The following is a 1,153,433-nucleotide window of genomic DNA, read 5'->3' on the forward strand; positions in this document are numbered from 1 at the left end:
ACATACCCCATTCCACCGCCCCAACCCCACCCCCATAGAATCTCCAAAAGAGTCTCCAAATCTGAATTAGAGTCAAAGGCCAGGATTTTCCAGTCCCGCTGCGGTGAGCCAGCTAAAAGTCCATTGATGTCGACAGCACAGGTAAATCCCACCAGCGGGCAGGACTGGAAAATCCCACCATGAGTTTGGACGGTTCCGACTTACTTCCCTGGATAGTTACCCAGGAAATGTTGGACATTAAAATACTAGTCTAACTCCTGGGAACTAGCCAAGACACATATCCCACCCCACCTCCCAACTCAACCCCTTGACTACACATGCGACAGCCACCACTTATCCCGTGACCCGTCGACTTCTCCTGACCTGACCTGACTAGTTTCTACCGTCCAATTCCTTCCCTGATGCCCCAACTCCCGACCAGACGTCACCACCCAACTCTCCCCCGTTGACCTCCCTGACTACCCCACCCTGACCCCGGCACCCCGACCCCTGACTGCCCTCAAACCGACCTGACCCAACCCAACCCCCGACCTCCCCCCGTGATGCCCCAATCTCCCCAACTGAACCTGACCCGACTTCATTACCTGGCCCCATCCTCCCAACTGTTCCCATTCAACCTAACATCACCACTCACCAACCGGCTGACCCGTAATCCTCCCCCCGACTACCCCGCCCTGACCCCAACAACTCATAGCGGCTCCTCCTAATCCGACCTGACCCGACATCACCACCTGCCCCCGCCCCCTACCCCACCCTTACCCCCGACTCCTCCTGACTTCCGACTCCCCCAACTCGGCCTGACCTGACCTCACCACCCAACACCCCCTCCTCACGCACCCATTTCCCCGATCTCACCACCTGAATCTCTCCATGACACCACCCCCCCGATTCCCCACCGAGCTAAGCTGATCCGATCTCACCACCCGGCTCCTATCCCTGACCCCCGACAACCCAAACCTGACTCCCCGACTTCCCTGACCCCTGACTCCGCTGAGCCAACCTGACCCGACATCAACACCCAACAACCCCCACCACTGTCCCCCTGAACTGATCAAACCCAACCTAACCACCCAATCCACCTGCCACCCAACCCCTGACCTACTTAACTTACATACCTTACTTGCTTACCACCCTACCACTTCCCTCCTTACCTCACCTACCCTTACACATTTACCTACTCTCCCTAGCTTTTCACAGAGGTTTTGGGACATTTAAATGTTTTCCTTACCAAAGATTTAACTTGTGGTGTAAAATGGAAACATGGTTTCTGCATGGATTCTTTCTGCTGCTCCCGCTGAGGTTTCCTTCTCTGAGTCAGTTTGGAAGGATCCTCCAATAGAAAATTGCCCAGCAAAACCATAAAAAGGTAGATGTGTATATTTTTGTCTGAACAGAGTCAGAAATAGGGATTCTGACTCTGAACGCAATATTTGGGCCATTTCAAGTCAATGACCTTTCATCAGAACAGCAGGAGGACTTAGTTATTTAGTTTGTTTCAACGTATGACAACTTAAACCATATCAAGCCGGGAATCATAACCAATCCGGAAAAATGTAACAAATTTAAGTAGAAGTCAAAAGCATGGTATAAAATTATATTGAATTAGAACTGTAATGATCTATTTCAAAAATGAACTATTGTCTGTGTAAATGCTTGGGCTCTAACCCTTGTAATATGCATTTAGGGGCTTGTAGCATGACACCACTGGAAAGAAATTTGTCATGCGATCCAGTTTCAGATTTACTTTGGCTTGTGAACAGGGCACAGCACACACAGTCCTGCTGCTGATGTCTTCAAGCTTTCTGACCATGGGAAAATTCTTCCTCCAGTTGGAGAGGAAGTGCGGGAGCAGGTGTGGGTGGGTGCGCCTCCATTCAGCACCACCAACTGGGGACGTACCGCTATTTTACGTGGGCGGGCCAATTAATGCCCGCCCAGCGTGACATCTGCCAGGAAGCGCCATGTGCTCCCTGTGCAGGGGCATGGGGGAGATTCCCTCAGCTGGGAGTGCACTCATTCACGCATGTGTGCCCCTACGTGAATGAGTGCACAGATCTCCCTGAGGCTAAGTGCTGCCTCAGGGAGATCGGCTCGGAAGTAAAATTTTTAGTGGAAATGATCCTTAAAAATTTCTGACATGTCCCCTCATGTGACACTGTCATATGAGTTGGGGCATGTCCATAACTTTTATTGAAAGATTTGATAAAAATTTAAACACCTTCACGAAACATCACCCCACCTCTGGATGAGGTTTCAAGCATTTTCCGAAGCCCGCTAGTGCTCCCGGCCTGCCCACCAACCTTAGGATTGAACGGGCAGGTCCATTAATTACCTTAATTAATTTATCAATGGCCTCAATAGGCCGTTCACAGGTCGGCGGGTGCACAGCTGACTCAGCTGCACCCCCGCCAAACAGTAAATTGAAATGACGCAGAGTGACGTTGGGAGTTCCACCCGACATCATCCCGCATCATTTTATGTGTCGGTGAGTGGGCCCTGCCCCCACCTGCCGACCGGAAGATCCTACCCCATGTATATATATTCTCATGTGCCTAGTTTAAATAAATGATCCCACAATGTGTTTACACAATCCCTTATGAGTGATTGGTACCTTTATGTCATCATATTGCATGACAACCCTGGCTGTAGCAATTGCATTTTTCAACAATATTTAGCAAAGCTTATGCCCCCATCGATTAGCCGCTTGATGGGCCTGAAGGCAGCTATCAGATCCTGAAGGACAAGAAATGGCAGGCTGTATCTTGGCTGCATCTGAAAAGTGGTATGAAGTGTAGTGTCCAATCTGTCCTCTAGTACCACAAAAATGCAGCCTGGTGGAGGCCTGTCATAGATTCAAATGAAGCTGCCAATTTTTATTGATTTTGCAATACAGAAAATACTTCTGTAGTGTTCCACAAATAAGGAACATATGTTCCAGAATACTAGCTGTCAGCTGTTGCATATCCTCTGTCAGTGACATCTGGACCTGCAGATTTTTAAATTCATTTGCAGGGTACGAGACCGCATTTGTTGCCCATCCCTAATTATCCTTGAGAAGGTGGTGATAAGCCTCCTTCTTGAACCACTGCAGCTCATGTGGTGAAGGTGTTCCCATTGTACACTGGTGTGTTATTTCTCCAGCTTCTTCCCTTTCAAGCCACTTCGAACTCTAGGACCCACGATTCCTAAGCCATGGGCAGTCTTCTCCTAAGCCTCTACTGGAAGATGACACATCCTCACCCTCTCCCATTCCTTTAGATCCCTCATACTCAGGTGACTCACCTGGCGTTGCCATGTCTCTGATATAGCTGGCAAATTGTAAATGATAAACATTCCTGAGAAGCACCTTGAGACATTTTACATTTTTAAGGTGCTAAATAAATATGAGGAGTTGTTCTCATAGTCATAATAATCATTCTTGAAAGTATCTGAACTGTGCATTGGAGTGAAAAAGTAAATGACACAGGGGATGAGATCCAGAGACTTGTGCAGATATGAGACATCACTTTCCACCACAGACTCCTATGTGGCCTTGTTCTAAACACTTCCTCCCTCTAAATGTTCATTGTCATTGACATCATCATAGAATTTTCTTCAATCCTGCTCCTCTCCAATATCATCATCACTTTCCTCCTCTTCATCATGCTGTACCAACTGTTGCTGGATATGCATAAGAGGGTATCTCCTTGTGAGAATAAATCACTTGTGATTAAAGAGACAGAGAAAAAGAGAATGGACCACTGGCTGAACATTGCTTCACAGGGGTCACACCCAATCATTTGTTGTATTCACTGCCTGTGGGTTGTCAAATTTAGTTCAACATATTCCTGGGTCTGTCATCACATGGCTCCTGTCTCTAACTGCTCCCCACCAGTCTCATACTCCTGCTATTGGTCACCCAATGTGTTCATAATCATGGTGCACCGCCTTTTATACCAATTGGAAGTTAGACTCTTAATTATCCAGTTGGATGATTCCTGGCTGTTATTCAAGCTGTTCCCTCATGCTTCTCCCCCTCTTTCTGTTCCTCCTCTTCCTGCTTCTCCTCTTCTGCATCTCCCACCCCTCCCCTTTGTCATCCTCCTCCTCTCCCTCCACTTCCTTCTTCTGTTCCTCTTGCTGCCAATCCTCTTCTTCCTCTACTCTCTCTCCTCCTCATCCTTCTGTTCCTGAACTGCTTGCATAATCGGCCATTAGCAAGGGCAGTGTCTTCATGATGGCCAGATCGTGAAGGATACAGCAGACCAACTCATTTGGGGTTACATACTTCTGCATGGCTTCTCCAAAGCATTCCAGGCAGTGAAACATTTGCTTCAGCACCCCAATGGCTTACACTATGTTTCTAATGACAGCATAGCTCTCATTGTATTCATGCTGAACACATGTAGTTAAGTTACAGAGCAGAGTCATGAGCCCTATGTAAGGTAGATTGGATTTGTCACCCAGCAACATCCCTTTGATTTAACAGTTTGGATCAAAGACTGATGAACAGCTGACTGGCAGAGAATGAAAGCATCATGACAGCTGGAGAATTTGGTATTCACCAGCTTGATATACTGAGTGTGGTTGCAGGTATGGTGCATCTCAGCAATGAGACATGGTCCCTCAAAACCATGTTTGTGTAATTCATTGCTCCACATGCCACAGAGAAGCCTGCTAGCCATGAAAGTCATGTACATGCCCCACCTACTTCTCTCTGGCCAAGGGGAACACAATGAACCCCCTCCCCTGATTTGTCACCCTCTGTTGCAGTACTGGATGGCAGACTGGGAGGTGTGAGGGATGTTGCCTGCTCCAGCCAGGCAGGAGCCAGACATGAAAAGATTCACGGCCACAATCACCTTCACAATCACTGGCAGAACCCTCCTTGTATGCTCTGACTTTGCAGGTCTGACCTCAAGAAGTGACAGAGTTCAGTGAGCAGCTCCTTTGTGAAAGGTAAGTGGTGCACACACTAATTCTGGTTTAAGTGGTAGTAAAAGAAATGCTCCCCAAAAACCCTAGGTGGATAAGACATCCCCCCACCCTCAAATGCTCTGTCTCCTCCTCCCTCTACAAGCAGCTTGTCCACTTCTGTGTTTACCTCTGCTCCATATCCCTCTCATGTTGCAACCCAAGAGGTTTAGTAACTGTAGTATAAGGGTCTGACACATATAGGGTTAATGTGGGACTGAGTTTAGTACCACCCACATAGTGATGTAAGCGAACACATGACCCACACCTATGGGTCAATGTGTTGTTGGACAGAGCCATGTGCATAGCCAAGCATGGAGATAGCTCTTAGCTTGTACCCTTTACTATATCTTTGTAAATAGTTCCAGCAGTTAATAAAGATTTACAGTTAACCTACTTCAGACCAGGAAGACTTCATTAAAACCTACCGAGATGTAACCAACACCCAACAACATGGTAGCAGCTTATGAAACGACTCAACATCTTGCTAAAATGCAGAGGCAAGCTGAAAGGCTGGAAGACAAAAGTCATTCTGACCTGGAAAAAAAAGCTCCAGAAGCAGAGGTGCAGGGGAAAAAAATGCCAAGGAAAAGCTCCAAAGAAAGGCTTGGAAGCTCAAGGCAGAGATTTCACATTCCTTACTGCAACAGAAGAATCTATTGCAGCTCCTATAGAAGTCCAGCTTCACATCCTCGGGCACGGAGTCAGCAGGGTGAGCTAAATCTTTTAAAACTCCAGGTTACAGAAATACCTGAGAAATCTTTAAATAATTCAGAGCCAAAACTGCAGTTTAAAAACACTCAGCACTAAAACCTGATCCAGAATCAGAGCCTGAACATGTGGTGTTTGAGCTTGTCAGGAAAATAGAGAGAAAACGTTAATTAAATATTTCAGGAGCATCATGACTGTTCAACTTGGTAAAAGACAAGCAGAAGCTGAATTTGATGGACTCACGAGTCAAAAGAAGTAAAATGCTGAACAAGAGAATTCAGTAGGCAACCATTTCAGGCAGCCATTGCTGAGTAAACTTTTTATTCAAGCTGAATGCGATCACTATTATAGTGGAGCCTGCCAAAACTGAACAAGCACGGCAAATCCCTTTTTCTCTAAGAGAACGGCAACGCCATCTTGAAATTTAGAAAGTTCTTGGAGCAGAGCCAGCACTTTTTAAAAAATTGACCATGGATCAGAATTCCACACTTCTAAATCAATTTGGATTTATCCAAGGCCCAGATCAATCACAAAATTGGGTGTCTTGGAGAAGAGTATTTTGAATTTTCAGGGTGCATCAGATCTAAGTAGAAAATCAGAAAAAGTACAGATTAATACCTCTTTATACTTGTTTGGTGAACTCCTGGAAAAAAGTAATCCTAATGCAAGGCATTGATTAATCCTCAACCAATTTCAATGAAATATTAGAAACCATTGACAAATATCGTAATCTCCAAGTTAAGGACTGTGCAGAGCTAAAAAGAGGCAGAGAGCATTTCCCAGCAGATCAATGAAAGTGCAAAAGACAATACTAAAACACCGAAGAGGCAGGGAAATTTCAGAATTCCCAAAGGTATATCTTTTTGGAGAGCCCAACACAATTCCAGAACTACAACAGCAGCTGGCAGTTAATGCAAGGACAAAGTCCCATGGCAGCCAGAGCAAGGACAAGCAGAAGTAAAATCAGAAAATGTTCACATCAAAGCTGAACTAGAAGAATTGAAATGCAAGATTCAAGCTGAGTGTATACCTTTGAAAATGTGCAATAAACTAAAATCTTCACAGAATCAAACTGTTTGAGATCTGAAAAAACAAATTTCTGAGGCATCACAAAGGTACCAGGAGGAAATAACAAACCTGAATTCCACAGTTGGCAAATCATGTGGGATTTGGGAAAACACAATCAAATTTAGAGCCAGGCAAAACAGCAAGCAGGAAAGGTACTCAAAAAAGTTGTGGCTTTGAAAGGTTTCCTTGAAGTATAATACATACCTTGGGAAAAGCACAAGCAGGTAAAAAAGAAATTGAATGCTACGCCCAAAAAAACTGCATTGGAACTATCTGTTGTGACAAAGTAATACACTAAAGCTCAGAGTGAGAAAGCAAGAGCTGAACAAGAAAATAAACAGTTGAAAGAACAGCTAATTGTCCTTCAAGTTCAAATTCAAAAAAATCGTACATAACCCTTAAACAGCATGAAAAAATAAAGGCTACTTCAACAGCAAAATGGCCGAACATTAGAATAACCTCAATGAGACTCTGTTAATTTACAAGAAAACTCAAGGTGAAGTAATTAAGCTTTGCAACAAAATTAAAAACCTGTTGAAGGACTTTCATACGTTACAAGGATCCTTCACATTCATTCCTCTGGGAAATTATGAAGTGAAACAAAATTAGTTTAATTCCATTTTGAAAGAGCTGAAAAACCAGTTGGCAGAGAAGACTTAAGAATGTTTTATATTCCAGGAGAAAGCTAAGAGGTATAAGAAAGAGACTACAGAGCTGAAAAAAATAGATGGGAATTTGGAAGAAAACTTGGGAAAACGTTATATTTCAAAAGATAGGTATGAATAGATGAAATTTAAAAACCTAGAATGACAAGAGCAAGTAGAACTTCTCACAAAAGAGTGTGACGAGTCTCAGAAACAATTGGCAGAAATGCAATTACAGAATTTGAGCTTGAAAGATATTACAGAGGCATTATGCTGTGCTAATGAAAACCTAATCAATTAGAGAACCAACTTTCACATACAATAGATGAGTTTGCAAAGGAAAAATGAGAACTGATGAGAACACTGGAACATGGCTCACAGGAACTAGAACACTTGAAAGACGACTTGAAATGCTGAAATGACGAACTTGTAGAAGAAAATCCAACAAAAAAAGATCTTCAATTAAACCTCAATGAGCTTCAAGCATCAGAAGTGTTTGGTAAGCATCGTGCAATGTGCCTAGAACAGAAGAAAGAATTGCTGATGGATTGGAACAATGGCATGAAAGCAGAATTAATAACCAAAACTGATGAATTTCTTAAACTTTGGTCCAATCTGAAAACCTGAATGTTGAGATATGCAATATGGAGGAGCAAATGCAGACTTTGCAAGTAGATAAGAGGAATTCTATGAAACAGGTTGACGAAATAACGCGTGAATTGAAAGAGTCCAAGGAGCAGTCAGTGACCATGGAAGAAAGATTCCAGAAAGAACTGAATGCCCAGATGAAGTTGTCAAATTGACATAAGAGTTCCACAGATCAAAGACTAAATCAAAGGCAATTCAACTTACCAGAATAGTTGCTGAGCTGAATGAAGAGATTTATAAACTCGAAAAACAACTGGGAAAGAAGAAAGTACTTAAACATTTGGGTAAAATTGTGAAACAAGTGGGAATGAAGGTTCCATTGTTGAAACATGTACATCCATATAAATTGCCACGATCCGCAGAATGACAGAAGAAGCAAAAGAAATGACAAGGAAATTAATATAATGTTTGTCCACCCTGCAAGAAATGAGTTAGGGTAGCAAACACTGACCAGCACAACAGCCAAACCAACCAAATGCAGTTCAACACTAAAGAACGGGAGCAAAGGATGAAAACAACTTTCAAACCTATGGGAAGAGCCGGAAGCGATCGAGCCAACCATTCCTCCGACAGTAGTGTGATTGAGATATGGAAGGGTTTAAAAGGCCTCCAGACTGCCTGAACCTTTAAACTCAAGGACTTGAAGTGGGGAGATTGGGCAGTGATAATGTAGCAATGACGATGTAAATGTATGATAGTAATAACAATGTAAGACATAAGGTAAACTAATCACAAATGCATTAGATAAAGACTTGGGGAGGTGTAGTATAAGGGTCTAGGACATATCGGGCTAATGTGGGACTGAGGGTCATACTGCCCACACAGTGATGTCAAGGAACACATGACCCATACCGAGGGCTCAGCGTGGTGTTGACCAGAGCTATGTGCATGGAGACAGCTCCTAGCTTTAGTACTCTTTGCTTTATCTTTGTAAATATTATAATAATTAATAAAGACTTACAGTTAACCTACTTCAGACTATGAAAACTTCATTAAAATCTACCAAGGTGTAACCAACACCCCACAACAGTAACTACAGCAGTCATGACTGGGAGCAAGTGTCTCTGCAGAACTCTTGCAGTCACAATCAAGGCCTTCACTACCTATAGCACCACTGCCTGTCTACTTCACAATTCTGTAAACCACTGAATACTGGTAGTTGGGAGGGGGGAGAAGGGATATCCTGGATAGGTGCTGGGGCAGCCTGTGGGGGATTGGTAGTTGGGGGTATGGGGAATCCCCTGAGGGTTTAGGGGAGTTGATGGAGTCCCATGGGGGGTTGGGGGGGTCAATAGTTACTGAGAAGATCAAAGAGGTTTTAATTCCTCTAACTTCTTCTGGGTAACTATTTATGTAACCCAGTCAGAGCCATCTGAAGTTTGCCCGGGGGAAGTTTGTAGTTCCGCATAATTGCCGTGCAAATCTTACCTGTGAACATCTGGCGTGGGGAGGGCAGGGGTGGTTGGTGGTTACTTGCACATCTTTAGGGTATCTCCCTGTGGTAAAGTGAGATACCCTGTCCCTTTAAGAAAATGTGAGTGTACTGATCATGTGAGAGAACTGATGAATCACGGTACAGCACAGGCAATTGGGAACTGTAAGTCTAGTTCTGGAAGCTTCTGAGTGAACACGTGTGATCTGGTGCTCTGCCCTATGTCTCAATAAACCATCACTGTTTATTCTTACATCAGTCTCTCCCTGTTATTAATTGTAAGCAGCAATTGATGAGAACATAGGAAGGTGTGGATTGGAGTTCGGTTGGCCAACGAATTCATTTACCCAAGACATAAAAGTGGCGATGAGGATAAAGAACAAAAAAAAATTTCAAGACGGGTGAGCAAAGTATCAGAAAGAGCATCTGTAATTACTTTATAAAATGGGCGACAGCTAAAAATTGAAGTAGAAAGCAGTGGTGCAGTATAAAATTTTTTAAAAAGCCCTGCAGAATTGAGATCGTGGGGATCCCACCAAAACTCAAAAAGAGTGCGAAACCCAGCAGAGAAAAGCCAACAGCTGCAGAGACAGAGTTTTTAAAAAGTGACTGCTCTTAAAATGGCAATACATTTAAAAGGGTAAATACATGAAAAATGGCTATGGACAGAAAATTATAAGAGACCCAGAGAGAGGATGACTCCCGCGGTAAGCCAAACACCTAAATTTGTCATTATCTGGAAAACTTATTGGAAGTGCAGTCCCCTTGCAGTTGTTCACAATGCCACAGTTCAGGTGTATCGACCCATTCGACCCCATTTCAGATAACTGGCCTCAGTATGTTGAACGCCTAGTGTTCTTTTTTACTGTTAACAACATTGCAGGGGAGGAGAAGAAGAGGGTGGTTCTTTTGTCCTCATGCAAAATGTACAGGCTGATCTGCAGTCTTATGTTACCTAGCACCCCATACTCAAAGACATTCGACAAGTTAATAAAAATTGTACAGTGCCACCTGAGACCAAAGCCCTTAGTTACTATGCAGTGCTTCAAGTTCAATTCAAGGAACAGGCTTCTGGAGCAGACAATAGCTGACTATGTAGCCATTTTAAAGGCATTAACTGAGCATTGTGAATTCGGAATGTCCATTAGTAATATGGTGAGAGATCGGCTGATATGCGGGATTGGAGATGACACTATCCAAACATGTTTGCTAACTGAACCTAGTCTTGACTTCAATAAGGCATTAGAATTAGCTATTATGATGGAGAGTGCTGTTAGAAATTGTGAAGTTATATAAGATACACGAAATGGCGCTGTTCATCTGGTCAAGCTGGACAATCTGGCAACAAAAGGCACAAAAACATTAGACTCTATGGAAAGATAGGAAATGATCTCTAGCTCCAGACCATTGACAAACAACGATATTGCAGTGAAAACCCACAAAATAAATGAGAGAAACACATCCAGGCCTCCAGTGAGCGAATGACAACTCAAACAAATCAGTGCTTTTTCTGCCACCACCGTGGCCACATAAGGCAGCACTGCAGAGCAAGGTTGAAACAACATTATAAAGGCAGAAGGATAAATTGTGAAATATGCCTCATGAAAGAGCCAGAAGAAATAAATCAGACATCCATTCATTATATAACCTCATAGTGGGTAGAACCAAGCCAATCCAAGTAGCCATAATGATCCATGGACAACCCATTAAAATGGAACAAAAACAGAAAATGCTGGAAAAACTCAGCAGGTCTAACAGCATCTGTGGCGAGAAAGACAGATGCTGTTAGGCCTGTTGAGTTTTTCCAGCATTTTGTGTTTTGTTTCAGATTTCCAGCATCCACAGTATTTTGCTTTTATCTTTCCATTAAGATGGAAGTTGATACAGGAGTGTCAATGTCTGTCATTGGAGATCATACATTTAGATATCTGAGTAAAGGAACCCATCCTTTGAAGTTAGAAGTTTCGGACACAAAGCTGAGGACATACACGGGCAAGGAAATAAGACTGAAAGGGTTATGTCAAGTCTCGGCGACTTATGGAAATCAATCTGAAAGGCTGCCCTTGTTAGCTGTGGCTGGAGAGGGCCCCAGCTTAATAGGCCACAACTGGCTCGAAAAGATTAAATTGAAATGGGCCAACATTTTTCAAATTACAATGAAAGGCTAAAGGGTATTGTTGCAAAAGTATGCTTCCATTTTCAATGACAAATTAGGAAGGAATCGAGGCTATAGGCCAGTATCCATATCGACCCAAATGCAACTCCCAGATTTATAAGAGCCAGACCAGCCCCTTATGCTCTACAGGACAAAGTTGAAACCTAAGTGGACAGACTGGAAAAATTGGGCATCCTATAACCAGTGCAATTTTCTGAGTGGGTGGCACCCATTGTACCTGTACTGAAGTAGGACCAAAGCATGCATGTATGTGGTAACTATAAGCTAACTGTCAATAAAGTGGCCAAACTTGTTAGACACCCGATACCCAAGATTGAGGAATTATATTCGAAGTTGGCAGGGGGCACCACATATTTGAAATTGGATATGAGACTTACCTACCAGAAGGTAGAGGTGGAAAAGCACTCTAGGGAATTCATCACCATTAATACGCACTGAGGATTGTATCAATGCACACATCTACCTTTTGGGGTCTCCTTGGCATGTCCTATTTTCCAAAGAATGATGGAAAACTTGCCCCAAGGATTGCCCCATGTTATCATTTACTTGGATGACATGTTTGTCACAGGACTGACCGATGATGAACACTTAACAAATCTAGATGAGGTGCTCAAATGCTTCACACAAGCTGGGGTAATTTTAAAATGAGAGAAATGTCTTCTAAGCAAAGGAGGTAGTTCAATTGGGCCACAAGGTTGATGGGTAGGGCCTGCATCCTGTGGAAGAAAAAGTCCAGGCCGTTCGTGAGGTACTTGCCCTGAGAAATACCCAGAGCTTAAGGCCTTCTTAGATGTAGTAAAATACTACGTCCGATTCCTCCCAAACCTCTCGATTGTGCTGGTCACAATGTACAGCCTGCTTAAGAAGAACCAGAATTGGAGTTGGCAAGCGGTGCACCAGGATGCCTTGCTGAAAGTGAAGCAATTGTTAAGATCGTCGGCCTTGTTGATCCACTTTGATCCCAAGAAGGAGTTAATTTTAACATGTGATGCGTCCCCTGATGGAATACTAACTGTCCTTTCACGTTGGATGGTGGATGGCTCCAAATGACCCATTGGTTATGTATCCCGCACCCTCAGTGTCGCAGAGTGACGATATTCCCAGATTGAAAAGGAGGGCTTATCTATTGTGTTCAGCATCCGGAAGCTTCATCAATATCTCCACGGTCGCAATTTCCATATCAGAACCGACCACAAGCCCCTACAGGGATTATTTGGAGAACATAGAGCGATACCACCTATCGCATCAGCTCACACACAGAGATGGGCACTAATATTAGCCACCTACAAATACACTTTTGTTCACCGTTAAATCCCATATTCCGATGCACTAAGCTGCCTTCCCCTACCAGCTAGTAATGGGGAGGCTCTGATCCCCCAGGAACTGGTCTTAGTGCTAAATTTTCTGGACTCCTCCCCTGTTCAGACCAGACAAATCCGTGAGTGGACAAGCCAGGATCCATTATTGTCTAACGTCTGAGAGCAGGTCTTGAATGGTTGGTCTGGTGGATCTAAATCCAAGGAGATGAAGCCCTTTTCTGATCCCAAATATGAACTCTCCAGCCAGGATGGCATATTACACTGGGGAGCAAGGGCTATTGTGCCCCTGAGACCGTTATTAGCCGCGCTACATAGCGGTCACCCGGGCATTAACAAAATGAAGATGCTCGCATGCAGCTATTTATGGTGGCCTGGCATGGCCTTGGATATTGAAACCCTGGTCTAAAGCTGTCCTCAATGCCAGCTGGTGCAAAAGCTCCCCCCTTAGCTCCATTGCACCCATGGGAATGGCCGGGGCAGCCATGGGTGTGCCTCCATGTTGACAACGTGGGACCCTTCTTGGGCACAATGTTCCTTTTACTGATTGACTCCCACTCCAAATGGACAGACAGCTATGAAGTCCAGTCACCCATGCCTGCTACCACCATAGACCGTTTGCAGCAGAGTTTTGTAGTGCATGGGTTGCCGGAGGTCCTCATGTCCGACAACAGGACCACTTTTACCAGCAGGGAGTTCCACAGGTTCACGACCCTTAACGGCGTTACCCATATCAAAACCTCACCCTACCGCCCAGCGTCGAACAGCATGGCTGAGCGGGCAGTCCAAACCTTTAAATCCGAGATGAAAATGATGGAAGGGGATTCCATTGGCACGAGATTATCCCGGTTTTTGTTTGCCACACACGATGACCGGTATTGTCCCTGCAGAGTTGCTAATTAAGAGGCGTCTCTGCACCTGCCTCACCCTTATCTGGCCAAATTTAGAGGGGAGGGTGGAGAAAAGCCAAGAGGCACAGAAGATCATGGTCGCGAAAGAACTTTCACGGTGGGAGATGTGGTCCTCACGAAGAACTTTGGAGATGGGCCCAATTGTCAGTTAGGCAAGCTATGTGCAGTAACTGGATCCCTCTCTTATAATGTATCAGTAAATGGCTGAATGATTAGAAGACACGTGGATAATATCTGCAAAAGAACACCAGTCCCACAAGAAGAAGTGCAGTTTTCATCTACACTCGAGTTTAAGCCACATGTAGAGGACAGGTCACGCTATTTAGAAGCACTGGTGGGGTATGTGGGACCCAAGTGGGTTGGGGAGACAAACCTGCCAATTTCCACTGAGGAACCTAGTGGACAACTGTCCCCTGAAAAGGAGGTCTCAGCCAAGGTTGTTGAACTGAAATGCTCAACACGTCCAAGAAAGCTTCTTGAGAGACTTGACCTGTAAATAGTTATTGTGTAAATATTTAATGTATTTTAAGAGTGTTAGATGCACTTTTAAGTAAAGCGGGAGGGATGTGGTAAAGTGAGGTACCCTGTCCCTTTAAGAGAATGCAAGTGTACTGATCATGTGACAGCACTGACGAATCACTGTACAGCACGGGAAACTGGGAACTGTAAATCTAGTTCTGGAGATTTCTGAGTGAGCACGCATGATCTGGCGCTCTGCCCTATGTCTCAATAAACCATCACTGTTTATTATTATATCAGTCTCTCCCCGTTATTGATTGAAGCAGTAATTGAGGAGAGCATTGGAAGGCGTACAGTTAGAGTTCGGTTGGCCCATGAACTCATCTACTCAAGACATAAAACTCCTCAATATGATGCTCTGGAGCTCGGAAGTTGTAGCCTATTATTTCTAAGAGTGCAGTGAGCTAAAATGCATAATGTTTTTGCTAATTCAGAAAGGTCAGTCTGCATTATTGAGGGAGCCATGTTTTCGAGCTGATGAATGAGATCTTTCACTTTCAGGAGGAAACTTACTTTTTGAAGCAATTACTCTTTAGCAAGCAACGTGAATCTTAATTAGAAAATAATTGTTTTTATGCTGTACTTCCTTGTGTGCTTAATAAACACATTGAGAAAAAGACAAAACATGTATCTGAGCATAACTGCAGCAACCTGATGCTTGTGACAATAGATGATTCAAATACAAGCATCTGTTTTACTTGGTCTGTGCCTACAGAATTGAAGAAAATTAATGTTGAATTAATCATTACTGTATCATAGTCATGTTTGCTTATTCATCTGCAGATTTCCCTATTCTAATGTGTGTTTGCATACTGGAGGTTGACGTAAAAATCTAACAAGACAGTCTTTGGGTGGAATTTTCCATGCCCGCCAGTGGCGGGCATGATCGGTGGCATGAGCGGACAATGCGGCGCGATCAGTTCTGTGACGGCATGAAACCAGTTCGCGATCATCTGCTCAGCCTGCCAATGACAAGCCATGTTTCCTGTCATTGGACATCAGGAAACTCATTGTAATCCATCAGCATAACATTATTAGTCCTGCCCGCCGGAATAGTCTGGATTGTCCAGATTATGTCGGTAGGAATACACACTGATGTGTTTCACAACAGCACATAAACGATGTGCACTTGGTGGGATGCACTTTGAGGGGAACTCGGAAGTGTGTACACAATAACGTTGTGCAGCACTTGCCAGGGTCGCCTGTTGGACTTCAAGCTTGAGGGTCACTGGGGGGCGGGGGCAGGGTTAAGGGCAGCCCTGCAGTTGAGGCAACTTGTGGGGGGTGGTGGGTAAGGGACTGCCATTGATTATAGCGCATTTGGGGTGGGGGGGGGGTAAGCTGGATGAGGGAAGTGGCCACGCATTAGGGAAACCTGTATAAAGTGATCATTCCTCTGCAACTCAGAAAGTTCAGGTACAGCCACATTGATATATTAGAGTCAGGCTTCTAGCTTATCTGCCCACGCAAGTAATGCAGAGGCATGAAAGTGCCATCAAGTACTCCAAAGCTTTTCGCCCCCCAACCCATAGCGCCCCCCCATGGCACAGACTGCAGAGTCATGAGCATTTTGATGGATGGCAGAATTGTTGGATAACTACACACATTGTACAATCTCCTTGCTAAAGCTGGCCATGGAGCAGTCACAGCCCCTTGCAATGTCAGCAATCTGGTTTGGACCAGTTTCCCTCATGGTTCAAGCTAACAGTGCAGCCTTGCAGTGCGGGTTAGGAGAGTGCCTGAGCCGAGAGCACAGCATGCAGTCCAATGGTCTAAGCTGACGCCAATCAGTAAGGTGGAGTGGGGCAGACATGGGTGGGGTTTCGGGCAGCTAAACAGCGCACTGATCTCTGGCCATCCAAGTGGCAGCCAGCACTTTCTGGGAATCGTTAACCGGAACAGGTTCTTAGTACCCCGTGCCAACCACGTGACTCTCTCTTCCATTCTGCAGGAGGACTGTATCAGGATCATGGAGCCTGGTGAACTAGCTGTATGCCTGATGGCCTACAGAGGTGGAGGACAATGGAGGAGAGCGTGACTGAGGCTCCTGGCTGCACAGAGGCAGGAGCAGCAACCTTAGGAAGAAGTGGCGGCAGGGGCTCCTGCACATGCTGTCAAAGAGCCACAGCAAGCTATCGCTGGTCAGTGCCTAGAGAAACCCAAGGTCTATAGACACCGCCTGTCATTCCTGCAGATGACCAAGAACCGGTGTCGCCAAGTCTGCGCATGTCTAGGGAACTGGTTGCTCAAATCTGCCAGCTACTGCATGATTTGGAGCCATGGAGGGCATCCACTGCCTGTGGCTGTGAAAGTGACCATGGTGCTCAATTTCTATGCCAGTGGCTCCTTTCAGGACTCCACAGGTGACCTCTGTGGGATCTCACAAGCCTCCACCACAAATTCAGCCATGAGGTCACAGATGCCATCATTGCGAGGGCACACAACTTTGTACATTTTGCCCAGGACCAGGACGGCCAGGATGCAAGAGCGATTGGATTCGCCCAGATCTCTGGTTTCCCACAGGTTCAGGGTGCGATGGACTGTACTCACATGGTGCTCAGGTCTCCGTCGCAACACACTGTGAACTATATCAACCGCAAGGGATTCTGTTTGCTGAATGTGCAGCTGGTGTGTGACCACCAGAAAGGTATCCTGCAGCTGTGCGCACGGTTTCCAGGGAGTTTGCACGACACCTACATCCTCAGTTGGTCACAGGTTTCTGAAGCCTTCTAGGGTCCACAGAAGCTGCGGGGATGGCTCCTCAGGGACAAGGGCTACCCACAGAGACCATGGCTGATGATACCCATGCAGTGGCCTCAGGCTACAGCAGAACGACACTATAATGAGGCTCATGTAGCAGCTTGCAACTTGGTGGAGCAGACCATCAGGATGCTGAAGATATGGTTCCGATGCCTGGGCCGGTCTGGTGGAGCCCTACAATATAGTCCGCAGAGGGCATCACGCATCATCATCGTTTGCTGTGCTCTTTACCTCCTGACACTGCAATGGGGAGATGAGCTGCCTGAGGAGGAGATGGAGGAGCTGCACATCATAGCTGTGGAGGATTAGTAGAGGATGATGGCGACATGCAGTGAGATGACCCTATAGATCCTCATATCGCAGTTGTGAATGTTTGGCTCCAATCTGACTTATGGCAGCGCGAATACCCTCTGTTCGAATGCTCCTGTCATGCAGATGTAGTGTAGGCCCTAATAGTTGATCAATTACAGGAGGAGGAGGATGGCATGCAGTGAGGACACTCCATAGATCTTCACATAGCCTCTGAGAACATCTGACTCCTGTATGGCCGAGGGCATCTCGGTTGTGCTCCCTAATTAGGGTCATATCATAGAAACGCAGCCATGAAACTTTAGAAGCATTTGATTCTTTGTCCACCTTCAGCACCTGAGCCCTTCAGGAGCAAAGCATCACTGGTCACAGATGCTGAAGAGATGGGGCCAGCCCCATCTTAAAGGTGCTGAGAGCACACAGAGAGAATGACGGAACTCTGTGATGCCTGCCCATTACATTCTGGCAGCAATGACCAGCAGCACTGAGGTGCAGGCATCAGTAATGTTTCCAGGGAGTGCGAGGCTGGACCATCGCTTTGGCCCGGAGACTGCTCAGAGCACAGGGAAGAGGCCCTGGACTGAGACACCTGCCCTTTATCTTATGCAGAATAGTTTCACATCTGAGTGACAAGAACACTGCTCAATAGAACAAGGAGCCATAGGCAGGGAGACATTCATGGGGGTTTATTGATAATAGTGAACAGTGTATACAACTGATTAACACCAGTGCCCAGGCTGTGCAACTAATTCTTCTTAACTGTCCTAACTCTGCCACTACATCTTGGTGCTCCCTGGACACCCACAGTGGAGGTTGAGGCAGCCTGGTGACTGCAACACCCTCTCTGTGATGTTCTTGGCTGGACTTGGAAGGCCCTGGCCTGCTTTCAGGGTCCTGCTGTGTGGCAATGGCACCCTCCTCGGCCTGTGGAGCTGGAGCTGCTGAGGTCACAGGGAGAGGGGGTTTAGAGGGGACGGACACTCTCGGACTCAGCTGGGTGGATGGTCCCGGAGCATGCACCGTGGATCCTCTTCCCTAAGGGTGCCTGAGGGCCCCAGGCTGACTCCTTGAGGAGCAGGGATAGCTGGAGTGAGATCAGGCTGCCCTGCGCTCCTCTCACGTACACAACTGTGGCCTCAGCGATGGAGTTGAGCCCGCGCAGCAGTACAGGAGCACAGTCCTGGACCAAGGTGTCCATGGTGGCTGCCATCCTACCAGTGTTGAGCTCAGTGCACTGGCATGCCAGCACTATCACCTCAGTCTGAAGTCGAACGGACTCCTCCAATCTGAGGAGTGCAGCTGACATCCCTTCTTCATGTTCCCAAGCTTGCCTTTGCAGCTCCAGCAACTGTGACATGACCAAGTCCAGAGGCTTGTCTTCTGACTCGGACTCAGCAAATTTCTGGCCTCCAGCAATCATCCAAGTGCTGGAGACGTGGGAAGTCCCTGCCACCACCTTCTGTGGATCAGACAGTATGATGTGCTCGCCCGATTGTGACCCCAAGGTTATACTAAAGTTAGGTTCCACTGAGGTGCATGTCTCTGCACTGGTGAAGGGTGTAGGTGAGCAGTGTGATGGGACTTCAAGAAGTGAGCCTTCAGATTCCTCTTCCGAGGTGTCTTCGGGGCATGATTAGAGGCCCTGGATCATGTACTCTCTTGGCTGTTTCCCACATGTGCCTGAGAAAGCAAGAGGAGGTAATTAGTGCATGGCAGTGGTCTGTGAAAAAGGACAAATCACTCACGTTATGGTTGTCTGATGGACGTTGCACTGCTGGACCATATTTGGCAGAGCAGTGTTGACCTCAGTGTAGGCACAGGACCGGTCCAGATCCTCGCTGGCCAGCTGGATGGCTCTGTTTTCAAAGTCTGTGAGGACCTTGATCTCAGGCATTCCTGCTCTAGTCTGCGACTTCCCTCTGCTGTTGTGAGCCAGCTTGTCCTGCATGAATAGAGATGGAGAGAGTGTAAGCAGGATGCCTGCCAGGCTAGATGATATGTATGCCTAGCGTGTGTGGTTGCTGAGTGGTCCCATGGACAGGATGAGGATAATGACGGTGTGTGTGAGGTGAATGTTGCTGTCCCTTGAACTGGAAGTGAGTTAGGGCCTAGTGGATGTGTGATGGGTTTGAGAGTGTGTGAGTTGAGTGTGATGAGAAGAGTGACTTAGTCTGGCGGAATGGAGGAGATCCTTCATCCTCTTGCGGCATGAGTGGCCTCTTTTGAAGCGCGTTGGCACTGACCACTGCTGCCATCACCTCCTAAGCCTGGCTGCTGCCACTGCTGCCCACCCTACGGCCAGAGCAGTGGTATAGGACATCCCAGTGGGACCCCGCTGCGTCCAAAAGGTGTTCCAGAGATGTGCCGCTAAAGCAGGAGGCTGTGGTCCTTTTGCCTTTTGGCACCATCCTGTCTTACGTGCAGCCGTTGTGGTCTGGAAGCACTGGGATGTGTGCTTGCAGCTGGGCTTTAAATATGGTGCCCAGCATGATGGAGCGGCAAGATGATGGCGGGCGGGCAAATGAGAGGCAAGTTTCCTGAGAATGCATAAATAATGAGGCGGGTTTGGGATGATATTGCGTAAAAATGTGCCATCGCAGCCAGGAGGTAATGTGTCATTTTACCCACTACCACATGTAGTACAAATCTGGGACAATTCCGTCCTTTATTTCTGACATTAAACATCAGGGGGAAAGCTTTCTGCTGGTTGGAATCATACCTAGCACAAAGGGAGATGGTTGTGGTTGTTGGATGTCAGTTACCTGAGTTCTAGGACATCATTGCAGGAGTTCCTCTGGATAGTGTCCTACGCCCAACAATCTTCAGCTGCTTCATCAATGACCTTCCTTCCATCACAAGGTCAGGAATGGGGATGTTCGTTGATGATTGCACATTTTTTACCAGCATTCCTGACTCTCAGATACTAAAGCAGTTCATGTCCAAATGCAGCAATACCTGGACAATATCTAGGCTTTGGATATCAAGTGGCAAGTAACATTCACATTACACAAGTGCCAGACCATCTGCAATAAGAGGGAATCTAATCATTGCCCCTTGACATTCAATGGTATTACCATCCCTGAATCCCCCATTATCAATATCCTGGGGTTACCATTAACAGAGACTGAATTGGACTAGCACCTAAGTACTGTGGCTACAAGAGCGGATCAGAGACTAGCAATGTGCCATAAGTAGCTCACCTCCTGACTCCCTAAAGCACCAATTCACATTGGTGACATGTTTACCATCTACAAGAGGCACTGCAGCAACTCATCAAGGCTCCATTGACAGCACCTTCCAAACCTGCAAACACTACAACCTAGAAGGGCAAGGGCAGCAGAAGCATGGGAACACCACCACCTGCAAGTTCCCCTTCAAGCCACACACCATCCTGACTTAGAAATAGATTGCAGTTCATTCACTTTTGCTGGGTCAAAACCCTAGAACTCCCTCCCTAACAGCACTGTGTGTGCACCAACACCACATGGACTGCAGCAGTTCAAAAGGCAGCTCACCACCACCTTCTCAATGGCAGTTAGGGATGGGCATTAAATGCTGGCCTAGCCAGCGATGTCCGCATCCCGTAAATGAATAAAATAAGAATCTGTTGGCATGACTTCTCTATGCCCATGTAGTGAGGGAGCCAGGTATTGTGTGGGAAATCTGAAAGCTTCAGCACATTGTTTTCAGTGGCATTTTAACACTAACACTACTTAACATCTGACTTCCAGGTTTCTTGATGAATTAGACTGAGCCGGCATGATGACGTGATATATGCATGTATTTCAGCTGCAGTGGTTAAAGGAATTCTGCTAAGATTAAAGCTGATGGATCATCCAGCTGTTTGAATAGAAGAAGAAACTGCCTCAGAGAACAGGAAAGCAAGGCTGGATATTGTGGAGGATGTTAGCAGCAGGAATGTGCTATAGTGTTGGAAGAGGCTTAAAGACCTAGTTATACCAGGAAAGGAAATGCAATGGTACATTCCATTATGTCCTGATATATGTCCATTCACTCCCCACCGGCTTTTCCCTGCAGTCCTGCATTTTTTTTCCCCTCAGGTGATTATCCAAATCCCTTTTGAAAGCCATGGAATCTGTCGCCTTCGCACTCTCAGGCAGGGCATTCCAGATCCTAATCATTCATTGCATAAAAAAGCTTTTCCTCATGTCGGCTTTTGCTCTTTTGCCAATCAGATTAAGTCAGTGTCCTCTCTGATTCTCAACTCTTCCAGCAGTAGGAACAGTTTCTCCCTATCTACTATTTCCAGACCCTTCATGAATTTGAATAACCCATCAAATCCCTTCTCAATCATCCCTTCTTTAAAGTGAACAGCCACATCTGTTTTAATATATTCTTCCACGGGATCTGGGCATTGCTGGCTAGTCCAGCATTTATTGTCCATCCTTAGTTGCCCTTCAGAAAGCGGTGATGAGCCGTCATCTTGAACCAGTGCAATCCATGTGGTGTAGATACACCTACGGTGCTGTTAGGAAGAGAGTTCCAGGATTTTGACCCAGCAACAGTGAAGGAACGGCAATATAGTTCCAATTTTGGATGCTATGTAGCTTGGAGGGGAACTTGCAGGTGGTGGTGTACCCATGCATCTGCTGCTCTTACCCTTCTAGGTAGTAGAGTTTGCAGGTTTGGAAGGTGCTGTCAAAGGAGCCTTGATGAGTTGCTGCAATGCATCTTGTAGATGGTAAACACACCACCAATGTGCATCAGTGGTGGAGGGAATGAATGTTTAAGGTGGCAGATCGGGAGCCAATAAAACGGCTGTTTTGTCCTGGATGGTGTTGAGCTTCTTGAATGTTGTTGGGACTGTTTTCATTAAGTGGAGAGTATCCCATCACATTCATGACTTGTGCCTGTAGTTGGTGGACAGGCTTTGGCGGGGAAGGAGATTAGTTACTTGCTGCAGAATTTCCACACTCTGACCTGCTCTCATAGCCGCAATAGCTTCTCCAATAAGTCCCTCATCCCTGCAACCATTCTCGTAAGTCTTTTCTGCATTCTCTATTATGTCCTCACATCCTTCCTAAAATGTAGTCTCCAAAATTAAACAGAGTGCCTCTGTTGTGGCCGAACCAGTACTTCACAAATGCTCACCATAACTTCCCAAGTCTAGGTCATTAATACAGATCAAGGAAAGCAGTGATACTAATACCAATCCCTGGGGAACCCCACCATATACCCTCCTTCAGTCCAAAAAACAATTGTTCACTGCTAGTGCCTTTTTCCTGTAACTTAGTCAACGTTGTATCCATGCTGCCCCTTTTCCTTTTAGTCCATGGGCTTCAACTTTGCTGATAAGCCTGTTATGTGTCACTTTATAATGTACACCACATCAACCTAATTACTGTCATCAACCTTTTCTATTACCTCATTAAAAAAGGGTCAATCAAATTGTTAAACACAATTTAGCCTTAACAAATTCATACCGGCATTTCTCAATTAGTCCACATTTATCCAAGCGACAGTAAATTTGTTTTGGGTTATCATTTCTAAAAGCTTTCCCACCACCAAAGTTAAGCTGACTGGCGTATAGATGCTGGGCTTATCTTTACACCTTTTTTTAAACAAGGGAATGCTTCTGATCTGGTCCTGGTGACATCAATTTTTAAGTACAACTAGCCTTTCTAATACCTCCTGTTTGTCAATTTTTGGCCCATTCAATGTCCCAATTACAGCCTTTCACACTATGGGCTGGATTTTATGCAGCCCTTCATGCTGGAAACCTGGCAACTGGGCCCATCTAGTTGTGGGAGAGGCCCTACATCAGTCTTGCAGCAGCGAGAAAATGCCCCATAAGTGGTAGGGTGGAAGGGATTGATGTGGGATTCCCAGCCGCCGGTGGTGGGATGTCAATTCGTCTCATTAATGAGCCAATTGACACCCATTATTCCAGAGGCCACCACAATTTAATGATTTAGGGAAAGGGGCTACACAGCTGTTCCTTTCAGGTTTACTATTGGCCTCACTGGAGGGGGGGGCAGGGTTCCTTGCTATCAAGGGACCCAGCATTGGGCAGGGGTTGGATGCTAATTGCCCTTTGACCTTAAATCTGATCCCCCTACACCTTCCCATGGTTGCTGCACCCCGCAACCCCCATCGCATCTTCACTCACCTTGGCCTGGGGTCTTTCTGGGATCCTGCCCCTTGAGTGGGTGCATTGCCATCAGCAGCTACCACCCACATTAGGACCTGCCCACTTCTAGTTGGCTGGCAGCTCTCGGCGGGCAGGACTTATGTCACTGGGGACCTCAATCATTGGGATTGATCGATTGTGGAAAATTAGGTTACTGAAGAGCCCTTGATTTCATCAGGCCTCCCCATGGAACTGCCGCTTCCCAAAACAGTGTTGAGATCCACATCAATCTGACAAAATGCCAGACCATTTCTTGGCAGCATCTTCCTCCTTGGTAAAGACTGACGCAAAGTAATAACTTAGAACATCAGCCATGTCCTCTGCCTCCATGCGTAAGTCTAATTTTGGTCCCTAATTGGCCCTAGTCCTCTCCTTACCACCTCTTCCCTTTTAATATGTATATGCTTACAGAGAAGATGCATTTAATTTGAGCTGCCAGTCTCTTCTCAGGCTGCCACTTTGCTTCTTTTATTTCTTTTTCACTTCCCGTCTGAACTTTTTCTATTCAGCCTAGTTCTCACTTGCATTATTGACTGGATATCTCTCGTATGCTCCCTTTTCCTGCTTAATCCTACTCTCTATCTCTTTCGTCATCCAGGGAGCTCTTGTTTTGTTTTATTATGGTCCTCCTCGAGGGAATGTACCTTGGCTTACCCAACCGATCTTCTCTTTAAAGGCAGCCCATTGTTCCATTATGGTTTTGTCTGTCAATCTTTGATTCCAGTTTACCTGGGTCAGACCCATCTCACCCCACTGGCAGAAATGTGCACTTTGTGCCCACATAACATTTCTCTTGCTCCTCGTGTTGTTCCTCCTGCTTCTCCAAAGCAACATTGCACTCAGCACCATTTCCCTCTTGCAGTTCAAGACCTTGCTACTGCTCTATGTCATGTAAGGTGAGGCTCACCATTGTCATTCTCAATACCCAGGCTGATGTACCCTGAATGGTGCCCAGTCACCTAAAGCATATTTTCAGCATTCCAATTGCTTGCTCGATGGTGGCTTCTATTCTATCTCTCCTGAAGATAATTATCTGGGCTCCTAATGGAGTTCATCAGTCAGGTCTTCAATGCATAGACCTTATCTCCAAGGAGCCAGCCTATAACTATTTATGGTCCAAATAGTTTGGGGAGGGTTGACTGCTACAGGATGAAAACATCACACAGCTCTTTGGGGATCTTGCACAAGCAAAATGATTTCTTGGTGGTCTTTGGGCCATAGAGCACCCAGTGTGTTCTGGAGGTAACTTGATTGCCATATATGTGCAGTGATGACTCCTGGGGCCTGTGGGAAGCCAACCAGGGCCACAAAGCCATGCATGCGCTTACTCTAACTGGCTGCCTTGGTTGCAAAGCGCATACAATTCCCGGCCATGACAATTACAGCTTTGCTAACCTATGAGTTCAATTTGTGGGCACCGGATTGCCAGATTTTGCAGATATCCCCTGTTGATCCCCGACAGGAACCGGATGTGAACTAGTTAAATGGCGAAGCAGGTTTGAAGAGGCGGATGGCCTACTCCTGCTCTTTTGCTCCTATGTTCCTGTCAAGGGCAATGGTGGCTTTGACAGCCACTGGAAATTGGTGCCCAATATGTCCACTTGGTGGGAGGACTTCTTCCAGGAGGCTGCAAATGTCAGTGACCACTTCACACAGTACTGTTAGCCTTCTGAAGCACTGTTGTTCAAACCTCCCCACAAAGCTGATTCTCTGCCTATAAGGAAGGTACCTGATAGGGTGGAAGGCATGAGTGATTTAAGTGACAAAATGGATGATAGGGCAATGCAAAAAGGGGCTTAATAGAAAAAGTAAAGAAAAAATTAATGAGTTAAGAGGAGCTGTAAATTGCAACAGCAGAACGATCAGCCAACAAAACAAAGGCAGCAGTGTTTATGATCTGAAATTGTTGAACTCATTGTTGAATCCAGAAGGTTGTAAAATGCCTAACTGAAAGATGAGGTGCTGTTCCTTGAGCACCTGCTAATCTTCATTTGAACGGTGTATGAGGCTGAGGACAGAGAGGTCGCAGTGGGAGTGAGATGGAGAATTAAAATAGCAGGCAATTGGAAGCTCAGAGTCATGCCTGGTACAGTGTTCAGCAAAGTGATCACTCAATTTGCGTTTGGTCTCCCCAGTTGAGCAGCGGATACAGTATATCAATTTGACAGAAGTACAGTAAACCTCTGTTTCATCTGGAAGGAATCTTTGGGCCCTGAATGGTGGGAAGAAAGGAAGCAGGTGTTGCACCTCCTGTGCTAGCATGGGAAGATGCTGTGAGAAGGGAAGTGGGTTTTGGAGCTGATCTTTACCTTCCATTTTCCTCTTCTTCCATCTTTTTATGAAATTTATTCTTCCTATTTTTAAGCATTTGTCTGACTGATTTTCAGTTTTTAAAATTATCTGCTCACTGTATGTTGTGAACTAATATGCAGTATTATAATCTATACAACTGCAGAACCATTTTGAAAACGATTGCCAGCATGGACTGGTTGGGTTGAATGGCCTGTTTTTGTGCCATATATCCTATGTAAAGCTGAGTCCACAGCTTAATAATGGGAAATAGAAGGAACCAGCTCACTTGAATATGAGTAATCCAAAGGAACGAGTGCAGCAATATAATGCAAGTCTGATCCATTCACTCCTAAGTTATATGGTTTACCGACATTGCCAGTCAGTACACAAGAGTGGATTTCCATGAGTTAGGGGCAGTAGGTTGGAGCAATAGACAGTTACCAAACCTAACTTGAATTTAAAAAGCAGCCTATCTTATAAAATTAGGTGAGGATTTTTAGCCCCCATTGGGAGCCAGGTGATCATGAAAATTCCATCACCATGCCAGTTCCATCCCACCCCCGAGACTCTGTGCAATGCAGATTGGGGGAGCAGCAGAGTTACCTGCCTGCAAGCGGTGGGTAGCTGATTCAAAGGATTAAAGGCCTATTAAGGCCTATTGTTGGATTCAGGGAGCCAGAGCTCCAGGCAAGCTTAGAGGCTTTCCCTGCCTGTCTAGCTTCAGCTATATCCGCATTCCTCCCTTACCCCACATGATTGTGACCTGGTTGCTGATGCCACCTTTATTTCAATTTTTCAGAAGTTGGACAGAGGGCATCTCCACCTTAGGGTGCCTGTGGCTGCCTTCAAACCTCAATTTGGCTCTTGAGCTTCGAGACCCTGCAGCCCTTAACTGGATGCTGAGCCAGCCCTCTGGCCACTAACTGGCCAATTCAGGGAAAATTGCAGATGAATGTCAGCGTGAGCTTCTGACCCCCATTTCAGCTTGATGGCAGGGACCTGAAACCCACAGCAAAAATCCTTTGCTTAGTTTGTTGAATTATGTTTAAATAAATATAGCAACAGATTTGTGCACAGCAAGGTCCCACACACCATAGGTGAATGAATGGGTAGTTAATTTATGTTTTTCCTTGGTGTTAGTTGAGGGAGGAAGCATTTGAAAAGGAAATAAGGCTACTCTAATCATTTTTCTAATCGCTTTTCTATCCTGTAAAAGAAACTAATTCTGAATTGGAAGAAAGACATGGAACAGAACACAACTGTGAAAGTAGCATCAATTTGAGGGGTAGCTGAAAGATGCTGAACAGAAACCAATTTAATTCATGGGCAGAATTTTTTGTCCCTTGGGCGGGCGCGCGTCCTACCCGATCAGAAGTAAAATAGTACGCAAAATCGCCGGGCGAGTGTCCCATCATCATCGCGCACTCGTGCGATATTTTGACCGGCGGGCACACGCAAGAGTCGGCAGCACGCCTGTCGACAATTAAAAGGCCTATTAAGGCCGTTAAGCAAGTAATTGAAAGCTATTTTTCACTGCCCGTCCAACCTAACACTTGGTAGGCAGACGAATAGGCCAGACAGCCCTTGCTTTTTTTACAAAACTTCATCTACGAGCAGGATGAGGTTTCCAACAGTAAATTAAAAAAACAATAAAATAATTTCAACATCATTTTTAACATGTCCCTCTTCACGTGACTGAGTCACATATGGACACATGTTTATCTCATTTGTAAAATCTTTATTTTTCATTTTCAAATTCTTCAGCTCCCTGAGGCAGCTCAGTGCCTTCAGGGAGCTTTCAATGTGTGCTCCCCTATGAATGCGCACACTTCAGTACTCACAATCCTCCCGCTCCCACCCCGGCAGCACTGAAGCTCTCAACGCGAGTTTCACGCTGGCTGACCATTAATTGGTCAGCCAGCCAGCGTGAAATCGCGGTTGGAGCCTGATCGCTGGCGGCAGTCCATTTCATGGCTGTTCCCCGGCCCGCACGCCGCTCCCGCCCGACAAAGGGAAAACCCTGCCTGATGTTTCAATACCTGAGGCTGACCTAAAACCACAAAAATGAATCATTCTTTGTTTAACTCTACAGATCATCCTCATGATGTGTTAAAACATACATCAAACTGGTTTCCATGCTGTTTTATATATTTCTATTTATATAAAATTACATTGTATTATTTATTTTTTCTGGTTGGGATTTTAGGCAAGTTGGAATTATTGCAAAAGCAACTGCATTAAAGGAACAACCTGAGAGAAATGCAAAAGATGCAACCTGACAGTGGCAAAATGGTAAAGAGGCCTGGTGGACATACAGAACTAAAGAACGACGGACAAGTATAATGTCTGATTAATTATATATGTGTGTATAAAATATTATATAATGTATATTATATAATATATATTACATATATACTATATAATATATATAAAACTCCTTCATGTCAGCTTATGTTTGTCTTTTATTTATTTGTTGGAAAAGTGGAGGCCACTATGTTCGAAGCAGTGCCACGTAGGTTTGCATGGTTCATAAAATAAATTAAGCATAGCAAAATAAAATATGGTTCACTGTTGCTCATTCGTGAAAGTACTATTGGATGAATGCTTTCTAATTTCATTCTAGTCGTGCTGATATTGTGCTGTGTGATAAGTTAACTTAACAAAGGATGATGGCATTTTTCTTAATGGGATTTATTAGCACTTCTATTATATAAAGAAAAACATAGCATTTAGGAGGATCAGTGATGTACAGAACATGCATTACTCAAGGCAGTAATACATTTTCAAAAAGCACTAGCAGAGTGCATATAGCTTCAGCTTGGTCTGTCCTTCAGATTGAAGTATGGAAACTTGCAAGCTGCATGACTACATTTTAGATCCATTCCTACTCTGGCAGCACCATGGTCAAAAGGTGATTTTAACAACAAGATGCCTCAGCAATTCTATTGCGATAAATGTGACAGATCAAGTACTCTATCTGTGTCAGACATCTTCTGCACCTTGAAGATATGTGATGGGAGCTATTCTTGTATATATTCATTCATTGAGGACAAGAAAGGGCCATCATGTTGATCCGTGGTCACCCTTACCATCCTTTCATCCCCATGTGCCAACTTTTCAATTGTGAAAGATATTGGTATGAGTCAGTGTTATAATTGTAACCAACAATAATGATCCTTAACATTTTGCCTGGGCTAGTCAAGCACTTGCTACACCAGTGTCACATAATACTTTTCCTTGATGGACACTTGACCAAACTACCATTATTGCCCCCAGTACAATTATTATTTTAAAATAAAAACTGAAAGGGTGATGAAAATTTGTGTTACCTTTTGTTTCTATTCAGTTGTGCTTCTTTATAAACTTGATTCATAATTGTAGGCTGAGATGTACATTTTGTCAAAGGGTTATTCACCCGGCAATTGATAAAACAGAGTTCATTGTGTACTATTGCCAATGTATACCCCATCAGCAATGGTTTGGTTGTTCATCCTGTGGTCTATTTTCTCAGACTATTTCACAATAAGACCCTTTTTCAGATAACAGGGAACATGGGTTTGCACATAGAGATGAAGTTGTTTTCCTTGGTTAGGAGAACAGAAGATATTGAAAGGGTGAATTGGTGAGTTGTACTGCTGCTATGCCAGTGAAAAATAATTTGTGCCTGTGAGTTTTCTGGAGAGGTATTTACAAAAATATTTCCTTGGTTACCTTTTTTGCATTCCCTTTGGAGTAGCCATTGATGTAAACTCCATGTAAAATGTGTGTTGTTTGCTGGAGTGCATTGAAACATTAAAAAGATTATTCTGTTTGTATACTTCAGCAGCAGACTCTGAGACAACAAGATGGGGAAGCAACAGTGATTGTCTCACTTACTTGACTCTCAGATTACTTGACTGGATGCCTCATCAATCATTTTGTCATGCTTTTCAGTAGAACCATCAGCACCGGGCAGCCAGACAAAACAACAGGGCATGGCACCAATCAAGGGAAGAACTTTTCTTATTTTGACCTTCAAACCCTTCTGGGGATAACAGAAGAGAGAGGGTACAGACTCCTAAGTGTCCATGCCAGGAGGTCAACCAGGAATTTCACTAAATTCTTCTCTTGAGAAATAACAATACAACTAAACTGCCAAACTGATGGATTGTATGATTTCACAAACAAGACATTTACATTCAGTTAACAAGCACCTAGTGCTATTTGAACAAATTAGCTACAAAATATGGTTCAGCTAAGAATATAATGAAATCTAACTCTGTAGAAAACCCAAAAGCTTGATAGAATGACTAATGCCAGCAAGCTATTCCTGTTCTTTGCCTTTAAACGATGACTTAAGAGAGTGGGAGGGAGGAAGGAGGAAGAGCAGAAACACTCTAACCAAGTTTTTTTTATAATGTATGTGTGCGTGTGTGTGTGTTTATAATATCACAAGTCTTGTTCTGAAAACTGACAAGGGCCATGTACAATTTTATTAGATTTTGGAGATTACCTATTTTGTAAGGATAGTTTTCAGAAATAAGATTCTTTTTATCTGCATCTATTTTCTGAAGTTGGAAAAAATATCCTGGGGGTTGGCGCCATTGGTTGAGCAATCACTTTCTAAGAGCCTTTTTTGAAACCACTTTATCATAAATATGGCAAGTGATTTGATAGATGAAACATGCACAGTTAGATGATAAATTTTTCCTCCTTCTGCTTCAAGTGTGAAATCATTAGAACGAGTCGCTCTGGACTTTTGCCCAATCATTTTCAATTCTGAATTATAGCTGACACAGAAGATATTGATCTGAAATCTGAATGTGTCTGTTGTACTTCAATGCTACCACTCAAAAAAGGAATTGGATTGATTTCAATCTTTGAATATTTGAGTATTGCTGCAAAAAGAGACTTTTTTGTCAAAGCATTTTGTCCTGCATTCATCAGGACAAGTCGCAAGAAAGTATCTATATCACAGGAAACAACATGCTTGTACTATTTGAGAAGAGGGTGCTGATTGGTTGGCAAGTGCCCATTTAGTTCTAATAAAGACGTTGTACTAGAAGCACTGTACTTTTTGAGCTTGTAATAAGCACAAGCAATTTCTAGGCCTATTCCTTCTGATTGGGGAGCCAGTGTTGCAAAGTCCTGAATTTTAACATCATGAAGAGAATGAAAAAACACTTACATTTATATGCCATCTTTCAATATGCTTCACAGGCAATGAAATACTTTTGAAATGCAGTTGCTCTTGTAATGTAGGTAAAGCAACTGCCAATCCATGTACAACAAACTCACATAAGTATCAATGAGATAATGACTGGCTACTCTCTTTTATTGTATTGGTTGAGGGGTAAATATTGGCCAGAACATCAGGAAGAATTTCCCTGCTATTCTTTGAAATAGTGATGTGGGATCTTTTATATAAGCCTGAGAGGGCAACAAAGGCCTTATTGTAATATCTCATCTGAAGGATAGCACCTCTCTCAATGTAGCATTCCCTCAGGACTGCACTAATGTGTCATCCTAGATTATGTTCTCAGGTCTGAAGTGCAGTGTCAATCTGAAGTCTCTGGACAAGACCGTCCAGGGAGATGTGATCAAAGACTGCTTAAGGGATGTAGTCACAGTTCCTTCAATATGACATCTAGTGTGAATCCAGTACTGGGTCAAACCTAGTTTACAAAGTTCTCAATGGTCCATTGGATCCTTGGGCATTTTTAACATATAATGATGTTAGTTTAAATATTTAGAGTGGGAAATCTCCCCTTTGCATCTGTCTAAGTATTTAACTTTTAATTGTTGGAAGAAGTTCATATGACTGTGCATGTGTGGAACTCTCTTGAAGAGGACAATTGTAATTTCAACCTGACAGGGGCAAAACAGTACTGTCAGAAACCTATCATGCAGCTATTGATCTGAGACCAGTGGCTACAGTAGCCTGAGGTTGAATACAAAAAGTACTTAAGTTACATAACTTGCCCTTGTAAATGAAGTTAGACACATTTTCAAGACTATGATTTTATAATTTGTGTTTCAAATGGAGTGCAAGTAGTAAAAGCACTATCTCAGTACTGCACTGAAGTGTCAACCTGGTTTAGGTGTGCAAGCCTGAAGGCATTGTCAGTCCGGAGTCAGAGACAAGATCCATCCAGGGAGAAGTGAAGTAAAGAGGTCCTGGTCATGAGGACAATCTATGAAAATCACATCAATCCTCTCTTCAGGAATTTCTGAATAATAAATCTGTTTGACCATGAGGATTCATTTATTTATTCTCATGAAAAATGGATAGTTAGACTGTATTGGGAGAAGTGGAGGAACTGTCAGTTAAAAGAATTACTTTATGCAACATTAACAGAAGAATCTTTAACATGTTTTTATAACTTTCGTCTGCCCATTATGTTAATAGAGATAGTGAGTCATTTATTTAATTTTGGAATTCTTAGTAGCCTCAAGCAAAAAAAGAAATCCCAATACATCTGTGCAGGCAGGATTATAGCCTAGTGCAAGAGGTGGAAGAACAATGTTATCATGCACATTCCCAAATGACCTTTATTTATTAATTTCTTGGTCTATTGGGAGCAGAAGTTAATGAGTATAAATATATGTTAGTATATGACAGCATTATTTAATCAATGAACATTTGTCAAAGTATGACTGAAAAATTACAGGCATAATTTAAATGGAAAGTTAAGAAGCACATTTAAGAGCCAGTATAAATATTACTCAACATTTTTGAGGTCTTGGGCACATCCTATCGAGACATTTTAATCAAATACACTAACTTGCTACACATAAAACTGGCAATATTATCAGTGATTGTGAAATCTGAGTTAACTTTTTTTATGAGTTGGAAGCTTAAAAAGTGCATATCCTTATAAGATGGAACTTTTCAAGTCATGTCTGTATTGATATCTGTGGTGGAGAATTGTTATTATTTTAAACTATGTTGGTGTTATTACTATTGATACCTTCTTTTAAAAAAGCTGAAAAGGTTGCAGAGAAGTCAATATCTGTGGTCAATTCCATAATGGCTTTCTTTAACATTCTTAGCAAGCAACTAATTATAGATTATGGAGTCAATCAGTAAATTGGGTGTAAAATATATCAATTAACCTCATTTAGGTTTATGTCTACTCATTTTGGATGAGTTGTCCCACTTTGAATTCCATTAGGTTTGAATTAATTGCTGCTGATAAATCTTTTGAGTATCTACATTTGAGTGGTCTGTGCCAAGGCAGGTTTACATTGCCATTGACTCATACAGATGAATCTCTTGCAACTGATGGGGCTGTGAAATATAAATGTAGCTGTTCCATGTTCAATCAGATGTTGGTGTGTTATGATCCCCAGCTGAGGTTACCACTGGACAAGCCTGATCCCAGGGCGGAACCCAGCTTGATAGATCCTAACTTGTATTTGTTTGTTTAGATATGTGGAGAGGGGCTACTGAACAGAGTCACCGCAGTCAGCTAATGAACTTTTAACAAAATCATAAAACAATTCTTAAACAAGAAAAGATGAACTATATTACAATCCTCCTTCACCCACAACTATACCTTTACAGGTATATACAGGTTTGTGAGGGTAAAGCAAGTTGCAAAAGCTATCTTATACTCTTTACAGACAGTACACAGTCCATGTAAACCAATAGGCACCCTGTGGTCAGACGCACCATACTCTGAAACAAAGTGACAGATGCCACCTGAACCAAATGCTATGGATCTCTCCTCATCTTCCCCAGATGCTTGCCACACAGAGCTAATCAGTCTCACTGAACTCAGTCTTTCACACAAGGGTTTACAATCTCTACTTTCCGAGGACTTGCCATGGAATCTTCTCCCAAACCAATGCTTTCTCTCAGACGCCCTCCACAAGGGTTCCCCTCCAGGGTTTTGAGCTCTCCTTCTGATGTTCCTCTCCCCTGAGTTACCACATGCATTCAAGCTGTCGTCCACATGCTCTGTCTCTCACTGATTCAACTGTCAATACCACTGCTTTACATGCCTATAGCAAAGAGTTACAGACCTTCAGCTGTCTAATTGGGCCTTCTTGCCTCTTGCAAGCTGTTCTCGCCTTAAATCTGCTTTTTGCAGCTTTTGTCTTTTTGAATCTGAAGCTTGGAGACTTTCTATCTGCCCCTCACTCTTAACTTCACTTTACAAGGCCTTTTCCAGGTTCCTGTCTGTCCTTTGGCCAGAAAGTCTGCTTGAGACTTTCTCCTGTTCCAGTCCCCTGGATTTTGGGATCTTTTCTTTAGCTTGGGGCTGGCTATCTGTCCCCTTAACTCCAGTCACTCCTGGCAGCTGCTTTCAAAATCAACTGAACTCAAACAGCTTCCAAATCAAAACTGCTGTTTCTAGTTTCTTCTACGTGTATGTCTGTAGGAAGGGCCTGCCTCTCTGGACCCCTGTTGCTAGGCAACAGCCAGTTTCTGTACTCTTGTTTGTTTAACTTAGCTGCATCAGTCATAACACTCTCATTAGAAATGAAGGCACATTTTAAAGTGAAACTAAAACTCAATTTGTCCTTTTCTTAACACACACATGCAGAAATTCAAATCAAACTTAAACATTAAAGTGAAAACTCATTCCTAATACCCAGAAATACAAATATAACTTACTTAAACTATTTCCATTTCCTAACAAGAGGAATCTTTGACCTAGGAATTTGGCCGTATCCGTCTTTAGGCCATGAAGTTATTGAAGAATATCAGGTCACAAAGATTCCATTATAATGACTTGCCTACCTTTATAAATTACATCACAGGAAATGCTTAGCCCGTCCCGATAAGACCAAAATGGTGCTTGTGGGTGTGCTGAATTAAATCAGGCCATCCTTCAGTGATGGTTTTCCATGGTTTCTGTAGTATAGAATCTTTTGCCGTTTCTTCTTGTGGCTGCTGGTATTTGCAGGGCGCAAAATGTACCAGGTCAATTTGGAGAACATCTTCAAGTTCAATGGTGATCAAGTCAATTTATAGATCTTCTGTTTTTGCTGAATTAGGCAATCTGCTAAGGGTATATGATGTGACCATCAAGCTACCTGGTTTGAATCTAATCTCACAGCTGTAACCTTTAATCTTTATCAAGAGATGTGGCAATCTTGGTGATGCACTGGTCAATAGTTCCACCAAATCATCTCCAGTGGCTTGTGGTCAGTCTCCACCACAAATCTTTTGTCAAGTGAATAGGTATGAAAAAGGAAAATTCCAAACACTAAATCTGTTTCCCGCTCAGTGTTGGAGTAGTAGGGTTGTATTGCAGACAGAGATTTTGAAACAATTTCATTCCTTTTTTCACTCATGGGATGTGGACATTGCTGGCTAGGCCAGCAATGATTGCCCATCTCTAATTGCCTTTGAGAAGGTGGTGGTGAGCTGCCTTCTTGAAGCATTGCAGTCCATGTGGTGTAGGTACACCAACAGTGCTGTTAGGGCGAGAGTTGCAGGATTTTGACCCGGGGATAGTGAAGGAATGGCAATATGTTTCCAAGTCAAGATGGTGAGTGGCTTTGAGGGGAATTCCCAGGTAGTGATGTTCCCATGCAACTGCTGCCCTTGTCCTTCTCGGTGGTAGCGGTCGTGGGTTTGGAAAGTGCTGTCTTGGTTTGCCTTTTTGTAGCTTACATTCACCCAGACCTTTCTGTGATTCATCTACCTCCAGGGTCGTTGTCTTCCCACAATCATAAACTGCAATGCCAATGTTTCTGATAATGACTGTTTCAGTGCTTTGATGAGGTATTGGTGGTCTTCATGTCACAGAAAAGGCACATCCTCTCTCAACAATTTCCTTAGCAATGAAGATTTCTGAGCAAAATTGGGAATGTATGGAGACAAGAAATTAAAGAGACCTAGACCTCTTGGAAGGTCATCCTTATCTTATGGTGTTGGCTTGAATATCTTCTTATTTACTGGGATTGGGACATATACACGCATTTGAATAATAGAACCAAAGAAATTGATCTGTTGCACATGGATAGCACATTTCAAATTTTTGAACACCAATCTTACTTTACTTGATATTATAGTCATGTTCTTGCTTTATTCTTCCCACAACAGCTGCATCATCTGTGATACATATGCATCTTGGTACAATGCATTTAATGCTGCCCATGTGAGCTTGCAAGAGATCCTGGCAACTCAAAGGACAAAATGAAGTCGTTGAAAGCAATATCATCTGAATTGGGCGTGAAGTGTAGTAAGCTTTAGGGACTTCTCCCTGAGATGTACTGACCCACAACTGTGCTTTGAGAAGAATTTTGCACCTGAAAATCATAGATTTGGCTCTTCTAATATTTTATAAGGACAATGTTTCAAAGCTGCGCTAAATTATCGTGAATCAATGACCCATCTTACTATATGACACATATGACTGAGCTGCACCAATCAGTGTGCTTTTCTAATGATTCCATCTTTTTCCATTTTGTCGAGCTTGACCTTCAATTTGTCTTGTATGTGAATGCTTCACTTATGTGATGGACTTTAAATCTCCTGCAAGCGTAATGTTGCAGCTCCCTGGAAACTGCCAATCTTGTCAAAACACATTTGCATATTTTGATGTTAGATCATGAAATGAAGTGATAAAAGAATCTTCTGAGATGGACCTGCCTTGTGACATCTGACTGATTCCATAGATAGTTACCGCTGTGAGACCTTGACATGCTGACAGACCTGCAGTCGTTGGGCCATTATTTTCCACAATATAGGTTTTTTGTAACATCCAGGTGAATTGATTGTAAATTGCACTCCAGCATTATGGAATTAGTGAACCATTGTATGCTGAAAGTTTCACAGTAGGTTTCCCATGTCTGTTGGTACATGTGTTTTAGAATTTGCAAAGATAGTACATTAGAATTTGCTCCTGTGCCTATCTTGGCCAATAACGAGTAGTTACTAACTTTCTTAGGACATATGATTTGAATCTTGGCAAGCACTTCTGATAGTGTGATAGCACCTACGTGTTGCATCTACAGTGTGAAACGTGCTCATAGCTCTTTGTCTCATCGTGCACATCATTGTCATTTTTCTTGTTTGCCAATCACCTGATGCATATGTTTCTGACGGGATACCAGATGGTCACTTTTGTTGCTTGAAGGTACCACTTGTGTACGGTCTGCTTGGATCAGTGCATGTCTCTTTGTACCTCCATCAGCTTTTGCTCATTGCACTGCTGCTGCCAGTGGCCCTTTCTGCTACATGCCTTGCAGAACTTATGAAATGCTGGGCATTTCCTTGGTGTATGTAGGTGCTCACTTCTGCCAGATGTGTTGCCAGTTTTTGGTGTTTGAGTTAGTGTTTAAACAATCAGGTTTGTACATAGGACTTGTATGCTTTGTCAATCTGCGACAATTGCTTCATAATTACGTCCATCCTTGAGTAGCTCTTTTGAGCTACTCTAGCAGATATTTCTGGAAAGCTTCCATGGGAATGAATGTGATCACCAACTCAACAATTCTGTCTATGTTGGATCCAGTGCCCTTTTATTTGTTTGGGCTAAAGGACCTGGTTGCACGCATATTTTGGTGTGACCAAGTTGGTACAGAGTCAAAGAACATCAGGAGATCATTGTTAGAATCAACACATGCTGTTTATTTGCAAACTAAACTCAGCAGCTACACTTGTGTGCTCACAACTCAAAACTCTGTCTTCACTCTTCAGTGTCTAACTCAAGACTCTCCCACACAGGTAGCCTGTGCTACTCTGCTATTGGATATTAAGATTATGTGATCTAACATTACAACACCTGTCTTAAAGGTGTATTACATATCAAATTACTACATCCCTCCCCTTTTACTGAAAAATACATTCTACAATTTTTCAATATATAAAGTTATTTATACAGATCAATTATTTACAAAGTCAGTCTCTCTGGGGGTTTCCTTATGCATGTAGAATGTCTCAGCTCTACAGCTTCTGAAGTTTGATTTGGAACCTCCTCTACTGTAGTCATCTGAGCGTCTGGTTCTTCAGTAGGTACCGTAAATTGGTTTCTTCGACTCAGGTACAGTTGGCCCTTCAAGCACATTTGTACTTGGTTGAGTTCTTTCAACAAGAGATGTCAATTCAGTCTCAAACACTGGTGGAATCATTTCTGGTATTTGGTTTCTCCTATTCTTATGTGATTCACATGTCTCCTTATTACTCGATCTTCAACTATCATGCTGTAGGAAAGAGGTCCAGTTACTGCATTTATTTCACCGAACTACCATGCTGGTCCTTCTCTAAAATATTTCACAAATACTTTCTCTCCTACTTAAATGTTCTGTCCCAACTTTGATAATCATGTCCAATTTTCTGACTCTGCTGTCTTCTTTCTACCTACCCCACGCCAGAGTTTAGCACAATTAGGCTCAGTCACATTCAGAGGTGGCGCATCATCAACAATTCCGCTGGTGTGACACCTGTTGTCGAATGAGGGGTGGCTCTATAATGGAAAATGAATTATGCTAATTTAGACACTATAGAATCTGCGGACAATTTCTTCATACCAGATTTGAATGCCTGAACTGCTCTCTTGGTGAATCCATTTGAAGAAAGTAGGTATGGAGATGAACAATATCGTTGAGTCTTGTAAATCGGTTAAATTCAGCACTTGTGAATACTGTTCCACTATCTGATACTAGCACTTCAGGTAGTCCATTAATTGAAAAACTTTGTCATAGTGTGTCTATTGTCGCTGAAGATGTGGGTCACCTCACTTCGTATATGTCCATCCTTTTTGAATGAGCATCTACGATAAGTAGAAGCATTGTTCCTATAAAAGGTCCCACATAAACAAAATGTGTACTCATACCCATGGCCTTCCTGGCCACTCCCAGGGGTGTAACAGGGCTTCTTTAATGGCTTTCGCTTTTGCTTCAACTGGATGTAGGCCTTGTGAATCTACCTTGTGACCTAGGTAAGTTAGCCCCGTCGCCTGGAATGTGAACTTATCCTTTTTTAATCTCACTCCCACCTGCAAAAAACATTTCAAGAATTCTTTCAAGTTCATCAAATGTTCCTTTTCAGCGAATCCAGTCATGAGCACATCATCCAAAGAAACTACAACATGGGGCAATCCCTGTAGTAAACCTTCCATGGTTCTTTGGAATATGGCGCAAGCAGAAAGTACGCCAAGAGGTAAACAGGTGAATTGGTACAATCCCTTATGTGTATTTATGGTGGCAAACTTCCAGGATGCCTTCTCTAATTCCAATTGTTGGTAGGCATGACTCAAATCTAACCTTGTGTAAGCCTTTCCACCTGCCAATTTAGCATATAAATCTTCAATTTTAGTCATGAGGTGTCTATCCAATTTTACCACTTTATTGAGTGCTAATTTATAAAATTAACATATTTGAATACTTCCATCAGGTTTGAGGTACAATTGCCGCAGCCCATTCTGAAAATTGCAATGGTTGTATCGCTCACAATTTTTCTAATCTGTCCACATTGGCATCCACCTTATCCTGCATTGCGTAAGGTACTGATCTGGCCCTCATGAATCTTGGTGTTGCCTCTGGATCTACATGAATTTTTGCTTGTAGCCCCTCAATTTTTCCAAGTTCTTCCTTGAAAACTGGGGCATATTTCTGTAGTAGATCTGAAAGCCTATTAGTTCTCAGTTAGAAGATTTCCATCCATCCCAATTTAATTTCTTTTGGCCAATTTCATCTGAGGAGACTAGGTCCTTTGCCTACTACTACCATCAAGGGTAATCTCTCTGGTTGAGCTCCGTAATTTACTGTGGTTTTACATATGCTCTTGACTTGTATGTCTTCTCCCATGTAAGTTTTTAGTTTGTCATCAGTTTTTTTCTAAATCCAGCTTACATGCTCCATGATTCAGGTATTTCCCCTTGTCCTCACTTTTCACCCCACCAGCAGTCGCATTCTAAGGATCATCCTCCACAATTTCCGCCAACTCCAGCATGATGCCACCACCAAACACATCTTCCCCTCACCCCCACTGTCGGCATTCCATAGGGACTGTTCCCTCCGGGACACCCTGGTCCACTCCTCCATGATCCTCAACACCTCATCTCCCTCCCATGGCACCTTCTCATACAATCCAGAAGGTGCAACACCCACCCCTTTACCTCCTTTCTCCTCACCGTCCAAGGGCCCAAATACCCCTTTCAGCTGAAGCAGCGCTTCACTTGCACCTCCTTCAATTTGGTCTACTGCATTCACTGCTCCCAATGCAGTCTCCCCTACATTGGAGAGACCAAATGCAGACTTGGTAACCGCTTTGCGGGACGTCTTCGGTCTGTCCGCAAGCATGACCCAGACCTCCCTGTCGCTTGCCAATTCAACACACCGTCCTGCATGCCCACATGTCCGTCCTTGGCCTTCTGAAATGGTCCAGTAAAGCCCAACACAAACTGGAGGAACAGCACCTCATCTTCTGATTAGGCACTTTACAGCCTTCTGGACTTAATATTGAGTTCAACAACTTCAGACCATGAACTCTCTTTTTTATATCCTTTTTTCAATATTCATTTTCATTTTTAAATTTTTTTTCCACTTATTTTTATTTTTATTTATTTTCATTTTCATTCATTGTTCTATCCCTACCTTTAATCCTATTTTCAATATCCATTCTGGCAATCCCTCCTTTGCCTCCACCTCTCATTGGCCTTCTATCCAGCTTCACCTGTTCCATCCCCTTTAAACAGTATAAATGTCATCACACTTTTACTTCTCTTTAGCTCTTAAGAAGTCATATGGACTCAAAATGTTAACTCTGTTTCTCTCTCCACAGATGCTGTTAGACCTGCTGAGTTTTTCCAGCATTTTCTGCTTTTGTTTCAGTATTCCAGCATCCTCAGTATTTTGCTTTCATATTAACACAACCTTCCCTGATCCAATTCCTATGACAGCTGTGTTTTATTGTTTTTGTTTTGACTCTTCTTTGCTCGCTATCGATCCAGCCCACACCCCAGACACTCGCCTTAGCTGCATGAGCTAATCTGGTGTTCTCGACACACTGTCCCACTCATGGAACTGACAGGTGTAATGAAAGCCAACCTACTTTCTCATCGAGGTCAGGGGTCAGGAACTCCAAGTCCTGACAGACCTCGGGGTTTTCATGCATGTGAAAACTGGGAGCATGCAGCATATGCGCAGTTCAGCATTTTGAGCTCTTTGGGCTGAGGATGGGCCCAGCACATCTCCGCAGAAAGGGGAAACGGCTCCAAAACCCAGGTCATGTGACCAGGAACAGCGAACCATTGAAGTCATGTGCCCCAGGCATGGAACACAGAGAGAGGTCCCTAAAGAAGAGCCCCAGACACAGGACAGGGATAGGAAGAGATTCCAGTTCTTCTAAGTTAAAAGGAGAGGAGCAGAGAAAAAGGCTCCAGGCTGGGAAAAGGGCTGTAGTTATCAGACTTTAATTGAAGAGGAGAAGTCCTGAAGATCCAAAAAGGCAACAGAATGTTGGTGACTCTGTGCTGCAGACCATTGGGGTGAAGGTGCCCCTTTGAAGCAGTGGTGTTCTGCTTGGAGCAGCCAAAGAGCAGAAGTTGTGCTGGTAATTTGGTGCTTGAGTGCAGATTCAGGAATCCAGGTGAACAGAATCTCGTGAGGCAAGACTGAAACCCTGTGAGGTGGGTCATTATTGATGCCGTCCAAATTGGAGCGGCTTTAGAAGTGAATTCCCAAGCTGGATCATCAAAGGTGATGACTGGAATCCTTCGTGAGAGAGACAGAGTTTCAGTGAGATTGATTGACTCACATTGTTTACTGACATCTGGGTGGGTTGTTGAGAAATCTGCGGACACTGTCTTGGTCTCATTTCATTTAGTATGCTGTGTGGTGTGTTCAACCATTTGCCAGTTGATTCACATGTACCTCATGTTAATCCTGAATGTTAAGAGTATAATTGTTTCATCTTTCTGACCTTGTAGAGTAAAATATATTTTTGTGAAATCTTGTGTCTTTATTCACTGTGTAACTGCCTTGAATCTCAAATTTTGCCTACTTTAAGCAAAACATTTTTGGTTCCAATAATACAAGCTACACACTGCAATCTCACCATGAGGGATCCATCTGCTTACCAGCTTTTCATCTGAGGAGTTGCTCGATGCTGTCTCCACACTTTACTTCGCAGTCACCATGCTGTGTTTTCAACATTCTCTGATGTTGCAACTTCATTGAGGTCTGACCAGAATGTCAAGGGTCTTCTCATACCACCTAGCACAAACTAATGCTATTCACCATGTCATATCTGTACCTAATCTTTTTCCATCTTTGCCATCATGTCATGGCTTTTCTTAAAGATGACTATAGCTCCTACCATTGTCTTTTATTAGGAACCACTGCTGCATACCATATTGTGCTCATATAATGATATAAATCCTTTAGCTTATTTGCTGTACAAGACACAAGGCATCAATCATTCATAAGGGATTGGGTAAACACATTGTGAGTTCATTTATCAAGACTAGGTAAATGAGAGCAGCCTTACAGTTTTGTAAAATTTGGAGATATTATGAGCTGTCTTCTGCTCTGCTGCTTAAAGCAAAAGTGAAAACTAAAACTGGAATACACAGTACACATATCATTTCCCTTCTGGTGATGTATACAGAGACATGCTCACATCCTTAATTACCATTGATACATGCAGATACCTTGTGACTCATGGGCAGTCGCGGAACCACTTGTGTAAACAAATAAGGCCTTGAAGCAACAACAGACAGAAGGCCAGACCTCCTATGACTAAAAGGCTACATGTCATAGATGAGAAAACAAGCCATGGTCTAAGTCTAGTGGGACATGGACCAGCCTTGGTCCAACCATGGATAAAAAAGCTGAACTGAAAAGGGGAGGTGAGAGTGACTGCCCTTGACATCAAGGCAGTGTGTGACTAAGTGTGATACCAAGGAGCCCTAGCAAAATGGAAATCAATGGGAATCGGGGAAATCCACTAGTTGGAGTCATGCCTCACACAATAGAAGATGGTTGTGGTTGTTGGAGGCAAATCTTCTAAACCCCAGAACATTGCTTCAGGAATTCCATTGGGTAGTGTCCTAGGCCCAACCACCTTCAGCTGCTTCATCACTGGCCTTCCCTCCATCATAAGGTCAGAACTGGGGGTCTTTGGTGATGATTGCACAGTTCCCAGTGCCATTTGCAACCCTTCAGACACTGAAGCAGTCCATGTCTGTATGTAGTAAAACCTGAACAACATTCAGGCTTGGATTGATAAATGGCAAGTAACACTCATGCCACACAAATGTCAGGCTTTGTCCATCTCCTCTTGATATTCAATGGCATTATCATCACTGAAATCTAACCATCAACATCCTGGGAGATACAAAGACATCATTGGACCAACCAAATAAAAACTGTGGACACAACAGCAGTTCAGAGGTTGGGAATTCTGCAGTGAATAACTCACCTCCTGGCTCACCAAAGCCTGCCCACCACCTACAAGACACAAGTTAGGAGTGTGATGGAATATTCTCTACTTTGCCCGGATGAGTAAGTGTAGCTCCAACAACATGCAAGAACCTTGACACCAACCAGGTCAAAGCAGCCTGCTTGCTTGGCACACTATCCACCACCTTAAACATTCACTCCTTCCACCAAAACTGCACATTGGCAGCTGTGTTAATCATCTACTCTGTACAATATGTACTAAAGCTACTCATAAAGACTCCTTTGGCAGCACCTTCCAAATCCGCAACCTCTATCACCTAAGGGAACAAGGGATGCAGACACATGGAACCACCACAACCTATAACTTCCAATTCAAACACCATCCTGACTTGAAAATATATCACCGTTCCTTCACTTTTGCTGGATCAAAATCCTGGAACTCCCTTCTGAAAAGCAGTGTGTGTGTACCAACATCACATGGGCTCCAGCAGTTCAAAAAATGGCTCATTATCACCTGTTCAAGGTCAATTAGGGATGGGCAACAAAAACTGGTCTTGCCACTGATGTTCACATCCAAAGGGTAAAGAAAAACAAGAAAAAATAAACCCCAACATTATCAGCTGGCATCTAAATAGCCTTCTATCCGTCAGTGGAAATTCTAGGTTAGAATTATCATGAATGAATCTAAATCAAGGGAACAAATAATGTATGACCCATTTAAGTGAAGGGTTTAAATCTTCATAGAAGCTGACTGATCTCGTTAAGAGTGGAATTTGCCTATTTCAAAGCCAGCTAATACCAAAATGGTCATATTTGTATATTGATGACTATATGGACCGGATATGGAGTTTATGGAACTTGAGACATTTTATGGGGTGTTACTGAGAATATTGGTATTTCAGTCATTACTTTACAATTATGGAATAGTGGATTTAACCTTCAAAGGTGACAATGTGAAGATTGAGCTTTGTGAGGAGAACAGAAGCTAGAATTAAAACCAATCATTCAATATCTCTTGACATCCTGCAACATCCACAAATTCCTGTATTAATTTGCTCCCCTTATACATTCATTTTGCATCAAAATTCATGAAAACAGTAAAAATGCTGATCTGATCTGAGCAAAGAACAGTTACTTGTCAGAAAGAAACAATGCTTTGGTTCCATTTTACTTGAAGCACTGAAAGTTGTACAGAATGAGGGACTGGCAGAACTGAAGGCAATGAAGATGTGATATATTGACTTGAGCAACCAAATGTGTAATGAAATTGAAATCATTTAGCCTTGCCTTTAAACTTCCAATCTAGTTCAAGTTCACAATTCATTCAATCTCCAAAAACCTTTTTAATAAAAACAGAATTCCATTCCACCAAAAATACAATATAACTGACTTAATGCATAATAAACATATCACACATATATCATATGGGAATTCAGTGCCATTTACATTAGGAGAACACATAATTTATATGCAATGTTAACTATTTACATTGCTGCCCTGGCTACCTAAAGTTGGCTTTTGCATTACCAATGGAGCTTTTCCAGATTTCCATCATTGGCTTTCTTGTGAAGATGAGTATATAGATTACTCAATCCCATTTTATCGCACAGAAACACACTGAAACTTACTGAGCAGTCTGATACCAGACATGAGTGAATTGTGTCATTTATTCAAACAATCAGTTTAGTTTTCAGTTTCAACCACTAAGTATATCCTGAAGTTTTAAGTTACACCTAAGATTAAAACAAGTGAAGCAGAATCCTGCAACAAAAATAAATCCCTGTCTCATCCTGCTCCATCCCAGTACTTACAAGGCAGCACCTTCATCTCTGTGTACACTGCCATTGGTAGTGGTATTGCTGTCATCATAGCACAATCATGTTCCTTCACTCATTCCACCATTGGAAAAGTTTAAAGCACCTTTAAATCATCCTCTGTATGAAAAAAATGATTATTTTTGTAAATTTACAAATGTTCTTTTATTTAAAAACAAATCATTTTTCATAACATATTCCAGAATGATCTCTTCTGGTCACTGTAATAAGGGTGTCAGTGAAAGGCCACTTGCAAATATATTTAAATAGTGCCTTAATTCATCTTCTTACAAAACATATCAGAACTGTGATGACAATTGATATTAAACTAGGGAATTTCAATATTGTGCTGACTTCTGTAGTTTTGATAGTCATATAAATAATGTGCAGTTGGAAGCAGCAACTGTTGCTGGCAAAGTATAGGTGCTAATGTCTGCTGTCCATGCTTTATCCCTTGACTTACCATGTATTTCAAACACTTTGAATCTAGTGATAACCCTTTCCATGAGTATGCCCATCACAATTAGTCTTCAGTATAGACATTTTGTCATACATATCATGTTGTTGCCAAAACATTGCATTGGCTAGTAAATGATAGCTTAACATGCAACCTTTTTGTACCCTGGTAGGTGAAACAGTGTTCCAATAATTGGTAGATTATGAACCCATCATGTGCATGTGCTGTGACTTCTCGAATAATTCTGACCTTTTGTGTACTCCCTAGTTTCCTTTGTCCCTTCTTTGGTGGCCATGCCTTCAGCTGCCTGGGCCCTAAGCTCTGAAATCCATTCCTTACATCCCTCCACCCCTCTCTCTCTCTTCCTTTAAAGAGGCAGTCCTTCAGACCTACCTCTTTGACTAAGCTTATGGTCACCTGTCCTAGTATCTCCTTATATTTTTTTTTATTCATTCACAGGATGTAGGCTTCACTGGCTGGGCCAGCATTTATTGCTCACCCCTAGTTGCCCTTGAGAAGGTGCTGGTGAGCTGTATTCTTGAACTGCTGCAGTCCATGTGGTGTAGGTACACCCACAGTGCTGTTAGGGAGGGAGTTCCAGGATTTTGGCCCAGCAGCAGTGAAGGAACGGCGATATATTTCCAAATCAGTTTGGTATCAAATGTTGTGTTATAATGTTCCTGTGAAGCACATTGGAATGTTTTACAATATTAAATGCACCATAAAAATGCAAGCTGTAATTGTGGGTGTACACATTCTGCTATTCTTAGTAGTTGTCCCAACTAATAATTGAGATGGATGAAATGGGTGGGTTGAACATACAGCAGTCAACAAGCAACAACAATAACAAAACATTCTGGTAATGTAACAAAATAAAACATTCCAAGGGCCTCCACAAGAGCATTATAAAGCAAAATTTGACACCTAGCTACATAAGGTAATATTAAGGAAAATGGCCAAAGTCTTGGTTAAAGAAGTAGGTCTTAAGGAGCATCTTAAAGGACAAAAGAGTGATAGAGAGACAGGGAGGTTTAGGGAGGGAAATCCAGAGCCTCGGACCTAAGCAGCAAAGGTTATGGGGTAGGGGTGAGGGGGAGGGCCGCAGACAAGAAAGTGGATTTGAGGCCACAATCAGATCATATCAAACGGTGGAGCAGGCTCGAGGGGCCTACTCCTGCTTCTAATTATTGTGATCTTGTGGCACAGTCACCAATGGTGGAGTGATTAAAATAGGTGATGGTAAAGAGGGGCAGAATTAGATGAATGCAGATACCTTGGAGATTTGGAGGGCTGGAAGAGATTACAGAGATAGTGAGGGGTGAGATTTGAAAACTAGGATGAGAAATTTAAATTTGAGGCCTTAACTGGGAGCCAATGTAGATCAGTGAGCACAAGCATGGCAGGCAGATGGTACTTGGTGCAAATAAGGTCATGGGAAGCATTTTGGGCAGTTTTACGGAGAGTAAACTGTGTAAAGCCAGCTAGGACTGCACTGGAACATTCAAGTCTAGAGGTAACACTTGGCAAGAATGAAAGTTTCAGCAGCAGATAAGCTGAGGAAAGAGTGGAGTTGGACAATATTACAGAGGTGAAAATAAGTGGTCTTAGTGTTGCCGTGGGTGTTTGGTTTGGAGTTTATCCTTCATTCAGGTATGACACCAAGGTTGCACATGTTCCAGCCTTAGACAGTTGGTAGGGAGAGAGGTGGAGTTGGTAGCTAGGAAATGGAGTTTATGGCAGTCACCGAAGGCAATGGCTTTGCCCTACCCAATATTCAATAGAAGGAAATTTCTGTTCATCCAGTACTAGATGTCGGATAAGCAGGCTGATAATTTTGCAGCAGTGGAGGAGTCAAGAGAAGTGGTGGTGAGGTAGAGCTCAGTGTCATAACTGTACATGTGAAACCTAAAGTTGTGCTTTTAAATCATGTTACTGAGGGGCAACATGTAAATGAGAAATAGGAGGAGACCAATGATAGATCCTTGTCCAGTCAAAGTATGCTGAATTGCATCATTACAACAATGCATAAACATATTTTCACCTTTACTATATTGGCAGTAATCTGGCAATGAAAGATGCCCTGCCCATTTGAGAACCCACCAAATGAAATCAATTGAATAAAGATCAGGTGGACTCCAACAGGAGGGGAGATCTGCTCTGTCAGATTGCCACCCGATGGAAAGCTACATTCAGGTAATAATACTGCTTTTCAACTAAAGTAAAGCTAATATATCATACACTGAGTTACCAGAAATCAAGAAACAACACTTTAACTTTGTTATGCTACCTTTGGGAATAAAAGGTCAATGTTGATTTAACAGATAGCCAGTAAATGAAGGGAGTTTGCTGACTGTCTGCTGTCATGCAGCCAAACTTCAGATGAACTGAATGTTAACTTAAGGAATTTAATAAAAGATTTTGTGCTCTATACATGATATCCTTGTGAAATGACTTTTGGTAAAACTCTGAAGCTAGCCTGCCCTCAATTTTCATTGCAGTACAATGTCATGCCTCTCTATTTCTTGTGTGCCTTTGTTTTATTTCTAATTTCATACTGCAGCTGTCTGGCCAATTCTGTAGCCTGAAGAATGGGAAGTTTTAGTGTAAGGTGATGCTGGGTAGCATTCCAACATTAAAACTCACCTTGACTGGCAGTGAATGACATTCAATGAAACGAGTTTCAGACAAGGTCATTTCATCTTCTAACTGACAAACCAAAAAGCAAATTTGCTGATCTTTCTTTATACTGTGTCTACACATTGACACAAGATGGAGTTAATGACATATATTCAGAAGGAAATTGAACAAATCCCATTAATCATAATTTTGGAGGTTTAGCTCCTCTGTTCAACCATCGTTAATTGGAATATAATGACTGTGATTGACTGGCAGGGGTCCTCAGCATGTAACTTTTGAGACAAACTGAAGATGTCTTCACAAGACATTTCCATTGCAAGCAGTCTCATCTGGATGACATTTATACCAAAGAATAAGCAAATTAATTTCTTGCTATAGAAATAACTTCAAAAACAAAATTATGATTTAGATAGTAATAACAAATATATGGTTGTATGGTAATGTGGAACAGAGGGGTACCTGATTTATTGAAGGGCAAGGCTTTGCAGTCTCATTTTTAATAAAATAGATCAACTTCTGTTTTATATTACCTTACTCACAATTCTCCATTATTATGTAGATAATATTTGAGTGGCTAGTTGAATGTTGATTGGTTGAAAAGAATCCTCAATTTTTGCTGAGAGCAGCTGAGCTCTTTTGAGGATAATATACTAATTATATTGCAAAGTCACAACGGAATAATATGTTGTGATACAAGCTGTTTTGAAGGAGAGGGAAAGAAACTATGGAAACAGTCCAGTGTTTGGCAAATGAGTAATTCAGAAAGAAAATGAACTTGCATTTGTATCAAAATTTCACAATGTTATCCCAAAGTTCTTCAGCCAATGATGTACTTTTAGATTATAATCACTCTTGTAATCTCACGATACATGGCAACCAATTTACACAGCAAGATCCCACCAAAGCAATACAATAAATGACTAGATAATCTGGTTTTGGTTGAAGGGACAATGTTGGCCAGAAAACCACTTTTCTTCAAAAATTGCCATGGTTGCTTTCTATGTCCACCTGATTTAGTATTTCTTCTGAAAGTTGACACCTGGATTATGAGTTCAATTTTCTGAAATGGAGCTTGACCATCAGATGCAGTGGCACGGGAGCAGGCACCAAACCAAGGCTCGTACCATCCCATTGTGCAACTGGGGGGAATTATAGCTTATGAAAGATTGGTAGGTTGGGCAACCAGCCTGACAAAACAGTGGATTTGGAGTAGTCAAGAAAGGAGCTGGGTTTTATCAGCATTCATGTGAAATTTGAACCCATGTCCACAGATAATGTCATCATGGTGCAGATGAGAGAGAGGAGAGGTACAGACACCTGGGGGACTCTGGAGATAATTATGTGCAGCTGGACGAGCAGTCATTCCAGTCAGTGATTAATTCCCATTATCAATTTTATCTCACAAATGATCAGATTGTGTAAACCCTTTGCAGTGCTGCACCTTTAGTTTCCAAAATCTGCCAGTCAAAATCTTCCTTTCTATTTTAACAACAGCAGCAGTGTCTTTATTCCTTGGAACTGCCCTGTCTTGTTTTTAAGCTCAAAACATTGTCTCCTTTTGTCTTGTTTGTTTTTGGACCTCAAAATGGTACAATTCTTCACATTTGCTCATCTTCCCTACCTTCTAAAATGTGCACATTATTAACTCAAGCTGCAGGGCAGAATGTACCCCAGAGGAAGCAATGGCCTCAGCTTATGGACAAAACTTTCAAAAAATGGGTTTGAGTTGGCCTTAGATAGAATCCTTTCTAGACTGATTTGCTGATATATTGGGCCCTAGACTTGTCCAGTGGCCCAAGACTTGGCTAGGTCCGGGCCTTCAAGTTAGTCAAAGCGTCCTTCAGAAGTGTTTATAGTTATTTCAACTTATTTAATTAAACCTGGATTGATTGGCAGTTTAGCTTGAACAAGCCTTGAGTGAAGGCCCTTGTGTAGGCAGTCAAAATCTCTACCATCATCTGGTGATATTTTGACTTTTTAACATTTTTTTTCAGTGATATGGACATTGCTGGCCAGGCAAGCATTTATTGCCCATCCCTAATTGCCTTTGAGAAGGTGGTGGTGAATTTCTTGAACCACTGCAGTCCATGTGGTGTAGGTACATCCACAGTGCTGTTAGGAAGGGAGTTCCAGGATTTTGACCAAGTGACAGTGAAGGTATGGCAACATAGTTCCACGTCAGGATAGTGAGTAGCTTGAAGGTGAACTTGCAATTGATGGTGTTCCCATGCATCTTTTGCTCTTGTCCATAGAGGTGGTAGAGGTTGTGGGTTTGGAAGCAGCCTTGGTGAATTGCTGCAGTGCGTCTTGTATATGGTACATTTTGCTGCCACTGTGAGTCAGTAGTGGAGAAAATGGAAGTTCAAGGTGGTTGATGGGGTGCCAATCAAGCGGGCTGCTTTGTCCTGGATGGTGTTAAGTTTCTTGAGTGTTGTTGGAGCTTCACTCATCCAGGCAAGTGGAGAGTATTCCATCACACTCCTGACTTGTGCCTTGTAGATGGTGGACAGGCTTTCAAGAGTCAGAATGTGAATTACTTGCCACAGGGTTCCCTTAAACTCTGACCTGCTCTTGTAGCTACAGTATTTATATGGCTAGTCCAGTTCAATTTCTGGTCAATGGTAAATGCCAGGATGTTGATAGTGGAGGATTCAGTGATGTTAATGGCGTTGAATGTCTAGGGGAGGTGGTCAGATTCTCTCTTGTTGGAGATGGTCATACCTGGCACTTGTGTGAGAGAACGTTATTTGCCACTTGTCAGCCCAAGCGTGGATATTGACCAGGTCTTGTTGCATTTGGACATGGACTGCTTCAGTATCTGAGGAGTCATGAATGGTGCTGGAATTGTGCAACCAACAGTGAACATCCCCACTTCTGACCTTATGATGGAGGGAAGGTCATTGATGAAGCAGCTGAAGATGGTTGGGCCTTTAGGAACTCCTTCAGTGATGTCCTGGGACTGAGATGATTGACCTCCAACAACACCAAACATCCTCCGTTGTGCTAGGTATGACTTCAACCAGTCAAGGGTTTTCTCCCTAATTCTCATTGACTCCAATTTTGCTCTGGCTCCTTGGTGCCACACTTGGTCAAATGCTGCCTTAATGACAAGGGCAGTCACTTCTTGAGTTCTGCTCTTTAGTCCATGTTAGGACCAAGCGTGTAATGAGCTCAGGAGTTGAGCGGCCCTGGCAGAACACAAACTGAGCGCCAGTGATCAAGTTATTGCTGAGTAAGTTCCACTTGCTAGCACTAACTGTTGATGACACCTTCCATCACGGTGCTGATGATCGAAAGTAGACTGATGGGGCGGTAATTGAATGGAAAATAAAAACAGAATTACCTGGAAAAACTCAGCAGGTCTGGCAGCATCGGTGGAGAAGAAAAGAGTTGACATTTCGAACTCTTTTCTTCTCCGCCGATGCTGCCAGACCTCCTGAGTTTTTCCAGGTAATTCTGTTTTAGTTTTGGATTTCCAGCATCCGCAGCTTTTTGTTTTTATCTCGGTAATTGAATGGCTTGGATTTATCCTGTTTTTTGTCAAGAGGGTATACTGGGTAATTTTCCACATAGCCAGGTAAATGCCAGTGTTGTAGCTGTACTGGAACAGCTTAGCAAGTTCTGGGGCACAAGTGTTCAATACTATTGCCAGAATGTTCTCAATGTCCATAGCCTTTGCAGTATTCAGTGCCTTCAACCATTCTTTTATGTCATGTGGAGTGAATCAAATTGGCTGATTTGTGATGCTGGGGGCTCAGGAGGAGGCTGAGATGGATCATCCACTTGGCACTTGTGGCTGAAGATGGTTACGAATGTTTCAGCCTTGTCATTTGCACTGATTTGCTGGGCTCACCCATCATCAAGGATGGGGATATTTATGGAGTTTCCTTCTCCAGGTAATTGTTTAATTGTCCACCACCAGTCATGACTGGACTACAGAGTTTAGATCTCATCCACTGGTTGTGGGATCTCTTAGCTCTGTCTATTGCATGCTGCTTGCACTGTTTGGCATGCAAGTAGTCCTGTATTGTGGCATCACAAGGTTGACACCTCATTTTTAGGTATGCCTGATGCTGCTATTGGCATGCCCTCCTGCACTCTTCATTGAACTAGGTTGATCCCCTTGCTTGATGGTAATGGTAGAGTGGGAGATATGCCAAATCATGAGGTAAGAGATTGTGATTGTATACAATTCTGCTGCTACTGCTGGCCCACAGTGCCTCGTGGATGCCCAGGTTTGCGTTGCTCGATTTGTTCAAAATCTATACAATTTAGCATGGTGGCAGTGCCACACAATACTTATGTGAGATTTTGGGACCAATTCCTCTTTAGCATGGATCTGATGGGCTAGGGTGGATACATCAAAGCTTATAGGAAATAGCTGAAACTTATTGTGACCTTATTGTCCGTTTAGAGTGCTTTTTGGTTTACCTTCCAGAAAGAGAGGTGAAAGCAAATGGAACCTGAGATATTGCAATAACCAGTGTATGTTATAACCCCAATACACTATAGATTTTACATTGTATTACATAATATTTACTGCAGAGAAATAAGTCATTTGGTCCAACAGGTTCATGCAGGTGTTTATGTTCCACACAAGAATCCTCACATCCCTATTTATCTACCCCCATCAACATCTTCTTCTATTCCTTTCTCTTTCATGTGTTTATTTAGTTCCTCTTAAATATATTTATTAATTCATTTTCAACTACTGTTTGTAGTTGTGAGTTCAACATTATAACTACTCTCTAGATAAAGAAGTTTCTACTGAATTCCCTATGGAACTCACCAGTAGCTATCTTATATTTAAGGACCCTACTGTTCTACTCTCACCCTCAATATTGCCTTTACAATATTAAGCACTTTCATTATCTTAAAGGCTTCAATCTGATCACCTCTCAGTTTTCTCATTTCTAACGAAAAAATCCCCAGACTGCTCAATCTTTCCTGATGTGTATAACCCCTTATTTTCCTACCAACATATCAACATGGTAAAGATAAGAGTGGAATTAACAGGATGGAATTTGACATTCAGTTTGAGGGTGAGAAATTTGCATCTGAAATTAATATTTTAAACTTAAACAAAGGCAATTGCAAGGACACAAAGACAAATTGGCTAAAGTGGAATGGGAAAATAGCTTAAAAAGTTGAAATGGTAGAGAAGCAGCAGAGATTCTAGGAGATATTTCATAACTCTCAACAAATAAATATTCCTTAGGGTGTTCCATCCGTGGCTAACTAAGGATGTTAAGGATGGTATCAAATTGAAAGAGAAGATGCAGAATTCTGCAAAAATTGGTGGCAGCCTAGAAGATTGGGAATTTTTTAGAAACCAGCAAAGATGACTGAAAAAATAATAAATAGAGAGAAATTGGAGTATGAGACAAAACTAGGAAGAAATATAAATATAGATAGTAAAAACTACTGCAAGTATATAAATAGGAAGAGAAAAGCTAAAGTAAGCATTGGTCCCTTAGAGGGTGAGACTGGGGATTTAATATGGAAAACAAAAAAATGCCTCAGACTTTGAACAAGCATTTTCTACCTTTCTTCACAGTGGAAGACACAAAAAGCGTCCCAAGAATAGTAGAAAATCAAGAGACAACAGGGAGGAAGGAACTTAAAACAATCGCAATCACAAGAGAAAAGGTACTAATAAAACTAGTGGGACTAAAGGCTGACATGTGCCTTGAACCTGATGGCCTGCAAACTGGGTCTTAAAATAAGTGGCTGCAGAGATAGGGAATGCATTGATTGTGATCTTCCAAAATTCCCTAAATTCTGGAAAATTCGCAGCAGATTTGAAAACCCCAAATGTAACACCACTCTTCAAGAAAGGAGGGAAGCAGAAAGCAGGAAAATATAGGCCAGTTAGTCTAACATTTGACATTGGGAAAATGCTAGAATCCATTATCAAGTAGATAGTAGCAGAACATTTAGAAAATCACAATACAATCAGGCAGAGTCATCATAGCTTTGTGGAAGAGAAATTGTATTTGACAGATTTATTAGAGTTTTTTGAGGATGTTAAGTAGGCTGGATAAAGGGGAACCAGTACATGTATTTATTTAGATTTCCAAAAGGCATTCAATAAGACATACAAGGTAAGATCTCATGGTACTGGGGAGATGAATTCAGATCCCACCATAGGAACCGGGTAATTTAATTTCAATAGATCAAGTAAGTGTCAAATAAAAATACATCTAGTATAGTAATGATGACTATGTAACAACAGGAAAAGTCTACAAATTCACACAAACTGAAATTACAGAAACTTTTAAGCTTTCTTGGTAATGCTCTTGTTTGGCACAGAAGCTGGCAGAAATTTCCATCATTTGAGCAATGGTTTCAATTTTCTTTTCTTTCTCCTTTCTGATCAGATATCTCAGCAGCATATTAAGGCCCTCTAACCTCTTATTGTTTTCCTTCATTGTGTTCCCAGAGCTTGTTCCACTGGTAAGGTAGCTCCCACCTGGGCCAGAATTTTTCACTCAGCATGCGAACGAGCGCCCGACCCACTGGAATATAAAATAGCACGCGATGATGTTGGGCGACCGTCCTGACGTCATCGTTCTGATGTGATATTTCGCTCGGCAGGTGTGAGCAAGAGTTGAAGCTGCGCCGCCATGAATCACAAGGCCAGTTAAGGCCATTAAGCTGTGTTTTACATTGCCCACGTGATTTCGTGCTCATCACATGGGCAAGACGGGTAGGCAGGCAACCTACAATTTCAAAAACCTCATCCAAGGGCAGGATAAAAAGGGTCAGCAATATTGCCAGTGTGAGTAGTGAAGAGTTTTGGAGGTACTTTGCTATCGGTTGCTTTTGGCACTTGGCAGCTTCATCTCTGTTCGGGGCTTCATTCTTAGCATTTCAGGCTTCATTTCAGGACTTATTGGTGTTTGCAAGGCCCCCAGAGGATTCAGACCATGTGGGCCTTTCCAGGTATCATACAACCTTCCGTTACCCTGGTAATGGGGATTGTGGTCTCCGCTGGAGGCACCTCCTTTGAGGAGGAAGAGAGGGACAAAACAGAGAAGAAGCCAGGTGTCCCAATGCAGCTTCCAGCTGAGGAACCTATAGGAAGAGAGATGCAGGCACAAGGGGCGCAGGGCCATCAGGAAATCCAAGGCGGAAGGGGCTGCAGAAGACACCACTATCCTGCTGCCAGGGTTTATAGGCGACAATGCAGCTACCTCAATATGTCTGAGATGCAATGCCGAAGAAGGCTCCACCTCTCAAGGGAGACAGTGACCTTCATCAGTCAGAGGATTGGCCCTGAGATCAGCTCCAACTGTGTCGGTGGACACCCCATGCCAGTGGCTCTGAAGGTCGCAGTAGCCCTCAACTTCTATGCCTCTGGCTTTTTCCAGGGCTCAGTGGAGGTTCTGTGTGGAGTGTCCCAATCAGCTGTCCACAGTTGCATCAAACTGGTGACAGAAGATCTGTTCAGGTGGGTACTGACCTTTATGCTTTATCATACGGAGGAAGCCAACCAGGCTGAGCGAGTCAAAGGCTTTGTAGCAATTGCTGTCTTCCCCCGCATCCAGGGTGCCATCACTTGCACATATGTGGCCATCAAGGTGCCAGCAGGTCAGTCGGGTGCCTTTGTCAACAGGAAGGGCTTCCACTCCATGAACATCCAGATATTGTGTAACCAGAGGATGCTGATTCTGCACCTCTGTGCAAGGCACCCAGGCAGCTCACATGAAGCGTACATCCTGAGACACTCCCAGGTACTGAGGCTCTTCAGCGCTCAGCCCAATTGGATGGATGGCTGCTGAGTGACAACGGCTATCCATTGAAGAGGTGGCTCATGACACTTCTCCACCACCCAAGAATGGGCAGAGAAGCATTACAATAGGAATCATGCCTCCACAAGCATGGTGGTAGAGAGGACCATAGGTCTTTTTGAGATGCGTTTCCGATGCCTGGGCCGATCAGGGGGAGCACAGCAATATCCCCCAGATCGGGTGTCACTGATAGTGGCTGCAAGCTGCGCTCTCCACAATCTGGCACTGGCAAGGGGCGATCCACTGGAGGAAGAGGATCTTGACACAGCTGCACAGGCCGCAGATGATAAATCCAGTAATGAGTCAGAAGAGGAACACAGCGAGGAGAATGCTGAGGGCAGGGAGGCAGACCTCGGTAACCTCCAAGGAAACAGGGGCACCATGGATACCTTGAATCAATGGTCCTCCATCTAGGCTACCAAAGATCTGCTTCTACCTTTCATTTGCACCCAAATTCCTCTCAATGCCTGTGCAATAAAGTATCCAGCCACTCACATTACATTTCATACTGGTGTGCCCTGCACCGGAAAGAAAAAAGGTGAAGCAAACTCAGGTCAATGGAACCAAAGCAAAATTAATGTTATTGTCACATTGAAAGCATAATGACATAACAATTACTGATATTGATGCCCACACCAGCAGACACATAAACCAAATATAAATGAACAGAAGATCACCTGTGATCTGTCCCTCTTGTACTCATGGTGCCTTTAACTTACGTTTCCAAGTGCCATGTTCTAGTGTCCACCCCACTCCCTCGCTAGCACCAGCATGAGAGACAGCCTGCTGACTCTGCTGTCTTGTTGGCCTTGATGACCTTGGCAGTTGTCCACTGGCCAGTGGAGCCTGTGCTGGACCCACCTGGGATGGATCGGCCAGTGCCACAGCTGGCATCTCCCCAGTCATCGCAGCCTCATCGGTGGCCACGGTTACTGGCGGAGAGGCAGAGGAGATGCTGCCATCATCCAGACAGCCCTGAGAGGAGTCTGCAGAGATGACAAGCAGCTCGTACACCAATGTGAAGTTGCTCTGGACCTCCCTGCCCACCATTGATGGATGGCATCTAGCTGGGATACTGGGTGCCTCATCCATTTCCCACACTGTCACTGGCTACCTGAAGTCAGTGCCTGTGTGAAGGCCCTCAAGCCACAAGGCACCCTGTCCCAGTAGCCAGGTCGCACCCCCTTGGCCAGCTGTGGCATCATTGACAATTGGCACTCAGACTCTAGCAGCCCTGATGTCCATAGTGGGCGATGACCACACCTTAATTCTTCTGCACATTAACCCATGCCAACATGGTACTCACCCTTTCTGAGCACAGCAGGTCATTGAACCTCTTTCGGCACTGCACCCATGTGCACCACACTACATCATGGCTGCTAACTAGTGCTGCAAACTCCTCCCATGTCCTCTTTGTGAGATGCGGTAGCCTCTTCCTCCCATCTCAGGGAACAAGGGTGACCCTCCCAGCAGCCACCTCCTCCAGGAGGACCACAAAGCACTCATCGGAAAATCAAGGGCCAAGTGCCCACCCAACCTGCCCCTCCCACCTGACGTGTTCAGCCACACTTGACTTCATAGCTTGAAAGTTGAAGACTCAGAAGAGATGTTCTTCCATGGCAGCCTTCCAGGGTCTGCCTGGGCCATTTTAAACTCACCACTGGGTCGCTATTGGGCACGGCGGCCGACAGGCGCCCACCACCGCTCGGCTCTTCCCAGCCAGTGCAAAGCCGCGTTTCATGCTGGGTGGGCCTTAATTGGTCCGCCAGCGTGAAATCACGGTCGGGGGCCAATTGTGGATGGCAGGCCATTTCCTGGCCGCCTCAGGGCCCGATGACTGCGCCTGCCCGTCGACCTCAAAATTCTGCTCCTGGAGTTGGGGTAACAAACAGCTTAGATAATCATTCTTGGCCACTCTAGCTGCTGGTGCTATTTTTTCCGCTATTTAATTGCTTTGATAGTTGTTGACTCTTATGTCCACACTCACCAGAATATAACTTCCTTCTTGTCACCACTCAATTACTTTGGGGTGAACATTATAGCCCCTCGATGGTGGGCTCAGATGACTGCCGCATGCCTACCTGCCCTGGAGGCATTAGGTCCTGCCTGCCTGATAATTAATGGCCACTTAAGGGCCTCATCCCACTGCCGCTGTGATTTATCCAGTGGTGGGAGAGGCCCATGCCAAGTTTCAGCTTGGCAGTTCTCAATGCATGAGCTGGTTGAGCATAATTGTGGGGGTTGCCTCTGTATCGGGCTGCCAGAGCCCAATGGAGGGCCCCTTCAGGTCATTCCCCACCTGATAAGGTTCTCTTCCCTCCCAGTGTGTCTGCCCCAGCCCCCCAACAAACCCCTCACTGCAGTATTCTAACCTGGCCCTGTAATAATCCAACCCCCACTTACTTCAGCTCCAGCTTCTTGAAGTTGGGGACTCGATGCTGTTCCAGCAGAGGTCACTGCTCCAGTTGATGCTGTTAGGACAAGATACCTCACTGGCAGGTCTCTGAGATGGGGCTTCCTGCTGAGGTCACAACTGTGTGTGGGCTTACAGGTATAAATGCAACCCCAGAAACCCTCAACTGAGCTGCTGGAGCGGACTGTCCATGAGAATCACCAATCTCTAGATGGGGGATGCCATGCATACAGAGGAGAAGATGACTACAGCACTTGTGCCCCATATGGACTCCTACATTGTACAGACCAGGACACGTATAATATCTGGAAGCTCCGCCAGCTCTCCACATTCTTCCCACTGGACATCCAGCATTTTGACGCTTAATGGACAACTCCAGGGGCTTGTTATCTGCCTGGGGCTCAGCATTTTCCTGGTCTCCAACATTCCTCCAACTGTCAGACTCCTGAGAACTCTCAGTCTACAGCAGCTGCTCAGGTGATTGTGCTGTGCTCCACCTAGCCTGTGCTACCATCTGTTTGGATGGTGCCAGTACCTAATGTAGTGCCAGGTGCAGGGGGAAGGATGTGATGCAGCAGCACCTAAAGAACCCTCCTCTTTCGATGTTAACAGAGAACTGTCTGGATCCTCGTTTGATCTGAGCGATGATCCAACTTTTTATTTATTCATTAAGGGGAGGTGCTGGTGTAGTGGGATTGTCACTGGGCTAGCATTCCAGAGATCCAGGGATCTGGGTTCAAATTCCACCACAGCTGATAGTGAAATTTGAATTCAAGAAAAATCTTGAATTAAAAGTCTGAGGGTGACCACGAAACCATTGTTGATTGTTGTAAAAACCCATCTGGTTCACTAATGTCCTTTAGGGAAGGAAATCTTCCGTCCTTACCTGGCTCGCCTACATGTGACTCCAGACCCACAGCAATGTGGTTAACTCTTAAATATCCTCTGAACAAGGGCAATTAGGGATGGATAATAACCCAGCCAGTGATGCCTACATCGTATGAACAAATTTTTAAAAATAACCCAGTTCTGCATCAAACTGGCCTCTGCTGGCAAAAATTGGCTCCAATCTGGTTTGAAGCTCTCTCAACGATGCCCCCCTGCCGAACCTCTCTCGATGACACCCCCACCACTATCTCCCATGTTGAATTCTTCATGCCACAGTCCTTGTTGCTCCAATCCCAACTTCAAGTCTGCACCAGGGCTGACTAGAAAATGCCTCTTCTGGTTTCCAGCTGGCCCTGTGAACAGGGATCTACGATTGGTACTGGAGGTAACCGAAAAGCAAATGGATCTCCTGGTCTAGTCTGGAATCCAGTTCCAGGCCCAATAGTTTGCAGATGACTTTTCAGCATATTTTAAGACTCACTTGTTATCCTCATGATTGTGCATGTACTCGTATGGAAATCTATTGGATGGCTATATGTTTATTTGCATATTTTCCCATTTCTTTTAGACACTTCCACCAGACATGGGTTACAGCGCCCTTCCCCCTCCTCTCTTTCCCCCTGCCTCTCCCCTCTTTTCCCCTCCCTCCTCCCCTCTTCTGCCTCCCCCCTTTCCCCTTCCCCTCTTTACCCTCCTCTTCCCCCTTTTCCTCCATCCCCTTTTTCCCTCCCCTCTTTTCCCCTTATTTCCCACCTCTTTTCCCCCCTCCTGTCTTCCCTCCTCCTGTCCTGCCCCTCAACCTTTCTCCCCTCTCCCTTTCTACCTCCCCCTTGACCCCCTCCCCTCTTTCCCCCTCCCCTCTCTCCCCACCTTCCCTTTCAGTCCTCCCCTCTTTTCCCCTTCCCTCTTTCCCTTCTTCCCTCTTGCCCCTTCTCTTCTTCCCCCCTCCTGACACCCACAATCAACCGAGATCTCTGTTCACAGGGCCAGCTGGAAACCAGAAGTGACATTTCACAGCCAGCCCTGGTGCAGATTTGAAATCAGTTCAGGAGCAGCAAGAACTGTGGTGATAAGAGAAGTAATGAGGAGTCCAATGTGGGGGGTTGCGGGGGGTGGTGAGGGTGTCATCTAGAGATACTGGGAAGTGGACAGAGAGGTCGGTGGGTTCATCGAAAGAGGTCGGGTGGGGTGGTTGGGGGGGGGGGGTGGGGGGGGGGTGGGGGGGTGGGTCGTCGAGACGGGCCGGGAGTGTTGTCAGGAGGGGCCGGAGTGGATGGTGTCAAGAGTGGCCAGCAAGTCCCAAGGCTCAGAAGGTCAGCGTGCCTGAAGTCGGAAGCGCGGTGAGCCCACGGCTTGGAAGGTTGGTGAAGCCCGAGGCCGAGAAAGTTGGTGAGGATCAGGGCCCAGAAGGTCAGCGAGGCCTGAGGACTGAGGCCCGGAAGGTTGGCTGGCCTGAGGCCCGGAAGGTCAGCCAGGCCCAGAAGGTCTGTGAGGCCCAAGGCCTGAGGCCCAAAAGGTTGGCGAGGCCCGGAAGGTTGGCTAGGCCCAGAAGTTCGGCGAAACCTGAGGCCTGGAAGGTCGGCAAGGCCCAGAGCTTGGAAGGTTGTATAGGCCCAGAAGGTCAGCGAGACCCTAGGCCTGGAAGGTTGCTAGGCCTAGAAGGTAGGTGAGGCCCAAGGCCCATCACTCTTATCCTCCTCAAAAACAGCTGTCTCCTCAACCAGCAGATCTCACCTACTGCTCGCATACCAACTCTGGAATATCGTCCTCCGTAGGCGTCAGTGCTGCCAGTTTTGAAACTCTGCAACCTGTATGACTGTGTTCCTGAGCATTGTGCTTTCACTTCACCTGTGAAAATAAGAGTACATTCATGAGTCCCTTTTCTATTTGGCTGAGGTGTACGGTCTCCTCCCTAACATTGCTGGTCCATGTGCCGAACACATATCAGGACTTTTCCCTTCTAGGTGTGCCTGCCAAAGTACATCTTCATAAATAGCCTTGCTGGGTACAGGTCCTCTTTGCCACTAGAGCTGCTCAGATATCACCTTCCAGCCCCACCAAATTTATGCCTACCCATATACATTCATTCAAAATGCCCAGGGGCTTCCTTACTTACCCTTGTAGTGTGGAGAAGGCAATTGACCCTCTTCCGACACTGCAACCAGGTCCTATGCATGACACCACAGCTGTTCAATATGGCTGCCTTCTCTGTCCAGGCTTTCTTAGTTAGATGTGGAGGTTTCCTCTTGCCATCATCTGGCAACAGTATCTCACATTGAGCAATGACTGGCTGCAGGACGAACTGCAAACAGTCATCAGAGAAACGAGGGGCTATGCACGTTCACACATTTCCATTGCCACTAGCTTGGTTTTGTCCTCTGGCCGCCATGCCTCAAATCCCACAACAAATTGGTCCTGCCTGTGCTGCAGGACAGCAGAGACTGGCTGTCACTGAAGAGAGTCAGTCTTACAACTGCACTGTTGCCTCAGTCTCCCTGCTGTCCTTACACACTATTGGCTGTCCTATTCAACCGCACCCCCCCTCCACCCACCGCCCACAGCAAGCTTAATAGAAGAGCCCACCCTGCTCCCACCCCACTGACAGCGCTGACTCTCTCAGCAAAGGCTGTTAATTGTCAAGCCAGTGAGTAATTCCTGTCGGCAACTAGTGTTGGGTGGGAGGAGACATTTTATTTGCATCCACTCCCGCACACACACACCAAGTGTCATATTCAGGCCCTCCCGTTTACCTCAATCTAAACTAATACTTTTTACCCATGTCTTCAATTATCCAAATTAATTGAAAAAACAATCAACAACATAAAAAAGGCTTTATTTGTTCAAACAATCCCATCTCGTATGAATTACAGAAATAAATTTGAAAATTTACAGCACCGGCATTTTACACATTAGTTTAGCATTTGACTAAAGTATCTTTAGAAATAAATAATTATGTGATGAAGAGGCCATTTCTGGAATCAGTACACGACAACAGTTTATCAATAAATAACATGATTCTGAACAACTAATTAGAGCTGTGTGAAATCAATACTGATGCTGTGATTGGTTATCACAGTGTTGTAAAGCCCTTGCTGGTCTCAGCCTAGCCATTTATTTCAGACTTTAATTGTTTCTCCCATCTATCCATGCCTAAACTGGGGACTAATTGCCAATTTAAAATTCATTTGGCTCTGAAAATAGCACTGAGCAATCTGTTGGCGCTACGCCCATTTTAAAGGTGTAAAATGGGCACCTGATATAGCAAGAATTTTTTAAAAATTTATTCATGGGACAAGGACATCGCTGGCTAAGCCAGAATTTATTGTCCATCCCTAATGACTTTGAGAAGGTGGTGGTGAGCTGCCTTCTTGAGTCACCACAGTCCATGTGGTGTAGGTACACTCACAGTGCTGCTTGGAAGGGAGTTCCAGGATTTTGACCTAGCGACAGCAAAGGAACAGTGATATGGTTCCAAGTCAGGATGGTGAGTAGCTTGGAGGTGAACTTCCAGGTGGTGGTGTTCCCATGTGTCTGCTGCTTTTGTCCTTCTAGATGGTAATGGTCGTGGGTTTGGAAGGTGCTGTCTAAAGAGTCTTGGTGAGTTCCTGCAATGCATTTTGTAGATCATACACACTGCTGCCATTGTGTGTTGGTGATGGGGGGGGTGAATATTTCTGAATGGGGTGCCAATCAAACAGGCTGCTTTGTCCTGGATGGTGTTGAGCTTCTTGAGTGATGTTGGAGCTGCACTCAACCAGGCAAGTGGAGAGTATTCCTGACCTGTAGATCTGGACAGGCTTTGGGAAGTCAGGAGGCGAGTTACTCATCGCAGGATTCCTAGCCTCTAACCTGTTCTTGTTGCCACATTATTTATATGGCTAGTCCAGTTCAGTTTCTGGTCAATGGTAACTTCCAGGATGTTGATAGTGTGGGGGGAGGTTCAGCGATGGTAATGCCATTGAATGTCAAGGGATAATTGTTAGATTCTATCTTGCTGAAGATGGTCATTGCCTGGCACTTCTGTGGCATGAATGTTACTTGCCACTTGTCAGCCCAAGCCTGGGTATTGTCCAGGTCTTACTGCATTTGGAAATGGACTGCTTCAGTTTCTGAGGAATTGTGCTGAATATTGTGCAATCATCAGCGAACATCCCGACTTCTGACCTTATGATGGAAGGAAGGTCATTGCTGAAGCAGCTGAAGATGGCTGGGCTGAGGACACCAGCCTGAGGAATACCTGCAGTGATGTCTGGAACTGAGAAGACTGACCTCCAACAATCACAACCATCTTCCTTTGCAATAGGTATGACTCCAACCAGCGGTGAATTTGCCCTTGATCCCCATTGAATCCAGTTTTGCTAGGGCTCACTGATGCCACACTCAGTCAAATGTCACCTTGGTGTCAAGGGCAGTCACCCCCACCTCATATACACACAGGCATCCCATGCCAGAAATGTGCCATCCGCCATGTTAGATTTAGCTTACCTGCAGGTGCCCTGGGCACATGTCGGAACAAATCAGGAAGCTCCTTATAATATTTAAACAAGGTTCTTGCCCTTATTGGACTTTTTGTGAAATTCTGCTGCCTCAGTGCCTGACCCATCAAAGGATAAACTCATTCAGCAGCTTGTGAAGTGAACAGCCAGTAAGGATCCTTCAGCATATAGTATTTAAAGGGCTCATTCATTACATGGAGGTTAGCTGTTGTTCATCCTTTTAGGCCACTTGTTAATTGTACTTTGGACCTATTCCTTTTACAACTGATTTTTGGCTTCTGATAGCACATTTTGATAATGGACTTCTTTTGTCTGCCTTCAAAATGTTCTTTTCCATGGCCATGGGTAACCTGATAGAGCTGCTTTTGAGTTGGTCTGGTGAGGTGGGGCAGCCAAGAAGAGAGGAGACTACAAGTCCTGGCACCTTGGAGAGGAGGAAGGAGGAAGGCACTGCAGGAGGTAATATTTATAGTGAATCTTCAGAGAATACATCTGCTATCTTAACTTGGCTGAAGAGCAATGTGTGAGGCATCTTCTCTTCAGAAACTGAATTAAGTTACCTGCTAAAGGCACAACTCCAACCTCAATCCAGGGCATGGATAACATTGACCTTGGCTGTCAAGGTCCTTGTGATCCTTAACTTTAATGCAGCTGGCTTCTCTCAAGCTGCAGTAGATTACCTCACTTTGCAGTGCACTGCTGTGTAACGCCCAAGAGATTGCGAGTTACAACTGATGTAATTTTACTGCAGATCCAACAGTTTTTATTAACAAGAAAAATTGGTCTACAGTTATCCGTGCAGTGCGCAGCCAAGGCACGTCAGAATGAAGAGGCCCAAGGGCCATTCTAAATTTGTCCTGTAACCTCATATCCATAACTGTCGTGAACTGCAGGCAGCCAGTCAGATCAGCAGCTCACTAGAGTGGGCACAGCGGGTTTCGTCCAGCTCAGTCACCAGCTGGAATGGTGACAGGAGGCATGACATGGTTTTGCAATGAGTGGTTAGAATTTGGAATGCAGTATCTGATAGGGTAGTGATTACAGATTCAACAGTATCCTTCAAAAGGAAATTGGATAAATACTTGAAGGATAAAATGTTACAGGGAAGGAGAGGAGGAGAAGGGCTAACTGGATTATTCTTCACAAAGACCAGGGCAGACTTAATGGGCCTGAAAATGACTTCCTCTTGCGATGAATTATTGTATGATACTATGTGCTGGGGAATAACAATCGACAGGAGGCAAACACATGCCAGCTATGACCGAAATACAATGTGGAATCAGAAGGAGCATCTGTGCTTCTCCTGACTCAATATTAAAGTTAAGATAAAGATTCTTAAAGGCAAGCTGCTTCCCCAGCCTCCAACAATCCACTTAAGGACCATTGTTTTGGGCATGGAGCCAAAAAAAGCCAATAGAGCTTATGGATGGGATTTTCTGACCCCATCAGCAACAGGTATCATGGCAGATGGGACCGTAAAATGTGGAGTAGGCTCCCAAATCTGTTTTACATCAGCATAGAAAGACATTGCAATTGTCTGCTGCTGACTTCAATAGCGGCACGCATCTCCCGTCACACCAAGTCAAGGCGGCATTTAAAAACATTTAAATATCATGATTGCTCATTATGAGGACAAGTCGGCAGAAGGAGGGGTGATGTGCCTACACCGAGACGCACAGGGGTGGCGTACCTACACTGAGACACACAGGGGTAGTGTACATACACTGAGACGTACAGGAGTGGTGTACCTACACTGAGAAACACAGGCGCTGTGTGCCTACACTGAGACACACAGGGGTGGTGTGCCTACACTGAGACACACAGGGATGGTGTACCTACACTGAGACATGCAGGCGCGTTGTGACTACACTGAGTCACCCAGGCACGGTGTAACTACACTGAGTCACCCAGGCATGGTGTGACTACACTGAGACAGGCAGGGGCGGTGTCATTACACTGAGACACACAGGTGCGCTGTGCCTACACTGAGGCCATGCTGGTGTCCAATTAGACCGGCGTCATTCATGATCGGATGTAAGTGAGGTGCACCTAGCAAACTGCACTTCACTCATGACTCTGAGGTATACTCACATACCTTCTCTTGTGCAGCGCTCGTGGCTGCTCCAACTCCATGCCAGGCTGCGCAGACAAAACCAGAGTTCAAGGGGAGGTTCATAGCCAAGGCTCTACGCAACGGACCAGCAGTAAGTTGCAGAGGCGTGGTGTGATGTTGGTGGAAAGGGGTTGGAGGGCAAAGGTTTGTCTGGGGATTGGGGTGGCACAGGGCAGAAGCAAGGGAAGGGGCTGGAGAACAGAGGTTTGTGTGAGGGGTGTGGTGATACAGGACAGGGACCAGGATAGAAAGACAGTCCAGTGCAGCAATACAAAAGCTAGTTGGGGCCAGAATGCTCTCAATGTACAGCTGGTCTGCAACCACCAAAAATACCTAATGCAGGTATGCGCCAGATACCCAGAAAGCTGCTACGACTCATACATCTTGAGTCAATCGCAGATCCCTCGAATCTTCGAGAGACCTCGGTACATCCAGGGTTGGCTACCGGTGGACAAAGGCTACCCACAAAAGATGTGGTTGATGATCCCTGTCCGGTGTCCAGAAACTGCCATTGAGGAAAGGTCTAATGCTGTTCATGCCGCACCAAGATCGTTGATAGAACAGACCATTGGCATCTTGAAGTTGCGATTCCAATGTCTTGACAGGTCAGGTGGCGCTCTGCAGTACACTCCCCAGAGGGTCTCACACATCATCGTGGCTTACCGTGCCCTACACAACCTCGCGCGCCAAAGGGAGGATGTTTTGCCAAATGACAAGATGGAGGAACTGCACATCACCTCTGATAAGGAGGATGTCGAAAGGGCTGAGGACAATGATAGCGAGGGCAGGTCAAGAGAACATTGCATTGGCCAGAAGAGGCAGGCATGCACTGGAAACACTATTCACCACCAGATTCCAGGAAGATGATGGCACTTTTTTTTTATTTGTTCATGGGATGAGGACATCGCTGGCTAGGCCAGCATTTATTCCCCATCCCTAATTGCCCTTGTTAGGGGACATTTTTAAGAGTCAACCACATTTCTGTGGGTCTGGAGTCACATGTAGACCAAGTGAGGACAGCAGATTTCCTTCCCTAAAGGACATTAGTGAACCAAATAAGTTTTTATGACAACCAACAATAGTCATGGTCATCATTACACTTTAATTCCAGATATTTATTGAATTCAAATTCCACCATCAGTTGTGGTAGGATTCAAACCCATGTCCCCAGAGCATAACCCTGAGTCTTTGGATTACCAGACCAGTGACAATACCACTACGCCACCACCTCCCACTATTATAGCTATTATAATCCTCTCTGACCAGTGCCCTCCATGCTGGGCCCACCTTGCTGCTTGCGTTGCTATCCTTCTCATTTCAACCCCCACTTAAATCTGTGAATGAGTAGTTTCACTCTAGCGACACCATGTCCTCATCTTATGAAGGTCAGGCAGCCTCAGGAACATACGCCCTTTCTGAAAGGTGCTCATAACTGCAGAAGAGCCTCCTGTTAGCACCCCTCAAGTGGTGCAGCCTCTTCAAGCATTTCTCCAACATCCCACTCATTACGGCAACCAACAAGAGGCAGGGGCACACTTCAATCCTCAGTTCAGTCATGGCAGAATGCACGCATTCAGGCAAGGCACCTCAAGGAGACCAACGTCCACTTAGGGGATGTCGCCTTCTGTGTGAGTTTGACGGCAATAGTGCAAGGTGACATTTGGGCTAAGTCAGGCGATCATTGTACTTAGTCCTCGACATCATAAAAATCCTCAGGACACACTTATCTGAGACTCTCAGGGAAGGATGCGGCGCTGCAGTTACCCTAACTTTCAATGGGCATTGACAAATTCATGAGTGCAATACATTGATAGCCTCTATTTGGAATCTTTCATTCTTCCCTAAAGCCCTGGCCTTCCTGATACTGAAAATGCAGACATACCATGTAGCCCTCAAGGTTACTAATAATAAAGAGCACACATCAGCTACATTGCATCCTCATTATTAACCTATTTCAGGGTGACACATTTCATTCTCTCTGCCTGACATATGAATACGGAAAACAGGCACAAAGACGCCATCGCCTGTTCCATGTAACCATTTGGAAGTAGCACTTCGGAGCTCACAGAGGGTTTAGATCAGGGGACGCTAACTGTAACTTATGGTCTGCGCTGCATTTTCCTATAATCACGGTAGCCTTAAGGGTGCAATGCAGTCAACTCCAAGGTCACTAACATTCCAACTTCGAGCAGGACACCCAGGACGAACATGTGCCAGCCAGGTCCAGAGCTCAAAAACATGGTGATGGGAAGATTAACACAATTACTGGGGTGCTGTGCAGATTTTCACTTGGGGACCAGAGATAGCCAATGGTAGCCACGAGAGCAAATGAACTCTGTGTTAGGGTTGATAGATCATCCTCATAGCTTACGGAGAGCACATGGGGGTCAATGAAAGATGCCCTGACTCCAAGCACATCTATATTTCATTACCTAGACTACACATTGACATTCCACAATACATAAACATCAGGAGACCACATGAGCCTCCACATTATACAGTCAAGACTTTTTATATCTTGGATAAATTAGGTCATTGGCTATCCAAACTCTAATGCATGCCTTCTTATGTTCTCTTCAGTTGCTGCTTGCTATCAATAATGGGGAGAGACTGATGTAGAATAAACAGTGATGGTTTAATGAGACATAGGGCAGAGCGCCAAGTCCTACGTGCTCACCCAGAAACCTCCAGAACTAGACTTACAGTTCCCAGTTGCCCGCACTGTACAGTGATTCGTCAGTGCTGTCACATGGTCAGTACACTTGCATTCTCTAAAAGTGATTGGGTACCTCATTTTACCACAACCCTCCCCCTTTACTTAAAAGTACAGCTAACAAGTTTAAAACACATTAACTGTTTACGCAATAACTATTTACAGGTCAAGTCACTCAGGAGGCTTTATCGGACGTGTTGATCATCCTAGCCCAAAAACCTCGGCTGGTTTTTCCGAGACCTCCTTTTCAGGGGACAGTTGTCCACTAGGTTCCTCAATGGAAATTGGTTTGTCTCCCCAACCCCTGCAGGTCCTACAGGCCCCATTGGTGCTTGCCAATCATGTGACCTGTGCTCTACATGCGGCACAAACTCAAGTGTAGATGAAGACTTTATTTCTTCCTGTGGAACTGGTGTTCTTTTGCGGAGATGATCCACATGCCGTCTAATTATTCAGCCGTTTACTGATACATTACAGGAATGAGGGATCCAGTTACTGCTCTCACCTTGCCTAACAGCCAATTGGGCCCACCTCCAAAGTTCTTCGCGAGGACCGCATCGCCCACCATGAAAATTCTTTCGCGGCCATGACCCTCGTGCCTGGTCTTCTGCGCCTCTTGGCTTTTCTTCACCTCCTCTCTAAATTCAGCTGGATAAGGGTCAGGTGGGTGCTGAGAAGTCTCTTCATTAGTAGTTCTGCAGAGGCAATACCGGTCGTCGTGTGTGGTGAACAAGAACCGGGACAATCTTGTGCCAATGGAATCTCCTTCCATCTTTTTCATCCTGGATTTAAAGATTTGGACAGCCTGTTCAGCCATGCTGATCAATGCTGGGTGGTAGGGTGAGGTTTTGATATGGGTAATGCCATTCAGGGTCATAAACCTGTGGAACTTCCCACTGGTAAAAGTGGTCCCATTGTTGGATACGAGGATCTCCGGCAGCCCATGCACTGCAAAGCTCTGCTGCAAATGGTCTGTGATGGCAGCCAACATGGGCGACTAGACTTCATAGATGTCCGTCCATTTGGTGTGGGAGTCAATCAGTAAAAGGGACATTGTGCCAAGAAGGGTCCCACATAATTGACATGGAGGCACATCCACTGCGGCCCTGGCCATTCCTATGGGTGCAATGGAGCTAAAGGGGGGAGCTTTTGCACCTGCTGGCATTGAGGACAGCTTTAGACCAGGGTTTCTATATCCAAGGCCATGCCAGGCCAACACAAATTTCTGCATGCGAGCACCTTCATTCTGTTAATGCCCAGGTGAGTGCTATGTAGCTCAGCTAATAACGGCCTTCGCCTCCTCGGGGGACATGATAAATCCTTGCTCTCCAGAGTAATATGCTGTCCTGACAGAAGAGTTCAAACTTATGGTCAGAATAGGACTTCAACTCCTCGGATTTTGATCCACCGGACCAATCAATCAAGACCTGCTCTCAGATGTTAGACCAGTGGGCCCCGGCATGTCCATTCGCGGATTTGTCTTGTCTGGACAGGAGAGGAATCCAGAAAATTTAGCACTAAGACCAGTTCCTGGATAATCAGAGACTCCCTGTTCTTAGCTGGCAGGGAAGGGCAGCTTAGTGCACTGGCATATGTGATTTAAGTTCGCAAAGGGTGAACAAAAGTGTATTCATAGGCGGCTAATATTAGTGCCCATCTCTGGATGCGATAGGGCATATCACTTTATCTTCTCCAAATAATCCCTGTAGGGGCTTGTGGTCGGTTCTGATATGGAAATTGCGACCGTGGAGATATTGATGAACCTCCCGGATGCCAAACAAAATAGATAAGCCCTCCTTTTCAATCTGGGAATATCGTCACTCTGCAACACTGAGTGTGCGGGATACATAACCAATGGGTCATTCGGAGCCATCCATCATCAACCATCTGACATGAAAGGATTGCACCTATTCCATAAGGGCATCACATGTTAAAATTAATTCCTTCTTATGGTCAAAATGGACCAACAAGCCCGACGATCTTAACAATCACTTCACTTTCAGGAAGGCATCCTGGTGCAGGGCTCCATTTCTGGTTCCTCTTAAGTAGGCCATACAATGGGACCAGCACAATCGAGAGGTTTGGGAGGAATCAGCCATATTAGTTTACTGTGCCTAAGAAGGCATTAAGCTCTGTGTATTTCTTGGGGCATGTGCCTCACAAATGGCCTGGACTTTTTCTTCACAGGATGCAGGCTCTGTGCATCAACCTTGTGGCCCAAATAAATAACCTCCTTTGCTTGGAACAGACATTTCTCTCATTTTAAACTTACCCCCACTTGCGTGAAGCTTTTGAGCACCTTTTCATCATCGGTTAATACCGTGACCAACACGTCATCCGAGTAAACAATAACATGGGGCAATCCTTGGAGCAAGTTTTCTCTCGATCTTTGGAAAATAGCACATGTCAAGGAGATCCCAAAGGGTAGACATGTGTATTGATACAACCCTCGATGCGTATTGAAAGTGACAAATTCCCTAGAGTCCTTTTCCAACTCTACCTGCTGGCAGGCATAGCTCATGTCTAATTTCAAATATGTGGTGCCCCCTGCCAACTTCGAATACTATTCCTCAATCTTGGATATCGGGTGCCTTACATCAGTTAGCTTATAGTCACCACATAAATGCACACTTTGGTCCGGCTTCAGTACAGGTACAATGGGTGCCACCCACTCAGAAAATTGCACTGATTGTAGGATGCCCAATTTTTCCAGTCTGTCCAGTTCAGTTTCATCTTTGTCCTGTGGAGCATAAGGGACTGGTCTGGCTCTTATAAATCTGGAGGTTGCATTTGGGTCTTTATGGATTCTGGCCTGTAGCCCTCGAATCCTTCCGAACTCATCTTTGAAAACAGAAGCATACTTTTACAACAATTCCAGTGAGCCTTTCATAGTAATTTGAAAAATTTCAATTTAATTTTTTCAAGCCAGTTGCAGCCTATTAGGCTGGGGCCCTCTCCTGCTACCACTAACAAGGGCAGCCTTTCAGATTGATCTCCGTACATCGCTGAGACTCTTATTTCCTCGACCGTGTATGCCCTCAGCTTTGTGTCCGAAACTTCTAACTTCAAAGGGTGGGTTCCATTACTCAGATATCTAAATATATGCTCTCCAATGACAGACATCGACACTCCTGTATCAACTTCCATTTTAATGGGTTGTCTGTTGATCATTATGGCTCCTTGGATTGGCTTGGTTCTGCCCACTCTGAGGTTATATAATGAATGGATGTCTGATTCTATCCCTTCTGGCTCTTCCATGAGGCATATTTCATGATTTTTCCTTCTGCCTTTATAGTGTTGTTTTAGCCTTTCTCTGCAGTGCTGCCTTACGTGGCCATAGCAATGGCAGAAAAAGCACTCGGCTTGCTTGAGTTGTTGTTCGCTCATTGGAGGCCTGGATGTATTTCTCTCATTCATTTTGTGGGTTTTCACTGCAGTATTGTTATTTTTCAATGGTCTGGAGCTAGAGATTGTTTCCTGTCTTTCCGCAAAGTCTGATGTATTCGCACCTTTTGTTGCCGAATTGTCCCGCTCGACCAGATGGACAGCTCCATTTTGTGTCTCTTATATAACTGCACAATTTCTAACAGCACTTTCCATCGTGGTAGCTCATTCTAATGCCTTATGGAAGTCTAAGCTAGGTTTGGCTGGCAAACACCTTTGAAAAGTATCATTTCCAATCCCACATATCAGCTGGTCTCTCAACATATCGCTAATGGATGTTCCAAATTCACAATGCTCAATTAATGTCTTTAAAATGGCTACATAGTCAGCTATTGTCTGCTCCAGAAGCCTGTTCCTTGAATTGAACTTGAAGCGTTGCATAGTAACTGAGGGCTTTGGTCTCAGGTGGCTCTGTACAATTTTTATTAACTCACCAAAAGTCCTCGAGTCTGGGACAGTAGGCAACTTAAGGCTGTGGATAAGCCCAGATGTTTTGTTCCCACATAAGAATAAAAGAATTGTCCTCTTCTTCTCCCTCCCCAGCCCCCACAATGTCATTCGTGGTAAAAAAGAACACTAGGCGTTCGACATACTGAGACCGGTCCTCTGAATCGGGGTTGAATGGATCGACACGCCCGAACTGTGGCATCGTGAACAACTGCAAGGGGACTGCACTTGTGATAGGTTTTCTAGGTAATGATAAATTTAGGTGTTTGACTTACCTTGAGTCACCCCATGTCTGGGGTCTCTTTTAATTTTCTGCCCATAGCCATTTTTCATGTATTTACCCTTTTAAATGTATTGCCACTTTAAGAGCAGTCACCTTTTTTTTAACTCTGTCTCTGCAGCTGTCAGCTTTTCTCTGCTAGGTTTCATGTTCTTTTTGAGTTTTGGTGGGATCCCCATGATCGCAATTCTACAGGGATTTTTTAAATTTGAAACTGCAGCACTACTTTCTGCTCCAATTGTCAGCCTATTTTACAAATTAACCACAGATGCTCTTTCCAATGTCTTGCTCACATGTTTTGAAATTTATTTTCTTTTGTTCTTTATCATCATCACCACTTTTATGTCTTGGACAAATGAGTTTGTTGCCCATCCGAACTCAAACTGCTGCCTTCTTCTCTTCTCCTCAATTACTGCTTGCAATCAATAATGGGGAGAGACCTGATTTAAGAATAAACAGTGATTTTTTTTGAGACATAGGGCAGAGCACCAGATCATACGTGTTCACTCAGAAACCTTCAGAACTAGACTTACAGCTCACAGTTGCCCCCACTGTACAGTGATTCATCAGAGTTGTCACGTGATCAGTATACTTGCATTCTTTTAATGAGACGGGGTACCTCACTTTACTACAAACCTGAATATCACTAGAACCTGTAAAGCATGTCTCAGAGATGACTGGCACAACCACACTTTTCCTTGAGGGTGCCATGTCACTGATGTTGGCACTAAACAGAGAACTGACACACATTGTTATAAGATGATTGCATGTAAAATTGAGTGGAGGTACATGATGCGACTTCTGCGAAAAGTTGGGCAGGGGGTGTAAACATTGTGTGACACTTGTTTGACCACAAAACAGCTCATCAGGCAGAAGAGGCATGCACAACAGGAGAAGTGGAATGGGTGCACATCTATTTACATTGGTGGAAATGATGTACCTCTAGTGAACACCCATGCAAACATTGCACTCCTCGTATTTCTTGATCTTCCTAGCCCTACCACTATGTCTTTGTGTCTCCTCGATATCCATAGCTGAGGTGGAGGCAGCCTGTTGACTGATACACTCTATTGTCTTTGATGACTTTGGAAGGCGTCCTCTGGAGGGCTGAGACCTGGAGGGCATCAGCCTGCTTTGGGTCTCCTTCTGTAGGGCAGGTTCACCCTCCTCGGTCTGTGGAGCTGCAGCTGATGTAGCCACAGGTAGATGGGATTGGGGTTGACTGGACAATTCCGGAGTCACCTGGATGGATGGCCCCAGGGTGTCCTTCTTCTGGTCCTCAACCCTAAGGGTGCCCAAGGCCCCTGGCTGACTCCTTGAGAAGAAGATGTACTTGGAATGAGATCATGAGATCAATGTGTCTTGACCCCTCTCATTTAGCCACAGATAGATGCCACCAATGCCTACAGCGATGGTGTGCAACTCCTGAAGCACAGCAGGCCCCATGTCCTGGACCAAGGTCTCCATGGCGGCCGTGATCCTACCAGTGTTGACCTCAATGCACTTTAACCTCAGACTGCCTGATATTCCCATGTTTGCAGCTACAATATCTGTGTTGGGCCAAGTCCAGAGACTCGTCATCCAACTAAGACTCAGCAGAATCCTTGCCTCCAGCAGTCCTTCAAGTGCCAGCCTTCAGCTGCTGTAGACCAGAATCTGTGCTGTGCTCACCAGATTGTGACCCCGAGCCTGCTCTTGAACTAGGTCCACCGAAATGTGTGTCTCTTTGCTGGTGGAGGGTATGGGTAAGCGTTGTGATGGGTCTTTAACTGGTGTGTCCTCAGGACCTGAGGTCATCTGGGGCTGGAGCTGAGGGGGTGACTCCCTGTGCCCTTGCCGCGCTTTATGCTGGTGACCGTCAAAGAAGTGAAATAATTAGTGAATGGCTGCATAGTCAACAGCATTACAATGCACTCACAGTATCATTGGCTGAATGATGAGCTGGTGCAGGGTCCTCACTTGGTTGGGAGATGCTGGTATCACCGTCAGCGCACACAGGGCCCCAGTCCTCTCTGATTAGCTCAACAGCACACTCCTCATGGGGAGTGAGGGCCTTGAACTCCTGAATCCCCCCCACCGGTCTGCGATCTCTCCCTTTTGTTGTGGGTGAGCTTGTCCTGCAGAAAGACAGCTGGAGAGACTGTAAGTAAAATGTTGTCTCTCACTCTGGCATTAATGAAGATTGTAGCATCATCCTATTTCTGCACATAGGTTTCAGATAGCTCTATCAGGCAGCTGAAAATGCTGCTCACATCAGACAAATAAGTACTGATGGTTAGGCTTCCAACAGAAGCTGCTTGATCCTTGTCAAATTTGACAAATGATTAATTGTTTACCACTCAGGGCCTTTTTACAGCTGGATAATCGTAGACCACTTATTCAATAATTATTTTTGCATTTCTTCATCAAGAGTCAGCATGTGAGAAAAATTTTAAAAAGCTTCAGAGTTTTCATTATAACAGCGTCACATGCACACACTATAATGGTGTGCAAGGGAACCGAGAATTATCTTTTTGAACTAAGGATTGCTGAACTAGACTCTAACTGGCTGCACAGAATCAGAATCACAGAATTTTAACAGCACAGAAGGAGGCCATTCGGCCTATCATGACTGCACTGGCTCTCCAGATGAGCATTATGACCCAGTGTCATTGCCCTGCCTTTTCACCATACCCCTGCACATTGTTTCTATTCAAATAATCATCTGATGCCCTGTGGGACGATGTAAATTTAGATCTTCAGGGAACGAGTGCCCATCCAGGTACTTTATCCAAACATTGCCACTGTTCTTGCACTCTCCATGAGATGGTTAAAAATAGCTATCCTGCAAGGGCACACAGCTGTTGTCAGATGAAGTATTGTGCCTTGTCTATCTGTTAAATTATAGCTATTTTACACCAATGTTTGACTGCAGTTATCTGCATCTTGCCTGGATGTCCCATTTTATGAAAAAAATATTTTTGCTCATCAGGATAAGGGAGGTCAATGTCTGTCTTTTAGTAGGGATTACGCAATTTAAAATGGACATCAACACTCCCTTAATAGTTATGAGATGTCATTCCCCTCTTTTCAGCAGTGTTTGCCGACCATAATTGAAATCCTCTAAGTGGGAGTAGATGATATAGAATAAGCTATTATAAGCTCCAATAATAATGTATTTTGATGGTTGGTCATGGAGCTAGTTATGATGTTTAAATTCATGGCTCAGTAGGAATTGAAAAGCTTTAGAAGTATTCATTAAAATGAGTTCCATGTTTCACAACAGAATACAAATACTAGAAGCTGAATTTTAACTCCCAAAAGTCAGTGGGTTGGGGTTGTGTCATAAGTTAATGTATTGGTCATTTAAATAGCATAATGAAGCTGCGTGCTTTCATTTTAACAGTATTTTAAACCTGGTAGCTTAAAAGAGTTAAGAAGGGCTGAATTCATAGTGCCTTTACAGCATAGCTTACAGGCCAGGAGGAGGAACAGTGCTTCCTCCAGGCCCAACAAGATAACCAATAAATCCCTCTCACCACCATAATCTGTCTACTTCCCACCCCAATCAAAAACTACTTCCTCCGACCACCAAATGCTCCCATCCCTGTTGTGATATGATGTACATGTACCTTTAAGGGAGCGCATCTTAAACTTCTGCCAATCATTACCCACCTCTGCACAGGATGTGATCTATAACCCCATGTCTTTATTCTCAGAATGCAGCAGCACTGCAAGGCATATGTGTTTACTCAGCCTCCCAGTTAACACTGTATCTGCATGGTCTTAGCTTCTAATAAAGAGCCCACATTATCATTTTACAAATCCTTGTCATATGATTGCTACGTTTGCGACAAATAGATGGGTGCCACCAAATCCTCCCCTCCCGGACACCAATTGCTCTTGTCCCATGCTCCAACTGTTCCTCCAAGACTACTAAGTGCTCCCCATCAACCTTAAACTGCACCCCTTGACCACCAAATTTCCCCCCCCAACCACTAACTCCTCACCCCTAACTATTATCAGACCCACCTGTCCCACAATCCCCTATCCCTCCACCATCAAATGATCCAGATCCACCTCCCACTAATTATGTTCTTCTCTTCGAAGTAATCGTACCAATCCCACAAGAAGGATCAGTAAGACAGCAACATGGGTTCTTTATTTGAAGATATGACTATACACATCCAGGTTTGACTAGAAGGCTATGTATACATGTCTGGCTTCTACATCTGTTGCTGTGTTCTGCATACAGAAAGGCCTCCAGCCTATCAATGAGACTACCTGTGGGCAGAAATACCACTTAAAGGCACCCTGCAGTTAAATTCTGAAAGACAATTAGGAACCCCATTCTTCTGGGTTTCCCAACTTCACAGCAGTCCCACCCTCTGTAACATAGAACTCACCTCTGGGTTATAATCCATGATTACGTGTTGCCATTGAAATAAATGCAGCATTTGCAGTATCTCTACTTTGCTGTAAAACCTGAAGTGATTTAAAACTAGCTGACACCGGAACAAATTAATCCTTGGCAAGACGAAGTATATTGTCAATTTCTGTTCTTTGCAATAACAGGCTTTATCCTTCTTTTTGTTTTTTTCCATTGAAATACAATAGATTCGTATGAACAATGTAAAATGCTATTTATCAAAAATAGATGTTGGCAAAGATGCAGTTTTGATGATAAAGTGAGATTTTGAAAATTCAAAGAAGAAAAATAGATATAGATTACAAGAATGCCCAATCCAATTTTTACTACGTAACAATTATCACCGCAGATAGAGAGAAAATTAGTTTTCTGATTGCCTTGTTTGGAAGAAGTTCTTCAATTGTCCATTTAGAGTTGACTGCTACCGATACAAATCAATTATTTGTTACAGGAACTTTCCTTTTACACACATGCTTTGTCAGTTGACAGCTTGACAAAAACAATTGACATTTCCAGATAAGGCCTGCCAGACAAAACTTCGATCTGTGTTTTTCACGGTGTGCTCGCTTCCTCATCGTTTCTGTCTGTAAATTTTATCTTTGATTAAGCAGTGTTGTGATTTAAGTATTTTTCTCCTCTCTCGTCATATTTCTAATCTCCAAAACAATTTGCATTCAAAATGATTGGCTTACAGCAATAACTCAACAACTTTTCTGTGCCAGATCCCACCAAGGAATCCTGATAGTTTTTTGTGGTTAACTAGCTTTGAGCATTGGTGCCACTCAATCTGCAAAGAATAAATGCCTGCAAAGCTTGTTCTTTTGCTCTTCTCACTCTGTTTGTTTTCCCCTCTTTTCTGTCTCTATCTATGTAAATCTTTCCCTTGGTACTTTCTTCTCTCTTGGTATTTATCTCTCCCTCCTTTCATAATACCTAATTTATTCTTCCTTAATATATCTCTCTATGGTTAGTATTTTCTCCCCTTACTATTTCTAGTTGCTTTGCCGTAGTTTGCTCACACTGCTGAGGACCAGTTCCTTCTTCCCCTGAGTTGCTTGCTTCTGATGTCGCTACTGCTTCTGACACACCAACTGACTGAGAATGATGGAAGGACTATTTAGAAAGGTTATAAATTTGTCCAGGACAATAATGTTAAACAGACCACGACAAATCGTCAACTCATTTTGTACCTTGTCTGGTTTCTTTACGATCAACTTCATTGATGGATATGACCAATGTATAATAATAGACTGTTGCAAAGCTGTTGATAAAATTAAAAGCAAAACACTGTGGATGCTGCAAATCTGAAATAAAAACAGAAAATGCTGGAAATACTCAGCAGGTCTGTCAGCATCTGTGGAGGGAGAAACAGAGTTAACGTTTCGAGTCCGTATGACTCTTTTTCAGAGCTAGAGAGAAGTAGAAGCATGATGGATTTTATACTTTTTATTAGGGGGTGGAGCAGTTGGGATAAGATAGAAGGTCAGTGGTAGGTGATAGCTAAAGAGAGATTGACAATGTCATGGACAGAAAACAAAGGAAATGTTAATGGTGGTGGTAAAGAGTAACTCTTTCTTGGACTCGAACTCAAGTTCTGTTGAAGGGTCATGAGGACTCAAAACGTCAACTCTTTTCTTCTCCGCCGATGCTGCCAGACCTGCTGAGTTTTTCCAGGTAATTCTGTTTTTGTTTTGGATTTCCAGCATCCGCAGTTTTTTTGTTTTTATCAAGAGTAAAGAAGGTGCTGGTAGTGGCATAAAGGTAAGATAGCAGAAGGTTAATAGCAAACAAGGATCAGTGATCTGTGAAAACAAAACATAAAAACAAGTGACAGATAGCCCTGTGGGGGGAGGGGGGTTTGGGGATTTTTTTTTAAATGAACAAATAAATGAGAGAATTAAATAAATAAATAAATAAATAGATTAGATAAATAAATGAGATAGATAGATAGACAGATAGATAGATGGATAGATAGAAAGAAAATAACTAGAAATCAGAGTTGAAAAGGGGATCAAGAGGCAAGAAAGAGTCTATGGTCTAAAGTTGTTGAACTCAATGTTAAGTCCAGAAGGCTGTAAAGTGCCTAATCAGAAGATGAGGTGCTGTTCCTTCAGTTTGCATTGGGCTTCACTGGAACATTGCAGCAGGCCAAGGACAGACATGTGGGCATGAGAGCAGGATGGGGTGTTGAAATGGCAAGCGGCAGGAAGGCCTAGGTCATGCTTGCCGACAGAGCGAGGGCATTCCGCAAAGTGGACACCCAATTTGTGTTTTGTCTCCCCAGTGTAGAGCTCCCATTGGGAGCAGCGAATACAGTAGAGCACCTTTCAAAACAGGGCTTCTAACATGTCTTCCTTTTCCTTAACCAAGGTTCTCACCTAGTAAGGTTGAAAGGATCCTCAACCATGTGTGATGCATCTCCCACACCTCTGCCCTCACACCTTCCTCTCCCTCCCAGAACCAAGATAGGGTTCGCCTTGTCCTCACATTTCACCCCATCAGCCTGCTCATTCAAAGGATCATCCACCGCCATTTTCTCCAATTCCAGCATGATGCAGCATTCCATAGGGACCGTTCCCTCCATGACACCCTGATCCGCTCCTCCAACATCCCAAATCCTCATCCGCTTCCCAAGGCACTTTTCCATGTAATTGCATAACGTGCAACACCTGCCCCTTTACCTCCTCCCTCCTCACCATCCAAGGTCCCAAACAATCCTTTCAGGTGAAGCAGTGCTTCACTTGCACCTCCTTCATTTTGGTCTACTGCATTCACTGCTCCCAATTTAGTCTCTTCTACACTGGGGAGACTAATTGCAGACTGGGTGACCGCTTGCAGAACATCTTCACTCAGTCCACAAGCATGACCCAGATCTTCCTGTTGCTCGCTATTTCAACACACCATCCTGCTCTTATGCCCACATGTCCATCCTTGGCCTGCTGCAATGTTCCATTAAAGCCCAGCGCAAACTGGGGGAACAGCCCTTCATCTTCCGATTAGGCACTTTACAGCATTCCGGACTTAACAATTAGTTCAACAGATTTGGACCATGAACTTTCTCCTCTCCCTTGACTTCATTATTTAATCTAATTAAATAATTTATGTATTTATTTATATATTTTTAAAAATACATTTTTAATCTTTTATTTTACTTTTATTGATTTGTTAATTTTTTATCCTTCTTCCCCTACACCCCCCCTCCACTTGTTTTTATGTTTGGTTTTCACAGAGTGCTGATCCTTGTTCTGCTATTAACCTTCTGCTATTTGATCTTTATGTCACCATCAGCACCTTCTTTACTCTCTACCACCACCATTAACACTCCCTTTGTTTTGTGTCCATGTCATCTTTGTCATTCTCTCCTTAGCTATCACCTATCCATGTTTTTCTATCTTGTTCCACCTGCTCTATCCCCTCTTAAACAGTCTTATTTATTTATTTATTCTTTCATTTATTTGTTCATATTTTTTATCCTTTTTCCCCAAACCTCCCTCCCTCCACAGGGCCATCCGTCACTTGTTTTTTTATGTTTTGCTTTCACTTGGCGCTGACCCTTGTTATGCTATTAACACCTTCTGTTAGCTTACCACCATATTTCTACAACTTTTTAGCTCTGAAGAAGAGTCATACAGACACAAAATGTTAACTCTGTTTCTCTCTCCACAGATGCTACCAGACCTGCTGAGTTTCTCCAGCATTTTCTGTGTTTATGATGACAAAATTTGTTGCAAATAAAAGTGCTGAGCTAGTGAACTGCCACTTCTTCAGAGTTCCCCTAGCTTCTTTGCTTTTTCTTTACCAAATCTACAAATCCTCCACTGAAAGGCATTCTTCTAGTGTGCCATTTGCATTGTGCAGTAATATACAACCTTAACCAGCTGCATCACATATACTCATATGAGGTGTGTCGATTTGTACACTACAAAGGTTACCTCAACCTATGATTCATAGGGTGACTTATGCTGGATGTCAATCTATCTTCTCACCTGTAATGGCAAATGTTGATGCACCTATTCATATACAAATATGGTGTGTATAGATACTAGACTTAAACCAATCCAAACTATCAGGACTGCATTTGTTTGAGAAAATAGGATAGAGCAATAATGGAGAGCATCAACTGTTCACCCCAGACTATAAGAGATGAAAGTCTATATTGTTAGTAAATAGAGATAGTTTAAATAAGTTATATGTGTATTTGGGTGTGGTAAGAATAATGTATATCTTTAAGTTTACTTTGTGCTTCTTTACTGGTGTGTTAAGAAAGGGAGAATCTGAGTTTTAGTTTCACTTTAAAAGTAGCCTGCATTTTAATTAGATTTTATGACTCTTGAGGGGAAGGCAAAACAAACACAAGGTACAAAAAACTGTCATGTTGCCTAGCAACAGAAGGCCCCATAGAGACAGAAAAATACTTTCATTTCAGTATGAGAGCAGTTGGTCAGTGGGTCCAAGGCTGACAGTAGTTGCCAGCAGAAGTTGCATAAGAGAGGGACAGATAGCAAGTCCCAAAGTAAAGTTGGAAGCAGTGGCCAGCAGAAGCAGGACAGGAGAGGGAACTGCAAGGAGCAGGTTCCAAAAAAAAGAGAAGAAAGTCCCAAAAACCAGGTGGTGGAACAAGAAAGGCCCAAGAGGACAGTCACATCAAAGGACAAGGAACCTGGAAAAGGCCTTGTTAAGTGAAGTTAAGAGTGAGGAGCAGAAAAAGGCTCTAAGCTTAAAGGAAGAAAGCTGCAGGACACAGATTTAAAGTAATATAACCTTGAGAGAAACCAGAAGATCCAAGGGGGCAACCAAAGGTCTGTAACTCTTTACTATGGGCATGTCAAGCAGTGCTGTCCTGTTGGCATGGCTGAGCCAATGAGAGAGAGTGCATGGAAGAAAGCTTGAATGCACATGGTAATCCAGAGGAGAGGAACATCGGAAGGAGAGTTCAAAACCCCGGAGATGTACTCTTGCAGAAGGCATCTGAGAGAGAGCACCAGTTTGGGAGAAGATTCCAAAGTGAGTTCTTCGAGAGTGGAGATTGGAAACCCTCGTGTGAAAGATCGACTTCAGTGAGACCGGTTGGCTCGCTGTGTGACAAGCATCTGGAGGGAGTTGAGGAGAGATCCATAGCATCTGTTTAGGGTGGTATCTGTCACTTGGTTTCAGAGTGTGGTGTTTCTGACCACTATTGGTTTACATGGACTGCATACTTACTGTGAACATTAGAGTATAAAAAAGCTTTTGTAACTTGTGTTACCCTCACGAATCTGTATATATCTGCAAAGGTATAGTTGTGGGTGAAGGAGTATTGTAATATAGTTCATCTTTTCTTGTTTAATAAATGTGTTATTCTGTGATTAAAAGTTCATTAGCTGACTCCTGTGAATCTGTTCAGTAGCCACTCTCCATATATCTAAACAAAAAATAAAAATTAAGATCTATTAAGCCGGGTTCCGCCCTGAGACCTGGTTTGTCTAGTAGTAACCTCAGCGGGCATCACAACAGAATTTATGTATTAACTGAAAACTAATTGCATTGCTTTGGTTTGCCACATTCTGGGACTGGATACTTACAACTAGAATTTCTGCCACAGTAAACAAACAAGGTTTGGACTGGGCAGCACTGATAGAACAAAAAATATGGAAATTTTTTTGAAATTTGTGGATGACCCAAAACTTGGAAGCTTATGAGCTGTGAGGAAAATGATGACAAACTTCAACAGGTCATAGACAGGCTGCTGGAAAGGGTGGATAAGAGGAAGTTAAAATTTGATGTAGGGAAGTGTGAATTGATTCATTTTGGTAGGAATAATGAGGAGACACAAAATAAATGGTGCAATTCTAAAAGGGGTGCAGAAGCAGAGGGGCAGGTGAGTATATGTGTATAAATCAGTGAAAGTGGCAGGACAAATTGAGAAAGTGGTTAATAAGGCATTAGGAATCACAGGGTGGAATTTTCCAGCCCCAGTGATGTTGGGTGACATGGTGGGGGAGAGGGGGCGGGAAATGGGGAGGTGGGGGAATAATACGGCGAGAAGGCCAAAAATCGGTTTCACACCATCATGAAGCCAGCTTGCAATCATCTGCTCCACTTGTCAATGGCAGGCTGCGTTTCCCACTGCCACTTGTCAGGAACCTAATTTCAATACTTCAGCATCTCATTATAAGCCCAGCTCACCAGAATCATTCCCCCACTCTGGATCATCCACACTGATTTATTTTGTAACTGCACATAAGTGACATGCAGCTGACAAGCTGCATTTCACTCGGGACTTCGAGGTTGTTTGCCATCCTTGCTTTGGGCAGCACTTGTGGTTATCAGCGCCAAGCTTCGCACACAGAACCACATCATTTTTAGGGGGACTCACGGGCAGCTCTCTACCTACCAGACCAGCCATAAGTGGGAGTGGCTTTTCAATGGCTGCAGTGCTAGGGCTTGCTTGAGGAAGGGGGAGAAGTGGCCTCAAACAAATGAAGAGGCTGCAGGGCAAGAGCTGTACTGGGGAAGGGGCACATCCCAAGGTATGTGTGGGGGCACATGTTGATCTTGCAAGTGGCTTCAAGATAGCGAAAGCTGAGAAAGCAGTCTCCAAAGGAGATGAGGCCAGATAGAGATGTGAGGATGTGTGTGAGAGAGTGAGGGGTGATGTCCCTTGAACTGAGCATGATTGAGATTCCAGTGAATGTGTGATGGTCTTGTGAGTGTGTGAGTTCAGAGTGCCTGGCGGCATGGATGAGATCATTCATCCATTTTTTGCACTGTATGGTGGATCTCTTGTGTGCACCTGACCACCTCTGCCACTGACTCCCAAGTAGTGAGACTGATGGGTCTCCTGCAGCCAGAGTGGGGGTACAGGATAACATGGTGTGCCTTCAGGACGTCCAGAAGGCATTCCAGGGATGCATTACTGAATCAGGGGGTCTGCACTTTTCTTGGCTTTTGGGTCATGACTTCACCAGAGCAGTCCTGGGCTTCAGTTTAAATATGGTGCCCAGCGTGAGGAAGTGGCAAGGTAATGGCTTGGTGGGCAAATTGGAGGCCGCCCACCAGTGAGATGGTATGTTTCCTGTGGCTGCACAATTAATGAAGTGGGAATGGGATGATAAGGCATGAAAACCCGCCATTGCAGCCAGTGCATAAAATGACTTTTTCCCACCTGCTACCACACTTAGCGCTAATCTGGGATGCTTCCACCCACCGCCTTTATAGTTTATAGTAACTTTATGAAGTTACAAATATGAGGTTTCATAAGATGGTTATCTTTTAAACTGTCTCATTTAATTCTAGGTAAAATGGAATATGAGACCTCAGGCTAGCTCTGCCTAGTGATAAGCTGATGTGACCTAGTTACCACTGGAACTGATGGCCCAGGTCAAGTCCAGTTGAAAACCAAGTGCCAGATTTACAGAAAAGGGAAGCAGCTGGCTTGGCTTTGTGCAGACCCATAGACTCTCAGAGCAACTGACTCAAAAAAATCTGATACTGAAATAGAGAGACTCCAGGAGAGACAGACAGGGAAAAGGCTGCTTTCTGTTAGCTGCCATGGTTTGTGGTGAACAAGAGGTAACCCATGGAAAATTAAGGGCATTGAAAGATTTCCTTTGGAGTGCCTGAGAGAAGGACTTACCAGAGTGGACCTTGTTGCAGGACATCGGTTCAGGGATTCTCAGAAGACTGAGGGAGACAAATCTCGGCGGACACTGGATGTTACAACCTGGAAAAATGGGGAGAGGTGAGGCCGTTGAAAGCTGGGTGTATCTTTCGACTGTTTTCTGTAAAGACTACAATTCAGTGTAGAGTGTAGTGTAATGTATGAAAGTGACATTGGATTATCAGTCATGTAAAGAAACAAATAAGGAATGCTTGTTCCATAGTTTAGAGTATTAGTTGCCTACTAAGTAATGTTTAGTCAATGCTGGTTTTAGTTTGTTACAGTAAAAGTCTTAAAACTTAAAATCTTGTTGTGCAATTATTTTAAGCCAGCCACTGGCAATTGAAATCTCTTTTTTAAAGTATCAGCCTCTATGGGGATCATAACAGAGTACAAAACCAATGAATTTATGATCCAGCTCTATACAACACTGGTTCGGTCTCAACTGGAGTATTATGTCCAATTCTGTGACATCGCACTTTAGGAAGGATGTGAAGGCATTAATGAGAGTACAGAAAAGATTCACAGGAATACTTCCAGGGATGAGGAACTTCAATTACATGGATAGATTGGAGAATCTGGGCTGTTTTCCTTGGAGAAGAGAAAATTAAAAGGAAAATTGATAGAGGTTTTCAAAATCATGAGGGCCTGGGCTGTGTAGGTAGGGAGAAAATGTTCCTGTTGACAGAAGGGTCGAGAACCAGATGACACAGATTTAAGGTGAATGAAACAACGGTGATGTGAGAAAAAAATCTTTTCTATGCAGCAATTGGCTAAAATCTGGAATGCAGTGCCTAAAAGCGTGGTGGAGGTGGATTCGATCATAGCTTTTAGAAGAGAATTAGATCATTAACTGAGGAGAAAAAGGTTGAAGGGCTATGAAAGGAAAGTCGATTGTGTTTCAAACATGAGAGGGAGTGCAGGAGAGATAGGAAGGGTACTAGAGAAACAACCCATTTTGGCAACATTGATTAAGGATATGGCCAAAAGACGATTGTCCCTGAGGTACAAAACGGCAGGCAGCATTCTGGAAATATAAAATAAAGGGTAATGGAGGTTAGGAAACTGGTCTGGAGAGTTGAAAGGAAAAATAGGTTAGGACAGCAAAGGATGCTAAAAGAAATGTCTACTATTTTGATAATCATAGTTGCTGCATGCAGGGTGGGGCTATTTAAAGATCCCAAGGTAATACGTTATGAAATGATGAAGAGATAGCAAACATGCCAAATTAATTCTTCTTTCCTATGAAATAACAGGTTTTGTAACTCGATAGGTAACACTTATTCCTCTGAGTCAAAAACTCTGGGTTCTAGTCTCACTCTGGAACTTGTCAGCTATGGAAGGAGTGCTCATGACACAGTTCTGCTGGCTGATAGTCATCCAGCTCATCCTTCCAGCACTCTCCCGGTATTCTGAAAAAGGGAAGAATAGTGTGTGAAGACACAAAATAAACAATCCTATGAAATAAGTGACAGTGGTGTATCTGATTTTAGAATCAACCAGTTGGTTCGCAGTCTTTTCTATACTGCACTTTCCTATGTTGTGGTAATTGGAGGTGTAATACACCTTTAAGAAAATGTGAGCAGATTGGCCATGTGACTGTAAGACCCAATAGCTGTATAGTACGGGCTACCATATTAATGTTAGTCTAGGGTCTCATTGGAGATGCACACATAATGTTAGTGCTCTGTTGTGTGTGTAAATAAATATCATGTGCTTCATTTCATACTGGTCTCTGTGTCTGCAGTATATTGTAATCTACTCACCTGCAACTGGTTCGCGAGCAAAATGACCCCATAGTAGAATATAATGTATGTAATGATAATTTTTGTCAATAAAACGAAAAAAAGGCCTGGGTTTTCACTTTTGAATTGTCTGATGATCCATGATGAATGTGGACATATGCAAATGTTAGGCAAAAGACTTGGATGTTTTGTGTGATGCAGTCTTTACGTTTGAATAAGCTACTGATACTGAGGCCCAGAAATTTGGACATGTCAGTTTTTGGATATGCAGGGGTGTAGGTTACATTCTCTGTCCCTGAATTATGAGACTCTCTAAAAAATTGGGCTGCTGCAGGCATCCTCCAGTAAGTGGGTTTGGGGATCCAATCAAGGATCACACAGGCTGAGGATTGGGTTCCAATAATTCAGGAATTAAAAATAGGAATGCATATGGTGCCTTTAGAAGGAAGATCTATGACAGAAAAAACAACTGAAAACGTTTGATGATGGGAATTAAAATGGCCAAGATTTCATGTAAGGATATTTTTAGGGGTAATTTTCACCTTCATGCCTGGGCAGTAATCTAGCATAAATGAAAATTGGATAAATTCTATAATGGGTGGGTAATCCACTCTACCAGATCACCCACCACCCAGATGGTGAAGGTGAAAATGACCCCTACTATCTTAAAAGCCTGTACTCAATAAGAGATTGTCACCAATAAATGTCTGATTGCAACAGTTGTGTCAGAGTAGCATGTTCATTTGACATTTCTCTGTGCTCATACATTAATGTCACAGACAGCAATTTAATGGCTTGTGAGCTAATGGTTTCTTTCCAGTGCTGTGATTTCTTTATTAGGGTTATCTCATTGACAGTTTATCATAGGCAGATTGCATCAAATATAAATGGATACTTTGCTTTGAATTCATTCACAGGTGTAAGAGCTCTTGCTATTTGAATGGCTTTCTAGGTAAAGAGTTTTCTAAGATCTGACAGTAGGATAATGTTCTTCAGAATTATTTTTAGCATTATAATACTATACAACACATGCACAATTAATGTAGCCATGTGTGATTTGAACTCTAGTAACCTTGTAAGTACATTAGAATCGAGCTTCAACTCAACAGTAGAATTATTCAGCACTGCTGCGGTTCATTCAGCAATGATATATTCAAATGATTGTTCATTGAGACCTGAAAAGACTTGCTACTAAGCTGTTCTAGTTGATCTGTCACCGTTCTGCAGTAATGTTCAGCAGTAGTCTTCAGAAACTTACATTTCAGATATTTAAATGACTTAAACTTACCTTTCTGTAATTACAGTAATAACAATTTTTGGTGTTGCTTGATGATTTCACAAAAAAAGTGGCACAATAATGTTTCAGTAATGGCAGTGACCGTTAAAGTGATGAAACTTTGTTGGCAAACTGATTCTTCAAAGGCAGATTTACTTAACACATAGTAAAATGGATACAATAAAGGAAACGTGCTCTAGGACATTTGGAAACAACAAAGGGGTTTTAAAAAAAGGATGGCTCACCTTCTCACTGAAAGAGAAATGAGGAGAGAGATTGCCATGAAAATGCAGTGAGATTATTATGTAGGTTCAAAATGTTTCATTTTACTTTTAAATTTATATTTCTTAGTTAGACTTCCTGAGAATTAAGCCTTGATATTTCCAATGTTTATTTTGTTTCGTTACTGTATGCAGAAACAGCTGTTAAAATGGAAAATGATTAAGGGTGCGCTCATGCTGTTACAACCTGTCTGACTTTGATCATAAATAAACCAGTTTCCTGTTAATAATCTATACTCCCCCAATGAGCCAATATGCTCTTTTGCTGGGCTGAATATGGATAAAACTCACAATAAATGTAATTGCCAGACTGACAGGTTGACCTCTAGTAAACTATTCATAATCAATTTGCCAGAGCTGATAGAATAAAGAGGGCATCAAATCCTGTACTCCAGATTGGTGCTATTGAATTGTATTATCCCACCCTTAAAATCCATGTTTTGTATGTCTTAAGGGCAGAAATTTGCGCTGGGGGGGTGGGCATGCACCTAACCCATTTGAACATAAAAAGATGGTGGCCAGCCAGCATGAAATCGATCTTGGGTCCCTAGCGCAGGTGGTGGTCAGTTTCACAGCCGTTCCTGGGCCCACCTGCTGCGCTCGCCAGAGAAGGGGAAAATCTTGCCCAATGTGTCTTGTGTGTGTGTGTGAGTGTGAGTGGGCGTGATATAGATTGGGGAGGGCCGAGAGGGGCTGGGGGCCTGTCGGCCACCAGGTCCAATGGTGACCCAGTGGCCAGTTTCAAAGTGGCCCAGGCAGCCCCTGGAATGCTACCACGGAAGGACGTCTCTTCTGCGTTCGCAAACTGAACTTCTGGAGTCAAGTGCAGCTGGACACGGCAGGTGGGGTGGGCACTCAATCTCCCGCTTTTTCAATGAGTGCCTCACCTTCCTCCTGGAGGAGGTGACTGCCAGGAGGGACACCCTTGTCCCCTGAGATGGGAGGAGGAGGCCAGCGCACCTCACCAAGAGGGCTTGGAAGGAGGTGGCAGCAATGGTGAGTGGCCAAGATGTGGTGCAATGCTGGATGCGACATGGGTACAGTGCCGGAAGTGCTTCAATGACCTGCTGCACTCAGGAAGGGTGAGTACTGTGTTGGCATTGGTAAGTGTGCAGAAGTGTTAAGGTGTGGCCATTCCTGGACTTCAGAGGCACTAGAGTCTGTGTGCCAACTGTCAATAATGCCAGAGGTGGCCAAGGGGTTGGGCCCTGGCTGCTTGGACTGAGTGCCTTGTTGCTCGAGGGCCATTGCTCAGATGTGCCCTTAGATGTGTTCCTCAGCTGGGGTTGGCCAGGCTGCAATGGCAATGCAGGTAGAGAGTGTACTTATCGATGCTTCTCTGTCCTTTCAGGAGAAGACAAGCCGTAACCAGGCAGAGAGGGCATGTACAAGCGAAGGCCTGCCCAACCTCCTGCTGCTCAGCAGGTTCAAACAAGATGCCCTGGAGCTTGAGAGCCGGCATGTTCCCCATGCCAGCTGGCGAGAAAGACGCGGGTGCCAGATGAAGGTAAGGGTTTCAGATTGTGTAACCATTCTAGTGCAGTATCTTCATTGATGTGAGCCTCGAACCTGGAGTCCCCATTGACCATTGGAAGACAATGGCACCGCGATGCAGGTCTCTCACCGGCACCTACCTTGCATGCAGTGTGATGACTTTAACTAATGACATGTCCTTGTTCTTCCTTTTAGGTTCGCCAGCAGGTGTTCACTCTGGGATCCTGTAGGGCCACCCTTGACACCGGACGACCACCAAGCTTCTGTTGCACCTGCATAACACCCGCTTTCTGAAGCAAGCACCAGCGCAGATGCCAGCACCTCGGTGAGCATTAGTTCAGTGGCTAGTATCTTGGTGCACATCACACTCGCTTGAGGTGCAAGCAGAGGCAGACAGTGCCCAGGGTGCTGGCTGTTGGAGGACTGTTGAGAACCAGGACAATGCTCAGTCGAAGGCTGATGATGAGCCTCTGGAGTCGTCCATTAGGTGCGGGAGGATCAGGTGGAGATCCATGAGGATATATGTACCATGGTCTCCATTATGGAAGAGGCCATGCAGAGCATCACCACTGCATTGACCCTCGTGGCCAAGTGCACTACCTCCATTGAGACAATGGCGAGACTCATGGACTGGCAGCTCCAGGGACAAAATCAAGGGTTCCTGGGGTTGCACTCGGACCTGCAAGTCCTCACACAGGCACTGACCTCAGGGGGTCAGTGCCAGTGTGGGAGATGGATGATGCACCTAGTATCCCAGCTAGATACCCGTCCATCAATGGTGAGTGGGGAGGTCCAAAGCAACCTCGCGTTGGTGCACAAGCTGCTTGTCGTCTCTGCGGGCTCCTCTCAGGGTGCTCCTCCCCCCCTCTGCCAGTGACCGTGGCATCTGATGAGGCTGCGATGACTAGGGAGATGCCAGCCGTGGCACTGGTCGCTCCCTCCCAGGCAGGGACGGCACAGACTCCACTGGCCAGAGGGTGACCAACAAGATCATCAAGGCCAACAAGAGAGCAGAGTCAGCAGACTGCCACCAATGGTGCTGCTAGCGAGGGGCGGGTACAGGCTGGGCACTAAGACGTAGCACTCGCAAACGTAAGTTAAAGGCACCGTGAGTATAAGAGGGACAGGTCACAGGTGATTTTATGTTTTATGCTGGTCTGGAAATGAGGGCCAGGGAAGTTTATTTAAATAGTTTGGAATTCTTAAAATGAGATAAAATTTTGTTTTTGCCATCATGGGCTGAGTATGCTTTTAATTTTATTGGTGCAGGGTATGCCTGAAGTGTAGTGCTGGACATAAGTGGCTCTGAACTTTATTGCACAGGCACTCAGTATTCTTTGTGTTCAAATCAAAGGTTCCTTTCAGACATCTGGGATGGAGGTGGCAGCCCTGGCATGTGGTTGAAGCTGATCTTTGGTAGCCAAGCTGAAGGAGCATTGGATCAAGGCATCCCTGGTGTCCCTGCCTCCCTGGAGTTTACTGTCATCACACCCTCAGAGTTCTCCTCACCATGCTCCTCTTCTGTCTCACTACTGGGCTCATCCTCTGTGGCCTCTGCAGCTGTGTCAAGATCCTCTTCCTCCAGTGGGCCCACCCTTGTCAATGCCAGATTGTGGAGAGCACAGCATGCAGCCACTATCAGTGACACCCACTCTGGGGGGTATTGCAGTGCACCCGTTGAATGCTCCATGCATCAGAAGCACATCTTGAGAAGACCTATGGTCCTTTCTACCACTGTCCTTGTGGAGTCATGACTCGTATTGTAACACTTCTCTGCCTCTGTTCTGTTGAGTGGTGGAGAGGCATCATGAGCCACCTCTTCAATGGATAGCCCTTGTCACCCAATAGTCATTTATCCAGTCAGGCTGAGCCCTGAAGAACCCTGTCACCTGGGAGTGCCTCAGGATGTAAGCGTCATAGGAGCTGCCTGGGTAGCTTGCACAGATTTGCAGAATTGCATTCTGCGGTCACACACTATGCACGTTCATGGAGTGGAATCCCTTCCTGTTGATGAAGGCTCCCGGCTGATCCATTGGTGCCTTGATGGCCACATTTGTGCAGTCAATGGCACCCTGGATGTGGGAGAACCCAGCAAAAACCTCTGGCTCACTTAGCCTGCTATCCTCCTCCATATGGTAATGAATAAAAGTCAGTACCCACCTGAACAGATCTTTTGTCACCAGCTTCACACAAATGTGGACAGCTGATTGGGAGACTCCACACAGAGATCCCCCACTGACCCCTGAAAAGAGCTGGAGGCATAGAAGTTGAGGGCCGCTATCACCTTCAGAGCCACTGGCATGGGGTGTCCACCTACAAAGTTGGAGGTGATCTCAGGCCCATTCATCTGACAAATGGAGGTCACCATCTCTCTTGAGAGGCAGAGCCTCCTTCGGCATTGCACCTCAGACATATTGAGGTAGCTGCATTGCAGCCTGTAAACCCTGGCAGCAGGATAGTGGTGTCTTCTGCAGCCCCTTCTGCCTTGGACTTCCTGCTGACCCTACACCCCTTGTGCCTGCGCCTCTCCTCCCACAGGTCCCTCCCCTGGAAGCTGCATTGGGACACCTGGCCTCCTCTTCCTTCTGCCCCTCTCTTCCTCATCAGAGGAGGTGCCACCAGCGGAGACCACAATCCCCATTAACAGAGTAACAGAAGGCTGTCTGATACTCCACATGGCCTGAACCCTCTGGGGCCTTGCAGATACCAAGGAGTCCTATAAAGAAGCCTGGAAATGCTAACAATGAAAACCCAAATAGGGATGAAGATGCCAAGTATCAGTAAGTCATCAGCTGCAAACTATGTACCAAACTCCTCAGTATTCACACTGGCAATGCTGCTGACTCTTTTTAAACTGCCCATGGATGAGGTTTTTGAAAATGTTGGCAGGCCATCTGCCCATTTTGCCCGTTTTGCGACAAGTGTGAAATCGCACGGGCGATGAAAAATTGGCATCAATTTGACTATTAATGGCCTTAATTGGCCTGTTAATTAATGGCGGGCGCTGCTCCAGCACTGGCGTGCACCTGCCAAGCGAAATATTGCACAAGTGCGCAATGATGTCGGGATGCTCGCCCAATATCATCAAGCACAATTTTACATCCAATCGGGTCAGGCACGTGCCTGCCATGGGACATAAAGTCCTGCCCTATGGTTAAGTCTGTGAACTACAGAATTTTTCAATACGCTAATTCTTTGTTGCTACAGTTTTATCATGGGTTGAGAGAGGAGTTGCCATGTAAATGTATCTCAGGTATTAGTTTCTTGCAATCAATTTGTAAAACCAAATTTTCCATTGAGGAAAGGAGGATTGAGATTAACTACAATGTAGGACTTTAAGTTGATGAGAGCCACAGATAATGTGGATATAAGTAGATTATATAACTTAGTCTGTAAATAGCACAAATACGGTACAGGGCATTTATAAATATCAAATGAGTTTGGAAATTTGAAATAAATTCACAGAAGTAACTCAAAGTAAAATCAGCTGCTAGGAGCATGGAAATGTTCATTGTGGATCAGAGTTAAATGCTGCAGGCTACAATGATTAGGTCGATTATCCTGGTGTTTCAGGGGAATGAGGAAGGGTGGCAATGCCATAGTGGTATTATCATCGGACCAGTAATCCAGAGACTCAGGGTAATGCTTTGGGCATGCAGGTTCAAATCCCACCATGGTAGATGGTGGATTTTGAATTTAATAAAAATCTGGAATTAAAAATCTAATGATGACCATGAAACCATTGTCGATTGTTGTAAAACCCATCCAGTGCACTAATGTTCTTTAGGTAGGAAATCTGCCGTCTTTACCTGGTCTGGCCCACATGTGACTCCAGACCCACAGCAATGCAGCTGACTCTTAAATGTCCTCTGAAATGGCCTAGCAAAGCACTCAGTTGTATCAAGACCACTAAAAAGCCTAAAAGGAATGAAACTGGTTGGACAACCTGGCTTCAATCTGGGTACCAGAAATGGCAAACTCAGCCCGGTTGACCTTGCAAGTCCTCCTTATTAACAACTAGGGGCTAGTGCCAAAATTGGGAGAGCTGACTCACAGACTATTCAAGCAACAGCCTGACATAGTCATACTCATACCTTGCAGATGATGTCCCAGACCACCATCACCAGCCCAGTAGAACAGACCCAGCAGAGATGGTGGCACTATCTCCAATCCTTCAGCTGAGAGATTTGGGCTGTCAAATGTTCCACAAAGTAAAAGCTTCACAATTTCCTTTTGTAGCCACCTGACTCCCGGCAATTGTTTGCGGTTTTATAAATGATGGGAGAAGGGCAGGTTACAATTCGTCAAAGAAAATAATTTTTGGTTGGGTTTTTTCAGACAGTAAACCTTTTAAGTTTAATTTTTAAAATGGGTGAATATTGATTGTTAGTTAGTTCAGAGCTAATTTTAATCACGGTATACAGTTGGGAGGGAGTTGCCCTGGAGTCCTCAACATGGACTCTGGACCCCGTGCTCTCCCTTTATTGTCAATGGATCAAGATCCTAGAACTCCATCCCTAACAGGATTACCTGTTCGGACAGAATTCCACGTTGGTCCCAAATCTCAAACACTCTCTCGGGAGCTGGAGCCACACAACCTGATTCGCCTCATGGAAATGCCTTCCATGCCCTTTAACTTTGTGCAGAGGGTTTCCTGTACGGGCTGCTGCTGCATACCCTTCAATTCCTTGCCTTTGCCCGCCACCCAGACACGTCCTGCCATGCTTTGTTACCGTCTGATGACGGAGGTCCCCAGCGAAGGGCCCTTTACGGGGGTGTCCCCCCCTTTTCCACTGGGGACCTGAAATGGAGGATATTGCACGCAGCAATATGTCGGTTCATGGAATCCCTGTGCATTTTTAGTGCCCCTGAATAAATAAAAAATATATAAGTGCAGGACTTCTTGATTAAGTTTGAAATAAAAGCTTTCTGAAATGAAAGAAAAATGATTCAAACAGTAAAAGAAACATTCTCAATAATAATAGGCCTTGTGGACTCCGTGGACCACACATAAGTAAGTTGTCGTAGGCTGCACCCTCTTTTTAGTTACTTGAAAAACCTTCTACTGTTGTTTTGTTTGCACTTCAATTCCTTGCTCCTGATCTACAGGCACCCAGTGTGGAGAGGGGCGGGGAGGGAGGACGACCTTCTCATGAACCCGTTCCTGGGCCAAGTTGGCCATTAACAGGTCCAGGCAGCGGACAATCAAGGGGGTTGTCCAACCCAACTATATGCCCCTCTTCCGCGGCTAAGTTTGCGGCTGGGTGTCTCTGGAGAGGGAGCACGCGGCATCTGCCGTCACCATCAAGGCCTTCTGTGTTCAGTGGGCATCGCAGGGACTGGGGTGTTTTATCGACCCCTTTAATCATATTTTGATTTAATGTTTATAAGTTTCTTTTAAATTTTGCCCCTTTTTTCCCAGTTTCTCTTTAATGAGCTGCCTTTTACTTTGTCTCTGATTTTGTTAATTTAGCTTATTTGGTTTGTGCTCAAAAGAGTTACACCACATGAACTGCGGCAGTTCAAGAAAGCAGCTCACAATCACCTAACTAAGGGAAATTCAGGGTGGGCAATAAATTTTGGCCTTGCCGGCAAAGCCCAAAGCCCATGAATAAATAAAAAATATATAAGTGCAGGACTTCTTGATTAAGTTTGAAATAAAAGCTTTCTGAAATGAAAGAAAAATGATTCAAACAGTAAAAGAAACATTCTCAATAATAATAGGATGACTGTTAATACAAAAAGGGCAGCCTCAAGTGCTATATGACCTCTTAAGCCTTAAGGTATTGAAGGCTAAGTAGATTGAATTCATGGATGCTAGAACATTGCCAATGTCATTGCAGCCCATGGGGACCCATAGCCATAGTATAGAAGTATGGATTTAAATTACATTTTAAAACTATTTTCTCAGGCTGAGAAATCATTGAGGCCTCGAGGGGATCCCTTTTAATTACAATCAAGAATAATTGCAGAGGCAACCTTGATCATCAAATTTATTGTTTTATTAAGATTACATGAATGACCCTTAATGCCTTTTATTCATAAGTTCACTTTTTTTCTTTAAACTAATATTTATGTTTTCATCATTGGTTTGAACAATAGACAGCAATATTCTGGTCACAGACTATTAAAAAATGAGAACTTGTGAGTTCTAATCAACTATGAATGAATTAAAATGGGAATGAGCATGGGAACAGGAAATAGAAACTAGAGCAATACATATCAGCCAACTCAATAACTTTAAAGCTTTGATATGGTATCACCCAACAGACTAATAAATAAGGTCAAAACATGGTGAAGTCAAGGGACAATTAACCAAATTGTAGCCAGGCAGCTGAAAGACAACTCAGAGTTTCAGAGTAAATGGCAGCAATTCCAAACAGCAGAAGCTGACAAATGGATAGCCAGAAGAATCGAAGCAGGAACCACTATCATTCATGGCTTATATTAACAATTTAGACTTTGGAATCAAAAACACAATTTCTAGATTTGCAGATGATACCAAATTGGAAAGAATTTTCAACACTGAGGAGGACTGGAACAAATTACAAGAAAACATTAATAAGCTTGAAGAGCGAGCATATAATTAGCAAATGTTTCTCAATATAGATAAGTATGGAGAATTGCATTTTGGTAAGAAAAATATAGGGCTCACATATCACTTGGAAAATAAGGGCAGAACATAGCCGCCGGCGAGCAGGGGCGGGTCCGATATGCCGATGCCTAAAATGACGCGAGATGACGTCGGGCGTGCATCCCCAGGTCATCGCGCGTCATTTCAATATTGCGTTCGGCGGGCACGTGCTGGAGGCTGCTGTGCGCCTGCCAAACTGTCAAAGGCCTATTAAGGCCATTAAGAAAGTAATTTACTCTATTAACAATGTTGCACGTCCAACCATAAGGTTGGCGGGCAGGCAAAAACCCAAGCGGCCTTTGTGTTTTCCCTTCTCCCCCCGCCTGCACAGGTAGTGCTGACTGCTACCGGCTGCGCATTACGCTGGGCGGGCCTTCATTGGCCTGCCCGTGTAAAATGGCACAGTGCAGCCGATCATGGGTGGTGATCAGCTCCGCGCCCGCCCCCGCCTAGCCCGCCCACCATAGGTAAGATTCTACCCTAAGCACCTAAATGTGTTTTCCAGGAAACCTCATCCACGAGTGGGATGAGGTTTCCTAAAGGTTTTATAAAATTAATAAATAAATGTTGTCAACTTCACAAACATGTCCCAGCTCATGTGACACTGTCACAAGGGGACATGTTTGAATAATTTTTTACTTTATTTTTCAAAAACTTTTATTATCCACTTAATCCCCCGAGGCAACTCCGTGCCTTAGCGAGATTGCTGCGCTCTTTCATGCGCATGCGCAAGCGCAAAAGAGCGCAGACCCCGACTCTCTCTCCTCCCCCCGCCCGCACAGGTAGTGTTGACTGCTACCTGTCGCGTATTACGCTGGGCGGGCGTTCATTGGCCTGCCCGTGTAAAATGACGCAGTGCAGCCGATCATGGGTGGTGATCAGCACCGCGCCCGCCCCCGCCCAGCTCGCCCACCATAGGTAAGATTCTACCCTAAGCACCTAAATGTGTAGAGGAGTAAAGGAATCTGGGGATACAAATGTATAAATCACTAACCATTACAATGCAGGACAATAAGGCCAAAACCAAGCACCAAGGTTTATTTCTAGGGGGAATAGAATTGAAAAATGGAGATGTTATTCTAAGCCTGTATCAAATCTGATTAGGCTACACTTGGAGTACAATGTGCGGTTCTTCATCATATAAAAAGAATATAGAGGCACCAGAAAAGGCGCAAAAAAATTACAAGGATGACTCCAGAACTGTGAGGCTACATCGATCAGAAAAGGATGAACAAGCTGTTTCTCTTTTCTCTTGAAACGAGAAGGCTGAGGGGTGACCCAATAAAGGCATTTAAAATTATGGAAGCTTTTGATAGTGTGGAGATAGATTGTGTGTTTCATTAGTGGGAAACAGCAAAACTAGAGGCCATCAATATAATATAGACACCAAGGTTGAATAGTTGAGGTGAAAAGGATAGATGTATTTAAAGAAGTCAGATACGTATATGAAGGAAAAGGGAATAGAGGGTTATAGTGATAGAGTTAGACGTGGAAAGCTGGGAGGAGGCTTGAGTGAAGTATAAACACTGGCATGGGGTGGTTGGGCTAAATGGCCTGTTTCTGAGCTGTATATTCTATCTAAAATTTAAAATTTTGAATACATTTAAATAATTGTTTCAGCTATTAGTGAACATTTAACTTATAAGACACAGTTAGTGCAAAATCAACTTCAATCAGTGTTTTAAGTTAAATCCATGTTTTACACTTCACCTTTAAGTCCATATGCAACAACAAATTTCCTTCATATACTTCACATTCCATCATTGAGTGACTATAATTTTAGAAAAATGGTTTAGAAGATGTAAACCAGAGAAGGCATTACCTTACACAAGATGTGAGATTTAGGTTATTAGCATTCTGGGTAATTGATATTAAATACAATTTCAACTGCCTAAAATTAATCCATCACTGCAGATAATAAATCATTTATACAACATACTTAATTTTAATTAAATGTTAGAGTCCTATAGAGCATTCAAGAATATCAAATACTTTGAAACCTCAAGTTCAAAGGTATCAAATCTAAATTCAGCAACCTGAAGAGGATGGACCAGGTATCACAGAATTACAGAATCTTTACCGTGCAGAAGGAGGGCATTAGGCCCATCAAGTCTGCACTGGCTCTCTGAAAGCACATTCTATCTAGTCGCACTCCCCTGCACATTCTTTCTTTTCAGATAGCAATCCAATTCCCTTTTGAGCACCATTTCTTTCTATTCATTTGAAGGATGTGGACATCACTGGCTGAGCCAACATTTAATACCCATCCCTAATTGCCCTTGATAAGGTGGTGGTGAGCTGCCTTCTTGAACCACTGCAGTCCATGTGGTGTAGGTGCTGTTAGGAAGGGGCTTCCAGGATTTTGAACCAGCAAAAGTGAAGGAACAGCAATATATTTCCAAGTCAGGATGGTGAGTGGCTTGGAGGGGAACTTGCAAATGGTGGTGTTATCATGAATCTGCTAATCTTGTCCTCCTAGATGGTAGCGGTTGTGGGTTTGTCAAAGGAGCCTTGATGAGTTTCTGAAGTGCATCTTGTAGATGGTACACACTGCTGCTACTGTTCGTCAATTGTGGAGGGAGTGAATGTTTGTGGGTGTGGTGCCAGTCAAGCAGGCTGCTTTGTCCTGGATGGTATCAAGCTTCTTGAGTGTTGTTGGAGCTTTGCTTATCTAGGCAAGTGGAGAGTATTCCATCGCACCCCTGATTCGTGCCTTGTAGATTGTGGCCAGGGTTTGGGGAGCCAGTTGGGAGTCACTCACCGCAGGATTCCAAACCTCTGACCTGCTCTTGTAGCCACAGTATTTATATAGCTAATCCAATTCAGTTTCTGGTCAATGTTAACCTGCAGCACGTAGATAGTGGGTGATTCAGTTATGGGAATACCATTGAATATCATGGGATGATGAGTTAGATTCTCTCCTGTTGGAGATGGTCATTACCTGGCACTTGTGTGGTTCAAATGTTACTTGTCACTTATCAGCCCAAGCTTGGATGTTGTCCAGGTCTTGTTGCATTTTAACATGGACTGCTTCAGTATCTGAGGAGTCATGAATGGTGCTGAACATTGTGCAATCATCAGCGAACATCCTGACTTCTGACCTTATGATGGAAGGAAGGTCATTGATGAAGCAGCTCATGATGGTTGGGCCTAGGACACTACCATGAGGAACTCCTGCAGTGATGTCCTGGAGCTGACATGACTGACCTCCAACAACCACAACCATCTTCCTTTGCCCTAGGTATGATTCTAACAAATGGAGAATTTTACCCCTTATTCCTATTAACTCCTGCTTTGCTAGGGCTCCTTGATGCCACACTCAGTCAAATGTGGCCGTGATGTCAAGGGAAATCACTTTCACATCACGTCTGGAGTTCAGCTGTTTTGTCCATGTTTGAACCAAGGCTGTAATGAGGTCAGAAGTTGAGTGGCCCTGGCAGAACCCAACGTGAGCGTCAGTGAGCAGGTTATTGCTAAGTAAGTACCGCTTGGTAGCACTGTTGATGATCCCTTCCATCACTTTACTGATGATCGAGAATAGACTAATGGGCGGTAATTGGTCGGTTTGGATTTGTCCTGCTTTATCTCTACAGGGCATACCTGGGCGATTTTACACATTGCTGGGTAGATGCCAGTGTTGTAGCTGTACTGGAACAGCTTGGCTAGGGGTGCGGCAAGTTCCAGAGCACAAGTCTTACAGTACTATTGCCGGATTATTGTCAGGTCCCATAGCCTTTACAGTATTCAGTACCTTCAGCCGTTTCTTGATATCACATGGAGTGAATCGAATTGGCTGAAGATTAGCCAGAAGTGCTGCAGCCTTTTCTTTTGCACTAATGTGTTGGGCACCCCCATCATTAGGGGTGGAGATATTTGTGGAGCTTCCTCCTCTGATAAGTTGTTTAATTGTCCACCATCATTCACGGCCGATTGTGGCAGGACTGCAGAGCTTAGACCTGATCTGTTGGTTGTGGAATCGCTTAGCTTTTTCTATCACTTGCTGCTTATGCTCTTTGGCATGCAAGTAGTCCTCTATTATAGCTTCACCAGGTTGACGCCGCGTTGTTGGGTATGCCTGGTTCTGATCCTGGCATGCCCTGCTACACTCTTTATTGATGCAGTGTTGATCCCCTGGCTTAGTGGTAATGGTAGAACAGGGGATTCGTCAGGCCAAGAGGTTACAGATTATGTTTGAGTACAGTTGTGCTACTGCTGATGGCCCACAGAGCTCATGGATGTCCACTCTTAAGTTGCTAGATCTGTTTGAAATCTAACCCACACAACATAACGGAGAGTATCCTCAATATGAAGGTGGGACTTCGCCTCCACAAGGATTGTGCGGTGGTCACTCCTACTGGTACTGTCATGGACAGATGTATCTGTAGCAGGCAGGTTGGTGAGGATAAGGTCAAATATATTTTTCCTTCTTGTTGTTTCCCTCACCAGCTGCCGCTGACCCAGTCTAGCAGCTATGTCCTTTAGGACTCGGCCAGCTCGGTCAGTAGTGGTGCTACCAAGCCACTCTTGGTGATGGACATTGAAGTCCCCCACCCAGAGTACACTCTGTGCCCTTTCCACCCACAGTTCTTCCTCCGAGTGGTGTTCAATGTGGAGGAGTATTGATTCATCAGCTGAGGGGGACGAAGGGGGGGGTGCAGTATGTGGTAATCAGCAGGAGGTTTCCTTGCCCATGTTTGACCTGATGCCATGAGACTTCATGGGGTCTGGAGTCAATGTTGAGGACTCCCAGGGAAACTCCCTCCCCATTTCTGCTGCGTCTGTCCTGCAGGTGGGACAGGACATGTGCAGGGATGGTGATGGTGGTGTCTGGGAATTTTCTATGAGGTATGACTCCGTGAGGATGACTATGTCAGGCTGTTGCTTGACTAGTCTGTGAGATAGCTCTCCCAGTTTTGGCACGCCCCCTGATGTTAGTAAGAGAGACTTTGCAGGGTTTATTAGGGCTGGGTTTGCCATTGTGATTTTTGGTGCCTAGTTCAACGCCAGGTGGTCCATCCAGTTTCAGTCCTTTGAGCCTTCAAGCCTTTGATGCTTTTTAACAGTTTGATACTACTGAGTGGCGTTTTAGTGTCAGATCACAAAGCATTGTTAGGGTTGTCAGTGAAGATAAAGCAATCCCACTGATAGCCTCAGCTAGAATTCAAAGATGGGCTTTAATTTTGTCAGCATATGAGTACACTTTCATGCACCATCCAGATGTGCATACAGCAAATGCAGACACCCTCAGTCGTCTCCCTTTGCCCGATAGTATTACACACGTACCAGTACCTCAAGAGGTAATTGAATTGCATTGAATTTCCTGGACTCCTCACCAGTCTGCGCGAGACAGATAAAGATCTGGATAAATCGGAATCCAATTTTAGCAAGAGTCCATGAACTGGTATAACAAGGATGATCAAATGCACAAGCCCCTGAAGAACTAAAACCATTCTTTGTACATAGATCTGAACTGAGTTGTCAAGGTGGTATCTTGTTATGGGGAGCAAAAGTTGTTATCCCTGTGCACAGAAGAGAACCACTATTGGAAGAGCTTCATAGTGCGCATCCTGGTATTTCAAAAATGAAGATGCTTGCACGAAGTTATACCTGGTGGCCAAGTATAGACAATGATATAGAAAAAATTGGTGAAACACTGTTTCCAGTGTCAGCAACAGCAGAAGTTACCAATTTCAGCTGCACTGCATCCGTGGGAGTGGCCTAGTCAACCCTGGGTTAGACTACATATAGACTTTGTAGGTCCATTTCTAGGTACCTGTTTCTTGTGATTATCGATGCACATTCCAAATGGATGGATGTATTTGAAATGAGATCACCTACTTCATCTGGAACCATTGAAAAACTGCGCCAGTGTTTCACTGTTCATGGTTTACCTTAAGCTATTGTGTCAGACAATGGCACAGCTTTCACTAGCACTGAATTCCAAAGATTCATGAATATAAATAGGGTTAAACACATCAGAACAGCACCATATCATTGCTCATCCAATGGATTAGCAGAAAGAGCAGCAAAAACCTTTAAAACAGGCATAAAGAAACTAACAGAAGGAACGTTAGAAACACAAATTTCAAGATTTCTGTTCAGCTATCGCACAACTCCTCATGTGATCAATGGTTTAACAACTTCAGAATTGTTAATGAAGCACTGGATTCATAGAAAATTGAATCTAGTATTCCCTAATTTACGGGGGAAGGTGGAGAGAAACCAGGGTAGTCAGAAAGTGAATCATGATGCTTACAGTAAGGATCAAAGTTTACTGTGGGAGAGAGACAGCTTTTGTACGAAATTTTACAACTGGTTCAAGATGTGTCCCTGGTGCAATCGTCTCTGAAACAGGACCTTTATCTTATCAGATAGAAGTGGAAAACAGGATTGTTAGGAAACAGGTGGATCATCTCAGAAGTCAAGAAATCCTCCAACAATCGATTAATCCACCTGAAATCAAAGTCAAAACTTCGACCCCCGAGGTGCCAGATCGACAAAGAATAGACGTACCTGGTACCTCTCCTGAAGTATATAATTCTGAACTGCCATTGTCTAGGCATGTCCCTGAAGCTGCAGTTCCTGCTCAAGTTGATCCAGTGGAAGAACCTCCAGTTGTAGAGTTGTGTCGCTCTACCTGAATCTGAAGAATTCCTTAAAAACTAAATTTATAATGGCATTATAAAATGTATATCATTGTATATAATATGGATTAAGATGTTTTTGTAAATAAGAGGGTAAAACAAAACTAAAGGGGGAGGAATGTAGTAATTGTAAGGTAAACCATTTCTGACTGCTATGGGGATCATGTGACTATATAGATTAATCAGTCCTAAGCACAGGGAATCTTAGGGCTGGAGCTTTTTAGCCTTGGTCTTGGAACAAGCATGTAATCTCATCTGGAGTCTGTAAATAAAGTTTACTATTTCTTACAAGAAACCTGTCCTGCACTCGAAATTTATTACTGGCTAAGAGTGGGCTGGTGGAGACTGGTGCAGAGGGAGGTGGCAGAGAGGATATGGGGTTGGAAATTCAGCTTGAGGTTAGATAGGAAGCTGAGGTAAATAACCTTGTTCAGCCTAAGAGATTGTCTAGGGTGGAGTTGAAATCAGTGAATACGGAGCTTGTCAGACGATGGTTTTGGTCTTCCCAATGTTTAATTGGGGCAAGTTGTGGCTCACTTGGAAATGGGTGGTCAGAAAAGCAGTGAGTGTTGAGGTTGAGATAGCTGATGGAGAGCAGGAGCTGGCTGTTTGCATCATGCATGCAGTATCTGACTCTGTGCAATATTTCTCCTATAACCCTGATGTTTTTGACTAGCCTCATGATTGTTGATTATTCTTTGTGTAAAGTTTTGTTGTTATCGCTCTGATCTTAAAAGAATGTCTTTTCAATAATGTACTCATTATTTAGTCATGTTCAAGGCAGGATGGGAGAGATGGGGTAAAATTGCTCCTGTTCACAGGTATACTGAAGAACTGATGAGAGGAAAGCTGTAAAAAAAATCTACTTTCTTTCTACCCTTCATACCTTCTTGTTTTCCCAGTTTACAGGTATGCCTTCTGTAGTAATTATAGTTTTGAAAAACATAGGACTGTAGCTTTAAGAATCACATGATCAGTGTAAACCAATCAATTTGTAGTGCGGGGAACCTCCAGGGCAGTTATGGAGTTAGATACACACATGTAGCTGCTGCTATTGTCATGTAAATAAAGTTTAATGTTTCCACCAAGAAAAGTTGCCCAGAAAAGCAACTCTATAATACGTTCACTTATTCCTTTTTGTTCTTCTCACTGGCTACTTTTACAGATAATGCATACTATATTTGAAAAAAAAAAAATCACAGGCTACAAGTCCTCACTGCTTGTCATTTTCTGTCCAAGTGTCTTCTGCGTCTGAAATAAAAATAGAAAACGCTGAAACTAATCAGCAGGGTGGGCAACATCTGTGGAGAGGGAAACATAGCATTCCAGGTCATGACCTATCATCAGAACCGGTGCTAGTCAGAAATGCATGGGGCAGAAATTTCCCCCCATCAGGGGGGTTGTGCGGGGGCGGCAGGGGTGGGCGCGAACCTGATCGGTGCCCCCGATCAGGGATGCGCTGCCATTTGACGTGGGTGGCCCGGAAGTGCCGAGTGCGAGTGCTCCCTTTGCGGGCAGGGGAGGATTCCCTGAGTGGTTCCCTGCGCTCTATCGTGCATGCACATGAAAGAGCACAGAGATCTCCCTGAGGCACAGAAGGGCCTCAGGGAGATCAGTTTAAGATTTAAAATTTAAATAAAGGAAAAAAATACTTTTAAAACATGTCCCCTCATATGACAGTGTCACATGAGCTGGGATATGCCAATGAATTTTTTCAAAAATTTTTATTTCATTAATAAATCCTTCTTGAAACCTCATCCAGCCCGTGGATAAGGTTTCATGAAAAATGCAAAGGCCGCCTGGGCTCTTTGCCTGCCCGCCAAACTTAAGGTTGGACAGGCAGCCCAGTTAAGTACCTCAATTAGTTTTTAACAGGCCTTAATAGGCCTTTGATAGTTCGGCGGACACGCAGCTGACTCTGCTCCACGCCTGCCGAACTGAGGATCAGAATGACATGCGGTGATGTCGGGACACCCGCCTGATGTCACCGCGCGTTATTTTACGCGTCGGCGAATAGGACCCACCCCCTACCTTCCGCTTGCTGACGGGAAAATGCTGCCCATGGTACCAGGTGTTGGATTCTTTTCTGTTTTGTTACTTTTTGCACAGACGTAAGTTATAAGAACCGCAGAATCAAGTCTTTGAGCAAGATTTTTCCAAATCAGTGGAGATCCCTTCATTGTGTAGTTTCCAGGTCAGAAGATCACATGGGCATGATGCGAGATTTTACCTGAAATATTCCCAGAAGAAGGCAATTAAAATTGAGTAGGTGGGGTAGGGCAGCTAATTAAGAATTTGGGGCAGTCCTTCATTATGCCAGTCCCATCAGAGTGCCAGAAGTTCTGAAGATTTTGCATGCTATGTGTAATAAACATGATGTACCGGACAGGTTTCTGACTTGAAACAGACAACTTTATTTACAGAGCTCTTGTAGAAGCTACATGTTTGAAACAGGTCCACGATTAGAAAACTTCGCCCTTAGGATTACCTGTGCTTAGGGCTGATTGGTCAGTACGATCACGTGACCCCAAAGGCAGTAGGAAAGGTTTTACCTACAATCACTACACTACACAGAAAGGTAGCCGCTGCTAAGGGAGCCAGGAGAAGGTGAGGGTACCTCAAAATGGAGGCACCCTCAGACTGGTGGGTATCATTTTATTTTATGTGATGGGTCAAACAGGCAGGCCCCAGTGAATAGATATGAAACCCTCCATGCCTCCCCAACCCTCCAGAGGCTCTCTCCCACAGCAATGCAGACTTCAGTTCCAATGGCCCTCCCAGGAACCCACAAGGAGGTCACCTTCATGCAGTTGGCAGTCTCCCCTTGTGGCAGCGGGCCATTTTGCCAGTAACCCAGGAAAACAGCCCTTGTCTGGGCCTTTAATTATTCAAATTGGCTGCTGCCTCCATTCGGTGGGCAGCTAAGCTGAGCCACAGCCAGTCCCACCACTGGGAAACCTCTCCTGCAGTGGAACTGAGTCAGGGGGCCATTCTGACCAGGCTCCCTGCTATTTTTTCTGGATCCACCTTCCTTGGCCGCCCAGTCCATCACCCGGGACCAGGAACATTTCAAACTTTGTCTTTAATGAGCTCATGTTACACAACCCAGTATGGGTACTTGGTCAAATACAATTCCACTTGAATATATGATTCTTTATTATTGAGTTTGCAACTCACTATAAAACCCAGGTACCATGCTTTACCATTTCAGCCTGACCATAGCAAATAGTATTTTGCTCAAAATACTTACACTAATTCGACCTTTGATCTCTCCATTCCGAGCATACTAAAAATACACTGCAATATATTAAGAGAGACACAGAAGAGTTATCTGAAACAAAAAGCAGCATAAGAACTGGTTGTGCCATCATGTTCACCACACCAGTACCAGTCGAGCTCCATCCAAATAAGACTCCCACCAGCTCACAAGTGATGTTCTCAATTTTAGCCACGTGGTTGTTGATGTCCACAACAACTGCTTGATTCAAACACTGAAACTTTGTTGAAACTGTGTATGCCATTTCAATGTCTTCTTCCTCCAAATAGCAACACAATTAGGATCAAAGTTAGGTTCCTGCAAGCACAGATTCTCAGGATGCCATTTTAAAGTATGTTGGTCTTTGATCACTTTCTGCTGATAGCATTGTAAACTACTGCACTTCATAATTGGAAGATGATTATTATTGATTAGAACAATAAGATGCTGCTTCCGGATGTATGTGTATCTATATCTGATTATTATTAGCAATAAACCTATAACAAGAATGCAAATTTGTACAAACTGCCAACAATGCCTCAAATCAATTACCATTGTATTTAGTAAACCCTTTGCTGATACCAACAAATCCAAAAATAATATTACATTAAACCTCAGGTAGCTTTCCAAAAATAAAGTGTTGCTTTGCTATGATCTCCATGTTTATTTTAGAATCTAAAACCCAGGTACTTGCTAAAAGAATGCAGCCACCAGGCTCATCGTTTAAATCAAAAGAATTTTATGACACCAAAATCAGAGAACATAAATAATAATAAATGCAACATACCTTAAATAATCAGCTACCTTAAAGATGATGAAAGTATAATGAACTCAGTTACCTATTAACTAAGCTGAACTCTTTAATTCACATTTCCTTCTACACCATTGTTACAGACAGGGAGAGGTGATAGGACAACTATTCCCCTTTTTCCACAACTCTTGGTTGCTTGCATCAAGTTATAATTTTAGAAGAAGTGTATTACACCTTTTAAGTGACTTCAAAGGATAGACACAAACAGGCTTTCCAGTAAGTTTAAATCAAAAAGATAAAAGTTTATTTATACACCACATAAAATGTGAACGCAGAGTAAAATTTTCCATGTCCACTGGCGTTGGGTGTGTTCAGCGGCCTGAGTGGACAATATGGAGAGGAGGCCAAAAATCGATTTCATTACGTTGTGAAACCAGTTTGCAATTGTCTGCTCTGCTCATAAGTGGCAGGTCACGTTTCCCATCATCTGACGTCGGGAACCTCATTGTAATACATCTGCATATCAGTATAAGGCCAGCCCACCTGAATCATACCCCCACGTTGGGTCATCTGCCCACGTCAGAGGGAAAACACGTTGGTGCAGAACACATCTTGACAAGTGTAATGTGCAGAAGTTGGGGCTTATCATCAGGGCCTTGCTCACATCACAGACATCCTAGGAGCAGAAGATGCTGGTGCTTGACAGCAACAGGACCCTGGAGAAACATCCATGGCATGCTGGGTGGATACTCATGGACATGGCTCTGCTGAAAAGCAGCCCATGGAAGTTGGAAATTCAGAATTCTGGGTCAGCTCACAATGGATGATGGTCGAGGGGGTGGAGAGGAAGGTCCAGCTGTATATGGGAGAGAAAAATATACAGGTGGGTGGGAGAGGGAGGAGTAGGATTGAATGGGAGAGGAAGAGGTGTTGGGGCGGGTGAGGTAGGGAGGGGGGAACAAAGATGTCGGGGGGAAGCTGGGAAGGGGGGTAATGAAGGTTTCAGGGGGGTGAGGTTGTAGGGGGAGCAAAGATGTTGGGGGGAATTTGAGAGTGGGGAGGGATATGGAGAGGACAGGGTAATGGGGGATAAGATGGCAAATGGGGAAATAGGTGTAAGGGAGGGTGTAAGGTGTAAGGAAAGGAGTTCAGAGTGTGGAAGGAGTCCAGAGAGGGGAAGGAGTAAAGGTGGCAGAAGAAGTAGGGGTATCTGAAGGAGCCAGGAAGGGGGAAGGATTAAGGGGTTGGAAGTTTAGTGGGGGAGTCCGGGGTGGGGTGGGAGGACAAATAAGTGCGCGGCGGGAGGGGGGGGGTAGTCTGTTGGGGGGATGAGGGTGGGGAGGAGTTCCAAAGGAGGAAGGAGTCCAAAGGGATGATGTCCAGGTGAATGTGCAAAGGATGAATCTGCTGAATCCATGACTGCCTCCTGCGGAGCGAACTGAGGATGGGTATGAGGGAATGGTGAGAATGACCGAGGGCAGGATGAGATGGTAGGGTGGGGATGAGGGTGCAACGATATTGGTAGAAGGGACTGCGAGGGTTGTTGGTAGGGACTCAGAGACAGACACGGACCCTGGGGGTGGGAAGGAGAATGTTGGGGAGGTTAACGTGGATGGGGTGGGATATTTGGGATGGAAGGGAATGTGCATGTTCACCAGTTCATCCCCAAAAGCAAAGGGTTGTGGCTAGTAGGCCACAGAGAGGGAGTGGAAGGTGATGCCAGGGGATCGACAGTAATGGGGTAAAAAGAATTGGGTGACTGGGGGAGGGGAAAGGATGAGGTATGCAAGAAAAACTGTAGCACTACCATATGATCATTGGGTGGGAGGAGATGCAGGTCAGCTCAGATGATCAACTGAAAGTGGCATTGAAAATGCTCAGTACATTAAGATAAGCATGATGCATGCAAGGGCGAGCGCTTGCATAAGGCTCCAAAAATCTCTACCAAGCACACACTTCTCCATCCAGAATCATTCGTGGGCCAGCAGCGTGCAGCTAACCTGCTAGTGGTGGGGGAGACTTGCAAAGCCTGACAATGAAGCTGAAAGACACCATTACACATTATTCAGTGAAAGTGAATATTTTTCCAGATTGTAAAGTGACAACATGTGTTCACCCATGCAACCACTTCTGATCATAATTTCTTAACTCTTGAATGCCTTAGGCTTCTAGTTGCCGTCCTGACATCCATAGCCAGGGTGGAGACAGCCAGTGCAATGATTGGCCCTGTTGGCTCTGATGCCTTCGGCATTGGTCCTCTGTAGAGCTGAGGACTTCGGGGGCCCCGGTTTGCTTTGGCTGTCTTCCTGTGAACCAGCTGTTGCCTCTGCAGTGACAGAGGGTGAGATGAGCTTGAGAGGATCACAGGCAAAGAGGACTCAGGCGGGGTGTGCAGCTTCTGAGATTCCTGAGTGGATGACCCAGGGGTGTCCAGCTGCCACTATTCGTCCCTTCAGGTGCCTGAGGGCCCCAGCCTGACTCTTTGATAGGAAGGAGCACCTGGGGGGATGCTGAGGCACCCTGTTTCCCTCTGGCATTACCACTGCAGTAACTCACCTATGTCTACTGCAATGGAGTGCAGGTCTGCATACATCTCTGCCTTCTGCTGGACCAGGGTCTCCATGACATCTGCCATCCTCCCAATGGAGACCTCCACACGCACATGTGGGCACCACTTTATCCGAGAGCAGGCAGGCGCACTCCTCCAACTTGAGTGCCACTCTGCTGAGGCTTTCCAACAGCTCTGCATGATGCCCCCCTACTTTCTGCTGATTTTGCAGGATGAGTTGGAACCCAAATCCAGAGGCTCATCATCTGACTCGAACCTCAGATGGCACTTCTCCAGCAGGCCTCTGAGTTACTCTGTACAGATGTTATTATGCTGGAGATCTGCCTGACCTTCAGATCAAATTCAGTAGTTTAATTGCCCCATTGCAGGCTCTAGCTCAGGTCTGTAAATAAAATCCAACAATTTTAGCTACGTCTAAATAAGGGGAGCCCGGCTGAACGTACTTCATCCTGCTGCGGACACATGTCCATGCAGAGCCCACCAGATTGTGAACCTGAGCCTGCTCTAGGTCCCACTGGGGTGTGTGACTCTGCACTTGTGGAAGGTGTGGGTAAATGCTGTGATGGATCTTCTAGGCTGCTTATTTCTAGCTCTACAATGGAGGAGGAGTCCTCTTGGCTGGAGGTCAGGACGTGAATGGAGCTGAGGGACTGGCTGGCTGAGGGTGTTGATCACTTGGTAGAGCTCGCTGTGAACCAAAGTAGAGATAATTAGTGCATGTAAAAACAGAGAATGCTGGAAAAACTCAGCAAGTCTGGAAGCATCTGTGGAGTGAGAAAAGTTAATGTGTCGAGTCTGTATGACTCTTCTTCAGAGCCAGGGTCAGTCACTCTTCTCAGCAATCTCAAATAATTAGTGTATGTCAGCAGAGTAAAAAGCAGGAGAGAGAGCACTCACATTTGCGTTGAGAGAGGGATGATGTTCTGCAGGATCCTCACGAGGGTGTTCACCGCCAACTTCACCATCGCCACAGGCACGGCCCACGTCCTTACCAGTCAGCACAATGGCACACTCCTCAAAGTGAGTGAGGGGCCCAATGTGGGCCATTCCACCCCAGGTCTGGGACCTCTCCCTGCTGTCGTGATCAGGCTTCTCCTGTATGGAAACAGATGGAGAGAATGTGAGCAGGACACATGGCTCTGCATAGAATGTTTGTGTGGTAAGCGGAGCCTAATGGAGATGTGAAGGTGCGTGTTAATGTTGTCCCTTGAGGTGTGAGATCCCTGTGGATGCGTGATGGGTTTGTCCTTTGTGTGAATTGTGTTATGACACAGCAGTTAGTAAAGGCTGAATTGTTTAAATCCCAAAGGGAAACTTGAACAACTGTCATAACCTATATTTTCAATTGGTATGTTTGAGATGCAGCTCTGAATTCAGGAATAAAATCACCAAGCCTCAAGTGGTTGTTATATTAAACGATTAAATTTAACAACTAATTAAACACGTACACATCTACAAATTACTACCATAATAACTTTTAAACAAATCCCCTAATTAATCACTCCCAGGTAAATCTTCACCAAGACAACAATAACCCATCGACTTTAAACAGACACCAGTCAAAGCAAGTTGACATTATGAATTCAAAATGAGGTTCCTTTCAATTTGGTTCCTTTTCAGATGTAGTTGTAGAGCTTACAGGCTAGTTAGATCTTACATGTCTCTGACCTACACACACAAAACTCCTTTCTGTTTATACCTAGCTTCCCCTTTGAATGTAGATTTTCCATTGTATTGTTAGGTTTTTTTTAAATTTTACCTCTCCTAACAATAAATCTTTCATTCCACCAACTTTATTAGCAATATAAACACATTGTTTGATGTCTCCTAGCTAGGTGCAAGATTTTACCCATTATTTTAAATGGTTTATGCAATAAATGCAAATGTACTCTTTACCTTCTATCCTTCTGTTCATCTAATTAACATCTCAAACTATTATACATAAAAGTGCCCAGACAAGCTGGCTTTAATCCAATCAAGCCACGCACATAGACACACCCAAAGACACAGACCCTATTACAAGTCCAATTTAAAAAGAATTTCTAATAACATTATACATGTTAACATCTCTTCCCTCATACCTTCCATGCCAACTCATTCCAGCGCACCCATCCCCGTGGTCTCTTATAGCCCCCATGCCAACTTAATGCCAACACATGCCAACCCATCCACCACCCTTGGCCCTTACAGCCTTCATGCCAGATCACCCAGAACCCACAATGGCCAGACTTCACGAGTCAAGTTGAGATGAAATAAAAATAAAGGTCTATATTGTAATATACCTTTCACTATATTAAAAAATAACCTCATACATTAAAATATAAAAACAAAAAACTGCGGATGCTGGAAATCCATAACAAAAACAGAATTACCTGGAAAAGCTCAGCAGGTCTGGCCGCATCGGCGGAGAAGAAAAGAGTTGACGTTTCGAGTCCTCATGAACCTTCAGCAGAACTGGGTGAATCCAGGGAGAGTGGTGAAATATAAGCTGGTGTAAGTTGGGTGGGGGGAGAGAAGTGGAGCGGGGTGGGTCATTCTTGCAGACAGACCGCAGGTGTTTTGCAAAGCGTTCGCCCAGTTTACGTTTGGTCTCTCCAATGTAGAGGAGACCGCAAGAATGACCCAAACCTCCCTGTCGCTTGCCATTTTAACACTCCACCCTCCTCTCTTGCCCACATGTCTGTCCTTGGCTTGCTGCATTGTTCCAGTGAAGCCCAACGCAAACTGGAAGAACAGCACCTCATCTTCCGACTAGGCATTTTACAGCCTTCCAGACTGAATATTGAATTCAACAACTTTAGATCTTGACCTCTCTCCTCCATCCCTACCCCCTTTCTGTTTCTTCCCCCTTCCTTTTGTTTTTTCCAATAATTTATATAGATTTTTCTTTTCCCACCTATTTCCATTATTTTTAAATCTTTTATGCCCCCCCACCCCCACTAGAGCTATATCTTGAGTGCCCTACCATCCATTCTTAATTAGCACATTCGTTTAGATAATATCACCAACTTCAACACCTCTGTGTTCTTTTGTCTGTGACATCTTTTGATTATCTGCTCCTATCACTGCTTGCTTGTCCCTACAACCACACCACCCCCCTCCACTTCTCTCCCCTGACCCAACCACCACACCCCCCCCACCTTAAACCAGCTTATATTTCACCCCTCTCCTTGGATTCACCCAGTTCTGCTGAAGGGTCATGAGGACTCGAAACATCAACTCTTTTCTTCTCTGCTGATGCTGCCAGACCTGCTGAGTTTTTCCAGGTAATTCTGTTTTTGTCTCATACATTAAAGTCTTTTTAAATCTTGACAAGTAGTTAACCTTTTACGGTTAGGTCATACACCTGAATAGCTTATTGGAAGATGGACACTACTTTTAAAAATTATCAGTGGAATGCAGACACTGTACCTTCGCAAAATGAACTCGTCAGGTGACGTTTGTGGTTTCCAGAAAGACAGAGGCAGATGTGTCTGAACATGACTTTGGGAAGTTGCTTAAAATGAAAGTGGGTTTCCCAGGTGCTGATTGACGGCCCCTCACCATTTCAATGGAAGAGATTTAAAATAACAATGGCTGTTAGATTTTCCAAACCCATGAAGATGGAATGTCAAATAAAGTCATTTTGAAGGCTAATCATAGCTGAAATTTTGATGAGATAGCAAACATCATTCATTGTGTGGTGACTTGCTTAGCCAACAAACACAGATTGGGGACAATGGAAAACATCAATACAGTTGCCACATCACAGAAACTAGCCTATGATAAGAGATACTTGGAAATACCATATTAATCCACAAGGACAGGCCAGGGAAGGTCAGTCTGGTATACAAAGTCCAGAGGGAAGCCATCTATCACCTCAAACAAGGGAGGATCCTGCCTCAAAAGTAACCATACGCAGAGAATTGGGATTTGTTCATTTTACCTGCAAAAATGTAGTTCTTCACCATAGGGGCTCGAACAACATCAACTGGAAAAAGCAGACCTTCCTGTTGTTTGGGGTGAGCCAGTGTGAACTCATAACCAGATACTCCGACCTTCATTTTCTCCAATGCATTAAGAGAGAATCCTTTAGCCCCATAAACATTTCAAGTACCACCTGAGGACTAATTAGAAGTGATCTTTTTCAATCTTTAAGAAAACTAAATGCATGCTACATCTTTAGAAATCATCTTTCTCCATGTGTGTATGCGCGCGAACGCATGTGTGTGTATCTGGTGTGAAGGAACAGTGGGTTTTTATTGCGATTACAATTCAGGTATAAAAAATAAACATTTATCCTTACTTTTAATTTAAATTATAAGAAATCCTGTAAAATCACAACATTAAGGGGGATAAACACTCCTTCTCTGAAATATATCTTGTTGTGGTCAGCTGTGTGGAAAGAAAAGGTGGAAATCATTTCATATCTCTCCCCGTCCATAACAAATCCCTTATGAAAACAAAATTCTATTCATAATCCACATCAAAGCCAGCTAATCATTTAATAACCTCGTTGACCTGTCAATAAAACTATGAACGTAGAATCCTCTGGAAATTAGCCAAACGTTCATGAAATGCCCTTAGAGAAACATTAACAATCAGCTCACAGAATTACCTGGAAAAACTCAGCAGGTCTGGCAGCATCGGCGGAGAAGAAAAGAGTTGACGTTTCGAGTCCTCATGACCCTTCGACAGAACTTGAGTTCAAGTCCAAGAAAGAGTTGAAATATAAGCTGGTTTAAGGTGTGTTGGGGGGTGGGGGGGTGGGGGGGCGGAGAGAGAGAGAGAGAAGTGGAGGGGGGGTGTGGTTGTAGGGACAAACAAGCAGTGATAGAAGCAGATCATCAAAAGATGTCAACAACAATAGAACAAAAGAACACATAGGTGTTAAAGTTGGTGATATTATCTAAACGAATGTGCTAATTAAGAATGGATGGTAGGGCACTCAAAGTATAGCTTTAGTGGGGGTGGGGAGAGCATAAAAGATTTTAAAATATTTAAAAATAATAATGGAAATAGGTGGGAAAAGAAAAATCTATATAATTTATTGGAAAAAAAAGGAAGGGGGAAACAGAAAGGGGGTGGGGATGGGGGAGGGAGCTCAAGACCTAAAGTTGTTGAATTCAACATTCAGTCCGGAAGGCTGTAAAGTGCCTAGTCGGAAGATGAGGTGTTGTTCCTCCAGTTTGCGTTGGGCTTCACTGGAACAATGCAGCAAGCCAAGGACAGACATGTGGGCAAGAGAGCAGGGTGGAGTGTTAAAATGGCAAGCGACAGGGAGGTTTGGGTCATTCTTGCGGACAGACCGCAGGTGTTCTGCAAAGCGGTCACCCAGTTTACGTTTGGTCTCTCCAATGTAGAGGAGACCACATTGGGAGCAACGAATGCAGTAGACTAAGTTGGGGGAAATGCAAGTGAAATGCTGCTTCACTTGAAAGGAGTGTTTGGGCCCTTGGACGGTGAAGAGAGAGGAAGTAAAGGGGCAGGTGTTGCATCTTTTGCGTGGGCATGGGGTGGTGCCATAGGAGGGTGTTGAGGAGTAGGGGGTGATGGAGGAGTGGACCAGGGTGTCCCGGAGGGAGCGATCCCTACGGAATGCCGATGGGGGGGTGAAGGGAAGATGTGTTTGGTGGTGGCATCATGCTGGAGTTGGCGGAAATGGCGGAGGATGATCCTTTGAATGCGGAGGCTGGTGGGGTGATAAGTGAGGACAAGGGGGACCCTATCATGTTTCTGGGAAGGAGGAGAAGGCGTGAGGGCGGATGCGTGGGAGATGGGCTGGACACGGTTGAGGGCCCTGTCAACGACCGTGGGTGGAAACCCTCGGTTAAGGAAGAAGGAGGACATGTCAGAGGAACTGTTTTTGAAGGTAGCATCATCGGAACAGATGCGACGGAGGCGAAGGAACTGAGAGAATGGGATGGAGTCCTTACAGGAAGTGGGGTGTGAGGAGCTGTAGTTGAGGTAGCTGTGGGAGTCGGTGGGTTTGTAATGGATATTGGTGGACAGTCTATCACCAGAGATTGAGACAGAGAGGTCAAGGAAGGGAAGGGAAGTGTCAGAGATGGACCACGTGAAAATGGAGGGGTGGAGATTGGAAGCAAAATTAATAAATTTTTCCAAGTCCCGACGAGAGCATGAAGCGGCACCGAAGTAATCATCGATGTACCGAAGAAAGGACATCTCTGTCTCAATCTCTGGTACTTCCCTTCCCTTCCTTGACCTCTCTGTCTCAATCTCTGGTACTTCCCAGTTCTGGTTTTCCACCCACGGTCATTGACAGGGCCCTCAACCGTGTCCAGCCCATCTCCCGCGCATCCGCCCTCACCCCTTCTCCTCCCTCCCAGAAACATTGTAGGGTCCCCCTTGTCCTCACTTATCACCCCACCAGCCTCCGCATTCAAAGGATCATCCTCCGCCATTTCCGCCAACTCCAGCATGATGCCACCACCAAACACATCTTCCCTTCACCCCCCGTATCGGCATTCCGTAGGGATTGCTCCCTCCGGGACACCCTGGTCCACTCCTCCATCACCCCCTACTCCTCAACCCCCTCCTATGGCACCACCCCGTGCCCACGCAAAAGATGCAACACCTGCCCCTTTTCTTCCTCTCTCCTCACCGTCCAAAGGCCCAAACACTCCTTTCAAGTGAAGCAGCATTTCACTTGCACTTCCTCCAACTTAGTCTACTGCATTCGTTGCTCCCAATGTGGTCTCCTCTACATTGGAGAGACCAAACGTAAACTGGGCGACCGCTTTGCAGAACACCTGCGGTCTGTCCGCAAGAATGACCCAAACCTCCCTGTCGCTTGCCATTTTAACACTCCACCCTGCTCTCTTGCCCACACATCTGTCCTGGGCTTGCTGCATTGTTCCAGTGAAGCCCAACGCAAACTGGAGGAACAACACCTCATCTTCCGACTTGGCACTTTACAGCCTTCCGGACTGAATATTGAATTCAACAACTTTAGGTCTTGAGCTCCCTCCCCCATCCCCACCCCCTTTCTGTTTCCCCCTTCCTTTTTTTTCCCAATAAATTATATAGATTTTTCTTTTCCCACCTATTTCCATTATTATTTTTAAATATTTTAAAATTTTTTATGCTCTCCCCACCCCCACTAGAGCTATACTTTGAGTGCCCTACCATCCATTCTTAATTAGCACATTCGTTTAGATAATATCACCAACTTTAACACCTACGTGTTCTTTTGTTCTATTGTTGTTGACATCTTTTGATGATCTGCTTCTATCACTGCTTGTTTGTCCCTACAACCACACCCCCCCTCCACTTATATCTCTCTCTCTCCACCTCCCCCCCCCCCCCCCCAACACACCTTAAACCAGCTTATATTTCAACTCTTCCTTGGACTTGAACTCAAGTTCTGTCGAAGGGTCATGAGGACTCGAAACGTCAACTCTTTTCTTCTCCGCCGATGCTGCCAGACCTGCTGAGTTTTTCCAGGTAATTCTGTTTTTGTTTTGGATTTCCAGCATCCGCAGTTTTTTTGTTTTTATTAACAATCAGCTATTGTGACTGTTAGAACAGTCTTTTTTAACTCTCATTGACATGGGCAGCCTATTTTTGTTTTTATTTTTAAAGGGCTAAATATTTGAATAACTTCACATCATGACAATTATAGACTTTACCCACTCTTCAGGAGCCATTATATCTACTGCACATAAACTTGTGACTCCCACACTATGGGTTAAGCTAAAGCCAAAATGCGCCTGCTGAGTTTGGGTTTTCTTCATGTGTGAATCAAAAATGGGATGTGTTGAAAATGGGGCAGCACTTCATCATTTGGGTCAGCTTGCCATTTTGGAAGCTCCATGGAGTTTCCATGATTCTGCAAAATTCTGGTTCCTCTCCCCGCAGATGCTGTCTGACCGACTGAATATTTCCAGCATTACCCATTTTTTATGCAACTCTTTTACAACATTTGCATGCTGTAACTCCATGTCTTCCTGCACAGGCTTATTTCTTCCTCTTGTGCCCCTTCCTCACTTATACCAAGAATTCCTGAAACCACTAACAATAGTTTCACCTTTATGACATCCACTTTGAAATTTTACTCTGAGTTCCAATATCTAAGTTATTTATATACAGTAAATTATGACAGATTTTGATGATGTTTTTCTTGAACAACGATTCCAGCTATTCAGCCAATGGATAACTAAAGGGGATGAATTTAAACTATCACCAAAGGAATTAAGGGAAAGATTAAGAGATTTCTTTTACATGACAGATTACTAGCTTCATGAATCCATTACTAGAAACAATAAATCAATAATAGTTTTTAAAAGGGATGAGAATAATTTTTGTAAAATAGCAATGGAAATAGCACCTTCTAAGAGTTGGTGCCGGTAAAATGGATCAACTGGCCTTTTTCTCAGCTCTAAAATTCTGTAATGCCCCTCAGTGGCATTGCCAATAGTCTTAGGGTCAATTTTCATTTGTCCACTGACTTCTCATACCTACACCTTTACGTCACTCAACCAACCAACATTGTAATATTTGACTGCTCATCCTACGTTGAGTTGTCGATGAGACAAAATTTTTCCAACTGAATATTAACAAATCCAAATCTATTCTATTCAATCCCAACAAAAGTTCTACACATCTGCTCCCAATTTCATTCCTCCTCTTCTCTGCTCACTCAGATTGATCTAAGTGGTCTGGAGCACAAGCCCAAAATGATCTTCTAATCTCATAGCCTGCTCACTACAAAAAACATCACTACCCAACCCTGCAGCATTGACTGCAGCCACCCTTACTCCACTGATACTGCTACCTGAAACTGTGGCAGTAGCAATGAGGTAAAGGTGGAGGTACCAAATGCTATAGTTCATTTGCCTGTCACCTCTGAATTTGCCAACTTTCATTTGGCTCTCCGTCCCAAAGAACTGCATTCCTTGCCCTAGTTAGCAAATTTTATTAGTGACCTAAACTTGAGTATGCAAAGCATAATTTCAAAGTTTGCAGATGTCACAAAACCCAGAAATGGAGGAGGCTTTAGGCAACCATAGGCAGACTGATGAAATGGGCAGACATATGACAGATGAAATTTAGTGCAGTCGTGTGATGATTAATTTTGGTTGGAAGAACGAAAGGAAACAATATAAACTAAATGGTACAAGTGTGAAAATGCAGGAACACAAGTCAGAAGTGTCAGGACAATTTGAAAAGTCTGAAGAGAGACAGATCCTGGTCATTTATCTTATTACTTTCTTACTGTGGAATCTTGTTGTGCACAAATTAGCCATTAAGCTTCCCTGTATTTAACTGTGACTACTCTTAAAAGTAGTTTGTTGGGATGTTCTGAGGCCACAAAAATTGCCATATAAATGCATGCATTTCATCTCTCTTAAGACATGCATTTTTGAATAACTATGATTTTTTAAATGATCTTATTATATCTTATCCTCAATTTTTTTATCAATTATCACCTTTGGCTCTATCTACTCCATCGTCTGACTACATCTCAATGATTTGCAGCACTTGGCCGAGTCATCAACACAGAACACAGGCATGATGCATCTTCTAGGCAGGTCTTTAATCTGCAAGTTATTTGAAACTATTATAAATGCAATACTGCAAAGAGACAGATGGGGAAGTGCAGCTTAGTTATGCCAAATGAAGAAGCTTAAATGGAAGGATATCATGCAAGCCTTCTGGTAACAAACAATTCTCATTAACTGGTGCAAAGGATGTTTTACAACCAGGAGGCATGAAAAAATGAATGTATTTATTTCATTCAGAGTTTCAAAATTCAACAATACATTCTTGCCATTCATTAAGAAATGTAATTGATATGTGACAAGGAAATGAAATATTTAGCTGTGTTGAAATTCGCCATCATTGACTTTATTAGCAAGTACTAATAAAATACCAAAGTAGTACTCCACACACATTAGAAATAATTATGTACTTTTAAGAAGATAAGAAGGCTGACTTGAAGTCAAATGCAACAATGACAACTGCAGCCTTTTAGAAAATACAGTGAATGTCATTGTTTGTAATGCTGGCTATTTCTTCTCTCAAGCCATTTAATAAGCAAAATTTAGATAAGTCATTAAGCCACAAGATGGAAGCTATAAAATGAACTCATTAAAAGTAAGGAGATAAAAAGAAAAACAAGGTATGGTGAGTGCTGATAAAACACATTCTAATTTACATGCAAATTTGAAGAGAGGACTAAAGTGTAAGTGAAATTAGGAAAATAAGTGGTTTCTTCAGAGGAAATGGGTTCTCATGAAAGACAGACAGCATTAATGAACATGGCTTATTAATCATATAAAAGATCATGCTGGAACCAGGTTATTCATGTACCTGCCGGAACATAGCAGGTCAAATAAAATAAATTATCAGTTCTGAAAAGCAATACTGCAAAGTTATTCAAATGTAACATTTTTAAACCTTTAGGTTTAACGCTCACTTATTAGATATATTTCATCATGTACAATGTCAGGACATTCAAGATTTATTGACAAATCTTATCCATTCAAAATGCAATAATAGAACATTGATGTCAAGTAAATAGACTAGTTCAGTGATTTCTTTATTTGATAAATTCAGAGTTGTTGATAATTAAGTTAGCATTGGTGCCTCCACATGAACAGCTCCAGCTGGCCATTGAAACTAGCCTTTGGAATGAAGCTGTGATATGTTTTTGCATGTTACTACGATCAGGTGAGGAGAGGTAGAATGGCTCCCTCTTTTCCCACTCCTCATTTGGCCACAACAGATTTTTTAAAAAGGATATGCTTGCCAATTCGGTGAGTGTTTAACTGTTTAAATGTTGTGGCTGTAAAAGATACACACAGACAGGTCTCCTTGAGATTTTATTTATTGTACTTAGCCCGATCTACGTAAAATAATAAAAATGCCCCAACTTTCATGCCCACGTGCACTCAGATTCACACACACAAAAAATAGGCCAGAATTTTTGGCTTGGTGAGCGGGGGTGGGGATATATCCCAACTACCATTGAATAAATTGAAGAAAATGCTTCAAATGGCAAGGAATCAGCACATACAAGTGACACTGGGGGAGAGGGCCAACTCATCTTTGAAGACATCAGAAAGTGAGTATGGATACCAAATATCTGTTGTGAGGAACAGAAAGATGACAAATATTGATTTTAATGCATCGAAACATGGAAAATATAATACATCTGCAAAGATCCTGAGGGAAATATATTTGTCTGAGTGAAATATTACTGGAGCATCATCTTAGAAATAGCAGCGAAGAGCAGAGATGTCAAGATTTCTGGACAGTGAAATTCTCCAAATTGTGGTTTTAGACCTTAATGAAACCTCCAAGCTGAACACCAAACCATTCTGCTAAGTAAATCTGCTTTGGCATGGGTGGACAGTGAGTGGAATCATCCCAGATTTGCACTAAGTGCGGTAGCAGGCGCGAAAAAAGTATTCTACCTGCTAGCCACGATGGTGGGTTTTCACACTCTATCATCGCCTTCTCACCTCATAAATTATGCAGTCACAGGAAACATGCCATCGCACTGGTGGGCAGCCTCTGGTTGGTAGGCACCATGTTTAAAAAGCAGCCACATGCACACTTCTCAATGTTTGCAGCCCAGGACTGCTCTGGTGAAGACGTGGCCCTGAAAACCAAAAAGAGTGCAGCCCCCTGATTCAGAGACGCATCCCTGGGATGCCTTCTGGACACCACGGAGGCCCACCAAGATGTCCTCTACCCTCACTCTTGCCGCAGGAGGCCCATCAGTCTCACCACTCTGGCTTGGGAGGTGGTGGCAGAGGTGGTCAGTGCCAATGCTGCATGCAAGAGTCGGCCATTCAGTGCAGGAAATGGATGAATGATCTCATCTGCGTCACCAACGTAAGTCAACTATCTCATCAATCTCAACTCACCAACTCACAAGCCCATCACCCATTCACTGGCATCTCACTCACTGCCAGCTGAAGGGACATCCCCACTCCTTCCCTCACACACACCTTCACATCTCCATTTGGCCTCATCTCCACCAGGGATAGCCTCCTCATCCCGTCCATGGCTCCACTCAGTGCACATGCATGCCTGGCATCTTTCTCATTTGGCCTGGCATTCGCCTTGCTCACACCCTCTCCATTTGTCTTTATGCAGGACAAGATCACGCACAATCAACAGGAAAGGTCCCAGACTGGGGGTGGAGTGCTGGACAGCAAGGTTCTCACTCCATTCAAGAGTCATGCATTGGAGCTGACCAGAAAGGACATTGATTATTCCTGGGGTGACAGTGAAGTCGGCAGCGAACACCCACATGACAATCCTGCACCACATCATCCCTCTCTCAAAGCTACTCTGAGGCCACTGTTTCATCTTCAACACAGCTGCCAAGCACTAATAATCTCCACTTTCTGTCCTAGGCACTGCTGACACGTCACCCTCAGGCAACCTTGACCTCAACCCCAGTGCTGAAAGCACCTTGGATGAGGACCCTGAGGGCAGCATCGTTGAAGACCCGTCACGGTGCCCACCCACACCCTCCACCGGCACAGCGACACACACCTCGGTGGGACCAAGATGCAAAGTTGCCTTGGCATCGCAATCTGTTGAGAACAGCACACAATCTGCTCTACAGTAGGCGGGGGCAGGGACATTTTTGGTCCTAGGTGCTTGGAGTACTGTTGGAGGCAAGGAATCTGCTGAGTCCAAGTCAGATGATGAGACTCTGGGCTTGGTCCTCAATCAGTTGGTGCAGCTGTAAATACAATCACAGAAACAGCAGGAAGGTATGTCTGATGCACTCCTTAGATTGCAAGGGACAATGGAGGAGCCCATTTGCCTTCAATCCGTGGTGATAGCACTGGCATGTGGATGCACCAAGCACAACACTGGCAGGATGGTGGCCGCCATGGAGTCCATACTCCAGGACTTCGGTCCTGCACTGCTGCATGGGCTGAACTCCATCGCTGATGCCATTGTTGACCTCCAACAGTGTGTACACAAGAGGGGTGCAGGGCAGCTTGATCTCACTCCAGCTCCCTCTCTCCTCAAGGCGTCAGCTAGGGGCTGTGGGCACCTATAGAGAGGGGGATCAGCAGTTCAGCACCCTGTGACCATCCACACATGCGACTTTGGGAATGTCTGGCTGATCCAAATCCCCTCTTCCTGTGGCCCCAGCAGCTCCAGACTACAGGCTGAGGAAGGTGCACAGCACGACACCCAAAACAGGTTGGGACCGTCCAGGACTCGGCCTTCCAGAGGTTGCATGCCGGAGTCATCACAGATAGGGCGTCGCAGTCAGCAGGCTGCCTCCACCTCTGTGGTGAATGTCAGGGAAGCACCAAGATATAGCAGCAGGTTTAGGAAGGTTTAGAAGATGTAACTCTTTCGAGTACAAACACGTTTCCATCTGTTTCAGATGAAGTTACATTGTTTCATAGTTTGCCATTGTGAGATTTGAACTTTTGATCTTGGGGTTACAAACCCAGTACCATAACCACTTGGCTGTTGCACAGCATTGGCATGGGTGTTAATCAATTGTACATAATGTTCATTATTGTCAATAAACTCCCAAGAATGTCTCCTTGCCTATGGCTCCTTGTTGTGATGAGCAGTGTTCGTGTCACTCAGATGTGAAACCTTGGTGCTTGCATAAGATAAAGGGAGGTGTCTCAGTTCAGGGTCTCTTCCCTGTGCAGTGTGTAACCTTCAGGCCAAAGTAATGGCTTCACACTCACTGGACACCTTAGTGATGCCTGAACCTCAGTGCTGCTTGTCATTAATGCCAGAATGTAGGGGGCAGGCATCGGAGAGTTCTGTCATTCTGTCTCTGTGCTCTCAGCACCTTTGAGGTGGGGCTGGCCCCCATCTCTTCAGCATCTGTGGCCAGTGACAGTGTGCTCCTGAGGGGGTCAGGTGCTGAAGGCTGACAAAGGGTCAGGTGCATTTAAAGTTTCACAGCTTTGTCTCCATGATATGACCCTGATCACAGAGCACAAAGTCTCAGCCAGACAGGAATCAGACATTCACAGGGGCACTGTGAAGATCTGTGGAGTGTCCTCGCTGCATGTCCTGGAATCTAATGAATATTAGGGCCTCCATTGCGTCTCTGTGACATGTGTCTGAACACTGAGGGTATGTGCACTGCCATCAGCCACACAGGAGTCAGACGTTCACTGATGCAAGGTGTGGATGTCACACTATCCTCACTGCATCTCGTCATCATTCTCCGCGAATCTTGCAGCTATGAGAGCTTCCCGAGTGCACGTACCTTGTCTGGCTAGTGGGATGGCCTCATCGCTGGCATCATCCCCTTCTACATCCTCCTCATCAGAGGAGACGTGCAGCTTTTCCTCAGCCAGGTCCTCCCCCCATTGCAGCACCAGGTTGTGTAGCACACAGCAAACTATGATAATGTACAGCACCCTCTGGGGACTGCATTGCAGCACTCCACCAGACCTGCAGAGGCACCAAAACCTCATTTTCAAGATGCCTATCGTTCACCCCACCAATGGCCAGGCTGCAGCGTGAGCCTAGTTGTACCATTGCTCAGCTGCAATCTGAGGCCATGCAAGGGCATCATCAGCCACATCTTCTGTGGATCGCCCTTGACCCTGAGCCACCAACCCTGCAGCCTAAATGGAACCTGGAAGATGTCAAGGATCTGAGACCTGCTAAGGATGTGGGCATTGTGGACACTCCCTGGGAATCATGCACAGACCTGTAGGATACATTTGTGGTGGTTGGAGACCAGCAGAATATTCAGCGAGTGGAATTCTTGTGGTTGACATAGTTGACTGTTTGTGGCCATGGAGATCTAAGCAACACGAGTGCAGTCAAATGCCGCCTGCACCTGTAGAAAACCTGAAATCTGCACAAACCCCACTGCTCTTGCTTCCTGGCTTTCCTGATCCCAGGCAAAACTCACAAAGTTCTGTGCCTTCACGAAGATGGTGCCTGTAACCTCCTGATACACTTGTGGGTGGAGGCTTGTGAGATCCCACAGAGGTCACCTGCGGAGCCCTGGTAGGAGCCACTGGCGTAAAAATTGAGCCCCGCAGTCACTTTGATGGCCACTGGCCATGGATGCCCTCCTTGTGCCCATGGCATGAAATCCTGCAGCAGGTGGCATATGTGAGTAATGAGTTCCCTTGACATGCGCAGTCTTCGGCGACACTGGTTCTCAGTCATCTGCAGGAATGACAGACGCCAACTATAGACCCTGAGTCTAGTGAAGCGCCTATGAGTGATGGCTCACAGTGGATCTTCAGCTTCGAGTGCAGCAAGCCTGCTGCCTTTTCATCTTGAGGGAACTGCTCATCCCTTTGCGGAGTCTGGCACTTCTGCCATGCTTTCCTCTTCTCTGCTCCCTGTAAGCCATGAGGTATACCACTAAATCACCAGGCTCTATGTTCCTGGCGTCCTCCTCATGCAGGATCAAAGAAAGAGACATCTTGGATAGCATATGTGCCCTAAGGACCTCTCTGGGTTAAGTCTGAAGGCGCCTTCCTGCCTGCAGGAGAGTGCTGGCCACAACTTGGCTGGCCAATGTGTAGTACGCCTCATCGCGGTCTGAAACCCCAACGACCTCCGCCTCACTCCACTTGACCGATTTGTGGCAGCTTCGGCCATTGGACTGAATGCTGTGTTCTCAGCTCAGGTGCAGGCATTCTCCTAACCCACACTGCAAGGCCGCACTGCTAGCATGAGCCAAACTTCAATAAAGACATTGCAAGGGGCTGTGAGCGCCTCCACCAGTGACTGCGACACCGTCACCTTTCGGCCCATTGTCAGCCAATTGTTTTGCTGCTCCGTAAAATGCACATTAAGTTGCAGTCTGTGCCTGAGGGGTGAAAAGTTCTGGAGCTTTTGGTGGCATTTTCATGCTTTTGCATTGCTTGAGTGGGCAGGAAAGCTTCAGAGGCCCAACTCCAAGCATGTCAATGGAGCTGCTGCTGAATGGTCTCAGCTGCAGAAGAAAGCTCACTTTGGACAAGTTTTTCCAAGTGTGTGGCCATTCAGTTTCCTCATTCTCCATCCCCCACTCCCCTCCCCCCAACCCCCCGGCTCCCCTCCACCACCATGGCATGTGCTAATGTAGTGTGTGCTGCCTTGACCCCCTGCCACCCCCAGCCCCCGCCCCCAGTCGGACCTGCACCACACTGAAATCCAGCCGTGATAAAGCGATTTGCCTGTGCCGCACCCCACACCCGATCGAATGTGTGACGCCTTGATGTCCAACGGACAATGCACACAAGCACTGCTTAAGGTTGTGTGCATTCACTTCCGCGTTCCCCTCGAAGTTCAGCTGGCAGATGCGTACCTTTTAAAGGCAGCTGTGAAGCACGTTGTTCTGAAGCCACACCGATGTTGGCGGTAAATTTGATGCATGGGGTGGGGGTTGGGGGGTATGATTCCAGCGGGCAATGCTTATCATGAGATGCTGAAGTATTGAAATTTGGTTCCTGATGTGCGGTGACAGGAAACGTGACCTGCTATTGACAGGTGGTGTGGATGATCACAATTTCACAATTTTTGGCCTTTTCGCCATATTGTTCGCTCACGCCCGCTGCCAATGGGACCAGACAATTCCGCCCAATATTTCAAAATGTTGTAGATCATTCTGTAAGAGAACAGAAAATTGGTTAGCCTGTGTCAAGAGAAACCTGGAAGTTCCTGCCTAGCATGTAACCCAGCAAATACTTCTGCAAAGGCCTTGTCACAATCTATGCACATTTTTCTACAGGGTGATATTGTGGTATTACAGTGTGTTTGATATCATTCTTACTCTGAAGTATTTCAAACTCTTCTGATGTAAATTGTGGACCATGACCTGACACCAACACCTCTGGCAGCCTATAAATTGCAATAGGTTTGGCACTTATGGTATTGGACATAGGCTCAACATTTATCCACTTGCTAACAAAGCATTTTTCCCTTCCGCTACAAAAAAAAATTGACATGTTCTTGTTCTCATGGTTTTATTGCATTTGGCCATGTTCGTTCCAACCTAGCCAGTTCTTTACTTACTGCTTCAAACTGTGCATAAAATACTGAATTAGCCATGTTAAATATTGGCTACACATTGTCCTTCATCTTGATTTTGGCCTTGTGAAGCCTAATTTTATCATTTGGTCCTCTTTCTGCTCTCTTAGCACTTTCTCAGTATCAGATGTACACTTATTCAACCCTACTGTAAGTAGCTCGGCCCAGTTTAATCGTATCTTCTTAAGCCAGTTCCTTCCCATCAGGAGACTTTGTTCCCTCCAAATACCACCAATGACAAGGAATGCGGATGTATCATTATATTCTCCTCAAACACTAACTTCATCTGACACTGCAACATAGTTATTTGAATAACTAGTCAGTTTCAGAGCAGTGTTGAAAAAGGGACTTTGAGATTTCTTGTACTCTCCTTCTAAGATAACAGTCACTGCTGCAGCTGTATCAATGAGGAAACTTTCTACTGTGGCCAGTGGAATTTTATCTTCAGCCCTAAAGCCTCTTATCTCCCATGTACTGTTTCCCCTGCACTCTGACTTAGTACAACTCTTTGGGAGGAATCATCCCAAATTTGCACTAAATGGGGTAGTGGGTGGGAAAAATTATGTTTTACCTGTCAGCTGCAATGGCGGCTTCTCATGCCAAATTGTCACAAACCCACTGCATTAATTATACAATCGTGGGAAACACGCCATTTCAATGGCAGGCACAGTCTCATTTGCCCACCACACCATCACCTCATCGCTTCCTCATGCCAGGTGCCATATTTAAAGTGCAGCCTCACACTCGCCTCTCAGTGTTTCTAGCCCAGGACTGCTGCACGGAAGGTATGGCCACTGGAGTGCTGTTTTGGGCTTCAGTAGAGTGATTAAGTTGGAGTTTGGTGACTGAAGGAGTTCGACAAGGAGGGAACTAGGTGATCCTTTGAGTACCGTGTGTACGGTTGGGTAATAATTTACTACTTTTATCGCTTATAGTTTTTAAGGTCTATTTTGTGGCTAATCATTTGTAAGGGCTACATTCTGAAACAACGAGGAGCATGGAAGAAGGGCCCTAGAGTAATTGATATTATTTGATATTAAATATCTTCCAAAAGGTTTAATTTAATTTAAAGGGGTAAGTCATGGCAGGAAAGCTCAACGTCTGGTGTACTCATTCTACTCTGTGGGAAGCCAGGAACATTTCCAGTGCCTGGGGCAAGCATGTGTGCTGGAAGTGTCTCCAGCTGCAGCTCCTGGAAGCCCAGGTTTTGGAGCTGGAGCGATGGCTGGGGACATAGTGGAGCATCCGTGAGGCGGAAAGTATCGTGGATAGCACGTATAGAAAGGCGGTCACACCGCAGGCTAAGAGTCCACAGGCAGGAAGGGAATGGGTAACCACCAGGCAGAGCAAGAGGGCTAGGCAGGCAGTGCAGGAATCTCCTGTGGCTATTGCCCTGCAAAACAGATATACCGATTTGGATACTGTTGAGGGGAATGGCCTCTCAGGGGAAAGTGGCAACAGCTAAATTCATTGCACCACGGTTGGCTCTGCTGCACAGGGGAGGAGTAAAAAGTGTGGGAATGCAATAGTTATAGGGGATTTAATTGCAAGGGGAATAGATAGGCATTTCCGTGACCACAAATGAGACTCCAGGAAGATAATGTTGCTTCCCTGGTGCTAAGGTCAAGGATTTCTCAGAACGGTTACAGGACATTCTGAAGGGGGAGGTGAGCAGCCAGTAGTCGTGGTACACATTCGTACAAAAGACACAGGTAAAAAAAAAGGATGAGGTCCTAAAAGCAGAATATAGGCAGTTAGGAAGCAAGTTGAAAAGTAGGACCTCAAAGGTAGTAATCTCAGGATTGCTACCAGTGCCACGTGCCAGTCAGAGTAGAAATAGCAGGATATATTGGATGAATACGTGGCTGAAGAGATGGTGTGAAGGGGAGGGTTTCAGATTCCTGGGGCATTGGGACCAGTTCTGGGGGAGGTGGGACCAGTACAAACTGGACGGGTTACACCTGGGCAGGACCGGGACTGATGTCCTAGGGAGACTATTTGCTAGAGTGGTTGGGGAGGGTTTATACTAAAATGGCAGGGGGATGGGAACCTATGCAAGGAGTCTAGGAGGGAGAATCAAGGACAAGAACTGAAGATAGAAAGGGGAATAAGAAAAGTGATAGGCAGAGAAATCAAGTGCAAGAATCAACAGGGCCTCAGTGAAAAATAGTGAGAACGGGACAAGTAATGTTAAAAAGTCAAGCCTGAAGGCTTTGTGCCTTAATGCGAGGAACATTCGCAATAAAGTGGACGAATTAACCGTGCAAATAGATGTAAATAGGTATGACATAATCGGGATTACGGAGACATGGCTGCAGGGTGACCAGGGATGGGAACTGAACATCCAGGGGTATTCAGTATTTAGGAAGGACAGACAAAAAGGAAAAGGTGGTGGAGTTGCATTGCTGGTTAAAGAGGAAATTAACGCAATAGTGAGGAAAGATATTAGCTCCAATGATGTGGAATCTGTATGGATAGTGCTGAAACACACTAAAGGGCAAAAAACATTAGTGAGGGTTGTATATACACCCCCAAGCTGTAGTAGTGATGTTGGGAATGGCTTAAAACAGGAAATTAGAGACGCATGCAATAAAGGAACATCTGAAATTATGGGTGACTTTAATCTGCATATAGATTGGGCAAATCAAATTAGTAACAATACCATAGAGGAGGAATTCCTGGAGTGTATGCGGGATGGTTTGCTGGACCAATACGTTGAGGAACCATCGAGAGAACAGGCCATCCTAGACTGGGTATTACATAATGAGAAAGGAACAATTGGCAATCTAGTTGTGCAAGGCCCTTTGGGGATGAGCGACCATAATATGATAGAATTCTTCATCAAATTGGAGAGTGACGTAGTTGATTCTGAGACTAGGGTCCTGAATCTTAATAAAAGAAACTATGATGGTACGAAGCGTGAGTTGGCTACGATGGATTGGGAACGTTACTTAAAGGGATGGAGTTGGATAGGCAAAGGCAAACATTCAAAGAGCGCATGGGTAAACTGCAACAATTGTTTATTCCTGTCTGGTGCGAAATATAGGAAAGGTGGCCAAACCATGGCTTACAAGGGAAATTAGAGATAGTATTAGATCCAAGGAAGAGGCATACAAATTGGCCAGAAAAAAACAACAGACCTGAGGATTGGGAGCAGTTTAAAATTCAGCAAAGGAGGACCAAAGGATTGATTAAGAAGGGGAAAATAGAGTATGAGAGTAAGCTTGTGGGGAACATAAAAACTGATTGTAAAATTTTCCAAAGGTATGTGAAGAGAATAAGATTGGTGAACACAAATGTAGGTCCCTTAAAGTCAGAAACAGTGGAATTTATAATGGGGAACAAAGAAATGGCTGACCAGTTAAATGCATACTTTGGTTCTGTCTTCACAAAGGAGGACACAAGTAACATACCAGAAATGTTGGGAAACACAGGATTTAGTGAGAGGGAGGTGGTAGAGAAATGGTGTTGGGGAAATTGATGGGATTGAAGGCCGATAAATCCCCAGGGCCTGATAATCTACATCCCAGAGTAATTAAGGAATCATTGAAACTCAGCTTCATAAACACAGAACCATTATCCGAAATGAATACCTCTGGCAATCCATGGATGGCGTAGGTCTGACATACGTTTTCTATAGTACCTGAGATTGGTGACTTTACCTCATAAATGTCTAACAACAAGGAATGAGCATCTACAATTAGGTTCCAAGGAAAGGACTGATGTAATCTATGTGCAATCACACCCAGGGTCTACCAGGCCACCCCGATGGGTGTAATGGGGCTGCAACTGGCAACTTTTGTAGCTGTTGATATTGCACACAGTGTTTTACCACTTATTCAATATCGCTGTCCATCCCCAGCCACCAAAGATAACTTTGCGCTATCGTCTTCAGGCGTGAGGTTCCTGGGTGGGCACTGTGTAGCTCTACTCACTAAGAGTGGTTCCCTTCCTTGTGAAGGAATGACTACTCATGCACACCATAATAGAATACCATTTTGACTGCTCATCTCATGTATTTGGTTGAAAAATGGCTTCAATTCATCAGGGATTGGCTCCTGGGGCAAACCATGTAACATTTGGTCTCTCACTCGAGACAGGACTGGATCACAATTCGGCCAGTGTCTTATTTTCCTGGCACAGACTGGTGAGAAACCTAGGAATTTCATCACTAACATGAGTTCTTGGGGAATTGGCATGATGTCATTGGTTCTCTTGTCAAGGAAGGCGACTTAGGACATCAAAATTTACTATATGAATCCCTGGTCTATGTACGAAGCTGTATTCATATGCTGCCAAAATTAGGGCTCGTCTTTGTATTCATGCAGAAGCTATGGGTGGTATAGCCATTTCCTTGCTAAACAGACCCAAAAGTGGTTTGTAATATGATACCATTGTGAAATGTCTTGTGAAGGCATATTGGTGGAATTTTTTTTACACCAAAAATAATTGAAAGGCCTTCCTTTTTGGTCTGAGAATATCCTTTTTCAGATGTGAAAGTGATGAAGTTGTTGACTTCAATGAATTATGGATCTGGGACCTCCTTGATACTTCTGTAGACAGCAAACTGGCAGACATTATAATTGTGCCACTGATAATGTAGAAGAAACCTGAAACATGAAAGTTGGGGCTACACTGCTCTTGATGTTACAAGCATTGGCAAGAGCTTCCTGACTGAGATGGCCTTGTTCTATCTGTTCCTCCCTCCTTATCACCCGGAGTCACATCTGTACTGTTATTACCAGGTAGCTACAATTCCATTGTGTAGCTGAGTGTATCATGGACATCATAGAGCACCATTTTCCAGCCCTTGCTCATCCTCCTGATACATGGAGCACTGAAAGCATAGTGGACAAACACCTAGAATGTAGAAATAAATTTTGCCAGGGTGGACTGTGATAAAAATGTTTGTTTGTCCTCTCTGAGGTATGTTTCTTAGCTTAAAATAGGTTCTTTTGCAAAGTTACCATTTTCAAAGTAGCTTCTGCAGCTGTTTGCTATGAAATACGAACATATGAATTAGGAGCAGGAGTAGGCCACTTGGCCCCTCGAGCCTGCTCCATCATTCAATAAGATCATGGCTGACCTGAACATAACCTCAAATCCACATTCCTGCCTACCCTGATAACCTTTCATCCCGTTGTGAATCAAGAATCTATCTAGCTCTGTCTTAAAAAAATTCAAAGGTTCTCTTCCATCACCTTTTGAGGAAGAGAGTTCCAAAGACACTCAACCCTCTGAGAGAAAACAATTCTCCTCATCTCGGTCTTAAATGAATGACCCCTTATTTTTAAACAGTTCTAGATCCTCCCACAAGAGGAAACATCCTTTCCTCACGTCAAAAAGAAGTCAGTCAGGTCAATCCTAATGATTTCTTGTGTATCACTAGGCTCTGAAGCAACACAATCAGATTGGAATATTTCTTGTATGCATAGCGCTTGCCAAAATTCATGGGCAGATATTGGCTAGCTTTCGTGCATGTGTTAAGAAATTTGCTGTATGTTGTTAGAGTGAAGTGCTTATCTCGTGAACTCTCTTCTCAAGGGCAATTCTACTGCGTCAATATTCTTCCCTAGAAATGTGCTCCACTATTCCATGCTACCATGGGCTCAAATTTGATGGACCAGGCCACGAATAACAGCCAGCTGCTCTGCAAGCACAGACTTGCCAACTGGTAGAGCCTAGCACCAGGAATCAGGATGGAATCAAGAGCACAAGTGCAGGGGCTGAATTTTCCCCCCTTTCGGGGGGGGAAATTGATGGGCGGGCGCACACAGACGCGCTTCTGATCAGTGCAGCCTCAGGGAGATCAGCTCAAAATATTAAAAAGCTAAAAATAGAAATGTAAAATTTCCCTAACACGTCCCCTCATGTGACATGACAATGTCACATGAGTTGGGACATGTCCATAATTTTCCAAAAAACTTTATTAAACTTTTTAAAAGCTACATGAAACCTCATCCTGCCTGTGAATGAGATTTCATGCTTTTTCTAGTTCGCTGAGGGTCTCCTGGCCTGCCCGCCAACCTTAAGGATGGACGGGCAGTTCCTTTAGTTACATAATTGACTCTGTCAATGGCCTCAATTTTGCTGCACCCCCGCCTTCCTGAAAATTTAAATGGGGCGCAGTGACATCGGGAGTTCCCCCCAACATCACCGTGCGTCATTTTACACGTCGGCAAGCAGGCCCCGCTCCCACTTGCTGACAAGTAAACTCCTGCCCCAAGTCTTCCACCTCAATTTCCAATTTTTGTCCTATTTTCCCAGTTGCTGGTGGGGGGGGACCTTGTCCTGGAACCCACTTCCAACTAAATCTCAATTTAAGGAGGCCCAACAAGATGAAATGAACCAAATAGTTAACCTAGCACAGCAGAAAACAATGATTTTTTGTTCCTTGAAGTCTTCTGGCTACAAGATTTCCTCAAGCAAGAATTTTCATTTCACTCATTTTAATACATTTAAAAAGAGAGCGCAACATGTTTGTTTTCAAAACAGCTGGTGGTCTCTGCAAATTCTATTCCTAGTTAGAGTTGCAGGAGGGAATAAACAGAACCATTGCCCATTCAATGTTCCTATTATTTTGAAGGGATTTGGAAACTTTTTAAAATGAAATATAGTGTACAAATGTAACATCGAAATGCTAAATATAAGGGTTGAGGAGACAAAATCATTAATTGAGTTATTAAACAATATTATGAATGTGAGATTATCAAGGATTATTAGCCAATTGGTAAGTGTTTCTCTTTAAATGTGATTTGATTGAAGGTCTGTTATTGAAGACAGCCAACACAGATTTATTTTGCTTGGAGGCAATCATTAACAGATTTTTTTGCAGGACTAATGAATACATTTTGTACATCATTTGCAACCAGTAAGTTGATCTTTCGCCCCATATGTTGCCATAACAACTGGCCTAAGCATTCCTTTGAAGGTTATGTAGGCCATAACAGCAGTATCTACATAATATTGTCAATTTTCTCACACTATTAATTTGTTTCCATTATGATACCCTGAGCCTACAATAATTTCACAATATTATTTTACATTTTGAAGTAGATTTAATGTAAATTTAAAGACTTTTGATAGATTTTCTGGTCATTTGCATCAGATGTACAAGCACAGGAGAATTGGCTGATCAGTCATACATTGTACGAAATTCATTCTACCTGGCCAACTGTGCTTTGTACAATTTCACCAACAGCCTTTTAAACATCAGAAATTAATGCAATTCTATACTAGATTCTTGCTAGCAGCCAGATCATTGAGCAGAGTTATAACAGGAGCTCATAAAAGTCCAAGATTGGGAAGCTCTCCTCCTGGCCCTCTTATAAGCCATGGGCCAACATTCTGTCCATCATAAGCACTGTTGGAAATTGCTGATCCTTCCTCCTCTGGGAGGAGATCCACCAGTTGCAGACCTTGCCCAGATTTCCACCCTCCCCAACCTTACATTTATTCACTCAGTCTTCTAGTCAGCCCAAGGACCAGGCAGCAGTGCCCAAAGTCACCTAATGACTCCACATGGGCTGGTCAACATAAGTGAATGCATCTTCTCATGCACCTCCTATCCACCAGACCACCAACCTCTCACACTGCTCAATGCACAATACCCCCATCATTCACCCAACAGCACACTCTAGCTCTCTGCATTTGAGTTGCACCCAACATCCAGATACTCCACACTCACCCTCACCCACCTGCCAATGCTGGCAGCCTCACACTCACCTCTCACTGCCTCCAAATACTTCCAGCTTTAGAGCTATGGGGCACATCATCCAAACAATGCTGCACAATCACTGACATTCTGCCTTCTCTCTTACAGGACAAGGTGGCATACAATGGAAGAGGGGAGAGCAGAGCCTTCAGGGGTCAATGATGCCTACACCTCATCAGCCCTGTGGAGAAGATGACTCTCAGCATCATTGTGAGAAATTGAGGATGATAGTATTTTCCTGCTTTATGGACTGTCTCAACAACCATCTCGCCTGTATCCTGTTATCTATATGATGGTCAAGCTGCTGATGATGTGAACACAGGTCTCTTGTTTTTTCTGCTTTGAGATGGCCAAGAACTGTTGCCTGCCCAGCTTGACCAGCCCCAGGAGAAAGAGAGAGCAACAGCACAGCACTGATGATCTGACACTTGCAGATGCCAGCTCAGAGACGGCACTGCACGTAACTTTGAGGTGAGTTTAGAGTTGGGATCAGCACATGGTGAATCATGCAGCCATAGAGAGCTGCAGCCAGGCCAGGGGTAAAGGACAGTTCACCTGCCAGCTCAAAGGAAGGCAAAGTTGGGCTTTGCTGCAGAGAACTCAGATAAGGACCTCAATGGGGTGGCATACAGGAGAATGCTGATGAGCATGTACACTGAAATGCTGGGTGCACCGGCTGGCCTGCCAGGTAGCCTCCTGTCACTGTCAAGAAGCATAGAGAAGTTCGATTGGCAGAGGATAACATGCAGAGCTTACCCTCTCTATCGTCTCTGCTCCATCTCCTTGTCATCCTGCAGGCCCAGGGACACTACCACTGCTACCTCGAGACCTACTTCAATCTTTGTGTGGGATTGGTCATCTAATTCACTGTTCTCCTTGTCAGAATGCAGCAACTCTCTCTGTCAAATCCAGGAACTCATGACAACACCTCCAAAAACACTCAAGTACTCTTCCTGACACTTTGCCATGGCAGGTCTTTGTAAAAAAATTACCTTACCGCTGATCAGGTGCTTGGGTCTTTAAATAATGCTCGAGCTGTTTCCATCTTGCAGCTCAACACCAGGTCATTGTTGAATTATAAGCAAGTTCATTGTCTGAACCTGCGTGATCCAAGTAAGGCATTCGGATGTCACATCAGTTGATAGGACTGTGTGATATCATGACAATGCACCTTCTGAGACTTCTGGTGCAGGCTGGGGACACCCGCATGGTCGCCCTTCTCAAGAGAGAGTGCCTTGCAGCTCTCCAGTGCACCATGGAGATGAAATTTGTGCCTTTTATACCCTTAGTTTTTGTTGTGCCAAATTCTGGAAGATATAACCTGGGTGGGAACAGCCTCAATGAAATGTGTTTCAAGATTTGCACAAACACTGGGAAAGACAGCCGCTGACTTCTGTGAAACATGAGCATTGAATTATTTTTAAATTATTCAGTCTTGACAATGAAAGTGTTCAGCATCATCCATCGGTTTCTAATTTAATGGGGAAGATATTATGTTTTCAAGTTTAATCATTTCTTCAAAGCACATGGGCTGATAAAGACTTCTCAAAAGAACAAACAAAAACAAGTCAATGCAGTTTGTATTGATGATGACAATTTTCACCACCTTCTGCAGAAGACAAACTTTGATTTCAGCAATTTCATATCAGAAACAAAATGGATGCTTTGGAGTTTCATTTAAAATTGAACTATTAACAGCCCAGAGAAATCAATGTGTCACAGTGAAGACATTATATAGTATATCAGGAAAAACAGGCAGGCACATTAACTATAACTGTACAGATACCAGATTAATGGTTTGCTGTGGTTTTTGGACTGGAAGCGATGATGTTAGAAGTATGAATCACCTTGTGACAGCTAACCTAATGGAGCCATTTGTTGCAGTATAGTAAATGGAGATTTCAGAGGGACACCTATTAGACAGTAAATCATCTTTTCTTTCCAAGCTCACGCTCTGGATTTCCAAAAAAGATTTAATCAAAATATGATTATCCAGCTTTTACCCCATAATATGGTTACTCTAAATCAAAGGGTCTGTCAGTCTGGTTTGATTTGCAAAATGGAAGTGAAGGTATTTGATGCTTCTAAAAGTCGCAGGAGTAAATGTATCTACAAAACCAGGTATTTTAAAGCAGATATGTGATCATTGAAAACAAATTGAACAGTGTAGATTGTTTTCAATCTTCATTCCCTGCATTTTTTCTTCTAAATGGAATACTTTTTAGCATTTGAGTTCTTCTATACGATGGTTATCATTAATACACATTGCAGTACAAACTACCAATAGAAGTTTGTTTCTAAAAATATAATCTGTTCATTCTTTATGTGCAATCCATTCTTGTCCACGCCACGCAAAATAGCAACTTTTAACAAACATTTGGTGTGAGTTAATGATCTAAGAACTTGAACCTATCAGTTCCATGAAAACGTGTAAAAAGCATCCATTGTTGTCAAGTCTTAACACAGAAACAATCCACTGTCATGAAATAGAGAAAGGAATTTTTTTGTTCTTTTACAAGTTATTTCAATCAGTTTTGCTCCCTGTTTCTTTCACCTCAAAAGACAATAACCACAAGATTTACTTGAGGGCATGAGGTGGACAGGGGTGAAGGGAATTTCCAGATGGGAAAACCAAAGTGAAGGTTTCTCAGATGTCCTTCTAAAATCAACAGCAGGGTGACTTTTAATTTTTTTTTCAGCAAGATTTCCTGCCCATCTGCCAGCCTGATTGTCAAGCTGGATGCTTGTTGGTTGGGAAACCCTGTAGCACCATGCCATAGTCAGGGAGCAGAGGGGAGGGGGAGAATGAGATGAGCGGGGTAGGTATCTAAGGGGGAGATCGCAGAATACAGGAAGGTGGGGAGGGGATGGGGGTGACCAACCATGGGGTCTGCAAAGAGATGCACTTGTTGGGCTGGAAGGAACCACTTCTGTTCTTCCTGCCCATAAGCAGTGCTGTAAATGCATTTACCTCATGAATGTGGCTCTTCTCACTTTCTTATGCCTGTCAGAAGTTCTGAGTAATTCAGCCGATATTATTAAAAAGTAAAAACCATGTTGAAATGGAGGCATGCAGCCTCCTTAAAAAGATTCCAGTGACTGATTCTCCTGATACCAGATTAGTCACCCAAACACATCCCACCTCTTAAAACTGGAAGTGGGCAGTTTGGAGGCAGGCTGAGATGGTGTTTAAAATTTAACATTTTTGCTTCTCATCCGACTCAAACTCACTTGGGAGTTCTTGGGAGTTAAATTATTCCCATTGATTCCTTGGCTCCATGCCAGATTTTATGCTGCCTTGTCCAAGTAACTACTACGTCAGTTTTGAAGTTGTATGCGGGCAGGCTGTTTAACTCGTTAGGGCATAATCATTGAGCTCTCACCCTGCACTCACCTGATAACCACATATATACACTTCAAGTTGGAATTGTTGAATACCAATTTAGATTGGGAACTCTTTTTTTTCTCCCCCTTGATCCTACCAGATGGACTAATGGCAGTTCTGGTTTCCCTTCTGCAAATCCATCAGGTATCTCACAGACCCAGGAGAGAACCTTTGTCCTTTCTAACCACCTTGGCTCATCATTTCAGTGCAGAAACAAACAAAAGCCATCAGGGGTCAAAAAAAGATCATTTGAATTCTTCCCAACCATCTTTGTTTTCTTGCCTTGTTCATAACTCTAAGAGCTTGCAAATCTTTTGTTCGGGAATTGTATTTTCACCCTCATTTCCTGAAGTTGTTTACTATGTCTGAGCTATGGTTTCACAGGTGCAGCTCATTCTCTGTACTTTAATGAATTGGGGACAACTCATGAGCCAAGAAGAAGTGTTGGCAGCAAATCAACTATGTAAGGCATGATAGCTGATCCAGTCCTGTCCATACTCAACATCTACACATCTATATTTTATAAAAGGTCTTTTCATTTCAGATATTGAGGGAACTTTTAACTGTTGGGTGCCAACTGGAAGAAAATACTATCTGCCCACCTGTGTCTGCCCATCTGTGTCTGGAACAAAGAGGCTGTAGGCATTTAAATAGAACTAGTAAGCTGTGGGCACCAAAAGATGTCCTGTTGCATGCTAGACTCAACTATATCAGGCAGCTCAGATGCTGACTCCTCCGCAGCAAGGTAAATCCTGGGGAATAGGGGTTTGCAATGACATTAGGGAGGGAAGAATCCACTGGGGTGAATGAAATTTAAAATATACCTCTTAAACTCAAACACAGCTGACAAACAAACATATCTACAAATCAAAACTACAGGATATCTATGTGTGAACTGAATGGCTGGCACCTTCCTTGAGTGTGTCGCCTTATGTAATATTAATACATCAAAACAAACTGGACTATTGTCTTAGTCAACCCCATTTTTAATCACGCATGTACCAGGCCTGAAAGAAGGAAACCAATATTTTTTCAAGTTTCACTCTAACAAAAGCAACATCTACTAAATATTATTTAATAGACAACTGGAACTCTAAATGACAGGAAGGACAATCCTCATTACGGTCTTAACATGAATAATAACCTCATGTCACAAAAGTACACTTTCCAGCACACTGTACACATGATTACTGTCTTTAGAGGACACATCCACAGTCACTCCCAGCTTCCAAAGCGTTCACATCTCCCCGTTTCGATGAGTCATAACGTCAAGTGACCATCAAAAGGTGCTCCCCTCAGTTTTTGGAGAATCGGCAACCTGCAATAAAAACTGGTGATCTCTCCTCATGGCTTCTCCAGGAGAAAACGTCCACAGCCTTGAGAGTGCCACAGAATGCATCTCTTTGACCAGAGGCCATTCTCCATCCCACATTCTGCTTGGTAGTGCACAGAAAAGCAGCACACTCCTCTCTGCTGATCACACTATCTCTAGCCTTTTGTTTTTCTGAGAAAGCTATCTTTCTTTCTCTCTCTCCCTCTCTCTTTCTGTCCAAAAACTCAGAGACCGAAAGTCTGTCCATTGTTAGCCCAGCTACTCTTGCTTTTGTTTTCAGGTGTGAACATTTTGCACCTTGCTCCTAATAAGTCCCCATGGTAACCAAGGCACTCAGATTTGTTATAAGGCAGAATTTGAAGCAGATCATATGACCCTCTTGATTTTCATTTTACCTTGAATTAAAGAGACACTCTCAAAACGTGATCATCTTAAGACCTCTCTTTAATAACAGATAACAAATGGGAAAATAAACAACTGTTTAACAAAAGGCAACAAGGCAAATTGATTTTCACTTGTAACCTTGCACTAATGTTTTATTGTACTCGTTCCAAGTCACAACATTATAACTATCCGCACTGCTCACCATATGGAAAATATCAATCACATTATTATACAATAACATCCTAAAGTGCTTCCCACCCAATGATTTACTTTTCAAGTGGAGTCACTTATGATATGGTGGGAAACAAGGCAGATAATTACACACAGTCTCACAAATAGTAAATGAAACAAACATCAGCCAGGATATGCGCATAACTGTCTGTTCTCCTTTCAATAATGCCAGGGGATTTTTTTATATCACTGTAACAAACAGGAGAAACCTTGGTTTAATACCTCATCTGATTTCTCTACCTCACCACCAGCTCTCTCAATCCCTCCACTGTATCTAAGTTCAAACACCACTTGTCCGACATCCAATGCTGGATGGGCAGGAATTTTCTCCAGTTAAATATTGGGAAGTCTGGCAGCATCGTCTTCAGCCACAAACTCTGCTTCCCAGACATTGACTCCATCCCGCTCCCTGAAAGCCACTGAGGTTCAGCCAAACTGTTCATAATCTTGGTGTTATATTTGACCCCAGGATGAGCTTCCGACCCCATATCCACCTATTAACAGCCTTGTAAGATCACTTTTATCCCTGTCTCAGCACATCAACTGTTGAAACCCTCATTCAAGCCTTTGTTACCTCTAGACTTGACAATTCCAATGCACATCTGGCTGGTCTCACAATTTCCAGACTCCCTAAATTTGAGGTCATCCAAGCTCTGCTGCTTGTATCCTAACTTGAACCAAGTTCCACTCACCCACCAGCATGTGCTTTCTGACGTACATTGGCTCCAGGTTAAGTAACTTCTCAATTGTAAACTCCTTGCATTCAAATCCCTCTATGGCTTCAGCCCTCCCCATCTCTGTATTCTCCTCCTGCCCTACAATCCTATGAAATATCAGCACTCCTCCAATCCTGGCCTCTTGAACATTCTTGATTTAATCATTGCACCACATTGGTGGCTGAACCTTCAGCTGACTAGGCCCGAAACTCTGGAATTCCCTTTGTAAATCTCAATACCTCTTCACCCTCCTTTAAGAAGCTCCATTTAAAAAAAAAATTGAAATATATGGATTTGCTATCAAGGCCTGCATTTATTGTCCATAACTAATTACCCTGAGGAGGTCGTGGAAGTCACTTTCTTGAATGCAACTGAGTGACTTGCTAAGCCATTTGAGAGGTCTGTTAAGAGACAATCACATTGCTGTGGGTCTGGAATCACATATAAGTCAGACTGAATAAGGATGGTAGAATTCCTTCTCTAAAGGAAATTAGTGAACGAGATGTATTTTTATGACAATCTAGTAGTTTCATGGTCACCATCCTTGACTAGTTTTTTACTCCAAATTTATTTAACTAACTGAAATTAATTCCCATGATGGTATTTGATCTCAAGTCTCCAGATCATTAGTCCTGGATTACTCAACTTGTCAACATAACTACTAAACAGCCCCTTAAAACCTATCTCTTTGACCAAACTTTTGGCCATTTGGCCTAATATCGCTTTGTGGTTCAGTGTCAAATTTTGTTCAATAATTGCATCTTTGAAATGTCTTGGGATATTTTCCTGCTTTAAAGATGTGATACAAGTTGTTGTCATTGTTGTTGATAGACATCACCTTCAACTTCCCTCAATGCTGTACTGAAGTGCATACCTAGTGCTCAAGTGGTGTGATGATTTATCAGAATAATGTGTTATGTTTTTAAAATGTAATTGTTTTCCTTTGTTTTTTGATCTCAGTAGCTTACACTTGATTCTTTCTTAATTTTAATTATGATTAAGGACTTGCTTTTTCTGCAGCTGATTTGAAAATTTCTTTTAATAAACTTGAGCTGATGAAAAGTTGTGTTTCATTTTAAAGGCTTTCACTGTTCGTTATGATTTGTAGGTGGTTACCTCTTAATTTATAACTAGTATTCAGATAAGTAAAGCATAGTATCATTTAGCTAAGTAACAACTCAAAAAGACTTCTCATCCAGATTATCACTGAAAACCATCATTTTCAATCACTTTTACATTGGTAGTATCATACTAGCAGAATCAAAAATGGTGGACTCTTTTGCCTTTGTACATGGTTATGGAGGTAAATATTTGCCCTGACATTTCTGCTACTCCTGGCTCCACAGCCAGGCATAATAGCTATTTTTTTGTTAGATTTCCCTGAGTGCAATCAATATTGGTTACTTCAGGGCAAACAAATTTTGGAAAGGGAATTTCAATCAGGTATTAAACCCTGCATTTGCACATGCAAAGTGGCTAATGCCTGCATCATGGATGGATAAAAGATCTCTTTTGCTTGTCCTTAGCCAAAATTGTAGTTAGCACACTTTCACCCCCAAACACTAATCCCCTCTCACACCCCCACCACCATTTTGGGGCCTTGGTTGTCCATGAAATATTGGTGCTGCATAATGCAATTTCCAGATAAAACTGCTCACAACCTGTTTTTCACAAGCATTGCCAAATGACAGAAGTAGTATCTGCTTTAATATTCATAGTTGTCTGACTTAATTTTTGTTAGTAAACAAGCCTTAAGACCAAAACAGTTTATGCCTGGGAGGATATATTAAGGATTCAGTGCACGAGTTGGACTTGTTTCTATTCATTACAGCTTTGGAAGTAAACAGCATTGTACAAGCAAAGCAAGTGACTATTAAACTAAACATGCACCCTATTTTTAAGTGCTATCATAATGTGCTTGCGCACTTCATGAAAATGATAATTCATTACATGAACAGTAAACTGAGCCGATGCCAACAACTTTCTTGATTTATTTAAAACATACTGCTACTTATCTCTTTCCAAATATTAAAAGAAATTCTAAAGAACCAAAGGCTCCAATTCTTTAACTGGGTATGAGGGACTGAACAAAACAAAATTGTTGACTCTGTCTCCACCCTACACCTCTTCGTAGTCCAACTTCCATTTCTCATTAGCATTTGAATTTTGTTTTTCGAGAGTAAACATAAATTTGTATTGCTGGAGAGTCCCAAGTTCAATCTCCACCTAGGAAATTAATTAATGCATTTCAGCCAAGCAGCGGTTAGGTTGATTTGGCTGGAGAAGAGAAGGTGGGGGATGGGTGGTGGTGGAAAGGTTTGACATATTTATGAAAAAAGCAGGCCCAAATATTGTATACAAAGAAGAAAAAATAGAAGGCATCCAAAATTAATTGAAACAAAGTGCCAGTGTATGATTGACAGTAAGAAAAACAATTAAGCAATTGCGTTAAATAATATCAGTAGTTGAGAAAATGCTAAAATCTATTTTTAAGGACATGGTAAAAGAACAGTCAGAAAATCAACATATAATTAAGCATAGTCAACATGCTTTTACAAAAATGAAATCATGTTTGTTAAACCTATTAGAGATTTTTGAGGGAGCAACTAGCAGGCTAATTGAGGGAGTCAATATAGTGTGTTTGGATTTTCAAAAGGCATTCAAAAGCCGCCACACAATAGGTTCTTACACAAAATTAGAGCTCATGGGAATGGTAGTAATATATTAGTGTGGATTGAGGTTTAGCTGACGGACAGAAAATAGAATGTAAAAATAAGCAGGTCATTTTCAGGATGGTAGGGTATAACTGTTGGAGTACCACAAGAATCAGTGCTTGGGACTCAGCTATTTACAATCTATACTAATGACTTAGTTAAGTGGACCGAATGTAATGTGTTTTCTGATGACACAAAGTTGAGTAGGAAAATAAGCTGTTAGGAGGAAGCAAAATGGCTGCAAAGGCATATACACAGTTAAGTGATCATGCAAGAAGGTGTCAGATAGACTATAATATGGGGAAGTGTGAAATTATCTGGGGTTATCCAATTTAATCCCCACTGGGTCATCACATTTGTGTATATCATACAAAAACTCGTTAATTGATCTTTTTATAATCCATTATCAGATGAATGTCCATTACTTTGAGAGATACTACATCATGACTCTCCCGATTGCCTCGGTCCCGACACTCTCCAGAATCTCCCGAGGACCTTGATCAGCCTCCTGGACCAAATGGTTTGGGTGTCTCTGTCCCGCAACTGGACAGATACCTCTGGGGTCGCAAATGGTATCCATAGCTTGCCAAATCTACCAATTTGCCAAGCTTTTTGCTGCTGGCCTTATTATGTGCACTGGGCTTGTGTGCTGATTTAAGTACAGTCCACATTCTATGATAATAAATTTCCAAAGTTCCATGTTTCATTTAGTCTTCTGATTACTTAAACAGTGAGAAACTAAGACAGCTCAGAGGTAGCAATGGATTTGGAAATGTATTAAGATTTGCTATAGCAGCACCCAGAAAATGGGCTGCTCTACTTGGAAATTGGTGCCTGTTCAGGGACAAAACTATCATCTCAGTTGTAGATGTAACAACAGTATAAATACATTGAAAATCTGACTCTTAAATGTATTTTTAGCTAGATATGAGAGTTCAGGACATGCGATGGTCAAAGTAAAATTGTTTCATGTTAGCTCAAAATGAAATATATTTCACTGAAACCATTCCAATTCCAAAGGCAACTCCAAAAAGCACCAAATGTTTGTAAGAATCCTTCCCTGAATTTGATCATTAGCCAGTTAAGTCAGTCTTTACTCCTGCCTTGATGGTCCAGGAGCTGGTATGATGGCAGCAGAGTCTCTCTCGCCATTTGCATAGAATAGACCAAATGAGAAACACAAATCCAACCCGTCAGCATCTCACTAAAACTTCTCTTTCCATAATTAATGAATCGCTAATAAAATTGTATTCTTAGAAATAGCAAGTTTCAAAATTGCATTCCTGTAATTTAATTACAGTAAGTTCTCACATTAAAGTTGCGGTTGTGTTCTTGAAAATCATGACTTTAAGTGAAACATTGGTTTCCATAGTGATCAATGTTAAAACTGTAGTTAGCTTCTGTAAGACCTTTCTTATCAGGAAAAACAAATATTAAAATATTGGGCTGTAACTTGAAACTAGCGTTGGAAAGTGCTGGCCCACAGGAATTAGAAGAAATAAATGCACACATACCTGGTCTTGAAATTTACACTGACCCTTACATTCGCCGGAGCTGCTTGAGGCATAAAAAAGGCTCCTCGCAGGCCCCAATGAAGTCCAGCTCCAGCAGATTCAAGGAAGCCATGCCTTTTTTTTATGGCACTTGCTAACGTAAAGCAGGTAACTTCAAAGGGCCAGTGAAATTGACAGGCCAGGGAGAAGGTAAGTGACTAAGGTAAGTGGATAGGATTTGGAGGGATGGCAGGGGTCTGGGGAATGGGGGGATCCAGAGGGGCCTGTGGGGGTCTGGAGGTGCCTGGGGGGGTGGTGGAGCGGGAGGGGGAGGAAGAGGGGGAGGGGTGTCCAGGCGGATATTGGGAGGGGTGGGGGAGGTAGGATGCTTTAGGGGTGGAGGTGGGAATCAGAGGTACTAGGGTATGGGGGATGGTGGTGGGGGGGAGTGGGGGGGTGGGTGGAGGTCTGTGGAGAGTTGGGGGGAGGGCGGGGGGAGGTCAGAGGCCCGGGGGAGGGGGGGTGCGGTTTGTGGGGTCGGATGGGTGGGGGAGTGGTGTTCTGAGGTTGGGAGTGCATTAGGGAGATCAGAGGTGGAGGGGATCAGAGCTCGGGGGAGGGTTGGTGGGGTCTACGATTGGGGGTGGGGCCAGTCTACATCTTAGCAACAGTTACCCAGAAGTTAGAAGAGGTTTTAATTCATCTAACTTCTTCTGAGTAACTATTGGTATGACCCTGGCTCAACCATCTGAAATTTGTGATTTAAATCACATTTTTAAAAGATTCCCAGTGCAGGGCAATTGTCTAGAGGATGTGTGCACTTCTGGACAATTGACTCGCAAACCTTTACCTGGGAACTTCCCAGAGGGATTCCCCACCACATCCTAAGGGTACCCCCCACCTCCCCAAATCCAACGCTAGGGAGCTCGGAGGTTACGGCCCATTATATCCTCTAAGTTGAAATATTTTACATTGCTAAATTTCTACATTTGTAAACGAATTAACATTCACAATAAAATAACTTTAAAAACATAAATGAAATATGTAACTTGCCATCAACAATATCTCCTGCTTGCCGGCGACCCTGCTTCCTAAACCTCCCACTTCCCGATCCTCCTGGTCACTGCAGATCCTTCCTCTCCCCGACTTCCAAGTTGTGGCCTCCCCAACCCACTATCTGCCGAACCACCCACTCCCTGACTCATCCTCTCACCACTTCCCTCTGCTGAAACCCACTGAAGATCCCGAACCGATCAGATCAGATCAGAAACCCGATCTCTGATGTTATGGAAGGGCAAGTCCCAATGGTGCAGGAGTGCCGAAATGGGGTGGGGGCTCTCAGGAGAAGAGTGGCGAGTGAGAGTATTTAAATACACATAGATTGTAGCAGCCTTAGCTCAGCACTTCTGCACCATTGGGCCTCACACTTCCAAAACATAGGAGCTCCAGCTTCAGATCAGATCTGGATCTTCAATGGGAACACGGGTTACCCCAATCGGGACACGTGGGAAACGATGTTAAAACAAGCCTCGTAAGGCTCAATGAGATTACAGGCCCCATTAACTCGTCAACATTAATGCGAAGCCACACTAAATGAGGGCTTGCTGTATAGGAATGTGATTATAAGTATTTTTCTGTTAGAAGAAAATATAATTTTGCCAGTTTCTTCAAGTCTGGCTATTGTCTTTGATTATACTTCTAAGTGTGAAAATGCAATCTGTAGTTAAGATTACGGCTCTGGACTTATATTACACAGATATGGTCTTTAGTCTTGTTCCAGTATGATTTCCTGATTATTTATTAAATGTCCCTCCAATCCAACGCAGCATACTATTTCTCTGGGAACATTTCTTTGATTATGCATCTCAAAGTACCTCAGCTACAGAATGAATGGAATGTTGCATAAAAGGTAACAGCAGCGAGCATTGAAGCTTATAGCCTGGCTGCAAAAAAATAAGACATTTATAATAGAATTACTTTCTTTCTTTTTCAAGAATGCAACTGAAGATCTGCTTTTCTCATGCATTTTTCTTATAGACCTTTGAATATTTTTCAACTATAATACACACAATCTAATCCATTGCGGCTGCACAGGGAGAATTTATAGGTCTTATTTTTCTTTACTGCTAAGTATCAAGAAGTTATAAGGCACAATTTTAACTGCCAAAGGGGTCAGTTGGTGGGGCTGCATCCAAGTGCAAGCTGGGGGGTGGGGGGCAGTGGGGTCAGGGGTTTAAATGCCTGAAAAATTCCAGCCTGTTGGAAATCTGAAATGCCCACTTCCAAGTTTCATTGGGGCTGTTTGGTGACAAGCTGGAAATTCTCATGGAGCTGTCATGTCAGTCATTTAAATACTTAAATAATCAATTACTTGAGCCTTTAACCCTGAATTCTGGCTTTAACACAGTTTTCCGAGCTATGTGGAACTTGTCAGGGCCAACAAGGCAAGAGCACAACAGGGACTCACTGATTAATGAAACTGACAGGCTGGAAAGTCATTTGGCAGTGAAACTGCATAGCTGCTGCCCTGCCTATAGGAAAGGCCTGTACTCACAGTGTCTGCCCCGAGAATCTGATTTCAATGCTCTGAAGATTCCTAACTTCTTGTAAGTTATTTCACCCACTTTGGAATTTGCTCACCTTCTTTTGATCATTGCTGCTGTCAGCCTTCTCTGCAGCTTTGGAGCAGCTTATATAACTCTTGGACCTTTAATGAGAAACAAGAGGAGTAGCAATTCCCAACACCAACTGCACTAGGAGCAGCAGCAATAGCAAGAGCCTCTGTTTAATGTCCAACCACATGCTGTTCTCCAGGACAGGGGTGATGAACACAGAGCTCCAGCTCGAAGGAGGTGATACACCCCAGAGCATAAAGACGGGGGATCAACTTCCTCAATGTGATGGAGCAACAATGTTTCAGGCTTTTACTGCAGATCATCGCAGAGATATGCAACCTCCTAGAACATCCTGCCTTCCAAGAGAGTGAGCTGGACACACATTGCCAGTGGCTGTTAAGGCCACAACAACCCTAAATTTATCTGCCTCCAACTGCTTTTATGAATCAACTGCCCATAAATTATCTCCCAGGTAACCAATGGTACGTTTGCCAGGGTTGCCACTAATGTCCAGTTTGACATTGATGAGGTAAGTTAGACAGAGGGCTCTCACATGTGTTGCAGTGGCTGGATTCCCACAGGTATAGAAAGCAATTGGCTGCATGAATGTGGCAATGAAGACACCCTCAGGTTAGCCTGAATTATTTATCAATCCAAAGGTATTTCACTTGCTCAACATTCAGCTGGTATGTGACCACTGGAAGGTTGTCATGCATGTCTGTGCGAGATATCTTGGAAGGTGCCATGATTCTTTCATTTTGCACAGTCATACATCCCACAGGTCTTGCAAATGCACAGAGTGTGAGTGGATGACTTCTTGGAGACCAGGACCAGGATTTTCCATGGCCCATGGCATCAGGCACATTTGGTTATGTGAGTGGACAATGTGGTGTGATCAGTTTCAAGAAGGCATGAAACCAGTTTGCGATCATCCTCTCAGCCCACCAATGGCAGGCCACCATTGGACGTCGAGAACATTATTGTAATAAACCTGCATATCATTATGAAGCCAGCCCACTGGAATCATTCCCACTCCACTGGATCGTCTGTCCCACCGACGTGTTTCACAACAGCACATAAAAGTTGTGCACTTTGAGAGGAACTCAAAGGTGAGTACACAGCAATGATGTGCACTGCTCACCAGGGTCACCTGTTGGACTTCAAGCTTGAGGAGAGTTGACGAGAGGGTGGGGAGCTATGGGCTAGCCCTGCTGCTGAGGTGAATTGTGGTTGGGGGTTTGGGGGGGGGGGGGGGGGGGGGGGGCGGGGGGGGAGGGGTGCGGTGGGGGGGGGGCGGTGCAAGGGTTGCCTTGCAGTTGAGGCAACTTTGTGGGGGGTTTGGAGGGCAGTCTTGCAGTTGAGGCGATTTGTGGGGGGGTGGCAAGGGCAACCTGGCCATTGAATAGAGTGCACACGCATTCGGGGTGCGGGTTAGAGTGGGCGAGGGAAGCGGCCACGTGGTAAGGAAACCTGTATAAAGTGACCATTCCTCTGCAGCTGAGACAGTTCAGGTGCAGCCACATTGATTGGAGTTGGACTTCTAGCTTATCTGCATCAAAGTGCCACCAAGTGCTCCGAAGCTTTTCACACCATCAGCACAGACTGCAAACTAATGACCATTTTAATGGACTACAGAACAGTTAGAAAACTGCACACATTGTACAATCTCCACGCTAAAGCTGGCCATGTAGCAGTCACTGGTGGAGGCACACACAGCCCCTTGCAATGTCAGCATCCTGATTTGGACCTGTCTCTCCCATGGTTCAAGCATTGAATTGCAGGTTAGGAGAATGCCTGTGCCTGAGCTTAGACCACAGCATGCAGTCCAATGGGAAAAGCTACTGCCAATCAGTCGGGTGCAGTGAGGCGGAGGTGGGTGGGGTTTCGGGCAGCTAAGCAGCGCACTAAACTCTAGCCATTCAAATGGTGGCCAGCTCTCTCCGGGAAGCCTTCACACTTAACCAGGACAGGTTCTTAGTACACCCATGCTAACCACATGTCCCTCTCTTTCATCCTGCAGAAGGAGAACATCAGGATCATGGAGCCTGGTGAACTAGCTGTATGCCTGATGGCCTACAGAGAGCGAAGACAACAGAGGAGAGAGTGACTGAGGCCCCTGGCTGCGTAGAGGTAGAAGCAGCAACCCCAGGAAGGGGACAACTGGGGCTCTTCACATGGCACAGAAGAAGAGCCACAGCGAGCTGTCGCAGGTTGGCACCCAGTGACACCCAGGGTCTATAGATGCTGCCTTTCATTCCTGTAGATGACCGTTAACCAGTATCGTCAAAGACTGCACATATCTAGGGAATTGGTCAGTCACATCTGCCAGCTACTGCAGGGTTTGGTGCCATGGAGACTGCCAGTGATCATGAAATTTCTATGCTAGTGGCTCCTTTCAGGGTTCCATGGGTGACCTCCATGGGAGCTTACAAGCCTCCACCCACAAATGCATCCATGAGGTCACGGATGCCATCTTTGCGAGGGCACACAACTTGTGCATTTCACCCGGGACCATGACAGCCAGGATGCAAGAGCAATTGGATTAGCCCAGATCTCAGGTTTCCCACAGGTGCAGGGTGTGATTGACTGCATTCATGCGGTGCTCAGATCTCCGTCGCAACACGTAGTGAACTATATCAACTGCAAGGGATCCAACTCACAATGTGCAACCAGCAGAAACACATCCTGCAGGTGTGCACACAGTTTCCAGGGAGTGGCATAGCTCCCATATCCTCAGTCGGTCACTGATCCCTGAAGTCTTCCATGGTCCACAGAAGCTGCAGGGATGGCTCCTTGGGCACAAGGACAGTCTCAGACTGCTGCAGAGCGACGGTATAATGAGGCTCACGCTGCAGATCACAACTTGGTGGAGCAGACCATTGGGATGCTGAAGATGCAGTTCCGGTGCCTGGACCAGCCTGGTGGAGCTCTGCAATATAGTCCACAGAGGGTGTCATACATCCTCGTTGTCTGCTCGACCTTTATAACCTGGCGCTGCAACAGGGATACAAGCTGGCTGAGGAGGAGCTGCAGGTTTCCGCTGAGGACGCCGACAGGCATAAGTGTGAGGAGCTTTTCGAAGGTTATGATGACGGAGATGAGGCAGGCATGCTCGGGAGGCCCTCATAGCTGCTAGATTTGTGGGAGATGATGACGATATGCAGTGAGGTATCCCCATAGATCGTCACATCGCATCTGTGAACATTTGGCTCGAGTCCGGCATTTGACAGCGAGAATACCCTCTGTGGGAATGCTCCTGTCACGGAGATGCAGTGGAGGCCCTAATAGTCGCTTGCTTGCAGGAGCATGATGACGACCTGCAGTGAGGACTCTCCCTAGATCTTCACATAGCCTATGAGAATGCCTGACTCCTGTTTGGCCGAGGACCGCTTGCTTGCGCTCCATGATCAGGGTCATATCATAGAGACGCAGCCATGAAGCTTTAGAAGCATCTGATCCTTTGTCCATCTTCAGCACCTGAGCCCTTCAGAAGCACAGCATCACTGGTCACAGATGCTGAAGAAATGGGGGCCAGCCCCACTTGAAGGTGCTAAGTGCACACAGAGAGAATGACGGAACTCTGTAGCACCTGTCCACTACAATGGCAAGCACCGTCGAGGTGCAGGCATCAGCAATGTGTCCAGGGAGTATGAGGCCGGACCATCACTTTGGTCTGAAGGCTGCGCAGAGCAGAAGGAAGAGGTCCTGAACTGAGACATCTGCCTTTATTATGTGCAGGAAGGCTTCACAGCTGAGTGACAAGACCACTGCTCATCAGAACAAGGAGCCACATGCAGGAAGATATTCTTGGGAATTTATTGACAATAGTCAGCAGTATGTACAAGGGATAAAGACCCGTGCCCAGGCTGTGCAATTAATTCTTCTTAACTTTCCTAAACCAGCCGCTGGCCTTGGAGGCAGCCTGCTGACTGCAATGCCCTGTCTGTGATGACTTTGACAGACGTCCTGTTGAGCGCTGAGACCTGGAGAGCCCCAGCTTGCTTTCGGGGTCCTGCTGTGTGGCAGTGGCGCCCTTCTCGGCCTGTGGAGCTGGAGCTGCTGAGGTCACAGGAAGAGGGGATTCGGATGGGCCGGGAAATATAGGAGTCACCTGGGTGGATGACCCCGGGGTGTGCATCTGCTGATCCCCCTCCCTATGGGTGCCTGAGGGCCCCAGGTTTACTCCTTGAGGAGAAGGGATAGCTGGAATGAGATCAAGCTGCCTGGTACCTCTCTCACGTACACAATGTTGGAAGCCAACTATGGCATCAGCGATGGTCCTGTACTGCTCCACAGGTTGAATTCCAATGTCCTGGACCAAGGTCTCCATGGCGGCCGCCATCCTATCAGTGTTGACCTTGGTGCATTGCAATGCTGGCACTATCACCTCAGAGTGAAGACTGTCGGACTCCTACAGCATGCCTTGCAACCTGAGGACTGCAGCGGACATCCTTCCCTTATGTTCCCGAGCTTGCCTTTGCAGCTCCAGCAACTGTGACATCACCAAGTTCAGAGGTTCATCTTCTGACACAGATGCAGCAAATATCTGGCCTCCAGCAGTCCTCAGAGTGCCGGACACCAGAGAAGTTCCTGCCACCGCCTGCTGTGGACCAGACAGCACATTGTGCTCAGCAGATTGTGATCGCGAGGCTATGCTAAAGCTAGGTCCCACCCAGGTGTGTGTCTTTGCACTGGTGGAGGGTGTGGGTGAGCATTGTGACAGGACTTCAAGGAGGGTGCCTTCAGATTTCTCTTCAGAGGTTTCTTCAGGGCTTGATTGGAGGTCCTGGTGCTGACCATTGCTGCCACCTGCCTGGTTGGGCATGCCACTGCCCATCCCAGGGCCAGAGCAGGAGTAGAAAACATCCCAGTGAGAATCCACGGCATCCAGAGGTATTCCATGATGCATCACTGAACCTGGGGGCTGCAGTCTTTTTGCCTTTCTTGGACATCTTCCCTGCAGCAGTTGTGGGCCAGGAGTGCTGAGATGTGTGCGCATGGCTGGACTTTAAATGTGGCGCCCGGCGTGGCGCAGCAGCGAGGTGATGGCGAGCAGACGAATGACAGCTTGTGGCCAAGGAAACAGCTTGTTTCCTGGGAATGCATAAATAATATGGCGGGATTGGGACAATACCACCTCAAAACCCACCATTGCGGCCGGCGGGTAAAACTTCATTTTACCCGCCTGCTACCACACTTAGTGCAAATGTGGGAAGATTCCGTCTCAAGTGGAACCTGTGAGGACCTGATTGATGAATTTGTGAGAAGCCATACTACTGACACAGAGGAGAGGTACAACAAAAGCCATATGATGGGAAAGGCAATTTTTTTTTTTTTGATTCATTTATGGGATGTGGGCATCGCTGGCTAGGCCAGCATTTATTGCCCATCCCTAACTGCTCTTGAGAAGGTGGTGGTGAGCTGCCTTCTTGAACAGCTGCAGTTCCTGTGATGTGGGTGCACCCACAGTGCTATTAGAGAGGGAGTTCCAGGATTTTGACCCCACAACAGTGAAGGAACGGCGATATATTTCCAAGTCAGGATGGTGAGTGGCTTAGAGGGGAACTTCCAGGTGGTGGTGTTCCCACCTATCTGCTGCCCTTGTCCTTCTAGGTTGTAGTGAGGAGCCTTGGTGAATTTCTGCAGTGCATCTTGTAGATGGTACACACTGCTGCCACTGTGCATAGATGGTGGAGGGAGTGAATGTTTGTGGATGGGCTGCCAATCAAGCGGGCTGCTTTGTCCTGGATGGTGTCAAGCTCGTTGAGTGTTGTTTGAGCTGCCCTCAGCCAGGCAAGTGGAGAGTATTCCATCACTGACTTGTGCACTGTAGATGATGGACAGGTCTGCAGAGTCAGAAGGTGAGTTACTCACTGCAGAATTCCCAGCTTGTGACCTGTTCTTGCAGCTGCAGTATTTATATGGCTGGTCCATTAAAGTTTCTGGTCAATGGTAACGCCCAGGATATTGATAGTGGGAGATTCCATGATGGTAGTGCCATTGAATGTCAAGGTGCGATGGTTAGATTCTCTCTTGTTGGAGATGGTCATTACCTGATGCTTGTGTGGTGCAGATGTTACTTGCCACTTGTCAGACAAAGCCTGGATATTGTCCAGGTCTTGCTGCATTTGGACATGGACTGCTTCAGTATCTGAGGAGTTGTGAATGGTGCTGAACATTGTGGAATCATTAGTGAACATCCCCACTTCTGTCCTTATGATCGAAGGAAGGTCATTGATGAAGCAGCTGAAGATGGTTGGGCCTTGGTTGCTACCCTAAGGAACTCCCGCAGTGATGTCCTGAAACTGCGATGATTGACTTCCAACAACCGCAACCATCTTTCTTTCTGCTAGGTATGATTCCAACCAGGAAGAGTTTTCCCCCGATTCCTATTAACTCCAGTTTTGCTAGGATGCCTTGATGCCACACTCGGTCAAATGCTGCCTTGATGTCAAGGGCAGTCACTTTCACCTCATCTCTGGAGTTCAGCTCTTTTGTCCATGTTTGAACCAAAGCTGTAATGAGGTCAGAAGCTCATTGACCCTGGAGGAACCCAAACTGAGCGTCAGTCAGCAGATTATTGCTAAGCAAGTGCCGCTTGACAGGACTGTTGATGACCCCTTCTAGTATTTTACTGATGATCGAGAGTAGATTGATAGGGCGGTAATCAGTCAGATTGGATTTGCCCGGCTTTTTGTGTACAGCACATATCTGAACAATTTTCCACTTTGACGAGTAGATGCCAGTGTTGTAGCTGTACTGGAATAGCTTGGCTAGGGGTACAATTGGAACACAAGTCTTCAGTACTATTGCCGGAATATCATCAGGGCCCGTAGCCTTTGCAGTATCCAGTGTCTTCAGCAAGTTTCTTGCTGTCACATGGAGTGAATTGGTCTCCCACCAAGGATGCACATTGCCTCTGGAAATGCTGATAGAACTTCTCACATTGCCCATCCCATGGAGTGTGCTTCACTTTGTGGCCACCCAGCTACCTCTACTCCAGTACCCATGGTGATGGATGCTTCTGCACTATTGGAGGATGCACATGAGTCCTGTGACAGTGCTCTTTCTGATTGCACGCCCTTCTCTGAGGACTCATTGGTGGTCTGCTCCTGCTCCATCTACTACATCACCTTTGAAGGAACCCTGGGAGATGAAAGACATGCATTAAAGCCAACAGGAAAATGTTCAAAGTCTACATTGTATAGATCTTGACATTTCTGTCAGTATCGACAACAACTGAACATGAGGGTCTGTTAGATGCCAAAGGTAAGTTTGAAATTTAATTCTCTCATTGGGTCTTTTGGATACCAGTGTCTTTCTATTCCTACATTCATTGCCTGTGCTACCATCCAATACCACATTCTCCATAGCAGTCAGGGCCACTCTGCCTCTCTGAGGAAACATGCATTCTCTTCCCCTAAAATAAATGAAAGCAAGGAGTTGAGAGTGAGAAGTGAAATGTGTGTTGAGGACAGAATGAGAACATTTGAAGAGGGTGACAGTGAGGGACAGGTGTGAGGTGACACTAAGATGAGAGAGTGTGAGTGAGTGTTTGGTATCCAGACTGGAATATAAGATTGTGCCTGGAGATAGAGGTGTGTTGGTCTGAATCGTGCTGCGCTGGAGAATGCTGGGCAAGGCAGAGTGTGAGGCTTAGCACCTGAAAGTTTTATGCTACTTAGCTTCCCTGTCCTTATAAGGTGATTAAACCTCTTGCAGTGCAGTATTCATGTCCTTAGGATCACTCTTTTGCTGCTGACTGCCTCAGAGACTTCCAGCAACACCTGTTTCGGTTAGGTGGCTGTCCTTATCCTCCCATCCAAAGGGATAAGACATATTTCTTCGGGTCCTCACTGTGTTCAACATCATCTCCAGGGAAGAGTCACAAAATTGGGATTAACATTCCCATATATCACAACCATCCTTCCTCCTGCAGCCTTTAAAAAATTCTTGGATGCAGCCATTCTGATCCCTCCAGAGTTCCTGTCACACATCCTTCCATCGACAGGTGTGGGCATTGATCATACCTGCACTCTGTGAATGGTTGGAAAACCAGGAAGCAGGATGCTACTGCTGCTGAGTTAAATAGCCATGCCAAAGCCCACTGCTGAAGCAAACGGGTATGAACAGATCAGTTCAAAGAGAATTTTCCCATTGTCTTAGCCTTCGCTACAAGCTTCATCTCCTTGCTTTCAAAACCCATAAAATAGGAAACATGGCAGCCAATTTGCACACAGCAAAGTCGTGCAAACAGCAGTGAAATAAATTATTAGACCATCTGTATTAGGTGTTGGTTGAGGGTGAAATATAGTCACTGGGGATAATTACCCTGATCTTCTTTAAATAGTGCCTGTCCCAACTTCCTGTGGTGAGGTTAATTTGTGACTACTGCACACATGCAGCAATTTCAGCCAGGATTTGGTCTAAATTATTCATCATTACTTTAAAAGCCATGCATTTTGTTACCTATCAATGAAGTTCTTTTGCAAGCTTAGCACGAGATTTGTTTTCTTTCATAGCCATATGCCTTATGTTCAGACGAAAATGAATGCAGCAGCAGTGGAATAAACTGATGAAATTCCAAACCTGAAAAATAAAAGACCAGGTTTTATATGTACATATTGATTAATGAATGCTAAGGGCTTGCAATTTCTAGATTCTAGTTTAATTCAGCTTCTGCTGCAAAGTTTAGTCTCCTACAGTACAGCAGTGATGACACTTCAAAAGTACTCGGCTGTGAAGTGTTTTGAGATATCCAGAGTCATGAAAGATGCTATAAAAATGCAAGCCTGTATTTCTTTCTTCTTGGCAAATAGCTAAACTAAGCTAATTGGTCCAAGAAGTGCTGTAAAAGATGTCACCACATGCAACACTACATTGTGTCATAGAATGGTGACATTTCGGTTCGTGCTAGCAGCCTTTTATGTGGTCAATCCGGATGCCCTCTATGTCAATGCAGGTCTCAAATGCAGTTGAACTATTGGCCACATTGATGGATGAATCATCAGAGGACGAGCATGGATGTATGCATTCCTGTTTATAAACTGGGAGCAGCCCATTTGTTTAATTTCTTGGTTGGGGATCAGTGAGTAATTTAGGTAATTCCTAAGAAGGAGAATAGATATTTATTTTAAAGTAGGATAAAAATTAGCTACCCAATGATGGAACTGATTAACACTTGAGTAACTGAGTCATGAAGAATTGGAAGATCTGAAGTTTAACCCCTGTCTTTGCTGATCCAGTTAGTGATAAGGCACTCAGGACTTCAAAGTCCACTCCTTCCTCCTCACCACAGAAGTATTTGAGTGTTTGAAGATCACGACATTTAAGCTGAAACCAACCTCATGGTTTACCATGTGGCCATGATCTCTTCCTCCCTGTTTGGAGCTGAAACATGGACAGCATACAGGAGGCACCTCAAAGCACTGGAGTCATGCCACCAACGCCACCTGCAGGAGATCTTACATATTGAGTAGAAGGACAGATGGACTAATGTCAGGCCCCAAAGCAAGTGGTCTTCTCCCAGCTCAGTCAAGGCAGATGACCAGAGGGGGACAGAAGAGGTCCTTCAAGGATGTGCTGAAAGCCAACATGAAGAAATGCAACACTGACATTAACTCCTGAGAGACCACCATCCTGGATGGAACCAGATGGCAGCAGAGTCTGTGGGAAGGATCCCAGCATTTTGAGACACAGCAATGACAAAATGAAGAGGAAAAGCAAGAGTGGCGAAAAGAATACACATGACCCAAACTAATAATACACGACCAGGCATCCAACCTGGCGACAAATGCCCGACATGCCATAAAGTCTGCAGATGCTGGATCAACCTCATCAGCCATCTTCAGACCATGGAAGACAATCATCCTCACTAGCAAGGGATAGCCAATAATATAGGCCGCTCAGATTATCTGAGTTTCTGTGCCTTCCTGGTGGGGAAAATCAGCTGGGATTTCAATTTGAGGGCTGTTCAGCTACTGAGTGCATAGCCTGGATTTTACAGGCTGATGGCAGTGCCATAAGGCAGAAAGTGGCTCTTAATTGACCACTTAAGGGTTTCAATTTTCCTCAAGGCCAGAGGGCTTTTCACCACCTTCCGTGCCACTACTAAAATGCCAGCAGTGGAGGGAAGGTAATGGTCATGCCACCCCGTGCATCCCGCCTCCCAGTACACTCCCTCAGACCCCATAAAAACCTAACCCACATGCACATGTTCAACAATGGTATCCTTTGGCCAAATAGCGAAAGGCATTCACGCCCTAAAATTCCAATTGAAGAAAGGCAGAGATAGGGCAAACCAATTGCCTGGGGGCAGGATGAAGTGGATCCCAAGTCTGCAGGGATTCTGTCCACCATGCATTCATAGGAACATGGGAATTGATAGATGTAAGAAAGATTGAAGGCCATCTAATTTACCTTCTACTATTCTGGTAGCTGCATGATGCAGTGATAATTGAGTTATTGACTAATCGTAGCAATAAATCTCTATCAATTAATCAATGACAGATAACCAATAACTGGTTTAGAATGGGATAACATCACGTCTGATCAATTTTTTATGTTCAATTTTGGCCGCATAATGAATGTCTGTATTTAACCAACATTTCTGCCAGGATCTAATGAACTGGGCACAAGTCGTTTCTTAAAGCTGAAACAACTTAATTGGCATTCCTTTGAAAATGTCCAATCTGATGGAGAAAACGATACAGGTGAGCAGGGGCTGTCATGGAAAACAGAAAAATGAGGCAACATCAGAGAAAACCAGACTCTCTTTGGGCTCTGGGTGGAATTTTAATTATGGGGTGCTGTTCCCGACAGCAATTCTAATTAAAATCTAAAGTGGTGATGACATGCATGGGAGACACATGCGATCACACAGCGGGAGAAGCTTTTCAGTGGTGAAAACCAGCTACAGCATTGTCAGCTGAAAGCAACAGATGAGATACAAAAGAGTGTTCTAGTCAAATAGGGAGGCTCTGCATCATGGCCAAAACTTTCTTGCCCAACTCCATTGCTATTAACATAAGACTTATTGAGAGCACAAAGATGGCACGAGTGTTTTTCAGTATTACATTTCACGCGTAAATATTTCATATTACATTGGTTTCATTTTATTCATGTATGCAACATTGTTATTTGTTGAGACTGGCTTAGTCAGAGATCTAAAAGTATTGGTACGTCTCGTGGTTGATGCACACTGACAGTTAGAGGAGTAGGGACATTTTTTTTTATTGCTGAAGAAACAATGGTTTTTTTTGCATTCAGTCTTTGTTGAATTATCTTGTTAGTGTCCAGTTCTGTACCTGCAGAACCTGCAGGCTTAGTTAGTCTTCTATACATTATAAAGGACATTATCTGAGATCACTCACAGCAGGGGTAATCAAAATGCTGTAGATGCACTCAAAGCTCTATAAGAACTTATCTTAACCTATCCTGAGCATCCCTTTTGTTCTACCTGACTCTGTTCCCTTTTCCAACAGCCTAAAGCCCATCACATTTCTACCTCTCTTCAGTTCTGAAGTAGTAATATTGGACTCAAAATGTGAACTTCGTTTCTCTCTCCACAGATGCTGCCAGACCTGAGTTTTTTTTCAGCATTTTCTGTTTTTATTTATGATGCAATGGAGTTGGTTCCAATTGCAACACATTCATCTGCACTGAAAGAGCCCAGTTAGCTGACCTCACACTTCTCTGCCCTACTGCTTTAGTCATGGCCAGTACCATGAACACAATGATCTGCTGGTCCTCCAGGGATTACCTGATGTTACTGTGCATTGGGAGCTATTTTCTCCTGTAACAAAAATAAATCGTGTTTAACATTTTGATGGTCTGCCGTTCAATTTTAATAATTGTTATGCTATTGAAACGGAATTTTGACAGATGTGTGAGAATATAACATGAAATGAGATGTATAAGAAGATAGATATATGAGAAAACAGGTAATTTGGAGGAACCTAGACGATAGGGTGACTGCAGTTATTAATTCCTTGCTCACTGTGGTACCTCACAGGGGAATGCTAGAATGCTTGTGGAACCCTTGGCTCTGTGGTTATGTTATACTAATCAGTTGTGAAACTGCTGTAGCACCAAACTTAGCTGCTGTTGTCAAATTATTGGGCTTTTGCAACACAAGAGGGTGTCCTGCTGGTTAAATGCCAATGTTACTCTTTTTGAATAACTTCCATAGAGCAGTTTGCAGGCTTCTTGGCTCAAACCCTAGAAGATGAATCCATTCCCTGCCTCATTATGCATAGGAGATGCTGCAACTCACTTTCAAGAAAATTAACTGATTTTCTTTTACTCCTACATTTCAGCTGGTGTAGGGGTCGGGGGTGGGGGGGGGGGGGTGCGGTGCTGATTCTCTAAATGCCTTCAAGAGGAAGTTAGGCCAGTTCCTGGCAGGACAGAGATCCCATCCTTTAGAAGGTAAATGTCTTTACAGATAACACTTGACCCAATCATCTCCTAAACAGATTTGATTACCTGAGGGGATTGGAGAGTAAGTTTTCAGAGCATTTTGTCCCCGGATTTTGCCTCTCCCAAGTTACATGGCTATGGGTCGTGAAGGGAGCGAAGGGTAATGATAGGTGGAATTTAGTGAGTGCATTGGGGCCTCGTCCACTGGTTGGAGAACCGGTGAGAGCCCTGCATTGTTTCTTTCCAGGTGGTGCAATGCAACAACCAGGTAACGATGCATAGCTGGACAGTGTCAGACCTCCCACTCGATTAAACCCCCAGTGGTGGGAAAATCCTATCCCTGGGACCTGCCAGCCAATCAGAGGCCAACAGCTCTCCAGTAGGTGACCATTACCAGTACTACACTCAGGCCTAAATCAGCCATGGATCCCTGGATGGAGGCGAGTGCAGTTGGGATGGGAGTCATAGGGACAACATGCCTGTGAATGAGGGCTCCCCTTGGTAGGCTGCTGGAAAACCCAACAGGTTTTGCTGAGCAGCCTCCCTGGATACTGAGTCCCCTGCCCACCGTTGTGGGCTGAGGCCATTAAGTGGCTACTTATGGACCTTCACTGGCATCCAGACAGGGGTTACAACAAAAAGATGTATTGCGAATCATGCAGATCAGCTGACTCCAGGATTTCCATCAGGGTCAGTGCCTATGCATAAGAGTAAATTTGTGACCCACAACACAGTACATCCAGCAGCAGTTAGCCAACATTAGGATTCCAGACCTTGCTGCCCTGGTTCACACATGGAGAATAACCACTTGGGTGAGTGCAACTAATGACCCCAGAAATGTAACTGGGAAAGAGTTATTACATTCAGGAGATAAGGAAGAAAATAAAAAAGTAGAGGAAGGCAAAAAATATGCTGAGAAAAGCTATATTACAATTTTAGTAGGGTTGTTTCTTCTAAAACTCATTAAAATCACTGTTATTATACTGAATATACTCTGGATAAATACTGAATGCTTTCAAATACACAGACCTCATCTCAGCTCTAAAATGTATAATGAAAAAATAGATTACTACTGCAATTTTCTCATTGTCATTTTAATTCACTCTTCACCAAGCCATTGGCTTTATTCCACATCTCTCATTAGACTAAGTTAATACTTGAGATGCTTTATGTGCAAGGGGTGGTTAATTATGCTAGCAATGCATGGACTCAGAACATTTCAAACACCCAGAGAAGTTCAGTGCTTAATACGTGTCAACTCAAAAGTCAGAAGGCCAGTTTATCTGATTTTTTTTTTTTGTTTTTCACAAGACAGGTGAATCTGCCCAATCATGTATTCCATTATAAGAGCGGCTGATCCTGCTTGCAGTCTGTGCTTTACAGGCAGATCTTTAATAAACATTGTATGTTATCTCAACGTGATAATTAAATCCAGATGCAAGATCAAAATAATCAACAGGAGGGGAAACTAAAAACATGACATGTAATTTACAATATCTTATATGATTTATACAAACTGCTGGAAATGCCTAATTAAATGTGTTTTTGTTTTTTATGCTTTTTAGCATCCATATCTCTTTTTGAAATTTTGCCTCAGAGGATGGAAAGTAACTGTGCTAAAATAATGAAAAGAGGCCCAAATTTATTCTTTGCAGCTGAGAATTGTTGCCATTTTTATTATAACTAGTCTTGTTTTGTCAGCCTAAACATTACGGAGGGCCTTTCTAAGTGTAAAATTGACAGACATTATTGCAGCTGATTTTTAGAGAAATTAATTTGCTATACACAAGAGTACATTGATATATATGTGTTTCCTTATCACTAAGGTTTCTGCAATTCTGTGACCTACCGAGCTGTTGGAATTGTCTCCCAACATGGAAACTTAAGAACCCATGAAAAATTGAAATCTCTGCCTCTCCATACCTTAGCAGCAGAGGATATGCTGTTCAAAGTCAAACATAGATGATAACAATCAGTGGTACCATGTGGTCCTGTCTAGTGTGTAGCAATGCACTTTCTTTAATATCTTTCACTTCTAAGCATTAGGATTTCTTTGTTGACATTTAGATGAATAAAAGCATGTCATAAAAAAATCAATAGCATGAGATTACATATTGTCTTTATAAGCTGGTGATCATGGCAAAAATTATGTCAATTGTGAGCATGCTGCCATTTTAAGTATGGCATATGGAAATTATCAGTTGATCTGATGAGAAAAAAAAACTATCCTGACTTACCATCCAAATTCTGATTTTAGAAAAAAAACAAAATTGCTACATAATTAAAATCATTTTGCATAGAATTCAAACACTGATCTTTGGACACAGAATGCCAGGGTCTGTATTACAAAACTATTGTTTCAAATACTATTCACTAAAATAACATGAAGATGGGGCTGGATTTTACGGGCCACTCATGGGTGGGAAAGCAGGCTGGTGAACCCATGAAATAGGATAGTGTGCCATCAGCAGCGTGCCTGCTGCCAAACCACCCACCCCAGCCATGGTGGGGGATGTATGGGTGGATCACCCACCCACCACTTAAGGGCCTCATCCTGCTGCTGCTCAGATTTACTGGGTAGTGGGAGAGGCCTGAGTCCAATGTGCAGCTGGGTAGGTTTGTCCCTGTGAACTGCTGGCCAGTGAAAGGGGGGTTTCCAGGTTCCCAGTAATCAATCAGAGGCCCCCTCCTGCCACAGCTTCCCTCTGTGTTCACCCTCCCCTGGGGTATGGGGAGCCTACACTTAGCTCTTAATCCAGCCCATGTTATCCAACCCACTGTTTTGAAAATTGGGCATGAGATTCAACGCAATGTCAAAATTTGGAAACAGAAAAACCAAACAGCATTAAGTAAAAGAAAAATATGCAGGGTTATGGGGAAAGAGTAGGGCATCGGGACTATTTGGATGGCCATTGCAGATGAGAGAGGCTGAATGGCCTCTTTCATGGCAGTACAACTTGGTACTGCAATGTGCTCTCAGGCAATTGAGATGTTGATTTCTGTTTCTTTGCTGCACATGGCAGAGATGGAAGTCAAGCATCTCCAGGCACTGGGCAGAAGAAGAATCAGGTAGGGAGTTATGTCTAGCTGATGGTTCTACACCACCTTGTGATCAGCTGAGAACACTTTAAAGAAATCTGGGGATGATCACTTCTTGTTTGTCTTACAGTTTTATCATGTAAGTTCTACCTATAGGCTCTGTTATACAGTGCTCATGCTTTATTTTGTTTTCCATTTTAAAAACATGACAATGTTTTAATGAACTCCAATCATTGACAAAATATGGATAAAATTCACAGCCCGCCTGTGTTATTATGGCTTATTCCCCACACAAGGCACTCTAAATCATGTTACATAAAGCTCTCTCTAATTTACAGCAAGAACACGATTTAACCTCCAATTTTAAACAAGTCTCAAACGAATACAAAAAATTTTGGATATGCCTGTTAAAGCAGATTAGATATCTGACAAAGATAGGTTCTCATTTCAAGGGAGACCTTTTATTTGGTTAGAATTTTTTTCACTGGTAAATTGGTCAATCTGCTATGATTTTTATCATTTTATGCTTCTGAAATGCTGAAATTTCCAGCACTCAGTATTTTTTTTTATGGTTCATCAGCCTCAGGTTGGCAGCTTGTCACCTGGTTGCAAAATTGGTGTTGCTGGTTGATTGTCCATTACAAAGATCGCCCAGTTTTCGGTTCCATAATGGGAGCCCAATTTGCAAGTTGGTACCAAAATTAAAAACCTGCATCCTCCTCTGCTCCATCAGTATAATTAACCTCTTTCTATATCCTAGCCTGTCTGAATAATTCTGCCAAATTATGGACTTTATGGCAGTCCAAATTTATCTCACCAATGACCTTACAAGGGTAGATTGAAAAGATCATTGTGGAAGTTATATTTGAACTTCGATCTGAGATGCACCATGCTGTGAACTGTTGCATCAGCTGGTCCCTCAATCTTTCCACTTCAGTCCCCCTTAAGAAAGGATCTAGATCTAAGGATCTGACCTATAACCGATTTAGTTTATTAGCAAATTAACAAAATTCATACTTGCCAAAAAATTAGGATCTCAATACTTTCTTCATTCAATTTTCACCACCCACATCTTCATTATCAGGTGAAGTATGTACCTCCAAGTTCCCCCTCAGAGTTGAAAAGAAACGGACGGTGTCTATGAAGTACCTGACCTGTCAGTGACACAAGGATTCCAGAACCTATGTTGACTTACACATGTAGAAGAGCTTCTTTGTGAATTTGAGAAATAAGGGGCTGAGGACTAGAATAATTCTCTAATTAGATATGGTAAAGTTGGAAACATAACAAACTTCCCTTTGTTCTGTCCCAACCATATATCTTGGAGATGTGGATCCAGTGCAGATTGGATGGGTAATGGGCAGAATTTTGATGGATAGTTGAATTTTTTTTTTTGTGTGGTTGAAGCCTTATCTAAATAGGACAGACAAGGTAGCAGTGCTAATCGTTAGGAAATAGAGATAGTTTAAAGTATGTTATATTTGTATTTGTGGGTGTTAGGAATGAGCTTTATCTTTAAAGTTTACGTTTGATTTGTTTTTCTATATCTGTGTATTAAAAAAGATCAAATGAAGTTTTAGTTTCACTTTAAAAAGGTTGTTTGCATTTCTAACAAGGAATTTACAACTGCTATAAAGGTAAACACACTAGGAGTAGTAAAACAGTGCTGTTGCTAGCAACTTGGGCGAGGGGGGGGGTGGGGGGGGGTGCAGATAGGCAGGTTCCTCCCACAGACATACAAACAGAACTAAAGAAACAATAGTTTTAATTTCAGTTGAAGCCAGGACCCTGGAGAGACTGGACACTGGGAGAGGGAACTGTAGATTTCCCAAAAGAACAAAAAAAGGGCCCAAGTGTAGAAAAGCCCCAAAAATCCAGGAGAGTGGAAGAGGGGAAAGTCCGAAGGAGACCTTGTAGTCAAAAGAAGGACAGGAACCTGAGAAAAGGTCCTGTTAAATGAAGTTAAGAGTGAGGGGCAGAGGGAAAGGCTCCAAGCAAGAAGGTTCAAAAGAGACAACTGAAGACCTGTAATTCTTTGCTATGGGCATACGAAGCAGTGGTGTACTGTTAAGGCTGAGTTGGTGAGACAGAGTGCATGGAAGGCAGCTTGAATGCATGAGGTGACCCAGGGAAGATGAACATCAGAAGGAGAATTTGAAATCCTGGAGGTAAACCCCTGTGAAAGGTTTCCAGGAGAAAGCATCAGTTTGGGTGAAGATTCCAAGGCAAGGCTTGGAGATTGGAGATTGGAAATCCTCATGCGAAGAGCTGTGTGATGGTGTGACAAGCGTCTGGGGGAAGTTGAGATCCATAGCATCTGGTTGAGATAACACCTGTCACTTGAGGCCAGAGTGTGGTGTGTCTGACCACAGGGGACCATAGGTTTATATGGACTGGGTACTTACTGTATATAGTAAAGTGTAAGAAAGCTTTTGTGACTTGTGCTATCCTTACAAATAATGTATATATCTGTATAGGTATACTTTTGGGTGAAGGAGTATTGTAATATAGTTAATCTTTTCTTGTTGAATAAATGCATTATTCTTTTATAAAAAATTATCAGCTGACTCCTGTGACTCTGTTCAGTAGCTACTCTCCACATAATTAAACAAAAATAAAAGTTAGGATCTATCAGGCTAGGTTCCACCCTGGGATCAGGCTTGTCCAGGGGTAATCTCAGTGGGGGATCATAACATAACCATGTTGCTTATAGGCAGCTTGCTACCTGGCAGGGCAATAAATCAGCAATGGTTAGAATGAAGTAGCTCTGCATGAAATGTATCAGCAGCAACACTTTAAAGAGGAAGGCTAAAAATATCAAGAGATCAATGCAGCAGATTCAAGTTCACAAGGAAATTACAGAACACACCAAGCAGCAAGGGATTAAATTTACAGAAGCATTTTAAACCTAAAAAACCCCAAAAAGAAAAAGTTATTGCCAAATCCTCTTGTAGGTTTACCTTTAGCTTATGATCCTGCATCACTATTCCATCCAAAACTACAGAGCATTGAGTAGAGCTCTTTAATGGCATCAGAATATAACTTCATATATAATTTAAAAGCTAACCTGATGTTCAATATTGTGAATTCATATAGTTTAAAAGTAGCCAGTAAGTGATGGAAGCTGAAATATCAACTAAGTTCTCCAAGGGACCACCAAAAGCAACAAAGACTATAAATATATGTGAAAAATGAACAGTTTTAAAGAGCAGGTAAAATGAACAGTTTTGAAGAGCAGGTATTATCAGGTCCCCTGTGGACATTCATTCAGAAAGCTTCACACTGCCTTGTTTCTGCTTTAAGGTTTATTCACAATTCAGCACTTACCCTTTCTCCTAGAATCAGCCAGCCAATTGAGCAAATGGTTACCAAAAGTGATGCAGGTGAGAAGATCTAAATCACTGTAATGGGCTGACATCAAGGTGCATTTTATTTATCACTGAACATAACTGATGGGCCCTCATTCCTTCAAAGTGAAAAAACAGTGGCAGGAAATTGGGTTATATAAATCAGAGAGCATTGGAAAGTAAAGCTTGGATACCAGCACTTTCCTTGAATGAGCCGTTTTCCTTTGGTTCATGATGCATTGCTTTTGTTTCACATATTTACATCTGCTAATTCAGCATTGCAACACTAGTTAACTATAATCCCTCTGTCTAAGCTACTCACATATATCAGCTGTTTTCTATTAGTGTATATCAGGAGTTAGTCTATGCTTGGACAAATATTCTCTTTAAAAGGAATATTCACATTAATAGGGTGCCTATTAGCTGATGCATATTCTAAAAAAAAACACCTGGTGTTTATTATAGTGAGCTGGCGATACCCCTTTGAGATTTCTAACTGTAACTTAGCCTAACAGATAATAACCAGTCTTCATAGTCAACACTAAGTACATAAAATGAAAATCTAGAAGCCACATGCCAGCATCATGCATTATTTTTAATTGTCAAAATAAGCTCTCAGATGTTGCTACAGGAATGAGAGAGGGGAGAAAAATCAGATCAACATATTTATGTCACTTTGAATTTGTTGAGCGAAACAAATTCAATACAGTCCTGACATCTTTTGGCATAAATACCATCAATATCAAAATACAGCTGAAATTTGAGTGGTCAAAAAACTCCTCTCATGAGCAGCAAATCAAATACTGGTCACAATCAATCAATATCCATACAATGACTTGAATGCAAAATTTGCTAAAGCTCAATGTTCTGTCAGCTTGAAAGTGAAAGGCTGAAGTTCACATTTTTATCCTTCAACTGTCTTGTTGATTTTGCAGTATATTGGCTTTGGTTCAACAACATAGAATCATAGAAAGTTTAGAAAGAAGCTTCTTGGCACATTGTGTTTGTGCAGCTGAAAAATGAGCCACCCAGCCTAATCCCACTTTCCAGCATTTTGTCTGTAGTGATGCAGGTTACCGCACTTGAGGTGCATACCTAGACACCTTTTCAATGAGTTGAGGGTTTCTGCCTCCCCTACCCTTTCAAGTAGTGAGTTCCAGATCGCCATAACTGGGTGAAAAAAAAACTTTCCCTCATCTCCCCTCTAATCTTTCTACTAATCATGTTGAACCTATGCCCCCTAGTTACTGACCTCTCTGCTAACTTAAATCGGCCCTTTCTATCCACTCTATCCAGGCCTCTCACAATTTTGTACATTTCAATCAAATCCCCCCTCAGCCTCCTCTGTTCCAAGGAGAACCCCAACCTATCCAATCTTTCCTCATAGCTGCAACTTTCCAGTCCTGACAACATCCTTGTAAATCTCCTCTGTACCCTCTCTAATGCAATTTCATTTTTTCTGTAATGAGGTGACCAGAACTGCACACAGTACCCAAGTTGTGGCCTAAATAATGTTTTATATTGTTCCAGCGTAACCTGACTGTTCTTATATTCTATTCTTCAGCTAATAAAGGAAAGGATTCCACATGCCTTCTTAACCACCTTATCAAACTGTCTTGCTACTTCAGGGATCTGTGGACATTCACTCCAAGGACCCGCACTTCATCTACACCTCTCAGTACCCTCCCATTTATTGTGTAATCATTTGCCTTGCTTGACCTCCCAAAATGCATCACCTCACACTTCTCCAGGTTGAATCCCATTTGCCACTTTTCCTCCCAGCTGACCTGTCCATTAAAATCTTCCTGCAGTCTATAGGAATTCTCCTCGCTATCAACCGCACAGCCAATTTATGTGTCATCTGCAAAATTCTTGATCATTCCCCCTTCATTTACATCCAAATCATTAGTATGTACCACAAAAAGCAGGGGACCTACTACTGAGCCCTGCAGAACCCCATTGGAAACAACCCTACAGTCACAAAAACATTCATCAACCATTACCCTGCCACTGAGCCAATTTTGTATCCAGCTTGCTACATTTCCCTGGATTCCATGGGACTTTTTTTTAAAAAAAACAGAATGTCATGTGGGACCTTGTCAAAAGCCTTGATAAAATCCATGTAGACTACATCAGCTACACTACCCTCATCAATCCTCTTTGTTACCTCCTCAAAAAATTAAATCAAATTAGACAGACACAACCTTTCCTTAACAAGTCCATGCTGACTGCCCTTAAGTAACCCATGCCTTTCTAAGTGACAGTTTATCCTATCCCTCAGAATTTATTCCAATAATTTGCCCATGACTGAGGTCAGACTGATTGGCTTGTAATTATCCTGTCTATCCCTTGCTACCTTTTTTAACAAAGGTACAACATTAGCAGATCTCTAATTCTCCAGCACCTCACCTATATCCAGTGAGGATTTGGAAATGATGGTCAGAATTTTATATTCCACCTGCTGCAGTGGGATTTGAACCCATGTCTCCAGAGGATCAGTCTGGGCCCCTGAATTACTAGCCCATTGACGTTAGCACTATGCTGCTTCCCACGACATAAAGTTGGGTTCTGATGATGTACATACAGGTGAAATATTAACTTATCTTGTTATAAATGGCTACTGACTGCTCTGAATTGCCAGCATTTGTTGTTTGTACTCTTCAGTATAGACAACCCAAAAGCAACTTTACTACCATACCAACATATCCAAAAGTCTACTACCTGCTTTAGGTGGCTGCCAGATGCCTGAAAAACAACCTGACAAAATATCCAGATGGCTGTTTTTCAGGCATGCTTGAAGTACATAAAATTGCTCCCCAAAATCGACTCTCTTTGTGCCCATTTGACATCGTAAATTTGGTGAAATAAGATTCAATTTAAGTCAATGCTCCCTCTTCATTGATTCAACAGGGTCAGTTTGACTTTGCATGTTAGTGGATAATGAGTGACAGTAAATCATTATTTAAATCAGGCACGATGTAAAACAGACTGCCAATTCGCTATCACCTACAAAACATTATCACACAAAGTTAAAATTACCCCCACATTCTTTCACCACAATCTTTAAGTTGCTATGAAGACAGATTTGAACGTTTTAAAGACTATTAGATTCCATCCCTCATCCCAACCTTCTCTGTTTCAAAGGAACCCTTTGTTCAAAGCTAGCACCTCTTATTTTTGGCTTACTGTTTGAAAGTCTTTGCTGGACCCTATGATTCCTACAACAGGATGACTGGAACTGCACACAGCTCACCTACCTATCCTCAGATTACCAGTGAAATTTCTAATGGCTCTCTGCTGACAATTTTATCCATTCCCCGACTCTCTCCTCTCCTCTTCTGAAGGCATAGGCATTGCCAAGTAATCATTCTCCATGACAGAGCCTGGAGGATGAATGTTAAAGACTATTCAGAATGAGTGGAAACACACCCAAGTCACATCACTGCCTTAGCAACAGCCAAATTGATGCAGTTTTTCAACAAAACCTATGTTTCTGTGAGGCAAAAAATGTTTTGGAAAAATACAGAATCCACTGTATAACTGCACTAAAAGTTACTAACATTGCACAGCAAAACTTAGCAGGAATTTTATAAGAGTTGATCACTGAACTGTTGCTTCACGAATGATTAGCTCAACTCTTATCCTTGCTGATAGGTCTTTCTAGTATAGTTATGGACAGTTCAATTTCTCTATTTGATTATATCTTCATTATATCTTTTAGACTCATGCATTCTGCTTTTTGACAAAGGGGAACTAATACCAATTAAATAAATGATTTCTTGCTGCATCACTTATTGAGCCTGTTTGGTAAGTCAGATCTTATTTAATAAAATTCAGATAATTCACTAAATCTGTGCATTTCTCTGGTGGCTAATCATGGGACCTTAAAAGCATGAACTATCAGAGTGTTGAAGGGAACCCTATGGAGTTGAGAAAACCCAATGATTTACCTCTATTCTTGGATTCATGTTGGGGAAACAAGTTTGACACCTTAGGAAAAGCTGTTGCCCTCCTGGAATTTTCAACATTCACATTTCAACATCAGGCCATCTTGTCAGGTAATCAGCTCACTCAGAGGTAAAGTAGGTGAATTTCATTCACACTTGGTGTAGATACATGATCTTTGTACTCATATGACAGGTTGCTGTGACAAAAGAGGTTACATCTGATGTAGGAGCTTGGGCCTAGAAATTTAGGCACTCCCATTTTTGGGCTCAGGAAGCCCAACATACATTTCCTCACCCACCGACAGAATATACCCACCAGAAATGGTCGCACAGCGGTATACAGTCAGGCCAGAGTGGCCTGAAAAACCATGAATTCTCATGGCATCAGGTCAAACATGAGCAAGGATTAGCATCAAACATGAGCTAGGATGACCACCTACTGCCCTCAAGCAGCTGATGAGTCAACACTCCACCATGTTGAACACCACTTGGAAGAAGCACAGAGGGTAACAAGAGCACAGAATGTACACTAGGTGAGGTCTTCAATGTCCATCAACAAGACTTGGTCAGTAGCACCTCTACTGACCAAGCTGGCCAAGTCCTGAATGACATAACCATCAAAGTTGGCCTGCAGCAGTTGTTCAGAGGACCAATATGAGGGAAAAAATACTTGATCTCATCCTCGCCAATCTACTTGTCACAGGTGAATCTGTTCGTGCCAGTATTGGTAAGAATGGCAACCAGGAGACAAAGTTCCATCTCCACACTGAGGATACCCTCCATTATGTTGTGTGACACCACCACTGTAGTAAATGGGATGAATTCTGAACAGATCTAGCAGCTCAAAACTGAGCCTCCATGTGAGTCATGTGGGCTATCAGCACAAGCAGAATTATATTCCACCAGGACCTGGAATATCCCCTCACTAACAATAAGATCAAACAAGGGCTTTAGCCATGGTTCAATGAAGAGCATGCCAGGAGCAGCACCAATTGTACCTAAAAATGAGGTACCAATCTGGTAAAGCTACACAGAGCTACACGCACACTAAATCGTGGAAGCAGAATGCTAGACAGAGCTAAGTGATCCCACTACCAATGGATCTGATTAAAGCTCTGCATTCCTTCGACATTCACTCATGAGTGATGGTGGACAAGTAAACAACTAACAGAAGGTGGCACTTTGTGAACATCCCATTCTCAATGATAGTGGAGACCAACATTTCAATGCAAAAAAAAAGGCTGAATCATTTGCAACTATCTACAGGCAGAAATGTCAAATTAATGATCAATCTCAATCTCCTTCTGAAGCCAGCCTTCAGTCAATTTGATTCACCCCGTGTGATTTCAAGAAACAGCCAAGTGCAATGTAAGCAACTTAAGCTATGGGCCACACCAACATCCTGGCTGTGATGCAGAACACTTGTGCTCCAGAACTAACTGCGCCTTTAGTCAAGCTTTCTAGTATAGCTACAATGCTGACATCAACCTGACAAAGTGGAAAATTGCCCAGATATGTCCAGCCCATAAAAAGTAGAACAAATCCATTCTGGCCAATTATCCCACCATCAGTCTGTTCACGATCATCAGGAAGGGGTCATTGACAGGGCTATAAACCAGCTCAGTTTAGTTTCCCCAGGACAACTCCACTCCATACCAAGTGTGACTTCAATGAATTCGAGTGAAATTGAAGTCAATGGGAATCAGAGAGAAAACTCTCCGATGGCTGGTGTCAAAGCTAGCACAAGAGAAGGTTGTGATTGTTAGAGGCCAACTACCTCAGGCCCAGGACATTTTCTCAGGATAGTAAATTAGGCCCAAACAACTTCAGTTGCCTCATAAATGACATTCTCTCTATAATAAGACTGGAGTTGGGGATGTTTGCTGATGATTACACCTGTGTTCACTACCATTTGCATGTTCTTAGATTATGAAACAATCCGTGCCAGCATGTGGCAAAACCTGGACAACATTCAGCTTTGAGCTGATACATTGCAAGTAACGTTCATGTCACACAAGCGTCAGGCAGAGATCTTTTCCAACAAAAGAAAACCTAACCACCTCCCCTTAATATTCAAGGTATTACCATTGCCTCAACCCCCACCATCAACATCCTGAGGATCGCTATTGACTAGAAACATATCTGGACTAGCCACATAAATTCTGTGGCTACAAGAGCAAGTCAGAGGCTGGGAATTCTGAAGTGAGTATCTTACCTCCTGAATCCCAAAAGCCTGCCCACCATCTACAAAACACAAGGCTGGAGTGTAATGGAATACTCTCCACTTATGGATGATTGCAGTTCCAATAGCACTAAAGATGCTCAACATCATCTAGGTCAGAACAGCCCACTTGATTGGCCACCACCTTAAACATTCACTCCCTCCACCAGCACACAGATGCAGCACTACCACCTTCTTAAAGAGTGGGCAATAAATACTAAACTTGCCAGTGACAGCCACACCCCATGATCAAGTAAAAATAGTAGAATTGTCCAAGGGGATGGAGGCTGTTTGTTTGGCCTTCACAAACAGCACATCAGTTATTCACATATAAAGCTGTCAGAGGCAGGCTGGCAGGCATGTATAATTTCCCATGTAGTTGCCTTGAAGAGATCCTGATACCTAGAAACTGAGACTTGTGCTCACTTTCACTGCCACCCTCTGCTGGAGCATGACTATACATCAGTTTCAAGCTTCCCGTACAATCCTCTCACGCCCTCCATCCAGAAGCAATATTCCAAGGCAGTGCATTTTAAAATTAATTTTACATCTATAACTTGATCCAGTTCTGATGCAAGGTCACTAACCTGAAATGTTAACTCTGTTTCTCGCTCCACTGATGCTGCCTGACCTGCTGAGTATTTCCAGCATTTTCTGTCATTGTGGTTCAGTTCGCATAGCACTTTTGCCTCTGTGGGCTGAAGCTTCCCCCCGGATGGGGGGGTGGGAATTGATGGGTGGGCGCATATGGGCATGCTTCCAATCGGCACCCTCGATGGGAGGCGCACCGCCATTTTACGTGGGCAGGCCAATTAAGGCCTGCCCAGCGTGACGTCCACACAGAAGCGCTATGCGCTCCCTGTGCGGGCCGGGGGGTGGGGGGGGAGGGAATCCCAAAATCGAGAGTGTGCTCTTTCGTGCATGCGCCCGAAAGAGCACGCTCATCTCCCTGAGGCTAGGTGCTGCCTCAGGGAGATCGGCTGTACATGTAAAAAAGACAAAAATAGAAAAAAAAAATCCCTTACATGTCCCCTTTTGTGAGGTGAGGTTTCATGTTTTTCCTAGTTCCTGCCAGGGCTCCTGGCCTGCCCACCAACTTAAGGTTGGACAGGCAGGTCCTTTAATTACTTAATTGACCCTGTCAATGGCCTCAATTGGCCATTGACAGGTCGGCGGGTGCGCTGATTTGGCTGCACTCCTGCCTTCCTGAAAGTTTAAATCAGGCAGGGTGACGTCGGGAGTTCCCCCCGATGTCACTGCACATTACTTTACACGTGAGTGAGTGGGCCCCAACCCCGCCCCCGCTTGCCGACTTGTAAAATTCTGCCCTGTGAGTTAAATCCCATTCCAGGGCTTGAGCACAACCATCTAGGCGCACGATTCAGTGCATACTGAGAGAATGCTGCACTCTGGCCGGGATTTTCCGGCCCCATCGCAGGCGGGATCCACTGCGGCTGAGGCGGTGCCCCAGACAGGAGCCCACTGACTTGCGGCGGGACCAGAAGATCCCAGAGGTGGGACCGGAAGATCCCAGCGGCAGGCGGGGGTGGAAAATCCCACCCTCTGTCTTTCAGATGTGATCTTAAAACTGAGGCCTAATCTGCCTTCTCAGTTGAGTGTAAATGATCCTTTCACACTATTTTGAAGAGCAAGGGGTTTTTCCCCTGACCTCCTGGCCAATATTTAACCCTGAACCAACATCTCAAAAACAGGTTATCTGGTCATGGTGTGGAAGCTGCTATGCACAAATCAACTGCCATGTTTCCTACTTCACAACAGTGACTACAGTTCAAAAGATCTTCCTTGACTGCATATGAAGCACCTCGAGACATCCAAAGGTTCTGAAAGGTGCTATTTAAATGCAAATGTTTCTTTTTTTTTCTTCTTGAGTACTTATTTTTACAGCTGAGTGGCTATCTTGGCCATTTTAGGGGGCAGTCAGAATCAACCATGGACCTACTGGACAGGGATGACCTGCTTGATTCCCTAAAGAACATTAGTTGGTTTTTGAACAATTCATTCACTTTCATGGTCATTTATTTGTTTGGTGCTAGCACAAATATTATTGATTTCAATTTCTCAACTTGCCATAATGGAATTTAAACTCATGCCAACCCTGACTAAATTTATGACATGGGTTCACTCTCCCTGTCCAAAGAAAAACATTTGTGAGTGACACTTTTACCTTAACTTCCTGCTGTTATATATAATATGGAACATATCCTTTAAATGGAGAAGAAAAAATGAACTTCACACAGTTCAATTGTGACTCCCTGCTGTTATATATAATATGGAACAACATATCCTTTAAATGGAGGAGAAAAAATGAACTTCACACAGTTCAATGGTGACTCAGGTTTTCAGCTGCTTTAAATTCAAAAATAACGGGAGACGTTTTTAAAGCCCAGGAATGGGCGGATTGTGGATGGGAGTGGAGTTAAAATAATAGAATTTTCAATCACTATCACAACCTGGCTCCAACATGTCCACTTCCAGGTTTAATGGTGGTGCATTTGGGTCTCCTGAGTGGCAATACCTTATCTTAAATTATTACTCGTGGACAGGCACTTATTGCTACAATTAAGGAGTGAGAAAACAAATGAAGCCTGTTGAGAGTGAGTGAAGGTGAAGTAATCACTCAATCAATGCTGTGTATTCAGTGAGAGTGACTATGAGACAATTATATCACATTGCAAAGAGTAGCAACAGTGGATGGATAAGTGCAGAGGTGACAAATACATAGAAAGTGAAGGTAGGGTGCTTCTGAAAATTGTGTTGGCCTGGAGGAGCAACGTGATATAGCACACTTGACAAGACAAGACAAACTGCAGAATGTAGGTGAATCAGCAAATCTATTAATTTTTCCAGATGTGGTTAGATAATTAAATTGTTTCATACATCACATCCATGACCAGGGCACATTGCTCCTGCTTTTTATCTCTTCAGCTACCTCCAACCAAACCTCTTGGTGAGGGCCATAGGTTTCTTATTCTCATTACTGGGGAAAGTTATGTTCTTCTTGCTCCTGACTGGGAACAGCAGTAAATCCAGCAATGCATCATTAAGTCTAAGGTACTGCCCCTTTTCTATGTGTAGCACCCTTTCCTAAAAACCTGGATCCATTTGTATATTGTCCTATAAACGTAGCTGAGGTTGCATCATGCTTCCTGCACAGCTTGGAGATGCGAAACACAGAAGTCAAAATCTATTGCTTCAACTGAGTTGATGGGTGGAATCTTGTGCTGCTTCCAGCAGCAGAAAGCAAGGTGGGTGGGGGAACTTAATGGAGCGGGAGGCCAAAAATCAGCTTCCCAATGGGGGCTGGGGTGGGGTGTGGTGTGGTGTGATACTAAGCTATTAAGTTCTGGGAAATTTGAAGGCAAGCATCAGGAAGCCCTTTTGCATGCATTTGCATGTCATGCATGCCCAATAAAAGACAATCTTGCCAGAATTAAGTTATCCGTGAGGACCAATATGTGCCTTCAGGTTTACAACTGCACGAAAGTGACATGCATCAGGCAAGATAGCCAACTTGCTGGAGTTCACATGAGTAGCCGCTGTATTTTTCCTCTTTGGGGAGCGTTGTTCAGTCATGTGATGATTGAGATTGGGTGGAAAGCAGTCTAAGGCGCATGGGATAGGCAGGCTGGCTGACCGAGCGAGGGAGTCCAGGGTAGGGTGGGAGGCAGGGAGGGAAGGCAAGAGTGCAGAAAAGTGGGTGAGGAGGAAAGGGGGGCTGGGGTGGGAAACATGAGGCTACTGGACCATGTAGGGAAACTCAATGTTGGAAGAAATGACTGTAGGAAGAACAAGGGGCAAACTGGGAACAAGTTCCCTGACAGCTGGTCAAAGTTGATAAGGGGTTGGGTGGAACTTATCTGAGTTCAAGGTAAGGGTGTTGGACTGTGGCTCAAGGATGGTGAAGGGAAGCTCTGCAGTGATAGGAGGGCGCACAAGTCATGGCTTCCAGTTCTGGAGTCAATGCTCCAGTCACCATGCACATGGCTGCATTAACAAGAGATCTCGGCATTGATCCTCCAGGATGGGATTGATCACAGTGGGGTGGGTGGAGGCCAAGGTTTGCCCGATGCTAGGTATGGGGCTTCCCATTGGGCAGAAATGCTCAGGACAGGAGGGAGGGCCTCAAAGAATATGCTGACCAAATCGCTCCCTGCAATTTCTTCACAGATAACCTCAGTCAGGCATGATGTTGGAGCAAGTCAACCTAGCACTCCTGATAGTAATGTTACAGCTGCGGAGGAACCACTGGAGTGTGGGCCAGGGCCATGCAGAGCAACTGCCAAAATATCAACAGGGAGAGGCAGCACACGGACAAGCAGTGCAGGATGCTAGCAACCAGGGATCTGTGTGATGTCCAGCATTGGCGCACAATCATACCGCAGGCAATGCAGCTATCTGCTGATGTTTGAAAGGCAGCGCCTGAGGTGGCTTAGGATGTGGTAACTTGGCTATTCTAGCTGCTCCATGAAGAGCAGTACGCATGAGGAGTGGGAGACAATTCAATGCTGGTCGCAGATTTTGTTGCAGAGGGGTGATGGAGGAGCCAGATGTCTCCTCTGATGGAGGAGGAAGGGGAAGACGATGCTGCTGATGAGGGAGTGGATGTTGCAGATGCAGCGGCAGAAGCCAAGACAAAGGTGCATCATGGCAGACAGGCCTATGACAATCTTATCGCCATCAGATTCCAGGCTGAGTGAGGCACTGACACATGTCTACTACGCTGTGGGTTCTAATCCTCTGAGAGGCTGGGTTCCCTAGTGGGCACAGACGTTTTGGTTTCATTTCATTGCTCTTATATCTTGGTGGCTGCATTAAATTTTATGTATTCACATTAAATCTGCTGGCATTGTGATCCTGTGTATGGGCCACTCAGAAATGGAACACATCACACTGGTGAAAAATGTGCTCCTCTGACAACATTGTGGCATCAGTGCCAGAAGCAGTGCAACGCTGCTTGTATAACACTGCATATTCCTATGACCAGGTAAATGCTGCAGCCCCTTGGGTCAAGCAAACCCACATGCATGCAACATTGGAAGCCACATGCACTGTTAATTTGGTGGAGATTCATTCATGTCTCATTTGACACATTCTCCAAATGGGGCAAGGCCTTGCAAAGAACTCTGTCATGCGGACACCAGCAAGGCACAGAATGACTCAGCTGCAGACGCTCCTCAGACAGTAGCATTAGAGGTATGATGATCAGGTGAACTCTAACTGATGAATAGTCAGTTGCATTGCAAGGCTACAACTCTACAAATGACGCCTGAGGTTCAATCCCACACATGTCAGATAAACAGAGATGCCACCACTGACAATATGACACAATAAATGATGTATCCATAGGCCCACACCATCCACAACTGATCAGGAATCAAGTACAATTCCCTTAAATATATGTGACCATTGCAGCAACTAGCAGCATAATGAAAGTACGACATATGTGAATAAATGCAATTAAACATATATTTACAAGTGTGTTTCATATGTGCAGTGATTAAACACCCGTGCCACCTTTGTGCCCTTATAATTTCTTAATCTTTCTTTTTCTATCACTATGCCTAGGTGCAGCCCCGACATGCACAGCTCAGGTGGAGGCAACCTGTTGATTGCTACGTCCCTAGAAGGCTCCAGCCTGCTGAGGGTCTCCTGCACAGGTGAGGGTGCACCATCCTCGGCCTGACCCACTGGGGGTGATGGAGAGGCAAGGCACCCTTGGAGTGTCCTAGGATGAAGACCCTGCGGTGCTTGGCTGACACTCCTCCCTGTTGGTACGCTGTGGTAGCTCCTGACTACTAGAGGAGAATGCGTACCTGACGGAGGTGGAGGAGCCTTGACCCCTCTCACCTAGTCATTGCTGCACTGCATCCATCTCTGGCATAATGGGGTACAGTTCCAAGCACATAGCCGTAGTCACTGCGTATTCTTTTGGATCAGTCCCTCCATGGTGGTTGCCACCCTCTCCATGGGGGAAGTAAAGTGCTCGCATGCCGGAGCCATGACAGCACTGATAACATGGGCGGATTCCTCCATGCTTCGCTCAAGACTATACATTGTCTCTGGCAAATCCAAATGATGTTCTCTCACCTGTCTCCATCAAGTCTGTTATGGATGAACTCAGACTCGTCATCTCTATGGGGCTCAGCATGGGCCTGCTCTCTAGATGTCCTCCAAATATCAGGGGCCTCAGCTGTCACATCCTCTGTCAGTTACAGGCATGTGTCTGTGATGTGCCTACTAGATTGTGACCCTGAGCCTATTCTAGAATGTGCACCCAATTAGGTGAATGTCTCTGTGCTGGTGGAGGGTGCAGGGGAATGTTCTGATGGTACAGCCTCTGTGGATTCTGGGGTAAACTCAGATTGTCCTCAAGGTGGAACTGGAGTTGTAGATGGAGGTGGAATTGGAACCGGGGGAAGGGTGTTTCATCATCTTGCTCTTTGAATGTGTGAATACCTGCAAGGGAGAACAAAAAGAATTAGCTGATGGTTATGCACAACCTTTTTCAGAACAATGTTTCAGGCATTACTGCTCTAAGGCCATTTGTGAACACCAGGCTGGAGGCATCCTCACTTGATGGTCTCTCCATCTGTGTATGCTCAGTCCTGGTCATCCCCGGCAAATTTTGCAGCCTCTTCCACAAACAGGGTAAAGATTTTTATGTCTGGGACTCTTTCTCCAGTCATGTTGTACTCCTGGTGATTATGAACATTTTTCTCCTGCAGAGAGGTGATTGAATGTCATCCCAATGGATGCAGAACCACTATGAGCATACAAGCTCATGACAGCTCCCGAGCCCTCTCCAGTCAGTGTTTGACATCCACACTGTCTTACAACTAGTACAGCATTCACAGCATGAAGTGGTTCCACACATTAGGTCCACATGTTCCATCTGCTGCTGAGGCCAACAACCCAAACTCCTCTGACATCAATCTGCGCTTGCATTACTTAATGCCCCTTGGGCTGTTATTTTGCAGTGACTACATGATGCCACTTACCCAGGTGGAGCACGTTGGATCGTTCATCCTCTTCCTGCACTACACCTAGGTTTTGTAGTGAGCCCCACTGGCACTAACCTGTGCTGTAACCTCCACCCAGGCCTTGGTCAGACAGGGGGAACTCCTGCTGCCATCCCTGGGAAAGGCAAGAGCCTTTCCCACCTTTTCTGGATGGCCTGGAAGAGAACCTGCAGTGAGGAATTGCTGAACCGTGAGGCCAGTCTTCGCTTTTTCTGAGACATAACCAGGTGGGAAAAGATCCAAATGTTTGACTGCAATCTCGGCGTCCACTCAGACAGATGGGCTGATGCTGCTGGCTTGTAGGGAATGAATGCCTGATCTTGTGACCTTTAAATATGGTAACCCCATGAGGTAACAGCAGGAGCACCAGCTTATAGCCCACCCTGCCGCATAATTCACCATGCTCCTTGACCATGCATAGCTAATTGGCTGGCCGCCATATGGTCTTGGATGGCTGGCCATCCCACCCCCAAGCGGAAGTGTTCCTCACTTCCTGTCCCGCTGCTGACAACCTCATTGTTGCCAGAAGATTCCACCCGATGTCACTGATTTGACATCAGGGTTTCACGTGTGCAATTCATAGGAACATAGGAGCAGGAGTGGGTCATTCAGCCTGTTGAACCTGCTCTGCCATTCAATACGATCATGGCTGCTTATCCACTTCATGGCCTTTTTCCAACACTATCCCCATATCCTTTTATGTCATTGGTATTCAGAAAATTTGTCAATGATTGAGCTTTCACAGTCCTCTGGTGTAGAGAATTCCAAAGATCCACAACCTTGAGTAAAAAAACAACTCCTCATCTCAGTCCTAAGTGGCTCCCCCCGTATTTTGAAATCATACCCCCTGGTTCTAGGTTCCCCAAAGAGGGGAAACATCTTATCTGCATCTACCCTATCCTCATGATGGTGATGATAATGGCAGATTGTTCACTGGTGAAGATCATGGGAAGGCTTATCTCTGGTAGTTGGCATGATCATTGGTGACCGATGAGAATTCCTCCTTCCCTGGACTCCCACCACCTTCCAGATTAATATCAGGGCCAGTGTTTCTGGTTAAAGTTTTGACGAGATTTTCCATTTTGAAAACATTTAAGAAAAATTGTCCTCTGTTTTGCATCATAAAGTTTCAGTTTGGATTTGTAACATTTCCTTCCTTATGCTTAAGTGAAAAAGACTTGATGAACTGGGCCTGTTTCCAGTTGGATGGTAAGATCAATTATGCAACAACATGAAGTAAAAACTCAGGTAACCATAGAGATGAAGCCACTCTGAACCCACAAAAAATGGAATGTTACATATAATACCACTTAACAGAAGCTCAAATCACCAAACATCCAGGGGTAGCCAAATATTGCATCACATTTAATCTTACAACTAAAAAGTGAACATGAGTGTGAGCTAATCCACTTAAAATTCTATAAACAATAAGGTTGTATCTCTGTTGCATCCTTTCTTGCCTGGCGATCATTTAGAAGCACCTAACATTTTAAATAGCCAAAAATCTTTAATTTGCTTACCTAGGCTTATCAATGAAAATATAATTATCAAATGTATAAAATCTTCCCAAAGGACACTGTAATTATTGTCTATCTGGAGGTGATTGTCAGTCTGGCTAGGGGGTCCTGGATGAGCCATCTGGATCGCGAGCTCCGAGGCAGCAATGCAGCTGTTGCGGGGGAGTGGGGGGGGGGGGATTCAGATTTTACAACCCCGCAATAAATCACGAGGGCCCTTTAAATGTGCACAATATGTTTGGACTGTGGCCAATGAGCTGATTGCTGACATCAACAGAGCCTGCAAAATGGTAGATTTCTTAGTTTTTTATGCTTGCATCTCTGCGGTTTGAGCCTCCCACCCTGCTCAACAACTATCCCCTTGCCCCTCTCACCCTGTCACAGCAGAAAAGAAGTTTGGAAGCACCATATAGTAAGTTTACTTCTTCAACTTCTGTCATCCTTGTGGTGAGGTCGCTCCTACATTGATGGTAGGAAGAAGCTGCAGACAGAATAGTTTCTACTTTCACAGCATTATGGATTTCCAAGTCTGATAAGGCAAGTGCAATATTGCAATATAAACCTTCCGATAGTGAATCTCAATCTCACCTCAGCAGAGCCTCCAGCATTGCCTTAATTAAGAGTGTTTACATGGAATGTTTGAGTGACGAAATTTAGAGTAATTTTGTGCACTGCTATTATTCGTCTACTGAATCTGAGAGGTTTCAGCAATGCAAAATAAAAGTAATTAAAATTAATTAAATTAACTTAATGTGCACTTGTTTGCCAGAGTATCACATTCAATAAAATTAACTATGGGGTAATTAAAGTGTGAACCAAATAAATGAAACTTTTCTACTTCTGACGGAAGTAATATATCATACATATATAAGATGTTCTATAGATCTGAAAGGGTTACATCAGTTTAAGACAACCACAGTTTTTAACACTTGGATAAACTTGCAAGTGGATGTTCTGAAAAAATTAACTTGCAGATTATGCTGCCGATGTGGATGACTTCTTCTCACTGACATCTGCTACTGTACAATGGATGGTGAAAGGAGCCTATTTACACCATGTAGATTGCAAACATCCCACTTTAACATGCTGCATCCTGACATTAATATCCAACAAGGGCAAAAGAGATTAAAATCAGAATAATAAAACAGCCTCGATAAAAGTGGTGTTGAGTGTTTTTTTTTATCTCAGCCCATTCCATATACTTATACAAAATTGGTCAATTAGCAAACAACTGAAGTATGTGTCAGTTGAGCAAGTGAAGTGAAAGATTGTGGAAAATGGTACATTTCCGGCTAGTCCAGCCTGTCTGTCAAGCATTAACTACCTGTAATGGGCAAATCGATAAGCAGGCCACTATCAGGCCACTCTGATCTGTATAATCATCTAGAAGCCCACCAGCATATAATGCCCCTACTGCTAAATGTTTGCATTACCTTTAAAATCTGTCCAAAATTTGTGCATTCTCCACCCTCTCTGAAATACAGCTCTTTGATCAGATGACTATTTTTTGACAATTTGAGTTCCAAGAGTTAGACATGACAGCAATATCTAAAACACTGCAAATGAATGCAGTTAGTGTCTTTTTCCTCCAATCTGAGTTGAATGAAATATTTATAACACTCCTGTGCCTAACAGTTGTGAGAGCTACAATCACAATTTTGCAGTTGCTATATTATCAGCTGCCTTTAGCAGAACTAGTTTCCTCATAATCCCTGTGTTTAGTTTTCAAGGGCAGTTGTCCTGAGTGTTACTCATCTTATAATGTTATCCTTTCATTCCCAAAACCACCAGTACCAGCATCAAAACAGTAATTATAAAATGATTGTGCATCATTAAAAATTTAAACATACCTAGAGTTAATACAATATAAATCTACTCTATATTTAAAGAAATACTCAACTTAATGAATAAACAAAGGGTGGAATTTTACCACCCTGTAGGAGTGGGGGCAGGGCTGTAAAATGTGGCGAGCCATTCAAAAGTCCATCGAATTCGGCGGGATCGTAAAATCCCCTGGGTATGACATTCCACCTATAAAACATGTTGAAAACAAAAACAGAATTACCTGGAAAAACTCAGCAGGTCTGGCAGAATCGGCGGAAAAGAAAAGAGTTGACGTTTCAAGTCCTCATGACCCTTCAGCAGAACTGGGTGAATCGAAGGAGAGGGGTGAAATATAAGCTGGTTTAAGGTGGGGAGTTGGGTGGGGGGAGAGAGGTGGAGTGGGGTGGTGTGGTTGTAGGGACAAGCAAGCAGTGATAGGAGCAGATAATCAAAAGATGTCACAGACATAAGAACACACAGAGGTGTTGAAGTTGGTGATATTATCTAAACGAAATGTGCTAATTAAGAATGGATGGTAGGGCACTCAAGGTACAGCTCTAGTGGGGGGTGGGGGGGGCATAAAAGATTTAAAAATAATGGAAATAGGTGGGAAAAGAAAAATCTATACAAATTATTGGAAAAAACAAAAGGAAGGGGGAAGAAACAGAAAAGGGGTGGGGATGGAGGAGGGAGTTCATGATCTAAAGTTGTTGAATTCAATATTCAGTCTCGAAGGCTGTAAAGTGCCTAGTCGGAAGTTTGCGTTGGGCTTCACTGGAACAATGCAGCAAGCCAAGGACCACATGTGGGCAAGAGAGCAGGGTGGAGTGTTAAAATGGCAAGCGACAGGGAGGTTTGGGTCATTCTTGCGGACAGAGTGCAGGTAACCTGCAAAGCGGTCGCCCAGTTTATGTTTGGTCTCTCCAATGTAGAGGAGACCGCATTGGGAGCAATGAATGCAGTAGACTAAGTTGGGGGAAATGCAAGTGAAATGCTGCTTCACTTGAAAGGAGTGTTTGGGCCCTTGGACGGTGAGGAGAGAGGAAATGAAGGGACAGGTGTTGCATCTTTTGCGTGGGCATGGGGAGGTGCCATAGGTGGGGGTTGAGGAGTAGGGGGTGATGGAGGAGTGGACCAGGGTGTCCCGGAGGGAGCGATCCCTACGGAATGCCGCCGGGGGGGTGAAGGGAAGATGTGTTTTGTGGTGGCATCATGCTGGAGTTGCCGGAAATGGCGGAGGATGATCCTTTGAATGCGGAGGCTGGTGGGGTGATAAGTGAGGACATGGGGGACCCTATCATGTTTCTGGGAGGGAGGAGAAGGCGTGAGGGTGGATGCGCGGGAGATGGGCCAGACACGGTTGAGGACCCTGTCAACCACCGTGGGTGGAAAACCTCGGTTAAGGAAGAAGGAGAATATGTCAGAGGAACTGTTTTTGAAGGTAGCATTTTCAGAACAGATGCGACGGAACTGAGAGAATGGAATGGAGTCCTTACAGGAAGCGGGGTGTGAGAATTTGTAGTCGAGGTAGCTGTGGGAGTTGGTAGGCTTGTAATGGATATTGGTGGAGTGTCCATCACCAGAGATTGAGACAGAGAGGTCAAGGAAGGGAAGTGTCAGAGATGGACCACGTGAAAATGCTGGAGGGTTGGAGATTGGAAGCAAAATTAATAAATTTTTCCAAGTCCCGACGAGAGCATGAAGCAGCACTGAAGTAATCATCGATGTACCGGAGAAAGAGTTATGGAAGGGGGCAGAGTAGGACTGGAACAAGGAATGTTCCACATACCCCATAAAGAGACAGGCATAGCTGGGGCCCATGCGGGTACCCATAGCCACACCTTTTATTTGGAGGAAGTGAGAGGAGTTGAAGGAGAAATTGTTCAGTGTGAGAACAAGTACAGCCAGACGGGGGAGAGTAGTGGTGGATGGGGATTGTTCGGGCCTGTTCGAGGAAGAAGCTAAGGGCCCTGAGACCATCCTGGTGGGGGATGGAGGTGTAGAGGGATTGGACGTCCATGGTGAAGAGGAAGCAGTTGGGGCCAGGGAACTGGAAATTGTTGATGTGACGAAAGGTGTCAGAGGAATCACGGATGTAGGTGGGAAGGGACTGGACAAGGGGAGAGAGAAGGGAGTCAATATAACGAGAAATGAGTTCAGTGGGGCAGGAGCAAGCTGACACGATTGGTCTACCGGGACAGTTCTGTTTGTGGATTTTGGGTAGGAGGTAAAAGCGGGCCGTCCGAGGTTGGGTGACTATCAGGTTGGAAGCTGTGGGAGGAAGATCCCCAGAGGAGATGACGTCAGTAACAGTCCTGGAAACAATGGCTTGATGTTCATTGGTGGGGTCATGGTCCAGGGAGAGATAGGAGGAAGTGTCTGCAAGTTGACGCTCAGCCTCCGCGAGGTAGAGGTCAGTGCGCCAGACAACAACAGCACCACCCTTGTCAGTGGGTTTGTTGACAATGTTGGGGTTGGACCTGAGAGAACGGAGTGCAGTAAGTTCAGAGAGAGACAGATTAGAATGGGTGAGAGGAGCAGAGAAATTGAGACGACTAAAGTCGCGCCGACAGTTCTCAATGAAAAGATCAAGAGAAGGTAAGAATCCAGAGGGAGGGGTCCAGGTGGAGGGAGAATATTGTAGGTGGGTAAAAGGATCCGTTGAACGGGGAGAGGACTCCTGCCCAAAGAAGTGAGCCTGGGGACGAAGACAGCGGAAGAAGAGTTCAGCATCGTGCCGAGCCCAAAATTCATTGAGGTGAGGGCGTAAGGGTACGAAACTAAGTCCTTTGCTGAGCACTGAACGTTCAGCATCAGAGAGGGGAAGGTCAGGGGGTATAGTGAATACATGGCTGGGGCTGGGATTGGAAGATGGGGTGGGGACGGAGGGACAGGCAGGGGTGGAGGGTCCTAGATGGGTGTTGGTGTCGATGAGTTGTTGGAGCTTGCATTCCTTAGCACTTGAGAGAAAGAGAAAAAGTTTCTTGTTGAGGCGTCGGATGAGACGAAGAATAAAATGAAACTGGGAGCATGCGCAGCTTTGAAAAAAGGTACGACGGTGCTGCTGGAGGGAGAGGTCGAGTGTGTTCACATGGCGGTGCATGGCACTGAATGTGGATCTCAGAATGTGACGGGAACAGCAGTCCGAGAAACGTTTTATGTCCCGGAGATACCTGTAATCCTGGGTGGGTTCGAAACAAGAGGGATGGAATTTCAGTTGAAATCAACGTGGGGTAAGTCGGAGATGGAGACAGTCACTGAGAAAGGAGATATGGCTGTGAAAGCAGGTTTTAGTAAACACCTTGTCAAACACCAGGAGAGAAATGGAAAGCAATGAAGGTGAACAAGGCAAAAGAGAGATACAGAAATCTTGTCGCAGAGATGAACAAAACTTCAAGGTAGGCATTTCTTGAAGAGCAGTGGCAGACAAATTAAACAAAAAGGGATAAAAACAAAAAACCGTGGATGCTGGAAATCCAAAACAAAAACAGAATTACCTGGAAAAACTCAGCAGGTCTGGCAGCATCGGCGGAGAAGAAAAGATAAAACATGTTGCCTCTGATAGTTGCTTTCTTCTTGCTCTAATACAAATCTTAAACCAACTTCACTGATGTGTACCATAGGATGTGCGCTCTCCAACTTTGGATACTTCAATTGATACAGTTATGATCAAATCACCAAGGTATTCATTATCGCAATGCTTTACTTGGAAAGTCAATCTTCAGCCAGGAAAGAAGTGAAAATGTAAATGTTGATTTGAGTTAAAAGAGCTCAAGATTTTCTTTGTGGTAGTTACCATGTATTACATGGTTTACACAGTACAGAAACACGCAATGTGGCCCGATTAATCTGTGCCAGGGTTTATACTTCACTAGGTCTTCCCCCATTCCATCAACCTGATTTTAGCCTTTTAGCATATATTTATGTTCCCTTTTCTCTCATGTTCTTGTCCAGTCTCTTTGGAAAGAATCAAAGTTATTCACCTTAACTGCTTTCTGTGAAAGCAAATTCACATACTAACCACAAAGTAAAGAAATTTCTCTATTCCCCCAATTGAATTTATTAGTAACTATCTTGTTTTATGGGCCCTAGTTTTGGATTCTCCCATAAGTGGAAACATTCTCTTTACATCTACCTTGCTCAACCTAATTATAACCTAAATCCATTCATTGGGTCTCCTCTCTGTCTTCCCTTTACTAATGAAAAACAACTTGTTCAGCCTTTCATGATAACTTTAGGCTGGGATTTTCATGCCTCCATTCGTCGCATGAAATGGAGGCAGAAGCATTATAGAATGGCAAGCAAGCAAGCCCCGTTTCCAGGATTCCTGTTCCCATTCCCAAGTCTGGCAATTTTTGTCAGCATGGGTGTAGGTAATGACCACATGCACAGTACTTCTGCCCTTGCCAACTCCATTACAGGAGTGGGCATTTCAGACCCCCCACTATTTTAATGGAGATGGGCCCATTTTGGTAGCAGACATGATACATGGCATCTCAGTAGCTCTGAATGGATTGCAAATGGACATACTCAGACATTTGAAATTCAATACACATTTTCGCAAGGGTAAACAGAAATTAGTTGACAATGGCTTTCCCGGAGGTTTGAATTACTTTTTCCCTATCTCAACAAACCTGGAAAAATGGGAGCTATAAAAGTTAAAAGCTGAGACATTTAAAAAGTTGATTACCTCAGCTCAAAGGCAATAGATGCAACTCTGCCCCAGACTTGGGCCAACCAGATACCTAATATAGAAGTATTATTTGACAGTTTTTAGAAAGCAGCCATTTTGAGTTTTGAACTGAAAAGGACAGGCTGCAAAAGCCATTTTTTGTACAGACTCCCAGGAAGAACTCAGCGACATCATCAGAGAGGGTTCTTGGCCACGGGAAGGCAAAAAGGAAGGTATTCAGAAATCAACTGCTGTTTTACTGAGAGAGTCCAGGCAATCTGCAAATGCAGTAACCGCAGAAATAATGAGGAACAAGAAACCTTTCTCTCCCAAAACCGGCTGAGTCCACCTGAAAAAGGCAAACCCTGGTTATTCCACTACAGAAGCCATCACAACTGTTGAGACCAACTCTTCAACTTCAATCCTTCGTTCCAGGCTACCAACACTTCAATTGCAAGCTTCAGGTCTGCAACGACATGTCAAACGGCTGAACTGAATTTCATCTTTATAAGTATATTTTATCCTTATCTGCATTTAATCTTTTGTATGTATTTAGTTAGTAACTTTATTACTTTTCCTTAAGGAACTTGCAGCAGTAGTTCTGTCATGAAATAACCTTTATCTTGTTTAAGACTAAAGCTTTGCTGCTGGTTATTTTTAAATTGAATCACTCGCAGATTAAAAGGGGCCTACAAAGATCCTTAACTCACAGGCCACTTTGAGGAAACTTCCTTACATGAACGTGACAATTGGGGTCTCATGTCTGGAATTGTATCCCATTGCAAAATGAGCTAAAGCCAGGATTTAATTCATTGCGAAAAGAGCCAAAATTTGAACTGCAAAGAAATGGGAAGTAGAAGGAAAGTAAGAGACCAAATTGTTTGAAACCTAATCAGAAATTACAACAGCAAGCTTTGTTTTGTAAAAATACAAACAACAAATTAAATGGCAACCTTTGAAGCATGGGTTATTGATCAGGAGGGTTTAAATTGGCAAAAGGTGGCATCCTTAGGCATGGAGTAACTGAAAACCATTGCTTTCAGATTTAAGATTCCCAGTAAGAAAAAGAGATGGGAATTCCTGAAAATGCTGGCTGAGGATTTTGAATTCCGTCCAGGGTCAGAACAGGCAACAGAAGCTGAATTGTAGTCAGACTGGGTTACTTTAGCCAAAACAGAGCTGAAAAAGTTGAAAATTGAGCTGGACTTTAAGGCTCAGAAAAAAAGGGAAGAAAGACTAGCCCGAGAAAAGGATCTACAGTTTCAATCCCAGGAAAGAAGGGTACAGGGAGAAGAAAAAGGAGAGAGAGAGAGAGAGAGAGTGTAATTACCAACTATAGAAGTTGGAATTGGAGCTGCAAGCACAGAGAGATAGAGACCAAAGGCAGCTTGAAGCTGCCAGGGAAAATCTCGCACTGCCTAATGACAACCCGAAACAGGTCTCAAAAGCCCTAAAATTTTCCAAGCATGTTCCCTGCTTTTGAAAAAGTAGCAGAACAGCTATATTTACCCCAGGAAGTGGGATCAGTTAACAGGAAAACCAAGAGATCTTCTCCACACTGTCCCTGAAGTGACTGCTGATTATAAACAGATTGAGAATGCACTCCTGAATGCCTATGAGCTTGTGCTGGAAGCATATCGTCAACAATTCAGAAATTCACGTGACAAAGTCACGCAAATATATCGGGAATTTGAAAGTGTCAAAAAGCTTGCTTTTGACCGATGGGTGTGCGCTTTAAATATAGAGCACATTTATGATGGAGAAAGATAATTGATGTTGTTAGAGGAGCTCAAAAATTGTCTCCCTTATAATAAAATACACCTTGAGGAACAAAAGGTCACTTCAGTAAGAGCAGCCACTGTGAAGGGAGAGGATTTTGAATTGACTCACAGACTTCTGAATCACAGCAGACATGGGTCAAACAGTTTGTATCAACAAGGAAAAATACAGGGAGAAGACAAGAAAAGGAATAGATCCTGTGGGGGGAAAAAGGTAAAACCAATCCCCAACTTTGAAAATAAATAATGTAGAAGGCAGGGCTGCACAACCATGCCCCATCTGTTTTAATTGTGGAAAACTGGGCCTTATGAAAGAAAGCCAAAGGCAGCATTCCAACGCAGCCCATATCCTTGGTCACTAAAATAATAACCCTTTGTTCAAAAGTGAAGGAAGGCATAGAAACCTACCAAGATTGTGTGTGTAATGGATGAAATGGTCCCTAGAGGTTCCAAAGAACTGGGAAAGGAGGTTAACATACACCTGAATAAAAGCAAAATAGTCAGGATGCTGGAAATCTGAAATAAAAACAGGAAAGGCAGGAAAACTCAGCAGGTCTGGCAGCATCTGTGGAGAGAGAAACAGAGTTAACGCTCCTAGTCTGAATGACTCTTCTTCAGAGCTCCAGGAGACAGTGCTGGCAGGGAGAATTGAGATTTCTCACGCAGAAGCAGGTCATATACCGGAGTGATAGTCAAAAGACTAACTGAAGAAAGGGTTGACGTTCCAAAGGTGAAAATTCACTTAAGAAAGTAAACTTGTTATCGGATTGGTGATGGTGGGTGTAATCTCAGGATTGCCTACACAGGGGGTTGACTTTTCACTAGGGAATGACCTTGCAGGCTGGAAGGTGTTACTCCCCAAAATTTAAGAACTGTCCAATGAGGCTGAACAAACTACACAGTTTCAGCAGGTTTCTGCCAGAGTGCAGACAGCTGAAAAAAGGTACAGAAATGCTACAACCCACAAAGGTTGACATGGCTTAGCAAAATTCCACAGAATTAAAACAGGCCTGAGAGAAATCCCTTGAATGATAAAGGGCTGAAGCAAGGCCAAGTAAGTTGAAAGGGATTGAAAAGGGATTTTCAGAGAGTCCAAATCAAAATTTGCCCTGGAAAGAATTGAGACCTCAGAGTGGCCCTAAAGGGTTAATGTCAGCTAATACTGGATCAAGTGAACCTGTCTGTGCTGAGAGCGCACAGAAGTTAACAACACCCATCAGTGTGGAGTCTCAGGTTGCAGAACGAGAAGTCACTGAACTCAGTTCCAAACATGACTTTGATAAACTGACCAGTGAGTGAAAAGGCAGACTCAAATTATCAGAGGAAAAAGCAAAAACTCAAAACCTAGAACATGTCGACCTAGCTCGAAAATAATTAAATAAAATCCGATCTGAGTGGAATGAAGAAAAACTGAGATACGTAAAAATGTTCAAAGAACAAACTAGACGAGAATATCATAACCTTTTTGTTTGAACAGGAAAAGCATCTAAATGACATTCCTTTAACAACAAAAATTGGGTTTAATCAAAAAAGGATTGAGTTACTGGCACAGAAAGAGACCATTGGCGACCTACTATTTCAAAGGAGTAATTTAAAAGGTTTAAGTCAGGGACGGGAACAGGAAACACTTCCAGGTGAAAAACAGCAATTGGTTTAGCTTCAGATTTGTCTACATTCTTTGTAGGCCTCAATGATGAGAAAGCTACATATACCAAGTCCAGCAAAGCGCCAAAGTTAAAATCAGTGCAAACTTGAAACAGGGAAAAAAAATGAAGAGAATTCCCGGATAAAATCTAACTGAAAAATATAGGAGGGAAGCTGTATTGAATCAGCTATTTGTATGTGGAAATATAGTGTCTATTTATTTACTTCTTGTTTCTACAATGTAATCTGCAAAAAAAACACACATTCATTTTGAGCTGTACAGCCCAAGGGGCTCTCAACAGTTCCCAGCCCCTCGGTGCACTGTGGCAGAAAGGTCTTAGACAGCGACCTTTCCCCATTGCGCCTTTGCAGAGGCTGCCTCAAGCTTTAGTGCATCCCTCAGCACTTAGTCCTGGACCTTGGAATGTGCCAGTCTGCAACACTCGGTCGGGGACAGCTCTTTGCGCTGGAAGACCAACAAGTCTCGGGCAGACCAAAAAAGCGTCTTTCACCGAGTTGATGATCCTCCAGTTGCAGCCAATGTTTGTCTTGGTGTGTGTCCCTGGGAACAGCCCATGGAGCACAGAGTCCTGTGTCACAGAGCTGCTCGGGATGAACCTCAAGCTTCTAGAAGGCTCCAAGTGGATTGCAAATAGACATATCCACTCATGTGAAGACATTTAAAATTCAATGCGCATTTCCACAAGAGTAAGCAGAAACACATTGGCAATGGTTTCCCTAGAGGTGTGGATAGCTCTTTCCCATCTCAACAAACCCGGAAGATGGGATCCAATCAAATTAATGGCTGAGGCATTTAAAAGATTAATTACCTCGGCTAAAAGACAATGCCTCAGACCTAGGCCAACCCAGTACTTAATATGGAAGCAAGATCTGACAATTTGAGCTAGTGACCATCTTGAGTTTTGAACAGATAAAAACAATCTGTGAAAGCCATTTTTGTATGGAGCCCCAGGGAGAACTCAAAGACATCATCCAAGAGGTTTCTTGTCCAAGGGAGGGTGAAAAGGAAGGTATTCAGGAATCAACAGTTGTTCTGCTGAGAGAGTCCAGGCAATCTGCAAGTACCACAACCACAAAACTAGTGAGGAACAAGAAACCTTCTCTCTCTCCCAAAACCTGCTGATCCCACCAGAAAAGGCAAACACTGATTATTCAATTACAGAAGTCATTGCATCTGCTTAGCGTAACTCTTCAACTTCAACTCATTGCTCTAGACAACCAACACTTCAACTGCAAGCTAAGGGCCTGCAATGATATGTTAAAGGACTGAACTGAATTTCATCTTTATAAGTATATTTTATCCTTATCTGCATTTAAACTTTGTATGTATTTAGTTAGTAATTTTATTGCTTTTCCTTAACTAACTTACAGCAATAGTTTTGTAATAAACAAACTTTTATCTTGTTTAAGGCTAAAACTTTTCTGCTGATTATTTTTCAATTGAATTACTCAAATTAAAGGTGGGGGGTGGTGTGGGGGGGTGGGGGGTGGGGAAGAGATCTACAAACATGCACGCAAATCCTTAGCTCACAGACCACTTTGGGGAAACACCTTATACATGGTTATGAAAAAAGTGCTGTCTTGGTGGGATCTTTGAGGCGTTCAGTATTAATTTTTTCACAGCATTGCTTCTGTTGCTTCTGCTGTTGGGGGGCTAGACTGATGGAGACAGTAAATTGGATAAGGAGCTATTGATCCAGCAGTTATCAGTACCTGTCAGGGCGGGATGCTGTGAGCATTTCTGCAGTCCCTTGCTTGAACGTTGATAAAGATGAACAAATGCCAAAGTTTGGACCGTTGTTGTTGCCATGAAGTCTTATGTTTGCCTCGCTGTCGGAATAGGGTATTAATTATGACAAGGTCATTTTCTATACATTGTCAGAAAGAGAACTCCATTGGAGTTTGCTTTTCCTACTCCTTCCTTAACTATCACACCCTACCAGAGATTCTCATCCTTCCTGACTCTGCATTAAAATCTCCAAAGAGGATCAGTTTGCTACCTGCTGGTACTTGGGTTAAAAATTGCTCAAGGCTGGTGTAGAATCCCTCCTTGTCTTCATCTGTCACCTCAAGTGTAGACATATATGCGCTGATGAGAGTGTCATGCTGATTTCCATTAGGGTGAGCTGTGTAGTCATGAGAAACTAGCTTATCCCACAGGGGGAGTCAGCAAGGTACCAGACAAGATCATTTCTGATGGCGGAGCCCACTCTGTGCGGGCATCTTTCCTCTCTGGGAGGCCCTTCCAGAAAAAGGTGTACTACCTCACATTGATATTTCAGCTGGCCTTCTCCTTAATGTCTTGTGTCACTTAATGCGGCAATGTTGATGTTAAGACACCAGAGTTCCCAAGCTATGATGGCTGAGTGGCACTCAGGTCTGTCACTGTTGGGTTGGCCATTGATGGGTCCTGATGTTCCAGGTCCCAAACTTCATTGTTACAAGTAGAAGATGCCTGTGCGTGACTCTATTAACTATGAACTAGGGCAGTCATTGCACGTTGACCACCACACAGACTGGGCAGAGCAGGGCCTCAGTCCGATGGCAAAGGTGTTGCAAGGTGAATGGAGGCCAAGCTCTGCTGTGAGACATGGGCATGTTCTATGCATGACCATACATAGATGCATATGTAACTTGAATGAACCAAGAATGAGTAATGGACTCAACTCAGCAAGTACCTGGTTACGCTGTTTGAAGGGGAAATTCCCGACTCCTAATACCCATTTCCTTGACAAAAATAAGGCCCATAGTCTCTTAGAACTGACATCATCCTTGTGAATTCTTTTTGCATTTTCTCCAGTCTTTTTTGTAATGCCCCCTTATGTCCCCTTCACAACATACATTCCTACCTATCTTTGTGTCATCTGCAAATTTATCTACCATGCCTTTGTTCCCCTTAACGAAGTCATTGATGTAAATGTAAAAATTTGAGGTCCCAGCACAGACACCTGTGGGACTCTACTCCTCACATCCTGCCAACCAGAAAAAGACCCATTTATGCACACTGATTTTTGCCAGCCAGCCAATCTTCTTTCCATGTTAATATGTTACCCCTTACACCATGAGCTTTTATTTTCTACAATAACCTTTGATGTGGCACCTTACCAAATGCCTCCTGGAAATCCAAGTATCGTACGTCTTCAGGCTTCCCTTTATCCACAGCGCATGTTACTCCTTCAAAGAACTCCAATACATTGTTTGAGCATGATTTTCCTTTCACAAAACCATGCTGACTCTTCTCGATTACCTTGCGTATTTCTAAGTGCCCACCTATAACCTCTTTAATGATTGATTCTAACACCTTCCCCATGACAGACATCAAGCTAACTGGTCTATAGTTTCCTGTTTTCTGCCTGCCTCCTTTCTTGAATAGAGAGGTTATATTTGTTACTTTCCAGTCTGATGGAACCTTCCCAGAATCTAGGGATTTTTAGAAAATTAATATGAATGCATCTACCACTCATCAGCTGTTTCTTTTAAGACCCGAGGATCTAGTCCATCTGGACCCGGAGACTTGTCAGCCTGCAGCTCCATTTCACCAAGTTCCTCTCTGCCTTCCACCTCCTGATTTACAGTTATTACTGGAATGTATTTTGTCTCCTCTAGCGTGAAGACAGAAGATATTTGTTCATTTCATCCGACATTTCCTTATTATCTACTATTAACTCCCCATTGTCACTCTCTAGAAGACCAACACTCACCTTACTTACTCTTTTCCTTTTTAAAATACCTATAGAAACTCTTGCTATCATGTTTTTACATTTCCAGCTAGCTCCTTCTCATACTCTATTTTATTTTCCCTGATTAACCTTTTAGTCATTCTCTGCCATTCTTTATATTCAGGCCAATCGCCTGACTTTCCACTCATATTTGCACAGTTATATGCTTTTTCCTTAAGTTTGATGCTTTCCCTAACTGCTTTAGTTAACCACGGATGGTGGGTCCTCACTTTAGAATTTTCTTTATCATAAGCATATACTTATTCTGAGTTTTCTGAAATATCCCCTTAAATGTCTCCCACTGCTTCTCTCTTGATCTATCCTCTTGCCTAGTACCCTAATTCACTTCAGCTAGATCAGCGTTCATGCCAACATAGTTGCCCTTATCCATGTTTAATAAACTAGTCTTAGACCCATCTTCTCCTTTTCAAACTGGATGTAAAATTCAATCATATTGTGGTCGCTGCTACCGAGGGGTGCTTTACTCGGAGGTCATTAATTAATTCTGTCACATTACACAGTACCCAAGTTTAATATAGCCTGTTGGTTCCAGAACAATTACACAATGCCCAAGTTTAATATAACCTGTTGGTTCCAAAACAATTACACAATACCCAAGTTTAATATAGCCTGTTGGTTCCAGGACAATTACACAATACCCAAGTTTAATGTAGTCTGTTGGTTCCGGAACATGTTGCTCTAAGAAACTATCTCAAAAGCATTCTATAAACTCCTCATCCAGACTACTACTGACAATCTGATTTATATGCAGGCTAAAGTCACCCATGATTATTGCCATCCCTTTATTACAAGCACCCAGTATTTCTTCTTGTATACTTTGTCCTACATTATGGTTGCTGTTAGGGGTCTTGTAGAACACTCCCACTAGTGACTTCTTTCCTCTAGTGTTTCTCATTTCCCAAACTGATTCTACACCCTGATCTCCTGAACCAAAGTCATCTCTATTGCACAAATGCCATCCCTGATTAACAGTGTTACCCCTCCACCTCAACCTAGTTTCCTATTCTTCTTGAATGTCATTTCCCACTCAATATTCAGGAACTAATCCTTGTCATCCTGCAGCCATGTCTCCGTAATGGCAATCAGATTATATTTATTTACTTCAACATACACTATCAATATACTTACTTTGTTATGAATGCAATGTGCATTCAGATACAGAGCCCTTAGTTTAGTTTTTATCTTAACATCTAGCCTTGATTGTTGTAGCATTCTTAGGTTTTTTTTCTCTGCCCTTACCTGCTATTCTCACCCTTATTCCCCATATCACTATTTTTCTCTCTTACCTTGTCTCTACTCTGATGTATTACATCTTTCCCTTTTAATCCTTTGCCCCCATTATTTAGTTTGAAACCCTCTCTACTTCCCTAGTTAAATGGTTTGCAAGAATACTGGTCCCAGCATGGTTCAGGTATAGACCGTCCCAACAGTACAGCCCCCACTTTCTCGAGTACTGGTGCCAGTGCTCCACAAACCGGAACCCACATGAGCTACGTAAACATCTCTCTAATTTTATGTACCCTATGCCGGCTCAGGTAATAATCCAGAGATTTTAACCTTTGAGATTCTGCTTTTTAAATTTAGTGCCTGGCTCCTCATATTCTTGATATAGAACCTCTTTTCTAGTTCTACCTATGTTATTCATACCTACTTGGACCAAGACAACTGGATCCTCCCACTCACACTGCAAGTTCCCTCCAGTCCTGAGAAGATATCCCAAACCCTGGCACCAGCAGGCAACATAGCCATCTGGATTCTCGCTCTTTGCTGCAGAGAACGGTGTCAATCCCACTCACTATACCATCCCCTGCTACCACTACATTCACTCTTGCTCCCCCCACTTGCATGGCTTCCTGTACCACATTGTCATATTTTGTTCATTATCCTGCAGCCCCTACTCTCCTCCAAACAAGCTGAGAGAACCTCAAACCTATTGGACAATTGCAGAGGCTGACACTCATGCCCTCTGGGTCCCCTTACATGCCTCAGCTGCATTCACACCATCTTGACCATTGACCAAATCAGAAGACCCTATCCTAAGTGGTGTGACTGCCTCCTGGTACAAAGGTACCAGGTACACTCTTCCTGATGTGTTGCAGAGTCCACAGCTCAGCCTCCAGCTCAGTGAACCCTGAGTCGAAGTTTGTCAAGCTGCAAACGTTTACTGCAGATGTGTTTTCCCTAGATCACAGTGGTATTCTGGAGCTCCCACATTCTGCAGCCTTGACACATCACCTGTCCTGCCACCCTTAATGTGTCTTAATTTATTACATTGTTCCCTTATTTATTTTGCTTTTTTATATATTTTATTAACTTTACCACAAAATTGTGTAGTATTTTAAACCTTAGGAATAGAATAGAATTCATCAACTTATCAGATACTCAGCAAACAGCTAGCTCCTTTCCCTGCTTAAGAGTAAGAACCAATTTCTACTTCACCCTAACTCCCCAAACACTCAGGTTTGCACTCAATTTCCTTAGCTGCCCTCACTTGCCTTGGCTGCACTAAGAACCCTGAATTTGTAACTCTTTCAAGTACAAACCTGTTTCAATCTTTTTCAGATGAAGTTACATTGTTTCATAGTTTGCCACTGTGAGATTTGAACTCTTGATCTGGGGGTTACAAATCCAGTACCATAACTACTTGGCTATTTAGGCCAAGCTCTCCTGAAACATCATTTCTAAAGGCTGTCCCCCACCACTGAGGTTGAATTAATTGATCTGTAACTCTTTCGAGTACAAACCTGTTTCCATCTGTTTCAGATGAAGTTACATTGTTTCATAGTTTGCCATTGTGAGATTTGAACTCTTGATCTGGGGGTTACAAACCCAGTACCATAACCACTTGGCTATTTAGGCCAAGCTAAAGACAAGTTGCTGTAACTCTTTCTGGTACAAACCCGTTTCCATCTGTTTCAGATGAAGTTATATTGTTTCATAGTTTGCCATTGTGAGAATTGAACTCTTGATCTTGGGGTTACAAACCCAGTACCATAACCACTTGGCTATTTAGGCCAAACCAAACCCTGAATTTGTAGCCAACTGAATTGGGGCTAGAGAAACCAGATTCAACCAGTTAGCTAATTAACTACTCAGTTCTCACAGCGGAGTGTATTTACCCTGTCTAAGCTGCAAAAAAGAAAGAAAATTAGTCTGCTTACACAGTATTTCCCAGTTATTGCTAATTACAGGCTAGATCAGATTTTAAGAACAAAATTAACACTTTAAACTCTCCCAATCACCAAACTCTCATGTTGCACTCAGTTTCCTCAGCTGTGCTCATTTGCCTTGGCTGCAATGATTTTGTATGTTGTTTATGGATGTGCTCAGTCTCACTCATATATTTGTGCTTTATAGAATTTTATTAGTGATCTACCTCTTACCTAATGAATGTATTAACCAAGAGAATTACCAAAAACTGCATGCTTCTTCAATGCCTCACCTTGATTTTGTATACAATTTGTTAATGTTAATACGATATGCTGATGTTGTAGAGGTAGAAAAAGAAATAAAAGTATATGTGTGTTTAAGCAAAAATATGTAATTTTTGCCTGATAAACACAAATCTCCAAAGATTCAGGTTCTCAACTGAAACCAGCCTTGCGCTCTGTAAAGAGTTGTTAACTATTCTCTAAACAGATGCTGAAATGAGCAAAGTCTCATCTGTGGTAGTGATCAGACAGCTGTTCTCACCTGCTGCTGGGTCCTTCACACCACTGCAGGTGGTATGACAAGCCTCAACCAAACCACCATTTCTAATTGCATGAGTCAAGTCACAGCTGCTTTGCTTAGGACAGCAAATTACAAAGACTCATTTTCCAGTATAACACAGCAACAGAAAATGTCAGGATTTCATTCTATTGCTCCTTTTAGTTCTGCCTTATTTGCCAGTTGAGTCTCACCATTGTGTTTGCCTCTTAACTGTCCTCTGAAGTGGTTTAGGAAAGCACTTAGTTGTATCACATCATCAGCAGTTCAAGGAGAAGGTCTACCATCACCTTCTCCATATGTTGATAGTGTTTACATTGAGTATTTTTTGTAAGGGATCTTATTGACCAAATGTAGTGGTTAGGAAGATGGTGGTGTCATTGGACTAGTAGGTTAGCGGTGTAGGCTAATGCTCTGGGGACACAAGTTCAAATCCCACCATGGCAGTTGGTGGAATTTAAATTCAGTTAATAAATCTGAAATATAAAACTAGTTCAGTATGAATTATTGACTGCTGTAAAAACCCATCTGGTTTGCTCATGTCCTTTAGGAAAGGAAATAAGCCAACTTTACGCAGTTTGGCCTACATGTGACTCCAGACATGCAACAATATAGTTGCCAGACCTGCTGAGTTTTTCCAGGTAATTCTGTTTTTGTTTTAGTTAACTCGTAACTGCCCTTCTGAACTGGCTGAGCAAACTCATTTCAAGGACAATTAGGAATAGGCAACAAATGCTGGTGCTGTAAGTAACACCCACATCCCATGAAAAAAAGAGTGTTTGCTATTCTGTTTTGATATGTGCCTAATAGTGCCTCCTGCTGATAGGGCCTAAAACTATTGCCTTAATTCTTATGGCACATTTGTTCATGCTGCAGAACCCATTTCAAGAAGTAGTTTTGCAATAAAAACGGAAAATTCTGGAAATACACAGCAGGTCAGGCAGAATCTGTGAGAAACAGAGTTAACTTTCAGGTTGATGACCTTTCAACAGAACTGCAATGCTGCCTCAGATGCTAGTGTTGTGCAATCTGCCCCAAGTATAGTGTGTTATCGTAGCAGCTTAAACAAAGTTGTTATAATGCTCAGGATGGTCCATACAGGTCAGTGAGCATTCTAAATGCAAGGAACAGCAATTCCGCCTGCTTTGCAGCCTGAAAAGTGGCTGGCTAAGTGCTTTCACCCCCAATGGGCAGAGCAGGCTTTAAGGGCTGAATGGTCTACTCCTGTTCCTTTTTCTTATGTTCTTATGTTCTAATGGTACATCTTCTGGTAATAGACTGTGTGCACCCCTGAAAAAAAAATCATCGGGACATTAAAAAATATTTTGTTTTGCCATTTTCTTTGAACATTTCTCTTTACCAGATATAAAAATATTGAAGTGAGAAAAAAAGTCTGTTTGGCTGACAGTCAAGCATCATCCAGTTGGATAATGAGTCTTTTTGCTATCCAATTGTCATAGGAAGGCAGTACATCACAGGGTTGGATGTGCTGGCTCGACTAATGGCTGGAGCAGGAGGCAAGCCATGTGATGAGATCTCCAGGAATACAGTTCATCACAGTTGCAACACTTCCAATGGTTTAAAGGAAAAAATTTCTCAGTAAAATCCAGCAAACCATTGCCAATTCTCCTCATTGGTCTAGTAAAACAGCTATCGGCAGATTTTCCTCCTATCAGCCAGAATTGAATGGTCCAGTCTAAACCAGGATCCTCCCCATATTTTAGGGCATGCCTACCGACAATCCTCTTCCTTCCCCAGGCAAAAATTGGACTTTCTCCCTCTTCAGTCCCAGGAATTGATTATTTAAATGGAGACCATCCTGGATCCCAGCCTTCTTCATTACTGAGCTGATCCATGCCATTAATGATGGGGAGCCACTCAGATTTCCTCTACTGAATGTAATCAGCCTGAGAGGTTATATCCAGTTGTTATCTGGTCCTGGGACACATACAAGAAACAACACCTTTACTGTGGACATCAAGGATGGAACATAATTTTTTTGAACACAGAATGGTGCAGTTGCTTAAAAGAAAGTACTGCTGCCCCCTAAGTATACCAAAAAAAAATCTGTTCTGGCAGAAAAGAGATCGTTGTTCACCTCCTTGTAGAATGTGCCTTTGCAAAGGAGGTCTGGAGAGAGATGCAATGGTTTTTGTCAAGGTTCAGCCCGAGCAGCTCCGTGACACAGGACTCTGTGCTCTATGGGCTGTTCCCAGGGACACACACCGAGACAAGAATCAACAACATCTGGAAGATCATCAACTTGGTGAAAGATGCTCCTTGGTCTGCCTGTTGGTCTTTCGGTGCAATGAGTTGTCCCTGACTGAGTGTTGCAGACTGGCACATTCCAAGGTCCAGGACTATGTGCTGAGGGATGCACTAAAGCTTGGGTCAGCCGCCACAAAGGTGCAATGGGGAAAGGTCGCTGTCCAAGATCTTTCAGCCACGGTGCACTGAGGGGCTGGGAATTGTATATATTCCTTGAGCTGTATGACTCACATTGTCTGTATGCAGTGAATATTACATGCATCACAATTACATGCTCCAGCCATTAGTCGAGCACCTCAGAGTGCAACATGATCTATGTAAATAACTTGAATAGCAGTGCACTGTCTGACTGCCTGTAATGACCATGTTGAAATGTCTGTAAAGTTCATTGATTGTATTGAAGCACCTCATGATCTACGTGGAAAACTTGAATATCATTGCTTTTTGTGATGTTTGAAATGTTTTGTAATGTTCTTTCAGATATTTTATGAATAAAGTATACTTTTTAAAAAATACTCACTTCTTTAAATAATGTGCTAAATAAGGTGCAGTTTTAAAATTGTTAAGGTGTTCAAATTTAAATTGATTGTAAAGCACAGCTGTTGAGGGAAGCATGACTCTCTGCACTACGAGTGGGAGCCAGTTTTTGTAGGAATGTTAGCTTCCACTGTTACTATGGAGATCCAGAGAACAAATAGACAGGATCAACTTCCAGAATTTACATTATAGGAAGCACTGTTCATCCCAATGGCAGAACTGAATATTTTTGGATTTACAATACTGTCATTTTCTGACACCTGAAATTATTTGCTCTATGGATGGTAGCCAGCAGAAAGAGAGACATGGACATCTACAGCTGATTTCGTGTCTCAGTGTAACAACAACCTTGTACTCAGTTTAGCCCTAATTATCTCTTCTCAGATCAGACACTTCCCTATTTTCTTTTAATTTGAGTGAATTATTGCCTTCCATATATGTGGATGCAGACATTCCATGCTATTCTTATAGCCCAGATCACTTTATTGAAAACAAGCTTAATTGATTAATTTAAAATGATCACCTTTAAGAGTTGTAGGATTGTATACTCTCAACCAATAGTTTGCAAAATCCAGTTCTGATTTGTGTCAAATACATGTGAAGGATATTCTGCATTAAGTGAATAGTCAGATTCAAATGTTGTACATACAGATCACTAATAATCAGGGGCACATTGCAAGTAAAACATTTTATTCTCCTGAGCAGCATCAGTTGGCAATTCTGATCACAAACTCAGTCAGTTCTATAGACTAGGCAACTGTATTTGTCTTAATCCTCAATACACAGGAATGACAATGATGGTCAAAGACATTGGAGGTAATACGGATAATAGCGAATTAGCAAATTTACGCCTCCCCCAATTTTTATTTCATGTCAAATGTCAAAATCATGTACTTGCTATCTTTTACATAACGTTACTGGTAACTAGGAGACAATTCAAAGCTGTGCCACTATTTCTGGGTTCAGATAATGTTCAGAGAATGCTTATACATCTCTGTTTATGATGTCATCTCAGCCCTGGTAACCATCTTATACAGTACTATCAGTTGACAAATGGAAAGGCTTCATAATTCTCCAGTATATCTGAATTGCTATTGTAAATAATGGAAATGATGTTCAATGTACAATATCACTGTTCAAAATGTCATCCACAAAACTCATTAAAAGCACTATATTAAAGGCAAGAGAAACCACCGAACTGCTGTCATTTCGGCTGCTAGAACAATCCCACAGATGTGTACTTGATTAACCCTTTGATTGCAGAATTTGCATATGTTAGCACAGGCACCTATTTCCAGTTATGTAACATTAGAATATCTTAAATACAATTCAAAAAGAACCACAGAATATCTCCTTGTTGACAGTTTTCTGCAGATAGGCTAATATATTCTGATCATAATTGCACCCATTTTTAAAAGTTGGCCAATGGTTTAACTGGCAGTCATTATATTCTGCTATAGAAATATCATCATGTTCAATTGTGTAACAGACTCAGCACTTTGGCTTGTTGTTCTGAGAAAAAGGAAGCCTTCAGAACAAAACATTATTGCAATTATGTTAACGAGATTCATACAGCACAAGATTAGTTGTTGGCATTGGAGAAAGAAAAGATAGCACGACCATGTTAGATCTCATTGCTAAAGACTATTAAATTAAATTTGACTTGGGGTCCAGGAATATGTAAAAAAAGGGTGGTCATCCGCTGACATGAATATATTATCTGTTCAACAAAAAGAAACACATGTAGGTCTTGCTAATTTCCTTACTAATTCATTTATTATTGGCAAAGGAGACTAAATGGGGTCATTTTGACTTTGCCGCCATAATCATTGTCCTTGTCGTTGGCTGTCCCTCAAAATCGAGGATGATGTCAACTCAGGGCCATGAGTTTCTGCCATGGATCTTCATGTGACTGAACAGGCCGATTATCGACCTGCATGTTTTTGGGCAATTAGGGCAGGATGTCCCACAATGTAGTGGGACCCAGAGAGCAGGATTTGTTATCTTTTCTTTCCTTTTCTGCTGCCACTCTGTTTCATCATTAAGACATTAAACAAAACACAATGCAGCTTGGACAAGTTATCACCATTCTGAATGGTTGGCAGCAAGTTCCTCCCAGTCATTAATGTCAATGTGTCAGGCTTCAAGGAAAATTTCAGTGTGTTTTTGAAGCATTTTCTTTGTTGTCCCCTGGAACGTTGGCTATTTGAGTAAAAAGGGCCTGCCAGGGGGAGACAGTGTTAACCATCCAGACACAGTGTCCAGTCCCTTGAAGTTGATTTTGACTTCATACAATTTTGTAAAAAATAACACTTTGCCATTGACATGAATGAAAATAAAAACTGGGAGAGGCGTAAATTTGCTGATTCGCTATTATCCGTATTACCTCCAATGTCTTTGACCATCATTGTCATTCCTGTGTATTGAGGATTAAGACACAGTACAAAATTACTAATATATCAGACAGAGAGCAGGAAAGCATTTGTAAGAATTGTTTGATCATGTCCTTTGGACACCCAACAAAACATCTGTTTAAGAGAAAGCTTACCTGGGAGCCTGAAGGGGAAAAAAACGCTGAAAACAATACTGAGGCTGACTTAGGTGACAAGAACCAAGATTTGAGGAGCATCAACATGACACTAGGGGAGGCAAGAGTACTGACCATGAAGCAAAAAGGGATGAATTACATTGATGGAAACCCTATGTGTAGAAGCACATTAAAGAAATGATGATGTGGTGATTTATGACAGGCCTCCAAGCATACAGAGAACGTAAAATATATGACCTAATTTTTCAAAACATGCATGCCATTTTCTGGTAATTTAGCTCAAGAAGATATATTACTTGTGGAAAACAATATTTCTTAAGGAGCAGGGAGAATTGCTTCCACTATCAAAGGATCAGTGTCAATAATACATTGGTGTAAATATAAGCAGGGCATGTCCTCTCATAGATCCGTGCCAGTAACATAGGCTAATGAAATTGGGGCATGATAGATCCAGTGAATGGTTATTTATAATTTGCTGTCTGTTGCATGATCTCACCCCTCCTCTGATTTAGATCCCCCCACATCATTACCTGCTGAGAGCTTGTTAGGAACAGCATGGTTGACTCACCATCCAGTTAGCTCTTTGGTGAAAGATCTCAGCTTTCAGAAATTTGTCAAGCCATAAGATACGTCTCCCGGAACATTTCCACCCACCAATTCTACTTCCTCCAAAACTAACCAATCCAACAAATTAAGGAGCTAAAACAAAAATAAAAATTGCTGGAAAAACTCAGCAGGTCTGAAAACATCTGTGGAGAGGAAAACAGAGTTAACGTTTCGAGTCCGTATGACTCTTCATCAGAACTAAAGAGGAATAGAAATGATGTGAAATATAAGCTGTTTAAGGTGAGGGGGTGGGGGGTGTGACAGGTGGAGCTGGATAGGGGGCCAGTGATAGGTGGAGGCAAAAGAGTGATTGCCAAAGATGTTATAGACAAAAGGTCAAAGGGGTGTTTATGGTAGTGATATTAGCTAAAGAATGTGCTAATGGTGACATTAAGGGTAGAAAGCAGGATGAGCAAGTGACAGATAGCCCTAGTGGGGGGTGGGGTGGGGATCAAAATAGGCTAAAAGTTGGAGATAAAACAATGGATGGAAATAAATTTTTAAAATAATAATAGAATTAGGTGGGAAAAGAAAAATATATATTTAAAAAATTATCCCCTTTTTTCTAATAATTTATTATATATTTTTATATATATATATATTTCTACTCCAGATTTGTGTAACATGGGTCCAGAAATTCCATGGAGTTGCAATCACCATTGGATTGCCACTCTGCTCATTTTTACTTACACTGGAATGGAGCTGCATATTTCTTGCCCGGACTTTCAACCACCTGGTGCAACGCAGGAACTCCGGAGTCCTTCCAGCGCAGAGCAGCAACAAAGTGGGGAAGTTTAAAGATTGCAGCATTTTGGTAGGAGAGATGACAAGTGTGTCAGGTAAGTGGGTGCGGGAATAGGGTGGTCAGAGGGTTAGGGGTGGGTCAGATGATCAGGTTGGGGTGTAGTTGGGGAGTGGGAGGGAAGTCGGGGTTTGTGGGAGGTTGTTGGGTGTTTAGGGGGTTGGAGTAGTGTGGTCGTGGGAATAGTTGCGGTGTGGGGGGTGTAGTGTGGGAGGCATTAGGGGATAGTTGGAGAACAAGGGGTAAGGTACTCAACGGGGGATTGGGGTAGTCAGGGGTTGGGAGTTAGTTGGGGAGATTTGGGGGGTAGTCGGTGGGGTGGCAGGATAGTCAGATGCTGGTAGTCGGTGGGGTAGGGAGGTCTGTGTGGTAGTCGGGGAGAGGTGGGATATGAAGGTCGGGGATGTTGAGTGCGTCGAGGGGTGGTTAGTTGATGGGTGGAAGTAGGGTAGTTGGGGGGGGGGGTGAAGTCAGGGGTGGGGGTTAGTGAGGCCAATTGGGTGGGTAGTTGGAAATGGGGTAGCCGGGAGAGTAGGGTGTTTGGGGGGTGTAGTCGGGATTGGGCAGTAGTCAGGGGAGTAGAGTGGCCAGGTGTCAGGGGCTGGAAGTCATGGGGTGGAGCAGGATAGTGGTGGGGGAGTGGAGAGGTAGCTGGTGGGTGGAGGCAGTGTGGTGTGGGGAGAAGGGGGTGGGAGGGTAGGGTGGTTGGGGGTTGGAGCTAGTCAGAGGGGGTGCAGGGTGGTCGGGGTTGGGGGGGGGATAATGCTAGTACCGTAGTTACCCAGGAGTTAGAAGTAGTTTTAATCCTTCTAAATTTTCCTGAGTAACTATTCTGCTTAGTGAGTCGGAACCATCCAAAGTCTCCAATTTACATTGGAGTTTCAGATGGTTCCTGGTGCAGGGTTATTGCCCATCATAAATTTAAACTTACTGGGAAATTTTCAAACAGTGCTTGCCTGGGAACTTCCTGGGGGTCCCCCAGCGCATCTTCTGGCATAACTCCAGTGTATGACCCCCTGGAGAACGGATGTTCCGAGCCATAAATCTTTTTTTGCCTCAGTTATGTAAGCATCATTAGTTTATTAGCCACTAGGTGGAGTGCTGCATAAGAATAGAGATTTCAACTTGGGTGGGAAAACTGTCACAACTCACTTCCTGTCAGGTGATGATTAAGAGTCAATGCTCATTTGACAGAATCTGGCTTCAATTATCCAGTATTAGTGATGGAATGGTATCAGAGGAGAATTCAGCAAAAAAAATACCAGAATAAGTAGGTTTGTTTTTTATTTTTGCAGTGACCTTTACTGGAAAAGATTTTGAAAAAAATTGTTTTTGACAAGGTAGTTATAGAAATGATTATCCTGTTTCCCATTTTCTAAAACAAAAGGTAGTCTAAAACTGGGTGTTTGGCATAAAATTTACTTAAATTTATTACTATAAATGCTGATAAAGTCAAATGTATGAGCTGGCCTTTAATTAGAATTTGACATTTATAAAACTGTGAAACTATGCACTAAATATGTTTACATGATATTTAAGCCCTATGAGGAATGTAGCAGTATGAAGGCTGAAGTTATTTTAAGGGACAGTGTTGGAATCATGCCACTCAATGCATTAATGAAGTACAGTGTGAAAATAAAGCACAGAATGTGGAATGATTCCTACAGTTTATATATAGCCAGGAAATCCTGGCAAATGTTCTTTCAGAGCATTTAGTAAATTTGTTGGAAGAATATGCCAGATTTAAATGTATGTTTATCCATGTTCTTTTGAGTAAGTATACAAATACAGTGTGTTAGAGAGCTGTAATTCGATTCAGGGGTTCTGTTGATACTCTTTCGAGTACAAACCTGTTTCCATCTGTTTCAGATGAAGTCACATTGTTCCATAGTTTGCCATTGTGAGATTTGAACACTTGATCTTGGGGTTACAAACCCAGTACCATAACCACTTGGCTATTTAGGCCAAGCTACCAGGGGTTCTGTTGATGTCCATAATAATGAGTTTGAAGCTTAAGTGTTTGGTGATTAACCGTTGAATCACACCTTTTTACTCTCAGCCAGGTATTTACTTTCTGCAAATATACAAAACAGTTTTCATTAATTTCAGGAAGGAACTTTGATGTAAAAGCAAAACACTATGGATGCTAGAAATCTGAAACAAAACCAGAAAATTCAGGAAACACTCATCAGTTCAGGCAGCAACTGTGGAGAGATTGATGACCTTTCAGCAGACCTGAAACAGTTGGAAATGCAACAAGGCTGAGGATACAGGGAAAGAACAAAAGGGAAGGTCTGTGATTGGGTGGACAATGGAAGAGATTAAATGACAAAAGAGATGATGGTGCAAGACAAAGGACATGGTAATGGAACAAAAATAGCTGGAAAAACTCAGCAGGTCTGACAGCATCTGTGGAGAGGAAGACAGAGTTAACGTTTCGAGTCCATATGACTCTTCATCAGTTCTGCCAGACCTGCTGAGTTTTTCCAGCTGTGTTTGTTTCAGATTTCCAGCATCCACAGTATTTTGCTTTTTAGATGGTAATGGATCAAGTTTTAAATAAAAGGATAATTCTAGAAGACGTGTAAATGGGAAAAGCAGAATCATCAGTAGCTATGGTCCAAAAAAAAAACCAAGCAAAAAAGAGGATTTAGGAACAAGGAGCAGGAGCCAGCCATTCACCCCCTCGAGCCTACTCTGTCTCTTAGTAAAATCATAGCTGATCTGATAGTAACCTGAAATCTGCACCCCACTACCCCGATAACCTATCACCCCTTGCTTACCAAGAATCTATCCACCTCTGCCTTAAAAATATTCAAAGACCCTGCTTCCATTGCCTTTTTGGGGAAGAGAAGTCCAAAGACTCACAACCCTCTGAATGAAAAAGTGTTGCCTCATCTCTGCTTTAAATGGGTGACCCCTTATTTTTAAACAGTGACCCCTAGTTATATGTTTCAACCAAGTTTCCTCTTACTCTTCTAAACTCCTCATAGACAACCCACCCATTCCAGGTATTAGTTTGGTAAACCTTCTCTGAATTGCTTCCAATGCATTTACATCCTTCCTTAAATAAGGTGACCAATGTGGTATACAGAACTCCAAATGTGGTCTCACTAGTGCCCTGTACAACTGAAGTATAACCTCCTTACTTTTGTATTTAATTCCCCATGCAATAAATGATAACATTCTATTAGCTTTCCTAATTATTTTTTGTACCTGCGTACTATCCTTCTGTGATTTATGCAGAGGGATAGAGGTTATAATCTGAAGTCGTTGAACCCCATTGTTGAATCCAGAAAGCTGTGAAGTGCCGAAAAGAAAGGAGAGGTGCTGTTTTTCAAGCTTGTGTTGAGCTTTTATGAGATAGTGTAGGAGGACAAGGTCAGAGTGGGATGGAGAATTTGATAAGGTGACTTGCAGAACAGCCTCTTAAGGTTTGCTTTTGCTACATCTCAAAAGGAATAGAAAAAAAGGGAAGAAGTATTAGGAATATAAAGTAAGCAACAATATCCACAACTGAATTCCTCTGATGTTGTCACAGATTCTGATGGCTATATTTGACTACAGTTGTGATGTATCTGGCAACTTCAAAATACCGCCACAATTATATTGCTCTGGATTTTGTGGTAAAAATAACAATGAGGCACTCAATGTTGTTAAACAGAACAAAAACAAAAACAGAATTACCTGGAAAAACTCAGCAGGTCTGGCAGCATCGGCGAAGAAAAGAGTTGACGTTTCGAGTCCTCATGACCCTTCGACAGAACTATGCACATGCTCAATTCACCACAGAAATCAGGTATTTGCTGTTTAAGTTGCCCTGCTGCATCACAAGTTGTACAATGCCAAAATCTTATTGAGAAACTTGGTAGTGAAACACTTGGAAGGCATGGATTTGTGATACTTGTGTGACAGATACCCACAAACCTTGTAAGAAAAAGAGTGCTTGTCCATTCAAGTAAATGTAAATTTTTAATGGTGTGATAATTGTTAATTACTACTAAACAACATCTGACACTGGAAGTTAACTTTTATAAGTGTGGGGTTTCATTCCTTCAACTTTTAATTAATGCTGGTGAAGTTTATAAAAATAAAGACAGAAAAAATACTTACATTTATATAACACTTTTCATGACCTCCGGATGTCTCAAAGCGCTTTACAGCCAATGAAGCACTTTTAAATTGTAGTCATTGTTGTAATATAGCAAATGCAGCAGCTAATTTATGCACAACAAACTCCCACAAACATTGATGTGATAATGACTATATAATCTGTTTCTTTATGACGCTGATTGAGGGGTAAATATCAGCTAGGACACCAGACACAGCTTACTTTGCTATTTTTTAAAATTGTACTATGGGATCCTTTACATCACCCAAGCAGACAGATGAAGCCTCAGTTTAATGTTTCATCCGAAAAATGTGTCAACCGTGATTTTTGTGCTCAAGCACTTCAGTGGGGTTTAACCCAGAACTTGTGATTCAGAGGTTAGCGTGATACTAACTGAATCACAGTTGACATAGTAAATTCTTGGTTTAAAACTTGTCTTTCTGTCCCTTTTTATCTCTCTCTTAATCCCATTTCCCCCTCTATTTCACTTTCGGTACTGATTTGACATTGGCTTAAATACTCTAATTTATCCTGCCTGCACCTGACTTTGCATTGCTTATTGACAATTCTTCAGTCTGACTGGAGATGCACAACGGCTTTCCCTGTTCACCAATGCCCCAGATCCCATGTAGAGGCTACTGTGCTGTTTTGGCTCTCTAATTACAATACTAATCAGTGCAAAACCAACAGAAAGACTGTGGGAAAATGTAATTGTAATGAACACCATTTGTTTACAGCTGACCACAGAAATTTCAGTTCCTTCAGTCCAACCGGTCTATGTCAGACTTAACATTCCACATGAGCCTCCTTCCATGCCACTTCATCTAACCTTATTCATATATCCTTTTATTTCTTTCTCCCTCGTGTACTTGTCAAGCTTCCTCTAAATGCATCTATGGTATTTGCCTTAACTATGCTACATGGTAAGAGTTCCATATCGAACCATTCTCCGGGTGGTGATAGGAGATTACAAAGGTTGTGTCAACTCTGATTTGAACAAATTATTTTCTCTCAGCAATGGTGTCAAATGTGTTCCTGTGAACGACATGTCTTCTTTTATAAACACAGCTAGCAGTTCACCTTTGCCCTATTACTCAAGGGACCTTAGGTGTCTAGAGTACTGACTTAAGCAATACTACACCTTATAGTTATCTTAAATAAATAAAATGAAAGTAAGAACTTTATAAAATAAACTCATTACCACAGAGGAAATGTTCCTGATTAAATTGGCAATGTTTACATCCAATGCTGAAGAATTAATTTAAGTGAGTTCATGGAAAAAGTAGCAAAGCAAATGATTCCAGGCAAGATAATTATTAGATCTCTACAATGAGTTCAGAGATGAAACATTTAAGCAGCCTCGCCTGCTACATTAATAGTTTGATCTACTTCATGGCATTTGTTGTTGCTGAGAAGCCACAATAGATATCCTGAGACAGGACTGAATCTGTGTAGTTATCAAGAACATCAGTGAAGCACTCATTACCTCAGTATCCTCAATCAAAGCTTGATTGACTTAAAAAATGGACTGAGTTCCTTGTTGTCACTAGGTTGTTGTGCAATTCAAAATTCAGGCCTAGCTTGATTCTACAACTTGTTGTTGCAACATTTCATTATCAGTGATTGCAGCTTAGGAAGTATTGGCAGGATACATTTCAAGTACCAAGTTTTGAATCAGAATCATTCAATTATAGAGCTACAGTGGTATCACGGAGAAGCTTTTAGCCAGTAGCGAATCATCTTGGCCTGAGAGCACAGGTGGCCGTAAATGACCTGTATAGAAGAAATACTTGCATTTGTATAGTACCTTTCACAACCTCAGGATGTTCCAAAACACTTTACAGCTAATTTACTACTTTTGAAGTGTAGTTGCTGTTGTAGTCTGTATAGGGCATAAAGGAGAAAGTCATTTTTACCTGTAATAGTAGAAGCAACCAATAACTGCCTACTGATTTTCCAATTTGCCTTAAATTCTAAGCAACCATCTGCACGTCAGTTGATTTGTTTTTTTTTTGTTGAACAGAATAAGTTTGGTTACCAAAGCTTCTGTGGGACTATAAAAACCTCAGAATCTGAAACAAATTTGGCTACACTTAATACCTTCAGCGCTTACGTAAGCATTCATAAACTTGTTCAGGTTTGTTGGTTTGACATAGGTAACATATAGCTTGGCATGGGTGCAAGCCAAAAACTGCATTTACCTTTAGATCATTATTTCTGTTCTTCATCCCTTTAGTGAAAGGACCAAGAAATAATAACTAGGCCCCAGGAGAGAATGCAGGCCACAAAAACTGAGGTCAGGGAGATGATGTAGGCAGCCTGCAGGCTGATTTTGCTCTACTCATAGCATATCTACACACTGTTGAGGTCTGCCTGAAGGTGGGCCTATTCATGCAAAGCTTTCAATTGCATTGTTTTTCATTAAAGTGGGGAACAAATAAACTGCAATCCTAACTGGGTTAGAAATTCAATATATGAGAGTTTAATTTATCGGGAAGAGATATAAAAGTAACACTTAGCATGATTATCCTTAAATGGGGCTTTTTACAGGAATTTATTCCTCCCTTTCCCCTGTGAACAACATTTGATATGGCCATGTAAGGTATTTGTATGTACCCTGAAACTATTGTTCAACATACAACATTAGAAATTGTCCCTTCCAGCATCTGTGCTGGGAAAAAAAGGAAAATGTGTTATTGATGCAAAACACTATAGATTATATCCAGCTTTATATGTCGTTGAAGCTTTTGGAGGTATTAAAAATTAAGTGGAAAAAAAACCTGTCACTCACATTTTTATGTGAAAGCATTTTGACCCTTTTGAGTCCTGAAAATTCATCTTTTAAATTACAAATTTTTCTTGGATATATTAGGTGCAATATTTCTATGCATAATATTAAATACTGAGAATATTGCTTACTTATGGTAATCTTGAGATAAACACAAATAAACTGAAATTTGCTCTGTGTTTGCATTTGTTATACTAAGTTCATTGCAACAAACTTACTGCACTAATTAAAGGATTTAGCTACTTATGCGACTGATGAAGTAATTACATATATTTGACAGATGCAATGATTAATAGTTTGGGAACAAATCACAGTTCTACTTTATTTGGTATCTAGATTCTCTGTGCTAGCATTTTACAAAGATGAAGGGTTCAGGTTTGGATTGTTTTATCTGAGTCAGGCAGAAAATAAGATGAGCCTACTCTGGAATGTAAATTTTAAGTAGGAACGTGAATCTCAATGTACACAGTAATTTTGCAAATAGCTAATTGAAAAAAGTAGCTTTCCTATATTTTTCTGAAGGGTTATTTTAATTCCATATCTGGCTTATGCTCAGAGCTTTGCATAAAAAGCATATAATACTGTGAATTTTTTTTAAGTTTAAGGAGTGAACAATAGATTAATAACATTTGCTTAGGTCTTTGACAGAAGCCCAAATCTTTGGCATCAGAACATTGTGCTTGAGCCAGTAACTTCATTCTAGTAGATATGAACCCTTTGACACCAGCCCTTCAGTGAGTGAGAATGGTGGTACATTCCGTGAAGCAGCAATGATCGAGTATCAGCTGATGCATTCTCACTCTGACATACTGCCTCACTGTCTCTCCCTCACTTTGTAGGTGGAATAAGCCTTGCTGCTAGCCCTAAGGCCGGGAGGTTTAAGCAGATGCTGAACTGTGGATAAACTGAGAGCGGGAGAAACTGCATTTGGAGCTGGAGTACAGTGCTGACATATTATTCAGTTACTGAGCTGAGCAGAAAAGTAATGGCTTCAAATTTTAATGACATTGTCAAGCAGGGATATGTGAAGATTCGTAGCAGACGCTTAGGGGTGAGTATTTTTCTCTAATGCTGTGTTCCTTACGTCAAAGCATTTTCCTTATGTCAATATTTACAGTGAATGGAGTATATGTCATTTGTAATAAGTATAGCTCAGGTACTAGCTGTTACTGTAGATTAGCAACAAGGGATTATATCCAGAGTTTATAAGGAGATCATAAGCACTGTACTTGGCTGGCTTTTTGTTTCATTGAACAGCAGCATTATCAGCAGGATTGTACATCACAGCAAGCAACACATTCTTGAAGATTTGTTTTTATTAAGATTGTAGAAAAGTTACTGTTGACTATTTTTGTAAAAAAAATCTAACATACAAGGCTAATGATTTAAGCACAGAAGGGTGTCCCAAATGAAAAAATGAACTTGGAAAGAAGTAACTAAGACCAATTAGTTCAGTAAGAAAAATAAGTGTAAAAATATATTTATTTCTATAAATGTTTTGAATCATTTGGTTGCAATAGATCAAATTTATTTCAAATCCTGATTCACATGATTTTACTTTCAAAGTGTATGAAGTAAAGAATAATGAATGAAAGTTTCTTGTTCAAAATAAATATACTTCACCAGAACATAATCATGAAATTGACTGGTGAAGTAATGGTGCAAATTGTTTCCTTGGTTTCTTGAAATGTATTTAAAATTCACCACCGTGTGCATTGTTTAAAGTAACATCTGATTGTAGTATGTATAAAGTGGCAACACTACACATAGCAATGTGGGATTTGCCATTTTAAAAACCAACACATGTTAAACGATTGTTGAAATATTTCTTGTTCATATGTTTGGAAGCACTTGCAACTGTGTTGTCCTATTGTACGTATCATCGTTTAACTGTTATAGTAATCAATCTCTGCCATAAAAGGATAAAAGACAAGGAGAAAAAAAATTAAATCTTTGCAAGCATGTTAAGCAATTACAGGTTGAATGTCATTGGTAACCAAACAAGAAGATGTTTGAAAAGGTCAAAGTTGATTAAGGGTATCGAGTGGAGTTGAAGTATATAGTAAGTTCAACAGGAGTTGTCTTCTTGTAAAGAGCTGTCAGGCACTTTTAATTTTGCTTGACATAAGGGATAGATCACAATTGTTCTGGATCATTTTCTACACGACAGTGTTACAATAGACAATATTTGCTGTAATTTACGTCTTTATGGTGGATGATTGAAAGCAGGCGTGGCAAACAGTTTGCCAAGAATATGGACATGCTCTTTTAATGTGTGTTGCATGAAATTTGGAGAACCAGTCCATGGGGAAAAAAAAGAGTGCAAGTGGGTGTGAAGTGTACAAAACACTAAATGCTTTGGAAAGATAGTGCTGTATCTGTCCTTGAGATCAAGATAAAGAAAATTTGAGATTCACAAACACAGACAGCCCCATGGGTTTAGTGTGGTCTAGTGCTAGTCTGTCTGCTTATTCAGTTACAACCGTGTGCTATTAAATTAAATTAGACTCGCATCTTTATTAACTGTTAAGTGTCCAGAAAGCACAGAAATGAATGTGGTAAGGTATTAACAACTCATTAAGGTTCTGTTGACTTTTTTTTCATTTTGTATTTTTAAAATGACAACTGAAGTAATAGCTTACATAATTAAGGGTAAAGTAGCATCAGGTCTGGATGACATCAATATAGGATCATAGAATGGTTACAGCACAGAAGGAGACCATACCACCCTTCATGTCTGTGCCAGCTCTCTACAAGAGCAACTCAGCTGGTCTCACCAGTCCGTCCTTTTCCCGTAGCCCTGCAATTTTGTTTTTCTTTCCAGATAATTATCCAATTCTCTTTTGAGAGTCATGATTGAATCAGCCTCCAGCAGACTGAGAGGCTGTGCTTTCCAGATCCTAAACACTGGCATAAAAAGATTTTCCTCATGTCGCCTTTGGCCCTTTTGTCATTCACCTTAAATTGGCATTCTCCTGTTCTTGAACCTTCCATCAATGGGAACAGTTTCTCACTCCCTATACTCTGTCCAGACCCCTCATGGTTTTGACCACCTCTATCAGACCTCCTCTTAACTGTTTCTTTAAGGAGAACTGCCCCAGCTTCTCCAATTTATCAATGTAATCGAAATGCCTCATCCATGGAACTGTTCTCGTAAATCTTTTCTCCACGTTCTCTAATACCTTCAGATTTTCCTTAAGCCGTGCTGTCCAAAATTGGACACAACACTCCAGTTGAGGCCAAACCAGTGTTTTATAAAAGTTCACCATAACTTCCTTGCTTTTGTACTCCATGCACTGCTTTATAAAGCCTAGTTTTTTTTTAACATAAAAGAGATCTGTTTTTATATAACACTTCACAATCACAAGATGTCCAAAGCACTTTATAGCTAAGGAAGTACTTTTGAAGTGTAATCACTATTTTAATGCAGGAAACACGGCAACCAACACTTGCACACAGCAGGTTTGCATAAAAAACATGATAATAACCAGATAATCTGTTTTTATGATGTTGATTAAGGGACTGATATTGGCCAGGACGTTTGGGATAACTTCAATGAAGTAATGCTGTGGGATTTTTTACATCCACTGACGGGACAGAAAGAGCCTTAATTTAACATCTCATCTGAAAGATGGTATCTCCAATAGTTTAATGCATTAGAGTGTCAGTGTTTTTTAATTTTTGTACTCAAGTCGCGTAGTAGGACCTGAACCTATTGTCTTCTGACTTGGAGGGAAGAGTGCTATGAACTGAGCCACAGCCAGCAAGTTAATGTAACCGAAATGTTAAAAGGCCTTTCATTTTCTGGCATTTGTGGCTAATAAAAAGCTTTAGCAATTTGCCATTGCTGGCTCTTTGTGTGCATATGTAACACTATATCCATCTGATGTCTACCTTTGCTTTATGTTCATATTAATAGCTTGATAAGACCATAAGACATAGGAACAGAAGTAGGCCATTCAGCCCATCGTGCCTGCTCTGCCATTCAGTGGGATCATGGCTGATCTGATAATCCTCAACTCCACTTTCCATCTTTTCCCCATAACCCTTGATTCCCTTACTGATTAAAAATCAGCCTATCTCCGCCTTGAATATACTTATTAACCCAGCCTCTACAGCCCTCTGCAGTAAAGAATTCCACAGATTCACTACCCTCTGAGAAAAGAAATTCCTTCTCAACTCTGTCTTAAATGGGAGACCCCTTACACTGAGATTATGCTCTCTGGTCCTAGATTCTCCTACAAGGGGAAGCAATCTCTCAGGATTTACCCTGTCAAGCCCTGTAAGATCTTATATGTTTCAAAAAGGTCACCTCTCATTCTCCTAAGTTCCAACGAGTACAGGCCGACATAGTCAACCTCTCCTCCTAAGAAAACTCCTCCATATCCGGGATCAACTTAATGAACCTTCTCTGGACTGCCTCCAATGCCAGTATATCTTTCCTTAGATAAGGGGACAAAAACTCTTCACAGTATTCTAGGTGTGCTCTAACTAGTGAACTAGTTTTAGCAAGACTTCCCTATTTTTATCCTCCATTTTCTTTGGAATAAAGGCCAACCATTCCATTTGCCTTCCCTATTATCTGCTGAATTTGTATGTTAGCTTTTTGGGATTCATGTATGAGGACCCCCAAATCCATCTGTGCTGCAGCTTTCTGCTGCCGTTCTCTATTGAAATAAGATTCAGCTCCTCTATTCTTCCTGCCAAAGTACATAACCTCACATTTTCCCACATTGTATTCCATCTGCCAAGTTTTTGCTCACACACTTAACCTGTCTATATCCCTCTGTAGACTCTTTGTGTCATCCTTGCCTGTTGTGGTCCCACTTACTTTTCTGTCATCCACAAACTTGATGGTGGTACATTCACTTCCTTCATCCAAATTATTAATATATACTGTAAATAATTGTAGCCCCAGCACTGATCCCTGTGGTAATCCACTAGTTACAGGTTGCCATCCTGAAAATGCCCTCCTTATCCAAACTCTCTATCTTCTATTAGTTAGCCAATCCTCTATCCATGCTAATATACTACCCCCACATCACCAAGGGCTCTCATCTTATTAAATTGCCTTTTGTACCGTACCTTAACGGACCTTATTGATGTTTTTAAGTAAAGAAACCTGGCTAAGGGATGATGAGACCTTCATTTTCAATGAAGTCTCCTTGCTTGGCTATACCTTCCACCATTTGAGCTGCCCAGCCCATCACATTGCTGGTGTGGCTCTTATCATCAAATCAGACCAAAAATAATTGGTTGGACCCTTACTCCTCTGGTACTTTCTCCTCCTTTTGAATGTTTCACTTTGTTCCATACCTCTCCTTTCTTTTAAAATCCTCCTCTACCACCCATCCTATTACCACATCAAGTTGCTCGCTAAGTATCTTCATTGCTTTCAGTCTCTGGACTAAGTGGCTTCTCATCCTTAGTTATTTTTACCTCTGTCTCCGTTCATCAAGCTCTCTCCTCTGACTACCCTCCAATCTCCCTTAATCTCTATCTCCAGGTAAACTCGCTAGCCCCATTGGTTTTATAAGACCATTCTGATTACTTCCTGGTATCACTGTAGGGAGTGGTGGTGTGTGTCAATTTCACCTCTGACTTCTGAGTGGTCTGAATCATTCCCACTCCCTGGGTTCTAGACCTTCGACTTATTTGGGGGTTTTGACAAAGTACAGCAGACAACTGGCTTTGGTGCAAGAAAAGAAAAACTGGGTTTATTGAAGTCAAAAATGAATTTATAACATTAGGATTACACAGAGATTATACAGACCTACAAAGTACACTTAATTAAGAATGGGGAACACATGGCATAACGAGGGAAAATCATGCTACTAATCCCCTTACCCTTGTCCCACCCCCAAAACCTAACTAAATTGAACTAGGAGAGGTCAAGGATCATGTTCACCAACCAGGGTTCTTTGACAGTTCGAAATCCAGCCAGGTAAGCCAGTTGCAGTTTTGGGGTACGCTCTTTGGGTCCTCTGGGGACCTGCCATCCCCATGTGGTCCTGGTCTGTGGAATCTGTGAAGGTTCTTCAGTTGGGTGGAGGGCGCGGTTGTGGGTGGTCGGTATTCATGGAGGGCTGCGGTTGCGGCCTTGTTGTCTTCAGTTGAGCCTGTCACCCCGTGCCCCTCGCCGTGATGTTGCCTGCGGGCCTGCAAAACTCCAGATCTCCTTCCTCCGCTTGGCTCAGCTACCTCTCCCTGCTTAAACTCTGCTTCAGCCGCTCCAAAACTGCTCACCCTCCTGTGTCAGCTTCACCTTTGTAACTGGTGGCCCAGTTATACTGTTTTTCGAATTTCTTATCTCAATCCAAATCAAGGTTAGTTCTTTGTCTGATTTTGGGGGCTTCTTCAGGTCATTGTTGTCTCATTTTTAATGGGCTCGCGTGATGTTTATCGTTGTCTCCCTGTCCCCGTAACTAGTCTTGAACTAAAAGCCATTGTATACGTGGAGTATTGATGGGTTTGCATAATTGCATTGATTGCTGCCTTCCTGCCTTAGTGGTTATTAGCGATTATTTATGCAAGATTTTGATGGGTTATATTTTGTGAAAGATGAATTCTTTCTCTGGGTTGATTGTTTTAAAGGGACGAATGCGTATTCTGTCTGCTCTCATTGTCTGGTTTCAGGCAACAATCCACACTGCACTTAATAAGCCCGGGCATGTCCAGTCCCAGGCCTTCATGGGCCTAGCCTCCTGTCTGCAGGGTTCTACACTTAACTTAGCAGTTGGGTCATCTGCCATAAAAGTCCAAAAGTCACATCCTTGTGATGATATGAAAAATGTGGGAATTTTGAGAACCCTTCATCACTCTCCATCAAAATCACCCCTCCCCCTCCCAGTCCTGCTTCATTCTGTATCTAATCCTGATCATAGGGGGAAAAACTCTCTCCCAACACATTTTCAGTTGCACTTTCAAACCCAACTGTCTAGCCTGTGGCCCTCTATTCAGCATGACATTTCTGCAGCTCCAATTCTAATCACACATTCTCACCTCCAACATTTATGCCGTAGTCCCCATTAAAACCATTAGCTAAACCTAACTTTGTTACTGCAAACGTCAGGTATCCACATGGAGTTATCATTGATGCCTCCAATTTCGCATCCAAGTGCTACCTTTCAGCGACACCACTTGAAAACACATTAGTTTTCACGTGTGCTGACGACATCCACCTTTACCTCAACACCACCTCTCACGATCTTCTCCTGTCTCGAGATTGTCAGACTGCTTCCCTGATATTCAGTACTGGATGAGCAGGAATTTCTGCAACTAAACATTGGGAAGTCAAAGCCATTGTCTTCTGCCCCCACCACAAACTCTGTTCCCTAACTACCGACTCCAACCCATCCCCCGTCAACTCTCGAACTTTGAACCAGACTGTTGGCAACCTTGGTGTCATATTTGACCCTAAGGTGAGCTTCCAGACACAGATTTGCACCATCACTGAGACCTCCTCTTCGTAACATTGCCCCAGTTCTGCTCATGCCTTTGTTACCTTAAAACTTGACTATACTAATGGAGTCCTGGCTGACCTCCCACTTTGTACCCTTTGTAAACTGAAGGTCATCGAAAACTCTGCTGCCCATGTCCTAACTTTCGCTAAGTTCTGTTCACCCATCATCCATGTGCTTGCTGAATTATATTGGTTCCCAGTTAAGCAATACCTTAAATTTAAAATGGTCATCCTTATTTGCAAATCCCTCCTCCCACCCATTGCCTCACTGCTCTCTTTCTTTGTAATCTTTCAGCCCCTGCAAAAACTACTATATCACATGTTAACATGCATCACCTCCTTTAATGATGTTTACTAAACTATTTACATATTCAGCTGTATGTTAAGCTGCAAGTGCTACAAAGCAATATCACACCATTCACCCTTTCCTTAAGTAGGAAGAATTACTCAAGATATAAGCTGTGTGCATAATAGAATAGGATAATTGTGGACAGTATTGGTCAGATGATAACTTGGAAGAGTTGTCTTGACTTGCCTTCTAAACATAATCTCTGCTTCCGATGGTAATCCTGTATCTAGTGGCCTTACTCATAGGTTCACTGTTGCTACTTAAATGTCTTGACTGGCCTCCTTACATTTCAAAATCATGACTTTACCATCAGCATCATCCTTTCTGCTAGCCCACTTGATCTTGGTTAGTGTAGGAATGACAAAACATGATTTACAGCCCACTTTGCACACATGTCTTAGAAAAGCTTAGTGCAATACGTGAACTGTTGTCCAATACTATCTCGCCTTGTTAACCAAAAAGCCTGAAAATTATGCTCATCGCAATTGCCGTGGATGAACTTGATATATCCTTCTGTTGGCAAATGATATAAAATTTGGAGAAGTAGTCAGTAACAAGTAAGAAGTCGTCACTTCTGACAGTAAACAAGTCAGTAACTATTATTGACCATGGATATGACACAACATCATGAGGATGGACTGGCCATTTGTGTTGACTTGGCTGATGCTCCTGACATGCAGCACTCTACTTCACAGCTTGTTTTATGTCATTATTGATTAATGGCCAATAAACTGTCCCACATGTAAGTCATCTGGCGGAATCATCCCAGATTTGCACTAAGTGCGGTAGTAGGCGGATAAAATAATGTTTTACATGCCGGCTGTGATGGCGGCTTTTCTCACCGCATCATCCAAAATGTGCCACATTATTTATGCATTCCCAGGAAACAATCATTCCCATGGTAGGCGGGCTCTCATGCGCTGGCCCGCCATCACCTTGCCGCTTCATCATGCCGGGCATCATATTTAAAGTCCAGCTGCGTGCACACATCTCAGTGCTTCCAGCCCATGACTACTGCAGGGAAGATGTCCATGATACGTAAAAAGACTGCAGCCCCCAGCTTTAGTGATGCATCACTGGAATGCCTTTTGGATGCCATGGAGTCCCGCCAGGATGTCCTCTACCCCCACTCTGGCTGTAGGATGGGCAGCGGCGTGACCAGCTGGGCTTGAGAGACAGTGGTCAGCGCCAGCGCCCTTCAAAAGAGGACAGCCACCCAGCCACAAGAGGATGAATGATCTCCTCTGTTCTGCCAGGGTAAGTCACTCTTCTTATCACTCTCAACACTCACACTCACAAACCCATCACACATCTATAGAGCCCTCACTCACTACCAGTTCAAGGAACATCACCATTCACCTCTCACGCACATCTTCATTGTCCTCATCCCATCCATGGACCACTCATCACCCACATATGCCAGGCATACTTATCATCTGGCCTGGCAGGCATACTACTTACACTCTCTCCACCTCTATTCATTCAGGACAAGCTGGCACACAACAACAGGGAGAGGTCACAGACTGCTGGAGGAATTTCTGAAATCAAGGCCCTCATGAACTTTGAAAACAGAACAATCCAGCTGGCCGTGATGACCGGGGCCTGTCCTGTGCTGACGGTGAGGTCAGCACTGCTCTATCAGGTGAGGATCCAGCAGTGCAACATCCATCAGACAACCCTGCTGTGAGTGATGTGTCCTCTTTCATGGGCCACTGCCATGCACTAATTATCTCCCCTTGTTTCCACAGGCATATCTGGGAAACAACCGATGAAGTCTATGACCCAGGGCCTCCAATCAAACCCTGAGGAAACCTCTGCAGAGGAATCTGAAGGCACCCTCCCTGAAGTCCCATCACAGCGCTCACTCACACTCTACACCAGTGCAAAGACACACACCTCGATGGGACCTAGCTTTAGAATGGTGTCAGGACCACAGTCTGGTGAGCACATTGCACTTTCTGATCCACAGCAGGTGGCGGTAGATTCTTCCCTGGTGTCTGGCACTCCGAGAACTGCTGGAGGCCAGAAATTTGCTGAGTCTGAGTCAAATGACGAGCCCCTGGACTGTCACGATTGCTGGAGCTGCAAAGGCAAGCTCGGGAACATCAGGAAGGGCTATCTGCTGCACTCCTCAGGTTGCAAGGCACAATGGGGGTATCCATCCACCTTCAGTCTGAGGTGATAGCACCGGCATGCCGAAGCATCGAGATCAACACTGGCAGGATAGCAGCCTTCATGGAGACCTTGGTCCAGGATGTCACTGGTGCGTGGGCTCAACTCCATCACTGATGCCATCATTGGCCTCCACCAGTGTGTACGTGGGAGGGGTGCCAGGCAGCTTGATCTCACTCTAGCTACCTTTTCTGCTCAAGGAGTCAACTTGGGCCTCTGGGCACCCATGGGGAGGAGGATCAGCAAGTGCACACCCCGGAACAATCCATACAGGTGACCCTGGGAGTGTCTATTCCATCCAAATCCCCTCTTCCTGTGACCTCAGCAGCTCCAGCTCCACAGGCTGAAGAGAGTGCCACTGCCACACAGCAGGACCCCTAAAGCAGGCCAGGGCCTCCAAATCTCGGCCCTCCAGAGGACGCCCACCAAGGTCATCTCAGATAGGGCATTGCAGTCAGCAGGCTGCCTCCACCTCCAGGGAGCACCAACACATAGCGGCAGGGTTAGGAAAGTTAAGAATTAGTTGTACAGCCTGGGCACGGGTGTTAAGCACCTGTACGTATTGTTCACTATTAGCAATAAACTCCCAAGAATGTCTCACTGCCTATGGCTCCTTGTTCTGATAAGCAGTGTTCTTGTCATTCAGATGTGAAACCTTTCTGCTCAAGATAAAGGCAGGTGCCTCAGTCCAGGGCCTCTTCTCTATGTTCTGTGAGATGGCAAGAACGGCGGGCCGAGCAGACGATTGTGAACTGGTTTCACGCCATCGTGAAACTCATTGCTGCATATTGTCTGCTCATGTCAACGAATACGCCCGAGGGCACAGAAAATCCTGGCCATCTTGTTTTTTCATTATCCATGTGATCTTGATATACCTAGGTGAGAACAGAGCATTTGCAGTATTAGCATTTGTCTGCCTTTGAAGATTACTCCTCTTAAAATGTCAATTTCATCACAAAACGACCAAATGGTTCTGAGGTCTATGGGAACCTCTTGTGCTGTATCTGGTCATTCATTGATGATGATCTGCCATAGTGCCCTGGGGACAAGATCACTGGAGGTCTCTGTCGGAGCTTCTCAACTTTCTCTTGACCATCTAACATTAGTGTTTGCTGATCTTTTGAATTGTCGCAATCCAGAGATGACTGCATTCTGGCAGTCCTGCTACCACTGGTTAATTGGTATCAATAATGTAGAAGATTAGTTAGCTATGCAGAACTTCCATATCTGCACTTCACTGTCAATACTTCCACACAGTAGACTGACAAACCGTTATATATGGGAGTCCAACACTCAGCTGTGACATAGACTTCCACTCGCCAGTGCATGTCTTTGAGTATCCGTAGTAGTAAAATGTTGTCACCTGCCCCAATATCTGTCTTCCGTCATAGTTTGTGCTTCCCAATTTTACTAGGACCTATGATCTCAACTGTTGTGAAAGCTTCCAGTTGGGTGATTACATCCACATACTGCACAACTTGTGTGGAAAGGCTGTTCACTTACAAACTCAAGTTTGTCCCCTTCACCATCCAGGTCTCTTCCTATATCGTGGACATGTCTATGCTTGAACTGGTATTTGGTGAATTCTTTCTTATTCTACCACTATGCAGCATCTGCTTTTTGCTGAGCTGTGGCTCCCTCGCTGTCAGACTTTCTACATAATCTTGTCCAGTGACCCTTTTGACCATATGCCCTTGCAGGTATTTCTAAATGCAGGATAGTTATGTGGCTAATGCATTAGACTGTACTTGCTGCATGCCTTGCCCTGCTTGGGTGCCTTGACTCTCACCCCTGATTGGTGCTGTTCCAAGCGCTTGCAGATATTGTCTGTCCGCAACTATAGTCTTGTATTTTCTGCCACGTTTAAGTAGCCTGTCGATGTTGTGTCCCTATTTTCATATCAAGCAAATCCTTTTGTAATGCCTCTATTATGGTCAATATGATTACTGGCTCCATTATTCTCTGAGAGAGTTCTGCATCTGAAAGATCACAATCTCTGCCTATGTCACGACATCTACCAACAAACTGGTCCATACTTTCTTTGGGCTGTTGTATTTTGGCCATCAGTTCAACTCGATGGATTCTGAAGTTTACCGTAATTTTGAACTGATGCTCCAGAATTATCCAGCATTTAGATGTGTCTTTTTTGTTTGCTCCTGACAATCCAGAAGTGTTAATATGATGAAGACCTTCATTGCCAATCATCATCTTTATTTTTACTGCTGGCTTGTCGGACTCTGCAACAAGATTTAAGGAGCACAACTCCATATGCTGTCTAAACAATTGAATTTGTTGAGGACATCCGGACCTTTCCAATTCATAACTGAATATTTAGTTGTCACTGTGTGCAAAAATCCCTTGCTCCTTAAGAATTATCTTTCCAAAGACTTTCCCTTTAAATGACCTTATCTTGAAGGAAAATGCTGAAGGAAAAAAAGAGTACAGGTCTATTGTACTTGCAGCACTGGACCTCTGTCATGCCCTGAACTCTGTAGTTTCAGACTCCACGAACAGAGATGCTTTCAGTAGGAAAACTTCATGATGCTCAATGGCTTTGCTGTCTCACATCCCCAACTCAGATCAACCTTTCCAGCCCAATTCCGCCAGAACCACTATCTTCCTGGTCAACTCCCATTCCAATACACCACTACCACCCCCCTCCCGCCCCAATCCACTTTAATTGTTCACATTTGCAGGGTACCGATTCTCAAGGATGATTTCTGGACTCGGCCCTAAACGTTGCTGTGTTATGATCTTGGCTTACAGGCCATTTTGTATTTGAAAGTGAGAAGAAGACTCACCGACCTCAGCAGCAAGAGGACCGGTAACACTTTGAAATTTAAAAAAATTAAAGTAAAAGTTTCATTAAAAAGAATAAAAGAAAACTTAAGCACACAAGATTACAGTTGCACAATTAAGGTTAATCATAGAATTGTTACAGCGCAGAAGGAGACCATTCAGCCCATCATGTCTGCACCGACCTTCCAAATGAGCATCATGACTTAGTGTCATTCTCCTGTGTTTTCCCCATACACTTGCACATTGTTTCTATTTAAATAATCATCTATTGCCCCCTTGAATGCCTCAATTGAACTTGCCTCCACCACACTTCCAGGCAGTGCATTCCAGACTTGAACCATTCACCGTCACTTTAGATCAGTGCCCTCTCATTCTCATTCCTTTTTTTATTCATTCACAGGAAGTGGGCTTCGCTGGCTGGGCCAGCATTTATTGCCCATCCCTCGTTGCCCTTGAGAAGGTGGTGGTGAGCTGCCTTCTTGAACCACTGCAGTCCATGTGGTGTAGGTACACCCACAGTGCTGTTAGGAAGGGAGCAGGAACAATCCCTTGACGAGTGGGAATAGTTCCTCCCTATCTACACAATCCAGCCTCCTCATGATTTTGAACACCTCTATGAAATCTTACAAACATTCCCCAAAGGACCTTTCCACTTGTTTAGACTCATATGTAAACACCTTCCAGGCAACACTCCCTTATAGATATATAACTATACAAAATCTAATAATATTACCCAAGGCAAACTGCTGTAGCTTCAATAAAGGCCCTGTAACTCACTTCCATTCTGCTATGAAACCCCAAACTTCAGAATAAAACTGCTTTTTGCAGCCCAAGACTTTTCCAGCTTAACCGGATGGTTGGTCCAAACGGCATTTTCTCCCAGCTCCAGCTGCTCAAACAGCTATATCTACCCAGCTTCTCTACAGTAACTCCAAAATACCTTTGGCCCCCCTTTCATCTCCGGTTCCATTGTTTTCACATCTCTTTGAAACTCAAACCTTTGCAAATATAAATTTTTTTGTGCCTCTATCTTGTCTTTGCTATTTGGTCAATAAAATATAAGATCTCCACTTAAAATATAAGACTTATGAACTCCTGCAAGATGCAGACATGTTTCATTACACCTCTGACTCCCCTTTGATATTCAAGCAACTTATCTAAACTTGCAAATGTTAGATCAAAACTACTTACTTGCGCTTCAAACATAGCACCTCTATCATTTTCATGTTTTAAACCCCACAATCTGTCCCCTGTTAATCTCTGCCCAGCTAAATTAAATCATATGGGGGAACACAGCCTTTTCCACAGAATAACACAATATTCCCCCAAAAATATTATTAAAAAAAAACATCCATTCCTCACAGCTGCACTGCTTTGTCCAAGCATTTTCCAATGATACCCCTGGATTTATGGCTTTTCTTGTTACCTAACAATGTCTCAGCTTTATCACTGCCACTAAATGCAAATCGCTGCGACCACATTGTACACCACTGTCACATTGTTGTGTACTGCTATCACCATGTTGTGTTACTGACTCTTTATACAAGCATACCAAACACTATGATAATGATTGGTAACCTAAATTAAGGGTTCTTTATTGAAGAATAACAGGTTTCCAGAAGAACTCTTCATACACACGTTACATGCTGATTAATACTGCTCTAGCTACTATATCACATAATAACTTGCATCACTTCCTGTGATGCTGCACACCAAACCATTTACATATTTAGCAGTATATTAATCTACATGCACTACAAGGCAATATTACAACAGTGATGATTCTATCGAAGTCCCTAGTGATGTTGGTATGATATGTCCAAGTTCTTAGTAGTTTTAATAAGCAGTAGGAGCACTGGTTGGATTCCTAGTTGTCAAATTTGTAGGATCTATGTATGTAATTACAACACATCTAATGAGGTTGATCTGAATCATACAGTAATCTACTGTGGAGTGAGTTCTACATCTGTGTACGTTGGTGGCTTGGTAAGAAATGGGGATTTCGGCTTGTTTTTTCTAATACCTAATGAAGAATGCATTTGAATTCCTAGGAATCTGGCAGTGATAGGACAATGACGATGAAGCAATCTACCAGTGTTAGACTGAAGTGTCAGATTGGATTACTAGCTCAAGTCTGGGAGCAGGTTTGAGCCCAGAATCTCTGAAGTGACACTTGCAGCAACTGAGCCAAGTTAGAAGGCACAGTAGATTGCGTAGGTTAGAGCATGAAATTATGAAGTTTAATGGGCATATTAAGTGAATGGGCAAAACTAGAGCAGATGGAGTTCAGTGTAAGAAAATTTGGGGACTATTCACTTTTATTCTACAACAAAATAATATTTTCTTTTTGGTGAGAGACTGGGAGTAATCAAGGGGAAAACTGATTTGAGTATCCAGATATGCAGATCACTAAAAGATAGTGCACTGCTAGTTGAATATTAGCTGTCTTTAATTGCATGCAGTTTGTGGAAATTAGCTAGGGATTCACGTGAGCTCTTTTAAAGAGGAACTGACTGAAACTGTAGTGACTGGGTTAGGAGGTGCATGTGTGCAATGCACTTCTCGAAATAAAAACTTGTAGAAGTGTGTAAAGATTGGCTCTAGCTCTAACCTTCGCCAGCTGGTTTTATGGAGTATGATGGCCCGTGTACAAAATGTAATCAAGAGGCTAACTAATGATTGGTCTTTACCTTAAGGAAGTTGTAAAGCAAAGTTTGGGACGTTATGGTTCTGTTATGCAGAGCCTTGGTCAGATCTCATCTGGAATATTGTATTTAGCTTTGAGCACCTCGCATCAGGAAAGAAATATTGGCCTTGAAGGGGGTACAGCACAGTTTCACCAGGGATTAAAAAATTAAATTATGACGGTAGGTTGTACAAATTTAGTTGTATTTAGTTGACTTTATTAGGTTCTGAGTAATATAAGTGAAATATTTACACAGATTCAATAGGTTAGATTCAGGGCACCTCTTTCCTCTGATGGGGAAATAGAAGACAAAGGGACACACGAAGTTAGAACTAGGCAATTTGGGGCTGTTATCAGGAAACATTTTTTCATGCACACAAACCTTAGTGCTCTCACCTTTAAAAGGCTATGCTTTGTCAATTGAAATTTTCAATACTGATTTTTGTTAGGTAAAGTACCAGGTGATATGGTTCAATGAAGGGATATGGAGTTGAGGTACAGATCAGCCACAATCTAATTGAATAGCTGATCATGCTGGTGGAGTTGAATAGGCCTATTCCTGCTCCTATATGTTCCAAGCTATATTTTGATCAGTAAATGGAAAAATAGGCTCAATCTATCCAAACCTCCACTCAACCATAATTTTGTAAGTTTAGTTTCTTTACAAGCAATCAGAACTAGCATCATTTTGACTATTTTGATTTAGTGATTCCTATTTGGCTCTCATCCCTATTTTTCATTGGCATACATAAATAAATAATTCACATCTCCAAACAGGGGCACACAGAACTTTTGCCCTTGCTTTGTTTTATCAAATATTGTCAACTACTGATAGCTATAAGCATCTGTCTCTGGAGAATGCCATGCCCTCCACAAAACTACATAGCTTGTAAATGTTTTCAAGTATGTGTCAATCAAGTTTTTTAAAAAAAGTAATCAAAGTAAACAAAGGCAACCTTTGGCAACATGCTAAGTATCTCAGTGTGACCCAAAACAAATGCTTTGCAATTAGATTAGGAATTTAAAAGAAAAAGAAAATATTTTATTGAGTGAAGCAAAGCAAGCATTCTAAAATCACATTTACTGTCAACAATGTCTGGGTTCTAAGAACATAGAACTTTATTATAACGCAGACACTATATTTCAAGTGAGAATTTAACCTCCCCAGTGGGAAAATGTGGTTGGGAGGTTAACACTATGTCTCAACAAATCACCCCCTCTTTCCACTTTTCCACCTTAACTAACCCGATCTCTATCATTCTTTCACAAATCAACCATGGCAGGAGTATGACAGGAGCACTGCTGGGAGACAAGGAATACCTTCTGCAGGCCTTGGCCAATGATGTCCCTGTATTGGCACAGATACAATTAGAGACAGGCAACAAGCTAGATCCTTACAGAGCATGCAGTAGAACCGTTCAAGCAGAGATTAGATATTTGGATCAATGAGAGAGATAGAATGTCACACATTGTCATGGTCTGATGCATACGGCAGAAAGTTGTGTTGCAGTCAGGCCTGCAGTTGAAGAAGGAAGAACAGCATCAGTGTTCATCAAATAAGGAAGACCTGGGGGAAGGAAAGAGCGAGCAGGGGAAGAAGGGTTACATCAGTACATTGATGCCGGAGGTGTCACGGATGTGCTCATAGATCAGCAATTCCACTGAGTTTCTCACATCTTGCTCTGAGAAGTTTCAAAGAGCCCCTCTGTGTAACAATTTTTGTCACCTTCTTCCCAATTCCCTTCATCCTGCTTGAAGAACATGCAAATCAATCAGACAACTTCTATATGAATGACATCCTGACCATACAAATTGAGATGCTGCGATTAAATCACACTAGTCTAAAAGGAGTGGAATTGGACGGACAAGCCAAATCGACCTAGGCATCGGAAATAACAATGGCAAACTCGCCCATATCGATCCTGCAAAGTCCTTCTTACCAACATCTGGGGGCTAGTGCCAACATTGGGAGAGCTGTCTCACAGACTAGTCAAGCAACAGCCTGACATAATCATACTCACAGAATCAAATCTTACAAACAATGACCCAGGCACCACCATCACTATTCCTGGTTATGTCCTGCCCCACTGGCAAGACAGACCCAGCAGAGTGGCGGCACAGTGAGAACAAAGAACAAAGATAAGTACAGCATAGGAACAGGCCCTTTGGCCCTCCAAGCCTGCACCGATCATATTGCCCGTCAACTAAAATATTTTGCACTTCCGGGGTCTGTATCCCTCTATTCCCATCCTATTCATGTATTTGTCAAGCTGCCTCTTAAACACCGCTATCGTACCTGCTTCCACCACCTCCTCTGGCAGCGAATTCCAGACACTCACTACCCTCCATAAAAAAACTTGCCCCGCACGTCTCCTCTATAGTTTTCTCCTCTCACCTTAAATCTATGTCCCCTAGTAATTGACTCTTCCACCCTGGGAAAAAGCTTCTGACTATCTACTCTGTCCATGCCACTCATAATTTTGTAAACTTCTATCAAGTCGCCCCTCAATCTCCGTTGCTCTAGTGAGAAAAATCCATGTTTCTCCAACCTCTCCTCATAGCTAATAACCTCCAGACCAGGCAGCATCCTGGGAAACCTCCTCTGCACCCTCTCCATCGCCTCCATATCCTTCTGGTAATGTGGTGACCAGAATTGCACGCAATATTCCAAGTGTGGCCTAACCAAGGTTCTATACAGCTACAGCATAACTTCCCAGCTTTTATACTCAATACCCCTGCTAATGAAGGCAAGCATGCCATATGCCTTCCTGACTACCTTATCTACCTGCGTTGCCACTTTCAGTGACCTGTGGACCTGTACACCCAGATCCCTCTGCCCATCAATGCACTTAAGATTTCTGCCATTTACTGTATAATTCCTGCCTGTATTAGATCTTCCAAAATGCATTACTTCGCATTTGTCCGGATTAAACTCCATCTGCCATTTCTCCGCCCAAGTCTCCAACCAATCTATGTCCCGTTGCATTCTTTGACAATCCTCTTCACTATCTGCAACTCCTCCAACCTTAGTGTCGTCTGCAAACTTACTAATTAGCCCAGTTATATTTTCCTCCAAATCATTTATGTATACTACAAACAGCAAAGGTCCCAGCACTGATCCCTGTGGAACATCACTAGTCACAGCTCTCCATTCAGAAAAAACACCCCTCCACTGTTACCCTCTGTTTTCTATAACCAAGCCAATTCTGTATCCATCTTGCCAGCTCACCTCTGATCCCATGCGACTTTACCTTCTGTACCAGTCTGCCATGAGGGACCTTGTCAAAGGTACACAGTCAGGAGAGAGTTGCCCTGGGAGCCCTCCACATTGAGTGTGGACCCGTGAAGTCTCATGGCATCAGGTTGAACCTGGGCAAGGAAGCCTCCTGCTGATCATGATGTATGCCGTCCGCTCCCCTCAGCTGATGAATCAGTACTCCTCTATGTTGAAAACCACTTGGAGGAAGCACTGAGAGTGGCAAGGGTGCAGAATGTACTCTGGGTGGGGGAGTTCAATGCCCATCACCAAGAGTGGCCCAGTGGCACCACTCCTGGCCGAGTCCTAAAGGACATAGCTGCTAGACTGGGTCTGCGTCAGGTGGCGAGGGAACCAACAAGAGGGAAAAACATACTTGATCTCGTCCTCACCAACCTGCCTGCCACTGATGCACCATGACAGTTTTGCTAGGCATGACCACCGCACAATACTTGTGGAGACGAAATCCTGTCTTCACATTGAGGGTACCTTCCATCATGTTGTGTGGCATTACCATCCTGCTAAATGGGATAGATTTCGAACACATCTAGCAACACCAAGACTGGGCAACCATGAAGCACTGTGGGCCATCAGTAGCAGCGGAATTGTACTCAGCCACAATCTGCAACCTCATGGCCCGGCATATTCCCCAGTCTACCATCACCACCAAACCAGGGAATCAACCCTGGTTCAATGAAGAGTGCAGAAGGGTGCAGCACCAGACATACCTAAAATTGAAGTGTGAACCTGGTGAAGCTATAACACAAGATTATTTGCATGCCAAATAGCATAAACAGCAAATGATGGACAGAGCTAAGCGATTCCACAACCAATGCATCAGATCTAAGTTCTGCAGTCCTGCTACATCCATTCATGAATGGTGGTGGATGATTAAACAGCTCACTGGAGGAGGAGGCTCCACAAATATCTCCATCCTCAATGATGGGGGAACCCAGCACATCAGTGAAAAAGATAAGGCTGAAGCATTTGTTACAATCTTCAGCCAGAAGTACCAAGTGGATTATCCATCTTGGCCTCCTCCAGAGGTCTCCAGCATTTCAGATGCCAGTCTTCAGCCAATTCGATTCACTCCATCTGGTATCAAGAAAAGGCTGAAGGCACTGGATATTGAAAAGGCTATGGGCCCTGACAACATTCCGGCAATAGTATTGAAATGCTCCAGAACTTGCCACATCCCTAGCCGAGCTGTTCCAGTACAGCTACAACACTCGGCTCTACCGGCAATGTGGAAAATTGCCTAGGTATGTCCTATACACAAAAAGCAGGACAAATCCAACCCAGTCAATTACCGTCCCACAGGCCTACTCACCATCATCAGTAAAGTGATGGAAGAGATCACCAACAATGCTATCAAATGGCACTTGCTTAGCAATAACCTGCTTACTAACGCTCAGTTTGGGTTCCACCAGGGTCACTCAGCTCCTGACCTCACTACAGCCTTGGTTCAAACATGGACAAAAGAGCTGAACTGCAGATGAGTGAGTGACTGCCCTTGATGTCAAGGCAACATTTGACTAGGTGTAGCATCCATGCGCCGTAGCAAAACTGGAGTCAATGGGAATCGGGGAAAACTCTCCGCTGGTTTCAGTCATATCTACACAAAGGAAGATGGTTGTGATTGTTGGAGTTTGTTAGGAAGTTTCCAGTTCTTGAGTATTTGAAGTGAAGAGCGGAACAGAGGTCATTTACTTTGAATCCACAATGCCTTCTGAGAATGTGGCTGGTAGGCCTCCAACTGCACCCTCCTAAACCCTCCCCCCCCCCCCCACCCACCCCGCCACTGCCCTCTCCAAGGGTTGGGGATGTCTTTCCTTCTTTCTACCCTTTCCACCAAGACCTCGGTCTAGCATCCAACGGCATCAACTTATATTGCACCTTTCATGTAATAAAACATCTCAAGGTGCTTCAGAGCTGAATTATAAAGCACTGAACCACATTAGAAGATAGTTGGTCAGATGACTAAAAGCTTGTTTAAAGAGGTAGGTTTTAAGGAGAGTCTTAAGGAGGAAAGTGAGGTAGAGATCAGAGAGGAGAAGGGAGAATTTTCCAGAGCTTAGACCCTAAACAATTGAAGGCATAGTTACCAATGGTGGATCGATTAAAATTGGTGATACACAAGGGGCCAGAATTAGAGGAGCACAGATACCTCAGATGCCTGTGGGATTGGAAGAAATTACAGATTCTTTCATAGCACAACATTCAGAATGATATCAGTGCCACCAGTAGTCACAGTGCACCCCTGTTATGCCATAGCCGATGGTAAATGCTGAGTTGTTCAAATCCCAGAGGGAAACTTGAGACAACTGGCACAACTGTTTTTGCAATTTGTATAAAGTTTGAGATGCATGCCATGAATTCAGTATTAATAAGATAACCAAGCCTTGTAGGTTTTTACAAAACTAGATTAAACATTTACTAATAAGATAAATGATCTTAAGCACGTACCAATATCCACAAGTTACTACTATAATAACTTCTAAATCCCCTAATTATCCTGACTCCTGGTTACACCTCTGTTAAGGCAACAGTAAGACATATAGATTTTAAAAGACCCAGGCAAAGAAACATAATACTCTGAACAATCTAATTCGAAGCGAGTTTCCTTAACTTCAGTTCTTTGTAGACAACAGCTTTAGATATTGATGCTAAATGCTTTTCACACTTCTTAGATCTTAAAGTGCCTGCCTTTACACATTGCCTTCTCTCCTTTATACATATTTTCCCCTTTGGTTGCAAATCCCCATTGTTTCACTATGTCTTTGGACTTTACCTCCCTGATCATAAAAATTATCATAGTACCAATTTTACCAATAATCTTTGGGAAAAATAAACACACTGTTTCTGAACTTCACTTGGCCAGGTGACAAATTTCACGCCTCCTTTGAAAACAATCTAATCTAGTTTATTTAAAAATGTAAATGTACTTTTACACCTTATATTTCAAACTTCCCCCATGTTTACCTGCTTAATATTTCAAACCCAGCTTATTTTCTAACAGATCAAAGCCTTCAGACCAGCTGCCTTTAATCCAATTAAGTCTCACACACACAGACATATAGACACGGATATCACTATTTTACAATAAATTCCAATAACACTATTATATCTTCCTGACACCACCCTTTAAGAGGTGCATGAAGTAGTGCTGGGTGTAAACAATATCTCGTTGCCTGTTGATGTGTGCAGCTAGTATACGGTGTTGGGAACACTGGCTGCACAAATCATGATAATGCACAGACAGGATTAAGTTGGTGTCCTCCTACATTTCAGTCAACAAGGGTGGGTTAGTCATGTATTTGCAATCCTTGCACCTGTTTTCAGGGTTATCCAGTTTACCCCCTGTGGCTGTTACCCCACTACAGTTCTTGACCACAGGATCAAAGGTACCCCTCAGTGCAATTTTGAGGATGCTACATTATTGCATGTGCCATCTTTCAGGTGAGGTATTAAATTAAACCTGTTCAGCTGAATGTATAAGACCATTTGGGTATTTTCAGAGAAAGGAGATTTCCCTTGTATTTATCATTTGTTTGACCAGAAACTGAATTGGAGTAGCCATGATGACCATGAAACCATTGTCGATTGTTGTAAAAACCCATCTGGTTCAATAATGTCCTTTAGGGAAGGAAATCTGCTGCCCTTACCTGGTCTGGCCTACATGTGACTCCAGACATACAGCAATGTGGTTGATTCTTAAATGCCCTCAAAACAAGGGCAATTAGGGATGGGCAATAAATGCTGGCCTAGCCAGCGATGCCCACATCCCATGAATGAATTAAAAAAAATACCTTGGCAACAAGAACAGGTCAGAGTTTAGGAATCCTGCGGCAGTAACTCACCTCCTGACTCCCCAAAACCTGTCCACCATCTACAAGGCACAAGTCAGGAGTCTGATGGAATACTCTCCACTTGTCTGGATGAATGCAGCTCCAAAAATATTCAAGAAGCTTGATGCTATCCAGGACAAAGCAGCCTGGTTGATTGGCACCCCATCTAGATACAGTTCACTCACTCCACCACCAATGCATAGTGGCAGAAGTGTGTACCATCTACAAGATGCACTGCAGGAACTCACCAAGGCTCCTTAGGCGGCACCTTCTAAACCTATGACCACCATCATCTAATGTCATGAAGATATATTAATGTCTATAATGTTATTGGAAATTATTTTTAAAATGGAATTGTAGTGGGGCCTGTGTCTGTGTTTTACTCTGTCTGTCTTAATTGGATTAAAGCCAGCTAGCCGGGGTGCTTTGATGTATCGCAGTTTGAGATGTTAATTGGATAAACAGTATGGAGGATAGAAGGTATAGTGTAAATTTGCATTTGTTGAATAAAGCATTCAAGAGTGGGGGTAAAATCTTGCACCTATCTGGGAGATGCCAAGCAATGTCTTTATATTACTAATAAAATTAGTGGGATGAAATGTTATTGTTGGGAGACGTAACATTAAAAGTCTAGTGATACAATGGAAAATTTACATTCAAAGGAAAAGCTAGGTATAAACAGAAAAGATTTTGTGTGTGTAAGTCAGAGTCATTTAAGATCTAACCAGCCAGTAAGCCTACAACTGTGTCTGCAAAGGACTCAAATTGCAAGGAACCTCATTTTGAATTTGTAAGGTCAAATGTGCTTTGCCTGGAGTCTGTTTAAAGTCTATGGGTTACTGTTGCCTTGGGAGTGATTAATTTGGTGATTTGTTTAAAAGTTATTATGGTAGTATTTTGTAGAAATGCGTATGTATTTAATTTGTTTTAACTTTAGAAATGTTTAATTTAGTTTTATATAACTAACCTCTTGAGGCTCAGTGGTCTTATTCCTGAATTCAGAGCTGCATCTCAAACATAACAATTGAATGTATAGGTTATGACAGTTGCTTCAAGTTTCCTTCTGGATTTAAACAACTCAGCCTTTACCAACTGCCGTGTCATAACATCTAGAAGGACAAGGGCAGCAAACACATGGGGAACACCACTAACTGGAAGTTCCCCTCCAAGCTACCCACCATCCTGACTTGGAAATATATCACTGTTTCTTTACTGTCACTGGGTCAAAATTAAGCAACTCCCTCCTTAAAAGCAATGTGGGTGTACCTACACTGCATGGACTGCAGCAGTTCAAGAAGGAAGCTCACCACCACCTTCTCGTTGGCAAATAAGGACGGGCAATAAATGCTGGCCTAACCGGTGACGCCCACATCCCATGAATGAATTTTAAAAAATTTATTGTCCCACATTCATCCCTCAAATAACCACTAAAAGCAGATTAATTTTTTTTAACACATTGCTGTTTGTGGGATCCTGCTACAAACAAATTGGATTGCTATTTTTACCTACCAAAGAGCGACTGAACCTCTAAAGTAATCTAGCTATGGAGTACTTTCAGATGTGAGAGGTGCAGTAATATTTCTTCTTTCTTTTCTTCATAGTATTGGTTCCAAATCAATAGTGTTGTCTTGGAGAATTATTGGATCATTTATGCATGCCCCCTGGTAACCAGTATAAAACTGCCTGGGAGTAAATCTCCAGCCAGATCTCTCTGGGGAAATTTCCTTTGCTGCTGGGAATCCAAGAGTTTCAGGGGCAAAAAAGGGACAGTATTATTTAAGTAAATAAAGTCTTGTATTTATATATTGCGTTTCCCAACCACTGCCTGTCTCAAAGCACTTTACAGCGAAGGAAGTACCTTTTTCGCGAATTGTAGGAAACATAGTAGCCAATTTGCGCACAGCAAATTTCCACAAAAAATAAAGCCTTTTTTGTGATTTTGATTGATGCATAATTATTGGCCAGGAGACCAAGGATAACTCACCTGTTCTTCTTCGAACAAGTGCCACATGATCGTTACAGACAGATAGGGCTTCGATTTAACATTTCACCTGAAAGATGGCACCTCTGACATTGTAGCACAATCTCAGTACTGCAATGGAGTGCCGACCTTAATTTTTATGCTAAAACCCTAGAGTGGGACATGAATTCTGAACCTTATAAATACTATAAAATACAGATGAAAGTAAATGTTCAGTGGGTCCATAAATTACAAGTGTTTTCCCAGATAACCTCTGTGATGTTTCAGTCTTCCATTGATTGTCATTGTGTACAAGCAGAATAATAAATGCAGTGGTTGAAGGTGCACTGGCTGTTAGATGATAGTGGTCACATGAGACTGTGACCTATATCTTAATGAGATTGATATTGTACGTTCTGAATTGCAAATTCTTTATCACAGTTAGCTTCTGGTGCACTGATTGTTAAGGTCGGAACTCTTCATGTAAAAAAAAAAAAATCTCTTGGTAATTATCATACTAGATGGTCATAAAAAGATATACTTTAAGGTCAAATGTGCCAGGTAAAGACAAAAAAGGGTCACTATTTTTCCCATCCGATTCAAGCTGCATGGTACAGTTTTTGGATGAGCAAGGATATACACAAGCTCTGTTGTGTCGAATATTGAATTACATTTTACTTCAAGAGAACAATGGTGTTATCCAATTTAAATTTGTATGGTAGGGTCAAGAAAGTCTGAGACTAAGGGCTGGATTTTCACCGAGTTGAGATGACTCGGGAACCCTTTAAAAATGTTGGCTGGGATGTGATTCCATGATTCCTGCGCCCATTCCCAGGGTTTCCAATTTTCAGGAGTGCCTTTACAGAGTGCTAGCTGGTTCAAGTCATGAGCCCTGTATTCCTGACTTGCTGGCTCCATTGTGGGGATTGACATATGCTAGTCTCTGCAATTTTCATGGAGTCGGGCCAGGTTTCCAATGGCACCTCAGAGGTACTGTGAATGATAGTCCATGTGGGGACCTTTTAAAAAGTAAGCTGTCAAGATCATCTTCATGGCCCCAATCCAAGCTATGACCTGCACCCATGCCCATGGCCCCTCATGCCAAGCCATGGCGCTTCCATGTCCATTCACCCACTATACACTGTGTAGAACCCAATAGTGACAGTCATGTGTGTAAAAAAAAAAAAAGTAAACTAATCATTCCTTGAAAACTTTCTACCTTCTTAAAAACAACTCCTTTTTACTACAACCTAATAAAAGTATAATCTTCCAGGCACTTTAAAGTTTCAATACCTGAACTACAAACACTTGAAATCTCTTTATCTTGTGTAAATAGACATTGTGCAATTGACGGCAGCGATCAGAGAGCTGTCAATCAAGCAGTGTTTTCTCTGAGTCTCAGATGTTTCAACTGGCTAATGTACTTTTGGGCTCCCAGGCAAACCTCATTATGTATCCTTGGCTGAGAGCACAGTGGGTAGGTGAAGGGGCATATCTTGACATGGGGGGCATGAAGGGTCATAGGAGGTGACCCTATTATGTTATCTCACCTTTTCATATTCCCTCAGTACTTCTAAGCTTCTCACCTTCCTAAAACATTATTTATTATCTTTACTATTGTTATCCATAACTTTTATCATATTACTCCCTTTTAAGTTTCAATCTGAGTTTTGCTGAGAAAAGAGACATACTAGCGAAGCTTTTCATCTAACATTCATCAGGGCAGTTCACAAGATAAACCAACAGCAAAGGGAACAACAATTTATACAGTGTGAGAAGAGAGTGTTGATTGGTTGGCAAGTGGACCCTGATTGTTGCCATGGCAAATGTAGCAGAGTAGTTAATTGCCACACTTTTGTTCAAATTCAAATCAGGCAGGTCAACTCTGATTGGCCAAGGCATTGCCACGGGGAATGAACAAGGGAATGGCTGTCCCCCAAACTTTTGTTTAATTGGAAAAGGCACAGTGCATGGAAATGTTCCTTCTATCTGCAAAGGTGTATTTGTGAATATATGTGGCTTCAAGCATGTGTAAGTGAGTCACACTGTGAGCCTGGCTGTTAATTGGTTTTGAGTCTAATTCTTAGCACAATCACAATTATTTAGCAAGTGTGGTCCAATCACAAAATCACATCTAACATTGGATACTGTTTTGAGTTTTGCAAGCACAGGCTGTTTGCAGGCAACATACAGACCGTACCCAACAAGCCCGTGCTTGCAAAACTCAAAATATAGCGTCCAGCGTTAGATGTGATTCTGCACTTGGACAACACTTGCTAAACAATCCTGATTGTACTCGGAATTATACTGAAAACCAATTTCAGATTCAGTTGGCTCACAGCATGACTCATTTAGGCATTCTAGAAGCCACACAAATTCACAGAAAGAGCCTTGTTCTTTGCAGACAGAAAGAGCATGTCCATACATTATACATTTTGCAACTAAACAAAAGTTTCGGGAACAGCCATACCCTGGTTCATTCACCATGGCAATGCCTTGACCAATCAGAGTCCATCTGGCTGGTTTGAATTTGAACAAAAGCGTGGCTGTTAAGTGTTTTCTGCTGCATTCTCTGTGGCAATGCCACTACCAATCAGAGTCCGCTTGCCAACCAATCAGCACTTTCTTCTCACACAGTATAGTGTTGTTCACTTCACTGTTGGTTTATCTTGTGAGCTGCCCTGACGAATGCAACATGAAAGCTTATGAAGACATGAAACATGTCTCTTTTCTCAGCAATACTCAAATTGAAACTTAAAAGAGAGTAATATGATAAAAGTTAGGGCTAACAATAGTAAAGGTAATAAAGAATGTAGTAGGAAGGTGAGAAGATTAGAAGGACAGAGGGAATACGAAAAGATAAGAGACAATATAATAAGGAGTATTAAGGATTTTTGAAAGTATGTAAAAATAAAAGAATAATTTAAGTGAAGCTTGAACCACTCTGGCATGTACTCTAATGGAAGAGGGAGTTACATTGTTGAGGATAAAGATATGATGGAGATATCACATGTTTTACTTATGTTTTACAAATAATCCAGAATGAGGAACATAAATATGCTGGGGAGGATATGACTAACTTTTAGAACTAACTGAAAAAAGGGAATGCACCTGTAATAGTGATCAGAAGTCAAGGTGGATCAGTCATTGGGTCCTAATGGTGGCATGCACCCCAGTCTGTTGAAAGAACTCAGAGGAGTTAGTGGAGACTTAGGCTGGAATGTTTCAATCCTCCTTGAATATGCAACTTGCGCCATTGGTGTGAAGAATATTTGATGCAAAATCCTTATGCAAGAAGGATAAACTAGATAATTACAAATTTGTTAGTTTAATAGCTGCTACAGACAAATTCTTAGAATTGAAAGGTTGAGGCAAATTTAGTGAGCTTTTAGAGAAAAAATAGGCTAATCAGGGTCAACCAGCCTGTATTTGTTAATGCCATGTCGTGTTTCAGAAAGTTAATATAGTTATTTGAGGAAGTGACTGTTGTAAATGTGGTGTATATGGATTTATCGACGTCACTTGATAAGATGTCTTACAGTGTGCTTGTTAGAAAAAATAATGTTTATGGTATAAGAAAAAATGTATTAGCGTGGATGGAAGATTGTTTAGACAAGAAGCAAAGAATTAGGGTTAATTAGTGCTGCTTGGACCGGCAAGGGATCAGAAGTGATGTACATCAGAGGTGAGAGATGGGTGTACTTTTGTCCTCGGGCTGTCTCCAGGTGATTTGTACTTGGGAACACCATCTCAAAATCTGAAGCAAAATTGGGATGCTTAGTAAATATTAAAGACAGTAAAATAATTCAAGAAGACTTAGGCAGTTCAGCACAATAGGTAGACAGGTAGTAGATGTAATTTAACAAGGAGACGTGTTAGGCAATATATTCTGGGGGGGAAAAAAAACAAATGGAAGTTTTCATTTAATGCCAAATAATCATAACCGCCGTGTGCTTGAGGATGGATGAATGGATGCTGCTTGTAGTTGTATAAATAGGATTTTGTGACTGTGTGTAGTGGCTTTAAATTACATCCATTTAGGTGACCCAGAGTGACTTACTCCTGACTTGGTAGCACAGTTTATTTAATAAACTGTGTTGATGTAATGCATCTTCATCAAGGTGAGAGATGTCAGTCCAGGAAAGTAGGATATTTTAGATGTGCGCTCCTCGTAGCATCAAATAGTGCAGGTAAGTATTTGATATAACGTGGGCTAGGCTGTTTGCATCCCAGTATACACATAATCAATGAAAATTTCTTCCATGCCTTCATTACATCAAGGCTTAATTTATCCAATAATTTCCTTGTTAGTTTCCCAAGTTCCTTTCAACATAAGTTCCTATTTATCAGAAACTTATACCTGACCTCCCAAGTACCGTACAGTTATCACTGCTGCATCTACTGAGTTCCATAACCTCCCTGTCACCCAGCTCATTGGCTATAAAATCCACATCCTCATTTTGAAATTCCTCTAACTTTACTTTACCTCTTTTTTTCAAACTTTTTCAGCAGTACATACCAGTGAACACCCTCTACTTTTGTAACTCTAGCTGCGGAGTTAAAGTTGTGTCAATTTGGCTTATTTCAGCTTGGCTCCTTGGAGATAAATCTTGCCACTGAATTGGAGGTTTGTGGGTTCAAGCTCCATTACTGGGCTTCAGCAAAGAATCTAGGCTGACACTTAAGTGCAGTACTGAGAGAGTGCTGCATTGTTGCAGTTAATATATTTTGGATGAGATACTAAAACAAGCCCTCACATAGCTGTTCACTTGCATAACCCTGTAGGACTACGTGAAGAAGAGTTGGGAGCTCTCCCTTTGTCCTGACCAACATTGCCAATAAAAATATCAAATACCACATTTGCTTGCATAAAAGCAGTGACTGCACGTAAAAAAAAAATGTTGTGAAACATTTTTAGATACCTTAAGGATGTGCTATTTTATATTATCTACATTAATATAAGATAGTCATCAAGAACTCAAATAGGGAATTCAGAAGAAACTTCTTTACCCAGAGAATGGTGAGAACGTGGAACTCCTCAACCCGTGGAAGTGAGTAATACAGAGGTTTTTAAGGAGAAGGCAGATAAACATTTGAAGGTGGGTTAGCTGATAGAATTAGATGAGGATGGGTGGGATGACGCTTAAGTGGAGCATCAATGTCAGCTGAACTGGTTGGGCTGAATAGTCTATTTCTGTACATATTCTATCTAATTAATCCAAGGTTATTTCTTCTTCACTTGCACATCTCCCTCCCTCCAATCCCCTTTTATTGGCAGGGCTGTCAGCTACCACACTTTTGTAAAGCTCTTCCTAAACATCTCCGCCTTTGCCATTTTCAAAAGACTTCCTTAAATCTGCCTTACAGTTTATCTCATTTGTTTCTTCATGTCTGCAAGTGCTCTTGCAAAGCACCTTAAGTTAGTCTGTCCTGTGAAAGGTATGACATAAATGCATGTTGTTAATACACCAGGTTGTATATTACTGTGCTAATGCAATGACAAACCCTCTTTGTTAGTGTGTCCATGACATTCATCATGGCCTGTTTGTGGGCAACTGGAGGAGTAATCTTGCTAGGTTGAAACAAACTAGGATCAATTCAACAGTATGCAACATGACTGCATTCATTGAATTTGATGCAATTATATTTTTAAAGTTTCAAAGATATGATGCTGATATGATCTGAAATTATTCCAGGGAATCATTATTAGAAAATTACATTGACCTCCATGAATATTGTCATGTCTGATGCTCCTGAAATAGTCCAGTAGATTTTCTATATTGGAGAATTATTTTTCAAGGCGGTACATGACCTTTGTTTTTCCCATATGATTTGTCCTCTGGCATCTGAGTAAGCGTGTTAAATTGTCTGTTCTTGTCAAATATTGTAATAATAAATTCAGAGCAGCGTGCAGTGTGGACAGATAAAACATGCTCATTTCATTTGAAACTCAGAAAGCCATCAGCAAAAATGGACCTTCATTTTCTGGATGTTTGTGGTCAAAGGTCAGTACCACATCATGTTGTAACCTTCTGTATCACTAATAGCATAGACATTACCTCTTTAGATCCATCATTCCTGTCATCCATGCTTATTTTATTCTTTGATTATTTGGATCTTCCTCTTTGGAATATTGTGAATGCATGAGATGTAATCCTGTGACATTATGTCAATTACATTTAGATCCATTAAAAACTCTGTTCAGATCATAGCACAATATGTAAGGCTTAAATCAATATGGTAATTACTGTGTTGTGTGATAGATGGAACTGACAGAATTGGGGCCTTTCTTAGTCCCATAAGATAAAAGTATGTGCACCATTCAAATTATTGAATCTTTAAAAATGTCACTCTGGATTTTAATTGACAGCTATTCTATTTCATGTCCTTTGCAATTAACTCTAATAGACTCTTTACAGATTTTTGAAACAGATTTATCTTTGTATGCACTATTTGATCAAGGGCCTGTCATGTAGTTCAACAGCTGCAGTTATTGTGGCATCAATCCAATAATTTGGCAATGTGATTTGAAAGCAACAAATTGTGTGGGTGCTTGTCCTGTCATCACTCCTATGCATACACCTTGATTAAAACTCTATTATTACTGTGTCAGTGTATTGACCAATATGTATATGTTTGTGAGAAATATTAGGCTGTGACTGTCATATGAGACAAAACAAAAACAGAAACACCTGGAAAAACTCAGCAGGTCTGGCAGCATCTGCGGATAGGAGCACAGTTAATGTTTCGAGTCCGAATGACCCTTCAACAGAGCTAGTAAAAATAGAAGAGAGGTGAAATATAAGCTGGTTTAAAGGCGGGGGGCGGGGGCTTAATAAGCTGGTTTAAGGGGGAGGGAAGGCCTTAAACCAGCATTTATTTCACCTCTCTTCTATTTTTACTTAGTTCTGTTGAAGGGTCATTTGGACTCGAAACGTTAAATGTGCTCCATCCGCAGATGCTGCCAGACCTGCTGAGTTTTTCCAGGTATTTTTGTTTTTGTTTTGGATTTCCAGCATCCGCAGTTTTTTGCTTTTATCTTACTGTCATATGAGAATTCACTGAAAACTAGAATCTTGCACTGATAACCAGAGACAAATATGTTACAAAACACTTGTGGGTTGCAAACATACTAAAAATCTTAGGTTGTAGATTCTACTGTAGCCTGCAAAATAAACATTTCCGGTTGTAACTTTGGGGTTAAAATACCAAATTTTATTTGTAATACTTAACCCTAAGTATTGCCTGTCATACTACTAGGTAACATTCAAATGGGAATTCTCATGCAAATGACAACAATGGCCTGTAATGATTACCTGTCATGTTAGTAGATGGTGTTGTATTATTTTCCCCCGTAAACCACTTACACTGCTTTCATATGGGAAAAAAAATCATTTCTTTCCTTAACTCAAATTTATAATTTCCAATTAGTTTTGAATGAAAACAATCAATAATTTATATTTAAAAGTCTATGAAAAAATGCCCATTAAATTGTATTTTGTCTTAAATACACATTTCACTACCTTCAGTAAGGTGTTTACTGAGTATACCTCAAATTCTTTCTCAATTGATATTTTTAAATTACAACACTTACCAGCATTTTAATCACATCTGTGCATTCTGAGTATGTACAGATTGCTGAATTTTCCAGCTTGTCAACATGCGTTGAAGAAGGTAAGGATGGTGTTCCTTCATCCTGAACATATAGAGAACAACTGGAAAATGGTGGGGAAAGTGATGAGAAGGGTTACTTGAGGAAAGTAAAATGTGTGTGGAAGGCTCAGGGAGGCCGATGGATGAGAATATTGTGTGTGGTTGGAGCTGGATAGGTAATGGTATTATAGGCTTCACTCTCCTGTATTTCCTCTCCAACTGGCTGTTAGCCTGTTCTCCCTTCAAAGTTAGCATATCCCAGATGCGTGCAAGATGCCTAACTTTGGCTCCTCAAAACTCCAAAGGATCCCTTCTCAAGCCACCAGACTGTTACCCCACCCCTGGAGAATCCTCCTATCCCCTCAACTCCACACCAATCCCCCACGCCTCATCTCACCACCCCCCCCCCCCCAACTAACCTTGGGCAGGCAACCCTTTTCTGCATACCCAGCACTCTCTGATCCAAGAACTGCTCCAATGCTTCTTACCCCTGACACTACATCTCTCAGATTCAATGTTTCTAGAATCTCCTTGTTCAGTGTACCTTGAACTATCAGACTTCTTTGCAGAGCTCGTTAAATCTGGGAATCCCTCAAACTACTGCTAGAGAATTCCTGAGAATCCAACTAAGTACTGCCATTTTCTGGGTGCCCTCTCAGTTCACCTATGCGATATTGTCCCGCCAAACGCTGATGAGGTCTCTGTCCCCAAATGGCACAACTGTTGTTGTTCTAAAATTCCTGCTGTTCTGAAACCTCAAATCTAACATCAATATTGCAGGTGTGAAGATGCGTCTATAGTTTTGAGTCTTCCCATTTGTGTACTACTTTTCACCACCGCTATCTGTTAAAGAACGTCTGACCTGTCTGATACCATGGTTGAGTGTCATGCCTAGTGCAGGTTTTCAGTTGGAAGATTTTATGTTTGCCATTATATTTTTCACCTGAAAACTAAGCACACTCATTGCTCAAAGATTATCATTTTTCACTACAGTTTATAACCTAGGACAGTGAAGCAAATGTCTTAAGTATTGACATCTGAACAAAGGAATAGTAATAATGTGGATATGGGTGGTTTATGGATATACACATTTCTTCATTGTGTCATTCCTATGTTGCTGTTCATTTCTTACTTCAGTGTAAAATTTGCATTTCCTATATTGATTTTAGTGAATGTAGCTTCTAAACCACTACTAAAATATGACTATTCTTTATGCTGCAGATTGCTATGCACCAGAAATCAGACAAAAATAGACAGAACTTATTTCATTGAGGGTCATCAGAATTTTATTTCATCAGTCTGGTCTCAATTTGAAGCCAGGGCTTAGAGGGACAATGTCTTTTATGAAGAATAAAATTGTTAATGTACATTTTATATCTTATCCATGCAAGAAAATGTAGAAGTCTTCAAAGACATGGTACTGCTGTAAAATGCAGTTGTGCTGTTACTACTCTTACAACAACTTTCATTTGCATAGAATTTTTAACATAAAACGCCTCAAGGCACTTTGCAGGAATAAAAGCAAAATTATTGCTGACTAAAAGGAAGAAATATTACATGGGGGTGACCAAAAGTGGTGGGTTTTAAGGAGGGTTAGAAGAAAGGAGAGGGGAGTGGATGGTTTAGGGAGGAAATTTGAGTGAAGGGCTCAGGCAGCTGGTGGCACAGCTGCTAATAGCTGGTAAAGGGAGGTGGGATTGTGTAAGAAACCACAGCTGGTGAATTCAACTGAAATGCATCTGCCGTAATCCAAAAGTGTATATGCATGCACATTTTGAAGTCCCGTGACTTCAATGAGCAACAAATGTACCCAAAGGTATCTCCACTGGACGTGTTTGAATTGCCTCTAGAAGCGATAGAAATAATTCAGAAGAAACCCCAGTCAACACTGCCTTAAGTTGTTGTCATCATTTCTCCCAAGCATTACACTGATCAGGAAGAATGTTTTACCTTTTGACAGTTGTAGCTTTTTTTCTTAAGAATAGTAAATCATAAATTTAGTCAATTCATTTGAGAACACACAGCTACTTTGAGAGCAATGTTGAAGCGGGAATTAAAGAAAACTCCAGCGGATGTTTTTCAAAACATAAATGTACATTTGTAGTATTTAAAAAATACAACACAATAAATATTGGAGCAAGATTGAAGAAATAAACAGGAGGGTCAATACTGTAAAATCTAAATATTCCACTGTTATATACAAAAAAAGGTTTTGAATGTCAAAGTTAGTGGCTAAATTTGATTTAATTTTCCATAGGGGTATTGGAGTGTAAGGTTAAAGAGGGTGGTGGGTGGGGAGGAGGAATCAGTAGCAGGGTAGATGAATTGGGCTAGATTTGGAGTGACTGTGTAGGGCTGCCCACCCTCCAGGATTGGCCTGGGGGCTCCAGGAATTGAAGGTCAATCTCCAGGACACTGCCGTGTGCAACCAGCACAGATGGAGAAAAACCATCAGGATAGTTTTTAAAAATTGGTTTTTGTCATTTTCTTTGAATACTTCTCTTTACCAGATATAAGAATATTGAAAATGGGAATTAAGGCTGCTTGGCTGACAGTTAAGCATCATCCAATTGGATAAGTCTTTTTGCTTTCCAATTGGTGTAGGAAGGCAGTGTGTCACAAGGATGAATGTGTTGGCCGACTAATAGCTGGAGAGTGGGGCAAGTCATGTGATGAAACCTCCAGGAATGCATTTAATCACAGTTGGCAACCCTAGGGCTGGCCTAGATTTGGGAACCAATGAAAATATATGTTCTACAACAGCTCAGCGCTGTCGGGCATCATTTATGCTAAAGGCGCAACACAATGTGCAAATCAATTCTGATCTAAAAGTGAACTTTTTTTTACATACTCATGCATTTGTCATGTATTTCCAGCATTATTTGTTTTTACATCAATTTTCCCACTATTATTTTCTCTGTACTCCTTTCATGGGAAAATCTTTGGGTCTGGCATTAAAGTGCAACTTCTTTATGTACCCATGGAAACTTCAGGAATGAAATGGAGGAGCCATAATTTCCCTAAGTGTAAAGCTCAAAAATTACGTTGTTAAAAAATTGGGGAGTTTCTGATGGTACCTTAGGGTGAACCTTTACTTTTCTCATTAGGCTAATGGTACGACCATTGGCCTTTATAAAGTGGTTATGTTTTAAATTGTCTCCTTTAATTCAAGGTAAAATGAAGTATTTTGGAAAGGGGGTGGGACCTAATCTGGATCAGCCTGGAGACAAGCCATGTAACCTCATCCTGGAGACAAAACCATGTGACTCTCTTATTATGGAGGCAGAAACTTAAATTATAACACCTTGACACAAAGGAGGAGGCAGCTGGTTATGCTGCTGGCCAGACTCTCAAACTCTGAGTCAGTCAGACTGAGGGATTTGGGGAGAGAAAACTGAAAGCAGATGCTGCTATGCCAGGTAGAAGAAAATGATTGCTTCTGGGTTAATCACCAAGCAAGAGTGCTGGTGAGGATGGAACCTTTGCTCAAGGAAACAAGGATTGTAGAGAAATAAAAAACAAGGAATCACCAGAAGGGTACCTTGCTATGTGAAGCCCATTTGATTATGCTCAAAGAGTTAAGTGAAAGGGACTTGGTTTAAAAGAACTCTGGAAAATTCAACCTGTTGGGGTAGGGAAAAGAGCTCTTGCTAAAGCTGGGAAGAACTTGGGATTTTTAAACTCAATGACGTTTCTGCTGAGAGTGTAGTATAATGTACAGACATGACGTGGGGTTTTCAGTTGGGTTTAGAAGTTAATAAGAAATACCTTTTCTATAGTTTACATTGTAGGCAACTAATTCGTTAATGTTTAGTCATCATTGATTTTATTTTGTGTGTTACAGTAAAAGTCTTAAGATGTGAAATCGTGTGTGAGTCTTTTGTTGGGATTTTTTGGCCCTGCCAACGATGCTCCCCAAATTTTCCCAGCCCACTTGCGATGATACCTGCCACTTGTGAGGATGGAAAATCCTACAATTGGTCTTTGGGCAATTCATCTCTTTTTGAAAGTTATCAGTCTCTACAGGGATCATAACACTAACAACTGGTGATATCAGAATGGTTACCCATTTCACACCTCACCTCCTTTATGTTTTTATTAATTTTGTAACAGATGGGTATGGTCCTCTTGTTGTGTAAATCCAAATAAAAAATATTTCTCTAACACATTTATTTTACAAGGAATTGAATAAAATTGTCTTTCTTTAGGTCTCTCACCAAATTCATTGATACACAACTTCACTCAGTAATGAGGATAACCTCTGGAACTCTGAGACCAACTCTAGCTCAGTGGTTACCAACCCTCTCAAATATTGCCCCTCCCTCCATTCGATGGGACACAACACCATGCAGAGGAATAACTTGTATTAGCGCAACTTGGACCTTCCCATCCACAGAGACCTTCAAGAGCCCCCAACTCACCACATGGCACTATGAAACCCCATCTGGACACAAATCGAATATTTCCAACTCCAAAACACTGATGAAACCCGAAGGAACACTTCGGCAGAAAACACCATCCCAAATAAACACGTTGGCTGGGATTTTCCGTGCCCGATCAGGACATGTAGGTATGTTCAGTGGTGAGATCAGAAAATCTCACAAGAAGGCCCTAGGCACGTTCCCCGGCTACATAAATCTGGGAAGCGATTTTCCCCTCCCCATCAATGATGGGCTGTACTTCCTGCCATTGGACATCGGGAACTTAATTTGAATATATTTGCATCTCATTATTGTGGCCTCATGCTGGAATCAACTCCCACGTCAAGTTTAAATCCCACATCGGCGTGATATTAGAACAGCGTGATTTACAACTGCATTTGGTAACCTGAACTTTGAGGGGAACTCAGAGGTGAGTGCACGCAACTTAGCACAGTGTTCGTGAGGATCCGAATGCAAGCAAGCAGCTCAATGGATTCAGGGATGGTGGTCACAGGCAAGTCTCCACAGCAGCTTGTTCATGGCTGACTTGTGGTACAGGGACTAGGGCAAAAATGCCGGAGAGAAGGAAACCTTGGAGCTAGGGCAACAGTGCTGGAGAGAAGGGAACCTCTGGGCTAGGGCAACAATGCAAGGGTGGGTGTCATGGCAGCACAGACTGAAGATTGTACACTAACAGCTATGGGGGTTGGGAGAAGAAAACAGCCAGGCAAACAGAAGAACATGTCAAAGATGAACACACTTCCACAGCTGAGACCTTAGCTTGAGCTCAATTGACCTGCTTGAAGTCAGGCTATGGTGGCCACTCAAGCAGCGCCAATTCCTGAGAGTGCCAATGATTGCACCTCTGCTTTTAACCCCTTGCGCGCAGACTTCAAAATCGAATGGGTGCTTTGATGTTGCAGAACCATTGGGCACCTGGGCAAGCCTGAGGTTCCTGCTGGGAAAGGTGGCCATGGATCACTGATGGAGGGTGCGCTCCTCATCCCTTGCATTATGTTTAAGTTGACATTGAAAAGTTATCGTCCAAGCAAACTGCAACGCCTTGGAGTCCAGGTTAGGGCAATGTCTGTGCCTGAGATGAAAGCCCAGGACGCAGTCGAGTGGCCGAAGCTGTCACTACATGGACATGTGGTGTGGAGTGTTGGTGTGTGGGGTTTATTGATCAATGATTATGTGCACTAAACACTGGGCATCCATGTAGGTGGCCAGGACTTTCCAGCATGCGTAAAAGGGCCTTGAGAGGTGACCCAGGCTGCCTTAGGAGACAATTGCTGTACTTCATGTATCTCTCTTTGCAGTGAGGAGACCACCAGGAAGATGCAGCCTGGTGATGTCGCTGTCTGCCTCATTGCTTATAGGCTGGGGGGAATTTGGAGAAGAATATGATGGAGGCACCTGGCTCGCCAAAGGGAGGAGCAGAACCCTCGAGACTAAGGGGCAGCAGGGCCTACTCCACATGCAGAGGGTGAACCCTAGAGAGCTATCAATCGTAGGCACCACACTAGACCCATGTGTGCTACCTGCAGATGAGTGAGAACCAGTGTCGCCAATGACTGTGCATGTCTAGGATACTGGTAACTCATATATGCCACCTTTGGCAGAATTTGGCGCCCCGGGGACTCTGAGAGCACCCACTGCCAGAGGCAGTGAAGTTGACCGGCACATTCAATTTCTATGGCATTGGCTCCTTCCAGGTCTCCACTGGGAACCTTTGTGGGATCTCAGAAGCCTCCATGCAAGAGGTCACAGATGCCCTTTTTGCCATGGCACACAAATTTGTCAATTTCGATAGAGATCAGGCAAGCCAGGAAGCACAAGCACTGGGATTTGCTGAGATTTTCGGATCGCCACAAGTGAAGGGCACCATCAACTGCACCCACGTAGCTCTTAAATCCCCCTGGCAACAAGCAGTCTAGTATGTGAACTGCAAAAGCTTCCATTCAATACTCAGTTGGTATGCGAACTTAACAAACGGATCATGCAGGTTTGTGCAAGACACCTTGGAAAAATCATGATACGTACATCCTCAACAGGTCTCAGATCCCTGACACCTTCTAGGGACAACACAGGCTGCAGAATTGGCTCCTCGGGGACAATGGATACCCGCAAAGGATGTGGCTGATGATGTCCATGCAGCAGCCTCAGACTGCTGCTGAGAGAAAGTACAATGAGGCTCATGCCACAACCCGGAGATTGTTGGGGCATACCATAAGGATCCTGAAAGTGAGGTTCTGGCGCCTCGACAGATCTGCCGGAGCACTCCAGTATACTCCCCAGAGGGTGTCACACATCATTGTAGCTTGCTGTGTGCTACACAACCTTGCGATGCAAAGGGGGAGGACCTGGATGATGAGGAATTGCAAGGGCTGCACATCTTGTTCGATGAGGAGGAAGTCAAAGGGAAGGAAGAGGTCCTGGAAGACCAGGAAGCAGGTGATGAGGCCATTGCACTGGCCAGCTGAGGCAAGCATGCTCATGAGGCCCTCATTGCAACAAGATTCCAGAGGGGGATGATGATGAAATGCACTGAGGACACTCCTGAGATTTTGACATTGCATCTGGGAACATCTGCCACCTGTCCTGCTAAGGGCAGCACACATACACTCTGTGAAGAGGTTCATATCATGGATATGCTGCTGAGATACAGCAGGCACATGGACTTTAAAGCACATGATCCTTTGGCAGCTTCATCACCTGTTCCCTTCAGCACCACACCTTCACCTGTCAGGAATGGTGACAATATGGAGTTGGGGGGACAGTCCATCCTCTAAGGTGCTGAGAGCACACACACAATATCATGGAACCCAGCAATGTATGGGTATGAGATTCTCTCAGCAAACACAAGCCACATCAAGGTGCAGGTATCACTGATCTGGAGAATAATTTTGAAGCCAGACAATCATTGTGCTCAAAAGGTTACACACTGCAGAGGGGAGAGGTCCTGAACTGTGACACTTGCCTTCATTTTGTACAGGAACCAAGGTTCCACATCTGATTGACATAAACACTGCGCACCATAACAAGGAGCCACAGACAAGTAGACATTCTTGGGAGTGTATTAACAATGGTCAACATTATGTACAAGTGATTAACACCCCAGCCCATGTTGTGCACCTATGTTTTGACTTTTCTAGCCCTGCTGCTACGTCTTGATGTGTCCCTCGACAACCACAGCGGAGATGGAGGCGGCCTGCTGACTGCTACACCCTGTTGTCTGTGATGACCTTGGCTGGCGCCCTCTGGAGGGCAGAGACCTGAAGGGCTCCAGCCTGCTTTTGGGGTCCTGTTGTGTGGCATTGCCACCCACCTTAGCTTTCAGAGCTGGAGCTACCGGGATCACAGGAAGAGGGGATTCAAATGGATCAGTCACTCCTGGAATCACCTGGGTGGATGGGCCTGGGATGTGCACTTTATGATCCTCCTCCCTATGGATGGGTGCCCGAGGGCCTTTGGCTGACTCCTTGAGAGGAAGGGGCAGCTGGAGTGAGTTTGAGATGCCCCAAACCCTTTTACATTGACACTGATGGATGCAACAAGTGCCTTAGCGATGAAGTGCAGCTCCTGCAGCAGTGCAGGACCGATGTACCTGGACGAAGGTCTTAATGGCGGCCGCCATCCTACCAGTGTTGAACTTGTTGTATAGACATGCTGGTACTATCACCTCAGCCTGAAGGTGGACAGACTCTTCCATCGTGTCTTGTAATCTGAGGAGTGCAGTGGACATCCCTTCCTGCTGTTCCTGAGCTTGCTTTTGCAGCTCCAGCAACTGAGGTACGACCGGGTCCAGAGGCTCATCTTCTGACTCAGGCTCAGCAGATCCCTGGCCTCTAGCAATCTTCTGAATGCCTGGCATGTCCCTGTCTCCGCCTTCTCTGGATCAGACAGCGTGATGTGCTCATCAGATTGTAATCCCAAGGCTAGTTTAGAAGTAAGTCCCACTGAGGTGTGTGTCTCTGCGCTGGTGGAGGTGTGGGTGAGCGCTGCGATGGATCTTCAGTGTCGGTATCTGCGGATTCCTTTTCCATGGTGTTCTCAGGCTTGAAGTTGGGGACCGGGCTCGTGGACCACCTTGACTGTTTCCTGCATGTGCCTGCGAAAGCAAGGAGAGATAATTAGTGCATGGCAGTGGCCTATGAAACAAGGCACATCACTCACAGTATGGTTGTTTGCTGGATGTTGCACTGCTGGATCCTCACTTGGTTGAGTGCCGCCGACCTCACTGTCAGCACAGGAAAGGTCCACATCCGTGACCGTCAGCTGGATTGCTTTATTTTCAAAGTCTGTTTGGACTCTGAGGTCGGGCATTCTTCCACCAGTCTGGAACCTCTCCCTTTTGTTGTGTGCCAACTTGTCCTGAATAGAGATGGAGAGACTGTAAGCAGGATACCTGCCGGGCCAGATAAGGAGGATGTCTGGCATGTGAGGGTGGTGAGTGATGCCGTGGATAGGATGAGGACATGAACTGCAGGGCAGATGAAGGCGTGTTTAAGTGAGTGAGTGGTGATGTCCCTTCAACTGGCAGTGAGATGCCTGTGGATGTGTGATGAGTTTGAGAATGTGCAAGTTGAGAGTGATGAGAAGAGTGATTTATCCTGGTGGAACGGAGGAAATCATTCATCCTCTTTTGGCACTTGGTGGCTGCCCTCTTATGGAGTACGTCGGCACTGAACACTGCTACCACCGCCTCCCATGCTGGATTGGAGACCTACCTTGCTGGTCTTTGCCCAGAGCAGGGTTAGAGGACAACGTGGCAGGCGTCCACTGTGTTCAGTAGGTGCTCGATGGAGGTGTCGCTAAATTTGGGGGCAGCATGTTTCCTAGCTTTGGCAGCCATCAGTTCCCAGCAGCTTCCTATCACTTGGAGAGTTCTAGCTCTGTGCAGAGGCGGCCTTTAAATTTGGTGCCCAGATTACTGAAGCCCTGAGGTCACAGCGAGGGCGAGCGAATTCAAGGCTGCCCTGCTAGTGATCCAATGTAAAACCCATGGCTCTGATTCTTTTTAACAATGTTCTACGCGATAAGGGTTGAAATTCCGCCATTGCCTTTGATGGGTCAAATGCTGATTTCCCTGGCTGATGTCGGACTTTGCAGATTTCAGGGAAAATCCTGACCATTGTCCCTGCCCCAACATCTCAACAGCCAGGCTTCAATCTCACCAGAGGAAGTAGAATACGGAGTGGACAGGGCCAACCTGGCCACCCGATGTACAAGTGGCACCTCAAAACTTGACCTGGCTGCAACTGCAAAACCCTGACCAAGCCATAGAGCACCAATAACGTCTTGCCCCAACTCAAGTTTCAGGGCAACATCTTCGACTTAGCTGCTCTCCAGCATGGCATTGGACTTGTTAGGGAACTTGACATTAAAACTGTGATGACAGCTCGTGCTCCTAAAGCCATTTTTGAAAAAAGAATTACCCTTGCACTAATTGGCTTGTGAGGCCATTTCAGAGATCAATTAAGTATCAATAACATTTTGGACATTACATTAATGACACACGCTACAATGCTGGTATTAAACTAGTACAAATATTTGAAGGTTCAGTAACATAGGCCATTTTAAAGAGTAACTTAGATGTCTCAGTCCACACTGTGGTATGGATACATGAGCACATTTTATTTTCCTGGCTATGTTGGAAGGGAAAAACATGCAAGAGGAGAAGCGAGAGAAGCCAAAAATCATAAAGCATTTACTGCTACAACTAGGCAGAATATCTACCATGAGCAACAGAGGGACCATAACTTCAATGAGTAGCTTTGAGTGAAAGAGCTGTGCTCCACTGAGGAAGCCATGAATGGCAAGTTGCAATCAAATAACAATATTACACATGTACACAACCAATAAGTGATAAAGGGACTCGGTTTTCTTTAACGTGGATTCCTCCAGGCAACATCACAAGACTTCCCAAATACATGGCAATAAGTGTCCAAATGAGGTGGAGATGCAAAGAGATCTTGAGGTACGGTTACACAAGATTAGGAAAGTGTTTGAATTTTTGTCTACAAGTGGGGTGCACAAGTTTCTATCAATAGCTGTCCAAACTTTGGATTTTTTTTGTTCAGTGATGGGTTGGATTAGGCATCAGGGCAGGTGATCCAAGAAGTCGTGAGGGGTCAGAAGCAGGTCTGGCACAGGCTGGGCAAATCGGGTGCAAATAAAAAGTTTCTCCACTGGACCTTACCAGCAATCATTGTATCATAGGGTTTAGGGTGACGGTAGAAAAGGATAATGTGCAATCCAGAGTAAGAATAATTAACTAGGGGAGAGCTGACTTCAATTGGGCAAGAATGGAGATGGGCCATAGAGATTGGAACCAAAGGTTGGCAGGAAAAATTGGAACTGAACAATGGGCTACCTTCAAAGAAGAAGTGGTTTGGGTACAGTTGAGGTATATTCCCTCAAAAGGGAAAGGTAGGGCAAACAATTCCAGAGCTCGCTGGATGAAAAAGGAGATAGAAATTAAGATAAAGAAGTAAAAGTGTGCTTATGACAGGTGTCAGGTAGAAAATACAATTGAAAAGCAAGCAGAATACAGAAGATTCAGTGGGGAGTTGAAAAAGGAAAAAAGAGAAGCAAAGAGGGAATATGAGAAAAGACTGGCAGCTCACATAAAGGAGAATCCCAAAGTCTTCTATCAGCGCACAAATAGTAAGAGGGTGGTAAAAGGACGAGTAGGGCTGATTAGGGACCAAAAAGGGAACTTACATAGAGTCATAGAGATCTGCAGCACAGAAAAAGGCCCTTCGGCCCATTAAATCAGCGCCAGTCAAACAAGCACCTAACTATTCTAATCCCATTTTCCAGCACTCGGCCCATTGCCTTGTATGCCATGGCATCACAAGCGTACAACCAAATACTTCTTAAATGTTATGAGGGTTTCTGCCTCTACCACCCTTTCAGGCAGTGAGTTCCAGATTCCCACCACCCTCTGGGTAAAAAAATTCTTCCTCACATCTCCTCTAAACCTCCTGCACCTTACCTTAAATCTATGCCCCCTGGTTATTGATCCCTCCACCAAGGGGAAAAGTTCCTTCCTGTCTACCCTGTCTATGCCGCTCATAATTTTATACACCTCAATCATGTCCCCCCCTCAATCTCCTCTACTCCAGGGAAAATAACCCCAGTCTATCCAACCTTTCCTCATAACTAGAACTCTCCATCCCAGGCAACATCCTGGTAAATCTCCTCTGCACTCTCTCTAGTGCAATCACATCCTTCCTATAATGCGGATTCCAGAACAGCACGCAATACTCTAGCTGTGGCCTTACTGGCATTTTATGCAGTTCCAGCATAACCTCCCTGCTCTTATATTCTATGCCTCGGCTAATAAAGGCAAGTATCCCATATGTCGTCTTAACCATCTTATCAACCTGTCCCGCTACCTTAAGGGTGTGGTGGACATGCACACCAAGGTCCCTCTGATCCTCGGTACTTCCCAGGGTCCTACCATTCATCATATATTCCCATGCCTTGTTTGTCCTACCAAAGTGCATCACCTCACACTTATCCAGTTTAAATTCTTCACCCCACCAATTTTTGTGTCATCCATGAACTTACTGAATACCCCTCCTACATTCAAGTCTAAATCTAAGTCTAAACAGCAAGGGACCTAGCATCGATCCCTGTGGGACCCCACTGGACAAAGGCATCCAGCTACAGAAACACCCCTCGACCATCACCCTCTGCTTCTTGCCACTCGGCCAATTCTGGATCCAATTTGACAAATTGCCTTGGATCCCATGGGCTCTTACCTTTGTTATCAGACTCCCATGCGGGACCTTATCAAAAGCCTTGCTGAAGTCCAAGTAGACTATGTCAAATGCATTGCCCTCATCTACACACCTGGTCACCTCTTCGAAAAATTCAATCAAGTTGGTCAGACATGACCTCCCCTTAACAAAACCATGCTGACTGTCCTTGATTAATCCCTATCCCTCCAAGTGTAGATTAATTCTGCCCCTCAGAATAGCTTCCAATAGTTTCCCCACCACTGAGGTTAGACTGGTCTGTCATTCCCTGGTTTATCTCTTCCTCCCTTCTTGAATAACGGTACCACATTGACTGTCCTCTGACATCTCTCCAGTGGCCAGAGAGGTATTGAAAATTATTGCCAGCGCCCCTGCTATCTCCTCCCTTGCCTCATTCAACAGCCTGGGATACAATTCATCCAGGCCTGGAGATTTATCTACTTTTAAGCCTGCCAAACCACTTAGAACCTCCTCCCTTTCTATGCTAATTTTAAAAATTATATCACAGTCCTTTTCCCTGATTTCCATACCAACATTGTCCCTGTCACTTGTGAACACCAACACAAAGTATTCATTTAGAACGTTACCTACATCTTCCGGCTCCACACACAAATTACCATTATGCTCCTTAATGGGCCCTACTTTTTCCCTAGTTATCCTCTTACTCTTAATGTACTTGTAAAATTACTTTGGGTTTTCCTTTGTTTTACCTGCCAATGCTTTTTCATGCCCCCCTTTTGCTCTCCTAATTTCCTTTTTAGGTTCCCCCTTACACATTCTATACTCCTCTAGGGCTTCCACTGTTTTGAGCCCTTGTTATCTGCCATAAGCCTCCCTTTTTCTCTTTATCCAATCCTGTATATCCCTCAACATCCAGGGTTCCCTGGATTTGTAGGTCCCACCCTTTATCTTTACTGGAATATGTTGGCCCTGTACTCTCCCTATTTCCATCTTGAAGGAGTCCCACTGTTCTGATGCAGGTTTTGTTCTGACGCAGGTTTACCTAAAAGTAACTGCTTCAAGTTCACTCTGGCCAAATCATATCTGACCTTATTAAAATCGGCCTTCCCCCAATTTAGAACTCTGATTTCTGGCCCATTCTTATCCTTTTCCAAAACAACCTTGAATCTACCGGAGTTATGATCACTATCTGCAAAACGCTCCCCCACTGATAGCTCTCCCGCTTGTCTGGCTTCGCTCCCTAAAATTAAGTCCAGGACCGCTCCCTCTCTTGTAGGAACTTCTATGTACTGGCTTAAAAAGCTCTCCTGGATGTGTTTTAAGAATTTCACTCTCTCTAAACACTATGACTAACCCAGTTAAGGTTGGGGAAGTTGAAATCCCCCACTGTTATTACCCTATTATTTTTACACTTCCCTGAAATGTGCCTACATATCTGTTCTTCTATTTCCCTCTGACTGTTTGCGGGCCTATAATACACTCCCAGCAATGTGAATGCTCCTTTTTTGTTTTTTGATTCTACCCATATGGCTTCATTTGAGGAGCCTGCTAAGATGTCATCCCTCCTTACTGCTGTAATTGATTCCTTGATCAATATTACGATATCCCCTCCTCTTTTACCTCCTTCCCTGTCTCGCCTGAAGACCCTATATTTTAGAATATTGAGCCAATCCTGCCCCTCAACCATGTCTCTGTGACAGCAATGACATCATACTTCCATGTGTTAATTTGTGCCCTCAACTCATCTGCCTTATTCGTCAGACTCCTTGCATTAAAATAAATACCATCTAACCTTGCCAAGCTCCCTTGGCCTATAATTTCTATGCCTTCCAGACTCACTTGCTCTCTCTTCTAATATTGGCTGTGCATCTCCCCCTACCGAATCTCCTCTCAGGATCTCATCCCCCAGCCAAGTTAGTTTAAACCCTCCCCAACAGCATTAGCAAACCTCCCTGCAAGGATGTTGGTCCCATTCCGATTCAGGTCCAACCGTTCATCTTGTACAGGTCCCCCCACCCCTAGAGGTGGTCCCAAAGACCCAGAAATCTAAAGCCCTCCCTCCTGCACCATCTCTTCAGCTACACATTCATCTGGACTAACCTCCTATTTCTATACTCTCTAGCGCGTGGCACCACAAGTAATCCAGAGATTACTACCTTTGAGACCCTGTTTTTTAATCTGCGTCCAAGCTCTCTAAATTCTGCTTGCAGGACCTCATCCCTCTTTCTATCTATATGTGGTACCAATATGTACCACAATCTCTGTCAGTTTGCCCTCCCCCTTTAGAATGCCCTGCAGCCATTCAGTGACATCCTTGACCCTGGCACCAGGGAGGCGACATACCATTCTGGAGTCACGTCTAAGGGTGCAGAAACGTCTGTCTGTTCCCCTTACTATTGAGCCTCCTACCACTATTGCTCTTCCCCTCTTTTTCCTCCCCCGCCCTGTGCAGCTGAGCCACTCACAGTGCCATGACCGTGGCCGCACTCCCCAGAGGAACCATCACTCTCACCGTTTTCCAACACAGAAAAACGGTTGTCAAGCGAGATGCACCCTTGGGATTTCCTGACTACCTGCCTGACACCTGTCTTCTGACTGATGGTCACCCATTCTCTCTCTGTCTGCACTTTCCTAAGCTGTGGGGTGACCATGTTTTAAGACGTGCTATCTATGAAACACTCAGCCTCGTGAATGCACCTCGGTGCCTCCAGCTGCTGCTCAAGCTCCGAAACTCGGAGCTCAAATAGCTGCAGCTGGTGGGACTTCCTGCACACGTGGTCAGTCAGAGCGCAAGGAGCATCTAGGACATCCCACGTATTGCAGGCAGTACATAACATGGGACTGAGCTGCCATGCCTTGCCTCTAGTTGAAAAATAACCCCTTACTTTAAGTTAAATACAGTTAAAAAAAGTTAAATTATTTATGTACTTTAAGCTGAGCTAAGGGTTCTAGTTTCTATTTCATCTATTTTAAACTAGTGAAAAAAAACTGGAGAAAAACGCTTACTACTCATCAGTCAGCTCTCACCTTTGTGCTGATGTCACGTTTTGAAGCTTCCCCGCACTTGCGCTGATTCTGATCTCTCCCCATTCTCTTGCGCTGTTTTGTGATGTCACTCATGTTATTTTCAACAAGAACTGACTGCAGGACACTCTTCCCAGACTGCTTCACCGTGATGCTGATTGCAATACACTCTTCCCAGACTGCTTCACTGCAATGCTAACTGCAGGACACTCTTTCCAGACTGCTTCACCATGATGCTGACTACAAGACAGTCTTTCCAGCATGATGACAGAGGAGGAAATTCTGTCACTAGAAGAGTTCAAAATTGATAAGGAGTTAGTGCTGGACAAGCTGTCGGTACTTAAAGTTGACAAGTGACCGGGATTGGATGAGATGCATCCAAGGATATTGAAGGACATAAGAGTGAAATTGCAGGGCACTGGCCATAACCTTTCAGTCTTTCCTAGACTTGGGAGGTGCCAGAGGGCTTGAAAACATTATACCCTTGTTCAAAAAAGGTTGTAAGCATAAACCCACCAATTTCAGAGCAGTCAGTTTAACTTCAGTGGTGAGGAAGCTTCTAGAAACAATTATTCGGGAGTAGTCACATGGAAAAATGTGGGTTGATTAGGAAGAATCGGCATGGATTTTTAAAGGGGAAATCATGTTTACCCAACTTGGAGTTTTTCAAAGAGGTTACAGAGAGAATTAATGAGGGTAATACTGTTGATGTGGCTGAAAAGGCATTCGATACTGTGCCACACAACAGACCTTTTAGAAAAGTTACAGCTCATGGAGTAAAAGGGACACTAGCAATGTGGATACAAAATTGGTTGAGTAATAGGAAACAGAGGGTAATGGCCAATGGATATTTTTTGGACTAGAGGAAGGTCTGTAGCGGAGTTCCCCCGGGGTCAGTATTGGAACCCTTGCTTTTCTTGATATATAATAATGATCTAGATCTTGGTGTGCAGGGAACAATTTCAAAGTTTGAGGACGATATGAAACTTGTAAGCATTGTAAACTGTGAGGAAGACAGTTTGGAACTTCAAGACAAGTTGCTGGAGTGGGCAGATAGGTGGCAGGTGAAATTCACTGCAGAGAATTGTGAGGTGATGCATTTTGGTAGGAAGAACATGGAGAGACAATATAAAATAAGGGGTACAATTCTTAAGGGTGTGCAGAGCAGAGGGACTTGGGTGTACTTGTGCATGGATCATTGAATGTGGCAGGACAGGTGGAGAGAGCAGTTAATAAAGCATACAGTAGCCTGGGCTTTATTAATAGGGGTATGGAGTACAAGAACAGGGAGGTTATGCTAAGTTTACATAAGACACTAGTTAGACCTCAGCTGAAATATCGTATACAGTCCTGGGTGCCACACCATGAGATGGATGTGAATGCATTGGAGAGAGTGCAGAAGAGGTTTACAAGAATGGTTCCAGGGATGAGAAACTTCAGTATCAAGATAGACTGGAGAGGCTAGGACTGTTATCCTTGGAGAGGAGAAGGCAAAGAGATTTGATAGAGATGTTCAAAATCAGGAAGGGTCTGGACAGAGTAGATAGGGAGAAACTGTTCCCGCTCGTAAAAGAATCAAGAACAAGAGGGCACAGATTTAAAGTGATCTGCAAAAGTAGCAAATGTGATGTGAGAAAAAAACTTTTCCACACAGTGAGTTGTTCGGGTCTGGAACACACTGGCTGGAAATATGGTGGAGGCAGGTTCAATCGAGGGATTCTAGAGGACATTAGATAATTATTTGAATAGAAACAATATGCAGGGTGATGGGGAAAAGGCAGGACAGAGGCACTAAGTCATAATGCTCGTTCAGAGAGCCAGTGCAGACACAATGGGCCAAATGGCCTCCTTCTGCACCGTAACAATCCTGTAATCATTGATGATATGGTGAAAATGGTTAGTGCATATAGTCACATAAAAGTGAATGAGAGCTTTGTAACCTGAATAGCTCATGGTCCTTGTTGGTCTATATTTCCATTGATGGAATGTCACATACAGGAGAAGCAGGGCAAGGTCCAGGCACCCCATGTTTTTCTGATCAGGGCCTTCAAGTTTTGGTGGAAGAGGTTCAGAAGAGGAGACCAGTCCTCTACCTGGCTGGCTGCTGAAATGCATCGGCAGCAACCAAGAAGTCCCGGTGAGTGCAGTAGAAGAGCACTGGCATTCCAGGACGCAGTGCTGGAAAAAGGTTCAGTGACCCGCTGCATTTCGGCAAGGTGAGTAGCTTGGCTCATCCACACACAGCTCTAAGGTGCAGCAGCAAAGATGTAAGACCTGGTACAGCATTGAGGCTTGTATGTGTATGCAGTTCACATAGGTGTGCACAGAGCACGTGAATGAGCACTGTGATGCACAGACACAGTGAAGAGCAATATCCCTCCATGCATTATATATCAGGCTAACATAAAATCATGTTGTCGTTGCAGACCAAAAGGGTGAAAAGCACCATGGAGATGGCCTGGACTGGGGGTGGGTAAGCCTGGCTGAGAGACACACAGGTGCCGCCCCTGTTCCCCTGCTGGTGAAAATAGGATGGTCAGAAATGGGGACTGGACTTCTGGATCCAGGGTCCCAGCGTGAGTTTGGATAAGGTGCGAAAGTCAGCTGGATTATTTGTTCAAGTTTTTGCAGTGGGACTTCAACCCACAATCCTTTGACTCAGAGGGAAAGGGTATACCACTGAGCGATGGCTAATGCATAGCTTTCTGGTTTGTTGAACAATATTTCTGTAGTGCTCTTGGATTGATGATTAAATTTACAACTACCTTTAGTGCACCCAAGCTTCGTGGAAGCTAACAGAGTGATGTAGTTTCTGTGAAAGTGTTTAAAATGAAATCAAAGATTTAAACTTCCATTTAATGCCCTCAACTGTGTGCTAAATGTGATTTCTTAGTCCCTCGGTATTTAAAAAACAACAATAAAACATTGCAGCTATCAGACTAATAATCCTTTGCCAGACATATGGAGCTGAGCCTTGCAAAATTATCCACATGTTATGCCTCCCTAGATGTGAGAATAGGTCAGAGATAAGACTATAGTGTAGTAAAGTGGATTCTGTAACACTGTTACCTGCCTGTAGAGACTTGATGCCAATAGTGAAGCTTTGCAAAATTTTGATCCGCAAATTGACAATGTCTCAGACCAAATTTAAAACACCCAACAGAAAAGGAAGCTGCGTTCTGCTGCACTATGTTAGCTGAATACACTTATGTTGTGAAATTCCATCCAAGAACTAAAGTTTGCACTATTGTATGTAAGATTAGAATGTAGATTGATTTATGGATCTGTGCTCCATTTGTTGATGCTAAATAATATAACCTGCTTAAAAAGTTGTGACTTAATTACATATTTGGTTCTGTGGAATCAACTGATATGTGTTAATGTATACAATGTGAATATTCATTAAATTTTGTTCATTAAAACTCATGTATATTTTCTGTTTTGCTAAAATGTTAAATCACGGGAACAAAAATCTTAATACACACTTATTTACAAATTATATTTCACAGACACACAGAACAATACAAATAGCAATGTAATGTCATAAGAGTATCAGAGACAGCATCTACTGTAGTGGAAACTGAGGTCACAATATTCCCTTGCATAGCGCCACCCCAGGCCATGTTACACAAGCCTAGCACTAATTTTGTTGGGTGCCTTGCACCGCTACCTTCTTCCTGTGTCCTGTAAGAAGGGGCATGCATCATTGTCCAGAAGGCCTGAAACAATGTTATCCTGACATAATCGTCAAACCGATCGATTTGAAACCAAGATTCCCAATTTGGGCAATTTTAGCCCTGGCAAGAAATCCATATCTCACTCTGCAAACAAGTGTTCTGAAAAATGGACCCTGCACTCGTGTTATTTAAAGAGCCAGGCACCCAAATTGCAAGCAAGATGATTTTCAGGAACATTTCCTATTGTAAGGTGTTTGGAAATACTCTGGAGTATTTTTGGATATATTTTGGTGAGTTTCTAGATTTGCCAGGGGTGTTGCTGCATCTTTTTGGATGGGCAGACAAGTAGGTGACTTGTTCACATAAAAGCTGCAATAGGTATAGAGGTAACAGTGATAGTGCCTCTGGGTCTTCAACACGACAGGGAGATGGCGATGAGGTTGCAGAGAGGGCAAACTCTGTGCCATGCCCGCTGCCAACTTGGAGCCGTACTCCTCCATGCTCTATGGCAATGACAGGAGGCTATCTGGCAGGCCAGCCAATGTATCCAGCAACTCTCTGTGCACGTTCATCAGTGCTGTTCTGTATGCCATCTTCTCTCTCATCTTTCTCATCTGCTTCCTCTGCAACTCAACCTGTGTGTGTCCTTGCCCTCTGGTGAGCTGGCAACTGAGCTATCCTTTATCCCCAGCATGACTGCAGCCCACTCATGCCCGGATGACTCACTTGTGCCTGGGTGATCCTAATACTAAACTAGCCTCCAAGGCACATGTGTTGCCAGTCTCTGAGCTGGTGGTTGAGAGTCTCAGATCTTGTGATGGGGCCTCTTTGTCAGTGTCATTATGTTGCTCTCAGTCTTCCTCCTGGGGCTTAGCAGACAGAATTTCTTGGGTGCCAAGTCCTCAGGTCCAGGCTCCAAGAGTTGACTCTCACACTCTCTTCTGAGGGTGGTTTCTGAGGGCCTCCAGGACCCCTCGCAGAAACATGGCACTCTCTCCTGCTCACCTCCACCACTAATGCCCCCAGTGCAGCATCCTTCGCACTGGAACCTTCTTTCTGCAATAGTGCTCGCTTAGCCATTTTTTGAATTGCAGCAATATTTTTCAGTCCCTTTGAGAAGAGCAGACTGGCTGCAGCACATGGTTTGTGAACAGTGCACTCAGCTACTAGGCATTAACAAAAAGAAGATTGCTTTGCTAGATTTTTAAAATATTCATTCATAGGACATGGCCCATCCCTAATTGCCCTTGTTCAGAGGGCATTTTTAAGAGGCACATGTAGGCCAGATCAGGTAAGGACAGCAGATTTCCTTTCGTAAAGGACATTTACAACAACCAATGATGGTTTCATGGTCATCATTAGACTTGTAATTCCAGATTTTTATTGAATTCAAATTCCACCATCTGCCATGGCTGGATTTGAACCCATGTCTCCAGAGGATTACCCTGGGTCGTTGGAATACTAGTCCAGCAACAATACCACTACGCCATCACCTCCCCTTATAATGTTACAATCATTCAGATAAGGTGGATGCATAAAATTTAGGTGTTGCCCACTTCAATCTAAAAGAATGCAGGCATGTTGCAAATTACAATAAAAATTGAGGCCGACCCATTTCCTAGCCCTGAGACTTTCCTGAGGATTGCTGAGGAAACAGTAATAATGCCACAGCCTAATCACTGCATCAAACCTCACTCTTGCTCTTTTAAAACATTCTGTCAAGAACATTTTTACCCTTTGTGACATTCCGTGAGGGAAACAAATATAAACTATTTGATCTTTTAGACAAAATGTACATTTAAAAAAAAAAGTTTCAAAGTTCACCTGTGACTTGCTGTCTGGTGCAGGTTGGCCAAGCCAGAATCATTTCTATAGGTCTATTATGGATTACAAGTTCCAGTCTTGCTGCCAGTTTAATAAGCATTGCAGGACATTTCACCACAGGGAACAATGATATAAATGAAGCCATACAGACAGCATTTCATTCTTCAGTTCCATGCATATATTTTGTTTCTTTCAACCAACTCTTTGCTTTTGGGATTGAATCTGATTGTTAGCAAACTATTCAACAACAACTTTTATTTCTATAGTGCCTATAAGATAATAAAATACCCCAAGGAGCTTCACAGGAGCATTAGTGCAATTTAAATTCTGGGCCACATAAGGAGATATGAGGAATGATGACCCTAAGCTTGGTCGAAGAGATCGGTTTTACGGATTTTCTGAAAGGAAGAAAGCAAGATGGAGAGTTGAAGGAAAGGATTTCCAGAGCAAAGGGCCCAGGCAGCTGAAGGCAAAGCCACCGATGGTGGAGCGATTAAAATGAGGGATGTTCAAGAATCCAGAGAAGTGAAGATATGTGAGGGCTTTGGGATTGGAGGAGCCAATGTAGGCCAGCAACCACAGATGTGATGAGTGAATGGGCCTTGGTATGAGTAAGGACATGGGCAACAGAGCTTTTGATGACCTCAAATATACAAAGGGTAGAACATGGAAGGCTGGCCAGGAGTTGCAATAATAGTGTAACACAGGAGTGGATGGCAGTTACAGCATCGGATGAGCTGAAAGAGGTTTGAGTTGGGCGATGATATGGAGGTGGAAGTAGGTGGTCTTAATGAAATGGCCCAGATCTGTGGTCACAAGCTCATCTCGAGATCAAATATGACATCAAGTTTGTGAACAGCCTGGTTCAGCCTCAATCAATTGTCAGGGAGACATGGAGTTGATTACACTGCTGAATTAAATGCGCATTTGTCAATTTTGTACTGCAGCATGGAGCTGCTGTAGCCAAAGTAGTGATGTTGCAAACTAATGTAACAAGTGATTCTAAGAAGTTTCTTAATATTCTGAGACGATTGACAGTGATTGCAACCGTGAGGAAGACTGGCAGTAGATAACTACTCTCAATAGAAAGGTAACCACAGCCTTGAGGAAAGAAATGCTGAAACTTCGGTGGGCGCTGCTGCTGCTTGAGAGAAGAAGAAAGTGATGGTGACTTGCAAGGATTCGACCTAGGCTCAGTGGAGCTTTGGAGAGATAAGTTGAACAGTGATCTGGATAAGGTGGGATAGATAAGAATCTGATAGATTGGTTCCATTTCGGGCCAGTTTTTTAAAATGGGCTGGATTTTTTGGGGTGCCACAGCCCCCATCCACGCAGCTTAAAATGCTAGGGTAGGAGGTATGATGGGGTGAAGTTGCCCACCCATGATCCAGTTGGCTGTCCCATAGCAGTTTAAGACTGGGAGCTGCATGAATTGCTTTAAGGTGAGTTTAACTTCTGCCTATCTTAGCAGAGTTGCCTGCCAATCAGAAGGCCGTCAACTCCATGATCCCAGCACCAGCCTGGAGTGGTGGCCACTGCTGGGACTACAGGCAGTCTCACCACACCAAGGACCTGGGTTGGTAGGGTTAGGGTTAGAGTCAGGTATCCCTGGAGGGTGATGAGGGAGGTGAGGGCTGGATTCTAGAGGCTGCTGAGAGGGTTAGAGGGAGGGTTAACTTTGTGGAGGAGGCATGCCTCCAATGGGCTCAGGAACCTGCAAAGGAGGTCCTTCCCTCTTCTTGCTTGACACCTGCCTGTGCAGCTAAAGCTGCTGGGTTTCCTGCATGATGTGGGCTTCACCTGCCATGGATAAAATTGGTCTCAATAGGCCCAAGACACTGATCCCTTCCTGCCTCCATCCTGTAAAATTTCAGACAGGTTGGGGGAAGGGCAGCTAGGCAGTGGAAAGTTCACCTGTTGCATTTTACTTGTCTTCCCCGACTTCAAATCAACTGTCAGGGTATGTAAGATCCTGTCCAATGTTACTGAAACCAGAACATAACATAAGAAATAGGAGCAGAAGTAGGCCATTTGTCCCCTAAAGCCTGCTCCGCCATTCAAGAAGATCATGGATGATCTGCCCCAGGCCTCAACTCCTCTTTCGTGCCAGCTCCTCATAGCCCTCAACTCCCTGATATTTCAAAAGCCTATCTACCTCCACTTTAAATACTTCCAGTGATCTAGCCTCCACAATTCTATGCGGTAGATTCCAGACATTCACTACCCTCTGAAAGACAAAATTCCTTTGCATCTTAGTTTTAAATGAATGCCCCCTTATTCTGCGAATATGTCCCTTAGTTTGAGATTCCACCACTAGTGGAAACATCTTCTCAACATCTACCTTATCAAGCCCCCTCAGAATCTTGTATGTTTCAATAAAATCACTCCTCATTCTTCTAAACTGTTAGAAGAATGCAGCCCTCACCTCCCTCATCACCCTCCAGGGATACCCGACTCTAACCCTAACCCTAACCAACCCAGGTCCTTGGTGTGGTGAGACTGCCTGTAGTCCCAGCAGTGGCCACCACTCCAGGCTGGTGCTGGGATCATGGAGTTGACGGCCTTCTGATTGGCAGGCAACTCTGCTAAGATAGGCAGAAGTTAAATCTCACCTTTAAAGCAATTAATGCAGCTCCCAGTCTTAAATTGCTGTGGGACAGCCAGCTGGATCGTGGGTGGGCAAATCCACCCCACCATACCTCCTACCCTGGCATCTTAAGCTGCATAGGTGGGGGCTGTGGCACCCCAAAAAATCCAGCCCATTTAAAAAAAGAACTGGTCCTAAATGGAACCAATCTATCAGATTCTTAACTATCCCACCTTATCCAGATCACTTTTCAACATATCTCTCCAAAGCTCTACTGCATACAACTCCATGCAAGTCATCATCACTTTCTTCTTCCCTCAAGCAGCATCAGTGCCCGCCGAAGTTTCAGTTGCCTAATCTGTTTTGCCGTTCTTGATATGTCAATACCTTCATCCCAGGAATCAGCCTAGTGAATATCTTTTGAACTGCTTCCAATGCCAGTGTATCCTTTCTTAAATACAGGGACCTAAACTATACAAAATACTCTAGGTGCAGCCCCACAACACCCTGTACAGTTGTAACAAGACTTCCCTATTTTTAAACTCCAACCCCCGACAGGCCAAAATTCCATTTGTCGTCTTAATTACTTGTTGCATCTGCAGGCTAACATTTTGTGTTTCATGCACAATAACACCCAGATCCCTCTGCCCTGCACTTTTTTTGGAGTCTCTCTCCATTTAAATAATCATCTGCCTTTTGATTCTTCTTACCAAAGTGCATGACCTCACGCTTTCCGACAATAAACTCCATCTGCCAAGTTTTTGCCCACTCACTCAACCTATCTGTATCCACTTGCAGTTTCCATATGTCCTCATCGCAACATGCCCTCCCACCTATTATTGTATCATCAGCAAATTTGGATACATTACACTATGCCCCCTCCTCCAAGTCATTAATATAGATAGTAAATAATTGAGGCCCTAGGACTGATCCTTGTGGCATTCCACTAATTATGTTTATCCAACCTGACAAAGACCCATTAATCCCGACTCTCTGTCTTCTGTGTGTTAACCAATCTTCAATCCATGCTAATACATTACCCCCAATACCATGAGCTCCTATCTTGTGCAATAACCTTTTATGCGGCACGTTATCGAAATCCAAATACACTAAATCTACTGGTTCCCCTTTACCAACTCTGCTTGTTACATCCTCAAAGAACTGTAGCAAATTTGTCAAACATGATTTCCCTTTCACAAAACCATGTCAACTCTGATTGCGTTAAGCTTTTCTAAATATCCTATTTCTTTCTCAATAATGGACTCTATAATTTTCCCACCAACAGATGTTAGGCTGACCAGAGTATGCTTGTATCTCAGCAGAGTCACACTGAGAATTAGTGTTGCTAATTAAGCTAGGAACTTAATCCTTGATAGAAAACATGTGTAAAAATAATGAACCCAGCATTTTATTGGGGACATTACAGAAACTAAACAGTAATCTTAAGATTCTATTATTTTATTAAGTGATGCTTTTTTTTTTACTTGATTATGCTTGCTCACTCAAACAATTTTCAGATTACTTATTTGATCTTTAAATAACTGGTTTATAATACTGTAATTTTGATTCACATAGGCTAAATACTTCCTGGAGGCTGATTGCACACTCTGTACAAGCTAGCATCTTGTGAGAATGCTAATACATACCATTAAGGAGTAACAGCTCAAGTCAGACACAAAATGGCATTCAAAACCATACAAATTGCAGATAAGTAGATTGTGGTACTTCTATCATGTAGCTCAATTGTTGTCTTTTTTTTACTTGTAGGTTATATTAACATGAACATATTCAGGCACTAGTGGACCACAAGATCCTCATTAATCGCTGTCATGGTCTGCATTCCAGATACACTGACAGATGTGACTGCTGGTGATACTTCTAGCAAGATTTCAATTACCTTGTATTTCTAACAATATTTTCACTTCTTTCTGACACCATGAATTTCCCTTTGCAAATTTCTCAGAGATTATCAGGTTCAGCCATATCCATTATTAGTAGTTAAAAAAGTAACTTCTGTTTAGAAATACCTAATATAAGTTCTTTGTAGAGAAGGTGAATCCTAAATGAATGCCAACTTCAGTTCATAATGAATCGTTTCATTATCAACTGCCAAAGCTTTCTTTTTGAAATATGGCATAATTATGATGACTTTTAAAAATAATTATTGTACAGGGCAAGATTTATTTCCTAGTTTACCAGAGGACATTAAGAATCAAACATGTAGTGTGTGAGATGAGACTCATGTAAGACAGACCAGGTAGAGATGGCTGGTTCCCTTCCCTGAAGGACATTAGTGAACCAGATTTCGTGGGCACTTTTTTTTCACCTAATGTCATTCTGCAAATTACCAGATTTATTGATTTCAATTTCACAGCTGCCATGGTGAGATTTAAAATCACAACCTCTAGGCTGCCTCACTCTGATTCATTTTAATGACCCTTCATCTGTGGGCTGAAGCCATGTTAAGAATTACAAAGGATTCCTTGATTAAGCCTAACATTTTCCTGTTGACAGTTTAGGATGTTTTGACCTAAAGGTGTCTGAACTCATCAGGCAGAAGTTAACTTGAATGATGATTCACTTTTAACAGGCACTGAAACAGGAATCCATTTTTTTTTTAAAAAGGATGCATCGTTAAAATTGTAAGAAAATTACACAACATATATTGCAAGAATTACTTTTTAGCCAGTGTGACAATGAGTTTAAATAAAAACACTACAAACAAATTGGCTCCAGCAGAATCATGGAGGATATTATAAATTTTATATCAGTACTTTTAATAAAATATTAATTGTACTTTTTCTGTTCATAAATGATTTGGCAAGGACTGATAGCAGCCTCGTGTCATCTTGCTTAATATTCCCACATTTCACATGTTTAAGATACTCTGATCCACCAGCTCATAGGTAGAGTGCTCAAAAAATTGTTGTACGAAGCCAAGTTTCCCACTACAGGAATAAAAGGGTCCTTTTACCTATCTTGCTGTTCAGCAGTCATGCCCTCCTGATTCTTGATGATTATAAGGAGTGTTATTGAAGCTCTTGGGTTGTGGAGGGGGTGGAGGTGGTGAGGGGGTGGGGAAGAATTTGGAAGCACATTTTCCTTGTCCTCCCAGCCACATATATTTACAGAGCTATGACAGACATAGAAAATTACACCTTTCAATGAATTTCTAACCATTTAGTGTTTCTTGTGATGATGAATAGGATTATTTGAATATAGTTTTGTTTAGCAGTACACAAGTGAAACATATATTTATGTAACCATTCACAGTGAAGTGCAAAGGAAACCTGCAAAGAAAAATAATGGTAACTAAATCCTGGAGCTTTACTTTATGTTCATTTTATGGAGAAATGTTGACCAAGGAAAGATATTGGTATCAAATCTTTCTCTTTCATTTCTTCTGACAGTATATTTATTGAACACAGCTATAATGCACCAGTATAACCTGACAAAGATTGCCTATATAACAGTGCTTCATTAGTTGTTAAGTGCTTTGGGATATCTTTCTTTGTACCAGGCCATACAGAGCTGGCAGATGCCAAATGCTATCCCTTGTCTGTGACAGGTGTTTGACAATTGATCACATTACCTCAGAAAGGGAAACAATTAGGTGAGGGTGACTGTCGCTGATTCTTATCCAGTGATCCCTGTCACAAAGTGCAAGAGTGCTTGACAGGTGAAGATAGGTTAGAATTTCAGATGTGATGCCCTCCTAAGTTGAATAACCGCTTTACGTTCACTGTCTAAGGTGACAAATGATTAAATGGCCTCATAAGCAAGGTAACAGAAGGCTCTTTACATCCATGAGACTGACATCCTCTGAATCATCAGTTTAAGAGAAGAAAATGGAATAGGATTGATGGGAGGGCATCCAGTGCAAATGCTGAATTATACCACCAGACAATCAACTTAATCCGTAAAAAGTATCGAACCTAATTGGTGGCCTTAAGTCTTTGTTGTTATGTTAAAATCTTGATAAGTGCACAATATGTTACAAATAAAATATTATGTTCATATCAGGATTTCTCTAAACTCTGGAAAGCAGCCAGTGCCTAAGTCTTTGTACTGCAGCATGTTTCAATGTTTATTCAGCTGAAGTGTAAAAAGGTGGTGCAAGGGAAAAACACTTGTCCATAAAGAAGAATGATTTTGAAGGGGCAGGGTTGATCTTTACAGTTTTCAAAGGTTGTAGCGACTGGGTGAATGGGCATCTTAATTATATCAAATGAAGTTAAGCACAGGCAGGTGGAGGGTATTGATTGAATGATTAATTAAGCACATAAAACAAGATACTGCCGGTACGCTTGAGGCTTTTTGTGGCTGGTGGGTGCAGCAGGGGCATCATCAGCCCTGAAAACAATATTTTAATTTAATTTGATAAGTTTCCTTTGAAAGTTTTTTTTGTCACAGTGCCCCTTTAAGGGGCCTTTAATTAGTTAATTTGTTTATGTTTGTTCATTTAGCTTACAAAAAAAGTATAAAGAGACACTGACACAGGAGTATGGTGCACTTCAGAGATATACACCTGTAAATTTTCACTCTGTGAATAAATCTATTCCAAGTAAAGACCATCTTTGGATCCTTCCTTCACTGACTGCTTATCAGGAATAAAACAGGTAGACAATGTGCACACAGACCTGGGCTCTCTTATTGTGGGAATGACATAGCCTTCGGAAAGACCTTTAAAAGGTGATAATAACTAAAAATATAAGTTGAGAGTATAAATAATTAAAGACGCATGGGAGACCGATAACGAAAGTAAGAACCCATAGGATCCAAGGCAATTTGGCAAATTCGATCCACAATTGGCTGAGTGGCAGGAAGCAGAGGGTGATGGTCGAGGGGTATTTTTGTGACTGGATGCCTATATCCAGTGGGGTTCCCACAGAGATCGGTGTTGGGTCCCTTGCTGTTTGTGGTATATATGAACAATTTAGACTTGAATGAGGAGGGTTGATCAGTAAGTTCGTGGATGACACGAAAATTGGCGGGGTGGTAAATAGTGATGAGGTTAGCCTTAGATGACAGGAAGATATAGATGGGCTGGTCAGAAGGGCTGATCAGTAGCAAATGGAATTTAATCCGGATAAGTGTGAGGTGATGCACTTGGGCAGTACAAGCAAGCCAGGGGAATACACGATGAATGGTAGGACCCTGGGAAGCACTGAGGATCAGAGGGACCTTGGTGTGCATGTCCACCGGTCCCTTAAGGTAGTGGGACAGGTAGATAAGGTGGTTAAGGCGGCATATGGGACACTTGCCTTTATTAGCCAAGGCATAGAATATAAGAGCGGGGAGGTTAAGCTGGAACTGTATAAAATACTAGTTACGCTACAGCTAGAGTATTGTGTGTCGTTCTGGAATCCACATTATAGGAAAGATGTGATTCCGTTAGAGTGCACAGGAGATTTACCAGGAAGTTGCCTGGGCTGGAGAGTTTTAGCTATGAGGAGAGATTGGATAGACTGGGGTTATTTTCCCGGAGCAGAGGAGATTAAGGGGGGACATGATTGAGGTGTATAAAATTATGAGGAGCATAGGTAGGGTAGACAGGAATTAACTTTTCCCCTTGGTAGAGGGATCAATAACCAGGGGGCAAAGATTTGAGGTAAGGGACAGGAGGTTAGAGGGGATGTGAGGAAGAATTTTTTCATCCAGAGAGTGGTGGGAATCTGGAACTCACTGCCTGAAAGGATGGTCGAGGCAGAAACCCTCATAACATTTAAGAAGTATTTGGATATACGCTTGCGATGCCATGGCATACAAGGCTATGGGCCTAGTGCTGGAAAAAAGGATTAGAATAGTTAGGTACTTGTTTGACTGGCACAGACTCGATGGGCCGAAGGGCCTTTTTCTGCACTGTAGACCTCTATGATTCTATAACAATTGAATTGAATAAAAATGTCTTTTAAAACAAGTATATCTGTGGATCGTTCTGTTGAACTGCTACATTTATCTGGAGTGACCTATACAAGAAATATAAACTGAACACTGGCACAGAAGGATTTTTTATGTATTGATATTGCTGGTTGACTTATTGCACATCATAGAATATTTATATTGCATGGCTTGGACATTTCAAGTTGTAATGGAGGTTGCATCAGTTTAAAAAAAAAAGTCATTATATGATAGGTTGATTTTCCACATTTAAATGCCAGTGTTTATTTAGTTATTTTGCTAATGTTAATTGATTAAAATGTCAATTGACTCTGAAAGTCAACTGATTAAAACACTAATACAGGACAGAAAATCCCAGGCCCTCACCTACTAAGTTACTGGTGGCAATCAGGGCATTTCGTGGGTTGGCTCCAGTTGTCCATGAGACAGTTATCCAGTGGGCACTTCTAGGATCGGGTGTGGCTATGATGTATGAAAACAACCACTGACTGAGTTATCTGGAAATCTGTCTGGCCTCATCAATAGTCAATGCCATTAGCAGTAAGAAGTTTAAATAAAAAGTGAAGTGATTGTAATATTACAGAGCTGAGTATTTCTTGAAAAAAGAGACATTTCTTGTCAAAGCTCTTTGTCCTGTACTCTGAAGCAAAGCTTTGTTAAAAATGTCTTTTTCTTTCAGCAATACTCAAGTTCTGTGCTACCAATTAACAATTACAGAGTTGGTTTGCAGTTGCAACTGCTTACAATTGTGAGATGGAATGGCACTTATAAAGGCAATTATTCAGGAACTAAGTTTTGATTTAATAATGGCAGATATGGTGAACTATTCCACATACCCACCTGAGCCTTTGCAACTGGAAAACTTATCAACCTACGTCTTTCACAGAATTTCTTTGTGTGATTTTGTTTCTGGCCATTGAAACTTTCTCAATGCTGAGGGAATGCACGCACACATAGCCCAGTAAGGCAAGAACTGCCTGTCTGTATAGGTACAGGTGAAGGGTGGGAGTCAAAGGACAGGAATAACTTGCAGAGGCAGCGTTGATTGAGTCTGTGGAGGAATGTTAAAAATGTAGGCCATTGTTTTGAAAGCCACCATAAAACTATAAGACATAGGAGCAGAAATTAGGCCATTCAGCCCATCGAGTCTGCTCCGCCATTCAATCATGGCTGATAAGTTTCTCAACCCCATTCTCCCGCCTTCTTCCCGTAACCGTTGATCTCCTTACCAATCAAGAACCTATCTATCTTGGTCTTAAAAACACTCAATGAACTGGCTCTCTACAGCCTTCTGTGGCAATGAATTCCATAGATTCACCACTGTCTGGCTAAAGAAGTTTCTCCTCATCTCTGTTCTAAAAGGTCTTCCCTTTACTCTGAGGCTGTGCCCTTGGGTCCTAGTCTCTTCTACTAATGGAAACATTTTCCCCACTTCCACTCTATCCAGGCCTTTCAATATTCTGTAAGTTTCAATCAGATCCCCCCTCATCCTTCTAAACTCATCGAGTATAGACCCAGAGTCCTCAAACATTCCTCATATGTTAAGCCTTTCATTCCTGGGATCATTCTCGTGAACCTCCTCTGGACCCTCTCCAGGGCCAGCACATCCTTCCTGAGATACGAGGCCCAAAATTGCTCACCATATTCTAAATGTGGGCTGACCAGAACCTTATAAAGCCTCAGCAGCACATCCCTGCTTTTATATTCTAGTCCTCTCGAAATAAATGCCAACATTGCATTTGCTTTCCTAACTACCAAAGTTACCAAAGGTGATAAGTATGAGAATTATCCCAATATAGGATATGCATTGGTTTTTCTGTAGCATGGGACTCTTGAGGCAAGCTAGGAGAACTTTAGAGAAAGCAAATCACAAGTGACAAGTAAAGGAGAAGATTTTTGGCAGTAGTGAATAGATGCGATAGGGATACAGATGTCAGCTGTTTTTACCTGAATGAGCAGGCAGGAAGGAGAATGGGATTGGCAACAAAGGAGTGAAACTTCTGTTAATAGTTAAACAGAATAACTTCTGGCATCTTAATCTTCAGCTGGAGGATGCTCTTGTGCACCTGCGGCATGATGTTGGCCTGGCAGTGAGACACCACAGCGACAGCCATCAAGTTATGGGTGATGTTTGAGAAGTAAAGTTGGGCATAGTTAATACAATGGCTGCTTACTTGATGCTTACAGCTGGTGTTGTTGAGGAAAGCACAGATGACAAATATGAGAGTGGCAAGTATGGAGCTTTGGCATAGGCAAAGCAATTAGGAAAAAGATGCAACTGATAGGGCTGTGTCACAAAGATGGTGCAAAGAGGGTGGGGTCATAGAGGAAGCACAATATAAATTGTGTTAAATGTTGTGGACAAGTTGAGGATTAATAGTTTATAACTGTTGTAATTACTTGGGTTGTTATTTGTTATTTGAAACAAGGAGGCTTCAGTACTGCAAAGTAGAAAGCAGAACAGAGGGATTTGAAAGGAAAATGGTAGGAGAGGTATGTGTGAAAGTAGGATGACAATGATGCATGTTAGGACTTTCGAAAGAAAGAGGAAATTAGAAATAGGACAATAGTTAAGGGAGGACAGAGGGATCGAGGAGGGGTTTGTCACATGATGAATATGGCTAGGGAAGCACAAAGTGGATAATATCTTCGGGCAACTAAGCAACATAATTTTGTTGGACAATTCCAAGATTTTCACTTGAATTTTTAAATGGTCAGAACATCAGGGAATTTGTGCATTGGCATTTTCCACCAAGAGGGCAAAGCTGGAATATTTAAGAAACTCTGAAGGCTAAGAATTACCAAGATTGCATACTTCTATCTCTAACATTCCTCAACCCACTGCTTCTGAGGTTCCAAGACCTCAATTCACGTTTTCATTACCTCATGACCTGAGCTCCCCAGTGCTTTCCTCCCCAGCATCCAGAACTCTCCCTATACAAGCTCCAACTTATCTAAAACTCTATTGATTTCATCCAGTCTCGTTTGCTCATTAGCATTGTATTTGAGGATCTAAACTGGCTGCTTGTTGCAATTCAGTGACTGCGACATCCTAGTCCTTGCTTACAAATTCCTGCAAAGGCCTCCCCTCAGCCTGTCTCAACAATCTCCCCCAGCACTGTTCCAGCTGTACCATGTTAGTCATCAGAACCTGGTACTGTGTGTATCCCCCTCCCTCTGCCTGTGGCACTTCTATCAATATATAACCTTTTGGCCATTTCAGCCCAACTTTCTAGAAATAGGGGAGAACCAAACAGGGGCAATGCTTTTCAAATCAGAACCAAATGTTTCAATGAGGATTTCTCCACACAAAACATAAAAGAAACCGAGACATCTCTTTGAGGCTAGATCAATTAGAAATTTCAAAACTTCACATTTTTGTTAGGCAAGGTTATTAATATTCTTATTAAAAGGTATTATGGAACTTAAGCAGATAGATGGAGTTAAAATACAGATTAAGCATGTTCTAATTGAATGGTGAAACAGGCTTAAAGCTAAATGGCAAGTGAGCATCGCTGGTAAGACCTGCGTTTGTTGCCCATTCCTAATTGCCTTTGAGAAGATTGTGGTGAGGCACCTTCTTGGACTGTCACAGTCCCTGTGGTGTCAGGACCAACTGTCCAAGATTTTATGGGATCATCCCTTCATCGAGGCAAATGTCCTGAGTTATATGTTGCTGGGATGTTGTTTTTCCCAGATTTCATTCTTTAAAATTTTGCATAGATTGCATTGGTACTACTCCTGGCTGCTCAACCTGACAGGCTTAGCAGCCACCCACACTTCCCCGCCCCACTCTCAAGGATTTGGAAGCAATCCCCACCTGTTTGTATATTCCCCCACGCCAAAGTGGCCTCAATTCTTTTTCCCTCCAAGAGTTCGTCACCCTGTGCAGTGTAGGTGTACACTCAGTGCTTTTAGGGAGGCAATTCCAGGTTTTTGACCTAGCAACAGTGAAGCAACGGTGATATAGTTCGAAATCAGGATAGTGTATGGCTTGGAGGAGAATCTGCAGGTAATGGTGTTCCTATATGCTTGCTGTGCTTGTCCTTCCAGATGGTAGAGTTCATGGGTATGGAAAGTGTTGCCAAAGGAGGCTTGGAGTACACATTGCTGCCACTGTGTATTGGTGGTAAAGGGAATGAATGTTTAAGGTGGTGAATGGGATGCCGACCAAGCGAGCTGCTAGGCCCTGGCTGCTGTCGAACGTTTTGAATGTTGTTGGAGCTACCGAACCCAGGCAAGTGGAGAGTGCTCCAGCATACTCCCGACTTGTGCATGTAGCTTTGTGGAGAGGAGTCAGGAACTGAATTACTCACCACAAGATTCCCAGCCTCTTACCTGCTCTTGTAGCTACGGTATTTATATGGCTAGAACAGTTCAGTTTTGGTCAATGGTAATTCCCAGGATGTAGATGATGGGGAATTCAGTGATGGTAAAGCCATTGAATGTTGAGGGGAGAAGGTTAGATTCTCTCTTGTTGAAGATGGTTGTTGTTTGGCAGGTGTGTGGTGCTAACATTGTTCAACAGCTGAAATCTGCAAACAAAGAAGAAAATTGGATGTATACTTGAAAAAGACAATTTGCAGGGCAATCAGGAAAGAGCAAGGAAGTGAGACTAATTAGATGGCGTTTTCAAAAAGCTGGTACAGACATGATGGACTGAATGGCCTCCTTTGCTGTATGTTTCTATGATTTCTGCAGTTAGTCAAAAGATCTTTAATGGGAGATAGACACATTTTTGATTGTGCTATAAAACACGTGATAATATCATTAATGTGTTTCTGATAATGACTTTTTTCACTTCAGTCTTTATTTGTTGCTGATGGCAATCAGCTCCCACATACTGTGTGGGTAGCCAAAGGTTAACTGATGTGCTGGAAATTACTTTAAACCTTGGAATAAAATCTTGAATCAATATTCTCACTTCCATCTGTTTAAAATGAATGATTACATTGGCTTTTACAGCAATTTTCGTCCAACAGGGATTGTAAACTGTCTGATGAAATGATCAATAAAAAGAAAAGCAATCCACGCTTATTAAGTAATAGAAAGAAATAGAGGCTGGGCTGCCCGGATGCATTAGTGAACAATAGCTTATTGTCTAACACCAATACTTGCAAGCTGACATGTCAGATGGGCTTTATATTTGCATATTTGCACTTAACAGTCCCTTGGTGTTATTCATTTAGGATACTCAGACTACAGAATAGTTATGTACAATGGAGTCTAGATTTGATTGTTAGAAGGGAACTTATGTTATTGACTGAAGGGGAACAAATTGCCTGTGACTCTCTGTAGCATATTGCAAGATCTAAGCATTTTGTTATTTGGCTCTCTGTTGGTGTAAATGAAGTTGCTTCAAAAATGGCTGCCTGCAGCTGAGCATGTGTTAGTCTTACTCAGCACAATACACAATAGAAAGATGATGAGATTGAGATGGAATTTTCTTTTACATTTGATTTGACAAATTAAAGGCTGAAGAATGTTGTATCACATTTCTGGAACTGCTATAGTTGATTTTGATGAAATTTGAGTGATTTGAAAGATTGCTGCGTATTCACATCGTGCTCAGTAAGTCAGCATGGTGCGCAACTGAAAAAGATGCCACCAAAGGCATATTTGGGATCAATGGGGAATTCAAACCTGAGAAAAAGGACTGGTATAATTACAAATGAAGGTTACACATTTGCTGAAAGTGAATAAAAGAGATGATAAAGTAAATGTTTTTTTCTCACCAAGGTGGGGCCAGATGCTTTTGAGGTGATGTCCAACCAATGTTATCCGTGAGATCCCAGTACTATGGACTATTCTGAAATTCTGGACTCATGTTATGGCACGACTAAGAATGGCACGACTAAGGAAACAGTTGCCAAGTGAGACTGCCGTGTTGCGGATTACAATTTTGAATTAAAGAAACTCATCACCGTGGTGAATTTGGAAATTTGGAAATCAACCTTAGAGACATGTTTGTAGGAGACCTAAAGGACAAAGAAATTCCAGGATAAGTTTTTTTGAGCAAAGGCAATAAGCTGACATGGAAAGAGGCCTGTGATGAGGCCACAACCATTAGTAGTAGAAAGCGGTAGTTACAAATTGCAAGCGAGTTCTTTTCCTGAGTAGACAGGTGAGTTTCACTGATTTTTAGCAAGATCCAGCCACAGCAGCAAAATTCAGAGTCAGAAACTTAGATGTTATCATTGCCATGGTAGTCACCAGCCATTTAAATGCCCCCATTTCTGGTCAAAGTACTATGCCTGTAGGAAAGCCTGTCATATTGTTAGGAAATATAGATAGTTTAAGTAAGTTATCCTTTTATTTGTGGCGTTAGGAATGAGTTTTAGCTTTAATGTTAAAGTTTGATTTGCATTTCTGTATCTGTGTGTTAAGAAAATGTCAAATTGAGTTTTAGTTACATTTTAAAAGGTGCCTGCATTTCTAATGAGAGCTTTAAGATTGTGGCAGATAAGCTTAAAAAAAACGAGTAGAGAAACTGGGCTGTTGCCTAGCAACAGTGGTCCAGAGAGGCTGGTCCCTCCCACAGGCACACACAGAAGGAACTAGAAATAGCAGTTTGATTTGGAAGCTGTTTGAGTTCAGTTGGTTTTGAAAGTAGCTGCCAGGAGAGATTGTAGCAAAGGGACGGATAGTGAGTCCCAAGCTAAAGAAAAGACCCCAAATTCCAGGGGAGTGAAACAGAAGAAAGTCCCAAGAAGACCTTCTAGTCAAAGGGAAAGACAGGGACCTTTAGTGAAGTTAAGAATGAGGGGCAGATAGAAAGGCATCAAGCTTCAGAGTTAAAGGAACAAAAGCTGCAGAAAGCAGGTTTAAAGCGAGAACAGCTTGCAAGAGGCCATAAGGTCCAAAGAGACAATTGAGGGTCTGTAACTCTTTGCTATGGGTATATGAAGTAGTGGTGCACTGTTGACAACTGAGTCAGTGAGAGAGAATGTGTGCAAGAAAGCTTGAACACGTAGTGATCAAGGGAAGAGGAACAATGGAAGGAGAGTGAACCCTTGCAGAAGGCATCTGACAGAAAGCCTCAGGCAGGGAGAAGATTCCGAGGTGATTTCTTGGAAAGTGAAGATTGGAAACCCTTGTGTGAAAGGCAGAGTTCAGTGAGACTGGTTGGCTCATGGGGTAACAAGTGTCTGGGGAGGGTTGGGGGGGGGGGGGGGGGGGGGGCGGGGGGTAGGGGTTGGGTGGGGAGTAGTGGAGAGTTCCATAGCATCTGATTGAGATGGCATCTGTCATTTGGTTTCAGAGTGTTGTGTGTCTGACCAAAGGTTGCCATAGGTTTACACGGACTGTGTACTTACTGTGAACCTTAGAGAATAAGATTTTTGTAACTTGTGTTATCCTTACAAATCTATATATATCTGTAAAGATATAGTTGTGGGTGAAGGCGTATTGTAATATAGTTCCTCTTTTCCTGTTTAATAAATGTTTTATTCTTTTGTTAAAAGCTCATTAGCTGACTCCAGTGAGTCTCTCCATAGCCCCTCTCCACCTACCTAAACAAACAAAATTTAGGATCTATCAAGTTGGGCTCCACCTGGGAACAGGCTTGTCCAAAGGTAATCTTGGCTCTGGACATGACAATATTCAGATGTTATGCAGATGTAGAGGAAACCGTAATGGTCCAGGTAATGGTAAAGCTTCAGGTTGCAGCCATGCACCAGGTTGAGGTTGTGGTATATATAAAGCTAGCTCAGGTGCCTGGTAATCCTTGAATGTGCATATGACATATATAGAAACAGATGTGCTCAGAGAGTAAGAAAAATAGCATATGGGGGATGAGAGTAAAAAGGCTCGAGATATAATTGCATTGGCCACAGCAGAAATGAATGTCAGAGACTCACACTTTATTTTCATTGTTGAAACAGCTGCAATTGTGTCTGTTATTTTGGGTTGAGAGTATAAAAAGCCACTATGTCACATTTCTTTATATGAAACTGGTGTGCAGCTGAGTAGTTATTACAATAACAGTATTCCAGTACTATATCAAGTCAGTGTTAGGGTGGAAGACGAATTCATTTCTAGCCACTGATCTACCTGTGAATTACTTTACATACACAAATAACATGAACCTCACAAGGATGTGGTGCTCAGTAAAGTGGTCAATTATGTCATGAATAGCTCGCCTAAAGAGGTTGATGATGAGAAATTGCAGGAGTATTTTGCTCGTAGAAATGAACCAATAGATAAAGCTGTCTCCGATGGAGTTTAAGAGTCATTATTTAGACAAGATGTAAAGGGACATTGTTACAGAAAGTTCATCAAGAGCACACAGGAATATTCTGTATGAAAGGAGTAGCAAGAAGCTATTTTTGGTAGCTAAGAGGAGATAGAGCTATTGAAGAGTTGGTGAAAAGTTGTAAAGTGTGTCACAGAATGAAAAATGATCCAACCAAGGTTCCTTTCATTCCATGGTCAAACATAAGAAAGCCATAGAAATGAGTGCATGTCAATTTCTTTACCGTGGAAGAGAAAGAGTACCTTGTTTTGGACAAAAACAAAAGCAAGTAGATAAATGTTGACTGTGTCCAATGCCACAAGTGGCAAAACTATTGAGGCTTTCAGAAGTTGGTTTGCAATTCATGGGTTGCCATAGGTGTTGGTGTCAGAAGAGTTTGAAATATTTGAGTAAAAATGCAGTCAAACACACTTTGATATGACCAAATCACCCAACATCGAATGGTGTTGCAGAAAGTGTACAGATTGTGAACAGGTCTTTGCAGAAGTATTTATCATGTGACAAGCTAGGCAGTCAAAACAGATTAGGTAATGTCCCACGCTCTTACAACTATTATGGACAGGGAAGAGACGTGGGATACGTGTACTTCTGAGGAGGAGTGATTTAAACTCTTACACCCCCACCCCACCTCTTCTAGTGCTGTGATTATTAAGAACAGACAAAACAAATATTTTCCTGTAAGTTTAAATTGAAAAGAAAGGATAAACATTTATTTATCACAAAACCTGAATGCAACACTCACAAGTGCACACACAGACAACACACACGCAATATGATTTCTGGAGATATAGCATGCACTTAGATTACTAGAAGGGTAAAATAGAAGCAGGCCACTTCTTTGCAGTCTTAAGATAGTGGTTGAAAACATTGCAGGCCTGAAGGATCCTCTCATGGTTCCTTGGAGACAAATGGAGGTTAGAATTTTCTGGCTTTTCAGTCTAAAATTGTGGTCAAGCCTCTGTAGAGAAGAATTGTAATCTTACAAAACAAAATAGCCTCTTTTCACTGACTGAGATGTCTTCTAGGCGGTATCCTTCCTTTTGCTGGACCAGGATTTCTTCCTTCAGAGGTTGTCTTCGAACAACCAACTTCTGGCCTTTCAAAACAACATCAGTTATAGTGCATCAGTTATAGAGCACTTTTCATCATAAACTGTCTCCCTATCTATATCTTCGCATATCTGATTCACCTATCAAGTTTGTAGAGAGTTTCTGTCAATGTCATGTTCATTATTTGCCTGAAAGAGTAAATCTGACAAAGGGAGAGCAGGAAAAACCTTCTATAACCCAAATTCCTTCCATAGACCAAAATAAAGGTCAGAAAGAAAGTGAAAGTATGAAAATAAACTAAAATAAATTTTGCCAGTGTTACAAAATCCATTGGTAGAGCAAATTGAGTCAGTGTCTTTGATTAAATCAGTTAATGTCACAGCCTCAACTATTAAGTGGAGTTGGTAGACAAAGTCAAAATTCAGATTTGACAGTCAGAGGTGTTGAAAGAGCAGGGTCAAGTTAATGGAAATGAAAGGAGATACTCAGACAGAGAAACAGCCAGATAGGTTAATTGAAAGCATGTAGGAAGGAAGAAGAAATAAGTTCATTTCTTTACTTTTGTAAATTTTTATTTTTTATTAAGCACATACTGGTGTTAAGGAAAATCATTTTCTTACATGTAAATTACTCTGGAAGTGTTGGTAATATATTTTTTGGTTGTGATAATAAAAATAAGCATGCAATCCAATCTGTTAAATTTTCTGATATAGCTTATCTTGGTTTCATCATATTGTATTCTGGGAATTTAAGTACATGTACTGTTTTATATTTTAATGTACAACTTCTTTAATTGGGGAGGGAGTGTAGTTAATTGCAAGATAAACGTTCATTATATTGCCCTCTGCTGCCCCCTCTGCTGAGGAGGAGTTAATAAAGTTAGTTCAATGTATTGACCTGCAGCTGAGCATATGTTCATCTTAGTACATTACACAAAATTTCTGGTGTATCATGGGTAACCTAACCATTCTTTATGTAGCCTATCTCAGCTCATTCACGTCCAACCCTCTACTTCCTAATGCATTGAAAATTATGATTATATTGTACACTCTTTACAGTGCCATGTTATTTTATAAATCTTTATATGAATTAGTAATATCATATCATGTATAACATTTCAGAGAGCCTGGTGAGTTTCCAAAATGCATCAGCAAAATGGAAATCATTACGACTTTATATTTACAATGAGTGGTTCATCTTTATCAAAGATTGAATGTTTTTAATGTTTAACTCTTGCTTCCCTAAACTCTGTTTCTCCTTCATGTATCCATCAGCTGGTTATAATATTTAAAGTAACCTTTCTTTTATTGTGAGCCCTTTCAGTATCTACAGAACTTCCATATACCTAATAATCACACTATCTGGTGGCAGAACATCAGGGGAATAGCAAAATAACAATAAAATGTGGAGTAAAATGTCAAATGTTATTAGTTTATCATTCCTTTTCTGAAGGACTCTAATAATCCAAGTAATACTCAGTGGTTATGTTGCCGTTGAAGCTGGAATACCACAGAGAATAGCTTTTATGTTCAAAAAGTTTTTGGTGTAAAGTTACTGCACAGTTATGACTGAATTGTAAAATATTTTCACAACAAAATACTTTTGAGTTATATGTCAGCTTGGCTAAACTGGCAGCACTTTTAGCTCTCAATCAGAGGTCTGTGGGGGGTCAAGCTCCATTCCTGGAGTTGGTCTAGCTATCCTATCAGAAGAGTACTGAGATACTGCTGCATTTTAAAATGTTTTTTTTTGATAGGATATTAAACTAAGGGCCAACCTGCCTGTTCAGCTGTTTATAAAAGATCCCATGGGGCCACTTAAAAAAGAAACAAAGATGTCTTTACCAATGTTCAACCTCAATCATTATAACTATAAAGAGTTTAACTAATCAGGCATTTAATTTTCTCTTTTTGAAATATAGTTTCTAAAACGTTTGCATTTCTTACATAAGTAAATACTTTTTCAAAGTAGTTTATTAGCTATAAAGTGCTTTGGGACGTGTTTAGGGTGTGATAGGGTGCAACATAGCTGCAAGTTTGTTCTTTCTGCGAGATGGCATTGAATCTTGCAGGAAATTCATGGCATAAAAATAAACAGTTACACAAAAGTAACTCCATCACTTGGAAAGCAGAAAATTAGACTAAACTGTTGTGAACTAACATGAGATCCATGGTGGGCTGTTGGGGTCAGGAGAGGAGTCGAGAAAAAGAACAACTGCAGGATCTTGTCCACCTCTCACAGCAGCACTAAAGATGAGTTGGAAGTAGGCCATCTTTTCTGTGCTGGAAATAGTCAAAAAGAACCAGGTGTTAATGGTTGGTAGTTTATGATAAAGGTACACAGGAAATGAGCATTGTTTGATTAAGGACTGAGAGCACTTATAAAGAGAGTCAGCACCCCCGATGGGAGGCTCTCTACATGGGAGTCCTTCTCTTTTCCATTGGTGATTTTGTGTGGAGGGTGCACACAGCTATCCCATGCCGCAGAAGATGAAGATAGTTTAGAGACTTCGAGGCCACCTCAACACTGTAGCCTTCAGGAGTCAGTATTCCACACATGTGTGCATGCATGTGTGTATTTTATCTATATATCTACTCTCCTGATCTTTGGCCACCTGGTGTGGGGTGGGGCAGAGGAGGGGCAGGCTGGGTGGAGGACCTCCTCGTAAGCCTGCTCCTGAATTTGTCCAAGTTGGCCATTAACAGGTCCAGGCAGTGGATGGTTGGGGAGCGGGGGGTGGGGGGTGGGTGGGGGAGGGGGGTTGGTTCATTAGACCCATCTGTCTGCCCTCTTCTGCATCTATGTTTGTGCCCAGGTGTTCCAGGTGAGGGAGTATGTGGTGCCCACTGTGAGGCCTTCTGTGGCTGGTGGGCACCACCGGGGCTGGAGTATATCATCATGCCCAGAAATTACATTTTAATTTAATTTGTTAAGTCTCATGGAGGATTTTGTTTTTAGTTACAGTGCATCTTCAAGGGACTGTCATTTTGTTAATTTGTTAATTCATTTTGCTTAATTGATATTAGTTGATAGCAAACAATTTAAAGAGACACTTTGTTTTAGCTGCTGTGTCCCTTTAAGGGGTTGTTAATTTGTTTATTTGGTTTTAGTACTTCAAAAGAGAATATGGAAAGTCAGCCCACCATTCGGAGGTTGCATTGCCCCCCAGTGGAAGGCTCTCTACCGAGAAGTACTCCTCTTTTCCATCAGGGATTTGGTGTGGAGCGTTTTGCATGCAGCTGTGCCATGCAATAGAAGATTATGATGGTTCATAGACTCCCAGGTATCCTGTATTTCCTGCGGCCTTGAATAGACCATGTTCCACGTGTATAATGTATATATAGGTTGTGTGAGATTGCAGTCCGTGTTTGATTATTTGAGGGAGCTGCTTCTCAATGTTTGGTTGCACTTCACCCCAGCACTCCTGATCTTTGGCCAACTGGTGGGGAGGGCATGGGGAGATTGGAAGACCTCCTTGTTAGCCTGCTCCTGCATCTGGCCAAGTTAGCCATAAACAAGTCCAGGCAGCCAGCCATGGACAGGGTCATACAACCTGATAGTCTGTCTCTCTTCCGTGGTTACATCCACGCCTGGATGTTGTTGGAGATGGAGCACGCAGTGCCTGACAGTACGCTTCAGGCCTTCTGCAACTGCTGGGTGCCGCAGACAATGGAGTGCATCATCAGCTCCAGTAATGTTATTTTGATTTAATTCAATAAGTGTCGGTTAAAGATATTTTGTTTTTTGTAACAGTGCCCCTTTAAGGGGTGTTAATTAGTTAATTGGTTCATTTGTTTCTCATTTATTCAAGAGTACAAAAGTTAATTATCTGGAGCGGCTGCTCCTCAACTTTTGGCTACACTTCAGTCCCATGCTTCTGATTTTAGTTGCCTGGCGCGGAGGAGGGTAAGCAGTTCAGAGGACCTCCTTGTGCGTCTGCTCCTGGGCCTGGCCCTCTTCTGTGGTTTGGTCTTCGCTTGAGTGTCCTTGGAGAGGAAGCATGTGGTGCCCACTGGTATGCTTAACGCCCTCCACAACTAGTGGGCTCCACAGGGGCTGGGGTGCATTAGCAACTCCCAAAATGTTCCTTCGATTTAATAAGTTTCCATGATAGTTTTGTTTTTGTTACAATGGCCCTTTAAGGGGCTGGTTAACTCATCCATTTGGTTTTAGTTTACTCAAAAGAGTATAAAGAGACACTTCTTGTTTTTTGTTACAGTACCCTATTAAGGGGCAGTTTGTTAGTTAATTAGATTAATTGTTTTAAGTCTGCTCAAAAGAGTATAAAGAAAGTCAGCTGGAACTTGGGTCAGTAGTTAGGAGGCAGAGATCTGTAATGCTGCATCTTGTGAATAAACCTACTAACAAAGAAAATATGTGACCAGTTTCATACTTCACCATCTGGTTTGGATCCATTTAACATAAGGTGCTGGGGACTAAACTAAGAAGAAACCGTGAAACAACCAAGAGAAAAATATATGCAAATCCAAATCCAAACCCAAACCTGTTTTTCCAGACATCCCAAAAAGTCTGATATACATGACCCCTTTGACAGGAATAATTTCATATGTTTTCTTTGTTTGCATGTTCTGTTGATTTTTCACCCTCAACTTTAGAAAATCTCATAAGAGGCTCATAAATCTATCTCTGTGACTAGGCGTAATATTTCATTATCTCTAAGGAGCTCAATCATGAATGATGGATCTACTTTATGATGCAGAACAAATGTAGACCTCATGGACTTTTCACTGAGATAATCCTTTAGTCTACTGTGCCCATTAGAATTTAATAGTGGGCTCCTACTCTGCTACCTCTATTAGACTTTCTGTATATCATTGTGTAACATTTTAAAATTGCTTCATAAGTAATTACCCATACTTATTATATTCCATTACTTACTTTTCAACTTCAAGTACTTAAAGAAAAAAAGACAGAACACCCCATTAGAAATAAACTCCTTTGACTACTATCATTGAATCTCATTGAGCAGGGCTAACATCCAATGCTGTCTCTCAAACTACTCCCACTGAGCTATAATGAACATCCATCAGATATAACTGGCAGGATATAAGCACTTAAATATCTACTCTCAAATAACTTATTTCAGTGTTTGTTCATGTGTGCTTTATGAGCTCAAGAAAAGAGAGAGAGCGATGGGATGCAGCTAGTTGGATTCAACCCACTATAAGTAGGTGACGGGCAATAAAATGAAATACATTTTTGCACATTTTTAATGCATGTGTTAACATGCTTTTTGCCAGTGAAACTTGACAGCACTTTCCTTTGTGACTCTTGATTTGTATATTAATGTATCGAAGAGTCATAACATCTCACCTATGTGGGTGAAATTCAATAAACTCTTTGACACAAGTAAACATAAAGTTGAATTCATATTTCGAAAACTTGACTATGGTAGCAGATAAATCAAAACAGATTGGGCGAAGTAATAGTTTCCTCTCGCAGTACTGACGCTGTTGCTTTTTATGGCAGTGGAATGTGTGATTGAAGGAATTTGTGTCCGCAAATATAACTATCTAATCTTAATCAACTTTTTAACAGCCAGGTTAGGAAATTAACTGAATGGTATTTAAAATAAAATAAATGAAGCATACACCAGTCAGGTGAGAACAAATCATATCTCAACAGTAATTTGCTTCCTTGACTTGTTGCCATTGATCTGTCTATGTTAACAATGCAGCTTAGGTTAGTGTTTTGTGTGGTGTAATTTAGGGATTCCACTGCAAATATTTGAAATATTTCCCCTGTTCCCTGCAACCCAATTTTTATTTTTAGTACAACAGGTCACAAAATGGTGGCAGGATAGGCATTTTATGTTTTCATGGCTCCTGTGGGTATAACAGCATGGCACTGAATCCAGTATGACCACTGAAAGATGCACCACCATGCTGCAAAATGTTCACTTGGTTGTTGCACTTACGCCAATCATGAAAATTAGACTATTCAAGTTTTTTTTTCTTGGATCACGGGCTTAATTCCAAGCTCAAGTCATTTTATGATATCAGCTTGACAATAATTAGATAGGGAATTATTAGAATAAAACCTCATGAGAGGGTTTGACGGGAGCTGTACAGATACTTATCATCCTTCCTCTAGTGATATTCTTCAGTTGCATCACACTGGATTTACCATAAGGCAATGCAGGCAGTGCCAAGTTTTGCTGCTAAAGTGAGATCCTTTCTGCATAGCATTCCAATTACGAGCCCAGCCAGGAATTGATATATTGTATCAGATGTGTGTCTGGCAGATTCAAATGCCAGGCACCCATGGGATTTAGAGCATGCTGTAGGAAAATGTCAAGATCTTTCAGAATGGTCTAATAATACTGTTGTACCAGCTTTCCAGTTTGGACACTAAAGGTAACTTATGTACATGTGTATGTGTGTATACAAATACATATGGATAGTATTGACCTTTTTTGTGTTCTTGTAAAACAAGTTACAAACAATCTTTCCATCTAGCATGATCTTTAGTGTGCAACAGACATCTATAGGTTGATATCTAGTAATTGCTTACCAATATGCCAGTACTTTAACCATATACGGATGGTCCATTTGAATCATTGCTTTTTAGTGGTAGTAGTATCATGATGGATAGTTCTAATAAATCTTAACCGTAATCACTAAATTGGGTCTAGTCCTTTCCTATTGGAGGAAACAAGCAATTTTATCATTGCACCCCTGGCTGAGGATTTAACATGAATACTTCGACTGAATTCTTCAACTGTGATGAAAGGTCATCGATCCAAAACGTTAATTCCATTTCTCTTGTTTGAATATCTAGTTCATAATTCACATTATTAAAATATAACTTTTAGGAATTAAAGTTGCTACAAAGATATGCTTTATATCAACAACAGTTGACTATGTATTTACTGGCGAAAAGTCACTGAATTTTAAAGAGACTGAGGCAACATTCCAGTGGCTTGAAATTGGAGATTTAAGATGGCTGAATGTTTGCATTACTGTACATGACAAATTTCAAAACCGTTAAGTGGAGCCAATCTGTCTAGAAAATCCCAGCAGTGGCAATTATCTTGAAGAAGTGTGAAAGGAATCATCTCCTAACCCATTCATAGAACATCCAGATAATCACCTAGATGGGATCTATACATTACATGTAATCACCTCAGATGAAGAAGTCTAGCTGAGAAAGGAATCCACCCAGGCATAACCTAATCAAGTCGAACACATCAGGCTGGAAAACACTAGCGCATGACCACATTTGAGCAACTGGGCAGTTGATGAAAGCGAGAATCATGTAACAAGCCAGCTTTTGTGTTTTAAGGAAGCATTTTCTCTAGGCCAGGGACAGAAGTGGAAAGGCAAAACCCCTGTGTGGGCCGCGCTCTCTCTCTCTCTCTCTCTCCATCCATCGTGCAAGCTCAAACCCGTCTGCTGTTTGATTACTACGTGTTGCAGGCAGAGATTTTTTTTTTAACAAACTCAACCCCTTAAGCTGCTGTCTCCAGAAGAACAGATAAATCATCCATTCACATCTTTAAACCACCTCAACATCGCTGAGCCAGCCTAGAACTATCTAAGTCACAAATCTACAAGACCCATATATCGTTAACTTTAATCAGACTCTAAAAAGCCTGTTTAATCTATCGTCCCTGTAACTAATCATTGTGTGTGTGAGGGAGAGAAGGTTGGAGTGTTTTTTTTATTATTTTTCTTAGACTGGGCTAAGTACAATAAATACAATCCTCTTTTCTTTTTAAAAATTAAGGATACCTGCCTTTTACAGTCCCAGCACATAAACCATTAAATGCTCACTGAATTGGCAAGCACATCATTTAAAAATAAAACCTGTTGCATTCAAAAAAGTAGTGGGAAAAGAGGGGAACCATCCTACCTTCCTCACCTGACTGTATCAGCTTTGGAAAACTGGTAAATGGGGGGTATTTGGTTGAGAAACTGGTAAACACAAATCTGATGTAAATTCCTCTCAAAGCAGCCTGGGTTTATTACACTTAAAATTAACCTGTGTTTCTCTTACAAGGCCAGAGGTGAATGTTTAAGCTTTTTTCACTGTGTTGTGACCAAGTGAGAAAGGGTGAACTGGCTCTCCTCTATTCAACCTCCTTGGTTGGTCACAACAAAGGTGTAAGTTTCTTTTTTTGCGAGGATATGCCTTTTCCAAATCAGAATGTATTAAACTATTTAAGCTGTGAGCAATAAGGAGTCAATCAAACAAGGTTTTCTTGAGTCAAAGAAAGAACAAATTTATTACCCACTAAACCTTAGAAAAATAATAAAAATGTGATGTCAAGTATTCTGCCCTCGTGCAGTCATGAGGGCCCATGCATACGTGCGTCACACATGCACATGTATACACACACACACACACATATGCAATGTGGGTGTGGCTCAAGCTCAGTTTGGATTTTGAGGGGAAAAGCAGCTGGAAGATTTGCCTAGCTTGTAACTAGAACAAATTTACAGTGGCCCTCACAGAATCTTGTGGCAGAAAGCAGTCGGCAGAGTTAGTTTGGAAATCTGTGAAAAGGCGGTTGGGTATCTGCTGGCAACCAGAGCAAGAAGCTGGGGCATCCACAGCCGTGAGGTATTAAATAAAAGTTTGGTGGGTCATGTAGCCAAATAGCTAATGGAAGGATTCCCATAACACCTTACCTAAGAGAATAGTTGGAACACTGAGGAGAATTAAGGTGAATTCTGGAGGGCTGTGTGGCTTACCCTGTAAGGGGAGGGGGGGGCGGCGGTGTTGGTCCCTATAGAAGTGAATGAACCGTCAAGATTCTTGTATCAGGCAATTCTTGGAGGGGGTGGGGGGAAGTAAAGAGTGGAAGTGCATTCATGGCATACAAGATGTACTGCAGAAATTCACCAAGGCTCCTTCAACAGCACCTTCCAAACCCACAACTGCTACCATCTAGAAGGATAAGGGAAGCAGATACACGGGAACACCACAGTCTGGAAGTTCCCCTCCAAGCCACTCACCATCCTAGCTTGGAAATATATTGCCCTTCCTTCACTGTCATTGGGTCAAATTCCTGGAACTCACTCCCTAACAGCACTGTGGGTGTTATGTTAATAATTCTTGCTTTGCTAATTCATTATGTACAATAAAGTTTGTATTAAAAATAGAAATCTTGTGGCATAGTACTAATTGTTAATTCCAGGTATTCAAATTTCACTTTAAATGTTAACAATCCCCAAAAAATCATAGCGCTCTCTTTCCACAAATTCTGCCTGATCTGCTTAAAATGTCCAGCTGTTTTCTGTTTTCTTTGCAGACTTAAAGCATCTGCAGTACTTTGCCTTTGTTTTACTATGACCTTAGCTTAGTGGTGCTCTGCTCCTAATATCTTGATTGCGAAGCCATCTCCATTCTATTTTCTATTTTGTAGTACAGGGAACTCAGAGTCCTGAGAAGAACTGTTTCCCCTATTTGAATATTATTTGTACCATTTCTGAAATCAAGTTTCATTTCCTTGGTACGAACAGTAGTCCCAGATTGTGGAATCACTCCTTTATGTATCAATATGCTCTATAAATATACTTCTTCACATTCCAATGTTGAGTTATATAACAATCTGACTATGCATAAATCAACTTTGAGCCACTAAGAGAATCAAGTTTTAACACAGTTTCTCTCCACTGGGGGCAGTAACTGCTAATAGAATTCTACCCAATGTCCTTATGGAGCATTACAAGTAAACATGTATTCCAACGTATTTGTATGTACTGGAATGTGCATGTGTATCTTAGTGACCTATTGTTACTCTACAATTCTTAATACAATCAAATATGCTCAATATTTTCCAATATTATGTCCTATCTGTAGATTACATCCAGGAAAAACATTTCGCTATTGGAATCTTAACACCAAATTACCACTGGGTGGAAAATTTCACTTTGGTGGTCGCATTTGCTTAACTGTGTTTATTATATTAGAAGTAATCTTGATTTTAGAACTGGAGTTTAACACAAAGGTAAATATTTACACCTAGTGTAAACCAATCAATTTGTTGATGTCTTTTTCCACTGGAAGGTATTTGCAGACATAGTATCACCATTCAAAAGGCGAAAGAAGGCGCTGGTCTTTCAGTGGCAGTGACAGTTTCTAAAAGTGCTAGTAGGAAGTTGCAATGTGGGAACAAATTATTAAAAATTTCATGTTTTTCCAGAAAAGTGAATGATGGGTATGTTGGATCTCAATTTTCCAGGGACACCACAGGAGCCAGACAGTATGCAAGTAATAAAGAAAAGGTTCTAAAAATAGCTTACGTATCTGACCTGGAGAACTTGTCCTCATGAGTATTAAAGGAAATGGAGTTTGAAATTAGTTCAGTTTCAATTGACATTTTTGTAGGTTTGCACAATTATGGATTGATAAAGGCTGCAAATAGGGTAGCCTAGGAATTGTTCTATTAGTATTTCTAATATAAATGTATGACTTATGTTACGACCAGGTTAGGAGGGGTGAACTGACTCCTCTCTTTGCCCTACGCCTAGTTTGGTTATAACAGAGTTTGAATTTAAAATTAGGTGATATTGCCAATTCAATATGTAAATATTTAACTGTGTGTAGCTCAGGATAATAAATAAGCCAGTCAGATTTCATAAGTTAACAAGTAAAAAGCTAGTTTTGTTATTAAGATTCACTCAAAAAGATGCAGAAATTATTAACAAAAGGTTTAAAATGTACAAATATTTCCAACTACCCATTAATGCGAAAAACAAAATGTACACACAACCTCCCTCTTCCTCCCTGCTCCCCCCCCCCCCCCCCCACCAAAACATGGCAAAAAAATATTTTCAAATTTTAAAACTTGGCCAAGTGAAAGGTAAAGCCAGAAAAAAACAATCACGAATTATCCAGATGCTTGTTTACAGCTGAAGAATCACTCCGCAGTAGCTGCTGGTACTTGGGTTTCCTCGCTGGAACAGTCGTGGCTGGTTGATTCTCTTTTCTCTTGTAGACAGTGGTCTTGATTCAAAATCCTCCTTTAAGAACTCTCAGATTGTAGCAATGAGGTCTTTTGGTGGGTTTTCAAATCACAAATAGATCAGCTTTGATGAAAGAGTTTGAGAAACAGAGAAGGGGAAGCTGTTGCCCCTTTCGTCCCTGTGACAATCTATCTCTGACTATTCAAATCTGATATATTTTACCCCCAAGAACTGGGTCACATGACCTCTTTCTGGTTTCAGTCCTTATCTTAAGGATTTATCTTAGCCACTGCCTCTGAGAGCTCTATAAACTCTGTCTCCATAAAGCAGCTTGTGCCCTTTGCAAGTGCAATATAGTAGTTGTTGGACGGTAGTGTCCTTTGCTTCGCAAAAGTGTTCTTTTCAAAAAGTTCTATATATTTATTACAGATGTCCAACTGATTACATTATAAATCAATATTCCATATTACACATCTTCATAAAACTTGGATGAGAAGTAAAACTCCAATTTTGCAAACAACACCAAAATTAGAGACAGAGAAATTGATGAGGAACAATATATTTAACTGCCCAGGCAATCGTGCTGAGCACAACTATGGAATTTGACTCTATGTAGTCAAATGGATATGTAGTCAAATATCCATGCAAACTTGTAAGAAAAATATGTATCCTAATCACTAGGATTACTATTGCATGAGACTCTTGTTATATTCTTCTCTTTCATTTTGTCATAAGTAGACATAGAGGGTGTCTATTAACATACCAGAACTGATGGATGTCAAGCAAGAAAAGCTGAACAGCTTTCCAAGAAAAGATGTGCCAAGTCCTCATCAGAGAGTTGCTTTATACTAACAATGTTGCACTAACATTCGGCACTGAGAAACACCTGCAACAGCCATGAACAGACTCTCTCACACCTGTAAAGAATTTGGTTTGACTATCAGCATCAGGAAGACAAATGCTATGGGCCAGAATGTTACCATACAACCATCTATCAGCATTGACAATGTGACGCTGGAGGTTGTTGATGGCTTCACATACCTAGGCTCCACAATCACCGACAATCTCAGGTAGGTGACAAGAGGACCCAGAGAAAATAAGGCCAGAGAATCATGCACCTTCTCAGCCCACTGTGCTCCAATGCAGCAAATGCAACACAGGCTGCCATGCCATAGTGGAGCTCCTGAGCGTTGCTTAACACAGAGTTGACCACCACAGCACAAACCATCTTCTTACAAGATGGAAGGTTGTTACACATGTATATAGGCATGTGCGCACATGCACAGATACATAGACACACTGTGGGGTTCTAAACTTCTGTAACAGATATACACTCACCACATCTATGTAGTGTGTATAAGAATTTTGATATATTTTAAATTCTTCAATTTAATTCAAATATGTGTGTACGGAGGAAACTGAGAGAAAATTATGATTAAAATTAAGACGGGATGCAGGATGCTCTGCATACATGTTTTACAATTCTCTTATCTAAGATTAACTTAGATACTGTGAGAAGCTCTCCAGAAAGAAGCTAGATACTAAATATTAATGAAAATTAGGGAAGAAACTGATTAGCAAGGAAGTAGAAGCATTTAAATAAGAGGCCGTATCCATTTATATACCATATCACATCAAATCTTTGTTATTTTAGTACTTTGTTCATCTAGCATAATGTGTAGTCATGGTGTAATTCTGGGAAATGGAGTGGATAGTTCCCTAATTCATTAACATATTTCAACCTGATTCCTGCTTATAATGCAGTATGAGCTTTAATTGGAGCAAAGTGTAATTTGGAGTACATGATGATGTCTGTTAAAATATTCAAGATGAACCAGGAACTTGGATCTACTCTGTTCAAATAGCTTGCTTACATGTGAGCCTTGATCACTGCCATTAACCTTCGTAATTATGATGCTGTAGGCTATTTTAATAATTTTGACAATGAAACATTTGATTTCGGGGTACATCAGGCTAGAAGTAGTGTTCTTAAAGTTTAACAAACTCATAGAATTCCATGCTATCATAAGTAGGCCTATTATGACTAAAGACCGCTTCAGGTTTCTTGACGTCGATGTTTACCGGCAAGTTTCGGGTAACAGCAGGGACAGGGAGGCTGTGCTGAACTTAATGATAGAACATCTTTTAGAAGTGTTTTTTTTCAGCTAGTAGCAGCCAAATGGACAGTCTGGTGGTAGAGAGTGTCCCTGGCAACCTGGTATTGTAGGGGAAGAAACCAGTGATTGGGGCTGGAGAGATAACTACTTATGATAGTATGGAATTCTATGAGTTTGTTAAACTTTAAGAACACTACTGTTGCCGTAAAAACAAATGATGCATGCACTGAGTGCTGGAGATGCATTTCTTATATTTTTGACTGTCATGAGCTGGTGGGGAGAGGGTTAATATTGAGGCCATTGTTTCAGGAGAATGTGAATTTAATTGGTTGAATGAACAATTTACTATTGGCATTTGTTAAAGTACAGACTTCTGGATAACTAAAATAGCGTCCCATAACTAGAAGATAGTTTGCATTCAGTGATTTAAAGTGACTACCTGCCATAATCTTGTGGTAGCAGGATGTAACAGGAATGACTCAGCTTAATGCTTATGCTGATAAGTGATACATTTAATGCACTCAGTGACAAATCTATAGTTTAATAATAGCACTCAGAGTGGTAGTGGGAAGCTGATTGATGTTGGCACCATTGAAACAGCAGATGGGGATGGATTTTGACAAGAACCTTGTCATACAAGCTGCATTTAATCCTAGAGAAGTTTTTGTTAATTTCTCTGCTACAATCCCATGCAAACCAATAACTTTTTAAAAGATATGGATTTCCCAGTGACTGACTCAAAGGATCACGCATAAGACTTTTATTGTAACAAACACTCTAAAATCAACATAGAGTGAACATTTTAATAAGAAATGAATACACTAAACGACAGAAAAAATATTCCTTAGTAATTTCTTAACATAACCAAAAACCCCATGCCACAATTAGGCATTCACGCTCCATAGACACCTAGTCCTGAGTTTAAAGTCCAAAGCTCCTCCCGGCTCTAACAAGGTGAATCTTGCATTGTTCTTTCAAACAAAGTCTCCTTCACTCAACCCTTTGAGCATAATCAAATGGATTTCCCAGTAAATGTATCCTTCGATGATTCTGCAGTCTTTAACTCTTCACAATTCTTATTTCCTCAAACAGGGATCAGTCCTCACCAACTCTCTGCTTGGTGGTTACCCCAAAAGCAGTCCTTTTCTTCTGCATAGCATAGCAGTGCCTGTTCTGGATCTTCTCCTCCAAATCTTTTGGCCTGACTGCCACTAAGAGCCTGGGCATCAGCAAAGCCCACCTTTTCTTCCCTTGTTTCCAGGTGTCAAAATTTGCACCCGACTTTCAATCAGTTTCAGTTTGCATCTATGTCTCCACAATAAGCAGGTCACATGGGGTTGTCTCCAGGAAGAATTAGTAGGAGGTGCCATTCGCACTACTCCATTTTGCTTTGAATTAAAGGAGATAGTTCAAATCATAACCATCTTATGTGGTCATAACACTCTTGGTTTTGAGTGTTTGCTTTGAAAACACATTATTATCCATCCTTTAATTGCTCAGAAAAGTTGATAGTGGGCCTTTTCTTTGAAATGTTGCTGTATTTCTTGTGGTGGTTTTCCATGATAGTGTTGGATATTGAATTATTGTTTTTGTTCCAACAATGGTACAATATCCAGCTCAGATGATGTGTAACCTCATGGAAACTTGGAGTAGATGGTGTTCCATAATCTTGTTCCTTGTTCTTCCTGGTGGCAAAAAATACTTACTATGAAGAAATGTTGAATTAAACTTGGTGAGATGCTGCAATGCATCCAGTAGACAGTAGATATGGTAGTATGTTCATAATGAATATCGAGTTCAGTGTCTGGATGATGAATACCTTGATTTTTGCAACTGCCTACATTGATGCAAATAGTGAATATTTAATCATGCCTTGTATTGTATTATATACCTTGTACCTTCAGCGTTGTAAATGATGGAAAAGCTTTGAAGGGTCTCAAGGTGAAGTACTCATCGCAGAATATCCAGCCTCTATCAAGCAGAGAAGAAGGCCATTCAGCCCATTGTGTCTGTACCAGCTCTTTGCAAGAGCAATTCGCCCAGTCCCACTCCCCTGCCTTTTCCCTGTAGCCCTGAATTTTTTTCCTCTTCAGATAATCTCTTTTGAACGTCACAATTGAATCTGCCTCCACCACACTCCCGGTGCATCCCAGGTCCTAACCACTCTCTGCATAAAAAAAGGTTTTTGTCCTGTTGCCATTGCTTCTAAGCAATCCTTACTCTTTGAGCTGATGGAGTTACCATTAACATCACATATAGGGATAGATTGAACCTATGCTTTATTTCCTATAAAGTAATTTCTGGGGACAGAGAAGTCATGATAAAACATTGTTTTTCAGCCTAATTGATTTGCAAACAACTTACTATCTTTTCAAAGCTCTCCATACTCTATGCAAAGTATGTGCTGTTGAGCTATCCACAAGAGACCTTCCAAGACACGGGAATATCCATCCATTTTCTACTAAGATGTATGCTGGGAGGAATAACAATTTAATTAAATAACTTTAAACTAGTTACAAGTATATTAAAATGGAGTGTGCTTGACAATGCACCTTAAATCTCTCATGTAAATCCTTAATAAGGACATTTGTCTCAACTTGAAAGAAAATAATGTTTTATTGTATATCCATTATAAAGTTATATTAACATGAGTAAGGATAAAGCAAGCAGCCTGTGAAACAACAGGAAAACAGTTGAAAAAGGACAAGTTTGGGGAGAAATTTTAAGAGAAGGGGGATGACAGAGGAGGCAAGCTATAGGGATTGATTCAGCATATAGAGTAGAGCTGCAAGTTCAAAGCAAAGTGGACTGGGAAAAATTGCACAAGTGAAAGCTCCTGTGAAATAATGAAGAAATTAATAAGAATATTGAAGAGACAAAGTGAATTAACATGCCAGGGAAATATCTGGAGAAGGCTAATAATAGGAAAGGAAAGCAAACAGGGATAAAAAGAAAAAAGTACTTATCAATGAGTACTTATCAACAACACATTGAAAGCTCAATATTGAGAAAAAACAGCAAAGAAAGTAAAAAAGGCAGAAAGATGTTTATTAATTTAGTTGACTAAATAAAAACTCCATGGAACTTTACTCTGTATGATATATGTAATAAAATTGTAAACCTGTTTATAGTGTGTGCATTGGAGCACAAGATTTTTTTCTGTGATTTTCATAAGGGATGTATGCCATTGGCATTGTCTCCTACAGATTGAAAAAAAATTGTTGGTGGGTTGTTCCAATTCCACTTGAAGAGTACTCATTTGATGTTCTGCTGGCACCCTTCAAAAGATTGTCAGCCATGTGGTCAGTTTTGCTTTCGTGTTAGTCTCAAATCACTGCTCAGTCGCACAAATGGTCTGCTCGTGATAAGTGAACATGTCTTCACATTTGTCCAACAAAGAAATTAAAGCTACCTAACCCTGTCACATTACTGTACACTAAACACAAACTTATCTTTTCCTAGATTTGCAGTTGGAATTTTAATATTTCTTTTTTAATATTTACTCACATTTTCATTGTGTCTCACCTTTAAGAAGATATTCTGATTTTCCTTTCACTGATTAAAAGTGGATGATCTGAAATGGATTCCATCTGTCATAGACTAAGTGAGTGGGGATAACTATGTCCCACTGTAATTTTTCAGTCATCTACACAAGTTACTGTACCTCCTCACATAGTACCATCCGTAAACTGGGATATAAAAATCAATTCCTACATAGATTCTCTTCATATCTATGTGGTGGATATAGTGAAAATCTGAGGGGTCAGTATAGATCCCTGTGGAATGCCATTTGTCATATGCCACCAAATTAGAGAACAGTCCCTTTATCCTTATTCTCTGTTTCCTACCCCCAAACAATTACTACCCTGTGTCAGAATAAGGTTATCTCTAACTGCTATCTGCATAACCTTATCAGTTGTCTTTTGGAAATTCATAAAGACAATATCTATGAAAACTTCCCCATCTGCCAAGTTAGTGGCCGCCACCACAAAAAAATAACTAGATTAGTCAGACATCACCAAAGATACTGATTCATTTTTTGGCTTGCTTTCATGGGTGCTGGTAGATCTTGTAGGTGCCCAAGTGCTATCCTTCATGCATGAGTCTTGGGGCCCTGAATTTTGGCAGGCTAACTAATTGTTAAGCTCAGTCCTACCCTTGCCTAAAACTACCTATGCACACTTTGATAGAGTCTACTGATATTAATCACGGTGATTTCACTGGCTACTTTTTAATTTCCCTACGAAGAACTTGTCATTTACATATTGCCTTAAAAACATACAAAGCAATTCATGCGCAACGACTTTCTGCAATCTTTCTTATGTAGGCAAACATAGCAGACATTTTGCACAAATAACATTTAAATGAATGGCCATTGTTGTATTGGTTTAAGGAGGAATGGGGACTTCCAAACTTATGAGTGGTTTGATATTAAGGGAAAATAAACATGCTGCAATCATTCTTAACATTAAATCATAATGGCAGGCTTGTGGAGCTCTGCAAGTGTGTTTGCACTTTATTCTATGTTGTGGCATTGAATGGATTTATTTGTTGTAAAGTTGATTATTAATAGAAACTGCAGGCTGCATTTTTGTTCTTTAGTTCTCTGCTCATTTCTTTAATGCAAGGAAGTGGCAAGACCTGGGCCTTGATCTGTAAAAGGAAATCTAGTACAGCATTTGTCTGAAGGAAATGGTCTGAATTAATTTGATTGCTTTCATTTTGGGAGCTTTTGCAACTTGGGAGATGCAAAGAGAATGTCTGTTCTCTGACATTTTTACCTGGTTTCAGAAACATTAGCATCATTGTATTTGAAGACATTTCAATGTTAAAGTTCAAATCATTGGATGGGTACCACGGGTGTGACCGCAGGGACAGATTAAGTGTCTGTGCTCTGGGGGCCAAGCCAAATATTAGATCTCTAGTAAAGTACCCCATATTGCAGAAATGCTGCATACAACCACGGGATTCCTTTTATTTAATTGTAGTAACTTGCAATATGATTTGCTGCAGTATTAACGCAGAGAATAAACATTCTATGGACATATTTATCTTTTATTTTACTATGTTTGTGTTTCAATAGATGGGGTTATGTTATGGGAGTGAACAGGAGGCCCAAATATTCTTGGTGTCTGAGGCCACTGGAATTCTTAATTCAGTTCTGGATGTGAGAGCATTGAATCATGAGTACTTTGATGTGTCATTGTTCTACAGCACAGTGCCACCTTTGGAGGGACTGTTTTTGCATGGCTTGGTACAGAATTCTACCTGAGTCATCATGTGCATATAGATTACTTTAATGCCGTTATCACTCACTGTATATTTTTTCTCCAGTGTGTGTGCTGCATTTTCCGTGGTCTTTTTTAAAATTAATTCACGGGGATTTGTGCTTCCCTGGCTGGGCCAGCATTTATTGCCCATCCCTTGTTGTCCTTGAGAAGGTGGTGATGAGCTGCCTTCTTGAACCGCTGCAGTCCATGTGGGGTAGGTACACCCTAACAGTGCTGTTAGGAAGGCAGTCCCACGATCTTGACCCAACGACAGAGAAGGAACTGCGATATATTTCCAAGTCAGGATGGTGAGTGACTTGGAGGGAAATTCCAGATGATGGTGTTCCCATCTATCTGCTGCCCTTGTCCTTCTAGATGGTACTGGACGTGGGCTTGGAAAGTGCTGTCTAAGCAGCCTTGGTGAATTCCTGCACTGCACCTTGTAGATGGTATACACTGCTGCTACTGTGCGGCAGTCTGTAACAATCAGTAAATGTAAAGACTCCTCTGCATAATGCTGAGTGCCTGAAGTTGAGAGTACAATTATAGAGAAAGAACCTTGTGCAACTTAAGTGCTTAAGGAAGATAAATTCTTAGTGACAGTGCAATTGACTGCAGTAATATGCTTACTGTACTTATTTTTGCACTCTCATTAAATATATGTATGCTAAGACCGTAGGAATTTAGTCATTGAGGATAGGGCCATTTTACCAGTACTACTCAGGATTACCTTCTTCAAAGGTTGAGTACTTCGAACCTGGAATTTTTCAACTTTTTAAAAGTTTTTTTTAAAAAATGCATTTATTGCTTCCTGCTGTTCTGTTAATTTCACAATTTCAAATCTGTGAGGCTAAGTATGTTTTGCCATTGAGTCACAATGGGTATTCAGTGTGGCGTGTAGGATACTAGAATTTTTGTTCAAATTTATATTTGTCATCTCAAAAAAATTGAAAATTGTAAATAATCATTCCTGAAACAATTCTCCAGCATTTTCTCATCTTCCCCCAACAACTGTCGAGTGCCCTCATTGGAGAAGGCTTTCTGTCTTATGAACTTGTTCATGACCACTATTGGGGCTGTTCTAATACTGCCCAGTCAGGGTACTCACTTTTAATAGTGCAAGATGATTTCACATCAGTTTTCTCTTAAATTGAGCCATTTTATGTTGGGAGTTTCTTCACCTAGTGGTCTGGCTGAAGGTCACAAAATTCACCACAATTTGAGTTGGCAAATATCAATGGTTGTTACTCAAGGAACAGTCTGTGGATAATGAAGGAATTATTTGTACTTCCAACCCTCATTAATGATGTTTATTGGGGAGTGCATTGTGGAACAACTTCCATGGTTTAAGATAACATTGACCAAGGAGGTGACAGTTAAATAACTCATGCTGTAATATCCCTATGGCTCCAGTTACTGAATTCTCTCCTCTAGAAACAAGTCTCCTTACGTGCATGTACAGACACACATGCGCACAAGCCAAGTCTCAGTCCCTTCTTCTCTGCAAAGGGCTCAGCTACTGATCCTACATTTAACAAACTTAAAAATCACTAAAATATTTAATTGCCTGAACCTAGACTACAATATCTCAAAACAGAATAGAAATGATGCCATAAAAGTGATATCTTAAAGGTTTGCAGCCACCTGCAGATCTGTAGAGTAAATTCTCTGCAGTGGTGAGATTTTTATTTGACCTCAGGAGGTGGGCAATTCTCCCATGGAAGGTGCCTTGAGGGATAGAGAATTAAGTCTGTAGTGTGGATTGGAATCAGTGCAGACAAAACCAAGTATAGCCCTACCAGAAAACCTTTACATCATTTGTGTTCAAATTTGCACTCAAAAGCAAACAGTTTGACATTATTTGACATCAAAATTTGTAATTCTAAATGAGTTTTTCATCAGTCATCAGTGCTCAATTGCCATCTTTTGACATCAGTTACCATCTAAAGCGCTCAAAAGACATCAGAAGCGATCATCAGGCATCAACAAATATCATTAGACCGCCCACCACACACTCACCCATGCCATCCCCCACCCCCATCCCTGCTCAGCCCTCAATCATCCACACCCACCCATTCCAACTCAGGCCCACTCAATCACTCATGCTCTCAATTCCATCCACACTCAACTCCCACTCACTCACTCATGCTCTTCAATCTCCATTCAACCCCCACTCACTCATCCCTTCCCCCTCCTCCATTTTCACCCCTGCCTCGATTTCATCAGTTTGCCTGGATGTGTTCCCAACCTTTCTCCCCTTTCTCAACCCTGCCACTGATTTGGGCCTAATGCCAGCCACCTGTTGCCGGACCCAGGAACCTGGCTGGATATTCCCCACCTATTTCTGTTGCTGACTTGCGCCTGCAACGTGGACCATACCCTCATCCCCACCACAACCCTGCCTTCTTTGTTCTCCAGTCATGACTGCTCCTTGTGTTGGAACCTGTACCACAGCCAAAGAAATTCTTAGCTAAGGGAATTCTTCTAAATAGGAACTCCAATCTGCCATGCACAAAAGCACATTAAAACTGAGCGTGTTTCTGGAATCCCTGCTTAGCGGTCGGGAAAGAAAATTTTCTGCCTTCTGACACTGGCTTGGGCCTACAGTGTGCAACACCCCTTCACCCCCATACCAACCCCAGTGCCAACCCCACACGCCTACCCACTTTAGGAACATAGGAAAATAGAACTTAGGAGCAGGAGCAAGCCATTTAGCCCTTTGAGCCTGCTCCGCCATTCAATAAGATCATGGCTGATCTGGTTGTAGTTTCAACTCCACTTTCCTGCCTACCCCACATAAACCCTTGACTCCCTTGTCTATCAAATATCTATCTAACTCAGCCTTGAATACATCCAGTGAACCAGCCCGACAGTTTTCTGGGAAAGAGAGTTCCGCAAAGTAATGACCCCTGAAATAAATCAGTTTTGCTAATCTCCACATTAAAAGGGAGAACTCTTATTATTAAAGTGTGTCCCCTAGTCCTGGCCTCCCCAATAAGAGGAAACATCCTTCCAGTATCCACTCTTTCAAGTCTCCTCAGGATCTTGCATGTTGCAATAAGATCACCTCTCTTTATTCTAAACTTCAATGGACATAGGCCCAAAATTGTTCTACCTTTCTTTATATGATTGGCCCTTCATCCCAGGAATGAGTTGAATGAACCTTCTCTGAACTGCTTCTAATGCAATTATATACTTTTTCAAATGAGGGGACCAAAACTGTATTCCAGAGGTGGTGTGGTCTCACTTAGGCCTTGCATCTGCAGTAAAACTTCTCATTTTAATATTTTATTTCCCTTGCAATAAACAACATCATCCCATTTGCCTTCTTCATCATTTACTGTCCCTGCATACCAATTTTTTGTATTTATTGTACCATTGAGTTCTGAAATCCTGCCCCATTTAAATAATATGCTGCATTTCTATTCTTCTTGCCAAAGTGGACAAACTCACATTTTCCCACATCATACTCCATCTACCAAAATTTGCCCACTCACTTTACCTATACATATCCCTTCGCAGGCACTTTACCTCCACTAGACAATTTACTTTCAACCTATCCTAGTTTTATTTGTGAATTTAACTGCTATATGTTAGGTCCATAAATCCAAGTCATTGTAAACTGTTGAGGCCGCAGCACTGATCCCTGTGGCAAGCATTAGTTGCAGAATGCTAACCTGAGAATGACCCATTTATCCCTACTCTCTGCTACCTGTTAGCTAACCATGCATGGGATGTGGGACAGCAAGGCAAATTCTGGGAAATCCAGGATGATTGGTCATCTTTGGGTCTTATGTGCTGCCACTGTTCTGGTTTTTGGGCCCTGCTCGCTGTCGCCACTCATCTTTGGTGACCCAATTAGCAGCAAGCACAGGAGAGAAGCAGTCTTTGATTGGAGGAGCAGTTTCTTACAGAATCTGTCACTTCCATATGGATGGGCAGTGGGGAGGGCAGTTGGCGGGGTAGGGGGGGTGGTGCGGGAGAGGCATGGGGTGGGGGGTGCGGGGATGTGGGGTGAGGTGGGGGAAGGGGGAGGGGGGCGGGGATATGGTGGGCTGGTGACTTTTTTCTGATTGTCTGTTACGATTCCAGCTGATAATATAAGACAAGTCAGATCCCAGAGTGAAACTTGGCATAACAGGTCGCTCATGTGATCAAAATTTCCAGGACTTTTAGGAGGCTTTTTTGAACACTGAATCAAACTGTTTGTAACAAAAAACATGGAGCATGCACTTGTGAATTAACTCCACGTGCATAATGGTTTTCTTCCCAGTGCATTTTTCTCTGTGTGGAATTGAAGGAGGTATTCTAAGTTGCATACACACATATGGTCACTCATATACAGGAATTGGAAAAATGACTTTACACCATATACCATATTTTTACTTCTTAACAGTATAGGTATTAACCAGCTTGATAACCATCCACCATACTAATTTTGAAAAAGCAAACCATGTTGAATGTGTGTTCCCTCCAAGCACATTAATTAATTTTGCCTATAAAGCTTATGCCTACATGAATGTTAGACTCAACGGAACATGAGGGATGTGAAATGGCTTTACCAGGAATCCAGTGGGCTACTTCCTTGGAGACATGATTGGTCAAGGCATCTTAATGGGTGTGGAGGGGTCTGATTGGCATGGATGCAATGAGACGAAACTTTCATCATTGGGAAGGAAAGGAATTTCTCAAAATCACAGATTTTGGGGAAAAGGGAGACATGCTTGCACCTTTACAAAGGATTTATCCACTGACCCTATTTTAAACAACCTACACAATGCATGCATGACATACTGCATCAGCTGGAACTTAGAAAATATCATAGCATGATATTGTTGATGTCAACTGATCCCTGTGGCAATCATTACTTGCAGAATGCCAACCTGAAAATGACCCATTTATCCCTCCTCTCAGCTGCCTGTTAGATAACCACGCATGGGATGCAGGACAGCAAGGCAAATTCTGGGACATCTGGAATGATTGGTCATCCTTGGGTCTTAATACGCTGCCACTTTGTACTTACTGTGACTAGCTTTTGCAGTGATTGTTAGTTCTTAGAATCCTTCCTCACAAACATGCCCTAAGATCGCTTTTGTTGTCATTTTAATACTTCTGAGCACTTTGAAGGTAATTAAATGATAATATATAATTACAAAGATGTTGTTTGAGCCCTGTGTGATTATATTTGATATTTTTGCTGACTGATGAATAATGTCAGTTGATCACTATTGGGATGTCAAATGACAGCTAAATTATCACTTTTAAGCACAAGCGATGTCAATGATGGCTAAATGTTCGCAAATGATTGCATATGATGCCTGTTGAATGCAAATGATGTCACAATTTTCTGGTAGGGAGGTGGCAAGTTCCCTTTTCTGAGGAATGTTAGTGAAGCTGGTGGGTTTTAAGATAATATGGCACCCTTAAATCATTTTTCCCCTTTTGTTTGGCTGGCCACTATTGACTAGTTTTATTGAATTATTTTACTGTTTCAGTTCAGAGCAATATCTTCCCTCTTTTGTATTGATGAGTGCATCCATCATCTTCTATCATCATTTTTGTTGCAGTGGATTCATCCTTGTCTATTCTCTGTATGAGCTGACAGCTTCAGTTTATTTTCGATAGCAGCAAAGTGTTCAGGTAAATGACTTTCCAAACTATTTGAATCATGAGAAGTCACCTTGCCTTCCAACAATTTATTTTGGACAAAAATAACAATTAAAAAAATCAAATGATACATATTTCTCACTGGATAGCATGTTTATCTATAGGTCATTTGGGGTAGATCATAAAGTAGTGACATTCGTGGCTTTGATCTGTTATGATCAGTGTGTTTTGGAGAAGAAGATATGTGTGTGTTTCTCAACACCTGGGTGTATAGCCAATTTTGAATAATCACAAGCTTCTGTGGGTTTAAATAAAGACCTTTTGTGCTATGTTTTATTCTTGTTAAAGTGGTCACTTATTTTCAAGCTTACAATCCTGACGCAGGTACACACAGAAAATTGTTACTTCTTTTTAAAGAGAAGATTTGCTGTGTATTTCCAGCATTTTCTACGTTTGCATCCGTCTTGCCCAGTTGAGGCAACTCCTATCCATAACTTTAAAACACTGACTGTAATTGGTTCAGAATCATCCAGGACAAAATTTCTTTTTTAAAAAAAATGGACAAGAGCAGGCAGCTGAGATGCCTGCTGAAAACCAGGTGAGCTTTGCAATTTCTTTATTCATACATTTACCCTAAAAACCTAAATGTTATGTCGCGCATGCACGTGCATGAAAGCTCATTTTAGCTTTCCCAATGATTGCTCCTTCCTATAGAAGAAGGCATTTTTACTCTGAAAGGGTGGTCTAGGTGGTTTCAATAGCAGGAGTCATGCACCGCGTTATTGCAGGATCCCTCAAAGTGATAGCTTGTTTAGAGATCACAAAGTAGTCACCTGTGGTTTTCTTACCAGGAGATCAAGTCTCTGTAAGGCTGGACCTCGAAAAGGTGAGTTTTATTTTGGTATATCCACTCAAGGGGGAGGACCCTACCCATGGTTATTCAATCAGGAACTTTCCCAAGACTTGAGGCAGAAATTGCAATACTCACCTGACCTTCAGGCATCTCAGCTGCCTGCTTTTGTCCATATTTTAAAAATAAATTTTGTCCCGGATGATTCTGAACCAATTACTGTCCATGTTTTAAAGTTATGGATAGGGCATGCCTCAACTGAGCATGACAGATGCAAAAATAGTAAATGCTGGAAATACACAACCAATCTTCTTTTTAAAAAGATGTTACAATTTTCTGTGTGTACCTTCATCAGAATTTTAAGCTTGAAAATAAGTGAGCACTTTAACAACAATGAAACATAGCAAATGGGGTCAAAGAGAACAAGATAGATACTCATGGGCCCAGATTTTGCTGTCAAAATAACGGCGAGGCTAATGGCGTTCACAACTATCTATATGCAAATAGTACAACATCTTCATATGAGTGGCAGGTGCATGGTTAAACTCAAATATCTAAATGTCTGATTTGTGCTGCTCCACTGTTAGAATGGGTTAGCTCTGGTTGGTAGACAAGGTTAGGCATTGGGTGGTGGATGGGGGTGGGGCATCAGCTGGTGGTTGGGATGGGCACTGACTTTTCACTTGAATTCAAATTTAGCTCAGTCTCGTGAGATGTCTTCAGATTGTAAGGGTTCCCCATAGCACAATGATGTTGATAATTTAGCACTAATTAACAATCTCAGGCCAGAGACCATACAGCATGGTTGGAGCTTGGCCTAAATAGCCAAGTGGTTGTAACCCCAAGATCAAGAGTTCAAATCTCACAATGGCAAACTATGAAACAATGTAACTTCATCTGAAAAACAGATGGAAACGTGTTTGTACTCAAAAGAGTTACAGCATGGTTGGTGTGAGAGGTGGGAAAAATGTTGCACTGTTGTAGTAGGGTTTGTTATTCAGAAGCTGGCCGAGGCATCTTGTTGGGGAATGGAAGGGACTTTGATTTCTAATTAGCATTGTTATACATCCCTTGGATGTATTTAATGCTGATATTTGTGCCAAAGAGTTTTTTTTATGCATCAGTAAACCGGACCATGAGAAACAACTTTTTTTTAAATTAGTGTTTGAAGTTTGCTTAATTTGTTTTCTCTTATTCTCTAACTCATCCATATTCTCCGATGAAACGTATATATTTCAATTTTTGTTGAGCTGCTTTCCTGCACCCACATTCATTGAAGATCAATAAGTAATGGGCAGAATGCTGAATGCAGCAAATAGCATCTCCCAAGAGGTGAACTCTTGACTAACCTGCCAATGTTAGTATACTGATTAGAATTCAATTTATGCAAATTGCTCACTTCATTAGTGTTAGTACGTTAGGTGGTAAGTGGCACACTGGGTGAAATAGAGATTTCCTAATTAATCCTTTCAGTTACTGCTACTTGCAGTTGCAAACAGGGTAGGAACCCAGGGTGTTTATTGTAGCTACTGTCTTCAGAGAAGAAATGCTGGAAATAATCAGAGTCTTTCCATGGCATTTGTGTTTGCTTAAATTAAAACATATGCTAATCCAACAGCTAAGTGAAAAATTATTTCTCGATGGCTTTATTCCTAATGTTTTAATATTATAAGCTACAGAAAGAAACTTGATATTTCTAGCAAATGTTGTTTTGTGAAATAAATTAGCTACATTTTTAAAAGAAATATATAGCCTTAGAAACATATGTGGTGTGTGAAAATGAAGTTTGTTTACTCACATTATTGTTCTGTTTTCACTGTTCTCTGCAGAAAGCAAGGCAAGTTTCTCAGCTAGTCCCACAGAAGATTGAAATAAAAACAAAATGCTGGAAAAACTCAGCAGGTCTGACAGCATCTGTGTAGAGAGCAACAGAGTTAACATTTCAAGTCTTTATGACCCTAGAGGGGCCTAGATTTGAAACATTAACTCTGTTTCCACTCTCCACAGATGCTGTCAGACCTGCTGAGTTTTTCCAGCATTTTGTTTTTATTTCAGATTTCCAACATCTGCAGTGTTTTGCTTTTACCACAGAAGATTGAGTTGTTTGCTTGTTATCTGTGGCAGTGCCCAATTTAGTATATTTGACCTTGAGCCAACACTGTAATTTGGGAATGTACCACAGTAATATCCATTGGTTGATGAGTGTGAATCCATCAAAGATAATTTATGACAACAGCTAACATCACTAAACCAGATTATCTGGTTATTATTTTACTATGTTTTGTGGGACTTGCTGTGTGCAACTTGCCCCCCCCCCATTTCTTACATTTCAACAGTGATTACACTTCAGTAGTGTTTTGTTGGCAGTAAAGTGCTTTGGGATGTCCTGAGGCCATAAATGGTGCTTTATAAGTGCATGAGTTTTCTTTCACCAGCTTCAAGTATGACTGACTTTCACCCTGAAAAAAAGTACATTAATAATTTTTTAAATTTTACTAAACGTAACAGAAGAGTTCCCGAGTTCCTTTCTTTGTTGTGTTCCTTGGGACTGGAAATGAAATCTCTTCCATCAAACAGGCATCAATGGTAAATATTTACATTCACTCCTTTCTATAATATTCCATTCATCAAAGAAAAATAAGCATTGCAGTGTGCAAAGTAGTACTGTCACTGTTGCCTGTGTGTATCACACAGAGATGTGGCATTAGCTAGCCAGTCTCCAATGACAATAAAAGCACTTGCTAGAGGAGCTGGATATGTTTCTAAATTCAGCTGGCCTGCATTATACCTTCCCGAGCTAATATGTGGCTTTCAGGCAAAACATTGCAAATAATGATTGTGATGCGAATGTTCTCACCCAGACAGAATCCCATAGAACTAACTTGCAAAATTAAGCGGTTTCCGAACTAGCTCCGCAACCTAAATGTATCAACTGTGTTTATTGTTTCACCATGTTCAATTTGATGTAAATACTTGGGTGAGATCCAGTGCTGCATTTAAGTTCGAATACCATTTTGCCTAATTTTTAAGGCCGTATTTGCAGGACACTTAGAAAATCATAGTACAATCAAACAGAGTCAACTTGGTTTTAGGAAAGGGAAATGGTGTTTGACAAGAGAGAATGTTTCTTACTGTGGAGGAAGAGCATAATTAGAGGCCATCAATATAAGGTAGTCATCAAGAAATCCAATAGGGAATTCAGACGAAATTTCTTTATCTAAGTTGTGTTGAGAATGTGAAACTCATTACCATGGAGAGTGGTTGAAGTGAATAGTATAGATACATTTAAGGGGAAACTAGACAACATATGAGGGAGAAGGGAATAGGGGGTTATGATGATAGATTTAGGTGAAAAAAAATGGGAGAAGGCTCAAGTGCAGCACAAAAGCTTTCATGGACTGCCTTGGCCAAATGGCCTGTTTGTGTTGTATATTCTATGCAATCCTATGTATAAGTTTATTGGAGTTCTTTGAGAATTTAATAAGCGGAGTGGATAAAGGCGAACTGCTAGATGCAATACGTTTGAATTTCCAAAAAGTATTTGACAAGGTGCCATATAATATGTTACTACAGAAGAGCTCATGAGGGGCCATAACTTCCAAGCTCCCCAGTGTTGGATTTGATGGTATGCCAAAGATGTGCCGGGGAACCCCTCACAGAACTCCAAAGGTAGGGGTTTGCATGGCAATTGCCCCGAAGTGCAAAGTTCCTCTGAACAATTGCCCTGCATTGAAAGTCATCTGGAAATGCTATTTAAATCGCAACTTTCAGATGGTTCCAGCTGTGTTGCACAAATAGTTACTCAGAAAAAGTTAGAAGAATTAAAACCTCTTCTAACTTCTAGCTAACTATTGTAAAGATACCGCCCTCCCCCGCCATGGGACTTGCCCTACACCCTTAATCTCTAGGAGCTTCCCCCCACACCACCAACCCCGCAGGGCCTTCCTGACCCTCTACTACCCTCCCACAAAGTGTTCCTCCCCCTCCCTGAATCCCCATGGGATTTCCCTGACCCAACCCAACTTGACTACACCCACCTCCCCGACCCCCCTCGCCACGGAAGGCCAGACAACCCCTAGCCCCCACAGGTCCAACCCTCCTCTCTGACCCAAACCGCCCCCTCCCACAGTACTGACTATCGACCCCCAACCCCCACCATCTAAACCACCCCTACCCAACCCAACTCGACACCCACCTCTCCCCCACAACTCCCCCTGCAAACTGACCAGACCTCCGCACACCCCCCAACCCTCCCCTGACCTCCCCCCCATCAGAAGTCCAATCCACCCTCCCCGATGTCCGACACTCCCACCGATATCTCCCACTTCCACCAATGTCCAACATCCTTCCACTCCCCCCAAGATGCCTGATTTCCCCCCTCCACTCCACCTGACCAACGATCTCCAACACTCCCAAATCTTATCTATATACCTTAGTCACTTACCTCCTCCCTGGCCTGTCAATTTCAATGGGGCCTTTAACTTACCTGGTTTACAGCAGCTAGTGCAGGAAAAAAGGAGACTTCCTTCTTCAATCCAACTCTGCTGGACTGTGACGCAGGGCCTCAAGGACAGCTTCGCTGCCTGAACCCCACCCACCCTGAGTCGGAAGGTTGGGCAAGATGGGCACGGAAGAAATTTCCTATAAGTAATTGGGCATGGTGTGGCAATCCGACACTGATTGCCATAACGAGGAAGTTATGGCCCAATATATTAACATGGATAGAGGTTTGGCTAACTAACAAAAAACAGAATTGGGGTAAATGGGTCAATTTCAAGTTGTAACTGTAACTAATGGGGTGCCAGAGGGATCAGTGCTTGGGCCTCAACTATTTGCAATCTATATTAATGGCTTAGATAGAGGGGCCAAGTTTATTGTAGTTAAATTTGCTGATGACACAAAGATGGGTGGGAAAGCAAGTTGTCTGGAGGACACAGAGTCTGCCGAGGGAAATATATAGATTGTGGGCAGAGATTTGGCAGTTGGGGTATAATGTGGGAAAATGTGAGCTCATGATTTACTTACATTGGGGACAGTTCAGAGAAGATTCCTGATGAAATGTTTGTTATTTTATATATTGAAATCGGTAAATTAATAGGATTATGCTGCAAATTTAGTTTTACTGAAAACTACTTAAGGTTTAATTTCTCTAGAAGCAAACTGGTAGAATAATTATTCTTAGGTGATGTCAGTTATAGCTAGACTGTAAAGAGTCCATGGTCAGATGAGGCTTCTGCAATAATGGGAGAGCAACTGGATAGATGTTAAAAGAAATAACCATACGACAAAGCAGTGTTAGACTTTTCACTTAACCTTGCTTAATTAAGATGCCTGTTGGAATGTAAATGTTACTTCCTATGTAAGAGTAGAGTACAAGTTACTTTAGTGAACAACCCCATAGTTTAACAGGCTGATAAGGAATTCAAATAGTTGGACTGATTAGCCATTGTGAAGAGTTCATTAACAGGTCTTACAAACAGCTTTGGACATAACCAACTGATATATCAAACAATGGAGCCCTTGAAGTTGAAGGCCAGGGATGAGATGGAAGGGGGTTAAAAAAATCAGTCATGGGGAACAGCTGACTGTGAGATAAGGAAAATTAATGTAAAGACTTGATTGATCAAGGACAGAAGATGAACGCAAGGACTCAAGAAGCTATTGTCAGTTTGGTAGCATTAAGGATGGGCTTTTTCCCCATGGTTTAAATAAAGAACTCAACATTTTATTGGGAATTTTGTAATAAAGAAAATCTTTATAAGGCAATCAGGTCTGTCAATAATTCATCCAGGCCCACTCCTGAGAAAGAGTATAAAGTAAGAAAATTTGGGAGACCTCTGCAATAGGCCTCAAAGAGCAACTCCTAAAGATTAATCCATTCCAACATCCTTGGGTAGTTTGAGAATTAATGAAAACATGAGGCACCAAAAAGAAAAGAGAAAGCAGGAGAGAACTGTTTTTGCATGTCAGCTGTCTTGCCTGATCTAGACCGGTACTCGTTACTTGTCACAGCTGTGTGCTTTAGCTGCATCACTAGTGTGTTATGACCCGTCTTAAACTCCAGTTAAACTCAACATCTCTGCCACATTGGTTGCAGTCAATCCTGATTGATTAGATAATTGATAACATCAACAAATTGAAAAGATTAAAATTATGACAATATTCTTAGGATCTTTCCATTTTCTGGTCAGAACGATGAGCTGATTTTGCTTTGCAAAGCAGTGATGTGGCATTTAAAGAAGCTATTTCCAGAGGAACAATTCATAATGTACTGTTAAAACTGCTGAATATTTAAAGCCTTTTAGCAAAGAATTGTGATTACATTTCAGACACTATTTTATCTTTTGTTTTGAGAGAACTAAACTATGAGATATTCAGTTATACTTTTGAATTAGGAATCAGACAGGCAACTCCATGATATAGTGAAGTATGAGGAGTGCCTGGAGTTGAGTAATTATTTTGCAGTTGGTAGCAATACTCTGAAATCAATCTGAGTGTAGTGTAATGTCAGGTGATTACCAGATGCTGCAGCACAATGACAAAATATGCTGAAAATGATCTCTTTTGTATTTGTAATTCAGAGGTAGACAACATTTAAATAAAAAAATTGTATCTGCTAAAGAGAAGTAAATATTTGGAGCCCTTTATTAGAGTATGGTTCCTTAGGGGAAACAAAAGTGAATCTCCACTAATAGTGGATGAGGTCAAATCAGCAATGTTCAGGACTGCTACTGTCCATACATGAAGCACCTAGCTGCAGTTTATGACACTTCAGCATGGCGAAAATGCTTCAACCTTTAATTACTATAAGTTATACGTGACACATTGATTGTTTCAGTGTCACACGTGACACATTTTGTGGTTGAATATAGTTGTGACAGCATTCAAGCCATCAATTCTTTTAGCTGAAAGTTATTAACTCCCAAAAATTACAATAATCCCTGCAACAATAAGAATTAGTAAATCAAAATTAAATCCCTTTTTTAAAAATAATGAAACACTATTACCGTGGGTGATACAATTAGCTCAGTTGCATTATTGAAACTACATTAAAAATCTGCTTGTAGCTACAATTAAGTGCAGGAGTCAAATGTGAATACTGAAATACTAATTATAATTATTTTTAAATCCTAATCATGTCAGAACATGGCAATTCTGAAATATGTCAGTCAGAACAGATTTGTTCCTGATTATACATGCTGGAGAGTAGAAGAGATTCATGTACATGTCTGATTTCCATGTTCAGTTCCAACTAAAGCAAATGTCTTTTTGGTATTTGGATGCTTCTCATGCTGCAAGACCCTTCACAATTTAAGGCTTTAATTTGCCACCTTCAATTCCCTCATTTTCAGTTGAGAAATTGCTTTATTGGTAGACCAGCTCCAGCAATTTGTCCCGGTGTTGAGTTGGTCAGTCAGAAGCCTAACCTGAAGCTTCTTTAACTCCCAATCCTTTGATGGTTGAACAAAGTTACCTTGAAGTTCCATGGGAAGAATTATAGTGCTGTGGATTTTCTGCCATTTTATTCTTCTCACAAAGTACATCAGCTTACTCCTTGGCAGCTGAATCGAGAACAATTTACGCTTTCTTCTAGAGGCAGATGCACTTTGTCGAAGTTTCAGTAACAACTTCACCAGTCCTTGCGGTTCCTGTTGTAATTTGTCCATGTGCAGTAATATTTTCATTACAAATGTGAACTTCAAACTCTGCCCGTCACTTCGGCATATACTTTGGCTTTTTCTTCCATGAGTTATTAAGCAGGTCAAAAAAGCAAGTGATCACTTAAAGCCAAGTACTGAACTAAAAGAACAGTCAATGAATTCTTCCATCTAAATTTTGAATTGCCTGTAATTATGTGAATGGATTTGAGTGCAGATCAGAATTTCCAGAACAGTCTTCATGCTGTCATTCACATTCATGTGCTTTGATTAGCTGCTTCCCATCAGTCAAATAGACAGAGAATATTGGAAACTCATGGATAACATAAGGTAGATGTTATGGTACTGTGGTACCAACTCAGGTTATGAATTCAAATTCTGTCAAGATGAATTGTGAAATTAAATTCAACATATGAAGCAATTTGTGGTCTGGTACCAAGAAAGGTCCTTGAAATCAACTGGATTGCCAATAAAACCCAACCAGTTCCTGAATATCATTTAGGGAAGGGAGCCTGCTATCCCCTACTCAGTCTGACCTACCTGTGACTCCATTTCTACTCCACGAGATTGACACTCAAATATTCCACTGACCTGTGGATACAGTTGAACTCAGCCTTCCCTAAATTAAGAATAATGAGAGTGAGTGACAGAACCGTACCACCCTCCTGACACTGCATTGCTTGTCAGGAATGGGCTTGTGCAAAAGATACCAAGGCTTCCGAAAAACAAATCACAAGAGGATCACTTTTAAGAAGCATACATTTCAAAACATTTTCCTTAAAAGATGGCACAGGCAACTTGAGGACAAATCCCACCAAACAGTAAAATTGATTTATGCAGCAATTTAAATTAGATTTTTTTATGCTCATGTCCTATAGCCAAACCCATAAATCTTCCATTAATTACCAAGAGTCAAGCCACAAAAACCCAAATGAATGCTAATAGTCTATTCTTAAAAACAGTAAATTAAATAATGCACTATATTTGCTTTTAATCTAATGACTCACCTACATGATCCTTCATTCCCTTATCTCCCCTTTCCTGTCTGCACTGAATCCTTCCTGAGGTACAATTTCATGGATGCCCAAAGGCATCTGATACTGCACGCTATATTTTGGCGCTTAGATAGTGATTTGGCCAGAAGGCATCTTTATTTAATTTTCTGTTGGAGTATGTGGAGCCAGTTTTATTCTATTTTGGTAATGCATTTACACTTAGCAATGGTGTCATGGTAGACCCAGATGGCTGACAGAATCCTGCAATCAAACTGCAGGATGTGAGCTGAAGCCTTTTTGTACGATGTGTGCTTAAGAGTAGTGTTCTCAGATTTCTTTCACTTAATGTGCCTAATAAATAGCACAACATGTGCATGTTGTAACACCATCTCCATTCTAAGAACATTAGATCTTGTAGAAAAGGGAGTGGCCCAGATCTTCCGGTCTCCAGATAATTGGAAGTACAAGCCAAGATGTGCGTTGAGATCCCGCACACATGCCGATGCACTCACTCCATGGGAATTTCCTGGGAAATTTGTACTTCTGATGGGCAATTCCTTTGTTCCCCCGGAATTTCCAAAAAAGTCTCCAACTCTGAGTTAAAGTTGGAGACTTTGGATAATTCCAAGTAATTACCCAGTAAATAAATTAGTTACCCAGGAAACATTAGACAGACACTGGCCTGAATTTTCTGGTTGGTGGTAGGGACGGAGTGGATGTGGACCCGATCACCGCCTGCAATCGGATGTGCACCGCCATTTTACGCGGGAGGGCCAATTAAGGCCAGCCCAGTGTGTTTCTCGACTCCCGAGGATAGCGGGAGTGGGTGGGCAGCGGTGGGTGTGCACAGATCACCGGGTCCAAGGGCGACCGGGCAGCCTGTTTAAATGAAGACCTGGCAGCCTTTTCCAGGCTGCTCACAATGGCAAGTGCAAGGCCACAGCAGAGGCCTACTGGTGAGCAGGTCAATCCGGAGGTTAGGGCGGGGAACCAGTGTGCCCCTCGTTTTTTGGAAGACAGACATGCTGTCTTCCTCGAGGAGGTGGCAGCAGGGCGAGAGGTGCTGGTTCCCCAGGATGGGAGAAGGAGGCCCCCCACATGACAAAACGTGACTGGGAGGAGGTGGTGAGCTCCTACAACATGGTGCGGTGCACCTGGATCCAGTGTCACAAGCACTTCAACGATTTGTTGCACACTGGCAGGGTGAGTACCATGTTAGCATTGGGCATTTAACCCAGCAGGGTCGGCGAACACACTCTGCTCCCCGCCACCCCCCCTCCGCAAGTCTGAGTGTCATGACTACATTGAATCATTGACAGCATCTGTCCTTTGCTGGGTGGGCAAGCAGATAGTATCCATGTTGAGGTGAGCCTGAGAGGGTGATTAAAAGATGTGTTTTGCCCCCACAGCATGTGTTACATTGAGTCCCACATGACTGCTTTGGGGGTAACCTGGAGGAGCTGTACCCAGGCACTGTGTTTGAACTCCAGGTCATGTCCAAGTCAGGGTGATGACATGCTGGGAGGGAAGCTTCAAGGCGGCAATGAACCACCTGCTATGCTCTGTGCTCCACATGTCTGCACCTCCTTGCTTTGGAAGGATATACTGTGTGGTGCCTAATGTGATATAGGCAGCATGTGTCCAAGGGGGCGGTGGTGCGGGGTTGGGGGGGCAGGCCTAGCATTTTTGTGTGAGTGTTTGGCAGCAGCGGGGTGAGGAGGCACTGGAGCCCTGACGTGCTCCACTTTGTTTGGGGTGGGCTGTGCATGAACAGAGTCCATGTGCAATTTGCGCAAGTCAATGCTCTTCTCTCATGTTCAGGAGAAGAATGCTCATAACACAGCAGAGCGTGTGAGGATTGGCAGCGGCCAGGCGTAGATTGCCATTCTAAGCCGTTTTGAGCAGGAGGCCCTGGATCTGGAGAGGCGCCATGCACCCAGGTCCAGTGGTGTTGGTGAGGCTGGGGTGCCACGGCCAGGTATTTATGCCCAACAGTGATGTCGGCAGTGTCCTCCCAACAGCCATAGCAGTGCTGAATGTTAAATTATTTAAATTTGCCATATGGCTTGACCATTGGTTATGGAAGGATAAGCGCATAATGATCCAGGGAACAGGGATGCACATTGTCATTGTCTTCACGTTAACTGATCCAATGTCCTTGTTCTTCCTTTCAGCATCAGCGGAGCAGCAGAGGCTCCCTCTCACACCTGAGGGCCCTGAAGTCTCACCAGCGTCACAGCATCTCTGCGAGGCAGGCACCAGCGCAGGCAGATACTGGCACCCAGTGGGAATTCAAACAATGGCTAGTATCCCAGGGCACAGCAGTGAGGGCACTTCACAGTCACTGAAGGAGCTGGCAGAGACAGAGCGTGCCCATGGCGCCAGTGATTGGAGGATTGCAGGGGACCAGGAACATGCTCAATCAGTGCCTGATGATGTGTCTCTGGAGTCGTTCGCGACGCAGCAGCTGCAGGAAATGCAGCCGGGTGTGTGGGAGCATCTGGGGGAGATACATGAGGCTATGCTTGGCTTGGACTCTGTGGTGGAAGGGTCCATGCGGACGATCGCCAAAGCAAAGAGCCACATGCCCGAGCACTGGGTGACTCTAGTGGAGAACCTACTCCAGGAAACCTGTCAGGGCTTCCTGGGGATGTGCTTGGACCAGCAAGCCCTCACATCGGCATTGACCTCAGATGGTCAGTGCCAGTGTGGGAGATGGTGTGGTTATAAAGTTTCCCAGCTCGGTGCCCATCCATCCACGGTGAGCAGGGAGGTCTGAAGCAACCTCATGTTGGCACAGCAGCTGCTTGTTGTCACCTCTCAGGGCACTCCAGATGAGGGCAGCAGCTCCTCCGCCCCTCTGCCAATGACCGTATCATCCGGTGAGGCTGCGACGACTGGGGAGTTGCCAACTGTGGAATTGCCAGCTTCCTCCCAGGCGGGGCCATCATATGCTCCATGGGCCAGAGGATGACCGCCAAGGTCATCGAGGTCAACAGGACAGCAGAGTGAGCAGGCTGTCTCAGATGCCATTCTGAGTGATGGGGCAGCACCAAGACGTAGCACCTGGAAACAAAAGCATAAGGCACCTTAGGCACACCACGGGTTTCTCACTGGTGTTTTTTGTGTTGGCCCGAGATTAGGTCTTTATGATTTTATTTGATTTATAACACTATTGTCTTTTTTTTGTAATAAGTTGATTTGTTTCACACATTAAGTTCAGATATGTTACCATGGCTGAGGTTGCCTCTTTTCTTCTGCATGTATATTGTTTCCACAACTGTAATGAGTGCTTGGTTGGACATTCAGCCTTATTAACAAGGCCCTTAGTTACTGTTGCTAACCTGGCAGATTTTGCACTTAGGTGTCGAGTATCGAGCCAACAGCCCAGGTTTGTCCTGGTGGTCCATCTGTGGTGTGCTAGCTGAAGGTTTATTGGATTAAAGCCTCCCAGGTGTCCCTGCCTCCCTGGAGTATGCCCAGGTCAGCATCTACCCCCCCATCGTCCACTGCGTCCCCCCTTTCCAGCGCAAGATTATGGAAAGCGCAGCATGCAACCACTATCACCGACACATGACCTGGGCGATACTGGAGTGCGCCCCCTGAGCGATCTAGGCATCAGAAGCACATCTTGAGAAGACCGCTGGTTCTCTCCACCACAGCCCTTGTGGAGCCCTGGCTCCTATTGTACCACAGCTCAGCTTCTGCCCTTGGATGGCGGAGAGGCATCATGAGCCATCTTCTGAGGGGATAGCCCTTGTCACCCAGCAGCCATCCATCAAGCCGGGCTGGAGCACTGAAGAGCCCAGGAACCTGGGAGTGTCTGAGGATGTAGGCATCGTGGGAGCTGCCTGGGTACCTTGCACAGACTTATAGAATCTGCTTCCTGTGATCACACACTATCTGCACGTTCATGGAGTGGAAGCTCTTCCTGTTGATGAAGGCATCGGGCTCACCTGCTGACGCTTTGATGGCCACCTGTGTACAGGCTATTGTACCCTGGACAGGAGGGAAGCCAGAAATGGCCGCGAAGCCTCTGGTTCGTTATGTCTGGCTGGCCTAGTCCCAACGGCAGTGGATGAATGTCAATGCGTGTCTGAACAGAGTGTCTGTAACCTGCTTGACACAAGTGTGGACAGCTGATTGGGAGACACCGCAAAGATCACCCACCGACCCCTAGAAGGAGCCAGAGGTATAGAAGTTGAGGGCAGCTGTGACCTTTAGAGCTGCTGGCATGGGGTGTCCACCCACACAGTTAGTGGAGATCTCTGGGCAGTCATCTGACAGATATAGTTGACTCTCTTCCTTGAGAGACGGACCGTCCCTCGGCACTGCACCTCAGACATGTTGAGGTAGCTGATTCGCCATCTGTATACCCTGGCAGCAGGATAGTGGCGTCTTCTGCGGCCCCTTTCGCCTTGGACCTCCTGGTGGCCCTGCATCCCTTTTGCCTCTGCCTGCCCTCCCAAAGGTGGCTCCTCTGGAGGCTGAATGTGCACTCACGGCCTCCTCCCTCCTCTAGCCCTTCCTTCCTCCTCAGAGGAGCTGCCTCCAGTGGACTGTTCAGCTCCCATTCCCAGGCTAAGGGAAGGCTTCCTGAAACCTGCAGGCCCAGAAAGATTCATCACTGCAGAATGCTGTCCTGAAGGTTAAGAGTCCAGTAAAAGCAGCTGGAATACGTTTTGAAGTGCTGCAGATCACACAGGCAAGTTTGAAAAACTTTCAAATATAAATACTTAACTGTGCACACTTACAACACCAGTAAGCCCTCTTATCCCGCCTGTGGTTGAGGTTAATACAAATGTGTCCTTCCTGCCTGCCCATTGCACCCATGCGGCGAAAAATTGACGTCATAAGGGCCTTAATTGGCCTGTTAATTAATGGCGGGCGCGCATTGGACATCATCGCCTGCCCGCCCAGCGAAATATTGCGATGGCGCGTGGTGACATCTGGACACTTGGCTGATGTCACCATGAGTCATTTTACGCGTAGACATGCAGGGGCCCACCGCCACCTCCCACGCACGCACAACAATGGGAAAATTCTGCCCACAGAGAAGCTTCAGGACCTTTAAACACTCACCAGAATATGACAGGTAGTGCTGTAAAAAGGGGGCGTGGCTTCTGCGCAGATTCAATTTGCTCTCCTTTCCATGGATTCCTGCACTGATGGAGTTCTGCAGCGTCCTCTGTCGGAAGTTTGGATAGAATAATCGTATGCAGGTAAGCGGTTAGTTTTCTGTCTGACCAGCATTGGACTTGGGTTCCGATGCTGACTGAAAGATTTGGGCAATTATTAATTCTCAACACTGAATTTTCCCACGGGGAGTGTATATTCAGGGACCAAGGTCAGTGAGCCCTACAGTAATCATTTCAATGATTCTTCCATATGTAATTCCTGATATGAGCTTCATCTGTCAAATCTACCCTTGCAGCCAATGTTTAACATACGCCTAATTGTATGATTCTAAATTCTCAACTCCCAGACTTATAAATTGTGATCTCCTCGTGCACTGATTTATTTGAAAGAATACTTAATCATTAAACTTTACAATAACTTTTTTTTTTGAGTGTTTAGGTGAAAGAAACAAGCTTTTGAAAATATAAATGATTTACTACTGCTTGGCAAGGCACTCCTTATTTTGCATTAACACCTCCCAGGACAGGCAGCCCACATGATTGGCACCCCATTCACAACATTAGACATTCACTTCCTCCACCACCAATGCCACAGTGGCAGTAGTGTGTACCACTTACAAGATGCATTGCAGCAACTCTCCAAGACTCCTTCTACAGCACCTTCCAAACCCAAGACCCTTACCACCTAGAAGGACAAGGGCAGCAGCTACATAGGAACACCACCACCTGCAAGTTCCCCTCCAAACCCCACACCATCCTGACGTTGCACTACATAATTTCTTCACTGTCACTGGGTCAAAATCCTGGAACCCTCTTCCTAACAGCACTGCGAGTGTACCGACACAATATGGACTCCAGCACTTCAAGAAGGTGGCTCACCACCACCTCAAGGGCAACTGAGGATGGGCAATAAATGTTGGCCTAGCCAGCAATGCCCACAACCTGTGAAAGAATAAAAAATCTACATGCTGCCCTGTCATCTGAAAGCACAAAGTCAAATTCCACCTTTTCGCTGACAACAACCAGCCTATCTCGACCTCTCCATTGTATATAATTTGTCACATTGCTTGTACGACATCCATTATTTGATAAGCATAAATCTTCTCCAAATAAACAATGGGTATACCAAAGCCAATATCTTCAATCTCCATCATAAATTCTGCTCCCTAGCCACCAGCTCCTTATCTGAGTCTGATCCAGATTGTTTACATCATTGGTGTTATGTTTGAACCTGAGTTGGGCTTCTGACCACATACTCGATGTATCACCAAGACTATCTACTTCCACCCCTGTAACATTGCCTGGCTTCACTGCTGCTGAAGCTCATTTGACACTGAAAACCCTATCCGTACTTTTTTTACCTCTAGGCTTGAATATTCCAATGCTTTCTTGGCCAGCCTCAAATCTTACACCTTCCATGAACTTGCTCCCATCCAAAACAATGCTGCCCATATCATAACTGCACCATGTCCCGTTCATCCATTACTCATGATCGCTGGTTAAGCAGCACCTCAAATTTAAAATTCTCATCCTTGTATTCAAATCACTCTGTGGCCTTTGTCACTCCCATCTCTGAAACCTCCTCTAGCTTCACAGCTTTGCAAGACCTCTGTGCTCTTTCAGTTCTAACTTCTTGCACATCCTCAATTTTAATCGCTCCACCATTGGTGGTTTTGCCTTAATTTGCCTAGGCCCTAAACTCAGGATTCCCCTTCCTAAATCTGTCTACCTCTTTCCACCCCCCCTCCCCACTCCGCGCCCCCCACCCCCCTCCACTAAGATCTCCCTTAAAACCTGTCTCTCGGTCATCTGTCCTAATGTACCCTTCTGTGACTAGGTGTGAATCTTTGTTTGGTAATACTTCTGTAAAGCACCTTGGAACATTTTACTGCATCAAAGACACTTACATAAATGCAGGTTGTTGTTTTTATTATATATTTAATGTGCTTGTAAGGCTAGGTCATTTAATCCAATCTGGATTCCCAGCATTGCTTACTGCTTTCTGAGATCCGTACTGGAGCAGGGAAGGAAGTTGCTTTGGCTTTGAAATTACTCCATAAAGTATTACTTAAGAGTACTTTACTTGTTCATTGGAAATTTCCCTTTCCAAACATTTAGCAGTCACTAACTGATGGAAATTTCAAACAAATGAAATATACTTATTCCAACAAAAACGTTTTGTTCAGAATAGGGGATCAATGTTAAATCACCTTTAAAAATATTGCATTGAAGGATAAGGTGGAGTGAGGAAAATGTTATGTGATAGGATAGGTGAAGGGAAGACTGGGGAGAACGGTTAAAGAGTAGAGATTGTGGGAGACTACCTCTGTGGGGGAGTTGGGGGGAGAATAGGAAAAATACTACTGCTGGGAGAGAGATGCTTAAATAGAACAACATTGGCAAAGGAGCTGGAAAATATATAATTCAATAGAAAGGGGAAGAATCCTTTAACTGCTGTGAAGGGAGGAAAGGGAATTGGGCTTAACAGTGTGGCATCAGGTAGTATCCGTAGACTTTAATGCTTCAAAGAACATTGTGGATTTGAGACATTTCATCAAATATAATCCACAATACTCTTTCATTATTGCATTGCATTGATTCTTGTCCAACAGTGACTCCACCAAAATGTTGCAGTTCATAAAAGGATAGGATTTTTTTTATATTTGAAGAGAAGAGTCTAACTGCAAAGTGCCTTACTAAATTAATTTGATTCCTATCGATGTACCATTTATAGTGAAAGGAGTTCTCACTATACTCATATGTAATTTGTTTAATTTATTTTTGTTTTTCAGTTATCTACCAAATTTGAAAAGATAGATGATGGCACTGATACTTATCTTTGTGACACAATATGTCTCTCAGGATTAGCTCCGGATCTGGTTTTTTTCTCCAGGTCATTTCTCAGCTTCATTTGTGTTTGGAAGAAAGATTTTAAAAAATGATGGATGAGAAGTTTCATGAATTGCTTAATTTTAATGACATGCCTGGGGTATCACTTACCACCACATGAGAAACTCCCAAGGTTTGCTGAAATGGCAAATCATTACTTCTGCTTGAGATGGAAAGGGGAGCATGGAAAGAGTAAATAAGGCTCCAAAATTCAAAATTCATATTGGACACACTTCATATGCATTCCTGCTATCAATTTTATGGCTCATTGATACTTTTTCTCCCTAATTAATAGAGTCAATTCACTAAAATATTGTGATTTAACAAAAATGATGCTTGTAATTTGTGCAGTGTAATTTAATCTATTATTTCTGTTATTTGTGCTCCCAAATACTAGAAACCAGCATCTTTGCTTAGGAACAATTTTCCCTTGCTTAGAAATAAGCAAAAAACATACAGGGATGATTTTAACCCAGTCTGCCCAGTGAAAACAGTGCGGGAGATGATTAAAAAGCCCTGAGTTGCTTACTAGCCAGGATCCCACCACTTACTCTCTATTATAACCTTTTCTGAGCAGCCAGCAAGAAATGCTGTCCAAAACCAGTGGGGTCCTTATTTTTCATAGGCAGGTTGGTTCTCAATCATAGCTTTGGCACCCACTTACAATTTTAGCTCAGGCCTAAGCTGTGGGTTTCCTATCAGGCCAACTTGATGAAAATCAGTTAGCTGGCCACCAGATTTTCCACATGTCATTATTCAGGTACACTCTTGTGTCACTATTTCACCACTACATCACTAAAGTGGTGTTTTTAGTGAAAGCCTGAGGTTCATTCACCACAGAATTGTTCAGAGATATTAGAATCAATCAATTTTTTGGTAGCTTTAGCAAAGATCAATTTAATATCAGGGATCCCTTTTCAATGGAGAGTTGAAATCGACCCTTGCTTTATTCATTGAGGCTGTTAAGCTGACATTGAAGAATCACTGGCACACCAGAATTAAATAAGAATCATACTACAGCTGTTTAACTTTACAGCTTTTTCCTCTTGTATTATACTTAATGTCTCTTCACTTGCCTCAACAATCTGTGATGCATAGACACTTCTGCAGTGTTCAACAGCCTGTGGCATTTTTTATTTTACTTTCATTTCTGTTGTTTTGCTTTTTTATTTTCCATATAAGATTGAATAAAGTAGTAAATCTCCGGGTAATTTTGGCTCTAAATTTCTCCAGCTGTGACACAATGGGGATCCACCTTTAGTGCAATGAAAATAAAATCAGTTCATTCTGATGTATTAGATTGTGTTACAAACATACAAGTTGGAGTTATTGCTAGTGTTGACTAACAAAGCAGTGACCCTCAATGAATTGGAGACTTCTGGGAGAAGACTGCTTCACCCGAAGGGTGGAACTTCCAATTGGTGCAACATTCAACATAAATAGCACACACAGGAATGCTGAATGAGTATTTTCCATGAACTTACTGATCAGAATTCCTACCCTCTGAAGTCCCTGAGCATACAGCTTGCTGATGTGGACAGGGCTGAAGCAGTAAACAAACATTAATTAGTGATTTTCAGTCTTTGTCTGCTCTGGATTTTAGTTGGCATCGTTTTTCTTTGCTTGTGAATTGTATAGTCAAGCCATTTTATGCAGAGCATCACTTTACCATAATGACAGCTGAAAATCTAAAGCTTGCATCTGTTAGAATTTTAAAACCTGAGACAAAACCAAAAGATTCCTTGTACATCCAATTCCTAAGTTTTTGATAACCAACTCAATAATTTTAATGATATCCAAGATCCTAAGAATTGTCTCACCACGGGCCTCACAAATATGAATATAGCAATTCCACACGAATGTCAGCGTTTTTAAGAATCTGTAATTTGCAGGAAATTTGGAGCCAAACTTTCAAGTATTCCACCTACCTTGTCCATCCAAAATTTATCTGGAATACTTATCAGGAATTCAAAAATAAATAAGTCCTAAGTAATGAAATTTACCATAAAGGAAAGCTTGCAGACTATTTTATATTTCCATTTATCAAGATCTTTTACCTAGAAGGAGACCTGTTACATGGTAGCCATTATAGGTTTACCTCTATTATTTACATGGCTTGTAAGATTTTAGCTGAAGCGCTGTTAACACATGAAGAAAATGTTTGTTCAAGGGCTCATTTATCATGGCCACGTTGAATTAATGCATTTCATGCATATGCCATACATTTACTACATTTTCTGGTAAGGAAGTTATGTCTAATTAGCTGTGGGTCCATTTTGGAGAACTTCCTCCTTGATGTATATTGCAAGATATGAGGATGTGATTTTTTAAAAAGTCCTAACCATTAATTTCTCCAATTTTTTCTTGTTAAGTTTTAGAACTTGCCAAAATAACTTCCTGATTTGTCAGCAAAGTTGGAAAATAAATTCACCTTTTGTTGAAGTAGCCATAACTGTTGTGTATGACATGTTGGCTAATTTTAAGTTTGGCTTTCTTGATGATGTATCCAAGGACAGCAAAATGAAATGTTAAGTATAAGAATTCAGGGGGCAGATAGTTGTCCTTGCAATTACTTCCCCAGCAAATCAGATAAGGGTTGCAGTTATGTTACAGCTCCAAATCTAAATTCAGTGTCCCTGAAGTGTGAGGCACAGTTAATAGACCTGAGCTCTACTACTTCAAACCACGCATTAAAGTGCAGCCTAAGATCAGGGAGCTCTCCACATATAGGCAGAGGTGAATCCATGGAGTTTAACTTTTAATATTAAAAACCTGCCTAAGGTTTACCTGGATACTTTTAAAATGTGAGTTTGTTTTACTCCACATTTGTGAACTTAAAGCATTGGGAGATGATGCCCCAAAGGGACTCATGTACTGTTTAGATTTAATGTACTTGGGAAACATAACCTGACTCCCAAGTTGGACTACCACTTCCTCCTTCTCTCTGCCTAAATACATTGTGAATCAATAGAAACATGGAGTTATAAACTGGAAACTTAGATAATAGTTTAATTTTAAGATGTAAAGAATATGGAGTTAAATGGCTGAAACTGGATAACATGAGCCAATGTGTAGGCTTTAAAGTCAAACTCGCAACATTCCTGTTCATACAGATAACTCTGGTGGTAACTCACACAACTGTAAAGACCATTCATGAATGTATTTATATATGATCTGCGTGCACAATTTCTGCCATTCTGGAGAAACTGGCCCTTCTAATATGAAAAAGACTTGCTAACATTTCCTGAATTTATTTTAAATGAAAACAGCAAAACAGGTCTTACAGACACACCACCGACATACAATGGCAGCAGTGTGTACCATCTACAAATTGCACTGCAACAACTCAACTAGGCTCCTTCGACAGCACCTTCCAAACCTGTGACCTCTATCACCTAAAAGGACAAAAGCAGCAGGTGTATGGGAACACAACTACCACCTGCAAGTTCTGCTCCAAGCCACGCATCATCCTGACTTGGAAATATATCACCATTCCTTCACTGTTGCTGGGTCAAAGTCTTGGAACTCCCTTCCTAACAACACTGTGGATGTACCTACACCACATGGATCACAGCGGTTCAAGAAGGCAGCTCACCCCCACTTCTTAATGACAATTTGGGATGGGCAATAAATGCTGGCCTAGCTAGCAATGGCCACATTGAGTGAAAGAATAAATGATAAAAAATAACATTTGTTTTGGTGGTGGTATTTGAGAGATAAAGTACCTGGTCATTATCTTTTTGCTGTTTGTGGGAGCTTGCTGTGCACAAATAGTTTGCTATGTTTGCTTACATGGCAACAGTGATTATTTTTTAAAAAGTCTTCTTTGCCTGTGAAGAGCTTTGAGATTTCCTGAGGAGTTCAAGGTGCCAAAAAATTCCAAGCTATTATTTCATTTGTCATGCTTTCATCTCTATTATTTCTCTGTTAACTAGGCAACTGGTAAATAATAAAATGGTAGGGCTCAAAAATGTATATAACTTATTTGAAGTAAAATGCAGAACAGCAACAAAAACCTTTGACAGCTAATGAAAGAAAAGTAAGAACTTGCATTGATCGTGAACCTTTCATCATCTTGGAATATCCCAAATCATAGTCAATTAAATATTTTTGATTTATAGCCACTCCTATAGTTACAGAAATGGTTGTGATGTAGATAGGGGTTAATTAACACTGAAGCAAAAAGAATCTCAGTAAGAGGATGAAATTCATGCTAACTTTCATGTCAACAGCACGTGATTAAGCATAAATCAAATTGAAGCTGGATGAAAAGCAGAATGCTGATAAAGATTTTTAAAGAAGAAGGAAAATGTGTCATTAAGGCTGGTCAATTCAAGATATTCAAGACCATAGATGATTAAAAAGACAAGTTGGACAATAAAGTTGACTTCTTTGTGTCAATCAAGAGAGCAGTATTGCTGAATGGAATATTCAAAACATATGAAACTGATACAAAACTAATCAGCACTAAAAGAATCCTAAAAAAAACGTGTGCTGGGGGCAGCTCCCCAATGACCAGTTTTTTTTTGTTTTATGAAGGGGGAAAGTTTTATAGTTTCAGGAAAACAAAATCCAATTTATATCTGAACTTAAATAGGAAATTTACAATACAGATAATGAGTGGCCAATCTACTAGTTTTCTGCCTGACAGTGAAAACTAAATCCATCCCTAGAAATTTGTCACTTTGACACAATATGGATTTTTTTTAAGGTGTGCTGCGGCCTACTGTAGGATCAATGTTTTTTTTTTTAAATCCACCATGATCTCACCCTTCTTCATCCTCTGAAACCTCCGCCAGCTCAAAAAACCTTCAAGAACACTGCACTCCTCCAATTCTGACCCTCTTGTGCTCCACCACTGCTGGTACATGCTCTGGAAATCACATCCCCAATACAACATTTTATCTGTCTCACCTCTCTAGCTCTTTCTGTCTCCTTTAAGACACTCCTTCAAATCTACCTCTTTGTCCCAGCTTTTGTCCTACTATCTACTTGTATGGCTCAGTGAGAAATGTTGTTGAAAACATTCCTGTGAAATACCTTGGGCTGTTTTATTGTGTTAAAGGCATTATATAAAGATAAGTTCCTGTAGAGCTGGTGGGTTCGCTCAGCATCAGACAATGCTATAGTGGGTACAGATAAATTAATTGGTGCTGATGTTAGTGACCCAAAATTAAGACAAGCTTCACTCCTCAGAATTAACATTTCCTTACCTTGATGATCACTTCATTTACAAAAATGATATTGCCTCCCAATTAGGATGGGTTGGGTGGCAAAGCAATCTTTATTTACTATTTTGATTTTAATGTGACCATCGAAAGCATCTGCTCCGGCGAAAAAAATGCCTGCAGACACAATTTCTAATGTATTAAGGACAAGACCATCATAATTAGAATAAAATGATAGTCTTTTTTATTTTAGTTCATTTAATAATTCCTAGTTTATTCTTTGAAAGATTAAAATAAAAAGTTGTGTATGCGTTGAAAACTTGGCCTGCATTTAACATAAAATGGAATGCATTTTCAATGCATGTGCAAAAGTTTTTGAGCCATCAGACATAAAACAAGATTAGCCTGTCATAAATTCGCAGTAAATTGCAGTCTGTTAAAAGCCATTTGGGATGACTATTGTATTATTGTAGGGATAGAATCAGATTGGCAATGTGCATCATGTGTGAACTGGTGATTAAAACTGGAGAGGACAAGCAAAGTCTTTTGCCAGGGCATAAGTACAAGACCCATGAGGATAACTGTTCAATTACAATATTTGTACCAGGGATGACTTAGAAGGCACAGAGTGCTGGTGCATTCATGGATCTTATAACATTAGACTCGTAACAGAGTCAAATTCAATTTTGAGACAGATAAAATAAATATTTAAATTTGTACATAAATCGTTTGAAGTTTCATAACTATCCATTTGGGACTCATTTTGCAACATTCTATATCAGAAGATTAATATTATTGACCAGCAGGTCTTGAATAGATTATAATGATCAATTAACTCACAAAGTGTACTGTTTATCCTGCATAGAACACTTTTTGTCTTTCACACAAATACTTGACATTAACCAATATGTCCCCTGTTCTAACGTACAAATTATATTTCTTTTTTTCCAATATCAGCATCAACTATGGACAAGTTACATAGCTAGAAAGTATTAGCTGGTGTGAAACACAGAAGTGAAAGCCTTCAGTGCTGCAGTGGGTTGAATCGGATGTCTACTTTTTAAAGCAGAAACACTCAAATAATCTTCATTCTGATGGACCTGAACTAGTATGTTTATGGGCATCTTGATTCATTTGATGCCTTTTCAGTTAAATACATAGAAGAATTTTTTCATGTAAAACAGATCCAATAAATCATACAGAGGCATTTTATTTGTTTGTTGAACTTTTGCTGTAATTGGGATAAGAAACACAATATACTCTAAACTTTCAACAGGTCCGGAGAGCAAAACCGAGTTCGGGTCAATGACCTTCCACCGGAGTTCTTGTGAAAAGTGATGAACTTGAAACAATAATCTGATGTTTCTCTCTCCATGGATGCTGTCTGACCTACTGAGTGTTTCCAGCATTTTCTGTTTCCATTTAAGATTTCCAGAATTTAGTTTTATTTTCTTTATTACTTTATTCTTAATTTACTACTTTATTCTTTATTCATTTTTACAAGTAATTTTGTACATGTGAATTGTTATATCGTTGGTTTAAGGTAGAACTGTAGAATGTCAGGAACAGAAAAAAAAAGTAAAAAGAGGCAGTGTTATAAAAGGAAAACTATTTGATAGAGTGACATTAACAATACTTTTTCTGTTGGTCAGGGAAAGTGTAATATTTTTTATTTTAAAAATTCTTAAAACGTTACCCACCAAAGAAAATATGTAAATATGGTAGCCAAGACGTATGTTGACAAAAAACAGTAACGGGAATAACCAATCAATCTTTTTTTTTCATGGTGTTAGTTGAGGGAAGAATATTTACTCGAACACAAAGATAATACCTTACCTTTCTTCAAATAATTTCATAGTATCTTAAATGCACATCTGAATCACCATATGAGGCAGGTGAAACCATGGTACAGGGAGCTGAGATTTCTGACGTTATACCACTGGTAGGACCTTGGGCACACCATTGCTTGCAATTTTTCATCCACCAATATTAATCAAAGGAGAATTGGGGCAAAACATCCAGGATATTTTAATAACTTGTCCCTTATGTGTGATTTGGCCACCACCATGATATCTTACCACCTTTTGGTATTCTGGTGAAATTCAATTTGGGTTAAATTTTGTTCAGGTTCTGTGTATGAATGCACCTAAAGCAGGCACATTTATAACAATGAACAATGTAGGAATGAATGATTATGATGTAAAGCATACAACACTGTTCATATTCACTTTTTTTTCTGGAAGGTCCAATTCATTAGATGGGAATGTGTTCATAAGTGGAGAGCACTGGAAATATTTTTCATTACAGTTGGTGCCTATACCAAGCACTTATCAGGTTATGTCATTTAAAAAATAGGGAGACTAGAAAATCTATTCGATAAATTTCAGAGTGAAAAGTACAGAAACACTGCACCCCATAATGCAACAGTAAAGTAAGTATCAAATTTTAGTCATATGTTCGAATAAACATTCTGAATTGGGCTATCCAAAGATAAAATAAAACATTTAGATGTCTGCTGAGTGAAGTTATAATTGTCCGTAATATTTGAGGTTACATACGTGAACCAGACGTAAAGTAAATCCCAGAATCAGGGACCCAACCTTATGACACACTGGCATTCGAGTTGGTATTGAAAAGCATTGTCCTTCACTGGTCCAGATTGTTCATTTATTGGTAGAAAGTTTCTTTGTTAACAAAACAAGAACATTGAATGAAAAAAAAAATCTGTGAAATTAAAACAAATCTAACATTTCTCAATAGAAGTGAAAACATATAACTAAAACAACTTTGAATATCGCATAATCACCTCTTATATGTCAACGTTCTCCATTAAAACTAAAATGAAGACAAAAATGTTGTTTCTAAATTAAAGAGGAGTCTGAAAGTACTCTGTTGTAGTGTAGTAACAGTTGGCTTTGCTGACTCCAAGTACAGATCCACCTGATACACGGGATAAGCAGTTACGAGTACCTATGTATTTGTGTGTTTAAAAACAGCAGCCACTGAGAGAGTGGAAGAGCAGCAAATATGTCAGCAAAGATTTTTGTAAGTTTTGCATTTGATATACAGATTGACTTCCAATAATTTAAAGACCAAACAGGTAAAACAAATACTGTGAATTTACAGAAAAGCTAATAATTCTGGTGTCTGTTCATGTACACTACTTTTAGTTAACCATAATATACACACAACATCCTGACTCGGAGCTATACCACTGTTCCTTCACTTCTGCTGGGTCAAAATCCTGGGACTGCCTTTCTTCCTTCACTGTGGGTGTACCTACACCACATGGACTGTGTCCTGTGTTAAAATGTTATAAAGTTACCAATTGCTCATAAGGGATTGTGCTAACATGTATGTTCATTTAGTAAGAACAGACACATGTAAACATATATACATGGACAGAAAGCTTGAGGACATCAGAGCTGTGTGTATGTGCTCTGCTCCAGGCAGAAGTGAAACTGAGGCTGTATCATATGTCACATCTCTTAAAGCGATGGCACACTGCTATCCCTTAAAAGCAAATTACAACAGAATGCAATGGTTCTAGAAGGCAGCTCACCACCACCACCTCAAGGGTAACAAGGGATGGGCAATATATGCTGGCCTAGCCAGCGAAGCCCACATCCCATGAAAGAATAAAAAAAAGTTTCCTTCCTCTCAGGTAACGAAAGCCAGTCAGTTGGTTGAATTGTGCTGTTTTCTGCACCATTGCTGGATTCCATGTGGGTTACTTAGTCATTTAATCACACTGATGTCTCAGAATGACTAACTGACAATTTGTGTAACAATTGAGGCATGATTCAAACACACTTAAAGATTACAATCATTATTACTGGAGCAATTTCTCAAATAGTTGGTAAAATTGTTTCATAATTAACTTAAAAGTCTTACCAAAATGCACAACCGTGAGGCCTTTCAAAGTCAACATTAATTTCTTGATAGAGTGTGATTTAATCAGAAAAATCCTCATTCTTGAATTAATTAGTCTATTCTATTCTACTTGGAATGGAATGCAAACCACTGGGGGAGGTTTGTAATGGATTTGTATTTAATAGTCAATAGAAAATGGAATGCATTTTTTGTAAAGAGTAATATTTTAATGTTTCTCGACTACTCAAAGGCATTCATTATGATTTAACAACTTTAATTAACTTTGCAGTGTGAGAAGTATTGCAAAATGACTAATGGATTTTAAGAAGGATTATGAGAATGTACTGAACTAAAAGGATCAGAGTGGAAGTAGATATCAACTGGGTCATAACTGTTGTCTGAACTCTGAGCTAAAATGATGGTCTTGAAACCCAAGATGGAACAAAAGTCTGTAACTTGCTTATACCTGATTTATAGTAATATATACTTGCGAGTTGTGGTCAGTGTTAAGTCATTCCTCACATTTGTAGTGACTGCCAGTAAACAGGCTGATGTTTTCAGTTTGTTGCTGAGTTTATAGGAACTATAACTTGCCTTAGGAAACCCTGTGGAGAGTTTTAATGGAATAACTATCCAGTTACAATAATAAGGGAAGACTTAGTAATTTACTGATGTTGTGTAAGGTGATGTCTTGAATTGAATTTCTGAGGGTGACTCATTTGCAAGACACAGCTGTTGAGAAAATTCTTGCTGTATTTTTCTAGGATAGCAAGAGCAGCAGGAACAATGGTGATTGCCGTCGTGAAATAGTCAAGCCAATGATGTGTGTCACCTTTTATTGAAAGTAAGGTGGTGTGCAGCATTCTCAATCAAGTCTTCTGATGCATTCCTCAGTGACAGATATTTTGGATTTCAAAGCAGAAGTAGTGTGTTCAGTTTTGGGCACAAAACCTCAGAAATGATAGGCCGGGCTATCCACCTAGCATAGGCCTCCCCCTGCTGTGCGTAAAATAGTGGCGGAGGCAGAATGAGTCACTTAAGTGGCCATTAATTGGCTATTAATGTAGCCTCAATAGGCCCAAGGGCAGACGGGCTGCTTGATGCCTCCCCTGGCCACCGTGAAATGGAAGGCAGATCAGGGGCAGGCAGGAAGGCCGCATGCTGCATTTTACAAGCCCTCCTCACCATCAAACTGTAAAATCCAGCCCATACTTTCTCAATGACTACATCCAATGATAAACTGAATCTAAGACTGTTGCCTCCATGAGCCTACTGTTGAACATTCTCTGTGAAGAAGAATTTTCTGACCAAAGTCCTAAATTTCCCTTTCACTTCATTGGACTGGTCTTTGTTGTCCTCTTTCGGTTTTATTAGAAGTAATGCTCTCTTGTGATAACTAATAGATTATTCTATTAACTAAAGCAATTGGCTAAGAAAACAAATATTAATGCTTCATAAATTCAACTTTCAAAAAAATTAAAATCTGCACTAAAGTTGTTAGTGATCCTCACATCATAAATTAATTTTACAGTCATTCTATCTCTCTATGGTTACAATAAGCATCCCAACATGTTTTTCACCGAAAAACAGGACCCTAAATTACTGAGTAGTTCAGGGGAGACAGCCACTTACATTAATCAGGCTTCCTAATGCAGCTGAAAGCAGGATTCTTTATTATAACTGTATGAATACATGCTTCAGTGAAATTTAATTGGATCTCTCTCTGGGTCCTATCTGTGTTCAAATCAAGGCTACCAACTCTGTTCCCTACTCTCTGACACATTCTTTCCCAAGACCTGTTAAATTTCTTAACTCCCTCAGTCCACCCTTCTGCTTGAGCGCTTTAAAAGCCCATCATCTAACAATGCCATTGCATTCCTTTTTGTATTCATGTGAAGTAGTTTTCAATATGAAAATAAAAGCTTTAATTTGAGAGGCTGCTACTTGAACGCAGTGAACTGGGGAGCAGTACGATTCCACTCTGGCATCGTTGGGCTATCAAGAATAGCACAAGTCCAGCTTTATTTGAAAATGTATTTCTAAGACTACCATTATGCACTTACAAGATTAAAATCATAATGATTTTAGGCTTGGGAAAGAGTGAGCACTCCTCTCCATATTCTCTTAACATGGAAAGTTGTCCAGCTGGAGAGCAGGCATGTGCATGCACAGAGCACCCTCCTTGCTAAAAATATCAGCAACAGTGAATTTACAGCCAGCAGGTTAACTCCAGTCTACCAGCAATATAATGAAATTACACACATCGGTTTGAGTAAGGTATCTGTGGTATAATAGAAACTCTAAACACGACTATGGTTTCATGATGACTTTTCTCCCAGATTGTTACTGCCCTGTATCTTCTCCAAGTTTTCAAGTCATTCTGCACCTTTCCTGGACCACAACTCAAGCGATCAATCAGATATTTTTCTTCATACACTCCATAAAATTTGTAACTGTATGAGTAAATATGTTTTTGGAATAATTAAAACTAGTACACTGTAAAAATATCAAGGTATATCTCTTTATATTAGTATGAAATTTCAATTCTCTGATGTGGTAATTCTGGAAATAAAACTACTGGGGCAGAACCTCTTTGGCGTGCGGGGGTGGGCCCCACTCTCCGATGTGTAAAATGACATGCAGTGACGCCAGGCGTGTGTCCCGTCATCGCACATCATTCTGGTCCTCTGTTCGGTGGGCGCGCTCTGGCCGAACTGTCAAAGGCCTGTTAAGGCCATTTAAAAAACAATTTAGATCATTAACAGGGCTGTCCGCCCAACCTTAAGGTTGGCGGGCAGGCAAAGAGCTCAAGCGGCTTTCGTACTTTTCATGAAACCTCATCCATGGGCCGGATGAGGTCTCATAAGGTTTTATAAAATTAGTAAATTTTTCACATTTTATAAATGTCCCAGCTCATGTGACACTGTCACATGCGGGGACATGTGTAAATAATTTTTAACTTTATTTATTAAAAATTTTCAGTATGTTCTGAATCTCCCTGAGGCAGCTCCATGCATCAGGGAGATTTCTGCGCTGTTGCGCACATGTGCGAAAGACCACAGACTCCAACTCTCCCTCCTCCCCTCGCCTGCACTGGTAGCACTGAGTGCTACTGGGCACGCGTCATGCTTGGCGGGTCTTAAAATGGTGGCCCCACGCTCACTCCCGACCGGCCCGCCTGACGGAGAAAATTCTCCCCCTGAGGTATGTTCCATTGATAAATGTATGTTTATGGAGATACTCAACACGACAATGTCCAACACTTTGATCTGAAGTAGTTTTAGAAAGAGAAGGTACCCAAGGTAACAATCACCTCAGTTATGTATCGCATCATGGTGCGATTAAATACAATCATCTTCTATAGTATCTCACCTCCAACTTCGTGGTCTATAAAAAAAAAATCTTAAATATTTGTGCAGTCCAGTTGGGAAAAATAAAAATCTTCTTCCCAGTTATCTGAAATTTTAATATATCAATATTACTAGAGTGTAATGATATCTTCCGAGAATAATTTTTTAGCAGATGGCAACTAGCTCCTTCACTGACACCACCATATGTCAAACCGCCTAAGCACAAAGGAAAAAATAAATCTGAATTTAAACAGCATTCCAAAAAGCCAGCTTGGATATTTTTGGAAAACTTCTTGTTAACTTTTTGTAGACTGCAGTAGTATCACTGTACAAAAGAGTAAACTGCAAAGCAGGATGAATGCTGCAATGTACTGATCTGAATTGTTTCACAATCCTAAATGCCTGCTTGTTTATTAGTGACTCACTTTCATCCTGTTATTTCTGTGACTTGCTGTATAAACCTCCTGGCTAGAGGCACCAGAAGGAGCCATCACTCTGTGTGGAATTCCTGTCAATCAACTGGAAATACTGCCCCATTGCCCTCCATCTTTATTCATGAAATGTCACAATAGCATCTTAATCAACATTTTCACACTCAGGCTAGTTGTAAACATGAGTTTAAAAACAAGAAAAAAAGGCAAGATGAAAAGACATTGGGCTGGATTTTTTGCCTGTCGGATGGGCGGGCCCAACCCAATCTCCGGAGGGTGGAGAGCCGATCCCCGCCGGAGAAGCGGGCCCAGCCGCCATTTTACGTGGGCGGGCCAATTAAGGCCCACCCAGCGTGACATCTGCCGGGAAGCGCTATGTGCTTCCTGTGCGGGCGGGCGGGGTGGGGGGGGGGGGATTCCCCAAATGCGAGAGTGCGCTCTTTCATGCATGTGCGCGAAGGAGCGCACATCTCCATGAGGCAAAGTGCTGCCTCCAGGGAGATCGCTGAAAGGTTTTCAAACTTTAAAAATAGAAAAATAAAAAATCATTAACATGTCCCCCTCATGTGACAATGTCACATGAGATGGGACATGTTAATAAATTGCACAAAAACTTTAATAAACTTTTAAAAAACCGACGTGAAACCTCTTCCCGCCGGTGGATGAGGTTTCATGTTTTTTCAGAAGCCCGCCGGGGCTCCTGGCCTGCCCACCAACCTTAAGGTTGGATGGGCAGGGCCTTTAATTGTTTTAATTATCCTGTCAATGACCTCAGTTGACCATTGACAGGTCGGTTGGCAGACAGCTGATCGCGCAGTGCCCCCACCTTCCTGAAGATTTAAATGGGGCAGGATGACATCATCCCTCGTCATTTTCAGATCGGCGAGCGTGCCCCACCCCCTTCTTGCCGATGGAAAAATTCAGCCCTTTAAGTTTGAAAATATCTTGTATAAAACTCAATGGGAGAAAGTTTGTTTCGCGCAGTTTGCACAAGAAAATTATAAACTTAAGCAGGTTTACAATTTTGTTACATTTAGTACACAGAGGAAATTTTTCCCCATATTATGTGATAGTTCAGGTAAAAATATTTCCCTTATACTTAGTGAGAGCATTCATTAATTTTACAAGTGGCATGAGTTAATTTCAATATCTGGAAAGAGAATTAATTGTGTATGTAGTATACAGTGTTAATGTTAAATATGTAAATATATAGTCTACATCACCAGTGATGTAAGATCCCATGACAACAGAGCACGGAAAGAGATAGTTCTATGTAGAGACTCGTGCTGAGTCTGTATTGTACATTGTTATTGTTATGTTAAATAAAAGGTAGACTTTTCCAAGAACCTTGCCTCCAGCAGTACCTGTAAATGCAGACCACGAACAATCCCTTCTTAGACCCACAATGATGATAACAGATGGTGACAATTGAAAACACAATGGAAGAAACAACCATCGAAGAGCCCAACAACTGCAAGAAGCAGTAAGAGAAATGACTGCAGGACACGGACAGCATGGGAAAACCTTCAACAGAACTCCAGAAAAGGAGGAGCCATGAGAAATACGCGTGGAAGGCCTGGATCAAATTGAGAAGTGGCAGAACTGAGGTTGGAGGTTTACCAGTTCAGCTTCAGAACTAGCGGGTCAGTATTTTACACCATAGGCATTAGTGCAGACAACGTAGTGCTCAGACAAGGCATAAACAAAGAAACTTGTTTTAGTCTTTGAAGAAACACCATTAAATAGCAAGCAAAATTCAGTAGACACACCCAAAGTTTGGGAGGGAGCATATATTCCTTCATGAATGATTTATATCAATTGGCTGAGAATTGCAAATATGGAACCCTAAAAGATGAATTAATTTGGGATCACATGGCTATAGGAGTCTTAGAAGAAACTTTATCCGATTTTCTGCAGTCAAGGGAAGATTGAACCCTATTTGACAGCTAGTAAGGCAGGTAGAAGAGAGAAAGCAAACTAAAATTTTTACTCGAGGTGGAAAAGAAAACCTTGTGGAGAAAATCAGCTGATAAAGTCACGTTTGTAGCGCACATAAGTAACAGCACCCCTAAGCCAAAACAAGGAAAAAGTGAAGAGGGCGCGGTAGCTGCGTTTCATATTCTCATTGTGGTGGGAAAAGGTTGCATCAGCATGAAGAATGCCCAGCCATAAATACAGAGTGCCACTGCTGCAAGAAGAGGCCATTTTAAATTGGTATGTCACAGCAAGAAGCTCCTATCACCAAATTTAAAGGCGAAGCAACTAAAATCATGTACAAGGAGTTTAAAAAGAAGTAATGAAAGTAATGGGAGAAATTACAGGATCAAATGGGAATTATTGGAGCACAGCGATCATGGTCAACAGACATCAAAACAAACTTGAAATTAGACACTGGAGCAGGAGTTTCAGTTCTTTCAGACACAGAACAGTGGCTGAAGCCAGAATTCCTCTAGTCATCGACCATTAGTCTTCATGGTCCAGAAGGCATTCAGCTGAAGGTCAAGGGATAGTTAGCTGTTAAACTCCAGTACAAGGATAGAGAAGTCACAGAAACTTTGTGTGTGATCCACAAACAAGAATGTGCACCATTAAGTCAGAAAGCTTATCAGAGGATTGCACATCGCAGCGGAGATTTACCAGGATGTTGCCTGGGCTGGAGAGTTTTAGTTATGAGGAGAGATTGGATAGACTCCAGGGTTATTTTCCCTGGAGCAGGGGAGATTGAGGGGGGACATGATTGCAGTGTATAAAATTATGTGGGGCATAGATAGGGTAGACAGAAATGAACTTTTCCCCTTGGCGGAGGGATCAATAACCAGGAGGCATAGATTTAAAGTAAGGGGCAGGAGGTTTAGAGGGGATATGAGGAAGATTTTCTTCATCCAAATGGTGGTGAGAATCTGGAACTCACTGCCTGAAAGGGTGGTAGAGGCAGAAACCCTCATAATATTTAAGAAATATTTGGATATGCACTTGCGATGCCATGACATGCAAGGCTATGAGCCTAGTGCTGGAAAATATGATTAGAATAGTTAGGTACTTGTTTGATCGGCACAGACTTGATGGGCCGATGGGCCTTTTTCTGTGCTGTAGATCTCTATGACTCTACCTACAAATCATCTACAAAGTCAAGGAATTAAAAGAGAATTCAGGACCGAATTCGCAAAGCTATTCACAGAGCTGGAATTCCTGAAGTGTATCTTGTAGATGGTACATACTGCTGCTACTCTGCGTCGGAGGTGGAGGGAGTGAATGTTTGTGGATGTGGTGCCAATCAAGCGGACTGTTTTGTCCTGCTTCAGTGTTGTGGGCGCTACACTTATCCAGGCAAGTGGGGAGTATTCCATCACTCCTGAATAGATGGTGAACAGGCTTTGGGGAGTCAGGAGGTGAGTTACTTGTCACTCGATTCCTAGCCTCTAACCTGTTCTTGTAGCAACAGTATTTATATGGCTAGTCTGATTCAGTTTCTGGTCAATGGTAACCCTCAGGATGTTGATAGTGGGGGATTTGGGAGTTCAGCTCTTTTGTCCATGTTTGAACCAAGGCTGTAATGAGGTCAGGAGCTGAGTGTCCCTGGTGGAACCCAAACTGGGCGTCAGTAAGCAGGGTATTACTAAGCAAGTGCCACTTGATAGCACTGTTGATGAACCCCTTCCATTACTTTACTGATGATCGAGAGTAGACTGACGATGGTTGGCCGGGTTGGATTTGTCCTGCTTTTAGTGTACAGGACATACTTGGGTAATTTTCCACATAGCTGGGTAAATGTCAGTGCTGCAGCTGCACTGGAACAGCTTGGCTAGGGCCACGGCTAGTTCTAGAGCACAAGTCTTCAGTACTATTGCCAGAATATTGTCAGGGGCCCATAGCCTTTGCAGTATGCAGTGCCTTCACAATTTGAGTGAATCGAATTGGCTGAAGACTGGCATCTGTGATGCTGGGGACCTCCGGAGGATTCTGAGATGGATCATGCACTCAGTACTTCTGGCTAAAGATTGTTGCGAACACTTCAGCCTTATCTTTTGCAATTCTGTATTTATTGAATTCAAATTCCACCATCTGCCATGGCGGGACTCGAACCCGGGTCCTCCAGTGCATCATCCTGGGTCTCTGGATTACTAGTCCAGTGACAATACCAGCTGTTAAACTCAGATCGCTGTTAAAAACCTAATTATACCTCATTGATAAATGCTTAACTTTATTTGGGGTTTCTAACAGAACTGTGAAAGAAGAAAGGGGGAAGTTCTCACAGATCAATAAATTTTACCAATTACTGGCCCGTGGTGGTGGGGGATGGACAGGATTCACAGTACAGCCTTTGCTAGAGCATTGAATGACAGAGGAATTTAGGAAATTTGTGTTAATCTATGTGTGCACTAAATCCTGAAATTGCAGCCTGATTCAGAGGTAGGATGATGGCTAATACTGATAGCTCTCCATCAAAAACCTTGTAAATTCCAGCATCATGTAGCATCTATATCATGCTAAGTACACATGGTGCCCTTGTGCATTTCCTTCATCAATTTCTTCCCTTGGCAGAACAAAATGACATATAATTACGCTTGTGGGTGTTTTTAAAAGAATCTTAAAAGCCTCAGAATTCAATCAATAAGAAAAAGGTAAAAATACAAGGGGGAGAATTTTCTCCCCGGTCGGGACTGGGCGCAGGCGAGCACGGAGACAATTGGCTGCACGCCACCATTTTACGTGGGTGGGCCAATTAAGGCCTGCCCAGCGTGACGTGCACCTGAAAGAGCTCAGCGCTACCTGTGCAGGCGGGGATTGGAAGGAGAGTCGGGGCCTGCGCTCTTTCGTGTGTGTGCGCGAAAGAGCACAGCAATCTCCCTGAGGCACAGAGCTGCATCGGAGGTTAATTTCATTATGAAAAATTGAAAAAAAGAATAAAAAAAATTATTCAGACATGTCCCCTCATGTGACAGTGTCACATGAGCTGGGACCTGTTTATGAATTTTGATAATTTTTATTTCATCAATAAATCCTTCATGAAACCTCATCCCGCCTGTGGATGAGGTTCCATGAAAAATGCAAAGGCTGCCTGCGCTCTTTGCCTGCCCGCCAACCTTAAGATTGGATGCGCAGTCCTGACAAGTACTTTAATTAGTTCCTTATTGGCCTTAATGGGCCTTTGACGGTTTGGCGGGCGCGCAGCCGACTCCGGTTTGCGCCCACTGAACTGAAGGTCAGAATGACACGCGGTGACATCGGAAAGCACCCCCGACGTCACCGCTCATCATTTTACGCGTCGGCAGGCGGTGGAGAAGATTCTGTCCAAGGAAAACTTGATTTGATCACTCCATCGCAACAGAATGAATCTAGGAAGTAAAGACCATGTGTGTTGGATTCCAAATGCATCAAGCATATGGAGGTAGAATGGAGCTTCAAATATTTGTACTATAAAGCAATTTATGCCTTTAATTTTTCTGATATTAGAAGGTTTTGATGCCTTTAACAGAATAAAATATCCCAAGGTGCTTCACAGGAGCAACATAGAGCAAAATTTAAATTGAGTCACATAAAGAAGATATTCAGGTAGATGACCACAAGCTTGGTCAAAGAGATAGGTGTTGAGGAATGTCTTAAAGAAAATAAAGAGGCAGAGTGACTTAAGGAGGGAATTTAGCAACCACTTCTTGAGCTGTACCTTTGGCATGTAGTGCAGAGTGGATGCATTAACTTGTCAGAGAAAAAGCTGAGGTAAATGACAGAAATCAGGGTCCACGTTTAATATCCACAAAGTAAACTAAAATAATAAATGTGATCTAAGGATTTGGATTGTATGAGCCAAACAGGTTCACTTATTTCTTGATGCCATAATAATGAAAATAACCTGAGTTTTCCTGTGTACCTGCTTATTAATGTGAGATATTAGAATGTGTGCTTTAGGTCACAACTGTCTATACTTAAAATAGTGTGAGCTGTCAATGTTTCTGCTGCTTAAAACAATCACATCTTGAATGTGCCTTTGGCGTATAGTGCAGAGTGGAACTTAACTTGTCAAAAAAAATGAGGTAATTGACAGCAAGCAGTGTCTCCATTTAATATTAGAATGATTTATTTCAGTGTAAAATGAGAAGGAACTTGATGAATTAATAAAAGCTGAGTGCATCACATGAAAGTTCAGACAGGATGAATCTTCTCCAATGTTTGCAAATCAATCTTTTAATGCTCAACTCCATGCCAAGAGCTACACCCATGATAGGGGAGATCGCAATCCTGTAGCAAGATGATGCGCTGGATGGGAGCATGAGTTAGAGAGTTTGGGTTACAGCAGCCAACTGTTTTGTATATTTGTGACTGAGCCACACTTCCCTTGGGTGTAACTTGTCACTTGGGATACATGATTACAGAATCAATCTAATGATTTTCATCTTATTTAGAGTGAACATGTATCATTTGTTGACCTTTACGGCAAACACATTTTTGCCACAGTACGTTAGTCTTTCTGAAATCCAATAATGTATTCAGAGAAGAGCAGCCAAAAGATGATACTTATTAATGGGCTTATGTCTCTCAAACAATCTCCACCATTCCATTAGATCATGGCTGATGTGCATCTTAACTCCATCCAGCTGCCTTCATTCTGTACCTCTTAAAAAATCCATGGCTAACAAAGATCATAAATTTCATTTTTGAGATTTACAATAGACTTTGACAGCATTTGAGGGATAGAATTCCAAATTTTCATTAACCTTAGTGTGAAATGGTCTTTCTGACATCACCCCTGAACTGCCTTTTTCTAATGTTAAGGCAATGTTACCTTGTTTTGGTCTCCCCCTATCAGAACAAGTAGTTTCTCTCTAACTACTTTAACATCTCTTTTGATCGACTGAAACACCTCAATTAAATCACTACTGAATCTACTATATTTCAGACAGTACAAGTCTACTCAATGCAATCTATACGTGTAATTGAATCCTTTTTCACCCAGCATAATCTGGTGAATGTGCACTGCACCCCTCATAGCTGATATATTCATCTTGGAGTGCGGTGCCTCGACTGAACACAGTATTCTAAATGGGATCTAACCAGATCTGTGCAGCTTTATAAAAAAAAATTCATTCATGGGGGGTGGCCATTGCTGACATGGTCAGCATTTATTGCTCAGCTTTACTTGCCTTTGATCTATCCTTGGTCCCCTCCTATTTCTGATCTGATGCCTGCGCTGACAACATCTGACAACAGTGTCAGTTTTCAAATGTACCCTGACGACACTCAACACTACACCCTTTTTCACATATCCTCCACTGTCTCTAAATTGTCAGACATCTAGTACTGGAAGAGCAGAAATTTTCTCCAGTTGAATATTAGGAAGACTTAACATTGATTGAAGACAATGGCTTATGTTCCAAAGCTACCAACTCCATTCCTCTCTCTGGCAACTGTCTAACACTGAACCAGAGTGTTTGCAATCTTGGTGTTATATTTGACCCAAAGTTGAGCTTCCCACTACACATTGTCATCACTAAGACTGCTTATTTCCACCTCAATAATATCATTGGTCTCAGCTCACCTGAAAGCCCCACCCATGCTCTTGTTACCGCCAGGCTGACTATTCTAACACAATCTTGGTGCATTCCTCTCATATTCTACCATCTGTTAATTTTCAGTCATCTGAAAATCTGCTACTCGTATCCTTATTTGTGCCAAGTCAGTGCACCCATTAGCCCAGTGTTTGCTGATGTACATTGCCTCCTGATTAAGCAATAGCTTGCCTTTAAAGTTCTCACCCATGTTATCAAATTCCTCCATGGCCTCATCTCTCCTTATCTCTGTAATCTCTCTGGCTCCACAACCCTCCAATATTTCTGCACCCCTGTAATACTAACCTCTTAAGCATCCACAATTTTAATTGTTCCACCAGTGGTCATTGTGCCTACAGCTACCAATGCCCTCAGCTCTGGAATTCCCTCCTTAAACCTCTCTATCTCCCCACCCCTCTCTCTTCTTTTAAGCTGCTACTTAAAATCTACCTCTTTGACAAAACTTTTGGCCATCTGCCCTTATTTCTTCATCTGCGATCGTGTGTCAAATCTTGCTTTATAACACTCCTGTGTGGCTCCTGTGTTGCTTTATTATATTAAAAATGTTCTGTATGTATAAGTTTTTGAGAAGATGGTGAGCTGATGTCTTGAAATGCTGCAGAGGACACTTAAGAAGCATGCACTTTGCTGTGGGTCTGGAGTCAAGTATAGGCCAGACCAGGCACTAGTGAACCAAATAGATTTATATGAAAATCTGGTAGTTTCACGGTGACCATTACTGATGCTAGCTTTTTATTCCACATTTAGTGAATTAACTGAATTCAAATTCCCCAACTGCCATCATAGGATTTAAGCTCCTGCCTCTGTATTATTAGTCTAGGAATAACCATTACACGACTTTGTCCTAAACTGGAACATAACTTTCAGCCCTCCTGAGAAAAAGGCCAACATTCCATTTGTCTGTTTTAAAATGATTCTTAGTCCCTGTTCACTAGGTTTTGTGATTCACGTAGTCGGACACCGAAACCTCTTTGCCTATCAACAGGTCCTAATTTCTCACCCTTTAGAAAAGATTCTGATCTACCTTTTTTTGGATGACTTCATACTTTCCCACATTGAACTCCATGCACTGAATTTAATGGGTCACCTGCCGGCAGGAAAGAAGGCAGGTGGACCCATAAACTACTGCGATGTGCCACAAGAAGGATGTCCGCTGCTGGACTGCCCGCCTCCACCCCACTGCAAATTTATGAGCAGCAGGGTAGGTGTCAGGTGGGTCGCCTGCCTCTGGCCCAAATGAGGCCCTTAAGTGGGCAATTAATGCCACTGCTTTGATTTCCTGGGCAGCAAGAGAAGCCAGCACTCAATGTGCAGCCTGGCAGGTTTAACCTTGTGGGTTTCTGGCCAGGTAAAGAAGGGGGATGCAATGTGTTAGCCTCCCCGGCCACCCACCGACCCACGGAGTCCATTCCCCACAGTTTTGTCTCCTCATGTCCAACCATACCCTCCTCTACCTCCCCCCTCACCCCCTGCCTTGTTCAATATGCCTCCCCACCCCTCCCTGGAACCTGTTAGCCTGGTCCCAGTGAAATCCTAGAGCTATCTGAATATCCTGGTCCACTGCTGAATGCCACCTTCTTGACTTATCTACAGCACTAGGACTGGCCAGCGGTCTTGCTGGTGCTTTTGGTGTGCAGACCTGCTTGTCCATGATTGGCTGGTAGATCTATGAGGTGGGCATTCCTCCTGAAGATGGACAGAAGTCCCATCTCATTCTAAGTAAAGTGCTGTCATCCGAATTAAAATGTGACAAGCCAGCTAAGTGGAGGCAGGCTCGCCTCCACCACTCATGCTGGTGTGCAGGGACCCTATTCCATGTATAATCCAGCCCCATCTGTAAGAATCTTCTCACTCACTTAATCTATCAATGGTCCTTTGCAACTTTCTGCTCCTGTAAGAATCTTCTCACTCACTTAATCTATCAATGGTCCTTTGCAACTTTCTGCTCCTGTATACACTGTTTTCTGTGTCACCTATCTTAAAAGCACCAGCAAAACTAGATATATGTCTGGCTATTCCTTCATGCAAGTTAATTATGAATATAGTGAAAAGCTGAGCTCCAGTTAGATTCCTGAGGGACACAATTGGCCACATCCTCCCAAATTGAGTACATACCCAATATCCTTACTTTCAGACTCTACATCCTAATTCCATATCCAAACCAACAGATTGCAGCCAATTCTATGTGCTCATATTTTTGTTCATAGTCTATTATATGGAACCTTCTGGAATGCCTTTGGAAATTCATGTAAATAATATCCCGTAATCTTTAAAAATTCTCTTGACTCACGAATTGTTCCCTTGGATTGGAAAACTCCCAATGTCAGTCAATTGAGACACTTACCAGATCTCTCAAAAAAATTCAGCTAGGTTAGTTAGACATGACTTAACCTTTACAAATGCATGCTGGCTTTTTCTAATCAGCTGCTATTTGTTCAAATGTTCAGTCACTGTCTCTAATAATAGGTTCTAGTAAATTCTCTGCAATACCTGTTAGACTAATAGATCTATAATTTACTTATTTATCTCACTTAACCTGCTAAAGTAATTGAGTGACATTGGAAGTTTTCCAATCCAACTGAACAATTTGTGAATCAAGAGAATTTTTAGAGATTATGACAAATACATCAACAGTTCACTCACCTTTTTTTTAACTACCCTGGAATGAAAAGCAAACTTAGAAAAAGCTAAGTAAAAGTTCTGGGAAATATTGAGACTTCAGTAGAATTTCTAATTTAATTTAATTTTGGTGCTGTCAGCAATTGTTGATTTCAGTTCCATATCACCTTTCCACATGTACTACTTCCTGACCAGGAACATGACATGCTCCCTGTTTCCAGGTCGCTGTCATGGCCACTTTTGAACAAGCTTCCAGAAGGTACACAAGATTGAAGCCGATGAACTCATCCTCCCTATTCTTCCTACTTTCAGCCAATAAGGCCCAGTTCCCAGCTGCGATCAGGAACTGGTCATGGTGAGGATAGTGATGAGCCAAAAAACACTTTATTGCTGGACATTATCACATCCAGCCAACCTCAGGCAGGAATATTCAATTGCACTGAGAAGCAGGAAAGCTGACTGACTTTTTTTTCCTTTCTTAACCAAAGGACGTTGATGCCAAGTATTGGCACCCATTTTTCCCCTTCCTGTCCTCTTGGTTGATATAAGCTAACTCAGCACAGATGAAGGATTGAACTCAATATATTCATTATCTGTATAGGCCTAGCACCACAACAGACATTGCATTTAACCATTGAGACATCAGAGAACTTTAGACTAGTGCCTCCATTCTTGTTAACTCCATATATTACTGTGAGAATAATAATTTGCTGTAATCTTACAAATTGTTCAGTATTTCTACTAACATTTCTGTAAATGTAATCGACGACAGATTGCAAAATTATTATGTTAATCAAAGAAGAGAAGGGAAAATTGAGCAGTGTTTTAAGATGACACTGCAGTCTAAGCTCTGGGTGAAATCGATAATCTCTAAACTTTTGTGTCAGGCAGACCAGAGATAAACCTTGTTTATTCTTGTATGATAGGCTGTGAATTAAGGCAGCTGAAGACCAATCCTACCCACATATATAACATCTATCTTGTCAGTATAGACAAATTGCATTGACAGTGGTTGTGGACACATCAATGGCTCAGACAACCTCAAACTATGATTTAAAAAGTGCATGGAAGAACAAGGACCACAGCAAATTATCTGTATACTTAGAGGGTTTTGAGGGGTTCAGAAGCAGGATTGAATTCAAATCTTGGATAATTTCTTCGAATAGGAATGATCTTGGAATTGCTCCTGCTCCACTGTCATAATTTTGCCAGAGATGTCACAACAAAATGTTGTTTGAATGCTGATATGTAGTAAATATGAGATTGTTGGCTATTAGTAATTGGGAAAACAAACTTCCCAATGGCATGTGTTACTCCCTGCAAAGGCTCTAACAAACTGGATGATCAGATACTGAAGCAGTCCATGTCCAAATGTAGCAAGACCTGGACATCCAGGTGTGGGCTGACAAGTGGCAAGTAACATTTGTGCGACACAAGTGCTAGGCAATGACCACCTGCAACAAAAGAGAATCTAACTGTTGCTCCTGCACATTCAATGACATTACCATCACTGAAACCCCCACTATCAACATCCTGGATGTTACCATTGACCAGAAACTGAACTGGTCTAGCCATATAAATACTGTGACTACAAGAGCAGATTGGAAGCTAGGAATCCTGCGACAAGTAACTCACCTCCTGACTCCCCAAATCCTGTCCACCATCTACAAGGCACAAGTCAGGGGTGTGATGAAATAATCCCTACTTGCCTGGATGACTGCAGCTCCCATAATACATTTAGAGCTGTGTACGGTGCTGGTGACCTTCCTTGGCCCGAAGCAGTGAAGAACCGATGGCTGGTCGTGGTATTGCAGAATGCTGGGCGTTAATGAAACCCTATACCATTGCTTATCGGGACTTATGGCCGAATATAGCTATCACGGCTGCCTTGTTCTACAAGATATCATACTGAGGTAAAAAGGCAGTAAAAGACAAATCTTCCAGTCAAGGACAATGATACCACTACCGAGGTACATGGAACTGTGCTAGAATCATGTGAACCACCGCTGAATGAAATGGGTTACAGAAGAATGACTATCATCTGGAAGCATGCTGTGTGTTTTGTTCAAACTTGTACAATGTTTACGAAATTATAGCAACAAATGTTGCTTTGGAGATGCAAAAAAAAAATTCAAGAAACTTGACACTGTCCAGGGCAAAGCAGTCCGCTTGATTGGTATTACAGCTGGAAACATTCACTCCCTCCACCACCAACGCAGTGGCAGCAGTGTATATCATCTACAACTTGCACTGCTGGAATTCACCAAAACTCCTTAGACAGCACCTTCCAAACCCATGACCACTACCATCTAGAAAGACAAGGGCAGCAGGTAGATGGGAACACCAGCAGCTGGAAGATCTCCTCCAAGGGTGGAAACATCTCAGATTTGCACTAAGTGGTATAGTGGGCCAGTGAAACGACATTTTAGGTTTTTACGCCCTATCATCCCAAACCCGCCACATTATTTATACATTCCCGGGAAACATGCCGTTTCCATGGTGGGTGGGCTCTCATTCGCTGCTGTCACCTCGCTGCTGCTTCACAAGGGGCACCATATTTAAAGACCACATCTCAGTGCTTCCAGCCCGCGACTACTGCAGGGAACTTGCCCAAGAAAGGCAAAAAGACTGTAGCCCCCAGATTCAGTGACGCATCACATGGATGCCATGGAGGCCCACCGGATGCCCTCTATCCCTGCTCTGGCCGCAGGATAGGCAACAGCATCAGCAACCAGGCTTGGGAGGCGGTGACAGTGGTGGTCAGCGCCAGCACCCTTCAAAAGAGGACAGCCACCTAGTGCCACAGAGGATGTATGATCTCTTCAGTTCCGCCAGGATAAGTCACTCTTCTCATCACTCTCAACTCACACTCACAAACCTATCACATATCCACAGGGCCCTCATTCAACACTAGTTCAAGGGACATCACCATTCACTCTCTCACACTCACCATCATTGCCCTCATCCCATCCATGGGATCACTCACCACCCACACATGCCAGGCACACTCATCATCTGGCCAGGCAGGCATTCTTCTTACACTTTCTCCATCTCTATTCATGCAGGACAAGCTGGTACACAACAAGAGGGAGAGGTCATAGACTGGTGGATGGATGCTTGAAATCATGGTCCTCATGGACTTTGCAAACAGAGCCATTCAGCTGGCTGGTGAAGATCTGGACTGGTCCTGTGCTGACGGTGAGGTTGGTGGTGCTCCAAGAAGTGTGGTCTAGGAATGCATCAGACAATTATGCTGTGAGTGATATGTCCTGTTTCACAGGCCACTGCCATGCACTAATTATTCCTCTTGCTTCCACAGGCACATCTGGGAAACAGCCAATGGAGTCCATGATCCAGGGCCTCCAATCAAGTCCTGAAGAAACCTCTGAAGAGGAATCTGAAGGCATCCTCCTTGAAGTCCCATCAGAGCGCTCGCCCACATGCTCCATCAGCACAGAGACACACATCTTGGTGGGACCAAGCTTTAGAATAGGCTTGGGAGCACATAGCACCTTCTGATCCACAGCTAATGGTGGCAGGGACTTCCTTAGTGTCTGGCATTCAGAGGACTGTTGGAGGCCAGAAATTTTCTGAGCCTGAGTCAGATGACCATAAGATATAGGAGTGGAAATTAGGCTATTCGGCCCATTGAGTCTCTGGGCTCAGTCATGTCACAGATGCTGAAGCTGCAAAGGCAAGCTCGGGAACACCAGGAAGGGATGTCCGCTGCACTCCTCAGATTACAAGGCACAGTGGAGGAGTCCGTCGGCCTTCACTCTGAGATGATAGCACCAGCATGCCAACGCACCAAGGTCAACACTGGTAGGATGATGGCGTCCATGGAGACCTTGGCCCAGAACGTCGCTCCTGTACTGCTGTGCGGACTCAACTCCATCGCTGTTGCCATAGTTGGCTTTTAACTGTGTGAACGTGAGAGGGGTCCTGGGCATATCGATCTCACTCCAGCTATCCCTTCTCTTCAAGGAGTTAGCCTGGGACCCTCAGGCATCCATAGGGAGGAAGATCAGCAGGATCAGATGGAGCAGGCACCATCCATTCAGGTGATCCAGAGAAGTGTCTGGCCCATCTGAATCCCCTCTTCCTGTGACCTGAGCAGCTGCAGCTCCACAGGCAAAAGAGGGTGCCACTGTCACGCAGCAGGACCCCGAAAGTGGGCTGGGGCCCTCCAGGTCTTGGCCCTCCAAGGGACATCTGCCAAATTCATCACAGACAGGGTGTCACAGTCAGCAGGCTGCCTCCACCTCTGCTGTTGATGTCATAGCAGCACGGTTAGGGAATTTAAGATGATGTAACTCTTATTGAGTAATGACCAGTTTGGCCACATTATGAACACACCTTCTGTGGCCATCAAGTCCTGGAGCAGGACTTGAACTTGGAGCTTGTGGCTCAAAGGCAGGGACACTATCCACTGTGCCATAGTTGCACAGTCTGGGCACAGGTGATAATCACTTGTACATAATGTTCACTATTGTCACTAAGCTCCCAAGAATGTCTCCCTGCCTATGGCTTCTTGTTCTGATGAGAAGTGTTCTTGTCACTAAGATGTGAAACATTTCTGCACAAGATAAAAGTATGTGCCACAACAGGGCCTCTTTCTTGTGCTCTGTGCAGCTTTCAGACTAAAATGATGGTTCAGCCTCACATTCCCTGGAAACATTACTGATGCCTGCACCTCGATGGTGCTTGTCATTGCTGCCAGAATGTAGTGGGCAGGCGCCACAGAGTTCCATCATTCTCTCTGTGTGCTCTCAGCACCTTTAAGGCAGGGCTGGCCCCCATCTCTTCAGCATCTCTGACCAGTGATGCTGTGCTCCTGAAGGGCTCAGTTGCAGAAGGCGGACAAAGGATTGGATGCTTCTAAAGTTTCATGGCTACGTCTCTATGATATGACCCTGATCACAGAGCGCAAGCGAGCTGCTGTCGGCCAGACAGGAGTCAGACATTCTCAGAGGCTATGTGAAGATCTATGGAGTGTCCTCACTGCATGTCGGCATCATCATCCTCCAGCAATCGAGTGACAGTTAGGGCCTTTACGGCATCTCCATGACAGGAGCATTCTCTCAAAGAGTACTCGTGCTACCAGAAGCCAGACTGGAGTCAAACATTCACAGATGTGATGTGAGGATCTATGCAGTCACCTGTCTGCTTGTCGTCATCATCCTCCATAAATCTAGCAGCTATGAGGGCGTCCTGAGTGCGCCTGCCTCATTTAGCTAGTGCAAGGGCCTCATTTTCATCATTGTTGCCTTCGAGGACCTCCTCATTCTCATCCCTGTTGGTGTTCTCTTCATTGGAGGAGACCTCTAGCTCCTCCATCACCTCCTCAGCCAGCTCGTCTCCAAGTTGCAAAGGACACAGCAGACAACAATGATGCGTTACACCCTCTGTGGACTGTATAGCAGGGCTCCACCAGACTGATCCAGGCACTGGAACCTCATCCTCGGCATCCCGATGGTCTGTTCCACCAAGTTGCGAGTTGTAGTCTGAACCTCGTTTTCCCTTCGCTCTGCTGCAGTCTGAGGCCGCTGCATTGGTGTCATCAGCCACGGCCTACCCTTTTCCCTGAGGAGCCAACCCTGCAGCTTCTGTGGACCCTGGAAGACTTTAGGCGATCTGTGACCGACTGAGGATGTAATAGTTGTGCACACTCCCTGGAAACCATGCGCAGACCTGTAGTATGCTTTTATGGTGGTCACACACCAGCTGCACGTTCAGCGAGTGGAACCCTTGTGATTGATGTAGTCCACCGCGTTTTGTGATGGAGATCTGAGCACCACATGCGTGCAGTCGATTGCACCCTGTACCTGTGGGAAACCCCGAGATCTGGGCGAGTCCAATCTCGCTTAAACCCTGGCTGACCTGGTCCAGGGTGAAATGAGCAAAGTTGTGTTCCCTCACAAAGATGGCATCCATGACCTCATGGATGCATTTGTGGTTTGAGGCTCATGAGATCCCACAGAGGTCACCTGTGGAACCCTGAAAGGACCCACTGCCGTAGAAATTCAGCGCCGCCGTCACTTTCACGGCTACTGGCAGTGGATGCCCTCTATGTCCCTGTGGCGCTAAATCCTGTCGTTGCTGGCAGATGTGACTGATCTGTTCCCTAGGCATGCGCAGTCTTTGGTAACACTGGTTCTCGGTCATCAGCAGGAATGAAAGGCGGCGTCTGTACACTTTGGGTGTCACTAGGCACCGAAAAGCAACAGCTCGCTGTGACTCCTCGATGGCGTGTGCAGGAGCCCCAGCCACCCCTTTTTCCTGTGCAGCCAAGAGCCTCAGTCGCTCTCTCCTCCATCGCCTTGGCACTCTGTAGACCATCAGGCATACAGCTAATTCACCAGGCTCCATGATCCTGATGTACCCCTCCTGCAGGATGACAGAGGGAGACACATGGTTAGCATGGGCGAATTAAAAACCTGTCCTGGTTAAGTGTGATGGACCATTTACCCTTCCTAAAGAGTACTGGCCACCACTTGGGTGGCCAGAGATTAGTGTGCTGCATGGCTGCCCGAAACCCCACCCACCTCCACCCCACTCAATCCGACTGATTGTTGGCAGCTTTGCCCACTGGACTGCATGCTGTGCTCTCAGCTCAGGCACAGGCATTCTCCTAACCCACACTGCAAGGCTGCACTGTTAGCTTGAACCATGGGGGAACCTGGTCCAAACCAGGATGCTAACATTGCAAGGGGCTGTGAGCACCTCCACCAGTGACTGCTCCATGGCCAGCTTTCACGAAGTGATTGTACAATGTGTGCAGGGTCGTCCAACTGCTCTGGAGTCCACTAAAATGCTCATTAGTTTGCAGTCTTTGCCCGAGAGGTGAAAAGCTCTGGAAGACTTGGTGGCACTTTAATGCCTCTCCATTGCTTGGTGGGCAGATACGCTAGAAGCAATGCTCCATTAATATCAATGTGCCTTTGCCTGAATTGTCTCAGCTGCAGAGACTTTATATAAGGTTTCCCTAATGCATAGCCACTTCCCTCACCCACCTTAACCTCCATCCTGAATGGTTGTGTCCTATATTCAACCGCGAGGCTGCCCTTGTCCCCCTCCCACAAGTCACCTCAAACATAAGGCAGCCCTTGACACCCCCCCACAATGCTACTCAAGCTTGAAGTCCAACAGGTGACCCTGACGAGTGCTGCACATCATTGCTCTGTACTCACCTCCGAGTTCCTCTCAAAGTGCAGCCACTAAGTGCATGCCTTTTATGTGCTGTTGTGAAATGTTACAAAGAGGTTCCCAATGTCCGATGGTGGAAAATGTGGCCCACAGTCGCCGGGCTGAGCAGACAATCGCGAACTGGTTTCTTGCTGTTGTGAAACCAATCGCGCCATATTGTTCACTCACGCCACCGAACACGCCGACTCAGGCAGGCACGGAAGATTCTGGTCCAAGCCATTCGCCATCCTGACTTGGAAATATATTGCCGTGCCTTCACAGTCGCTGGGTCAAAATCCTGAAATCTCTCTCTAACAGCACTGTGAGTGCATCTACACCATATGGACTGCAGCAGTTCAAGAAGGCATCTCACCACCACCTTCTCAAGTACAATTAGGGATGAGCAATAAAGGCTGGCCTAGCCAGTGACTCCCACATCCTTTGAATGAATTTAAAAAAAACCTTCACTCTCTCTCCCTCTGAAAAAGAACCACCAGCTCACTGCAAGATTATGATTCATAGTGCTAAGTTGTTTTCCACTCAATTTTATGCTCTTTGGCTGAAGGTTCCAATTCCTGCTGGGCTGCTGTTACTCAGTACCTCGCTTAACTGGCCAGTGGTCCTATGTGAGCTGAGATAATGAGCATTGAGAGTCTATTGAACAGAGTCTCCCAACTAAACCCAATCCTGTTTTTATCCAAGTTCTCTGTACACACTTCTGTAGCATGAATAGTATATGATAAAGAGCAGGAACCTGGCAGATTTCAGCCCTCTGGAGCCCATGGTCACTGACCATTTTCAACCTGGCTAAAATTCTTTAGTTTTTAAAGAGCCTGTGACTGTGGAAAATTTGAAGAGGTATGTACTTTAAATCAAAAGCATATTCAAACTATTTGAACCAAATTAACTCACAGCTAGTTGTAGCTAGCTTTCTATAATAGGTTGCTTAACTGCAGGAATTGTAAAATGTAACAAGCCTTTTAAGGAGCTAAATAGTCACACTAATGCTTTTGCAGCAGTAAACAGTTACTCAGCACTAGATTGCCAATCAGTGGTAACAGCGTATTAATTAATGGACTTATTTATATTACACTGCTCTTAAATGGTTCTTTATTTCCACACACCCCCCTTATTCAAATAAAATGTCAGTGAATAGGTCACTGCAGTCAACATGTTGTTCGGTCGCCATAGGGGTTATACCGTGTACTTTGCTGCATTGCTTCTGATTCCAAGGTTGTAGAACTGTCCATCAGAAAATTTAGACAGCTCCTTCCCTATAATTGTCAGGAAGCCTGATTAAAAATATGTAGGGATAAAAAGTGCAATTTGGAGAGAATAGTGTTTCCATATTAAAATGACTCAAATAACTTGGTAGCACCAATGGGATCACCATCACTGTTCACCATGACCAAAAACTCATTGTCATGATGATGGGAAATGATGACTGAGTGAGATCTACCTATAACTTCACCAGCTTACCAAAGATACATTGAACTGTTTAAAAAGTACCTGTTAAAAAAATACAAGAAAAGGCTCTGACCAGTGATGGATACCAGCTGTCACCTGCTGCCTGATATTGTAAGTGACTGCTTTTCTGGAAAGTTCCTTTATGGATTGCACAGCAGACCTGCTCTGAGATGTTGCATGGAATTTCACACCCGGGCGGTTGTTATGTCATTGCAGATGGTAAATGCTGAGCTGTTCAAATCCCAGAGGGAAACTTGAAACAACTGTCACCACTAATTTCCAATTTGTATGTTTCGAGACATAGGCTTTGAATTCAATAATAAGACCATCGAGTCTTTAGAGGTTTTTTATAAAAGTAAATTAAACATTTCTAAGAGAAATTATTTTAAATACATACATAGATCTACAAATTACTACATGATAACTTCTAAATCTCATAATTAATTTAACTTCAGTTAGACATTTGTTAAGGCAACAGTAAGACGCAGAGATTTTTTAAAGATCCAGGCAAATTAAACGATACCCTGAACAGTTGGATTCAAAGTTAGTTCTCTTATCTTCAATCCCTGGAGGCAGCACTTTGGTATGTACAGGCTGCAGACTTTTCAACTTCTTGGATCTTAAGCTGCCTACCCTTACACACAGCCTTCACTCCTTTATACATATTTTCCCCTTTGAATGCAAATTCCCATTGTTTCTTCATGTCTTTGGACTTTATTTTTCTGATAATAAAAATCTCTCATAGTCCTACATTTTACCAGTAATCTTTGGGAAAAATAAGCACACTCTTTCTAAACTTCACCTGGCTAGGTGACACATTTTACTTCTTCTTTTGAAAACAATCTAGTCTGGTTTATTTAAAAATGAAAATGTTCCCTTGACACCTATGTTTTTAAACTTCCCCATGTTTACCTAATTAACATTTCAAACATAACTTCTTTTCTTACATCAAAGCTCCCAGACTAGCTGCCTCTAATTCAATTAAGTCTCACAGACACACACACACACACTGACACTGACACACAGACAGACACATCCCACTATTAATCTATTTTACAATAAATTCCAATAACATAATGGAAATTATTATACCTTCCTCACAGCGGTGCCATAGTCCACGTCAAACAGGGACTTTTGAAAGGAAAGCATTAAAAAATACAAAGTGCTGGACCTTTAATCCACAGTAATTCTGTCAAGACAATGGGAAATGCTACCCAGCCAGTTACACCCAAACAAACACTCAAAACTCCATGCGGAGGACAAAATAACCCCATTCACCACTATCTCAAAATGTTTCAAAAAGTCTCTGAGATGAAAGATCAAAAACTGTGGTTATTTGTCTACAACAATTATTGTGAGACATGTTAATCAAATACTTAACAAAAATAAAAATACCTGGAAAAACTCAGTAGGTCTGGCAGCATCTGCGGAGAGGAACACAGTTAACGTTTCGAGTCTGTATGACTCTTCAACAGAACTAAGTAAAAATGCTTCGGTGCTGCTTCATGCTGTCGTCTGGATCTGGAAAAATTTATTAATTTTGCTTCCAATTTCCACCCCTCCATCATTTTCACATGGTCCGTCTCTGACACTTCCCTTCCCTTCCTTGACCTCTCTGTCTCAATTTCTGGTGATAGACTGTCCACCAATATTCATTACAAGCCTAATATCCTAACCATAATATCACCACTTTCAACACCTCTGTGTTCTTTTGTTTCTTTTGTTTGTGACATCTTTTGATTATCTGCTCCTATCACTGTTTGCTTGTCCCTACAACCACACCAGCCCCCCCCTCCCATTTCACTCCCCTCACCCCACCCCCCATCTTAAACCAGCTTATATTTCACCCCTCTCCTTATATTCACTCAGTTCTGTTGAAGGGTCATGAGGACTCGAAACGTCAACTCTTTTCTTTTCTGCCAATGCTGCCAGACCTGCTGAGTTATTCATTACAAGCCTACTGACTCCCACAGCTACCTCAACTATAGCTCCTCACACCCTGCTTCCTGTAAGGAGTCCATCCCATTCTCTCAGTTCCTTCACCTCCGTCGCATCTGTTCTGATGATGCCACTTTCAAAAACAGTTCCTCTGACATGTCTTCCTTCTTCCTTAACTGAGGTTTTCCACCCACGGTGGTTGACAGGGCCCTCAACCATGTCCAGCCCATCTCCCGCGCCTCCACCCTCACACCTTCTCTCCCTCACAGAACCATGATAGGGTCCCCCTTGTCCTCACTTATCACCCCACCAGCCTCGGCATTCAAAGGATCATCCTCCGCAATTTCTGCCAACTCCAACATGATGCCACCACCAAACACATCTTCCCTTCACCCCCCCGGCGGCATTCCGCAGGGATCGTTCCCTCCGGGACACCCTGGTCCACTCCTCTACATCTCAAACCCCTCCCACGGCACCTTCCCATGCAAATGCAGAAGGTGCAATACCTGCCCCTTTACTTCCCCTCGCTTCACCGTCCAAGGGCCCAAACACACCTTTCAAGTGAAGCAGCATTTCACTTGCACTTCCCTTAATTTAGTCTACTGCATTCGTTGCTCCCAATGCAGTTTTCTCTACAGTGGAGAGACCAAACCTAGACTGGGTGACCGCTTTGCAGAACACCTACGGTCTGTCCGCAAGCATGATCCAGACCTCCCTGTCGCTTGCCATTTCAACACTCCACCCTGCTCTCATGCCCACATGTCCGTCCTTGGCCTGCTGCATTGTTCCAGTGAAGTTCAACGCAAACAGGAGGAACAGCAGCTCATTTTGCAACTAGGCATTTTACAGCCTTCCAGACTGAATATTGAGTTCAACAGTTTTAGATCATGAACTCTCTCCTCAATCCTGACCCCTTTTTTTCCAATAATTTATATAGATTTTTCTTTTCCCACCTATTTCCATTATTTTTAAAAGTTTTTCGATCCATTGTTTTATCTCTACCTTTTTAGCCTATTTCGATCCCTTCCCTTCCCCTCACCCCACCCCCACTAGGGCTATCTGTGTCTTGCTTGTCCTGCTTTCTACCCTTAATTAGCACATTCCTTAGATAATATCACCACCTTCAACACATCTTTGCCCTTTTGTCTATGACATCTTTTAGCTATCTCCACCTATCACTGGCCCTCTATCCAGCTCTACCTGTCCCACCCACCCCCTTAAACCAGCTTACATTTCACCTCTTTTCTATTTTTACTTAGTTCTGTTGAGGAGTCATACGGATTCAAAACATTAACTGTGTTCCTCTCCGCAGATGCTGCCAGACCTGCTGAGTTTTTCCAGGTATTTTTATTTTTGTTTTGGATTTCCAGCATCCACAGTTTTTTGCTTTTAATCAAATACTTCCCTGAGAATATACAAACAGAAGGTTTGAGAACTGTTTTTTCAAAGGCAGAAACAGAGAAATCGTCAGTCATCTGGAAAAGCAGTATAGAATCTCTCTCTCCCTCTCTGAAGGTAAGAATGTTTTCAGCAAAGTGCAGTACATGAACTTTAATTTGACCCCAGGATTTTAAAGTAAACCACCTCACCTCAAACGGCCAAAGCATTCAACAAATTACGCCTCACAGACAAGGAAAAGGACATAATTTTCAATTCTTCTAACTTTCGTTTTGACTGTGAGTTGTGATGTATTTTATGATTTTCTCTTGGGTTTAGTAACTAATTAACTTACTCTTTCTTTGACTCAAGAAAACCTGGTTTGATTGGCTGCTTAACAAATAAATACATTTGGATCAGAAAAGGCATTTACAGGGAAAAGAAACTTTAAAAATCTTTGTTGCGACCAACCAAGAGGGGAGTCACTTCACTCCTCAACCAGTCATAACAACATTTATCCCTATTCTGTTCACAATATATTAGATAACATCATACATTGTACATATGCTTTAGACTTGATGAGCAATGTATTTTAGTCTGTCAAATGAGAGTCATTCTTGTAATATTGACAGTTCTGGGTTAAGTTCCCTTGGTTGGTTCACAGATATTTCTGAATCAGCAATACTGCACTTTTCATTTCCATCCATGCCATTGAGCTGAACCACAAAACGCACTATATAACCTGGCTGAGCTATTGATATGGAGGCCTGCTTTTCAAAAGATCCTAAAATCCAAGATGATAAAGAAGTTAATTTTTGAATTATTGCCAGAAGCTTAATGAATAACATAAATACTAACAAAACTACTTTATTTGCTCTTGAGTATAGGCTTCAGTGCTGTTATTGGCAGAGAACTACCGGAGTTGATATAAATGCCAGATGTGAGTGAATTATCAGCTGTTTCCTGTTGTGTTATCTATCTAGTGTGCTTAGGTTTGTGCATTTGAAGGAATTAAGAAAGAAAGGCTATGAATATATTTTCGTTTGCAGCAACATATTTGGTTTCATATAGATGATTAGAAATTTAAGGCACAAGAATAATATGCCATGAGCCTCCTGGAAACAATCCTGTTTATAGTCAAAATACACCAAGGGTTCTGCTGCAAGCTGGCAAAGGAGTTAGCCTTGTAAACATGGCAGACAATTCTTCAGCATGGATTCCAGCTGGAAAATCAACACCTCTGCACTGGGCAGAGAGAAAACCCAGGAGTATCTAGAGACAAGATAAAATTAGAAAATAGAACGCAGTATGTGGTGAATCAACATGTAGGGTTGAAGAACTGAGACAATTTAATTAGTAGTGCAGTAGAGGCTGGCTCTTAAAGGCGGAAAGAGAGTTGCAAAAAAAAAGAAAATTGCTTCGAAAGTCAGGCTTCAACAGAAGAACAAGCCTCCTGCAGAGTGTGGACATCAGAGTGGCAATTGTAAGAAAATGAGATGGCTTCCCAAGGAGAAAGGAAATTGTCACATTCTTAAACACTGTTTTTTAGTCTGCAGCATAACTTTGTTCATATACTTTGGTAGATTACAATGAATCACAGAATATAAGTTTAGCTTTTGAAAACCTTTTATGATACCATTCATGATTGTAAACAAGTTTTTTCAATCTTTCCTAGTTTTAACATCAAAACTGTAGATTATTGCAAGGTTTTGAAATGTTTTTCCAGCTACTCTCTCACTCCTATTGTGCAAGAAAAATTTTATTAGATTGTTGTGCACATCCCTTAAACATCCATCCCATGATTAGTTTCCTGTGGTTATTTTATAAAGCCTATCAAGGAGTATTAAAGAATATAAACAGAAGGTGGTCTTAAACTTGATTCATCCCCTTATTAGGCTAGCAGTAACTTGGAAAATACCTATCATATCTCACTGCTAAGTATAGCCTAGCCTCCTCTTCAAGCACATGTTTTGGATTGATTTATATTTCTTCCATCCATTTAGTTTCCCCTGAACCTTTCTTCCTGCTCCCCCCCAACTTTAACATATCTCCCTGGATTTTGCTTTATTCCTATAAAAGAGAATGACTACACACCCTTTTGGTGTCGCCAATGCTATGCCACTATCATTGCGTGAGCGGCTCACCTGATTGTTCTTTAGTTCTTCCCTGAGGGAAGTATTTGGCCAGTGCTCACTGCATCTCTCCCTGAACCTACTGTGATTGAGAGTTTGATACAAGAGGAACTATGGACATAAGTAACATCTTATACTACTCCATTAGTATGCCAGTCTTCCGTGCCACCATTGTCCCTCAGAATCTTTCTTTTTCTAAAGGATTATTCATTGGCATGTATTGAATATTAAAGAATATGAAAATATCTTTTCATATAAAAGACTATTATTTGAAGTGAATCATATTGTGCTTGCAGGAGAGATTGTTTTTCTGAACTGTGAATCTATTCATTTTTCAAAACAAACTGGACTACAAATGACTCGTACTGGAGTGTTTTCTCTGAATTGCAATAATACTATCTGAAAGACCTTGTAAATAGCAAGGACCATAGGTCCACAATATAAAATCAGTGTCACATAATATAGTACGGATTTTTAAAAAGATTTTTTTATTGACTTTTCTGCTTAACAAGCTGAGGATCCTGGTAATAAGAAATGGAACTTCCCATATTGGACACTCAACCTTGGCATTAAGCACCCCTAGGTCAGTTATAATGTGTTTCTGTGCAGAATAAGAATCCTTTAGTGCTGCTCTAATAATGTGTTTCAACTGCAATCTCAGAAGGGCACCATGTGTTGCATAAGTATCACATTTTATTTTCCTTTCTCACACCTTGTAGCCTATCAAAATGAGGCTGCCACAAGAGGGACAGTTTTGTGTTGTGGCCCAAGCTTAGTTGTAACTGGATTGAAACGCTGTTTTTTTTAACAAGCCCAAAATTGGAACTGATTTAGGTGGTGAATGCTGTCTGAACTTTCCAATGGGAAATCAAGGACATACTTGTAATTTGAAATGTGCACACATTTTTTGACCATTCTTGCTTCAAGTCAATGGACCCATTGTAAACTGAAGTTCTTAAAATTGTAATTGATACATACTTGGAAACAAGCATAAAGGATACAGAGAAAAAATAAGGAATTAACTTTGAAGGCACTGATCTGCCAAGGCTAACAATTTTTAAAAATTCATTCATGGGATGGTAGGGTGGATTTTGTGATGTGAATGGCCTATTCTTTTCTGTTCTTAAATTTTTTTTTCCCACTCATCCATTCAGAATTAAAAGTCCCTTTTCTAATTCTGTAATAAAGTTATTTTAATTTCTTCACACTCTTCTTTGGGGAATGGTGTGAAGATCTGGAGGGGTTCACAGACTGACAACATCTAGCAGATTGCAATTTGAAAGCTCCTTTAAGTCATTTTCATACTAGCCAATAGTGGAAGGGTTTTATGGACTCTTACAGCATTGACTGTGGTGATGGGGGTCTGGGGAGGGGGCAGAGAAGTACTGCTGAGTGTTGTAGTGTATTGAAAATTGTATTGTGTATTTTATCTACTTAATGGTACCATACCCATGTACCAGCAGAGGGAGTCTAGAAGGAGAATAAAGGAATCCATAAAGGATTTTACAGCTCCACTGCAGTGTGTCTCCCCTGGCAGATGCAGCGAGCCATTTAAATCTCCATTCGGGTTGGCAGGTCCGTAATATTCCGCCAGGCAGGAGCGACGCTAAAATCCTGGTGCATGCTTTAACAACATTTGCAGTTCTGATGTGGAATGCATCTTCACTGTTTCTTCCCAAAAGCTTCAGAATAGCGAAGAAGATGGGGAGAAATAAAATACATTGCTTTCAAGTATGAAAATTCTGCAAAGTTTTTGTCTACTTTCTGTAGACACCATTTTAAGTTGGAGATTTAGGAGGGAACAGCTGTACCTTGTTGTTAGACACACAAGAGACACTCCAGAGCGGCATTATTAACAGGATGGCCTGCAGAGTGTATACACATGCTGACCTCACAAAATAACCCTCCAAATACAAAAAAAAATCTCAGATCACTACAATGAGGTTTTTCTTTGAAAGGAATGCGATCCTGGGTCCTTGATCATGCATATCACTGTAATACAGATAACCCATCAATTGCTGCAATGATAAGCACATCACAAATATCTGCACAGCAACATAATTCACAGTGAGAGAAGCGCTTATAATTGCTTAACGTATTGTGCACTTTTACCTCTACTTGTATGGAAGCTAGTTTGAATAACTGATCATAGATGACTAGTTTGTTCAACAATCCACATAGCAAGCCACCCACTCAAATAGAGTGTTGGGTACTCAAACTCCAAGAATTCCATGTTGAATCCTAGCCTGGAAAGCTCAAGCAGACTAACTTTCATAACATCATTTGTCGGCAGTTAGTCCTATTCATCATGAAGTAAAGGTTGCCAAACAACATCTTAATTATGTAAGCCTAAGCATGGTACCAAAACCACTAAAACTAGCTGACACCAAAGTGGAAACAAAACAAGGGGAAGCATTGTAACTATGTACAAAAGCTATGGAATCATGAAAATGGAAAGATGTGACCAAGGGAACACATACAAGGACTTCACAATGGCCAGCATTTTCTGGCTGACGAGCGGGTGGCAGAGCCCGCACATCAGCGCTTAAAATGTTGCGCGAGCCCTTAACTTGCCAATTGTCCTGGATTTTGAGGGCCCGCGTGAACTTCGGGTTGGAGCATGGGCCCAACGGGCAGGCGGGTAGGAGTTTTTTTAAGAAAACTCATGCAATGTCGGAATATGTGGACTCAGAGAGGTTATTCATGTTTACATGAAGTTTTAATTGTTGAAAGTGTTTAAAAGTTGCCTGTGTGATTGTTAGCAGTTCTCATTGATTTCCAAGAGCTTCTTCTGTACTTTAAAACCAGTCTGCAGACAATAATCTTTCTCAGGCCTGCAGCTTTCCAGAGGCCTCCATTTAGCCTGGGGGTATTGGTTCTGACCTCTCCACTGGAAGCAGCTCCCCTGAGGAAGAAGGGAGGGATAGAATAAAGAGGAGGCCAGAACTGGACAATCAGCCTCCAGGGGAGCCACTTTTGGGAGGCCAGGTGCAGGCACAAGGAGCGCAGGGCCAAGAGGTTGTCGAAGGTGCAAGGGGCTGCAGAAGACACCACTATCCTGCTGCCAGGGTATACAGGCGGCGAAGCAGCTACCTCAATATGACTGAGACACAGTGCTGAAGGAGGCTCCAATTCTCAAGGGAGACAGTCAACTATATCTGTCAGATGACTGGCCCTGAGATCTCCCCATGGACACCCCATGCCAGTGGCTCTGAAGCTCACAGTTGCCCTCCACTTCTATGCCTCTTGCTCCTTCCAGGGCTCGGTGGGTGATCTTTGCGCTATCCACACTTGTGTCAAGCAGGTGACAGATGCTCTGTTCAGACGGGTATCCACCTTCATCCACTTCCGCTGCGACCAGGCAAGTCAGGCACAGCGAACCAGAGGCTTTGCAGCGATTGCTGGCTTCTCCCGCGTCCAGGGTGCAACAGACTGTACACATGTGGCCATCAGGGCGCCAGCAGGTGAGCCCGGTGCCTTTGTCAACAGGAAGGGCTTACACTCCATGAACGTGCAGATAGTGTGTGATCACTGGATGCAGATTTTACAAGTCTGTGCAAGGCACCCAGACAGCTCCCATTACACCTACATACTCAGACACTCCCAAGTGCAGGGGCTCTTCAGTGCTCCGGCTTGGCTGGATGGTTGGCTGTTGGGTGACAAGGGCTATCCCCTCAGAAGGTGGCTCATGACACCACTACGCTGTCCAAGAACAGAGGCTGAGCAGCGGTACAATAGGAGCCAGGGATCCACAAGGGCTGTGATGGAGAGAACCATCGGTCTTCTCAAGATGCGCTTCCATTGCCTGGACTGCTCAGGGGGTGCACTCCAGTACCCCCCAGATCGTGTCTCTCTCTGATTGTGGTAGCATGCTGCGCTCTGCATAATCTTGCACTAGAAAGGGGGGATGCAGTTGACGATGAAGACCTTGATGCCCTGGATGAGGCTGCACGTGATGAATCCAGCAGTGGCTCAGAGGATGAGGAAGTGCAGGGCGATGATGAGGGGTAGAACGACGACCCGCTACTACACCAAGGAGGCAGGGACACCCGGGACAATTTAATTCAAAGAACCTTCATCTAGCTCCACACACATGGATCAGCAGGACCAGCATTGCCTGGCGCTTCCACATGTGGCACTAAGGTGCTACATCTTCCACTTCATCAGCTGCAAATAAGGGCTTGGTACAGAAACATCAATGTTCACTCAAACACTCATGATAAATATGCGAAAAAGAAAAATACACCAAAAACAAAAGACCCTCAGCCATGGTAACAAAGGTGGACTTTATTTTGTCCAAAAGAAAAGGACACAGCACTTTTTTGTGATAAGAAAAATATGGGTCCTATTCTAAGGCCAACATAAAATCACCAGTGACATACCCGTGGAGTGCCTAAGGTGCCTTATGTTTATGTTTTCAGGTGCTACATCTACGTGCCACCCCATCGCTCGGAGTGGCTTGAGAGACAGCCTGCTGACTCTGCTGTCCTGTTGGCCTCAGTGACCTTGGCGGGTGCCCTCTGGCCTGTGGAGCCTGTGATGGCCCCGCCTAGGAGGGAGTGGCCAGTTCCAGAACCGGCACCTCCCCAGTTGTTGCAGCCTCAATGGAAGCAACATTGACTGGCGGAGGGGCTGAGGAGCTGCTGCCCTCATCCGGAGCTCCCTGAGAGGAGCTCGTAGCGATGACAGGCAGCTGCTGCACCGACGTGAGGTCCCTTTCGACCTCCCTGCTTACCACAGATGCATGGGCACCGAGTGCCAATGCTTGGTGTCCACAACATCTCCCACATTGGGAATGACCACCCGTGGCTAGTACCGCTGTGAGGGCTTGCAGGTCAGAGTGTATCCCAATCATGAAATATTTCATTCGATTGAAGCCCCTGTCTATGAGAGTCGGCAATCTCTCATTGGAGGAAGCCTGAAGGTCTGCCTGGAGGGCCAAACCTTCACCTGCACTCTGCTTAGATTCCTCCGTCGCAGAGAGCAACTGAATCATTCCCACATGCAACCCTGCCAGATGCAAACACACTTCCTGCCACCCTGTCCTGCAGCTGCTGCATTGGAAACAACTCCAGAGGCACATTATCAGTGCCGGACTCAGCATGTGCCTGGTCCCCTGCAGCCCTCTGGCTGCTGGTGCCATCGACACTCTCTGCCCCTACCATCTCCTCCAGCGATTGTGATGTACCCTCACCACTGTGACACCGGACACTAGCTGACGGTAAAGACCCCACCGAGGTGTTTGTGTCTGCACTGGTGCCTGGCTGGCTGAAATGTTGTGCTGCAATTGCGCATGTTGGCCCTCAGGTGTGGAGGGGGGGGGCTGCGGGGTCGATGTTTAGGTCCCTCTGGTGGTGATGCTGAAATTAACAACAATTACAGTGCATCAGTTAGCACCCATTCAGTTCAACCTTTCATCCCTTTCCCCCCAGCCTCATAAGTCACTCACCCTTCAAGACCCTAAGGAAAAGAACTTTGGTGAGGTGGAAAAGAGACAAGATGAACCCCAACCATTAAACGCACATGAAGACAGGGTGGTCAGATGGCCTCATAATGCCACAAGGCATGTTATTTCACATTGGAGTGGGGAGAGTGCAGAGGTACCTGACCTGGGCGCATTGTAGCCTGGATAGTTTCGGGGCTGAGGAAACATCACAAACACTTGCGACATTTGCCGTGGATCACAGGAGATTGACAGGTCACATTATTGACCTTCATACCGTTAGGAGGGGCATAGACCGGGTGGACAGAAGGCAACATTTCCCCTTGGCGCAGGGATGAGTAATGTGGTGGCATTCATCTAATTGAGTGCCATGATGTTCACAGGGTGCTGAAGACCTTTTGGACAAAGTAATGTGGGGCACACTGGCTGAAAGGGTGCTGGAGGTCCCAAACCCCCTAAGACGCAATAACTCTTTGGCGTATTCGACCATGGTGATTGTGGTCACAAATGGGATAAAGTGACTTTGGAAGGTGGTGGAGACGGGATTCCTCAAGGGGATGAGGGTCCTTTCTGTATGACCCACATGTCAGAATGTCTCAGTTTGTGAATAAGCAGTGTTTCAGCATTAACGATTGCAGCAGCCATCAGTGGTTTGGATGGTGGGCAGACAGAGTGGATGGGACTGTGGACCTCAAATAACTGGCCGCTGAACCCCAGCCTCACCGTCCCCGGCCGCCCTGGCCTCCTGCCTCCTGCTCAGCTCCATGGCCTGCTCCTCAAAGGGTGTGAGGCGCTGGAGGAGGGCGTGCCCACCTCTAGTCCTCTGGCGCTCCTGGGCATTGTAGCGACTTTTTGCCTGCAAAACAGAGAAGAGGATTTATTGGGGCAGGTTGCTCATGTACTCTGCATGCACACGCCGTACCCCAACCACAGTGGCCCATCTGAGGCCTCCAGCAGCTCTTGTCCACACTATTGGTGATCAGTCCCCAGAAGATAGTACGGCTAGCCCCAAACCCCTCCCCAAACAGCCACCTTGGACACATTTGGCGTCCATAACTTCGAATATCACACGGCTCTTAGTGTCCCTGGCAAGGAGGCGCAACTAGCTGCGGCGCTGATATCAGCAGATGGCACTTGCCCAAAACACCTTGAGGCACCCCATGCACCATCAATATGACATGTGTTGGAGTTCTGAGTATATGTACAGCAGCCTCCCCTGCAGGTTGCCCTTAGACTACTCAAATGCCACAAAGACCAACATATGCTGCAGGGAAAACCCTTCTTCTCCTCAACCACTAAGGCTGATGTAAGCATGGTCAGTACCCATTTGCCCACTCAGCGTGCAATAGATGCCGTTTGCAGTAATGACAGCAAGACATGGTGCGGGGGCTCGAAGGCTAAGGCTGCCTTCGGGGTCAAATGGCCAAGACAGACATGGTACTCACCCTTCCAGAGCGCAGCAAATCATTGAATCTTTTCCTGCATTGGGTGCCAGTGCACCGCACATCATCATGGGCACTGACAGCATCACCCACCTCCTCCCACACCTGGCTGGTGACATGGGGGGTGCTCCTCCTCCCGTCCTCAGGATACAGAAAGTGCTGATGGATAGACACCTCTTGCAGGAGGACAGCAAGGCATACATCTGAAAATCGGAGGGGGCACATTGCCTCAAGTAGGCTGCTTGGCCATTCTTTATACAGGCTGCCGGCTCCCCATTGGAACCGGTGGTCTGAGGCTGCCCACCCCCGCGACTATTTTCCCATTCTCCATAGGAATCGCTTACCCGCTGGGCGGGCCTTGATTGGCCCACCCGTGGAAAATGGCGGTGCGGCCCATTTCTTCAGCGGCAAAGGCCGCCCATCCCCCCGCCGAGTCAGTCAGGCAAATAGAAAATTCTGCCCAATGTTTGAGATGAGCTCACCATTACATCCACAGCAACTGTACTGTCACTCCACAATCATTGAGAGATTGTGTTATTGATGTAGCACATGAAAGTCAAAACCAAACAACTCCTAAGGGACAAGGTTATAGTTCCCAGGAATTGGGATGGGAGAGCACAAAATCAATCAGTATTTGCCATGTCAAGCAACTACAATGTCAAATGTTTGTGATCCTCTCAAGATATCTGAACTACCTCCAGGACTATGGATTGAGGTTAGTGTTGATTTTGCAGATTTGCTTATTGGTGAACACCTTGCTGTCACTGACAGCTACAACAGGGGCAGCAAGTTGACTGTCGCCCGCGATCGGGGCCAGACCGCAATTTCACACTGGCGGGCCATTTAAGGCCTGTGCAGCATGAAATTCATGCTGTAGCTCAGTGCTGCCTGTGTCGGGGGAGGGGGACAAGAGGAGGGCGAGTGGGGAATTTCGAGCTGCATGCAGGTGAGGCACAGAGCTGCCTAAGGAAGCTGAAGATTTTAAGATATAAAAATAAAGAATTTTAAATTGTTAAAAAACATGTCCCCTCATGTAACTGTCACGTGAACAGGGACATGTTATTAATGAAATATTTAAATATTTATTTAATTTTTAAATAGCTGTTGGAAACCTCACTCTGCCTGACAAGCTAAAAATTCTGGCCCTGATGTCAGACTATATTCTACTCCCAAGAGAATACATCCACAACGCTTAAATGATTTAAATATTACAAAGTAAATGGTCTTCTGTTGGTGAACCACACTTTCATCTCATTGTATGTGACTGAATGCATTGTTAAATTAATAGAAAAGTTAGAATATGTTACAGTGTTATGGTGAAGTTGAACATTCAAGTTATGGTTAAGCTTATTGTTGACACTTTGGAAACAAATCACTGAGACACTCAATGCTTCTCATTTACTAAGAAGGGGAGGGTTGTAGTGCATTGAAAATTGCATTGTTGTTCAATTAAGGCCACCATACCCATGTAACAGCAGAGGAAGTGTAGAAGGAGAATAATGGAATCCATGTTTGAACAGCACATGCAGTTCTGAATCGGAATGCATCTTGCTGAATTTTATTGTTTCTTCCCAACAACCTCACAGATGCCAGGAACCTAGAATTCAAGCTGGAGCTCTGGCCCCCACTTTCTGGAATTGTCTGGAGTGAGCTTCAAACCAAGGATCTTCAGACTCGGAGGTGGGAATGTTGCCAGCAAGCCAAGGGCTCAGTTCTGTAATCAGTTTAGATAAATTTTAATGTTATTACAAAATCTATAAATTTTAAAGGAAATTAAGTAGGAGTCTATAATTGTGTATTATATGCAAGGAGTGAGTTTGATGGGCAGAAGAGTCAATTTTTCTCTATGCTTTCTTATGTAAAGTATCAGCTCAGTTGGTAACAGTTTCATCTCCAAGTCAAAACTTTGTGGGTACAAGTCCCATGATGGGCCTGAGCTGACATTCCAGGGCAGTACTGAAGGGGAGTTAATGTGTCTGAGGTGCCATCTTCCGCCAGTGTTCTGTTTTCTGGCACAACTAAATATCAACGATGGCATGGCACTGTTTATGAAAGGTAGGAAGTTATTCCAATGTTCAACATTCTACCCTCCACCGACCAGCCACTTATTTGCTAATTGCGGGATATTGATGTGTGTGTTTGTCTACACAACAACCTGGATTATACTTCAAAAGAAATACACTGATTGTGAAGCACTTTGGGAAATCATGGGGACATACTTAAGAAGTTAGCTTTATATAGTATCTCCTTTCCTATGACCAGTTCTAATCTGCGCCTTTCTCTATGCAGAAGTCCCTGACCAGTGCTCAGTGTCTGTAGAATACCATAGCAGAGATCAGAAACGTTGATCTGAACTATTATAGGCACATAGCTGTATTGTAGATTTTAAAAATATATATATTTCATGTGATGTGGGTGATGCTGACTAAGCCTGTATTTATTACCCATCCCTAATTGCCCTTGAGAAGGTGGTGGTGAGCTGCCTTCTTGAACCACTGTAGTCCATGTGCTGTAGGTACACCCACAGTGCTGTTAGGGAGGGAGTTCCAGGATTTAGACCCTGTGACAGTGAAGGAATGGTGATATAGTTCCAAGTCAGGATGGTGCCTGGCTTGGAGAGGAACTGTACATAGTATTGTTCCCATGCATCTGCTGCCCTCTAGTTGGTAGAAGTCATGGGTCTGGAAGGTGCTGCCAAAGGAGCCTTGGTGAGTTGCTGCAGAGCATCTTGTAGTTGGTACACATTGCTGTCACTGTATGTTGGTGGTGGAGGGAGCAAATGTTTAAATTGGTAGATAGGGTGCTAATTAAGCAGACTGCTTTGTTCTGCTATGTTGTTGGAGCTGCAACCACCCAGCCATGTGGAAAGTATTCCATCACGCTCCTGACTTGTGCCTTGTAGACAATGGACGGGCTTTGGGGAGTCAGGAGTTGAACTACTCACTTCAGAATTTCCAGCCTCTGACCTGCTCTTCTAGCCACAGTATTTATATGGCTGGTTAATTTGTTTTCCGGTCAATGGTGACCCCCCAGGATATTGATAATAGGTATTCAGCAATGGTAATGCCATTGAATGTCAAGTCAACATGATTAGATTTTCGTAAAAGCAAAAAACTGCGGATGCTGGAAATCCAACACAAAAACAAAAACAAAAATAAAAATACCTGGAAAAACTCAGCAGGTCTGACAGCATCTGTGGAGAGGAATACAGTTAAATGAAGGTTAGATTTTCTCTTGTTGGAGATGCTCACTGCCTGGCAATGCATGAATTTATTTGCCACTTATCAGCCCAAGCTTGAATGTTGTCCAAGTCTTGCTGCATATGAACACAGGCTGCTTGATTGTCTGAAGAGTCAGGAATGGTGCTGAACATGGTGCAATCATCAAAGGATGTCCCCACTTTTGACCTTATGATGGAGGGAAGGTCACTGATGAAGCAGCTGAAGATAGTACAGAGACAAGACTATTATCAATTTTTTTTTTAAAGAACATGCCTAGTGGTAATACACAATGTCGCTGAGTTCTGGGAATGGGCTCTATCCAGTGGATGTACAAAATCTTCAAACCCCTTTCTCACTCTAAAACTGCATTCAATCATCGGCATGACCAAAGGGATATATTCGTTTCACTATTTCCTTTAGTTATGTGTGTTACTTTTTGGCATGATAAGCATTGCAATTGAAGAAGAGTTCAAAAGCTGTTCCTCGGTATATGCTGGTCAGGATGCCACATGTATCATGTCACTGTATTTTTACATCGTCTCTCTCCTAGGTTTTAAGAAGACATATGATTCCAAAAATGAAATATATTTAGCTACGTACATGTTAGAAAATAGAACAAGCTAGTGAGTAAATTTATACCAGCAGGCAAAGACTTTCCTAGATATTCCCTATAATATTTCTTTACAATTATATAAGTACTTCAGTGCAGTCCTGCACTACTCTGAAATTCAATTACAAAATTAATCAACATGAGGTATTTATTCGATGGTTCCATATTATACATATTTCTCCAGCTTAACAGACTTTCCTGATTACTGTATTTATATTTTTCATTGTGTAGTGACATTACTACATAAAATGGGAAAAGGTTGTAAGGAAAAGGAGTCAAATTTTGTTCACATTTAGTATTATCGCTATTTTGGAGTCACTAACTAGGTTTAGTAACGACTAGTTATGGCCCATTCTAATTACTGCTGGGCAAAGGCTGTACTCCTGCAGGAAACATCAATATCTACCCCTTATCCCCACTCCACCCAATCCCAAAAACCAAGTGCTGATTTCCTTTGTGTGCTGTTCTGTGGCACTGGTGGTCTTCCTTCACCTGAAAAGTGGCTATTCTTCACACCTAATTCTTGTCAGGGAATGTCAGACCTTGTTCAGTTGTTGGGTATGGGCATCATCAAGCTGAGTTTCACTCAACGTACACACCAATGTCCCCTCAAATTTGCACAACTGAGCAGAAAACCAGATGTTCCTTTCAGGCTGAGCAGAAATCCACCCACTTAACTTAACCTGTGTACATTGCTGCACAAAAAAAATCTAAAGGTCCCACACAGTGAAATGAATAGGCTGCACACAACAACATAAAAATAAGTGGGGACATTAGTCTACATGCGTAATTTGCAGCAAGAATCATTAGATTGTCAGGTTGGGTGACAATTCTGGCTGCTTTTCTCCTCTGAAGACCAGGAATGCTGAGGTCAATTGGAGCATCACCTGGCCAGGAGAGTTTCCCAGACAGTCAACTCTGGAATACACAGACAGTGACCTCATTTTGATCTCTTGAGCAGTTGGAGAGAAAAGGTTACATGACAAGCCAGCCCTTTACATGTTTAAGCACCTATTTTCTCTGCAGCACCGAGTATAGGCAGCTAAGACACTAGAGAGAAGACCCAAGTGGGCTCTCTCCTGCCTCCCTCTCTCTCCAACTCACCTTGTAAGCTTCAAACTCTATTTGCTGACAGTGACCATCCACAGACACCCCTGCTGCAAACAGAGACTTCTTTTAAAAATTCAACTGAACACTATTGTCTCCAGAAAAACAACCAAATCAGCTGTCTATATCTTTAAACTATAAGTATTGAGATCACTGACTTCAGCCTGAAACCAGCCACGTCATTAAACTACAGACTGTATACGCCTTTTACTTTGTTATCAACTCTAATTTGACCATACTTGCGTGTGTGTGTCTCTGTCTTTGTGTATGTGTGTGTGTGTGAGGGAAAGAGAGAACTTTGGGTATGTCTGTATGTGCAAAGGTTGGAGCATATTTTATTATTTTACATGGTTTGGTTTTTGTTTAAGTCTTTCATTGTACACTCAAGAAAACCAGACTGATTGGTTCTTTTATGATCATAGCATGTAAACTGTTAAATACTTACTAAATGGGCAAGTATATCCTTTTCAAACAAAAAGCCTATTGCATTCAAATGAGGAGAGGGAAAAGAAGGGAGTCATTACACCGCTCCTTGTGGATCACAGCTAGGTTTTATTCACAGGGCTTTAAAATGTTTACTCCATGCTTCAGCTTTGGCTTCCAACTCTTTATGCAGCTTTGTTTACTTTGCCTTGAGTCCACAACCAAGCTTAACCAATCAAGCACAGTGAACATCAATAGTAAACAGACTCTCATAATCAAACACAGAATAATTGAATACAACAACTTTAACACAATGAAGCATTCCAAGCAGGGTGACCAGCTGTCCCTTGTTTTATGAAATAGTCCCATAATTTTCCAATTTGTTCTGCATTATGTACATTGGCTTCCTGGGATGTAATTTGTCCTGTATTTCTCCAGGCAATAACTGGGAGACTGCTGGGAGTCTCCTCTTGCCACTGCCTGCGCATCTTTGGTGTCTCCATGTGCAAGGTGCACTCAATCATGAGGAGTTCTGCAAGAGGACTGACCAGCTGACACTTTCAGCATGAAAAAATCAAGTTGTTCATTGTTGCCAAAGCTGCAGAGGTGGGGAGATGGTTGGATGTTTGGGGGGCTGCAATGTGAGTGGTGGAGCCAGAGTCTCTGTGGAGGATTTGGCCGGGTTCGGAGGTGAGGATGGTGGGGGGCAGCGTCCAGCAGGCCTGTGTCTCAAACGGTGTTCTAGTAGGCCCAAGCCTCAGGCAGGAGTCTGGTGGCAGCCCTGAGTTAAGGGGGTTGTGGGGAGGGGAGCTACCGAGTGAGTGGGGGGTTGGGGTTTGAGAAGGGAGGTAGCTGAGTGTGTATGTTAGGGATTGGGCAAAGATGTGTATGTGTGTCTTTGTTTGTGTCTGTGTGATGGGGAATAATTTGGAGCATTTGGAGAGCAATGTGGGGTTTCGATGGGGTTGTCAGACTGTAAGTAAAGTATTTTAAATGTGAAATGTTGCAAGGCCATAGTTTTGTAGTTGAGTCATGCTTTTGAATTGTGTTGATGACTTTCAATCCCACCACCTCCTCACCCTGGTGTCTTGTCTTGTCTCACATGCACCTATCACTCTCCCCGGTCTCCCAGTTTTGCCAGCAACCCCATTGCCCTCCACCACACGTCCTCTGTTTAAGTGTCTCTTATTTTTTTCCTCAGAGTTAGTCACCATGATCCCAAGATGCATAACAGGAGCATTATAAAACAAAGCATGACACTGAGCCACATATGGAAATATTAGATCGGGTGACCAAAAACTTGGTCAAAGAGAGAGATTTTAAGGAGTATCTTAAAGGAGGAAAGCGAGGTGTACGGTGGGTACCCAGAGCTTGGGGTCTAAGCAACTAAAGGTACAACCACCAATGGTGGAGAAATTCAAATTGGGAATGCACAAGAAGTCAGAATTAGAGAAACACAGATATTTTGGAAGATTGTAGGGCTGGAGGAGATTACAGAGGAAGAAGTGTGACAATGTGTTGGATCCAGTGCCCTTGGTTTGTTGGGGCTCAGGATCCAGGTTGCATGCTTGCTTTGGGATGTCATAGAGGTCTATAGCACAGGAAAAGGCCCTTCGGCCCATTGAGTCTGTGCCAGTCAAACAAGTACTTAACCATTCTAATTCCATTTTCCAGCACTAGGCCCATAGCTTTGTATGCCATGGCATCACACACACAAATACTTATTAAATGTTATGAGGGTTTCTGCCTCTACCACCTTTTCAGGCAGTGACTTCCAGATTCCCTCCGCCCTCTGGGTGAAAAAATTCTTCCTCACATCCCCTCTAAACCTCCTGCCATTTACATTAAATCCATGCCCCCTGGCTCTTTATCCCTCCACCAAGGGGAAAAGTTCCTTCCTGTCTACCCTATCTATGCCCCACATAATTTTATACACTCAATCATGTCCCCCCCTCAATCTCCTCAGCTCCAGGGAAAATAACCCTAGTCTATCCAATCTCTCCTCTTAACTAAAACTCTCCAGCTCAGGCAACATCCTGGTAAACCTCCTCTGCACTCTCTCTAGTGCAATCACATCCTTCCAATAATGCGGATTCTAGAACTGCACGCAATACTTTAGCTGTGACCTAACCAGTGTTTTATATGGTTCCAGCATAACCTCCCTGCTCTTATATTCTATGCTTCGGCTAATAAAGGCAAGAATCAGATATGCCTTCTTAACCACGTTATCTACCTGTCCCGCTACCTTAAGGGAATGGTGAACATACATTCCAAGGCCCCACTGATCCCCGGTACTTCCCAGGGCCCTACCGTTCATTGTGTATCCCCATGCCTCGTTTGTCCTGCCCAAGTGCTTCACCTCACACTTAACTGGATTAAATTCCATTTGTCACTGATCAGCCCATCTGACCAGACCGTCTATATCCTCCTGTAATTTAAGGCTATCCTCTTCACTATTTACCACCCCACCAGTTTTCGTGTCATCCGCGACCTGACTGATCACCCCTCCATTCAAGTCTAAATTGTTTATATATACCACAAACAGCAAGGGACCAACACCGATCCCTGTGGTACCCCACTGGACACAGGCATCCAGTCACAAAAAACACCCCTCGACCATCACTCTCTGCTTCCAGCCACACAGCCAATTCTGGATCTAATTTGCCAAAGTGCCATGGATCCCTTGGGCTCTTACCTTCGTTATCAGTCTCCCTTGCAGAACCTTATCAAAAGCCTTGCTGAAGTCCAAGGAGACTACGTCAAATGCATTGTCCTCATCTACACGCCTGGTCACCTCTTCGAAATGTTCAATCAAATTGGTCAGACATGACCTCCCCTTAACAAAACCATGCTGACTGTCCTTGATTAATCCCTGCCTCTCCAAGTGTGGATTAATTTTGTCCCTCAGAATTGCTTCCAATAGTTTCCACACCACTGAGATTAGACTGTCTGGTCTGAAGTTCCCTGATTTATCCCTTCCTCCCTTCTTGAATAACAGTACCACACTGACTGTCCTCCAGCCCTCTGGCACCACTCCTGTGGCCAGAGAGGTATTGAAAATTATTGCCAGCGCCCCTGCTATCTCCTCCTTTGTCTCACTCAACAGCCTGCGATACATTTCATCCAGGCCTGGAAATTTATCTACTTTTAAGCCTGCCAGGTCATTAGCACCTCCTCCCTTTCCATGCAAATTTCTTTAATTATATCACTGTTCTTCTGCCTGATATCCATACCCACGTTGAACCTCTCACTTGTGAACATCGACACAAAGTATTCATTTAGAATCCTACCTACGACTTCCAGCTCCGCACACAAATTACCACTATGGTCCTTAATGGGCTCTACTCTTTCCCTAGTTATCCTCTTACTCTTAATGTACTTGTAAAATTACTGGATTTTCCTTTATTTTACCAGCCAATGCCTTTTCATGCCCCCTTTTTGCTGTCCTAATTTCCTTTTTAAGTTCCCCCTACACATTCTATACTGCTCTCGGGCTTCTGCTGTTTTGAGTCCTCAGTATCTGCCATAAGCCTCCCTTTTTCTCTTTATCCAATCCTGTATACCCCTCGACATCCAGAGTTCCCTGGATTTGTTGGTCCCACCCTTTGCCTTTACTGGAATATGTTGGCTTGTAGTCTCCCTATTTCCTTGAATGAGTCCCACTGCTCTGACGCAGATTTACCTAAAAGTAGCTGCTCCCAGTCCACTCTGGCCAAATCATATCTGATCTTATTAAAGTCGGCCTTCCCCCAATTTAGAACTCTGATTTCTGGCCCATCCTTGTCCTTCTCCATAACAACCTTGAATCTAACAGAGTTATGATCACTATCTGTAAAATGCTCCCCCGCTGATACCTCTACACTTGCCCGGCTTCATTCCCTAAAATTAAGTCCAGGACTGCCCTCTCTCTCGTTGGACCTTCTACGTAGCGGCTTAAAAAGCTCTCCTGGATGCATTTTAAGAATTCCACTCCCTCTAAATCTATCACATGATGACTAACCCAGTTAATGTTAGGGAAGTTGAAATCCCCCACTATTACCATCCTATTATTTTTACACTTCTATGAAATTTGCCTGCATATCTGCTCTTCTATTTCTCTCGTGTTTGGGGGCCTATTGTTCACTCCCAGCAATGTGATTGCTCCTTTTTTGTTTTTCAGCTCTACCCATATAGCTTCATTTAAGGAGCCTTCTAAGATGTCACCCCTGCTTACTGCTGTAATTGATTCCTTGATCAATATTGCGATACCCTCTCCTGTTTTACTTCCTTCCCTGTCTTACCTAAAGACCCTATATCCTGGAATGTTGAGCTGCCAATCCTGCCCCTCTCTCAACCGTGTCTCCGTGACAGCAATGATATCATACTTCCATGTGTTAATCTGTGCCCTCAACTCATCTGCCTTATTTGTCAGACTCATTGCATTAAAATAAATACCATCCAACCTTGCCAAACTCCCTTGTGTCTTAACTGGCCTATAATTTCTATGCCTTCCAGACTCACTTTCTCTCTCTTCTAATTTTGGCTGTGCACCTCCCCCTGCTGAACCTCCTCTCAGGACCTCATGCCCCAGCCAAGTTAGTTTAAACCCTCCCCAACAGCACTGGCAAACCTCTCCGCAAGGATGTCGGTCCCGTTCCAGTTCAGGTGCAACCCATCCGCCTTGTACGTGTGGCACCAGAAGTAATCCAGAGATTACTCCCTTTGAGGTCTTGTTTTTTAATTTGTTTCCTAGCTCCCTAAATTCTGCTTGCAGGACCTCATCCCTCTTTCTACCTATGATGCTGGTACCAATATGTACCACGATCTCTGTCTGTTTGCCCTCCTCCTTTAGAATGCACTGTAGCCGTTCAATTACATCCTTGACCCTGGCACCAGGGAGGCGACATACCATCCTGGAGTCACGTCTATGGCCACGGAAACGCCTGTCTGTTCCCCATATTATCGAGTCTCCTACCATTATTGCAGTTCTCCTCTTTTTCCTCCCCTCACCCCTTACAGCTTAGCTACTCACAGTGCTATGAGCGTGGCTGCACTCCCCAGAAGAACAGTCACTTTCACCATTTTCCAACAGAGAAAAATGATTCTTGAGCACTCTGGGGTTTTCCTGACTACTTTCCTGACACCTTTCTTCTGACTGATGGTCACCCATTCTCTCTCTGTCTGCACTTCCGTAAGCTGTGGGATGACCACATCTTAAAACGTGCTATCCACAAAACACCTCAATGCCACCAGCTGCCGCTCAAGCTCTGAAACTCGGAGCTCAAGGAGCTGCAGCTGGTGGCACTTCTTACACACGTGGTCGGCCAGAGCACAAGGAGCATGTAGGACTTCTCACATATTGCAGGCAGTACATAACACGGGACTGAGCTGCCTGCCATGCCTCTAGTTGAAAAAAACCCTTTTTTAAGTTAAATACAGTAACAAAAAAGTTACATTATTTATGTAACTTTAAATAAAAACTAGAACCCTTACCATTCCTTAGTTAATCTATTTTAAACTGGGGACAAACTAGAGGAATAAACTGGAGAAAAACACTTACCCATTACTTACCAATCAGCTCTCACCTTTGTGCTGATGTCACTTTATGAAGCTTTCCCACACTCGCGCTGGTTCTGGTCTCTCCGCTGGTCTTTCACGCTGTCTTGTGATGTCAATCTGTTGGCCGAGTTGGTACCGAGACAGAGAAGATCTGTAGACTGTTCTTAGAAGAAACGCATTGGGTAAAATTTTTAGCTCAGCAGGCGGGCAGGCGCTTGCCCGACCCGGCTGAGTGTAAAATGACGCCCAATGACATTGACGATTAGAAGGCCTATTAAGGCCATTAAAAAAGTTAATTGATACAAATTTTTCACTGCCCGTCCAACCTTACAGTTGTCAGGCAGGCGAAAACGCCAAGCTATCTTTGCACTTTTTCGGAAACCTCATCCGCAGGCAGGATGACGTTTCCAAAAGCAAATAAAAATAAAGTAAAACCTTTAATTGTTCATTAATAACACGTCCCTGCTCATTTAACAGGGCCACATGAGTGAACATGTTTCATTACGTTGTTATTTTATTATTAATTAAAAAAATATGTATCTTCATCACCCTGAGGCAGCTCTGTGCCTCAGGGGGATTATGTAGTGTGTGCTCGCGCGCATGTGCGCAGGTTGTGCTTGGCCTGCTTGCCCTTCTTCCCCCGCCTGCACAGGCAGCACTCAGCGCTGCTGCTCACGTTTCATGCTGGGAGTGCTTTAATTGGCCCACCAGTGTGAAATTGCCTTCCGGGCCCAATTGCGAGCAGCGGTCGGCTTCCTAATTGCCCCTGCCCGCACGCAAGGGTAAAATTCTGTCCATTCTGTTTATTTATGAAGGGAACTCAGCAGCTACACTTGTGTGCTTGCAACTCAAAGCTCTGTCTTCTCTCTTCAGACTCTAACTCAAGACTACTCTACAGAGGTCACCAGCGCTACTCTGCTATTGGGTATCAAGATCATGTGACCTTACAACATTTGTCTTAGAGGCATATTACACATCAAATTACTACATCTTGGAGGGATTTGAAATCAAGGTTGAGAATTTTAAAGTCAAGACATTGCTTGACCAGGAGCCAAGATAGGGGAACGAATCTTGCTGAGAGTTAAGACACAGGCAGCAGAGTTTTGGTTGACCTTAAGTTTCGGGAGGATGGAATGTGGATCCTTTGAGTGAAGAAGTGCCTTCTGACATCACCCCTGAAATACCTAGCTCTAATTTTAAGCCCATGCACCCTTGTTCCTGGCTGCCCTCCACCAGAGGAAATAGTTTCTCTCTGTCTAACCTACTAACTCCTTTGATCATTTTATGCACTTAATTAGCTCACCCCTTAATCTTCCATTTAAGAGCATGCAAGCTTAGCCTATGCAACCTGCCCTCATAATTTTACCCCTTTAACCCTTCATGAACAACGTCTGGTCAGATCAGATCTGGCTTGGTCAGTTTTGTGGCAATATCATATTCCAGCTAATAACATTGCAGGCTACACTATTTACAGGCATGGTAAAATATCTTAAGATATACATTACCATGGCAACATATCCCCTTTACGTATAATTAAAACATCATTCCTTTTATTAAGGTTATTAATAATGTTCTTATAATGTTTCCTTGAATATTGATTTTAAAGTTATTTGAGGGCTTTTTTCTGAGTTAAGCAGGCATGATTTATTTATTATGTAACTGCTGATTTTATTTCTATAATATTTTAACGCTTGACGTACCTGACCTATTATTAGGTGAGATCGTGCTATTTGAGTTGTCTGTGACCACTGACCTGGAGCATAAAAGCAAAATATTGCGGATGCTGGGAATCTGAAATAAAACAGAAAATACTGGAAAACTTCAGCAGGTCTGGCAGTATCTGTGGAGAGAAACAGAGTTAATATTTCAAGTCCATATGACTTCTTCAGAGCTGATCTGGAGCAGTCCTCTGCTTTGCATGCAGAAGATTGAATTATTATATTGATGGCTTAATCATGTACAAATTCAGGCAAATTGATTTCAATTGACTGGAATGCAGCAAATTCAAACACACAATGGGAACACTTATGTAGTAAAAGTATTCATTTGGGAATCAGTAGAAATCAGAACTCGGGGCATGCTTATTATCGATAATGCTTCTTTATGGCTAAACAAATGCCTCTATAGTACTTAAAAGGTTAACTAGAACATGCTCAATTGGTGTCGTTCCAGTGGGACTATATCTTCTCCATAGCAACAGTAGTGGGAATGAGAAACACTGGGACTTTTAACATGTGTTACAGGAATAAGAGGGTCCCTCTGCAGTATTTTGTAACTGTGTACCATTATAGTGGTTAGATTGCCTTTACAAGCCTGTTTTACATTTTAGGAACTACATGTTAAATAATTCATATTTTATGGCAGAATTGATATGGGCTGCAGTGTCTGCATGGATTAGGCTCATTAAAACGAGCAAGACATGCCTGGGAGCAATTTTTCATTTCATTTCATACATAGTGAAAAATTAAATATTGCAGTAGAAAATTTCAATCTTTTCTAAACGAGGCATTGCCATATAGATAGGATTGAAAATTGGAGATATGTTTCAAAAGTGGGGGGAGAAAATGTGGTGTGGCCTGGTTACCTCACTGGAAACAAGATTTCATTAGTTGCAGCCCAAAAGCAAAGATGTAATTTATCCAGAACAAAGGCTTTAATACATACTCATTTCAGTGTCAGAAATTGATACTTTGAAGAAACTGAGGGGAGAAAAAGTAGCCAGGTACTTTGTTTGGAATCTGCATGATTGCAATTTTTTGTAGCTTCAAAGATTATTTAGATTTGCTTTAAAATGATGCACTCAGTAACTTTCTCCTGGCAATACAGTTAGATTGCAGAGTTTAAAGATATGTGAGACTGGCTTGTAAAATGGACATAAGGGAGATATTTGGTGCATTTCATTAAATCTGACACAACATTAACTTACCCTGCTTAGCGATTCAATTCATAGCATGTTCCGATGCAAAGTTTGCGAAACTAAACAAGTGGTCAATATATGTTGGGGTAGAGAAAATGTTTTCAATTGTGAGGGGAGACAAGAACTCAATGCCATTAATATATGATAGCTGACTAATAAATCCGAAAGAGAGTGTCTTTACCCAGGAAGAGAATGTGGAACTCACTATTTCAAGGATCAGTTCAAGTGAATAGCATGGATGCATTTCAGGGGAAGCTAGATGAGCACATGATGGTGAAAGGAAGAAAAGGATATATTGATAAGATTAGATGAAATAGGTTGAGTGGAACAGCATAAACACCAACATGGGCCTGCTGAACTGAATGTATCTATGCTGTTAATATGATGTAACGCTATGTATTAGTGGAGCTGCTAAGGGCTGGTGAAACTGTGTTCTTAATTCCCATTCCCTAAATGTATGGTAGAAACCTTGTAAGATAGAGCAATACTAGATGGTCAGGGATCTATTGGAACTGCCCTGAATTTAGTGATGTGCACTCAAGTAGAGCTTCAAAGGGCTCAGTTTGTGTCTTAGTCAGTTTACGCTATTGAAGTTTGCAGAGTTCAAAATTTCTTTTGTATAAGTTACAATACTTAATTAAAAATATTGGTTTTCAGGCTTGCCTAGTGGCAAAGCTTTCACCGCTGAATCAGAAGGTCATGTATTTGAGCCCCACTCCAGAGACTTAGGCACATAGCCTGACATTGCATTGCAGTACTGAGGCAGTCTGGCACTGTCAGAGGTGCTGTCTTTCAGCTGAGATGTGAAACCATGGCACCAGTCACCCACTTGGATGAATGTAAACAATTCCACAGCACTATTTGAAGACCAGGACCTTTGTATCCTAGGGAATATATATCTGTCAACTGATAGTTAAAAGCATGTGATCTGATTGGATTTATTTCATTACTTTTGGAGCACAAATTGGGTGTTGTAGTTTCTAGATTACGACAGTGCCTACAGTTTGAATATGTCTCATTGGCTGTAAAGTGCTTTAGCTGAGTTTGTGAACTATGCTAAATAATTGGAATTATTTATTTCTTTCTACAATGCACCTAGTTGTCAGTTGTAGGAATTCCGCTCTCGTAACTAAGGGTATTTTATTTTAATTATTTTTTTTTTTTTTACAGAATTTGGAGGTCATTGACAATGCCAGCATTTATTACCCATTTCTAATTGCCCTTGAGAAATTGGTGGTGAGTCATCACCTTGAACTGCTGCAGTCCCTATAGTCAAGGTGCTCTCACAGTGTTGGTGTAGGTAGGGAGTTCCGGGTTTCCCCCAGAGACAATGAACAAACAGCGATATATTTCCAAGTTTGGATGGTTTGTGACTTGGAAAGGGACTTGAAAGTGCTGGTGTTCCCACACATCTGCTACCTTTATCCCTTTAGATTTGGGAGGTGCTGTCAAAGAAGCCTTGGTAATTTGTTGCCACTGCTCCCTTGAGCTCACGAAAAAGGTGATAGCATGCATACCTCCCCAGAAACTATTGACTGTTCTGCTGGATGTGACTGTCCATGTGGTTCGCCAGTCTCTCAAAGAAGGAGGCCATGCAAGCAAACAAGATAAATTGCAGCACGATTGGCTTGGATGGAACCCTGCACTGTCTGAGTTAGGGCATGGATGCCCCCTCGAATATTCGCCAGATCTTCACGAATCTTAGGCTAACCTTGCAGCCTCTGCCATCTCAGGGATGACTCCATAGGCAGGTCATCAGCCTGAGGCTCAGCATGGCCCTGGCCTGTCACAGTCCTCCAAGTGTTAGTGGCCTCGGCAGTCTCACACACACCTGACCAGCTGTCAGAGGCTGTGTGATGTTTAAACCAGATTGTGAACCTGAATCTACTGCCAAGTGGATACCCATGGAGGTAATGGTATCTGAGCTGGTGGAGGGTGCGGGGAAAAGATGTAGCGTTGCACAGCCTAAAGTCCCCTCTTCCTCTCACAGGTGGACAAATGTCCCCTGGAAATGACAGTTTCCTGGTCCTAGGATTGACCTGTTTGAGAAATCAGAATGACCAGGTTCACAAACCCTCCAGATAGGAGCCCAAATACTCGGCTGCAGCTCAAACACACATCTGTTAATTGAAAAGCACAACTATCCCTCATGCTCACCTGATGCTTCTCCTGTTCCCATTTCTAAGGTGACTCACCCTCAACTGATTGAACTCTGGCCTCACTGTTCACAATGGAACATCCACCCTGATATTCTGCCAGCTCTAGAGTCTAGTCCTCCTCCATTGGCATCAGGACTGCTATCAGGAGAACACCATCACTGATCTATGTCCTCTCTCTGAAATTCTGGGCACTCTTCTGCGGAGAGAGAGAATTATATCAGTAACCACATAGAGTGAACACAAAGCCGAATTGCTTTGTGTGGTTTCTGCAGTGTCTATGACTATGCATGGGCCATTTTGGAGTGACCTTAACTGCGTGAGTTGACAATCCCAGCCTCTGTTCCCCTGACAGAGCTGCAGCCATTCCTTTCCAAGGGGATACTGCAGCCTCCACCCATAGCCACTTACATGGTGGGTTCCCCCTCCCCAGCAACTGCATCATCATACTTACCCATTTGCTGACTGCTCCCCCACCCCCCACCCCCACCCCCAAAAGGGAATTGAGGTTTGTCACCCACGGCAGAGTAGGGAAGATATTTGACCTGCTTGTGTCACTGCAGTAAGATTTTCTGGACAACTCCATGCCTGCTGACCCCCTTTGCTACCTCCATCCAGGACTGTTTGTTTCTTTGGGAAGTCTGCTTCTCTGATCACAGAAGAAGAGGACCACCCACCTTACTCAAAGAGACTGGATGAGGACATACAGGGAATTGTCACTGAACCATGGGGCCACCTGGGTTCTGGGTTCTAACTGCAATCTGGCTTGCCAGATAGGTGGTGGATGCTTGTCTAATGTTGGTAGGGTTCTCCAGCAGAAGAGGTTTCCTTGGTGTGAGGCTGTGGAAGGGTGCTCTACAACAGACAAAGGCGTGGTCTCCGACAGATGAGGGAGTGCTCTCTGACAAACAAGGAGCGAGGGGGTTCTCCATTTGAGGATGGGTGATGTCATGCTTCTGACGGTTGTCCACAATCTGAAGGCTCCCTGTTGGACACAGCTGCATTCAAGTTTCGGGTGCTCTTGGTTCTGTTGCCAGCACCTTCTAAATCCTTGCCCTTGGATACATTGTTGCCGGTGTCCCCACCTGGCAACTGGCCAGCCAGTGAGTGATCTCTGGGTGAACAGAGATCAGATTGGAGGACCTTGGCCATCTGCTACACGTTCACCTCCATGACCCCGCCCACTCAGGTAAAATGAACTGGATTCCCGATTTGAATTGGAAGATTGGATTGCATTGAATTATATACGCGTCACCTTCCCCATCTGTTTAATCACCTATCAGCTCTGACCTGTTGCATTTCACAGATGCCATCAGTGGACAGAATAAGGCAGGACTCATTCTAGTCTTTAGAATATTTGATTATCTCAGTTTATAGCTGTCCCCAAAATCTGAAATCCTATTTCAGATTGAATATTTATCCAGCTATTCTTTGAAAGAATTTGCTGTCATGAAGTTGTTGATACTTTGCTTGGTATATGGTTCCTTAGGTCCAGGACACCTCTGATAATTTCTAATAAACTATTATACAAATGTGATCCCTGATGGTGAATATAAATGGACAATTTAATTAGAGGAGGGGTCCATAGCACATTTTTTTCCTCACACAATATCCACACCTGCACATTTGAAACGGGAATCATTGAATCTCAATCAATAATGGACATCTTGACAGATTCAGAGATACTGAGCTGGACCAGTGATATGGATGCTCCAGTTAAGTACCAATTATGCACAGGCTAAATAATTATATCTGAACTATTTCTTGACTGTATAGTTTAGCTATGCTGAATACACTTATTGACGTGCTAGACAGTTTCAACTGGATTTCTCTGTTATGTCAACTCCAGTTGTTGGATTGGAGCTAATATGATTGTCCTCTTGCCAAACAATTTTTTTAAGGTCTCCAGGGAAGTACTGCAATTTGACTGGATTAAGATCTTTATTTTGCATAGTTAACATGCTAAATCAACGTTCAATACTAAAATTGTAGTGTAACAAAAGCACGTATTTGATTTTCAAGATGAAAGATGTGCATTTTATCATTGCTTGAGTATATTTGGTTGCCATGTTATACCTCATGAACTTGGCACTGGGGCTTAAATACTGGAAATGGGAGCCACAATATCAAATCTTAGTCTCAGTCACCTGAGAACCTGAGAATTGGATTAACTGCATCGGCCACAGGTATGAACATGGGCAATTTCTAGTTAGCTACTTTCATTGGTCAGTTCTCCTTGCACAAAACCCTATTACTAAATTCTGATTGTCAATGACGACTGAGTCATAGCTGCAACAGTAGAAATTATAATAGTTTCCTAGTGATATTGTTAGCACCTGCTACCTGCACAGTATTGAAATAGCAACTTTTCCTATTAATTACACCAGTCCATTTAAAGCAAGTGAATGGTTCAAGTAATAGAGGTGTCATGACTTGAGATTTTTATCTGGCTGGCATGGAAGGGATTTTTGGATTTAAGTCATAACATGTTTCTGATAGAAAGTCAGGTTCAGGATATAACGTACTTCAGGATACATGGGGTTTCAGACTTAAAGCTTGGCACCACTGAAACATAGATCCTTCAAAAGGGAAGAAACCCACTGCAGCTTGTTGTGGGAGATGGTAACGGTGTAGTGGTAATGTGGACTAGTAATCCAGAGGCCCAGGCTAATGCTATGACATAGGTTTAATTCTCACCACAGCAGCTAGTGGAATTTAAATTCAGTTATTAGATCTGGAATATAAGTTTGGTCTCAGTAATGGTGACCATGACACCTATCATCAATTCTTGTAAAAGCCTATCTGGTTCACTAATGTCCTTTAGAGAAAGAAATTTGCCATCCTTACCAATGTGGTCTACATGTGACTCCCCGCCCACAGCAATGTGATTGACTCTTAAATGCTCTTGAAAATGGCCTCACAAGCCACTCGGTTCAAGGGCAATTAGAGATGGGTTACAAATGCTTTTCTTGCCAGTGATGCCACATCCCACAAAAGAATATAGGGAAAAATCTATATCAGTTTGAGTCAGTGGAGGATAATGCAAATCAGCTCATTTTAACACATTGTAAGGATTCCTCTAGTTTTCATGTTTTCTTAAAAAAAATCTGAAAATGTAATTGTCAAGCATATTTGAATTGAGCCATGACATTTGAAAGAAGATGATCAAATTTATAGTATTCAGAGATGTCATTCTTTGAACAAATGTTAAGCCAATGGATATAATAAAAAGCAAAAAAAAAATTCTGAATGCTGGACATCAGAAATAAAAAATAAAATGTTGAAAACACTTTGCAGGTCAGGGAGCATCTGTGGGGAGAGGAAGGTAGGGTCAACATTTCAGGTCTTATGAACTTTGGTCCGAATTTTTCCCCCGAATAACGTGTATTAGGTAGAGTAGCTGATATGAACCAATTGTACATGTTATCATGGAAGAAACAAGCCCAAATGGTTAGTCGTTGTTTCTTGCACAATATTTTATTGTACTATTACAACTGTAAGTGATGTACCTGCCAATGATTAAATGCATAATATTGAATCCAAAAATAATTGTTTTTTGACTTATTACTAGGCTACATCGGTGCGTTTAAAGGCAAATCTTGTATTTATATATGATCTTTAATGTCATCAGGAGTTCCCAAAGTTCTTTACAGCTTATAAAGCACTTTTGAAATGTAGTAACTATTCTCATGTGGGGAACACAGTAGCAAATTTTAACACAGCAAGGACTCACAAAAATGAGATTACTGACCAATATTACAGACAAGGATGAGAAAGAACTGAAATCCCCTCTTCCTTCTCTTACCATTGGCAATCAGTGTGATTTTGAATCTCTGAGTGCATGATTAATTTGAATAACCAGCAGCATGCTTTTCTTGGTTTTAAATAAAAAGGATTATTTATTCATATGTTCACCTTGAAAATTTAACGCTACATCCGTCGCCATTCCCTCTCTGTCACACACACACATGCACACGCACACTCATGCACACATGCACTCGCACGGAAAAATACAGTTAGAGAGGATCGTGCACGATTACAAGTTACAAACAAAGGAATAGTTTGTAAGTCATGTGATTGGTTGTCTTGGTGCAGGTTTGGTGAAGTAGTAGTCCTTTTGCAATCTTGAATTGTAGCTAGGTGAATTCAGTAACCAAAATTGTATATCAAAGTTGTTGCAGGATTCCTTTGAAGAGGTGGATTTTCAGCAGGTCACAAAGTTAGTTGCTTGACATTGCTAGGAGGTCGGTTTTTGTACTGGTAGACTTGAAAAGGAACAGGCTTGGAGACCTTACACTGTTTTAGTCTCTAGCATTTAACAGGTCATATTTTGGATCTAGTTCCAGAAAAATAAATTGATAGGGCGGAATTTTACGCTGGCAGGATTTTACAGTCCAACCAAAGTCAATGGACTTTTGAACGGTTCGCTGCATTTTACGGCCCCGCTCCCACTGCGATGGAGCTGTAAAATTCCACCTATAGATTTTGTCCAGCTGCTTGGGCCAATGCATGGCTGCAGTTACAACTGGATCAAGCTTCAGTTGAGCAGTGTGTATGATAGCTATTGCCAGGGTGCTGTTGGAATAGCCTTATTTCAGCCCCTTACATACACTCTTGTATCTGGATTTATACACCATATGCTTAATAGCTTTATAGATATATGAGCTGTAGCAAATGAAACAAGCCGTAATGCTCCAGAATTTGAGCTCTTCTAATGAATTCCAACATGCACAAAAGCAGCTGATCTGTTGCTGATAAACCTCAGATTACGCCATCTGGATTGCAGTGTTAGAATGACTACTAATGAAATCCCGACAGCTTTCTGTGTTTTTTTCTTAACATGAGTGATAAGGCTGTAAAGATATATTTAGTGCATGCTTTTATAGACAAAAACATAAAATAAGGTTGACTCCTTGTGTAGCTAATGCAGGTTAATCTCTATTGAGCTATTAAAGACCACAAGAAAAATTAAATGTTGGAAGCGAAAATGAGTGCAAAATGTGAAGTGGCAAATTAGAACCGGTTCAAATTAGACTGATTCACATTTATTCGAAGCCATCCAAATTAGGGCTGATCTATATCCTTTCATTTCTCCAATGTGTTTTGGGTGCAATTTTCCTTTAAAAAATCCTCTTTATATATATTGCTTTCTCTCACCCTCAAAGCCTCCATATTGTGTGTCCATTGTTAAGAGTGATTGTCAAATATAATCTTGTTTCAAAACTGTGTTATGATTAAGGCCTGTTTTGATGGAAGAATAAATATTTGATCAGTGATGGTTTATTCATGGCTGTCCATCTAAATGACAGCAATTTGATGGTGGGTTTGTATCAGAGTCTCTAATGCTGGTGTTAGGAACTAGAGATAGTTTTAAGTGAGTTATATGTGTATTTGTATGAAAAAGAAATGTTATGTGATAAATGGTTTTGATCATTGAAGGTAGAGAAAACATTTGAGAATGTGAGGGAAATCATGATTATGGAAGAATTCAGAAATAACATTCCAGTAACCATTAGAACTTACTTAGATGAGCGTCAAATATTAACGTTCCGAGAAGCAGCAGATTTGGCTGATACTTATGATATCTCACGCATAGAAGGAAATGGTCAAGTGAAAATCAACAGAAAAATTGATAATGGAAAAGTTAATAGTTCTAAAGAACAAACAGAAGGATCCAGAATAATAAAAGAGATAGGCTAGAACTTAAAAGTGATGTAATGAAAATGGTATACTTCCATTGTAATAAACCTGGACACATTAAATCTAATTTCTGGAAATTAAATGAGAGACCTATAGTAGAAGGAATGCATAAGGAATCCCCAGAAAAGGTAGCATGTCATGAAACTATTAATATTATTGAAAATTATTTTTCTTTTAAATAGAAGTTTAGTCTGTGGGCGTGTCTTAATTGGGTTAAAGCCAGCTAGTCTTGGCACTTTGATGTGCACTAGTATTGAGATGTAAGAGAGCTAGAGTGAATTTGCATTTTTTTGAACAAAACATTCAAGAAGGCGAGTGAATTCTGGTACCTAGCTAGCAGACACCAAGCAACATGGTTATATTACTAATAAAATTGGTACTATGAAAGGGGTTTTATTGTTAGAAGAGGTGGAGTTCAAAGGCGCTGGTGATACAATGAGAATTTACATTCAGTGAACTGTGTTGGGTACAACAGATAATAGTTTTGTGTGTGTAGAGCAGAGAAAATATAAGACAAAAGCAGCTGTAAGCCGACAACTGTCTCCACAGGAACCAAAGTGAAAGGAACGTCATTTTGATTTTGTAAGGTGAAAATGCTTTGCCTGGTGCCTGGTTAAGTATATGGGTACTGCTGCCTTAATAGAGATTAGTTTGGGAATTTGTTAAAAGTTATGATAGTAATAATTTGTAGCCATGTGTATATATTTAACTTGTGTAAATCAATAAATGTCTCATGTATTTTGATATAAAACCTCTTGAGAACTGATGGTCAGATTCCTGAATTCAGAGCTGTATCTCAAACATACAAAAATAAAGAAGAAAAATAAAAGGTCGCTCTGAAGAAGAGTCAAATGGACTCAAAACGTTAACTCTGTTTTCCTCTCCACAGATACTGTTAGACCCACTGAGTTTTTCCAGCATTTTCTGTTTTTGATACAAAAATAAAATATAGGTTATGACAATTGTTTAAAGTTTCCCTCTGGGATTTTTAAATAACTCAACTTTACCAACTGCTGGGTCATAACAATCACCAAAAAAGGAAATGGTTATTAAAATTTTAGTAGTACAGGTGAAACATGTTACCTCAGAATCTATGGCTCAAAATAGTCCAGAGAATTCTTCTTTGATTACTGGTAAAGAAAGGCAGGCTACTGGAGGTTCTGGATGTTGTGTCTCAAAGGGAGAAATTTGCCCTTACTCCTCCAACAAAATAAGTAAACAAATTAAAATTTTGAGAGGTACTGGGGCAGATAAGTCCTTGATGGTGGCTGATGATAAGGTTTGTTTTCCAGATAGTTTTTCCTTCATTAAACCATTAATAAGGGGTATTAGTGCAATTTATGAACCTGTTCCATTATGTAAAGTAAGTTTACAAAGTGACTTCGTAAATTGAATTGCTACAGTGGGAATTATTCCTTACTCACCTATTGAAGGGGTAAATTGTATTTTGGTTAATGATTTGGCTAGAGGAAACAGTAATGTTGGAATAACTGTATTGTAGCAGGTGGTTGATCATGCTGACCTTAACCAACTCCTGAAAACTACAGTGGTCAAAAATGAGATGCTTACTGCAGATAATAAGCAATTAAAGGAAAACTTGATCAATGTAGAGAACCAACTTTGACACACAAAGAGAGGAGTTTGCTGATGAAAAACGAGAATTGGCGAGAACATTTGCAAATCAGTCACAGAAGGTAGAACATTTGACTGAGGACTTAAAATGTCTAAATGATAAATTGCAGAAGCAACTTTAGCAAAGGTCGATCTTCAGTTAAAACTTGATGAACTTCAAGCATCAGAAATCGCTGTGAATTATCATGGCAAATGCCTTGAAAAGGAAAAGGAATTACTGGTGAATTAGAACAGTTGGTTGAATGCAGAATTACAAACCAAAAATAGTGAACCCTAAGAACTTTGTCATGATAAAGAGCAATGAGGTTCTTGAATCTTGATGCAAACTGAAGAAAATGAAAGAGAAGATGTGTACCATGGACTATCACTGTCCTAAAGCTATTCCTGTGAATAAAAGCTCCTTGCTGAATTGTGTTCTAGTTGAGCAAAGAACTCATTCAAGTAACATTACTGGTGTATCAACTTCAGTAATGGGCAGTGCAGAAGCAACTGAACTGCCTGCATAATTGGAAATTGAGAAGTGTCAACAAAAAGGACTGAAAGTGCAACTGACTCTTCCAGGTCAATGACCAGAGACATTGATTCACAGGTGCTTGCCAGCACTAAAACATGTAGTACAGCAGCTGGAATCCAGGCAAGTGCACAGTTTACAAAAGACTATTTGAAATCTTCAGAGAAGTGGAATGATATAGTTTGTGAATTATGTAAAAAGGTTGAAGGATTGGAATGAACCATGAAACTCCAGAGGGAGGAAGTGATTGAAATTGCTTAAGGAGAATTGAAACAGACTCATTTGAAATGGGATCAGGAGAAATGACAAGATCATAAAATGTTCAAAGAACAAACCAAGCAGAAGTGTGACACCCTTTTGTGTGAACATAAACAGCATCTCAATAACATCCTTGAAATGGCTAAAAGAGTTTTTAATCAGAGAAGAAGTGAAACATTAATGCACGAAAAAGCCATTTTGACTTTGCCAAATTGAAATGAGAGTTTACCAGATTTGAGTTTGGGCACTGAGCTTGAGGATGGAATTACACCCACAGTTATCGAAAAGGATGATTGGGCTGTAGGTTTTAATGAAACATTCTTTGCTGAGTTAAAGACTGGGAATATGAGAAAAAAGAAGCATAAAGGCTAAATTATGAGAATTCTATGATGTGTAAATTCTGTTAATATTACTTGTTACATTTGTTGCTTTTGTTTTTGCTAAACCTTTGTGATTGTACGATATGACATATATAGTTGTGAAATGAAGCAAAACATTTAACTGTATGGGCTGTGATAAGTTATCTGTTAGAGAAGTTTGTGTGAGGTGTATGTAAAGCCATTGTAAAGAAACCTTCACTATTGTGAAGCTTTCTTTCTTTTGAGGGGAATGTATTAGGAAATAGGGATGGGTTTAAGTAAGTTATGTGTGTGTTTGTATATGGGAATAAACTATTGCTTTAATTTGAAGTTTAATTTATATTTCCTTTTATTTGTGGGCTAAAAGGGTGAAACCTGAGTCTAGTTTCATTGTGTTTTCTCTGTGAGGTTGAGTCAGCAAGTCTGAAGCCCTGTTTGTGTACCTGCATTTTAATGATGTTTTACAATGGTTGAAGTGGTTCAGGGAAGTTAAAACAAAGCAGTAAAAGTGGTGCTGTTGCCTAGTGACAGGGAAAAACAGAAAAGCAGTTTGATTTCACTTGCTAGGAGCATTCCACAGAAACTGCCAGAACAGGCAGAAAGGGAGTTACAGGGAGCAGGTCTGTCAGGAAGATACAACAATTGCCATAATGTTATTGGAATTTATTGTGAAGTAGAGTAATAGTGGGGTCTATGTCTGTGTGTGCGTGTGACTTAATTGAATTAAAGGCAGCTGGTCTGAAGGCTCTGATGTAACAGAAGATAAGCTAGGTTTGAAATGTTCAGTAGGTAAACATACGTGTAAAGGGAACATTTGCATTTTTACATAAACCACACTAGATTAAATTCAAAAGAAAGGGTGAAATGTTTCACCTAGTCAGGAGAAGTTAAGAAACAGCCTGTTTATTTTCCCCAAAGATTACTGGTAAAATTGGTACTAAATTAGATCTTTATGATTAGAGAGATAAAAGTCAAAAGGCATAGTGAAACAATGGGAACTTGCATTCACAGGGGAAATATGTACAAAGAAGCGAAGGCTGTCTGTAAGGGAAGGCATTCTAAGATCTAAAACAAATGTGAAAAAGCCTCCAGCATCTAAGCCTCAAGCTGCTGTCTCCAAAGAACTGAAGTTAAGAAAACTCACTTTGAATTGGATTGTTCAGGGTATCCTGTTTCTTTGCCTGGGTCTTTTAAATCCTATCTGTCTTACGGTTGTTTCGACGAAAGTGTAACTGGGAGTTAGATTAACTAGGGAATTTAGAAGTTATCATAGTAGTAATTTGTAGATCCATGTGTGTACTTAGATTTATTCTACTAATAGAGGTTTAATTTAGCTTTGTAAGAAGCCTATAAGAATCAGTGGTCTTATTACTACTGAATTCAAGGCATGGATCTGGAAATTTATGCAAATTGCAAAACAGTTGTGGCAGTCGTTTCAAGTTTCCCTTTAGGATTTGTGCAAATCAGCATTTAATATTGGCTGTGCCATAACAAGGTTGGGGGCTCTTTGCGGGATACATTTGAGATTCCTTGATTGGTTTCGAGTTGGTGAATCTTAAGGTAAAGAGTATGAGAAGCAATTTGAATTTAGAAATTGGTGTGACTTTTTTAAAGTGGTGAGACTGTAATATGGCTTTGGCGGGTGCTAAGGCTTGGCTGGGAGTTGAAGTTATAACTTTGACTGGTTTACAAAAGGTAAATAAAGTTAAGTTAATGTAGTTAGTGGAGAAATAACAATTGGGATTACCTGCAAGGGCAAGGAAATCAGACATAATTGGAAGTATAACATAGCATTTAAAGTTGGAAAGGATACTTGACACTAATGAGTCACTGCTAGAGGTAACGAGACTTCAGTTAGAAGAAAAAAAGCTTGAACTTGAACAAGCAAAGGAAATGAAAAAAATTTGAGCTGGAGGCAGCAGAAAGAGAAAGGGCATTTCAAAGGGAGCAAGTGGAAAGACAGAAGAAAGAAAGGAAGTTGGAACTGGAATTCCAGGCAAGAGAGAAGGATAAAGAAAGAGAGCCAAAGGAAAGAGAGAAGGAACGAGAAAGGGAATATCAGCTTAAAAGGCTGGAAGTTGAAAAAGAGATCTCCGATTCTGAGGAAAGTTCTGATGATGAAAAGACCTTTAACCTGAAACCCTAGTAGAGAGATGTTTAAATTTGTACAACCTCTTCCAAAGTTTGAGGAAAAGGATGCTGAAGCATTCTTTATTTCATTTGAGAAGATAGCTAAAGCCATGAAATAGCCACAGGAAAACTAGACATTGTTGTTACAATCCAGGTTGCTGTGTAGAGCACGAGGTTTATGCTTCACTGTCAGAAGAAATGTGGGTGAACTATGATGTGGTTAAAAAAAAGGCTATTTTGAGTGCTTATGAGCTGGTTCCTGAGGTATACCGACAGAAATTTAGGAGAAATTGCAAGGCTATACTGGTGTCGTTTATTACTGTAACCGTTTAATCTACAGATTATAATGTGACAGGATGAGAAAACCTGATGTCAGATGCATTGTCAAGTGCTTGAAGTTTAAAGGGAAAATTGGACATGTAAAAACCTGGACTGGAATAGAATAATTTCTGTTGATACCAAGGATTTGTGTATATGTTGTTGTGTTAATGCATGCATCTAGTAATGTGATAGTGTAATCAGTATAGGAGGTAAGATGGGTTCAGAAAATGAAGCCGTCTTTTTAAATTACGATGGTTCATTTTTTAATAAGGAGGGGGTTGTTAAGATATAATAATAGTCATAATGTTATTGGAATTTATTGTAAAGTAATAATGGGGTATATGTCTGTGTGTGTGTGACTTAATTGAATGAAAGGCTGTTGGTCTGAAGGCTTTTATGTAACAGGGGATTAGCTAGGTTTGAAATGTTACATAGGTAAACATACATGTAAAGGGAAAATTTGCATTTTTAAATAAACTAGACTAGATTTAATTAAAAAAAAGAAAGGTAAAATGTTTCACCCAGCCAGGTGAAGTTAAGAAACAGTGTGTTTATTTTTCCCAAAGATTACTGGTAAATAGGTACTATGATAGATCTTTATGATTAGAGAAATAAAAGTCCAAAGGCATAGTGAAACAATGGGAACTTGCATTCACAGGGGAAATACGTATAAAGGAGTGAAGGTTGTGTATAAAGGTAGGCATCCTAAGATCTAAATAAATGTGAAAAAACCTCCAGCAGCTTTGCCTGAAGCTGCTGTCTACAAAGAACTAAAGTTAAGAAAATCGGATTGGATTGTTCAGGGTATCATGTTTCTTTGCCTGGGTCTTTTAAAATCTATGGCCAGGATTTTTCAGTCGGTGTGCAGGGTCGGGCCCGACACACCAGCACATAAAATGACGCATGCTGATGTCAGGCATGCGTCCTGATTTCTTCACTTCTCGTGGTATTTCATTTGGCAAGTGCACGCCGGATTCGGATGCATGCCCGCCGGTATTTAAAAGGCCTATAAAGAGCGTTAAGGAAGTAATTAAGGTCAACTTTATACTGCCCGTCGAATCTTACGGTTGGGGGGCAGGTGAAAAGGCCAAGTGGCCTATACGTTTTTTGGGAAACCTCATCCACGAGCAGGGTGAGGTTTCTTAAAGCTTTCATGAATTAAATTTTTAAAAATTCTGAAATATAAAAATATGTCCCATTTCATGTGACAGTCACATGAGGAACATGTTTCATAAAATTTTTATTCCATTTATTTTATTTATTTCAAAAGCGCTTCAATCTCCCTGAGGCAGCTCTGTGCCTTAGGGAGATTGAAGTGCTCTTTGACATGCATGCACGAAAGAGCGCTGGCCCTGACTCTCCCTCCTCCCCCCGCCTGCACAGGTAGCGGAGCGTCTTACACTGGGTGAGCTTTAATTGGCCCACCTGTGTAAAATGACAGCACGGAACTGATCGCAAGTGATGGTCTGCTCCACGACCGAGCCTGCCCGACGCGGGAAAAATTCAGGCCGATGTGTCTTACTGTTGCCTTAACGAAAGTGTAACTGGGAGTTAGATTAACTAAGAGATTCAGAAGTTATCATAGTAGTAATTTGTAGATCCATGTGTGTACTTAAAATCATTTCTTCTATTAATAAAGGTTTAATTTAGTTTTGTGAGAAACCTATAAGGCTCAATGGTCTTATTATTACTGAATTCAAAGCAAGCACCTGGAAATTTAAACAAACTGTAAAACGGCTGCAGCAGTTGTTTCAAGTTTCCCTTTGGGATTTAAGAAACTCAGCATTTACCCTTGGCTGTGCCTTAACAAAGGAAAGAAGAACATCTCAAAACCATGGAGTTGGCTAGAAGAGGTCCCAGGAAAATGGTGATGTCAAGGGAAAAAGACAGGAATCTGAACCAATTCTGATCAGTGGAATTGAAAAGAAGAAGCATAGGAAATGGTTCCAAGTGTAAAGAAAAAGATGTAGGGGGCAGCATCAAGACAAAAGGGGCTTGCAAGAAGCCAGGAGACCTGAAGAAATAGCCAGTGGTTGTTGACTGTTTACTGTGGGCCAGTGAACAAGCGTTTTGCTTCTATCTTCACTACAGAGGATACAAAAATCACCAGCAATAGCTGTAAATCGGGAGATGGAAGGGAGAGGGGAGCTTGGTGACATTACAATCACTTGGGAAATGGTACTGAGCAAACTGATGGAGCTGCGAGCTGACACGTTTCCGATGGAATTCATCCTAGTATTTTAAAAGAGGTGGCTAATGAGGTAGTAGATGCATTGGTGTTAATTTTCCAAAATTTGCTAGATTCTGGAAATGTTCTATCGGACTGGAAAGTAGCAAATATAAGCCCTCTATTCAAAAATGGAAGGAGGCAGAAAACTGGAAACTATTTTCCAGTTTGCTTGACATGGGGAAGGTATTAGAATCTATCATTAAGGAGGTTACAACTGGGCACCTAGAGAAACTCGAGGTAATCAGCAAGAGTCAGCATGGTTTTGTGAAAGGGAGATCATGCTTAACCAATTTATTGGAGTGCTTCGAAGGAGTAACATGCATTGTGAATAAAGGAGAGTCTATAGGCATGCTATACTTGGATTTCCAAAAGGCATTTGATAAGGTGCCACACCAATGATTACTAAGGAAGATAAAAGCTCATGTTGAAGGGGGTAGCATATTACCATATTACCAAGATTGGCTGGCTGGCAGAAAACAGAGAGTATGCAAAAATGGGCCTTTTTCTGGTTGGCAGGATATGATGAGTGCAGTCCCACAGTGCTCTGTGCTGAGGCCTCACTTTTTACAATTTATATCAATGACTTAGATGAAGGGAATGAGGGAGTGGTAGCTAACTTTGCAGATGACACAAAGATAGGTAGGCAAGTATGTTGGGAACATGACATAAGGAGGTTGCACACAGATATAGATAGGTTGAGTAACTGGGCAAAAATCTGCGATTTGAGTATAATGTGGGAAAATGTGAAGTTGTTCACTTTGGCAGGAAGAACAAAAATGCAGACTATTACTTAAATGGAGAACAACTGCAGAATTCTGAGGTTCAGAGGGATCTAGTTTTAGAATCATATCTCTTTAAACTGGATTTTTCTTTTTAAAATATGGAAGGACATTGCATTATTTGGACATTGGAGGCTGCTCGAGAGTTTTTTTTAAAGGGTCATAAGTTTACCTTGGAACTATCAATAAGCAGGCCTCTTCCAAGAAATCACCTGAGCTATATTGTACTCGAGAAGGAGTTGTTCATTTGTTTTGAACTACGAAGTACTTTATTGATGAAAAGCTGGAAGACAAAAAGGCAGTCACATGGCAAACCTTAAGTTTGAGCCAGTGGTTTTGCTTTTAGCCTTGTTGGGGAAAGGCTGTGAACAGAAGGCTACCCTGACTAGCTCTCTGCTTTGTGAGACAATGTGTGGTTTTTCACCTGTAACCAGGAAACCCTCATCTGATTGTAGTTTGTCTGCATAATTTTGGACTTGCTAGCTGAGACAGGAAGAATTGGCCCAGCTATACTCTCCTCCATGCTGAAGGATTGTTGGTGAACCTTCAGACATCTGCTGGGCCAAGTGGCATGTCTTCACCGAGGGAACTTCAGACCGACAGCATCGAACCTCTGTGAAGTTTGATTTTCTTTTCTTTTCCAAGAAAGCTTTTTTTCCATACTCTCAGCTCTGCAGAGACTACCTGTGTGTCTTTTGTTTGTTAGTGTGTGTGTGTGTGTGCTGGGCAAGTTTAAAAGGGTTAGTTAGTTACATTACAGATTACAATTGTGTGTCAATCAATTCTTAAAAATTATTTTAAAAGAATTTTCTTTTATAGTAAATTAACCATTCTGAGTTTTTTGAAACAAACCTGGTCAAAATCTCTTTTCCTCTGGGTACGAGAAGTATAGGTAAACAATTGGCCATTTCGGTGAGAAAATTAAACATTTATTGGTATGGTCTGTGGAGTAGTGGGGATTGATAATTCATGCACTCCGCCCATCCCGGTCATAACATTAGGTGTTCTAGTGCATGAGTCACAAAAAGTTAGTATGCAGGTACAGCAAGTAATTAAGAAGACTAGTGAAATGCTATCCTTTGTTGTGAGAGGAATTGAACAAAAATGTAGGGATGTTTTGCTTCAGTTATACATGGCATTGCTGAGACTGCATCTCGAATACTGTGTGCAGTTTTGGTCTCTTTATTTAAGGACTGATGTAAATGCACTGGAGGCTGTTCAGAGGAGATTTACTAGATTGATACCTGGAATGAGTGGGTTGTCTTATGAGATAAGATGAGACAGACTGGGCTTGTTTCCACTAGAGTTTAGAAGAGTGAGGGGTTGACTTGATTGAAGTATATAAGATCCTGAACGGTACTAACAAGCTGGATGTGGAAAGGGTGTTTCCTCTTGTGGGTAAGTTCAGAACTAGGGGGCACTTTTTTTGAAATTAGGGGTTGCCCTTTAAGGACAGAATCAGAGGATTGTGCAACTTTGGGACTTGCTACCTCCAAAGGCAGTGGAGGTGGGGTCATTGAATATTTTTAAGACTAAGGTAGATAGTTTCTTGTTAGGCAAGGGGATCAAAGGTTATCACAGTTAGATGGGAATGTGAAATTTGAAACACAAACAGACCAGCTATGATCTTGTCGAAATGGCGGAGCAGGCTCGAGGGGCCAAATGGCCTACTTCTGCTCCTATTTCATATGTTTGTATATGAAGCAGTGGTGTTCTGGTGGCATGGCTGAGTATCTGATAGACTGGAAGGCAAAGCTTGAATGCACGTGGCGATCGAGGGGAGAAGAACATCAGAAGGAGAGGTTGAAACCCTGGAGGTGGATCCTTCTTGAAGATGGCCAAGTGAAAGCGTAACTTGGGAGAAAATTCTAAGGCAATTTCTTTGAGAGTGGAGATTAGAAACAGGTTGACTCGTGTGACAAGAGTCTGGGGGCAGTTGATGAGAAATCCATAGCATCTGCTTTGGGTGGCATCTATCACTGGTTTCAGAGTGTGGTGTGTCCGACCACAGGTCGCTTATTGGTTTACATGGACTGTGTACTTACTGTGAACATTAAAGTATAAGATAGATTTTGTAACTTGTGTTATCCTTACCAATCTGTATATATTTGAAGGAATGAAGAAGTGGTGCAATATAGTTAATTTTTTTCTTGTTTAGTAAATGTTTCGTTCTTGTGGATTTTGTGACTCTGCACTCTCCACGTTTCTAAACAAAAAGTAAAAGTTAGGATCTATCAAGCCAGGTTACACCCTGGAATCTGACTTGTCCAAGAATAACGTGGCTGGGATCATAACATTGGACATACATTGGAACCACCAGCAATTCAATAGTTGAGTATGCATCTGAATTATCAGTGATGTAATGAGTATCTGACCATGTTGTGCTTTCCTGTTGGTAGATTTAACTGTAAATCAGTATTTGCCTTGTAATTTTGTGTGCCTACTTGCATCCCAATATGATGACCATATACCTCTGAAACTCTACAGGTTTTAACAGTGGGTTTTTATCTGAGTTAGCAGCAGTAAATGGCCAATGTGAACCTTAGAATGGAAACCCAGAGTAAATTTTTACCCAGTTCATAAAATCCAAGAATTGAAATGAATGGGTTTTTACAACAATTAGCTTCACAATCAGTTTATTCCAGTTTTATTAATTAATTGAATTTAAATTCCCTCAATGCCATGGTGGGATTTGAACTCATGTCTCTGGATCGTTAGTCTAGTAACTTTAGCAGGATGATAGAATAGTGGTAATGTTTCATCTGAAAGACAGCTCCTCCAACAGGGCAGCATTCGCTCAGCATTGTTCTGGAGTGCCAACCTAGCTTATGTGCTCAAGCCTCTGGAATGGGTCTTGAACCCACAATCTTCTGACTCAGAGACAAGATTGCTACTGAATGAGCTCCTACTGACACTTAGAGGCAGAAAATTACAAGCTGTACTGCTTTATTTTAAGCATCAATTGTAAAGTAAGTGGAGATTTTGACTCATTTAAGTAATAAAGTAAACAACATAATTCTGGAACTGGGAGAAATGAAATTATAATATAATTTTTGAAGATAATCCAGAATGCCATTGCAGGATAAGAACTATAATTTCTGTAAATAGATTAAAGCTGAAGAACATTTAATCCTGCAGTGACCTCAGTGGATAAACCTATGTACTGATTGGAGTGTGATTGTAATTTTATAAAGTATTAATGAAAAATGTTTGAGACAGTTCTGTTAGCACAACGGAATCAAACAGCAATCAAACCAATGTCAGTTTGAAGTGAGATAGATGGTCATAAATTGCTTTTATATTGTCCTTAATGTAATGCTAGGGCTGCTGCCTTTTGACTTGAGCTCTCATTCAATAACCCTAAAGTAAACTTGTTGAATTTCTGACAAGTTTGCTTTGGCATTGCATCAGTGGCACTGTTAGGAGCCTCAACTGAGTATCCCACCAATCCAATATAAAACTTTTGCTCAGTTTCAGTTCTTCACTAGATATAATCAGCACAGAGCCAAAATTTAGCACTTCAGCATTCAAAATTTAAAATTGCATCGCCCACTGAACCACCTTTATATACTGGGCACAATTTCAAAATTTATAAATAACGCAAAGTTAGAAATGTATTATACAGAGGAACATATTAATATTGAGGAAGATGGTAATAGGCTTCAATATGACATAGACATACTGGTAGAATCGGCAGACACATCGCGGGTGAAATTCAACGTAAACATTTAATGTAATAAATTATCCCCAGATGATTCACAGGAGCATTATTGAGCAGAAATATGACACCAAGTTGCATAAGGAGATAGGATGGCAGAAGACTAAAATCTTGTTCAAAAGGTAGGTTTTAATGAGAATCTTAACAGGGGAAAGAGAGGTAGAGGTGCAGAAAAAATTAGGGAAGGATTTCCAGAGCTGAGGCAGCTAAAGACATGGCCACCAACAGTTCAAGGGTTGATGGATTACAGTTAATCAGATAGAAGGATAACTTGGTGTTCTCTTTAGGCCAGAAGTGGCTCATGAGTGATTTAGATGGAGTAAATTAAGATAAACTATTTCCAATGACTGAATTGCTGCTGGGGCACAGGGCACAGATTTAAGCTTATTGGCAAAAGAACAAGAACTAGCATGAGAACCTTTTTGGTGCAACAAATGGTAAGGATTTGGCATGCACTGCCTGATAGGGTGATGCAAGCAAATTCAGTAGTAGCTTTCAGAAAAGAATTGGATAAATACTTGAGAGAGAAAATGTTACAAGGATATTAGGGAAGAGCTAGGAACTCACTGGGTTGCTCTTCAAAGGAACCAGCGCAGACTCCAAGTTGAGGCCCCTCGTTTAGCGCTTCACTATTCTATGATGCTATAAAAAGTAAATAGAAGCATTGAGATGGCAGCACAGGAAGAGGGCATTTTGCCTGTCACAGTGCTAGCTTTTCAGCTAGAAGTATCTACTTTATTTCCTATCATTTTCCCATTTTGAAAATGTTTTTGACCTTTTCACATACTAAATCTTTTGAGGTTTTTTTTGTTCCTTTTAAGTGATGTATCTTTCTACTTCAATACTCACTTATGGTAAAGCATTCCCTATTCTAATCATCTATGAAAAACGACTTCTATTTCCTTTCAGAGATAGTCCAGAGACTGTGGGCGGAATTGTCCAGTCCCGTTGGTGTGAGGCATGTTTGGTGGCATGAGCAGTCAATATGGCGAGAAGGCCAAAAATCGGTATCATGCCGTCATGAAACCAGGTTGCAAGCGTCCACTCCACCCATCAATGGCGGGCTGCGTTTCCCACTGCCGCATATTGGGAACCCAATTTCAATACTTTAGCATCTCACTATAAGCCCTGATTGCTGGAATCATCCTCCCACGTCAAATTTACCCCCCAAGCCAGCATGACTTCAGAACTGTGTGCTTCACGACTGCCTTTAAAAGGTGTGCACCCGGCGACCTGAACTTCAAGGGGAACTCGGAGGTGACTGCACACAACTTTGTGCAGCTCTCACGAGTATTGCCCATAGGACATCAAAGAAGAGGCGCATTCGTTGGGGGTACAGACAAGTCTCTTTTTTCCAGGCTGGCTTTCAGTGCAGTGCCAGGGCAAGGGCTCCAGTGTGTGTGAGGCTGGGGAGGCAAGGAGGTGTGTTGGGCATGGGCAAGACCGAAAGAAGTACTGGGGGTGGTGAGGTGCTGAGGGAAGCGACCATGTACTTGGAAAAGCTTGTCAAAGGTGAGCATTGCTGTGCAGCTGAGGCTATTCAACAGCAGCTCCATTGACATGCTTGGAGTCAGGCCTCTGAAGCTTTTCTGCCCACTCAAGCAACGCAAAAGCATGAAAGTGCCACCAAAAGCTCCAGAACCTTTCACTCCTTGGACTGCTAATTAATGTGCATTTTAGGGGTTAGCAGAACAATTGGCCAATTGGCCAAGTTGTAGAACCCCCTTGCGAAAGGTGGCCATGGCGTAGTCACTCATGGAGGCACTCATAGCCCCTTGCAATGTCTTTTTTAAGGTTTCGACCAGTATCCCTCATGGTTCAAGCTAACAGCACAGCCTTGCAGTATAGGTTAGGAGAATGCTGCCTCAATTGGTCAAGTGGAGTGGGCTGGAAGTGGATGGAATTTTGGACAGCCATGAAGTGCACTAAACACTGGCCATGCAAGTGGTGACCAGCACTCTCCTGCATGCATGAAGGGGCCTTCAGATTTAAGCAAGAGAGATTCTTAGAACACATATGCTAACCCACGTGTCTCTCTCTTTGATCCTGCAGGAGGAGAACATCAGGATCATGGAGCCTGGTGATTTTGTGGTATGCCTCATGGCTTACAGGGAGCAGAGAAGCAGGAGAAGAGTGTGGCGGAGGCACCTGGCTCGGCAAAAGGGGGATCACCTCCCTCAAGATGAAGGGGTGGCAGGGCCTGCTGCACACGCAGCTGGAAATCCACAGTGAGACAACCCTAATAGATGCTTTGCTAGACCCAGCGTGTATAGATGGCACTTGTCATTCCTGAAGATGACTGAGAACCAGTGTCACCGAAGACTACGCGTGTCTAAGGAACTGGTTAGTCACATATGCTACCTGCTGCAGGATTTGATGCCACAAGGACATGGTGGGCATCTACATGCTGTGGCTGTGAAAGTGACCACAGTGCTCAATTTTTATGCCCTCCTTCCAGGGCTCCACTAGTGACCTGTGTGGGATCTCGCAAGCCTCCATGCACAAGTGTATTCAGGAGGTCACCAACGCCATCTTCGCAAAGTCACAGAACTTTGTGCATTTTGCCAGGATCAAGAAAGCTAGGAAGCAAGAGCTGTGGGAATTGGCATAGATCTCTGGTTTTCCACAGGCGCAGAGTGCTACTGACTGCAGCCATGTGGCACTTAGATCTCCATGGCAACAAGCAGTCAACTACATTAACCTCAAGGGCTTCCACTTGCTGAATGTTCCGCTGGTGCGCGACCACCACAAACGCATCCTACAGGTCTGTGCGTGATTCCCAGGGAGTGTCCAGGACTCCTACATCCTTAGCAGGCCTGAGATCCCTGAAATCTTCCAGGGTCCAGAGAGGCTGCAGGGTTGGTTCTTTGGGAACAAAGACTACTTGTGGCTGATGATGCCTGTGTGGTGGCCTCAGAGTTCAGCAGAGCGATGGTGTAAAAAGGTTCATGCAGTGAGCTGGACCTTGGTGGAGCAAACGATAGGCATTTTGAAAATGAGGTTCTGGTGTCTCAGAAGGTCCAGTGGAGCACTGCGATGCAGTCCACTGAGGGCGTTGCACATCATCATAGCTTGCTGCGTGCTACACAACCTGATGCTGCAATGGGGAGAGGACTTGGCTGAGGAGGAGATGGAAAAGCTGCACGCCTCCTCTGATGAGAACATCAAAGGTGGCATCGAGGTGATGAGTTCCTTGAAAGCGACGATGCTGACGATGAGGCTATTGCACTGGCAAACAAGGCAGGTGCGTTCAGGGAGCCCTCAAAGTCACAGGATTCATGGTGGATGATGATGAGATGCAGTGAGGACAGTCCTGACATCCTCACCTTGAAACTGTAAGCGTTTGACTCCTGTGTGGCTGATGGCAGCGCACATACCCTCAGTGCTCAGCCTCATGTCATGGAGACACAGCGGAGACCCTAATAGATGGTAGATTCCAAGAGGATGATGACGACATGCAGTGAGGGCACTCCGTAGATCTTCACATAGCCTCTGTGAATGTTTGATTCCTGTCTGGCTGAGGGCAGCTCCCTTGTGCTCCGTGATCATAGAGACGCAGCTGTGAAACATTAAATGCACCTTCGTCAGTCGTCAGCACCTGCCTACTTCAGGAGCACACTGTCACCGATCACAGGTACTGAAGAGATGGGGGATCAGCCCCACCTCAAAGGTGCTGAGAGCGCACAGAGAGAATAATGCCTGCCGACGACATGCTGGCAGCAATGATAAGCAGCACTGAGGTTCAGGCATCACTAATGTGTCCAGTGAATGTGAAACCGGACCATCACTTTGGTCTGAATGTTACACACTGCACAGGGAAGAAGCCCAGGACTGAGACACCTGCTTTCATCTTGTGCAGGAACCAAGGTTTCACACCTGAGTGACACGAAAACTGCTCATCATATCAAGGAGCCAAAGGCAAGGAGACATTCTTGGGAGTTCATTGACATAAGTGAACGTTATGTACAAGCTTTTTTTATTCATTTGTGGGATGTGGGTGTCACTGGCCAGCACTTATTTCCTATCCTTAATTGCCTTTGAGAAGGTAGTGGGGTGTTGCCTTCTTGAACTGTTGCAGTCCACGTTGTATAGGTACATCCACAGTGCTGTTAGGGAGGGAGTTCTGGGATTTTGACTCAGTGACAGTGAAGGAATGGCAATATATTTCCAGGTCAGGATGGTGAGCGACTTGGAGGGGAATTTCCAAGCAGTGGAGTTTCCATGTGTCTGCTTCCCTTGTCCTTCTAGTTGGGTAGCAGTCATGGGATTGGAAGGTGTTGCTTATGGAACATTGGTGAGTTTTTGCTGTGCACGTAGATGGTACACACAGCTGCCACAGTGCATCAGTGGTGGAGGGAGTGAATGCTTGTGGAAGGAGTGCCAATCAAACGGGCTGCTTTGCTCTGCATGATGTCGAGCTTCTTGAATGTTGTTGGTGCTGCATTCATTCAGGCAAGTGGAGAGTATTCCATCACACTCCAGACTTGTGCCTTGTAGATGGTGGACATGCTTTGGAAGTCAGGAAGTGAGTTACTTGCCACAGGATTCCTAGCCTCTGATCTACTCTTGTAGCCACAGTATTTATATGGCTAATCCAGCTCAATTTCTGGTCAATGGTAACCCCCAGAATGTTGATAGTGGGGGAATTCAGTGATGGTAATACCACTGAATGTCAAGGGCAATGGTCAGATTCTCTCTTGTCGGAGATGGTCATTGCATGACACTTGTGTGCTGTGAATGTTACTTGCCACTTGTCAGCCAAAGCCTGGATGTTGTCCAGGTCTTGCTGCATTTGAACATGGCCTGCTTCTGTGTCTGGGGAGTGGTGAATGGCGCTAAACATTGTGCTATCATCAGTGAACATCCACACTTTGACCTTATGATGGAAGGAAGGTCATCGATGAAGCAGCTGAAGATGGTTGGGCCTAGGACACTGCCCTGAGGAACTCCTGCAGTGATGTCCTGGAGATGAGATGACTTACCTCCAACAACCATAACCATCTTCCTTTGTGCTAGATATGACTCCAACTAGTGGAGCGTTTTCCCCTGATTCCCATTGACTTCAGTTTTGCCAGGGCTGCTTGATGCCACACTTGGTCCAATGCAGCCTTGATGTCAAGGGCAGTCACTCCTACCCCAATTCCGGTGTTCAGCTCTTTTGTCCATGTTTGAACCAAAGCTGTAATGAGGTCAGGAGCTGAGTGACCCTGGCGGAATCTAAACTAAACGTCAGCGAGCAGCTTATTGCGACACAAGTGTGTTTTGATAGCATTGTGATCACCCCTTCCATTACTTTACTGGTGATCGATAGTAGGCTAATGGGGTGGTAATTGGCTGGGTTGGATTTGTCCTGCTATTTGTGTACAGTACACACATGGGCAATTTTCCACACAGACAGCACTTCCGCAGTGAGGTGCCAGTGTTGTAGCTGTACTGGAACAGCTTGGCTAGAGGCGCAGCATGTTCTGGAACACAGGTCTTCAGTACATTGCCAGAATATTGTTAGGGCCCATCGCCTTTGCAGTATCCAGTGCCTTCAGCCGTTTTTGATATCATATGGAGTGAATCGAATTGGAAGAAGACTGGCACCTATGATGCTGGGGACCTCCAGAGGAGGCTGAAATGGATCATCACTCGGCAATTCTAGCTGCAGATTGTTCTGCAGATTGCAGATTGTTGCAGATTGCAGATGCTTCAACCTTATCTTTTGCACTGATGTTCCGGCTCCCCCATCATTGAGGATTGGGATATTTGTGGAGCTGCCTGCTCCTCCAGTGAGTTGTTTAATTGTCCACCACTGTTCACGACTGAATGTGGCAGGACTGCAGAGTTAGATTTGATCCATTAGTCATGGAATTGCTTAGCTTTGTCTATCACTTGCTGCTTATGCTGTTTGGCATGCAAGTGGTCCCTGTGTTGTAGCTTCACCAGGTTGAAACCTCATTTTTAGGTATGCCTGGTGCTGCTCCTGGCATGCCCTCCTGCACTCTTCATTGAACCAGGGTTGATCCCTGGCTTGGTGCTTATGGTAGAGTGGGGGATATGCAGGGCCATGAGGTTACAGATTGTGTTCGAGTACATTTGTGCTGCTGCTGATGGCCCATAGTGCTTCATAAATGCCCAGTCTTCAGTTGCTAGATCTGTTTGAAATCTATCCCATTTAGCATGGTGGTAGTGCTACACAACACGATGGACGGTATCCTCAATGTGAAGGCGGGACTTTGTCTCCACAATGGCTGTGTGGTGATTACTCTTACCGATACTGCCATAGACAGATGGATCTTAGTGAAGATGAGGTCAAATATGTTCTTCCCTCTTGTTGGTTCCCTCACCACCTGCCACAGACCCAGTCTAGTAGCTATGTTCTTTAGGACTCGGCCAGATCGGTCTGTGGTGGTTCTACTGAGCCACTCTTGATGGACATTGAAGTCGCCCACCCAGAGTACAATCTGTGCCCTTGCCACCATCAGTGCTTCCTCCAAGTGCTGTTCAACATGGAGGAATATTGATTCATCAGCTGAGGGGCTGGGTTTCCTTGCCTGATCTGATGCCATGACACTTCATGGTGGCTGGAGTCGATGTTGAGGACTCCCAGGGCAACTCCCTCCTGACTGTAAACCACTGTGTCGCCACCTCTGCTGGGTCTGTTCAGTCACTGGGACAGGAGATACCCAGGGGTGGTGATAGTGATGTCTGGGACATGATTTGTTAGGATTTGATTCCATGAGTATGACTATGTCAGGCTGTTGGTTGACTAGTTTGTGAGACAGCTCTCCCAATTTTGGCACAATCCCCCAGATGTTAGTAAGGAGGATTTTGCAGGATCGACAGGGCTGGGTTTGCCGTTGTCGTTTCCAAGTGCTTAGATCGATGTCAAGCGGAACACCGGAACTTCCAGTTTCACTCCTTTTTATTGATTTTTTAGCAGTTTGATACAAATAAGTGGCTTTGTAGGCCACTTCAGGGGGCATTTAAAAGACAACCATATTACTGCGGATCTGGAATCACATGTACAACAGACCAGGTGAGGACAGTGGATTTCCTTCCATGAAGGACATTAGTGAACCAGATGAGTTTTCATGACAATTGACAATGGTTTCATGGTCATCGTTAGACTTTTAATGCCAGGTTTTTATTGAATTCAAATTCCACCATCTGCCATGGTGGGATTTGAACCCGGGTCCCCAGAGCATTACTTTGGATCTCTGGATTACCAGTCCAGTGAGTAGCATCCATGCCCAGGCTCTACAACTACATGTTCTTAACTTTCCTAACCCTGCCGCTACGTCCTGATGCTCGCCTGATGTTCACAGTGGAGATGGAGGCAGCCTGCTAACTGCTACACCCTACCTTGGCAGGCATCCTCTGGAGGGCTGAGACCTGGAGGAGCTGTGGGCCAGCTGAACCCTCCTAGGGCTGTTGAGCTGGAGCTGTGGGGGTCACAGGAAGAGGGGATTTGGATTGACCATACATTCCTGGAGTCACCTGGGTGGGTGGCCCCCAGGTGTCGAGCTACTGGTCCACTTCCCCCATGGGTGCCCGAGGGCCCCTGGCTGACTGAGGGGAAGCTGGAGTGAGATCAAGCAGCTCCACACCCCGCTCACGTTGACACTGTTGGAAGTCAACTATGGCGTCAGCAATGGAGTTCAACCTGTAGCCGAGTAGCTGTGCAAGACCGATGTCCTGGACCAATGTCTCCATGGCAGCTGCCATCCACCCAGTGATGGCATGCTAACACTATCACCTTGGACTGAAGGTGGACAGACTCTTCCTTCGTCCCTTGCAATCTGATGAGTGCACCAGATATCCCTTCCTGATGTTCCCATGATTGTCTTTGAAGCTCCACCAACTAATCGAGGGCTGAGTCCAGAGGCTTATCCTCTGACTCTCGCTCAGCAGATTGAGTGGACAGTGCTGTCATTGCCTGCGCCTGGTGTGGAACAGATTGTGCACTATGCTCACCATATTGTGCCCCCAAGGCTGCTCTATATCTAGGTCCCATCGAGGTGTCGCTGCGCTGGTGGAGGATGTGGGTGAGCGCTGTGACAGCACTTCAGTGGTGTTGCCCTCAGAGTCCTCTTCCAAAGTGCTCTCGGTGCTAGGGTTGGGTTCATGGTTGCCTGAGGATTATGTGGTGGATGTGCTTAGGAGAGAAATTGGAGATTAATAGTGTTTGGCAGCCGCGTTGAACGCAGAGCAGTGGACTAAGAGTGGCGTTGAGAGAGGGATGATATGGCGCAGAATCCTCATGTGGGTGTTCACTACCAACCTCTCTGTCACTGCAGGAATGGTTGATGTCCTCTCCGGACAACTCCAAAGCTCAACTCTCGTATGGAGTGAAAACCTTGATATCTGGCACCCCACCTCCGGTCTTGGACCCCTCCCGTTAATTGTGCGTGGTCTTGTCTTCCATAAAGACAGATGGAGAGCAAGGCGCATGCCAGGCCAAATGAGAAGGATGCCAGGCATGTGTGTGTGCTGACTGGAACCATGGACAGGATGAAGAGGCAGTCTCCAAAAGATATGAGATCAGATGGAGATGCGAGTGCGTGTGTGAGAGATTGGTGATGTCCCTTGAGCTGGCAGTGAGTGTAATGCCAGTGAATATATGATGGCCTTGTGAGTGGGTGAGTTTTGAGTGATAAGATGGCTGACCTACCCTGGCGGCACAAGATGAAAGCGTTCATTTGTTTTCTGCACTGGAAGGCCGAGCTCGTGTGCACGGACCACCTCTGCTACACCCCCGAGCTGGAGTGGTGAAACTGATGGGCCTCCTGCGGCCAGAACAGGAGTAGAGGACTTTGCGGCGGGCCTCCTCAGCGTCCAGAAGGTGTCTCAGGGATGCGTCACTGAATTGGTGGACTGCAATATTCTTGGCTTTTGGGGCCGTGGCTTCAGTGGAGCAGTTCTGGGCTGCAATCGTTGAGAAGTGTACATGCGGCTGCATTTTTATATGGCACCAAATGTGAGGAAGCAGCGAGGTAATGGTAAGGTGCGCTAATCGTAGCCCTGCTGCCAGTGATCAGGCATATTTCCCGTGACTGCATAATTTATGAGGCAGGAAGGGGACAATATGGCACGAAAACCCGCCATTGCGGCTAATGGGTTAAATAATGTCTTTCAAGCCCACGACTGCACTTCGTGCAAATCTGGAGTGATTCTGCCCTATGGCCCAGACGTTCGCTCCCAAGTCGGGTGCGCAGAGCTCCATGAGCCTGACCTTATTAAAATTTCTGCCTGGATGTTGTATTTTCGGTTGGCAGGCGCAAGAATAGGAGTGGGGGTGGGCAACCCTGGAATAAATGAGGCGGTTGCTGGATGCAGAGGTGGGCTGGGCATAAGGCCTGCCTCGGGGCTTCAGCACTATGTCCAAAAATAAAAAAATAAAGATTAAAACTTAAAACATACCTCCAGTTCTCACTACTGAAGCCCTGTCACCCCGCACATGCTCTCCATGTCTACCCAGGCCACCTCATGCCTGCATGCACCCATGTCTCATGGTCCCTCATACTTCCATGCTAACCTGTGCCTCTGTACCCACCCCATGGGCCTGACAGCCCCATGCCAACTTAGTGCCAACTTATGCCTCACCCCTCACCCTTACACTTACACTTACAATGCCAACTCGCCTAATGTCTACCATGGGCAGATCTCAGGACCCGTGTGGAGTTGAGATAAAATAAAATTCTAAGTGTCTATTGCAGACTTTACCATATTGAAAAAAAAAGCTCACTCATAAAAAGCCATTTAGTAAATTTTCATTCTTTCTACTAACAGCAAATATTTCATTCAAGTGCACAAAGCCTTATTGGAATTCATCCCACATCAGTGAGTCTATAATCACTAATAGCTGTTAATAAAATTGAAATGTAAGTTACCGTGCGCTGATAATGGATGGTTGTGAAATTAGTCATGGAGTAGTAATCCAGTAATGAAACCCTCAGGCTTATGTCAACAGATAGAGTGAAATAGCAAGCAATTTTTTTTAACACTCCAGATATTTTTCAAAGATTTAAAGGGCTGGACTTTTAAATGCATTGACAGCTTGTCAGCTCTCTTTGACAGGTGCTTCTGCCAGTTTTGACAGTTGACTTTGACAGGTCCTTTGACAGTTCCAATGAGCTTGACAGTAATGAATTTATGCCCTTTTTTTGCACATTTATGCCTACTTTTGACACTTCCAAAGGCACATGACCTCCACCAAAGAGCACCTCTCTAAAGGTGTATTTGGACCAGATCCAAAGGGGTAGCATAACTTTCCAAAGGAATATCCTACCTCTCCAAAAGGATGAATCTGCCAAGTTCAGACCTGCCCTTACCTGATCAAATCTGCACAAATCAGGTTTCACACTCCTGGTCTACCAAATTCTCACTTTTGGGCAATTCTGCTATTTTCGGCACACAGGAGAGCTCCTTGTGGTGAAAATCTGGACCCATATCTGACTATGGATGTCTATATCTATGCTTATTGATTTGCTGATAAATTTAAACAATCTTTTACTGTTAACCCTCTCAAACTCTCATATTTTTGGGAGACATCTATCAGGTATTTATTCTTGTTACCATTGCGGAAAATCTTCATCGCTCCCTTTTGATGATTCCAGTATACTTATTACAATGGGATGCCTAAGACATCACCCGTGGCCTAAGGTAAGATTAACTGGCAATAGATTTCTAGCTTGTCATTACCTTGTCACCTCTGAATCCTTTGGTACAATTCCCAGTTGCCTAAACCAACATTTAGAAAATGTTGATTTCTGTCCCCACTATCTCCTCCCCAGCCTCCTATATTCTGGGGAATATATCTTTTGTACCTGGTGACTTTCAAAGTTTTACAGAATCACAGACTATTAATGGCACAGAAGGAGGCCATTTGGCACATCGTGTCCGTATCACTCTCCAATGAGCATTATGACCTAATACCATTGCCCTGTCTTTTCTCCATTCCTCTGCACATTGCTTCTATTCAAATAATCATCTAATACCCTCTTGAGTGCCTTGATTGAACCTGACTCAGCCACACTTCCAGCCTGTGCATTCCAGACCTGAACCACTTGTTATATGAAAAAACTTTTTCTCAAGCCACATCTTTTGCAAATCACTCTAAATCTCTGCTCTCTCATTCTTGATCCTTTTACAAGTGGAAACAGTTTCTCGCTATCTAGTCTGTTCAGGCCCCTCATGATTTTGTGAACTTCTATCAAGTATTCTCTCAGCGTTCTCTGTTCCAATGAAAACAGTCCCAACTTCTCCAACCTATCCTCATAGCTGAAGTTTCTCATCCCTCGGACCATTTTTGTAAACCTCTTCTGCACTCTCTCCAATGTGTTCACATCCTTCCTATAATATTGTGGCCAGAACTGTGCACAATATTCCAACTGAGGTCTAACAAGGGTCACATAAATTCAGTATAACTTCCCTGCTCTTGTACTCTATGCCCCTATTAATAAAGCCCAGGATACTATATGCATTATGAACTGTTGTCTCCACCTGTCCTGCCACCTTCAATGATCTATGCACATATACACCCAAGTCTTTCTGCTCCTGCACCCCGTTCAAAATTCGACCTCTTATTTTGTATTGTCTGTCCATGTTCTTTCTACCAAAATGCATCATCTCACACTTCTCCACATTGAACTTCATCTGCCACCTATCTGCCCACTCCACCAACTTGATTATGTCCCATTGAAGTTCAACACCATCCTCCTCGTAGATCACAATCCTCCCAAGCTTTGTATCATCCACAAACTTTGCAATTGTCCCCGGCATACCAAGGTCTAGATCATTCATATATATCAGGAAAAGCAATGTCCCAATACCGACCCCCGGGAAACTCCACTACAAACCTTCCTCCAGCCTGAAAAATATCCATTGACCATTACTCTCTGCTTCCTATTTTTCAGCCAATTTTGTATCCACATTGCTGCTGTCCCTTTTATTCCATGAACAATAACTTTTCTCACAAGCCTTTTGTGTGGCACTATGTCAAGTGTCTTTTCAAAGGCCCTGTCCACCACATCAACAGCATTACCCTCATCGAACTTTTCTGTCACTTCTTCAAAAAACTCCAGCAAGCTAGTTAAACATGATTTCTTCTTTAGAAATCCATGCTAGCTCTTCCTTATCAACCCATATTTTTCCATATGACTACTAATTCTATCCCGAATAATTGTTTCTAGAAACTTGCCGTAATTGCTGGGCTTATCATTATAACATTTTTTGAACAAAAGCATAATGTTTGCAATTCTCCAGTCCCCACCCCTGAGTCTAGGGAAGACTGAAAGATTATGGCCAGTGCCCCTGCAATTTCTACTCTCACTTCCTTCATTATCCTTAGATGCATCTCATCCAGTACTGGTGCCTTGTCAACTTTAAGTACCGACAGTTTATTCAATACTTCCTCCTTATCAATTTTGAACCCTTCTAGTGACAGAGTTTCCTTGTCTGTCACCATGGCCTGGATAGCATCCATCTCCTTGGTAAAGACAGATGCAAAGTATTCATTTAATACCTCAGTCATGGCCCCTTCATCCATGTGTAAATTCCCTTTTAGATCCCTATTCGGCCCTACTCCTCCTTTTACCACTAATTTACTATTTATATGTCTATAGAAGACTTTGGGATTCCCCTTTATGTTGGCTGCCAGTCTTTTCTCAGAATCTCTTTTTGCTTCTCTGATATGCTTTTTTACCTCCCCTCTGAACCTTCTGTATTCCTCTTGGTTCTCAATTGTATTTTCTACCCTGACACCTGTCATTAGCATGCTTTTTCTTATTTATCTTAATTTCAATCTCCTTTTTCATCCAGAGAGCTCTGGACTTGTTCACCCTACCTTTCCCTTCCCATGGAATTTACCTTGACTGTGCCCGAACCAATTTATTTTTGAAGCTAGCACATTGTTTAGCGACAGTTTTTCCTGCTAATATTTTGTTCCAGTCTATATGTCCCAGGTCTGTTCTTGCCCCATCAAAGTCTGCTCTTGTCCAGTTAATTATTTTTACTCTGGATTGCCTATCGTCCTTTTCTATCATGCAATTCTCTCCTTAACCAATACCGCCATTCCTCCTCCTTTCCTTCCTTTTCTTATTTTTTCTGAACTTCTTGTACCTGGGAATATTTAACACCCAATTCTGCCCTTTCTTGAGCCAGGTCTCTGTTATTGCCACAATAATATTTCCACATGGCAATCTGCGCCTGTAATCCCCCAATCTTATTTAGTCCCATTAACATTTTAAATAAATATTCAACTCCAATATTATCATTTCCCATGGCTACAGGCCCACTTTAACGTTTTTCTGTAATAACGGGCAAATACTTAATCAGCCTTTCTATTGTTCATTCACTTTCAAGTGCAGAATGTCCCCACATACATTTAAATGGCCCCCACCCAGGATTTCACTATCATTTAACTGCTTATGCAGTTATAAAAGTGTTCACTATTTCCTTTATGTTGATCACCATACACACTCTGAGCCTCCCTAATACTTTCTGCTTTCCTTTTAAGTTGGTTATATTTTACATGGTTATCCTATGTATCTCTCCCCTATGTCTATTGTGTGCCTTTTTATAAACCACATTGATATTTATGTTTTGGGCACTATGTCCCAAATGTTCCCTTTTTGCTCATTTATCAGTCCTGTTTCATCATCCAGGATTAGACCTTTTTGGCTATGCAATATACTGCTGATAGTCATGAATGCATTCCAAGAACACATCCACATTTTGCCCACAATTGGTTATTTTACAGCAGTCTACTTTGGAATAGTTAAAATGTCCCTTTATTTTAACTCTGTCACTGTGTACAAAATTTGTATATAGCAGTGGGAAAGACCAGGAGGAAATTAAAATGATGTATGAAGGAGATATCCTGCAGATATCCACAATGCCTTAATAGTAAGCAAGTTCAACTTAAAAAGCAAAAATGAGAAGTTTTAAAGATTTGACCACCAAATGTAAGGAAATGGGTATTTAATTTTGCAAGCTTGCACTATTGGGAATCATTTTTATTTTTGTCATATGAAGATCTGTCGATGAATTTCTTTACTCCAGAACAGAAAGCCTCTTGGATACCATTCCGATAACTGTGAAGAATCTAACACATTTTCCAGAATTCTGGAAGTAGGGAAAACAGCATCCAATCATTTGTTGCTGGGGCAAGCTGTACATGAGCTGCCATTGTTTGGCTAAGTTTTGTCCTGTTGAGAGCTCTCCTACAGGTAGTTTTTGAAGAAGACATATTTCAAATGAGCAAGAGGCCACATCAGGGTAACCTTTGGCAGAAAAGCATTTAAAGGGAATACAGCCAAGAGAAGAAGCAACTAACAAAAGATTGCAGATCAGGCTAAATTAAAGGGTAATTGCGTCAAGGAAGCAGCCAAGCACCTATAAGGAATTAGATGAAGTCCAAATGAGCAAATGAATGAGGTTTAAAATTCAACATGGATTAGTGCAAGGTAGTACAGGCTAAAAAGATAAATGGCTCTTCCAAGTAGATTGCGGATGGTATAGGAAAATTAAAGGTAAGTGAAAGGGATCTGGGGTGGCAGTAGATTTGGCATTTAACATGTCAAAACTCTGTGTAGCAGAGATAAATCAAGCAGAATGTTAACTTGATTACTGCTCGGAGGCATTAATTGAAAACCTTGTGCTCAAGTTTGCAGACAGAAAGTTCACAGTTCAGCTGAACAATTATGTTCAGATTTGAAGACCAAAACACAGACCAAAATTTTAAGCAGTGGAGGAAGTACAGCAAAAAGCCAGAAAGCTAATTGTTAGTGTCAAAGAATTAAGTTACAGTGAAAGGATGGAAAAAAAAAAGTGTACAGTGGTGTTATCCAAGAGTTGGCATGAGGACCACTGCTCTTTTTGATATATAGTAATGATCTGGATTTGGGTATTCAGGGCATAATTTCAAAGTCTGCAGATGATATGGAATTCAGAAATGTAGTAAACAATGATGAGGATAGTAAAAGACTTCAGGAGGACATAAACTGGTGTAGTATGCTGAAATTTAATGCAGAGAAATGTGAAGTGAGGCATTTCGATAGGAAGCAAAAGGAGAGGCAATGTCGACTGAATGATACAGCTTACGAAAATGAAATAGACCCATGTGTGTATAATAGTCAAATATGACTTAGACTCATCGGGCTGGATTTTACATGCCCCCCCGCCGGGCATGTTTTCAGTAGGGTGGCCATGTAAAATATGTCAGGTGTCTAGCCTACCGCTTTCCTGCCCACCCCTGAGCTGGTCCCCATAATACTCTAGGGGCTGAATTTTACACTGATCAGGTGGGAATGTGCCCAACCCAATTGGGCGTGAATCCCGTGAGATGACATCGGGCAAGCACCTCGATGTCATCCCACGCTCGCGCGATATTTCGGTTGGCGGGCACATGCAAAAGTTGGAAGCGCACCTGTTGACAATTGAGAGGGCAATTAAGCCCATTAACGGTGCAATTGTCTGCCATTTTACATAACTCGTCCAACCTTACGATTGATGGAAGGGTGAATTGGCCAAGTGGCCTTTACACTTTTCAGCAAACCTCATCCTTAGGTTGGATGAGGTCTCTATTATTAAATAAAATAAAAATAGAAATCTGTGGACAACATTTTTATAATCTGTATGTTCAGGTGACTGATTATGATGCTTGGACACTTTTTTTTTATTTTAAAAACTTTATTTCCTGGGTCTTCAGCTCCCTGAGGCAGCTTTCTGCCTTCAGGGAGCTTTCTGTCAGCGCTCACTCATGCCTGTATTGATGTCATTGATCTCCATCCTCCTGCTCCCAATCCAGCAGCACTGAGCTCTTCAAAGCGCACTTCACACTGGCTGGCCATTAATTGGCCAGCCCGTGTGAAATCGCGGTTGGGGGCCGATCGTGGTTGATGGCCTATTTCCTGAAAATTCAGGCCTAGGTGTGCAGGCGCCAAAATCAGCAGGCCATGCCCGCCCACAATATGTAAATATATAATTAATGGTCAGTTAGACTTGTTAGCCTATTGACGAGGATAATACACTGCCCATGCAGTGGCATGGGCAGGAGTGGGCAGGCAGTTTTTTTGTGGCCTAGTTGAGAAACAGAAGGAAGGAAGTGGCCCTGCACTAAAAGCCCTGATATTTTCAGGTTCCTGTGCAGCCATCCATCTTCTCCATGCTCCTTCTCACAGTCCTGGCATTGCCCATTACTGAGTTCTGGCACTGTTGGGACTGCTAAAGGGCGGGACATCTACCCCCCCACCCCCACCCCCCCACCACTGAGGGGCAGAAATCCCACCCTTACCTTGTTTAGTCTACCCTGAGCCTGTTACGTATGCAGAGGCAGGCTTCTTTCCGACATCTCACTTTCCTTCTGGGAGCCAGGCCATTGTGTGAAATCCAGCTCTAATTCAAGTTGCATTTGGCATTTGTCAGGTCTAACTTTGAAGCTCTGACCATATTTTGAACAGATTCTCCACATTTGACAAAGTATTGGGTGCATTACATTCTAGCACCTGATTTATGGTTACCTTATATTCTTACACCATCATCTGACTTTGGTACTGCCACTGTGGGATTAACCAAATTATTCTAATCTACTTTAGAGATAATGTTCTCAGTCGCAAGACTTTTCAACTCTTGCTCTGCTTTCTCCCTGAGAGCTTAGGGCACTGGACAAGGCCTACAGTAAACTTGTCTTGTGATCCTCTGAAACTATACAATTGGCTTTATATCCTTGAATCAGGTTGCTGGTTTCACTAGTCACCTGAGAGTACTTGGTGATCTCATCTTGCATTGTGAATTTTGATTCAACATAAGAAAGCTCTTTCCAAGTTAACTTAAGTGCTGCAAACCAGTTTCTTCCTTAGAAGGCTAGTCTTACATCCTTCACCACAATTATGGGCAATGTTGCACAATGTTCATTGTATGTGACTGGAACTGACACACTTCCATTTATGGGAATTTTCTCTCCTCTATATCTTTGTAATTCCATATGTAATTTCTCCAGCTGGTGCTGACTCAACTTTTCATGGTATAGCAATTCAGGAGTCACGCTAACTGATGCATCCTTGTCGACATCCATGTTGACTAGAGCTCCATTCAACGCTACTTGGACTATGATGCCCTGCAAATTTGTGCTTTGGATTGTGTGGAATTCAATCGATCCCTCATCAACCTGTATGCAGTGATTGCCATTTTCTTCAGCCAACGTTTTCTCCATTTACATTCTCCTGACATGCCTTGGAAAGATAACCCTTCTTGTAGCTGTAGCACTCTGCCTTCACAAATGGACAATTCTGCACTCAATATTGGCCTAAGCACTGGTAAAATTACTTTTTAGTACCTCTTCTACTACTAACTGCTGTCATTGGGCCGTCTGCTTACTCAGCTGCAGCTTATTTACTTCAGCCAGATGACTGGCAGTTGTCAACTCTGACTTCTCTCGAGCCATGTCCATGGATAATGCTATTTGGCAAGCTATGTTGAAAGTTAACTTTGACAAAGTCAGCAACTAACTGTGAATGCATTCACTTTTTATACCACACAAAAATCTGCCCCACCCTATTCTTGCTTGAAATTCTTCAAAATTACAATGAATAGAGAGCTTTTTCAAAGCTGCGATAAAGTCTCCAAGTGTCCTCATTGGGTGACTGATTCCCTGTTCCAAACTGTTAGCTGTCAGTAATTTCCAATGGTTTGGGATTACAGTGCTGCTCAAACTTGCACAAAATATCCAACATCAGCGTGTCTTTTGGCTTTATTAGCAGAGGTGAGCAAACTTTTGAGCATTTCATATACTTCTGGGCCTGCTTCCTGTCAAAATAATGCCCTTTTCTTTTTCTTCAAGGATATTATTAGCAGTGAAAGACATCTCTAAAAGCTCCACATACACACCAAAAGATTCTCAGTCATGGTTATATTCTCCCATCTTCCCCATAATATCAGTTGATGCAACCATGTTTGAAGGTCACTCCACCCACGTGTACAAAAAGCCTTTTTTTAGCAAGCAGAAAAACTTTCAGTCCCTCTGCTAGTGTGCTGGAAGCTTCTGCAACCAAATTTATTTGTCTCGGGAAGACAATGATTCCACCCTTGTTGCCAGACTGTGATGTCTTGGCAAGACGGAAACACTCATGCATAGCCGTGGAGTTCTAGTACCCAGCCAAACTGGATTATTCCAGTTTGATTTATATGCATGCATATAAAATTGGCCAAAAGAGGGTGCTATTACAGATAACTTTTTGAAAGAGCTAGTAGAAGCAGGATGGGCGGTATGGCCTCCTTCTATAAGTGCTGCAGATAAGGTACATCCTGGTTAAGCTAGGGGTTTCTTGGAGTAGCTGCAACTCTGTAACTATAACTTCATTGGAATTGTGGAGGAACCAGCTTTTAAGAAATTCCCCACCAGTATTTGGTGCGGGCTGTAGCAGCATGGTATGAAGAAGTGGCAGAAGAGTGAAGAGAACGGGATATGTAGGTGCAGGCATGTGTCTGCAGACAATTGACAGTGTAGCCTAGCACTTGACTTACTCATTGATAGTTGCAGAAATCAAGAAGATGCTGCATCAGAGGCTTATGAAGAGGATTTTCCTCTCTGCCTCTCTTCAACACCATTCCCATAGGTCAGCATTTTAAGCATGCTTGCAAGAAGGTGCAGACAAGTTGGGGGCCACAGCTGACATTACTGTCCCTGCACATGAGCAAGCTCTGTGATCCATTGTAGATATTGGTCTCCTTACAAAAGATAGCAAAGCCCGGGCTCTGAGAAGGCAGATTACCACAGCTATTTCAAGTAAGTGTGCCCAGCACTGCAACAATTGTTGGTAGCACCTAGATATGTCTGACCAAATAAACCAGACAAACCAATGAGATCACCCTGATTTTTTGTTCTTTCACACAAACCAATGTAACTATGACTTGATATGAGTGGGAGACTTCAGAAGAACCTTGCAGCATAAGGGTTATGATGCCACTGGAAGCGGGGGTGGTCTGCTGGTCCAGTCATTGGCAATATGTAAATATGAATGTAAAAAATATGGACAAAGACTTGGAAGGGAGATGTAGATTAGGGTTCATTAGGGTTAATGTGTGGGACTGTGTAAATAGCACCTCCCATAATGATCATGTAAGAGAACACATGGCAAGGAGAGGGAGAATATTCATGGCTTTTTTTTTGCAAAAATGTACTTTATTCATAAATCGTCAAAAACATTTTGAACCATTTCAAATCACCATTACAAAAATACAATCAGGTTCAACTTTTACAAAATGAATCACAAGGTGTATCAGAACAAACAATGAATATTTCAATCATTGGCAGACATTCATTTTAATCTATACAGTCTGAGGGGCTCTTTACAGTTCCCAGCCCCCCAGTGCACTGTGGCAGAAAGGTCTTAGGCAGCGACCCTTCCCCATTGCGCCTTTGCGGCGGCTGCCCCAAGCTTAACTGTGTCCCTCAGCACGTAGTCCTGGACCTTGGAATGTGCCAGTCTGCAACACTCGGTCGGGGACAACTCTTTGCGCTGGAAAACCAACAAGTTTCGGGCAGACCAAAGAGCGTCTTTCACCAAGTTGATGATCCTCCAGCTGCAGTTGATGTTTGTCTCGGTGTGTGTCCCTGGGAACAGCCCGTAGAGCACAGAGTCCTCTGCCACAGAACTGTTCGGGATGAACCTCGACAGAAACCACTGCATCTCTCTCCAGACCTTCTTCGCAAAGACACAATCTACAAGGAGGTGAACAATGGTCTCTTCCCCACCACAGCCACCTCGAGGGCAACGTGCAGAGGGGGTGAGACTCCTGGCGTGTAGGAAGGATCTTACAGGGAGGGCCTTTCTCACCACCAGCCAAGCTACATCTTGGTGTTTGTTGGAAAGTTCTGGTGATGAGGCATTTTGCCAAATGACTTTGTCAGTCTGCTCAGGGAACCATCCCACAGGATCCACCCTCTCCTTTTCCCTCAGGGCCTTTAAGACGTTACGTGCTGACCACTGCCTGATGGACTTGTGGTCGAGGGTGTTTCTCTGCATAAATTTTTCCATGAGGGACAGGTGGTATGGCATGGTCCAACTACTTGGAGCGTTCCGCGGCATCGTGGCCAGACCCATCCTTCGCAACACCGGGGACAGGTAGAACCTCAGCATGTAGTGACACTTGGTGTTTGCATACTGAGGGTCTACGCACTGCTTGAAGCAGCCGCACACAAAGGTGGCCGTCAGTATGAGGGCGATGTTGGGCACGTTTTTTGCCCTTTATCTAGAGGCTTGTACATCGTGTCCCTTCGGACATGATCCATTTTCGACCTCCAGATAAAGCGGAAGATGGCTCGGGTGATCGCCACCACACAGGAGTGTGGAATGGGCCAGACCTGCGTCACGTACAGCAACAGCGAGAGTGCCTCACACCTGATGACCAGGTTCTTACCTGCAATGGAGAGGGAGCGTCACCCCCACATGCCCAGTTTCCTTTTCACCATAGACACTCGCTCCTTCCAGTTTCTAATGCGTGCCCTGGTCCCTCCGAACCATATCCCCAGCACCTTCAGGCCATCAGCTCTGACAGTGAAGGGGACAAAGGATCGGTCAGCCCATTTCCCAAAGAACATGGCCTCGCTCTTCCCACGATTTACCTTGGCTCCCGAGGCCAGTTTGAACTGGTCGCAGATGTGGATAAGTCTGTGCACCGACAGCGGATCCGAGCAGAAGATGGCGACATCGTCCATGTACAGGGAGGCTTTGATCTGAGTGCCTCCACTACCTGGAATCGTCACTCCTCATGCCCGGATCCTTCCTGATGGACTCAGCAAAGGGTTCTATGCAACACACGAAAAGAACAGGTGAGAGAGGGCAGCCCTGCCTGACTCCAGATTTAATAGGAAAGCTATCTGATTCCCACCCATTGATTGAGACTGCACTACTGATGTAAGTGTAGAGCAGTTGGATCCAATTGCGAATTCCCTCCCCAAACCCCATTTTGGAGAGCACATCCACCATGTAGGTGTGCGATATTCTGTCAAAGGCCTTCTCCTGATCCAGGCTGATGAGGCAGGTGTCCACACCCCTGTCCTGTACATAGGCAATCGTATCCCTGAGCAGCACGAGGCTGTCAGAGATCTTCCTGCCCGGCACAGTGCAGGTCTGGTCAGGGTGGATCACCAATTCCAGAGCAGATTTGACCCGATTGGCGATGACCTCGGACAGAATTTTATAGTCCACATTCAACAGTGAAATGGGTCGCCAATTTCTAATTTCCTCCCTTTCCCCCTTGTGCTTGAAGATGAGGGTGATAATGCCTTTCCTCATGGATTCTGACATACTGCCAGCGAGGAGCATACTCTCGTACACGTCTAGCAGGTCTGGGCCGATCCAGTCCCATAGAGCCGAATACAACTCCGCCGGCAAGCCCTCGCTTCCGGGAGTTTTACTCTTCTCGAAGGACTCAAGAGCCTCAGTCAGTTCGTCAGGAGTTAGCGCTTTGTCCAGACTCTCCCGTGTACTGTCGTCTAAGACCTCCGTGATAGAGGACTGGGAGGCCGTGCTGTCTGTGGGCTTCACGTCATATAATCCGGCATAGAAGGATTTGCTGATCCTCAAAATGTCGGACTGTGATGACTTTACTGAGCCATCTTCTTCCTTCAGGCTGCTAATCACAGAGCTCTCTCTGTGTACCTTTTGGAAGAAGAAACGTGAGCACGTCTCATCCTGCTCCATGGAGCGGACTCTGGAACGGAAGATGATCTTGGAGGCCTCTGAGGCAAAGAGCGAGGCTTGCTGGCTCTTCACCTCTTGGAGTTCCTCCTTGACATCGACCCCCATCGACCGCAGCCAGAGCAGGTTCTGATTGTTTTTCTGGAGTCGGGACATTTCCCTCTGTTCCTTTCTAGCTTTCTGGGTGCCTTTGAAGACGAAAAACCACGATGTTTCCCTTGATCGCTTCCCACCAGTGTGTCAATGACTCAAAGTGGGGTTTCATGGTTCTCCAACCTTTGTAATCCCTCTTGAGCTCCTCAATGTTCTCTGGGGTCAGCAGTTGCACGTTTAGCTTCCATGCCCCCCTGCCAACCCTCTGGTCCTTCTCTAAGTGACAGTCAGCCAGCAGGAGGCAGTGGTCAGAGAAGAACACCGGCTTGACGTCGGTGGATCTGACTGTGAATGCACAGGACACAAACAGGAAATCTATCCTGGAACAGACGGACCCGTCAGGCTGCGACCAGGTCTATCTACGCTGCGCTCCGTCTGCAGGGTTGCTGAAGACGTCGTGCAGCTTGGTATCCTTTAGTGTTTCCATCAGGGATCTGGACGTAGCGTCCAATTTGCTGTCGGCCCTGCCGGATCATCCAGCCACATCGATGATGCAGTTGAAGTCACCGCCCAGAATGACCGGCCTGGAGGTTGCCAGCAGCAGTGGGAGCTGCTGAAAAACCTCCAGCCTCTCAGCCCCTTGTGACGGGGCGTAGACGTTAATTAACCAGAGTGGAGCATTCTTATACATTACGTCTGCTACGAGGAGGCGCCCGACCACCACCTCCTTAACCTGGGAGATGGTGAAGCTGCCTCCCCGCAGCAGAATCCCCAGGCCGGAGGAACGAGAGTCGTTTCCTCCCGACCAGATCGGTGGCCCATGGGACCACCATCGTGACCATTGCCTGTAGGAGCTGAGGTGTGGTATCGCACACTCCTGCAGAAACAACAGGTCTGCTTTGACCTTGGCAAGGTAATCCAAGGTCGCAACACATCGCGTAGTAGATTTAATGCTACGCACATTTATGGATACAATCTTTACACCCATTTTAAAGCAGTTAGTCGCTTACCAAACCTGTTGTCTCTGAGATTTCCTTCATGCCCGTGGTGTGCTCAAATTGCTTCACTTGGGATGGGCTGAGGAAAGCGTCCTGAACCTCCCCATTGGAGACGTTCTGCTCAGGTGGCATCTGGGGGTCCGTGCAGAGAGCGGGGTTTGAAATGTCCTCTGTTGGAGAAGCTTCTCCAATCTTCTCCCCCTCTGGGGCGTTGCTGCTCCCGGCTTCCCGGAGCTTGGGTGCGCTGAGCGCCTCACTGTTCCCAGATTCCTGGGGTTGTGGTGCACTGGCCTCTTCGGGTTGTGGGCAAAGTTGGGGTGCGCTGGTCTCCTCATTGTCTTCAATGTTCTGGAGCTCGGGTGTCTCATCCTCCAACTCCTTAGCGTTTTGCCGCTTCTTCTGTTGGCGCCACCCTGGCCCTTCTTCGTCTGAAGAGCTGCTGCTCTTGTTATCCGTGTCGGATAGGAGAAGCCTCTTGACTCTTGTCTGGGAAGTGGCTTGGTTTCTTTTTAGCCCCTTCTTCCTTTTGGCTCTCTTCACCAGCTGCCACTCCCCCTGCTGCTTTCCCACTGCTGCCTCCTCCTCCTCCGTTGATTCGCTCTCCTGAGGAGTGGGACGTTCAGGGGGCAGTGCTGTTGATTGGCTGTCTGTTGCCCCAATCTTTTCCTCCACCTTGTCTCTCTCTGCGTCCTCCTTTGTCCCGTTGTTCTCCCTGGGGGTCTTGGTGGTTGGAGTGACATGAGGCATTTCTTCTGCTTCCCCATCGTTGGCTTTAGCTGCCTGTGCATAAGTACGGCAACGTTTGGGGCAGGTCTTGTAGAGGTGACTTGCCTCGCCACACAGGTTGCAGCACTTAGCCTGTTTACAATCTTTTGTCTGGTGCCCTTCCTTTTTGCAGTTCTTGCAGAGGACGACGCTGCAGTTGGCCGCCACATGACCAGACTTGCTGCATGAGCGACAAATTTTGGGTTGCCCAGCGTAGACAAGGTAGCCACGGCTTCCCCCGATAGCGAATCTGGAAGTGGGGTGGAAAACGGCTCCCTTACCATTGGTCTTGAGCGTTACCTTAACCTGGCTTTTACATGTCCAGATCCCCAAATTATCTTTAACCTCAGTGCAGCTCCCAACCTTATCGAAGTACCTGGTAAGGAAGGTGAGCACGTCAGCGACAGGGACGTAGGGGTTGTACAGATGCACCGTCGCAACGCGTTCTTGTTGCAACGGTAGAGCAAAGAGCGGCTCCGCCGTCAGGATCTTCATTTCTGGCAGGTCTTTCTTTTCCTCAAACACCTTCAGGAGTTTGACACAAGCTGCCACTTGCTTGAAGGTCACATCAAAGAAACCAGCGCTGGGGAAATCCTGCAGGCAGTAGATCTCCGCAGCCTCAAAACCACACAGCTTGAATAGGATCCTCTTGGTGAAGAAGGTCCTATCCATTCCTGTTCCTTGCTCGCTGCCCTTCACCACGACTTGGATGGTGTTAGGTACCCTATGGTAAGGGGTTTGACTGGTTATAGCCATTGCTCTTTCCCTGGCAGAAACGCGATGAAGGTCTCATGGCTTCAGCCATGTAACACATAGTCATGGATATCTGTGCACAGTTAAGTTGTATAAAATAAACCAGTTGTTGTTTGATCAGACCAACATCTCAGTAATCATTCCGAAGCTAGACTAACCACCACACAGCAATACCTTCAACAAAAAAGAGGAAGTTAGCACAAACTAATTAACATATTTGTATACTAATAATGTACATGTAATTTCTAATACTGAAAGGTAGTTTATAAACAAAGACTTAATATTCGTAAATAACGTACATCGCATATAGCCTACAAAAATAAATTACAAAATTACAAAAACTGACAGGAGATTGCAACAATAGTCCTCTTTCTAAACCATTACACTTGTTTGGATTGAGCTGTACATACTAGTGATATTTTGGTCAATGATGCTGCATTCCTGAAGCGAGTGAAAATATCCAAAGAAACACAAAAATAACTTTATCACCTTTTGATTTCATAACATTTCTACAGCATAAATTGGGAATATGTGGTGGATGGCTGAGGAGTATGAAAAATCATTCCAAGATAACTTATTTGTGACTTATCCATCTTGTGCATTTCATGGTTTTCTGTATGGTTTCATAGGTTTACACTTTTTGGGACTGAAAATGAATTAAACTCTTCCCTTATTATGTCTGTTTATCAATTCCTGATGCAGTGTTAAAAAGTTATAATTGTTTGTTTGTAATCCACATATAATTATTTGTTAATTACTATTTGAGGGCTACATTCACACTTGTGCAGCAAAATAAATGACACAATGGTACATCATATTGGTCAAAGAATTGTGAAAGAATGAGGCATAGCCAAATAGATTGATTCACTGAGGTTTCTTTGTTCTTTCCATTTGCAATAGCCTGGTACATTCTTAATCACTTCACTGGTAAACAGAATCCTTTTCTGAACCCAGATCTGAAAATCACAGCCACAAAAACATTCCTTTCAATCGGTTTTGTTTTGTACTGAGGTTGAAATTGCTGACACTGTAACCTTTGACAACTATGTGCAACAACATTTACTCAGTTGGTAATGCCATTATTTTAGGCTTATTAAGAGTCCAGCAACAAGTAAGAGAAACATTAGCCAGAGCCTTTGCTTGTTAACCCATGCTTTTCCTGTCCATTAAATAAATGGGAGGTGATCAAGGAAAAGCACCCTGCCCATCATGCCCAGGATGATGCCTCTAACACTGTAATATCATATCCTGGTCAATAACTCTGTCCATGCTCTCAGTTAAGCATGAACGATATCCTGGCACTTTTTGAAGAATAGCAAGCAAGTTTTCTTTCGTGTCTTGGCAAATATTTATCCTTCAGACAGCATCATTAAACCAAATTATATGATCATTATCTCATTGCTGTTTGTGGCAACTTTCTGTGAGACAATTGGCTGCCATACTTCCTCCATTGCAATAATAACACTTTAAAAGTACATAATTGCTTGTAAAACGCTTTGGCTCATCTCAAGGTCTTGAACAGTACCCTATAAATACAAGCTATTTATTTTCTTTCTGTCATAAATTAGTACATTAATTAAAGGGTGCTATTCTCCCTGTTCCTTTCTCAAAATAAGATGAAGAAACACAATTAGAAGGTGGGGATTGCATATAGCAAGCATTGGTCGCCTTGTGATATTTCCGTATAGTGCTATGTTCCAGCATGTACTGGAGCAGTGTTTCAGAATTCCTGAAAACACACCTCAGCAAGCCACTGGCTTGTTTTACAGTTTCATACAAAATGTAATGAAATGTGCATTTTCAATACAAAGATTGGTATCCTAGTGTAAGTAAACATGTGCAGTGATCCCTATTAGTCCAGTCTCTTCTATCTTTAATCTTTCTCTGCCTCTCCTCCTTCCTTTCCTTCACACACACTTCCAAATGTTTTATGTACTTTCCTTCTGCATTCTGTGTAAATGACATCATTTGCAGCAACACATTAATTCTTTGGTGTTGATTTTTTGTTTTCAATTTTAAAAGTGATTTGATTGATTGGGATCAGCTTTGTTCGCCTACTTGCTCCTTCCCTCTACAATGCGTACTTTGGTTTGGGAGCATTGTGGCATTGAGATTTTCAATATAGGTAAAGACCACTCGTACCTTGTAAAAGACTTGGCATAATGGCTTAAACAGGAGAATCTATGGATGTTCCTTTACCATCTGTAGGTGTTAATGTTTTCATTTCAATATTGTCATCAATGGGATGTTCTCTCAATGGTTCAAAACTGGCTGGAACCAAAAGTTTGGTCACCTAGAGAATGGACAAAACTAATCAATGGCTACTATGCAGCTGACTCAAACATTTTTTAAAAAGCTACAACTCAAAAATACCCCTAAATATAGACCTAGGTAATTAGCCATTAACCCCAAAGGACCATAGGATTCTCTGTCCATTAGAAAGAGAGAGACAATGTAGATACACTTAAAGTACAGTGGGGTTTGTCATTGTCATTACTCAAGTTCTGTAATTATCTAATATTGAATCACTTATATAATGTATGATTGGCAAATATTTTGGAAATGTTTCCCTGACTCTTTACAAAAAAGATGTGGGGTATTATAAATATGTTTTGTCACAAAAATTGTTGTTATGTTTGTGACACTGACATAGAAGTCTCATCTTTCAGTGTACAACAGAAATTCAATTCTAAAGGAGGACAAATGAATATTGAGAAGAGAGGAATTTTCTATGTGGGAATTACTGGCTTTCCAAATTGCTACAAGATTAGGAACTTCTACTTCTAACATGTACCAAAGTTTCTCTCCACAAAAATAGAAGACTCGGGTAGGGATGAGGGCTAATTTTTATCAGCAGAAATGAGAAAGTTTGCTTTGTTGGCTGTACGAAGGAAAACATTGTCATATATGCTCTGCAATGGGTATTGTAAGCAAATGTCCACTGCTGAATGTAAAATTGCTTTCAACCAAAAACAATCATTTAACACTCATCAGTTCAATGCTACATTCCTAAGCACCCTGAAAACAACATAGTATATGGACTATAAAATTCAGTTGTGTAGGGCCTATATTTTTGGAACTATGAGTGCTGTTTCAGGTCCAAAATGGCATCTGCGCTGTGGTCACCAACTCCTCGGGGAGAGCACCAGATGCCATTTTGAGGAGGTCATTATGCAGGCACTGAGAGCGTTCGCCTGAAGTTCTCAGAGTAGGCAGAGCATGCCAAGGGTCACTGTGTAAAGTTCATTTGACTCTAACATTGCCATTTTCAGCTTCAATGCTCCTGTTAACACCCTCTCTTAATCTTACACAACTGAACGTGCTCAGAAGCAATAAGAACCCAGTAACAATGCTATTTAAAAGAATCATCAAATACTTGAACACATCAGCCAGTGGAAATCAAAGTATTTGGGGATTTGTAGAGCTACTTAGAATTTGGTACTAGAAGCAGTGTGGCAACTGGTGAAGGTCTTGGTTTTTGCTTGAAAGGTTTCAGTCAGAACTCCCAGTCATGATGCTGGAGTTTTTAATCCCCCTAGGCCTGCAGTATGAAATTGAGAAGGGGCAGTGGAGGAGGACAAGCTGTTCAAAGAGGGAGGATTGAGACAAGGGCTTTGAGCAGGAAAGCATATCTGCCCAGAGTTTTCAGGGAGCAATATTTCCATCTCGACATCAGTGAGGAAGGGTGTTTGTGAAATTTCTGTTTTGCTGAGAAGGTGCTCAATGAATTCTGGCACTTGCTGGTGAGAGATCTGTAGCTGCAGAGCAGGGTGAAAATAGCATTGCCAGTGACCACGACCTACTTTGCATCGGGCTTCTTCCAGATTAGAGCAGGGCCTGGGAGAGGGGACACTCAAGGTCCAAAACTGTAGTGTCCAAAGCAGCCAATCTGGCACATAGACTATCCCGATTGACAGACTATTTGGCCAATGATTGCTGTTGTCTTGAATTGGGGAGGCAATGGCATAATGGTATTGTCACTGGACTAGTAATCCAGAGACCTAGGGTAATGCTCTGGGAACCCAGGCTCAATTCTGGTGGAATTTGAATTCAATAGAAATCTGGAATTAAAAGTCAATGAAACCATTGTTGATTGTCGTAAAAACCCATCTGGTTTACTAATGTCCTTTAGAGAAGGCCATCCTTACCTGGTCTGGCCTACATGTGACCCCAGACCCACAGCAATGTGGTTGACTCTGAAACAGCCATCATTTGCTGTGTAGGGCGCGCCAGATTCCCCAGTTCCTTCTGTCTTGCTTACCCAATGGACTGTTCTGTTTGGGTATTGCCAGGTGTGGCTTTCTTCACTCTTTTTGAGGCCACGCTGGAGGCTGTTGGAACATAGGTATGGTAAAGTGCCTAGTGCCTCTATGTTTAGTTTACGCCCAAAAAGCCCTTGGCTTGCCAACCTCTTCTCCAAGTTCATGCACTAATTGAATATGTCACTGTTAGTTCAAGATATTCTTATTTGTATATAAGATTGTTGTTTGTGATGCTTGTGAGGTGCATGTTTTATGGATGTTGCTGTCCAGATATTGTATAATGCCCCCAGGTTCAAAGAAGTGGAGCTGGCTGCACAAGACGAATAACCAAGTTGTGTGATTAACTGACAAAGCAGTGGTTGTAAAGTTGATCATACTGAAAACTGCACTTTCGATGGGCTTTATAAATAGAGGCAGACAATACAAAAGCCAAGAAATGTTGCTAAATCTATGTGAAACTGTTGCACCCCCCCCCCCCACCCCCACTGTGATTCTGGCCACCCAAAGAATGTGAGGGTGAGGATCAAAGTGAGGTGGGGGGTGGGGGAATTGGTGTAGGAGCACATGTCAAGAGGCTTGGAAACAGGAGAAGAACCAGGACCCATGATTTCTCTCTCTGGCACTGTGTTGGAGTAGTCAACATCTCCAAAATCTCATGGCGCCCATCTCCTGTTGTATAAGGGAGATCACTGAGGTTCTGTATGCAAAGAAGGGGCATTGCAGTCTCTCTTTCCAATGATATACAGGCAGAGGTAGCATTTTCATTTGTCAAAAGGATAGCAGGTTTTCCCATGGTGCCATTGACTGTACAAATGTCACTTTGTGGACACTGCTTGTTAATTCAGAGATTTACCTTAACCACAATGAGTTCCATTCCCTTAATGTCCTGCTGTGCATCATGCAAATCAATGCCCACTATCCTGGCAGTTGTCATGATGCCTTTATTCTGCACCATTCTGCTATACCATCACCATTTGAGCCACCACAAGGAACCAGACTAGGCCAACAAGGGTTGTCTGCCATGACTGACCACTTGACTGCGGTGCACATCCTACACTAAGAACAATGCTGCCACATAAAACGTTAATGAGCAAACCATTAGAGTGCTTAAAAGACACTCCTGCTGCTGGGACCACTCAGAAGGACCCTGCAGTACTCGCCAGATCACACGTCACAATTCATCATGGATTCCTCCATCCTACACAATCTCACCATCAGAAGGACGTGGCACATGGCACCACTGAAAACAACACCAATTGCCCAATCACCTACAGCCTCATACCTTGCCTTCCCTCAGTTATTTTGTACACACAGCATCTATTTTCTTTACATTCCCCACCTGCTGCTCATCTCACCTCAACACCCCAGCCACCACCCCCCCCCCCCGCCCTCCCCTTAGATAAGAGCACACTATCATCCATGTTGCTTTCAGCCCCATAGCTGGCCGCAGTCTCAGTCATGGTGTCCATTGGAAAGAGTGAGCAGAGATTAATTATGTACTGTGATCTCTGCAAACTTGATGTCAGAGGTGCAGCTGATGAAAAGGAAAAATGACTATTAAGAGGCACATTAAGTTGCAGCTGGGATACCCTGTGAAGTAATGTAAAGGAGATATTAAAATGGATAAATTGCAATCTCCATCTGCCCTTTAGCTGGAATTATTTTTTAATGGGCAATAATAAGCAAATAATCTGAAATTCGACAGGTTTTGGAGCAGATGACAAAGCAAACAAATGGATGTGTCTATTTTCCTATCTGTTATTGGGAGAAAGCAGTGAATCATTATAACAACTTCAATTTGAAGGAGTGGAGAATCTGGTATGAGATATAACAATGAAAGTAATTTGAAGATATAGGAATTCAATCCAAAATGTGATTCATAAAGGCATAATTTTGGCCTATATGAAGAAAATAGAAGTAACTGAAATAATATGTAATTGAACTAAGAATTCAAAGTAAAACCTGTGGGTTTAAAGTCAGAATCACTGATAAAGGATAGAATCATTTGTAAGATAGATCATTTTATGAGCAAAATGCTACTAAAGGAGCAAGATCCAATTTTAAAGAAAACAATATAGAGAAGTAAAGCAGCAGGATGTGTAAAAGCCAAGCTAAGAACTGTGCAGTGAAACAATACATGCATATTTTAAGAAAGGGATTAAGAAGCAATCATGAGAAATCTGAAATGGTATCTATCGAAGATAATTAAGGGCAGAACTTTGCCCTTGGTGGGTGGGCTTGGCAAGGGCCGGTAGGAGCGGTCCGGAAGCTGACTGCCGCTCGCGATCGGCACCACAGCATGATTTCACACTAGTGGGCCAACTATGGCCCGCCCAGCATGAAACGCGAGTGGTAGGTTGGATGGGCAGCGAAAACTCGATGTTAATTGATAGCTTAATGGCCTTAACGGGCCTTTTAATTGTTAGTGGGTGTGCTGCCGATTCTGGTGCACGCCTGCCAACTGAAATATCGCACGACTGTGAGTTGATGTCGGCATGCTCAGCCGACGTCAACGCGCGTCATTTCACGCTTGAGTTGCATTCCGCCAGGCAAGTGGAGGGTATTCCCTTACACTCCTGACTTGTACCTTGTAGATCATGGACAGGCTTTGGGGAGTCAGGAGGTGAGTTACTCGCCATAGAATTCTCAGCACATTGTGTAGATAAGGTAGAATACAGCATAGACCCAAAAGCTGCCCAATTTTGTTGGAAACATACAGAAATATCGTTCTAATTAATTACAATACAAATGTGGAAATGGCAAAACAGATAAAATTAATTCATGCCATGGCAGGGAAATCATTTGTGCATTTTTATATTGAAATGGCAGGTACAAGTCAAACGTAAAAAAGATTCTGTTCTGCAATTTGTAATGAATAAAATAGTCATACCCTTTAATTATGATGCAGGAACATAAATGAATTTTATTTTCATGCACAATTTTCAAAGTTATTTTATTCTTTCATGGGATGTGTATGTCACTGGCCAGGCCAGCATTTTGTGGCCCACCCTTAATTGCCCTTGAGAAGGTGGTGGTGAGCTTCCTTGTTGAACAGCTGCAGTCCTTGTGGTGTAGATACTCCCATAGTGCTATTAGGAAGGGAGTTCCATGATTTTGACCCAGCGGCAGTAAGGAGCAGTGATATATTTCAAAGTCAGGATGGTGTGTGGCTTGGAGGGGGACTTGCAGGTGGTGGTGTTCTCATGCATCTGCTGCCCTTGTCCTTCTAGGTTTAGAGGTCGCGGCTTTGGAAGGTGCTGTTGAATGAACATTGATTAGTTCCTGCAATCCCTTTTAAAGATGGTACACACTGCTGCCACTGTGTTTTGGTGATGGAGGGAGTGTATGTTGGTGGTGGTGAATGGGGTGCCAATCAAGTGGGCTGCTTTGTACCTGGATGGTGTCAAGCTTCTTGAGTGTTGATGGAGCTGCACTCATCCAGGCAAGTGGAGAGTATTCCATCACACTCCTGATTTGTGCAATGTAGATGGTGGACAGGCTTTGGGGAGTCAGGAGGTGAGTTACTCGCCGCAGAATTCTCAGCTGCTGACCTGCTCTAATAACCACACTATTTACATGGCTAGTCCAGTTCAATTTCTGATCAATGGTAATCCCCAGGACGTTGATAGTGGGGGGAATCAGCGATGGTAATGCCTTTGAATGTCAAAGGGAGGTGGTTGGATTCTCTCATGTTGGAGATGGTCATTGCCCGGCACTTGTGTGCCATGAATGTTACTTGCCACCTGTCAGCCCAAGCCTGGATATTGTCCAGGTCTTGTTGCATATGGGCCAGTATCTAAGGAGTTGCGAATGGCGCTGAACATTGTACAATCATCAGTGAACATCCCCACTTCTGACCTTATGATGGAATGAATGTCTTAGTGAAGCAGCAGAAGATGTATGGGCCTGGGACACTACCCTGAGTAACTCCTGCAGTGATGTTCGGGGGCTGAGATGTTTGACCTCCAACAACGACAAGCATCCTCCTTTGTGGTAGATATGGCTCAAACCAGCATAGAGTTTTCCCTTGATTCCTATTGATTCTAGTTGTGCTAGGGCTCCTTCATGCCACACTCAGTCAAATGTGGCCTTGAGGTCATGCAGAGCAGTCACTCACACCTCATCTCTGGAGTTCAGCTCTTTTGTCCATGTTTGAACTATGGTTGGAATGAGGTCAGGAATTGAGTGGCCCTCAGTGATTTTCAAAACATTGTTGAAGGTCAAGGCAATAGATATTCGACAGGCATACCAGCCAACATATTTGCTGGTAGCACCACTTTAACAATGCAAGTACAAGTTGTTAGTTACAGTGTGCTAAAAGATGTCTAGTCAGTGTTAAGTCTGAGTGTTTTTAATTTAATTTTAGAAAAAAAGATCCCTGCAATATCAGCACAAAGATGAAGGGAACACAGACAAAAATAAAATGATCTATTTCAAGGTCTGATTAGCAAGGGAAATAACAGTTCTGGAGAAATAGACAGGTTACTCCATTAATTCACATTTGAATAATGAGCAAAATTAGAAAAGGGGCATTATAGAATGGTAAGTCACAAACAAGTTGATAAATCAATGGAATAGGTGAAATGATTAGTAAATATTGACAAAAGGAATTATGTTTACAAAGTTATTATTAATTTGGAATTTACTTGCACCTGGAGATCTAAACAGGATTATTAAAAGGAAACATTTTAATTTCTGAAAGCTATTTTAGCAGGTTAGAAAGATCCTCAGATATTGGATCTAATATAGCAGGTTATACATTTAATATGCTACGCACAACTTTCTCAGAACTTGGCTGTGGCACAGGTTCTACTCTAGAAATAAATCACAGAAACATCCACATCATAAATAAACATGCAGACATAATCAATAATTGAATAGGCTACCTAACAGTGTGTGGGGTTTAACCAATGGGGAATTGTAGAAAATTCTTGAAGTGTCAAACTAAGGTGTAATAAAGACAGACATGTGGTGTCACTGAGTTGAAATATGTTAGTGACATCATCACTTTTGAAGCTATTAAACATGAAAGTCTGACCTGTTGAATGGATGCCACTTCCACAGTGCAACAAACGCCTGCAGGGGATTTCTAGGGATGATCAATCAGCTGAATAAATCTATAGCAAGTCTTTCCAAAAACATATCACATATTTTAAAAATAAACTATTACAAAAGACTACTATAGGTGCCTGAAATCACCAAATGGGGAGTAGTACTGTAGTTCTGTGATCCTGAAAGACCAATTAAGCTTTTAACTGATACATCATGGGTCAGATTAGAGACCTGTAAACCTGCAGAAGTACAATGATTCGTAACACTCCACCTTTTATGCATAATACTCTTGCGTAATAATAGATTTACTAGGAGGCTATGTATAGTGCATCAGGTCTGTACCCTGCTGCTTGCAGACTGACTGCTAGTCAGGGCTTAATTCATCACATCCTGTCTGAGGTGGTAATGATTGGCAGCAATTTAAGATATGTACCCTTAAAGGTACATGCACATTGTATCACAACAGCCTACTCCTGTTTGCTTGTCTTATGTCATTGTATTATGTTTTTATGTTATATTATGTTTTAGTCTTATGTCCTCCTTGTGGACAAAGTTTATTAATTTAGTTTGATGAGTCCCCTTTGCTTAGACACCAAACACAAGTCCAATCTTAAAAAAAAAACAGAATTACCTGGAAAAACTCAGCAGGTCTTTGGTCATGAGGACTCAATATGTCAACTCTTTTCTTCTCGACCGATGTTGCCAGACCTGCTGAGTTTTTCCAGGTAATTTTGTTTTTGTTTTGGATTTCCAGCATCCGCAGTTTTTTTGTTTTTATCACAAGTCCAATCTACTGATTGTTTTCAAGACAAGGCAAGCAGTTCATTCCAAATTGTTTGTGTTTGCTTTGCAGTGAAATAGAAATAATGCCTTTGGAATAGTACTTCACATATATCTTACTCAACACATAAGTAGCAAGACACAAATAACTGAAAGATTTGGCACTAACATGCAGTAACCCAGGTTAAAGTGGTCAACCACATCACATTAAAAAAAGAAAAATAAATATATAATTTGAATTAATACAGAACCCCTAACTATTGGATTAGCATGGAGAATTTGTTTTTTAAATGGAAATAAAGGTCAGAACAAATTAGAACATTGATTATTTGATAATAAATCTCTAATGCTGCTGAAAATATAGTCAAGCTCGCAAGTAAACAGCTGAAACAGCACCCAGTACATCAATTAAAGCCACAAAGTGGGTTTGTTCCAGTAACAGGAAGAGGGTTTCTTTGACAGTTTTGATCAATGCTTAATTTTCTCCAAAGGTTGCACAAATCATAACACTGTTGGAAAATTAAAGTGATAAATTGCACAAAATCTATTTACTTCAGACACCAAATACCTCACAAAGTCTTTAGTAACAATGGACCATCATCTCCAAGTATTGAGTTCATGCAATTTGCCAAAGAATAGGATTGTTCCCCACAGCTTCAACTCTGAATTATTCATAGTGAAATGGACTTGAAGAGAGGTCAAAGCAGCCCATAAAGAATCTGATTATGGCATGTGACAGTGAGAATAAATGTGTGTGATCCCTGCTAGTTTACTGCTGGATTATTAGAGCCTGTTATCATAAGTGCAAATGTTACTGGGATGAATTTCTGAATACTGGAAGCTCAAAAATGGGAGGGCAGAAGAAGAAGAAGAAGAGCATCTAGGATAATTTTTCCAGCAATCCCAGTGGAGGCTTTCACAGGCCAAAAGTTCTTATGAAGATGTCAGGCACCATGCTATGGTTTTCTTCCCGCATTGATATTAAGTGATAGGATATGTTTTTAGAAATTGCAGTACAAATACATCGCTTCAGAAAAGCACCACCAGGAAGCATGTATGTCCAAGGTCGCACTTCGTACGAACAGGACACAATGCACTACTTAAAGCTAATCAATGGAACATTGTAAAAACAATGGGCTCTTGAATCATCTAGCAAAGGATCTGACCCAAATATGTCATCTTTACCATCTGACAGATCAACAATCAATAAGGAAGGGAACATAAAACCAAAGCAATCACCAAGTGAAATTCCCAGAGAAAGAAGATCTGTGAGATCAAATTCTACGAAAGATATATAGAGACACATTAATTGTCTTGATATAAGAATATATAGCAACTACGTTTCAGAATATGAAGAGATTCTGTATTATAAGAAAGCTACATTATGTTATGCGATTGCTAATGAGATATATCGACACATAAGTAGTTAGAAAAAGGAATGTTTTCACAATTTTGGAACTGAAAAATATTAAGGGAGCTACTTCATTAAAAACAATTTCAATTTTTTTTGATATATTAATTTGAACTATCTTAAAGTTAGTAAATATTAGTATTTTAATTTAAACAAAAACATAATACATTCAAAGGTGCCTAAATAATCTCACCCTCTGCACTTTGAGGCAAAGAGTGACATACCAGGGTAGATGAGTAAAAAGTTGGAGCTGCTGTCTTTCACATGGGGTCATTGAAGCCTTTAAAAACAGTGTAAATTTGAATGTGGAATGCCATCCGGTTCAGCTTAGTTCATCCATCCAGTAAAAATTCCAAAGTCACACCTTCAACTGCCATTGCAGAATAGAATTGTTTCTTAAACAATTCCAGATGTTTTGCCTCCACAGCTCTATCTGGAAATGGAATCCATTGGGGTAGAGAGTAATGTTACAGACAGGGGAGAGAGATGAACTGAAACCCCCAACCCCCTTCCCTTCTGTCTGTAATCAGTGTAGTATATTTTTGCAAAGGCTAATATATGTGTTCTCAAACTCCCAATAGTGTGCAGCCAATAGCAGCAGAATTCCATTTATTTAAACAAGAGGATGGTTTATCGATATACTCACCCTGAACGGTCTAATGTTGTGTCAATCACACACCACACACCCAACAAATACACAATTAAAGAAGGTAGTGCACTACTACAAATATTAAAAGCAAACACATATTAGTTAGCAGTTCAAGTGTCATTGAGAGTCCAGTGAGGGAGGGAGATTTTCCACTCTGGAAGTGTAGTTCAGTTAAATTCAGATGGCTGGGGTCAGGTCCGGATTAACTGCAGGGTTTCTTCTAAGGGAAGGCTGCTCAGTAGGTCATGTGGGGAGGCACTGGAGGCTCTTGTAACCGGAGGTCCAATTTCTTTCCCAGTGAATTTGGAGCATTTCAGAAACAGGCTTCTCAAAAGACTTTTAAACCTTGCAGTTCCTGATGGGCAAGATGGCACAGTCTTTCCCTACAGTTGTGGCATTATTGATGTTAGTCTGCAGACTGCCCAGGGCCCTTCTGAATTTTGCAATAAAATATTTTCAGTCATGTGATTAGCAACTATTGATCCACAATAGATTGCAAATGATGGTCTTTTAGTAGTAAAGAGTTATTTTCAGCCACATGGTCAAAAGCCTTGATATTTAATGGTGGTCTTTTGAACTTTGCTTCCAGATAATTGGTCTTGATAGCGTTCCTTTGTTATGTTGCAAACTTGGGGTCAGAGTCTAGGTGTCTATTTTCTCTATTTTGGAGTAAGTTTCAACAATAACAGGTGTAACATTCCATGGAGGAGTGCTGTTTAGGCATGTCCATTCAATGTGGGGATGGCGGGAAGGTTGGGAGGGGGTAGGGGTAACCCTGCATGTTATAATTCAATTCAGAACTTTCTGGAAGCTTCTTAGTCTGTTGAAGTTGCAAAAGCTAGCTTAACAGTTTATTAGGATCCATTTTAAAAGGAATACAGTCTTTTTTAAAAAGTGTAATATTTTCATGCCTGCACTGGCATGACAGTAGGCAGGGGCACTGGTTGGAAATCAGAGGGACAGAGATAGAAATAGAGAGAGAAAATTTGAATATACTTTGTTATAAAGTGTTAGACACTCATAATTGTTGTGAGATACATAGTGTAAGGTACATTAAAGAAGAAATTGGTCCATAGTTGTGATTCAACTTCAGTAATTGCTCTTTCAATCTTCTACTTCATTCTTTGAAATTGTTGAAAGGATAGAAGCCAATAATTACACTAGAATTATCCTAAAAAGGAGAGAAAACCAACCAGTTAGTAGATTATGAAAATTGGCAAATAATTGAGAGACTGCAAATTCTGCTTTTTCACATATATTTCAGCACAGGATTGAAAGAACTTGTAACACAAGTAGTAGCAGAATGATTGTGTTTAATTCAGCAAGAAAAGGAGATGAAATTGAATTTTCAAATGAAAGAACTTGCATCTATATAGTGCTTTACCACATCCTCAGAATGGTCCAAGGCTCTGTACAGCCAATGAATTTCTCTCTGAAATGCAGTCATAGTTGTTTGTTGGTAAATTAAGCAGTGAATTTGCACTCAGCAAGGTTCCACAAACAACAGATAAATAACTGATTCAGAGAGGAATGTTGGCCAGGATATTGGCAGACCTCCCTGCTCTCTTTTGGATAGTGTAATGGCATTACCTGAAAAACAGCAACTGCAACAATAGATAGTGCTACAAATGGAACTCGGTATCATGTTTGCTTTAGCTATAGCTTTTTTTTTCTCATAAGTGCAGTATAATCACAGGCCACAAGAGAAAGCATTGAATCAATTAGTTTCCTTTTGCTTTTGTACATTTTAGATTTACCAGAGATGCTGGCTTGTGCTAAAGAAGGCATCCAGCAAAGGCCCAAAACGACTGGAGAAGTTTTCAGATGAACGAGCTGCATATTTCCGATGTTATCACAAGGTAAGCTGGCTGCTGCCGAAGAGAAACAAACTATTAAAAATAGTAGGTTATTTTAGTTAACCATTTTGTCTTCATGATGCCTTCCTTGAATACCATTGTTTTGATGAAACAGTGGTAAAATAGAAATATAACATGAGCTTAAACTGAACAGATACAGCTACCCCTTGTTTAGCTCAACTAATGTGTTCCAGAAAAACTGTGTGCTGAACAAAAATGCGATAAAAAAAATTTCCATAGGAAAATATGTAAATAGGCTGCTTTATGTTCCTGCCCCAAACAGACTGCTGCCTGCTGTCTACCTCCCTGTTCATTACAGCCACACGGGACACAGCCATAACACAGCACGAAGGAAGCTTCCAGTAATCTTCCTTACCTGATTCAGGACTGTTTCTTCAAGTCAGGGAACCAGGGTAATGTGTGGTTGCTTCAGGGCCTGCACTGGGAGCTGGTAGTGGACAGCGGCCTTGGCTTGATGAACTTTGCTGAGTGCCTGCACTGGGCTGAGGATGAGGCTTTGGATTGGGGTATAACCTAGAGGTAGTGACCTGGCTGAGTGAGTGAGAGGTCAGCAGGAGGTCAGATCCCACTAGCGGACTGCCGGAAACAATGTGGAGGGCCATGCTGTTTGTGGCCACCCAAGATGTTGGGGGTGGAACAGGTGTCTGAATCCTGCTCGACAATATGGTAAAACAACCAGTCAGCTCCCAAGCCTCAATTCACTGTCTTCAGCATCATCATGCATCTCTCCTGAGGACCACAAACCTGGGCATTGTCATCTCAGTGAACACGGGAATGATGGCAACCACCTTCCTCCTGGCTGTGCTCCCAGTTCTTCTGGTGAACTGCCACTGCTGGACAGTGGAGAAGATCTCAGCGCTGTCCCTGAAGTTGGATATATTGAAAACGTCTCATTCTCTGTGCTGCAAGATGCAAGATTGTGGTGACCAACTGATAAGTCAACCATATTAAAGCCAGAATGGGATCTGATAGTACGAAGAGCAGAGGATCAGTGACTGCTGGATTCAAAGCAAGTACACGGATGCGAGAGTTAGGAAGTAAAGGAAAGTGTGGATTTTTGAGAATTACTCAGTAACATGAAAAAACTTGAAATAAAAATCCATTATATTAATTTGCTATGACCAGATTACCAAAATATACTTGATTTACCATTATGTCTCTTGCACATTGCACCAAACCAAATAACAAAAATCAAAATTTCCTATACCCAACACCTCCCCTGATTAGAAAATAAACAAACTTTATGAAGGGCCCAGTCTGGAAAAGTTTCACAATCACTGTAGTAATTTTACATAATAGGTTTTGTGATCTAGTAGATAGCAATTAAAATGATGGGTTAATATTTATTTATTTCCATTTTCTTATGTTTCTTTTAATAGCTGATGTCTGTTGGAACATGAGATGTACATACATTGCTATACTGGTCAGGAATTCTGGCTCATATATTCCCCCTCCTGCCCCCTACACCTATGCCCCTATCTCCAAACCCTCCACCCTCCCTTACGTCCATAACTGAAGACAAGTGCAGAATGGGTCCATTGAAATCCCAGTTTAGACAATCTAATTTGGTACATATCAGATTGGAACTTAGAACATCCTGACACAAGTGGCTCCATATCACCCTTGACAGTGTATTTACTTACTGTAAACAAAGGGAAAGCATCTCATTTCAACTGTACAATATAATTCTACTCCTTCCTCACACCAGAAGATTCAATAATTATTTTATGCCAATCCACTTGATGATAAAACATTAGTGCTCATGTTTAAACAACCTTTTACAAAGATAGCAAAAAAACAAGTTGTTAAAACTAATCATGATTACATATCGCCATTTGATCAATCAAATCTCCATGGAATTTGTAGTCCACATGTAATGGTGAACTCCATGGTCTGATGCCAGACCATCTCTGTAGAGTCTAGCTCCCTTTCAGTTACTAAGTTGGGATGGACTGTTGGACATAAATGGATAAAACAGTGGTAGCTTTATTGAGCCACAGGAGACAGTTTATCACATTGTACGGCTTGGTCACACGCCACATTGGGATTAGGATGATATGTCGTGAAGACGTGCCATTGCAGCCAGCTGGTAAAGCATCCTTTTTCCTGCCCGCTACAGCACTTAGTGCAAATCTGGAATGATTCCACTCATTGGTTTCCAGTATTTTTCCTAAACTGCGGGAACACTGCCCCATTTGAAGATTGATATTATGACAAATGGACAGGAAGCAAGACCTTTTCTCTGTAGCTTCTCATCAGAACATGGTTGGCAGAAATAACATCATAATGTTTAGTTCTCAAAATGTGTATTTGAAAGAAAAGCAATCACAATTTATTTTTAACTACGAAATAAAACAGCTGAATTGTTTTGTTGTGGTTGAGATTTTTCTTCTGTTGTTCTTGTCTGATTGACCCCTTCAATGACATGGCAGCCACAAGTGGAATTTTGTGCTCTTTTTGTGTTATATCCTTTATAAATCTCCATATTATAACTTTGTAATAATTACATATAAAAGATGCTTTCTGTGTAGTGAGGTGCATTGTTTGAACTCTGTGTGCATAAAGCTTACATTTATCCATGTGTTGTTGAAACTATTTACAACAAACCGATATTTAAAAAAATAATTTGGGTGGAAGGATCCCAGATTTGCACTAAGTGCGGTAATCGGTGGGTACTGCGATTACCCGTGACCACAATGTTGGCTTCTCATGCCGTATCGCCCAAACCACTGCATTAATTATGCATTCCCGGGAAACACGCCATTTCCATGGCAGACGGGCCGTTATTCACCTGCCACACCATGATTGTTGCTTCATCACGCTGGACTCATTTAAAGTGCAGCTGCGTGCACATCTCTTAGTGCTTTCAGCCCATGACTGCTGCACAGAAGACATGGCCCCAAAAGATAAAAAGACTGCAGCCCCCAGGTTCAATGATGCACCCATCGAGCGCCTTTTGGACGCTGTGGAGGCTCACCGTGATGTCCTCTACCCCGCTCTGGCTGTAAGATGGGCAGCAACGACACCACTCTGGCTTGGGAGGCAGTGGCAGAGGTGTTCAGTGCCAACACCCTGCAAAAGAGGACAGCCCTCCCAGTGCCACAAGAGGATGAATGATCTCCTTTGTTCCACCAGGGTAAGTCACTCTTCTCATCACTTTCTGTTCTCACAATCACAAACCCACCACATGTCCACAGGGCCCTCACTCATTGCTAGCTCAAGGGCATCACCATTCACACACTCACACACATCTTCATTGTCCTCATCCCATCTATGGGATGACTCATCATCCACACATGCCAGGCACACTTATCACCTGGCCTGGCAGGTGTCCTGCTTACACTCTCTCCATCTCTATTCATGCAGGACAAACTGGCACACAACAAGGGGGAGAGGTCACAGACTGGTGGAGTAACGCCTGAAATCAAGGTCCTCATGGACTTTGAAACCATAGACATCCAGCTGGCCAGCGATGACCAGGACCAATCCTGTGCTGACGGTGAGGTTGGCGCTGCTGTACCAAATGAGGATCCAGCAGTGCAACATCCATCAGACAACCTGTGTGTGATGTGTCCTCTTTCACAGGCCACTGCCACGCACTAATTATCTCCCCTTGCCTTTGCAGGCACACCTGGGAAACAACTGATGGAGTCCATGACCCAGGGCCTCCATTCAAGCTCCAAAGAAACCTCTGAAAAGGAATGTGAAGGCACCCTCCCTGAAATTTCATCACAGCGCTCACCCACACCCTCCACCAGCGGAAAGACACACACCTCGGCGGGACCTAGCATTAGAATAGCCTCGAGATCACAATCAGGTGAGCACATCGCACTTTCTGACCCATAGCAGTGGGGGCAGGAACTTCCCAGGTATCTGGCACTCGAAGGACTGCTGGAGGCCTGAAATTTGCTGAGTCCGAGTCAGATGACGAGCCTCTGGATTCAGGCATGTCACAATTGATGGAGCTGCAAAGACAAGCTCAGAAACATCAGGTAGGGATGTCCGCTGTACTCCTCAGATTGTGAGGCACGTTGGAGGAGTCCGTCCACCTTCAGTCTGAGGTGATAGCGCCGGCATGCCAGTGCACCTAGGTCAATGCTGGTAGGATGGCGGAGACCATGGTCCAGGACGTTGCTCCTGCACTGCTGCATGTTGGAACTCCATTGCCAATGCCATAGTTGGTCTCCAATCGTTTGTAGGCGAGAGGGATGCGGGACAGCTTGATCTCACTCCAGTTACCCCTTCTCCTCAATGAGAAAGGCAGGGACCCTCGGACTAAATGGAGGAGGATAAGCATGTGTAACCTCCCTCCACCCCATGGGCATCCATCCAGGTGACTCCAGGAGTGTCTGGCTCATCCGAATCCCCTCATCTATGACATCAGCAGCTCCAGCTCCACAGGACAAAGAGGGTGCCACTGCCACACAGCAAGGTCCTGAAAGCAGGCCGGTGCCCTCCAGGTCTCAGCCCTCCAGAGGATACCTCCAAAGTCATCACAGACAGGGCGTTGCAGTCAGCAAGCTGCCTCCACCTTCACTGTGGATGTCCACAGAGCACCAAGATGTAGCAGCAGGGTTAGGAAAGTTAAGAAGATATAATTGCATAGCCTGGTCATGGGTGTTAATCACTTGTACATACTGTTCACTATTGTCAATAAACTACCAAGAATATCTCCCTGCCTATGCCACCTTGTTCTGATTAGCAGTGTTCGTGTCACTCAGGTGTGAAACCTTTCTGTACAAGATAAAGGCAGGTGTCTCAGTCCAGGGCCTCTTCCCTGTGCTCTGTGCAGCCTTCAGACCAAAGTGATGGTCCAGCCTTACACTCCCTGGACATATTACTGATGCCTGCACCTCGACAGTGCTTGTCACAGCTGCCAGACTGTTGTGGACAGGCGTCACAGAGCTCCATCAATCTCTCTGTGTGCTCTCAGCACCTTGAAGGTGTGGCTGGCCCCCAGTTCTTCAACATCTGTGATCCGTGATGCTGTGCTTCTGAAGGGGTCAGGTGCTGAAGGCTGACAAAGGGTCAGATGTTTTTAAAATTTCATGGTTGCATCTCTATGATATGACCCTGATCACAGAGCACAAGTGAGCTGCTCTCAGTCACACAGGAGTCAGACATTCACAGAGGCTGTGTGAAGGTCTACAGAGTGTCCTCACTGCATGTCATCATTATCCTCCTGCAATCGAATGGATATTAGGGCCTTCACTGCATCTCAATTACTGGACCATTATCACAGAGGGTATGTGCGCCATAAACCAGAATGGAGTCAAACATTCATAGATGCAATGTGAGAATCCATGGGGTCACCTCACTACATGTCATCATCATCATCTATAAATCTAGCAGCTATGAGGGCCTCCTGAGCACACCTCCTTCGTCTGGCCAGCACGAGCGCCTTATCACCGTCATCGCTGCCTTCAAGAACCTTCTCATCTTAACAGCCGACGACTCCTCAACAGAGGAGATTTCCAGCTCCAATATCTCCTCCTCAGCCAGCTTGTCTCCCCGTTGCAGCGCTAGGTCGTAAAGGGTGCTGCAGGTGATGACGATGCATGACACTCTCTGTGAACTATATTTTAGACTCCACCAGACTGCTCCGGGCACCGGAACCTCATTTTCAGTATCCCGATGGTTTGCTCGACCAATTGGTGAGTTACAGCAGGATCCTTAATATACCTTCGCTCTGCTGCAGTCTGAGGCCACCATACGGGTGTCATCAACCACTGCAGGTAGCCCTTGTCCCCGAGGAGCCAACCCTGCAGCCTCTGTGGACCCCGGAAGATGTCAGGGATCTGTGTCCAACTGCGAATGTAGGAGTCTTGGCACTCCCTGTGCAGACCTGCAGGATACATTTGTGTTGGTTGCACACCAGCTGCATTTGACATTATTGACCGCTTGTTGCGACAGGGACTTGAGCGCCATTTGAGTGCAGTCGATCACACCCTGCGTCTGTGGGAAGCTTGAGATCTGGTCAAATCCAATGGCTCTTATATCCTGGCTCTCTTGGTCCCGGGTGAAATGCACAAAGTTGTGTGCTATGGGGAAGGTGGCACCCGTGATCTCATGGATGCAATTGTGGGTGGAGGCTTGTGATATCCCACAGAGGTCACCTGTGTCACCAGTAAAATAAAAATTGAGCACCACATTCACTTTCACGGCCACTGGCAGTGGATGCCCTTCATGTCCCCGTGGCGCCAAATCCTGCAGTAGTTGGCAGATGTGACTGATCATTTCCCTAGACATGCGCAGTCTTCGACAACACTGGTTATTGGTCATCTGCAGGAATGAAAGACGGCATCTATAGACCTTGAGTCCAGCTAAGTGCTGTCCAATGGTGGCTCACTATGGCTCTTCAGCAGCATGTGCGGGAGCCCTAACTGTCCTTTCTTCCTGAGGGTGCAGCTCCTCCCTCTGCACAGCCAGGCAGCTCGTTGCTCTCTTCTCCGTCGTGTGCACTCTCTGGACACCACGAAGCATACAGCCAGTTCACCAGGCTCCATGTGCTTCTGATGTACTCCTCCTGCAGGATGAGAGAGAGAGAGATCCATGTGTTAGCATGGGTATACTAAGAACCTCCCTTGGTTAAGTCTGAAGGCTCCTTAAAGCATCCCGGAGAGTGCTGGCCACCACTTGGATGGCCAGAGTTTAGTATACTGCATGACTGCCCGAAACCCCAATCACCTCCACCCTACTCCATCCGACCGATTGGCGGCAGCTTTGCCCATTGGACTGCACGCTGTGCTCTCAGCTCAGGCACAGGCATTCTCCTAACCCAGACTGCGTGGCTGCGCTGTTAGCTTGAACCATGGGAGAGACTGGTCCAAACTGGGATGATGCTATTGCAAGGAGCTATGAGCACCCCCACTAGCAGTTGCTCCTTGACCAGCTTTAGCAAGAAGATTGTACAATGTGCCCAGTCAACCAACTAAAACACTCATTAGTTTGCAGTCTTTGCCCGAGGGGTGAAAAGCTTTGCAGGACTTGGTGGTACTTTCGTGCCTCTATGTTGCTTGAGTTGGCAGATCAGCTAGAGATTCAACTCCACACATGGTAATGTGGTTGTGGCTGAACTGTCCCAGCTGCAGAGGAATGGTCACTTTATGGAAGGTTTCCCTAATGTGTGGCCTCTTCCCTACCCCTCACCCTAACATGCTTGAGCACTACCTTCAACTGCAAGGTAGCTCTTGTCCCCACCCCTAAGTCACCTTAACCACAGGGCAGCCCTTGCCCCCTATCCCCCCCCCCCCACACACACGCACACACATGCCCCCCAACGTGCCTCAACCTTGAGGTCCAATAGGCGAACTGGGCAAGCACTATGCAACATTACTGTGAACTCACCTCAAGTTCTGCTTAAAGTGCAGCCCACTAAGTACACACCTTTTATGTGCTGTTGTGAAACACATAGCATACTTTCCCACCAATGTGGACAGACAATTCACCACAGGCGGGGGTGCAGTGGTTGGGAACGATTCTGCCAGGCTGGCCTAATAATGATATGGAGATGAATTACAATGAGGTCCCCGACATCCTATGGCAGGAAACGTGGTCCGCCATCAACGGGCTGAGCAATGATTGCAAACCGATTTCTGGCCTTCTTGCTTTATTATCCGCTCATGCCGCCGATCGCACCCGGCGCCAACGGGCACGGAAAATTATACTCATTGGGTAATCGGCTGAAGAACATCAGAAAGATGTGAAAATTTGTGTGTAACTCTACCTTACAACCTACAGTTCCAGCAAAGGGCCACATCTAAAATGTTAGCCCGTCTTCTGATTCTAATTGCCTTTTTATTCATTTCTAACATTTATTGATTTTGTTTTAATTTTCAGCAGTCAAGTTTTTATACCTGCTAGAAACTTCTCTTTTCAAATCTCTTATAAACAGTAAACAAACCTGTCATGGTGAATCTCTGAAAGGAAGAGCTACATTGTCAACCACGGCCTGAATTTCACGCTTGGCGTGTGTGCCAAGTCAGTAGGATCGGAAGTGGGTGTGGAATCTTCTCCCGACTGCAGTCGTATTGCAAACACAATTTTGTACTGGACGGCCAATTAAGGTCCGCCCAGCATGAAACACGCCTTCTCAATGGTCAGGAAGGGCCAGACAGGGGCCGGAGTCTGTCGGGCGCCGGGTCCAATGGCAACCTGACAGGCACTTTAAAACTGGCAGAGGCAGCTCCCTGAAGGTTGCCAGGGGAGAATCTTCCGAGTCTATCCAGGAGGCTAGAACAATGGCCTTACCAGCGGCTGGAAATGTCAGCTGATCTTCTCTGGATAACTACTCCAGAGACATACCAAAATGCTACTGTACCCTTGGTGAATCCCAAAGGTCAAGAGTTTTCTCAGTGCGGCTCTCATTCCGCTGCCATGCCCCTTGCTGGAAGTGTGGCAGAAGTTCTATTTCTTCTCTTTGAATAATTCCTCCTTCATGTCTTTTCTTTAGTTGCCATATTTCCCATTTTACCACCAAAAATTACAAACCACTTTTAAACAGGATTGCTTCTATTTGTTAGAACAGGAAATTTGAATAATTTCTCAGTTAACTTATTGTAGTACGTTAAACCCTGGCAAGATTAAATCTTTGGTCTAATCATTCAGCCGTTGGTTAATGAAGTAAAGCTAACTAAAGTGCCTTTACTCTCAAGATATTTTCCCCATGAAGCTTAAGGATGAATAAAATGTTGTTTGGTTCCACCTATTTATCTTCGGCATGGAGGCTTCTGTTCTGCCATGTTTGGTTAATCTGTTTACTGGCATGACCATTAATAACATGGACAGAATCTTTACCTTGGCGTGCAGGTGTATGCATGACCCACTCGAGCGTAAAATGATGCGCAGTTGCGCGATATTTTGTTCGGTGGGCCCACGCTGGTGTCGGCAGCCCATCCGCCAACAATTAAAAGGCCTGCTAAGGCCATTAAAAAGTTAATTGAATGAAATTTTTCGCTGCCCATCTGACCTTATGGTTGGCGGGCAGGCGAAAAGGCCAAGCAGCCTTTGCACTTTTCAGGAAGCCACATCCACGGGCGGGATGAGGCTTCCAACAGCAAATAAAAATAAAATTGAAATTTTAAAATGTAATTAATAACTTGACCTGCTCATGTGACAGTCACATGAGGGGACATGTTTTATAATATTTTATAAAACTTCATTGTGTTTTTGGAAAGCTGTTCATCTCCATGAAGCTGCTCTGTGCCTCAGGGACATTTTTCAAGCACGCACTCGCGCGCATGCAAGAAGTTCCCCGATTGCCCCGCTCGCACTTCCCCCTCATGATCCCTGCCAGTTAATTTCAAGCTGGGCGGGCCTTAATTGGATAGCCAGTGTGAAATCGTGGTCCGGCCCTGATCGCGGGTGACAGTCGGCTTCCCGAACACTTCTGCCCACCGCTGCCGAGCCCACCCGACGAGGGCTAAATTCTGCCTCATATAATGTTATTTTCATTGGATGTGAATGCCAACATGATATAAAGTTTGCTTTTATCTTAATGGCCTGAATAAGCTTCACTTGTTTTATAGGTGCAGGGCACGCCAGCATCTAATGCTGGATGTGAGTGGCTCTAAACTTTATTGCACAGGCACTGAATGGACTTTGGGTTCAAAGGAAAGGGGAAGAGGTGATGGTGTAGTGGTAGTGTTGCTGGACTAGTAATCCAGAGACCCAGGGTAGTGCTCTGGGAACCTGGGTTCGAATCCCATTATGGCAGATGGTGGAATTTAAATTCAATAAAAATCTGGAATTAAAAGTCCAGTGATGACCATGAAACCATTGTTGATTGTTGCAAAAACCTATCTGGTTCACTAATGTCCTTTGCGGAAGGAAATCTGTCATCCTTACCTGGTCTGGCCTACATGTGACTCCAGTCCCACAGTAATGTGGTTGACTCCTAATTACCCTCTGAAATGGCCCAGCAAGCCACTCAGTTGTAACAAGCCGTTACAAAGACACAAAAAAGGAATGAAACCGAATGGACCACCCAGCATCGACCTGGGCACCGGAAACGACAACGGCAATCGCAGCCCTGTCAACTCTGCAAAACCCTCCTTACTAACATCTGGGGGCTAGTGCCAAAATTGGGAGAGCTATTTCACAGACTAGTCAAGCAACAGCCTGATATAGTCATCCTCACGGAATCATACCTTACAGATAATAACCCAGACTCCACCATCACCATCACTAGAGGTGGCGGCACAGTGGATACAGTCAGGAGTGAGTTGCCCTGGGTGTCCCCAACATGGACTCCGGACCTCATGAAGTCTCATGCATCAGGTCAAACATGGGCAACATCCTGCAGATTACCTGTACAGCACTCCCTCAGCTGATGAATCAGTGCTCCATATGTCACATGTTGAACGTCATTTGGAGGAAGCACTGAGGGTGCAGAATGTTCTCTGGGTGGGGGACTTCAATGTCCATCACCCAGAGTGGCTCGGTAGCGCCACTACTGACCGAGCTGGACGAGTCCTAAATGACATAGCTGCTAGACTGTGTCTGCAGCAGGTGGTGAGGGAAGCAACAGGAGGGAAAAACACACTTAACCTCATCCTCCCTAACCTGCCTGCCGCAGATGCATCTGTTCATGACAGTATCGGTAGGAGTGACCACCACACAGTCATTGTGGAGACGAAGTCCTGCCTTCACACCGAGGATACCCGCCATCATGTTGTGTAGCACTACCTCTGTACTAAATGGGATAGGTTTCAAAGAGATCTAGCAAATGAAGACTGGGCATCTATGAGGCACTGTGAGCCATCGACAGCAGCAAAATTGCATTCGAATACAATCATGGCCCGGCATATCCCCCACTCTAGCATTACCATCAAGCCAGGGGATCAACCCTGGTTCAATGAAGAGTGCAGGAGGGCATGCCAGAAGCAGCACCAGGCATACCTAAAAATGAGGAGTCAACCTGGTGAAGCTATAAAACAGGACTGCTCGTGTGCCAAACAGCATAAGCAGCAAGTGATAGACAGAGCTAAGCGATCCCACAACCAACATATCAGATCTAAGCTCTGTAGTCCTGCCACATCCAGTCGTGAATAGTGGTGGACAATTAAACAACTCACTGGCGGAGGTAGCTCCACAAATAGCCTCATCCTCAATGATGGGGGAGCCCAGCACATCCGTGCTAAAGATAAGGCTGACGCATTTGCAACATTCTTCAGCCAGAAGTGCCGAGTGGATGATCCATCTCGGACTCCTCAGGAGGTCCCCAGCATCACACATGCCAGCCTTTAGCCAATTTGATTCACTCCACGTGATATCAAGAAACGGCTGAAGGCACTGGATACTTCAAAGGCTATGGGCCCTGACAATATCCTGGCAATAGTGCTGAAGACTTGTGTTCCAGAACTTGCCGCGCCCCTCGTTAAGCTGTTCCAGTACAGCTAACACTGGCATGTACCCGGATTCGTGGAAAATTGCCCAGGTACGTCATGTACACAAAAAGCAGCACAAATCCAACCGGCCAATTACTGCCCCATCAGCCTACTCTCGATCATCAGTAAAGTAATGGAAGGGGTCATCAACAGTGCTATCAAATGACACTTGCTTAGCAATAACCTGCTCACTGATGCTCAGTTTGGGTTCCGCCGGGGACACTCAGCTCTTGACCTCATTATAGCCTTGGTTCAAACATGGACAAAAGAGCTGAACTCCTGACGTGAGGCAAGAGTGACTGCCCTTGACATCAAGGCAGTATTTGACTGAGTGTGGCATCAAGGAGCCCTCGCAAAAGTCAATGGGAACCAGGGGGAAAATACTCCATTGGTTGGAGTCATACCTAGCACAAAGGAAGATAGTTGTGGTTGTTGGAGGTCAGTCATCTCAGCTCCAGGACATCACCGCAGGAATTCCTCAGGGTAGTTTCTTAGGCCCAACTCTCCTCAGCTGCTTCATCAATGACCTTCCTTCCATCATAAGGTCAGAAGTGGAGATGTTCGCTGATGGTTGCATAATGTTCAGCACCATTCACGACTCCTCACATACTGAGGCAGCCCATTCCCAAATGCAGCAAGTCCTGGAGAATATCCAGGATTGAGCTGACAAGCGGCAAGGAACATTCGTGCCACACAAGTGTCAGGAAATGACCATCTCCAAAAAGAGGGAATCCAACCATCGCCCCTCGATGTTCAATGGCATTACCATCACTGAATCCCCCACTATCAACATGCTGGGGGTTACCATTTACCAGAAACTGAACTGGACTAGCCATAGAAATACTGTGGCTACAAGGCCAGGTCAGAGGCTAGGAATTGTGCAACGAGTAATGCGCCTTCTGACTCCCCACAGCCTGTCCACCATCTACAAGGCACAAGTCAGGAGTGTGATGGAATACTCTCCACTTGCCTGGATGAATGCAGCTCCTACAACACTGAAGAAGCTGGACACTGTCCAGGACAAAACAGTCCACTTGATTGGCACCACATCCACAAACATTCACTCTCTCCACCACCGACACATATCAGCAGTGTGTACCAGCTACAAGATGTACTGCAGGAATTCACCAACGCTCCTTCGACAGCACCATTCAAACCCACGGCCACTACCACTTGGAAGGGCAAGGGCAGCAGATAGATGGGAACACCATCACCTGGAAGTTCCCCTCCAAGTCACACATCATCCTGACTTGGAAATATATCACTGTTCCTTCACTGTTGCTGGGTCAAAATCCTGGAATTCCCTTCCTAACAGCACTGTGAGTGTACCTACAATACATGGACTGCAGTGGTTCAAGGAGGCAGCTCACCACCATCTTCTCAAGGGTAACTAGGGATGGGCAATAAATGCTGGTCTAGCCATCAAAGCCCACATCCCATGAATGAATAAAAAAAGGTCAAACATCTGGGATGGAGGTGGCAGCCCTGGCATGATGTGGAAGCAGATCTTTGGCAGGCTAGCTGAAGGAGCGTTGGATCGAGGTGTCACTAGTGTTCCTGCCTCAGTGAAGGATACAGAGGACTGCCTCCACCTCCTCATTGTGCTCCTCACCGGGCTCCTCTCCAAACTCACCACTGGATTCATCATCTGTGACCTGTGGAGCTGCCTGAAGATCCTCTTCCTCTGGTGGGTCCCTCCTTGCCAGTACTAGATAGTGGATAGCACAGCATGCAACCACTATCAGTGACCCGTGCTCTGAGGAGCATTGCAGTGCTCCCTTTGAACAGTCCAGTCATCGGAAGTGCATCTTCAGAAGACCTATGGTCCTCTATCACCGCCCTTATGGAGGCATGACTCCTATTATAATGCTGCTCTGCCTCTGTTCTTGGGTAGCGGAGAGACTTAAGAAGCTACTTTTTCAAGGGATAGTCTTTGTCACCCAGTAGAGCTGTAGCAGTGAACAGCCTTGGCACCTGTGAGTGTCTGAGGATATAAGCGTCATCAGAGTTGCCATGGTACCTAGCACAGACTTGCAGAATCTGCGTCTTGTAGTCACAAACTATCTCGATGTTCGTTGAGTGGAATCCATTCCTGTTGACAAAGCACCCAGCTGACTCACTGGTGCCTTGATGACCACATGTGTGCAGTCGATTGTGCCCTGGTAGTGGGGGAACCCAGCAATCACTGCAAACCCTCTGGCTCACTCTCAGCCTGGCTGGCCTTGTCTGTATGGAAATGAATAAATATCATTACCTGCCTGAACAGAGCTTCTGTCGCCAGCTTGACACAATTGTGGACAGCTGATTGGGGCACTCCACAAAGATCTCCCATTGACCCCTGGAAAGTGCCGGAGGCATAGAAGTTCAGGGCCACTGTGACTGTCAGAGCCACTGACACAGTTGCAGGTGATCTTAGTCCCAATCATCTGACAAATGGAGGTCACGGTCTTCCTGGAGAGGCCGAGCCTCTTGCACCTTGGACATGTTGAGGTAGCTGCATCATTGCTTGTAAATCCTGGCAGCAGGATAGTGGTGTCTTCTGTGGCCCGTTCCGTCTTGGACTACCTGCTGGCCCTGCGACCCTTGTGTCTGTGCCTCTCCTCCAACAGGTCGCTCCCCTGGAAGCTGCATAGGGACACCTGGCCTCCTCTCCCTTCTGCCCCTCTCTTCCTCCTCAGAGGTGGTGCAACCAACAGAGACCACAATCCCCATTACCAAGGTAACAGAAGGCTGTCCACATGCAAGGGTCCACACAGTCTAAATCCCCCGGGGACCTTGGAGACTCCAATGAGTCCTGAAGTGAAGCCTAGAAATGCTAAGACTGAAGTTCAGAACAGATGAAGCTGTCAAATTCAAATAAGCAACCAGCAGCAAACTATCTCCTAAACTCCTCACTTCTCACAATAACAATGCCGCTGACCGTTTTCATCCCACCCTTGGAGGAGGTTTCATTAAAAGTGGGCTGCCCGCCTGCCCATTTTGCCTGTGCAATGAGCGCAAAATCACGTGAGCAACATAAAATCAAGTACAGTTGCCTTTTTTATAGCCTTATGTGGCTTGAATTGTTGGCGGGTGTGGCTCTGACACCTGTATGTGCCTGCTGACCTGAAGATTGTTCACTAGCTGGATGATGTTGGGACGCTTACCCAATTTCACGCCTGTTCAGACCTGGCGTGCCCGCCTGCAAGACATAAAATTCTGGCCCACTTTTTTTTTTAATATAATACAATTGATTGTAATTGCACTTGCAATGCTTTTTGTAATATTTGCAAGCAGGTCACATGGTATGTTAATTGTTTTACATTTAACATAATCTTTCCCCAGATTCATATAAAGTACGGGATATTACAATAGAAGCCAAATCAATATATTAACATCAACTGATATCCTAAAATTGACCATCAGTTATTTAGTTCATACTGTAGAACCTTATACATGGACAACTAATATGGAGTATCAGGTTTCTATATAGTAAAGCAGTTCATGTTGATGGAAACTACGAAATATTTCAATATTTGAGCTTTGCACTAGATGTTCTCTTGTGTTTAGTATCCTTGGACAAACACATAAGTAGATTCCATGACCCTGTTATCTGAAGTTCACTTTATGCCCAGTGTCTGATCATATGATAGTATGACTACGAAACTCCATGGGCGGAATTTAATACCCACCCCACGCCCTGGAAGTGGGCTAGGTGGTGGGAATGGCACTTGCAGTTGGTGGTGTTCCCACGCTCCCACTGGTTGAATCCTTCTAGGTGGTAGAAGTCGTGGGTTTGGAAGTGTTGTCGAAGGAACCTTAGTCAGTTGCTACAGTGCATCTTGTAGATGCTACACAGTGCTACCACTTTACATCTGTGATGGAGGGAGTAGATATTGGAGGTAGTGGATGGGCTGCCAATCAAGCAGGCTGCTTTGTTTTGGATGGTGTCGACCTTCTTGGCATGTCCTGACCACGAAGAGGAGGACAAATCCAACCCGGCCAATTACTGCCCCATCAGCCTACTCTTGATTATCAGCAAAATGATATAAGGGGTGTTTGTTGGAGTTTCACTCATCCAGGCAAGTGGTGCACAGGCTTTTGGGGAGTCAGGAGGTGAGTCACTCTGCACAGAACTCCTAGCCTCTAACTTGCTTTTGTAGCCACACTATTTATGTGGCTGCTTAAATTGAGTTTCTGGTCAATAGTAATCCCCAGCATGTTGATAACAGAGAATCAGCGATGGTAAATGCAATCGAATATCAAGGGGAGATGATTGGATTCTCCCTTGTTGGAGATGGTCATTGCCTGGTACTTGTCGTGAATGTTCCTTGCCACATGTCAGCCCAATCCTGGATGTTCTCCAGGACTTGCTGCATTTGGGAATGGGCTGCCTCAGTATCTGAGGAGTCACAAATGGTGCTGAACATTATGCAAATATCAGCAAACATCCCCACTTCTGACCTTATGATGGAAGGAAGGGCATTGATGAAGCAGCTGAAGATAGTTGGGCCTCAGACACTACCCTGAGGAACTCCTGCTGTGATGTCCTGGGACTGAGATGATTGATCTCCAGCAACCACAACCATCTTCCTTTGTGCTTGGTATTACTCCAACCAGTAGAGAGTTTTCCCCCTGATTCCCATTGACTCCAGTATTGCTAGTGCTCCTTGATGCCACATTTGGTCAAAGGCTGCCTTGATGTGAAGGGCAGTAACTCTCACCTCACCTCTTGTGTTCAGCTCTTTTGTTCATGTTTAGACATGGCTGTAATGAAGTCAGGAGCTGAGTGGCCCTGACAGAACTCAAACTGAGCAGATTATTGCTGGTAAGTGCAGCTTGATAGCACTGTTGACGGCCCCTTCTATCACTTTGCTGATGATTGAGAGTAGATTGATGGTACAGTAATTGACCAGGTTGGATTTGTCCTGCTCTTTGGGCAGGTTTTTTCCACATTGCTGGATACCAGTGTTGTGGCTACACTGGAACAGCTTGGCTAAGGGTGCAGCTAGTTTAGGAGTATAAGTCTTCAGTACTGTTGCTGGAATGTTTCAGGGCTCATAGCCTTTACAGCATCCAGTGCCTTCAGACATTTCTTGATATCACATGGTATGAATCGAATTGGCTCAAGACTGACATCTGTGATGGTGGGTACTTCAGGAGGAGGTCACAATGAATCATCCACTTGGCACTTCTGGCTGAAGGTGGCTGCAAGTGCTTCAGCCTTGTCTTTTGCACTGATGTACTGGGCTTCCTCCATCATTGAGGATGGGGATATTTGTGGGGCCTTTTCTGTCAACCATTCATTTAGCTTCAGCTACCAGATTGAATATGTTTTGAAAATAGCAGGTGCTTTGTGTGAATTTAATCCTTTGTATGCCAAATATAAGTTAATAGTATATTGTAAAATAAGTTCAAACAAAATCCCTCCCAGAGCAATAAGTCTGAAATCTTAAAACATAACCTAATTTAGTTTTGTGCTATTGACTGATATACGTAACAATGAACAACATTTATCTCCAGTATCTCTGTTAGATTCTTTATGAGAGCTGTGCAGTTTGTTGAGGATAAAATTTTGGTACAGTTCATCATTCCTAAAGTGCAAAATTATTATTGCTTCATGGCAAGTTCCTGAAAATGTAATCATGTTCCAAGCTCACTAAATGGTGTTTGTAACAGATGAGCTGGTACCGTGTCCATAGTACAGTAAGAGACAGATGCTCTACTGCCATGGGCAATACATGAACAGTATTGGCAGCTTTATCCAGAATGGCAGCAACATTTTCTGTCTGATTTCATGAAGTTCATATCTGCCAAGGTATATTTTTTCTGCATTGGATATCCAATGAAAATAATATTTTGCTACTGCGGAACAACCGCTACCTTTAAATTCCACTTAAATTTTTAACATCCCAGTAACCTGTTCTAATAATGTCCAGAGATGATTCAGAATTCTGTTACAAAAATCTATAACATTATACAACCTGTGAAACTGCACTACTAGCTATCAATCTGACGAACTGTCCTTTCTTAATGTTTCACTCATGGCACTTTCCATTGACTAATTCAGGGTATCATCAAAAATAACAGTTCCCATATGCACATAAGGTCTTTATAATTATTGTAAATGAAAATCATAGCTTGTTACATAGATGTGATCAATACTTCGTGTGCCACTGTCCTTTTCACAGTTTAAAATGAAGCAAGTAATCTCAGTAACTGCACTGCTCCACACAATTGTCCATACGTAATGTCATGTACACAAGTCTGTATACAAGATAACAACAGTAAGTAGCACAAAACATTTTGAAGATTCAGCTGTAAGTGCAAATGATAATATAGAAAGATTGTAAAGTAATTATAAGATGCAGAAATAACAATTTAGAGTTAGCTGAAGGGAGCATAGGCAGCTGAATGAATGGCCGTAATTTTAGAGATAAGGAATTATGTGAGCTCTTTGCATAGGTCATCAGAGCTGATTATAAAATGAGCAGCTTAAACCAGTCAAAGAGGTTTGTGGTGGTGGAGAAAAGTTTGGGGTGATTCATGCACTATCTGTTAACACTACAGTCGTTGGATATTTTGGCACAAAGAGCAGAGCATGATACTTCTTGAAGTTGTTGGAAATTCCAGATCAGAAATAATTAGGCACCTTCAAATTTAACGTTGTGAAAGGTGACTGAAGTACAGGGAACTTCGAGGGGAAAAGACCATTGGCACTCTGTGGGAATCAAGTTATCAAAGGGAAAGTCACACCATTTGTTGAACAGGTTGAAAGGCTGACAAGAGCTAATAGCAGATGAGAGGAGGAGTTGGACTTAGGTTGTTGGTGAGGAATGGTGACGTTGTTGGTGGGGTATGAGTATTATAGAAGTTCTAAGGCAAAAAAGATGTTAATGAAAGAAAGTAAGGAAATAACCTTGCCTGTGATTATGACCTTGGAGGCTTAAAAGCAAAGTTAGGGGGTAAGCATTATCCATGAAACAATGAGGGCTGAATTGATTTCCTGAATTACAAAACAATATTGTGGGAGTCCTGTAAAAGCTTTCCTTCATTTAAATGTTTTTCTTTTTCTCATTTATTCATGTTTTAGACGATGTCATTTATTAGATAAACATTTACATACTCTGCGAGTTCTTTTTAAACAGAACAGTGTAAAGGAGAACTAGGTCTAAAAGGCCTGCAGGAAGGTGGCAATTGGCACAAAGGCCCTAAATGTCTGGCTATGTGGATTTTAGTCAGATTTTCCATCCTCTAGTTGTTGTTTTACTCTTGTTTCACTGGGTTTAGGACCAATGAACCTATTCTTAAATAGAAGAATCAAAGAAGATTTGATTTTTTTATGACACTAAGAAAGCAATTAAACCTATTGGTATATTATCTCATATTTTTGAGAAGTGTGATCACTTCATGATTCTGTGAACACTTCCACATAGTTCATGTTGTACATTTCCCCTTTAGATTTTTTATTTCTCTTCATATTTCCCAGCATACAACCACTGGCAATTCATACCACAGATCTTCTGGCTAGGAAAATTCAATCTTGATTAAAGTTGCCATCACATATGCTTTTCATTGGCTATTACACAGTATAACAACAGGATACAGCCTGCATCCAGAGGCAACCTGGACTGTGCCAGATCTCTCCCAAAACTAATCCTGGTATTTGAGGGAAACAAATGATTTGATAAATATGTACTGAGATGCCAGTCAGCGAATTGAAATTCTCGTATGGCTTAATGTGTGTTCCAACAGTCCAATTTGAACAGTTATTGGTTAAGTCTCCTTTCAAACTTTACCAAACAAGGGGCAGTTCTTCATTTGAATAATATATTCTGGCAGAGGACCAAGGGCAGTATCAGTATGTAAAACTTTATTGCTGGCATTACATTTTGACATATTGAATTAACACAACATGTTGCAGTGCAGCTGCAGTAGTTCTTATGTTCCTGTTGTAGCCATGGAGGTCTGGCTTAAGAAGTGACTCTTCTGATACTGCTGTGTTTGTAACCTTGAAGAGAACCAGGACCATGTCTCTCTGGTGTTATGATATGCTGTGCTATGAAGTATCCTTACCCTTCTCATTGGTTTCCTTAGTGTTTGATTTGTATTGAGCCTGGAGCAAGATATGGGGTAGAATTTTATGCTGACGATCGGGAGCATTTCCCCCTTCGTGGAGCATATGATGTGGCATGATGACATCCAGCACGTTTCGGATGTCAATGGTTTCAGATAATACTATGCACTATCAGGTCAAAAAGTCGGAAACCTGCTTGTGTTATTCAAATATCAATTTAAAAGATGATTGAGGCAATTAACAGCCACTCTGACTGAAATAATATGGCCAGAAGGCAATAGCACACCTTCAAGGTTAGATTGGGCTTGGCCTAAATAGCCAAGTGGTTATGGTACTGGGTTTGTAAGCCCAAGATCAAGAGTTCAAATCTCACAATGGCAAACTATGGAACAATGTAAGCTTGGCCTCAATAGCCAAGTGGTTATGGTACTGGGTTTGTAACCCCCAGATCAAGAGTTCAAATCTCACAATGGCAAACTATGAATCAAGAGTTCAAATCCCACAGTGGCAAACTATGAAACAATGTAACTTCATCTGAATAGGAACAGATGGAAACGTGTTTGTACTCGAAAGAGTTACAAGTTTCTGGTGATGGACTGTGTCAGAGAGCTTTTAAGCTTGGCCTAAATAGCCAAGTGGTTATGGTACTGGGTTTGTAACCCCAAGATCAAGAGTTCAAATCTCACAATGGCAAACTATGAAACAATGTAACTTCATCTGAAACAGATGGAAACAGGTTTACTCAAAAGAGTATCAAGAGTTCAAGGTTAGATTCACATCAGGTGGGAAACCCATTTTTTTTAAATCTAGCTTGTTTGAGAAGGTTTTTAAATTGTAGCTGAGAGCAGAGTCTCAGCCTTGCAGCTTAGAAACCTTGAGATAAAAACAAAAAAACTGCGGATGCTGGAAATCCAAAACAAAAACAGAATTACCTGGAAAAACTCAGCAGGTCTGGCAGCATCGGCGGAGAAGAAAAGAGTTGACGAAGGGTCATGAGGACTCAAAACGTCAACTCTTTTCTTCTCCGCCGATGCTGCCAGACCTGCTGAGTTTTTCCAGGTAATTCTGTTTTAGTTTAGAAACCTTGTTGCATGGAGTGCTCATTTCATGGACCATAGTAGAATCTCAGATACTTTCTCTTCAGATGGACTGTCCTCTCATTGAGAGGCATCTTCTGAAAACTTATTTAATATTCTGTCCATAACCCTGGGCGAGTGGTGTCAACTGTCAGACACAGATGGGGATTGTGCTCTCAGGAGGCACAACCTTCAATGAGGAGGAGAAGAGGATTAGGAAGAGGAAGAGGAGGAGAAGAGTGAGAGGACTAAGGGATGAGAGGGACGCCCAGGAGGCTGTGGGTCCAGAAGGTGGGGGCAGAGTAGCACCAGGCCTCGATGATCAGGAGGAGCCTTAAAAGCGTCATTGGAGGTGCAGAAGACACTATGCTGCAATGAGGATATACAGGCAGTGATTCAGTGGCCTGCAAATGAATGAGACTCAGTGTTGAAGACACTGTTTCTCTCAAGGGCAACTGTTAGATCACTTTGTGAGGTAATTTAGTCAAACTGCCTTGGGACCACCCAATGCCAGTTGCCCTGAAGGTCACAGTGGCTTTGAACTTGTTTGCGACAGGCTCTTTTCAGGCAGGATCCAGTGACCTGACAGGGATAACCCAGCCAGTTGCACATCATTGCATAAAGACGTTCATGGATGCAAAGTTCTGGAGGTCTGGCAATTACATAGCTTTTACCCATGATGCCCGAAGCCAGAACGAAAGACCCCGAGGGTTTGCTGCCATTGTTGGTTTCCTCAGGGTGCAGGGAATCATCGATTGCACACGCGTAGCCATCAAGGGTCCATCGGGATAGCCCTGCATGTTCATTAACAGGAAGGAATGCCACTCAATCAACATGTAGCTGATCTGCGACCACAAACAGATGGTCATACAGGTGTGTGCTAGATATCCAGGCAACAGCCACAACGGCTACATTCTCAGGAGTTCTTAAATTCCTGATCTTTTCACTGGCCTGGATGCATTGGAGGTTTGGCTTTTAGGAGATAAGGGCTATCGTCTGAAGAGATGGTTTACAACGCCTGCGAGGGTCCCAAGATCTGAGGGAGAGAGGAGGTACTATAAGAGTCGTGCCAGCACCAGGGCCACAGTGGAGCAGACAGTCAGCCACCTCAAAATGTGTTTCCGATGCCTGGAACATTACAGTACTCTTCCTCATGGTTCTCCCCAATGGTTGTGCTCTGCTGTGTCCTCCACAACATTGCAATGCAAAGAGGAGAGACTCTGGAGGATGAGGAAATGCCAAAAAGGGGCCAGTCGCCTGAGGATGACTGTGAGGATGGGGCCAGGGAACACGACGATGCTCCTGGGAATTCCCCGACTTTGACCGGGTGGATGGCCGTGATGCAAGGAATTTCTTAATATGGCAACGGTTTCTGTAGAACCTCATACCACATCTATGTTACAGATCTCTTGAAATATATTCCTCCATCTCGCACTTACAATGAGCGAGTCCTGAAGCTATTTTATGCAATCTTTCTCCATTTACCCATTAGTTTACACATTTCTTCCAGCCCTCCCTTAAAGTTTGATATCCTACTTCCGCCTTCAGCCACAAGCCACACATTCCATGGCTATCAAAAAGAACCCAAGCATGAGGGAATGTGACTTTTGAGTTTAACCACAGGCCTACAAGACAGACATAATTAAAAAGAAATGTCACCTGTGTGCCCCTTTTCGTGACTACTGTGAGTATGGACAAAAACGTTTGCGTGCTCTGGTGCAGTGTTTCCTCTCGCTTGCGGCTGCACTGGAGAGTGGCGTCTGATCTACCACCGTCACCTTCTCCTGGATGACTAAGCCGTTCCGTGGCTTAGGCCTTGAGAGGCCGGCCACTATAGGAGACTATTGCACAGACACATGCGAATCCATAGTCACCACAACAATCGCTGAGGCCTGTGTCAATGGCTGTTAGGAGGAGATGCTGCTCCCTCCTCATAAATACCATGAGAGGAACTTCCAGATGGAGGCAGCTGCTGCTCATCTCCTGCCACTAGGATTGGTTGGTACTTGCTGCTAACTGGTCAAGTTACAGGAGCTGGGTGGGCGACCACGCTCCCAATTCCTTTGTCGCCCTGGGTTTCATGGGCCCCTGAGCTCAGAGTCAGGGTGATGGTGTGCAGGTCAGAGCGCATCTCAACAATTGCAATGTGCTCGATTTACCCCTCCAGGTCAGTCCCCAGTCTGTCCATGGTGGAGGCCTGGCGTTCTGCAGAGTGGGTGATCGCAATGCTCATGGCCTGGCTGGACATCTCTGCAGTCTGTGCCAGAGCACGCAACCCCTCTGTATACCTGCCAAATCTTCATGGGTCTCGTGCTGAACATCCAGCACCTGCTGCCTTACAGACGACTCCAGATGCTCATCATCCAACATGGAATCAGTCTCTGGATCACCACAGAGACCTTCTTCTCTGACTGCCCAAGGCCAGCTCCATGATGCTTTCTGGCTGCTGCAAGTGTGACTGTGAAGTGCCCACATCAGTGTGTGCATGACCCCTGTCTGGTGTGCTGAACACTGCCAAAGTGCAAGTATCTGCGATGGTGCTAGGTGCAGAGAGAGCTTGTGATGCTGTACCCTCCGAGGGTTCCTTGGAAGAGGAGGAGGGAGGTGGCTGCATGGCTTCAGCTGGAGGCTGCGCTGAGGAGTCTTCTCCTGTAAGAGAGAGAGATCAGTAAAGAAGTAATCAAGTATCACATTAATTGATGCATCACCCCTAACACTGGACTGACATAAACTTTTTCACAGCCTGTCATGCATGAATGAACTTTTTGGAACAATGAATCCCTGAACAAAGATGTGATGTCTCTGATCATGGTGCTTGTTAAAGTTCCAAAGTGTGAAATCCCAATACAAAATACTTTGCCATTTTCCTAGCCTCCTTTAAACCACACTGACCATCTCCTCTTATCACCCAGTCTGAAACTTTTGCCATCTCAGCAGAACCAGGCCTCCTTCCAACCTTGCCACTGCCTATACTCCTGGTTGTCTCATTCTCCGGGAGAGACAGCACTTGCTCCTCATATTGTGTCAGGATTCCCACCGCCTGAATGGCCTTGCTCATGGGCATTGTGGGCTCGCTTCGCCTGAAAAAATTTGACACAGAGTTGATATCAACAATCTCAAACACTCACATGTCATGTCTCAACCCCATTATCAAATCAGCCCATGCCCAAATGAAGCCTATGTTCAGGTGCCAGAAGATCATCCTGCCAACCACCCACCATTTAAATTGATAACTGTTTGGAATGTACAATGGCATGGTTTAGGACAGTTGTGCACTTTTGGAAACATGCAACTTTGGAAGAGCAGATAACTTTGGTTACCTACTGCATTCACTTCTGAGACCTGGATCACTGTGGATCAATGTTGCTCATACTGATGCCATACTCAATCTGGCTGAGCTCATGACATGATTGAACCGTTTGTGGCACTGCGACCATGTTCTTCTCCACCATGTCCACACTGTACACCTCCTCCTGCACAGCACGAGTCTGTGTGGGGTTTCTCCTTTTCCCACTGCTCAGAATGAACTGGTCACGTTGCCCCTCGACCACATAGAGGAGGGCACCAAGGCTAGCCTCGCTGAACCTGGGGGCAACTTTGCCCCTTCTGGAGTGCCTCTCCCCATGGTCTGACATACAGACATCTATGCATGGAAATATAAAATCAATGTACAATTACTCAATGTCTAAAGCTGGTAGACTTGCTGATTTATTGAAATTTGGGTAACAGTTAGGCTTTAGATGGCTGGCAGACACAAGCGCTAATTAAAATGGACTTATCTGGATGGACTACAAAAGATGAAATTCCTCACTCTAAAAAACTTTCTGCTCCTTTAATAGCATGCGATGGGTCACCTGACACTATCCTGTGCCAGGGGGTCCTTTAAAGGGCTGACCATGACTTGATGCCAGGTCACAACCTTCAGCCTCAGGTTGGACATCCTGCCCCCCAGCATACATTGGGCGTGATAAACCTCTTTAATTTGCCCTTACCACTAATTGGCGGCAATTTGCGTATTATCGGGCGCGCGCTGACAGTAGACACAGAAGTAGGAAGGCTGCAGACGTCCAAGTGTGGACCCCACCGTCGGTATGGGAATGTATTATTCAGCCATGGTTTCTGTCCAGCCTGCTTATTCTACCATGTTCCACCACTGCACCCGGTAGAGCTTTTGAAGGATACTGAAGTTGCAAAATGCAATGAATACGTTTGAGCTTTCTTCAGCTTCGTCAGCTTCATCACTTGTTTCCCCTGTATGATTCAGTTGTGAATATCCAAAAGATCGAACTTGGCAGGGGGATAAGAGCCAGGCTGTAACATTAAAGAGGAAAAACAAGGAGTAGACAGGATTGGGAGTGACAGATAACACTAGAGTAAAAAATTGTAAATTATTAGGTGGGGTCAAAGTAAAAAGGAATGTAAATTATGTTTAGTCTGCATGTATGTGAATGTATGAAGTGTGGTAAATAAGGTTGGTGAGATGCAAGTGCAGATAGCCATGTGGAGAAATGATGCCCTGGCAATAACAGAGACCTGACTCAAAAGAGGGTAGGACTGGGTACTAAATATTCCTATATATAAGTTCAGGAAAGATAAGGGAGGAAAGAAAGGAGGAGAGGTGGCTGTGTTGATTGAAGATATGTTTCCAGTGCTGGAGAGAGAAAATGTCCCAGAGGGGTCAAGAACAGAATCTATTTGGTTAGAACAAAGAAACATTGAAGATACTATACACTAATGGATGTATTCTTTAGGCTACCAACTAGTGGGAAAGATATTATGGCAAAAAATTGCCATGTAAAAAAGAGAAAGCAAGATATGCAAAAACTATAGAGTAGGAATAATGTGTTACTTCTATTATCCTAATATGGTCTGGGATAGGAATTGGGGAATGGGCAGCGAGAGGGAAGGGTTTCTAAAATGTGTTAAGGAGAATTTTTTCAGTCTAATGAGGAGGGAGGTATATTGCTAGATCTGGTTCTACGGAATCAGTTGGGACAAATGGATCAGGTGTCAGTAGGGGATAATTTAGGTGGCAGTGATCATGGTGTCATAAGGTTTAGGTTGGCTGTAGTAAAGAAGAAGGAGCGATCTAGGGTAAAAAATTAATTAACTGGGGGAGAGTCAATTTCAATGGTGTGAAAATTGATCTGGCCGAAGTTAATTGGAATCAAAGATTGGTGGGCAAAACTGTAATTAAATAACAAGCTGACTTTAAAAAGGAGATAGTTTGGATACAGCTGGGGTACATTAACATGCAGGGGAAAGTTAGGACAAATAAAGCCAGAACTCTCAGGATGTGTATGACAGATGTCAGGTTGATGATATAAGAGACAACTAGGCTGAATATAGAAAGTTCAGACTGGACCAGATGGATTACATCCTAGAGTTCTGAAGGAGATAGCTGAAGGGATAGTGGAGGCGTTAGTTATGATCTTTCAGGAATCACTGGAGTCAGGGAGGGTCCCAGAGGACTGGAAAATCGCTAATGTAACCCCCCTTTTTAAGAAGAGAGCGAGGCAAAAGACGGGAAATTACAGGCCGATTAGCCTGATCGGTCGTTGGTAAGATTTTAGAGTCCATTATTAAGGATGAGATTTCAGAATGCTTGGAAGTTCATGGTAAAATCGGGCAAAGTCAGTATGGTTTCATCAAGGGGAGGTCATGCCTGACAAATCTGTTAGAATTCTTTGAGGAGGTAATGAGTAGGTTAGACAAAGGAGAGCCAATGGATGTTATCTACTTGGACTTCCAGAAGGCCTTTGACAAATTGCCGCACAGGACGCTGCTCAGTAAGATAAGAGCGCATGATGTTAGAGGCAAGGTACTAGCATGGATAGAAGATTGGCTGTCTGGCAGGAGGCAGAGAGTGGGAATAAGGGGGTCCTTCTCAGGATGGCGGCCGGTGACTAGTGGAGTTTCGCAGGGGTCAGTGTTGGGACCACAACTTTTCACTTCATACATTAATGATCTAGATGAAGGAACTGAGGGCATCCTGGCTAAGTTTGCAGATGATACAAAATTAGGTGGAGGGACAGGTAGTATTGAGGAGGCGGGGAGGCTGCAGAAGGATTTGGACAGGTTAGGAGAATGGGCAAAGAAGTGGCAGATGGATTACAACATGTGAGGCCATGCACTTTGGTAGGAAGAATAGAGGCATAGACTATTTTCTAAATGGGGAGAGAATTCAGAAGTCTGGAGTGCAAAGGCACTTGGAAGTCCTAGTCCAGGATTCTCTTAAGGTTAATTTGCAGGTTGAATTGGTAGTTAGGAAGGCAAATGCAATGTTGGCATTTATTTCGAGAGGACTAGAATATAAAAGCAGGGATGTGCTGCTGAGGCTTTATAAGGCTCTGGTCAGACCACATTTAGAATATTGTGAGCAATTTTGGGCCTCGTATCTCAGGAAGGATGTGCTGGCTCTGGAGAAGGTTCAGAAGAGGATCACGAGAATGATCCCAGGAATGAAAGGCTTAACATATGAGGAACATTTGAGGACTCTGGGTCTATATTTAATGGAGTTGAGAAGGATGAGGGGGGATCTGATTGAAACTTACAGAATACTGAAAGGCCTGGATAGAGTGGACGTGGGGAAGATGTTTCCATTAGTAGAAGAGACTAGGACCCAAGGGCACAGTCTCAGAGTAAAGGGAAGACCTTTTAGAACAGAGATAAGGAGAAACTTCTTTAGCTAGAGACTGGTGAATCTATGGAATTCATTGCCACAGAAGGCTGTGGAGACCAGGTCATTGAGTGTATTTAAGACCTAGATAGATAGGTTCTTGATTGGTAAGGGGATCAAAGGTTACGGGGAGAAGGCGGGAGAATGGGGTTGAGGAACTTTTCAGCCATGATTGAATGGTGGAGCAGACTCGATTGGCCGAATGGCCTAATTTCTGCTCCTATGTCTTATGGTCTTATGGAAGTGAAAAAAATGAGAAGCAAAGGAAGTGTGTGAGAAAAGACTGGCAACCAAAATAAAAGGGAATCCAAAAGTCTTCAATAGGCTCATATAGAGTCAAAGGGTGATAAAAGGACAAGTAGTAATGTTTAGGTACTAGAAAGGGGATATGCGCATGGAGGCATAGGGCATAGCTGAGGTTCTAAATGAATACTTTGCATTTGTCTTTACCAAGGAAGAAAGTGCTGTCAAGGATCAGTGGTGAAAAAAGAAATAATTGGGACACTGGGTTGGGTTATAAATTGAAGAAGAAGTATTAGAAAGACTGGGCTATACTAAGAGCTGATAAGTCACCAGGACTGGATGTGATATTTACAAAGAAACTGAGTGAAGTAGGGGTGGAAATTGAAGAGGCACTGGTCATAATCTTCCATTCCTCCTTAGCTACTAGTGTCAGAAGACTGCAGAATTACACCTTTGTTCACAAAAAAGTGTTAGGATAAACCCAGTAACTATAGGCCAGTCAGATTAAACTCAATTGTGGGAAAGCTTTGAGAAATATTTTTGTCCCAGATTAACGGTTACTTGTACAAATGTGGATTAATTAATTAATTAACTAAGGAAAGCCAGCATGGCTTTGTTGAAAGCAAATTTTGTGTTTAATTAATTTGACTGAGCTTCTTCATGAAGATTCAGAAAGGGTTCATGATGGTAATCCTGCTGATGTGGTGATAAAGTGCCACAAAACAGGCTTGTCAGAAAAGTTGAAGACCAAGGAATTAAAGGGACAATGGCAGCATGGATACAAAGTAGGCTGATTGACAGGAAATAGAGAATTGTGGTGAGCAATTGTTTTTCAGACAGGAGGAAGGTACACGGACTATTGTCTTTCTTCATGGCCTGAATTTTGTGCTTGTTGGGGCGCAAGCAATCAGCGGGCCCGGCAGGGGACAGGAAATGGGCCCCTGACCATGATTTCATGCTGGCTGGCCAATTAACGGCCAGCCAGTATGAAACACGCCCTAAGAAAGGCTCAGCACTGCCGGTGGGGGTGGGAAGAGAACGGGTGCTGATGTCACCATGGGTGCTGGTGAGTGCTTCCACTGAGTTCCCCGAAGGCAGACAGGTGCCTCAGGGAGCCGCAGATCTTCAAATAATAAAATAAAGCACAAAAATGTGCAAAAACGTCCATGCAGCACAATCAAGCACCTGAAAGCATACCTCATAAAAATGCTGTCCCCAGATATTTCTTTTTATTTTATATCCTAATGGAGATTTCATCCGCCCTTGGCTGAGGAAATGATTAAAGCGTGAATTCCGCCCACCCGTTTTGCCTGTGTGACGAGCTAAGAATCACATGGGCAACCTAAAATTGTATTCAGTAGGCTTTTTAATGACCTTAATTGGTCCTTTAATAGTCAGCGGGCACTGCTCCTTCCCCCGCATGTGCCCACTGACCTCAATATTGCACACGTGCGCAATGATGTCTGGACACACGCCCGACATCCTTTCGTGCAATTATATGTACGTTCAAGTCGGGCACATGCCTGATCTCGGAATGCAAGCTTCAGGCCCATGTGTCTTGATGACCACGGCACAATTTCAAAATTTGCAGATGACACAAGACTTGAAAGAATTGTGTACTGTGAGGGGGAGACTGATAGACTTCAGATAGACATAGACAGGTGGAATAGGTGGACACATGGCAAGTAAAATTTAATGGAGAGAAGTGTGAAGTGATACATTTTAGCAGGAAGAATGAGGAGAAGCAATATAAAATAAAGGACAAAATTCTAAAGGGGGTGCAAGAGCAGAGAGACCAGTGGTTACTTGTGTAAAAATCATTGAAGATGGTAGGTTGAGAAAGCAGTTAATAAAGCATATGGGATCCTGGGTTTTATAAATAGAGGCATAGAGTAAAAAAGCAAGGACATTAAGGTGAACTTTTATAAAATATTGTTTTGGCCTCAACTGCAGTATTGCATCTGGCTGTACACACCACACTTTAGGAGGGGTATGGAGGCATGGAGGGAGTGCAGAAAAGCTTTAGAAGAATATTTCCAGGGATAATAAACTTCAGTTGCAAGGCTCAATTGATGAAGCCAGGGTTGTTCTCTTTAGACAAGAAAGTGTTGAGAGAAGATTTGGTAGAAATGCTCAAAATCATGAGAATCAGAGTAGATAGAGAGAAACTGTTCCCATTTGCATAAGGGTCGAGAACCAGAGGACACTGATTTAAGGTTATTGGCAAAAGGAGCAACAGCAACAAGAAGAAAACTTTTCTGTGGTGAGTGATTAGGAGCAGGAATGTAGTACCTGTGAGTGTGGTGGATATAGATTCAATTTTCTTGGCTTTCAAAAGAGAATTGGATAATTATCTGATGAAGAAGTCCAGCCACAGGGAAAGGGCAGGGAAGTGAGACGAGCTGAGTGGTTCTTTCAGAAAGCTGACGTGGACATGATGAACTGAATGACCTCCTGTGCTGTAACCACTATATTCTATTCTAAGAAATGAAAGTTATTAATTGAAGAGATATTTCAAGTAGAACAGATGATTGGTAATAACATGGCAAAATACTGGTTGGCCATATCTGGCAAGACTTGGCAGCATAGAAAAGCCTGCCATTTATCACAGCAGGATTTGCCAACTGATACCTGCATTAAAGTGTCAGGGAACTAGAAACACTTCTCAACAGGTTGAGGTATCAGTCACAATAATGCTGTTATGAGAAAAGTATGCCAATCCCACTGACTTTAACAAACAGATTAATTGTGGAGGTTATATCGGAAAAAGTAGATTTCAAAACATGCCTGCATCTGTAAACTGAAGGAATGATGCAATGTGATAAGAGGAATTACTTTCATCTTTCCATCCCCTGCTTGAACCTGTCTGGAGTTACCAGTGTCTAAGTGCACAGAGTAAAACAAGTTGGTGCCATTCAAAAGTCTCATTCTGAGAATATATTGGATTTTATTGCTGGAAATAAAAGTGTATAAAGTTCTGTTTTGAAGTTAGTGTCAAGATAGGTTTTGTAAGTTTGGATCCTTTGCACTGATTGTAACTTATGACATAGTACACCTAAGAATGAATGCGTAGCTGCTGCAAAAAAAAAGATACAGATGACACTATCTATTTCCAGCCCTGTAACTTCTGAATACTTATAAGGTCACATAGAAGTTTGATTTTTAAATTCAAAAGATAAGTTGTTATCGACAAACGAACAAAATCTGTATCCCCGATTTTGCAGTTGTACACCCAGGTCAGCCCCTTATAAAGATCAAAATTCAAACTAATTTTCTGATACTTGCATTAAATTTTCCCTGAGGTGCACTTCTGCCAATTTTAAACATAGTTACATATGTACATACAAACACATGGGGCAGAATTTTATGCATCGGGGGGTTGGGGTGTATAAAATCACGCAAGATGACGTCAGTCGAGTGTCCCGACGTCACCCCACGTGCACAAACTTCAGGTCGGCAGGTGCACGTCGAAGCTGCACCTGCTATCAATTAAAAGGCTACTTAAGGCCATTAAAAACCCATTTGATCCAGATTTTACATTTTCCGTGCGATTTTGCATTCATTACACGGGCAAAACAGGCAAAACGGGCAGCCTACATTTTAATGAAACCTCATCCAAGGGCAGGATAAAAAGGGTCAGCAGCATTGCCATGTGAGTAGTGAGGAGTTTAGGAGATGGTTTGCTGCTGCTTGCTTATTTGAACTTGTCAGCTTCATCTCTGTCCTGAGCTTCATTCCCAGCATTTCCAGGCTTCACGTCAGGACTCATTGGCATCTCCAAGGCCCACGGAGCATTTTGACCGTGTGGACCCTTCCAGGTATCAGACTGCCATCTGTTACTCTGGTAATGGGGATTGCTGGTGGCGCCTCCTCTGAGGATGAAGAGAGGGGCAGAAGGGAGAAAAGGCCAGGCGTCCCAATGCAGCTGCCAGGGAGGCGACCTGTGGGAGGAGAGGCGCAGGCACAAAGGGCGCAGGGCCAGCAAGTAGTCCAAGGAGGAAGGGGCCGTAGAAGACACCACTATCCTGCTGCCAGGGTTTATAAGCAGTGATACAGCTACCTAAACATGTCAAAGGTGCAGTGCAGAAGGAGGCTTCATCTCTCCAGGGAGACCGTGACCTCAATTTGTCAGATAATTGGACCTGAAATCACCTCCAACTGTGTGGGTGGAAACCCCAAGCCAGTGGCTCTGAAGGCCTCAACTTCCATGCCTCTGAATCTTTCCAGGGCTCAATGGGGGATCTTTGTGGAGTCTCCCAATCAGCTGTTCACAGTTGCACCAAGTTGATGACAGAAGCTCTGTTCAGGCGGGTGATGACATTTATTCATTTCCATACGGATGATACTAGCCAGGCTGAGCGAACCAGAGGGTTTGCAGTGATTGCTGGGTTCCCCCACTACCAGGGTGCAATCGACTGCACACATGTGGCCATCAAGGCACCAGCAGGTCATTCGGGTGCCTTTGTCAACAGGAGGGGTTTCCAAATGATGATGGTTTGTGACCTCAAGATACAGATTCTACAGGTCTGTGCAGGGTACCCTGGCAGCTCCCATGAAGCTTATATCCTCAAACACTCCCAGGTGCCAATGCTATTCAGTGCTCCAGCCTGACTGAATGGATGGCTGCTGGGTGACAATGGCTATCCATCGAAAGGGTGGCTTATGACTTCTCTCCACTACCCAAGAACAATGGCAGACCAGCGTTACAATAGGAGCCATGCCCCCACAAGGGCGTTGATACAGAGGATCAAAGGTCTTCTGAAGATGCACTTCTGATGCCTGGACCATTCAGGGGGTGCACTACAATATCCCCCAGAGTGGATGTCACTGATCGTGGTTGCATGCTGCACTCTCCACAATCTGGCACTGGCAAGAGGGGGGTCAATGGAGGAAGAGGATATTGACGCAGCTCCACAGGCCACAGAGGATGAATTCAGTAGATAATCAGAATAGGAGCACGATGAGGAGTATTCTGATGGTGTGGAGGCAGACCTTTATATCCTTCAGGGAGGCAGGGACACCAGGGATGCCTTGATCCAACACTCCTTTGGCTAGGCTGCCAAAGATCTGCTTCCACCTCATGCCAAGGCTGCTGCCTCCACCCCGGATGTCTGAAATGACCCTTTCATTTGAACCCGAAGTCCACTCAGTGCCTGTGCAATAAGGTTGAGAGCCACTCACGCTCAGCAGTAGATACTGGCGTATCCCACACCAAAAAATAAGGTGAAGCATACTCAGGCCATTATGACAAAAGCAAAATCTATATAATTTACACACTCAAAACAAATTAACATTACCATCTCTGGTATTCATTGCCACACCAGTAAATATATGAACAAAACATTACAGATTAGAAGATCACACAAGAACAGTCCCTCTTATGATCATGGTGCCTTCAAATTATGTTTACAAGTGCTGCGTCTTGGTGACCCACCCACCCCCCCCCCCCCCACCCCCCACATCGCTGGCACCGGCATTGGAGGTAGCTGCTGACTCTGGTGTCTTGTTGGCCTTGATGACCTTTGCAGTCGTCCTCTGGCCAGTGGAGCCTGTTCTGGCCCCGCCTGGGAGGGAGCAGCCAGTGCCATGGCTGGCATCTCCCCAGTCATTGCAGCCTCGTCAGCTGCTATGGTCACTGGCTGAGGGGTGGAGGAGCTGCATCTGTGATCCAGAGCACCCTGAGAGCAGCCCACAGAGACAACAAGCAGCTCGTGTGCCAATGTGAGGTCGCTTTGGATCTCCCTGCTCGCCATTAATGGATGGGCACCTGGCTAGAATAATGGATGCCACATCCATCTCCCACACTGGCACTGACCACCTGAGGTCATTGTCTGTATGAGGGCTTGAAGGTCCGAGCACAACCCCAGGAAACCTGATTGTGTCCCTGGAGCTGCCTTTCGATGAGAGTCGTCACTCCCTCAGTGGAGGAGGCAGTGTGCTTGGTCATGAGATTTGACACAGTGCTTATGTTTCACCTGGCCTCCTCCATAACAGAGGCCATGACACACATACCCTCATGGATCTCCACCAGATCCTTCCGCACATCCCGTTGAACATCCAGCATCTGTCGCCTAATGGACAAATCCAGAGGCTCATCATCTGCCTTAGACTTAGCATTGTCCTGGTCTCCAGCATTTCTTCGACTGCTGGTGCCCTGGGCACTCTCTGCCTCTGCCTGCTCATGTGAGTGTGAAGTGCCCTCACCGCAGTGCATCGGCATTCCAGCTGCCAATCTAATGCCCACTAAGGTGCTGATATATGTGCTGGTGCCTGGTTCAGAGAGCGGGTGTGATGCAGGTGCATCTGAAGCCCAGTGGTCCTCTGACGTCAGGGGCAGCTTTTCGGGGTGCCTGCTGGTGGATGTAAGGGAGAGAAATGACATGTCATTAGTTTAAGTCATCATACTGTCACTGTGCATGCCAGGCATCCTGAGGCACTCCAGGTGAGACCATGGAGATCTGCATCATGGGGCCATCGTCCTCCAATGATCAATGGGGACTCCAGTTTTGAGGCTCCCATCAATAAAGAGACTACACAAGAATTTTTGCACAATCAAAAACTCTCATCTCTGTGCACTGCACTCTTACCTTCGTCAGAGAGCCCTGCCTCTCCACGACCTGCTCAAACCTTGTCACTATTAGCAGATTTGGGGGGCTGTCGCCTGTCCTTGATCTCTCTCTATCTGCAGCGCCATTGCAGCCTGGCCAGCCCCACCTGAGGAACACCTTGCAGGGCACTTCCAAGTCGTGGCCCTTGAGCCACAAGGCACTCAGTCCAAGCAGCCAGGGCTCACCCCCATGGCCAACTCTGGCATTATTAGCAGTTGACACTCAGACTCTAACATCCCTGAGCTCCATGGGGGGACGGCCACACCTTAACACTTCACCACACAAATCCATGCCAACACGGTACTCAACCTTGCTGAGCGCACCAGGTCATTGAACTTTTTGCAGCACTGCACCCATGTGCTCCGCAAAATGTTGTGGCTGCTGACCGCAGCTGCCACCTCCTCCCAAGCTTTCTTTGTCTGGCAGGGTGGCCTTCTCCTGCCATCCCTGGGAACGAGGGTGTTCCGCCAGACACCCACTTCCTCCAGGAGGATTGTGAGGCACTATTCTGAAAAAAGTGGGGGAGGGCTTCGGGGTGGGGCAAGTGCCCAACTGCTCCCCCACTTGACATCTCCAGCTGCTGTTGACGCCATAGTTCCAGTCTCCAGACCGCTGAATATGATTCTCCCTGGCAGTTGTCAGGGAGCTGCCTCTGCTGTTTTTAAACCGCCTGCCGGGTAGCCATTGGACTCAGTGCCCGACAGGCCCCTAACCCCGCCCAGCCCTTCCCGACCATTGGGAAGATGTGTTTCACACTGGGTGGGCCTTATTTGGCCAGCCAGCGTGAAATCACGGTCACGGGCCAATCACGGTCGGGGGCCTGTTTCCTCATCGCTCCCAGGCCCGTTGATCGCACGTGCCCACCAATGGTAAAATTCAGGCCATGAATTAGGAGCAGGCATAGGCTAGTAGTTAGGAAAGGGATTTTAAAACAAAGTAGCTGATTGGAAGAGGAGTAGAATGTTCATATGTGCAGGAATGAGCATAATCTTAACAATTTCACCCTTTTGGCCAAAATAATGTAGGTTGACTATTTTGATTAAATAGTTTTCAACTACAGAAAGAGGCCAATCAGCCCATCAGGTCTATGCCAACATTTATGCTTCACATGAGCCTCCTACCCCACTTACTTCACCTCACTCTATCAACATATCCTTCTATTGCTTTCTTTCTCATCTACTATCTAGCTTCCGATTAAGTGCATTCATGCTATTAACCTCAATTATACCTTTTGGTAGTTGATCCATATTCTAACCACCCTTTGAATGAAGACATTTCACCTGAATTCTTTAATAGCTTCATTAATGACTATGTTATATTTACAGTCTCTGGTTTTGGATTCCCCCACAAGTAGAAACATCTTTATTTCTGCCCTTTTCATACTTCTAAAGACCTTTCATTAAATAGCAGGAGAAGGAAGCACCAAAAGTATTGTAACCATCGAAACATTGTAAAGTAGGCTTTTTCACATACTTAAAAATGATAACAAAATTGCTATGTTTTTAATACATATATAGTTGGTCATCAATGGCACGTGCTTAATTACACTGATCATTATTAAGTATGGGGCCAAATTTATAATTGCAATATAACGTTTGACTGCTTATTTCACTGTAATATAATCCTCACCTCTTTTTAACTATAATCGGTTGAAATCACATTCGTAGTTCCATTTGTTACTGGTAATGAAGTGGGTGTGTGGTCAACCTGTAGCAATAGGATTAAGCTCCTGGGAATGAACTGACCAGCAATGAATATTAATTTGTTGAGATACTATCATTTCAATAATGCTTAATAATATTTTCACAACTTAACACCTTTTGCAAAAATTGGCAAAGAGCTAACAGTAACATTGATGAATGCATTGCTAATAAAGGATTAATTTTAAGGAAGTGACAACTTCCAAACTTAGAGCCAAAGAAGAGTCTTAGGCTTGCGGGTCCACTGAATCACCAATGTTAGCAATGCTAAATACAAATTGCATTTCATTACTGCTGCTCAGCACTTATAAAGCAGAAAAAACTGATTTATTGAAAGTAAAGTCAATTGAAAGCACTTTGTTTCCAAAGTTTAAGCATAAATATTGGATGGATTGACTGAGGTTTTATGCATATTTTTGAAATTGTTTGCAAAGTGCTAATATTCAAACAGCAATTTTGGTTTCTAGCTTAGCATTTCTTAAGGATTCCAAAGATGCAGCATGAGGTGATGAACTATCATTTTGCCTTGTTATAAGGCTCTTAGGCTGGACTTGATCTGTCACAGTTTTTCAATCTGAAAGGCCACTTGAGGCTGTAAAATTGATGCAGTGTCAAAAATTGAGTAAATATGTCACAATCACATCTATTTCAGTGACATTGTTGACATTGATACGCTTTATATTGTTTACCTTTTTGTTTCCTTTATGTGTTGAGCCTTTCATCAAAAAGCATTGAAATATAACTACATTATTCCATTCTTTGCAACTACTGATAGTATTTACTTATGGGATGCAAATCTATGGATACTGTGAGTGGTATGTTGCAGAATCTACCTGTGCCATGCATCAGCCTTAAAATGACCTGTTATTTTACATTGGTTCTGTTGTAAACCCCAGTGAGAATTTCCTTTTGTTGAAATAAATATTGAAATAACGGTGAAGGATTTTGCAAGATTGACGTATTTATGACCAGACTCGAACAAATATCATGATTCTGTAATTGTCACTGATGAAAATGTTGGAATTCCCTGTATTGTGGTGTATTTTTGCCACATGGACTTGCAGCGGTTCAAAAAGACTCCACATCCCTTTCTCAAAAGCAACTGGGATGGCTAAGAAACATTGGCTTTGCCAGTGACACCTGCATCCCAAGAATGAACTAAAGAAAATGTAACTAACTCTTACCTTTGACTTATACATAGATAATATTTCAACTCGGGTAAGCATACTAACAGAAGCAACTCCAAATAACAATTTCATGGAAGTAATATACAATAATTCTTGCAAGTTTGGGACATGGATCTCCTGTGCAGACTTTCTGTGAATTGGATCACATCAATTCATAAGAACATAAGAAAAAGGAGAGGGAGCTAGAGTAGGCCATTGGTTTCCTTGAGCTTGCTCCGCAATTCACTGAGATTATGCCTTATCTGATTTTGGCCTCAGCTCCACTTTCCTACCTGCCCCCATTACCCATGGCTGTCCTCTATAGATCAAGAATCCGTCTAATTCTTGAATATATTTAATGATCCAGCCTCCACTGCTCTCTGAGGTAGAGAATTCCATATACTAAAGACCCTCGGAGAGAAGAAATTCCTCCTCATCTCCATCTTAAATAGGAGATCCCTTATCCTGAAACTCCGTGTCCTAGTTCTAGATTCCTCCAAAAGGGAAACATCCTTTCAACATCTAACTTGTCAAGGCCCTAAACAAGGTGATGTAGTTCTTATTGAGGAGAGAGAAACCTTTGCATCAACAACAACCAAAACTCTAACTGCAACAACTCAGTGACAGAATGAAATCAGAGATGCACAGAAATCTGATGAAGAATATGCTCAGGTCAGAGAGTACTGCCTCAAGGGATGGCTAGCGTACATGCCACACAATCTCATTTTCAGACAGTACCATGAACAGAGAGGTCACCTCAGTGTAGTTGATCATTTACTCAGCTCTGCCGAGGGCTTGGTCATTCCAAGAGTTATGAGGCTTAATATACTGCAACAATTGCATCAAGGACATTTGAACATCACAAAATATTGAGTCAGAGCAAGGTATTCTGTTTGGTGACCAGGTCTCTCAAAGCCATTGCAAGAAATGATATTAAACTGTTAACTATCAAAAGGCAAAAGAATCATTGATGTCATCTTCCTTTCCATCAAGACCAGGTGAATGTTATGGGATGGACATCTTTGAACACAGGGATAAAATGTCCTTGATTATAGTAAACTACTGCTACAGATGGATAGAAGATAAGCAACTGCTGCGTCACACTTCTGAGGCTGTGATTACATCATTGAAGGAGATTTTTGCAGCACTTGGAATCCTATACATCATAATCTCAGATAATGAATACTTCAAAGAATTCACAACATCATTTGGATTTGACATACTACCAGCTCACCAAGATACCCTCAAGCCAATGGTGAAGCTGAAAGAGGAGTATGTATAGTGAAAGCATTGCTAAAGAAAAATGATGGCATCTCCTTTGCACTTCTGACCTATTGTTCAATTCCACTCCGAAATGGTTTAGCACTATGTGAATTCCTATTGGGACGAAGACTGAGAACTCAACTCCCTACTCTCCCACAATCACTCATTCCGCAAGCACAAGCTGATTACTTAGACAAGGTGAGGGACAAAGAGGATGAGTATTGTTTCAGTCAAACATGAAACTATGACATAAGTCACAAAGCACACTACCTACCAGACTTCCAATCATGAGAGCTAGTTTGGATTCGAGCTTACTGTGGACAAGTTGTTGAACAGACACCACATTCATGTTCCTACCTCATTCAAACATAATGGCATTGTGTGAGGGAACAGAAGTGCAGTAGTTGCCAATCAGAAGCAACTTCCTACACAGTCAAATCATTCATCTACCCAACTGAACAGACCAGAGATGCTACATTCATCAAAAGATCCAGATGGCAATCAGATTGGTAAACCTGATTCATCTATTAACACTCCTTCTGCCCATCAGAGTCTGAAAGATCACCCATAGGACTCAAATTCCCAATTTCCTCCAAAGGAGCTAAGGAGCTGCTTGGGTAGACTCATGAAACTGCCATAATGGTTGTCTCTATAAAAAATACATTGAAGTAAGAGACTTGGGGGAGATGTAGTATAAGGGATTAATTCTCACTGTGTGATATGCTAATGAGTAGAGTGTACATCATCACAGGAAGTGATGCAATGCCTCATAATGCTGCTCTCTCTTGTGAGCCCCATGGAAAGATGTAGACACAATATGAGTTGTTCCAATAAAGTCAATGTTTTCCCAACCTCAGCAGACTATATATGAATAGTCTGTGTTAGCACAATAACAGTAAAAATATTATAATATTCAAAAGCCAAAGGGACTATCAGAAGTCAGAAATATTGCTCTTGGCAATGTTTCCCAGACTGACTCAGTTGTGTCAGCTTTTACCCAATGACATGGAAACAAATGTACTTTAATCATCATGAGAAAAGAGCTACTTACTGGAATGAAATCGCTTCACTACCAGGACTTTAAAACTCATGGTAAAAAAGAATTTAAATCTTAACTGTTCCATGAATTTGATTGATACAGGTTAAACATTGTGATGCTGCCAAAATGGACTGTTTAATGGACAATGTGACAAGATGGGGTGGAGAATGTTATTTGTACTGTATGTGGTAGGTTAATTGTAAGATTGTTAAAGCATATAGAATGTTAGAAGTTGTTATATTTTGGATAATGCTTATGAAAACACATCACTATGGTGAGGATTTTACATTCTATAGGGGAGGGGTGTTACAATTGCGAGGATTACAGGATTATATTTTGGGACAGTAGTTTTAAATTTAGGATAAATGAAGGGGGCCATGTGACCTGTTCCGAAGCCTGCTTGACAGCAAACCTAGTTCGATTGTTATAGCTCACGGGAAGACTTATGGTGGAATCGTCCTAGATTTGCACTGTTCTTTAGCAGTCGGGAAAAACGACACTTTACCTGCCGGTTGCAATGATGGCTTTTCACGCTGTATCGTCCTAATCCCGCCTCATTAATTATGCATTCCTGGGAAACACACTGTTTCGATGGTGGGCAGACACTCATTTGCCCGCCACGCCATCACCTCACTGCTTCATCATACTAGGCGTCATATTTAAAGTGCAGCCACACACATACCTCTAAGTGCTTTAGGACCAGGACTGCTGCATGGAAGACATCACTCTGAAAGGCAAGAAGACTGCAACCCTCCAGTTTAATGACATGTCCTTCAAGCACCTTTTGGATGCAGCAGAGGCCTGCCGTGATGTCCTCTGCCCCTGCTCTGGGTGAAGACCAGCAAGCAAGGTCACCAATCCAGCATGAGAGGCGGTGGTCAGTGCCAACGCCCAGCCAAAGAGGGTAGCCACCCAGTGCCACAACAGGATGAATGGTCTCATCTGTTCTGCCAGGGTAAGTCATTCTCCTCTTCACTCTCAACTCACACACTCACAAAGCCCTCACACATCCACAGGGATCTCACACCTCAATGAACAACACCACTAACTCACACACACCCTCATATCTTCCTCAGGCACCTATCCTCTCGAGCTGGCGTCCTCATCGAGTCCATGGTGCCGCTCACCACAGAAACATTCCATGAAGTGCCATGTGTCCTGCTCACACTCTCTCCACTTCTTTTCATGCAGGACTAGCTGGCTCACAACAGCAGGGAGAGGTCTCAGACCAGGGCTGGAGTGGTCCACATTAGGTTCCTCACTCACTTTGAGGAGCATGCCATTGTACTGACTGGTGAGGATGTGGACCGTGCCTGTGGTGATGGTAAGATTGGTGGCAAATACCCAGGTGAGGTACCTGCGACATATCATCCCTCTCTGAACTCAAATGTGAGTGCTGTCCCTCCTGCTTTTGACTCTGCTGCCATGCACTAATTATCTTTACTTTGGTTCACACGGAGCCCTGCCAAGTGACCAATACCCTCAGCCAGCCAGTCCCTGAACTCCATGCACGTCCTCACCTCCGTCCATGTCCTTGCCTCCAACCATGTCCTTGCCTCTATCTGAGGACGACTCATCCATTGAAGAGCTGAAATTAAGCAGCTGGAAGAACCTTCACAGCGCTTACCCACACCCTCCACCAGTGCAAAGACACACCTCGGTGGGACGTAGTTTTAGAACAGACTCGGGTTCACAATCTGGTGGTCACTGCGTGTACACATGTCCACAGCAGGAGGAGGCAGTTTCAGCTGCACTCTCTGGCACTCGTAAGACTGCTGGGAAAGAGGCATATGTGAAGTCCGGGTCAGACGGTGAGCCTTTGGATTTGGCCTTCCAACTCATCCTGGAGAGTCAGCAGAAGGAGTGGGAACATCATGCAGAGCTGTTGGAAGCCCTCAACAAAGTGGCATGCAAATTGGAGGAATGCGTCTGCCTGCTCTCTGATGAAGAGGTACCCGCATGTGTGCGTATGGAGGTCTCCTTGTGGAGAATGGCAGACACCATGGAGACCCTGGTCCAGCAGAATGTGGGGATGCACGTGGAACTGCACTCCATTGCGGTGGTCATGGGTGAGTTCCTGCAGTGGCAACACGAGTGGGAAACGGAGCACCTTGACCTCCCCCCACAATGCGCTCCTTCCCTTCAAGGAGTCAGGCCGGGGCGCTCAGGTACCTGGAGAGAGGAGGAGCTGTAGCTGGACGCCCCGAGTCATCCACTCAGGAGTCTCAGAGGCTGTCCCCTCCCTACGTCCCCTTTGACTGTGACCCACTCAACCCTCATCTTCTGTCACCACAGAGAAAGTAGCTGGCCCACAGGAGGACAGCCAAAGCAAGTCAGGATCCCCAATGCATCGGCTATCTAGAGGACCCATGCTGAAGTCATCCGAAGCAACAGGGCCAATCATTGCATAGGCTGTCTCCACCCCTGTTTCACATGTTAGGGCAGCACCTAGAAGTCTAAGGCGTTCAAAAATTAGGAAATTCTGATCACAGTTGATTGCACGGGTGAGCACATTTTCTCACTTTACAATGTGTAATTGTGCCTTTCAGCTTCGTTGACAGGCTTTGCAAGTACTCCAGCTACACCCAGCCCCCCCACCCTCCCAACACTGCCACCACCATCAGCAGTTAAGCTGCACACAGCCAGCCCACGAATTATTCTAGAGGGAGAGGTGTGTGTGTGTGGCAGGGCTTCTTGGACCCTTGTGAAAGCACCCTCCCACCCACGCAAATCCTTCCCGTTTCACACTCATCTCAACATCCTGAGCATTTTCAACACTGCCTGCTGAGGTTTGCTTTCCGTTGTCCATCTGAGCTGACCTGCATCTCTGCCCACCCACTGATCACACTCCCATGCAGCATCTGATCTCGCCCACCGCGATTCTCCTTTCACTTTTGATTTAGCAAGCGTGGTGTGTTTTTTCTTCAGATCCCCATCCTTTCCTTTCCCCTAGTCACCCATTTCCTTTCCTCCATCACTGTCAATCCCCCTGGCATCACCTTCCATCTCCCCACCGTCACCTACCAGCACATCCCTCTTTATTGCGGATGTCCAGGTGAATATGCATGTTCCCTTCCTTCCCAAAAATCCTGCCCCAATCCACATTAATCTCCCTGACCTCCTTCCCACCCCCAGGGTCCATGTGTGCCTCTAAATGCCCACCAACCACCCTCGCAGTCCCTTCTACCGATACTGTCACACCCTTACCCTCCCACCCTACCGCATCACTCTGTTTTTGGTCATTCTTGGCCATTCTCACTGTTCTATCCTACAACATCCACTCTCAGTTCACTCCCCAGGAGGCAGTCATGGGCTCAACAGAGCCCTCCTTTGCAGGTTCACTTGGACATCCCGTGCTCTGGACTCCTTTCCCCATTGGAATTCCTACCCCTCTTGGAACTCCTTCTCCTATTGATCCTTGGAAGCTCCTCCCCCCCCAACTCCCCCCAGCTGCTTAGTCCTTCCCCATTCCTGATTCGTTCCTCTGCCCTTACTTCTTCCAGCACACTTATTCCTTCCCATCTCTGGACTCCTTCCTACTCATGGACTCCTCCTTCCCCTGGATTCCTTCCTCCCCCGGACTCCTCCCTGCCCTGGGCTCCTCCCTCCCCCGGGTTCCTCCCACTCCCCTTCCAACTTCTTCCTACCTTACTCCGTCCTATCTCTGGACTCCTTCCTATGCCCAGGTTCTTTCCTCCCAGTGGACTTTTTCCCCTCGTTCCTCCCCCCTGGACTCCTTCCCTAACACCTTCCTCCCCACTTGCACTTAACTCCCCTGTTGCCGTCTTCTCCCCCCATTACCCCCTCCTCTCCCCACAACCCCATCCCCCCGACACCTTTGTTCCCCTTCCCAGCCTCATCCCCTACTAACATCTTTGTTCGCCTCCTCCGAACCTCACCCCATCAGACACCTTCCTTCCTCCCCTCACAACCCCCCCTACACACCTTGCTCTTCCAGTCGAACCTAGACCTGCCTCTCCAAACACCTGGTGCACCTTCCTTCTAGATGTCACACTTGTCAAGATGTGTTCTACACCAGCATGTTTTCCTGCTGGCATGCTCAGATGATCTTGCATGGGGTGATTGATTGGGTCAAGGTGGGCTTATAATGATATGCAGATGTATTATAATTAGGTTCCCGGTGTCCAACAGCGAGAAATGCAGCCCGCCATTGATGGGCAGAGTGGACATTTGCAAACCAATTTTTGGCCTTCTTGCCATGTTGCCCACTTATGCCACCAAACACACCTGATGCCAGCAGGCACGGAAAATTCCGACGTAGATTCTATGGTGGTGTTCTATGGTATGGCTGAGTCTGAGAGAAAGTGCAAGAAAGGAAGTTTAACGTATGTGGCAATCCAGGGGAGAGGAACATTGGAAGGAGAGTTTGAACCTATGGAGTTGGACCCTTGTGTAAGGTGTCTGAGAGAAAGCGTCATTGGGAGAAGATTCCAAAATTAATTCTTCAAAAGTGGAGATTGGAAACCCTCATGTGAAAGATGGAGTTCAGTGAGACCGGTTGGCTCACAGTGTGACAAGCATCTGGGGGGAGTATATGAGGGATTCATAGCATCTATTTATCTATTATAGCCATCTGTCACTTGGTTTCAGAGTGGGGTATCTGACCACAGGCCACCTATCGGTTTACGTGGACTGTGTATTTACTGTGAACATGAGAGTATAAGATAGATTTTGTAACTTGTGGTATCTGTACAATTCTGTATATATCTGTGAAGGTATAGTTGTGGGTGAAGGAGTATTGTAATATAGTTCATTTTTTCTTGTTTAATAAATGTTTTATTCTTTTGTTAAAAGTTAATCTGTTGACTCCTGTGACACTGTTCAGTCGCCAGTCTCTCTAAACAAAAAAATAAAAGTTAGGATCAATCAAGCCGGGTTCCACCCTGGGATCTGACTTGTCCAGTAGTAGTAACAGCTGAGATCATAAAAAGGGAGATGAAGAAACACCAAAACAGGCTTTAGTACTGATGGTGGATTTAATTAAGAAACTCTCCAATAACTGAGGAAAGTGCTTAGAGATGGTCACGCGAAGTTACTACTTGGCAAAGCAGGGTTACAGGAACCCACTGGAAGCTGGGAGTGACTATAGACTGTTTACTATAAGGACTGTTATTCCGTGGAGAGTGCAATGTGTGAAAAGTATTAAAGGGGAATGTTATTCTTTGTAGTTTAAAGTATAGGTTGCCTATAGAAAGAAAATAATGTTTGGCCAATAGTGCTTTCAGTCATTTATTACAGGAAAAGGTCTTAAAATGTGAAATCTTGACATGTGATTCATTCAGCTATTAACTGGAAGTGTGAATTTCTTTTTAAACATTATTGGTCTCCAACGAGATTGTAACAGAGTAGAGACCCAACTTTTCTCCTTTCATCCCACTAATCCAACTAGTGAACCTTGTCTGATCTGCCTCCAGGGCAAGTATATCCCTTCTTAAATAAGGAGACCAAAGTTTTATCCAGTACTTTAGATGTGGTCTCACCATCATCCTGTACAGCCTTAGCAAAGCTTCCCTGCTTCTATACTCCATCCCCTTGCAATCAAGGCCAACATTCCATCTACCTTTCTAATTATGTACTTCACCAACATATTGTGATTCAGGCATGAGGACACCCAGATGCTTCTGTACCCCGCAGCATTCTGCAGCCTCTCTCTATTTAAATAATATTCTGCTTTTCTGTTCTTCCTACCAAAATGGATAACCTCATATATTCCAACATTAATTATATCTGTCAAATTTTTGCCTACACTTTTGCAGACTCTTTGTATCCTCCTCATAACTTACTTTCTCACCTGCCTTTGGATTGTCAGCAAATTTGGCTACAATACACCCTATCCCTTTACCCAAGTCTTTAATTTGGATTGTAAATAGTTGAGATCCCAACACTGGCACCTCAATAGTTCTAATTTTCCAATCCGAAAATTACCCATTGGTCCCAATCTGTTTTCTCTTTGTTAGTTAATTGTCTATTCATGTGAAGATATTACCCCCAACACCAAGAGCTTTTATCTTTTTTGTGGTGCCTGATGGAATGTCTTTTGGAAATCCAAATACACTACAACTAAAGAAGAAGCAGCTCTGAAGAAGAGTCATATAGAGTTTTTCCAGCAGTTTTTGTTACACTACAATTATTGTTTCCCTTTTATCCACTCTGCTTATTTCATCCCCAAAGAACTCTAATAATTTTTTCAAAGACAGCTTCCCTTTCAGAAAACAATGTTGACTCTGCTTGATTATATTATCATTTGTTGAATGTCATGCTACTACTTCCTTAATAATGGATTCCAGCATTTTCCCAATGACAGATGCTAACCGGCTTATAGTTCCCTGTCTCCCTCCTTTCTTCAACAGAGGTTTATATTTGCAGTTTTCTAATCCGTTGGAAGCTTTCCAGAACCTAGGAAATGTTGGAAGATTGCAGCAAAGGCATCCACTGCCTCTACAGCCACTTCTTTTAAGACCCTAGGTTGCAGACCATCAAATCCAAAGTATTTGCAATTGTTTAGTCACCAAATATCTTTTTCTAATGACAGTGATTGTTTTAAATTCCTCCCTTCCTTTTGCCTCTTGATTTTCGACTGTTCTTGGATCCGTTAAATGCCTTCTTTTTTGATGACAGATACAAAATACATGTTCAAAGTTTCTGCCATTCCTTGTTTCACATTACTCATTCCCCAGTCTCACTCTCTAAAGGACCTACATTTGCTTATATGCTACAGAAGCCCTTACTGTCTGTCCTTATATTTCTTGCTAGTTTACTCTTATTTTTTAATTTCTCCCTCTTTTTTGTTTAGTCATCCCTTGCTGGTTTCTAAAATTTTCCCAATCTTCTGGCCGACGACTAACCTTCATAAGATAAAAGCAAAAAACTGCGGATGCTGGAAATCCAAAACAAAAATAAAAATACCTGGAAAAACTCAGCAGGTCTGGCAGCGTCTACGGAGAGGAACACAGTTAACATTTTGAGTCTGTATGACTCTTCAACAGAACTAAGTAAAATAGAAAAGAGATGAAATATAAGCTGGTTTAAGGGGAGGTGGTGGGGGGGGTGGGGGGGGGGTGGCACAGCTAGAGCTGGATAGAGGGCCAATGATAGGTGGAGATAGCCAAAAGATGTCATAGACAAAAGGACAAAGAGGTGTTGAAGGTGGTGATATAATCTAAGGAATGTGCTAATTAAGGGTAGAAAGCAGGACAAGCAAGGCACAGATAGCCCTATGGGGATGGGGAGGGGGGAAGGGAAGGGATTGAAATAGGCTAAAAGGCAGAGGTAAAACAATGGATTGAAATACATTTAAAAATAATGGGAATAGGTGGGAAAAGAAAAATTTAAATAAATTATTGGAAAAAAAAAGGGAGGGGATCGGAAAGGGGGAGGGGATGGAGGAGAGAGTTCATGATATAAAATTGTTGAACTCGATATTCAGTCTGGAAGGCAGTAAAGTGCCTAGTCGGAAGATGAGGTGCTGTTCCACCAGTTTGCGTTGAGCTTCACTGGAACAATGCAGCAGGCCAAGGATGGACATGTGGGCATGAGAGCAGGGTGGAGTGTTGAAATGGCAAGCAACAGGGAGGTCTGGGTCATTTTTGCGGATAGACCAAAGGTGTTCTGCAAAGCGGTCACCCAGTCTGCGTTTGGTCTCTCCAATGTAGAGAAAACCGCATTGGGAGCAACGAATGCAGTAGACTAAGTTGAGGGAAGTGCAAGTGAAATGCTGCTTCACTTGAAATGAGTGTTTGGGCCCTTGGACAGTGAGGAGAGGGGAAGTAAAGGGGCAGGTGTTGCACCTTCTGCAGTTGCATGGGAAGATGCCATGGGAGGGGGCTGAGGTGTAGGGGGTGAAGGGAAGATGCGTTTGGTGGTGGCATCATGCTGGAGTTGGCGGAAATGGCAGAGGATGATCCTTTGAATGCGGAGGCTGGTGGGGTGAAAATTGAGGACAAGGGGGACCCTATAATGGTTCTGGGAGGGAGGAGAAGGTGTGAGGGCAGTTGTGCGGGAGATGGGCCGGACATGGTTGAGGGCCCTGTCAACCACCCTGGGTGGAAAACCTCGGTTAAGGAAGAAGGAAGACATGTCAGAGGAACCTTCATTCTAACCTTCATTCATTGTATGCCATTTCTTTCAATTCGATATCAGCTGCACAGCAGCAGTGTGTATCATCTACAAGATGCACTGCAGGAATTCACTAAGCCACCTTAGTTAGCACCTTCCAAACCCACGGCCACTACCATCTAGAAGTACAAAGGCAGCAGGTGGATGGGAAATTCCTCTCCAAGTCACTCGTCATCCTGACTTGGACATATATCGACGTTCCTTCACTGGTGCTGGGTCAAAATTCTGGAACTCCCTCCCTAATAGCACTGTGGTTGTACCTACACCACAGGGACTGCAACAATACAAGAAGGCAGCTCACCACCACCTTCTCAAGGGCAACTAGGGATGGGCAATAAATGCTGGCCCAGCCAGTGAAGCCCATATCCCTTGAATGAATTTTTTTTTAAAAAATTCCTTAGTTAGTCATGGATGTTACTTCATTTTCGTTGAGTTCTTTCTTAATTCAATGAACACTTCCAGTTCTGGTGAACAAAAATCTATTTTTGCTTCAATACAGAAAGGAAAGAAAAACAAAGAAAGACTTGCATTTACATATTGCTTTTTAAAATCACCTTAATTCACTTTACAGCAAAAAAGTATTTTTGAAGGATAGACACTGTTGTTATTGTAGGAAATGCATCAGCCAATTTTGTGCACAACAAATTCCCACTGACATGAATGTGATAATGGCATTCTATTTGTTGATTGAGGGATAAATATTGGCCAAGTCAACAGAGGTAACTCCCCTGCTGTTCATCAAAATAGGGATCTAGAAGACCAGGAAGATGGGCCTCGGTTTAACATTTCATCCAAAAGACCCAATGCTACTGCACTGGAGTGTCAGCCTTGATTTTTGTGCTCAAATCCTGGAGTGGGACTTGAATCTGGAACTTTGTGAATCCAAAGTGAGAGTGCTATAAGCTACAACTGCTGACAGAGGGATTTACGGTCATTAAACATGCAGGATTATCACTGTATTTTGCATAATTATTGCCACTGAACACCATTCATTAAAACAAGTACTGCATAAGAATTGATAATGGATTTGTAGGCTTCAGCTTATAAATAATTATCAGTTCAAGTAACTGGATAATTCAGTAGGTGGTCTTAGCCTCAGGTTTTCCTAGCTTTCTTATGCATACTCTGTGTTAAAATTCTCCGGAGAACAGGCTCTGGAGTGGTTCCTTGCTGAAGAAGGGGTAGCCTATAGCAAAGATAGAATAACTACTGGGCTTAGTCAAGTACTTATAAAACTAAGAAAAAAGCAAAATGCTGCAGATGCTGAAAATCTGAAATAAAAACAGCAAATGCTGGAAAAACTCAACAGGTCTGGCTGCATCTGTGGAGAGAGAGACAGTTAACATTTTCAGTCTATATGACTCTTCTTCAGAGCTATCCTGAAGAAGAGTCATAAGGACATATTGGCCAGGATTTTTCATTGAACTGTTGGGCACGCACCCGACCAACTGGAGTGTAAAGTAACGTGCAATGATGTTGAACATCCCCACATCACCGTGCACTCGCATGATATTTCAGTTAGCAGGCGCATGCGGGAGTTGGCTGTATGCCCATCGCCAATTAAAAGGCCTATTAAGGCCATTAAGAATCCAATTGATTTTAATTTTTTGCTCCCTATCCAACTGTATGGTTGGTGGGCAGACCAAAAGGGTAGGGAGGCAAAAAGGCCAGGCGGCCTTTGCATTTTTGTGAAACCTCATCCATGGGCGGGATCAGGTTTCAATCCGTCATTATTTTTTTTTTAAATTTCATCCTAATTTCTAACATATTCCTTCTCATGTGACAGAGTCACATGACTTCCCAACTGCACCCCCCCCCCCCACCCCCCCCCCGGCTCGGCTCAGCCAAGCCCACCTGATAAGGGCAAAATTCTGCCTATTATCTCTTGTTTATCTCTCCACAGATGCTGCCAGTCCTGCAGTTTTTCCACCTTTTTCTGTTTTTATTACTTATAAAACTGATAAAAATGTGGCCTCATAACATTCTATAATCTATAGTTTTCACATAAGAAACTTTAGGTGCCTAACCATGTTTCAGACTTGAGCCCTTGCCCTTGATCCTTTTGACCTGTACTATTTTTCTCTTGGATTGTTTGTTGGCCCTTAGGAATTGTCTAATATCAAAATGTACTAAAGCATTGTATGTAATAAGCAATATTATTTTGAGGCTGATTCCAATTATTTCCCTGGCCATTAGTAATGTGATCACAGAGGGTTAATGAGTTCAGTTTAGTACTGCTACAAAAATAGCACTGCCTGAGATCTGGAGCAGAACAAAAGTCGTTAGAAGCCAGAGGAAAGTGGTGTCATTTGCATGTGCCAGACAAATTACTCTCTCAATTCAGCACATCTCAGGAGGATAGAAAAAATAATTAGGGCAGAATAAAGGATACCGGGCAGAAAATTGCTTGCTTGGCACCCTATGACATTCTCAGGCAAAACATAAATAAGTAAATACCTGTGAATTGCTATTCCAAATGATCCAGAATCAGGCACATGCTGATCTGGATGATACTTGGCTGCATTAAAGTAGTAAATCTGATAATAAATGACTGACAAAACACTGACTAATTATGTAAATGAAAAGCTTTTGTTCGGTAGTTGTGAGACATGGAAAGATTCCTGAAGGAAGTGAACTTTAATCAAATTTTATTATTTTGCTTTTGACAATAGGAGCTTGAAAATTCTCTTTCTGTCCCAATCCACAAGACTCTATTGAAATCAAGCATTTAATTTGCAATTGTTATGACCACAGCCGGTGTTAATTGCTGTGCAAACCAAATCCCAGAGGGAAACTTGGCTTACGAGCTATAGCCTTTTCTTTTGTATTCTGAAAACAAGAAGATATCAGCAGTAAGAGGTCCACTAACACTTTTGGGATTTAAAAATTAAAAGTATAAATTTTATTAACAAGAATAAAAGAAAGCTTAAGCACACAAGATTACAGTTACACAATTAAGCTTAGTCTTACAAAACATTCCCCAAAAACACTCTACTTGGTCAAACCACAAGTAAACGCCTCTAGGCAGCACTCCCTTATAGATGTTAACTATAAAAGAAATCCAGCAATATTACATAGGGCAAACTCTACTGGACCTTCAATAAAGGCATACTACATGGCATCTACCCTTTTCCACTCTGTGGTGGAATCCACCTCAGAATAAAACTGCTTGTTGCAGCCCAAGACTTTTCTGGCTTGACTGGATGGCTGGTTCACAACAGCATCCTCTCCCAGCCTCCCATCTGCTCCAGCTCAATAACTCAACTCCAGCTATCTATCTCCTAAAATCTCCACATCAACTCTAAAATATCTTTTTTCCCCTTTGATTTCCAGTTCCATTGTTCTCACCACTCTTTAAAACACAAATCCTTCCAAATATAAAATTCTTCATGTCTCTTATCTTTTCTTTGCTTTCAGGTCAATAAAATGTAACATCCCCACTATGATTTACCTATGGAACTCCTGCAAGATGCAAACAGGTTTCTTGTTACCTCGAACTCCCCTTTGGTATTCAAACAAACTCTCAGCTTATCTAAAAATGCAAATATTAGATGTAACCTATTTACTTGTACCTCAAACTTAACCCCTCTATCTTCTAAATCTCTTGCCCAGCTCAATTAAATCACTTATCCACACACACAGACGCCAGCCTTCTTTACAGAATAGCACAATATTTCCCAAACATATTTTTAAAATAACCTCCATTCTCACACAATACTGCACTGAGGTTATAGTTTGCAAAATATTAAGTACATTCAAAACTGAGATTGATAGGTTTTTGGATATTAGGAGAGTCAAGAGATATGGGCATAGTCCAGGAAGGTGGAATTGAAGTGGATGATGTTTTATCTTGATTCGCAATCTAGGTAGGGTTTCTTTAGGGTTTTCCTGTTTCCCTAAGAAAGCTACTCTAGCCTGGAATTCATAAAAACCATTCTTACTTATTTACGGATCTATATATTCACCTCAGTAACTCTATATGAGATTGCACTTCTGCTTCCCTCCAGATCTCAATTACTTAACAATTGCATCATAGTAACATCAGCAGTTGCATCAGTATCAGGTGTTCTTGATGTTAACCCTTTACTCTACATTTCCCCCCAAGTCTTTAGCCCAATTATATAAATCCTCCCCACGGCCTTCCCCCAGCACCCCCACAAAGTCTCAGACTTCACTGAGTAAATCTTTGAGGTGCCTTGACCAGTCTCCCTGATCTGGTCCTGATTTCATTTTGAGGTTGAGGACAAACTGCACTCTCTCGTCATTCAATGGGAATGTCTTCCACCTGGATGGCTGTAGAGTTTCGACTTTTTTCTGGTTTCTTGCCTCTAGTGGGATTGGATTATAATTCCAAAGCTCCATTGGTTTCCTTCCCAAAGATATCAGGGATATTTGGTTCCCTCTTATATCACCTTGGTCTGTTTTGATTTGATAAAATCACGGCTGTGGAGCTCTTTCTACTACTATGCCTACTTTCTGTTGATTTCGTAGCCATACTCTCTCCCTGGCAGGTAGCATTTTTAAGTCTCGTGCTCTGTGCCTGAAGTTGAAATTACTAGCTTGTCTGTGCCTTTGCTCCTCACGCTTTCACACTTCCTAACTCTCGCATGATCATCTGAGGTAGTGTTAGATTGTAGCTTTTGTTATGCAGCTGGAAGTTGTGTTCTCGGCAATCTTCCCATCAGTAATTCTGATGGCGCGAACCTGTTTTTTAGTGATACAGTTCTGTAGTTAAGAAGAGCTAGGTTAATATCTTAATTCTTTTTCATCAATTCCTTGATTAGACTCCTCTTTCTGCTTCTCCATTTGACTAAGGTTGTTTAGGCAACCAGTCACATGCATGAAACCATGGCCAGGATTTTTAGAATGACGGGATTTCCCTTCCCCAAAGAGTCAGCAGGGAATGCATCCCCACTGACACAGCCTGCCCTGCAGTGATTTCACACCCCAATGAGCGTTAATTGGCTGCAGATGGGACTTGTGCCCCTCATTCAGGAGGAAGTCCTACCTTACAGAGCTGGCCAGTTCCTGCAGTGGACTACATGCTATTCCCGGAGCCTAAGTCCTGGAATTCCAGGAAGAGGTAAGTTTTGTGGGTCTTAGGGTGGGGGAGGGTAGGGGAGGCTGCTCCAGTGTCAAATTGCAGAGAGGTTGGGATGGGCGGGAACCCAACGGGAAGCCCATTTGAGGAATTATGGGTTCATTCTTACCTACAAAGCTACGAAGGGGGAGCGTAAAATTCAAGCCCATGTTCCTGCACAAAGTTGTGAAACAATTCCTCAGCAAACTGAGGACCATTGTCTGACACTACAACATCTGGGGCTCCATGTGTCGCAAAGATTCTTTTCAGTGATGCAATGACAGCCTCTGCATGATGCTGTGCAGTTTATTTACTTCAAACCATCTGGAGTAATAATCAATGATGATGATGAAAACTTTGCCTTTAAACTCAAATAAATCCATTCCCAGGCACTGCCATGGTCTTGAAGGATAAGTGGAGGGTGCCAGTGGTTCACTCTACTGTTGGTTATTCACTGTAATTAATGATTAACTCTTCAAGGAATGACTAATGCCTGGCCACCAGTCTGACTGCTGAGCTCTTGTTCAGTACTTCGCTATGCTCAGGGGACGTTGATGGATTTTCTGGAGAATTTTGAGTCCAAGTGTTTTAGGGATGACTAGTCTGTCATTAAAAGCTAAGGAATTATCAGTGATTGTGAGATGTATTCTCTGTTTGAAGTTTTGGAAAACTGGGTCGTTCGGAGTATAAACTGGCCATTCGTCCTGGCAGTACTCTTTTATTTGGATGCATTCGTCACCCTGTTGTTGTGTTTGCTTAATCTGCTGTAATCTCTTTTCTGTGGCTGGTAAGTGTTTGGTAATGAAGCATACGCTTCCATTTGCTCAATAAAATTTTAATTTTCCACTTTGACTCCTTCAACTAGTATTCTTGATGATGCATCTACTGTCATCTGGTACTTCCCTTGAATGTACTCAGCAAGTGAATCATATCTCTTGAGTCTCAGTCTAAAATGTTGAATTCTAGGTGGCATTTTTGCAATTTCCTTTAGGTTAATAAGAGTAATCAAAGGCTTGTGATAGGTTTCAATTTTAAATCTTAATCCCATGACATAAGCAGAGAACTCCTTGCATGTTTATGTGGCTGCAAATGTTTCTTCCTCAATGGTTGCCTACATATTGTCTGTGTCTATTGGAGATCTTGAGATGTAATAAACTGGTCTTCTTTATCCATCTTTTTGTACTTGTTACAAGCCCAGCTGATGTTAATACCAGACAAATCAGATCCCAGAGTGAAATCTGACTTGTTAGATCCTAACTTTACTTTTTTTAAATAAATATGGAGGTAAGTTTCTGAATAAATTCACAGGAGTCTGCTGATGAACTTTTAACACAAAGAATAAAATGTTTATTAAAACACGAAAAATGAACTATATTACGCCAGACAAGAAGGTTGGAAAAATCTCAATACAATTACAAGAAGACAATTCAAATTCTCACAATTGCTTTGCCCCAGCAATATCTTTACAGGCCCATAAACCAGTGAAGAGTCACCACTAGTTTGACACAAAGGCTTCTCGTTTGGAATTGGTACAGCTTGCAAACAGTTACCTTCTGGTGAATTCCTGAGCATTCACTTGATGCTTCTCACCCAACTCATCTCTCTCCCCGAGACACCCGAACTGCACTCTAAACTCTGTTTCTTCAACTGCAGAACAAACAATTGAGTTCCCTAAACTCAGTCTTCCAGTAGCATCTCCACTAAACTGATCACTTTACTGAGTCCCATAACTGATTATTCAGTTAACTGCTGTTCCATTAGCCTTGAAGTTCTTCTTCTCGGAGAGCTTCAGATTCCTGTCTTCTCTCTCTGACACACACACACACACACAGAACTCTCCTGTTTCAAGTCCTGTCTTTCCTGTGTCCATGTCCCTGAATCACTGATGCTAGACAATGGTAAAGCTTTTCTACTTTGTGATTTGTCTCCAAAAAACATTGAACTTCCAACGCATCTCTTTCACTTAAGGGTTTGTATGACCTCATACAAAATGCATACTACAAACAAACCCAAAAGATCTAAAACCTCAGTCAAAAGACTATCGAGACACTCAGGTGCTGAGGTTCATAAATAAATCCTAAATGAAACTGAAACCTTTTTTTTACCTTTGTTAAAATATAAGTATATCTATACAAATTCAACTTAAAATTACACATTGTTCCTAATATGCTTGAAACAACACTATGCCCAAGCCTGTAGATGATGCTTCCACTGCTACAATTGTTGGCAACCCTAGATCGCAGTGCGCTAGAATTTCTGTTGAAGTTAGGAGCTTTTTGTCTGTCAAAAGCGTTTTACTGGTCCATGTTTCAGCACCACTGATGACCATGTCTCAACAGTCATAATGGCTCGTTGATTTCTACTAGGTTTGATAGGAACGTGCCTACTTGACTGACCATCCAAAGGAATCTTTGTAATTTTATGATGTTTTTAGGCCATGGGAACTCTCTAATCACTTTGGTTTTCTGCAGGTCGGCAGTAATTCCCGAAGCTTGCACGATGTGGCCTACGGATTTATCATAGGCTTTGCAAATTCACATTTGTAGTTTAATGTCAAAGCTGCTTCTTGTAGAGCTTAAGGACGGCTCTCACTCGACAGCTATGTTCTTGCCTTGATGTGCCATGTATGAGAATGTTGCCCGTATGGCATATTACTCTTTCCATGCCTTCCAGGGTCCAAGACATCGCTCTTTGGAATATCTCAGGTATAGAAACAATACCGAATGGTAACCTGTTAAAACAATAAAGACCAAATGGGGTGATAAAAGTAGTTAGCAATCTGGATTCTTTGTCCTAAGGCGACTGCCAAAAGTCACTGTAAGCATCTAATTTTGTGAAGAGGATGGTTTTTGCTAATTTGGTGAGACTTTCATCCACTGATGCCATAAGGCAGATTGTGCTCTAGTTTAATTGAGTCAAGTCCACGTAGATTCTAATTGAACAATTAGGCTTTGGTACTGTGGCCATTCCAGAACATCACTTCATTGGCATGGTTACTTGGGAGATAACCTCTTGTTATAATATGTGTTCAATCTCGTACTTGACTGTGCTTAAAAGTGGGTAAGGGACCTTCCTTGCTGTGAAGATACATATAGGCTTAGCATCTGCCCTTAGGGTTACATGATATTCTGTCTTCAGCTGAAAATAGGGGTAGAAATTATTTTCTGAATACGCTACACGACTGCTCATCAGCGATTCCGTCAACCTTCTAAACCAGCCTCAACTTCAAGCGTACTTTTCTGCTCAATAATGTTGCCTCCTGGTTCTGTATAACATACAATAATTTTCTTATCCTTGCATCTTAATCTCACCAAGTGTTGGCCTATTACTTTCAGTGTATTCTGGATCTTGCAACTGGCTGTACTGTGGCATTTTTAAGCCACTTTACTTCACTAGATAATACTGAAACACCTGCACCAGTATTTAGCTTGAATTCTGTGGAGTGACCATCAGCTTCCAATTTAATGCTCCGGTAATCATTTTCAGTTTCATTAACTTCTTCTAGGAGGGCGATTTGCTTTTTCTATGTCTCTTCCACTTCTTGAATTTGATTTGGCCTTGTTATTTTCTCTTTTTTTCCTGTGAGCCACTTGTATTTGAGTAGGTAGATAATTTTAAAATGTCCTGACTTGCCACAGCTGTGGCACTTTTCTCCCCCTGCTGGGAATTCTTCCCGATTTTGCAGGGTTTTCCCAGCATACCGAAAACATCTCAAGATGGCGGTTGGTGCATTGTTTCCTGATTTTTGTGGGTTTTGGCTTCACTGTGTTCCCTCTCTTTTTTGTCTGACATATTGAGTGGCTTAAATCATTTTTTTCCAAGGGACCTCACTTTCCTGATGAGCAACAGCTCTGTTTAGTTTCCTTAGCTTGGTCTGTTGTGCTATTTATACTGCCTTTGTGAGAGTTAATTCTTCTCTCATTTGCAAGAGATAGTGTTTCATCTAAGACTCCAACCACTGTTTGATCATGTATTAATTCATCTGTGAGGAACCCATAGCCACAATTCTCTGCTTGCTGGTTTAGGGCATTTATGAAAAAATCCAGTTTTTACCTAGTTGTTGTTTCCTCTTAATAAATTTTGTTCACTCACTGATCAATTTTTTTTGAACACTGAAGTAAGCATTGAATACCTGGAAGACTTCATCGTATTGCATGTAGTGAAGTACTGACCTGATCCTTTTGTTCCTTCTTAAGCAAACCTGAAGCGGTTCTGTATCTGAAGATCTCTTCCTCCAGTTGTTCCAGTGTTGAGCCTGTTGCAAGCCTTCAGTGCTTCAGAAAGGTTCTGGGAGTGGTAATGTAGACTTTGTGCTTGTCCTAAGCTTTGGAAATCTTGCTGCTTTACTAGATTGGCTCGTAGATTGTGATCTGGACGTGCGGTTGTCTGGACTCTGTGGCTGTGTGTCAGCCTGCATCTGCTGTACTCATGATGCTCCATTCTCAGGTGAGGCTTCAATCTTTTTTTCTCTTGTCCTTTTTCCAAGGATTTGTAAGTCTTTCAGCTCTGTGGCCTTCACTTGCAGTTTTGCTGCGTCCATTGCCACCATGTTTTGTTTTGAATTCAGGGTCTAGATGGGGTTTCTTTAGGGTTTTCCTGTTTCCTAAGTGTTATAGAGTTGCTTTTCCAGGCAACATTTCTTGATGGAAACATTGGACTTTATTTACAAGACAGCAGCAGCAGCTACATGTGTGCATCTAACCCTATAACTAAAGAACTGTCCCCTAGAGGTTCCCCACACTGCTAACTCATTGGCTTACACAGATCATGTGATCTTACAACACAGGATTATTCTTAAAACTACAGCCCTATCTATATCAAAACTATAATTCTACATTCCTCCCCCTTTAACTTTTCTGTAAATTTTGTATTTACAAGGATATTTATCTCGTGACATTACAATGTTTACACAGGTCATGAAATTACAAGTTCAGTCTTTCAGGTGGTTTCCTGATCCATGAGGAATGTCGCGGCTCCACAACTTCAGATTCTTTTGCAGGAAACACATTCTCTGGAACTGCATTAACATCAGGGGTACCTCATTAGGCACAAGCAGTTCAGTGTCTTCCACTCTGACGGAGACAACAAGCATACCTGTCCTGGGCTGAGCAACTTCAACAGGAATGACAGGTTCAGCAATGGTTACAGGTGGAACATCATTTTGTTGGGGTGCCTCCATCCTTCTTAAATGATCCACATGCTTACGGGTGATCCAGCCCTCCACTTCCACATGGTATGACAATGATCTGGCCACAGAGCTTACTTTACTAGGTAACCACTTCGATCCTCCGCCAAAATTCCTTGCATATACTGCTTCTCCATAGTAAATTGTCACTCACAACTATGCAAATCATGAGTCGGTTTTTGGTTTCCTTGACTTTTCTCCACCTCTCCCTCCAAATTGGGAAGTATCATGCTTAGTTTTGTTTGAAGACAGTGCTTCATCAGTAAGTCTGCATCCTCTTCCTACGTGTCTTCTTCTTTCTACCACAGAATTTAGCCTTGGCCTTTTTTTTGACTTCACTGTCGGCCAGACTTCTCTCAACTTGTCTTAGTTCAGTAGTTGAGCTACCTATGACTTCATTATCTACTTCCATCTTGGAAAGTTCTATGATTTTTCCTTTCAAGGCCTCTTTAGCTTCATTTAGCTGATTCTTCAGCTCTTCTGTCTCCTTCTTGTATCTGTTGGCTCCCTCCTGGAACCTCGAACTTTGCTGTATTTTCTTTGCCAACTGGTTCTTCAGTTTGTTCAGAGTGACATTAAATTCTCCCTGTTTCTCTTCATAGTTTTCCAGAGGTACACACTTTGACCTGAGGGATCCTTGTAGTGTGTGAAGGTCTTTCAGCAGGTTTTGCTTTTCTTTGCAAAATTTACTCGTTTCATCTTGAATTCTGTAATTCAGCAGAGTCCCCTTGAGTTTCTTCTGCTGTTCTTCCATGTGGTTGTTTAAGACAGTCTTAGTTGCGCAACTTGTTACGGTCCTTAGACTCTCCAGGCACTTTCTGAAGTACCTTGCCTTGTTCCTTTTACAACTCAGGAACTCTTCCTGCTTCTCACTGGCCAAGCAAAGTTAATTTCCCTCAACCAATTTCAATCTAGAAGGCTTGGTCCTCTGCCTTCTAATACCATCACATTGTTGTGCTTTTGGTGTCTATAATAAACAGGTACTCTGGTGATACGTTTTACCTGGATTTCTTCACCTGTATACATTTTCAACTTAGCAGAGATTTGTTCCAAATTTAGTTATTGATCACCTTTATTTAAATATCTGAAAGTGTGTTCTCCTACTACAGAGGTAGAAACTCTCATGCCTACTTCCATTTTTAAGGGTTTACCATTCACTTGCACTGTGACAGTAATTGGCTCTGTCTTCCCAACTTTCGTGTTGAATAAGGAATAGATGTCACAACTGGTTGTTTCTGGCTCTTCCGCACTATCTATATACTTCATTTGACTTTGTTTGTTGTCTGGGAGCCTGTTTTAATCTCGCTTTGCAATGTTTCAATATGTGCCCGCTTTTGTGACAAAAACAACACTCCAATTATTTAAATTGCCAACTGTTAGGAGTGCGATTATTTCCACATAGATAAAAACTAGTTTTAGAATTTGCTGCTAAGCTGTTTCCTCCAACGTTTCGGTTCGTGAGGCTGTTTCCCGCTTCGTGGCGAAGTCCCAGCTTTTCACGCCACTTTCGGCTGACTGTTCCCACCCCACTAGGAAAACAGCACCATTTTGCACACCTTGAATCACTTGTGAATCCCTTACAGAGCTTTCCATCATAAGCAATATTTCTAACACTTTCTTAAAATCAAGATCCACTTCAGCCAGCAATCTTCGCTGAATAACATCCTTTTGCACACCACAGAACAAATGATCCCTGAGCGTATCATTCAGGGTCTCACCCAAATCACAATATTTCACTGGTCATTTTAGTTTAGGTAGCAATGGTCTCCCCCAGTGCTTTATTCCGTGAATTGAACCTGAACCTCTGCATTGTGACTGAGGGCTTGAGTTGGAAATGTCCCTTAGGGAGGTCTACTAATTCACTGAAGGTCTTTGAATCTGGGGCACTGGGGGCTGTCAAGCTTCGAATTAAACTGTGGGTCTTGCTCCCACAGGAGACACTTGCTCAGGAGAATCAGTCTTTCCTTTTCCTCTCCCGTGATTTCGTTGGCTTGAAAGTGGTACTCAAGTCGTTCTATATACTGAGACCAGTCACCCGTGGCTGGCTTAAAGGATCGATCCTGCCAAATTGTGGCATCTCAAATGAGTATATCTTCCTTTCTTTTTAATAATCTTAGATACTCACAATCACTGGGCGAAGGACAGATTTATCCTCATCACTAGTTGTTATAGAGTTCATTTTCCAGACAACTTTTCTTGGTGGAAACATTGAACTTTATTTACACGACAGCAGCAGCAGCTACCTGTGTGCTTCTAACTCCATAACTAAAAAAGAATTCTCTCCTGGAGGTTCCTGTGCTGCTAACTCATTTGTTTACACAGATCATGTGATCATACAACACAGGATTATTCTTAAAGCTGAAGTCCTACATTTATCAAAACTATAATTGCTACACTAAGAAAGCTACTTTAGTCTGTAATTCATAAAAAAAAGTCTTGTTTATTTATAGATCTATATATATCTCAGTAACTCAGTAACATGAGGTTGTACTTCTGCTTCCTTCCGGATATGAGTTACTGAATCATGTGACATTGCATCATAGTTACATTGGTAGTTGCGTCAGTATCAGGTGCCTCTGATGTTAACTCTTTACTGCTATGATCTTACTGAATTGTGGGACCAACTCAGAGGCGAAAATGGCCTACTGCTGCCCTTATTTTTTAAGTTCTTATTAGAATAGTGGATGAATGGTATCCTTGTGATCAGCATTTTAAAAAAATCATCAAGATTTTAACAATTTGATATCATTAGTCTTTGTGAAAGTAACTGAAGACCTTTCCTGGAAGGAATGAGGTGGACAATGGTCGGTGGGTTCATTTATGGCATTCTTTGTGTGCCTTCAAGTGTCTGGTTCAAGAGCACTGAGGTCTTGAATAAGGTTAATGTCCACACTGTTCACCAGAGAAAATGGGTTAAAATTTTATGTACCACCGGAGGCGGGAATGCAGGCGGATGGAGCAGGAAAATTTTGGTGCTGGCCTGGTGTTTTCATGACTCCGTGCCTGGTGCTGGCCATTTTAGCAAAGGCTGGATTCAGACTGGCAGTGCTATTCACCTCGATGTGGTGGTAGCCAATGAGGCTTATTAAGAGGCTTGTTAAGTACAATGAAGGAGGCGGACTGGAATTTTTTAGCTCGTCTTCAGTTCCCTACACCGGGAGGGTGCCAGGTTAGGTGCCCGTTGGGCAATTCAGTGGCGCATGTGGTTCCAATACTCCACAGAGGCCTAGAGCCCTTCCTTGCCTGCGTGGGTGTGAGTGCTGCCAAATGCCACCCTGTAGAGTGTTTCTCCAACCCCTGCCCCCATCATGCTCCACCTCACCTCAAACATGGCCTGGCTGCAGGAGCCATTTTTAAAATTTAACTTTTAAAAAAGTTAGTGAGAGGATGAATCACTGTCTCTGTTACTCACATGTCATCATAACATGCTGCTCCTTTCAAGCTGGAAGGTATCTGATTGGTCCTCTAGTTTTGAGAGCCCTCTGCCACCCTTAATTGGACAGTGAACCTGTCTCCATGCCAAACAAAAAGGCAACTCTGTGAAAACTCTAGTGAGTGACTATTTATCTCTTGGGGGCAGAAATAAGTTCAGACTTATTTCCTTCCCTTTTAGAGAAAATTTAGTCCAGTGAATGCAAGGAATGGTCAGAAAAGAGGTGTAATAACATACATCATGGTCGCATGGCTGCCGTTCTTTTTAAACCAGACACTCCTGAAATTCTTTTTTACAACCACAAGATGTAGATAACTTTAGTTTAGGAATAGAATTGACATTTGGCTTGGATTTAATATCAGAAGTTGCAAGTTTGAGTGCTTTAATAGTTATGGTTTTTGAAAGTCCAGGCAATATGCATTGCAAATATTTTACTTTTTGCAATGTAAAACATACATTGTACATCTGCTGTAGGCACATGCATTAAGCAAAAGTTTAAATTCCATTGTTGTTTTAATATAAAATTTTAAATTTACACCAAATAGTCCAAACATTTCTAGCTATCCTTAAGCTTTGATTCTCACTTGCAAGAGATTTTATGACAAGCATATTTGTTTGCTCAATTATCAAATATATGGGTCGTGATTTGTATTGAAAACAAGGAGTCAAATTGTGAACAAGAAATACAGAAATATTTGTATATGTATATATGTATGTATAATCTGTAATAACTATAAGCTTACTTGAATTAGCATTAATAGTGTATCTTCCTGGGTAACAATGTCAAATGTTCATTATGTATATTACTAAAGGGAAAGAAATATTTATAATTTCACAGGTTTTTATGAAAAAACTTGTTCTAGTTCAGTGTGTAACTCAATGAAAAACCTATGTTGTTGAACAGGGAAGCATCAGTCTGATACAGAATTCACTTAGAAATTTTGAATACTCATTAAATTAATAAAATGGGATTAAGAAATCTTTGAGGCGTTATTGATTTTGAGAGACTTTGGATTTTGAAATACATTTCAGGGGAAAAAATACTTGCGTTGAGCATCTCAAAACACCTCTTGTACAATGAGACCATTTATAGAGACAAACAAAGCAACCATTTTGAGTAATGCAAAATCCCACAAATGGCAGAGATAAACACCCAGGTAAACTGCTTTGGTTGCTATGAGTTACTATTGGCAGGCTCCTGTAGTTAAAGCATAGTTCATCATTCTGAAAAAATATAGCTGGAAATGGGAAAGGTATGGGAAAGAAGCATAAATCAGCTGGAATACTCATTACCATGCTGTTGGATGATTTGATGTGGGGAGTCTGCAGTAGCTGCAGAATGGATTGTTCTGAGCTGTGGTGTCCCCCACAAAGCTCCCTGCCACTCATTGTCTAGAAAACATGAAAGGCTTGGGCAAAGCACTACAAAACTCGACAACTCACTTGGAAATGTACCCTAGCATGGGCCAGTACCGTCATGAATGGTAGGGATAAAAAAAAGGGGTGTAGGAGGGAAGACCTGTGGTATAATTCAAACTCGACATACAGATCTCTTTAATAAAAATGACTTTTTGTAAAGCCCGATATTGTGCCTTCAATATATTTTATAAGCAGAAAAAAAATCTTGTAAAGCATTTAAAAATGAACATAAGCTAAATGAATCTTGAAAAGTAGCTTTTTCCTGCTTTTAATGATATGTTACTTGATGTTGGCTGTATGCTTATATTTCACTTATATCTGTCAAAATTAATAATATAAATTAAGGAAAAAGGTTGACAATGTTGTTTAACTTTCAAACATTAGTCATGCTTTGCACAGCTATGTTAATCTGTGACAAATGTCTTCCTCTTGGGATGTATCATCTAAGGATAGCAAAGACAACATTGGTCCCAAGTGGATAATTATAGCCTATGTTCAAGTGACAGAGCATGAAGATTTGACAAATGAAGAAATATTGTAGCAGTCTAAATCTTCTTTAAGCTGTTTTTCGCTACACAGCAACGGATACCTTCTAGGACACTTGTGCTAATATATTGTTCTTCCCTAGAATGACCTTTCCCTTATGAGACATTAAAATAGACAATGGAAGGACAGCTAGTATTAACTATCTGAAACACTATGGGGTTAATATTGGAATTTGCAAACAGTGCAAAATGGGTGGTATTGAATTATACTTATACTTCATTATACTTCAATACAGCAAACGGGAATATTATACTTCAATACAGCAAACGGGAATATAACAGAAGGCTGATGCAGTACTGCTATTTAATGCTGTCACCCAGGATGAATTAATCCTAATATTAAGTCTTAATATACTGAATGATTACAAAAAATTCAATTTTTCTTTGAGAATATAAATAGGCTTTGACAAATATTTTCTTAACCAGGTGTGATTGTGCTGTGGGGAGTTAGGGTTTGTAGTAATGCATATAAGGTTCTGCCTGCCACTACAATGAGTGCATTTTGAATAATAGTCTACACTAATATTGAGGCTATATATGTTTTTAACCGGCGATTCTGCGGCATAGATGTGATTCCAGGGTCCAAGGGGCTGCCTGATGAGCTCCCATGCTTGTGCCTTCCCTTTGAGGCCTCTGACTTCCCCACCAGCACCAGGCCCTAATTCCACCCCCACACTCCCCCTCTACCTGCAATTTGATCCACAGTGTTTTGAGGAATTCTGAATGGCAGGTGCCCTCTCACTTTATGACCCAACTGCACCCTGCGGGTCAGCTGGTCAGAGAAAATTCTGCCCGTGATCCCTGCAAGTCACCCTGAAACCAGATCCCAAAATTTACATTGTGTCAGCACGCACATTAATTTTTTCTCACATTGCTTTTAAATGAGGTCCAGGAGTTACAGTACTGTAGTCTCATTTCTGCAGCAGTGGGCTGTTTCCAACTCACCTAATGACCTACGATCTTAGACCATGCTTCAAAACTAGGGTTTTTGATTTGCTTCTTCTGCATCTCTACAATGTTTCAACAGTAGAGATAATTTACAGAGGAGCATCCAGTGATGATAAAATGTTTGGAAAACAACAGTCAAGTACCCCATATTGCACAGTTTGGCTGAAAAAGTTGTTTGCTCATTTAAAAAGCAAGCAACTGGTAACTGTGCTGCTGTTAATCTGGCTACCTGACGTCATCAAATTCAATGGTTCTTTGCTGGCTCGTTTTTCCATTTATCTTGCCCTAGGGCATGGAGACAAATTGTAATGTCCCTCATGCTGTCCCAGCAGAGATCAACTAAAGGAACCTCAACCTCTACTGAGCCTTAGCTCACGTTATTTTTATAAGGTGTTGTCAGGAATTTTAACTCTTTGTTCCGCTTTTTCCATTTTGCACTTGGACTTGTATCCTTCTGACTCAACCTCCCACAGTAAGCAGAACATTATATAGTTGTGAATTTTAAGGGAGATTAAGAGTTTCTCCAAAAATACTTGTTCCAAAAATTGCCACTTTATATTAAGCAGCCAGTGTCTTTTAATCAGACTCAGCCTTCCTGTTTGCCCCACAACTGGGAGTGTGTTGAGACCTTTGTGAGAAAGGACAACATGTACCATTGCTTCACTGCAAACCAGTATGGGGCTCTGACATACCTTTTGCATTAATCTGCACCATTAAAGACCGTATGGGAAGGATTTTACGCGTCGGCGAGTGGGGGCGGGGACCGCTCGCTGACATGTAAAATGACACGCGGTGACATCAAAGAGAACTCCCAAAGTCACCCCACCCCATTTAAATTTTTAGGAAGGCAGGGGTGCAGGGAAATCAGCTGCAGGCCCGCCGACCTGTCAATGGCCAATTGAGGCCATTGACAGAATCAATTATGTAGTTAAAGGACTTGCCCATCCAACCTTAACAAGAAAAAGCAGGCAGGCAGGATGAGGTTTCATATAGCTTTTTAAAAAGTTTAGTAAAGCTTTTGGGAAAATTATGGACATGTCCCAACTCATGTGACATAAAATGGCGCTGCACTTCCGATCGGGGGTGCTGATCGGAAGCGCACCTGTGCGCGCCCGCCCTTCAACTTCGCCCCCAATGGGGGGAAAATTCAAACCTATGAGATCTATGATCCTGTAGAAGTTCTGTTTGGCTGGTGTCAGTAACTATTGCCTGAAAGGCACAGTTGCAGTGTCCATTGTGGTAACCACAAAGTCCAGCAAAAGAACCATAGAACCATAGCAAAGCTATGGCACTGAAAGAGGCCATTCAGCCATCTTGTCTGCGCGGCTGATAAAGAAAAACATGAAAAACAAGCTGCTCATTCTAATCCCACCTTCCAGCACAGGTTACAGAACTTTAGATGCAGATCCAGGTACCTTTTAACTGAGGGTTTCAGCCTCCACCAACAAACCAGGCAGTGATGTCCAAACACCCATCACCCTCTGGGTGAAGAAGTTTTTCCTCATATCTCCTCTAATCCTTCTACCAATCACCTTAAATCTGTGCCCCCTGGTAATTGACCTCTCCACTAGGGGAAACAGGGGACCCCTGTCTACTCTATCTCGGCCCCTCATAATCTTGTACACCTCAATCAGGTCAGCCATCAGTCTCCTCAGTTCCAAGGAAAATAACCCCAGCCTATCCAATCTTTCCTCGTAGCTGCAATTTGTAAATTTTCCCTGTACTCTCTCCAGAATAATTATGTCCTTCCTCTAATGTGGAGACCAGAACTGTACAGAAAATTCCAGCTGTGGCCTAGCTAGCGTTTTATACAGTTCCATCATTACATCCTTTCTTTTATAATCTATACCTCGTCCAATAAAATAAAATCCCATATGTTTTCCATACCATCTCATCCACCTGTCCTTGCCATCTTCAGGGATCTGTGAGCATGCACACCAAGGTCTGTCACTTCCTCTACTCTTCCCAATATCCACCCATTAATTGTGGGTTCCCTATCTGTGTTTGCCCTCTCCAAATGCATTACCTCACATTTCTCTGGATTGAATTCCATTTGTCACTTTTCTGCCCACTCTACCAAACCATTGATATCATTCTGGAGCCAACAGCTATCCTTTTCACAATCAGTTAGGTGGGCAAATTTTGTGTCATCTGCAAATTTTCAAATCATACCACCCACATTTAAGTCCAAATCATTAATGTATGCAACAAACAGCAAGGGATCCAACACTGAGCCCTGCGGAACACCACTGGAAACAGTTTCCCATTCACAAAAACATCCAGTAAACATTACCCTTTGTTTCCAGTCACTGAGCCAATTTTGGACCTAACTCGCCACAATCCCCTATTACCCATGGGCATTTACTGTCCTGACCAGTCTGCCATATGGGACCTTGTCAAATGTCTTACTAAAATCCAAGTTGACAACATCCACTACACTACCCTCATCAATCCTCCTTGTTACTTCTTCAAAAAACTCAGTTAAATTAGTAAGACACAACATTCCCCCAACAAAACCGTGCTGATTATCCATGATTAATCTGTTCTTCTCTAAGTGACAATTTATCCCGTCTCTCAGAATGGGTTCTAATAATTTTCCCACCACCAAAGTCAGACTGACTGGCTTATAATTATTTGGTCTATCTCTCGCAACTTTTTAAAATAATGGTACAAAGTTCGAAGTCCTCCAATCCTCTGGTACCTCCCTTGTATCTAGTGATGATTGGAAAATGATCCGCAGAGCATCAGTTATTTCCTCCCTGGCTTCCTTTAACAGCCTGGAATACGATTCATCTAGCCTTGGTGATTTATCCACCTTCAAGGACATCAGTCCCTCCAGTAATTCCTCTCTCATTATGCTTATGGTATCTAATATTTCATGCTCCTGCTCTTTAACTAGAATATCTGCATCATCCCTCTCCTTAGTAAAGATAGATACAAAGTACTCATTGAGAACCCTGCCCACATCTGCAGCTTCAATGCACAAGTAACCATGTACATCTCTAATAGGCCCTACCTTTCCCTTAGTTGTTCCCTTGCTCTTAATATACTGGTAAAACATCTTAGGATTTTCTTTGATTTTATCTGCCAATATTTTTTCATATCTCTTTGCTTTCATAATTACCTTTTTTACTTCACCTCTGTATTTTCTAGGCTTTTTACAGTATTAAGCTTTTTGTGACTGTCATAAGCTTGCTTTTTCTGCTTTATCTTAGGTGGTATGCGTTAAGATAACTAGGGGGCTCTAGATTTGGCAGTACCATCTTTTTTCTTTGTGGGAACATGTCTATACTGATCCCTATAATCTCACTTTTGAATGCCCCCCCCCCCCCCCCCCCCCCACCACCACCACCACCACCACCACCACCCCCCACACTGGTCTGTCACTGATTTCCCTTCAAGTAGCTGTAACCAGCCCACTTTCGCCAGATCACCTCCCATCTTTGTAAAATTTGTCTTTCCCCAATTTAGAACTTTTACTCCTGTTCTATCTTTATCCTTTTCCATAATTATACTGAATCTAACTGTATTATGGTCACTATCTCCAAACTGGCCATCCACTGCCACTTCATCCACTTGTCCAGCTTAATTTCCTAAGGCTAAATCTAGAATTACACTCCCTCTCATTGGGCTTGTTACGTGCTGGCTAAAAAAAACTCTCTTGAATGCACATCAAGAATTTTGTGCCCTCTGTGCCTATTACACTATTCGTATCCCAGTTGATAGTAGGATAGTTGAAGTTGCCAACTATTATTGCCCTATTGTTTTTGCACTCAGAAACTTGCCTACATGTTTGCTTTTCTATATCCCTCTCACTATTTGTGGGTCTATAGTATACTCCTGGTAATGTGGCTGCCCCCTTTTTATTCCTCAGCTCAACCCGTATTGCCTCCTTTGATGATCCACTTAGTATATCATCCCTCCTCAATTAATTCTTTAACTACTCATGCAATGTCCCCACCTTCTTTAGCCCTCTCTCTAGTGTGCCTGAAAGCCCTATATCCAGGGACGTTGAGCTGCCATTTTTGCCCCTCCTTTAGCCATGTTTCCGTTATAGTAACAATATCATGCTGCTATGTATCTGTCTGTGCCCTCAGCTCATCAGTTTTTTTTTGCCATACTCCTTGCATTTAAATAAATAATTTTTAACATTGCCAAATTCCTGTGCTGTAAACCTTTTAACCTTTGCTTCTTCTACCTTTCAGAGTCACCTGCTAATTTTATGCCTCTTGCTCCCTGCTCTGAATTTGTCCTATCTGAATCTGCCCTCAGGTTCCCATCCCCCTGCCAACCTAGTTTAAACCCTCCACAACAACACTAGCAATTCTCCCTGCAAGGATGGTCCCATTCAGATGTAGACCATCTGGCTTGTACAGATCCCACCCTCCCCAGAACTGGTCCCAATGCCCCAGAAATCTGAAGCCCTCCCTCCTGCATCATCTCCCTAGCCAGCATCCATCTGGTGTATTCTCCTATTTCCATACTTACCAGCATGTGGCCATAGAAGTAATCCGGAGATTACTACCTTTGAGGTCCTGCTTGCTAATCTCTAAACTCAGCCTGCTGGATCTCTGCCTATATTGTTGGTACCAGTGTCAACCACGACCTCTAGCTATGCACCCTCACCCTCCAAAATGCTCTGAAGTCGCTCGGTGATATCCATGACCCCTACACCAGGGAGGCAACATACCACCCTATATCACATAAATGGTATGTGTTAGAAGCCTGCCCATATTGGGAGGGCAGGCTTCTAACACTCTACAACATGATGCAGGAGCTCTGTGACACATGGTCCAATATTTTGAGCAGTTGGTGGAGCACAGAAATCCTCCTTCAAAAGCCTAGGCCTTTCTGCATCTCTGCAACAGCATTAGGACGTAAGCTTGCCCCTCTGATCAGCTATTTTATGGGTTGTCCTTTCCACCTTCACATGCTCCTGTTCGCTTGTAAATCACCCAGTTCAATCCCCTTTAACTCATTTTCTACAGTATGTGGGGGTGCTAATATCTGTGCAGGTGGTTCAAAGGTTCGAAGTGAGTGGTGGTGCACCATCAAAATGATTCTCTTCCTCAGTATCTGCTGCAGCATGGCCTGTGACTTTAAATAGGCATAGGAGGGAAGAAGGACAATTGTTAGCCTGCGGGGGCATGGATAAGACATAACAGATGAGTGGTAGTGCTATGTACCACCAGGTTGTCAGGCTGAGTGTGAATAAGAGTTCAGTATAAAGAAAAGAAGGAAGATAAGATGTCAAAACAACTGCTGTGTGTAGTTTCCATTTTCTCCATGCCCAATACTGTGTACCATGCCTATCACTGACAGCCTTTTCCCATTGGTGTGAGCAATGTGGCAGGAACTCCCTCTGATCTTATACTTTCCCTTCTGTTATCTCCAAGCTTTCCCTTCAAGGGAAGTGTAAGTTGCTTTGTGTGTGTCTGCCAAAGCTGTGCAGACTGAGAAGAATGAACAGCAGCTTTGCAGATGGTAGCAGGCCCTGAAAGTGGAAGCAGAAGAAGGTGTGGAAATTGTGCTGTTGTGGTTGCAGGGACGGGAAAGTTTGGTAGCAATGGGGCTGCGCAGTGATTAAGAAGCATATGAGGAGGATATGGGGTATTACAATCACGCGGTCAATCTGCTCACATTCTCTTAAAGGAGTACTACAACTCAGATTACCACATCCCTTCCCCTTGACGCAAGGGTACAAATTACAATCTTTACAATATATTAACTATTTACATAAAATATTTACAAATTCAGTCTCTCTGGAGGCTTCTTCAAATGTGTCGAACATCATTGTTCTATGACTTCAGATAATTTGTCCCAGGTCTCCCTCTCAGGAGTCATCTGTCCACTAGGCCCTCCAATAGGAATCTGTAAGTTTGTCTCATTGACCCTCTCAAGCTCAACAGATCCTACAGATACTTCCAAACCAAAGGGAGCTCCTTCCACATGTGGTGTAGACTCAAACAAGAATGTTTGGCACTATCACTCTTGTAGATCTGTTTCCTTTTACCTGAGGTGATCCACATGTCTCCTAATTATCTACCCTTTGACTGATATGTGATAGGAAAGAGATCCTGTCGCTGTGCTCACGTCGCCTAATAGCCCATCTACAAAAGGTCTTTGCAAAAACTGTGTCTCCAACAGTAAAGTTTCTTTCACAACTGTGGTTATCATGTTTATTTCTCTAGACCTCCGGACTTCTCTCTAACCTCCCCACTAAATTCGGCCTTATGAGACTCACGTGTCCAGAGGCGAATCTTCATCAATAACCCTGTGGGGGCAAAACCATTGGTTGTGTATGGCATAGTCCTATAGTCGAATAGGAAGCATGATAAACTAGTCGTATTATTGTCGCCATACAGATTTTCATTCCGGACTTGAATGCTGGTGGTATGGTGAGGTCTTAACATGTGCTATGCCATTAAGACTTGCAAATCTTTGGAGTTCCTCACTGGTGAATGCTGTTCCATTATCAGACACTATTACACATTTCTGGTAATCTGTGTATCACAGAACTTCGACACAACCTGTCTATGGTGGTGGCAGCTGTGGGTGACCTTACTTCATATACATCCTTCCATTTTGAGTGAGCGTCCATGATCAAGAGGAACGTTTTGCCCAAAAAAGGCCTCACATGGTCAATGTGGAGGCGGACCCATGGCCTTCCAGGCCATTCCCAGGGATGCAATGGAGCCGAAGGGGAAACTTCTGTACCTGTTGGCTCTGTAGGCAGCTTTTGACTAAGTTTTCGATTTCTGTCTCCATCCTGGGCCACCATAAGTAGCTGCGTGCCAAGATTTTCATTCTAGAGATGCCTGGGTGAGCACTATGCAATTCGGTCAATAATGGCTTTCTTTCTCTCAATGACACAATGACTCTCACCCCCCACAGCAAGATGCCATCCTGTCAAGTGAGCTCTAATCTCCTATTAAAATAGGGCTTCATTTCCTCAGACTTTGGCTCGTTAGACTATCCCTGTAGGACTTGTTCCCTTACGTGAGATAAAACTGGATCGCGATCCATCCACTCTTCTTTATTTGGCATGTACTGGTGACAAATCCAGAAAGTTCAATAACAAGGCAAGTTCTTGAGGAATTGTGATGTTCACATTAGTGTCTTTTAGTGGTAATTTAGTGCGTCGGCATCTGCAACCTGGCTACCCGGCTGGTGGACAAAAGTAAGCAGCTAGAATCATTGCCCACTTATGGATGCATGCAGAGGCAATTGTGGGTATTGCCTTGTCTTCGCCAAACAAGACTAGTAGTGTGGTCATATACAGTCGTGAAGTGGCGACCATGGATGTACTGGTAGAACTTCTTAACGCCAAATACAGTGGATTTGTGAGTATCTTCGCACTGCCACAGTGAGTGTTCTTGAGACGTAACCAATGGGCCGTTCAGAGCCATCCGCCTTCAGGTGGGAGAGTACTGCCCCTACTCCATAAGGGGACGACTGGAGGTCAAAATTAATTCTTTTTTGGGGTCAAAATGTACCAACCAGGCCGACGAATGTAGTAACATCGTAAAAGCCTCTTGTTGTGGATGTTTCCAAAACCACCTGTGGTTTTTCTTGAGCAACCTGTATAATGGAGCCAGTACTGTTGACAAATTTGGGAGAAAACGGCCAGAACAGTTAACTGCTCCCAAGAAGGACTTGAGTTCTGTGGAGTTTTTCAGTGCTGGTGCCTTATAAATAGCTCTGACCTTTTCTTCTACTGGGTGATGTCCCTGCGAGTCACCCCTATGTCCCAGGTAAACCACTTCTTTTGCTTGAAAGAAACATATTTCTCATTTCAAATGCACTCTGGCTTGTGAGAAATGCTTCAGCACCTCTTCCAAGTTAGCCAGGCGTTCTCCGCAGATGCTGCCAGACCTGCTGAGTTTTTCCAGGTATTTTTGTTTTTGTTTTGGATTTCCAGCATCCACAGTTTTTTTGCTTTTTTCTTCATCAGTTAGTCCTGTTACTAAGACATCATTGAGATAAACCACAACAAGGGGCAGGACTTGAAGTAAATTTTCCATGGTCCATTGGAAGATGGTACATGCCGATGAGACTCTGAAGGGTAATCGGGTATATTGGTATAAACCCACATGTGCGTTAATAGTCACAAAATCCCGAGGGGTTCAACTTGCTGGTAAACATGGCTCATGTCAAGCTTCGTTTGTGCGGATCCCCCTGCCAGTTTAGAGTACAATTCATCAATTTTCGGTATAGGATGCCTGTCCAGTCTGGCCACCTTGTTAATGGTCAACTTGTAATCCCCGCATATTCACACACTCTGGTCAGGCTTTAGGAGTGGAACAATGAGTGCTACCCATTCAGAAAATTGTATGGGTTATAAGCTCCCAGCCTTTCCAGCCTGTCTAATTCGGCACCAACTTTTTCCTCGCAATACATAGAGCATTGGCCTTGTTTTCATGAATCTGGGGGTTGCTTCAAGATCCATGTGGATTTTAGCTTGCAGCCTCTGAATCTTTCCTAGCCCCTCCCTAAAAACAGCCATATTTCTGTAATAATTCTTGCAGACCTTTCATTCTGAGTTGAAACATCTCAGTCCATTCCAATTTTATTTCCTTAAGCCAGTTCTGACCAAGTAGACTTGGACCCTCCCCTGTTACTGCTATTAGGAGAAGATTAGACTGATTTCCATACTGTATTGGAACTTGCATATACCTCTTGCTGTTATGTCTTCCCCAGCATATGTCTTTAAATTAGCTTCTGAATTTTCCAGATTTAATGGGTGGTTTCCTCCATTCAGATATTTGAGCGTATGTTCCCCTTTGCCAGTCATGGATGCTCCTGTATCTACCTCCATTCAGATGTGTTTCTCATTGACTTTCACTGTCACGTAGATTGGCTCTGTTTTATCCATTTTTAAATTGTATATTGAGTAAGTATCTGACTCTCTTGCTTCTGGTTCCTCAATTATATGAATGTCACGACTTCTACCTTTTTGCTTGAAGGTTTGTCTTAATCTGTCTCTACAATGTCACACAATGTGTCCTTTACAATGGCAGAAGAAACATTCAATTCTTTTAAATTATCATTTGTCTGGTTCCATTTCTGTGGTTCCATTTCTGTCATTATTATTGTAGGTTTTCTCAGTTAAACCATTGCTTTTCAATCGTCTGCTGATGGTAGCTGTTTCCTGCCTTTCCGCAGAACCCTGTACTTTTGCACCATTTCTAACTGGGGCTTCCATCCTGACATGATAGACGGTGCCATTTTGTGCTCTGTTGATTGCTTCTGAATCCCTGACCGCGCTCTCCATTGCGAGCGCCAACTCCATCGCCTTGCTGAAGTCTAAATTTGTTTCTGACAACAATCTTTTTTGAATAGCATTTTCATTAATTCCACATAATAATCAGTCTCTTAACATGTTGTTAATTGACATCCCAAATTCACAATGCTCTGTCAATTGTTTTAAGGCTGCTACATAACAAACGACTCTCTCTCCAGGGGTGCAATACTGCAAATTAAATTTAAAACGCTGCATTGTTACCGAGGATTTTGTTTGAAAATGGCTTTTCACAAGATTTATCGACTTGTCAAAGCTCTTGGAATCTGGGGCATTGGGTGCCATTAGACTATGAATTAGGCCGTATGTTTTACTGCCACATATCGATAAGAGGATCGCCTGCCTCTTCTGCTTCCCAGATATGTCATTGGCCAAAAAGAAGAACGCAAGGCATTTAATGTACTGTGACCAGTCATCGGTGGTCTGATCAAACAGTTCTACATGGTCAAACTGTTGCATACTGGAGGGAGATAACTCTGACGACTAAGATGAAGGCTATACTTACAAGCACCTGTACGGTACAGCTGATTTGCTTCAGTTTAATATTGGTGGTTTGCCATGGTATCGTTGACTGGTTACGTTTTGCCTCATTACCAGTTGTTATGTTCTTACTATTGGTCCACTTTGCTCAGCAAACATGGTTGCACGCCTATCTACTGAGGGGTGAGTTGGTAAACTAAACTATGTGGATGAAGGGATCATTATAAAGTGAAGCACATGTTGCTTATTCACATAAGTAACAGAGCACAAACACATGCGTGCTTCTCAAAAAACTGCGGATGCTGGAAATCCAAAACAAAAACAGAATTACCTGGACAAACTATGTAGCCTGTGCTACACAGCAATTAAGTAATACAATCACAAGATCAATCTGCTCATATTCTCTTAAATGTGTATTGCACCTCAGATTATCACATGCTCCCAGCACAGTACTGAGGAGCGCTGCTCTGTTGGAGGTACCATTAAACAGCTTCTGTCTGCCTTGCAGGTGGACATAAAATAACAGATGGCATTATCTCAACAGGACTTTTCCCCAGTTTCTGGTTCAATATTTATCTCTTAACCATTGCCAATAAAGCAAATCATCTGGTCATTGTCACAATGTCATTTGTGAGATCTAGCTGTGTGAAAATTGGCTACTGCCTTTCCTACATTACAATAGTGACTACACTTCAAAACATTTCGTTGGCTGTAAAGCACTTTGAGGCAACTTGAAATTGTGAAAGGCACTATAAAAATGAAAGACTTTATTTCAACTTCATGAGGTGGACAGGCTGGCTGCTCCATGCCTCCCCTCCTGATAGAAATGGTATATGAAAATCAATTCTAATAAGTTGGCTGATTCTTCTAATCTCAGGCAGAAGAATGCAAATGAGATCAATAGAAGCTGCAAGGTGGATATTAAAGAAACAATTTGGCATTCTTAAAAGTTATATGGTGAAATATTAGGTAATGAGTTAGTGTATTGTTTTCTCCTGCAGTTAACAATCTAATCCAGGAATTAGGAGTATCAGTTAGAATCTTGTGTATGTTGAGATGTGTATTAGCTTAATTAGTAGTTTCTGAAATTGTTTTTACGAATGATTTATACTGTGCTGCATGTAGACCAACGAGATCTACACACCAATGTTTCCTGAATAGCCAGTTTCACTGATAAATGATCACACAAACATCTCTGATTGCTATAAAGAGTAGTTTCTATATCTAGGCAGCATCTTTTCTGTGTTTTTGGAGTTTGTCAACACTTGGCTTGGCCAGAATAGGAGTGGAGCTTAATCTGTAGCTGGCACTGCAGGAAACCATGATTGAAAAATCAAGAAGTAGGAATTTAATTGTCTGTTGAAGTCAAAGGTTGCAGCACTTAATGAGGGCTGCAGCTGATCAAGGAACATAAATTCAAGCTGAAGCCAACAATTTATTTTCACATGATTTAAACTAAACAGTGTGTTCAAGAAAAGTATTGACAGGTCCAATGAAAATGGAATAACTATTTCTAATGTCTAGGAAAAATATATTTATTCCTGAAAAATGATTCTTGCAGCACAGAACAATATTAACACATGATTCACACATTCTGTCCTTTCCATTGTGAAGTTTTAGGTGCAAGGGCAGTAAAATTAGCTTCAACAGCTATGATAATTACATATGACCTTTTCATTCCACCTTCAATGGCACCATTGTACCACTCTCCTGTCTCACTAAAGATATATTATTTAAAAGAAAAATTACTCCAATAGATTTCAAATGCATCATCTCGCAACGAAGTATGATATAAATAGAACATATGACAGTGTGATTTATAACAGCTATCTGGCTTGTGATGAGGATCTCATAACCCTGATGAGCATTGGAATCGGATACCACTCAACAGCATAATTTGTATTAACCATGTCATGAGGCTATGTTGCTTTATTTTTTTGAAAATACCATTTAAGCTTTCAACTGACAGGAAATCTTGCAATTTGAAATGCAACAGAACAAACTACTTAAAAATGCAAGGCCACTGCCCAAGTTGAAGATGAAAAAAACAAATAAGTCACTTTCAGGGGACTGCAAAGAGAAAGACATTTCCAGTCATTCAGATACCCATCGAAAGTTGTCACTGTCTAAGGAAAATATGTTAAAATGCAAAGTGCTGGATATTGAAACAATGGCTGCCACAGACAGACCCACCCAAAACCCTTTGGAAATACACAATGTGTGAAATATTTCAGGCCAGGCTGCAGCTACTGCAGAGATTGCAAGAAAGTTTTCAGCAGAGGAAACAGGCTGAAAGCTGGGCTCTCTCTTCCCCTCTCTTTTGGAACAAGTGTATTACCCGGTTCGGAAGCCAAAGTTACTAGAAATCTACCAGCAAACCAAGATCTCTAATAATTGCAACATCTTCTACATCTGACTTCATTCACAAAACCAGCTAATCCAAATCGGCTACAACATTTAAAAACCTATGTCTCAGGGACAACCAAAGGACACTTAACCATATATTATTTTAACCTTTTTTATTGGACTCTAACTTCCCTTATTTCTGATACATGTGTGTGTGTGTGTGTGTGTGGAGGGTGGAGGGGCAGTGTGTGAGAGAGAGAGAGGCATCATGTTTTAATTACTTTTTTCTTGATTTAGTGGTTAATAAATTTGCTCTCTTAATTCAAGAAGACCTTGTTTGATTGCCTGCTTATTGCTCACTGCATAAATAATTAAATACATTCTGATTTGGAAAGGAAATATCCTTGTGAAAAAGAAACTAGAACCTTTGTTGTGACCAACCAAGGAGGCTGAATAGAGGAGCCCGTTCACTCCTTCTCACCTGGTCATAAAAGCTATTGTTTCTACTGTACTTGTCCTCTTAAGCCAGAGGTTCCCAAACAATTTTAGCTGAACCCTCCCCTGCCCTTTGAAAAAAGGTTATATTTTCCCATAAATAGTGTTGGTGTAGATATCATTAGCAGCCAGATTTTATCAGCTGTTTTGTCACATTAGCTGTTTGAATTCTGCTCCTCTGAACTTTTTTTTGGATTTTAATATGAAGTGCAATCATGTGATTTGATTTCATTTCAGGGAATTTCTCGGTACATCTCCCGATTTGTACTGTTAATTTGCCAGAAGTGTGGCACAAACTCCTAAATACACATCCAGACGTGCATTTGACTACACTGCCGGCAGGGTAATGTTGGTAAATGAGGAACAGATCTGAGTAATTTTCTGGTCACTATATCTGCTGTCCTCTCAACATTGCTATCCTCCTCCATAACCTCATCATTACCCATCGGCTTGGGGACATCTGTCTCAGTCCACAGAAACGTGACAGAAACTGTTACAATGTATATATGTCCAAATTATTCCCAGAAGCAACACAGAATAGATGTAATGTGGTTTATTAATGTACAATGTTTGTGACTGCTCTATTTTCTATTACAATATTTTCCTTTTCCCAGTAGCAGAGTTTCCTAAGGCAAGCATTTAATCTCAGCTGTTTAGCTTGCAAATGTAACAGATTTGTTCCCTAATAGAAATTGTACCAAAACCTTTTCAAGTGCTATTTATTGCCTCTGGGATTACATTCCCCCTTTTTGTTCCCAGGAATAAAGAAAATGGCTTCTTAGTAACAGTTAGTAATCTGAACTGTAAAATGTTGATCTTTCAGGTAACAGACCTCAGTAATATAAAGAATGTGACAAGGCTACCAAAGGGCACTAAGAGGCACGCTGTACTCATCATTTTCAGTGATGATACTTCAAAAACCTTTGCATGTGAGTCTGGTAGGTGCCACATACTTCTCTCAACTAATCTTGAGCTGTCTAAATTGTGAAATAAATACTTAAATCTTTACTATTTGTTCACAGCATTATCTTTCCATTCAAACATATCAACTTTAAAAATAGCAACAAATAAAATAGGTTACACTGCACCAGCATCCATTGAGGTGGTACAATGCCTTCTCCATCAACCACTGGGGATGAATTCCCTCAAAACAGAGTGTTATGTAAGACTAATAAAATCTAACAAAACAGCACAGGATGGTTACAGAAAGGAATGTTATTGTCAATCAACCAGTTTCACCAATATTCTTGCTTGAAGGCATAGAGCAATGTTAGCATTTGAGAAGCAGGTAAGAAGGACAAATAGGCAACTGCTCAGTTCTGCTGGTCATTCATTGGTTATAGTGCTTGTGCTCTTGTGAAATTAGACTGGGGTGGTGACCTAAAATGGGCAATAGTGTATTGGATACTGTTTTATACCCTGTCCAATTATTTAAAGAGATGAGAAATCAAGCAGGGCATAAAGTGAACTTCCAAGTTGCTGTTGCATGTTTTGGGCTACTGTCCATGATAAATTTCATCATCTCCATGCCATGCTCCTTAACTTGGTCTTCTAGCCTCCCTCACTGTTCCGCCGGAAGCATAGAGCAGCAGAAGGCATTGGGTGCTCCAGTGTAAACCAGAGACCACCATGCTGAACCTGTGTGGTGTTCTGGTTAGACTACGCCTTGAACACTCAGTTCTGGTCACAGAGGCCCAAGGGAAATACCTACAATTTGAAACAACACCAAGAAGTGTTTAATAACAACCAATGGCTGAATTATGATGAAAACTAAAAAAGCTTTACACATTGTTCTTAAAAGGAAGTGAATAAGGGAAGATCATCTAAAAAGTATCTAAAATGCAATCTGGAATAGAAAAGATCAAGTCTAACCAATATTTAAAGTTACAGCATGGTAGTAGGACAATTGGGCATAGATAAAACCTGGTTAAAGATGTTGAGAAGGAATTTTCCATGTGAAAGGGGGCAAATATTTGAATGGATTTCCAGGTACATTGTTGTGGCAAAATCTTTTCTTGGTATTGTATTGAGCCATACACATCAGTGAGGTTTGATTATTGGACTGTTGTGCTTCTCTCAGCTAGAGTGCAGGTAGACACTCCTGTTTGAGAGAGAAAGTACCCAGCAGGGTCCTGGTTATTGTTCACGATGCAGTTATCCTTGCTACAAAGTACATGTTAATGGAAGTCTGACAAGGATACAACAGGTTTAGCTTTGATACTGTCCATGGTCCAATATTCTCTTATTGATGACTAGCATGTTGTCATGACTGGGAGGTGCTTGCACTGTACAAAGTACTGCTGTAGTATCAGATTAGTGAGGATATAGTCTGGCCATCCTTGCAGGCGATATTCTCAGACTTGGAGACATTCTTCATCTCGTTACTGGACTTGTTTTATTTCCTTGCAGTAGCTGGAAATTGCTGACTGATTAAGGATGTATATACTTCAACTTCATTGATGAAGTGTAAATCCTCTTGTTTGGTTCCTTCTGATTGCATTCATGACAGTGTATCTGCCGTTGTTTGATACCTCGATGATGGAGTCATATCAATCTTAATCTGGGTGACATATTTTCAATTTCTTTCATGTTCAAATTAGTGGCTAGTGACTTATGGTCTGTTTCAATTTTGAATTACAATCACATAACAGTCTAAAATTTTTTTGCACACCCACATTGCTACCAAGGCTTCTTTTTCTATTGTGGTGTATCATTGTTCTGTTTTAATTAGTGACCTAGAAGCATAGTGGACTGGTCTGCGCTTGAAATAAAACTGGCCCCAGACCTGTAGGAGATGTATCTGCTGCTACTATGGTTGGTAATTCTGAGTAGTAATGTGCCAAGATTTCAGAAGGGATTAAATGTTGTTTAATACTTTCAAAAGCATTTTGCTAGTCTACATTCCAGCACCATTGTTGACCCTGTCTCAACAGATGTTTCAAGGACTTGTTGACCTCCTCTAAAATTGACAGGAACTTACCATTTAGCTTGTGGAAAATCTCTGATTACTTTTGTTTTATGTGGATCAACTATGAATCCAGTGGTTTGTACTCTGTGACCTAGAAACTTGATCATAGGTTTGGCAGACTCACATTTTTCATTCAATGTTAGGCCTGCAACCTGTAAGACTCTTGGGACTGCTCTGACTCTGTAACTGTGCTCATCTCTCATGGAGCCATGTATAAATATGTTGTTCATATTGCATATTACTCCTTCCATACCTTCTACGTTATGAGCATTGTTCCCTGGAAATTTTCTAGAGGAGACATTATTCCAAAGGGCGATATATTGAAACAATAATGATTGAAATAGCATTATAAATGTGGTCAGTCTGGATTCTTTGCCCAGAGGCAACTGCCAAAATCCAATGTTCACATCCAATTTGTTATATAAAGCACTCTTAGCAAGTTTGGCAAGGCTTTCATCCACTGAGGCTATCAGGTGGATCTCATGTTCCACTGATTGGTTTAGCTGAGTTAAATCCATGCAGATTCGTATAGAGCTATTTGACTTTGGGACCATGGCCATTCCTGAGCACCATTTTGTTAGCATGATGACCAGTGAGATAACCCTTTGCTGCTGCATATTTCAATTTCACCCTTGACTTTGTCCAGGAGTGGGTGAGGGACTTTTCTTGATGTATAAAAGCAAATTGGTTTAGCTTCAGCTCATAGGGCGATATGGTACTCTGTCTTTAACTTCCCTAGGCATGTAATCAATTTTGGAAACTCATTTTGAAATGTAATGCTGTAGTTCTCATCAGCAACTTTGTCTACTTTATGGATTAATTGTAATTTAGGCATGCCTTTCTGTTTTTTGGAGAGCACAATGACAGAGAGGTCAGAGGATTTCATGGTCCTTATATTTCATCTTTGCCATGAGTTGGCCTTTGACTTTTAAAGTTGTCCCGCCAGGACCTTTTTGATAGATGAGGACTGCAATGTAATCTGTTTGAGCCAGCTGACTTCATCAGATAAAATTGAAACCCCTGCTCCTGTGTCTAGCTTTAAAGTCTGTGAGGTGTCCGTCCACTTAGAGTTTAGTACTCCAATACATGTTTTCAGGATCATTTACCTTCCCCCAGGAAGGTTAGTTCCTTTGCTTATGCTTCTTCCACTCCTTGAATGTGGCTCTGTTTTAAAATTTTCTTCCTCTTTTTACAGGTTGTCGGCATTTTTGAGTGACAAGCAGTTTTGAAATAGCCCATTTTTCCAGTCATGGCACTCTGCTCTCCCACCCCTCCCCCACTCCATTGGACATTTTTCTCACTTGTGAGGTTGTTCCCGCCACACTGAAGACATTTCAAAATGGTGGATGGTGCATTTTTCCCTGCTTTTGAGGGGTTAGGCTTTGACTCACTTTCTCTTTTATGGCCTACAAACTGGTCTCAGTCTATCATGGGACCTCGCCTTCCCCGCGAACAATGCCCAATTCTGTTTCCTAAGTTCTGTTTGCCTCACAGTCTGCACTGCTTTCATGGTGTGCTTTATTTAGGACCCCGACCAGGGTTCTGTTGTGAATCAGCTCACTTTAATAATCAGTTCCCTGCCAGCCTGTAGAGATCATTGATGAATGAATCCGTGCTTTTGTCCGGTCTTTTATTAACTTCAGCCCTCTATTATTACATTTCAATAGATGCTGAAATAAAAGTCAAAAAAGTTTACAGGACTTCTTTGTAGGAGCCTTCCTGCCTTGCTATCACATTGTCAGTGGTAGATCCTACTGCATAAAGTAGTGTTCTGGACTGGCCCTTTGATCTTCTTGTGTAATCCTAAAGTCCTTCTGTACCTTGTGAACCTTTTTCTCCAGTTATCCTAGTTCTGGGCCTGTTGCAAGCCCTCTGAGAGTGGTAGTGAGGATTCCGTGTTTCTGCCGCCCTGGAATTGTTCCTGCTTCTGTGCTACTGCTTGCTGTTTCAGGACTGTGCTCACTGCTGTCCAGTCTCCGGGCCTGTGTCTCAGCTTGTATCTGTTGCTCCCACGATGTTCCAATGTCTTGGTGAGTCTTTTTTTTCTGTCCTTCCTTTGAGGATCTCTTTTCTTGCCAGCCCTGTATCTACTTTTTAAGGTTTACTGGGTCTTTTACTCACTGCCACCATGTTTTGTTGTATGGTCAGTGTCTAGATGGGGGTTAGGGGATTGTCTTTTCTCCCAAATTATGCTGCTCGAATTTGTAGTTTCTCAAAACTATTACTCTTTATTTACAGCGAGTGTTTACACATTGGATCTCTATACAAGTTTGGATCTTCTTCTTCTTCTTCCAGATCTCTCTTACTTTTCAGTTGTGTGACCTGACATTATTACATCAGCATCATGTATGTTTCTGATGTTAACCCTTTACTCTACACACAGATCCTTCCCAGAAAAGAAGAGTAAAAAAGCGAGAGGTTAAACTCTGTGATTAACATTCATTATTCAAATAGTCAAATATTACTCATTATTTTGTCTCTCTGCAGCTCAGTGCTGACACTGTGACTGGTGGCTAGGCAACAGCAATGATAATTTGCATTTATAACACATGAAATCTTCCTAAGATGCTTCATAGGAGAGTTACCAAACAAAATGTGACACCAAGCCACATAAGGTGATATTAGGACAAATAACCAAAACTTGGTCAAAGAGATAATTTTTAAGGTGTGTGTTAAAGAAGAAGAGAGGAATAGCGAGGTTTAGGGGAGAATTCCAGGTCTTAAGTCCTAGGAAGCTGAAGACATAACCTTCAAAGTTGGAGCAAGGGGCCAGAATTGGAGTGCATTAATCTTGAAGGGGTACATGACTGTAGGAAGTTACAGAGATAAGAATGAGTGAGACCATGGAGGGATTTGAAAACAAGGATATAATTTTATAATCAAGGTATTGATGCATTGGGAGCCAGCGGAGGTAGGTGAATTAAGGTTTGGATAGCAGAGTTTTGGATGAGCACAAGCTTATTTGGGATTGAAGATGGGAGACCAGTCAGGAAAGCATTGGAATAGTCTGACTCCACTCCACAATTAGCTGTGTGGTGACATAGTTAGAATGTGATTGTTCAGTCTGTGTGGTTTCCTGAATAAGCCTGATGGACTTTTGGTGACGGGAGTTCGGGATGGAGGAATTCATGGTGACAATGCCATTGATGCCAATCCATCCCAATTATTCTGACCTTAGGTGTTACAGCAGACACAGTTAGATTCCTGTTTCTGAGAATCAGCCTTACTGTGTGCTCCTCTTCATTTCAGAATGTTGTAAACTGAAAATAGCTCCAGTCTTTCCTGGATTTATGCTGAAACTGGTAAAAACCCAATAGCTCAGAATAAGAGCAGCATTAAGATAAAGCTAGGAATTTTAAAGTTTTATGAGCCACAAATTTCTCTGCTTCTAAGCTTAGCTTGAAAAAGCAGAATCCAGTTTCCTTATGTCACTTAGAATTGTAAAATAGCATTTGTTCCGTATATTTTACATGCATTTAAACTGCCTGATAATCGCTAAGCAGATGGTATGAGCCTATGAAGCTGACCACAGCCCTCACATGAATAAATGAGTAGTCTGAAGGAAAATAGTCACATTCACGTTCAACTTTAGAAAAGGCCATTGGTAAATGTTCACATTCATGTTTCAAGTTATTGTGATTCAGAGACCATTGGAGACTGATGTTACCTCCTGATATAGAGAATAAAATTATGATCATAAAGCTTTTAGTTACTTTGTTCATTGCTGGACCTCAGATGCAAACATGGTTTCTAAATATTAGCTCTAATTTGAAGTTAATAGTTTAATGTTTTGAGGCTTTCCTGGCTTGTGAAATAAAGTTGACTTTCTGCTGACAAAGCGGTACAAAGTATATTCCCGAGATCACGTTGCTTTAATTCTGTGTGCTTTCTCAGAGCTTGAGGCTGAAGAATGGTGCAAACTCCTACGTATGGAGTGTCTGGGAAGCAGAATCAACGACATCACCCTAGGGGAACCTGATTTGCTGACAGCTGGTGTTCAGAGAGAGCAAACAGGTATGTATCATTTGCTAGTGACATCAGCTATGATATTTCTTTGCTGCCCAAAGCCAAATCCTCCAATGAAATTTGCCAAAAAGAAAACAAAAGATATGAGGTGTATGATAATGGATTTGAGGGCTCTGGAGTATGGCAGCATTGGAGTGCGGCTGCTGGTGTTTGACATACAGGGAGGATCCTTTGGTCTGACATTACTGTGGATGGAAAGCTGATAGTATAGTACAACCATAGTGGAGACATCTGAAGTTGGCAGAGCTAAGGTGATCAAAGATGGCATTTAGTGATGGATTCTTGCTGTCAAGTGGTAGCACTGAGGGTATCCCACATCTCAAAGAATAACTTATAACTTCATAAGAGAGCTCTATAAACATTAAAGTTAATGCCTCGGGTAGGTGTCGTAACAGCAGCAACTACTACCTGCCCAGTAGTACAGCCGAACAACGAAGAGCAGCTAGCCTCTGATTGGCTGGCAGCTCTTGGTGAGTGGGACTTCTGCCCCTCAGAGTCCTTGATCCCTGTTTGGCATTTAATATGGCAGGCCTTCCTGAAAAGCCGGGAGTGGGGGTGAGACATCTTCCATTAAATACTGTCTTGGGAACATAACTTTGCCTATCTGTCTCTTTCTCTTTTTCTTCCTTCCCTATTTCATGGATGTCAGTAAGTATCAACAAATCATGTGATAATCCTGTTAATACACTTCTTCCGCACATGCACGCACATACACACTCGAAGTTCACACACACAAATACAGATTACAAAATAGGGGAGGAGAAATTTGTCCAAATTATCATCCATACGAAAAAAACGTTCACAGTTCATAGCTTGGGGTCCCAAGTGGCTTCAGACTGAATTAAATTAAGTTGATGCCTCCAATTTAAGATATAGACGCCAAGATTTGTTGTTCTCCTGGTGACACAACTATGGTTATTTCTTTAAAATCTCTTTCTACTGGAGAATGGAGACAAAGTCAAATTAATAGACATGTTCCTAGCTTGTTAGTTGGGTGGAGAGAGAGAGAGATCCAAGAGCTCCACTTAGCTCAACTGCTAGTCCCATTCTGCTGAGAAACCCATGTGCTTAAAACTATACAAAAGACTTGGGCTAGTCATGTGATCTCTCTCCAACTGCCAGTAATTCAAAATAATTTTGTATTCCAATTATAACTCGATTAACCTGTCTGGAGAGCAAGCTTAAAAATCAATGGCTTTTGCCTAAGCAATTAACCTTTGAATGGTTTGTCTTCAGCAGTTGAATACTGTAGGTGATTCCCAAAGCTATCTTGTCAATAGGATAGGAAGGGAGGGAGGTCTTTCACAGTCCGCAGGGAGGTTCATTGTTTTTGATGAGTCTTGCAGATTTGCTGTCCCCTCTCCTGAGCTGCACTGCATGTATAGTTTTTAACCCTTCCATTGGCACTTCCACATCCCATGGGTCTAATGGTTTTATTTTGGGTATATTTGGGTATATGGGATAAATCTGATTTCTAGGGTGGTAGTGAGTTGTAACCTTTTTTGAAACTCCTGTAATGTGTCCAGATTCACCTCCTTCACCTCATCTTCAGTTGGGTGAAAAAAAGGTTGTTGGTTTTTATGAGTTTTGAAATTTAGACTTGCCTATTTGATTTGCCATTGGGTAATTCCACACGGTTTCACTAGTATGTCCCTTGTGGCTCCCACAAGTCATGCTTATTTTAGGGTGTGCTACCTTCCCTTTCTCTTTTGCCTTTGGAATGGGTTTTCCCCAGACCTTCCCCATGTCCTCTGGGACACTACTCGGGTGGCTGTCAACTCTTGCTGTAGTTCCCTGTGGTTCTTCAGCTAATTGAGGCATCTCTCTCACATCGTTTTTTTGCTTGAAACTTCCCTGGTCCCCATTTAAATCTGGAAGGAAGGTTTCTGCTAGACATGGTTCAGGCTCATTCCCTTCAACCTCTGCCTTTTCGGTTTAGCATCTTTGCTTTCCCCTGGTCATCTTAAATTCAACAGGCTCTACTCTGACCTTTTTTTTTAAAAACTCTTCAGGCTCTAACCTGGCCCCTTATAATTTGGTTGTTTTTTTTTAGCCTCTTCAATTCTGAGGGGCATTATCACCTCCTGCTGGATCTTTGAACCTTGCTTGGCCCTCTGCACCTGTGCAGCTTTTGTTTGGTTTTCCCCAGCCTTCTCAGTCTCCATGGGCTGCTCTGGATTCTTTGGGGCCACTACCTTCCAACCAGTCACATCGTTTCCTAACAAAATGTCTATCCCTTGCATGGAGAAGCTTGGGATGGTACCCATAACTAGCGCCATAACCAGTTCGCTTTGCAAGGAAATTTTCAATAATGGCACCCCTTCACAGTCTCCAGTGAGTCTCTTAACCAGCACATTAGTGTTCATTCTGCTCTTGGTTGGAAGATTGCCAATGGCTGCAACTAGCAGAATCTGCAAATAGGCAGTATCTTGAAGAATGCTGATCTCCATCTCCAGCCCTTTGACAAGGAATTCCATGAGCCTATCACACCCATCATTGGAGGTGACAGTGAAAGAAACAGGGAAGAGAGGTTTGAAAAGATGGTTTGCATTAGAGAAAGGAAGCCAAGAGCTACAGCATTCCAGATTGCTCGCAAAGCCACTGCTCTGGCCAAACATATGAAAGATGTCAGATTCCTGATCTTCCTGATAGCCCAGAAGATATCAATTAATATAACTACTTAAGAACCTACCCTATAAGTTGTACATAATTTAGCATAACATGGAATCATTGTTTGGTAGTACAAAACTTGAGTATTGCTGAAAAGGGACATATGTCAAAGCTTTTCATCTTTCACTCATCAGGACATTCACAAGAATACCAAATGTAGAGTTTAGGATTACTCAGGATTACTCCCAGTGCCACATGCTAGCGAGATCAGGAATAGGAGAAAGGATCAGATGAATGCATGGCCAGAGAGATGGTGTAGGAGGGAGGGATTTAAATAACTGAGGCATTGGGACTGATTCTGGGGAAGAAGGGACCTGTGCAAGCTGGACAGGTTGCACCCCAGCAGGTCCCAGACCAATATCCCCGCAGAGGTATTCATTAGTATTGTGAGGGAGGGTTTAAACTGGAGTGGCAGGGGGGTGGGAACCTGAGCAGGGGGACACAAGAAGAAGACAAAGATAGAATGAGAGACAGAAAAGTAGAAAGCAAAAGTGGGAGGCAGACAAAACAAGGGCTAGCAGCAAATAGGGCCATAGTACGAAAAAATGTGTAAACATGTTAAAAAGACAAGTTTAAAGACATTGCATCTGAATGCACACAGCATTTGTAATAAGGTAGACAAATTAACAGCACAAATAGATGTATATGATTGTGATAACAGAGACATGGCTGCAGGGTGACCAAGGCTGGGAACTGAATATCCAAGGGTATTCGATATTTCGGAAGGACTGGCAAAAAGGAAAAGGAGGGATGGGGGCGTTGGTGTTAGTTAAGGATGAAATCAGGGCAATAGTGAGAAAGGATATTGGCTCAGAAAATCTAGACGTAGAGTCAGTCTGGGTAGAGCTAAGCGCAATAAGGAATGGAAAACATTAGTGGTAAGGTAGGGGATGTCATGAAGCAGGAAATTAAAGATGGATGTAACAATGGTGCTACAGTAGTCATGAATGATTTTAATCTACATGTAGATTCGGCAAACTAAATTAGCAATAATACTCTGGCAGATGAATTCCTGGAGTGTGTATGAGATGGTTTTTTAGACCAGTACATTGAGCAGCCAATTAAGGAACAAACTATCTTAGATTTGGTATTGTGAAATGAGAAGGGGTTAATTAATAATCTTGTGCAGTGCCCTTTAGGGAAGAGTGATCATAACATGAGGGAACTTTTCATTAGGGTGGAAAGTGAAGTAGTCCAGTCTGAAACTGGGGTCCTAGGAAACTACGAAGGTATGGGAGTGAGTTGGTTACAATAGATTGGGAACTCCATTAAAAGGTGGATAGGCAATGGCTAATATTTAAGGAACAATTGCATGCATTGTAACAGTTATACATTCCTTTCTCCCACAAAACACAACAGGAAAAGTGGCCCAATCATGGCTAACAAAAGAAATTAAGGATGGTATTATATCCAATGAGGATATAAAGTTGCTAGAAATAGTAGCAAGCCTGAGGATTGGGACCAGTTTAGAGTTCAGCAAAAAGGACCAAGAGAGTAAGTAAGAGGGGAAAATAGAGTATATGAGTAAACTTGCAAGGAACATAAAAGTGCCTATAAAAACTTCTGTAAGTATGTAAAAAGAAAAAAAAAAGATTAGTGAAGACAAATGTAAGTTCTTTACAGTTTGAAATGGGAGAATTTAAAATAGAGAACAAGGAAATGGCAGAGCAATTAAACAACTACTTTAGTTCACAGAAGAAGACACAAATAACTTCCCAGAAATGTTAGAGAACCAAGGGCCTAGTGAGAAGGAAGAATTGAAGGAAATTGGTATTCATAAAAAAATAGTGCTGGAGAAATTAATGGGACTGAAAGCCAATAAATCCCCAAAGCCTGATAATCTACATCCCAGGGTACTAAAAGAAGTGGCCGTGGACATAGTGGATGTGTTGATTGTCATCTTCCAAAATTTTGTAGATTGTGGAACAGTCCTGGCAGATTGGAGGGTGGCAAATGTAACGCCACTATTTAAAAAAGGAGGGAGGGTGAAAACAGGGAATTATAGACCGGTTAGCCTAACATCAATGGTAGGGAAAATGTTAGAGGCTATTACAAAGGATGTGGTAACAGGACACTTAGAAAATGTCAACAGGATTAGACAAAAATCAACATGGAATTATAAAAGAGAAATCATGTTTGACAAATGTACTGGAGTATTTTGAGGATGCAATTAGTAGAATAGATAAGGGAGAACCATTGAATATGATATATTTGGGTAATATATTAGCATGATTTGAGAATTGGTTAATAGATAGGAAACAGAGTAGGAATAAATATTTTTTTGAAGTGCCAGGCAGTGTATCAGTGATTTGGGGAAGGAACCAAATGTAATATTTCCAAGTTTGCTGATGACACTAAACTATATGGGAATGTGAGTGGTGAGGAGGATGTAAAGAGGCTTCAAGGCTATTTAGACAAGTTGAATGATTGGGCAAATACATGGTAGATGCAGCATAACATGTATACATGTGAAGTTATCCACTTCAGCAGAGAAAGCAGAATGGCAGAGTATTATTTAAATGGTGCCAGATTGGGAAATGTTGATGTACAAAGGGACCTCAGCATCCTTGTACACCAACCACTGAAAGCAAGCATGCAGCTGGAGCAAGCAGTTAAGAAGGCAAATGGAATGTTGGCTTTCATAGCAACAGGATTTGAGTATAGGAGCAAAGATGTCTTACTGCAGCTTTACAGGGCTTGGTGACACAACAAGAATTGTGTGCAGTTTTGATCTCCTTTCCTAAGAAAGGATATACTTGCCATAGAGGGAGTGAAGCGAAGGTTCACCAGATTGATTCCTGGGACAGCAGGATTGTCATATGAGGAGAGATTGGGTCGACTAGGCCTGTATTCACTGGAATTTAGAAGAATGAGAAGGGATCTCATTGAAATGTATAAAATTCTGACATGGTGGGAAAGACTGGATGCAGAGATGATGTTTCCTCTGGCTGGGGGTTCTAGAACAAGGGGTCACGGTCTCAGGATATGGGGTAGGCCATTTAGGACTGAGTTGAGGAGAAACTTCTTCTTTCAGAAGGTGGTGAACCTGTGGAATTCTCTACCACAGAAGGCTGTGGATGCCGAATCACTGAATATATTTATGAAGTAAATAGATAGATTTATAGACTTTAAAGGTGTCAAGGGGTATGGGGAACGAGTGGGATTATGGCGTTGAAATAGAGGATGAGCCGCGATTATGTTGAATTGCGGAGCAGGCTCAAAAGGCCGAGTGACCTACTCCTGCTTTTATTTTCTATGTAAAGGGAACAACAATTTAGACTTCATGAGAAGAGTGTGCTGATTGTTTGGCAAGTGGACTCTGATTGTTAGAGGCTTTACTATTGAGAACGTACCAGTTAACCGATGACAGGCAGTTAACTGCCAAGCTTTGTTTAAATTCAAACCAGGCAGGTTGACTCTGATTGTTCAAGGGGTTTCCCATGGGAATGAACTGGGGAATGGCTGTTGCCTGTTTTATTCAGTTGAAACAGGCACAATGTGTACATGCTCTTTCTGTATACAAACTATCCTGAATGTGCTAAGAATTACACTGACAACCAATTTAAGGTCATCAGTCGGGCTCACAGTGTGTCTCAATTATGCATGATAGAAGCTACATATATTAATACATAGGGCCCTGTTCTTTGCAGACAGAAAAAACATGTACACACATTGTGCTTGTTTCAACCGAACAAATTGGACGACAGTCATTCTCTGGTTCTTTCCCTAGGGCAATGCCTTGACTAATTAGGATGGACCTGCCTGGTTTGAATTTGAACAAATCTTGGCAGTTAACTATCAAGTCATCAGTTAACTGGTGCATTCTCCATGACAACGTCTCTACCAATCAGAGCCCACTTGCCAACTAGTCAGTACTATCATCTTATGAAGTATCAATTGTTATTCCCTTTACATTTGGTATTCTTGCAAATGTCCTGATGAATGCAATATGAAAAGCTTTGGTATGTCTTTTTTCAGCAATAAGCTGGAATGTTCTTTAAGAATAGAAGCCGTCAGGACTGAGACCATATTTATTACAAGCTTCAGTCCGTAGGTTAAGATAGCACATAAATTTTCAACATGTTGGCACATTGTTGCTATTTCTGTTATCCTGTATGAATTTCTTTAGTCGGAATAAATTAAGGTATTTAGTATGGCATCCTTTCAAATATAATAGAATTGTCACAAAAAAGGCAAATGCCACTCCTGTCTTTAAATTGTTTGGTTTGCTTTTTCAGAGAGGTTCAATGTATATTTAATGCCTTCTCCTAATCTGGATGTACATGGGGAATGCACTTTGCAGATAACATATGAGAACATCTGCCTTTGGGACATCCACAATCCCAGACTAAAGCTGGTCTCGTGGCCTCTCAGTGCACTCAGACGATATGGACGGGACCCTACATGGTTCACATTTGAAGCTGGAAGGTAAGAGACCATTTTTGTTCATTTTCCCCCCGTGTTCGTATGAATAAAGATATTCCTTAGCTTGAGGCTTGTTGATTAGTTATGAGAATAAAGACTTCTCGTTAAATAGATATTTTATATAAGTATTATTGTTTCAATTTATGCTCCATTCTTTGAAATGGTCATAAAATATATAGGATAAATTATTTACGTCATATAAGATCAATGTGAATGTTATAGGCAACTAAAATTGTCCTACAAACATACGAATTAGGAGCAGGAGTAGACCACACGGCCCGTCGAGCCTGCTCCGCCATTCGATAAGATCATGGCTGATCTGATGGTAACCTCGACTTCACTTTCCTGCCATCCCCGTTAACCTTTCACACCCTTGTTTATCAAGAATCTATCTACCTCTGCCTTAAAAATATTCAAAGACTCTGCTTCCAACACGTTTTGAGGAAGAGAGTTCCAAAGACTCACAATTCTCTGAGAGGGGAAAAAAAAACTCATCTATAAATGCTGTAAACCCAGATTATTGAGATGATCACTGATTATCTGTTGTATAAATGCTCATAAATCACAGAAACACTGTTTCTTACGGTATGAAGTTCAATTGGGAACCAATCATGATAATGAGAAATACTTCTTCAGTGTATATCAATTTACTGTAATTGGTATCACTGTATGATTGCAAACATCATAAGAAAGTGAGAAATATAGGAGTAAGGCCATATGATCCATTCAGCCTGCTTTACCATTTAATAGGATCATGGCTGATCAACTCAATTTCACTTTCTCATCCAATTCCCATATCCCTTGATTCCCTTGAGTCCAAAAATCTATCAGTTTCAGCATTAGTCAATGACTAAACATCCGCAGAGAAGTTCGAAGATGCACAACTTTCTGAATAAAGAAATTTATCCTCATTCCAGCTCTAAATGGCTGACCCTTATCCTGATATATAATTTTAAAACTTACAGTCAAATCTTGTCACTTGTAGTGTAAGGCAGGTGGAACGTCTGTTTTTACTCTGTATTTTCATCACTGCATACCTCGAGTTCAACCTTACAGTTACATTTTCACTTCTTATGCTTACCTCTCTTGTGTGAGCAGATATTCAAAAGTTCCAAGTCATTGTCAAATTCAAGTAAGTTTTGTACACAAGTCTTGAATGTTCAAAACATTACTGCCCAGCAAGCTCTGGTGGGTCAGCAGGCTTGAGATTTGAAATTCAGATCTGGTCCTTACTGTCTGAATTATCAGGCCAGATTGGAGTTGATTTTCAAGCTGGCATCGACAGGCAGTTATGTTTGGTCCAATCTATATCAATTTATATTATGCAACTCAATTGCAAGCAGCTGTAAGTTTGAAATAAATCTAATTACATCTACAATGTAAGTATGATAGCCGAGTGGTTATGGTACTAGGCTTGTAAACCACAAGATCAAAAGTTCAAATCTCACCATGGCAAATTATGAAACAATGTAATTTCATCTGGGCGGGGAAAAGATCCAGAGGGCATTCAACACAGGTGACACAGAGTAGGATAACCACATTAATTATTGATAATCTCAGGATGCTCACTTCTCAGGTGACTGTTTCAAAAGCCTACAAATCACCTGGAACCTATGTTTGACTTTAACATTTCTGCATGGAAGAGCAAAATTATTTTTTTGTGGCAAAAGAATCATAAGGGAGTTGAATTTTTTAAAAACAAATCATTGAGTTGCTATGATCTCGAATATACAATTTAAAAGGATGGTAAAAGAAGATTCAGTGATAACTTTCAAAATTGCAGGGTTACAGGAAAAGAGGAAGGGGGTGAGAAGTACTGGCACATGCATGACGGGCTGACTGACCTCCTTCTGTGCTGTATGATTTTACGACATGTATGCTCAGAACTTAAGGCTTTCTATTGCTTCATGTGCTGATTGACCACTTTAATGCCATGGTATGTGAGAGCATTTTCACTGAGGCAGTCTCTGTTTTCTAACTATGTGAAGAAGGAAACAAAAGCCAGTTTACTATTTAGCTCACGTTAGCTCTTTATTGCGCTTCATGTTAATTAGGGCACATCCGCCAGATTAAGGTCATAATTCAAATCTCATGCCTATCTAGGTACAATAACAATACTGTATCTTCAAAGAAAAATAAAATGCAAAACCTAAATGTTGCTCTGGGATTAGTTTTGTTTTGACATTTCACTGCCATAAAAAAGAATATGCTCTTTCAGCTTTTCAACTTTTGTGTTCAAAATCTACCTTAACATTGAAAGGAAACACATTCTACTATTTCCTTTTCCATCTCCGCTCTGTGCTTGGAGATTGAGACAATTGAAACTGCAGTTATGGAAAATAGAATAATTTAAATCAAACATAAAAATGTGCTACATTGTATCCTTGCTAGTAAAATTATCACTTTTTTGGAAGATGCCCTTGAGCCTCTCAAAAGTGTTAAAAAAAAAAGGCTGAAACAAGGCAAATGCCTTGGGCGATTATTGTTTCGATCTGCATACAGTGAGTAATTTTATTGCAAAAATGTCCTAATTTACTTAACTGTCATTTGCTATGTTTATTTTCTGAATGTTATCTTTTGCTATGCCGGGAGGATTCTGCTATGGATGAGAGGCACTCAATACTAGGCTGCACAGATAAGTTGTGTTTTCAGTAGCTGTGACTTTTGAGAATTGGCCCAAGTATAATTCAAGTAAAAGATTGCTTTGTTCCATTGAGAATGTCATCATCACTCCCACAGGCTTGTGCCAGTCTAGGTGATAAATTGGTTGTTGATCAACAATTCAGTGATATCAATCTGTCACACTGCAACCATTTTTTGCTATCACTACTACTGTATGAATGTATCATATAAATCGAATCAAAATAAAGCAAATCACTCCAGTATCACATTGGTTACAATGTAGCAGCTTCAAACCTCTGGTAAAAGTCTTCGCCAACTTAATTTAGTTATAATTTTGATGTTTTAGTTTTAATTGTATTCACAATGGGTCGATAAACTCTGGATTTAAAAGAAAAATCATGTCAGTTGAAGAACATTTTACCAAACTTAATTAATACATTCAGAAGTTCTAGCTGAAGCATCTATAGAAAAAAAGTTGAATAAAAATGGCTGCTCATTTACCCCATGGAGCAGGATTTTGCCTGTGGACTTCTGAAAGCCACCATCAGACTCAAATAGGGTTGATAAACCCACACTGTAGGGGGAACTGTCACTCAGCTCTGATTTTCCCTAAATTGGCCAATTAATGGCCAGAGGGCAGGCTCACGTCTGATTAAACAAGGTGGGCAAGCTTTTGAAGCTGGAGGGTCAATAGGAGGTCTTCCAGCTTGGAAATAGCAGCAGGATTCCATGTCAGCTAACTAAGGGACCGGGTGCTCCAAGGTGTAAGTATCCTTTCTCCAACTTTTTGAAAGTTAATACAAAGGAAATACTGATCGAGAGCCAAGACCACTGTTGTGGAGGGGAAGCCCTCCTATAGAGCGGCCTGCAGCTACATCAGAGCCCAGGCAGGGAGGGAAGGTTTCTTAGCCTGCCTGGAGCACTGATTCCCCAGTCTCCTGCTGGGATTCTGCCTCCAGGCAGCTTCATTGGTCCCCTGTTGCCCACTGGGACCTCGATACCAACTGGAAAATCCAAATTTGCCTCTGATGATTGGCCTTAAGTGGCTATTATTAAGGTGAATTGGCTATCCGCCACTTGCAGGCTGGCAGCCCTGTCTCCCCTGCCCCTTCCTGCCTCTTTAGAAATGGCCTGGCGGCAGGATGCAGCCAGGGAACCAGAACAAAATTCCATACCCAACATTCCCACCCATGTGAAGCCTAAAACTTCTTCCCAGGGTGAACAGATAACAAATTGTATTCCATCCATAGTAACATTTGATTTATATCTAAACACTGAACTTGTATTTTCCTCATATTTTCCATGTATAGAAATGTTGATATTCAAGTTTCTTTTGAAAAATTTTGGTACCTTTTGGCTGGTCGCTTTCAGAAAACTATCAGCTGCAGCAATTATCGGAGTTGAATGTGTTTCTTGTGGCCGGGAAACTTTAAAATAGTTTTTTTTACAACAAGGCCTTTCTTTCACTTGTCTTGTGGGCAAATGCTAAAATCGGTCTCATTTAGATGATTCGTCAGCTATTTGTTGTGTTTTTTATTGTTGAAAGAAGTCACTTTTCTCCTCTCGTTATTGTTAACGAGGAAAGAAAAGTAACATATTAGGGAACATTATGATAGGAAGATAGAAGAATCACTTCTAACAGGTTGTGATAATGCTGTCACAAATACGAAAGGGAATACACCTGAGATCAAAGCTGTACATTGACAAGAAAATCTGGGCCAGGATTTCTCACTCGGTGTGCGGGGGCGGGCCTGACACGCCAATGCATAAATTGATGCACAATGACATCGGTGCGCGTCCCGACGTGTGATGTTTCGTTCAGCAGGCATGCGCCGGAGTTGGCTGCAAGCCAACTGATAACTGATAGGCCAATTAAGGCCATTGACAAACTAATTAATATCATTGTTCATGCTGCCCGTCCAACCTTAAGGTTGGTGGGCAGGCGAAAAGGCCAAGCAGCCTTCATGTTTTTTTAGGAAACCTTATCCACGAGCGGGATGAGGTTTCCTAAAGCTTTTACTGCTTAAATAAAAAATTTATATGAAAAATGAAAACATGTCCCATCTCATGTGACACAGTCCCATGAGGGGACATGTCTCATTAAATTTTTAATGTCTGTAAAAATGTTTTTACAAATGCCTTCAATCTCCCTGAGGCAGCTCTAACTCTCTGCGTAGGTAGTGCTGAACACTACCGCTCGTGTATTATGCTGGGCTGGCCTTAATTAGCCCACCCACAAACATTCAGGTATATTCCCACAGACAGGCAAATATAGAAAACTTGGGCCCAAATTATAGCCACAAGGAGAGGCTGTCCGTCATGGTGAAAATATTGGAAATAGCCAAAAATGGGAAATCCCACCCCTGTGCATGGCACTTCCCATTTTCATTGGGGTAGAATTGGGGGTGGGGTGTGTTTTGCATGTAAGCATTTTACAGAGACAGCTGTCCATTTAAAACATCAGCTGGTTCCACTGAAGTAGGATCATTGTGGGCCAGGAGTGTGAAACCTGACATATACAGATTTGACCAGGTAAGAACAGATCTTCGTGGATTTGTTTGGATAATGAGGTTACCCCTTTGAGAGGTAAGGTACCCCTTTTGATCTGGTCCCGCGTCACCTTTAGGGAAGGGAAAGTGCCCTTTGGGATAGGTCAGGTTCCATCAGGAGTATGTCAGGGTTCTTTAGAAGTATTAAAAATAAGAATAAATGTGCGTAAAAAAGGTGTGTAAACTCATTACTGTCAGGCTAATTGGAACAGCCAACAGATCTGTCAAAATCAACTGTCAAAACTGTCAGACGCACCTGTCAAAGGGACCTGTCAAAACTTTCAGAAACACTTGTCAAAGGAAGCTGTCAAGGCATTTAAAAGTCATGCCCTTTAAATCTTTGAAAAAGAAATACCTGGAGTGTTTAAAAAAAGATTGCTTGCTATTTTATTCTCTCTGTTGACATAAGCCTGAGGATTTTCATTACTGAATAATTGCTCCATGATTGATTTTACAACCACCCACTATCACGAGGATGTCTACCATTTCACAGTTTGATTGACAGCTACACCTGAGACTCTTTGATGTGAGAATATGAATTCCAGTGTTCATTACTATAAGGGATTATGCACTTGCATGAAATATTTGTTGTTATAAAAACTTATTTAGTTGAAGAAATGCAAACGTGGTAAATTTGTTTGTGAATGAGAGTGTTTTTTAATATAGTGAAGTCTGCAGTAGAAACTTAGAACTTTATTTTATAGAACTTTATTTCATCTCATCTCTGCATGGGTCCTGAGGTCTGTCCATGGTTGATACTAGGTGGGTTGGCATGGTAGGTGTAAGGGCAAAGGGGGTGGGTGAGGTAGCATTGGTTGCCATGAGTTTGAACTAAGTTGGCATAGGAGCTATAAGGGCCAGGGTAATTGGTACAGGGGCAAAGGTTGGTGTGGAGGGTACAAAGGGAAATGAGGAGTAGGCACAGGGGCATGAGTTGGCATAGGGTCTATAAAGGGCCATGAGTGTATAAAGGGTATAATGTGGCATGGATGGTGCGTGGTGAACATGGGATGTGGTGAGGACTGGAGGGATGGTTTATGCTTTAATCTTCATGGCCTAAATTTTTCAGGCTGAGGGCGGGCTTGTCGGGAGCGGACGGGCATAGAGCTGAATGCCGCCAGTGATCGGCTCCACGCCGCCATTTTACATGCGCGGGCCAATTAAGGCCCGTCCTGTGTAAGACATGAGAAATAGCCCGCTACCTGTGCAGGCGGCGGGGGGAGGAGAGAGAGATTCGGCAGGGAGCTGCCTCAGGGAGATTGAATCGCTACTGAAAATATTAAATACATGGAATAAAAATTCATTTAATCATGCCCTCTCATGTGATTGTGTCACATGAGATGGGACATGTTTATATTTTTAGGAAATTTTTAAAATTATATTAATAAAATCTTTAAGAAACCTCATTCTGCTTGTCGATGAGGTTTCCTAAAATACGCGAAGGCCGCTTGGCCTTTTCACCTGCCCACCAACCTTGATGTTGAATGGGTAGCATTAATAATTACCTTAATCACTTCCTTAATGGCCTTAATAGGCCATTTAAGTATCAGCAGGTGCGCAGCCAACTTCAGCGCCGCCCGCCGAATTAAACATCGCGAGACAGTGCGATGATGTCGGGATGTACGCTTGATGTCATCGCGTGTCATTTTATGCGTCAGTGTGTCAGGCCCGCCCCCCCACGCTGACTGAAAAATCCTGCCCCATGTTTCTTTTAATTTTTGGACAAGGTGCCAGAGCCCAGAGACAGGCCAACCACCCAGCCCACCTCTGCACCCGGCCACTCCTCACTTCTCCCTGGGTGGCCGCTCGGACTTCAATTCTAGCCCCCGCTGCCTGGACTAAAAACTGACGTGCAGGCAGCCATTTTTAAAGGTTGGGCTCCCGGAGTCGGGAATTCTCCTGTCTCTGCGCACCTGACCTGGGAACGAAATCTGGCCTTGGTTTTAAATTTCAAATGGAAAACAGAAACCTCATTCTGTATCATGGAAGAAAAAGTAAAAGGCTTTTTTTATAAAATTAATATACATGTTGCAAGTGCCAAGCAAATCTAATAATATTGGTAAGCATCCTAAGGGAAAGAAAAATTTATCTTGCTTGAGGAAATTGTTGCAGCATTTTCTGCGAGAGAGGAAACATCATGTAAAATAAAAGTTTTATTTTTGTGCATATGTTCAAAGTTAACTTTATTTTAATATTCAGGGCAACCTTTGTATGAAACCAAAAAGATCCACAATCTTTACAATAGGTCTAAAGATTAAAGCATAATTTTAGCTGGAAGTGTGTAAACTAAAACGTGAAAGAAATACTTGACCGTACATTAACTTTGTTGTAATTTGTTTTGAGCTGAAGTTGAGCAGATTATCCAGTTTTGATATGTATTTTTTCCTGTTGGGGTTGTAATTAGTAGAGGGAATAATCTCCTCCCTTTGATACTTGAAGTAAAGTCATAAACATGGGTGTGAAGAGCATGGCTGTTAATTTACGACAAAACTCAAAACAACAAAAATGCCCCCAAAATCTTTCATATTGCAAATTAATTTCATTGTGCTAACCAATAAGTTTGAGGTGGGGTTCACTGCAAACCGTTGATTTTACAGCAAAGAAAGTCTGTTTAAACAGTGCACTGCAAAAAATAATCTACAGAATCTATTTAAAAAGGACCTCTATGAGCTACAGCAAATAAAACCAAAATGACCGAAAGGCTGAAACTTTTATTAGGAGAAGAAAAGCGGAATGATTTCTCTAGCAAAATGCAGTGATTGGAAGTTAGTTGCATACAAATTATGTAATCAATCCCAGCCATGTACAGCAGTGTGGTCGCCAGGAGTGACTGATAGGGGTAATTACCTACTCATCTGCATTCTGGTAAGTAGGCCAAGAAATAACCTTTCTGTTCAGCATCCATTCTGTTGTGACCTTGGCATTGAATAAGGGAAATGTTTAGCAGTAGCAGATTTGTCAACTGGCTTTTTAATGTATCAAGTCAAGTTGAGTTTTCGTGAAAGATTTTATAGTTTTCCTGGCGATTATAGAAAATGGAAGTGCAGGTCAAACAGTTTTGCATGACAAGTGATCGATTCTCCAAACTAGTTCTATGTTCAGGTGTGAAGTTGAAAATCTACCCCATTTTATCCAGGTTAATGGTCAACGGTTAATGGTTAATGTCAATGAGTAACTAGAATGAAGAAGAATTAGATGCAAAATTTGGCTTCATTCTGCCATTGCTGTTTGCTTATTCCAGCATATTTCATCAGGATTGATACCACTCTGCTTCAGATTAACAGCCTTTCTCTTTCTTCTGTATACAGGTTAAATATTAATTTTAAACAGACGGAGAGATTATTGGTGATAGTGACAACTCACAAACAGAAACATTTGATTGTGAGAGGTTGCTTGAGGAACATCAGAATTGAATCAAATCATTATCATAAAGTCTCGCCTGTACTTTGCACAAGCCACAAGGTACATAATCAGTTGATTGTTGTTTGGTAGTATAAAGCTTGAGTATTGCTGAAAAAAGATTTTTTTTTGTCGAAGCTTTTCACCTTGCACTCAAGACAATTTGTAGGAAAAAAAACACTAAGGGGAAACAACATATTTATACTGTATGTGAAGAGAGTGTGGATTAGTTGGCAAGTGGACTCTGAACATGTACACACATTGCGCCTGTTTCAGCTAAACAAAATAAGTGACAGCCATTTGCTGGTTCATTTCCCAGGACAATGTCTTGACCAATCAGAGTAAAGCTGCCAGGTTTAAATTTCAAACAATGCTTGGCAGTTAACTGCCAGTCACCATCAACTGGTGTATTCTCTATGGCAACAGGCTGAACAGGCACAATGTGTGTACGTGTATAGAGTCCACTTGCTAACCAATCAGCATTCTCTTCTCATACAGTATAAATATGTTGTTTTCTCTTACATTGGTATTTTCTTGCGAGTTGTCCTGATGAGTGCAAGATGAAAAGCTTCAACAAAAATAGTCTCTTTTTTCTGCAATGCTCATTTCAGTTGACAAAAAAGAGCACTGAGTTAAGTATACCTTTAAATAAAAGAATCCGCATATTAAAATCTCATTGATAATCAAGCACAAACATAGGCTACAAAGAAAATATTTAGAGAGGTTGTAAAGTGCCATAAGTTTTCAACTTGTCATCTGATGCTCACAACAGACTCCTGACTTTATTATTTGTAATTTAGGTGATTACTCACTTTGTGAATCCCTTATGGATTAATTTGGATACATAGCTATGAATCCATTTTAGTTATCCTTAATTTAACGCACAGGTGACCCAAATATTCATACTGTAAAAGCAAATCATAACGATTTGCATTCATTGGTAATTTTCATTCCCACCTTAGTTTTATCTCATTTTAGTTCTATAGTATTATAATCCTCTCAAATCTGTCATGGAACAGTCGATGGTAAATGCTGAATTGTTCAAATCCCAGAGGGAAACTTGAGACAACAGGCACAACTATTTTTGCAATTTGTATGTTTTGAGATGTGGGCTTTGAATTCAGTAGTAATATGACCACCGAGCCTTATAGGTTTTTACAAAACTAGATTAAACATTTATTAATAAGAGAAATGATTTTAACCATATACATATATCTATGAATTACTACTATAATAACTTCTAAATCCCCTAATTAATCTGACTCCCTGTTACACCTCTGTTAAGGCAACAGTAAGACACATAGATTTTAAAAGACCCAGGCAAAGAAACATGATACCCTGAACAATCCAATTCAAAGTGAATTTTCTTAATATCAGTTTATTGTGGACAGCAGCTTGAGGCTTAGTTGCTGAATGTGTTTCACACTTGTTAAATCTTAGAATGCCTGCCTTTACACACAGCCTTCTCTCATTTATACATATTTTCCCCTTTGATTGCAAATTCCTATTGCTTCACTTAGACTTTACCTCTCTGATCATAAAAAATTATCATAGCACTAATTTTACCAGTTATGTTTGGGAAAAATAAACGCACTGTTTCTGAACTTCACCTGGCTAGATGACACATTTCACACCTCCTTTGAAAACAAACTAGTTTGGTTTATTTAAAAATGCAAATGTCCTTTTACACCTTACATTCTAAACTTCACCCATATTTACCTACTTAACATTTCAAACCTAGCTCATCTTCTACTATATCAAAGCATTCAGACCAGCTGCCTTTAATCCAATTAAGTCTCTATCTTGATAAATCCATGTGCTGCAGTTTCTCCTCCTTCGTTAAAATAGGAAGATATAGAGAGGCAGGTCCATGGGGAATGCCATTCCTTCTCCAGAGTTATTCGGAGTATGTGAGACACAGAGGGAGCTTTGAGTCGAAAGATATAGAGGTGGGTTGAGACTGTCACACTGTGGATAGGGGTGAAGTGCAAATTTCAATGCACAAAACTGTGGGGAGAAAATGGGTTGAAGAACCCAGTGCAGCCAGAAATCAAACATAGTTTGGAGATTCCTTCTAAGCTCTCAAACTCCCACTTCTGACCAAATATGGGGCTGTGACTGTGGATGTTTTATATGGGTTGAATGTGGTAGTGACCTGAAAGCAGATTCCCAGGCACAGTCAGTGCCTGGGCACTTGGGCAGTTTGTGAAATCCAGCAAAAAATTCAAGGACATTTGTGTTTAGTGTATTAATGTCACAAAGAATCCATAGCATGTTAAGCATAAGTTTCCTTGATTGTTTTGGGCAATAACAACATAATAATGGTGAGGAAATTCAGGACTGTTAGTTTTATGAGAGGGAGCAATCTGCTGAGCTATCTTTATAGCATATAGGTTGCTAGTGATATAAAATAGGGTGGTCCATTTTGGATAAATCTTGGTTTATTATTCCCAGTTTATGAGAGACTTTCAATTGGAAGTATTTGTAATAGAAACAAGGCTGACACATGCAAACTACAAAACTGGTGTTAAGAAGAACTGTTTGTAAAGCTTGGTCAAGATCAAGTGAAGATACAAGGAATGGGTACAAGATATAAAGATGATTTTATGGAAAGGTTCTGATAGAAAGCTTCAAGACAAAACACTAACATAGCAGGTCTGACAGCATTTGTGGAGAGAAAGACAGAGTATCGGACTCGAAATGTTAACTCTGTCTTTCTCTCCACAGATGCTGTCAGACCTGCTGAGTTTTTCAGCAATTTTTGTTTTTGTTTCAGATTACCAGCATCCACAGTATTTTGTTTTACCTTAACACATTAACATATTTCTTCATCTTGCTATTAAAAATGCTGCAGATTGGAATTCCTCACAGAGATATGAGATTATAAAAGGCTGCAGGAAGACCAGCTGCAATCTTTCTGAGATTCTTTCCTCTGAACAGGATATCTGCTGATGATATTTGGCTTCCTAGACTGTGTGCCAGATAAAACAAGGCACATTCTCAAATTATAATACTGTAATTATGTAATAATAGCTGTTGCATAATTCTTCAGCTGGTGTAACTACCATAGATATTGATATATGCCAAGAGTAATGAGAAGATTATTACAGAGGTCTGGAAAATTTACTATGTGCTCCGCAATCATTAACTTGTACAAACAATAAACTACAGACCTGATCTTTTTACTCTTTCTCATGAGGTGGACAACACTGGGAATGTTGCATTTATTTCCCATTCGTAGTAACCCTGATGACATTGGGAATACAGTCTATCAGGCAGGGGGAGCGAGATGGGAGTGTTAAACTGTTGGGATTTGGGTGGATGTGCAGTTACCTGCTCAATTTCCAGCTGGCATGTTAAATGGGCATTCATTTTAGACAATGAAGACAGTTGGCTGAATTTTTCCACCTGTTTCATATGGACGGCTGGCTGGCAGGACCTAGTGAAATCTGGGTGTTAAAATAGTCTAGGCTGCAAAATTGAAGACAGCAGATGGGCTTGATGTTCTGGATGTCCCCTACTCCAGTACTTGGTTACCTCAGTACAAGAACCAGCTCTTGGTTAAAATTCCTCCATTATGTGGGACTGAAGTCACGTGTATGCACGGGAGTGCATAGCACTCTTAATTGGCCCTTAATTGGCTGGCCCGCGTAAAATGGCGGCACGCCCAATTGGGGGCACTGATCGGAGGCACGCCCACCCGCACCTGCTCCCACACTCTCCACCTCCCCGGCCCCCAACGGGGGTAAAATTCTTCCCCATGAAATCATTGTCGATTGCTGTAAAAAAAACCCATCAGGTTAACTTAATGTCCTTTAGGGAAGGAAATCTGCCATCCTTACCTGGTCTGGCCTACATTTGACTCCAGACCCACAGCAATGTGGTTGGCTCTTAAATGCCCTCTGAAATGGCCTAACATGCCACTCAGTTGTATCAAACCACTACAAAGTCTCAAAAAAGGATTGAAACTGGACAGACCACCCAACATCGACCTAGGCACCGGAAACATCAATGGCAAACTCAGCCCTGTCGAATCTGCAAAGTCCTCCTTACTAATGTCTGGGGGCTAGTGCCAAAATTGCCTCACAGACTAGTCAAGCAAGAGCCTGATGTAGCCATCGTCATAGAAATATATCTTACAGATAATATCCCAGACACCACCTTCACCATCCCTGGTTATATCCTGCCCCACTGACAGGACAGATCCAGCAGAGATGGCGGCACAGTGGTATACAGTCGGGAGGGAGTTGCCCTGGGAGTCGTCAAAATTGACTCCAGACCCCATGAAGTCCCATGGCATCAGGTTAATTATGGAAAAGAAGGAAACCACCTGCTGATTATGTACCGCCCTCCCTCAGCTGATGAATCAGTGCTCCTCCATGTTGAACACCACTTGGAGGAAGCACTGAGGGTGGCAAGGGCGCAGAATGTACTCTGGGTGGGGGATTTCAATGTCCATCACCAAAGGTGGCTCGGTAGTGTCACTACTGACTGAGCTGGTCAAGTCCTAAAGGACATAGATGCTAGACGGGGTCTGCGGCAGGTGATGAGGGAACCAACAAGAAGGAAAAACATATTTGACCTCATCTTCACAAACCTGTCTGCGGCAGATGCATCTGTCCAAGGCAGTATCAGTAGGAGTGACAGTCGTTGTGCAGATGAAGTCCCACCTTCACATTGTGTTGTGTGACACCACCATTGTGCTAAACAGTATATATTTCAGACAGATCTAGCAACTCAAGATGTGGGCCATCGGCAGCAGCAGAATTGTTTTCAAACACAATCTGTAACCTCGTGGCCCGGCATACCCCCCACTCTACCATTGCCATCAATCCAGGGGATTAACCCTAGTTCAATGAAGAGTGCAGGAGGCCAGGCCAGGAACAGCACCAGGCATACCTAAAAATGAGGTGCCAACCTGATGAAGCTATAACACAGGACTACCTGCATGGTAAACAGCATAAGCAGCTAATGATATACAGGCCTAAGCAATCCCACAACCAATGGATCAGATCTAGGCTCTGCAGTCCTGCCACATCCAGTCGTGAATGGTGGTGGACAATTAAGCAACTCACTGGAGGAGGAGGCTCCACAAATATCCCCATCCTCAGTGATAGAGGAGCCCAGCACATCAGTACAAAAGATAAGGCTGAAGCATTTATTGCAATCTTCAGGCAGAAGTGCCGAGTGCATGATCCATCTCGGTCTCCTCCAGAGGTCCCCAGCATCGCAGATGCCAGTCTTCAGCCAATTAAATTCACTCTACATGATATCAAAAAACGGCTGAAGGCACTAAACTGTGGGCTTGACAATATTCTGGCAATAGTACTGAAGACTTGTGCTTCAGGACTTGCCGTGCCCCTAGCCAAGCTGTTTCTGTACAGCTACAACACTGGCATCTACCTGGCTATGTGGAAAATTGTCCAAGTATGTACTGTACACAAAAAGGAGGTCAAGTTCAACTCAGTCAATTACCGCCCCATCGGTCTACTCTCAACCATCAGTAAAGTAATGGAAGGGGTCATCAACAGTGCTATCAAGCAGCAATTGCTTAGCAATAACCTGCTCACAGGTGCCCAGTTTAAGTGCCGCCAGGGCCACTCAGCCCCTGATCTCATTACAGGCTTGATTTAAGTGTGGACAAAAGAGCTGAACACCTGAGGTGAGGTGAGAGTGACTGCTTTTGACATCAAGACTGCATTTGACCAAGTGTGGCATCAAGGAGCCCTAGCAAAACTGGAGTCAATGGGAATCAGGGGGAAAATGCTCCACTGGTTGGAATCATACCTAGCACAAAGGAAGATGGTTGTTAGAGGTCAGTCATTTCAGCTGCAGAGTATCATTGCAGGAGTTCCTCAGGGTAGTGTCCTAGGTCCAGCCATCTTCAGCTGCTTCCAACAATGGCCTTCCTTCCAAATTAAGGTGGGAAGTGGGGATGTTCACTGTTGATTGCACAATGTTCAGCACCATTTGCAATTCCTCAGATATTGAAGCAGTCCATGTCAAAATGCAACAAGACCTGGACAATATCCAGGCTTGGGCTGACAAGTGGCAAGTAACATTTGAGCCACACAAGTGCTAGACAATGATCATCTCCAACAGGAGAGAATCTAACCACCGCCCCTTAACGTTCAGTGGCAATACCATAACTGAATCCCCCACTTTCAAAATCAGGGGGGTTACCATTGACTTGAAACTGAACTGGACTAGCCATATAAATACTACAAGAGCAGGTCAGAGGCTAGGAATCATGCGGCGAGTAACTCACTGCCCGACTCCCCAAAGCCTGTTCACCACCTACAAGGAACAAGTCAGGAGTGTGATGGAATATTCCCCATGCCTGGATGAGTGCAGCTCCTACAACACTCAAGAAGCTTAAGACTCTCCAGGACAAAGCAGCCCGCTTGATTGGCACCACATCCACAAACATTCACTCCCTCCACCATTAATGCGCAGTAGCAGCAGTGTGTGCCATCTACAAGATGCTCTGCAGGAATTCAGCATGGCTCCTTAGACAGCACCTTCCAAACCCACAACCACTACCATATGGAAGGGCAAGTGCAGCAGATAGATGAGAACACCACCACCTGGAAGTTCCCCTCTAAGTCACTCACCATCCTGATGTGAAAATATATCGTCGTTCCTTCACGGTCGCTGGGTCAAAATTCTGGAACTCTGTCCCCAACAGCACTGTGGGTGTGTCTACAGCACATGGACTGCAGCAGTTCAAGAAGGCAGCTCACCACCACCCCCTAAAGGACAACTAGGGATGGGCAATAAATGGTGGCCCAGCCAGCGAAGCCCACATCCTGTGAATGAATTAAAAAAAAACAGTTGGATTTTTCTGGCAATCCAACAATGTTTGTCTTTTCTTGTTCTGGTGTCAGCCTACGAATGAACAGAATTATCAAATTCAACGGCAACAACAACAATATCTTTAACATAGTAGCAGGTGCTTCACAGGAATATAATTAGACAAAATTATTGACACCAAGGCAAAGGAGGTGATATTAGAAAGGTAACCAAAAGCTTGGCCAGTGTTTGTTTATAGTATCTCAATTTCCCATGCTGAGATTTGAATTCATGAGGTTTGGGATGCCGCTCCAGTACCATATCCAATTTTCAAAAAACTTATCATTTCCCAAAGCTTTTGGTGTGAAAAACTGTGTTGCATATTTGCATAGAAGGAATATCAGTGCCCAGAATATGTACACACAGCAATTTGGAGGTACTTAAAACAATACATATCACACACTAGCTGTTCTCTATCAGCCCTCAGCTCTGAGTTTCTCGGAAGGTCATCATGCCTGAACTCAGAGACCCTCAAGTCAGGATCCTCTAGTGCCAAAGGCTCTTGCCTGCTAAGCATAGGCCAAGCCCTACCTGCAGGCAGAAGTGTGCGCTGTGCAACATGCCACGACACATTTTGCTGCTTTAATTCTGGATTCCTTTCTGCTCAATTGGTCATGGCAAGTGATGTGATATTTTAGCACCCCTACAGTCCATTCTAACAATTTCCTGGCCACCGTCAATGCAGGATTGTACCCTTCTTCTGGTACGGTGTTAGTGACTTGTCTGTACAAAGCATGCAACCAATTCCTGTCCTGTATTGGAAATGATCTAAAGCCATATATGTATGTTTAAGTTACAGAATATTTGGAAAGCTATCTTTTTGTTAGAAGCCATGCTGTTACTATAGTAACCCATTTAACTAGCAAGAGTAGAATGTGTAATGTGATTTGGATATTTGAATGATGTCAGATGTTATTCTGTTTATTTCCAAAATGAACCAGAGGCAACTTACATCAATAGGCAGAAAATGACTACTGACAGTGTGTGGTTTAACTTTCTCCCTCCCTTGAGCTCAAGGCAGTCATACAATTGTCTGTTTATTGAATTTGCATCTTTTGATGATTGGATTCTAGTCCAATTAAGGGACTGAACATGTTCGTGCAAAAAGACGCACTGTCACATCACAACCTGGTGTCATTATATGTCGCTTCAACTATTTATACGTTTACTATAACTTGCGGTAATTTGAGATTCATAATGTTTGGGTGAAAAATAATTTATTTAAAATTGATGCATTAATTTGATAAATAGGTTTTGAGTGATGAATAGCCTAAGTTTGACATTCATACTATCTGTACATTTAGTGAGCTTGCATTTCACCAAATCACAGAATCACAATCGTTACAATACAAAAGGAGGCCATTCGGCCCATCAAGTCTGCACCAGCTCACTAGAATTCTACCGACTCCTAGTCCCCCGCTTTATCCCTGTAACCTTGCACATTCTTTATTTTCAGATAGCAATCTATTTCCTTTTTGAATATCTTGATCAAAACTGCCTCCACCACCCTCTCAGGAAGTTAATTCCAGAATCCAAGCACCCTCTGGGTTAAAAAAAAAATCCTCATATCACTTTTCCTCCTTTTGCCAATTATTTTGAATCTGAGCCCTCTAGTTCATGATGTTTTCACTATTTAGCCTGCCCATACTTCTCAGGATCTGGAATACCTCTATCATGTCTCCTCCCAGCCTTCTTTTCTCCAAGGAAAACAATCTCAACCTCTCCGATTTATCCTCATAGCTACAGTTCTTCATCCTGGAATTATTCTTGTGAATCTCCCCTGTATTCTCTCCAATGCCTTCACATCCATTCTCAAGTATGGTGCCCAGAACTGGATGCAGTACTCCAGATGACGTCTAACTAGTGTTTTATACAAGTTCAAGATCACCTACTTACTCTTGTACTCAGTGCCCCTGTTAATAAAGCCTAAGATACTATATGCTCTCTCATCATGCCCTGCCATCATCAATGACTTATGTATATATATATCAAGATCCCTCTGTTCCAGCACCTCCATTAGAATTTCTCCCTTCATTTTATACTGTTTCTCCTTATTCTTCCTGCCAAAATAAATCACTGCACACTTCTTTGCATTGAACTTCATCTGCCACTAGTTTGCCCAATCCACCAACATATTTATGTCCTAGTGAAATTCAAGACAATCCTCATCACAGTTGACAATGTTTCCAATCTTCGTATCATCTGCAGATTTTGAAATCATGCCATGAACACCACAGTCTAGGTTATTAATATATATCAGAAAGATCAAGGGTCTCAACACTGACCCCTGATGAACTCCAGTACAAACCTTCCTCCAATCTGCAAAACAACCATTTAACACTACTCTCTGTTTCCTGTCATTCAGCCAATTTCTTATCCAAGTGCCTACTTTCACTTTTACTCCATGACCTAGAACTTTGCTCACCAGTCTGTGTGGCACTGTTTCAAGTGCCTTCTGAAAATCTATATACACCACATCAACAACGTTGCCCTTAACAACCTTCTCTGTTATCTCCTCAAAAACTCCAGCAAGTTAGTTAAACATGATTGCCCCTCAATAAATCCATGCTGACCTTCCTTAATTATGCTTCACTTGGCTAAGTGACTATTGATTTTGTCCCGGACAATAGTTTTCAGAAGTTTCCCTACCACTGAAGTCAAACTGACGGGTCTGTAGTTGCTGGCTTTATCCTTGCACCCCTTTTTGAACACAATTCTCCAGTCCTCTGGCATCACCCCTGAGTCTAAAGAAGACTGGAAGATTATCACTAGTGCCTCTGCAATTTCCACTCTCAGTTCCCTCAGTCCCCCAGTGAAATGGATTTGGCAATGTGTAACAATGTATTGTTAATAGGAATTTTCATTAAGTATTCAGTGGAAACTAATTTATGTATACATTAGTAAACTAAATGGCTTCAATAGTGTAAAGCTGTGGGACTTATTACATTTAAGTCCTGGTCCCTGATCATTGACATTGAAATTTAATAAAAACAGTGCTGACTTGAAAGAGTTTAGTGGTGCCTTTGCTTTGGCTCAGTTATTTTATAGCCAAGTAATTTCTTAAACAATTTCCCTATAGCTGTACCAAAAAGGGAGGAGGTGGACAGCCTCTGTGCATATATACCGCTAGAAGCTTCCAGTGTGGCCCATGCACCACACGCCTTGAAGCATGCCCTCTTGAGAAGGGTGCCTGAGTGGCCATCTCCAACATATGTCAGAAGCCTCAGAAGGAACACTCTCCTGACATCACACCAGCTGACACTGCAATACCCAATTTGGACTTTGCAGAGACGGACAACAAATTTGTGCATCACTATAGTAATCTGAGATGTAATATACCTTTAAGATAAGTATTGTAATGTAAGATCACATGAGTTTATTGTCCAATGGCAGAATAGCGCAGGCTACCTCAATGTGAGAGAGCCTTGAGTTAGTCACTGATGAGTGAAGACAGAGTTTTATATTGTGAGCACACAAGTATAGCTGTAGAGTTTAGTTTGTAAATAAACAGCATGTGTTTATTCTAACAATGACCTCCTGATGTTCTCTGTCTCTGTACCAACTTGGTCACCCTGAACAAAGCGTACAAACCGATCCTTTAGCCTCAACAACCAAAGGGCACTGGATCCAACAATCACTCTGCAAAGAGCAAGTGCCAAGTTGCAAAGGGTGGGTCACCTGACTTGAAGGTAAGGTTTTTTGTAATTACTGTTGCTTAGTTTGAGGTTGTGGAAACACTGTGGAGTGTTTTTGGAGCTGGGCTTTGGGAACTGGTGCTTACAGTCAGGGAGGACAGAGGAATATGGGTATGGGGCTATGGTTGCAGTACCTCTTGGTTTGAAACGTGACTAGGGCATGGATCAGAGGATGGAGAGAAAGGAAGCTCTGCATAATGCCCCCTGTCACGTTGGAGCTATATGCCTCCATGCTCCTTGACAATTACAGAAAGCTGTCTGGCAGTCCTGCCAAAGCATCAAGCATTTCATTGCGTGTGCTTTTTTTGCCTTCTCCTGTAGTCTGCCCCAAAAAGCCCTCATCTGGGTCCTGTGCATCAGAATCTGTCTACGACCTTGCCCTCCTTGAAACTGACACAGGAGCCACTCTTTCCTGTGGCTTGGCCACAGCCCGCTTGTTCCCAGTGCCTCAACATGTGCAGATCCTGACTCTGTACTCTAAGGTATGCACAGTATCTGAGCTGGTGTCTGTGATAATAAATTCAAGTGATGTGCCCACTCATGACTCATGTAATGAAGGTCCAAGCTTCATCATTGCAAGGGAGCTGAGAGGATAGAGATTTACCAGAGCCCTACAGCTCTTTGCGCCTCTCTGAGTTATAAGCCACTTTTTTATGCAAGAGAGGGGACAGAATGTCAGTGCATGTGTTGCACTCTGTGCTGAATGACTGGAGGTATGTGGAGGCATTGAGAGGTAGTTGTGAGACTGATATCATTGAAAGAAGTGTGAGGGTGTGGTTGCATATCTAAATGTTAGGTGTGAGTCCTGAGTGTTGGTAGGTAAGTTGAGGGGATGTGGTGCACTGAGCAACATGAGAGGTTAGTGATTGGTGGGTAAATACCAAGTGAAGATGCATTTACTAACCTTGACCATTCCTGCACTGCTGCTAGGTGTTCTGGGCCAGACTCCAGGCATTGACCTCCCCTGCCCCATGCTTCCACTCCCTTCAGGGCTGCTGCATGAGAGCCTCCTGGTCTTCCATGGAACACGGGTCACCAGTGCCTTCAGTGGCATGATTTAATCTTGGCGTTCTCTCCCTTGCTCAGTACATCATTTTTCTGGACCTTCACTTTTCCCAAAATCACTTTCTGTCAGCCTTCAGTTAAGTAGGGCTGCCTCATTTTAAGAGGGACAGCATGACTTTAAGAGCTTGAGGCTGGCTGCACCACGTGATAGCCTTGCACACTATTATGCTTCACACTGCGTGGCCAGACAATCGGCAGTATAAAAACACTCAGCACCACACTGCAGAATTTACGTGTTGTCCTCCGCCAATGGAACCAATGTGGAGAGATCTCAGATCTAGTTCCCCATGTCCAAAAATGAGGGTAAACCAATTTTTAGCTCTAATAGTTTAATAGTGCCACTTGTTAAATACTTCCTGCCCTTCTTATTCTAAATACAATGGCTTTTGTATTTTAGCTTATTCTTAGAAGTCACAAGGGGGAAGATGCAGAACACAAAGGTGGCCTGGCTGCACAGGGAGGTGGCCAAGTTTGGCACAGGACTTGAGGGTCTCATCGGGATCCTATCAACGTCAGGGCTGATTTGGGCATATTTCAGCTAAGCCCCTCTGACCCAGGAGGTTGGCATGGTATAGAAGTCCTTTTGAGATGCCTGTGAGAACACTCCCATTGAAGACGCAGCCCAGAATAGATCCACTCATACCACCAATGAAGGACACACATCTGCCCCGAGGCTTCACTCTCACTGTACGTGAGCCCTTGCTCCCCTTCACCACTTCATTCCTCTTTACTTGTCCCGCATTGATAAAAGGAGGCTCACACACCTGGCTTCATGTGTCAATATTTACAGGGTGCTCCAAAAGATAATAAGTGCACATTTACAAGTGAAAGACACCCTAGTGACCTGCTCCATGCTCCACCTGACACTGTGGCCTTTACTCTCATTCTCTTCTACATGCTGCTCTCTTTGTGGCCTTCAGGGAGGTGGAGGCAGCCCCACTTGTCTCAGCTTGTTGTCAACATGGTTGTCATCCTTGTTGTAGGGGCATCTCCAGAGGCTGCAGCACTGGCATCAGCGAGGGGGCAGCCTCCACCAGAGAGCACTGCTGTACAGTTTGTCCCTCAGTCAGGGGGGGTCAAAGAGGCTGATGATGACGATGGTGTCCCCTGAGGGGTGGCGTACTCATCCTTCTCGGGGAGTACTTCAGCCCTTGGCTGGGTAGAGAAGGGCACCAGTCAGGACACAACTACCATCAAAACATCTCTGCACCATCTGTGTCACTGATTGGTCAAAGCTACATAAAATGGCATGCATTCTCTGACTGTCCGTGTGCAGTTCCTGAAAACACTGAGAATGCTGCTGCATATGGCTCTCAATGAGGTTGGCCACTCTCTAACAAGGGGTTTATGCTCTCAAAGCCATGGGCCAATGTGCTGCATGTGAGATGGATGGACTACCCCATTCTCAGCCCTTGACCCTGCACTGATTCAGGGGACTCTGACATATCTGTTGGTGTTGTTACTGGTCTAGGTAAAGACTCCTTTCCTGTGTCCCCTGAGGCCCTGCATCTGTGCTTAGCTGAGCAGAGCTTTGTCCGTCCTCCATGCATGAGGGGAAGTGCCCACATGTGTCTCTGTCACCTCCTGCACACTTGTGACTGGCTCATCACCCAGTGCCTCCCTATCTCTATGGACCTACCCCACCAAGGTGACTGTATCTAAGATGGTGAAGGGTGGGATTGTAAATCATGACAGTGCCTACTCTGAGATTTCTCCTGGAAACATTTGGCCTGGTACAAATGCCGGAATTGATCTTTGAACCTCGATGTCAGAACCTGCAGGTGATACAAAAAGAGATCATGAGGACTACCCTTGTAGAGGTGAAGCCTCTGCTATGCTGAATGCTGAAGCTTCTCATTGCAGAGACTCATTCAAAGAATCACATCAAACAGTAAACACCTTGTTTTGATTTTTGCAAGCGGGCTGCTTGAACTTTGTCTGTGCTCTGCCTATTACGAACAACCAAAGGAACATGCTGTTTGACTCAATCAGCCAGTTGTTGGGACATACGGCTACATTTCTTGCATTGTATTTATACGTGACATTGCTCAATTGTGTGGTAGGCAGAATGTCTTTTTACCACTGACCGCAGCAACCTCATATAGACACCACATTGTAGCAGTGTGAAATGTCAGTTGGAAAGTGCTTGTTGAACAATCCTGACTGTGCTAATAGCTACAGTGTCAACCAATTTAAGATAATCAATTGAGCTTGCAACATGGCTCATTTATGCTTGCCAAAAGTGACATGCATTTGTACAGAGAGACGTGAGCTCTGCAAACAAAGGAAATATGTTCCAGCCTTGAGCATTTTTTGAATATCTGGGAGCTTGGGGAACCAATTGTTCCCCATTGCTTCCTCCATGGCAATGCTTTGACCAATTGGAGTTGACTTGCCAAACACTCAGTGCCCTTTTCTCCTGAAGTATAATTTGTAATGATAGTTTGAAATTTGGCATTCTTGTGTTTGTCCTGATGAGTATAAGCCGAAAAGCTTCAGTAACATTTCTCTCTTATCAACAATATTCAAGAATACCAGCTGTTCTGGATAATAGCATTTGTAGAAAATACTATTTTACTCACCCTTCAAACCTCTTGCTTTCTCTCCACAACCCATATTTTACCCTGCTTCCATCCCCTTGCTGTCTGCTATTTTTTACAATAATTTACTTTTCAGTGGTGACAGCTGAAACATTTTTAGCAGGATAGGCCTGACACCTATGTTGTTCATGCAGACAAATTTCTGTGAGGGAACTCAGACATTCAACTCCTTGCTTGTATATGTAAGGGACCTAATGCCAGTTTCAGGCTGTTGCCAGGCTACTTGAAAAATGGCCCAGACCCAATTTTTAGTGAGACTTTTTCAGATGTCCCTAGAAACATGAAGTTGTGCCCTGAAATTGGACCACGTGTTTGCCATTATAATGAGGTCCAATATCAATGCAGAAGCCTTTTTCCTTCACCAAGTGGGATATATCTGCCTGCATTTTTGGAAATAATTGCTTGTTTGTGACTATAGGTTGCAAAATTGCAATATGGTTAAAATATTCTATCTTTCTCATGACTAAAAAAATAATCATCCCTATTAGCAAAGGATTAATTTAAGTCTGCATCTTAGTTTTTAAACCTCAGCATCCACTTTTCCTCCTAATAGCATCATGTGGCAGCTTAATACATTTAACTCTAACTTGAGTTTCCATTTATATTTCATATTATGATGAACGCAAATGATGACTCCAGAAAAATGAATCAACTTTAGAAAAGGAAGTGTCAAGTTTGACCAATCAAATATAAATGTGTAAATGCATAAAAGTGCATTGTGTATGAAGATAATATAATTAAGCCCAGACAGATACTGAAGTGAAATTTCCTTGAAGCTGAGTTGAACCAGCACTTCTGAGAACTGCTTAGTTTGAAATATTACTTGTGGAAAGTTCTGTTAATTTCTGAAGCAGTATGCACTGTCTCTTCCATTAAGTTTCCAATAAAAATGTACAGTTTATACATTTCATTCACTTGAAGTTAATTGGGCAGTTAAAATGATTTACGTACACATCTTGTACTAATTGTCACTAACACAAACTCTGATATTATGTTCAGATTCTATTCAACTCAGGGGAATTAATAACACTAAGTTCCAAAAGGCATGCTTTAATCCTTTCTGTGGTTTTACTCAGTTTTTGTTGTTCCCGATTTAGTCTTTCATCTTTTTTCTAATCTGTGGCATATGGCAAGATGCTTCCTTCTCTGTGATCTCATTGTTCTCAAATGGCATGGTGATATCCTTGGTATAATTATAGTAAAGGAACTCCTCTTCTTTCTTATTGAGTAACTTCTAGTCTGACATACTCCTTTGAAGCTCTGGCCTGTGGCATCAAAGAGAGTACCGTGTTTATTTTTAAGTAAATTAATTCAAGAAAATATTAAATAAAATAAATTATTTATGGAGTAAGAATTGCATGATGCAGAGAAAGAGATAAAATCCAACTCAGTTTGGCTCATGAGCCAAGAAAACCAATGTTTCTGAAGAAAACCTGAAAGCCTAAGTAAGTTCATTAAAAGCTTGAGATGTGGGAGTTACTCATAACAAAAACCACAAGAGCTTCTTTTCCCTTTGAAATTTTAAGATGAATCGAAATAGATCCACATCTGAAATCAGTTTTGCTTAAAATAGAAATCTATATTCAGTCATTAGTTAGCACTTTTTAAAAAATACTTTGGAAACAACAGGTCTGCCCTTCGAAAAACTGACGTAATTTTGATTCATTCCCTTCATAAGTTGTTAGCCTTTGATTTCGTAACTTGGGGCAGAATTTTGCCCTTGGCGGGTGGGCTTGGCAGTGGCGGATGGGAAGCCGACTGCCACCCGCAATCTGGACTGGACCATGATTTCACACTGAGTGGGCAAATTAAGGCCTGCCCAGTGTGAAAAGTGAGCAGCAGCACTCAGCGCTGCCTGTATCGGGGGTGGGGGTGGAGGGGTGTGGAGGAGTGCGAGCAGGCCGAGCACAAACTTTGCACATGCATGTGAGTGAGCACTTCATAATCATGAAGTGTTGTTAAGAAAAGAAAAATGTAATAAAACATGTCTGTCACATGAGCAAGGACATGTTATTAATTCAATTTTAAAACGTTTATTTTATCTTTACTTGCTTTTGGAAACCTCATCCCGCTCGTGGATTGTAAAATTGTGAACACGTTTAGGAAATTACTGCACATAGCTAACAGAGACCTTTCCCCTGTAGTCCCTCAAAAAAATACTCAATATTTGTTGGAAGTTAATATGATATTAATACAGATGGATGTCATTTGGCTGTGATACCTTTGTCAGTTCTCTGAAAGTTCCATTCCCTTGCCCTTTCTGTGGTGTAAGTTTTACTTTCTGACCTACCAAGTCTTTGCACAAAGCAGTGTTTTGCAGTTGGAGTTACTGACTAGCTACAGGCCAAGGGTCCAACAATAAGATTTTAGTCACATGCACTAATTTTAACAGAAAACACTTTACACACAATACAGGAAATGTACTTCACTGGTTTGCAACAAAGGAATACAGAAATAGAAGCAGACTTTTTAATCCCTTGAGCCTGTTCCACCATTCAATGAGATTGTGGCTGTCTTGCGACCTGCTTTCATATACCAACCTTTGCTCCATATCCCTTAATAACTTTGGTTGACAAAACTCTATCAATCTCAGATTTCAAAAGAACAGTTGATCCAGCATCAACTGCCATTTGTTAAAGAGAGTTCCAATCTTCTACGGCTCTTTGCATGAAGAAGTGTTTCTTAACTTCACTCCTGATAGGACGCTGTAATAGCATGTAGCTGATGGATTGAAAGATGGGGTATTGTGGAGCAATGACAACGATGGGATGATGTCTTATGGGCAACAGAGTCTCAGCAGCCTCTGATAGACAGCCTGTCCAGTCAAAGAGATCCCAGGTGCCTACTCCCTGCTTCCACCTCCATCACCATCTCCTCCTAAGGTGGCCTTCAGATGCTTGGTGGCAGTTGTCTTCACGTTAGCAAGTGACTGGAAGCAGCACACCTGCTATTTCTGGCAACCCTGGTTTCTATAGCACCTGCTCCATTGATGCTATGGAGCCAGTTTTTCAGGCCGTGGTGTTTATATGTTTTACCTTGTTTTGCTTAGGGAATTCCACCATGTTGTAAAGATACATTGTCACATAGTTGATTGAAAGGCAGAGAAAACAGTTTGTGTGTGTGTTGGGCATGGAGTTGATCTAAACAAAAAACAACTAAGTCACATTTATTTTATATTATAAATGGAATAAATTATTTTGGTTGCTTTCTACTTGAATTAAAATTACTTTAAAATTAATTATTAACCACTATGTGTCCCCAAAATAGAAATTAATTGCAGATATAGGGCTGAATAATGTGCTCTGCAATTGGGAGTGTTTTCTGCTTCGTGGAGGGCATTATGGGGTGTGATGATGTTGGCGCTGTTTACAACGTCACACCGGTTTCCGATAATACAGCATGCAGACGGCTCAAAAAGCCGGGAACCCACCCACAAAATAATTAAAAATCTATTTAAAAGGCAATTGAGCTAATTAACTACACATCCCATTGCAATAATACGGCCTGGAGGCATTTATATCTTCAGGGTGAGACTTACAAAAGGTAGGGAATCTACCTGAGAGGGTATCAGCTTTGAAATTCAACCTTAGTTGACTGCAGAGACTGCTCATTTGATTGTGCCGAGTTTTTGATCATTCATTGAATATTCTCCTGCCCGTAACCCAGGGGTGAGGGATGAAAACTCCCACAGAGAGATGGCGATTGTGGTCTCAGTTGGAGACACAACCTCCAGTGAGGAGGAAAGAAGGATTAGGAGGAATAGGGTGAGAGGAAGAAGTGAACACAGGAAGACTCAGGATGCTGTCATTCCTAAAGAAGGGACAGAGCAGCGCCAGACCCCGATGGTCAGGAAAAGCCCAGAAACCTTCATCAGAGATGGAGGCAAGATTTTGCTGCCCAAGAGGATACAGCCAGTGATTCAGTTACCTGCAACTGAGTGAGACTCTGCAGAAGATGACTCATGGCAACCATGACATCACGATATCCTCAGGGGAGATCTCATCCAACTGCATTGGGAGCCAGCCGATGACAGCTGCATTGAAGGTGACAGTGGTGCTTTATTTCTTCACAACAAGCTCATTCCAGGCAATCTGTGGAGACTCAGTGGGTAACATAGCCTGTTGCACACCATTACGTCAATGTGTTCACAGGTGCAATATTCCGAAGGGTTGAGAATTACATCTCCATCACATAGAATGTCCATAGTCAAATGGATAGATCCTGAGGATTTGCAGCAATTCCAAGTATCCCTAGGGTTCAGAGAGCCATTGATTGCACACACATAGCTATTAAGGCTCCTGCTGGGCAGCTATGATCCTTCATAAATAGAAAGGGCTTCCAATTGATCAATTTGCAACTGGTGTGTGACCATAATCAGCGGGTTTTGCAGGTGTGTGCGAGCTACCCGGCTAGCAGTCTAATGGGTAACGACTCATACACTCTTAGGAACTCTCAAATTCCAGACCTTTTCAATGGCTTGGATTCCATGGAGGGGTGGCTACTAGGTAATAAAGACTATCCACCGAAATGATGGTTAATGACGCCTATAAAGGTGCCGACACCTGACACAGAGAGGAGGTACAATGAGAGCCACGGCAGCACCAATGTCATAGTGGAGCGGACCATCAGGCTCTTAAAGATGCGATTCCAATGCCTGGACAAACCTGGAGGTGCATTATATTGCTCCCCCTCACATGTATCCCTGATGGTTGTGGCTTACTGTGCATTTCATTACATTGCCATCCAAAGAAGAGATGCCCTGGAGGATGATAATACGTCAGATGGGAACCAATCCTCTCAGGACAACTGTTGATGATTTGAGGGACCTTGGCGATGCTCCTGCTGAAGGCCCTGACTATGGTCAAGTGGATGACTATGACACCAGGGATGTCTTAATGCAGTGAGGGTTTCCTTCATACATCTTGCTACTGCTACAGAAGGCATTTGGTGAACTCTTGGCCTTCCTTTTCTCAACATGAGCTGGTTACGTTTATCATATGCTGCACGCAGCAGGGCACCAAGCGTGACCTCACTGAATCTGGAGGCAGCTTTGCCCCTTCTAGAATGTCACTCCCCTCTTTCCGATGATGCAGACATCTATGCATGGGAATATGTAATAAATGTACAACTCCTTAATGTCAAAAGGTGGGAGACCTGCTGATTTTAATATTTCTTCCATCTGTGAAGATTGACATGGTCATTAAATTGCTCACTTAAGGGCTTCAACTGCTGCCTGGGCAGGAAGTTTGAGCAAGGGATTTCGCACCCCGGACTTAATTTTGGTTGAGGTGAGAAAGCAGTGGGGCGCTTGCATGCCACCCGCCCACCTGATTAAATCCCCTCCCTACAAGAGAGGGCATTAAATCCCTCCAGTGTGTCAATTCAACGTTATAGTGTCTTCTTGCCATTATTCATTTTTATTTAAAATGTCACAGGAGCCCTTGTAGGACTGTTGAATACCCAAAATATTACTCTTGGAAAATTGAGTTAGTGCAGTTCTCCATTTGACTCAGCCGGGCCCAAAAACTCCTGATACCAGCTTAATTGAATAATTTCAGCTTGGGAAGAATTGTCAAACTTCCTAGCTTTACCTCTGGAGTTTGATAGTAATTTTATTTGTGATTGGTTTTTGAAGTTTCTCACCGATGTCTGTGTTATACTCAACCAAATTTCTGTCAGTCTCCATGCACCTGAGATTTTTCATGCCCCCACCCCCTCAGGTGTTCAGAAGGATTAAGCAGCTGGAATTGTTTTCCCAGGTGAAAATGGAAATGCTTCTGAGGTACTGAAAACACTCTGAAGAATCTTTTTTATTGACACAATTGAAGAGAAGCAGGCTGACACCTACCTTCAACTTCCAAGCAACAATCTGAAGAATGGCATATGTTGTGTGCACCATATTGCTCTGGACCTCATTAGTACCACTGCTGTTGCATTTTTTATGTAGGTTTTAACATTCAGATGTAAGCATATGAGTGCTGTAGAAGATTTGGACATATGTTCCCATTGGAAAGATAATTATAAATTTTGCCCTAATTTTTGCATTAGTGAAACTCAGGAAATCCTGGCGGACTTAGAAAATTTATTGAGTCAGGAACAAGGCAACTTGCTTGCATCTCATTTGCAACTCCTCAGATACTGAAGCAAGTTTCCATATGCAGCAAGACCAGGCAACATTCTGGCTTGGGCTGATAAGTGGCAAGTAACATCCACATCATATAAGTGCCAAACAATGACCATCTCCAACAAGAGTGAATCTAACCACCCTGCCTTTACATCCAATGGCATTGCCATTGGTGAATCCCCCACTTTTAAAATTATGTTGATCAACCATTGACCAGGAACTTAACTGGATTGGTCATATAAATGCTGTGGCTACAACAGCAGGTCAGAGGCTGGGAGTTATGTGGCGAATAACTCACCACCTGACTCCCCAAAGCCTGTCCACTATCTACAAGGCACAAGTCAGGAACGTGATAGAATATTCTCCATTTGCCTGGATGAGTGCAGCTCCAGCAACACTCAATAAGGTTAATACCTTCCAGGACAAAACAACTTGCTTGATCAGCATATTGTCCATCATCTTAAACTTTCACTGTCTCCACCACTAGTGCACATTGGCAGCCTTGTGTTACCCAATACAATATGCACGACAGGCACTCACAAGCCTCCTTCGACAGCACCTTTCAAACCCGTGACCTCTACCACCTAGAAAGGCCAGGGCAGCAGGCGCATGCAAATGCCATAAACAATACAAACAACAAATCATCCTGACTTGAAATTATATGTCCCAGATCTTCCGTGAAGCAGCAATCATCCTTGGATCGCCCTTGCTCTTGAACTTTTTAAACACTCGACGTTTCTGGCCTGATCTTCTGAGCCTGGCTTCATTAGAAATGCAGATCATACATTCCTACATAGAATGCCATCAAGTACTATAGCATCGGGGGGGAGGACAGGCCATGCCCCTATTTACAGCACTAGGAGCCACAAGGTAAGTTTAAATGTCTAGTGTGAATGTTAATGGATGGATGAATGAGTGAATGGGCAAGGTGGTAGGCTGGGTATGTGGGTAAGTGGGTAGGGTGACAGGTGGATAAGGTGCCAGGTGAGTAGGAAGGTAGGTAGGTCGAGTAAGAGGTGAGCAAAGTGGCATGTGGGTAAGGTAATAAGTGGGTAGGTAGATGGTGTGTATGTCGGCTGGGGGATAATTTAGTCAGGTTGGGAGGGGTAGTCAGGTTGGGGGCTAGTCAGGTTAAGTAGGGGGATAGTCAGATGGCGGGAGTTAACGTGGTCAGGAGGGGTAGTTGAGTCGTTTCAGGCCAGGGTGCCGTTGGGGTATCGGGTGGAATGTTGTGGGTGGCCCAGCAGTTACCCAGGAATTAGACTAGTATTGTCTATCATTTTCTATGTAGCTGGTCAGGTAATTATGGTGGAATTGTTCAAAGTCTCCGAATCTAACTCAGAGTCGGAGACATTCACAGAAGGCCCTGGGGACCAGGAAAGTCCCTATCGGAAGTTCAAACTTCCCAGGCAATTCCCACAGAGGTCAGCACATCATGACTTCCCCGGGGTCCCAATGCGCATCTTGTACGTCCGGTCTCCGATGATCTGGAGACTGAGTGATATTGGCCTTTTTCGCTGTTTCTTCACTGTCTCTGGGTCAACTACCTAGAACTCCCTCCCTAACAGCACTGTGGGTGTACTCACACAAGATGGACTGCAGCGGTTCAAGAAGGCAGCTCACCACCACCATTATCTCAAGAGCATTTAGGGATGGGCAACAAATGCCAGCTGTGTTAGCAATGCTCACATCCCATGAAAGAATTTTTTTAAAAAGTTTTGTGAAGTGGGAGATGTAGTTTTCTAAATGTCTAAGGCTGTGTGTGTATCTTTCCGTATCAGTTATCTGTGTAATGTTATTTGACTTTGTTTGAATCGGGAGATGTATGGCATCAGTAAATCTGATGCATAGCAATGTTAGAACTGTGTTCCCCTTTAGGCTATAATTGATTCCTGCAGTAATCAAAATGCACTCCAGGCCCTGGGCTACGTATAAGCAACAAAAATTCTCTGGCAGAATTTAGCAATACATTTTGTGTTACATGATGTAACACTCCTGATGTTATAAAGGAACATAGCTTTGAATGTTGTAAGCAATTCTGCAGGAGATCTGGTGGTGAATTAATACATTTAATTTGGTTATATGCATTTTTTTTAACATTACGATTTGTTTCATTTATTTATTCACTTCATCCATTTACATGGATATTGTTTGATTAAAACTAATGAAAATAAAACATTTCAGTGCTCAAAGTGCCGTCACTTAATTTTCCACAGAGCAATAATATGTAATCCAGTGTACAAGTTAATCGCTGGTCAAGATTACATTAAAATCAAATTATATGCTGATCAGATTTAATTTAGGATTGTTATAAATAAATTCTGAGGTCAACATAACTTTGAAAATTACATATATTAAGTTGTCTTCTTCTTCTTCAGTCACCCCTCTTTACATGTAGAAAGGGGATTACTTTTTTTTTAAGAGTATATTCAAGGCAGAGATCAGTAGATTTTAGGTTCCAAACAAATTGAGGGATTTGGGGAAACTGCAGGAAGATAGAATTGAAGCAGAAGATCAGCAACTATCTCGCTGAATGATGGAGCAGGCTCAAAGGGCCAAATGGCCTATTCCTGCTCCTATTTATTAAATAAGTTAACATCATATAGGCAAGAATAATCAGTTTCAACTCTGATGAGCTTTCAGAAAAACCTAACTTTTTTCCATTAACCAAACAATTTTATGTCTAGTTATTTGCAAAATGAATTATTTCTCTAACAATCTTTGAAACAAGCAGTCAAATAACAAAAAAAAATTCAGCCGAATCAAAAATTGGAAGAGATTGTTATTCTCAATCTCTTAATACTCAACAGCTGAGTTTGAACTTTTAAGCATGGAAAATTGCTGTTCCATCATTGAAACAATTACTCAACTACACTCCAGCTTACATATTTAGCATTTTATTCCAAAAATGTGTGTAGTTAACCATACCGTGAGGGAATTTGTATTCCTGGGTTGCTCTAGTGCCTTTTCAGCACAACAGAGAGATGGATTGCACATGCTGGGTTTACAGTGTTATTTTGACAGCTGCAGGGATTGGGTAGTGTGCCTGCATGAGGGTATGGCACAAAGCAATGACCACGGGACCTATGTGCGGTGCCACAGTGAGCCCACATGACAAGGTGAGTTGTCAGCTGAAGAAGCAGCAGCGGAAATGCTGCCATTAGCTCCATGTGCAGCCGGGTCTCAGGAAGCCCACTGGGAGCTGACAAGGTGGCAGAAGTGCAGCTCTGCACAGCTGGGGCTCAGATAATCCCAGGAACATAGTTGCTTAATGCGGCTGGGAGTTGGGACTCAGGGAAGCCCAGGAAAAGTGGTGTTTTGCTGGGAACAGCCAGTTAGCTGGGATCATGCTGGTAATTGGATGCTGGGATGCAACCTTTGAATCCAATGGGATGCAGTCTCAGGAGGAGATTGAATAGCTGGGAGGTGAGCAGCTATTGAGGCAAATTGAATTTGAGCTTCTGTTGAGGGAAATTAGAGAATAGATCCTCAAAAGAGAGGATCAGAAATCCCTCATAAGGAAGACAGAGTTTTAAAGGAGTTTTTTTGTGATGCACAGTGATCACTGACGTCTGGATGGGTTGCTGAGAAATTCATGGGATCTGTCTTGGTTATGTCTGCCATTTAATGGGCAGTTTGTGGTATACTTGACCACATTTTGCCTGATAATTAACGTTTACCTCATGTTAATTCTGTATGTTAGAGTATGTAATGGGAGTTCAGTCACCTTCACTTTCAGATGAGACTCAAGTTCCTTTATTCACCAGTTTATTCGAGCATATGCAAGGGGGGAAGCGTACATATCCTCCTTAGGTCATGCACAAGTTCCCCTGATCAGTTACATGTTGGTATTCTTATACATTTCTTGATAATGCAGTTCATTTACATGCACCAATCACAATCTAACACGAGTCATTGTTACATCGTAACTCACCCATTTAAAACTATACACACAAGAAATATACTATCTTATTACAGAGTCCTTCCCTTATTTACGTAGTTTAATAATGAACAAAGCACATATTGTGGCTTATCAAGGAATTCCCACTCTGTCTAATTCTGTATTTTCTGCTGACAGCTGAGTCCTAAATCTTCACCATGCATTTTAGTCATGGTCTCTGTACTTAACCCCCAAGATCTCTTCCTGTATCCAACTTCCCCTTCAGAGTATAAGATAGAAAGTATTGACTGCTCATTTTGTTGACTCTTGTATAGTAAATTTTCTTCTGTTTGTTTAAAACTGTGGAATCTTGTGGCTTCAGTCTCTTAGTAAATACCTGGGAATTCAATTGTTTTCTGCTTTACAACAAAAATTACTGGCCCTTAACTGGATTGTAAAAAGATTGTGAGCCTCATTCGGGATCATAACAAAATTTGGAGTCTGGCCTGTGATTGTAACAATATGTTCACTACTGATGAGGTGTAATAATTGTCACTCTTCTATAATAACCTTACATGAAATTAATTTGAGCAATCTAATTCTAGTTCTCAGTTTGCAGGGACCCAGAGCACAAGATGGTCCTTAATTGAGAACATTAATTTTAAGATTTACTTATAAATGACAGGAGACTTGCTGTAACAGTGGACAGAGGATTAAGACAGAGTTGTAATCCAGCCTGGTTTTATGATGGCTAATTTGTGATAATTAGACCAGTGAATAAGGGAGTGGGGCCAACATAAGGGTGTTCTGTAAATTCTGTGCAGGTTATAATTAAATTAAATGCAATAAAGTGTTACTATTCTTTAGTCCAATTAAGAAATAACACTAGCAGATCTGGGGCCCTTTTTACTGATGTAAAGTTGAAGAACAGTGTTCAGGCAAAATACAGAGAATATTACTGGGCACCAAACCTGTGCTTTACCTGAAATAGCATACTGGATGCTAATGTTTAGGTGCTGAAAACGAGGACTATTAGCCAGCGCTAACAACCCTGGGCTTTATGGCTATAATATTTAACTCATTTTGAAGAAAGTCATAAGAATAATGCTGGGAAATCTATGAAGGGGGCACCCCCCAAATCTCTGCCAAAGTTATGGTGGTAGATTGGGCATATCTCCAAGGATATTCCTGGCAAAAGTTTGAAATTAGCTTAATAGTTCTGTTGTTCTAATAAACATACTTTTCGGGTTTGAGATGCATTAATGAATTACCAGCAGCATTGGCTGTTGTTTAATGATGGCAGTAAACTGATGGGAATTCTGGAGACAAGATAATCTTTTTTTCTTTTTATCTGTCTTTTCTGTCTGCATAAAGAAAGTAGTGAAATTGAAGATTCTTTTTGAATCGCTATTGGTGGGGGTTTCTTGTTAGGGACCTTCTAAAGATGAGACAGTTTATTCTAGGACAATTAAACAACTATAAGTGATAGTCAAGCTCAATTAATAACACACTCATCTTTGAGTAGGCTTCAAGCCCCACATGAGCTTCCCGCATCAGACCAGTATTGTTGAAGATACCATCGTTGGGATCAGAACTCAGGGCTTCCTCCATATTTACACCCATAGATACACCTGTAATCTGGCAAAATGCCAATTAAGCGGTTTAAAAAATCATGTAATTCTGGGTGTAAGTGAGTTATGTGTGGAGGTCTCCCAAATCTTTCAAGTCTGTCTGTCCGACCCTCCATCTGACTGAATCTCCACCCACTAAACTGGCCACGCCCCTAACTCTCATTTGATTACTCTTCACCTATCCGACAGTCAATACCGCCACATCCCTAGTCTTGAAGGTTGTCTGATTTTGACCCCTTTCTGTCTAGAAAGGGAAGTGAATAGGCAATAGTTAAATGAGACCTGGTCACTTAGGCGGCCTCACTTTTGCCGCAGCAGATGAGTTTTGTTCGTTCAGCAGTTGAAAAATGGCCTGCATTAAAAATTGGGGCCCATGCCTTGTCCATCATATAACTTTTAACCTCCAAGAAATATGCGAAATTGATTGCAAATGCTGCTCACTATTAAATAAACATATAGTTGAACAGGATATTTTTTGCAATCAATTTTAATCACAATTATCGTTATTCATTAACATTTGCACTTATTTCCTTTGATAAATATGTGGACATGTAGCTTTTGAAAAACCTGAGAAAATAAAGTGAACGAGGACAGCCATAAATCATAAAATGACAGGGGTGAATGAATGACCCTTGAGTGAATTTATTTTGGTTTAGTCTGAAAAATGAGGTCTGCCAAAGAATGAGAGCTTATAGTTTTCACACAAAGCGAACTAATCATGTTTTATTTTGAACACTGTAAACTGATTGTCTTCACGATTAATTTCAGCCAATCATCTGAGGGCAGAGTTCAATTGGGGATGGTTTGATGAGGTATGATGTGGATATGATGTCAAATTGCATAACTCCCCACAGTGACACATTTATTGAAACACAAATTTAAAACTTACATGATATGACTTTTAATAAATTTTGTAAATAACTGTCTTCCCAAACTGCTAAGAAAATTTGGTGGATTGATGGACTCAATTTGTCATTTTCCAGCTGCTAGCCAACACTTGAGTTAACAAAATACCTTTTATAATTAGATCAGATTCAAATCCATGCAATTTGAACAAGTTCTACAGGAGTTGTAAATTGCAGTTTTCAACACCAGTACAGTCTACATGAATAGGAAGCCTGGAGAATGTTTATGCTATTGCCATGAGTTTGATATTTTTCTTAATATTCAGTGCGATAAGGCAATTTTTAAGGTGTAATTATGATTTGAAAATGCAATGGGTCAGATGTTGTGGTCAGCAGTGAATGAACAGTACCAGCTGTTCCTTGTGCTTACACTTTCTCATAAACTTCTTATTAGCTTTTGCACTGAAACTTGCTGTGATTAGAAAGACATTTTTGTGCAGTGTGTATTTCCAACAAGGGAGAATCTATCTACTTCCCCTTGACGTTTACCATTGCTGAATCCCACACTATGGGCCTGCATTTTTCTTCGGTCTGGAGACCAGAGCAATGGCCTCACCAGCGGCTGGAGATGTCAGGCGGAAGGGCAGGTCAGGTGGGCTCTTGGCCCCCCCATTTCTCTGATGAGTGCCTAGCAGTCCTTGTGGAGGAGGTGGGTGTCAGGCGGGATACCCTCATTCCCAGGGATGGCAAGAGGAGGCCACCACACCAGACCAAAAAAACTTGGCAGGAGATGGCTGCTGAGGTGAGCAGTCACGACGTACTGAGGCGCACATAGGGGCAGTGCCGCAAGAGGTTCAGTGACCTGGTGTGCCTGGCAAGGGTGAGTACCGTGTTGGCATGGATCAGTGTGGAGAAATGTTAAGGGCTGGCCGTCCCCTTGCGGAGCTGAGGGGTGTGAGTCTGAGTGCCAACTGTCAGTGCCGCCGGAATTGGCCAAGGGGGTGAACCCTGGCTGCTTGGACTGAGTGCCTTGCGGCTCAAGGGCCACGACTCGAATGTGCCCATGGGGTTGGCCAGGCTGCAATGGCACTGCAGGTTGTGAGTGAACTAATCAATGCTCCTTTTGTTCTTTCAGGAGGAGAGGATCCATAACAAAATAGTGAGGTCAAGGACAAGGTTTGAAATGGATACCTTGGAGCTAGAGAGCCACCACCCACCTCGGTAGCTGGTTGTGGAGAGGCAGGGGTCTCTGACAAAGGTAAGAGTGCAATGCACAGAGGTGAAACTGTCAGATTGTACAAACATTCTTGTGTGTAGTCTGATCATTAATAGGAGCCTCAAACCTGGAGTCCCTATTGATCATTGAAAGATGGTGGCACCATGATGCAGATCTCCATTTTCTCACCAGGGCATCAGGCATGTAGTGACAGTGTGATGACTTAAACTAATGACATGTTGTTGTTCTCCCTTAGATTCGCCAATGTGAACTGAAATGCAGGACCTCGAAAAGTCACCCTCGACGCCAAAGGACCACCAGGCTTCACATGTATCTGCATCACACCGGTTTTCTGAACCAGGCACCAGTGCAGATACCAGCGCCTCGATGGGCATTAGATCGTCGGCTAGAATGTCGGTGCACAGCGGTGAGGGCACTTCACACTCGCTTGAGGAGCAGGCGGAGACAGAGTGCCTAAGGCGCTGGCAGTCGGAGGACTGCTGGAGACCAGGACGATGCTGAGTTGAAGGCAGATGATGAGCCTCTGGAGCCGTCGATTAGGTGGCAGATGCTGGATATCCAGTGGGATGCATGGGAGGATCTGGTGGAGATCCATGAGGGTATGCGTGCCATAGTCTCTGTTGTCCATACAGAGCATGAGCACTGTGTTGACCCCCATGGCCAAGCGCACTGCCTCCTCCATTGAAAGAGTGACGACTGTTATGGAGAGGAAGCTCCAGGGACAGAATCAGGTTTCTTGGAGTTGCGCTCGGACCTCAAGCCCTCTCACAGGTAATGACCTCAGGTGGCCAGTGCCAGTGGGAGATGGATGAGGCATCCAGTATCCCAGCAAGGTGCCCATCCATCAATGGGAGCAGGAAGGTGATCTCAAGTTGGCGCATGACCTACATGTCATCTCTGCGGGCTCCTCTCAGGGCGCCCTGAATGATGGCAGCAGTTCCTCTGTCCCTTTTCCAGTGACTGTGACATCTGATGAGGCTGTGATGAATGGGGAGATGCCATGGGCATCACCGCTACCCCCCCAGGCTGGGCCAGCACAAGGTCCACTGGCCAGGAAACGACCGCCAAGGTCATCAAGTCTCACATGACAGCAGAGTCAGCAGGCTGTCTCCAATGCTGCTGCCAGCAAGATGGTGGGGGGAGGGGGAGGTCATCAAGACGCAGCACTCATAAATGTGAGTTTAATGCACCATAAGCACAAGAGGGACTGGTCATGGGTGATCTTCTGTTCTGTAATGTTTTGTTTATGTGTTTACTGGTGTGGCCATGAACACCAGATATGGCAATGTTCAACACAACAAAAACAGAAAATGCTGGAGAAAACTCAGCCCTGAAGAAGGATTATACGGACTCAAAACATTAACTCTGTTTCTCTCTCCACAAATGCTGCTAGACTTGCTGAGTTTTTCCAGCATTTCTGTTTTTGATTCAGATTTCCAGTATCCACAGTATTTTGCTTATATATTGTTATGGTAATGTTCACTTATTTTGAGTGTCAAAATTACATAAATTTTGCTTTTGTATTAATAGCCTGAGTATACTTCACCTTTTTTTGGTGCAAGGCATGCCGGTTTTTAATGCTGAATGTGAGTGGCTCTAAACCTTATTGGACACCCACTGAATAGACTTTGGGTTCAAATGAAAGGGTCATTCCAGACATCCGGAATGGAGGTGGCAGCCCTGGCATGAGGTGGAAACAGATCTTTGGCAGACTAGCTGAAGGAGCGTTGGATCAAAGCGTTTCTGGTGTTCCTGCCTCCCTGGAGAATACAGAGGCTTCCATGCCCTCAGCGTTCTCCTCATCGGGCTCCTCTTCTGACACACTACTGGATTCATCCCCTGTTGCCTGTGGAGCTGCCTCAAGACCCTCTTCCTCCAGTGGGTCCTCCCTTGCCACCGCCAGATTGTGGAGAGCACAGCATGCAACCACTATCAGTGACACCCATTCTGTGAAGTATTGTAGTGCTCCCCCTGAAAGGTCCAGGCATCGGAAGCGCATCTTCAGAAAACCTATGGTCCTCTCTATCACGGTCCTTGTTGGAGGCATGACTCCTATTATAACGCTGCTCTACTTCTGTTCTTGGGTGGCAGAGAGGCGTCGTAAGCCACCTTTTCAACCGATAGCCTTTGCCACCCAGCAGCCACTGAATATTCTTGACACCTGGGAGTGTCTGACCATGTAAGTGTCTTGGGAGCTGCCATGGTATCTTGCACAGACTTGTAGAATCTGCGTCTTGTGGTCACAAACTATCTGAATGTTCATGGACTGGAATCCCTTCCTATTGACGAAGGTACCTGGCTGACCCACTGGCAGCTTGATGGCCACATTTGTGCAGTTGATTGCACCCTGCATGCAGGGGAACCCAGCAATCATGGCAAAGCTGCTGGCTCGCTCAGCCTGGCTGGCTCTGTTCATGCGGAAATGAATAAATGTTAGTACCCGTCTGAACAGAGCTTCTGTCACCAGCTTGACGCAACTGTGAACAACTGATTGGGTGACTCCACAAAGATACCCCATTGACCCCTGGAACGAACGGGAGGCATAGACGCTGAGGACCCCTGTGATCTTCAGAGCCACAGGCATGGGATGTCCACCCACACAGTTGGAGGTGATCTCAGGCCCAATCACATGACAATTGAAGGCCACAATCTTCCTGGAGAGACAGAGCCTCCTTCAACATTGCACCTCAGACATATTGAGGTAGCTGCATTGCTGCCTATAAACCCTGGCAGCAGGTTAATGTTGTCTCCTGCGGCCCCTTCCACCTTGGACTTCCTGCTGGCCCTGCACCCTTGTGCCCGTGCCTCTCCTCCCACAGGTCGCTCCCCTAGAAGCTGCATTGGGATGCCTGGCCTCTTCTACCCCTCTCTTCCTCCTCAGAGGAGTTGCCAGCAGCAGAGACCACAATCCCCATTACCAGGGCAACAGAAGGCTGTCTGATACCTGGAAGGGTCCACACTTCTCCTGGGGCCTGGGAGACACCAATGAGTCCTGAAATGAAGCCTGGAAATGCTAAGAATGAAGCTCAGAACAGAGATGAAGCTGTCATGCTCAAATAAGCAACCAGCAGCAAACCATTTCCTTAACTCCTCACTAGTCACATTGGCAATGCTTTGACCCTTTTTATCCTGCCCTTTGTTGAGGTTTTGTAAAAAGTGGGCAGACCACCTGCCCGTTTTGCTTGTGCGATGAGCACAAATCACACAGGCAATGTAAAATCATGAACAATTGCCTTTATATTGGCCTTAAGTGGCCTTTTTATAGATGGTGCGCATCTACTGACCTGAAGATTGCTAGCATGCAGGATGACGTTGGGACGCTTGCCTGATGGCATCCCATGCGATTTGATGACCAATCGGATTGGGCGTGCATACACCCGCCCATGGTACAGAAAACACCGCCCATAGGGTTAATGTGGGACTGAATACAATACTGCCCACACAGTGATGGCACATGATGCAGACCCAGAATCAGTGTGTTGTTGGGCAGAGTTGCGTATAGACCCATAGAATGGAGACATCTCCTACTTGTACGCTTTACTGTACATCTGTAAATAGTTCTAGTAGTTAATAAAAACATGAATTAACCTACAGAATACCACAGAGACTCCTTTAAGACATACTGATCTGTGACCAACACCCTTCCAACACTATCACTATCTACAAGGCACAAGTCAGGATTATGGTGGAATACTGTCCACTTGCCTGGATGATTGTGGCCCCAACAATGTTCAAGAAGCTCAACAGCATCCAGGGCAAAGCAGCCTGCTTGATCGGCACCCTGTCCATCACCTTAAACCGTCACTCCATCATTGATACACAGTGGCTGCAGTGTGTGCCGTAAACATGATGCACTGCAGTAACTCATCAAGCTTCCTTTAACAGCACCTTCCAAACCCACAAACTCTACTACATAGAAGAACAAGAACAGCAGATGTATAGGAACACCACCACCTGCAAGTTACGCTCTAAGTTATATACCATCCTGACTTGGCACTATATCGCCATCCCTTCACTGTCACTGGATCAAAATCCTGGAACTCCATTCCTAACAGCATTATGGGTGCACCTACAGCATATGGACTGCAGTGGTTTAATAAGGCAGCTCAGCACCACCTCCTCAAGTGCAGTTAGGGAGACAACATGCTGTCCTTGCCAGTGGTCATGAAAGAGAAAAAAAGGACTTGTGTAAACAGAGCAACTTTGTCTCTCCTTAACCAATCAGATTACAGAATTGAAGCAGAGTCTGAAGCAGGATACGTCAGTTAAGAATATTTAATACAATGCAAAATAATGTACAGAAAGTAAAATAAAAAGAGGGAGAGAAAGATGGTATTAAGAGACATAAGATACAGAGAGAAATGAAAAGCAAATGTTTTTATTTTTAAAAAATCTCCAACAATTATTTAAATCTGAAGGCGCGAGACATTACACTTAATATGAACTTTAAGTGCCAGAGAGGTTGTTTGGCAGTAATTAAGACTTATAATGCCATTATAAATTAACTTACGCTGGAATGAACAAGTCATAACTATTTCTTATGAGTTTAAGTATGTACCAAATATCACACTCTTCCATCTATTTCAATGACAAGATTCTCAGTGGGATACCAGTACAGTGAAGTCTCTGAAGGATCAGCGCACCTTGACAGCAACTTCCTGATTTCTGTGTTTAACTATGCATGTGTAGTCATCAGAAATTGCTGTCCAATTTGCACTTTAGTAATGGTGAGCACTAATATTTTTACTGCGAAGTCGAGGCCATTATTTTTAGCACAAATCATGCTAAAAGAAATTGCTTCTGAACAGGATCCGATGTTGACCCAAGGGTAATGAATGGGAGATAGTGTTGAGATTAGGAGCTTGATAATTTAAGAATAAAAAACATAATAATAATTTTTTTTTGCATTTTAATGTGGTAGATGCATTGTAAATTATATCTTTTTTACTCTGTTTGGAGTTGGAAGGGTGATATAAAACAAATGCTGGGCAAGCGACTTATTTATAAGGTGTTTTGGGGGATTTGATTAGCTTGCCATTTTTCTAACCATTTTGTTAACAGGAAATCACAATTGGAAAAAAAATTGCAACATATTTCTTGCCATTTTATGGACATGAATGCCATTATCGTCTGCTTCCGTTGGCAGCGGTCAATGGCAAGTTACTTTTTCCTGGCTGACTTTCAGTGCAGTGCCAAGGCAAGGGCTCCAGTGTAGGTGGGGATGGAGGGGTGGGGAAACTACAGACTGAAGGAAGGACACAAGCATATGCTAGGGTTGGGAGGGGTGGGGTGGGAGGGAAGCGGCTAAGCACTTGGAAAAGATTGTCAAAAGTGAGCATTCTTCCACAGCTGAGACCGTTCAGCAGTAGCTCCATTGACATGCTTGGAGTCGGGCCTTTGAAGCATTTCTGCCCACTCAAGCAACACAAAAGCATGAATGTGTCACCAAATGCTCCAGAACCTGTCACCCCTCGGGCACAGACTGCAGGTTAATATGCGTTTTATGGGGCTGTAGAACAATTGGCCGACTGGGCAAGTTGTACAATCCCTTTGTGAAAGGTGGCCATGGCACAGTCACTAGTGGAGGCACTCAGAGACCCTTGCAATGTCTTTATTAAGGTTTGGACCAGTCTCCCTCATGGTTCAAGCTAACAGTGCAGCCTTGCAATGCGGGTTAGGAGAATGCCTGCGCCTGAGCTGAGAGAACAGCATGCAGTCCAGTGGCCGAAGCTGTCACCAATCGGTCAAGTGGAGTGGGGCGTAGGTGGGTGGGGTTTTGGACAGCCATGAAGTGCACTACACACTGGCCATCCAAGTGGTGGCCAGCTCTTTCCGGCATATGTGAAGGGGTCTTGAAGCTTAACCAAGAGAGGTCCTTAGGACACATATGCTAACCAATGCATCTGTCTTTGATCCTGCAGGAGCAGAACATTAGGATCATAGAGCCTTGTGATTTAGCGGTATGCCTCATGGCAAGAAGGAGAAGAGTGCGATAGAGGCGCTTGGCTCACTAATGTGGGGAACAAGATGAAGGCACGGCAGGGCCTGCTGCGCACGCGGCTGAAGATCCAGAGCGAGTCATCACCCGTAGGTGGCTCATGAGACCCAGGGCCTATAGGATTGTGCTTATCATTCCTGCAGTTGACTGAGAATCAGTGTCACTCAAGACCGTATATGTCTAAGCAACTGGTCAATCACATATGCCACCTGCTGCAGGATTTGGCGCCAAGGGAAGATGGAGGGCATCCACTGCCAGTGGCCATGAAAGCAACTGTGGCGCTCAATTTTTATGCCAGTGGTTCCTTCTGGAACTCCATAGGTGACCTGTGCAGGGGCCGCACAAGCTTCCATGCACAAGTGTATTCAGGAGGTCACAGACGCCTACTTCACAAAGGCACAGAACTTTATGAATTTCTGGGATCAAGCAAGCTAGGAAGCAAGAGTGCTGGGATTAGCACAGACCTCGGGTTTTCCACAGGTGCAGGGTGCCATTGACTGCACACACATGGCGTTTAGGTCCTCAAGGCAACAAGCAATCAACTAACTCAACTGAAAGGGCTTCCACTCGCTGAATATTCAGCTGGTCTGCGACCACCACAAATGCATCCTACAATTCTGTGCACGATTCCCAGTGAGCATTCATGACTGCTACATCCTCAGCAGTCTCAGATCCTTCACGTCTTCCAGGGCCACCCACAGAGGACGTGGCTGATGATGCCCATGCGACAACCTCAGACTGCAGCAGAGAGATGGTACAGCGAGGCTCAAGCTGCAACCCAGACTTTGGTGGAGCAAACGATTGGCATGTTGAAAGTGAGGTTCTGGTGCCTCGACTGGTCAGTTGGAGCACCACAATAGAGTCCCCTGAGAGTGTCGCGCATAATCGTAGCTTTCTGCGTACTACACAACCTGGCACTGCAACTAGAGGAGGACCTACTGATGAGGAGATGGCAAAGCTGCATGTCTCCTCCTATGAGGAGGACATCGAAGGGGATGAGGATGATGAGGTCCTCAAAGGATGTCAGCGATGAGACCATCGCACTGGCCAGACGAGGCAGGTGTGCTTGTGAGGCCCAAATAGTCGTAAAATTCCAGGAAGATGATGACGACTTGCAGTGAGGTCACTCCATATATCTTCTCATTTCCTCTATGTCTATGTCTGACTCCTCTATGACAGAAGGCAATTCACTTGCGTTCTGTAATCAGGGTCATATCACTGAGATGTAGCTGTGAAACTTTAAATGCACCCTGATCTTTGTCAGCCTTCAGCATCTGTCCCCTTCCGGATCACACAGTCACTGGTCACAGATGCTGAAGAGATGGGGGTCCAGCCCCACATCAAAGGTGCTGAGAGCATACAGAGAGAATGACGGAACTCTGTGATGTCTGCCCACGACATTCTGGCAGCAATGACAAGTACCATCGAGGTGCAGGCATCAGTAATGTGTCCAGTCAGTGCCAAGCCAGACCATCACTTTGGCCTGAAGACTGTACACCACAAAGGGAAGAGGCCCAGGACTGAGACACCTGCCTTTATCGTGTGCAGGAACCAATGGGTTCCAAAGCTGTGTGACAGGAACGCTGCTCATCATAACAAGGAGATGTTCTTGGGAGTTTTATTTACAATAGTGAAAATTATGTACAAGAGATTAACACCCATGCCCAGGCTGTGCAACTAAGTCTCCTGAACCTTCCTTACCCTGCCACTATTCCTTGGTGCTCCCCTGACATGCACAGCATGGGTGAAGGCAGCCTGCCGAGTGCTACGCCCTGTCTGTGATGACCTTGGTGGGCATCCTCCGAAGGGCTGAGACCTGGAGGGCCCCAGCCTGCTTTCAGGGTTCTGCTGTGGGGCAGTGGCATTCTCCTCGGCCTGTGGAGCTGGAGCTGCCGGGGGCACAGGAAACAGGGAATCGTATGGACTGGACACTCCTGGAGTCAACTGCATGGCTGGCCCCGGAGTGTGCATCCACTGACTCTTCTCCCTATGGGTGTCTGAGGGCCCTTGGCTGACTCCTTGAGGAGAAGCTGGAGTGAGATTGAGCTGGCCTGCACCCCTTTTGCATACACACAGTTGGAGGCCAACTATGGCATCAGCGATGGATTTCAGCCATGCAGCAATGCAGGACTGATGTCTTGGACCAATGTCTCCATGGTGGCTGCCATCCTACCAATGTTGACCTTGATGTGTTGGCATGCTGGCACTATCACCTTAGACTGAAAGCGGATGGACACCTCCATTATTCCTTGCAATCTGAGGAGTGCAGCGGACATCCCTTCCTGATGATCCCAAGCTTGCCTTTGCAGCTTCAACAGCTGAGGTGTGATCGAGCACAGAGGTTCATTGTCTGACTTGGCGTCAGCAGATTTCTGGCCTCCAGCAGTCCTCTGATGCTGGAAACCTAGGAAGTTCCTGCTGTTGAATGCTGTGGGTCAGACAGTGCAATGTGCTCACCAGATTACGACCCCCAAGGCCACTACAGAACTAGATCCCACTGAGGTGTGTCTTTCTGCATTGGTGGAGAGTATGGGTGAGCGCTGTAACGGGTCTTCAATCAGCGTGAAATCAGATTCTTCTTCTGAGGTGTCTTTGGGATTGAGGCAAAGACCTGGGTCATGGATACCCTCAGCTTCTTCCCTGATGTGCCTGCAAAAGCAAGGAGAGATAATTAGTGCATACTAATGAACTGCGAAACAGGGAAACATATCACGGCATGGTTGTCTGATGGATGTTCCACTGCTGGATCCTCACTTGGTTGAGCACCGCTGACCTCACCGTCAGCACAGGAACAGTCCAGATTGTCGCTGACCAGCTGGAAGACTCTATTTTCAAAGTCCGTGAAGACCTTGATTTCAGGCATTCCTCCACCAGTCTGTGACCTCTCCCTCTTACTGTGTGCCAGCTTGTCCTGCATGAATAGAGATGGAGAGACTGTAAGCAGGACGACTGCCAGACCAGATGAGAAGGATGCCTGGCATGTGTGGGTGGTGTGGTGCCATGGTTGGGATGAAGATATGATCCACAGGGCAGATGAAAGGTGTATGTGAGAGAGTGAATGGCTTTGAACCGGCAGTGAGTGAGACCCCTGTGGACATGTGATGGGTTTTTGTGTGTGAATGGAAAGTGATGAGAAGAGTGATTTACCCTGGTGGAGCGGTAGAAATTACTCATCCGCTTTCGGCACTGGGTGGCTGTCCTTTTTTGCGTAATGTCAGTGCTGACCACCGCTGCCACCGCCTCCCATGCTGGATTTGTCACCTTCCTTGCTGGTCTTCGCCCAGAGCAGGGGTAGAGTACTTCACGATGGGCCTGCATTACGTCCAGTAGGCTAAATTTGGGGGTGTTGCAAAATTTGGGGCAGGGCAGCATTTTTCCTCCCTTTAGCTGCCATGACTTTGAAGCAGCTTCCAATCCTTTTGAGAGCGCTAGCTCTGTGCAGGGGCACCCTTTAAATATTGCGCCCGTATTACTAATGGCCTGAGGTGACAGCAGGGCAGGCGAATAAAGGGCCACCCCACCAACGATCCGCCGTGTTTCCTGGGATTGCATTATTAATGAGGCGGGTTACGCTGGGATTTGGACTATACTAGAAAGTTGACATTGTGGCCAGCAGGTAAAAAGTCCTTTTTCCTGTATGCTACTGCACTTTGTGCAAATCTGGGATGATTCCACGTCTCTGGACTGGGACTTGAACCCACAACTTTCTGACTCAGAAATGAGAGTGCTAACACTGAGTCATAGCTAAGACGCAAGTAGGCTTTCATTGATTTGAGGCATGTATGTTTTATCCCTTTTTTTCCCAATGAAATGTAACAATAACACAACTGGCGCTACCTTGTCAAATGCTGAAAAATCACCATCTAGTTTTTCCAGAAAAATCTGTTTCATCTAAGGCCAATTGAATGTAATAAACTGCAAGAAGTAGAATGCAGCACAAGCCATTGACATCACCTGATTTTCTTTTACATAATTATATACTTTAATTTCTCCTGGTCCAGTTTCGAACAGACATTGCAAACTAATAATTGATGCATTTCTACAATTTTCCATTAAAAAACCCAAGAAAAGAATAAGATTTCATAGAATCTTTGGACTGAATTTAAATTGAACACTTTTTGTTTTTCTGTCACCTTCAGTTTAATGAATCTGTCCACTTGCATGCTCTGGGTTCTGATTACCATTTTAATGTGCATAAATTGTCAATTTCAAAATATGCTGTTTTCTTATAAAGGGAAATTTGTGAATTTCTGATGTAGAATATTGTAAAACATGAAATTACTCTGGTGTAAATATTTGTATAAAGTTTAACCATTAAGCTTGTTCCCCTCTTATTCCATGTATAACCTCTTCAGTGGTGCTTGAAGGTTGAAAACCAAGTTCAGTTTCACGATAGAAATGGCTCAATATGGGGAGCATGGCAACCATAAAAATTAGATAAAGAACCTAGTTTATAATAGCTGTAAAATTCAGCAGCCTTGATCCAATGTGTAATCTTGCCTCCTGAATGTAATATAACTTACTGAGAGGATTTACAAAGATCCTCAAGTAGAAAATGGATAGGGAGTTATTAAAATTCCAATGAGCCCTTTCTGGAACCTCAGCCATCATGTCTCATGTTGTGAGATTATATTCCAGAACAAGCTGGCACAAAATACCAGAAATAAACACAAGGATCGATATAACAAATTTGGACTCTAGAGTGGATCTTCAGGTGGTAGAAGTACACATATGGAATTTGGAGTTGGGTGTCAGTTGGCCTGCATTATTTCCCACCTACTAAAATTAGCAACAGAGCTTTATGAAGGGCTGGCTAACCCATATGCCCAAGTTCCCAATATGCACTCACATTGCACAATGTTCCAAACCGAGACTGCACATGTGTAAAATCTACCATTTGGAATATAAGTCATTAAAAAGAAACTACGTATGATGGTTTGAATAATTATTCCAAAAGGGAGCAAAATGTTGCTGAAGATGGCGGGAGGCATACATCTCAGACAATTCCTGTCAACTTTAGTTTGAGAAAAACAGATCCTGATGACGCAACACGGGCCTGAAGGACTGATCTATCTTTCCCAAAAGGAAAGAAAGCTGCTGAGAATAGTACGGTCCTCCAGAGAGCCTCTTTAACAAGTTTCAGCCAGATTTTATCTCATATTACTAGGATCCGGAGATAACTGCTCAGTAATATACCCCAGCCCCCACCCCACCAAAGAGGGTATGGAGCCATCTTCATGAGTGAGTGATACAGAAGACTAAGCAGGGAAGTATACATATAGATGTTTACTAAAGAACCAAACATGCAATTCACAGTTTGGTAAAAACAGGCAATCACAACATTAAAAAGTTCTAGGAAAAGAGCTAAAATCCAATCCTATTTCTTGTAGAGAATCCAGATTTTAAGTTCAGTTATTGTTATGGTAAAGTATTTTAAGCAGAATAGCTATCAATTATTAAAGTAGCATTTACCTTAATTCCTGAGTAGGAGAGTACAGAGCTAGTGAACGACCTGTCCCGGTTAAGCAGAGAATTATCATCACCTTACCTTAATCATCAATCCTTTACCTTGAGAGATGTTCCAGTGAGTTAAGCAAATCTAAAAACCCAATTCATGATCCGCGATATTTATAGCCCAGAATTTTCTGTCCCTATTAGTGTCGGGCATCATGGTGAGCGTCCGCTCCGCCTGTCAATGGCGGGCCGCGTTTCCTACCGCCAGATATTGGGAATGTCATTTTAATACTTTTGCATATAATTATAAGCCCTGTTCACCAGAATCATCTTCCCCACACTGGATCATCTGGGCACATTGGAGTGATTGCATGCCGACGTGTTTCACAACTGCACATAAGTGACATGCACCTGGCGAGCTTCACTTTGCTTGGGACTTAGAGATTTGCTTGCCTACCATTCTTTGGGCAGCTCTCATAGTCATTAACACCACGCTTCGCAGGCAACATGACATCGCTTTAGGGAGGCTCATGGACAGGTCTCTACCTACCAGAGCAGATGTAAGGTGGGGGTGGCTTTTCGATGGCTGTAGGGCTAGGGCTTGCTTGGGGAAGGGGGAGAAGTGGTCTCAGGCAAAGGAAGAGGCTGCAGGGTGAGGGCTGTACTGGGGAAGGTGGGTATCCCAGTGTGTGTGTGGGGGCATAAGTTGATCTGTGAAAGTGACCTCAAGATGGTGCAGGCTGAGGAGGCAGCCTCCAGAGGAGATGAGGCCAGTTGGAGATATGAGGGTGTGTGTGAGAGAATGAGTGGTGATGTCCCTTGTGAGTGACATGCCAGTGAATGTATGCTGGGCCTTCTGAGCTGTGTGAATTTAGAGTGATGAGATGGTTGCCTCACCCTAGTGGCATGGATGAGATCATTCACCATTTTCTGCACTGGATGGCTGACCTCTTGTATGCACTGACCACCTCTGCCACTGCCTCCCAAGCTGGAGTAGTGAGACTGATGGGCCTCCTGTGGCCAGAGTGGGGTAAGAGGACACTGTGGTGGACTTCCACAGTGCCCAGAAGGTGTCCCAGTGATGTGTCACTGAATTGGGGGGCTGCACTCTTCTTGGCTTTTGGGGCCATGTCTTCACTGGTGCCCTCTTGGGCTGCAAGCATTGAGAAGTGTGCATGCAGCTGCAGTTTAAGTATGGTGCCTGCATGAGGAAGCAGCAAGGTGAAGGTATGGCGGGCAAATCAGAGACCACCCGCCAGCGGGGCGGCGTGTTTTCTGTGGCTGCATAATTAATGAGGTGGGAACGGTATGATGTGGCATGAAAAGCTGCCTTTACGGCCAGTGGGTAAAATGTCCCTTTACCCGTCCGCTACTGCACTTAGTGCAAACCTGGGATGATTCCATCCATAGTGTTTCTTGGGATAACTAATTTCTGATGTATAGGGGTGGCATTTTAATTCTAATTGGGTTTAGTCCATTTATGTTCAAAATGCAGTTTAGATTCCCATTAATTTCGAGATGAAGTTTGACCTTCTTTGATTTCTAAGGAAGCTTAAATATTGCTGAAAAAGAGACTTGCTATCAACACTTTTTGCCTTGTACTTATCAGGATCACCAAATGAGCAATGCCGTATTGGGGAATTTCAATGCCAGAATGATGCCTGATTTATAGGCCATACGTCTCAATGATTGGCAGATCATATCAAACAGCATGTCCCTTGAGCTGTTCGCAACAGGCAAAGTACTGACTGCACCCAACCAGCCCACACTTGCAAAATTCGAAACATAGTGTCCAGCATTAGATGTGATTCTGCGATTGGACAGCACCTACTAAACAATCTTGATTGTGCTACAAATTACACTTAACCAATCAAAGTCAGTTTTACTTTGAACAAAGCTGGGCAGCTATCTGCTTCATGCAGCATTCTTCATGGTATCACCTCCACCCATCAGAGTTCATTTGCCAACCAATTAGCACTCTCTTCTCATGCAGTATAAATTGTTGTTCCCCCGTTATAGTTTGGTAATTTCTTGTGAGCTATTCTGATGAGTGCAAGATGAAAAGCTTAGCTATTATGTCTTTTTTTACAGCAATACTCAAGTTCTATACTATTAAAGCTTAAATAACTGTTAATTTATAAGTAAGACCTGGGCTTCATTGATTGGGAAGGCACGCTGCGAGGACTTGTGATGATCAATTTTTCATTCATCATGTGTCTGTGTTTTAAAATTATAATGTAGTTCTTATGTTGGGCTAGCTTGTAAAAATCTAGTTCTCTGTGTTATAGGATTATCAGTATTAACTCATCTTATCAAATGCTACACTGTGGTAACCTTGCTGACAATTTGCAAAACCCTGTGGCTTTGGGTGCATATCTCTCTTATCAAGGATTCTTTTACTGCTGCAAGGAGGGGTTTCATGCAGGGACCTGTGGTCAGGCAGTATGAACTGTATTTAACCTTTTTTAAAAATGAACCCTTTTTAATTTTTTAAGCTCTTATTTATAGGAAAATAACACTTTTAAGCGTATAACCTCTTATCATGGCTGTTTTTTTTACATGGACTCCTTTACAGTTAAGAAACTAAAATTGAGAGATTATTGCTGTCAGGTGTTTTTTGATAATTTACTGAATACCAACATATGAAAATGATGCCGTCTGTTCTGTAGAGTTGTAGTACAATTGAACATCATGCTCTCTAATGCTCCCACCAATCAGTAACCACATAATCTCTTGGGAGACGCCAAGAAAGATTGATCTGAAAAGCGCCCTAGGTCAAATAAGATGGAAACAAATTGAAAAATTATTTTTCAACACGTCCCTTTCCCAAGGAGAACAAGTTGAGATGGCTAAAATGACAGGAACGTTCATCCAAGTTGAGATGGCCAAAATGACAGGAAAGTTCATCCCTCAATACTGCACAGCTACCTTTCTGCATGCTTTAATATCAGCCACAATCAGGAAGTGGACAGCTCCCTCCCCAAATGCTTGTAATGAATCGGTGATCATTGTACCAGCTGTTCCAAAGGTCAATGATGATCTTCAGAAAGAAAAGCCTCCTAACATCTGGTTCAATGCTAACGTAACTTGTGCATGTCAATTAGTCTTTCTAACCTATCTATTATCAATTGTCTATCTTCACATGGCAGAGTCCTGTCCCTTCATTACTTTGATGCCCTCAAATCTCCCTGAAGTCTGCACTTTTCTAAACCAAAGAGACCTAGTTTTATAATGTGTATTAAAATGGTAGTGCATTTAAGATATATCAGTTTAAATTCTCCAAGTGAACCAGTGGGCAAGATACTCTATGGTTTGATACAGGGCCATACAGAGCTCCTTTGCTTACTCCTTGGTCTGAGTTGAGTTATCTGGTTACAGCTGGCTCAGTATTTGGAACAATGCTTTTGACCTTAACTTCCTCAAAGTAGGACAGGAAAAAAAAGTCAGCCACTTATCTTAAAACTGATGATTATTCACTTACTGTTTCTGTGAAGTGTTATTTTATGGTCAGCCATCAGGAGAGGATTGTGATAAGCTCTGATATCCTCCATTGCTAAAATGACTTAAAAAGTATTTGCTGTGACAGTGGCTGCTTTAATGAAATACTGGGGGATTGGGTGCCATTGGAGCCGTATTTCTTTGGTATTCTTCGATAAGAATCTTCTAGACTTGTTGAAAACAAAAACCTTTATTATCAAAAGTCGTTATTGCTAGTGCAATTACTGTTCCATCAAACATAAATAATATTTTGGTAATAATCTGTATGTTATCTCACGTAATATTGGAGTTTCTTGCAATTTTAAATCTTTTACACAAACTCTGTAAAACTCCCATTCCTCCTGTTAATAACTACATTTCATGAATAGCTCTAAAGGGAGTAAAATAAGTAGCTTGTGCCATCAGGCTAATCCCAATAGACAGGAATTCAAAGGATAAAGTAACCAATAAAGCATAGATTACAACATTGATGTGGATGGGATTTACTACTACTAAATGTTTTGACATAAGATCTACCAGGAGCTATCTTGACTAATTTCAATACTGTCATATATCAGGAGATGGAAATCTTGGAGTTATAGTTTGAAAACCTGAGAATCATTTAACTCTCTATACTCAATATATAACTAAGCTTGAAAGGGAAACAAAAAGGGAATATAAGTGCCATCATTCGCCAGCCCGCCATCACCCTGCCTCTGCATCACACCAAGTGCTATGTTTAAAGGCCAGTCACAAGCACACATCTCAGTGCTTCCAGCTCACCACTGCTGCATGGAAGACATGGCCCTGAAACTGAAGAAGACCGTGACCCCCCGATTTAATGATGGCTCTCTCTCGAGAGAGACTTTTGGATGCCGTGGAGGCCCACTGGGATGTCCTGTAGCCCAGGATGGACCAGGTTGAATGATCTCCTCCGTTTCTCCAGGGTAAGTCACTCTTTTCATCACTCTGAACATGCACTCACAAACCCATCACACAGTCATAGTGCCCTCACTCATTGCCAGTTAAAGGGACATCACCATTCACTCTCTCACACTCACCATTATTGTCCTCATCCCATTCATGGGACCATTCAACACCCACACAGCCTTGGCTTTCTTGTCATCTGCCCTGGCAGGCATCCTGCTTATGCTTTCTCATCTCTATCCATGCAGGACAAGGTGCTACACAACAAGTGAGAGAAGTCGCAGACGGGACGGCGGAATGCCTGAAATCAAGGTCCTCACGGGCTTTGAAAACAGCTGGCCGGCGATGTCCGGGACTGGTCCTGTGCTGAAGGCGAGGTCGGTGCTGATTTACCAAGTAAAGATCCAGCATTGCAACATCCATCAGACCACCATGCCGTGAGTGATGTGTCCCCTTTCAATAGCCACTGTCATGCAGTAATTATCACCCCTAGCTTTCGCAGGCGTATCTGCCAAACAGCCGACAGTGTCCATGACCCAGGGCCTCCAATCAAACCCCGAAGAAACCTCTGAAGAGGAATCTGGAGGCGCCCTCCCTTAAGCCCCATCACGGCGCTCACCCACACCCTCCGCCAGTGCAGAGACACACACCTCATTGGGACCTAGCTTTAGAGTAGCACATCGCGCTGTCTGATCCACAGCAGGCAGCTGCAGGAACTTCCCAGGAACACAGCACTCAGAAGGCTGCTGGAGATCAGAACGTTGCTGAGTCTGAGTCAGTTGACGAGCCTCTGGACTCGGTCATGTCAGAATTTCTGGAGCTGCAAAGGCAAGCTTGGGAAGGAAGGGATGTCCGCTGCACTCCTCAGATTGCAAGGCACAATGGAGGAGTCCATTTGCTTTCAGTCTGAGATGATAGCCCTGGCATGCCAATGCAGCGAGGTTGGATGGTGGCCACCATGGAGACCTCAGTCCAGGACTTCACTCCTGCACTGTTGCGCAGGTTCAACTCCAACACTGATGCCATTGTTGGCCTCCAACAGTGTGTATGCAAGAAGGATGCCAGGCAACTTGATCTCACTCCAGCTATCCCTGCTTCTCAAGGAGTCAGCCTGGGGCCCCCCGGGCACCCATGGGGAGGATGATCCACAGGTGAAAACTCCGGCCCCATCCATCCAAGTGACTCCAAGAGTGTCCGGCCCATCCAACTCCCCCATTCCTGTGACCTCAGCAGCTATAACTCCACAGTCTGAGGAGGGTGCCACTGTCACACAGCAGAACCTTGAAAGCAGGAGGGGGCCCTTCAAGGCTCAGCCCTCCAGAGGACGCCTGCCAAAGTCATCACAGATCGGGCGTCACAGTCAGCAGGCTGCCTTCATCTCCGCCTCCGCTACGGATGTCCGGGGAGCAACAGTATGTAGTGATAGGGTTAGGATGGTTAAGGAGGATCAGTTGCACAGCCTGGGCACTAGTGTTAACATGTTGTACATACAGTTCATTAGTGTCAATAAACTCCCAAGAATGCCTCCCTGCCTATGGATCCTTGTTCTGATGAGTAGTGTTCTCGTCACTCAGATATGAAACCTTTCTGCACAAAAGGCAGGTGTCTCACTCCAGGGCCTCTTCCCTGTGCAGCCTTCAGACCAAAGTGATGGTCCAGCCTCACACTCCCTGGAGACATTACTGATGCCTGTACCTCGGCGGTGCTGGTCTTTTTTGCCAGAATGTAGTGGGCAGGTGCCACAGAGTTCTCTCATTCCCTCTGTGTGCTCTCAGCACCTTTACGGAGGGGTTGGCCGCCATCTCTTCAGCATATGTGACCACTGATGCTGTGCCCCAGCTCCTGAAGGGCTCAGGTGCTGAAGGCAGACAAAGCCTCAGATGCTTCTAAAGTTTCATGGCTGCATCTCTATGATATGACCCCGATCACAGAGCGCAAGCAGGCTGCCCTCGACGAGATAGGAGTCAGACATTCTCAGATTCTGTGAAGATCTATGGAGTGTCCTCACTGCAGCAGCTAACTCACCTCCCTGTTGGAGTGTCAGGTTGTAAAGGGCGCAGCAGATGACGATGATGCGTGACACCCTCTGTGGACTGTATTGCAGGGCTCCACCAGACCAGTCCAGGCACTGGAACCTCATCTTCAGCATCCCGATGGTCTGCTCCAGCAAGTTGCAAGCTGCAGCATGAGCCACATTATACCGTCGCTCTGCTGCAGTCTGAGGCCGCAGCACGGGTGTCATCAGGTATGGTCTCTGTAGGTAGCGCTTGTCCCTAAGGAGCCATCGCTGAAGCCTCTGTGGACCCGGGAAGAATCCACGGATCTATGACCAACTGAAGTTGTAGATGTCGTGCATAGTCCCTGGAAACCACGCACACATCTGCAGGATGCATTTCTGGTTGGTTCCATACCAGCTGCACATTCAGTGAATGGCAGCCCTTGCGGTTGATGTAGTCCACCGTGTGTTGCGATAGAGATCTGAGCACCACGAGTGCCGTCAATTGTACCCTGCACCTGTGGGAAACCCAAGATCAGGGTGAATCCAATTGCACTTGCATCCTGGCTCCCCTGGTAGCAGGCAAAATGCACAGAGTTGTGTGCCCTCGCAAAGGTGGCATCCATGACCTCATAGATGCATTTGTGGGTGGAGGCTTGTGAGATCCCACAGAGGTCACCTGTGGAACCCTGAAAGGAGCCACTGGCGTAGAAATTAAGCACTGTGGTCACTTTCACAGCCACTGGCAGTGGATGCCCTCCATGTCCCTGTGGTGTCAAATCCTGCAGTAACTGGCAGATGTGAGCGAACGGTTCCCTAGACAGTCACAGTCTTCAGCGACACTGATTCACGGTCATCTGTAGGAATGAAAAGCAGTGTCTATAGTCCCTGGGTGTTGCTAGGCACCAGCCTGCAATGGCTTGCTGTGGCTCTTGGGCGGCGTATGTGGGAGCCCAGCCATCCCTTCTTCCCAAGGTTGCTACTCCTGCATTTGCACAGCCAGAAGCCTCAGTTGCTTTCTCCTCCATCATCTTCGCACTCTGTAGGCCATCAGGCATACAGCTAATTCACAAAACTCCATAATCCTGATGTACTCCTCCTGCAGGATGAAAGAGAGAGATACATGGTTAGCATGGGTGCACTAAGAACCTATCCTGGTTAAGTGTGACTACCCCTTAATGCTTCCCGGAAAGTGCTGGCCACCACTTGGATGGCCAGAGATTAGTGCACTGCATGGCTGCCCTTCTAGCTTGAACCATGGGGGAGACTTGTCCAAACCGGGATGCTGACATTTCAAGGGGCTGTGAGCACCTCCAGCAGTGACTGCTACATGGCCAGTTTTAGCGAGGAGATTGTACAATATGTGCAGTCCAACTGCTCTGCAATCCACTAAAGTGTGCATGAATGTGCAGTCTGTGCTGTGGTGGGGGCATGCATGGGGTGGAGAGCTCTGGAGAGCTTGGTGGCACTTTGAAACTCGGACCCCAACCCCAATCATATCAATGTAACTGTGCCCGAACTGTCTCAGTTGCAGAGGAATGGTCACTTTCTACAGATTTCCCGATTGCTTAGCCACTTGCCTCGCGCACCCCTACACCCCCGTCCAAAATGCTTGTGCGCTATACTCAACAACAGGGCTGTCCTTAACCACCACGCCCCTGCCACCAGTCACCTCAACGGCAAGGCAGCACTTTTACCCCGCTCCCCCTCACCCTCAAAAGTCACCTCCAAGGCAGGGCCACCCTCCCACCCCGGTGCCCCTGAAGCCTGCCAAGCAACAAGTGACCCTGGCGACCTCTGTAGAATGTTGCTGTACACTCACCTCCAGTTCACCCAATGTACAGGCTGCCAAGTGCCTCTGTGCAGTTGTGAAATACGTGGGCATGGTTCCTCACTGACGTGGATGGGCAATCCATTGGGGGTGCAAGAGTCTGGCGGGATGGCCTGATAATGATATGCTGATGTATTACAATGAGGTTCCCGATGACCGATGGCGGGAAATGCAGCCCACCATTGGCGGACTGAGTGGACAATCGTGACTTGCCTTCCCACCAGCGTGAAACCGACCACACCATATTGTCCGCTCACGCCACCTATCATGCCCACCACCAGCGGGCATGGAAAATTCCACCCATGCAGTTTTTTGATGTGTGTGTCTAACTTATGTTTATTTGTTGATATCCCATGGTGCTGGCAATGGAAAGCCAAGCAAATGTTATGTTCATGTGAAGGGTTAGAGGGAACAGGATAATTGAACCAGGTGCACTGAAATAATTTTTATAAGTAATAGGACAATATTCAATTATTTGTAGGAAATTAAGGATTGTACAGCTATGACTTTGTTTCTGAGGTTTTACATCCATTGCCCAGAGAGCTGCATTTTGAGTTGGAAATGTGGGAGTTTGGATATTACTGCACAGGAAGTCATGCTGTTCCTTGAAATGACTTCTTAAGGGAATTATAGCATTATGGTTATGTCACTAGATTAATAATCCAGAAACTTAGACTAATAATTGGGTGATATGCGTACAAATCCATTTTGGCAGCTGGGGAAATTTAAATTCAGTTATGTGACTCCTGACTCATGACAGTGTGGTTTACTTTTAGCTGCCCTCTCAAATGGCCTAGCAAGCCATTCAGTTAAAGGGGGTGGGCAACAAATGCTGGCTTTGTTGTGACCTTTATTGTGAAAGAATGAAGACAAATCAGTTTGGAAGAAATCATTGATGCCTTGAAACGTCAACTGGAAATCAAAGGACACTTATATTGGATCCTTTACTGTCTTCATACTTGTAAAACGCTGCTAGTGGAAAGGGAGTTCAAGGAAATGAAAGTTCCTTCAAGTTGACCCCAGCTTCTTTAGCTTTCTGCAGGAGTAAAACTGCATTAAAAGCAAAAGCAATTTTTAAATTTAATATTTTGGTTTTATTAATTGAGAAAAGGTTCCTGCAGCTCTAGCTCCTTGCAACTAAAAGACAAAAACTCACATGAAGACTGGCACCATGGGGGCTTGCAAGAAATGTACTGCAAAAATCATGGGTGCCTTTAACCTTCACATAGGTTGGACAAATGAAATTGGCAAAGGTAACCTGGAGCTGAGTTCATAGTGTACTTAGGACAGTTTCCTAGAATAATATTCTGAAACCCACCAGGGAATATGCCATTTTGTACCTCGTAATGTGTAATGAGACAGGGTTAATTAAAGACCTCATAGTAAAGGATTCTCAAGACAAGAGTGATCATGGCATGATAGAATTTCAGATTCAGTTTGAAAGAGACAAATATGGGTCCCTAACTAGCTTCTTAAACTCAAATAAAGGCAATTAGAAAGGTATGAAGACAGAGTTGGTTAAAGTGGTCTGGGAAAATAGGTTAAAATGAAAGACAGTAGAGAAGCAGTTGCAGCCATTTAAGAAAATATTTCCTAATTCCCAGCAAAGATATATTCCATTGAGGAAGAAAAGCTCTACAAGAAGGATGCACCATCTGTGGCTAACTAGGGAAGTTGAGGATGGTATCAAATTGAAAGAAAATGTACACGTTGCTGCAAAGATTAGCGGCAGGCTAGAAGATTGGGAAAATTTTAGAAACCAGCAAAAGATGACTAAAAATATAATAAAGATGGAGAAATTGGAAAATGAGAGAAATCTAACAAGAAATGTAAAAATTAATTGTAAAATATTCTACAAATATATAAAAAGGAAAAACGTACCTGAAGTGAGTGCCAGTGCCTTAGAGGGTGAGACTGAAGGAATTAATAATGAGAAGCGAGGAAATGACAGAGGCTTTGAACAAATATTCTGTATTCGTAGAAGGCACAGAAAAGCACTCCAAGAATAAAAAATCAAGAGCCAAAAAGGAAGGAGGAACTCAGAACAATCACTATCACCAGAGAGAAAGTAATGGGAAAATTAATGGAACTTAAAACTGACAAGTCCCCTGAATCTGATGGCCTACATCCTAAGGTCTAAAATGAAGTGGCTGCAGAGATAGTGGTTGTAGTCTTCCAAAATTGCCACAATTCTAAAAAGGTCCCAGTGGATTGGAAAACTGCAAATGCAGCATTCTGTTCCTGAAAGGAGGGAGATAGAGAAAGCAGAAAATTAGAGGCCAGTTAGCTCGGGGCATGTTTGGCAGAGTAAGTGGACAATGTGGCGAGAAGGCAATCTCGTAAAACCAGTTTGTAATGGTCTCCTCTGCCCATCAACGATGGGGTGCATTTTTTGCCTTCTGATGTTGGTACTTCATTGTATTACATCACCATATCATTATAAACCCAGCTCACCAGAATCAATCCCCCACACTGGATCATACAGGCACGTTGACGTGTTTCACAACTGAACATAAGTGGCGAGCTGCACTTTGCTTGGGACTTAGAGGCTTGTTTGCCTATGTTGCTTCAGTCAGCACTCACGGTCATCAGCACCAGGCTTCACAGGCAGCACCACATCACTTTTCGTGGGGCTCACAGGAAGGTCTCTACTTACCAGACCAGCCAGAAGGCACGGATTGCTTTCCAACAGCTGCAGAGCTAGCGCTTGCTTAGGGAAGGGGAGAAGCAGCCTCAAGCAAGGAAAGAGGCTACAGGGCAAGGGCTGTACTGGGGAAAGATGGCATCCAGGGTGTGTGTGGGAATACAAGTGATCTGTGCAAGTGGCCTCAAGATGGTGAGGGCTGAGGAGGCAGTCTCCAGAGGAAATGAGGCCAGATGGAGAGGTGAGGGTTTGTGAGAGAAGAGATGTCCCTTGAGCTGGCAGTGAGTGTGATGGCTTGAATGTGTGAGTTCAGAGTGATGAGATGGTTGCCTTACCCTGGTGGCATGTTTGTGATCATTCATGCTCTTTTTGCATTGGGTGGCCAACCTTTTGTGTGTAGCATTGGCACTGATCACCACTCCCATTGCCCACCAAGCTGGAGTGATGAGATTGCTTGACCTCCTGCAGCGATCATAATATGATTGAATTTTACATTCAGTGTGAAGGAGAGAAGGGTAGGTCTAAGACTAGTATTTCAAACTTAACTAAGGGTAATTATGAGGGCATGAAAGCAGAGCTAGCAAAATGAGGTTAAGGTTAGGTCAAAAGAGACACAGTGGCAGATATTTAAGGGGATATTTCAGAATACACAGAATAGATACTTTCCAACGAGAAAAAAAAAAAACCATGGGCAGGTCCTACTGTCTGTGGTTAACTAAAAAAGTTAAAAATAGTATCAAACTTAAAGAAAAAGCATATAATTGCTCAAGAATGGTTTGCAGATCAAAAGATTGGACAAATGTAAAAACAGCAAAGACTGATTAAAAGACTAATAAGGAGGGAAAAATTCAAGTATGAGAGAAAGCTAACTAGAAGTATAAATACAGAAAATAAGAGTTTCTATAGATATTTTAAAAAGTGAGTGTTGGTCCCATAGAAAGTGAGTCTGGGGAATAAATGATGAAAAATAAGGGCATGGCAAACGAATTGAACAGGCATTTTGTATCAGTCTTCACTATAGAGGATACAAATAACATCCCAAAAATAGCTATAAATCAGGAAATGGAAGGGAGGGAGGAACACAGGAAAATTACAATCACTAGGGAATTGGCACAGAGCAAACTATTGAAGATGCGGGTAAACAAGTCCCAGGTCCAGATGGACGGCATCCTAAGATCTTAAAAGAAGTGGCTAGTGAGATAGTTGATGTATCGGTTTTAATTTTCCAAAATTTCCTAGATTCAGGGAATGTTCCATTAGGTTGAAAAATAATCCTTTATTCAAAAAGGGAGGGAGACAGAAAACAGGAAACTGCGGGCCAGTTAGCTTAACATCTGTCATAGGGAAAATGTTAGAAGCTATAATTAAAGATGTTAAAGCAGAACACATGGAGAAATTCAGGGTAATCAAGCAGAGTCAACAGGGTTTTGTAAACGGGAAATCATGTTTAACCAAGTTATTGGATTTCTCTGAAGAAGTAACATGTGCTGTGGACAAACATGTGCTGTGGATGTACTGTACTTACATTTCCAGAAGGCATTTGATAAGATGCCACATCAAAGGTTATTGTAGAAAATAAAAGCTCATGGTGTAGGGGGTAACATATTGGCATGGACTGAAGATTGGCTAGCCAACAGGGAGCAGAGATTAGACATAAATAGGTCATTTTCTGGTTGGCAAGATGTAATGAATGTTGTGTCACAGGGATCAGTGCTGGGACCTCAACTTTTTACAATTTATATAAATTAGTTGGATGAAGGGACCAAATGTATGTTTGTTAACTTGCTGATGGCACAAAGATAGGTGTGGAAGTAAGTTGTGAAGAGGACATAAGGAGGCTACTAAGGGATAAAGATAGGTTAATTGAGTTGGCAAAGATCTGGCATGTGTAGTATAATGTAGGAAAATGGGAAATTGTCCACATTGGCAGGAAGAATTTAAAATAGCATATTATCTAAATTGTGAGAGATTGCAGAGCTCTAAGATGCAGAGGGATCTGCGTGTCCTAGTGCAGAAATCGCAAAAGGTAAGTATGCAGGTACAGCAAATAATTAGGAAAGCTAATAGAATGTAATCATTTATTGCAAGGGGAATTTATTACAAAAGCAGAGAGGTTATGCTTCAGTTATACAGGGCATTGGTGAGACCACATCTGGAGCATTGTGTACAGTATTGGTCACCATATTTAAGGAAGAGTGTAAATGCAGTGGAAGCAGTTCAGATAAGGTTTACCAGATTAATACCAGGAGTGGGCAGGTTATCTTATGAGGAAAAGTTGAACGGCTAGGCTTGTCCCTGTTGGAGCTTAGAAGAGTAAGAGGCAACTTGATTGAAACATATAAAATCCTGAGGGGTCTTGATAGCATGGATGTGGAAAGGATCTTTCCTTTTGGGGAGAATCTAGAACTAGGAGTCAGTTTAAAAATAAGGAGTCGCTCATTTAAGGCAGAGATGAGGAGAATTGTTTTCTTTCTGAGGGTTGTAAGTCTTTGGAACTCTCTTCCTCAACAGGTTGTGGAAATAGAGCCCATGAATAATTTTAAGGCAGAGGTAGATAGATTCTTGATAAGCAAGGGGGTGAAATATTTTCGGGGATAGGCCAGAATGTGGATTTGAGGTTAAAATCAGATCAGCCATGACCTTATTAAATGGTGGAACAGGCATGAGGGGCCAAGGGCCTAGTCCTGCTTCTAATTCATATGTTCATATATATGAATGTTTCTATACCAACTCATATGCCTCCACCCATCACCTTCACCCTTATTCTTTCCATACAAACTCACCTAAAATCCACCATAGGCAAACTTCAGGAGCCATACTGACGCAAAATAAAGTAATGTGTCTATTGATGATGTCAGTATTTTTTTAAAAATGCTCTCATTGATTAAAAAAACATTCAATATATTAAAATTCCTTCAATTAATTTCTTATGGAAACAAACTTTCCTATTCTATAACCACTTCGGACTGTCAATCAAATTTCTCACTTAACAGGCACCCCACTGTGATAATGTTAGGTTGTAAAACCAATCGTGCAGCATAAATCCTAAAATGATAGCCCGCAGGGTATGTCAACTGACAGAGTGAAATACCAAGCACTGATTTTTTTTTAACTCCACACTTTTTTATTTAAAGTCCAACAAATTAAATCCCTTGACAACTTTGACAGTTCCAATGACTTCAACAGTTCCAATGCATTTTGATAGTTCTTTGACGGCCTTGATTGTTCTTTGACAGCTTTAACATTTTCATTTAAGTTTTGCACTTTTTCTGCACAATCATGTCTACCTTTAACAATCTCAAAGTTCATCTTACCTCTCCCAAAGAATACCTTATCGCTTTCAAAAGGTGCCATACCTCTCCTACAGGGCAGCAGACCTCTCCCAAAGTTGTTCCGGGCCCATATCTAAAGGGGCGTCTTACCTCTCCAAAAGGATACCTTGGCTATCCAAATGATTTCACAAGGTTCAGACCTGCTCTTACCTGGTCTAATCTGCACACTTTGGATTTCAGACACTTACCTTACCAAAATCACACAAGCGGAGGCAGATATTGATTTATACGGGCAGCTACATTTGTGAACCATGGATTTGGAGCCTGACCCCATTCCCTACCAATACCATGCCCAACCCTCCACCCCCTGCAAAAATGGCGCAGGCTGGGTTTGGGGAGAGCCTCTCTGCGTGAAAATTGAGGCCAGAGAGTCAGGATAAATGGGTCATTTGTAAGATGACAAACTGTAACTAGTAGAGTTCCACAGGGATCAGTGCTTGAGCCTCAACAATTTATGATTTATGTCAATGACTTGGATGATGGGACTGATTGTGTTGTAGCCAAATTTACTGACAATACGAAGATAGGTAGGAAAGCAAATTGTGAGGATACAAAAAGTCTGCAAAGGGATATAGGTAGGATAAGTGAGTGGGCAAAAAATTGGCAGATGGAGTGTAATGTGGGAAAATGTGAGGTTATCCACTTTGGCAAGAAGAACAGAAAAGCAGAACCTTATTTACAAAGAGAGAGACTGCAGAATGGGTGTTCTTGTACATGAATCACAATAAGTCAGCACATAATAAGTCAGCAGGTACATAAAGTAATTTGGAAGCCAAATAGAATATCGGCCTTTTTTACAAGGGGGGTGGAGTGTAAAAGTAGGGAAGTATTGCGACAACTGTATCGGGCATTGATGAGACCACACCTAGAGTAATGTATCTAGTACATTTCACCTTACTGATCTCCTTACTTAAGGAGAGACATACTTGCATTGTAAGCAGTTCAGATAATGTTCACTATGCTGATTTCTAGGATGAGGTTTTGTCTTATGAGGAAAGGCTGAGCAGGTTGGCTCCATACTCATTGGCATTTAGAAGAATGAGAGATGATTTTGTTGAATCGTATATGATTTTAAGGGGTCCAAATGTTGAGATGATGTTTCTTCCGGTGGATAAATCTAAAACTAGGGGTACAGTTTCAAAATAAGGGGTCTCCCATTTAAGGCAAAGAGGAACTTCTTCTCTCAGGGGGTTGTTAGTTTTTGGAAATCTCTTTTCCCCAGCAAGCAATAAAGACTGAGTTAGACAGATGTGTAATTTGCCAAGGAGTCAGGTGTTATGGGAGGCATGCAGGAAAATGCGGATAAGGCCACAATCAAGTCAGCTATGATCTTATTGAATGGTGGAACAAGCTTGAGGGGCTGAATGGTCTACTCCTGCTCCGATTTCTTTTGTTTTTATGTTTTGTATCTATTACAGAGCATACAATATAAGTTATGTCTTTGTTCCCCTTTCATGAGTAATACCACTGCAGTTTGCCACTCATGCTGCTACTAAAATATTCAAAACTGCATCAATTAGTGCGTATAAATACAACATGAATTAGTCATATAACACAGATAGAACCAAGAGTCCAAGAAAAATGTTGTGACCTCAATTCAAATATTAAAGAATATGCCAGTTCATATACTCTTTCAATGTAAGAGTTATTAAACATCTTTTGTTTAATACTATAATATGGCATGTTCTGAAACTAAGAAAATTGATGGCATGCAGTTTTCAGACTGACGACATGACAGAGCGTTGTGCATTCTGTTGGGTTTTGTGCAGGGTGAATCAGTTGCAGTGCTGTCCCAGACTATAGTGAATTAATGATCCAATTTGTGAAATTATATTTTCTATTCCACCTACATCTAAGGAAGATATTATGTCTGTAAGAACAACATTTAGAATAAATCTCCTTTAGGTAGTTTAATTTGTGTACTATCAGATGAATAACAGGATATCTTAAACGTTCACAATTATGCCTGTTAAGAATTTGCAGCAGTTTGAATTTAATCTGTGAAAAACATACAGTGAAATAAAGATGAAAGTTAATTTGTATGAATGTCTTGTGTAAGTTCCAACATCCTCTCCTCTATATTGTAAACATCCATGTTTTATTGCGTTGCTACATAGCTATATTGCTATTGTACCAGTGCATTATGTACAATGTTTGAAATCACCCTATCATTAGCATGGTGAATTGACTATTTCCATATGACAGTTAGCATGCATCTCCTGATCCAGGCACTCAGTGTAACTTCTAGACATCTATTTAACAAATATGCTAATGGGCGGGGATTCAATCGAATAGCGCCCTATCCAATTTTCTAGCTCTATCTGAGACAGCTGCATTGGAAAAGTTCCACTATTGTTAATAGAAGTAAAATGCATTTGCAATGTACCTATTTAACTTAGCACAAAACATACATAACACAGCAGCAGAGCCAGGCACTTGTTCCATTATTGGCAAGTGCATGCACTCTCTCTCTCTCTCTCTCTTTCTGCATTATCCCCCATTATCCATCAGTACTGAGATGGAAGGTGTGGTATTTCTTGGACATTATTGCAAAAGGAATTCCAACTTCTGTCTTCAACAATGAAAAGCCTTTTAACGACTGTACAGCAGAGAGAAACTAAACAGTGGTCCACTTTGCAATGCTTTTACTACATGAATATTAACTTATGAGAAAAGTGATACTGTATCCTAAAGCAACTATTATATGACCGAGAGTATTGTTATTTGAAGGTTCATTCTATCGATTCATTGCATACATTTCGGCTTAAATGCCTTTCCAGCAGAATCATCTTCCACAACACTGCAGTTTAATTCTGCAATGGCATGAGTTGCAAACTGAAGTTGGACTACGCCTGAGACTATTCATGGAGTCAGACTCCGTCTGTATGCCCTCTAACATACAAAACATAACATAAGAAATAGGAGCAAGAGTATGTCATTTGGCCCTTCAAGCTTGTTCCACCACTCAGTGAGTGACTATAATGACTGTTGACAAAAATAAAATGGAAGATTTTGACACTTGTGATGTCAGAAAGTATCAGTGTACCAGTATCAGAGTGTTTAGTTAAAACTGCATTTTACTGTGTGCTAATTCTTTTTTTGTATCTTGGCAGAATGTGTGACACAGGAGAAGGACTATTCACCTTCCAGACGAGAGAAGGTGAGGCAATTTACCAGAAAGTGCATTCTGCGGCACTGGCCATAGCAGAACAACATGAGCAGATGCTACAGAGGGAGAAAAATTCACGGGTATGTATGTTGGTGATGCTGGTCTCTGATATTCAACAATTAGTGTGAGATGGGGGTAGGACATTTATGATTCTTCTTATTGTCTTTCATTTACTCTGTAGTTCTCTATTTTAAAGCATCTCCAGAGAAAGTTAAAGACAGAGAATGACTAAAAGGTTAATCAGGAGAACAAAATTTTAGTATAATAGGAAGCTAGCTACAAATGTAAAAATGGATAGCAAGAGTATCTTAAGGTTTATAAGAGGAAAAGAGAGTAAAGTGAGTGTTGGTCCTCTAGAAAGTGACAATGGGGAGCTAATAGTAGACAATAAGAAAATGGCAGATGAAATGAACTAATATTTTGCTTCTGCCTCACTTTGGAAGATACAAAAAACATTTCAGTAACAGCTGTAAACCAGGAGGTGGAAGGGAGAGCGGAACTTGGTGAAATTACAATTACTCAGGAAGTGGTACTGAGAAAAATGATGGAGCTGCGGGCTGACAAGTCTCTGGGTCCTGATGAATTTCATCCTAGGGTCTTAAAAGAGGTGGTTAATGAGGTAGTAGTTGTGTTGGTGTTAAGTTTCCAAAACTTGCTAGATTCAGGAAAGTTCCATCAGACTGGAAAGTAGCAAATATAAATAACCTCTCTATTTAAGAAGGGAGGGCGGTAGAAATCAGGAAACTATAGGCCAGTTAGCTTAATGTCTGTTGTGGGGAAGGTGTTAGAATTGATGATTAAGAAAGTTATTGCTGGGCACTTAGAACGGTCTCAACAAGGTGGAAAGAATGTTTCCTCTTGTGGGTGAGTCCAGAACTAGGGGCCCCTGTTTTAAAATTAAGGGTCTCCCTTTTAGGACAAGGGATGAGGAGGAGTCTTTTCTCTAAGATGGTTCTGCGACTTTGGAACTCTCTAACTCAGAAGGCGGTGGAGGCGGGGTCACTGAATATTTTTAAGGCAGAGGTAGATAGATTTTTGTTAGGCAAGGGGATCAAAGGGTTTTGGAGATAGTTGGGAATGTGGAATTCAAGACACAAGCAGATCAGTCATGATTTTATTGAAAGGCGGAACAGGCTTGAGGGGCTCAATGGCCTATTTCTACTCCTATTTCATATGTCCCTATGTAAGTTGGTTTTATATGGCACTAATACATTTTTCTCAACATTTTTTTTCAGTGAATTCAACCTCTCAAATCTAAACCTAATATAATAGTTGCATTGTACAATAAACTATACTAAGATCCTTTAATGGAGAAATTTGATGGCTTAAGCTGCTTTAAAAGCCTCAACTAGTACAACATCACAGATACCTTCTAGAAATCAAAGGCAATTCTGTCCACTGATTTAGTTTGCTAATTATCTCTTCAAAGAAGTCTATTAGATTGTGAGAGAGGAGCAACTCATATAAAATCACGCAGACTACTCCTTTTAGCCTTTTCAGTCTTTAAATGAATACTAGTAACATCTTGATATCAGAATGATGACAAATTCCTGGCTCTGTGCCTATTTTACAAACAAAATTACATTAGCTAGTCTCTAATCCTCAAATGTATTTATGTAACAGCTAAAAATGCTAGCCAGTGTGCAGGCTATCTCTTGACCAATGTCCCTAAGGATTCTAAGATGATTATTATGTGACATGGGTAGTTTTAAAATATTTAATTCTTCTTATGTATATGAAGATTTTCATGTTATAAACTCCTGAGTCAATTTACTTGGTCTATATATCTGAAGACTGATGCAAGGAATGTATTTAAAGCATCAGATAATTGTTTGTTTGTTCCCCCATATTTTGTGTGATTTACCCCTTGAAGAGCAAGTCTGATTTTTTTTTAATATTCCACCTGCTTTGTACATAATTAAAGTATTTCATATGCGGTTTTTGTCACCATAGCTGTGTTTTGCAATGCTTCTTCACTGTCCTTGGATTAATCCTAAGAATGTTTATTTTCTTTCTATGTCAAAGAGAAAGCCGAGTGTCGCCCTGATGTTCTCTTGGTTTTGTATTTGTCCAAGGCCACATTTATACAGCAGTCATCTGTTGGAAAATTTAATCAGAATTATTTCAAATATAAAGGAGATAAATGATGGGTCATTAAGGACCAGAATCAAAGACATTAGAGGATTTTAAAGCATAGCTGGATGCCAGGCTGAAAGATTTGAAATACTAAGGAAACAAACTCAATGGGCCAAATAGACCTTCCTTGCTCTTAATATTTCCTTATGTTCTCTTATTCTAGCCTAGTCGTACCTGATTTATGCTCCCTGATTGTGAATCTAACACACACAGACCAAAGGAGAACTTCTGCACTTTATATTTAATATTTAAATGTACTGACTACTAATTGGAGTGGCCATATTATTAAGACTAATAGGGACCCAAAAAGTAACAGCACAAGTTAATAAGGCTATTAAAAAATAAGCAAACTAAGCATTGAGGTTCATTTCTAGTGGGATAGAATTGAAAATCAGAAAAATTATGTTAAACTTATATTGAAACTTGGTTAGACTATATTTAGGTACTCTGCACTGTTCTGGTCTCCATATTATAAAAAGGATATAGAGGCACAGGGGAAATTGCAAAAAAAAATCGCAAGCATGAACACATTGTGCCTGCTCACACGGTTGAAGCTGTCAAGTGGGGGCATGACAGGAACTGGAGTTTATGGTCAGAACAGAAAAACATGTTATCATTATACAATTAGGCAGAATCAGTGTAGTTTTGTGAAAGGGAAATCATGTTTGACAAGTTTATTTGTGTTCTTTGAGGATGTAACAAGTAGGTTGGATAAAGGGGAATCAATAGATGTAGTGCATTTGGATTTCCAAAAGGCATTTGATAAAGTGCCACATAAAAGGTTACTACAGAAGATAAGAACTTATAGAATTGTGGGTGATACATTAGCATGGATAGAGGACTGGTTAATTAATAGAAAATAGAGAATCGGGATAAATGGGTCATTTTCAGGAGGCAAACTGTAACTAGTGGAGTACCATAGGAACCAGTGCTGGAGCCTCAACTACTTATGATTTATATTAATGACTTGAAGGAACTAACTGTATTTTAGCCAATATTGCTGATAATACAAAGATTGGTAGGAAAGCAAGTTGTGAGGAAAATACAAAGAGTCTGCAAAGGGATATAGATATGTTAAGTGAGTGGGCAAAACATTTAGCAGATGTAGCATGTGGGAAAATTCAGGTTGTCCAATTTGGCAGAAAAAATAAAAAAGCAGAATATTATTTAAATATAGAGAGACTGCAAAATACTACAGTGCAGAGGGATCTGGGTATCCTTGTACAAGAATCACAAAACATGCAGATACAGCGGATAATTAGGAAGGCAAATGGAATGTTGGCCTTTTGTAAGGGGCATGAAGTATAAAAGTAGGGAAATCTTGCTACAGCTGTACAGGGCCTTGGTGAGACCACTTAGAGTACTGTGTACAATTTTGGTCACCTTACTTGAGGAGGGATGTACTTGCTTTGGGAGCAATTCAGAGAATGGCTACTAGACCGATTCCTGAGATGAGAGGTTTGAGTTATGAGGAAAGGCTGAGAAAGTTGGGCCTTTACTCATTACAGTTTAGAAAAATGAGAGGTGATCTTATTGAAACATCTAAGCTTCTGAAGAGATTTGACAGGGTAGATGTTGAGAGGATGTTTCCCCTTGTTGGGGAATCTAGAACTGGGGGCACAGTTTCAAAATAAGGGATCACCCATTTAAGATTTCTCTCAGAGGGTCGTGAGTTTGTGGAATTCCCTTCCCCAGAGTGATGGAGGCAGGGTCATTGAATACAGAAAGGATGAATTAGACAGGTTTTTGATACTCACAGAGTCAAGGGTTATGAGAGACAGACAAGAAAGTGGATTTAAGGCCATATCAGATCAACCATGATCTTAACGAATGGCAGAGCAGGCTCAAGGGACTGATTGGCCTATTCCTATTCCTATTTTTTATGTTATGATTATATGTGGGACTCGTTTCCACAAGCACTTATTCAGGTGAACGGAATAGATGTATTGAAAGGCAATCTAGACAAGCAGATGAGAGAGAGAATGGAATAAAAGGATGTGCTGACAGGGTTAGATGAAGAATTAGAGGGTCATGTAGTACATAAACACTGGTATAGAGCAGTTTGATTCAATAGGCTGTCTAGACTCTGTGGGGGATTTTAATCTAAAAGATGGGTGGGGTTGGTCGGATGGTGTGTAAATTTATAAAGAATGTCATAGCTGAATCACCTACCTGAAAACTTTTCCATCATTTTTGCACTCGTGTGCTCAATGCGCTCAATTACTTTGGAAAGAATTTGACGTCAAATTTGATAGTGCACTCAAATCTATTGCACTCAGTTATCCACTGCGCTCAAAGCTGTCCAGCGCCCTCAGCAATCGACATTGAAAAATACAAGGAAATTAATTATTTAAATAATATCTGAACTTATTCAGTTTTTCATTTAGTCCAAAAAAATCTTTTCGCTGTACAGTACATCTTGACAGCACCACCAGTTCTTAATTCATTTTAGTCTCAGGGTCTATACTTCCCAACCATCCATCCCTGCACATCTCCGGGTCTGAACTCTCCCTCCCTCCCCAGTCTCCGGGTTTAAACATTTTCTTTCCCTCCAGTATCAGGGTCTAAACTCTCCTCACTCTCTCCACCCCCCACCCCACTCTTGATTCTCTTCCCATTCTCTCCAGCCTCCAAAAGATCTCCACTCCACCTTCCAAACTCTCCCCTCTATCCATCACATGTCCAAAATCTTCCCCCCAACACTGCCTTCTCCCCAGCCTCCAAACTCTCCCTCCTCCCTCCAGCATCCAAACTCTCCCCCTCTTTCCCTCCCTTGCCCAAACTCTGCCCCCTCCCTCCAATTTCCAGACTCTCCTCTCTCCCTCCAGCCTCCAAATTCTCCACCCCTTCAAACCTCCAACTCTCCCCCCCTCTCCCATGTCCAAACTCTCCCCCCACCCCTCCAGTCTCCAGGCCTTGAGCCTCCCGAACTCTCTCTCTCCTTTTCTGACCTATCTCCCTCCCCCACCGACCTCTTTCCTTCTTCTCCCCCAACACTTCTCTCCCTCCCCCAAACTCTCTCTCTCTCTCCCTCCCTCTGACCTCTTACCCTCCCCCGACCTCTGTCCCTCCTCCTGAATTCTCTCCCTTCCCCTGACCTCTCTCCCTCCCCCAACCCTCCTTCCTCCACGACCTCTCCCCGTCCCCCCCACCTCTCTCTCTCCCCCTCCTCCCCATCCTCTCCCCTTCCCCCCCGATCTCTCTCTCCCCCTCCTGCTGACCTCTCTCTCCCTCTCCCTCTCCCCCCAACCTCTCTCTCTCCCTCCCCCGACCTCTCTCTCTCCCTCCCCCGACCTCTCTCTCTCCCTCCCCCGACCTCTCTCTCTCCCTCCCCCAACCTCTCTCTCTCCCTCCTCCCGACCTCTGTATCTCCCTCTCCCCAGATCTCTCTCTCTCCCTCCCCCGATCCCTCTCCTTCCTCCACGACCTCTCTCCCTCCACCCCCACCTCTTTCTCTCTCCCTCTCCCCGACTTCCCTCTCTCTCCCTCCCCCTGAACCTCTCTCTCTCTCTCCCCCTGACCTCTCACTCTCCCTCCCCCCTGACCTCTCACTCTCCCTCCCCCAACCTCTCTTTCTCCCTTCCCCCCAACCTCTCTCCCTTCCTCCCCGACCTCTCTTTCTCCCTCCTCCCTGACCCCTCTATCTCCCTCGTCCCTGACCTCCCTCCCTACCCCCTCCAACCTCTCTACTTCTCTCGCTTCCCGTCACTTCTGGTTTCCAGCTAGACCTGTAAATGGATATTTTCGGTTGGTTGGGGGGGGTGGAGGAAGAGAAGCGGGTGGGAGGGGAAAGGGGAGGGGAAACGGGGAAAAGAGGGGAGGGGAAAGGGGGCAAGATGGAGGGAAAGAAGGGAGGGGAAAGGTGAGGAAAGAGGATGAAATGGGGGAACGGGAAGGGCAAAGAGGGAAAGAAGGGAGATGGAAAGAGTGGAGGTTGAAAAGGGGGAGGGGACAAGGGGATAAGGGGGCTGGGAGAAGGAGGGGAGAGAGTTAGGAGAGAGAGGGGGTACGAGAGGGAAGAACGGTACTGCTGTAATCTTGGAGGGTAGGGAACGGGACATTTTGACTTCGTTGGATTTTTACATTTATCAAGGTAAATGCAAAAGACTGAAAACCTGAAGTAATGGCTAAATAATTGCTTTTGAATGCAATTGATGTCAAATGATGGCTAAATGATTGCTTTTGAGTGTAATTGATATCAAATGAGTGCAATGAACGCTGTTGAATGCAGATGAAAAACTGTTGAAGGGAAATGATGTCAAATTTTTCAGGTCAGGTCACGTCCGTTTGGAGTGGAGATGGGTTCCCAGCCAAACTGCTCATAGAGGCAAATTGGTTAGTCAAATTATAAAATTATGCTGTATGCCTCAGAATTAATCACCATTCTAAATTTAACCATGGCCAGCTGGGTTTCCCAAGGAAAGCGAGCCTGCTGGATCCAGTTTACTTGCTTCACCCACTTCCTTGCCATCTCCCTGACCGATCCGTCCAATCTCTTTCCGCCTCCCCTGACGTTTCCAATCTCCGCCCGAAGCCTCCAACACTTCACTCCCTCCTCTCAGCTCCCAGGCTGTGGCCGAGTGCCAAAGGTCTACCCACCTGACAACCTCTCAATATAGTTGGTTGTGGTAGGGATAAGGAAGCAAAAAATATTAAGCAGGTCCAGCTGGTAATTCCGGCAGGAACCGAATAAATCCGTCCTTTGAGGTTTCCAAACCTCAAGCCAGCTTCTTTGTTCCCATCCCACCACAGAGAGCATTGAAGCTTATGTATCTCTATGGGCAGAATTTCCCCCCCCGTTGGCGCGCTTCCGATCGGCGCCCCCAATTGGGGGGGGGCGGGCCACCATTTTACATGGGCGGGCCAATTAAGGCCTGCCCAGCGTGACATCTGCACGGAAGTGCTGTGTGCTCCCTGTGTGGGCGAGGGGCTGGATTCCCTGAGCCGAGAGTGCTCTCTTTCGCACATGCGCATGTGCACAAAAGAGCGCCCTCACCTCCCTGAGGCTAACTGCTGCCTCAGGGAGATCGGCTTTACATTAAAAAATCTGAAAAATAGAGAAAAAAAATTCCCTGACATGTCCACTCATGTGACACTGTCACATGAGTTGGGACATGTCCATAACTTTTAAATACACTTCAATTACATTTTGCTCGTGGATGAGGTTTCATGCTTTTTCTATTGCCTGCCAGGGCTCCTGGCCTGCCCGCCAACCTTAAGGTTGGATGGGCAGGTCCATTAATTAGTTTAATGACTCTGACAATGACCTCAATTGGCCATTGGCAGGTCGGTGGGTGCACAGCTGATTCTGCTGAGCCCCCGCCTACTTGCAAATTTAATTGGAACGGGGTGAGGCGGGAGTTCCGCCCCGCTCCCCAGCCAGGAAATCCTGGCCCATGAAACTGTTTAAGTACTCTAAATTTATCAAATGCATGAAACCCTCAACATTTTAAAAACAAAACTTAACACTTTACTGGAGTTATTTTTTATAGAGCGACAATTCAAAACCTGAGAGACAGAATGAGTGGGTCTCACACAAACTCACTTTCAATTTCTGTTGCCGTTTTTCTATTTTTCTATTACCACAAAGTGGAAACCAAAGTGGTAATATAACATATTATAATATAACATATCTTGTGGTGCAGTGGTATCGACCCTGCATATGAACATACGAATTGGGAGCAGGAGTAGTCTAATCGGCATTTCAAACCTGGTCCGCCATTCAATAAGGTCATGGCTGATCTGATTGGAATTTCAATACCACATTCATTCCTCCCCCGATAGCCTTTCACCCCCTCGTTAAGCAAGAAACTATCCAGCTCTGCCTTAAAATTTTTCAAAGGCTCTGCTTCCACTGCCTTTTGAGGAAGAGTTCCAAAGACTCATGACCCTCTGAGAGAAAAAATTGTCCTCATCTCTGTCTTAAATCAGCAACCCTTTATTTTTAAATAGTGACCCCTAGTTCTAAATTCTCCCACAAGAGGAAACATCCTCTCCACATCCACCCTGTCAAGACTCCTCATGACCTTGAAAGTTTCAATCAAGGCACCTCTAACTTATCTAAATCCCAGTGGATACAAGCTTAACCTATCCAACCTTTCCTCATAAGACAACCTGCCCATCCCTGGCATTAGTCTAGTAAACCTTCTCTGAACTGCTTCTAACAAATTTACATCTTTCCCTTAAGTGAAGAGACCAGTACTGTGCACAGCATTCCAGATGTGGTCTCACCAGTGCCCTGTACAACTAAAGCATAACCTCCCTACTTTAGTATTCAATTTCCCTCACAAAAAACAATAACATTCTATTAGCTTTCCTAATTACCTGCTGTACCTGCATATTAATATTTTGTGATTCATGCATGAGGACACCCAGAACCATCTGAATATGAGTTCTGAAATCTCTCACCATTTAGATAATATGCTTCTTTTTTATTCTTCCTTCCAAAATGAATGATTTCACATTTTTCCACATTATACCCCATTTGCCAGATCTTTTCCCACTCACTTAATCTATGTATGTCTCCTTGTAGTCTCCTTATGTCCTCTTCATAACTTACTTCCCTACCAATCTTTGTGCCGACTGAAAATTTAGCAAACATACCTTCGGTCCTTTCATCCAAGTTATTTATATAAATTGTAAAAAGTTGGGGCCCCAGCACTGATCCCTGTGACCCATTTATGACAACTCTTTGTTTCCTGCTGCTAGCCAGTCTTCTATTCATGCCAATATGTTACCCCCTACACCATGAGATTTTATTTTCCACAATAGCCTTTGAAATAAATACAGTTATCCATTGGTTCCTGTTTATCCACAGCACATGTGACTCATTCAAAGAACTCTAATAAATTTGTTAAACATGATTTCCCTCATCTTGATTGCCTTGAGTTTTTTCTAAGTGTCCTGCTATAACATCTTTAATAATATCTTCTAACTTTTTCCCTATGACAGAGGTTAGTTAACTGGCCTGTAGTTTCCTGCTTTCTGTCTCTCTCCCTTTTTGAATAAAGGAGTTACATCTTCTATTTTTCAATCTAAGGGAACCTTCCCTGAATTCAGGAAGTTTTGGAAAATTAAAACCAATGCATCAATTATCTCATTAGCCACTTCTTTCAAGACCCTAGGATGAAGTTTACCAGGACCCGGGGATTTGTCAGCCTATAGTTCCAATGATTTGTTCAATACCACTTCCCTGGCGATTGTAATTTTCCTGAGTTCCTCCCTCCCTTCCATTTCCTGATTTACAGCTATTTCTGGGATGTTACTTGTATCCTCTACATGAAGACTGATGCAAAATATCTGTTCAATTCATCTGCCATCTCCTTACATTCCATTATTAATTCCCCAGGCACTCTTTCTGTATGAGCAACGCTCACTTTGTTAATTCTTTTTTTATTTAAATATTTATAGAAACTCTTATTACCCATCTTTATCTTTCTAGATAGCGTTCTCTTGTACTCTAATTTTTCCCTCCAAATTAATCTTTTTGTCATTCTTTGTCGTTCTTTATATTCTGTCCAATCTTCTGACCTGCCACCAGTCTCTGCACAATTGTATGCTTTTTCTTTAAATTTGATACTGTCTTTAACTTTTCAGTTAACCACAGATGGTGGGCCCTCCCCTTGGAATTTTTCTTTCTCATTGGAATGTCGACCTCTGGGTGAGAAGCTCTGAGTTGGAGTCCCACTTGGGACTTGATAGCCATGAAGGTGTATTCATAATTTGGCCAAGCAGGCTGATTATTAACCTGCAAATTCTTCCAATATTCCAGTGGCAGATGGTAAGAGTAAGAGTTTCCTGGTCAGCCAGAACCTGCAGAACGCACCAGGAAACCATGGCAGTACCTTGCCAAGCCTAACCATGGGCATGGTACCTGGAGATCGAGAGGGAGAGTATTGCAGCACTTCCAGTTTTGTTAGGATAACTATCCGGCCATTTAAGAAAGATAGAACAAATGGCCTTACCATTTTATTAATAAGTTCACAAAATATCAGGCAAGCTAAAGATTACATTTTATGAAGAATTCATAATTCATTGCCCTTCAATATTTTTTTTTAGAAAATGTACCAAGTATGTGGGCATACACCAAAGATACACCTTTAGCACTCCAGATTATAATTAGATCTCCACTGAGGATTTAACAACAAGACCTGATCAACATTTTTTGTTGTTTGGATAAAGTAAGCTATTAGGAAGGAGGAGGTGTTAGCAGAGGTGGTCTCAACATCATTGCTGTTAATTTATTTCATTCGTGGGATGTGAGCATCACTTGCTCGGCCAGCATTTATTGCTCATCCTTAATTGCCCTTCTTCAGAGGGCTTTTTTTAAAAGAGTCACTGTAGGCCAGCCCAGGAAAGGACAGAAGATTTCCGTCCCCAAAGGGACATTAGTGAACCAGATGGGTTTTTATAACAATTGACAATGGTTTCATGGTCATCATCAGACTTTTAATTCCAGATTTATATTGTATTCAAATTTCACCATCTGCCATGGTAGGATTCAAACCCAGGTCCTCAGAGCATTACCCTTTGTCTTTGGAATACTAGTCCAGTGACAGATCCGCTATGCCACTGCCTCCCCTATTTTACTACCATTTTCCCAACAGCTCAACAACAAGTTAATGTTGCGAAACTTGTTATGCCAGTAGTGAGAAATTTACTAATAAGTTATGCCATTAGATCAGATTTGTTTTAGCAGGATATGCTAATTAGGCTTTCCCCATATCTCAAGAAGACAATTACTTGCTTTACACATTGTGCAGTACATAATCATTATTTTAATAGCAGTAGCATATTAATGAAGTATGCTAATTGGCTGAACTTGCATGTACAAATTAAGTTAATTGGATAGTTGCCTATAAATCAAATGCATTTTCCTACAGTAGTTTATTGTAGGAAAATGTACTTTAGAATATGTTAATTAGATCTAATTCACAGTTGCAGGTTAAGTTAGTTAGAAAATAGATTAATACATACAACTCAAATATGGCCTATAAATATCACAAGACCATTGTGCTTTGCTCAAACAAGAACATTTCCCCATTTCAACAGATGAGCAAAAAAACTATGACAAATAAACCTTCAAAACTTCCATCAAGTGGTAAAGGGAAAGTTATATAAAACATCACATCGCACTAGGGGTAACTTTTGCACTGCAAGCAAAAACTTCTGTCATAAAATGGGTGCCATACTGCATGTGGCAGGCTTAAATGGCAAACTTATCAGCAGTAATGAGTACATGGCAAAGCACATCATGATGTTTCTCATGAAGGCTGGATTGGTTAGTGTATAGTATGGTTTGGTAATCCAATAATGGGGGAGACTATTTACTATTTGCAGAAACTACTTGCACAAAATATAAAAGTGCCAAAGAAAAAATACTTAACTGGAGGTGTTACTATTTGACCTGTACCTTTCCAGAGTACTATATGTCCAAACCTCACGTACACAGGTAAAATGGCCAGTAAGAAGAACAGCAAATGAAGTAACTCAGCAGGTCAGGTGGCATCTGTAGAGAGAGAAAAACAGAATTAACGTTTCAGGCCTTAATTTAATTTATTCTTGGGATTGGACATTGCTGGCTAGACCACCACTTATTGTTCATCCCTAACTGCCCATGAGAAAGTGGTGGTGAACTGCCTTCTTGAATCGTTGCAGTCCATGTGTTGCAGGTAACCTTTCATTGGAACTGGGAAAAGCTTTGAGCAAGGGTGGGTGGGACATGGAGAAAAGGAAGAAATCTCAAGTTCACTCATACTAACCAACACTTCCTTTTGGTTGGCTTGTCAGGATGGCTCAAATTGAATTTGTATTGGCAAAAAGGTGCCACAGCTGAGATACTTTGAACACTGTGATGTGTAGTATTAGAGTGTTCAGAGTTGAAAGGGTTCAGGCGTGGGACTGGGGAAACAGTATCACCCACATGATGATGTAAGACATATGTGATCAAAGGTCAAGAGAGAAGAATGCTTATGGCTTAGCCTGAGTAATACCTAATCTTGTATATCTGTATACAGTTCTGTTCATCCAATAAACTAGTTATTGTTCAGGAACATGTATATCTCAGCAAATGTTCCTTAGTCAGTCACAACCAACATACAACAGGATAGAGTGTTTAATGCACCTTGCCAGTATGTCAGTTCAGATTTCATCAGGGCTGTATTATGAGTTTTGTAATAAGTACATGAAAGTTATCATTTTTAAAGATGTTTGATAACCATCAATAAACATTATTACTTTAATGCAATAACGACAAAGGAATAATATAGCTTTGAAATATAGATAAATACTTTGATCATTGCTGGAATAGCTTATGAATAAGCCAAATATGACCAATTAATAGGGATAAATTTTCACTGTTATTTGTATATTTTGTCAATGATACATAATACATATAAATATTATCAATGTGAAAAAGTGATATGGATAACTATTTGTGCACCCATCTACATCAGCTAACCATTAAAGTTGCTGGCAATTCAACTGACATGGGTTCCTTTTAATAGGTATTAGTTTTGTGTATTATATAAGACATGTTGATTACATTTGCCCATGAGAAATATAAAGATCGCAGTGTCTGCACCGTATATTTGTAACTCTTTTCAGTTGTGTTAGAGCATTGAGCCTTAAGTGAGATCACTTAAGTGAAATCTTTCCAAGAGACTGTGTCATTTTAATTTGTGTATTATTAGTTTCTTCATTAAATAATTTAAATTGCAAATTACCACACTTGTTTGTTTCCTATTAATTTGCAATAGAACTTTGGTGATGGCTGAAGCACAGATTTGTGTTTTGTTGGTGATCTGTCTTGAATGAAGTAATTGTTTTGTAAACTGGAATTGATGATCCTATTGACTTGATTTACTTCTAATAAGAGCTAAATCTTGAGGATTAAATTGTGCAGGGGAAGAGGTGAGCAAGTCGGGAGGAAACTGCTCAAGCTCTTCACCTCTGCAACAAAATAAATAGGGGATATGTGGCAAGGTCTCCTGTTACACTAAATAGAAACAATCAGCAGCTCAGAATAATACATGAAGCTGAATTGGTGAGTGAGCTAAGTCTCTCAATTAGATCAATATTGTATTTGTTGTCAATGTACTATATTTTTATCTTTTATCATGGTTTTAGATAGATTGTTGTTTGGAAAGAAAATTGATGGTGTTGAGTAATAAGTTTGGAACTTGCTGAGGTGTGGAATTTGGGTAGGCTTGAGAGGTGGGCTGAGGGTAAAATAGTTAATGTAGATGATGTGGGAAAATTGATCGTCTGGCTTTGAATACAGAGGCTAAAATTAGAAGTACACTGCAGTGTTAATCCGTTTAACAGCCAATCTTCTGGATTTGTTTATACTATAGTTTTACATGCTATCAGTGGTCCAATGCTGATAGAATTACCACAGTTCATGCTGCTGTTGTACCGGGGCCACAGGCGGAAACCAGACAAGGTGACAGATGGGACTGTGTCCCCATGAGTTGCCATGGAAGGTTGGCAGTGGCATATAGCCATAGGTTTCCTGCATCAGGAGTAATAAATGTAATTTCATCCAGAGCACTGTTAGCAAATTTTGACCTGTGAGGCCTGGGGTTGGGGGACGTTCCTGCATGAGTGACCACATATTTTAGAGTTTATCCTTCATGGTCACTGAGCGGGTTTTGGTGCTATGGGGTCGTGGGACAGGACAAGAACTGGCCTCAGTTTAACTTCTCCAGGTTCATGCCATGATCAACCAATGCTTATGACCTGCATGATGTGGTCAAGGTCACTATGGGCTTCAATTTCTATGTGCCCAGCTCCTTCCAGAGGTCTGCTGCAGAGGTCTGTGGCATCTCTCAATCAGCTACCCACCAATGCATCACCTCCATCACTGATGTGCTCTTTGCTGAGGTGGGGGAACACAGCACCTTCCCCATTTTTGTGTAGTCAGAGACACAGAGGGGAACAGGGTTTGCCTCCATAGCCAGCTTACCAAAAGTTCAAGGCGTGATAGACTGTACACACAACACTATTAGGCACCAATATATTAGCTGGAGACAATCATGAACGGAAAATAGTTTCATTCCATCAGTACTCAGGTCAGCTATGACCACAATATGGCCTTTCTGCATGTATGAGCATGTTTCCCTGGCAGCTACCAGACTCATTCACTCTGAGACGTTCACACCTGCCACAACTTTTCCAGCCTCGAGCCTAGTTCTATGGCTGGCTACTGGGAGACAGAGGACACTGTCAAGAAGATATAATAATGGTATTGGAAATTATTTTAAAATAGAGTTCTAGTGGGATCTGTGTCTATGTGTGTGTTTGTGTGTGTCTTAATTGGATAGTCTGGGTGCTTTTATGTATAGTAGTTTTGAGATGTTAATTAAGTAAACATAAAGAGGGTAGAAGGTAAAGTGTAAAATTGCATTTATTAAAAGCAAGCATTCAAGACTGTGGATGAAATTTTACACCTAGCTAGAAGATGCCCAGCAATGTGCTTTTTTTCAGCCTACTAATAAAATTGGTTGGATGAAAGGATGTTATTGTTAGAAGAGGTAATGTTAAAAGCCTAGTGATACAATGGAACATTTACGTTCGAAGACAAAAGATATGTATAAAGGAAAAAGGAGATTGTGTATAACGTAGAGGCATTTTAAAATTCAACAAGTGCTCGTAAGCCTCAAGCTGCTGTCTGCAAGGACCCAGAAATGAAAGGAACTCATTTTGAATGCAACTGTCTAGGTTGTACTTTGTCATGTGTCTCTTTAAATCTATGAGGTTTACTGTTGCCTTAAGGAGGGTGTAACTGAGAGTCAGATTAATTAGGGGATTTTTGTAGTTATTATAGTCATAATTTTGTAGACATATAAATGTGTTTACAATCTTTCTTGTATTAATAAATGTTTAATTTAGTTTCATAAAAACACCTCTTGAGAATCGGTGGTCTTATTTACTATGGAATTCAAAGCTTGCATCACGAAACATACAAATTGCAAAAATGGGTAATGACAGTCATTTCAAGTTTTACTCTGTGATTTGAACAACTCAGCCTTTACTATCAGCTGTGTCGTAATAGACACTCATTGGGAAGATGATTGCTTATTTCCTAGCGTTGACTGAAGACCAAGCCCCAGCGTCGCTACAGCAATAGTCACTTGCAGTTGAGGACTGTCATTGAGCAGGCTATTGGCCTGTTAAAGATATGGTTCAGATACCTTGACTGCTTGGGAGGAGTACTACAGTACTCACATGCAAGGGTGTCATGGATAGTGGTGGTTTACTGCATGCTCCATAATATGCTGTAGTGGAGGGCATTCACATCGAAGGGCCAGAGGCTAGGAAAGAGCCACCTTATCAGAGGAGGACGGCAAGTAGGATCCCTTCATCTCAAATGGAAATGCCACCAAGAAGGAAGGCAACAATGGGAGACATCCTGAGGGAAGGCCTGAATTGCCATGGCCAGATTCGTACAGAGCACATTTGTTGCCAGAGTCCTCTTAATACAGAGGTGATTAATCTAAGCGGCCCTGAGAATCTCACAGCACATCTAGCAGCGAGTGCTTGGTGAGCTGATGCTAGACACGCAAGGCTCGCTCAAGGACACATATCATGTAGAACCACTGTGGCAGAGTCAAGTGTATGTCACTGCCTTCCTCACAGCACTATGGGTTGGTCTCCAGATGGACTCCAGCTTCTCAACGTCAGATCATCACAACTTCCTCAAATGCACCTATGGATGGACAACAAATGGGGAGATGGTCCACAATGTCCCCATCCATGGTTGCCTACTACCTGCACTGAAAGTCTGAATGAATACTCAACCTTCCAGTGTTGGACATGCATGGCCATGCCCTTCACACATGCCATCACTAAAAGATGGACTGTTGGCTTCAGTCTCCATTGCCACTGGTAAGAACCTGCTACTTTAAGTTTACCTAGTAATTATAGCTATCACTCTACATGACAGACCATCACATCCATTACAGAAAGCATAAAGTGTATTTAAAAGGTGAATTAAATAATTATTAACATTGTGAGGGTAAATTACACCATTGTGAACCCTTTATTGGTCAAGACAAAGCAGCACCCTGTATTTGTCAACATTCCTACATAGCGCTCCCCATGTTGCCTCAGGAGGTAGAACCAGGCTGCTCACTAGTCGACGTCCAATCCCTCTACACCTCCATCCCCCACCAGGATGGTCTGAGGGCCCTTAGCTTCTTCCTTGAACAGAGGTCCGAAAATCCCCATCCACCACTACTCTCCTCCGTCTGGCTGAACTTGTTCTCACACTGAACAATTTCTCCTTTAACTCCTCTCACTTCCTCCAAATAAAAGGTGTGGCTATGGGTACCCGCATGGGCCCCAGCTATGCCTGTCTCTTTATGGGGTATATGGAACATTCCTTGTTCCAGTCCTACTCCGGCCTCCTCCCACAACTCTTTCTCCGGTACATCAATGATTACTTCGGTGCTGCTTCGTGCTCTCGTCGGGACCTGGAAAAATTTATTAATTTTACTCCAATCTCCACCCCTCCATCATTTTCACATGGTTCATCTCTGACACTTCCCTTCCCTTCCTTGACCTCTCTGTCTAAATTTCTGGTGATAGACTGTCCAGCAATATCCATTACAAGCCTACCGACTCCCATAGCTAGCTCGACTACAGCTCCTCACACCCCGCTTCCTGTAAGGACTCCATCCCATTCTCTCAGTTCCTTCGCCTCCATCGCATCTGTTCTGATGATGCTACCTTCAAAAACAGTTCCTCTGACATGTCCTCCTCCTTCCTTAACCGAGGTTTTCCACCCACGGTCGTTGACAGGGTCCTCAACCGTGTCCGGCCCATCTCCCGCGCATTCGCCCTCATGCCTTCTCCTCCCTCCCAGAAACATGATAGGGTCCCCCTTGTCCTCACTTATCACTCCACCAGCCTCCACATTCAAAGGATCATCCTCCGCCATTTCCGCCAACTCCAGCATGATGCCACCACCAAACACATCTTCCCTTCAACCCCCCCGGTGGCATTCCGTAGGGATTGTTCCCCCCGGGACATCCTGGTCCACTCCTCCATCACCCCCTACTCCTCAACCCCCACCTACGGCTCCTCCCCAAGCATATGCAAAAGATGCAACAACTGCCCCTTCACTTCCTCTCTCCTCACCGTCCAAGGGCCCAAACATTCCTTTCAAGTGAAGCAACATTTCACTTGCATTTCCCCCAACTTAGTCTACTGCATTTGTTGCTCCCAATGCGGTCTCCTCTACATTGGAGAGACCAAATGCAAACTGGGCGACCGCTTTGCAGAACACCTTCGGTCTGTTCACAAGAATGACCCAAACCTCCCTGTCGCTTGCCATTTTAACACTCCACCCTGCTCTCTTGCCCACATGTCTGTCCTTGGCTTGCTGCATTGTTCCAGTGAAGCTCAATGCAAACTGGAGGAACAGCACCTCATCTTCCGACTAGGCACTTTACAGCCTTCTGGACTGAATATTGAATCAACAACTTTAGATCTTGAACTCCTTCCCCCATCCCCACCCCCTTTCCATTTCTTCCCCATCCCTTTTGTTTTTTCCAATAATTTATATAGATTTTTCTTTTCCCACCTATTTCCATTATTTTTAAATCTTTTTGCCCTGTTAGTCTTATTTCACCCGACTCCCACTAGAGCTATACCTTGCGTGTCCTACCATCCATTCTTAATTAGCACATTCTTTTAGATAATATCACCACCATCAACACCTCTTTGTTCTTTTGTCTGTGACATCTTTTGATTATCTGCTCCTATCACTGTTTGCTTATCCCTACAACCACCACCAGCCCCCCACTTCTCTCCCCCCATCCCCTCCACCTTAAACCAGCTTATATTTCACCCCTCTCCTATTTTTACTCAGTTCTGTTGAATGGTCATGAGGACTCGAAACGTCGACTTTGTTCTTCTCCGCCGATGCTGCCAGACCTGCTGAGTTTTACCAGGTAATTCTGTTTTTGTTCAGGCTGCTCACTAGTCTGACTATAAAGCATTGAGGGGTGTGGGTGGCTGACTTTGTCAAGAATCGGGCTATTGTGAGCTACCTGAGACTGTGGGGTCTGCATTCCTGTAGGAACAACCATGGCCACTGAGACATGTACCACAGATGAAGGCTCTGGTGGAGAGCTGGGGAAGCCGTGGAAGATGAGGGTGCCAAAATGTCGGAACCCTCATCCTCCTCACCCACCTCCACAGATCTGGGTGTCCTATGCATGAATCACAATATGCTAATATGCAGGTACTGCAAAGAATTAGGAAAGCTAATATAATGTTATCATTTATTGTGAGGAGAATTGGTTACAAAAGTAGGGAGGTTATGCTTCAGTACAGGGCACTGATGAGACCACATCTGGAGTACTGTGTACAGTATTGGTCCCCTTACTTAAGGAGAGATGTAAAAGCATTAGAAGCAATTCAGAGAAGGTTTACTAAACTAATGGGCAGGTTGTCTTATGGGGAAAGGTTGGACAGGTTAGGCTTGTACCATTGGAGTTTAGAAGATTAGGAGGTGACTTGATTGAAACCTTTAAGGTCCTGAGGGGTCTTGACAGGATGGATTTGGAGAAGATGTTTCCTCTTGTGAGAGAATCTAGAACTAGAGGTCACTGTTTAAAAATAAGGGGTCGCTCATTTAAAACTGAGATGAGGAGAAATTTTTTCTCCCAGAGGTTTCTGAGTCTTTGGAATTCTCTTCCTCAAAAGGTGGTGGAAGAAGAGTCTTTGAATATTTTCAATGCAGTGCTAGTTGGATTCTTGACTAACAAGTGGGTGTCACGTTATCAGGGGTAGGCAGAAATGTGAGGTTGAGGTTACATTCAGATCAGCCATGATCTTATTGAATGGCGGAGCAGACTCGAAGGGCCGAGTGGCCTACTCCTGCTCCTAATTTGTATGTTTGCATGTTCATAAGAGGGGTAAGATCTGCTTGCAGGGTCTGGAAATGGGCTTGAGGCATCATGCTGATCTCACTTACTGCAATGTCAGGATCAGCTGGAGCTGCCAAGATGCAACCGCCCAGAAAGTTGGATCATGTGAAGCTTTGCCAACATTAAGTGACTGCTGTGTGGTCCATCATTAGACAAGTAATAGGCAGCATTTAAATTTATATTTTTCTATGGAAGGCCCATGATGGTCTATCTCTTCCAATATAACCAATCAGTTGGCCAACAATTACAGTTCCTCCTCACCTGACTGCTATCAGACATCTCCTCCCATGAATATTCATGGCTTTGTCTAGTTTCAGCTTCCAACCTCACAGCAGAAACAGTGTCCAAGGCTGCCCTTTCGATCAGGCTGGACATGTGATCCAGCCTCCTCCTCTGGTCCGCCCCTGCCTCAGAAATGCTTCCAGGATCGGCGGGCTTGACACAATCCTGCCTCTGCCACTCTGTAGTGAAAATCATTTGTGTGGGGGCCATTCCTCGAGAGACAAGTCTGCTGAGTTGGGACATGCCCCAGCTCGAGCTTTCCGCCTTGTTAGCAAAAATCCGTCCCAAAGACATTCAGTTATAATCTACAGAATTACCTGGAAAAACTCAGCAGGTCTGGCAGCATCGGCGGAGAAAAGAGTTGACGTTTCGAGTCCTCATGACCCTTCAACAGAACTTGAGTTCGAGTCCAGGAAAGAGCTGAAATATAAGCTGGTTTAAGGTGTGTGTGTGGGGGGCGGAGAGATAGAGAGACAGAGAGGTGGAGGGGGGGGGGGGGTGGTGGGGGGGTGGTTTCCCCCTTCCTTTTTTTTTCCAATAAATTATAAAGATTTTCCTTTTCCCACCTATTTCCATTATAAAAAAAACCCCACTAGAGCTATACCTTGAGTGCCCTACCATCCATTCTTAATTAGCACATTCGTTTAGATAATATCACCAACTTTAACTTTAACACCTATGTGTTCTATTGTACTATTGTCGTTGACATCTTTTGATGATCTGCTTCTCTCACTGCTTGTTTGTCCCTACAACCACACCCCCCCCCCCACCTCTCTGTCTCTCTATCTCTCCGCCCCCCACACACACACCTTAAACCAGCTTATATTTCAGCTCTTTCCTGGACTCGAACTCAAGTTCTGTCGAAGGGTCATGAGGACTCGAAACGTCAACTCTTTTCTTCTCCGCCGATGCTGCCAGACCTGCTGAGTTTTTCCAGGTAATTCTGTTTTTGTTTTGGATTTCCAGCATCCGCAGTTTTTTTGTTTTTATTTTTTGTTTTTATTTCAGTTATATTCTGCCTTGCCTAATCTCAGGAAGTGCCTAAGTACTTTACAGCCAACAAAATACTTGTGAAATGCAGTCAATTTGCACATAACAAGCTTCCACAAACAGCAATGTGATAATGACCAGGTAATCTGTTTTATGTGAAGTTGTTTGAGGGATATGTATTGACTGGGATCTTGAGAAAAACTCACCTACTCTTTTTTTAATAAGTGTCATAGGACCTTTTAAAATGGTCCAAGACAAATCCATAATCATCTGTCAATTTCTTGAACCCTTCATTCGCACACTGTGGACCATTGTCTGAAAAGACAAGACCTGGAATGCCATGTGTGGCAAAAATTTATTTTTTTGAATTGATGACTGCTTCTGAGGTTGTTCCATAAAGAATTTAACATCAATCCATCTGTAGTAATAGCCAACAACTCTGAGGAATTTCTTCCCCTATAGCTTGAGTATGTCTATTCCGAGACATTTGCAGGGCCAGGATGGAAATGATGATACCATAAGTTCTATCTGTCCTCGGTGATGGATTGCTCAGGTAATACAGCTTGAAATCACATGATTTTAAAATTCCTGGCCACCATCCTGAATTTTGTGTCCTAGCACAACAATTTGTAATACCTAGGTTTACCTGGTGTACTTATTGAAGGAATTTGAGTATGATCACTCTTGGTATGACCAATCTCTCATCATAGATTAATGAGTCATTCACAATACTGAGATGTCTGAGTTGCTCAATGTACTTTTTTGGGATGAAATTGTTAGGAAATTATTCTGGCCATCCACTTTTGTAGTATTCTCTGAGTTTAGTACAATCTTGATGTGTTTTCAGCGTTTGGCGTACTTTATTCAAACTCTGTGTGGTTGCTGGTAAGAATTTTGTTATGAGTCAGCCATATGACTCTACCTCCTCAACAACATCTTTGTCCTACTGCTCTGGCTTCCCAATAGGAATGTGTGACAACGCATCTGCTGTTGTTTGCTGCTTGCCCTGTACATATTCAGTTGTGGCATTGGACCTAAGGAGTCTCAGCTGGAACCTCTGGACTCTAAGTGGCATCTTTGATAGGTCCTAGGTGTTTAATAAGGTGACCAATGGCTTGTGATCCGTTTCAATTGCAAAATGGATGCCCAAGATGGAGTCAGCGAACTTATCACAATCCCACATTGCTGCCAAAGCCTCCTTTTCAATTACACCATGCCTTTGTTTGGCTACGGTCAATGACTGGGATGCATAATAATAAGGACTGCAGGTTCCATCTTTCTGGATTCGAAAGAGTACTGCTCCTAGTTCAGTTGCTGATGCATCCACAGTAAGTACTGTTGGCAGTTCCGGGTCATAATGTGCCAGTATGTCTGGTGAAATAAGCATGTTCTTGATGTTCTGAATGAAATTTGTTGGTGTTTCCCCCAACACCATGACTGATCTTGTCTGAGCAGTTGTCATTGTAGTTCATTCACATATGCCAAGTTAGGGAGGACCTTCCCAGCTGATTAACCATGCTCATGAAGCGTTGGAGCTCCGCAACTTTGTTGGGTGATGGTAAATCTTTTATTGCCTTAGTCTTCTGGGGATCCGCCCGGATGCTGGATGCATGAACAATGTGTCCCATGAACTTTATGGTGGATTGTGAAAACTCTCACTTATTGTTGAGAGTTAACGCTGCTTCTTCCAAGCTTTGCAACACTGACGTCACTCTTGTATTATGTTCCAGTGTGGTGCACCCATGGATCAGGATGTCATCCTTGTGGTACTGACTCCTAATCCTGAAAAATTGGCTGTCATTGTTCTCTGGAAAGTCCATGGAGCCAATGTGATTCCAAAGGGCAGATGATTAAAACTATATCTCCCAAAGCGTGTGATCAACGTAGTCAGCAGTTCGGATTCCTTGTTGCTGGAAGCCAAGGTCAGCATCCAAATTTTTAAAAATGATACCTTTGCTAGCTTTGCCAGACTCTCACCCACAGGTTCCATTAGTTGGATCTCACTTTTCACTGCCTTGTTTAACTGTGTGAGGTCAACACAGATGCGTGGGGAGCCACTCGGTTTTGGTATAGGAACCATGCCTGAACATCAACTTGTAGATTTGGTGACAGGTGAGATGACTCTCTGATGCAGCATTGACTCAATTTCTTGCTTCACCTTCTGTAAAAGTGGCTGTGATACCTTTTTTGGGGTGAACAAGCGCATTGGTTTTTCATCTGGTCTCAATGTGATGCAATAAGCTGCTTCAGCTTCTCTAGGCCTCTGAATAGTTTTGGGAATTCTGTCCTGAATGCTGTTGACTTTTCTGCGCTTCCTAGTTCAGCAGCTTTTCTGCGCTTCCTAGTTCAGCAGCTTTGTAGATGCTTTGCTTTGTGCAAGCTTTTCAACTTAACAGTGAACATTCTTGATTGTGAATTACATACAAAGTTTCTGTGATTTCTCTTCCTTTGTGCTGGAGTTTAGCAGTCAACAGTCACTTGACTTTCAGCTGAATACACCTAGACCATGGAGTCTACCAGCTGATGGCTGGAATATGTCTGGTTTTAATCAATTTTCTGACAGAATTGAAACTCTTGCTCCAGTTTGTAACTTGAAGTTTGTTTTATGTCCGTGTACCATGATACCTGCACTCTGATAGTTTCCATTTGATCCTAAGATTTCTATCCAGTATGATACTTCTGATCTTTTTCTTCTTCAACTTCTTGAATGTCTTCAATTTCCTAAATGGTACATGACCCTTGGCTGATCTCCTATAAATGTTTTGTTAAGAGCTGTTTGCTGTGATAAACTGATTTAAAATGGCATCTCGTCTTGCAGGAATGGCACTCTACATTTTTGGCGAGGAATTCTTCGTGCTGATGCAGCATTTTCATGCCACAATGAGAACACTGAATAATGGCGGCTACCATGCCCTCTTCCCTTTTTCTCAGACTCCTTCCGCAAGGATCCACCTCCAGGGTTTCAAACTCTCCTTCTGATGTTCCTCTCCCTGGGTCACCACATGCATTCAAGCTTTCTTCCACGCACTCTCTCTCACCGACTCAGCCATCAACAGTACTGTTGCTGCCACTCCTTCACATGCCCATGGCAAAGAGTTAAAAACCTGCAGCCATCTCTATGGACCTTCTGGCCTCTGGCTTTAAATCTGCTTTCTGCAGCTTTTCTTCCTTTAAGCTTAAAGCTTGGAGCCATCCTCTGCTCCTCAGTCTTAACTTCACTTAATAGGACCTTTTCCAGGTTTCTGTCCTTCCTTTGACTAGAAGTTCTTCTTGGGACTTTCTCCTGTTTCTGTCTCACTCCTTGGCCTTGGGATCTTTCAGTTCTTTTGGGAAATCTGCTCTCACTCTGCAGCTCCCTCTCTCAGTCTCCAGTCTGTCTGGAGTCTCAGCTTCAACTTCAGTTTGAGACTTGCTATCTGCCCCTCTGCTCCAGTCTCTCCTTGGCAGCTGTTTTCCACTGAACTCAAATTGCTTTCTCTTTAATTTTTCTGTGTGCATGTGTGTGTGGTCCTGACTCTCTGGACCCCTGTTGCTAGGCAACAGCACAGCTTTTCCTACACTTGTGTTTGCTTTAACTTCTCCCCAAGAGTCATAAAACCCATTAGAAATGCAGGTATACAAATAGCTTTAGACCTGCTTTCTCTCCCAAAAATAAAACTAGAAACCATGTTTCACCTTTTAACGTGAAACTAAAACTCAACTTGACATTTTTTAATGGAAATACAAATCAAACTTAAACTTTAAAGCTAAAGCTCGTTCCTAACACAAATACAACTTACTTAAACTGTCTCTATTTCCTAACAGTATAATTGAAGATTTTCCCATGCTGTACTTGTCCTATAGTTGTTTCTCTTGCTGCCACTTCTAGTTGCCGAGTTCTTCACTTCTTGTGCCTTTTGTTGTGTTCAGCCATTGCAACCATATGTTACTCTTGTTTCTGGTCATGTATGTAGTTGTTGTGAATCTGGACTTAGAGATAAGACTAGAGGCAATATTGTTAGCAAACTCCTATCTTTTATTGAACGTGATGCTAACAATTTACAAGGTAGATTCTGTATGTGGTTCTACATAGAACTCTTTCACACCATGCTGTTCTCATGCAATCTTATGTCACTGATGATGTAGAGTATATGTATTTACATATTTAACATTAACCTTTTGTACTATGCTGACGTCTAATAGTATAAGTTATCTATAACGTCTTGCATTCAGTGCATATTTTCTGCAACACTTTCAACATCAAATGTTGTTAATAGCATCCCTGTTATATCCTTACTATCATCAGTGCAAAGAAGGTATGCTGGTGCTGGTATTTTTAAATAATCTGCCAAATATAGATCAATTTCAGGGTGTCAAAACAAATGTTTAAAAGGATCTGCTGTTCAAAATAAATACTTGAACAGCATTACACTAAGCTTTTCCTATTGTATGCACTAGACTGAGTATGATGAGACTAAATGAGAAAGAAAAGGAATGAATCAAGCAGAAAATGGTATTGCGAATGAAAATAATTCAATGTAAAATAGACATACAACATCAAAGTAGCATTAAATTTATACCCAACTTCTCTTACATCACTAGCTCTACAAGCAATGTGCTATCAGGGACATTTAGGAATGGTGCTTATTATGGCTGTCATTTTGTTCTGATAAAGGGCAGGTATATACAGGCTAGCTGTACCTTTCATTACTCTAGGTACTTTCTTCTGACATACAGGAAGGTCAACAGCTAAAATCTTAAAGTTGGACGCCTGATTTTAGATCAACTCGGCTTGCGTAGACTTATTTCTTCCAGTGTTGCTGCCAGGTTTCAAATCCATCCCAGAGTATAAACAGGGCAAGGCAGAACATAAGAAACAACACCATATATGGACCTGTTTCCAGTGTAAAAGATTTGGACATTACAATGCAATCAGCACTGTCATGCTTATTTGTTTGGGGTCATCCACTGACAAAGTGTAGGGCTGTATATTCATGTCAATTAATTTCACCAGCACAAGCACAGTAAATATTTCTGTGCAACCAGCAAATAATCGCACTATGCATTACAAATGTGTGCATTCACCATGATCACTTGATAACTTAGCAAGAGCGTTCTTGCTTGTCCATCCCTTGACACTCCTCTGCAGCTGTAAAATTCACAACTATTTTAATTAGAGAGATGCAATAAAATTGAGGCATACTTTTTCTCGTTTAATTTATTTTCCTTTGAGACAGACTGTAATGAATGTTTCTTGTGATTAATAATCAGCTAAATTAGTGATATAATTTGATTACTCCAATTGCTGGCTTCTGCTATTGACATTTGCCTGAGGCAAGACAGCCAACAAGGGCACAAGTAATTTGAGTCTGATTATGATTATAGCTGTTACACCAAGTTGTCCTTGAATATACATTTCTTTTTTCTTTGTTTCAGTGAAAACCTCTAAGATAATTTAATTTATCAAAAAAGATGTGGGAAGTACATTTCCGCTATTCACTATTTAGAACAGAATTGTAAATGCACTTATAAATAAAATGTTTATGATTTTTCTACAATCAGTAAACAAAGGAGAGATGTCCTGACGCTGCTGGGGGGAATGTAGCCCTCCAAGCACATGGTCAAGAGGCAGTGGGAGCAATACCAGGATTCAAGCATTGAGGACTTGGATACCACGCTGCAAGAAGTTCAATGACCTCCCACGAGTGGGGAAGGTCAGTGAATGCATCTTCAAATGCCATATCCCACAAACTATACCACCAGCCTCACACACTCCTCAATTCTCCATACCCCATCACTCACCTACTAACAATTTCTATCAGTTAGGAATCATACCTAACGTACTTATGCCACAGCTCACCCTCAGCAACTAGCACTGCCCTAAGCCTCAAAACCATATCTCACAGCTTGCAAACCCTGTTACCTATTCAATCATTTGGCAAGCAAATGGCACAACGCTCACTTGCACACTTGCAGCTCTCTTGTAGGTTAAGGTGGTGCATAACTAGAGGCAGCTAAACAGAGGAGTTTAGGAACTGCTGCACGTCCTAACTCCCATGGAGAAGACTGTGCTAACACCTATTGCTGAGGCTGTTAACAGAGACAGGGCTGAATGCATTGAAGCTGACTGTAACCTCATACCTACTTTTCCTTCTCAAATCCCATCTCCTCTCTTTTCACTCTCTTTTCTTATTTACAAACTGCAGAGGGTTAAAGCTCACACCTCTTACATTTCCCTCCCCCCCCGCCACCACAACCTTATCCCTGTACCTTATCGCTTCAGGTGCCCAAGAGAGAGGGGTGGTAGCACAGGTGCCAGTGGCTTCATGGAGTATGTACCTGCTGTCTTCCCTGAGGATTACAACATTTGTCCTCCCACCACTGTCACTTTGCCTGTGCCTGTCAGTCAGCTGACTTAAATTTTTACCACCCCCCACATCCCCCGTGCTTAGATGGTATAGTATGTGTCTGGGCATTCGAAGTCAGAGCTTGTTGAGGTCATCTTTCAAGTCCAACTACAGTCTCCTCCACTGGATGTCAGCAGGCTTCCCTCAGTTATGCAGTAATCACTGGGGTAGCACCATACAGGAGCACCACACAGGCAAAGGCACACGGAAGACAGGCAGTTAAGGAAGGCATATTACATATAGTTGATTTCTGTATGCAGTATATCATGCTTTCATTTATAAATTTGGAATGTTTATTTTGTGGTCACTTTTATTTTAGCATTTTTTTAATCCTTTCTCAGGATGAGGGCATCACTAACTAGGCCAGAATTTTTATTACCCATCCCTAATTGCCTTTGAGAAGGTGGTAGTGAGCTACCTTCTTGAACCACTGCACTCCTTGTGGTGCAAGCATACCCACAATGCTCAGAGAAGGTGTTCCAGGATTTTGACCCAGCAACAGTGAAGGAATGGTGATAATAGTTCCAAGTCAGGATGGTGTGTGGCTTGAAGGGGAACTTGCAGGTGGTGGGGTTCCAATGCAAATGCTGCCCTTGTACTTCTAAGTGGTGAAGGTTGTGGATTTGAAAGGTGCTGTCAAAGGAGCCTTGGCGTGTTGCTGCAATGCATCTTACAGGTGATACACACTGCTGCCACTGTTCATGGCTGGTGGGAGTGAATGTTGAAGGTGGTGGATGGGGTACCAATCAAACAGGCTGCTTTGTCCTGAATGGTGTCAAGCTTCTTGAGTGTTGTTGGAGCTGCATTCATCCAGGCAAGTGGAAAATATTCCATCACACTCCTGACTTGTGCCTTGTAGGTGGTGGAGAGTCAGGAGGTGAGTTACTCATTGCAGAATTCCCAGCCTCTGACTTGCTCTTGTAGCCATGATATTTATATGGCTGGTCCAGTTCAATTTCTGGTCAACGGTAATCTCCAGAATGTAGATAGCGGGGGATTTAGCATTGGTGATGCCATTGGATATCAAGGGGAGATTGTTGGATTCTATCTTGTTGGAGATGGTCATTGCCTCGCACTTGTGTGGAACAAATGTTACTTGCCGATTATCAGCCCAAACCTGAATATTATTCAGGTCTTGCTGCATATGGGGCAGAATTTTCTCAAATTTGCACTAAGTGTGGTAGCAGGTGTGTAAAATGGAGTATTGCCTGCTGGAGGCGATGGCGGGTTTTCACACCATACCGTCCCGAGCCCGCCTCATTACACGCCGTTCCCATGGAGGGTGGGCTCTCATTCGCTCTCCCGCCATCACCCCGCTGTTGCATCACACCGGGATCCATGTTTAAAGGCCAGCCACAAGCACAGTGCTCTTTGCTCATCACTGCTGCCGAGGAGACAAGGCCCTCAAAGGCAAGAAGACTGCAGCTCCCCCAGTTTAATGACGAGTGCAGCGAGCGACTGCTGGGTGCCGTGGAGGCCGGCCAGGATGTCCTGTACCCCCCGCCCTGGCCGCAGGATGGGCAGCACCATGACCAATCCGGCTTGGGAGGTGGTGGCAGCGGTGATCAGCATCAACATCCTTCAGAAAAGGACAGCCACCCAGTGCTGCAAGAGGATGAATTATCTCCTCTGTTCCTCCAGGGTAAGTCACCCTTTTATCACTCTCAACTCTCACACTCACAAACCCAGCGCACATCCACAGGCCCCTCACTCATTGCCAGTTCAAGGGACATCACCATTCGCTCTCTCACACTCACCTTCATTGTCCTCATCCTGTCCATGGGACTACTCACCACCCGCAAATGCCAGGCATATTTATCATCTGGCCTGGCAGGCGTCCTGCTAACACTTTCTCCTTCTCTATCCATGCAGGACAAGCCGGCACACAACAAGAGGAAGAGGTTGCAGACCAGTGGCAGAATGTCCAAAATCAAGGTCTTCACGGACTTTGAAAACAAAGCCATCCAGCTGACCAGCGAGGATCTGGACCATTCCTGTGCTGACGGTGAGATCGACGCTTCTCTACCAAGTGAAGATCCAGCAGTGCAGCATCCATCAGACAGCCATGCTGTGAGTGATATGTCCTCTTTGACAGTCCACTGCCATGCACTAATTATCTCTCCTCGTTTTTTGGAAGCACATCTGCTAAACAGCCGACAGAGTCCATGACCCAGGGCCTCCAATCAAGCCCCAAAGAAACCTCTGAAGAGGAATCTGGAGGCGCCCTGCCTGAAGTCCCCGTCACAGCGCTCACCCACATCCCCACCAGTGCAGAGACACACACCTAGGTGAGACCTAGCTTTAGATCACAATCAGTGAGCACATCACACTGTCTGATACACTGTAGGTGGCAGACACTTCTCAAGCATACGGCACTCGAAGGACTACTGGAGGCCAGAAATTTGTTGAGTTAGATGATGAGCCTCTGGACTCAGTCATATCACAGTTTCTGCAGCTGCAAAGCAGGCTCGGGAACATCAGGAAGGGATGTCCGTTGCACTCCTCAGATCGCAAGGCATGATGGAGGAGTCCATCCACCTTCACTCTTAGGTGATAGCGCCAGCATTGTAATGCATCAAGGTCAACACTGGTAGGATTATGGCCGCCATGGAGAACTTCGTCCAGAACTTTGCTCCTTCACTGCTGCGCGGTCTCAATTCCATTGCTGATGCTATAGCCGCCTCCAAAAGTATGTGAATGAGAGGGGTGCCAAGCAGCTCGACCTCACTCTTGCTCCTCAAGAAGTCAGCCTGAGCCCCTGGGCACCAAAGGGGAGGAGGATCCGCAGATGCACACTCTGGGCCCATCCATGCAGGTGACTCTGAGAGTATCCGACCCATCCGACTGCCCTCTTCCTGTGACCACAGCAGCTCTAGCTCCACAGGCCGAGGAGGTTGCCATTGCCACACAGCAGGACCCCGAAAGCAATTCTCAGCCCTCCAGAGGACGCCCAACAAAGTCATCACAGACAGGGTTCTGCAGTCAGCAGGCTGCCCCACCTCCACTGTGGATGTCCGGGGAGTACCAAGACGTAGCGGCAGGGTTAGGACCGTTAAGGGGAATTAGTTGCAGAGCTTAGGCACAGATGTTAACCAATTGTACATACTGTCCACTATTGTCAATAAACTCCCAAGAATGTGTCCCTGCCTATGGCTCCAAATTCTGATGAACAGTGTTCTTGTCATTCAGATGTGAAACCTTTCTGCACAAGATAATGGCAGGTGTCTCAGTCTAGGGAATCTTCCCTGTGCTCTGTGCAGCCTTCAGACTAAAGTGATGGTCCGGCTTCACACTCCCTGGAAACATTACTGATGCCTGTACCTCAGCGGTGCAGGTCATTGCTGCCAGAATGTGGTGGGCAGGTGCCACAGAGTTCTCTCATTCTCTCAGTGTGTTCTCAACACCTTTAAGGAAGGGCTGGCCCCTATGACTTCAGCATCTGTGACCACTGATGCTGTGCTCCAGCTCCTGAAGGGCTTAGGTGCTGAAGGCAGACAAAGCATCAGATGCTTCTAAAGTTTCAAGGCTGCGTCTGTATGATATGACCCTGATCACAGAGTGCAAACAATCTGCCCTCAGCCAGACACGAGTCATACATTCTCAGAGGCTATGTGAAGACCTATAGAGTGTCCTCACTGCATGTCGTCATCATCCTCCTGTAACTGAGTGACCATTAGGTCCTCCACCGCCTCTCCATGACAGGAGCATTCTCCAGAAGCCAGACTGGAGTCAAAAGTTCACAACTGCCATGTGAGGAACAATGGGATCATCTCACTGCATGTCGTCATCATCCTCCACAAATTAGCAGCTATGAGAGCCTCATGAGTGCGCTTGCATTGCCTAGCCAGTGCAAAGGCCTCATCCCCGTCATCGTCCCCTCCAAGGATCTTCTCAGCCTCATCACCATCAGCGTCCTCCTCATCGGAGGAGACATGGAGCTCCTCAATCTCCCTCTCAGCCAGCTTGTCTCACTGTTGGAGCGCCACATTATAAAGGGCGCAGCAGATGACAACGATGAGTGACACCCTCTGTGGATTGTATTGCAGGGCTTCAGGCACACGAACCTCATCTTCAGCATGCTGATGGTCTGCTCCACCAAGTTGCGAGGTGCAGCATGAGCCTGATTATAGCGTCCCTCTGCTGCAGTCTGAGGCAGCCGCATGGGTGTCATCAACCACGGCCTCTGCGGGTAGCTCTTGCCCCCGAGGAGCCAACCCTGCAGCTTTTGTGGACCCTGGAAGACTTCAGGGAACTGTGACTGACTGAGGATGTAGATGTCATGCACACTCCCTGGAAACCCATGCGCATACCTGCAGGATGTGTTTCTGATGGTCATACACCAGCTGCACACCCAGTGAATGGAAGCCCTTGCGGTTGATGTAGTCCATCATGTGTCGTGACGGAGATCTGAGGACCACATGGGTGCAGTCAATTGCACACTGCACCTGTGGGAAACCCGAGATTTGGGCGAATCCAATCGCTTTTGCATCCTGGTTGATCTGGTCCCAGGCAAAATGCACAAAGTTATGTGCCCTCGCAAAGATGGCATCCGTGACCTCATGGATGCATTTGTGGGCGGAGGTTTGTGATATTCCACAGAAGTCACCTATGGCGCCCTGAAAGGAGCCACTGGTATAGAAGTTGAGTGGCATGATCACTTTCACAGCCACTGGCAGTGGATGTCCTCCATGCCTCTGTGGCGCCAAATCCTGCAGTAGCTGGCAGATGTGAGCGACCAGTTCCCTAGCCATTCACAGTCTTTGGCGATACTGGTTCTCGGTCATCAGCAGGAATGAAAGGCGGCGTCTATAGGCCCTGGGTGTCGCTAGGCGCCGGCCTGCAATGCCTCACTGTGGCTCTTTGGCAGCGTGTATTTGAGCCCCACCTGCCCCTTCTTCCTGAGGTTGCTGCCCCTGCCTCTGTGCAGCCAGGAGCCTCAGTCACTCTCGCACTCTGTAGGCCATCACACATATAGCTAGTTCACCATGCTTCATGATCTTGATATACTCCTCCTGCAGAATGAAAGAGAGAGACAAGTGGTTAGCACAGATGTACTAAGAACCTGTCCTGGTTAAGTGTGATGGCCACATAATGCTTCTGGAAAGTGCTGGCCACCACTTGGATGGCCAGAGATTTGTGCGCTGCATGGCTGCCGTTAGCTTGAACCATGGGAGAGACTGGCCCAAACCAGGATGCTGACATTGCAAGGGGCTGTGAGTGCCTCCAGCAGTGACTGCTCCATGGCCAGCTTTAGCAAGGAGATTGTACAACATGTGCAGTTGTACATGGCCAGCTTTAGCAAGGAGATTGTACAACATGTGCAGTTGGATGTGTATAACATCCAACTGTTCTGCAGTCCACTGAAATGCTCATGAATTTGAAGCCTGTGCCTGGGGCGGGGGTGAGGGGTGGCAGGTCAATGGAGGCGAGGAAGGCAGGGGGGAGCTCTGGAGAATTTGATGGCCCTTTGATGCCTCTGCATTGCTTGAGGGGGCAGAGAAGCTAGCAGCCCAACCCCAATCACATCAATGTGGCTGTGCCGGAACTGTTGCCTGAACTCTCAGTTGGAGAGGAATGTTCGCTTTATAAAGGTTTCCCCAATACATGGCCACATCCTTCTCCCACCCTACCCCGCCGGCCCCGAATTCTTTTGCGCTATATTCAACAGAAGGGCTGCACTTGCCCCCCCTCACAAATCGCCTGAAAGGCAAGGTTCCACTTGCCCCTCCCCCAATCCTCCTCACCCTTGCAAGTCACCTCAGAGGCAGGGCTGTACTTGGCCCCTGCTCCCCCTCACCCTCAAAGAGGCAGTTAACCCTGACACTCCCCGGCACCCCTGAAGCCTGCAAAGCAACAGGCAACCCTGGCTAGCTCTGTAGAACGTTGCTGTGCACTCACCTCCAGTTCACCTACAGTGCAGGCCACCAAGTGCACGTCCCCTCTGTGCTGTTGTGAAACACGTCAGCATGCCTTCCCGCTGATGTGGACGAACGATCCATTGGGGGTGCAAGAGTCTGGCTGGATGGCCTGATAATGATATGCTGATGTACTACAATGGGGTTCCCAACAACCGAAGGCAGGAAGCACCATCGGCGGGCTGAGTGGATAATCACAATCTGCCTTCCAGCTGTTGTGAAACCGATCATGCCATATTGTCCGTGCACGTCACCTATCATGCCTGCCACCAGCGGGCATGGAAAGTTCCGCCCATGGAACATTTCAGTATTTGAAAAGTCATGAATGGTGCTGAACATAGTGCAATCATAAGCGAACATCCTAATTTCTGACCTTATAATGGAGCAAAGGTCATTGACAAAGCAGCTGAAGATGGTTGGGCCTAGGACACCACCCTGAGGACTCCTGCAGAGATGTCCTGGGTCACAGCTGATTGACCTCCAACAACCACAACCATCTTGCTTGTGCTAGAAAAGACTCCAACATTTCAGAGTTTTCCCTGATTTCCATTGACTTCAGTTTTGCTAGGGCTCCTTGCTGCCATACTCAGTCAAATGCTGCCTTGATGTTAAGGCTACTCTCTCTCACCTCGCTTCTTGAGTTCAGCATTGTGGCTAAGTGGGTGCTGTGGTAATCAGTGACAGATGGAATAAGGTGTGGGACTGTTTTTGAAAGGGTGATTGGTATTTCAGTAATTGTTGTCACACTTGGATGAGTTTTTTTGTGGACAATATAATGGAAAGGGACTGTCTCGGTTGCCTCCTCAAATCCTCTTTTACCTCATCCTCCTCTTCTAGCTTTTCCTCCTTTTCATGCTCTTGGACTGGAGGATTAGAATGTAAGGGGGTGAGAGTCATGCTAGAGTTATGCCAAGTTCTTGTAATACCACATCTGGCGTACTATGGCACTACACCTTAGATATATTTACTTTGGAGGAAATGCAGCATAGATTTACCAGAATGATGCCTGGACTTGAAGGGTTAAGCTACCAGGAGAGATCAAACAAAATAGGGTTGTATTGTGTGGAAGTTTTTAAGATATTAAGGGGAACAGATGGGTAGAATCATAGAACCATAAAGTGGTTACAGCACAGAATGAGGCCATTTTGCCCATTGTCTTTGTGACAGGAGAGAATGAAATGTAGTTAGCTCTCATCAAAAAGAGAGCCTCAGTAACCTCCTTTTATTTAACAGTGGACAGCAAACTGCAAAATTTTACAAATATCTCCAACTCCAGCCTGGAGAGAACCAGACACATATGCGGTCCTTACCCCGATCTGAGGGTGGAGTTGTGGCTTCAGCAGGTATCATATTTCAGTGAGGACATCCTTAGTGAATCTCATCATAGCACAGATTGTTCCTCCCGAGGTTCAGGCAGAAGAATTGGTCACTGTACACCCTGGGCAGAATGGCCTCCTGCTGAGAACATCTCCTCTCTTCCTCCTCCTCCTCCTTTCCAGCCCTTTATCCTGTTCTGCACGGCCTCTGTTCATTCTCTCAGTCATGCTGTCTTCAGGAGAAAACTGTTAGTGCACCCATGTCTGTGAGCAACTGTTTTGAAGCCAGCAAAACTACTTCAGCACCTAGCACACCACTCCCTGTAGACTTTTGCAACTATAGAAAACACCAAATTGTTGTAGAATTAGTAACAACCAGAAGACATCTACCAGCAAAAACCCTGTAATAGTTGATGTCACTTTCAAATTGCCCTGCTGTTGGTTTGGTGGGGAGAGGGGGGCAGTGGTGGTGGGGCATCCTTCCTGCTGTCGAGCACATGTTCAACTGTGCAAGGTTAAGAGAGGGTATTAGCAGAAGCATTGAACCTCTGGTGTAAGTTCAGTAATGCACACTGATTGATGTCATGATTTGCCTGCTCTGCCAAACTCCAGCGGCAGTTCACTACATGCATGTGTGCTAACACACTTACCAATATGGCATCGAGTGTGATTTGCCTCAAAGGTTTTGTGTGTATGCTGCAAATTCTATTTTGGAGCTTTAAGGGCATTCATAGCACCTAGAAATGGGTGCTAATGAATCCAACTTACTACTCCTACTATCAGTTGATTAAACGTGCCTCTGTTCAAGCATACCTAGAAAAAACAAATTTTGATTCTTTGATTTAATTTTAATTTGCTGGAATAAATACTTTGACATAAATTCAAAAATAATATGAATTAATTTTGTTTAATTTTTTTTTTGTTTATCGCTTTCTTTACTCAATTTCCACCATGGCTCTTAATAGCAAATACCCTAATATGAATTATGCTGTGTTTATGGATTTTAACCAAATGATGGATAAGTTTTAAACTTTAATAAGACAGTTGTACTAAAGGATACTGTTTCTATTATAAACATGGCATTGAAAGATTTCAAATATCAAAAACAATGCTTTTAAAATGTGAAACTTGAGACAAACTTTCTTTATTTGGTCAGACAAGTATCTGGTTGGCAGATAGCCCATCTGCTCGCTTAATGTCTCCAAATTGAGATGGAATAAACTTCACAATTAGAGTTGGGTTTTCGCCAGGTGGGTACACACCAAGGTGGGTAGCTCGAGTTAGGAAATTTCCCAACTTGCTGGACCCGCCTCAGAAAAAAAGGCCCCCAAGTGTTTTGATCGCTGCTCGGGTGGGGGCAGTGGTGAGAGTGCAGGATGGAGTTAGGCCTGCCGATCCCAGGAGAAGAGCATAGGCAGCCACGGGGGCAGTCAAGTACCGAGGTGGGCTGGCTAGTAGGCCAGCCTTGGTTCTCTGGAACTTTGTCCTAGCTATGTTCTAAGATTTTAGGTCCTATAGCTGTCACCCCTCATTTCCTCCCTCCTCCCACTCCCATTAGCCCCTTATAGCCCCCAATGCCAAGTCATGCTCACTTACCCCATGGTCCTTTCACTCTCATGCCACCTCATGCCATCCATCGAACTTGTCAAGGCCTCTTATACAGTCTGTGCCAATTTATGCCAACGTGCCCAGTATCCACCATGGGCAGATCTCAGGAGCCATTTTGAGATGAAACAAAATGAAGTTCTAAAAATCTAATACAGATTTCACTATACAGACTTGAAATTTAAAAAGAAATCTCATTCATGAAAGCCCATTCAAAGCTTTAAATCTCAAGTGTTTAATGCCTTATAGAAAAACAATCATACTTCTGTTCATGGCCCACATCAAAGTCAGCTAAACCTTTAATAGACTCTTTAACCTGCTTACAAACTGTGAACCCTGTTGAGATAATGATAGCTTTTGAAAGGCAGCCAAGCATTCATGAATAATCCTTAGGGAAATGTCAATGCATAACTATGAAACTGCTCAAACGGATGATACACTATCTGCCAATGAATCAAAGCAGTCTAACAGATTTTTTAAAAAACTCTGACTGACAGCTGTACCAGTTTTTTTCATATAGTCTAAAAAGCAGGTGATTTAAAAACTTTAGATTAGGAAGTTAAACAGATCTTATCTGCCCTTCAAGAGTGTTTACATCTACTCCATAAATTCATGACACCCACACAGCAGGTTAATTCCTTTGCAGCAGCATAAATGGAGTCTGTTTGAACTCAACACAAAGTTCAAATGGCATTGCTAAGTTTGGATTTCCCTCACGTGTAATCACGCCCCTCCCCCTTTCCCTTTTTGGCAAAAGAGGGACCTTCAGAAATGGGGGTGGGATTTAAGCATCCAAGTTCCACCCACCATTTTTAAAGATCCACAGAGTCTTGCTGATTCTATAAAAATCCAGCTGTTAACATTTCTGTCTGTTATTGAGTAAATACTCTCTGTGTGAAGCGAGGCATCTCCAATACCCAAGCCCAGAAAGCTTAGGTGCTGTTTGGCAAAAGCAAAGTCTTAGAGGTCATCAAGTGTGAACAGAGTCAATGTTGAACTTAACAAGATAAAAATGAAGTGGCATACCTCCAGCTGCTCCAAGACCAGCCTACTACCTTTTTGGATATTGGGTAGATATTTGGATCCTTGTAAAAGGAATGCAAACTTCAAATATCCCAAAACTTTGTTTTTATCTCATGAGTTTGACAGCCATATACTTATCCCATCCTCCTTTTCTATGTATCAAACACATTTTTCTCATTTTTGTCATCAGTGCTGTCCTTCAGGCTCTCCTTAGTAGTGTGAAACATGGTCAAAGACAAAGCAAAGTTCCTTTTTACTGGGTCACAAAATGCATTTGAAAGCCAAACTCGGGAGAACATTGGGCATGATTTTACATTCGTCGGGGGGCATGCACCCGACCTGATCGGGCGTAAAATAATGCGTGATGATGTTGGGCGAGCGTCCCAATGTCATCGCCCATTTGAGCAATATTTTGGTCGGTGGGTGCATGCGAGAGTTCACAGTGCACCCGCTAACATTAAGAGGGCTATGAAGCCCATTAATCAATTAATTAAGTGGTATTTTTTGCTGCCCATCCAACCTTATGGTTGGCAGGCAGGCAAATTGGCCAGGCAGCCTTTAAATTTTTTAAGAAACTTCACCCACGGGTGGAATGAGGTTTCCAACTGTAATTTCAAAAAAAATTTAAACATCATTTTCAATATGTCCTTGTTCATGTGACTGAGTCACATGTTTCCCTTATTTTTAAAATCTTCACTTTTGCTTGTAAAATTCTTCAGCTCCCTGAAGCAGCTCTGTGCCTTCAGGGAGCTTTCAGTACACCTTCCCCCACGCTTGTGCAGACATTAGTGCTCACGCTCCACCTGCCCCCACCCCCGGCAGCGCTGAGGCTCTCCGCACGCGTTTCACGCTGGCTGGCTGTTAATTGGCCAGCCGGTGTGAAATTGCAGTCGGGGCCCGATCACTGGTGGCGGGCCGTTTCCCAGCTGCTCCCAGGCCCGTCTGCCGTGCCCACCTGACAAATGGAAAATCCTGGCCATTGTCTGCTGCCTCAGTGTGCTTTTCTCACATTTCCACAACACACATTCTTCTGAAGTATTAACTGAATACGCTGGAAAAACTCAGTAGGTCCTACAGCATCTGTGAAGAGAGAACCAGAGTTAACGTTTCGAGTCTGTATGACCCTGTTTCAGAGCCAGCCTTCTGACCTTTCTGAAGTAATTGGCAGCTCAGTGTCAGACAATTCAGCTCTTTTGTTCTGCAGGGTTGCATGCACTAAAAACGACTTTGCCAAAACTAATTTTTATCAGGACTGAGTGGCTGAGGGTTGGGCTGTTTCTAACACAGGTTTCCAGGCTGTAAGTACAATGCACAAACCCACCATGTCACCTGATGGTCCCTGCTTCCCTCTTTACTTATCTGTCTTTGGTTGAGTAGAATGCTTCCATTATTATGGATTTGAATTTTTAGCCGTTTTCCAAAAAAAAATCTACACAAGAATCATCTTGATGGCCAATTATGTAGGAAGAGTGACTGGCAGGGAGTTGATGAGTTTTGATGCCTGTGCACGTCTGCCTGCCAAGGTATAAATTCTGCCCCATATGAAAGCAAGAAAGGCAAGAGACAGTAAAACAGATGAAAGAGAACATGTGAAAATACAGTGACATAGTTTGGATCAGTATTAAGTTTGGATCAGTATTACTCATCCCTGCAAGGTCTGGAGCTTCGTAGATGGTGCGAATCCCTTCAGCAATGATGTTGTTTGCTTCCTTTCTAATTAGCATTGGCATGAGTTCCAGATGGCACAGGAGAAGTTGTGAAAAGCTTCACTCTTCTTTTGGTTCCCAATTATGCTGTTCAACATTTGCTGGGAACTTTAGATCACAGACTAGTTACCTTCTTTGTCAAGGAGACAGCAATTAGCTGCTGTAAGCTCCATCTTGGCCTTGTGTCAAATGATTGCCAAATCAGACCACTTGAGGGCCTTTGTGTAGCAAGTGATTGTGGCATGGTACTTACCCACAAAAAGGATATAAGTGAAGGGCATTAATGTTTGCTGTCTCATTGCCTACTTCTCTTTGATTCAGTGAAGGTAACTACCTAATGTTTTCATCTCTTTGTCACTGCATTGTCAGCTTATTTATTTACAGAAGCGATCCTAAAAGCCATTTGATTGGGTTTGGGACAGGGTCTGTGATTGTTGAAAGAACACATGTGAAATGACCAGTCATATTCTTGCTTTTGTCCCTAAGACATAAACTAAACTTGAATCTGATATTCCTTTGGTGTATGATCCTAAGCTTTTTGTTTGTATACTGCACACAAAAATATAAAGACATACAGGGGAAAAAAACAAATGAGAGTGCAGGAATAACAGGGAGGCACTATGTTATGCACGAACCATCTTATAATACCAGAATCCTGACTCCCTCTAATTGTCTGTTGCTGTTACTTTTAGCAGTTTATAATCATGTGGTAAAAGCAGACTGTGTAGTTAGAGATCTGCAAACCAAATGGAACAAATTGTAACTATACTGAAGTGTCGCCAGCATCTACTTTAATGCAATTTCCTTGAATTGCAATCTACCTTTGTTTGATTACCAAATCCTTGAGGTGAGGATCCTTGGACTTAGTTCAAATTAGAGACATCTGAATATAGCATGTTATTATAATGTGATTGACAAAATCTCTTGTAGTGATAACTGTGGACACCTGGAGTGAAACTTCCATCTTTTGATCCTGAAGGAAAATGTCAAAGCTTACACTATAGTTACAGTTGATTCCAGTTAATAATGTATTCTGGACCATGAGGTTGTGTGATTACAAAACCATAAATGAAGTGGAAACCCTATAGATAATCAGATGTAGTTATAATGGACTGCATTTGATTGTGTGTTTCTGGCTGCAAAGCCTATCATTTCTACATGATTACAAATTCACACATCAATTGGAATCTGTGGATACTTGGATATCATTATTACCTCTCCATTTGAACTCGCACGCTAAACATAAATGTTCACATAGCATTTGGTATTCTTTTACTGACTGCAGTACAGGATTCTGGCAGTAGAACATTTCTTGAAAGCATACAAGTGACTAAGAGTGTGTTAATTGGTGTGTTTTGGGGCATATAAAATATGAGGAATGGCAAGCCCACCACCTTCCCACCCATCCCTGAGCTGTCCCCCATATTACGGTAGGTGGGCAGGCACTGAAATCAACAGCCTGTCCATAATTTTAAAATAAATAATCAATGGTCACTTGAACCATTACCAAGCCAATTGCCTCAAATATTATGCAACCTGTGCCATTATATGGCTGGGGTGATCAGGCAAGCTGGAGTGGGCAGGCCATTTTTAAACGCAAATTGTAAAAAGGAGGGAAGGAAGGGGAACATGCTTCAGGGGTTGCCTGGTGCATATTGGGGACACCCGCCACCTACCTCCCCCCCTCCCCAAGATGTTACCCTCCACACCCCCTTAGGTCCCCTCTGCCTCCAAAACACACATCTTCATTTCTCCCCCCTCCATACGCTGCCCACTCCCTCTCCTCTTTAAAGATCCGGGAGTTACCTGGTTCCAGGATCCATTGAAGTTCTTCACAGGCCTGATTGCAGTCCCAGCAGCATCCACTACTAATCACTACAGCTGCTGGCCAAGAAGCACCACTCTTAGCCTCTTGAGCCCATCCCAGTGTATTATGGCTGTGGGGTGGACATTTTTTGATGTGTTGTGGCTGCTACCTGGCTCTTGCAATGGGGGGGATGTCAAGCTATATGCATGCCCCCTCTTCCCCACCATCCCATCCCCTCGCTATCTTGAAATCCAACCCAATGGGTCAGATTCTGCTGTCAAAATATTGGTGAGGATAATGTTGCAAATTCAGGTAAGGAGCAGAGGTACAGTTAAATGTAAATATCCAACAATTGCTGTTCGAGTTGCACCACTCCACTGTTAGCTTTGTGTGTACAGCATCTCACTGTCTGTTTCAGCTTTGATGTACATTGACTGTTATAAAGTTGCTGTAGATACTTTGTTATCTTTGTTGTGGGCCTTAGATGGGGTTGTTCATGGTCAGCATTTAAGTCTTGTTATTGCAAACATAAGTACCCTTTTACTGACATGATAATTGTAAACTACTGCCTACTTTCAGTGCTCTGGCACTAAAATTAACTATTTCAAGATGGAGTCTCAAATAAAGCATTATTTATTCATTGTTAAAGATTTAAAAATGTCAAATTTAAAGTAGTTTTTAATTTTTCCATTTCTTGTTTCTTCCTCTTTAACTTCTTTGTCTCCATTTAATTCTTTTTTGTACCTGATTGAATTCACCCACTCTACATTGTACCTTCTCTCTGCCTTCCTGTTTATTTCTTGATCCTTCAATCTCACCAGTTAACAAGGTGCATAGTTGCTGGCCCTGTTCACTCAAATCTCAAACGTCTGCTTTCCTCACTGCTCCCACTACGTGCAATTTTTTGGACAAAAAATGTCAAAACTTCAATGTGCACAAGCAAGTCTAATTAATGACAGAAACTGTTAGCTTCCCCATTATAGCAAAATCTGGGCTAATATATCTTAAAATGAAGACTGATGACATTACATCACTGAGGTTGCATTTATGATATGAAGGGCAGTAGCTTTTAAGTGTCTTAGGTCAGTCTGCAACTGGGGCTTTGTTACAGTAACAGAGCAAAAATAATACAGATGTTTGAAATCTGAAATAAATATTAAAAATGATAGGAGCGCTCACCTCACTGGTTTAGCCAGCATTTGTGTAGAAAACAGAAGAGTTAAAGTTTGGGTGTGGCTTCTTTTTGAAAACTGGGCCAGAATTTTCATGTCAGCTTGTGGAGTGGGTCCAACATGCGGACGTGTAAAATGACGCGCGGTGACATCGGGCGTGTGTCCCAACATCACTGCGCATCATTCAGACATTTCACTCGGCGGGTGCACACTGGAGGTGGCTATGTGCCAGCTGAACTGTCAAAGGCCAATTAAGGCCATTAATAAACCAATTAAAGTAATTCTCAGCGCTGCCTGTCCAACCTTAAGGTTGGTGGGTAGGCAAAGAGCCCAAGTGGCCTTCGTTTTTTTCAGGAAACCTCATCCACAGGTGGGCTAAGGTTTCCTGAAGGTTTTATTAAATAAGTAAACTTTTTTTTCACAATTCATAAACATGTCCCAACTCATGTGGCAGTACCACATGAGAGAACGTATCTGAATAATTTTAATCCTTCTTTATTTCAAATTTTCAATATGTACTTAATCTCCCTGAGGCAGTTCTGTTCCTCAGGGAGATTTCTGCGCTCTTTCGTGTGTATGCGCAAAAGAGCGCAGGGTCCCACTTTCCCTCCTCCCCCTGCTCACACAGGTAGTACTGAGCGTAAATGGCGCTAAATGGTAAATGAGCCCAAGTAAAATAGTGGCGGCAGCAATCGGCTGCACGCCTGCCTGCGCCCGGTCCCCACCAGCCCACCCGAAAATTCAGAAGACAGAAAATACTGCTCCTGAAGTTAAACAGTGAGTGTAGTCTCTTAAAATGGAGGCTAACATCACTTTGTGGGAAACAATGAAAATTACTTTCCCCCATGCAGTACCTTGTCAGCCAGCCGTTTTGTCCAAGAGTACACTGATATGAACAAAATTTTCACTGTTTTAAGATTTATCAGAATAGACAAGGTGATTTGGGTCTTGACCCTTCATCAGAACTGGAAGATATAACAAACGAACAACATTTAAAGAGGAATGTAACAAAGGAAATGCGGAAGGGAAACAAAAAAAATACAACCAAGCAGTGGAAAATAATTAGAATCACCTGTTAAATGTTTAAGTGGAGAACAAGAGATGGTTAAACGTTGTTTGGAGGTAAGCCACTTAAATGCCAACAGCCTGAGAAAACAAAAAACATAATGAAGGAATCAAAGAAATAAAAAGCATCTACAAAACATAAGGAGTATGTGGATAGCTCAAGGTAAATGGAAAGAAAGGAAAACTTGCTCTTATACTGCACTTTTCAGAACCTCTCAAAGCACTTTATAGCCACTGTGGTAAGTTAGAAAAGATAGGAAGAGTAGTATATAAATAAATAAAATGTGTAAATAAATAAAATATCAGTCTAGTATATAAAATGGTTGGCTTACCTTAAATGCTGCCTGACCCCACTGAAAACTTTTGGCATTTACTGTTTAAGTTTAACAATTTCTTCTATCCATTCTAGTCAATACCTTCCTAATTACTTTAAAAATTAAAAACAAAAACAGAATTACCTGGAAAAACTCAGCAGGTCTGGAAGCATGGCGGAGAAGAAAACAGTTGACGTTTCGAGTCCTCATGACCCTTCAACAGAACTGAGTAATATTAGGAGAGGGGTGAAATATAAGCTGGTTTAAGGTGGGGGGGGGGGTGGTGGGGGGAGAGAAGTGGGGGGTTAACCTTGTTTAAGTCCAAAGCCTTTGTTTGTTCGCAGCTTTTCTCCTTTTGAATCATGATCGTGAATTCAGTCATATTCTGGTAGGTATTTTCAAGCTGCTTCCTTATCATCAGATTGCTAACTATTTCTGGTTTGCTATTCAAAATTAAAACTATTCCCTGCTGCTTCAGAAAACTATCTGGAGTGCATTTGCTACATATTTTTTTCTATTTGCAGTGCTGTTTCTTTCCCTGTCCATATTAAATTTTAAACATCCCATTGTTAACACATTTCTTCAAGTTGAGCTTCCTAATTTACATGAACATATGTTCCTCTGTTCAGTTACCACAATTAGGAAATTGTTAGTGTCCTCTATGATTTTATCTATTTTACCTATCTACTTATTTTTTTACCTCTATAGGTAGTGAATGGTGGCATAGCATTCAGCCATCAAGAATCTTGCAGCCAAGTGCAATCCTATGCACTTTCCAACAAGGGTCACAGATTAGTGAACAAGAGCAGAATGATTTCTTCTTTCACTTCACTAAGTCAAGAGTAATGAGACCGATTATAGCACTTTTGCTTCCAGCCTAGCTAAGGTCATGGAGATCAGCACTTGAATGTGGAAACTTTTTGGTCCATGTGGGTTGGCTCAACATGTTATTGTAATATCACTTTAAGAGTGATGTCCCTTTAAGAAGCTCAACGTGCAGTTGAGCCAGGTACCAGGATGTCATCACATGACCAGGAGCCACACTCTCTCTCTGCACTATATCCAAGACAATAGAAATGTCTTGGGATTGCTGTACTGCTTGTACTGATTTAGTTGTGAATAAACCCCACCAGAGACTTTCAAGCAAATAGAATCCACGTATCTCATTTGTGTTACATATACACACGTTGCAGTGCCTTTAACTTTGAGCCTTCAACGAAGTTTTCCTTCTGTGCTGCCTTGGGAATATATGCTTGGCATGGAGTAATACATTATTTTCATAAAATGAGTGAGTGCTCTATTGCACAAAATATGACAGCATGACAAGAGTCTAGGTAAAGTTTTATCAATGTTGGTTTGAACAAAAAAACACACTTAAGCATTTTCTGGATGCTTGTCCTTTTTAGTGCATTAAGTGCCTAAATTTCCTTGAACTCTGATTTCATCAGGGGCGAATAGTGTAGAAACTCTGTTTTTGTACACCTTTGAAAAACTGAATGTATAGTGCAAAAATTGTGACTAATGGTGTAGGAAGGAGGGAGGAGAAGTCACTGCTGTTATTAAAGAGAACTGTTTCAACACATGCATGCTCTGAAATATATCACTGTTTGGGTCCCTTTGACCATTTATTTGTTTTTTTAACCCCTGACTAACACCTAGACTTGCCATCCTAAAAGAGGCAGAGAGGTTTAGGGAGGGAATTCCAGAGCCTCACTATGTGCTCGGGGAGTAACTGATCTGATCAGTTCACAGATACTCACCATGTGCTGAGTTGTACATGCAAAGGTAATTGAGAGGTAATTCAAATGCATGATGGACAATTGTTTTTTAGCAGTGTCAGGTCATTTAGGAATCACCTACTACCTTGGTGTAGCCAAAGTCCAAAATGGCAGTGTAGCAACAGAAAGGCAGCAAATCAAAAAAGAGTGCAAAGGAGAATTTGCATTGTTTTTCTACATTAAGGAAGAATCCTTTCAAAAGGGTTAGTGTGTGTGAGTACTTTAGATTTGTAATGACACATGCACAGAACAATGCAACAAACTTCATCTACTAAGTGGAGTAGACAACCAACTGCGTCTGACCCCAGTCTGAGGCCTGGATCTCATGTAAATATAACTCATGAACTGTCCACTGTTGTAATATGCCTTTGAGGTTTAGCGATCCAGTCTTAGTTTCACTTTTGCTTTGAGCAGAGCATACACACATAGCTCTGATATCCTCAAGTTTTATACCTATGTATAACTGTTTTCATGTGCCTAGTCTTAATAAATATACCCACAACATGTTTAGCCAATCCCCTTTGAGCAATTAAATATATCATTATAATAATGCAACATGGTAAATCAGCAGTGGTAAAAGACAGATTAAGTATAGGTACGCATGGTGAACAGCCTTAGATTGTGCTACAAGGCATGAGAAGACACTTGATGTTTTGCTCAGCATTTTAGATTGCTGAGAATGCAGCATGATGCCTATGGAGAAAAGCTTTGAAGACATAGTGCCAAGCTAGTGCTCAAATGAAGAGCTAGTAAGTAGCTGGATCACTCGTGGTGATATTGCAGCACATACCCTGTCATTTCCATGAGTGGGAAAGCACGTTATGAGGACCAGCACTGGGTTAGCTCAGTTGTGAAAAGTGAGTGACCAGCGTGTGGGTCGGATCAATAGTGAGCAAGGGAGAGTCAAACAAAAAAAAAGAAAAAAAGTTAAAAATTGGGTCAGATTAGGTTGCTATTATAACTGTGGCTTCAGGAGTTGCTGAACAATAAATTGAACAAAACATACAGATGCCATTACTCCATGGTGCGTTCCCGCCAGAACTCATCTTTATGGGCAGAGCTTCAGAAAAGCATACAAAAGTGGCTACAGCGACATTCAACCTAGGCACTATGGAAGAAAGAAGGTCAAAGGGTTATTGTCAGTAAGTCCACAAAATTCCCCAGTTTGAATTGGGATGCATCTGACCTACTATCCAAATTCAAAATGTTTAAACCATATACAGAGCTATGGCTTCTTGATTCAGGTGTGTTGAAACCAGACAAGCAAGCCATAAAAATTCACCTAGCAATTGGGAATGAAGGTCTATACAGACTGAACACCTCAGGATTAACAGATGAAGAGCTAAAGGATCCCCAAAAGATTTGTACTATGTTGGAATGGTTCAGAATCAGTTTAAACTTCCGTATTCACCAACTAGAGTTTGTATCACTTCAACAACAGCCTTCAGAATCAAACACCACTTTGTCAGCAGATGCAGAGAAAAGGGTACGTACTGTGATTTTTCAAATGCAGAGCTAGCAGACAGAATTGTTGAGTTGGTGATCGCATCCACTCCCAGGGAAACATTCCAGCAAAATCTAATAAGTAGAGCATCAAAGAGCTACTCAAGGATGGACATAAGTATGAAGCAACCCCACAGGTCAACAAAGCTTAGTACAACCTAAGAACAACCCCAGTTGTTGATGCAATCACTAAAACACCTAAATCCAGCAAGATATATGGAAGATATGGAATTCTGCATGCACCAAGGAAATGCCCAGTCTTTCCTCAATTCTGTAAATTATGTGGCAGAAAGGACCTTTGGCAGAGGCAGTGCGCTAGAGCGAATCCTGATGGAGCTAAAAAGAGCCATGCACTGATATAAACAACTCTACACAATGGGTATGTTCAAGCAATAAGAATGACAATCCGGTATCCCGTCAGACACACACATGAGGCGATTGACAGAAAATGACGATGATGGGCACAGTGACGCTATGAGTGGCAAACACATGTTTCATACTGTCAGTCACATGGAAAACATAAATGCCATCTCACCACCCAAAGTGTTTGCCAAGATTCAAATTATCTTCTCTAAGAAAGTTGGTAACTATTTTTTATTGGCCAAGATTAACACAGGAGCAAGTAATTTGATACTACCTCTGTGACTTCCAAAAGACATACATTCACAGACATGGAAGGCCACTGCTGTGAACCTTTCAGCATATATTGGTTCACTAATTCCATGTGCGGTTTCATATTTCTGGAGTGTTGGTACAATCAATCCTTCTGGGTGTCACAGATGTTCTACCATTGTGGAAGCTAAAGGCCCAATGATTGCAGGTCAGCTGGTATGTCGTAACAATCCATGGAATCAGTCAGACATCATAACGCCAATCAAACTCAGAACTACTACTATCACCTCAGTTCACAAACTAACATCTAAATAGCCAGTGTTTCGACAAAATTGACAGTTTCAAGGGAGCTGCAGCGTTATACTTGAAGGAAAATACAAGTCCATCAATTAATCCACCATGTAAGTGCAGCATCCACATACAAGACAAATTGAAGGTTGAACTAGACAAAATGGAGAAACACAGAATCATTAGAATAGAAAAGCACACAGATTGGTGCAGTTCAATCACACGTCATGAAGAAGAATGAGAGTATCCTCGATCCACGACATTTAAATGCAGCTTTAAATATTGTCCTTACAAGATATGCAAATTAGAAGTGTTAAATCCAAGATTTTCAGGTGCAAAATTCTTTACCAAAGCTTGATGTTAAGCATGGATACTGGTCAGTACATCTTGTGGAGTCCCAAGAGCTGACTATGTTTCACACCCATTCAGACAATATTGTTTTTAACAACTTCCTTTTGGACTATCTGTTGGCCAGGATCTCTTTCAAGCTCACATGGACCGCATAACATGCACTGTACCAGGTTGCATTTGTATCGCAGATGACATAGCTCTTATGGAATGAACAAAGCAGGGACTTGACCATAGTTTACATTTATTGATACAAGTGGCACGTAATGAAGGATTGGTGTTCAATTGTCTGAAATACGACCTCAATGTGCAGCAGATCAATTTCTTTGGTTCTACTTATTGCAGTGCTGGCATATGTCCTGACCCAAGTGTAATAGAGGATATTAAGGCCATGTCAACCGCTAGATAAGGATGCTCTTCAAAGATGTCTCAGTCTCCTTAATTGTAGCCTCTTTAATCCTTTTAGTCAAGGATGTCTCCATACATTCCCAATTGCACTCAAAAATCTTCATTGCTAAGGGAATTTTTGAGAAAGAATGTACCTTTCCTGTGACATGAAAACCACCAATATTTATTTGAAGCACTGAAGCAGTCATTATCAGAAGCATCAATATCGCAATTTTATAATCTGGGGGTGACAACTACCCTGGAGATAGATGCCTCACAGAAAGGCCTAGGAGTATGCATATTACAAAACGGCAATCTGACTGCAATTGCTTCAAAATCTCTGTCTGTAACACAATCCAACTATTCCAACATCGAGCGGGAAACATTAGCTTTAGTGTTTGGAATTATGCATTTTCATATCTATCTATTCAGCAAAAGATGTGTGGTGGAGACTGGCCACAAGCCACTGGAGATGATTTGGCGAAAACCATTGCCCAGTGCACCACCAAGATTGCAACATGTCTTGATAAAGATTCAACATTACGACTGTGAGATCAGTCACAAGCCAGATAACTTGATGATCACATCGTATACACTTAGCAGGTTGCCTACACCAGTGAAAACAGAAGATATGTCCTTAGATCTACAAGTTGACTTCATTGACATCAAAGTTGAAGATGTTCTCCAAATTGACTTGGTACATTTTTGCGCAACGCAAATGCCAGCAACTACAAGAAGAAATGGTGAAGGATTCTACACCACAGAAACCTTGGAAAACTATCATCAAAGGATGGCCTGATTCAGTTCAGCATGTCCATAAACATGTGAGACCACTTTGGCCTTATCGAGATGAGCTAGGCATCTGTCAGGGAATCATTTTTAAAGACAAGCAGGTCATCATACAGGGATCTTTGTGGCCTTTATGTTCTTCAACAACTTCATCACTCACAAATGGGCATAGATCGAATGGGAAGACTCACAAGAGAGGCAGCCTTTTGGCTGGTTATGAACAATTGTATTGAAGTCATTGTCAAGAAGTGCGAGGCAAGTCAAGAGCATATGCCAATTCAGCAAAAAGCACGATTGATTCCACATGAAGTTCCTGTCCACCCTTGGTCCAAAATTGTACCTGACATCTTTCATGTCCATGACGATGACTTCATCATTATCACCAACTACTTTACCAAGTACCCCATTATTTGACAATTAAACAACACGTTAAGCTCAAATGCCACACTCGCTCTAAGTGCTATTTTCAGTTCATTTGGTGTGAGAGATCATTACAGATAACAGTTTGCAATTTATTGGTAAGCCGTTTTGGGACGTATGTGAGATGTGGAATATTGATCACACTACTTCTCCTCATTACCCTGGATTTAATGGCCTGGCTGTACAAATGATTCACACAGCCAAATCCCTAATTCTCAAATGTAGACAGACTGAGCACGATCTACACATTTCAATGTTACATCTGAGAGCGATGCCTTTAAGTGCAGCTATTCCATTACCAGCAAAGCTCATGTTTGACAGACCACTGCGTTTACCTACTCTTACCCATTCTACTCTCTCCGAAACTAGAGAGCAACGTTTAAACAACAAGAGATGACCAATGTACACAATGAAAATGCAAGTACAGAACTCCTAAGTTTACAATTGGGACAACAAGTTTGCATCCAGGATCCCACAGAAGGTACATGGCAACCAGCCAAGGCGAGAAGGATTTGTTCAGAACCAAGGTCCTATGAAGTTATTACGTGCAAAGGCGCACTGGTGAGGTGTAACCGAGGACAAATCAGAACCATTTCAATTCCTCAACCACCATATAGTCTTTTGCATTTAGGACAAGATCCCAAATGTGACCAGGAGCAACATCTAAAAATGAAAATCCCACGGATCCCTGTCAGCAATTAAATAAACCTCTAGAGAAGGTTACTATTACAAGATCTGGGTGTACCAGTAAATTACCTTTATGCTTTAGGGACTCATAGAGTCATCAGTTCTCCATTTATGTAATGGCAGCAAAACATGAACATGTATTGTAGGAAATTATATTTCTTTGGAAGAGGGGAACGTATCTTTAAAAAGAAAGGGTGATATTGCAATATGCCTTTAAGGGATAGCAGCATGACATGATTAGAAGGGAAGTGTATTATACGATCCAGTCTTAGTTTCACTTTTTGTTTGAGTTGAGCAAGACACACAGCTCTGATGTCTTTGAGCTTTATACGTATGTAAAAATGTTGTCATGTGCCGAGTCTTAATAAATGAAGCCACAATGTGTTTACCCATTCCTTTATGAGCAATTACTTATTATATCATTGTAATAACATGGCATCAGCAAATGGGTAGCCCAATGCAGCTCGCTGGATTCAGGTCAGTGTGATGTTGGGTGATCTGGAGATAGCCTGGCCAACAGCAACCAACGTCTTCAGGAGGGAAAGGTGGTGGTATTCCTGGAGTGAGGGTTGACAGGAGCCCAGAGTGACAGTGATCCATATTATTTCTAAGGGGCTGGAGAACCACATATGCCCTTCTTGGCTGCACAAATATAATTTTAAGCTTAGCTTTTTTGTTCCATTTCAGCCTGTACCACTGGCTGGATTGTCTGCAACGCCTGTTCTACCAATTGTCTCCCAAAATGGCAATTGTGGCCCTATGTAAGTTATAGAATCCTGATTTTATATTGAAGACACTATGACCAGAAAAAAGGCAAACGCATTGATCTGCAGGAGATGACTACTTTACAAATGGTGGTGGGCAGAGTGATAGCTTTAACCAGGCAGTGAGTCCCACCAACTCCGTTCGAGGTTGTTCATGCCTCGGTAGCATCACTTTTGGTTAAGTTAACATTGGCCCAGGTTTCTGCAATTTTTAATAACTGTATAATATAGCAGCTTGAGAAACAAACTAAATAATTCCATTTCTAGGGATGATTCAGTCCACTTTTGGAGTCATTAAGAAAGTACCTGTGCTTAACATGTGAACCCCCCAGTCACAATCACAAGCAAGTTTCCCTGTCTTCTCAGTCCTGCTATCATGCAAATTGCAATAAAAAAGAAGTAGCAAACTAGATGGCTTAAGGAAGTGATTGCCACCAGTGTACCCATAGATACCTGCAACAGACCAGAATTCATAACAGCAGCATTAAATTGATGGGATTAAACCCTTATGTGGGCAAAATACTAGCAATTACTGTGTTTAGTTAAGTGAGGCTGCTTGTGGGCATGCAATTCAAAGATCAACTGGATCACATTAGAAGCAAAGGCTCCTATAGTAATTAAGTGAAAAAAATCACACAGATTTATTTTATACTTTATTGAACTAAAGCATTTATACTGTGCTGTAGTTTATTGATGAACTGATTAATTCAGTTACACACTGGAGTAAAGACTAATGCAGATTGATGAACATCCCTCCACCATTCAAGTGGGACTGGTGGTGATTAATTGCAATCCATATTTATTTTAGCACTGTAAACAACTTCATATAAATGGATACTAAATATATGTGACGTCCAGATGTTATCCTTTTCGAGACCATCATTGCATCTGCAATTTGTAGAACTGAATGAACAATGACAGAGAAATCAATGCACACTTTTTATTTGATTGATTGTAGTTTAGTTTGTTGGTGCTCGTGCTCATTGAGGTGAGAAATTATGGTGCTGACAAGCAGAGCGCCATTTATACCCAATGACGTTATCGAGCAGTCTCAGGCCAGGAATTTCAGCAGCTTATTACAATGCTGAGCTCTAACAAAGCATATGAATTTTAAAATATGAATTGATGTTTACATTCCTCATTTTTTTGTCTTCTTGGAGTCATAAAATGGGTACAGAAGGAGGCCATTTGGCCATTGTGTCTGTGCTAACCCTCTGAAGGAGCAATTCACTTAGTGCCTCTCCTCCGTCTTCTACAAATAGCCCCACAAAAGTTTCTTTTTCAGATAATGATCCAATTTCCTTTTGAATGCCTCAATTGAACTTGTCTCCACCACACTTTCAGGCAGAGCATTCCAGACACCAACATTTTGCTCTGTGAAATAGTTTTTCCTCATGTTGCCATTGCTTTTTTTGCCAATCACCTTAAATTTGTATCCTCTGATCCTTTCAACAATGGGAACAATTTCACTCTATCTAGTCTGTCCAGACCCCTCAGGATTTTGAATATGTCTACCAAATCTTCTCACAACTTTCCCTTCTTCATGGAGAACTGTCCCAACTTCTCTAATATTTCTGCATAGCTAAAGTTCCTCATCTCTGGAACCAACCTCTCCAATACCTTAACATTGTCCTTAAAGTGTGGTGCCCAGAAATGGGTGCAATACTTCAGTTAAGGCCTGATGCGTTTTATACAAGTTTAACAAAACTTCCTGCATTTGTACTTTATGCCCCTGATAAAGTACAGATGCCATATGCTTTATTAACCACTCTGCCACCTGCCCTGCTACCTTCAATTATTTATGCACATATACACTCAGGTCCCTCTGCTCCTGCACCCCCTTTAGAATTGTAAGGTCTTTTTTTTATATTGTCTTTCCACATTCTTCCTACCAAAATGAATCACTTCACAGCTCTCTCCATTAAATTTCATCTGCCACTTGCCTGTCCATTCCACCAATGTTCTTTTGAAGCTCTACATTATCCTCCTCATGGTTCACAACACTTCTAAGTTTCATATCATCCCCAAATTTTTACATTGTGCCCTGAACACCAAGATCAATACTGATTACTGGGAAACCCCACTGTAAACCTTCCTCCAGTCTCAAAAAATAACTGTTCACCACAATTCTTTATTTCCTGTCACTCAGCCAATTTCAAATTCATGTTGCCACTGTTCCTTTTATTCCATTTGCTCCCAAGTCTGTTGTGTTGCTCTTTCTCAAATGCCTTTGGGAAGTCCATGCACACCACATCAATAGCATTACTCTTATCAGCCTTTTCTATTATCTTATCAAAAAGTTCAAGCAAGTTAGTGAAACAGGATTTGCCTTTAACAAATCTATGGTGGCTTTCCTTAATTAACCTACAATTGTACAAATGACTATTAATGTTGGCTTGAATTACCATTTCTAGAAGCTTTCCTACCACTGAGGTTAAACAGACTGGCCTGTAGTTGCTGGGCTTATCTTTACACCCCTTTTTGAACAAGGTGTAATATTTGCAATTCATCAGTCCTCTGGCATCACCCCTTAGTTTATGGAAGATTGGAAAATTGTGGCCACTGCCTCCAATTTCCACTCTCATTTCCTTCAGTATCCATGGATGCATCTCATCTGGTCCTGGTTCCTCATCTACTTTAAGGGCACATCCTTATCAATTTTAAACCCTTCACGTGTCTACCTCCTCTTTCACCATGACCTGGGCAGCATCTTCTTCCTTGGATTCACTTTCATATTAGCTGCCAGCCTCTTTTCATACTCTCTCTTTGCTTCTCTTATTTGCTTTGGTAATTCCTTTTCAACCTTCTATATTTGGCTTGGTTCCCAATTCTTTTATCCCTTTGACATAAACAGACCTTTTCTGCTTCATCTTAATCTCTATCAGTTTCATCATCTCAGGATTTGTTTGCCCTACCTTTCCTCTTTGTGGGAATATACCTTGACTGATTATCTCTCCTTTAAATGCAGCCCATTGTTCAGTTACAGTTTTGCCTGCTAACTTTTGATTCAAATTTATCTGGGCCTGATTCATTCTTACCTCAATGAAGTTGTCTCATAGATAAACTAAAACCATGTTGAGTATTATGTAGGGTTGTATTAATTTTGCCATAACCCCACAATGCAGAAACAGTTACACTCCGTTTCAGATTACTTTTATTTCCTGCTTTCTATTTTAGATCAATCTGACCAACACTATCCCCTTGCCAAGGTGGAAAGGAGGAAAACAGCTAGCTCTTGGCCACAACATTGGGCTGGATTTTTGCCAAACCGGGATGACTTGGCAGACCCTTAAACATGGTGGCCATGTCCCAATTCTGGGATTCTTGGCTCCATTCCCAGGGTTTCCAATTTTCAGGACTGTCTTTTAAGGGTGAAGGCTGGCTGGGTTTGCGAGCCCACAGCCTGCAGTCCCAACCTGGCTGGCTCCATTATGGGGATAAGCATGTATAGTGCTTGGCAACTTTCATGGAGACAGGTCTGCTTGTCAAAGAGTCATGGTTCAAGGCACCTCAGAGGTGCTGTAAAACATAGTCTGCATGAAGGAATCTTTTGAAAGGTAAGTTTAAAAGGTCCTCCTCCTGCCCCCATGCCAAGTTATGTCTGCCACCCACCCCCATGGCCTCTCATGCCAAGCTATGGCAATTCCCTGCCCATTCACCCCCCACTATACACTGTATAGAAACAATGTGTTTTAAAAAAACTGTTTTAACAAGGTAATGCATTGATAATTTTCCACTTTCTTGGGGAGGCATACCTTGGCATTGGGGCTATAAGGGGGCATAGCATGTGGGTGGGAGCATATCTTGGTATGGGGGGTCATGAAGGGCCATGGGGGTCAGTGGCAGGTATGAGATGGCATGAATGGGCATGAGTAGTGTATGGGAGGTGGGGTGTTTGAGGGGTGAGGGCTGGAGGGCCTTTGTGTTTTTATTATAGCTGGGATGAAACCCCAGGGCACCAAGGCAGGCCTTTCCAACCCACTGCCTTCCCATCCAGGAGCCCTGGTGGCTGTCTCTGAGTTTATCGCCAGATTGTCTGGCCCAACTACAGCCCAGACCCAGCACCACCTCCCCCCCCCCCACCCCGCTGCCGCTGCCACCAGCCCTACCTACAATGAAACTGCAGTTCTTGCAGGCACTTTCTCCTGCAGAGGCCAGGTGGAGCCAACAATTTTCCCGACTCCCGCTTACCCGCTTTGAGGATGCAAATCCAGCTCATTATCACGTTTTGTGATCCTTTGACCGTTTTTCCAGAAAAAGAATTATTTTAAATGTTGTGTTTGAAAGCATTGTGCATTTATGCAAGTTAAAATGATATGTCTGAGACGCTGGACATTGATGAGCTAACTTGGATGCTGTTTGCACATTGACTGTAAATAATCAATTTCTTAGGCTTGTATTTTAATTCCTTACTACCTCACGGTCTTCAATCCCTTTTCAAAGCTATTATCAGTGAGATATAAGATAGAATGCATTGGGGATAGAAAATAAGAGAAGGATATAATGCAATGGAAATTAGATTTGTTTTTTTATATCAGTCAAGCAAGACAAACCACTGATGTGGGGAAACGTAGCATATTCATTACTTTTTTGTGTGTTTCATTAGACAAGTACCAACTGAACTAAGTGAATCTGATTATTGCTCTGAATGTTGACTTTCTGTGAAATGAAGCAATTTAACAATTAGTAATGGACTTCATCTCACCAGGGTATTGCAAGGCCTGCTCTTGAAACGATTGAGGCAGTATAAGTATGAAAGACAGCAATCTCCTGTTCAGATCATAAGAGGGTACTATTATTACACAATTCTGCAAGAAGATATAGGGCAGTGAGAGTCAGTTCCCACAAAAGTAAGATGTACTTTTACTACTTACAGAGTGATTGCTACTGAACCCAAGAAGAATTTTACAGTGGACCCAAATTCAGAATAGATATTGTTGAAAGAAGTGCAGTTGTATAATCGCTCATCATGTCACATGATAAGTACCAAAGCACATCAAACTTACGCAGTATGCATGACTTTAACCTGCAGTCACTGTTGTTGTGTAGGAAAATGTGGCTGCTATATGAATACAGAAAGATACCATAAATGGTATTTTGATTGTTGGTACTTGTCTTATTGATACATTTCCCCACATCAGTGGTTTGTCTTGCTTGACTTATAAAAAAAAACAAATCTAATTTCCATTGCATTATATCCTTCTCCTATTTTCTGTCCCCAGTGCATTCTATCTTATATCTCTCACTGATAATAGCTTTGAAAAGGTATTGAAGACTGTGAGGTGGTAAGGAATTAAAATACATTTACAGTGGACCCAAATTCAGAATAGATATTGTTGAAAGAAGTGCTGTTTTATAATCGCTCATCATGTCACATAATAAGTACCAAAGCACTTCAAACTTATGCAGTTTGCATGACTTTAACCTAAGAAATTGATTATTTACAGCCAAGTTAGCACATCAACATCTTAGATACCCAGCGTCTCAGACATATCATTTTAACTTGCATAAATGCACTGATCTGTATTTGGTGGTTTTGGATAAGTGAAGGTCTGTTCAAGTAATGCTTTGGTATCGTTAACATTCACCTGAACTTAAGAACAGGCAAATGGCACCTCAGTTTAATAACTTAAACAAAAGATTGTGCATCTAACAGTAGTGATCCCTTTGTTGTCGTCCACCGTCCCTCAATTCGAGGATGACATCTACTCAGGGTTGCGGGTTTCTGTCACGTGACTGAACAGGCCGATTCTCGACCTGCAAATCTTTGACCACAGGGTAATGACATCTGGAGTGCAGAATTTGCTTCCTTTTCTTTCCTAATCTGCCACTGCTCTGCCTCATTATGACATTTTGAGACAGGTGACTCAAAGCGTGATGCAGCTTGATGGACAAGTTGTCGCCATTTTGAATGATTGAGAGCAAGCTCCTCCCAGTCATTAATTCCAATGCTGCCGCACTTCAAGGAGAGCTTCAGAGCTATTTGAAGTACTTATTTGTCCTTCCCTGGAACATTGGCCATTTGAGAGTTGAGAATCTTGGCTAGGGAGATGCTTTTTGGCCATCTGGACACTGTCCAGTCCATTGAAATTGATCTTGCAGCAGTATTTTCTGAATGCTTATAAAACTAGCGTCAAGTAGAACAGTTTTGTTTGTTCGATTGTCCTCCCATTGAATCCAGAGGATGTAAAGAGGCATTGCTGATGGAATTTCTCTAGCACTCATACACAGTCCAGGTCTCACTGCAGTACAGGATTGTGGTGACAATAACTCTGTATACTGGGACTTTTGTTGACTTTCAGGGACCTTTGCTGTCAAACAAATTTCTACCATCATTTGTAGAAGACTGAGCTGGCAGTGTTGGATCTCTTCATCAATGATGTCCTTTCGAAAAATGTGGCTGAACAGGTATGGGATGTGCTCAGCATATGAGTCTCACCTAAAACATATATGGAAGGGGGAATATTTGGTTGACCAGGTGTGGGTTGAGGCAACATTCAAGAACAAGCCATGTTTCTTGTGTGCAGAATTGAAGAGATTGAAAGTGGCTTGCAAATCTGGTGCAGCGGGCAATGACACTACAGTCATCTGTAGATCATATATGTTTATAATGGTCAGTTTAGTTTTGGCACAAAGGCAACTGGGGTTAAAAATTTTCTGTCCAGACATTATTTAATACTGACACTAGAGGGCAGTTGATCTTAGATGAGTTAAATAGCCACTGCCAGGTAGATTGTAAATAGAATGGGGGCTATCACACAGCCTTGCTTGACACCGGTCCAGATTTTGAAGGTTTCAGATCTGTTTCAGATTTCCCACTCGACTCATTTGCAGTCATCTTATCATGAAGTGGTTGCAGGAAAGTGATGAAGCTTCTTGACAACAATATGCTGACCATATGACGTATAAAGATTTTTTGAAGCCAACAGATCCATCTATAGACTAAGGTCAAAGGGAAAAAATTCTCTTCTCAAGGATGACAATGCCATCTGTCAATGCTGGAAAGAGCATTCTCAACAACTCCTCAACCGTGAATCCACAGTGGCAGCTGATATTCTCCGGGCTATCCCCCAGTATCTTCCAGTGGATTCAAGGGATGAACTACCATCGAGGGGAGAGCTGAAAAAAACAATCAAATGAAACAAAAACAAGGGCTGCAGACCCAATGATAGTCCAGCTGAGTTGTTTAAAGCTGGTGGGCTTTTGCTCACATCAAGAATCCATGCACTCATCCATGGATTTGGGAGGACAATTTGCGACAACTGTAACTATCTTCAAAAAGGGAGATAAATGATACTGTGGGAACTACCAAGGTATTTCTCTCTTGCTTATCACAGGCGAAATCCAGACCCCATGCATTCTTCTGAATCACCTGCTTCCTGTGGCTGAGGAAGTCCTCCCAGAGACACATTATGGCTTTAGACCTTCCAGAGGAGCCTCTGACATGGAATTTGTTGCCAGACAAATCTAAGAAAAATGTTGAGAACAACACCAGAAACTCTTTGTTGTATTCATCGATCTGACTAAATGATTTGACTTAGTAAATCACAAGGCTCTGTGGATTGTGCTCCAAAAATTTGGATGTCCAAGGTCCCTTAGTTATACACTGGGCTAGCAGCATAGATTATTGTGCTCAAATTAGGATGTGATTCCTGACCATAAATTTGGCTGTGTATTTGGCCAACAAAGCAGCAAGTGCATCACCTGCCATATTAGGAAGAAAACAAGTAGGTGTCCAGGGCCCATGTATGATACTGGCAACAGGCTTCTTGCAATTACATAAAAACTATAGCAATTAGAAGATATGCAGAAGAAAGAGGAGACAGAATGAAAGGGATTCTAGGAATAATGACGAAAAGAGTTGGAGGTAAATGGAAAAATACAAACATAATTTTAAAAATTTGTGAAAGCCATGCAGAGAGTGATAAAAATAAGGGGAGAAGTAGAAAGATTTAGAAGGATAGAAATAAATCAAAGTGACAGTTATGGAGAGAAAGACGTTTTTAGATCCAAAAGCAATTCTGGATCAAGGAACAATTATAATACATATTAAAAAAGGTTGACTTCCTGAATTCATAATTAGAAAAATCAGTAGAGCTGATCTTTACATGTAATTCTTGGGAGAAAACCATTGTGAAAATCTCTGGCTGAGATTTTCCGGCCCTGCCATGGTGGGAACCACCGTGGGGGATGGGGCAGGCCAGCCAGAAACACATTGACTTTTGGTGGAACCAGATGATCCCGGGGTGGGTGGGACTGGAAAATCCCACCCTCCGTTGTTTTCAGGTTCTTATTTTCATGACCTGTGTTTTCACACTGATATCATTGTTGTCACATGTAATAAATAGGAATCATTATTGCTGCTATATCTCCCTCACCACCTGTGATCTGCTTTGTGAAACAATCATTCTTGTCTCTTTTTTTTAAACTTGTTCTCGTGGCAAAATCTGCTGTACTCTCCATCCACAACTCTGGTGTAAGATTAATGGCATTTCCTTTAGAATTGCTGCTCTGAACCTTGCATGGACAGTGTGCAAAATACTTTGAAGTTGGTTGCAGTGCTAATCAGGAGGTCTTGTGGCAAAGTGGGTTTCTTCCCCCTCTCCCGGCCCCCACCACCCCAGGCTTCATTTTTGAATCCTATCCCAGAACTTGATGGCCAAGGAAGGTACTTTCCTAACGTGGCCAAACAGGTTCTACAAATCCTTCCAATACAGACCAAAATCAAGTGATGAGCAGGATATATTTCTGGTCACAGCTGTTGCCATCACTATCCACTGCTCCAAACTACAACATGCATGTAAATTTATGTTGCCACAGCAACTAGGGCTCCCTGAGTGAACTGCAACATACCACCAACGTAAGACTAATCATATTTTGTGTTCAGACATTTTCAAATATGAGAGGAAATGTGGATTTTCAGAAGGATTAATACGGATTCACCATATTAATTATTAATTATTATCATTATTATTTATAATCATTATTATCATTGATTAATAATTAATTCAGAATTAATTCATTTGAAGTACAAAAATTTTGGAATCATCCTACTTGTGCTTAGATATAACGTTCATATAACTTGTAGCTTGACTTCAACAAACAAAAAATATGGGATTCTTGTCGGATCAATCATACTATCAGAGATTTGTGTTGCGTGTAGATACTTGACAGTGGTATATTCAAAATCACAAATACATGGTTATAGATATTCATTGGTCAAAGGGAGATAGCAATACAAAATCTACAATAATAGCGTTGAATATATTTACTGAGACCCCTGTAACCATTTGGAATTATATGTATCTTTTTCTACAGTGAACTTATGATAACTCTAATCCACTCTTAACTGCATTGCAATCTCCCATTACCGTCTATTTTGGTAACAGGCATTACAGGTCAGACAATAATGCAGTAAAGTGACTTTGTACCACACTATGTGTTCTATTCACAATCCAACCTTTTTTCCCTAGGTTAACTGTTCTTTAAATTTGCCGTGCAATTCCACACAGCCTTCTAGGAAGAGGCAATATCTTTTTTTCCTCCAGCTGACTTCCTTCTTGTTCATAGGAGCTCAACTGTTGTAGCAGTGTTGTAATTATGGTTTTATTTAGTGTGCAATGTAACTTTAAGAATAATACTTGTTAAGGAAGATCACATGATCTGCAGTAACCAATAGGAGAGTAGTGCAGGCTACCTCAGCAGTCAGCGTAGAGATGGAGTTGGAGATGAAAGCACACGTGTAGTCGCTGCTGAGTATATTGTAAATGAACCTAGGGCTGAATTTTCCCCTCGTCGAGCGCGAGTGGGCCCAGAGCTGCCTCAGGGAGCTGAAGACTTTTAAATAAAAAACTTAAAAATGTTACAAATATGTCCCCTCATACGACTGTGTCATATGACGTGTTATAAATGAGATTTAAACATTTTTAAAATTTTTAATTCCTGTTGGAAACCTCATCTCGCCCGTGGATGAGGTTTCATAAAGAATCCAAAGGCCGATTGGCCTTCTCGCCCATCCAGCAACCGAACAGTTGGACAGGCAATGAAAAATCTGATTAAATTAATTGATTAAGGGCCTTAATAGGCCTCTCTATTATCAGCTGGTTCACTGCCACCTTTTGAGTTCATCCATTGGGCAAAATATTGCGAGACTATGCGATGACGTCAGGACACTTGCCTGACGTCATTGTGCATATTTAATCTTGTTCAGGTCGGGCGCACACCCGCCCAATGAGAGAAAATTTCTGCCCTTAATGTTTCCACCCAAGAAGTATCTGCTGATCAACTCTATCATTAATAGTACAACTTGGCCACCCGACAACAAACTGGTGATGAGGATAACACAGGATTGAACAGTAGAAATCAAGTTAGAAAGAAATTGGCACTGTCCCTCACCCAGTGATTGTGAGTGTTTAAGATAATTAAAAAGAAAGGAAGATATACTCACCAGGTATGCTGTCGCCTTGAGTTGGGGGAGAAAAACGGGCCCTGGTCCGGGTGGCTGAGTAATCTCCCAGAGCACTGCCGACATTTGGAGAATGGCGCCAAAGTTGCAAGGCTCCTGAGTGGGAATCCATGGGACGGGCAAGCAAGACAAAAAAGGGGGAGAATCTGCTCTTATGTTGCGGGGTAGGTGGCAGCCCCACAGACTCAGTGGGTTAGAGAGGCTGGCACACAGCTTGCAAGTTAAAGGGAGGGAGGCAGTCAGAGCAGAAAGCAGTGCTGCAGTTTTAAATTTTAAAAAAACCTGCAGAATCGCCCCAAAAAAGGGAGAAAAATCGCTGCTGTGTCTTTTTTCCGAACAGGAATGAAGTTTTACAAAGTTAAAAGAGAAGGTGGCCCACGATCACGGGGTTCCCTCCAAAATTCAAAAAGCGGGTGAAACACAGCAGAGAAAAGCTGACAGCTGCAGTGACAGCCCAAGTAAAGACAAAATGGTGACTGCTCTTAAAGCGGCAATACATTTAAAGTGGTAAATACAAGAAAAAATAGCTATGGACAGAAAATTAGAAGAAACCCCAGAGAGAGGGCAACTCCGCCAAGAGCAACAGGAGACCCCAGAGGGAGGGAAATAAGAAATTAAACAGTTGAGAGAAAAGTTGATTGCCCTTCAAGATCAAATGCAAAAGGAATGTGTCACCAGTCAGCAACATGAAGAAATGGAGACTGTCTTAAACAGTAGAATGGAAGCACAGCAGAAGAAAATCAAAAAGAGCTCAAGCGAAGCCCTGGTGATCGGAGAGAGCTCAGGGGAAGCCCTAGTAATTGGAGAGGGCTCACAAGAAGCCCTGGGAGCCGTGTATACAACCAGCAGACAGGAGTTCAGATAAACTCCAAGGCAGTGCCAGCTCAGTGAAGCTAGCTGTCTAGCAAAGAGCTGAAGAATCAGCCAAATGACCCAAAGAAGCTTTAGAAGCAAAAGTCACAGAATTTCCCAAGAAGCAGACAGATAATGAAATTTTGGGAGACTCAGCCACTGAGCTCAGACAAGTTGAGCCGGCATCTGAGAGAAGTCTGGCCAATAGTGAAGTCAAAAAGAAGGCCAAGATTAAAATCTGTGCTAGAAAGAAGAAGGCACATAGAAAGATGATATAGAAATACTAATGGTGCCTCCACCCAGTTGAGGAGAAAGTGAGATCCATAAGAGAAGCACCTGTGCCAAAGAACGCCTCAGAGCTCAAATCATTCCTAGGAATGATCCACTATTATCGACAGTTCTTACCCAATTTGTCTACAGTGCTGGCCCCCCCCTGCATTCTCAATTCAAAAAGAACCAGTTTTGGTCTTGGGAGGCACCCCAGAAAGAAGCTTTGGTAAAGATGAAACAATTGTTGCACTCGTCCAATCTATTAGTGCATTCTGACCAGATGAAAAAATTGGTGCTGTCGTGTGATGCATCTCCCTACGGAGTGGGAGCAGTGCTCTCTCATTGGATGGACATTGGCACGGAACAGCCAATAGGTTACATATCAAGGACACTCACCACAGTGGAAAAGGGATACTCGCAGATGGAAAAAGAAAGCCTGTCCATCGTCTTTGGGGTCAAGAAGTTTCACTAGTACTTACACAGCCACCAGTTTGGAATCATTTCAGTTCACAAACTATTGCTAGGATTGTTTAGTGAGGACAAGGCTATACCACCCATACACTCAGCAAGAATACAACAATGGGCTTTAATTCTGGCAGCATAGGAATACACTTTCATACGTAGGCCTGACAATCAAATCGCAAACACCAATGCCGTTAGTCGTTTGCCTTTACAAGAAAACGATGAGCACGTCCCAGTTCCACAGGAACTTGTTTTACTGTTAAATTTCTTAGATTCCTCCTGGGTATGTGCTCGACAGATCAGAGACTGGACAAGTCGGGACCCAGTCCTATCTCAGGTATGAGATCAAGTGCTACATGGTTGGTCACAGGAGCCGGTATCTGACTAAATGAAACAGTGCTTCAACAGAAGACATGAAATAACCAGCCAGGATGGCATCTTATTGTGGGGAGCATAAGTGATAGTTTCTCCAAAGGGAAGGGAGACGCTTTTAATTGAACTACACAGTGCCATCCAAGAATTTCCCGAATGAAGACCATAGCACATAGCTATCTATGGTGGCCTGGGATGGATGGTGAAATAGAGAGTTTAGTAAAGCATTGTGTGCAATGTCAGTAACTGCAAAAGCTGCCAACAACAGCTCCTTTACACCCATGGGAGTGGCCAGGTAGACCCTGGGTGCGGTTACACATTGACTACGTTAGACCTTTCCTGGGAACAATGTTTCTGCTCATTTTGATGCCCATTCAAAATGGTTGGATGTTTATGGGGTGAAGTCACCAACATCGGCCGCTAAAATTGAGAAACTACATCAGAGTTTTGCCATTCACAGATGACCAGAAGTAGTCATTTCCGATAATGGCACGACATTTACGAGTGCTGAGGTAGCCTGCGCAGGTTTATCAGCCTCAACAGTATCACTCATGTGAAAACTGCACCGTACCACCCTTCCTCAACAGGCTGGCCAAAAGGGCAGTTCAAACTATCAAGGTAGGCATGAGAAAGCTAACTGGCGTTTCCTTAGCAACCAAGCTAGCACACTTCCTTTTCCTTTATAGGACTAACCCTCACACAACAACAGGTGTCATACCCGTGGAGTTATTGTTGAAACACCGTCTCAGGATGAGATTGAGCTTAATAATGCCAAATTTAGGGGGGAAAGTGGAAAGGAGTCAGGGAAGCAAGAAAACTAGTCATGAGTGGCATAGTTGCGAGAGGAAATTTACCGTGGGAGAGCCGGTATACATGAAAAACGTCGGGGAAGGATCAAAGTGGTTACTGGGTGAAATAACTGGGGTGACTGGATCTCTATCTTACCACGTGGAGGTGGAAGGCCAGATCATCCGTAAACATGTGGACCATTTAAGGAAGAGAGAGATGAATCACCAAGATTTGGTTCCACCAGTGATCATGACCAGGTCTGCATTTCCTGTTGAGGATACTCAACCCAGGACTGACATGTCTGATGTTCCTGTAAGAGTTGAGGATACAGAACTGTAGGTGCCCACCGAAGCACCTGATGTTCAGGCAACTCCAGAAAGGAGGATCCTGACAAAGAATCTGAAGTTGTGGAGCTGCGACCAGGAAACCACCAGAAAGACTCAATTCCTTACCAAGTGTATGTTGTCTTGAAAAATATATACTTGGAAATATAATATTTATGGCCGAGTTAAAGGGGGAGGAATGTAGTAATTATGGTTTTATTTAATGTGTAATGTACCTTTAAGTATAATACTTGTTAACGAAGATCACGTGATCTGTAGTAACCAATATGAGAGTAGCACGGGCTACCTCAGCAGTCAGTGTCATGATGGTGTTGGAGTTGAAAGCACATGTGTGCTTTCAGCTGCTGCTGAATATATTGTAAACTTAAATGTTTCCACTCAAGAAGTGTCTGCTGATTAGCTCTATAATTAATAGTACAACTCAGCCACCCTACAACAAGCAGCCAGTGGAAGATTGTTGATGTTCGCTATCTGAAATTAAATCATAAACATATATAGAAAGTATACATTTATAATTTTGATGTATTGTAAATGGGTGAGCAGCAGAATTTTTGTGTGATTTGCAAATTTTGTCTGAGTTACTCTACCAAACACCTCTTCTAGTTTACATGAATTAATTCAGTGGGTGAAAATTGAGCATAATAGGCAGACAATCAAGCTGTCAGATTACCACCCAGGCATCAAAGATATAATATCATCTCCATCAGAACTCTGGTTAAATCAAATATCAAAAATTAAATGTGCAGTGGATAAACTGTTCTCTGACTGCTCGAGAATTTGTCAGTAGAGTCCCCACAGTTTATAGCAGCATGTTCATGCAAACACGATTTGCCCACTGTCCGCACTGACTGGTACAGGGGGATAATGTTAAAATTTTTAAAAACCATTTCAATTACAGTTGCTAGAGTGAGGGCAGTTAAAATTCATGCTGGAGCATGCGATGAGGACAATGGAAAGAATAATAAAATAAACTGTTTACAAAACACAGCAGAGCTAACAGACCTGACCAAGAACAGATGGAGTTATGTTTTGGATGATCAGCATTGTGGATGTACCTACACCACATGGACTGCAGTGGTTCAAGAAGGCAGCTCACCACCACCTTCTCAAGGGCAACTAGGGATGGGCAATAAATGCTGGCCCAGCCAGCAAAGCCCACATCCTGTGAATGAATAAAAAAGATTGTACATCTAGACATTGTTGATGCTATTACAAACAGTAATGATTCAACAGATTTAATTGTTTCATTTAAACTGATAGGGCTGAATTCAGCTGAAGTTTTGCATTGGGCAGTCTGCCCAAAATAAACAGAGTACCTAACACACCAGGCAGGATTTTCCCACCCTGCCTTTGTCAGGTTCCATGGTGGGCGGGAGCCAAAAAGTCAGAAACCTGCTGGCATAAAAACAGCTTGCAATTCTCCTGATGGCGGGTTAATGGCTGGCAGGTATCCCGCTAACTAATGGTGTGAACACCATTTGCTTTCATTACCATCTCATGAATGCTCATTAAATTAGCTTCTCACCGGAATCACATGCCGCCTTCCAATCTTGCATCGTGCCAGTGGAAAATCACGTCGGTCTGAATCTCATTTGAAGAAGGGTGGCGTGCACAGGTCTGACCTCACTTTGCTCGCGACTTTGAGGTGAGTGCAACATATATAGCCTACCTTCAATAGCGCTGCGCCGGTCTCGTTGTGACACCAGTGGAACACCACACCGCTGGGGCTGGATGGTTGCTCCCCTCCTGGTGTTTGCCTCCATGGTCACAAGATACCACTGTACAGTGGTACTCAGACAGGGCTCAACTTTCGGAGATAGACCAGCAATGCGACAGGGGTGGAGAATTTTGGTGTGTCCTGCTCCTGGTGGGTGCCACTGTTGTCCAGAAGGACAGCATTGTGCAGCGGTACTCAGACGGGGATGAGCATTCAGAAAACAGCATATCGACCGGGGAAGGGGTTTGGTGTGGGGGGTGGGGAGGGCTACGATGGTGAAGGGTAAACACACGGAGACAAAGGGGAAGGAAGGCTATGCAAGGGGCTGGGGAGGGCTATTGTGGGAAAGGGTAAACACACAGGGGAGCAATGGGGAAGGAAGGCAAGGGGTGAGGGTGGAGCCAAGGGGGCACAATGGAAGGTTGAAGGACAGGAAGGCTTTGCAAGGTAGTGGAGGAGAAGGGGGATTGATGGCAGGCAGGTAGCTCGAGAGGTGGGAATCTGGAGCCTGATAATGGTAATTAAGACGCTAATACACTAGGGGGTGAAAGGATACCACATGTATAAATGGGAAGGGATGAAGGCTCTCAAATAGGAAAGGGGGAGGTGCCACAAGAGGGAATTTTGTTAGTGTGCCACAAGAGGGAAGGGTCGCATGCAGTGCAGTCTTCAGTCTGCAGGAAAATGAGCAACCATGCGAAAATCAAAGTCCCTGGTCTGGGGCTTGCAGTCAGGAGTCTGAGAGTACAGACATCCCTGGAGTTTTGTGGAAAGCAGTCAAAGAACAGAGACAACCCTGGAGCTTTGTGAACCTCACAGTCAACAGTCAGACAGTGGAGACAGTCGTGGGGTGCAGGGGACATGCTGCAAGAGTAATTATTGGGAGTTCCATGGAGGGGCAAAGCCTGTGTGCTAATTAGGAATAATGCACAGCTTGGTGTGCAGGGCAGTCTCACAGTTGCTGTCCATGGCTTTGTCTGTCTCTGTACTGAGCTGTAGATGGTATGGCAATTGCAATGGGAGGCATCTGCAGCCTGTATTTGGGGACACATAATAAAGGGACGAGGTAGGTACATGAAGCTTCCCTGGGAAGAGGTTCACATCGGTAGGTGACTGGACACAGCCACCAGATAAGGAGGGTAGAGGTCCACAAGGGGCATGGGGTCAGTTGGCAGAGTATGAATGTCCTCCACAACAACTGTGGGATCCCGTATTATTGGACGAGGCTAGAGAATAATAGGAGGGAGCTCTACCTTCACGTTGTGAGGTTCCAGGTAAATATTGGGTACATGCACAATCAGAAAGGGAGCATTGAAGCTCATTTTGAAATAGTAGTGCAGAGCAACCATCTTGCCCCACTGGAGTTAATACTCAGTTTTAATTCAAAAGTGGAAGTGATTCTGAACGGAAAAGGTCTGAGGCTGCGTGGCAGAAGCATACTGCTGGAATAAGGAGCCCTTTCCGGGGGTGCCCTCTGACTTGTTGGTGCTGCAAGAGTGAACTGGAGTCTTATAGAGAAAGGAGGAAGTCCTCCTAGCACAAAAAGCCATTGGAAACCAATGCATTTTTCAGCGCAGAAAGAGGAATACTCATAACCCAATGGCTTCACATCAAAATCACTGCATATCAGCATTAACATATCGGAATGTATCATGTAGGAATGCAGGCACTTAGTGAGGAGGCACAGGTGCAGCATACATGGCCTTCCATTTATGGAGGCCAGTCAGGTTCTCTCCAGAATTGGCATTTCTAGCAGGCCAAAGGGCATGCAGTCATTAATCAGAAGCAATGTATTGTTAATTGCAATGCCAGATCATGGATTGGAGCAGTGAGCCAGGTGAGGTAGCGCTTATCATTCAAACCTTCTCACACCAGTCAGGGATTGAGAAGTCACATTCCTGGGATGGCATCTTGGTGACCTCAATGTGAGGAGGAGTGCCTCAAAGACAAGGCAGCATCAGTGACAATGCTCATAGGGCTGAAACCAATGTAGAACATCACAGTACCTACAGCAGGGATGGGGAACCTTTTTCTTATCATGGGCCATTCACATATAGACAAAATCAGTCGTGGGCCACACACACACATAAAAATTAACAGTATGCCTGGAGCTTTAGTACATAAAACTGCATTGTCAACGTGTAATCTGCTGATTTGAGCTTTTCCCACAAAATAGCAACCATAATCAAAGATAATGTTTCTCAGCATTCCTGGTGTCATTCTTTTGTTTAAAATAGATGGCAAGTTTCCCAACCCAACAGTCTAACACTGTTCTAAAGTTCACACATGATTTGACTCTTTTCCTGCACCATCGTGGCCAGCTACAGAGACAAAATGAGCAGCCATGCTGTTATGATGAGTTTGTACAGATCTCATTAAAATTAGCATCTTGAGACATCAAAAAAAAAAGTCATTTAGGCAACAGAAAGATCTAGTACTGTATTCAGATTCGACACAAAACATTTGAGCTAACTTTCATTTTTAGAAATGTTGCTGCGGGCCGGATGAATTTCAGCAATAGGCCAGATCTGGCTCACAGGCTGACCTATAGGTCGTAGGTTGTGAGCTTCACTATGTAGAACTGTTATTCTTTAATGTCTGCAATGTCAGAAACAAGGTCAAAGAAGAAATGGATTAGGGCTCAATGCTTGTTGGAAAGTTCTGGCGATGAGGCATTTTGCCAAATGACTTTGTCAGTCTGCTCAGGGAACCATCCCACAGGATCCACCCTCTCCTTTTCCCTCAGGGCCTTTAAGACGTTACGTGCCGACCACTGCCTGATGGACTTGTGGTCAAAGATGTTTCTCTGCATAAATTTTCCCACGAGGGACAGGTGGTACAGCACGGTCCAACTACTTGGAGCATTCCGCGGCAGCGTGGCCAGACCCATCCTTCGCAACACCGGGGACAGGTAGAACCTCAGCATGTAGTGACACTTGGTGTTTGCATACTGAGGGTCTATGCACTGCTTGATGCAGCCGCACACAAAGGTGGCCATCAGTATGAGGGCGATGTTGGGCACGTTTTTTCCCCCTTTATCTAGAGGCTTGTACATCGTGTCCCTGCGGACACGATCCATTTTCGACCTCCAAATAAAGCGGAAGATGGCTTGGGTGATCGCCACCACACAGGAGTGTGGAATGGGCCAGACCTGCGCCACGTACAGCAACAGCGAGAGTGCCTCACACCTGATGACCAGGTTCTTACCCGCAATGGAGAGGGAGCGTCGCTCCCACATGCCCAGTTTCCTTTTCACCATAGACACTCACTCCTTCCAGTTTCTAATGTGTGCCCTGGTCCCTCCGAACCATATCCCCAGCACCTTCAGGCCGTCAGCCCTGACAGTGAAGGGGACAAAGGATCGGTCAGCCCAGTTCCCGAAGAACATGGCCTCGCTCTTCCCACGATTTACCTTGGCTCCCGAGGCCAGTTCGAACTGGTCGCAGATGTGGATCAGTCTGCACACCGACAGCGGATCCGAGCAGAAGACGGCGACATCGTCCATGTACAGGGAGGCTTTGACCTGAGTGCTTCCACTGCCTGGGATCGTCACTCCTCTTATGCCCGGATCCTTCCTGATGGACTCAGCAAAGGGTTCTGTGCAACATATGAAAAGAACAGGCAAGAGAGGACAACCCTGCCTGACTCCAGATTTAATAGGAAAGCTATCTGATTCCCACCCATTGATTGAAACTGCACTACTGATGTTAGTGTAGAGCAGTTGGATCCAATTGCGAATTCCCTCCCCAAACCCCATTTTGGAGAGCACATCCACCATGTAGGTGTGCGATATTCTGTCAAAGGCCTTCTCCTGATCCAGGCTGATGAGGCAGGTGTCCACACCCCTGTCCTGTACATAGGCAATCGTATCCCTGAGCAGCGCGAGGCTGTCAGAGATCTTCCTGCCCGGCACAGTGCAGGTCTGGTCAGGGTGAACCACCAATTCCAGAGCGGATTTGACCCGATTGGCGATGACCTTGGACAGAATCTTATAGTCCACATTCAACAGGTGGTGAGAAAGGCCCTCCCTGTAAGATCATTCCTACATGCCAGAAGTCTCACCCCCTCTGCACGTTGCCCTCGAGGTGGCTGTGGTGGGGAAGAGACCGTTGTTCACCTCCTTGTAGATTGTGTCTTTGCGAAGAAGGTCTGGGGAGAGATGCAGCGGTTTCTGTCGAGGTTCAGCCCGAGCAGTTCTGTGACATAGGACTCTGCTCCACGGGCTGTTCCCAGGGACACACACCGAGACAAACATCAACTGCAGCTGGAGGATCATCAACTCGGTGAAAGACGCTCTTTGATCTGCCCGAAACTTGTTGGTCTTCCAGCGCAGAGTTGTCCCCGACCGAGTGTTGCAGACTGGCACATTCCAAGGTCCAGGACTACGTGCTAAGGAACACAGTTAAACCTGGGGCAGCCGCCACAAAGGCACAATGGGGAAGGGTCGCTGCCTAATACCTTTCTGCTGGGAACTGTAAAGAGCCCCTCAGGCTGTACAGCTTAAAATGAAGGTCTGCCAATGATTGTAATATTCATTGTTTGTACTGATACACCTTGTGATTCATGTTGTAAAAGTTGAACCTGATTGTATTTTTGTAATGGTGATTTTGGAATGTTTTGAAATGTTTTTGAAGATTTAAGAATAAAGTATATTTTTGCACTGTACCCATGTAGCTATACGGGCTCCATGGCAGCAGCCCCTAATATTTATAAACTGCAAAGGCTATCATTTCATCAATGTTCATCTGGTGCATGACCATCGAAAGCACATAATGCACGTTTGAGCACGGTACCCTAGGAGCTGCCATCTCTCCTTTTTCTTGTATCATTCCCAAGTGCCAGAGACTTTTGAAGGGCCTGAACATCTGCAGGGATGGCGGTTGGGGATTAGGAGTACCCATTGAAATGCTGGCTGATGCGTCGCCATCAGAGTTGTTCCGTGGGGAGGTACAATGCTGCTCACAGCTCCACACTCTCCCTTATAGAGCAGGTCATACAGCTTCTGAAGATGCTGTTCAGATGCTTTGACTGCTCAGGTGGCTCACTACCGTGCACTCCCAATAGGGTTTCCCACATCATTGCAATGTGCTGTGCACTTCACAATCTGGCAATGCAAAAACGTGATCCACTGCCAGAGGGTGAAATGAAGGAGGATGAGATCTTATCAGGGGACGAAGATCAAGAGGGCACTGAGGGTCAGTAGAAATGCGACAACGTCCTGGAGGAAGCAAGACATGGGAGGCATGATACTTTAATTGCTGACAGGTTCCAAGAGGAGTAAAGTTAACACAAGGGGAGACAGCCACATTTCTCCCTGAAGAGAGTAGCCCTTTGAGTACATAATGCCATGTTGAGAGTTAGAAACTGGTGGGAACTGAAGGATGACTTACCTTGGTGGAGCCGATGAGATCGTTCATCCTTTTCCTGCACTGGATGCCTTTTCGGGTGTGGTTGCCAGCTGTGCTGATGTCCCCTTCGATGGCCTCCCAGACTGGAGAGGTGAGGCTGGTGTGCTTCTTGGACTTATCCCTGGAATACAGGCCATCCCTGTGCACCTACACTCCTCTGATCAAGGCCTTGAGGGCCTGGTGGGTGAAACAGGGTGCTGCCTTCTTCTTGAGGTTTGCAGCTGCCTTCTTCTGGTTTTCTGACATCTCTGTATGTGCCCTGGAGACAGCTGGGCTGGAGAGAGTGAGATATATGTGTTCGGCTGGCATTTAAATATGGCACCCAGACCTTCAACCCCGCCAGCTGACGGCGGGCCGATGAATCAGCTCCCAACCTGGTGATTCGGTCTGATACTCACATGTGCATAATTAATGACCTTCCAAGCGTGGAATTGAGCGTGAGTTCACACCATCCCGAGCAGCAGGGTAGGCCCTACCCGGCTGCCTCTGCACTTAATCTCAAAAATGGAAAATTCCACCCACTATAACTGGCAACTTTAATATTAATAACGATAACGCTTATTGTGTTTCGGCTGTTATAAGTGGCTGTCCATTTTAAGTGTTGAGTATTGATTTATGAACTCCTCTCTAGGAGTTGTTATAATATCAGTGACCATTTTTGAGCTTATTTTTGTTAAATAATGATGATTTCCTGAACTGTGTCATTAGTTTCAAAGTTAGCAAATCTGTTCTTTTTGATCATTAATAATATTGCTGGCAGTTGACCAGTAAACAATGTAAATAGATGTTTGCAAAGTGCTGTTTTCACCAGTTGTGCAGTGATACTTACAGGCAGCTACCATGTAATGCTGCTAGAATATGGTGCAGTACTGAGTATATTTCATCAGCTGCAATAAGTAATTTTAAATTTATACAATCTGCTTGCTTCAAATAGACAGTCAAAATTGACACACTCTGTGGATCTATCTTCAGGTAAGGTAATGACAGAAAGGCAGCATTAGATTAGCTATACAGCTTCAGGTCCTGACCAAGCAATTCCATTTATTCATGCAAGGGTGACAAGCTCTTGCAAATGACAGTGGAAACTTTTCAGGTTACTTTCCAGATTAGAGGACAACTCTCTCAGATGAAGGGAACTATTGTTTTCTGTTAGATACTGAGGAGGTGTGTCTTTTTTTTGCAGTCATATTATAGTGAGAAAATGCAAGCAATTTATATAGTACTTAGAACAGAAACAGGCCATTTGGCATAACATGTCTATGTTGGTGTTTTTGCCTCACAGAAGCCTAACATGTAAGAGCTTAGTGAGATTCATGTATGTTTCTTGTTGAGATATTGTAAAACTTTGCAGGGAGTTTTGACATTTTTCTCAAAGTTCATTGATGCAGTCAGCACCATTATTCCACACTCCATAATTGGATTAACAATGTGCTTGGGATTCATTTGGTACTTGATAGATATGGAAGAATCATAATTACAGTCAAAATACATTTGGCTTTTTTCTGCAGTTCCTTGCCTATTGTGGTCTCAGGAATTGTATATTTTGAAATTGCACTTTCTTACAATATTGTTTGTAACCTGTTGACTCGGCCCAAAAGCTTTGCTCTGCATTCAGATAAATATGAATTTAATCAGATTGGACCCCAGATGACTTTATGCTTTGCCTGACACTTTCTAGCTGCTTTATTGAAGAACATTATCTAGATCTCACAGCTCTGAAACTAGAAGCTGTGCAAAAAATAATTGATGCCCAATGTCTGCAAATGTCTGAAACTCAATCCAGGTTAGAGAGGATTTATCCAGAAATATTCATCTCTGTTAACTAGGATTTTATCTGTATCTATTACAGCTCTGGGAACAATTATTGAACGCTTTTAGTAGTATACTTGTTTAATCGTAATCAACCAAATATAAGATGATGAAAATATTCTTTTAAAATATGTCTAGTTTTCACTATATAAATAAATTAGCGATGGTTTCATCATGTAGATGGTAAAGTTTCCACTTCAGTCACAATTGGTGATCTGGGTGCAGGTTGTATGGGAAATTGCATTATTTATCCAAAGTCAAATTTTGTTCAAGTTTTTGTTCAAATTCATTTCATATTTTTGTGCTATTCTTGGAATAGTCAGTCTATTAATAAAAATTAACACCAGCATACAATGTTTGTGTACAGATATTGGTTCTCAATGTACAACTCTTTTTGAACAATGACTGTTCTGCTGAAGTGTAAGACCTGTGACAAAAATGAAGCATTTTTGTCTCTGGTGGTTTATTTCTCAGATTTTTCTGCTAGTTATCCAGTTACTGGCAATCATTTCTGCAAGCTGCAGAAGATATATATTGCAGTTTAGGAATTTTCATGGGTGTTATGCTTCATTATAAATCAGCTATGGCTTTGTCATGAGAATGGTAGACTTTCCAATTGGGCACAGTCAACAATCTGGTTTGTTTATTTGTTCATGGGGTGTCAGCATCACTGGCTATCCCTAATTGCCCTCGTTGAGAGGGCATTTAAGAGTCAACCACATTGCTGTGGGTCTGGGGTCACACATATGCCAGACCAGGTAAGGATGGCAGATTTGCTTCCCAAGAGGGCATAAGTGAACTAGATGGGGTTTTATGGCAATCGATAATGGTTTTGTGGTCACCATCAATTCCAGGTTTATATTGGATTCAAATTCCACCATCTGCCATGTTGGGATTTGAACGTGGGTCCCCAGAGCATCACCCTGGGTCTCTGGAATACTAGTCCAGTAACAATGCCACTATGCCACCACCTCCCCCTTAAGTTGTTTTTCCAAAATGAGGTTACGATTAAAGTTTTTGCTCAAATTCATTTGCATAATTGCAAATGTAAATGAGTCATAGAGGTCTACAGCGCAGAAAAAGGCCCTTCAGCTCATCAAGTCTGCGCCAGTCAAACAAGTACCTAACTATTCTAATCACATTTTCCAGCACTAGGCCCATAGCCTTGTATGCCATGGTATTGTAAGTGCACATCCAAATACTTCTTAAAAATTATGAGGGTTTCTGCATCTACCACCCTTTCAGGCAGTGAGTTTCAGATTCCCACCACCATCCGGGTGAAAACATTCTTCCTCACATTCCCTCTAAACCTCCTGCCCCTTACCTTAAATCTATGGTTTATCCAAGGGGAAAAGTTACTTGCTGTCTACCCTATCTATGCCCCTCATAATTTTATACACCTCAATCATGTCCCCCCTCAATCTCCTCTGCTCCATGGTAAATTACCCCAGTCTATCCAATCTCTCCTCATAACTAAAACTCTCCCGCCCAGGCAACATTCTGGTAAATCTCCTCTGCACTCTCTCTAGTGCAGTCACATCCTTCCTATAATGCAGATTCCAGAACTTCATGCAATAATCTAGCTGTGACCTAACCAGGGTTTTATACAGTTCCAGCATAACCTCCCTGCTCTTATATTCTAAGCCTCAGCTAATAAAGGCAAGTATCCCATATGCCTTCTTAACCACCTTATCTACCTGTCCTGCTACCTACAGTGGACATGCACAACAAGGTCCTTCTGATCCTCGGTACTTCCCAGGGTCCTACCATTCATTCTGTGTTCCCGTGCCTAGTTTGTTCTGCCCAAGTCCATCGCCTCACACTTATCCAGATCAAATTCCATTTGCTGCTGATTAGCCCACATGACGAGCCCATCTATATCCTCCTGTAATCTAAGGCTATCCTCCTCACTATTTACCATCCCACCAATTTTCGTGTCATCTGCGAACTTACTGATCATCCCTCCTACATTCAAGTCTAAAACGTTTATATATATATCACAAACAGCAAGGGACCCAACACCGATCCCTGCGGAACCTCACTGGACACAGGCATCCAGTCACAAAAACACCCCTCAACCATCACCCTCTGCTTCCTGCCACTCTGCCAATTCTGGATCCAATTTGCCAAATTGCCTTGGATCCCATGGGCTCTTACCTTCGTTATCAGTCTCCCATGCAGGACCTTATCAAAAGCCTTGCTGAAGTCCAAGTAGACTACCTCATATGCACGCCTCATCTACACACCTGGTCACCTCTTCGGAAAATTCAATCAAATTGGTCAGACATGACCTCCCCTTAACAAAACCATGCTGACTGTCCTTGATTAATCCCTGCCTCTCCAAGTGTAGATTAATTCAGTCCCTTAGAATTGTTCCAATATTTCCCCACCACTGAGGTTAGACTGACTGGCCTGTAGTTCCCTGGTTTATCCCTTCCTCCCTTCTTCAATAACGTTACCACATTGGCTGTCCTCTAGTCCTCTGGCACCACTCCTGTGGCCAGATAGGTATTGAAAATTATTGCCAGCGCCCCTGCTATCTCCTCCCTTGCCTCACTCAACAGCCTGGGATACATTTCATTTGGGTCTGGAGATTTATCTACTTTTAAGCCTGCCATTTAGAACCTCCTCCCTTTCTATGCTAATTTCTTTACTTATATCACAGTTCTTCTGCCTGATTTCCATACCCAAGTCGTCCCTCTTACTTGTGAACACCAATGAACACAATGTTTCAATGAGCTCCCACAATTCGTGTAGTATTCAGTCATTCAGTTGTTTGGTGTTTGATTATGTGTATCTGTTATCTGTTTTCTTTGTATGATTAGTTAAGCCTGGGTTTGGTGACTTAGAAAAAGACACAAACCTGAGGCAAGCTGCTGTAAAGATGAGAGAGCAGATATTTTAAAGCATTGAATGAAACTCTTGTTACACACACAAAAGCTGGAGTGTATCATCTCTGCATATCTCTGATGCATAAACCACAACAATTGGGCAGCGTAATGAAACTTGATTGTTTGTTTCTTTCCATTAAGAAAAATATGTGTTGTTGTATTCAAGAGTGGTAATCTCATGAAGTTTCAATAGTACAGCTGAAAATAAAAAAAAACATTTTTAGTAAGTGTCTCGTCTATCATCTCTCTGATTTTAAATCACTGAAAATGACTTTAAAAAGCTGTACTGAACCATTTACTAGTCAGACTATTATAAAATATTTTTAATATTTAAAAACTTCTAAAATTTGCCTATTGTTGTCTGGATGCCTAAGAAAGCACCTTAATTTGAAGAGCCTCCTTGAAAGATCACAATTTGCAGAAACTAGTGAGGCTCAATTGTGGCCAGTTTTCTGAGTGAAGATGGCTTCCAGTGCAATATTTTTTAAACCAGTGTAAAGCACTCTGAAACTCAAATTACATTGAAATTAACTTTACTCTCATAATGCCTCAATCCTTTACATGGTTTAACCAATTTCAGGCAAATTACTGGTCGAAACTCCAGTCCAAAGTTATTAATTTCTAATGAGCTAACGTGTTCCATGCTGAACCCTTTTGTTAAGTTTTAAATGTATAAGCAATGAGGATTGCAACACAGTGATGCAACTCTCAGATTTTTCTTCCTATAGTATACTGAAATATCTTTCTCATCGCAAGATGGATAATTATAACTTAAATAACTATTAGTTTCATGCCCAAAACATTACTTGCTGCCATTTTTTTGCGAGTATTTTTTTGTAATTTTTAGAAGTATTTATTATTTTCCGTCATGTCCACATATGATTTGGACATTGAGCCAACTGCTTTGACCAATCTTTAGATATCCTGATATCCCTTTATGTGGCTTTTCCTTTTTAGATAACTCTCCTGTGAAGCACCCTGGAACATTTTTACTATGTTAATTGAGCTACATAATTAAAAGTTGTTGTGTGTCATTTTACTTCACAGAACTATTCAAGCTTAAATGTTATGCTCTTTGAATTAAGGGGAGCAATTTTCCCTGGATACTTTAGGTGGCCAAGATGGAGCCTTGAGCATTGGTTTAGTCCACACATAGCATAAGACTCCATCCTGGTAATTGAATTGAAATATGTGCTAGGAACAGCCGCCTAGAGGAGTGTTAAGGCTCTGATTGAGAGTTAAATTCCTTGCCGGCGCCCAATAATTAAGGCTGCATGGCATTTTTGTAGCTAGTGCTTCAACTACGATTGAACAGGAATACACAATCCTTGCTGGCCTATGGTGTGCCACTTAAATCTGTTCTCAGCTTTCACTATTTAATTGTTGCTGGAGTTTTGAAGAGGAGATACACTACACTTCTGTGGCTCTTTGTCAAACCTTCACCAACATTATCAACATTAATTCTGGAAATTTTAAGAAGACTTCACCTAAAGAGAATGTTAGGAAATAGAGATAGTTTAAGTAGGTTATATAGGTATTTGTAGGTGTTAAGAATTAATTTTAGCTTTAAAGTTTAAGTTCCATTTGTATTTTTGTATTTGTATTTTGTAATTTGTATTTGTGTGTGAAGAGAGGTCAAATTGAGTTTTAGTTTCACTTTTAAAAGCTGCCTGCATTTCTAATGAGGTTTTTACAACTGTTGCAGCTAAGGTAAACAAATAAGAGTTGAAGAATTTGACCATTGTTTAGCAACAGGGGTCCAGAGGGACAGGTCCCTCCCAAAGACACAGATACAAAAGCTAGAAACAGCAGTTTTATTTTGGAAGCTGTTTGAGTTCAGTTGGTTTTGAAAGTACCTGCCAGGAGAAACAGGAGCAAAGGGGGCAGATGGCCAATCCCAAGCTAAAGAAAAGATCCCAAAATCCAGGGGAGTGGAACCGGCAAAAGTCCCAAGCAATCATTCAAGTCAAAGGAAGGACAGGAACCTGGACAAGGGTCCAGTTAACTGAAGTTGAGAGTAAGGTGCAGAGAGAAAGGCTCCAAGCTTCAGATTTAAAGAGACAGAAGCTGCACAAAGCATATTTAAAGTGAGAACAGCTTGCAAGAGGCAAGAGGGTCCAAAGAGATGGCTAAAGGTCTGTAACTCTTTGCTATGGGCATGTGAAACAATGGTGTACTGTTGGCGACTGAGTCGGTAAGAGAGAGTGCATGGAAGACAGCTTGAATGCATGTGGTAACTCAGGGGAGAGGAACATCAGAAGGAGAGTTTGAAACCCTGGAGGTGAATCATTGCAGAAAGCGTCTGAGAGAAAGAATCGGTTTGGGATAAGATTCCAAGGCGAGTTCTTGGAGAGTGGAGATTGGAAAGCCTCGTGTGAAGGACGGAGTTCAGTGAGACCGGTTTGCTCATAGTGTGACAGACATCTGGGAGGGAGTTGAGGAGAGACGCATAGCATTTGGTTGAGATAGCACTTGGTTTCAGAGTGTGGTGTGTCTGACCACAGGGTGCCTATTGGTTTACATGGACTGTGTATTTACTGTGAACATTAAAGTATAAGATAGCTTTGGTAACTTGTGTTATTGTTACAAATCTGTATGTATCTGTAAAGGTATAGGTGTGAGTGACTGAGTATTGTAGTATAGTTCATCTTTTCTTGTGGAATAAATGTTTTATTATTTTGTTAAAAGCTCATCAGCTGACTCTGGTGACTCTGTTCAGTAGCTACTCTCCACATATCCAAACAAACAAATAAAAATAAGGATCTAGGTTCCACTCTGGGATCAGGCTTGTGTAATGGGTAATCTCAGTTGGGATCATAACAAGAGTGAGTGCTGTGCAACTCTACCTTATTTGAACCTTTTTAGGAGTCACCATGACAAAAGGAATGCTTGGTCCTGCACACAATTTCTTACGGAGTGCCCCTTGGTCTGCAGGAGGAATGGTAGGAGGGCATGAGACCAACTTCTGTAAGAGAGAGGGACATGAGAACAAGGTGCGATCCTCCCCCCATGTGGGTATTGGACATCCCTCCTGCTCTGGACCTCCTCCACTAGGACCCATAGTGCCAAGCCCAAGAGCCTATGAACCGTTTTCTTCTGTTCCTGAGCCATTCTGAAATACTCAATTATCTGCCACCAGCACACTCCACACCTTTAGTAGAAGTGGGTGCACGGAGGCAACATATACAGCTCCACAAAAATTGCTTCTAAACAGCACTTGAATTTTAAACTTTCAGATATCTGTTTTAACACTTGCAGACATGTTTAAATCATGGTAATTAGCAATTAGCCACAAAATTGCAGACTAAATCAAAGCTTTCAAATGGGCATGTTTTATTAGCATAGTACCCACATAACGCTTGTTTTCACATTTTCACTAAAATAACTCCTCAAGCAATTCCTTAAGGCCATTTGGCCACTCCCTTTAGCAATTGAGGTCAGATCGGTTCTTGAACATCATGACACCAGACTTGCACCTCTTTTGTATATTTGAGGGCCATGTTTGTTCACCAAAAATCTCCTTGCACTTCGCTGTCACCAGCATATGGTAATCATTCTGTAAATCATATTTTTCTCAATTATCATTCTGCCTATTTCTGCAAAGTCCACACACTTTGTGGCCTCACTGACAATTTGCTTTCACATTTTGTTATGTGCTTGAGAAACATTTAAATAGTTTAACATTTAAAACATTTTAATAGTTGCATTGTTATTGGCTGCACATTTTTCATTATTGTTAACAAAATAGTATTTTCAGGAACCTTGTGTTCAACTGCAATTTCATGAGTAGTTCATTAATTATGAACGAAATCATTTTGAGCTGAATATAAATTTAACCTTTGCAGCTCTCGTGCATCCCTAGTGAGCAGTTATAAAGTAGCATTGACAAAGGATGAAGAGCTGGTCATAAAATAAATGGCATCTACCAAATATTATAGAAAGCCAAAGCCCAGAAAATAGCATTAGACATATAAAATAACCAGATTATAAATTGAACAAAATACACCAGTGTTTCAGTGAACTTTGTTGACACAACTAAGAACCAAATGTATTTTAAAAGGCAGTAAAACTAGAAACGAGAGACTAATACCTTTTGTGGACCAGCAAAATATTGACCTGCATTTAGTTACATCTTGGGTCACTGCTATCTTCATAAGTATTACATTCTTTTTCTTTCTTAAATCCTTTAGTGTGTATCATGAATGCACTACAGACAAGTCAGGTATCTTTAGTAATTGCCATTGCTGCTGTAATCTATTATCAAGCATACTAAATTTCACAGTACAGAGGAGGTCATTCAGATGACAATGCCAGTATTTTGCTAAGGCAATCTACAACTAATCCCACTATGCTGATCTTTGTCCATAATTGTATATCCTTTACCGATTCAAATGCTTACACAAGTTTTCTTTAAATGGTCTCTCCCTAAATAATTCCTTGTGGCAGATAAATCATGCAAATTCAGGACTGATGTCAGGATCTTCTACTTCATACAAAAAATCCTCAATGCATGAAATGGACTCCTGAAAATGGATCCAAGAAGCCTGGAATCATTTTAAGAATCAATTTGATGTTACAGGTGGGGAAGAGACTTGAAGGTCATTTTAGGTGGATTAATTAAAATGGGTCATTGTTTATAATTACCTTGTGAATTTTCACTGTATACTTTTTATGGATTAAGATTCTTCCTGCAATGAAGCACCCAAAACTGCAGAGCCCTCTGTGGCTATACCATTGCCATGCACAAATTTAACACTATTTCTGTACTCTGCCTCGAATTGTGAACCAAAAAGCTGTTTTATTTTGTTGCTTTATCTATTTGTACTTTCATGTCCAAGTACTTATGTATTCAACACTTAAGGTTCCTCTGCTTGTCCATACCATTACTGTTTTGTCATTGAATGTATATTCTCATTCTCTCATTTTTCGTTCCAAAATGCATTACCTCACATTTCTCAATTAGATTGTATTTGCCCTTATCAGCCCATTCTGATAACCTGTGTATGTCCTGCTGAGAGCTTCTCAATGTTTGCAAAATCTTTTGTGTCAGCAGTAAATTTCTATATCATGCTCCCTATGCGATGGGAACAAAACTAGACCCAGCACTGACCAGTGGGTGCTTTCCAACCTTTCTGCAATCTGAACACCCATTGACCCAACTCTTTGGGCAGAATTTTCCCATTGGCGTGTAGGGGTGCAACCCGCATGCTGACACGTAAAATGACACGTGGTGACATCGGGCAAGCATCCCAACGTCACCGTGTGCCATCACGATATTTTGGTGGGCGGGTGTGCGATGATCTCCAATGTGCACCCACCATTAATTAAGGGGCCACTTAAGGCCCTTGAGACACCAATTGACGGCGATTTTTCGGGGCCCGTGTGATCTTTGAGTTGTCACATGGACGCAATGGGCAGGCGGGTAGGCCACATTTGTATAAACCTCGCCCACGGGCAGGATAAGAGGGCTCACTCAGGTCGTGAGTGTGCTCTGTCGAATATGTAATTTGGAAAGTAACTGATACTTGCCTGTGTCGGCTGAAATACTTCAAAACGCATACCAGCTGCTTGGACTGGACTCACAACCTTCAGGTCAGCACTCTGCAGTGAAGAATCATTTTGGGGCCTGCAGGTTTCAGGAAGCCTTCCCTTAGCCTGGGAATGGGAGTTGAACTTTTCACTGGAGGCACCTCCTCTGAGATGGAAGGGAGGGCTAGCAGGGGGAGCAGGCCAAGAGCGCGCATTCAGCCTCCAGGGGAGCCAGATTTGGGAGGACAGGCACAGGCACAAGGGGTGCAGAGCCAAGAGGTAGTCCAAGGCTGCCAAGGTACACAGGCAGCGAAGCAGCTACCTGAATGTGTCTGAGGTGCAGTGCCGAAGGAGGCTCTGTCTCTCAAGAAAGACAGTCAACTATATCTGTTAGATGATTGGGCCTGAGATCTCCGCTAACTGTGTGGGAGGATATGCCAATGGCTCTAAAGGTCACAGCTGCCCTCAACTTCTGTGCCTCTGGCTTCTTCCAGGTGGGTGATCTTTGCGGTGTCTCCCAATCAGCTGTCCACACCTGTGTCAAGCAGGTTATAGAAGCTATGTTTAGGTGTGCATTGACCTTCATGCACTAGCACTGGGACCAAGCCAGCCAGACACAGCGAGCCAGAGGCTCCGTGGCCATTGCTGGCTTCCCCCGCATCCAGGGTACAGTAGACTGCACACATGTGACCATCAAGGCATCAGCAGGTGAACCCAGTGCCTTCATCAATAGGAAGGGCTTCCACTCCATGAACGTGCAGATAGTGTGTGATCACAGGATGCTGATTCTGCAAGTCTGTGCAAGGTACCCAGGCAGCTCCCACAACACCTACATCCTCAGACACTCCCAGGTGCTGGGGTTCTTCAGTGCTACAGTCAAGCTGGATGGATGGCTGCTGGGTGACAAGGGCTATCCCCTCAAAAGGTAGCTCATGGCACCTCTCCACCATCCAAGAGCAGATGCTGAGCAGTGGTATAATAGGAGCAACATCTCCACAAGAGCTGAGGTGGAGAACCCATCGGTCTTCTCAAAATGCGCTTCCGATGCCTGCACTATTCAGGGGGTTCACTCTAGTACCCCCCAGATTGTGCGTCAGTGATAGTGGTATCTTGCGCTGGGGGACGCTGTGGACAATGAAGATGTAGATGCAGTGGCTGCGCCTGCACACAATGAGTCCAGTGAGTCTGAGGCTGAGCATGCACAGGGAACTGCTGATCTGGGCATACTCCAGGGAGGCAGGGACACCCAGGAGGCTTTAATACAACGAACCTTCAGCTAGCCCACCACAGATGGACCACCAGGGCAAGCCTGGGCTGCAGACTCCATACTCAATTCCTGAAAGCTAAATCTGCCTGGATAGGAACATTAACTAAGGGCCTTGTCAATAAAGCTGAATGTCACACAAATCACTCATAACATTATTGGTAACCATCCCCCTGCAGAAGAAAAGAGGCACACTCAGCCATAGTGACATGCCTGCATTTAATGGTATAACAAAAGGAACTTAAGAAAACAAAATGACAAAGGTGTTAAACATCACACCGACTCATAAAGGCCTCATTGCAGGCCAACACAAAAGCACCAGTGATAAACCCACGGTGTGCCTAAGGTGCCTTATGTTTATGCTTTCGGATGCTACATCTTGGCGCTGCCCCCTCGCTGGGACTGGCATTTGAGATAACCAGCTCACTCTGCTGTTCTGTTGGCCTCGATGGCCTTGGCGGCCGTCCTCTGGCCCTTGGAGCCTGTGCTGGCCCCACCTGGGAGGGAGCGGCCAGTTCCACAGCTGGCATCTCCCCATTTGTCACAGCCTTATCGGATGCAACAGTCACTGGCAGAGGAGTGGGGGAGCTGCTGCCCTCATCCAGAGCGCCCTGAGAGGAGACCACAGAGATGACAGGCAGCTGCTGCACCAACGTGAGGTGGTTTGGACCTCCCTGCTAACTGTGGATGGATGGGCATCGAGCTGGGAAACTTGGTGCCCAGACCATCTCCCACACTGACACTGACCAACTGAGGTCAATACTGATGTGAGGGCTTGCTGGTTTGAGTGCATCTCCAGGAAGCCTTGATTGGACTCCTGGAGGAGCCTCTCCACGAGAGTCATCACTCTCTCCGTGGAGGAGGCATGGCGCTTGGACTTGAGGCTCATTGCATTGGTGATGGTCTGCGTAGACTCCTCCATCACGGAGGCCAAGTCAAGCATAGTCTCATATATCTCCATCAGATGCTCCTGCACACCCAGCCGCATTTCCTGTCTTTTCTGCGTCGCGGACGATTCCAGAGGCACATCATCAGCCCCCAACTGAACTCTGACTGCTGGCGCCATGGGCACTTTCTGTCTCCACTAGCTCCTTACGCCAGCCCTCACGCTTTGTCCCGGGACACTGGCTGATGATCTAATTCCCACTGAGGTGCTAGTACCTGTGCTGGTGCCTGCCTGGCAGAGATGGTGTGACGCTGGTGAGTCCGAGACTTCAGGGCCCTCAGGTGTGAGAGGCGGCCCCTGTGCCTCCTCCTCCCTGCCCTGCTCCACTGACACTGAAAGGAAGAACAAGGACATTAGATTAGTTAACGTGAAGACAATGTCAATGTGTATCCTTGTCCCCAGGATCATTATGCGCTCATCCTTCCATAAGCAAAGATCAAGCTATGTTGCAAACATCAATCACTGAACATTCAGCACTGCCATGGCTGTTGGGAGAACAATGCTGACCTCACTGCTGGGCAAACATACCTGCTCATGGCACCCCAGCCTCACCAACACCAGTGGACCTGGGTGCATGGTGCTTCTCCAGATCCAGGGCCTCCTGCTCGAACTGGGTAAGCATTGCCATGTGAGACAGCCCTCTGCCTGTCCTCATCCGCTTGGCAGCATTATGTGCGTTCTTCTCCTGAAAATTAGAGAAGAGCATTGATTAGTGTTTCTTGTACCTGGATTCTCTTCACGCCGGCCCACCCCAACCAGAGTGAGACATAACAGGGCTCCAGCGCCTCCTCACCCCACTGCTGCTGAACACTGACACAAAGGTGCCAGGCCTGTTCCCCCGCCCCCGCCCCCACCACCACTTGACCAAATGCTGTCCACATCACATTAGACACCACACAGTCTAACCTTCCACAGCAAGGAGGCTCAAGCACGTGGAACGCAGAGGGCAACAGATCAATCGGTGCCACGCCACCTTTAAGCTCCCCTCCCAGCATGTCATCACCCTGACTTTGACATGTCCTGGAGTTCCAGCATTGCGCCTAGGTGCAGCTCCTCCAGGTTGCCCCCAAAACAGTCATGTGGGTCTCACTGTACCACATGCTGTGGGTGCAGAACCCATCTCATCACCAACCTCTTAGGGTGACCTAGTCATGAGCAATATCTGCTGGCCCACCCAGTGAAGGACACATGCTGTCAATGATCCAATGAAGTCGCTACACTCAGACTTTGGGGGTAGGAGGGGTGCCGCCAAGGGAGAAAGCCTACCTGCTGGGCTAAGTGACCAATGCCAACATGGTACTCGCACTTCCCAAGCGCAGCAGGACGTTGAAGTGCTTGGAGCACTGGATCCAGGTGCGTTGAACCACCTTGTGGGAGCTCACCACCTCTGCAACCTCCTCCCAGGCACATTTGGTCATGTGGGGGGGCCTCCTCCTCCCGTCCTGGGAACGAGGACCTCCCGCTGTGCTGCCACCTCCTCGAGGAGGGCAGCAAGGCAGTCGTCGGAAAAACGAGGGGCAAAGTGCCCCCCGCGCTACCCTCTTGCCTGGCCTGCTCACCAGCAGCTCTCTGGGGAGCCCTTGCAGTAGCCATGTTTGACAGCCTTTGAAAGGCTGCAGCAGCTTTTTTAAACTGGCCGCCGGGTCACCATTGGACCCGGCAGTCATTGCAGTCCCCTCGCCGCCTGCCCACGCCCGCTGTCCTTGGGAGCCGTGATTCACGCTGGGCAGGCCTTAATTAGCCTCTCCGCCCACCCACAGGCAGAAAATTCTGCCCTTTGTTTTCAATCTGTTAGCAAACTTTCCATCCACATTGCTACATTTCCTCATACAGCTGATTTTTTCTTTGTACCAAGCTTCCTTGAGACATCTTTGAAAGCTGCCCTCTGATAATGCCCATATATCCCTCAGTTATTATGTTGCCTTTTATCTATTCAAATTGATTACCAGATGATTTACCCATCTTGAGTTCTTCAAGCCTAATTCCTTTTCAACGGATGACTCTAACTATTGTGTGGTACACCTACATTCCCTCTTGTACACCTACATTCTCTCTTCCATTATTATTTCATAAACCAAAACTCTACCAAAGCATTACCACCCACAATTATCGTCCACTGCTTACTGATGCTCGGTTTGGGTTCCACCAGGGCCACTCAGCTCCTGACCTCATTACAGCCTTGGTTCAAACATGGACAAAAGAGCTGAAATCCCAAGGTGAGGTGAGAGTGACTGCCCTTGACATCAATGCAGCATTTGACCGAGTGTGGCATCAATGAGCCTTTGCAAAACTGGAGTCAATGGGAATCAGGGGGAAAACTCTCTATGGAATCATACCTACCACAAAGGAAGATGGCTATGGTTGTTGGAGGTCAATCATTTCAGTTCCAGGGCATCACTGCAGGAGTTCCTCAGGGTAGTGTCTTAGGCCCAACCATCTTCAACTGCTTCATCATTGACCTTCCTTCCATCATGAGCTCAGAAGTGGGGATGTTTGCTGAGGTTTTTTTTTATTCATTCATGGAACATGGGCATCACTGGCTGGGCCAGCATTTATTGTCCATCCCTAATTGCCCTTCAGAAGTTGGTGGTGACCTGCCTTCTTGAACCCCTGCAGTCCATATTGCACAATGTTCAGCACCATTCGTGACTCTTCAGACACTGAAGCAGTTCATGTCCAAATGCAGCAAGATCTGGACAATATCCAGGCTTGGGCTGACAAGTGGCAAGTAACATTCACTCCACACAAGTGCCAGACAATGACCATTTCCAACATGAGAGAATTTTACCATCGCTCCTTGAAATTCAATCGCATTACCATCACTGAATCCCCACTATCATCATTGTGGGGGATACCATTGACCAGAAACTGAACTGGACTAGCCATATAAATACTGTGGCTACAAGAATAGGTCAGAGGCTGGGAATCCTGTGGCAAGTAATTCACCTCCTGACTCCCCGAAGCCTGTCCACCATCTACAAGGCACAAGTCAGGAATGTGATGGAATACTCTCTACTTGCCTGGACGAGTGCAGCTCCAACGGCACTCAAGAAGCTGGACACTAACCAGGACAAAGCAGCCCCTTCCACAAACATTCACTCCCTCCACCATTGTGGCAGCAGTGCATTCCATCTACAAGATGCACTGCAGGACCTCATCAAGCCGTCTTAGACATCACCTTCCAAACCCACAACCACCACCATCTAGAAGAACAGATGCATGGGAACACCAGCACCTGCAATTTCTCCTCCAAGCCGCTCACCATCCTGACTTAGAAATATATTGCTGTTGCTGGGTCAAAATCCTGGAACTCACTTCCTATCAGCACTGTGGGTGTACCTACACCACATAGACTGCAGCAGTTCAAGAAAGCAGCTCACCACTACCTTCTCGAGGGCAATTAGGGATGGGCAATAAATGCTGACTGAGCCAGCGATGTCCACATCCCATAAACAAAGGAAAAAATCTTAGAGTTAACTTGATCGTGAAATGTTCAGTTCCATTTAACAATAGTTTTGGTTTTAAAATGTTTATCAAAGGCTCCATTATGTCCTATTATACTATCTACAAGTCCATTTATTCATATTCCCATGAGGTCCTTTGTTATAGTTTTGGACAATTTCTGACCACCATACCCCAAATTATTTTGGTTCTCATTTGTAGCTTTCTGCTCCCCATACATATGAATGCCTATCAATGTCCTAACATTGTCGTGATGTTTCCATAACATACCTGGGAAGTGAACAGTAAAGGGTATCTGGTAATTGCCTTATTCAATTTATCTTGCATCTGCAGAAGATTTTATTCCAACATTTGAAAGCAATAAAGAATCCATTAGACTTGTTTTATGTTTAAAATATCAGGCCAGTTTATTTTGCAAAAGATTTCTACCCACCCATCAGCCCCAACAGCTGGAATGCATTACTATTAACATGGAACTACATTTAATAAACCAGTAAAATCTAATGAAACAGGCCCAACTGGAAGGAAGAGTACTTAACTGATGTGGCAGTTCTATGACCTGAACTCATTTTGTACTAATTGAGAGCCAAGGGTTTCAACCACATAAACTACTGAGAAGATAACCTTTCATTTTAATATTAATTAGAGAGCTGCTTAAGATTCCATGGCTCATTGTGTCCCATAAAATGAGTAGAATTTATTCCACGTCCGTTAGTGCTATTTTTGTTGTCACAAGACTGAAATATATTTAACAGCATTGCAGTTTCAAAATCTATTTGGATATTTATTCAGCCTCAAAGAGGTGTCAGCCTGCAGAGTAAGTCAAATATCTCAAGAGATTCACTCTAACAGAATTTTCCATTAGATGAGAAATATGCTCCATTTCTCATTTGTCACCAAATTTCATGTACCCTTTCACTTTTATAAAGGACTATAAGATAGGTCATTCAAGAAGGCAACGACTGAGACATTCATTTCACTTACTTTAAAGTGAGTCAAGTGTGTGTGTAACCCTGAAGGGATGTTGGTTTGAGATGCTATGTGTATTTATAGGGTTGCTGCCCTGTCAGGGACAGATTGGCGGGGGGGGGGCCTAAAATGGGGTGCCATAGCAGCTGTGCCATACTCATTGTGTATCTGTCCCTGTGGGTATTTTACTCATTGCAGGGTAGCATTAGGCAGCCCACTTTCCCCTGACCAATTGAAGCCCTTAAATGCCCAATTAATGGCTGTGACAGGGGAGGCCGGTGTCAAGTGCTTGGTGGCCTTGTGGCTGAGCTGGGGGTCGGTATCCCCTATTCGGGCACCCTGTGTCCATCAGAGGCCCCCCTCCAGGTTCTTCCAATGCCCTCCATGTTTCCCCTTCACCCCCCTGCCCAGTTAATCCTGCACCCCACAACTCTCACTGGGGCCTGCCAGCCTTCATCTGGCAGGACCCGGGACTTAGATGAAAGTCCAGGCACCATTGGCAGCACCTCTTTGGGTAGTCCCTACTGTAGCCACTGTTCCCAGTGGTGCTGTTGGAACAAGAGCTGGTAACTCTCGGAGACAGGACTTCTTCTCTGACATGGGTGGAAATCCTGTCTTGAGCTAATTAAAGGCCTGACAGCCATTAAATGGCTACAAGGTGAGTAAGCCAAGCAAAGGTGGGTTCGGCCCTGACTTTTATGCTAGGGGCGGGGCAGGTGTAAAATTCAGCAATAGTGTGTGCCATTCAAATTACTTCACTTGCAGTGATTTTACCATAAGTGATCGTTGTAATCTTGTTTATATGTAATTCACATGACCTCAGGTTAATTTGTTTTAAAACTTCAAACGCTGATGTAAAATTAATGTTTTAATGGTACGAACAAGACACTTGAGTTCAAGTTGTTATTTTGTAATTTCTTCAAACTTATGGCTTTCAACATACTTTTCTTCTAGCATCAGATCAAAGGGAATGAAAGAACAGCCTCATTGGGCACAATAATGCCTCTTCCTCGGAGTGCCTACTGGCAACACATTGCAAGACAACACAGTGTAAACCAGCTCCACATTTTTGAAGGTGGGTACAAGGAAATTTGTGGTAGATTGGAAAATGAAAACTAGCATATGTTGCGGTTAAAGGATTGAGAGAAAATCTACAGCCAATCATTGAAGCAAAATTTACAGATCTTGATGCTTTATGATAGAATATGCTTTGCTTTTTTCTCGCATTGTATATTTAGAGGTTATGCAATTTCCAGCGGTGGTTAATAAGGCTCGTGCTGTGAATGTTTTGGAGAATTGCTTAACATTTAAGAATTCTTGTTCTCATCACAAAAATGCTTGCATTATAGCCTGTCTGCCACAAGGAAACTGCAGGAACTTCAGCCTGATGCTCAGCTCCAAGAAAATAATGGTAGTGCATCAACTAAAACCCCTTCAACTTCCACAGTCCCAGATAGTGTTTGGTTAATGAGCTCCATATCTGTTCCTTACTGTTTGAGGTAAATACATCAGCTTGCTAGGAGGGGGTCATGGGGGTTAGCTTAATTGGATGAAGTGGTGCATTAGTCTGTTCTGCAGTGTCATGCTGCCATCTTTAAGACATGTCCATCAGCATGAACATTATCTGATAGTTTTTAAGGTAGCACGTTGAGGGTTAACTGCAGATGGGACTCCTGACAAGTATCTGACAAGTTGAGTGACAGGTTTGACAAAGATAAAGGTTCTTTGATAAATATTTTCACCAACTCTATTTCTTTAGCACTATTTACTTTTCCAGCGCTACCTGCAAAAATGCTACTCTACTTCTCTTGTTTCTTAGATGGGGATTTCTGCTTGTGTAGACTTATAGTGATCAAAATTCAACATTGCTATGCCTGCTTTTTGGATCTAAATTGAGTGTAATGATAAATTTAGCATGGGGACATCCTGCACCTACTATTAAATTCAGCTGGGATTTGCCAAATCACTGCTTAGGCCTCATTTGGATATTGTTCAATATTTGTTTCTAAAACTTGTGTAAACATTTTCTTTATTTGTTCATGGAATGTGAGCATCACTGGAAACTCCAGCATTTATTGCCCATCCCTAACTGCACTTGAGAAAATGATGGTGAGCCACTGCCTTGAACCTAGGTGCTCCACCATATGTTAAGGAGGGAGTTCTAGGATTCTGACCCAGCAACAATGAAGGGACAGTGACTTAGTTAAAGTCACAAGAGTTTGTGACTCAGAGGGGAACTTGCAGGTGGTGTTCCCACGAGCCTACTTTTGTTCTTCTAGGTTCTAGGTAGTGGACTTTACTGGTATGGAAAGTACTTCCATAGGAGGCTTAGCAAGTTGCTCCATCTAGTAGATGGTACACTCTGCTACCACTCTGTGCTGGTGGCGGAGGGAGAGAATTTTTAAGGTGGTGGATAGGGTACCAATTAAACATGCTGCATTGCCCTGGATGGTGTTGACCTGTTGACCTTCTTCAATGTTGTTGGAGCTGCACTGAGCTGCGCTGCCTTGGCCACATTCATCAGATGGATGATGGCCATTTATACCCAAAGAACCTCTGTCTGGTGAATTGGCCGCTGGGTCATGACCTCTGCTACAATGACATCTGCAAGCGAGATATGAAGATGGCAGACATTGAACTGACAACTGGGAGACAATTGCTGATGGATGTGATCTCTGGAGGCTGACTGTTTGGAAAGGGATTGGAAGTTGTGAGCAGAAACAAAATGTTTAGCTTGCCGAGAAGAGAGCCCAGAGAAAACAGAGGCCAGCGAAGCATCCTCCTTTTTAGCCGCTGTCTTCCTCTCCAGCAACTGTGACAGAGATTGCCATGACAGGGTGGGGATTCTGAGCCACACCAGGCAATATTTAACACATGTTGACCACCATGGTGCAAGCCATCATCTTACAAAACAGAAGGAGCTGCACTCATCCAGACAAGTGGAGAGTATTACATCACACTCCTAATTTGTGCATTGTAGATTGTGGACCAGCTTTGGGGAGTCAGAAGTGGGTTACTTGCCATAGGATCCCCAGCCTCTGACCTGCTCTTGTAGGCACAATATTTATATGGCTACTCCAGTTCAGTTTTTGGACAATGCTAAAGCTAAAGGGTGTTGAATGCTATTGAATATTGAGGGTAGATTGTTAAATTCTCTCCTGGCACATGTGTAGTGCAAATGTTATTGCCATTTATCACCCCAAGTCTGAATGTTGTCCAGGTCTTGTCAGACTGCTTCAGTGTCTGAGGAGTAGCAACCATCAGCGAACGTCCCCACTTCTGACCTTATGATGGAACGAAAGTCATTGATGGAATAGCTAAAGATGGTTGGGCCTCAGGTGCTACCCTGAGGAACTCTTGTTGTGATGTTGTGGGGCTGTAATGATTGGTCTCAAGCAACCACAAACATCTTTCATTGTGCTAGGTATGATTCCAGTGGAGAGTTTTTCCTCTGATTCCCATTAGCTTCAGTTTTGCTAGGCCTACTTGATGCCACACTCAGTCAAAAGCTGCCTTGATGTCAAGGGCAGTCATTCTCACCTCACTCCTTGAATTCAGCTCTTTTATCCATGTCTGAATAAGACCAGAAGATCATAAGACATAGGAGCAGAAATTAGGCCATTCGGCCCATCGAGTCTGCTCCACCATTCAATCACGGCTGATAAGTTTCTCAAACCCATTCTCCCACCTTCTCCCCGTAACCTTTGATCCCCTTACCTATCAAGAACCTATCTATCTCGGTCTTAAATACACTCAATGACCTGGCCTCCACAGCCTTCTGTGGATGAATACCATAGATTCACCACTCTCTGGCTAAAGAAGTTTCTCCTCATCTCTGTTCTAAAAGGTCTTCCCTTTACTCTGAGGCTGTGCCCTCGGGTCCTAGTCTCTCTTACTAATGGAAACATCTTCCCCACATCCATTCTATCTAGGCCTTTCAGTATTCTGTAAGTTTCAATCAGATCTCCCCTCATCCTCATAAACTCCATCGAGTATAGACCGAGAGTCCTCAGATGTTCCTCATATATTAAGCCTTTCATTCCTGGGATCGTTCTCGTGAACCTCCTCTGGACCCTCTCCAGGGCCAGCACATCCTTCCTGAGATACGAGACCCAAAATTGCTCACAATATTCTAAATGTGGTCTGACCAGAGCCTTGTAAAGCCTCAGCAGCACATCCTTGCTTTTATATTCTATTCCTCTTGAAATAAATGCCAACATTGCATTTGCCTTCCTAACTACCGATTCAACCTGCAAGTTAACCATAAGAGAATCCTGGACTAGGACTCCCAAGTCCCTTTGCACTCCAGATTTCTGAATTCTCTCCCCATTTAGAAAATAGACTATGCCTCTATTCTTCCCACCAAAGTGCATGACCTCACACTTCCCCACATTGTATTCCATCTGCCACTTCTTTGCCCATTCTCCTAACCTGTCCAAATCCTTCTGCAGCCTCCCAGCCTCCTCAATACTACTTGTCTCTCCACCTATCTTTGTATCATCTGCAAACTTAGCCAGAATGCCTTCAGTTCCTTCAACTAAATCATTAATGTATAAAGAAAAAAGTTGTGGTCCCAACACTGACCCCTGCGGAACTCCACTAGTCACCGGCCGCCATCCTAAGAAGGACCCTCTTATCCCCACTCTCTGCCTCCTGCCAGACAGCCAATTTTCTATTCATGCTAGTACCTTGTCTTTACTCTTAACTTACTGAGCAGCCTCCGGTGCGGCACCTTGTCAAAGGCCTTCTGGCACTCCAAGTAGATAACATCCCTTGGCTCTCCTTTGTCTAACCTGCTCGTTACCTCCTCAAAGATTTCTAACAGATTTGTCAGGCATGACCTCCCCTTGATGAAACCATGCTGATTTTGCCCTATTTTACCATGCACTTCCAAGTATTCTGAAATCTCATTCTTAATAATGGACTCTAAAATCTTACCACAACTTTTCTCTTTATATATTAATGATTTAGTTGAAGGAACTGAGGGCATTCTGGCTAAGTTTGCAGATGATACAAAGATAGGTGGAGGTCAGGCTAATCGGCCTGTAATTTCACGTCATTTGCCTCACTCCCTTCTTAAATAGGGGGATTACACTAGCGATTTTCCAGTCCTCTGGGACCCTCCCTGACTCCAGTGATTCCTAAAATATCACTACTAACGCCTTCAGCTATCTCCTTCAGAACTCTAGGGTGTAATCCATCTGGTCCAGGTGATTTATCCACCTTCAGACCTTTCAGTTTTCCTAGCACCTTCCCCTTGGTAATAACCACTATACTCACCTCTGCCCCCCGACTCTCTTGAACTTTGGGGATGTTACTCGTGTCTTCCATCGTGAAGACTGACGCAAAGTACCTATTCAGATCCTCCGCCATTTCTTTGTTCCCCACTACTATTTCTCCAGCATCATTTTCCAATGGCCCAATGTCCACTTTTGCCTCTCTCTTACCCTTTGTATATCTAAAAAAAACTCTTGCAATCTTCTTTTATATTACTGGCTAGTTTACCTTCATATTTAATCTCCCTCCTTATTTCTTTTTTAGTTGTCCTCCGTTGGTCTTTGTAGGCTTCCCAATCCCCTGGTTTCCCACTGCTCTTCGCCGCATTGTATGCTCTCTCTTTAGCTTTGATGCTGTTCCTGACTTTCCTTGTCAGCCATGGTTGCCTCATTCTCCCTTTAGTATGCTTCTTCTTCCTAGAAATGAATTTTTGCTGTGTCTCCCAAATTATTCACAGAAATTCCTGCCATTGCTGTTCCACTGTCTTTCCTGCTAGGCTCATCTCCCAGTCAATTCTAGCCAGCTCCTCCCTCATACCTCTGTAGTTGCCTTTATTCAACTGTAATACCGTTACATCTGATTCCAGCTTTTTCCTCTCAAATTGCAGGATAAATTCTATCATATTATGGTCACTTCCTCCTAAGGGTTCCTTCACCTTAAGCTCCCTTATCAAATCTGCCTCATTACACATCACTAAATCTAGAATTGCCTGTTCCCTAGTGGGCTCCATCACAAGCTGCTCCAAAAAGCCATCTCGTAGACATTCCACAAATTCCTTTTCTTGGGATCCACTACCAACCTGATTTTCCCAGTCTACCTGCATATTGAAATCCCCCATGATCACTGTAACCTTGCCTTTCTTACACGCCTTTTCTATCTCCTGGTGCATCTCGTGCCCCACATCCTGACTACTGTTTGGAGGCCTGTTCATAACTCTCATTATGTTTTTTTTTACCTTTGCAGTTCCTCAACTCTACCCACACAGATTCTACATCATCTGACCCTACGTTGTTTCTTGCTATTGATTTAATTTCATTTCTTACTAACAAAGCAACCTCACACCCTTTGCCAACCTGCCTATCTTTTCGATAGAATGTATATCCTTGGATATTTAGCTCCCAGTCCTGATCCCCTTGCAGCCATGTCTCCATGATGCCCACATCATACCTGCCAATTTCAATTTGCACCACAAGCTCATTTACCTTATTTTGTATACTGCGTGCATTCAGATACAACACCTTCAGTCCTGTATTTCCCGTCCCCTTTCTCATTGTCGTCCCTTTATCTGATATGTTTGAAGTTAGATTCCTAGCCCTTTCCAAACTCTGTCCTATTTTGTGTTCTGGAGAAGTTAATAGCCTCTCCTGGGGTCTCCTTTCTTTTCAGCTTTTTCATAATTTTCCATGAAGTTAAATCCAGTCCCCCACACGCTAACCTGCTGCTTTGTTTCCCATTAGTCATACTTCTTGGAGTTTTACCCTTCCCTTCCCCCCCACTTTCTAGTTTAAAGTCCTGTTGACCACCCTATTTACCCTTTTCGCTGGAACATTGATCCCAGATTGGTTCAGGTGGAGACCGTCCCAAGGGTACAGATCCCTCCTGTTCCAATACTGATGCCAGTGCCCCACGAAATGGAACCCCTCTTTCCCGCAAAACTCCTTTAGCCAGGCAGACCTTAAACTGTCCATTGGTGAGCAGATTATTGCTGTGTAAGTGCTGCTTGATAGAGCTGTCAATGACACCTTCCATCACTTTGCTGATGCAAGTGATGGAGAACTTTTCAGGATTGATTGGGCAGGGTGAGCCTTTGTCATTTCAGGTGCCCAAGTCCATGCCAGGTGGGCCATCCGATATTAATCTTATTTGACTTTTCTACAGTGATTTTATACAACTGTGTGTGTTGCTAGGCCATTCCAGAGGGCAGTTAAAAGTCAGCCACCTTGCTGTGGGTCTGGAATCACATATGGGGCAGACCAGGTAGGACAGCAGATTTCCTTCCTGAAAATACATTCGTAACCAAATGGGTTTTTATGATAATCCAGTAGTTTCATAATCATCATCACTGAGACTAGTTTTTTTACTCCAGATTTTATAATTTAATTGAATTTAAATTCCCTCAGCTGTAGTGGTGGGATTTTTGCTCATGTCTCCAGTGTTAGCCCAGGCATCTGGATCACTGGTCCAGTAACATTACCACTAGTCTATTCTTGTTCTTGGTACACACTGCTGCCACTCTGCGTCAGTGATGGAGGCTGTGAATATTCGTTGATGTGGTGTCAATCAAGCGGGCTGCTTTGTCCTGGATGGTGTCAAGCTTCTTGAGTATTGTTGACGCTGCACTCATCCAAGCAAGTGGAGAGTTGTCCATCACACTCCTGACTGGTTCTTTGTAGATGGTGGACCGGCTTTGGTTAGTCAGGAGTTATTCAACACAAAATTCCCATTCCCAGTCCCTGACCTGTTCTTGTAGCCACATTATTTATATGGCTAGTCCAGTTAAGTTTCTGGTCAATGGTAACCTCCAGACTTTGACTTCAGCAACGGTTATGACACTGAACCTCAAGGGAAGATGATTAGGTTATCCCTTGTTGAAGATGATCATTGTCTGATGCTGTGAGTGTTAATTCCCACATATAAGCTCCAGCCTGTATGTTGTCCATGTCTTGCTGTATCAAGGCATGGACTGCTTCAATATCTGAAGAGTCATGAATGGTATTATACTCTGTGCAATCATTTGTGACCATCCCTACTTCTGACCTTATGATAAAACTGCTAAAAATGGTTGGACCTAGGACACTACACTGAGTGATGTCCTGGGACTGACATGATTGACCTCCAACAACCACAACTATATTCCTTTGTGCTAGATATGATTCCAAAAAGCAGAGAGGTTTCCCCTGATTCCCAATGACTTTAACCTTGTTTCAACTCCTTGATGCCACACTCAGTCAAATGCTGGTTTGGTGTAAAGAGCAGCCACCCTCACCTTCCTTTTTTGTCCATGTTGGGGCAAGATTGTAATGTCAGAAGCAGAGCGGCCCTAGCATAATTAGCCAGAGCTTGTGCAGGCATCTTCTCCAGCCTAGAGTGGCTCTTAAAATGACCACCAGAGGCATCAGAAGACCCTGCAAATATTTTTTTTTTAAACAGAGTCAGGAAAAGTAAGAGTTTTGTGAAAAATCCAAAATGAAAAAACTCTTTAAAATGGAGATCGGGCGCAAACAGTGCATGTGCCGGCCCTGAAAAGACTGCACATGCGCGGTTTGTTTATCTTCTTGTTTTTAGCTGAAAACTGCTTCTGCGTACCCATGCAGAAGGGAAAAAAAAGAAGAAAGTGAAACAAGGTGAAAAGAAGGTCAGGTCACCTAGAAGAGAACATGGTTTCACTGAAAGTGCCAGAAGAGGCAGAATGGGAGCTGCAGAGAGCAGGTCCCAAAGAAAAGAAGAAAGTAAAGCCAGGGAGTGGGATAGAAAGAGGTCCCAGGAAGACAGTCAAGTTAAGGGCCAAGGACAGGAATCTGAAATTGATCCTGTTAAGTGAAGCTGAGAGTGAGGAGCAGAGGAAAACGTTCCTAATTAAAGAGACAGAGCTGAGGGGAACAGACTTGAGTTTGAGAGAAGCCAGAATATCTGAAGAGGTAGCTAAAGGTTGGTAACTCCTTACTACGAGCCTTTGGAGCAGTGATGTCCTCCTTGGCACAGCCAAATATCTGGGAATGTGCATGGAAGGTGCAGCTTGAATGCACGCAGAGAGCCAGGGGAAGTGAAACCCTGGAGGTGGACGCTTGTTGAAGATGTCCAAGAGAAAGTGTTGTTTGGGAGAAAATTCCAAAGGGAGTTCTTCGAGCATGGAGATTGGAAAGATTTGTGATAAAGAATTTCAGTGAGACCGGTTGGTTCATGGTGTAACACTTGTCTGGCAGGGGTTGATGAGAAATCCATAGCATCTGCTTTGGGTGGCATCTGTCACTTGATTTTTGGAGTGTGGTGTAGCTGACCACTATTCGCCCATTAGTTTTTTTGTACAGCATACTTACTGTGCATATTAGAGTTTCATATAGATATTGCAAATTGTGTTATCTTTATTAATTTATAAGTATTTGTAGAGGTATCATTAGGTTGAAGGAGTCATGTAATTTGATTCATTTACTTGTGTTTGTATTGAAATCTTTCTAACTATTTTGTCTAGTGAAACATAGTTTTTACTGTTTATTAAATTCTTCTCTTAGAAGTTCATCAGCAGACTCTTGTGACTGTGTTCAGTAGCTGCCCTCCACATTTCTAAATTAAAAAAGAATAAATGTTAGTATCTAACAAGCCAGTTTCCACTCTGGGATCTGACTTGTCCAATAGTAACATCAGCTCGGATCATAACAAATTGGGGGCTCGTCTGAAATCTCGTAATCAGGTGAGATCTCTTGTGGGATTAGAAATCCTTGAAGTTAAGGGGGACCTGTGAATCATTAAATAAACAAGTACGTGGAGGTACTGGGCATTGAAACTGGATTTGCTATGAGGTATATTACATGAGTTGGAATTCAAATTGGCTTTGACTGTTACTAAGACTTTTCTGGGAGTAGAAGGTGTAATAGTGGTTTATTTGAAATCTTTGACTCAGGCTGCATTGAGAGAGTTAATGGATGAATTGAATGTAGAAATTAAGCAGGATTTTGTAAGAATGATGTGATTAAAGTAATTACCCAGCATTTAAATTTAAAAGGGGAGACCCCTGGCATTAATACATCACAGCTAGAGTTATCTAAGATTCAGCTACAAATGAACAAAATGTGAATTGGAGGGAAATGAGAAAGAAAAGAAATGGGACTGAAAAAGCTTGCTTCGGAAAAGGAAAAAGAAATGGAAATGTGAAATCTTGAGCTTCAAAGAAAGAGAGAAATCAGACAGCAAGACCTGGCTAGAGAAAAGCTTAGAATAAAGGAAGAAAGAGGATATAATGGTTTAGAGGATGATTCTGATTCCCCTGAGGATTTTTATTCAACTAAAATTTTTGTTTTAAAACCTAAGTTTACAGAGGATGAGGTTGAAAGACATTTCACCTCATTTTAAAAGATAGCTGTGAAGTTGAACTGGCCAAAGATGCTTGGTCTTTAATGTTACAAAGTATCCTGTTAGGTACAGCTATGAATATATATACTAGTTTGTCCAAAGAACAATCTGCAGACTACGAAGCAGTTAAAGAGGCAATACTAAATTCTAATGAGCATGTCCCTGAAGCTTATCAATTAAAGTTTGGGACCATAAGAAATAAAGCTAATCAGACATTTGTAGGATTTGCCAGAGAAGAAGAAATGCTACAGGATCAGTGGATTTGATCATTGAAGTTAGAGAAATCTTTTGAGAATGTGAGGGAAATCACGAATATGGAAGAAATCTGGAATATCATTCCAATATCCATCAAGACTTACTTAGATGAGCACCAAAGATATAAGAAGCAGTAGTTTTGGCTGATACTTATGATATCCCATCAGACTGTTACATGGGAGAAAATGGTCTCATGAGAATCAACAGGAAAATAAGAGGAATAGAAAATCAGGTGATGGATAAAGTAACACTTCCAGAGAGCAAACAGAAGGACACCCAAATTGTGGAGGCGAAAGGCTAGAATTTAGAAGTGATATGAAGAAAACGCTATGTTTCTATTGAAATAAACCTAGAAATACTAAAGGTAATTGCTGGAAATTAAACAGGAAACCTATAGCAGCAGTAGGAATGGATAAGGAATCTTCAGAAAAGGTCACACCAGGAAAATAAATGGTTATTAAAACAATAGCAGTGTTACATGTGAAATGTGTTCCATCAGAACCTATGAAAAAGGAGGATATGGCTCGGGGTATTCCAGAGAATTCTTCTTTGATTACTGCTAAAGAGAGTCAGGCTGATGGAGGTTCTGGATCTTTTGTCTCAAAGGGAGAAGTTTTTCCTTACTCCTCCAACTAATTAAGTAAACAAATTAACATTTTGAGAGATACTGGGGCAGATCAGTCTTTGATGGTAGTTAATGATACAATTTGTGTTTCAGACAGTTTTATGGAGGAAAAGGTATTAATAAGGGGTATTAATGAAACTTATGAACCTGTTTCTTTGTGTCAAGTCAATTTAAGAAATGACCTCATAAATGGAATTGTTATGGTAGGAATGATTCCTCGATTACCTATTGTAGAAATAGATTTTATTCTGGGTAATGATTTGGCTAATGGAGACAGTAAAGTAGTGACAACTATATTGCAGCAAATGTTTGATAATGCTGGTCTTAACCAACATCTAAAAATTACTGTGGCCAAAAAATTGCTGGTAACAAGCAATTAAAGGAAAACCTGATCAATATAGAGAACCAACTTACATACACAAAGAAGGGTTTGCTAATGAAAAATGAGAATTGTTAAAAAAAAGTGAGCATCAGTCACAGAAAGTAGATCATTTGACTGGGGACTTGCAATGACTAAATTATAAACTTGTAGAAGCAAATTTGTTAAAGTTCGATCTTCAGTCAAAACTTGATGACCTTCAAGCATCAGAAGTCCCTATGAAGAATCATGAAAAATGCCTTGAACAGGAAAAGGAATTGCTGGTAAATTAGAACAGTTGGTTGAATACGGGGCTTAAAAACCAAAATTACCGAGCTGTTAGAACTTCATCGTGAAAAGAACAATGAAGTTCCTAAACCTCGATTCAACCTGGAGAAAATGAAAGAGGAAATGTATAGTATGAAGTGTCACAGTTCTGAAGTTGTTCCTGTGAATAAAAACTCCTTGCTGAATTATGATCCAGTTGAGCAAAGAACTGATCCAAGTAACATCACTGATGTATCAACCTCAGTAATGTGTAGTATGGAGGCAGCTGAAGTGCCTACAGAATTGGAAATTGAGAATTGTCAACAAAAAGGTCTGAAATTGCAAAATGACCTGGAAGGGTCAATGTCCAGAAACATTAGTTTATAAGTGCTTTTTGGTGTTAATACACAAGGTACAGCATCTGAAATCCAGGCAAGTGGACAGTTTACAAAAGACTATTCAAAACCTGCAGAGGAATGGAACAATATTTGTGAACTATCTAAAAGAATTGAAGGATTGGAACAAACCATAAAACTTCAGAGAGAGGAAGTAAGTGATATTGCTCAAAGAGAATTGGAAAAGACCCATTTGAAATGGGGTTGGGAGAAACAACAAGATCGTAAAATGTTCTAAGATCAAAACAAGCAGGAGTATGAAACCCTTTTGTGTAAAAAGCATCTTAATAACATCTTTGAAACAGCTAAAAGAGATTTTGATCAGAGGAGAAATGAGTTGTTAACACACAAAAATGCTATCCTGACCTTATTATCTCGAAATGAGAATTTACCACATGTGAGTTTGGAAAATGAGCTTGAAGATAGAATTATGCCTACAGCTAACAGAAAAGACAATTGGGTTATGGATTCAAATGAAACATTCTTTGTTGAGTTAAAGGCTGGGATTAAGAGAAAAATCAAAACATAAAGGTTGAGTTATAATTCTGTGATGCACAAATTCTGCTAATTTTACTTACTTTTTGACTTTTGCTTTGGTTAAATCTTTATAATTGTATGATATGATGTGTAGTTGTGGAATAAGACAATGAGTTTATTTGCACAGAAGGTTTGTTAGAAGTTCATGATGTTAAGTTCTTGTAAATAAGGTGTAAAGCAATTGCAAAAAAAACTTTCACTGTTGTGAAGCTTTGTTTCATTCAAGGGGATAGGTGTGACAAATCCAAAAAGGAAATAAGTTACTTTTTAAAATGGAGATTGGGCCCTGATAGACTCTGTGCACGTGCCGGCCCTGAAAAGGCCGTGCATGTGATGTTTTTGTTCTTATGATCTTGGGGTTCCTGCACATGTGCCGGTCAGCAAATGGGCGCGCATGTACAGTTGGTTAGTTTTTTTTGTTGTTGAGCCAGTAAATGACCCTGTGCACATGTACAGAATGGAAAATAAGGAAGAAGGTGAAACAGCATAAAAAGGGCAGGTCATTTAGAAGAGAACACGATTCCACAGAAAGTGCCAGAAGAGGCAGGGCGGGAGCTGCAGAGAGCAGGTTCCAAAGAAAAGAAGAAAGTAAAGCCAGGGAGTGAGATAGAAAAAGGTCCCAGGAAGACAGTCAAGTTTAAGGACCAAGAACAGGAATCTGAAATTGATCCTGTTAAGTGAAGTTAAGAGCGAGGAACAGAGGAAAAGGCTCCGAATTAAAAAGGCAGAGCTCTGGGGAACAGACTTGGAACAAGGTGGGTTTAAGAGAAGTCAGAATATCTGAAGAGGTAACCGAAGATTGGTAATTCCATACTATGGGCCTTTGGAGCAGTGGTGTTCTGCTTGGCACAGCTGAATATCTGAGTGTGCATGGAAGGTGCATCTTGAATGAGTTCCAGGGTAACGGAACCTTGGAAAGAGAGGCTGAAACCTTGTAGATGGATCCTTGTTGAATAAATCCGAGAGAAAGCACCATTTGGGAGAGAATTCCAAAGCGAATTCTTCAAGCAAGGGGATTGGAAACCCTTGTGAGAAAAGCAGAGTTTCAATGAGCTCGGTTGGCTCACAGTGTAATAAGCATTTGGGAGGGGTGATGAGAAATCCATAGCATCTACTTTGGGTGGCATCTGTCACTTGATTTTTGGATCATGGTGTAGCTGACCACTGTTCGCCCATTAGTTTACTTGTACTGCATACTTGTGAATATTAGAGTTTAAGATAAATATTGTAAATTGTGTTATCTTTACGAATTTGTAAATATTTGTAAAGGTATAGTTGGGGTGAAAGCATCGCATAAACTGCTGTTTGTATTGATATCTCTCCAACTTTTTTGTCTAGTGGAACATAGTTTTTTGAGGTGTTCAATAAATGTTTTATTCTTTTGTTAAAAGTTTATCAGCAGACTCCTGTGACTCTGTTCAGTAGCCACCCTTCACATTTCTAAATGAAAAAAAAGTTAGAATCTATCAAGCCAGGTTCCTCCCTGGGATTCAGTAGTAACATCAGCTGGGAACATAAGAGTTTCTAATGCCTCCACATTAAGACTACAACTGCTGCCAGCCCACACTCACTCCTGATTGTCTTCCTCCAAGACTCATCTGTGGGCTTTGGCTAGCACCCAGCCAAGCAAAGTTGATCAGATGCCAACCAGTGTGCTGCATCAAGGAGCCCAATTGATGCCTGCAGCTGAGCATAAATATGGCACTGGGGATCAAGGGTGAATTTGAATGGTTATCTTATAGTCCTTGTGCAGCTTGGCTGCATGCAGCATGGATCACTCAAGTGTTTGGGTGTTAATAAATTTAAGCCCAGAAGAACATACTTACTGAAGCTGTGATTTCTTGGCTACATGTACATAAAATGGGCTATGCTTTGAAGAGTCCTGTGCATTAAATCTATTTGTTCATAGCCTAAAGTGGAAATGTTCAATCCAATTATTCTCCTGCTAATCTGTGTGGATTGAAAGTAATGTCTGGGAGATTTGATCTGACCTCTCAACAAATCCAAGCATTTATTGTTGGTTATAGGACACATCCATCCTTCCAAAAGGGAAGTTACCACGTGTTAAGCCTCTTGCCTGTTTAAACAATATGGGCAAAATCATCCCAGATTTGCACCAAGGGCGGTAGCAGGCAGGTAAGACGACACAATGGCGGCTTTTCACGTTGTATCATCTCAAACCTACCGCATTAATGATGCATTCCTGGGAAACACGCCATTTCCATGGTGGACAGGCTCTCAGTCGCTCAGCACGCCATCATCTCACCGCTTCATCATGCTAGGCGCAATATTTAAAATCTCAGTGCTTCCAGCCCATGACTGCTGCAAAGAAGACATGGCCCTGAAAGGCAAAAAGACTTCAGCCCCCAGGTTTGATGGCACGACCCCCAAGTGCTTTTAGACGCAGTGGAGGCCCACCGTGATGTCTTCCACCCCACTCTGGCTGCAGGGTGGGCAGCAACCTCACTAATCCAGCTTAGGAGGCGGTGGCAGTGATGATCAGTGCTAGCATCCTTCAAAAGAGGACAGCTACCCAGTGCCGCAAGAGGACGAATGATCTTCCTTCTTTCCACCAGGTTAAGTCATTCTTTTCATCACTCTCAACTCACACACTCACAAACCCATCACACATCCACAGGGCCCTCATTCGCTGCCGGTTCAAGGAACATCAATATTCACTCTCTCACACACACACCTTCATTGTCCTCATCTTGACAATGGGGCCACTCACCATCCACACAAGCCAGGCATACTTATCATCTGGCCCGGCAGGCACCCAGCTTACACTGTCTCCATCTACAGGCATGCAGGACAAGTTGGCACTCAAGAACAGGGGGAGGTCACAGACCAGGGGAGGTCACAGACCAGGGGAGGAATGCCTGAAATCAAGGTCCATATGGACTTTGAAAACAGAGCCATCCAGCTGGCTGGTGAGGATCTGGACCGGTCTTGTGCTGACGGTCAGGTTGACGGTGCCCTCCCAAGTGAGGATCCAGTAGTGCAGCATCCATCAGACAACCATGCTGTGAGTGATGCATCCTCTTTCACAGGCCACTGCCATGCACTAATTATTTCCCTTGCTTTCGCAGGCACATCTGGGAAACCACCAACGGAGTTCATGACCCAGGGCCTCCAATCAAGTCCCGAAGAAACCTCTGAAGAGGAATCTGGAGGCACCCTCCTTGAAGTCCCATCACAGCACTCACCCACACCCTCCATCTGCACAGAGACACACACCTTGGTGGAATCTAGCTTTACTGTAGCCTTGGGATCACAATCTGGTGAGCACATTGCACTGTCTGATCCACAGCAGGCAGCAGCAGGAACTTCCCAGATGTCTGGCTTTCGGAGGACTGTTGAAGGCCAGCAATTTGCTGAGTCTGAGTCAGATGATGAGCCTCTGGACTCGGTCATGTCACAGTTGCTGAAGCTGCAAAGGCAAGCTCGGGAACATCAGGAAGGGATGTCCACTGCACTACTCAGATTGCAAGCACGATGGAGGAGTCCATCCACCTTCAAGCTGGGCTGATGGTGTCAGCATGCCAATGCACCAAGATCAACACTGGTAGGATGGTGGCCATCATGGAGACCTTGGTCCAGGACATCGGTCCTGCACTGCTATGCGGGCTCAACTCCATTGCTGCGCTATAGTTGGCCTCCAATAGTGTGTACACGAGAGGGGTGCAAGGCAGCTCGAACTCACTGCAGCTACCCCTTCTCTTCAAGGAGTTAGCCAGGTGCCCTTGGGCACCCGTAAGGAGGAGGATCAGCAGGTGCACACCTTGGGGCCAGCCATCTGGGTGACTCCAGGAACGTCTGACCGATCCGGATCCGCTTTTCCTGTGACCTTAGCAGCTTCAGTTTCACAGGCTGAGAAGGGAGCCACTGCCACACAGAAGGACCCCGAAAGCAGGCCAGGCCCCTTTAAGTCTTAGCCCTCCAGAGGACACCCACCAAGTCATCACAGACAGGGCGTCACAGTCAGCAGGCTGCCTCCCCCTCTGCTGTGGATGGTTGGGGAGCACCAAGACGTAGCGACAGGGTTAGGAAAGTTAAGAAGTTGTAGCTGCACAGCCCGGGCACGGGTGTTAATCACTTGTACATACTGTTCACTGTTGTCAATAAACTACCAAGAATGTCTCCCTGCCTATGGCTCCTTGTTCTGATGAGCAGTGTTCTTGTCACTCAGATGTGAAACCTTTCTGCACAAGACAAAGGCAGATGTTTCAGTCATGGGCCTCCTCCCTGTGCTCTGTGCAGCTTTCAGGCCACAGTGATAGTCCAGCCTCACACTCCCTGGAAACATTATTGATGCTTGTCATTGCCACCAGAATGTTGTGGGCAAGCGTTACAGAGTAACATCATTCTCTCAGTGTGCTTTTGGCACCTTTAAGGTGGGGCTGGGCCCCATCTCTTCAGCATCTGTGACCAGTGATGCTGTGCTCCTTAAGGAGTCAGGTGCTGAAGGCAGATAAAGGGTCAGATGCTTTGAAAGTTTCATGGCTGCATCTCTATGATATGACCCTGATCACAGAGCGCAAGTGAGCTGCCCTCGGCTAGACAGGAGTTAGACATGCTCAGGGGCTACATGAAGAACTATGGAGTGTCCTTACTGAATGTTATCATCCTACAGCAATCGAGCGACTATTAGGGCCTCCACTCTGTCTCCATGACAGGAGCATTCTCACAGAGGGTATGTGTGTTGCCCTAAGCCAGAATGGAGTCAAACATTCACAAGTGCAATGTGAGGATTTATGGTGTCTCCTAACTGCATGTTGTCATCATCCTCCACAAATCTAGCAGTTATGTGGGCCTCCTGATCACACCTGTGAGTCTAGCCAGTGCAAGGGCCTCATCCCCGTCATTGTCACCTTCAGGGACCTCCTCACCCTCACCCCCGTCGATGTCCTCCTCATCGGAGGAGACCTCCAGCTCTTCCTCCGCCAGCTGCTCTCCCCGTTACAGTGCCAGGTTGTAAAAGGTGCAGCAGACAACGATGATGCATGACACTTTCTGTGGACTATATTGCAGGCTCCAGCAGGCTGGTCCAGGAACCTGAACCTCATTTTCAGCCTCCCATTGGTCTGCTCCACCAAATTGCGAGTTGCAGCATGAGCCTCATTATACCTTCTGCTGCAGTCTGAGGCCGCCGCCTAGGCATCATCAGCCAAGTCCTCTGTGTGTAGCCCATGTCCCCGAGGAGCCATCCCTGCAGCCTCTGTGGATCCTGGAAGACTTCAGAGATCTGTGACCGACTGAGAAGGTAGAAGTCATGCACAGTTCCTGGAAACCGCGTGTACACCTGCAGGATACATTTCTGGTGGTCGCACACCAGCTGCATATTGTGCGAGTGAACCCCTTGTGGTTGATGTAGTCCACCACTTGTTGCAACAGAGATCTAAGCGCCACAAGAGTGCAGTCGATGGCACCCTGCATCTGGGGGAAACCTGAGATCTGGGAAAATCCAATTGCTCTTGCATCCTGTCTGAATTGGTCCCAGGTGAAATGCACGAAGCTGTGTGCCCTCGCGAAGATGACATTCATGACCTCATGGATGCTTTTGTGGGTGGAGGCTTGTGAGATCCCACAGAGGTCACCTGTGGAGCCTTGAATGGAGTCACTGGCACAGAAATTGAGTGCTGCTGTCACTTTCATGGTCACTGGCAGTGGATGCCCTCCATGTCCCCATGGCCCAAAATCCTGCAGCAGCTGGCAGATTTGACTGACTAGTTCCCTAGATATGCACAGTCTTTGGCGACACTGGTTCTCGGTTATCTTCAGGAATGAAAGATGACATCTATAGATCCTGGGTCTAGCTAGACACCAACCAGCGATGGCTTGCTGTGGCTCTTGGGTGACATATGTAGAATTCCCAGCCACCGCTTCTTCCAGAAGGTGCTGCTCCTCCCTCTGTGCAGCCAGGCACATCAGTCACTCTCTTCTCCTTCATCTTTGCTCTCTGTAGGCCATCAGGTAGCTTTGCCCATTGGACTGCATGCTGTGCTCTCAGCTCAGGTACAGGCATTATCGTAACCCGTGCTGCAAGGCAGCACTCTTAGCTGGAACCATGGGGGAGACTGGTCCAAACCAGGATGATGACATTGTAAGGGGCTGTGAGTGCCTCCAGCAGTGACTGCTCCATGGCCAGCTTTAGCAAGGAGATTGTACAACATAGCCAGTCATCCAACTGTTCTGCAGTCCAATAAAATGCTCATTACATTGCAGTCTGTGCCCGAGGGGTGAAAAGCTCTGGAGCACTTGGTGGCATTTTGATGCCTCTGTGTTGCTTGAGTGGGCAGAGAAGCTAGAGGTCCAACTCCAATCACATCAATGTGGCTGCGCCTGAACTGTCTCAACTGCAGAGGAATGGTCACTTTATACAAGGTTTCCCTAATGCGTGACTGCTTCCATCACCAACCCCTCCCCCCATCGTGCTTGTGTGCTACCTTCAACCACAGGGCAGCCCTTGCCACCCCCCCCCCCCCCCCCCCCCCCCCCACCTCCCCCCCAGCTCCCAAGTCATCTCAACTGCAGGGCAGCCCTTGCCGCGCCCCCCCAAACGTGCCTCTGCCGCAAGGCAACCTTTGTCCTCCCACCAACCCGCCTCAACCTTGAAGTCCAACAGGCAACCTGGGCGAGTGCTCCGCTACGTTACTGTGCACTCAGCTTTGAGTTACCCTCAAAGTACAGTCTGCCAAGTGCACGCCTTTTAAACGCTGTTGTGAAACATGTCAGCATGCAGTCACTTAGATTTGGGCAGACAATCCAGGTTGGGGGGGGGCGGTGGGGGGGGTGTTTTTGGGGGGGGGGCTGCAGGAGCGGGGACAGTTCTGGCGACCTGGGCTTATAATGATATGCCGATGTATTACAATGAGGTTCCTGGTGTCTGATGGCGGGAAATGTGGCTCACTATTGGTGGACGGAGCGGACGATCGGAAACTGGATTCACGACCTTGTGAAACTGATTTTTGGCCTTCTCGCCATATTGTCCACTCATGCCACCGAACACGCCCAACACCAGCAGGCATGGAAAAGCCCGGCCTATGGCTTTACTCAGTGTTAAGAAAAAATGACTTAATACAATTAATATAGAGAGCCAAGTTTCAGCTTGTTGGCTGTTGTGCTGAGGCCCACAGATGCTTCATGGAGGAAGGTAATCAGAAGTGAGTGTGAGCCAGCAGTGTCCACAGTCATAATATGGAGACATGAGAAACACTTCTGCTTCTCTGGGATTAGTTTCAGAAAATGTAGCTGTTGTCTTCTTCCATGGCCTCCTTGAGCTACCTTTGATAACTGGAAAGTGATTTGGAATACAGTGCATTATGTGTTTGGGACGAACAGCATTCGTAGATGGTAACCTTACTTGCTTCTGGACTCCATCCAAAGACAGTCACTTTTTAATTTAACTTTGTTAAGGTAGCTTTAGTTCATTTTTTTTTTGTACTAAGACAATCAAAGATTCTGGTGTAGTGTGGCCGAGTTGTGCTATTAATGGTAGAGTTGACCCGCAGGCACTTCTTGGGTGGAAACAAAGTTTATTTACAATATACTCAGCAGCAACTACATGTGTGCTTTCAAGTCCAACTCTATCTCTGCATTGATGGCTGAGGTAGCCCGTGCTACTCTCCTATTGGTTACTACAGATCACGTGATTTTTTCTAACAAGCATTATTATTAAAGATACATTATACACTAAATAAAACCATAATTACTACAGATTCAGTAAATATCAGCTAGTTTCATGAGTTAGGAACTAGTCCATATGAACAATCACTTCTCCTTGGACATAAGTCTCATAACCACTGCTGATAGCTGGATATTCAACTTGTCTGTTGGGAAAATTGAGTCAGATATTTTTAAGGACTGAAATAATGCAGGAACCACCTTGTATGGAAACAGGATAATTTTCATGGGAGTTATTTGATGTCTGTAAAAAGCATGGAAGCATGTTTCTGTCACGATGTATATTTTACTATGTCTGGAGAAAAAATGGTTGATGAAGCCATATGATGAGGCCTGCGGTTCTCTCAGGCATGAGGGCCACCTAATAAAAAAGACTCTGATGACTTCAGCAATGGCCAAACACAGGGGCAGAACAGGCACAGGCTGTCGCACAACTAAATTTGTCATCGTTGCACCCAGTTTATGACTATGAATCATACAAATCAATGCTGAAATTCTCCTCAGAGGTTTCTAGATTATCACAGATGCTTTGGTCATTAAAACTAGTGCTAACAATATCACACCACTAGATCTTAGCTCACAAGAGTCACTGTCTTCTTCTTTGTGAGTTCTCTGCCTGAAGGTGATTATTCACTGAACCACAGCAAATTGCTATGACTTTTACGGGTACAGCAAGAAGGCGGGCCCTGAATCTACTTCACTCAGAATGGGGGTCAAATCCCATGCTGTTAGCACTAATCTGAACCACATGCTAGCCATCTAGCCAACTGAATTTAATAAATAAATGTCATAGTTATTTACTGTCATAATGCGCTAAAATGATAGCACTGAATCTTTTGATCAGGTCTTAGCCCCATCCTCACAAATAAGAGGAACAGATACAGAGTAATTCTCTCTGCTTACATAGTTCCCAGTCCAATCTTAAAAGAGTAGACCGTGCTGTGTGACTTTTTTTTATTTCTGTCATCAGTCATTTTTATGGCTTATTTGAGTAAGGCTGGCAACAAGAGCTAAATTATGGGCAGTATTATTTTGTGGGATTTTACCTAATAGGAATTGTCAGTGCCTAGAAACCCTTACAGAACAGGGAGATATATTCTTAATCACAGCCATTTAGCCTAGATTCTAAGACAGCTCACAGAGCTGCGTGTTTATGGTGAAACCTGTTAAACTAAGACCCTCCCCATCCATCACTATTAGTTACCTGCACACTGAAAGACGAACTTTCTAACAGCCTCCTTGGAGGGCATGCTTTCTTTGCACATAATGAGTCTGAAAACCATATTTGAATATTGCTTCTATGAAATCTATTTTATGTAAAATACCTCAGTTGTAACTATAACAGAAAGTCTGTATATAAGTGAGACTGTTCTGTCTCATTGTATTAAATTTATGTAGAAAATTACCAGCAAGTTACTGCAGGGCTCTTCCCGCTTCTCTTTGATTTAATGGATGTAATGAATACAGAAGCGCTGAAAGTCCTTCGTCTTTGGAGCCATTCCTATTTAATGTTCCAAAATAAATAGATTGGACAGGCTCGTTGGTAAAGGTGTAGATTCTATTTCATTTAAGTGTCCTCTTAAATCTTTGTCTATTCAGCAGCATCAGACCTTGAGGTGCCTTTGAATACAAATTCAAAAATGATTTCACACTGTATTTATGTAACTTTTTGATTATCCTCAGTTTTATTAATCTATTTCTCTATTTTAAGTACCATGGAGTGTCATAACAAAAATATATCCTCATATATTTATTTTGGTGTGTGTCGCGATGCCATTGCTCTGCTCTTATCTTCTAACATGGATATGGTTATTTTGATGTTCATCCAAATATGAAAATACCCTCCTTCCCTTAAATGTAAATGTCAGTGATATCCTTGATTTGGATGTGCAACAAGAATTTTCTTTCTCTCGCTGAACCTATAAAATATCTCCAAGCACGTGTACTTTACATACAAGAAAACTTTTCACTCATCTATTTAAAAATTGGATAAGGCTCATAAAACAGGCCTGGGGATTGCAAAGTGCAATTAATTTGACCCCATTTGTGACGATGAAGGCACAAACTTTGTGGCACTTGCTTATTATAATTGAGGCTGGCAACAAGAGCTAAATTATGGGCAGTATTATTTTGTGGGATTTTACCTAATAGGAATTGTCAGTGCCTAGAAACCCTTACAGAACTGGGAGATATATTCTTAATCACAGCCATTTAGCCTAGATTCTAAGACAGCTCACAGAGCTGCGTGTTTATGGTGAAACCTGTTAAACTAAGACCCTCCCCACCCATCACTATTAGTTACCTGCACACTGAAAGACGAACTTTCTAACAGCCTCCTTGGAGGGCGTGCTTAGCAGGCTGGTGAGCGGCTAGCTACCTGAGTAGGGGCAGAATATCGTGAGAGGCTAGCAGAAGTTCAAGCTAGCCTGAACTAGTTAAAGCCACCCTGCACCCCTTAAAGGAGGGGTGCAGTTTGTCTGCAGCGGGTGCTGGAATTCATTGCACAAGTGGTTTTGAACTGGGAAGGACAGAGGAATGGTGCAACATGACAGACAGTGGGTTCCAATATTCTCTGACGCTGCACTGGAGGCGTTGGTGAAGGAGCTGGTAATGTGTCCTTCGGACGCCAGCCAACTCTGAGAAGGCAATGGGTGTAGGTAGCCATGCAAGTCAGTGATAGCAGTTTAGCCCTGAAAACACAGAAAAGTACAGAAAGAAATTCTATGACCTCACAAAAGTGGTCACGGTCAGTGAACGTTTCTTCATATGCCATACCCCACCAACTGCCCTACTACCAACTGCCATACCAAATTCCATAGCCCTATCACAGACCTAACACAAAGTTCTGTCAATCACGACTCACACCTAACGTTGATAGTTTCACTTCACCCTCACACACTTAGCACTGCTGTGAGCCTTAAACACACTTCTCATGGCACCAGCCTTTCAACCATGACAGCCGCATCATCCAAACACATTGCATCACATTCAATGCAATGTTCTCTTGCAGATAACAAAAGACAGCAGCATCTAACTGGAAGGGTCCAGACATGACTGCATGTCCTCATCCCAGGGGAAGAGATGGTGCTTTCTGTCTTTGGAGTGGCATGAGTGAGTCTGTGGTCAGCAACAGGGCTGAAAGGATGCTCATACTCAATCCTCTTCCTCACATCCTACTTCCTCCTCATCATTCAATTAAGCTACAGATTGGATAAACATACATCTCCTTCTTTTCTGCCCCCCCTCATCTGAGCACTCCTCTTGTGCCTTTCTCCTTTCAAATGCCTAAAGGCTGCCACTTGGTCCTGCAAAGGTGGAAGAACAGGGAGACAGTGATGACGAAGAGGCACCTTCACTTGCTCTCGTACTTGCAGCCACTAACTCAAACACTGTCTTCTTTAGAGGATAGCATAGAAATGGGATATACACGTGATAAGACACTAAGTACATGGACTACAACCAGTGCAAAGGTAAAGGATAGCACAGGTGCCGGCTTGCTGGAGGATGCAGCCACATAGGAGTTCTGTTGCAGGGGATGCAGATTAGAACTTCAGTGATGGAGCATACAGGAAGAGGTTGCTGGACAAGCATGCAGAAATGCGTTGGCAGACTTGCCAGAATGCCTGCGGTCACTGTCAAGGAGCATGGTGGAATCTGGCACCAACCTTGCACATGATTTGGCACAGGGCTTGAAGCTCATCCTTTCCAGCATGGATGTGGTGGTCAATGCCATGTGAACACTTGCTGACCAACTGCGATGCAGCATCTCAGCTTCCATTGCAGGACAAGTAAAAGCCTTCCACCATTTGTGTGTTGCAGCAGATGGATCTCAGATGGATGTCATGCAAGGTCAGCTTTTTGCCATGAAGATTAGAATGCTGCCATCAGAACTGAGGATACCAATACTCAAAAGGATTGTCCAGCAATCTAGTAATCTGTCCTCCAGATGAATACTAGGATTGCTGCGGCTCTGCCTGGGAGGAGTGGTTTTGTAGTGCCCAAACCTGCTGTCCTCTCTCAGGATTTGTCCTCTTAACACTGACACTCTGCCAGTGTTCTTGTTGCCTGTAACCCAATCAGCCCATGTCTCGGTGCCTTCTAGGGCCAGCTAGAGCTTCTCAAGGTTGTCCTGTAAGATTATATCTGCACTCTCACCAACTGAAAGTCAACAGCCTTATGCTGCATCCACTGGGACACCACTGCATAGAACACTAAGCTAGGCAAAGGCAGATTGCAGACTAGCACTAAGGGGAATGCACAAAGGGGATTTATTAACATTGGTTAAAAAAGTGGATAATTTGTCCCATCAAATTGGCTTGAAACGTTTGTTTTCTTTCATTTCAATAGCGTGGTCAAGGGACTCTGTGACGGTCGATAACAGTGTGAAGCATGGGACTGCCGAATGGGGAATTGAGTTTATGTTCACTGGTACCACAGTTGGATGAGCCGATCATGGTGAGATTGGCCAAAAAGGGCTTGTGTTGGTTATCTCCTCCCTTCCTCCTGCTCCCCACATATACTTGCTGGCAAAGACTATGCCCTCATGATGGCAAGACTGTGCAGGATGCAGCAGACCATGATGAATCACAACATTCCCTGTGGACTATTGCTTGGCTCCTCCAGACTGGTGCAGGCAGCAGAAGCATCGCTTCAGCAACTCATTGTGCCTGGCAGCATGACTCTCATTGTTTTCATGATGCCCAGGTGTGCTTGTGGTCATGAGCCAGGTGGTCAGCAGATAGCCCTTGTCACTCAAATAGCCACTATCAGGTTTCTCAAGGTAACTCATAAGCTGATGATACAGCAGACTGGCAAAGAATAAAAGGCATCATGGCTCGTCAGGATATCAGGCATTCACCTGTATGGTACAACAGCAACTGTACATTCAGGGAGTGGAACCCTTTGCAGTTCTGGTACATCTTTACATTTAGGTGTGGCTCCTGAAAAGTAACGTTCGTGCAGTCAGTGGTGCCCTGTACCGTGGGCAAGCCCACTATCCTGGCAAAACCACACGTGAGCTATGCCTGCTTCTCGAGAAAGACAGGATGCTTCCGAAATTTCAGAAATATTGTCAAACATATGGTATGAGAAAAGGGCAGAAATGATGACTTGAAAATGGGGACTGACTACAAATATATATATATATGTATTTATATATGTATATATTCTGCTGTCCTTGATTCCAACAAGACAATGATTTTCTGTTCTACTTTTTCATTGTATACCACAAGATTCCCTGACTGTTTGCTAGTAGGTAATTGGTCAGCTTTCCATCTGTCCCTGTTGATTAACATTTTCTTTTTGGGAGGGAAGGGAAACTATTTGTGAGCACCCATATGAGCACCAGATGTCCAAGTCTTCAACTGCTTCCAGGCAAAATCCAAACATGGATATGAAGATAGAACAGTGTATAACTGTGATAACTGTCAATAACATGCATGGAGCTGAACTTTGCCTTCTCTTCCTTGCTTTCTCCAGACTATTCTGGAGAATGTTATATACCAGCTTCCCCTTCCCCGGAGATTATTCAAAGCATAATTTCACCAATGTATAATCCAGTCCATCGAAATTGTTATATGTGCTTTCATAAAGCTACAACTTCTGATGAGAAGAAACGATCTGTTCATTGAAGAGCTAGATGAAGGACAATCCTAGTTGTACCACCAAGGTTGAAAAGAGGAACAGATATGATTAAATAATTCAAGAAGCGTGGGTTTGGTGGTACCGAGCTCAGGTTTGTAGAAGAATTGAAGGCTGACAAAACTAAGATAATAGAGATCATCAAAATAATCAGTCTTAAAATATCTCCAGAATTTAACATGTTTTTTTATGAATGTGTAGACATATCTTGGTTTATATCTGAAGTATATGTTCCTTTGTTAAGATAATTTATTTGAAAGTAACACAATGGGCAGGATTTTACGCATTGGCGAGCAGGGGCAGGGCCCGCTCCCCAATGCGTAAAATGACGTGCGGTGACGTCGGGCGGAATTCCCAATGTCACCGCGCCCCATTTAAATTTTCAGGCAGGCGGGGGCGCAGCAAAATCAGCTGCGCGCCCATCGACCAGTCAATGGCCAATTGAGGCTATTGACAGAGTCAATTAAGTAATGAAAGGACCAGCCTGTCCAACCTTAAGGTTGGCGGGCAGGCCTGGAGCCCTGGCGCGAATTAGAAAAAACATGAAACCTCATCCGCGGGTAACTTACGTGCATCCCTGACTTGCAGCAAATGTTCTTTCTGTACATTATACAAACATATGCACAAGAGTTTTCAGAACCAAGTGCCACACGTTTTACCAAGCAGAAACTCTCTTTTGAATCAGGGCTATATTTATGACATGTGACTGTGCTGAGCTGCACAAAACATCCTTAGGCAATGTGATAGAGAATGAAATAAAATATAATTAAACCTGAAACATTGGGCTGGATTTAATGAGAGCGATGGGGGTCTTGCCCACTGGTTAAAAGGCCGGCGAGACCCGCATGTCATCTCATTTTCGGGAAAGCCTGCAGCATCATGTGCAACTCAGGCAATTAACTGGACAGTGGCAGGCCTTCCCCAGGATTCAGGACACGGGGGCCGAAGTCCCACCCATCAAGAGCTGCCTGCCAATTAAAGGCCAGCAGCTCTATTGAATAGCAGCACCACCAGGGAGGCAGTGGCTGCTGTATGACAACCGCCCGAGGCCCAAGATCATTGAGGGACACAGGACAAAGTGAGTGATGGCAGGGTGGAAGTGGTGGGGTGGATGCCGCAGGGTGGGGGCGGGTTAGATTGATCAGCAACAATGGGCATTAATTGCCAACTTAAAATGGCTCAATTGGCGGTAGGATGGGGAAGGCCATCCATGAACCTTCTTGCCACAGATTCAGTCAGGATAAAGACGGAAAGACAGCAGGGTTCCCACCCAACACCCTCCCAACAATTAAATGCCACCCTGCCCCCATACTCATTACATTAAATTTTACCCACTATCTCTGTTACTCCACAGATGCTACCAGGTTAGTTGAGTATTTCCAACGTTTTGTTTTTATTTCATATGTGCAGAAGTATTTTGCTTCTGTGAAAAAAGAATGAACTCAGATTAAAATATAACAAAATTTAACAACAAACTAAGCATTGATTTCTGTCAAAGTATGCATACCTTTTCAGTTTTCCTGATGTCAAATTTCTGTATTTGAAATCCCTGTGGAATTGGAAATGCTTCTGCACATTTTTGTTTAGTAAACCTAAGGTACCGTCTATATGGAATTTGACAGATGGGGACATCTTGTGGCTATAGAGAGAAAAATACCTATAATTGTACATTGGAGAAAAGGGTCTGCTGTTAAGTGCATTAAGGGGTATATATTTTATTCTCAGTTGAATGCTAGAACAATTTAAATATAATTTAAATAAACAATTAAGAGACTTCAGAATAATTAACTAGAAGCATGGGTGAATGGAAAGAGGAGGGGATGGCCAGAAATAGTAGATTAGATTTGCTGACCATTTACACTTATCTGCTTGGAAATATAGTTCAGTAAGTATTTTCAGATGTACAGATCTGATAATGGAATAAAACATGCTATATCCTAGGAAGTTTTGTTTCTCACAGTGCTTCAAAAACATATTCTATTTGGGGAAATCAAAGCCATGAGTCCAATTTATAACTCTGAAAGTAAATAGGTTTTCACGAGTTAAAATCTTGCCCAACATCTCCCATGAATCAGATCAGAAGGTAATATATGTATTTTTTTATTAATTCATGAGATGTGAGCTTCGCTGGCTGGGTCAGCACTTATTGCCCATCCCTAATTGCCCTTGAGCTGGTGGTGAGCTGCCTTCTTGAGCTGCTGCAGTCCATATGGTGTAGGTACACCCACAGTGCTGTTAGGAAGGGAGTTTCAGGATTTTGACCCAGCGATAGTGAAGGAACGGTGATATTTTTCCAAGTCAGGATGACGAGTGACTTGGAGGAGAACTTCCAGGTGGTGGTGTTCCCATCAATCTGCTGCCCTTGTCGTTGTGAATGCTAGTGGTTGGGCGTTTGGAAGGTGCTATCAAAGAAGCCTTGGTGAACTCCTGCAGTGCATCTTGTAGATGGTACACACTGCTGCTACCGTGCATTGGTGGTGGAGGGAGTGAATGTTTGTGGATGTGGTGCCAATCAAGCGGGTTGCTTTATCCTGGATGGTGTCCAGCTTCTTCAGTGTTGTGGTAGCTTCACTCATCCAGGCAAGTGGGGAGTATTCCATCACATTGCTGACTTGTGCCTTGTAGATGGTGGATAGGCTACAGGGAATCAGGAGGTGAGTTACTTGTCACATGATTCCTAGCCTCTGACCTGCTCTTGTAGCTACAGTATTTACATGGCTAGTCCAGTTCAGTTTCTGGTCAATGGTAACCCCCAGAATGTTGATAATGGCAGATTCACTGATGGTAATGTCATGGAACATCAAGGGACGATGGTTGGATTCTCTCATGTTGGAGATGATCATTGCCTGACACTTGTGTGGCTTGAATATTTCTTGCCACTTGTCAGCCCAAGCCTGGATCTTGTCCAGGTCTTGCTGCATTTGGACATAGACTACTTCAGTATCTGAGGAGTCGCAAATGGTGCTGAACATCATGCAATCATTAGCGAACATCCCCACTTCTGACCTTATGATAGAAGGAAGGTCATTCATGAAGTAGCTGAAGATGGTTGGGCCGAGGACACTATCCTGAGGAACTCATTCAGTGATGTCCTGCAGCTGAGATGACTGACCTGCGACAACCACAACCATCTTCCTTTGTGCTAGGTATGACTCGAAGCAGTGGAGAGTTTACCCCAATTCCCACTGACTCCAGTTTTGCTGCCACAGTCGGTCAAATGCGGCCTTGATGTCAAGGGCAGTCACTCTCACCTCACTTCGGGAGTTCAGCTCTTTTGTCCATGTTTAAACCAAGGCTGTAATGAGATTAAGAGTTGATTGGCCCTGGCAGAACCCAAACTGGTCGTCAGTGAGCAGGTTATTGCTAAGCAGGTGGTGCTTGATAGCACTGTTGATGACCTCTTCCATTACTTTACTGATAGATTGAGAGTAGACAATGGAGCAGTAATTGGTCGGGTTGGATTTGTCCTACTTTTTGTGTACAGGACACATCTGGGCCATTTTCCACATAACCAGGTAGATGCCAGTGTTGTAGCTGTACTGGAACAGCTTGGCTAGGGGCACGGCAAGTTCTGGAGCATAAGTCTTCAGTATTATTGGCGAAATGTTGTCAGGGCCTATAGCCTTTGCAGTATCCAGTCCCTTCAGCCATTTTTTGATATCACGTGGAGTGAATCGAATTGGCTGAAGACTGGGGACTGGGGACCTCTGGAGGAAGCCAAGATGGATCATCCACTCGGCACGTCTGGATGAAGATTGTTACGAATGCTTCAGCCTTACCTTTTGCACTGATGTGCTGGGCTCCTCCATCATTGAGCATGGGGATATTTGTGGAGCCTCCTCCTCCAGTGAGTTGTTTAATTGTCCACCATCATTCATGACTGGATGTGGCAGGACTGCAGAGATTGATTCGTTGGTTGTGGGATCGCTTAGCTCTGTCTATCACTTGCTGCTTGTGCTGTTTGGCACACAAGTAGTCTTGTGTTATAGTATTACCAAATTGACACCTCATTTTTATGTATGCCTGGTGCTGCTCCTAGCATGCCCTCCTGCACTCTTCATTGAACCAGGGTTGATCCCCTGGCTTGATGGTAATGGTAGAGTAATGGTAGATAACATGATAAACTTTCAATTAAGTCTGCATTGAAGCTGTTGTTTGATTTATTTTGTAAAACAGAGTTCAGTTTTAATGAATCAGTCCATTGTTATAGAATTTGGAAGAGATGAGGCAAGCATTTTCTTAGAGCAAGGTTGATGAAATTCAAACCACTTAATGAAGAAGGCAAAGGTACTTCTGGTGAGCTTGTTAATACAAATAATTGAACTTAATAATATATATACTTATCCAAGACTAAACGATTCAAAATGCCATCATGAGCAAAACTGCAATATATTGAAGTTCTGTTTCCAGAGATACCTTGAGGCATTAGTTTGCTACAAAGTCAGAGAAGAATAAATTTAAACCTGGCCCCTGTTCCACTTAACTGATCAGAGGGACAGACAAAACTATCTCTCAATGCTACTGTCTGTGTTTTTTTGAAATTTTTGACATTGTTTAGTAATTGGTAATGGCAAGTATATTTAAAAAGAAAACAAATATAATCTTAAAACCTATTCAGTAAGCAAAGGACTAGCTAAAATATTTCATGTATTCTTCAGAATGACAGTGCTGTCGATGGTGCACAAGCAATACTGTGAGGCTTAAATATTGTCAATTTTTCTAACTTTATTGGAATCAGTATGTCTTTTAAGTGCTATGTCTGAATTACAGTATTACACATGTCAGCATATGACTTATGAGCTGCGTTCTCTGAGATGCCCCAAAGTGTTAATTATAACAGTGTCACAACTATCCACTAATATATTGCTTTTTATCATCTTTGATCAGTCAGTTACTTGTAGATTCTTCTTCAAGAGCAGTAACATTTACCCAGGTTTCTCATCAAACTTCCTCCAGTAACATATCCAGCTTCTTTATTTTAAAACAGTATAAATACACACAATGTCATTTCTTGAATGTTTGTATCTTGCCCTTGGTATGGATAAAATAATGTTAACGGCATGCTGTAGTAATTATGGATTTATTTAGTGCAATGTACCTTTAAGAATAATACTTTCAGGCAAGATCACATGATCTGTAGTAGCCAATAGGAGAGTAGCGCAGGCTACCTCAGCAGTCAATGTAAAGATAGAGTTGGAGTTGAAAGCACACATGTTGTTGCTGCTGAGTATATTGTAAATAAATTTGAAGTTTCGACCCAAGAAGTGTCTGTAGATCAACTCTATCATTAATGGTATAACTCAGCCACCCTACAACAAACTGGCGTCGAGGGTGAAACAGGATTGAACAGAAGAGATTAAGTTAAAACAAAATCAGCGCTGTGCCTCACCCAGTGATTGTAAGTAGCAAGCTCCATTAGAATTGAAGAAGTTATCCCCTCTCAAAATGCCACAATTTGGGAGAATTGATCCTTTTGAATTGGCAAAAGGGAATTGGTCTCAATACATAGAACGGCTCATGTTATTTTTTCAAGTGAATGAGATTATGGAGGAAGAGAAGAGGTGAGCGATCTTCTTGAATATTTGTGGGAGAAAAACCTACAGTCTGATTCGAAGTGTGATGGCACCCAATGCCCCAGATTCAAAGAATTTTGATGAACTGGTGGACCTCATAAAGAATCACTTTCAACCCAAGCCCTCAGTCATGATGCAGAGGTTCAGTTTTAATTCATGAAATAGAGCCCTGGGTGAGACAATTGCTTGCTACGTTGCAGATTTGAAACAGCTAATGGAACATTGTGAGTTCGGTACGACTCTGAATGACATGCTCAGGTAGTTTAGTGTGTGGTGTGAAAGAGGAAACTATTCTGAAAAGATTAATGTCTGAAGTGAGTCTGGATTTCAAGAAGGCGCTAGAAATAGCGCTGGCCATGGAAAGTACAGTAAGAGATTTAAAAGCAATACAGGGTGCGCAAAATGATGCTGTCCTCCATAACAGGCCAGAAATCTCAGCCGAAAGTGGCACAAAAAAGCGAGACTTTGCTGAGAAGTGGGAAACAGTCCCCGCTAGCCGAAGAATAAAGAAAATAACTTGGTAGTGAAATTGAAGAATAATTTTAATAGAGGTGGAAACAATCAGTCTTTTAACAATTGGCAGTTTTAAAAAATTGAATGCTACTATTGTCATAGATATGGACATAATGAAGCAATGCAAGGAATGATTCAAAAAGGCTTGTAAATAAAAGAAGAAGCTCAATTAAATCTACAATGTAGAAGAGCTCGAAACAACAAATTCAGACAGTTACTCATTGTTTAATCTGAAAGTTGGAGAGACAGAACCAAAATGTGACACAGTGAAAGTAAATGGCAAACCTGTTAGAAGGGAAGTGGATGCAGGAGCTTCCACTACAGTAATTGGGGAACATACCTTCAGATATTTGAATAATGGTGAACATCAACTAAGTTTAGAAGAAACAGCCGCCAAACTAAAAACATACAGGGGTGAAAACATTCAAGTAAAAGGCATAAGCAGAGTAACTGTCCATTATGGAAGCCAATTGGAAAAGCTACCAGTGTTAGTATTGAGAGGCAGAGTGATCCTCTGCCTTCCAGGGCGAAATTGGCTAAGGGAAATCAACCTTGATTGGTCACTGGGATTCTAAAATAAGGCTGGAAGAATTCCTGTTTTGAAAAAGTTATGTGTAAGGACTCAAAAACCTGAAGAAATGCAGGCTGTCTTAAGCGAAAACATGGAAGAACAGCAGAAGAAACTTGAAGAGACCCTGCTTGATGACAGAGTTTGAGATGAGGTGAGAAGCCTTTGCAGGAAAAAAGAAAACCTGTTTAAAGACCATCACACACTGCAAGATTCCCTCAGGTCAAAGTTTGTACCTCTGGAACAATATGAAGAGAAACAGAAAGAATTCAGCATTTCTCTCTACAACTGAAGAATGAGTTGGCAAAGAAGACACAACAATGTTCAATTTTGCATGAGGGAGCAAACAAATATAAAAAAGAGATAGAAGAGCTGAAGAATCTGCTAAATGAAGCCAAAGAGGCTTGGAAGCAAAAGTCGCAGAATTCCCCAAGACGCAGACAGATAATGAAATTTTGGGAGACTCAGCCACTGAGCTCAGACAAGTTGAGCCGGCATCTGAGAAAAGTCTGGCCAATAGTGAAGTCAAAAAGAAGGCCAAGATTAAAGTCTGTGCTAGAAAGAAGAAGGCTTGTAGAAAGAAGATACAGAAATACTAATAGGGCTTTAATTCTGGCAGCAGACAATTACACTTTTGTACATTGGCCTGGTAATCAAATCACAAACGCCAATGCCCTTAGTCCTTTGACTTTGCAGGAAAATGATGAGCATGTCCCAGTTCCACAGGAACTTGTTTTATTGTTAAATTTCTTAAATTCCTCACCAGTATGGGCTCAACAGATCAGAGACTGGACAAGTCGGGACCCAGTCCTATCTCAGGTACGAGAACAGGTGTGATATGGTTGGTCACAGGAGCCCACATCTGACGAAACAAAACTGTACTTCAACAGAAGACATGAAATAACCAGTCGGTATGGCATCTTATTGTGGGGAGCATGAGTGATAGCTCCCCAAAAGGCAAGAGAACTGCTTTTATTTGAACTGCACAGTGCCCATCCAGGAATTTCACAAATGAAGATCATAACATGGCCTGGGATGGATGGTGGAATACAGAGTTTAGTAAAGTACTGTGTGCAATGTCAGCAACTGCAAAAGTTGCCAGTGGCAGCTCCTTTACACACATGGGTGTGGCCAGGTAGACCCTGGGTGCAGTTACACATTGAATAAGTTGGACCTTTCCTGGGAACAATGTTTCTGCTCAGTTTGATGCCCATTCAAAATGGTTGGGCAAATGGTTGGTGAAGTCTCCAATGTTGGCCGCTAAAATTGAGAACTATGCCAGAGTTTGCCATTCATGGAGTACCAGAAGTACTTCCGATAATGGCACGGCATTTACGAGTGCTGAGTTTCCATGGTTTATCAGCCTCAATGGTATCACTCATGAAAACTGCACCATACCACCCTTCCTCAAACGAACTGGCTGAAAGGGTGGTTCAAACATTCACAACAGGCATGAAAATGCTAACTGACGATTCTTCGGCAACCATGCTTTCTTTTTCATTACAGGACTACCCCTCCTATAACAACAGGTGTCACACCTGCAGAGGTATTGTTGAAATGTCATCTCAGGACGAAATTGAGCTTAATAATGCCAAATTTAGAGGGGAAGGAGGAAAGGAGTCAGGGAAGCCAGAAAACTAGGCATGACCAGCATAGTTGTGAGAGGAATTTTATCGTGGGAGAGCCGGTATACATGAAAAATTTCGGGGAAGGACCAAAGTGGTTTCCGGGTGAAATGAGTGTGGTGACTGGACCTCTATCTTACCACGTGGAGACCGGATCACCCATAAATATGTGGACCATTTAAGGAAGAGAGAGGCAAATCATCAAGATATGGCTCCGCCAATGATCATGACCGGATCTGTTGAGGATTCTACACCCAGGACTGACATGCCTGATATTCCTGTAAGAGTTGAGGATACAGAACTGCAAGTGCCAACCGAAGCACCTGATGTTCAGGCAACTCTGGAAAAGGAATTTCCTGACAAAGAATCTGAAGTTGTGGAACTGTGACATTCCACACCTACCAGGAAACCACCTGAAAGTCTGAACTTGTAAATTCCTTACGCAGTTTAAATATTATGTTATCTTGAAAAATATGTACTTGTAAATATAATATGTATAGCCAAATAAATGGGGGAGGAATGTAGTAATGTAGGTTTTATTTATTGTGTGATGTGCCTTTAAGAATAATACTTGTCAGGCAAGATCACATGATCTGTAGTAACCAATAGGAAAGTAGTGCGGGCTACCTCAGCAGTCAGTGTAGAGATAAAGTTGGAGTTGAAAACACATGTGTAGTTCCTGCTGAGTATATTGTAAATAAACTTAAAGTTTTCACGCAAGAAGTGTCTGCAGATCATTAATAGTACAACTCGGCCACCCTACAACATACGCCAAATTACAGCTAACAAGCTGGTTTCGATGTTAAAGACTTATTATGACTTTTTGCTTGAACTTTCTATTTCTTTCCAGTTTCCAGATGTTCTGAGCCAGGCTCATTGGCCAACTGAGACTGAGAGGGAAGGTGAACAACCTGCTCCAGGACTTCACCACTACCACTGTTGAGTTGGCTTTCAGGACATGAGGAAAATTGGTTTAGAGACAAGTCTGCCTTTAATTTTGTCTCCTCTCTACGGGTGTGGGCATACAGGTTTCCAAGGTGGGCGGGCTCCAATTTGCCTGCCACGCTGTCACTTCGCCGCTTCATCACGCCGAACACTACATTTAAGGTACAGCCGCACTCAGCTTCCAGCCCAGAACTGCAGCAAAGAAGACATGGCCCCAAAAGGCAAGAAGACTGCAGCCCTCGAGTACCTTTTGGATAATATGAAAGCCTGCTGTGACGTCCTATATCCCTGCTCTGGCTGCAGGAGGGGCAGCAGCATTACCACTCTGGATTAGTAGGCGATGGCAGTGGTGATCAGTGCTAGTGCTGCACTGAAGAGGTTGGCCAACCAATGTAGATAGAGGATGAGTGATGTCATCCATGCAGCCAGGGTATGGCAACCATCTCAGCACTCTGAACTCTCACACTCAAGCCCATCACACATTCACTGGCATCTCACTCACTGCCAGCTCAAGGAACATCGCCACCCATTCCTACACACACACCCTCACATGTCCATTTGGCCTCATCTCCTCTGGAGACTGCCTCTTCAGCCTTCACCATCTTGAGGCCACTTGCACAGATCAAAATGTGCCCTCACATACACTCTGGGTTACCCTCCTTCCCCAATACAGCCCTTATCCTGCAGTCTCTTCCCTTGCCTGAGGCCACTTCTTCCCCCTGCACCCCCCTGCGCCCCCCAAGCAAGAACTTGCCCTGCAGCTGTTGAAAACCCACCCACATATGACTGATCTGGTAGATAGAGACCTTACCCGTGAGCCCCTCTAAAAATCATGTGCTGCTGCCTGTGAAGCCTGGCGCTGATGACTGTGACTGCTGACCAAAGCAAGGTAGACCAACAAACCTTGAAGTCCCGAGCTAAGTGCAGCCCGTCAAGTGCACGCCTTATGTACGCTGTTGTGAAACACACCAGCATGTTTTCCCACCAACATAGGGTGAGTCCGGTGAGCTGGCCTTACAATGATATGCTGATGTATTGCAATGAGGTTCCCGATGTGCGATGGCAGAGAGCGTGGCCTGCCATCAGCGGGCGGAGTGGACAGTCATAAAACTAATTTTAGGCCTCCTCGCCATATTGTCCGCTCATGCCAGACCACGCCTGATGCCGGCAGGCATGGAAAATCCCAGTCTTTTTCCAGTGAATAACAGAGCAATGAAGCCCCAGTTTTGATTCTCAGTGCTGGATTAACTGTTTTTTGCTGGGTCAACAGTAAGCTTCAGTTTGGCTATGCATCCCTTTAGTAGGCAAGGAAAATTAACCAATACTTTTACTTCTGATCACCAGTCTGTTGAAAGTGTGTAAGTATAAGTGCATCAGATGCCAATAGTGTGGAGTACGTGAGCAATTATCACTTCTTTGACGTGTTGGAGAGTTTCCATTATCTGTGGGGCCAGACCGCAGTAAAGAAAATCGTCATGTGAATAGATTGCTGAGTTGCTATCAACTGATGTCATTAAGGAGAGGTGGTGGAGGGAAAAAATAAGTGCAGTACAGGCTAAGTGTTTTTGCTAGTTCATACCAAGGTGCAAAACACAGAGAGAGAAAAAATTAGTGTCTTCATTTATTATGGTCTTATTGTACCTGAGAATTGTCCAAACAACCTGCTTCTTCTCTGTGACTATTGAAAGCACAAAGTTCCTTGAAAAATATCTTGATAGGAGCTTATGGCCTGGTTATCACTCATAGTGACAAATGCTTTCTGCTCTTCTTATCGAACAAGTGTTTTTTACATGCCTATTAAAAGCCTCTCTGAAGATTTTCACCTGGAGGTATGAAGACTAAAGTTTTGACAGCACTTTATAAATTGCTTGTCTTCAATCACTGGAAATTGACTGAAGGAGTGGTGAAAATGCTGGGTTCTGCTTTGATAGGAACATGATTAGAATGTAAATGTTGACTGTGTGTTCCAAGTTATTTTGCCAACAATCAGCACAATTTTCCTGAATATATGTCCAAAGATTGAATGATGCTTTGTAGGTTAATAAATGAATTATGAAACAAAATGGACTGATATTAAAAAAGATTCTACCTTTGAAAAGATTCACATTTTGAAGCTGTAAGGGGAATTTAATATAAAGAGGATTCATTGATTATCCAATTTAATTCAAATTATGATTCATTCTATGGCTTTTTTGTTCTTGTCTATATTTAATTGTAAAATCAGTCTTTTTATTCCCCCCTTTATTCTTAGATGACTCATATCCACTGAGAATTCCTCGTGCAGAAACCATCCCCAGTTACAGCTCACAGCACTGACAAAAACTTCCAAAAGCTGGAACATTTTCTAATGGCTCTGCTTCGGACTGTGACACCAAACCTGCTCAATGAAACAAGCAAGAGGAACGCTGAGCGAAATGGACCGGGGTTTAAATGATATTTGCAATCCCTTTTCTTTTACATATTCACACTTCCTCTTCAAGAGTTGCAGTAACTCAAAGGGGAAGGAGGATTGAACTAAATGTACAGAAAGAAAGGTTTGCTTTTTCTAAAGGTTTGAGCTTGTGTTCCAAAATGTACAGCATCATTTCCAACCATGACAATCAAGTATTTTTGTTAAGCACTAAGATTCAAGACTGTGTTGATTTAGCAGCAGCATCACAAAATCGTTCTTTTGATTAACAATAAATTCATCACCTGCCATTGAACCATGGTACTGTACAGATATGTGGTTGGATATCTAGGTGCTGCTTACAGAGGATACAATTTTTCACTAACACGTGGATTCATTTTTAGGCTTTAGTAAGGTACAACTTATAATTTTGTGCATTTCCAGGTTTGTCCGAAGTATGCAAACTGCTCTGTATTACAACGGTGTTGCTTTGGCGTCTGTTACCGATTTTTTTTAAAGCACCACACAATTATCAATCCAAAAATGGAAAATGAGGAACAATCTCTGAGATTCAAGATTTTGCAAAGTGAATGGAAAGCACAAGTAAGTTGTAGTAACAGATATTTCACAGCATTTTATGCATTAGACCATAATCTTCAGTGGTTTTCAGAAAATTGTTCTGGATTTGGACTATTTCTATCATTTAATATCTTTGCTTTCAGGCATTAGTTGGTGGGTATTTGTTAAGACAAGATCTAGTGTGCTCAATAATTCAAAGTACTAGTGCCAGAATAAGGGAAATGAATATTCTAAATGTGGCACCCAAATTAACTGAGGTTACTGAACATGGGGAACCAAGACCACAGAATGCAAGATTCATTTGCTCTTATATATTGGATGTACCTTAATTACAATACAACTGATGCAATTTTTTGCTGGTAATTTAACTTTCAATTCCTTTCAGTTTTAGATGTATGATGTTCTGGTATGCTGGGATAAATACGTCATACATACGACATGCATACATCAAATACCAAACCCAGTTCTGATAGTCACTCTTATTCAAGCATTAACCTTTCGGATACCTGTGCTGCATACTCAAAATTTTTCATTTTAATTTCAGATTTCCAGTATTTATAGTTATTTCCTTTTAAGCACCAAGCAATTCCATTTGCTGTTCCTCTGGTCTCTCCTCTTGTCCTACATGGAACAAACCTGTTCACATTCCCCATGGCCCCTCATAAACACCATACCAACCCATGCCTAGCACTATTCCTCATGGCCCCTTATAGCCCCCATGCCAACATTTGATCTCCCTACCCATTACTCTTTTCCCTTGCACCCTCCTTACCAACTCCTGTATCCACCATGGCAAAACTCAGGAGCCATGCTGAGGTAAATTAAAATAAAATTCTAAGTAACTATTATAGACTTCACTATACAAAAAACACCATTAATAGAAGCCCATTCAATTAATTCAAATCCCTTCAAGTATTTAATCCATCATTACAACAAACAATTGCATCCAAATGCCCACACCAAAGATAGCTGATCACTTAATAACCTCTTTGAGCAGTCAATCAAACTATGAACTTAAGCCCCCCACTGTAATAATGGCAGTTTATGGAAGCAGTAAAGCAGTATTAGTAATATAATAATAGCCCTTAGGTTTATGTCAACAAACAGCTATTGAAACTGAAAGCACCATTTTTTTCAACCCAGAAACACAAGGCTGTTTCTTTTTTTCAAAGGGCAGGGAATTTAAATAGCTTCACAGCTTGACAGTTCCACAGACCTTCTCCACCTTTTATTAACATTTATGTCTATTCTTTAAAAAAATGTAAGTTACACACTGCAGACTGAGGACATAGTTCCACTGAAAATATGGTCTGTTTGAACTCAGCACTGAGTTAAAGTGGCCTTGTAGGGTTCGAGTTTCCCCATGTGTAAATCATATTCTGCCCTTTTCCCCAACTGGCAAAATTAGGATCTGTCGGAAATTGGGGCAGGTCTTCCAGATCCGAGGTACCAGCACCATTTCAGATAAGGCACAGAGTCCCCACAACTCTGCAAAAGTCTGGGCCAATATCTGGTAGTTGCTATTAATCCTCTTGATAGATCACTGGGGCTCCATTTGTTAATGGTTCCTTGTTTTGCTACCAGAACCCCTCCCCTGTATGATCATCTGTCACTGATGCTTGAAGCCTGACTGCAATTTTGCTAAGACACAGTTTGCAAATTGTTTTTTCTTGTCTTGTCCCACAAATTAGTAGAACTCACTGTTATGGGGGATGCAGGACTTAGAACTTCTCCACCATCTGTTAACTAGATGCTGATTAGTGTCATGGTTTGGCCTGTTCAGCAGTCGAACCAACAACTTGAGGTTTCCAGGAGATTATAGCTATAGTACATTGAGGCTTCGTACAAGGGGTTTTCAAAGGAGAAATATATTTATCAAAAAAAGAATAGGAATCACCTGTTATTTAATTTAGTGTGGAAATGTATAAAGAAAGACCAATAATATTTGATAAAAAGTGAAAATCTAGCAATCCTAGTACCAGGCAGTGAGATTATCTTTATGATGAGGGTCCCTAGAAATGTGATTTTAATAATTGATTGATTAGATCAAAATGGTTGGTGCTGCTCAATACAATTAAAAATTAACACTTCAAAAGCATATCTGTATTTGTTGTCATGCAAAAAAGCAGCAAAATGATGTTATGGCAATAAACCTTTTGAAGCAACAGCTCCAGGGATATAGTCTAACTGTCAATTACCTATTGAAGGAACAAACCCAATTTCCCTGCAAGTGAATTCTAAACACACAAATAAATACTCATTTCATATGCAGAACGTATCTAAGCAGTTACAGTTGACAGAATCTGCACTTATCAAGAGTAAGCTAAGCAGTTTCTGGCTGTCATCTGTAATCGGTGAGATTATTAGAAATGATATAACTTCCAGGGCCTGAATTTTCATCTGGGCTCAGGAAAACCCGACCTGCTAATTCTTATGGTTCGCAAAATGCCATGTGACCCACGTGACTTTTTTTGAGATTTTCATCTTTTCACACTGGCGTCAGGTTCACAATGCATTTTGCAAGCACCGATGGAGTGCACATAGGTGCGGTTGCAGGCTGATTAGAAGACCCGCTTCAATCATCCAACACAGCAGCCCAGAATCCAATGTAATATCCCCTATTCCTCACCCGTCACCCTGCTCAACCTTCCACCCTCCCCTATGCCATCTGACATTCCCCATGCCACCATATGCCACCTCAAATCCCCCCATGCCAACCCATGCCCCTTCACATTCCCCCAGACCACCTCTATTCCCCTACGTATCCTCCATATGCAGTATGTACTACGTATGATTCTCAGAATCATGCAATGGGAATTATTTTAAAAGCATTGGAAAACCATTCAACCTCTAACAATCTAAGAAAGCCCTGAATTCAAACTCACTATCATTGATACAGGACCAAAAAATCTGTGGGAAAAAATAAAGTTGTAACTCTTTAACTGCCAATTAGATTTGTAAACAAATAAGTATCAACATCAAATACATATTCTGTTCTTATAGGCTTGTAAAACTTTCAATAGTTCTTAGATCAATCAGATCACCTGCTGAGCTGAAGCTTTTGGAACCCTGCAAACATTTTAAATGGAGCAGCTGTCATAAAAAAACCTTCCCGTTCCACTAACAATACAGATATCTGTTTCCATTTCAAAGCAATCTACCTATAGAAGTGGTTAAAAAAATACAGCTAGATCTGCCAATCAAATTAATTCAAAGCACAAAAACTTGATGGCAGAGGACATTTCTTTAACTTTTTTTTTATAAATTATGGTACTTTCTCCATTGGAGAAATACTGCAATGAATGTAATAGATTATTACAATAAGTCAAGTAATAGTGATATTTGAAGGTGTCAAAATATTTTAGACTTACCTTTCAGAGTGCCCCGGGTCCTCAGCAGTCTTTCCCTTTTCCACACAAACTCTCAGACCTGGCATGCATTTAATGAGCTTCCAAAACCCTGCACCATTGGATGAAAATGGTGTGTGGGAGGAAATTCAATTTTTTCATCTGCCATTTAAAATGGGGAACTGTTTTCAATGAAGGCAGGTGGCATTTTGTACATTAAGTATTCCTGACTTACAAAAAGCCCAGAGGCAAGTGGCACAGGGTTGGAAATGTGGACGAAAATTGGATTTCCTCCAAATAAAATCAAAATGTGGCCATTTGTGCATCAAAACACACCTCTACACGCAGATGAAAATTCAACCCCCATGACTCTAGGGGAACAGTGATTCAATTCAACTTCTTCAAATTTAGTATACTGTGTTCACTGCTCATAACGTGTTCTCGCCTACATTGGGGGAAACCATATGCAGGCTGGGTGACTGCTTTTTGGAACACCTCTGTTCAGTCTGCAAAGGGTGATCCTGAACTTCCAGAAGCTTATCATTTTAATTGTCCATCTTGCTCCCATGCTGACATTTCTGTCCTTGGTCTGCTGCAATGTTTCAATGCAAGCTCAACAAACAACAACTTATCTTCCGATATGGCACTCAACAGCCTTGTGGCTTCAGCACTAAGTTCAACAATTTTAGTTCATAATTTCTGTCCCCATGTTATTTTGATTTTCTTTGCTCATTTATTTCTTGTTTCTTTCTTATTTTCTTGACTTTGCTTTCAGGTGACAGTTATTCATGATCCTGCCATTCACATCTCTCCTGGACACACAGTTTCTTTATTCTTAGTGTTACCACTATATTTGCCTTATACAGTTAAACATTTTGTAATTTAATTGCTCCTGGCCTCCTCCCTGTCACAGACCTTCCATTCTTTAATCCCCTATGCCCTTTCACTCACTCAAAACCTATTACATTTCTAACTTTTCCCAATTATGAAAAATGTCATAGTTAACACTGTTATTCTCTTCACAGATGCTGCCAGACCTTCTGAGTATTTCCAGTATTTTCGCAGTTTATTCATATAAATCATGGTTGCCGTTGGATTATGAAGCTCTGCAGTTGGCTTATTTGAAATAATAATGTTGAAATTATTTTCAGTTTGTTGTTTTGATATAGAGCTTCATTGCAGAACAAATGTGAACCTATCTACCTATTTTCCATTCTCAGCTAATCTAACTCGACCTTCACCCTCAGTGGTAATACAATGTTGTTAATTTCTTGAAAGTTATTCACACAATATTACTATCTTAAACTCATTTTAATATGCTACAGAGTATAAAATAATAAAGGAATTAATAAAAGTCCTGTTATTAATGGTATTTTGTATCCCAGGCTAGAGCTGATAAGTGGCAAATAACATTTGTGTCACACAAGTTCCAGGCAGTTAACATCTCCAACAAGAGAGAACCTACCATAAGAAATAAAAACAGGAGTAGTCCATTCGGCCCCTCGAGCCTGCTCTGCCATTCAATGAGGTCAAGGCTGATCTTCTTGTGTTTCCATTTCCACATTCCCATCTAAACCCAAAAGCCTTTGTTTCCCTTGCCTAACAAGAATCTATCTACCTCTGGCTTAAAAATATTCAATGACCCCGCCTCCATCACCCTCTGAGGACAGAGAATCCCAAAGTCGCACAACCCTCCAAGAGAAAAAAATTCTCCTCATCTCTGTCCTAAAAGGGCATCCCCTAATTATAAAACAGTGTCCCCTAGTTCTGGACTCACCCACAAGAGGAAACATCCTTTCGATGTCCACCTTGTCAAGGCCGTTTAGGATCTTGTATACTTCATTCAAATCACCCCCATTCTTCCAAACTCCAGTGGAAACAAGCCCAGTCTGTCCAATGTTTCCTCATAAAACAACCCACTCATTCCAGGTATCAATCTAGTTAAACCTCTTTTGAATCACCTCCAATGTATTTACATCCTTCCTTAAATAAAGAGACCAAGACTGCACACAGTATTCGAGGTGCGGTCTCACCAATGCTCTGTATAACTGAAGCATAACATCCTTACTTTTATGTTCAATCCCTCTTGTAATAAAGGTTAGCATTCCATTGGCCTTCTTAATTATTTTCTGTACCTGCACACTAACTTTTTGTGACTCATGTACTAGAGCACCTAGATCCCTCTGCACCTCAGAATCATGCAGCCGTTCTCCATTTAAGTAATATTCTGCTTTTTTATTCTTCCTGCCAAAGTGAACAACTTCATATTTTCCCACATTAAGCTCTATTTGCCAGATCATTGCCCACTCACTTAGTCTATCAATATCCATCTGCAACCTCATGTTCTCTTCACAATATACTTTCTTACCTATCTTTGCGTCATCTGCAAATTTAGCTACCACGTCTTCACTCCCGGCTTAGATGAGCAAAGTCGTTGACGTAAATTATAAAAAGTTAAGGCCCCAGTACAGACCCCTGTGGGACTCCACTCGTCACATCCTGCCAATCAGAAAATGACCCATTTATGCATACCCTCTGCTTTCTGCTAGCCAGCCAACCTTCTATCCATGCTAATAGGTTACCCCCTAAACCATGAGCTTTTATTTTCCTTAATAATCTTTGATGTGGCACCTTATCAAATGCCTTCTGGAAATCCAAGTACAGTACATCTACAGGCTTCCCTTTATTCACTGTGCATGTTATTCCTTCAAAAAATTCCAATAAAATGGTGAAACCTGATTTTTCTTTCACAAAACCATGCTGACTCTTCCCTATTGCTTTGAGCTCTTCTAAGTGCCCAGCTATATCCTCCTTAATGGTTGATTCTAATAACTTCCCCATGACAGACGTCTAGCCCAATGGCCTATAGTTTCCTGTTTTCTGCCTCCCTCCCTTCTTGAATAGAGGGGTTATATTTGCTACTTATTTGCTACTATCTTCCCTTGAGATTCAATGTCATTACCATCACTGAATCCCCCACTATCAACATTCTGGGGGTTACCATTGACCAGAAACTGAACTGGACCAGCCAAGGTCCTGTGGCTACAAGAACAGGTCAGAGGCTGGGAATTCTGCAGAGAGTAACTCACCGCATGACCTGTCCACCATCTACAGTGCACAAGACAGCAATGAAGTAGTCTCCACTTGCCTGGATGAGTGCAGGTCCAACGATACCCAAGAAGCTCGACAGCATCCAGGACAACGCAGGTCGCTTGATTGGCAACCTATCCACCACCTTCGACAATTACTCCATCCACCACTGATGCACAATGGCTGCATCGTGTACCATCTACAACATGCACTGCAGCAACTCACCAAGGCTCCTTCGACAACACATCTCAGATCCGCAACCTCTACCAGCAAGAAGGACAAAGCCAGCAGATGCATGGGAACCACAGCACCTGGAAGTTCCCCTCCAAGCCACTTATCATCCTGACTTGGAACCATATCACCATTCCTTCACTATCACTGGGTCAAAATCTAGGTACTCCCGCCCGAACAGCACTGTGGGTGAACATACACCAAATGGACTGCAGCAGTTCAAGAAGGCAGCTCACTACCACCTTCTCTAGGGCAATTAGGGATGGGCAACAAATGCTGGCCTAGCCAGCAATATCCACGTCCCATGAACAAATAAAAAGAAGTAATTGTTTCACAAAGTCCATTTAAATGAGGAATATATGTCCTCAACACACATTGAGAACAGGATCAACCTAAAGCGAAATAATTAATGCAATAAGGATGATGACTATAGGAAATTGAGCACCTATGGGTGGATTCGTCTCAGATTTATAGTAAGTGCTATAGTGGGTGGGTAAAATGACGTTTTACATGCCAGCCGCAATGGTGGGTTTTCACACCATATTGTCCAAAACCCGCCACATTATTTATGCATTCCCGGGATATGTGCTATATTTCCATCACAGGTGGGCTCTCATCCGCCCTCTCATCATCACCTCGTCGCTTTATCACGCCGAGCACCATAGTTAAAGTCCAGCCGCGTGCACCACATCTCAGTGCTTCCAGCCCACGACTGCTGCAGGGAAGATATCCTCGAAAGGCAAAAAGACTGCAGCCACCAGGCTTATCGATGGGTCACTGGAACACCTTTTGATTGCTGTGGGAGGCCTGCCAGGATGTCCACTACCCCAACTCTGGCCCCAGGATGAGCAGCGATGTAGCCAACTAGGCTTGGGAGGTAGCAACGGTGGTCAGTGCCAAAGCCCTTCAAAGGAGGACAGCCACCCAGTGCTGCAAAAGGATGAATGATCTCCTCTGTTCTGCCAGGGCAAGTCACTCTTCTCATCACTCTCAACTCTCATACTCACCAACCCATCACACATCCACAGGGCCTTCACTCACTGTCGGTTCAAGGGACATTACCATTCACTCACTCACACTCAACGTCATTGTCCTCATCTGGTTCATGAAACGACTCATGTCCACACATGCCAGGCATATTTATCATTTGGCCTGACACGTGGTCCTGCTTACACTTTTGTCATCTCTACTCATGTGGGAAAAGCTGGCACACAACAAGAGGGACAGGTCGCAGACCAGTGAGGAATGACTGAAATCTAGGTTCCCATGGACTTTGAAAACAGAGCCATCCAGCTGGCCAGCCACAATCTGGACCGGTCCCACACTGATGGTGAGGTCGGAGGTGCTCTACTAAGTGAGGATCCAGCAGTGCAACATCTATCAGACAACCATGCAGTGAGTGATGTGTCTTGTTTCACAGGCCACTGCCATGCACTAATTACCTCCCCTTGCTTTCGCAGGCACATCTGGGAAACAGCCAACAGAGTCCATGACCCAGGGCCTCCAATCAAGCCCCAAAGAAACCTTTGAAGAGGAATCTGGAGGCACCCTCCCTGAAGTCCTGTCACAGCACTCACCCACACCCTCCACCAGCGCAGAGACACACATCTCGGTGGGTCCTAGCTTTAGAGTAGCCTCGAGATCACAATCTGGTGAGAACATCGCACTTTCTGATCCACAGGTGGAGGCAGGGACTTCCCAGGTCCCCAGCACTCAGAGGATTGTGGGAGGCCAGAAATTTGCTGAGTCCGAGTCACATGATAACCTCTGGACTCTTGTCATGTCACAGTTGCTGGAGCTGCAAATGCAAGCTCAGGAACATCAGGAAGGGATGTCCACTGCACTCCTCAGATTGTAAGGCACAATGGAGGAGTCCATCTGCCATCACTCTGAGGTGATAGCTCTGCATGCCAATGCACTGAGGTGAACACTGGTAGGATGGCGGACGCCATGGAGACCTTGGTCCAGGACGTCGCTCCTGCACTGCTGCGCAGGCTTAACTCCATCACTGATACCATAGTTGGCCTCCAACAGTGAGTAAACGAGAGGGGTGCTAGTGCTCGATCTCATTCCAACTACCCCTTCTCCTCAAGGAGTTGGCCAGCTTATCCAAAGGGAGGAGGATCAGCAGGTGCTTACCCCAAGGCCACCATCCAGGTGACTCCAGGAGTATCCAGCCCATCCGAATCCTCTCTTCCTGTGATCTCAGCAGCTCCAGCTCCACAAACCGAGGAAGGTGTCACTGCAGGACCCTGAAAGCAGGCCGGGGCCCTCCAAGTCTCAGCCCACCAGAGGACACCCGCCAAGGTCATCACAGACAGGGCATTGCAGTCAGCTGGCTGCCCCCACCTCTGCTTTGGATGTCCGGGGAGCACCAAGGCAGGGTTAGGAAAGTTAAGAATTAGTTGAACAGTTTGGGCATGGGCATTAATCACTATTGTCAATAAACTCCCTAGAATGTCTCCCTGCTATGGTTCCTTGATCTAATAAGCAGTGTCCATGTCACTCAGATGTGAATCCTTTCTGTGCAAGACAAGGGCAGATGTTTCAGTCCAGGGCCTCTTCCCTGTGCTCTGTGCAGCCTTTAGACCAAAGTGATGGTCTGGCTTCACACTCCCTGGAAACATTACTGATGCCTGCACTTCAATGGCGTTTATCATTGCTGCTAAAATGTCATGGGCAGACATTCTCAGAGGCTTTGTGAAGATCTATGGAGAGTCCTCACTGCATGCTGTCGTCACCCTTACTGCATCTCCATGACAGGAGCATGACATGACCATGATAGAGGGTATGTGCGCTGCCATAAACGAGACTGGAGTCAATCATAGATGCAATGTGAGGATCCATGGGGTCTCCTCACTGCATGTCATCATCATCCTCCACAAACCTGGCAGTAATGAGGGCCTCCCGAGCGCATCTGACTTCTCTAGCGAGCGTGAGGGCCTCGTCCCAGTTATCAACGCTTTTGAGGACTTCCTCACCCTCATCCCCATCAGCATCCTCCTTATTGGAGGAGACTTCCAGTTCCTCCATCTTCTCCTCAGCCAGCTGCTCTCCCTGTTGCAGTGCCAGGTTGTAAAGAGCACAGCAGATGACGATGATGCGTGACACCCTCTGCAGACTGTATTGCAGGCTCCACCAGACCGGTCCGGGGATCAGAACCTCATCTTCAGCATTCCAATGGTTTGCTCCACCAAGTTGTGAGCTGCAGCATGAGCCTCATTATAGCGTCGGTCTGCTGCAGTCTGAGGCCACCGCATGGCTGTCATCAGCCATGGCCTCTGCGGGTAGCCCTTGACCTGGAGGAGACATCCCTGCATCCTCTGTGGACCTTGGAAGACTGCAGGGATCTGTGACTGACTGAGGATGCAAATGTCGTTCCTGTAAACTGTGAGCACACCTGCAGGATGAGTTTCTGGTGGTCACATACCAGCTGCACGTTCAGCGAATGGAATTCCTTGCAGTTGATGTAGTTCACAGTGTGTTGCAATGAAGACCTGAGCACCACATGAGTGCAGTCAATTGCACCCTGCACCTGTGGGAATCCCGAGATCTGGACAAATCCATTCGCTCTTGCATCCTGGCTGTCCTGGTTCTGGGCTAAATGCCCCTGATGTACTCCTCCTGCAGAGTGAAAGAGAGAGACACGTAGGTTAGCATGGGTGTACTAAGAACCTGTCCTGGTAAAGTGTGAAGACCCCTTAACGCTTACGGAAGAGTGCTGGCCACCACTTGGATCGCCAGAGTTTAGTGCGCTGCGTGGCTGCCCGAAACTCCACCCACCTCCACCCCACTCCAAAGGACCGATTGGCTGCAGCTTTACCCATTGGACTGCATACTGTGCTCTCAGCTCAGGCACAGGCATTCTCCTAACCCACACTGCAAGGCTGCACTGTTAGCTTGAGCCATGGGGGAGACTAGTCCTAACCAGGATGCTAACATTGCAAGGGGCTTTGAGTGCCTCCAGCAGTAGTTGCTCCAAGGCCAGCTTTAGCAAGGAGTTTGTATAACGTGTGCAGTCATACAACTGTTCTGTAGTCCACTAAAACTCTCATTACTTTGCAGTCTGTGCCGGGTGGGGTGAAAAGCTCTGGAACACTTGGTGGCAGTTTAATGCCTCTGCGTTGCTTGAGTGGGCAGATAAGGTAGAAGCCCAACTCCAATCATATCAATGTGGCTTCGCCTGAACTGTCTAAGTTGCAGAGGCATGATCACTTTATATAAGTCATCTCTAATGCATGGCTTCTTCCATTGCCCACCCTACCTCCCACCCCACCCCGCACCCCATATGCTTGTGTACTATATTCAGCTGCAAGGCACTCCTTGGCCCCACCCCACAAGTCGCCTCAACCGCAAGGCAGCCTTTGACCTCCCCCCCACCTGCCCGCCCGCCTGCCCCACCCAACACATCTCAAGCTTGAAGTCCAACAGGTGATCCTGGCGAGTGCTGCACATCATTGCTGTGCACTCACCTCCAAGTTCCCCGCAAAGTGCAGCCCGCCAGGTGCACGCCTTTTATATGCTGTTATGAAACACGTCGGTGGGAAAGCACGCCGACGTGGATGGATGATCCAGCCGGGGGGAGTGGATGATTCCGACGGGCTGGCCTAATAATGAAATGCAGATGTATTGAAATAAGATTCCTGATGTCTGATGGTGGGAAATGTGGCCACTGTTGGTGGGCTGAGCAGACGATTGCAAACTGGTTTCACACCATGGAATTGATTGCCACCGAACACGCCCAACTCCAGCAGGCAAGGAAAATCCCAGCCTATGCATGAGTTGTTTCTAACTAGCATGAAAAGAAATCTTGCCCCTCCCAACTATTTTTTTTATCTTATTTCAAAAAATCTAGTTTTTAAATTCATTTCAGGAGGCTTATTCACTCTTCTAGCATATTTCATACTTAATTAAATTAGTTTAGTCATATTTATATATAAATATCTTTCACCAAGTGCACATTTTATCCATATTATTGCATAATTGACCTGTAGTTATAGAAATTTCTGTCATATATGCATCTGACTGGTTTAAATGTTTTGTTTTCATGTAATGGCAGCAAATTGCAATTCAGGATGTAGGGAATGGATGAGGACAGCAGGTAGAAAAATAGCAATGAAGAATCATTGTAGGCATTCAAAAAGAAGCATATCAAAAAGAATGAAGCATAAGCAGTCAGAAAAATCTACCAAAAAAAGGAAGGATAAACAGAATCATTCAAATAGATCCACATTTTTTGTCAAAAGAAAGGATAAATATACTCATTCAAATAGATCCGCATTTTTTGTCAAGTTCTTTTGGCCTTCAACTTATTTTCTTATTAAAGTTATCTATACAGTATTGTTCTCTATGTTTGAATTGTCCAGATCAAAATTTTCTGCCAGAGACCTGTGCCGATATAAGGAGCCTGAGTAGTTTCTGTAGGTTCCCAGATGATCAGTGTGAACTGAAGATACTCAAACCAGCTACAATACAGCTCACTTACAATTTCTATAATGTATTATTGATTGACAGTGAGACTTACCAGTCACAAGATTTGCCATTACTCGCTATTTCTAAGTTTCATTCTCTTCAATGGTCAACTACTGAGGATAACCTCCTGCACTCATCCCCTCCATTTAAGGAAACAATTTTCAAGCTGCAAAGTAAACAGTATAATTTTCCTTGCACACAATATTAAAGAAAAGATGAAAAAATGAACTGGACCTTTTCCCTGAGGTAAATTTCCAGCAAACATAATCTAGTGTATTATATTCAAGGAGGCTGTTAAATTGGTGACAAATGGAATTCTTAACAATGGAAAATTTCAAAGTAGAATATTGCAGTGTATTCTGAATGATCATAGCCTTTCATGTGTTTATACTGGGAACTCCAAAAAAAATTCTAATCGAACAGCAGTAACTCTCAAAAGGATTGTACGATTATTCAAGATTGGAGAGATTTTATGAATAAGCATCCTGAATTTAAAATGTTTTAGCAACACAATTCTTTTTTGATACCATTGTAGGTACTTAGTATATAAAGAAAGACTTGCATCCATATGGCACCTTTAATAACCATACGGCCACTTATTTTTTTAAAGTGGAGTCACTGTTGTATTGTGGGATAGAGAAGGAATGATACAATTAAGCTAAACTTTTTACTTTTACTTATCCTTTTCCATAAAATGTCACACCATAAGCAGATGGGACAGTAAAGAGTTATAGTTCAATGTTACAAGGAGGTATTTATTTAAGAATTATAGTATTTATTTATACAATACAGTGGGTGAGGAAAGCACTGTATCACTGTTGACCTCAAATAAAGCTGCCCACAAGGATTTAATGATTTAACCTTCTCAATGTTACTTTCATTCCAATGACAGCTCAAAATATCTCCAGCGTCCCACAACAGCAATGTCATCAAGCAGGCTAAGTAGCCAATCACATTGAAAAATTCTCAGACAGCAAGAAAGAAAGTAAAAATCACTTGCCCTTCACTTCTTAATCATTTTATAAAGAGGAAGATAAAGATTGGGACATCGACCTTAATCCTATGTATAAGATGAAATATCATAAACTTTAAAAATAAATAACTTCTTATTTTAAAAATCTGTGAAAGTTTTGCTTTTAATCATAATGGAGAAATTTGATATTCCACCAATATAAAGTTAGTTTTTCAGGGACAGAGAGGTTGTTCATCAATGTATATGAATTTGGAATGCCATGAAAACCCAATTTCACCTCATTAAACAATTCTTTCAGGGATTTTTACCATAAGATGTAAAAAATGAATTTCACGACAATTCAAGTGATTTCAGATTACTTCCATCTGCTGGAACTTCAACAGCACAAGTTCTGGAGGAGCAGTGAATCACTGATAATTTCTGGATTTCCACTTTAACTGCACGTGTGTCAACATCAGAAATTGCTGTTAGTTTCACAGCTGTAATGACGTTGAACACTGACAGTTCAATCATCATTACAACTATAAAATCTGGGTCAATATCCCAGGATCTGTCAATCTGAGTTTCTCCATCCAATGCAAGTGGTCATGTTTTCAGCTCGCAACAGTTTTAATTCATTTGAATGTTTTTAAAAATAATTTGAAAGTAATCAGATAAACCAATTTCCAAGGAGATAAAAATATTTACAAGAATGCTGTTAAAGAGTGTTTATAGTTTACTGAAGGTGGGGAGGCAGTCTCAGATAGAGACAGTGCAAGATACACATACGAAGGGTATAATTAATGCCTGCTTTATTTGTATACACAATTCAAAAATTATTATTCAAAAATCATTGAGAATGTAGAAGGAACAATTGTAGAAAAAATGTTGTTTTCTCAATGCAAGAGATTCTTTCTGGTGTAATAATTACTCACTCTTTACTTTCACCAAGGATTTGAATTGCAAGATGAATTTGAGCTTATGGGCAGGATTTTCAGCTCAGAGTACGGCCATGCGCCTGACACACCTGAGCATAAAATAGTGCCCGATGACATTGGGTGAGCATCCCAACATCATCATGCACTCATGCGATATTTCGGTCAGCGGGTTCACACAAGAATCGACAGCACACCCGCCGGCAATTAAGAGGCCTACTAAAGCCCGTAAGCTGGTAATTATGTTGAATTTTTCACTGCCCGTCCAACCTTACGGTTGGTGGGCGGATGAATAGGCCAGGTGGTCTTTGCATTTTTTGCGAAACCTCACCCACGGGCGGGATGAGGTTTCCAACAGTGAGTAACAAAACAATTAAAAAATTTTAAACTCATTTTCAACATGTCCCTGTTCATGTGACAGAGTCACATGTGGGGACATGTTTCCCTTATTTTTCAAATCTTTATATTCCATTTTTAAATCCTTCAGCTCCCTGAGGTAGCTCTGTGCCTTCAGGGAGCTTATAGTGAAGGCCCCGCACCACCCCAGCACATGCGCAAACTTCAGCACTTGTGCTTCTCCCGCCCCCAACCTGGTAACGCTGGCTGTTCATTAGTTGGCAAGTCAGCATGAAATCACGATCAGGGCCCAACCGTGGGTGTCGGACCATTTCACAGCCAATCCCAGGCCCGCCCACCTGACCAACAAAGAGAAAATCCTCCCCGATGCGTAATGTTCAGAGAAAGAGAGAAAGGCTACATTGCAATTTACAGAGAGATAAGAATGGGATGGGGGAACTACCTCCGCTTACTTTTATTTACAATTAGAATTCCAAATTCTCATTTGTTTAAGATAAATATTTGATCATGTAACTGTACAACCTTTAGTTAATCCAGGTCAGTGCGTAAGGGAAAACAAGTTTTGAGCATTTTTCACAACCTCTTGCTAATACCCTCTGCAGTGCTCCCAGACCCTGTGAGAGGCCCACCCCTCTCACCCTGCTCCCTGCAATCAGTCCAGTATTTTCATACCCAAGACATTCCCTCACTCATTTCTACAAGCCAGGACTTGACAGAGACCAGGACTCCTCAGGCAGGGAATCCCCACATTGTACAATCACCAGTTTGACCAAATCTTAGGTCTCCACTTTACAGCATGGTTAAATAACCTGCATTCATATAGCACCCTCAGGATATCTCCACATACTTCACGGCAATGGAACATTTTTGAAGTATCACCACTGTTGTTATGTTGGGAAAAGTGAAGCTGATTTGTGCACAGTGAGTTCCCACAATTTTTATTGATGTTGGTTGAGAAGTACAAATTGGCCAGGACAACATCAAGAATTCCAATGCTCTTCTTTGAATAGTTCCAAAGATCTTTTACATCCACCTGAGAGGGCAGATGGGTCTTGGTTCTTCAAGGCTCTGAAGAAGAGTCATACAGACTCAAAACGTTAACTCTGTTTTTCTCTGTTTGACCTGCTGAGTTTTTCCAGCATTTTCTGTTTTTGTTTCAGATTTCCAGCATCCACAGTATTTTGCTTTTATCTTGGTTCTTCAATATTGCACCTGAAAGACAATGGCCCGTATTTTCTTGTCCTGCCAGCAACGTGCATCATTGCGGGTGGGACAGGAAAATTTGGAGGGTGGCCAAAAGTCAATTGACTTTTGGCCGCTTTCCAAACTTTCCTGTCCTGCCCGCAATGATGCCCACCACTGGCAGGGCTGGAAAATCCCACCTAGTACCTCTGATAGTGCAGCACTCACTAGGTATTGCATTGAATTGCTGACAGCCTAGATCATGTACTCAAGTGTCTGGTGCATGGCTTTAACTCACATTTTCTGATGCGGAAGCGAAAGTGCTGCCAACTGAGCCACAGCCATCATATTTCATGATCACCCGCTCAATGCTAAGTCCCCAGTTTCCTCCATCTGAGGTTGCAGAATTTGAGGATCCCCACTGTTGAACATTACAACACTCCAAGGATGTCCTGTTTTAATGTTACATTTTGTTATGTCTTAGCCACATTTAGCAAAGCTGATGACCCTTTCTCTCAGCACTCCTAGGCTCTAAAACCCCACTCCAATTCCATGAAGCTCCAGAAACCATCCTTGGTTTTACCAAAACCCCTTTTCTCGGTGTTGCTAAATCCCATGAATCCTTTCTCAACGTAGTCACTAAAAACAAGATACCTACCTCCAACCTCATACATTTTATCTGTCATCTTGCTACCTACGTTACAGTTTAAAAAAAAGGTTAGAAATGAAAATTACATGCATTGATAAAAACATATTAATAAAGGCTGGTTTCATGTAAAACATGGCGGAATTGTAGAATTCAATTCCCAAAACAGCATTAAAAGTTCCAAAATGCATTGGAGTGAAAAAACAATTTAATTTATTCAGTCACTGTAAATCAATGGCCCTGATAATGCTTGGAATTAAGCCTTTTGATAAAACTGTATATACATTGATTATGGAAACTCCACTACTCTGTACACGGAGCAGATCCTGGAACCTAAAATTTGCAGGTATTTACAATTACCTGGATTCCCACAGGGAGTACTTGAACATTGGGCTTAAAATGGCAGGCAACGTTAACAGTTAAATACAGCGAGATCCAATAGCATAACTAGTACCATAATGTACATTCCTTGAAATCAGTTAAGCTTGTGGTAGAGTTAGCTCACAGGTGGGTTGACGTAATGAGCACCATAAAACTCAGGATGTATATTTCAGGCAATTCTGGAATTGGCAGCTCCTGGCTTCCTTTTGCTACCTTGTTTCACAAGCCCAGGAAAACCCAGCCAGCAGTGGTCAAATTTAAATCTGGCTCTCAGTTATACTGTGGAAGCCTGATTAAAATATGTTAGAGAAGTGCCCCCTTAACTTAAACGGAATACTCGTGTGACACTCTATCCACTACTGTACCAGTGGCAGCTGGCACATTGGGTTTGGGAAACTCACTCCAAACGGATGAGTTTCCTTTTTTAGGGTTTAACCCCAAATCCCCCAACCTCTTCCCATCCTTCATGGGGATTAATTGCCGATGCCTATCATGCTTCTATCAAAGAGAGGATCTATAATGCCTCTAAATGATCTGCACATCAATTTACATCAAGATTCGCAACATCTAACATACATTTAAACTTCTGGCTATTCACTTAACCTCTGACAGTTTTGAATTTCCTTCTTCCTCTATCCCCACTCCTCATTTCTGAAAGTACCAATTCATGCTGAGGTTTGGTTCCTATGGTGCTGGCTATTACTTGGTATTACACCATTCTTTGTGAGCTTAGATATCCAGTGTCAATAGACTATTTCAATGTAGTTGAATCTTAATCTGATATGCAAGATGGAATTTTATGATCTTAGAATATAAGCATGATTACACGAAACCTGCTTGAAAGAGTATAAATGGAATTTTCCAAGTTCCTGAGGAGGGGAGAGCGTGGGGTGGTGTGGGCTTGAAGGTGTGACCATTTCCAGGTCCAAACCTTGCTCTGACTGACTGTCTGACGCCCATCTGGGAGACTTCCCAGAAATGGCCAAATAAGAGACCTCCTACAAGTCTGCCATCCAACTGAGGATGGCTGACGGATTCCCGAGGCTGCAAGATCGGAGGGCTCGGAGCCTTGAAAGGATGGCAGCACTAACACTTCTGGAGTGAACCACAATGGTCCCTCTATCTTGAGGTGCCCTCTGAAGAGGTACCTATACTTTACTTGAGTAAACTCCTGTGGAGGAGTTACAACAGAAGGTCTTGCGGGGCCTTCCCTGGCAAACTACCAGCAAGCCGCGTCCAGGCACCATCTGGGATTGGCCCTCAGTTGGGGGCAAAGTGACATCCCCAATCAGCCCACAAAAGGATAGTTAATTATGCGGATTGGCTATCCACCATTTCTGGCTGGGTAGCCACTGCCAGGGACAATCTGTCTCTGAGAAGATAGACCGAAGGACAGAATATGTCAGATTGCTGACCTGGCGCTTCTATCTTCCTCCCCGTCCCAAGCCTGCATCACCCCATCACCACCACCACCCCACCAAACCCCACCCTCCCTCCTCCGCAGGGACTGGGAAAATTCCACTCGCACTCTGTCAAGCAGGTGTCACTTAATCACAAACCAGACTCCCTTCTATCCCTAGACCCGAAGGCCAATTACAGCATCTTGCTGACCTTGTTACAATGGGCTAATAGCATCAAGCAAGGATTACGTTCATGGATTTCTTGGTCCAGTAAAGTGTATCAGTGTATTTTCCAAATGAGCTATTAGCGGATTGCTTTTTAACACATATCTAATATAAAGCTAAATGTTTGGCCACTTATCCCATCTTTGATAGCTACAGACTGAGTATTTTATACCACAAGAATGCAGTGCATTGCATTGCAGGAGCAGTAAAGGTAGGTTAGTGCTGCTTGCTTAAGAATCTGCTATAGACAGAAACAGGTGTAAAGTTAACACCAGCAGGGATAATGCTACATGTCCTTGTTACAGCTGTCAACAAATAAAGAATAAGCACCATTTACATAGCAGCCGCTAGCAGTTACTGATGCATGTAAACATTGCATATTTATCAACAGTTAATTTAAAAAAAGGAAAAATACAGTTATCATTTATGTAAAAGAGGATCTATTTTAATACATTAACGCTATCTGATTTCAATATTATGAATCTTCAAATTTTTAAGAAAAGTATATATTTGTGTTCTAGCGCTTCGGTGTTTGAGATGAATTTGAAGTAGGGCAGATATCCTGGTGTGACTGTTTCATGCTTTGGAAAAATATATCAGAAAAGTTTTGAGTCTTTGTTTAATGTCAAATTCACAATTTTTACAGACTATATTGATCTGTGTTGTTTATATTTCAAAAGCTGTATTCTTTGTTACCTTTTTGTCTGTATTTCAACAAAATCTAACATTATAACATTCAGTGTTCTTTTTACCTTTGTCAAATGTTTCATTTCACAGTCCAGGACAATCCATTGGTCCACTATTGCTGGACAGTACTAGTTAAAGATGAAGGTACTGACTTTATGCACTTGAATGTTTTACTGAAATTGGTTATTCTGAAATGGGCAATAAATCTAACACAGGCTAAAGTGGTATTTTTTTGTTATTTTTAATCATTTCATCCTATTGATTTAGTGACATGAAAGTTCCATGATCATTATTTTTCCCTTCCTGAAGAAAATACATTTCCTCCATCCTACAGTAGTCCCAGGTATCAGTGACACACCGCTGGAGAGAAGGTAAAAGGGAACAGGCACTTTGATGTAGAGTTAAGTTCTGTCAACCCTGTGCTATTTTTTATTATGTGCTGCACCCGAGGCCCTGATTAACCTGGGCTAAGGATGGTGATGCAGCAGAAGTGCTTCATCACTACATCCCAGTATTGGTTGGCCATATTTTAAAAAGTCAGCATAAAGATCTGCACTCCAGTTGAGGCTGGAGGTACTTAGTCGTAACTTGCAGCAACTTGAATTCTGGTTTTTCATTTGGCACGATCAGGAGGAGTGGCTAGAAATGAAGTGTCCCATTAAATATTGTTAAGAAAATGTTGCCATTTCTGCTGGAAATTCTGGCACAGTAATGATGTCCGTAACATGAAAGATTGCTGCTGATTGAGTGACTCTGTTAAATGTCACTTTGCATTTACTGACTGATTTACTCTTACTTACATTTTAAAATGCTTGTGTTACATATCCTGGTTCCCATAAGTTAGAGATAATCACACTTGCTGGAGTTTCATTACGTTTATTTCTTGCTGCTCTCCATGTGGCTGGTGGATTGTTATACTGATACATTGTTACTTGGCACATGACTGCAGTACAGCAGTAAAATGTGGCACCCCGGAATATATAACATAACAATTAGCTTCTAGCTCTTTACAAACAATGTAATGTCAAAAAGGTCCTAAAATATAGGCCACTGTCTGTGAACAAATAAAACTATGTTCTGCTAAATCTACTCTGTACTTTGAAGTGGTCAGTCAGTCACTGCAGCTTCCAACTATTGATGCAAAGAAAACCATCTTTAAGTTTTGTGAAATCTCAAAGGAAAGATTGTAACTGTTCTTTAGTGGTGGTTGTGAAGCATAGCCATTGTAGCAGGTATTTTTTTCCGGACATTAAATAATTACTTTTGTCAAAATGCTGTTTGAAAGCATCTGACTTTAGTTACTGATATGGTGGATTAGCGAACAGAAATGTCCACTATGACCAAGCCATCACTGAAGAGTTTATAATGGCTATGACATGGGCAAAGATTTATAGATACATCGTTGAGACTTAGGTTTGACCAATGTGATTGTACTTGTTATTGTTCAGTGATAGGCTATTGTCTGGCCTGCAGAAATTAGAAGAAATAAATACCTGCTTACCTGGTCTTGGAAAGTACATTACCACTTCCGTTCACTGGAGCTACTTCGGACCTGCATCGAAAGACTCCTCGCAGACCCCAGTGAAGTGTAGGCCCAGTGTATTCAAGGAGGCCACACCCCCTTTTTACAGCACTTGCTGCCGTAAAGCAGGTAAGTCTAAAGGACCTGGGAAATTGACTGCCATGGGGAAGGTAAGTTTCTAAGGTAAGTGGGTAGGATTTGGGGGTTGGGACTGTCCCAGGGCAGTCTGGGAGTCAGTTGGAGGCATGGAGGGGCTTAGGGGGGAGTGGAGGTTTGGTCAGAGGACCGGGGAGAGTGTCGGAAGTCCAAGTGTGGGGAGGGGGGCCTGGGGGGATGGCGGCTGTGGAGGGGGTGGGGGGTGGGGAGCGTTCGGAAGTTATGGGGGTTTGCGGGGGCCGGATGGGGGTGTTGGCAGCTGGGGAGGGTCCGAAGGGGGCGGAGGTCAGTCGGAGGTCCAGCGAAGGTTCGTGGGGGTTGGAGTCTGGGTGTGGGTGAGAGTCAGAGTTCCGGGGTGTTGGAGGTCGGGCGAGTGTCAGATGTCATGGGGGGACAGGGGTTGCCAGAGGTCGGGAACGAGGTGGGAAGGTCCAAGGTTAGGATTGGGTTCAAATGTGACATCGATCATGGTCGGGGGCCCATTTCCCCTCTCTTCCCAGGCCCGCTGATCGTGTGCACTAGTCGAGTGAAAAATCCAGGCTGTGATGTATCAGAAGACCATGTGATGGGGCAGGGGTCAGTCGGAGGTCTGGGCTAGTCGTGGGGTTGGTGGGGCCGAGGTCCGGAGGGGGTGTGTGGGAGTCGGAGGTCCGAGGGTGTCGGAGTTCGAGGTAGTCCTGTAGGGGGGCTGGTGGGCGGGTGTGTTGGGGCTGTGGGGGAAATCCCCTGGGGTGATTCTGGGTCTTTACAAATAGTGACTCAGAAGTAGAAGAGGTTTTAATTATTTTAACTTTTTCTGAGTAACCTTGGTATGACCGTGGTAGAACCTCCGGAGTTTGTGATATAAACCGCAATTTTGGATGGTTCCCAGCACAAGGCAACTATCCAAAGGAAGTGTGCATTTCTGTGCAATTGCCGTGCAAACCCTTACCTGGGAACTTCCCAGAGGGGTTCCCCAGCGTACGTTTAGTGTACCTGCTAAATCCGATGCTGGGGTGATCGGAAGTTACAGGCCATATCTTCAAATCGGCATATGGGCCAGAGTTTCATGTTCCACGGGTGTGCTGCGAAAATAGTACGAGAGGATGTCGAGCAAGTGTCCCGACGTCATTGCACATTCGCATGATATCTCACTTGTTGGGCACGCCCGGCAGTCAGAAGGACGCCCGCCGACAATTAAGTGGGCTATTAAGGCCTTTAAGGAGGCAATTGAAAGCGGTTTTTCATGGCCCGTCCACTTTTATGGTTGGCGGACGGGCCAATCGGCCAGGCAGCCTTTACATTTTTGCGCAAACCTCAGTTCAGGGCAGCATGAAATCTCCATGGGGAAATAAAATAAAAGGAGATATCTGAGAATTGTGTTTTTTTTATGAGATATGCTTTCAGGTGCTTGATTGTGCTGCATGGACATATTTTGCAACATTTTATTCTGTGGAGGTCTGCAGCTCCCTGAGGCAGCTGTCTGCCTTCAGGGAGCTCACTGGAAGCACTCGCGATGACATTGGCTCCCACCCCTCAATGGCAGTGCTGTATTTTTCTCACACTGGTTGGCCATTAATTGGCCAGCCAGCGTGAAATTGCTGTCGAGGGAGGGGGTGTAATCATGGTCGGGGACCTGTTTCCCCTCTCCCCAGGCCCGCCGATCACGTGCGCTTGTCGAGTGAAAAATTCAGGCCATGATGTATCAGGAGACCAGTTGCAATGTACTAATGAGATGACTGGGCCTGTAAATAATCTTGTTCTTTTAATTCAGGGTTGTTTATCAGTAATTTAAATTATCTGATGATTCAAATTTTCAGCACTAAATTCCCACTCTGCTATTTACATGACTTAATTCAAACTGTTGAATCATTGAACCATTAGATATAACATATGACTTTGGTGTACAATCTGCTGCTGGAAAGCTATTAAGTGGAACAGATGGGGTAGATATAGAGAAATTATTGGGAGCTTAGGACCTAGGTGACATTGTTTAAAAGTTAAAACGAAACCTTTCAGGAGTGAAATTTGTAAACATTTCTACGTGCAAAAGTGCGATAGAGGTTTGGAACACTCTTCAGTGAACAGCAGTTGATAGAAGATCAATTGTTAATTTTAAATCTGAGTTCGATAGAGTTAACCAAAGGTATTAAGGGATTTGAGGCAAATTTATTTTTTTATAAATTTATTTATTAAAAAATGGATTTAGGTCATAGATCAACCATAATCTCTTTGAATGACAGAACAGACTCAAAAGGCTAAATGCCCTCCACCTGTCCTTGCACTCCAACTCATATTACAGTATTTAAATCATCAGACTGATAAAGAGCGAAATTGTTTTATTCAAATTTTAGTGAAACAATATAAATACTGTGGTGAAAGATGAAAGCAGTTCATCAAATTAAATTAATAGTTTTCTTCTTTATTGATGTTATACTTTAATCGTGTTCCAAATTTTCCTCCATACATTCTTTTTTGTTTTTGCGTAGTACCACATTTTTAGCAGCAGATGTCACTTGTGTGCTTTATTCACAAGCAAGCAATTGCACACAGTCATGAGGTCATATATTAATTCCAATCACCAATGAACGTGAGAAAACTATTGCAAATATTAAACATCTTTGTGACTCTTCTCATCTCAATGATCTCTCTCACATTAGAGAAATAAGGCAAAACAACTGTAAAGTAAGTTAAGAATTCCTCTGGTTGCTATGCGCAGTGATATTGTAAATATGTTTGGTAAAATTTATTTTGTTCACTATTTGTAGTGAAATTGTAAAGGTTCTTTTGGAAAGCATTTAGAATTTCAGTAAAGATGCCAAATGCAGGAAACCTTTGCATGTGCACTCATATATTACAACACATAGCAGTTTAGGAACCCTTGCTCCATAGTATAAAACACACCAGAATTAAATAGCGCCTTCAACTTGGCTGAACATTGCAGTAGTTTGTGAACCCATAACTATCATTAAGGCATGGCATTCTTTTGTCTAAAATATTGCTGTACAAGATTGGCAATAAAAACCATGAGGCTGGCTTTAAAGTCAAATGAGTAGGCCAATTTAAAATAAACTGTATCCAATTGCTAGAAGCTTGTTCAAATATGGGATACAAGTATTTCTGTTTTTTATTATTTTAAAATAATGTTAATACAGTATAAGTATGTTTTATATTTCTAAATTATAGATTCAATAGCCCAAAATCTTCTGTGGGAGACCAATGAATGACAACTGCCATTAGTTAAACTTCCCCTTGTCTGTTCAATGTAGATGATATTCTGCCCTGCAGGCTACTAGAAATGGAAGATAGAAAGGACTCTACAGGGCATCCAGGTTCTGAGCAAAGAGGACAAGCAAGTCCTTAACTACTCAAATTGAAGGATTCTGAAATTACCAGCTGAAGTGTGACAAGGAAGTGTAATTCAGAATGATGAATTCATTGTCAAATCATGCCCAGAAATCAAAATAAAGAGATAGGGGAAATAGAGAAAGATATAAAAATGAAACACAATTCTAACTTCTCTAACAATTAAAACCTGAAGGAATGAGATTTCCCACTTAGAAAAGTTACGTTTCAGTGCCAGAGAGGTTGGCTGGTTGAGATACTTTGCCCTTCCAGAGGGATCTGAGACTGGGCACTTTTCAGGGCCGAAAATGAGGGTCATGAGCTTGCGTGATACACAGCTATATTTAAATCCACAACTGCCAATAACAATTTCCTAACATGTCTTAATGGGTTTCATCCTGTGCTCAAATTCACCTATGAGACAGAGCAGTCAAATGAACTCCCCTTCCTTCACATACAGTTGACAAATCTGCCAGGGGATTCTCTACCACAGTCTAGCACAAGCCTACCTTCATTGATCAATATACATGTTGGGATGCTTACGGTTCCACACACTATAAGATTGACCTTACCGGCAACCTTGTAAATAGGGCCCGAGCCATTTGCTCACCATGGAAGCTCAATGCTGAAATAGGGCACATCAATTGCATCCTGCAGGATAATGGCTACCCTGATCAGATCATTTTGCGCTCTGTATCATGCCAGCTCATGAACAGATGTAAGGCTGTCACTTTCAGCCCTGAAAAGTGCCCAGTCTACCTCAGATTACCCAGGAAGGGCAAGGTATCTCAAAAATTTGAGCAACAGCTGAAGCTAGCTGTTTCACGCTGCTACTATGCAATAGCAATATGAGTGGTATTCACCACTAACAGGATGATGCCGTCAAGCCAAAATAGTGTTCTGGCTAACACATAAGTGAGTAAGGTGGTATATGGATTTCAGTGCCAGTGTGTTGCTAGGTATGTAGGCCATACATCCCAAAGAGTGGTGGATCATATCCAGCATTAGATGTGTCCAGCATTAGATGTGATTGCGCGATTGGACAACATTTGCTGAATAATCCTCAGTGTGCTAAGAATTACACTGACAACCAATTTAAGATTGTCAATCGGGCTCACAATGTGGTGCAATTTGCCTGTACTAGAAGCTACATATATTAATACACAGGGCCCTGTTCTTTGCCAAGAGGAAGAACATGTACGTACATTGTAGCTGTTTTAGCTAAATAAAATAAGTGACTCATTGCTCAGGGTGATGCCTTGACTAATCAGGGTCAAGCAGCCTGGTTTATATTTCAAACAATGCTTGGCAGTTAACTGTCAGTCACCATCAGTGGTGCATTCTCCATGGCAACACCACCTGCCAACCAATCAGCACTCTCTTCACATACAATATAAATCACTGTTTTCCCCTTATATTGGTATTCTTGCGAGCGTCCTGATTAGTGCAAGACAAAAAGCTTAGACATGTCTCTTTTTTCAGCAAAACTTAAGTTCTATACGAGAAAACGATTATTTATCAAGTTGCTAAACAAGGTATTCTGATTTTAAATGACTTGACTTAACTTGCTGTGGTGAGTTTACTTTGTATTTACCATGCAAGTACAGGGGCTTCACACTGCTCCATGTATTTAAACGGGGAATCAAAGAGCAAGATGATATTTTCACAAAGCTAATGAGAGTGCAATGTATTTCCAAAAGCAACTTTTCAATTTCTGCATTTAATTATGCATTTGCCATTGCCTGAAGTTGCTGTCCCATTGAACATAAGTAACGGTGATGCCATTAGCTTCACCATCATCCTGGTAACAGTTTCTGGCCCAATATAATCTGCCATGCTTGATAATGGTATAGAATCATCCTGTAGTCTCCAAGAGGAAACCTAGACCTTTAACTATTCTCTATTTTCAAGTAAACATTTTTGTGTAATTAATACCACCAGCTCCTTCATCCTGATTACTTTTTGTTCAGATAAGCTCATCAGCATCCAAATGCTACCTACATTTTTCATGGCACTGACGACAGAATGGGCAGGTACCTCTTCTATCAGAACATTTTGTTTTAACCAACATTTTACCCCTCGGATTGTGTTTTCAAGCTTACTTCACATTAGTTGCAGTTATACTGCATCTGGTGCAAAGGTTTGTTAGAATACGACCACAAACTGAGCTTCATACCGCTTTCCAAAATTCAAGGTGCTATCGCGTCAGCAAATTCATGTCAAAGTTATATGATAGTTTTTTTCATTACATCACAAAAACTACAGTGTAACTGGACCACATGAATTGATTTTCTCCTTTGTTGAATGTCTGGCTGTATATATTTGTTTGCCAGTTTCTCAATCTCTATCTGATCTGAAATTATTGGCATTTATTGGGACATAGTTCCAGAGCCACAAGTCAGCCTTTAGTACCTCAATCATATGACTACTATTCATGATTATGTTTTGACAATGAGTGCCAGTAATTTACTCAACTCTGGGGACGGTGTTGGGAGGTGGAGGAGGCATTACGGTTGAATTTGTCCTTTTCCCTGCACATGTGCACTTCCAACAGGGGTAACTGGATAAGGAATCTGACTTTATTTTCTTTTTACTAATCTAGAGTTGAGGCCACCTTGGTCGAAATCAGGTAAGTCAGTAAAGTCCGGGACTGAACTTGGCTGTTTTTTGATTTGTATGACTCGGTTACTCACGGAATAAACTCCCTGAGCTCTCTGCTCTTGCACTTTAATACATCATGTTTACTGCTTTTACTCTCCAAATCTTTCATGTGTTCTCACAGTAAATGTAAGAATATTTTCATCTCAGGACCACAGAGACCTGAATATGAACGATTGTGGACTGTCAAACTAATAATTTTATATTGAACTGGCCTAGATCTGTGGTTAGCACCAACACCATTTTACACTACTTCAGATCTATTTCTATGCTTCATTGTATAGTAGTAACATTTCTCAACTTTATTACAGAATTAGAATTGTTTTCCAAAACTACTCAGTCACTTTCTGCACTGTTTATTTATATATTGACCCATTTACTTAACAAATACTGCAAATTATAAGTAGCATACTGGACTCATTGCTGTGTACTGAATATTATTTTAGATTGTGTTAAAATGATGCTTCATTTGCCCTTAAGAAACCCCTGTATTTTTTCTACAAGAGATTACATGAGGACCTCTACAGTAGAAGAATACTGTGCTGAATGTGATCTGTATGCAGTGTTTATTTTCATCATGTGTACTTTCAGACTAGACTCTTAACTTTAATAATTCAACATGGCTTTAACTGATTGATGGAGGCCCTTTCTCCCTGGATTAATTGTGGCCATTATAAAGAATTTAAATGAAATCAGAAAAAGGAGTGAAACAAACTGAACTTGGTATAGCAATCCAATAATGAGACTCTACTAAAATCGCTGTATAAAGCAGCTTATCCCTCACTGCTTATTTTTGTTATGCTTACACATTTATATTCCTTTACAGAGCATGTATCACTCACTGTACTGTGCAAGATAAGCTTTTTCTGGTCAATTCTTTTCTATAATTAGCCGATGGCAGAGTGTTAGAACAACCTGAGGTGACTCAGCTAACAATTTTCTATGTTCGGCTAAGTTGCGTCTATCTTAATGACCTCAATATGAAATACTCCAGAGATTATAATTCCTCCTCAATGCTATCCTAGCCATAGATTTCACCCCCAACTTTAATTGCTCCAACATTGAGGCTGTGCCTTCAGTTGCCCAGGCTCAAAAGTCTGGAATTTCCTCCCCTGCACTTCTCCACCTCTCTATCTCACTTTCTTCCTTTAAGGTGCTCCTTAAAACCTACCTCTTTGACCAAGCTTTTGGGTCCATGCAAGTATTTGTACTCCATATGAGCCTCTTCCCATCCCTTTTTATCTAACGTCAACATATTTTCTTCTCCCTCATATGCTGATCAAGTTGATGCTTAAATGCATTTATGCTATTCATGGATGCTTACACATTTAAATACTCTATGGGTAAAGTTTCTCCTGAGCTTTCCAGCTTCTTCCTGCCTCAATTATCTTGCTGATTACCTTCATCATAAAATATGGCATTATGCTAGTAGAATAGATATGTCATATAACAGGAAATGGCATCAAACTACAATCAGACCTAATGTGCCACAATGTGAGCAGATTAAGTATAAGAGTTAAGGATCCCAGTACTTTGAAGAAATTTGAATTATATTGAGCTTTCTTTTAATTCTTTCACGGGATGTGGGCATCACTGGATATGGGCCAATTTATTGCCCTTTTCTAATTGTCATTGCGATATGATTAAATTAATTTTGATTATAGGAGAAGAAATTCGCCAATTTTTTTTTTCTTGTGGTTATCTAATTCCTGCTGTTGTTTAAAATTTTATAAATGTGTGGATTGATGTTGTGATTATACTGCTAACTTGAAGATGTGACCTTAATGTTGAGCTGAACCCAAACCCACCTCCCAAAGTAGGAGAGACGGGGAGATTGTGGTGTAGTGGTAATGCCACTGGACTTGCAATCCTAAGGCCCAGATAAACTCTCTGGGGACATGGGTTCAAATCCCACCATGGCCACTGGCAGAATTTAAATTCAATTATTAACCTGGAATTGAAAAGCTAGTCTCAATAATGGTGACCATAGTTGATTGTCGTAAAAACCCATCTGGTTCATTAATGCCCTTTAGGGAAGGAAATCTGCAGTCATTACCTGGTCTGGTCTACATGTGAATCCAAATCCATGGCAAATATGGTTGACTGTTAAATGCCCTCTATGTTCAAGGGTACTTAGGGATGGGCAACAAATGCCTTGCCAGTGATGCCCACAGCCCATGAAAGAAAAAAAGAACACGTTCTGCTAAGTTTTTCCATGGATTAATAACTGGATTATCTCCCAATAAATATTAAATTGAGGATAATGCATACCTGGTACCGGGAAGTGATTATAAAATGAGAACCACATTGGGCAGTGGTGACAATCTCAACAACCATGACCCAATGACTGACTTGGGAGCACAGGCTTAAAATCACTGAGTCAGTTGGGAAGGTTTATTTGAATCAAAAACAGAATTACCTGGAAAAACTCAGCAGGTCTGGCAGCATTGGCGGAGAAGAAAAGAGTTGACGTTTCGAGTCCTCATGACCCTTCGACAGAACTTGAGTTTGAGTCCAAGAAAGAGCTGAAATATAAGCTGGTTTAAGGTGTGTGTGTGGGGGGCGGAGAGATAGAGAGACAGAGAGGTGGAGGGGGGTGGGTGGGTGTGGTTGTAGGGACAAACAAGCAGTGATAGAAGCAGATCATCAAAAGATGTCAACGACAATAGTACAATAGAACACATAGGTATTAAAGTTAAAGTTGGTGATATTATCTAAACGAATGTGCTAATTAAGAATGGATGGTAGGGCACTCAAGGTATAGCTCTAGTGGGGTTTTTTTTATAATGGAAATAGGTGGGAAAAGGAAAATCTTTATAATTTATTGGAAAAAAAAGGAAGGGGGAAACAGAAAGGGGGTGGGGATGGGGGAGGGAGCTCACGACCTAAAGTTGTTGAATTCAATATTCAGTCCGGAAGGCTGTAAAGTCCCTAGTCGGAAGATGAGGTGTTGTTCCTCCAGTTTGCGTTGGGCTTCACTGGAACAATGCAGCAAGCCAAGGACAGACATGTGGGCAAGAGAGCAGGGTGGAGTGTTAAAATGGCAAGCGACAGGGAGGTTTGGGTCATTCTTGCGGACATACCGCAGGTGTTCTGCAAAGCGGTCGCCCAGTTTACGTTTGGTCTCTCCAATGTAGAGGAGACCACATTGGGAGCAACGAATGCAGTAGACTAAGTTGGGGGAAATGCAAGTGAAATGCTGCTTCACTTGAAAGGAGTGTTTGGGTCCTTGGACGGTGAGGAGAGATGAAGTGAAGGGGCAGGTGTTGCATCTTTTGCGTGGGCATGGGGTTGTGCCATAGGAGGGGGTTGAGGAGTAGGGGGTGATGGAGGAGTGGACCAGAGTGTCCCGGAGGGAGCGATCCCTACGGAATGCCGATAAGGGGGGTGAAGGGAAGATGTGTTTGGTGGTGGCATCATGCTGGAGTTGGCGGAAATGGCGGAGGATGATCCTTTGAATGCGGAGGCTGGTGGGGTGATAAGTGAGGACAAGGGGGACCCTATCATGTTTTTGGGAGGGAGGAGAAGGCGTGAGGGCGGATGCGCGGGAGATGGGCCGGACATGGTTGAGGGCCCTGTCAACGACCGTGGGTGGAAAACCTCGCTTAAGGAAGAAGGAGGACATGTCAGAGGAACTGTTTTTGAATGTAGCATCATCGGAACAGATGCGACGGAGGCGAAGGAACTGAGAGAATGGGATGGAGTCCTTACAGGGAGCGGGGTGTGAGGAGCTGTAGTCGAGATAGCTGTGGGAGTCGGTGGGTTTGTAATGGATATTGGTGGACAGTCTATCACCAGAGATTGAGACAGAGAGGTCAAGGAAGGGAAGGGAAGTGTCAGAGATGGACCGTGTGAAAATGATGGAGGGGTGGAGATTGGAAGCAAAATTAATAAATGTTTCCAAGTCCTGACGAGAGCATGAAGCAGCACCGAAGTAATCATCGATGTACCGGAGAAAGAGTTGTGGAAGGGGGCCGGAGTAGGACTGCAACAAGGAATGTTCCACATACCCCATAAAGAGACAGGCATAGCAGGGGCCCATGCGGGTACCCATAGCCACACCTTTTATTTGGAGGAAGTGAGAGGAGTTGAAGGAGAAATTGTTCAGCGTGAGAACAAGTTCAGCCAGACGGTGGAGAGTAGTGGTGGATGGGGATTGTTCGGGCCTCTGTTCGAGGAAGAAGCTAAGGGCCCTCAGACCATCCTGGTGGGGGATGGAGGTGTAGAGGGATTGGACGTCCATGGTGAAGAGGAAGCGGTAGGGGCCAGGGAACTGGAAATTGTTGATGTGACGTAAGGTGTCAGAGGAATCACGGATGTAGGTGGGAAGGGACTGGACAAGGGGAGAGAGAAGGGAGTCAAGATAACGAGAAATGAGTTCTGTGGGGCAGGAGCAAGCTGAGACGATCGGTCTACCGGGGCAGTTCTGTTTGTGGATTTTGGGTAGGAGATAGAAGCGGGCCGGCCGAGGTTGGGAGACTATTAGGTTGGAAGCTGTGGGAGGGAGATCCCCAGAGGAGATGAGGTCAGTGACAGTCCTGGAAACAGTGGCTTGATGTTCAGTGGTGGGGTCATGGTCCAGGGAGAGGTAGGAGGAAGTGTCTGCGAGTTGACGTTCAGCCTCCGCGAGGTAGAGGTCAGTGCGCCAGACAACAACAGCACCACCCTTGTCAGCGGGTTTGATGACAATGTCAGGGTTGGACCTGAGAGAATGGAGTGCAGTAAGTTCAGAGAGAGACAGGTTAGAATGGGTGAGAGGAGCAGAGAAATTGAGACGACTAATGTCGCGCCGACAGTTCTCAATGAAAAGATCGAGAGAAGGTAAGAATCCAGAGGGAGGGGTCCAGGTGGAGGGAGAATATTGGAGATGGGTAAAAGGATCCCTTGAACTGGGAGAGGACTCCTGCCCAAAGAAGTGAGCCCGGAGACGAAGACGGCAGAAGAAGAGTTCAGTATCATGCCGAGCCCGCAATTCATTGAGGTGAGGGCGGAAGGGTATGAAACTAAGTCCTTTGCTGAGCACTGAATGTTCAGCATCGGAGAGGGGAAGGTCAGGGGGTATAGTGAATACACAGCTGGGGTTGGGATTGGAAGAAAGGGTGGGGACGGAGGGACAGGCAGGGGTGGAGGGTCCTAGATGGGTGTTGGTGTCGATGAGTTGTTGGAGCTTGTGTTCCTTAGCACTTGAGAGAAAGAGAAAAAGTTTCTTGTTGAGGCGTCGGATGAGCCGAAGGATAAAATGAAACTGGGGGCACGCGCAGCTTTGAAAAAGGGTACGGCGGTGCTGCTGGAGGGAGAGGTCGAGTGTGTTCATATGGCGGCGCATGGCACTGAGTGTGGATTTCAGAATGTGACGGGAACAGCAGTCCGAGAAACGTTTTATGTCCCGGAAATACCTGTAATCCTGGGTGGGTTCGAAACATGAGGGGTGGAATTTCAGTTGAAATCCACGTGGGGTAAGTCGGAGACGGAGACAGTCACTGAGAAAGGAGATATGGCTGTGAAAGCGGGTTTTAGTAAACACCTTGTCAAACACTAGGAGGGAAATGGAAAGCAATGAAGGTGAACAAGGCAACAGAGAGATACGGAAATCTTGTCGCAGAGAGGAACAGAACTTTTTCAAGGAGGTAGGCATTTCTTGAAGAGCAGTGGCAGTCAATTAAACACAGATAAAAAGAAAAAAACTGCGGATGCTGGAAATCCAAAACAAAAACAGAATTACCTGGAAAAACTCAGCAGGTCTGGCAGCATCGGCGGAGAAGAAAAGAGTTGACGTTTCGAGTCCTCATGACCCTTCGACAGAACTTGAGTTTGAGTCCAAGAAAGAGCTGAAATATAAGCTGGTTTAAGGTGTGTGTGGGGGGCGGAGAGATAGAGAGACAGAGAGGTGGAGGGGGGGGTGGGTGGGTGTGGTTGTAGGGACAAACAAGCAGTGATAGAAGCAGATCATCAAAAGATGTCAACGACAATAGTACAATAGAACACATAGGTGTTAAAGTTAAAGTTGGTGATATTATCTAAACGAATGTGCTAATTAAAAATGGATGGTAGGGCACTCAAGGTATAGCTCTAGTGGGTTTTTTTTTATAATGGAAATAGGTGGGAAAAGGAAAATCTTTATAATTTATTGGAAAAAAAAAAGGAAGGGGGAAACAGAAAGGGGGTGGGGATGGGGGAGGGAGCTCACGACCTAAAGTTGTTGAATTCAATATTCAGTCCGGAAGGCTGTAAAGTCCCTAGTCGGAAGATGAGGTGTTGTTCCTCCAGTTTGCGTTGGGCTTCACTGGAACAATGCAGCAAGCCAAGGACAGACATGTGGGCAAGAGAGCAGGGTGGAGTGTTAAAATGGCAAGCGACAGGGAGGTTTGGGTCATTCTTGCGGACAGACCGCAGGTGTTCTGCAAAGCGGTCGCCCAGTTTACGTTTGGTCTCTCCAATGTAGAGGAGACCACATTGGGAGCAACGAATGCAGTAGACTAAGTTGGGAGAAATGCAAGTGAAATGCTGCTTCACTTGAAAGGAGTGTTTGGGTCCTTGGACGGTGAGGAGAGAGGAAGTGAAGGGGCAGGTGTTGCATCTTTTGCGTGGGCATGGGGTTGCGCCATAGGAGGGGGTTGAGGAGTAGGGGGTGATGGAGGAGTGGACCAGAGTGTCCCGGAGGGAGCGATCCCTACGGAATGCCGATAAGGGGGGTGAAGGGAAGATGTGTTTGGTGGTGGCATCATGCTGGAGTTGGCGGAAATGGCGGAGGATGATCCTTTGAATGTGGAGGCTGGTGGGGTGATAAGTGAGGACAAAGGGGACCCTATCATGTTTCTGGGAGGGAGGAGAAGGCGTGAGGGCGGATGCGCGGGAGATGGGCCGGACATGGTTGAGGGCCCTGTCAACGACCGTGGGTGGAAAACCTCGGTTAAGGAAGAAGGAGGACATGTCAGAGGAACTGTTTTTGAATGTAGCATCATCGGAACAGATGCGACGGAGGCGAAGGAACTGAGAGAATAGGATGGAGCCCTTACAGGGAGCGGGGTTCAACGGATCCTTTTATCCATCTCCAATATTCTCCCTCCACCTGGACCCCTCCCTCTGGATTCTTACCTTCTCTCGATCTTTTCATTGAGAACTGTCGGCGCGACATTAGTCGTCTCAATTTCTCTGCTCCTCTCACCCATTCTAACCTGTCTCTCTCTGAACTTACTGCACTCCATTCTCTCAGGTCCAACCCTGACATTGTCATCAAACCCGCTGACAAGGGTGGTGCTGTTGTTGTCTGGCGCACTGACCTCTACCTCGCGGAGGCTGAGCGTCAACTCGCAGACACTTCCTCCTACCTCTCCCTGGACCATGACCCCACCACTGAACATCAAGCCACTGTTTCCAGGACTGTCACTGACCTCATCTCCTCTGGGGATCTCCCTCCCACAGCTTCCAACCTGATAGTCGCCCAACCTCGGCCGGCCCGCTTCTATCTCCTACCCAAAATCCACAAACAGAACTGCCCCGGTAGACCGATCGTCTCAGCTTGCTCCTGCCCCACAGAACTCATTTCTCGTTATCTTGACTCCCTTCTCTCTCCCCTTGTCCAGTCCCTTCCCACCTACATCCGTGATTCCTCTGACACCTTACGTCACATCAACAATTTCCAGTTCCCTGGCCCCTACCGCTTCCTCTTCACCATGGACGTCCAATCCCTCTACACCTCCATCCCCCACCAGGATGGTCTGAGGGCCCTTAGCTTCTTCCTCGAACAGAGGCCCGAACAGTCACCATCCACCACTACCCTCCTCCGTCTGGCTGAACTTGTTCTCACGCTGAACAATTTCTCCTTCAACTCCTCTCACTTCCTCCAAATAAAAGGTGTGGCTATAGGTACCCGCATGGGCCCCAGCTATGCCTGTCTCTTTATGGGGTATGTGGAACATTCCTTGTTGCAGTCCTACTCCGGCCCCCTTCCACAACTCTTTCTCCGGTACAACGATGATTACTTCAGTGCCGCTTCATGCTCTCGTCAGGACTTGGAAAAATTTATTAATTTTGCTTCCAATCTCCACCCTTCCATCATTTTCACGTGGTCCATCTCTGACACTTCCCTTCCCTTCCTTGACCTCTCTGTCTCAATCTCTGGTGATAGACTGTCCACCAATATCCATTACAAACCCACCGACTCCCACAGCTATCTCGACTACAGCTCCTCACACCCCGCTCCCTGTAAGGACTCCATCCCATTCTCTCAGTTCCTTCGCCTCCGTCGCATCTGTTCCGATGATGCTACATTCAAAAACAGTTCCTCTGACATGTCCTCCTTCTTCCTTAAGCGAGGTTTTCCACCCACGGTCGTTGACAGGGCCCTCAACCATGTCCGGCCCATCTCCCGCGCATCCGCCCTCACGCCTTCTCCTCCCTCCCAGAAACATGATAGGGTCCCCCTTGTCCTCACTTATCACCCCACCAGCCTCCGCATTCAAAGGATCATCCTCCGCCATTTCCGCCAACTCCAGCATGATGCCACCACCAAACACATCTTCCCTTCACCCCCCTTATCGGCATTCCGTAGGGATCGCTCCCTCCGGGACACTCTGGTCCACTCCTCCGTCACCCCCTACTCCTCAACCCCCTCCTATGGCACAACCCCATGCCCACGCAAAAGATGCAACACCTGCCCCTTCACTTCCTCTCTCCTCACCGTCCAAGGACCCAAAAACTCCTTTCAAGTGAAGCAGCATTTCACTTGCATTTCCCCCAACTTAGTCTACTGCATTCATTGCTCCCAATGTGGTCTCCTCTACATTGGAGAGACCAAACGTAAACTGGGCGACCGCTTTGCAGAACACCTGCGGTCTGTCTGCAAGAATGACCCAAACCTCCCTGTCGCTTGCCATTTTAACACTCCACCCTGCTCTCTTGCCCACATGTCTGTCCTTGGCTTGCTGCATTGTTCCAGTGAAGCCCAACGCAAACTGGAGGAACAACACCTCATCTTCCGACTAGGGACTTTACAGCCTTCCGGGCTGAATATTGAATTCAACAACTTTAGGTCGTGAGCTCCCTCCCCCATCCCCCTTTCTGTTTCCCCCTTCCTTTTTTTTTCCAATAAATTATAAAGATTTTCCTTTTCCCACCTATTTCCATTATAAAAAAAACCCCACTAGAGCTATACCTTGAGTGCCCTACCATCCATTCTTAATTAGCACATTCGTTTAGATAATATCACCAACTTTAACTTTAACACCTATGTGTTCTATTGTACTATTGTCGTTGACATCTTTTGATGATCTGCTTCTATCACTGCTTGTTTGTCCCTACAACCACACCCACCCACCCCCCCTCCACCTCTCTGTCTCTCTATCTCTCCGCCCCCCACACACACACCTTAAACCAGCTTATATTTCAGCTCTTTCTTGGACTCAAACTCAAGTTCTGTCGAAGGGTCATGAGGACTCGAAACGTCAACTCTTTTCTTCTCCGCCAATGCTGCCAGGCCTGCTGAGTTTTTCCAGGTAATTCTGTTTTTGTTTTGGATTTCCAGCATCCGCAGTTTTTTTGTTTTTATCTCTAGGTTTATTTGAATGTTCGATGTTAGGGTCAGTTAATTTTCAACAACAGGTATTTGGAATGTCAGTGATGATCACTCACTCCAAATTGCACATGAATATGCTTCATCATGAAGGATCCGTGGCATAGCATTATAAGTTGTTCAACAATTAATAATAGGGAGTAACACAGTAAATTATACATTTTAATAGCGCATTGTTGATGACCAGAATTGTGCAGACATGGATTTTATCAAAAACTACAAGTGCTAATGCACGTTGCTTTATTTTAGCATCATATATAATGATTCATAACTGCTTTATAATCCAATAGATTATCTGTTTAGATTAACTAAGCAATCTAAATAATCACATGTCACTTCACAATAATAATAAGTATTTTAAAACTAAACACTATAATGCTAATTAAACTGAGCTTTCACTGTTAATCCTAAAAAGAGGAAAACACAATGAAGCCCAAAGAGCCTGTCAAATGCTCAGTCATGCCAACAGAAAACTATTGCTTCTCAAGCCCTTTGTAAAGTTACAGACCTTCAACTCTCTCATTGGATCTATGGCTTCTCGCAAGCCTATATTGCTTTAAATCTGTGTCCTGCAGCTTCTCCCTTTAAGTTTGGAGCCATTCTCTCTGCCCCTAACTTTTAACTTCACTTAACAGGACCTTTTCCAAATTACAGTTCATTCCATTAGACTAGACTAGAAGGTCTTCTCAGGAACCCTCTTCTTCTGTTATTTAGGGAAACCTGCTTCCTGCAGCTCTCTCCTGCCCAGCTTCTCCTGGCAGCTGGTTTCAACTTTAGTTTAGGACTTGCTATCTGTCCATCTCCTATACTGCTTCTGCTGGTAACTCCTTTCAACTGAACTCAAACAGCTTTCAGTTTCTTTGTCTGTGTTGGGGCCTCTCACTGGACCCCTGTTACTAAGCAACAGCACCGTTTTTTTTTCTATCTTGCTTGCTTTAACTCCCCTTCAAGAATCATAAAATCTCATTAAAATTCAGGCATTCTTTAAAATGAAACTAAAACTTAATTTTCATTCTTTTATCCCACAAAATACAGAAATAAAAATTAAACTTAAAGATATACCTTATTCTTAACACACCCAAATACACATATAACTTACTTAAACTATCTCTAGTTCCTAACAGTAGAAGCACCAACATGTTGGGAAGAATTTTCCCCATGTCAGTCAGGAGTGGGAGTGGAAACGGGTGCAGTTGGGCCAATTAAGGCCCGCCCAGCATGACGCACGGCCCTGTGCATGGTGGGGAGCGGGCGGGGTTGGGGAGGATGGAGAGTCGGGGCCTGCTGTCTTTCACGGAGCTGCCTCAGGGTGATTAAGTTCATATTGAAATCTTTAAGTAAAGAAAAATAAAAAGTATTTAGACATGTCCCCTCATGTGACAGTGTTACATGAGCTGGGACATGTTTATGAATAGTTCAAAAAATATTTACAGATTTTATTCAATCTTCAGGAAATCTCATCCCGGCAGTGGATGAGGTTTCCTGAAAAACGCAAAGGCCACTTGGGCTCTTTGCCTACCCGCCAATCTTATGGTTGGATGGGCAGCCCTGTTAATTATCTAAATTGGTACCCTAATGGTCTTAACAGGCCTTTGACAATTTGGCAGGTGCACAGCCGCCTTCGGTATGCGTTTGCCGAATGAAAGATCTGAATGGCACATGGTGACGTCGGGATGTGTGCCCGACATCACCGCACGACATTTTACACACTGGCGAGTTCCAAGTGTTCTTGAGCCACATCACAGCCTCTCATGAGTTGCTCCTGGAACACTGTTACATAGTCTAACATGGAGACTTCCTCCTTCTATTCTAAAAACCTCCCCTTGATTAGTTTCAGAGGCGCTTGCACTGGGTGCCCGCACACTAATGAAAACTGAGTAAAACCGGTGGACTCACTGGGTGAGTTCCTGGTAGCGAACAGAAGGAAATCTAGGCCAGGATTTTACGTTCGTTGTGCGGGGGCTGGCCCGACACACCGGAAAGTAAAATGACGCGTGATGACCTTGGGCATGCAGCCCAACGTCATCGCGCTGTCTCGTGATATTTTGTTCAGCGGGCAGATGCCAGAGTCGGCTGCATGACCAACAATAATTGAAAGGCCTATTAAGGCCATGAATGAAGTAATTAATTTCAAGTTTCACTGCCCATCCAACCTTACGGTTGGTGGGCAGGTGAAAAGGCCAAGCGGGCTTTACGTTTTTCAGGAAACCTCATCATGAGAAGGATGAGGTTTCCTAAAGCTTTCACAATTTAAATAAAAACTTTTTCTAATAAATAAAACCATGTCCCATCTCAAGTGACGCAGTCACATGAGGGGACATGTTTCACTAAATTTTTATTGCATTTATTTTTTTTTCAAAAGCGCTTCAATTTCCCTGAGGCAGATCCGTGCCTCAGGGAGATAGAAGCCTTCTTTCATGCGAATGCACGAAAGAGCACTGGCCCCGACTCTCCCTCCTCCCCCGCCCGCACAGGTAGTGCTCAGTGCTACCGCTCGCATATTATGCTGGGCAGGCCTTAATTGGCTCCACGGCCACCCCCACCTGGTCCCTCTGAGTCCACCCAACATGGGAAAAATTCAGGCCATTGTCCTTTATCCCAGTCATGGCGATACTCATGCCTGTATGCCCTGATCATTGTTTTTAGGGTCAGATGGTACCGTTCTAGCAGCCCTGGCGACTGCTGGTGATACACTGAAGACTTCAGCTGGGTCACGCCCAAGTTACCCATGACTTCCTGGAATATTTTGGACATGAAATTTGAGCCCTGATCCAACTGGATCTCAGTGGGTAGACCATTACCTGGTGAAGAATTGGGTCAATTCCCTCACGAGTGTTTTGTCAGATATGGCTCTCAGCGGAACAGCCTCTGGGAAATGAGTACCCACGTCCATGATGGTAAGGATATACTGGTAGCCCCCTTTTGTTTTGGGCAGGGGCCCCACACAGTCCACTATCATCTTGCTGAACAGTTCCCCAAAATCCAGCACGGGGATTATAGGTGCAGGTTTTATTGTAGGCTGAGGTTTCCCCACAAGCTGGCAAATGGCAGGTTCTGCAAATCCTTACACCATTCCAGTGGACGTGCGGCCAGTAAAAATGCTGGCTGATGCGAGATTGTGTTTTGCATATACCAAAACACTCAGTCATCAAAATTTCATGAGCTAGCCATAATATTTCCCCACGGTATCTCGATGGCACCATGACCTGGTGGATCACTATCCACTTCTCATTTGCAGGTCTGTGAGGGGTTCTCCATTTCCTCACTGGCACTTCATGTTTAATGTAGTAGTAGGGGCTGCTTCTGCTTCAGCTTCAGTGTGTGCAGCGGAACAACCTCTGGGAAGTTGGTAGCCACGTCCATGATGGTAAGGATATACTGGTAGCCCTCTTTAGTTTTGTTTTGGGCAGGGGCCCCACACGGTCCACCATCATCTTGCTGAACAGTTCCCCAAAAACCAGCATGGGGATTATAGGTACAGGTTTTATTGTAGGCTGAGTTTGCCGCTGCCAAGGAAGATCTATATATTACCTTAGAGTCTTCTGGACTATCAAAAAAGGTTTCCGATAACCAGACCATAGGGTCTTCTGTTTGCAGTGCCGCTTCAGCCTCCACTGATGAAGCTTGACTGGCCTAGAATGCCAGTCTCTGCGTTACCACACAATCAAGGAAAATGCCAGGCACTTTCTCCTGCAGCTGTTCAATCTCCTTCACCTCAATGGGCTTCTCTGAGACAACTGGAGATGCTATTACCTTTGATCCCTCCAGGTAATTGCCTAAGAGCAGGTCAACCCCCTCCACAGGCAAACTGGGGACCACTCTCACAGTCACTAGCCCTGACACAAGGTTGCACTCCAGGTGCTTTCAGTATAATCACCTTCAATCACCTTTACCAACACCTTGGCACTTCCTGCACTCTCTGGTGGAAAGCTCATGCTTTTTTTGCAGCAGTAGAGTTTGGCTGGCCCTGTGTCCCTCAGTAACATTACAGGATTACTTGCCTCTGGGGAAATGTGGCCACCCTTTCTTCACATACAAAATCCTTGCAATTCTCAGGTATTTCTTTAACCTCATCTACACCCTCAGGAGTGCATCTAGAGGGAGTCACAGCCGCAGTCAGAGCCATAGCCTGGTCTGCTTTCCTCTCTGAATGAATCCCATTCACTGTGTGTGCCCTGATAAATCCCACTGGTTTGTCCCATAACCTCCAGCAGTTGGCATGGAGATGCCCTATCTTTCAGCAGTTAAAACACACAGGCTACTTGACCTCACTTTTCATCTCAGCACCACTCTTTCTATCTTGAGGAGGGCCCCCAACACTTCCTTCACTCCCATGGGTGCTCAGTTTCCTATCACTCTCTCCACCTCTGTCCTTTCCAGTTGGCTGGGGGTGACTGGGAGAGGGTGTCTTCTAGGACAAGGGTTTGTGGACCAACTCATAATTGTCAGCCAGTTTAGCTGTCTGCCTGGCCCCTGTTACCCTCTGTTCCTCTAGGTGTGTTGTTATTGGGGAGGGTATGGAGTTTTTAAACTCCTCATGGAGAATTATTTCACAGAGGTTTTTGTAAGTGCCTTCTGTTTTAAGTGCCCACATCCACTGGTCAAAAGCAAGTTTCCTAGGCCTTTCAAATTCGGTGCGTCTGGTCAAGCCTTTTCCTGAGGGTATGGAATTTCTGACAGTGTGCCTCTGACATTATCTGGTACGCATTTAATATAGCCCTTTTATCTGCCTCATAGTTGTGGCATTTTTCCCAGGCACGAGGGAGTAAATCTCATGAGCTTTCCCTGAAAGTTTATGCTGCAGTAAAAGGGGCCAATGTTGGACTGGCCACTTTAACTGCTGTGCTAACCACTGGAAAGAGATAACGAAGGCTTCCACCTCTGCTTCATCAAACTTACGGATTAAATGAGCAAAACGGATTGTGCCAGTCCTTAATTCTGAGCTAGTGGTGTCTTCAAGGGACACAGTGGAATTCCTGGCTCTCAGCCCAAGTGCTTTAATTTAAACTCTCTTTCCCCCTCTCTGTCCTGAAATTCTCTCTCTTCTCTTTCCATTTCTCTTTCTCTTTTTCCCTTTCCTGAAATTCTAATTTCCACTGCTTCAATTTTAATCTCTCTATCACCTCTCTATCTGTTTCATCATCCTCAATTTCCACATGTAGATCATTGGCCACCCCTTTTAAAATGTTGGGTTTTCTGGCTTTTTGGATGAAATTCTAATCCTATGTGCCTCGTTGGCTTTTTTAATTGTTTAAAGGACAGAACTTTTAAAACTTCAAAAGTAATGTCCCCTTCTCATAGGAAAGCACTGGTATCAAATGTGGACATTTTTATACTTTAGTAGTACAGGCTCAAGAAAACATTTTCCCAGTCCAAATGTATTTATGTTTTAGAAGGAGCCAATTTAACCATACTTTCTTGAGTTGAAGAAAGAATAAGCTTATTAGTTACTAAAAACCTGAGAAAAAAATAATAAAAATGCAACACACATCACACACAGATCAGAAATGAGAGGTTGAGTCCAAAAGTAAAAGTTAAAAAAAGATATATGAATCAGTCTTTGGCTTGTCCATGAGGAATAGATGGGGAAACATTGCGGCCTCAAGTTGGGTGGTTCCGGTAGAGCTGATTTAGTAGTTGAGCAGTTGGTTTGGAGGCTCTTTGTTCTGCAGGTTAACTGAAAAAGTTGTCCTGTTTTGTTTTTGAATGTGGCTTTGCTGACTTGCCTTCAGCTAGAGAGAGAGAGAGATAGACTGTTACCTGTAAGCTGTAGGGATGCCTAGTTGATGTTCTTCTGCTGTGACCTTCATCAGAACTAGCTGGATTTGTAACCCCATTTCCTTGTGCATTCCTGGAAGGGAAAAACAAACATGTATTTTGCCCAGAATCTGCTTTCTTTAAACTCAGACCATTTCTACATTCTGAGATATCATACAACAGGAGATGGTTACTGCTGAGATGTGGTAATCAGTCGCCATTGTCTCAGCAACCACAGGAGATTAAAGTTCAGTCTTTTACATTTTAAATGTCTCTGTCTGAAATGGACCTTGATACCTTTTTTAGGTGTGACATTCCATGTTCTCTCTGGAATAGTCAGTTAAGTATAATGCATAAAGGAATTTTCTAGAAAGTGGTTACTTTACATTCTCAGCCAGCTTTTTGTTTGTATGTCTTTTTAAAAAAACACATAGTTTCCTTTAAAAAGTTCAATATGTCTGTAAGTAATTTGGGGCTGTGATCCACTGTCGTGACAGGTGTCAATAGAAATTTGAAATGCTAGATAGATTAGGAATTAGCTCTAATTGCATAGCCAAAAAATTGTAGTTAACAGGTATGGTTCAGCTTGGAAACATGTTACTAATGGTGTCCCCAGGGATCGGTCCTAGCCAGTTACTCTCACATTATTTATTAATAACTTCGACATTGGTGTTGGGAGCATGGTAAATAAGATTTCAGATGACTGTAAAATTTGTGCAAGGTTCAAGGCATTAGAGGAGTGAAATCAAATCATTGGTAAATAGAGGTTAATTTTGATAAATGCGGTGTATGCATGTTAAGAGGACCAACACAAAGTACATTTAACATTTGCAGGGAACAGTATTGAGTGAGAAAACAAGCCTTGGTGTAATTGTGCACAGAAAACTATAAGTTCATGAGCAATTTAGAGAAACTGTAACTAAAGCCAGCAATATATTGGATTTTTAGGTCGTGAGTCCCCTCCCCCATCCCCACCCCCTTTCTGTTTCCCCCTTCTTTTTTTTTCCCAATAAATTATAAAGATTTTCCTTTTCCCACCTATTTCCATTATATAAAATAAAAAAAAACCCACTAGAGCTATACCTTGAGTGCCCTACCATCCATTCTTAATTAGCACATTCGTTTAGATAATATCACCAACTTTAACTTTAACACCTATGTGTTCTATTGTACTATTGTTGTTGACATCTTTTGATGATCTGCTTCTATCACTGCTTGTTTGTCGCTACAACCACACCAACCCCCTCCACCTCTCTGTCTCTCTATCTCTCCACCCCCCACACACACACCTTAAACCAGCTTATATTTCAGCTCTTTCCTGGACTCGAACTCAAGTTCTGTCGAAGGGTCATGAGGACTCGAAACGTCAACTCTTTTCTTCTCCGCCGATGCTGCCAGACCTGCTGAGTTTTTCCAGGTAATTCTGTTTTTGTTTTGGATTTCCAGCATCCGCAGTTTTTTTGTTTTTATTAATATATTGGATTGTACTAATAGAACCATTCAGTATCAATCAAATTACATCATTTTGATTACACAGGTCTCTGGTCAGAATATGTCTAGAATACTGAGCCCAGTTTTGGTACACCCACATGGCAGGTGATGTAATGGCCTTGGAAAAGGTCCAGAGGCTTCCAAGAATAATTCCTGGCTTCAAGAACTTCAGCTATTCAGATAGACTCAAGTGTTTACTTTAGAGCAGTGTAAACCTCGTGGTCACCTGATACAGGTCTATAAAATAATTAAAAGGCTGAATAGGTTCCCTATTTATAGATTATTGCCCTTTAACAGGTCGGAAAGGAACAGCAAAAATGAGCTTAAACTTTTTGACAGTAAGAATAAACTGGATATTGGTTGGCCTTTCCTTTCACAGGTAATTGTGAGCCTCTGAAGTAGATTGCCAACTGTTATTGTGAGTTCTACTCTCTAATTTCCTTAAAGAGGGAGTTAACTGGCTCCTAACTGGGGCATATATCACATCATAAAGAAGGTAAATGATTTTACTGTTAACACCTGGTCCATACGATCTTGTGGACTGATTTTGATCATTTGAGGGTAAGAGGGGAATTTTACACATTGTTTTTCGTTATTAGCCCTTTCTTTCTCATTTCTGCCTCTTCAAAGAGATTAAATGGCCATGGGGTGGGTGTGAAGTTGGAGAAGGTAGGTCAGGGAGAGAGAAATAGTGTTTAGCCAAGATTTTGGTCGATATTGTGTGAGGTAGGCTTAATGGATCAGCCGACTTTTTCCTGCCCATCAAAGTTATATATCTATGGATTCCAGTTCCTGTAACATTTAAGCAAATGTGGGTAAAAAACATATTTGCTTTCTTACTGCCAGAACCAAGCGAGTATTGCCAAGTGAAATGCACCAGACCTGTTAGTAATGGATGTCCTTAGGTGAAAACTCCACTGAGGATGGATGATATTGCAGAGACCCTATCATTTTCTGTGGGCTCATCTGTCAGCCTTTTCTTCACAATCTCTCTTTAAATTAATGATGCAGCAAAGTTTTCACCTTGCAGCTCACTGATACTCATGCACCTGTCCGGGTCACTGGTGTTCAGCAGAAACACTGATCACAAGAGGCACTCTACATCCATCGACTACTGATTCAATGGAAAAAAAGCACTCGAGATAGTTTCTATCTCTTTTTTCCTGTAGTTATTGATGTTCTGGTCAAAACTCTGTTGTGGCATTCCTCTGGAGTTTTATACATGCACTGACTTTCATTGTGTCTCTCAAGACTAGGATTATAGTAGTTTGGTTTTCAGCTATCTTCAAGATTTGAGTTTCTAGAATTAATTCCAAATATTAAGATCTTGGCTTTAATTTCTACAACTCTGTCTTACCAAAGTGTCAAAATTCAGTAATGTGACACTTTCTACGGGAAAAGCGGGGAATTCCCTCAGCCGAGAGTGCGCTCTTTCAAGCATGTGCGTGAAAGAGCGCACTCATTTCCCCGATGCTAAGTGCTGCCTCAGGGAGATCAGCGCCAAATTCAAAATATGAAATATAGACAAATAAAATTTCCCTGACATAGTCCCCTCATGTGACACTGTCACATGAGTTGGAACATGTCCATCATTTTTAATTAAACTTTTATTAAATTTTTAAAAACCTACATGAAACCTCATCCCGCCCGTGGATGAGGTTTCATGCTTTTTCTAATGCCCGCCAGGGCTCCCTGCCTGCCCGCCAACCTTAAGGTTGGACGGGCAGGTCCTTTAACTACTTCAACTATTTTTTATATGGCCTCAATAGGCCGTTGTCATGTCGGCAGACGCACAGCTGATTCGGCTGCGTCCCCGTCGACCTGAAAATTGAAATGACGCAAGGCCAAACTTGATATCCTGCCCTATGTATTATATTTGGACACACAATTCTTTGGCAGGGCTTTGTGGAGTTTAAATTTCTTCATTGAGGTATAGCTATTAAGTCTTACTCTTAATAAATTGTAAAATCCAGTTCAAGTCCAACACATCTGCATTGTTTTCATTTTCCTTTTCATTTTCATGTATTTGAAAATAAATTTAAAGGAACAACTGTACACTGGTGAGGAGAGGGTTAAGGACAAGTTTGAGTCTGGCTCTACCAAACTTAACTGTTAAGGTTAAACACAAATAGTTCATCAAAAATGTGAGTTTGGGACAAACAAAGGGGAACGCATGCAGTTTTAGGCAAAAATAAGCATCTTTGTATTCTGCCCACCTCATAAGTCACACATGTGGGATGTGGGGAATGTGGTCAAGTATGTGGAACCAAAAGATACTTGGTTAAAATTGACAGTTAGGGAGGACCGTTCTTATAAATCACATGATCTTGGCAAGGGATGAACCAAAACATGAGCATGATCCACGTGATCATGAGCTGATGTCAAAAAATGAACCAGTTCAGATTTCAGTGCCTGAAGTACCAATTTCTGAGAAAAAAACAGAATCCTATTTGAGAACTGAACGAGAACCAAATAGTCCAAAACCTAATTCTACATCAAATTCTGTAAGGAGATCAGGAAGGAAGACATCATAAACCAGTTGCTAAACTTGATTTGTAGATATAATTTAAAAAGTTAGCTATAATTATGTCAAGTGTGCATTTCCATAAAGATGTGTTTATTTGTATCACACTATTGAAGTTACAGAATTACTGAATCAGGAAAATTATTTAAGGAAAAAATATATAGAGGGACATTTATTTTGAAGCATACCAATGTTGATATATTCAGTTAATATCATTATGCAGTGCATACACATAATTACAGCACAATCAATTGTAAAAGTATTGAAATAAGACTATTTGAAATAAGAACTTGAAACACATCAATTCATGTTGTCAGTATATTTATTAGGAGTAAAGATTCCGAACTACTATGGGCAGAATCTTCAGCTCAGCAAGCAGGGGTGGGGCCTGCTCGCTGAGGCGTAAAATGACGCATGGTGACGTCGGGCATGTGTCAGATTTTCAGTTTGGCGGGGCGCACCAGAATCAGCTGCGTGCCCACCGAGCTGTCAAAGGCCTATTAAGACCATTTAACTATCAATTAAAACAATAAACTCAGCTGCCCGTCCAACCTTAAGGTTGGCGGGCAGGTGAAGATCCCAGCCGGCCTTCGCATTTTTCATGGAATTTCATCCACAGGCGGGATGAGGTTTCATGAAGGTTTTTAAAGGTTTGAAAAAAATTTAAATAAAATTCATAGACATGTCCCAGCTCATGTGACAGTTTCACATGAGGGGACATGTCCTAAATTTTTTTTTTTCTCTTTTATTAAAATTTTTTAAACTTAAACTAATCTCACTGAGGCAGATCTGTGCTGCAGGGAGATTCCTGCGCTCTTTTTTGCACACATGCACAAAAGAATGCCAGCCACGGCTCAGGGAACCCCCATCTCCCCTCATAGGGAGTGCTTAGCACTTCGGGGTGCCCGACATGCCGGGCAGTCCTTAACTGGCCTGCCCATGTGGGCAGTGATCGACTGTGCGCACGCCCACACCCACAAAACCCCCCCACTCCAATGGGGAGAAAATTCTCCCCTATATGTGTAAGACAAATGTTTTCAAAGAATAAGAAATTTATTTTATACAGAACTCATTGCCTTTTGAGTATATATCAAAGAAAAGCACCCAGCTTGTTCTTATTCGAAAGTAAAGAAAAATGCTTTTCATTTAGAAGGGGGCAGCAGTGTAATGAATGCATATCTGAATGAGGTAAGTTGTCAGAATGTGCACAGTATGAAATGATGCAATAAACTTAGATGTGATCTGACCATTCCTTGGGTAGAATCATCCCAGGTTTGCAACAAGTGCAATCGCGGGTGGGAAAAAAAGGATGATTTACGATATTTAAAGTGTACCCTTGCGCACGCCTCTCAGGGCTTCCAGCCCAGGACTGCTGCACAGAAGACATGGCCCTGAAAGGAAAGAAGAAATCAGCCCCCCAATTCAGTGATACATCCCTGGGAAGCTTTCTGGTCACGTTTGGAGCCCGCCACCATGTCCTCAACCCCAGCTCTGGCCACAGGAGGTCCATCAGTGTCACCACTCTGGCTTGGGAGGCAGTGGGATGGTCAGTGCCAGCGCTGCACAGAAGAGGTTCACCATCCAATGCAGAAACAGCATAAATGATTTCATCCATGCTGCCTAGTTAAGGTAACCATCTCATCACTCTAAACTCTAGCTCATCACACATTCACTCGCATCTCACTCAACGGACATCACACTCTCTCACACACACCTTCATATCTCCATCTGGTCTCATCTCCTCTGGAGACTACTTCCGGAACCCTCACCCTGGGATAACCCCTTCCCCAGTAATGCCCTAGCCCTGCAGCCTCTTCCCTTGCCTGAGGCCGCTTCTCCCCCTTCCCCAAGCAAGCCCTAGCCCTGCAGCCATTGAAAAGCCTTACGTCTGGTGTGGTAGGTAGAGGCCTGGTGTGGTAGGTAGAGGCCTGGTCTGATAGGTAGGGACATGCCCATGAGCCCCCTAAAATTGGTGTGATGCTGCCTGTGAAGCCTGGCACTGATGACCACATGTGCTGCCCAAAGTAAGGTAGGCAAACAAACCTCAAAGTCCCGAGTGAGGTACAGTTCGCCTGGTGCAATCTGCTTATGTTCAATTGTCAAACACGTCGGCATGACGAGCTCCGATGATCCAGTGTGGCAGCTGATTCTGGTGAACTGGGCTTAGAATGATATGCAGATGTATTACAATGAAGTTTCCGACATACAACAGCAGGATATGCAGCCCTCCATTGATGGGCTGAGTGGACAGTTGCAAACTGGTTTCACTGTGTCATGAAACAGATTTTTGGCTTTCCTGCCATATTGCCTGCTCACGCCCGCCATGACGCCCAACGCCAGTGGGCATGGAAAATTCCACCCTTCGTGCCTGTTGTTATTTTTGCCACTCAATAAGTAACGATAGTCATTTGTTTAAAATCATAACGCTTCAGTTATTGTCTCAGCAGAGCATTATCCTGTTCTTTTCAATCTTTGAGGAGAGGCGTCCTGTCAAGGACCTCAAAGAGAATCAGATAAGTCAGACAACCTCCATAGTTGTTGAGGAAATGATTAAAGGCTGAATCCACATGAAAGTAATTAAATCATTAGCCTATCCTTGCCATTCTGTGTACAATTGGCGATCCCAGCACAAATTGTGAACAAAGTGCGCTAGATTTGAGAAGGTTTTTTTCACATTTCTGCTCAAATTCATTTGTGTGTATCAAAATTATAATTTACCATGGACCAATGAACTCAGTCAGCATTTTTAATGTTGGAATTGCTTTTTTGAAGAAAAAACATTGCTTTAAATAAAACTTTCTTATTATTTATAAAAGTGGTTATTTGGTGTTTCAGTAATTTCAGTAATACACCTTATTTTGTTATTCATTCATGGGATGTGAACATTGCTGGCAGGCTCAACATTTGTTGCCCATTCCTAATTGCCCTTGAGAAGGTGGTGCTGAGCTGCCTTCTTGAACCACTGCAATCCATGTGTTGTAGATACATCTACAGTGCTGTTAGGGAATTCCAGGTTTTTAACCCAGCAAAAGAGAAATAATGGCGATATAGGTTCATGTCAAGAAGGTGTGTGACTGGGAGGGGAACATGCTGGTGGTGATAGTCCCATACATCTGTTGCCCTTGTTCTTCTAGGTGGTAGAGGTCGCAGGTTTGGAACCTGCTGTTGAAATAGCCTCAGCGAGTTGAGGCAGTGCATCTTGTAGACGTTACACATTGCTGCCACTGTGTGTCGGTGTTGGAAGGAGAAAGTGGGTATGGTACTGAATTGCACCCTGATCAAGCAGGCTGCTTTGTCCTGGATGGTATCAAGTTTCTTGAGTGTTGTTGCAGCTGTACTCATCCAGGCAAGTGAAGAGTATTCTATCACACTTATGCCTTGTAGATGGTGGACAGGCTTTGGGAAGTCAGGAGGGCAGGTTATGTGAGGTTATACACTTTGGCAGGAAGAATAGAGGAGCTAAATATTATTTAAATGGAGAAAGATTGCAGAAAGCTGCAGCACAGAGGGATTTAGGGTCCTTGACCATGAATCGCAAAGGGCTAGCATGCAAGTTCAGCAGGTAATATGAAAGGCAAATGGAATGTTGGCCTTTATTTCAAAGGGAATGGAGTATAAAAATAGGGAAGTCTTGCTAAAACTATACAAGGCACTAGTTAGACCCACACCTAGAATACTGTGAACAGTTTTTGTCCCCTTATCCAAGGAAAGATATACTGGCATTACAGGCAGTCCAGAGAAGGTTAACTTGGTTGATCCTGGATATGGAGGGATTTTCTTATGATGAAAGGTTGAGTAGGGTGGGCCTGTACTCATTGGAGTTTAGAAGAATGAGAAGGGACCTTTTTGAAACAGATAAGATTCTTAAGGGGCTTGACAGGGTAGATACTGAGAGGTTGTTTCCTCTTGTGGGAGAGTCTAGGACCAGAGGGAATAATCTCAGAGTGAGGGGTCACCCGTTTGAGACAGAGATGAGGAGGAATTTCTTCTCTCAGAGGTTGGTGAATCTGTGGAATTATTTGCCACAGACGGCTGTAGAGGCTGGCTCTTTAAGTATATTCAAGGCTGGGACAGACAGATAGTTGATCAGCAAGAGACTCAAGGGTTATGGGGAAAAGGCAGGAAAGTGGAGTTGAGGATTATCAGATCAGCCATGATCTCATTGAATGGTGGACTGGACTTGTTGGGTCAAATGGACTACTTCTGTTCCTACATCTTATGGTTTATAGGAGGTGAGTTACTTGCCACAGGATTCCTAGCCTCTGACCTGCTCTTGTAACCTCAGTATTCATATGGCTAGTCCAGTCCAGTTTCTGGTCAATGGTAACCCCCAGGATGTTGATGGTGTGGAGAATTCACTAATGGTAATGCCATTGAATGTCAAGGGGAGATGGTTAGATTCTCCCTTGTTGGGAATGGTCATTACCTGGTGTGAATATTGTCCAGGGCCTAAATGTTTTGGGTGGCGAGGTTTCACCACTTGAATGAGTGTTAAGTGGCTGTAGACAGGACTTACTCCTCACTTGGGAGGAAGTCCCACCTTTGGGAGCTGCTGGCTAATCTGATTGGCCAGCAGCTCTCCAGTCCCTGCAGCAACAGGGACTGCAGTAGGCAGAAGAGCAAGTGCATGAAAATGACAGAGCCTAGGTCCCAGGACTGGATGGCAATGTGGGTTTTGGGGTCCCAAGGCATGGAAGGCCTGGGGGGATGTGGAGAATTTATGTTTGAGGTTCCGGGAGAGAGACCGGGGGGTGGGGGGCGGGGGGGGGGGTGGGGGGGGGGGGGGGTGTGTGTGTGGGAGAGATGTCCACCAGCCATCAGATCTTGGTGGAGAGGTGGGGGGCACCTGAAGTCAAAAGGGGGCTTCTGATGGAGGTGCCCCCCCCACCACCCCACCCCCGCTTCAGTTCGAGATCTAAGCTTGTTCATTTTTGATCATCCCCCACCCCAGGTATATCATCCCACCAGCCTAAAAATTGAGACTGGGCAGAAAACGGCCCTTAAGTGACCAAAAAGGGCCTCAACTGGGGCAAGGTCAGGCTGCCCATTCGTGGTCTTGCAGCCAGAGTATAAAATCACTGCGAGGCCAGGGCAGGCTGGTTAATCCAGAGGGAATCCCACTCCTTCAATTTCACACTCACCTCACCCTACCCAAAAGCCCGCTGGTGAGGGAACGTGAAATTCAGGTACAGACCTTGTTGCATGCAGACACAGACTGCTTCAATACTTGAGGAGTTGCGAATGGCATTGAACACTGTGAAATCATCAGTGAACATCTCCACATCCGACCTTAAGTTATAGGGAAGATCATTGATGAAGCAGCTGATGATGGTTGGGCCTGGGAGCCTATCCTGAGGAATTCCTGCAGTGATGTCTTAGAACTGAGATGATTGGCCTCCAACAGCCACAACCACCTTCCTTTGTGCTAGGTATGACTCCCACCAGTGGAGAGTTTTTCCCTAATTCTCCTTGACTTCAGTTTTGCTAGGGCTCCTTGATGCCACACTCAGTCAAATGCTGCCTTGATACCAAGGGCAGACATACTTACATCAAGAATTCAGCTCTTTCCTCCATGATTGGACCATGCATGTCATGAAGTCTGGGGCCGACTGACCCGGCAGAACCCAGCTGAGCATGGGTGAGCAGGTCATTGCTGAGTTAGTGCTGCTTCAAAGCACTGTCAATGACACCCTCCATTACCTTGCTGATGATTTAGAGTAAACTGATGGGACGGTAATTGGACGGGTTGGATTTGCCCTGCTTTTTGTGTACAGGACATAGCTGGGCAATTTTCCACACTGCTGGGTAGGTGCCAATGTTGTAGCTGTAATGGACCAGCTTGGCTAGGGACACGGCAAGTTCTGAAACACAAATCTCTGCCTCTGATGGGTCTCTCCTGCTGATGGGTCACTGCATACTCAGAAATGGTGAGGGATGAGTCTGGAACATTGGCTGTAGGGTATACTTCTAGGAGTATAACTGTGTCAGCCTGTTGTTTGACCAGTGTGTGGCCAATTTTGACACAAGTCCCCAGGTATTCATGACAGCACTTTGAAGGGTCTACCGGTCAGGGTGCGACTTTGTTGTTTCTGGTGCCTAGGTCAATGCCAGGTGGTCCATCCGGTTTTATTCCTATTCAACTTTTCTGTAGCAGTTTGATACAGCTGAGTGGCTTGCTAGGAGGGCAATTAAGTCTCAACCACATGGCTGTGGGTCTGGAGTCAAATGTAGGCCAGACTGTGTAAGGTGGTCAGATTTCTTTCTCTAAAAGACATTAGTGAACCAGCTGGGTTTTTACAATAATCTGGTAGCTTCATAGTCACCACTGGTTGGCTCAACACAATTTTTACATTTACACACTGCACTCTGGAAGTTGCAGGACTTCTCCAACCAGCACCAGACAATCTGGTCCAATATAAACTCTTGAAAACAGTTGCTTGTTTCTTACATGATGAAACATCGCCACAACAATGGATTCAACATCGTTCTTCTGCTGGCCTCAGGCTGACTGAATAGGCTGGGGAAAGGCGACCTAGATTTGCCTGCACTGGGAGTCTCCAGACCACAGAACCGTACATGAATGGGACTATGAGGAAGCATTGGCTCACTCCCTGTCTCATCAGTCCGACCCATGTCAGGTCCAATATAAACCTTTGAAAGGGTAAAAACAATTGTAAGTGGGTGCTGTACTAATAGGACATGTCTGTTTGAGAGTCTGGTTTTAGTCTGCAGTTTTGGTCCTAATTGCAGATTACCATAATTTGAACTTGCCTGGAGGTGCTAAACAGAAACTTGCAGGTGTAACACTAAAGTGCTGATTAGACACAATTTTCATGGAGCAGGTGATGGACTCCATTCATCCACTTGCACTGAAGGTGTGGAATACACTGCCTGATGCACAGTGACACACTTCAAGATGGTTTGAGGAATGTGTGAGAGCATGAAAAGATTTTGAGATGCAGCATTGTAGGAGGAGACGCAGAGGAGCTGTACTCCAAGGGTGTCCATTGAAGTCCTCTTCAATCCTCCAGCAACAGTGAAAAGTTCCATACTTTCAATTAGTGCTTGAAATGCAAATAACACCGGTTTACTGCCAAACAGCTGGATGCTGTTAAGAGAGGGCATTAGTTCAAATACTGGCCATCAAAATTCCATGCAGCCTCCTTTTTGAGCACGACCAGACAATGTTACATAGCAATCAGCCTGTTAATCCTCCAGGTAGCTGTTCCTCACGGAAGCTTCAATTCCTTTACTAAAAAGGAGTCTAGCACTAAACCGAGGTCAGAGCGGTGATTCAGCTGAAGATCCCCATCTTTAATACCTAGGAGGCTCTTTAGCATCTCAAGTATCCTGGAAAAGTCATCCCCATTAACGTCTGTAACTGCCATAATCACACAAAGTCAGTAGAATTCAAACAATACTTTAAAGAATAGATTCACAGGATATTGGTGTTAGACAATATGGATTTTTTCACCCCCAACTGTTGCTGCTATAACATTTCAATTGTCTGTATGCACAGCTGTTTGGAACACAATTGGCTAAGCCACCTATCAGAAAATGAATAATTAGATATTCACATGTCTTTGAGCCATAAGCAGGGGACTTGTGTAAGTTCTGATGTTTTTATACGACTGTGTTTTATTAAGGTGGCCCTATGTGATAGAATCCATTACTATTCAGTGTTTGTTATTTTGCTGCAAGATCAGTTCCAATGCCAGTTCTATTCACGAAAAGTGTAAATTAATCCCTTGATTGGCAGAGGTGCTGAGCTGTCTGATGATGATTTGATTTAATATTTACAACACATGTGCATGATTCAACATCATGGCTTCAGTTTATGTATTTTGTGCTCTTTTGTTGGAATGTTACTTTGAAATTACCACAAACTGAAATCAGAATTGCCGGGTTGGGGAAACATGCAAACACCTGTGTATAAAATTCAAGCACGAATTTGAGAAGGACGACTTTTAGGGGAATAATTCTTAGGTTATCTCTTCCAAATGACATAGGTGAAAATTAGAACAAATGACATACTCCTAAAGAACAATTTTTTTTTTAGTTACAAGAGTCATACATTAGTGCATGTGGACATTTCCAGTTTTTTTTTTAAAAAACTGTCAAACAAAGTTAAGGAGAAGTCTAGAGTATTTTCTCTTAATGGGTTTTTCCTTGGACCCTGCTAACATTGTTGCCTAAACAAATCATTAAAAATCTGATTCAATTTTCTGCCAGATATTTGAATATTTTAAACATATGCCTGCTGATTGTCTCTAATTGATCTTCCTTCTCAGTCTTTTGAAATCATTTCCTGCATTTACTAACTTAGCTGCTGACTGTGCTGATATGTCTTTCCAAGGATAACTGCTCTGCCAAGACCATCCCCTCATACAGCCAGGACACTCAAAACTGTAAATGATGCTGCAGGGCACCATGGATCAAATGTGCAAATCTACAAAGCATTTTGGCTATTTCTGCTTAATTCTCTTATTGCTTTTGTTATAAATTTAAGTCTTCTATTGAATTAAGAAGATATCTATAGCATCAGTTGTGCCCTTAAGTGGTTTGAGAGTCTGCCTTCAATGGGAGTTGATTCAAATTACCCTGTATCTGCTTTACAATAGCATAATGTTGAGGAATAACAATAGCATCGCCTTGTGATCTGGGTGGGTTAGATAAACATGCATTTTGCACTTGTATCTCTACAATGATCCAAGCTAACAGCACATGAAGCAATATCTGTTTGAAACATAAGCTGTACAGGGAAAAAGGAATGAATAGATTTACTTAGCTCATTCAATGCAATTTGGCTCTGTGTAATGATATAAAAAATTATGGATGTGTAACCCTATACCGCTAGACAGATAATTTTATTTTCCTGCATTTTTTTTTCATTTTTCTCCTACTGTTCCATTTGCTTAAAATGTAGCCAGTTACTCTGGCACCATTCTGTTTTGGAGCTTTTTTTATTCCTTTTTCACTCTAGATATTTTGGTTCTATATTTTAGACCATTTTTGGATGTTAGCCCAGAGGAAATGTTTTCATATGGACAAGTGCTTACATAAATTCATCGCTTATCTCAGGATGGAACAAAACAAAACCTGTAATCCATTCCAGTGATTGGTTTGTCCTCGTGTGCTTCTCCTCTTCAGAAAGTGGCACAATAATGTGACATTAGATCGACTTGGGTTTTAATTAAAAGTGTTTATTAAAATTTTAAGAGAAGTGAGAAAATAGCAGTAACATACTTTAGGGTAATAGCACAGCTTTGTGTAGTAAAAATAGTTTGCAACTACTGTGTTAAATTAAAAATAATATTCTGAAAAACACAGTTCTATTGCCTTTTCCCACTTTTACTAAAGATCTCTGTGTATCTTTCTTTAAAGAACTAAAAATTATTCTGTCTTTTTTTTAAAAAGACTACTGAAAAATGCCTTCAAAAAGTGATCAAAGCTATGTGACTTTAAATGGATAATTCAGAAAGGGTCACTAATCGAAAATGAAGATGAGTAAATCACACAAGATGCTTGTATTTGAATTGATTGGGTTGACACTTTACTCAGGTACATGCCCAACACCAACCAATGATTTGGCAACAATTGTATCAAGATGAACTGGAACATATTTCTGTGGTGAGACTGTTTTTGAAATCTTTTGTGTACTGTGGCTAGGACGGGGAACCAAAATGAAACATCAAGTCCCTGCTTAATGTTGACTCAGTTAATGTTGTTAGTAAAATAGGGACAATATATCCATTTAATGTTGTGAGGTTCACTTTAATGTCATTTGTCACAGACTTCCTTTCTGTGTCCAGCGAGTGCACATGATGTTTTGCTCAGTGCTTCCATTCCAACCCTCAGTCCTGAAGCCTCTCTTCTCCCAGGGTCTCATTCCCACCTTTTAAAGCTTTCCTCCCTCCCCCCACCCCCCGACCCCACCCACCACCCCTTCCCCAGGTGTCCGTTGCCACCACTGGGACCTTCTTCACCTGCTCCTCTCCTGTCCCCTCTCACACCTTCAGTCTCAGACCTGACGTCCCTCTTCCCCGGCTCGTATTCCCACCCTTCAGTCTCACCTCTAAAATCCCCGGTGTCCATTGTCACCACCTAGATGTTTTCAGCTGGCTCTTCTTCACCCTCAATCCTGTTCTTGCTCCCAACTCGCACTGAAGTCCTGGTACTGCTTCACTGCACTGACCAACATCTACCACTAGATGGAGCCTGGTCAATCTGAAACCAGGTGAGTGTAATTTTTTTACATCTATTTATATTTACTGTATGTTGTATTTCTTATTTTTAAATTGACTTTATATTAAAGGCTATTTCATTTTTGAAAATAGGCATTAAGGAAATGTACAACATTTCAAGTTTTGGGACCAGATCCTCCAATTTCCATATCATCGGAGACCCAAGATGCGTGTTGGGATCCCATGGAACTCCCTGACACGCTGACCACTGTGGGAATTGCCTGGGAAGTTTCAACTTCTGATGGGCAATTTCCTTGCACTCCAGGATCCTCCATGAATGTCTCCAACTCTAGTGTTAGACTTTGGGGATGGCAATGGGGACCCAGCGGGGTGTTCAGAAAAGGGAAAAGGCAGCTCCTTGAAGGCTGCCAGGAGTTGTGGAGGAGGCTGAGGGAGCTGCCTGGAAGATATCCAACAAATGCCCTGGTGTGCAGTCATGGCCTCAGCACCTGGTGGACAGGGAAAGCGGGGTGGAAAGTTGGGTGGGCACTCTGTCCCTTGTTTCTCAGATGAGTGCCTGGGAGTGCTGGTCAAGTAGCTCAATGACAGGCAGCATATCCTAATGTCCAGGGACAGCAAGAGATTACAGCTCCATGCTCACCAAGAAGGCCTGGAAAAAGGTAGTCACCCAGGTCAGTGGGCATGACGTGGTACGCCCCACATGGCTTCAGTGCCACAAAAGGTTCAATGATCTTCTGCAGTCAGCAAGAGTAAGTACAGAAATGGCACAGATCTGGGCAGAGAACTTTAGTCGGGTGCCTGTTACTTGGAACATTCAGTGGTCTCAGAGTGTGTACACCAACTGGCACTGCCTGCCCTGCCAAGGCTGGGATGTCAGCACGACTGGTCTCAGTGCATTGTGGAGTAAGATGTGCCACAGTGTCACAGCCCACCGAATGCCTGGGTGGGATGGCGGGTGTGGAACCAAAAAATGACCTTCAGGGGGGCAGAGCAATAATGATGCTTTTTTATTTTCCCTGTCAGGAGAAGAGCAGTCATAATGCTGCAGAGCACCGCAGAATGGGTGGAGGGAGTGCCAAATCTGTGCATCCTCACGAAGCACGAAAGTGATGCACTGGAGCTGGGATGCCATCGGCCAACTCGCTGCTCCAGTCATGGTGAGGCAAGGGTCTGGGATGAAGGTAAGACTGCAGGTGACAGATGCGTGTGCGGTGGGTAATGGAAACATAACTGTCTCCTCTTTTCAGAATCTAAACTGTTGCAGCCAGAGAGCCCACTGAAGCTCCAATGCAAATGGCATCATGCAGCAGGTCTCCACTGTCTCCTGAGGCAGCCTAGCATGCACAGTGACTATGATGATTGAAGGTACTGATCTTTTGCCTTCCTCCCACAGATGCACCATCCATAGGAGCTGCTGGTGAACCCAAGGACCCCCAATTGAGCTCCAAGGAAGACATCACATCTGTACCAGTGTCACACTGTCTCTCTGAACCAGGCACCAGCACAGATACAGGCACATCGGTGGGCATTAGTTCTTTGACTCCTCGGTAATCGACAGTGATGAGAGCACATCAGACTCGCAAGAGGAGCTGGCAGAGGCAGGGAGGTTCCAGAGAGCCAACATTGGGAGCACAGCCGGAGACCAGGAACGTGCTGCATCTGAGGCAGCTGATGAGACTCTGGAGTCAGCCATCAGGCGGAAGATGCTGGAAGTCCAGCATGGGGAGAACTGGCAGAGATCCATGAGGGTCTTGTGCCATGGTCTCCATCATGGGGAAGTCCATGTGGAGCATGAATTCTGCGTTGACCCTTAACATCAAGTGCACAGCCTCCTCCATTGAGAGAGTGGTGACTCTCATGGAGAGGCAGCTTCAGGAGCGGACTCAGGAGTTCCTGGGGTTGCACTCAGACCTGCAAGCCCTCCTGAGGTCACTGCCAGTGTGAGAGATGGATAAGTCTCACTGCTACGTCCCCGTCCTTCAATGGTGAGCAGGGAGCTGCAAACACACCTCAAGCTGGCAGACGAACTGTCTGTCATCCCTTTGGGCTTTTCTCAGGGCGCTCTGGATGAGAGCACCAGCTCCTCCACTTCTCTGCCAGTGGCCCTCTGCATCTACTGATGCCGTGATGACTGAGGGGTGCCCAGCTATAGGGCTGGATGCACCCTCTCAAGCGGAGCCTACTCAGGCTCCAGCGGCCACAGGACAACTGCCAAGGTCATCAGAGCCACCAGGACAGTCAGCAGGCTGCCTCCAATGCCACTGTCAGCAAGGTGGGGTGGGGGGGGCACCAAGACACAGCCTTTGCAGACGTGAGTTGAAGGCACCTTGAGCACAGCAGCGGCGTGTCATGGGTGACATTTTTTGTGTTAATTATTTTGATGTCTGTGTTAGGGATGGACACTGTTTGTTCTTTGTTTGTTCATGTGAAGTAACATAAATATTTATTTGACTTAAAAGGGCTGAGTTGGCTAGATGGTTTGAATTGGTGCCAGATGCAGCACAGGCTTATAAAGGCGTTGTGTAGTCCTGGCATACTGGGTTGGGTTCTCATTTATTGATTATTAGCAAAGAAGGCAGTGCCATTGGCTTGACGAGGCATTGATGCCTTGCAGAAGGTTCGTTGCATAAAAGCATCCCTGGTGTCGCTGCCTCCATGAAGGTTCCTGTCCTCTGCCTCGATGTCCTCACCCTGCACTCCCCAGGCTCTTCCTCTGAGCCATCACTTGAGTCATCCTCTGTAGCCTGTGGAGCTGCCTCGCTTTCCTCTGCCTCCAGTGGGTCCTCCCAGGTTGTGCAGGGCGCAGCATGTGATGAATATGAAGGAGGCACACTCTGGAGGATACTGAAATGCTCCCCCTGACCAGTCCAGGCATCTGAAGCACATCTTCAGCAGTCCGATGGTCATCCCCACCACTGCCCTTGTGGAGGCAGGACTCCTGTTGTAACTCTCATCGGCCTCAGTCCTGGGGTAACAGAGTGGGGACATCAGCCACCTCTTCAAGGGATAGCCCTGGTCACCCAGGAACCATCCATCCACTCATGCAGGAGCCATAAACAGCCTTAGTACCTGTGAGTGCCACAAGATGTAAGCAGCGTGTGAGCTCCCAGGGTAGCGGGCACAAACTTGGAGAATCTGTGTCCTGTGGTCACAGATGATCTGAACGTTCATTGACTGGAACCTCTTTCTGTTAAAGAAAGCTCCCGACTCACCTGCTGATGCCTTAATGGCCACATGAGTGCAATCTATTACACCATGGATGCGCGGGAACACAACCATTGCAGTGAAGCCTTATGCTCTGTCCACCTAACTCGCCTCATCTGTCCGGAAGTGGATGAACATGTGGATGTGTCTAAAGATAGCATCAGTCACGAGCTTGATGCAACTGTGTGCAGCTGATTGAGAAACACCTCACAGATCCCCCACTGAGCCCTGAAAAGAACTGGAGCCATAGAAGTTGAGGACTACTCTGACCTTCAAAGCCACCGGCATGGGGTGTCCGTCCACACAGTTGGTGGCGATTTCTGGGCCTATCATGTGACATATTGCTGTCATTGTGTCCCTGGAAAGGCAGTGTCTCCTGCAGCACTGTATCTTGGACATCTGGAGGTAGTTGGAGTGCTGCCTGAATACTTTAGATGCTGGGTAGTGTTGCCTTCGGTGTGCTCTCCCGCCTTGTCCTCCCTGCTGGACTTACACCTACTGAGTCCCTGCCTCTCCTCTTAAAGGTCTGTCCCTAGGATGCTGCCCATGCTCGCTTGGCCTCCTCTCCATACTGCTCCTCTCTTCCTCTTCAGAACAGCTTCCAGCAGCCAAATACACTATCTCTATTATATGGGAAGCAGAGGACCATTGTTTTGAAAATGAAGGAGTGCTGTGCTGCAATACTCAGAGGAACCTCCCTGGGAAAGTGAGGACCTGAGATGCTGAAAGGCAGGCTTAACAATCAGACGAGATGCTAAGAAACTCTGGGACAACTCTGCACTCACACAGCAACAAACTGGCAATGACAGAGAAAGTGCTGTTGCTCTTGGGGCCCTTTATCCTTTCTGCAGGTGAGGAAATGATTAAAATGTGAACCCCCCACATGTTTTGCCCATGCAACGAGCTAAAAATCACATGGGCGATGTAAAATCATTTTAATGAGCTTAATTGGCCCTTTATTTGTTGGCGAGCACTGCTCCGGCTCCTGTGCGTGCCCACTAACCTCAATATTGCACAGGTGCACAATGATGCCGGGACACACACCTGATGTCTTTTCGCGTAATTTTACGTGCATTCGGGCCAGACTCGTGCCGGACCTCAGAACGCAAGATTCAGGCCCAAATCAGAGGTGCTCTCCTTATGTGGCTAGAATGGTGTAGCTTTATCACTTGTGGTTCCTCAATGGGATCTGGAACTGCAGCATGAGTCACATCATTAGAAAATGGCAGCTCTGGGTTTGACAACTCTACAGAGACGTCGGGCATTCTAGATCGACCTGTCGCTTCAGGAATTGACGGTTCGACATTTATCACAGGTGGAATAGTTGGTTGTTGGAATGTCTCTCTAGCATGATCTATGTGCTTACGGATGATTCTATCTTCCATTTGTACTTGTAAAGATAATGGACCAGTCTCTGAGACAATGGGTCCAGGAACCCAACAATGTCCACTTCTGAAATTTCACACAAATACCGTGTCACCTACTGTAATATAAGGGGTTAACATGGTGTCCCAATACATGCAAGATTGGATCCAGGCACCAGTTGACCTCGAACACAAGACGTTGCTAAGAGACTTCCTGTTATCTACTGAAGGGAGTCGGAGCCGAAACCGCATGGGAACAATGCCCAGTACTAAACAATGTGTTGGACGAGTGCCCAACGCGGACTCAGTGAACTCGGCAAGTAGCGCATATATAAGCCTGGAAAGTCCCCAGTTCGGGGAGTCTGCTCCGGGTTAAGCTAATCGCTGAGCGTGGGTCACAGGCGGCACCTCCACAGAACTGACGGCTCCCAGTTCCAGTAATTCGTGGAGTAAGTATATAGCCAATTATGCCAGACCCGTTGTGAGTATCGGACCTGGTTTCTATCCTATGTAGGCTAGGTAGGAAACAAGCAAAATAAAATAATATTATCCTAGCAAGCTAGTCTCCTGTTCTTTGTTTCCGCATCAAACTACCCGCCTGCGAACCTGATCCTCATAATTTCTTAGAACATTTTGGCGTAGTCGGCAGGATCAATCGCAATTGAGGAGGGATTTTGATGCGAAACAATGTTTGGGAAAAGGAATAAGAAACCAGAAGGGCAGGCCGAGGCGGTTGCGGTCCCAGGATGGCAAGGGCCGTGGCATAGTGTAGCGGCCTGTTTGCGGAAGGGTGGGGGGCGACCGGAAAACTGGGAGGCCGAAGGCGTAGGAACCACCCCAGGGTCGCTGCTGTCCACCCTTGAGAAAATCCCGGTCCCCTCAAGGAACCCCTTGCCAGGGATCCAGAGGCGGATGTGGGCTTGTGCGGCGGCTTGTAAGCAGCAGTCTGACAGGCGTCAGAAGTTGGAGGCTGAAATAGCAACCCTTAAGCATGAGCAGGGGCTCAGTAGCGGGGATGCCTCCGTGTTAAGACAAGAAATTATAAAACTAAAGGCAGAAATAGCAGCACTAACGGAATTAGCGGGGCGGGCGATCACGCATTTGTCGTCTAGTAAGCGGAAGAGTGAGCGAAAGCGCCCGCGCTCCGTGAACCCCACTCAAATAAGGGCGTTTGTGGCCCAGCTAAATAATGGGGACGGCTGGGATATTGACCACTGGGACGGGAATATATGGGGGGACTCGGATGATCAGTACGAAGACGAGCTGCCACCCCAGGTGCGAGCGAATCCGGTCGTCCGGAGAAAACAGGTTCAGAGACGGCCTCCTGTTAGGTTTGAAGTGCTGTTGGATGATGAGGGAAATCCCCAACGAAACGAGCGAGGCGAGCCTATCCATCATGAGATTCCCCAGTTGCAACCTCCTCCGGAATTCTCTGAGTTAACGGAGGATTTTACTACGGAGGAAGTATTATATATTACCCAAAAGACCCGCCGAAATCCTGGGGAGCCCATTGAATTGTGGTTGGTGAGGCTTTTGGAAGAAGGAGGACAGCAAGTCCAGGTAGATTTTCAGGACGCGCCCAAATTTGGGGGATTGGCCAAAGATGCGGCAATAGACCTGGCATATAGACGACAGGCCAAAGATATGATAGGGGAGAGGGGCACGGGGACTCTGTTCGGGATGTACGCCCGAGCGGTAGCAGAACAATACCCGTTCCCGTCTGACTGGCCACCCCTGGAGGGAATATGGACCACGATTAAGGAAGGAATACAAAGATTGACCCGGCTATGTGTACGGGATGCCTTGTTGTTAGGAGTCTTGGATGAGGTAGAAAATGTCGACGTGAGCAAACAAGCCAGGGATCACCTGGTAAAGACGGCTCCCCCACATTATAAACCGTTGCTACTTACCATAATGCTGAGTGGCAAGGGAGAAACGTTGGGGGAGGCTCGGAGTATGATGCGGGAGATGGGAGGATTGGGAGACTGGGGGGTGCAAGGCCGGGGTAATAATGGGACTAGGGAGGGACGTCGCTCGGAAACTCGGGGTGACTCTAGATTCAACCCCAATCAAGGAGGCAACCCCGGACCCTCCCGCCGAGCCCTATGGCAAGCGCTGATGCAAGCACAAGTCCCGGTTGCGGACATTGATGGGAGGCCCACGAGAGAGCTGCAAGAAATGTGTAAACGAAAGGGACTTAAAGTGTCCAGGGTAGAAACCGAGGCCCGTGAACCACGGGTAACGGCAGAGGAATTGGTAGAACTATTAATACAGAAATGTCAGTTCAGGGAGACAGGGAACGTTACCTCAGATAGAGGGAGGACTCCCACTCGACCGCAATGGGAGTCCTCCGAGGAGGAGGAAGGAGAGGTGACAACCCCTTACAGAGAATGTTGCAAGGTGGACCGGCGCACTCGCAATGCGAATAAGAAGGGGAAGAATAAGAGAGGAAGAGGTGCTAAACGCCTGTACCCGGCGTTGTCAGAAGAGGATGAGTGGGAGGACCAATAGGGATTGGGCCAAGCCCCGAAGATTTGCCCACAAACGAGCCAATGGTCGGCCGATGACATCAGACCACATGTGGCGGTGACCATTTATTGGCGCAAATCTGTTCAGACGGTTATGGCTCTAGTGGACACGGGGGCGGAGGCCACCCTAATCCATGGAACTCCCCATAAGTTTAAAGGAACCCCAGTCACATTAGTGGGATTGGGAGGAAATTTGATAGAAGGAAAAATGGTGCAATTACCCTTAAGAATAGGGGCAATGCCGATTAGGACCCATTCTGTAATCATAACACCGGTCCGCGAGTGGATCCTAGGAATGGACGTGCTGGCAGGGCTAACCCTATACCTGCGACACGGTAAATTTGAATTTGGAACCTTAATACATTGTCGCACGGTATTGGTGGGAAAGGTGAAAATGGACCCCTTTCCCATCCCAATAGCCGAAAAGGTGATCAGCCTACGACAGTATAGAATTCCCGGTGGACACAAAGAGATCTCCGCCACCATTAAGGATTACTTAGAAGCGGGGGTATTAAAAACGTGTACGACTGCTTGGAATAACCCGTTGTGGCCGGTCCATAAGGCTAATGGATCCTGGCGGATGACGGTGGACTATCGGCAATTGAACCGCCACACCCCTGCCCTGACGGCGGCGGTACCTGACGCCGTTACCATTATAGGACGAATACAACATCACCCTGGTACTTGGTACGGGGTGATCGATTTAGCTAATGACACATAGGATAGGGACGGCCCAAGAAAGTAGTATCATCAAATGGAAATGGTATGTGTCAGAAAGGGTGAAGACTGGGCAGAAGGGGGTGCCAGTCTTACATGAGCAAGTGGCGGAGGCCCCTGAGGGAGGGGAAGTGAGATTCGAGGTGATTGAATACACAGAATCACCTGTGAAACTTGGGAAAAGGTACGATGAGCTGACGCCGGAAGAGCAAGCCACTGCTTGGTTCGTGGACGGCTCAGCTCAATGGAAGTCAGGACGGCGTAGGTGGAAGGCCGCTGCGTATAATCCAAAGCAAGGGATTACATTGGAAGAATTGGGAGAGGGTAAGAGCAGCCAGTGGGCCGAGCTCAAGGCGGTGCATATGGTAATCATGCAGGCCGGAATTATTGGGGTACACCTATTTTCCGATTCATGGTCAGTAGTTAACGGGATGACTCAGTGGATGCCCACATGGCAGGCCAATCAGTGGATGATCCAAAGTCGGGAAGTATGGGGTAGGCCGCTGTGGGAGGAAATTTGGGAGAAGGCCCAGCATTTAAGGATATTTATCACACACGTGGACGCCCACACGTCCCGAAATGACGCAGAAGCCCTCCATAACCGATATGTTGACGGCATAGTTCGAGCTATGGTAATACAGAGGGACACCTCGGTGGATCTAGCCAGATGGGCACACCAAAAGGCTGGGCATTGGGGGGTACAAGGGACTCTACAATGGGCCCGGGATCGGGGTATAGACCTGCTGGTAGACGATGTAAAAACCGCAGTGAATCAGTGTGAGCAATGCCAACACCAAAGACACGGAGTACCCCAGCATATGATGGGGCACATTCACCGAGGAGAAGGCCCCGGCCAAAGCTGGCAGATGGACTTCGTGGGCCCATTGCCCACGTCCCAGGGATGCAGGCACATTTGCACAGCGGTGGACACCATGTCTGGGGTCCTGGTGACCCATCCTTGTCGCCATAATAATCAGCAGGCAACCCTGCGATGTTTAGATATGATAGAACAATTCTACGGGATGCCTATGCAAGTCCAGAGCGACAATGGTTCGCACTTTACGGGAGGGCGGATAAAGCAATGGTGCAACGATAATCATGTCGAATGGATATACCATGTGCCGTATCATCCGCAAGCAGCAGGACTGATTGAACGGATGAATGGGATCTTGAAGTCCTCTCTTCGGAAGGCGGGGGGGGCGAATGATTTGACAAATTGGAAAAAGAACCTCATCCGAGTTGTAAAACAAATTAACAATCGTCCATTGGGGAATGGAGTTACACCCTTAAATAGGATGATAAAGGTATGTGACACGCCCGAGGCGCGTCCCATTAAAATGTGGAAATTCGATGCGGAAGCGGAACTGCCAGTCCGGGCCACCCCGGCATCAGCGGGGCTTGATTTGCGGGCCTTGACTACCCGGACGTTGGTGCCCCAAGTGCCAACGGCAGTTAAAACCGGCTTGGGATTAGTTTGCCCTTCCGGGACTTATGGACACATTCTCCCACGATCTGGGTTATCACTGAAAGGGATCGATGTCATGGGTGGAGTTATTGACGCAGACTATCAGGGAGAGATTGGGGTTATCCTAGTCAACATCACCACCGAGCCCTACGTGGTTAATAAGGGAGATAAGATCGCCCAATTGGTAATTAAACCTTGTGACATGTCCACTGTGGAGGAGACGGGGGCCCCTACGAAAATAACCGAACGGGGAACGGGAGGTTTCGGATCCACTGATGTAAAGGGGGCTAAAGTTTGGGTACGCCAGCCAAATGGCCCTCCAAAACCGGCAGAAATAATCGCCCAAGGGAAGGATAGTTTGGTGACAATAATGTATCCAGGGGACTCAGCCTGGCATAATGTGCCGGCAAACCAATGCTACCTCCGAGAAACATGAGCCCACGTCTCCTCGTCACCATAGATCCGGATCATGGCATGGTGGTGGGCCCTGAATGTGCTATGGACTGTTGGAATCCTGGGTCGGAGTATGTCAAGACCCGGGTCGGAAGAAACGAAACACAATGCTGGTGCTCTGGGACAGATCGTCAGCTGGGAAGCCAGTGACCAAGAGCGAAGGCAGGACAATTTTACGTGCCCCTCCGGACAACGATGTGACATTATGACTATCACCAGCAATTGCACGTTGTATCGATGCAAGGGCAGCTTTGAGGATGCAAACACAACAGTGGCCCCGGGCTGCGCACTGACCATTCACACCCGGGTGAATATGTGTTCCGAAGGACAGTGTCATGAGGGTGGTATTGAATGGACTATTATTACCGCCAACGACGAAATGAGGATTACCAATGGGACGCCAATCACTGGCAGAGGCCCAATGGACTGGTTAATCAGGGGAGAGTCTGGCATCCCAAAACATCAACCACCTTCGATGACGTCGTCATTTGATGTTAAACTATGTGTCGGTGATAGCACTAACTGTAGTGTATGTGATGTCGTAACAACTGTGCCTAAAGTACACCACACGCATTTGGCCCCCATAGCATCGACTTGTCAGACAATGGCCAGCACCGCCGCACAAACCAATGTACATTGGCAAGTCCGACTGCCAGTCATACCCGAATGTAACCCTAAACGGCGACGACGGGCATGGTACGATACCTTGTTAGGAGGGGCAGGGACAGTAATGGGGATATCCAATGCTATAGACTCTGAAGTGACCCGTACTAAATTATCCAGTACGGGGCAAGCAACTGCACAAGGCCTGTACACTATTGGCCGATGGATGCCGTCGGCCATGATGACGCAGGAAGAGACTGCACGAATTTTGCTGCATTCCTTAAAATGGGAATTGGACGTGTGGGATTCGACTCAACGGCTGTTCCAAAATTTTACTGTACAGATGAACTGGACAATTTGCGGTATCCAAATGCTGCATGCACATTTGCAAAAAGAACGATTTTTACGAATAGTCACTTCGCCTAATGTTCAGGCCTGGCGAGGGGTGTGGAACGTATCTGAGAAATTATGGATGAACACCTATCCGGACAAAACATGGTGTAATGCAACGCTGTGTAAAGGACATTTTGTAACCTTGAATGTAACTGATTTTGTGACGGTGTGCCGATATTACGTATTGCCGGTCATTACATCTGATGGATATTACTTTCTCAAAACAAAAGGGAATTGGTTCAGTCCGGACACCAATCTTACCTATGACTTGTCCGCGTGTGAGCAGGCGGATCAAGGAAAGGCCTGTCTGTTGATGGATCGATATCGAGACCCGTGCCTTACAGAAGACACGGCTTTGTGTGAATGGATGATTGAGGCACCCCGAGATATGATGTGGCAGATTGGTCCCCATAAGCTCTGTGTGGCCACTAGTCATGCCCATGCCTTACTCCCGACGACCCCTTTTTCAGGTTGCCTTACTGGCATCTATCGATGGCGGTGGCAGAACCATACTTACCTATTGACCAATTACAGCGGAACGCAACACCTCACCACTATGCAGTGGCAGGTATGGCTGCACCCTTGGAGTATCTCGCTAGAGCGTTTTAAACAGGCCCTCGATCGCTCGGAAGAGCTAAAGCAGATATTGCGACAACATCAAATCAATGTTACCCGGGTGACTGTGTCCACCTTTATACATGGCCAAAAGGTAGTACACGCTGCTCATGTAGTAGAGGTGGAATCCGCCCATCACTGGTGGGATCTGTTCAATGGGCTGTCAACTACGGCACGACGTTCCCTATTTCCTCCGTTGTTCATTTTAATCGGAGTTTTAGTGATTCTGACCTATTGTAATATACTGACCTGTACGTATGTTTGCCGTGTGCGGCAGCAACTGGAACAAAACATGTACATGTTATAACAATGTATTGCTTATTATTATGTATTTGTATAATCGTTACATGTATTGGGCCAATCAGTGGAATGTAATATAAGGGGTTAACATGGTGTCCCAATACATGCAAGATTGGATCCAGGCACCAGTTGACCTCGAACACAAGACGTTGCTAAGAGACTTCCTGTTATCTACTGAAGGGAGTCGGAGCCGAAACCGCATGGGAACAATGCCCAGTACTAAACAATGTGTTGGACGAGTGCCCAACGCGGACTCAGTGAACTCGGCAAGTAGCGCATATATAAGCCTGGAAAGTCCCCAGTTCGGGGAGTCTGCTCCGGGTTAAGCTAATCGCTGAGCGTGGGTCACAGGCGGCACCTCCACAGAACTGACGGCTCCCAGTTCCAGTAATTCGTGGAGTAAGTATATAGCCAATTATGCCAGACCCGTTGTGAGTATCGGACCTGGTTTCTATCCTATGTAGGCTAGGTAGGAAACAAGCAAAATAAAATAATATTATCCTAGCAAGCTAGTCTCCTGTTCTTTGTTTCCGCATCAAACTACCCGCCTGCGAACCTGATCCTCATAATTTCTTAGAACACCTACACTGAATGTGTGAGCTATGCTGTGTACATCCTATGTGTATAACTGTGTATAGCCTACCTTGCTGGGAGTCAGAGTGGAGCTGCGGGAGACAGTCAGGGGCTGAGAAGCGCACTGTTTCACCATTTCAGCTGATGTGAGGCAGGAGTGGGGGGAGAAAAAGGCAACTGTACCATCACGGGAAGCTGGTAATTTGATAGCCGGTAAGTGCTCAGTCTAAGGGACAGTGTGTGAGAAACCAACTTAGGACAGTCAAGTTCAGGTAGATCTATAAATAGAAAGAACTAAAACTTTAAAATAATAAACCAAAAATTTGAAAACGTTAAAATTAAAATAAAGCAATAAAAATAAAAAAGCAGTAAAAATAAAATAATTAAAACAAATATCTAAAACACATAACTGTGTAGTTAAGAAGCTTATAACCTTTAGTTGTCAGTGGTACTAGCATTCAATAAACACAGTAAATTGTAACATACATAGGAAGAAAGTAATTAAAATAAATTAACTAAATAACATAAGTTAGAATGGTTGGACAGGTATTATGTTGCAGCTGTGGGATGTGGGAGCTTTTAGATGCCAAGGCGATCCATGATAAATATGTCTGCAAGAAGTGTAAGCAGCTTGAGGAATTCCGGATCAGGATTATTGATCTGGAAGCTGATCTGCAGACACTGCGCAACATAAGGGAGGGGGAGAAATACCCGAACACTTTGTTCCAGAAGACAGTCGCACACCTTAGAAGAGGGTCATCTGTTTTGCTCATCCGTCAGGCACAGGAGGATGTGACTGTCAGTGAGGCAGGTAATGGGACCAAGCAGGCAGTAGGGGAGGAGTCTCAGACTTTGCAATTGTCAAACATGTTTGAGGCACTCGCAACCTGTGTGGACAAAAGTAAGATCTGCAAAGTGGATGAGTTGACTGGCCATGGCACTGTGGCACAAGAAGCCGTTCAAGCCGGGGGAGCAAAAAGGAATGTAATGGCAGTAGGGGATAGTGCAGTAGGGGATAGTACAGTGAGGGGGATTGACATTGTTCTCTGCAGTGAAGAGCGAGAGTCCAGGTGGTTATGTTACCTGCTCATTGCCAGGCTTTGGGATATCTGCTCAGGGCTGGAGTGGGACTTGCAGTGGGAGTGGCAGGATCCAGTTGCATTGGTCCATGCAGGTAACAATGACAAAGGCTGGACAAGAAGCAGGTTCTGCAAAGTCAGTATAAGGATCTAGCTACCAAATTAAGAAGCAGAACCTCAAAAGGTAATAATCTCTGGATTATTACCTGAGCCATGTGCAAATTGGCATAGGCCAAATAAGAGTAGAGAGACTAATGCAGGCTCAAAGACTGGTGTGGGACAAGTGGGTTCCAGCTTGTGGGGCACTGGCATCAGTACTGGGGAAAGTGGGGGCTGTACTGTTGGGACGGTTTACACCTGAACTGTGCTGGGATGACTGTATTCACAAATCACAGGACGAGGGAAGTAGAGAGGACTTTAAACTAAAAAAGAGGGGGCAAAGTATCAAGCTTAGGTAGAGGTAGCAATCCAAGGGGTAGAGTCAAGGCAGGAGAGCAAAATAGCAATATGAGAAATGAAGGTCAGAGAATGGCAGGAAGGGACAGAGAGAAAAAAAAAACTAAGAACATGTCAAGACTAGATGTTACAAAGGTAACAAAAATACAAAACTAAAGGCTCTGTATCTGAATTTGTGTAGCATTCATAACAAAGTAAAAGAATTGATGGCCCATATTGATGTAAATAAATATGATCTGATAGCAATTACGGAGGTGTGGCTACAGGATGACAGGGAATGGATCCTGAATATTGAGCGGCACATGACGTTCAAAAAGAATAGGAAGCTAGGTAAAATTGGAGGAGTAGCACTGTCAATCAAAGAGGGAACTGGTAGAATAGTTAGAGGTGGATCTTGGTTCTGGAGATCAGGGTGTGGAATTAGTTTGGGTGGAGATGAGGAATAGTAGGGGGAAAAAAGTCATTAGTGGGAGTGGTCTACAGGCCCGTTAACAGTAAGCCACAGTGTAGGGCAAAGTATTCAAGAGGAAATATTGTGTACCTATGATAAAGGGACAGCAATCATTATGAGTGATTTTAATCTACATATAAACTGGAAAAATCAAGTTGGCAGTAGTAGTCTGGATGTAGAGTTCATAGAATGCTTTCAAGATAGTTTCTTAGAGTAGCATGTTCTGGAACCACCCAGAGAGTGGGTTATATTAGGCTTGGTATTGTGTAATGTGACCGGATTAATTAATGGCCTCAGAGTAAAGGCAACCCTAGGTAGCAGTGACCACAATATGATTGAATTTTCATCCAGTTTGAAAGGGAGAAGAGTGGGTCTAAGACTAGCATCTTAAACTTAAATAAGAGCAATATATAGGCATGAAAGCTGAGCTAACTGAAGTGAACTGGGATATTAGGCTAGGGGATAGATCAATAGAGACGCAGTGGCAGACATTTAAGGGGATATTTCAGAATAAGTATATTCCTACTATAAAGAAAAATTCTAAGGGGAATTCATGGTTAACTAAAAAAATTAAGGAAAGCATCAAACTTAAGGAAAAAACATAACTGTGCAAAGATGAGTGGCAGGACAGATGGTTGGTCAGAATATAAAGAATGGCAGAGAATGACTAAAAGGTTAATCAGGATAAATAAATTAGAGTATAAGAGGAAGCTAGTTAGAAATGTAAGAATGGATGGCAAGAGTTGCTACAGATATTTAAAAAGGAAAAGTGTAAGTAAAGTGAGTTTTGGTTCTCTGGAGAGTGACAGTGGGGAGTTAATAGTAGATGATAAGGAAATGGTGGAAGAAATGAACAAATATTTTGCTTCTGCGTTCACAATAGAGGATACAAAAAACATTCCAATAATAGTTGCAAATCAGGAGGCAAAAGGGAGAGAGGAACTTAGTGAAATTGAAATCACTAAATTGAAACTGGAATCAGAACTGAACAAACTGATGGCGCTTCAGGCTGACAAGTGTCCATCCAGATGGGGCTAAATCCTAGGATCTTAAAAAGAGGGGACTAATGGGGTATCAGATGCGCTGGTGTTAATTTTCTAAAATTCGCTAGATTCTGGAAAGGTTCCATCAGGCTGGAAAGTAGCAAATATAACCCCCCTATTCAAGAAGGGAGGGAGGCAGAAAACAGGATTCCTTAGACCAGTTAGCTTGACGTCTGTCATGGGGAAGTTGTTAGAATCGATCATGAAGGAGGTTGTAGCTGGGCTCAAGGTAATTGGGAAGAGTCAGCATGATTTTGTGAAAGGAAAATCACGATTAACCAATTTATTCGAGTGCTTTGAAGGAGTAACATGTGCTGTGGATGAAGGGGAGCCTGTAGGCATACTGTATTTGGATTTCCAGAAGGCATTTGATAAGGTGCCACATCAAAGGTTATTGCAGAAAATAAATGCTCATGCTGTAGGTAACATATTAGCATGGATAGAAGATTGGCTGGCTGGCAGAAAACAGAGAGTATGCATAAATGGGTCTTTTTCAATTGGCAGGTGGTGATAAGTGGAGTCCTGCAGGGGTCTGTGCTGGGGCCTCAACATTTTACAATTTACATCATTGACTTAGATGAGGGAAGCAATGGCATGTTAGCTAAATTTGCAGATGACACAAAGATGGGTAGGAATGTATGTTGTGAAGAGGACATGAGGAGGTTGCAGACAGATATAGATAGGTTGAGTGAGTGGACAAAGATCTGTAAAATTGAGTTTAATGTTGGAAAATGTGAGGGGTCGTTCACTTTGGCAGGAAGAAATAAAAAGCAAAGTATTACTTAAATGGAAACTGCTGCATAATTCTGAGGTGCAGGGGGATCTAGGTGTTCTAATACATGAGGCACATGATGTTAGTCTGCAGGTACAGCAAGTAATTAAAAAGGCTAATAGAATGCTATCCTTTATCATAAGAGGAATTAACATAAAAGTAAGGCGGTTATGCTTCAGTTATACAGGGAATTGATGAGATCGAATCTTGAATACTGTGTGCAGTTTTGGTCTCCTTATTTAAGGAAGGATGTAAATGTGTTGGGAGGCAGTTCAGAGGAGGTTTACTAGATTGATACCTGGAATGAACGGGTTGTCTTATGAGGAAAGGTTGAACTTGTTTCCACTGGAATTTAAAAGAGTGAGGGGTGATTTGATTGAAGTATACAATGTCCTGAATGGCCTTGACAAGGTGGACGTGGAAAGGATGTTTCCTCTTGTGAGTGAGTTCAGAACGAGGAGGCACAGTTTCAAAATTAGGGGTCGTCCTTTTAGGACAGAAATGAGCAGAATTTTTTTTCTCTCACAGGAATGTGCAACTTTGGAATTCTCTGCTTCAGAAGGATGTGGAGGCTGGGTCATTGAATATTTTTAAGGCAGAGGTAGATAGATTCTTGTTAAGCAAGGGAATCAAAGGTTATCAGGGTGGTTGGGAATGTGGAATTCGAAACACGCACAGATCAGCCCCCATGATATCATTGAATGGCGGAGCTGGCACGAGGGGCCGAATAGTATACTCTTGTTCCTATTTCTTATGTTTCTTCCTATATCATGGTTCAATTTTTGATTACCCTAATTCCACTGTACCTTCCTCCCTAAATTTGGAAACACCAGGCTTATCCGTGTATGTGGGTGGCATTTCATCGATAATTCAGACAGTGCTGAACCCATCGTCAAACGTGGCATTGTACGATAACTCAGAAAGCGGGAAAGTAGAGTTCCTAGAGTACCTTCTAATAACCTTTTCATATCAGACTTGAAAGTTTGTACAGCTCTCTCGGCTAAACCATTTGATGAGGGATGCTAAGGGTGTTTCACTATACCTGATTCCACTCAGATTCATGATTCACTGAAACTTTGTGCTGGTAAAGGCTGTACGTTATCAGAAACGATGACTTCTGGTAGGCCATGTATGCTAAAACAGTGACGCGGCTTCTCAGTAGTTGCACTCGATGCTGGCGATTTGACTTCGTATACATCCATCCATTTAGAATGTGCATTTACAGTCAACAAAAACATGGTACCTAAGAATGGTCCTACATAATCGATCTGTAGTCTAACCCAGGGTTAACCAGGCCATTAGACAGATACAGTGGTTCTGAAACAGGCAACTTCTGCTGTTGCTGACACTGGAGACAGTGCTTGACCACGTTTTCAATGTCACTGCCAGACATAGCTTTGCGCAAGCATGTTCATCTTTGATATGCCTGGATGCGCACTGTGAAGCTCTGCCAAGAGCGGTTCTCTTTCTTGTGATGGGATAACAACTCTTGATCCCCACGACAAAATTCCATCTTGACCGCTTAACTCCGTTTCTGGCATGGAATGGTCTCAAATCTTCAGATATAGGCAAATTTGACCATCCTTGCAAAACAAAGTTTCTGACTTTCGATAATATTGGATCCCTTTTCATCCAGTTTCTAATTTGCTTCATGCACGTAGGCAAAGAATCCAAGAAATTCAGTAATAGCACAATTTCTTATGGAACAGGGGCATATACAATGCTTTCTGGTAACGGGAGGCGACTGAGTGTGTCCACATTTGCAATGTGTAAACCAGGACGGTACATAACAGTATAGTCATAACACAGATAATGTCAGAGCCCAGTGTTGTATTCTTGCTTATGCTATTGGTGGAATGGCCTTATCCTCACTGAATAAACCTATTAGTGGTTTATGGACAGACACAACAGTGAAATATCATCCAAGTAGGTTCAGGTGGAATTTTTTCAGCCTGAATAGCACCAATAAACCTTTCTTTTCCAGTTGGGAATATGGGAATAACCCTTCTCAGCTGTGAGAGGGTTCTCAAGAAATAGTCAATGGGCTTTTCCGATCCATTTTCCATTCTATGTGATAACACAGCTCCCACACCATAAGGAGAGGCATCACATGTTAATACCAACATTTTTAATGTGTCGTAGTGTACCAATAAACACAACAAATGCAATAGTTTTTTTTAATTTCACAAAGGCTTCCTCCTGTCGTGAATTCCATGATCAACAGTGATTCCTTTTAGACAACAAGTGCAATGGTGCCAACACAGTTGAAAAGTTAAGCAAAAAGCGGCTATAGTCATTGATCATACTCAGGAAGGACTTGAGTTTGGTTACATTGGATGGTGAGGATGCATCTTTTATTGCCAGAGCTTTCTGTTCTACCAGATACAAACCCATGGCATTCACCATGTGACCCAGGTAAATAACTTCTGGTGTTCAAATGTGCATTTTTTCCTTCTTTAACCGTACACTGGCTTCCATGAACCTTCTTAGCCCCTCCTCCAGGTTGGCCAAGTGTTCAGCCTCAGTTGACCCTGTGATCAGAACATCATCTAGGTATACTACCACTTGGGGAAGTCCTTGCAAAAGACTCCCCATTGCTCTCTGGAAGATAGCGCATGCAGACGATACTCCAAAGGATTGGCGAGTGTACTGATAAAGACCCTTGTGCGTGTTAATAGTCACATATTCTCTCAAAGTGCTATCCAGTTATACTTGTTGGTAGGTGTGGCTCATATCCAATTTTGTATAGGACTTGTCTCCAGCCAGCTTTGCATATAAGCCGTCTATCCTTGGAATGGGGCACTTGTCTAATTTTGCTGCCTTATTTATGGTCAATTTATAGTCCCCGCAAATGCCCATGGTTTGGTCAGCCTTCACCACTGGAACTATGGGTGCTGCCCATTCTGAGAATTAGACTGGGTGGATGATGCCCAGCTTTTCTAACCTGCACAATTCTGCATCCACCTTCTCCTTCAATGCATAAGGCACAGGTCTGGCTTTAAAGAAAGATTATGTCACCTGAGGATCCACATATACCTTGGTCCGCATGCCTTTTAACTTCCCTAATTCATCCCGAAATACCCTGTCATATACCCTTAGCAATTCAGGAACTCTTCCTGTTCTCAGGTAAAATATCCCAGACCAGTCAAGTTTGGTCTTCCGTAACCAGTCTCGGCCTAAAAGACGGAGTCCTCCTCCTTTCACTATTATCACAGACAGCTGGGCTGACTGTTGCCTGTAAGTCACTGGTATTGTGCAATACCCTTTACCTGAATAGATTCTCCAGTTTAGTCTTTAATTTAGTGGTTGTCTGCTCCAGGTTTATTGGCTGTCTACCTTCAGTAAGGTATTTGAAAGTGTACTCTCCCATCGCTGTAGTTGAGGTATCCATATCCACCTCCATTATTAGTGGTTTCTCATTAACTTGGATTGTGAAAGTGATAGGTTCAGTTTTGACAGTGGTTACATTACACAGAGAATAAATGTCGGTGTTGGCAGCTTCAGTCTCTGTTGTATTCTTTAATTCAATCACATTGGTTTGCTGCTTTACGAACTGTTTTGAATTTGCCCTGCATTGTCTCACTACATGATCTTTCCAGTCCATGGTCATCTCAACATCTATATAAATTTAATCTTGGAGTCGCTGCTGAAGTGTTTCTACTTGGCCTTTTCATGTTTCTAGCAGCAGACATTGCATTTCGCTTTGATGCTGTGGGTCTGGTTTTTGCTCCATGCTCAGCGTAGGATCCCGCCCTGCATGAAGAATCATGCCATGTTGTATGTGTTACAAAGCCTGCGAGTCTCTCACAGCACTTTACAGGGCAAGGGAGATTTCTAGGGCACGCTGAAAGTCGATGTCAACATCAGCAAGTGAACAGTGCTGTATGACATCATTCTGAATTCCACGAGCTAATTGGTTCTGCAGCATATCATGTAATGTATACCTGAAGTTGCAGTGTTCTGTCAACGGCTTAAGATTCGTTACATAGGTTGTGATAATCTCTTCCAGGATCCTAACTCTGCATTTTTATGGATGGCTTTGGCTGGAAATGCGTTTTCACAAGGTCTGCTAATTCATTATAGGATTTAGAGTTGGGCGCGCTCGGGGCCATCGGGCTGTGAATGAAATTGTATGTCTTACTGCCACATACACTCAAAAGGATGGCTCTTTGCTTTTACCCTGCAGTAATTTTGTTCGCTATGAAATAAAATCTGAGGCACTCTATATTCTGGCTCCAGTCTTCCATAGTCGCTTCATAAAGATTGATTCTGCTGAAGAGTTGCATGACTGGTGAGTAGTCTTTCCTTTTTCTTAAGATTCGATGTACTCACAGTAACATAGTGAGGTGCAGATTGGAGCTCTTTTACCCTCGTCACCAAATGTAATGACTCGATGGAGCGGACAGGTTTCAACAAGAAACAGATAAACTTTATTACAGTGAGCTTTTCAGGTGCTACATGCTCGATCAGGGCTCTTGTCAGAAAGCATCCCCCCGCCCCCACCCCCCACCCAGGTTCCCCACGCTTAGAGCTCATTGGTTGGAGCCTCCCAGAATATCATGTGACCCTTGTTAAACAACAGGAGACGTTATACCTTCAGTTATTACAGCTACTCTCTGAACCCACCCCCCCACTCCCCTGGACCTGGCTGGACTACCCCTCCTGGCCACGCTATCATCCGACTGCCTCTCCAACCTGACCACCCCTCCCGACTAACTATCCACTCACACACCTGCCGTCCTGTCCACCCTACCTGCCTGCCTCACCTACCCACTTACCACATTCACCAACATTCACACTGGACCCTTAAACTTATCTTACAGCAGTCAGTGCCTTAAAAATGTGGCATGTCCGGTCTTCCCCTGACTCTACTGCACTGCGATGGAGCTCTCAAAGGGACATTGTGCATTGCAATTCTGGGAAAGCCGGACTCTGAAGACCCAGCAAGAAATGCAGAGCGGTGTCGAAGTGGGACAAGGTTAAAGCAGAGTGGCCGATGAAGATTGCCACTGCATAGAAGATCCGGGTCATAATTTCTAATGTTTTTTTCTACTTAGAAAGGTCCTAAAGTACTTAAATATACAGGTTTTTTTATATTTAGTGATTTATTTCATTTTGCAAGTTATTTCAGGTGGGAATGCACAGTGCCACACATGTATTTCAACATGTACATTGGCTTTTCCAGGTGAGCATCAAAATGGTATCCGTGGCCCTCTGCCCAATTCCATTGCATTCTGTACTACATGCCATCTCAGTGAGAACACTAGCATAGCATTACTATTGTGTACCAGAAGTATGCTGGGCAGTCACTCTGTTCATGCCCTCTCAAACATGCATTGCTAAACGTGCAGCCTGACAGATCCTCCTAGCAGCCTGCTCCCAATCAGCGGTGTTTAAATGGATCATCAACAACTTTAAGTTTAGTTGTTTATTACTTGCTACTGGCTCTGCTCGAGTTTATGGAAGTAAGAGGTATTTGGAGGATTTGCTTAAAGCAGGCAGTTTCCCTTAGCCTGCAGCATGAGAGGGAGTTGCAGCAGAGGCAGCAAAAAAGAGGGGAAGCTGCTTGCAGAGGGAGATGGATACTGAGAGAAAAGGCCTCCTGCTGAGAGCCTAATTATGCAGGGTCTTCTGGGAACACTTTTCTACTTCCAGCTAGGGCACGAAAAGTGCATTTGATGGCTGTGATTCACAAAGGAGATGCTTGCGAAAAAAAAAAGTCACTTTTTGGAATCAGACCTGCAGAGGATGCGAAGAAGGTGCTGCCTCCAACAGGGAAGGTGACTGTGGTTCTCAATTTTTACACATTGGGATCTTTCTGGACTGGGACAGTGACATAGCTGACATCTTGGTTCTCTATCCATTGCGCCATTCGGTAGGTTACAGAGGCACTATTTGACAGGAGAGGGGATTTCATTGTCTTCTGTTTAAACAGAAAGAAACAGGGGAGCCCACCCATGGCTTTGGCAGGATAACAGCTTTCTCCATGGTATCAGCCACCATTAAAAACACACATGAAGCTTTGCGTGGGTGTCTCCTCTCAATGCTGAGATGTACCGGAGCCCCAAAGGTTACCATTCACTCAATGTATAGTTGCTGGGTGACCATGCTCAACACATCATGCTGGTGAACGCTGCACCAGTCTGCTGACCCAGTAATCTTTCTGCCATAGCATCAAACCACAGGGTAGCTGCTGGGCCTCAAGGGCTCCCTACTCTACACCTGACTGATGACTCCCCTCTGCAAACCAATCACTCATGGGCAGCACTCATAATCAGAGCTATGCTGCTATAAGAAACATCATTGAGCAGACAGTTGGGCGCTGACTAAATGCTCTGCTGCCTTGACCGTCTGGAGCATCCCTCCTATACTCGCCAGAGTGGGTGTCCCAATTCATGGTGCACTGCTGCATTCCCCACAATCTGACAAGCACGAGGGCTAAGCCCATGACACCACACATTCAGCAACAGCTCAGGAGAAGAAAGAGGGAAGGAAGGGAGGAGCCAGCCAGTACAGCCACATTTCAGACGGTCTGTCTGTGAGCGCCGGCTTCAACTCTGTGGAACTGGTTTGCATTCAGGGAACCATTCTCCAACTATCGGGGGTGTTGGATTGAATTGGGCCTGGTAGGGGAGGGGGTGACACTTGGGCCTGGCCTGGGGTGGGAGAAGAGAGAGGGGGTGAGAGTCGGGTCTGGTGGGGGGAGGGGGTGGAGGGGAAAGAGTCTCCGTGGGGGGAGTCTATGGAAGGAGTAGTCAGACGGGGTAGGGGAGATCCCTGGGGTGATTGGTTGGGGGAGTGGGGGAGGAGACCGTTGGGGAGGGAGTAGTCAGTTTGGGGGGCGGAGTTGCAGTGTGTGGGGGAGATGTGGGAGGAGTGAGGGGAATCCCCTGGAGGTTTGGAGGTGTGGGTGGAGCCCTGTGGTTCGGGGGTGCTCTGGGGGCGAGGTCAGTCCGGGTCTGTGCAATAGTCATCCAGAAGCTGGAAGAGGTTTTTTAGTCTTTTGACTTTTTCCAAGTAACTATTGATAGAACCATTCGCAGTTTGCGATTTGAGTTGCATTTTCGGATGGTTCCCGATGCAGGGCAATTGCCCAGGGGAAGTTTGCACTTCTGGGCAATTGCCATGCAAACCCCTACCTATAAACTTCCGAAGGGGATTCCCCACCCAGAAGGGAGAAACAGTTCGAACCGGTATTCATATTTCCCAGTTTTTACTGTCTTTTCCTTCTGGGCAGCGCATCTTCGGGTAACCCCACCCTCCCCATCCCAATACGATGCCCTGGAGCTTGGAAGTTACGGCCCCAGAAGTTCAAACTTCCTGCGCAAGCACCATGCATGTGTGCACATCAGGATTTCCTCAGAGAGCCAGGCACCTCAGCGATTTAAGACAAGTCATTTGATGTTCCCTGTATCAGAGGATTCAGGCCATTGTCTATTTCAACAATTGGATGCTAAGCGGTATGAATTGCCAATGAACCATTCAATGGAAGAGGTTATGCAATACATTAAACATGCTTCAAAAGTAAAGATTGCTGGAAACAGCTACAAGAAAAAGATAAAAGGACTTTTATATTCATATAACAGTTTATCACCTCTCAGGAATGTCTCAAAAGACTGGTCATGAAGTGAATTACTTTGAAGTGCAATGGTGATTGTTCGCATTTAAATTCAACAGACATTTTGCAAAAAAGATCTCTCAAACTGCAACGAGAGGAGTGACCCATCAATCTGTATTTGAGATTTTAATTTCAAGACAAATTATGGCCAGGCCACAGGGGACCCTTTGTTTTTCTTCAAATAGTGTAAAGGGATCTTCATCCATCCAAATCAGCAGAATAGGCAGATGTGATTCAGCTTAGTGCCTCACCCATAGTGCATCCCTTCAAACAATCAACCAATCCTTCAGTACAGCACTGAAGTGTCAGATTATATAATATGCTCATCACTTGGAGGGTACCTTGAACAAACAGCCTTCTGACCCTCTGGCAAAAGAGCTAGCAACTGAGACAAAAATCCAGAGAATTGCCTTAGAAATAGAAAACTCTGCCCTTTGATCTCACTCGATAAAATTTAGATGATTGTGTGAAATGTATAGAAGTCTGTATAAGGGAACAAGGGAAAAATACAGTAAACTTTTTAAAATAATTGGAAGTGTTGCAATGAGAAGGTCACAAGATATTTAAATAATGCTTTAAATTTAACTAACCAGAACAAGATAACTAAAGGAAAATTTCCACCTAAGGGAATCTTTTGTACTTATGGCCGACCATACAATTTCCAGAGAAAAGGCAAATGTTCATCGTCTTTTCTTCAGATTCCAAAGTTTGATTGCTTTGTAGCGTTGCAGTAATTATACAGAAATGGGAAATTAAAAGTGGATAATATTGCTGTGATTAAGTAATTTCTTTTAACTTCCTACATCAATGATTCCGATTTGGCATTTTAATTCATCAGTTTTATCTGTGTCTGTATCACAAAGTTTTAATTAAATCACATGATTGTGTGGTGAAAAGTAATGTAGGTTTCTTTGCCTATTTTTGGTCACAAATCTACAATCTGGCTACTTAAGTCAACTGTATTAACATGCTGTCTTTTCCCTCCTCAGTAAAGAGCTTAAAATAATATGATTTAAATGCTATTAAATAGCTTCTAAGTGAAGGCATTCTCACAGTCATTTAAGTAATGACTGTTAGTTGCTTTGTGGTTATCAGGACATTCCATGGAAACATTTCCATTTTATGCAGAATCCAGACTATTCCCTATGGAATCACTGACCATTTCTGTTGCTCCATCAGTTTCTCCAATATCCTCATGGATTATACAACACTTCACACTAAGTGATGGAAACAGCCAGTCAGAAATACTTCATCTTAACCATGTCTCCGTAGATTGCTGTCCTTCTTAAAGAACACTTTTTCTTAGTTCTTTCTCCTTTTAGCTCATTGCATAATAAATTATGTTACTTTCTCTCCTGACTTTTCTTTCAATTTCTGAAATGTCTTCTTACTAACAGGCTTCAACAAGAACGCAGTCCACATTAATTGCCAGATTGTGAAGAAATACACATTTTCAGTATGAATATGTAACAAAAAGGATGAAGTTGCCCTTGGACCATCTTGCAAGATATTGTGATTCAATTTGTGCCAAAATAATCCCAGATTTCTCTTTAACAAACAAAGAAAAGCAGAAAAAAAAACACTTTATGGGGCAGAATTTTCCATTTGACCCACACACAAACGTGTAAAATGACGCAGGATGACATCGGGAGGTTTCAGGAAGCCTCCCTGAGCCTGGGAATGGGAGGTAATCTCTCCACTGGAGGCACCTCCTCTGAAGAGGAAGGGAGGGCTAGAAGGGGAAGGAGGCCAGGAGTGCACATTCAGCCTCCAAGGGAACCACCTTTGGGAAGACAGGCAGAGGCACAAGGGGCGCAGGGCCAAAAGGCAGTCCAAGGCAGAAGGGGCAGCAGAAGATGCCACTATCCTGCTGCTTGGGTATACAGGCGCTGAAGCAGCTACCTCGATATGTCTAAGGTGCAATTCCAAAGGAGGCTCCGTCTGTCAAGGGAGACAGTCAACACTATCTGTCAGTTGATTGGGCCAGAGATCTCAGCTAACTATGTGGTTGGACACCCCATGCCCATGGCTCTAAAAGTCACAGCTGCCATCAACTTCTATGCCACTGGCTCTTTCCAGGGATTGGTGGGTGATCTTTGCGGTGTCTTCCAATCTGCTGGCCACACTTGTGTCAAGCAGGTCACAAGTGCTCTGTTTAGTCGTGCATCTGCTACCACTGGGATGAGGCTAGCCAGACAGAGTGAGCCAGTGGATTTGCAGCAATTGCTGTCTTCCCCCGCGACCAGGGTGCTATAGACTGTACACATGGGGCCATCAAGGTGCCAGCAGGTGAACCCAGTGCCTTCGTCAACAGGAAGGGATTCCACTCCATGAACGTGCAGATGGTGTGTGATCACAAGCTGCAGATTCTGCAAGTCTGTGCAAGGTAACCAGGCAGCTCCCACAACGCCTACATCCTCAGACACTCGCAGGTTCTGGACCTCTTCAGTGCTCCAGCCCGGCTTGATGGATGGGTGCTGGATGACAAGGGCTATCCCCTCAGAAGGTGGCTGAGGATGCCTCTCCACCATCCAAGAACAGAAGCTGAGCAGTGGTACAATAGGAACCACGCCTCCACAAGGGCTGTGGTGGAGAGAACCATCGGTCTTCTCAAGATGCGCTTCCGATGCCTGGACCGTTCCGGGGGCGCACTGCAGTACCCCCCTGATCTTGTGTCCTGATAGTGGTTGCATGCTGTACTCTCCACAATCTTGCGCTGCAAAGGGGTGTACGCTGTGGATGAAAAAGATGTAGACGCTGTTGCTGCAGCTGAACACCATGAGTCCAGCACTGAGTCCGAGGATGACCATGCACAGGGAAATGCTGAGGGGGCAGACGCTGACCCAGGCATACTCCAGGGAGGAAGGGGCACCCAGGACACTCTAATCCAAGGAACCTTCAGCTAACATTACACACACAGACCTCCAGCACAAGGCTGGGCTTCAGCTTCAATACTGGAGACATTAGTGCCAAATCTGTCAGGATAGGAGCATTGACAATGGGCCCGGTCAATAAATGTCAATGACATACACATCACTCATAACATCTCAGGAATCCATCCACCTGCCCCAGCCATGCCAGATTATCTTAATTTAATGCTTTCACAAAAGTCGCTTAACATAACACAAGTAAAATGGTGTTGCACTGCAAACACAATCAGAAGGAACTCATTGGGTGGCAACAAAAAACCACCAGTGATGAACCCAAGGTGTGCCTGAAATGCCTTAATTTTATGTTTGCAGGTGCTACATCTTTGTGGTGCCTCCTCACTGGGACTGGCATCTGAGACAGCCTGCTACCTCCGCAGTCCTGTTGGCCTTGATGACCTTGGTGGACGTCCCATGGCCCGTGGAGCCTATGCTGGCCCCGTCTGGGAGGGAGCTGCCAGCTCCACAGCTGACATCTCCCCAGTTGTTGTAGCCTCATTGGGTGCCATGGTCGCTGGCAGCGGGACAGAAGAGCTGTTGCCTTCATCCGGGATGCCCTGAGAGTGCCAGCAGAGACTACAGGCAGCGACTCTGTCGACATGAGGTCTCCCTGCTCACCGTAGATGGATGGGCACCACCTGGGGCAGAATCTTCTAGCTGGTATGCGGGTGGCGGAGTCTGCATGCTAGCGCTTAAAATGTTGCACGTTAATGTCAGACGAGCGTCCCGACATCAGCGCGTGGTATCGCGATATTTCGGTCGGCAGGCGCTATACAGCAGGACACGCGCCTGCCATTAATTAAAGGCTGTGTTAAGGCCATTAACTCTCCAATAAACCAGGATTTTGAGGGGCCCGTACGAACTTTGGGTTGGCACACGGGCCCAACAGGCAGGCGGGTTAGTGATTTTTTTACAAACCTCATCCAGTGGCGGGATGAGGTTTCATGTTGGGTTTAAAAACTTGTAATAAAGTGTTTGTGTTCTTCACTAACATGTCCCATCTCATGTGACATTTTCTCGTGGGGGGTACATGTTAATGATTTTTAAATTTTTCTATTTTTAGAGTTTCAGTGATCTCCCTAAGGCAGCGCTTTGCCTCAGGGAGATGTGCGCTCTTTCACACGCATGCTCAAAAGAGTGCGCTCTGGCAGCTGGGGAATTACCACCCCACCCTGCACAGGAAGCCCATAGCACTTTCCGTCAGGCGACACACTGAACAGGCCTTAGTTGGCCCGCCCACTTAAATTTGGATGTTTACTGAGTTCACAGCATTCAGTTCCATGCACAGGTTCCTCAGATAATGAAGTCCTCCATGCCCTCAGGCTTGGACTGATAAGTGGCAATGAACATTTATGCTGCATAAGTGCCAGACAATGACCACTTCCACAAGAGAGAATCTAACAATCTCCCCTTAGCATTCAATTACTTTACCAGCTCTGAAATCCCCCAATATCAACCTTTTGGAGGGAGTGGGGAGCTGAAACGGAACTGGACCAGCCATGTAAATTCTCTGACTACAGGAACAGATCAGAGGCTGGAAATTCTGAGGCAAGTATCCCACCTCCTGACTCTCCCAAGCTGATCCACCATCTACAAGGCACAATTAGCAGGAATATGATGGAATACTCTCCACTTGCCTATATGAGTGCCTCTCCAACATAATTCAAGAAGCTCAACAGCATCCAGGACATTGCAGCCCATTTGATAGGCACGACATTCACCCCCTTAAATATTCAGTCATTTTACATTTGATTTACAGTGGCTGCATTGTGTACTATCTCAGAGATGCACTACAGCATCTCGCCAAAGGTTCTTCAACAGCATCTCCAAACTCACCTCTACTACCTTGATGGGGAAGCAGATGCATGGGAACACCACCACCTGAAAGTTATCATCCCAATGGGGGAACCATAAGCCAAAATAACTAAATTTACCAAATGACCCCCCTCCCTCAAATGAATAAATTACCAACAAGATTACACTTTGTAACTTTTACTTCAACACGAATCAAAACCAATGTAAATTGAACATGAATTAACAAGCCAATGATACTTCAAATAAAAAGATTTCACTTTAAATAGTTGGTACAACAAGGATGATTTTTTTTTGCACAACCCCACTGCATGCGTCACTCTCCGCACACATGTGGCACCACATGCAGGTCCAAAGTTCTCCAACTCAACCATAGGGATGTAGATCTCTCACTTTCCCAGTCAATTGATTCAGTCCTCAAGTCTTGTTCACCAGCGGCCATTATATATCTGAGGCTCCTGGATACAGGTAACACCAAAGCATACATCTACAAACCTCCTCTTGCTGGGGTCACACCAGTCCTGATATTGTAGCTTTATAAGAGTTCCTTTTCAACTGATGAGCAAACAATCTGGTCCTCTGACATAAACTCTCAGCTATTTTTCATGCCTGAGGTATGTGCACCACTTTTACAATTCAGTCCCTTTTAACTTGCTCATACATCACTTGTCCACGAACTTCTGGAAATCTATTCTTCTTCTTACTGCCAAACAGAACTCAGCCTTTTATAGAGAGCTTTGCTTGCTTCTCCTCAGATAAATTTTGTGTTTCCCTTTCTGTCTTTTTCTCCTTCCTCTTTGTGTCTGCACACAGCATCTGTGTGTTGATTCACCTTCCAGCTCTCCTGTCTTGCAGCTCTCCTTTGTGTCTAGTCACATGGTTTCCATATCTTAAATTCCTTCTTGTTGGTACGGCTTCCAGGTCAAGTGTTGACAGGTCACATGGACCAGTGTTTTTTATATCCAAGAAATTCTTAACTGCTCCTTTATGCAAACTTTAAAACATCCTTTTCAAACATTTTTAGAAACAAATACAGAATACCAAAACATTTTAAAGTAATTGCAAATTTCCTTTACTGCTGCTTCTGGGTCAAAAATTGTCACAAAGTTCCCCTCCAAGTCTCACACCAACCTGATTTGGAAATATATTGCCATTCATTCAGTGTCGCTTGGTCAAAATCCTAGAAATTCCTCCCTAACAGAACAGTGGGAGTACCTTCACAAGAGAGAATACAGTGATTCAAGAAGGCAGCTCACCAACTTCTAAAGAGTAAGTACAGATGGACAATAAATGCTGATATAAAAACAAAGTGTTGAAGAAATGCAGCCAGTCTGGTAGCATCTATGGAGAGAGAAACAATGTTAATGTTTTGAGTCCAAAATGCCTCTTCTTTGGAACTGATATCTACATCCCATGAACAAATAAAAAGGTAACAAAGCCATGGATGAGAATATCAGCAATGGGTAGGAGTAAGGTAGGGGTGAAGGCAGGTGGCATTTCAGATGTGGAAATAGCAGTCTTGGTTATGGATTGATTGGCTGAGCAAGAGACTGACATGTATATTGTCAGGGGTAGTTTGACCAAAAAGCCAGAGAGGGAGAAGGAGTCAGGGCTAGAGCACAGAGGTTCTGGCAAGAATCAACTAAGAGGGTTTTGTTCATGCAAATGTTTAACGGAAGGAAGTTCTGCTTTGTCTATGAATTAATGACAAACAGGCAGTTGGTTAGCACAGTGCCAACATGGAGGTTACTGGCAGAATGTTAAATGATGGATTAGGTGTGCAGATATTGGGAAGAACTCTTTTACTCAACTTGGTTAAGGTAACAGATAAACGTATTTCATCTGACTGGATTAATGCACAGTGTGGTTTTAACTCATTGAATCTTGTTGCGAAAATGCAGAACTTGATCCTTGCATAGAAAGCACCACACCACCCATCTCTCCAATACTCTTTGGTCACAGTCTAATAGGTATGTGGGGATGACTGACCGTGTCCTACAATATTCTCCCCTCTTCAGTTTGCAGGACAGGTCAGAGGGAACCTTATTAGCATGACACAGGCAGGTGCAAAAGCCACTATTGCATATTTCAGGCACTCTGCCTGCCCCATTTCCACAGAATATGGAAATTATTCATATTCAAACATCCCTCTGCCTGCTCTGCCATTCACTAAGATCATAACTGATCTGATTGTGGCCTTAACTTCACTTTCTTGCTCATCCCCGATAATCCTTGACTTCCTTGTAAAACCAACTCAGCTTTGAATATATTAAATGACCCAGCTTCCGCTGCTCTCTGTGAAAGAGAATTCCAAACCCTCTGAAAGAAGAAATTCCTCCTCATCACTGTCTTAAATAGGATACCCCTTATTTTTAAACTTCACCCCCTTGTTATAGATTTCCCCTGTGAGGGGAAACATACTCTCAGCATCCACCCTAGCAAACCCCTCAGAATCTTTTATGTTTCAATAAGATCATCTCTCATTCTTCTGAACTCCATTGAATATAGGCCCAACCTGTTCAACCTTTCCTCATGAGACAACCAATTCATCCCAGGAATTAGCCTAGTGAAGAACCTTCTTTGAACTGTTTCCAATGCAAGTATATCTCTCCTTAAGTAGGGCAACCAAAACTGTGCACAGTACTCAAGGTTCTGAATCTTCCGAGACCTAGGCCCTTTACTTTTCAATTCACTTAGGGTATTGCATGCATAAAACAAAACTAGCATTTAGATGTGGCCTTTATAACACCTGGATCTCCCAAAGCACTTTACAGCAACGATGTACTTTTGAAGGATAATCACTGTTATAATATAGACAATACAGCAGCCATATTCTGCACAGTAAAGCATCACAAATAGCAATGTGACAATGACCAGATAACATGTTTCAGGAATGTTAGTTGAGGGTTAAATATTGCCCAGGACACTGGGGAAATTTTCCATTCTCTGCTTCACAATAGTGCCATGGCACATTTTACATCCAACTGAGAGAGCAGACAGAGACTCGATTTAATGACCTAACAACCTTATAACTGCAATGGAGTCTCAGCCTAGATTGTTATGCTCCAGAATCCGGAGTCCCTGCCGAAAGTTCTGCAAATCCCTTAAGCTTTAATTTGCATTTAAAAAGGTGCATGGAGGTCATATCCTTTATAAGAAAGTCAGGAAAGTCCTGGAAAGAGAAGAAACGGCCAATCTGCCATTTGCTGTGGGTTTTGCCAGTCTCCCACTCTATTCTGGCACTTGACGAATTTCAGTGTTTTTGAAATACAATTATTGTCGAGCATTTTCAAAAATTAAATGCACATTTTTATTTTTAAAATCGATGCCAGCTAAATGATTCAAATTCTGTTTTCATACCATTGTAGTTTGTGATAATATTTGCAATTGAAATATTCAAAGGAAAAGCCTCTGAAATCTGGATGATGTTTAGAGCATACATAAAATTTGTTTCAAGGTAATGGATCCGTTCACATCTGATTTAATGTTAAGTCCATTTCGCTTTTTACAATGTTAAAATAAAGCAGAAACTGAAAGGTTGCTTTCTCTTAAAATTAAGAAATAAGATGCAAAGAAAGCAGAGGTTGTCATTCAGCTAAAGATAAGGTGCAGTTGGGGCTATGACTATCTCTGTAGTGTACCTGCAATGTCATCAGAGTTCTTAAGTTTGATGCACAGCTTAGTAAATACACACTCTTCAGTGGTTAATAGGTTTGTGCTAAGTTGCACAGATCAAGAGAGTCCCAGGCTCAAACCCTTGTCTACTGAGTTTGCTTTTACTTTCCTAGGTTAGTGGAAAAGAAAAGTCTGATTGTGACCTTGGCTCTGACTGCTCTCAACTGATCCCTGCTATTGAGAACAGTTTGACACTCGGCTGTGACATTGTCCCAGATCAAATAGCCTGCTAATGCTAACTGTCTGGGCCACACACTATCCATGGCAATAAAGGTAGGCGTGACCACATCGCAGTCCTTGTTAAGACAAAGTCCCGCCTTCACACTGAGTATACGCTCCATTGTGCTTTGAGACACTTTCTCATTGCTGAATGGAATAGAACAGATATAGCAGCTCAAAATTGGGCATTACTGAGGCACTGTGGGCCTTCAGCAGCAGTCTATTCAACCATAATCCGTAACCTCATGGCCTGGCATATCCCTCACTCTGACATTACCATCAAACCAAGGGATCAACCCTGGTTCAATGAAGAGTGCAGGAGGACATACCAGGAGAAGCAACTAAAAATGAGGTGCTCATCTGGTGCAGCTACAACAAAGGGCTATTTGCATGCCAGACAACGGGAGTGCATGTTATAGACAAAGATGAGCAAGCCCACAACCAACGGATCAAATCAAAGATGTGGAGTCCTGCCACATCCCTTCATGAAAACTAACAGGAGAAGGAGGTTCCACAAATATCCTGACCCTCAATGATGGAGAGCCCCTGCAGCATGTGAGTGCAAGAGACAATGCTGGAGTATTTGCAATCATCTTCAGCCAGAAGTGCTGAGTGGATGATCCAGCTTGACGTGCACCTGAGGTCCTCGACACTACAGATGCCAGTCTTCAGCAAATTTGATTCATTCCACATGATATCAAGAAACGGCTGAAGGAACAGGATACTAATAAGGCTATGGACACTGACAACATTCCAGTAATAGTACTGAAGAAATAAAGCGCTGAAAAAGCTCAGCAGGTCTGGCAGCATCTGTGGGAGAAAAAAACGAGTGAATGTTCAGAGTCCAATGTGACTTTTGTTCAAGAGTTCCTTGGTGACCAATCCTTTCAGTCCCAGGACATCGCTTCAGGAGTTCTTCAGGGTAATGTCCTAGGCCCAGCAATCTTCAGCAACCTTCCCTCAATGACCTTCCCTCCTTCACAACTCCAGAGATACTGAGGCAATGGATGTCCATATGCAGCAAGACCTGGACAATATTTAGACTTGGGCTGATATGTGGCAAGTAACACTTGAATCACACAAGTGCCAGACAATGACCATCTCTAACAAGAAAGAATCCCCCTGACATTCGATGTCATTACCATCCCTGAATTCCCCCATTATCAACATCCTGGTGGGGGTGGGGGGGGGGGTGGGGGGGGTGGCAGCGGTTTACCATTGAACAGAAACTGAATTGGAACAACCATATAAGTACTGTGGCCACAAGGGCAGGTCAGAGGCTAGGAATTCTAAGGCAAATAATTTACTTCCTGATTCCCCAAAGCTTGTCCACCATCTGGAAGGCACAAGTCAGGAGTGTGATGGAATATTTTCCACTTGCCTGGATGAGTGAGGCTCCAACACAGTTGAAGCTTGACACCATCCATATAATCAGTCTGCTTGTTCAGCACCCCATCTAATAACTTAAACATTCAGTCCCTCCACCGCTGACACATAGTGGCAGCATTGTGTACCATCTACAAGATGCATTGCAGCAACTCACTAAGGCTTCTTCATCAGAACCTCATACACCCACAACCTCTATCACCCAGAAGGACAAGGGCAGTAGATGCATAGGAACACCACCATCTACCAGTTCCCCTTGAAACCACACACCATCCTGACTTGGAACTATTTTGCCGTTCCTTCATTTTCACTGGGTCAAAACCCTGGAACCCCCTTCCTTACAGCATGTTGGATGATAATGTATGTGCCTGCATGTCATTGTGATGTAAAGGTGCATGGCAGAGCAAGGGTTAATGTGTGACTGGAGAATAGCACCGCCCACTATATGATGTATAGAGTCACATGGTAATAGACTCAGAACACAAGAAAAGCAGCTGGTGACTGTTGGTGGCAGCACCATGCATGCTATTAACTGGGATCTGTACATGATTGAAGATTAAAAATATATGGTTCATGTTTAAACATACATGTCTCAAGATCTCATCACTGAGACATCAAACAAACCCATTATACAACACAGCACTGTGAATGTTCCTGCTCCAGATGGACTTTAGCAGCTCAAGAAGGCAGCTCACCAACTTCTCAAGGCAATTTGGGTTGGGCAACAAATGTTGACATTGCCAGAGATGCCTACATCCCATGAAAGAATCAAAAAAATCACAAAGAATGGATGTACAGGAATTTTAAGAGATGCTGCAGGACGAGTCAGAGAAACAATCATGAGCATATAAAAAGCAGTTTGTGAATAAGTCACTGAGATACATGACTAAAGAGTTATCTCCGCTAAATGATAATCTAACCCTGGATTACTGCTTGTCTCCAACATTCCTTTCCACCATTGGAGGATGATCTTTTAGCCATTCCATCCTTCTCTGTAAAAAACGTCCTAATCTATTGCTACCTCATTGTCTGTCTCACTATATAATCCTCTTACTGCTGCTCTCTGTCCACCTCTCCATCTTGCGAAGTGCTTTGAAAACATGAGCAGCACGATATGTGTTTGTTTGACTCACTGTAGGAGGTATGATGCCTGTGTGAATATTTCACATTAACTACAGATTGAAATTCATATCCCTAAATAAAGCAAATTGCAGAGTTGAAAATATTCCTGCTCAGACAAGACAGATTTAAACTCCTGTGCTGCTTAAAAGCACCTCCAAGGTTCCATGCTGATTGAAGCAATTATGCTGCATGATGACCTTTCTCTTCCTGTTCAGTTACATTAGTTCTTCTGGCTGACTTTGCCCTCAAAGATACAATTTTATTGGTGTCTTCCCTTCAAGAATTACAGTTTCTGTCTGCCCGGCCAACATCATTTCTGTTTTATTTCATGTCTTTGGTGGTGGGAGGGATTAAGAAGTGAGCTTCAAGAAGCTGGCTTTGATAACATGGCTGTAATTGTTCAGTTTTAATTAAATATTTAACATTCTGAAGGATATTTTGTTAAGACTTTGAATGTTCTGCTTGAAAGAGGATCGAGTGAATTAATGGTAAGTTTAAAAAGGAATCAGATATACAGCACCACCCCCCACCCCCACACGATTTATAGCACTCAGGTTTGTGGGCAACCATTTATACTGGGCAGTTCATACTCACCATTTGCCATTAGCATAGAAACCAATTTCAAAGGTGCTATTTACAGTGTATTATGCAAGCCTCCTATTTCAGGTAATTCAGTAAACTGTCTGCACCTTCATTGCTAATGGAGAACCTTTGAAATACTGTGAAATTGATATTTCAGAAGCAAAATGAATTGAAAAGGAACTGTAACTCCTTGTGTCACAGGAAAAGAGGTCAAAGGGAGATTGGCTGTGATGGCTGCTGCCTACAAGCTGCGTTGTTAAATTTCAAAGTTCCTAAACTGCTATGACAACGTTTGAGTGTGCTTTGCAAAAAGCAACTTCTAATAATGAATACATTAAAATTACCTTAACTGCAGCATTCCTTTCGGTAACTTTTAACGCTGTATATGTGTTTTGAGTGTAGGGTTCCTACAATCTCTGATGGTTTTACCATCCAATGGTTATAGTGGGTGATTCAGGATCACGCTGATGCCACCACTTTGAGTGGTACTTGAAAAGGAAAAATTTGCAGGGCTTTGGGGAAAGAGCAGGAGAGTGAGACTAATTGTACAGAGCCAGTGCAAGCACAATGAGCTAAATTGATATCAAAATTGTTTGATATTTCAAAGTGGATTCTGAATTATTCTAGTCATGACTTTAATTTTAGAAAATCCTGAAAATTATAATATATAGTCCCTTTATTAAGAAAGCAATATTGAGCGATTGCATTATCGAAGTGCTTAAGCCCTGATGTATTGATTGGTGAGTTAATTCCAAATAATACAACTATCTTTTTAAATACCATTCAGCAGGTGACCATCTTTGTCACACTTGCCATTGGTGAAGTTTCAATTTAACATTTATTGAATTTGTTGTGGCCCTGTAAGTTTATGACTTTTTTTAAAGATAATCTCTCACTTGGACGGTTAGAAATGTCATCATAATGCAGGAAAAACACTGAATTGTGTCCAGAAATATTGGACTTTAAAAATAAAATCTGAGTTTTTAAAAATGCATAAACCAGGGGCTGGAATGCTGCAAGGTGACTCCCTAAGAGGTAATGGAACCCCATCCTGTTGCCAGACAAGGTACTTCTAAAGCCATCCAGAAACTAATTGCTCCCTCCGGTAGAGATAATGGGACATAATGGGAGATGAGTATCATCAAGAAATCCTGTGAGCAATGCCCAGATGGATTTGTGAATTCGCTTCCCACTTGAAATATACAAAGAGGGGGTTTAAAAGCGTGTTGAAAAGCTGCTCCGGTGGGTTGTTGGTGGGTTTTCTGAGAGGGAACAAATGCTGGAAGTTTGACTCAGAAGTAACAGGCACACACAGTACACCTGAAAATCGCCATTTTGCAGGTATCCCAATCTCTCCCTCTCTACTGAATTAAACTCTACTGGAATCTCGAAACTGACCATTCATCTACTGGATTCAATTCTACAGGAATATCCATGAAAGGGATCCTTTTTAGATTAAATCTTGTTACAACAAACAGAATGGGGGAGCTGAATAAAGACAGGGAGCCTGTTCATCACTCCTCACCTGGGCATAACTATTTGGGAACGTCCCAGCCAGATGGAGACAAATTGAGGGGTCTCGCCTGGATCAACAACTTTGGAGAACCACACCTGGGGGTGGGTTGTAACAAATTGGAGTGCTTATTCAGGATTTGAACAAATTGGGGGCTTGGAGTCTGGAATTTTTTTTCCCATGTGCAAATCAAATGAATTAGAGTGGGGAAAGTAAATTCTCCTTTGGAAATCAACTTTTTAGAAACTGCAAAATGATTTTCTTGAGTTTATACTACTGAAGTTAAAATGTGCACTTTTGTTGGTTGTACTTTTTTAGCAAAACCAGAAGCAGATGCTTTTGAGGATCTAAAAGTTTAGGCCCTCAAACAGTTAGAAGAGTTAGTGAGGCATTTAGGATTAGAATTTCGGCTGAAAGCCAGAAAACCTGAAATTTTAAAAGGGGCAGCCAATGGGCTACAGGTGGAAATTGAGGATGATGAAATGCATAGCATAGCTGTCGAGAGATTAAAATTGGAGAAATTGGAATTAGAATTTCAAGAGAGAGAAAAGGAAAGGGAATTTCAGGAAAAGGCACAAAGGGAAGAGGGAGCATTTCAGGAGAGAGAGAGGAAAGAGAATTTCAACTGAAATAGTTTGAACTGAGGAGCAGGTATCCCGCTGGGTCCCTTGAAGACATCACAAGCTCGGATTTAAGGATTGAGGCAGCCCGTCTTGCTCATCTAATCCCTAAGTTTAATGAAGCAGAAGTGGAAGCCTTCTTTATATCTTTCGAGTGGTTAGCATACCAGTTAAAGTGGCCAGTCCAACAGTGATCCCTGTTACTGCAGAGTAAGCTTTTAGGGAAGGATCACAAGATTTATTCCTAAGGAAATGTCACTGACTATAAGGCAGTAAAAAGGGTTATGTTAAGTGCACACCTGTTAGTGCCGGAGTCATACCGTCAGAAATTCCGTACCCTCAGGAAACAGCCTGACCAGATGTACCTGGAATTTGAAAGGCTTAAGCAACTTGCTTTTGATCAGTAGGTGCGGGCACTTAAAACAGAAGCCACTTACAAAAATCTCCATAAATAATTCTCCTTGAGGAGGTTAAAAAGTCCCTACCCTTCCCAATAAGAACACACCTAGAGGAGCATGGATGTGTCACAGGGACCAGGCTGGCAGCTACACTGGCTGACAATTATGAGTTGATCCACAAACCCTTGTTCCAGAAGAGACCCTCCTCTAGTCACCCCCAACCAACTGGGAAAGATAGAGGGGCAGAGAATGATAAACTGAGCACTCATAGAAAAGAGGGAAATTCTGGAGACCCTCAGGACAAAAAGGGTGGTGCTGAAATGAAAAGTGAAGCCAAGTAGCCTGTGTATTTTAACTGCCGGAAGGTAGAGAACATCCAAGCCAACTGCTGGAGGCTATGGAAAAAAACAATGGAATTTACCGGGGCACACACACCCCGTACAGAGAATGGGAGTCAGTCAGAGAGCATAGCAGTGGCTCTGACTGCGGCTGCATATCCCTGTAGGGACACTCCTGAGAGTGCAGATGAAGTTAAATGAATCCCTGAGGGTCACTGGGATTTTGTATCCAAAGGAAGGGTGGCCACATATCCCCAGGGTGAGGCGAATAAGCCTGTAGTAATACTGAAGGATACAGGGGACAGCCAGACTCTACAGCTGGGAGAAGGCATGACCTTCGCACCAGAGAATGCCATAAGTGACAAGGTGCTGGTAAAAGGGATGGAAGGAGGGTACATGCCCATTCCCCGATACCGGGTACATCTGGAGTGCAACCTTGTGTCAGGGCCAATGGCCTTGGAATCGTCCCCAGTTTGCCTGTAGATGGGGTCAACCTGCTCCTCGGCAATTACCTGGTGGGATAAAAGGTATTAGCATCTCCAGTTGTCTCAGAGAAGCCAATTAAGATAACGGAGATCAAACAGCTGCAGGAGAGAGTGCCTGGCATTTTCCCTGACTGTGCCGTAACTTAGTTTATGGCCTGACAAGCTCCAACAGAGGAAACTGGAGTGGCACTGCAGACCAAAGCCTCTCCACTCTCATTATCTGAAACCTTTTTCGGGAATCTAGAAGACCCTAAGGAGGTGATAAATAAACCTTCCTTTGTAGCCGCTCAGGAAGCTGACCTAGAGTTAAAATCATGAGCTCAGACTGCACACAATGAGGCTGAGGCAAAAGCAGCCCCTGAATGCTACTAGATTAAAAATGACATGCTGATGAGGAAATGGAGACCCTCTCACAGACCTGCAAATGAGGAGTGGACAGTGATCCACCATCTGGTAGCGACATCAAGGTACCGTGGGGAAATCCTGCAGCTAGCTCACAAAATTCTGATGGCTGATGTTGGTATATGCAAAACCCAAACGCATATCAGCCAGCATTTCTACTGACTGCACCTCCACAGGAATGTAGTAAGGTTTGTAAAACCTGCCACACGTGCCGGGTTGTGGGAAAACTCCAACCTACTATATGGCCTGCATCTATGATTCCCACACCGGCTTTTGGGGAACCATTCAGCAAGTGGACTGCATGGGGCCCCTACCCAAAACAAAAAGGGGCCACAGGTATATCCTTACCAACATGGACGTGGTTACCCATTTCCCAGAGGTGGCTCCTATACCTGCCAAACAGTGGTGAGGGAATTGACCCAATTCTTTACCAGGTATGGTCTACCACCGAGACCCAGTCGGATCAGTGTTCAAATTTCATCTCCAAGATATTCTGGGAATTCATGAGCGTAACCCAACTGAAGTCTTTAGCGTATCTCCCATAGTCCTAGGCGGTGGTAGAATGGTACCACCGAACCCTAAAAACAATGATCAGGGCATACTCCCATGACTGGGATAAAGGACTAGGTTTCCTTCTGTTCAATGACCCAATGAGTCCACCAGGTTTACTCCGGTCGAGTTAGTTTACGGGGGGCAAGTGCGAGGGCCTCTGAAACTAATCAAGCAGAGGTTTTTAGAGCAGAAGGAAGAATTCTCCATGTTGGATTACACAGCTGTGTTCTGGGACCGGCTCACAAGAGCCTGCAAGGTGGGCCGGGAGCACCTGAAAACCTCCCAGACGGTTATGAAAAAACAGTCTGATAGACATGCCAAGACCTGAACCTTTCAGCCAGTAGACTACATGTTAGCATTCCTACCAAATACCAGGTGAACCCTTACAGGCCCGGTTCAGTGGCCCGAACAAAGTAACAAAGCAACTTGGGGAAGTGAACTATCTAATTGAGACCCCAGATCAGGGGAAAAAGCAAAGGCTGTGTCATGTCAACATGATAAAGCAATATCACAGCTGAGAAGGGGACAAGCAGGTAACAGTCTGTCCCATTGCCACCGACCTGGCGGATGAGGGTAGCAGTGGGGATGAATTGAAGGGACTCATGGGTAAGGCCCACATTGAACCGTCAACTACTCAACTAACCAACACAGAAATACTAGGCAGCTTAGACTCCTTGTTCTCCCACCTATGTGTAGAACAGTGAGCAGGCCTTAGGAGGCTGCTCACTGCATTTAAATGCTTGGGCAGAGACAAGCCAGGCCGCACCACTCTAGCTCTACATGATGTGGATGTGGGAGAGGCCCCTCCCATAAGGCAATATCCCTACCCTCTGGGCCCAAAGAAGCTGGCCCAGGCCCTGGAGGAGATTAATTACATGCTGGAGCACCAACTAATAGAGCCTAACAACAGTAGCTGGTGCTCCCCAATTATGCTTGTTCTCAAAATGGATGGCTCCACAATGTTCAGCATTGACTACCGAAATGCTAATGCAGTGATCCAAGCTGATTCCTACCTTGAGTCCTGACTGGAAGACTGCATGGATAGGGTAGGTAAAGCAGCCCAAATCACGAAGATAGATTTACTCAAGGGTATTGGCAGGTTCCCATGACGGCCTACGCAAAGGAAATCTCTACTTTCGTAACTCCAGATGGTTTATAGCTGTGTCAGATTATGCCCTTCGGACTCCAAAATGCCTCGGCTGCCTTCCAATAGTTGATGAACCAGGTAGTGGCGGGCTTGTCCAATTGTATTGTGTACATGGATGACCTCCAAGTGCACAGCAACACCTGGGAAAACCAAGTGGAGCAACTGGAAGCCCTCTTCCAGAGAATACAGCCAGTTGATCCAATGGTCGATCTCACAAAGAATGAGTGTGCTAAGGCTAAAGTGACCTATCTAGGACACATAATGGATCAAGCACAGATACTGCCCAGGGCTGCCAAGGTACAAGCCATAGCCCAGTACCCCATTCCCACCACAAAATGGGAAATCATGAGGTTCTTGGGGATGTGTGGGTTCTGCCACAAGGTCATCCCAAACTTTAGCACAGTAGCCTCCCCGCTGACAGACCAACTACAGATAAAAGCAAAGGTAGATTGGAACGAGAAATGGCAGACAGCTTTTGAAAAGCTGAAGGTCATTTTAATAGGTGAGTCCATGCTTGCAGCCCTGGACTTTAATCAGGCATTTAAAGTAGCCATTGATGTGAGTGACATCGGGGTAGGGGCTGTTCTCCTACAGGAGGATGAATCTGGAATAGAGAGACCAATCGGTTATTTCTCTAAAAAGCTCAACATGCATCAGAAACGGTACTCCACAAGAGTAGAAGGAGAAGGAGAAGGGCAATAAAAGTAGAAGTAGAAATAGACGGAGACCCTAGTTTGTTACTGGCCCTCAGACATTTTGAAATATATGTCCAAAATTGGTACAGAGATGATCTATACCGACCACAATCTGTTTACTTTTGTGGAAATGTTTAAGACCCAGAATGCCAGGTTGTTCTGCTGGAGTTTGTCCCTCTAGCCGTAGCACTTAAAAATCACTCACATTCCTGGGAAATCAAACGTGAATGTGGATGGCTCATCCAGAACTTTAAGAAGCCCAGTTAGAACCAGAAAAGTTAAATTGACCATTGCTAAAAGAATGAATGTGTGTGTGAGAGTGTTTTGTTGTTTATAGGTTTTTTCCCTTTTTTGTAGTGAAATGAGAATGGATCTCAGTTCAATCCGGGGACGAGGGGAGGTATGATAATAAAGGAAAAGCACTGAATTGTGTCCGGAAATATTGGACTTTAAAAATAAGACCTGAGTTTTAAAAAATGCACAAGCCTCTGGCTGGAATGCCGGAGGGTGAATTCCTAAGAGGTAATGGAACCCCACCCTGTTGTCAGACGAAGGTACTTCTAAAGATGTATGTTAACATCGATCATGAAAGAAAATGAGGCTTGAATATTGAAGGATAGTACTTTGGTGCTTCTTAAGTGAAATATTCGGACCTAACAATTTAATTACATTGTTATTTGGATGCAAGAGCCGTGATTCATGACCTGCCTTTACCAGTTCTGGTTGAGGTGGGTAGAACATAAATTTCCTGCTGCCTCCTCAATTACATGATTGTAGTGTGCAGCCGAGCATAACTCGGACTGCTGGTTCATTGACTGCATGCGCAGCGTTGGGGCCTAAGGCTGTGCGAGGCAAGGACAGCATATTTCAGCTAGCTTCCAGCACTTAAAGACAGTCGGTCCCTCTTGAAGAAAAACTTCTACTGCAGCAGTGAAGTCTGCAAAAAATGCATAATTAAAGATTTGAAGGTGAAGAAAAATGGAGCACTAGCCCAAGAAGAGAGCTCCAAGATTCTGAGATACTGCATTGGAGGCACTTGTCTAAGAGGTGGACTTGAGAAGAGAGGCAATGTTTCATGGGAGGCCAGGAACTACTCATGACAGACCTCCCAAAGGGAGTAGGAGATAAATGCCTGGAGCCTGGCCCCAAGAATTTGACAGCAGTACTAGAAGAAGTTTCATGATTTCACATGCATGGTGATGGTCAGCGAATGCATCTTCACGTCACCTGTTATAGCTAACAAACCATCAGCCTCTCATTGCTCAATGCAAAACACAGTCATCACTTATTCAGCAGTACTCATGCCTAACATTCATATCCTCCACCTCACATACCCACAACTTCCATTGATGTCACCTTCACACCCACCTCTCGTTGTCAATGATAGGCATATCACTCAAACAATGTGCCACAAAATCGTTGACATTCTGCCCTCTCTCTTCTAGGACAAGGTAGCCCATTAGCACAGGAACCAGAGAAGTGGATGGGTAACTCACCAAGACTCCACCAAAGACCAATAGAGGAATTTCGACTCCACATCATGAAGCCAGTTGTAGCAGAGCCTAAAATCAAGGGTGATAAAGTAATGCTTCATCCCCCTTCTCAACTTCCTCCTCAAACTCATCCTGAGATCTAGCATAAAGTGAAATCTGCATTCTGTGACCATGGACCTCCTGTTTTCCTCACCAACCCTCCTCCCTCAACCCAATCCTCCCCTTTCTCTTGTACACTTCCAAATACCAAGATCTCCTGCCTGGCCACCTGCAGCAGACCAAAGAGGAGGAGAAAGAAATACCCCATCCTAGTGATGAAGGAAGACCATAATTTGATCTGACACTCACAGTTACCAGCTCAGATACTGGAACTGTGTGTACCTGCGAGGAGTGTATAGAGTTTGGATCTGCATATGATATTGGGCATGAGTGAGCTGTAGCTGGGACAAGGGAAAAAGACAGCTCATGTGCCAGCTCAATGGACAGTGAGGTCTCATACAAGATCCACAAGAGGGGACTCGAATTAGGTCTTCAACTGGGTGGTGCACAGAGACGTTTTGATGAACATGTGCATTGAGACACATGGTGCATTGGTAGGCCTGTCATAGAGTATCCTATTAATGTCAAAGACCATAGAAAGTCCAGTTCTATTATGGCACAGGGCATCCAGTAGAACCTGGGTGCCCATCCTTTCCATTGTGGAAGTGGTGGCAATTCCATGGCAACAATAGAAGACCCAACCATGGTTGAGCTTCTGGTGGTCACTGCCTCAGTTTTCACTGAGGGACAGGCAGAAGCCACTCCACATGGTAGTGCAGCAGTGAAAGCTCAGACAGAGGTTATGTGATCTGTGGTTGCTTTCAGGCCTGCCAAGCTGATCAGAATGCTGCCTTCATGGCTGTGGATCACCTTGCTCAAAGGCTTTCCAGTCAGTACTGCAATATGTCCCTGACTATCTTCAAAACCAGCTTTGGCATGTACTGCATTGCTCCCCTCAAGCCGTTGTTTGAGGAGGCTGATTGTCTGCTTGACGATGTTCGGAATGGCTTCCGGGTTCTTGTTGTAGGCCTGCTCTGCTCAAGTGGTGGGATGATGAAGGGGGGTGAAGGTCGAGTACCAAGCTGGTAGCTCTTGTCCCCCAGTAGCCTAGGAGGATAAAAAGTGTTGGATGTGGTCAATTCTTGTAGGATAAATACATTGTAAATGGTGCCAGGATAGCAGCATTTATTGAAATGATGGTCTTGGTGGGCTTGCACATCAACTGCACATTAGGGGAAAGGAAGACCTTGCAGTACTTTAACCTCCCTCTAATGACTTGGGGGGTTGGCAGAGCCACCAGAGCCCCTAAAAAAAGACCACTGTGCTAGTAAAGTCACATGCCTTTCAGTCTACTTGTCCCTGTTCAGTGAACAGATGATGAACTCATCTGGAGGAGATGGTGTCTGTGAACTCCATGAACCTGGGCTGGGGGACATACTGCGAAATGTTACTGATGCTTCCCTCCCTGGGTCACAGAAGCATAACAATTGATGGTGACGGTGATCTTGACAGCTACTGGCAAGACTGTCCGCACCTGGCTATGAGGTTCCAGGTTGGGTTCAAGAAGGCAGCATAGTTCAGTGACTGCCTTCTTGTTGAAGCTGAGTCACCTCAGGGACTGCTTTAGTGTGAGATATAGGTAGAAGTGCTCTCGAAAAGCCCTTGTTATGTTAGGCCTTCTGTGTAGAGACCTCCTCCTTCCTCTTTACCGAGCATCCCCCCTCTGAATCCTCAGCTTGATTTTTCTGAGCATGTTGCAGACCAAGGGGCACTGTCACCACAACCCCCATTCCTGTGACTGGCTCCCCTTGGCTGTAAGTACCAGCTCTGAAAAATCAATTAAAAACATAGTGTGTCCACTAACTCAGCCTAAGCAGAAGCAAGTCAAAAGCACATCACCTAAAATTGGTTGACTAGCCTATCAAATAGCGAAGATGCAGGGCCCATCTTGCAGCTGAACACCTGATCTTTGTTGTGTGACAATTGTGGTGCCAATTTGATGAATGGACCTGCATGGCCCAAATTTGGAAAATAGACATTACATCAGCCTGTATGGTTATGTAACATCATGACTTCACTAGTTCCATTGCTTCCAGTGCTCACAGGGAATGCCTGCATGTATGCCCTGCTCAAGCTGGAGCACCGCCTGGCCATGCTGCACATAGCTGGCAGTGCAGTGCACACCTCTAGGAGAGCACTTGATTTCAGTAGTGCCACGTTCAGCAGTGCCACTGATCCAGATTTTTCACCTTAGAGCTCCTAAGAGTTGTGTGTGATAAGTTGAGACCCTCATTATTTAGCATAAAGGAATGGATAGAGGGCAGCATTGCCTTGTGTATGCATTGGAACTCAAAGCACTGCAGTCTCCTGTATATATTGTATATGCTGTATGTCTCTGAAAGTTGGATTTATTGGTTCTTTTCTGAATAAATTTAAGGCTAGATTTTCATTGCCTTGTGCTAATAATTTGCATAAAAATGTCTTTAATACATATTGCCAAGTCATTGACTTATGCATAGCATTTCAATGTCACAACAAACCTTTATTTTTAAATGCCTGTCTCCAAGCTATTTAATCTATTACTTTATGTTAAATTAATTTTTTTATCACTCTGCTACACTGAAAATGTAATTCGCTTACTATATCACATATGGTTTCAGGTGAATCATCTCTGATCAAGTAGAATCGAGGGATAATCAGGCATTTTCCATGGAAGGATTCTGTCAGATTATTCCAGCAAGTGAATGCAACGTGGAAGATCATTAATCAAAGTCATGTAAATGCTCACCTCTTTCTTGAGTTTTCTTTGTATAGATTTGTTCATCTCTTGGTTTCAATGTCAGAGTGTATTATTTTCCCCAAAAATTCCAGCAAATAATCGGATGTTATTGCTGCAAAACAATGACTAAAATTTAATCAAGGCCATAGTTATTGCATCAAAACAATTAGGTCATTAGTTGATTAGAGAACAATGACATCGAAATATATTGTGTTTGAAAATCAAACTCATTCCATAACAACTTGGGGCTGGGTGGATGGCTGAAATGGAGAAAACATTCATATTTTATGCCATTAACAGCAAGATTTTATATGACTAACAGCAAGACTAGCTATTCCCAAAGTGCACCAGGACTTCCTATTTAAAAAGCCCTAGTCACTGTCCAAATTTGGATGTAGTGAAAGGTCGCTGCTCTCGCCCACTTGTCATAATGGGTGAATGTAATGTTTGTAAAAGCCATATCCACCCAATGATCAAGGTTTGGTCATCTGTAGACCAAACTACCAAGACAATATCCTTCTACAAAATACCTCCAAAATCATATAGACCATAGAACTTAATGAGAGCAGCCCATTTAATCCTAGAGTACATTCTCTGAATAACTAAAGCTGTGGTCTGGTTCTTACTCCTCCACTATAAAGGAATCAAACTTCAGTTACTTGTGGTTACACTAGACCTACATATTTTCATTAGAGCATAAAAGTTGCATTAGCTTCAACGTTCTTTATTAATTCAAAAAATCTATGTAAAATGATTGCCCTGAGTAACAAGGTTTCATATAACTTTCTCGTGCCTGCTGTATCCTCCATTGTGGATGTGCATTATTTTCTTTTATAATTTATACTACCTGCAGAGTTACTTCCCACTGCCATTGACCCTGTAATCAGAAGTTCAAATGTTGAGTTAATTATCACCCACCCATTGTTACCTGAGTACAATTATCAGGTTCAAGAGATGTTTGTCTTTATTGCAAATAATCCAATTGTGACTTGTTATTATTTCACCAAATATATCAAACAAAATCAGAGTAAAGTTCAATGATAAAACATATCTATTTGCATGAGTACAATTTTACAATTATGGCAAAAATAACATTGATAATTGACACCTGCTCTACTCATAGTTGACAGTGCAGAATTACATTTAAGAAAGAGAATTGAAGGGGATTGCCTTTGCAGAAATGTTTGATAAAACTGTCTTTACTCAGGGAGAATTGAGTATTATTTTGGTAATGTTGAAATTGAGCCTCATTTACTCTCATTCCAACTGAACAAAGCACATGCATTTTAGTTTAAAATTGTACCTTATTTCACTTCAAATCAATATTTTGTAATTGATCTTGCTCTTTAATATCATAAGACTCCCTTGACTCTGCTTGATTGGTGCCCTGCCATTTGACTCAATGTGCAGTTCCTTTATTACATACAAACATACAAAATAGGAGCCGAAGTATTATCAATAGGCCATTCGGCCCCTCAAGACTGCTCTGCCACTCAATGGGAGCATGGCTGTTATTTTTGCTTTTCAAATTCCACACTCCCATCTACCTCCGATAACCTTTGATTCCCTTGCCTAACAAGAATCTATCTACCTCCACCTTAAAAATATTCAATTATCCCGCCTCCACTGCACTGTGAGGCAGAGAGTTCCAAAGCTGCACAACCCTCTGAGAGAAATAAAATTCTCCTCATCTCTGTCCTAAAAGCACTACCATAATTTTGAACAAGTGCCTCCTAGTTCTGGACTCACCCACAAGAAGAAACATCCTTCCCACATCCAATTTGTTAATACCATTCAGGATCTTGTATACTTCAATCAAGTCACCCCTCACTCTTCTAAACTCCACTGGAAATAAGCCCAGTTTGTCCAACCTTCCCTCATAAACAATTCCAGATTTCAATTGAGTAAACCTCCTCTGAACCGCCTCTGACAAATTTACATCCTTCCTTAAATAAGGAGACCAAAATTGCACACAATATTCGGGATGTGGTCTCACCAATGCCCCGTATAACTGAAACATAACATCCTTACTTTTGTGAAAGCAAAATACTGCAGATGCTGGAAATCTGAAATAAAAACAGAAAATGCTGGAAAAACTCAACTACTCTGGCAGCATCTGTGGAGAGAGAAACAGAGTTAATGTTTCACCCTTCTTCAGAGTTTAATTCCTCTCTTTTTTTTCTATTCATTCACGGGATGTGGGCTTTGCTGGCTGGGCCAGCATTTATTGCCCATTCCTAGTTGCCCTTGAGAAGGTGGTAGTGAGCTGCCTTCCTGAACCACGGCAATCTATGTGGTGTAGGTACACCCACAGTGCAGTTAGGAAGGGAATTCCAGGATTTTGACCCAGCGACAGTGAAGGAACAGCAATATATTTCTAAGTCAGGATGGTGAGTGACTTGGAGGGGAACTTCCAGGCGGTGGTGCTCCCATCTATTTGCTGCCTTGTCCTTCTAGATGGTAATGGTCATGGGTTTGGAAGGTGCTGTCGAAGGAGCCTTGGTGAATTCCTGCAGTGCATCTTGTAGATGGTACACACTGCTGCTACCATGCATTGATGGTGGAGGGTGTGAATGTTTGCGGATGTGGTGCCAATCAAGTGGGATGCTTTGTCCTGGATAGTGTCAAGCTTCTTGAGTGTTGTGGGAGCTGCACTCATCCAGGCAAGTGGGAAGTATTCCATCACACTCCTGACTTGTGCCTTGTAGATGGTGGACAGGCTTTGGGGAGTCAGGAGGTGAGTCACTAGTCGCACGATTCTTAGCTTCTGACCTGCTCTTGTAGCCATAGTATTTATATGGCTAGTCCAGTTCAGTTTCTGGCCAATAGTAACCCCTAGGATGTTGATAGTGGGGGATTCAGTGATGGTAATGCCATTGAATATCAAGGGGCGATGGTTGGATTCTCCCTTGTTGGAGATCTTGTTGGTCATAACCTGACACATGTGTGGAGCAAATGTTACTTGCCACATGTCAGCCCAAGCCAGGATATTGTCCAGGTCTTGCTGCAGTTGAACATGGACTGCTTCGTAATAAAGGATAGCATTCCATTTGCCTTCTTAATTACTTGCTGTGCCTGCTAACTTTTTGTGACTCATGCACTAGAACACCTAGATCCTTCTGCACTTCGGAATGCTGCAGTCGTTCTCCGTTTAAGTAATACTTTGTTTTTTTATTCTTCTTGGCAAAGTGAACAACTTCACATTTTCCCACATTGTACTCCATCTGCCAGATTTTTGCCCACTCACTCAACCTATCTATATCTGCCTGCAACCTCCTCATGTCCTCTTTACGACCTTCTTTCTTATCTATCTTTGTGCCAATTGCAAATTTAGCTACCATGCCTTCACTTCCCTCATCTAAGTCTTTGATATAAATTGTAAAAAGTTGAGGCCCCAATACAGACTGCTGCGGGAATCCACTTGCTACATTCTAGCCAATTAGAAAAAGACCCTTTTATGTATACACTCTGTTTTCTGCCAGCGAGCCAATCTTCTATCCAGGCTAATATATTACCCCCTACACCAGGAGCTTTTATTTTCCACCATAACCTTTGATGTGGCACCTTATCAAATGCCTTCTGGAAATCAAAGTACAGTACATCTACAGACTACCCTTTATCTACAGCGCATGTTACTCCTTCAACGAATTCCAATAAATTAGTTAAATATGATTTCCCTTTCACAAAACCATGCTGACTCTTCCCAATTACCTTGAGTTTTTCTAAGTGCCCAGCTATAACCTCTTCAATATTTGATTCTAACACCTTCCCCATGACAGACATCAAGCTAACTGGCCTATATTTTCCTGTTTTCTGCCTCCCTCCCCTCTTGTCAAGAAAGGTTATATTTGCTACTTTCCAGTCTGTTGGAACCTTTCCAGAATCTAACCAACTTTGGAAAACATTGTCAGTACACTTAGTTGCAATATACTCTACCATATTGTAACAACTCACTAGGCTTACTTCAGCAGCACCTTCCATCACCATGACCTCTATCAACAGAAAGGACTTCAGTGATATCACGGTAATTTCATCAATACCCACACCCACCACCCAAGTCATTCTAATTTGAATGTATTTCATTGTTTTTACCTGGGTCAAAATGTAGACATTCCCAGCCAATGACCATCACCACAAAGATTTCAACGATTTAAGAAGGTCCGTCACCATCAAAGGAACTAATAAATGCAGCTTGATAGTGTCATCCACTTCCAGGTTTAAAAAAAAACTTTTAAAATTCCTCTAATGTTGAAAGCTCTGAAGATATCACACTAAAATAACACAACCTATTTCAACATGAATTATCTTGTTATTTCTTGGTTTCCCAATAAAAAAAGATTGAATTTTGTAGTCAGTGATTGATGAATAGCAGTCAGCATCCCTTGAACTTGCTCACAGTCATTCTGTGGGCTCTTATCCTGTGGATTTGTGGTATTTAGAGAGATACAACAGTGCTGTGCCCTTGATAGGTGTTCTAGGAGCTGTGTGAATAGGTCAAACTATGGGATGTTCATGAAACCAATCATATTGAAGAATCAGTGCTGAGATAAGCTGACCACAAAACTGGGCTCTCTAGTGCTTGTAATTTTGGTGCTGCTCATGTTCAATCTTGGTCTGCGTGGTCTGCGATGACTGCCAATTTGATGAAGGCATTAGCGCAGCCATTAGGAGTATGCATTTGCATTGTAAATATTCAGGAAAGACAGATCATGATGTCAGCCAGTGAGTAACATTGATTTGATTTTAGTGTTGCCATTTTCGGCCTTGTCACGACAGTTAATGGCTTCTCTACACTTTGCATGAGTTCAACAGCAGAAAGGATCCCTACCATTGCAGTTAACTGACTCTGTTTGATTCTGTGGGAGTACTGTGTGTTTTGAAGAGTTGGTTACAGTTGATGAAATCAATACAGAATGCTGCTGCATGTGGAGAAGCTGTTGTGTCTGACTGCAAGGACTGTGGGCATAGCACTTGGTCCCAGTCATGAGGGATATCGTAGCAGGCCCCTTGGAATGCAGCATGCGAGGGAGATAGTGCAGAAGCGGCAAAGAAGAGGACAAGCTGCTCACAGAGGAAGGAGAAAATGATTCTTAGCAAGACGCCTTATCACCTAGGGCCTTCCAAGGGCACTTATCCTATCTCCATCTAGGCCAGAGGCAGTGCTTGGGATATGTCTGCTTCATTAAGGATATGTCCACTGAAATTTGCCATGTGTTATGAGGATGATGTTGCCAGTGGATATGAACATCTCAATGGCCCTCAATTTCTTCACATCAGCATCCTTCCATGCTGGAACAGGTGACATATCTAACATTTCCCGCTTTTCCATTTACAAATGCATCTGGGAGGTGACAGAGGCTTTTTGTATCAGGTGGAATGTCTATGCCATGATAACTTGCCAGCCCATGGCGCAAGGTGCTATTGATTGCACGCGTGTGGCTTTGCGAGTGCTGCTTCTCAATGCTGAGATACCTTGAAGCTGCAAAGGTTACCACTCATTGAATGTACAGTTGGTGCGCGACCACGCTCAGCACATTGTGCTGGTGAATTCCCACTATCCCAGCATCTGTCTTAATGTTTTTATTCTATGGCTGCCTGTTATTCCAGCAACCTTTCAGTCAATACATTAAAACAAATGGTGACTGCTGGGATACCAAGGATCCCCTGCAAATCAACCAAACATGTGGCCAGCATAGATATAATAAGGTATCATACTGCTACGAGAAACCTCAGCCAGCAGACTATTGAGCTTTTGAAGCAATGCTTCTGCTGTATTGACCACTCTGGAAGAATCCTGCAGCAATCTCCAAAGTGGATGTCCTGATTTGGGTTATTATTTCCTCTGCAACTGGCTATCATGAGGACTCAGCCCTTGACACCAAGGGTTCACTCAGCACCTTAGGAGGAGGAAGAGGGGGAATGGAGGAAGCAACACATCTATATTCCAGAACCATTGTCCAAGAGCATCTCATTAGATTCTGGTCCCTATGAATAGAACCACAGATCCCCATGGACTCACACCTCACGATCCGTCTATTCTGGATCAACCACAGACATGCGACAATCCAGAAATAAACACCACCACAAAACAAAAATTCCATACCAACTTCATCCAACAAACATCCATTATTTCATACAAAGCTTTGCTAATCATCCTTATGCTATCTATTAACCTTTGTTGGCAGGTGTGATGACTTATGACCTGGAAGCGATAACAATGAGGAAAAATTGTAATTATTTAACAATGTTTGAGGAATCTGTAATTGTTTTCAAATGTTTGAAAAAAGACTTTTAAACATTTGTATCAATTGTAAAAGGATCAAATATAAATCTTAGATAATAAGAAATACTGATCCATGTGACTTGGTAACCCTTGGCCTGGAGGCAGTTTCTGGTGGAAGGAAGTTAAAATATGGAGGCTGTGTGGCAGGCACTAAGCCGAAGGAGGAGAGCTGGAGAAAGGAAGTGGTCAGCAAGCTGATTGGACATCCAGATTTCTGAGCAGTTGGAAAGCATGTTTAGGACTGCTGCTGCTATTTTTTTCACTTCTGGATGTTTGCATGTTCAAAGTCGGCCATACTGTGTAAAGGTAAAGGTGGTTCTAGTAGATCCACACTGCTATGACTGATGGGAAGTTGAGAGATGAGAAGGTTCCGGCAAGCAGAGTGCATTGTATAGAAGATTGCACGGGCGGAACCCTATTCACACGGAAGCCACTGCATGCGAAGGATCAGCTAAGTCCTTGATGGAAAGGGACTGGAATTCTGTCTGGGGAAGAGCTGAGATTGGAAGAATTTTGTGGCTAAAATTGATACAATAAAGGTGGATGCAGGGTGGTGATGTAAGGAGAATGTCTAGAAAAAAGTGAGATTTATCTTTCTTGAATCTTGAATCACGGTTTGCCATGATTTTAATTTCTGTTGATTCTGATTTGTGTTTAAGTGGGGGAGACTGCAAATAGCATTGCAGGATACCATTGAGCAGCTCTGGTCCTCTGCTTTGGATTGCATAATCTTGACATGTGTGGCAGTACTATGGGCATCCTGGAGGGCAGCCAATTGAGACACATTATTGTTAATTGCAAGGCCTACAAAGGCCCCATTCCCACATTGACTGGTATTTTCAGGCCAACATGGTATGCTCAGAGTGGGAAGTTGTGGGGGGGCTGGTGGTGGGGTGGGGATGTTGTAAATGGATTGCACAAGAAACCCTCTCTCTCTGACCTGTAATGGCTGCTGGGCCACAGTTGCAGCTGATGGCCATTCCTTGAGGGATCCTTCCATGATCATGGCCAGGCAACTGTGGCCCTTTAAATAAAGAAAAACTTCTTCTTTAGGGGGACCCTGCATGTTGAGGTACCCTCTCTCTCTCCTACCTCCGCTGGTCAGGCTACTGACATATCAGAGAGGGAGGTCTTCCCATTTGCCCTCCAGCCCCAGGAGCCTGTCCACTGTCTTTAATTGGATGTATGGCCACCCCTGCCATTAATCAACCTGACCCTATAAAAATTTCGATGGGTATGTCTAGGACATGCTGCATGGTGTTGAGATCTGGAACTGAACTGGCAGCCATTTTCCCAATTCAGAAAGGAAAATCTTGGCCACCACATGAAGAACCAGCCTCTAAGCTACTCTCTAAAGCTCGTGCATAGTCTGTACCTGGGCTGGTGGCTGCGAGCTTGGGTATCTGAAAGCATAAAAATGCAAGGGTTGAGTTGGGGTAAGGGAAATATGGAAAAGCAGGAGGTGCATGCTTACACCATCTGGAACTTGTAAATCATAACAGATTGTGGGAGGAGTGGAAGTGGGATGTGAGAAGGAACATATCATTATCCTTGGTGGTTTCAGCTCTGGTGCTGACCATGGCCTCAGCAATCAATGATTACCAGCACTATCTTCTCCATGGTAGGTGAGGACATGGAATCATGCATGCCCTCCCCTGCCTCACTTCACCAGTTGACTCCTGTTATTGAACACCTTGTCCTGCAAGACAGAGGAAAGTGTGAAATTGCATGTGATGCAATGTGTTTGGCAGATTTGCCTACCACTGTTGAATAGCTCATTGTTTGCGCAAACTGTGAAATGTGGTTGTGCAGCTTGCAGCAGAGCTAAGTGAGGTCAAGATAAGGCTATGAATCTGAGATGAGTCATGGTTGATAGATGTTGTTGATAGATGACTGAAGGGGTGTGTGGTACTGCTACATTCGTAAGGATAAGGCAGTGAATATACATTCACTGACCTTGACCACTTCTCTGAAGTAATTAAACATTTTGCAGCATTGCATCCATTGGTCCTTGGGACTATACAGCTGGCATTGACTTCAACAGCTACCTGCTCCACTGCCTTCTTGGTGTCTTCCTTGAAGGCCTGTATCTCTGAGGGAAGAGGACCTTTGCTCTCTCACCAAAGCCTCCAGGTGTTACATTGGAGAGACTTGGGCCATGCTCTCTGGGCTATTGCACAATTCTTCAAGGTTCTTCCTGCACATTGACTCCCTTTTCATTGCTTCCACCCTCTGCTGCAACCAGGTTGCACTCCCCTTTAAGAGGCACAGACTAACTTTAAGTGGTACTAGCCTTGCACAAAGTGGGCCCCCTGCTAAGGTATGCGGTCACTAGGCTTAGTGCTGCACTGCACATCATAAGCATTTAAATAAGCAGGGAAAATGAAGCTCGTGTACTGCCTGCATTACTTTGACCGAGTATAGGTTAATCATACATCATGATGTCTGGACCTGTTTTCAGGGGCAATTGAATTTTTAACCTGCAGAGTCCAAACCAGCAAATGTAAGTTAGAATAAGTAATTCAATGTAAAATCATGCACAGAAAGTAAAATAAAGAGAGGAAAAGAAAGAAAGGACATAGGGAAAAAGTAAAGACTTTTAAAAAATATATTCATAAATTTCAAAAAAGCTCCAGCAAATAAAACCTTCATGCTTGTAAAGGTGAATTTTAAGTGCCAGAGAAGTTGTTTGACAGTAATTAAGACTCACGATGCTGTTAAAAGTTCACTTACACTTACATGGGCAATCACCAAATTTATTTAGCATGTTTAGTGGGTAAGTACCTGAACTTCCATTTTGTTGTATGTATATGCATGCTAGTCTCCCAGTAAGATACTGTTTATGTACAGCACATGGAGGAGCTGAGCAATTCAGGGAGCAATTATTTCATAATAAAAGTAGGAGAGTGCATTTTTACAGTTCAGGGCATTAGTATGATGCGTGCTCAATTACAATGCCAGGATCTTTAATGGTCAGGAGTCAGGGGTTATGTTGTAGCAAATATTTACTCAAACTGAAAGCAGTACTTTTTGCATCTCCCTTTAGAATATCCTCCTCCTTTTTCTTAGTTATTTACATGGCTATGAAAGATATTTGTTTCACCCCTTACTTCCTCCAGTGGACTTACACAATTTGCTGCAGCAGGTTCAGCACAGAGGAGTCACGTTCTCAATAGACCAATTTCTGAACAGATGGCAATTTACCACCGCCTGGGCCGGGCTGACTTAACCCAACTGCAATGCACAAGGTCAACATCAAAGCACTACATAAACATTCCCTATCTCCCAATGCATACATTAATTCCTCTCAATGATACAATAACAATCTTACTCCAAAAAATACTGATAACTCAATTTTACTTAATCATTTAATTTGTATAAAATGCAGAGAAAATAGTTTCTTTCAGGCAGTGCTATGATCCCCCATGGAGACCAATAACTTGAAAAAAAGAAAGGAATCCCTATGGTGCCTATGGAAAGAAAACCACTTGACAAGATTTTACTACTTAAAACTTTTACTGTAACAAACCAAATAAAATCAGCAGAATTCAAACATTAATTAACAGACGAAGAATATTTCAAACACAGTCTGTCGAAGGGTCATGAGGACTCGAAACGTCAACTCTTTTCTTCTCCGCCGATGCTGCCAGACCTGCTGAGTTTTTCCAGGTAATTCTGTTTTTGTTTTACAGTTAAATTTCACTTGGAAAAGTCAATACAACAAAGATACACCTCATGTAGTTACAAGCACTCGAAGTTCTGCCAAAGAGGCTGATCATTTTATATATTTGATAAGCATTATCCAGGGCCTGAATTTTTCGGTCATCCAGCGTGCATGATCAGCAGGCCTGGGAGCAGACGGGAAATGGGTAACTGGCCACAGTCAGCCTCTGACCTCGATTTCATGCTAGCTGGTCAATTAATGACTCTCCAGCGTGAAATGCTTGCTAAAATGATCAGCACTGCCATGGTGGGGGCGGGATGAGGCTAGGCACCGACGTAACCGAGGGTGTGGGTCAGCACTTCGAGGGCCAGATAGCTGCCCTGGGAAGCTGCAGACCTCCACAAGCTAAATGCTGCAAAATATGTCCATTCAGCACAATCCAAGCACCTGAAAGCATATTTCATAAAAATCAATTATGGCACAGTTGATGGTAAATGCTGAGTTGTTCAAATCCCAATGGGAAACTTGAAACAACTGCCACAACTTGTTTTGTAATTTGTATAAATTTCGAGGTGCGTGCCTTGAATTCAGTAGTAATAAGATCAACAAAACTAGATTAAACATTTATTAATAAGGGAAATGATTTTAAATACATACATAGATCTACAAATTACTACTCTGATAACTTCTAAATCCCCTAATCAATCTAACTCCCACTTACAATTTCATTAAGTCAATGGTAAGACATATAGAATTTTGCCCTCGTCAAGCGGGCTCAGTGGGGGCCATCAGGAGTGGTCAGGAAGCTGACTGCCGCTTGTGATCAGGCTGTGACTACAATTTCACACTGGTGGGCACATTAAGGACTGCCCAGCATGAAACACACACTGCATCACTCAGTGTTGCCTGTGTAGGGGGTGGGGGAGGAGGGCGAGTGCGCAAGTTTGCACATGTGCTCAGGTGCACGCAGGAAAAGCTTGCTGAGGCACAGAGCTGCCTCAGGGAGATCAAGATTTAAAAGATGAAAAACAAAGAATCTTAAAATGTTAAAAAAAAGACCCCTCATTTGACTCTGCCATACGAGCAGGGACATGTTATTAATGAAATGTAAAAATTTTAAATTAATTTTTGTTATTGGGAACCTAATCCCGCTGGTGGATGAGGTTTCCTAAAATATCCAAAGGCTGCTTGGCCTTTTTGCCTGTCCACCAACCGTAAGGTTGGACGGGCAGTGAAAAATTTCATTTAATTGGTACTTTAATGGCCTTAATAGGCCTGTTACTTGTTGGTGGACAGGCACGGGAGTCAGCAGTGCATCTACTGGCAATTAACATGACAAAAATATCACTGCGAGTGCGCAATGACGTCAGGATGCTTGCCCAACATTATCACGTGTCATTTAATGCTTGTTCAGGTCGGGTGCATGCCCGTCTGAGTGAAAAACTTTGGCTATAGATTTTAACAGACCCAGGCAAAAAAACATGATATCCTGAACAAGTAAAGTTCAAAATGAGTTTTTGTAACTTTAGTTCATTGTAAAGCAGATTGAGGCATAGATGCTGAAGGCTTCACACTAGTTGGATCTTAAAAATGTCTACCCTTGCACACAGCCTTCACTCCTTTATACATCTTTTCCCCTTTGAATGCAAATTCCCATAGTTTCACTATGTCTTTGGACTTCTGATAATAAAAATCTCTCGTAATACTAAGTTTTACCAGTAATCTTTGGGAAAAATAAATGCACTGTTTCTGAAATCCACCTAAGCCAAGTTACATCTTCCTGCCACCAGTACCCAGATATCTGTTATTTTGTTTCCCCACGGTGATTTCTTCCCACCCTGGATCGAGGTTTGAGCAAATATGGGAGTGCCACCTGAGAGAATGGCCCAACCACCAACTGTAATGTGGACAGGCCAGGTAAAATCACTGTTGACTGCATCATTAATGGCCTTAAGTGCCCACTTAATTGTCAGCAGGCGTGCTTCCAACTGTCACGCGCGCCCGCCGAGCAAAATATTGCACGAGTGTGGGATGACGTCAGGATGATCACCCGATGTCATCTCATGCTATTTCACGTCAGTTTGGTTCAGGTGTGCACCCGTCCACGGGATGTAAAATTCTGGCCCAGGTGTTTATTTTCCACACTGTTTCAAAATTTCCCGTTTTTCTGACCACAATGACAACACCATGAAACAGGAAGAAGTTTCAAAATTTCATTAATGAGGTCCAACCTGTCAATCGTTTGATAATCATAGGGCAGAATTGTCCCAGATTTGCACTAAGTGCGTTAATGGCCAGGATAAAGGACATTTTACCCGCCGGCCACAATGGCGGCTTTTCACACCGTATTGTCTCATTTCCGTCTCATTAATTGTGCAGCCACAGGAAACATGCTTGTCGCTGGCAGGCGGGTTCTGATTTACCTGCCATATTGTTACCTCACTGTTTCTTCACATGGGCCACCATATTTAAACTGCAGCTGCGCGCACACTTCTCAATGCCTGCAACCCAGGAGGGCACCGGTGAGGACATGGCGCTGAATGCCAAGAAGAGTACAGCCGCCTAATTCAGTGGTGCATCCCTGGGACGCCTTTTAGATGCCATGGTGGCCCGGCCCAATGTTCTCTAGGCCTGCTCTGGCCGCAGGAGGCCCATCAGTCTCACCACTCCAGCTTGGAAGGCAGTGGCAGAGGTGGTCAGTGCCAATGCTGCACACAAGAGGTCAGCCAACCAGTTCAGAAAACAGATTGATGATCTCTCCATTCGACCAGGGTAAGAGAACCATCTCATAACTCTAGACTCACACACTCACAGGGCAATCACACATTCACTGGCATCTCACTCACTACCAGTTCAAGGAACATCACCAATCACTCTCTCACACAAACCTTCACATCACCATCTGGCTCCATCTCCTCTGGAGACTGCCTCCTCAGCCCTCACCATCTTGAGGCCACTTGCGCAGATTAACATGTGCTCCCATACATCCTCTGGGATATCCCCTTCCGCAGTACAGTCCTCGTCCTCCAGCCTCTTCCCTTGCCTGAGCCCGCTTCTCCCCCTTCCCCAAGCAAGCCATAGCCCTGCAGCCATTGAAAAGCCACCCCCACCTTATGGCTACTCTGGTAGGTAGACACCTGCCTGTGAGCCCCCTTAAAAGTGATGTGGTGCTGCCTGCGAAGCCTCGCACTAATGACTGCGAATGCTGTCTGAAGAAAGGTAGGTAAACAAACCTTGAATTTTCAACCAAATTGCAACTCCCTAAGTGCACATCACTTATGTACAGTTGTGAAACATGTTGGTGCGCAATCATGCCGACATGCCTGGATGATCCAGCATGGCTGGGAATGATTCCATCAAGCAGGGCTTATAATGATATGCAGGTGTATTAAAATGATGTTCTTGGCGTCTGGTGGCGGGAACTACGGCCCGCCATTGACAGGCAGAACGGATGATTGCAAACTGGTTCACAACATTGTGAAACCGATTTTTGGCCTTCCCGCCATATTGTCTGCTCATGCCTGCCATGGTGCCTGACACCAATGGGGGCGGAAAATTTCGGCCTTTGGTACTGTTACCATTGGAATGTCTGCAACAAAAACCAACCCATACTTGGCCTCATTATTACAGGCACTTGGTCATTTTATTGCACATATCCTGCTTTAGGAATCCAACACACAGAACACTCCATGCTGAATTTTTGTTAAGTGTTTGCTTGCACAAGTGAATTGACCTTTACTATTTTTCACTCCCTTAACCCTGTGTTCACACAAAGGTCAAACTAACACATTCAGTAGTGACCAATTCAACTTAACCCCATCATGTGTGAGAAACATTCTCACAGCATAACAGGCATAACTGTCATCATAGTACACAGCCAAAAATCGATCAGTTACATGGTCATTGCAATTATTTCAGTTGATCCTTGCTTCAACACCAGGATCTCTTCAAAGACTGCCAAACAGAAAACTGTCACATTTGGAGAGAACTTTACCTGTTTTCTCCCAACTGAATTCTTCGTGGGTACTGAACTGCCAAATGAAAACAAAGACTGAAACCCAACATCACTGCAATTTGCTTTGCTTCTTAGCTTTTAATCATCATGGAAACCCCAGGCCACAAGGGCATTTGTGGAACTAACAATGTCATAATCAGGAAACCAATTCAATCTCTTTCGGTATACTCCTCAGTTTACTTTGGACCGAAAGGTATATCTCACAAAAAGAAAATACATGCTTCCCAAAGCACCTGGTCATCAAAGGAATATTCCACCACTTGTACCATTTGATTTAATTTCTTGGCTGGTTTCCCTTGTAACACTGGTTGTTGTAGTACTCTACAAATATTGTTACTCAACAGGAGGGTGGGAGCATTTACAACTTCTATGATGCATCCCTCTTATGCACATGAATTTTCCCACAGTAACTGGAAACATCAGCCATTCAGTCCTCAGGTAGCATTTTCAACTTAGGCCCAGGCATCAGCCAGTGAGGCAGGCCATTGTTGGAGGGAGCTTGATAAAGGCATTTTAAAGGGAGAAATCTAGTTTCACAGCTGCCTTTTTGACATTTCTAAGTATTGATACGTTTATGTTATTTTGAGAAAAAATAGTTGCTAAAATATTGGGATAAGATTATTAAAATTGCTTGATTTCTGGTTTTGAATCACAACTTTGGCAAAATAATCAGGAATTTGATTACTTAGTATCATGTAGATCATTAGTACGTATTGCCACTTTTGATTTGTTCTCCACAGTGAACAGGGGTAACTGGATGATGGTTGACTGGTATATGCAAAGTGGAAGGCAAAAAATTAAGCTAGAGTGAGGTAGGGAGAGAAGAAGGAGAAGGCAACAGTTGCTGGGAGGTGGAAGGTGAGGGATAGCAGAGATGAAGAGAATGTGGAACATATGAAGGAAGAGGTACAAAATCTTTACAAAGAGATAAAGGCAGTGGGAAGAAGTGGAGAATTTGGGGAAGAAAGGGTGAGGAGATTGGAGGAAAGGGAAACAGAGGAGTACGATGAATAGGAGGAAGGAATAATGTAGGTAAGGGAGAAGGGAGAGGAGGAAGAAAGATAGGGGAGAAAGAAGAAGATATGAAGAAACATGAAAATAAAAGGAGGAAGTGGGGATGGGAGAGACTCAAAAGGGGCAGATATGGGCAAAGGATGAAGAGTATAGCAAAAATGCAACAACACAAAATCAGTTATAGAGTTATAGAGAGGCATATTAAATATCAGTTCTTATATTTATGGTCAATAATGGCTGTGCAGTGTTGAAAGCTTTAATTCAATATCAGAATTATTGTGATCTCATGAAAACTATTTGTCTGATTTATAGCTTTGATACAATTGCTTGTTCATTCTACACAGATTTTATTGTTTTTATTGACCTTTTCAGAATTGCTCTGAAATGTTGACAACTTTATTAAAAATTGCATTTTAACATCTTGACCTTGAGATTATGCTGTGAATAATTGTATGGTAATTGTTACACAGGGTCATTTCAAGCTGTTTAGTTTTGACAATGTTCTTACAGCGTTCTCTGACCCACTTAGTGACCTAATTAGTTACTGCTAGTGTTATGTTGTTCATTCTCCTCTCTCCTTTAACTAGAAGCAAAAAAAAAATGTCAGTACAAATGGGCAATTGCATGAACTATTGAGGTAACATGGGTGGATGTGAAGTATGTGGTAAGGCAAGTCTCCTTGCTCTCCTCCATTTCCTACTAGAGTATAAGCAAGGTCAATGCTACCATGTAACTAAAGACAAAATTATTGAAATTACTTGATTACATAATTCTTGATTACACTTGACTCCTGGCTAACTACATAAATAAGTGACAGCCATTTGTTGGTACATTCCCCAGGGCAATGTCTTGTCCATTCAGAGTCAAGCTTCCTGGTTTAAGTTAAAAACAGTGCTTGGCAGTTAAGTGTCAGTCACCATCAATTGGTGCATTCCAAATGGCAATGCCTCTACCAGTCAGAGTCATTACCAACCAATCAGCATGCTCTTCTCTACTGTATAAATACATTGTTTCCCCTGACATTGGTATTGTCTTGCGAATTGCCCCAGTGAATACAAAATGAACAGCTTCAACCAAAAAAAGTAATTTAGTAATAATTAAACACTCTCCTAATACTGGAGCCTCCAACGTGCTTTGCAGGTCCTTTTCAAATTTCGAAATTGATGTCAACCTCAAACAATAGTGGATAACTTTCAATTGCTGCTAGAATGTGAAAGATATGATTAGTTGGCATCTGATGATTTGTTCCACAGAGATATCATCAATTGGATTCAGCTATCCTCAAATAGCTTTAAACGTACAGGAGCATAAATCTGCTGGTGCCTGGTTTCCAGGTCAAAGAAGTAAATGCCACAAGCCATTTAAAGAAAGAAATCTTAGGCCATTTCTCTTGCAGCCAGCAGCCCAGGGAGGATCATGGACAGTGTCGGGGGAGGTTTGTGAAGCAGCAATGAGGAAGGAGAATCAGTATATTGCAAAGTTGAGGGGAAACCCATGCTCCTCCTAGTGCCACAGCAATTGTTCATTTGTATTTTTCCTTTAGGAACATTTACCTTTGGCTGGCAATTGCTCAGCAACTTCTTCAAAATCCCGTGTGGAACAGAAGTGAGTCCTGCCATTATGGGCAGAATTTTCCATTCGGCTTGTTATGTGATGCGCGATGACGTTGGGCATGGCCCATCTCATGTGACACAGCAGGACGTGTTTCATTAAATTTTTATCATATTTATTTATTTTTTTAAAAAGCGCTTCAATCTCCCTGAGCTCCGTGCCTCAGAGAGATAAAAGCACTCTGTTGCACACATGCGCAGAAGAGTACTGGACCTGACTCTCCCTCCGTCCGCTCGCACAGGTGTTACTGCTCGCGATCCATGCAGGGTGGGCCTTAACTGGCCCGCTTGTGTGAAATTGCAGTGGAAAATTACTGTGTCTGGAATCCTCTGAAGCTCCAATTTAAATCAGAGACTTTGGATGGTTCTGACTCTCTGAGCAGCGTAGTTACCCAGGAAACATTAGAAGATTAAATACACTTTTACTTCCTGGATAACTATGGTACTGACCACACCACCCCCCCACCCCCACTCCCACCCCCCCACCATTGGAACCCCCTCGACAACCCTGACTCCCCCCCGACACCCTGACTGCCCTCCAGAAAGCCCCTCAACTTTCTTGACACCCCCCGACTACCCCTTGACTACTCCCCACACCCGACCAACCCCATGTCGCTAACTACCCTTCCTCCCTAGCCTCTACTCCGACTCAACCCCCCAACCCCTCCATCATCTGACCCACCTGTAACCCATTCTACACCAACCCCCAGCTCTTTCTCCTCATTTACTTTATACACTTATCTGTTGCCTGTCAAAGTAGCTGGAACCTTTAAATCACTGGATTACAGCAGCTAATACCATAAAAAGGGGGCATGTCTTCACTTCCCCTGATGATCCTGAACTGCATTGAAGGCCTCCTGAAGCAGCTACACTGTGCATTTCTTCAGTAGGCCTGGGTCAGAAGTCTAGGCAGAAATGTGCAACTTCAAGCTATGGTAAATAAAAAGGAGAGGAGTAGTAATCTGACAGTGATTGCCATTCCACAGAAGATTCGGCCCATTGAATTTTGGCGAGGGGCCCTAAAGCAGGTGTTACACCCTTATTTACATTTGTTCCAACCTAATGCCTGTTTTAGATGGCCTCTATGGACTCCTGAAAAATCCCCGAACTTTGCAGGTCCTTTTCAAATTTCAAAATTGATGTCAACCTCAAACAATAGTGGATAACTTTCAATTGCTGCTAGAATGTGAAAGATATGATTAGTTGGCATCTGATGATTTGTTCCACAGAGATATTATCAATTGGATTCAACTATCCTCAAATAGCTTCAAACGTACAGGAGCATAAATCTGCTGGTGCCTGGTTTCCAGGTCAAAGAAGTAAATGCCACAAGCCATTTAAAGAAAGAAATCTTAGGCCATTTCTCTTGTAGCCAGCAGCCCCCAACATGGCTATTCAACAAGGTTCAATTTCTATATAGCAATGTTCAGTCAATGCTATGATTTTCAAAAATAGATTTTTGTGCCCATAAGAAATATTGAAACATAACGAGAAAATGTGACGCATTTTAACTTTGTACAAAATGTCAGTATAAATATTGCTTTTACCCAAACTACTCACATTCAAAGTGGCAGCACTAGAAAGCACTAAGAGAAATGTGGCAATAAAGGCAGAATATATTACAAAAATTGCATGTTAATAAGAAAATTGATGACATGTTTTCAATATTTGAGCTCCTATCACCATCCGTTCCACTTACAGTTTACAATGGCAATGAACACATTAGGAAAATTGGCAAAAGAACCCAAGGGCAGATAAGGAGAACATTTTGAATGATCTGGAATGTACTGAGAAACTGGTGGAGACAGATTCAATAGTAACTTTCAAAAAGGAATTGGATATATAATTGATAAGGAAAGAAAGTCAGGAAAAGAAGGGGGGTGGATAGTTGCTTTAAAGAGACAGCACAGACTCAATGGGCTGGATTACCTCCTTCTGAGCTGTGCCATTCTGTGACAAACAATGCCTTGGTCTGATACTTTAATAACAAATAACCATGTTTAGAAAAAGACCCCTAACTGTTTATACCCAGTACAAGAGAATATGTTATACAAAAATTAGTTCACTGCAGCCTGCTGTGAAATATAGACTTGTATGTAATGATACATCTGCCATTATCTCTGACACCATGGAATGAATTTTAACTCCAAAACCTGGGCAAGTTTGGGTCAGGTGGGGTGTTAAAATGTTTAAAAAAATCTGAATCGTACTACAATCTGCTCCAACCTACCCACTTTTAACTTTAATGGAGGCTGGACATAGAGTGGGCAATCAGCTCTCTCACAGAAGGCAAGTTGGCAATTTACATATTATAATGAAGTTACATGCCTCATATTTAACCACCCTTTAAATTTAACCCTGGTTGGGAATGTTTTCCAGATCTTGGGCAACACATCAGCCAAAAGGAGGCAAGGACTGCTGGATCCAGGTACCTTCTTCGCTTACCCTAGCCACGGCCCCAGCTCTCACGAGTGGTCAAACCCACATGTCCACTCAGATCTCCCCACCCCACCCTGTGACTTTCCAAGTCTCCTCCATGAGGCCTCTAATATCCCTCATCTCAGGTCTCCCTCAATCCTGGCCTCCAATCTGCCTTTGACCTTCCATTTCCCCTGATCTCAGCCTTCTCAGTCTTTCCCAGCTCTGCACTCAGATCTTCCTCCCTCAACCCCTGAGCTCCATGATCTGCCTTGGCTCCTGAATCCAATCTTTCCCTCTTTACCGGTCTTCCTGATATATCCTGGCTCCTTGGTGCTGCACAGCAAAGGCCTGATGTTGAAGGCTTACCCGCCAGCTTCACAATCTGGCTGGCTGTGGCTGAAAAATAAATGCTAACCAGTTCCTATTGTTCAGTTTGGCAAGAACTTTACCAAACCTGTTCTCTGGATTTCCCAACATGTAGCAGCCTCCCCCATTCTCCACCTCCAAGTTAATACCCAGCTCCACATTTCAGGAAGAAATTTGCCTGAATTAGATATTTTCTCATGGAACACAAAGTGATTTCATTGCTCCAACATTGAAATTTATACTTCAAAAAAGGCAATAATTAAAAATATCATTATATTGATTTGTTTTAGAAAGCGTAACTAATGGGAAAACAATTCTTAAAGTGATCTAACTCCACAAAGGACCCAGAATAAATGCTAACTTTAAAACAGAGTTCTGGCATCTAGCAGTTAGGATAGTTCAATGGAAAGCTACGGAGAACTTTGATAACTTCAGAAAAGGTATAAAGTGAAATTTGAACTGCAGACTTCCCATCCTTAATTATGTTTTTTTTAATAAAACCTATTTACCATCTGTTCCTGTAATAAAACTACATGGAAGTGTTAAAACAAATACTTCACTCATTTATTAAATGAGCAACAAACTCATGAATCATCACATTTATATGCGTTCTTAATTCAACACAGCAGTTCTGCAACCTTATTAAATTTCAGCATCATCGACAATTTTATGCTGTTGCAGGACTGGGTGTTGCAGTGGGCTACTGCACTATCCTTTCACCCGAGGACGAGATTTGGAATCCAGCCCAGAATGAGAAGCTGTGAATCTTTTCTCTCTTACTGATTGTGGGGATCTTACTTGAATTGTGTTTGAGCAACTTCACCCTACTTATTGTTGGTACTGCCATTTAATGCAGTTAATCATAGCATCATTGTATAGTTACAGTGCGAAAGGAGGCATTCAGCCCTTCATGTCTGTGCTGATTATTCACAGGGACAATTTACCTAATGCCACTCCCCCACCTTCTGCCCATAACTCTGCACATTCTTTTTTTCACATTATAATCCAATCCCCTCTTGAATGCATTGATTGAACCTACCACCACTACCCTCTCTGGCAGTGCATTCCAGGTCCCAACCACTCACTGTGTGAAAGCATTTCTCCTCATATTACCATTGCTTCTTTTGCTAGTTACCTTAAATCTATGCTCCCTGGTTCTTGATCTTTCTCTGTTTCTTCCTATCTGCATTGTCCAGACCCTCATGATTTTGTATACATCTATCAAATCTCCTCTCAGCTTTCATTTCTCCAAGTAGAACAATCCCAACTTCGCGAACCTATCTATGTAACTGAAGTTCCTCGTGCCTGGAACCATTTTAATGAATCTTTTTTGAAGTCTCTCTAATGCCTTCGCTTCCTTCCTAAAGTGTGGTGCCCAGAACTGAATGCAACATTGCAGTTGAGGTCAAACCACTGTTTTATGCAGAATTAACATAACTTCCTTGCTTTTGTACTTTCTGCGCCTATTTAGAAAGCTCAGCATGCCATATGCTTTGTAAACCATTCCCTCAACCTGGCCTGCCACCTTTAATGATTATGCACACATACACCCCAGGTCCTTTTGCTCCTGCACCAGCCATTAGAATTGTACACTTTATTTTATAGTGTCTGTGTCCTTCCTAGAAAAATGTATCATTTTACACATCTCTGCAGTAAATTTCATCTGCTGCTTGTCCATCCACCAACCTGTCTATATCCTTCTGAAGTTCTACACTATCCTCCATACAGTTTGTAGTGCTACCAAATTTTGTATTGTGTGGAAATTTTGAAATTGTGACCTGCACACTAAGGTCTAGGTCATTAATATGTATCAGGAAGAGCAAAGGTCCCTACACCAGCCCCTGGGGAACACCACTACAAATCTTCCTCCAGTCCGAAAAAGATCCATTAACCACTACTCTGTTTCCTGTCACTCAATTTCATATCCATGTTGCTACTGTCCTTGTTATTTCATCTATAGCTTTGCCCACAAGTCTGTTATGCAGCACTTTATCAGATGCCTTCTGGGAGTTGATATACACCATGTTTACAGCACTACTCTCATCAACCTTCTCTGTTTCTTCATCTAAAACCTCCAGCAAGTTGATTAAACACAATTTACTCTGAACAAATCCATGCTGGCTTTTCTTAATTAAACTTTTGCATTTGCCCAAGTGACTATTAATTTTGTCTCGAATTACATTTCTAAAAACTTCCCCACCACTGAGGTAAACAGACTAGCCTGTAGTTTCTGGGCTTATGTTTACACTCTTTTATTTGAACAAGAGTGTAACATTTGTAATTCTCCTGTCCTCTGGCAGCATCCCTGAGTCTAAGGAAGATTGGAAATTGATGATAACTGATACAAAAATGAAAATGATTCAAACTACCTACAGCCCACCTTCCATCTCCGCATCCCATATGGAGCAAACTTCCCGGGAAAGATTTACCAGCCAACATCCTTTGGAACAAGGGACAGAAATGCTGCGTATTACTGATGAGTGCCCCTCTACAGACTAATTGCCCCTCTAGCGACTAAGTGGCAGACTAATCAACTTAAACCCAGCAAATGACAAAAATATCGCTTGGGCTTTTAGATGTTAAATATAATACTGGAAAATTATGGCCAGTGCCTCTGCAATTTCTGCTCTCACTTCCCTCAGTATCCTTTGATACATCCAATCAGGGCCTGGTAACTTATTAACTTTAAGTATAGACAGCCTATCTAATATCTCTTCCTTATGAATTTTAAACCCTTTAAATGCCTGAATTATCTCCTCTTTCACCACAACCTGGGTGACATCTTGTTCCTTGGTAACGACAGATGCAAAGTATTCATTTAATACGTCAGTTAAGCTCCCTGCCTCCATGCATAAATCTCCTTTATTGTCCCTAAATGGCCTCACACTTCAATATACCACCCTTTTACTATCTATATGCTTATAGAAGATTTTTGGATTTCTTTTTATATTAGAAGCTAGTCTGTTATCATACTCTCTCTTTACCTCTCTTAAATGGTTTTTCACTTCCCCCTGAACCTTCTACATTCAGCTTGGTAATCAGTTGTAATGTCCACCTGATACCTATCAAGCACAGTTTTCTTCTTCATTTGAATCTCCATCTCTTTTGTCATCCAGGGAGCTCTAGATTTGTTTCCCCTGCCTTTTCACTTCATGGGAGTATACCTTGGTTGTGCCCAAACTATTTCTTCTCTCAAGGCAGCCCATTGTTCAGATACCCTTTTGCCTGCCAGCCTTTGATTCCAATTGATCTGGGCCAGATCCATTCCCACCCCATTGAAGTTCACTTCCCTCCAGTTAATTATTCTTACTCTGGATTGTCCCTTGTCCTTTCCCATAGCCAACCTAAACCATAAAATACAATGAACACTGTCCCTTAAATGTTCTCCTATTGATACTTGACCCACTTGGCCCACCTCATTCCCAATAGCCAGGTCTAGTGCCTCCTTTTGCATTACACTGGAAACATACCACTGATGAAAATTCTCCTGAAGACACTCTAGGAACTCTTGTCCCTTTCTGCTTTTACACTACTACTATCTCAGTGCACATTCATATAATTAAAATCCCCCATTATAACTACTTTATAATTCTTGTATTTCTCTGTAATTTTATTGCAAATTTGTTCCTTTACATCCTTTTCACCTATTGGTGGCCTTTAGTCCACAACAAGCAATGTAATTTTACCTTTTATGTTCCTTAGCTCTAGCTAAATAGATTGATCCACTGATTTTACATGGGATATTTAACTGGAATGACATGTATATGGTATGAATGGTGTTGATTTTGTTGGGAGGACAGCAAGCCAAGTTTGAATAGTTGATGTGTAGCAAAGGAATATTTGGAAGTTTTGTTTTTGTTCCTTTGGCAATCAAAAATATTTTCTCAAACCTTCCACAAGGTGAATAATTGGGTAGGGTAGATTCCCTCCCATGGTTGATACATTTCTAATTCTTGATTTTATCTTTGCATGGAAGTTGACAAGGAACACATGGCTGACACTTCTGAGCAATATTGGGAGAACTGCATTGTAAGAGATACCATTTTTTGGATCAGACATTAAATTAGAGCCTCATCTGTCTGTTCAGGTGAATGTTAAAATTCCATAGTACCACACAAAGAAGAGAAGGGAGGTACTCTGACTAAAATACCTCCTTCAACCAACACCACTGAAAACAGACTAACTGTGTATTTAATTTGCTATCTCTGGGACATTGGTGTGTGAAAATGGGTTGCTATGTTTTTCTACTTAACAATTTTAGACATTGGTTACCAAGTACTGAGGTAGTGATAAGGTACTATATCAATGCAAGTCCTTTCTCCTATGGCCTATGGATTGGTGACCAAATGGCCCTTTTCATAGCTGCTTTCTTCTTTGCTTGGCTAGCTGGACTTAGTACAAGTTTAGATTTTGACCAAGTAAAGGATTAAATCTTGATTGTCAGAGTTTATTCTTCTTCATGAGGATTTCAACGTTAATAGGTTTTATTTATTGAAATAAACATTTAATTTAAATTCACAATTGTGACAGAGGAGTAAGAAAGGTATCAGAAAATAAATTTAGTTGAGATTTCAATTTGCATTGTGGTTAATAATTTTTTTAAATAGCCTAGACTTTTTACAGCCTACTTCTTTCAGTCCTGCCTCCCAGCCTCCAGAAGATCAAACAGTTGCTGAGCTCAACACCCTAATTGCAAATTTATGTACCATTAAAAAGGTATTTGTATTTGGGGAAGTTTACTCAGAAACAATCTGCTTATTTTCCTCCTCATTTTAGCTCATAAGATAGAATTTTCATGTTGACATCTGCAATTATTTGGTGTAACTTAACTGCCAACAGTGTATGTTTTTTAAATAAAACTGAGCCTTTCTCTACACTCTGTAGCTTCCAGCTTATAAGTGCTAGCCGGAATTGACACTAACCTAATTAGTTTCTATATACAGAAATACTTTGGTGTTTTGTACTCATTTAGGATATTTTTACCAATTAGTTTCCCAGAACTGGTCCCCACATTGGGTTCCTGACCCTGGAATGAAAATCCAGCTGTAGAATTTCAATCACAAAGTGTAAGTCAGAATATTTAATTCGCTACCAATTATGTATAGAAAGTAAAATGGAGATGGAAAAGATGAGTTTAAAAGAGAGAGAGATAAAGAGACAAAAATAAGAAGTTAGAAAATTTCTCCAACAATAGTTAAAACTGAAGGAATGGAACTCCACACTTGTAGAAATTAATTTTAAGCGCCAGGGAGTTCCTTGACAATAATTAAGATTTATCACACCATTAAAATTGTGCTTACACTGGAATGGGAAAGACCTACATTTTCTGGTGAGTTTCATGATTATTCATCATGTAAGCACAGAAACCTTGTACCCTTCCATATGTTTCACTGACAAATCTCTCAGTGAGATACCAATATCGTGCTCAAGGAACATAAGGATGCAGACAGCAACATCCATTTTTAACTGCACACGTGTAAATTGCTGTATTTACACTGTAATAGTGGAGGGCTTTGATAGCTTCATCATTATTTTTACTACAATACACAGATCAATGAAAACCATAGAATCACTAATATTACTTTCAAGATATTTTACCAGGGAGCGACATTCTCATTTATTTCAACTGAACTGATTAATTGAACTATCCATGATTTTAAATTAACCAAGCATTTGTGCATCATTATGTCATGCCTTGTGCACTTGGATCATTGTCTGCTGATGCTTCAGCCTGAGCCATTTCCTTGGCTGTTTTCAGTTGTAGTTTCCAATGTGTTCTGCTCTCGGGGCAGAGCAAAAAGGCAGGTTCAAAGTCTATCTGAGCCAGAATTAAGCTCACACTGTTATTCTCGACCACACGCTAGCCATCTAAGCCAACTGCTTCCCCCTCCCCAGCCCCTGCTTAGAATTATATTACTTCAAAAATGATTTAATTACTTTTCCATCCGTAACAGCGGTGACCAATTACATATAATTTATCTTTTGAAATGAATACATTACCACCAATCCCCAGATCCAGTACAGGTTTGGCTGGCAAAATATTGTATCTGGTTTTTAAAATTCAGAAGCCCTAAAATGTTGCCTATTTGAAACAACCACTTTCGCTTCCTGCCCCATGTATCACCATCAAACCATTGGATCCTGTTCAAGCCTAGGTACCAATAAAAAAAACTATTAACAGAGATCAACTGTGGAAGTAAAAGGAGGTATTAATTCTCTGTATGCATGATGCAAAATTAAGAGGTAGTAAATGGTGTGATGCATATGCACATGTACACATTTCCTACAGTACGACAGTGACTCCACTTCAAAAACACTTTGGGATGTCTGGTGGTCATGAAAGGTGCCATATAAATGCAAGTCTTTCATTTTTTAAAGCTTCATCAATCATTTCATTGATTCCTTGATCTTTTCTTATAAGGTTCTTAATATAATAGTATGTTATTATGCACTTAATAATTTAAAATGAAAGATGACATTTTTCTTCATTTAAATGTTAGTTTTTTTAATATAGTTTTTGTTATTAACATAATAACATGTGTAGGTCTAGTGGACAGAGGTTTATATAGGTTCTGAAATGCATCTCTTATATTTGGTGGATTTTTTAATTAAAGAACAATGTATCTTGAACATTGTCAGATTTGCAACTTCTCTCCTCTCCAAGGTTCCTGTATGTGTTGTTGCCTCCCAAATCAACTGCAGCTTGCTGTTTGAATCTTGCAATCTGGTTTACTTCCTGATACATCACCAGAAAAGCAATAACAATAATCAGACATCGGAATTGAAATTGGATTTGGTAACCTATTCTCTGGGCACTGCAATACATGTTAAAGTTACAAAGCAGCATCCATGACATGCATGCACATTTCTGATGCAAAGTGCATATGGTGCCATGTAGGTAAAGGGGTTAACACACATGCATTGAACATCTTTCAGCAACATATGGAGCATGCAGATAATGTTGACACTCCATTTTCCAGCCTATGTCCTCTCTTAACTGATCAAAGCTGAAACACATTTGGCAGCAGGAAGGACCCCTGCCCCTGCTATTTAAAGGAATCATCAACTACATACAGTTTAATTGCTGGATTGTTTATTCTGGCTGTTGCTGCAATTCTTTAAGCTTTGAATGTTTTCTATGGTAGTTTAAAGTTTCAGTAGTATATAAAGAATGGTCTGAATTACTTTTTTGCTAAACTGAAGGCTGCACAGACCAATTGGCTTTCAGATTTTGGGATGAAACAGTAGGTTTTCCTGCAGTTATTGAGATTGACTGGGAGAATGAGCAGAGGGCACATGGAGCAGGACAAGTAGCTATTCACCTGTAATTTAATTCTGCATCCCTTAATTAACTTAAAAACCACATAACTTATCTAACAATGGTCAGGAATATTAATCAAGTTTTAGAGAATGAGCAATTGTAAGAAATTAACTGGATCACCGAAATTCTGCAAGCAAAAAGCAAAATAATATGAATGCTGGAAATTTAAAATAAAACTCTATGTATTGTAAAACACAGCAGGTGGGTCAGAACACCACTGTCATCTAAGTTCCCCTTCAAGTTGACACTACCTGACTTCGACATACAGGATATTTATCAAGTTATTGTGCAAATTTAAATTTTAATAACTTTAGGCACACGATAGTGGCAAATTATAAATGGCATATGAAAGCATAATTCTTATTATTTTAAAAACAATACAGTTCAGATGTTAGGCTTGAAGATAGCATCAGAATTTTGTGGCACATTATGGTCAGGGTTAATGCCAAACCCAACCCTAAATCAATTGATTTTCCAAGAGTGTATATTTTCTTCTTCTGTCATTATTTTCAATTGCTATTAAAGCATGAACACAGCATTAACTTTAAAAACATTGTGAATTATGCCTTTAGATCCCCTTTACACTGTACCTTCTATCACGTGTACTTCCAAAGTTAATAATGTTTAAAGCTGCATAAGAACAGCCTGCATATGGCATGTCCTTCATTATCAACTGGGTCAAAGGGTCAACATCCTAGAATTCCCTGCCTGACGTCATTGTGGGAGTACCTTCACCACATGAACTTCAGGCCCAGCATAAATTTCTCAACGGAATCCAAAGACAGACAATAAGTGCTGACCTTGGCAGCAATATTCATACCCCGAGAATGAATCTTAAAAAAAAACTCCACTGCACAGGAAGCATCAATGCAGTTAAAGAAAATATTGTTCATATTTTAGGTTGATGGATTTATGCCAGAACCAAATGATCATCAACCTGCAAAGTTATCCCTATTTTGGTATCAATCTCAGTTGGTATAAAACTTCAGCCTCCAATTCGGAAGGCTGTGGGTTCAAGCACAAAATTCAAGGCTAAAGTGCTGAACCTATGCAATTTCGGAGGTGCTGGGCAGAATATTAAGCTCGGTGGGAGGGCGTGCGCCCGACTGGCTGAACGTAAAAAGATGCGTGATGACATCGGGCGAGCATCCTGATGTCATTGCATAGTGCCGTGATATTCTATTCTGCGGGTGTGCGCTGGAGTCGGCAGTGCGCCCGGAGACAATTAAAAGGCCTATTAAGGCCATTATAAAGGCCAAATTTATGCTGCCCATCCAACCTTACGATTGGCGGGCAGGTGAAAATGCCAAGCGGCCTTTGAACTTTTTAGGAAACCTCATCCACGGGCGGGATGAAGTTTCCTAAAGCAAATAAAAACAAAATAAAAATTTCACACTTGAATTAAAAACATGCCCCTGCTCACATGACAGAGTGATGTGTCCTCTTTCCAAAGCCACTGCCATGACTAATTATCTCTCTTTGCTTTTGCAGGCACATCTGCCAAACAACTGAGAGAGTCCATGACCCAGGGCCTCCAATCAAGCCCCAAAGAAACCTCTGAAGAGGAATGAGGAGGCACCCTCCCTGAAGTCCCGTCACAGCGTTCACCCACACCCTCCACCAGCGCAGAGACACACACCTCGGTGGGACCTAGCTTTAGAATAGCCTTGGGATCGATCTTGATCTCACTCCAGCTACCCCTTCCCTTCAAGGAGTCAGCCTGGGGCCCTCAGGGACCCATAAAGAGGTGATCCACCCGGGTGACTCCGAGAGTGTCTGGCCCAGCTGAATCCCTTCCACTGGTGACCTCAGCAGCTCCACAGGCTGAGGAGGGTGCCACTGCCACACAGCAGGACCCTGAAAACAGGCCGGCGCCCTCCAGGTCTCGGCCTTCCAAAGGACTCTCGCCAAGGTCATCACAGACAGAGCATTGCAGTCAGCAGGCTGCCTCCACTGTGGATATCTGGAAAGCACTGAGACATAGCGACAGGTTTAGGAAAATTAATAAGAATTAGTTGCACAGCCTGGGCACGGGTGTTAATCATTTGTACACACTGTTCACTATTGTCAATTAGCTCCCAAGAATGTCTCACTGTCTATAGCTCTCAGATGTGGAACCTTCCTGCACAAGATAAAGGCAGGTGTCTCAGTACAGGGCCTCTCCCCTGTGCTTTGTGCAGCCTTCAGGCCAAAGTGATGGTCCGGCCTCACATTCCCTGGACACATTACTTTGATGGTGCTTGTCATTGCTGCCAGAATGTTGTGGGCAGGCATCACAGAGTTCCGTCATTCTCTGTGTACTCTCAGCACCTTTAAGGTGGGGCTGACCCCCATCTCTTCAGAATCTGTGACCAATGATGCTGTGCTCCTCAAGGGGTCAAGTGCTGAAGATGGACAAAGGATCAGATGCTTCTAAAGTTTCATAGCTGCATCTCAATGGTATGACACAGCTCACAGGGTGCAAGCAAGCTGTCCTTGCCCAGATAGAATTCAGACATTCTCAAAGGCCATGTGAAGAACTATGGATTGTCCTCACTGCATTTTGTCATCATCCTCCTGCATTTCAGCAACTATTAGGGTCTCTACTGCATCTCCATGACAGGAGCATTCTCACAGAGTGTATTCACACTGCCATCAGCCAGACTGGAGTAAAACATTCACAGGTGCAATGTGAGGATCTTTGGGGTCACCTCACTATATGTCGTTGTCATCCTCCACAAATCTAGCACTTATGAGGGCCTCCTGAACACGCTTGCCTAGTCTAGGCAGTGCAAGGGCCTCATCCCATTCATCATCACCTTTGAGGACCTCGTCCTCCTCATCCAAGGAGACCTCCACCATCTCCTCATCAGCCAGCTCATCTCTCCATTGCACTGCCAGGTTGTAAAGGGTGCAGAGACAACAATGATGCGTGACACCCTCTGTGGTCTGTATTGCAGGCTCCACCAGACCAGCCCAGGCACCAGAACCTCATCTTCAGCATCCCGATGGTCTGCTCCACCAAGTTGCAAGTTGCAGCATGAGCCTCATTATACTGTTGCTCTGCTGCAGTCTGAGGCCGCCGCATGAGTGTCATTAGTCACATCCTCTGCGGGTAGCCCTTGTCCCCAAGGAGCCATCCCTGCAGCTTCTGAGGACCCTGGAAGACTTCAGAGATCTGTGACCGACTGAGGGTGTAGGAATCATGCACACTCCCTGGAAATCATGTGCACACCTTGAGGATGTATTTCAGGTGGTCATAGACCAGCTGCACATTTGGCGAGTGGAACTCCTTGTGGTTGATATAGCTCACAAAGTGTTGCAACAGAGATCTGAGCACCACGTGAGTGCAGTCGGTCGCATCCTGAACCTGTGGGAAACCAGGATCTTGGTGAATCCAATCGCTCTTGCATCCTGGCTCTCCTGCCCCTAGGCAAAATGTGCAAAGTTGTGTGCCTTTGTAAAGATGGTATCCATGACCTCATGGATGTATTTGTGGGTGGAGGCTTGTGAGACCCTTAAGAGGTCACCTGTGGAGCCACGAAAGGAGCCACTGGCATAGAAATTGAGTGCTGTTGTCACTTTTACGGCCACAGGCAATGGATGTCCTCCATGTCCCCATGGCTCCAAATTCTGCAACAGCTGGCAGATATAAGTGACCAGTTCCCTAGACATGCGCAGTCTTTAGTGACACTGGTTCTCGGTTATCTGTAGGATTGAAAGGCAGCGCCTATAGACCCAGGGTATTGCTAGTCGCCGATGAGCAATGGTTTGCCTCTGCCCCACTTTACCTGACCGATTGGTGGCAGCTTTGCCTATTGGGCTGCATGCTGCGCTCTCAGCTCTGGTGCAGGTATTCTCCACGCCTGCATTGCAAGGCAGCACTGTTAGCTTGAACCACCAGGGAGACTGGTTCAAACCGGGCTGCTGACATTGCAAGGGGCTGTGAGTGCCTCCAGCAGTGACTGCTCCACAGTCAGCTTTAGCAAGAAGTTTGTACACCATGTGCGGTCGTCCAACTGTTCTGCAGTCCACTGAAATGCTCATGACTTTGCAGTCTGTGCTCGAGGGGTGAAAAGCTATGGAGCACTTGATGGCACTTGGTGGCTGGAATGATTCCGGCGGGCTAGCCTAATAACGATATGCAGATGTTTACAATGAGATTCCTGACATCCAATGGCAGGAAACGCGACCTGCCATTAGCAGGCTGGGCGGACAATTGCAAACTGTTTTCATTTCATCGTGAAACCAGTTGCGCCATATTGTCTGCTCACACCACCAAATGTTCCCAACACTGACGGGCAAGTAAAATCCTGGCCTCGGTGTCTTGTCTGCATGAATTTCCAAGGTTCAAAAATTGTTTTTTTTCTTCAATTCCTGACACCATGTTTCAAGTATGAGGTTAGCAGTCTTTATCAGTGTCTGTCTCTGTGAGAGGCTTCATTGAGCTGAGTAGAACAGCAGCTTGCAGTGCTTACCTCATGGCAGAGCCACATGGCTACAGAAAGCCAGATGTATCAGACTGGTTACATTTCAGAACCCAAACAGTAGCCACACTTTAAAAGTGCTTCATTTGCTGCAAACCACTTTAGACCACCCTATGGTGCATTCTTTTTTTCTTCCTCTCTCTGCTGTTTGACTTATTAAAATTCTTTCATGGGACATGGGCATTACTGAGTAGGCCAGCATTTATATTGCCCATCCCTAAATGCCCTTGAGAGGGTAATGAGCCGTCTTCTTGAACCACTGCGGTAGGTACACTCACAATGCTGTTAGGGAGGGAGTTCCAGGACTTTGACCCAGCAACAGTGAAGGAACGGCAATATAATCCCAAGTTAGGATAGTGTGTGGCTTGGGGTGTGTGGTAATTATGGTTTTATCTAATGTGTAGTATAACTTTAAGAAAATTGTTTGTTAAGGAAGATCACATGACCTTTAATACCCAATAGAAGAGTAGCATGGGCTACCTCTGTAGTTAGTCATTCGTAGTGTGGAGATGGAGTTTGAAGTGAAAGCCCATGTTTAGTTGCTGCTGAGGAGCTTTGTAAATAAACTAAAAGGTTCCACCTAAAAAGTGTCTGCTGATCAACTGTATCAATAGTACCAACTCAGTCGCTGCTCACAACAACCCGGCGACAAGGAGAAAACAAGTTTGACAGAAGAAATCGAGTGAAACGAATTTGGCACTGTACCTTGCTCAGTAATTGTAATTAGAAGTTCCATTCAAATTGACAAAGTAATTCCCTCTCAGAATGCCACAATTCGGAAGAATTGATCCTTTTGATCCAGCAATGGATGATTGGTCTCATTACATTGAACGTCTTGTGTTCTTTTCCCAAGGGAATGAAATTACTGGGGAAGAGAAGAGGCGGGCGACCCTCTAAAGTACATCATGTGGGAATAAAGCCTATGGCTTGATTCGAAGTGTGACAGCACCCAGTGCCTCAAATTTGAAAAATTTTGATCATTCTCTGGACCTCGTGAAGGGTCAGTATCAAACAAAGCCTTCAGCAACGATGTAAAGGTTTAAGTTTAACTCGGGAAATAAAGCCCCTGGGGAGACAGCTGCATGATATTTGGTAAGTTTGAAGCAGTTAATGGAACATTGTGGGTTTTGTACATCGCTAAACAATAAGCTCAGAAATCCTTAAGTGTGTGGTGTCAATGTGGACATGATTCAGCAAAGATTGTTATCCGAAGCAAATTTAGATTTCAAGAAGGCACTAGAGATAGCACTGGCCATGGAAAGCACAGTAAGGGATTCAAAAGCCATACCAGGAGTGCAAAATGATGCCGTCCTCCACATCAGGCAGGAAATCTCAGCCACAAAGGGCGCAAAAACGCAAGACTCTGCTGAGAAGGAAAGTGAGAAAAAAATGACTTAGCAGTGAAAACAAGGAATAATTTCAATAAAGGTGTAAACAAGCTATCTTATAACGATTGGCAATTTAAAAAAAAATCACATGTTATTATTGTCACAGAAATGGACAAATAATGAGACAGCGCAAGCAAAGATTCAAGCAGGCTTTTAAACAGAATAAAAAACCCAGTGAGATTTACAATGTAGGAGAGCCTGAAGCAACAAATTCAGATATTTGGTTGTTGTTTAATTTAAAGGTTGGAAAGGCAGAACCAATATATGTAACAGTGAAAGTGAATGGTAGACCTATTAGAATAGAAGTGGACACAGGAGCTTCTGCTACAATAATTGGGAAACATACCTTCAGATATCTGAATATTGGGGAACATCAATTAAATTTAGAAGAAACAACTGCCCAATTAAAAACATACACGAGTGAAGATATTCAAGTCAGGGGCATAAGTAGAGTAACTGTCTATTATGGAAGCCAATTGGCAAAGCTACCAGTGTTTGTATTGAGAGGTATTCTTAGGTGAAATTGGCTAAGGGAAATTAACCTTGATTGGCCACCGAGATTCTGAAAGGAAGCTGGAAGCAATCCTGTTTTGGAAAAGGAGTGTGTAAAGACTCAACAACCTGAAGAAACGCAGGCTGTCTTAAGCCAAAACATGGAGGAGCAGCAGAAGGAACTCAAAGAAACCATGCTTAAGGGCAGAGTCCAAGATGAGGTGAGCAACCTCTGAAAAGAAAAAGAAAACCCGCTGAACACATGCTTCACACATTTCAAGATTCCCTCAGGTCTAAGTTTTTAGCACTGGACAAGTATAATGAGAAACAAGAAGAATTCAGCACTTCTCTGAACAAACTGCAGAATGAGTTGGCAGAGAAGACACAGCAATGCTCAATTTTCCAGGAGGCAGCAAACAAATACAAAAAAGAGATGGAAGAGCTGAAGAATCAGCTACATGGTGCCAAAGAGGCTTTGGAGGCAAAAGTTGTAGGATTTTCTAAGAAGCAGACAGATAATGAAATTTTGGGAGACTCAAACACTGATCTCAGGCAGGCCGAGCTTATATCTGAGAGTAGTTTGGCCAAAATTGAAGTTGAAATGAAAGCCGAGATTAAAGTCAGTGCTAGAGAGAAGAAGGCACGTAGAAAGAAGGCATAGGAAAACAAATAAGGCTTTAATCCTGGCAGCATATGAGTACACTTTTGTACATAGGCCTGGCAATCAAATCACAAACACCGATGCGCTTAGTAATTTGCCTTTACAAGAAAATGATGAGGACGTCCCAGTTCCACAAGAGCTTGTTTTATTGTTAAATTTCTTAGATTCCTTGCCAGTATATGCTTGGCAGATCAGAGACTGGAAAAATCAGGACCCAGTCCTATTCCAAATGCGAGAACAAGTGCTTCATGATTGGTCACAAGAGCCTGTGTATGACCAAATGGAACTGCACTTCCACAGAAGACATGAGATAACTAGCCAGGGTGGCATCTTATTGTGGGGAGCACAAGTAATAGTACCCCCAAAAGGGAAGAGACCCACTGTTAATTGAACTACACAGCGCACATCTAGGACTATCTAGAATGAAGAACAAAGCTTGCAGCTACCTATAGTGGCCTAGGATGGATGGCGAAATAGAGAGCTTAGTGAGGAATTGTATGCATTGAAACAACTGCAGAAGTTACCTTCAACAGCTCCGTTACACCCTTGGGAGTGGCCAGGAAAGCCATGAGTATGGTTACTATTGACTATGTGGGGCCTTTCACGTCAACAATGTTTCTGTTCATTGTTGATTGTTGATACCCACTCAAAATGATTGGAAATACATGAGGTAAAGTCACCAACATCTTCTGCTACAATTGAGAAATTATGTCAAAGTTTTGCCATTAACGGACTACCAGAAGCAGTCGTTTCTGATAACACCACGGCATTTACGAGTGCTGAGTTTCAACGGTTTATCAGCCTCAACAGTATCACTCATTTAAAAACTTCACCGTACCACCCTTCCTCAAATGGACTGGGTGAAAGAGCGGTTCAAACATTCAAGGCAGGTCTGCAGAAGCTAACTGGAGATTCCTTAGCAACCAAGCTGGCATGCTTTCTTTTCCACTATAGGACTGCCCCTCACACAACAACAAGTGTCACACCCGTGGAGTTATTCATGAAACGCCATCTCAGGACGAGATGGAGCTTAATAATTCCAAATTTAGAGGGGAAGGAGGAAAGAAGTCAAGGAAGCCAGAAAACTAGATATGACTGGTGTAATCGTGACAGGAAATTTACTGTGGGAGAGCCGGTATTTGTGAAGAACTTTGGAGAAGGACCAAAGTGGTTACTGGGTCAGATAAGTGCAGTGACTGGACCTCTATCTTACCACTTTGAGGCGGAAGGCCGAGTTATATGGAGACATGTGAATCATCTAAGGAAGAGAGAAACAAATCACCAAGAATTGATTCCACTAGTGTCCATGACTGGGTCAGCATTTCCTGTTGAGAGAACTTAACCCAGTACAGACATATCTGCTGTTCCTGTAAGAGTTGAGGATACAGACCTGCAAATGCCACTGAAGCACCTAACGTTCAGGCAACTCCAGAAAAGGAGGTTGCTGAAAAAGAATCTGAATTTGTAGAGCTGAGGTACTCTGTATGCACAAAGAAACCCCCAGAAAGACTAAATTTTTAAATTACTTACTAGTGTAAATATTTTGCTGTCTTGAGAAAATTGTATTTGTAAATGTAAGATGTATATTCCAGTAAAGGGGGTGGTTGGGGGGGGGGGGGGGGGGGGGGGGGGTGGTGGTGGGGGGCGGTGGGAATGTGGTAATTATGATTTTATCTAATGTATACCTTTAAGAAGAATGCTTGTTAAGAAAGATCACATGATCTTTAATACCCAATAGGAGAGTAATGTGGGCTACCTCTGTAGTTAGTAGTGTAGAGATAGAGCTTGAAGTGAAAGCCCATGTTTAGTTGCTGTTGAGCACCTTTGTAAATAAACTAAAAGTTTCCATCTAAAAAGTGTCTGCTGATCAACTCTATCAATAGTACCAACTCGGCCACCACACACAACAGAGTGGAACTTGCAGGCGGTGGTGTTCCCATGCATCAGCTGCCCTTATCTTTCTAGGTGGTAGAGGTCACAGGTTTGAAAGGTGCTGTTGAAGGAGCTTTGGTGACTTGCTGCAATGCATCTAGTAGATGGTACACACTGCTGCCATTGTGCGTCAGTGTTGGGGGGAGTAGATGTTGAAGGTTGTGGATGGGATGCTAATCAGTGGGCTGCTTTGTCCTGGATGGTGCCAAGCTTTTTAAGTTTTGTTGGAGCTGCACTCATCCAGGCAAATGGAGAGTATTCCATCACACTCTTGACTTGTGTCCTGCGGATGGTGGATAGGCTTTGGGGAGTCAGGAAGTATTACGCGCCATAGGATTCCTAGTCTCTGACCTGCTCTTGTAGTCACACTTTTTACATAGCTGGTCCAGTTCAGTTCCTGGTCAGTGGTAACCCCAGGATGTTGATGGTGGTGGGTTCAGTGATGGTAATACCATTGAATATCAAAGGGAGATGTTTGGATTCTTTCTTGTTGGAGGTGATCATTGCTTGGCACATGTGTGACACGAATTTACTTGCCACTTGTCAGCCCAAGATTGGATATTGTCCAGGTCTTGCTGCATTTGGACATGGATTGCTTCAGTATCTGAGGAGTCACCAATGGTACTCAACATTGTGGAATCATCAGTGAACATCCCCACTTCTGACCTTATGATGGAGGGAAGGTCATTGATGAAGCAGCTGAAGATGGTTGGGCCTAGGAAACAACACGGAGAAACTCCTGCAGTGATGTCCTGGGACTGAGCTGATTGACCTCCAACAATCATGACCATCTTCTTTTGTGCTAGGTATGAATCCAACCAATGAAGACTTATCCCCCGATTCCCATTGACTTTAGTTTTGGTAGGGTTCCTTGATGTCACACATGGTCAAAATGGCCTTAATGTCAAGGGGCAGTCACTCGCACCTCCCCTCTTGCTCAGTGTTTACAGCATGTTTATAGTAATTTGTACATCCCAATTCATTGACATGGCTGTTTCTGGATTCCAGAGCTGATTTACAGAGCCATGGAATTAGGATTGAGGCTATTTTCTCTTAAGTGGATTAAGCAACCACTGAAATCTGAAAACATTAACAGAAAAGTTATGTTCCTTTTATCGGGTCATTTTGCTCAGCAAGCACAGTTGAACACCTATCTACTGGTGAGTGAGTTGGTAAACAAGATACTGCAGATGCAAAGACCAATGTAAGATGAAGAACATGCTGTTTATTAAGCCAAGTGACAGAGCACTAACACATGTGTGCTTCTCCAACCAGACCCTATTCTAAACTACCGATTAACAATATAGCCTGTGCTACACAGCAATTGGGTAATACAGTCACATGGTCGATCTGCTCACATTCTCTTGAAGGTGTATTGCACTTCAGATTACCACATCCCTCCCCCTTAACTCAAAAGTACAATTTACAATCTTTACAATATATCAACCATTTACATAAATAAACTATTTACAAATTCAGTCTCTCTGGAGGCTTCTTCAAATGCATTGAACGTTGGTTTATCCGAGGCCTCCCTCTCAGGAGTTATCTGTCCACTAGGCTCTCCAGTACGAACCGGTAAGCTTTTTCTTTGACCCTCAGTCTCAACGGATCTTACAGGCACTTCCAAAGCAAGTGGAGTTCCTTCCACATGTGGTGTAGACTCCAACGAGGATGATTGCATCCTCTTTCAGGCCCAATCACATGTACTCGTGCTGCCCCTCCCCTCCAAGTTCAACAATATGAAGGCCAACAGTCAGGAAGCATCTCAAAATCAGGATGTTGGGCAAGGCTAAATTCAACACAGTATGATCAGCTTCCTGTTGTGTAAAAAAAAATCAGGGCCTTGTTAGTAATTCCACTTGTTCTTCCTACGTGTCTTCTTTGGCTGGGTTTTCTTCTTGGCAGCACTGACTTTAATCTTGGCCTATTTTTCAATTTCTCTATTTGCCAGACTAGGCTCAGGTATGAGCTCAACTTGAGAGAACTCGGTGTTTGAGTCATCCAGCATTTCCTCATCTGTCAGCTCCTTTGAAAACTCAGGGGTCTCTATTTTTTTTAAGCTTCTTGGTTTTCACGTAGTTGGTCCTTCTGCTCTTCCATTTCTTTTTTATATTTGTTAGCTGTTTCCTGGAGAATTAAGTATTGTTGCATTTTCTCAGCTAATTTATTCTTTATCTCAGCTAGAGATATGCTGAATTCTTTCTGTTCTCCCTCATACCTTTTTAATTGTACAAATCAGGACCTGAGGGGTTCTTGCAATATGCAAAAATCCTTCATCAGAAAGTTTTCTCTTTCTTTTTGGAGGTTACTGACATCAATTTGAACTCTCCTGAAGCATCACTTCTACGAGTTCCTATTGTTGAGTCTTTTCATACTCCTTTTTCCAAACAGTAACATTTCCTGCTTCTGATTGAGATCTCAGTAGCCTCTCAAGATTAATCCCTCTTAACCAGTTTCTTCTGAAGAGACTCGGTCCTCTGCTACATTATTAGGGGTAAATTATCAGACTGATTTCCATACTGTACTGGAACCTTGCCTATACCTTTTACTCGTATGTCTTCACCAGTATACATCTTTAATTTAGCATCTGAATTTTCCAGACATAAAGAGTGGTCTCCTCTTTTCAGATTTTTGAACATATGTTCCCCTATAACTGTCATGGATGTTGCTGTATCCATCTGGGTGGATACAGGGACATCCATGATGGGTTTCCCATTGATTTTCACTGTCACATAGATTGGATCTGTTTTACCCATATTTCAGTTGCTTAGTGACTCTGTTTCTTCTGGTTCCTCTATTATGTGGATTTCATGATTTCTACCTCTTTGCTTAAAGTTTTGTCTTAATCTGTCTTTACAATACCGCATAATGTGCCCATTATGCTGGCAGAGAAAAAATTAATTCTTTTAAATTGTCGTTCGCTTGCAGGCTGTCTGGTTCCATTTCTGCTGCTGTAATTGTGGGTTTTCTCTGTTAAACCATTGCTTTTTGCTGGTCTGTTAATGGTGGCTGTTTCTCCCCTTTCCGTGGAGGCTTGCGCTTCTGCGCCATTTCTAATTAGTGCTTTCTTCCTGACACAATGGATGGCACCATTTTGTGCTCCCTTGATTGATTCTGAGTCCCTGATTGTGCTCTGCATTGCAAGCGCCAACTCCAGCGCCTTGCTGAAGTGTAAATTTGTTTCTAACAACAACCTATTTTGAAAGGTGTCTTCATTAATCCCACATGCTAATCGGTCTCTTATCATGTTGTTAATCGATGTCCCAAACTCACAGTACTCTGTCAGTTGTTTTAAGGCTGCTACATAGCAAGTGACTGTATTTCCAGGGGCACGACAATCCAAATTAAACTTAAAACGCTGCGTTTGTTACTGAGGATTTTGGCTGAAAGTGGCTTTTCACAAGATTTACCAACTCATCAAAGCTCTTGGAATCCAGGGCATATGGTACCATTAGACTACAAATTAGGCCTAATGTTTTACTGCCACATGTCGATAAGAGAATTGCTCGCCTGTTCTCTTCCCCCTATATGTCATTGGCCGAAAAGAAGAACGCAAGGTATGCAGTATAATGTGACTAGTCATCAGTGGTCTGATCAAACCATTCAATACGGCCAAACTCTGGCATACTGGAGGGAGATAACTTTGATAACTATGATGAAGGCTGTACTTACAATCTGCTTGCAAGGTATGGCTGATTTACTTAAGTTAAATTTCTGCGGCTTTCTTTGGCATCATTGACTAGTCGTGTCTTGCCTCATCGCCAGTTGTTATGTTCCTTCTATCAGGTCACTTTGTTCAGCGAACATGGTTGCATGCCTATCTACTGGTGAGTGAGTTGGTAAACAAAATACTGCAGATGCAGAGACCAAGATAAGATGAAGCACATGCTGTTTATTAACACAAGTAACAGAGCTCTAGCACATGTGCTTTTCCAACAAGACGCTATTCTAAACTACTGATTAATAATGTAGCTTGTGCTACACAGCAATTGGGTAATATAGTCACGTGGTCAATCTGCTCACATTCTCTTAAAGGTGTATTGCACCTCAGATTACCACAAGAAACTAAAATGCACTTCAAGTGTTAAAAATAATCTGCATTGTCCTCTTGAGTAGATTGTATGGAAAAGTTAATTTTAATTAACTAATAGTTGGTTCTGTCATTTTACAGTTCTGGGGTAAATTTGTTTATTTTTAATTCTAATCAGTGAATGATCATGGGCAGAATTTTGCCCTTGGCGTGCGGGATCAGCAGGGGCGGGCAGTGGCGGTCATGAAGCCGATCGCCACCCATGATTGGCAGTGCATCATGAATTTATGCCAGCAGGCCAATTAAGGCCCGCCCAGGATAAAATGCGGCTGCAGAATGAGTGCAAAGGGGTGGGCGGGGGCGGGTTCTCAATGTCCGCCGGGTCCAATGGCGGCCCGGCAGTCAATTCAAGTGCAGCCTCAGCAACCCTTGGAAGGCTGCCTCCGAAGGACGTGGAAGTCACGATGGACAGCGTTGTGTGTGGAATTGGCAGGTGAGAAGGCAGGCAGGCGGGGCTTTCAGCCCCACATTTTTCTCAACGAGTGCCTCACTGCCCTCTTGGAGGAGGTGGCAGTACGAAGAGAAACCCTTGTCCCCAGGGATGGGAGGAGAAAGAGGCCCCCCCACCTCACCAAAAGGGCCTGTGAGGAGGTGGCATCCAGGGTCAGCAGCCACGATGTGGTGAAACGTACATGGGTGCAGTGCTGGAAGTGCTTCAATGATCTTCTGTGGTCGGGAGGGGTGAGTACCTTGTTGGCATGGGTCACTTTGCAGAGCAATCAAGAGCTGCCCATCGCCCCGTGGACCTCAGGGTTGCTAGAGTGTGAGTGGCAAATGTCAATGAGGCAGCATGTGGGCAAGGAGATGAGCCCTGGCTGCTTGGACTGAATGCCTTTCAACTCCAGAGTCAAGAATCGGCTGAGCCCTGCGAGGTCTTTGTCAGGTGGGGTTGGCCAGGTTGCAATGGCGCTACAGGTACAGGGTGGACTAATCAATGCTCCACTATCCTTTCAGGAGAAAACATCCCATAACAATAGAGAGAGCTCGCAGACTAGCGAGGGACTGCCCCAGCTACTCATCATCACTTGGTATGAGCAGGAGGCCCTGGAGCTGGAGATGCTCCTTATGCCTAGGTCAACCGGCCACAGTGTGGTTGGGGTGCCACAGGGAGATAAGAGTGCAGTGCACTGAGTTGAGAATATCGACAATTGGAACCATTCCAGTGTAGTCTCTATATTGATGTGAGCCTCAACCTGGAATCCCCATTGATAATGGAAAGATGAGAGCACCCTTTGTCTCATGAGACTGCCAGGCATGCACAGTAACAGTGTGACGACTTCAACCAATGACATGTCCTTATTGTTCCTTTTAGGCTCACCAGCAGCCCAACAGAGAACCACACTGATCAGAACGCACCTGCATCACACCCGCTCTCTCAAGCAGGCACCAACGCAGATGCCAGCACCTCGGTGGGCATTAGATCATCAGCTACTATCTCAGTGCACATTGGTGAGGTCACTTCACACTTGCAGGCGGAGGCAGAGAGTGCCTAGGATGCCGGCAGTTGGAGGATGGCTGGGGAGCAGGACAATGTTCAGTCGATGGCTGATGATGTGCCTCTGGAGTCGATCCTGAGGCAGCAGATGCTGGAAGTCCAGCAGGGTGTGTGGGAGGATCTGGAGGAGATACATGAGGGAATCATGCCATGGTCTCCATTGTGGAGGAGTCCTTGTGGAGCATGAGCAATGCAATGACCCTCATGGCCGAGTGCAATGCCTCCACCATGGAGACAGTGGCGACTCTCATGGAGAGGCCCCTCCAGGGACTCAACCAGGGGTTCCTGGGAATGCGCTCGGACCTGCAAGCCCACACACTGGCAATGACCTCAGCTTGTCAGTGTCAGTGTGGGAGATGGATTGGGCACCCAATATCTCAGCTAGGTGCCTGTCTATCAATGGTGAGCAGGGAAGCCCAGATCAACCTCATGTTGGTGCACGAGCTGCCTGACATCTCTGCAGGCTCCTCTCAGGGCACTCTGGGTGCGGGCAGCAGGTCCTCTGTCCCTCTGCCAGTATTTGATGAAGCTGCGAGGACTGGGGAGATGCCAGCTGTGGTACTGGCCGCTCCGTCCCAGACGGAGCCAGCACAAGCTCCATGGGGCAGAGGATGACCGCCAAAGTCATCAAGGCCAAAGGACAGCAGAGTGAGCAGGCTGTCTCCAATGCTGTTGCCAGCAAGAGGGGAGCACCTAGACTTAGCACCCACAAGCGAAAACTTAAAGCACCGTAATCACAACATGGCCTGATCATGGGTGATATTTGTTTCCCCCACTTTTCCATTCAGTGTTTATTGATGTGATGGAAAACACCTATCACTGTTAATTTATAGAATGTTTGCCAGGTACCAGTTAATTAAGTGTGTTTTTTTGCAACTGGCCTCGGTGTTTCATTTGCTCTGTAGGTGCAGGGTAAGCCATGATGTTATGATGGACGTGTGACTCCTTAAACTTTGTTGGAATGGCACATGGTGTATGTTGCAGGCCAAGGAGCTGGTCCTGTTAGGGATTGAGTATGAAGCTTGCAGCCCCAGCTTGTGGTGGCGGCTCTTATTTGGTAGACTAGCTGAAGGAGCGTTGGATCAAAGCTTCTCGGGTGTCCCTGCCTCCCTGGAGTTTGCCCTGGTCAACTTCTACCCCCTCAGCGTTCCCCAACCGTACTCATCCTCGGACTCACTACTGGACTCATCATCTGTTGCCTGTGCAGCTGTATCAAGATCTTCTTCCTCCACTGCATTCCCCTTTTCCAGTGCCAGATTGTGGAGAGCGCAGCATGCAACCACTATTGATGATGCACAATCTGGGGGTTATTGCAGTGCGCCCCTAATGGCCTAGGCATCGGAAGTGCATCTTGAGAAGACCTATGGTTCTCTCCACCACCTCCCTTGTGGAGGTGTGGCTCCTGTTGTACCGCTGCTCAGCCTCTGTTCTTGAATGATGGAGAGGCGTCATGGGCCACCCTCTGAGTGGATAGCCCTTGTCACCCAGCAGCCATCCATCCAGTTGGGCTGGAGCACTGAAGAGCCTTGGCATCTGGGAGTGTCTCAGGATGTAAGCGTTATGGGAGCTGCCTGGGTATTTTGCAGACTTACAGAATTTGCATTCTGTGATCACACACTATCTGCACATTCATGGAATGGAATCCCTTCCTGTTGATGAAGGCATCGGGCTCACCCATTGGTCCCCTGATGTGTGCAGTCTATTGCACCCTGGGTGGGGGGGAACCCAGCAATCGCTACAAATCCTCTGGCTCGCTCTGCCTGGCTGGCCTTGTCCATACGGTAGTGAATGAAAGTGGATGCATGCCTGAACAGAGCATCTGTCACCAGCTTGATGCAATTGTGGATAGCTGCTTGGGAGACTCCACACACATCCCCCACTGAGCCCTGGAAAGAGCTGGAGGTATAGAAGCTGAGGGCCACTGTGACCTTCCGCGCTACTGGCATGGGGTGTCCACCCACACAGTCAGAGCTGATCTCAGGGCCAATCCTCTGACAAATGGAGGTCACTGTCTCCCTCAAGAAGCGGAACCTCCTTCGGCATTGCACCTCGGACTATTGAGGTAGCTGCATCGCCGCCTGTAAACCCTGGCAGCAGGATAGTGATGTTTTCTGTAGCCCCCTCCGCCTTGGACTTCCTGTTGGCCCTGCACCCCTGGGCCTACGCCTCTCCTACAGGTCCTCCCTCTGGAAGCTGAATAGGGACACCTGGCCTCCTCCCCCTTCTGGCCTTCTCTTCCTCCTCAGAGGAGGTGCCCCCAGCGGAGACCACAACCCCATTACCAGGGTAAGGGAAGGCTGTCTTATGCCTGGAAGGCCCCAAGTGGTATGAATCCTCTGGGGTCCTGTGAAACAACACTCCTGAACTGAAGCTTTTTATTTCTGTTAATGCAGCTCTGAAGCAAAATGAAGCTGTCCTGTTCACACAAGCAACCAGCAGCAAGTTATATCCTAAACTGCAAACTACTCGCATTTACAAGCCCACTGACCCTTCTTATCCTGCTTGTGGATGAGGTTTTTGAAATTGTGGCCTGCCCGCCTGCCCATTTAGCCCGTGCAGTGGCCTGAAAATCGCATGGGCTACATAATTTCTGAGTCAATGGGTGTCTCAAGGGCCTTAACTGGCCATTTAATTAATGATGGGCGGGTCTCCGTCTTCATCACGTGCCTGCCTACTGAAATATCGCGAGATTGCGCGTTGATGTTGGCACGCTTGGCCGATGTCAACATGATTTATTTCAAGCTCAGGTGTGTTGAGCATGTGCCTGCACACCAAGCTAAAACTTCTGGCCCATGTGTTGATCTAGGTTCTGTTATAAAATTATTAGAATCATTCATAATAAATTAGATTTTGGTTTGCATCAGCAACTGAGAGAACGTGATCAGACCAATGTGCAACTCCTCATCTCCCACCCCCCAGAACAAACTTAGAATAAACACAAAGCTTTTTTTAATGTCCTTATGCATTACAGAGAAAATGGTCAATTATTCAAAAGTTGTTTAATAAATATTGATTTTACTGTTCCATAAAATATTGTATTCATGATGATAATCGATTGTGATGTTATCCAAATAAAATTGAATATAAAGCATCTGTCTCTCTCAATTACACGTTTGTAATTGTTCTGTTTTTCTTTAGATTGATAAATGTCTGATCTCTGAAGGCTGCAAGATGAGGGTGAACAAGTAACTGCATGATATCTGGATGTACTTCAGTAAGTGCAACCTTTTGCATATTAATCATGTAAGGTAACTGATAAACAGAAATGTTCTCAGTATCAAGGCAAATTATTTGAGATTGGCAAAGTGAAGATTTGCCCAATATACCAATGTACTTTTCAGAATATGAAAGTAGCGTGCTACCTTGCTAATAAGACAATTTAACACTGCTGCAATGATTTTTTTAAAGTTTGTACTTGATACAAGTGTTGGTGGACATTAATCTTTATTTGGGTAACAAATTTAATTTCACTAAGAAATAAGTACAGGTGCATGAAGTGCTCCAGTAAAAAAATGATGTCAGACAGATGTCTCAGAGTGCTTCCCAGAATAACCAGGAGTGTAGACAACATGTGGAGGCAAGGACAGGTTGGAAGGAATTAAAAAGCATTTGAAAGCTGGACGGAGAATGATAAATTATCACCACAGCTGAGTCCAAACCTGTTATCCATTAGTGCTAACTTTCAAGAGTGATCACTGGATAGCAATCATTCAGGATTATTTTAAAAGCATTGACCAACCAACGTTACCTGTAAAGAAAATCCGACCAATTTATCTGCTATGGGTTTGAAAATAAATTTGAGTTTCACTGTAGGCTTGTTAACTTTGGTTCACATTTCATTCCATAGTTTAACTCAATCTGCAAGTTATCATTACTTTATCATATTTTTCTGGATACTGTCTCTATTTTATTTCCACCAATCAAAACAAGCCATATTACATTACTGTATCCTAATTTAATGGAAGTAAAGTCTGAGTTTAAGTTATTGACCAGTGGGCCATGGTGTGCTTTTACTTCTCGCAGTTGTCAATAACTCAGTCAACTGGTTATGTAGCTCTATACCGGTGTGCTATGGACCCCTTGATTGTTGTCTTCAATCCAGAAGTACCCCATCAGATGATTTTATGAAGAGCTGCTGGCGAGCTATAAAAATGTGCTTTTATGCACATTTTGTGAAGTCCAAATCTCTGACTTCAGCTGCTGGAGGAGCCATGATAGCTAGCCTTAGCCAGAGAGTACATCTTTTGCAAATGCCCAGTGCTCAGTGATTCACAAGTGCTCCAGAGACTTGAGCTGATAATTTAGGATGCCTCTTGAGTACAGTACTGAGGAAGATATAAGGGATCCCATAAACATTATTTTGGTGAAGAGAAGAGCGAGTTCTTCCTGGTGTCCTGGGAAATGTTTTTCCCTTAACTAAGATCATTAATAAGTAGGTGATCTGGTCATTTATCACATTGCTGTTTGTGGTAGCTTGCTGTATGCAAATTGTCTGCCACATTTCCTCCAGTACAATAGTAACTACACTTCAAATAGTACTCCTTGCCTCTAACATATTTTGGGAGGCCCTGAGGTCATGAAAGGCTCTAAGTAAATGCAAATCTTGCTTTTCTTTCAAGCCTTTCCTTTACCACTGTGAACAGGCGTAATGCGATTCCAGTTAGCTTGTTAGGTAGATATTTTATGTTATATTTTATAATTCCTTAAACAGAGAATTCGGGGATATGCATTTTTTCTTGTTTTTAACTAATCTTCAAGCTTTGATGATGGAATTCCATACTTTGACCAGCCAAAAATTACTGATTGAGGCCAATCCTGCCATGATGGATTTGACTCATTTGATCACAAGAGAGTTTAGTTTGCTGGTTATTGAACTTACCAATTTTCTGTTGTTTCCATTTTTTTTAAAAAAGTAACTATATTTCATTATCTCTGTGTCAGGGGTACGATTAGGATGCATGTTTACACATTATTGTGGTTCCGTGCACAATAGTCATTGTGAAGTTTATCCATTTCCCTATCTTTCGATGGTTCATTGAAGATGCACTGGGCTTTGCCAAGAAAAGGAGAATGCCACTTGTTTCCATCGAGCTTTATTCTTCATCTTTACTGGAGGTTATTATCTGGTTTGGTGCAGTCCTATAAGAGCTTCTAATGGTTGTCATGAGACCCTTTTATTTTTTGAAAATATGATTTTTCAACTTTCAACTGAGTGGTAATTTTGCAATCTGAACTGGGACAGAGCAAGCTGATTAAAAATGCAAGGTCACATTCCAAGGTGAAGGTGAGAAACAAGCAAGTTACCCTCAGGGTGCTCCAAAGACAGAGATAATTGTGACACTCATCGAAACTCATAACTGTCGAAGGAAGATATATTAAAAATGCAAAGTATTGATTATTGAGACAACAGCTGTCAATGCAGACATACTCAAAACCTCTTGGAAATATACAGGCCAGAATTTTCCGTTTGTCGGTTGGGCGTGCCTGACCGACTCAGCGGTGGGCGGGCGGCCAGTTGCCGCTGAAGAAATGGGCCGTGCCCCCATTTTCCATGGGTGGGCCAATTAAGACCCACCCAGCGGGTTGGCGATTCCCGTGGAGAACGGGAAAATAGTCGCGGGGGTAGGCGGCCTCAGACCACCGGTTCCAATGGGAAGCCGGCATCCTGTATAAAAAGTGGCCAAGCAGCCTGCTTGAGGCAGTGCACCATGGCCACTCATAGAGAGAGGGAGGAAGGTCCGAGTGGACAGCGGCATAAGCAGGAGGAGGGGGGGGCAGGCTGCAGGAGAGGCCAGCGGGGGGCCAATGTGCCCCCCAATTTTACAATGCATGCCTTGCTATCCTCCCGCAAGAGGTGGGCATCCGTCGGCAACTTCTGTATCCAGAGGATGGGAGGAGGAGGTTCCCCCATGTCACCAGCCAGGTGTGGAAGGAGGTGGGTGACGCTGTCAGCCCCCATGATGATGTGCCACGCACTGGCACCCAATGCAGGAAACGATTCAATGATTTGCTGCGCTCTGGAATGGTGAGTACCATGTCTGTCTTGGCCATTTGACCCAGAAGGTAGCCTTAGCCTTTGAGCCCCCCCACCCCCCAAGTCTTGCTGTCATTACTGCATAGGGCATCTGTCGCACGCTGGGTGGGCAAATGGATACTGACCATGCTTACATCAGCCTGAGTGATTGAGGCAAAGAAGGCTTCCCCCCGTAGCATATGTTGGTCTTTGTGGCATTTGAGTAGTCTGGGGGCAACCTGCAGGGGAGGCCACTGGACACATACTCAGAACTTCAACACATATATTGATGGTGATGAGATGGTGCAAGGGGTACCTCAAGGTGTTCTGCGCAGTTGCCATCTGCTGGCATCGGCACCGCGCCTAGTTGTGCCTCCTTGCCATGGGTGCTAAGAGCCGTGTGATATTCAAAGTGACGGATGCCGAATGTGTCCAAGGTGGCCGTTGGGGGAGGGGGTTGGGACCAGCTGTACTATCTTCAGGGACTGATCACCAGTGGTGTGGACAGGAGCCGCTGGAGGCCTCAGATGGGCGTGCGCGTGCAGAGTACATGAGTGAGTAGCCCCAATAAATCCTCTTCTCTGTTTTGCAGGCAAAAACTCACCACAATGCCCGCGAGCGCCAGAGGACTGGAGTCCTCCTGTAGTACCTCACGCCTTTTGAAGAGCAGGCCATGGAGCTGGGCAGGAGTCAGGAGACAAGGGCGGCCGGGGGCGGCGAGGCTGGGGTCCAGCGGCCAGGTATTTGAGGTCCACAGTCCCATCCACTCTGTCTGCCCACCATCCAAACCACTGAATGTTACTGCAATCGGTAATGCTGAAACACTGCTCATTCACAGACGGAGATATTCTGATGTGTGACCCTCGTCCCTTTGAGGAATTGCGTCTCCACCACCTTCCAAAGTCACCTTATCTTATTTGTGACTACCATCACTATGGTCTCACATGCCATTGGATCACTGCTGCACAGCCAAAGACTTATTTCATCTGAGGGGGCTTGGGACCTCCAGCACCCTCTCAGAGAGACGTGATCTGGGGGGTACTGGAGTGCGCCCCCTGAGTGGTCCAGGCAACCTGAAAAGACTGATGGCTCTCTCCACCACAGCCCTTGTGGTGCCCTGGCTCCTATTGTACCACTGCTCAGCTTCTGTTCTTGGACGACATAGTGGTGCCATGAGCCACCTTCTGAGGGGATAGCCCTTGTCGCCCAGCAGCCAACCATCCAGCTGAGATGGAGCACTGAAGAGCCCCGGCACCTGGGAGTGCCTGCGGATGTAGGCATCGTGGGAGCTGCCTGGATACCTTGCACAGACTTGTAGAATCAGCATCCTGTGATCACACACTATCTGCACGTTCATGGAGTGGAAGCCCTTCCTGTTGATGAAGGCACCAGGTTCACCTGCTGGTGCCTTGATAGCCACATGTGTACAGTCTATAGCATCCTGGACGTGGTGGAAGCCAGCAATGGCCTCGAAGCCTCTGGTTCACTGTGCCTGTCTTGCCTGGTCGCAGCGGAAGTGGGTGAAGGTCAATACCCATCTGAACAGAGCATCTGCAACCTGCTTGACACAAGTGTGGACAGCTGATTGGGAGACACCACAAGGATCACCCACCGAGCCCCAGAAGGAGCCAGAGGCATAAAGGTGGAGGGAAACTGTGAGCTTCAGAGTCATTGCATGGGGTGTCCACCCACGCAGTTAGGGGAGATCTCAGGGCCAATCATCTGACAGATATAGTTGACTGTCTCCCTTGAGAGTTGGAGCCTCCTTTGGCACTGCACCTCAGTAATGTTGAGGTAGCTGCTTTGCCGCCTGTATACCCTGGCAGCAGGATAGTGGCCTCTTCTGCGGCCCCTTGCACCTTGGACGAACTCTTGGTCCTGCGCCCCTTGTGCCTGCGCCTGGCCTCCCAAAGGTGGCTCCCCTGGAGGCTGATTGTCGAGACCTGGCCTCCTCCTCCTTATTCTATCCATTCCTTCCTCCTAAGGGGAGCTGCATCCCCTGGAGATGTCAGAACCCATATCCCCAGGCTAAATGGAGGCCTCCGGAAAGCTGCAGGCCCGAGAAAGATTATTGTCTGCAGACTGGTTTCAAAGTACACAAGAAGCTCTTGGAAATCGATGAGAACTGCTCACAATCACACAGACAACTTTTAAACACTTTCAGCAATTAAAACTTCATGTAAAACACGAACAACCCCTCTGAGTCCACATATTCCAACATTGCAAATGTTTTCTTAAAAAATCTCCTATCCACCTGCCCGTTGGGCCCTTGCGCCGCCCCGAAGTTTGCACCGGCCCCTCAAAATCATTGACAATTGGCAAGTTAAGGGCCTTGATGAGCCCTTCAATTAATGGTGGGCGAACGCTCCATTGCTGAGTGCACCCGCCAACCGAAATATCGCGATTCCGTGTGCTGACGTTGGCACTCTCGCGCGACATCAGCGCACAACATTTTAAGGGCTGACGTGTGGGCTACGCCACCCGCATGTCAGCCGGAAAATTCTGCCCACAATAGGGGAAGTATTTGAAGGTAAGTCTGCCCAGCCACTAGAGAGAGAGATTGAAAGTGACACAGGCGGTGTCAAGAAAGTTGTAAACAGGGGAAACAAGCTGAAGGCTGCTCTCTCTCCATCTTGGAACAAGTGTGTCACCTGGTTTGAGAAGCCAACTCTATCAGAAACCTACCAGTGAACCAAGATCTCATAATAATTGCTATATCTTCTACATCTGATCGCTAACCCAAATTGGCTGCAGCATTTAAAACCTACACCTTAAGAACAGTCAAAGGACACTTAACTATATATTCCTTTGCCTTTTTTTAATCGGACTCTAACTAACCTTATTTCTGATACTGTTGTGTGTGTGCGCATATGCGCAAGTGGGCCTGAATGACTGCATGAGGACCAAATGCTTGATGTGTTATTTTTCCTCAAGTTTTGTGGTTAATAAATTTGTTCTTTCTTTGACTCAAGAAAAAAATGTTTGATTAGCTCATAGCTTAAATAGTTAAAAACATTTTGATTTAAAAAAGGCAAATCCTTATGAAAAAGAAACTTAAACATTTGTTGTGACCAAATATGGAGGTTGAATAGAAGGGAGCCAGTTCACCCCTTCTCATCTGGTCATAACATGGTCCATTTACACCTCAATAGCAGTACTACACTAGTACTACAGTTATAATCCCAGTAGAACTTGAATCTGAATCTGGACCTTACCTGATGGTGGATTGAAGAGAAGCAAGACTTCCTGGAGGTGAAAGTCTCACTCCACTTACTTCAACTCCCACTTAGGCCTTTACATTTGATTGCTGTTGCAAAATTGCAGGTTTTTTTGCGAGAAGTTGGAGGCTTTGCTCAGATGGTGAACTTGTGGTTTGTGAAATGCGTCTGTATGTCATAGAATGTCTGGGAAATCTTGCTGTCCTTTTTATCTATTTTATTCTAATTATACCGTCAAATCAACAAGTAACAAGGCTGGAAATTCCTGCCAAAGGTCAGTGGACTTTCGGATGCCTCTCCGGATTTTCTGGCCCACCTGTCGCAATTCCCACCATGAGTGGGACCGAAAATCCGGGCTGTAGGGTGGAGTTTTTTGTGCCCACTGGCATCGGGCGTCATGGTGGGCATGAGCAAACAATATGGCGGGAAGGCCAAAAATTGGTTTCACAATATCGTGAAACCAGTTTATAACCATCCACTCTGCATGTCAAAGGCAGGCCGTGTTTCCCACTGCCGGACATTGGGGCCTTCGTCATAATACATCTGCATATCATTATAAGCCTAGCTCACAGGAATCATCCCCCCCACAACAAATTTACCACCCATTTTGGCAGGAAAACACCCTGGTGCAGAACATGTCTGGACAAATGTGACGTGCAGAAGCTGAGACTTACCATCAGGACCTTGTTCACATTCGAGTAGCAGAAGATGCTGAAGCCCGACAGCAACTGGACCCGGAGGAACATGCATCTCATGCTGGATGGATTCTCATGGACATGGTTCCACTGTGAAGCAGATCATGGAAGGTGGAGAATCACCACTGGGGATCTGCTTTGAGACTTCAGTGTCTTGGTCATGGTCTGATCCTTAAGGGGGTGGAGAGGTGTAGGCTTGACTGGGAGAGAAAGGATTGTTGGTGGGGTGAGGTTTGGAGGGGGGATCGAACTTGTTGGTGAGGGGTAAGGTTGGAAAGGGGGTAACAAATGTTGTTGGGGGTGAAGTTGGGAGGGGGAGTGAGGGTGTTGAGGTTGGGAGTGGTGAACGGAGGTGTTGGGGGTTGAGGTTGGGAGGGGAGAATGAAGATGTCAGGGGTGAGGTTGGGGGGCAACAAAGCTGTTGGGAGGCTGAGGTTGGGGTGCAGGGAATACAGGGAGAAGGAGTCCGGGGGGAGGAAGGAGAGAAGGAGACCCGGTGGGGGAGGAAGGAGCCCCGGGAGGTGGGGGGGGGGGGGGGGGGGGGGGGTGGAGGAAGGAGCCCTGCGAGGGATGGTGAAGGAGTCCAGAGGAAGGAAGGAGTACAGGTGGAGGAAGGAGTAAGGAGGGGGGAAGGAATCCAGACAGGGGAAGGAGTTTGGATGGGGGAAGGAGTCTGGCGCAGGAAGGAGTGCAGGAGGAGGAAGGAGTCTGGGGGAAAGAAACACTAAGACGAGGGGATGCTTAGGTGAACGTGCAATGGAGGGGCCTATGGGGTCAATGACTGCCTCCTGGGAAGTGAACTGAAGGTGGGTGTTTGTTGGATCTAGTGCCCTTAGGTTTGTTGGGACTAAAGGATCCGGGTTGCATGCTTAATTTAGGGTGACCTGTCTCTGTACTGGTACAGAGACAAAGAACATCAGGAGATCATTGTCAGAATAAACACATGCTGTTTATTTGCAAACTAAACTCAGCAGCTACACTTGTGTGCTCACAACTCAAAACTCTGTCTTCACTATTCAGTGTCTAACTCAAAACTCTCCCACAGAGGTAGCCCACGCTACTCTGCTATTGGGTATTAAGATCATTATATTACAACAATTGTCTTAAAAGTGTATTACACATCAGATTACTACATCCCTTCCCCTTTGCTGAAAAATACATTTTACAATTTTTTTCAATGTATCAAATTATTTACTCAGATCAATAATTTACAAAGTCAGTCTCTCTTGGGGTTTCCTTATGCGTGTAAAATGTAGCTGCTCTACAGCTTCTGAAGTTTGATTCGGAATCTCCTTTATTGTAGTCATCTGAGCATCTGGTTCTACAGTAGGTATCTGTAAATCTGTTTCTTCGACTCTTTCAGGTACCGTTGGCCCTTCAAACACATATGTACTTGGTTGAGTGCTTTCAACAGGAGATATCGATTCAGTCTTGACACTTGTGGAATCATTGCTGGATATTTGGTTTCTCCTTTTCTTACATGATCCATATGTCTTCTTATTACTCAATCTTTGACTTTCACTTGGTGGTGAAGAGGTCCAGTTACTGCACTTACTTCACTGAACAATCATGCTTGTCCTGCTCTAAAAATTTTCACAAATACTTTCTCTCCTACATTAAGGGAAGAAATTTCCACTTGTGGGGTGGGCGCGCACCCGACTCACTCGAGTGTGAAATGATGCGTGTTGACATCGGCCAAGCATGCCCATGTCAACGCGTAGCAGTGTTATAGATGGGTCGGCGGGTGCATGCCGGAGCCAGAAGCATGTCTGCCGACAATTAAAAGGCCTGTTAAGACCATTAAGTTGTCAATTAACATAACTTTTTTGCTGTCCGTCCAACCTAACAGTTGGCTGGCAGGCGAAAAGGCCAAGCAGTCTTTGCATTTTTTTTGGAAACCCCATCCACAGACGGGATGAGGTTTCCAAAAGCAAATAGAAATCACATTAAAAACTTTAATTTTTCATTAATAACATGTCCCTGCTCTGTCACATGAGGGGACATGTTTCTTATATTTTTCAAATTATTTTTAAAATATCTCTTCATTTCCCTGAGGCAGCTCTGTGCCTCAGGGAGATTATGCAAAGCTCACTCGTGTGTATGTGCGAAGTTCAAGCTTGGCCCATTCTCCCCCGCACCCCCCCCGAACAGGCAGCCCTCAGCAGAGCCGCTTGCATTTCACACTGGGCAAGCCTTAATTGGGCCGTCAGTGTGAAAGCGTGGTGCGGTGCTAATCGTGGGGGGCGGTCAGCTTCCTGACGGGTCCTGCCCGCCCCCATCGAGCCCGCTTGCCAAGGGCAAAATGCTGCCCTAAAGGTTCTGTCCCGACTGTGACAATCATGTCCCGTTTTCTGACTTTGCTGCCTTCCCTCTATCCTTTCCCCATAAGTTTGGCATGATCGGAGACAATGCGTCATTAACAATTCTGCTGGTGTGACACCTGTTGTCGAATGAGGGGTGACTCTAAGATAAAAAAGGAATCATGCTAATTTAGTTGCTATCGAATCACTAGACAATTTCTTCATACCAGATTTGAACGCCTGGCAAGTCCATTTGAAGAAAGGTGGTATGGAGGTGTTTTCACATGAACAATACAGTTGAGGCTTGTAAATCGGTTAAATTCAGCACTTGTGAATACTGTTCCATTATCTGATACTAACACTTCAGGTAGTCCATTAATTGCGAAACTTTTTCATAGTTTGTCTATCGTTGCTGAAGATGTGAGTGACCTCACTTCGTATATATCAATCCATTTTGAATGCGCATCTATTATAAGCAGAAACATTGTTCCCAAAACAATGCACCTCAAAAGGTCCCTCATAGTCGAATTTAACCCTGAAAAGTGTGAGGTGATACACTTTGGAAGGAGTAATTTAACAAGGAAGTATTCAATGAATGGCATGACACGAAGAAGTTCTGAGGAACAAAGGGACCTTGGCATGTGTGTCCATAGATCTCTGAAGGCGGAGGGGTATGTTAATAGGGTGGTGAAAAAGCATATGGGACACTTGCCTTGATCAATTGAGGCATAGATTACAAAAGTAGGGAGGTCATGTTGGGTTTGTATAGAACCTTGGTGAGGCCACAGCTGGAGTACTGTGTGCAGTTCTGGTCGCCACATTATAGGAAGGATGTGATTGCACTGGAGGGGGTGCAGAGGAGATTCACCAGGATGTTGCCTGGGATGAAACATTTAAGTTATGAACAGAGGTTGGATAGACTTGGGTTGTTTTCACTGGAGCAGAGAAGACTGAGGGGAGACCTGATTGAGGTGTACAAGATTATGAGGGGCATGGACAGGGTGGATAGGAAGCAGCTGTTCCCCTTATTAAAGAGTCAGTCATGAGGGGACACAAGTTCAAAATGAGGGGCAGGAGATTTAGGGGGGATGTGAGGAAAAACTTTTTTACCCAGAGGATGGTCATCAGACACCTAAAAGGAGTCTGGAATGCGCTGCCGAGGAGGGTGGTGGAGGTGGGTTGCCTCACATCTTTTAACAAGTACCTGGATGAGCACTTGGCATGTCATATCATTCAAGGCTATGGGCCAAGTGCTGGTAAATGGGATTAGGTAGGTAGGTCAGGTGTTTCTCACATGTCGGTGCAGACTCGATGGGCCAAAGGGCCTTTTCTGCATTGTGTGATTCTGTGATTCTGTGATGTGAATTTGTACCCATGACCCTCGAGGCCATTTCCAGGGGTGTAATGTGGCTGTTGCAGGTAATTTATGTACTTGCTGACATTGCATACAGCTTCACACTAAGTTTTCTATGGGCAGAATCTTCCTGTCAGCGAGTGGGGGTGCAGGGCCCACTCACCGACACCTAAAATGACATGCGGTGATGTCAGGCATGTGTCCTGACGTCACCGAGCGTCATTTAGATTTTCACTTCAGCGGGCACACAACTGGCTCGGCTGCACTAGGCCACTTGAGGCCTTTAAAGAAAGTAATTAAGCCAATTAATGGACCTGCCCATCCAATCTTAATGTTGGCGGGCAGGCAAAGAGCCCATGTGGCCTTCAGAAAAAAACATGAAACCTCATCTATGGGCGGGATGAAGTTTCATGAGGGATTTAAAATGTGTATAAATTTTTGAAATAAAAGTAATTGACATGTCCCTGCTCATGAGTGGACATGTCAGGAATATTTCTTTCTCCCTTTTAATAAAGTTTTCAAACTTGAGCCAATTTCCCTGAGGCAGCACTTTTCCTCAGGGAGATTTGTGTGCTCTTTCATGCGCAAGTGTGAAAGAGCGCACTCCCGGCTCAGGGAGCGTACAGCGCTTCCGAGCAGACGTCACTCTGGGTGAGCCTTAACTGGCCCGCCCATGTAAAATGGCGGTGCTCCCCCAATTGGGGGCGGCGATCGGAAATCCGCCTGCCAGCGCCCGCACCCGCACAACCACCCCAATGGGGGGGGGGGAAAATGCTGCCCTATTTCTCCATCCATTCCCAGCTATCACATATACCTATGTGCTATTGCCTTCATTTTGGAAAGTCCGAGATGTGCACTGTGAAGCTCAGATAACAATGGTTCTCATCCTTTTGGAGGAACAATCATATGACCTCCCCACAATAAAATACTGTCTTGGTGCATCTTCCCTGGAAATACGGTTTCATTTAATCAGATCCTTGTTTTTGTAACCAAACATGAGGAACTTTATTTCTCACTCTGGGTAAAACTAGGTCTAGTTTGTCTAATCATTAGTTTGTTTCGCACATATCAGTGATGACTACAGGAAGTTCAATAACAAAACAAATTCCTGAGGAATAGGAACATCGTCATCTCTTACTTGCAAAGATAAACGACTGAGTGCATCTGTGTTCGTAATTTGACTTAAGGGTCTATAAATAAAAGGATACTCATGTGCTGCCAAGATCAATGCCCATCTTTATACTCTTGATGAGGCTATAGGGGGTATAGCCTTCTCTTCCCCGAATAATCCTAACAATGGCTCGTGGTCTGTTATGATAGTAAAGTACCGACCCTGCACATATTGATGAAACTTCTGAACACTGAAAATGACTGCCAGGCCACCTTTTTCAGTTTGAGAGTATTTTTTCTCTGCAGTACTGAGTATTCTCGACACATATGCTATTGGTTGTTTTGATCCATCGTCCATTCGATGGGAAAGCACTGCTCCCACTCCATAGGGTGACATGTCACACATTAATATCAACTCTTTTTTTTGGGTCAAAATGTACTAGAAATGTGGATGTTTTAACAACTGTTTCACTTTTGTGAAAGCTTCTTTTTGTGGTGTTTGCCATGACCATCTCTGGTTTTTCTTGATCAAGTAATACAGGGCTGCCAGTTCTGTCGATAAATTAGGCAAGAAGTGTTCATAGTAATTGATCATTCCCAAGAATGATTTCAGTTTGGATGTGTTCTTTGGCTCTGGGGCTTCTTTAATGGCTTTCACTTTTCTTCAAGTGGATGTAAGCCATATGAATCTACCTTGTGACCTAGGTAAGTTACCTCTTTTGCCTGGAATGTGCACTTTTCCCTTTCCAATCTCTCTCCCACCTGCGAAAAATGTTTCAGACTTCTTCCAAGTTCATCAAATGTTCCTTTTCAGTGAGTCCAGTCATGAGAGCATCATTCAAATAAACTACAACATGGGGCAGTCCCAGTAGTAAACTTCCCATGGTTCTTTGGACTGGTTGTATCACTCCCAGTTTTTCTAATCTGTCCAGTTCAGTGTCTACCTTAACCCACATTGCATAAGGTACTGGTCTTGCCTTCATAAATTTTGGTGTTGCCTCTGGATCTACATGAATTTTTGTAGCTCCTCAATTTTTCCAAGTTCTTCCTTGAAAATTGAGGTATATTTTTGTAGTAGCTCTGATAACCCATTAGTTCTCAGTTGGAAATTTTCCATCCATTCCAATTTAATTTCTTTCAGCCAGTTTTGTCCGATGAGACTAGGTCCCTTGCCTGCTACTATCATCAAGGGTAATCTCACTGTTTGAGTTCCGTAGTGTACTGTGATATTACATACATGCCCTTGACTTGTGTGTTTTCTCCAGTGTAAGTTTTTTAATTTGCTATCAGTTTCTTCTAAATCCAGTTTATGTTCCCCATGATTCAGACATTTAAAAGTATGATCACCGATTACCATAGTGGCGGCACCAGTATCCACCTCCATTTTGACAGGCCTCTCATTCACTCTCATGGTTACATGGATAGGCTCTGTTCTTCCTACCTTTAAATTATATAACAAATAGCTATCAGGATCTATTACTTCAGGCTTTTCAATGCTGTTAATCTCATTAGGTTTTGCTTTTGTCTGCCAGTGTGCCTGATTCTATCTTTACAATGCCTCATGAGGTGTCTATATTGATGGCAGAAGAAAGATTCAATCTTTTTAAACTGTGGTTCATTACAAAGTTGTCTGCTTCCATCTCTGTTTCTATTATGCCATGTTTTTGGTTATAAGTTGCTTCCCACTTCTGAGTAAAGCTCTGCACTTTCGCATTCTTTTTGGTTGAGGCTCCCCGCCCAATGTGCAGGACGAAGCCATTTTACACTCCTTGAATGGTATTTGATTCTTGCACTGCACCATCCATTACCTGAGCGATTTCTAATGCCTTCTGAAAATCTAAATTTGTTTCAGCCAGTAATCTCTTATGAATGACATTATTGTTCATACTGCACACCAAACGATCTCTAAGCATATCATTGATAGATGTACCAAACTCGCAAATTGCTTCAGACTTACCACATAACAAGCAACTGTCTTCCCTGCAGCCCTAATTATTGAGTTGAATTTAAACCTTTGTATTGTCACCAATGGTTTGGGCTGGTATAGATTGTTTACAAGGTTCACTAAGTCATCAAAATATTTTGAGCCTGGGGCACTGGGCACCAACAGATTTTGAATTAGTTCATATGTCTTACTCTCACACATGGACAGAAGGATCAGGCGCCTCTTCTCCTCCCCTGCAATGTCATTCGCCTGGAAGAAGGACACTAGGCGTTCAATACAGTGAGACCAGTCATCCGAGGTTGAGTCAAAAGGCTCCACTCTTCCAAATTGCAGCATGTTCTGAGGGGATTACTCCAACAAATTTCCTTTTAGTTACAACAACCATGTGAGGTAAGGCCCAATTTCAATTCTTTTGATTTCCTTTGTTCCTCCTCGCTTTTTACCTCATATTTTCCGTGGTTTCTCATGCTTTTACTGTTGTCACCAGTTTGTTGCATCCATTGCCCTGGTGTATTGGGGCCAAAGGATCCAGGTTGCATGCTTAATTTGGGGTGACCGAGTTGGTACAGAGACAGAGAACATCAGGAGGTCGTTGTTAGAATAGACACATGCTGTTTATTTACAAACTAAACTCAGCAGCTACATAGTTTTGGATTTCCAGCATCTGCAGTTTTTTGCTTTTATATCAGCAGCTACATTTGTGTGCTCACAACTCAAAACTCTGTCTTCACTCTTAGTGTCTACCTCAAGGATCTCCCACAGTGGTAGCCCGCACTACTCCGCTATTGGGTATTAAGATCATGTGATCTTACATTACAATACTTGTCTTAAAGGTGTATTACATATCAGATTACTACAGTGTGGTAGGAGGGAATAGTGAGAATGAGAGGGAGGAGTGAGCTGGTAGGGTGGGAGAGTGAGGATTCAACTGTATCGGTAGATGGGATGGCGAGGGCGGTTCATGGGCACTCAAAGGCAGACATGGACTCTGGGGGTGGGAAGGAGGAGGTCAGGGGGTCAATGTGGATGGGGGTGGGATTCTCGGGAATGTAGGGAATGTGCATGTTCACCTGGATATCCCTGAAAGAAAAGGGATCTGGCTGGGAGGAAACGGTGGGGAGGTAGAAGATAATGACAGGGAATAGATAGCAATGGGGGAAGGCCATGGGTGACTGGCAAGGGTGGGGGGGCGGGGTGCGGTGGCATTGGTGGGGGAAGAGTGGGGGAGTTAAAGACAAATGTTACACGCACCAAAAGTGAAAAGAGGCTCATATTGGGGGGCAACAGGTGATGCTTGGGAGTGTGATCAGTGGGTGGCTGGAGATGCAGGTCAACTCAGATGGACAACTGAAATGGAACCCCAGCAGGCAGCACTTAAAATGCTGAGGACATTGAGATGAGTGTGGTGGAGGAAGAATCCGTGTGTGTGGGAGAGTGATTGCATGAGACTCTGAAAGACCCTACCACACAGCTGAGCTGCTAGTGTTGGGGGGCGTGGGGGAGGTGCTCTGGGGAGTAGTGGGTCAGGGGTGGATATATTGGGAGGACTTGCGAAGCCTGCCAATGAAGCTGAAATACACCATTACACATTATTCAGTGAAAGAGGATACATTTTCAGATTATGAAGTGACAAAATGTGTTTACCCATGCAACCAATTGTGATCAGAATGTCTTAGTTTTTCCAGGCCTAACACTTCTAGGTATTGCCCTGATATCAGCAGCATGGGGGGAGACAGTCTGTGGAATGGTTGGCCCTGTTTCCTCTGATGACTTTGGTGTGGGTTCTCAGGAGAGCAGAGGCCCTGGGGTCTCGGCTTGCTCTGGCTGTCCTCCTGTGAGCCGGCTGCTCCTTCTGCGGTGACTGAGGTGTAAGTTGAGGGGGGCACATGCAAATGGGACTCAGAGGGAGAGGACAGCCTCTGATATTCCTGAGTGGGTGACTCAAGGGTGTCCAGCTGCTGCTCCCCCGCCCTTCGGGTGCCCGAGGGCCCCGGTCTGAATCTTTGAGGGAAAGGAGCACCTGGAGGGACACTGAGGTACCCTGTTTCTCCCTCACGTTGCCACTGCAGGAAGTCACCCATGCCTAACATGATGGAGTGCAGGGTCTGCGCACATCTCCGCATTCTACTGGACCACGGTCTCCATAGCATCTGCCATCCTTCCCATGGAGACCTGCATATGCGCACAAGTGGGCACCACTTCATCAGAAAGCAGACAAATGCATTCCACCGACTTGAATGCCACTCTGTTGAGGGCTTCAAACAGCTCTGCATGATGTTCCCCCTTCTGCTGACTCTCCACAATGAGACCTCACAGATGCCTCTTCCCCAGCAGTTCTCTGAGTGCCAGAGACCTCCTCTTGATGCGGACATGTGTCTGTACGGTGACCACCAGATTGTGAACCCGAGACTGCCCTAGCTTTAGGCCCCACCAAGGTGTGTGTCTCTGCGCTGGTGGAGAGTGTGGGTTAGCGCTGTGACAAATCTTCCAGACTGCTTATTTCCAGCTCTTCAATGGAGGGGGAGTCCTTTTGGCTGGAGGTGAGGACCTGGATGGAGCTGAGGGCCTGGCTGGCTGAGAGTGTCGGTCGCTTGGCAGAGCTCCCTGTGAACCAAAGTAGAGATAATTAGTGCATGGCAGCAGAGTCAAAACCAGGAGAGAGAGCACTTATACTTGTGTTGAGAGAGGGATGATGTGGTGCAGGATCATCATGCGGGTGTTCATTGCCGACCTTACCTTCACCGCAGGCAGGGTCCATATCTTCACCAGTCAGCGTGATGGCACACCCCTCAAAGTGAGTGAGGGGCTTTATTTGGGCCACTCTACCCCTTGTCTGGGACCTCTCCCTGCTATTGTGAGCCAGCTTCTCCACAAAACAGATGGAGAGAGTGTGAGCTGGACACATGGTACTGCCTGAAATGTTTGTGTGGTGAGTGGAGCCATAGACAGGATGAGGACATGAAACCTAGAGGATATGAGCCTGATGGAGATGTGAGGGTGTGTGAGAGAGTTAGTGGTGTTGTCCCTTGAGATCTCTGTGGATGTGTGATGGGTTTGTGAGTGTGAGAGTTGACAGTGATGAGAATAGTGACTTACCCTGGCAGAATGGATGAGACCATTCATCCCCTTTTGGCACTGGGTGGCTGTCCTCTTTTGCAAGGCTTTGGGGCTAACCACCGGTGTCACCACCTCGCATGTTAGATTTGTCACCTTGCTTGCTGACCTTCGCCCAGAACAGGAGGTAGAGGACATCACAGCGGGCCTTCACAGCATCCAAAAGGCATTCTAGGGATGTGTCACTGAATCAGGTGATTGCAGGTTTCTTGCTTTTTGGGGCCACATCTTTTGTGCAGCAGTCTTGGGCTGGAAGCAGCAAGAGGTTTGCGCATGACTGTACTTTAAATATGGCACCCGGCGTGAGGAAGCAGTGAGGTGACGGTGTGGCAGGTGAATTGGAGGCCGTCCGTCAGCGAAACGCTATGTTTCCTGGGAATGCATAATTAATGAGGCAGGATTTGGGCTATACAGCGTGATAAGCCACCACTGCGGCAAACGGGAGTAACGTCCTTTTTCCCGCTGGCTACCACACTTAGTGCAAATCCGGGGCGATTCCGCCCATAGTCTGTGAAGAATTCTATTTATTTTCCTTTCTTGAAATCTATAGCAGGGATGGATTCCACAGAGATTAGTTTTTCTTTGATTCTCATAGCTTCATAACGTTTGTGTTAGGTTAAATAAAGTTTGGTGAAGGATATGAACTAGGGATGTTTCAGTTTGCAGGAGTGAGTTGCTTCTTCGAACAGTTTTATTATAATATTGACATTGATAAGATGCAAACGCGATTGGGGATTGTACAGCAAATACTTGAAGTTCTTCATTAGTCTTTCTCCTTTACTATTTTCAATTGAAAGTTAAGCTCTGGAGAGCCGCAAGAAGATGCGGATTTCTATTTCTGCTTCCTTATGATTAACCAGCTCTCTGAAGTGTGATTTGGATTGTTCCACAGCCACATCAAAATGATTTCTTCCATTTCAAAACCATCAGGTGGGCTATTTTGCTGATGATACTTAATCTATATTTTTAAATTACACCATATGCTTTCCTCTAAGATTGCAAGATAATCCAAATTGTGTTTTTTCATTTGATGACACTTTTGGTAGAAAAATGTATTTGAAGATTCTCTGACATGTTAGTTATAGACATCCACCCAGTTCTTTCCATAGTAGAGCATTGGCCAATCCTTTGATGATTTTCAAAATTTCTCTAATGGCATCCTTGATAATCTGAATGCTGTACCTGAAACAAGCTTCAATTGACCTTTAACTTTCCAACTTACATCCTGCACAAAGCCCTAACAGCTATCATCCCCACTTCCACCAACCTCCACCACCTTTTTCTTCCCTAAATTATCCATTCCAACATCTTTGCCCTTGTGCCTTCTCTCTCTTCATTTAATAGCCTCCACAAAACCCTCTTTAACTATGCTTTTGGTCATCCACCTTGCCATCTTTTCTTATCACATCCATTCTCTTGCAAAGAACTTTTGAGATGTTTTATTATCTGAAAACTGCTATATAAATGCAAGTTATTGTGTGATGGGCAATTACATATTGGAAATTTCAGTCAGCAAATTCTGACTATGCCCAATTCATTAATATATAATAATAAGCACTGTTCAACCAACATTGGTAATGTCAAGGCACACAATGCATTACAAGAGTAATAAAGCTTGCATTTTTAATAAGGCAGGATACCACCCAAAGTTGAAAAGATTAAATTAACGAATGTTATCATTTCAACCTACCCATCTGGCAACAAACTGGGGGGATCAAAGGAACATGGGAAGGAACATAGGAAGAGGAATTGGCCATTCATCTCCTTAAGACTGTCCCACTATTCAATTATATAATGGCTAACTGGTATGAGAGATTTTTATTATCAGAAAGATAAAGTCCAAAATTAAAGTGAAACATTGGGCATTTGCATTCAAAGGGGAAAATGTGTACAAAGAAGTGAATGCTGTTTATTAGGGTAGGCATTTTTAAGATCTAACAAGTGTGAAAAAGCCTTCAGCATCTATGCCTCAAGCTGCTGTCTTCAAAGAGCTGAAGTTAAGAAAACTCACTTTGAATTCAATTGGTTTAGGGTATCATGTCTCACTTTGTCTGGGTCTTTTAAAATCTGTGTGTCTTACTGTTGCCTGAATGAAAGTGCAACAGGGAGTTAGATCGATTAGGGGATTTAGAATTATCATAGCAATAATTTGCAGATCTACATATGTATTTAAAATAATTTATCTTATTAATAAACATTTAAGCTAGGTTTGTAAAAACATAGAAGAATTGGTGATCTTATTATTACTGAATTCAAGGCATGCACCTCAAAATTTATACAAATTGCAAAACACGTTTTGGCAGTTGTTTCAATTTTCCCTCTGGGATTTGAACAACTCAGCATTTACCATCGGCTGTGCCATAACAACTGGGTGCAGCCCCAACATCAGCAGCAGGGGTGGAGGAAGCTTGATGACTGCTATGTCCTGATATCTGTGATGACCTTGGCGGATGTCCTATGGTGGCCTGAGGCCTGGAGGGCCCCGGGCTGTTAAGGGTCACCTGCTCAGGGGCAGAAGCACCCTCGGTGGCCTGAGAAGCTAGGGAGGATGGAGTCACAGAGTGTGGCAGCTTGAACTGTGTATAGAATTAAAAAAGGCATGTGATGAGAAGGGATAGAGTGGAGGGTGGGTGAGATATATGTCCGCCTGTGTGTTGGGAGCCCTCCCTACAATGGCTAGAGGATGGAGTGTGAACAACATAATAGATGGGATGTTGGTGATGTGAACATCTCGGTGAAAGAATGAGTGTTGACACGTGTCCCCAGCTAATGGTTGTTTTAAATCCCTGAAGAGAGTAACCATTTGAGTGCAAGATGCCATGATGAGTGTTTGATATTGCAAGGTGTTGAAGGATGACTTACCCTGGTGGAGTAGATGAAATCATTCATCCCCTTTCTGCACTGGGTGCCACTTTGGGTGCGAGTGTCAGCCGCGCTGACCTGCTCTGCTACAATGTTCCAGGCCTGAGAAGTGAGGCTGCTGTGCTTCCTGCAGGTTGAACACGTGCTGTTGTTCCTGCACCCCTCTGACCAAAGGCTGGAGGGCCTGGTGGGTGAAGTGGGGTACACACTTTGCCCTGAGGCTCTCGGCCTTTCTCTTATGGGTTGCAGACATCCTGGTGGGCTGGAGAGAGTGAGATTGCGTGTTGGACTGGCATTTAATTATAATGCCCAGACCTTCGAACCTATCAGCTGATGGCGGGCGGTCGAATCAGCTCCTGACCCGCCTGGTGACACAGAGCAAAACGCACCTCTGAATAATTATTGAGGCTCCAGGCACAGAATCGGGCGCCAGTTATGGCCAGTGTGCCTGCCACCGCACTTGGTTTTATTTTGGGATAATTCCGCCCTGATTGATTATTGTAGCTGTTTTTCATTGACCACATACATATTTGTGTGTTACCTTCCTGTTCGAGAAGATGTATGCAAGGAATGCATGGTATATTCAGTTGCTACAAGGAGCAAATTGTGTTGCATGATGGTAAGTAAATGGACTGTGTTTCTGCCTTTGGGAGGGTATAGGGAGAGCACTTTGCACAAATAAAATTTGCTTTGAGCTTTTGAAACTTTAGCAACATCCACATGTTGAGAATCACTGCTTTCATGCACCTAATGCTGCTATCACTTGCTGTTAAAATTAGCTCAGTTTACTTTGTGAGGTAAGTGCTTGTTATTTTAGTTTTACATAAGAATATAAACAACAGATTCGAGTCACTAATTGGAATCACATCCTGCTGGCTTTTCAATATTTTTCATGAAAGAAATACTGGCTGAAACTGACTGAATTGATCCAAACCATAAATTAAAAATATATGGGAGGGTGGATTTTGTGGGGTACTGAGGTCCCTCCGCATCCCCCCCCCGCCCCCCACCGCCCAGCAAAGACTAAGTAATTAGCACAGAGATAAAAACAAAAAAACTGCGGATGCTGGAAATCCAAAACAAAAACAGAATTACCTGGAAAAACTCAGCAGGTCTGGCAGCATCGGCGGAGAAGAAAAGAGTTGACGTTTCGAGTCCTCATGACCCTGCGACAGAACTTGAGTTCGAGTCCAGGAAAGAGCTGAAATATAAGCTGGTTTAAGGTGTGTGTGTGGGGGGGCGGAGAGATAGAGAGACAGAGAGGTGGAGGGGGTTGGTGTGGTTGTAGCGACAAACAAGCAGTGATAGAAGCAGATCATCAAAAGATGTCAACAACAATAGTACAATAGAACACATAGGTGTTAAAGTTAAAGTTGGTGATATTATCTAAACGAATGTGCTAATTAAGAATGGATGGTAGGGCACTCAAGGTATAGCTCTAGTGTAAGTCTTGAAGCAAGCTGGGCGAAGGATTTGTACTTATCGATCTTCAGGAATCGCATGAGGCTGTTGTTCAGGTCGAGCCACTTGGTTCCTGATGATTCGGCTTGAATTCAAGCCTTCATTAATAGTAATGGAGAATTGTTTAAATGCGGGTTTAAATCGATGGGATTCGCTCGGCTTGCCGTCACTTCCAATTTGTCAAATGCCCTCCCTTTAAAGTGTGATTGAAGATTTGAAAATCCCACTGGGTTTCAATCTTTCTTCACCCCCCTTCGCTTCAGGATGGAACAAGTTAGTTAACACATTTTAGGCGTCCCGCACAGTTTGTTTTTTTTCTCTCTCTCTGCACTGTGTTCAGAGCGTTTGATAGTTTTTTTTTTCGCTTTCCCTCGCCCCAGACTCAGGTATTGCTGGTGAGTTTGACCATCCGACTGACTCCCTGTAGCCCGGAGATGTTGCTGATTCCCAGTTGTGCTTTAGCGGATTTGACACACGCCACGTGGTCGGCTGAAATCGCTCAGACATACACACACATACACAAACACACATACACACAAACACATACACACACACACACTTACATACACTCCTGCCCCACAGAACTCATTTCTCGTTATCTTGACTCCCTTCTCTCTCCCCTTGTCCAGTCCCTTCCCACCTACATCCGTGATTCCTCTGACACCTTACGTCACATCAACAATTTCCAGTTCCCTGGCCCCTACCGCTTCCTCTTCACCATGGACGTCCAATCCCTCTACACCTCCATCCCCCACCAGGATGGTCTGAGGGCCCTTAGCTTCTTCCTCGAACAGAGGCCCGAACAATCCCCATCCACCACTACTCTCCTCCGTCTGGCTGAACTTGTTCTCACGCTGAACAATTTCTCCTTCAACTCCTCTCACTTCCTCCAAATAAAAGGTGTGGCTATGGGTACCCGCATGGGCCCCAGCTATGCCTGTCTCTTTATGGGGTATGTGGAACATTCCTTGTTGCAGTCCTACTCCGGCCCCCTTCCACAACTCTTTCTCCGGTACATCGATGATTATTTCGGTGCTGCTTCATGCTCTCGTCAGGACTTGGAAAAATTTATTAATTTTGCTTCCAATCTCCACCCCTCCATCATTTTCACGTGGTCCATCTCTGACACTTCCCTTCCCTTCCTTGACCTCTCTGTCTCAATCTCTGGTGATAGACTGTCCACCAATATCCATTACAAACCCACCGACACCCACAGCTATCTCGACTACAGCTCCTCACACCCCACTTCCTGTAAGGACTCCATCCCATTCTCTCAGTTCCTTCGCCTCCGTCGCATCTGTTCCGATGATGCTACATTCAAAAACAGTTCCTCTGACATGTCCTCCTTCTTCCTTAACCGAGGTTTTCCACCCACGGTCGTTGACAGGGCCCTCAACCGTGTACGGCCCATCTCCCGCGCATCCGCCCTCACGCCTTCTCCTCCCTCCCAGAAACATGATAGGGTCCTCACTTATCACCCCACCAGCCTCCGCATTCAAAGGATCATCCTCCGCCATTTCCGCCAACTCCAGCATGATGCCACTACCAAACACATCTTCCCTTCACCCCCCTTATCGGCATTCCGTAGGGATCGCTCCCTCCGGGACACCCTGGTCCACTCCTCCATCACCCCCTACTCCTCAACCCCCTCCTATGGCACAACCCCTTGCCCACGCAAAAGATGCAACACCTGCCCCTTCACTTCCTCTCTCCTCACCGTCCAAGGACCCAAACACTCCTTTCAAGTGAAGCAGCATTTCACTTGCATTTCCCCCAACTTAGTCTACTGCATTCGTTGCTCCCAATGTGGTCTCCTCTACATTGGAGAGACCAAACGTAAACTGGGCGACCGCTTTGCAGAACACCTGCGGTCTGTCCGCAAGAATGACCCAAACCTCCCTGTCGCTTGCCATTTTAACACTCCACCCTGCTCTCTTGCCCACATGTCTGTCCTTGGCTTGCTGCATTGTTCCAGTGAAGCCCAACGCAAACTGGAGGAACAACACCTCATCTTCCGACTAGGGACTTTACAGCCTTCCGGACTGAATATTGAATTCAACAACTTTAGGTCGTGAGTCCCCTCCCCCATCCCCACCCCCTTTCTGTTTCCCCCTTCTTTTTTTTTTTCCCAATAAATTATAAAGATTTTCCTTTTCCCACCTATTTCCATTATATAAAATATAAAAAAAAACCACTAGAGCTATACCTTGAGTGCCCTACCATCCATTCTTAATTAGCACATTCGTTTAGATAATATCACCAACTTTAACTTTAACACCTATGTGTTCTATTGTACTATTGTTGTTGACATCTTTTGATGATCTGCTTCTATCACTGCTTGTTTGTCGCTACAACCACACCAACCCCCTCCACCTCTCTGTCTCTCTATCTCTCCGCCCCCCCACACACACACCTTAAACCAGCTTATATTTCAGCTCTTTCCTGGACTCGAACTCAAGTTCTGTCGAAGGGTCATGAGGACTCGAAACGTCAACTCTTTTCTTCTCCGCCGATGCTGCCAGACCTGCTGAGTTTTTCCAGGTAATTCTGTTTTTGTTTTTAATTAGCACAGATCCCACCCAGAGAAAGAAAGGCTGCCCCACAGTGTTTTAAAGGTCAATTGGCTATTAATGGGCTGGAGGCAGGGTTTCTGCCCCTCAGGAACAGGAAGTCCCGCCTCAGAGAACTGCCAGCCAATCAGATGGTGGTCCCAGCAGCGCCAAGCAGAAGCAGTAGCCGCTGCTGGGACGACAGATAGTCCCCAATGGAAATCATTGCTGGAGCCAGGGACCAAGGGGAGCTGGGTACCAAGGTAAGCCGGGGGTGGGGAAGGGATTTTGCCAGGGTCAGGATTGCAGGCCCTAAAGAGAGAGAATGAGGGTTGAGTGAGGGAGGATGGTGGAGGCCAATTTTAGAGACGGGAGAGGGTAAAAGAGGAAGTGATCTTGGAGGAGGTGTGGTGAGCCTCCTATTGTTGCAGGGCACCTGCAACAGGGTTACTGGCCCCTTGCCCAACATTAACCCATGCAGCTAAAGCTGCCAAGCTACCCACTTGGTGTAGGCCTCCTCCTGCTGTGGGTAAAATGGCAGTGGGAGTGGGGATGAGGCCTCAAGTGGCCATTAATTGGCCACTTAAGGGCTTCAATAGGTCTAAGCGTGGCTGTGCAGCCTGACGTCTCCACCACCCCCAGCTGCCCCAAGTTGGGGGCAGGCATGTAGACAGCAGGAAGATCATGCAGTGGTTCATGAGCCCACGTCTTCAATCTTGTCAGCAGGGGATGTCAAACCAAGGTTTCTATTTTCAAATCAGACCAATAAAATAACATGACAGCAAAATGTTAAAAAAGTTAACACTTGTGAATACAATTAACTTCATGAAATAAAAGCAAAATACTCCAGATGCAGGAAATCCGAACTAAAAACTTCCAAAAAGCATTCAAAGGTGCCACATAACAGTCTTGTCAGCAAAGTTGAAGCCCTTGGGATAAAAGGGAAAGTAGCACCATTGATATAAAGTTGGCTGAGTGACAGGAAGCAGAGAGTAGTACGTGGTGAACGGTTGATTTTCCCACCTATTTCCATTATTAAAAAAAAACCCCACTAGAGCTATACCTTGAGTGCCCTACCATCCATTCTTAATTAGCACATTCGTTTAGATAATATCACCAACTTTAACTTTAACACCTATGTGTTCTATTGTACTATTGTCGTTGACATCTTTTGATGATCTGCTTCTATCACTGCTTGTTTGTCCCTACAACCACACCCCCCCACCTCTCTCTCTCTCTATCTCTCCGCCCCCCACACACACACCTTAAACCAGCTTATACTTCAACTCTTTCTTGGACTCGAACTCAAGTTCTGTCGAAGGGTCATGAGGACTCGAAACGTCAACTCTTTTCTTCTCCGCCGATGCTGCCAGACCTGCTGAGTTTTTCCAGGTAATTCTGTTTTTGTTTTGGATTTCCAGCATCCGCAGTTTTTTTGTTTTTATCTCTGTGTTTAATTGACTGCCACTGCTCTTCAAGAAATGCCTACCTCCTTGAAGAAGTTCTGTTCCTCTCTGTGACAAGATTTCCGTATCTCTCTGTTGTCTTGCTCACCTTCCTTGCTTTCCATTTCCCTCCTAGTTTTTGACAAGGTGTTTACTAAAACCCGCTTTCACAGCCATATCTCCTTTCTCAATGACTGTCTCCGTCTCCGACTTACCCCACGTGGATTTCAACTGAAATTCCACCCCTCATGTTTCGAACCCACCCAGGATTACAGGTATCTCCGGGACATAAAACGTTTCTCGGACTGCTGTTCCCGTCACATTCTGAAATCCACACTCAGTGCCATGCGCCGCCATATGAACACACTCGACCTCTCCCTCCAGCAGCACCGCCGTACCCTTTTTCAAAGCTGCGCGTGCCCCCAGTTTCATTTTATCCTTCGGCTCATCCGACGCCTCAACAGGAAACTTTTTCTCTTTCTCTCAAGTGCTAAGGAACGCAAGCTCCAACAACTCATCGACACCAACACCCATCTAGGGCCCTCCACCCCTGCCTGTCCCTCCGTCCCCACCCTTTCTTCCAATCCCAACCCCAGCCGTGTATTCACTATACCCCCTGACCTTCCCCTCTCCGATGCTGAACGTTCAGTGCTCAGCAAAGGACTTAGTTTCATACCCTTACGCCCTCACCTCAATGAATTTAGGGCTCGGCATGATACTGAACTCTTCTTCCGCCGTCTTCGTCTCCGGGCTCACTTCTTTGGGCAGGAGTCCTCTCCCAGTTCAACGGATCCTTTTACCCATCTCCAATATTCTCCCTCCACCTGGACCCCTCCCTTTGGATTCTTACCTTCTCTCGATATTTTCATTGAGAACGGTCGGCGCGACATTAGTCGTCTCAATTTCTCTGCTCCTCTCACCCATTCTAACCTGTCTCTCTCTGAACTTACTGCACTCCATTCTCTCAGGTCCAACCCTGACATTGTCATCAAACCCGCTGACAAGGGTGGTGCTGTTGTTGTCTGGCGCACTGACCTCTACCACGCGGAGGCTGAGCGTCAACTCGCAGACACTTCCTCCTACCTCTCCCTGGACCATGACCCCACCACTGAACATCAAGCCATTGTTTCCAGGACTGTCACTGACCTCATCTCCTCTGGGGATCTCCCTCCCACAGCTTCCAACCTGCTAGTCGCCCAACCTCGGACGGCCCGCTTCTATCTCCTACCCAAAATCCACAAACAGAACTGCCCCGGTAGACTGATCGTCTCAGCTTGCTCCTGCCCCACAGAACTCATTTCTCGTTATCTTGACTCCCTTCTCTCTCCCCTTGTCCAGTCCCTTCCCACCTACATCCGTGATTCCTCTGACACCTTACGTCACATCAACAATTTCCAGTTCCCTGGCCCCTACCGCTTCCTCTTCACCATGGACGTCCAATCCCTCAACACTTCCATCCCCCACCAGGATGGTCTGAGGGCCCTTAGCTTCTTCCTCGAACAGAGGCCCGAACAATTCCCATCCACCACTACTCTCCTCCGTCTGGCTGAACTTGTTCTCATGCTGAACAATTTCTCCTTCAACTCCTCTCACTTCCTCCAAATAAAAGGTGTGGCTATGGGTACCCGCATGGGCCCCAGCTATGCCTGTCTCTTTATGGGGTATGTGGAACATTCCTTGTTGCAGTCCTACTCCGGCCCCCTTCCACAACTCTTTCTCCGGTACATCAATGATTACTTCAGTGCAGCTTCATGCTCTCGTCGGGACTTGGAAAAATTTATTAATTTTGCTTCCAATCTCCACCCCTCCATCATTTTCACGTGGTCCATCTCTGACACTTCCCTTCCCTTCCTTGACCTCTCTGTCTCAATCTCTGGTGATAGACTGTCCACCAATATCCATTACAAACCCACCGACTCCCACAGCTATCTCGACTACAGCTCCTCACACCCCGTTTCCTGTAAGGACTCCATCCCATTCTCTCAGTTCCTTCGCCTCCGTCGCATCCGTTCCGATGATGCTACATTCAAAAACAGTTCCTCTGACATGTCCTCATTCTTCCTTAACCGAGGTTTTCCACCCGCGATCGTTGACAGGGCCCTCAACCATGTCCGGCCCATCTCCCGCGCATCCGCCCTCACGCCTTCTCCTCCCTCCCAGAAACATGATAGGGTCCCCCTTGTCCTCACTTATCACCCCACCAGCCTCCGCATTCAAAGGATCATCCTCCGCCATTTCCGCCAACTCCAGCATGATGCCACCACCAAACACATCTTCCCTTCACCCCCCCTTATCGGCATTCCATAGGGATCACTCCCTCCGGGACACCCTGGTCCACTCCTCCATCACCCCCTACTCCTCAACCCCCTCCTATGGCACCACCCCGTGCCCACGCAAAAGATGCAACACCTGCCCCTTCACTTCCTCTCTCCTCACCGTCCAAGGACCCAAACACTCCTTTCAAGTGAAGCAGCATTTCACTTGCATTTCCCCCAACTTAGTCTACTGCATTTGTTGCTCCCAATGTGGTCTCCTCTACATTGGAGAGACCAAACGTAAACTGGGCGACCGCTTTGCAGAACACCTGCGGTCTGTCCACAAGAATGACCCAAACCTCCCTGTCGCTTGCCATTTTAACACTCCACCCTGCTCTCTTGCCCACATGTCTGTCCTTGGCTTGCTGCATTGTTCCAGTGAAGCCCAACGCAAACTGGAGGAACAACACCTCATCTTCCGACTAGGCACTTTACAGCCTTCCAGACTGAATATTGAATTCAACAACTTTAGGTCTTGAGCTCCCTCCCCCCTCCCCCATCCCCACCCCCTTTCTGTTTCCCCCTTCCTTTTTTTTCCAATAAATTATAAAGATTTTCCTTTTCCCACCTATTTCCATTATAAAAAAAAAAACCACTAGAGCTATACCTTGAGTGCCCTACCATCCATTCTTAATTAGCCCATTCGTTTAGATAATATCACCAACTTTAACTTTAACACCTCTGTGTTCTATTGTACTATTGTCGTTGACATCTTTTGATGATCTGCTTCTATCACTGCTTGTTTGTCCCTACAACCACACCCCCCCCTCCACCTCTCTCTCTCTCTATCTCTCTGCCCCCCCACACACACACCTTAAACCAGCTTATATTTCAACTCTTTCTTGGACTCGAACTCAAGTTCTGTCGAAGGGTCATGAGGACTCGAAACATCAACTCTTTTCTTCTCCGCCGATGCTGCCAGACCTGCTGAGTTTTTCCAGGTAATTCTGTTTTTGTTTTGGATTTCCAGCATCCGCAGTTTTTTTGTTTTTAGTTGATTTTCAGACTCGATAACAATGTAAAGTGGGATTCCTCAGGGCTCAGTATTAGGGCCACTGCTTTTCTTCATTTATATGAATGACTCAGTCTTGGGTGCGTAGGGAACAATTTCAAAATTTGCAAATGGCATTAAACTTGGAAATATTGTGAACTGTAGGAGGACAACGTTAAACTTCAAAAGGATATAGAGAGACTAGTAGTATGGGCAGACAAGTGGTAGGTGAAATTTAATGCACAGAAGTGCAAAGTAATTGATTTTGGTAGGAAGAATGAGGACTGGCAATGTAAATTAAAGGGTCTAATTCTAAAAGGGGTACAGGAGCAAAGGGACTGGCAATGTAAATTAAAGGGTCTATTTCTAAAGGGGGTACAGGAGCAAAGGGACTTGGCGATATACGTGCACAACTCATTGAAGGTTGAGAAATAGAGCAGATTGAGAAAGCAGTTAGTAAGGCATATGGGGTGCTGATTTCATAAGAGGCATAGAGTACAAAAGCAAGGAAGTTACGATGAACTTGTATAAAACACTAGTTCGATCTCAACTGGAGTGTTGTGTCCTCTTCTGGGCATCACGCTTTAGGAAGGGTACGGAGGCATTGGAGAGAATGCAGAAAAGATTTATGAGAATGGTTTCAGGGAGGAGAGACTTCAGTTATGTGGATAGATTGGTGAAGCTGGGATTATTCTTAGAAAAGAAAAAGTTGAGAGGCGATTTTAGCGAGATGGTCAAAATCCTGAGGGGCCTATGCACAGTAAATAGGGAGAAACTGTTCCCATTGGCAGAAAGGCCAAAAAAGGATTTAAGGTGATTGGCAAAAGGAGCAAAGGCAACCTGAGGAAAAACTTTGATGCAATGAGTGGTTAGGATCTGGACTGCAATGCCTGAGAGTGTGATGGGGCAGATTTAATTATGGCTTTCAAAAGGGAAGTGATATTTATGTGCAGAGAAAGGATTTGCAGGGCTATCAGGAAAAGATTGGGTTGTGGGACTAGAAGTTGCTCTTGTAGAGTGCTGGCAAGAACACAACAGGCTGAATGGCCCCCTCTGTGCTGTAACCATTCTATGATCCTATGATTATTTCACGATCAGTTTCAAACATGTGAAGCCTGAGAGTTAGCTTAACAGAATTCAACTCAATGTGGATAGGTTGAATTCAAACACTGTTTAGAGCCTGATTCATGAATCCACCATTAAACTGTCTGTTTAATGTCTGACAGTTTTCATGAAGCCTGGAGGGCTAAGGCTGATCCTCTTTTTGTTGATACTTATACGACTGATCAAAGCAGCTTTGATTTCCCTTAATGCCCTTGATTTGATCAAATTACTCAAACCTTCTGAGCTAAATTGCAGACTTCTTTTTCATCATTCTAAAACAAACAATATTTAGCCACTTTGCTCATGGTATTAGGAAAACTGTTGTTTGCTTTGAAAGTGCCATGAGATCTTTAACAACCCCTTCAAAAGATGGATTGCACCTCCTATAAGATTTCAGCTGAAGAGCTTATCTCCAATAGTGCAGAACTCCCTCAGGTCAGCACTGGAGTGTCAATTGGATTGTGTGTGAAAGTTGAGGTGCAGGATACAAGCCACAATCCACAATCTATTGACACAAAATTTCTTCCAATGTCACCATTGACAGATTAACCAGCTATTGGTTTCATTGGTTAAGAACATCATTAGAACTTTGCTATGTTTGTCTAACAGTTCTAATTCTTTCAGTTGTGCATCAATTCTCTTCATCTTTGTAGTCAGTGCCTGTTCAATTGTGTGCAGAAAGTACAGCCAAGTTGATTTACTTGTAATTTATACTACACCAAAGAGGAAACTACACTTTGGCCTGAATTTTCCAGATTGGGGGGGATAGTTGGGGGGAGGTGGGAGGAGTGGGAGTGGGCGGGTGCCGACCCGATCGTCACCCTGCCATTTTACATGGGTGAGCCAATTAAGGCCAGCGTATTTCTTGACTCCCGAGGATAGTGGGAATGGGTGGGCGATGGCAGGCGGGCGTGCACAGACCGCTGGGTCCAATGGCGACCTGACAGCCTGTTTAAATGAAGGCCTGGCAGCCTTTTCTAGGCTGCTCATAATGGTAAGTGCAAGGCCACAGCAGAGGGCTTCTGGTGAGCAGGCCAATCCGGAGGGTAGGCCAACGGGACAGGCCAGGCTGGAGGGTAGGACGGGGGGCCAACGTGCTCCTCGGTTTTCCAAGGACTGCCTTGCTGCCCTCCTCGAGGAGGTGGCAGCACAATGGTGATGGTTCCCAGGATGGGAGGAGGAGGCACCCCCACATGACCAAACGTGCCTGAGAGGAGGTGGCGGAGGTGGTGAGCCCCCTTGACGTGATGTAGCGCACCTGGATCCAGTGTCGCAAGCGCTTCAATGACTTGTTGTGCTCTGGCAGGGTGAGTACCATGTTGACATTGGGCATTTATCCAAGCAGGTTGGCTTACCTCTCTGCTGTTCCCCCTCACCCCCCACCCCCCCCACCCCCCCCACACTAAGCCCAAGTGTCATGACTGCATTGAATCATTGACGGCATTTGTCCTTTGCTCGGTGGGAAAGCAGATAGTGTCCATGCTGAGGTCAGCCTGAGGGGAGGGTGATGAGGGGATGTGTTTTGCCCCCGCAGCATGTGGTACACTGAGTCCCACATGACTGGTTTGGGGGTAACCTGGAGGAGCTGCACCTAGGCGCTGTGTTTGAACTCCAGGACATGTCCAAGTCAGGGTGATGACATGCTGGGAGGGAAGCTTCAAGGTGGTGTGGCAATGAACCATCTGCTGTGCTCTGTGCTCCACGTGCCCGCACCCCCTTGTTATGGAAGGATATACCGTATGGTGCCTAATGTGATGTAGGCAGCATGTGTCCAAGGTGGGTGGTGAGAGGGGGTGGCGTGGAGCAGGCTCCGGAATCTTTGTGTGAGTGTGCGGCAGCAGCAGGGTGAGGAGGCACTGGAGCCCAGATATGTCCCACTCTGGTTGGGGTGGGTCATGCATGAATGGAGTCTATGTGCAATTTGCACTAATCAATGCTCTTCTCTCATTTTCAGGAGAAGAATGCTCATAAAGCAGCAGTGCATGCAAGGACTGGCAGCAGCCAGGCACAGATCGCCATTCTTAGCCTCTTCGAGCAGGAGGCCCTGGATCTGGAGAGGCATCATGCACCCAGATCCACTGGTGTCAGTGAGGCTGGGGTGCCACGACCAAGTATCTATGCCCAACAGTGAAGTCAGCATTGATCTCCCAACTTCCATAGCAGTACTGAATGTTCAGTGATTTAATTTTGCAATGTGGCTTGACCATTGGTTATGGAAGGATGAGCCCACAATGATCCAGGAGACAGGGATGGACTTTAACATTGTCTCCACGCTAAGTGATCCACTGTCCTTGTTCTTCCTTTCAGCATTATTGGAGCAGGGCCGGGAAGAGGAGCAGCAGAGGCCCCGTCTCACACCTGAAGGGCCTGAAGTCTCACAGCGTCACACCATTTCTGCAAGGCAGGCACCAGCGCAGATACTAGCACCTCGGTGGGAATTCGAACAATGGCTAGTACCCCAGGGCACAGTAATTGGGGCACTCCACAGATGCTGGAGGAGCTGGTGGAGACAGAGGGTGCCCATGGCGCTAGCGATTGGAAGACTGCAGGCGACCAGGCACATGCTCAGTCAGTACCTGATGATGTGTCTCTGGAGTTGTCCGCGACGCAGCAGCTGAAGGAAATGCGGCTAGGTGTACAGGAGCATCTGGGGATGATACATGAGGCTATGCTTGGCTTGGTCTCCATGGTGGAGGAGTCTACGCAGACGATTGCCAAAGCAATGAGACACATGCCCGAGTGCCATGCATCCTCCATGGAGAGATTGAAATATTTATGATCTAAAATAAATATTTCAGGTCATTGATCTTCAAAGAGGCTGTGCTTGTGGGAGTGGGCTCAATGGCTCCTCAGCTGAGTTCAGCAATACACATACATGTGAGGCAGGATAAAATGAAAGAAACTGCATTTATGTAGCACCTATCACATCTTCAGGTCATTCAAACGTTTTACAGCTAATGGATTGTTTTTTAAAATGTAGTCATTGTTATATTAGCAAAATTTGCACACAGCAAGCCCCACAAATAGCAGATGAATAACTGGATGATTTGTTTGTTTGATGGTATTGGTTGATGGAGGAATGTTGGCCAATACACTGGAAGAACTCTCTGTTCTTTTAATGTGTCACAGGACTTTTTATGTTCACCTATGTCCATAATGAGGTACCTGGTCTGCAACCAGGGTGTGCTATTGATTATGAAAGGAACATCTCGGGCATCTTCAGTTTTTCCCCCCATGTGCAATAGCACCCTGGATGCTCTGCCATTGATGTGGACCTGTAACCTCTACGCCTTACTCGTTGAGTTATATTGCAAGAGAGTTACCATTGGTGTAGTGACAAAAAGGCATCAAGGCCAGGATTCCCCAGTTGACAAGTTGGGGGGATGGGGCCCACTCGCCGACACATAAAATAATACAGGATTATGTAGGGCGAAATTCCCAACGTCACCCCGCCCCATTTAAATTTTCTTGCAAACTTTTCAATGAATGCAGCAAAGCAGCACAGAAATTCTAAAGATGAAAAAAAAGCACAAGTGCTAGAAATCTAAAGTATTTCCAGAAGTAAACCTTGAAAATATGCAGTAAGTCAGTCAACATCTGAAAGAAAAAAAATAGGTTCACATTTTAGGGATTAACCTTGAAATTATTGAAGTGAATGTATAGAGCGGGGGCTCAGCAGAATTAGCTGTATGCCCGCCGACCTGTCAATGGCCAATAGAGGTCATTGACAGAGTCATTAAAATAATTAGTGGACCTGCCCGTCCAACCTTAAGGTTGGCAGGCAGGCCAGGAGTCCTGGCGGGCATTAGGAAAAGCATGAAACCTTATCCATGGGCGGGATGAGGTTTCATGTAGGTTTTAAAAAATATAATTAAAGTGTACTTAAAAGCCATGGATATATCCCAACTCATGTGATAGTGTGACATGAGGGGACATGTCAGGGGATTTTTTTTCTATTTTTCAGATTTTTTAATGTACAGCCAATCTCCCTGAGACAGCACTTAGCCTCAGGGAGATGAGTGCGCTCTTTCGTGCGCATGCGCGAAAGAGCCCAATCTCGGCTCAGAGAATCTCCCCGCCTGCATAGGGAGCGCATAGCGCTTCCGTGCAGACGTCACGTAAAATGGTGGTGCGCCCCCAATTGGGGTTGCTGATCAGAGGTGTGCCTCCGTGTGTCTGCTCTTAAACTTCTCCCCCAACGGAGGGAAAATCCTGCCCCAAATGATTTCATCTACAGTATTAACTAGTGCAACACTTGGAGATCTGTACTGAAAAAGTTGACTTATTACTAGGACATCTCCATCTGTTAGTTGTCCAAATTCAACCCTGGAATCTCTCAGTGCAAAAAATACTCCATTTTGGTGATTTGATCTGTTAGTATATGGATATAGGTAGACACCTGCCCTTAATGAGTGTCTGGCACCATCTAGTAAAAGAGTACTTAAGTGCTGTTTCTGGACTGACTGCATCTACATCAGTGTCAATAACAGCACATGAGGCTCTGTAAAGCTGCTGTGTTTTATTTTTAAGTAACCTGCATCGAAACAGTTGGTTTCTGTACAGAGGATCTTTTTTCTATCTGAACTGCCATTTTTTTCTATCTTTTTTAAACTTCTTGCAAACTTTTCAATGAATGCAGCAAAGCAGCACAGAAATTCTAAAGATGAAAAAAAAGCACAAGTGCTAGAAATCTAAAGTATTTCCAGAAGTAAACCTTGAAAATATGCAGTAAGTCAGTCAACATCTGAAAGAAAAAAAATAGGTTCACATTTTAGGGATTAACCTTGAAATTATTGAAGTGAATGTATAGACCAGAGACCTAGAAGAAATCCCAGGAAGAAGATGATCTTACAATCTCTGAGGCAAGGCTCACAGGAAGCACAACATGGACACCCAACTCGAGAATTTCCATCCCTTAATAACGACAGGAAGTGGCACCTCTATAATTTCCAAACTAGGAGGGTCAGATTCATTCCAACTGCTCCAGACATTTGCCTTGAACTTGGTAGGAACGGTGTAGGAGACTAAAGGTGGAAGCATTGCAGTAAAGGACTATTTGCTGAAGTGCTCCGCCACAGTGTAGGGACAGTCACTCAATTTGTGTTTGCAACATGAACAGCAAACTAATTAGGAGGGGAAATAAATTGTTCGCAGTAGCATAGCTTACCACCTACTTAATAATAATGTTCCATGGATTCTTCTTGTGTTCCTTCTGTGAAAATGTAACTTTGCTGTTACATGAAAAGCAGCAGCTCAATTCAGAAAAAATTGTTGAATCAGTGTTAGTTTTATGAATTTGCTTAATCATATAATGGTTGCCTTATTGACTTCAATGCCAATGTCTTTCTTGATGCTAAGTTCAACTTGTGAATTCATGCAATTTTGTATAAGTTACTTGCTGTGACCTACATAACCCCTTCCCCTTGATAATTTTCACCTATTAAAAGTTGAAAATAAAGAATGTTATCCAATATCCTGTATATTATAAGAGAAGGTATATCTGACCAAGAAACACTGTCATAAATTCTCAGGGCCAGATTTTTGTGTGGGCTTGGGAAAACCCACCCTGTGCACTTTTTTGCCTTCCAACATGCACACCTAATCCATGTGCGGCTCTGCACAGGATTTTTGTTGTTTCACACAGAGTTTGGGGTTTCTTTTTATGAGCCATGATGGAGTGCAGGGGGAGTGTTGGTGCAGAGGCAGGCTGATTAGAAGCCCGCCTCTGTTCTCAAAGACAGCAGCCCAGCTCCAGTCATCATTTGAAGGTCCCCTAAACTTCACCCTCTCAACCATACCAACCCCCATGCCACCCCGTGCCTCGTCAGATTCCCCATGTCCCCTCAGATCCCCATATCATCCCATGTCCCCTTATATCCCCAATACCACCCCATGCTCTTCTATGCTCCTCAGATTCCATGCCACCTCCATGCCCTCTGCATGCCTCCATGTATCCTCCATAGCCACTCACCCAGTAACCACCATGTGCAGTCCTCAGGAGGCATGCAAGGTCATGGGAATCCTTTCAAATGCAGTCTAAAAAAAAACCTGTGACAATCTAATAAATAGTATTGTAATCAAGGCAACATTTACACAATGGTGGTCAATGCAGTAGTCAACTTATCTTAAGATAAAAGCAAAATACTGCGGATGCTGGATTTATCTTTTCAGGGCAGAGCCCTGTGTTGAGTCATTGCTTTAAAAATACATCTATATTACAATACATCATTTAATAGTGAGGTTTGAAGCTGCAAAAACATTTTATATTTACCTTTCATAATGTTGCTAACTCCTCAGCAGGCTCCCCCCAACCCCCAGTGTCACAAACTGTCCAAGGTGGTGTTTTTTACTTAGGGCTTACAAAACCCATGCCAGCATTCAAAAACAGTGTGTAGGAGGAAATATAATTTTCCTGTGGTCCTCACAATGGGGACCCTGACATTGGAAGAGGTGCATGTGGGTTTTGCACCCAAGGCCTTCCCTACACACTAAAGGGCCATAATGAAAATGGTTGGGGTCAGGACCACAGAGAAAAATTGTTTCTCCAGTAAAAAGAAAGTAAGTTTAGCATTTTGCAACCTGGTTCACACCCTCATTGGGAGACAAAAATCTAACTCTTGGTTTAAATCATTGGCCCGTAACTTCCATGCTCCCCAGTGTTGGATTTGGTGGTGGGGAGGGGGTGGGGCACCCCAAAGATGCACTGGGGAATCGCTCTGGCAAGTTCCCAGGTAAGGGTTTGCATGGCAATTGCCCAGAAGAGTAAACTTCCTCTGGGCAATTGCACTGTGCTGGGAACCATCCGAAAATGTGATTTAAATTGTAAACTTTGATGGTTTCGCCGGGGTGATACCAATCGTTACCCAGAAAAAGTCAGAAGAATTAAAACCTCATCTGGGTAACTATTGTAAATACCCACACTGACCCCATAGGACTCCCCCACACCCCCGCCGCTCCCACCCGACAGTAATCGCCCATCCCCACTGACCCCCGACAACCACCTCCACTCCCCCACCAGCTTCAGCGCTCCCCACCCTAACATTGGATCCAGACCACCCCCCCCCGACCTTGGACCCCCCTGACCCCACCTGACTTTGGACCCCAATCCTCCCCCAAACCTCAGACCCCTTGCCCAGGCCTCAATCCCCCCGACCTCTGTCCTCCCGACCTCTGGACGTTTTAGCCCCAACCCAACCTGACCTGACCCAACTCACCCTCCGATCACTCCCCCACCGCGACCTCTGATCCCCCCCAACTCCAACCTTTGATGCCACCCCCCCACCCTGACCCCAAACCGCCCCCCCAACTTACGATTCCCCCCCTCCCCCGAACTCTGACCTACCCCTCCTGACCTCCACTCCCCCACACCCGCCCGGGCACCTACCCACTCCCTGACTTCCGGACACCCACCCACACCCCTGCAATTCCCTCCCAACCACCAGATACTCACCCCACTGTGGACACCCACCCCCCCATCACCTCCAACCTCCTGACACCCAGCCCCCTCCCCCAATCTCGGGACACACACACACACACCCCCCCACTGACCTCAGCCTCCCCACCCACCCAACCTCAGTATCCGCCCACTCCCGACATCCAGACACCCTTAACGCCTAAATCTTATCCACTTACCCTAGACACTTATCTTCCCCATGGCCTGTTAATTTCCCTGGCCTTTAAACTTATCTGCATTATGACAGCAAGTACTGTAAAAATGTGGATGTGGTCTCCTTGAATACGTGGGCCTACACTTCGCTGGGCTCTGCGAGGACTCTTTCAATGCAGGCCCCAAGTAGCTCCGGTGAACGGAAGTAATGTGCAATTTTCAAGGCCAGGTAAGTACGTATTTATTTCTTCTAATTTCTGAGGGCCAGCACTTTCCATCATTAATCGGAAGTTACGGCTGAAAAGCTTAAAACCAGCCTCTGGATCTTATTAACAATAGATTCCCTAGATATTCACAGAGGAAAGCTACATTCAAATTTCAAAGTGACAGAATCGTGAATCTGAGAAAATTTGTGAACTGGTCCCAGCTGTCTCTTCTGCAGATGAATTTTAGAATCCTTTTAAACACGTTCTATTGATGGCAACTGTGGTCTCATTACACGTTCTTTTTCCAAGTGAATGAGATTACGGGAGAAGAGAAGAGTCAGACGATCCTCTTAAGTACAAGTGGGAATAAAGCCTATGGCTTGATTTGAAGTTTGACAGTACCCAGTGCCCCAGATTTGAAAAGTGTTGATGAATTGATGGACCTTGTGAAGGGTCATTATCAGCAAAGCCCTCAGTAACGATGCAACAGTTCAAGTTTATCTTGAGAAATAGAGCCCTGGGGGGTGGTGGGGGGGGACAGCTGTTTGCTATGTGGCAAGTTCGAAGCAGTTAATGAAACATTGTGGGTTTGGTACATCTCTAAACGACAAGCTCAGAGATCACTTAGTGTATGGTGTGAATGAGGACCCTATTCAGAAGAGATTGTTATCCAAAACAAATTTGGATTTTACAAAGGCGCTAGAGATAGCACTGGCCATGGAAAGCTTAGTAAGGGATTCAAAAGCCATACAGGGAGTGCAAAGTGGCGTCTTCTTCCACTCTGGGCTGGAAAACCCCAGACAAAAAGGGCACAAAAATGCAAGACTCTGCCGAGAAGCGGGAAACAGCCCCCGCTAGCCAGAAAATGAGAAAAAAATGACCTAGCAGCGAAAACAAGGAATAATTTCAATAGAGGTGGAAACAAACAGTCTTATAACGATTGGTAGTTTTAAATAGTCAAATGTTTTTGTTGTCATAGAAATGGACATATAATGAGACAGTGCAAGGAAAGAATCAGGCAGACTTTCAAACAAAACAAAAAAAACTCAGTGAGATCTACAATGTAGAAGAGCCTGAAGCAACAAATTCAGACATTTATTCGGAGGACATTTATTTGAAGGTTGGAAAGACAGAACCAATATATGTAATAGTAAAAGTAAATGGCAAAACAGTTAGAATTGATACAAGCAAAATACTGTGGATACTGGAAATCTGAAAAACATAAAATGCTGGAAAAACTCAGTAGGTCTAACAGCATCTGTAGAGAGAAAAAAATGAGTTAACATTTCGAGTCCATATGACTTCTTCAGAGCTAAAGAGAAGTAAAAATGTGATGAAATTTATACTGTTTAATGGGGGTGGGGCAGGTGGAGCTGGATGGAAGGGCGCGGTAGGTGGGGCAAAGGAGAGAGTGACAAAGATGTCATGAACTAAAGAATAAAGGGGTGTTAATGGTAGTGGTACTGGCTAAAGGAGGTGCTGATGGTGGCATTGAGGTAAGAAAGTAGAATGTGATCATAGCAGGACAGGTGCAAGCACTCTGGAAAAAACAACATGAACAAGTGACAGATGATTCTTGTGGGGGCGGGGTGGAGGAGGGGATGGTGATGAGAAAAAAGATTGAAAATAGGATAAAAGGTGGGGATAAAACAATGAATAAGAATGAAAACAAATAAAAATAAAAATAAGTGGATAAAAATAAAAATTGAAAAGTGAAAATGAATGTTGAAAAAAGGGGATTAAAAAAGGGGTGAGGATGGAGGAGAGAGTTCATGGTTAGAAGTTGTTAAACTCAATGTTAAGTCTGGAAGGCTGTAAAGTGCCTTAAAGGAAGATGAGGCGCTGTTCCTCCAGTTTGTATTGGGCTTCACTGGAACATTGCAGCATGCCAAGGATGGACATGTGGGCATGAGAGCAGGGTGGTGTGTTGAAATGGCAAGCAACAGGAAGGTCTGCATCATGTTTGCGGACAGACTGAAGGTGTTCCGCAAAGCGGTCACCCAGACTGCATTTGGTCTCTTCAATGTAGAGCAGACCGCTTTGGGAGCAGCGAATGCAGTAGACCAAATTCAAGGGGGTGCAAATGAAGCGCTGCTTCACCTGAAAAGAATGTTTGGGCCCTTGGATGGTGAAGAGGGAGCAGATAAAGGGGAAAGTGCTGCGCTTTCTGCAATTGCATGGGAAGGTACTGTGAGAGGGGAATGAAGTGCTGAGGGTGATGGAGGAGTGGACCAGGGTGTCCTGGAGGGAACAGTCCCTATGGAATGCCAACAGGGGCAATGAAGGGAAGATGTGTTGGTGGTGGCATCATGCTGGAGTTGGTGGAAATGGCAGAGGATGATTATTTGAATGTGGAGGCTGGTGGGCTGAAAAGCAAAGACAAGGGGCACCCTATCATGGTTCTGGAAGGGAGAGGAAGGTGTAACGGCAGAGACATGGTGGATGGGTTGAGGGCCCTGTCAACCACGGTGGGTGGGAAACCTCAGTTAAGGTGGGCTTGCAATGAATATTTGTGGATAGTCTATTGTCAGAAACTGAAACAGAGAGGTCAAGGAAGGGAAGGGAAGTGTTGGAGATGGACCATGTGAAGGTGATGAAGGGGTAGAAATTGGAAGCAATGTTAAAATGGAAGTGGACACAAGAGCTTCTGCTACAGTAATTGGGAAACGTACCTTCACATCTCTGAATAATGGAGAACATCAATAAAATTTAGAAGAAACTGATGCCAAACTAAAAACATACACGGGTGAAGACATTCAAGTCAAAGGCATAAGCAGAGTAACTGTCTTTTATGGAAGCCAATCGATAAAGCTGCCCTTGATGGTGGTAGCAGGCAAGGGGACAAGCCTCCTGGGGCGAAACTGGCTAAAGGGGATTAAATTAAAATGGGCTGAAATTTTCCAGTTTGAGATCAAGTGGGTTACCAGACCTACTACGAAAGTATGGCACAATCTTCAAGGATGGACTTGGGAAGATCAGGGGCTGCAAGGAAAAATTCATGTCGATCCAGAGGCAACCCCCCGATTCATGAAGGCAAAACTTGTACCTTACGCTCTGCAAGAAAAGTTTGGAACTGAACTGGACAGGCTGAAAAAATTACAAACTGTGCAATTCTCAGAATGGGTAGCCCCCATAGTCCCCATCCTTAAACCTGACTAAAGCATCCGAATTTGTGGAGACTACAAATTGACGGTTAATAAAGTAGCTAAGCTAGACAGGTACCCCATACCAAAAATTGAAGACCTGTATGCCAAGCTGGCAGGTGGAACCATGTACATGAAACTTGATATGAATCGTGTTTATCAACAACTAGAGTTAGAGAATGCCCCCCGGGAATTTGTCACAATTAACACTCACAATGGGTTGCACCGATATACACAATTGCCTTTTGGCATCCCCTCTTCCAGACAACAATGGAAAGTTTACTGATGATGTTCCTCCCCGATCTCTGTTAGTTGGATTAGGAGTTCATTTAGGGTATACTTTCCTCTGTTTGCATGTGTTAGTGATAAATAAGACCTCAGCCACTTCACTTTTGTGCAGCTATGACAATGACATCTACCTGACAATGTGGAAGATTACCCAGGTAGGCCCTATTTACAAAAGCACAGAACAAATCTAACCTGGCCAATTACTACCTGATAAACCTCCTCCCAAACATCAGCATAACAGCAGAAACAGTCATCAATATTGTCAAATTATGCCCGCACACCAATAAACTGCTTGCCATTGCACATTCTGTTGGAAACTGAGTAAAGCCTCCATTGACAGAGGTCATACCTGACACACAGAAAGATGGCGATGTCTGATGGATGGCAGTCATTGCCAACCCAGGAGATTGCTGCCCAGCTCCACAGGGCAGTGCTTTTAGCCCGACCATCTTTAGCTGCTTCATCAAGGACTTTTTCTCTGTCATAAGGTCAAGTCTGAGCTTCTTTGGTGATGACTCTTTAGTGTTTAAATCCTTTCACTACTTCTTTGATAATGGAGCAGTCCCCACCAGTAAACTGCTGTATATTGATTATATTGCTGAGCTAGTATGACAGAGAATGTGAGTTAAAATCTCATCATGACAAATTGAGAATTTAAATTTAATTTAAAAATATCTGGAAATGAAGAAGCTAGTACCAATAAAAGCTGCCATGCAAATACAACTGGTTCACTAATGTTCTTCAGGGAAGGAAAGTTGTTGGCTGTCTGTTGTCTGGGCTTTATGAGATTCCAGTCCACAAGAATGTTTGCCTCTTAACTATCCTCTTAAAATAGCCGAGCAAGGGAAATTAGCAATGAGAATAAATGCTGGCCTTGGCAACAGTACCCACACCCCAATAATGAATTAAAGATCTATTGCCGAGGAATGACTGTCTCCATCAAGTCCCATGGTTACTAGCAGTAGAATGACTCCAGGAGCATGAGGAAATTGCAGAGGTGCCTCAAAAGGGGAAACCACCTTCCTTTGACCTTCAACAGCACCACCATCGGCAAGCCCCCATCATCTTTAATATGGATCAGTTGGGCAGGGGCAGAATTTTCCCATTGGTGTGTGGGGGGGTGCCCACATGCCGACATGCAAAATGTACGTGGTGACGTCCTGACATCACAGCACGCCATTGCGATGTTTCAGTGGACAGGCACGCAATGATCTCTGATGTGCGCCCACCATCAATTAAGGGCCCACTTAAGGCCCTTGAGACACCAATTGACAGCGATTATTTGGGGCCCGTGCAATCTTCAGGTCATCACATGGGTGCAACAGGCTGACAGGTAGGACACATTTGTATAAACCTCATCCATGGGCGGGATAAAAGGGGTCAATGGGGTCATGAATGTGCTCAGTCAGATATTTAATTTTTAAAATTTACTGATACTTGCCTGCGTGAGCAGAAATACTTCAAAACTAATACCAGCTGCTTGGACAGGACTCACAGCCTTCAGCTCAGCACTCTGCAGTGAAGATCCTTTTTGGGGTCTGCAGGTTTAAGGAAGCCTTCCCTTAGCCTGGGAATGGAGTTGTGCTCTCCTCTGGAGGCACCTCCTCTGAGGAGGAAGGGAGGGCCAGAAGGGGGAGGAGACCAGGAGTTCACATTCACCCTCCAGGGCAGCCACCTTTGGGAGGAGAGACGCAGGCACAAGGGGTGCAGGGCCAACAGGAAGTCCAAGGTGGAAGGGGCACAGAAGACATCACTATCCTGCTGCCAGGGTTTACAGGCAGCGAAGCAACTACCTCAATGTAACTGAGGTGCAGTGCCGAAGGAGGCTCTGTCTCACAAGAGAGACAGTCAAGTATATCTATCAGATGATTGGGCCTGAGATCTTCACAAACTGTGTGGGTGGACACCCCATGCCAGTGGCTCTAAAGGTCACAGCTGCCCTCAACTTCTATGCCTCTGGTTTTTTTCCAGGGGTCGGTGGGTGATCTTTGCAGTGTTTCCCAATCAGCTGTCAAGCAGGTTACAAATGCTGTGTTCAGACCGGCATTAACATTCATCCATTACTCCTGGGACCAGGCAAGCCAGACATGGCAAGCCAGAGGCTTTGCGGCCATTGCTGGCTTCCCTCGCGTCCAGGGTGCTATAGACTGCACACATGTGGCCATCAAGGTGCCAGCAGGTGAGCCCGGTGCTTTCGTCAACAGGAAGGGCTTTCACTCCATGAACGTGCAGATAGTGTGTGATCACAGGATGCAGATTCTACAGGTCTGTACAAGGTACCCAGGCAGCTCCCATGACGCCTACATCCTCAGACACTCCCAGGTGCCCGAGTTCTTTAGTGCTACAGCTCGGCTGGATGGACGGCTGCTGGGTGACAAAGGCTATCCCCTCAGAAGGTGGCTCATGGCACCTCTCCGCCATCCAAGAACAGAAGCTGAGCAGCGGTACAATAGGAGCCACGCCTCCAGAAGGGCTGTGGTGGAGAGAACCATCAGTCTTCTCAAGATGCCCTTCTGCTGCCTGGACTGTTCCAGAGGTGTACTCCAGTACTCCCCAGATCGTGTCTCGGTGATAGTGGTTGAATGCTGCGCTCTTCCCAATCTTGCGGAAAGGTGGGACGCTGTGGATGAAGCAGATGTAGACGCAGTTCCTGCGGCTGCACATGGTGAGTCGAGCAGTGAGTCCAAGGATGAGCAGGCACAGGGAAATGCTGAGGGGGTAGATGCTGACCCGGGCATATACCAGGGAGGTAGGGACACTCGAGGGGCTTTAATACAACAAATCTTCAGCTGGAACACCATAGATGAACCTCCAACACAAGCCTGCGCTGCAGGCTCCATACTCGATACCTGAGTGCTAAATCTGCCTGTGCAGGAACATTAACCAAGGGCAATAAAGCTCAATGTGACACAACCCACTCATAACATCATGGGTAACCATCCACCTGCAGAGGAAAAGAAACACTCTCAGCCATGGTCACATGTCTAAATTTAACAATATAACAAAGTGATCTTAAGGTAACAAAATGACAAAGGTGTTAAACAGCACTCCAACTAATCATGACCTCATTGCGGGGCAACACAAAATCACCAGTGAGAAACCCACGGTGTGCCTAAGGTCCCTTAAATTTACGCTTTCAGGTGCTACATCTAGGTGCTGCCCCCTCGCTGGCACTGGCATCTGAGACAGCCTGCTCACTCTGCTGTCCTGTTGGCCTCGATGACCTTGGCGGTCTCCTCTGGCCCGTGGAGCCTGTGCTGGCTCTGCCTGGGAGGGAGCGGCCAGATCCACAGCTGGCATCTCCCCAGTCATTGCAGCCTCATCGGATGCAGCAGTCACTGGCAGAGGGGTGGAGGAGCTGCTGCCCTCATCCAGAGCACCCTGAGAGGAGCCCGCAGAGACGACAGGCAGTTGCTGTGCCGATGTGAGGTCACTTTGGACCTCTCTGCACATTGTAGATGGATGGGTACCGAGCTGGGAAACTTGGTGCCCTGACCATCTCCCACCTTGACACTGACCAGCTGAGGTCAATGCCGATGTGAGGGTTTGCTGGTCAGAGCACATCCCCAGGAAGGCCTGATTGGTCTCCTGAAGGAGCCTTTCCATGAGAGTCGCCACTCTCTCCATGGAGGAAGCATGGCGCTCGGCTATGAGGATCATTGCATCAGTGACGATCCGCGTGGACTCCTCCACCACGGAGACCAAGCCAAGCATAACCTCATGTATCTCCTCCAGATCCACCCACACACCCTGCTGGACTTCCAGCATTTGCTGCCTCAGGGCCGACTCCAGGGGCACATCATCAGCCACTGACTGAGCATGCGCCTGGTCCCCTGCAGTCCTCCGACTGCTGGCATCATGGGCACTTTCTGTCCCTGCCAGCTCCTCCAGTGACTGTGAAGTGTCCTCACCGCTGTGCCCCAGGATACTAGCCAATGATCTAATTCCCAACGAGGTTCTAGTACCTGCGCTGGTGCCTGCCTGGCAGAGATGGTGTGATGCTGGTGGGTCCTCGGGTGTGAGAGGCGGCACCTGTGCCCCCTCCACCTGGCCTTGATCCACTGATGCTGAAAGGAAGAACAAGGACATTTGATTAGTTAACGTGGAGACAATGTCAATGTGCATCCCTGTCCCCCAGATCATTATGCGCTTATCCTTCCATAAGGAGAGACAAGCATTGATGAGTGCAACTTGTACCTGGAATCTCTTCGCTGCCGTCCCACCCCAACCAGAGTGGAACATTGCAGAGCTCCAGTGCCTCCTCACCCCACAGCTGCCGCACACTCACACCAAGATGCCAGGCCTACTCCTCCTCCTGTCCCTCAGAATGAGGACCTCCCACCGTGCTGCCACCTCCTCGAGGAGGGCAGCAAGGCAATCTTCTGAGAAACGAGGGGCACAGCTGCCTCCCTGCCCTACCCTCCTGCCTGGCCTGCTCACCAGCAGCGCTCTGGGGAGCCTTTCTGTTGGTCATGTTTGACAGCATTTGCAAGGCTGCAGGAGCATTATTAAACAGGCCGCCAGGTCGCCAGGTCGCCACTGGACCCGGCGGTCAAGGCAGTCCTGCCACCACCTGTCCAGGTCTGCTGTCCGCGGGCACTATGTTTCACACTGGGCGGACTTTAATTGGCCCACCTGTGCAAAATGGCAGGGCAGGCCCAATGGCGGGTGGCAATCGGGTCTGTGCCCGCCTGCGCCTGGTCCCGCACGGCCTGCCCAACAGGCAGAAAATTCTGCCCAAGGAGTTTAACCGGACAGACTACATCACTTTGCCAACATGGGCAAGCTCACCTCTTACCTCTGAATACCAATCTACTACCTACAACACTCAAGTTAGGAATGTAGTGAATTTTCACCACGCACCTGTTTGGGGGTACCTGCAGCAACATTCAAAATGTGAACAAGGAAAAACCCCATTGTTTGATCAGAGTTCCTGCTGCTGGGCTCATTATGCACCCCCTCCACAACTACCACTGAGGCTGCAATCGCTCCTATCTATACCAAAAACAACTCAACAAACATAATTTGACAACCCTTCCTAGCCCTCAACCTTATCACCAAGAATTACAAGAGCATTAGCATCATGGGAATGTTATCACCTGCAAGTTCCTCTCCAAGTCATGCACCATACTACCTTGGGCATATCACAGACTCACAGAATTGTTACGATGCAGAAGGAGGCCATTCGGTCCATCGTGTCTGCACTGGCTCTCCAAATGACAATCATGACAGTGCCATTCTGCTGCTTTTCCCCTGTACCCTTGCACATTGTTTCTGTTCAAATAATCACCTAATGCCCTCTTGAATGTGGGCATTCACGCCTGCCTCCACCACATTTCCAGGCTATGCATTCCAGACTTGAACCACTCACTGAATGAAAACGTATTTTCTCAGATCACATTTGTTCCTTATGCAAATCACTTTAAATCTGTGCCCTCTCATTCTTGATCCTTTTACGAGCGGGAACAGTCTTTCCCTATCTACACTGCCCAGCACCCTCACGGTTTTGAACACTTCTATCAAATCTCCTTTTAGCCTTCCCTGCTCCAAGGAGAACCATCCCAACCTCTCCAATCTATCTTCATAACTCAAGTTTCTCATCCTGATGTTGGTTTGATGTTGCTGGCTCAAAATCCTAGAATTGCCTTTCTAACTGCATGGTGAACAGATCATCAATGCAAGGACTCCAGTCAAGAAGTCCCACCATCACCTTTCTCATGGCATCTGGAGATTTTTTTGTTTTTTTAAATATATTTTATTCATAAAATATTTGGAAGAACATTACAAAACATTTCTAAATGGCCATCACGAAAAGTACAATCATTTTCAACTTTTACATATGGATCACGAGGTGCTTCAATACAGTCAATGAATATTACAGTCATTTCAATATGTTCATTACAGACAGTCAGACAGTGCAATGGGATTGGAGTCATCGACATACATCATGTTGCACTCTGCGGTGCTTCAATACAATTATGATACATTTAGTATTCACTAAATACATCCATTGTGAGTCGTATAGCCCGAGGGGTCTCTGCCTTTCCCATCCCCTCGGTGCACCATGACAGAACAGTCCTAGACAGCGACCTTTCCCCATTGGGCCTTTGTGGCAGCTGTCCCAAGCTTTAGTGCTTCCCTCAGCAGGTAGTCCTGGACCTTGGAGTGTGCCGGTCTGCAACACTCGGTCGGGGACAACTCTTTGCACCAGAAGACCAACAAGTTTCGAGCAGACCAAAGAGTGTCTATCACTGAGTTGATGATCCTCCAGCTGCAGTTGATGTTTGTCTCGATGTGTGTCCCTGGGAACAGCCCGTAGAGCACAGAGTCCTCTGTCACAGAACTGCTTGGGATGAACATCAACAAAAACCACTGCTTCTCTCTCCAGACCTTCTTTGCAAAGGCATATTCCACAAGGAGGTGAACAATGATCTCTTCCCCACCACAGCCACCTCGAGGGCGATGTGCAGAGGGGATGAGACTCCTGGCGTGCAGGAAGGATCTGACAGGATTCTGTCCAAGGTCATCGCCAATTGGGTCAAGCCTGCTCTGGAGTTGGTGATCCACCCTGACCAGACCTGTGCTGTGACTGGCAGGAAGATCTCTGACAGCCTTGCACTACTCAGGGATATGATTGCCCATGTACAGGACAGTGGTGTGGACACCTGCCTCATTAGCCTGGATCAGGAGAAGGCCTTTGACAGAATATCACACACCCCCATGGTGGATGTGCCCCTGTGCGAAGGGAATCCGCAACTGAATTCAACTGCTCTACACTAACATCAGTAGCACAGTTTCAATCAATGAATGGGAATCAGAAAGATTTCCTATTAAATCTGGAGTCAGGCAGAGCTACCATCTCACCCCTGTCCTGTTTGTGTGTTGCATAGAACCCTTTGCTGAGTCCATCAGGAAAGATCCGGACATAAGAGGAGTGATGATCCCAGGCAGTGGAGGCACTCAGGTCAAAGCCTCCCTGTACATGGATGATGTCGCCGTCTTCTGCTCGGGTCAGTTGTCGGTGCGCAGACTGATCCACATCTGCGACCAGTTCAAACTGGTCTTGGGAGCCAAGGCAAATTGTAGCACGAGTGAGGCCATGTTCTTTGGGAACTGAGCTGACCAATCCTTTGTCCCCTTCACCGTCAGGTCAGACGGCCCGAAGGTGCTGGGGATATGATTCGGAGGGACGGGGGCATGCGTCAGAAACTGGAAGGCGCTAGTGGCTGTGGTGAATAGAAAACGGCATGTGGGAGCGACACTCCCTCTCCATTGCGGGTAAGAACCTGGTCATCAGGTGTGAGGCACTCTCGCTGTTGCTGTATGTGGCGCAGGTCTGGTCCATTCCTCACACCTGCACGATGGCAATCGCCCGAGCCATCCTTCGTTTTATCTGGAGGTCGAAAATGGATCGTGTCTGCAGGGACGCGATGTACAAGCCTCTAGATAAATGGGGAAAAAACGTGCCCAACATCATGGCCCATACTAATGGCCACCTTTGTGTGTGTCAAGCTGTGTGTAGACCCTCAGTACGCAAACACCAAGTGTCACTACGTGCTGAGGTTCTACCTGTCCTCAGTGTTGCGAAGCATGGGTCTGGCCACGCTGCCGTGGAACGCTCCAAGTAGTTGTACTACCTGTCCCTCGTGGAAAAACTTATGCAGAGAAAGAACTTTGACCACAAGTCCATCAGGCAGTGGTCGGCACGTAATGTCCTAGAGGCCCTGTGGGAAAAGGAGATGATGGATCCTGTCGGATGGTTCCCTGAGCAGACTGTCAACGTCAATTGGCAGAATGCCTCATCACCAGAACTTTCCAACAAGCACCAAGATGTAGCTTGGCTGGTGGTGAGAAAGGCCCTCACCGTCAGATCCATCCTACCTGCCAGGACATCTGGAGATCGGCAATAAGAGCTGCATTGACAGCATTGCTCACATCACAAGAGCAAATATATAAAACAAAATGTATGTGAAAATCCACCTTATAATCACACTGACATTTTGCAAACATTCACAAACAAAAGCAATATGCCCAGTGCATTCAACAATATAAAGCTTCACGTAGTCATGGCTTAAAAAGTACTTAACTGTAATTTCCACATTTCTTGGTTAGACGGATTGCAAAAACTAATGACAGGTCATCAACCTAAAATGTTAACTCTGTTTCACTCTCCACAGATGCCACCTGACCTGTTGAGTATTTCCAGCATGTTCTGTTTTTATTTCAGATTTCCACCATCTGGTGTATTTTGCTTTTGCAGAAACAAATCCAGAGTTATAAATTAATTTGTTGCATTTTAAGTGGACCATGCTGTGCCACTATCATTAACACCCCTTTGTCCTTTTGTCCATGACATCTCCAGCAATCTCTCCTTTGCCTCCACCTATCACTGGCCTTCTATCCAGCTCCACCAGCTCCACCCCTCTTAAACAGTATAAATTTCATCACAGAGATAAAAACAAAAAAACTGCGGATGCTGGAAATCCAAAACAAAAACAGAATTACCTGGAAAAACTCAGCAGGTCTGGCAGCATCGGCGGAGAAGAAAAGAGTTGACGTTTCAAGTCCTCATGACCCTTCGACAGAACTTGAGTTCGAGTCCAAGAAAGAGTTGAAATATAAGCTGGTTTAAGGTGTGTGGGGGTGGGGGGGTGGGGAGAGAGAGAGATAGGGAGAGAGAAGTGGAGGGGGTTGGTGTGGTTGTAGGGACAAACAAGCAGTGATAGAAGCAGATCATCAAAAGATGTCACAAACAACAGAACAAAAGAACACATAGGTGTTAAAGTTGGTGATATTATCGAAACGAATGTGCTAATTAAGAATGGATGGTAGAGCACTCAAGGTATAGCTCTAGTGGAGGTGGGGAGAGCATAAAAGATTTAAAAATATTTAAAAATAATGGAAATAGGTGGGAAAAGAAAAATCTATATAATTTATTGGAAAAAAAACAAAAGGAAGGGGGAAACAGAAAGGGGGTGGGGATGGAGGAGGGAGCTCAAGACCTAAAGTTGTTGAATTCAATATTCAGTCCGGAAAGCTGTAAAGTGCCTAGTCGGAAGATGAGGTGTTGTTCCTCCAGTTTGCGTTGGGCTTCACTGGAACAATGCAGCAAGCCAAGGACAGACATGTGGGCAAGAGAGCAGGGTGGAGTGTTAAAATGGCAAGCGACAGGGAGGTTTGGGTCATTCTTGCGGACAGACCGCAGGTGTTCTGCAAAGCAGTCGCCCAGTTTACGTTTGGTCTCTCTAATGTAGAGGAGACCACATTGGGAGCAACGAATGCAGTAGACTAATTTGGGGGAAATGCAAGTGAAATGCTGCTTCACTTGAAAGGAGTGTTTGGGCCCTTGGACGGTGAGGAGAGAGGAAGTGAAGGGGCAGGTGTTGCATCTTTTGCGTGGGCATGGGGTGGTGCCATAGGAGGGGGTTGAGGAGTAGGGGGTGATGGAGGAGTGGACCAGGGTGTCCCGGAGAGAGCGATCCCTACGGAATGCCGATAGGGGGGTGAAGGGAAGATGCGTTTGGTTGTGGCATCATGCTGGAGTTGGCGGAAATGGCGGAGGATGATCCTTTGAATGCGGAGGCTGGTGGGGTGATAAGTGAGGACAAGGGGGACCCTATCATGTTTCTGGGAGGGAGGAGAAGGCGTGAGGGCGGATGCGCAGGAGATGGGCCGGACATGGTTGAGGGCCCTGTCAACGACCATGCGTGGAAAACCTCGGTTAAGGAAGGAGGACATGTCAGAGGAATTGTTTTTGAAGGTAGCATCATCGGAACAGATGCGTCGGAGGCGAAGGATCTGAGAGAATGGGATGAAGTCCTTACAGGAAGCGGGGTGTGAAGAGCTGTAGTCGAGATAGCTGTGGGAGTCGGTGGGTTTGTAATGGATATTGGTGGACAGTCTATCACCAGAGATTGAGACAGAGAGGTCAAGGAAGGGAAGGGAAGTGTCAGAGATGGACCACGTGAAAATGATGGAAGGGTGGAGGGGTGGGCGTGTCCGGCCCATCTCCCGCGCATCCGCCCTCATGCCTTCTCCTCCCTCCCAGAAACATGATAGGGTCCCCCTTGTCCTCACTTATCACCCCACCAGCCTCCGCGTTCAAAGGATCATCCTCCGCCATTTCCGCCAACTCCAGCATGATGCCACCACCAAACACATCTTCCCTTCACCCCGCCTATCAGCATTCCATAGGGATCGCTCCCTCCGGGACACCCTGGTCCACTCCTCCATCACCCCATACTCCTCAACCCCCTCCTATGGCACCACCCCATGCCCACGCAAAAGATGCAACACCTGCCCCTTCACTTCCTCTCTCCTCACCGTCCAAGGGCCCAAACACTCCTTTCAAGTGAAGCAGCATTTCACTTGCATTTCCCCCAACTTAGTCTACTGCATTCGCTGTTCCCAATGTGGTCTCCTCTACATTGGAGAGACCAAACGTAAACTGGGCGACCGCTTTGCAGAACACCTGCGGTCTGTCCGCAAGAATGATCCAAACCTCCCTGTCGCTTGCCATTTTAACACTCCATCCTGCTCTCTTGCCCACATGTCTGTCCTTGGCTTGCTGCATTGTTCCAGTGAAGCCCAACGCAAACTGAAGGAACAACACCTCATCTTCCGACTAGGGACTTTACAGCCTTCCGGACTGAATATTGAATTCAACACCTTCAGGTCTTGAGCTCCCTCCTCCATCCCCACCCCCTTTCTGTTTCCCCCTTCCTTTTGTTTTTTTCCAATAAATTATATAGATTTTTCTTTTCCCACCTATTTCCATTATTTTTAAATATTTTTAAATCTATTATGCTCTCCCCACCTTGAGTGCCCTACCATCCATTCTTAATTAGCACATTCTTTTAGATAATATCACCAACTTTAACACCTATGTGTTCTTTTGTTCTGTTGTTTGTGACATCTTTTGATGATCTGCTTCTATCACTGCTTGGTTGTCCCTACAACCACACCAACCCCCTCCACTTCTCTCTCTCTCTCTCTCCCCCCCCCCGCCCCCCCCACACACCTTAAACCAGCTTATATTTCAACTCTTTCTTGGACTCGAACTCAAGTTCTGTCGAAGGGTCATGAGGACTCGAAACGTCAACTCTTTTCCTCTCCGCCGATGCTGCCAGACCTGCTGAATTTTTCCAGGTAATTCTGTTTTTGTTTTAAATTTCATCACATCTTTACTTCTCTTTAGCTCTGAAGAAGAGTCATACAGACTCAAAACGTTAACTCTGTTTTTTCCTTCTCTACAGTTGCTATTCGACCTGCTGAGTTTTTCTAGCATTTTCTGTTTTTGATTAAAATTATATTCTATATATAACACAGCCACAAAGCATGGTAGATTAACTCACTTGGATGTAAGCTACAGTTCTGTACAAGTCATGGCATGTCAAGAAGTGATGAAAAGGACTAATTCATATAATATCAAGGTCCTTTGTTTAAAAGTTGTTAGAAAGTGGATAGCCCCAGGGAGTTTGTTAGCTTTTTAATCATTAACAACCGCAAGCATGTCTAGCTAAATAACGGTGAAATGGGACAAGCACATAATAATCTTGTTAAGTGGTCATTATTGATGAATAAACAACAAGGAAGCACTGGTCTGGAGACCCTCTTAAAGACAATGACAATGAGCTAAACCAGGCATCAAGGGAAGGCCAACATGGAAAGGCAGTTAAGTGATGATTGATCAACCAGATGGTCAGAAACAAGGTTTTACCTAATATGGCACAGAGCCAAGTTGGGAAGAGTGTACAAAGGATTTGTAAGATACCAAGTGCGCATCATCATCAAGAAGAAGAGAAGACAGAAGATAAACTTTTATCAAGTGACAAGGCCCCCAATCAACTGAAGGTTGAAGACTGATTTTCCATCGTGAACGTGACCTGTCCTTTGCTAAGTATCATAATTTAGTGCTTATTGTGGAAAACTTAATAAAGCCTGTAAAGCTTGTGAAAACACTCTAGTACCCATGTCGTTTTGTAGCTAGTTTGAGCTGGAAGTCCCTTCTAGATATGCTCTCCGAACTTAGTCTGTAATTGTAATTGACCTAAACCTTACAATTAAATTAAAGTAAATGCCAGATCTTACATGCAGGCTGGCTGGACTGCCTTGGAGGCAGATTCTGTTGAGCACAGATGTCCAAACAAGAGGAGCCCCCTCAACCAACAAAAAGGCTGTTAGGTTTCACTTGGTGGCCTCATCACATGGCTGGACACCTCTTGGTAAAATACCAGTTGCTATGAGAAGAGGCCATAAATTGGCCCAAGGGTGAATAGGTCCCCTCATGCCTCTCCAGCGGTGGGTTAAACGATGGCCACTGTGCCACCACCATGGTACCCAATTTTATGGCCCTCCCCACCTACCAGCCCATCCTGGCATGGGGGTGGAAGGTGGGGGGGGCATAAAATTCCATCCATTAAGTATGAGAGAAACAGGTGCCAGTGCTGTTGTGTCAGTAGTAGGGCAAGCCAGAAGGGTTAGTGGATCCTTCTGGTGGATGTTTAATATCACATCTTCATCGCTCTACTTTAGAAAACCCCTCTCTCTGCTAACAAGTGATGGTTGGCTTCCAAGTGCCCTAATCTCTCCTTTTTTCTCAATTGCAGGTCCATGTTGGGATTAGACACGGCCTCTGGCAACTCTCATGTTGTTTCCCGTTACTATTGCTTTTTTCCCAGTCTCCCGAAGGTTGAATTTTGGTTCATCATCTTTGGAGGTAAACATTAATTGGCTGTAGCTAAAAGTTGTGCTGTAGTTTATATTAAGGAAATGAAGATTCACATATCCCTGTATAATACTGAAGTTCAGCAATTCAACATACTTTTTTTGCACTTGTCTGAATAACAATCATTTTTATAGGTTTACATAAAGAATTGCAAATTAACTTGTATCTTTATTGACAAATAGTCTAAATGTGTCTAAAATGATAGCAACACTTTGAAAGCTGTTTCATTAATATTTATGTAGTTACAGTGTAATGAATCCTAATTATATTATTAGTCATGAATCTTGAAGTGCAATATAATGTATAATTGCAGAGCAATTACTATTATTATCTTTACATTGTGGTCAATAAGATATGAATTCCATCACCTGGATCCTTATAATGATAATGGGAATGATACCCATAGCATAATTCCAAATTTGGTCCTGTGGTTCCACTTTTCTGATCAACTCTGTTGAGTTTGTACTATAAACAGATCAAGGGTAAAAGATTTATCGCATGCAAAATCTTGCTAATAGCTTAGCTGAGACCAGAAATTGACCATATGGACGGTTGTGAGCACAACGCCAGTCCTGCCCAATGTTTCTGCTATGTAGGCTGTTATGCAGGGCTATGCAACAATTTGGAATGTGATGAGCAGCAAAATAAACAGGCTACTCACACCAGTGAGCTCGCGTGAGGGCAGAGCATCAAATCCAAATAGTAAAAACCCAAGTGGCTGGAAAGAGTGGGGAAAATTGCAGCTGTGATTGGAGGAGCTGCGAGAGTGGGATAGGGGAAATCTGTGTCTGGAGGTGCAGCGAAAATCATCAAAATGGAAACTGTGATTGCAGGAACAGCAAGCAAAGGAAAGAGGTAATCTCTGATTGGGAGAATGGTGAACAGAAGAGAGAGGGTATCAGTGATTGGGATGAGCAGTGAGTTCAGGTGCAGGAGCAAGGGAGGGGTGTGACCGTAAGTGAGCAACTCACAGTGAGAATGTTGGGAAGTGACACCCGAGGAGGTCAAAGATTGTGATGGGGAGAGACTCAGGAAAAATTCTCATTTTCGGGTCAAGGGAGGGGCGGGGCTGAGCCAGATAAATGTGACGGGGCCAGGGCAGCATTTTGTTTTAGATCTAGTCTCAGGATTTCTCCCTGTTCAGAAGCTCTCAATAGTATTGCATCAACATGGAACTCAGTGACCCAGAAAGGCCCACAGAAACTAAAGTTCACAAACCCAGTGGACATGACCCATTATGGCCAGATAAACACGCACAGCCTGAGGTGAAGTTGATCAATGAATTTAACCTCAATGAACACCTAAGGCTTCCTGATTGGCCAGTTTATGATGCAGATTGTATTATTGATCATATATATATGGAACATAGCCAATTAACATCTACCTTTAGCATTAACTGAACCACATATACCAACCTGGAAATCGCAGGTTAATTGAAGAGTTCCAGCTTAATAAATAATGGATGAGAGACTAGATTATGTTAGTTTCATTTCACTCTTTGGCACAATGAATGGATTTTTAAGGTTGTTTATAATCTAAGCTCAGCCTTTCAAGCTGTGCACATCCTCCCTGATCTCTTTGCATTTAATCTACACTCGAAACCGTGAGCTCTTATTTCAGGAAATAGAGCAGTCCAGGTGGGGGATCTGTGAGGAGAGGTGTAATGGGATAGATATGAGGAGGGATAAAATAGTATGTGTGAGGAGAGGGAGAATGCAACCAGTCAGCGGAGAGTTGCAATGGGATATGTAAGTGTCGAGGTAGGTGCATGAAGAGAAGTAGAATGGTAGGTGTGAAGAGAGAGAGAATGACATTTGTAAGAGGATGAATTCTGGAACAGAATTTGAAATTTCTCCCATGAGGACACTTGCAAGGAAAATATTTGAAATGTTTGTGCAACTTTAAGAGGCTCGTCCCAAGTTTTACTGTGATCCTGGAGCCATTCTGTGATTCTCCTGTTAGTCACTACTGGCTTAATTTACATGCATATGTCTGACAACCAGTGGCACTGTGCATGTGAGGTTCCTGTACTTATTATATTTGTGCACCAGGGATAGCTTACAGCTGTTGAGGTGAACAAAGCAACTATCAGCGTCAGTTGTGAAAGTGGAAGTGAGCTCTTCCTGCAGTGGAAGAGATTGCAGAAATGTAAGCAAAGATTTCTGAAGTTAGGTATCATTTTTTTAAAGTTGCCTTTTTTTCTACCTAAAGGCATTTACACTTGCTTTTAATTGGTTCTTAAGGGATAGAAGTGCCAACTGAATTAGGACTGCACAGAGGCCAACACTCTCCCAGCATTAGGTACATAGGGGAACATGGGAAAAGAAGTATGCCATTCAACAGCTCAAGCCTGTTACACCATTCAACTAGATAATAGCTAATCTGTATTTATTTTTATTTATACAATTATGCGAAATGGGTATCACTGGTAAGGCCAGCATCTATTGTCCATCCCTAATTGTCCTTCAGAAGGTGATGGTGAGCCACCGCCTTGTGGTATTCATACATCCTCAGTGCTGTCAGGTGGAGAATTCCAGGATTTTGACTCAGTGACAGTGAAGGAACAGCAATGTATTTCCAAGTTAGAATGTTGCATAACTTGGAGAGGAATTTGCAGGTGGTCTTGCTGGTCTTGACTTGTAGAGGTCATGGGTGTGAAAAGTGCTGTCAGAGAACCTTGGCAACTTCTTCTAAGGCATCTTGTAGCTGATAGCCACTGTGCACAATGGTCATTTGATAAAGTGCCACATCAGAGGTTATTGCAGGAAATGAAAGCTTATGGTGTAGGGGTAACATATTGACATGGATCGAAGACTGGCTGGCTAACAGGAAGCAGAGAGGAGGAACATATGGGTCTTTTTCAGGTTGGTAAGATGTAATGAGTGGCCACAGATCAGTGCTGGGACCTCAATTGTTTACAATTTATATAATTTAAACAATTTATATAAATGACTTGCATTGAAGGAAAGGTAACAAAAATTTGCTGATAACACAAAGATAGGTAGGAAAGTAAGTTGTGAAGAGCTCATAAGAAGTCTAGAAACAAATATAGGTAGTTTAAGTGAGTGGGCAAAGATCTGGCAAATGGAGTATAATGTGGGTAAATGTGAAATTGTCCATTTTGGCAGGAAGAATAAAAGAGAAGCATGGTGAGAGATTGCAGAGTTCTGAGATGCAAAGGGATCTGGGTGTCCGAATGCATGAACCACAAAAGGCTAGTATTCAAATACAGTAAGTAATTTGGAAAGCTAATAGAATGTAATCATTTATTGCGAGGGGAATTGAATACAAAAGTAAGGAGGTTATGCTTCACTTATATATGGCACTAGGGAGACCACATTTGGAGTACTGTGTGCAGTATTGGTCACTTTATTTCAGGATATAATTGTAATTGCAGTTCAGTTTACCAGACTAATACCTGGAGTGGGTGGGTTGTCTTAAGAGGAAAGGTCGGACAGACTAAGCTTGTATTCGCTGGAGTTTAGAAGAGTAAGGGGTGATTTGATTGAAACATATAAGATCCTGAGGGATCATGACAGGGTGGACGTGGAGAGGGTGTTTCCTTTTGTGGAAGAATCTAGAACTAGAGGTCACTGTTTAAAAATAAGGGGTCACTCATTTAAAACAGAGATGAGGCAATTTTTTTCACTCAGAGGGTCGTGAGACTTTGGAATTTTTCCTGAAAAGGTGGTGGAAGCAGAGTCTTTGAATATTTTTAAGGCAGATGTGGATAGACTCTTGGTAAGCAAGGGGGTAATAGGTTATTGGCGGTCGTTGGGATGCAGACTTCAGGTTCCTATCGGATTAGCTGCGATCTTATTAAATGGCGGAGAAGGCTCAAGGGGCTGAATGGTCTACTCCTGCTCTTTGTTTGTTTGTCAAGGGGCTGAATATTTGCGGTGGTGGGTGGGGTGCCAATTAAGTGGGCTTTTTGTTTTATTCTTTCATTGGATGTGGGCATTGCTGACAAGGCTAGCATTTGTTGCCCTTCCTAAACTGCCCTTGAGAAAGTGGTGATGGTGAGCCACCTTTTTGAACCGGTGCTTTGTATTGGATGATGTTGAGCTTCAGTGTTATCGGTGCTGTCTTCATCCAGACAAGTGGAGAGTATTCCATTACATTCCTGGCTTGTGCTTTGTGGATGGTGAGCAGGCTTTGGGGAATGAGAAAGTGAGTTCGTTGCTGCAGAATACCCAGCCTCTGACATGCCCTTGTAACCACAGTATTCATATGGCTGTCTGGTTAAGTTTATGGTCAATGGAGACTCCCAGGATATTGATGTTGTGGGCATGCATTGATAGTAATCCTGTTGACTGTCAAGAAGAGTTGGTTAGATTCTCCCTTATTAGAGATGCTCATTATTTGGCACTTTGATGACGCAAATGTTCCTTTTCCACTTATCAGTCCTAACCTGAATATTGCCCAGTGTTTGCTATGTATGGACACGAACTGCTTCAGTCTCTGAGGAATCGTGAATGATCCTGAACATTATGCAATCAACATTGGACACATCCATTTCTGATTTTATGATGGAAGGAAGGAATTGGTGAAACAGCTTAATATAGTTAGGCCTAGGACACTATCCTGAGGTACTCCAGCAGCAATGTCCTGGGGCTGAGATAATTGGCTTCAAGCAACCAAAGTTACCTTTTTGTTAGATATGCCTCCAGCCAGTGGAGAGTTTACGTATGATTTCCATTGACTCAAATTTTGCTACGGCACCTTGACGTTATACTTGATCTATTGCTACATTGATGTCAAGGGCAGTCACTCTGATCGCATCTCTGGAATTCAGCTTTTTTGTCCATGTTTGCAACAAGGCTTAACAGTTCAGGAGCTAAGTGGCCCTGGCGGAATTAAAATTGTGCATTGGTGAGTAGGTTCTTGGTGAGTAAGTGCCACTTGGTAGCCCTGTTGGTGACACCTTTCATCACTTTTTTGATCATTGGCAATAAATTTAGAGTAGTTGGTAATTGGCTAGATTAGATTTGCCCTGTTTTTTTGTGGACAGGATAAACCTGGGCTATTTTCCACTTTGTTGATTTGTAGCTGAGCTGGAAAATTTGGCTTGTGGCATGGCTCTGAGCACAAGTCTTCAGCACTACAGACAGGATATTGTTCAAGCCTAGGCCTGCTGTAACCACTACCTTCAGCCAATTTTTGATATCACATGGATTAAACTCTAAAATCTAATTGGGTGAAGTCTGGCATGTGGGATGCTCGCGACATCTGGAAATGGATCATTCACTTAAAACGTCTTGCTGAAAATGGTTGAAAATGCTTTAGTACTCATTGACTGGTCTCCGTCATCACTGAGGATGGAGATGTTCGTGAAGCCTCTCATGTTCACTGTTTAACTGTCCACTACCAATGATCACGTGATGTGACAGGACTGCAGAGCTTTGATGTGGCCTGTTAGTTGTGGGATCATTTAGCTCTGTCTACAGCATGCTGCTTCTTCTGTTCAGCGTGCATGTAGTTCTATGTTGTTCATGGGGCTGAATTTTCCCAGAATTGCACTAAGTGCGCTAGTGGGCAGGTAAAATGGAGCCCTACCTGCTGATGAAAATGGTGGATTTTCATGCCTTATCATCCCGAGCCTGCCTCATTATATATTCGCTGCCAGGAAAAATGCTGTTTCATAGTGGGTAGGCGGGCTCTCATTCGCCCGTTCGCCATCACCCCGCTGTTGCATCCCACCGGCCGCCATTTTTAAAGCAAAGCCTCATTGCCACTGCTGCCTGGGAGACATGGCCTGCAAAGACAAAAAGACTACAGGCTCCTGCTTCAACGATGGGTCCCTCGAGCGATTGCTGGATGCTGTGGAGGCCCACCAGAATGTGGTCTTCCCTGCTCTGGCTGCAGGATGCGTAGCAATGTCACCAAACATCTTGGGAGGTGGAGGCAGTGGTGGTCAGAAGAGGACAGCCACCCAGTGCAGCAAAAGGATGAATGATCTCCTCCGTTCCACCAGGGTAAGTCACTCTTTCATCACTCCCAACTCACACACTTACAAACCCATCACACACCCACAGGGCGCTCACTCGCCCCCAGTGCAAGGGGCATTACTATTCATTCTTTCACACACACTGTCATTGTCCTCATCCCCTCCATGGGACCACTCACCACTAACACAGGCCAGGCATACTTACCATCTGGCCTGGCAGGCGTCCTGATTCACTCTCTCCATCTCTATCCATGCAGGACAAACTGGCTCACAACAGGAGGGAAAGGTTGCTGACAGGTGGAGGGATGCCGGAATTCAAAGTTTCCACAGAATTTGAAAACAGAGCCATCCAACTGGCCGGCAATGACCGGGACCAATCCTGTGCTGATGCTGAGGTTGGCGCTGCTCTACCAGGTGAGGATCCAGCAGTGCAACATCCATCAGATAACCATGCCGTGAGTGATGTGTCCTCTTTCACAGGCCACTGTAGGAAAATCTGGAATGCAGCAGACAAAGTCCACAACCCAGAGCCTCCAATCAAGCTCTGAAGAAACCTCCAAATAGAAATCTGAAGGCACCCTCCCTGAAGTCCTGTCACACTGCTCACCCACGCCCTCCATCAGCGCAAGGACACACACCTCAGTGGGACCTAGCTTTAGAGTAGACTCGGGACCACAATCTGGTGAGCACATCATACTTTCTGATCCACAGCAGGCGGAGGTGGAGGCAGGGCCTCCAGGTCCCTGGCACTCGGAGGATTGCTGGAGGCCAGAACGTTGCTGAGACCGAGTCAGATGACGAGCCACTGGACTCAGTCATGTCACAGTTGCTGGAGCTGCAAAGGAAAGCTAGGGAACAACAGGAAGGGATCGCCGCTGAACTCCTCAGATTGTGAGGCATGATGGAGGAGTCTGTCCATCTTTAGGCTGAGGTGATAGCGCTGGCATTGCAATGCATCGAGGTCAACACTGGCAGGTTGTCGGCCGCCATGGAGATTTGACCTCCAGGAAGTCATTCCTGCACTGCTGCATGGGCTTAACTCCATCACTGATGTCATAGTTAGCCTCCAACTGTGTGTACATGAGAAGGGTGCTGGGCAGCTCGATATCACTCCAGCTACCCTTTCCACTCATGGAGTCAGCCAAAGGCCCTCGGGCACCCAAAAGGAGGGGGATCAGCAGGTGCACACTCTGGGGCCATCCATCCAGGTGACTCTGGGAGTGACCAGCCCATCCAAATCCCCTCTTCCTGTGACCTCCGCAGATCCACCTTCACAAGCCGAGGAGGGTGCTACTGTCACACAGCAGGACCCCGAAAGCGTGCCGGAGCCCTCCAAGTCTTGGCCATCCAGAGGACGCCTGCCAAAGTCATCACAGACAGGATGTCCCAGTCAGCAGGCTGTCTCCACCTTTGCTGTGGATGTTCGGGGAGCACCAAGACATAGTGGTAGGGTTAGGACAGTTAAGGAGAATTAGTTGCACAGCCTGGGCACTGATACATAATGTTCACTATTGTCAATAAGCTCCCAAGAATGTCTCCCTGCCTATGGCTTCTTGTTCTGTTGAGCAGTGTTCTTGTCATTCAGATATGAAACCTTTCTGCACAGGATAAAAGGCAGGTGTCTCAGCCCAGGGCCACTTCCCTGTGCTCTGTGCAGCCTTCAGACAACAGTGATGGTCCGGCCTCACATTCCCTGGAAACATTACTGATGCCTGCACCTCGGTGGTGCTCGTCATTGTTGCCAGAATCTCTCATACTCTCTGTGTGCTCTCAGTGCCTTTAAGGTGGGGCTGGCCCCCAACCCATCAACATCTGTGACCTGTGATGTTGTGCACCAGCTCCTGAAGGGTTGAGGTGCTGAAGGCGGACACAGCATCAGATGCATCTAAGGTTTGATGGCTGCGTCTCTGAAATGGCCCTGATCATGGAGCGCAAGTGAGCTGCCCTCAGCCAGACAGGAGTCAGACATTCTCAGAGGCCATTTGAAGATCTATGGAGTGTCCTCACTGCATGCTGTCATCATGCTCCTGTGATTGAGCGACTTTAGGGCCTCCACTGCATCTCCATGACAGGAGCATTCTCTCAGAGGGTATTGGTGCTGATATAAACCAGACTGGAGTCAAACGTTCACTGCTGTGATGTGAGGATCTACGGGGACACCTCATTGCATGTCATCATCATCCGCTACAAGTCTGGCAGCTATAAGCGCCTCCCAAGTGCACCTGCCTTGTCTAGCCAGTATGAGAGCCTCATCCCCATCATCGTCACCACCAAGGATCCCCTCACTTTCATCCGTCTCAGCATCCTCCTCATCTGAGGAGATGTGCAGCTCCTCTATCTCCTTCTCAGCCAGCTCGTCTCCCCATTGCAGCGCCAGGTTGTAAAGGGCGCAGCAGATGATGACGATGCGTGAAACCCTCTATGGACTGTATTTCAGGGCTCCACCAGGCCGGTCCAAGCACTGGAACCGCATCTTCAGCATCCCCATGGTCTGCTCCACCAAGTTGCGAGCTGCTGCATGAGGCTCATTATAGTGTCGCTCTGCTGCAGTCTGAGGCTGCCGCACAGGTTTCATCAGCCATGGCCTCTGTGAGTAGCCCTTATCCCCAGGAAGCCAAACTTGCAGCCTCTGTGGAACCTGGAAGACTGCAGGGGCCTGCGAGCGATTCAAGATGTAGGCATCTTGCACACTCCCTGGAAACCGTGCGCATTCCTGCAGGATGCGTTTCTGGTGGCTGCATGTTCAGTGAGTGGTAGCCCTTGTGGTTGGTGAAGTCCGCTGAGTGTAGCAATGGAGACCTGAGCTCCACATGAGTGCAGACAATCTCACCCTGTGGGAATCCCAAGATCAGGGTGAATCCAATGGCCTTTGCAACCTAGCTGTCCCGGTCTCAGGCGAAATGCACAAAGTTGTGTGCCATGGAGGAGATGGCATCTGTGACCTCATGGATGCATTTGTAGGTGGCGGATTGTGATATCCCACCAAGGTCATCTGTGGAGCCCTGAAAGGAGCCACTGGCATAGAAATTGAGCACCATAGTCACAGCCACAGCCACTGGCAGTGGATGCCCTCCATGTCCCCATGATGCCAAGTCCTGCAGTAAATGACAGATGTCAGCCACTAGGTCCCTAGACATGCACAGTCGTCGACGACACTGATTCTCAGTCATCTGCAGGAATGGCAGGCGGCATCTATAGACCCTGGGTGCCGCTAAGCCACGGCTTGCTCTCGCTCCTGGGCAGCATGTACGGGAGTCCCTGCTGCCCCTTCTTCATGAGGTTGCTGCTCCTGCCTTTGCATGGCCAGGAGCCTCAGTCGCTCTCTCCTCCATCTTCTACAGTCTCTGTCAGCCATCAGGCATACAGCTAGCTCACAAGGATCCATGACCTTGACGTAGTCCTCCTGCAGCATGAAAGAGAGAGAGACGTGGTTATCATGGCTGTACTTAGCACCTTTCCTGGCCCTGTGTGACCATCCCTTAATGCTTCCCGGGGAGTGCTGGTCACCCCTCGGATGGCCAGAGATGAGTGCACTGCATGGCTGCCCTGTCACCTATGACATTGGGGACACTGATCCAAACCAGGATGCTGAGTTTGCAAGGGGCTGTAAGCACCTCCAGCAGTGACTGCTACATGGCCAGCATTGGCGAGGAGATTGTACAACGTGTGCAGTCCAACTGTTCCGCGGTCCAATAAAGTGGTGGCGAACTTGAAGCCTGTGCCGTGGAAGAATGGGGCTGGGGGGGGGCGGGTGGCAGGTTGAGGGTGAGGTAGCGGTAAGATATGGGGTGCTGGGTGGCCCTTTGGTGTCTCTGCAATGCTTGCATGAGTGGGCAGGCTAGGAGCCTGACCCCATCATATCACTGTGGCTGCGCCTGATCTGTCTTAGTTGTAGAGACATAGTCAGTTTATACATTGAGCCATGGCCATTTCCCTTGCTTAACCTGTCCCCTACCTTGATTGCCTGTGACCAGGATATCGCGCCAGAGCAGCACTTGACTCCCCTATCCCCCCCCAGCAGTTGCCTCTGAGGCTGGCCAGCACTTGACCCCAGACACTCCCCACCCCTCAGCAGTCACCTGCGGGGCCAGGCATCAGTTTCTCCCAGCGCCCCTGAGGCCTGTAAACAATGGGTGAGCTGTGGAGAATGCTGCTGCTCACTGGCCTCAGTTCCCCCAAAGTGAAGGCCACCAAGTGCACATTGCCTGTGTGCTGCTGTGAAAGACATTGGTGTGCTTTCCCGCTGACGTGGATGGACGGGACGGCAGGCTTCCAAGAGCCTGGTGGGATGACCTTTTAATTATATGCTAATGTATTACAATTAGCTTCCCGCTGGCCGATGGCGGGAAACGTGGCCCGCCGTTGGCGGGCTGAGCAGAAGACCACGACCTGCCTTCACGCTGTCGTGAAGCGGGTCCCGCCATATTTTCCACGCATGCCGCCTATCTCACCCGGTGCCAGCGGGCTTGGAAAATTCCGCTCATGGAGCTCCGAGTCATTGTTGAGGACTTCTTGAGACACTCCCTACTGACTGCGTACACTGTGCTGCCATCTCTGGTGTGATTGTCCCGCTGGTGGGACAGGACATACCCAGTGATAGTCATGGAGGAATGTGAGCATTGGCTGTAAGCTATGATTCATGACTTTTTGGGTTGTTGCTTGATGACTGTCTGGGACTGGTCTCACAATTTTCTCACAAATCCTCAGGTGTTATTGAGGAGGAATTTGCAGGGTTTGCTTTTTTGAGTATGCCTTTGTTGTGATTGGTGTCTGTGTAGATGTTGAGTGGTGCATCTTTTTTTCTCTTTCTGGACTTTTACATAGCAGTTTGACACAGCAGAATAGATAACTAGACCATTGCAGAGGGCAGTTAAGAGCAAATCAGATGGTTATTACAACAATCATGACAATTGCTACTGAGACTGGGTTTATTTCCAGATTTATTTAATTAAGATATTAAATTTCCCAGTTGCCATGTTAAGATTTTAACTAGATCATTAATCCAGGCTTCTGGATTACTAGGCCAGTAAAGTAACCATTATGCTCTCATTTACCTTAACTCTGTTTACCCACCTTGCTTCTTACCTAGCAAAAATCTATCTATTAAAACAGTTTGATATTTTTCAATTGACTTAGCCTTTTTGTGGGGAGAAAGTTGGGAATTTTGGCTACCCTTTGATTGAAGATGTGTTTTCTGACATCACCCCCTGAATGGCAGGACTCTAGTTGTACGATTTTGCCATCTTGTTCTGGATTCCCCTCTGAAAGGAAATAGTTTCTCTCTATATACACTGTCAAATCTTTTCCTCATCTTAAACACCTCAATACAAGTGTAGATTGTGCAACGTGTCCTCATAATTTATCTCTTTTATCCCAGGTATCATTCTGGTGAATTTGTGCTGCATCTCCTGCTAGTCCAGTTTATCCAGTTTGATCTGATTCCTGAATTAATAAATTAGTGTGCTGTGATACAATCTAGCCTGTTATTTAAAAGTAACAAATATACATTAAATGTTCAATATTTTAATGAAAACGAGACAAAGGCACCAAAATCCAATCAGATCATGTTATTTGTTGTCCTGTACATCTATTTACCCATTTGTAGTAAAAAAATGTTACACATGCACACAAATTTGGAAGGACCTGATGGTTTACAGTAGCCCCTAATCTCTGATGAAACATAGCATGGTAAAAGGGTAACTACTGTGACAGAACATAACATAAGAAATAGGAACAGGAATAGACCTGCTGTGCCATTCAATAAGATCATAGCTCATCTGAACAGAGTAGTCCATTCTTTTTATTAAGGTTGCAAGTTCCAAGTTTACTTCTGTTCAGACTTGATTGAGAATATTATTTCATTGTGTTTTATTTTTTGCTTGTCCAAATCTTCCAAGTTCTTGAATTAAACATCAAAATCTCCTCAATCATCTCTTTCCATTAAGAATGGTAGCAATGTTGCAAGAATATCGCTGGGTCAAATTGCATGACGTGATTTTAGCATTTGAATACTTAATCTATCCACATGAAGCCATTTTTTTAACAAAGGTTTTAACAAGCTGAAAATAAATGAGTTAATACTATTGTTAAGTAAGCAGCAAGGCAAATTTCATGTGAACACTGTGACATTAATATTGCATGGCACCATTTAACTCCCATATGTTCAGGGAAAAAAACAAGATGGAGACATTTACAATAACCTATTCTGGAGAAGAGATTTGCCTCTTTTCCAATGCTATGAAAGTGTGTCACTAATTAGTATCAGAGCAGTCTAATCAAAGCATTCAACTGAAGCATTATATTACCACCTTTAATTAGCACTGTTGTTGCTTATACTCTCCATGTTAATGACAATCCTTAGTGACTTCAAGTGGGATTATGTCCCAGTTATACAGTCCACTAGAGGATGAAAGAGCCCAAGAAAATCATAAGAGTGGACTTTAATCACAAGACTAGACATAAATCAGTCCGTAGTCAATATTTTACGGTCTATGTTCTACCTGCTGACAATCCCTATATGTTGAACATTCATAACATGAATAGGAACTGAAAAGAAAGAAAGACTGGCATTTATAAAGTGCCTTTCATAATGTCAGGATATCTCAAAGTGCTTCATAGCCAATGAAGTACTTTTGAAGTGCAGTCATTGTTGTAATGTGAGAAACGCAGCAGCGAATTTGTACACAGCAAACTCCCACAGACAGTCATGTGGTAGCGACCAGAAAATACGTTTTAGTGTTGTTGGCAGGGCTGGTGTAATCACGAGGCAAACTAAGCTGTCGCCTAGGGTGGCAAGATTGGGGGGCTGAAGTTTGCAGCATACCGGCACTGGCGTTGTGGCAAAAATGGAATGGAAATTGGGAAACTCATGGAAAGTTGTTCCTATCATTTTAAAGCTCTATGAACTTTCAGTTCAGTCCCTCTGAAATTTTCTGAAGCAGGCAGCAGCTCTTTCCTGCCTCGCCTACCCCCTCACATATGCTTGTTAATGACTTCGCTCCTGACCATCCAATTGCATTCCCTTTCCTTGTCCCCTCCAGCATGTGCACACTGATCCTCCAATCACTTGAGTTTCCTCCTTTTTCACCAATCCTGTGACCTGTTCTCAGGCACCACTTGTTTTGATTCTCAGATGCTTGTGGTTGTCCTTCAGCCCATTTTCATCCACCTTCTTCACTCAGCGATCGGCTCCTGTGTTCTCCCCTTTCCCTGAAATCCCATGATCCATTCTCCGCCGCCACTTGTGCTCTTGCTTGTTCCGTTGCATAGTTGGTTTTATTACTAAGTCAGGCTCAGCTGCTCATGGCCACCCTGCCCTTCAGCCCAATCACCTGCCTTCGCTCAGTGACCTGCAGTGGGAGGACCTCACGCTCCTCTGCTCTGCAGCTTAAAGTCAGGTATCATCTTTAAAACGGAGATTTGAGAATTAATAAAAGGTGGATCAGGGAAATGGAAAAGCAGAGGGGAAGGGATTTTGTGACAGACTGGTATAAGGAATGGTGATGAAAGCATAGAGTAAGCTTCCTCTAGTCAGACCAAATCCTGAGAGTGGCAGTGATGGGTATGCAGATTTTTTATTCTAGTGCATAATACAGGTAATTTCTATTATCTGGAATGGGTGGTGTCGCTGGTTAATCAAAAATGCTGGTTCCTAAGAGTTCCATGTTTTCAACCAATCAGAAAGCTCCTGGGTGATCTCTCATTGATGCGGATGTTGACATCTTGTAAGAAGCGTGGGAGTGGAGCATGCAAATCTAGTGAGTGGCACCAAGGGAACATCGTTCTGCAGGAGCAGAACAGTGGGAGGCTGAGACTGGAGTGACGGCAGACTGTGGATAACAGTGGGAGGACCTCACGCTCTGATATTTTTAGCAGCTGTGTGAGAGTGAGACTATTTCACTGTATTAATTTTCGTAAGTTAATTGTTGGGGGCATGGAGTGCCAGTCTGAAGATTCACTTCGGATGCCAAATACTCTTGCACAGGCCCTGGATGTTGGTTGAGGGATAAATATTAGCCAGGCACTGGGGAGAACTTACTTTCTCTTCTTTGAATAGTGCTATGGCATCTTTTGCATCCACTTGAGAAGGCCTTGGTTTACCATCCCAAAGTTGGCACCTTCAACAGTACAGCACTGGAGTGTCGGCCTTGATTTATGTGTTAAATTCTCTTAATGGAACTTAAAGCAACAAGCTTCTCGCTCAGAAACAAGATTGCTGCCAAAAACTTCACATGATGACTTGAATTATGCAGTTGCTGGAAATATGAAATAGAAAACAAAGTGCTGGAAATACCCAGCAGGTCAGGCAGTACCTGTGGAGATAGAAACAGAGTTAACATTTCAGAACCATAATCGTTAACTCTGTTTTCTTTTCACTCAACTTAGGAAACTGTTCAGTGGAGTCAGCCACAATGAGTGGAACCTTAATCCATTACCATTCTAAATCTGTTAATTGACAACTATTGCAGCTGACAATCAACCATTCAACCCTGTATCAATTCATTACAATATGTACATTCATTTTTTTCATTCGTTCATTCACAATAAGAATCTGCTTTTTCCAGCAATTCATAAGGACAATGCCTAAAGATCATTTTGAGATGGTAAGATAGGATTTGGCTGCTCGAGCCTGCTCCGACATTTAATAAGTTCATGGATGATCTGACTGTGTCCTTAACTCCACTTTCCTACCTGCCCCCATAATCCTTTACTCCCTTGCAAATACACATTCTGTATATGTCAACCTTCAATGTATTCATTGACCCAGGCTCCACTGCTTTCTATGGAAGAGAATTCCAAAGACTAATGACCCTCAGAGAGAAGAAATTCCTCCTCATTCATTTTAAATGGGAGACCCCTTATTTTTGAATTGTGCCCCTAGTTCTAGGTTCCCCCATGAGGGGAAAAATCCTCTCAACATCAAAATCAGCTTTCATTCTTCTAAGCTTCAATGAGTGTAAGCCCAACTTGCTCAACTTTTCCTTCATGACAACCCCTTCATCCCAGGAATCAGCCTAGTGAATCTCCTTTGAACAGCTTCCAATGCAAGTATATCCCTCCTTAAGTAAAGAGACCAAAACTGTACACACTACCCTAGGTGCAGTCTCACCAATACCCTGTCCAGCTGCAGCAAGACTTCCCTTCTTTTATACTCCATCCCCTAGCAATATTCCATTTGTCTTCTTAGTTACCTGTTGTACCTGCATGTTAGGATTTTGTGGTGCATGTACAAACAACACTCAGATTCATCTGTACTGCAGCATTCCACAGTCGCTCTCTATTTAAATAATACTCTTTCTGCCAAAGTGGACAACCTCACATTTTCCTGCATTATACTCCATCTGCCAAATTTTTGTTCACTCATTTAAAAGATCTACATCATTTTGCAAACTCCTTGTATCTTCACAATTTGCATTCCTACCTATCTTTGTATGGTCAGCAAATTTGGCTACAACACCATCCAAGTCATTAATATAGATTGTAAATAGTTGAGACCCCAACACTGATCCTTGTGGCACTTTACTAGTTAGTTTGCCAACCTGAAAATGACACATTTATCCTGACTTTGTTTCTTGTTAGTTAGGCAATCTTCTATCCATGCTAATATATCACCCCCAACACCATGAGCTCTTATCTTGTGCAGTAATCTTTTATGGTGCAACTTATCGAATGTCTTATGGAAATCCTGATGATTTCCCTTTCACAAAAAATATTAGACTCGAGCATTTTCCCAATGTCAGATGTTAGGTTAATTGGCCTATATTTTCCTGCTTTTTGTGTCCCTCCTTGAATAGAGGTGTTACATTTGTGGTTTTTGATTCTGCTGGGACCTTTCCAGAATCCAGGGAATTTTGGAAAATTACAACAAATGCATTCACTATCTCTGCAGGCATTACCTTTAAGGATGAAGGCCATCAGGTCCACGGGACTTATCAGTTTTTAGTCCTATTAATATTCCAAATACATTTTCTCTAGTGATTGTGGCTGTTTTAAGTTCCTCCCTCCCCTTTGCCTCTTTGATTTTCTACTATTCTTGGATGCTTTTTGTGTCCATACAAAATACTTGTTCAAAGTCTGTGTCATTTCCTTGTTTCCTAATATTAATTCCCCAGTTTCTCTCTTTCTCCAAGGGACCAACTCTCACTGTAGCTACTGTTTTCCTTTATATATACTTATGGAAGCTTTACCTCGCCGACATGTAAAATGACACCCGGTGAGGTCGGGCAGGCGTCTCGACGTCACCGTGTGTCATTTAGATTGTTTGTTCGGTGGGCGTGCAGCCGCGTCAGCAGCACGCCCGCCCGCCAAACTGTCAAAGGCCAATTAAGGCCATGAGCAAAGTAATTAAAGCTGTTAAGAATGCTGCCCGCCCAACCTTAAGAGCCCAGGCAACCTTCGCATTTTTCATGAAACCTCATCCATGGGCGGGATGAGGTTTCGTGAAGAGTTTACTAATTATATAAATGTTTTTGAAAAAATTAATGGACATGTCCCAGCTCATGTGACAGTTTAACATGAGGGGACTTGCCCTTAAATTATTTTTTATCCTTATTCCATTTTTCAAAACTTAACCTAATCTCCCTGAGGCAAAGAAGTGCTTCAGGGAGATTTCTGTGCTCTTTCACGTGCGTGCGCAAAAGGGCCTTGGCCCTGACTCAGGGAATCCTCCCCACCCTCACAGGGAGCGCACAGCACTTCTGGGTGTGTGCACGCTGGGCGAGCCTTAATTGGCCCACCCATGTGAAATGGCCGCACGGCCCCGATTGGGCGCGCCTATCAGGTTCGTGCTAGCTCCCGCCCGCCCCTGCACAACCCCACCCCCCCCCACCACCCCGGATGGGGGGAAATTTCTGCTCTAATTTTTCTTTCTTTTTAATCATCCATTGCTGGTTTCTAAAATTCTCCCAATCAGCTGGGCTATCACTTATCTTTGCAGTGTCTTTCCTTCCCATTTGATACTATCCTTAACTTCATTAGTTAATCATGGATTGTGCATCCTCCTTGTAGAGTCTTTCTATCTCAATGGTTGTAAGACCAATGAATCAGATGTTATATTCTCAGTGGTTGCACACACAGGTGTACAAGTGAACTTAAGATGAGCTGAGGGCTCTGAAAGTTGCAGTTGGAGATATGCTGATTTACAGTTTCTCGCAAAGAAGTTAAAACAAATGGGGTACTTAAATTAAAACAGAAATGCTGCTCAGCAGGTCAAATAGCATCTATGGAGAGAGAAACAGAGCTAACAGAGGCAAGTTTAGCTTTGATGAGCATATGGGATTGGGTGTAGGCACGGCATTAAATCAGGAAAGTTCCGAGTGTATCAGGAAGCCAGCGCCAACCCAGTGATTTCCAGGTTTAACGGCAGTGGATCAAGGGGTGAAAGCCAACCCACTTCCAGTTGCCATGTTTGCATTTTTAACATGTAATGAGGTTTGAAGCCTCTGATTTAACTTGCTTGGCAAGCATTTCTGTTGGTGGCTGGGTTCCCCAGATCTCGGGAAATGTAACAGCTGATGCAAGCCGAGGACTGCTTCAGGCAAAGGTAAATGCCTTCACAGTGTCAACCAGGATTGCTTTCCCTCAGTCTCCCAAGCTCCACTTAGCCCACCATGAAAAGGTTCTAAATGTCAGAAATGGGAACATCACCCCCACCCCCACTCTTCAGTGAAAGCGATTGGATTGACCCGGTCCTGTGGGCCTCTCTGGAGACCTGCTCCCCTTCCCAACAGAAGCCACCCCAATAAGTATCCTGGTAAATATTTCCAGTCAATAACTTTTCCTCAGCACCAGAAAAGCAGGATCTTTAACAGGTGTTATGTGAGTGAAGGATTAGGGAAAGGGGGAGAGGGAAGATGCATTTTTCATTTTTCAAAATCTTTTCATTTTTCTAACATCTCTGGAACATATCCGGCTTTTGTTGTATGTGAAGGTTTATTTTCTTCAAGGTTTTTTAGATATTTATTTTGAGGTGAGGAGATTTATGCACTCACAACAGAGAATCACAACGTATTTTATCACAGCATTGCTGTCTCTTTATTTGGGGGGCAGAATTTTGCCCTTGGTGGGCGTGCGGACAGCCCAACCCTGCTGCCTAAATGGGGCCCGTCGCCATTTTGAGTTGGCGGGCCAATTAAGGCCCAGCGGCCTGCCCGACAGGGAGTGCTATGTGTTTCTGCAAAAGAGCACACTGCTCCCTGACACTAAGTGCTGTCTCAGGGAGCTAAGTGACAGTGTACAAAAGTTAAAAAATAGAAAAATAAAAATATTATTAACATCTCCCCGTCATGTGACAATGTCACACGAGATGGGACATGTTAATAAAAATGACATAAACTTTATTACACTTTTTAAAAACGGACATGAAACCTCATCCTGCCAGTGGTTGAAGTTTCATGTACTATCAGGAGACCGCTGGAGCTCCTGGCCTGCCCGCCAGCCTTAAGCTTGGCCGGGCAGGGTCTTTAACAATGTTAATTAGCCTGTCAATGGCCTTAATTGGCCATTGACAGGTTGGCGGGTGAACAGCTGATTTCGCTGTCTGCCCACCATCCTAAAAATTTAAAGGGATTGGGATGACGTCAGGGGTTCCTCCCGATGTCATTCCACATCATTTTCCCATCGGCGAGTGGGCCCCGCCCCCAAATCGCCAACCGGAAAATTTTGGCAGTGGAATTGCTACGTTATTGAAATAAAATAAGGAGTGGGTTGTGTTAAATTTCCAACAGCCATTTGGTAAAGGAGGAGACGAGAAGCCAATCTTTAAGCAGTTTGGGTTTGTTTACAAAGTGAAATATTAACAGTATATAGCTCCTAGCCTTACTCACCACCCCAGTGTCAATAAGTGCCCCTTTATATGTGCTCAATTAATGACTGTCCTCCTCCTGCTTATCCTTACCTTTAATTTATACAATTAACAGGTTGTGGTGGTGCTAAGTTTTAGCTGATTTAAAGATGCCACACTGATGTTTCCATACGCAAGAATTTACTACAGCGTAGGCCTGTGATGTGTGATATGGACCATGTTCGTTTGTGACTGTTCTGGGTGTTCTGCCAATTTGAAAGTTGTTTTTAGTTTGTTTTATTTGTGTAGTGTGGAGTCTGTTTGTTATTGGGGGGGGGGGCAAGGTTGCACTATCCATAAGAAAACAGTCATCTTTCATGAAGAAATATGAGGGGTGACATTAATAATCAATAGGAATATAATAGATTGCAGACTTCAGTCAATCCACCTGAGAGAAATTCATTTTCCTTAACGCTCCTGCAAACACACTTTTATGTACTGCTGTTTTTTTATGTTCGTCATCATTTTTATTTCCTGTACAAGAAAACAAACATTTTTGATGGGGTTGAAAGAGCAATGTGAAGTTTAAATTGTTGTTGGTAATAATACTGGAACATATAAAACATTCCACATTTGGATTGGATCTGAGCCACACCACAGGCTTGCTTTTGGATGGCAAGTCACAGGGTGAGTTGGGCTGCAGGTAGCACATAGCAGATATGAGGGGGGATCGAACTAGTGCTTCAGGACAACTTTTGGGTCAGTGGTAGTGGGAAGGATATGTCCAAGATGGTGGTAGCACAGAAAAGCAGCCTGACTTGGCCCACATCAGCTCTTATCCACATAGCCAACTTGTTGTGTGACACTTCCCTTCCAAGTGTCCAGTCTTCTCCAATCTCCTCAGTCTTTATGTAATATCTTCTCTCATTCTTGATCTGCTTTCCAGTCTCTTAACTTCCTTTTCCTGCCCCTTCCCTCCTATCTATCACACCCCCATTATTCCATTCCCTTCCTTCAACCCTGTGATCCAGTCACTCCTTTACCTACCCTCTGCTTCCCATCTCCCCTCTCCTTCGTCCGTCATCTTCCACTTCAACCCTAGCTCCCAACCCATCTTTCTCTGCCATTCCTATCCGACATTCCCTCTAAATTACATTAGTCTATGGCCATGTAGCAGTCCAGAACTTAATACGCTGGACACAAACAGGCCAATGCATCACCCACAGTGAAAGGAAATTAAAGACATGCCTGATCCAAAAACTGGTTTCCTAGCATTAAGCATACTTTGGAGTTCAGTTTCAGATTGGTTCCTCTGGTTTTTCCAGTGCAATTTTCCCAAAGTTAGTGTAATCCACATAAATATCATGGAATTTTAAATGCAATGCGAGCTTCTGTGGTATTTCCAGATTTAAAAACATTATGTTAGAAGTCGGGCTGGCGCACTATAGTTGCCGTATCCCTAGGATGAATTAATCTTGTAAACATTAAACTGTTGTTTTTGGTGAAAGGACATTAATAGATACATTTTTCAAAGCTTTTGAATGTAATTTTTATTTAAATTTTTACACTAATAACTACTGTACCCTAATATAATATTATATCTATATATCTTTACAAAGTCATTTTCAGCTATTTAAAATCTGATTACTCACAGCGGGTGTATTGACACTGATTAAAGATGCTTCTTTTCTTGTGATAAACCAGTTTTCAGAGGTATAAATCTAACTGTACTAAATTGCCACTCTTAAATATATCCAGTGATATTCTTTAAAATGATGCCATTTTCCATTAGGTCATAGTATGCATTTAGCAATGTGCAGATGAGTGAGCAGAAACTTGAGGGAAGAGAATTCTCAACTGAGCAGATGGTCACCTGCTCACCAATTGCACTCACAAGTGGAAGTTCTAATTGGTTTTAAAGACCCTCAATAAGGATGCAGCACAATAACTTTTTTTAAAAAATAAAAAGCGGAATGTTTGAAAATCAACAAAGAAGATGCACTGACAATGGAAGAATTTGGCCACATGGAAGGTAGAGCCTATACTGCGGCATGGGAAAGGGAAATTAAAATGAGACAAAGAACACAAAAGCAATCAAGACAGGAACAAAATTTGTCCTAATTGAAAATAAAATATGACAAACAGAAGGAACACTGCAGGTGAAAATTGAGCCTGTTTGCATGTGCAAAATATTCAGGCATCACATTGTACGTGTGCAATAGGTCCAATTTTAAATGGAGGGATGAAGGTTAGCAAATACCAACTGAGCAATTGGGTCTGTAGTCCTGTTGTAACACTCTCAGGCCCGAGGTCATTGGTAAACCTCAGAAGAGAAATATTGTCGCAGCAATTTAAAATACACTTAGTTTCCTGGAACGTAAGTCAAATGAATTTTGTTTGAATGACATATTTTTAAATATATGCCATCAATGTTATTGGTAGCTGTATATTGAGCTGGCTCAGAAACTAGCATTTCTGCTGAAACAGCGCAAAAATGAGCAGCTTGTTTCATTTTGTACTGGCTGTGGATTGGTACCTCTTTTGAGTGACTTTATTGGTTTGTGTTGTACAGGTTGTTTTTTTTCCCAATTTGTTTATAGTATTGCATAATTTCTTTCATCAGCATGATTTTTGAGGCAATTGCTATTTTGTTCCCGGTGGAAACTTTTCTGGCGTGATGGAGATTTGAGCTGTGACAAACGTTTGAGCTGTGATGTCCCATGACATCAGATGAAAAATAATAATAATTCAGATTTATTAAGGAAAGGTAAGCTATGGTGACCCCGTCAAAAATGTATTCATACCAGCAAAAACAATATAGGACAAATGTATAACAGCAATTTCAAAGTTCTATAGATAATAAAATGACCAGCATAATTTCCCACTTGAATTCCTGAAAAGTTATTTGATCAAACAATTCTCAACAGAAACCATGAAGCAAAATAGCAGACTTTAAAAAATGTGCAATTGCTTCATTAGATCAGACATACAAACTCTTCCTGAATAAATAATTATTTTCTCATCCACTGTTGGTCTTGGTATTTTGATGAGTCTTGCAACATGTCAACAGCCTCTCTTGAATAAGTTGACCACAGAGATTATGAGAAGTATGTAAGAACCTTCTACTAATGAGATGCCGAATAAAGCTTTGTATTTATCTCCATGTCCAGTGGCTGTCCTAAAGCTGTCTCCCTAAAGTCCCTTTGTAGTGGAAACAGTGCTACATAAATTATAGCATTCCCAGCAGAATAGAGCTAACATTTTAAACTTACTGAAAATAACCATTGTGCACTAGCTGTTAAGTACTCATGTCAGCTTTTTCATTAAGATAATTGATGGGAGAAATTTTACATTGTTCAGTATGATTTGTCTTATTTACATGAAATGTTGTATTTGGAAAACAGTAATCATCCCAACAAAACAAGTGATGACTTATTTGGATTCTCAGTGATGACGCAGGGTCAGCTTCCATATGTGTGCTGATAACCACTGCTCTATTTCTGCACCAATCCATGATTAATCTGTGCTATCAGGCTGCCTGATTAGTATCAAGTCGTGGAAAGACCAAGTGAAGCTAATGTAAGAAAGTGAGGACATCCCCTTTGGACCTAAGAAAGGTTGGTCAGTGTATTCCCTCATGAGATGTGGGCAGCGTTTATTGCCCCTCTCTAATTGTCCATGAAAAGGTGGTGGTGGGTTTCCTTCTTGCACCATTGCAATCTGTTTGTTGTAGGTAAACCAACAATGCTGCTACTTAGGGAATTTCAGGATCTTGACCCAGTGATGAAGAAGAAATGATGATCTATTTCAAAATCAGGGTGGTGTTTGACTTGGAGGAGAACTTGCAGGTGGTAGTGTTCCCATATGTCTGCTGTTCTTGTTCTTCTGGGTGGCAGAGGTCGTGCGTTTGGAAGATGGTCTTGAAGGGAGTTTGACAAGTTAGTACTTGTCAGGATGGTACACACTACAGCCATGATGCACCAGTGGAGGAGGGAGTGAATGTTTAAGGTGATGGATGGAGTACCAATCAAGTGGGCTGCTTTTCTTGAATGTTGTTGAGATTCTTGAGAGTTTTTGGACTCATCCAGGCAAAAGGAGAGTATTCCATTATATGGCTCACCTGTGCCTTGTAGATGGTGGAATGTCAGCAAGTGAGTTACTCTCTGCAGTATACCCAGCCTCTGACCCATTCATAGCCACTTTATTTATATGGCTGTCCCAGTTAAGTTCCTGGTCAGTGGTAAGCCCACAGAATGTTGCTGGTGAGAGATGTGGCAATAATAATGTCATTAAATGCCAAAGGGTCATGGTTAAATTCTCTCTTGTTGGTGATGATCATTGCCTGGCACTTGTTTCACTTATCAGCTCAGGCCTGAATGTGGTTGAGATCTTGTTGCATGCTGGTACGGATTGTTTCATTATCTGAGTATTTGTGAATGGAACTGAACACTGTGCAATCATTGGCAAACATTCCCATTTCTAACCTTATAATGGAAGGAAGGGCACTGATAATGCAACTGAAGGTGATTGGGCCTAGGACACTACCTTGAGGAGTTCCTGAAGATGTTGGGTTGAGATGATTGGCCTCCAAACACAACCATTATCCTTTGTGCTAAGTATGACTCCAGACAGTGGAGAGTTTTTCTCCTGATTCTTATTGACTTCAATTTTACTAGGGTTCCTTGATGCCACACTCGGTCAAATGCTTCTTTGATGTCAAGGACAGTCACTGCACCTCACCTCCGGAATTCAGCTATTTTGCCCATGTTTGGCTCAAGGCTGTAATGCAGTCTGGAGCCAAATAGATCTGGTGGAACCAAAAATAAGACTCTGTGGGCAGGGTTATTGGAGTGAGGACATATCTGGATTACTTTCCACTTTGTCAGGTAGATGTCAATGTTCTAGCTTCACAAAGCTGGCACTTCATTTGTGTGGTCCCTGTCTTGATTTTAATGGTAGAATGTGGGATATGCCTATCCATGAAGTTACAGATTGTTCAATTAGTGAGAAGCTAGAAACTGGATGAACACAGAGACTTAGAGGTCCAACTATAAAATTTACTAGAAGGTAGTGGACAGATAAAAAAAAACATTTTTAAAAGGTGAATAGAATGTTGTCCTTTTTTCCCAAGACAATACAAAGGAGTGGTAATTATGTTACAGCTACACAGAGCTCTGATTAAATCCCATTTAGAGTGCTGTGTTCAGTTCTGAGCACCACTCCTAAAGAAGGATATATTGCCCTTGGAAGAGATTCACCAAAATGATACCAGGGTTGAAAGCAGATTACATTGTACAAAGTAGATTACATGGACTAGTCCTCATATTCTCTTGATTATAGATTAACAGGTGATCTAATTGAGATGCTTAAGATGATCAAAGGAGCTGCTTGGGTACATAGAGAGAAACGGTTTTGTCTGGTGAGGGAGTCCAGAACAAGAAGCATAACCTTGAAATTAGAGGTAGGACATTTAGGGATGACAGCATGAAACATTTCTTCTCACAGAGTAGTGGAAATTGGCGATGATTCCATGACCTTGAGACCAAAACAGTGAACTGCACTCACCAGTGGATGGGATTAGAATCATGCTGCTTATGGTTCCCCAATGAGACCGAGTGCTCATTGAATTGCTTCGTGAAACTCTTGAGTTGATTTTTCCCTCTTGTGTCTCCATGAATTCTTAGAGTCTGCCTGTGGCATCATCCTAAATTCTCTCTCATTCATTACCTACAAGTTTCTATTTAATAATGGCATCTGGAAGTACATGAGCAACTTCCACACTTAGAGCAATGATATCAACATTACAATTTACTCAGGTCTATTTCTGGCTGCCTGACTTATATCAAGGCTGAGCTGAGCTGAGCTGAAACTTCCTTCATTCCAGTATTGATTAAAAACCTGTCCACCTCTCACCATGTCCAAACACATCCAATTGGTTGGCTTTATTTGACCATCCCAACACTTGCTCTTTAGCTTGGTATTCCATTAACTTGCAGAATTATAGTAATTGTTGTATGATGGACACTAGCAACTGTGAGCTTTCCATGCACTAGGAATCCAACTCCTATGGCAATCTTGAAAACCATTAAGACAGTGTTAATGAACTGTCTCACTCCCGAAGCTATCCGTTTCTTTGTATTTCACATACTCTTAATGCATTCTCTTGTGTAGTGCTGATGGTTTTCTTTTTCCAACCAACTGTCAGAAGATATCTTTCTGGTATATGTGGCTTGTCGTATCTCTAGCAAGGCAAACATATGCCTGTCTGCTTCTAACTGTCTGCTGACTGGGGTGAGAAATTCTCCATTCTCAGTGGCTAGTGCACCAGTATGATAGTAACATGTATGATCATACTTCTGTAAACTGGGCAACTGTAGAAGTCTTTTATGCAGAGTTAACTCCTGCTGTAGTTTATCTACGTAATCTCACAATAAGACAAATAACCTTTAAATATTGTTAAATGCAGAATGCATCTCCCCTTTACGGAAAAGTCCACAATGTAATTATAATGAGACAATCAGAATTTCTCCTATATTCCTGGTTTTTCAAACAACACTAACAATATACAATATCTGATTATAACTGTACTTCATGTAAAACAGGCAACACTGGTTTTGAATCTGCAAGCATCAAATAATAGAATCTAAGAACTCATTATAAAATAAAAGTTAGGAATGCAGAGAAGCCTAACTAGTTGTGTTTATTTTATGATGATCTGGAGAGCAGTACCATTCTCTTTTCTTCTTGGTGAGTACATCAGCAGATCACAGGTACTTCATCATCCCACAGTCATATGGAAAAGAACCAAATTGGTCCATTATTCACCAAAGACTGCAGATTGTGCAAAAAAATTCCTTCCAGAAAAATTGGCATTTGTACAACATACAGTTCATTTACATTTTCTCTTCTGTATTTATTTTTTCTCACACCGAGGTGATCTAATTTTTTTTACATAATTGGTCTTTTTTTTGTTCAGAACACCTGATTATGTCTACATGAAAGAAGCATTTGAAATCCCTCAATGGTGTACAGCATCAGTAAGATACAGCACATGGCCAGAACCATCTGGAAGAAATTGTTGGAGGAATGGTTATAATTACAATAGATTAGAGCAACAGAATTATAGGATTATCCCTTGAGGTGAAAATAACTACTTACTGTTAGAATTTCTCCAATATTAGAACAAAAAACGTTCAAGAGGTTCTGTTGCATTATTTAAGGAAGGTACAACAGGTCAAAATAAAACTCAGCAGCTGTATTTTTCTGTTTATTCCATTCAATCACTATTTTATATTAAAGAAAGAACTTGTATTGATATAGCACCTTTTATGATTTCAGCATGTCCCAAAGTGCTCCACAGTCAATTAAATACTTTTTTGAAGGTTAGTCACCGATGAAATGTAGGAACTGCAGCAGTCAAATCGCAAACAACAAGTCCTCACATTTACTGATGTGATAATGACCAGATAATGTGTTTTAGTGATACTGATTAAGGGATAAATATTGGTCAGGACAACATGCAGAACTCCCCTATTCTTCTTTGACATTGTGACATGTGGGGGCTTTTGCTGAGAGGGCAGAGGGGGCCTTGATTTAATGTACTATTTGAAAAATGGGATCTTTTGTCAGTGCAGCAAGTCCTGAGTACTGTACTCGACTGTCAGCCTAGATTCTGTGCTCATGTTTCTGGAATGGAGCTTCATTCCACACCACGCCCACCAGCCCCCCCACCCCCCACAACAATGTGACTTGGAGATGAGTGCACTACCACTGAACCATGCTTGTTGTTATTAGCAAGAGATTATATTGTTCCAAATTAATAAGAATAAGTGCTGGGTTAATTGTACAAATTTTGCCAAGCATGAGTGAAATGTTGATGTTTTAAAAATAATTTCCAGATTCTAATTTTGTAGATGTAATTGATGTGTTCCATAAAGTATCAAGGTGAACAATTGCATTTTGTCCTTATGGTAAATCTGAGACAGATGGAGTCATTTGAAGATTGGCTGAATGCTCTGACAGCCTTTGAAATTTCACTGTACACCAACTTAGCTTGGTTATTCATCTGTTTATTTTTAAACAACATTCATGCAAATTTCACCCCATGAAGCCTGTATATACCTTTAGACAAAACCTTGGCCAGAATTTTACGTTGGGCTTGCGGGTGCGCACCTGACACGCCCAAGCGTAATATGATGCGCGATGATGTCGGGCGTGCATCCCAACATCACCGCGCACCATCACGATACTTTGCTTGGCAGGTGCACGATAAACGTGGAGGCGCACCCACCATTAATTAACTGGCCAGTAAAGGCCCTTGAGACACCAAGTGTCTGTGATTTTATGCAGCCGGTGCAATCTTCAGGGCGTTGCACGGGCACAACGGGCAGGTGGGTAGGCCACATTTTCGAAAACCTCATCCACAGGCGGGATAAGAGTGGTGAGTGGGCTTGCTAATGTGAGTTGTTTGTGCTTTAGTTTATAAGTTGCTGCTGTTTGCTTGTGAACAGGATAACTTCACTTTGCTTCAGAGCTGCTTTGACAGAAATAAGAGGCTTCAGTTCAGGACTCCGGAGGAGTCATACCATTTGGGGCCTTCCAGGGATCAGGCAGCCTTCCCTTATCCTGGGAATAGGTGTTGTGGTGTCTACTGGAAGAGAGGGCCAGAAGAGGGTGGAGGCCAGGTGTCTCTATTCAGCCTCCAGGGGAGCAACCTGTGGGAGGAGAGGTGCAGGCACAAGGTGGGCAGGGCCAACAGAAAGTCCAAGGTGGAAGTGGCAGCAGAAGATGCCACTATCCTGTTGCTAGCGTTTACAGGCGGCAATGCAGCTATCTGAATATGCCTGAGGTGCAATGCCGAAGGAGGTTCTGCCTCTCAACTGTCAGATAACCAGCCCTGAGATCAGCTCTGATTGTGTGGGTGGACACCCCATGCCAGTGGCGCTGAAGGTCACAGTGGCCCTCAACTTCTATGCCTCCAACTAGGTTTCCAAGGATCGGTGGGTGATCTTTGTGGAGCCTCCCAATCAGCTGTCCACAGTTGTGTCAATCTGGTGACAGACACTTTGTTCAGGCTTGCTTTGGCTTTCATTCACTACCGCACGGACAAGGCCAGCCAGGCCAAGTGAGCCAGAGGCTTTGCAGCAATTGCTGGCTTCCCCCGCATCCAGGGTGCAATTGACTGCACAAATGTGACCAACAAGGCACCAGCAGGTGAGCCCAACGTCAACAGGAAGGGTTCCATCCATGAACGTGCAGATAGTGTGTGATCACAGGATGCAGATTCTGCAAGTCTTTGCAAGGTACCCAGGCAGCTCCCATGATGCTTACATCCTGAGACACTCCTGGGTGCTGAGGCTCTCAGTGCTCCAGCCCAACTGGATGGATGGCTGCTGGGTGACAAGGGCTATTCCCTGAAAAGGGGGCTCATGATGCCTCTCCACCATCCAAGAACAGAGGCTGAGCAGCGGTACAATAGGAGCCACAACTCCACAATGGCAATGGCAGAGAGAACCATAGGTCTTCTCAAGATGTACTTCTGATGCCTGGACTGTTCAGGGGCGCTCTCCAATACCCCCAGATCATGTCTCCACAACCTGGCACTGGAAAGGGGGGATGCAGTGGAGGAAGAAGATGTTGACACAGCTGCTCTGGCAATGGACGATGAGTCCAGTAGTGAGCCCGAGGATGAGCACGGTCAGGGGAACGCTGAGGGGGTAGACGCTGACCTGGGAAACCTCCAGGGAGGCAGGGACACCTGGGATGCTTTGATTAAATGCTCCTTCAGCTTGCCTACCAAATAAGAACCACCATCACATGCCAGGTCTGCAGGCTCCATACTCGATACCTGACAGGAACATTTGCCTGGTGAACAACATGTACTATGTGCCATGTCAATAAAGCTCAATGACAAACAAGTCACTCATAACATCATGGGTAACCCTGCACCTGCAGAACTAATGAAGCACCCGGAGGCTTGTTGAACACAAACACATTTAATGTGTGGTGCCTGGCATACAAAATACAAATGAAATTGAGATGTGTTATCCATCACACCAAATAACATTTAACGTAAAAGTGGGGGAAAAATATATCACTAGCGATAAGCCCGTGTTGTAATTAAGGTGCTTTAACTTTTCGCTTGCGGCTGCTACGTCGAGGTGCTCCCCCCTCACTGGCAGCAGCATTGGACACAGCCTGCTCACTCTGCTGCCCTGTTGGCCTTGATGACCTTGGCAGGCGTCCTCTGGCCCATGAAGACAGTACTTGCCCTGCCTGGGAGGGAGCAGCCAGTGCCACGGCTGGCATCTCCCCAGTCACTACCTTCATCCAGAGCACCCTGAGAGGAGCCCACAGAGACAACAACCAGCTCATGTGCCAACGTGAGGTTGCTCTGGACCTACCTGCTCACCATTGATGGATGGGCACTTAGCTGGGATTCTGGTGCCCAATCCATCTCCCACACTGACAGTGACCACCTGAGGTCATTGCTGCTGCGAGGGCTTTCAGGTCCAAGCGCATCCCCAGGAACCCCTGATTCAGCTCCTAGAGGAGCCTCTCCATGAGAGTCACCACTCTCTCCATGGAGGAGGCAGTGCGCTCAGCCATGAGGGTCATTGCACTTCTCATGCTCCACATGGACTCCTCCACAGCAGACACCAAGGCACGCATTCCCTCATGTAGCTCTGCCAGATCCTCCACACCCAACTGGACTTCCAGCATCTGCTGCCTCAGGATCGACTCCAGAAGGACATCATCAGCCACCGACTGAGCATGTTCCTGATTCCCAGCAGTCCTCTGATTGCCAGTGCCCTGGACACCCTCTGCCTCTGCCTGTACCTCAAACAAGTGTGAAGTTCCCTCACTGATTTGCACTGAGATAATAGCCACCAATGTAATGCCCACTGAGGTGCTGGTATCTGTGCTGGTGCTTGCTTGGATGAGAGGGTGTGATGCTGGTGCATTTCGATGGTTGCTGTCTTCTGGGGTGAGTGGCGGGCCTTCCGGCTCCTCACCCCAATGGGCTGCTGGTGAGACTGAAAGGAAGAACAAAGACATGCCATTAGTTGAAGTAATTACACTGTTACTGTGCATGCCTGGCACCTGAATCAGGGTGCCCTCATCTTTCCATTATCATTGGGGATTCCATGTTCGAGGCTCACATTAATATGGAGACAACAATGGAATGGTTGCTATTACAGACATTCTGACCTCAGTGCACTGCACCCTAACTTCCCTGTGACACCCCAAGCTCACCCCAGCCGGTTGACCTAGATGCATGGCACCTCTCCAGCTCCAGGACTTCCTGCTCATATCGAGTTAGGATTAGTAGGTGGGGCAGTCCTCCACCAATCCGCAACCTCTCTGCATTGTTATGGTATGTCTTCTCCTGAAAGGACAGAGGACCACTGATCAGTCCAACCTTCCTGCATTGCCATTGCAGCCTGACCAACGAGGAATACCTTGCAAGGCTCAGATGATTCGTGACCCTGGAGCCGCAAGACACTCATTCCAAGCAGCCAGGGCTCACCCCCTTGCCCAGATGCTGCCTGATTGACATTTGCCACTCACACTCTAAGACCTCTGGGATCTAACATGGGGGGCAGCTCCTAACTGCTGTGCTAAGTGACCCAAGCCAACATGGTACTCACCCTACCGGATCGCAGGAGATCATTGAAGTGCTTACATCACTGCACCCATGTGCGTCTCACCATATCATGGGTGCCCAACCTGGATGTCACCTCCTCCCAGGCATTTTTGGTGAGGTGAGATGAGGGTCCTCCTCCTCCCGTCCCTGGGGACAAGGATCTCTCTCTGTGCTGCCACCTCCTCCAGGAGGGCAGCGAGACACTCAACAGAAAAACGTGGGGCCGACTGTCCCGCTGACCTGCCTTCCCGCCTGCCGTGTTCACCAGTAATGAGCTCCATGACAAGGTATGTGTGCTTCACTGGCAGCCTTGAAATGGCTGCTGCGGCTGCTTTTGAATTGGCCGCTGGGTTGCCATTGGACTCAGCGTACATTGAGCTCTTGCCCTGCCCATCGGCCCCTTCTCGTTGTTGCCGCTATCACGTCTTACACTGGGTAGGCCTTACTTGGCCCACCTGCGTAAAATCGTGGCACGGAGCCAATCGTGGGCAGTGGTCAGCTTTCCAACTGCTCCTGCCGAGCCCGCACATCAAACATAAAATTCTGGCCCTTGTCTTTATTCAAAATATATTTAGTAATTTAATAAAAAAACATTCACAAGAATGGTCCATGCACAAAATCTGATTTGAGAAGGAGAGAATGAAGATTGAGAAAATCACTCTAAGCATTCAAGCCATGGGAGGGATGGGTATGCGTGGAAATACATAAACTATTTGGGCATAAGTGCACAAAAATATGATAAATGAAAACTGGATGCCTTGGGAGAAATAGTGCAAATATTTTAGTCATTTAAAAGGAAGAGGAATGTACTTCAGCAGCCTTGTAAAAGAAAATGGAGATACCTGCATAGCCATCAGTAGATTACTGATATAATATTGGCCCTGAAAATCCATTGCTGTTCTGGCAGACTCGCATTGTAATATCAGGATGAGTCTGCCAGAAGCTCAGTCGGAGCTGCATATATCTGAATCTTAGCTGCAGGAGAAGTTTCCACAACAGCCTTGTGCAGGCAAGCTTCAGCCAACGTTCCCAGCCACTTTGGTTGTGGGGAAAATGCCTCAGATTCACTGTCCAAAGAAATCATAAACTGCAAACTGCAAAAATTAGGCAATGGGCAGCCTCTCCCTCAATTCCACCAACATCAATGGAGGACAAGATTCCCTGCCTCAAACCCCCATCACATCATTTTGGGGTCATTAGATGTATATTTTTGAACTATTGGTTCTAGACCATCTCAGAGCAGCTATTTTATGTACAGCTTATTCTCTTGTAAGGTAGGAGGATATATTTTCCGGTTTCACCACTAAAATTTGATTGATCATTGGCTGACTTCTCACCATACTAACCACCTGGAATTTTCTGATGTCTACCTTACTTATGCATTCATTGATGATTCCTGGCCTATCTTTGACCTAATTCTGGAAGCTCACCTAAAATTGGAAATGGATGGAGGAGAGTAGAAAATCCCATGTGTCTTCAGCTTTTAAAAGGCTGCAGCCAACATTTTAAGAGAAGGGGCCAATACAATGTAAGTGGTCATAAAAATTTGGAAAAAGCTGTAAGTAATTTCGTAGTGCATTTCATCCTATCCAAAGGCTGCATTGGGCAATAGAAGAAAATAGCTGAAATTACCGTGACAAAGCAGGAATGCTCTGAACTTCTGAAGGCTGGAGGCAGGAAGCAGAGTCTAGGGTAACTGTGAAGATCCAAGCCCTCCATTTGATTTCTAGTAATGTGGATATGCTGTTGCATGAGGAGGGTTGATCTGTTTGGCATTGCACCCTGTCTAAAGAGTAGTAGCGTAGCACACTCAGTGGGCTGTGCCAAATTTCCAAGGTCAATATTGTTTATAGGATCTGCAGGATCTGGGAGCCAATACAAGAAAGCTGTCATGGTAATAATGCACTACCCTTCAGTACCAATTATCAGGTAATCGTCTAATTACATACCAGAGGAATGACCTTGGAGTGACCTTAGTCTAATTACACATACCAGAAGGGGTGATCTTGTTTCTCTTTTACTGCTAGCTAATTTTAAACTGTCATAGAGCTCTGTAGTTCTTTCATCAGCTCATTGTGACTGCCCATTAATTAGTAGTACAAACATTCAAGCTGCATTCTTATAACTGACACTTTAGGTGTGCTCCAACTCTAAGACGGTTTTACACACAAATTCACAGTAGCACAGCATGACCCCTCTGTATGGTGACTGGTGTTTGGTGGGCAAGATAATTATAGTGTCGGATTGACCTATGCATTAACCATATCTATGGGCGGCACACTAGTTGATAGTAAAAGAAATGCATCTACTGACCTGGAATGAAGCATTAGCGATGAGGGAGGAGTTGATCTTCACTGTGGGACTAAATTAGTTCCCATTGGTTTCCTTGTTACTATCCTATCCTGAATAATAGGCGCAACTGGGAAACCTTGAGTGGTTTAGAAGGGGCGGGCGAGGGGGGTCAAGTAGACGAGTTAAAGTTGCAACCCACCGCAATGGTCCCCAGGAGAAAAAAAAAGCCCAAAGTATGTATTCCAATTGACCAAGTAATTCTAAATATAAAATAGAGCTGTAAGAGGTGAATAATGATGAAAACATAGATGATGTCTTGTTGGATTTAAGGTTATGGAATAATTGCTTTTTAATAATATAAGATAAACAAAAAAGCTCTCTCCTTCCATTTATTTTGGGTGGAACAAGAAATATTTTCCTCTACCTATACTTTGTGGCTATTCAAGAGGATGAGAAATCTAGGAAAGATAAAGATCCTATGGGTTGCAGTTTAGTACATCTTTGCTGTCTCTTAATTATCATAAACTTCAACACAAACTTATTGTTCCAGGTTAAGACTGCGCATGAGTTGAATGTGCAGAATCTTCTGGACAGGATTAGTAATTTTATTTTAATCCTGTGGTTTAATTACAATGTTCCCTGTGATGCTTCGTTTTTCGCGCTCTGACTAATTTTTCAGTCATTTATTTTAATATAATGAGATCCACTTGTGTGATTGAACAAAGCCATTGCACACTCTATTGTGTCTTGGGTATTAAAGATTTCTGGATGTGAACAACGATATTCTGTTCAAAAGGTATGTTAATGCTTTTTTCTTTTATTGTTTATGATGAATGTCTTTAATTACTTTCAGAAATATTTTACTAAGATACTCAGGTGACAGATGACATCTGTTTGCAATATTGTTCTTGTACTGAATGCAGTACAGTGTTGACTGAAATGATTTCAAGTATGTTGGTAGATTTCTGCAAGATTATACAACAATGGAAGAATATGTCAATTCATCAAATGGAAAAATAAATGATCCGAGTATTATTTGAGAATAGTGAAGATTCCAGCTGGATGATATCCACCAAGAAACAACTTAATGGGCACCAATTACATGACAGCTAATAGATCTCGGGATCAATTGATCTAGTACTGCATAAAACCACTGACAAATTTGTAGTAACCTTGCCAGTTAAATAGGCAGCAGATGTGTTATTTTACACTTGTAAACAGACACAGCCAGATGATATTCTGATCTAGCAGCAGGAGACAGTCAATTAAGTTTAGAATGCAGTTCTCAATGACAAAAAAAGGAATGTTTCATTTCTCAATGCGTCTAGTGCTCTTTCATAGAGCAGAGCTGGCTCCATTCTATGTTTGATTATGACTGATATTTGTGTACAGGAAAACCCACATACTTATTTTATTCTTTTACCCAGAGAGTGGTTAAAATATGGAACTCACTACCACAGTTGAGATAAATAGCACAGATGCATTTAAGGGACTGCTGGATAAACATATGGAAGAGAAAGGAATATGCTGACAGGCTTAAAAAAAAGTCTAGCATTTATATAGCACTTTTCATGACCACTGGACATCTCAAAGCACTTCATTGCTAGTGAAGCAGTTTAAAAGTTGAGTCAATGTTTTAATATAGGAACATAGCCAATTTGTGCACAACAAGCTTCCACCAAGCAGCAATGTGTTTTTTAAAATATATTATTTCATGGGGCGTTGGTGCTGCTGGCATTTGTTGCCCATCCCTAATTGCCCTTAAGTGGTGGTGAGCCACTTTTTGAACCACTGCAGTTCATCTGGTGTAGATAGACCTGCAGTGCTCTTAGGAAGGGAGTTCCAGGCCTTTGATCCAGTGACAGTGAAGGAAAGGTGAAATAGTTCCAAGTCAGGTTGGGAACTTGCAGATAGTGATGTTCCCATGTATCTGCAGCCCTTGTCCTTCTAGGTGGCAGAGGTTGCAAGTTTGGAAGATGCTGTTGAAGCAGGCTTGATGAGTTGCTGCAGTGCAACTTGCATATGGTACACATTGCTCCCACTATGCTTTGGTGGTGGAGAAAGTAGTGGTGGATGGGATTCTGAGCACTCAAGCTGCTTTCTCCTGATGGTATTGAGCTGCTTGAGTGTTTTTGGAGCTGCACTCATCCAGGCCAGTGGAGTATATTACATCACACTCCTGACTTTTGCCTTGTTATTTGTGGACAGGCGTTAGGAAGTCAGGAGATGAGTTGCTTGCTGCAGAATTCCCAGCTTCTTGTAACCATGTATTTAGGTGGCTGGTCCTTAGTTCAGTTTCTGGTCAATGGGAACCCCCAGATTGTTGGTAGTGGGGGATTCAGCAATGGTAATGCCATTGAATATCAAGGGGAGATGATTATAATCTTTCTTGTTGGAAATGGCCATTCTCTGGCACTTGTGTGGAGCAAATGTTACTTGCCACTTAGCCCAAGCATGAACGTTGTTCAAATCAGGTAAGCATAGACTGCCACAGTTTCTGCACAATTGCAAATGATACTGAACATTGTGTAATCATCAGTGACTATCCCCACTTCCTACCTTATGATTCAAAGGAAGGTCATTGATGAAGCAGCTGAAGATGGTTAGCCTGGCATTATTTTGACTAACTCCTGCAGTAATGTCTTGGAATTTAGATGAATGGCCTCCAACAGTCATAATTATCTTCCTTTGTGCGAGGTATGATCCAACCAGTGCAGAGTTTACATCTGATTTCTATTAACTTCAATTTTCTTAGGTCTCCTTGCTGCCACATACAGTCAAATGCTGCCTTGGTGTCAAAAGTAGTCACTCTCACCTCACCTCGGCAGTTCAGCTGTTTTGAGCATGTTGGGAGCTGAATAGCCTCGTGAAATCCAACCTGAGCATCAGTGAGCAGGTTATTGCTTACTAAATATTGCTTGATGGCACTGTTGACTATGCCTTCCATCACTTTAGTAGACTGATGAGTGGTAATTTAGCCGGATTGATTTTGTCCTGCTTTTTTTGGACAGGGCACACCTGGTCAGTATTCCACATTGTCTGGTAGATGCCAGTTTTGTAGCTGTACTGGAACAGCTTGGCTAGGGGAGTGGCTAATTCTGGAGCACAAGTCTTCAGTACTACTGCCGCAATGTTGTCAGGGCCCATTGCCTTTGCAGTATCCAGTGCCTTCAGCTGTTTCTTGATATCACGTGAAGTGAATCGAATTGGCTGAAGACTGGCACTTGTGATACTGGGGACCTCTGGAGGCGACCGAGATGGATCATCCACTCATTAAGCAAGTGGGACACTTGACAAAGTGCACTCGTGATGTAATTCCTGCCACTGTTAGCTCCAAACAGGGACATAAATTATTAGTCTTATATGGAACAACAACTTGCATTTGTAAAACTTAAGTGTCTTATGACATCATACAACTCCCATGACTGATCTCAGGAATATTATCAAACAAAATTTGACATCAAGCCACTATAAATGGAAATATTTACTGTGAATTGTTTAATAGGAGTATAATGCTTGCAACAATTATTGTTTTGATAGTTTTGAAGTTTAATTATTGTTGCCTCTCCATGTTATTGTTTCGTTTTCTCTGTGCATAAATCTCACAAAATTGTCACCTTAGGGAAAGTGATCTGCTGCCTCTGCCAATGTAGATATTGGAAGGTGTCTCATGGTAGCTCAAATGACTTCCTTTCAGAATTCATCTACCTGCCATTGAGAAAATAGATCATGTTAACTTGATGCAACTTTCTCGAGACATAAATGGAATTCAGAACTAACTATATGGCTGTAAACATTTGTCTCATCACCCTACAATAGAAAATGTTGGGATGCCTAAGCAGTGTCTTATATCTTCATCTTTCACATATACTTTTGAACAGAAAAGGTATAACACCAATTAATAAGGCTGTCTTGCAGCATAAAATTTCTTACACAGGTTTTGTGTATTATGAATCTGTTTGGCATGATTGACAATAACTGTCCAATTAGGATGTATTACAATCTGGCTCATTTTCACACTACTCAGAGAGTTCAGAAACATTATTATTTCAAGTGTGAGTTGAGGAAAATTGACTTTGGTGCAATGACTGCACGTAGTAAATTGAAATAAGAGGGACATCAACAGCTTGCCTGACATAGGGCAGAACTGTTCCAGATTTGCACGAAGTGCAGTAATAGGCAGGAAAAAGGACGTTTTACTCTCTGTAATGATAATGAGTTTTTGCACTGTATCATCCCATTCCAAGCACATCCTTCTTCATTAATAATGTATTCCCTGGAAACACACCAGGTAACTGGGAGGGTGAGACGGCCTCTGATTTGCCTGCCCCACTGTCATATTAGGCCTTTAGTAATCCAGGCGCCATATTTAAAGGGCGCCCCTGCACACAGCCAACTCTCCCTAAGGCATTGGAAGCTGCTGAAAACTCAGCTGACAAAGGGACGAAACATGCTGCCAACAAGTTTGGCGATGCCTCCCTCGAGTGCCTACTGGATGCAGAGAAGTCCTCTACCCCTGGCCTGGGTGAAGACCAGCAAACAAAGTGACAATGAAAACAAAAAATGCTGGAAAACTCAGCAGGTCTGGCAGCATCTGTGGAGAGAGAAGCAGAGGTAATTTTTCGAATCTGTATGACTCTTCTCCAGAACTAAAGAGAAGTAGAAATGTGATGGATTTTATACTGTTTGAGAGGTTGGAGCAAATAGAAGGTCAGGGACAGGTGGGAGCTCAGGAAAGATTGACGAAGATGTCATGGACACATGACAAAGGGAGTGTTAATAAAAATTAAATATTGGCTTTTAAAAGGTGTAAAGATGGAGGAGAGAGTTCATGATCTGAAGTTGTTGAACTCGATGTTAAGTCCAGATGGCTGTAAAGTGCCTAGTCGGAAGATGAGGTGTTATTCCTCCAGTTTGCGTTGGGCTTCACTGGAAAATTGCAGCAGGCCAAAGACAGACATGTGGGCAGGAGAGCAAGCTGGGGTGTTGAAATGGCAAACAACAGGGAGGTCCGAGTCACTCTTGCGGATTGAGCAAAGGTGTCCTGCAAAGTGGTCACCTAGTCTGCTTTAGCCTCTCCAATGTAGAGGAGACTGCGTTGGGAGCAGTGAATACAGTAGACCAAATTGAAGGAGATGCAAGTGAAACACTGTTTCACCTGAAATGAGTGTTTTGGGCCTTGGATAGTGAGGACGGAGGAGGTAAAGGGGCAGAGGTTCCATATTCTGCAATTGCATGGGGAGATGCCGTAAAAATGGGATGAGGAGTGGATTAGGGTGTCAAGGAGGGAATGGTCGCTATGGAATACTGACAGCGGAGATGAGGGGAAGATGTGTTTGGTGGTGGGATCATGCTGGAGTTTGTAGAAATAGCGGATCTCACTCACTGCCAGGTCAAGGATATCACCGTTCACACTCTCACACACACCTTCATCTGCCCTGCAGATTATGTCCTCATCCTGTCCATGGTACCGCTCACCACTCAATACATGCCAGGCATCCTTATCATCTGGACTGGCAGGTGCCCTGCTTATTCTCTCTCCATCTGTATTCATGCACTACAAGCTGGCATACAACGAAAGGGAAAGGTCGCAGACTGGTGGAGGAATGCCTGACATCATGGTCTTAACGCACTTTGAAAACACAGTCATCCAGCTGGCTGGCGATGATCTGGACTGTTCCGTGCTGATTGTGAGGTCGGTGGTGCTCAACCAAGTGAGGATCCAGCAGTGCAACATCCATTAGACATCCAAGCTGTGAGTGAGTTCCCTTGTTCCCAGTCCCCTGCCATGTACTAATTATATCTCCTTTTGCAGGCACACCTGGGAAGCAGCCCAGGATGTTCACGACCCAGGTCTTTGACTCAAACCCAAGGACACCTTGGAAGAAGATTCTGATGACACCCTAATTGAAGACCCGTCACAGCACTCACTCACACCCTTCTAACAGCACAGTGAGACACACCTCAGTGGAACTAGTTCTAGAGTAGCCTCGAGGTAGCAGTCTGGTGAGCACATTGCACTGTCTGATCCACAGCAAGCGGCAGCAGGGACTTCCCAAGTTTCTGACATTCAAAGGAATGCTGGAGGCCAGAGATTTGCTGAGTCCGAGTCAAATGAGGAGCCTTTGGACTCAGTCATGTCTCAGATGCTGGAGCTGCAAAGGCAAGCTCAAGAACAACAGGAAGGGATATCCGCTGCACTCCTCAGATTGCAAGGCACGATGGAGGAGTCTGTCTGCCTTCAGCGTAAGGTGACAGGGCCAGGATGCCAACACACTGAGGTCAGCATTGGTAGGATGGTGGCTGCCATGGAGATCCTCGTGCAGGATTTTGGCCAGGCACTGCTGCGCGGGATGAATTCCATCACTAATGACATAGTTGGCCTCCAACAGTGTCAATACGTGAAGGATGTGGGGCAGCATGATCTCACTCCAGCTTCCACTTCTCCTCAAGGAGTCAGCCAGTGGCCCTCAGGCACCCATAGGGAGGAGGATCAGCAGGTGCACACCCCAGGGCCATCCATCCAGGTCACTCCAGGAGTGTCTGGCCCATTTTAATTCCCTCTTCCTGTGACCCCAACAGCTCTATCTCCACAGGCTGAGGAGGATGCCACTGCCACACAGCAAGGCCCCGAAAGCCTCAGCCCTCCAGAGGACATCTGCTAAAGTCAACACACACAGGGCGTTGCAATCAGCAGGTTGCCTGCACTTCTGCTGTGGATGTCAAAGGAGCACCAAGATGTGGCAGCAGGGTTAGGAAGGTTAAGGAGATGTAACTCTTTTGAGTCAAAACCAAATAAACAAATCGGGGAAAAAATTAAAAGTTAGCCCCTTAAAGGAAAGCTGCAACAACAAAAGACAAAATTTAAATGAAACTTACCAACATTAAATTAAAATGTGATTAAGGGGGTCGATAAAACACCCCACCGAGTACGGAAGGCCTTGACAGTGCTGGCGGACACTGCGTGCTCCCTCCTCAGGGACACCCAGCTGCAAACATAGCCACAGAAGGGGAGCAGACAGGCGGGATGGATGAACCCCTTGATTGCCCGCTGCCTGGACCTATTAATGGCCAACTTGGCCAGGCCCAGGAGTAGGTTCATGAGGAGGTCCTCTTCCCTCCTAGCCCTCCTTCGCACCGGGTGCCTGTAGATCAGGAGCTTGGGACTGAAGTGCAAACAAAACAACAGTATAAAGTTCTTCAAGAAACTAAAAAGGGAGAAAATGTAACTCTTTTGAGTCAACCAAGTAAACTAAATTAACAAAATTAGGGACAAAGTAAAAGGCAGCCCCTTAAAGGGAAACTGCAAAAACAAATGCAAAATTCCAAAGAAACTTGCAAACATTAAACCAAAATGTGATTAACAGGGTCAATAAAATACCTCAGTTTCAACTAAAAATGGAGAAAATGTAACTCCTTTTGGGAGTCAAACAATTAAACTAAATTAACAAAATAAGGGATAAAACAAACACAGCCCTTAAGTCAGGTCAGCTGGAAAACCAAGGACAAAGTTTAAAGGAAACTTACAGACATCAAAACAAAATGTGATTAAGGGGGTTGATAAAACACCCCAGTCCCCGCGGTGCCCACTGGGCATGGAAGGCCTCGGGAGTGCCGGCAGACATCGCGTGCTCCCTTTCCAGGGACACCCGGCTGTGAACGTAGCCGTGGAAGAGAGCCAAACAGTCGGGCGGGACCACTCCCTCGATCGCCCGCTGCCTGGACCTGTTAATGGCCAACTTGGCCAGGCCCAGGAGCAGGTTCATGAGGAGGTCCTCCTCCCTCCCGGCCCCCTCTGCGCCGGGTGCCCATAGATCCGGAGCACGGGCCTGAAGTGCAAACAAAACAACAGTTAAGAGTTCTTCAAGTAACTAAAACAGGAGAAAATGTAACTCTTTCGAGTACAAACACATTTCCATCTGTTTCCAGATGAAGTTACATTGTTTCATAGTTTGCCATTGTGAGATTTGAACTCTTGATCTTGGGGTTACAAACCCAGTACCATAACCACTTGGCTATTTAGGCCAAGCCCTACAGCAGAAAATGTAGTTGCACAGTCTGGGAATGGATGTTAATCACTTGTACATAATGTTTACTATTGTAAATAAACTCCCAAGAATGTCTCCCTGCCTTGGGATCCTTGTTCTTATGAGCAGTGTTTGTGTCAGTCTACAGTTTGGTTCCAGCACAAGATAAAGGCAGGTGTCTCAGTCCAGGGCCTCCTTCTTGTGTTTTATGCAATCTTCCAGCACACTGATGGTGCGCCTTCTCTCTCACTGGTTACATCAGTCATGCCCGCACCTCGATGCAGCATATCATTGTTGCCAGAATGTCCTGGGCTGGCGGCACAGAGTTCCGTCATTTTCTCTCTGTGCTCTCAGCACCTGTGAGGTACAGCTGGCCCTCCACTTCATCAGCATTCGTGTCCAGTGACCGTGTGGTCCAGGGTTTGGCTCATGAAGATTGCCATAGGATCGGGAGAAGTTAAAGTTTCTCCGCCGAATCTCCATGATATGACCCTGCTCACAGAGCTCAAGTGATCTGCCATCAGCCATGCAGGCATCAGATATTCACATAATCTATGTGAGGGTTTATGGAGTGTCCCCACTGCATTTTGTCGTCGTCATCATCCTCCTGGAATGTATGGACTATGGGCTTCTGCTGTGTCTCCATGACAGTAGAGTTATCACAGATGGTGTGCGTGCTGCCATCAGCCAGACAGGAGTCAAACGTTCAAAAATGTAATGTGAGGGTCTGGGGGATCTCCTCACTGCACGTCTTCATCATCCTCCACAAACCTAGTAGCTATGAGGGCCTCCCGAGCATGCCTGCCTCATCTGGACAATGCAATGGTCTTATCACTATCATCCTGGTATTCAAGGACCACATTACACTCATCCCAATCGACATCCTCCTCATCAGAGGAGATTTGCAGCTCCTCTACCTCTTCCTCCAGCAGCTCTTCCCCACTTTGCACGTTGTGAAAGGTACAGCAGGCAATGATGATGTGTGACACCCTCTGTGGATTGTATTGCAGGGCTTCACCAGACCAGTCCATGCACCGGAACCTCATTTTCAGCATCCCAATGGTTTGCTCCACCAAAGTGCAAGTTTCAGTATGAGCCTTGTTATACCTTCTCTTTGCTGCAGTCTGAGATCATCACATGGGCGTCATCAGCCACATCCTCTGCGGGTAGCCCTTGTCTCTGAGAAGCCAACCCTGCAGCCCCTGTGGATCCTGGATGATGTCCGGGATCTAAGACCTACTGAGATTGTAGGAGTCATGGACCCAAGAATCGTGCGCAGACCTGTAGGATATGTTTGTGGTGGTCGCACACCAGCTGAACATCAAGCAAGGGGAAGTCCTTGTGTTTGATGTAGTTGACGGCGTGTTTCCATGCAGGTCAAAGTGCCATATGAGTGTAATCAATGGCACCCTGCACCTATGGGAAACCTGAGATCTGGGAAAATCCCAGCGCTCTTGCTTCCTGGCTTTCCTGATAATGGGCGAAATGCACAAAGTTGTGTGCTTTCAAGAAAATGGTGTCCGTGACCTCCTGGATGCAGTTGTGCATGGAGGCTTGTGAAATCCCTCACAGGTTAGCTGTGGAGCCCTGGAAGCAGTCACTGGCATAAAAATTGAGCACCATCATCACTTTCATGGCCATTGGCAGTGGCTGCTCTCCATGTCCTGGGGGCACCAAATCCGGCAGCAGGTGGCATATGTGAGCAACTAGTTCCCTAGACATGCACAGTCTTCGGCAACATTGGTTTTCAGTCATGTGCAGGAATGACCGGTGCCATCTATAGACCCTGGGTCTAGTTAGGCGCCAACCCGCGATGGCTTGCTGTGCCTCTTTGGTGTGCACAGGGCCCCAGCCATCCGTTCTTATTGAGGTGCTGCTTCTCCCTCTGCCCAGCCAGGTGCCTCTGTCACTGTCTTCCCCTTCATCTCTGCTCACTGTAAGCTATGAGACATATAGATGGGTCACCAGCCTCCATGCACCTGCAGGATGAAAGAGAGAGATGCATGGGTTAGCATTAGTCTCCTCAGGACTTCTTGTGGTTATGGGTATGGCTCCGGCTCCAGCTCCGTCCCAAGGCCCCTTTTAACGGCATCCCAGAGAGTGCTGGCTACCATTTGGATGGCCAGAGTGTTGTGAGCTGCATGGCTGCCTGAAACCCCTCCCACCTCTGCTCCACTCAACCTGACTGATTGGCAGCAGCTTCACCCACTGGCCTGCGTGCTGTGCTCTCAGCTCAGGCACAGGCCTTCTCCTTACTCACACTGCAAGGCTGCACTGTTAGCTTGAACTATGGGGTAGACTGGTCCAAAACTTAATGAAGACATTGCAAGGGACTGAGCACCTCCACCAGTTATTGCTCCATGGCCAGCTTTTGCAAGGAGGTTGTACAACTTGCCCAGGCATCTAATTGTTCTACAGCCCCCTAAAACGCTCATTAGTTTGCAGTCTGTGCCTGAGGGATGCAAAGTCCGGGAGCATTTAGTGGCAGTTTCACACCACTGCCTTGCTTGAGGGGAGATAAGCTAGGAGCCTGACTTCAATCATTGCAATGTAGCTGTGCCTGAACTAGCTGAGGAAGAATGCTGACTTTATACAAGCTTTCCCTAATGCATGGCCATTTCCCTCCCCTCCAACTTCACTTGTGTTTGTGCACTACCATCAGACTGTGCTGCCTTGCCCCCACCAACCATGCCCCCCCAACTCACCCCAGCCGCAGTGCAGCCCTTGCCCCCATGCCGCACTGTCAGCCAGCAGGAAAAAGTGACTTGCCTGTGGCCTTGCCTCTTCCTTGAAGTCGAACAGTGACTCTTGTGAGTGCTGTGCAATGTTACTTACCTCCGAGTTCCCTTTGAGATTCAGCTGTGAATCACGCTGATGTGCCTGGATGATCTAGTGTGGGAGGATTATTCTGATGAACAGGGCTTAAAATTAAATACACAAGTATTAAAAAGATGTTCCTGATGTCCAGAAGTGGGAAATGTGGCTCGCCATTGACGGGTGGAGCGGACAATCACAAACTGGTTTCATGATGAAGTAAAACAGATTGTCTTTTTGGTCTTCTCGCCATATTGTCCCCTCATGCCTGCCATGACTCCTGGAGCCAACAGAGGTGGAAAATTCCAGTCACAGTCTTTGCTGAATAGAATGAATTTTTTGGTTATGGGTACAAACAAACCACAACTCTCAGGAAAGTTGCTTTCTGAAGAGATTAGGGCCAAAAAATAAGCTCAGGCTCTAGTACAATTAGAAATGAAGGGACAAAATAAAAAGGAATAAAAACAAAGTACCATGACTTGAGGAGGATATACAACATAAGACAATAGTGTAAACATGATTGTAACGTATCTGTTTTTGCCCAAAGCAACAAAATGGATATTAAAGTTAGAGGTAATAATTAAGTACTTTTAATATATCTGAAAAGAGAGACATGTTGTTGAAGCTTTGTACTCATCAGGAGAAATGCAAGAATGTCAAATTTCAAATGATCACAACAATTTATACTACAGGAGAAGAAGGTGCTGATTGGTTGGCAAGTCAACTCTAGCCATGGAGAAAGCAAAAGGGGAACTATAGGCTCCCCAAGATCCCAAGTAATTCAAAAACACCATCAGGCTTGAACAAATTCCTTTTGTTTTTGGAGAACGGTCCCTGTGAATCTATGCCACTTCTAGCACACATAAATGAGTCATGTTACAAGCTCAACTGACTATCTTAAATTGGTTATTAATGTAGATATTAGTGCACTCAGGATTGTTCAACAAGTGCTGCTGAATCATGGAATCACACCTAACAGTAAAAGTTTTGTTTTGGGCTTTATAAGCGCAAACTGGTTGAGTACACTCTGTACTCTGCCTATTATGAACAATGAAGGAATATGCTGTTTGATTTGATTAGCCAATCACTGTGTATCACGTGAAATCGCAAATGGCCAAAGACTGCCATTTTCCAACCTGAAAAGTGCCCAGTCTCCCTCAAATTACACAGGAAAAATGAAGCAACTCAAAAATTTGAACAACAGGTCAAGCAAGCTGTTTCACACTGCTACTATGCAATAGCTACACAAGTGGTATTTTCCACTAATAGGATGCTGTTGTTAGTCCAAAAAACTTCCTGCCTACCACACAATTGAGCAATGCCGTGAATGAATTTCAATGTCAGTGCAATGCTAGGAATATGGGCCATATGTCCCAACAATTGGCTGAGTGAACTGTACAGCATGTTCCTTTGGTTGTTCATAATAGGCAGAGTGTAGAACAAACTAAACCATCCCATGTTTGCAAATCCCAAAACAAAACATATACTGTTAGATGTTATTCTGTGTTTGGGCAGTACTTGTTGGACAATCCTGAATGTAACTAACAACCAATTTAAGATGATCAGTTGAGCTCATAACACGTCTCGTTTATACCTGCTAGAAGAGACATATATTCATATGCAGGGGTCTGTTCTTAAAGGAACATGTTCAAGCCTTTTGCATTTTTGAATTGCCTGGGAACTTGGGGAACCTAAAGTTCACTTTTGCTTCCTTGTGGCAATGCCTCAGCCAATCAGTCGATTTGTCAACTAACCTGCACCCTTTTTTTGGTAGTATAAATTGTGAAATTTGGCATTTTTGTCTGTCCTGAAAAGCTTCAGTAACATGCTTTTTTAAGCAATATTCAAGTTCAGTACTAAGCGACAATTAATTAATTAATCCACCCAAGTTAACAACACATGTTGTTACAGACATAAGGATCTCACAAAAAATATGAAAATAATATAAAACAGAGGGAGATGCTCATTGAATTCCAAATGTTATGCTAGTAAAGTCAAACTCTTACATACATATATATATATATATATTTAACATGGTTTGAATCCCCTAGCCCTACTACATATTAATATTCTTCTTTATAGGTACACAATTATTTGCATTAACTGTGACATTTATAAAAGGCTGACATGGTTTCTTTGGAACAGAGGAGGCTGAGAGGAGATTTAAACGAAGTGTATGAAATTCTGAGCAGCCTTGATAGCGTAGTTACGAAAGATATATTCCTCTTAGCAAAGAAAGGACTTGTATTTGCAGAATACTAACAATTGATGTCTGAACATGCTGTACAGCCAATGGAGTACTTTTTGAATTGTCATTAGCTTTTGTAATGTGGAGGTCAGTAACCAGGAGCCATAGATTTAAAGTCATTGGCAGAAGGATTAAAGGGGAATTGAAAAATCTTTTCACCCAGGAGTGGTGGGGCTCTGGAACTTGCTAAGAGTGGTAGAGGCAGGAAACTTCATTACACTTAAAAAGTATTTAGATACGCATTTGAAGTGCCATGCCTAGAAGGTTATGGACCAAGAGGTGGAAAGCAAGCTAGATATCTTTTGACAGGCACAGACACGATGGGCCAAATGGCTGCTTTCTGTACCATAAAGTTTCCGATTCTCCAAAGCTATTTTACACTTTGTCACTGTAAGGTATCATGTTTCACAGCATTAGTGGAAAGTACCACCTGAGGTAAATAGGGATAGATACAGATAAGCTGGTAAGTATCATATTCACGCTATGAACTATTTTTTCCTTTAACAAGCTACATGTTTCCATGCACATTAATCCAGCACAGCAGTCCTAGCAGAACTGTTGTGAAGTGAAGAATATTGCCTCTGCTGGCTTTATAGACGGGAAGAATGCAATGGTCTGCAGCAAGCCCCTTAAGATTACAAATTATCATAGCACTCTGCATCATCACTTACACATACTTGGAAGCATTGGCCCAGAGATACAAAGTGAGAATTTTTTAGATATTGCAGGGATGAACCATAATTGAATGAAGCACTGCTGGTAGCAGGGCAGAAGAAATGTTGCTTGACAAAGTGCCAGCTAGTACAGAGCAGAGACTGACTATAATAAGGTTCCCCCCATCTTCAGAATTCCAGGCATTTGAACTGCACCTTTCAGGTCCCAGATTCTTGTTCAGTAAGGACCCTGGTTTTCAGAAGTGCACCTTTATAATTCAGTTTTGCTTGTGCATGAGGGTGGCTGGAAGCAGCTATTTAAAAAAAAATCATGGTTGTACCGTATATTCTATGTTCCTCTGGAGTCAATTATCCACACTTCCTTCATCTTCAACAGCTGTTACATTGCATTGCCTGACAGGAAATTATTTTTTTTGCTCATTCATGGAATGTGAATGTCTCTGGTACGGCCAGCATTTATTGTCCATCCCTAGCTGCTGTTATCTTTCCAGCCTGGGAAGCATACATGTCCATATTTTCAGGAATACATGGTGAAACATTTGGACAATTAGATAATAATGGCTTTATTTTGACTGACTTATGTCTCTGTGTAGTTACTTAGTGCACAAGTGACTTATATTCATGTAGCCAATGATGTATCTTGGGGAAGTTAGTTGTGTGAAAAAAGTCCAGCTGTCTCTTGCTCCTGCTGAGGCTTTACCTGATATACTCATGTGTACCAAAGGGACATTTCTGTGACATTGTTAGTGCAGCATTTCACAGCAAAATAACTGACTGTAGATATGTCTCACCGCGGCACCTGTAAAGTTCCAGCTGTATAAAATGTAGAATATAACCTTTAAACTGGAGCAACGTCAACTTCTTTCAGTCGATCTGTTAGAGAACAGTAGTAACAGATGGACAGATGTGAAAGGAGTCAACCGAGGAGATATACAGCTTCAAGGGGCATTGCTGCTGATGATAGCTTCGCTTGCATCTAGCAGCATGATTGCCCAGAAATGTTAAAGTAAATCATGAGTCAGTAATAAAATAAATCATCAATAAAACCACAAAAGCATGAATCATATTTATGTCATGTAGTTTATTTTAATTCACATTTTTCCAAATTAAGTTACAGCATTCATGCTTGCTCTAAAAGTATTTGGGAGATCCTCCTTTCTCTGTCGTTGTTAGTCTGGCTGTTACCACCATAATGTCAGATCAAATTTATAAATGAACTGTCAGGCTAAATGTGCCAGCAGATTTGAAATACAAAGCCACTATTTGGGAGGATTTCCCTGCTTATAATTTGTAGCAAAATTACAAATGCAGTCAAGAGAGAAAAACTTCCCCTGTTTTTAAGTGCACTTTAGTATCTTTTTTTGTTGTCTTATCAAATAATCAATTAGAATCAGAAAAAGCTGGAAATACTCAGTAGGCCAGGCAGCATCTGTGATAGGAGAAAAACTGAGTTAATGTTTCATATCAATGACCTTTCACAGAACTGAGGAAAAAAATAGAGATGTAACAGGTTTTAAGCAAATGCAGTGGCGGGGAAAGTGAGGGAGGTAAAAGCAAAACTGGAATTGAGATGGCTGATGTCACGTTTGCAGTTCCTAATGAATAGATGTAGTGAGAGTAAGAGGCCAGAGGGAGGGAACCACGTAGAACTCACTTTTTCTAAATAACAAATGTTCCCATGGAATCCCGTAGCCAAGTATTTCCACTAACTCCTAGCTAAGTGTTTCCACAGTTTTCTGTTCTTTTTTGGATCCTGGTAATGCCTGCTTTCTTGTGGGATGCGTGGAACTTTCTTTGTTTTGGTCATAGTCATAATGGCACAGGAGGAAGTCATTCAGTTCATCCTATAGATTAATCCAGTCAGTTCCATTGCCCTGCCCAATCTCAGAAGCCCTGCAAGTTAATTTGCTTCAAGTGCCCATCCAATTTCCTTTTTGAAATCATTGATCATCTCTGCTTCAACCACCTTCATAGACAGAATGTTTCAGATCATCACCTCTTGCTGCATATAAGTGTTCTTCCTTGCAGTTCCCCTACATCTCTTGCCCAAAACCTTAAATCTGTATCTCCCACGTTGTAGCATCAGCAATGTTTCCTTATCTAAACCTGTCATTATCTTGAACACCTATATATAATCTCTTTTGTTCCAAGGAGAGCTACCCCAACTTCTCCAACCTAACATTGTAGTTAAAATCCCCCATATCACTGGGAACATTCTGGTAAATCTCCTCTGCACCTTCTCAAAGACTCTCACATCCTTCCAAAAGTGTGTGACCAAAACTGGATGCAACAGTCCATTTGAGGCCTAACCAGAGCATGACGCCCCTGCTTTGGTACTCAGCACTGCTATTTACAAAGCCCAAGATCCAATTTACTTTGCTTACCACTCTCGCAATATGTCCTGCCTTCTTCAAAGATATATGCACATGAACCCCTGGGCCTCTCTGTTCTTGCATACTCTTTAGAACTGCACCATTAACTGTGTATTGCTCATCCCTATTCCTTCTGCTAAAGTGCTTTACCTTACACTTCTCTGTATGAAATTCCAGTTGCCACTTGTCTGCCTATTCTGTTAGCCTATCCGTGTCAGGTTGGAGTTGACTGGTGTCATTCTTGCTGTTAGCCACACCTTCAAGTTTCCTATCTTGAGCAAATTCTGAAATTTTACTTTGTATTCCAATAGCCAAGACATTTAAATTTAGCAAAAAGAGCAATAGTCCTAGTACCTGCTCTTGGGGAACAACACTGTCTACCATCCTTCATTGGGAAAACAGCAACTTACCATGACTCACTATTTTATGTCCTTAAGCCAATTTTGGGAAGAATTTTACAGCCCCGTCACAATGGAGGCAGGGCCATAAAATGTGGTGAGCCATACAAAAGTTCATTGACTTTTGTGGGACCGTAAAATCCCTCTGATGTAAAATTCCACCCTTTGTGTGCATTGATCCTCCTATTCCATGGGCCCAGTTTTGTTAACCAGCATTTTAAATGGTATTTTGTCAAAGGTTTTCTTAAAATCCACGAAGGTACCATGTATTGCTTTCCCATCATCAACATTCTTCATCAAAATATTTAATTAGCTTAGTCAAACACTAGCTGCCTTTTCTGCCTTTTCCAAATCTCTGCTGGCTATCCTTAATTAATTCAATCCTCTCCAAGTGCCTGTTGATTGTTGTTTCCTGATTATTGGCCAGAATATTACACTTGTTGGGTGGACGCGCGCCCGACCCGAATGAACGTAAAGTGACGCGTGATGCCAGCCTTTCCAGTAAACCCTTTCTTTCAGCTTTCATCTTATTCATTATCTCTACCATCACTGCTTCCACTGATATTTTGTCAACATCCTCTTCCTTAAAGGGTACTTTGTATCAGTATTTATTAAGCATTACAGCCTTTCCCTGCTCCCCCAAGGATATTTCACCCTCTCTGCAACTAATAGGCCACACCTCAGCTCTTATTATTTGTTTACAATTTATATGTCAATAGAAGATTTTATGTCAACTGCTGTTCTATTCTCATATTCTTTCTTTGCCAGTTGTATTTTGCCTTTCACTTCCCTTCTCAACTCATTGTATTTGGCGTGGTTCTTGCTTGAAGAATTCTGATGACATGCATCAGACAAGATCTTTTTTGGTTTCATCATATTCTCTATTTCTCTTGACATCCAAGGAGCCTTGGCTTTGGTTCCCTTAACTTTTGTCCTTTTTGAAATGTATCTAGCTGGTACCTGAAACATGACTTCCTTAAAGATCACTCATTGCAGGTTTTCCTGTCAATCTTTAATACCATTTTACGTTGGCTAGATCCCCTCTCATCCCATTAAAGTTAGACCTCTTCCAGTTTGGAAGTCCTACTTTAAATTGTTCCTTGCTCTTCTCCATTACTATTCTAAACCTTATGACACAATAATTGCTCATTCTCAGGATACTTGGTCCCCTTGGCCCACGTCACTCTCCAGCAACTGATTCAGCAATGCCTCCTTCCTGGTTGAATCCAGAATCTACTGGTCAAAGAAATTATCCTGAAAAATTTCCAGAAATTCTTCCCACTTGTTTCCACTTACTCTAACATTAATTACTCAGCTATCAATTGGGATAAAGTCTCCCAGTATCAGCATTCTATCATACCTGCATACCTCTGTGATATCTTGCAGATTTGCTCCTGGTTCTCATGTGCTCACACACACGCACACTCTCTCACACGCACTCTCTTTTGCATGCGCTCTCTCTCACACGTGCACTCTCTCACAATTTGGAAGCAATAGAATACCCAGTGCAGCATGATCATCCCCTATTTGCTTCTCAACTCCAACAAAATTGATCCTGTCGTTTCCCCTCCAGGACATTCTCTTTCCAATAACTCAAATTCTTCCCTAAGACAAGGTCCCACATGGGAAACTTATAAAGAAGGCAAATACACATGGGATACAGGGTAATTTGATAAGATGGATTCAAAATTGGCTTAGTTGTAGGAGACAGAGGGTGATGACAGAAGGATATTTTAGTGACTGGAAGCCAGTGTCCAGTGGCGTACCAGAGGGATCTGTGCTGGGTCCCCTATTATTTGTCATTTATATAAACGACATAGATGACTATGTGAGAGGTAGGATTAGTAAGTTTGCAGATGACACAAAGATTGGCCAGGTGGTTAACAGTGAGGTTGAGTGTCTTGGGCTACAGAAAATATAGACGGGATGGTCAAATGGGCAGATAAGTTGCAGATGGAATTTAACCCTGAAAAGTGTGAGGTGATACACTTTGGAAGGAGTAATTTGATAAGGAAGTATTCAATGAATGGCATGACACTGGGAAGTTTTAAGGAACAAAGGGACCTTGGAGTGTGTGTCCATATACCTCTGAAGGTGGAGGGGCATGTTAGTGGGGTGGTGAAAAAGGCAAATAGGACACTTGCCTTTGTCAATTGAGGCATAGATTACAAAAGTAGGTAGGTCATTTGGAGTTGTATAGAACCTTGGTGAGGCCACAGCTGGAGTACTGTGTGCAGTTCTGGTTGCCACATTATAGGAAGGATGTGATTGTACTGGAGGGGGTGCAGAGGAGATTCACCTGGATGTTGCCTGGGATGAAACATTGAAGTTATGAAGAGAGGTTGGATAGACTTGGGTTGTTTTCGTTGGAACAGAGAAGACTGAGGGGCGACCTGATCGAGGTGTACAAGATTATGAGGGGCATGGACAGGATGGATAGGGAGCAGCTGTTCCCCTTAGTTGAAGGGTCAGTCACGAGGGGACATAAGTTCAAGGTGGGGGGCAGGAGGTTTAGGGGGGTTGTGAGGAAAAACCTTTTTACCCAGAGGGTGGTGACAGTCTGGAATGCGCTGCCTGGGAGGGTGGTGGAGGCGGGTCACCTCACATCCTTTAAAAAGTACCTGGATGAGCACTTGGCACATCATAACATTCAAGGCTATGGGCAAAGTGCCGATAAATGGGATTAGGTAGGTAGATTAGGTGTTTTTCATGTGTTGGTGCAGACTCAATGGGCCAAAGGGCCTCTTCTGCACTGTGTGATTCTGTGATCAGTACTGCTACCCTGCCTCCCTTTTTTTCTTTCCCTATCTTTTTTGAACAATTGGTATCTTTAAATGCAAAGCACCCAAAACTGACCAATTTTAAGCCACAATTCCACTATTACCACTGCATCCTATTAATCTTCTCCTTTCCAGTATGGTACTACTTCCTTTTGTAATATTACCCAAAACTTTCAGTCGTTTATGCACCTTATTCCTCTTTTCTGCTTCTATATGTTGGTTTCCACCCCTCTGCCAATTTAGTTTAAACCCTCCCTAACCATTACTGGTGAACCTTACTCTTCCCAGTCTTGTTGTGGTACAACTTGTCCCTTTTCAATAGGTGCCCCCTTCCCCAGAACTGGCCCCATTGTCAAAAGAATCTGAAGCCCACCCTTCTGTACAATGCCTCAAGATCATTCCTATCTTCCCATCTCTAGCCTTCCTACTCTTGGAGTAATCCAGATATTACTACCTTTTGAAGTTCTACTTTTTTAACTCCACCCCCCTCCCCAGTTCCTGCAAAACTAACCATAGGAGCTCAATACTTGCTCTCTCCATATCTTTTCTACCTCCCTCTTGCATAATATTCTGCATTCTCCATATGAAATCCTTTACCCTGGCACGAGGGAGCCTAAACACCATCTGGGACTCAACTCTATTATCCTCCTAACTATGGATTTTCCCTGTTATGACTGCATTTCTAAACTTTGCTGTTCTCCCTTGTCCATTCGCTTGCCCATTGGTGCCTTGGGCAGGACTCCAATCCTTGAAGGTGTTGTCACTCCCAGAAGTCTCCAGTGCGAAGTACTGGTTTGAAAGTGGGAGTGCACACACCTCGAAGACTCTGCACTTCCTGCTTCTTCCTACTGTTCTGTTATCCTGAACCCTCACTGTATGTGGGGTGACTACCTCCTGGAATGTAAGAAAACTCTCATGCTTGCTGTTGCTCTGCAGTGACTTTAGCTGCCCTTCAAGTTCAGTAAGCCTGAGATAACCTGACCACAAAGAAAACTTCCTATAGACCTGTTCCCACAAAACATATGAAGTGTCCTGAAGTTTCCACATGGCACAGGATTTGCAAGCAACAAGACCCAGCTGCCCACGATATAACTAATTTCTAGTCTCTCTCTTAGAATCTAGGTCGTGCCTTGTTTAAGCTATTAATTTTAATTCATGTCTCTAGACCTGCTCCATGTTAATACTTTTACTAATTCACTACCTGTCCATCTCTCTGTTCTCTTTGCTCTCTCAGACTCACTCTCTCTTACTCTAATGCTTACATCATTCACACATCTGAACTGAGGCAGTTTCTACCATTTATTTTGAATAAATGTTACTGTCAATACCTTGTTATTATAATACCTTGGGCTTATTTACTGTACCAGACACAAGAAATCAATCACTCATAAGTGATTAGGTAAACATGGTGTGCGTTCATTTATTAAGACTAGGCATATGAAAACAGTTATACATAGGCATAAAATTTAAGGATATCAGAGCTGTGTGTGTGCTCTGCTCAAAGCAAAAGTGAAACTAAGACTGGATCACATGACACATTTCCCTTCTAGTGATGTCATGCTGATATCCCTTAAAGGAATATTACAACATTCCCATTTGTTTCAAAGATAATTTCCCACCCTTACAAAGTAGTAAACGTGTTTAGTTACCATTATATAAATGTCTTGAACTGATGAATCTGAGTCTCTACAATGTAAAGGTAATCTACTAGCACACTCAAATCTTGAGATGGTAACCTTATTTGGAGGTTTCTTTAATTGCTTACAGTGATCTTTGGGATTGTCATTCATGGATGTTGTTCTGGGTTGCACTTGGATCTTGTCCTAGATGCAATAGGACTGTATGTTGGTTGAGGAGCTGGAATGGACCTGATTGTCCTTGGTTACGCCTCACCATTGTGTCTTTGTGTGAACCAGGACCTTGGTTCTAAACAAATCCATGTTACTTCAGCTAGTTGCCACATACATTCTGTTGGATCTTGAATGCAAACATGTTATAAACTTAGCAATTCTGTACTTATATCTTTATTGTGCACTTTGGTCATCTTCTCTTGCCATTTTAAAAGTTGCTCTCTGGATTTTGAGAGAGTAGATAAGGTGGTACACACAGATCTGTCAAATATGAGCTCTACTGGTGATGGAATAGTTGCACTTAAAGGTGTCGCTTTCAGAGGAAGCATTGCAATGTGTAGATCTTGCTTGGTCTGTCTACATTTGACAATTAGGGATTTCACCATACAAATCATTCGTTCAGCTGGGCGATTAGACCTAGGGTAATGGGGAGAAGAAGCGATGCTATCCTATTCCACTTCTCACATACATCCTGAAATGACTTACCAAATAATTGCAGACCGTTATACACAATGATCTCCCTAGGCACACCAAATAAACTGAAAATAGTACTGACTGTGTGCAACAGTTGTGCTTGATATATTGTGCAATTGTTGAATAATGAGGTACTTGGCAAAGTAGTTGACGATGACAATGAAGTCAGTGCCATGGACATGAAAGGAGTTGGTAAGAACTTCATGTGGAATGAAAGGTTTTTTGTGTTGACTTGGCGTAAGCCCTTGGTATACCTTGCACTTCTTGACAATGACTTCAATGTCATTGTTCCATACCCTGCCAATAGAATGTTTCCTCTGAGTCTTCTCGTCTGATCTATGCCCATGTGTGAGTGATGAAATTGTTGAAGAATATCAGGTCACAAAGATTCCATTATAATGATATGATGACCTGCTTGTCTTTAAAAATGACACCCCAGAGATGCTGAGAATGTCTCGATAAGGCCAAAGTGGTCTTGCGTGTTCGTGGACGTGCTGAATTGAATCAGGCCATCCTTTGATGATGGTTTTCCACATTTTCTTTAGTGTAGAATCCTTCACTGTTTATTCTTGTAGTCGCTGGCATTTGCATTGTGCAAAAATGTACCAGATCAATTTGGAGAATATCTTCAAGTTCGATGTCAATGGAGTCAACTTGCAGATCTAAGGATATATCTTTTGTTTTCACTGGGTTAGTCAATCTACTAAGCGTATCTGATGTGATGATCAAATTACCTGGCTTGTCAATCGTCTCATGTCTAGGCTTCTGATGGGATGCCAGATGGTCATTCTTGTTGCTTGAATGAACCTGTTGTGTACATTATTTAGATCAGTGCATGGCTCTTTATAGCTGCATCAGCCACTCCTCCAGTGCACTGCCACTGCCAATTGCCCTTTTTTCAACATGCCTTGCAGAATTGAATAAAGATAGGGCATTTCCTTACTGCATACCGAAGACCACACCTACTACATGTCTTGTTGGTTTGGATGTTCTAGTGAGTGCATCAACAATGAAGGCTGTAATTTGTTGAGCTGCGAGCTTTGCTTCATACTTGCGCCCACCCTTGAGGAGCACTTCAATGCTATACATTTTGGGCTTTTCTAGCAGATCTTTCTGGAACTCTTCCATGGGAGTGGATATGATCATCAACTCAACAATTCTGTTTGCTAGCTCTGCATTTGAAAAATCACAGTACGAACCCTTCTTTCTACATCTGCTGATGAAGTGGTCTATAGATTCTGTCAGCTGTTGTCAAAATGACATGAACTCTAGTTGGTGAACGCAGAAGTTTAACCTGATTCTGGGCTGGTCTTTCAATGTAGTCTATATATTTTGGGGATACTTTTGTTCTTCTGCTGTTAATCCTGCGGTGCTCAGCCTGTGTAGACCTTCATTCCCAATTAATAGGTGAATTTTTTTGGTTTGTTTTTCTGGTTCAGACACACCTCTGTACACTGTTGAAACAGTTTGAATTCAGATAGTGGTTCAGCTGTATCCCAATTCAAACTGGGGAGTTTTGTGGACATTCTGACAATACCCCTTTCACCTTCCCTCTTCTGTAGAACCTGGGATGACCGTCACTGTAGATGCTTTCATCCGCTTTTCCAAAGCTCCACCCACAAAGACGAGTTGTGGTGGGGGCACACCATGGAGTAATGGCATCATTAAATAAAAAGCAATTGATTGTTCAGCAATTCCTGAAGCCACCCATTCAAAATTGTAAACTTCTCTGACCTGATTTTTATGATGGGCTTTTTTTTTGTTTGACTCTCCCTTGCTTGTTATCAGTTCAGCCCATGTCTTAGTCATTTGCCTTTCCTGACTGAGCTAACCCAGTACTGGTTCTGTTGACTCGCTGTCCCATTGATGGAATTGACAGGCTATGTGCAAAAAAAGTCTTGCTGCAAAAAGGCATAGAAAATCCTGTTTAGGCTGCACCTGCAATACTGTGAGCTATTCTGGGAACCACACTTTAGGAAGATATATTAGGCTTGGAGGGAATGCAGATTGGCAGTTGGACTTCAATAATTAAATTATGGGAAGAGATTACACAATCCAGGGTTGTATTTTCTGGAATTTAGAAATTAAGGGGTAATTTAGTTGAAGTTCTTTAGATATTGGGGGAAACTGATAGGGTGGATTGGCAAAAACTACATCTACTGGTTGCTGAGTCTAGGACTAAGGCGCCCACCCTTGAGGAGCACTTCAATGCTATACATTTTGGGCTTTTCTAGCAGATCTTTCTGGAACTCTTCCATGGGAGTGGATATGATCATCAACTCAACAATTCTGTTTGCTAGCTCTGCATTTGAAAAATCACAGTACGAACACTTCTTTCTGCATCTGCTGATGAAGTGGTCTATAGATTCTGTCGGCTGTTGTCAAAATGACATGAACTCTAGTTGGTGAACACAGAAGTTTAACCTGATTCTGGGCTGGTCTTTCAATGTAGTCTAAAAATTAGAGCCAGGCCTTTCAGGATTGAAATTAGGACCAGAATCTTTGGGTTGGCGAGCTGGGGACGGACACTATTCGGCGGCGTGTAAAATGATGCACAGTGACATCGGGCATGCAGCCCAATGCCACCACACGTCATCCAGATCTTCAGTTCAGCGGGACGCATCGGAGTCGGCTGCACACACGCTGAACTGTCAAAGGCCTATTAAAGCCATTTAAATATCAATTAAAATAATTAACAGAGCTGCCCGTCTAACCTTAAGGTTGGCGGGCAGGTGAAGAGCCCAGGCAGCCTTTACGTTTTTCATGAAACCTCATCCACAGGCAGGATGAGGTTTCATGAAGGTTTTTAAACTTTAATAAAAATTTTTAATGAAATTCATAGATATGTCCCAGCTCATGTGACACTGTCACATGAGGGGGCATGTCTTAATTTTTTTTTATTTACTTAAATATTTCAAAATTATGCTAATCTCCCTGAGGCATCTCTGTGCCTCAGGGAGATTTCTGCGCTCTTTCGTGCGCATGCGTGAAAGAGTACAGACCCTCACTCAGCCTACTCCCCCCTTTCACCCACACAGCTTCTGGCTGCGCGTCACACTGGGCAGACCTTAATTGGCCCGCCCACGTAAGATGGGAGTGCTCAGCCGATTGCGGGTGGCGATTGGCTATGGACCCCCGCCGCGATGAGGAGACAATTCTCCTCTCGGAAACACTTCCACATGCAAAGGGGTTTGGAACTCCATTTGCAAAGGACAATGGATGCTGATATTTTATCATCATCCTCTTCCTTAAGAAACACTCTTTATAACTATTTAATAAGTATTCCACACTTGCTCTTTTCCTCCAAACATGTATCACCCTCTTTGTCCCTGGTGGAATTCCTCTGCCTTTTGCTATTCCCTTAGTATTAACATAGGAACATCAGAAATAGGAGCAGGAGAAGGTCATTCAGTCCCTTGTACCTGCTTCGTCATCCAACCAGATTCTACAACCAGGATATTTTCCCACACTATCCCCATACCCCTTGATATCTTTAATATCTACAAATTTATTGATCTCTGTCTTGAACATACTCAAATATCTGCACCTCCACATTGCTGTCTGGGGTAGAGAATTCCAAACATTCGTCACCTTCTTGAGTGAATAAATTCTTTCTTGTCTCAGTCCTAAATGGCCTACCTGTTACTCTAAGACTTTGCCCCCCACTTCTAGACATCCCAGCCAGTGGTAACATCCTTCTTGCATCTCCATTGAAGTCTGTAAGAATTTTGTGTGCTTCCATGAGATCACCTCTCATTTTTCTATCACCTCCCATTTTTCTAAACTCTAAAGAACGTAGGCTCAGTCACCTCAATGTCTCCTGATAAGACAATCGCACCATCCCAGGAATCAATCTCGTGAACCTTTGCTGCCCACCCTCTCTGACAAGTATATCCTTCCTTAGGTAAGGAGACCAAAACTGTACACAATACTCCAGGTGCAGTCTCACCAAGGCCCTGTTTAATTGCAGCAAAACTTCTTTACTCCTGTACTCAAATCCTCTTGCAATAAAAGCCACCATATCATTTTCCATACGAGTTGATTGCTGCAGCTGCATGTTAACTTTTAGTGACTTAGGAACAAGGACACCCAGGTCCCTTTGGAATCAAACTTCCCCATCCCTTACCATTTAAGGAACACTCTGCATTTCTGTTTATCCTTCTAAAGTGGATAAGTTTACATTTTTCCACATTATATTCCATCTGCTATGTTCTTACCCACTCACTTAGCCTGTCTAAATCCCCTTGAAGCCTCTTTGCATCCTCCTCACAACTCATCCGCAAACTTACATTTGATCCCCACACCCAAATCATTGATATAGATTATGAATAGTTGGGGCCCAAGCACTGATCCTTGTGGTACCCCACTAGTCACAGCTTACCAGCCTGAGAATGACTCATTTATTCCTACTCTTTTTTCTGTCCGTTAGCCAATTCTCAATCCATGCCAACATATTGTCCTCAATCCCACAGTTCCAATTTTGCTCACTAACCTCTGGTGTGCAACCCTATCAAAAGCCTTCTGAAAATCCAATGCTCACATCCACTGGTTGCCCCTCATCTATTCCGCTATTACATCTTCAAAAAAATCCAACAGGTTTGTCAAACATGATTTCCCCTTCATAAATCCAATCCTAAGTTTTCTAAGTGTCCAGTTATCTTTATAATAGATTCTAGCATTTTTCTTGTTTAGGATGTCAGGCCTTTTTCTTCTCTCTCCCCTCCGTTCTTAAATAGTATGGTTACATTTTCTACCTTCCAATCAACAGGAACCATTTCAGTATCTGTAGAATTTTAGGAGATGACCACCAATGCATCCTTTATATTAAATATATTAAAATGTCAGTAGAAGTCTTATTTTCCTCAATTCCCCTCTCAATATAATGTAGTTGAACTGCACATGTCCCTTCCTTCGCTTCTTTTTTTTGTTATATTGATTTCCTGCTATCATCCTGAACTGGAAAATTTCATCGGTTTTGTTTTCAATTTGTTTTTGGGCACGGAATGCAGGAAAATTATTTTATTTTTTTCCCTGTTTTATCAATGTTATTGTGGTGATTGTTTCTTTTATCTTGTCTTGTTCCTACTAAGTTCTAAATATACCAATTTATTTGCTGTGTTAAACTAAATGTGCTGACTCCTATTCTAATTTCTTGTCTTTGCAAATGCTCAGAACTGTGTTACAAACTAGTTTATAATCCAAAAGTCTCTTATAAACAGACCTCTAAAGTCATCAACAAAGTAAGGTTTATTGCACACTGATGATGTTATGATAAATTAGGTATTCAATATTGGTCATCTCATGATTAATGGAACATCCAACTGCATATTAACATACCCAAGACAACATGCTATACTGATTCCTTTTCTATTTATCACTGCTCAAGGTAATAAAGATAAAAATTATGCTGCACATAGTAATGAATTATGTAGAAATGGAAGTTCCATTAACAAGCTTCAAGGAACCATAATTTTGATATCAAAATAGTGTAACAGCTTTACTGAGCTGACTAAAATATCCTGTTGTTTTAGCACATTATTGTAGAATGTACTGTAGTTTAATAAATTATGGAGACAGATACTCTTGCCTAATAAAGTATGTAAATATGCACAAAGGGGCACATTTATAGCATGGCGTTACAGATGTTGACTTAATTAAGAAGTTTGCTGCAAAAATCTGGAAGATATAGCAACAGCATATTTCTTAAACTTCATCAATAGTATGCTGATGTGCTTTATTGCTTGCTCAGTATAGAAGAAAATGCAGTCAGTACTGACTGGGAAGCTTGCACAAATAATGAAGATCATTAATATTTATGTCCATAACAACTTTTTTTGTTATATCTACTGAGAAAACCTGCCATTCAATTTTTAGCAGTATTAAAATTGAAGTACATGTCTATAAATATTTTCGAATTTACCCTCTGTGTGTCCATTATCTACCTGAAATTAAAGTTGGCCTTATTTCTCTTGTATGCCTTGTAGTTGCAGCAGCTTTTATTTTAAAATGCAGTTATTGCAAATTGAATGTCAACACAATATTTTCTGTTGGCTTGGAGCAAGTTTGAACATTTGAAATAATTGTGATTTGTAGCAAAATCTTGATTTCAGCAGCTTTAAATATTAGATTTCAATTTTGTTTCACAAAACCTTTTCAAAATTATATCAGAAAAATATATTAGCAATATTGTACTCTTCCAATGAGATAGTTATTTTTCATTAAGGTTTAGTGTCTCAAGCGAAAGATGACAACATGCTATTGTACTGAAGTGTCTGCTAAGATTACAAGCTGAAGTCGATGGAAGAGGCATGAACACATGATCTTTTGACTTTGTAAAAGTTAAAGCATAACTTGAGATGGTAAAACCATTCATTGATAAAGAGGAAATGTGGAATCTACCAGTTGATGTTTATATTATTAAGTAAATACTTTGGGACAAATATCCATCTGGGTGTGGAAGTTTGTTTTGGTGTGCCAATGGCCATAATTTTTGTTTGGAGTAAACCTGATTTTCCTCCTCATTCCTGACTTTGTATTCCTCCTTATCATTTACAATTTGCAGATGATGTGAGCATGTATCTCAACATGGCCCTCCTGACTTTCCTCTGGCCTCTTTGCAGGTCTGGAATGCCTTGGGTGTAAAACACACATCCACCCCCACTGAAGTCGGGTTCCCCATTTTAGTGGGTGGTGGGGGGAGTGGTATGATGGGGGCAAAAATCCAATTTCCTTTCACATAATGGGGTATTGGAAGCCCATTAAAAGCACACCAGGTTTGAGAGTTTGTGGAGAAAATGGAAAGCCTGCTGAGGAGTCTGGAATATTCTGAATGGTAAGTGTAAAGTGTTTTCACATCTTCAAATGTCACTATAAATTGCTGTAATGCAATGTAGATCTGTTTTTAATGCAATGATTCATCATAGGAATCTATGCTTTATAGGCAAGTTGACCCCTACGTTGACCAGACTTGTGTATTTGCTCACATGTGTTACAGTACTTTTACAATGGAGGAATCACCACAATGCAGTGAAAAAATTTCTCAAGTTTGAGAAAGGCGAGTATGACTTAAAGCTAGCCTGTACTACTTAAAGTCAACCTGCATCCCTTAAAGCGGTGGTACATTCTGGCTGCAGTAGATGCTGGAATCAGCAGAGGAAGAGATTCTGACTTTCAAAAACAGTGTCTAATGGTGAGAGCATGTTCCAAGATTCTTGGGTGCTGCATTGGAAGCCCTGGTGTGGGAGGTGGATATGAGGAGAGCTGTTCTTAATCCACAGTGATCCAGAGGCCCCCTAGGTAAGCACTCCAAAGCATATGGATACTAGATGAATGTCACAGTCAATGTCAACTGTCTAGACCCGAATGCAATGCCACAACAAGCTCAATGACTGCTCATGAGTGATCAAGATCAGTGAACGCATCTTAAGATGTCATATCCTACCATCTGAACCTGTTGTCGCTGTCGAGGGACATAGAGGAGTCTGGCACCAACACTGCACAAAGACTGGAGCCCATCCTCTCTAGCACAGAAGCACAAAGAAGAGAAGACTTGGGGATGTGTATATTTAAGTAATTTTGCAAACAATGCATTCGCAGAGATAGTAGAGTTTAGCAGGAAATTGAGTCTTAGGTGTGTGTTATTTGGTATAGGATTTGGTGTGGTTTATGGAATTATGGATGTGTTGGCATTTCTTTTGAATGCCCTATTTCACCCCAAATTTCTGTAGAGGTAAGCTTAAGAGGCTAACTGAAAGAGTTCCGGAGAAGTCCAGCTCAGAAATAATAAAGAGGTTCAGCAATATTGGCATGAGATGGAGATTGAGGCAATCTGTTTTGGTAATGAACTTGTTGATGTTTGAACAAATTGCTTTTTATGCTCGTTAAATAGTCTGATAATATATTAAGCTTAATGTTTCCAAATGGTGCAGAGCCTCAAAGTCAGCAGTGAATATTAGGAAATCGTGGACAATATCCATAGAATTTTCCGATGATGCTCCTCTCAGTTAAGGCACTGCCCTGGGGCCCTTATTTGGAAAATCGACTCCAACTAATTAGGTAGTGAAGAGTTAATGGAAGTAAAAATCGGGAGAGAATTAAAAAAGGCAGTCATTTCGCTAGCACCCACATTAGTGCACAAAGTCAAGAACATAAAGAACCCTCTTATACCAGTATGTAAATAGAAAGTGGGTAGTAAGAAGTGGAGTGGGACCTATTAGAGAGGCTGATGTATGCTTAGAGGCACAGGGCAAGGCTAGAATACTTAATGAGTTCTTTGTATCAGTATTTACTAAGAAAGAGGAACCTGAGTGTTACCGGTGAAAGCAGAGCTAATGGAGGAAATCAATAGTGTGAAAATTGAAAGGGAGGAGGTACTGGAAATGCTGGCTATACTTAAAAGTAGAGAAGTCACCTGGGCTGGGGGGCATGCATCCCAGGTTGCTAAAGGAAGTGTGGAGGAGATAGTGGAAAGGCTTGCCTTAATTTTTCAACCTTCCCAGATATGGGGGAGATGCTGAAGGGTTGGAGAGTGGCAGATCTGACACCCTTATTCAAGAATGGATGCAAGGACAATCCTAGTAACTAAAGGCCAGTTAGTTTTTCATCAGTGGCGGGTAAGGTTTTGGAATCCTTAATCAGGGGGAAACTCAACAGGAACTTGGAGAGGTTTGTGTTAACTAAAGAAAGAGAGCACAGATCTGTAAAAGGCAGATTGAGCTTGACCAATGTGTCCCGGCCAGAAGATAGGAAGGAAAATATATAATGTATAATATATTCAACCTGGCTACTTATTATCTTTATTTTCAAAATGCACAAGGATTTACCCTGACTAGCTATGACTCAGATCAGAGGAATTTCTAATCTGCAGAAACCAGCAGGGACCTTGTTATCTTTAAAGAGGTGCTAATGCCCTCTGCGATGGCTGACAAACAAATTCAAAACAAATGCACCAAATCCCTTTGCATTTCTGAGTCAGAGCTCCAGCAACTGAGATGGTGGTCAGGATTTTCCGTGCTTGTCGGGAAGTTCGGTGGCGTGAGCTGACAATATGGTGCGATCGGTTTCACAACGGCCTGAAACCAGTTCACGATCATTCCCTCAGCCATAAGACGGCGGGAAACACGCCGATGTAGAACATGTCTCGACAAGTCTGATGTGTAGATGTCGGGACTTACCCGCCAGGGCTCACATCACAGACATCTGAGGAGCAGAAGAAGCTCGAGCCCGACACCAATGGTACACTGGAGGAATATCCATGGCATACTGAGTGGATTCCCATGAACATGCCTCTGCTGTGAAGCAACCTCGAGAAGCTGGATAGTCACCGTTGCTGCTCAAAGCAGATGATGGTTGCGGGGTGGGAGAGCAAGGTCTAGGATTGACTGGAAGAGGAAAAGGTGTTGGGGGGGCGGGTGAGGTTGGGAGTGGGAGAATGAAGGTGTCGGGTGGTTGAGTTTGGGAGGGAGAGAAAGAAGTTGTCGGGGGGGTGAGTTTGGGAGGGGGAGAATGAAGGTGTCGAAGGGTGAGTTTAGGAGGGGGGAATGAAGGTGTCGGGGGTGAGTTTGCGATGAGGTTGGGAGGGGTGGAAATGAAGGTGTCAGGAGGGGGTGATGTTGGGAGGGGCGAAGCGAAGGTGTTGGGGGGTGAGGCTGGGAGTGGGGATAGAGAACGGGAGAGGAGAGGGTAAAAGGGGAGAAGACAGCAACTGGAGAGGAAGGTGTAAGAGAAGGACTCTGGAGAGGGGAAAGAGTCTGGAGAGGGGAGAGCTTCCCAGGGGAGAAAGACATGCAGAGAGGGGAGGGTATCCAGGAGGGGGAATGAGTCCGGAGAGGGAGGCAATAAGAATAGAGGAAGGAGACAGGAAGCGGGAGGGACTAAGCAGGCTGGGGTTGGGTAGGGAGGAGGTCTAGGGGAGTGGGAGTAGGAGGACGGGGGTGGCAGGGGTGAGAGTGGGGCAAGGGATGCAGAAAGGGGGACGTGCAGGTAAATATGCAGGGGAAGGTCAGATAGGTCCACGTCTGCCTCCTGGGGAGTGAACGGCATGGAGGAAAGATGAGAATAAGCGAGGGCAGAGTGAGGTGAGAGGGTGAGGGTTCGACAGTAGCAATAGAAAGTGGTTGGTGGGGACTCAGAGGCAGACACATGGACTCTGGGGGTGGGAAGGATGGGGTCAAGAAGGTGAATGTGGATGGGGGTGGGATTTTTGTGAAGGAGGGGAACGTGAATATTCACCCGGACATCCCTGAAACAAAACAGTTGCGGCTGGTGGGTAACGGAAGGGAGGTGGAATGTGATGCCATGGGCTCAACTGTGATGAGGAAATGGGTGATTGGGGGAGGGGAAAAGGCGGGGGAGCTGACAAAAAAGTGATCATGCAGTCCAAATCGATAGTGAAACAAGAGATGTGGTGGGCGAGATCAAGTGCTGCATAAAAGGTGTGATCACTGGGTGGCCAGAGATGCAAGTCAGCTCAGAAACGAGAATGGAAGAAGGATTCAGGAAGGGGGAGGGGCTAAGCGGGTGGTTGGGGAGCAGAGTCCGGGAGGTGGGGGTGGGGCTTGCGGGGGGGAAAGGGGTGTGAAAGGGGGTGGGGGTGCGGAAGTTGGGTGTGCAGGTGAATGAGCACAGGAAGGTCAGATAGGTCCATGTCTGCCTCCTGGGAAGTGAACTGAGGGTAGGTGTGTTATGGAGGAAGGGTGAGAATGACCGAGGGCAGAGTGAGGTGAAAGCGAATGCCAGCAAACAGCATTCAAAATACTCAGGACATTGAGATGAGTGTAAAATGTGAAGGGCCCGCATGTGTGTGCCAGTGCTTGCACAAGGCTCCAAGGGTCCTGCCCCACACATATTTTTCCCTCCAGAATCACTCATGGGCCGGTTGGTCCCTCTGTGGTGACAAAGGACAAGGTTGAGGGGTTCACAGGCAAAGGGGATTGGAGGGAGAAGACAGCTTCTGAGATTCCTTAGTGGATGACCCAGGGATGCCCAGTTTCCGCTCTTCCTCCCTTCGGGTACCCAAGGGTCCCAGCCTGACTCCTTGAGGGGCGTCGAACTGCCCCATTTCCCTCTTGTGTTGCCAATGCAGGAACTCACCCATGGCTACCATGATGGAGTGCAGGTCTTTGCACATCTCTGTGTTCTGCTGGACCAGGGTCTCCATAGCCTCCGCCATCTCTCCTTGGAAACCTCCATGTGTGCACATATGGGCACCACTGCATCAGGGAACAGGCGGACACACTCTCCCAGCTTGCAAGCCACTATGTTGAGGGCTTCCAACAGCTCTGCATGATGTTCCCCTGTCTTCTGCTGACTCTCCATGATGAGTTGGAAGGCCTAATCTAGAGGTTCATCATCTGACTTGGACCTCACAGATGCCTCTTCCCCAGAAGTCCTTCAAGTGTCGGGAAGCTTGGCTGAACTTGCCTCCTCCTGCAGTGTACATGTGTCCATGTGGTGACCTTGAGATTGTGAACCTGAGTCTGCACTAGATCTAGGTTCCACCGAGGTGTGTGTCTCTGCACTGGTGGAGGGTGTGGGTAGGCGCTGTGACGGATCTTCCAGGCTGCTTATTTCCACCTCTTCAATGGAGGAAGTGTCCTCTTGGCTGCAGATGAGGACATGGGTGGAGCTGAGGGACTGGCTGGCTGAGGGTGTTGGTCGCTTGGTAGAGCTCCCTATGAACCAATGTAGAGGTAATTAGTGCCTGGCAGCAGTGTCAAAACCAGGAGGACTCACAGCTGTATTGAGAGAGGGATGATGTGATGCAGGATCCACAGGAGAGTGTCTGGTGCTGACCTCACCATCGCCGCAGGCATGGTCCACGCCCTCACCAGTCAGCATAATGGCATGCTCCTCAAAGTGAGTGAGGGGCCTCACGTGGGTCACTCCAAACCCGGACTGGGACCTCTCCTTGCTGATGTGAGCAGGCTTCACCTGCCTGGGAATAGAAGGGGAGAATGTGAGCAGGGCAAATGGCACTGCACGGAATGTTTGTGTGGTGAGCGGTGTCATGAACAGGAATGAGGATGTGCAATCTAAAGGGTATAGCCTGATGGAGATGTGAGGGTGTGTGTGAGAATTAGTGGTGTTGTCCCTTGAGGTGTGAGATATCTGTGGAAGTGTGATGGGTTTAAGAGTGTGTGAGTCGCGAGTGATGAGAAGAGTGAGCTATCCTGGCGGAATGGATGAAACCATTCATACCATAGCAACACTGAGTGGCAGTGCTCTTTTGAAGGGCATTAATGCAAACCACGCTACCATCACCTGCCATGCTGGATTGGTGTTACTGTTGCCTGTCCTGCGGCCAGAGCGGGAGGTAAAGGACATCACGGCAGGCCTCCATGACTCTTCCAGTGATGTGCCATTAAACCCAGGAGCTGCAGTCTTCTTGCCTTTCATGGACATTTTCCCTGCATCATTCGTGGGCTGGAAGCACTGAGATGTGTGCATGCGGCTGAACTTTAAATATGGCGCCCAGCATGATGAAGTGGCGAGGTGATGGTGTGGCGGGCAAATGAGAGCCTGCCCACCATGGAAACAGCATGTTTCCCAGGAATGCATAAGTAATGCGGTAGGTTTAGGATGAGACGGCGTGAAAACCTGCCAATGCGGCCAATGGGTAAAATGTCATCCCCCCCCACCCCCCCCCTCCCCCTGCTCCTGTACTGAGTGCAAATCTGGGAAGTTGTGCCTGGTATGTCTGCAAAGGACAAAATGGACCCTGACTACCCTATTAAACACCTCAAGATTTCAGATCTGGGAAAATGCATCTTTTATCCAACACCCAGGAGAATGGAAGCTATGTCACATGACCTCCCCTAAGCTGCAAGAACATGTAATATTGCCATGTGGAACTGAAGTCAGGTAGTCTACCATTTTAGCAGCAGAAAAAGTTCTGTCCAGATGAAGTGCCTGGCCCTCATTGACACTGTGAACTACTGGAACATTGGAACTTCTGTATTTGTGCCTTCAAGACTAATTCATCACTATGTGCCTTCCCTCATCATGGACGTCCTTGCTTTTGGAATGTTGGATCACCCTGCAACAGTTTTGCTTGCTAACCTCTGAAGCAATATGCCCCTGGATTTTGCATTCTGGACTCTGATCGCACATGAAAACATAGCTCTTATTTTTATTGTGGTCTTTCCTTGTACCCCTTTCTTTCCTTTATCCCTCTTTTATTGTATGAGTGCAAATGGGGCAGCCGTTGCAAAACTCTTTTCCCGTGTTTTGTGCATGTGTAAAATTAGCCAACTCTCTTATTTTACCTTATCTTGAGTTTGCTGTGGGGCTATTAATAGAGGATTGGATCACTACATAACTGAAGGGTTGGGGAAAATACAACACCACTTATACAACCAAAAACACCTTTCTGTTTACGGATGGGTAGTGAGAGGACGGGCTGCTTAAATTAATCCCTCTCTAGTCCGTAACAAATCTAATTAAAATTTTTGATGAAGTAACAGAATGTTGAAACTGGAAATGCAGTTGATAACTATATGGATTTCAAGAAAGCGATTGATAAGGTAGTACATAAAAGATTGGTTAACGAAATTGAGACTATTGGAATAGGAGGGCCAGTGTGCAATTGAATTTAAAAAAAAAATGGTTTAAGGACAGAAAGCAGAGAGTCATTTTAGATCAAAAACAGAATTACCTGGAAAAACTCAGCAGGTCTGGCAGCATCGGTGGAGAAGAAAAGAGTTGACGTTTCGAGTCCTCATGACCCTTCGACAGAACTGATACGGAAATCTTGTCGCAGAGAGGAACAGAACTTCTTCAAGGAGGTAGGCATTTCTTGAAGAGCAGTGGCAGTCAATTAAACACAGAGATAAAAACAAAAAAACTGCGGATGCTGGAAATCCAAAACAAAAACAGAATTACCTGGAAAAACTCAGCAGGTCTGGCAGCATCGGTGGAGAAGAAAAGAGTTGACGTTTCGAGTCCTCATGACCCTTCGACAGAACTTTTTTTTTTTTAGTCATTTTAGATGATTGCATGTTTTTTTTGGGCTGGAGGGCAGTAGGCCATGGTGTTCCCAAAGAATCAGTGCTACAACCACCTTTTTTTACTATATATAGATGACATGGATCTTGGAACATGGAGTAAAATTTCAAAATGTATCGATGATACCATACTTGGAAGAGTGGCAAACCATGAGGATGATATGATTTGCTGGCAACAGGACATAGGCCTGAATTTTCACAAAGCCAGAGAGGGTCTTTGGCTTAACCAAAATGGTCTTGGAGACCCAATTCTGGAAGCCCTGCTCCCGAACCCGGCACCAACCATGTTCACTGGGGAAGAACTTGTACTTTTGCACATTCGTGGTTAATGGAGGCAGCTGCATACATTAATTTTCACTGGTGGGATGTCCAAAACACAACCTGTGGGCTTTGGGACTGTTAGAAGTAGATATGAACGTATGTAAAAAGTGGATAAACTCATTGGAACCATCAAGCTGTCAAGACATTTAAATCTCCTGGCTTTTAAATGTTTTGGGGAAAAAAAAGCTATCTGCAGTTTAAAAATAGTAGTGCTTACTAATTCGCCCTGCCTGTTGACATATGCCAGAGAGCTATCATTATAAGATTTGTGCTGCAATAATTGTCGGAGTAGAGTGCCTGTCAGTTCACAGCTTGACAGATCCACATATTTATAAAATCTTTAAAGTGGGGCTATAAATATAAATGCTTATTTTTATAGGGGCTAAGTACTTGAAGGAAGTTAAATGTAGTGAATGTGTTTTTATCAATAAATTTTAAAATAGTGGCTCAAATCCTAGATACTGAACTCTAGGTTTGGTGGCAGGTGTGGAAGTAAGATTCTGCCAAGGCCAGAATGTCACAGAGAAGGCAACATGTGGCTTCACGGTTCAGCAAAGCCTCCCTAGAGACTCTCCTCCAGGCCATTCAGGAAAGGCTAGAGATGCTGTTTACCAGGGATGGCAGCAGGAGAACCTCCTATCTGACCATGGTGGCTGGACGAAGGTCGCAGTGGAGGTTGGTGCCCATGGGGCCTACAGGAGAACTGCCCAGCAGTGCAAAAAAAAGGATGAAAGATCTGCTGTGCTCCACCAGCGTAAATGGCATAGCCCACTTACTGCAAAGTGACACTCATAAGGGCATCCAAATGGGCTACTCCTGCTCCTATGTTCCTATCTTCCTATCAGACAGTGTTAAGTGTGCGAGTGCACAGGGATGTCAGACAGTAGTTTGGATTGCAAGACTCAGCAGCGGGTGGGATGTTTGAACTGAATGTATGCCAGCCATCTCATGTTTTCAATCTTCTTTCAATTGCATTACATCTTGCTTTTTTATCACTTTTTGGAGAGGGCTCAGGAGCTGGCACAGGCATGCATGCTCCTAAACTGCTCATGCACCCATTGGGATGACACTCGATCCTTCTGTCTTTCTGTAGGTCAAGAATTCACACAACAGGAGGGAGCAGGCCAAGGACAGAGGTGGCCTGCCCAACATCAGAGTCCTCAACCCATGGGCTTCAGCCCAGGAGACTCCAGAGGTGCCCTGCTACTCCACCTCCCCTCTATCAGTGACTCCTTCGCCTCCAGCAGATCAGGTTGAGAGGGATGCACCTACAACTGAGCAAGAGACTTTTAGCAAACCGCCACCTGCCAAAGTTATCACAGTCAACAGGGCATAGCAGTCAGCAGGCTGCCTCCACCTCAGTTGTGGATGTCAAGGCTGCACCAAGATGTAGTGATAGCAAAAAGACGTAGTAAAAGAACAGTAAAGAAGTTTTGAAGGCACACAGGTGGAACAGGTGCTACTTACTTTTGGAAATTGTAAATATATGTTCACATGCATAATTTGGAAGTTTCCTGGATTCCATCTTGATGCTAGTTGCTTCAATGGTTGTGGGCATTTAAGGATATGGAATTTGGGCCCCTATCAGCGTCCCATAATGAACTCCTATAGATTCATTTCTCTCACATTATTAACATAGTGATTTGTCAGTAATACCATATGTGTGTGATTTTAAAAAAATTTGCCCATGGGAAGTGGGCATCGCTGGCTGTGCCAGCAGTTATTTCCCATCCCTAATTGCCCTTGAGAAGGTGGTGGTGTGATGCCTTCTTGAACCGCTGCAGTCCATATGATGTAGGAACCCCCACAGTGCTGTTAGGAATGGAGTTGCAGGATTTTGACCCTGCAACAGTGAAGGAACAGCAATATATTTCCAAGTCAGGATGGTGTGTGGCTTCCTATGCATCTGCTGCCCTTGTCCATTTAGTTGGTAGAACTTCCAGGTATGGAATGTGCTGTCGAAGCTGCTGCAAAGCACCATGGTTGTCACTGGTGGAGGGAGTGAGTGCTTAAGGTGGTGGGTGGGTGGGGTGCCAATGAAGCAGGCTGCTTTCCCCTGGATGTTGTCAAGCTTCTTGAGTGTTTTTGGAGTTGAGCTCATCAAGGTATGTGGATAGTAATCCATCACACTCCTGACTTGTGCCTTGTAGATGATGGACAGGATTTGGGTAGTCAGGAAGTGAGTTACTTGCCACAGGATTCTCAAACTCTGACCTGCTCTTGGAACCACAGTATTTATATGGCTAGTCCAGTTCAGTTTCTGCTCAGTGGTAGGGGGATTAAACAATGAGAATGCCATTAAATGTCAAGAGGAGATGGTTAGATTCTCTTTTGTTGGGATGATCATTTGCCTGGCATGTGTGTGGCGTGAATATTATTTTCCACTTATCAAGCCTGAATATTGTCCATGTCTTGCTGCATATGGCTTCAGTATCTGAGGATTCATGAATGATGCTGGACATTGTACAGTCATCTGCAAACATCCCTACTTCTGACCTTATGATGTTACGTCTCCCCTTGAGCCTCCTCCTGTTAGCCTTGCAGCTATAATCGTCACCCTCCAAATGCCTGCTCTCCCCTCTGAGCCTTTACTCCGTGAGCATCCCCATGCCTACCTTGACATTGACCCTGACCCCTCCTGTTATCCGAGCCCCCTATTTTGTCCATTTCCATGGCTCCCCTAAGAAAAGTTCAACAACTTGACTATTATCTTGGACCTACCACCCTACTGCATCCCACCTTTTTCCCCCTCTCACCATGGCTATTCCCTCCCCTGTTCAGTACCTTCAATTCAACCTCTAGGACCCCACAGTGGATAGCACCAATCCTGCCTTCTAGGACCATCTCTTTCCGACCATCCATGCCTGGAAACCCAACAAACAAGGCCCTTTTCTCTCCATCCCATATCTCTGCAACCTCTCATTCCCTCGCAGGCGGACTCCCTGCCCTGGACAGTCTCCCAGCCAGCATCCTCCCCCCCACCCCCCCCAGCCTGCATCTTCTGTCCAGTCATCACACAGCTTGGCCCACCAGCACTCGTTCTGAGTCAAAAGACTGAGATTTGTGAGCGGTCCCCAAGAAGGCCAAAGTAGCGGCTACTCAGTTCAAAGTTATGGAAGAAGTCAACCTCACATGCACACTACTAATATGCAGCCATGAATAAAAACTTCCCAATTTCTGACTGGTGGGGAACTTAATTTGGATGGGGAATCTTAATTCTGTTAGCAGACCTTTTAATGAACATTCATGACTTGTTAATGCATACATTGTTCATTGGAAAGCTCGGCCTGCCTTTAAGGTACAAAGAACATAATTGCAAAAGTTCATTCCTCTGATGGAATGTAAAAGAAACAGTCAAGGAAAGAAAGTAAAGCAAATTATTCTTGCTGTATCAAAGCAAAAGAAAATAGCACATAGACAAAGCACAATTCACTGATGCAAGCAATGCATTATGTCATGAAAAGCCGATTACAGCCATGAATTACATAAGGCATATTGAATTTTTTAAAGAAGACTGGGGTGCTTTTAAATAAATACAAGCATGGAAACTGAGCAAAAAATGGCTGATATTGTTAAATGACCACTTTGTTGAAAATACCTATGTGGATTATACTGACAGACCTGTCCTGAGAGAACATGGAGTGTCACACTTGAAAACATATCGTGGCCTTCTTCAAGCAGAGGCACTTGAAAGGGAGATAGGGAAAATGCAAAAGACTGAACTTTAATCTCCTGTGGTTGTGGATACAAAGACTGATTACGACATCTCTGCAGCCATCCAAAATCCATTTCCTGTTGATTCATTTCTCAGAATGTGTAAAATGGTTGGAGATGAAGGAAAACAGACTTTGTGCACAAGACATTCCTTCACAGGAATACACAGGAAAAAATCGGTTAAAAAGCTAGCTGCAGAGCAGTGCAGGGTGTGTGAGCATGCATGCGTGCATGTGTGAAATCTCTCTCTCTCTCTATTGATAGAAGCAATACTCAGCAGAAGCCAGGAGAAAAAGAAAATAGGACAGTTTCTTCCACCAACCTGCAGAACTAAGTGTCTCCAAGTCAACTGAAAACTGTCAAAGTAGCTCTACCAGAATCACCCAACTTAGTGGCCACAAAATATCACCATCTACGCCTCACGAACAAGCCAAAGACTGATTCATATTTTTTTAACTTTTATTTGGCAGAATTTTCCGTTTCTTGGGCGGGCGGGTGTGGAACCGATGGCCACCAGCAATCCGGGCCACGCTGCCATTTTGCGCCGGCGGGCCAATTAAGGCCCACCCAGTACATTTCACACTCCCATGGAGAGCGGCATTTTCAAATTTGCAGCGGGCGTGCACAGACTGCCGGTTCCAATGGGGAACCAGCAGTCTGTATAAAGAAAGGCCAGGCAGCCTCCTTTAGGCTGTTCACCATGGCCAGTGACAGGTGCAGGGGGTCTGCACAGCAGGCTCTGGAGAAGGGCAGACTGCAGGGTAGGCCAGCAGGGGGCCAATGTGCCCTTCGCTTCTCTGATGTCTGCTTTGCTGCCCTTCTCAAAGAGGTGGCAGAAAGTCGAGAGGTCCTGTTTCCTGAGGATGGGAGGAAGAGGGCACCCCACATTACAAAGCAGGCCTGGCAGGAGGTAATGGAGGTGGTCAGCTCCCAAGGTGCAGTCCGTCGCACAGGGACCCAGTGCCACAAGTGCTTCAATGATTTGTTGCGCTCTGGGAGGGTGAGTACCATGTTGGCCTTGGCCATTTAACCCAGCAGGTAGCCTTAGCCTTTGAGGCCTCCCCCCCGACCAATGTCTTAGTGTCATTACTGCATTGGGTATTCAGTGCACGCTGGGTGGGCAAATAGATAGTGACCATGCTTACATCAGCCTTGGCGGTTGATGAGAAGATGGGTTCTTCCCGCAGCATATGTTGGTGTTTGTCGCATTTGAGTAGTCTGGGGGCAACCTGCGTGAGAGGCAGCTAGGCACATACTCAGAACTCCAACACATGTCTTATTGATGGTGATGAGATGGTGGAAGGGGAGACTCAAGGTGTCGTGAACAAGAGCCATCTGCTGGCCTCGGCGCCTAGTTGCGCCTCCTTGCCATGGGCGCAAAGACCCGTGTATTATTCAAAGTGATGGACACCGAATGTATCCAAGGTGGCCGTTGGGGGAGGGGGTTAGGAGCAGCCATGCTATCTTCTGGTAACTGATCACCAGTAGTGTGGACAGGAGCCGCTGGAGGCGTCAGATGGGCCACTGTGGTTGGGGTGTGGCGTGTGTGTGCAGAGTTCATGAGCGATCAGCCCCAATAAATACTCTTCTCTGTTCTGTCGGAGAAAACTGAACACAACAACCAAGAGGGGGTTTGCGCACTGGTGGTGGCCAGGCCATGCTGCACACCATGACCCTTTTCAAAGAACAGGCCATGGAATTGGGAAGAAGCCAAGCGGCCAGGTTGGCAGGTATCGGTGAGGCTGGGGTGCAGCGGCTGTGTTTTTGAGGGCCATAGTCCCATCCACTCTGTCTTCCCACCATCCAAAGCACTGATGGTTGCTGCAATCGTTAATGCAGCAACACTGCTCATTCACAGACTGATACAGTCAGACTTGTGTGTCATACACAAAGGTCCCTCGGCCCCTTAATGATGTGCATCTCTAGCATTTTCCAAAGTCGCCTTATCCCACTTCTGACCACTATCCCCGTGGCCTAACATGCCATGGCATTGCTGCTGCACATCCAAATATTTATTGCATCTTAGGAGGGCTTGTACCTCCACCACCCTTTTAGCCAGTGCATCCCACATTACTATGTCCAAAAAGTCCTCAGCACTTCATCTGTCAATCTCATGGCACTCAGCTTAAATAAATGCCACCACATTAGTCATCCCTGCGCCAAAGGGAAATGTTGCCTTCTGTCCACCCGGTCTATGTCCCTGTTAACGGTATGATGGTCAATAATGTCACCAGTCAATCTCCTGTGATCCATGGCAAATATCACAAGTGTATGCAATGTTTCCTCATCACTCCAACTCTCCAGGCCAGCATGCATCCAGGTCAGGAACCTCTGCACTCTCCCCACTCCAATGCCATCCCTCCCATGAAGCTCAGGTCACAAGTGAATGCAGAAGTGTAGATGTGGCCTCGACAGCGTTTTCTGCACTTGCAACACAACCTCCCTTTTCCTACATTCTATTCCTCGGCTAATAAAGGCAAGTCTGGCTTTTACCTTGTTAAATGCCTTATGTTCCTGTTCTGTTACATTAACGGGACTGTCCAGCAAGGTCCCTGTAATCGTCCTTACTTTCCATGGTCCTACCATTTCTCCTGTATTCCCATACCTTGTTTGTCTTGCCCAACTGCTTAACCTCACACTTATCCAGATAACATTCCATGTGGCATTCCGTGGGCCATCTGACCAGCCTGTCTGTATGCGCGTGTAATGTTTGGGCCTCCTCTTAACTATTTACCACCCAACCAATGTTCATCTCCTCAGGTTCTTGAAGGTTGAGCGCATTATGAGCCTGGGGTGAAAGGGATGGATTGTGTTACTGACTGAACACTAACTGATCCACTGTCATGGTTGTTAATTTCAGTATCACCACCACATGGCCACCACCAACACATCCAGAATTCCCCCCTCCACACCTGTGGGGCATCAAATGACACTAGCGTCACATCATTTCAGTGAGCCAGGCACCAGCGCAGCGACTACCACATCGGTGGGGAATATAACATCGGTTAGTGTCCCGGGGCACAGCAGAGAGGGCACTTCACAATCGCTGGAGGAGATGGCACAGACAGAGAGATCTGATAGCACCAGCAGCCGGAGGACTGCAGGGGACCAGGCACATGCTGAGTCGGGCAATGATGTTGTGCCTTTGGAGATGTCCGCCATGCAGCAGCTGCAAGACAAGCGACAGGGTGTGCGGGAGCATCTGGCAGGGTTGCATGAGGGTGTGCTTCACTTGGTCTCTGTGGTGGAGGAGTCCAGGCAGAGTCTCAGTGATGGCATGAACCTCAGGACAGCGTCAGGCTTCCTCCATTGAGAGATTGGCGATTCTCATGGAGAGGCGCTTCCAACACATTAATCAGCATCTGATTGGGATACGCTCTGACCTGCAAGCCCTCACAGCGCTAATGGCCACAGGTGGTCATTGGCAATGTGGGGGATGTTCTGGGCACCAAGTATCCCAGCTCGGTGCCCATCCATCTGTGGTGAGCAGGGAGGTCCATTGTGACCTCACGTCGGCGCAGCAGCTGCCTGTCATCACGCGAGCTCCTCTCAGGGCGCTCCGGATGAGGGCAGCAGCTCCGCTGCCCCCCTGCCAGTGACCGTTGCATCCGTTAAGGCTGCAACAACTGGGGAGGTGCCAGTTCTGGAACTGGCCACTCCCTCCCAGGCGGGGCCAGCACAGGTTCCACAGGCCAGAGGACATTCACCAAGGTCATCGAGGGCAACAGGACAACAGAATGCGCAGGCTGTCTCAGATACCACTCTGAGTGATGGGGCTGCACCAAAACAAAGCACCCGCAAACGTAAGCATAAGGCACATTAGGCACTCCACTGGTTTCTCACTGGTGCTTTCCTGTTGCCTCTAGATTAGGGAATTTATTTTTGTGAACGTCAGAGCTACGTTTTGTCATGGTTTTGGTGGCACCATCTGATGGGTGGCAATAAAGTCCGCATTTGTGACCAGGACTGAGGGTGTCTCCTTTGTGCTGCATTTGTCTGTTCCACAGACATATCATGAGTGTTTGAGTGGACATTGATGTTTCTGTATTGAAGCCCTTGTTTCAGCTGATGAAGTGGAAGATGTAGCACTTAAGTGCCACGTATGGATGTGCCAGGCAATACTGGTCCTGTAGATCCATTTGTGTGGAGCTAGCTGAAGGTCCATTGGATTAAAGTGTCCCGGGTGTCCCTGCCTCCTTGGTGTAGTAGCGGGTCATCGTTCTACCCCTCATCATCGCCCTGCGCTTCCTCATCCTCTGAGCCACTGCTGGATTCATCATGTGCAGCCTCAGCCAATGCGTCAAGGTCTTCATCGTCAACTGCATCCCCCTTTCCAGAGCAAATCTATGCAGAGCGCAGCATGCTACCACTATCAGAGAGACATGATCTGGGGGGTACTGGAGTGCGCCCCCTGAGCGGTCCAGGCAATGGAAGTGCATCTTGAGAAGACCGATGACTCTCTCTACCACAGCCCTTGTGGAGCCATGGCTCCTATTTTAGCGCTCCTCGGCTTCTGTTCTTGGAAAGCGGAGAGGCGTCATGAGCCACCTTCTAAGGGGATAGCCCTTGTCGCCCAGCAGCCATTCATCCAGCCAAGCCGGAGCACTGAAGAGTCCTGGCACCTGGGAGTGTCTGAGGATGTAGGTGTCGTGGGAGCTGCCTGGGTACCTTGCACAAACTTGTAGAATCTGCATCCTGTGTTCACACACTATCTGAATGTTCATGGAGTGGAACCCCTTCCTGTTGACAAAGGCACCGGGCTCATCTGCTGGCACCTTGATGGCCACATGAGTGTAGTCTATAGCACCCTGGACGTGGGGAAAGCCAGCAATGGCCACGTAGCCTCTGGCTCACTGTGCCTGACTTGCCTGGTCACAGTGGAAGTGGATGAAGGTCAGTGCACGTCTGAACAGAGCATCTGTAACCTGCATGACACAAGTGTGGACAGCTGATTGGGAGACACCACAAAGTTCACCCACCGAGCCCTGGAAGGAGCCAGATGCACAGAAGTGGAGGGCAACTGTGACCTTCAGAGCTGCAGGCCCGATAAAGATTACTGTCTGCAGATTGCTAAGCTGAAGCTTCAAAGCACAGAGAAAACTGTTGGAAATCAATCTGAACTGCTAACAATCACACAGGCAACTTTAAAACACCTGCTGGAATAAATACTTCACATGAAACATTGAAAACCTCACTGAGCCCACATATCCCGCCCGTGGATGAGGTTTGTTAAAAAGTCACTTACCCGCCTGCCCGTTGCACCCGTGCGCCTAGCCAAAGATCACACGGGCTCCTCAAAATCGGCATCGATTGGCGAGTTAAGGGCCTTAACAAGACCTTTAATTAATGGTGGGTGCTCTTCGCACTTCATTGCGCGCCCGCCCAGCTAAATACCGTGATGGTGCTCACAGATGTTGGGACGCTCGCCCGTCGTCAGCAAGCGCCATTTTAAGCGCTGACATGCATGGCCTGCCATCCGCACGTCATCCAGAAAATTCTGCCCTAATTTCCCATTTCTGATGTGTTTGTGTGTGTTGCATCATTTTTCTCATTTTTCTCAGGTTTTCGCAATCAATAAACTTGCTCTTTCTTGACTCAAGAAAGCCTGGTTAAATTGACTCCTTCTAAAATAATATTTGGATTGGGAAAAGGTATCCATTGGGGAAAGGGATCCCTTTTAAGTTAATCTTGTTGTGACCAACCAAAGGGGTTGAATAAAGAAGCGTAGCCAGTTCATCCTGCCTCACCTGGGAGCATAACAAAATTGGGGTCCCATTCGGGAAGTTAACAAATTGAGGGACCTCACCCAGGGACCGGTCATAACAGTTAGGAGGAAAAACTATCTATCGAGTAAGTTTGATGTGAATTATTTGATTATCTTAATTTTGCACTAAGGCTGTTCAAAAACCAAGATGGTGACCCAAAGGGTTTTGAAAAGGCTAATTCAAATAATTCATTGGTTCTCCTTATCTAACATTGAGAGTTGTTTAGTGATAGTCTTTTCTTGATTCTTCGTTGGTAGTTTTCTTACTTGCTGCTTATTCATTTGTAATTTTTCTGCCCATTCAGATTTCATGCAATCAGCATTGTTGTGTTAATTACGATTATATTGTGATTTGTTGCTTTCTTATGAATGATATTTGAGCCAGTCAGGTGCATATCTGACATCCTTTGCATATGCAATGCTTTCAGATGTGACAGCAACACATCTGACTCAAGACATTTGGTTTCCATAGATAAATTAAGATTTGCCTCTATGTTACCTGTGAGCCAATCCAACCAACTCAGGAAGTCATTATAAAGATTTTCCTTTTCCCACCTATTTCCATTATATAAAATAAAAAAAAAAAACCCACTAGAGCTATACCTTGAGTGCCCTACCATCCATTCTTAATTAGCACATTCGTTTAGATAATATCACCAACTTTATCTTTAACACCTATGTGTTCTATTGTACTATTGTTGTTGACATCTTTTGATATTCTGCTTCTATCACTGCTTGTTTGTCGCTACAACCACACCAACCCCCTCCACCTCTCTGTCTCTCTATCTCTCCGCCCCCCACACACACACCTTAAACCAGCTTATATTTCAGCTCTTTCCTGGACTCGAACTCAAGTTCTGTCGAAGGGTCATGAGGACTCGAAACGTCAACTCTTTTCTTCTCCGCCGATGCTGCCAGACCTGCTGAGTTTTTCCAGGTAATTCTGTTTTTGTTTTGGATTTCCAGCATCCGCAGTTTTTTTGTTTTTATCAGGAAGTCATTCATTTATCTGGACCTGGTGGCAGCCTGAAGGTTAACAGCAAAATCCAGTTTGTCAGAGTTGATTTTCCTAGTGGAATTCCAACTAATTTTATTTCCTTGCATACAATATATTCTACTCCCTCAAGCTTTCGCACCTCAATGTAACATCTTTGAATTTGGAGCCCGCACTGGTTCATGTTGAGAACTTGTCAAATTTTGACTCTATGATCAACTGACAGAGGGTCCTCTGGTAATATTGCAACCCAGAAACATTTGGTGAAATGAATGATGTTGGCTTCTCTGTGCTTGTCATTTTCACAATGTTTCATTTGATTTTTCTCTTGAATAACTGATTCGATTTCTGGTTTGAGCCTTTTTTTCAATCTTTCAACCAAACTTTCAGAAAATTCCTTTACACTTTTTCATATACGGGCATTGCTAATTATCTTTTGCAAAAGGAGCACTGTTATTCACCGTGATCATTTCTTATAGTTTTCTGGCATCTGACCCACAAACAGATTCCTAATATCTTATCATAATAGTATGAAACAGTTTCCATCCATTCTTAGCAATATTTATGTTGTTTAACTCCTGTGACCTTTTCTATTCGCATTTACCAGCATTGGCCGCATCCACAGCTGTAGCCCAGGCAGACTGGCCACACATTATATGACGTGGGCTTACTAACTGCGTCTGTCTGCATGCAGATCAACTGTCTCTGTTCAGAACTGCCAGTAATGTCTCTACTATGAAGCTCATTAGAACCTATTAAGCAATTTCACCTTATGTGGTCCCTTTAATCATGTCAGGTGATATACCAGATGGTAACCGCCCTCCCTGCCTCCATTAAAGCAAATGATGCTGACATTGTAATCATGAATAAAGGACACAAAACATGTTTCTATTTAAAACAATTCAAATTTATTGTTCATGATGTTCATTATACAAACGTTGCCAACCTTGTGCTTCTAGCTCAAATCAGCATATGATACAGATGTCAAGGTCGTTGTACTGTATGACTGTATGGTGATGAATATCCTTGGGATTACTATACACTTAACTATCCTGTGTGATCTATATTGGCAATTCAAAAATGCACTTAAGGTTTAATCAGATATGTAGATGATCACAACAGAAGCCCAAGGAACAAGTCCAGTCACTGATTCAAGAATACACTATGAGGCTTAGAATCAGAGTAAAAAAAGGAAATAAACATTTCTTGAAATGTAAGATATAATTTGTTGAAAAGGGCAATTTGATCTATTGTCATTCAATCATTTGGAAAGAAGCTTTAATCATTCCAGTTACGAAGGGCAAAAATCTGTTTCAACTGCTAATTGATTGCTATTGATGTATCCCAGTGTTTGACAAGCTTCAATGACAACAAGCTTTGATAAAATGGATATTTTGAGTAAATGGGCAATAAACACCCAAATCTACCTCATATTTCAAATTTGTCAATGAAAACGTGTGCATTATGTGTGCATCATGCATATTGAAATGGGAAGCATAACTGACCTTTCATTTTTCTATGTTCAATTCATCATTTTTAGTCTATCTTTTCATTCAATGTTATCAATTTCTTCTAGGCTGAACAGATGGACATGTAACTTGTCATCAATGCCAATTTAATACCACTAAATATATTCCCTCCTTCATTATGTTTTATGAATAATTTAAGCAAAGCCAGACTCAGAATAGATCCCTGTAGAATTTAAAATGTTGCACACCCCCAGATGCAGAATTTAGTAGCTTCTGCTTTTTATTCGCAAAATAAATTTTCAAATCTGCTAAATATTCTGACATAATTTCAGTGAGACGTTTTCTCCTTTAATATTTCCTATGCCATCAGCAACATGCTGGTGAAAATGCCAAATATGCTGGCATTTAAGGGACTATTATTTACAAATATAAAACTTATCAAATAACTCTGAAGTTTATATTAGTTAAAACGAAAATGTTGTCTTGTCTTGATGAAAGGTCACAGACTTAAAACCTTACCTCAGTTTCTCTCTCCAAACATGCTGAGTATTTCAGTACTTTATGTTTTTATTTTAGATTTCTAGCATCCACAGTATTTTGCTTTTGTGTTTTGATGTAGTCTTGCCCTGTGGTCAAATTTCTGTATTTTTAGTTTTTTCATTTGTATACATTGTTATGTTAATGTAGCAATCAATTAAGAAAATGTGTTGCATTGTATCCACTCAACTATTAGTTCATTTCTTTCATTTGCAATTGTGATTTTTCCACCCTGAAAGCAATCCATCTGTAGAAAGCTAAAAATGTAATACTTAACTGCAGAAACAGAACAGAAAAATTATTTCAAGATAAACCACACCTTGTACCAACCTGCCCTTTTAAGACATCTCTATACTTACCTAGTTCAGGACTGTCCTAATAGTTAAAAATAAAAATAAAAGATCAGTCCCAATAAATATACAGCAAAACAAACTCATTTGCCATATAATTGTGTGCATAGACTAGAGAAGCTGGGATGGTTCTCTATCAAGCAGAGAAGGTTAAGTGAAGATTTAATAGAAGTGTTTGAAACTGAGGGGTTTTGATATAGTTAAGAAGAGAAACTGTTTTCACTTGCAGGAGGGTTGGTAACCAGAGAGGAAAGATTTAAGGTAAGGAACCAGAGGGGAAATGAGGTTAATTATTTTATGCAGTAAGTTGTTATGATTTGAAATGCACTGCCTGACAGGATGGAGGAAGTACAGTTAATAGTATCTTTCAAAAGGGAATTGGATAACTATTTGAAGGAGAAAATGATTTAGTGTCACAGGAATATAGCAGGAGAGTGGGACTAATTAAATAGCTCTTTCAAAAGTGCAGGCACAGGTATGATGGGTCAAATTGTCTACTTCTCTGCTTCAAATCTCTAATTCTCTGTAGACTTTAAATTCTTCCATCTAACTGGAGGCAAGGAAGGACATGTCTACCACTAAAATACCCTAAATTATCGACACAGATTTAGTAGTTTCCACTCACCTTGTTAAACTTTATAAATCATATCAAATAGCTGGAGATCCTTTCATATCTCATTAATGAATGACGGCTTACCCGATGAGACAGTATGCTAGAATGACCTTTGGCACTGGATGTATTCACTACCACATCAGTAAAATGCATGCAGGCTTATGTCACATTACCTGTGCAACAACTGCTTAGGTTTACTTAATCGTGTGTTTTTCCAACAGTGAGAATTACAATCTGTCCGGTGACATTTTGGTTTCTATTTTTGGTACATGTCCAAATATTATGATTGAAGACAAATTGCAGAATAGGTTTTTTCCACATGCATTAATATATGCAAATTACATTTAATTAAATTGAAATTGTGTCTAGTAAGGAATTGTTATATTCCATCAGTAAACAGCAAAGGCACACGACATATGCCAGATGACAACGTACAGCAAGCATGTTTATTTCGGAGAAAATAATTATTGCGTAGCTGTAATAAAGTTTGAAAGAAGGCTGTAGGAATTATTGTTTTATTTAGTGTGAAATCTACCTTTAAGAATAATACTTGTTAAGCAAGATCGCATGATCTGTAGTAACCAATAGGAGAGTAGCGCGGGCTACCTCAGCAGTCTGTGCAGAGATGGAGGGCAGAATTCTTACCTCGATGGGTGGGCGGGCCAGACCGTCTTGGCGGCGGGCTGGCAGCTGAACCCCGCCGCCAAAACCGTTCCCGCCACCATTTTGCCACTATGCGCTTCCTGTGCAGGGGGTGGAGAGAATCCCCATCTGTCAAAGTGCGCTTTTTCATGCATACGTGCGAAGGAACGCACTGTTCCCTGAGGCAAAGTCCTGTGTCAGGGAGATTCATGAGAGGTAAGTATACCCTAAAAATAGATAAATATTAAAATTATTAACATGTCCCCCTCATGTGACCATGTCACACAAGATGGGACATGTTAGTAATAAACACATAAAATTTATTAAAATGATTTTGCTGTCAGCCCGCCTTTGTGAATATTTAAAGGGACCGTGATGACGTCAGGGGTTCCTCCCAATGTCATCCTGCATCATTTTCCCCTCAGCGAGAGGGCCCCGCCCCAAATCTCCAAGGGGAAAATCCTGGCCAGAGTTGGAATTGAAAGCACATGTGTAGTTTGCTGCTGAGTATATTGTAAATAAACTTAATGGGCATAATTTTACAGCAGCAGGATTTTATGTTCCCACTGAAGAAAATGGGGTTTATAATGGCTCGCCGCATTTTACGGTCCCATCCCCTCCGAAATGGGGCCTTAAAATTCTGCCCAATGTTTCCACCCAAGAAGTGTCAGCTGATCAATTCTATCATTAATAGTATTACTTGGTCACCCTACAACAAAGGTAAACACAAAAGTCATAAGTTAAAATAAGTTGGTAAATGCCTCTGTTAAAATTGTTGACAAATTTCATACAAAGATGTTCAGCATTTATACTCTAACATTTAGAGCCTAATTTCAAGGCAAAATACTGAGATAGTCAGACTGGGCCTGTGAGAGAACTGGCAAAAGGGAAAAACCTACTTATGGTCGCCCTCACAAATATGCATGTCACAGATCCATACTTGAAATATTGGGAGGAGTGACCACCTTAGTCCTCAGTGTTCTCAGAACTTCCATCATGTTATGTGGCATTCATCATCATTGGCCCTCCCTCTGCTGAGAGATGATATCTACCTAGGGTCGCTAGTTTCTGCCATGGGTCTTGACTGAACAGTCTAATTCCCACCAAGCTCTGGGCACATTGAGCATGATGTCCCATGAGGTAGTGGAATCTGGAGTACAGGATTTGCTTCCTTTTCTTACCTTCTCTGCTGCTGTTCTGCCTCATTATTAAGACGTTATGACTCAAAGCATGATGCAGCCTGATGGACAAGTTGTTGCCATTTTAAATGATTGACTGGAAGCAGCTTGCTACCAATCATGTGAATGCTGCCATGCTTCAAGGAGAGCTTCAGAGTGTCTCTGAAGCACTTTCTTTGTCTTCTGCTGGAACGCTGGGCATTTGAGAAAACTGGGTCTGATGGGTGGAGATGCTTTTCAGCCATCCAGAGAAGAGTGTCCCATCCATTGAAGTTGATTTTGCAGGAATTTTGCCTGAATGCTTGTGCAGCTGGCTTCAAGAAGGACAGCAGCATTGTTCTAAAATAAAAACAGAAAATGCTGGAAGAATACAGCAGGTCTGACAGCATCTATGGAGAGAGAAACAGAGTTAATGTTTCAAGTCGGTATGACTGTTATCCAGAGCAGAGTACTTGTTCAATGGTCCTCCTATTTAATCCGAAAGATGTGGTGAAGAGGCTGCTGATGGAATTCCTCAAGCACTCTTGAGTGTCACTGATGCACAGTACAGGTCTCACTGCAATACAGGAATGTGCTGAATACTAGGACTTTTGTTGACTTACCGAAGTCTTTGTTGTCAAATACTGGCTGTCGAGGTTTGCTCAGCTAGCGCAATTGAACCAGTGTTGGATCTCCTCATCAGTGGTGGCCATACATAAAGTGAAAGCTTTTAGAAGTTATATAATTCCAACTTTTGCCCATTATGCAGCATCGCTTTTCACTTTGAGATCCATAGGGCAGAATTTTGCCATCGGCAAGCAGGGGGTGGGGCCCGCTTGCTGACAGTTAAAATGATGTGGGATGACATCGGGCGGAAGCCCCGACATCATCCCGGCCCATTTAAATTTTCAATTCAGGCCATTGACAGGGTCATTGAAACAATTAAAGGACCTGCCCGTCCAACCTTAAGGTTGGCAGGCAGGCCAGGAGCCCCGGCGACTAATAGATGAAACACGAACCTCATCCAGTGGCGGGAATGAGGTTTCATGCAGGGTTTTAAAAAGTTTAATTAATTTATTATGTAAATTATGAACATGTCCCATCTCACTTGTCACATGACAAGGGGAACATGTGACCCCTTGAGGGACACATGTTAGGGATTTTTTTTCTCTATTTTTCATATTTTTAAAAGTGTCAGCGATCTCCCTGAGGCAGCATTTAGCCTCAGGGAGTTGTGTGGTCTTTCATGCAGATGCGCGAAAGAGCGCACTCGTGCTTTTGGGGAATCCCCCCCCACCGCCCGCATAGGAAGCGCATAGCGCTTACCGCCAGACATCACGCTGGGCGGGCCTTAATTGGCCCAACCACATAAAATGGAGGCGGGGCCCGCTTCTCTGGCGGGGATCTCCCCGCCCATTGGAGATTGAGTTGGACCCACCCGCCCGACAGGCAGAAAATTCTGCCCATAAGCTGAGCTGATCCAAAATCTGTTGATTGTATCATAACTTGCACCAAGTTGCTTTCACACATCAGCTTTGTGTTCACTGCCCCTTTATTGGATCCTGTTCACCAATGCCTTGATTTTAAAATTATCATGTTCAAATTCCTCCATTGCCTTGTTCCCCTTATCACTGTAACTTCCTACAGCCCTACAACCTTCCAAGACTTCTGGCCTCTATATTAAAGGTGCTGTTGTTGTTAAGACTGTCACACTGTTTCTTTTTCTTCAGTTATTTTATACTCAAGCCGTATCAGTGACTGAAAGAAAGTGTGGTATTACCACTGTGGCTTATCAAAAACAAATATTTATCAGGACAAGTTCTTTCAGTTGCAATGTGCAATATTGTCACATTATGTGATAAGTTCTGTGCCATACAAGGGTATGGTAATATTTGTATGTGTAAAATACCTGCTATAGAAAACTGATATTTCTAAGTAAATTAGATCAGCTATTTTGATTGTGCAGATGACTGCGCTCTGATACTGCATTTCTCATTTAATTACCTAAGATGCAAGTTTTTATATTGATATTTAAAATTTAGCATACCTGGGTCATGTCTGTTGATCTCTATTACTTTTGCTCTTATGTATTTTCATCAAGCAATATCATAAAGATCAATAAATTTCAATGACACCATTGATAGTGTCCTATGAAGGCTTAATATATTTTAAGTTCCCTTCTACTGTTTTAGCAAACACGTTCGGCGGGATTTTCCGCACGTGCCCGCCGCTGCAATCTTCCGCTCCCGCTGCAAGTCAATTCTGATTGGGGCGCTGCCTCGCCCATGGTGGGTCCCGTCCGCCACGCGGCCAGAAAATCCCAGCCTTTATTTTCTATGATTTGATTAATCTTTCTGCTAAAACAAATTTTTGATGAACTAATTAAGTATCCAAAGCTCAATGTCCCATAGTATCTCTTCAGGACCACTGAATTTTATTAGTCATGAGAGTGTTATGTTTCTGATGTCCTTCATGCTATGATTATGGTAGATATGTAGAGCTTGCTGGATATCATTTTACTAATTCATTGATAAAAACAAAATAATTTAATTTGGCTTGGACAAACATTCATGGCTGCAGAATGTCACCCATATTCAGATAAAATTCTGCTTTCTAATGGATTTGACCAACATGTATTGGACAACTCTCTCTCTTTCATTCTCATATTAGAGAATAACATAGTTGGATACCAACTGCTTTTGTTTCATAAAACTTTTACAAAAAAAAAGTTTTGTGCTTACATGGCTTTGAATGCCAATTATGTGGATAAAGATTTTTCATGGGTTCCTTTGGACCTCTCAGAATTCAAAATTTGAGAACTTGGGCAGATGACCTATTCCCAGCTCTCTACAAGATAATAATAAATGTATGAGAATAAATTAAATGACAGTTCAATTTTATTTGCCACCTTTTGAGGTTTGGTCAAGATCAAGAATTCAGCATAAGGATAATGATAAATAGAGATGGTACATCACAAAATCACAGATTAATGCAGTTCCTACCTAATTAATGCTTATCCAGATGCCATAATAATACTTGGCGAGTTGAAGGGGAGCACAACATCTTCATTGTGACCTTTGAATGAATGATTCCTCAATGGTTTGTTAAATAGGATTGATTTGTTTGGCGGTGTGATTTAATCGTAACATTGTAGAGTGAATGGACACTGCAAAAAGTTGCATTAACGGGATGCATGAATGTAAAATTAATACCAGTGACAGATACAAAACCAACTTAAATTATGTTATATAAATGACAGACCTTGTTTTCCAAGTGGTTTCTGATTGTTAATTGACAATACGAAATAATTTATGTAAATGTGTAATAACATACTTTCTTGATTTTCATTTTCCCCTTGCTTGCATCCAGATAAATTCTGTCTGCATTATTTTTTTTATTAAAGGATGCTCTAGTGGTATACTTTAAAGGTTACTTTTTACTTCTTTTGTGAGACTTTAGATTCTGGCTTTATGATTTTCATTTATTTTATTCTTGTAACTTTGCCCTTTGTGGGAAACCGTGTTCTTCATTAACATAGTCACTGTAAATTCTCCAGGAATACAAATGGAAGTTAAATTGTAGTTTGTAGTCTTGTTGATAAAGCTTATAATTCTTAGAGGCTTGCGACCAGCACACTTAATCTCTTTCAATGAGGCATAGTATGAAAAATCAAAGAACTAAAATATAGTGTGGTAGCCAGAAGGAATGCAAATTCCCAAACCTTTATGTAAAACAGCCAAATTTCTTCATTTTAATCAGGGGTCACACTTAACATGCTGACACTTGTTTTTTTGTAAGTTATATTTTGCTGCAATAACTAGAATAAATAAGAGGAATTGAATACAATAAAGATTAGAAAATTTCCCCCAAATAGGTTAGTGGATGTGTGGAACAAGCTCCCAGATAAGGTAATAAGTTCAAAGCCATGTGGCATCTTCATAAAAGGGGCTGGATGAATATCTGTTGAAAAAAGCTATGAAGATTTTTCTTTTTATCCACTAGCCTTGTTCCCCCCCCCCCCCCAACTTTCCCAGGGGAGGGAAAAGAAGGGAATTTGTGCCCTTAAAGTAGGGGGTCAACATGCTCTGAGTAAACTAATTTATTGTGTAATTTACCTTTGTTTGCTTTGAAATTTTTAATATTTTCAATAAATATTCAAATTGTACCTTTTAGTATAAATGCAGTAGTCTTCTGTATGTCAAATTATTTTGAAGTAATAAAGGCAAGAAAATATTTACCCAAAAAGCCTGGTTCAATCTTGTAAAATTTTCTTTTTCTTTTACTGGACAATTCATGGACTGGGCTATACATTGGTGTAACAGAATTTTTTTTTAAATATAATTCTTTACTTCAGGAACAAGTTGGAATCTAATGCTCACAATCCTTTTGACCACTTATCAGAGTCCTGATTGAATATGCATACCATTACCTATTCAAATACACACTAGGAATTTTTTCAAGGATGCTTCCGATTGACTACATACATTTTGGTGGATGTTTGGCAGAAAGCTTGTTTACACAGTGCAAATGTAATTTCCACAAAATCACAATGGCTGATTGGGAAAAAACCCAAATAAAATTCCAGGATCTAATGGCCTATAAATTTATAAGTCTTGTTAAGATACTCAATAAAGAAATTAATGGTTATTTTGGCGTAAGGGTGAAAGCAGGCTTAATGGGGGCTGTGCTAATAAGATAAGCTTGCTTGAAAGTCTAGTCCTGGCACATAATTTTGGTCCTAATTAATTACTAATTCCCATAATTTCAACTTGCCTGTGGAATCAAAAATAGAGCTCACCAGATTTAGTAGTTAAGGGCTGACTTTCGTGGAGCAGTATATTGGAGCTCCACTCACCTTGCTGTGAAGGTGTGGACTGCGCTGGTTGACACACTGCTGCAGGTTTCATGGTGGTTCAGGAATTGAGTGAGAAGGTGCACAAATTCTCACATGCCACACTGGAGATCTTGGTGGAGGAGGCCCAAAGGAGGAGTGATGTCCTTAACCAGCAGGAGGAAGAAATCCATCTCACCCTCCTGTCCCTCACCTGGAGCAGCTGGTGCTCCTGTCACACTACTTGTTCTTCTCCCTACTCCTACCAACCAAAGGGGATCCCTGATGCTGACGGTCAAACACATCTTTCTTCTGGTGCCTCCTTTTAAGGTTTCCAGTAAAGTAGAGTAGCACAGCAATCACTCACTTTAGTTAAAGTCACAAAAGATTTCCCAGGTGAAGTATCGTTCCAGAAAGTCTCCCAATGTGTTTCAAAAGCTCTTCTCAAACCTCCAGTAGCAAGGGAATACTGAAAGGTGATACAACTTTATACCTTGAAAAGGATTTTGTTTCCGACTTTGTTTAATCTTAATTAGCTGATTACTACTGGAGAGAGTGTTAGGTGATGTGCTATCACCCTCCTTAATGAGTGCCAGTAGGCAATTTGAATGGCAATCCTCTGGGCAGCTGTTTTTACTGCAAGCTTCAATTCCTTTACAAAATTGCATATTATGCTAAATGTGAGCTAAATCACTGTTTCAACTTCAGACACCATCTTGGTCATCTTGAAAGCTCTTTAGTAACTAAATTATCTAGGGAAAATCACCCATAAGCAGCTCGAAAGTGAGAAAGTCACAATATTGCAGCTCTCGGTATTTGTCTAAGATTTACAATACCTGAGCCAGCACAATTGTATTTTTTAAAACCAGATACTGGTGGTAATAATGAGAATATAGATTTCAATTTATTTTCTTGTAGCCACATTCTCCTGGCTATAATGAATTAGCAGCAGTTATTTATCATTGTGGCCAATACCAAAGAATTATAGTTTTGTCAAATAATGGAAAAAAAATTAAAAATATGATGCACTCCTATTGTCTTATTGTGCTGATGTATAAGTTACAATTCAATAATGAAAGGACATAGAAACGTGATTGTAAGTGTGAATAGATACAAAAAAATGTGAATTAAGTGTGAGATAGGAAGTTCCGTGGGCAGCCTTCCCACACTGCTGCCAAATGATGTCCGTAAGTGGGCAATAAATGCCTAATGGCACTAATGCAGCAGTGGATAGGGGTCTTGCCATGCGAGGAGCATAACAAGCAAAACTGTGCGGTGTTACTTGCGGGTTTTGGTGGAGGGGGATCCCTCATTCAAAGCCACTCAGTGCCCTGATCAAGGGACCTGATATCAGGAAATGGGGGGCCTCACTGGGAATCATGTCTCTGACCTCCCCTTGCTGCTGACCTCCCTTGGGCCACCCCATGACCACCACCCCGTGACTCCCCCTCCTGCCATTACTCCCCATAGCCTGGGATCCAGCGATAGCCTTGGCCTCGGGTGGGTGTAGTACTGGCATGAGCCACTGACCTCCCAGTGGCACTGCCAATTAATAGAACTGCTGGCCTCTGATGGGTGCAACTTCCATTCCCAGGGTCCTTCATTCCAGAGAAGGCCCACGGCTGTCATCTGTGTTAAATACCACCCATTTGGTTTGCAGCAATATAAACTATGGTAAATATGAATAACTACTTTTCACATCCTAATTATTTACTCTTTGACCTCTGATAATTTATTCATGCAATGGACTATTATAAATTCAGCAGGTTAACTACAGGAAATTAACTTAACCTTTGCTATACAGATAAGCCACATTTTAGTGAAATAGATTATAAAAATAAAAGCAGCAGCCACAGAGTCAGAAATCATCAACATTTTACTTGGTTACATCTGTGACCTCATCATTGGAAAGTTTGCCATGGCAGTTGGTGTCAGTTCCTGCATCAACGATCAGTTCAAACATCCTACATATGTTTGTAAACCTGGGCCCAGATCTTCACTCTCCAAATTGCTGGAGATTGGACACAGCCCCCAAGATGTGCTATGGGACTCTTCAAAAGTCCCAATACATTGATTCCATGGGAATTGCCCAGGAAGTTTGAACTTCTGATGGGCAATTTCCCTGCCCCCAGGTCCGTCCGAAAATGTCTCCAACTCTGAATTAGATTTAGAGATGTTGGACTGTTCTGACTTATTCACTTGAATAGGTACCCAGGAAATGTTAGACAGAAAATTTGTGGTGTAATTCCTGGGTAACTACATAACTGAACTCTTAATCACTCTCACACTGAACCCCCACCCAACCCCCCCCACCGACTAACCCAATGTGACTTTTCCCCACCCCCCTAGACTCCTGCAACCCAACCTGACTAACGCTGCCAAACTTCTCCCTCAACTAGACCTAACCCAACCTCACCACCCTATCCAGCTGCCACCTTACTAATCTCCTACACTACCCTTTTTATCCATTTATCTTCTCTCCATAGATTTTCAAAGAAACTTAGCAGAATACAGCAGCTAGTGTTGTAAAAAGGGGACATTTATTCTGTGTGGATTCCCTTCACTGATGTCTCTGAGGTTCCCTGCACTGAGTGACTTTGGAAGGATCCTCCATTGGAAGATTGCACCGAAATATCAGAGGGATGTAAGTGGGTATGTTTTTGTCTGGTCTGGCCCCAACCTAAAGATTTGGGCTTATATGGTTATCATAAGCAAGGCCCCAATTTCCGGGTTTCATGAAACAGTAAACGAATATGATCCCCCCACCCAAAAAAAAGATGACCAACAAAAAAAGACTTGGAGAATTTTAAGAGTTGAAAGTAGAATTTTGACTATTTCAATGGGATTAATTATCAGTTATTGGAATTGTGGGCTGCATTTTACCAAACATTAGTTCAAAAATGAATTCAACATCATAAAATTTGATGTATTTAATAACGGCAGATGAGAGTTCCTGATTAATTTATGTTGAACAAAGATAAACTTTCTTGATCTTGAGTTGTTTTTCACCAGTTATTAAGATTTTGAACACTGTAGATTCAAAAATTCCTTGAAGTGAAAGTAATTTTTAGTCACCCTATTTTTGCTTCCACAGTTGAGCATAGTTAACACTAACACATAGTGTACATAGTTATGCATAATATATACTAATCGTTAGGTATAATTTCCTGATATATTTGCGGTTTAAAAGTTTACAACAGGCTTTTCAGGCTTTTCTTGAATCTATATGGGACAGCTACTAGATCTGGTGTTCTAAAGCCAATTTCAAATAATATTTTAAACAATGGCTATACTCATGTTTATTTGGAGTGCTGAAGGTACTAAATTCTTAACTTGTCACTTTAGCACAGGTTAAATTGGGTTGCTTAATCAAGATGCTGAGCTGTTTTAATTAAATGGACAACCCACTGTTTGGGGGAGAAAAGGTCAATTAAACACATTTGATTGGAATTTAACTGAAGTAATACTTCATTAAGCTCACATGTTTTTCTCATCTAATTATCACTATTTACTGTCACCTACGACTGAACAGCTGGGTTTAACTGAATTTAAATAGTGCAACTCCCAATTGTATTTGTTTGTGTTAATTTTATAATAATCACTGACCTGCCATAAGACAACTGGTGCAGCCTTTGGGTTAGTTAATGATTTTATTTTCCTATATTTTTTCTTAAAGCCTAGAATTGGAATAAACTGTCCTCAGTGGAATATTTCTTTGTTTGCTTAATTTGATACACAAGACTCTTTTCAGCTATCTCTGCCTTTTGATATCTGATATCCTAATATTGAATAGAAATAGAGTCATAGGACCGGATTTTGCTGTGAAAATATCACTGAAGCTAATGGATTCAACTCTATATTTATGTGCAAATAGGATAACAATTTCCATTGATTGCAGATGTGCAGCAAAACGCACAAAACTGGACATTACTGTCTAAGATCTGAGCAAAAATGTCATCCCACACTCCGACCTCCGATTCAAATGTATTGCATACTGTGAAGTTCCTAGACTCCTTTATTAAACTCATCACACAAAGCTATGACCTGTCCATTGCAACCTAAGAACACTTGTAATGGTGCAATAAATTTTAATTATGACCAGATAACCTCTTCAGCACTGAAAATTACATGTGGATTATCAATCCTTTAGCTTTTAGTTATTGATGGAGATTTTAAAAAAAGTAAAAATTTTGTTTTGTTCTTTTTCTTTCTGTCTTTCTTGCATCTCTGTATGAACTTAATCTTTCTTTCTCCCTCTTAATGTTGCTTTTGGTACCAAATACGCCATTGGATTCGCTATTCTGATGTAGCCTGTTCAGATGCTGCATTGCTTCTTAATGATGTTACAGTCTGATGGGTTAAGGAGATACACAGTTGCTGACCCTGTTCACATTGGTCCCAGATACCTCATTGTAATGACTTGATGAAGCGGACAGGTTTCAACAAGAATCAGCTAAACTTTATTACAGAGAGCTTTTGAGGTGCTACATGCTCGACCAGGACTCTTGTCAGGAAGCTCCATCCCCTGGATTGATGCGCTTAGGGTTAATTAGTCAGAGCTTTCTAGAACATCACAAGACCCCTGATAGACAGCAAGAGGAGCTATACCCTCAGTTACTACATTTCTTCCCCCTTAAGTTTTTTTACAATTTCTATTTACAAGGAAACATTTGGATATCCAAAAACATATACATATATACAACTTCAGGTGATTAAAGATTATGTCTCTGAGGGACTTTCCCTATATTGCTAGAGCGGCGTAGCTGTACCCACTCTAGCTTCCTCAACAGGATAAACAGGAACTGAAACTGCAGAATGAGACAAACCATCAGAAAGTGGCAGTTCAAGGTTTGGCAACTTTACAGAGACATCTGGCATGTCTTTTCTAGGTCAATTGGTCACCTCAGCAATTGACAGTTCGACGTTAATCACAAGCGGAATAGTCGGCTTTCGGTTGTCTTTCTAACATGAATATGATCTGCGAACTTATGGACGATTCTATCTTCCACATTTACTTGGAAAGATAATGGACACAGTCTCTGAGACAATGGTTCCAGGAGGCCAACAAGATCCACTTCTGAAATTTTGCACGAATACCATGTCAACTACACTGTGCGGGATTTGCTGTGTATGTTATGGTTAAATTTTTAAACTCTGATTCCGCCATACCTTCCCCTCTAAATTTGGAAACACCAGGCTTAACCGTGTATATAGGCAGCATTTCATCAATAATTCAGATGGTGCTGAGCCCATAGTCAAATATGTATTGTACGATAACTGAAAAGAAAATGGGCATAGAGTTTCTTCTGATAACCTTTTCATGCCAGACTTGAAGCTTTGTACAGCTCTCTTGTCTAAACTATTTGATGAGGGATGCCAAGGAGCTGTTTTTATATGATGGATTTCGTTTAGATCCATGAATTTCTGAAACTGTGCTGGTAAAGGCTGTACCATTATCAGAAATGACTATTTCAGGCAGGCCATGTTTGCTAAAACAGTGAGCAGCTTCTCGATAGTTGCACTAGTAATTGGCGATTTGACTTCGTATATGTCCATCCATTTAGAATGTGTATCTACAATCAACAAAACATGGTACCTAAGAATGCTCCTACATAATCGATATGTGGTCTAACCCAGGGTCAACCAGTCCACTCCCACGGAAGCAGGGGAACTGAAACAGGCAACATTTCTTGTTGCTGACATTGGAGATGGTGCTTGACCATATTTTCAACGTCACTGTCAATTTCTGGCCACCAGACATAGTTTTGTGCAAACATTTTCATCTTTGATACGCCTGGATGCGCACTGTGGAGCTCTGTCAAAAGTGGTTCTCTACCTTGTGATAGGACAACAACTCTTGATCCCCATAACAAATTCCATCTAGACAGCTTAATTCCGTGTTTCTGACATGGAATGGTCTTAATTCTTCAGATAAAGGCAAGTTTGACCATCGTTGCAAAACAAAGTCTTTGACTTTCGACAATATTGGATCTCTGCTCGTCTACTTTCTAATTTGCTTCGCACACACAGCTGAAGACTCTAAGAAATCCAGTAATAGCAAACTTCTTGTGGAACAGGAGCATGTACAATGCTATCTGGTAATGGGAGATGACTGCAATGCCAGGGTGATACATAAAAATATACTCATACGCAGATAATGTCAGTGCCCAATGTTGTATTCCTGCTGATGCTATTGGTGGAATGGCCTTATCCTCACTGAATAAACCCATTAATGGTTATTGTCTGACACAATGGTGAAATGTCATCCAGGTAGGTTCTGGTGGAATTTTTTTAGCCCAAATACCACCGATAAACCTTTGTTTTTCTAGCTGGGAGAGCTTGGCTGTGGAGAACATTCTCGAGACATAGCCAAAGGGCCTTTCTGATCCATTTCCCATTCTATGTGATAACATGGATCCTATACCATAAGGAGAGACATCACATGTTAATACCAACTCTTCCAATGGGTCATAGTGTACCAATAAACACAACAAATGCAACAGTTTCTTTAATTTCACAAAGGCTTCTTCCTGTTGTGAATTCCACGACCAAAGGTGATTCTTTTTAAACAACAAGTGCAATGGTGCCAACACAGTTGATAAGTTAGACAAGAAGCGGCTATAGTAGTTGATCATACTCAGGAAGGACTTGAGCTCGGTTACATTGGATGGTGAAGGTGCATCTTTTATTGCCCGAAATTTCTCTTCTACCTGATGCAAACCCATGGCGTCCAACCTGTGACCCAGGTAAATAACATCTGGCTCTTGAAATGTGCATTTTTTCCTCCTTTAACTATACGCCAGCTTCCACGAACCTTCTTAGCACCTCCTGCAGGTTGACCAAGTGTTCAGTCTCAGTAGACCCTGTGATTAGAACATCATTTAGGTATCTAGGTCCTTGCAAGAGACTCTCCATTGTTTTCTGGAAGAAAGCGCATGCAGATGAGACTCCAAGGGTCGAACAAGTATACTGATAAAAACCCTTGTGTGTTAATAGTTATGTATTTTCTCAATATGTTATCCAGTTCTACTTGTTCGTAGGCATTGCTCATATCCAATTTTGTATAGGACTTGCCTCCAGCCAACTTTGCATGGAGTGGGGTACTTGTCTAGTTTGGCTGCCTTATTTATGGTCAATATATAGTCCCCACAAATGCATATGGTTTGGAACTATGGGTGCTGCCCATTCCGAGAATTAGACAGGTTGGATGATGCCCTGCTTTTCTAACTGGCACAGTTCTGTATCCATCTTCTCCTTCAACACATGAGGCACAGGTCTGGCCTTAAAGAATTGTGATGTCACCTGAGGATCCACTTATATCTTGGCCTGCATGCCTTTTAACTTCCTTAATTCATCCCGAAAAACCATGTTGTATTTCTTTGCAGTTCAAGAACTCCTCCTGATTTAAGGTGAAATATGTCAGACCAATCAACCTTGATCTTCTGTAACCGGTCTCAGCCTAGAAGACTGGGTCCTGTTCCTTTCAGTATTATCACTGGCAGCTGGGCTGTCTGTTGCCTGTAGGACACTTGTACTGCGGCAATGTCCTTTACCTGAATAGATTCTCCCGTGAATGTCCTTAATTTAGCAGTTATCCACTCCAGGTTTAGTAGCTGTGTACTTTTAATAAGGTATTTGAAAGTGTGCTCTCCCACCACTGTAGTTGAGGCACCCATATCCACCTCCATTTTTAGTGGCTTCTCATTAACTTGGACTGTGATAGTGATGGGCTCGGTTTTCACAGTGGTTACATTATACAGGGAATAAATGTCAGTGGTAGTAGCTTCCTTCTCTGTTGTATTCTTTAATTCAATCATGTTAGTTTGCTGCTTTGCTGGCTGTTTTGACTTTGCCCGGCATTACCTTACTACATGATCTTTCTTATGGCAGTCTTGAATTTACAGGTGTCTGGTCCGTGGCCACTTCCACACCTATAACAACTTAATCTTGGAGTTGCTGCTGAAGTGTTTCTACTTGGCCCTTTCATGTTTCTAGCAGTGGACATTGCATCTTGCTTCAATGCTGCGGGCCTGGTTTTCACGCCACGCTCGGCAGGTTCCCACCCCACATGAAGAACGGCGCCATGTTATTTGCGCTGCAAAGCCTGTGAGTCTCTCACAGCACTTTCCATGGTGAGGGAGATTTCTAGGCTGTGCTTAAAGTTGATATTGACCTCAGTGAGTAAAGTGGTGCATTCCGCATGGCAGCGCCAGCTGCCAACCAATCAGCACGCTCTTCACATACAGTATGCATTGTTGTCTTCCCCTTATATTGTTTTTCGCTTATATTTCTTGCGAGTGTCCTGATGAGTGCAGAAGGAAAAGGTTTGACATGCTTCTTATTTCAGCGACACCCAAATACATTGGTGCCATTTTTCATTTTGAAAACCCGTTTCAGTTCTGCCAGTTTGGCCCAGCCAATCTCTGGCCCATTTTCTCATTGCCCTTTTAGGGTTGGTCAAATAAACAGCTCTCTGATTGGTTACATAATACACCCAATTGTCCTAAACTCCACAAACTAATCGGTACTGCAGCATATCATTTAATGTGTCCCCAAAGTCTTGGTGTTCTGTCAACTGCTTAAGGTTCGCTAAGGTAGGTTGTGATGGACTCTCCCAGGGTCCTAACTCTGGAATTAAGTTTAAAACATTGCATTATTATGGATGGCTTTGACTGGAAGTGTGTTTTGTGAGGTCCACTAACTCATCATAGGACTTAGAATTGGGTGCGCTCGGGGCTGTCAGGGTGTGGATGAGGCTATATGTTTTATGTTGTATGGTTGTATGTTTGTATGTTTTACTACCACATATGCTCAAAAGGATGGCTTTCTGCTTTTCTTCCACGGTAATCTTGTTCGCTATGAAATAGAATCTGAGGCGCTCTACATACTGGCTCCAGTCTTCCATAATCACATCATAAGGATTGATTCTGCCGAAGAGTGGCATGGCTGGTGAGTAGCCTTTTCTTTTTCTTAAGATTCGATGTACTCATGGTAACAGGGCAAGGTGCAGAGTCGGAGCTATCCCACCCTCGTCATCAAATGTAATGACTTGATAGAGAGGACAGGTTTCAACAAGAAACAGATAAACTTTATTACAGTGAGCTTTTCAGGTGCTACACGCTCGATCAGGACGCTCGTCAGGAAGCCCCATCCCCAGGATTGCCTACGCTTCGGGATCATTGGTCGAAGCCTCTCAGAACATCACGTGACCTCTGAGACAGCAGGAGGGGCTATAACCTCAGTTACTACATTCATGGAAGGTCTTGCACTCTTTGACTGACAGCAATTTGACATGTAAAATCCCAAAGAAAGCCTATGGGCAAATGCATGCCTAATGTGTTGTGAGTACCATTCATTGACCACTTATAACAAAATCAGATGCAGCATTTTACTGATGAGTTTTCATCTGTTTTCAGTAATTAATTCCCCTGTTGGTTGTGTGGTGCAAGCCTATTTACATTGTTATCAGTAGGAGACAATCACGATGGGAATCTTGTGACCTTTATTTGTAGTTTGTTCACTTTGTACATGACCAGATGTCCAAGTTTTTGATTTGTTTATTGTGCTTCACCTGGTTAAATGAAGTAGATAGTTCAAATCTAATGATCACTAACATTGCCTCAAAGCCAGTCATGGCATGAAATATAACTTTTATGCTAGGATTTAATTGGAGTAAATGCCATTAATTTACCCTGATAATTGAAAGTTGTATTTAGGCAGATGTTGGACTTCCCCTGACCATCAGCATAAATAAGTGTTGCTCTCCTGAGTTCATCCAGACACTTTGTATCAAAAGCACACCCAATGCAATGTTAAACTTATTGTTCATTGCTGATCACAGCCATGCTTCAGTTTAATTGCGATAATCTAGGTGACACACATAGGCAATGGAGTTCTTCCCAAAGCCAGGTTTCTCAATTAGACTATTTGGTTAGTGCTTTCTACACATAGCTGACAGATTGAAGGTAAAGGGGATTAATTATGGTAAAGCATGCCAGGAACAGATGAAATTGCATATTATTTAATGTAAAGTGATAGATTTACATAAAAACTAAAGCACAAAACAGGTAATTTGGCCTAACTGGTCTACTGGCAATAATGTCGGATTTTTAGACTGTCTTTCCTTATACAGACTTTTTCTCCCAATAATATTTACTGAGATTTTCTGTGTACTTTCTTTCTTGAACCTTGCAATTTCTTGAAGACTTGAACTTTAAGAACAAAATTTTACTACTTAACCATAGATTTAATAACCAGCATATCTTCATGTTAAACACTCAATGCCATATGAGAATATTTATGGAGTTTGAAGCAATGTTCAGTCATATGAATCTCAGCAGAAGAAAATAATTATGCCATTTATATATTGTGTAAACAATGTTAAGTAAGTGGTTACAGACAGAAGAATTGAACCATGTTTGGGAAAATAAACCATCAGTGAGTCAATGATATGGATAAACAACTTTACCAAAAACACTATTGATGTGAATGTGTTAAATTGGTGTGATTAGAAGTAACCGATAGAAGAAATTCATCTTCATATCCTGTTGTGTGCTCTGTACATACTGTAGCACATGTCACACTTTCACAGTTGCATCAAGTCTATTTACATTTTATATTAAATTACACATTCTGTAGTCTTAAAAAGTTATGACCATGTACAATTCTGTAAGTGAGTTTCTAAACCCTTTTGCTCAAGTGATTATCAGGAGATTGGTAAGTTAAGTTATGTTTGTTAAGGGATTTCAAATGTGTAGGAGGTATAAAATGTGGATTTTTTTAATGTCTCCTGACATTAACTTGAAAGAGGGCATAGCTGGACTGGAATTATGAAGCTGCTCCTTATGTTTCTAAGTACCTTTAATCAAAAGCCAGCTTAAAAAACAGTTTCTTTTCATTATGTTAAACAGTAGATGCATGTTATAACATACCACTTGGGAACTTTGTAATAGCACGCTACACAAAGCAATGCAGTAAACAATGAGTCTGTTCAATTTCCCAGAGGATTGTTTTGCATTTTAACAGAAATTCAATTAAAGTTTTGGATACTGCTTATGGGCTGTATATTTTATTGTAATATTTCAGTATAGTATTCATACAATAAATTACTCTTATAATGGTTCATGTCTGATGGCTCAGTGCTTAGGATTGTACAGGGAGACTGACTTAACTCTTGAGGTTACTGTGATATTTTTCATGTCCCTAACTGAATCCAAAAGAAATGTCAAATATAAACAAATTCAAAAGAACCCCACAAAATACTTTCTGTTCAGGGGGTTTAAAAAAACACATTTCATCAAACTAGGCCTTGCTGGAATGGCAGGATTATTTGGATGTTTGGAACCAAAGGGTGAAGGAGCAGGTTTTGCCGATGTTCTCTCCCAAGCCACGGCATTAGTATTCCACCTTTGGATTATCTGATCAATTAAGGAATGTGGGCAGGATGACATATCCATTCTGTCAAAAGAGGATGAGTTCAGCATGGGTTATGAGCTGGCCTCATCAGCATGTGGATTTTTGAGGATGCGCAACCACAGGAATGGAAAGGAGACCTGTGAAGGCTGTTTCTCCTTTTCTCTCATTTCTGGAGGTCATGCTGTGAGATCTGAGGGACTGCAGTGAGGTGATCTGTAACAAGGATGGGAGAAAGAGGACAGTCTGTCCAAGCACAGTCTTTCCAACCAAGCGGACATGGATAGAAGTGAGTAACAGTGCATGTCCGTTTGGTCTACTGGGAAGGGGGTTTTGTTCTGGGAGGCTACAGATTTCGGCAAACATCTGCCAGGAGAGGCTGAGCCTCCTGAGGCACTGTTGCTCAGACAAGTCGCAAGAGCTGATCCTCTGCCTGTAGACCCTGTTCATCCCCTCTGTCCTGTGGAGGGGCATGCATCCAGGCATTACCAGTGCCTTGCAGGGTAATGCTGGCAAGAGTTTTGGGCTTGGCAGCTGTACTGTGATGCCACTCATCTGCCATGCCCTCCTGAGGTCCTGGATCCTCTAGGTGCATTGTCTCCAGGTTGAAGGGATCACACTCCTGCTGTTGACTTCCTTGGTCACTTCCATCCATACTTGTTTGGTTGGAGAGACTGTTGTTTCCAACTGGATTTCAATGTCCACCCCTTCTGCCCTTTGTAGATTAGTTTGGGAAAAGCTGGTACATGAGTCACTCTATATCCAAGCATACATAAGATGTAAGAGATCTGTAGAATAATAACAAAATAATGCCACTATAATCTTTTAGAGTAACTACAAATTCATACAATTCTATACCAGCACGATCAAGCCACCTCTGATTTGTAATCAGAAAACATATAAAATTGCATAAAATTTAATAATTTATAATTAGGTGAATAGAGAAATAGAGATATCAATGGGATCAATATTTGTTTTGAATTTGAGTTGTCCTTTAATCATGCTTCCAACCCTTCAATAAACTAAAGCTGATGCTCATTCTTTTAAACCTATCGTTCATTATAATACATGATTCTCCTCAGGCTCATACCATGGTGTCAACTGATTAATATGAACCCACTTGTACCATTTACTTTTCCTGTATCATAGGTAGGGAAAACCATTGATTAAACCATTGATGAAACATACAACCAAAATAGTATAGTCAATTGAGTTTAATATCTGGGCAGGGTGGCATTGCCAAATGCATCTTGTCATCTCCAGTTAGATGTAAGCTAGCCTTAAAGTTTAAGAACAGCGGGAATTGATATATGGAACTGTTCTCTTCCTCATCGTAAACTGGCATTGAACACATCTGTGTTCTGTGTCACTTAAGTATATCTCAGCAATTTTCATTTTTATGTCCTAATTACTATTTTGATAGAATGTATTATTCAGACTCACATGGTGTAGGCATTTGTACTTAAACCCTCTTGGTTTTTTTTTTGGTAAAATGAAGAAGCATGAGAAAATGTTTTTTGATCACTGTTCATGTGTGCTTCCTTGCTTACCGCTCATTGGTTATTTGCTAACATAGTGAGTGATAAAGTTGAACCTCAGCACCATGTGACCAAAAAGGCAATCATTACAGGCTCAACCAATAATGAGCAACTCAACCAGAGCAAGTAAAAGCCTGATTAATATTTTGACAGAATTTATTATATGTAACTTTCATTTGTACGCATGTGGCCTGTGCTGTTATTTTAAAGTAATATTCATATTTGTAGTTTTGTTCTTTTCATTTTATATCATTCAACTTCTTGTACCGAGTTATTATTAACCCTTTCCATCATATCATGTCATTTTTGTTCTCTCCTTTGAATTGCCTATTCAAGTATTGCTCACTGACTAGCTGCAGACATGACTCCAGCGACACATTAAAAGTACTTTACATGTATATTTATCTAACAAACCTTTACTTCATAAAGTGTGAGTTTTTCTCTTTAATCAAAGTTCGCAATTCCTATGTGAATTTTTCTTAGTTCAGCTTCTAGGTTTTTGTTCAGAAAGTAATTAGACTTCATCAAAATAATTGCTGAGAATGTTGCCTTGCACACAAGGCATACCAGAACTGCCCCTAGTCCCCATCCAGAAAACACTTGGATGCTGCATATTCTTTGCTGTGATCTGCTCTGGTTGAGTTGCTCATTATTGATTGAACCATTATTGGTCACTGAGGTCTAACTTTATCACTCACCATGTTAGCAAATAACCAATGAACAGTAAACAAGGAAGTAATACATGAACAATGATTTAAAAAATCTTTCCCATTCTGGTCTTCATCTTACCAAAAAATATCCCAAAAGGTCTAAGTACACTTGCCTACACCATGTGAGTCTGAATACTGAGATCACAAACCCAGCAATGGTACCTATTATTCAGTTTTATTTTCTAAGAAAAAATGCAATTAGCCACAAGTGGATTGCCAATTAGCTATATGTGACTAGTAATGTATTAGAAACCACTGTTTCTTAAACTCTCACCCACTGAAGGCATGCTTCTGTTTCTCTATAAGAGGGCTAATTAGTAAGTGATTTAGTGGCTCTTCTTTATAACATTTTTTTTCAAATTCCATTGTTCTACTTTTATCCAAAATCTAACTCAATTAGCTTTTCAACAGCTCCATCAGTTAAATGAATCAAGCTGCTTGAATTATGTTAGAAGCTCATTATTACAAATACACTTTGGCCATTATTTTTTCCATTTTCACTATCAAAATCTCATTTTCAGAAATTATCATTCCAAAGCTCTGCAGCTCTGTGAAGTTCATTAGAAAACCAATAAATTATAAAGAAAATGGCCATTAATCCCATTCTTGTAAACAACAACAAAAAAAAATCATCCAGAGTTAGTAACCAGGACTTTGCTATTTCTGATGGTTGAGATACAGTTTGTAAAATTGCTTGCAAAGGACAATAAGAAGTAATATTGTAAGCTTATTATATCAGTGGTGTGTTGCTGTAGAAAATTAACATATTAATTTCACCAGTACAAGTTGTTAGACCACCTTAGGGTGAAAAACCTAATTGATTATTGCACCTGTGATAGGGTTCATGTTTTTGAACATTAGAAATATGACAATAACTAAATTTCAGAAACACTCCACTCTCCTAACTATACAATCCACTGGAGCCTATCACTTTCTCATTTTGAGTTTTACAATTTATAAAAATATCAAAAGATGAGGCTGAAACATTATCTTTCAATTAAAAATGAAGAACATGTCTATTTTGACATAATTATTGACCCACTAAAGAAATTGCATTTTTAGCTATCGAGTTCAAACTGCATGAGTGAAGGAAGGTGATGTAGTTAGTCATAGGGGTACTACAGTAGTTGCTGAATAAGTTCATTATAGTTTCAGTGGTAAATACAAAACATTTTGGTTTATCCACAACTTTATGTTGGACAATTAATATAACAACATAAAGGTGGATGAAGAATCAGAAATGTCACTAGAGGAATAGACATGGATATCATGTTATTTTTTAATCATTCATGAGATGTGGGTGTCGCTGGCTAGGCCAGCATTTATTGCCCATCCCTAATTGCCCTTGAGAAGGTGGTGGTGAGCTGCATTCTTGAATCACTGCAGTCCATATGGTGTAGACACACCCACAGTGCTCTTGGGGAAGGAGTTCTAGGGTTTTGACTCAGCAGTTGAAGGAATGGCAATATATTTCCAAGTCAGGATGCTGGGTGGCTTGCAAAGGAACTTTCAGATGGTGGTGTTCCCATGTATCCATTGCCCTTGTCTTTCTAGATAGTAGTGGTCATGGGTTTGGAAGATGCTGTCTGAGGATGCTTGGTGAGTTCCTGCAGTGCATCTTGTAGATGGTACACACTGCTGCTACTGAGTGTCGGTGATGGAGGGAGTGAATACTTAAGATGGTGGATGGGGTGTCAATCAAATGGATTGCTTTATCCTGGATGGTGTCAAGTTTCTTGAGTGTTGTTGGAGCTGCACACATCCAGGTAAATGGAGAATATTCCATCAAACTCCTGACTTGTGCCTTATAAATGGTGGACAGGCTTTGGGGAGTCAGGAGATGAGTTACTTGATGCAAGATTCCTAGCCTCTGACCTGCTTTTGTAGCCACGGTATTTGTATGGCTGGTCCTGTTCAGTTTCTGGTCAATGGTAACTCCTAGGATGTTGTTAGTGGGGGATTCAGTGATGTTAATGCCATTGAATGTCAAGGAGCAATTGTTAGATTCTCTCTTGTTGGAGATAGTCATTGCTTGGCACTTGTGTGGCACAAATGCTACTTGCCACTTGTCAGCCCAAGCCTGGATGTTGTCCAGGTCTGCTGAATTTGAACATGAATTGCCTCAGTATCTGAGGAATCGCGAATGGTTCAGTCATCAGCGAATATCCCCACTTCTGACATTATGATGGAATAAAGGTCATTGATGAAGCAGTTGAAGATGGTTGGGCTTAGATCACTACCTTGAGGAACTCCTGCAGTGATGTCCTGGAACTGAGGTGATTGACCTCCAACAACCATAACCATCTTCCTTTATGCTGGCTATGACTCCAACCAGCAGAGTTTCCCCCTGATTCCCATTGATTCCAGTTTTCCTAGGGCTCCTTGACCCCACACTTGGTCAAATGCTGCCTTGATGTCAAGGGCAGTCAATTTCACCTCACCTCTGAAGTTCAGCTTATTTGTCCATGTTTGAACTAATGCTACAATGAAGTCAGGAGTTGTGTGGCCCTGGTGGAACTCAAACTGAACGTCATTGAGCAGGTTATTGCTAAGCAAGTGCCGCCTGATAACACTGTTGATGACCCCTTCCATTACTTTATTGACAATCGAGAGTAGGCTGATGGGATGGTAATTGGCCGGGTTGTATTTGTCCTGCTTTTTGTGTACAGGACATACTTGGGTAATTTTCCACATCGTCAAGTAGATGCCAGTATTGTAGCTGTACTCAAACAGCTTGGCTGGGGCACAGCAGGTTCTAGAGCATGAATATTCAGTATGATTGCTGGAATATTGTCAGGGCTCATAGTCTTTGCAGTATCAGTGCTTTCAGCCATTTATTGATATCAAATGGAGTGAATTGAATTGGCTGAAGACTGGCATCTGTGATGCTGGGGACTCTGGAGGAAACCTGGATAGATCATCGACTTGGCACATTTGGCTGAAGGTTGTTGCAAATGCTTCAGCCTTTACTATTGCACTGATGTGCTGGGCTCCTCCATCATTGAGGATGGGGATATTGTGAAGCCTCCTCCTCCAGCTACTTGTTTAATTGTTCACCACCTTTCACAACTGGATGTGGTAGGACTGCAGAGCTTAGATCTGATTTGCTGGTTGTGGAATCGCTTAGTTCTATCACTTGCTGCTTATGATATTTGGCACGTAAATAGTCCTGTGTTGTAGGTTTTTTAGGTATGCCAGGTGCTGCTACTGTCATGGCCTCCTGCACGCCTCATTGAACCAGGGTTGATCCCCTGGCTTGATGGTATTGGTAGAGTGGGAGATTTATCGGGCCTTGAGGTTACAGGTTGTGGTTGAGTACAATTCTGCTGCTGCTGTTGGCCCACAGCACCTCATTGTTGCCCAGTCTTGAGTTGCTAAGTCTGTTTGAAATCTATCCCATTTAGCAAGGTGGTAGTAACACACAACACCATGGAGGATATCATCAATGTGTAGGTGGAACATCATCTCCACAAGGACCAGGTAGTGGTCACTCCTACTGATACTGTCATGGACAGATGCATCTGCAGCAGGCAAGTTGGTGAGGATGAGGTCAAGTATGTCTTTCCCTCTTCTTTGTTCCCTCACCACCTGCCATAGACCCAGTCTAGCATCTGTGTCCCTTAGGACTTGGCCACATTGGTCTGTAGTGGCGCTACTGAGCTGCTCTTGGTGATGGACATAAAAGTCCTCCAGCCTCAGTGCTTCCTCCAAGTGGTATTTAACATGGAGGAGTACTGATTCATCAGCTGAAGTGGGGGGCAGGATGTGGTAATCAGGAGGTCTTTTTGACCACGTTTGACCTGCTGCCATGAGACTTCATGGGGACTGGAGTCGATGTTGAGGACTCCCAGGCTAACTCCTTCCCGACTGTATACCACTGTGTTGCCACCTCTGCTGGGTCTGTCATGCTGTGCGACAGGACATACCCAGGGATGGTGATAGTGATGTCTGGGACATAGTCATACTCACAGAATCATACCGTACGGACAATATCAGCCTATTGCTTGGCTAGTCTATGAGGCAATTTTGGCACAAGCCCACAGCTGTTAGTAAGGAGGACTTTGCAGGGCCGATGGAGCTGAGTTTGCTGTTGTCATTATTAGTGTCTTGGTTGATGCCCGATGGTCAGTCCTGTTTCATTCCTTTTTGGCTTTTTAGGGGTTTGATACAACTGAGTGGCTTGCTAGGCCATTTCAGAGGGCAGTTAAGAGTCAACCACATTGCTGTGGGACAGGAGGTAAGGATGGCAGATTTCCTTCCCTAAAGGACATTAGTGAACAAGATGAGTTTTTATGATAATCAATAATGGTTTTATAGTCATCAGTAGACCTTTAATTCCAGAGTTTTGTTGAATTCAAATTCCACTATCTGCCGCGATATGATTTGAATCCAGGTCCCCAGACCATTACCCTGAGTCTCTAGATTACTAGCCCAGTGTGAATACCATTGTGCCACCACCTCCCCCAGAAATATAGAAACTGGCTTCAGAATTTGGTGAGGGGCAACATATAAAAAAGAAAAAGGATGGGGTCAAGGTCTGAAGAGAGAAGCCATTGCTGGAAATTTGCTAGTTACTCTGAAGCAAGGAGGAGTTGAACTGTGCAAGAAAAGAATGTCACAGCTGAGATAGCCATGTCCATGTTTCAGATGCCATTACCTTCTACATTTAAAAAAAAGACGTCTGTCCAACCAACCCGGACAAGTGATTGACAGCAGCTCAAGTTCTTTGCCTGATATAGGATTATCTTAACTGAAATTGGAGAAAGAGTAAGCCAAAACCCCCATTGTATCTGTTGCACCACTCACTAAGAGCATGGGTGAACTTCTACATTAACTCCCCTTCCTTTTCATACCCCTCAATTTTCTTGGTGTTCTAGAATCTGATATATGGTGTATCATAATACAATGGAAGGTTGAGAGGATCGATTCACATCCATCTTACACACTGAGCTTCAATGTCCCTTTTTGTCTAGGGTAAATCAGAGACACAGGCTAGCTGGAATTCTATAATTCTTTTGTGTTGATCCATCTTTAAACAAAGGGATGTGTGAATTCCCTTGATGGCTGTGAATGTCCATATTTAATCAAGTATTTCCTTAGGACTGTGAAGTTCACAATATCAAAGTCTCAAGTTCACTTGATTTGCACAGCCATTTTAATAGTCTGTTTTTGTCCAGTTTTAAAATTATTGCCTGGAAGCTCATAATATAGGACATCAATTTTCTTTTTACTCTAGCTGATGTTTAGATTAGCTTATTTAATATTTGACCAGACTTTCACAAACCTGCTGTCAGAATATCCTACTATCTTTTGCATAAGTGGGGTCTGGCTGAGCAACCCTGCCAAGTGACTGACAGAAGCTTAAGTCATTTGCCTGATATAAGGTTATGTTAACTGGTTTCTTATATAATTAAGTTACATGGCTCTGTTTTGCCCATATTAACTAATCACATTGTTATGGTGCGAACAGTTTGTTACAAAGGTGAAAGGTCACAGATCTGAGACATTGTCTCTGTTTCTCTCTCCACACAGATGCTGCCTAACCTGCGGAGCTTTTTTCCTGAATTTTCTGTTTTCATTTCAGATTTCCAGCATCCACAGTATTCTGTTTTTCGATTAGTGTAACAAAGGGATGATTGTTACCTGTGCAAACAGTAAATTCGGCTGCAGCCGGATAATGTGATAGCTTTATAGCCGTTACACAACTGTACCCAGCATTAATGCATACGCTGTCACTGGACTAATTAACTCTTATTTGGAGTCTCCAGAGATTGTTGCAGCATACAGAGCAACCAGCCATCTGTAAAATTCAAATTTAATTGCTAAAACAAGTGAGGGAGACAGTATTACAGTTTTTCAATTTGCAGCATGTAATTACCTTCCTGAATGACACACATCTTAAAAAGCACATCAATAATCATTGGCTGTTAAATGAACCATAGCCGGACAATTTATGATTTAATCAGCAACAGATTTTGCAATTTTGCTGGAAATATAGCTTTCACATGAAACAGCAATCATCAACCACAATGAACTTAGTACCTTCATTTATTTTTTTTTGGTGAAATATTAAATGTAGCTGTGAAGCTCCTTTTTTCATTAAGTAGCAAAGGTAGCCACAGTGTTGTTGAGGGTTAAAATTATAACTTGAAGTTCTGTTGTGACAGAGGAAGAGTTGCCACTAATGGACAAACCCAGACCTAAGATTTTCAGTTGTGAGCTGTGTCAGCACCTGCTTGCTTTAAAATATAAACTTGATTAAAATAGGTTGGCCACATCTGTTACCATAACTTCATAGAGGACTTCACTCTAATATGTGTTGAAACACTAAAATCTACATTGCATTCCAAATGTTCTATCATCCAGTGGGAGAAAATAAGTCTTGTTACTTACTTTCTGTGGTTAGAAAAGCGCAGTCATGATGATGTGAGGCCAAGAGATTGTGCATTCAAGTGCAAATTTCTGGTCAGTTTTTACTGTGTTAAGTGATCTACGTAAGGATTTGCTTTGGAGCAAACAAGAAAAACGTAAAAGGAGAATTTATATCTCCTTGATCAGCAGGAAAGGAGTAGTGGAACAATTAAAATGGAGGGGTTCCATTTCCCATGTTCCTGCCCCATTAATGATGCTGGTACCAAGGGACTCCAATGGCATTTCAACCTGCTTCTGTATGGGCACCACCACATTAAAGCTGGTCAGAAGTCAGAGAGGCCCTCTGAAGTAAGCTAAAGACTTCTTTTGTGGGAACAAAAGCAGAAGGAGTGCTTCTTGGGGCTCCACAAGTAAAGCCCAGGTTTCTCCCCTGGCCTCCCCTTAACTTCCCAGACATAAGACATTTGCAAGATGGCATTTTCCAGAAGGCTTCACACAGGCTCTGCACATTCCTGGACAAAAAATAGTATTGTAGTCCTATCATAGATCCATGAATTATATTGCCTAATAAGGCTCATGTCTTTATTAACTTGAGGCTTGACTATTCCATTGCTGTTCAGGCTGGCCTCTTACATGCTACTCTCCATAAACTTGAGGTCATCCAAAATTCTGCTGCCCATATTGTAACTTGCACAATATGTTCCGTTCACCCATTACCCTTGATCTTGCTGACCAGATTGGCTCATGGTTTGGCAAAACTGCAATTTTAAAATTCTTACTCTTGCATTCAAATCCCTTTATGTTCTTACCACCCCCCCCTTTACTATAACCTCTTCGAACCCTACAATCCCCTGAGATCTCTGCATTCCTTCAATTCCGGCCTATTGTGTATCCCCAATTTCCTTCGCTCCACTTTTGGTGGCCGTGTTCTAGGATTTTCTCCCTAAACCCCTCTGTCGATGACCTCTCTCTCCTCCTTTTAAGATGCTCCTTAAAGCCTACCTTTAGAACCAAGATTTTGATCATATTTTCTCAGATCTACTCATGTTGAAACTTGTTTGATGAAGCTCCAAAGATGCCCGGTGGGACACTTTATTACAACAAAGGTGCTATATAAATGCATGTTGTTGCTGTTGTTGAATGAACAAGTCAAAATCTGTTTTTTGTTATGTGGAATTTTGAATGTTTAATAATTGTTTGCATATTGGATTCTCATTTATTTTTCCTTAAAATTTGGTGTACTTTGTTTTGATTTATGTCTACATTATTTCTGAGTGCAGAACTATATGCTTCCCCCCAAAGCTGCATGTTGCAGCATGAATAGAATTTGAAGGCTGATTCTGCATGTGCACTGGGTATCAGTGCACAAAGGGAGTGCATTTTGTGAAATTACTGGCATAGAGCCAGTGAGATTTTTATTCCATATGAGCTGAATGTCAGGGGCTATACTGCCTTCATTTCTTGAGACATGCAGCCTGTGAATGTGAGGGAGCAAGAAATTAGCTTTTTTAATCATAATATGTATAATATGTGATTATTGTATCTTTTATATAAAACTGACAAATAGGCTGGTACTGCTGTGCCAAGAGAGTGGTGCTGCTGCAATCAGAGAAATAAGGCACAGCATTTGTGTTCTGTAGCCCTTCTGTAGGCAGCAATGCAGTTGACAGCAAGTGAATGGCAAATAGAACTATTTTCTGTGCCAACTGTTCTGGCCCAATAGTTAGAAACAAAAGTTTCAATTTTGATATTTCACATAGTGAGCACAGCAATTTATATTGCAGTACGTGTTATGGAATGAGCTTCATTGTGCACTCAACATTCAATCGCTGGCCAAAATAATGAGAGAATCTTTTATAAGTCATAGGTGCGACTGCATTTGGAGTATTAGAGTAGATGCAATTCTGGTCACCGTGGTTGAAATGATATTGCAGCTATTAAGCAGATGCAGAAGAGGGCATCCAGAATTATTGAGGAGATTAGAGTATCAGGACGGATCATGTAAATTGGTCTATTTCTGGAGATGATTTGATTGCTGGCTTTTCATGCTAAAATGTTTAGTTTGACCCAGAAGAGTAAAACTAGAGAACATGGTCTGTGCTTAAAATGGAATGAATTTAAAACTAATCTGTGAAAGCATTGGACTGAATTTCACAAGGGCAGGTTAGGCAGGTGGGAGTGGAGTTTTAGATGGGATGCCTGAAGATCAGGAATTCCTGACGTGCTGTTGGGCTTTGGCTCCACATTATGTGTTTTTTTTTCTTGACCGGAAATCAGCCCAATTGACAGGACCAGGTAGAACTGATCCCTGATCAAAGGACAGTCTGTTCCCTTACCCTTGGGGGTTGGTCTGATTCTGGGTTGGGTCCAATTCCCCCAGGGGTTTTTGTATGGTGTGTAGAAATTGGTGACCAGAGTGGGGAAACTCTCCTGCTCCTCCTGGCCTACAAGCTGCGTTGTGAAGCATTTTACTTCCTCCCTGTAACTGCCCTCAACTTCCTTCAGCTTCTGGATTTCCTGAGTCCTGGCAAACACAACCATCCAAAGCAGGTTAAATCGGAGACTTCAGGGATTGGGTTGGAGGCCTGCCTCTTGTCCCACCGTGGTCGCACCCAGAAAAAAGTGAGTTAAGATGGGTTGACTTCATGTCTGGGTCTGCTGTAGATGAACTGACAGAGATTAAGTGTCATGTTTGGTCAACAACTTCATTAATGTGTTATGCGACTACAAGTACCAGGAAGACAGAAGACAAATCTGATGGATTGTGATTTTTCTTTTTGTCCAGCAAATGCTTTTTACCTGCAAAAATTTTCACTGTGTTTGCCATGAGTCATCATTTTGCCACTGTTCTTTGACAAGAGTTGGGTCTTCAGGGGTGGCTAATAGCATTGTAGATTAAGATGCCTGTGATATCTGCTTGGGGGAAAAAAATGCATCATGAGATTTCCCAATCTTGGTTCTGTGTAGAAGAGAATTGTTGCTTTCCCAAAGAGGTTTCTAATTAATAGAAATATTAGCAGGAGGTGTGAAGAAAAAAGAGAATTGCAGCCAACAGTTGGTGGTGGGATATATAACAAATTCCATTGGCTCACAGTTCTATACCTTCTGGATTACTAACCAGTTTTCATCACACACCAGTTGAACATTTGAAAAGGCACTGTAAAGAGTTAGTTTCTTTGCTAACTGCTAATTAGCTGATGAGATGTACACAGGGGATGCCGATCCTCATGCTGAGCCTGTGTCTGAGAAAGCAGTAACTGGGTATGCTATTGAAAATCTAACATTTTCCTACAGTTCTAATCAACATAATCTTTCTACTCCAACTTGAACTCTGAGACCTAAATTTGAGAAGGTGAGTTATTTCTTAAACTATTTGTAACTAGGAAAATAAGAGCAGGTGAAGGCCATTCAGCCCCTTGAGCCTGCCCCTCCATTCATTTAGATCCTGGCTGATCATCTATCTCAATGCCATTTTCCCATGCTCTCCCCACATCCCTTGATGTCATTAATATATAAAAAATCTATTGATCTCTGACTTGAACCTGCTCAATTACTGAGGTTCTACAGCCCTCTGGGGTAGAGAATTCCAAAGATTCACTACCCTCTGAGTGAAGAAATTCCTCCTCATCTCAGTCCCAAATGGCCTGCCACTTATTCTGAAAGCACATCCATTGATTCTAGATCCTCCAGCCAAGGGAAATATCCTTTCTGCATCCACGCTGCCTAGCTCTTTAAGAGGTTTCAATGAGATCACCTTTTATTCTTCTAAACTCTTATTTAATACAGGCCCAGTCTCCTCAATCTCTCCTGATAGGAAAATCCCACCATCCCGGGGATTAGTCTGATGAACCTCTGCTGCACTCCCTCTGAAGAGACCAAAACTCTACACATTATTCCAGGTGTGGTCTAACCAGGGTCGATACAATTGAAGCAAGACATCTTTACTCCTGTACTCAAATTCTTTTACGAAAGAGGCCAACATATCATTTGCCTTTCTAATTGTTTGCTGCACCTGCATGTTAGCTTTTAGTGGCTTATGAACAAGGACGCTCAGGTCCCTTCCCAATTTCTCACCATTTACAAAATACTCTGCACCCCGTTCCTCCTACCAAAATGGATAACCTCACTCTTAACCACATTTCTTATCCAAATTATATTCCACCTGCCATGTTCTTGCCCACTTACTTGGTCTATCCAAATCCCCGTGATGCCTCTTTGCATCATCCTCGCAACATACATTTCCATCTAGTTTTGTGTCATCCGCAGACTTGGAAATATTACATTTGGCCCCCACATCCAAATCATCAATGTAGATTGTGAATATCTGGGGCCCAAGCACAGATCCTTGTGGTACCCCACTCATCACAGCCTGCTAACCTGAGAATGACTCATTTATTCCTACTCTCCGTTTTCTGTCTGTTAACCAATTCTGAATTCATGCCAGCATATTACCCCCAATCCTATGTACTTTAATTTTGCTTATTAACCTCCTGTGTGGGACCTTATTCAAAGCGACCTGAAAATCCAAATACACCACACCCTCTGGTTCCCCTCTTATCTATTCTGCTGGTAACATTCTCAAAAATACTCCAACAGGTTTATCAAACATAATTTCCCTTTAACAAATTCATGTTGACTGTGCTAAGTCAGATCATTATTTTCTAAATGTTCAGTTATCACATCCTTTATAATAGATTGTAGTATTTTTCCTACTCATGACATTAGGCTAACAGGTCTGTAGTTCCCTGTTTTCTCTATCCCTCCTTTCTTAAATAGTGGCATTATATTTGCTGCCTTCCAATCTGCAGGCACCATTTCAGAATCTAAAGAATTTTGAAAGCTGGCCACCAATACATCCATTATCTCTATAGCCACCCCTTCCAATACATTGGGATGTAAATTATTGATCCCGGGGATTTATCAACTTTCAGTCCTATTACTTTCTCCAGTACAGCTATTTTGCTAATAGTCGTTTGGGAGTACAGAACTTGAGTGTTGCCGAAAAAAGAGACATTTTTTGTTGAAGCTTTTCACCTTGCGTTTATCAGGACAATTTGCAAGGAAATGCTAATGTCAGGGGAAACATCAACTTATACTGTATGATGAGAGAGTGATTGACTAGTGGACTATGATCTGTAGAGGCATTGCCATAGAGAATGCACTAGTTGATGGTGGATGACAGTTAACTGCTAAGCATTGTTTGAAACTTAAACCAGGCAGCTTGACTCTGATTGGTCAATACATTGCCCTGGAGAATGAATCAGCAAATGGCTCTCACTTTACTATTTTTAAAAACTTTTTTTTACTATTTTACTAATACTAATTTCTTTCAGTATCTCATTCCTGATAGTCCCTTGGTTCTCTATTGATCCCTGGAGAACCCCATTATGCATATTACTCCAGTCCAATAAAACAACTGTTTTCCATTGTCTGTTTCCTGTCAATCAGCCAATTTCGTATCCATGTTGCTACATTCTGCTTTATTCAATGGGCTCTAACATTGATGACAAGCCCGTTATGTGGCACATTATCAAATGCTTTTGGTTGACTCCAAAAGAGTTGAACCATGTCAACTGCATTACCCTCATTTACCCACCCTGTTACCTCATCAAAAAAACTCAAGCAAGTTAGTTAAACATGCCTTCCCTTAACAATCCATGCTGGCTTTCCTTAATTAATCAAGATTTGTCCAAGTGACAGTTAATTTTGTCCTGAATACATTTCTAAAAGCTTTCCTCACCATCAAGGTTAAACTGACTAGCCTATAGTTGCTGGATTTATGTTTGAGGCTAGTTTTAAACAATGCTGTAACATTTGCAATTCTCCAGTCCTTTTGGTACCACCTCTGTATCTAAGGAGGATTGGAAAATTGCATCCACAATTTTCACCTTTACACCTCGGTATCCTTAGGTGCACCTCATCAGGTCCTGGTGACTTATCAACTTTAATTACAGCCAGCCTGTCTAAACTGACTTCCTTATCAATTTTTAACACATCCAATGGACAGAATTTATGAAGGCTATGCAGATCTCAGGGAATGGCTGGAAAGCTAGCAAGAGACTCACTTTGACTGTTTTCAGGAAGGCCTGCCTTATTAATTGCCAGTCAGGCACTTAACTGGGCAGTGGTGGCCTTACCTGGGGGCGGGAGTCCCAGCCGCTAAGAGCTGCCGGTCAGTAGAAGGCCAGCATCTCTTCATTGCTAGGCAGCGTCACTGGGGAGGTGATGGCTTCTGCTAGCAATGCACCCACCTGAAGCCCAGGATTGCTGAGGGACTCTCCCACATATGAATGGTGGCGGGGGTCTCAGTGGGCCCCCCTTTCCCGATGTCAGGTCCCCTGATCGGGCATTGAGTATTTTTGACTGAGGGACCCAAGCAACCCTGACAGGGTTGGATTTTTGGTGTTTCTGCATGGTGATTTTCCCAGCTGCCGCTGGGTGAATTCCAGCAGCAGTGGGATGAGGCCCTTTATTGGGCATTAATTGTCTGCTTAAGGGCCTCAATTGGCAGCAGGGCAGGATGGCTGTCCACAAGCCTTCTTACCACAGACTGAACTATCATAGGGGCTGGAAGGCAACGGGCTCACAACCTGTCACCCGCTTAGTTTATTGCCTCTGCTACCAAACTCTTCACGGCTGGGTTGGGGTGGGGGTTGCTGGTTAAGTTTTATGCAATGTCTCAACTACCTTCTCTTTCACTATGACTTGGGCAGCATCTTCTTCCTTGGTAATGACAGATGCAAAGTATTCACTTAGTACATCAGTCATGCTCCCTGCATCCATGCCTAAATCCCCTAATCAGCCACAATCCCCTTTTTACTGCTCTTTTACTCCTTATGTGCCTAGAAAAGACTTTTAGGATTGCTTTTATGTTCGCTGACTGTTTCTCATGCTCTCCTTTTGCTTCTCTTACTTGTTTTTACATTTCCACTATGAACCTTCTAGAGTGAGCATGATTCTCAATTGTATTATCCACCTGACATCTCTCAAATGCGCTCTTTTTCTGCTTCATATTTCTTTCTTTCATCATCCAGGAGCTCTTTTTTTTATATTCATTCATGGGCTGTGGGCATCACTGGCTAGGCCAGCATTTAGTGCATATTCCACACTCATCTGACTCAGCACTTCTGAATCTTTCCTTTGACAGCACCTTCCAAATCGGTGATCACTACCACCTAGATGGACAATGGCATCAGATGTATGGGAACACCACCACTTCCAAGTTCCCCTCCAAGCTGCCCGGTTTGGACCAGTGTCCCCCGTATCACAGGTTGACAGGGCAGCCACGCAGCTCATCTCTGGCCACCCAAGGAGTGCCCAGCACTCTCCAGGAAGCGTTAAGGGGCGGTCACACAGGGCCAGGAAAGGTGTTAAGTACAGGCATGATAACCACGTCTCTCTCCCTTTCATGCTGCAGGAGGACCACATCAGGTTCATGGATTCTGGTGACCTAGCTGTATGCCTGAAGGCCTACGGAGACCATAGAAAACGGAGGAGAGAGTGACTGAGGCTCCTGGCCAAGCAAAGGCAGGAGCAACAACCTCATGAAGAATGGGCAGCAGGGGCTCCCGCACACACTGCCCAGGAACAACATCGAGTTATGGCTGGTCAGCGCCTAGCAACACCCAAGGTCCATAGGTGCCGCCAACCATTCGTGCAGATGACTGAGAATCAGTGTCACCGACAACTGAACATGTCTAGGGACCTGTTGGCTCACATCTGCCACTTACTGCAGGACTTGGTGCCAAGGGGGCATGGAATGCATCCACTGCCAGTGGCTGTGAAAGTGACCACGGCGCTCAATCTCTATGCCAGCGGCTGCTTTCAGAGCTGCATAGGTGACTTCTGTGGGATTTCACAATCCGCCACCCGCAAATGCATCCATGAGGTCACGGATGCCATCTTGTCCCTGGCACACAACTTTGTGCATTTCACCCGGGACCGGGACAGCCAGGATGCAAGGGCCATTGGATTCGCCCTGATCTCGGGATTCCTACAGGTGCAGGGTGTGATTGGCTGCACTCATGGTGTTCAGGTCTCTGTCACTACACTCGGTGAGCTTCCACTCACTGAAAGTGCAGCTGGTGTGCGACCACCAGAAACACATCCTGCAGGTGTGTGCACGGTTTCCAGGGATTGTGCACGCAGCCTACGTCCTGAATTGCTCACAGAACCCTGCAGTCTTCCAGGGTCCACAGAGCCTGCAGTGATGGCTCCTTGGGGACAAAAGCTACCTGCAGAGGCAGTGGTTGATGACACCCATGCGGGGGCCTCAGACTGCAGCAGAGCGACACTATAATGAGGCTCATGCAGCAGCTCGTGACTTGGTGGAGCAGATCATCGGGATGCTGAAGATGTGGCTCCAGTGCCTGGATCAGTCTGGTGTTGCCCTGCAATATAGTCCACAGAAGGTGTCAAGCATCATCGTTGTCTGCTGCGCCCTTTACAACCTGGCACTCCAGCGGGGAGATGAGCTAACTGGAGGAGGATTTGAGCTGCTGGAGGCCTCGTTGGATGTGGAGGACGCTGACGGGGATGATGGTGAGGAGGTCCTTAGTGGTGACGATGACGGGGATGAGGCGCTCGCACTGGCTAGACGAGGCAGGTGTGCTCAGGAGGCCCTCATAGCTGCCAGATTTGTAGGGATGATGACAACATGCAGTGAGGAGACCCCATAGATCGTCACATTGCAGTTGTGAACGTTTGACTCCAGTCTGCCTTATGACAGTGTCAATACCCTCTGTGAGAATGCTCCTGTCATGGAGATGTTGTGGAGGCCCTAATAGTCACTCAGTCAAAGGAAGATGATGACAATATGCAGTGCAGACACTCCATAGATCTTCACATAGCCTCTGAGAATGTCTGACTCCTGTCTGGCCAAGGGCAGCTCAATTGCGCAACATGAACAGGGCCATCTCAGAGACGCAGCCAGGAAACTTTGTTGCACCTGATGCTGTGTCTGCCTTCAGCACTCAGCCCTTCAGGAGTTGATACATAGCATCAGTAGTCACAGATGCTTGTGTGATGGGAGCTAGCCCCACCTTAAAGGTGCTGAGAGCACACAAAGAGTATGAGAGAACTCTGCGGCATCTGCCCACTACACTATGGCAGCAATGACCAGCACTGTTGAGGTGCAGGCATCAATAATGTTTCCAGGGAGTGCGAGGCTGGACCATCACTGTGGTTTGAAGGCTGCACAGAGCACAGGGAAGAGGCTCTGGACTGAGACACCTGTCTTTTATCTTGTGCAGAAAGGTTTCACTTCTGAGTGACAAGAACATTGCTCATTAGGATAAGGAGCCACAGGCAGGGAGGCGTTCTTTGAAGTTTATTGACAATCGTGAACAGTATGTACAACTGATCAACACCCGTACCCAGGCTGTGCAAGTACTATTACCTAACTTTCCTAACCCTGCCGCTACATCTTGGTGCTCCCTAGGCATCCACAGCAGAGGTGGAGGAAGCTTGTTGACTGTGACACCCTGCCTGTGATGACTTTGGAGGGCCCCGGCCTGCTTTCGGGGTCCTGTTGTATGGCAGTTGCACCCTCCTTGGCCTGTGAAGCTGGAGCTGGGAAGGTCACAGGAAGAGGGGACTTGGATGGGCCTGTCACTCCCAGAGTCACCTGGTTGGATGGCTCCGGAGTGTGCACCTGCTGATCCTCCTCACTATGGGTGCCCAAGGGTCCCTTGCTGACTCCGTGAGCGGAAGGGGTAGCTGGAGTGAGATTGAGCTGCCCAGCACTCCTCTTGTGTACACACTGTTGGAGGCCATCAGCGATGGAGTTAAGTCTGTGTAGTAGTGCAGTACTGATGTCCTGGATCAAGGTCTCCATGGTGGCTGCCATCCTGCCAATGTTGATCTCGGTGCGTTGCAATTCTGGCGCTATCACCTCAGCCTGAAGACGGACGGACTCCTCCATTGTGCTTGCAATCTGAGGAGTGCAGTGGACATTCCTTCCTGTTGTTCCCTAGCTTGCCTTTGCAGCTGCAGCAACTGTGACATGACCGAGTCCAGAGGCTCATCATCTGACCTGGACTCAGCAACGTTCTGGCCTCCAGCAGTCCTCTGAGTGCCGAGGACCTGGGGAGTCCCTGCCTCCACCTCCTGTGGATCAGACAGTATGATGTGCTCACCAGATTGTGATCCTAAGGCTACTGTAAAGCTAGGTTCCACCGAGGTATGTGTCTCTGCACTGCTGGAAGGTGCCTGGCCTGTGTGGGTGGTGAATGATCCCATGGATGGGATAAGGACAATGACAGTGCATGTGAGAGAGTGAATGGTGATGTCCCTTGCACTGGCAGTGAATGAGGGCCCTGTGGATGTGTGAAGAGTTTGTGAGTATGCGAATTGCGAGTGATCAAAAAAGTGATTTACCCTGGCGGAACGGAGGAGATCATTCATCCTTTTGTGGCACTGGGTGGTTGTCCTCTTCTGCAGGGCATTTGTGCTGACCACCGCTGCCACTGCCTCCCAAGCCGGGTCAGTTACTTTGCTGCCCATCCTGCGGCCAGAGTGGGGATAGAGCACATCCTGGCGGGTCTCCACGGCATCCAGCAGTCGATCGAGGGACCCATCATTGAATCGGGGGACTGCAGTCTGTTTTCCTTTGCTGGCCATGTCTCCCAGGCAGCGATGGTGAGCTGGTGGCAATGAGCGCTTTGCTGATGGCTGCCTTTTAAAGATGGTGGCCTGCATGATGCAAAGGCAGGGTGATGGCGAACGGGTGAATGAGAGCCCGCCTGCCATGGAAACGGTATGTTTCACAGGAGTAAATAAATAATGAGGCAGGCTCGGGATGATTTGTCATGAAAACCCGCCATTTTCGTCGGTGGTAGGACTCCATTTTACCCGCCCACTACCGCACTTAGCGCAATTCTGGGAAAATTCCACCCTATATCTCCATTCCTTCACTGTTGCCGGGTCAACAGCCTGGAACTCTGTTCCTAAATGCAATGTGTTTGTACCTACAACACATGGACTGCAGTGGTTCTAAAAGGTGGATCACCACCACCATCTCAAAGGCAATTCAGGTTTGGCAATAAACATTGGTCTAACCAGCAATGCCCACATCCCATGAAGGAATACATTTAAAATAATCTCAGAGCTAACAGTGCTACTATTGACACAGTTGGCACCTATTTTTCAAAGGTATGTCAGCCTATTTTAATGGAATGGTCAGTAGTACCTTTGGATCACATCCTTCGCAGCAAGTGACCAACTTGCTTTTAGTGTGTTTCATTGAATTTCCTTTGCCCCTGTATGAATGTTTGTTCCTTTTACTTTAATCATGAGCAGGACATGCCCAGCACCTACTCCTAAAAGATCTAATTTTACATATGGATTTTTTTTAACATGTTTTAGGCCCCCTAACTAAAATAAACAAGGGGTCTAATGTTTTAGTAGACAGCCCAGCACACCTAAAAAGAAAATCGGGTCTACAAATTTAACAGTGACCTGATCATAGCTGTAGATTGGGCATTGGCCGCCCACGGCTATACTTGTCAGAATTGTGCTCCTGTTCTTCTGCTTGCTATCACATACCAGATTTTTTTAACTGTATTTTGTCTGTGTATTCTGGAAGGGAATAAATTATGACTCGCAACCAGAGTCACATTATGAGATATAAATCAACAGAAATTAGATTTTGGATATCTGCTGAGAAATGCAAATCAACCTTTTGTCTCTGCAATCACAAAAGGTTAAAGTTGTCTTTTGCATCTTTCCTATCTCCCTTTCAAGTGTACCTGCTTAAAGAATGCCATAACACCTTTTCTGATGTGACATTCCACGTTCTCTGAGGATAGGTCTGTGAGTATAAACTGCATTGAAATTTTCGAGAAAGTGATCATTTTACATTATCAGTCATCTTTTGCTCAGTGTCTTTACTTGTATTTCTTTAAAAAAAACACAGGTCTTCCTTAAAAAGTTCAAATTACTTGTGGGTAATTATTACCATTAGTCTGCTGTCGTAACAACTGCTTCCACAACCTATCATTATCACAGTAGAGGCTATAAATTTACAGTTTGATTGACAGCTCAGAGGTTATTAAAGGGTTAGCTGTCTTTGTGGGGTTAGGAATTTAAATATTTGTTTTTATAAGAGATTAAGTATTTGAAGGGATTTAAATGTACTGAATGAGAGTTTTGTTATATAGTGAAGCATGTGATAGATATTGAGAGCTTTATTATTTCATCCCAGCATGGCTCCTAATGTCTAACCATGGTGGATACTGCGTGAGTTAGCTTGCAGGATGTGAAAGCAAAAGGTGGGGGGGGGTCATGAGTTGGCATGGGCTGGTACTAAATTGGCATGAGGTTTAAAACAGTCAGGATGGGTGGGGGTCATGAGTTGGAGTGAGTTGGCATGCATTCAGTGGGGAGTGGGTATGGGTGAGAGGGTCCAAGGAGTAAAGAATAGAAGGCCTCAAATTTAACAAAACAACTGGGACAAATTTTTTCCAAGGCAGGTGCAGCAAGCCAGGAGTTTTACCAACTCTGTGCACCCACCTCGGGAGCAAAAGTCCAGGCCTTAGAGTGTAAAATGTGTACCCACCTCGCTAGGATCAGGTTCCCCATTTTTAATTGGGGCAAAATCAGATTTCCTCCCGCCTACATTTTCATCTCTGTGCGGGGTTTTGAAAACCTGTTAAAAACACACCTTGGGACAGAATTTTTCCCTCGTGTGGGCATGTGCCGACACAAATGAGAATAAAATAGTGCGTGATGACATCGAGCTAGTGTCCCAACGTCATCGTGCGCTCTCTTGATAATTCGCTCGGCTGGTGCGCACGGGTGCCAGAGCGGCGCCCACCACGAATTAACAGGCCACTTAAGGCCCTTAATAATGCAATTGTCTCTGATCTTACATTGCACATGTGATTTTCTGCAGGCAGACAACTAGCCCACATTTCCTCAAACTTCATCCAAGGGTGGGATAAAAAGGATCTGCAGCATTGCCAGTGTGAGTAGTGAGCAGTTTTAGAGACAGTTTGCACCTAGCTGCTTATTGGTATTTGCAGCTTTCATCTCTATTCGGGGCTTCATTCTTAGCATTTCCAGGCTTCATTTCTGGACTCGTTGTTGTCTGCAGGCCCCTGTGGACTCTTCCAGGTATCAGACAGCCTTCCCTTACCCTGGTAATGGTGATTGTGGTCTCCGCTGGAGGCATCTCCTCTGAGGAGGAAGAGAGGGGGCACAAGGGAGAAGAAGCCACACAGCACCAAGAGCAGCAGGGCCAGCAGCTAGTCCAAGTTGGAAGGGGCCGCAGAAGACACCACTATCCTGCTGCCAGGGTTTACAGGTAGCGATGCAGCCTCCTCAATATTTCGAAGGTGCAATCCCAAAGGAGGCTTTGTTTCTCAAGGGAGACCGTCACCTCCATTTGTCATATGATTGGGCCTGACACCAACTCCAACTGTGTGGGTGAACACTCCATGCCAGTGGCTCTGAAGGTCACAGTGGCCCTCAACGTCTATGCCCCCACCTCTTTCCAGGGCTCAGTGGAGGGGGGGGTTCTGTGCGGAGTCGCCCAATCAGCTGTCCACAGCTGCATCAAGCTGGTGACAGAAGCTCTATTCAGTGGGTACTGACTTTTATTCTTTACCATATGGAGGTGGCCAGCCAGGCTGAGTAAGCCAGAGACTTTGTGGCAATTGTTGGGTTCCCCTGCACACACGGTGCCATCGACTACACAGATGTGGTCATCAAGGCGCCAGCCGGTCAGCTGGGTGCCTTCGTCAACAGGAAGGGCTTCCACTCCATGAACATGCAGATAGTGTGTGATCACAGGATGCAGATTCTACAAGTATGTGCAAGGTACCCAGGCAGCTCCCATGATTCTTACATCCTCAGACACTCTCAGGTACCGGGGTTCTTCAATGCTCCAGCCCGGCTGCATGAATGGATGCTGGGTGGCAAGGGCTATCTGTTGAAGAGGTGGCTCATGATGCCTGTCTGCCAAGAACAGAGGCAGAGAAGCATTACAACACGAGTCACGCCTCCACAAAGGCGGTGTTAGAGAGGACCATTGGTCTTCTCAAGGTGTGCTTCCAATGCCTGGACCATTCAGGGAGAGTGTCACTGATAGTGGCTGCAAGCTGCACTCTCCACAACCTGGCACTGGCAAGGGCGAACCCACTGGAGGGGGAGGATCTTGATGCAGCTGCACAGGCCACAAAGGATGAGTCCAGTGGCGAGACTGAAGAGGAACACAGTGAGGAGAATGCTGAGGGCATGGAGGCAGACCTCAGTTACCTCCAGGGAGGCAGGGACACCAGGGATGCCTTGATCCAATGCTCCTGGTGTTTCCTGCTCCAATTACATTAAAAAGGTGAAGCATCCTCAGGCCATGATGACAAAAGCAGATTTATTTTATTTCCAAATGTACAGACTTCTGAAATCAACCTCTCTGGCCTTAAGCCCCAGACCAGGAGACAGTAACTAAACATAAATGAACATAAAGTCACCCGTGACCTGTCCCTCTTGTGCTCATGGTGCCTTTAACTTATGCTTGCAAGCGCTACGTCTAGGTGCTCCCCCCTCACTGGCACCGGCATTGGAGACAGCCTGCTGAGCCTGCTGTACCTTTTGGCCTTGATGACCTTGGTAGTTGTCTCCTGGCCAGTGGAGCCTGTGCTGGCCCTGCCTGGGAGGGAGTGGCCAGTGCCATGCCTGGTATCTCCCCAGTCCTCGTAGCCTCTTCAAATGCCACAGTCCTTGGTGGAGGGGCGGACGAGCTGCTGCCATCATCCAGAGTGCCCTGAAAGGAACCCACAGAGATGATAGAAAGCTCATGCACCAACATGAGGTTGTTCTGGACCTCCCTGTTCATCTTTAGTGGATGGGCACCTAGCTGGGATACTGGGTGCCTCGTCCATCTCCCACACTGACACTGACAACTTGAGGTCAGTGCCTGAGTGAGGGATTGCAAGTCCGAGTGCAACCCCAGAAACCCCTCCTCCTGTCCCTGGAGCTGCCTCTCCATGAGAGTTGCCATTCTCTCAATGGAGGAGGCAGTGCACTTGATGATGGCGGTCAAAGCTGTGCTCTCACTCTGCATGGACTCCTCCATTATGGAGCTCATGGCATGCAGGCCCTCATGGATCTTTGCCACATGCTCCTGCACATCTTGCTGGACATCCAGCATCTGCCGCTTAATGGATAACTCCAGAAGCTCATCGTCAGCCTTCGACTGAGCATTGTCCTGATCTCCAGCTGTCCTCTGACTGCCAGCATCCTGGGCACTCTCTGCCTTCACCTGTACCTCAAGTGAGGGTGAAGTACCCTCACCAATGTGAACCGAGATACTACCTGCCGAACAAATGCCCATCGAGGTGCTGGTATCTGCGCTGGCACCCGCTTCAGAGACCGGGCGTGATGCAGGTGACAGGGACATCCAGTGGTCCTCTGGTGTCATGGGTGCTCCTCGGGGTCCAGAGACCGAGTGCGTGCTGGCATACCTAAAAGGGAGAAGAAGGGCATGTCATTAGTTACAGTTATCACACTGTCACTGTGCATGCCAGGCACCCTGGTGAGACAATGGAGATATGCATCACAGTGCCATCATCTTCAAATGATCATTCGGGACTCCAGGTTCGAGGGTCCCATCAATGAGGAGACAACTATAATGGTTGCACAATCTGAAAGTCTCACCCCTGTGTACTGCCCCCTTACTTTCTGGCATACCTGCCTCTCTACGCTGGGTTGCACGGGAGTTCTCGAGCTCCAGGGCAGCTTGCTCAAATTTGCTGAGCAACAGCAGGTTGGGTGGCCCTCCAACTGTTTGTGCCCTCTTGGCCTAGTTATGGCTTGTCTTCCCCTGAAAGGATAGAGGAACATTGATTAGTCCACTCTCTATCCACAGCGCCATTGCAGCCTGGCCAATCCCAGCTGATGAGCACCTTGCAAGGCACATCAGAGTCATGGCCCTTGAGCCGCAAGGCACCCAGTCCAAGCAGCCAAGGCTCAACCCCTTGGGCAGCTGCAGCATGATTGGCAATTGGCACTCAGACACTAGCACCCCTGATAGGGCAGGGGAGGGGGTGCTGGGGGAGGGGAGTGTCCACCCGACCTGACATCCCTCCTGGCATTTGACGACTGCATCGTCCATCCAACCGGCCTTGAGAGGCCTTTTCCAGGCAGCCTTTCTGGGGCTGCCTGGGCCTTCTTTATATGGGTTGCCATTGGACCCGGTGGCTATCAGGCCCCCGTCCCCGCTCGGCCCTTCCTGGCCAGTGCAGTGCCATGTTTCATGCTGGGTGAGCCTCAATTGGCCCGCCAACATGAAATCGCAGTGTAGGCCCAATATCAGGTGGTGGCCACTTTTGTGGCTGCTCCTGGGCCTGCCCAAGAGGGGCAAATTTCAGCCCCTGGTTTGAGAGTTCATGAAGAAAATGGAAGCCAGGAACATTCTAAAATTTATGTGTAAAATGTTTTGACAACTCCAAATGCCACAACTGAATAATGTAGACGTACTTTTAAAGCAACGATTCACCATGAGGATCTGACCTATCATAATGCAATGAAAATTGTTGCAAAACGACTGTCAGTCAATGCTGTCATCTTTTGAGCTGTGATTTAAATGGAGTGATAACTTTGGCTTATTTTAAAAAAATGCATTTTACACTTGGAAAATTCTAACCACATGCTCCCATCTATTGATTAACAGGCACTCTGCTTTGAAATTTAACTGAGCACTTTCTGTTCTTTCCATCTCAGAGATCACTCTATTGTTTGGACAGCTATGGCCATTATGAATACTTGGCTGAGTTTCAATGGCTAATAGATTTTCGTACAGTAGGTGCGGAGAATCTGAGAATGAATGACAATTTTAAGATGTTGTAATAATAGATTGTGCCTTTGTGGTTGCTCACTTGTTGACACAAACTAATAGGATTGCCACATATCAGAGTTTTCTTTCACATGGCAGAATGCATTTTTTTCTCGGTATCAATGACTGTTTGGTTAATGGAGGCTTTTATTGGATGATGAGAACTTTATTTTTTTTCCCAAGGAATGCAAAATATTTTCCATTGATATTGCTTGGAATCTGAGGACTGCACATAGTGAATACTGGTTGAGTGGAAATGGAGGATACATGGCATATGGAGTGGGGCATGGGGTGTGGGTGATTGCTGAGGTTTAGAGGGCCTTTAAATTATTTTAAGACCCCAGCAGCTGTTGTTGTAAGCCAAAGCGGGCCTTCTAACTCGCCTGCCTCTGTGTACACATTTCTGCAGCACTGGTTCATGGCTTGCAAATTGCACTTCAAGTCAATTCCTGCAGTGTCGTGACTCACTGGGGACAGTGCGCTATAATATCAAGCCCCGCTGTTCCCCGAGCCATGACAAATGGAGAAAATTTGATCAAACCACCAGATTTCTCCAATTCTACTAACTGTTTAATTTAAGTTAATATAATATGAACACCAGGTGAGTAAACTTAAGATGTAAGTGACTGTATGTTGAACAAATTGTCATTGACCAGTGAAAAAAGAAAGAAATGTGAACTGCTAACTTCTAACACTATAACTTAAACTCTACCCCTCCTCCCTTAAATTCCTATACATGCAAACACACACACACACACACACACACACACACACACACACACACATGCAAGAGAGACACATAAGACACACAAAATATGGATTTTAAGGGTGGGATAAAACAGTTCAATAGCACCAACCCAGAGTACAGGATTCAATGGGTTGATTTCGATTAATGTCTTTTAAATTCCTTTCAGTTCTTTGTTGATGACACGAGGTGGTCTTCTAGCACTTTCAGTATTTAGTTCACTTATTGAGCACTTGCCTTTCAATGTCTCTTTTCTCCTTTGCCTCTTGATAGGGGTTTTCAGAGAGAGACAGCAGGTTATAGAGATATGAGGAGAAAAAGCCAGCTTGCTTTTATTGTGGAATACTGGAATCTTCCACACACAGGAGAATGAGGTTGTCCCTTTCAGGCTAGGAGCTATTCTGCTACATTGCTCTCACACAAAACTGGTCACCTGGTCAGGAGCCAATTAAAATGATGTTGCCAGGCAGCTCCCTTGGTCCAGAACTCCTTTCCGGCACCATTCTGTCTTTCATGGCATACTCTGTTCCAGGACTGCAATATTGTATATATCTCTCATCCTGTTCCAGTGGACATGCCTTTCAAACTTCAGCCATCGTAATTTTAATACAGAGTCCAACATAAATAAAAAGATATGTTACTTATAGCAGGAAAAGACAAAAAAATCAAGTGCAAAGTTACAAATAAGCCAGGATTGCAGTTTGCAAACTGTGAAATGGCTCAACTCACAAAATGTGCTGCCAAAAGAAAAATCAAGCTCTTTGTGTCTTTCTAAAATGAGTAATGTAATGTCTCTCTTCTTCAATTCTGCTTTGCTCTGCCCATCACCTTGGACTACTGCCAACACTGCACAAAATCCATGGGGAATATTTAAATGAATTGTGTGTTTTATTAGGATCTAATTCTACATGACAAGCACAGAAATTACATCTAAGATATGATGTGACAACGCTGACCTCTGTCAAAATGCTTCCTCCATTTTGGATGCCAAAATATCCTTCTGCAGCAAAATGGAACACAATTTACATTCTGCAGGCTTCGTTGTATCTGTTTATGTGACTTTAACTGGCACTTTGATCAATGTTGTTTAGGGTGCTAGCAAATATCTTTATTATATTCTACAAAGACTATTGTTTTTTTTTAACCAACACTAGGCTTTATATCCTGGATGCTATTATATCATGAACAAAATAAAGGATCAATTTTAATCTCTAGAGGAAATAATATGAATGGGGTGGTCTTTAAGATGCTGGAGGGGTGTTCACACCCCACTGCCAACACATGCATCAGCATCCCCTCCCTCATAAATCATTATTTTCTTTATCTGAATTTAGATATGAGAAGGCTGCCTGTCAGAGCGGGGACCTAAATTAAATGGCAGTGTCACATCCTGGTGTCATAATCAGGATGTGCACACCATATGAGCCCTGAGCCTAACTAAGGACTGCATAATCTCCAATCTGCCACAGAACCCTGGCTGTGCCATAGGTCCTGGCCACAGGAAGTCAGGTAGGAAGCATACTTGCAAATTTTTTTAAGGTTCCTTATTGGAAGGGAGGAGTTGATGTGTTCCTTCTGGCTCCACAGGAACACCTTGGGCCTCTCTTACACTGGGTTCATTCACCATTCCAACCCCTGACACACACCCTTATTTTGCCCTCCAAAATTTTTACTTGCCTTGACGAGGACCGTTTCCATGGGCCCTATGACAGCAGCTTGACTCCTCACCAATTCAAACTACCATGTTCACAAATCCAAAGGATCTCTGTCACCATAGACAATGTGTAGCAATGTGACTGCGTTATAAGTTTCTTTCATATGAGCAGAATCCCTTGATAGAACTCATATGACCCTTGTATTCTTACTACAACACCTATGCCTACATGAAACTTAAGAGATATAAGCTTTTCAGTGTGCAGCTAGAGTTTGACTTAAGAGTCATGCATGTCAGGACCTCTTATTCAACAGCAGCTCTGATATTTACTCAGTTGTACATTTGAAGTTGTGGGGGATACGGGTGTCTTTAAAAGCGGTTCAAGCAGATTGCAGATGTTAGAATGCAGCAATATGAAAGTACAATGGCAGCTCAGATGAATCTCTTTTGTTGGTTACACAAGCTGAACCCTGATGAAATGAAATCCCTTGTGGTTGACAAATGTTCCCAGTTGTGGGTGCTCAGATTGCCCAATCTTTGCTATCAATGACACCCTTGGGAAGCCAGTCAGAAATACAAAGCTGAGTGTGCACTCATTGTGGCTATTGTCATCACAGGGAGTTTTTCATATCTCCCTGCCATAGCACACATCCCATCAGTGACCTGCTCAATGCATTAAGGAGCAAGTGACTGTGACATACTCAGTGTGTCTCTTTGCATGCCCTGGAAAGAAGCAAAGGCATACATATTGAGGATGTTGGTAACCAGACCCAGTTGATAGTAGGCTTCCTTCTAGGAGGCTGCAGATGTGTATGACCACCTGATGTGACAACCTCAGTCCAGAAAAGCACTCTAAGTCCATGAGGTAGAGGAAGCTAAGCTTCTGTCCGCAAGCCCTGTTACAGCGCTAATGCTTTCTACAACCTCAACTATTCTTTTCGTCCCCTCTTCTGTTAACCCCCATAGCTTGCTCCACAGCATGCCCTTGCTGAATCTTCATCTAAAGCCTGCTCAAAAGAACCCATGACACCATCTATCCTTAGGTTTCCTGTGCAAATAAATCTCTCTCAAGTACACTCACCAAGCCATTTCCCAAAGCACTCTAGCACTGATCCTTCATTCATATCACCTTTAACCATCCAAATGCAGTACTGCTTAATCCCAAAGAATGGATGGGAAGGTCCGTTGGAGGGTGGAGGACAGGAGTGATTAAGTGATAAAAGAGATGATGGTACGAGAAGATAGGGTGGTATGGGACAAGTCAAGGTGCAAATGAAGGGACGAGGGGAGGATTACACAGAATAGCTGAGGGGGAGGGGAGCGTGGAAAATCTGACAAAGAGGAGAAGGCAACTGGCCCAGGAATTTGGGAGAAATAAGTGAGTAGGCAACCAGATTGTGAAACACTGCTGGCCATGTACTGATCAGGGACAAGGTGCAAGGTTTTCCACTAGGCTATCCTTCTCAGTCCTAACAAATGAGACCCATCAGACACATGTGAAATACAGCCAAACATCACTACCAACAGGCAAATGCAACTAGGATGAAGTATATCATAAACATCTAAAGCAAAGCTGCAGTTGCTTTGACTGGTTAAAATGTGACGTGCTGTAGAGACTGGCAAAAATATCTCACATCAGTATGGTGGTACCCTTAATGATTTTGCATGGCAAAAAGCATTTCCTGGTGTATACAAAGCCAAAAAAGGCCCTATGCATAGGGAAACACAGAAGTACCATAGGTAGGTTCTTATAGACAAAGCTTTTCAACAAACTCTACTATTCCCACTGGATAAACTGCTTTCTGCCCTATTGAATGGTCAATTATTTCCTAATGGTTACTAGCCATTAAGTCATCTCAAACCAATTTGATTATTTTCCTCCCCTCTGTGAACTAATCATAAAAAATGGCAAGAGCACTTTCTGAATACAGAACTAGTTAAGTACTACATAATATTTATCTGTGGGCACGTGTTCCCAAATGTGTAATTTATCTGCTCTGAAAACCTAACCTCCCCCACTTACTGAACTCAGTGATAAGGCTATATGTTCACTGTCACATGAAGCCTGTTCAGACTGAATCAACCCTCTGCCTCCTTCACCTTGGGCTGCAATCAACAATAACATGTAGACAGTATCTGCAATAACTGAAGCAGAAAAAGACACTAACCTTAAGATATTCTGATTAGAGTATTAGGACGGAATGCCAAACAGCTGATGTAATCAGCTGCTTAAGTACCAATGAACATGCGAACATATGTATGTACATTTGAAAGTGCATATTAGGAATGTGCTGCTCAGCACAGACCAGGCACTATCGATATTGATTGTTAGTTACATTAAGAATTGACTCTTTTTAATCATCACTAACTTGATTCCATTAAAAAGAGTTACACACTGACAGTAACTGTGACAAAGATTGGGGATTATATTCCAATCAAGAAGAGATTTGGTCCAATTTTGACATGGCAGAGCCTCATAATCCTTTAGAAAAAACAGAAATGAGAGATAAATCAACCACTAAGCTTGGGTTATGTTAGGCATAGAATGACTGGTTAGAGTCACACCTAGCATAAAGGAAGATGGTTGTGGTTTTTGGAGGTCAATCATCTCAGTCTCAGGTTCTCACTGCAAGAGTTGCTCAGAGTAGTGTCTTTGGCCCAGCTGTCTTCAGCTGCTTCATCAATGACTTTCCCTCCAGCATAGGGTCAGAAGTGGGGATGTTCACCACATGATTCTCAGCCTCAGACCTGCTCTTGTAGGCACAGTATTTATATGGCTAGTCCAGTTCTGTTTCTGGCCAATGGTAACCCTCAGGGTATTGATAGTGGGGGATTTAGTGATGGTAATGCCATTGAATGTCAAGGGGAGATGGTTAGATTCTCTGTTGTTGGAAAGGGTCATTACCTGGCACTTGTATGGCATAAATGTTATTTGCCATTTATCAACCCAAGCCTGGATATTGTCCAGGTCTTGGACATGGGCTGCTTCAGTACTTGCGGAGTTGTGAATGGTGCTGAACATTGTGCAATCATCAATGAACATCCCACTTCTGACCTTATGATGGAAGGAAGGTCATTGATGAAGCAGTTGATGATGGCTGAGCCTAGGACACTACCCTGAAGAACTCCTGCAGTGATGTCCTGGAACTGAGCTGATTGGCCTCCAGCGATCACAACCATCTTCCTTTGTGCTAAGTATGACTCCAACCATCGGAGAGTTTCCCCCGATTGCCATTCACTCCAGTTTTTCTAGGGCTCCTTGATGCCACACTCGGTCAAATTCTGCCTTCATGTCAAAGATAGTCACTCTCACTTCACCTCTGGAGTTCAGCTCTTTTGTCCATGCTTGAAGGCTGTAATGTGGTCAGAAGCTGAGTGACCTTGGTGGAACCCCAAGTGTCAGTGAGCAGGTTATTGCAAAGCAACTGCTGTTTGGTAGCACTGTTGATGACCCCTTCTATCACTTTACTGATGATTGAAAGTAGACTGATGGGTTGGATTTGTCTTGCTTTTTGAGCATAGGACATAGCTGGGTGATGTTCTACATTGCCAGGTAGATGCCAGTGTTGTAGCTGTACTGTAACAGCTTGGCTAGGTGTGCGGCAAGTTCTGGAGCACAAGTCTTCAGCACTATTGCTGGAATATTGTCAGGGCCCTTAGCCTTTGCAGTATCCAGTGCCTTCAGCCATTTCTTGATATAACGTGGAGTGAATCGAGACTTGCTTTTGAAGCAGTTTTAACAGAGGAAAGGCAGATTAACATTTACTGTATCTTGTAGAATCTCCTTACAGAGATTTAAATTAGACTTCAGATGAGAAGCTGATTCTTATGTTGGTGACTTCTTCCCTAGTGTGTACACTGATGAATAATACTGCCAGTCCTTTCCAGCCAACAATAACAAATGAAACTTTGGAGTAAAAATAGCTCTCAATCATCTTTTTAGCAAACAGCTCAGAGGGCTACACGGTGAGGAGAGGTTGCATAAATTTAGCATGTAATCCTTTGAATGTTGGAGATTAAGGAATGATCTTGTTAAGATGTTAAACATGGGGCCGAAATTTTTGGGCGGGCGGGCATGTGCCTGACCCATTCAAGCGTGAAACGTCATCGCGCAGCTGTGCGATAGTTCGGTCGGCAGGCACACGCTGGAGCCGGCCGCGTGCCCGCCAACAATTAAAAGACCATTAAGTTAAGTCCATTAAGTTCTCAATTAATGTAAATGTTTTGCTGCAATACAACCTAACAGTTGGCAGGCAGGTGAAAAGGCCAAGTGGCCTTTGCACTTTTTTGGAAACCTCAGACAGAGCCACGTGAGGGGACATGTTCTATTATATTTTTATTTTCTTTAGTACTCTTTGTTATATCTCTTCATCTCCCTGAGGCACCTCTGTGCCTCAGGGAGATTATGCAGCGCTCACTCGCATGCATGTGCGAAGTTTGTGCTCGGCCCACTCACATTCCCTGCACCCCCCCACCAACCCGACAGACAACGCTTAGCACTGCCGCTCGCGTTTCACGCTGGGCGGATCTTAATTGGCCTACCAAAATTGGCCTACCAGTGTGAAATCGCAGTGTGGTGCCCATTGCGGGCAGTGGTCACCCCCACCGAGCCTGCCTATCAAGAGCAAAATTCTGCCCATTGGCTAGGTTAGAAGTAGTGAATCTACTTTCTCTAGTGGAGGAATCAAGAGCAAGGTGTCATGAACTTAAGCTTAGAGCTATGTTATTCAAGAGCAAAATCAGGAATTACCTTTTGCAAACATGGCGATAGAATTTGGCCCCCACCCCAAAAAAGCTGTGGATGCTGGCACAACTGGAGCTTTCAATACTGAGATTGATGGGTTCTTGTTAGGTAAGGGGATCAAGGAATATGGAGCAAATATGGGAAAATGAAGTTGATATGCAATTCAACCATGATCTAACTGAATGGCGAAGCAGGCCCACAAGGGTATGTGACCTAGGCCTGTTCCATGTGTTGTTAGCTACAGTTGTTTTTGAAAAAAACTCGATAGAAATCAGGTTTTTATATGGCCATTGTCATCATGAATTTTTTTGAGTTAGGAGGCAGTGACACATACTAAGGTTTGAGAAGTGGAGAGTTCTTAGGACTGAGCAGGGGAAAGCTGTCATTTCCAATTATTGTTTCTGTTCTGTCAAAAGTATTTTGAGACAATTTAGTGTTGCTATGAAATTAAATTTAACAACAAAGAAGGTTAAATTCTCTGTTGTTTTTGGAATTCTGCTTTTTCACATATTTGTGAGACAATAGGAATCATTTAGACCTTCTGTGGACCATCCACAGTCACTTTTTAGAAAAGCTATTCATTTGGGATAAGGAGGAGGTTGGTTCTCGATGCTCTCAACCAGAAGGCTGGGAACCAAGTGATCTGACAATTCTACAGGCCGATCCCTGGACACAAATTTGTTGGCAACAATGTTCTCTGTAAACTGTGTTGTTGAACAGCAACCCAAAGATCTCCATGCAGGCTGTGCTCAAGACAGCCCCTTGAAGTTATTGTGTGCGCATGGCCTTGCAAAAAAATTTAAAGGGGCCATGCATTTAAATAAATTTCCTGCACACTAAAAAAAAGTATTGCTCAGAGATCAAACTGTTGACTTTTGGTCAGCTATTGAACAGGGGACAAGAGTATACATGGTCCAGTTCAATATCTAGGTGATGTACGCGGAAGACAACCAGGACGTGTTTAAATCCTCCTTTAGAGTACACCAAAATTAAAGGAATATCCAACCATAAAAGTAAAATATAAAGCATTAGCTTGGAATGTTCCTTATGTTCATTGTTACAAGAAATAATACTGGATTAACTCAATCCATAATGAGATGTACAATATACAATAAAAGCAGAAGGTGCTGGAAGTACTCAGCAGGTCTGGCAGCATCTGTGGTGAGAGAAACCAAGTTAACGTTTTGACTCACCTTCAGAAGAACGCATTGCATTCACCATAAATGTTTTGCATGTTCACTGTACAGCTATATGTTGATTTGTGTTCAGCATCCATTTTTTAAAATGTTAAGCAGTCTGATATTCAGAAGATTGGAGTAGCACACGTGGAGGCATGTGCAAGCTTACAGCATCCATTGGGAGAGGGAATATAAAAAAAACAGAAAATGTGTTAACTTAAAGGAGGGGAATCCTCCTATGCAGGTTTCAATGAAAAGCTCCAGAATGAAGACCTGAATTTAAACAAGTGGATTTAAAAAAAAACAGTTCTGTAGTAGAAAAGCTAGGTAAAGAAAAATGAAATTAGGTTCACCTTAAGTTGTATAATTTTTGATTATTGCTGTGAAATCTCCCCTTCAATCCAAAGGAACATTTTGCTAATTATTTGATATTTCTGGCTGGTGACGTTAGTCCAGCCTTTGTTAAAACTATTTATGTTGCTGTTTAAAATTCCTTTTCTCTGTTCTGCTCTCTCCTTATGGAATGCTGACTGCTGGGGGATGGGGGTGGGTGCGAGGCAGGGTGTGAAGGGAAGGTGTGTTTGGTGGTGGCATCATGCTGAAGTTGGCGGAAACGTTGGAGGATGATCCTTTGAATGCCAGGGCTGGTGGGGTGAAAAGTGAGGACAAGGGGGACCCTAACATGGTTCTGGGGGGGAGCGGAAGGGGTGAGGCAGAAGTGTGGGAGATGGATTCGACATGGTTCATAGGGGTTGACAGAGCCCTCAACCATATCCTTCCTGATGCTTGCCATTTCAACACACCATCCTGCTCTCATGCTCACATGTCTGTCATTGGCCTGCTGCAATGTTCCAGTGAAGCCCAACACAAACTAGAGGAACAGCACCTCATCTTCCAGTTAGGCACTTTACTAAGCCTGCCAGACTTAGCTTTGAGTGCAACAACTTCAGACCATGAACTATCTCCTCCATCTTTACTCCTTTTTTTAAATCCAATCTTTTTTTAAAATTTTAGTTCTCTTTTTTATTTTTAATTTTAACTTTTAAATTTTTATTCTCATTTATTTTCATTTTTAATATTTATTTATATGTATTTATTCATTTTTTAAAATCCTTTTCCCCCAACCGCCTCCCTCCCCACCTCCACAGTGTCATCTGCCACCTGTTTCTATGTTGTGCTTTCACAGAGCACTCACCCTAGTTCTGCTACTAACACATTCTGCTGCTCTCAGCACCTTCTTTAGTCCTTACCGCTACCATTAACACTCCCTTTGTCTTGTGTCCATGACATATTGTCTATCTCTCCTTTGTCCTACCTATCCCTGACCTCATTCATCTTGTTTCCCTGCTCCCCCCCTCTTAAACAGTATAAAATCCATCACATTTGTACTTCACTTTAGCTCTGCCGAAGAGTCATACGGACTCAAAATGTTAACTCTGTTTCTTTCTTCACTGATGCTGTCAGACCTGCTGAGTTTTTCCAGCATTTTCTGTTTTTATTTCAAATTTTCCAGCATCCGCAGTATTTTGCTTTCATCAAATCTAATGGTACTGTTTCTGAATCTAAGGAATTTTGGAAAATCATAGCTAGCACATCTGATATCTCTGCAGCTATATATTTTAGAACCCTAGTGTGTAGGCTATCAAGTCTCAGGAATTTTGTCAGATTTTAGTCCCTTATATTTCACCAATACTTTGTCTCTGCTGATATTAATTTCCTTAATTTCCTCACTCTTTATAGCCTCTACATTACCATTTATTTCTGGTATGAATCTTGTTTCTTCTACTATGAAGGTGGACACAACATATTTGTTCAATGTCTCTGCTTTTTCCTCATTACCCATGATAATTTCTCTGGTCTCTGCTTCGAAGGGACCAACTTTACTTTAGCTACTCTCTTTCTTTCTGTATGCCTCAAAACAATCTGTTTTTAGATTTCTGGCTAATTTACTCTTGTATTCTTTGTTGTTCCCTTTTTATCAACTTTTTGGTAGCCCTTTGCTGGTTTCTAAACCACTCCCAATCCTCAGACTTGCTATTGTTTTTTGCAGTATTATAAGCCTCCTATTTTAATTACATACTATCCTTATAATCCTGAGTGAGCCACGAATGGGTTTTTCTTGTTGAGTTTTTATATTTCAATGGACTGGTTTTTTTGAACATTTTGAATTGTTTCTTCAAATATTTCCTACTGTTAATTTACCTGCATACCTTTTAGTCTATTTACCCAATCAGCCTTAGCCAAACAGAGTTGTGAAGAAGAGTCATACAGACTTGAAACATTAATTCTATCTTTCCCTCCACAGATGCTGTCAGACCTGCTGAGATTTTCCAGCGACTTTTGTTTTTGTTTCAGCCTTAGCCAAATCTCCCCTCATAAGTATGTGATTGGCTTTGTTTAAGTTTCAGATTCTTGTTTGTGATTGGAATATGTCACTTCCAAACTTAACATGGAATTCGATAGTATTATGATCACTATGTTCCAGTGAGTCTTTCACTAGGACATTACTAATTAAACCTGCTTCATTACACAATGCTAGATCTAAGATAGCTTCATCCCTCGTTGGTTCCACAACATACTGCTCCAAGAAACTGGCATGAAAGCAAACTCATCTTCTTGACCACCCTTGCCAATGTGATTGTCCTAGTCTATATGAAAATTCCCCACAATTATTACATTAGCTTTGTTGCAAGCTCCTATAGTTTCTTATTCAATGCTCTAACAGTATAGCAACTGTTAGAAGGCCTCTATACTACACCCATCAGTGTTTTCTGACTCTTGCTATTCCAAATTTCCACCCATACTGACACTACTTCATCATCTTTTGAGGCCAGATCTTTTTTTGCTATTGTCCTTATGTCATCCTTTACTTTTAGGGCTACTCTTTCTCCTTTGCTCTTTTGCCTGTCTTTCTGATTTCATGAATTTTCCTTTAGAATGGAAAATTAAGCATGTCACTCTTCTATTTAAGGAAGATGAGAGAGTGAAACCGTAGAATTATAGAGCAGTTAGTCTAACATCTGTGGTCAGGAAATTATTAGAATCTATAATTAAGGATAAGACAACAGAACATTTTGAAATATTCAGCTGATCTGTGAAACCCAGTGTGGATTTGTAAAGGATCGTTCATGCCTTCTTTGATTTGTCTTGGCCCATGGTTATGCTTGGCGAGGTTCTGCAGTGGCTTGCTGTTGCCTTCTGCAGGTTGCAGTGCTCAACTAACAATAGCTTAAATCCACTGAAATATCTCAACCACATCAAGGGAATCTCCTCCAACCCAGGAGGGAATGCCTCACTTGGTAGGGTTAGTCACGCACTACAGACAACAGTAGATCGTCATCATACTACTGATCCAAAAGAAGAACATCAGTTTCGGAACATGGAATTTTTATATTGTGTTACAACCTGGAAAACTGATGAATGTCAAACAAGAAATGAGACATTTGAAAGGTTTGAGTGAAATGCTCTGGAAAGATACAGGTAATTACACATCAGACAGCATCACACTCATCTACTCAGGAGGTCAAAAGAATGGGAGAGGTGTAAGAATCCTCCAAGATGAAGAAGTTTCAAAATGTGTGTTTGGTTACTGGTTATCTCAGACAAAGTGGTCCTAATTAAAATCAAAGCCCAATCTCTTAATCTTGCAATCATCCAAGTCTACGCACCAACACCTGACAGTGAAGAAGAAAATATTGATCACTTCTGTGAAGACCTGGTTAAAGCCAAGTACCAATGTAAAACAAATGAGGTGATTTTTGTAATTGGCAATCTAAATGCCAAAATAGGTTCTATCCGGAAAGGTAACATCGTTGGATCTTTGGCCTGGGTGATCCCAATGAAAGAGAGAAACATGGATCAATTGGCAGCAAATGGTCAGGTAATTCTAAATACCTGGTTAAAGAAGCATCCAAGAAGAAAATACATCTGGAAAAGTCCTAATGACATAACCAGAAATCAAACTGATTGTGTGGCAATAGACAGCAGATTCTGAAATCAGCTTAACAAGCAAAGACTTACCCAGTTAATGACTGCAGAAGCAACCATGTACCTGGAGTTTGTACCATCAAAATAAAGCTGAGGAAGTTGAAAACAAAAAAGACATTAAAGATACTAGATTATGAACTACTCAATACAGAGAGCTCAATTAAAGAAAAATTTAAAGTGGAAGTTCAAGACAGCTTGGAACAGCTTGAAGACCAAGGAAACCATTCAGCATAGGGAATATTCAAAGCATCAGTGTTAGAATAATCAAAAAGCGCCATTCCAATTAAAGAAAAGGAATGACGTAAAAATGGATGACAGATGACCTAATGAAGCACTGAAGGAAGGTAAAGCAAATAAATCAATGGAAATATCAGGAATTGGATTAAAAAGATCAACCAAAAATGTGTTGAAAAGAAGGAAAAGTGGTTGAACAAAAAATGTAAAGGCATAGAAAAATGCAAAAACACTGACTCAAGAACAATGCTTAAAGACATTAGGGAAATCATTGGAAAAGTTGGGTGTGCATCTGGCGGATGCATCAAAGGGAAACATGGACTGCAGTAGTTCAAGAAGGCAGCTCTCCACCACCACCTCAAGGGCAATTAGGGTTAAGCAGTAAATGCTGGCCTTGCTAATGACACCCACATCCCACGAATGCATAAAAGAAATGCTGAAGTTGTCATGGAAAGGGACCATGAAAGTACTTGCAAGATGGATTGAATATATACAGGACTTATTTGAGGACAACAGACAAGAGAAGCCAACAATTCAGAAAAAAACATGGATGGCCCAAAGATCATGAAAGACAAAATAAGAACAGCAATAAATAAGATGAAAAACAATAAAGCCTAAAGGCCCAGATAAAATAGTCACCGAACAAATTAAAAGTTTAGAAGACTTTGGAATAGACAACCTGACTCTCAACTTTAATGAAGTTTATGACACGGGAGAAATCCCTGAAGACTTAAGTAAATCAATATTTATTGCACTGCCTAAAAAGCCCGGAGCAATTGAACGTGAACTCCATCACACTATCAGTCTGATGAGTCACATTACTAAGATCATCTTCAAGTACTGATGAATAGAGCCAGGAGCAAGATAAAGCCAGAAATTTCAGCTGATCAATGTGATTTTGTAGAAGATAAAGGACGAGAAATGTTGTCTTATGGTACGCTGTCAGAAAGATCCATAGAGATGAAGAAATATGTATTCATGTGTTTTATTGATTATAGTAAGACATTTGATAAGGCAAAACATGAAGAGCTGTTGAGCATGTTAGAGTCTCTTGACATTGATGGCAAAGATCTGAGAGTGACAAGAAATCTTTATTGGGAACAAACTGAAGCCATAAAAGTTGAGAACAATCTAAGGATTTTGTGAAGTTTAAAAGAGGGGTCAGGCAGGGTTGTGTTTTCTCCCCAGATTTGTTCAACTTGTATCGTGAAAATATTCTTAGAGAGATTGAAGACTTTCCTGGATTATTAGCTGGAGGTTACAACTTTATAAGATATGGCCATGACACTGTTTTTAGTGCTGGTGCTGAAGAGAAATGGAAAAAGATTTCGGATAGAGCAGTGAGTGAAAGTGAGAAGAAAGGGTTGAGGGTAAATTGTAAGGAAACAAAATGGCCAGTAGTGTTCAAAAAGAAAATTATGCCAGGATGTAAGATCACAGTGAATAATTAAAAGATTAAACAGGTAGGCCAGTTTTGTTACCTTGGAGGTGTGTTAACATCGAATTGAAAGCACAATCAAGAAATAAAATGACTGGAATGGCCATGGCCAAAGATGCATTTTAAAAAATGAAAAAGCTTATGATCAACTCAAAATTACTCATGAATTTAGTAATTCCAGGAAAATCCAGAAATGCTATATCACACCAAATTTGACATACAATTTTAATATGGATGATCAGTGAAGCAATGCAGAGAAGAATTGAAGCTGAAGAGTTATGGTTTTTGAGGTGAATAATGAAGATATCTTGGACAGGTCTCACTTCCAATGAAGAGGTGCTAGTAAAATGTGAGACTTTTTGACCAAGGTCAGGAAGAGACATTTGATGCAGAATTTTCCTGTTAGCGGGGGCGGGCCCTCCACGCTGATGCGTAAAATGACGCAGGGTGATGTTGGGCGAGCGTCCTCACGTCACGGCGTGCCATCGCGATATTTCGGTGGGCGGGTGCGCGATGATCTCCGATGTGTGCGCACCATTAATTAATGGGCAATTTAAGGCCCTTGAGGCACCAATTGACAGTAATTTTTTGGGGCCTGCGTGATTTTCAGGTTGTCGCGTGGGCACAACAGGCAGGCAGTTAGGACGCATTTGTATAAACCGCAACCACGGGTGGGATAAGAGGGGTCAATGGGGTCATAAATGTGCTCAGCCTGATATTTAATTGGAAAGTTACTGATACTTGCCTGTGTGAACAGAAATACTTCAAAACTCATACCAGCTGCTTGGACAGGACTCTCAACCTTCAGGTCAGCACTCCCTTTTTGGGGCCTGCAGGTTTCAGGAAGCTTTACCTTAGCCTGGGAATGGGAGTTGTGCTCTCCACTGGAGGCACCTCCTCTGAGGAGGAAGAGAGGGCCAAAAAGGGGAGGAGACCAGGAGTGCACATTCAGCCTCCAGGGTAGCCACCTTTGGGAGGAGAGGCACAGGCACAAGGGACGCAGGGCCAACAGGAAGTCCAAGGCGGAAGGGGCCAGAGAAGACACCACTACCCTGCTGCCAGGATATACAGGTGACGAAGCAGCTACCTCAATATGTCAGAGGTGCATGCCAAAGGAGGCTCCTTCTCTCAACGGAGACAGTCAACTCTATCTGTCAGCTGATAGGCCCTGAGATCTCCGCTCACTGTATGGGTGCACACCCCATGCCAGTGGCTCTAAAGGTCACAGCTGCCTCTGGTTCTTTCCAGGGCTCGTGGGTGATCTTTGCGTTGGTGATTTTATGTTGCCCCGCAAGCAGGTCCTGACTAGTTGGAGTGCTGTTTAACACCTCTGTCATTTTGTTTCCTTAAGTTCAATTTGTTATGTCATTAAATTTAGACGGGTGACTCTTTTCCTCTGCAGGTGGATGGTTACCCATGATGTTATGACTGAGTTGTGTTAAGTTGAGCTTAACTGACAAGGTCCTTAGTTAATATTCCTATCCAGGCAGATTTAGCACTCAGGTGTTGAGAATGGAGCCTGCAGCAAATGCTTCTGTTGGAGGTCCATCTGTGGTATTCTAGCTGAATGTTTGTTGGATTAAAGCCTCCCGGGTGCTCCCAATCAATTGTCCACACTTGTGTCAAGCAGGTGACAGGTGCTCTATTCAGGCATGCATAGATGTTCATCCTCTACCCCTGGGATGAGGCCAGCCAGGCAGAGTGAGCCAAAGGCTTCGCAACGATTGCTGGCTTCCCCCGCGTCCAGGGTGCAATAGACTGCACACATGTGGCCATCAAAGCACCAGCAGGTGAGCCCGGTGCCTTCATCAACAGGAAGGGCTTCCACTCTATGAAAGTGCAGATAGTGTGTGATCACAAGCTGCAGATTCTGAAGGTCTGTGCAAAGTAACCAGGCAGCTGCCACGACGCCAACATCTTCAGACATTCCCAGGTGCCAGGACTCTTCAGTGCTCCAGCCTGGCTGGATGGATGGCTGCTGGGTGACAAGGGCTATCCCCTCAGAAAGTGGCTCATGACTCCTCTCCGCCGTCCAAGAACAAAAGGTGAGCAGAGGTACAATTGGAGCCATGCCTCCACAAGGGCGTTGGTGGAGAGAACCATCGGTCTTCTCAAGATGTGCTTCTGATGCCTGGACCATTCAGGGGTCGCACTCCAGTACCTCCCAGATTGTGTGTCGGTGATAGTGGGTGCATGCTGCGCTCTCCACAATCTTGCGCTGGAAAATGGCGACGCTGTGGACAATGAAGATGTAAATGTAGTTGCTGCAGCTGCACACGATGAGTCCAGCAGTGAGTCTGAGGATGAGCATGCACAGGGAAATGCTAAGGGTGTACATGCTGAACCGGGCATACTCCAGGGAGGCAGGGACACCCGGGAGGCTTTAATCCAACAAACCTTCAGCTAGAATACCACAGATGGACCTCCAACAGAAGCATTTGCTGCAGGCTCCATACTCAACACCTGAGTGCTAAATCTGCCTGGATAGGAATATTAACTAAGGGCCTTGTCAATTAAGCTCAGTTTAACACAACTCAGTCATAACATCATGGGTAACCATCCACCTGCAGAGGAAAAGAGTCACCCGTCTAAATTTAATGACTTAACAAATTGAACTTAAGGAAACAAAATGACAAAGGTGTTAAACAGCACTCCAACTAGTCAGGACCTGCTTGCGGAGCAACACAAAATCACCAGTGAGAAACCCGTGGTGTGCCTATGGTGCCTTAAATTTATGCTTTCGGGTGCTACATCTAGGTGCTGCCCCCTTGCTGACACTGGCACCTGAGACAGCCTGCTTATTGTGCTGTCCTGTTGGCCTCGATGACCTTGGCGGCCGTCTTCTGGCCCGTGGAGCCTGTGCTGGCCCTGTCTGGAAGGGAGCGGCCAGTTCCACAATTGGCATCTCCCCAGTCGTCGCAGCCTCATTGGATGCAATGGTCACTGGCAGAGGGGCGGAGGAGCTGCTGCCTTCATCCAGAGCACGCTGAGAAGAGCCCGCAGAGACAACAGGCAGCTGCTGCGCCAATGTGAGGTCGCATTGGACCTCCCTGCTCAGCGTAGATGGATGCGCACCGAGCTGGGAAACTTGGTACCCAGACCATCTCCCATACTAGCACTGACCAGCTGAGGTCAAATCTGATGTGAGGGCTTGCTGGTCCAAGTGCATCCCCAGGAAGACCTGATTAGTCTCCTGGAGGAGCCTCTCCATGAGAGTTGCCACTCTCTCCATGGAGGAAGCATGGTGCTCTGCCATGAGGCTCTTTGCACCAGTGATGCTCCGCATGGACTCCTCCACCATGGAGACCAAGCCAAACATAACCTCATGTATCTCCACCAGATCCACCCTCACACCCTGCTGGACTTCCAGTGTTTGCTGCCTCATGGACAACTCCAGAGTCCCATCATCAGCCACTGACTGAGGACGTGCCTAGTCCTCTGCAGTCCTCCGACCGCTGGCATCATGGGCACACTCTGTCTCCGCCAGCTCCTCCAGTGACTGTGAAGTGCCCTCACCATTGTGCCCTGGGACACTTGCTGATGATCTAATTCCCACCGAGGTGCTAGTATCTGCGCTGGTGCTTGCCTGGTAGAAATGGTGTGATGCTGGTGGGTCAGAGACTTCAGGGCCCTCAGGTGTGAGAGGGGGCATCTGCTGCTCCTCCTCCCAGCCCTGATTCACTGACACTGAATGGAAGAACAAGGACATTAGATTAGTTAACGTGGAGACAATGTATCCCTGTCCCCCAGATCATTATGCATTCATCCTTCCATAAACAATGGTCAAGCCATGTTGCAAACTTCAATCACTGAACATTCAGCAGTGCCATGGCTGCTGGGACACTAATGGTGACCTGAGTGCTGGGCAAACATACCTGCCCATGGCACCCCAGCCTCACCGACAACGGTGGACCAGGGTGCATGGCGCCTCTCCAGATCGAGGGCCTCCTGCTCGAACCTGTCAATGATCATCAACTGGGCCGGCCCTCCGCCAGTCCTCAACAGTTCAGCGACATTATGTTCATTCTTCTCCTGAAAAGGAGAGAAGAATATTGATTAGTGCAACTTGTACCTGGAATCTCTTCGCTGCTGTCCCACCCCAACCACCCAACCAGTGTGGGACATTGCAGAGCTCCAGTGCCTCCTCGCCCCACAGTTGCAGCACACTTGCACAAAGATGCCAGGCCTGCCCTCACCCCTTTGGCCAAATGCTGCCTACATCACATTATCACCACATGGCCTAACCTTGCAAAGCAAAGAGGCGCAAGCATGTGGAACGCAAAATGGTGGCGCGGACCCGATTGTGGGCGGCAATTGGGTCCACGCCTGCCCGTGCTCACTTTTGCAAGGCCTGCCTGACAGGCATAAAATTCAGCCCCCTGGAATTTCTTGGTCACATAATAAGAAATCATGATATAGAAAGTCTGATGCTGATGGGAAAGATCAAATAGAAGGAGGACAAGGTAGAGAAAGAATGATCTTTTTAAAGAGACTCTCAAACTGGATGAATCTAACAATATCAATGATGATCCACACCTCCAGAGCAAGATTAATACAGAAGCCCATGGTTACCAAAGCCCTCTCAAGAGAAAAGAGAGGCCATACCCTACAAACCTGATGAAAGTTTTCTGAAGAGCTGACTAAAGTAGTGGACAGGGTAATGCCTATGGATGTTATTTATTTGGACTTCAAGAAGGCATTTAATAAACTCCCACATATGAGACTGTTAGCTAAAGTTAAAGCTCATGGAACTGAAGGCAAATTATTTATCTGGTTAAGAAATAGGCTGAGCAGAAGGAGACTGAGAGTAGGGATAATAGGCAAGTTTGGCAGGATGTGACGAGTAGCTAAAGTAGCTAAAGCTGCCGAGTGCTCTGCATGGCATCAGCATTCCCTCACTGTGGATACAATAATGGTGGGGGTGGAATGAGGCCCTTAAGCGGCCACTTATTAAGGCCACTGAAGGGCGTCAATAGCCTAAGGGCAGCTGGACTATCCAAAGCCACTTGTATCCTCCGAAATACTTCAGTCAGGTCAGGGGTGGACAGTTAGACAGGAGGGAGGCCATCCATTGGATTTTACATGCCCCCAAACCCCCTTCCCCACCTCCACTCACTGCCTTAACCCACTAGTGGGGGAATATAAAATCCAGCCCCAAATTTAGATTTGTGCTATTTCTTCACCAATTGTCGCTAGGATCCTTGGATGTTTCATATCAGTTCCAGGATGACCACAGGTATGATCTCGAATTTGAGCTACATTAGATGATGGGAAAGCTACAGCTGCCCTTCATATCTTTGGGCTGGAGACATAAAGGAAACGTGGGGATCTAATTACCGATCACTAAGCGGTGAACAAGTACAGAAATTTTCTTTGTGCTATGAGCAAAAAAACGGTAAACTTTATTAACCAATGACAATTCTGCTACAGATAGTGCACAGAAGAAAAAATAGCTGACCCTATCCTACCTTCCTTACATAAATACTTCTTGTTGACAATAGAATTATGCCTGGCTCAATGCTAGCTTGTCTATAGTGTACCTCAATTCACAGTCTTGACAACCATTATGAGAATCTTGAATGCTGCTGCCAATCTCTGGGATTATACTTGACCTTAGTGTGTATGTGGTTAGGGGAGTGATGTAATAAGCTGAGAAAAATAGTTTAGTTCCAACATCTAATAAAGGAGCTCATCAAGCTTCTTTAAAAATAAAGGTTATTGCCTCAGCTGTGATGTTAGATTGTAGACCAATTAGAAATCTGAAAGCCATACTTCTGGGATCTGGGTTTATAATCAGTCCAGATTTATGGAATTCATGTCTGCTCGTCTTTGCTAGCTACTGAAATCCTATATGAAAGCAGATTGAGTGTAGAGCACAAAACTGTCCATAATGTACACTCGGTAATGTCATAGTCGTAGATGGTGTGGGTAATAGAATCATTTACATTTTTGCATATGTATATGCTATTCTAAGAGTGTGTTTGAAATCAACTTTTTAAAAAAAATAATCTTTCACGGCATGAGGGCGTTGCTGACTAGGCCAGCATTTGTTGCCCATCCCTAATTGTCCTTGAAAAAATGGTGATGAGTCACTGCCTTGAACCCCTGCAGTCCATGTGCTGTAGGTAGACTCAGTGTTATTAAGAAGGCGCTTCCAGAATTTTGGCGCAGTGACAGTGAAACAATGGCAATATAGTTCTATAGTGAGTCTGGCACATACAGGGTTAATGTGGGACTGAGTACAGTACCGCCCACACAGTGATGTAAGAGACCACATGACCTGTACCCAGGGTCAGTCTCGTGTTGACAGAGCTGTGGGTACCAACAAGCATGGAGACAGCTCCTAGCTTGTACCCTTTACTGTATATTTTTAAATAGTTCAGAGAGTCAATAAGGGCTTATAGTTAACCTACGTATGACTACGATGGCTTCTTCAGACATACCGAACTTTATCCAGCACGCTACAACATGGTGGCAGCATGCGGAAAACCCCAAGACCTTGCAGAAAATGCAGAGAAAAACTGAAATGTTGGAAAACTGAGAACAAATTCAGCAAAGCATTCTGACCTGACTGAAAGCACCTGAAGTGAAGACACAGAAATAACGCCTGAGAGAAGCTTCAGCAGAATTGACAGTAGAGGGCAGAACAAAAAAAACCTCCACTGAGCAGCTGAGGACTCCAAAGATTATGTGGAGGTCCAGTTTGAATACCCACAGATTGCAGAGTAAAAAGACCTAGCAGGGGTGAGCTAAAAAATTAAGCCCTTGGCCAGAATAATTTTAAAAATGTTTACAGAGCAATCTGTTTCCAAAAGCACTGTGACCAGCCAGATTCTCGTGATGGCGCTTGAACACATGGCATCTGAACTGGCTCCGGGAGGAGAAAAAAGAAACACGACTTCTAAATCCAGCCGAGAGAAAACAAATGAAAAATCAGGATTCAGCAAATTTGTGACGTTAAAGTAAAACGCTGAGGAAGAGGACGCTACAGGCAGTCAATCCAGGCAGCCATTGTTGAAAATCTTTTCTTTCAAGCTGAGCATGATCACCATTGTATTGGAACCCACCAAAACTTTGGCAAACGCAGGAAATCCTTTTGTCTCCAAGTTGTCACGACTCGCTGGAGATAGCGCGCTGTAATATCAAGCTCCACTGTTCCTCGAGCTGCAACAAATGTGAAAAGGTTGACCAAACAACCAGATTGCCTCAATTCTACCTAACCGTTTAACTTAGGTTAACAGAATACACGCACCAGGTTTGTAAACTTAATAAGCAAATAACTGTTTATGGAACAAACTGTTGTTAACCAGTGGCAAAAAAAAGAAATATGAGCTATATGGATTTCAAAGGTGGGACAGTTCAATAGCATCAATCAGTACAGGATTCAATGTTGAAAAGAGATTTTAGATATTTTCTCTTTGCAGGTCAGGAGCTTCCTGCTCCACTGCTTCCACACAAAACCCTGGTCACCTGGTCGGGAGCCAATTAAAATGCTGTTGTCAGGCAGCTCCCTTGGTCCAGGACTCCTTTCCAACATCATCCTGTCTTTCATGGCACACTCTGTTCCAGGACTGCAACCTTGTATATATCTCTTATCCTGTTCTAGTGGACGTCTCTCTCAAACTACAACCATTGCAATCCCAAACCACAGTCCAACAGGAAATAAAAAGACATGTTCTTTACAACAGTCCAATAGAAATAAAAATATATGTTTCTTAAAAAGTGAACAGCAGCATAGTCTTGAACTTCAGATTGCTCTTTAAGTAGAACTTACACTTCTAAAAAAAAAATTAGCCGTGGATCAAAATTCCACCCTTCCAAATCAATTCGGACTAATCCAAGGCCCAGATCAATCAAAAAATTGGGGACTTTGAAGAAAAAGATTAATAAGATACAGCATCACTTCAAGTTTAGACAAAAAGTCACACTCCTGACTTGTGCCTTGTGGATGGTGGACAGGCTTTAAGGAGTCAGGAGGTGAATTACTCACTGCAGAATTCCCAGCCTCTGACCTGCTCTTGTAGCCACAGTATTTATATGACTAATCCACTTCAGTTTCTGGTCAATGGTAATCCCTAGGATGTTGATAGTGAGAGAATCGGAGTTGGTAATGCTATTGAATGTCAAAGGGAGAGGATTGGATTCTCTTTTGTTGGAGATGGCCATTACCTGGCACTTGTGTGATGCAAATGTTACTTGCCACTTATCAGCCCAAGCCTGAATGTTGACTAGGTCTTGCTGCATATGGACACAGACTGTTTCAGTATCTGAGGGTTCATAAATGGAACATTGTGTAATCATCAGTGAACATCCCTACTTCTGACCTTATGATGGAAGGAAGATCATTGATGAAGCAGCTGAAGATGTTTGGGCCAAGGGTAGTATCCTGAGGGACTCCTGCATCAAAGTCCTGGGACTGAGGTAATTGACCTCCAATAATCACAACCATCTTCCTTTGTGCTAGGTGTGACTCCAACCAATGGAGAGTTTCTGTGTGATTCCCATTGTCTTCAGTTTTGCTCCTTGATGCCACCCTTGGTCAAATGCTGCCTCTTGTGTTCAACTCTTTTGTCCATGTTTTCACCAAGGCTTTAGTGAAGTCAGGATTTGAGTGGCCCACGCAGAACCCAAGCTGATTGTCAGTGAGCAGGCTATCACTGAGTAAATGCCACTTGATAGCACTTTCGATGACACCTTCCATCACTTTGCTGATGATCAAGAGTAGGCTGATGAGGTGGTAATTGGCTGGGTTGGATTTGTCCTGCTTTTAGTGGATATGACATAGTTAGGCATTTTTCCACATTGCGGGGTAGTAGCCAGTATGCAGCTCATGTGCAACTACCAGAAGAACATCATGAATGACTGTGCAAGGTCCCAAGGAGCTGCCATAATGTTTTCTTTCTGCAGCAGTCAAGCCTCCCTGAGATCTTCACACCTCAAAGCTGAGTTAACAGATGGGCCTGTGAAGAATTCACTCCCAAGGTGAGGCTGATGACACTGTTTGGAGCCCAAACAATGATATCTAGGAGAGATGCAATGGAAGCCACCTGACCGTGAGATCTGCAACTCAACAAGCCACCTGGATGCTGAAGATACACGTTAGGTGCCATCAGGGGTGTTGTCCAGTATGCATCAGCCTGGGTATCACAAATGACAGCAGTCATCTGCACCTTGCACAGCGGTGAGGACTGCAACTCTAGAAAGAGGAAGATGCTGAGCGCTATGCCTCTTCAGAAGAGGACAGGGAGCAACATGAGGAAGAGGAACCTGTAGAGATGAGGGGACCAGGAACTGTGCACATAGCTGTCTTGTCTGGCCAGATTTAGGCACAATTCACCTAACAGTGCTCTTATCAAGCAGTCAAATTCGGAACCCACTTGCACCCCCACCCCACTCCCCACAACTCCCAGCACAAAGCAGTCCCACTATCAACAAAGCATCCTTTTCACAGACCCTCATTTTTTGCCTTTAACCCTTATCATTCTCCATAAGATAGAGGGCCACTTGCAAGGCAGCAGGCAAAGATGGGCATTTTGGGAAAATAGAGCAAACAAACAAATTTTATGGTGCAAAGAAAAACAAAAATATAACAACACAATACTATTAAACATCAATATGCTAATTCTTGTGTAAATACTATTCCTTTACTCTTTTTATGTGATGCAATCCCTGTGGCTTCAGCAGAGGTAGAGACAGGCTGCTCGTACCCATGCTATGACTGTTTAGATGCTCTTTGCCAGCATCATCTGGATTTTGGAGCCAATGGAGGTTACACCACTGTCCTATCTGTACCTGTGTAGATGCAGACGTGGCCATTGGGACATGAGTCAGCATACGGGACTCTGAATTGGAAGGGGGACAAGGGGTCTTTGAGCAGAGTCCCAACTGCCTTGTGCCCTTTCTCCGTCTTTCCTCTCAATGGCTGTCTGAACTTCCCTGTTAGTCAAGAGCTGGAGAGCACTTGCCTTCCCATCTATTTTTTGTGTCATCCGCAAATGTGGCGATAGTACATTCACTTCCCTCATCTAAGTCATTAATATATATTATAAATAATTGAGGCCCCAGCACTGATCCCTGTAGCACTCCACTAGTTACAGGTTGCCATCCCGAAAATGCCCCCCTTATTCCAACTCTCTGTCTTCTATTAGGTAGCCAATCTTCTATCCATGCTAATATACTACCCCCAACACCATGGGCTCTTATCTTGTTAAGTAGCCTTATGTGCGGTACCTTATCGAACGCCTTTTGGAAATCCAAATATATTACATTCACAGGTTCCCCTTTATCTATCCTGCTTGTTACCTCCTCAAATAATTCTAATAAATTTGTTAGGCGTGATTTCCCCTTCATGAACTTATGCAGACTCTACTTGATTAGAATATGTATTTCTAAATGCTCTGTCATTACATCCTTTATAATAGACTCCAACATTTTCCCAATGACAGATGTTAAGCTAACTGGCCCATAGTTACCTGTTTTTTGTATCCCTCCCTTTTTGAATAAGGGTGTTAGATTGGCCGTTCTTCAATCCTATGGGACTTCTCCAGAATCTAAGAATTCTTGGAAGATTACTACCAGTGCATCCACTATCTCCGTAGCTACTTCCCTTAATATCCTAGGATGCAACCCATAGGGTCCAGGGGACTTAATGGCCTTTAGCCCCATTAGTTTCCCTAGTACATTTTCCCAAGTGATAGTATCTTCTACCATGAAGACTGAAGCAAAGTATTTAATCAACTCCTCTGCAATTCCCTGGTTTCCCATTATTATTTCCCCAGCCTCATTCTCTAAGGGCTCTAAGTTCACTTTAGTCTCTCTCTTCCTTTTTATGTATTTAAAGAAGCTCTTACTGCCTGTTTGGGGAATCGCAACTTGGAGGAATGGCAAACAGTGAGGATAATACAAATTTCTTGCAACAGGGCATAAATAGGCTAGCAGAATGTGCAGACAAGTGGCAGATGAAATTTAATGCAGAGAAGTGTGAAGTGATGTATTTTGGCAGAAAAGATAGAGAGAGGCGATTTCAACTTAGTGACACAATTGTAAAGAGTGTGCAGGAACAGAGGGACCTGGGGCTGGTGCGATTTGACCTTTGAAGGCGGCAGGTTATAATGAGAGTGGTTAGCAAAGAAATGTGATCTTAGTCTTTATAAATAGAGGCATTGAGTACAAAAACAGAGAAGTCATGCTGAACCTATACAAATTTCTGGTTAAGCCACAACTAGGGTATTGTGTCCAGTTCTTCTCTCCACTCTTTGGGAAAGGTTTGAAGGCTCTTGAGAAGGTGCAGAGGAGATCCACCAGAATGGTTCCAGGAATGGATACTTTTATTTACAAGGTTAGATTGGAAAGACTTGGATTGTTCTCCTTGGAGCAAAGGAGATTAAGGAGAGATTTGAAAGAGTTGTACAGAATTATGACAGGCTCAGATACGGTAGACAAGAAAAACTCTTCCCATTAGTTGATGGTGCAAGGTCTAGGGGACACAGATTTATGATTTTTGATAAAAGATGCAGCGGGAATGAAGAGAAGAACTTTTGTACACAGTGAATATTAATGACCTGGAACTCGCTGCCCACGAGGGTGGTGGAAGCAGAAACAATCAGTGATTTCAGAAGGAAATTGGATGGGTATCTGAAAGAAATAAATTGCAGGGCTACGGGGACCAAGTTTGTGGGGGGGGGGTTAGAATTGACTGGGGTACTCTGCAGCGAGCTGGCATATACTCAATGTGCTGAAGGGCCTCCTTCTGTACCATACATGACTCTTTGACTCTATGACAACATTTGTGGAGGATAATTGAGAGGAATAGGTGTGAGTAAGAAAGGGTGTGTCTCAATGATGGATGGGCAGATGGTGATGTAAGGAGCAATGGGTGCACCTGTAAGGTAATTTGGCATGAGTAGTGATATATAGGAGTAGAATTGGGAAGCAGAGTAAGGGGAATTGGGGCAAGAGGCATATCAGGATATATTTGCATATGCCATACCATTATATCTAGGAGAGCAGCAGCACACTCCTGCTGCTGACCTTCTCAGCAACTTCCAACCATGCTTTCCTGTCCTCTGTGGCAGACACCTTTCTCCCATAAGCAGGGAACAGAATTTCCCTGTGGGCCCTGGATCCACAACACTGTCTCAAGGGAAGACTGAGTTGCAGCATTACAAGTCCAATGTTCCACATTCTGGCTGATTTAAACACCTGTAATCTTTAGGTAGCAGGGCCTCTAAATAATTTAGCTGAATAGACTGATGTGGGTGGTCATCATACCCACTTGTGTTAATTGGCTGGGAAACCCCAAAGTCAGATGTGAATGCAGTAACTGGGTTCACAAGTCACTGACAAATGCACTTCTGAAACCTCCAGATTCCTCATGAACTTCTAGGCACTCCTGTTGCCTGTGGGTTGAAAAGTTAAAATCCAACCCTGTGTTCTTCATAGGGAAATGAAGTAAATCAGGGACCTCAGGCCACTTTGAGCACACAATGACAATACAGTGCTTGTGAGAAGAATCATTTCTAAACTCCTGTGATGAGCATTAAACCAATCTTGGAAAGACTCAACACCACTTAAAGATAAATATCTCCTAAATTATTAATCTGCATATCCTTATGATTTGATTGAACTCAAAATGTCTGTGAAAGTCTCTGACTGACTCCTGAAAGTCCAATCAAATTTTTAGACTTAGGAAAAGAGTTATCTGATTGGAAGTTATTTGCATATGCATGGGTAAATGTGGAAGCCAGGCAACACAGAGCACTGTAACATTGCAGTTGAAGAAATGGTTCATACAGGCTGTAACTGAAGTCTTTAAGGCACAGTAGAAAACTGAAGGGTGAAGAGCAACTGATGAGTACTAGAAGTTGAGCCTATATGGATATATACAGTGATGTTAACGTAGGCTATTTGATTGGAACCTATCTAAAGGTTGTGGCATCCTGCGTCAACCAGTTGCTGTCTATCCCATCAGACCATGAGTAAGCACTTCAGACTAATAAGACATCAAAAGAAAAAGAGTCTGCAGTTTGATTCAAGTAGACCAGCCCATGCAGAAGGGGAAGATGTTTTCCAGGCCCAGGCATGACTTAGTTCAAAAGAATTTCATTGGAATGAGGTTGTGTAATATTAAATGAGTTCTGTGAGGAATAAGGGAAGCAGAACTAGGTGGCTGAAGATAGTGAAGAAAATCAGGAGAATATTTCATTGATTTGTTTTTGAAGCTGTGCCATCAACTGGTTTGCCCAGGGGTTACTTAGAAAACAACTGTTTCCAACTGCTATTCTGACTGGTTCTGCATTTTTCTGAAATAGTAAGGAGTCATCAGATTATAAACAATCATCCTTAATTACATATTCAGGGAGGAAAAAAAAATCAATGATTGCAATGTCCACAGCCAGCCATTGACGCAAGTATTCTAATCCCTACGTCCTAGTTGACAAGCAGCGAGCTACATGCACGTGCACATTGTAAGTGAACTAAAAAAAAAAAAATTATTATTTACAAGTACAGTCCCCTCCCAGTATCTGTGGCATAATTACCAGGTTCAGCAAACCACTCAGTAAAATCAACAGTTATCAGATTAATTCTAATCATGTACATTGCAGCAGTGAGTTCCTGACCCTAAATTATATTATTATGTGCTCAGGGTATTGTTTGCTCAGATGACAACATTTTTCTATCTTGTGCATTTTCTTTGTGTTCTGTCACCAGCAACTGATGTTCTTCTTCATCTCTATTCATTTTGGTGTCAAACGCTTTAATGTTCTTGGGGCGCCCGTCCCCTGTTTAGTTGTGTGGATAATTTTAGTTTTGTAGGTTTCCATTTGTCCCTGTTCATTGAGATGGCAATATTTTATAATAGCAATAGGTTTCTGATCCTGGCATTGCCATTGTTTCTTTTATATAGTAGTGATTTCTCTCAGGAGTTGCATTATTTCACAGTGCCACTAAAAATTCTGTCATTCTACACTGGTTAATTCAGATTAGGCCTGAGAAAATGACTCTAACCTGGAGGGTTATTTTTAAGCCATACGCAAAGAAATAGGAGGATTTTATTTTTCTGCAGTCTCAGTTGCAGGTAAGGAGAGAGAATTTTTGCTCTCCTGCTCCCAGGCAGACAGCCCATATCGTGACATTAAATTTCCTTTCCAGACTGGGGAGGCGATGGCATAGTGTCACTGGACTAGTAATCCCAGGGTCAGGGTCATGCTCTGGGGACCTGGGATTGAATCGTGCCACGGCAGATGGTGGAATTTGAATTCAACAAAAGTCTGGATGACCATGAAACCATTGTTGTAAAAACCCATCTGGTTCACTAACACGCTTTAGGGAAGAAAATCTGTTGTGCTTACCTGGTCTGGCTTGTAAATGCCCTTTGAAATGGCCCAGCAAGCCACTTAGCTGTAACAGGAATGAACCCGACGGACCACCCGGCATCAATCTAGGCACCGACAATGACAATCACAGCCCTGTCAACCCTGCAAAATCCTCCTTACTAACATCTGGGGCTAGTGCCAAAATTGGGAGAGCTGTCTCACAAACTAGTCAAGCAACAGCCTGACATAGTCACCCTCACGGATACCTTACAGACAAGGCCCCAGAATCCACCATCACCATCCCTGGGTATCTCCTGTCCCACCGTCAGAGGTGGTGGCATATTTGGGAGGGTGTTGCCCTGGGAGTCCTCAACATCAACGCCAGACCCCATGAAATATCATGGCAAGCAAACCTCCTGCTGATTACTATGTACCACGCTCCCTCAGCTGATGAATCAGTGCCCCTCCATGTTGAACATCACGTGGAGCAGGGGCAAGGGCACAGAATGTTCTCTGGGTAGGGGACTTAAATGTCCATCAGCAAGATGGCTTGGTAGCACCACTACTGACTGAGCTGGCCGAGTCCTAAATGAGGACTAGCATAACTGCTAGAGTGGGTGAGGGAACCAACAAGAGGGAAAAACATACTTGATCTCATCCTCACTAACCGTGCCTGCCACAGATGCATCTGCCCATGACAGTATTGGTAGGAGTGACCACTGTGCTGTCATTATGGAGACGAAGTCTGGCTTCACACTGAGGATTCCCTCCACCGCGATATGTGGCACTAGCACTGTGCTAAATGGGATAGATTTCGAACAGATCTAGCAACTCAAGACTGGGCAGCCATGAGGCACTGTGGGCCATCAGCATCAGCAGAATTGTACTCGAACACAATCTGTAACTTCATGGCCTGGCATATCCCCCATTCTACCATTACCATCAAGCCAGTCGATCAACCCTGCTTCAATGAAGAGTGCAGGAGGGCCTGCCAGGAGCAGCACCAAGCATACCTAAAAATGAGGTGTCAACCTGGTGAAACTATAACACAGGACTACTTTCATGCCAAAAAGCATAAGCAGCAGGTGATAAACAGAGATAAGTGATCCCACAACTAAGGGATTAGATCTAAGCTCTGCAGTCCTGCCACATCCAGTGTGAATGGAGATGGACAATTAAACTACTCACTGGAGGAGGAGACTCCACAAATATCCCCATCCTCAATGATGGAGGAGCCCAGCACAGCAGTACAAGAGATAAGGCTGAAGAATTTGTTACCATCTTCAGCCAGAAGTGCCAAGTGGATGACCCATCTCAGCCTCCTCCAGAGGTCCCCAGCATTACAGATGCTAGTCTTCAGCCAATTCGATTCGCTCCACATGATATCAAGAAACAGCTGAAGGCACTGGATACAGCAAAGGCTATGGGCTCTGACAATATTCCGGTAATAGTACTGAAGACTTGTGCCCCAGGACTTGCATGCCCCTAGCCAAGCTGTCCCAGTGCAGCTACAACACTGGCATCTACATGGCTATGTGGAAAATTGCCCAGGTATGCCCTGTACACAGAAAGCAGGACAAATCCAACCCGACCAAATTACTGTCCAATCAGTCTACTCTCGATCATCAGTAAAGTGATGAAAGGGGTCATCAACAGTGCTATCAAGCGGCATTTGCTTAGCAATACCCTGCTCACTGATGCCCAGTTTGGGTTCCGCCAGGGCCACTCAGCTCCTGACCTCATTACAGCCTTGGTTCAAACATGGACAAAAGAGCTAAACTCCTGAGGTGAGGTGAGAGTGACTGCACTTGACATCAAGACTGCATTTGACCAAGTGTGGCAACAAGGAGCCCTAGCAAAACTGGAGTCAATGGGAATCAGAGGGAAAACTCTCCGGTGGTTGGATTCATACCTAGCACAAAGGAAGATGATTATAGGTGTTGGAGGTCAGTCATTTCAGTTCCAGGACATCACTGCAGGAGTTCCTCCAGTTAGCGTCCTTGGCCCAACCATCTTCAGCTGCTTCATCAATGATCTTCCTTCCATCATAAGGTCAGAGTGACGATGTTTGCTGATGATTGCACAATGTTCAGCACCACTAGTGACTCCTCATTACTGAAGCAGTCCATGTACAAATGCAGCAAAATCTGGACAATACCCAGGCTCAGGCTGACAGTTGGCAAGTAACATTCACGCCACAGAAGTGTTAGGCAATGACCATCTCTAACAAGAGAGAATCCAACCATCATCCCTTGATGTTCAATGGCATTAGCATCACTGAATCCCCCACTATAAACATCCTGGGGGTTACCATTGAGCAGAAACTGAACTGGACTAGCCAAAAAACAACTGTGGCTACAAGGGGTAGGTCAGAGGCTCGGAATCCTGCGATGAGTAACTCACCTCCTGACTCCCCAAAGCCTGTCCAGCATCTACAAGGTACAAGACAGCAGTGTGATGGAATACTCACCACTTGCCTGGATGAGTGCAGCTCCCAAACACTGAATAAGCTGGACACTGTCCACGACAAAGCAGCCTGCTTTGTTGGCACCACAAACATATACTCCCTCCACCACCGACACACGGTAGCAGCAGTGTGTACCATCTACAAGATGCACTGCAGGAATTCACCAAGGTTCCTTACGCAGCACCTTCCAAACCCAAGACCACTACCACCTAGAAGGACAAGGGCAGCAGATGGATGGGAACACCACCACCTGGAAGTTCCCCTCGAAGTCACTCACCATCCTGACTTGGAAATATATTGCCGTTCCTTCACTGTTGCTGGGTCAAAATCCTGGAACTCTCTTCCTGACAGCATTGTGGGTGTACCTACACCACATAGACTGCAGTGGTTCAAGAAGGCAGCTCACCACCACCTTCTCAAGAGCAACTTGGGATGGGCAATAAATGCTGGCCCAGCCAGCGAAGCCCACATCCCATGAATGAATAAAAAAAACACCCCGTGCAAAATATAAAATACCTTGACGCTCGTGTTTGCTGATTTCCCCAATATTCAATTTTTTTGAGCTTTTAGTTGCACATTTTATTAATCTGTATTGGAAGAAGAATTTTCACATGCTAAGTATGATCTCTTCAAGTGCTTCACTTGATTAATTATTTTTGGATTGCAATGACTCCTTTTCCAGAGGGAAATGTGGCAGAATCCCCAAAACAACAATGAATGACCAATAAATACTTTCCTTTTGTCAGTGATACTGTTTTGAGGGTGGAATTTTGGCCTGCTGAATTCTATGTGCCTTCCTCAATGCTCTAATAATGAGGAAAATAAGAGCTCATTGAATGACTCTACGTCTAACAGTGCAACAGTCGCCCCAGACTTGGATAGGACTCAAATCTACAACTAAAGCCATACTTCCACATAAAATGTGATTGAGCTGACAACTGGGGGGCTGAAATAACACTTGCACTGCCTGACTGTTCTGGAGGAGCCCATCAGTACTTGGTAGGATGTGTGTCAATATTTGTGGTTATCTACCGCATGTTGCACAACCTCAGCAACGTAACTGCACAACCCTTTCCAGCTACACAGCTGGATGTTGACCAATTAAGGGGCAGAAGGAGGAGGAAGGAACTTTTCCCTTGGTAGGGGGATCAATAACAAGGGGGCATAGATTTAAGGTAAGGGGTAGGAGGTTTAGAGGAATTGTGAGGAAAATGTTTTCGCCCAGAGGGTGGTGGGAATCTGGAACTCACTGCCTGAAAGGGTGGTAGAGGCAGAAACCCTCATAACGTTTAAGAAGTATTTGGGTGTGCACTTGCGATGCCATGGCATACAAGGCTATGTGCCTATTACTGGAAAATGAGATTAGAATAGCTAGGTACTTGTTTGATCAGTGCAGACTCGATGGGCTGAAGGGCCTTTTTCTGTTCTGTAGACCTCTATCACTCTGTGAGGAAGCAGAGATAAAGAAAGAACAGTCGGAAGATCAATAGGAAGGGAGGAGGCAGCCAAGATGGCTCTTTTCTGGCTGGGCTGTCCATGAATGACATATCTGACCATGAAACAAGTAAATACAACCCCAATTCCCCATCCACTAACAGTCCCATACCTTACCTTCCCACTGTTACTGACCATCGCAGAATGCACTTGGCCAAAATGCAAACTGACCCAAAATAAATATTCAAAGTCAAGCTTATAAATTAAAACATGTTGCATACAAATATCAGTTAATCATCCTTGTTCATTCCCTCAATGTGTGTCTTTGGTTTGCCATTGCCTATCTTAGTGGTTCTATGCAGCACTATCCCAGCCATTGCAGCTTGGCTGGTGGAAGGCCGCTGATGTTCTGTGGGGGAGGCTGTAGAAAGCATTAGAGGATGACCTCACAAAAGTTTAACTTTGAACTGTACAATTGCTCCCAGTGGGTGGCAGCAGTCTGGGCCTTGCAATAGCAAGTGTGGTGTGTCAGCAGTGGGGTGCAGCTGTTGTAGCACTGAGAGAGGACAGCAGGCTCCTGCTCCAGTGAGCCATTGCAAGCCCTCTTGGTTAGCTTTTCAATGATCTTAGTAATCTGTTGAAGGTCAAATTGTTGAACAACTGTGAAACCCTGTTAGCCCCTTTAAACATTGGTACATACACTTGTGGTGGCAGGAGATGTGTGGAGGGATGGAGGTTCAAGTCTACACCATCTGCAGCTTGTAGGAGGAGGGAGAAATGGAATGTGAGAAGGAGGATTGGATATGAAGATACTTCCACTGCTGGCCATGGTCTCAGTCATGGCAACTCCAATGATGGCAAGTATTGTCCCCACCATTGGGATTTGGACATGTAGCTGTGCTTGTCTGCCTCTGTTTAGTTGCTGCTACATACAGTTCTGCACCACATTCTTCAGCATGGAAGGGGAAAGTATGTACGTGAGTGTGGTGTGATATGCCGATCATGATTGAAGAGCTGGCTGCATGTGGATGCTGTGAGATGTGGTTATGAGAATCATTGTTTTTAATTTGTTCTTTGGGATGAATTGCCCATCCCTATTTTCCCATTAGAAGGTGGTGGTGAGCTGACTTCTTGAACTGCTGCAGATCGTATGGTGTAGGTACATCCACAGTGCTGTTAGGGAGGGAGTTCCAGGATCTTGACTCAGCAACAGTGAAGGAATGGTGATATTGTTCAAAGTCAGAATGGTGTGTGGCTTGGAGGGGAACTTACAGGTGGGGGTGTTCCCCTGGTGCTCCTGAACTTCATGTATTTGAGGTTGCAGTTTTGGAAGGTGCTTTCAAAGGATTGTTGGTGAGTTGCTGCAGCACATCTTATGGATGGTGCACACTGCTCCCAATATGTGTTGGTTGTGGAACAGGGATAATGTTTCAGGTGGTGGATGGGGTGTCAATCAAGCAAGCTGTTTTGTCTTGGATGGTGTCAAGCTTCTTGCATGTTGTTGGAGCTGCACTCATTCAGGCAAATGGAGAGTATTCCATCACTGACTTGTGCTTTGTAGATGGTGGACCGGCTTTGGGGATCAGGAGGAGGGTTATTTACCACAGAATTCCCAGCCTCTGACCTGCTCTTGTCACAATATTTAATTGGATAGTCCAGTTCAGTTTCTGATCAATGGTAACCCCTAGGATGTTGATGGTGGGGGATTCAGTGATGGTCATGCCATTGAATATGAAGGGGAGATGGTTCGACTCCCTTTTGTTGGAGATGATCATTCCTGGCAGTTGTGTGGTGCAAATGTTTCTTGCCAATTATCAGCCCAAGCATGAATGTTGTCCAGACATTGCTGCTTATGACACAGACTGTTTCAGTATCTGAGGAGTCGCGAATGGTGCTGAACATTGCATTCATCAGTGAACATCTCCAATTCTGACCTTGTGATGGGGAGAAGGTCATTGATGAGGCAGCTGAAGATAGATGGTTGGACCTTGGGCACTACTCTGAGGAACTCCTGTAGTGCCATCCTGGGACTGAGATGATTCACCTCCAACAACAACAATTTTCCTTTGTGCTATGTATGAGTCCAACCAGCAGAGAGTTTTTCCCCTTATGCCCATTTACTTCAGGTTTGCTAGGGCTCCTTGATGCCACACTTGGCCAAATGCTGCCTTGATATCAAAGACCGTCACTCTCACTTCACCCTTTGAGTTCAGCTCTTTTGTCCAAGCTTGGACCAAGGCTGTAATGAAGTTAGGAGCTGAGTGGCCCTGTCGGTTGATAGCGCTGTTGATGACCCCATCCATTACTTGGCTGATGATTGAGATTAGGCTGAATGGGCGGTAATTGGTTGGGTTGGATTTGTCCTGCTTTTTGTGGACATGACATTACTGGGCAATTTTCCACATAGCTGGGTTGATGCCAATGTTGTAGCTATAGTAAAACAGCTTTGCTAGGGGTGTGGCAAGTTCTGTAGCACCAATCTTCAGTACTATTGCCAAAATGTTATCAAGGTGCATAGGCTTTGTAGTTTATTAATATCACGTGAAGTGAATTGAATTGGCTGAAGACTGGCATCTGTGAAGCTGGGAACCTCAGGAGGAGGCTGAGAGGGATCATCCACTCGGCACTTCTGGCTGAGGATGGTTGTAAATACTTCAGCTTTCTCTGTTGCACTGATATGCTGGGCGCTCTCACCATTGTGGATAGGGATATTTCTGAAACCTCCTCACCCTGTTGGTTGTTTAATTGTCCCCCACCATTTATGATTAGAAATGGCACGACTGCAAAGTTTAGATCTGATCTGTTGGTCGTGAGATCGCATGCTACTTCTGCTGTTTGGAATGCAAGCAGTCCTGTGTTGTAGCTTCACCAGGTTGACACCTAATTTTTAGGTATGCCTGGTGCTGCTCCTGGCATTCCCTCCTGCACTCTTCATGGAATCAGGGTTGAACCCCCAGCTTAATTTTAATGGTAGGATGGGGGATATGTTGGGCCATGAGATTATAGATTGTAGTTGAATAAGATTCTGGCACTTCTTGGATATCCTGTTTTGAGTTGGTAGATTTGTTCAATCTACATGGTGGTAGTGCCACATAACACAATGGAAGATATCCTCAATGTGAAGATGTGACTTTGTCTCCACAAGGACTATGTGGTGGTCATTCTTACCAATACCCTAATGGACACCTATCTGTGACAAGTAGATTGGTGAGGATGAGGTAAGTAGTTTTTCCCTCTTGGTTCCCTCACCACCTGCCGCAGACCCAATCTTTCAGGTATGTCCTTTAGGATTTGCCATCCCGGTCAGTAGTGGTGCTACCAAGCCACTCTTGGTGATCGACATTTAAGTCCTCCTTCGAGAGTAGATTCTGAGCTGTTGCCACTCTCAGTGCTTGGTGTTCAACATGGAGGAGTACTGATTCATCAGCTGAGGGGAATACAGTAAGTGGTAATCAGCCAGAGTTTTCGTGGCCCATGTTTGACTTGATGCCATGAGACTTCATGGGGTCCGGAGCCAACCTTGAGGACTCCCAGGGAAACTCCCTTCTGATGATTTACCACTGTGCTACCATCTCTGGTGGTCTAACCTGATGGTGGGACAGGACATACCCAGGGATGGTGATGGTGGTGTCTGGAACATTGTCTGTAAGGTATGATTCAGTGAGTATAACTATGTCAGACTGTTGCTTGAATCATCCATAGAACATGTCTCCCAATTTTTGCACAAGCCTTCAGATGTTAGTGAGGAGGACTTTTCAGAGTCAACAGGACTGGGCTTGCTTTAATAATTCCAGTGCCTAGATCGATGCCGAGTGGTCCATCCAGTTTCTTTCCTTTTAAATTTATTAGAGGTTTGATGCATCTAGACTATTTCAAGGGAATTTAAGCCACATGTTGGAGTCATATGTAGGTCAGATCAGGTAAGGATGGCAGAATTCCTTCCCTAAAGGACATTAGTGAACCAAGTGGGTTTTTACAACAATCAATACATTTTTCTTGGTTGCTATTACTGAGACTAGCATTTAGTTCCAGGTCCATCAGCTCCAGGACTTCTCATTGAACCCACGTGCCCAGAGCATCAGCCTCAGCTCCTGGGTTACTAGTCCAATGACATTACCACTACGGAACTGCCTCGCCTCAGCAGCAGTCCTAAGTGTGCATGGCTGAGGTGAAGCCATGAATGTGATATAATTGATAATCATATTGGTAGTTGGTAGGATGGAGCTGTGGTACACTGAGCAGTGTCTGAGTATAAGAACAGAAAATTTACAGCTGGAGTAAGCCTTTGAGCCTGCTCTGCCATTCAGCAAGATCGTGGCTGATCTTCTACCTCAACTCTACCTTGCTGCACTATAGAACCTTATCCCTTAACTCCCTTGGTAGCCAAGAATCAGTCGATCTCTGTCTTTAATATATTCAATGACTGAGCATTCACTGCTCCCTGGGTAAAGAATTAAAAATTTACAACTGAGTGAAGACATTTCTCCTCATCTCATTTCTAAATGGCAATCCCCTTATTCTGAATATGTGACCCCCCTGTTTTCAAAACTTCCCAGCCAGGGGAAACATTTTCTTAAAATTATAAAAGGGGCTTGACAGGATAGATATTATGTTTCAGTTGATCGCCTCTCATCCTTTTAGATTGCAGGGAATATAGGCCTACTCTACTCAATCTCTCCTCGTGGGACAATCCTCTCATCCCATGACCCAGTCTAGTGAATCTTTGTTGCACTCCCATTAGAGTAAGTATGTTCCTCCTTAGGTAAGGATATTGAAACTCCACATACTGCTCCAATTCTGGCCTCACTAATACCTCATAAAATTGTACTGAGGCTTCTTTACTCTTAACTCCTTGTGTAACAAAAGCTAATGTACCGTTTGTCTTCCTAATTGCTTGCTGGTTCCTCTGAATGTAAACATTTCCCAGGTTCTTAACATTCAAAAAATATTACATTTTTATTTTTCCTACTGAATTGGATTATCTGGCAGCTCCTGAGGGCGGGGCTTCCTCTCCAGTGAGAGGTTGAAATCCCACTACTAGCAACGTGTGAAGGTAGTGGGGTGGGCTTGCGCACAGCTTCCAGCTTCTTACAGGGGGGTGGGGTTGGGGTGGGGGAACAAGCCTTCAACCGCCCCCCCCACCCCCCCGCCTTTGCCCCCATCAAAAAATGTAACCCAATATTTGCATTTGAAGTCGGGATTGCTAGATAGCGATGAGGTGTTGGGAAACCTAGCTGACCAATTGTAGCTGCCCTACTATCTTCCACCTGAAATCAGCCAAGTCACCACAGACGGGAGAATCTAAACTGATTTCTTTGGCTCCATATAGTTTTATGCCACACTGGCTGGGCTACTTTCCGGAAAGCTGTCAAGGGATAAAGGCAAATGGTTTTTATTCAACTATAGTGAGTAGGAGATAACAACTGGTACAGTTTGCTTTAATTTATACTCTCTGCTGATAATGTTTCCTGTCCCACTAGAAGTCCTGGTATGCACATACAGATTCATCTAGTGGCAGTGATTAAGAGACCAGAGGGAGCAATTCTGTTTTCAGACAGGCATCAAAATGGGCAACTTAGGCTCCCACCAGAAATAGGCAGCATCCTCAGTAAAATATTGAAACTGGGATCTTATGCTAGTTGCAGGACCCCAGCATTATTTTTATGCACCAATAGTTGGAATGGATGCCAAAATTGCTCGATGTATTGGCACTGAGCAATGAGAGGCAGAAACAATGGTCCTTAAAGGGACTGTTGCTGACCTCCCATAAAACTGTCCAAAAAAAGTTTGCTCAAAGTCATTTATATGGGATCAGGCAGCTCTCCCCAAAATATTTGGATCAGGTCCAACCATGAAGATGGTTCGGGCATCTTGCTGAACTTTTAGGCTGATGTATCACACACCCAATTTGCACTCCATCCCTGAAGAACAATTTCCAACTGTACATAAATAAGGCAACCTAAGAAATGCCTGTTAAGGATTTCCCATACACATCCATTAATATCTGTCATTGCTGAGCATTGATTGTTTTTAGAGTATGATAAGTTTAATAGTGAAATAGAAATGAATAAATTAATATGCAATATGACTGAATTGATAACAGGAAGTGGACTAGTCATAACCAATGAGCTGTTAACACCCAATGCTTTCAATTTTTTCTCTCATTTTCAAAAATGTTCTTGGAAATCAGGCCCAGAAAATCCACTTGAAATGCAGAATATTCCTCATTTTAAAGTAATAGAAAGTTGGCTATTTATTCACCACTATCCTGTTGAAAAATTGCATTCCTATAATTGATGCTAGGTCATTTACAAATTTTAAATCTGAGATTGATAGATTGTTAACTGAAGGTATTAAAGGGCATAGGACAAAGGCAGGTATATGGAGTTAAATCACAGATGAGCGATGATCCTATTGAATGGTAGAGTGGGCTCGAGGGTCCAAATGGCCTTCTCCTGTTCCTATGTTCCTCAAATGTGCTACATCATCAGCATAGCAAGGACCTAAAAAAAGGCCAGAAGCAGTATGGCTTCACAGAATGGTGTACTGCATGACATGGTGAAATTTGTATTGCATTTAATGTCACCTGTGCAAACCTTTGTAATTGATCATTTTAAGCTTCTTTGTTAATATATTTTTAAGGATAAACATAGTCACGCTGTAATAAACCATTAGTAATTATATAAGTGCATACTCTTCAGTTCACAATAAAAAGCATCTTTCAGGTCACTTTACAAGATGATCATGCCCTTGAACTATTATTTCATTCCCTTATGAGAGATGGCCCCAACAAATTCCATAATATAATTAAGTTAACCATTTCAAGATGTAAATCGGCTTAAATTTGTTGATTCGCAATTTACCTGCAACTGCTTCAACAGCCCAATACATATTCTTACTTTAAACTAATTCCATATGTAAATCTGAAGCTATAAGTTATGGCATTAATGGGACTGTTTTGTGCTCTTCACTCTCTAAAACTATTATCTGAATAAGTGCAGAAATCTAGCATCCGCATCAATGATAAGAAATATCAAATTATATTCGTATCAATTTGATTAAATAGTCTTGATTCATTTAGCCATACATTATGCCTTTTTATTTTTTGACATTTGTCAAATGTTTTCTTCAAAAAAATTCAACCTGAAAATTAGATTCCACAGTTTCATCTGATAAATGTAAAACTGCACTTTCAACCTTTGGTTTAAGTCTTTGCTCCAGGCTTCAATGGTTCATGTAATTTGTTGGCAAGATTCATGCAGGATCACAGACAAGCTGAACCAGCAGAAGGAAAGCAGAGACTTTTTAGAGATGGAGTGGAATTATCCGAGCTCACTGGTTGTGGGCAGGATAGGTGGCATGCGTGGAAAATATGGCGCGACCTGCTTCACGACAGAGTGAAGGCAGGTCCTGATTGTCTGCTCAGCCTACTGACACTGGGCCATGTTTCCTGCCATCGGTCGGCGTGAAGCTAATTGTAATACATTAGCATATAATTAAAAGGCCAACCCGCCAGGCTCTTGGAACTCTGCTGTATCACCCGTCCATGTTGGCGGGAAAGCACATCGACATATTTGACAACAGCACGATGTGCACTTGGCGGCCTTCACTTTTGGGGAGCTGAGGTGAGTGAGCAGCAGCGTTCTCCAGAGCTCATCTGTTGTTTACAGGCCTCCCAGGCACCAGGGGGCGGGGTAACTGACGCCTGGCCCCACAGGTGACTGCTGAGGCAGGGTGGGGGGGTGTCCGGGCAAGGGCTGGCCAGCCTCGGAGGCGACTGCTGAAGTGGATGGGGAGGGGGCTCAAGTGCTGCCCAGGTGCTGCATCCCGCACACAGGCAATCAAGGTGGTGGGGGGGGGGGCAGGGTAAGCAAGGGAAGTGGCCATGTGTTAGGGACACCTGTATAAACTGACCCTGCCTCTGCAACTAAGGCAGGTCAGGTACAGCCACAGTGATATGACTGGGGTCAGGCTCCTAGCCTGCCCACCCATGCAAGCATCGTGGAGGCACCGAAGGGCCAGCAAGCGCTCCATACCTTCCCTTCCCCAATGCCCCCCTTCCTGCCCCCCTTCCCACCCCACTCCCGGCACAGACTTTGAGTCCGCCAGCACTTTATTGGACCGCGGAGCAGTTGGACTGCACATGTTGCACAATCTCCTCCCAAACACTGGCCATGTAGCAGTCGCTGCTGGAGGCGCTCACAGCCCCTTGCAATCTCAGCATCCTGGTTTGGACCAGTGTCACCCATGTTGCAGGTTGACAGGGCAGGTTGACTCATCTCTGGCCATCTGAGGGGTGACCAGCACTCTCTGGGAAACATTAAGTGGGGGGGGTCACACAGGGCCAGGAAAGGTGCTAAGCACAGCCATGATACCCATATCTTTCTCTCTTTCGTGCTGCAGGAGAACCACAACAGGATTATGGATCCTGGTGACCTAGCTGTATGCCCGATGGCCTACAGAGAATGTAGAAGACTAAGGAGAGAGTGACTGAGGCTCCTGGCTGTGCAAAGGCAGGAGCAGCAACCTCATGAAGAAAGGACAGCAGGGGCTCCAGCACACACTGCTCAGGAGCGACAGCAAGCCATGGCCCAGCGATACCCGGAGTCTATAGACGCCGCCTGTGATTCCTGCGTATGACTGAGAACCAGTGTCACTGACGACTGCGCATGTCTAGGGACCTGGTGGCTCACATCTGCCACTTGCTGCAGGACTTAGCACCAAGGGACATGGAGGGCATCCACTGCCAGTGGTTGTGAAAGTGACTGTGGTGCTCAATTTCTACACCAGTGGTTCTTTTCAGGGCTCCACAGGTGATCTCTGTGGGATTTCACAAGCTGCCACCCACAAATGCATCCATGAGGACACGGATGCCATCTTCTCCATGGCACACAACTTGGTGCATTTCACCCAAGACTGGGACAGTCAGGATGCAAGGACAATTGGATTTGCCCTGATCTCGGGATTCACACAGGTGCAGGGTGAGATTGACTGTACTCATGTGGTGCTCTCGTCTCCATCACGACACTCAGTGGACTTCATCAACCGCAAGGACTTCCACTCACTGAACATGCAGCCAATATGTGACTGCCAGAGACGCACCCTGCTGATATCTGCACAGTTTCCAGGGAGGGTGCACGACAGCTACATCCTGAGTAGCTCGCAGATCCCTTCAGCCTTCCAGGGTCCACAGAGGCTGCAGGGTTGGTTCGTTGGGGACAAGGGCTACCCGCAGAGGCCGTAGCTGATGACACCGTAGCTGTGGCAGCCTCAGACTGCAGCAGAGCGACGCTATAATGAGGCTCATGCAGCAGCTCGCAACTTGGTGGAGCAGACCATCGGGATGCTGAAGATGCGGTTCCAGTGCCTGCACTGGTCTGGTGGAGCCCTGCTATACAGTCCGCAGAGGGTGTCATGTGTTGTCATCATCTGCTGTGTCCTTTACAACCTGGCGCTCCAACGGGGAAAGGAACTGTGGTCTGAAGGCCGCACAGAACACACGGAAGAGGCCCTGGACTGAGACACCTGCCTTTTATCTTGTGCAGAAAGGTTTCACATCTGAGTGACAAAAACACTGCTCATCAGAACAAGGAAGCATAGGCAGGGAGACATTCTTAGGGCTTTATTGACAATGGTCACAATGGTACAAGTGATCAACACCCATGCCCAGGCTGTTTCAATTACATTTTCGGTCAATTTAACTGATACTGGATTTCAAGTTAATAATCTCTGCTTGCTTATTTTACACAATGGCTTGAGCATAGGCCACATTCTCCAGGGGTACCAGTTTGAAAACCCTGGGCTGAATTTTCCCTGAATTCCACTCAGTGCAGTAGCATGTGGATAAAATGGAGTCTTACCCGCCGACGAATATGGCGGGTTTTCACACTGTGTCGTCCCAAACCCGCCTCATTATTTATTCACTCCCCCAAAATACCCTGTTTGCATGATGAGCGGCCTCTCATTTGCCCACCCGCCATCACCCTGCTGTTGCATCATGCCGGCTGCCATCTTTAAAAGGCAGCCACCAGCAAAGTGCTCATCGCCACCAGCTCAGCACCGCTGCCTGGAAGACATGGCCAGAAAAGGCAAAAAGACTGCAGCCCTCGCCTTCAATGGGGGGTCCCTTGAGCGACTGCTGGATGCCGTGGAGGCCCGCTGGGATGTATGCTACCCCGGCTCTGGCCGGAGGATGGGCAGCAAAGTTAGCAACCCGGCTTGGGAGGTGGTGGCAGTGGTGGTCAGTGCAAATGCCTTGCAGAAGAGGGCAATTTTTAAAAGGTTTGAAACTTGTAAGTGTTCACGTTCAAATAAAAGTGGGTGTGCTTATACAATGAACGCAGCAAGTTAGTATGCAGGTGCAGCAAGCAATTAGGAATGCAAGTGACATTTTGACCTTTAATGCAAGGGGATTGGAGTACAAGAATAAGGATGTTTTGCTACAGTGATGCAAGGCTTTGGTGAGACAGCATCTGGAATACAGTGTGCAGTATTTAAGTATCTACGTGCAGTATCTCCACATTTAAGGAAGTATATACTTGCTTTGGGGGTAGTACAATGAAGATTCACTAGATTGGTCCCTGGGGTGAGGGGGTTGTCCTATGATGAGAGGCTAAGAAAATTAGGCTTATATTCTCTGAAGTGTAGAACAATGAGAGGTGATCTCATTGAAACCTACAAAATTCTGAGGGGACTTGTTAGGCTAGACACTGAGAGATTGTTTCCAGTGTTTGGGGAGCTTAGAACACAGGGGCATAGTCTCAGGATAAAGGGCCAATCATTTAAGACTGAGATGAGGGAATTTACTTCACTCAGGAGGGTTGTGAATCTTTAGAATTCTCTACCCTGGAGGGTTGTGGATGCTCCATCATGGAAGACATTTAAATCGAGGATAGATAGACATTTGGTCTCTCAGGGAATTAAGGGATATGGGGAGCGGGTGGGAAAATGGAGTTGAAGCCCAAGATAAGTTGTATTGAATGGTGGAGTAGGCTCGACAGGCCATATGGTTTACTCCTGCTCCTATTTCTTATATTCTGGTGTTCATGTGTTTCAATATCTCAGCAACAGCCTCTCTTAAAATCCAATATGTAGGTCATCAAGCGCATGGGTTGGGTCAGTGTTTAATTTAGCAATTTTGATTTACTGATAGTAATTACTTTATATTCCCCACTCTTATTAGACTCATGATTCTACATGAATTTCTGGAAGGTTCTTTGTCTTCTACCATGAAGACAGATGCGGAATATTTGTTTAACATCTATTAATATTATATCTTCTGTTTCAGACTGTAAATTACCCATGTTCATATTTGCTAATCTCTTTATGTTTACACACTTTTTGCTACTTTACTATCACATTCTATTTTTGCCTCTTTATCAATGTCTTTATTATTCTTTGCTGATTTTTAACAGCCTCCAAATCTTCAGAGTTTCTGCTCTTTTTGGCAGCATTGTAAGCCTGTTCTTGTAATCTAACACTATCCTTCCCCTGTTGGTCATGGTTTCATCACTTTTCCTGTGAAACTTTTATTCCTGTAGGGAATAAATATGTGCTCACCTTGTAAGCATCATTGGCTCATTGTCTGCTGTCATCTTGAGCTGTTTTCTGAACAGTTTTTGTTAGTGGTGTTTTGCAATTGCCTTCCACTTTCTGGGGCAGGTGAGAAGGCAAGTCCCAAGTCTACTTCAGCCAGAATGGGAATTGAAACAGCACTGTTAGCATTACTCTGAACCACACACTGGCCATCTAGTCAACTGAGTCAATTAGCCCCCAGCAGGGAATATGTACTTGTGGAGAATTATGAATGATTTCTTTAAACACTTGGCATTGCTCAATAACAATCACATTTTTTAATCCAATTTCCCAATCTATCTTAACCAACTCGCCCTTGCACCTTTGTAATGGGTTTTATTTAAATTTAAGTCTCTGGTTTCCGACTTAATCACATCACTCTCAGACTTGATTTGGGATTCAATGCTATTAGATGATCGTTTATTACAAGATTACAAATTAACACTGTCTCATTACACAAACCAAGACCTTAAATAACCTGTTCCCTAGTTAGTTCCTTGACATATTGTTCTGGAAAGCTGTCTTGAATGCATTCCATGAATTCATCCATCAGCAACAAATGATATTTTAACATAGGCATGTTGATGTTATTTTTAAAATCCCATTCCATGAAAATCCCTCTCTTCTGTGATAACTAAGTCAGCAAAACTTGATTATGTTATTTTATCCATGGAGTCAATATTTACCTCACTTTTGGGTTATGCAAGTGTATTGTCGAGACAACATAAATACCTGCTCTTTCAGAGTGTGGGACAGGATTTTCCTGGAGTCTGGAAGCACGGAGGAGATGGTCTTGTAGAACAGACTTGCACTTAGGTGGAGGGATCTAGGAGTTGGTCGAACTTGAAGATGAACTGTTGTGTCTGGATATAATGGGTCCTGCATTTTAATATGCTATTTAGTCTTTGTGATTCATACCATTCGTTTAAGAAATGTAGATGCCTTGAAAAACATTAACTATAAAAAAGAAAAATTACAAGCAATGAAAAAATCCTTACATCGTGGGATTCACACAAATGTCGGCAATGTTACAAGCATTGTTGAAAACCATGTTGGAGAGCCAAGTGAATAAATATCTCCTCTTACTCAAAGCAAAGGTTATAAGAGAACTTCATTTAAGAAATGAGAATTCATTAAAGGAAGGAGAAGAGCTGAGTGTAACTATTTGAGGATGTCAGTAAGAGAAGTTGTAATTGTCTTACCAGAGTAAAACATTCTACAGTTACAACTCAGAAATGGAGATCAAACAAAGCACTGGTTTACTGAAAAATAAACCACAGATTGATCACATCTACAGATGCAAGTGTCTTTCAGCTCACTGAAAGGTCACAGAAACAACTGGGCTAAAGTCAGGTTTTTATCTAATCCCAAGAACACAAGAGTCTGCACTTGATTCTGTATCTACCTAAAAACTCAACATGAAATACCAACAACAAAACAATTAACAGTGCCTCTCTTAGTTTTGCAAATAGTTTTTATAAAGGCCCCAGTGGAGAGTTGTGTGCATAACCAGGGCAGTTGGACCATTAATTTTCCTGTAGGATATAAGTAGGCCTATGTAGTGAAGTTTAGCAGAACTTGACCATTTGTAGACCAGCTTCATACTATATTCACTGTAATAAGCTAACAAGGCCAAGGAAGCCATTTTGAGACTAACATTTAACTAAAGAAGCCATTTGTATTCTGTAATCAATCAAATGTACACCTAAGAATTGTATTCATTAGTCACCAGTCAGAAACGGATGATTAAATAAGTACTGAGCCTCCATTGATTATAATTGAAGAATTAATAATTAATCAGTAGTTAACAAAGACTGGGTTATACTTAGAATTCTAAGCTGTTTTAAATTCCATACTCCAGTTTCTGTAAGATGGAGTGTATGATCTAATAAGATAGTTAGCAGCGAGCCTCCTTGGGCTTGGTTGCACTTATTTTGAACTGAAAGATTATACAATGAATAGAAGGCTGGTACAAAATCAGAGGAGAGATTAATTGAGCAGTCCCATTTTATCCCTATTGGAGACAATTTGCACAAATGGCTAAAAACCAATTGAATCAATTCAGTAATGAAAGTGACCAATTATTGAGTTACAACCAACTTATTTGAACTGAGATAATAGCTATTATGGGAGGGTCAAAAACCCAAGGCACCAAAAGGCCTATTGATAGCCACGAATACTGGAAACAGTCCCTTGCTCCTTGAGGCAAAATTCTCATCAGAATTGTTGTCAAATAAGGTGTACTGATGGTTATGCTTCTTCGGCCTAATCAACCAATGGAAGTCATAAAAGTCTGATTTATATTGTTAATGATACCTTTTTCTCTTCCTTCTGTATTGGTAAATATCTTCCTTTTAAAAAAAGTTCTTTTAAATTATCATCTGTGAATCCTGCCTTATCTTATGGTCAAAAGTCTTATTTGGACTAAAGCAATTGATTGAGCTGTTTACAAACACTTGTGAATTGTGTTGATTGCATTAGTTACAACCAGAATTATGTCCGGTTTGGAAAAGGAGGTAATGAATTGACCAAAATATCAGACATGCATTCTGTATGTGCGATTAAGAGGACTTACCTGTACGAACTCCCCACACTCATTCGGACTTGGTATTTTAATAACCCAACAAAATTTCTACATGGAGAAGCTTTGACTTGCTCATTTGATAACCAAGCACAGTTTTCTCCGAATCTTTGTGTATTCCTAGCAACAACCCAACCTAAATCTATATTTGTTACAATCCATTCCAGTTGGACTCTTGAAGCTCCTTAATACCTAAAAAAAGAAGTCAGTAAATCAATACCTTTACCTGGAACAGAGGATTGTCTGGTTTGCTCGACTGGAAGGTGACTTGACACATTGAGTCCTGTAAAACTGTGACACTTGGGAAATTGGTATAAATTTATCAACTTTGTCCTGAGAACAGAAGCACAGGTCAGGATTTCATCAATGGGCTATTGGTCCATTAAAATTGAATGCAGGAAAAAGGTTTTCTGACATAAGCGCACAAATTCCTGCAGAAATCTATTTTGGATGCACAAATTAGCAAAGTTTACCCAAATTGTGAAGTGATGCATTTTAGAAGGAAGAATAAGGAGGGACAATATAAACTAAATTGTACAATTTTGAAAGGGTTGCAGGAACAGAGGGACCTAGGCAGGATTTTTAGGCACCAGTGGGGGCAAGGATGGACATGGGCTGGCAGAAGAATTTGCACTACCATCTGGTGTGCTGAGATGGGATGCCAAATAATTGTCTTCAAAGGCCTGTTATCAGAAGCCTCCTGAGACATCAGGGAGTGGACCAGCTCCCTGGAGGTGGCTTCCTGGTGACAGACTGAGGTGCTAGAGCTCCAGACAGGCTTTGAGATCCTCCCTGCCTGTTTAACCACAGCTGCAGCTGCAGGCTGCCCTGTGGAAGGAATCCCACCCAGCCCCCCCTCTCCCCCCACCCCGATGGTGGCCCGGCTGCTGAAAACACTTTAAATTTAAAAGTTTAAAAAGTTGGAGAGAGGGCACTTCAAAATTGAGGTGTCCTCTCTCTCACTTACCTGAACTGCAAGCTGCTGCTTCTCCAATACTGGATGGTCTTCTGTTGATCCTCCAGATTTGGCAGCCTGCGTATCATCCTTAACTGGACGGTGAAACTGACTACTAATTGGTCAATTTGGGGAAAATCACTGTTCTCCACAAAGTACAGGGTTGTGACTCCCATTTGACTCCAGTATTGGGATGGCAACCCAAAGGTCACAATCCTGGTCCTGGGATTTACATATGCAAATCTTTGAAGATGGCAAGACATGGTGTTAAGGCTATTCAAAAACAGGCACAGTGTCTTTGGTTTCATAAACAGAGGCATAGAGTATAAAAACAATTGTTAGTAATTCATATTATATTCGGCCCGTCATATTCTGAAGAGAGAGAGAGAACCTTTTTCTTAAAATAGATATAGTTATTACAGTTTAAAAGAAATAACTGCAATACAAGAAGTAGTTACAATACAAAGGATGTACATAGCATATCCAGTTCAAGACAGATATAACCTGTTAACATCTATAAAGTTTCAAGGTGGTCAGTCTTGAGTAGCTTGAAGTTAGCTCATGATTGGCCCAGTTTTGCTCCAAGGACATTCTAAGATCTATGCTCCAAGTCCAGGCTTATATACATTAAAAACACTCTTAAACCTGATGTTGGGAAATATCCCATCAAGCATCAGCTTTGCCTCTAGCCTAGGAGCAACCCAATGAGATGCGTTAGGGGTCTTAAAGTAAAATGGAAGAGTGAAATGGCTGCCACTGCTCACTACGGGGAATGAGTAGCGAAGTGGGACTAATTGAATAGCTCTTTCAAAGAGTTGGCATGGGCATGATGGCCCAAATAGCCACCTTCTATGCTGTATAATTCTATGGGCAGAATTTTGGCCTTGGCGTGCGGGCTTGGTGGGGGTGGTCGGGAAGCTGATTGCCGCCCGCAATTGGCACCGCACTGCAAATTCATGCTGATGGGCCAATTAAGGCCCACGCAGCATGAAACGCAAGTGGCAGTGCTCAGCACTGCCTGTGTGGGTGGTGAGCGGGGAGGGGGGTGGGGGGTAGCGAGGGAGGAGGGCGAGTGAGTCTAGTGCGAACTTTGCGCATGAGAGAACACTTCAATCTCCCTGAGGCACAGAGCTGCCTCAGGGAGATGAAGCGCTGTTTAAAAAAACTAATGAATAAAATAAAAATGTCATAAAACATGTCCCCTCACATGACTCTGTCACATGAGTAGGGACCTGTTTTTAATTCAAGTGTAAAATTTTTATTTTATTTTTATTTGCTTTAGGAAACCTCCTCCCGCCCGTGGATGAGGTTTCCTAAAAAGTGCAAAGGCCGCTTGGTGCTTCGCCTGCCCGCCAATCAACCTGCCAATGCAGCGTAAATTTGAATTTAATGACTTTTTAATGGCCTTAGTAGGCCTTTTAATTGTCGGCAGGCATGCTGCCGACTCCAGTGCGCGCTCACCGAACAAAATATCGCGGGACTACGTGGTGAGGTCGGGATGCTCACCCGTCATCGTGTGTCATTTTACGGTCGGCCGGGTTGGGCGTGCGCCCACCTGCCAAGCTAAAAATTCTGGCCTATATCTTTAATTGAATGAAATAAAAGAATAGCTATTCTACCTTGCATTATTTTCTAAACAGAGGAACACCTATGTAGTATTAGAAATGTTCTACTTTACATAGACTGTCAGCAGCCAGAGTAGAGTTTTGCACTTGGGCTTTGCTTAGATTGTTGAACAAATTGATTGAATTGTTTTACAACAGGCAATCTGTGTTGTAACATATACCTTCAGGAAAGTTGCAAATAGTTTTGAAGTATATTGATTGCCAGTTAACAGAGTAAAACCATTATTTCTGTTGTGAAACAGTGATGATGATTTCTTCATAATGCAGTATTGCATAGAATTACATAGAATATACAGCACAGAAACAGGCCATTTGGCCCAACAATTTTATTCTCCACTTGAGCCTTCTCCCATCCTTCTATGTCTAACAGCATAAATCTATATTTCCTTCCCTCTCATATGCCTAGCAAGCTTCTTCAGGCTATTCGGCTCAACTACACCCTCCACACTCCCTGGGAAGAGACATTTCTTCTGAATTCACTATTTGATTTCTTCATGACTATCTTGTATAGAGGGCTTCTAGCTTAGTGCTTTCTCACAAGTGGAAACACACTCTCTGGACAGAATTTAATATTTGTAATGGAGTCTCACCCAGCAGGCTGAAGAGCCAGCGGGAGCCCGCATTGCCTCCAATAGGGGAAGGTTTGCCAGTATTAAATGCTCATCTGGCCTTCCCTGGGATTAAGGACTCAGGGCAGAAATCCCGCCCTCTGAGAACTGCCAGCCAATCAGAGACCAGTGGCTCTCCGCACCACCAGGAGAAGGGGCAGCTTCTGTTAATGCACCTGCCAGAGGTCTAGGATTAACAAGGGACCCCAGGCCAAAGGTGAGTGAAAGCAGGACGGTGTTTGCTTTTCGGGTTCGTGGTATGGTGACTTCCATGCCTGCAGCTGATTGAATACCAGGGATGAAGCCTTTGAGTAGGCATTGATTGCCTACTTAAAGGCTTTAATTGGTGTATGCGTGGGAAGGCTTCAGAAACAAGCCTTCCTGCCCCAGACTTAATTGGGCAGAAGCAAGAAGGTGGTGCGGTATCCAGGCTGTACCTCTCGCCCAGTTAAATGCCCCCTGCCTCCAAACTTGCCCTGAGGTGGACATTAAATCCCGCCCTCTCTGTTTATTTTATCAAAATCTTTTATAATTTTAAAGACTCCTATATGCACTCTGTCTTTGAACTGGCTACTGGGGCAGGATTGAGGATTGTCTGTTTCTCTGCATATCAGGGTGTTGAAATAATTTACTTTGTGGCCCAGAAATTAAGCCATTTGGTGACCATGTACCTTTCAGCCTCCAAATGGCAGGAAGCTCATGCACATCCAACCAGTAATGCATATGCAATTTAAGGGCTTAATTGCTTTCATGATGCCACACTTTAAGACTGGTTTGTCTTGAGATTCCTGGATCTGTGCCCCAGCCACTGTTTTTTTCTTTATCCACCTGATGCACATTGGTCCCACGTTGGGGCTGCAAATCCTGAGCCATGTCTCAGAGAACTGAATTCATTTTGGCTAAATTAGACCAGTGAGCTGCTGTCAAACAACTTATTTTTCAGAGAATTGAAATGTTCTTGATTTTCAGACATGTTGGAAAAGCCCCAGAATTTTAGCTGATACAGCAGAGCCTGAGGACTAAGTGTTCAATTATTTATTCATACTTTAATAATAAAGTATATGGTAGATTAAAGAGCTATTTAACTTAAGGAATGACTTAAATATAAGAGGAAAGTGCCAAAAACTTAACCAAAAGCAATAAATAAGTAAATAATTAATTGAAAGTGGATGTCAGCAATAGACACAATAGGCTAAATATATTAAATTTAGCAATTGATATAATTCAAATTAAGTTAAATCCACCTGTTACTAATTTAATGGTAATAGGCAGGAGGGAAGAATAGAAATGTTGAAATCTTAGAGGATTCAGTTATTGGGGGGATATTGGGTCTCCTCAGCAGTCACAATCAATAGTTCAGTGATGTGTATTGTTAACTGGTTCTAGTTGGAAGTGGTTGGAAAGGGAGGGGAAAGAACCAGGTATCTTGGTCTGTGCTGGAACTGACAACCTAGGAAAGATGAGGAAGAAGGCACAGCTGAGGGAGTATCAGGATGTAGCAACCAAATTAAAAAGCTGGATGTGATTACTAAGCGTACCACATATGGCATTGGAAAAAACTGTTTGGGAAAATGAATGTGTCCTAAGTTTGATGTGGAAAGTAGGGATTCCAGCCTGTGGGACTCTTGAATCAGTCATCGGACAGGTATGGTTGAACATCTGGGATAGGCTGCACAGGAGCCAGCCATGGAACAAAGCAGAAAAGATAAATAGTACTGCAAAATTAGTAAAGGTGGAGGGTGGTTTTGGTTAGATATAGTATTAACCTAGAAACAAAAAGAGAAAAGAACAAAGGCCAGAGCATAAAAAGAGGAAGATAACATAACTTTTTTTGTTCCCTATTTATAGGAAATAATAAGAACATATAGCATGTTAAATTGCCTTTATAGCAGTGTACAGGACACTGGCAACAAAATTGGGAGTTGGAAGCTCAACAACAATGATGATTTGTTTTTATATAACACATTTAATGCAGTAAAAAGTCCCAAGATACTTAATAAGAGAGGTATCACTCTGTATTTTTTGACACTGAGCCACAGAAGAAGACATCTTTTATTCATTTACGGGATGTTGGCATTGCTGACTAGGTCAGCATTTATTGCCCATCCCTAATTGCCCTTGAGAAGGTGGTGGCGAGCTGTCTTCTTGAATTGCTGCAGTCCCTGTGGAGTGGTACACCTAGAATGCTATTAGGGAGGGAGGACCAGGATTTTGACCCAGTGACCGTGAAGGAATGGTGATATAGTTCTGAGTCAGGATGGTGTGTAGCTTGGAGGGGAACTTGTGGATGGTAGTGTTCCTATGATGTCTGCTGCTTTTGTCTTTCTATATGGGAGCAGTCCTAGCTTTGGAAGGTGCTACCTAAGAAGCCTTGGTGAGTTTCTGCAGTGCATCTTGTAGATGGTACACACTGCTGCCTCTGTGCATTGGTGGTGGAGGAAGTGAATGTTTGTGGATAGGGTGCCAATAAGCAGGACAGGTGACAAAACATTTGATCAAAGATGTAGGTTTTAAGGAACATTGGAACGGAGGTAGAGAGGCAGACAGGTTTAGGGAGGGAATTCCAGAGCTCAATGCCAAGGCAATTGAATGTTCAGCCACCATTATTGAAGTGATTAAAATCAAGGATGCGCAAGAGGCCAGAAGTGAGGAGCACAGAGATCAAGAAGGCTTGAGGGAGTTGAAAGGACAGAAATAATGAGGAAAATAAAACAAAAAACTGCGGATGCTGGAAATCCAAAACAAAAACAGAATTACCTGGAAAAACTCAGCAGGTCTGGCAGCATCAGCGGAGAAGAAAAGAGTTGACGTTTCGAGTCCTCATGACCCTTCCAAATAAGGAGGGGTGAGGCTAAGGGGGGAATTAGAAAATAGTGATGAGGATTTTAAAAATTGAGGTGTTGTCGGACAGGGAGCAAGTGAAGGTCAGCAAGCACAGTCATGATGGATGAACAGAACTTGAAGTGAGTTAAGATATGGGGACTAATTAAAAATGAATAATTATGTAATAGGAATATTAGAAACAGGAGACAATTGGCAGATTTATATTGCAGTCAATAATATATTTAGGAATGATAGGGAAGGGCAAAGTGATGTGCTCTGGGAGGGGGGTAGCTGTGTCAATTAGAATCAACATAACAGTTGTAGTGAGAAAAGGCGTAACTAACAAAGAGCTACAAACAGAATGCATATGGATTGAGAAAAGGGTTAGGAAGGGATTGTTCACACTATTTGAGATACATGACAGACCAACAAACAGTGCAAAGGAAATGGCAGAAACAAGTGGGCAAATGTATGTAAGAAAGTAAAAAACACAGAATTGAAATAATCTACCTTAAAATAAATTGACAGCAAGGAGGAGGGAAATGAGACTGGGGGATGTATATTCTGATCCAGCATGTAAGACGTCCAACAAGAGAGGAGGCACTGCTAGACCTAGCAATAGGAAATTAACCTGATCAGATAAAAGGGGTACGCATGCGAGAGCATCAGGAGAGTAATGATCACAATACCATAATGTTTAAGATAATGATCGAGAGATTTATAGATGGTTCAGAGGGCAAAGTTTAAGATTGGACAAAAAAAATCAACAATGAAGCGGGGAAGGATGGAGAAAAGTATTGGCAGGCAAAGAAATAGAATGTCAGTGGTCAATAATTAAAGGGGAGATCAGTAGAGTTCTGGAGAAATATATTCCATTAAAGAAAAACAAACTACCCAAGAATAATATGCCATGGATAAATAAAGAGGTGAGGATAAAATTGAATCTGAAGAAAATGGCATACACAAAGTACATAAACAATAAAGGTGAGGATGTCAAGAGGCAAACTGATAAGTTTAGGAAAGAGGTTAAAAAGATGTTTATGAAGGTGAAAAGGAAATATGAAGTGAAAATATCAATGAAAAAAAATAGTAAAGCATTCTATAGGCACAAAAGTACAAAATACAATTAAGGCTAAGAGGTGAGCAAGGTAAATGTATAGGAGTTGACACTGAAATGGCATGGGTAGTCAATAGGTATTTCTCTCAGCTTTCACTGAAAAGGCTCACCAAGAGGAAATAACTGCAGAAGAAGTCAACAAGGATATAACAGTTGATATAATAGAAATAAAGGAATGCTAGACATCTATCAAAAACTATAGAGCAAAAGATCTCGGGTCAATTATCTTGTGATCTGTGGTTCAAAAGAAGCTACAAAACATTGTAGCCTGGCATGTCCTTTAGGTTGTGCTGTTTCGCTCAGCACCCTAATGTGACCAAACCAGTGCTAAAGATCATGTATCTTCAAGCACAAATTACGTCCAGAGCAAATAAAATTCCCTTAATGTTTTGCATAATTTTATTTTAAAAAGCTGTGCTAGAAGCTGGCCTGCCCACAAACTGGCCATGCCCTCCAGATCTAATTAATCACCATTGTGAGTTTCTGCTAATTACACCTCTTTGCAGGCTTTCGGGGAAGTTTTTTAAATTAAGCTATTTTTGCAAGGGTGGTATCAGGACAATAATAGAGGTATTTTAAAAGCTTTTGAATGTAATTGTTGGTAACTTATTAATAAAGTGATGACTGCTACGCGATTATATCTAGAAAATGGTTTTGTATAGTCTTTTAAATCATTTTCAGTTATTCAAATCAGATTACAAACAGGCAAATTTGACACTCCGGGCTAGATTTTCCTTATGGGGCAGGGAGGCGAGGCCAGGATTCTTTTGAATTTCAAGCCTGACCCCGGGGTAAAATGATCATTCATTGGGATTTCATGGAGATGTTCTCTAAATTGGCATGAAGACAGGTTCCCAGTCTAATTAGGGGAGCTGGGCTCTGTTCCGGACCGTGATGGGAGGAGTGCGCATTTAATTCTAGCTGCATTTCTCTACAGGTCATAACAATATTTTAAATGTTTAATTCGGCCACAAAACTGACCAGTTGCTCCCTGCATAATAAGACTCTAATCAGGCTTTTTTCAGTAAAGACCATATCGAGCCTGCTCCACCATTCAATGAGATCATGGCTGATCTGATAATCCTCAACTCCACTTTCCTGCCTTTTCCCCATAATCCTTGATTCCCTAACTGATTAAAAATATGTCTGGCTCAGCCTTGAAGTATACTTAACAACTCAACCTCTACAGCCCTCTGTGGTAAAGAATTCCAGATTCACCACCCTCTGAGAGAAGAAATTCCTCCTCATCTCTGTCTTAAATGGGCGACGCGTTACTCTGAGATTATGCCCTCTACTCATAGACTCTCCCACAAGGGGAAACAACCTCTCAGCATCTACCCTGTCAAGTTCCCTAAGAATCTTTTATGTTTCAATAAGGTCATCTCTCATTCCTCTAAACTCCAATGAGTACAGGCCCAACCTACTCAACCTCTCCTCATAAGAAAATCCCTCCATACCTGGGATCAACCTAGTGAAATTTCTCTGCACTGCCTTCAAGATCAATATATCTTTGGGACCAAAACTGTTCACAGTATTCTAGGTGTGGTCTAACTAGCACCTTGTATAGTTTTAGCAAGTCTTCCTTTTTTTATACTCTATTCCCTTTGAAATAAAGGGCAACATTCCTATTACCTGCTGAACTTGTATGCTAGCTTTTTATGATTCACGCATGAGGACCCCAAATCCCTCTTTGCTGCAGCTTCCTGCAGTCTTTCTCCATTTAAATAATATTCAGCTCCTCTATGCTTACTGTTAAAGTGCATAACCTCACATTTTCCTACATCATATTTCATCTGCCAAGTTTTTGCCCACTCACTTAACCTATTTATATCCCTCTGTAGGCTCTTTATGTCATCCTCAAATTTGGCAATAGTACATTCACTTCCCTCATCCAAGTCATTAATATATATTGTAAATAATTGTGGTCCCAGCACTGATCCCTGTGCAATCTATTAGTTACAGGTTGCCATCCTGAAAATTCCTCCCTTAGTCCAACTCTCTGTCTTCAATTAGTTAGTAATCCTCTATCCATGCTAATATACTATCCCCAACACCATGGGCTCTTATCTTATTAAGTAGCCTTATGTCCAGTACCTTATTGAACACCTTTTGGAAATCCAAATATATTACATCTACTGGTTCCCCTTTATCTATCCTGCTTGTTACTGCTTCAAAGAATTTTAATAAATTTGTTAGGCATGATTTCCCCTTCATGAAGCCATACTGACTTTGCATTATTAGATTATGTATTTCTAAATGCTCTGCTATTACATCCTTTATAATAGACACTAACATTTTCCCAATGACAGATGTTAAGCTAATTGGCCTTTGGTTATGTTTTTTTGTTTCCCTCCCTTTTTGAATGAGGGTTGAATAATACATTGACAGCTTTCCAATCCTCTGGGACTTTTCCAGAATCTAAGGATTTTTGGGAGATTACTATCAGTGCATCTACTGTCTCTGTAGCTCCTTCCTTTTAATATCCTAGAATGCAACCCATCAGGTCCAGGGGACATATTGGTCTTCAGTCCCATTAGTTTCCCTTGTACCTTTTCTCTAGTGATAGTTATTGTATTTGTTTCCTCCTCTCCTTTTTCTCCTTGATTATTTAGTAATTTTGGCATTCTATTGGTGTCTTCTACTGTGAAGACTGAAGCAAAACATTTATTCAACTCCTCTGCCATTTCCTGTTTCCCCATTATTATTTCCCCAGCCTCATTGTCTAAGCGGCCCATGTTCACTTTGGCTTCTCTCTTCCTTTTTATATATTTAAAGAAGCTCTTATTGTCTGTTTTTATATTACTTGCTACTTTACCCTCAAATTTTATTTTCTCCCTTTTTAGTTATCTTTTGTTGGTTTTAAAAACTTTCCCAATCCTTTGGCTTACCACTAATCTTTGCCATAATGTGTTTTTTCTTCCAATTTGATACCATCCTTAACTTCCTTGGTTAACCATGTTTGGTTTATCCTCTTCCTAGAATCCTTTTTCCTCACTGGGATATACCTTTGTTGTGAGTCATGAACTATTTTCTTAAATGTCTGCTGTTGCTCATCAACCGCCTTTTCTGATAAACTCTTTTCGCAGTCCACTCCAGCCAACTGTCCTTATTCCTTTTGAAGTACCCTTATTTAAATTTAGCACAGTTGTTTCTGAACCAAGATTCTCACTCTCAAACTGAATGCTTAATTCTGCCATGTTATGGTCACTTTTTCCGAAGGGAATCTTTTACTCTGAGGCTATTTATTAAACCTGTCTCATTACCCATTACCAGATCCAAAATAGCCTGATCCCTGCTTGGATCTACAACATATTGTTCTAGGAAACTGTCCCGAATACACTTTATGAATTCTTGCTCATGGCTACCTTTGCCAATTTGATTTTCCCAATCTACATGAAGGTTAAAGTCACCCATGATTAATGTACTGCCTTTTTCACATGCCCTCATTATCTCCTGATTTATTCTCTGTCCTACAGTATAGCTACTGTTAGGGGGCCTATAGACTACTCCCGCCAGTGTCATCTTCCCCTTGTTATTTCTTATCTCCATCCACATGGATTCTACGTCTTTCAATCCAAGATCATTTCTTGTTGACGTGCTTATTCCATGTTGTACTAACAAAGCTACCCCACCACCATTTCCTTCCTGCCTGAACCTTTGAAAAGTCAAAAACCCCTGAATATTTAGTTCCCAGCTTTGATGTCCTTATAACCATGTCTCCATAAGATCATACCCATTAACCTCTATTTGTACTGTTAATTTGTTTATTTTGTTCTGAATTCTATGTGCATTTAAGTAAAGAGCCATTAATATTGCCTGTTTACCATTTTTTCCCCCATTGACCCTGTTTGCTGCTGTTTTTTATGTTTGTACACTCTTTCCTTCCTGTCACACCCTGGGTATCATAACTTAAATAACTTCCCTGCATTTCTACCATATCCTTTTGTTTTGTAACCCTATGTATCCCCTCTCCAAAACCCTCCCTTCCTCCCATTTAGTTTAAATCCCTCTACAGCCCTAGTTATCCAATTCACCAGGACACTGGTCCCAGCACGGTTCAAGTGAAGCCCGTCCCACCAGAACAATTCCCTTCTACCCAGTACTGGTGCCAGTGGCCCATGAACTGAAACCCATTCCTCCCACATCTATCTTTGAGCCACGTATTTATCTCCTTGACTTTATTTACCCTATTTCAGTTTGCCCGTGGCTCAGGTAGCAATCCTGAGATTATTACCTTGGAGATTCTGCTTTTTAATTTAGCTCCTAACACTGTTCATATTCTTTCAGCAGAACCTCCTTTCAAGCCCCATCAATATCGTTGGTACCAACGTGGATGACGACAACTGGATCCCTCTCCTCCCATTCCAAATTCCTGTACAGCCCTGAGTCGGTGTCCTTAGCCCTGGCACCAGGCAGGTGACACAGCCTTTTGGACTCGTGCTCACAGCTGCAGAGAACAGTATTAATCCCCCTAATTATGCTGTCCCCTACCACTACTACATTCCTATTTCCTCCCCCCACTTCAGTGGCACCCTATACCACAATGTTGTGGTCCGTTCACTTATCTTCCCTGCAGACTCCGCTCTCGTCCAAACAGCTTGCAAGAACCTCGTAACTGTTGGACAATTTCAGGAGCTGAGGCTCCTTGAATGCTACCCCCTGGGACCCCATTCTTGACTCATCTGCAGTCACACCCTCCTGTCCCTGATCACAGACCAAATTTGAATTACCTAACCTGAGGGGTGTGACCACCTCCTGGAGAATAGTGACCAGGTAACTCTCCCCCTCCCTGATTTGGCGCAACGTCTGCTGCTCGGACTCCAGCTCCTTAAAATCGGATCCAAAATTCCTCGAGCTACAAACACTTACTACAGATGTGTTCGTTCTGGATCACCTTGGTATACAGCTGACCCACACGCTGCAGCAGCAACACATCGCCCATCTTGTCATCATTTTCATATTTTATTTAATTTATTATTTAATTATTCTAGTATCCCTGATCTTTACACTTGGAGAATCTCCTGCTCTTTATACTTTATTGTAATTAATTTTTTTATACCAGTATCAATGTTATACTTAAGTTACTTTTAATAAGAAGAGGGAAAAAAGACTAGAGACTTAAACACAAACTAAACACCCTACTATTAATATAAAGACTAGAAATACTCGCTATTGGCCAGGGGCTGCAGCTGAATTGCCGACACAGGCAAAAGCAACTTTTGACCTGAAGTAACCTGAGTCCAGTTGCTGGCCTGAGTAACTTTTGAAACCTGACTCCAGTCACTGGGTCCGAACTGGCTATAACTGGTTTTAAAGTAGCTGAGTGTCTTGAAGACAATGGAAATGTGATGAGTCCTTACTTAGAAAAGGAGAAACGAGGTGATACTGCAAGTCTTGGTACAGAGCCAATGAGAATGTGCCACAGATCAAGCAAGCAGGCCTAAACCAGCGGGAAAGAGACAGCACAGCCTGAAGGGATGATATTCAATATAATACTGGGAGGATTTCGCATGTGGAGCAGCAAGACTCTCCGCGGAGACCAACTATCGCAGAAGCAGAAGAACCTATGTCAGCAATGTAGAGACGCAAGAGAGAGAGAACGGAATGCCTGGCTAGCGTCAGCTCTCCTTTTCGGGTATTAGCTTTTATATTCTGTGACCACTCAGGGAGTGTCAGAGAAACTTAGTGGGTGTGCCTTTAGATCCTAGTTTTGGATATAAAACTGTATAACCTGCAGTAAACTGCATGTCTATATTTAACCAGACGTAAAAGCTATATGTAGATGATCTAACAACATGAATAAAGCGAATTTAGAGTTAAGAGAGAATTGACTCTTCTCTTTGTACTAAGCCAATAACCGTAAATGGTGAACCTCCGGCAATACTCGCCAATCCTACTCACCAATCTGCTGCTTTCCCTGCACTTGCATCATGTTGTGGTTCATGACATCACTCTGCCACTGGTCTCACGGCAGTTAGGCCCCTCAAGCCATGCCTTTTATCCTCTCCCGCTCACCTCTCACTCAAAATATACTATTTTGAGCCTTAGGAATAGAATAAACCTTAATCACTTACCAGATACACACCAATTTACCAGCTGCTTCTCCTGTAGCAGAGGAAGAATCAACTCCTGGAGGCTGAAAAAGTTTATGCAAAAGTAACCAAACACGTCTTTCCCTTCCTCCGCTTAAGTCCCTGAAGTGCTCAAATCTGGCACTCTATTGTAATTTGCACTCAAGACAAACAATTACTTCAAAGCGATCTCAGGCCATTGATCTAACAGAATTCTGCTCACAATAGATCTGGAAGTTCTTTCAGGTGGATTTTTTGGTGAAACAGCCCTTGTTGATTCTTATTTATCATAACTTTGCAGACTTTCATAAAAATAATTTATTATAAAACCAACTACTTTTTAAAAACAAGTTAATAAACTGGTTAACATACATGTTGTAGTTTATAAGTGTAATGAATTTCCCCTTTGAAAAAACAGATATCGAACTCCTTTGCACAGACACAAACACAAAGCAGGACAAAACAAATAGACTCCTCAGCAGAGGCTGGAGTATGGGAAAGTTTATTTTAAAAGGATAAAATTCAAAGAGATCTCATGCCATTCATCTAACAGAATTCTGCCCACAATAGATCTGGAAGTTCTTTCAAGTGGATTTTTTAGTGAAACGGTCCTTGATGACTCTTATTTATCACAACTTTGCAAACTTTTAAAAAAACCGATGAGTTATCCTGATGAGACATTTCTGAGGAAAGTTTAACATGATGGTGGGGCAGAGAGAGAGAAAGAGTCTTTTCCTTGAAGCTTGCTTCTAAGGTACACCCACACACACTCTGAGAATTTTCAATACTAAGATGTTCAAAGAAAACTTGTCTTAGCCAGGTGTTTTTAACCAATCAGCATGAGTCTATAGCCTGGCAACAGCAGTTCTTCGTTAACTTAGATATACAAAGTATCCCTTCCCTCACCAGGTGTTCCTCACTGGACATCTATCTTAACCTGTGGATTCTTAAAGAATGGCATAGTCACAGCCCCGAATTAATATTGCAAGTGTTTAAAAATAGCTCAGGAGGAAGAATGTCCAAAATTCAATGTGCTTCAAATTTTCCAAAAATGGCTTCCTCAGATGCCTCTACCTGTAGGGAAAGAAGCACCTTTTCAAATGCTTTTTTTTTGCAAAACATATAGGAAAAACATATACAACATATATTTAAAAATTTTAAACACACTCATCCATTCTCATTCAATCCTTATACAGAATCTTTGATTTTTTTATTTCTATATTATACTAACAAAAATTACATTCTGGATAACTCATCAGCAATTACATTATCTTTTCCAGCAACATGGACATACAAAATTTATAAAGCTGTAGTAACATACCCCATCAAAACAGTATGGCATTGTGAGTCTTAAACTTTTCTATAAAGCCCAGGGTATAACGGTCAGTATACATTAGAAGTATTTTTGCAGCTAAGATGGATGTATATCTTAATGTTTTAGAGCCAGCAGCAGTCCCAGGGTTTCTTTTTCTATGGTAGAATATCTTTTTTTGGTGCCAATCAATTTTTTTAGAAAAGTATCCCACTGGCTTTTCTATGCCTGATTCATCTTCTTGTAATAAGACCGCAGCTACCCTAAGTCACTGGCATTGATTGTCACCTTGAAGGGTTTAGTGAAGTTAGGGACAGCCAACACCAGTTCATGAGTTGAAATTGCCTTCAGCTTCTCATTATCTCCTTCACCCTCCACTCTCCTTACTACCTGACATATTTGTTCCTTCCTATCCTCCTCCCTACGATGATATGATTTTAACGTGTTGATGTGACATAGCTGACTCTTTTTCCTGCAATCTGAAGTGTCTACCAAATAATTTAGATTACTAACCCTCTTAACTACCTTGTATAGACCACTGAACCATGCCCTGTAAAGGCAATAACTCTTAACACTTCATCCCCTGGTTGAAATGTTCATGTCTCAGTTTTTAAATCTGCCATTCCTTCATCTTTGTTTAAGAAACTTTAAGATGTTCTTGAGCCACTTTGCAGACTCCTGTGAACCGTTCCTGGAACAAAGACACATAATCTAGTATAAAGGATTCATCCCTCTGTCCTAAAAACTTTTCTTTGATTAATTTCAGAGGACCTCTTATCTCAATTCCATAGATTAATTCAAAAGGACTAAAACCAACAGATTCATTTGGTGAATTTCAGGTTGCAAATAAAAGAAAGCCCAATTCTTTGCCCCAATCAAGGGGATATTCATGACAATATGCTTTAATCATTGTTTTGATTGTTTGATGGTACCTCTCTAAAGCTTCCTGTGTCAGTGGATTGTGTGTTGGATGTAGACTTTGACTATTGTATACCCAAATGGTTTGAAACATTTTAGACATTAAACTGAAACCTTGATTTGACTGGATCTCAATTGGTAATTATACCTAATTAAAAAAATAAATAAATTCAGTTAACTTCTTTACCATAACCTTAGCTGTAATCATTCTCAAAGGGATGGCCTCTGGAAATTGAGTTGTCATATCCATAATAGAATGGATATACTGGTGTCCTGCTTTTGTTTTTGGTAACGGTCCCACACAGTCTACTAACTCCCTACCAAATGGTTCATTGAAAACTGGTATGGGAATTAAGAGTGCTCTTTTGATTGCATGTTGTGGTTTTCCCACCATCTGGCGCTTATGGCATGCTTTACAAAACTGCACCACATCCTTGTGAATACCTGGCCAGTAAAAATGTTGATTTGTACTTGCTTGGGTCTTTCGGATCCCTACATGTCCTGACAAAGGAATCTCAGGAGCTATCCTTAATATTTCCTGATAATATTTGAGCGGTACCATTACCTGATGAACTGCTGTCCAGTCTTCATTCGCCGGTCTGTGAGGAGGTCCCCACTTCCTCATCAGAATCCCACTTTTAATATCGTAGCATTCTGGAACCCCTTCTGCTTCAGCTTTGGTTTGAGCAGATTGTGCTACTTTACTTAACTCTGGATCGGCTTGCTAAGCCTCAATCAAAGACGACTTACTGAATATTTCCTTTGGATTGTCCAAATCCATAGAGAAAATTTCAGATAGCCAAATATCTGTTTGTAGTGCCAATTTTACCTCTGATAATGGAACCTGTTTTGCCATTGCTTGGGTCACTAGACAAGAAGGAAAAAAATCCTGGAATCGTTTCCTGCAATTGCTCTGCCTCCTTGAATTCACTTGGCCTTTCTGTAGCTATTGGAGAAGCTACTACTTTCGCTTCAGCCAAATAATTTCCAAAGACTAAGTCAACTCTGTCTACAGGCAAACTATGAACAAAACCTACTGTTACCATTCCAGACATTAGGTCGCACTCCAGGCACTCATGATACAAAGGTATGGGTATCTACTCTCCGCAATGCCATTCACTAAAACCTTGGCACTTAGTGAAATCTCTGGTGGAAAAATCAGGCTGTTACCTAGCTACCCCTAAGCATAACTATAGGTATACCTAATTCACTTGAGGAATAATGAGTTACTTTTCCTTTTGACAAGAATTTCCTGTAGCTTTTATATATCTTGTTCATCACGCCAGCACTACAGCAGTATTCACACTCAAACTTGCAGCCGCAGTTAACATTACAAACTGATCAGTTGTATTTTCAGTTGGGGATTTTTCCCTGAATCATCCTTATGGACTCAATGGGCAGAATTTTATGACAGCGGGATTTTATGTTCCCGCTGTCGTCAATGGGATTTATAATGGCTCGCCACATTTTACGGCCCCATCCCCGCCGAAACGGGGCTGTAAAGTTCTGCCCAATAAGTTCCATGGATTTCCCATGCAACCTACAGCAATTTTTCCGAATGTGTTACACCTTATTACAATGGCAACACTTAGGCCTTAGAATGTCACTCCCACCCTCAGAACTTTCCTTTCTGGTCTGAAGAGGAGATTTCAGCACATTCCCAGTTGTCCCTTCACTTCCCTGGCTACCTGCCTTCCTTTCACCCTCCCACTTTATATTTTTCTTGGGTTTTCTTGGTGGTGTTGGCGGGGGGTGGGGTGGGGGTGGAAAAAGGGTTTGGATTTATGGACAAGCTCATTGTCATCAGCCATCTCTCTGTCTAGCTATTGAAACCTTCTGGTTCTCTACATGAGTTCTTACTATTGGATTTTTAATTCCTTCAGGAGAATTATACCCCCAATGGCCTTATATATAGCCTCTACCTTTAGTGCCCTTATCCAATGATCAAAGTTAGTTTGCTTTACCCTCTCAAATTCAGTGTAGGTTTGTCCATGCTATTTCCTTATGCTTTGAAACTTTTGCCTGAAAGCCTCAGGGGTCAACTCATTTGCACTAAGAATAGCCTTATTAACAGCATCATAATCCATAGACACCTCTTCTGAAACCTCATGAGCTCTGCCCAATACGGTATTTTGCAGAAGCAATGTCCAGTTTCCTTTTTGCCACTTCATTTGCTTAGCTACCTTCTCAAAAAATATTATGATTGTCTCTACATCCCTTTCCTTAAACCTTGGAAGGGCATGTACAAATTTGAACACCTCCCCACTGGACTCTGGATTGGGATAAGTTCTTCCATCTACAAAATATTCCCCAACATCTGGTACCTCTGTTTTAAATTCCAGCCTTTAAGTTGTACTCCCTTTCTCCTTCCTTCTCTTTTGTCTGAAATTCCAGTTCCAGCTGCTTAAATGTTCTTTCTCTTTCTGTCCTTTGCTGTTCAAGTTTATGTTTCTCTATTTCTTTTTTGTGTTCAAGCTGCTTCATTTGCACCCGCATCTTAGCTAACTCAGTTGACTTACCCCCTGGAGAATGTGGTCTCTCTTGTATCCCTCCCAATTTCAAAAGCTACACTATTACTCAACTACATCTACTTTCCTCGCCTATCTGGTTAATTCTAACTTCAACTTACCTGCCAATTCCTTTGGCTTAGCCTTGGGCACTTCTTGTAAACCAGTCAGGGATAAATTTTCCATCTTTAAAGAAAAAGTTATAACAACTTCCAAAGACATCTCAGTTACCAATGAATCAGAAACCTGGTAACTGTCTTTTTACTGGTTTAACTGTTTAATTCACCCATAAAACTGGCCAGTTGTTACCCTTTGATATTGTTATTCCCAGCATAAAAAGACTCTAACCAGACTTCTTTCAGTAAACACTCAAAAAAACTAATTTACTATAAAACAAAGTAATAAACTTGTCACCATGCAAGTTGTAGTTTAGAAATGTAACAATTTTCCCCTTTCTTAAAAACAAATATTCACATCCCCATACGCTTATACACAAATGCACAACAGGACAAAACAAACCCTGCAGAGGCTGGAGTATGGAAACGTTTCTTTTAAAAAGATAAAATTTGAAGAGATCTGAACACTGCTGATCTAACAATTCTGCTCATGGTAGATCAGGAAGTTCTTTCTGGCAGGTTTTTTGGTAAAACTGTCCTCGATGACTTATTTATCACAACCTTGCAGGCTTTCAAAAAAACAGATGAGTTATCCTGATGAGATATTTCTGAGGAAAGTTTAACACAAAGGTGGGGTGGAGAGAAGAAAGAATCTTTTCCTTGCAGTTTGCTTCTAAGGCACACTGTAAATAACATATCTTTTTATTTCAGTTGGACTGTGGATTAAAATTATAATGGCTGCAGTTTGAAAGATATGTCTACCAGAATAGTGTGAGGGATATATGCAATGTTGCTGTCCTGGAACAGTGTGCCATGAAAGACAGGATGGTGCCGAGGAAGAGTCCGACCTAACTGGGAACTGCCTGGCAACAATATTTTAATTGGATCCTAACTAAGTGACCAGAGTTTGTGTGAGAGCAGTGCAGCAGAGTAAAAAAGCTCCTAGCCTGAAAAGAGAAAACACCTAAAGCCTCTATCTCCTGTGTGTGTAAGATTCCAGTAATTCTACAATAATAGCTAGCTGTTTCTTTCTGCTCATATCTCTATAACCTACTCTCTCTCTCTCTCTGAAAAGCCCCTGTCAAGAGAAAAAGGGGATGATCACTGTTAGAGACGATGAAAAGCAAGTGATCAACCAGTGAACTAAAGATTGAAAGTGTTGGGAAGACCATCTTATGTCATCAACAAAGAACTGAAAGGAACTTGGAAGACATCAGTCAAAATCAACCCATCGAATCCTGCACTCTGGAATTGAACAGTTTCACCCCACCCTTAAGATCCATATTTTTGTGTGTTTCATGCATCTTGTATGTGTGTGTATGGGGATTTAAGAAGGGGTAGCATTTAGGTTATAGAATTAGAAATTAGCAATTCATATTTCTTTCTTTTTCCACAATCTGTTCAATACATAGTTATTTACTTAATAAGTTTACAAACCTGGATCCTGTATTGTGTTAACCTGACTTAAACCCTTAGGTCATTTGATCAAACTTTTCACATTTGGTGTGGCTCGAGGAGCAGTGGGGCTTGATATTGCAGTGCGCTATCCCCAGTGAGTCGTGACAACGCCCACACTCTCAGAGTTTTCAATAGCAAGATGTTCAAAGAATACTTCTTAGGCTAGGTGTTTTTAATCAATCAGCAAGAGTCTTTAGCCTGGCAACAGCAGATTTTAGTTAATTTAGAAAAACAAAGTATCTCTCCCCTCACCAGGTGTCCTTGCTGGACATCTATCTTGATCCGTGGTTTCTTAAAGAATGACATAGTCACAACCCCAAATTAATATTGCATGCGTTTAAAAATAATTCAAGAGGAAGAATGTCCAAAATTCAAACGTCTTTCAAATTTTCCAAAAATGGATTCCCCACAGTTCTCAAAGCTGGAGGCCCATGCACAGTCTCCTGCCCTACTGCCCCCACAATAACTCCCCCTAACTTGTCCGGCCTTCAGCAAAGTGTTATCTTCATCCTGCAAGAGAGATGGAAATATGATAGTAAGTGTGGTGTGATATGTTTGCGTTCTGCAGTTCTAAATAAAGGCTGAATTGTTGACAGTGTCTCCAAGCTGTGAGATGTGTGTGAGGCCTGCAGGAGTGCTAAGTGTGTGAATGTTGAGAGGAGCCGCAGGCTGTAATTGTAACATAAAAGACCATTTCAATATGGGGGTGGGTACCACTCTACAGGCTGGCATGTAACTGCTCCTGCACCCCAGGCAAACAATGAGGGCTCCTAAGCCTTCCTAAACCATTGGCCTGCTGCTGGATGCTCTTCAGCAGACATCTTAATGAGCCCCGGGCCACACTTACTATCATACAGGAAACTCTATTCAACCTTTATTTAGAATTGCAGAACGCAACCATATCACACCACACTTACTATCATTCGGGAAACTCAGTGTCGACTAGAAAATTCTAGTCGGCCTCCGTTAATTGGACTAAACAAAGCTCTTAAACAGTCTAACCAGCTCCCACCACATGAATACTGGTAATACTGCCATCTGTGAACTCTCTTTTGTTAAAATGGATGGAACCACAAAAGGTGTCAGGAAACTGGCAGCTGTCTGGCTATTTTCAAGCCCTGTCTGCCTCCATTCTTACTCCCAGCAGGGCCTGAAAATTTATCCCTTTGATGAAAAATGCTTTTTTTTTTGCAATATAGAATATTCAGCTGTATTCAACAGACTGCACCATATTAGCCCTCTTAATCTATCAAGGTTTTTATAAAAGCACATTATTTTATAAAATAATTATGTTCTCAAGCACTACTCAATTGTGCTGGTTCATGACAGATTTTATGCCTGCAATATATAAATGGGTTTGAACAGAAACTTGAGGGAAGAAAAAGACTTCTTAAAACAAAGCGATTTTGGACACAATTAGCGCCTATTTGCCTAAAGCAGAAACTCTGCTACCTCCAGACAGAACATATAGCATTTGTTTCTAAAAACAAGGCTATGTGTAACCAAGCTTATTGAATATAATGAAGAAATAAGAGTGGGCAAGCACAGTGCAGTGGGTATAGTTTACCTGGGCTTTCAAAAGGCATTCATTGAAGTCCTGCAGAAGAGACTCATTACAAAGGTCAAGGCATGTGGTCTGAGGAGCCATGTAGCAGAATAAATTGAATGATGGACAAAAAAGGAAATAGAGGGTAGGAGTAAAGGACGGTGGGAAGTGGATCCCACAAGAATCCATGCTGGTGTCACGGTAAATCATCATACACATAAATGGTTAGGAATTAGAAATTAGAGATACATTGTCAAAATTTGCAGACTTATGTGGATGGCCAATATTATTGGAGGACTACATCCATCCTCCTGTCTATTACTTTAGTGACGTCTTCAAAAAATCCTACTAGATTCATCAGGCATGACCTACCCTTTTCAAATCCATTATCTACCTTTCACAATGATGGTAAGTACAGCCTCCTGCCCATTGCCCCCACAACAACTCCCCCTAATACCTCCGGCCTTCAGCAATGTATCACCTTACCCTGCAAGTGAGATGGAAGTATGATAGTAAGTGTGGTGTGATATGTTTGCATGCTGCAGTTGTCAAGGTTGAATAACTGACAGTGTCTTCAAGCTGTGAGATGTGGGTATGAGGCCTGCATGAACGCTAAGTGTGTGAAGATAAGTTGAAGCTATGAATGTGTGTTATGAATCCTGATTGATGATAGATGAGTGATGAGGTTATAATGTACTGAACAGTGCATGAGGCTAGCGGTACTGTTGGTGGGATGTGGAATATATTTGTATGGCTTCATTCAGGTCCTTGGGGATACACTCCTGACATTGATCGCCACAGCAATTTGTTCCCATTGCCTTCTCAGAGTTTGTCTGGAGGCCTCTTGACCCCTTGTGGACAGAGGGCTTTACTGGTCCTGCACCCTTCCTACACTAAGGTCCCCTGTGCCATATCAGAGAATCTTAGAGCCCAGTCTTTACCATGTTGTGCCATTCCTGTATCTTTCTCAGGCTTGCATTAAGTTGGGAAGACCAGCTTCAATTCATGTTGGTCTTTAGCTGGCCCTTTAAACATGCAACAAATGACCACTGCATTGCCTCTGGGAAAAATTGTGACGCATCCTTGACTCCAATCATCTTTTTCATTAAGTTTTCAATGAGAACAATATCATTCCCACTGAAAACCATAGTGACTCATGCTTGGATTATGTTGTTATTTCTTAAAGTATTATGATTTCAGCAAAAGCACTTCCAGCATCCATAGGTGTAAATTTAATTCTTACCGTAATGTATAGTTTTCGTGGCTTTTAAACACTATAAATTTTTGAAGTCAGTTTGACATAAGTATATTTACAAGATTTGGTTTATAGCTTTGGTAATGTGATGGCATCCGCCCATCTCGGAGACAATGGACTGTGCCCAGGATGTATGTCACTTCTGGACTGGACAGCATCTGCTGTGCCTGTAGAGGCCAATTCAGGAGTCACACTTCCTTCCACAGCTGGCACAGATGGTCCAAGGTCGACTTGATATTTTTTTCTTTCTGGCAGGCTCTATTTCCTGCCATATGATAATTTCTTTTATCCTCTGCTTTATCTATGCCCTCCTGACTGCTCATCTCCAGGCACTCGAGTCAGCAGCAAGAACTTCCCATGCATTGATTCCAATCCAGGTCAACTTGAGTTCTCGCTTGCAGACATCCTTGATAGCAAGCTCGCCATAGAGCATGACTTTGAGAATGCGGTCATCATCCATTTGGCTCACATGACCCAGCCAAGAGAGTTGCCACTGACTCAAAGGCAAATGTGCTGGGGATCCCTGCACACTGGTGTGCTTCCATAGTCAGCATTCTGTATTTCTAGGAGACATCCGAGGCAATGAAAGTGGAAGCTGTTCAGCCGCTTTCTTGTCTTGCATAAGTTGTAAAGGGGGCTGCTGAAAACATGTGCCTGGTACACAGAGTTTTGTATTTTCAGTTCTTTTGCTGTTGATGCACAGTCAACTTCTCAACTTTGACATGACAGCTGCGGCCTTGGCCATCCTGGTGCTGATTTTGGTATCAAGGGATAGGTTGCTGGTAATTGTTCATCTGAGGTATGTGAAGCTGTTGACAGCCTCCAGAGTGAGGTATTATTTTTATTATTATTGTTATGAGGATTTTTAGGCTCAATTTTGACTCTAGGTGCATAGGTTTTGAGTTGTTTAAAATCTAGCCCAAGTTATCTTTGAAATCCGGTTGTAGTTAAGTAAATTCTTTACTGGTGTTGAAGTGTACATTTGTCCCTTTGAGTGGCTTTGACTAGCAATTATACTCAGTACATTTAGCTTAGTTGGAAACAATGCTTTTATTTAAATTCTGTAAGGAATTCAGAGTAAACACTGTGGACTAGCTAATTATTTTGTAGCCGACCTAGTTCCATCACACCAAAATGCTGACTTTTCCATCAAGTCCAAGAAACCTAACTTCTTCTCCTCCCATGACCGATATGCGACTTTTTCTTGTCAAATTATGTATCAACAATTTACTTGTGTATAAAAAGAATTTTTATGAGTATTCTCTCCATTGTATGTGAAAATGTTTGGACTGCGGTTGTTACAAAGCTGAGATATACATGAATAAATGTTTAGGAGAAAATATTGACCAGGGTCCACACAATACATTATAAGCAATATGTTATTTTTAACAGTGCAAATGTTATGCTCATTGTGTTCTGTGCAATTCGCCCATATGAGGCTGCTGGTTCTTATCAGCAGTAATTTTGTTTTTTGATTTTAATTTACTTTCCTTCATATGCCAGCTTGTTGCTATCTTATCAAATATTGATTCTTACTCTGCATAAGCCTGTTTTGCGTTTCCAGTTAATTGGAAAATTATTGCCTGCCAAATGCAAACATACACCAATGGGCAAGGTCTGACTGGAAATGTATATGTCTGTCATTCTTTGCCATAGTTTTAAAAAATCATTACTGTGAACAAATCATTTTTTTTATCTTTTGTCTAATTTAATTATTTCTCCATTTTAATCAAAGCAAATGATAGGAATAATAGTCAAAAGTGTTCTTCAGAATTTACTGTTTGGCTTTTCAAACTTAAAAGGAAATGAACTTTTTCTTCTCTCATGCAAAAAGGTGAAATCAAGTTATATTCTATCAAAAATAGCTTCCTGAAAGTTTGCTTAATAGCCAGGATTTCCATTCCAGAGTCAGGAACCCAGTGCTGGGACCAGTTTCTGTTTCATGTTCCAAACATGACCACCTCAGTTTTTAGTGTCAGTTAATTAATGGTCAGGGAGTGGCCCATGGGCCAATTAAGGATGGTGGGTGGGCTCATGAAGTTGGCTTTGGGGGGACTCTCCAGCAGACATATTGATGAGAGAGAGGGTGCCTTAACTTGGAAAATATCAGATACTTTTCAATTTAAAATAGCCACACCTGTCTGTCCTTGACCATGGAAGGGGAACCTGTACACAGATTGCCCAGCAGCCACAGTCGATATGGATGCAGGTGTTGTTTCCTTCATGAGGTCACCTTGATGCGTTAATTGTGCATTGGCCCATTTTGCAAAACCCAAATGCTGACTGGAAATCCCAGTCGGTGTGGAAAAGAACCTTAAGCCCCTTAGCTACCCTCAATTGGCTACCTGATGCTTGCTGACCTCAACACAGCCTCTCTAAAAATGGTTTGGAGTTGGGCTCATGGCGCCAAATTGACACAATTGGATTGCTTTGTTCAGAATTGTGTCGAGCTTCTTGAGTGTTGTTAGAGCTGCAGTTATCCAGGTAAGTGAGGGTTATCCCATCATATTCCTTACTTGCAGCTTGTAGATGATGGACAAGCTTTGGGAAGTCGGGAGATGAGTTACTCACTGCAGATATCCCAGCCTCTAACCAGCTCATGAAACCATGAGATTTACTTGCTTCAGTTAAGTTTCTGATCAATAGTAGCCCTCGGAATAGTAATGCTGGGGGATTTGGCAATAGTAGTGCCATTGAATGTCAAGGAAAGTGTGATTCAAGAGGATGACAAATGGTTTATGGTCTGTCCCAATTTGGAATGGTAATCCCATCAAATATCCTGAGAAGTTCTCTGATGCCCAGTTCACTGCCAATGCTTCTTTCTGTTTAGTTGCATAGCATTACCTCCAGGGCATTTACAGAAATGGAGCAAAGTAGGCTGGCTTTCTGTTGCCATCCTTCTGCACTTGAATGAGTATGGCTTCAATGCTTGCTGAGGATGCACCAGTGGCCACCATCATGGGCAATCTTAGACCATAATGTGCCAGAGCATCTGAAGAGATGAGCCTTTCCTTTATATGTTGAAATGCGTTGGTTTGCTCAATGCCCCAAAACCACTGGCCCTTTTATAAAAGGCTTTCAAATGTTTAGTAACTGTAGCTAAACTTGGAATAAATTTGCCAACTGAGGAACCTCTGAACATCAGTAACACTCTGGTTGTGGAAAGTTGTTGATGGCTTTCCTCTTTTGAGGGTCTACCATAATGTCCTGGCATTGTATGATGTGTCCCAAGAATTTAATGGTAGTTTTTGCAAATTTATATTTCTCATTTAAGCTGAGATCTGCCTCTTGTAATGCTTTGAGAACTTCAGAAGCTCTGTGATCATGCTCCCATCTTATCGCACCATGGATAAGCACGGCATCCATGTGAGACAATACTCCTTGTTTGCCTTCCAACATGTTTGACGTAGTTCACTGGAATATCTCTGGCGTGGTTGATAGCGTGAAGGGCAGGCAGTTAAAACAGAATCATCCAAGTAATGTAATAAATGTTAACAGCCTGGACTCCTGGTTGAGGGGTATTGGCCAAAACCTGCTATTAGCGTCAAGTTTAATGAAGAGGATGCTGTTGACAAGTTTTGCCAAGCTGACATCCACTGACGCCATAGTATGGGTTTTTCTCTGGACTGATTTGTTTAAATGCATGAGGTTTATACAAAGCCTGAGCTGACCATTCAGTTTGGGGACTGTTGTTGGTTCCAAACACCACCGAGTTAGATCCATTATAGGTCATTTGACACCTCCATGTAACGTTCTGTTGAGTTACTCTTTAACTTTGGTAGTAATGGGTGTGGTACCCTCCTGGGAGTGCATAGCCATACAGGCTTAGCATCTTGAAGCAAAGTAATATGGTATTCATGCTTAAGCTTACCAAGCCTCTGAAAGAGCTGTGGGAATTCATGGTGGAATTCTGTCCCATTGTCTTGTTATAGGACTTGGTCCACTTTTTGCAGAATACCCGTTGCATGCATGCATTTCTGTTCAGTAAAGAAATGCTTAGATTGTGCAAGACATAGAGGGTCCCGGTCATCTGTCACCCCTTGTGGTGAAGGGTGGCAGTTATCTGACCTAGCTTTTATTTGAAGATTTGCATACCTGGACCTTATGGTTTAATGTTTGATGGCTGGATGGGAACTATGTTGAGCCAAGCCAAATGATTAGCCAGAATTGAAACACCAGCTCCGGTGTCAAGTTTAAAGTCAGTTTTAAAGTCTTTAACTTCCAAAGTGATGGACCAAAAGTCTTGTTCATGATCCTTTACTTCTCCAGGAAATCTGTGATGTCATTTCTTTGCTTATTCCCAATTTTTTGAATTTTCTGCGTGTCATAGATATTCTGTTGCTTTCTTCCTTTAATTACATTTTTAAACTTACTTAGAACCGCTTGAAGTGTCTGACCTTTCCGCATTGGAGACGCTCTGTGCCCCCTGCTGGGCAATTTGTACTGATTTTAGTGCCGCAGCGTAAGCACCTCGAGATGGCTACAGTTGGGTGCCCTGCCCTTTTGGCCATTTTGGCAGCCTTTTGGGTGGAAGCAGCTGCTGGCTTTTGGCTTAGCCAACTGGCAGATTTGTCTGATGTTTCAGTGTGTTGACGGATTATAGGCCAATTTTGTTCCTTAAGTTCGGCCTGCCTAGCATATTGAAGGGCTCAATTGAGTGTGAGGTCATCTTTTGTCTGCTAAAATTCTGACAGCTTTTTGTTGTAGACCCTGATGACAGTGTGGTCATGAATAAATTGATCTTTCAATGCACTATACTAGCAACAACTGGATAACCCACACTGGTCATTCAGAAACAATTTGATGGATTCCCCTGGTCTTTGGGATCTCTGATTGAATCACACTCGTTCAATTATGAGGTTCCAATTTGGACTAAAATACGCATAGAATGGTTTTAGGACAGTTTCAAAGTCTGCGGAGGTCCCTTCTACCCTTTGTCTCAGGTGGACATTGTCAACGATAGGCCCTGCAGCATAGAGGAATGAACTGGCCTGGTGCTTCTGCTCTTTGTAATGCAAACCCGATACAGCTCGATACATTAGGAAGTTTTTATCATCAACTCCCAATATTGGCCTCTCTCTGAACCTTCAAAGTTTTTGAACAGCAATGGAAGGGGCAGTGACTGCTCGACTGGTGCTGACGTCACTATCGATTCTTAGTGTGCCTTTCATCAAGGTGTATCTTCAAATTCTTACTACAAAAAAGTCTTCTTCCACCTTCTTGCCGTAGGTGTTCTGCTAATTGCACCAAATTGTTGTTAGATTGGTGTCTCCACTGCTGCTACCATGTTTTGTGTGTTGCCTCGTGACCTGCTTTATACTGGGAAGGTTTCCCTCTACTCATGAGTAACTCTAGTCTGACTCAGACAGGTTACTTCAAAACTACTTTATTTATACAATGCACCCGATATTCATGATATGCTATGAGGTAAGCACATCTCTGTTATGTACAGACAATTTCATCTGCTCCATAGATTCTCCAGCTCATGACTGCTGAAGTGATTGTTACATCATGATACACATCACTAACTCATTAATCTAACTATAACTATGGATATTAATCCATTATGCTACTACAACCATCATCTTTTGCGAGGGAGGATTTCAGCCAATTGTGAGTTTTGCCCTTATTCCCATTAACTTCAGTTTTGCTTAGGCTCGTTGATGCTGCATTTGGTCAAATGCTGCCTTTGTGTCAAGTGCAGTCACTCTCGTTTCACCTGTGGAATTCTGTTCCTTTGTTTATGTTGGGACTGAGGTTGTAATGAGCTCTGGAGCCGGGTGGTCCTTGTGGAATCCAAACTCAGCACTGGTGAGTAGGTTATTGCTGTTTAAGAGCTGCTTGATAGCACTGCCAGTGACATCTTCCAACACTTTGCTGATGGTCAAGAGTATATAGACGGGATGGTAATTGGCTTTGTTCTGCTTTGTGGATAAGACATTCCAGGACAATTTTGCACATTGGTAGACGTCGGTATTGTAGCTATACTGGAACAGCTGGCTAGGGGTTGGGCTAGATCTCGAGCACAAGTCTTCAATGCTATAGCTAGGATGTCCTTGGGGCCCATGGCCTTTGCTCTATTAAGTACACTCAACTATTTCTTGATATTATGTGGAGTGCATCAATTGGCTGTAGATTAGAATCTGTGATGTTGAGAAATCAGGAGGAGGCCAAGATCCATTCCATGCTGTCTGAAGATGGTTGCAAACACTTTATCTGTGTCTTTTGCACAGATGTGCTAGAATCCCCCATTATTGAGGATGGGGACTTTTGTGGAGTCTTCTCCTCTTGTTCATTGTTTAATTGTCCACCTCTATTCACATTTGGATAATGGCAGGGCTGCAGAACTTTGATCTGATCCATCAGTTGTGGGAATGCTTAGCTTTGACTATAGCATACTGTGTCTGCTGTTTGGCATGCACATGGTTTTGTGTTGTAGTTTCACTAGGTTGGCATCTCATTTTCAGGTTCTCCTAGTGCTGTTCCTGGCATGTTCTACACTCTTTACTGTGGTATCAAGGAGCCCTAGCAAAACTGGAGTCAATGGGAATCAGGGAGAAAACTCTCAGCTGGTTGGAGTCATACCTCGCACAAAGGAAGCTGGCTATGGTTGTTGGAGGTCAATCATCTCAATTCCAGGACATCACTGCAGGAGTTCCTTGGGGTAGAGTACTTGGCCCAACCATCTTCTGCTTCATCAATTACCTTCCTTTCATCTTAAGGTTAGAAGTGGGGATGTTCCCTGATGATTGCACAATGTTCAGCACCATTCGCAACTCCTCAGATACTGAAGCAGTTCACATCCAAATGCATCAAGACCTGGACAATATCCAGGCTTAGGCTGACAAGTGGCAAGTAACATTCGTGCCAGGCAATGCCCATCTCCAACAGGAGAGAATCCAACCATCAACCCTTGACATTCAGTGGCATTACCATCAATGAATCCCCCACTATTAACAACCTGGAGGTTACCATTGACTAGAAACTGAATTGGACTAGAGATATAAATACTGTGGCTACAAGAGCAGGCCAGAGACTAGGAATCATGCGGCGAGTAACTACTGCCTGCTTCCCGAAAGCCTGTCCACCGTCTAAAAGGTACAAGTCAGGAGTGTGATGGAATGCGCTCCACTTGCCTGGATGAGTGCAGCTCCAACAACACTAAAGAATCTTGGTACCATCCAGGACAAAGCAGCCTGTTTGATTGTTTTCCTTCCACAAACATTCACTCCCTCCACCACTGACGAGCAGTGGCAGCACTGTGTACTACCTATAAGACGCACTGCAGAATCTCAAGGCTAATTAGGCAGCACCTTCCAAACCCACGACCACTACCATCTAGAAGGACAAGGGCAGCAGTTACATGGGAACACCACCACCTGGAAGTTCCTCTCGAAGCCACTCACCATCCTGACTTGGAAATATGTCACCGTTCCTTCACTGTCGCTGGATCAAAATCCTGGAACACCCTCCCGAACAGCACTGTGGATGTACTTACAACACATGGACTGCAGCAGTTCAAAAAGTTAGCTCACTACCACCTTCTCAAGGGCAACTAGGGATGGGCAATAAATGAGTTGACGTTTCGAGTCCTCATGACCCTTCAACAGAACTGCTGAACTCCAGTTCTGTTGAAGGGTCATGAGGACTCGAAATGTCAACTCTTTTCTTCTCTGCCAATGCTGCCAGACCTGCTGAGTTTTTCCAGGTAATTCTGTTTTTGTTTTGGATTTCCAGCATCCGCAGTTTTTTGTTTTTATGGGCAATAAATGCCTTGCCAGTGACGCCCACATCCCATAAATAAATAAATACATAAATACATGCATACATAAAGTCAGTCAGTCTGTCAGTCAGGGTTGATGCCCTGACATGATGGTAATAGTAGAGTGAGGGACATGCTGGACAGTCACAGAATCACAGAATTGTTACGGTGTAGAAGGAGGCCATTCAACCCATCGTGTCTGTACCGACTCTCTGAGCATTTTAACTTAGTACCAATCTCCTGCCTTTTCCCCATAACCCTGCATGTTGCTTCTATTTAGATAACCATCTCATACCCATCCAATGAGGTTACAAATTGTGGTTGAATACAAATCTGCTGCTGATGCCTCATGGATGCCCAATTTGATCTGCTGGGTCTGTTCTGAATTTGTTCCATGTAGCTTGGTGAATGGTGTCACACAACATGGTGGATGGTTTCCTTGGGATGACGATGGGCCTTCAGCTCCAGAAGGCCTGTGTTGTGGTCACTCCTACTAATACTGTTATGGACCGATGCATCTGTAACAGGTAGATTGATTTGTCACCAGTGGTGCCACTGAGCCATTCTTGGTGATGAACATTGAAGTCCCCCACCCAGTTTACATTCTATGCCCTTGCTATCCTCAGTGTTTCTTCCAAATGGTGTTCACTGTGTGGAAGCACTCTTCCATCAACTGAGACAAAGGGAGGTGGTAATCATCAGGAGGTTTCCTTGCTCGTGTTTGACTTGATGCCATGAGATTTCATGGAGTCCAGAATCAATGTTGAAGACTCTCAACCTCTGCCAACTGTATACCACTGTGTCACCACCTCTGCTGGGTCTGTCCTACCGGAGGGACAGGACATAACTAGGGATGGTGATGGAATATATCCATCACAGGATATACAGCCAGAAGATCTATTTTACAGATGTGAATGACATCAGTTTATCAGGAGGTTTAGATGTTCATAGCTGTTCATTGCTGGTGTTTACAGTCTCCTGGATGAACACCTCCTTCCCAGTGGATCAGAGGGGCGTGTATTGCCAGTTGGTGTCAATATCACTGCGGAGCTCGGTTTCTTCACCTCTGGCTCCTTCCAGGGATTTGTTGATAACATTTTCAGGATTTCACAGTCAGCTTCCTACTGGTGCACCTCCCAGGTGACCAATGTCATGTTTGCCAGGACTGCCACTTAAGTCCACTTTGTAGCTGATGAGAGCAGTCAGAATGAGAGGGTGCTTGGATTTGCTGCTTTGGCTGGATTCCCACAGGTCAAAGGAGTCATATGGCTGTATTTTACAGGGTGCTTTTGTCCCCTTTTGGCCATTAATAGACTTGAGACAGGACTTCCACCCCTTGAACAGGAAGTCCCACCTCAGAGAGCTACTTACCAATCAAAGCCTGGCATCTCTCTTGTAACAACAGCACCACTGGCAGTGCAGGAGGAGAAGGAGGACCCTGCTGTGGCTGGGGTTCCTCCAACTCCAGCTGTCAGTGATACATGGGACAGGCTCATTCTGGCATACTTCAGCTGCAACCATCTGGCATACCACTGAACTCACTGTGCCTACCTCCAGCCCCCCCAGCACAAAGCAGTCCCACAGCCAACGATCCATCCCTCTCAGTAAAACTCACTGCTCATCTTCTACATTTATCATATGGTTTTCCTCAGTGCTGAATGCCACTTGGCAAGCAATAGCCAGCAAATGGGAGGACAGGACAATGGAACTTTGAAATAAAGTTTATGGTGCATAAACATTGGCAATAAAAATGACAATTTAACAAACTTCTAACACCCATGTGATTTCCTTTGTCAAAGTCTTTCTCTTCCTTTTCCTTTTACTTCTATGTGGTATTACCTTTGTGGCTTTAGCAGAACTAGAAGCAGGATGCTCAGTCTCCTGATTGCTGAGATGCTCATGGCTGACATTTTCTGGGTTTTGAAGCCCTTGAGGTCTCCAATAAAAATTTTCTCTGGATCTTTGTTGGGGAAAACTAGGCTATCCAGATAGGGGGCAGTATTTAGGCGTTTGATTGAGACTGGGGCAAGAAGAGGAGGCATGGGAATATTTTGAGCTGAACCCCACTAGTCTACTTCCTTCATCTTCTCTCTTATGGCCCACCTACACTTTGCTGCACTTGTGTGAGGCACAAAAGGACCAAGGTGAGGTTTTCCATATTCTATTTAAGCAGGTAGACAGAGGTGTGCAGGCCATTGGTGAAGGCCCATATGTACTTGAATGCTTGCCGTCTTTGATGTTCCATGCAGGTTGCCACTCTTTCTGTGGAGATAGCTATCAGAGCAAATACCTGAGGCACCTTAACACTCATAGTGGAGATGAACTCCTCCAATGCCGCTGAAAATTTAAGGCTGACAGAATCTTGAACATTTTTTGTTGCTGTCCAGAATAGTCCTTTTCATCAATAAGCTCCACAGCTGAACATGTACATTCAACTGGGCACCGGGGGCTTCTATACCCTCCAATGGGGACTCTCCCCTGCTGTTCCCATCTCCCATCTACTCTGTGGCATGCAAGATACCATGTGAAAACCAACTACCTGTCCTGGAGTTACCCCCCCCCGCCCCCCTCAATATATGTATGTCTGAACTAGTAGAGGGCGCACATGAGTTATGCGATGGTGCTTCCTCAGAGTGCGGGACCTCATATCAGGCGTCTTCCTCCTCCTCTAGCTCCTGTGTGCTTTGCTTGAAAAATCTGTGGAAATTGTTGATTCTAATTTACATCTGTGAAGGTGAAAGGGTTCAAAGTTAACATAGTGTCTGATGATATCAAGTCAGCATAAATGAGTGTTGTGTGCCATGTGACTGTGCAATCTGATTCTGTCACTCAGTGTCTGGAAGTCCCCCCTCTCTCCATCGCTAGTGATCATGCACTCCCACGCTCTGCTTTTTCTAGTACTTTGTCCTCCACAGCAATCAGGGTGGCTATGGCTGAAGGACCACCCCCTGTCCTCTGCCTCTCCCTGGAATTCTGTACTCTCATCTCCTACAAGGAGAGAAAGAAGGGAGTTATGAATGTGAGAAATGGATTGGACAGGATGGAATGACAGCATTTGTAGGGGGTGATTTTGAAGGATGGGTGTGATGTGGCAGCAAAATGAGGGTGAATATCAGTGGCACATGTTTAGATGGGAGTCTGATGAGGTGCTTTGACATAGCGTGGCGGGCAAACCTAAAAGTATGTTGGTTGAGGGGTGTTGTGTTAGAGAAGGTTGGGAAGTAAGAATGAGGGGACTGGTACTTTAATTTGACATACCACTCACCTGACCTGCCCTGAGGTCATTGAACTTCTTGTAGCGCTTTATCCATGAGGAAGGGAACACACTCTTGCTGTTCACCTCCTCACCCAATTTCAACCAACCCTGCTTGGCTTTCTCTCATCCACAAGGAACAATTCTCTGTGGGTCCTTGCTATTGGTCCCCACAGAGGCGTCGAGAACCATGGGGCAGCTTTCCATCTTTGAGACTCCATCAACTTAGTTGTTGTTTCTCAGTTGGCAGTTGTAGAATGCTTCCATTCTGTTTCTCATCAGGGTCCCTTTAAATACTGTGATTTCAACAGTCATGTGCAGCTTGTGACCATGTCCAGTTGCTCCAGTTGATCAGGAAACTTGGAAGATGTGGGTCATTTAAGGTGCCATGGAAAAGCACACCCCATGAACCTTGGGGTTCCCTACCTGCTGCCAGCCTTGTCAACTGTAATCAGATCTAAAAGTTAAAATTCAGCCATCTGTTTCCAAATACTAAGTCTAAACCCTTTAATCCTTTACCGAAAAGGGCAAAAATATTAAAGATTACAATTTTTATGTAGTAGCAGTTCATTGTTGCCACCAGAGGCCACTATCTTCACGAGATGTATGTACAGGTTTGCACTAGAAATCACAGTAAGATGATTTAGTCATAAACATATTTCTAGCTGTATCCCAACATATATACCTAATATCATTGTTCTATGAATCTCTCACAAAGGGGAACAGAAACTTACTGAACTTCCCTCTGATTCTCATTACTTTCCATTGCATGTATGAGAAGTGAAATGACCCCTTTCTCTAGTGCTAAAGCTGCATTGTTCTCCATTGCAAAGCAGGTCAACTAAGATTTCCATTCCTATATAATTACCATTTGAACTTTAATAACTGGGACACTTAACAACCTTTTTTTCCATTTTTTCATGGGATGTGTCACTGGCAAGGCGTCTGCAATGGCATTGCAGAAGATCGTGGTATGGACACCACCTCGAACTGCTGTAGTCCATCTTGAGTAGACACAACCCAGTTCTGTTAGGGAAGACATTTCCAGGATTTTGACCCAGAGACAGCGAAGGAATGACAATATAGCTCAAGTCAGGATGACGTGTGATTTGGAGTAGAATTTGTTGTGGGTGGTGTTCCCTTGCCCTTGCGTAGAGGTTGTAGGTTTGGAAGGTGCTGTTGAAGGAGTTTTAGTGAATTGCTGCAGGGCACCTTGTATAGGCACACACTGCTGCCAGTGCTGGAGCAAGAGAATGTTTAAGGTGGTGGTTGAGATACCCATCAAGTTGTCTACTTTGTCTTAATGGTGCCAAACTTCTTGACTGTTGATGGAGCTGCAGTCACCCTGACTTATGCCTTGTAGATGGTGTACAGGCTCTGGGGAGTCAGGAGGTGAGTTATTCACCACAGAATTAGTGGATTAGGTTTACATCTCCTGTCACACTCCATCAGAATAAAGACTAACAGAACGACATGTTAAACATTGGTTATAGTCCATTTTGGCTCTAGGCCCGCAGAGAATCTTCATTCTTTCGGTGCTGAATTTAGGATGCTGTAAGTCCCTGCTGTTATTTCCTTGTTTTTTGAGAGGCAGGAAGTAAAACAGGTGCAGTGAAGAACGCAGATGAGAGAACTGATTTTTATGTCAACCCAGCCGAGACCATTATTGAACTTTTGGGAAAACAACATGCGTGTATCAACTAGCTGACCTTCATCACAAGTTGTGCATATATGTTTCTCATCAGCCAGCTCTTTGGGTGGGCATGAATGCTTAACCACTTTATTGATGTTCTTCCCTGTGATATGTCAATAAGAAGTTGTTCATTGTGCTTTCTTCATTATTGCTGCTGATTAATTGAAGATTTGAAGAAAAAGGGAACTCATTGCTGATGGGTGCTGAATGATTTGTTATATTACATTCCCTGTGTGAGACTGTAGGACATTAGATCAAATTCATTGCAACCAGTATGATTTACATTGATAATAGACCTTTAATGTAGTAAAATGATCCAAGGCACTTCACAGGGACCTTATCAAGCAAAATTTGACACTGAGCCACATATCTATTAGGTCAGAAGATCACAAGTTTGGTCAAAGAAATACGTTTTAAGGGACATTTTAAAGAAAGGATGAGAGGTAGGGAAGTGAAGAAGTTTAAGGAGGGAATGGCTGGGGCTCATACCCATTCTGAGCCTAGGCAGCTGAAAGAATGGATGACAATGGTGGAGCAATTAAAATGGGCATTAGGCCAGAAATAGAGGAGTATAGAGATATCGGAAGGTTGCTACACTGATAAGATTACAGAGATAAGGAGGGACGAGGCCTTGGAAAGATTTAAAAATAGGCATGAGAATTTTAAAATTGAGGCATTGCTGGACCAGAAGCCAATATAGGTCAGCTTACATGAGTATCTTCCAAACTAGCTTCAAATAATCAGCAGTCCCAAAGATATGTGTATTAGGGAGGTTAAAATCAGAAAGGGGAGATATATGGATGAAATGATTGAGGAAATGTGAAGCGGCTCAAGTACACAAAGGAAAACAGAAATCATTAGTTAGAGTTTTTTTTTATAAACTGCAAAAATACTTTGTGGAGTGCTTTCCTCCTCAAACCTTCACTCCTGAAGAAGATTGTTGGAGTAACATTGCAAGTTCACAGTCACAATGGGGAACTTCTATCGGGATTACTTACTGGGAATTCAGGTACACACTTCTCATGATTTTTGAACTATTAATTCCAAGGGGAATGTAAATTTTCTCTGGTGATTCAATTTAAAGTGTAAACACATTGAGGTGGATTCTCGTCTCATTGAATACGGAGCTGAGATAGTGAGCCCGACCAATTTTCATGGCTGGGGCTCATACCCATTCTGAGTGAAATGTTTGTCCATTTGGAGCAGCTCGCTGATTGCAGGGACCCATGGAATATAGGGACAGAAGTCAGCTATTAGATCATTTAAACCAGTTCCACCATTCAATGAGATTATGGCTGCCTTGGCTCCATATTCTTTAATACCTTTGTCTTGCAAAAATCTATCAATCTAAAATTTAAAATTGTTAATTGAACTGGCATCTACCATTTTTTTTGCGGGAGAGAGCTGCACCCTTTGCACAATTAAATGTTTCATAACATATCTCCTGGATGACCTGGTTCTCTTTGAACCCTTCACTGTTCCTCACTTCTTTCCATTTAAAAAATACTTTTTTGGTCCAAAATGGATGACCTACACATTGAACCCTCAAGTGCCCCATTTTTGCTCAGTCACTTAATTATTGAGTGTATCATTGTAATTGTATTCTTCCAGCTGTACTACTTGCTATACCAGCAATTGCTTTGTTATCAACAAACTTAGATAGTTGACTCTCCATTGCCATAGCTAAACCATTAATAAATACAGTGAATAGTCGAGGCCCCAGATCCTTGTGGGCCACTAGTCACTTCCTTCTAATTTGAGTACACACCCAATATCCTTACACTCTGTCTTCTACCACCTAACCAATCTCCTTAGCAACTCAATAATTTGCCTTCAATTCCATGAGCTTTAGCTAACAGTCTCTTATGTGAAGCCTTATCAAATTATTTCTGGAAGTTCATGTAAACTCTGAAGGCATTCACTTATCTACCATTACTTCCTCAAAAAATGCAATGAGGTTCATATAGACATGATCATCTCTTTACAAATCTATTTTAGCATCACCTAATCAGCTCAAATTTCTCTGAGTGTTCAGTTGCTCTGTCCTTAATTGCAGTGCCTAGGAACCTTATTGCCATTTTTGGTATGATCGGTCAGAATATGAGTCGTACAGACTCCAAGCCAGTTCTATGGGGAATGGAACCAAAGGGGTTGACAAAGATAAGTGTTGAACTACTTTTGTGAGCCTGAGAGGAGATCACCTGGTCATGGGCCCACAAAGTTAACCTGGGCTGCTGCCACACTGGTACCACACTCAGTGATCGTAACCTATCTTCCTTCATGTACCTTGTTGGTGACTGTACCAATCCTATCTTATGTTGTGCTGGAATGGGTATTTGGCACCCTGCAGCCAAATTTAAATGAGGCCAAGGCTTCAAAATTCTATCAAGTAGGAAGCAATGGAATCACTGCAAGACCTCTTTTCCAATTCCAGAAATAAGTGCCCAAAGCTTTTGTAGCTTCAGCTCCAGAATAAATCATAGAATCATCAAATGGTTACGGCACAGAAGGAGGTCACTTGACCTATCAAGCCCATGTCGGCTCTCTGGAATTTGGCTATTCCCTTTCCCCCTCACTTTCCCCATAACCATCACTTCTGTCCGTTCTACGTAATAGATGCTTTTCATTTTAATCCATTCTAACTTCGCCCTGGTGCATAACAAACACGCTGTCTGGGATTTTGGTACATCGATGCTGGTGATCCTCTTTTAAATTACAGCAGAGGAGAGTCAGCAGTCAATGCGTGAGGTGATAACAAAGACAATTGCAAATTGATTACTATTACTAAGGGGCAGAACCCTGGTTGAAAACAAATGCTGTCCTAGAAAGGGTTTCACAAAATGCTGAAATAGCACCTGTGTAATTATTATTGTTAATGTGATTTATAACTAGAAGTCCACAGAAAATTGATTACAAATTTCTTTCATGCATTTCAAATATAAATGGTAGTTGAAGTAATAAACCATTTTATTCAATTTGATAAAATACATGAGTTCATTTAAAGATTCCATTTAAGGCCCAATGTAAAGATGCTCTGATTCTCTTGAAGCATGGAAGAAATGGGGGGTGTTGATGGAAAATCCTGTCCCTGGGTCCAATATGCTTTGGATACATTGACATCTGACTAGGACATCATTAATCAGCCATTTGTACTGGTTCTCTATTTTCCCTGATTCATCAGTATTCATCATAATTTGAGAGAACATGATTTCTCAAATCAGAGGAAACATATTTGGGGCTATATTCCAGGTACAAGCTGGAAGCACCAGGTAAGATTGTTATGGGTTTAATGCAAGAAAAGACTAAAAAGAGACACAATCCATGTCTTTATAATGCTGTGAGCAATTGTTTAGTGTTGATGCAAGCAGGCTGTTTAACTTGAGTTGTCAGAGCAGAACTATAGAACATCACTACAAAATTAAAGGGCCTCCAGCAATGTTTGTTACAGCATCTTTTTGTTGTAGAATTGTTTATATGTGAAATAGTCTCCGGGCTAAAGTAGTTAATTCTGCATCAATTGTTACCATTAAAACAGAAAATAACTTCAGATAGAGGTGATGATTTCTGAGATGGTGGAATCATAAGATATCTTGCAAAGGTAGGCAACCAGTGAGGAAAAAATAATATAATTTTGAATAAATTTGCCGAAGTTGTGCTTGTTAAAACCTTTTGTTAGAAGTTTAAATGGACTGGGTTGAGTCCAAAAGAGAGTGGATTGTATTGGTCTGTGGAAGGAGCAAGCTTGGCTGAATGAATTGCCTTTTTCTGTCCTGTACTTTTATATTTGATAAGTATAGCTGGGACAAGTCACCAGCATTATTGGCCAATATGAGTAACATTCAAGTATTCCTGCTGGGAAATGGTTAATTTCCAGTTTGGAAGAATGATGTTGGCAAAGATAACTAGAAAAAGCCACCTTTGGAACAGTTTCAGCTGCCTTTTTATGTTAATAAGAGAGAGTGCATGTGAGAAAGCTCCTTGGATTTGTAAAATAAGTTCATTTGAAAATTCTAAATGCTGCAAATTGGTTTTATTGTCTGTTAAAGCAGATTAAATGGTCAAGTATCCCAGTCGACTTTGTGTTGGTACTTTGGCCAGAGAGTGATGTGGAGGAAGAGTGTGGAGGTTCAATTTTATTCTTGGTGTTTGTGAACAAAGAAAACTTAGAGACAGAGGATGTTACAGTTTGCTTTAGCTGTAACACCCAGGACAAGAAGTGACCCAAGGAAGTTGGTTGCTAGGAGGCATAAACACCCAATGTGGAAAACTGCACTTACATGGTTTTTGCCCACCAGAAATAACTAGTGCTTTGATAACATAGTCTTACCTACCTGTTCCTGAGAGGTGCAAACTGTGTCTCTAGTCAACTTAAAAGAATCAGGCCACCAGCATCCCTTGGTCAGCTAAAACCAAGCTACAATGATGGAATAATTTATGATTAGATGCTGAGAATAGGAGATACATGCAGTCTAAGGCAGACAAACAGGCCAGAATCACGTGGACTTTGCTGTACCAGAATGGTGTGAATGTTTTTGGGTCAGGAACATAATTTCATAATGGACAGACTTTTCTGAGGCTCTTTTAGAGAGCAACAGCTTTACCATCCCACCTCCAAGACTCCCCAGCCAATTAAGGAGAATGGGTGGGATGATGTGTCCATTCTCACAAAGGAAGGATTTCCCATTGAAAGGAGCATGGCATGGGTTACAAAATAGATTTTTGAGTAAACACAGGAATGGAGAGGAGACCTGGGAGGGTCGGGAAGAAAACAACCTCTCTGATCAAGCAGCTGTGGGTAAAAGTTGCCAAGGATGTCTGGAGCAGAAATGTGGTCCCTCCAACCTGGAGAAAGTGATACCAAGAGGATTTAGGACCTCAGGGGGGAATGACAGATGAGTTTCATTACACTATCAGTAGCCAAATCACATACTCTGACTTGCCCAGCATTCTCTTGCACAGCACTCCTCAGATGAACACAACTTGCAGCTACACTCATTCCTCTTTCTCTCTCAGACCCTCACATCTCACAGCCAACACTCTCACTCACCCTCAGCCTGTTGCCCCCTTGCTCTCCCATGCCTCACAGTCACTTCCGCAAGTTGTGTCCTTCCCTCATCTAATACACAAGCCACTATGAACATTGTCATCTCTCTGCTTTCCCTCATTGCAGAAGAGAGCAAATAATTTGGTGAGAATCAGAGGGTTAGGTGGGGGCAGGGAGAAGGTGGTGGTCCTCCAGTGACAAGCATGTTGACTATTGGCAATGCATACGCACCTGGCCCACTGGGAAGGAGATCTTGTTTCTGGAGGCTGCAACTATCAGCAGTAACCTGCAGTGAGAGCCTCAGCCTCCTAAGGTGCTGGTGTTCTAACATGTCAAGAGACCTTGTCCTCTGCCTGTAGACCTACATGTTGGGTGTTCTGCCTCTATTCAGCTGAATCTTGCTGTCCATCCCCTCTGACTTGTAGGGAGGCATTCAGTTGAGGAGAAGGCATCTGGTGTACTGCAGGTGTTGGTTCTGTTACTGGTGGAGCTGTTGGCAGAGGTGTGGCCTATTTGCTCTTAACCCTCAGCAGAGGTTGAAGGCAGAGCTGCATAAGCTGCTCCCATGCTACAGTGAAGGCTGGCAGGAGGGATGTGTAGCTGAAGGTGAATGAAGTGTTAGATAGGTGAAATTTCTTCCAAGAAGTTGACAATCGCCTGTCAAGTAGTGATAGCAAACGCTGAGAGAAGAAGTGGTTTGAAGATCAGTCTCTCAATGGACATGGCTGGAGCTCTTTACTGTATTGATCAAATCCTTCCCAGCTTATCAGTTTCACTGAAGAAGCTCTTCCCGCTCAGTGACCTTGGCAATTTTCAGGCACAACGTGAAATGTTTGCGTTGTTAGGGAAGAAGAAATACAGGAAAGCTTTTGATTGCCTTTTTAACTGGATCAATTACTTAACAGTCACATCCATGGGGTTTCCCAGCTGGCACCAAAACCACCCAGGGGGAAAGTCACAAGAGGATCCCGATCCAACATCAATTCCAGGAGATTTGACATTCTCCATGTGCACTTAAATCTGCCTCTCCTTACCTAGGAAAATTCTGCCCATTGTATAAAGATAGAGCTTTATCCCATTGAAAGTTAAATTCTCAGACTGCAAACTTCTAACCATTCTGTAAGACAGCCTAGACTAGAAATCAAGTTTTACTACTTGAATGACATTTTTTTACTTGATATAATGTTGTAGAGCAGAACAAATTAAAAACAGAAAATGCTGGAAATACTCAGCAGATCTGGCAGCGCCTATGGAGAAAGGAAGAGATTTAATATTTCAGTTCATGACCTTTCATAAGAACTATACTTAATACAAATAAAAATTTTCACCATTTTAATTCCCCCATTCCCACTGTGACCTCTTTGTTCTCAGCCTCCTACATTGTTCCAATGAAGTTCAATGTAAACTTAAGTACCAACATCTCATCTTTCAATTAGACACTTCACAACGTTCTAGATTCAATAATTGAGTTCAACAATTTCACATTATAACTATTACGCCTATTATTTTTCAGATGCCAACTGCTGCTAATGATTCTGTTATTTCCCATTTCCACTTTCAATGGACCCATGTTTTAACCCTTTACTGGCCCTGTTACCATCTGCTTTTGCCTTACACCATTAACCCTTTTGTGATTTGCTCTCTTCTGCCATCCACTAAATCACAGATCTTCCCTTTTGTTCTTTCCTCCTCTCACCTTTCCCCAGCTCTGTACTTGTTTCAATTCTGTAAATCTTTAACTTTCCCCAGTTCTGGTGAAGTATCATTAACCTGGAAAGTTGGGCCAGATCTTCTGATGCTGACAGTTGTGAATTTTGAGACATCTGCTGCTGCTGCACTTTAGGACCAATGAAGTGCTGACCTATATACATGCACGCTAATTGCCCATGAACGTTAAACTTCTGATGGGCTGATTTCTGTTAAACAGGACACTGCAAGAAAATCTGTGTCAGAGCTAAATGCACAATACTTAAAGGATACTTATCCCAATGTTGTTCTGTTGTTAAAAACTCTGGTGTAAGTCCATGATTAACAGTGGAACCTAACCCATCATCCTGTGCACAGCCTCACCCCCAACCATCCCCTGACTCGATTACCCACCTTGAAAATTCCCTGACCTGACGCCAACTCTGACCAGACTATCCACCCACCCCGTGATCCGGCTACTATTCAAACCTGCTCCTAACCCTCCACTCATTCACCCCTCTCACTGGTCCATTCTTTCATCCACTCACCCACTCCCACTCACCCACTCACTCCACTGAACCTTTTAAGATGTTAAAAACCTTACCTGAACACAGCAGTTGATGTCATAAAAATTGGGTGTGCTGTTTCCGCTGTTCTTCTTCATCAGTTCTCCCCATGGATGGTTGTACTGAAGCATCGCTGCTGCAACTGGAATAGGACGACCCAGCTAAAAGGACGCAAAAATGCCAGGGAGCAGTTATCTTCACTTCCAGCATCGATATCCCTTGGAGCACTGATTCATCAGCTGAGGGGGGATGGTATTTGGAAATCAGTAAGAGAGGAGAAGGGAGGCAGTGGTGCAGTGGTATTGTCACTGGACTGGTAGCCCAGAGACTCTGGGGACCTGATTTGAATCCGCCATGGCAGGTGAATTTGTATTCAACAAAAATATGGAATTAAAAGACTAAGGTTGACCATGAAATCATTGTCCAATTGTTGGCAAAACCCATCACTAATGCCCTTTAGGGAAGGAAATCTGTCATCCTCAACTGGCCTGGCCTACATGTGACTCCAGATCTGCAGTAATGTGGTTGACTCTTAAATGCCCTTTGAAATGGCTTAGCAAGCCACACAGTTGTATCAAACCACTAAAATGTCAATAAAAAGGAATGAAACCAGAAGGACAACCCAGCATTGACCTAGGCACTATAACCATAGGTTGTGGGCCATCAGCAACAGCAGAATTATACTCAATCATAATCTGTAACTTCATGGCCTGGCAAATCTCCCATTTTACCATTACCACTTGGCCAGGGGATCAACCCTGGTTCAGTGAAGAGTGCAGGAGGGAATGCCAGGAGCAGCATCAGGCATACCAAAAAATGAGGTGTCAACCTGGTGAAGCTACAACACAGGACTACTTGTGTGCCAAACAGCATAAGCAGCAAGTGATAGACAGAGCTAGGTGATTCCACAATCAATGGATCAGATCTGCAGTCCTGTCACTCCAGTCGTGAATAGTGGTGGACAATTAAACAACTCACTGGAGAAGACGGCTCCACAAATTTCCCCATTCTCAATGATGGTGAAGCCCAGCACATCAGAGCAAAAGACGAGGCTGAAGCATTTGCAATAATCTTCAGTCAGAAATGCCAAGTGAAGGACCCATCTAGACCTCATCCCGAAGTACCCAACATTGCAGATGCCAGTCTTTAGCCAATTCAATTCACTCCACGTGATATCAAGAAATGGCTGAAGGCACTGGATACCACAAAGGCTATGGGCCCTGACAATATTCCGGCAATAGGACTTGTGCTCCAGAACTTGTCACGCCTCTAGCCAAACTTTTCTAGTATAGCTACAACACTGGCATCTACCTGGCAATGTGTAGATTGCCCATTTATGTTCTGTACATAAAAAGCAGGACAAATCCAACCCAGCCGAATTCCATCCCATTGGTTTACTCTTGATCATCAGTAAAGTGATGGAAAAGGTTATCAACAGTGTTACCAAACAGCACTTGCTTAGCAATAACCTGCTCACTGATGCTCAGTTTGGTTTTCGCCAGAGTCACTCAGCTTCTGACCTCATTGCAGCCTTAATTCAAACATGGACTAAAGAGCTGAGCTCCAGAGATGAGGTGTGAGTGACTGCCCTTGACAACAAGGCAGAATTTGATCGAGTGTGGCATCAAGGAGCCCTAGCAAAACTGGAGTCAATGGAAAACAGGGGGAAAACGGTCTGCTGGTTGGATGTTATACCTAGCATAAATCATCTCAGTCCCAGGACATCACTGTAGGAGTTCCTCAGGGTAGTGACCTTGGCCCAACTATCTTCAGCTGCCTCATCAGTGACCTTCCTTCCATCATAAGATCAGAAGTGGGGATGTTCACTGATGATTGCACAATGTTTAGCACCATTCACAGCTCCTCAGATACTGAAGCAGTCCACGTTCAAATGAAGTAAATCCTGGACCATATCCAGACTTGGGCTGACAAGTGGCAAGTAACATTCACGCCACACAAGTGCCAGGCAATGATCATCTCCAACAAGAGAGAATATAACCATCGCCCCCTTGTCATTCAATTGTATTACCATTGATGAATCCTCCACTATCAATATCCTGGAAGTTACCATTGACTGGAAACTGAACTAGACTAGCCATATAACTACTGTGGCTACAAAAGCAGATCAGAGGCTAGGAATCGTGCAATGAGTCACTCACCTCCTGACTCCCCAAAACCTGTCCACCATCTAGACGGCAGAAGTCAGGAGTGTGATGGAATACTCTCCACTTGCCCTGGATGAATGCAGTTCAAACAACATTCAAGAAGTTTAACACCATCCAGGACAAAGCAGCTCGCTTGATTGGCACCCCATCTACAAATATTCACTCCCTCCACCGCTGCCAAACAGTAGCAGCAGTGTGTACCATCTACAAGATGCACTGCAGAAACTCACCTAGGCTCCTTTGACAGCACCTTCTAAACCCATGACCACTACCATCTAGAAGGACAAGGGCAGCAGCCACATGGGAACACCACCACCTGGAAGTTCTCCTCCAAGCCACTCACCATCCTGACTTGGAAATATATCACTGTTCCTTCGCTGTCGCTGGGTCAAAATCCTAGAACTCCCTCCCTAACAGCACTGTGGATATACCCACACCATTTGGACTGCAGCAGTTCAAGAAGGCAGCTCAGCACCACCTTCTCAAGGGTAATTAGGGATGGGCAATAAATATTGGCCTAGCCAGCAAAGCTCGCATCCTGTAAATAAATTTAAAAAAAGACCGGAAAATCTGGGTCAAGTTTCCCTCTCCAAGATGCTGCCAAACTAGATAAGTATTTCACACAGAATCACAGTGCAGAAGAGGCCCTTTGGCCCATCGAATCTGCACTGACATGTGAGAAACACCTGACCTACCTGCCTAATCTCATTTACCAGCACTTGGCCCATAGCCTTGAAAATTATGACGTGCCAAGTGCTCATCCAAGTACTTTTAAAAAAATTAGGTAATTTCCAGCATTTTCTTTTTCTATTTCAGATTTCCAGCACTTGCAGTACTTTATTTTTGTTTTTAAATTAAAACTTGCTCAATAAACCTCTTGAGCCTAAATTGCACGCAAGTTATTGTTGAAGGATTAGTGACCCTTTTGTTGCCACAGAAACCATGGTATATTTATTGGCTTTCAACTGGAATAAAATAAATACTTCATTGGAAATGGCCTCTTTTGTCTTAATGCTATGGAAAAACAGAGAAATCAATAGCAGAAGTAATTGTGCTGGGTAAATGGTGTTTGTTATTCATGTAGACATTTAACATCACAAGCTGTGTTCTGGGACCCATAGCCTAAGTGCTAAAAAGAATTTTCCTAGTACTGAATTAAGCTTAAATGAGGATAAGGCCTCAAAGCTACATTTGTTAAAATATATTTTAGATTCAGAGCATTTTCATGTTTTGAGTAGCCCCTAAAGGTTAAGATTATTCTTTTCACTTGGCACTGTACGAGCATACTCTTTTCCACAGTTTTGAACTTTGTAGCCACATTGTACAGGAATCCAAATCCTAATATAATGCTTTTTTCAACAAATGAACAGTGACAATTTGCCTTCTTTTCATTCAATGGTTGACATTTTTATGAATATTTTTCTCAATAGACATAATCTACCAAGGATTGTATTACAGGGATGCAAAATGATGTTGCAACATGTGTTTCAGTGAGCTCACTCTAAACAAGTGAGTCTGATCTGGTCTGTTGAGGTGTATCCCAGTATTTGTTGTACTGAGGATTATTCCAGTTGACAGAATCATTAGAACATAGCCTAAACAGTTCACAGTTTGCTAGATTAGGACACTTTCCTTTGGGTTGCATCTGAAACAGATTATTTGAGTAAAAGACAGTGACTGATACTGATACGGTTGAACATTGATCTTGGTTCATCCTTATTTCTAAGAGAAAGGAGACATATCTATTTGAAACAATGAGTGAACTGCAATCAGATAGTCAGTTAGTTCCCTGGTGGATATAAATTCACATTGTAAATACTCTAAGCATGGTTTAGAATTAGTGAATGCCAAAAGAAAATGTAGAATAATTCTGCAAATTCATAGAATCGTGCAATAGTTAGTATAGAGATGGCCTTTCAGTCCATCATGCTTGTGCTGTCTCTTTGCCTGACCTGTTCCATTAATCCTACTTGCCTGCTCTTTCCCCATAACCCTGTAACTTTTCCCTTTCAAATATTTATATAATTTCCTTTTTAAGATACTATTGAACTGTTTTCACCACTCTTCCAGATTGTGCATTCCAGATTACAACAACTTGCTATGTAAAAAAAAAGTTTCCTTAAGTAGCCTTTGGTTTTTTGCCAATCATCATTAATCTGTATCTTCTGGAGCCCAACCCTTCTGCTACTGAAAACAATTCCTCCTTATTTACCCTCGCAAAACCAACAATGATTTTGAACACCTCTAATAAATCTCTTCTTGCCTTGTTCCTCTTAGGGGAACAATCCCAACTTCTGCAGTCTCTACAAATAACTGAAGTTCCTTATCCCTGGTAACATTCTGGCAAATATCACCTATACCCTCTCCAAGATCTTCACATCCTTCATAGAGTGTGGTGCTCATAATTCAACACAATTCAGCTAAGGCCTAACCAGCATTTTATAAAGATTTAGCATAACCTTCCTGCTCTATTCCTTTATGAATAATGCCAAGGATACTTTTTAACAGCCTTCTCAACTTGTCCTACCACCTTCAAAAATGTGTGTACATGCAAACACAGGTCTCTCTCTTCCTGCACCCCTTGTAAAATTGAATCATTTAGTTCAGATTGCCTCTCTTCATTCCTGCTACCAAAATGGATCACCTAATACTTCTCTGGAAAGAATTTTCCCCCCGTTGGGGGGAGGAAGTTGAAGAGTGGGCGCACGGAGGCACACTTCCGATGGGTGCCCCCAAATGGGGGTGCGCCACCATTTTACGTGGGTGGACCAATTAAGGCCCGCCCAGCATGACGTCCACATGGAAGCGCTATGCATTCCCTGTGGGGGTGGGGTGGGGGGATTTCCCTGAGTCGAGAGCGCGGTCTTTCACGCATGCACACGGAAGAGCGCACTCATCTCCCGGAGGCTAAGAGCTGCCTCAGGGAGATCGGCTGTGCAGTAAAAAATCTGAAAAATAGAAAAAAAAAATTCTCTGACATGTCCCCTCATGTGACACTGTCACATGAGTTGGGACATATCCATAACTTTTACATACGCTTTAATTACATTTTTAAAAACCTACATCAAACCTCATCCCACCTGTGAATGAGGTTTCATGCTTTTTCTAATGCCCACCAGAGCTCCTGGCCTGCCCGCCAACCTTAAGGTTGGACGGGCAGGTCCATTAGTTACCTCAATGACCCTGTCAATGGCCTCAATTGGCTATTGACAGGTCGGCGGGCGTACAGCTGATTCTGCTGAGCCCCTGCCTACCTGAAAATTTAACTGGGGTGTGGTGATGTCGGGAGTTCTGCTCGATGTCACCGCGCGTCCATTTTACATGTCGGTTAGCGGGCCCCGCCCCTCGCTCGCCGACCGGGAAATCCTGGTCTCTGTGTTAAATTTTGTCTGCCATGTGTTCAATTGCTCTTTCTTGAGAATTAGCATTCCCTCAGCTTATTACTTGTTCATATCAACTAAGTTTCTCAAAATATTGCTGATCCATAAGAGTTTAGACTGTATGATATTGCACAGTTCAATCAGTAGAAAACTATATATGTTTCCTACTGCAGATAGAGACAGATTTCTAGCTACATATTTTCAAAGTTTTATGATGTAGTCTCTTTCATAAGTACTTATTTCTAGGGTACATCAGAATGTTTTTGTTTTCTTGCATTCAAGAGCAAAGATAATTTCCATGGTCTTCTCATTATCTGCAAGCAATGCTTTCTGTTATTAGTTAACAAGAGGTCTACTTCCAGACACTATATTTACTGTGTTGGAGTTTCAGAACACATGGTAAGGATAGGATTGAGCCCTGTCAGGCAAGGATGACTAAAAAAAAAGACCACAGTCAAGGTGCATGAAGTTTAGTGGCGATGGGAAGGTGAGAGATGGTTTGGGAAGAATGTGAGGGGCTTGGGAAGAACGTGAGGGGTTACAGATAAGTTTAAAAGCAAAATACTGCAGATGCTGGAAATCTAGAACAAAAACAAAAATACCTGGGAAAACTCAGCAGGTCTGACAGCATCTGCAGAGAGGAATACAGTTAACATTTTGAGTCCGAATGACTCTTCATCAGAACTAAGGAAAAATAGAAAAGAGGTGAAATATAAGCTGGTTTTGGGGGGGGACAGATAGAGATGGATAGAAGGCCAGTGATAGGTGGAGATAGCCAAAAGATGTCATAGACAAAAGGACAAAGAGGTGTTGACGGTGGTAATATTAGCTAAGAAATGTGCTAATGGGGACATTAAGGGTGAAAAGCAGGACGAGCAAGGGACAGATAGTCTTAGTGGGGGTGGGGTGGGAGGAATCGTAATAGGCTAAAAGGTAGAGATAAAACAATGGACAGAAATACATTTAAAAGTAATGGAAATAGGTGGGAAAAGAAAAATATATATAAATGATAGGAAAAAGAGGGATCGGAAAGGGGGTGGGGAAGGAGGAGACAGTTCATGATCTAAAGTTGTTGAACTCAATATTCAGTCCGGAAGGCTGTAAAGTACCTAGTCGGAAGATGAGGTGCTGTTGCATTGAGCTTTACTGGAACATTTCAGCAGGCCAAGGATGGACATGTGGGCATGAGAGCAGGATGGAGTGTTGAAATGGCAAGCAATAGGGAGGTCTGGGTCATGCTTGCGGACAGACCGAAGGTGTTCCGCAAAGCAGTCACCCAGTTTGCGTTTGCTCTATCCAATGTAGAGGAAACCACATTGGAAGCAGTGAATGCAGTAGACAGATAAGTTTACTGGGCCTGGAGGAAACAATCCCGCTCTGTCAGGCCCACAAAGTAGTCAGTGATCTTGTGTCTGAAAACGACAGATGACAGCAAGACAGGGTCAAAAAGAAAGCTCTGCTTCATAATAAAGGAAACTTGAAGCTCTTCTTGGCTCCTTTTACCTCTGGGTTTTCCTGGGCCTGGAAAACCTGGACAACAGCTGTAAAAGTTACAAACCTGTTTAAATAAAGGCATTTAGCCTCCTTAAAGGCTTTAACAACTGACCCACCTCCTGAAAATGGATTGATTGACCATCCCTCATCATGCCCCTCTTTAAAAAAAAACAGTCAATAGTGGTTTCAAGGCAGGTCGACTTCAGGTATCATATACGTTTAATATTTTAATTTTCCACCTGAGCCAAAACCAGCTATCTTGGTGTTAAAATTACCCCACATGATTGTTTCTGCCAGCTGTTCTGCCCCTGAGGTGCTGTTTTTCACTGGGTGCTGAAAAAGATGGCCATCCTTTGCCCCAGCTAAAGGCTGGTACAATTCAATCATCAGCAACTGTGCAAATATCAGTCAATGCTGGAACTCAATATCAGGAGTCCTAAAACTAGCAGCAAAATATTTTAGTTACTAATCCTGTTTGGAAGAGTTATTTTAAAATCAAAAATTGAAATGATTTCAGCTATGTCATGATTACGACATTCATCAAGCTTGAGGATTTTGGTTGTCTGAAAATCAACTTCAAATAGCTAATCAAAAACTAATTACACAGCAACCAGAGGAGCAGAAAAAAACGAGGACTTTTTTTTTAGCGAGAAAAAGGATGATGATCTATAGATTTAAAAAAGTTTTGAGAGAGAAAATGGGAAGGATGGAGGTCAAGGTGTACAGAAGGAAAATAATAAATTTTGCTTTCAATTATTTTGAAATATCACAAGAAAATGATTCACAAGGATGAGACCAGAACTGAAAGCTTATACTCAACTGGACAGATGGAACTTGTAGGGGCTTTTTTTCTCCAATGGCATAATTGTTTAGAATTATGAAGGGGTTTGATAGGGTAGAGGCACAGACGATATTTCCATTTGTGACGCATTCCAGAACCATAGGCCATAAATATAAGATAGTCACTAATGAATCCAACCAGAACTTCAGGAGAGTCTCCTTACCCAGAGACTGGTTGGAATGTGGAACTCACTACCACAAGTAGTTGAGGTTATGAACATAAATGCATTTAAGGGAAAGCTAGAAAAATATATCAGGAAGAAAGAAATTGAAAGATTTGTCCATAGGGTTAAATCAAGAAATCTGGGAGGAAGGACAAGTGGAGCATAAATACTGACTTGGACCTGTTGGGCCTAATGGCCTGTTTGTGTTGTCAAAACTATGTAATACCTCAGAGCAGAGTATGAGCAGAGTATATAAGGAGTAACCAGAAGAAGGATTTTTAAACGATTTAATGATCATAGCTGTTCATACATTGTTTTTTGAAAATCCTTTTAAAAATGAGACTAGCATTCTGGTTTAGTTTGGTCTTCCAATTTTTTGCCATTTAACTGCATGGAATTTTTTTTATTTGACCAGTTAAAGTCACGCCAAAGATGGACCTTTTCAAGCACAGGATCACAAACTATTTTCAACCTCAGCTTAGAACTAATTTAATTAAGCACGGTCGCCAATAGAGGTACAACAGGTCTGCTGGCAAAATTAAACCATGTTTGAAATGACTGGTGTTACATCTCTGGAAAAACTCATTCAGCCTCAATTCCATCAGGAGAAATGTTGACTTGATTTAAATATAAATGCTTCATTTCATTATGGCATTGAGGTCAAACATTTGTGCATATTTAACTAAATATTGGATTCACTATCCATTTTTTGATCTCTTGTTCAAAGTAATAAGTGTTTCAGTGTCTAATAGACTGGTATTGCTGAAAAATCTACACAGATAAGGTACAAATTTATTTATTTAGCAGTTAAAAAAAAGTCAGCTGGCCTCTCAGTTGAATCCTCTACAGTTCTTTATTGGAAAATCTCATCAAGTTCATTAACTTTTAAATGGATCCAAGAACATATTGGCTTTTTGTAATATGTATTGTAATAGGGATGTAAATCAATTTATTTAAAAAGCAAATCAAATTAAAACAGTAACAAGAACTCTCAGAACAAGAGAACACCTAAGTTGATTTAGACCAGCTTCCCTTAATCTCCTTCTGTCTCGCTCATACTCTCTCTCGCTCATGCTCTCTCTTTCTCTCTCACTCCAAATTGCCTTCTAGATACTGTTTTTGGCATGTGCACCTTAAACGCTTCTCACAATTCCTTTCAGCTTTAACTTTTTTTAAATGTCTCGACATTGCTCATCACTTTTGCACTCAGTCAACCTTCCTGTGGTGCCTTTTGGTCGTAGTAATATTTCAACAACTGTCATACCTCTCACAACTTGTTTGCACTCTTGCCAATACATAGTTAGCAAAATATTTATTTTTAGCTGTGTGTTCAATCTGCCTCAGAGCTCACTTGTTCTTTTTAGTCTAGCAGGCACTGTGCATTGATGAAACATTCAGTATTTGTATAATATTGACCTATTAATCACAGACCCCATGTTATAGCAACCTACCAATACAATTTTGGTACAAGACTGATCACATTAATCATATAACATTTTGGTAGCAAAATTATTACAATAATTCTTGAGAATTGAATAAATTGATTGATTAACCAAACATCATGTCATAAGCAATACTGACTTTGTACCATGTTCCATAGAACTAAATCATAATAAAGTTATCAAAACTTGTTTTTTTTTCCAGAAAAGCTAAAAGCATCAGTTAAGAATATGGCAGGGACAAGTTAATGTGCATTATTTTTAACAGGCTATTTGCTAACCAAGGTTATAGCTGTTGTTTTTTTCTGTTTATTGCAAACATATCAATCATATGACAAGGATTGGTAAAACAACAATTTATTTGAAGATAAGACTATATACAGACAACAGTAACTGAGAAGCCACCTGTAGGTCTGCTGGTGTGTTATGTGTACAGAGTCATGGGATTATGCATAACATCCTGCCACATAGTGAATAGTGATGGACAGCAGTTTAATATCTTGTCCCTTAAAGATACATGCACATCACATCACAACAATGGGAATAATACAAGCTTTAAACCATTGAGGTGGAACAGAAATCTCCAGAAAAGCAAGTTCTTTATGGGAGAAATACAGGAATTTCCTGCTAAGTTGTTTCTTTCAACAATTATTCTTATGTTTATAATATTAAAATAATTAACAAGGGTATATATAGATAAACAATTTCCTCTAATGGAGAATCAGGAATGATTGGACATCCTAAAATGATGCCATTGACGTGTGAAATCAAGTACCAGTTTTTTACATAACTTTTCTTCACTGATCAAAGAATTAAAATCCTAGGGCTATTTTATTACTATTTACATATCTTAGTTGAGCTTTACTTGCGAATTGGAGAAGTGCAAGGTCACAAAAATGAAACACTGCTGGAGATTGTAAATTGTTGGCTGCTCTTCAAGTGACTGGCACTTGAGTGTCTAGTGGAGATTTTATGTGCCCATTTGTCTGCCTCAAATAAATTTCAGACAGGCCTTTAAGAGGATGGCCAGTCTTTTTGTCCAAACGTGGTGGCAGTGTTTAGTTGTTTAAGTCAGAGCCCTGTGCCTGTTGTAGGACCCTAATTGCAACATTCAAAGAGAAATGGGTGAAACATGCACTAAGCATGCCAATCTTATTTCTTCAGGCTTAAAAATACATGAACATAAGAAATAGGAGCAGGAGTAAGCAATGCAGCCCTTTGAACCTTCTCTGTCATTCAATAAGATTTTCTACCTGAAGACAACTTTCCCACGCCATCCATTTATCCCTTTGTCCAAAAACCTATTAATCTCAACCTTGAATATAATCAACAACAGAACATCCACAACTTTCTTGCTTAGAGAATTTAAGGATTCACAAGCCTCTGAGTGAAGATGTTTCTCCTCTTCTCAGTCTTAAAAATGGCTGACCTCAACCTGAGATTACGGCTGAATTTTTTGTGGAGGCGATGGTCCCATCCCACCATGCCCAGCTGAAAGGTCAAGGTCGAGCCTGCCTCCGCAGGGCTAGGAAGCTACAACCTGATTTTAAGGCTGTCAGGCTGTTAAGTGTCTCAGGTCGTGTCTTCTAACCCCATCTGTGAGGATGTCCCCCCTTCCAGAGCTGCCAGCCAATTAGATGGCCAGTAGCTCTCCAGTTCAAAACTGCCATTAGGACCAATGGCCACCTATGGGACCGCATACAGTTCTCCATGAATGGCATAAAGGCTGAACAGCAAGGTAAGTGGGGTGGTTCTCTGGGACCAGTGAGGCAGGCTCTGGTGAGGGGGATAGGGAACAATGAGCAGGACACCAGGATGGGGAACAAGCACAAGCTGTGATCACCATGAGGTGGCCTTCATTGGGCACAGAGAGCCCGGAAAGCAGACCCTCCCTGGGCCCACTGCCAGCCTGCCAGGGTTTATCTGGGGCCTGATCAGATGGTGTGAATACCCCTGCTGCTGGTAAAATAGCAGTGGCAGTGGGATGAGGCACTTGAGTGGCATTAAGTGGCCCAAGGGTGGGCAGGCCACCCAACACCTACCCTGCCACTGGTAAAATTCCTGCAGATACAGGTAGATGATGGGCATACTGCCCCTGCCATGTTATCTGGTTTTATGAACCTTGCTCAATCTGCCAGAGCACTCCTGAGATGAATGTGGGGGCCAGCGAGGTTGATGGTGTAAAATTCCAGCTTCTGACCTCTTGTTCTAAACTCTCCAGGCATCTGCTCTGTCAATACCTCTAAGAATCGTGTATGTTTCAATGATGTTGCCCGTCATTTTTCTAAACTACAAAAAATATAAGCATATTTTACTTCTCATAGGGAAACACTTTCTTACCAGTAGCGGAGGGCAATCCTTAAAGGGAGAATGACTGCTTCTGTGGACCCCATGAAAATTCTCTAGTCCGCTTTTAGACCTATTCCTGCTAACCCTCTCCCATGGCATCTAGAAATTCCTCCCAACATGCTTGCCAACAGTGTGCTACAGCTGGGCACTATCATAACCATTAAGTAGTCAAACTGAAGGTCTTTCCCAATGAGAGCAGTTGACTTGACACTTGGAACCACATCAACCTATCCAGCCAATTATGGATCAGTATTGTTGAGGGTCAAGGAGATGGGAGGTGGTAGCATGGTGGTAATGTCACTGGAATAGTAATCCAGAGGCCCAGGCTAATGTTTTGGGGGCACAGGTTTGAATTCCACCATGGTGCTGGTGGAATTTAAATTATGTTAAGGAATTTACAGAAAGAGCTAGTCTCTGTAATAATGACCGATTGTCATAAAAATGCATCTGGTTCACTAATGGCTGTTAGGGAAGCTGCTATCCTTATCTGGTAATGTGACTCCCAACCCACAGCAATATGGTTGACTCTTAGCTGCCCTCTGAAATGGCCTAGCAAACCACTTAGTGTCAAACAAAGTCCACAAAGAGGAATGAAACTGGAGGATCACCCAGTGTCAACCTAGGCACTACAAATGGCAACAGCAAACCCAACCCTGTCAACTTGCATGTCCTCCTGACTGATATCTGGGGCTTGTGCCAAAATTGGGAGAGCTGTTTCACAGACTAGTCTGACATGGTCATACTCACAGTATCATACCTTATGGACAATGTCCCAGGCACTACCATCACCATCCCATAGAATTGTTTAAATTCAAGCAAAATCTACTTTATTTATTCTTGTCGGAAAATGGCTGAAGTACCTAGACAGAAAATCAAATACCCATTTGGATCCTCTTTGCCTTTCAGGCAGCATTTATGAAATCACATTTGCAAAAATATTTCTACAGGTAACAATACATAATTGTTTTTTTTTTCATTTCTCCTCTTCCTTAAAAATAAACTATTAAAAATATGAATGGGATTAATTTTGACCTGAACTGCAATTAATTAAATGTAAGTTGAAAAAGTAATGTTGGACCACTGAATCTCCTTCCTATTAAATATCATACTATTTGGACATTCTCTAAACTTATAATATCAAATATTAAGAAAGGAGCAGAATCACAATCCATTTCCTAAAAATGACAATTAATGAATAATAGTCATTCTGTTGGAGCTCCACATGTCATAGTGATAAGAGTATGTAAGCCACAGTAACAATGCCCATTAAGACGGTCATCAGTTTGTGATTTAGAAGATGATCTATCTTCTGTTCAGTTTAAAACAGCAGCCTAAATGTGGTGCAATCAGGTCTGCAGAGAATAACTGTCTGTGCTGTTAAGATAACCATCTCACCGAATAATCTGATTGTTTTATTTTTCAATGGAAATACTCAATCTTTCTTGTGACAGAATTATCTAAAGATTTGAACAACAGCACTATGTGAGTCACTGTTGACACTTAACTGAGATTGATTTTCCACTCAAGTACTGGAAGACTTTTGAGCTAAATACAGTGAGTGCAACTGCACATCAATTCATGTATGCATTTGTATGAAAATAAAAAAAAGATGCTGAATTTCAATATTGTAATCACTTAAAATGTCGCAACTGAGGAAATGGTTTCTACGTCTTATCCCTGTATATGTAAAAATGAAATATAAATGATAATTTTTGTTGGAGATTCTAATCAGATTGTATCCATCAAGGTGTTGATTGCAACAGAAAATGAACTGACTTTAGCAGAAATGGCAGTAAGGAAACTGATTGATGTGAGTCCCCTTGGGTTAGAGAGAGAAAAAAAATCAGCCAAAAAATCATGCTCTTGATCATTGTTCATCATCCTGTTACTACTTCTAGAACTTGTGTATGCGCATATGTTATGTCAGGTGAGGACAAAAAATAGATTTGGCTGTGATGGCTTTTCTGGTTAAATATGCTCATATTGTTGACCTTTCTAGTCTTGACTTACAAGTACTATGTGGCCACTTAGTCAAGTTGCTACAGGGTAGTTGGTACCTATGTATATACACCAGTATGGATCAGTCACTTGCTTAGAATAGGACATAAATTGAAGGAAAAGAGAGAGTTTTTAAAAGTACCCCTCAAGAATACTAAAGAAAAATAATGCCCTATTGGGGAGGGGAATAGTGATGATGAGAACAGTAAAAGATGTAGATTGACCTATAATAAATTATTATGCACCTAAGATAGTCCAGAATACCATGGTCAGATGAATACTACAATCAAATGATTTCATAGAGCAATAGAAATAATATTAAATAAAAATCTTAGCAGCCCTAAGTTTATGGACGTAATGTGAATTGATTTGATGCTTTTTGCATTTCCTCAAAAGGCAAACTGTCTTTTTATCATTGATATGCTGTTTGTGTTGTGAGTTCATTTGAGCATCTGCACTGTAGCTCCAATAAAAAAAGTTATAATTATAAGCAAAGCATTTATGCATCAGACAAGTGACATGATAGGATAAGAAGCTAAGTAAAAAAAAAGAAACCCAGGCAAGCTAAAAGAATTAATTTCTGAGAGATTTAATTCACTGAGGATGTACCTAATTGGATAGGTTTAGGCTGTCGTGTATTCAACATGCTCAAGCAATCTATGCTGGATTTCTGGTTTAATTCAAATACATATTTTCTTTTAGATACAGGTAGTAGCTGCTGGAATATTTGTGTATCTGAATAACAGAAACTGATGGAACAATCATAATGTTGGATGAGATGATATCCCAATATATTCAATAGTGAGTTTGGAACCTGTCAACTACCAGTGAAATATAAGTGAAGGAAATTTCAAATCAAAATACATGGCAGACCTCCTTACTCTAATAGTCATTTGTCAAGCTGTGTCTGAACTATACTCCCAATACGGTATGAATCTCACCTTCAGGCTATGTTTTGCTATTTACAGAATTGGTTGGGTGGAATTAGTGCTGGCAGTAATCAATTTTTGAGCCAATTTAACTGAACATAGCATAGTTGTTACAACTTCCATTTGCTAATGATGACCAGTGGTGATGTTTTGTGCCAAAGTAATTATGAGCAAATTGAGGTTATAATTAGGGCTAATTCAATAGTTAATTCCAACAGTCCTTAATCCAATTTGCAGATGCCTTTAATGCTACAACAAGATACATTATCTGGCTCTTGCTACATAGCAGTTCCTGATGCAGATAAGTTTTTTGGTCAACATCAGTAAAGCATTTAAAGTAGTTGTGATCTTCATCTGCAAGTTTGGATACCCTAAGAATGTCCCATAGCCTTTAGCATGGATGATACAGATTTCTTCTTGGCAAATTAATGAAAATTATTTTGTGCATCTCAGTCAATAATCTTGTGCTGCCTGGAGCATGTCAAAATTGCCTGGATAAAGTGGATACTTTATGCAATTTTTTTTTGAAATGAGCAATAATAGCAGCCAGAAAGTCAACCACAGTTTTATACCGTTGATAAATTTCCAACTGTACTGAGTGCTATGCAATGTTCATATGCTTAATAATAACAAAAAATGCTTGAATTACTTAGTAGATCAGGCAGCATCTGTGGAAAGAGAAACAGAGTTCATGTTTCAGGCCAATGATTTTTCATCAGAGGTTCTGATGAAAGGTCATCGACCTGAAATGGGTGGCAGAATTTTCCCATCTGCTTCAAGACCCCAATGTTAGGACCAAATAGAAGTCCCAAGCATTCAATTGCTGGTAACTCTTTCGAGTACAAACCCGTTTCCATCTGTTTCAGATGAAGTTACATTGTATCATAGTTTGCCATTGTGAGATTTGAACTCTTGATCTTGGGGTTACAAACCCAGTACCATAACCACTTGGTAGTGGGACCTATTCTACTCTTTTACCAGTTGCCCAATTAAGGATAGCAGGTAGGCTCTTCATGCTGCCAACCGAATCAGAGGGCAGCCCCTTCTGGATGCTGTTGAGGCAGATTGGAATCTCAACAAGGAGGTGTTCTTAGACAGATAAACGTAAATTAAAAAAAAAATCAGGATTGTCAAGAGCAGAAGATGCTACCGATTGGAAGAGAACAGCCTCCGGGGAAATCATTGGGGATGTGGAGGCTGGTTTTCCTGCCTGTGGCTCCTTCTGTGGGCTGTGCAGACTCTGGTTCTAATTGCACCCCAGGCTGCTACAGGGAAACCACCTCCATGAAGTTGGCAGCCTTTCCACGCGGCCATGTGTCCATCGGAAAGAAAAACTGGTGGGGGGGGGGGGGGTGTTAATGGTCCTTAATTGAGGCATTAGTTATTCAAATTAGTTGGCTGCCTCTGTGGAAAGGGAGGACAATCCTCATCTCAGCCTTGTCTTCTTTTTCATATGTGGGACATGGAATAGTGAGCATATGCTAAAAGAGTCCAGTCAGCCTGTCTCCTGGGAAACTTCCACAGCAGTGGGACAGCATTGGGGAGTCATCCCAGTGCAGCTCCTTGCCATTTTACTGACACCCATCCCTGTTTCCACCACCGAGGGATGGTAAAATTCAACTCATGAATTCTTTTTTTCTCTGCACAGAAGCTGCCTCACTTGCTGAGTATTTTCAGCATTCCTGTTTATATTTGGGATTTCCAGCATCTGCAGTATTTTGCTTTTGTGTATATGTTTAGATATGTGTTCCTTACAGCCCAACTGCATAACAAAATAGGAATAGATCACCAGGCATGAACAATCAAGCAGTATTAAATATTTTTAAAAAGTAATTGATTGGTAATTTCCACATAGCCTGGTCCTATGTATTATAAATTTGCTCTTTTTTTTGTATTGTCCTCTCCTAAAGTCAGTCTTCTATGCTATGGTCATAAGTAGCTGTCTGGTACACTACCCAAGTGTGCATTCTTCATATAGGAACCTATGGAATCTTGGTATGAAGGACAAATTAGGTGCTTGATATGAAGCATTGGAACTCTGATGATACTTTTTTCTCTCTTAGCCTAACAATGTTGAAGCAAATTGTGGAATTATTTGTTTCCTTCCCTAATTGATCTGATTGAGGACTGGACTTTTTTTAGAATATGCTCTCTATTCTGTGTCCCACATTTGAAAAAGAAGAAACTTCTAGGTTAGTTTGTGAATGATACTGGCTTGGTTGATTCCTCATATTGCTTCAGATTTAATTGTATAATTATAATTATTGGAGATATTTTGATACACTGAAAATATCCTTCCAATGTCTCATCAATTTATAAGATACCCTTCAGCATGCTCTGAGATTTATGAACTCACCGTGTGCTGTTGCTGCAATATCATGTTTTGTTGTCAGAAGAGGAGTTTTGCATCTTCTTGGAGCCCAATAGGTCAAGATTACCTTGGGTTATGGGTCTAGGGTCTGTTGAACTCAATGGATGAGGAACAATCTAATTTAGTTACATATCAAGCAACCATAGTGAAAGTAAATCTAGGCAGTTTTTCCTGGTGACATTCTGATATATGGAGATACCATTGAAGATTTGAAGAGGAGTCTTAAAGAGTGGTCGTGGGGAGGGTGGTGGTATAAAATGACAAAGGAAGGCAGAACATGGAGTGCCTGCCATCTTTCCACTGCCATGCCATTTTACCAGTAGTGTGGAAGATGGAGGAAATCCCGACTACCCAGATACTAACTGAGCCACTTAAATTGTCAGTTAAGGCCGATCCTCATCTCAGCTTTGTCTTCTTTTTCACATGTGGGACATAGAATAATGAGCATATACTAAAAGAGTCCAGTCCCCAATCAGCCTGTCGCCTGGCTATCACCAGGAGGTCCCTTCCACAGGCGTTGGCAATTTTCAGCAGTTGGCAGGCTTGCCTCCCCATGGGGAGGCCACTTGGTCCATCCTGGCAGCCTCCCTTTAGGCCAAGGGTGTCCCTCCTATTTGGCCACTCTTTGGCCCACAGAGTGACCCCTAGCAGCAGTGGTTGTACCTGTGGCAATGTACCTTACCAAGCCCACTCCCCCTTTGACTGTCTGCCTGACTGGCCCTGTTGTCCCCAGACCCCACTTACCAGGTTGGGAGGGTAGGGTGCTTCAAAGGTCTTCCCTTC

General features: G+C 43.3%; 1 protein-coding gene and 1 long non-coding RNA gene across 3 annotated transcripts; both read left to right on the forward strand.

The window, feature by feature from the left end:
• The first annotated feature begins 97,068 nt into the window (after nt 1-97,068).
• LOC121287470 lies at nt 97,069-103,140 on the forward strand. Its single transcript, XR_005945195.1, has 2 exons — nt 97,069-97,123; nt 102,577-103,140. It is a non-coding gene; the product is annotated as an uncharacterized LOC121287470 (long non-coding RNA).
• A 101,530-nt stretch (nt 103,141-204,670) lies between these two features.
• On the forward strand, nt 204,671-722,412 carry LOC121286760 (docking protein 5-like). Of its 2 annotated transcripts, XM_041203793.1 has the most exons (9): nt 204,671-204,721; nt 212,423-212,634; nt 439,497-439,604; nt 517,031-517,145; nt 523,070-523,189; nt 530,110-530,299; nt 595,568-595,703; nt 684,357-684,477; nt 720,982-722,412. In XM_041203793.1, exons 2-9 carry the CDS (start codon nt 212,569-212,571, stop codon nt 721,044-721,046), a joined length of 921 nt encoding a protein of 306 aa, XP_041059727.1. In that variant the 5' UTR covers nt 204,671-204,721; nt 212,423-212,568; the 3' UTR covers nt 721,047-722,412. The 2 variants fall into 2 exon arrangements, with proteins under 2 accessions (XP_041059727.1, XP_041059728.1); XM_041203794.1 differs by lacking the exon at nt 684,357-684,477 and having other exon boundaries at nt 720,982-721,020.
• Nucleotides 722,413-1,153,433: the final 431,021 nt, after the last annotated feature.

This window comes from Carcharodon carcharias, chromosome 14 (assembly GCF_017639515.1).
Source record: "Carcharodon carcharias isolate sCarCar2 chromosome 14, sCarCar2.pri, whole genome shotgun sequence".
Lineage (NCBI taxonomy): Eukaryota > Metazoa > Chordata > Chondrichthyes > Lamniformes > Lamnidae > Carcharodon > Carcharodon carcharias.

Coding starts and splice junctions, on each gene's coding strand:
- LOC121286760 (XM_041203793.1), top strand. CDS start 212,569: ATGGCTTCAAATTTTAATGACATTGTCAAGCAGGGATATGTGAAGATT. Junction 439,605..517,030: donor ATTTCCGATGTTATCACAAG/GTAAGCTGGCTG, acceptor TTGATCTTTCAG/GTAACAGACCTCAGTAATAT. Junction 595,704..684,356: donor AGAGGGAGAAAAATTCACGG/GTATGTATGTTG, acceptor CTTTTCTTCTAG/CATCAGATCAAAGGGAATGA.